We start from the raw sequence: 1153433 nt of genomic DNA, 5'->3' as shown, positions 1-1153433 counted from the left end.
ACTCTAAACACCCTCCCCTCCCATCCCCCCACCCCAATTCCATATGTAGGGGAATGCCATCCAGTTGGGGTCATGTAGGTCTGACAGGTCATGTGAAGTAGAGACTAGGGATTCTCTCCTGTCTCTAGATTAAGGCAGTTATCCCTCCAGAGGGGGATATGTTTGCAAAGTCCTTTTGTGCACCAGGAATACATCCTGCCTCCACTGTCTGAGGTCTCTTAGACTGCTCAGTCCTTCTGGCTGAGACCCATATTCAGGGGGGCCTGAGTCAGTCCCATGCTGGCTTCCCAGCTATCAGTCTAGTGGCCGTTAGGTCCTCTTTGTTCAGGTAAGCTATCTCTATGTGTTTCTGCTGCATGGTCTTGTCCTCTTCATCTGCATCTGGGCTCTAGTTCGACTCAGTGTTTATGTATGGGTGTTTGCTCCTGTTTTCAACAGGCATTAGTTGAGGGCTCCATGGAGAAGTTAGTTGTTCATCTCACTCTCCGGGAAGAGCATTTGTGATAGCCTTTCCATGGAAGCTGAGATTGTTAGTTGGGAGCAGTCTTGTAGTTCTCTAGACCTTTCTTCATGTTCAATTTTATCTTCAAACCAATATTGGCTCCCTCTTTTATGTTCTCTCTCTCTGTCTCTGTCTCTCTCTCTTTCCTATCTTCTATTCTGATAGCTCAGCCGTTGAAGGCTAGGCTCACAACCATAAACATCAGTGATTTTTAGTGAGTTTTGTAATAGTTAATTAAATTAACTTGTAAATCTTATGAACATCAAATATGCTTAGAAAAATACCTGTTGTTACTTTGTTTGTTCTCAAAAACTTTTCTCACTTAGCCATAGACAACATGCTAGTATTTTGTGTTGTTTAAATTTTTTTATATTTATTTAAAAGTTTTCCCATTTTGTATACCAACTAAAGTTTTCCCCTCTACTCTTCCCATCACCATCTTCCCTGCAACCCAACATGTATTTTAATGAGAGGAGAAGGAGGAAGTGGAGGAGATACTCTATTCATCCAGGTGATCTTGGTACCAATGAACTAGATGACCTCTTTTGCAGGATATCAGTTTTCCAAATAAAAATTCCCTGGGAAAGAAGCTCGAGGTCAACTTTTGCTTTAGAGTTTGAGAGAGAAACAAAAAAATAAGAAAGCTTTTATTTCAACAGCTACCATGAAGGGAGATGTGGACAGGAGAAGAAGAAAAGCCAGTCTTTTGGGACTGGAAAGTAGGAAAATAGGATAGCTTACCATTGAAACTCTGTAACCTGAATGGAAGGTGGTGAAACAAAAAATGGGAGAACACATAGTGTCAGAGTGAGCAATTTTAGGGTTTGGGCCACTGTATGAAGAAGGGAGGAAAAGGTTTGATAAGGGGAAATTATACTGTTTTTGACTTACAGCTCAGAAACAATGGACAGTTGTAGCCAAAGGACTTTGTCAGCAATTAAAGTAAGGAAGGGGTTTCTGCGTTCATGTAGAAATGAAAATTTAGTCATACCAAAGCAAATAAGAGATAGTTTACTCTGGAGCCAAATATGAATGACCATGTCATGGAGACACATATCTAAGTTACCTGAATACCATTTTTCCAATATGAAATCATTTTCATTAAAGTACCATAGTGAAAGAACTAAAGGGAATCATAAATCAAGACATACTTATTTATATGTAAAAATATCATATAAGGGAGTCACAGAAAATTAAGGAAATCATTTTTATAGGTCTCAGATTTTATTTGACTCCAGTCGTTGCATTTGATTTGGTTGAAGTTAACAGGCTGTTGTTACATAGCTAAAGGTTACCAAGAATTTAGGTCACATATAAGGTGGACCATGAACAAAATTTAAATGTAATAAGATAGTCCAAGGCAACTTGACTCCCAACCTGTAACATTCTCTTTCTCTAAAATCAGAGGAGTTGTGTTAAATTAATTAGCCATTAATTTATTTAAATTAGTTTTTGCTTAGGAAAGGCATACGTTTTTATTTAATTTTTTTTCAGAATAATTCAGTTCAGGCAGATTAAGTACATGTCTCACTAAGGGGATAATTATTCTTCCCATCTACTTCAGCATTCTTCAGGTAAATCAGCTTTCATGAGGGATTTCTGCTATCCAGGTGATTGAAAGGCATATTTAGGTTTACTTTTTCCTTTGTTTTGAAGCTGGATTTCTGCAGTCTAGGGTATCCTAAAGTTTCCTGTTCTTTCCTTAAATGCCTTAAAATTTCAATGATCCTCCTGCCTCAGCTTCCAGTATTGCAGGATTACAAGCTGGACACACCCCATGATCTATTTCCATTTGGTTGAAGTTAGAGAGTAGGGACAATAGTAGGACTTTGTAATTTATAAACTACTTGGTATATTTAAAATGCCATGCTTCCATTCAGAGCAGGAATACAACTCAGGTCTTATTATTTTGTCACCAAATCAAGTAACAATCAGATTAACGATATTTAAAGAAAAAGGTCTATTTTCCTAGAAAGAAATGCTTTCCCTTGAAAGGGCTTCAGCACTGCCCTGTTATCCCCAACTTTTTCAGATTCACATGATTGAAGTCTTAAAGAAAGATGGTGACTCCTTCAGTCTGTATTTCAAATTTCTAGGAGTTTGGATATTTTTAATTTCTTGAAGTTATTGAGTTACTAGGAAAATAGGATCTAAAATCAATTTTGAGGATTGGATGCAAGATTTGGCACCATCCCTGTTGTTTGTCAATTCTCTTAGTTGTATAAATAGCCACCAGTTTCATAAGATGCTATCACTAGTGACACTGGTGTCACTTAAGTCTGTGTAAGTGTAATGGTGATCCTACATTGAATTTCTGGAAGAAAAGAAAATATTCTATCAGACCACTGTTTTTCCACTTGTAAAATCAATGTATTTATCAGTGATGCAGGTCTTGGAAGCTTGAAGCTGACCACCAAATAAAAGATATAGTACATTTCTACCCTATTCCTCAGTTAGAAAACAAAGGAAGCATGGACAGTTAGGGATAGGCTCTAGGGGAAATCATGGCCATCTAGAAGTAAAATAAGTTTACTACGTGGAATACAACCCCTGAACATAATGATCTTTTTGTTAACCTTCCTGTTCATTTGTAAACATCAATAGACTGACTCAGGAGCTAATCAATCAGCTTGTACCTTGCTCTTTTCTCATTGACATTGTCTTATAAACTCCTGCACAGTGATATTTGAGGTACTTCATCCATTGGTACTCCCCCTGACATTAGGGAGCTTCTATTTAACTCTTAAAACTAGCTGATCACATGTGCTCTCAGAAGTCTCCTGGTTTCACTCAGCCATCCATAGGAAAACAATAGATACAACAGTATACTAGCATCTCTGGGTGTTTCCAGGATGGCAACTGGCCCTAAAACAAGAGTACAAGTGCCAGTCCATCTCTCCACTGTCACATTAGAGAGTGAATAATGCGCATCTTGGATACCCAACTTCCATTAACAGCACATAGTATGGCATCAAATCATAAAACTCAGATATAAACTATCTGTAGCTGGTCTTGGTCAACCCTTTAAATTTCTTTTTGTGAGTGGCCAGGAATTTTGGGTAGCCATCAACTTGGTGCATGCGTAGACTGGTTTTCACATGAAATGGTTAACTACAGAAATAAAATTGGGATATTAATTTCTTAATACAAAATTCTAGACCTTCAAAACCCAGTAGTTCTTGGTGCACAAATGGTGAACATGAGTTATATTCCTTCTTGTTAAGATTTTATACCAGAAAAATTGCAGGAAGAAAATGGCCACCTTCACCTGCAGACCGAATCAGAACATGACATTTTCTTATTCACTGAGTACATTGCCTATGAGGATCACAAATCTGGTCCTGAGTCACTTCACTATACCAGGATGGATCACTTCACTATACCAGGAAATGATATGGACCAAATGGGTGAGACTATTTACCTCTGTCATAAGAAGCTTCTGTTTGTATATCTTTAATTTCATATAAGACTATCTTCATCTTAACTTACTAAGGTCCATCTACTGTGTGAAATATATTTTACACAATATTGTGACTAGAGATATATCTTGTAGCATGCCTATATTCTTGGCTTGAGAAATCACAACAGACAATTTTATTTGGATGAAATAGAAAGTTTGAGTATAAGACTAAAGAGTCCTTTCCCTGCAGAGCTTGCTCGTAACAGATTTCAACAATGCTGGAATGCCTGGGCCCAATCAACTGCCAAGAAAATTATGGATCCTTTCATGATTCACACATAGTGGAGAGTCAGAGGATACCTTGACTCCAGTTAATAGAGCACAAATAAAAGCACATCTTCTTCCCTTTAGTATTTTATTATCAAGTAACTGCATCAAATTCTATCTGTTTTTTTTCTGCTATGATATGCATTCTTAGATACTAGGACCTTTTGAACCCTATATCTAAAAGAAAATATAAATGATATGTTACTGCGGTAAGTGTTGGTAAAAATACAAATTAGGAGATGTGGTAAATAACCTATTCAGAGGGATGATGTATGACTGTGAAATAATAATACATTTCAAAATGTATTATGCAAACCAGAAGCAACTGAACTCTGTTCTAATTGTCAACAGAACCAATACATACTTGACAATTCCGAGGACTGAAGATCCAGAGGCAGAATAATAAAGCTCATTTTGGTTCAGCAAGAATAGAATTTAAGGGTCACAGGGTAATTCTAAAGTAGCATTACACATATATTTACATGAACCCAGGTAATCCTAATAATGAAGGCATGATCCAGTATTATTTTGACAAATAAAGGGTCTTTCTAACTCTTCTGTATTGAATTCTGGTTTTCTTTCCAAAAGTGTATCCCTGAGAATGGTCCAAGTAAGGATAATGGCATACTACCCCAATGTGATATTTTCAAAGAAAAGCATTCCCTATGGGCTCATGTATTTGGAAACTTGGTGATGCTGTTTGGGATAGTTATGGATCTCTTCAGATGTATAGTTTTTTTGCCACTGGAGCAGGCTTTGAATTTTTATGATCTTGCTTCATTTTTTCTTCTTTCCAGAAGAAAGAACTTCCTGCTTTGGTGTCAAATATTATCAGCCATCCTCCTTTTTCTGATGTTATTATTTTCATAAATGATGACAAATATTATTGCTATGATAGACTATCTATTTGATACTTTAACACAAAACATGTCATTTTGTCATTTTTAGAATGTTTTATCACAGGAACAGAAAACTATAATATATAAATTAATTCTAGAGTGGAATAATTGCTGTGGTAAAATTATCTTGATTGTCAGTCTTTGTTTCTTGGAAGAATGTGAATGATTTGGGGATGTTTATACTTCAAAGAGCAATTCTGGTAGAAGCATGGGAGATAGAACTGCAGTGAGAAATGCAAAGTGTGAGGTTCAGTTCATGAGAGAGGAGTCTGATGAAGAGTAAAAGACATTCATGTGATTCTTAGTCAAATAATCTGGTTGCATTCTGCCCATTCTCTGAGAATTTCCCTGAGGCAGAATTAGAAAGCAATTGACTAGTTTCTTTGCTTAAAAGATTTTTAAGGAAGCATATCTTTGAGTCCCTGGTATGACTAACCCACTCATGGAAGTCTCCAATGATAAAGAGCAACAAATAGGGAAGAAACAGATAACAAAAAATGTATAGTTTGGAAAGGAAAATGGCACTTGGATTCCATCAAATTATGTTAGAAAGAGGCTATCATTGCAAGAGTTTCCCTCCATTAAGTCTTTTGCTTTGAACTGGGTCTAAAAGAACCCTGAAGGAAGACACCACTCAGTTAAGGTTGTAACTGAGGTTAAAGGGTTTTTTGTTACTCTAAAACATCTATCTAAGTAGGTTTATGCTTTGTTCTGTTTTGATTTTGCCAGTATGTACATACAGAAGCTGCTGGAACTGTGGTCCAAGATAAACAAATTTCTTATCATGGTAGCAACAGATCTTGGCACTGTTGTTCAGTTGGTAGTGAATTTGGAGATAAGAAAGATGTAAGAACACAAGTCATGGAATTCTCCTCTACAGTTTCAGAGATACACTGAGGACAAACTGTTTCTGAGTCCTTGCAAGAAGACCCTGGGATAGCATTGTTTGGAGCACTGCAGGGTGTGGTTGGAACTTTAAGATATTACTGATAGCATAGATGTTAGACTGTGCCAAACAGCTGCTACAAACACTTTGTGAACTACCAGAAAGAGAGTCTTAAACAAACCAAACAAAACTCCATAAAACAAACAAACAAACAAAAAGAACAAAGTAAGATGCATTCCAGACCTCAAATTGGCATGGTAAAGATTTTACTACCCACAAACTGTTATATATATATTTTTTTTTCTTTCAAAAGTAAACAGATCTGCCAGGCCACTAAATTTTCAGATCTGTGTCTTTGGATCATAATATTTTTGAATCATCAGATGGCATGATAAGGAAAAAAATCAGACTTTTAACCACTACAGTTCCCACTTTGACTAAACAAAAATAATTCATTTTCTTTTACTGATTTCTGATCCCTAATTGTTTTGAATGGCAAGAAAAATAGTGCACACATGAAGCTGTCATTAAGTACACAATAGTGTCTTTCTTAAAACCAACTATCATTTACAGCAGGGCAGAAGGATATTTGTGTCACCCTGTACTTGCTGATCTAGAATAGCAATGCACACTATTTTGTGACTTCCACCATGCACCAGTGTGGACAAGCAGACAGTGCCTGTTACTATGAATATCCTTTATGATTTTTAAACAACAATTTTTCAAAAATGTACCTATTTTCAAATGATGTATGATTGTGAAACTTCACTTAGCAAAGAGAATTATAAAATTGTGAGAAATAAAATAATTTGTGTAATGTTATGCATATAACCAAAGTAATTTGAACCCAATTTTATAAAGCAAGTTTCTGTTTTATTGGGGCAATACTCTCACCTACTTCACATTTTCTGATGTCTGGTAGATAACGATTGTTCTTCTCCTGCTATGCATTTCATTTTGTGCATGAAGAATATAGACTTTAAGTTTAATGCATATAGTAATAAAATTCTCACTTAATGGTTACTACAACTTTCAGGGTAAAGAATATAAATGAAAAACTATTCGAATTAATTTTCAGGAAATCTGTAAACATAGTACTATGTTTTCACTAAGAAATTCACAGAGGTTAAAGCCTTTATTATGATAATGTGATGAGTCATTATTCAAAAGGATGTCTATCATATAGTAAAGCTTTGGATATAATCACCAAGCGATACACCGTCCCAATCTGGGTCCAACATAGTTAATCTATGTCTTCTTTTTTACAAGACAGGTTTTTTCTGTAGTTTTGGAGCCTCTCCTGGAACTTCCTCTGAAGACTGGGCTAACTTTGAACTCACAGATGTCTATCTGCCTCTGCTTCATGAATGTAGGGATTAAAGGAGTGTGTCACCACCATCCACATGTTAAATCTGTGTCTTTAAGTATTGCTTTTGCAAGCATGAGATGACACTTATGCAAAGAAAATTTTCTGGTTATACAACATCCAATTATGACTTCTGTTTTTATGTTTCCAATAGAAATATTGAAGATGTGAGAAGCTGAAAAGGCAAACCATCTTCTTTTTTGTTGTGTTTTCTTCACAATAGTATAGGGTGCTAAAATTATCTCATTTTTGATAACTTTGAAGTAAACTAATCTGAACATCTTTTTAGGCAAGGAAAGTGGTTTTTTAGATGTTTTCCAATTTGATTCATACAGGCAAATGTCAGGCTCATACTTGAGCATACTATCATCTACAAAGAATGGGGCAGAAATCCCTGACCATAAATACTATCCCTAAGAATTCTAATTGTAACTATTCGTATATCACATTTTATACATCCTAATGACTTGCAAAACATCAACATAAAATTGCTCACTTCTTTTGTCAATATACTAAAGGTTTGCTTGTATAGAACTAGAAGGTGATTTTTTTGTCAACACAATAGACTTTTTTAATTCAGTTGATAAATTATTTTGATTAAATTATAAAAGATAGCCCTTGCAACTACTATGACTTTATGAGTAGAGTCTGAAATACTTAATATTTTAACCAGTTAATGGTTAGCACAGATGAACATTTCTAGAGTTATCTTAATATTGTGATGTTCATATTTTAACAGTTGGTAAGTATTTAATTATTTATTGATTTCTGAATAAGTGAACTTTACCATCATCCTGCCTGCAAATACAGAGATATTTCATACTTAAATGCATCATCCAGTGTTCTATTTATATTCTACTTCTTCATTTTATCCTTTTCTTCTTGTAGTTTATGAGATTTATTCAAATAATATCAATAATGTAGGAAGAAACAAACTTGTTCATAAAAAAATTCCTTAGATGTAAGTTAAAGACAAGTGACTATGAAAATTTTCAGATAAAAAACATGGAACATGTATCATTTTCCTCATTGGCAAAACTTACCATGAATGTAAGGCATATCTGATAGTATTGGGCCTATTTTATTCCTTTTGAAATACACATATAATGGTATACATAAGTCCTACATACAGAAACTGTATTGCTGCAGCTTTAGTATGTATTATGTGTCTAATTACCTCAGTATACTCATCTCCTTGAATTTTTCCCATTTCTTTATGTTGAATTTGTTTATCTATTTTAACTACCTAACTGCAGTTAATTAGTTCAAGTTTATAATGAAATGGAAAGTGATCTGTAGGAAATGGACAGCACTGACCACTGGATATATCAGGTGCTTGCCTTTTTCACATCTGCACTCCCAGTGACTGTCCTGTGGCTTCCCTTATGAAGGAAACAAATAAGCTTGAAAAGTTATAATCAGAAGGACAGGATTAATGTAAGTTTGCAGTATGACCTTTCATTTGGACAGATCCATTTAAGAGACTAGTGGTCACTGTGGATGTTTGACATTGAGAAAGGAAGAAAATTTTATACAAAGCTGAAAATAGAGGCAGACTTTTTGGAATAATGGATCACATTATTGTAGTAGTAGGTAGTTTTAATGAGAGGCTAGCAACCACAATGCAGTCCTCTGGATAGGAATGCCTCCTAAATTCAAAATTGTTAGCTATCATTTCTTTAGTAATAACAGCCACACAGATATCAATAGACTGAAAGGTGCTTCATTGACTCAGTGAGAAAATGACAAAACAGCAGTGAGAAATATATGCTGTGTTCTTTACTGTTCATTTCCAAAGAATAGCTATTTCACACTAGAACAATGATATAATTATCTACCAACAGAGGAAAAAATAAATGTTTAAATGTCAGCCTTGAGAGAGTTAAAACCCTAGAAATTTTGGGAAGCAAAAATCTTGAGTAAGCCACCCTCCTGCTTTGAATAATTGCTGATGCCTACAGAGCCCTTTGCTTTTCCCTAGTTGACTTCCTGATATCTGGGCCATGGTGTTACATCCAAAGACTCATTGTACTTTGCTTTCTGACCTCTTCTCTTTATCATACCCTTGCAATTATATAAGCTGTCTCCTGTTTAATGGAAAGCTAGAGCTTCTCTTACACTGTTTCCATCTAAATGTAGCTATAAGCATGCACCTCTTGTGAAATTAGCATAAAATTATCTTGTCTTCAATAACCTGTTAATAGATAAGACACTAATTCTGTGAATTGTTTTTTTTTTTTTTTTTTTAACGCAATCAAATTCAGGGGAAAATTCACATTGCTCATAATTAAAAATATGTATATTTAAAAGAGCTTGCTGTAATTTATTAATCTCCTGTTCACCTGAAAATACTTATTACACATTTTTTTTCAGTAGTTTTCCTTCTGTGCATTACTCGATTCACACCTTGACTAAAGTATAATAAATAAGCAAAACAACACTCCAACTCTTTCATACTTTTCTTCTGGGCATCTTTGAAGCATCAGAAAGTAATACTAATAAATGTTTATTCATGTTCCAGTATATTATGTCCCTCTGGGAATATATGTTATCATAAAACCCCTTTTTGTATTATTTTCCCTTTCCTTCTAATGTCTATTAGCACTCTTATATTTAGATTTCTTTTCATTTAGCCTAAGTTTTTAAATGTCAATGAATCCTCTACGTCTTATTTTCAAGAGATTTTAGATAAATCATTTATTTTAATTGACAGATAATTATGTATATTCACAGAGTAATAACCAAAGAGGTTGCTTTGGTAGAGGTGTACATTGTGCAATGACTAAATCACATGACTAATTTCACTTGTCACTGCATATTTTATTTGTCTCATGGTAAACATTTTAAGTCTATTCTCTTAGCTAGTTTTAAATACAATGAAATACTAGTAGTAACTGTGCTCCACAAACAGTTTTCAGAACTTGCTACATCTAAACACTTGACCCCACTTAACCAGGACTTCATTATGGCCAAGCATCCCTCAGAATATGCTAGTAACCACTATGCTCTCAACTTCAATACGTTCTACTTCACATTCAACCTTTAAATGAGACGTGAATAGTGAATATGTTGCCTTCTTCAATATATCTCCCTATTCCCCTCACAAGTTCAGAAATGGGATTTCTTCATCCTTTGTGGTCTATCAGTTGTCATTCTTTCAACTGTGATGGTATCTGAGAGAGTAGAGATGATAAATGAGGCAGACTAAATTCTCATGCAATACCAAACTTTATTCACAGCCTCAGACAATTTATAGTCTGAGGGTTTAAGAAAGTCACATGAGTAAAGTACTCATGAGTGAAAGCAAAAGGAAAGCACATGACAAAATACATATGTTTGCTTAGAGGCAGGTAAAGGATAGTTTGAATACTTAATTAAATAATAGTAGCAAACAATGATGCACAATATCAAATGAAGTCACTCCTATTTGCTTGCTGAACCTAGGAGGAGCACAAAAACACATTCCAAAAACAATTGTGTGTTTTGAAGAAACTGAGTTCACAAGTTATTGTCTTGTTTTCTTGGAGTGTTTTCATGGCACACAGAATTCTTCTCACAAAGCTTCATTCCTGAGACATGTTCTGATATCAGTCACATACCCAGTGGTTTCTGTGTCTTCGCTGCTACCACCTAATTATATAACTAACTTCAGAGTGCAATTATCACATTAAGATAGTGCATGAACTTTCCTTGGAATTATGTTTAGGCATGGGATTCCTAATTACAGTTAATCTGTTTTAGGATATTCATAGGATTTTTTTCTGAGTAAATTTTAGTGTCTATTGCACACTACTATAGGCTATGGAGATTCAGTGATATGATCACACTTGTTCAATTTAGAGAGTTGAAATTAGACACTATATCCCAAAGAAAAATACTTCAGAATGAAGTGTTTAAAATCTTTCTTATCACAAACTGTTAGATTATAGAGTTGTGAGAATTATGCTTACTGCAAGTAAGTAATATCTTACAATGAGGATTGGTGGTAGGTGCCTGATTCGTGAGTTAGCCATTTGTTTCAATTGTTATAGAATCTAATTTCCAGTGTTGGAAGTGTAGGTCTGCACATCTTCCTCCAGTTTACATGAGTGTCATGCATGCTAAGCAAACATTATGCTAGCTAAGCTATATCCTCAATCTAATATATGTGTTTTGAGAAATCATTAGCCTCAGAAAACCTCATGGTCAAATTTGTAAACATATTGTTAAAAAAAATACAAGGCTACCTAACTATATGGTAGGTACATCAGCTAAATCTTGGAGGGTTTTATGAATCAGTCAAAGGTGAAAATATATCACACATGGCTGAGAAAGTGTATAAGAGAATGTGTGTGTGTGTGTGTGTGTGTGTGGTTTTCTTACTCTTACAGTTCTTATAACCATATTAACAAGCAATAAATGTCATAGACTTAATTTGTACTTCTGGGAGTAACCAAAATACAAATAAAAATTAAAAGGAAAGAGACAAAAAATTGAATATGAATTTTGAATATGAAATATGAATTTGGATTAGTTGGAAATAGCAACAATAAATGTACAGGAAATAACATTAAAGAGATATGTTTTGGAATTATTTATACTAGAAATAATTTAGGACTGCATGCTGGGGGGGGGAAATAGTCCCCACCAACTATCCTTCGCAGAATCAGGCAATGTCCTGTGTCCACCTACAATCACTTTAGGAGGTAACCTTGGGCTTGTCTTTGGCCTTCATTCTGGGAACTGCTCAGAGACTCGTGAGGCCTTGTTCCTGCATGTGCACAGGGGAGGCTGTCCAGGTGGAGCAGCCTCTCCAGAGTCTGCCAGCAATATGGTCCCAACTCCACTCACACAAGAAGCCCACTTTCCAGTACCCTGCTCTGATCTTTCTGAGGACTGGGGACTGTGCACAAGATAACCCATCCCAGCACAACAGCCTATCCAGAGACTGCCAGTGCCCTAGTCCCACCTCCATCCACTGGACCAGGAGTGGCATTGGGGTATTGCAACTACTTGTACCCACTGAAAGAGAAACTTGGTCCAATACACACCAGGAGGAGGACAGATCCCACTGGTAATCACTGGAAGAAGTGATTGTTAGATGAGAGTATAAGAACACAGTCAATGACAGAAAGATCAACATGACAACCCAGAGACAAGGGACTCCACACCAGCAAGACTTGAACATCCCAACACAGATGAAGCAGAAGAGAACAACTCTCAAAACAACTTCAAGGAGATGATAGAGATCTTACAAGAGGAAATGAAAAAATATTTTAAAGAAATGGATAAACAAACAAAAACTACAAGAAATAAATCTCTTAAAGCAAGAAAACCCAAGAAAAAATTATCAAACAGATGAAGGAAACAATGCAAACAGTTAATGACCTTAAAACTGAAATAGAGACAATAAAGAAAACACAAACTGAAGAAATGCTGGAAATAGAAAAGCTGAAAAAAATGACCAGGAACTACAAATGCAAGTGTAACCAACAGAAGACAAAAGATGAAAGAGAGAACCTCAGGCATTAAATACACACTAGGAGAAATAGATTCATTGACCAAAGAACATCTTTTGTCCAATAAGCCCCTAACAAAAAATATCCATGAAATATGGAACACCATGAAAAGGCCAAACCTAAGAATAATAGGTGTAAAGGAAGATGAAGAAACCCAACTCAAAGGTGCAGAAAATATATTCAACAAAATCATAAAAGAAAACTTTCCCAACCTAAAGAAAACCATGCCAATGAAAGTATAAGAAGCTTACAAAACACAAAATAGAGTGGACCACCAAAGAAAGTTCCCTTAACACATAATAATCAAAACACAAAATACAGAATAAAGAAAGAATATTAAGAGCAGCAAAGGAAAGGCCAAGTAATATATAAAGGCAAATCTATCAGAATCACACCTGACTTCTCTATGGAAACTCTGAAGGCCAGGTGAGCATAGATAGAGATATTCTACCAACACTAAGAAACCATGGATGCCACCCAAAACAACTACATCCAGCAAAGCTTTTAATCACTGTAGATGGAGAAACCAAGGTATTCCATGATAAAGCCAGATTTAAACAACACTTATCAACAAATCGAGCCATACAGAAAGTTCTGGAAGGAAAACTCCAGCCCAAGGGAGTCAACTACAGCCACAAAAGTATAGGCAATAGATAATCCCACTTTACCAACAGCCAAAAGAAAAATTGGGGAAAATCCACACCTAAAACCACCACCAACAAGTATAAAGCAAACAAGAATTAAAATCAATGGTCATTAACGTCCTTCAATATTAATGGTTTAACTTGCCTATTAAAAGACACAGGCTAAAAGAAGGTGTACAAAGACAGAATCCATCCTTCTGCCACATACAAGAAACATACCTCAACTTCAAAGACAAACACTACCTCAGAGTTAAGGATTAGGGGAAGATTTTCCAATCTAATGTACCCGAGAAAAAAGCAGATGTAGCAATCCTAATATCTAACAAATTAGACTTTAAACTAAAATCAACCAAAACAGATTAATATGGTCATTTCATATACATCACAGGAGAAATCCATCCATTAAGATGAACTCTCAGTTCTGAACATCTATGCCCCAAATACAATCAAGAAAGAAACATTACTAAAAATCAAATTTCACATCAAACCTCCCACACATTTATTGTGGGAGACTTCAACACCCCACTCTCAAGACTAGACAGGTACACCAGACAGAAATTTTACAAAGAAACAAAGGAACAGAGTTTATAATCCAATTGGATTTAACAGACATTTATAGAACATCCCATCCAAACACAAAAGAATATAACTTCTTCTCAGCTCCACATGGAATCTTCTCTAAAATCGACCACATATCAGGGAATATAGCAAACTTAAGTAGGTACAAAAAAATGGAATAACTTGAGGAATCTTATCAGACCACCATACATTAAAGTTGGAGTTCGATGACAACACAAATTGCAGAAACCCTACAAACTCATGGAAATGGAAACTCATTTGCATGATTCGTGGGTCAAAGAAGAAATAAAAAAATTGACTTCCTATAATTCAATGAGAATAAAGACACAACACACCCAAACCTATGGGACATTTTGAAAGCAGTATTAAGTGGAAAGTTTATAGCAATAAGTGTCTTCATGAAGAGGACACTTGTTACTCATGTTAGAAAATTAGCAGCAGCACTGAAAACCTTTGAACAAAAAAAAAAAAAAAAAAAGCAAACTCACCCCAGAGAGGCAGAGGCCAGCAAATAGAGGCTGAAATCAATAAACTAGGAACTAAGAAAATAGGACAAATAATCTACTTTAAAAAGAGTTGGTTCTTCAAGAAAACAAGATGGACAAATCTTTTTCCAAAGTAACCCAAAGTCAGAGAGAGACCATGCATATTAACAAAATCAGAAATGAAAATTAGGACATAACAATGTACAATGAGAATATACACAGAATCTTCATGTCAAACTTTGAAAACATACTCTGCCAAATTAAAAAATTCAACAGAAATGGAAATTTTCTGGATAGATACAATTTACCAAAATTAAATCAACAACAGATAAGCAATATAAATAGACATATAACCCCTAATGAAATAGAAGCAGTCATCAAAAGTTTCACCCAATGGAAGCAAAACAGTCATTGCCAAACTATTTTTATGAGGCTACAATTACCTAAGTACCTAAAAAAAAAAAAAACAAACAAACAAAAAAAAAAACACACAGTTAATAAAAGGAATTACTGACACATACTCTTCTGAACATTGATGCAAAAAAAAAAATAAGCAATAAAATACTGGAAAATAGAATCCAAGAACACCTCAGAGAAGACTTCAACCATGATGAAGAAAGCTTCATCCCAGAGATACAGTGAAGGTTCAACAAATGCAAATCCAGCGAAGCACTTAATCTATCATATAGACAAACTGAAACAAGAATAACCTCATGATCATCACACAAGATGCAGGAAAATCCTTTGACAAAATTCAACACCCTTTCATGATAAAAGTTTTGGAGAGATCAGGGATAACAGGAACATACCTAAAGATCATAAAAGCAATAAACAGTAAACCAACAGCCAACATCAAACTGAATGGAGAGAAGCTTAAGGCAATTCCTCTAAAATCAGGAACAAGAAAAGGCTGTCCTTTCTCTCCATATCTCTTCAATATTGTTCTTGAAGTTCAAGATAGAGCAATAAGAAAAGAAAAAGAGATCAAGTGGATACAAATCAGAAGGAAAACTCTATTTGCAGATAATATGATAGTTTACATAAGTGAACACAAAAACACTATAAGAGAACCCTTACAGCTGATAAACTCCTTCAGCAAAATGGTAGGATACAAGATTAACTCAAAAAAATCAGTAGCCCAAGAGCATGGAAGATCTTTCCATTTTCTGGTATCTTCTTTAATTTCTTTCTTTAAAGACACAAAGTTAGTATTGTATAGATCTTTCATTTGTTTGGTAATGAGATCAACGACTAACTTATCTACCATCATAGATCCCTCATCTAGTAGCTGATGGAAACAGAAGCAGACACCCACAGCTAAACACTGAACAAACTGGAATCCAGATGCAGAGAGGGAGGAGACCAGGCTACAGAAACACATAGAGACAGCTACCCTGAACAAGGAGGAGCGAATGGGGACCCAGAATGATAGCTGGGAATCCAACATGGGACTGACTCAGATCCCCTGAATATGGGTCTCAGCTAGAAGGCCTAGGCAGTCTAGGAGACCTCAGAAAGTGGAACCAGATTGTATTCCTGGTGCACAAAAGGACTTTGGGAGCATATCCCCCATGGAAGGATACTCCTTTAACCTAGAGACAGGAGAGAAGGCCTAGTCCCTACTCTAAATGACTTGGCAGATTTAGATGACCCCTCCTGGAAGGCATCACCCTACATGTGGAGTGGGGGTGAGGAAGGAAGGGAGGGTGCCATAGGCCGTGAGAGGATGGGGGGAGAAGGAAAGAGGGATAGAGGGAGGGAGAAGGAACTGGGATTATATGTAAAATAAAAATAAAATAATAAAAATAATAATCAGCCCTACTACATACAGATAATAAAAGGGCTGAGAAAGAAATCAATGAAACATCACACTTTACAATAGTCACAAAAACTATAAAATATCTTGGGATAACCCTAACCAAACAAGTGAAAGACCTATATAATAAGAAATAAGAAAGAAATTAAAGAAGATACCAGAAAATTGAAAGATCTCCCAGGCACTTGGATAGGTAGGATAAACATAGTAAAAATGGCAGTCTTGCCAAATGAAATCAATAGATTCAACACATTCCCCATCAATGTCCCAGCACAATTCTTCACAAAACTTGAAAGAGCAATACTCAAATTTATATGGAAAAACAAGTCCCAGGATAGCCAAAACAAACCTGCACTATAAAAGAACTTCCAGAGGCATCACCATTCCTGACTTCAAGCTCTGTTATATAGCTATAGTTCTAAAAACAGGTTGTTATTGGTGCAAATATAGACAGGAAGATCAATGGAATTGAATTAAAAACTCTGATATTAAACTACACAGCTATGAATACTTGACATTTTGACAAAGCTGCTAAAATTATAGAATGGAAAAAAGAAAACATCTTCAACAAATGTTGTTTGCATAACTAGATACTGACTTGTACAAGTCTGAAGATAGATCCATATCTATCACCATGCACAAAACTTAAGTCTAAATGGACCAAAGACCTCAACATAAATCCAGCCATACTGACCCACTTAGAAGAGAAAGTGAAAAGTTCCCTTGAACAAATTGGTATAGGAGACTGCTTCCTGAACATAACACCATTAACAAAGGCACAGAGATCATCAATTAATAAATGGGTCCTCATGAAACAAAACAGCTACTGTAAGGCAATAACACAGTCAACAAAACAAAACAACAAAGCCAGATTAGGAAAATATCTTCCCCAACCCCACATCTGATGAAGGAAGAATTCCAAGATATACAAATCACTCAAGAAGCTAGTCACCAAAACACCAAATAAACCAATTAAAAAATGGGTACAGAATTCTCAATGCTGGAATCTAAAATGGCTGAAATACAATAAAGAGCTCAACATCTTCCGCCATCAGGGAAATGCAAATCAAAACAACTCCTGTCTTACTCCTGTCAGAATGGCTAAAATCAAAAACACTAAAGGTATTTTATTCTGGATAGGTTCATAGAAAGGAGCATACTCCTCCACTGCTGGTGAAAGTGCAAACTACCACAGCCACTTTAGATTTAGTGTGGTGTTTCCTCAGGAAAATAGAAGTCAGTCTACCTTAAGATCCAGTAATTAAATTCTTAGGCATATTCACGAAAGATGCACATTAAAACAACAAGGCTATCTCTTTAAGTATGTTGATAGCAGCATTATTTGTAATAGCCAGAAATTGTAAGTAACCTAAATGCAGCTCAATGAAGAATGGTTGGAGAAAATGTGGTACATTTACACAATGGAGTATTATGTGCAGAAAAAAATGGAATTTTGAAATTTTCAGGCAAGTGAATAGAACTAGGAGAAACCATCCTGAGTGAGGTAACCCTGTCACAAAAAGAAAAACAGAGTATGCACTCTCTCATATATGGTTTTTAGACATAGAGTGAAGGATTAGCAGGCTACAATCCACACCTCCAGAAAAGCTAAGACACAATGAGGACTATAAGAGAGTCATACATGGTCCTCTGGAGAAGATGAAAGCAACAAGATGTCCCAAGCAAATTGGGAGTATGAGGAAGTTAGGAGCAAGAGCAGTGGAGAGGTGGGCATGAGGAGGCAGGAAGATCGAGTCAGGGAAAGAATAGAAGAGAACAAGAGAAAAAATACCATAGTTGAAGGAGCCAAAGTACGTTTTAAGGGAAACAAAGCACTAGGGAATTGTCCAGATCTACAAGGATGACTCCAACTAATAAGCAATGGTGGAGATGCTACATTAAATTCCTTCCCTGATAATGACATTGATAACTACCATACATGTCATCCTAGTAGCTGATGGAAGCAAAAGCATACACTCACAGCTAAACATTGTGCCTACCTCTTGGAATCCAGTTGCTTTGAAGACTTACTGTGGAAGTCCTTAACCTCCCTGGGAGCAGAATGTGGATCAGATGGGGATTGTTGGTTTAAACATGGGATGACATGAGGGATTCGGGACTGGGATTAGCATGTAAAAAAAACTAGTTTCAAACTTAAATTTAAAAAATTAAATTATGTATTTTAGTGAATTTTATTCTTTCTATGGGTTTTAATGTGTCTTGTTTATTCTTTGCTGTTGCAGTTGTCCTGGGCATTCTTAATAATGGCTGGTTAACATTTTACTAAATAATCCACATAAAAAATTGTATTATAGAATTTAAATATAGCTTGAAATCTAAGATTATAGGAGTTATCACCAGTTTCTTTGTTTTTAATATTAATTTAATGTGTATTAAATGCTAGAATATTCTATCTAACTTACAAAGAATATATTTTTATTTCATTGTGAATATGGCATATTTCATTGAGCTTATTAATTATATGATAATTCCCAGTGCTACTATCATTAATTTTAATAACATTATGGTGAACATTCCTTTGAGATTTCTTTATATTTATTTATGTATTTTTAATTTACATAGTATTCCCAGTTCCCTCTCCCTCCATCCCTCCCTCATTCCCTCTCTACCCCCTTCACATGCACTCTGATCACCCTTCCCCTCCCATCCCCCCCCCACTCAACATGTAGGGAGACACCATCCAGGAAGTGTCTAACAAATCTGTCAAGTCATTTGAAGTAGGGACTAGTACTTCTCTCCTGTCTCTAGGTTAAGGGAATATCCCTCCATGGGGGAATATGCCAGTAAGGTCATTTTGTGAACCAGGAATACATCCTGTTCAACTGTCTGAGGCCTCTTAGACTGCTCAGTCCTTCTAGCTGAAACCAATGTTTGGGGGTTCTGAGTCTGTCCCATGCTGGATTCCCAGCTATCAGTATGAGGGCCTGTTAGCTCCTCCTTGTTCAGGTCAGCGGTCTCTATGAGTTTCTGCAGTGTGGTCTTGTTCTCCCTCTCTGATTGTGAATTTTCATTTGACTCAGTGGTTTAGTTGTGGGTGTTTGCTTTTGTTTCCAACAGGTACAAGATGAGGGCTCCATGATGGTGGATAAGTTAGTTGTTCATCTCATTATCAGGGAAGAGCATTTATGGTAGCCTTTCACTATTGCCAAAATTGTTAGTGGGAGTCAGTCTTGTAGGTCTCTAGGCATTTCTTTAGGTTCAGTTTTCTGTTCAAACCAATAATGGCTCCCTCTTTTATGTTCTCCTCTCTCTCTCTCTCTCTCTCTCTCTCTCTCTCATCTGTCCTTTATGTCTCCCCTGATTCAATCTTCCTAGTCCCATGTGTTTTCCTCTCCTCCCATTCTCTTTCTCCTAGTTCCCTCGCCCTTCACTGCCTACCCACTTTCCATATTTTCTGAAGAATTTGTCCCTTCTCTCTTCTGTGAGGAACCTTGTATGAATCTATTAGAATCCACCTTGTATTGTAGTTCCTCTGGCATTGTGAATTATAGGCTGGTGATCCTTTCTTCTAGGTCTAAAATCCATATATGAATGAGTAAATATGATATTCCTATTTTTGTGACTGTGTTACCTCATGCAGGAAGGTTTCTTCAAGTTCCTTGCCTGAGAATTTCAAGATTCCTGTTTTTTTGTTTTTTTTTTTTTTCCTGAAGAGTAGTATTACATTGTGTAGATGTACCACATCTTCTTTATCCATTCTTTAGTTGGGGGCATCTAGGTTGCTTCCAGGTTCTTACTATTACAAATAATGCTGCTATGAACATAGTTGAGCACATGTCTTTATTGCATGGATGTGGATCATTTGGGTATATGCCTAAGAAGGGGATGGCCAGGTCCTGTGGTAAACTAATTCTCATTTTCCCGAGGAACCCCCATACTGATCTCCAAAATGGCTGTAGAAGTTTGCACTCCCACCAGCACTATAGGAATGTTCCTCTTTCTCCACATCTGCTCCAGCAAAAGTTGTCATTGGTGTTTCTAATTTTAGCCATCCTAGCAGGAGTAAAATGGTATCTCAAAGTTGTTTTGATTTGCATTTCCATGATAGCTAAGGATGTTGAGCACTTTCTTAGGTGTCTTTCAGCCTTTTTGATTTCCTCTATTGAGAATTCATTATTCAGTTCTGTACCCCATTTTTTAATAGGGATATTTGGTGTTTTGTTGACTAGTTTCTTGAGTTCTTTGTATTTTTTGGAGATCAGCCCTTTGTCAGGTGTCAGATTGGTGAAATTCTTTTCCCAGTCTATGGGCTACCATTTGGTCTTATAAACTATGTCCTTTTCCTTATAGAAATTTAATAAGTTTGAGGAGGTCCCATTTATTAATTGTCGATCTCAGTCTGTGCTACTGTAGTTATGTTCCGTAAGTGGTCTCCCACAGCAATTTGTTCAAGGGTACCTCTTACTTTCTCTTCTAAGTGGTTCAGTGTGGCTGGATTGATGTTGAGGTCTTTGATCCATTTGGACTTGCGTTTTGTGCATGGTGACAGATATGGGTCTATCTGCAGTCTTCTATACATCATCATCCAATTGTGCCAGCACCATTTGTTGAAGATTCTATCCTCACCCCATTGTATTCTTTTAGCTCTTTTGTAAAACTCAGGTGTCCACAGGTGTGTGGTTTAATATCAGAATTTTCATATGGATTGCATTGGCCTACTTGTCTATTTTTGTGCCTATTTTATGCTGTTTTCAGGACTATAGCTCTGTAGTAGAGCTTAAAGTCAGGGATGGTGATGCCTCCTGAAGTTCTTTTATTGTACAGGGTTGTCCTGGCTATCCTGGGTCTTTTGTTTTTCCTTATAAAGTTGATTATTATCCTTTCATGGTCGGTGAAGAATTGTGGTGGGATTTTAATAGGGATTGCATTGACTCTGCAGATTGCTTTTAGCAAGATTGTCATTTTTACTATGTTTATCCTACCTATCCAAGAGAATGGGAGATCTTTCCAATTTCTGGTATCTTCTTTAATTTCTTTCTTTAAAGACACAAAGTTCTTATTATATAGGACTTTCACTTGTTTGGTAAGTGTTACCCCAAGATACTTTATGTTGTTTGTGGCTATTGTAAAGGGTGATGTTTCTCTGATTACATTCTCAGCCCCTTTGTCATCTCAATAAAGTAGGGATATTGATTTTTTGAGTTTGTCTTGAATCCTGCTAGTTTGCTGAAGGTGTTAATCAGCTGTAGGAATTACCCTGGTAGAGTTTTTTGATTCCCTTATGTAAACTATCATGTCATCTGTAAATTGAGAAAGTTTGAGTTCTTCTTTTCCAATTTGGATCCCATTGATCTACATTAGTTGTCTTATAGCTTTAGCTAGAACTTCAAGTACAATAGTGAAGAGATATGGAGAGAAACGGCAATCTTTTCGTGCTATTGATTTAGAGGATTTGACTTAAACTTCTCTCCATTCAATTTGATGTTAGCTGTTGTTTTACTGTTTATTGTTCTTAATATGTTTAGGTATATTCCTGTTATCCCTGATCTCTCCAAGACCTTTATCATGAAAGAGTGTTGAATTTTGTCAAAAGATTTTTCAGCATCTAGGGAGATAGTCTTGTGTCCATTGTTATGTCCCCCTTTTCATTTCTGATTTTGTTAATTTGCATGGTCTCTTTGTGTTTTTCGATAGTTTGGGTAAAAGTTTGTCTATCATGTTGATTTTCTTGAAAAACTAACTCTTTGTTGCATTGGTATTTTGTATTGTTTTACTGGTTCCCATTTGTATTGATTTCTGACTTCAAATTGATTATTTCCTGGTGTCTATCCCTCCAGGGTGAGTTTGCTTCTTTTTGTTCTAAGGCTTTCATTTGCTGTTAATTCTCTAAAGTGACTATCCTATGTTTTCTTCATATGGGCATTTAGTGCAATGGATTAGGGCAATGAACTTTCCCTGAGACACTGCTTTCAAGGTGTCCCATATGTTCAGGTATATTGTGTCCTCATTCCTGTTGAATTTTACAAAGTCCTTAATTTCTTTCTTTCTTTTTTTTTTTTTTTACCCAGGTATGGTAGAATTTTACATTGTTTAGTTTCCATGAGTTTGTAGGCTTTCTGTGATTTGTGTTGTTGTTGAATTCCAATTTTAAAGCATAGTGGTCTGATAAGATACAGGGGACTGCCTATTCCAATTTATTTTATTTATTTATTTATTTATTTTTTGTTTCTGTTGAGGTTTGATATGCTGCTTACTATGTAGTCAATTTTAGAGAATATTCGATGTGGAACAGAGAAGAAGGTATATTATTTTTATTGGATGGAATGTTCTATAGATGTCTGTTAATCTTAATTGAGATATAACTTCTGTTAGTTCATTTGTTTCTTTGTTAAGTTTCTGACTGGTGGACCTGTCTAGTGGTGAGAGTGTCCTGTTAATGTCTCCACTATAAGTGTGTGAGGTAGGCTATTACCCTGAAGTAATACCTATCTTTGAAGCTTAGATGAGTTTCTTGTATGTAGCAGAAGGACGGATTCTGTTTTCGTATCCATTCTGTTAGCCTATGTCTTTTTATAGGTGAGTTAAGACCATTAATGTTGAGGGAGTGTAAGGACTAATGTTAATGCTTGTTTGTTTTAGATTTGTTGTTGGCAGTGATATTGTGAATATATTTGTCCTGCTTTACCCTTGTGTTCTGGTGAGGTGGGATTATCTGATGCCTATATCTTTTAGGAGCATAGTTAACTTCCTTGGGTTGGAGTTTTCACTCCAGAACTTTCTGTATGGCTGGATTTGGAGACACATATTGTGAAAATCTGGCTTTGTCATTAAATATCTTGTTTTCTCTGTCTATAGTGACTGTGAGTTTTGCTGGCTATAGAATCCTGGACTGGCATCCATGAACTCGTATTCCTTGTAGAACATCTATCCAAGACCTTCTGGCCTTGAGGGTTTCCACGGAGAAGTCAGGTTTAATTTTGATAGATCTGCCTTTATATGTTATCTGTCATTTTTCATTTACTGTCTTAGTATTATTTCTTTATTCTGTATGTTAGGTGTTTTGATTATTATGTGTCGAGGGATGTTTTTTCTTTGGTCCAGACTATTTGATGTTCAGTTTGCTTCTTGTACTTTCATGGGCATGTCTTCCTCAGATTGGGAAAGTTTTCCTTAATTATTTTTTTAAATATGTCTTGTACACCTTTGAGCTGGGCTTCTTTTCCTTCCTCTATGTCTATTATTGTTATGTTTGGCCTTTTCACAGTATCCCACATTTCCTGGATGTTTTGTGTTAAGGGTTTGTTGGATTTACAATTTTATTTGGTTGATGAATCTATTTCCTCTAGTTTATCTTCCGTGCCTGAGATTCTCTCTTCCATCTCTTGTATTCTGTTGGTTATGTGTCGGTAGTTTGCCCAGTTTTTCTATTTCCAGCATTCCTTCTGTTTGTGTTTTCTTTATTTTCTCTATTTCAGTTTTCTAGTCTTGAACCATTTCCTTCCCCTGTTTTACCTGTTTAACCGTTTTTTTCTTGGCTTCCTATACTTTCTTTAAGAAATTTGTTCATTTCTTCCAACTTTTTGTTGTTGTTTTTTTTTTTTTCCTTCCATTTCTTTAAGGGATTTTCTCACATTGTCTTTTAGTGCCTCTATCATTTTTATGATGATAACTTTATGTCATTTTTTTTTTTTTGCTTCATCTGCTTTGGGGTGTTCTGGTCTAGTTGGTATAGAGTCCCTAGATTCTGGTGGTAGTATACTTGCCTTTCTATTGTTAGGTGTTTTCTTGTATTGCTGTCTTCCGATTGCTTCTTCCTGTAGGTGTAGGTGGGTCCTTTCTTTCTCTATGGTACTCACTAGGTGGGCTTAGGTGGGTCAGATGTTCCATGTCTGTAGCTCTGGGTGGTCCAAGCTCTCTGGTCTCTCCTTAGGAAGGGGCCCAGCGATGGGGAACAAAGATCAGGCTCTAGCAAAGACTGGCGATGGGGGCCAAAGATTCCAATGGCTGGGACTCAGGATGTTCTGTGCACCAATATGCAGATCATGCCTGGGCCTGGCACTCTCCAGCTAAGGGCTCTTTAGCAGAGGCCTGGTAATTGGGGTCAAGGATCTAGCCCACAGGACCTCAGAGTGGCCCTGCTGGGATAGAGGGATTGTAAGGATGGAAAAATTTAGCCTAATTTTCCCTAGACTCTGTCCCCTAGCAATGAGTAATCAAAAGGTCATTCTTGACTCTTTACAACAGGGCGGTTTACTGACAGCACCTGTGAGTGAATGAGAACAGGAAATGAGCCTTGTCACACTACCCAGAAGCCCTAGGGAAAGCAGACTCCCTGGGCTAAGCGCAGGCTTGGAGAGTTCAAATCGATTGGTCTGCACTGGATGCTATGAGATGATTGGTTTGTGATCCACGGGCTTTCTTGTAACCCTATAAAAGCTGTCTGAACTCTGTACCCAGGGTTCCCAGTCCTCTACCCCAGGTGGAGTATGGATGTGGTCCCCAGTGCACTGAAATATAAAAGACCTCATGCTTTTGCATCAAGACTGCTTCTCGTGAGTGATTTGGGGGGCACCTTTCCTGAGTCGAGGTGTGAGGGTCCATGCCCTCCATGGGTCTTAGAGGATCTCTGGGAGGTGCCTGGAACTCCAATAGAGGACCAGCGGGCGGGGTGAGGAAATATCAGAGAAAAAACAGGTGGAAATTACATCCTTTGAGATTTCTAACAGATTTATTTGTGTATGGTTAGACCTGATCCTAGTTTATTTAAATTTTACACTTTCTAATGAATTTTCTCATATTGCAGAACATTTTAAACATATCATGTAAATAGAAGAAACCTAGTCGACAATCAAAAAAGTGTATACTTTAATGGTGTTTATGGATTATTATTTAATATGTTTTGTAAGTCAAATGTTTCATTTTTCATAATGAGAGGAGTTTTGGTATCATATTGTTAATAATTTAAAGCTCAATGTCTTTAACCGGATGAATATCACTAGTTTGATATTTAGAATAATCAGAACTCAAGTAAAAAGGACAAAATAAATAAAAACTATTGTTTTCTCAGAATTGGTGAAAAAGACATACAGTACAACAAAGAAGGCACTATGGAGGATATTACAATTCCATTCTGTGTATTTTGAGGACAAAATAAATCATTCATCATCCAGTGTTAGGCATTGTAATTAAACTTTCAACATTTCTGACACAACAGGTTATTATTACTCATATCTTGTCAACTATATATTATACTTTCACTAACGTGCACTTAAACCAAGACTCACTCAACTGTTTCCTCATACATATGTGTGTGTGTGTGTGTATACATTTTTGTTCATTTTATGTTAATATTATGTATAAGAAATGTATTTTTGGTAAATTATTTTGTTTACAACATAAAATCTTTCATTCAAATGTGCTTCTTCAGATGATTTTATTTTCATTTTCTGATTCAATCTTACATTGAAATTTGAGCAGAAAATGTAAAAAAAAAAAATTTCATGGAATCCATGCCATTCAGTAATGACTTTATGATAGTGTTTCATTTATCACAGTCCCCTTTGATATACCAATGGCTTCCACAGACGAGTTCTAAAAGTGCATAGAATGATATTTCCAAAGGGCCAATATCTAACTTATCTGGTGGTTTACAACTATAACATTCCACTTAAAATCCATTATTGTTTTAGTCTAAGATGAGCTGATTTCCCTTATAAGACCCCACAAAAAAATTAAATTGGAAGAACAATGAATGACAATGGAAATGTTGCAAGTCTCTCAGTGCACAGACTTGACTGCAAATCACATCCCTGTGCTCATTCTCCTTAATGTGCATCAGTTCTCACTCTGCTTAACAACAAACAGAACCACAGGAACAAGTGAGCATCCTGACTTCTGGAAATACTAACTTCTGATTAGGGACTCCAGCTCCTGTCAGAAAAATCCATTAGCACCTGGAAATGAACAAAGCTAATCTTCTGTGTTCCAAAATTTGCATATGTCTTTCATGCAAATATTACTTATAGTCTCAAACTTCTGCTCTTTTAACTTCATACAGTTATTCATGACATCTGCTTTTCAGAGAAAAATATCACCATGCCTGAGGAGAGTAAATGAGACATGCTCCAGGCAGTCATAGTTTAGATGTTCAAAAACTACAAATGAAGTACAATGGTAGCTGTTTAAAAATTTTTGATGTGAAAATGTACCTAAAGTATAAATTGTCTTTCTTATTTTGGAATAAATGATACATTAAAAAATCAAGAAAATACAGAAATTAATATTCCTGCTATGCTTCTACCATTTCAGGCACAAACATGTTATAGATGACCCTCTATCGAGTTTTGTTTAGTGTTATTCCTATACAATGTATTTTGTTTTGAACTTATGTAGAGCGGGAACAAATATGTAATAAGGAAAGGATGTGATTTTTATACTATGCAGTTACATGAGGTATAGAAAATATAATGATAATACAATCAGAAGGGTGGGGTGGCAATCTATATCAAAACAAAACATATAAATATTTAAAATTAGAGCATTAGGAAGTCACTGAAGTACAACCCTGTCTGAGAATATGATGTCTATAAAGTACTGACAACCAACTAGGCCAGCATTGGCAATCAAACCATCTAAAGAGATTCAAAAGTGATAACAGGACATCCTACCACAGAGGGTACCCAATACAACACAGGATCCTAAAAGCTGGAGAAGTTACATGAGAAATTCTGGATGAGAGGAAACTTTTAGACTAGTCCATTTTTATAATGTATGTCTCTAACCCATGTATCTCTTCTATATCACTAGTGACACACAATGACACTTCACAGGTTAACTATCCCTCCCCATTCATGCTCCATTTTGCTTTATTTATTTAAAAAAAATATATATATATATCATATTGAGGAGTCAGGGTAGATGACTTAGAGTTTAGTTACATCACCTAACTACTGCCACTAATTTCAGCTTCCAAGGATCTAACATGCAGGTGTCCATGGACCCACTTGTAAAGTCAGGAGCATTGGAATAACACTCTATTTTTCACCAGAAACTGTCAGAAACCAGAACAATATTTGTTTCGATCGATATAATACAAGTCTGAAAGAACACACCTGAAAAAACAGACTAAAATACCCAGTAAAACTGTAATGAAATGAATGAATATTTATAGTAAAAACAGATTAAGGAAACACTTAAATAGCTCTTACAGATGATACTGAACTTTTTCAGACTAGATAAAATAATAAACATAACAAAGGTCTACATAGAAACCAAATAATGTTAGAGTGGTAGCTAAACAAGATTTAGGAAAATGCTGAGCAAAACCAGAGAAATATGAGATACAATCCTCAGATACCAATTGAGGGCACCCAGGATTTTGGCTAGTTGGTATGGAAACTCCTTTGCACAGTACAAAGGATTTTCCTAAATAAGAAAAAGGCTCTTTGGTATGGTTCAGAGCAAGGCATTAAATGGACATTTACAACTAAAGATGACCCGTGATAATTTGCTCTGGATTTCTAACATTCCAACCACTCTACATCATTGCAGTTCTAAACAGAAACTAGAAACTAACCTTTTTTACTCACATTCTCTTTTTACTAAGGTACTTTCATTTTCATTCCAATTCTGTCCCAAGAAATAAGTAATAGAAAGCAGAGAGAAGCACACACATGCATTCATGCACATACAAGCACACAGAGGGAGTGGGGGAGAGAGAGGAAAGAAAGAGAGAGAGAAAACAGAGACAGAGACCAACGTAAGGACACAGGGAGACAGAGAGCAAGACATCGAGCAAACAGAAAGTGAGTGAAGTCAGGCTATAAAGCCTCAAAGCTAACACTCAGGGTCAGTTTTCTCCATCAAATCTCCACCTCCTAAAGATTCCATAAACTTCTCCCAAATTAATCTATGGGCACCATCTCTCCTTCAAACCATTAAACTTTACAAATAATAAAGTACTGAAACCAATTGTTTATTTTTCAATCATTTCAATGCACCCTAAATTATACATTTTATTTTTCTTTTATTTCTGAACATGCCTAAAAAACACTAACATATGTGTGAATGAACATGTAAATTTCAGGTATATGTTAAGACACTATATGAACATATTTGTAAACTGATGTGAACTTACTTTCTCAAGACATTAACATAGTATCTTTGGATGTATTCAAAGTTACATAAAATATTATTCATTAACATAAAATTATTGATTGTTCTCTTAAGATACAAATGTTATTAAGCTATGTGATTTTGCATTAACTATGTGAATTAGGGTAATAATTTCATTCCAAATTAGATTCTAGAAAAAATAATTCTGTTTCATTTTTCAAATAGACACTTATATAGAGAGCTGTAGGAGGTAAAATGGTTTATGATAATCAAACACCTATAAATAATTTACATTAAAATTTCTCCTTTTAGACAACAGATTTTTGAAGCATTTTTTAATATATGAATGCTAAACCCAATGTTTGTGTTAAGTCTGTGATATATTTAAATTGATGGCTATATATGTTTTTCAAAGATCTTTCCATTAAATTTCCTTAAACAGTGGTAAAATGTAAAGTCTATATAAACTTATTTTGTGTATAATTGGTGAGTCTCTGTTACAAAATCTTAAAATAATAACTAGTTCCTAATATATATAAGATAAATTTTAATGTATTACTGTAAGCTACAAATCTACTGCCAATTTTCCTGCAAATCTCTCTTCCAAAGCAGATTTTTCAAGGTTATTTTCTTCCCTAATTTAACTGTTGGAAATAAAATATTATGTTGAGATTAATCTGTTGATATTTGTTTAGCCTTCCTATAAGTATACATTAATCAGGTTATTCTTTCTGAGTTTGAAATCACAATCTTCTACTTTGCTTATATTAAACTCATGTCTTTGAAAATAAAGATTTTAGATTAAAAATTGCTTACTGCTATGAAAAAGTTAGATAAACAGTCCAAATATAAAGCACTGACAGGCTAATGACATGCATAAATCTATACAATCTGAAGCATATAAAATTATTTATATGAATAGCTATAGGACTATTCATATAAATTCATATGTGTGCACATTCTCCATGTGCTTATGTATTTTATTATTTCTGTGGTTCAATTTTGACTTATAATAAATGATCATATGTTTTGATACTTTGAAGCTACCCAACATTTTTTGAGACAATTATTGAACTAACAGTATGAAATAGAAAACAAAAAGTATACATGATTCAATAGCTTTAGGGGAGATGTTATTTCATTTAATGGAATCTTAAATATGATTCTGAATGTTGTTAGAGAAAATGTGTATTCCTTTGAATATTACACTAACCATAATGGTTCCTACTTCAAAGTAAAGTTTTACCCTCTAGTACAATTTCTCTAATTGGTGCATGGCCCTCTAAGTTGTGCTATCCCTGAATCCAAAGACTGTGAGAATGACTTATCTCTATGCTTTAAGATTTTCTTGAGTAATTAATATGCTTAAAGAACAAAGATTTTGTTCTATCCAGACAATTACTTATAATTTCTGATGAATATATTAAGCATCTAATTAAAAAACTAATTCATTTAAAATCCTGTTTCTATGAAGTTTTGTTTGTGTTATTCAAGAGCTAAATTTTAATTCTCATCTTGGTAACTGTGCAACTTCCCTTGTGGGTGTTCAATAATTGTTCTTGCAAGCCAAAGCCAAAGATCACGCCTGGGATAAAATGGTAGCTTATCCCATGTCCCCAAGTCATATATACTGCAGGGGCAATGGTAAAATAGGACCTTTCTTTGATGATTCTGCTGCTCTAATGAAACATTTGTTCTCTTTTTCACATAAGCCTTGGAGACCAAGAGGTTGGAAATAACCAGAGCACATTCTGTAAAAAAAGGGATCAATACAGAAGAATATGTCCACATTGATTACAAATTACACAATTTAACATTAGTAGAGAGGGAGGAATAATGAACAAAGGGGTCAATACCATGTTGGGGAAACCCCCAAAAAAATGCTGACCTGAGCAAGTAGGAGCTCATAGACTCCAGACTGATAGCTGGGGAACCTGCATAAGACCTAATTAGGCCTCTGAACCTGGGTGCCAGTTGGAGGGCATATGCAGTCTATGGGGCCTCTGGCTATGGAACCAGTATTTATTCCCAGTGCATGAACAGAATTTTGGAGCTCATTCCCTATGTAAGAATAGTTTCTCAGCCTAGATACAAGGGGAAGAGTTTGGTTCTGCCCCAAATATTGTGACAAACTTTGATGATTTCCCATGGGAGGGCTCACTGTCTCTGAGGAGTATATGAGGGTAGAAAACAGAGGTGGTGCAGGGAGTGGGAAGGCAGGATGAGAGGGAACTGGGATTGGTATGTAAAATATCATTTTTTTTTACATGTTGATCCCAGTTCCCTCTCTCTCCCTCCCTCTCTCCCTCCCTTCCTGCTCTTAATCTCTCTACCCCCTCACAAGCACCCTGACCATGGTTGTTTTAATCTAAATAAACAATTAAAAAAACATGTCTTTAATATTGAATTAAATTCTGTTGTGGATATATACCACATTTTTTTTTATGCGTTCATCTATTGATGAGCATTCAGGTTGGTCCCATTTCCATGCCATTATAAACAGAAGAAAACAAACACAGGTATTAATTATCCATATGGTCAGAGAGCGTGTCCTTTGAATAGATGCCAGGTGTGATAGATCTGGGTAGTACTGTAGGTCTATTTTATCTTATGAGAAATCTCTACACTTATTTCTACACTGGTTTTCATATCCATAGGCCCTGATTAACAATTAGCTCTGCCTCAGAGCTCTTTATTTTTGCTGCCTTGGGTGAATAGGATTACAAAAGTAACTTTCATTTACAATGTCCTCAAGGCTAATCATCCTTATTTACATTCCTTCATTTTAAGAACCGAAGAAGAAGAACCTACACACTTAGGATAGTATGGTAAAATCAACAATGTGGAAATTTAGGTCAAATACTTTTCACATCTAAGATTTCCTTTTGGTATTTAGAAAAGGGGATTCCTTGTAAGATTTCTACCTTATTGAGTTGAATGGGAATCATATCTCCAAATTTACTGAATTTAAATACATGAAATCAATTAGTATAACCACATCAAACTAAAAAAAAAGCAACAAACAAACAGCAACAACAAAATAAAGCCCTGGGAAGCAGTGTCAAGGATCTGCAGGCATTTGTTTACTGGGTTACTATCTTCCATGCTCCCTCTAATTCAAAATATATATAAATTTAGAGTCCCCTCGCCTTTTAAACATGTTCCTCTTGTTCCACAAAGTTGTAATCCCTTTTTTGAGGTTGCTTTCTATGTTCATACATCATAAAGGTTTTGAGCAATCAAAGATGTTACAAGAAAATATGTTTTTAATATATATTACCTTAAATGTGTTGGAATTGATTCAGATGTAGCTTTGACTTTGTTTATAGAATATTTTTGCTGTACTCCTTCCAATATATTTGAGTTATGAACTTATACATTAATAATATTTTGTGTAAAGTTATTTTCTGTTCATAAATACATCTACTAATAAAATTATCTATCATATTCCATAAAATATAATAAGGTGTTCAGAAAAGTATTCATCTACCTTCCATGTGTTGATACAATAATCATGGTATATTTTAAAAATGAATGGAGTTAGAGAATATTAACTACTGATGAATATTCATTCTAAGTCTGTATTGGTAGAAAAATTGTACCTAAATGAATATATTTAAGCCTGTTCTAACACATAATTCATCAGCCAGAATGTAGTTTAAGAACATTTCTAAATGAGTAAAGATGAAATATTCATACATATGACAAAGAATATGAATATAATATAAAATAAAACCCACATAGTCTCACATAATTTTTAAGAGAACATAGAAAGTAAGGCCACATTTTAAACTGAAAAAAATAAACCAAAAATCTCAGATGACAAAGAACTTACTTTATAGCTGTTAGTTTCAGAAATTAAAGAATGAAAACTGAAAATCTTCTTATCTATCAAAATAATTATGCTCATAATGAAGACAGATTATGGAAGCAAAGATGTTTATAGCATCAAACATGATACAATGGGTGCACAAAAAGCTTTAAATAAACGTTATCATCGTGCTTTACACAAATACTGATTTATCCTAACATCATAGCGCTATAAAAACAGCACTTACCTGAAGGCCACTTTCAATTACAACATGGTGCATTTGAGGAATATGTACAGAATGATCTGTCCTATTTTTATTGCAACATTAAATCCAAAAGGAAAAACAAATCACCAACAAGGTGATTTTAATGATGTGTGAATTTTATAGGCTTCGTATTAAATGTTTACAGGAATAAAAGAACATAAGGCATAACATGTGCAGATAAATGTAAAATATCTTAATGCAGAAGGGCTTGCTGGAATGTATCTTTTTTTTAGACTCAAATTTACATTTATATGTCAGTATTTATATGTCAGTTTTAATTGGTCATGTGTTTGTGGGTTTTATTTTTTAGGAGGGGTAGTTATATAAATTTACTTGATATTTGTCAATTAGTTATCATATACATTGACTGCCATAGGTATTTCAATGTAGTGACAGGGACATAAGTCACCAAAGTCTAGCTCATGGTTGGTGAATTCAAATCCTTACTAAATTTTGTGATAAGTGTACATAGTTTTGGCCTGAAGCATTCCTTATTCTTTTGGCCCAGATGGTTTTGTTAAGCCTGGTATCAATGTATACACAGTGAGTTCTGACCTCTTTCATGGAAAATTTCTGGATTTCCTTGGGTGTCTGAAGAGTATTCTTCTCAAAAACAAATACAGGAAGTGCTCATGTGTGGTAGACAAACCTTGCTTCTTCTAGATGCCATTCTTTATGTGATTCAATTTTGCTTGGCCACTTTGAAAAGGCTGATTATACAGTTTTAATACTTTGTTTCTGAAGGTTAACAAATAATTGTTCAGAATTACCCCACAGAAAAGTGAATTTACTAAATTATCTACAGTGTGACTTTCAATACACTGATGGCTTCTCTGTGATTTGTTTTTCCTTTTAAACACCAAATCATAAAGAAATTATATATAATACATATAAATTGTTTTAAAATACATATTTTATGTCATGTCCTATGCTATTCCAAATACACACAACATTAAAGACAGATTTGGCTGTTTCAATGCTTACAAAAGAGAAATGTATGCAGGGTCCTGTGAGTTCACACTCTTCTGTGTGGTCAGGAGTGGGACCAGGCAAAGGACTGGCAGCCTGTGTCAGGATGGCATTTTAGATACAATGCTTACACTCAAACTGAGAATGAAATTTGGGTTCTATATGATGAATAAAAAAGAATGTTAGTCTAACAAAGAGATTTGTGATGTCAATGCACACCAAACAAACAGGTCTGTGTTGTAATGAAAAAGATCAAAAAAAGTAAAATATGAGACATGGCACCAAATTTGCTAGCATAGCCCTAAATCCCAGCCCTAGAATGGCTGAGGCAAGTGACTCATGAGTTCATTGATAGCTGAAATTTCATAAGAAGAAAGAAAAGAAGAAAAGGAATGAACAGGTATATGTCAAGCAGACCTGCACTAGAAACAGCATAAACATCTGTTGCAAGCAGTTTTTTGCCAGCCTGGTCCCACTGCCATGCCAGCCCCAAATAACACACAGAGACACTGTATTAGATATAAAGCTATTGACCTGCTATTAGTGTTTCTTGTTGGCTAGCTCTATCTTAACTATTAACCCATGTATGTCAATCTAACCGGTTCCATGTGGTCTTACTGGAGAGAGTCCAGACTTATCTTCTCAAGGCCTACATTTTGACTTCTCTGTACTAATCTCCCTAATCTCCTAGTCCCACCTACCTTGCTTTCCTATTGGCCAACATGGCTTTATTTATTAACCAATAAAAGAAACAAATATACAAAATGACATCTCCCATCATTTCCTCTTTTCTGTCTAAAATAAAAAGAAGGATTTTAACTTTAACATAGGAAAATATATAGCAAAACAGTTATCAAATATGAACCATAGTTAAAAATGTTTAGTTCATTAACATTTAGCAAGATTTAAAAAAAAGTATCCCATCATCTAACCTATCTTTGTGAGTCTAATGTCTTATATGTAACTTATCTTTAATCCTAACTAAGAAAAAAACATAACTATCGTCTCCAACTCCATCAATAACCACAGAAGGATAATATGTAAACTTTAGAAATGACAGAGACATCTTGCTAACTTGACAGTCATCCAAAGTTCTGTAAATTGGTAAATCCATCTTTGGCCCATAGGCCACAGTGTATCTGGCAAATTTTTCCAGAAAAATAGGACAATTTAAACTGTCCCCATGTATTGTCAGTTTGTCAGTCACTTTTCTTTGTGTCCTGAGAACGTGTGGCAGACTCTTCCATGAAGCAGAGACCCTGTAGCACTGTCCATCTTGTTTTAGCAGTCTCTTTCCTGTGGGTCCTGCATGTCTACTTTATAAAGCATATAGTGAAACAGTCTAGAACAGAGCACTATCTTGCCCAAATGGCTAGTCTTGCCATATTGGAAGCAAACTCCATAATGAGTTTTTTTCAATGTCCATCTTCCCTTCTGACACAGTTGGTGTTACCAGGAGCAGTTGTGCCTCACTGTCAATAAAAACCCTAAACCATTTTAAATGCCATATTCTGTATGCCTTTGAAAGGTTTGAAGAATTTCTTTATCCACCTCAAACCCAGCTCTGTATATCTAGAAAACCTAACTAATCTAACTATAAGTTTTGAATATTATAGGTAAATATCCATAATTTGTACTTAATTATACATTTTAAATCAGCCATATAAACACAACACTTAAACAAGAGTAGAAATATACATATCACAAAGTTGACCGTAAATTTGTTATCAATAAATGAAAATCCATTCCAATACAAAGTTTTAATTTTTATAACATAATTCCATTTTGCCTTTAAGAGGAGATTGGTTGAGATCTTTAACCATTTATAGCCCACCCCATTTAGATGAAAACAAGCATTTATAGACAATATTTGTGAATATGGGCATTATATTCTCCAAACTGCTTCCTGCTGATTGGGGACTCTCTTTATACCATGGAGATCCTAAGAAGATGCAGAAATCCTAGTTTTAGTGGTCTGCAAGATTGCCTTGTCCCAGCTATTTTGAAAATTGGATCACCTAAGACACTGTTTCAGGGGGTCTGGCTTGATCAAACAATGTTAGTCTAGAAGGAATCCACTGCTTTTCATTTTCTGTGGAAATAAAAATAGAAATTCTTTTCCCCAGTAACATGCTCTTAGACTTAAATTTTGAATTCAAGGCATTTTAAAAATATATAATTGTATTAATTTAGCAACATTGATAATCAAGTGTATTTTAACAGTTGTTCCTTTCTTAGTAATTGAGCAATATAAAGACAACACAATAGCATACAGTACCCAGACTCTGTGTACTTTCCATCTTCACATGATTTTTTATTATTCTATTTCTTTTACTTTTATTTATTTTTTTCAGACAGGGTTTCTTTGTGTACCTTTTGCCTGTCCTGGAATTCACTCTGTATACCAAGTTACCTTAGAAGTCACAGATTTGCTTGCCTCTGCCTGAGTGCTGGGATTAAAGGCATGGGCTACTCTCTTTCTTTCTACTTTTGTAGAACCACTTTATCCTGTTCATTTTTTCTCCCCCAAGCCTTTGTATATTTTAAAAACCACTGTAAACATTTAAAGGTTTTCCTTAATCTGAATCTGTCTTTACTGCAAATCTTTATCTTTTTCTGGCCACAACTCTTTTATCTGCTAAGCAACAACATTGCTTTCTAATATGACAGAGGTATGTTTACCGTCAGCAGACCTCTGCTCAAGGCCTCAGTCTATGCTGCCATCAAGCAGCATGCTGCCAGCTTGGAGATATGATCATTGTCACTGCCAGCTGTTTTACAAACCATTCAGGGCCTCTTAAAAGAGCCTTGTAGTTTTGTTTTGTTTTTTTTTTTTTCTTCAGCTTATGCTGAGTCAGGAAGTCTTCCTTAAAGAAGCAAGGTGAGTCTCTAGCAAAACAGAGCCCACCTGAGAAAATACTGCCACCAGGCAGCCATGCTTGACTTTATTGTTTTATTTCTAAAATCCCTTTTTAAGCTTCTGTCAAGTTTTAAGTGGAATTTCTATATACCCACATTGTAGGCACCATTTTATTATGTTGCACTTTCTGACCAGCCTGATCCCAGAGCCTCATCAGCCCCCAATAACACACAGAGAAGCTGTTTTAGATATAAAGCTGTTGGCCTGTTACTAGTGTTTCTTATTGGCTAGCTATGTCTTAAATATTAACCCATTTCTATCAATCTAAGTGTTTCCATGTGGTCTTACCACAGAGAGAGTCAGACCTCTTATCCTGTCAGGGCCTACAGCTTGACTCCTCTATACTAAATCTCCCAGAATCCTCCTTTCTCCTAGTCCCATCTATCTTGCTTTCCTACTGTCCAACAGGGCTTTATTCATTAACCAATAAGAGAAACATATATACAGACCATCTGTATGCTCTAAGGTAAGAGCATTAAGACTATGATGAAAGATTGCTGTTGGAATATTTATCATGCATTTGTTTTTCAGTCAGTGTTTTGTTGATCTGGATAGAGTGGATGAACATGTGAAAAGTACGAAATATGAATCAAATCTAGATGTAAAAACAATCACAAAATAAATGAATTAATATGTCAGAACCAGCCAAAGAGATAAAGACTGCAGAGTGAAACAGTCAATAAAATGAAAAGTTGGAGGGTGAGGATGCAGAAGAAATATAAGAAGGGAACAAAGTTGCTATGTGTCTAGGCTGGTTAGTGGACAAAGACAGGGCATTCATAAAAATGATAAATATAGGAACAGTGTGTATTTGGAAGGCAGATCTTTTGAAATTGAAATACATTCCATTTCAGTGAAAATGCCAGGTGGCAGACTTTTCCTCAAAAGCACAGAGAAAGATTGGGTTTATATTCATCATTATTGGTTCTTATATCTCTGTTAATTCACTTTCTATGAATAAGACAAATATCTAAGATGATTGAAAATGAAGGAAAACATGTCTTAATTAACCATTTTAGAAATTTCATTTCATACCTGGTAGGTAGGCCTTATTGTTTTTGGCCTGAAGTCAAACAAAACTGCTCACTTTACCCTAAGGAAGCCAAAGAGAAGAAAAAGAAGAGACTGGAGTTCTACTGTCTCCTGGAGTGGCACATGCACTTGTCCTAATGACATCCTGCTTGGCCCTAACTTGTGAATTAGCACCAGCTAGAGACTATGATATAACATTCATTTCAAGACATCAAGGTACTAAATTCAGCAATATCATAGTCAATCACATATATCTCATTAAGTAATTCTTGTGGTACTTCATCCCCAGACCCTGGTGTTATCCTGAGTAGAAATAAAAAGAAAGAATGGCTGTAGGAACAATAACAGAGAAGACACAGATAAAAATAACCATACAGGTTTCCTGTGATAATAAAAATGAGTTTATATAGCTCCACATGCTACAAACATTAATTACTTGTCATAGGTAAAGCTAAGATACGCTTATGTAAAATATAGTAAATGTTTATACTATATAGGAATGAATAGATGATATATATATATATATATATATATATATATATATATATATATATGCATGTATTTAAGTATGCCTAAACTATGTGGCTTCAAGGATATACAATAACTATAAAAGAAGACAGTTCTATAATAGCCATAAACATATTTGTGTGTATATCATATGTAAGAAAATATATTATGAAATTTTAAAATGTGTTTATTTTGAGTGATAACTTTCAAACAACATGATAATATATTTGAATAAATCAAGCTGGCATTTCATTTCTTCAGCTCACTTTAAACATTGTTCTATCCTGTTACTCCAACCTATAGGCTAAATTGTCTCATTCTATTAGTGAAATTCTCCTTTCTCCTGTCCATTTTACCTAATCCAGATGTCTTTGAAAAATACACTGGCATAAAATTTTAATCAACTGACACAAGTTTCAAACATCTTGTGGTTCCTCATAGAAAATAATGATGTATCTTACTTAAAGAGAAGTTAACATATTCTTAATTTGCATTTGGGTTATTTTTTGAAAGGAAATTGTGCCTCTCAGACATTATATAGTCGTTTTTATAATGTATGCAGAAGGAATAGAATGAGAGCAACCTATACCTCTTCATAAGAGCCTTGTATACATCCTGGATGAAGATTTGCTCTTATAAACAACAGAGGATTATTTTTATTATCTAATAGCTGTTGCAATCTGAACATACAACTTCAATAGCTGATGAAATCTGGCTGCTTGAAGTCTTCAATCAAGAAAAAACAGAGTCCTCAGGTCATAAAAAGTGCACTGCAATTAGGGTCTCCACTGTAGAAATAGCTTAATCTCATTCCATTTATAAATAACAAAGGGAACACTGAGAGTAATTTATCATCACTCAATGGTAAGGAAATACATAAAAGGCAGTGAGCAGAAATACTAATGTTTGAAGGCTTGTGAGCTGAGCTACTAAACCACTGTGGTTTAGATCTTCAAATCTGCTTGCACTTAGTTTGCTATAAAAAAGAAAAAATAAATAAAATTCCAGTTTTATGTGTAACTGATGGAATTATGCACATTTCTGCTATAAAATCTTTGACATTTGTGTATATTTTAAAGTTATTATCAATTTCCAGCAGGCTAATGAATGTACTTCACCTGTTTGCCTACAGTGTTCTTGTGTTTCTGCCATAGGTCCTCTAAAAGTGCATAGATCACAAGCTCAATGGAAACCTGCCTAGGACTAGGACTCACTTGCTGGTTTCCTTTCTTTATTTTTTTGTTATTTCTTTTAAAATAAGTTTATTTTAAAATGCATGGTACTGCTTAAAAAAAAAAACTAATAGTGAATACATCAAAGAAGCAAAGATCTTGGAAAAAGTTGATACATTGAAAGCCATTCTTTGCCTTGAGTGAATTTGAAAATTTGGAGAAACAAAAACAAACACAAACAAATGAATAAAAACAAAGAAACAGCCCCCCCCAAATAAACCAAGAAGAATAGGGTTTCAGTTGGATTGCCCATTATGGACAGTGTAAACACTAGACTATTTGATGGTTTGTTTGACTCAAATTGCCCATTCTGGACAATGTAGATACTGGAGCATTTAGTGGTTGGTTTGATTTGACAAAACAAGACAGTGAAGTTTGTGAGATTTAGTCTGCACAAGCAAGAATCTCGGGAAAACACACAGAAGAAGGAAACCAGACTGCAAAACATCATGCACAACTGAAGGCCAGTTCGTTGGAACATCTAACAAAGATCTCACTACACCGCTTAAGAATGGCCAAAGCCCACAAAATTGACATCACCAATTCAACAGGAAATAAAACAAAAGGAACTGCCTCCATATCAAGAGTTGACCTATCAGAGTCACTTTAAAAGGAACAGCATTTATCCTTAGTGTATGAATGGACTTTGTGAGCCCATTCCCAATGGAGGGATGCTCTCTCAGCCTAGATACACAGAGGAGGGTCTAGGCCCTGATAGTCTTTGATGGTCCCTCATAGAAGGGCTCATCTTTCCTGGGGAATGGATGAGGGGGATCTTTAGGGGGCAAGGGTGGATGGAAAGGAGAGGAAACTGGGATTGATATGTAAAATGAAATTCTTTCTAATTTAAATAAAAATTTACAAAAAAAAAAAAAAAAAACGGCCTGCTACTACATCCTGAGAGCACCCATGTTTTATGAATCACAATTTTTGCTGTCTACTCAACAGAATATAAAATGTTTCTGAACACAAAATTCTGTAGATACGTACAGCCACTTCACTCATAACTACTAATATGTTCAAACAACCAGTCTTTTCTTTAGTGGATAAATGACAAAACTGTATCCAGTCAATAGTGTATTATTCAGTACTTGACACAGATAAGGTACATGGCAACAGTGATACCATATGCATAAAATCAGCTACTTTGAAACTGAAGCAGGAAGATTACAACTTCAATGTCAGGCCAGGATTCAGTATTAGTCCTCCCCACTTGCTTTTTTATCCTCTTCTTTCCCCTTTCTCTCTCCCCCTCCCATGCTCCCAATTTGCTCCTGAGATCTTGTCTATTTCCCCTTCTCAGGGAGTTAATGTATCTTTCTCTTAGGGTCCTCCTTGTTTTCTAGCTTGTGTGGGGCTGTGGATTGTGGACTAGTTATCCTTTGTTCTATGTTTAATATCCACTTATGAGTGTGTGAATACCATGTTTTTTTTTCTGTGACTGAGTTACATCATTCAGGATGGTCTCTTCTAGTTCTATCCATTTGCCTTTGAATTTCAAGATGTCATTGCTTTAGGTTTTTGTTACTTTGTTTTGCTTTGCTTTTCCCACCAAGTAGTACTCCACTGTGTAAATGTACCACATTATTTTTATATCCATTCTTCAGGTGAGGGCCATCTAGTTTGCTCCCAAGCTCTGGCTAATTTTGGCCATTACAAACAATGCATCTGTTTGGTCCATTACCATCATGGTGGGGAGCCTGGTGACATGAACACGGACATGGTGCTGGAGAATTAGCTGAAAGGTATACATTCAGATCTGCAGGCAGCAGGAAGAAAGATACTGGGCCTGGTTTGGGCTTTTAAACCTCAAAGCCCACCCCCAGTAACACACTTCCTCCAACAATGTTACACCTCTTTATTCTTTTCAAATATGCCACAAAGTATTTGCATCTGTGATCCTATGGGGTCCACTCTTCTTCAGGCCACCACAGAGAACATATATGTTGAGACTGAGGACCAAACAGTAGGCAAACTCCAATTAAATCCTTTCTTTCATAAGAGTTGCTGTGGTCATGGTGTCTCTTAACAGCAATAGAACAGTGACTCAGGCACTCTCAGCTACTGCTTCAACACTATGCCTGCCTGACTGCTACCATGTTATTCAGCTTGATGGATATGGACTCCACTACTCTCTGTAACTGTGAGCCCCAAATTAAATACTTTATCAAAAAAAAAAAAGAAAAAAAAAAAAAAACTCGCCACCTTGTCAGTCACCTGAAGTTTTCTGTAAGGTTCCATCTTCAGCCCATAGGCTATAGTGTGTCTGGCAGATGCCTCAGTAAAGCAGGAAACTTTACTTTAAACTGTCCATCTGTATTGACAGTTTGTCAATCATTTTTCTCTGTGTCCTGCAGACTGTCTGGCAGAATCTTCTATGAAGCAGGAACCCTGTAGCAATGTCCATCTTGTATCAGCAGTCACTTTCCTGTGGGTCCTGCATGTACAGTTTATGCAGCATAAGGTCAAACAGTCCAGACAACCAGGCAAGAGCATTATCTTTCCCAAATGGTTAGTCTTGCCATATTGAAAGCAAATTCCATAAAGGTCCATCTTCCTTTATGATGCAGGTGGTGTTGCTAGGAACAGTTGTGTCTCACTGTTAAGAAAAACCCTAAATCATTTTAAATGCCATATTATATAGGTGTCTGAAAGGTTTGAAGAATACCTATCCATCTCAAATACTTCTCTGTGTATCTTGAAAACCTAACTAACTTAACTCTAAATTTTGACTATTATAGGTAACTATAATCTGTATTAAATTATAAATTACATTTTTAAATGAGCTATATAAACAAGAGGAGAAATATACACATCACAAAATTGACCTTAAATTGCATCAATAAGTGAAAATCCATTTTAAAACAAAATATTCAATGTTGTCACTGTCATTTCTAGTTTATATATTACCCTTCTGTGGTCTTGAAGAAGCTGAAGACAGTTATGGTTATAGTTTTCTTTAGTTAGGATTAAAAATAAGTTACATATAGGACTTCAGACTCACAAAGATAGGATAGATGATGAAATATTTTCTGTAAATGTCATAGATTTTAATGAACTAAACATTGTTAACTGTGGTTCTTATTTGATAACTGGTTTTTTATATACATTTTGCTATGGTAAAGTTAAAACACTTCTTTTTATTTTAGACAGAATAGAGAAGACGATGGGAGATGTCATTCTGTAAATATGTTTATCTTATTGGTGAATTAATAAAGCACTGTTGGCCAATAGCAAGGCAAGATAGACAGGACTAATAGACTAGGAGGAGAGAGGAAGTAGGGGGGAGGAGATCCAAGATGGAGGATAGAGAGAAGAATGTCAGCCCCTCTCTCCAGTAAGATAAGACCACACAGAAATACTTAGATTAATAGAAATGAGTTAATATTAATTAAGACAGAGCTAGCTGATAAGAAACAAGTAACTGCCCTACAGCTTTATTAAAAAAAAAAAAACAAAAAACAAACAAACAAAACACAATGCAGCTATGAACATAGTTGAACAGATTTCCTTGAGGTATGAATGTGCATCCTGAAGTGTAATATGAGGGATCAAGAAATTTAAGTTGTAGGAAGAATAGAGAAGGAAAGCAAGAAAAGAGATACCTTAACAGAGAACCCCATTATGGACTTAATGGGAAATCTGGTACTAAGGAAATCTTCAGGGCCCCACAAGGATGACCCCAACCAAGAATCTAAACAATAATGGAGAGGGTACCTTAACTGCCCTTCCCCTATAATGAGATTGATGACTACCTTAAATGCCATCAAAGAGCCTTCATCCAGTAATTGATGTAAGCAGAAGCACACATTCTTAGCTAAGCAATGACGTGAACTCCTGGAAATCTATTTGTACAAAGAAAGGAGGGATGATAAAAGGGGTCAAGACAATGTTGGGGAAACCCACAGAAATAGGGGACTTGGACAGTGGTAGCTCATGGTCTCCAGTCTGACAGCTGGTAAATAAGCATTGAATCAAACCAGGGCCCCTGAAGGTGGTTGTCACTTGGAGGTCCTGAGAAGTTTATGGGGCCTCAGGTAGTGGAACCAGTATTTATCCTTAGTGTACAAATGGGCTGTGAGAGCTCATTACCTATGGAGGGATACTCTATTAACCTAGATACATTGGAAAGAAGGTCCTATCTCTTGCCTCAAATATGTGACAGATTTAAATGATCCCCATCATAGGCCTCACTCTTCCTAGGAAATAAATACAGGGTGGGGCAGGGGTTTGGTCAGGGGAATGGAAGGACAGGAGGGAGAGGGTACTGAGATTGGTCTGTAAAGTAAGACTTTTTTAATTTACATAAAAATTAATAAAAAATAAAAATTAAAGATTTGTTTGTTTTATTGATTCTTTGAGAATATCACATCTTGCACCCCAATGTCACTCATATTCCAGTCTCCCCGTATCCACCACTCACTGTTTTAGTGGCCCCATAAGGAAAACTAAAAATAATAATAATAAAACTAATATATATATTAAAAACTAAAAAATAAGCCTGATTGTGGTAGCTTGTGCCTTTTATCCCAGCACCCAAGGAGGCAGAGGCAGGCAGATATCTATGAGTTTGAGACCAGCCTGGTCTACCGAGTGATTTCCAGTAGAGCCAGAGATACACAAAGAAACCCTGTCTTGGAAGAAAATAAAAATAAAAAATAAATTTAAAAATGAAAATAATAAATAATAAAATGCAAATGAGAATATCATTATCAATTAAAAAGTAAAACAAAGCAAAAAATAATACAAGCAAATAAATAAATCAAAATGACACAAAATCAGAAAATAGAACAAAAACAGATAACAGAGAGCTACCTCCTGTTTTTGCTGCCTCTCTACAACCTCTTCAATTTTCTTAGTGGCTTTGGGAGCTGACGTGTTTTGTGCAATATACTCTTTTATACAAACAGCTTTGCTTGCAAATGTTCATTGTGTTAAATGTTGGCCTCTATTTTCTGGTGCCACTAATACAGGACCCTCATTGAAACTCCTTGGATATATAGCTATTGCCCTAGTCATGGACATCATGAACTCCAGCAGGTCACATATGGAGTTGGTGTTAGGGTTTGCCACCTCAAAGCAAAGCACTGGGGTAGAGGGGTTAGCTTGGTTCTCTTCCTACCTACTGAGGACAAACTGAACCTGTGTGAGTCCATATTTGGATCATTGACTTCTGTTGCATGTCTCACAATCGGCAGTCTACCAGTATATAATAAAATCCTCTCTAAAATCTCATTCTCATGGAGTTTACATGATGAATCCAGAAGACAAATGGCCACAGTGATTTAGGTGATTTTTTGTTTTCATGGTCCCTCGTCCCCCAAATTATGGCTTACTAGAGGCATAAGAAACTCTTGTCACTATTAAGTACTCTCTTTCCCCTCTATATCAGCAGATAATATAGACAAGTCTTGTTTTTTATTAATTAATTTTTATTTTACATGTCGATCCCAGTTCACTTTCTCTCCCTCACTCATTCACTCTTACCCATTCTCCCTACTCACATGCACCCTAATCACTCTCCCCTCCCACCGCCCCCCCCCACATGTAGGGCTATGCTATCTAGGTGGGGTCATGTAAATCTGACAAGTCATTTGAATTAGGGACTAGAACTTCTCTCCTGTCTCTAGGTTAAGGATGTTTCCCTCCAAGGGGGGTGTGTCCCCAAGGTCCTTTTGTGTCCCAGGAATACATCCTGGTTCCTCTGTCTGAAGTCCCTTAGACTGCTCAGTCCTTCTAGCTGAGACCCATGTTCAGAGGTTCTGAGTCAGTCCCATGCTGGATTCCCAGTTTCAGTCTGGGGGCCTGTTAGCTCCTCCTTCTTCAGGTCAGCTGTCTCTAAGTTTCTGCAACTTGGTCTTGTCCTGTCTCTCTGCATCTGGAGTTTTGAAAAGATCTCCCATGATCTTGGATAGGTAGGATAAATATAGTAAAAATGACACTCTTGCCTAAAGCAATCTACAGATTCAATGCAATCCCCTTTAAAATCTCAGCACAATTCTTCACTGACCTTGAAAGGATAATAATCAACTTTATATGGAAAAACAAAAGATCCAGGATAGCCAAAACACCCCATACAATAAATGAACTTCAGGAGGCATCACCACCCCTGACTTTAAGCTCTACTACAGAGCAATAGTCCTGAAAACAGCCTGGTTTTGGCACAAAAACAGACAGGTAGTCCAATGGAATATAATTGAAACCCCTGATATTAACCCACACCTATGAACACCTTATTTTTGACAAAACAGTTAAAAATATAAGACAGTGCCCCTTACCAGCAGGAAGTAGTTTGGAAAGAACGACGCCCAAATTACCAAATATTGTGTATAAATGTTTGTTTTCATTTAATTGGACTGTTATATAAAATTAAATAAAATTAAAAAAAATATATACAATGGGTTGAGGAAAGCATCTTCAACAAATGGTGCTGGCACCATTGGATGAGGGATGTGTAGAAGACTGCAGATACACCCATGTTTATCGCCACACACAAAACTCAAGGCAAAATGGATCAAAGACCTCAACATAAATCCAGCCACACTGGAGGTACACTTTAACAAATTGGTATAGGAGACTGCTTCCTGAACATAACTCCAGTAGCACAGACACTGAGATCAACAATTAATAAATGGTACCTCCTCAAACTTAGAAGCTTCTGTAAGGCAAATGACACAGTGGACAAGACCAAATGTTAGCCCACTGACTGGGAAAATATTTTCACCAATCCTACATCTGACAAAGGCCTGATCTCCAACATATATAAAGAACTCAAGAAACTAGTCAACAAAACACCAAATAACCCTATTATATAGACAGTCTTACAAGGCTTATTTTCCAAACTCTGAAGCAAAGGTTGTATAAAGTCACTATGTAGACCAAGCTAGACTTGCACAGATTGTCCTGTCTCAGTGTCCTCTGCGTGGTGTTTAATATATACAGGAGTCATCACTCCAGTAACTAGTTTCTTACTTTAACAATTTTGATATTAAGTGGGGAAATCCTTATAATTACATAAAAAGCTATGACATATAAGTATTATTCTTTAAGCAAGTTATAAATACGGGGTACTTCAAAAGCATAACTTTTTGTTATATTTTAAGAAGGGAAAACATTTAAATTATTGAAATGTTACCCAATTTTGTTTATTTATACAGGTGGGAATTTTGCTTATATACTATTTGGTTTTTTGAAGCCACCTTGCTACTCCTCTACTCCTCAGGCAGTTTTCTCTGTCATTTCTGTTGGGACTGTCAAAGTTTGCTAGGAAAGCACATGAAATGCAAATACTATCTACTGCATTGAAATGAAAGAATCTAGTGCATTGAGATGTTTATATTATGTAACTTCACACAGATATATGAAACTCTTGTAGCAGTGCAAACAGTATGCTATATGAATTCATGAATGCTAGTTTTAGTATGAAGAATTTCCAACCATTCCCTCAAATGATGTATCTGTTTGTCTGTCAGTTAATCAGTCCACACATGCTTTCATACAGTACATTAACAAATCTGAATTATACACTCTTGAACAGCAGACACACCCATTCAATCTCTGTCAATAAAGACATAGTAACTGATTTCTTTCACACAGAGAATTGTTTTTCACCTTATAATCCTGGACACCAATCCCATGCCCACCCCAAAACCATAATATTAGTGCATGGTGCTGTAGCTCAGATTGCATGATGCTTACTCTTTGGGCCTCTTATCCCCATACATGGTGAATCAGCACAATGGAGAACAATTCTTAAAATAAGTATTGTCATCCATATTTGGAGACCTTAAGATGTTTCTATTGTATCAAAAGGAAAACTAAAATATTGAAATTGGGATTTTATAATAACCTGGAAGACTGCATATAAGAAAACATTGCATTTAAAATAGTTTATTGAACTAAACAAAAACTATCAGTGTATTAAAAAATTTCCTAGCACCCATTCTCAGCTTTAGAGGAAACCAGTGAAAACAAGCCTGCTGAAGAATGAGTCTTCACTGCACATAGTAGTGTGTCACAGTCTGTGTATAATTGGGTCAAAAAATTCACTAACTGAAAAGCAAAATTCCTAATGGCACATACAGGGTTAAGAATTTCCATTGTTGTCATTGTATAGTGAGTAGCAGTTTTCAGAGGATAAAACAAATATGCCATATTTTCTAACTGGTCCATTAAAAACCAAATGATTTTCCTACAACTACACAAGTTTTGGAAATTTTATCCTATGAATTAGTAAAACTGCACTTAAGGTGTTTTCTTAGCTGTTTGGTTTAGAAAGTTCTGAAGAGAAATGTGAATGCTATGGAAGATAAATATTTTAAATGAAATGCTCATTAAAGTATACCGAATTGAAAAACATTGTAATATAGCATTTTTCCTAATTCTCCCCAAGACATAAAACCATTTTGTCTGGTTATAGGAATATTGCAAGTTCTATTCAGCCATTGAAGGTAGCGCAGTGTCAGAGTCATTTTCTAGAAGTACAAAGACCCTGGATATAATCCTCTATAGCAACACCCTACCACTCTCCATACTCCTGGAAAGGAGGAAGAATGAAAATATTGCTGTACCAGTAAGATGATCAAGCAGGTAAATATTCTTCCCACTTAACCCTAGGAGCTAAGTTCTTTCCCCAAGCCTGACTTAGTGGAAGAGCCTAGGGACTCCCAAAATTTGCCTTTTGCCTCCCTCCATTCATTTATTTTATAATCAAATAACTTTTCCCTTTATTAACTAGTCCGTTAGTGGAACATTAATTCTGTCCTTAGTATTTCCATTTCTCCTTTTAATGTCAAAGAATTTATACTTTTAAAATTAGCTCAACTACACCACTACTGTAAATTCATAAAAATAAATTCCTTGTGTGTTCATTTTTATACCCATATTCTATCTTCCAAGTGGCATGAAAATGTCTATACCATGATTATTGATTCAACAAAGCAGAACTATATACATTAATAAAAACTGCATGGTTAATTATAACTTATACCCTCTGTGAATCATTTCTGGGCTACCTCTGGTCTACAAAACAGTATCTTTTCTCTCTCCCTTCCAAATTTTCTAGTTAATAGGCCTAGTTTATACATTTGAAAGTTATTTTTCTGTAATAAAAATTATGTAAATTCAATAATAATTTATTTAGTGTTCATACACATTTGTTTTATCTTTGTTTTATGGTTTTTATCTCAATACACTGACCAAGTTTTTCTGACTCAGTATTAAATAACCTTAAAAATAGTTCTCACGCATCATAGTTTCATTATAGAGCATGAATGAGAATACATGTTTCTCTTATAAATTGACATAAATCATAGCACTAGACATGTTTAATGAAACACTTTGATAGAGGCTTCAAGGAGGCTACATGAGGCCCTGACAGCTAAGAACTCAGTGACAATAGACAGAAACCTGAAATGTGAAGGAGACAGCTACGCTGTAAAAAACAAAGACTATCTTTTCTTTAACAAAATTGTAGCTTAGTCTACAGTTAGACATAGGCTTTCTTGGAGAGATGAACCAAGAAGTAGAAATTGACAAAGCTAGAGTTAATGATAAGCTGCTACAGGCACTGCATTTATAGCAAACCAACTATGAGTGGGCTGGTAAGCATGGTTACAGGAATATCATGAGCATCCCTGTATCTGCAGATACTGATGCCTAACAACACTGAATAAGAGCTGACACTGTATTTATGATGCCAGAGTCTCTGCATAAGCTTGTGTATTTTCCACTGGCAATTTCTAACTTACCAGTCATACAATAAGGTCAAACATTCTTTGAGCATTACTATTTCTACAGAAACATTGAACAAATTCATGGTTTTATGTATGAGTAACCTGGTGTTCCTGCAAACCATTTGTTGGAAAAATTGTCTTTTACCTGATGTTTGCTTTTGACACTTAATTAAAATGTGGGAGCAAACTTGTAGGTTTATTTTTGGGGAATATATTCTATTCTATCAATCTACACTATTTTTCCTCTGCCAAGACAATAAAATTCATATAAATGAGGCTGTATAATGGAATTTGAGATAAGATATTATGGTATTTCTAGTGTTTCTCTTTGAGATTAGAATTACTGTGGCTATTCATGGCTTTTTGTGCTTCCATGTGAATTTTAGAGCTTTCTTTTTTTTTTTTTTTTCTTTACAATTCTGATCAGAGTCTAATAGAAGTTTTGAAGCATCTAACTTTATATCCCTTCCAATAATACCATTGTTTTGATAATAATAATTCTTTTCTGATCAATAATCCTAGATTGTCTATTATCTTGGTCAGTTTCTTTAGCATATAATGTTTTTGCAAAAGAGGCCTCTCCTTTCTTTTGTAGATATCTTTCTAGAAAGTTTTGTTGTTATTCTTCTCTCAAAGTTAATGTTAATGCTTTTTTTTCTGGTTTCTTTCTTAGTAATTTTGTTCTTGGCATGCACAAAAAAAAAAAAAAAAAAAAAAAAAAACTATTGTTTTAATGTGGATTCTATGCCCTGTTCATTTATTAGCTAGATTTCCAACAACAGATGAGTAAGTAGAAAATCTAAGTATACACACATAATGGAAATTAATTCATCACTAGGATAAAATTAAATAATGATATTTTTAGGGAAATGGATGGAACTAAAAATTGTTGTGTTAAATACAATAACTTAAATTTAGAAAGACAAACACTTCACACTTTCTCTTGTGAGTGAAAGTTGCTAGAAAGAAACTGTACCTTCCTCCCTCTCTGCATCTGGATTCCAGTTCGGCTCAGTGTTTAGCTATGGCTTTCTACTAGATGAGGGCTCTGTGATGGATAAGTTAGTCATCAATCTCATTATCAGGGAAGGGCTTTTATGGTAGCCTTTCCACTGTTGCTCAAATTGTTAGTTGGGGTCAGTCTTGTAGGTCTGGACATTTCTCTAGAGTCAGTTTTCTATTCAAACCTATAATGGCTCCCTCTTTTATGGTCTCTCTCTCTCTCTCTTTCTCTCTCTCATTTATTCATTTATTCCTCCCATGACTCAATCTTCCTAGTTCCACGTGCTTTTCTCTCCTCCCCTTCTCTTTCTCCTAGCTCCCTCTCCACTCACTGCCCTCCCCCACTCCTAATATGCTCGGGAGATCTTTTTGCTTTCCCCTTCTTGGAGGACAAGACCAGACTACAGAAACCCACAGAGACAGCTGACCTGAACAAGAAATGAGCTAATGGGCCCCCAGACTGATAGCTGGGAAACCAGCATTGGATAGACTCAGACCCCCTGAACATGGGTCTCAGTTAGAAGGCCTGAACAGTTTAAGAGACCTCTGAAAGTGGAACCTGGATGTATCCCTGGTGCACACAAGGACTTTGGGAGAATATTCCCCATGGAGGGATAATCCCTTAATCTAAAGGCAGGGGGTGGGGGTTGGGAGGGGGGATAGGGCATAGTCCCTTCTCCCTACTCCAAAAGACTTGACAGATTTTGTTGACTCATCCTGGAAGGTACCACCCTCACTCTGAAGTGGGGGGGGATGAGAGGGTGGTTGGGGGTTATGGGAGGGTGAGAGGGAGGGAGGGAGGGAGAGGGAACTGGGATAGATATGTAAAATAAGAAAAAGAAAGAATGAAAGAAAGAAACTACAGCTTCAGTTGGACCTTCTACATGGCTTATTGTTGATTAGAACTTAAATGGCTATTGAGAAATTTGAAAGTGGTAGCTCCTGAGACAAATTACAGTTTATCTTAGACTATTTTTGGCCTACAAAGTAACCATGCCTGGCATGTCTCTGTGTGGGACATAACATTTTTGACTGACACATAAAACCATGGATTCCACCACCCTAACGTCTAAGGATGCCACCATGCATTTGAGGCTTTCCTGGCTTTTCTTCAATGTGATTATTAGTATTTCCACAACTGTATTTAAAAATTGGCTTGATTTATATTTTCTTTGCTACTACACAAACTTTAAACTTTTACCAAGCTAGAGCATAGAACATGAGGTAACCAAACTCTGAGATTCCAGAGTCTGGAATACACACAATTGTAACACACAATTTACTCTTGAGTAAATGATCTTTCCACCCATTTGATGTGAAAGCTGTGTTTTCTGTGAGGACAGTCTCTAAAACTGCCTCTAAATAAAGTGGTTTGTGTGTGTGTATGTGTGTGTGTGTGTGTGTATATGTGTACCAAAAAGGGAGACCATTAGGAAAGATGCACCATTGAGGAAAAGAGATCAATAAGAGGATAATGCAATATATAAAATATGTAGCCAGAAAGAAACAGGATCCACTTGGGCATAGGAAAAGGAATGATACATCAAGGGAGGTGAATGCAGAAGGAGATGAACACAGAAAAAAATATATGTATATATGTATGTAGGTATGTGTGTATACATATATGCAAATATATAATGTTGATAAAGGATATCAAAATTAAGCTCAGACCTCAGACAGTGGAGCCAGGCTGTATCCCTGGTGCACAAAAGGACTTTGCGAACATATCCCCCATGGAGGGATAACTGCCTTATTCTAGAGACAGGAGAGAAGCCCTAGTCCCTACTTCACAGGACCTGTTAAATTACATGACCCCAACTGGATGACATTCCCCTACATATGGAATTGGGGTGGGGATATGGGAGGGGAGGGTGTTTAGAGTACATGTGAGAGGGTAGAGAGGGTAAAAGGGAAGGAAGGAGGGAGGGAGGGCTGGGGGAGAGGGAGGGAGGGAGAGGGAACTGGGATCGACATGTAAAATAATAAATTAAATTTAAAAAAATGCTTTGACTCCAAAATTTAAGTTGAAGGACAAGTTACTGGGGAAAAGGATTTCTATTTTTGTTTCCACAGAAAATGAAAAGATGTGGATTCCTTCCAGACTAATGTGGTTTGATCACGCCAGACCGCCTGAAACAGAGAACAAGCTGATCCTACATTCAAAACAGCTGCACAAAACCCTACAGACTACAGCCAGGATATCTGAATCTTCTTCGAATCCCCCATGACAGCGCCCCTTACCAGCAGGAAGTAGTTTGGAAAGAACGACGCCCAAATTCCCAAATATTGTGTATAAATGTTTGTTTTCATTTAATTGGACTTTGTTATATAAAATTAAATAAAATAATAATAATAAAAAAATTAAGCTCATTATTTTACTCACTAATTTAAATATTTTGTTCAGAAAGGAAACAGTAATTACTATTTGGACCAGGGGAAGTGAAGGCATTAATGATCTTTTCAAAGTAAATTATTTTTCCTGAGTAGTATTTCAGTCATAGAATCAGTTGGAAATGTTATGTGGAAAATTTACTACTGAGACAAGTAAATAGAAAGTGATGCTGGAGAGACTACCAGAAATGAACACGTGAAAGGTTGCAGCCATGCAAAGACTGACCTACTTTAAGTTAGTTTCATTCAATCAACCAAGCAAGTTCTGAAAGAAATTGAGAAAAGGACATAATACTATGTTAATGACCATAAAAAGTCATGGAAGTCATCTCACCATAGAACTTTTCTCCTTCTTTATTTCTTGGAGATTGGACACAGGGAAGCTATGGTGTACCTTCAGATTATTTCTTTTGTCTGTACGAATAATGTATCTCTAATCCTGGAACTCTCCATATATTTGTACCATTCATTGTTTAAGATAGCAGAACCTGGTAGCTTCAGTTTCTGCCTTCTAGGTTTGGTTCCATGCTGGTTCAACCACTTTTGAAATGTTGGAAATGAGGCCAATGCAATGTGAACCTCTATCAACTTGTTGGTAGTTAATTACTGTAGTAGATGACTTTGTGTGCAAACTTTACACAAGCTAGTGACATCAGAGAATGAGGAGCTCCAGTTGAGAAAATATCTCCATGAGATCCAGGTGTAAGGCATTTTCTCAATTAGTCATCAATGGAGGAGGGCTCAGCCCATGGTGAGTGGTGCTACCCCTGAGCGTCTCTTCTTGTGTTTTATAAAAAAAAAAAAGCAGACTGATTTTAGACCTAAAGTAAAGGATCACTAGTCTATAATTCACACTGCCAGAGGAACTAAGATACAAGGTGTATTCTAAGAGATTCATGTAAGGTCCCTCACAGAAGGGGGAAGGGACAAGTCCCCAGAGCTCATGGGAAGTGGGGGGGCAGTTAATGGAAAGGGAATTAGAACAAAGAGAAGGGAAGGAGAGGAAAGCACGCACAACTAGGAAGATTGAGTCAGGGTAGCAATAGAAGACAGAGAGAGAGAGAGAGAGAGAGAGAGAGAGAGAGAGAGAGAGAGAGAGAGCCATTATTGGTTTGAAGAGAAAACTGAACCTAAAGAAATGTCTAGAAATCTACAAGACTGTCTCCAACTAACAATTTTAACAACCTTGGAAGGGCTACCATAAATGCCCTTCCTGGACAGTGAGATCAACAACTAACTTATCCACCATCATGGAGCCCTCATCTAGTACCTGTTGGAAACAGAAGCAACCACCCATAACTAAACACTGAGTTGAACTAGAATCCAGATGCAGAGAGAGAGGACAAGAACAGGTTGTAGAAACATAGAGACAGCTGACCAGAACAAGGAGGAGCTAACGGGCTCCCAGACTGATGGCTGGGAATCCAGAATGGGACTGACTCAGAACCCCTGAACATGGGTCTCTCAGCTAGAAGGACTGAGCAGTATAAGGGACTTCAGACAGTTGAACCAGGATGTATTCCTGGTTCACAGAAGGACCTTGCATGCACATCTTCCGTGGAGGGATACTCCCTTAACCTAGAGACAGGACAGAAGTCCTAGTCCCTACTTCAAATGACTTGTCAGATTTACATGACCCCACCTGGATGGCATAGCCCTATATGTGGAGTGGGGGGGGGATGGAAGGGGAGGGTGGTCAGGGTGCATGTGAAGGGACAGAGAAGGCAAGAGGGAAGAAGGGAGGGATGAGGAAGAAAGAGGGAACTGGGATCGACATGTAAATAAAATAAAATAAATAAATAAATAAATTTAAAAAAATCAGACTGAGCAAGCTAAGGGAAGCAAATCAGTAAACAGCATGCCTCCATGGCCTCTAAACCAGCTCCTATTTCCAGTTTCCTGCCCTGCTTGAATTCCTGTCCTGACTTCTTTGGTGATGTACAGCAATATGGAAGAATAAGCTGAATAAATGCTTCATTTCACAGCTTGCTTTTTGGTTATGGTGTTCCATCACAGCAATAGAAACCCCAAGGCAATGACTGATATATTGAATCTACAAAGTCTTAAACAAATATAAAGGAAACCAAAGAATCATAAGTATACATTTATCCAGTAAAAGTAAGATAATGCATAGTTCGTTCCTCCAGTTTTTTTGTACTATATGTGTAAATGTCCCTGTTTCTGTTTGTGTGTCTCTGTGTGTGTTTCCATGTTATCTAATTCAAGAACTCTGGGAAGCTTAGTGGGCAAATTCAGTAAGCTTAGGGAAGAAGAAGCAGAGACCCACAGCTAAGCCTTGAACTGAATTCCTGGAATCCAGTTTAGAGCAGGAGGAGTCATGAGTAAAGTGGTTAAGACGCAGCTGGGGAAACCCACAGAAACAGTTGACATGAACAACTGGGAAATCATGGATCTCAGACTGACAGCTTAGAAACAAGCATAGGAGGAACCAGGCCCCCTGAAGGTGGGCATATTTTAGGAGGCCTGATCAGTCTATCCCTAGTGTACAAATGAAACTTGGGAGTCCATAGAGGGATGCTCTCTCAGCCTAGAAACACAGAAGGGCACCTAGGCATGGCCCCAAATGATGTGACACACTTTGATAATCTGCCCCCCATGGAAGACCTCACACTCTCTATGGATCAGAAATATGGGATGGGAGTCAGTGAGGGACATGGGAGGATGAGAGGGAGAGGGAACTGCAATTGATATATAAAATATTATTGTTGCTAATTTAAATAAAAACAATGCATTTGGGAAAACTGATTACAAAAGGGAGCACCACTTTAACCCAGTAACTTAAGTAAATAAGATACTGTTTTGCTGTCAAAGTGCATTCTGCATGAGATGTTTTCATGAGATCATTTGAGTGGGTAAAGTATTACTGAATGAATTACATGTATGGCATATATATGCCACTGTGCTGTGTTTCCATGGCCTGTGCACAGAGGACCTGGCCTTTGCAATCTATCAAAGGAAATCCATGTTCTGTGAATCTGATTTAAATAAGGATTTGTATGATGAAACCAAGACAAGGGCATAGAGTTATCTGTTTGCTTTACACTAGCTGCTCCAGAATCACAGAATGGCTGTAGTAACAAGAATGATAACAAATTTGTGAAGCTCTGAATAATTTCTGCCAAAGTGGTTTTACTTCTCTTACTTCTCCTTCACCAGTTTTAACCTATGTATTTATTAGGAGTTCCTCAGACTAGAAGACTAACACCACTGTTTCCTTATTTGTTTATCTTATCCTACCACCATTTCTGTCACTTATGAATATCACTTAACTCTTTGCTTATGTCTATATTTATCAAGTTTATAGCATGAAAATATGAATTTTAATGTGGATGTTTTCTTTTTGGTAGGTAATTCACACAGGAGTAACATTGTTTTTTTTATCTGTGAACCCTTTATTTTTATCTTTCCCTTTGTTGAAAATAGATTCCTTCCTCATATAATATCTCTTTATTATAATAGCTCCTCCATGTACTCTTTCCCGATCATACATCCTACTCCCCTACTCTCCCACCCAGATCCACTCATTCTTCTATCATTAGAAAAGAACAAGCTTCTAATACATGGCAAAATAAAACATAACACATTTATTTTGGTAAAGCCAAACCAACAGAATGAAAAGAGGCCAAGAGAGGGCACAAGAAACCCACTTACTCCCAAACTCAAACATTCCATAAAATCTCTAAACTGGAACCTGTAATATTTATACACAGGGGATCTGGTGTTGTGCTATACAGACTCTGTGCTTGCTGTTTAAGTATCTGCAAATTCATATGAGATTTACTTAGCTGATTTAGAGAGACTTCTGGTCTCCCCCAATCCACTCTGACTCTTATCTCTTTCTGCTAGCCCTCCCACAAGGACTCCTGAGTTCAAGAGGGTTATTTGATGGAGATATCTAAGGCACCAATTGAAAATATAGCATAATATAATTAAAAATCATTTTGCCACTACTGTGCTTGTTTATTTGTATTAGTCTAGTGAGATTTGGGTTTACCCTCTGATTCTGAGCTATCTAATCACTGTTTCTTTGTTACCTAAACTGTACTGAGTGTGAGTTTCATCTACTGGAGTGGCACTTAAGTCAAAGTAGACATTAGTTGGTTAATCAAACAAGCTGTGTGTCACTATTGCCCTAGCATATTTTTTTTCAGAGCTAAGGTTTTGTGACTGGGTTAATGTATAAAGTTTCTCTTTTGGTAGCCTGCAGAGTATCTTCAAATACCAAAGACACTAGTACATAGAAATGAAGGTTCTGTCTATACATTACCTCATTTCCCCCATGTTCTATGCGTCTTGGAATATATATTCTATGAATATTTTGTCATGTATTTCTTAGAATGTCTCACTGCTGTTTCCAAAGGGCAGATGATCTGCTCACCTTGAAAACAACCATCAAACCTTCAAATTTAACTCAAACTATACCAGTATCAAAAGAGTAGCCAAAGTATACATTGACCATTACAAATTTCAAAGGTCAGTATGTGCCAGTACAAAGAAAAGTCATGCCCCAACACAGGATTCTTATTCTTTCTTTAAATATTAAAAAAAGGAGAGTTTATGATGAATGACGTGCTGACCCAGCCTTGACATAAGAGCACCTCCATGGATTTTAAACTTAATGTAAAGCAAATATTCTCTCTAATAAAAAGAGTGTGAATGGCAGTTCAAAGGACACTGAAAATAAATACTCATAGTTCTTGCAACTTCTATTCCATAGGGACAAAAGATTTTGTGTAGATAACTATGCCTTCATCTCTTTAATGTTAATAAAACCCTGTACATAAACATGAGTTGCTAAAGACCATATAATGGAAATTAGAGAGCAAATGGGCATCTGTGCATATTAATCCAAGAAAGAGCATGAAGGGAGAGCAGAAGGGTGGATATGAATGAGCTGAAATACAACTTGTGGCATCAGGAAATCTCACTACTCTATTAAGCACTCAAAATAATTACTTCAGAGAATGGAACTTTTACTAGAAAATATATGCCAAGTTTCTTTGGAATGTTCACTTTTAAATATTGTAAATAAATTATTAAAATATAAGATTCAGTGCACATTCACTATCCTCACATAACCATGACTTTCCCTCAAACATACCTATTAAGGTTCACTACAGCAATAAGAAAATGGACAAGATTGAATGCTTTCCTGTACTTTAAAACCCGGGCTCTTGGTTATGAGTTTATTTGCAAATGAATCTTTCATAATAGTCTCTAAGGAACCTTAAATGCTTCTGCTCTTTGTCTTTCACAGGTGAGAAGCCTCAACTGTTTCTCACAATAATTTCACCTGAGCCTTTTATAGCCTTTCAAGCAGGTAAAAGGGATTTGAAGAGCTGTGATATGTATCACTTAGTAAGAGTTTAATGTAAGTAGCATTGAAAAAATCTTGTAAAAATTAACTTGAGGTTGCCGTAAAAAGAAAAACAATAATTCTTTTTATAGTTCGGTAATTTACCTAATACAGGCTATTTTATTGACACAATTACCCCTTCTTTTATTTCAAGTAACTTTAGTTTAATTCATATTCATGCACATTTGAAAATATTTTCCTACACTTACAAACAAACAAGGAAAGTAACACCTCAGGTAAAAACAAAACAAAAACAAAAAAATTAAAAAAAAAATCTGTTTTCTCTATTATGAAGAATGTACTTTCAATGAAAAAAAACCCCACAGATTTCAGTGGCTGATTAACAACAAAATTTCAATTCCATATTTGGAATGTGTAAAGTCATCAAGAGCTGCTGAAAGTGTTACTGTCCACTGAGATTTGTCCATTGCTGTGTGTAAGCTGAGTGCTGCCATGGCAAAGGAGGGAAATCTATTTAAGAATTATATTTCCATTCCAAAGCTCAGCCATCATAATTCAACAAGATCTCATTGCCAGGTCTTGTTGTGTAGTTCCATTAATTTGAGTGTCAAGATCCCAACATGAATTGGAGGTAGATACATTCAAATTGCATAGAGCAGGATAGTGGTGTACATATGACTCAAACACAATTGCTTTATATTTGTTATTATCAGTGATGAATTTATGTCACAACACTTAAGCATAACCATTTTGTTTGTATCTATAAAAAACCTCTATGAAAAAAATCAGATATTATTTTGAGTACATGATTGTTTTTTTTTTTTTTTCATAAAAATTTTGAGACTTAGTTGAGATCTGAATTCTTTTACTAAATGGCTCTCTGTATTTACTGCACAAATTAGTTTCAGGGATTTTCTTAGGGAGTTCAAAAGTTGCTATGGTTTGAATAATCCATTAGATTTATATATCAGTTAAGTCACTCTTACATATACTCCTTGTCAATAATTAATGTTGCCAAATGCATATGCAATACAACCTATTTACAAGGACAAGGAATAATTTGGTAAACTGTGTTTGCAGATAAAATCAATCTTTTATTGACATAACAGCATCCTTGATTTTTTTTCTGAATTTCAAACAAAAACATTTTTTTTTTAAATTCAATTGCAAGGCCTCTTTCCTTTAATTGAATTTACAAAATATATTCCATTAATAAGATTGTTACTTGACAATTTTTGATGAACATTTTGTCATTTTGGGCTCCGGAATTCTTGATTAAAGAACATCAGCAAAGCAACTAGGCTGATTTAATAGGGAAGAAGATGCTATAGAATTGAGGGTAAGTGTTTTATTTTATAATCATATATATTCCTCTACCACCCATTTGCTTATAATCCAAGGTCAAGAAGCTGCAGAGGCCCCATTTATTCCATAAACATTTATTTCACAGGCTTTGTATCTCTACAAGATGCATAAATGTGTTGTCTACTCTATCCAGACCCAAGAGAAAGAATGTTCAAATTCCTTCTCTGTAACCTAGATCCAGTAACTACACTAGATGATACTCACTCGAGCTTAATTGTCCTTTGGAGACAGAGGCTAAAAACCAGTGTTCAGATGTTCTGGCATTTACTTCTAATCCAGATATTACACATTTCACTTTTTTTGTTTCTTATTTTACATAACGATCCCAGTTCCCTCTCCCTTCTTCCCTCCGTTTCTTCCTGCCTCACACACCTCCATGACCACCCTCCCATCCCACCCACCCCCACTTCACAGGGAAATTGATGCTGTACAGGAGGGGTCAACAAAATATGTCAAGTCATTTGGAGCAGGGACTAGGCCTTCCCTCCCGCCCTAGGTTAAGGGACTTTGGAATGTACATCTTAAACCTCCCTTGAAAGATTTAAAGACAAAATTGCTAGAAAATGTTTTCTTACCAAAGGTTTATGATGCAAGGAAGTTACTGTCCAGGGACCAGCTTAACCTGTAGCACATTGTATTCATATTTAAAAATTTGTTGGGAGTATCAGTAATTTAGTGTTTATAAAAATATTCACATTACCATTAGCCTGAAAATTTCTTGAAATTCTGACCTTCTACATATGAAACTGTAATCTATTTGACATGTGGTCAAATTAATTTCTGAGATAATTGTGTAACAAATACCTAACTTCTAGGAAATTTAAGTTTTAGCCAAACATGATGGGAAACCAAATCATCATACTGCATTATAAGTCACATTTTACTGGATGGCTGTAGTCAGGTGCTCCTGTATTCTACTTTTCTGCTCATATTTTTGCTGTGAAAACCCCTGTACCTAAAGTTGAGCAGTTTCTTAATCTATCGTGTGTGTGTGTGTGTGTGTGTGTGTGTGTCTGTGTATAGTCTCTATCCCAACATCACTATTACAAAGTCACAAGATAAGTATTTTCTCTTTTCCTATTTTCTCATTAGCTGTTTAGCATATATGTTTCTTTATTTGGAAGGTTTGAATACTTACCTGCTAAGCAGAGTGTTGGGAAAGGAAAGACTATTCCTCAACCCCCTGCCCTATTGAGAAGAATTCAGGAAGACAGAGAAAGACAGAAAAAAGACATACTGATTAAATTAATGGATACTTGTCAGGGAAAGAGCAATTTCTTCAGAGAAGATCAGCACAGAGAACTAAGGGTTCCTTTTTCTTCTACTCCATTCACTCTTTCCTAGATCACCCTTTACCTGTCCTTATTCCCACATTCAAGTTATGGGTCATCCCCTATGTTTGTGTAGATCCACTTCAAATTAGAATTTTCTTGCTTCTTTCATAGGTCATTTAACATCTTCTGGTTGACCGAATGATTCCATGTGGGTTAGCAAGTCATACTGTTTCAAGTCAATGTACACTTCTGTTTTTAAAGTGATTATCCACTAAAGCTAGCAGTCAGAGGTATTTTTAATAAATTGTCAGGTTAAACAATCACCCCCCCACCCACACACACACAAATTAAACTTAGATTCCTGTAGGACTTCCTACTCCCAGCTCTACTACTCATGTCTGTATTCTACCTAGCAGTACCAGAGCATATGAATTTTACACTGTGTTGCTTCACATGGTGGAGTGGTTACTGTCCACCTCTGAGAAATTCTGCTTCCATGTATCCCCAGCAGTAGCTAAGTAAAACAACTTCTGGTTACTAATTCTTTATGGTTATTTTTTCTTCATGTAGTGACTTTATAATTTTAGTTAACATAACAAGCCAACATTACAGCATGCTAAATCACAAAACACAAATCAAAAGCAGCTACAAGTTACAAAACTTTGACTGTTGTGCTGAGCTTAAGCCCCACTTAGTCCAGGTATGAAAGGGTTATTGTGCTCTAATCCTACCCAGATGGGATGACACAAGACCAAGTAAGGTTGGAACTGGAGGAAGATCCAGAGCAGCAATGAGTACAACAGAAAAACAACAAGAGATAGTGTCGGTGGACAGCTCCTCAGCTCCTTTTTTAGGACAGAGTGTGGACAGATATTGAAACCCTTATAAATGGCTGGTTGCATTCATGTGGTGTTATATCATCAGGCAAAAACATTGAGGATGCTTTATTTGCACACTCAGAGGTAATAGAGCCAGCATAATAAAGCTTATAAGGTTATAAAGGAAATTCAGACTGGGAAGTTTAGGATATCAGATAAGCAGAAACCAGGGCCTGTAGTCCAGGAAATATGTGAGCTAATGAGGTTCTAATTGTTCAGGGTATATAGACATTCAGAAGCCTAACTGCTGAGGTCTGCTGTATCTAAGAAAGGCCAGGCAGCAGCCAAACTACTGCCATTATAAAGATGAGAATATCCTGGCTTTTAGGAAACCTTTAACCCCCCTCTTAGTTTATGGCCAAACTGGTGTTGTTGGTTATATATCACCTTAGTGCTAATATTCATTACAAAGAGGGGGAGGGAAGAATTCATTTAAGTACCAAATCCACTTCTATGAGTTTGTTGAATACATTTTCTTTACCCCAGTCACTAAAAGACAAACGCAGTATGTACTCACTCCCATATGGAGTTTAGACACAGAGAAAAGAATTATCAGCCTACAATCTACACTGCCAGAAAAGCTAAGAAACAGGGAGGACCCTGGAGAAGGGGAAAGGGACAAGATCTCCCAAGCAAATTGGTAGCAGGGGGAAGGGAAGAAGGAGTTAGAGGAAAGAGGAGAAGAGAGGCGGGCATGAGGAAGAAGAAGGAATGAGTCAAGGAAAGAATAGAGGAGAGAAAGAAAATAGATACCATATCAGAGGGAGCCATTATGGTTTAAGAGAAATCTGGCCCTAAGGAAATATCTAGAGTTCTACAAGGATGGCCCCAACTAACAATCTAAGCTATAGTGGAGAGGCTACCTTAAATGCCCTTCCCTGATAATGAGATTGATGACTAACTTACATGCCATCCTAGAGCCCTCAGAGCTGATAGAAATAGAAGAAGACACCCACAACTATAAACTGAGCCAATCTCTTGGAATCCATTTGCAGACTGGGAGGAATGATGAGCAAAGGCATCCAGATCAGGGTGGAGAAACATATAGAAAATGCTGACCTGAACAAGGGGGATATCATGGACTCCAGTCTGATAGCTGGGAAACCAGCATAGGATCTACCCAGAGTCCCTGAATGTGGTGTTAGTTGGGAGGGCTTGGCAGTCTAGGGGGTTTCTGGTAGTAGACTAGTATTTATCCCTGGTATATGAGTGGACTTTGGGAGCCCATTCCACATAGAGGGATACTCCCAGAGTGGGTAATTTTGAATATCTGAAGTACTTTAGGAATCTATCTTAGTTAATAGCAGCATCAATTTCTTGTATGTATTTAAAAGAAGTTAATTAATCACAGAAACATCAGATCCTCACAGTCATTTTAAAACGTCCGGCCTCTCCTTAGATTTAGAATCACTGCATCTTTTGTTTTGATCAAATGCCACATATCCTTCTTCCAGCTTAAAACATCCTATTTAAATTAGTTGTATTCAAATAACAAGTAGCAGGAATATTTTTGATTATATTTTGGTTTTTGGCTACAATTGAAATATCAATTTGGATACTGTGTTGGCTTTGAATACATGATCATTAATTTTGTAACACCAAGGAATTTTTACATAACATAAAAACACTTTAAATAATATGTGCCAAAGCTTGTAAAGTGTAGATTACTACAGCAAAATAAATAAACAAATGAATAAAACCCTTTGGCTTTAGTTAACCCAACCTAACAAAATCTTCAAAGTTTGTACTCTTACAAAAATCATGAGTACTTTACACTCTAGGTTAACTTCTACAAACCAGAACCACAAAATTACAATCATTTCATGCATATCACCAAATTACAACCATTTCATGCATATCATCAGCAGTATGTACAGGAGGCATTTTTCTTTCTTTTCTGAAATTCCAGGTGGTTTATATTCTCGTTATGACAGAAGATGGTTTTTTCTTCTTTATATGTGGTATTTTAGAAATTACATGGCAGAAAGCAGAAATTTTTTTCTGCATTGGATTTCCTGGTATGATTTTCAGATGAGGCCGACTGTCCTGCATCTATCATGCAAAATTAGTAAGATTTATGTTGTAGTTCAGTTATACATTTCATTCATCTAATTATACCTTTTTGGAAATATGACCATATTCTTGAATGTAGTAAAATAATTACATCAAGTGTAATAAAATGTACCAGGGTACTTAGGAAATATTTAAATAGTGTTGACATTTGTTTCAGCTAATTTTCAAACAAGGTCAATGAATATTTATTATTATTTTGTGAAGTGCTAATTTAAGTGTTTTCTCTGAATATGTTTAGTTCATAAGCATCAATAACCATTCTAGTAATAAAGCTTTATTCAATTATGTTAGTTAGAAAGCAATCTCATGAAAATAATTATTTCTTTCCTTTGTGTGTCCTTAGAGTACAATACGCCTGGGCAGAATATGAAATGTAAGACATTAAAGATAATTTTCATATATTCATTAATACAAAGATGTACAAGTGTATTTAGCCTTTTATTTCTAGATAATTAATACTGTTTTTCTCACTCTTGAGTTGAACAATCTACATTCTCGGTATTTTCAACTGTTATAAAGAAAAATGGGGTGACTTTCAGTACAGCTGATAGAATCTAATTGCTAGAAATGATATAATTTTGAACTAGTTTGCCTCTGTGGATATCAGTGACAAGGAGACTACAATATCCAAAGTTATCAGAATTTCATAATGAAAAAAGTGTTTAACTATAAAAATTCTCGGGTGACTTTTAAGTAGTATAATAATAAAATATGCACATGTATTAAAACAATGAAATGAAAATAAGCCACTAAAATATGAATTACTGCTAGATGTTGCATCTAGACATGCATAATAATTACTGATGAATCTGCTATCACCTTGTTCCTTTTTTAAAAATCTCTTCATAATAAGGGAAAGTAAGACAGTAAATGTGGACACATTATTCAATTAAAATTTCTTAATTTAGGGATAACTTAAATCCTGTAAAGATTTACTCTCCCTTTGCTTTGAACATAACTTCATAATGCAGAAGTAAGACAACCCCATAATAAATAAGCTGAGGACGAACAGATTGCTATTGTTTTAGCCACTGAACATGGAAAGCTTTCCCTTTGCAAAAATAGTCATCCTACTTCTATTGTGCATGGGAAATGTTTACATCCCACATGTTTTACCTATTATGACTTTGATTTGATGTTATGATTCCATTACATCATAATAAGCTCATATATTTTATGTGTTTAGTAGAAAAATAGAAAATTGGGATCCTCTTTAAAAGTCACAGTTATAAAGATCAAGATAAATATTAACATTCTAATACAAATAGTATATCTATTCTATATGCACATGTATACATAAAATGAATATTACTCCAAATGTAGAATTACTACTGCATATAAAATATTGAGTGGAAACAAAAATAGAAATGCTTTTCCCCAGTAACTCGTCCTTGGACTTAAGTTTTAGAGTCAAAGCATTTTTTTTTAAAGATGTGGATTCTTTCCAGACTAATGTGGTTTGATCAAGCCAAACCACCTGAAACAGAGTACCAGGTGATCCCACATTCAAAACAGCTGGACAAAGCAGCCTTACAGACTACAGCCAGGATTTCTGAATCTTCTTCGAATACCCCATGACAGTGCCCCTTACCAGCAGGAAGTAGTTTGGAAAGAACAATGCCCAAATTCCCAAATATTGTCTATAAATGTTTGTTTTCATTTAAATGGACTTGATTATATAAAATAAATTTTAAAAAAAAAGAAAGAAAAAATACTGAGTGGATTATTTTTTTAAAAAAAGACAAATGGTCATGCATGTTTGGATGCTGCTGAGAGCAAAAAACACACAGGAACAGTTTTCTCTGTTTCACATGTGGTATTCTAATTTGTGCTGTGCTAACATGAATACTATAAAAATACTATCAACTTCATAGAGCTTCCAGCTATGTCAAAGGTAAATGACTGGCAACATGATAATCTGCCTCATAAAATGAAATGAACTCATAGAGGTGTCAGCAAAACAGCTGGATCTGGATCTTTCTTGTCACCATTAACATGCATTTTTTTTTTTTTTTTTTTTTTTTGGTCCGAAGAACTTTCTCAATACATGTATTAGTACATAATGATTTTACCTCATCTAAAACTGATTAAGTACTCAGATTCCTGGTCCATGTACTGCTTCTGTAACACTAAACATGAATTATAAAGGAAGAGTGCTATTATTGACTATTATGTTCAAGAAGTTAATATTATAAACTATTGTTATAAATTCACATACAGTTTTGTGTTACTTTTCCATTTCAACCAGGTTTGATACAAATCTCATTAGTGCTGTCTACAGTGCAAACTCCTAACTAAATGCCAATTTTATTGATCAATTTACACTTATAAAATTGTATTGAATTTACATAAAGTTCTTATTCTCATAGAATTAAAATTCATGCTACCTTCCTAATTTTACTATAAAGTGAAAATCTTATATAGTGTATCAAAGTAAGAAAATAAAAGTTTTGCTTCCTTTCTACTCTCATTTTCTAACTAAAAAGAGGATAGTAGCCTTCATTTTTGTAGGTATTTGTATTACATATATACTCATTTAATAGTCGCAGCCAATAATTCCATTATGTAATTTATTATTTAGTTTGTATCTAATTTTTGTATTATGTTATTATGCAATGTAGGTAAAACTTAAAGTTAATACACTAACCATTCTGCTGTCAATGAATCTGTCTTGTACATTTTAAAGCTCGACATTACAATGCACATTATAAAGCTCAGTGGTATTCATTGGCATATACCATAATATTTTAATCAGATACTGCTAAATTTATCCCTTAGCTTTGCAACATACATTTAGAGTTGATGTTTGGCTTACCCATTCTTCCTGCTATAGCAATGAGTACTCTTACCAGGAGTCAGTGAATGAGATGTGATTACACTTTCATGTTTACTGAAGCCTACATGGTATTCTCCCTGCGTCCAAATAAAAGCTCCACAATAAGTTACATTTTCAAAAATACCCTGAAGAAGTTATATCCTGTCCTTGAGTCACAAATCCCAGCATGAATACTTTGAAATAGATTTGTCTTCAGACATCTGTCTCTCAGCCGGTCTTCTAGCCGGGACCTCCTTTCATCACTTCCTCAGTCCATTAAATTCAATGGCTAATTGGGATTTTCTTAGCACAGGTCTGAAAATATTAATTTTTTTACTTCTATTTTCATAGAGTCCATAACTATCACTTTAACCTTTTCAAAGTGCCATGATTTTTAAGATATCATATCATCCAGTCTATATCTTGTCTACTAGGGAAAACTTCCAGACTAATGGTGAAAGTACCCAAATGCTTATTATAGGAAGAGATGCTTGCTAGGACATTGCTATAAGAAATCAAAAGGGAAGTGTTTTAAAATGAAATCAAAGTGTATGTAAAACAAACTTTTTGTGTATGTAATGAATTCATAAACATTAATAAAGACAACTAAATCATAATTGTGACAGATAACGTGACATGCTTATCTTTATGCCTTTCTTTTTATGACTAAAATCATAATTTCATGAAATAATAAAAAAAAGCCACATTGATGACTTACAGTAGACAAGAATGAAATTTACATGATACAATTGGCAGAGAAAGATGGTATGAATATATCTGTGCCTGTCACTGTAGCACAGCACAGGGACCTGAAAAGGAGGGTCATGTGAACAGAAACATAGGACTTTCTTTTACTGAAATAAGGGGAAAAGAAAAGCATTCAGTGTAGTGCTGGTATCTGCAGGACATACCAGAAACAAAATCACCAAAGCAAACAAACACAAACCCATCTTCTTTGCCATAGATTAGCATTTAAAAAAAAAAGAAAGAAACAAGGAAGAAAGAAACATGTTATAAGCCAGGCTGAACAGCACTCTCAAGAAACTCAAAACAAGTGCCATATGTGAGACTTGTGAGACACTTTCTGAAATAAGCATTTCAACACCAATGAAAGTGAAGGCAAACAACGATGTTTCCAGTAGACTGAAGCAAGAAGAGTTCCTGAAAGGCTTAAATCCTTTGTCAATATTTTATCTTCGTTTTATACTCTAAAGCTAAAAATGGGTTGTAAAACAAAAAAGATTGTACAAAAGCAAAGGTGGAAACCAGCAGCTTGTTAGAGTTAATGACCCATTGTTTCAGCTAGTCCCCCAGGTCATTCATAGTGTTCCAGATAGTAAGAAAAGTCATGCTTAGCAAATAGGCATTTCAAGCAGTGTTGTAACGATAACTAAACAAATCAGTATGTCATAATTGGTGTTTTCTACCACATTATACTTTGGAACTATATATTGGAACATGGCGAACAGAATAATGCTAGACTATGGGACAATGTGTAATTAGTGCTCCAATGACCATTGAGGTAGAAACCTGTAGAAAGCAAAAAGCACAGAAAATCTGAATACATAGTAAGGATCAAAGAGATACAGAGTCAGCACTTGGTAACAGGCATTTTGCATCTTCTTTCATGGCTTGGTTTGTAGTATACTTATGTTTCAGTTTCCTGAGAGCTGGGAATGTGTTCAAATATATGGTTATATTAATTATATATTCTTTTCATTTCTCATTGTTTTCCTTATAGATTTGCCTTCTATATTGTTTTTCTTTCCTATATTTTCTCTGTAGTCTATTATTAATCATTAATGTACTTCCTCTATTTGTCATTTATTCTTGTATCTACAATAACAAAGATGTGGTATTCACAGTACATTCTTCCCCTTTGCTTCCTAAAGTGATTGACACTTGATGGACAATGTTTCATATCTAGTCATTACTGTACCTTTATAGTGTTTCTACCCTTAGGAAGTGATTATTGTTGGGAACAATTTTCTACTCTCAAAGGAGTACTGGGGATGGAGTCTACGACTCTGAACACAAGGCTAACATATGTGAAAGGTTCATAGTTTTTATATTATACCCACTAACTGCTCAGTATATATATGCCTGCCATTTTACTGCTATTATTATTTACTCAATTAGTTTAGCGATAAAGTACATGATCAGAAAAATGAAGTTGAGATGTTTTTAAACTACTTTAAATTGTCCATGTTACCAGAGTTTTTTTACTTATTTTTTATACTCCTTTTGATTCATGAACTTTCAAGGCAACAAATAGTACAAAGGTGTGACTTTGATGAGAGAAAAAAAGATTCAAAAACTGAAAAATCCAAGAGAGTAACTCTGAACTGTCGAAGATTGCTAAAAAGTAAAATCTATCTAAGTGCTTCTACAGCATCTATTGACATCTTTATACATTTTAGTAGTCTTAATCAAAACAAATATTCTAAGGCAAAGTATGATTTAGCATAATGTTTAATTTCACTTAAAAATCTATGACTCCATTGATTGAGATAGTTTTATGGTATTTTGAGATATCTCAAAAATAATATTTCCTGGTTTCACTTTTTAAATTCATTCACCTGTACAATAAAGGAACCTCTGGAGGTATCACCATCCTTGACTTCAAGCTCTACTATAGTGCTATAGTAATGAAAACAGGTTGGTATTGGCACAAAAACAGGCAGGTAGACAGATGGAATAAAATTGAGGACCCTGATATTAATTCACACAACTATGAACTCCTGATTTTTGACAAAGAAGCTAACATTATACAATGGAGAAAAAGCATCTTCAACAAATGGTGCTGGCATAACTGGATGCTGACATGTATGGCATTACATATAGATCCATATTGACCACCAGCACAAACTTAAGTCCAAATGGATCAAAGATCTCAACATAAATCCAGCCACACTGAATCACTGAGAAGAGAATGTGGGAAGTACCCTTGAATGCATTTGACACAGGAGACCACTTTTTGAACATAATACCAGTAGCTCAGACACTGAACTCTACAAGTAATAAATGGGACCTACTGAAAATGAGAAGCTTCTGTAATGCAAAGAACATAGTCAACAAGACAAAATGGCAGCCAACAGAATGGGAAAAGATATTCATCAACCCCACAGCTGTCAGAGGACTAATCTCTAAAATATAAACACAGCTCAATAAACTAATCACCAAACAACAAATAATCCAATTGAGAAATGGGGTACAGATCTAAATAGAGTATTCTCAACAGAGGAATTTCAAATTACAAAAAGGCACTTAAGAAATTTCTCAAAACTCTTAGACATCAGGGGAATGCAAATCACAACTCTGAGATACCATCTTACATATCTGTCAGTATGGCTAAAATCAAAAACACCAAAGACAGTTTATGCTGGAGAGGATTTGGACAAAGGGGAACACTCCTGCATTGTTGGAGGGACAGTACAAGTCATTTTGAAAATCAGTATTGTAGTTTCTCAGGAAAAAGGGACTCAATCTACTTCAAGACCAAGCAATTCTTCTCTTAGTTATATACCCAAAGGATCCACACTCATACCACAAGGGCATCTGTTCATCTATGTTCTTAACAGCCTTATTTCTAACAGTCAGAACTTGGAAGTAACCTAGATACCCTTCAATGGAAGAATGGATAAAGATAATGTGATATATATACACAATGGAACATTGGTCAGCAGTAAAGAATGACATCTTGAAAGTCTCAGGAAAATGGATGGAGCTAGAAGAAACCATACTGAATGATGTAACCCAAACACAGAAAGACAAACCAACTCAAAAGTGAATATTAGACATAGAGCAAAGGATAACCAGCCTATAATCCAACCCCAAGGAAGCGAGGAAACAAGGAGGAGCCTAAGAGAGACATATGAGGACCCCCAGAGAAGGAGAAAGGGATGAGATCTCCTGAGTAAATTGAGAGCATGGGGGGAGAGGGAGTGAATTAGGAAAAAAATTAGGGGAGAAGAGGAAGGGGGAGGAGAAAATGGTTTATCAGGAAGATCACGAAGATATAATAGTTGGGGAAGTACAGAGGAGAAAAAAAAAAAAAAAAAAAAAAAAGAGCTACCCTAAGAGAGAGGACCATTATAGGCTTAGTGAGAAATCTGGCACTAAAGAACTCTTCTGGAATCCAGAAAGATGATCCTACCTAAAGGATCTAAGCAATAGTGGATATGATACCTTAAATGCCCTTCCTCTATTATGAGATTGATGATTACCTTCATCCAGTAGAGCCTTCATCCAGTAGCTGACGGAAGCATAAGCAGATACCCACAGCTAACACTGAGACGATAGCCACTGGTAGAGTGGGAGGAGTGATAAGCAAAGACGTCAAGACCATGTTGGGAAAACCCACAGAAACAGCCCACTTGAGCAAGTGGGAGCTCAGGAACTCTAGCTGGACATCTAGGGAACTTGTATCATACCTAACCAGACCTGTGAACATGGGTGTCAGTTGGGGGACTTTCGCATTCTATAGGGCCCACTGGAAGTGGAACCAGTATTTGTCCCTAGTGATGAACTAGCTTTTTGGAGCTCATTCCCTATGGAGGGATATTCTCTAACCTAGATACAGGGGAAAGGGCCTCAGTGCTCCCGCAAATGAAATGACAGATTTTGGTGATCCCCCACAGGAGTCCTTACCTTCTGTGAAGCATGGATGATGGGATGGGGAAAGCTTAAGGGGAATAGAAGGAAGAGAAGGAGGGAGAGGCAACTGGGATTGGTATGTAAATAAGATTGTTTTAATTAAAATAAAAATTTAATAAATTCATTCATCTTTGCAATTTAAAATATGTACTGTTTTCAGCATACAAAACATTGATAATGATGATATCCATCCAAAATATTATATAACTTCTGAAAACTTATGATTCCTGTGCAAGCACTCTCAGACATCTGTGAGTCATGTATGCCCAGCTGTTTAGAAGGAAAGGGTTTGCACAGCCTGATCCCACTGGGAGATAACACCACTACAGCTTATACACATGATTCCTCTTCATGCTTGCAGAGAAATGTCTGCCAAAACAAAGTGGAGAGAAAAAAGGCAAGGAAAAAAGGGTAAGAGAGACCCATTTTTTTTCTTAGTGTTCTTTTACCAAAATACAAAGATTCAGAATCTATAGCCAGCAGACAGTAAATCACATTGTATCTACCTTTATCCTCACAGTATATACTATACTGTATATACTCAAGATAAGGGCAAGACTTCTTCCAAATCCTTACTGAAAAATTAATGATCCACATGATGAAGGTATCCATTTTCTCTGCAAGCTAATTCAAGAAGTTATTTATTTATTTATTTATTTTCACAACAGAAGTGCAAAGTGAATTGGGCACTAAATCTTCAAACTTCAGATGGAAGTTTTAAATGCCAATCAGTGTCACCTTTTTGTCACTGAGATTTTGAAAGAAACAAAACAACAGAGTATTTTCTTCCTATGATGCATTGAGGTTGTATCCATTGTTAGTTTACATGGGTGAGTACAATATACATATTGTTAGTACAAAATGAACATAGACATGCAGGTCCTTGTCTTTTGCTCTATCATTAAAAGTGTTTAGAAAGACTTCAAGCAGTAAGATTTAAAGCAAATATAAACTTTTGTTGACAAAACAATATAGGCAATGTAAACAACAATGGCAGGTAAAGTTACATATATAAAGAAATATAAAGTCCTTTAGTAAGAGTTTAATGGCTTGGGATGGGCCCCTGGACACTCAATGCCTACCACCAGTGATAGACTTTCTCCAACCACGCATACTCCAACAAAGCCAAGCTTCCTAATTCTTCTACTTCTTTGAAAAAATACTATTACTCCCAGATAAATAATTATTCAAATGTATGAACCTAAGAGGACTGTTATTATTTAAAAAAGGAGGAGAAATCTAGGAAAAGAGGTAAAGGTAAGGTGTGAAGGTAAAGAGGGAGATAGGGAGATAGAAAGGGACAGAAGAGAGAGGGAGAGAGAAAGAGAGAGAGAGAGAGAGAGAGAATCATAATACATAATAGACAGGATTTAGTGTTTCCATAGTGACTTTTACTGTTATACATTTCTTTTCCGTTTCCATCCATGGCATTAAGATGGGCTGCCTTATTAACTTAAAAATGAAACAGGTCAGTGAGTAATTCTAAGCAACTGATTTTTTATAAGACAGCTTATGGCACAGTGGAAATGTGGAATCCCTTAGACTGAGGCTTTAAACAGGGATATACTACTTAGCATAGCACAGGTTAGGTACATGCTTAAGGGGGTTGTGGTAAGCCTTTAAAACTTTTTTTTTTTTTGCCAGAATTCAAACAGTGAAGGAGAGTTATATGGTTTTCTATTGACAATAGATTTATGGGGCAAGCTTTTTACACTTATGAGGCAAGCTGAGACAGCAAAGATTGGAAGGGGAATTAGAAGAACAAAATGATACTGAGTTTTCAACTTGAAAAAGGAAGCATGCTCAGGCCAATTTATAGAGAAGTAGTGAGGCATAGAAGGAAAAAGCCTTCAGAAGTGGCTGACTATGATTCTCATTTCTTTGGGTCCATGGTAAAAACCTTTGGTTCCAGGCCTGCTGTCAGTGGGCTCAACAGCCAGAAGGAGAGCTGCCACTAAAGAATGTTTTAAGTATCATACACCTCAGTATCTTGGGTGTATCTTTGGGCCTTCATTCTGTTTTCCAAATACCACACCCAATGCTTTTGATGAAGTAATATCCATTAATCTACAGAGCAAGGGATTATAGAAAACAGAGTTCAAACTATCTTACAGCAGTAGGGCACAAAGTGTGACCAATTCTGGACACTAAAAATAGTTGTTACCTAAAATTGCCTGTCAAGTGGAAATCAACCAGAGAGAATGAGTATATTTTAGAGAACGAGGAAATGAAGAATGATGCAGAAGAGAAGCACGGCATTTGAACTCAACTGGAGAACTTAGGGCTCCAAAAAAACTACAGAGCTGGTATAGGGATGGCTTTTTATTGTGACTTTAAATGATTGGCCCATAAAAAAAAAATCAATGTCATGAAAAGAAAAAAAAAAAAAAAAAAGAACAAATAAGAATATTCCCCACTGCACATCTGGAGAAGAGATTTTCACTGAGCATTTATAAAGCTTAAATAAGAAAATAGATGTTAAAAGAGCAAACAACAAAAACAGCAAGAGTACTGAAGCTAAAGGAAAGAAACAGCAACCATAGATTAAGGACATCAGTAAACAGGCAACCACAGGCCTCACTCAATTTTAAATATCATTGATTAGCAGGGAAAACAAGGCAAATTCTAAGGGTAGAGTAGCAAAACAAAAATACTGGAACAGCAGGGATTTTTGCCCAAAGAGAGTTATTTTTTGCAAATATTTGAGTAATTGTTGATAAATAATGAACAAATAAACAACATGTTTGTAAATAGAAAAACACTGTACATATGTAAAATACACACACACACATATACATATATATATATATATATAAATTATAAATTCAACTCTTAACCTTTTAATTCTTGACCATTCCTTATTGTATTGTTATAGACTATTTCAGAATTTGCTCTTATTTACTAAGTACAATCTAAAGTAAATCCATTTGTTGTCAAAATATGAACCCTGATGATGCTATTAGAAACAAAACCAATTTTGATGCACTTATCAGCAATCAGAAGCAGCAGCTACATTGATCTTTGTTTTAGTAATGCATGAACTGGTCACAATGGGTATATAGTTGGAAGCTGTCATATATTTCCAACTCTTCTATTACCTTCTTTTACCATCATCAGTGAAAGGTAAAGTACTGTACTTATAATTAAAAATCTTCACAGATGAGGTTTTAATTCAATTTGAAACTTATAAATAAATATTGCTTTCATGAGGTTCAAACACTTCCTAGCATTCTCAGTGAATGCACACAAGATTTCACTATATGTGGGTATTTGTAGTTAGATATTCACGTATTAATTTTCCTAAAGTTTAGTGGATATGTGCCCAAAAGAGAGGCAGCCTGGTGCAACACACACATAATTACTTAACTGTATTAATATCCTGTCTTTCAACCAGTATCACTACCCCTAAACTTCTTCTTTAAATTCTTCATTGAAATAATTGGCATGGATTCTCATATTGGCTTCTTAAACTAAAGCTCATACACCTTTGCTTCTCAGAATCATTACATGCTCACACATGCACTAAGAAAATGTTTAAGAAACAAACTTATAATGCTTTTACATGATCTTTGTTTGGTTGGAGAGGACCTTACTTGACAGACATTACAAATATCAATCTATGCTAGAAAGAAAAGACCATACCACTTAAATCCAACTTGATGAAAAATGAAATTTATTACAGGTAGGTAATGAGAGAAAAATTGATTGGTTACTTCTAGCATGACTAAAAAAAATCTTCATTACTCAACAGCCCATAAGAATATGGACAAATCAGAACAGCTGGAACCTGGATCTAGCTCTCTTGTAGCACTTGGAGGCAGCTTTGTGGGTCCAACATTCTCCTTTCTGCAACTTGACTGGTGTAACTTCTCTCCCAAGAGTTTGTTTCCAGTGACTGGAGGAGAAGAGTTCTTTTGAGTCTTAAAATTTCAACTTTTCCAAAATTGAAGTATGTTAACTTCTTGAGTCTCAGAAGGCTCATCTCACCTCCTTCTTGGAGGGAGCACTACACAGTAGAGTGATACATTTCGAACTGCTTAGAAACTTGAGAAACTACACATAAGGGATTGTTGTAAGATTTATACAAATTTCCCAGTTCTTATTTGCCTGATTTTACAATTATGATAAGGCTTTTGTATAATTTATGAAACACTGATAAACTGATTATTGGATTAATTCAACAAGCATATTTGTATTTATATAAAGATAACTTCTTGCCCATGATGATGCAGATTTTTGACTTTGCAAATTTGAGCAGGAAAGAAATTGAGAGAATCGAATTTAATTATCTATACTTCCCAACATTATGAATCTTCATTTATGTTTATATTAATGATATATTCATGACATGAAAATATCATATCATTGCTGTAAGTCACCCTTATTTCTATTCAGATTATAGTGTTCACATTTGCCTGCCTTTCCTCAGGTAAAACTAGCAATGTTCATCAACTAAGCAGTTCACCTGCCATGGTCCTCTACAAATTAGTGGACACATTAACAATCTCATGTATAGCAGTTGTCTGTTTCTGAGCTAGCCTTGCTTAAACACCAGCATTCAACACAGATCAAAGCCTTCACTGTAGAAAAACTGACTTTTACCTCTTTCATTCTACTACCTTTGCCCATTACACTACCATATCGACATCTGGAAAGTGAAATTTTAACTAGCTTTGATTTCCTTTGAAGCCTAAATACTGAAATCCAAGCAATAAATTAAAATAAAAAAGATGGAAGCTAATAGCAGTCCTACTGTTCACCTCCCTTTTTTGGAGGCCTGCCTCCTGATTGCGGCCCTGACATCCCACAAGCAATTGTTCTATTTCTTGTATGTTTCCAAGAGTTTGTGGTCATTGGACTGTCACTATCTCAAATCTAACTGAACTTAACAACTATTTCAGCCACTAAATGCCCAAGAAGGCAAACTAGAACCACAGTACCCCTTACAAGCAGAGAAGTTTGCTGTGCCATGCTTTCCTGAGAAGCACATCTTTTTTTGTTTGTTTTTGTTTTTTTATTTATTTTATAACCAAGTCCATTTAAATAAAAACAAGCATTTATAGACAATATTTGGGAATTTGGGCGTTGTTCTTTCCAAACTACTTCCTGCTGGTAAGGGGGCTGTCATGGGAGATTCTAAGAAGATGCAGAAATCCTGGCTATAGTCTGCAAGGCTGCTTTGTCCAGCTGTTTTGAAGCACATCTTTTTTAGTCCAGCTAACTCCTCAGTCCTTGCACTGTTACACACCACCTACTTCAATGCCTCTTCTTCACTGTTCTTATCATGGAACATTCTTTGCCGGAAAATTTCATACAGGCATAACATAAAAAACTATCAATTTCACTACATCATTTCCTCTCTCCAACTCCTCCCAATACTGTGATCTTAAAGCTAGGTTTTCCCTTTGGGAAAATGTACAAGAGTTCAGATATCCTCTTCTATTTATTCCCATCAGTCTCCTAAATGTTACTCTCTGGAAACAAGCAGCCTTCAAGAATTTTTAGAAACATATTTAAACGTGATCTTCTGAGGTGTGTCTTGTTATTTGAACAATAGGAGGTGGGAGCTTATGGGCAGCTAAATAAGTTTGAGCAGTAGTATCAGATGATTTCTCCTTCTAGAAAGAAACACTGATTACACAACCTCCTACACTGCTCCTCATGCACACACTCTTTGAAAGTGTTAATTTCTCAGCTAATCTTCCTGCCTTGCTATTTCAATCAACAAGATTTTCTGGAAGTATTACACAGATCAAAAATGAGACAGAGATGTGTTTGATGATCTTTTGTATGTGATACCTGCTCCTTTCATGAGATTTTCTTCTGAAAGGAAAATACTTTCATGAGGTTTTCAGTGAAATCAATTATAATGAGTATGATTTGTACTTACATTTTGGTTTGATTTTGTAAGGCAGGAATTGGTTCTGTTGGAATAGCAGGAGGTAATTTAAAATTTTAAAAAAGAAAACATATGTTTATGAAAGATATGCAAAATAAATGTGTATAGTTAAATACAAATATTTAATCATCTTACATGTATTTACATAATTCAAAAATAATCAGGTGTAAATCCTATTTTCTTGATTTCATTACTATTCTTTAAAATTTGACTGCCTTCATAATTAAATTTTGGTGAAAATAATGAAAACATTAAAAAGTTGAGTGAGACATTCTCTAAGTACATTATATAATTTTAGGTAGTTACAAACATGTTCATTCTGCTGTTTTATATATAAAAATGTTGAGCATTTGCTTTCAAGCATTACTTGACAGTAAGTTATCACGGTTTAATAAGGATCTGGATAAGCAATTAGGCCGAATAGATGTTTATTCAGGGAGAAATAACTCAAACATATACAGGTGAACACCAGCAGCTTCCTGCTTCCAAGAATGCCTCCAGAAGTCCTCCTGTCCCTGCGAAGCTTGCAAGAGAGCTTTCCCCTGCTCCTCCCCAAACCTAATTCCCCCAGTCACTTCCGCCCCTGGCTCCACCCACCAAAGGGCATGGTCAGTGCCATAGAATGAGATAAAGTGAATATCCCACTACAATTCCCCTTTTAGTCTAAAGAAAAGAGTTAGGCTTTATACAAAACAGTGAATAACAAGTGTGCTCTAAGAAAAGGAAAGTCGAGAACCAAAGGTCCTACATATCTAGTATATCTAGTCCTAGGGTGAAGGCATAACTGAGTTTACAATAGAGTTGTCTTAAGCTGGAAAACTTAAGTCTACTATATAATATATCTAACTAGGAAGAGAGTTGTGATAGTAAACCTTACTGGTACATATGGCACTTCAACGTGGCTAATAAGAAATTCCATTTAAAACTTAACAGAAGCTTTAAAAAGAGTTTTACAAACCAGAAAACAGACAAAAGCAAGGCTTCTTGGTAGCATCATTTTTCTCAGTTGGGTTCTGTTTTGCTAAAGACAAACAGAGATTTGTAAGGCTCTTTTAAGGAAGGTTTCCTGACTCAGCATAAGCAGCTAAAAACTGCAAGGCTTTTAAGAAACTCTGCTAACAATTCATTGGTGTATATGAGAGCTGGCAATGGCAGTGACCACATCTCTGAGCCGGCATCATGCTATTGGGTGGCAGCGCAGACCAAGGCAGTGAGCACAGCTCTCAGTGCTAGCAGTAAAATAGCCTCTGCCATCTTGGATAGATTGTGGCTAACACACTTATGACTTTCATTTTAGCAATGTTGTTGTTTACCAGATAAAAGACAAGTGGCCAGAAAAATACAAAGATTTACAGTAGACAGATTCACATTAAGAAAAAGCACTCAAGGTTTAAAGTGTATTCTAAAATATATGTAGGCTTGGGAGACAAAAGAAATAAAATGGATTTAAAATACAAAGAGGAGCTAGATATGGTGGCACACGCCTTTAATCCCAGCACTTGGGAGAAAGAGGCAAGCAGATCTCTGTGATTGCAAAGTAAACCTGGTATGCAGAGTGAATTCCAGGAAAGAAAAAAGTTACACAGGGAAACCCTTTCTCAAAAAAATGAAAAAATTAGAAGAAACAGAGTAATAAAAATGCCACATAAAGATGGAAAGCACAGAAAAATTATGGATGCTATATGCTATTCTGTTGTCTTTAAATTGTTTGACTGCTGAGGAAATAACAACAAGTGATAAAAGAAGTGCTGCTGGTTTAATTCAATTTATATATTTTAAAATGCTTTGACTTCAAAATTTAAGTCCAAGGACAAGTTACTGGGGAAAAGGATTTCTAATTTTGTATCCACAGAAAATGAAAAGTTGTGGATTCCATCCAGACCAATGTGGTTTGAGCAAGTCAGACCCCCTGAAACAGAGTACCAGGTGATCCTACATTCAAAGCAGCTGGGACAAGGCAGCCTTGCAGACTACAGCCAGGATTTCTGCCTCTTCTTAGGATCCCCCATGACAGTGCTCCCTACCAACAGGAAGCATTTTGGAAAGAACTGCACTCAAAATCTCAAATATTGTTAATAAATGCTTGTTTTTATTTAAATGGGGTTGGTTATAAATGGTTAATGATCACAACTAATATTTTTAAAGGTAAAAAGGGAATTATGAATCTCTTAGAATATACCTTGTATCCTAGTTCCTCTGGTGATGTGAATTATAGGCTGGTGATCCTTTGCTCTAGGTCTAAAATCCATATATGAGTGAGTACATACTGTATTCCTCGTTTTATGACTGGGTTACCTCATTCAGGATGGTTTCTTCAAGTGCCATCCACTTGCCTGCGAATTTCAAGATACCATTATTTTTTTCTGCAGAGTGGTATTCCATTGTGTAGATGTGCCACATCTTCATTAACCATTCTTCAATTGAAGGGCATATAGGTTGCTTCCAGGTTCTTGCTTTTACAAATAGTGCTGCTATGAACATAGTTGAACAGATGTTTTTGTTGCATGGATGTGAATCCTTTGGGTATATGCCTAAGAAGGGGATTGCTGGGTCATGTGGTAAATTAATTCCCATTTTCTTGAGGAACTGCCATACTGATCTCCAAAATGGCTGTATGAGTTTGCACTCCCACCAGCAGTGCAACATATAAAATCCCTCACAGAACTGGGAAGGGACAAGTCCCCCAGAGCTCAGGTGAAGTGGGGGGGCAGCAAATGGAGAGAGAAGTAGGAGAAAATGAGGGGGAGGAAAGGAAAATATTTGCTACCAGGAAGATTGAGTCTGGTTAGGAATAGAAGATAGGAAAGAGAGAGAAAGAGACAGAGACAAAGAGAGAGAACATAAAAGAGGGAGCCAATATTGGCTTGAAGATAAAATTGACCATAAAGAAAGGTCTAGAGAACTACAAGACTGCTCCCAACTAACAATTTGAGCTTCTGTGGAAAGGCTATCATAAATGCCCTTCCTGGAGAGTGAGATCAACCAACTAAATTATCCATGGAGCCCTCAACTAATGCCTGTTGAAAACAGGATCAAACACCCATACATAAACACTGAGTCGAACTAGAACCCAGATTCAGACCATGCGGCAGAAACACATAGAGACAGCTTACCTGAACAAGGAGGAGTTAATGGCCACTAGACTGATAGCTAGGAAGCCAGCATGGGACTGACTCAGGCCCCCCTGAATATGGGTCTCAGCCAGAAGGAGTAAGCAGTCTAAGAGACCTCAGACAGTGGAGCCAGGATGCATCCCTGGTGCACAAAAGGACTTTGCAAACATATCCCCCATGGAGGGATAACTGCCTTAATCTAGAGACAGGAGAGAAGCCCTAGTCCCTACTTCACATGACCTGTTAGATCTACATGACCCCAACTGTATGGCATTCCCCTACATGTGGAATTGGGGTGGGGGGATGGGAGGGGAGGGTGGTTGGAGTGCATGTGAGAGGGCAGAGAGTGTAAAAGGGAGGGAAGAAGGGAGAAAGGGATGGATGGAGGGAGGGAGGGAGGGGGGAGGGAGGGAGGAAGAGGGAACTGGGATTGACATGTAAAATAATAAATTAAATTAAAAACAAAAATGCTTTGACTCCAAAATTTAAGTTGAAGGACAAGTTACTGGTTAAAGGATTTCTATTTTTGTTTCCACAGAAAATGAAAAGATGTGGATTCCTTCCAGACTAGTGTGGTTTTATCACGCCAGACCGCCTGAAACAGAGTACAAGGTGATCCTACATTCAAAACAGCTGGACAAATCAGCCCTACAGACTACAGCCAGGATTTCTGAATCTTCTTCGAATCCCCCATGACAGCGCCCCTTACCAGCAGGAAGTAGTTTGGAAAGAATGACACCCAAATTCCCAAATATTGTGTATAAATGCTTGTTTTCATTTAATTGGACTTCGTTATATAAAATAAAATAAAATATAATAAAAAAAAGAAAAAAGGGAATTATGACATAGATATGAATATTTTCTATTGCAATGGATTTTCATTTATTGATACAAATTTAAGGTCAATTTTAGGATATGTATATATTTCTCCTCATTTAGGTATTTTGTTTATATAGTACATTTAGAAATATAATGTATAATTTAGTACAGATTTTAGATAGTTACCTATGATAGTCAAAACTTATAGTTAAGTTAGTTAGGATTTCTAGATATACAGAGATATATTTAAGATGATAGGCATTATTAAACTTTTCAAAGACCTACAGAATATGGCATTTATAATTATTTAGGGTTTTTCTTGACAATGAGACATAATTGATCCTGGCAACACCATCTGTGTCAGAAAGGAAGATGGACTTTGAAGAAACTGTTATGCAGTTTATTTCTAATATGGCAAGAGTAGCCATTTGGACAAGATACTGCTCTTGTCTGGACTGTTTCAGTTTATGCTGTATAAACTGGATATGCATGACCCACAGAAATGTGACTGCTGATTCAAGGTGGACATTGCTACAGAGTTCCTGCTTCATGGAAGTCTTCCAGACAGTCTTCAGGACTGAGAAAATGCAGAGAAAATGACTGAAAAACTGCCAACACAGGTAGACAGGTTAAACTTTCCTGCTTTGCTTAAGAGTCTGCCAGACACACTATGGCCTATTGGCTGAAGATGGAACATTACAGAAGAACTTCAGGTGACTGACCAGGCAGTGAGTTGTCTCTGTCATTTCTAGAGTTTATATACTATCCTTCTGTGGTATTTGAAGGAGCTGAAGACAAATACTTATGGTTATAGTATACCTTAGTTAGGATTAAAGATAAGTTACTTAGACTTTAGACACACAAAGATAGATGATGGAATATTTTCGTATCTTACTAAATGTTAATGGGCTAAATATTGTTAACTGTGATTCTTATTTGATAACTGTTGTGGTTTGCTATGTTAAGGTTAAAACTCTTCTTTTTATTTAGACAGAAAAGAGATGATAGGAGATGTCATCCTGTAAATATGTTTCTCATACTGGTTAATGAATAAAGCACTATTGGCCAATAGGAAAGCAAGATAGGCAGGAAGGACTAGGAGGCAAGGAGGATTTGAGAAAGTAGGAAATGAGGAGTCAGCATGGAGAGACTGGGGTGACCAGATGCCGGCCCCGTTCCCCAGTAAGATGAAACCACATGGTATTACTTAGATTAACAAAAATGGGTTAATACTTAAGACAGAGCTAGCCGATAAGAAACTAGTACCTGGCCAACATCATAATATCAAATATAGCATCTCTGTGTATTATTTGGGGCAGGATGGCAGCGGGACAAGACCATCCATGGGCAGGTGGAAAAACCTACTCCTTACATTAAGTGTCTCTTCAGGTATGTTCAGAACCTTTACGGTGCATAGAATTATTAAAAATATTTTCATACCATTTTAAACTCAGAAATATCCATAAGACTATTATCAAAGATCTCATATATAAGCCATAGGGTCTAAATACCAAAATATTGAATGTGACCATTACAGAAGTGAAATGAAAACATACTATTACAGACCCTAAAGCAAGAACTTTGTTATATTATCAAATTTATTGGAAAAAATAACTATACCTAAATCTCTCATAATGAATATAAGCTATCAAATATAAGTCCATTAGTTGTTACATATTTTGTGGTCTCCAAAATACTGAAGAAGACTACATATTTAATTATGTAATTATGTGAAGCAAAAAAGAATCTGATAAAGGACACAATATTATATATATTACATATTGAGTTACAGATTGAGTATTATGTTTTACAATAACACTCTAAAATATCACACATTTGAAAATATATGGACAGCAGAAATAAGACTTGATAGGTTGGTATGTGTTGGTATGTGTGTATGTGCGGGTGTGTGTGTGTGTAGTGATTGAGTAGAGAATGGGTGGTAGATCTCAGAGGAATTGGTAGGAATGAGAATGTGATCCAAATCCAATGACAAAAATCCTCAAGAAAGTAAATTTAAAAATCAATAAAGTAATATAGCTCTGGAGAACAAAATTTGAGAAATCCATACTTCACAAATTGACAGATTTCTAATGTTCTTTTGATTTCTTTTATAAGAAGGAACAAAAGAAATAAAGTCTTTATCAAGAATTATGCAGTATCTATGTGGAACTGACCACTTTATATAGAAATCAGATACAATATAGGTGAGCTATTCTCAACAAATGGTAAATCATTGTGCTTTTCTACTATGAAAAATATTGATCTGAAATAAGAGAAAATTATGGAAATTTTTTACTCCATTTCTAGTTCTTAAAAAAATGAAATTACAATGATTGAGAAAATAAACGACATTTTTATTTTGTATATTCTATATTTCACTGAAAGGAAAAAAAAACACCCAAGACTGAGAAGAAATATTTGCTCTGAATTGGATAAAACAAATGAATTCCACCATTTACTTTGATTTGACTATATAGGTTTATGTATGTGTAAAATGGGAATTTCCAAAGCAAAAGTAAATAAAGTAATTCATTAATAAAGATACATTTTTAAATCAAAAATTTATTTTCAACTGATTATGAAAATGTATGCAGTTATAGTAGATTAGCAAAGCCTATCATTCTCTATGTCCAAGTGTTATTTTTCTTATTTACCCCCAAATAAAACATTTACTGGAAGAAAGGGGAAGCCACAGGATTCAGGAAGTGGATAAAATGACAGTGGTCACAGACTCAGTCATAAAACTTGTCCCTGAACATTTTTAGTGATGTATCTATCATGGATCACACATGCTCCTGTAGGTAACTATCATATATATTCCTTTAAGTGATCTTCACATAAGCTCCTGTAAACAATCATGATAAATTTATTAAGATGAGAAGCTAGACATGGGTGAAACTATTCCCTTATGTCATCAGTGTCCTATCTTGGGTGAATATATTTTTAATGTAACAAGAGTTTATATTCTTAATTCTATATATCTCAATATATTCTGTACTATTGAATGAAAACATCTTTAACTCAAGCATAACAGAAAATTCTCACAGAATTTTAATATGCAGAATTATACATATATATATATATATTTACACACACACACACACACACACACACACACACATATATATATATATATATGTTCTAGCAATCATATTTCAAATCTCAGATATGTTAGGCAATCATTCTTTCACACGGATGTATTCCTGTAGCTGTTCTTTCTTTAGACTGTCAACTTCCAAATAATGACAAGAAGACTTTATATTAATTATGAAAGCTGGGACTTAGCTTAGGTTTGTTCCCAAAAGCTCTTAAAACTTAAATTAACTCATTTATTTTAATCTATCTTCTTCCACATGGCATCTTACCTTTCCTCTGTACCTTATGTCGTATGCCCTCTGCGTCTCACTGGCAAATCCCTGGCCTTCCAGATTCTTTCCCTTGGTTCTTTTCTCTTCCCTGGAAGTCCTGCCTATTCTTTCCTTTCTAGCTTTGACATTATTAATTCAATCAGAAGACGCCTTATGATGATGAGGTATAACAGACACATCTTTACAGTTTCACAGACCATTATCCCACAACATGTCTCTCCCAGCCAAGAAAAATACTCTTGAACAGGAGTCTTTAAAATTAAATTAAACATAGTTTAAATTTGAAGTTTAACCTGTCGTTATGACGAAAGTAATATAAATATTGTATCTCTTTAATACATCATAAAATCAAGTAAAGAAAATCTACTATAATTGTGATTATTTAGTAAATAATGTGGACAAAAATGAAAATTTTACTACAGCATAATCAAAGTACAAATATTAATTATGAATAACTCACATTTGTTTGGATAGATGGGACATGTGGAGAAGTGAGACAGAATTCTTATGAAATCTGAACACATATATTCCACTGAACATGTGGGTGAACTTAAACCTACATTTGTCTTTTTTCTACATCCCAAACCTATCTTCCTATAAGTCTAAGCCTCAATTGCATTGGTAATGACTTTCTAAACAAAATGTCATGGATGTTTTGTCTCAAAAAGAAATTCCATATTCTCATTTGTGAGAAGTAGTAGAGATGGTTTTGAAATGCTGAAATGATGTATGTAGGGAAGTGAGAATACTCAGCCTGGAGCACAATAAACATAGTGTTTTAGCTCCTTTTCCAAATCTCCACACACTGGCACTGGAGTGGTTTCCTAAGGGCTTTCTGGTGGAGTGAAGGTATTATCACATCAATTCTTCATAAAAGGCAATGTCAGAGTTGCTCCAACTTATACCCACTAATTCCTAATTTGCCTGACATCATCCTGTTCTTCCCTACTGTTACCTAGATTTGATATTTAGTTTTAAATATCTACATGGATTTACATTTTACAACAGTCATGCTTCAAGGATAACAGAGACTCTTTGCTGAAAAGAGTCAGTAATTCTGGGAGTTTTGGCTGATAAGAAAGAATTCCAGATAATACAAAGAACCTGAGAAAAGTAGAAACCCTTGAAATAAATCTTGTAGACATCTTGGGAATATTATCCAAAACAAGCCTTCTTTTTTTTTTTTTTTTTTTTTTTTTTTTTTTTTTTTTTTGCACATACTAAACCATTGGAATGAGAGTGATAGTATAAATGCTTGAAAATGCTTGACACTGACATATTTTTGTTATTCTCAAAGACTAGTTGCTCTGGTGTACTGCTCCCCATTTTCAGAGTTTATAACCCCCTTACACAAACACACTTCAAAGATAGAAGCTGTATAATGCATCACTATGATTCACTTATAAATGAGATGCATTGGAAACCAAAAGTGACCAAGTATCTAAGGCTCCAGTTTTTGAACATGATGAAATTGGAAATGTGGCATTCAAGGAACGTGGATCTGATGCTTAAAAGGTAACAGTGTTATGTGTCAGAAGTTTAGACTCTTATCACAGGCATTGATTCAAACCAAAATGTGGTATTCATAAACCGCTTAACAATGAGAAAATATTTGAAAATACAGTGTGTTTTTGTCATTTTTGACTATCATATGCTCATGTTTTTAAAGCATGTAATTCACATGGTACCATTGCCCAATGTAGCATGTGCATTGCCTAAGATGTGATTATGTAGGGACTCTGTAAACTTCAGGTTATTCAATTAATTAAGTTATTTTTAACTATTTTTTCATGGTAAATATTGCAATCTTTTAATACCTATATACATGATACTTTATAAATATGAGTTCAAATTAAGAGAATTTTGTGCTATGGATGACAATGAACATTATTTCATGATTATGGAATAGAGAAGGGATATTGAATGTAGCAGAGACACAGGGCTGACTCCATAGAAAGTGAGGAGAGACTTGATTCAACACTCGAGGATCACACAGCCATTTAGCACTACTGAGTTTCACTTGCTGTCAAAATTTTAAAAATAAATTACTTCCTCCAAACCATGAATTTTTAACCACTATATGCCCATAAAATGGATTAATAAAAACCACACAAAATAAAACTGGTATGATTAAAATTCTGAACTCTAAAGCCCTTGAACCATAAATATTAGGGAAATAAATATTTTTAAAAGATGATACCATAGAAGACAAATTACCCAAAACCTTCTCTGACAGAGGGAATGCTAGGCACAGACCCCTCGGCTCCTGTGACTCGGGATGGATTAGTAATGTACTGACAGGAAAACTATTCTAAATTTGGTGCACAGAAGGTGCCCCTTAGAAACAGAATGTTTTTCTCTGGATGTGTTTTTCCTATCTACTAAATATTAGTAGGAAACCCTAAACTAAACAACACTTTAATGTCTAGTCTGCCTATATTCAAAGTTAATTATGAGAACAATGAATTTACTACTAATAAGTGACTGCAGTATGAAGCAACCTGCAAGACTGGTATATAAATTCAAAATCAGAGATTTCTTCCAAATATAGATCTATTATAATTAGCTTATTAGCTTATTTGTTTTGTTTCCTCAGTCTTGCCTACAGTCTTTTGTTTATAGAATTCTTATTTAAATTAGATATAATCTTGTTATACATGTCAATCCCAGTTCCCACTCCCTTCCCTACTCCTCTGTCCCTCACTTGTTATAGAGACATTTATCCACTGAGACTCCTCCTCTTGATGGCTCTCACTTGTGTCAATTTGGCATAAAACTAAACAGATCATTTTCTCTTCTTTAAAATCATAGTTTATTTGTTAATAAATTTATTTATATATTTACTTACTTATTTTACATCCTTGCCACACTCCTCTTCTCCCAGTCTACTCCAAGCCCCTCTCTGTCTCCACCCTTCTCAATCCACTCCCCCTCTGTCTCTGTTTAGGAAAAGGCATGTCTGTCATGAGTATCAACAAAGCATAGCATATCAAGTTGAAGTAAGACTCAGTATAACCCCATGTACTAAGGCTGGACAAGGAAACCCATTATGAGGTGCAGGGTCCCAAAAGCCTGTAAAAGAATCAGAGACACCTCATGTTCCACTGTTAGCAGCCCCATATCCCACAGGAGGACCAAGCTATATATCTGTAACATATATGGGGAGTGCCTAGGTCAGTCCCATATAGGTTCCCCGGGTGTCAGTTCAGTCCCTGTGAGCCCCTATATGTACAGGTGAGTTAATTTACATAGTTTTCATGTAGCATCCTTGATTCCTCTGGCTCCTACAATGCTTTCTCCTCATCTTCTGTAGGATTCCATGAATTTCATATAATTATTAGCAGTGGGGGCTGCATCAGTTTCCATCAGTTGATAGAAGAATCCTCTCTAGGCACCAAACTGGTCATAGGAGATAGTCAGTTCAGTCTACGTATCTGCTTTGCTAGCAGGCTAAGATGGAGTCTTCCTTGTGTATGCCTGGGAAATCCCTTTGTGCCAAGTTTTTACCTAATCCTGAAATCCAATGCCCCTCTTTCCATTAGTATGTTAGATTACTCTCTCTTTCTCTCTCTACGACTCCCTAACCTGATCTTTCATGTTTCCATTTCCAACTATCCTCAGCAGAGAAGGTGGTAAGTAACCTAAAACACAACCTTCTGACCAGCATAATAACAGCCCAGGCACTAAGATCAACAATTAATAATTGGGACCTCACAAAATTAAAAAGTTTCTATAAGGCACAGGGACACTCTCAATAGAACAAAATGGCAGCCAGCTGGATGGGAAAATATCTTCAACAACTCCACATTCTAAAGAAGAGTGAATTCCAAATTATAAAAGAACTCAAGAAACAATAAATCAACAAACCAAATAATACAATTAGAAAATAGGGTACAGAGCTAAACAGAGAAGTCTCAATAGTAGTATCTCAAATGACCAAGAAACATTTAAAGGAGATGTTCAACATCCTTAGCCATCAGGGAAACACAAACCAAAACAATTCTGAAATTGCATGTTACACCTGTCAGAATAGATAAGATCAAGTTAAAAGCAACAGCTCATGCTGGAGTTGAAGTGGACGAAGGGAAATATTACCCCATTGCTGGAAGGAGTGATAACTTGTATACTCACTTTGGAAGTCTGTGGCAGAACCTCAGAAAACTGGAATTCAACCTACCACAAGACCCAGCTATTCTGTTCTTGGTCATATACTAATAAACAGAAATGATTCTGAATCATACCACAAAACATTTGCAACTATGTTCCTAGCAGCTTTATTTGTAATATACAGAAACTGGAAAGAATATAGATGTCTCTCGGTGGAGGCATGGATAGAGAACATTAGGTATATTTACACAATAGAGTATTATTTGGCTATTAAAAACAAGGGCAAAGGGAAATTTGAAGGCAAATGGATGGAACTGGTAAAAGTCATCCCAAGTGAGGTAACCCAGCACAGAAAGATAAGCATGATATATACTCACTCATACATGGATATTAATAGTAAAATAAAGGATAACCTTGTTACAGTCATCATCCCAGGAAATCTTGGTAGCATGGAGGGTTCACGTGGAGACACTCAAATCTCTATGGGAAGAGGAAATACCAGAACATTTTCCTTAGTAATTGCTGCCATGTTCATGAGGTGGTCCTGTCACAGCAGTAGAACAGTGATGGAGAGAGTAACCCTTACTGAAGTCAGTGCCTTCAACAATTATCTCAGATATCTCACTTATTTGCACATAGTTTGGCACACAGTTCTAGTCATTTCAGTCCATGATTAAAATGATAATTGATTTGCATGATAAACATCATGGCATGTGTCTAGAATGGCTTAAAAATTCACCTTCATGTTCCACCTCCTTCTACAAACACCACCATAGGGATCAAGCACTATCCTATTTGTTTACAAAGAGCCAATATTAGCCACATCAAATAATGACTTTTTAAAGTCCTCAGCTTCTAAATTTCACAGGTCATAATGTACTATAGCCTAGCTAAAGGGATGCATTACACTAATTCTTACAGACCACACAAAATGGCATCATGTATGTAATCTACCTCAATTTCACAACCTTAAAAACAGATATTACCTTTGTATAAGTACCACCCGATCTCCTGAATGTTGACATTTCTCTGTATTCATTTGTTTTAATTTTCCCTTCCTTTATATTCCCTGAATATCTCAATGTCAGTTCCTTCCTAGGAGTCTTGATTTACATAATATCCTTTGAAGTATGTAATTAAGACTGTATAACTACATATTTGAAAGAAAATTAAAACTAAAAATTTGTAAAACTAGATTGTTGTGAAAATAACCTGTGTCCACTATTCTAAAGGAAAAAGAAAAATTCATGTTATTATGGGAAAAGTATGATATATTTGCCAACACAACTGCCATCAAAATTCCTGTTATCCCACATTTCCAGTCATATTTCTTCATTGAATAAAATAGTTGTTACTTCCAAGCAGGTCCTCCCCCTCTTCTCAGATGTTGCCATTGCCCTGCTAGAGGCTTTGTTGCTCCCATGTGTCTTCCAGAGAACACCATTTATTTCCTTTAGAAGTGCAGGATATAATTTCTGTTCATTACAAGGTGAGTGAAAGTGATATTCTGTCAAATTCTGTTCATTTTAGATAAGCTATATTTATCTGAATTTTAATTCTTTTAAAATAAACATGGCCATTTTCAGACTGCCAGACATATTTCTAATAGCTCCCCCCCCCAACCAATTGGAAGAGCATGGACCCGAGTAATTTTCCTCTATTTAACAATTAATTTATGTTCATTTAGACTGAGATTTCTAGAACAACTACGAGTAGGATCAGATAAAATATTCAAATGTATAAATTGTATTTTTTTAAAATCTTAGGATGTTGGTGGCTTTTAAATAATACATTACCATGAAGATAAAGGCAGTAACCTTCAGGCAAATATTGAAGCTTCAAATTGAATTAAGTTTTGATTGAATTGAATGTTATCCACATATTATCAAATCATTTTGAAAGTAAATGAAGTTGAAGGAGCTGAGCACAGAAAGAAGTGTGGAATGGAAAAGCCCATGAGGTCTCATGACATGTTTTTTCTTAAATATATTATTGTAAGTATTTCTCATTTTCAATGCTAAAGCTTCATATTTGTAACTGGAGATGGAATGACAGTACATTTCTTGTACATTTAGTACAAAGTCAAGATTTTAATAGAGAAAATGGGATATTTGATATTCATTTCTATCATTGTCTCACCTTGAAGATTTTAAAGAGGAGATTTCTTTTTATTATTGTTTTCATTTTACATGTCGATCTCCCTTACCCTTGCTCCCTCTCTCCTTCCCTCCCATGTTCCCCCCCCCACCCCTCCCATACTCCTCCACTCCACAGGGAGGGTGATGCCTTCCAAGAGGGATCATAAAATCTGTCAATTTGGAGTAGGGACTAGGCCTTCCCTCCTGACTCTAGGTTAAGGGAGCATGCCTCCATAGGGAATATACTCCCAAAGTCCTTTCATGTACCGAGCATACATCCTGATTTCACTGTCAGAGATCCCTTAGACTGCCAAGGCATTCTTTTTCTTTTTTCTTTTTTTTTTAATATTTATTTATTTTATATGACCAAGTCCATTTAAATGAAAACAAACATTTATAGACAATATTTGGAAATTTGGGCGTTGTTCTTTCCAAACTACTTCCTGTTGGTAAGGGGCGCTGTCATGGGGGATTCGAAGAAGATTCAGAAATCCTGGCTATAGTCTGTAAGGCTGATTTGTCCAGCTGTTTTGAATGTAGGAATGTATCAGTCTGGCCACCAGACTGATAACTGGGAAGCCAGCATGGGACTGACTCAGGCCCCCCTGAATATGGGTCTCAGCCAGAAGGACTGAGAAGTCTAAGGGATCTAAGACAGTGGAGCCAGGATGTATCCCTGGTGCACAAAAGGACTTTGCAAACCCATCCCCCATGGAGGGATAACTGCCTTAATCTAGAGACAGGAGAGAATCCCTAGTCTCTACTTCACATGACCTGTCAGACCTACATGACCCCAACTGGATGGCATTCTCCTGCACAAGGCTTTCTAACTGAGACCCATGTTCATAGGGTCTGAGTCGGTCCAATGCTCGTTTCCCAGCTATCAGTCTGGGGGTCCATGGCTTCTCAGTGTTGAGGTCAGCTCTATGGATTTCTGTTGCCTGGTCTTGTCCCCATTTTATTATCCCTCCTCCCTCTCTGCATCTGGATTCCGGAGTTCAGCTCAGTGATTAGCTGTGTGTGTCTGCTTCTGTTCCCATTAGCTACTAGATGAAGGTTCTATGATGTTAGATAAGTTAGTCATTAGTCTCATTATCATGGAAGGGCATTTAAGGTAGCCTTTCCACTGTTGTTCAGATTGTTAGGGTCGTACTTGTAGGTCTCTGGACATTTTCTGTAGTCAGTTTTCTCTTCAAACATATAATGGCTCCTAATGGCTCCCTCTTTTACACGCTCTCTCTCTTTCTCTCTCTATGCTCTCGGAATAAACAAAAGATTTCTATGTGCAAAATCAACTATTTTAAAAATCTATTTCTGAGCATAAAAGTTAAAGATAATCTATTCATGCTTACAGAATACCAATGCATCATACTTTATTTGACAAAAGCTATTTTCTGTGCATTTTCATGACACAGTAACTCAATGTAGACATGGATGAAATTGATATATGCATACATACATATAAAGATCCTTTACAAGTATGTAAATGTTATAATCTACTTATGACTTAAAGTAAACCATAAAACTCTTATAGACAAATTCTTTCTGACTGACAATCAACCAAGTATAATATCTCCTATTGATCTTCTTCAGTTCTCCCTGTATACCTCAACACTTGCCTTCTTACAAATAGAGTTCCTGCTAGCACTACCCATCCATCTATGAAAAAGAAATGTCATTCTTTGTTCTACAAGAATGAACATTTTTATTTGATACAAAATTAAAATTCTCATAGAGATACAAAATTATTTATAATTATATTAAATTTATACTCTATATCTGAAAAGCTATGTTTAGTGCAATTATTTTCTTTTTGTCTTCCCCCTAAATATTAATACAAACAAATTATATTCTATAAATTAATATTCTCAGATGTAGTATTTTTACATCTGTAGTACCTCCTATTTAGGTATACAAACCATAGTAAACACCATAAAATCTCTGAAAGAAGAACATCTATTTAAAATGTGCTATCTTAATCACCTATTTTTAATCTATCATTACACTTCTTAAATTATAAATAGTTGAGGATCTCTGAATCAGTCTTCCAAAAATTTAATCAGCTCTGAAGTACTTATACATTTTATGGAAATAAAAAGTAATTTTGCCTGGAATGCTCCTTGACAATCAGAACAATCTTCTGGCCTCTTTTCTTCCTTAGAATTAAATAAAGATTCATCAACTCAGGAAACTTTGTCTAGTGCTTTATTTAATCCCCACTTCTAATTAGACATCTTATGAGTCTAATACCTATATATTAATCTATTTGATTCATTTCTTTTTATGACCAATATAAAATCATTTCATACTTGCAGTTTTTTCTTATTTTTTATAAAAATTTGCACAGCAATGTATGTGTTAAGAGCATATTGATCATATTAACCCCAAACACCTCACAACTCCTTCTACCAGACCCATCTTTACTCATTTATCCCCTACCAATTTAATGTGGTCTTTATCTATTATTTCTCTGAATGTCCAATTTATGCTACCCATATATTTACTCATAAGTATTGGGAACCCTCATCAAGTTAACTCACCAGGAGCCATGCCCTTAAATGTAACTGATTCTCCCCTCTCTAGAAGTCATCAATCTTCAACAGATCCTTAGTGTTGCAGATCTAACATTTTCATAGTAGAAATTCTACTGACTCCATCTTCTCAGGTCTTGTCTAGGTACCCACAGCTTTTATGAGGTTGTCATCTCTGAGATTTGACTCTCACAATCTGACCTCTCTCTCATTCCACAAAGGTTCATGAACTGTGATAGGAGGAAGATCTGATACCTATATTGAATGGAACTTTATTTGCTTATACAAAAGATGAAATTATGAAATTTGAAGTTAAACTGATTGTGATAGAAAACATCATACTGAATGAGGTAACAGAGATCAAGAAATGCAAACGCCTCACACTCTGAGTTATGTGTACATCTTGACTTCAAATCTTTTATTGATTTGTTGAACTCTGAGTACTTGTAGAATGCAGGAAACTAGAAAGAGTTCAAGAATTGAGAGAATAAAGAAAAAATCCTAAAATAATTGTAGAACATAGGTGATATACATGGGAAATTGGAATAAAGATGATGTCAGTAAGGAGATAGATGGGAAAAGAACTGTGAAAAACCTAATATTAAGCATATTTTTAAAAGACATGTGGAAACCTACTTACTATTTTCTTTTACTTAAATGTAGTTAAATACTGGCAATTATGCTCATTCAAGGGACAAGATATTGATAAGTAAAAGCCTTTTCATGAAACCATCATAGTCATAGTCCAAAAACATAAAAGATTCTACAAAAGAAATTGTATCAGATTGCTCTGCTCAAATGGATGTTAAAAAAATATATATCCAACAATTCAAGAAAATTATACTACATAGCCAAATAGAGATAGTTCATACATCAATGTTTGGTCCAATGTTTGAAAATCTTTTAACTCATTATGTCACAAATTTGCAGAAGAAATAACCACATGTTTATATCCATAAATGTGAAAAACACATTTGAAAACAATCTGTAATCATAATAATGAAGAACAAGAATTGAGCTACCTCAATGCTATGGAGATAAGCTGTAAGAAATATGAAGGTAGCATCATATTTACTGCTAAGAAATGTGAATCTTTGTGACAAAAACTAGGAAAGGACAAAGATGTCCATTTCACTATTTCCAGCTCCTAACAATCTTAATTCATTCATTACAAGAAGGTATTAAAAGTCTATTAAAATGAAAAGGAAAATCTAAAATTTTAGAATAAAAACCATCTTGAATCCAGTAAATGATTCCAGTAAAGATGTAGACTACTAGGTTGACTAATAAGCAAAAGCCACTCTTGAGGGTTGGAGATATGCCAAGTTAGTTACGAATACTCAAGGACCTTACAGATAACTAGAGTTCAGTTCCCAGAAACCATAGTATGCAGTTCAAAAATATATGTAACTATATCTCTATGGGAGTCTCCTGAGCTTTTATTGCCTCTATAATCATTTACAGGCATGTCCTTGTAGATACATAAATATACACAACCACATAATAAATTATAAAGTAAACTTTACTTATAAAATTCATTCTCTTACTAATCAACATAAGCAATTGGACTAAAATTCCAAAACTATTTCTGCAAAAAAATTAAATGCATGTGGTATATATTCACATAGACACATAAATAAAATGTTTAATATACTTAGGCATAAGTCTTATAAATTGATACCTCATTTATAATGGAAATTTATAAAATTCTGATGCATGAAATCAACTATATAAATGTGAAAAAATATTCCACTGCACTCATCAAAGCACAAAAATTTCAAAATCCCACTCACTACCAGTTTAGTTATTTATATCTTTCAATCCTAGTCAAAACACTCACTTAATAATTTTTTTATTTATTGCTTAACTTATATTTAAGTTATAAAGAAAGTTTGAAATGCATCAATGGTTCTCAATCTTTCTAATACTAGAATCTATTACTATATTTCTTGAGGTTTCAGTGACCCCAAACATAAAATTATTTTTTCTTGCTTCATAACTAAATTTTACTATCCTTATGAGTAGTGACATAAATGTTTGATAGGCAGAATATCTGATATGTGAACCCTATAAAAGGGACTGTGCCCCACAGGTTGCGAACTACTGAAATACAGAATGGAATATCTAATAAGATTTAAAGAAGTTTTGTCTTTGGATGGAATGTTCTATAGATGTCTGTTAACCCCAGTTGAGACATAACTTCTTTTAATTCTTTTGTTGCTTTGTTGAGTTTCTGATTTGTGGTCCTGTCTAGTGTTGAGAGTCGTGTATTGAAGTCTCCCACTATAAGTGTGTGAGGTTTTATATGAGCTTTGAGTTTCAGTAGTGTTTCTTTTACGAATGTGGGTGACTTTGTATTAGGGGCATAGATGTTCAGAACTGAGACTTTGTGTTGATGGATTTCTCCTGAGATGAATATGAAATGACTGTCTTCATCTCTTTTGACTAATTTTGGTTTGAAGTCTAACTTGTTAGATATTAGGATAGCTACGCCTGCTTGCTTCTTATTTCCATTTGATTGGAAAATCTTTTCCCAACCCTTTACCCTGAGGTAATGTCTATCTTTGAAGCTTAGATGTTTTTCTTGTATTCAGCAGAAGGATGGATTCTGTCTTCGTATCCATTCTGTTAGACTGTGTCTTTTTATAGGTGAGTTAAGACCATTAATATTGAGGGTGAGTAAGGACCATTGATTGTTGATGCTTGTTTGATTTAGGTTTGTTGTTGGCAGTGGTATTGTGAATATATTAGTTCTGCTTCACCCTTGGTTTCTGGTGTAGTTGGATTATCTGTTGCCTACATTTTTGTGGGCGTAGTTACCTTCTTTGGGTTGGAGTTTTCCTTCCAATACTTTCTGGGTTCAATTCCCAGAAAGCACATGGTGGTTCACAATCATCTGTAATAGGATCTTGTGCCTTCTTTTTTCCTGCATGGATACATACAGACAGAACCTAATAAATAAATTAAAAATTACCACTTCAATACCAGAAACATCAAGTAACCATTTCTTGAGCTAAGCATTCTGCTGTTTAGGTAGGACATGCAGTAACTTACTCCTTAAGCCAAAATTCCTGTTGCATCCACATTTTAGGTCAGACATCTTTGTTGTTTCTCCTTGAAAGAGCAAGGGCAAGCAAAATTTAATGACCTTAAGTCAAAATGCAATGGAGTCAGTTCTGTGGGCTCCCATAGGATGATTTGTAAGTCTTCCCTTGCTAAGTAAAAGAACTGTGAGCAAGTTATTAAACTTGTCCCTATTTTCTTGTTTATAATAGATAAAAGATAATAGCTTTCTGAGAGAAATTTGAATTTATCAGGGACTTTAGTATCAGAAATTTGCTGCTTGTTTTATATATAATCTTGTTCTAATTAATTTATGTAGAATTAACTTCATTGAGTTATTTCCACATTTCTTTCACCCAGAGTTTAATTCCAATCACATGTTGCCTTCAAAGTGATAGTATATAGGATTTTGTTTATAATGCCTCAGTACCATTCTTCACTGAACACTAGTGTATTCCTTAGTGCTTCTTTTCTCCAAGTATAGAGTTAAATAAATGTTACATGCAAGTATTCATTGTTGCTCACCCTTGTAGACCCAACACTAAGGTATATAGCTGTAAGATGATTGCCAGACAAATGAAATGATAACATTCTCAATCATTACTCTTACATATTGCTAAATATAATGATGATTATGCTGTAAGACGGTTTCAGGAGAATATATTATATACAAAGTGTGATTTATCTTTTAAAACACCTAGATTTGGAGGAAGAATAGATAGACTAGATCAAGAAAAGTGATACCATAATAGAGGGAGCCATTATAGGTTTGAAGAGAAAACTGACACTAGAGAAATATCCAGAGACTTATGAGGATGACCCAAACTAACAATCTGAGTTGTGATGGGAGATGTCATTCTGTATATGTTTCTCATACTGGTTAATGAATAAAGCACTGTTGGCCAATAGGAAAGGAAGATAGGAGGGACTAGGAGACAAGGAGACAAGGAGGAAAGAGGAAGTAGGAAGGAGGAGTCAGGATGGAGAGCCTGGAGAGAACAGAAGCGCCATTCCTCTGCTCTCAGTAAGACCACATGGAAATACATAGAAATGGGTTAATAATTAAGACAGAGCTAGCCGATAAGAAACTAGTAACTGGGCCAACAGAATTGTATCAAATACAGAGTATCTGTGTATTATTTGGGGCTGGCGTGGTGGCAGGACAAGACTCAGCAGCGGGTGCAAAAACCATACTCGTTACAGAGTTGAGTAATAGAGGAGGGTCTACCTTAAATGCCCTTCCCTGATAATGAAATTGATAACTAACTATATGCCATCCTAGAGTCCTCTTCTAGTAGCTTATGGAAACAGAAGAGGACACTCACAGCTAAACATTGAGCCAAACTCCTAGAATCCAGTTGCAGAGTAGGAGGAGTTGTAAGCAAAGAGGTTAAGATCAGGCTACAGAAATCCAAAGAGACAGCTGACCTGAACAAGAAAGAGCTCATGCACCTCAGTATGACAGCTGGGAAACCAGCATAAGACCAACCCAGACCCCCTGAACATTGGTGTTAATTAGGAGGACTGGGCATTCTATGAGGCCTCTAGTAGTGGATCAGTATTTATCCCTAGCATATAAATGGACTTTGTGAGCCCATTCAACATGGAAGGATACTCTCTCAGCCTAGACACATGGGGAAGGTCCTAGCCCCTGGTCCAATATGACAGTCTTTGAAGATCCACCATGGAAGGCCTCACCTTCCCTGGGGAGCAGAATGAGGATGGGATGGCTGTTGGGAGAGGTATAGGGGAGAAGGAGAGGGTGAGGTAACATGTAAAACAAGCTTGCTTCAAATTTAAATAAAACATATTATCATAAAAAGAAAAAATTGTGAGCAATGCTTTTTTAAAAAATATTCTTTTTATATTATTTTTTATTTACATTTGAAACAAGCTTGTTTTTCATAACAATCCCAGTTCTAGCACCCTCCTGTCCTTTCCTGTTCTCCCCACCAATCCACTTCCTATCCCCTTCTTCCTCCACAGGGATGGTAAGGCTTTCCATAGGGAGTCTTCAAAGTCTGTCATACCATTTGGAGCAGGGCATGGGCCCTCCTTCATGTGTCTTGGCTGAGAAAGAAACCCTCTATGAGAATGGGCTCCCAAATGCCATTCTCATAGGAGGGATAAATACTGATCCATTACCAGAGGCCTCATAGACTTCCCAGTCCTCCTAACTAATACCCACATTCAGGGGTGTCTGGGTCACTCCTAGGCTGGTTTTTCAGCTATCAGACTGGGGTGCATGAACTACCCCTTGTTCAGGTCAGCTGATTTTTTTGAGTTTCTCCAGCCTTGTCTTGACCCATTTGCTCATCAGCTCTTTCTCATGGATTCCATGAGTTTGGCTAGTGTTTAGCTATATAGCTGTCTGCTTCTGCTTCCATCAGCTACTAATTGAAGGCTCTAGGATGGCATATAAGATAGTCCTCAATCTCATTTTTTTTGGGAAGGGCATTATCTGAGAGCTGCCAAAATGGTTTACACAGATAGTACAGACATTTTTGTGCAATTCATGTTACGTAAACTCAACCCATGGTCTGTCAGTTCCCTACAGGCCTCTCTTTTGATTAAACCTGTGATTACATCTATGTTAATTTTTTTCTTTTGAATAAGCTTCAGTTTTGCTTCATACTGGTTTATCCTCAAATTCTTTTCTGTGATGGAGTCAAAATTCCATCATCGAGGAGATGCTACTATAGAATAGGCGAATCGTTAAGGCTCCTTGCAGCAGACCTGGGTTATGTCTCCTAATGCACAACTACTAGCAAAGTAAGAGGTGGATGTAAAATGGGAATACAAATTTACGCAAACTACATATTCACAGTTTTCCTTTGTTGTATTGTCTTTGTTTACCCCCATTCTCATGGCAGCTATAAATGCACCCTGTGCTCATCAATGCTGCCTTTATATAATCACATGATGTCTGCCATCAGAAGTTATTAGTGAGGATCTCAGAAAACAAGCAATTCAACAAGGTCGGTAAATGTGGGTGGGTGTGTTACATATAACAAAAATTATAATTATAACAAATAATAACAACCACTAGCAATTAAATACATCAATACACATTACACTATCTGTTGGTAAAGCCAGCTTGTGGCTTTTATTTTTCTTTAAATTGAAACAATTTCACAGATGCTAAACAAACATTTATAATCAGTAAGTATTTCAAGATCAATAGTGATGATATGAATGAAATTTCTCATAGGTTCAGTTTCAATAATACAAAACATATTCCAGACTGTGGTGGGGAACCAGTCATCTGGCTTTACAACTCTGCTTCAACCTCTTCAAGAATGTTTAAGAGTAAGCTTCTCAAGGCCATCTACATCCATCACTGGGGAATCAACACAGCTTATAGACTGGAATGGACTAGTAAAGCAATACTTTTACCTCACATAGTTTAAATGCCAGGAGACAAATCAGGTGTTCATAGTTGTATCTGGGTCTTGGATTCAATTCCATTGATTTATCCATCAGTTTTACCATGTTGCTTTTATTACTAGAGCTCTAAAAGAAAAGCTTGAAGCCAGGCATGGTGGTACCTCCAGAAGTTCCCTTATTTTACAAGATTGTTTAAGCTATACATATACATGATTTAAGATTTGACCACTTGGTATTAGAAAATCAGTTAGAGATTCATCTATTTCTTGCCTACAGTTCTCTGTCTAGCTCTGCCTGCTTCCATGAGATTCAGTGCTTCCAAACTGGCATGTCTACAGAGAAGCACCATAGAAGATGGGGACCATCATTGGAAAACACAGCTGGCAAAAGTATAGGGGACAACTGATTATGGGAAATTTGATCCCAATGGATCTATCTTCAACACAACCCATACCTTTATGAAGCAGGGTCCATTGAGAATGTGGGTGTAGAAGATTGTAAGTGACAAAGGAGAAGGAAATCTACTATGATCTTTTGTCTTCTTGAAGAGACATAGAAGCTGAACCCATGTTATGTCAATAAAAGGGCTTTCTAACAAGTAGTAAACAAGTACAATACAGTCATCCATTTATTTTTACGAGAGAGCAAATATTTACCTTTGCTCCTGAGGGCACATGACAACTTGCTGGCCAAAAACAATCTCAGAAAACTGAGAGGTCTAAGAAAATCATTTTATGGGCTTTTGTCTTTTTATTTGTATCACCTTATTTATAAGATATAACCCCAGTACATTTTATTCTCAGTTAAATTGTTGCTCTGTCGAAACAAAAATCTTACTATGGGGCTCTATTATGTTACGTCCTGAGCATATTACTCCTACTAAAACTCAGGAAATGTTTCTAAAAGATAATTGGCCAGCTGGAAAGATTTATATCAAAATTAACATACAAGTAGATACTAGTATAAAGCTTCATTCCTTACACAAAGCTACAGTGCATTCCATTAATACTAGTGAAATAAAGTAACAGAATATTTTCATGACTAATCAGGGATACATATAAAGCCTGGAATCCTGGGATTAAAAACACATAAAAGGTTTTTCCACTCTTAAATGGTTTTCTTAAATAGTTAACACATATTCTAGAAGAATGATCCTGTTATGAATATAAAGGGTTTATTCTGGAAACTTATTGATAATTTATTCACCTGGGTGTTCATGTTTTCCTGGTTTGTTTTCATTTAATTGTGTATGGGGATGTAGGAGTATTTATATATGCTGTGCATTTGCATGTGTGTATGGCAAGTGGAAGACAACTTGTGTACTGCTTTATCAGACTCTACCACAGTCCCTTGAGATAGTCTCTGTCTAAACCTGGAAGTAAAGAGCACACCCCAGTGAAGTTCCTGTCTCGAGGAGCCTTGAAACTAGGCTTCCATGCCCTATGCAGGCTGTCAGGATTTGAACTCAAGTTCTTCATGTTTGCAAATAACCTTAGTTTCTAAGCCATCTTCACTGAGTCTAGAATAAGAATTAATTAACATTAAATTATGTTGAAAGAAACATTAGAATTGAAAGAAACACACTTGCAATGTTTAATTTGGAGGTTGGGCATGAGGAGTTGACAACACAGAACAATTGAGAAGATTCAAACACAATAGAAAGCCAGGAGACATACCAATGATAAGTTTTGACTATGGATAATCTTATTTCTCTCTGCTGTCATTTTATTAGATATGAAAACAGACCTCATAATAAGATTAACCTTGAAGTATGTTGTTTATGTTGAAATGCTTTATAAGACAATATTAATACTCAAACCTCTAGTGAAAGTGTCTCTGTGTGCTGATACATCTATATTTCCACTAATTTTGACTACTGTGAATTTCTTCTTATTTAAGAGAAACTTATTTTATAATAAAACAAGCAATAAAGATTGAACATCACTATATTGATAATCTACATTGTTTATTTTCTTCATACATGTAAATTATCATTTTACTATTCATTTGCACTTACCATTATACTTGTATCCATGAAATTCATTGATATTGATTGCAAATATCGATGCTATTATGGGATAATTGGAAACAAATAAGAAAGCTATTTAGTGTATATCTCTATAGGCATAGGGCTTTGATTTGTGTTACATATAGTCTTGAGACTATTCCTGTCACAGCAAAAGTAGATAGAGAAATAAACAAATAAATAATAGCTATTTTTTTACAACAAGCATTTTTGTTGTTCAGTAATACTCCTTGTATTTGTATGTGCAAAAGGAAAACCTAGCTTTTATAGCATAGAGAAGTAACTATTTTAACTATTTTAAACAGGTTTTTTTTTTTTTAGAAAACAGAGTTGTCTATTACCGCCAGTGCTTAGAAAGTATTACTGAAACAAAAAAAGGCATACAATTCCCTCCATTCAACTGGTAGGAGTTAGGCATGAGCAAGGAAATTCAATCTTTCTCACAGATTTTAGAATAAACAAGAAGCAGCACTCTAAGAAACCATGCAGAGCTCTCCTAAAGGGCCTTTGTCTAGCTCCCAGATAACAGCTCAGAGCAACATTTTTCTTTTCAATCAATCAAATTTGATATCACTCTTCTATAAGAAATCTTAAAAGTGAAGTTACTTTAAAGTAGAGGATACTAGCTTATACTATCAGAACATCCAAAGATTTTCTTAGGTCTTTTCAGTCTTTTGAGGGTTGGAGAGATAACATGAACAAACAACAAGGGAAAAAAATCTAATGAGAAGCAGGTAAAAAATTGATGCCTTGATCTGTGTCTTTCCAGGAAGAAACTATAGGAATAAAATGTATCTGTGATGTAGGAAATATTACAAAAATCTTCATGGAGCAATAAGTGATTTTTTTAAAGATATACTTGAAATGTTTTCTGAAAAAATATTCTAGAAGATATTTTGATATGCAATGTTATTCCTCACCAAAAGTGTTTTTACTCTCCCTCTGTATAGGGTTGCTTCCAGAGCTTTGGATTGTACCTGGTCACAGAATGGTATACTATTAATAGCATTCAAATAGATTTGGAAAAATATTTTTCATTGAGATTTATGAGTTTAGTAGGAAATAAAAGCAAACTTCCACTAAATAAGTAAACATGAATAAAATACAGGCCAATTAAATACCAAATATTCATTATTTTTAATACATATTACATTGAAGTTCAAAACCATTTGAAGAAACATGTATGAATCTCTTAGGTTCCTCCTTGTATCCTAGTTTCTCTGGCAGTGTGAATTTAGGCTGGTTATCATTTTCTCTATGTCTAAAATCCATATATGAGTGAGAACATACAAGTTTCTCTTTTTTTGTGACAGGGTTACTTCACTCAGGATGGTTACTTCAAGTTCCATTCATTTGCCTGAGAATTTCAAGATTCCATAGTTATTTTTATTCTGAGTAGTATACCATTGTGTAAATGTGCCACATCGTTATCCATTCTTCAGATGAGAGGCATCTACGTTGCTTCCAGGTTCTTGCTATTACTAATAATGCTTCTATGAACATAGTTGAGCACATGTCTTTGTTGTATGGATGTAGATCATTTGAATATATGCCTAAGAGTGGAATTGCTGGGTCCTGTGGTAGACTGATTCCCATTTTCCTAAGGAACCACCATACTGTTCTCCAAAATGTATGTACAAGTTTGCACTCCCACCATCTGTGGAGGAGTGTTCCCCTTTTTCCACATCCTCTCCAGCATAAGCTATAATTGGTGTTTTTAATTTATCCATTCTAACAGGAGTAAGATCACATCTCAGAGCTGTTTTGAAGTGCAATTCTCTGATGGCTAAGGATATTGAGCACTTTCTTAAGTATCTTTCATCCATTTTGAATTCTTCTATTGAGTATTCTCTATTCAGTTCTGTACCCCACTTTTTAATAGGTTATTTGGTGTTTTGGTGACTATGAGGGAGTTACGAGAAAGAGAAGGGGAGGAGAGGAGAACCTGTGGTACTAGGAAGAAAGAGTCAGGGCACTAATAGTCCAGAGCAAATAGATAGATAGATAGATAGATAGATAGATAGATAGATAGATAGATACCATAATGGAGCCATTATAGGTTTGAAGAGAAAACTGCCTCTAGAGAAAAGTCCAGAGACCTACAAGGATAACCCCAACTAACATCTAAGAAGCAGTGGACAGGCTATCTTAAATGTCTTTCCCTGATAACGAGATTGATAACTAACTTATATGTCATCATAGAGCCCTCATCTAATAGTTGATGGAAACAGAAGCAGACACCCACAGCAAAACACTGAGCCAAAGTGGAATCCAGGTGCAGAGAGGGAAGATAAGACCAGGCTACAGAAACCCACAGAGACAGCTGACCTGAATAAGGGGGAACTAATGGACCCCTAGACTGATAGCTGGGAAACCAGCATTGGATCAACTCAGACTCCCTGAAAGTGGTTTTCAGTTAGAAGGCCTGGGAAGTCTAAGAGACCTGTGACAGTGAAACTAGGATGTATCCCTGGTGCTCGAAAGAACTTTGGGAGCACATTCCCCATGGAGGGATACTTCCTAATCCTAGAGTCAGAAGGGAGAGCCTAGTCCCTACTCTAAAAGACTTGACAGATTTTGACGATCCCTCCTCGTAGGCATCACCCTCCATGTGGAGGGTAGGGAGGAGGGTTTGAGTGGCATGGGAGGGAGGAAGAGAGGGAGAGGGAACTGAGATTGCTATGAAAATTAAAGATACACACACACACACACACACACACACACACACTTGAAGAGCAAAATTGCATATATAAATTAATCTAAAACTTGGAAACCCACAAAAATTTAAAGTAATGACATTGATTAATATATATTATTGAAATGTCTTTAAACTGCCCTATTGGTGCAATTATTTTATCTCATTTTTCCATGAAAGAAGATGGCTTTGAACAACATATGTTTGAAATGACCAGGGTAAAACTGTGTGTGCCTAACATTCTCTGGGTTTACAGTTTACTATGAGGTAAATGTTTTTCTAAACAACATTTAAGGTGAAAGCAAATTCTACAAAAGAACTTAAATAAAATGAAATATTCATGCAAATCCCAGTAACCAAGGAGATTACAATATAAATAACAGATATAAGCTCGGAACTTGCTTGCAGAAACAGACCTGAACATCTATGACCATTTCCTTCCAGTTTGATAGCACTGTGTTCTGCACCACTCACAGGGAGCTTTCATTTGTGGAACTACGGAGCCTGCACACTTCTCTGAGTTACTCTGCAAAGCATAATATCACGATTCCTCCCTCACTCCACATCCTTTTCTTTCAAATATTGCCCATGCATAGTTTCTACATGCTTCCCATGATGCGTTTGGCTTTCTCATACATATTTGGAGCTGCACACACCTTCCTACCATCACCACCAAATATCACCATTATGCAATTGCCTGTGTACCATGTGTGGATGCTGACAAATGGGATAGCTGTCTATCTTCCTCTTCTTTACTTCTCTTCTTGACAGCTATGCAATCTGCAGCTTCTTTGCCTTGTTGTTTTTCTCTCCTACTCTAATGAAACCATTAGTCTCAGTTAGGGTTCCCATTGCTGTGAAGAGACACTGTGATCAAGGCAACTCTTACAAAGGAAAACATCTAATTGTGGCTAGCTTACAGTTCACAAATTTAGCCAAGTTTATCATCATGACAGGTGGCATGCAGGCAGACATAATGATGAAGGAGGAAATGGGAGTTTTACATTTTGATCCATAGGCAACAGGAAGTTTACCGTGTGCCGCACTGAGCACAGCTTGAGCAAAAGAGATCTCAAAGCCTACCCTCTCAGTAAAATGCTTCCTCTAATAAGGTCATACCTACTTCAACAAAGCCGAAACTCCTAATAGTGCCACTCCCTATGGGGGCCATATGTGTGTGTGTGTGTGTGTGTGTGTGTGTGTGTGTGTGTGTGTGTCTGAGATACAAAGTTTAGAATAGTACTTTACTTATTTGCCACTGAATTAAGAACTATTGGTGGTATTAACTTTCCCCAGGTCCAACCTATGTCAATGTGTCCCTACCTGTATCATTGCTATTTTCATTAAACAAGGAGAGAACTGGGCATGCTAAACATTGTGTACTCAGCAATTTAAAGGGATTAGACATTGGTAATTTGAGAAGTATACTGGCAAAGAAATGTTCATTTTCAAGTTGATTTTCTTTCAGTATTTGCTTTGATTGTCTGTTTTTGTGAAGTTCTGTAACCGTCACCAGTTAGACTTCTACAAAAGTATAGCTTCTAAAAATATCCTAAACACATATTACTCATAGAACACACAAAATTTGTAAGAATGGACTCCAGGTAAGCCTGATTTAAGATCCATCTCATCTATGTATCTTAGCTGCTTACAATTTGTCCATCATGATGTTTACTGGGACTCATCCCTTGACAACTGGAAATCACACCTCTGATTATAGTAACAGGTGAGACCAACTGGGGAAAATTATATCCTTTTATGAAGTGCAATTGAGATCAATCCACCAGCAGGCTAAACAATGTTGACTTCAGGACATTTTGTTTAGAGATATGGGGAGGAGAGTTGTCAGTAAAAGTTAAAATAAGGCCATGCTAACCAGGGCTATGGCTTTCTGTAATCCTAGAACTAGGATATTGAAAAAGCTCAGACAAGGGAGGGATGCCAAAGCAACAGTCTTTGACTGTCTTTTCTGTAGGCCATGTAATAGCTGTGTCCATGTTGTTTCTCATCCTAGGCCAAAAGCTGTATGTGAGGGCTTAACTGAAGCTGAGAGTAGGCACCTGTTCATTCAGTCACCTAGACAGACCAGCTTATGCCCACCCAGTGCTTTGTCCCAGTTCTTGCCACAATTCTTATTCATATTCATTAGATAATATCTTCAGAAGTACCCCATTTCTAATGATCCACGCCTGTTATACTGGATCTCTATCCTCTTTCTTTCTTGTACTCCCAATTATGAATTTGTAAGTAATCTCCTTGTCATTCTTCCCTGCTGAAGTCTTTCAACTTCATTTTTTGTAATACAAGAACCTGAAAGTCACTGATTTCAATCAGTTTGGTGGTTATGATGCCTTTCAGTACTCTAGTCCCTAAGGTAAGCTTACCAAGAACCAAGTAAGTCTTCAAACTGAAGATATTCCCAAATTTTTATCCTCATAGTGAAACTTTCAAAGCCTACAACAAAGGTGGAGTTACTTATTTCACAAATTTCAAAAATAACTATATAGTGAAAGGGGGAAGAAATCTTATATTGCAGAATATTATATAAATTGTATGACACCTATGGGAGCTTTGTGGTATTTGATGAAGAGGACCCAAAGGAACTGCAAGAGTACTGAAGGGCCTGGAACAGCAGAGCAACATCTGGCTTCTTCGTTCCTAAGTATATTCTTAACTGTTCAATATTTCCTATTATTATCCTTTTCATAAGAAAAGTTTAGCTCTTCTTAAAAGTAAGCTTTGCTAATTGTCATCTACCTCAACCCGAAAATTCACAGATGAGGCCTAAAAGAAAAGAAACAACAAACAAAAACTGTGATACGCACAAATGGTTAATATGGGGAGAATAAGAGACCATGGAATACTCAACTACATCATAACCCCTTCTCCCAAGACACAGGGATCTTTGCAGGAGGTGTGTGTGTGTGTGTGTGTGTGTGTGTGTGTGTGTGTGTGTGTAAGAGACTGATAATCAGTAATAGTGAATAGCTGCAGTGAACCAGATTTGCCCAGCTAGAACAGGGCAATCATACACAAAATCTCACAGTAGTTGTGATGGAATGTACAAGACCTGCAGATGGAGTCCGTCTAAATAAATTTCTAGCATGGATAGAGGAGGAGCCCAAAAAGTTCCACATCTAGCTAAGGAATTTTTGGTAATTGTTGGTTATTGGAAGAAGAGTAATTTCTCTGTGGGCATATAGACTGTAAGAAACTATGCATGCTCTAGTTGATATCCCTACGCCTATTGCATATGCATGCAGCACAAAGTGAACACAATGGGTTTTAAAGGGCATCTGGACCTTAGCTGCTGCTGAAGGCCATGTCTGGGTCTGTATTTCTGTGGTTCTGCTGAATCTGGAGCCTGTGGTGATATCTATGGCACAGGGTCATTGGAACCATGCTATGCTGATCAGGCCTTGCCCTTCATTGGCCCTCAGATGGCTGCTCCTGCCCCTATCTGTATGCTAAAGCAAGGAAGCTGGCTCTAATCTTCATCCTACTCTGTGCTTTTTCTGTCCTGTTCTACCCTGATGTTTCCCTTCTTCTATTTCCTTATGACTTCCTTCTAATTTTACTTCACTATTTTCTCTCACAGCTTATATACCCAAGGAAAATCTTTTAAAAAATATACACATTAAAATGTAGTTACACTCTAGTTTTAAGTGAATGATTTACAATGAATACAAATAAAATAACCAGCATATTTTCCATACCCCTTACATGATTAAACATTTTATATATTATAGGTGAAAAACAAATTATCCCCAAGAACCCACATACATTAATGTTCAGGCAACTTGTTACAGATTAACAAACTGTAAACTAGCAAAGTATTGTTTTTCTCAGCCAGCTTTCACTGAGAGTTTGCACTTTGTAGTTACAAGGGATCAATCATATTATGTAATTCAAAAGGAAATCTCAAAAAAATCCTATAAGAATTACAAATCTAAACTTTAATATATCAAAATAGTCATTTCTACTTTAAATCCTTAGGGTGCATACCTACTCATCAACATTTTTTTTATTAAATCCTATCAGGATGCTGAAGTTACAAATAAGTACAAAGAATTCATCATCACCATTGATCAATCCATCCAAGCAAGAAAGGTTCATCAGCCTGCAATAGACAGGCTACCATTGAATTTGTTCCCTAATCTCAAAGAGTCCCTTGCTCAACTATGAAGTATGTCTTTTTCAAATTTAAATTGTTTCCCAAGATTTTTCTATTTCACAAACAAATCTTAATCCAAACTTAAGTCAATATTTAAACCTTTGTTTTACCTATGATACACACCAAAACCAATGAACACATCTCCCAACATTAAGATTCCAGGACTTTACATTAACCTAAGTCAAAATCTTTAATCATTAACCTAGGCCACAATCTGTATGGCTCCTCAAGAGAAACTAATAAGTCCTAGCTTTCAGATAATTCCTTGTTCCTATTTTCTATCCTTGATGGTCCCTGCATTATCAGGGGTGGAAGCACACTTTTATTTATATTAATTTTACCAATAAGCTAACCTCTACCATTATCTCTTACCTTTTTTGTTAAAAATACATAATCATCAAAATTATATTTAAATGAACATTATTTTTGTATATTAATCATCCTCATAATGTCTATGGGTAAAAATGCTCAGAAAGGTATATTTTCTTGACATAATCACACTATTTTAAATGCACTGGGGATCCCCATATCCATTCACATGATGCCAGATACCAGAGAAAAATGGCAGTGGTCAATATGTACATATACAGCAGTAGTAACAGACATTCTGGAAATCAAGACTTTGGGGCCTTGCTTATCTAAAATTTACCCATTCTGTCTTGCATTCTGTTGTGCCAACTCCTGAAATGAAGTGCCACATGCTACTCTTCTGACATGTCCAATGGCATGCACCCCAACATACACCTAATCTGAAGGGCATGAACCTCAGATCTCAAATAGCAGGATTTCCTAGACATAGGATAACCACAAGCAGTCACTATTGGAGCCCATTTTTCAGTGGTATAGCAGACACCAGAGACCTTGAGCCAGAATAATGACTTGTAAATAAATGAACACTTTCAAGTAAAGATGAATGGACTGAAGAGTAAATTGTGTGTCTCAGCAGGCCACATTATAGATTCCAGAACAATATTCTTTTTTCTTTGTTGTTAGTTTCTTTGTTGTTTGTTTGTTCTGTTTCTTTATTTTGTTTGGTTTGGGGTTTTTCTTTTAAATTTGGTTTTTATTTAGAGACTAAGTCGCAAGGGCAGCGGTCAGATATTCAGATATGACAAGATGGAGAGATAAGTGGGATCCAAATGAATGTTGTGAAATCCACAAAAAATCAATAGAAGTTAAAAAAAAAAAAAAAGAAAGAAAGATAGAAAGTGTCTTGTCTTTTTTTTATAGTTTGTTTTCTTCTTATTTTTCTTTTTTGATTAATATTTTAATTAAATTTGAAACAACCTTGTGAGCTGTGGGATAAAGTACAAAAGGAGTGACCTTTGATTACAAAGAAAAGAAAACAAACAAAAAACAAAAAACCAAGGGAACAAATGTAATTAAGCAGAAAAACGAGGTGGCCTATGGTGGTGCATGCCTTTAATCCCAGAACTCTGGAGGCAAAGACAGGCAGATTGTTATGAGTTCAAGACCAGCCTGGTCTAAAGAGTGAGTTCCAGGATAGCCTCTGAAGCTACAGAGAAACCCTGTCTCAAAAAACAAAACAAAACAAATTAAATATAAAAAGAACAATAGTGTACTAGTGCCGGGAAAAGAAAGGAAATGGTTATCCATGTGGATGCTAGTCAAACTGACTACTGAGAATATATTTTCATGAAAAAATCATGTGTGTTGTATTTGTGCCTCTTCCACAAAAGTGCTGGCATTAAAGATGTGTGCAACTATTGTCCCACTAAGTTTTTTCTTTTATAGATTTAGTTTATGTGTATGAGTCTTTCACATGGATGTGAATATTATATTTATATTTCCTGAGTTTAACAGAAAGTATGTTTTAGTCCTTAAATATTTGAGATGAATAGCTCAGTGAAAATTTAGCATTATGATGTTTCCCCTCCCTGCAAATTATTATATATTATATTTTTGGAAAACTCAGTGGCATACAATTTTTGTTTGTTTTTCTATATAAATGACATTTTATGGGTCTTGTACATATCTCTGTGATATGAATGGGTATCAAGTCCTATTTTGGTGTCATTTAAATTACACACAATGCATCTCTGCTCAAGTCTCTTTAACCACTGAGTATTCTTCTATCATCTTAAATTTTCTGCTGGGAGTTAGAAGTACAGTATGAATGTGATCATGCTGTCATATAATACTGGACCTCTAGCAAAGGCAGTGGTCAATGAAGGCCCAAATTACTTTTGAACCTACAAAGGAGTTCATAGCTCTCCATTGGTATCTGAATATTTTCCCAGTGTTTACATCTCTTCCCTATGTGCAGGGTACATTAGAGACTTACAGTGTGCAAAGTCTACAACTTGTCTCACCTAGGCTCTACTTCCCAATCCTTACCTTTCCTGAATGGAGATCCCTCCTTTTCCTGATTATTGGACTCATACTTGTACCAGAATGCTTTTAACTTTTCAACCTTAAGGTAAACTGAGAACCCATAAATAAGTAGCAACCAGCTGTTAGCATGGAAGTCAAGAGATTCATGCCTCTGCTTAATTGTAATTCTTTAATGAGTTCTAGACACAATCCATTCAGAAGATAGATAATAATTACTTTTATCTTATCACTTATTTATTACTCAGTTATTTTGTAGAACTCTAGAGGCAGATTAAAATTTACACCTCATTGTCTTAGAAAATATCATGAAGTGAATTAAACACTCAGGAACCAAAAGAAATAGAAAGATAGTGCAGACATATTTTCTTGGGTTAAACAAAAATCATAGTAAAAAAAAGTTGGTATCTGATATTTCAATATCTTTGTTTCACTCTCAAAAAGCACTCAACAGAACTCTACTGGCTCAAAATTGCAAAAATAAACATATAATTTTCCCTGTCATTCAAAAGATGTCCAAATGCTTGAATAAAACAACAAATTTGCTCAATAGAGCTTCCAAATTGGCAAGGCCTATTGATAGCTCAGAGACTCCAAAAGATTAAACCAGTCACAAAATGGCAGTTGCCAACTGTCCAGAAAGAATCCAAATATATGCAAAGGCACCAACAGGGAGAAACCTACCAAAGATAAGACTTCATTGAAAGTCTGGGACAAAACCAAAATACTGATTCCCTCTCTAGGTAAAAAGTAGTTGATGATGAATGAAGTGTGAAGACAGAAAAGTCCTTGGAATGAACTGATAGTAACAGTTGTAAGAAAATGGTGGGTCCTCTCGACTAGTGTCCAACTGCTGCAAATGGCTGACATCCAAAATGTGTTTCCTTCTGGGCATGGCTTGACAAAACTATTACCATATTCTTTCAGCATGAGATTCTTAGGAAAATTTCAATATCTGGGGAATCATGGTTTAGATAATGTTATATTAAAACAGAATGGATGATGTAGAGTCCTTCTGTATGTTGTCTTAATTCCTGGCTAGCTGGTTACCAGATCATGGGAGTACAAGTAAGATAAGCCAAATTTCAGAATATAATTCTTTCTTTTGTAAGACATTGATGCTGTTGGATTGCTGAATGGTATATCATACTGACTATTAATAAAGTCTCAGGATCCTGTGAGGCTATGGAGCCATCTGGCCTTACTATTGGATGGCATTGGTTAAGTTGCTGATGTTGTGCTTTGAGTTCTCATTTTAAGCAAGGTAGGTGTAAGTGAATTTAACACCCTTACCTGAGAATGACATAAATCAGATATGATGTTTTTAAAAACAGCTGAAATATGTGCTTTTTAATTAAAAAAATGTTTCTATTTTTCACAAAAATAAGATTCCACATAGTTTGACAGGGAATGATGATCCTTATGTCTATAGGGGTTATTAGCTCTCCCTGTATCCAGCATAAATAGAAAAACTCACAGTTTTCTGAGAATGACTCCTGTGGATTTCCAGACCTGACATATAGCTGGTTTATGCTTTAATACTTTTCTAATAGTATGACTTACTATAGATGAAATTAAATAACATTGCTACAAAGGTTTAGATGGGTAAGAAATTTGAAATTTTTAGACAGGTTTCCAAATCTGTGTTAATTTCTTATTGATACTACACAAAGTTCTTGCCAGTTTAGTTTCTGTCTTCATGTCTGTCCAATTGCCATGAAGAAACAGCAGGACCAAGACAACTTATAAGGCTGCAGAAACACATAGAGACAGCTGACTTGAACAAGGAGGAGCTAACGGGAATCCAGCATGGGACTGACTCAGGCCCCCCTGAATACTGGTCTCAGCCAGAAGGACTGAGCAGTCTAAGGGACCTCGGACAGTGGAACCAGGATGTATCCCTGGTGCACAAAAGGACCTTGTGAACACACCCCCCACGGAGGGATAACTGCCTTAATCTAGAGACAGGAGAGAAGTCCTAGTCCCTACTTCAAATGACCTGTCAGATCTATATGACCCCAACTGGATGGCATTGCCCTACATATGGAATTGGAATGGAGGGATGGGAGGGAAGGGAAGGTATGTGAGAGGGAAGGGTAAAAGGGAGGAAGGGAGGGAGGGAAGAAGGGAGAGGGAACTGGGATCGACATGTAAAATAATAAATTCTAAAAACGGAAGCATAAAATTGGGGGACTTGATTACAGTTTCAAAGGGCTACTCTGTCATTATGTGGTAGGGAATATGGTAGCAGACAGGAAGGTTCTGGATCAGTATGTGACAGCTTACATTCTGTAGAGTTAGGAAGTGGTTATTGAAACTTGACACTGTTGACTATTGACTTCTCAGTATCTTTTAGCAGAGATGAAGATATAAGATGTTCTAATTGAAATTTTCATATAGCACCCTCATTTAGATATATTACATGGTAATAATTACATTTAATATGGAGTCAGTAGTTTTACTGACTTTTTAAGTGTTATGAGAACAGTTTGTGGAATATTGTTTATTGACCTGACCATTCTGAACAGTTCTAGAATAAATCCTGCTCACAGGAGTTTGCTAAAGAAAATTAGCAGTGGCAGTCTCTGTAACCTTCCAATATGGGATACAAAGATATATTGCATTGGATTCTCAAAAATGCCACAAAACACCAGTTATTCTGAGCATGTAAAAGCCTGTGGCATGCAAATAGTAGACAATACATGATTTAAAATGAGAATACAATCAGGGGGCTGGAGAGATGGCTCAGAGGTTAAGCACATTGACTATTTTTCCAGAGGTCCTGAGTTCAATTCCCAGCACCCATATGATGGCTCAGAGACATGTGTAATGAAATTCACACCACCAGAGGAACTAGGATACAAGGAATATTCTAAGAGATTCATATAAAGTCCCTCAAAGAAGGGGGGAAGGGACAAGTCCCCCAGCACATGGGAAGTTGGGGGTGCAGTGAATAGAGAAGTAGGAGAAAGAGAAGCGGAGGAGAGGAAAGCACATGTGACTAGGGAGATTGAGCCAGGGTAGGAATACAAGACAGAAAAGAGAGAGAGAGAGAGAATAAACATAAAAGAGGAAGCCATTATTGGTTTGAAGAGAAAACTGAACCTAAAGAAAGGTCTAGAGACCTATAAGACTGCCACCAACTAACAATTTGAACAACCGTGGAAAGGCTACCATAAATGCCCTTCCCAGATAGTGAGATCAACATCTAACTTATCCACCATCATGGAACCCTCATCTAGTACCTGTTGGAAACAGAAGCAAACACCCATACCTAAACACTGAGTTGAATTAGAATCCAAATGCAGAGGGAGAGGACAAGACCAGGTTGCAGAAACACATAAAGACAGCTGACCTGAACAAGGAGGAGCTCACAGGCCCCCCAGACTGATAGCTGGGAATACAGCTTGGAACTGACTCAGATCCCCTAGGGTCTCAGCCAGAAGGACTGAGCAGTCTAAGGGACTTCAGACAGTGGAACCAGTATGTATTCCTGGTACACAAAAGGACCTTGGAGACTGGAGAGAAGTCCTAGTCCCTACTTCAAATGACTTGTCAGATTTACATGACCCCACCTAGATGGCACTGCACTACATGTGGAATTGGGGTGAGGGGTTAGAGAGGGTGGGAGGGAGGGAAGGAGGGAAGGAGGGAAGGAGGGAAGGAGAGGGAACTGGGATCGACATGTAAAAAAAAAAAAAAAAAGAATAAAATCAATGTGGGTAGAAACTAATAAATTCCAGGTCATTTGGGTTTTTGTTCCTAGCTGAAAATTTTTATATTAATATTGTAAATTTCTATGATTACATTCACTCTATTTATTTCACTTTAAATAATAATAAAACAGTAACATTTGGGAAACATGATTTATATACAAAATTCTACTTAAAGTAGTTTGTCTTTAGGTCACACAATAGCATGTCATGCCCTTTCCAAAAAAAGAATTTCAAATGTAGAATTACAAACATTATTATCTCTAAGGTAAGCAATAATTGCATAACTCTTTTATGTTTGTGTATTTGTTGGCCTTCAAATCACATGAGGCTTTGGAATAGAAATTCCATGCCCTGTTCTCAGATAACTCTGACCTGTCTTGTTGCCCTCACATGCTGTCGGCTTTCTAGAGCTGTATTTATGACTTTAATTTTCACTGTCATGTTTTTTTTTTCAAATGGAATGAAAACTAACCTTTAAAGTACAGTAGCAGGAATCATTGATTAAGTTACCTTGATAGGCTTACCCGAACAGAAATAAACAACTTTCAATGACTGCTTATTTTTAACACTTCAATAGAGAAATGGTTATAACACAGTGGTTTTTTGATAGCTATAACAGTGTTTTGATTATAACTCCTATTAAAATTCAAATAATAGTTTAATTTCAAATGTGTCTGAAGGGAATTTGAAATTTAAAATCACTAGCTATAGAACAATCATGTTTATTGAAATATAAAGTCCTTGGAATAAATGAATGCAAAGTACATGTGACTCTGTGTGTGTGTGTGTGTGTGCTTATATAATACTGTGTTTCTAGGGCAAAGATAGCAAAGACCATTATCCACTGAGCCATCTTATTAATTCTGCTTTTTCTTATTTTAAATATGTTTTGAAAAATAATAGTAAAGAGTATATTAAATGGAATATCTTGATCATAAAAATATCTAAATTTTTATATACAGCATTCATAACATCTCTATTCTAGTCTGTTTTTTTGTTTATGTGATAAAGCATTCTGACTAACAGTGTGTTTGTAAGTAACAGGTTTATTTCGTCTGATAGGTCACAGCCCATCATCAAGAAAAGACAAAATAGGCAATCAGGGCCATAGCTTGAAGTAGATACCACAGAGCCAGAGAAGAACTCTGTTTACTGGCTTACTCAGCCACATTCTTATACAACTCAGAACTACCTGTGTAAGGGTGCCACTATCTATAGTAGGCTAAGCCCTCCTCCACAAATTACCAGTCAAGGAAATGCCCCATAGACACAACAGGCCAATCTGATGGAGGCCATTCTTCAATTTGGATTCTTGTTCCCCCAGTACATTGAGCTGACAACCAAGTTTAGCTATCATGATTACCCAGGTTTATAATGAGAATATGGAAGGTTGTAGTTCAGAAATAAATAAAAATCATTTAGTGTCTTTGCTTGGAAAATAAATTTCAAACCCATCCCTCAGAGTAAACCTAGTGATGTGACCACTGACCTTACCATTCGGGGCATAGTAGCAGGTGAAAAAGGAATTTTGAAAGCCATTCTGTCCTACATCTCAAGCAATTCTTTATATGTCATGCTACCTTGAATTCTGGACAAATGAACAAAACTCAAATAAATTGCATAATGTTGTTAATGCCTCATTTTTATTCAAAATAACATATAAACATTTCTTAGTTAAAAATTCACTTTCTCTGGAGTGCTTTCTTCTCTTTCCCTTTTTTTTCCTTGCTGAAACTTGTAATTTGTCCAAGAGAGCACCGCCTGTTACATACTTTTTCCTCAGGCTGAAACACTATGTAAATGGCTAATTTTTTTATTGTTTTGGGTTTTTATTGTATTTTACTTTATTATTATTTTTTATTTTATATATGGATCCCAGTTCCCTCTCCCTAACATGCTCCTATGCCCCCCGACCTGCCCTCGCATCCCATTCCCCATCAACTCCACATGGATGGTGAGGCCTTCCATGAGGGATCATCAAAATTGGTCAAGTCTATAAATGGATCAATTTTATACATAAAATATTTTTAAAACTCAAGCAGTTGCCACAAAACATTTTGGCCTTAAAAAACGTACTTCAAATGACCTGATAGATCTACATGCCCCCACTTGGATGGCATTGCACTACATGTGGAATTGGGGTGGGGGGATGGGAGGGGAGGGTGGTCAGGGTACATGTGAGGGAGCAGAGAGGGTAAAAGGGAGGGGGGATGGAGGGACGGAGAGAGGACTGGGATTGACATGTAAAATAATCAATTAAATTAAAAAAAGTAGAATTACCTCACTGAGGAAATAGAAAATATATTACCCAGAGATGCAATCCAATTTCTTCTCCTTCTTCCTACTTATACAGAGAGATTTCGTGGGTGCCAGTTAGGTACAGTCACTCACTGTGACTGATGCCCAGAATGTAAGTGGATTCTTTGAATGTGACTACTAAATGTCACTCATGAAATGACAACAGAGATTTCTTTATGATTTTACAGTTTGTTTGGATATAACCCAATGCATATGTAAGTGTAGATATTGAAAACTCAGACTTTCAGGATGAAAAACATACCTAGATAAAGAACATAAAGTTACAGGCATCTAAAATATGTGCCCTTAGTGCCATGGTCACATAATAAGTAGTAGCAAAAGTCATTTTGCTAGTTGTATATCTGAAGAAAAGTGTTCTTATTTACCTTACAGCAACATATGCAGTGAAGCTATTATCTAGAAAGAGGGAATCTATGCATCAGATAAACCTACTTTTGGGACAAGAAATAAAACACTAGTGTGTATTAACTACCATTATCTTTTACTAAATTACATAAGAGATTAGATGTGGTAAGAAAGGACTTCTTTGTTTAAAAAAGAAAAACTGAATATTGAAATAAAGAAAGCCAAAGAGTTTGAAAAGGCACCAGCCATTTCTGAGAACCAGTAAAGGGATACTGAACTGGAGAAAACTTGAGGCTTAAGAGCCAACAACACTCGTGAGTCAAGCCAATGCTTTCACATTGAGATAAGCATCAGGTGATCCAACATTGATGTGCCTTTGTGATGTACAATCTGATATGACATTTAAATTCATAGTTGGTATGTTTCATTCTAAAGCATCCTCCAAAATACCTCAAAAAATAAGAAAAATATAACTTACACACAGTGAATATTTTGAAACTACATTACTGCTACAACTCATAAAAAGACATTAACTCATGGAAACTGAACAATGTGCAATTGCACCACTCCTGGGTCAAAGAAGAAATAAAGAAAGAAATTAAAGACTTTCTAATATTCAACGAGAATGAGGATACAACATACCCGAACTTATGGGACACCTTGAAAGCAGTGCTACGAGGGAAGTTCATTGCACTAAGTGCCCATATGAAGAAAACAGAGGATAGTCACATAAATGAATTAACAGCGCAACTGAAAACCTTAGAACAGAGAGAAGCGAATTCACCCCGCAGGAGCAGACGCCAGGAAATAATCAACTTGAGGGCTGAAATCAACAAAATAGAAACCAGGAAAACAATACAAAAAATCAATGCAACAAAGAGTTGGTTTTTTGAGAAAATCAACAAGATTGATAAACCTTTATCCAAATTAACGAAAAAGCAGAGACAGAACATGCAAATTAACAAAATCAGAAATGAAATGGGGAACATAACAACAGACACAGAGGAAATCCAGACAATCTTCAGGTCATACTTCGAAAATCTGTATTCCACAAAAATTGAAAATTCAAAGGAAATGGACAAGTTTCTGGATAACTATCACTTACCAAAATTAAATCAAGAACAGACAAACAACTTAAATAGACCTATAACCCGAAATGAAATAGAAGCAGTCATCGAAAGCCTTCCAACGAAAAAAAAGTCCAGGGCCAGATGGATTCAGTGCAGAATTCTACCAGACATTCAAGGAAGAACTAATACCACTACTCCTCAAACTGTTCCACAAGATAGAAACAGAAGGTTTATTGCCAATCTCTTTTTATGAGGCCACAATAACTTTGGTACCCAAACCTCACAAAGACACAACTAAGAAAGAAAACTACAGACCAATATCCCTGATGAACATCGATGCAAAAATACTCAATAAAATAATGGCAAACCGAATTCAAAAATACATCAGAGAAATCATCCACCATGATCAAGTAGGCTTCATACCTGGATTGCAGGGATGGTTTAACATACGAAAATCTATCAATGTGATCCACCATATAAACAAACTGAAAAAGAAAAACCATATGATTATCTCCCTAGATGCAGAAAAAGCCTTCGATAAAATTCAACACCCTTTCATGATAAAGGTATTAGAGAGGTCAGGGATAACAGGAACATACCTAAACATAATAAGAGCAATATACAGCAAACCAACTGCCAACATCAAACTGAATGGAGAGAAACTTAAGCCAATTCCTCTAAAATCAGGAACAAGACAAGGCTGTCCTCTCTCTCCATATCTCTTCAATATCGTACTAGAAGTTCTAGCTAATGCTATAAGACAACAAAAGGAGATCAAGGGCATCCAAATTGGAAAGGAAGAAGTCAAACTGTCTCTATTTGCAGATGATATGATAGTTTACATAAGCGACCCAATAAACTCTACCAGGGAACTCCTACAGCTGATAAACACCTTCAGCAAACTAGCAGGATACAAGATAAACTCAAAAAAATCAGTAGCCCTATTTTTTTCAGACGACAAAGAGGCAGAGAAAGAAATCAGAGAAACATCACCCTTTACAATAGCCACAAGCAACATAAAGTATCTTGGTGTAACGCTTACCAAACAAGTAAAAGATCTATATAATAAGAACTTTGTGACTCTAAAGAAAGAAATTAAAGAAGATACCAGAAAATGGAAAGACCTCCCATGCTCTTGGATAGGTAGGATAAACATAGTAAAAATGGCAATCTTACCAAAAGCAATCTACAGATTCAATGCAATCCCCATTAAAATCCCACCACAATTCTTCACCGACCTTGAAAGGATAATAATTAACTTTATATGGAAAAACAAAAGACCCAGGATAGCCAAAACAACCCTATACAATAAAAGAACATCAGGAGGCATCACCATTCCTGACTTTAAGCTCTACTACAGAGCTATAGTTCTGAAAACAGCCTGGTATTGGCATAAAAATAGACAGGTAGACCAATGGAATCGAATTGAAAATCCTGATATTAATCCATGCACCTATGAACACCTGATTTTCGACAAAACAGCTAAAATGATACAATGGGGCAAAGACAGCATCTTCAACAAATGGTGCTGGCACAATTGGATGAGGGTGTGTAGAAGACTGCAGATAGACCCATGTCTGTCGCCATGCACAAAACTCAAGTCCAAATGGATCAAAGACCTCAACATCAATCCAGCCACATTGAACCTCTTAGAAGAGAAAGTAGGAGGTACCCTTGAACAAATTGGTATAGGAGACCGCTTCTTGAACATAACTCCAGGGGCACAGACACTGAAAGAAACAATTAATAAATGGGACCTCTTCAAACTTAGAAGCTTCTGTAAGGCAAAGGACACAGTTGACAAGACCAAACGGCAGCCCACTGACTGGGAAAAGATTTTCACTAATCCTATATCCGACAAAGGGCTGATCTCCAAAATATACAAAGAACTCAAGAAACTAGTCAACAAAACACCAAATAACCCTATTAAAAAATGGGGTACAGAACTGAAGAAAGAATTCTCAATGGAGGAAATCAAAAAGGCTGAAAGACACTTAAGAAAATGCTCCACATCCTTAGCTATCAGGGAAATGCAAATCAAAACAACTTTGAGATACCATCTTACCCCTGCCAGAATGGCTAAAATTAGAAACACCAGTGATGACTTATGTTGGAGAGGATGTGGAGAAAGGGGAACACTCCTCCACTGCTGGTGGGAGTGCAAACTCATACAGCCACTTTGGAGATCAGTATGGCGGTTCCTCAGGAAAATGGGAATTAGTTTACCACAGGACCCGGCAATCCCCCTCTTAGGCATATACCCAAAGGATTCACATCAATGCAACAAAGACATCTGTTCAACTATGTTCATAGCAGCACTATTTGTAATAGCAAGAACCTGGAAGCAACCTAGATGCCCTTCAATTGAAGAATGGTTAATGAAGATGTGGCACATCTACACAATGGAATACTACTCTGCAGAAAAAAATAATGGTATCTTGAAATTCGCAGGCAAGTGGATGGCACTTGAAGAAACCATCCTGAATGAGGTAACCCAGTCACAAAAAGAGGAACACAGTATGTACTCACTCATATATGGATTTTAGACCTAGATCAAATGATCACCAGCCTATAATTCACATCACCAGAGGAACTAGGATACAAGTTGTATTCTAAGAGATTCATATAAAGTCCCTCACAGAACTGGGAAGGGACAAGTCCCCCAGACCTCAGGTATAGTGGGGGAGGACAGCTAATGGAGAGAGAAGTAGGAGAAAATGAGAGGGAGGAGAGGAAGGCATGTGTGACTAGGAGGATTGAGCCTGGTTAGGAATGGAAAATAGGAAAGAGAGAGAGAGACAGAGACAGAGAGAGAGAACATAAAAGAGGGAGCCAATATTGGTTTGAAGATAAAGTTGAACACAAAGAAAGGTCGAGGGAACTACAAGACTGCTCCCAACTAACAATCTCAGCTTCCGTGGAAAGGCTATCATAAATGCCCTTCCCGGAGAGTGAGATCAACAACTAACTTCTCCATGGAGTCCTCAACTAATGCCTGTTGAAAACAGGAGCAAACACCCATACATAAACACTGAGTCAAACTAGAACCCAGAAGCAGATGGAGAGGACAAGACCATGCGGTAGAAGTACATAGAGACAGCTTACCTGAACAAGGAGGAGCTAAGGGCCACTAGACTGATAGCTGGGAAGCCAACAGAGGTCTGACTCGGACTCCCCTGAATATGGGTCTCAGCCAGAAGGTCTGAGCAGTCTAAGAGACCTCAGACAGTGGAGCCAGGATGTATCCCTGGTGCACAAAAGGACTTTGCAAACATATCCCCCATGGAGGGATAACTGCCTTATTCTAGAGATAGGAGAGAAGCCCTAGTCCCTACTTCACAGGACCTGTCAGATCTACATGACCCCAACTGGATGGCATTCCCCTACATATTGTATTGTGGTGGGGGGTTGGGAGGGGAGGGTGTTTAGAGTGCATGGGAGAGGGTAGAGAGGGCCAAAGGGAGGGAAGGAGGGAGGGAGGGCTTGGGGGGAGGGAGGGAGGGAGGGAGAGGGAACTGGGATCGACATGTAAAATAATAATAATAAAAAAAAAAAAAAAAAAAACGCTTTGACTCCAAAATTTAAGTTGAAGAACAAGTTACTGGGGAAAAGTATTTCTATTTTTGTTTCCACAGAAAATGAAAAGATGTGGATTCCTTCCAGACTAATGTGGTTTGATCACACCAGACCGCCTGAAACAGAGTACAAGCTGATCCTACATTCCAAACAGCTGGACAAAACAGCCCTACAGACTACAGCTAGGATATCTGAATCTTCTTCGAATCCCCCAAGACAGCGCCCCTTACCAGCAGGAAGTAGTTTGGAAAGAACGACGCCCAAATTCCCAAATATTGTGTATAAATGTTTGTTTTCATTTAATTGGACTTTGTTATATAAAATTAAATAAAAAATACTCTATATGCAAAAAAAAAAAAAAGACATTAATTACACATAAATAGGAAAATGTTTCGGTGAAAGGCAGTGTCTTTAGCTCATTCTGTGATGGTGTAACACAATATCTGAGACTGGTTTCTTCATCAAAAACAAATTTATTGACTTTTCAATTAGAAATGGGAAGTTGAAGATCTAGGGCTTGACTCTGTGCTGAATCTGTTTGCTGTACCATGGCAAAGTACAAGACTGGATTGGGGTTTGTGGGGAGTGGGGAGGCTAAAGCAAATGAGGTTGAGGTCTTTCTCATATTATGTTGCCTTTGTCACAATTATGTTAGTCAATATGTGCTAGGAGGAGCTCTTGAAGGACTTCCAATGATAACAGGGTTATAGTGAACAAAGAACTGAACAGACATAGGGAAATGTTATTGGAAGTATGGATTTATTGGAAGTGAAAAGTATAAGTACATTTTACAAAGGTTGACTTGAACAGCCTCAATAACTCAGTTTTTGAGCTCCCAAGATTTTAGCTTACACAGGGAACTGTGTAGATCTCTACAGGGTGGGCCTTTATTTGGCTGTCATGGGTGATTGATTTTTTTGTTTGTTGGAAGGTTTGTGCAATCCTTGGGGTATTTGTGGACTGACCAAGGAGTATTTTTTTTGGTTTGGTAACTGTGTTCCAGAGTTAATTGTCCAGTGACCTAGTCATGTGTGTCTGACCCTCCCTTCCTGCCTCACTTTTACTTTGCCTTCATAGCATATTTACTCAGTAAGACCCATCTGCTGCTTTTGTTGAGAATTAAGTTTCCAGTGCAGGCTTTTTGATTGACACATCCAAACCTTAGCTTCCATGACTCTCTTGGTCTTTATTTACTTTGCCTGTTCTAAAAATATAGTGTTGAGACCCAAAAGTAAAACTTAGCAAGACTTTTGCATTTTTTATATTCTTTGTTTGATAAGGCAATGATAAGTTTTGCAACTCTATATTGAGGTCTAATAAACTACACCTGAATGCTCACACATTATCAGGGAAGTTTTAGCTCAAGAACTTAATTCTTAAATGAAAGTTTGAACTATTAAACATTTTTAAAAATTTATTTTTAAGGAAATCTTTTCTACAATAGATTTTCTAAGCCACCATCGATTTTTTCTTAGAAATACAGCAATATAAATTTCAATTATTTCCTATTTAAGTACCACATACATTGAAAAGAGTTGTACAAAAAAGAACACAGATGCATGATACTGATATTACTTGTGATATATCCAAATAGGGGATTTTAAAGGAGTTGCTTAATTATTCTTCAGTACAATGAAAAAAAAAAAAAACAATGGAAATTTGACTTTTTGTGTTGATACAAAGCTTGTCTCAGATGTACCCAGGTGTTTATACATGATATTGCTTCCTTAGCCTTTTGTTCATCATCTGTATTATTTATATTTGTCCCCAAGGCAGAGGTAGTACCTGTAAATATTAGGGTATGACCAAAACACTTTGAGAATATAATGTTTTATGAGGTCCTCCTTTACCTGAATCTTAAAGATGATATATACACAGCCTGAAGGTCAGTCTTTGTTGAAGGACAATTGTATGAAATATAAGTGTCTGTATTATGAAAGTGTTCATTACTGAAAGTTGAAGAGCTCCAATAAAGCAGTCAAACCTCTAGCAATCCTAGAGGTGACTAATATCAACACAATTTGGAACAAAAATCATCCTCCATAAAACTCCAGTCTTTAAATCTCACTTCTCAAAGTCTTTATCATGGTTTTACAAATGTTTCTTATAATGTATCAAATGTTCTTGGAATGTGATTTCTGTGGTTACTGTTTCAAAATAGAGTCTCAAAGCTGTATAGATTTACATTTCCTTAGGTTAGGAAGGTTTTTTGAAAAACCCCAATCATGTCATGATTAAGTGATATAATGATGACAGAAAAAATAAAATCACTGTAAAGTGCTCATGCTGAATGAATGATCTGATTTTCGATAAACAGAGAATGAAAAAACAAAGGTACAGAATCTTAATACTTTTTAGGTTTACAATGTGATCATTTATGTTTATTATTGAAGGAAATAGATTTATTTTTTAATCTATAAGAAAAACACAAACAATAAAACAAAGACATCCAGTCTGTACATATGTTATTAATGGAACACCTTTACTATTCTATGTTAATTTTTCTAGGCTATTTTCTCTAGGCAGTGTGTGCCTATAGATATTTTCCATTTAGAGAAACTCGGATAGCCTGCATCCAGAGGCCATGTTACTTCAGATTATCCTATTAACATTGTTCCATGGGTATTTATAGAGACTCTTCAGTAGAGTTACTGCCTGTAAGTCGAGCATGGCATTTCCTAATGGCACAACTTCCTTTGGATGAACCAAACAATCCCAACAAATTCATTAATTCACCTAGGTAGATATGGAGGGAATTATTCCTTGGGTATGTTGGTACTCTTTCTATGTCAGGTAATATAGGCTCTTTTTGCATTTCTCCAGGGCAAATCCTAAAATATTTATGTGTGTTACATGCAATATCTTTATATATAATACAGACATATACTTGGAGACAATTAGAAGTTTAATGGAAAATATTTTAATGTACTCAAGTGTATTTAGTAGTAGAAGATAGCAGAATTGGACTTATTACTAGATTTTTAAATTCTATAATTTTTTTTAATATTTAACTTTCTAGTCAGTAATGTAATTATTTCAGGTATTTCAGGCCTTATATTTCTCTTTTATAAATAGGAAAATATTCCCCTGAAATCTTTTGTTCTCTCAAAGAATAAACTACATGATATATGAAGAGTTCTAACATAACAATTGAATTAAAGAAAATGATTCACTGAAAATTAATCCCAATGTATATTTCCAAAGACCTACTTTACTTCATTATGATGCATACTGCAAAAGGTGCTGCAGAATTTTTTAAAACTGAAAAAGTCAGTGAAAAACTAAACCAATGGAAGTGGATACAATATGCAAGACTCATGGAATAGTAAAGCATGTAATCATTTCATTGATCTGTTTGCCCCATTAGATGGCATACCCTATGAAGAAGATTCTGTTACATGTAACATGGTTTGGTTGGTAGAGAGATGGCACTTACCTGGAGTCTATAAAATTCCATTCCAACACAGATTGTCATCTATGAACATCTATTAAGAACTGACATATCTGCCAAATACAGAGTCCAACAGTGAGCTCACTATACTTTCCTCCTCTTATGAGGGTATGCTATTGTGATCACTACAATATTCCACGTAAGACTCCAGCCCCTTTTTCCACAGAGTTTCTGGCAACATTATGATATCCTTTTCACTGACAAAAGTAGTATTCAACTGTTTTCCTAAAGCCTTCATTGTGTGGCATAGGTAAGTGGGAACAACCTTTTATGTTAACAGATTTCACTGGTTATGACACATTTGTCAACCAGAATCAGCAGTTTTGTTGTTGCCAATCAGGTTTCAAATTTAGTGTCAGTTTATTTAATTATTCTTTATACATTGGACTTAATCTTCATCTATAAACAAATTAGAGGCTGCAACAGGATCACCAGCATACCTAATAGCTTTACCTCTGTGTGTCCTACTGCCCCATATCCTCTCTTACTGTCAAGGTGAAAATCTAATAGATACCTTCCTGTCTTCTAGCTATTTTAGATTACATGAGTCTCTTCCTTTGGAAGATGCTATCCCACTGCATATGCAATTCACCTATCATTTATCTGTTTTCACATGGTCTGGCCCAAGGACCCAAAAACAAAACTTCCTTGGAACCAAGAAATATGCCTCATTTTTGGCCAAAGGCTTCCAATTTCCTGATCTGCATAATAATGAAATAATGCCTTCCAGCATTCATTTCAAGGTCCTACAATCTTCTCCTAGAAAGAGTTGCTGATGTTCCAGATTCAAGCTGAATTCCTCTGCTTCACTGGAGGTGACTGCTTCTTCCTCTGTGTTGTCATTGCATACAGATGTGTCTGTCTCTGTGACACTCTAAGATGGAACTTAGGAACCAAGATTTGAGTACATGCAACTTTTATCATGGATTTTAAGTTGTATTTGTTCTGACCTGGTGTTCTCGATTTTCTTACCTACACATATGATGAATTCTGAGAGAACTTAAAACTCAGTTGCTGTGTTGCAGGTGGGAATAATGAAACCCTGACTGGAGGTTATTGAATTGACAACTTCAGCTTCATGCTAAACCAAAGAAAATTGTTTTCCATTCTCTTCCTGTATGTGTAAGTTTGTACCATTTGCTGTTTTTGAAAACATCCAACCTAAGTACAGTTAGCAATTCTCATGTGGTTAGCTACTCAGCAATAGACTTGCAGTTTGTTTCTCTGGGTCCCTCTGATCTAGAGCTAATAGAAGGAGTGTTCCCTGTGAACTCTTGACTTCTTTTCCCAACAAGGCCTTTATAATTCTGGCTTTTTCAATTTCACAGACATGCTCTATCTGCTATCTCATCATGATGCTTATGAGGTTTGTTCCATGGTACATCTCCTGATTTTGCCAGAATCCTCTGTTAAATCTCAAGAATGCCTATTTAATTTCATGCATCTAGAGCTATAAATCTCAGATCTTTCATAGCATTTTACAAAACCCTTGTCTTCCAGAGACTTCCACACCTTTTCACCTGAAGACTTAAGCTTTGGTTGCTCTCTGGGCTTTTGTTCTTTAGCTCTTGTATGTGAATTAAATGTCTCTTATAAATACCTCTACCTATTCCAAATATATTATTTTACTATTAAAAATATGCTGTCTAATTATATGATATCAAAAATTGAAATGTTTTTTGAATATATGTTGTATTTGACTTTTCTTTGAGTTTGAGCATCCCACTATCTTATTTGGCGCTAGGTAATATTTTCCCTTCATTCACTCAAAATAGTAAAAAAGCAGAATTTTGTGTTTGCTACCAAATGTTACTATCACATCTAGTGAACATTCTATTAAGTTAGAGTTAGCATTTTCCTCCTAGTCAATATTTCAAATGTAGTTGTAAAATGCAGCTGGCTACCAGACTCCCAAGTTTTTGTTTATTTTCTAAGCAGGTAATACATTTTTCTAATGTTTGAATTTTATGTACTGCTTATACTAGTTTTTAACTTGTGCTGTGAATAAAAATCCTCTTATAAACAAATATGCAACTGTGAATGAGGTTCCAGGAAGGAATATTGTAATATTTATTGACTTTAAATATTTTCATTGTAAAATATGACTGTTAGAGTCACTGAATATATCATCTAGCATGTCATTATTCTCCTGGTGTAAGTACACATTAGGAGTCAAAGTTTCTGAAGAAATCATTATCTGTCGTTGTGTGTAACATAACTCATCTCTCAAAATGCTTTTTCTGTTTTATTTTAAAATGAACCATGCTTTGTATGTTTGGATTCCTGCTGTTTAGAATAGCCCATTTAAACAACAACAAAAAAAATAGAAGCTATTATATGTATTATGGACAAAAGGTCTTGGAAAGTCATTCCATCCATTTCCTTAACCCCTGGATATCAATATTCCTGGGCCAGGACCACTGACTCAGAAGCCCTGAGTGTGATTATGGTTCTGCCCATTTAAGATGTTGATCATTCTGAAAGAACATAACCACAACATGGAGAAATCAAGAAATGTTTGCTTGAAGCAATCTTACTCTCTCTGGGAAAGAGTTTTAACAAGCTATTTTGTATAGTGTCTTCGCAGCACCTAAAAATTCCCTAACTTTCAGAAAACATTCATTGTCAATTTGACAAGATGTAGAGTTAGAAAATAGATAAGCCTTTTGGAATATCTGTGCAGGATTATCTAGATTCAATTAACTGAGTCCATAAGTTTTATCCTATAAATGTGCAACACAATCTAGTGGATGCAATTCTCAGATTATACAGAAAGAAGAAAGCTATCTCTACCCCAGAATTAATTTCTGTCTGCTTACTGACTATGAATTCAATGTTACTAGCTGCCTAGATATCCTGCCATCATAATGTGTTCCCATGAAGCAATGCTCGCGCAGACTCTGAACTAAGGTAGATCATCCTTTTCTTGATTGGCTATTGGGTATTTTACCCTTACAAACAGATAACAAATATAATATCTGAAGAGTACTTATTGACTAAGAAAAAAACATTTTTACATATGGACTATAAATAAAATAAGACGGCAAACCAGAAAGAACTGTCTTTTGGTATAAATACAATTTTACTTAACAATAAGTTTGGACCAGAAATAATGGCTAATTTCTGTAACCCCACAACTTGAGTACTATCTCCTATCACCACAAGGCAAAGCAACACAGGGTTGTATCAATAGCAAGACCCTGTCTTTCATGAAAATAATAATTGAAATGGCATTTCCTACATTTTATTCTAGTTTGCAAAATATAATTATACATATATAGTAAATGTTTAAAATACATGTGTCCTACTGTGTTTAATGAATGTATTTGTCTGACATGGGCATATCATATTGTAGTTTACATCTTAGTCACAAAAATTTATTTATTACAATTTTTTGATAGTTGGACAAGATGTTCTGGTTTCATGTTATTTTTCTCTCTTACCTTAGAGGAGAAGAAACTTGGGCTCCAAGGAGTGGGGACAGCATTGTGGCACCAGATGATGTCAGTGATGATGGTGCAAGCAGAGAACATGCTCGTAGAAGCTTGACTCAACCACTGTTGCTGGAGGATGAGCTGCTGCTGAACACATGATAAGAATAGCAAGCAGTAAAGGCTTCTGTTCCTTATAGACTTTTTCTTTTGTTGATCCTGTTGTCTGGGTAGAGCAAGAAGACAGATGCACTGACAAATATCATTTTCAGTGGTTGTAGTTGAGGATCGCCTAATGAAAACTAGGATCATGAAATAAAAATCTAGCAGTGTAGACCTGTGATCATGGAAGTGGGTTAGTGGCTTATGAGCACATTGTGGCTTAGCCATGCTATAGATGTGCTTGAAAAACAAGTGAACTACTGACGTGTATTCTATCTATAGATTTTTTTCTAATGCATTTTTTTGAAGGCCAGTTTCATACTGTTTTCATCATGGTAATTACAACATTTCCCCATTGTTCCACGAGGCATAAGGGGTGGCTTATTCTTGAAGTCCTGTCCTGCAGCTTATTTCACTGCTGTTGTGTTATTTGTTTAGTGTATTCAGTTCCTGTATAGCAGATTTTATGTTTAATTACTTCATTGCAAATACATAACATGATTCCCATTTTTCCTGTCAGGTTTGTCATTTACTGGTTTTAGGATTTTGAATGAGTCTGTATAAATTGCATGCCTGCTTGATCTCTAAACTGGAGACTTTAAATGCCACACATGTAAAGTCATTGTAAAACCAACTATTAAAAATAGACTACTTAGTATACCATTATAATGTGGAAATTGTTGTCAGGTAATTCTATAGCTACTATTTCTACTGTTCAGTGGAGTTACACAAGATGATCTTTTGTTTTTATAACCAGATATGCATTCTACAACATGTATGTAAGAAGCTTATATAAACTAGAAATATCTGCCTATGAAATGGAAGTAACAATGTTTTCTGATGACGTCTCCTTTTGGCTTGGTTTTCTGACTGAATAAGAGCTTATGAATTATCATTTGATATGTCTGGGGAACAGAGCACAAGGAAAAGGACTTTGTGAAAATCTTTGAGCTTTATTTCCCTTTTCCCATATGTCCTTTTAAAATGTGAAGGTGTATGCTAAAGGTATGCATGATTTTAATACCATTTGTGCATTGTACCTGAAGATTAAGTTAAGGTGCTCTTTGTTTCATTTAGACAAATTTTCTCAATCCCTTAGGAATAAATACCCATTTTTTTCCAACATCTTTAGTAGTGTTTCTGTTTGGCTGAAATTCTGATAAGACCAGGATGATGATCCATTTCAGACATGAATTCTTATGTTTTTTAGTGTGAACCTAACATATAGATGGGTGGGGGAAAAAACCTTCAAACATGCAATTTTGACCATCTGGCTGTAATTATTAAAAATAAATTGTTAATCAAAGCATATTTTTAGAAAAATGTGAATATGCTACATTATTTTCCATAGATGAATGTACTTGAAGGAAAACAGGACATATATGGCTGGTAAAACATGAAGAAATGCCCACAGTTGGAGGTACCTGATTCTTACCATAGCCTACAAAAATATAAGAAAGAGCAAAAGGACTAGAATGGATCTACATAAGTATAATTATAATGTTTTAATGTTTGTGGGAGGTATAATTAGGTCTTGACATTTTATCCTGGGTGAAATGTAGTCCTCACTGGAATCAACAGACGACTCCTCTTTCATGAAGAAAATCAACTACTGTGGTCTTAGTGTTTCTTCATGTTTTTCCCTGTCTCTATCCTTCAGTTTTCCTCATTTTCTTCCGTAGTGCTTTTTTTTTCCTTTTCATCAACTTATTAAGTTTTTCTTTATATTTTCATCATTTATCTATTTTGGGAGTGACAGTGTCTCTCTAAATAGTCTCTGCTGCCCTCGAGCTCTGCAGACTGAGCTGTTCTTGATCTCACAGATATATGCCTGGCTCTGCCCCAATATTTCAGGGATTAAAGGTGTATAGTATCACCCAGCTACATTCTCCATATTTTAAACAGATTTTTGTTTCATAAAATTTAATAGTCTTTAAACTACTTGAGAGACCAAAAAAAAAATATGGTCTTTCAAGAAATTCAGTTTTTAAATAAGTATGCACTTACTAAGGACTCCCAAACTCTCCAAAGGGAAAAAAGAATAAACAAAACCCAATGTGAAAAGATTGTTATAGGAAGTTATACATTTGAAGTGATATTTAAGTTCTTGCTTGTTAATAATTTCTAAATTTGCCTCTGTCCATACTCTTTAAGCCCAGTCTCCACCAATATTACCATGAAATCTATTCTTTTGGATACATTAAAACCAAGAAAACATTAAGTGTTAAGTCCTTAAAAGTAATAGAAATTGTCCTGCTTCATTCTACTATGTTTCATGTATTTTTAAAACATAGCTCAATTTGTCTTTTTGAGAGAGGGCAGAACATAAAAGTAAAGGATGCTGTCATAAAAGTTGGAAATATGTCTTCAATAACAGCTTCTGGGTCCAATCTGCATAGCAAGCTCTTGGGTGTTTATCCTACATGAAAGCTAATAAATCTACTTGTGATAACTCCTAAAAGGAGATCATTTTCAGAAAAAAAAAATTCAGGCAAAAGCTATTGTTTCACAAATCCAAATGACAAGTGCCATAATCTGGCAACATTTGCAGTTTGAGGGATATAGCGTATTTTAGATTCATAAAAGTTATGACACATTCTTTGTGGTAAAATACACTATAATGAAGTCCATTCTGCTGCACTGTGATATTCAGGACTATGAACAATGTATTAAGGGAAGGAAAATAACAGATTATAAATATCCATGGATCTATTCATTCTACAAGGTAATCTGTCTTGTACTGTTTAGCTTTTCATGCACGTGTTTGAGTTATACCCACTCTCCACATTCACTTAGGAAATCTGTTGGCAGACAGCTCACTAATGTTACTTAAAGTTTTGTTGTATGGTATGTGTATCAAATGTTGTAATAAAGAATTGCTATTCTGTTGATAATTACAGTACAAGATATTTCTAATTAAACCACATTTTACAGTTGAAAGGCTACCATAAATGCTCTTCCCTGATAATGAGATCGAGGTCTAACTTATCCACCATCATGACCCCTCATCTAGTAGCTGATGGAAACACAAATAACCACTGAGCCGAACTGGAATCCAGATGCAGAGAGGGAGGACAAGACCAAGCTGCAGAAACACATAGAGACAACTGACCTAAACAAGGAGGAGCTAAGGGACCCCCAGACTGATAGCTGGGAATCCAGCATGGGACTGACTCAGAACCCCCTGAATATGGGTCTCAGCCAGAAGGACTGAGCAGTCTAAGGGACCTCAGACAGTGGACCCCAGTTCCCTGTCTCTCCCTCCCTTCCTCCCCTTTCCTTCTCTCCCACCCTCCCATGCCCCCGAACCACCCTCCCCTTCCATCCCCCCCAATCCACATGGGGGTTGATACCTTCTAGGTGAGGTCATCTAAATTTGTCAAGTCATTTGGAGTAGAGACTAGGACTTCTCTGCTGTATCTAGGTTAAGGGAGTATTCCTCCATGGGAATGTGCCCCCAAAGTCCCTTTCTGCACCAGGAATATATCCAGATTCTACTGTCCATGGTACCTTAGACTGCTCAGTCCTTCTCACTGAGATGCATGTTCAGGTAGCCTTTCCACTGTTGCTCAAATTGTTAGTTGGGGTCAGTCTTGTAGGTCTCTGAACATTTCTCTAGGTTCAGTTTTCACTTCAAACCTATAATGGCTCCCTCTTTTAAAGTACTCTCTCTCTCATTCTCTTTCTCATTCTCTCTCTCATTCTCACTCTCTCTCTCTCTCTCTCTCCTCTCTCCTGTATTCCTCCCCTGACTCAATCTTCCTAGTCTCACATGCTTTCTTCTCCTCCCCTTCTATTTCTTCTGGTTCCCTCTCCACTCACTGCCTCCCACTCCCTATATACTCTGGAATCTTGTCCATTTCCACTTCTCTGAGGAACCTTATATGAATCTGGTAGAATCCTCCTTGTATCCTCTTTTCTTTGGCGGTATGAATTATTGACTGGTGATTCTTTGCTCTATGTCTAAAATCGATATATGAGCAAGTACATACCATGCTCACCATTTTTTTTGACTGAGTTACCTCATCCAGGAAGGTTTTTCAAGTTCCATCCATTTGCCTGTGAATTTCAAGAGTTCATTGTTGTTTTTGTTTTGTTTTTGTTGTGTTTTGTTTTTTATTTTGTTCTTTTCTGCAGAGTAGTATTCCATTGTGTAGATGTGCCACGTCTTCTTTATTCATTCTTCAATTGAGGGGCATCTAGGTTGCTTCCAGCTTCTTGCTGTTACAAATAATGCTGTAATGAACATAGTTGAGCACATGTCTTTGTAGCATGGATGTGGATCATTTGGGTATATGCCAAAGAGGGGGATTGCTGGGTACTTAGCTGGACTGATTCCCATTTTCCTGAGGAACCAGAATACTGATCTCCAAAATGGTTGTTCAAGTCTGTACTCCCACCAGCAGTGGAGGAGTGTTCCCCCTTCTCCACATCCTCTCCAGCATAAGTTGCCATTGGTGTTTCTAATTTTAGCCATTCAGGCAGGAGTAAGATGGTATCTCAAAGTTGTTGTGAATTGCATTTCCCTGATATCTAAGGATGTTGAGTATTTTTTTAAGTGTCTTTCAGCCTTTTTGATTTCTTCTATTGAGAGTTTTCTATTCAGTTCTGTACCCAATTTTTAATAGGGTTGTCTGGTGTTTTGTTGACTAATTTCTTGAGTTCTTTGTATATTTTGGAGATCGGCCCTTTGTCAGATGTAGGATTGGTGAAGATGTTTTCCCTGTCTGTGGGCTACTGTTTGGTCTTGTCAATAAGTCCTTTGCCTTACAGAAGCTTCTAATTTTGAGGAGGTCCCATTTATTAATTGTCAATTTCAGAGTCTGTGCTACTGGAATTATGTTCAGGAAGCCTATCTGTTCAAGGGCACCTTCTACTTTCTCTTCTAAGACATTCAGTGTGGGTGGATTTATGTTGAGGTTTTTGATCCATTTGGACTTGAGTTTTGTACATGGTGATAGACATGGGTCTATCTGCAGTCTTTTATATGCTATCATCCAGTTTTGCCAGCTCCATTTGTTGAAGATGCTTTCCTCCTCCCATTGTATACTTTTAGCTGTTTTTGTCAAAAATCTGGTGTTCATAGATGTATAGGATAATGTGAGGATTTTTTATTCAATTTCATTGGTCTACCTCTCTATTTTTGTGCCAATACCAGGCTGTTTTAGGACTGTAGCTCTGTAGTAGAGCTTAAAGTCGGGGATGGTGATGCCTCCTGAAATTCCTTTGTTATACAGGTTTGTTTTTGGCTATCCTGGGCCTTTTTTTCTATATAAATTTGATTATTATCCTTTCAAGGTCAGTGAAGTATTGTGCTGGGATTTTAATGGGGATTTTATTGAATCTGCAGTTTGTTTTTGGCAAGTTTGCCATGTTCACTATGTTTATCCTACCTATCCAAGAGCATGGGAAATCTTTCCATTTTCTGGTATCATCTTTATTTTTTTCTTTAAAGGCACAAAGTTCTTATTATATAGGCCTTTCACTTGTTTGGTAAGCGTTACCCCCAAGATACTTTATGTTGTTTGTGGCTATTTTGAAGGGTGATGTTTCTCTGATTTCTTTCTCAGTCCCTTATTTATCTGAATAAAATAGGGCTACACACACATATATATATATATATATATATGTGTGTGTGTATGTATGTATTAATTTTGTTTTGTTTTGTTTTGTATTTATCAGATGTAGTAGTTCCATGATAGAGTTTTTTAGGGTCTCTTATGTAAACTATCATATCATCTGCAAATAGTGACTTCTCCCTTTCCAATTTGTATCCTCTTGATGTCCTTTGTTGTCTTATTGCTTTAGCTAGAACGTCAAGTACAGTATTGAAGAGATATGGAAAGAGAGGGCAGCTTGTCTTGTTCCTAATTTTAGAGGAATCTCTTTAAGCTTCTCTCCATTCAGTTGATGTTGGCTGATGGTTTACTGTATATTGGTATTTTATGTTTAGATATGTTCCTGTTATGCCTCATATCTCCAAGACTTTTATCATGAAAGGGTGTTGAATTTTGTCAAAGGCTTTTTCAGCATCTAGGGAGAAGACCATGTGGTTTTTCTTTTTCAGTTTGTTTATATGGTGGATCCCGTTGATAGATTTTCATACCAGGGATGAACCCTACTTGGTCATGGTGGATGATTTCTCTGATTTATTCTTGGATTCAGTTTGCCAGTATTTTATTGCATTTTTTTTTCCTCAATGTTCATGAGGTATTTTAGTCTGTATTTTTCTTTCTTAGTTTTGTTTTTGTGTGGCTTGGGTACCAAGGTGATTTTGGCCTTGTAAAAAGAGTTTGGTAATGAACCTACTGTTTCTATTGTGTGGAACAATTTGAGGAGTATTGTTATTAGCTTCTCCTTGAATTGCTAGTATAATTCTGCACTGAAGCCATCTGGCCCTGGGCTTTTTTTGGTTGGAAAGTGGTGGGGGTCAGAGACCAGGCAGGTGTTGCTTAAGGGTGGTCCTGCTTGGATAGGAAGGTGTGGTGTGCTCAAAGCAGCTCCAGGAAGTTCCCCAAAGGTGGCAGGATTGTTAGACATGTCCTCTGTCCCAGTGTTCAACCAGAGTGGTGGGACAGAGGGAGAGGACAGGCTCTTTGTGGGAGGTGGTTTGGTGAGTATCAGATCACCAGGAGTGCTCTAGCTGGGAGCAGGACACTGGGCAGAGGGAGATTCAGAGCCAATCCAAGGAGTTCCGGGGTGGGGAATTTCAACCCGAAGTGGTCCCAGACTCACCTCTAGCAGAGGCCCGTGGTGGGGGTCAGAGATCAAGCAGACAGGGAATCCTGGGCAGACCTGAGTTGATAGGCCTGATTACTTGTTTCTAACAGAACACTGCATAGTATTTTCCAGGACCATGAAAATAAGACATGAATCTTCCAGTTCATCATCAACTTGATCATTTTTCCCTAACAGTGATGAAGTATTAGGTATCTTCAACAACAGGGTCATATCATTTCTTCTGGGTGACTAAGAGCACTGGCAATAAATATCCTCTATTGTTGTGTGGTTCTCTTGTATAGTTCTGGACAACAATACCAAAGAAGTGTCCAACTCCTGGCATTAGATATTTTAATTGCAACCTATTGCTTCTGGGATGAGTTCTTAATGCAGGGTAACTGCAAATTAAACTCTTTAATAAAAAGTAAAGGATGTAAAATACTATACTTTACATTGACTTTTTAAACATTTTCAGTGTTAGTTATGTATATACCCTAACCATGTATTGAGTCTCACCGCCCCCTATCTCTCTTTCCACGTAAACCCCCTCTTCACATTCCTTTTGTCTCCTTATATCATTTGTGTTCTGCTATCTTTCCACTTAGGATCTTTTATCTCTTTCATAAAAAATATATTGTTTCTAGTTTCCTGTGTTCTACTGGTATTACAAATTAAACACACAAATTTTAAGAGTCACATGTGAATGAGAACAGGTGACATTTGCTTTTTTGGGTATAAGTATCATTACTCAGTGTATTTTCCAGCTCTATGCTTACTTGAAATTTTTATAATTTCATTTTTTTCTTTATGAAAAATAAAATGCATTGTATATAGTTACCACATTTTCTTTATGCATTCATCAATTAATGGGCATCTAGTCTCTTTTCCTGACCTACTGTAAATAGAACACATATGAACATTTATGAACATGTGTCTTTGTAGAAGGAAATACAAGTTCTTTGGATATATGTTCAGGAATGGTATAAAATGGTAATGTGGCAGATCTATTTTTATTTGCCTAATGAAACACTACATTGGTTTCTATAGAAGATGTACAAGTTTGCACTCATTTCTACTGAGCCAAACAAACAAAAATTCTTCAATAAACTCCATCATTCCATCATCTGAAGCTCTATAGAAAATAGGAATGGATAGAATGTATATCAACACATTAAAGTCTTATTTGTGTCAAACTCACAGCCATGGTCATGGTAAACTGAGAAAAGCAGAAGTGTCTTGAGATTAGGAACAAGACAATGATGTCTATTCATTCAATAAAGTGCCTAAAGTCCTAGATCTAGTAAGATTCAACATAGAGCTTCAAGTTCTGGCAGAAACGGAAATTTAAAGGGATAGAAGCAGGAAAAAATTATATAAAAAGAAATGTTTCCTGCTGGAAGCATTAATATATGTGAGAAACTCTAAATACTCTACTTAAAAATCCTGATATTGATAAACACATTTAATAAAGTAAAGGTTACAAAAGAGACTGGGAAATTATCCCACTGACATTATTCAGAGAATATAAAGTATTTTGGAATAAACCTAACCAAGGAAATGAAAAAGCTACAGAGTGAGAACTTTAAAACACTGAAGAAACTGAGGAAGATTGATAGCTCTCCTATGTACATGGAAGAGTAAGATTAACATTATGAAAAAAAAGCACATCCTATCCAAATCAATCTATAGAGCCAATGCTATCCCAATAAAATCTCAATGTAATTTTTTTTAGAAATTAAACAAGTAATCTTAAAATTCATATGGAAACACTCAAAATAAGCCAAAAAAAAGTCCTGAAAGTCAAAACAAAACTCTGGTAGACGTATCAACATTTCAGACTTTAAATTAATACAGAAATATAAAAACAGCCCGGTATTGACAAAGAAACAGTTATTTTCATTAATGGACGATAATGGAATAGCCAGACATAGCTCTACCCACACAGACACCTGATTTTTAACAAAGAAGCCAAAAATACCTCTTGAAGAAAAATCATTATCTTTAACAAATGGTGATGAAAAAAGTGAATAGCTACATGTAGGAGAATTATTTTTCCTTTTCTCTCAACTTCCACCAAACTCTATTCCAAATGAATCCCAGGGCTCAATATCAGACCTGAACTTCTAAAGCATTTACAAGATTAGTGTCTCCATATTGCTTCAGGTTATAGGCTCAGATTTGGACTTCCAGAATTAGGCACCCAGGAAATAAGACCAGCAATCAAGTGTGGATTTACAAAATAAATTTAAGAACTCTATATTCCAAAGAAACTGATAATGACTGAAGAAGCAACCTGGAGAATGAAGGGTCTATTTTTCTAATTAGACATCTGTTCAATTCACTTACTTAAAAAATTTGAGTTTGACATGATGACTAATTCCTCTAATTTAACATATGGATGATTGAGACAGTAGTACTGTCATGACTTAAAGGATCAAATATAATTTCCAGTATTTGTTACCCTAACTCTGAAAATGAAATAATATTTTTTTAATTGTATATTTGGCTTTTTGGGAGCTTTTCTTTGAATTAGTTTTCCAAATATCCAAACTTTTATTATTAAGTAATATAAAGAGGAGAGACTGTATTCTTTTTATGAACTCTGATTGACATGATTGATATAAGGCAGAATAAAAACATATCATCTGACAAATTAAGATTAAGATGTTGACACACCTCGCACAGCACTGTCTGTAGCTTCATTCCTCTCTCAAATATATTGGAAGGCACCCCACTGAGAGCGTTGTCTGTAAATCTTCAAATAATAGACTTCCAGGTGGCTTGATTCCTCATTGGGTGCAGGGAGGGAACTGAGTTTACATGACTGGGAATCGTAATGGTACGCCCTGTCATGCTCTGAACCCCATACTCTGCCTCTTGTGTAGGAATCAGAGAGCCTTGTTGCAGGCTTCTCCTATGAGAGGAACCTCCACCCTCAGTGAACTATAAGAAATGATTTCTACATCCTTCTTGTGGGTCCTCATTAGTCTCTTCCCAGCCCCTCCCCCTTGTCAGTCTCATATGCTGGCTGTGATGTAGACTGATTTTTCTTTGCACCACCAGCTGACAAAAAATGACACCAAGATTAATTATGAAAATTTGGCCAATAGCTTAGGCTTGTTTACAGCTAGCTCTTATAACTTAAATCAACCCGTGTTTTCTAATCTACTTTCTTTTACGAGGCTCATTACCTTTATTTTGTAGTGCCCATACTGCTTGCTCTGTGACTCCTGGTCTTCTCCCTTCATCCCAGCATCCTTCGTGCCTGAAAAGCCTGCCTTCTTATTTATTGGCAGTTCAGCTTTTTATTAATCAAATAAAAGTGACACATCTTTACTGTGTACAACAGATTATCCCACAGCAGTCTGAACTTGCTTTGAAGCTCCCCTCCCTTGGAGCTCTTACCTGTCTGTTTGTCCCTAAAGCAAATAATTATTCTAATAAACTCCTTTGCTACAGCTGTCCATCTTAGCACCCTTTGCCCTAGACCTTTCAATAATCATGTTTTCTGTGAACTTATACTATTTGAGGAGATTTTTTAATTAGTTTTGCCTTAAATTTTGCATTATTGCCCCCAGAGAGACTCTTTATTCTTAACTGTGCAAGAATTTAGACAAGTGTCACAGTTTGAGCAGAAGTTTATTTAGCAAGGCAAAGCAAATATTTCTAACAGAGATTGAATGGGCCTTTCCCAAAGTGCAGAAGCAGCCAGATTGATTCTGTTTTGGAGATTTTTAAGGACTTCTTATATTTATGTAAATACTCTGTCTTAGTCCTTGAACCACATTGTTAAAATATTCTGCAAAGTCCAAAAGTCTTGTGCGTTTTCAAAGAAGAATATTGTCCATGTCTTTGCCACTTTAAATGTGAGTACTGCTATTACTGACTGCCAGTCATTTTCTCCAGTGAACCCTGCTTTGATTGGTTCTGATATTATGTCATTAGACCTTTATAACAGCCCATACATGCATGCATACACACATAGGACTTTTACATTAATATTTATGAGTGTCATATTCCCAAATACCTTGGACCAGATCTTCCTTTAGGTTATTTTTCTTTCTTTCTTTTCTTTTCTTTTTTTTTTTTTTTTTTTTTTTTTTTTTTATGATTTTCCCCAAAATCCACAAAGGCAGAGGGATCAGAATGACAATATAAACAAAGTTATAATAAAATAAAGGCCATTTGAGGATGCAGACCCTTGGTGTTTATGTGAGTAAATACAATGGCTTCTTTTGTATGCAGTGGGAAGGATGTTTAGTGACAAAGGAACATTCTGGCCAATGGATAAACATGATATGGCTCTGGTTTTTTTGCTTCCCTCATACCTAACTCCTTTTGGCGACTTCTCTTATTCTCATAATTGATTTATGACTGTCTATGAAAACAACTTGAAGCCCTCAGTTTAGGACATTTTATTGCTTTTGAATTGAAGTTTACATGAAAGGCTGAGGGTAGGAGTTTTGCAGTCATGTTACTGGCTACAAAAATAGGAAATAAGACTTAAGATGCTTTCAGGAACCCAATCTCCCAGATCTACCATTCATGTATGTCTTCTACATAGTAGCATGTCTTAGTAAAATACAATGTAAATGAGTAATTCACTGAAGTTATTATTTCACTAACATCAATAGCATTACCAACAACAGCATTAGTCTTGTAATGCCAAAGGAAATATCACACCTTAAGAAGAAGCTGTGTGAAAAGAAACTCAAACCGTGAACTCTCTGCCTCTCATGCACATTCCTCTGCTTTCTCATCTAACCTGCTGCTTTTATGACTCAGTGTTGTAAGGGGAAAATAGGGAGATTCATTGAAATATGTAAGAATTCGTATGCAAACAAACATATGCAGGTCACTTTTCTTAATAAGATTAGATTGAAGCTAAACAATGGATAATAACATTAATCTATGATCAAATTGCAGAAAATCTGTTTTATGTGAACATGTTAAACGTATTCCTATCTGAAATATATTACTATGACAGTTGTCACATTTCACAAAGATAATGACTCAAAGCCTTAGCTGCCTTTTATCCTGTTTCCCTGTTGCCCTGCTTAGGAACTCTGAAACAAACCCCCAAAGGAACCTTACTCAGTAGTTAGCAGTTTAAACTGTGACCTGAGTGCTTTTTGTCAGTCTCCTCACCTGGGCTCCAGCTGCCTGTGATTCTCCACATTTTTCATTCATTCATTGCCCTCGAGGCTCTTCTTAAGAGGCCTCCATCGATGCTTCCAGGACACACTCCCTTGCTCAATCTGGTTTCTCTCTCATTATCTGACCCTTGTAGTGACACTTCATAGTTATGAAGAGATTCATCTGAGAGGGACTTTTGTTGTCGGTGTGAGCTAAGAATCAAATGTAGCTGCTGAAAGACAAAGGGCATTCAGATGAGCACTGCCACTATTGTCGAAAGCAAAGCTACTTCAAATACTGTAGAAAATAATAGAGCTCTAGACTTTCAAAAGCTTCGGTGTTCAGAAATATGAGATTGTGAAATGTCCTCCTAAATACTTGTGATGACTAAATGTGAAAGTTTGGAGAACTGCAGCTTCTCTGGCCTGACCTTCAAACAGCTGCTGTCAGGTTAAAAAAAAAATAAATAAAAAAATTAAGTGCTAACTTGCCTTGTGTTGGTGTTTGAGACTTTTTTTTCTGCTTTTTGGTGTTTATGAAATCTTGTAAGTCAAGTTTTGTGATGAGATTAATGGACTAGTAAGAAAACAGAGAGCTCATTTTATTGATTATATGAAAACTTGGACAGGAATGGAGGCCCCACATGAACCTACCATGAACCCTGAAATAAACAGAGGTCGCAGGAGAATCCCTCAGATCCGAGACAGGAATGGAGGCCCCACCATGACCTGTCTTGTACCCAGAGAGAAACAGGGGCTTTGATAGAACTACTTGTGATGGTGCCCTAACTTGCCTAAGGCAGTCATCAGAACTGTGAGAAAATATATTATTCTGATTGCCATGCATTCTACCATAAGTCACACAGACTGTTATCTGCTTTGCCCAGGTGAAAAACTCCCTTTTCTCCCTATTATCCAATGCAAACCCATGCTCTAACGCTGGTTATAAATATTTTTTTTCTGCCTGGAGTAATATTTAAGGAAAAGAAAAAAAAAAGAAAGAAAGAAAAAATAGCTGCAATTCTTTTATTTCAGGTCACTGCCACATTACCTCAGTAAAACCCATCCTTCCTGTTCTGCTGGCACATCTGCAACTTAGGCTGGGCCTTTTTGGCTTCCAAATCAGCTCTGCGTTTTTCATAAAATATATCACTTACTAATTATGTTTATTATTGATGACAAAAAGAAATACAAAGGAAAGGACATGACTGCTCCAAGCACTGATCTGTGCCATGTGAGGAGGATGTGTGGTATGGGAGAGGGGAGAGAGGGGAACCAGCTAGGAGGCACCAAAGAGATTAGACCAGGTAAAATTGTTGGATTACATAGGGAAAAGCAGCTGGGGGGGGGAGGGCAGCATAGGCCCTGGACTGAAGAATTCATGGAGGGGGCAATATTTGCCAGAAAGGTTTACCCTATAACAGGTAGGGCCTGAGGGACTATAGGGAGAACCTGGCAGCCAGGTCTGCTTTGATATGTTAAATAGGCATCTCAGCCAATTGTCCCAGATTTGAACCTAACAATTATTAAACGTATTACATGACCACTAAACTATAGGACTCACATGTCAGTAGTTCTTTGCATTGTTTCCTCTTTCCTGATGTATCAGAAACACCTGTAAGAGAATAATTTCTTTTTCTTCGTAATTAAGTAGCTTAACTGGGTTAAGTTTGCTTGAATTGAGAACTTTTTTCTGATGATCACAATTTATTATTGTAAAGATATAATTTTTATTTCAATATCTTTTTCTCTGCTTTCATTCTTTCTTTTCCTTTTTCTTTCTTTTGACTTTTCATATCTTTTATAATCAAAGGCAGAGACATGGTTCATTTCAGCTTCTCTGTTGCCAAACCATGGGGGTGGGAATGCTTCAACTTCTGGGTCCTCTTGCTGTCATGACCAGGGTATAAAGGTACCTGCTTCACTTCACATTATCCATGTATTATCTTTGTTCCTCTTAATCTTGACAGATTTGACATTCTTATGCCTGGCTATGAGAAGGAGGTCCTTGATTTCCTCAGTTTTCTGAGGCACAGTGACGGGTGCTTAGAGCTGGAGACTGCACATGGACAAGAACAGAAGAGAACTGAGAAAGCTTTACTTCATTATCTTGAGCATTTTATTTTTAATTTGCATTAGTGTTAAAATCATGTAAGTAACTCGTTTAATATTTTTAATCTCCTTTTGCAAAGTCATAAAATGTAACTTAAATAGACTATTTCTTTACGAGTATTGCATTTTCTTTGTCCTAAAAAGCCGTGTGTGTGTGTGTGTGTGTGTTAAATCTGAGATTATCATCACAAATCACTTATATTACAAATAACTATATCTGTGATATATCTATGATACCAGAAAAGTCCTTATTTGTAGACCAAGTTTCTGCCCCTCTCCCCTAGTCCCACATGTTCAGTACCAAATAAACACACAAAGGCTTATATTAACTGCTTGGCTGGTTTTTATTGGCGAGTTCTCTCTCTTTATTATGAACCCATTTCTAGCAATCTGTGTGTCTCCACAAAGTCTTGGTTTACCAGTGATGTCTGAGGCCTCTTTCTTCCTTAGTTGCTACATGGTATCTCCTCTGGTGACTCACTCTCTGTATTCCTCTTCCCAGCATTCTCCTAGTCTGATAGCACTGCCTATACTTCCTGCCTGGCTACATCCTATCTGTCTGTTGGCCAAAACAGCTTTATTAATGAACCAATAAGAGAAACATATATTCCCAGCATACAGAAGGACATCCCTATCACTTATTTGTGTTTTTACTTTGTGATACCTATATGTTACCTACTTGGTAGCTCATAAATCTCCAGTTTTCAACCCAGATACAATTTCTTTCCTTTTCATTCTTATCCAAAGAGAAAGTCCATTTTATGCCACAGGGCTATATTAAAATGTCTTTTCAAAGATCATGCTTATATTATGTATACACCACCCATCTGTACTCTATTTTTTTCTTTGTATTAAGGGATTTTTCTAAAACACCTGTGTGTGTTTCATATAGAACGTTCACTTTCTTTTTGTATAGTATAAAATGTTTTCTGTCAAGTAAGTAGGTGCATGTAAAATAACTGAAAGTAAATTCAAAGTGTTCCTACTCATTCTGCTTTAATACTACTAATTCACTCTACCTTGATTCTGTTTCATCTGCTTTTGAGAATTCTAGCACACAAAACTTGCCAACTATTTGTCAGTACATTTCACTCCTTTTATTTCCATTCTTTTGTGAAGGCTCATTTTTTCTGAAACCTTCTTTTCATTCCATTATGAAAATGGGTTTAAGAGGTTTTAGCTGCACGTGTATTCTACTGTGGTCTCAAGTCCCTGCCTGAGTGTGAATTAGATACTTAGAGAAGAGTGCGAGCATGTGAAGGACACAGAATGGGACCCGCATACTTCAGAAGCCTGTTTCCTAAGGACTTGACTTACTTTAAGGAGAAAAAAGGCAGAATAAAGAAAAGTATCCTGAGAGATTATCTGCTTTGCTCTCTGCCTTCAACAGTTGGCTATCAATGTATCTGCAGGACAGATACATTCTTATGATCATTCATATGTATAATGTTCATGATTCTTCTCTGCAAACTCATGCAGCATGTGAGAATGCTTCACAGCTCCTACTCACTAGTCCTCTTGGCCTATAATGTTCTGTTCCTTGTACATACTCACATGTAGATATTAAATATTTTTCAATACTCAACTATTTCTGTGAGTTTGCTGTTCTATTCAAAGTATAAAGGACAGTCAAATTCTGGTAACATATACTATAAACAAACTCTGTGAGGAATGTGAGATTCTGTCTGCTTCTGGCATTGGAGCCTTGATGCTTGAAATATATATATGTGTATATATATACATATATATATATATACACACACATAAACATATACACATATTTTTATTCATTTAAAGTGGCAAGGATTATATATACGTGTATTGTATGTATATGTATACATGCAATATTCATATACTAACTACCTCATTAGTTTGCTATAAAGATTAGATGAATGGAAATATGTGAAAATATTGAGAAAACCACAGATACATTTCAGTTGTGAGGCCTCTCTTTTCTCCCATTTTTATGGTGCATACTGAATTTTGTTTGTGTACCTATTGCTGCATCTGGAGCTTTAAGTCTTTGACTGCTTGCTTTGTCTATTTTTTTTTAACTGTGTAAATTTCCTACAGTGATTTGAAGTTAATATTTATGCTTTGGTTCTATCTGAAAAGCATAACTCAGAGCAAAATGTTAACGTCTAGTTTATCATTTGTGATTATATTTGCTTCAAGTATGAAAGCCCAGCATATTACACTCTAGACTATAGAGTAATGAGATGACCTATACTTCAAATACAGGTCAACCATATCACAAATGCATCAGTTTGGGAAACCGGGACCGTCATGATTCCTAAAGGACAAGAATGTCTATTACTCAAGTTTAAATATTTTGAGCCACTGCCCAGCGCTGTAAACATGATAACCTATTATTCTAAGATGTAGCCAAGTTTTGTCTGAATATTCCTCAGATCACATCAAAAACAATTTATGTAATGCTACAAATTAGAGTTAGATATAATGAAAAGAAACAGATTAACATCTAAGATATTTAGATAAACAAATGTTTACTATTACTTTAAGAAGTATTTATTCAGTATATGTTGTCACTATTAAAATATCATTATGTTCATAATTTTTGTGGTGTGAAGAATTGAACCATTCTATTTTAAAGAGAAAAGGAAGCTTCTAAGGCTTAGGCCACTCAAGAAGTTATGAGATTCACAAGGAAGTATGTTGATCATTCAATAAACAATTGCCAAAGAGACTGGACCATGATGTTCATTGGGTTTGACTGCATGTTACATTGTTAGCTTCAGTGATGCATCTTTTCGGAGTACTTGCTCATCCTGGAGTAGGATTTTCAGTGACATAGCTGCAATTAAGTAGCCCTTACTGAGGTGAGTAACCCCACTAAACCATTAGTTCACTAGGCCAAATGGGTGGAATCACTTCCTTGGACTGTTGTCAGTACTTTATTTTAATAATTTTTCATACTTTTGAAGTTTCATACATTTATATAACATATATTAATCATATCCATCTATTACTAAAATTTTCCAAGTACTCTAGTACCTGTTATCCCTTATCCCCCATGACTTTATGTTCCCTATTATTATTATTATTATTAATTATAACTGGAGGCCAATTATTACTCTCCTTATGTACCCATCTGTGTGATGATAATTTGGCATATGAACAAACTACCACCTTACATAATCTCAAAGAAGAGTACCTTTCCCTTTTTCAGCAGCCGTTTCCTGTCAGTTTCCTTTTGCCTTGGAATCTCCAATAGGGGTAGGATTTCATCTCTGTAACCACTCTGAATTTATTAAGGAATTTTGGTTGGTTTTGCCTTATGCTATGCAGGTCTCGTGCAGGTAACCACAGCTACTATAATTTTATTCATGCCAGACATGTCATGTCTTGAGGCCAGTATTTCACAGATGTCTTCAACAAGCTCTACTTCTCACATTCTTTCTGCACTCTGCTCTGTGACCTCTGTAGGCATTATATAAACACAGCCGGACATTAGGTGTTATATAAATTAGCATTTTGACCAGCTGTAAGTTCCTATAGTAACAACTGTTTACTGTAAAATGAAGCCTCTCTGGCCAAGGCTGACTGCATCACAAAACTATAGTTATATACATAACTAGAATGCAAGTTGGCCACAAGATCAATTAGTGAAATAACAACTGTAGGTTTCTTGCTCATTGGTAACCTATGATATCTAGTCATAAGATATTTGTTGTTGTTGTTTTGTTTTTTCTAGGTTTACAGGACTTGACATGAAATGTATCCTATGGAACTGGCCTCATATTCAGTAAGAAAGCAGTTGGTTTTCCCATCACCAACATACCACTATTGTATCAGAGAGTATGTTTTGCCAGTCAGTCAATATTGTTTGATGCAGGATTTGGTGCTAGGTAAGAACATTAATATTATTGTCCATTAGCAGCCTGAATAGCACCTTCCACCATTATGCAATATAGCCAGAGTAAGTTTAATTTCTCTGTAATTTTCCCAAAGTAAATAGTGTTTTAGGTCATAAGGTGTTACTTCCCAGTTATGGCTGGAAAGCAAAAGTAGTGATGATGGATTTGTTATTGTGAGTGCCTTTGAGGTCTTCCTGACCAATAACTCAAAGGCAGGAATTGTGAATTGTGTGCTGGCCACTGAGGTTTACACTAGTAAAATGTCTTCTGGGAGGACAATCAACCACCTAGGCAGGGTGCTTCTGTTCAAATTATGTGTCCCTCTCTGTCTCTTCTCCACCCCCCTCCCCTGTGTTCATAAACTCGTGTATTTCTAAGAGGTTTCTTCACCTATACAAGGTTTTGATCAAGTCGTCCCTACTTTTTCCTCCATATCCCAATCTTCTCACTTAACCCTTCAGTTCTCCCATTCACAATTTATGCCAACAGCAACCCTCTATCATTCTGAGTTTTTGCATTTGATTAGATTATAGCTTCCCTCACAGATTTTCCTGTACTTTTAATTGTGATGAAATTTTCCAATACCACTGAACTTCTCACCCTCTATTCATCTACATGAGTGAGCCTTTCTGCTTAAGTCTTATCCTCATTTGCCTACATTTTCCTTTCTTCCTACTTTAAACCATCTGTTCTAATGATGTTTTTTCTAGTTCCCTAGCTTCTATGTATTCTCTGGGTCAAGCATAGAAATTAAATATGCAAACTAGACTCTACATATGAGAGAAAACTGAGGTGCTTGTTTTCAGTTTCTGGGGACAAGGCTCATGTGTATAATTTGAACATCATGTGTTTATCAGAAAAAATATTTATTTTTCTTTTAAAGATGAATAATATACCCCCTGATCTATAGTCTAGCAGTTTCAGAGTATCAGCTTTTGTGTGGAGTTATTCAATGAATTTAGAGTTGAATTTTGAGCAAGGTTAGTGGCAAGGGTCTACTTATTTTCTTGCATGTGGAAATCTAGGTTTCCCAACAACATTCATTGAAAATCTGTCTTCTCTCTAATATATATTTTTGGGTGCTGAAGTTATATGGATTAATATCAAGGCCCTCTATTTTTTTCCATTTAGATCAATATTCCTTTTCGGGTCATTGTCATAATGCTTCAACAATATGGGTCTACAGTGTGATTTGAAATAAAGTAACATATTATTTCAGGATGGCAATTTCAAATTTTGTTCTTCCAACTTGGGAATGCAGCATCAGAGATACTCCCATCTCCTAATTCTTCACTGTCTTTCCTTAAAGTTTAATCTTATATAATATACCTGACCCCCGGGGGGGGAGGAGTGTCTGGCTTATTCCTAAGAATTCAATTCATATTATTGAGTCTACTGTGAATGGTAATGTTTTCTTGATTTCTTTTCTAGTGTGTTTGTCATTGGTATAGTGGAAGGTTTCTACTGGGTCAGTTTTTTATCCTCTTAATGGCACCATAAATAAAATACACCTAATGACATCAACAAATCATTCCACACAAACATGGAAAAATACATATTCTTCCCAGAAGTCCACGGTACTTCCTCAAAATTTGTTCACATATTGAGAGACAAAAGCAGTCAACAAATGTAGGCAGATTGCAATAGCTTATTATATTCTAGCTGATCTCCATGGTTATAGAAATAAAGATTCAAATCACTCACAGTAAAATGAAGGACAGGTTAAGGGTGTCTACTCTCTTGACTTCTGCTTACAACAGTGCTCAAAATCTTAGCTAGAGCAATAACACTGGAGGATAAAATTAAAGGGATACAAATAATAAACAGAATTTAAAAATCCCTATTTTCCAAAAATGTAACTCTACAAATGAAACGATGACAATTTTATTGATTACCCCACTTTGTATGAAGAGTCATACAAAAAGATGTAGCATAGATAAATTTTACTAAGCTTGTACAATTACAAAAGAGGGTTTTGTTTTGTTTTATATGAAATAAAGTTTATAAGGACTTGTTGAAACAAAGTTAGATTAAAAATATTTAAAATATGTGAGTTTTGGATCCTAGAGAGGATGCCAAATTTTTGATATCACTATAAGAAGACATAACATTCTCCTTTTCTCCAGGCTTCTTTAAATATGTGTCAGTTTTGCTTCTCCCATCTTAACAAAGGACAAGAAACAAATGTGAATATGTCTTGAATTTCCATGTGATACACTTGTCCAATCTCCTGAAATCTGAGGCCTGGTAAACACAGTTGACTTCAAGAATACTTATACTGAGTATCATAAGACAAAGGCCTGTGTCATACACTGAGGGATAATTAACTCTTGGTTTGATTATTTACATCCTGTTGTGTCACTAGTTATAAAATAAACAAAATCTTTTCCTTTCACCTACATATTTAAGGTTGTAGCAAATTAATGTTTTGAAATTTTATTAGTTATTCAATTATTTCTTACAATGTAGGCTTATCATTTCTCAACTAATTCTATATGGAAACCTAGTACATGCCCCTTCAACTTTGTGTCCTTTCATTTTGTGTTTCTTCTGTTCTTTCATTCTTTGTTTCTTTCATTCTTTCTTCTTGCCTCCTTCCTTCCTCCTTTTTTCTTTTCATTCTTTCTCACCTATTAAGTCTACTTTGTGATGCCTATAAGTTACTGGATGTGTGACCTTCCCTGAAGCATGTTATACATACCAGGGGGAACATTCTTAAGGAAATCCAACTCTTGCTCTCCCAGCAGTCATTAAATTTATTAACAGCCATCTGGCTAGAATTTAGAGAAATTTTTCCTGTCTTGAACTTATTGAGGGCTTGTGCCTGCTATCACAATAATTGTAATTCCATAAGTATCGCTGCCATGTTTCACCTGCAAGGCACTGGTTTCTTTTATTCATCTATTGCCTCTAGCTCCAAAAGTCCTTCTTCCCCCTTGTCTGCAGTGACATGAGCTGTGGGTAGAAATGATGGGATACAAATTTCTAATTTAAGGCTCAACATTCTATCATTTGTTTATCTCTATAAGTGGTCCAGAGGGGCTCTTGTACTAATCATCGCTAACTATAAATAGCTCTTCTGTGAAGGCATGGATTTTAAACAGAGAGTTCTATAAAACAAACAAACAAATAAATAAAATTTGTTGTAAAATGTCAAAAAGTGATCAATATCCTTAGATATCAGGAAATGCAAATTAAAACTACTTTGAGACTTCCTTTTTACCACAGTCAGAATGAATAAGATGAAAAACCTAAATGATGACAACTACTGGAATGAATGTGGATAAACATGTAATATTCCCTCCTGGTAAAAGTACAAATTGATGCAGTTACTGTGTAAATCGGTCTGAACCTGCTTGAAAATAACAAAAATGTATCTACCAGATGATTAAGCTATACTAGCAGGTATATCCTCAAAGGGATACATATCCTGCTATAAAGGTGTCAGTTCATCCATGCTTATTGCTGCACCATTAAGAATATACAAGAAATGATTTAATATTTCATCAGCCAATTAATTACTAATACAAATGGAATAGTATTACACAATGGATATCATTCATGGAATAAGAAAAACAAAGTTATAAAATTCAGTGGTAAGTAGATAAATGTGAATATATTAGTTTGGAGTGAGACAACCAGAATTGGAAAGACATAAAATGTTTACTCTCATTTTCAAATGTTGACCTTGCTTCTTCAGATGCATATGTTTCCTTTGAGATACTCATATTGAGATCATTAAATTTGTAAACTTCTGTTGGCAAAGGGAGCTTTCCACAGAGGTGATAGATAAGAGTGGTGTAAACCTTAAGGGGATTAATGAGCAGGAATGGTTGACCTGGGTTAGTGGATGTGAGGGCAGGACAGAGGTGATATCTGGAGGGATAATTAACATTAAATATCTTTCAGGGAAAGTCACATTAAAAACTACCTATTACCATAGAATCTGTCTAATACATATGCCTTACTTACTGTTCTATTGCTATGAGGAGACACCATGACCAAGATAACTTATAAGTGCAAGCATTTGTTTGGGGGGCCGCTTACACCATCAGAGTGTTATTCATGGCAGGGAGTGTTGTGACAGGCAGGCAGGCAGGCATACCTCTAATGCTTCCTAAACAGTCGACCCACAGTGAACAAAATACTCAAATATATGAGCCAATGAGAATACACACACACACACACACACACACACACAGACACACACACACACACCTGAAAAACATGCAAATATACACAAATGTTTAATGGAATTGCCCTTTAGATGCTTTCAAATGTCCAGCCCTAGGACATTTTACACTTGTAGCAGCCTGTTGAAATATTTGCAAATATTTGTTAATATTTTTAATACAATTTTAAATTGGTTTTATACGGAGGGATGCTTTGGTATTTCAAATGCATTTTAATAAGGAGAGGACATATTATTCACTGGAAATGCCTTGATCTGCCAATGTAAGCAATGAGATAAATTTAAGTAACAATTAAAAAATACACATCCAAAAAACTGATTAAGGTCCAGGGTTCAAAAAAGGAATCCTCTCTTCATTTATATTCAAGAGTAATTACTTTACAAGATCCCAAGCATGATAGGAAAACAAGTTTCCTAGTACTGAAGACAGAATTTGTTCACATTCTGCTACTGATGTAGCAAGGCTGGGCCCACTCTACAGTCTTTGAATATACAATATTATAGTCACATTGCTTAAGGATGTGTGTTGTGAGCCTTGGAAAAGTCTCAGTAGGTAAGAGAACTTTCTGTAAGAGTATTGTATTTAAATCTCTAGCATCAGTGTCACATGCCAGGCATTGACTCCTTTACCTCCAAAAGCAGTACTAGGGGAAGGCCAGAGCCAGAAAGATTGTTGGAGACAAACCATGGCATATCCCAATTTGGTGAGAGATCTATGTCAAGGAAACAAGAGGAAGAGACATTCTATCCTCCTACGGTCTCCACATAAGCACATATATATAGATAAACCTATATATAAAACATTGACATACACAAATAAATAAAATGTATTTAAAATGAATGTGATTTTGAAACACAACTACGTGAGTTCAAATTTGTTTTTAAAGGTGATTTTCAAATAAGTCTTGGGTACTTAAAATTATATAATTTTGGAAGCACATATTGTTGGTGCCCCTGCTTCTTCATTTCTACAAGGATCATAACAATAGGGCAAGCCCTTCTAGAAATTTTTGAGCAGCTTATATAATATATACTCTTTGTATGCAGCCAATTTAACATAAGGACACAGGAAGTGTGTAATAAAGATGTATTAGTTCCTTTCTCTTGTTAGACCTAATCATCTGAAACTTGACAGCTGATGACATGAATGAATTCTGTCACACATGCGGGATTGAGAAATCTGAAATGAGATGAGACTACAGTCTTTCTAGATGCTCTAGGAAAAATCTTCATGTGTCATTCTCAAACATTCTCTGCTTGTAGGCACACCCCTGAATCTCTAGTCTTATTTAATTCACTCCTTGTCTTGGCACCTCTATAAAAATATTTCTGTTATGTGCCTAACCCTTACAGGAATATTTTTCACAGTATTTAGTGTGCATAAATGTTCATCTCAAGTGTCTTCTTTGTTAATCTATAGGCATACACTTTTTAAAATATAAAAACAATTATTTTTATTATTCTAGAAAGTAGGGCTTGACATATTTTGGTAAACATTGTTATTGGGACATCAAATAATGCATCACTACACTTGGTTTTTGAAAGAACTTCCTATTGCTGGCTATGTGTTCTTTATCCCATTATTTCTCAAAAAATGCCATTTCAGTGCTGAGTTCTTTAAACTAGGGATGTTTAGGTTGACTTTGGTAGCAGTCCACACTGCAGTTGGATTCTTTCTTCATAGAGCCAAAGTGGGCTTAATCTCAATCACTGTCAAGTAGCAGTCTAGCAGTCTGTCCTTTAAAAGGATGATAAATGGCAATTGCAAAAGACCCTTCTGTCCAAACACTATGACACTGCTGATTAAAATTGTGGAGTCTATTTTATACACCACAAAGTAAATCTGGCCTGCAATTGCAGCACTAAGGAGGATAAGGGAGAAGGGTTTAAGGTCAAAAGCAGACTGGGTTACTGACTGAGACCATTCCAAGAGCAGCCTGGGTTACACACTGAGACATGCTCTCAAAATTCTTAGAAACAAGAAAGCAGAAGTAGTGTTTATCAACAGAATCAGCCCACCAAGAACAAGAGCAGAGTTATAAAATGCAAATTTATCACAGAAAAATGTGATTCATTACTTCAGGATATATAGCCATTTTATTTGTGCTTTGACATTAGCTCTTCCCAAATTATATACAGTTCATGAATAAAGTTTCATCAAATTCCAAGTAATTTCATTTTTTTTTTTTTTTTTTTGCTATTTTACATCAGGAAAACTTTAGGCATAGTAATTTCCTGGTTTTGTATGTATGTATTATCATATGCCATGAGTCTACTTCAATCATTTCTATACAGACAAGTACATTAAGCTGTCAGCACTACTTATTAGATTAAAGCCATGATTGCCTTTGCATTTGATATTTTTGTCTTGAAGGCACAATTTCCTTACTGTTAAGACAACACCTGGACCTGTATTGAAGTTTTCTTACTTAAGTGCAGGCTCTTCCAGATTTTCTTTTCCTGCTCATGGGGAAAAATCAGGACTGAGATAAATAACAGAATATTCTGTACAGCAAAAATTCTGGAGGTAGACATCCTTGGTTCACACTCTAGCTTCACTTAATATTTGTGTAACTGTGGTTCAGAAATATCTTTCTGATATCTTGCAAACAGCTAATACTGTCTCAAGTTTCATACTTCTCTCAGCATTAGTATAAAAGATACATGGTTTCTAGTCCACTGCCCTCTAAAACAATTGAGGGCAGGGACCCATACATCAGGAAAATTGAACATTAGTCTTAATTTGTGAAACGCTGTGTTACAGTATCATCGTGCCACTTTAAACACATTTTATGCTTGGAGATTTAAGCCCTCATATTTGATCTTTTACAACTTTCCCCTCATACCTGTTCAGGGTGACTGCAACCCAGTCTTATAGTTTAGAAGTGAAGGCATAAGCTCCACACTGTAACAAAAGTGACCTCAGTCTTTGCCAGGGCAGCTAAGAGCAACAAGGGAAATATATCTTCTTTCTGACATTATAATGCAGTGTAGTGACCAGAACACTAAGAAGTGAGAGTATCATCTTTGTGCTCCCCTGGGAATTCCACTTGTCATGGCTGATCTTTATGTATATGTCACAGGAGATAATCATTACAATCAAGCCTTCCCTTCCTTTTCTCCACCTCCACTCCTTCACTGTCCTGGAATTATTCCACTGAGATTTTTTCCCTAAATGGTTTGCAGTTGTCTCCGACTCATTTAACCTGTATATATGGAACCAGTCTAGTGAAAGTAATTTTGAGAAACAGCGGTAGAGGTTTCAAAAAGTTAACAACACCCCTGTTCTGAAGACAGCAACCATGTAAGATCCACCTCAATTAACTAAGATGCTCCCATAGGGCCAGTTGGGCTCTGTCTTACACAAATGTTGTTAAACCAATCATGAGATATAAATGCCATAAATCAAATGTATATTAATATGCTGCTTTCAAGTTTGTAGAACACAATTGAAATTACAAAGGAGGATATATTTCTAATAAAATATTTGTTAAACTTGGGATATCACAGCATAAGCTAAAAAATCAGTGTATACCTGGAATAATCAAATGAAGGGCTTACCCTAAAGACAGGCCACCTTTCCTGGCTACACCTCCACTCTAGTTATGTAACCAAGAGCTGAATACATGCTTTATGCATCATCCTGATACATTGTTTATACAAATGAGAGACTATAAACAAATCCACTCTCAACTGATTAGTATTAAAAATATGACAAGTTTATAGTTCTTTAGTTAGATCTTAGCCACAAAAATGAGGCTTTCTGGGGTAAGATTGTACCTTGACAGTTCCAATGGAGACATGAAAACATCACAATGCTTAGTACTGCTCCATCAAAATCATGGAATGTATGTAGACCCATGTCCAATGGCTATCAGACTCTACCTGAATTATTTTCACTTATCACTCAGGGTTCCTTCTTGAAGAGTCACCTATTATTAAGTTCACAGTGCCTAACATATGAATTTCATAGTTTAAAACATAGTCCACTGAGGACTATTTTGTTCTTCCACTCTTCCATACAGATTTTAGAAGAAAACTGTCACTTGCTGCCACTGCCCATTATCATATGATGTTTATTGCACCTAGCCCACCTGAGGCATGAACAGCATTTGAAATTCTGATCATACTTGCTTTATCTCTTTCTCAACATGTTAAAAATCCAAAAGTTTAAGGCAAATTATTAAAGTTGAAAAATGTCTTTACACAAAAGGCTAGAGTTTTCAGAGCACATGGAAGATCTTCATTGGATATTGGGCCTCTTCACACCCAGATATTGCTAATATCACATGCTGCCAAAGAAAAAGGAAAGATACTGACTGTTGAAGCTTGGAAATGTTCGTCATTGTTACATGCAGCCTCCTGAGGCTAAGGGATTGACTAAACCATGATCTTTGAACCCAAGTCTATCAAATTAGAGAGTCATATACTTCAGTATTTTTGAACTGGGATAAGTGTTTCTTAGATAAACCACACAGCTATATTTAATACCCAATATCATTTTACAATTTGATTGTGTTTATTTCATATTTTTGTGGAAAATATGTTTTATATAATATATTCTGATTATAGTTTTCCCTCTTCAAATTCACCCCAAATCATCTTCACTCAAAACCTTAAGTCCCTTTTGCAATAACTCAGTAGGAAATAGACATACATTCAAGAAGAAGGAGGAGTATCGCAGTTTAACAAAGATCAGGATAAACAAATAGGCGGAATAGATGTTCATTCAGGGAAAAATAACTTACAACCTAGACAGATGAATACCAGCAAGTTCCACGGGATGCTCTCCTCTCGAGTCCTGCCAACCAGAGAGCCTTCCAGAGAGTGTTCCCCTGCTCCTCCTCAGACCTAGTTCCACAGGTCACTTCCACACCTGGCTCCACCCACAATGGTGGTCAGTGCCACAGAAGCAGACAAAATAAATATCTCACTACAGAGGAGGAGGAAGGAGACAGGGAGGGGGGAAGGGAGGGGGAAGGGGAGGAGGAGGGGAGGGGGGGACGAGCAGTGGGAGGAGGGAGGAGGGAGAAGGGGGAGGAAGAATAAAAACAAAAGAAACCTAACTAGGACAAAACAAAAACACTAACAGAAAAAAAAAACAAAAAACAAAAAACAAAACAACAAAAACAAAACAAAACAAGGAGCCAAGGAAAAAAGTACAATGAAATATATAAACATTAAGATATACACATTCACCCAAACAGAAATACCAAAAGATACAAAGTTAGAAATCATAATATATAAGCAAAAGAATAGTAAAGGGAAATCTACCCAGACAAAAGATTATGAGACAAAACAAAGTATCCAAATACCATCGAGTCCAGTTTGTGTGTACCCTCTACTACTGGGCATGTGGCTTGCTGTTAATTGTTGTTTATTTACACAATGAGACTCTATTGGAGAAAATTAGGTTTTCCTTTTGGAGATATTCAGAGTTATGAATGGCGGCTTGTGTCGACTTCTTCTATCAGTGCTGGAACCTCATTCATATTAGAACCATAAAGCTCCTATGTATGCTGCCATAGCCTCTGTGACTGCATTTGCCCATCAGTCCTATTATTTTCTGAAAGACTTGTTCTCCTGGTGTCCTCCATCTCCTCTGGCTCTTAAAAATCTTTCTGCATCATCTTCTTCAGAGTTTCCTGAGCCCAGAGGAGAAAGAATTGATGTAGACATCACATTTTAGACTCGCTATTCTAAGGACTCTCACACTTTGTACTTTATCTAGTTATGGTTCTCAATATTTGTTCCTATAAACTGCAGAAGGAAGTTTCTCTGATGCTGAATGAGCAGGGAACTGATCAGTGAGTAGAGCATATAGTCTTTAGAAGTCATTTTTTATTTATATCTTTTTTTTTTTTGTTCATGGATTATCTAGTCTCAGATACTTGACTACACAGACATACATTCCATCTCATGGAGGAATCTGATAGAAGTTGGTTACATGTACACCTTGAAATGATTGTGTTAAACAGGATTTTATTTCCTGGAGTCTAACTGAGGAAGCTCTCAATGACACCATGAATACAATGGTGAAGGCATGGTATTTCTCAAAAGAGAAATGGATGTTTTCTTCATAGTTACTAATGATTTCTCTATAAACAGCTGGATGTCTATTCAATTTTAGGCCACTGAGTACTTTCCAGGAAAAACAACAAAAATGTGTAGAAGGATATAAACACCATAGTACAGAAAAGCAAAATTGGATTGAGCAGATCAACAACTTTTGAAATCACTAAGAATATTCCTGGTGGTGAGGGTAGGCGCTGTCAAAGTGACAGAGCTAAGGTAGAATGGCAAAAGTTTTCTTCCTGGTTCTTTGTCCTTTCCAGTAAGAAAGTGCCAAAAGCTGAGTTCTTTGGTCCACTTGTGTATGGTGATAGATGATATGGGTCTATTTGCAATCTTCTACATCATGACATTCAGTTATTCCAGTACCATTTGTTGAAGATGCTTTCTTTTTTCCATTGTTCATTGTTGACTACATTGTCAAAAATCAGGTGTTCATAGATCTGTGGATTAAAGTCAGTGTCTTTGATGTGATTCCATTTTTCCACTTGTCTGTATTTTTGCTAATACTAAGTTGTTTTATTACTATAGCTCTATAGTAGAGTTTAAAGTAGATTTTACTTTATAATACAGGACTGTTGTAGCTCTTCTGGGTTTTTGGTTTTTCCATAAGAAGTTGGGTATTGTTCTTTCAAGGTCTGTGAAGAATTCTTTTGGGATTTTCATGGGAATTGCACTGAATCTGTACATTGCTTTTGATAAAATTGTCATTTTTATTATGTTATTCAGACTGTCCAAATGCATGGAATACCTTTCCAAAATAGCACTCCTCCACTACTGGTAGGAGTACAATCTTGTATAGTCACTTTGGATATCAGCATGTTGTTTACTCAGAAAATTGGGAATCAATCTACCTCAAGAACCAGTGATACCACTCTTGGAGATATACCTAAAAGATGCTTAACATAATGTAGTGAGATATTTACTTTGTCTCCTTCTGTGGCACTGACCACGCCCATTGGGGGGTGGAGCTATGGGCGGAAGTGACCTGTGGAAGGAGGTCTGAGGAAGAGCTGGGAAGGACAGGAGAGTATCCTGTGGAACTTGCTGGTATTCATCTGTCTAGGTTGTAAGTTATTTCTCCCTGAATAAACATCTATTCGGCCTATTTGTTTATCCTGATCCTTATTAAACCGCAATAACATACCACAAGGATACTTGCTCAACAATGTTCATAGCAGCATTATTCCTAATAACCAGAACTGGGAAACAATCTGGATATCCCTTAAACTAAAAAATGTGGTACATTACACAATGACAAAAGGTACAGAGAAAGAATGTTTAGAAGATGAAGCAAGCAGAGTAACTATGGAATTAAACTCCTCTTTTGAGTAAAATAACCAATAGCAGTGTTGCTAATTTATTTCTAAAGAAAAAGTCATTTCATCACTTTAAAATTATGTTTTAGTTGATTCCTCACTAGATTAATAATTTGAGGGTACAATAGTATTGTACCTCAGCTGCCTATTTTCCTGGTAGTAAACAATTGCCATCATTTATTAAATTAATTGAATTAAATATCTAGAAACATTTAGCACCATTCCATATTGAACAGGGGTCATCCTTGTCTCTGAAGCAACAACAAAATCATTGTTCTACTACTTTTTTAAAAATCTTCTGTAAGACAGATGACAGTAGGAAAATGTGCCTGTGGTTTTAATACCCTGACAAAGACAGTAGTTTGATCTCTTAAATGTTTGCCTTCATAATCCCATTACTCGAGCTGTCTTGTCAGACAGCTGTTGCCACCCATTGCTTATCAGCCTCTCAAGAGATGGTGTCTGGGTAGAGAAGGCTCCTTGACACTGATGGTTCAATCAGTGGGTCCTGGAAAGTGTCCCTTCTTACAAACAGAGACTTTTGCTCCAGTGCATTGTGCTGTTTGTTTTGCTTTGATAAAATATTATTAATATGAACAAACTGATAAAGAGGGGAATCCACTTAGCAACAGGAGCAAACATACCTTAACAATAATGCCAGGGCTGCAGAGGACATACAACAATTCAGGGCTTTAAAATACTCTCATTATTTCATGTTCATGATAAAATTGTAGTTCCAGAGATGACAGTTAAGTCAGTTTTCCACAGAAGGATCAGAACAATTCTGAGCATTATAAATCATACAGGATACATGTAAACTAAGTCTTTGGGGTTTTCACACTTTTGGCATCTCAGTAACTTTTGGTACATTATATATGTATGCATAAACTCAACGCAGTTAAAACTGGAATTCAAATTAATTTTTATTATCACTTATTACCTTGATATTCAGTATGGCAGTTCCTCAGGAAAATGGTAATCAATCTACCCTAAGACCCAGCAATTACACTCTTAGGCATATACCCAAATAATACACATTCATACAACAAGGACCTTTGTTCAACTGTGTTCATAGCAGCATTATTTGTAACAGCCAGAACCTAGAGCCTTCATCTAGTAGCTGAAGGAAGCAGAAGCAGACACTCATAGCTAGACACTGGCAGAACTCTTGGAATCCAGTTACAAAGAGGGAGAAGTGATGAGCAAAGGAGTCAGGACCAGGCTGGGAAACCAACATAATCAGCTGATGTAAACAGGGAAGGAAACGCCTTCTGGGAGGGATCATCAAAATCTGTTAAATCATTTGGAGTAGGGACTAGGCCCTCCCTCCCTCCTTTTTATGCACCAGGAATATGTCCTGGTTCCACTGTCAGAGGTCCCTTAGGCTGCCCAGGCCTTCTAACTGAGACTCAGGTTCAGGGTTCTGAGTCAGTACAATGCTGGTTCCCAGCTATCAATCTGGGGAGGGGTTTTTTAGCTTCCCCTTGTTCAGGTCAGCTGTCTCTGTGGGTTTCTATAGCCTGATCTTACCCCTATTTTCTTATCATTCTTCCCTCTCGCTCTCCACAACTGGATTCCAGGAGTTCAGCTCAGTGTTTAGCTGTGGGTGTCTGCTTCTGTTTCCATCAGCTGCTAGATGAGAGCTCTATGATGGCATATAAGCTGGTTATCAGTCTCTAAATAAAGCTGGATTTCATCAACAAAGAAACAGCAGAGAGCCTGAAACCTCATGGAAACTGAACAGCTGTCTATTGAGTTATAACTGGGTCAAGGAAGAAATAGAGAAGTTAAAGAATTCAATGAAAGTAAATGCCCAACATACCCAAGGTTATGGTTTATGATGAAATTGGTGCCAAAAGGAAATTTCATAGCAATAAGTGCCCGCATAAAAAATTTGGAGAAATCTCACACTAGCTACTTAATAGCACACCTGAAAGCTCTAGAACAAAAAGAAGTGAACACACCTGAGATGAACAGACTGCAGGAAGTAATCAAACTCAACAAAATAGAAACAAAGGAAACAATACAGAGAATCAATGAAAGTAGTTGTTCCTATGAGTAAATCAAGAAAAATAAATAAACCCTTATTCAAAGTAACTAAAAGGCAGAAAAATAATATCCAAATCAGCAAAATCAGAATTTACAGGGGAACATAACAATAACAACAACAACAACAACACACACTTACACACAGAAAAAATATCTAGAGAGTCATAAGGTCATAGTTCAAAACCCTGTACTCCACAAAATTGGAACAAATTTAGCAACCCAGGTGATCCAACATTCAAAACAGTTGAGACACCCAGCCTTACAGACTACAGCCAAGATTTCTGCATCTTCTTAGGATTCACAATAACAGTGCCCCCTATCCGCAGAAAGCAGTTTGGAAAGAACAACACCACCCAAATTCCAAAATATTGTTTATAAATGTTTGTTTTCAATTAAATGGGGTTGGTAATAAATGGTTAATGACCACAACCAATCTCTTTTAAAGGTAAAAAGGGGATTATGGTATAGATATGATTACTTTGTTTTGGAATGGACTTTCATTTTTTGATATAATTTGAGGTCAATTTTGTGATATGTATATTTCTCCTCTTGTTTAGGTATTGTGTTTATATAACTCATTTAGAAATGTAATTCCACAAAACCAGAAACAAGACTGTATCTATACCTAATTCATTAGAGTGCTTAAAGTTGTAGCTAGAGAAATAAAACAACTACAGCAAATCAGGGGGATACCAATTGGAAAGGAAAAGTCAAACAATTTTGTGTAGATGATATGATAGTATATGTAAGCAACCCCAAAATTTTTACTAGGTAACTCCTATAGGTGTTAAACACCTTTAGTCAAGTGGTTAGATACATGATTAACTCAAAACATTCAGTATCCCTTCTACATATAAATATCCCTTCTACATATAAATGATAAACATGCTGAGAAAAAAATCAGATAATCAATACCTTTATAATAGCTTCAAATAATATTACATATCTTAGGGTAACTATGACCAAGCAAGTGAAAGATCTGTATGACAAGATCTTCAAGTCATTGAAGAAAGAAATTGAAGATATCAGAAGATAGAAAGATCTCCCATGCACATGGGTTGGTAGGGTTAACATATTAAAAATGGCTACCTTACCAAAAGCAATCTACTTAGTCAAGACAATCCCCTTTAAAATCCCAACACAAATCTCTATAGATCTTGAAAAAAAAAAACCACACAAAAACAAAACCCAGGATAATTAAAACAATTCTGAAAAAATAAAACAAACAAACTCAAGAACTTCTAGAGCCCTCACCCTCCCTGATTGCAAGCTCTAGTATGAGTATGAGTATGAGCTAAAGTAATGAAAAATAAGAAACTTGTCATTGACATAAAAACAGATAGGTGGATCAATGAAATCAAATCAAGGACCCATATGTAAATTTACACATTCATGGATATCTGATTTTAAATAAAAAAAAAAACAAAATTATACATTGGAAAAAAGAAAGCTTCTTCAAAAACTGGTGCTTGCCCAACTGCATGTTGGCAGGTAGACGAATCCAAATAGATCCATATTAGTCACCCTGTCCCAAACTCAAGTTAATGTGAATCAATGACCTCAAAAATGTCCAGATGAATTGAATCTAATAGAAGAGAAAGTAGGAGATAATCTGGAATAAATTGGCCCAGGAGACAACTTCTTGCATAGGATACCAATACTACAAGCTCTAAGATCAACAATTAAAAAATCAGAACTTGTAAAACTGAAGTTTCTGTAAGACAAAGGACACCTCAAATTGAATAGAAGGGAAGGATAGAGAATAGGAAAAGATCTTCACCAATTCTACAATAAATACCAATGAATATTATAATCAAATTTTAAAAAAATGGGGCAGAGATTTAAATTGCGCACACTCAACAGAAGAATCTCACATGGCCATGAATCATGGAAGGAGATTTTCAACATCCTTAGCCCTCAGAGAAATAAAAATCAATGCCACTCTGGAATTCCATCTTATGCATATCAGAATGACTAAGATGAAAAACAAACATGACAACTCATGCAAGAGAGAATGAGGAGCAAGTTATTAACTCCTCCATTGCTGGTGGAGGTGAAATCGTGTGCAGCTACTTAGGAAGTCACTGTGTCATTTTCAAAAGACAAAAACAACAAAACAACATAAACAAAAAACCCCAGAAAACCTACCATAAGATCCAGATCCAGTTACACTGCTTTTGGACATATACCCAAGGATAATCAATAATACATACCACAAGGATACTTGCTCAACTCTGTATCAGCTTTATTTGTAATAGCCAGAATGTGGCAACAATGTAGATGGGGAAGGGAACATGAGCAACTAGGCTGAGAGGTTGCTGGGAACAGAGAGGCAAAGTACTGAAAGAGACTACTGGAAAAGGTAGAGCATTTCCGGGTCAAATAAAAACCTGGCACAAGGGAATCTCCCAGAAATCTACAAGGAAGTCACCAGCTTAGACTTCTAGCTACAGGGGATACGTAGTCTGAACTGGCTGTTCAGTGACCAGATTAATGTCTAGCCAAATTGTCATCAGTGAGGCTTCATCCAGCAACTGATAGAAATGATCAGACCCATGCCAAACTTTAGGTGGAGTTCCAGGAATCCTGCAGATGATTAAGAGAAAGCATTCTAGGAACCCGAGGCATCAAGAACACCACAAGAAAACTCACAGAATCAACTAACCTGGGCTCACAGGGGCTCACAGAGACTGAAGTGACAACTAAGGAGTCTGCATGGAACTCACATAGGGTCTCTGCATATATGTTATAGTTTTGTATCTTGGTTCTGTAGGACTACCAACAGTGGAAACAGAGACTGTCTCTGAATCTTTTGCAGACCTATGGAACCCCATTCCTCATATTGGTGTAACGAGAAGAGGTTTTTCCTCCCGCCGCCAGGTCTAGTCCTGCTGCTGCGCCGCCAGCCCGCCATTTGTAATGAGTACGGTTTATCCGCCTGCCGCTGCTGGTCTTGTCCCGCCACCACGCCGCCAGCCCCAAATAATACACAGAGACTCTGTATTTGATACAATACTGTTGGCCCAGTTACTTGTTTCTTATCGGCTAGCCCTGCCTTTAATTATTAACCCATTTCTGCTGATCTATGTTTTTCTCTTACCGGGGAGCCGGCGGCATACTGCTTTCTTCAGACTCTCCATCTTGGCTCCTTCCTACTTCCTATTTCCTCCTTGTCTCCTAGGCCCTCCTATCTTCCTTTCCTATTGGCCAACAGTGCTTTATTATTAACCAGTATGAGGAACATATACAGAATGACATCTCCCATCATATTGGGGTTTCTTGTCCAGCTTTAATGAATGGGGAGGTGCTTAGTCTTACTGTAACTTGATATATTAGGTCTTGATGATGTTTATGGGAGAACTGCCCCTTTTTTTTTTCCTAAATGGAAATGGAGGAGGAGTGTATTGGGGGTGGGAACAGAGAAGGCATGGGGAGAGGGACTGGGAAGAGAGGAGGGAGGTGAAATTGGCAGGGATGTAAAATAAATGAATACATTTGTTTTTTTAAAAAGTAAGAGTTAAATGTTTTGGTGGATTTTTACTCTAATTAGTATGTTGTTTCCGTAGGTCTTCTGAAGTTTGATTTGAATTCTGTTTTATTACATATAAAATGGCTATGCCAGCTTCTTTCTTAAATTCATTGATTGCAATATCTTTTCTCATTGTTTTAACCAGAGATGATGCGTATCCTTGATGTTAAAGTGTATTTCTTAGATTCAGCAAAAGAATGAACTCTGTTTTAATCCCCTTTGTTTATTCTGTGTCTCGTTCTTGGGAAATTGAAATCAATCATATACGTTTGCTTATTCTTATTATTTTGATATATATATATATATATATATATATATATATATCACATATCAATGCCATTCCCTATGGAGGGATACTCTTTCAGCATAATTTTCCATCTTTTGATCGGCTGTTTTGGGATTATTTACTCCTTGTGTTTGGTTGAGTGTGATTAACCTCTGTCAGTTGGAGTTTGCCTTTTAGCTTCTACTTTAGGGCTAAATTTAGACAGATATTGCTTAAATTTCATTTTATTATTGAATGTCTGAAACTACTTATTCCTTGTTTTCATGGTTGTAATAAGCCTCTTTCAGTTTCAGGTTTCCTTCTAGCCCCTTCTGTAGGGCTAGGTTCTCAGGAAGACATGGCTTAAATTTGTAACTTTTTTTGGGCATCTTATTTTCTCCATTTATTGTGTTTGAAAGTATTGCTGGGAATTGTTGTCTGGGGTGGTATCTATGGTCTTTTAGAGTCTGCGGCATATCTATCCAGGCCCTTCCAGCTTTTAGACTCTTTATTGAGAAGTCACGTGTAAATCCAATAGGTCTGCCTTTATGTTACTTTGTCTTTTCCCCTGGTACCTTTTAATAGTCTTTCTTTATTCCATACATTAATGTTTTGATTATGTACCCACCATGTCTGCAAATGGTATGTTTACCTTTGTTGCTCTGGGCATATCTTGATTTTCTTCAGTTTTGAAAGGTGTTTATTTTTTCCTTATATAAAATTATTTGTTTTTAATTACTTTCTTTTAGCAGTTTGAATATGTTTTCCCATAGCCCTGGGCCTCCATTATTTGCAACAACACATTTACTTGTCATTTATTTGGTTGTCCTTTTTATAATAGAAACCTCATGTTTCTCCAGTGGCTGATTTTTCTGTCACTGTCTTTTTTGGAGTGGTATGGGTATATGTGTGATATGCATGTATGCATATGCATGTTTTATTGTGTGTGCAAATGTATGGGGGGCAGAGATTTATATCAGACATCTACATCCTTATTTACTCTCTTACTTTTTATAGAGGACAGACTCTTGTTAAACTGGAAGCTTGTTCACTCAGCAAATCTAGCTAGCCAACTTGTTCTAAGGATCCCTGCATCTGCTTCCCATGGACAGGATTACAAAGGAGCAGGCATGCCTGTCCACTATTGGGTATGTCAGTGCTAGGTATCCAAATATTTGTCTTTATGCCTGCATGGAAAGCACTTTACCCGGCATCATCTTCCCAGCCCCTGTAGTGGACTCTTAGCAGATTTGTTCTGCTGTGTACAAGCATGGACAGCTTAGTATTTATAAAGTCTGATGTTATCAAACTTTTTGAATATGCAAGTAAATGTTTTTCATTAAATTTGTTACATTTTCAGCTGTTATTTTTTGTCAGATTTTTCTCCCTTTTCATTTAAGTTCATTATGTATATTTTGCTATTTGAGATTTCCATTCTTTGATAAAGTTTTGTTTTGCTTTTTTAAAATGGTCAACAGAAAAACACAAGTCTCACTTTAAAAATGGATAATAAATAAGAAATAGTTTATTCTGAAACAAACTATGAGTGTCCTTAACCCAGGAATACAGATTTAAGGTCCCTAAATTCCTTAAGCAATCACTTTATTTTTTACTTAAATCTTTTTTTCTTTCCTTTTTTTAAAAAAGATTTATTTACTTATCATGTATACAGTGTTCTGCCTGAATGTATGTCTGCAGGCCAGAAGAAAGCATCAGATCTCATTATAAATGGTTGTGAGCTACCATGTGGTTACTGGGAATTGAACTCAGAGCCTCAGGAAAAGGAGCCAGTGCTCCTAATCTCTGAGGAGCAATATCTCCACGTACATAAATTCCAAGTTTAAACTTGGAAGTAGTTTCCCAAAGTTTTGAAAGTAACAGAATACATGGGTAGAAGACGGGCATTGGTGGCACACACCTTTAATCCTGGCACTGGGGAGGCAGAGGCAGAGGAATCCCTGTGAGTTAGAGGCCAGAATGATCTGCAAAGCTACATAGAGAAACCCTGTCTCAAGAGCAGGTTAGGCCAAGTGAAGAGATCTCAGATAGAGGCCTCATATCTTGTCATATGACATTCTTAGCCCTCTGACTCACAGAAAGCAAAGGTATTCCTAAATTAATACATCTCAAACAGTTTTTTATTTATTTTTTTTATCTTGTAAACATAGGATGTTAGATCAGTCACAGAGGTGTACAAGGAATGGCTGTGGAGAGGGCCAAAAATATCCCAAGATAAATTGTAATTAGTCTCTGGATCTGCAACATTCCAATCTCTCCAAATTACTAAAGTTTCAGTCGCTTATTAATCCATGGCTGACAGAGCTCAATAGAAATCCCACCCAAGCACTGAAATACCACTGTGTCTCACGTAAACTGGGGCTGTCTTCTCCCAATTGGTATCTCCTGTCATGAATTATTATTATTATTATTATTATTATTGCCATTTTTTTATTTTTTAATACCTCCTCCCACCCCTGCCTTGCCTCCTCCTGCAGGGAGGTGATTTTTTATTTTTTACAGTTGTGCAAGTTTTGAATTCCAGTGTCAGTTCATTTCCCTTTCAGCTCCATCCTTTTTAGTGATATCTCCTTTTGACACAATGTTCTATTATTGACTTATTTAAACTCTCATTGCCTCAGCTTCAGGGACACCTATGCAATGACTGCTTTGTGCTTCCCTGCTTGTTGCACCTGGTCCCCCTCAAAAGTATTGTACTGCTCATTTTAATCTTTTCCAGGTTTTATTTTCCCTGTGTTTTTATATTTTCCTTTGTGTTAAGGGAAATTATTCGATACTATGGAAACTCTAAAATCCAACAGAGCATCCTAATGACTGCTTATTTGTTTATAGAGGTTTAGCTTGACTTTTGAGTGAAATCTAGTACCTGCAAACCTTAAAGCCTTCAACATCAGGACTCAGTGGGAGCAGCCTTGACATTTTCATAGTTACCACAGAATGAGATTAGCTAGCAGGGTTCTTTTTTCATAAAAGTGCTATGTTAAGATGTCTTTGCCTGTAGGTATGATGTCCAGCTGCTAGGCTACACTGATTGCTGGCTACTTTTGGTATTGTAACAGTACCCTGGGTGGTAAATTGTTCTATAGTCTGTCCAAATTGAATTTCAGCCCCTCTGCAAGGGTAGCTTTTGAGGCTTATCTATTCACTTCATTCTGACACTAAGAGTGGTCTTTCCAGCAGTCCCTTTACCTGATTCTCTTCAGTAACAGTAACTGGCATTGAATTTATCTATCAGCTTCCAGTGCCATATGTATAATGATATCCTCATTGCTTTGAATAGTGCCCATGTGGTTTTCATTACACTCAATTTCCAGCTGATTTTCAAGCTGATGATTGACTTCTCTGTTGTACAATTCACTTCTCTTAAACAAAACATGGGCGCTGCTCTGAAAGTGTGGATGAGTAGGATTACTCAGTTTTAAAAGAGATACTCTCTCTCCAAGAGAACAAAAGCAAACTTAAGTTGTCATAGAAACCAGTATTCTGACTGACCTCTCCTCCCAAGAACCCCCACCTTTCTAATATGTTGATGTTTTCCATCTTTTCCAGTCTTTTCAGCTGACATGAGTATATTATCATCGCTGTTAGTTCACTGCCTCATTTCAGGTGCTATTGATATCCGTATATGCAATTTAAATCATGTAGGAACTTTGTCCAACTTGGCCAATAGTTTGTCCTGTATTAGATATAAGAAACAAGAAGTTCATTTTTATTTAATGAGTTGCCCAATCTTGCTTAACATGGTGACATTCAGGAAGTAGAGACAAGAGTATTACTGCAAGTTTAGAGCCAGCATGAGATATTTATAGTGAGAAATTTGTCTGAAAAAAGGGAAAACTTAATTCCTTCTGGCAGAAGATGACAAAGCTATACACAGCAAAGCTAAGAGGAAGCCTAGCAGTTGACATTCAATAGCACTGTGGTGTCATGTCTGGTAAGAATCAAATAGATTTGTTTTTCATATCATTAGTTAATTAATGCCTTACGCTATTATTCACATGACTTATTTCAATTGCCTTTTCACTATTACTGAAAACTAATTAGAAGTGGTCTATACTATGGTCTCCCTTACCTGGGCATGTGAAGTTTGTCTACCTCCAGAGCTCCTTTTACCCCATTACTTTCTGCACTGTATCATTTTCTTCTATATTTAACATCATAAATATGTAGTTTTTACAATTTAACAGATACTTGAAAGTAATACTGGATGAACAAATGAAATGAACAGAGGAGGCCATGTCTATTCCTAAAATGCAGAGAGAAAAAAAAAATGTTTTTTGTGATATGAAGAATCAGCAGAGATAAGGAGTGAGAGGGAGGGAAAGCAAGAAACAGGCTAGGAGAAGGGAAGCAGAAGCCTGGTTCCTAGAAGGAAGAGCTTTAGGGTAAAGATAGGGTGAGAAGTTTTGGGAGGAACCACAGGTACTGAATGTTGTGGGAAGAGCTGGCCAGCATCTGATTTAATATGCTAATAGGTACCACAGTAAGCAATTGCCCTGGATTACTTTGGGAACTAACAAATATGTCTGAAAACAAAATTCTACAACAGTGGTAAAAATAGTAACCATTTTAAAAGCAAAGATTACATGCCTGAATTTTCAGAGAAAATATATCTTTGTATTGCACTATAATTATTAACACATTTATTTATTTTTTATTATAATTTTTGAAGCAGTATTATTTTAGGGTTGGTGACTTTTAGTCAAATATTTTTATAATAATGTGACAAAATACAAACAAATGAAGAAAATGAGCTACATATAGAAGGTGAGAACGGGTGGAAATGGATAACACTATGTGCAGTTTTACGCACTTTAGTAGATGTAAGAAACAATTCTTCATCAAGCAGTGATAATGCCCTTAAATAACATTAAACACATCTTCAGCACTTTAATTAGATGGCTAGTCAAATGTTTTATAATAGTATTACAATAATACAAACAAAAAGGAGAGAAGAGCTAGTTATAAATGAGAGATTGGGTACAGATGGATAACACAGTGCGCATGCAAATTTATGCATAATACATGGCATGGAGAGATTTCAAAGATCATATAGATATTGTGGGTAAAGATCTTTACCAAACAATGAAAATTAACTTAGTTAACATTAGATACATCTTTAACACTTAATACAACAAATTAGCATGAATAAATATAAAAAAGCATCCTATAATATATTAATATTTATTTGAAATATTCTATTCCTTGAGGCATGAGTTCTAATTAGTCTTAATAATAAAAACCCAGAGTCAGATATCGGGGTTAATGCTGAAAGATCATAGAAGCTGAGCAGCAGGGCACTAGTTCTTACCTCTACTCAATCCTCAAACAAGGGGTGATCCTGTCTCTACAAAACCTCACACTGAATGTCATGTGCTCCTGTCTCCCCCACCTTATATCCTTCTAACCAACCAGCCATATCACCCATATCACCTCTGTTTCCACCTCCCTAGTCCTGGGATTAAAGGCATGTGACTCCATAGTGCTGAGATTAAAGGTGTGAGCCACCATCACCTGGCTCTGTTTTTCTTTTAGACTGGATCAATCTCCTGTAGGCCATGGTTGCCTTGAACTCACAGATACACTTGCCTCTGCTTCCGAAGTGCTGGGTTTAAAGGTGTGTGCAACCACTGCCTGGCCTCTATGGCTTAACTAGTGGCTAGACTTCACACTCTGATTTTCAGGCAAGTTTTATTTTTTTAAAACACACACAAGCACAAATACCCCGCCAAAAACACACCCAATCACCACAATCCATTATCAATATTCTTCATGTTAGAAGGCTAATATATCAGACAGACATACTTCTATAGACAACTGAAAGACTGTGAGCTCATCTTAGACTTTTAAAATACTAAGATAATAATCTTTAACAGAAAAGTGTTATTCTATAATCAATTCTACTTAAATGCAGGAAGAAACAGTTTTAAAGTTTCAAAATCTATTCACATAGTATTTTATGTTTAGTAATGCTAGTACATCACAGAATATTAAATAGGAGATATCAATTAGTGTACTTCTACACACACAAACTCACACAAACACATACACATGCACACACACATACAGGCACACACACACACACATAATAGTTAAGAATTCCAGGTATATTTTTTGTCATAATGACTTGCAATTTTTTAATTAACTATTTTTAATTTTAGAAATATTTATTTCATATATTTTGGTCATATTCTTTCCATTTTCCACTTATTCCCAAATTATTTGCAACTACACACACACACACACACACACACACAAAAAAAAAAAAAAAAAACTCCATGGATAATATTTTGTGTTGGTTAACTCTAATTGGGCTTGGGAATTACCCTGGAGTGTGCTTGATATACCTGGTGACACTCTATCATAGAGAACTAGTATTCTTTTTCTTAGAAAGTATTGATCACAAGTTTTTTTCTTTAATTTTTTGTTTCTCTGTATTGTTTTGGAGCCTGTCCTAGAACTTGCTCTATAGATGTAGACCGTACTGGCCTCAAACTCACAGAGATCTGTCTACCTCTACTTCCCTAGTGCTGGGATTAAGGGTGTGAACAACCAACACCTACAAAATCTTTCTTCATTAAGCCTAAAACTTTGTCTCCATTTCCTCTTCTCTGTGCTGGTATTTTGCCTAGTTTGAACCTGTGCAGGTATTGTGCTTGATTTCACAGTCTTTGTAAATTCATATGTGAATCAACCATATTGTATCTGGGAAAAAAAATCTTTCCTGGGAGACATACACCACTTTGGAGTCTTGCAATTTTCCTACTACATATTCTATATAGCAAGAACTTAAGAACTTTATGGTCTTTAAAGACAGATACTAAAGAAGATACCAGAAAATGGAAAGATCCCCATGCTCTAGGGTAGGTAGGATAAACATAATAAAAATGGTTATCTTGAAAAAAGTAATCTACAGATTCAGTGCAATCCCCATCAAAATTCAAGCACAATTCTTCACTGAACTTGAAAGGATAACACTCAAATTTATATGGAGAAATAAAAGGTCCAGAATAGCGAAAATAGCCCTGTATAATAAAGGAACATCAGGAGGCAATCACTATCCCCAACTTCAAGCTCTATTATAGAGCTATAGTCCTAAAAAACAGCTTGGTATTGGCACAAAAATAGACAGGTAGACTAATGGAATAGAATCAAAACCCCTGATATTAAACCACACACCTACAAACAACTGAGTTTTGACAAAACACTAAAAGTATACAATAGAAGGAGGAAATAATCTTCAACAAATGGTGCTGGCATAACTGGATGATGGTATGTAGAAGACTGAAGATAGACCCATGTCTATCACCATGCACAAAACTTAAGTCCAAATGGATAAAAGACCTCAACATAAATGCAGCCACACTGTACCTCCTAGAAGAGAAATTGGGAGGTACTGTTAAACAAACTGGTACAGGAGACTGTTTTCTGAACATAACACTAGTCCACAGACACTGAGATCAACAATTAATAAGTGGGACCTCCTGAAACTAAGAAGGTCCTATAAGGCAAAGGACACAGTCGACAAGACAGAACAGCAGCCCACAGACTGGGAAAAGATCTTCACCAACCCCACATCTGACAGAGGGCTCATCTCCAAAATATATAAAGAACTCAAGAAACTAGTCAGCAAAACAAAAAATAACCCTATTAAAAAGTAGGGTACACCAGACTGATAGCTGGGGATCCAGCATTGGACTGAATAAGATCCTCTGAACATGTGTCTCAGTTATAAGGCCTGGGAGGTCTAAGGGACCACTGACAGCAGAACCAGGATGCATCCCTGGTGCACAAAAGGACTCTGGGAGCACATTCCCCATGGAGGGATACTCCCTTAACCTACAGGCAGGAGAGAAGGCTTAGTCCCTACTCCAAATGACTTGACAGATTTAAATGATCCCTTCTGGAAGGCATCATCCTACATGTGTACTGGGGTGGGGTATGGGAGGGGAGTGTGGTTGGGGGTGTGGGAGGTTGGGGCAGAGGGAAAGAGAAAGAAGGTGGGAGGGAGAGAGGGAACTGGGATCGATATGTAAAATAAAAATAAAAAAATAAAAGTGGTATACAGAACTGAATAGAGAATTCTCAATATAAGAATTCAAAATGGATGAAAGACACTTCAGAAAGTGGTCAACATCCTTAGCCATCAGGGAAATGTAAATCAACACAACTCTGAGATACTACCATTCCTGTCAGAATAGCTAAAATCAAAAACACCAATGACAGCTTATGCTAGAGAGGATGTGGAGAAATGGGAACACTCCTCCACTGCTGGTGGGAGTGCAAACTTGTACAAGCATTTTGGAGATCACTATGGTGGTTCCTCAGGAAAATGGCAATCAGTCAACTACCAGACCTGGAAATTCTACTCTTAGGAGTATAACCAAATGAACCACATCTATGCAACAAAAACATCTGTTCATAGCAGCATTATTTGTAATAGCAAGAACCTGGAAGCAACCTAGATGCTCCTCAAATGAAGAATGGATAAAGAATTTGTGGTGCATTTACACAATGGAAAGCAACTCAACTAAGGGGGGGGGATGGAATATTGAAATTCGCAAAAAAATGGAAGGAACTTGAAGAAACCATCCTGAGTCAGGTAACCCAGTCACAAAAAGAGGAACATGTAACATGGTATGTACTCACTCAAATATGGATTTTAGACATAGAGCAAAGGATCACCAGCCTATAATTCACACAGCCAGAGAAACTAGGATACAAGGAGGAACCTAAGAGATTCATACATGATCCCTCATAGAAGGGGGAAGGAACAAGATCTCCTGAGCATATTGGGAGTGGGGGGGCAGTGAGTGGCAAGAGAGTAAGAAGAGAGAGAAGGGGAGGAAAGGAGAGCATTTGGGACTAGGAAGATTTAGTTGGGGACAAATAGACAAGAGCACATTCATGCAACAAGGAAAATCTGTGCAAATATGTTCATAGCAGTGTTATTTGAAATAGTCAGGACCTGGGAGCAACCTAAATGCCCCTTAACTGAAGAATGGATGTGGTGCATTTACACCGTGGAGTACTACTCAGCAGAAAAACTCAATGCAATCCTGAAATTTGAAGGGAAATAGATGGAAAATAAGAAACCATCCTGAGTGAGCTAACCCAGTCACAAAAAGACAAACACAGTGTGTATGTACTCACTCATATATGAATTTTATACATAGATCAAAGGATTACGAGCCTACAATCCACATCACCATAAACACTAGGAAACAAGTAGGACCCTAAGAGAGACAAAAGTAATCCTGGGATTAAGGGGAAATGGACAAGATCTCCTAGGCAAATTGAGAGCATGGATTGAGGGGAGAGGCAGTGAGAAGAAAGAGGAGGAGAGAAGGAAAGAGATAGGCATGAGGGAGCAGGGAGATTGAGACAGAGAAAGAATAGAGGAGAGAAAGAAAAGAGATACCATAATAGAGGGAGCCATTATAGATTTAAGGAGAAATCTGTCACTTGGGAAATGCCCAAACATCTACAAGGATGAACCCAACTAACAATCTAAGCAATTTTGGAGAGGCTACCTTTAATGCCCTTCCACAATAATGAGATTGACAACTACCTTTAATTCCATTTTAGAGCCTTCATCTAATAGCTGATGGAAACAGAAGCAGACACTCACAGCTAGACACTAACAGAACTCCTGGAATCCAGTTAGAGAAAGGGAGGAGTGATGAACACAGGGTTCTATACCAGACTGGAGACACCCACAAAATTAGCTGACCTGACCAAAGGGGAGGTCATGCACCTCAATCTAATAGCTGGGAAACTAGCATAGCACTGAGTCAGATTGCCTGAATGTGGCACTGAAGACTGGGCACTCTATGGGGTCTCTAGTAATGGATCAGTATTTATCCCTAGTATACAAATGGTCTTTAGTAGTCCATTCCACATAGAGGGGGATCCTTTATCAGCCTAGACACATGGGAGAGACCCTAGGACCTTCCTCAAATGATATGACACTTTGATGACTCCCCATGGAAGCCCTCACCCTCCCTGAGGAGTAGAAAGGGGATTGGCTAAGGTTTGGTGGGGTGATAGGGAGATGGGAGGGTGAGGGAACTTGGATTGACATGTAAAACAACCTTGATTCAAATTTTAATAAAAAATAGGGACATGAAAATAAAATATCCCCCTTCCAAAAAGGAAAATTGGTCTGAGAATTTGTTCAGCAGCAGAGCACTTACTATACTCACACAAGAGTAGGGTTCCTTTACCAGGACCCACATGTAACTTGAGTTCTAAGATTTACAACACCCTTTGATGGCTTCAGCAGCCATTGGGTACATAGGTGTGGTCTATATAGAAAGGTGCACACAAATAAAAATAAATTAATTTTTTTTCAAAAGAGAAGGAAAGAAATGTTACTATACCAGAAAGCCATGGACAACAAGTGAGATGGTAACTGAAGAACTGTTGTGCTACTGTATAATTTAGTTCCTTGCAGACAATTTAAGGTTTCAGGCTCAGAAAGGAAAGTCCTCAAGGACACAGACCATTATTTCTCAATGTCCTTGTCATATAAAGGGGTTTTCACTTTCAGAATAGACCCCATCGTCTCCAGTTCTAAATTTGAGTCTATCTTTTGGCAGCATAGTGAGCGACACCACATGAAGAGAACAGCAGATAAAGCCTGTGTGCTCCAAAAGAAATTGAGGTTTTGGTAGCAGTCAGTTAAGAGGAGAATGGAAGGTTAAGAGGGCAGCAACATAAATCAGAGGTCAAATCAGTATCTAGAGATAAACCTGGAAAACCATAGCAAGGAAATTATGTCAAGTAAAACCCTAAGACTTTAAACTAACCTAATAGAACAGTTTGATGTTATTTGAGGGACCAATTTGCTTTCCAAGATATTTGGAAGCAGCATAACGTTAGTAAGAGCTTGAGGAACCAAAGTTTTCAAGATACAACAAAGCAATTGCACACATGAATTCACAGAGATTTTAATAGCACACTATAGCTTGCTCAGGCAGTGGGACTTGTGCAGGATGGCAGGCCTGTTTCCTGCAACACATCTCAATTAAAAAATGCAAAGTTGTCCTATTTTAGAGTGTATTTAATCTTTCTGTAAGCACTTAGTGGGGGTGGGGGGAATCTCTAAACAAATTCCCCATGTCTGAAGTATGAGCCTTCTGAATGGATAAGCCTGCGCAGTCATGATCTTCATGGACTGTGAAACTCCCACAAGCATTTCCTTCTCTATGCTATCTCAGGGGCTGAGTATTTCCTTGTCTTCATTGAACCTGGTAAACCTGCAAGTCAACCTCTCAGACAGTTTCCTTATAATTTTGTAGACTCAGAGGTTTCTTTTTTTATTTAGTAGAGGGAATCTTTCTTTGCAATTAAATAGAAACATTTTATTTTGCATTCATAGCAATGCGAGACTTACTTTATTTTCTGTGGCTGTTATCTCTACTTCTGTAGCAAGTATAGAGGTCACGAAGTTCTACAGGTCTCAACATGACTACTCTAAAATGCCATTTATGAATATTAGTTTAAAAGTATGTGCTTATCATTTCCTATGGAGGGATACTCCCTTAACCTAGAGGCAGGAGGGAGGGCCTAGTCCCTACTCCAAATGACTTGACAGATTTAGATGACCCCTCCAGAAAGGCATCACTCTACATGTGGAGTGGGGGGGGGATGGGATGGGAGGGTGGTCAGGGAGCATGGGAGGGTGGGAGAGAGGGAAAGAGGGAAGGAAAGAGGGAGGGAAAGAGGGAGACGAACTGGGATAAATATGTAAAATAAAAATAAAAATAAAAAAGAAAAATAAATAAAAAATATGTGCTTATTTGTTTGCACACACACACACACACACACATGTCACTTAAGTGGTTAGAAAGTTTTATTTTTCAGAGTATTAACATTATGTTTTTGTATTATTTTTCTGAGTTGAATTTGTTTTTGTAATATTAATGTTAAATATAAACATCAGGGAATTGAATATATATACATGCATTTATAAATATATATTTATATATTTATTTGTTATAGTTTGGTATTAAATCTTTTGCATATATGTGTGTGTGTATAGGAATATATATATATACATACATATATATATAGAGAGAGAGAGAGACAGAGAGAGAGAGACAGAGACAGAGAGAAAGGGATTTTATTTTAGATTATAAGTTATTTATCTTTATAGGTAGTAGGTGGGAGATTCTGAGTTTTGAAATCAGTCTATAAACCTACACTAAGATCTTATAATTTAATGCACATTGTATAAATTTGTATTGTAGTTCTTGAAATAGTAGGCATTCTAAAGCACCAGTGATGGATATGTAAATATTAGAATTCAATTCTATAAGTTAACATCTATGTTCTCATTTCTGAATATACACAAATTAAAACCCAATAGGTGTTCATTTGATGTAATAAATACACCTCCATAGTATATGGTTGGTTTTCATAAAAATAAACAAAAAATGTGATATTTTTAAATTATAAATAAATTTGATAGGCAATATAAAGTTAACATGGTATTGAAACAGCTTAAGAAATGTCAAGTTAATCTGATCCCCCACTTCCTCTCTTTGGGTGATACATTTGTCTGTAAACAAATGTTTTCTGTCTCCTCTTGATAAAGTGCTTTACAACACCAAAGGGTCCCTCTTCTATGCAGTGTAACTGTCTTGATAGGTAAAAGCAGTTTGAGTCTTCTAGATAGGTTTTGTGTTGTTTTTCAAGATCAAAGGTTACAGAGTAAAGACCTCCTAGTCCCCACCAGGTGTAATATAATTGCAGCTTTTCACTTCAAAAAGCCTAATCTCTTTTGTGTTGGCACCAAGAGTTCTTCAGAGGTATTCAACTACTCTTGGTCATCAGGCCAGAAGACTTCCTTTAAGCAAACGATCTAACTTTCTCATAGGGATGAGTTCATTGGAGGTTCCATAAGGATCTCCCATGCTGCCTGGAACTGAGCCTCCTTCTGGCCCTCTCAGATCAGGGAGAATTTGCAGGGGAGGCAACTGTTGGCAAAAGTTCCAGAGTCCTGGAAGGCCCCAAACTACTGTGTTTTAAGACATCAAAACAGATAAATCTTTCGGGCATTCCTAGGATGTAAGTCTACACTGAATTCAGTTCTGGTTAGAAGGGAAGATCAGGGCTTTTGAGGAGTCATTCAAGGCACTAAAATGATAGGCCTCTACGTGGAGCTTTTTCCTTGGGACAACTCTTACAGGGTAGTCTCTCAGGTTGAAGGATAAGACTCTGAGGATCCTTCTTTGGGAAGGAAGGTCAGAGTTACTGGAAAGACTCCTTAGATTTGAAGAGGATAGCCTGGTTGAAAAGCTTTCTTCTGTATAAAAGAAATGTGTCTCTTAGAGATTCGCCTTAGAATTGAGGGGTTAGATCTTCGGAGGAGTCCTTGTTTAGGTTTTGGAGGAAGGCATGTCCTAGTTAGGGTTTATATTGCTGTGAAAAAAACACTATGAGCTCAGTAAGTTTATAAAGGAAAACATTTAATTGAGCTTTTACAGTTCAGAGATTCAGTCCATTATCATCATGGTGGGACATAGTTGTGGGCAAGTAGACATGGTGTTGGTGAGGTGGCTGGGAGTTATACATCTTGCACAGGCAAGAGGAAGTGTGCTGACAACTGGATGTAGCTGGAGCACACGTGGGACCCCAAAACAGCGCCATGGTGGCACACTGAATCCAACAAGGCCATATGTACGGCAACAAAGTCACATTTCCTAATAGTGCCACTCTCCATGAGCTTATGGGGGCCAATAACATCTAAACTACCATAAGTCATAACAAGGAACCATCCCTCATCCCTCATCCATATAAGTTGGGATTGAAACAACAGACACCCTGGGTCCTTATTCTTTCTCTCATGAGAGATCTGGCTTTAGCTATAGTCTGGAAGAATGGCTGATCAACTGTGTGAGTGACAGAGTGCCCACTGAGCAAGCTAAGTGCAGAGTGTTACTGTGTTAAGTTGTTACTATTTTTTTTCTGTTTTGTGTACTCCCTTTTGTTAGTTATTAGAGTAGGAGAGTTGGACTGTTTCCCTGCTCTCACTTTGACTTAACACAGCTTCTCTAGGTCTGTTTCATTACCTTCTTTCTACTAGTGCCCCAGCTGGTCTGTTCTTAGCACTCTGCACTCTTGTCCTCTGTACTACAGCCTCACTACATCTCTGCTGTTTAGAGCATTCTTTACACTCTCTGATCTCATTGTTGCTGTTATTTGTTATTTGTTCATTGTGTTCTCTATGTTATCTGGATTTCCCAATTCTGCCCTTTCCCTCAGGAAGGGCAGCTTGCAGTCATACTATACCATACATGGAATCACCTCAGATGATTCAGAACTCTCTATGCTCCCCCAACATGGGATCTGTGGCACATTTTACATGGGTTCCATTTTCTTTTCATTGTTGTTGCTTCTGGACGGTCCTATGAATCTTCTACTTGTTGAGCCATGTAAACATTGTTTTATCATGTGGGCCACCCAATTCAAGCCTTAATTCCTCTAACGTGTGTTAAATTACAGTTCCTAAGTGGTTGAAAAGGACTGTTGTGTTTCATTTGCTGAAGACTTTCTGTAAAGCTTATTGGCCCTCCTATGAAGTGGAATGACCATTTACAATTTGCCTAGATTCAGCTATCACTGCAGTGTCCTGACTTAAGATATAGAGAACCCCAGTGTAACCTGAACAGTCCTCTTACATTGATCAATGGTTAGTATTTGTTCAATCCTATAATTTCTAGAAAGGTCCCTGTTCCCTCACCTCCCTGTGCTGTCACATTTTTCCAAGGAAGTCCCTCTGGTTTCTCTCTATAAAATCCAGGCTCAACTGCATATTTTCATCTTCCTTGTCTTCTCCAGACTCACCCTGCCCAATAGGTATTTTCATTGCCATGGCCACACATGCTGGGAGACTACATAACTTTGAGAACACCTTCTTGTCCACATGCCCTGATTGGGAACCCCAGTACTTGAGCTGGTTCTTGTGCCTTTGACAAGTGTCACCAGTGTCTTATGGCTAAGGTTATTAGTACAGCTTTAAAGCCCACTAACTTGTCACTGAGTTTTTAAAAGAGCAGCCTCTGCCTCAGTGGACAGAGCTCTCCTTTGAAAACTAGGTGCCACTGTCACCTTTATTCCCCAGGAGACTAAACTTTCCTTTGTAACTGCCCAGAGCCTACGGTAACTGCAAGTGCACTGAAGAATATCTTTTGACTTGGTCTTTCCTTCCCAAACAATTCTTCTTCTGTTTCTTTCCACCTCTCTATCTCTCAGTACCTCAACCCTTCTCATTCCTACCATTCAGCTTTCATTTATACCCTAGTCCAGAGCCCAAACTTAGTCAACTTCCATACCCCTTCTCTCAAAGGGCACCGCAGGCACATGGGGGTAGATATAAAGTCTGACCTTATAAACTTTCAACGTATGCACCAGCTAGAACAGGATATACCTTGGAACAGGATGATAGGCCAATGCTGAAGGAACCACAGAGCAGAAGCTGCTGTGTGGATAGGAAGAAAGTAAACTCTCTTTACCCAGAACAAAATCCCCCAGGCCTTTTGGCAGCCTTGGCTGCCTGTGAGTTCAATACCCCTCCTCAGCGTGTCCAAAACTCTAAGACTAGTTTTTCTGTGCAGAATAACATTTTAGCTATTGCTCAGTTGACAAAGCCAAGATTGTCTACACAGAAAATGTGTTTTTTAGAAAGCATCTCAAATAAAAATGCTAAAACACATTTCCTATGCTTATGTAGGGCCAGAAAATTTATGACTTTGAATTTTAGAGTCAATGCTCATTGCTAGATTTAAATAGTACACTCTCAACAAAATCACCTTACAATTTCATTTACAAAAGAAAATTCTGTAAGACATATCAGTATACCATCTCATGTATTTTTAACTTTTAATTTTCTTAAAGTTTCTGCTCTGTTTGCTCTTTCAGTCTTGTTGCAAATTTCATCCCTTGAGGAAGGTAACCTAGAAAGTACAGTATCGTTCACAGAGCCATTGTAGTTTTGGTTGTGAGCCAAGGCTCTCATGGCTGCTCCATCTCTTCACTCCACTGTAAAGATTCTATGTGTCACTCTCTAGAGGCCCACACTGATGCCTTAGGAGTTTACCTTGCCCTTTCCTTAGGTGTATCTGTGAAAATAATAAACTCATTCACTTTACTTTACTCCAGATCATCACTATATTTTCTGGCTTCTAGTCAAGGATCTGGAATTATTTGGTTGGTGGTGGCTAAATGCTGAAAGCTTCAAAACTTACTGGCTAGCTGTGGTTCTGGCTCCCACAAAACATGCTACCTCTCATGCATTATGATACATTACAGGATTTAGTCCTCCAGAAAGAAGCGAACAGTCACCATAACTTAAGCATTCCTATAATATTATTTTCAGGAATATATCTCTCCATGAAATTTATCAGGGGACACTGTGGTTAGAAGAAACATTACAAAGATGTTTGAGAAGTGTGGCTTCCCTATTAACCTTTCTGCAATGACTAATAAAATAAATACTGACTGGTAACATCAGCATTGTGTTAGCTTTATGACATTGGGCTTCATATTACCCTCTAATATATTAGTATATTAGTATTGTGAACAGTAAATTCGTTCCTAATTTTTTTTACAAACTTATGTAATATAATAACCTTATCAGATGTAATAAACACATTGTTTCACACTTTAAAAACTTTGTGTAATTTGAGCAACAGTGGAAAGGCAACCATAAATGCCCTTCCCTGATAATGAGATCAATGACTAACTTATCCACCATGGTAAAGCCCTCATCTAGTAGCTGAAGGAAGTAGAGGCAGACACCCACAGCTAAACACTGAGTGGAACTGGAATCCAGATGCAGAGAGGGGGAACAAGACCAGGCTACAGAAACCCACAGAGAGAGCTGACCTAAACGAGGAGGAGCTAATGCCCCCCCCCCCAGACTTATAGCTGGGGAACCAGCATTGTACTGACTCAGATATCCTGAATATGGGTCTCAGTTAGATGGCCTGGGCAGTCTAAGGGACCTCTGACAGTGAAACCAGGATGTATCCCTGGTGTACAAAAGGACTCTGGGAGCACATTCCCCATGCAGGGATACTCCCTTAACCTAGAGGCAAGAGGGAGGGCCTAGTCCCTACTCCAAATGACTTGACAGATTTAGATGATCATTCCTGGAAGGCATCACCCTACCTTTGGAGTAGGGGTGGGGGATGGGATGGGAGGTGGAGGCATGAATGAGAGGGTGGAAGAAAGGGAGGGAGAGGGAATTTGGATAGATATGTAAAATAAGAAAAATAAATAAAAAAAGAAAAAAAACTTAGTGAATATAAAATTCAGTTGAATTAATTTATTTCATGGAAGAAAAGTCTCCCAAGAAGTCTGAAGGTACATCCACCAGGTGATACAATTCTGAGCTGAATGTTATGGTTTTACACTTTGTCTTTCTCACACAGATGTAATTAACCAGACAGGAATGAAAGTTGCAGATAGCAGTGATTTGCTGCACATGCTGTCACTTCACTTGCTGTAACCATTATTCACTTTGATTCATTTTCTCTAATAATCATTCCCTGCCTGCTTCTTTCTTACACTTCTCAGGGTTCTCCTGATGATATCCCATACAATGTCTACCATCAATGTCCCCTTTTATGACCCATGTTTATTAAGCTTCCACAACAGATATGATTCCTCAGCAAGGCTTAATACATTGTATATTTCCACTTTATTTTATATATTAAGGTCCAAAAGCTGGAATTCTTTCAACTAGCTAGCTATCCAATTGATATCTCTCTTCTCCTTTTTTTTTTTTTTCTGTCTTATTAAAACAAAGTTTTAAGTGTTGCTATCACTATGATTTCTTTCTTCTTGTTATAGTTTGTGTTTGCATTTGTATAGATACTACTACACATAGAGTCCAGAGGGCAAACTAAGCTCTCCTCCTGGTACCACCCAGACATAAACATTTGAGAAAGAACTACCTTGATTGTCTTTTTGACAAATTCTTTACAAACTTAGCCATAACCCAGCACTGAATAAATTGCTGAGCATCTGCTGTAGTCCAGTCTTTAAAGATTCTGTGCCTGTCTCAGAATCTTCCTGTAAAACCCACTTTCCCATAGCTAAGTTGCCTTTCCAATAGCTCTCCATTTCCAATAGCTGGCTTTGCGCAGGGGCTTTCCCACACCCTTTTCCCCTCTGTTGACTATTTTACTCTCTTTGTAGATCTAACTTCATTGTTTCTTCTACTGACTTCTGCTCAGTGATGCTGCAGCCTCTTTGTAAGGCAGGTTTCTCCTGATTATCCAGTTTTTTTTTTTTCCCCTTCATCTTCAGATTGTGCACAGTGCTATGGAGATGAGTATATGCAATGCAGATTTAGTTACTCAGTGCAGAGTGACACTGATATCTTGTCAGGTGTCTGCTCTGTCTTTGAAGAAGAAAGTGTCTTCATCAAAATAATGGCAACATAAATATGATGTAAGCTCTTTGCTAGCTTTCCACATCTGTATTTTAGCAATTCTCCTTTTTAAAAAGTGGTGCAGGTAGAAACCATGTCTCAGTAAGACAGCATTTGCTTAACAAAGCTAAGGCCCTGGGTTCCGCAACAATGAAAAAAGTAGAGTTGAATTTGTGCGTCTAACATTTATAGATACAGGGAGAAAAGCATTGCTTTTGAGTTCACTTTTGAGGATCTGTTCTGATATAATTTCTTTAATGCCTGAGGCATTCTGAAGGAACAAAATCACAGGAACAGGTTTTGGAACAAATGATAAATAGTGGAGGTGTGACAGATATGCAGTGGAGAGTTTCCTCCATCTAGAATTCTTGCCTGAGGACCTCTTTGGTTGACAAAAATTTGACTTCCCCAACCCTATTCTGGGATAGGAGGTCAAGACACACCAGGTAATTTATCTTGACTTCTGTCAACTGCCTGCTGTTGCAAATAACCCCATCCAGTTTACTGCTTATCTTATTGTCTGTTAAATTTCTTGTTTACACAAAACCTCCCCCACTGAAGCTGCAGAGCCAGATAACAGGATGTAGATTTGTGCCTTTTGCTCTCAACACTTAGGCTTACACTTGGTTCCATAATGCCTGAGTGTAGTACCAATCAGCTGAAATAAAGACTTTTGTTTGGCTATAAGCGGTTTTTGAGTGGTCTTTTCTGGTGGGCTCATTGAAACAAATTGATATGGTAAAGTTGACGTTTTATGAAAAAATGAACTTAAATTTTCTTTGTTAGACTTCCCTTCACTTTTCTTCCATGCCCTCCCTCACCATCACTTTTATAATAATGTGAGGCATCAAGTTACATCTGAAGCCTAGGGAGGCATAAAATGTCATGTGCACTAAATAATTTCTGAGCATACAAGCAATAAAACATAAGAGGTTTATTCTTGTATCAAGCAATGACAACGGACAGCATCCAAATGGCATAAGCTTCTAAAGGAGGATGTACGTGTACAGGACAGACTTATAACAAATCATTGACACAAAGACACTTCGTGACTCATGTTCACAAGGGAGGAAGGTACTAAAGTGTAAAGCAGACTCAATCAGTAAAAACATAAGCTGATTTTTTGTCGTTTATTAAATTTATCTCCCTTAATGTTCCTTAAGCTAAGAAGAAATCTATTTTCACACAGCCCAGAGTGCTATATACACATAAGAGAGGGCACACTATAAAATTCCAGGTTTCTTTGCAGTTTTACACAATTTAAACTCGAGTAAAATTTGTATTTAAAAAAAGACCTTATTAGATTACCTTCAACAAACTGACTTCATTTCAATATCTCATTAGGAGTTTTAGCAAGAAGACAAATAAGTAGAAAAATTTCTCAAACCATTACTATTCCCTTAAACCTGGATAGTTTTCTCCTATTCCAATAACCCAACTTGGCATTAATCTATTTCTACTGGTCTTCTATTTTCTCCTTTAGTAAAAAAGAGAAAAGGCAGTCAGTTTTACTTCTCTGCAATATCTCAAGAGACTCAGTTGGGTCACAGCTAGAGCACACAGTTTGAGAGAAGGTATTTTAGTACATGAAGGATAGAAGTCATTTTGAAAAATGATAAAGGATGAGCTTCTTTGCTAGATACATCTGAATAGCAAAAGCAATGGAGAAGTTCATCTCCACTCTCCACTGTGTCCTTCTTTATCCTGTTTCTGTTCTTTTTTGAAAAAGCAACCATCTTATTTGAACCAACCAACAGAATGCTGCAGGCAACTTCACTACAGAGAGGGGTTCCAGTTCTGTCTCACGGTCAGTCTCCCTGCCAGCAGTTCTTTTGTGTAGACACAATAATGCTCCTTTCCTAAAATTAAGAAGGTTCCTGGCTTATGCAACACTAAGCTACATAAAAGGATCAATCCTGATAGTAAAGAATGTAACCTCTGTAAGCAATCCAATTACCAGCTAAACTTGCACCCATAATATAATGCACTCCAGTGAATGAAAGTAAAATGTATACACAATACATTGCAGAAAATTTTACCATACATATTCTTCTCCCTACCTGTCCATTTTCTGTAGCAAATTGCACTTTGTACAGTGAGCACTGGATAGTTTCTCATCGGCCTATGGCCCAAGGCCAAATTATGCCTTCACATGACATTTCATTGAAGGTCAAACAAATGCCTGAAGGCAGGATTTGGCGCCTTCTTAATGACAGTAGATTCATAGCTATGAGGTTGCCCAATATGCAGAGTTTATCTTTCCTTTTTCTCCTATGACATTTCCTTCAAGGCACAAAAGATTATTAACAGTGGACAGGACAGAGTATTTTGATTTAAGAATTTTAAGGTTCCATAAGACCTTTTATTTTCAGATATAAGCATAGCAAAAGGACAAAGAAAAAATAAAATGCCTGAAAAAAAAATGACACGATGCTTAGGTCATTTGAAATTCCCTGCAGATTACTTTTTTTTAAAAGAATTTTAAATCTTTTTTTATTGGTTTAAAATATAGTACATGTTTGATATTTTGTGAGTGATATAATTTCTATTTAAATATTGTGTGAAGTATTTCTAATTAGCCAATATTATTGTAAAAAAAAAATCTAGTTTATTTGGACAAAGTGGTTTTTGACTAAGATATAAACTTGGAAAAGTTAACTTGTAATTTAAATAAGGATTAAGTGCAATGTATTGTAAAACTCTTCCTCCATGATTAGCTAACAGGGATCCTTAGGCATCTCCAACCCAAACAACAGTATTTCCTTTCTGGACTTCAGTGATCTCACAGTTTAACTTATTAAGGCGACCATCCAGAATGAAGAGAGAATCCTTGGAGGGTGTCATTAAGTACTGTCCAAAGAGGCCACTGCCTTGGATGTGCCTGTTCTTCTGGCTCCAGGGCCAGTCTTCTGTCTTAAGAGGTTCTTTGAGGCTCTTGATCATCTTGACCTTCCCAGAAGATAGCTCCACAAAAAGCACGTCGGTTTGTTGGCCTGAGCTTCCATAGATGTTATACTGGTGGGCTTCTGTGAAGGATGGCTGGAAGGCCAGGTCAGATATATGCAGGTTGGTATGAATGTCAAAAGCATCCAGGATTTCTCCTCTGATGGTGATATACTGGACTCTCACAAGACCTTTCACATCGTTAACGCTGACAAGATAGTGTCCATCTGGAGAAATGTAAGGGGTGCCTGTAACATCACTGTTGAAGCCAATGACTGAGTCAGTCACACTGTCCACCACGAGTTGTGGTGACAGGGCTCCAGTGACATCAGGTTGGCAGCTAATAAAGTAGTATCCTCCCAGATGAGTGTATGCCAAGGAGAGAGGAATGCACTTTGAATCCTTTAGGTTAATTGTTTTGATGTAGGACATGGTTTCAAGATCAATTTTATGTAATGCTCCTTCTTCTTTATGAAGAATAAATCCAAATCTGAAAAGATAAAGCAAAAGTTAGAAAGGAAACTGTGGATTTGGTACCCAAAGACAAACATCACAGACAGAAACAAGGTTCACCCCAAGGCAGGGCCTTAATTGCTATGGTGAAAATCTGCTGTGTAACACTAATGGTGGAATTAGTTTTTGGTATATTATGTTCCAATGTTTTCCAATATTATTTAATATATCTTTATATCTAAGCAATTGTCAATCCTACTAAATAAAGGAAAGCAATTTAAAGCAATGGGTCTAGTTAACGTAAACAACCAACTTTATTTTTAACAGAGAGGGGAAAATGAATCATAGCTTTTATATCTCTAAAGATTGTATTGTATAAAACTGGTTCAATAATTCTAAGGCTAGCAAGAATAGCAAGTGTGAAAGAGGGAAGGAGATCAGAGAGATAGGAAGAGAGAGAGGGAGAGAGAAAGATGGAGGGAGGAAGAAATGAAAGGAGGGGTAGAGGGAAGGAGGGCTAGAAGGAGGTTGGAGGGAGAAAGGGAGGAAGGAAGAGAGAAAACCCATTAGAAAAAGTTATAATCAAAAGTCAGTATTCACTTTTGGGTATTAATAATACTGATGGTATAAGTTTTTGATATTTCTAAAACCTCATAAATTAAAGGTCAAAGAAATACTGGTCTCTGTTCACATGTGAAGAAAATAGAATACTGTATTGCATTAAGATGAAATAAAACAATATAGGAAATATAAAAAGGAGGATTAAGAAAATGAGGAGATAAGAGAATACAGAAAGAGAACAGAGAAGGAAAAAATTATACTATTAACGTTTATAAAAAGTCATGGGGAATAATTATTTTATACTTACAAAATTTCATACAATACACATTTTTATATAGACATATACATACATATTTTTAAAATGAAGTCATGCCACTTGGAATGAAAATGCTTTTCACAGGAGTCATAGACTATATAATACAACCTGAGTACCAGGCATGATCATCCCCCTTTCAAGTTTTTGGTCAGTAGAATTCAAAACAGCACTAAAACAATATAGTTTATTGCTATAGCCCTTAGTTGTCTCTCAAACATTGAAAGAAAGTACCAATTTATGTAGACAGTAATTGTTTTGGGACACCAGATTGAGAAGATTTGTGCTGGAACAGACCCAAAATACCTCTCACTAATGACTAGGTTTCATAGAAATGCAAATTGATGTGCAAGCTACCAAGGAAGGAAAGCAATGAATAGTCCTATTCAACTACAGGGCCTATGAAACACAGCAGTGACCAACATAGCAATATATCAATATATACCCAGAAGTACAATAGTGACACTTAGATCCTTATGGTAACCAGAAGTGTTCTAATTGGGCATAAAGTCCACTTCACAAAAAGAAAAATAATCACACATTTGCATTATACCCAGCCAAAAATCTGTTGCTTGTAAGATCATAGATGTTAAAAGCATAACCACTTTCCAAAAATAGTGTAATTTCTAAATGCATTATAAAAAACATATACCCACAGATAAATGGATATCTCATCTCTCATCAAATCACCTTCTTTTTGAAGCAGAAGGATATCATTACAGAAATGCATGTCTAGTAAAAGTGTAGAGAACAGCTGACCTTAGGCTGTTCCCTCCCTAGAACACAACTCTCACACTGAAGGTTCAGAGAACATCTCAGAGGAAGGGGACCAGGAAGATTGTTATTATCAGGAAATGTTCTGTGAAACTGTGTCCTCTAGATTTGACAGGGAAGCTACACCTATGAAATCTGAACAATATGGCTGTATCTTCTTAAAAAATTAGCAGCTCTAACACTAGTTAATATCGCAACATAAATGGGGAAATCTCACTAGGTCCTCTCTCTAGAAAAAGATCTACAAGCAATGAGCAAGTGTTGAGAAAGGATGAAGGCATCTTCCCCAGGGTTGAGCAACCTGACTGATTATGCAATACCAAGTGTTCAGCCCTGGAAATTTCTATATGCAGAGAACACTTTTAATACAACAGTTGTATTTATGTTTGTTTGTTTATTTATTTATTTAGTTGTATGTGTGTGGATGACAACAATAAAAATTAATGAGGAGAATGTTAACTTGGGAGGAGTTATTGGTGTAGGATAAATGTAGGGGGATAGGAGAAGTGAGAGAGAAGGAAATGAAGTAGTTTTATAAATTAAAAATAATCATATAGATAACCAGTTATGATACAAAGTAGTTTAATTTTTATATAGGAATAATTATGAGTAATTTAGTTATATAAATGAAATTATGTCCATATATGATAAAAATAATTCTATCTATACATTATTAATATTAATATTAATAAATGTATCGGTTTACTATAATAAAAATTTCAGTGAGCAGTATGCATGATTACGGATAAGAAGGCATAATTTAGTACAAAGATTTACTAAATTTCATTAAATTTAGCCCTTTCATTAAATTATGACTATGTCTACATTCCTTATATTGCATTAAATTTTAAGTTTTATACTAAAGGGTTATATGTATAAAAAATCCTTTCATGAGCTTTGTAAATATTTATTGTAGAATGCATTGCAGACATATTGAATATTAAGTCTTACTGCTTTAAATAAGTCCAGAAATTCTAAGGCACTAAACATTTGAAAAGTTGTTAATGATTAATGCCTAGTCTACTTACTGTTTCTAACTTAGTAACTACCTCTCTGTACTTTGTAATATTGAAAACAGTGTTTCTCGTATATTTTTAAATGATAACCACCGTTTTGGGTTTGCTTCTGGGTTCATTATTTCCCTGTATCTTAAAACCCATATCTTCAAGTCTTGGAATAAACAACTCATGCCATATTCATAGTACATAAAATGGGAGTTCTGAACATATGAAAGAATATTCAAACTAACAGACGTCTCTGTGGGAGTGGATGGGGATGGGATGGCATGGTGGTGGGGGGATTGGGCAGGAGGAAGAGGGAACTGGAATTGAAATGTAAAAAAAATGGCATGTTTTCAATTTAAGTAAAAAAAATTAATTCTTTTCTAAATGATATAAAACAAAAAGTCCTTCAATAGCTAGATGATTCACAAAATTTATTAACTCATAAGAGAAAACATAAAATCTTAGGTTTTGCTATCCACACTCAAATTTGTCTTAATAAACAACTTTGATCCATTTCAAATAAAACATGCTGTTTTTCTACTAATGAATAATAATTATGAATGCATTGGTATAGGATTATCTCATTAATTAGATTTTGAGTTCTAATGACAGATTTTTTTCATATATAAATTGTTCATGAACCAGAGGAAAAGTAATAGTGAGCTCATTTAATTAAAACAATAGTACACCAAGTCTAGGGATTTAGACTTTTTGAGTAATGTGTAGTACTCTAGCCCCTTTGGGCAAAGGGACTTGCTAATGAGAAAGAACGAGTCAAGCACACTGTTCACCTGAACTATTTCAACACTGGTTGTGAAATATGTACCCACATTTTCTGAGCTATACCTTGGCTTTTTTTCATAATTAAAAAATAATGGTCCATTTGAAAATGCAGGAACCCTTCAATAATGATAAAATGGTATTTATTTATCCCCATACTGTGCTCCAGGATGGAATAATAAGCCCATAAGTAGATGCAGGAGGGTCCTGTCAGTTCCCACCACTGTTTTATTGGTTAGAAGCAATGTTCTTAAATAAAAGTCTTCTCTTAAAATAGCTTGGTATTCAGAAGGCTCCACTGTTCATTAAGGTGTGATTAATACTTATGAGACTCAACCTTCATTCATGCTCATTTTCATAAAAGCCTGTATGCTGGATTTGTCTAGCATTTGTAAAAATATTAGGATAGAAGTTTGAAGTAAATGCATTAGAATATGTCTCAAACTCATATTTTGACTGGAAATTATTGTTACTTAACCTATATAGCCCCATGTGAGTTGGTCAGATATAGTGTAGTGCGTTCTGTTTATTTTTTTTCTGCTTGTTTTCTTTGTTTGCTTCCTTATTTGTTTTACAGAGGGTCTGGAGTTTTAAAAAAAGGTGTTTTCACTTTAGTCACATTCGTTACCTTCAGCTATGTCCTGGGTGTTGCTGAATGTAGGGAAATAGTGACTTCTTGCCAGGATGGTTGAGTTTCCTGACAACATTTTCACTATAATAAACACAACCAGAAGCATTGCAAGCTTAAAGAGAGTGTTTTCCTGCAGGAGTTGCATACACTACATTTACTCTGTAACTTTATATTTTGTGTATCTATTTCCTATATACTAACTAGCTAAAGTGTGTTATTGTTTTTGTTGTTGTTTCTCATTGTTATGTGGTCTTTATTTTGCTCTTTTTCTGTGTTTAATTTTAATTTTCATCATATGTGCTTATTGTACATTGCGCTGTTATTCATTGTACAAGAATCCTTAGATGCAAGTACACAACAGGTGAAGTACATTTACCCCATCCTCACACCTTTCAACCTTTGACTTTCTATCCTCTCATCCATTAGTCCCTCTATTCCTCTTGACAATTTCCTTTCTAGTCTAATCACATATACATGCATGATCTATTTGTGACAAAATATCATAAGCAATGATGTACAAAGCCAAAACAAACTTAGGATCCAGCTTTTGTTACAGCTACCATCTTCACTCTGTCACCCAATCTTCCTGATATTATGGAAATCTTGGTGCTCAGTTTGAAGTCTACACCTGGTGGATGACTTAGAGAATAGTTCCTGGATCCTGGGATGGAATTGTGAAGTTCTCACCCTCTTGGATTCCTGTTCTGATACTCAATCTTGAATGCTTTTACTTGATTGCACTGAAATGCTTGGTCCCGTAGGACAAACTGTTGAGACTGCTCAGTGCTGAAATTTCAGCTTCCAAAACAGTGAGTTAAATAAACTTACTTTATTTATAAAATGGGCTGCCTTAAATATTTTGTTATGCCAATGAAGAATGGACTAGTATACAAAGATATATTATTTCATACTTGAGAGACCAGAGTGACAATGGGAAACTTGTGTAGTTTTTTTTGCTCTTTTTGTATCTATAGGATGAATACTCAGTTTATCCCTTACATTTCTTCTAATTTTTTTCCACTTTGAAGGAGTAAATAGTTCACTCTATGTTTTGTTTATATTCTGTACAGTATGTCATTAAGTGGTTGAGTGTTCTCTGACTTCACACACATCATCATTCTGACAGCCTCTGAAGTAACTATGATTATGGTACATGCCTCTTCCTGGACAGACTGTCCCTGAACATCTTCAGAATTTCCTGTTCTGGAATTACTGGCCATGGAGAAGTGGGTTCTGCACAGTCTTGGCATCAGAAGTAGATACGGGTATTACTTAAGAGTTTCTTTTTTTTTTCTTTTATTGCTAATAAAAGAGAATGTTGTGATTGGTATTGGAACCAAGATATCTAAGGAAAGAGAGGAAGTTAGTGTCATGTCATGGTAATCTAAAATTCATACAAGGAAACTACTGTGTATTGGCTATAGTGAGAACAGCAGATGCTCAGAGAGAAGTATGGCTGAGGCATTGTGCAGCTTGCCAGAGTAACAGTTAAAGATTCCACAGGGCCGGGGTCACACATGAAGCACCACACCAATGCCTTTTTCTCCGACAGTCTCCAAATGGGTCAGTCCACTGAAAGTCTCGCAAAATCATTTTCAGTCACTGACATCCTACAGCAGCTGCCAAGTAGTCCAGATTTGTTCAGTCCTAAGATACATACCCAGCTATACTGAAAAAGAAATTCTGTGATAGCTATTATTATTCATAAAAGTTTGCCATGATGGGTGCTGAGACATTGCTCTCACTTGGTAGTAGATGCAACAATAGGAATATGGGAATGAAATCACCACCTGAAAGATTTGAAGTTTAACAATGATTTACTTGATCTTCATTGAGGAACTTCTATTCACACAGCTCTTAGAACTTCCCAACAAAGCTATTGTCCATGTTTCTTACTTTGAATGTTTAACCACATAGGTTTAAAACCTTCATCAGATGCTAGGAATTCACAAAAAGTCCCTATCCATTCTGACCTTAGCCTCCGTGAACTTCTACAGACCTTAGCACTAATATGTCCACACAAACTGATGGTCAGAAATAGAAATCATCAAGTGAAGCAGAGTAGCATTTATACAGTAACACACACTATGTAATCTCCTGAAAATCATGGGCCTTTAATCCACAACCCCAGATAGAGAATTACCTAAAGCTTGTCAAAATCTTTTAAATAAAATTCCATAGAAAAACATTTTTAACAGGAAATGTTTTTATGGAAATGTATGTGATTCATCCTTTATCAAAAAACATATGATTAAATAATAGGCAACTCCTAGATGAGGATATACAGGATTTTTTACATCAAGTTTTCTTAATCAGACTATAAATACTATTTAGACTGGAAGGTAAAAAAAATTACTAAATAGGTAAGGATAGACATGCCAAAGTCCTACTCCATATAATAAGCAGACAAAAATACAACACATTACAACCTAGGGGGGCATCACACATTGCCACTACAAAGTTGTCTTCTAGAATTCACCACCGACATTCATCGTGGACAGGAGCCATGTATGTGGTAGTAACCACCCTTCAGTAGTTGGAAATTACTTTCTCTTAATGCTTTCTATTATTTTAGACTGGCCCATTTAAGAAAAACATGAATTCTGTTCCTGTCTAAACACTGAATTCAGACTGAATCTGAATTTCACCTAAATGAGTCAAACCCATATCTGGTGTGGCCATGTTGATATTTCGGGGAGTGATACCAGAAATTAGATTTGCCACATTTACCGATGTTTAAACTGAAATTAGGACAGATTCAGAACAATATGTTACTTTGTTGAAATGATGACACTAGGAAGTGTTCTGGTTTTGAAACATAGGCTAAAAGAAATTAAACTAAACAATGTACTTCAACCTTAGCTCTCTTTAGTAGATATATTACTGAAATTTCACAGGATAGATTGCATTTATATTATTTCCTTTTTAAACTTTGACCTTTATATTTTCTTCATTAAGAAGAAGTAGAATACCTTTCTGAATACTAAACCCTCTATATTTTATTCTCTCTGGTGCTGTTATATTTATATGTTGACAATCTGGTACATCCAAGGGTCATTCAGAGATAAATGTGTAATTTAACTATACTACATTTAGAGTGTATGTTTCTTGAATTTTAATAAGTAACTTAACTTATGTTCTGAATTACCTCTCTAGGTGGGCTTGCTTCCATTGTAATTGACGGAATCATGCAAGCTTCGAATAGTGGGAGATATATGACTGTCCTACCCAGCAATGTTACTTATGTATCACATCAGTTACCAGTGTTGTGAGATAATCTCATATGTGCAGTGTGGCACACATACCTTGGTGTTATCCAACTATTTTCTATTTGGATTTAAGATTCACTCGTCAATGGTGCTATGCCTGGTATAAGAAAGGTAGCCAAATACTCCATATTAGTGAAATCATTGTTATTGGATGAGACTCCATAAGCACATTACTAAACCAGTATAATCCTTAAATAATTTATAGCCATCTGTCTTTTTATCCACAGATAAGTTTACTTTTTACTTCTCATTTCCAATATGAAGAGACTACTACATAAAACCACAGCCACTCATTATGTAGAGTTGTGGAGCCAATCCCTGTGAATACAACTATGAATCATTCACACAAACAAGTCTCAGGAAACCTTGTGGATGAAAAGGCAGAAACATCTTAAGAGCCAGATGATCAGGGACTTTGCTGTGAGATTGTGTTTTCTAGTAACATCAGAAACAACAATACCCATAAAGTCTCAAGAACATGACTATTAAAGCAAGGGTAATACCAATGAACATGCAAAGTTGCATGAGGAAAAGTCCATGAGTCTCATCCATACACAAATTATTACAGACAATTGAGTAAAGCTGAGAATGGGACAGGAAGCTCTCCTCCTCACATAAGTGCATGCTGGTTGGTTGTTTAATAACAAATGGACAGTCCTGAATATACATATACAAGTAACATTGTATAGACATAACAGGCCATTCATTCTTGGACACACACACACAAACACACATATATGAGCAATGAAATGACAGAGAATTGAAGATCTCTGTTTAATGACATTTTCCCATATAAAATTCCCATAATTTAAAAAAGTAATTAAATATATGTATGCAAAAATGCATGTACTACATATATAGGTATACACATACATTATAATCCACTGATAAAATATGAAGAACATCAAGATATTTTATTTAAATATTAATAGAATTGTTCAGAAGTACATTTAGAACATACATACATATTAAATTAAAAATACATTGTGTTATTCAACATTAAACAAAAAAAAATGTAGGTTCCATGCATACTTTGTTAAACGATCAGTATAAATGATATGAAAATGTTTGGATTCCAAAATTTTATATAAAATGAAGCCTACGGGAATTAAATAAGAATAATAATGATAATAATAAAGAGACAAACGATAGGAAATAAGAGAATTTCTTAAATATAATATTTTATAAATAATATTGATAAGGTTTAATGAGTTAGATATGTTAAAAAATCATGTTCAATAAAACCTGAAAGAAAAGAGAAATTCACCTACATCATAATTAGTGATAATTGGAAAGTAAAGTGAATAAAGTAAATAAGTGAGCATTCCCTTACAGTGAAAGACAATCATGACCTATAATGTCAAGATACAAATTCTAGAGTGGCAGTGGTGGAGTACACCTTTAGTCCCAGGACTTGGGAGGCAGATGCAGGCAGATCTCTGTGAGATTGAGGTCAGCTTGGTCCACAGAGCAGGTCCTAGGCAGACTTCAAAGCTATAAACACAACATCTCACTGCCTGCCAATTCAAATTCTATAAAGAATTAGGTGTCTTTGTGTTGCTTGGATACCAGGGTAATTATAGCCTTGAAAAAAAAAGAGTTTGGCACTGACCCTTCTGCTTCTATTTTATGGAACAATTGGAGGAGTATTGGCATTAGCTGTTCTTTGAATTTCTGGTGCAATGAAACCAACTGGCCCTGTTTTTTTTTTTTTTTTTTTTTTTGGGGGGGGAGACTTTTGATGGCTGTTTCAATTTTATTAGGAGTTATAGGTGTATTTAAATTGCATTTTTGGTCTTGACTTGATTTAATTTTGTTAAGTGATACCTATCAAGAAAATTGTTAAAATTTCTAATTTTGTGGAGTAGAGGTTTTTAAAGTAAAACCTGAAAATTCTCCATATTTCTTCTGTGTACATTGTTCTGTCTCCCTTTCTTTCTGAATTTAATAATATGCACGTTCTCTCTCTGTCTTTTGGTTAGTTTGGATAAAGGTTTGTGTATCTTGTTGATTTTTTCAAAGAACCAACTCTTTGTTACATTGATTCCTTGTATTGTTTACCCAGTTTCTACCTTATTGATTTTAGCCCTCAAACAGATTATTTCCTGGCATCTACTACTCCAGGATGAGTTTGCTTCTTTTGGTTCTAGAGCTTTCAATTGTGCTGTTAATTCTCTAGTGAGAATATTCTCCAGTTTCTTCATGTGGACACTTAGGGCTATGAACTTTCCTCTTAGCACTGCTTCCCGTAAGTTTGGGAATGTTGTGTCTTCATTAAAAACCTATATAATAAGAACTACATAATATGTCTCTAAAGAAAGAAATAAAGAAGATACCAGAAAATGGAAAGATCTCCGAATGCTCTTGGATTGGTAGGATCAGCATACTTAACATGACAATCTAGCCAAAAGCAATCTACAGATTCAACGCAATCCCCATCAAATACCTGACACAATTTTACACAGACCTTGAAAGAACAATCTTCAATTTTATATAGAAAAACAAAAAAACCAGCATAGCCAAAACAACCCTGTACAATAAAGTAACTGCAGGGGGCATCACCATCCCTGACTTCAAATTCTAATATAGTGCTATAGTCCTAAAAAAGAAAACAAAAACAAAAACAAAAAAAACAAAACAAAATAAAACAACAATAACAACAGCAACAACAAAAACCCAGCTTGTTATTGGCACAAAAATAGACAGGTGGACCAATGGAATCAAATAGGAAATCCTGATATTAACCCACATACCTATGAAAACCTGAATTTGGATGAAGAATCTACCTTTATACAATTAAAAAAAGAAAGCATCTTCAACAAATGGTGATGGCATAACTGGATGCTGGTAAGTAGAAGACTGCAGATAGTTCCATGCCTATCACCCTGTACAAAATTTAAGTCAAAATGGATCATAGACCTCAAGATAAACTTAGCCACACTGAACCTCTTAGAAGAGAAAGTAGGAGGTTCCCACTTTCTCTTCTACTGAACATAACACCAGTAGTACAGACACTTGATCATATTTAATGAATGGGTCATCATGAAACTGAGAAGCTTCTGTAAGCCAAAGGGCACTTCAATAAGACAAAACAGCAGCCTACAGAATGGTAAAAGATACTCACCAGCACCATATCTGACACAGGGCTGATTTTCAAAATATACAAAGAACTCAAGAAGGTACTTACCAAAACACACACACACACACACACACACACACACACACACACACACACACACACAGCAATTAAAAAGTAGGGTACAGAATTAAATAGAGAATTCTTAATGGGAGAATCTAAAATGGCTGAAAGACACTTAAGAAAGTGCTCCTTAGCCATCAGGGAAATACAACTATGAGATACCAACTTACTCCTGTCAGAATGCCTAAAGTCAGAAACACCAAAGACAGTTTATTTGGACTGTTATTTGGCACACTTCTCCACAGCTGGTAGAAGTAAAAACTCATAAAACCACTTTGGAATCAGTATGCTGGTTTCTCAGGAAAACTGGAATTAGTCTAACTCAAGATCCAGTGATTCCACTTGTAAGCATATACCCAATATATGCACATTCATACAACAAGGATATCTGACCAACTATGATCATAACAGCATTATTTGTAATAACCAGAATCTGGAAGCAACCTTGATGCCCATCAACTGAAGAACAGATGGAGAAAATGTGGTATATGTACACATTGAATTACTACTCAGCATACAAACACAATGGAAACCTGATATTCACAGGTAAATGGATGGAACTAGAAGAAACTATCCTGAGTGAGCTAACCCAGTCACAACGTCAAACATGGTATGTACTCACTCATATATAAATTTTAGACATAGATCAAAGGATTACCAGCCTACAATTAACATCACCATAAAAGCTAAGAAACAAGGAGGACCCTAAGAGAAACATACATGGTCCCCTCCAAGAAGGGACACGATCCCCTGAGCAAATTGGGTGCATGAATGGAGGAGAGAGGGAGTTAGGAGAAAGAAAAGGGGAGAAGAGGAGAGGAGAGGTTGGCATTAGGGAACAAGATTTAGACAGTGAAAAAATAGAGAACAAGAAAAGTGATACCATACTGGAGGGAGCCATTTACATTTAAGGAGAAATCTGTCACTAGGGAAATGCCCAGAGATCTAGAATGAACCCAAATAACAATCTAAGCAATAGTGGAGAGGCTACTTTTAATGCTCTTCCATGATAATAAGATTGATGATGACCTTATATGCCATCCTAGAGCCTTCATCTAGTACCCAATGGAAGCAGAAGCAGACGCCCACATATAAACACTAGCTGAACTCTTGAAATCTAGTTATGGAGAGGGAGGAGTAATGACCAAAGGGGTCAAGACCAGGCTGGAGAAACTCACAGAATCAGCTGACATGAACAAGGGGGGGGGTTATGCACCTCAGTCTGAAAGCTGGAAAACCAGCATAGGACTGATCCAGACCCCATGAATGTGGATGTTAGTAGAGAGGACTGGGTAGTCTATGGGGCCGCTAGTAATGGATCAATATCTATCCTAGTATAAGACTTTTGGGGCCCATCCCAAAAGGCTAGACACATGGAGGAGGGCCTAGGTCCTGCCCCAAATGATATGATAAGCTTTGAAGACTCCACATTATTGCTCTTAAATAAGGATCATGATAAACAAATAGGCCAAATAGATGTTTATTCAGGGAGAAATAACTTACAACCTAGACTGATGAACACCAGCAAGTTCCACTGGATGATTTCCTCTCAGCGTCCTGCCAGCAAGAGAATGTTTCCTGGCTCCTCCTCAGACCTACTTCCACAGGTCACTTCTGCCCCTGGCTCTACCCACCAATGGGCGTGGTCAGTGCCGCAGAAGGAGACAAAGTGAATATCCCACTACAATTCCCCTTTTAGTCTAAAGAAAAGATTTAGGCTTGATACAAAACTATATACAAAACAGCAAATAACAAGTGTGCTCTAAGAAAAGGAAAATCGAGAACAAAATGACCTATATATCTAGTCCTAGGGTGAAGGCATAATGATGGAGTTTACAATAGAGTTGTCCTAAGCTGGAAAACGTAAGTCTAGTACCTAATATATCTAACTAGGAAGAGAGAATAATAGTTTTGATAGTTTAATATTCAACCTTATCAAGAATTGAGAAGGAAAATAATGATACTAGGGTAGATAGGAAGTGCAGGTGGGCCACTTCCAAAAGGTGCTGCAAGGACAGAAAGAGCAAGCCTCCTGGACAATCACCCTAGGTCTCACAGCAACATTGGTACACCCAGTTTTGGCTAAGGCCAAGAGTACTTGACAGACCACAACACCAGCAAGGAGGTAGAAAGGCTGTCTTACCCTGACTTGGCAAGGTCCAGCAGTCTTCTATATTTGTCTCCTGTAAACACATAGGACTGCATGTCCAAATCAGTAGTCAAGGTGGGGGAAGTTCTTTGCCAACAGGCTATTAGCTGAGGCAAGAATGAACTCCATCGGAGCCACAACAGTGTCCAACATATTTTCAGGAAAGTGCATGGTGCTGTCAGGAGCAACAGTGTCTCATGTCAACAGAGTACTAATATTAAAACATTTAAATGCCATGTTCTGCATGATTGAAGATTAAGCATCTATGTCTTACTAATCTCATAGGTAAAGGAAACATGAGTGAAGATAATCTGTAATACTCAGGAACTTAGCTAAAAAACTGATTGAAACTTCCCTGAGTAAAGCAGGAACAAATACCTAAACAATATAACTATGTACATATACATACATATAAATCCCTAAAATAGAGGTATAGTAGAAATATCAAGACAAGAGGTAGAACTATAAAGGACAGCATGATAAATATCCCAAATTGTATCAATATACAAAATGTCTTGAATTCAAGAAAAAAGAAGAGATGATGGGAGATGTCATTCTGTAAATATGTTTCTCATACTGGTTAATGAATAAAGCACTGTTGGCCAATAGGAAAGCAAGATAGGTGGGAGTAGGAGACAAGGAGGAAAGAGGAAGTAGTAAGGAGGACTCAAGATGGAGAGTCTGGAAAGAGCAGATCCACCAGCCACCTCTTCCCTGTAAGATAAGACCATGTGGAAATACATAGAAATTGGTTAATAATTAAGACAGAGCTAGCCAATTAGAAACTAGTACCTGGCCAATAGCATTATATCAAATACAGTCTCTGTGTGATAATTGGGGCTGGTGCAGCAGCTGGACAAGACCAGCAGCGGCGGGAGGATAAGCCCCATGATAAGCCTCACCTTCCGTTGGGAGCAGAAAGAAGTGGGATGGGGTTTGTTTGGGGTGAGAAGGGGAGGATGAGACAGTGAGGGAACTGGGATTGATTTGTTTCAAATTTAAACAAAATAGGAAAAAAAATAGATGTACAAGAATTTCATGAATTTGTTGGTAATAGCAGTGGAAGATAATAGTTTGAAAGCAACTGTTGATGTGGATAAACTGGTGCTCTCAGATACATTTTTTAGAATTGTAATCAATTTAGGCTTCCTAGTGAATAATTCAGCATATTCTTGTAAAGGTGAAATGGGTATTTGCTTTAAAAAGCAACAGCTATGATGACTCTCATTTCATTTCCTTAGTAAATACTCACATGCACAAGAATAGTCACTACAATAATGGCATCAAAAAGGCTTTTTTAAAAAAAAATCTAAGGATCAAACAATAGAGGAAGAAGTTAAATATATACCAATGAAACTTGATACTGAAGAGAGAAACATAATAATGTGTAGGACTGACAGAGGTGTTTACATTTTACTTTGATATTTATTTATTTTTCTTTTTATGTCTGTGTGCCTGAGTATGTGTACATATACTACATCTGTGCAGAAGCCTGCAGAGATCAAAAGAATGCATAGGCTTCCCTTGATTTGGAGTTACAATTATTCATGGGTACCATGTGGGAGCTAGCAGCTTAACCTGGCTCCGCTCCTCTTTCCTTGCATGACGTGCTCTTAAATACAGAGTTGCCTCTTCAGATCCAGACATGGATTTTTAAACAAATACACCCTACATTGAAGGGAATATTTTATAATTTAAAGTATACAGGCAAAGTTTCTTCAATAATTATCTCAGAGATCATGTGAAAATTACTATTTCTCTGAAGATAAAAATTCAATATGTCCTTCACGGATACAAGGGGAGATTTTTATTTATTACTCTATATATTTCTGAATGGATTTGTTACTGCATATTACGACAATGTTTCATGTTTGTTAATGTGGCTCACTGTTAAAATGCTTACCTAAGACTCATGAGGGTCTAGATTCTATACATACCCAATTGATGGGGTTGAATATCTGTACATGTTTGTGTATATGTTCAAACTTGTGATCTGTCAGCTGAAGAAAAATTCAATAAGTGAGAAACTAATTTGATTTAACAAATAAGGAATGTGTTAAAGTTGTTAACATGTGGAATTTTCTCATACTGTTAATGACACATTTACTTGTATGTAGACAATAACTAGTAATTAGCATGAAGGATCTTTGTCATGTTTATGTACCTTGTGATGATAACTCATTTCCCCATTAACTATCTTGAAGAGATGATGATAAAAGTCTATGAAAATGTAATGAAAATAATTCATCACACCATTATGTACAGTTGAATAATTTTGTAAGCAATTTTAAAGAACAAATGCAAATGAATATATACAAAGTGCTGATATAGTCATGTGATGTGAAAATTGAAGCTAAATTGCTAATAATAAAATGTTCATTTTACTTTATCAATGGTTTACAATTATATAAATACAAATAATATTGTATGAGGGGTATAATTAAACTTTTAGAGATAAAATAAACAAACCCATGCATGAACTGAAGAGAAAATTGTGTTTAACTGTGTCATGTCCAGATACTGTATTGGGCTTGCTTTGTTTTATTTGTTTCAATTTTATAGGTTGTATCATTTGTATAGTTCTATGTCTTTGATAAAAAAACTCTGTATAGAAAGTTACTAATAAATGCTTGATATACATAGAAAGAAAAATATCACTTAGTTCTAAATAAAACTTCTGTAGCTCTTTTAATTGGTCACTATCAATTTGAATGTCAATACGCATTAAAAGTCATATAGATATGTGTAGGGATTGCTAATGATGCATTAATTAAATGAATCATATATGCAAAGCTTCACATTAATACATAAATATGTTGAAATAATGTTAAGTGTTATGATATGCCTAATTATTAAATAAATGGAAAAGATTTGTAAACACAAATATCAGATGTAGAATCAACAAGCAGGGAGTAATGAGTTAATAGTATACTTAAAAAGGGAATAATAGCTAATCCCAGAGGAAGTTCAGTACACAGTGTATCCTTCTGTGAAACCACCAACGAATCATCATAGCAGAATTAAACTAAAGCATCATGGATAGAAAACGCTGGCATTGTGGTTCTACTAGGGACAGGGCACACTAACAAATAACTGTGGTGACAATGAAAACAAATGCTTTCTTCCTAATGAAATATTTCCACAAAGTAAGCCAGGGTTGACATTTCATACATCTAAAGATTCATTTTTATTTCAAAATTACATATATATGTAATTTTAAAAAATTAAAACATAATTGTCCCATTCTTACTTTCCCCTTCCTGTCTCTTATCCATGTCCTTTGATTTGTGGCCTCTTTAATTGTTATTTTCACATATATGTGTACATGATCTCAGGGCATATTATTTTAAATTAACCAATATATTAGGGGACTCATTACCTTGGAAGATTTATTTCTCCCTTTCTCTCCCCTCCTTGGTTTCCTCTGGGGCTTTGTTTATGCATTAGGACTTAAAATTTTCTTTTGTGTGTTGTCATTTCATTGAATTATTATGAATGTACTTTCTCTGTCATTTCCAAGATACTTCATCTTTGAAAACTTTCCTTGAAGTCTATCCTTTTACTAACCCAAGTTCTGTATTCAAAATTGTACCTTTGCTAATTATGTGGATTTTAATTTTCAGAAGCATTTGACGAACTTTCATTTTTTTAAATCTATTATATATAATTGGATGACTGAATTCCAGATGTAAAATTCAGTGTTCTCTTATTGAAAAAGGTGGACCACTGCAGAGACTGAACTGAGCAGACAAACTACAGTAGAAAGAAGTTAAACTTTTAATTGTGCTTGGAATTGGGCCTTTCAGAATTCAGTAGCCTTTCCCTGGTGACCCTTGCTTTTAATTTTCCCATTGATACAATGGAGAAATGTATGAAGTATTGTCAAGATGATTATAGAATGGGAAACCCAAAATGTTCCTGATATTAAAGCTGTAAATCTCCCCAAAGACTGTAATCTTACAGATTTAATTTCTGTTTGTATAATGGTTGATTTTGCCAGCTAAGTCCCAGAATACTCTGATAATAAATTGATTTCAGAAACCTCTATGTTTTAAATAATAGCACTGCTATGATGGATGAGGAATGCATAGTTAGTGTTGATAACAATGAGCTGAAATTGGTGGTAGTTAACTTGGAAGGAAAACTTACTACTGCTATACAAAAATTATATAATTCATGCTAATGAATTTATAATTTAGTAACGACAGCCATTTTCTTAGCATCTTGAATTGCTTTACATTATCTTACTATTATTATTATTATTATTTTTTGGTTGTGAGACTAGCCTTTAATGACTTAGCCATCTCTCCAGCCTCTGTTATTTGATTTTATCTTAGATTTTAATTAAAATATTTGGAAGTGATAAAAAAATATATTTATATATGTCTGAAAATTGTGCATCAATTAAGATCAGATGGAAGACATGAAAGAGTCTTCTTCTAAAGAAATCTAGTTAATAGGATGGAGCTCAGATGGAAATGATCAGGATATTAAATGAAGACAGGTACATTCAAACATAGTCTCCAGAAGACAGTGTTCAAAACAAAGATGATAACAAATCACAGAAAAAATCTTGCATACAACATCTTTCTTAAAGCTCTTCAAATAAAATTGTTTTAAACAAGAAAATGAATTGTAAATAATAGCCTGAATTGTTGATGTTAATTTTATTTTACTTTTTAACTCTTTTCTAGGAGAATCAAGAGAGCTAAACCTTATTAGTTGTTAAGACTTTATTACTGAGTTAAGATGGTCCTTTTTTGGAATAAGGCAGTGTTTTGCTTTCTTTCCAGAATATATTTACAGCATCTATGGGTTGTACAGCATCTTTTGCTTTAGTGAAATTGGTAAGCTTTATTATGTTACAAAAAGATATGTACTCTGGTCCTTTCCTCAGAATACCATGCTTGCCCTTGTTATCTCTTTATATTTGATGGGCACCTGAAGAATTTGGTCTTTGAGCTGGGGAAAATCAGACTCACTTAAGGGCCGATACCACCATCTTTTAAAGGGATCTAAAAACAGACTAAAAATCTTTTTGTGCAATACACTATTCACATTTTCTCGAGCTTCATGTTTTTCTAAAATAGCAACGTAGTATTTGGAACTTTTCAGGAACTAGGAATAATTATTGAATATAAATGAAATTTAAAATATTGACTCATCTTGAAAAGAGCTTTGAACTCTTCAACACTTGTTAAAGCATCACTTTGTAATTTCTAGTTTCCTGTTTTCTAAGTATTTGCAGATCTAGGTTTTCTTGCTGTCTTTATAAAATTAACAAAGATTGTTTATATTAAAATTGTTCCAGTGGGCTTATTCTAGTTTTCCAGTATTAAAATGATTCTGCAGTACTTCTGTTTCCTTTTCTTTCTTACTTCTCTTCTCAGGAGACTCTTCAGAATTCTCCCTGCCTTTGTTCTATTACTGATGTGTATTCAAAATTCATTTCATGTTACTGACTTGCTCCTTCATGTCCAAAACCATTAAGTGTTGATCACAAAGAATTGGATATTGAGAACAACATTAGTCCATCCTTATATATAGTCAATTGTCTTTTAAAGATGAATGCAACCTGTCCATAGGAGACTGTTAAGGTTGTTAGGCATCGAAGCCAGGTAAAGGTGACCAATACAATTAGACAGATATTTGTTTAGAAATAGTAAATGACAACCACATTTTAGTGCATGAATAAAAGTTCACTGTGTCTACTGTATCTTTGTGGTATATATATTTTCAGAGTCTTTTGTGTGATTTTAGTGGTAACTTCAGAGGTCATTTATGCATCCTAGGAATACCCACAGGGGACATTATGTGTCACAATTTATAATAAAAGTAGATATAAGTGAAGTAAAAATTATTGTATAATAATCAGTAATTAAATTCAGTAAGCACTGGTAGTCAAGAAATGTTAGATGATGAATGACTTAAGAATAACATATAATGGCTCCCTCATTTATGTTCTCTCTCTCCCTCTCAGGGTAGAAATAGAAGACAGAAGAGAGAAGAGAGAGAGAGAGAGAGAGAGAGAGAGAGAGAGAGAGAGAGAGAGAGAGAGAGAGAAAGAAACATAAAAGAGGGAGCCATTATTGGTTTGAAGAGAAAACTGAACCTAAAGAAAGGTCTAGAGACCTACAAGACTGACACCAACTAATAATTTGAGCAACCGTGGAAAGGCTACCATAAATGCCCTTCCCGGATAGTGAGATCAACAACTAACTTATCCACCATCATGGAGCCCTCATCTAGTACCTTTTGGAAACAGAAGCAAAAACCCATAACTAAACACGGAGTTGAACTAGAATCCAGATGCAAAGGTAGAGGACAAGACCAGGTTGCAGAAACACATAGAGACAGATGACCTGAACAAGGAGGAGCTAACGCCCCCTCCCCCAGACTGATAGCTGAGAATCCAGCATGGGACTGACTCAGGCCCCCTGAATATGAGTCTCTGCTAGAAGAACTAAGCAGTCTCAGGGACCTCTGAGAGTGGAACCAGGATGTATTATTCCTGGTGCACAAAAGGACCTTGCGGACACATCCCCCATGGAGGGATACTGCCTTAACCTAGAGACAGGAGAGACGTCCTAGTCCCTACTTCAAATGACTTGACAGATTTACACGACCCCACCTGGATGGCTTTGCACTACATGTGGAATTGGGGTGGGGGTATGGGAGATGAGGGTGGTCAGGGTGCATATGAGGGGGCAGAGAGGGTAAGAGGGAAGGAAGTAGGGAAGGAGGGAGGGATGGAAGAAGGGAGGAAGGGAGGAAGGGAGAAGGAACTGGGATCAACATGATAAATAAAAATTAATAATAATAAAAATAAAAGTAATAGTAAACATATGGCTCAGTAAAAGAGTGCTTAAGCCAAAAACAAAAACAAAAAAAAAAAATAGAATAACATATAAGCCAGGCAGTGGTGCCACACACCTTTAATTCCAGCACCAGGAGGCAGAGGCAGGTGGAGCATGAGTTGGAGGTCAGCCTGTTCTACAGAGCTAGTTCCAGGACAGCCAGGCCTGTTAATCCAGAAAAACCCTATCAAGAAGAAAATGATTAACATATAAATGAAAACAACAAAGATGTATCAAGAATTCAAGTGCATTTTAAGTGACAGTTCATTTTGTCCTCCATCTGGATTTATCAGTGACTTGATGTTTTTGTCCATCAGGGATATAGATTTTAAGTTTTTAAAGGACTATATTGGCTAGGTTACCGGTAGCTGTGTTCTCACATACTTAAAAACATGCTTTATTATCTGACTGGCTTTGAATTGTGGTTTCTTACCTTGAAAAGTTTACTTTCTTTGAAATTTGTAGCTTTTTTCCCTATGTCTTTCAAAATAATGGTTTTTTGGTTCTTTTGTAATAGTGCATAATCAGCAAGAATTACCAAATATGTGTACAAAATATGATATATTAATGGCACTTTTAAATTACAGCTATTACTATTAAGAAAAATAATAAAATGTCAAGAAAATGTATTGAAAGTACAGAAACTGCAAATATCAATGAGTAGCTTGCTTATTCTTGCCTGGAATTTTGACCAATTTCCTGAGAAAGACAGATGCACAGGGTGATTTAGGGGTACAACATTCTCCTTGTTCTTACATGTTCACTTTTATAGCTCATTTACTATATTTAAAATAATTTTATATCTTTGGTTGCACAAAGGAGATATATGGTAAACTAATTCAACATACACAGCGCTTCAGAGCAGTAGCTGCTAATTACATTTCACATTGTTATTAATTTCTGTCTACAGTGAGCAAGAGATGATGGATGGTCAGTTTGTTTGTCATTTATTAATTTACAGACATAAGGAAATGTTTCTAATGTACATATTTAAGTATTTGTGGCAGTGGTTACATTAATTATGAGCATATACACATTCAAATTTGTTGTTGGTTTTTCCATACTAGCCAATCAATACCACTATGTAAGGTATTAAATTATTTTCTTGAAGTATCATGATCTACTGCAATAGATATTATCTCACATGACTACTTTTCTAAAAGAAAACATTTAAAGCCTCACATAATTGTGGCTCATCACACACTATTCTGAGTAGTTGGAACGGCTTGGTGTTTTATCTGATTGATGTGTCTGATGTATCAAACATTTTAAAAAACCTACTAGGCCTCCGGCCCTTTATCCAGGGCTTTTAATATCTTTGTATTGCTATCATTGAGTGCATATGTTTCCTAAAATTTTTGCAGTTACTTTTTGTTTCTTCTTAAGTTTTCTGTCCTCTGTTGTCATGTCAGTACCCTGATGACTAGGTAGATTATGTAGGGCAGCACTCAGGAGGCTGAGATATCCAGGATACATAGCACAAGTCTGTGTTGTCTGGAAACAGCTTTTTTCATGAGTCCTCACATAGTGGGAGGCTGCTCACTCCCTCCTTTAGTACTTTTCATAAGGCAGAGGCTCATTGCTCAATATTAAACTTCCCCAAAATGCTGAATTGTAGTTGAAATTGCAGTAAAAATTTTGGATAGCACCAAGACTCAGTCAAGTCATGGCAGTGCCCCAGTGTTTGTCTACTTAATCTCAAATATTATTGAAATGATTACTATTCCTTTCAATATATGTTAGCTTCAGCTGCATAAAGAGTGCTGTTTATGTCTGATTTAATAACATATCTTTCTTGACCTTTAATTTTATTTCTAACTGTAATCTGTTCAAAAACTGGGCTAGAGCCTAGAAATCTATCACTGACTACTTTCAAGGATTTTACAGATAAAGAGGGAAAATATGGGCCCAGAGCTAGGCTTGTCTGTTTTCAGATATCTTCACATACTAAAATTTGGTTTCTCAGGCTCTAAATTTTTCATCTGTAAAATGAGTGCAGCAAGGTGATCTGTCACAGTTTATGAAGACTGTATTAATTAAATCAAACAATAAACATCCTTTTCTTACACTACAAGTTAATTAAATAACTATGTTAAACTATTCATGAATTCCCTTAATCCTGTGCAAATACTATTGTATTAGGTACAAACTTCCACTGGGTGGGGGATTATTCATATTCTTCATCTTTGTAAGTTGGTACAGCTGTGATGAAACACCATGACCAAAGCAACTTAGAAAAGAAAGAGTTTATTTCAGCTTACACTTCTATATTGCAGTTCATTTTCAAAAAATGTAAGGACAGGAACTCAAACAGGGCAAGAACCTGGAGGAAGTATTTGATGTACAGACCTTTAGTAGTGGATGCTTACTGGTTTACTCATCATGGCTTGCTCAGTCTGCATTCTCATTGAACTTAGGACCACAAGCCAAGGGATAGATAGCACTACCCTCAGTGGGCTGTGTCTTCCTGCACCAATAGCCAATTAAGAAAATACTGTAGGGGCTTGCCTGTAGCCCAATCTTATTTAGGCATTTTCTTATTTGAGGGTCCTTCCCTTCTCTCAAATAACTATAGTTTCTTTCAAGTTGACTTAAAACTATCCACATACTCTTGAATAGCATGAACATCTTTCTCAGGAAATGGAGAGTTACAAATCATACATCAGATAGAGAGTGGGGGATAAACACACGAAACATGACAGGTACCATGTCCTAACAGCACATGGAGGTCTTGAATTGCACAAGAAAAAGGTGTAATGTAGATCAGTTTATGTAAGTTTTTTCTAAGATTCTGATAGGTGAGTCTTGGGTAAGTTTATCTGCAGAACTGTTTCTTTCCAGCACTGAGCTCTGTCAAAGAGACAATCACCAGCATGCATGATTTCTCAAACAGCTTCCAAATTGCCTGAGACACTCTGCTCCATTACTTTGCATGGCTTATGCAGGAGTAAAAGAATAACTTTCAATCTTTTGGGAGAGTGGACTTTAGAGCTTCAATTGCTGTGGATTTCCAGTTGTGTTGGAGACACATTACCCTGTGATCATTTTGCATGTGTTTCTTGTCTTATGGCTTTATGCTTTTCATGAGATTCTCTGTTCTCTAGGAACCATATATGATTGCCTGTACATAGACTACACATAGGTTTCCTAACAATGATATGTCCTTTTCATTCTTCATTCTTTGAGTATAGAGGTTTTTGAAATACAGTAGGAAAAAGGAAGAGAATAACAGCAAACAAACAAAATACCTGTGAAGGCAGAAGGTGAAGTTCTAGTCTCCCAAGCACCCTCTTGAAATTGAAGCACTCACTCCAATAATGGCTCTTTGCCAATGAACTTCAGGTTTACTGACAACTCTGCTCTGCACCTGACCCTTTACCAAAAATGAAACACTCCCAGTCCCTCTTTTCTGAAGTACTGTCTAACAGGCCCTAACATGACAAACATGACAACAACAGGTTTTGCCCTTTCCTCTCACACTTCCTAAAAGCCATGGATTATTTCCATACTTGGCCATTTATTCATTCTTGAGAAAAAACACAAGGTCCAACATTCAAAATTTGTTATTTGTCAATACTGGCTAACATGTCAGGACTTACCGACTCGCCCTAACACAGATTCCTTATCCCTTTTTCCTCTTTAAAATTCCACTCTGGGAGAGGGGGAGAAGAAGGAGAAGGAGGAAAAGGAGGAGGAGGAGGAGGAGAAAGAGAAGAAGAAGAAGAAGAAGAAGAAGAAGAAGAAGAAGAAGAAGAAGAAGAAGAAGAAGAAGAAGAAATTGCTGTCTACCTTTGCCTGATCTCGAGGTAGCACCCTCAACCACACAGGGTAATACGTTTCTTTCTGATCAAAATTTGGTGTCTGTGTGTGTCTTATACCACTCTGGAGGAATGCCCAACCCCTATATTTGTTCTGGGCCTTGGATCATGGCTTGAATAAGTTTACAGGATTCCAACACAATTTGTATAATTTCCAGACCAGCCTGTGTCATTCACTTCATCCAGGAGGCTAATCAATTTGTTTTCTATTCCTAAACATTCCCCAAAACATCTGGTGATACTGTTGAGTGTCTGACATCCCTGCTCCTCCTTGTGGCTGCTTTTCTTTAATCCAATATCTGTTCCCAACCATCTGAAAATCCTGTTGACAGGACCACAATTTCTCCTCAGAATGACTGAGTCCATCTCTTGGTGATGGAGATTGGAAGATAATGCCTCCCTCCCATTAGACCTCTCTATTGGCCCCTTGATACCCCTGGGGATGCAAAGCAGATCATGCTCTCCATCCTGACTGAAAACTCCATATCATTTTCAAAATTATTGGTACACTGAAACACAAAATATAGTTCTTATATTTCCTAGGAAAAATGACTATCTTAATAATGTCTGGTACAGGGGCGGAGGGAAGAAGAAGCCCCTCTACCTTTGTTCCGCTCTCTGAGATGTTTTATGCCTTTGGCCATCTCTGTCTGCTTCTCAGCCACTACAATCCCTCACACTTTTCACACTTACCTCCAACCCATAAAACCACAGTGTATACTTTGAAAGAAAGACCAACGAGGTGGCACTGCCCAGTTGCACAGTGGCAGATGGCTGCTTCCTTTTCTGTGACATTCTGTTCTGCAGGCCTTGCAGACAGATTAAAAGATGAGAAAACAACAATGTTTCCATTGAACTGACTAGAAGTTAAACTACCAAGGGGACTTTGGGTACTAAGAGTGGTTAGCTTTAACTATCAACGGAATATAAAGTCTTCTGGGAAGAGAGTTGCAGTGTGGGGTTTTCTACAGTGAGTTGAACTCTGGGTGTGCCTGTGGAAGAGATTTTTGAGTCAGTTGATGTGGGAAAGCCCAGCACTCTGTGGATGGCATACTTCCCTAGTTTTGTTCCTAAATTGTGGGACATTGAGCTAGGCATGTATACATGTATTCTCTCGGATCTTGACTATGGAAATGAATTGAGTAGCTGTTTAAACTTCTTATCCCGATTTCCTGTAAATTGAAAATTTGAGTATTCTCTCCAAAATTATTGATTTGTCAGGGTAATTTGCCACTTCTCTCCCAAATTATTGATTTGTCAGGGTAATTTGCCACAACAGCAATGAAACTAAAAGTGCTAATCATTTCTCACAATGTACAGGCAAAGAAAGGTTTCGAGGCTCTGGCTCACCCAAAGTCCATTGCAAAACTTAACAATTTTTTTTGTATTGTTTTGTTTCTTCTTTTTTTTTCCTCTTATTTTATACAATGATCCCAGTTCCCTCTCATTCCTTCTCTTATTCCCTCCCTCCCTCGCTTCCACAGGGAAGGTGATTCCTTCCACTGACCAGCTTTTATTCAATGGAGAAAGGAAGAAGTCATCAAGCTATTGATAAAATTCACAATTTTGGTAAACAAGTTACCAAAAAAACAAAGACAAAAAAAATCTCAGTGTGTTTTAAATTGTGTTTAAGTGTGTGTTTATGTGTGTGTTTGTGTGTGAGTGAGTGAGAGAGAGAGAGAGAGAGATAGACAGAGACAGAGACAGAGAGAGAGTGTGTGTATCTTGGTCTGACACATGGTAAGCTATTCTTAGATATATGCATCTGCTTATGATTCATAACCTATGACTTGGATTACTCTGCTAGGGTATCTCTTTTGCTTATATTCACCTGTAAGTAAGGTTAAAGAAAAACTACACCATTCAATTAAAGGTAAGACAAGCATAGATCCAGACACTTCACAGGTGAGATTGATTTTGAATAATTATTGAGTGGAAAATCACAGCCTGATAAAATATAAACTGGAGGTAAAGGAAATATATACTAGATTGTGGAGGAAGAAAGCTAGAAAAACCAGCAGTGCCCATATAGCCATATAGTCATAAAGATTGTAATGTTAGTTTCATCTCCACTTTGTTATGAATATGTATACAGTAAACAAGTATCTTTAAATAACTCCACTCTGTTTCTTATTTTCTTATCAGGTAACAAAAACATGTGTCCCCAATCATATAGTACTGTTTTTCTCAAGCCTTCAGAATTGAATTCAAACAATGCCACTAGCTCTCTATCTCATGCCTGCAAACAAGCTTTCCTAGTTCTCCAGGTTGTCGATGGCTTACTTGGGTCTATTGAGCTTTTACAGTCACATGACCAAGAACCTTATAATAAATCATATCCTGTATCAGTATCTACTGTAGGTTCTTTCTTTGGCAATCTTACCTTAATAGCTTTGATATTGTATAGTTTAGATATTTAATTCTTGATTAATGTTTATAAATTCCTCTTGTGCAGGGTTATTGAAAACATGCCAAATGTTCAGTAAACTGTCTCTCAATAGTTGACGCAAAGGGCTAATGAGAGTAAAGGTATCTGTGATCAACTTTGCTTGTCTGATTTAGTTTCTTTGAACCACATAGTAAAGGGAGATAACCAACTCCATGAAGCTACACCAACACACCTTGGCACATGTGCGTATACACACCAAAAAACAAGGATAACAACAACAAGACATATATACATATAGAGACCTAAGTAAATGAATATAAAAACTAATTATAAAGAAGACACTGTTCTGGAGGTTTTTTTATTTGTTTGTTTGTTTTTGTTTTGTTTTGCCTTTGAATACAGAGAATGTCATACACATGTGCAAACAATGCTCACCACTGAGCTACAAACTCAATTCTTGCCTTTTTTATGCCAAGCCTCAAAGCTCTGGTTGATCTTGAATTGGTCTTGTAGCACAAGATGGCTTAGAGCTTACATACATACCTCCATCTGCAAAGTGATGGTAACAGGTGTATGCCAATTTAGATGAACTTAGTTTTAGTACTGATAATAGGCTATGGAAGTCCTTGTGATTCCTGTCCATGAATGTGTGGCTTTTCCTCTTGAGTTAATGGGATGCATACATCCATACCTATTTATTGTTGCTGTTATTATTACTATTATTATTATTATTATTTACACAACCTGTAGAAGTAAGGTAATTTGGGGACATTAAAGAGCAAGAGACAAAGGATTCCTAGGGTCTCATGTATACACTGGAAATACCAACACATTTCTGAATACCTAGTTTTCCACAGAAGGCATTAGAGCTGTCTGTCTAACTTGCCATTGCTTTCTTCAGACAGACTGTGTAATAATAGTAACAACAACAAATATGATGTTTGAGCATCCCTGCAGGACTCTTAAATGCTACTCTTCAAAGTTCCCTAGAGTATTTGTTTTATTTTTCAGAAATATGTAATAATACAGTGTTCCACATTTCTTGCTTAGGAAAAGAGTATAGAAAAAGCCAGCACATTGTCTGGGAATGGGCTGGTGGTCTGAAAAAATTACAGTGCATTACATACCGATCATAGCTCCACTTATCTATTTGGAGAGGCATTTATATTGCTCTTATTACCTAGTACCTGCTAAAGCTGTTTATGGAAACCACAAGGAAGAAATAATTTTTATGCTCCTTTTAGTTTGCTATAAATTCAGAAACAATTTTTTTTTGAACAGCTGATCTGTGAATTAATAATGACTATAACTTTTTTCACTACAGTATGTCAAGCACTTCCTTTGTGTTTAAAAATTGATGAGGCTCAAAACTCCATTTCTTTACATGAAACAGATTTCAAAAGCATATTGGGTAATCACCACTTCTCTCATATGGAAAGTTCTTTCCAAGCTCATGTCTTGGCTAGTAAAAATGAAATAAAAACAGCATTCAGCTCAATATAAAATGTGATAATCCTCCTTTAAGGACTTCCAGAAAATGCTGTCTTGAAAAATCATGCCAAGAATTACTTCTAGTAAAAATGCCTCAGAAACATTTTCTATCTAAACCAACAGTTGAGAAACTTTTCTTTTAATTGAAAATAGATTTTTCTCTCATAAATATATTCTGGCCATGGTTTCTCCTCCCTCTATTCCTCAGAGCCCCCCCTGCTACCACCTACCATCTCTCCCACTTACACTGTGCTTCTGTTTTAGATTAAAAAAAATAAAGATCTCTAAGAAACCACATCCAGACAGGGAAAAGCAAGTTACAATGAGACAAGACAAAATAATATGAATAAATTTCTCATGAGTTTGCAACTTCTCCTGTGCCTTTTTTTTGCATACTTTATTTACATTTAATTTCTTCAAATAAGAAGACATTGTTTTGAGGCCTACTGTAGGTTCCATTCACCATGAAAGTGGCAGTAAGCCTTACATCACAGTTTAACAGGACAGATCCACATCTCTTGTTCTCCTAGGTGATGTCAGCTGTGTAGTCACAGCAGCAGCTAAACCAAGTCTATTTGAAGATTGCCTAAGGCAGTAAAACAGGGCTTGAATCTTTCTGGTATTTCATATTGTGTCTCAGCAGATAGAAAGTGAGTAGAAATAAGTTTTGAATAAACCTGGAAACCTGTTTAGATCACTCATAAAAGAAGATTTTTTTTTAAAGAACTGAGTTAGGTAACACAGTCACAAAAAGACAAACATGGTATGTACTCACTCATATATGGTTTCTAGACATAGAGCAGAGGACTATCAGTATACAACCCACACCCCCAGAAAAGCTAGGTAACAAGTGGGACCCTTAGAGAGATATACATGATCCCCTGGAGATGGGGAAGAGACAAATTCTCCCGAGCAAATTGGGAGCATAGGGGGAGGGCAAAGGGAGCTGCGGGAAGAGGAGGGTAGAGGTGGGCATAAAGGAGCAGGAAAATTGAGTCAGGGAAATAATAGAGGAGAGCAAAAAAAAGGAGATACCATAATTGAGGGAGCCATTATAGGTTTGAAGAGAAAACTGGCACTAGAAAAATATCCTGAGATCTATATGGATAGCCCCAATTAACAATCTAAGAAATAGTGGAGAGGCTACCTTAAATGACCTCCTCCAATAATGAGATTGATGACTACTAATGTGCCATCTTAGAGCCTTAATCTAGTAGGTGATGGAAGCAGAAGCAAACACTCACAGCTAAACACTGAGCCAAACTCAGACAGGGAAGAGTGATGAACAAAGGGGTCATGATTAGGCTGCAGAAACCCATAGAAACTACTGACCTGAACAAGGAAGAGCTAAGGGACTCCATTGTGATAGCTGGGAAACCAGCATAGGACCGACCCAGATCCCCTGATTGTGGTGTTAGTTGGGAGGACTTGGCAGTCTATGGGGTCTCTTTTTGTTGAATAATCTTTATCCCTAGTATACGAATGGACTTTGGGAGCCCATTCCACATAGAGAGATAGTCATTCAGCCTACACACATGGGGGAGGGCCTGGGCCCTGCTCCAAATAATATGACAAATATTGAAAACTCTGCATGAAAGACCTCACCCTCCCTGGGGAACAGAAAGGGGATGGGATGGGGGTTGGTGACGGTAACAGAGGAGGAAGGGAGGATGCAAGAACTGGGATTGTCATGTAAAACAAGCTGGTTTCAAATTTAAATTTAAAAATTTATATAAAAAATCAAATTAGTGAGCAAATCAGAAGTCTTTGAGGTTGGTATTTCATATTTATTTCTTAGCTCCCCAGTCCTCCTGTTTCCCTCTTCTGATGTCTGTGCTCCATACCAGGAGCTCCTTCTCCACATTTATGTCAAATGTAAGTCATTACATTCTATTTATTTTCTTCCCTCTCATTACGTAACAGCTACATATTCTTTCTTACAGTCCCCACTGTAATTCCATCACCTATGCTCACCCCAAAATAAATACATATGCAAAAATTAAATATACGACCAGTATATGAAAGGAAGGATACAATATTTGGCTTTCAATGTCTGGGCCACTGTGCTTAATATAATAATTCTGTTGTATTCATTTCTCATAAAATGTCACAAAATACCATTTTGTATATGTAACACATTTTAGCAATAACAATTATAAAATAGTGTTACTATATAATTTTTATCTCATGAAAAAATGGTTAATACTTTACTTACTTAGGATATAGGTTGCTGTGTTAAACAACATAATGTTTGAGCAGCAACTTGTCTATGGTGCTTGAAGTTTTGAAAGCCTGAGATGGGGAAATTTCCCAAAGCAACTTAAGTGAAGGAACTGAGTATAACTTTATCTAAAGGCAAAGCTTATACCTCCTCTTCTGTTTACTTTATACTGATTTTTCAGATTACTTTATCATTTTCTCAGTTTTACACATTGTTTTTCTGCTTCTTTTCTATTTCCCCCAGAACTCAATTTTAATGTTTTGAAATTTTGCACCTAAGCTGGTAAAATCTAATGTGAGTCTTTACAGAAAGATACTCTGCAAATGTGATTCAATTATAGGAAGTAAAATTAAAAGTAATTTGATTGTAGTGTGAAGTTCTAGAGGCAAACACTAAAGTTAGAAAGAAACTAGAAATGTGGATCATATTTAGATATCAAAAATATACTTATATTAATGTCCATGTATTCATGTATACCCTAGGCAAACATAGTCATGTCAAGGTGTGAAAGACATTGAATGTATAGAATTTTGACTTGTGAATTTCTGATAGAACACCAATTAAAATAAGACTTGGATTTATTTATATTTAAGTGTTTCCTTAGTGACTTGTGGGGTAGATCCAGTAATAATGTACGTTATGTACAAGAATAAGATTCCAGTTCCATTTCCAACACCCAGATTTAAAAAAGCCTGACTTACGGCTTGATGGCCCACAGGGTAGCCAATCAACTAGATCTAGGTCCCATGATAGGTCTTATCTCAAAAAATAAGGAGTGGAAATGTTGAAAAAGAAATACAACTTGACTGTGGCCTTCATATGGGTATACCCATACACACATATACCCCCCACACACAAACACACACCCACACACACACATCACGAGAGAGAGAGAGAGAGAGAGAGAGAGAGAGAGAGAGAGAGAGAGAGAGAGAGAGAGGTATAGTTAGCACCATAGTAAACTCAGGAATTCAGCTACATAGAGACACTATGGGTCTTTGAAAACTATGTATTGTCTTTCTAATAGTACTCATTGTACAGAGATTGCCACTTCACAGCATGCATGCCCATTCTTAGTACATAGCTAATCCTATCAGTTGTATGCTGCCAAACCATGTCCTGAGAAGGAGACTGCTGGCTATTCCTGGATGAGACAAACACAAGAGCTCAGAGTTTGCTCTGCAGCTGGAGGTCTTTTGGAGATGATCTGCTTCAATCCCTTCATTTTACACACAAATATCTTGAGGTTCAGTGAGATTAAAGGATGTACCTGTGGTCACACGGCCTTATTATTGAAGAGCTTGGATTGAATCCTCCAAGATTCAAGATTGAATTCCAATTCAATCCAAGATTGAATCCTCCCCAAATTCTATTCACTTGGGAGTGAGGTAGTCAAGTGAGAATTTCAAACTTACTAAGGGGGGTTTTAAAGGAATCATTTGTTGCCAGTGAAAATGAAGGTTATTTAGCAATCTTAAAGCTTCTACACTGAGAGAGGCTGGTAAATGTAATTGTGCTGATATCTTGTCTATGCAACCAGCCTATCTTGAATGACATATAATTTGTATAAATATAGTCTTCACTACACACAGGGATTAAGTACTAAAATAACAATGCACTACAAATGGTGATTTGCTGGCCATTGCTTGGAGAGCAAGTATACTTTAGCATTGACCCCATACAACCTTAATATTTGAAAACTCAATACAAAAGTATTTGAGAGAAAGTATACTCACTCCCTGTGGAGTGGGAGGGGGGGAGGGGATGGGAGGCAGTTTGGGTGGCATGGGAAGGAGGGAGAGGGAACTGGAACCAATATGTAAAATAAGAAAAATAAATAAAAAGAAATTACAATATAGTAAATTCTGCAATGACATTAGCATATGCTTTGACAAAGCACTTAATAAACTATCTGTAAAGAAACAAATGTGAAAGATACATTGTAAATGACAGATGCAATTTTAAGGGTTTTCAACAAAGGGTAACTTTGGCTTGCAGAAATGAATGATGTTGTTCCATACCAAAATTATTCTGAGCTGTCTTCTGTCACACACCTTTGCTCCTCTTCAGGCTGAGGCCATGATTCACATAACAGGACAGATTTAATTGAAGATAATAAGATTAATGTTTTGGTGTTAACTAAAAATGGAGAAATTTTATTCAAGATTCTGGAAAAACACTCTCTATACCCTCATATGCTTAGCTTTACGTTCTGTCATTCTTCAAAAATCATGATAGGGATAACTGTACAAATCTGTGAATTTTCTTGCATGGACAGTCTCATCTCAATGACATCTGCTACATTTATATGATACATCAGGGTGTGGGTTTATGCTAGGCTCTTTCCTGATTGTGAGTACATGTGAGACAATCTGAATTAAAACATTTGTAATCAAGTTTAAATTCTATATGCAAAACACTCCACTTACAAGGATAAACCTTTAGAGATTTCTTCTGCATGTCAAACACTGAAGCATTTTAGGGAAGGAGAGATGATTTCTCCAGAGGGTTGAGTTCAAGTCCTAGTATTCAATGGGGGCTCACAATGGTCAGTAACTCCAGGTCCAGGAGATCTGAAGAACTCTTAGGCACATAAGTGCTGTACAGGCATAAATGCAGGTAAAATACCTCACTGCATACAATGTATAATAATTTTTTTATTGAAATATTTGGACTAGTCTATAGTAAGATATTCACTCTGTCCCCACCTATGACACTAACCATGCCCATTGGGGGTGGGGACAGGGGTGGATGATACCTGGGGGAACTAGATCTGGGGAGGGGCCCTGAGCTCTCTATTGCTTGCAGCACCAGGTAAAAGAGCATCAGGAGGCATCCTTGTGACCAGGAACCCGCTAGTGTTTCTCTTTCTCTGTTATAAGTTATTTCTCCCCGAATAAACATCTATTAAGCTTATATGTTTTTCCTGATTTTTATTAAACCACATTACTAATCAGAATAATCACAATTATTTGTTCTCTCTCTTTTTTTTTTTTCAACTTTTTCTCTTTGTTGCTGTTTCTTAGTCCTAATCCTAACATTAAAACTCATGGTTGTGTGTGTGTTAAATAAGCATTCTACCACTCATGTTTACCCAGGCTCCAGCCCTGTTGGTTGTTTCTCTCTATGTTATCATCTCAACTTTTCTTCCTCTTCTTCTTTCTCTTCCACCATGCACTTCTCCTTCTCATTTTTCTCCTTTTCCATTTCTCCCCTTTCTTTGTCCTCTTACTTTATCATCTCATGCTTCTTTCTGAGTATGGACACATGGGGTAGGTGCCTACATGCCATTCCAAGACATCTTCAAATCCATAAATCACCAATTCTTGCTTCCTCAAGAAACATTGACGGCTTCAATGAGCTCTCACTATTTTAATTAAGATGGAAAAATGAAAAAAAACCTCAAATAATGCAGAAAAAACAAAATTGTGTACAATTAACTCTTTAGTATATTTAATCATTTCATTATATTCTGAGTTAGTAATATCTGTCAGTCAATGAGTTCCAAGGACAACGGTGCAATAATTATGATTCTGTTACTAAGATTTTAATCTTGTGGTAAATTTTACGCACACACACACACACACACACACACACACACTTGACAGTGAGATGCCTCAATGGGTAAAGTCCTACTCCTATTTGTACAATTATATATATCCCTACAAACAAAAAAAAAAACAATATAACAATATCAATAGCTTTTAAAAGATTTTAATGTTGGCTCATTGGTAAACACACTTAGCACCAAGGGTGAAAAATAGAGTCCAATCTTTCTAGCCCACATGATGCAAGGAGAGAAAAGATACAGCAAATTGATTTCTGACCTCCACATAACTGTAATATATGTATGCACAAAAGCATCCCATAACTAAATAAATGTAAAATTAAACATATATGAATAAATAACATTTATAAAGTAGTAAGTTGCAATATTTTAGGAGCTTATGAAGAATTATCTTTCAAAACCAACATGAGTTTTGGAATATGTTCAACAGGTTGAGCTATTCCAGTACAGACACTCAAGCATAAGAGACTGACATCAGTTAGTCACAATAAGCAAATTTATGAAAGATAAAGTAATAGAAATAGCTCAGTCACATATGGTCTTTAATCCATCAAAAGGATTTCTTCCACACCATTCCCTAAATGTTCCAAATTCCAGTTATCTTTCTCTACCCTACTTCCAACTGATGCCTTCTGCTCCTGTCTTGCCCTACTCCCAATACACCAGCAAAATCTATGCTATTCCCCTTCCCAGGGAGATCCATGTGTCCCCACTAGAGCCTTTCTCTTTACATGACTCCTTTGGGTTTGTAGATTGTAGCTTGATTATCATTTATATAACAACTATGTAACACTTAGTTGACAATCCCTGATACTATTATAAAACCTAATCTAATAATATGATTTGAAATCCAATAGCGTGTGATAAGGACAAAGAGGAAGCTTTGTCATATATGCTGTGGCTGGGGAGATGAGGAACTGATATTTGAGGATATTGTGAAAGTGAAGAAATGAGTTGGCAGGTAGATTGTACAAAGGGAAGAAGAGATCACTAAGACTTGCCATGCCAAGGACATGTGTCTCATGGATTTGCCAATTAGTGTATGGAGGCAGAGTGGCTTTGATAACACTTAGGAAGAAGTGAGGGTGATAAAATTGGTGTTAAGAATCTAGAATGACTAAAGAGGATTCTTCTTGCAGCTTTCTCAATAGCTTGGCAAACAGTTTTCCCCCACATGCTCACAAGCATCCAGGTTGTCTAGAAGCATCCAAGTACTTGTAAAGACAAGCATGAATAAAATTGATCCTGAAAGCCTGAAAATTGTGGAGGAAGATTTAATTCAAAAAGTTGGCATAAAATGCATATTTTAGTCACCTGAAATGATTCTCTGCCTTTTAGCTCTTCTGACCATTTGAGATTATCTCTATCTGGAAGTAGGCCAAAGTGTGACAGTACTGTTTTCTTTCTTGTGCACATAATGTCCTGGGGAGATAATAATAACTGCCACTCAGGAGCAGGTGAGCATTTCATTATTCTAAAGTCATGAATGGTAGAAATGAAAATCCCACTTTATACAAATCTTTTATGTGTTACCTTTTAATTTACACCTTTATCTCTTGCTGACAGTTTCTTTAGAAGGCAATCTAATTAGCTTCTTACAGAGCTATAGAATGGAATGTTTGCCATATGAAAGTACTTACGAAGGTCTAGAAAACATGAGTGCTGACATTTTAGATTACATAATCCTTAAGTATAAGTGAGCATAATATACTTAAATTAGACTAAAGTATACATATTTAATGTATAAAATAGAAATAATAAACTTAAATTTATTTAATTATTAAACTTTAAGTGCTTACTTTTTAGACTAATTGTCATATAAGGAATAATATTGTGAAAGTGACTATGGCCACTGATGGAAATAAATGAATTTTTGAATTTCCAAATTCTTGAAGTTAACTTGTGTCTTCTCTGAATCTTATGCTGGTATTGGGTTTATGTGACTACAGCTATAGATGCCCACAGTTGTTTCCTAATATATTGACAATTATAAAGGATGTTCTTAGATAAGGTTGAAATAATAATTGTTGATGTTCTTGCCTATGGGATGAGATAGACTATAAAAACCCCTATTGTAGTCATTACCCAGCTGTCACATAAAATATATTAAAATATACATAGTAGTTATTATACACTAACAATAGGTATACATCAAAATAAAACAAGTTTCAAGAATGTATCTGATCACATAATAGTTTCAACATGCCTTCATAAAACAAAATAAAATAAAAACCCACAAAATATAAAGTTACCCTCTAAAACAGGAAAATGACAGATACCAAAAGAAGGCATGGATGTGTGCTGGAGAGGTGAGAGAGAGAGAAAGAGAGAGAGTGTGTTCTGGGTGAGCTGGGGCTATCAGTCCAGGTGCAAATAGGATCATTTGGAAGACACTCTTAGAGCTGCAACCATAGTACAGACTTTATTTACAGATCTGTTATTTACTGGACATATGATACTGAGTAAACTATTTTTATTTCTTTGAGTGTTTAGTTCCTGATTTATGAAATAAGAAGAGTGTGATGCTTCTGATGAATAAAGACTAAAAACTCAAAGGGTAAAAATTTGCATTGCAGATTAGCTCACAGCAAAAAATAATTATGGTATCTAACACCTGTGCGCCACAAAGTTGTAATGATGTCTTACATTTATACATGTGAACAAAGACAAAAAGGTGTACACACAGTATTATTTTAAGCCCAATAAAACTTCAAGATTTTTATTTCTCGTAAATCAAAGCATTTATATAACAAACAAGAGCCAAAACTAGCTGTCTCTGTATTAAAGAATGTCCTAGCTCCTAGATAGGGACATTTTCTAGGAATGCAGAGTGAAGATTAATTGTTTCTTTCCTCAGAAACACCAAGACTTTGCAGAAAGCAGGTAGTGCCAACCCCCATACTAGGATCATCATTGCCAAAGAAAAGTGTAAGATGATTTGCTGGTCATAGCAATGCCATGTTCAATGTTTATTATTTCTTTATGTGTGGGAAAGACAACGTTCATAATGTTCCACACCAATGACAATGAAGATATTGTTTTGGACATGGAAGGAGTTTCTAATAAACATACTGCCAAGATGAGTGTTCTCATACACATACACTCAAGGGTCAGAATCATCTTTTTTTTTTTTTCTTTTTAACTTTTTTAAAAATTAAAGTAGAAACAATCTTATTTTATAGATCAAGCTCAGTTGGGTTCAAAGCTTCTTGATCTCACAGGGTGGACTACATTCATTTATCCTGAGTACCATATGAGAATAATATCACACATCTGTACTTGTTAATCCTGATTTTTTCCCCACACCCACAGAATATCTCCAACAACCTTGTTCTCCTGCTGAATGGGGTTCCACCATATTCCCTTGGGGAAGTCTGAGTTTCTGATGAAAATTTACCACACTGAAAGTTGAGTACTCTCATAAAAACACAAGTATGCCTCTGGACCCTCTAGATATCACATTTCAGTGATTATTTTAGAGATTAGTGTTTTTGACACATTTTCCTTTCAGCCTCAAGGAAACAAAGGTCTCCATCAAAACTATATTTCCACTCACTAATGGCTTTTTACCTCAAAGGCTCTGCGGTGAAGTATTGTAGGATTGGTGTATAGTTTTAGACCAGTGGACATACTGTGCAATGCAGAAATAACTGTGAGTGATGGTTTTGTATTTTCAGTGCCTATTTACACTCTAGTCAAACTGAGTAATATGTTTTGAGAATGTTTAAACATCTACATTTTTCATTAATTAAAATATCCCTGCTTGTTATTTGCTAACTTCAATGTTGATATTAAGAAAAATAATCCAGCCTTTGCCAGAATTCTCCTATGTCATTATTGTTACCCAAGATTCCATCTAAATATTTCTGATCAGATATAAGACACTTGGGGAAACTGTAACTTGCCTTCTTTATATAACAATATTAAACTCCTGATTGAAATTATTGAATGAACAAAGTTCCTCAAGCTTTATAGATTTGTTCCTGTTGTTGCTGCTTCTGACAGAACCTAGGGCCTTTCACATTTTAAGGAGCATCCTGCCTCTGCGCTCAAGCCCATTACTTTGTACTGATTACGTGACCAGTGTTTGCAATGTCAGTTACAGAAGGCATTTCCTTCATCATCTGACAATTTGATATATTCCATTTTATGAAAATAAACTGAACATTTTGCAGAACTCCTATCCATAAGCTGCTAGAGTTATTGACTTAACTTATAAACTTAATCTATTATTTCTTATTTTTACAAACTGGGTTGATATCAAATAAAAACTAAGAAGCCAATGAAATATTCACTCCAGTATATATTGCTTTGAACAAGGGGATAAAAAAACTTCACAGAGTAAATATCTCCTAGGGAATTTTTAGAATTGTATGAAAGGCATACATCTCAAACTAGCAATCTAGAATATTTATAATGAAATAAACCTGAGTTTTATAAAAGAAAGATTCTCTAAGGCTTAGAAGACCTATATAATATTCCTGGTGTTCAAAGTTTTGTTCACTCACAAGATTCTGTCATACACTAAATAAAATAAGAGTTTGCCTCTGAGTAAAGTCCACATAGGTCTCATCTTAATGTTGTTGAATGTTTGAAAGTCCCCATAGACAAGGCCAGGTCAATTCTTCCATCCGGGAGACTTTGATTTTGCTCAGTTTTTAAACATAACAGGCACATAATTTAAGCTGCTGGTTATCATAAATAAAAGTTGGTATATTTTTGAAAATGCCATTAGAAAGTGAAACAAATCATAAACTCCCCCAAGTGTTCGCTTCTGTTCTCCCTCATATTCTCCTCATTTTTCCTAATCTTCTCCTTGTTTTCCTCTTCTATTAGCAAGACAGGAATCACCTAAGTTAGAACATACCATTTCCAAATATCTTCGATAGACTATTTGTTCTTAATTTCTATAAGAATAGCAATGAAAAGGTTAAAGCTACAGGCTTATAACTAACTGAAAGTATTTAAATATTATTTCATATGGATATACTATAAATCATTTCTGCATATTAAAATTGTAAAAATGTCTCTGTAACCAATATCATCCTTCCACTGACTACCTATGACTTTATATTAGACTAATTTACAAATTATATAAAAATCTAACACCTTTTCATGATATGTAGAGTTTAGGGATAAAAGGGACATACCTACATGTAATAAAAGCCAACATCATCAGATCAAACAGGAAAAGAAGAAACAAAAAGAAAACACAGGACAAAAAAAAAAAAAACTCAAAGCAATTCCACAAAAATCAGGAACATGATAAGATTGTCAACTCTCGTTTCTTGAGTTCTTTGTATATTTTGGAGATCAGCCCTTTGTCGGATATAGGATTGGTGAAAATCTTTTCCCAGTCTGTGGGCTGCCGTTTGGTCTTCTTAACTGTGTCCTTTGCCTTACAGAAACTTCTAAGTTTGAAGAGGTCTCATTTATTAATTGTTTCTCTCAGTGTATGTGCCCCTGGAGTTATGTTCAGGAAGCAGTCTCCTATACCAATTTGTTCAAGGGTACCTCCTACTTTCTCTTCTAAGAGGTTCAATGTGGCTGGATTGATGTTGAGGTCTTTGATCCATTTAGACTTGAGTTTTGTGCATGGCGACAGACATGGGTCTATCTGTAGTCTTCTACACACCCTCATCCAATTGTGCCAGCACCATTTGTTGAAGATGCTGTCCTTGCCCCATTCTATAATTTTATCTGTTTTGTCGAAAATCAGGTGTTCATAGGTGTGTGGGTTTATATCAGGATTTTCAATATGATTCCATTGGTCTACCTGTCTATTTTTACGCCAATACCAGGCTGTTTTTAGAACTATAGCTCTGTAGTAGAGCTTAAAGTCAGGAATGGTGATGCCTCCTGAAGTTCTTTTATTGTATAGGGTTGTTTTGGCTATCCTGGTTTCTTTGTTTGTCCATATAATATTGATTATTATCCTTTCAAGGTTGGTGAAGAATTGTGGTGGTATTTTAATGGGGATTGCATTCAATCTGTAGATTGCTTTTGGCAAGATTGCCATTTTTACTATGTTTATCCTACCTATCCAAGAGCATGGGAGATCTTCCAATTTTCTGGTATCTTCAATTTCTTTCTTTAGAGCCAGAGAATTCTTATTATATAGGTCTTTTACTTGTGTGGTAAGCTTTACACCAAGATACTTTATGTTGCTTGTGGCTATTGTAAAGGGTGATGTTTCTCTGATTTCTTTCTCTGTCTCTTTGTCGTCTGAAAAAATTAGGGCTACTGATTTTTTTGAGTTTATCTTGTATCCTGCTAGTTTGCTGAAGGTGTTTATCAGCTGTACGAGTTCCCTGGTAGAGTTTATTGGGTCGCTTATGTAAGCTAACATATCATCTGCAAATAGAGAGAGTTTGACTTCTTCCTTTCCGATTTGGATCCCCTTGATCTCCTTTTGTTGTCTTATAACATTAGCTAGAACTTCTAGTACCATTTTCGAGGAACTGGCTTAAGTTTCTCTCCATTCAGTTTGATGTTGGCAGTTGGTTTGCTGTATAATGCTCTTATTATGTTTAAGTATGTTCCTGTTATCCCTGACCTCTCCAAGACCTTTATCATGAAAGGGTGTTGAATTTTGTTGAAGACTTTTTGAGCATCTAGGGAGATAATCATATGTTTTTTATTTTTCAGTTTGTTTACATGGTGGATCACGTTGATAGATTTTCGTATGTTAAACCATCCATGCATTCCAGGTATGAAGCCTACTTGGTCATGGTGGATGATTTCTCTGATGTATTCTTGAATTTGGTTTGCCAGTATTTTATTGAGTATTTTTGCATTGACTTTCATCAGGGATATTGGTATGTAGTTTTCTTTCTTAGTTGTGTCTTTGTGAGGCTTGGGTACCAAAGTTATTGTGGCCTCATAAAAAGAGTTTGGCAATGAACCTTCTGGTTTTACCTTGTGGAGCAGTTTGAGGAGTAGTGGTATTAGTTCTTCCTTGAATTTCTGGTAGAATTCTGTGCAGAATCCATCTGGCCCTGGACATTTTTTTGTTGGAAGGCTTTGGATTACTGCTACAATTTCAGTGTGGATTATAGGTCTATGTAAGTTGTTTGTCTGTTCTTGATTTAATTTTGGTAAGTTGTAGTTATCCAGAAATTTGTCCATTTCCTTTGAATTTTCAATTTTTGTGGAATGCAGATTTTCAAAGTATGACCTGAAAATTGTCTGGATTTCCTTGTGTTGTGTTCCCCTTTTCGTTTCTGATTTTGTTAATTTGCATGTTCTCTCTCTGCTTTTTCATTAGTTTGGATAAAGGTTTGTCTATCTTGTTGATTTTCTCAAAAAACCAACTCTTCATTGCATTGATTTTTTGTATTGTTTTCCTGGTTTCTATTTTGTTGATTTCAGCCCTCAAGTTCATTATTTCCTGGTGTCTACTCCTATGGGGTGAATTTGCTTCTCTCTGTTCTAAGGCTTTCTGTTGCACTGTTAATTCTTTTATGTGACTGTCCTCTATTTTCTTCATATGGGCGCTTAGTACAATGAACTTCCTTCGTAGCACTGCTTTCAAGGTGTCTCATATGTTTGGGTATGTTGTATCCTCATTCTCGTTGAATATTAGACAGTCCTGAATTTCTTTCTTTATTTCTTCTTTGACCCAGGAGTGGTGCAATTGCACATTGTTCAGTTTCCATGAGTTTGCAGGTTTTCTGCTATTTGTGTTGTTGTTGAATTCCAATTTTAAAGCATGGTGCTCCTATAAGACACAGGGGCCTATTCCTATTGTCTTGTATCTGTTGAGGATTGTTATGTCACCTAGTATGTAGTCGATTTTAGAGAAGGTTCCATGTGGAGCAGAGAAGAAGGTATATTCTTTTGTCTTTGAATGGAATGTTTTATATATGTCTGCTAACCCCAGTTGAGACATAACTTCTGTTAATTCTTTTGTTTCTTTGTTGAGTTTCTGATTTGTGGTCCTGTCTAGTGTTGAGAGTGGTGTATTGAAGTCTCCCACTATAAGTGTGTGAGGTTTTATATAGGATTTGAATGTTAGTAGTGTTTCTTTATGAATGTGGGTGACTTTGTATTAGGGGCATAGATGTTCAGAATTGAGAATTTGTGTTGATGGTTTTCTTCTGCGATGAATATGAAATGACCATCTTCATCTCTTTTGAGAGAACTGAAGAAAGAATTCTCAATAGAGGAAATCAAAAAGGCTGAAAGACACTTAAGAAAATGCTCCACATCCTTAGCTATCAGGGAAACGCAAATCAAAACAACTTTGAGATACCATCTTACCCCTGCCAGAATGGCTAAAATTAGAAACACCAATGATGACTCATGTTGGAGATGATGTGGAGAAAGGGGAACACTTCTCCACTGCTGGTTGGAGTGCAAACTCAAACAGCCATTTTGGAGATCAGTATGGCGGTTCCTCAGGAAAATGTGAATTAGTTTACCACAGGACCCAGCAATCCCCCTCTTAGGCATATACATAGAGGATTCACATCCATGCAAGAAAGACATCTGCTCAACTATGTTCATAGCATTATTATTTGTAATAGCAAGAATCTGGAAGCAACCTAGATGCCCCTCATTTGAAGAATGGTTAATGAAGATGTGGCATATCTACTCTGCAGATGGAATACTACTCTGCAGAAAAAAAATAATGGTATCTTGAAATTCGCAGACAAGTGGATGGCACTTGAAGAAACCATCCTGAATGAGGTAACCCAGTCACAAAAAGAGGAACACAGTATATACTCACTCATATATGGATTTTAGACCTAGATCAAAGGATCACCAGCCTATAATTCACACCACCATATTAACTAGGATACAAGGCGTATTCTAAGAGAATTATATAAAGTCCCTCACAGAACTGGGAAGGGACAAGTCCTGCAGAGCTCAGGGAAAGTTGGGGGGGCAGCGAATGGAGAGAGAAGTAGGAGAAAATGAGGGGGAGGAAAGGAAAACATGTGCGACCAGGAAGATTGAGCCTGGTTAGGAATAGAAGACAGGAAAGAGAGAGAGAGTGAGACAGAGAGAGAGAGAGAGAACATAAAAGAGGGGGCCAATATTGGTTTGAAGATAAAATTGAACACAAAGAAAGGTCTAGAGAACTATAAGACTGCACCCAACTAACAATTTGAGCATTCGTGGAAAGACTATCATAAATGCCCTTCCCAGAGAGTGAGATCAACAACTAACTCATCCATGGAGTCCTCAACCAATGCCTGTTGGAAACAGGATCAAACTCCCATACATAAATACTGAATCGAACTACAACCCAGATACAGATGGAGAGGACAAGACCATATGGCAGAAACACATACAGACAGCTTACCTGAACAAGGAGGAGCTAAGGGCCACTAGACTGATAGCTGGGAAGCCAGCATGGGACTGACTCAGGTCTCCTGTATATGGGTCTCAGCCATAAGGACTGAGCAGTCTAAGGGACCTCAGACAGTGGAGCCAGGATGTATCCCTGGTACAGAAAAGGACTTTGTGAACACATCCAGCATGGAGGGATAACTGCCTTAATCTAGATACAGGAGAGAAGCCCTAGTCCCTACTTCACATGACCTGTCAGATCTATATGACCCCAACTGTATGGCATTCCCCTACATATGGAATTGGGGTTGGGGGATGGAAGGGGAGGGTGGTTAGAGTGCATGTGAGAGGGCCGAGAAGATAAAAGGGAGGGAAGGTAAAAGGGGGGAGGGAGGAAGGTAGGGAAGAAGGGAAGCAGGGAGGGAGAGGGAACTGGGATCGACATGTAAAATAATAAGTTAAATTAAAAAAAAAATGCTTTGACTCCAAAATTTAAGTTCAAGGACAAGTTACTGGGGAAAAGTATTTCTATTTTTGTTTCCACAGAAAATGAAAAGATGTGGATTCCTTCCAGTCTAATGTGGTTTGATCAAGCCAGACTGCCTGAAACAGAGTAAGAGGTGATCCTACATTCAAAACAGCTGGATAAAGCAGCCTTACAGACCACAGCCAGGATTTCTGTATCTTCTTCGAATCCCCCATGACAGTGCCCCTTACCAGCTAGAAGTGGCTTGGAAAGAATGATGCCCAAATTCCCAAATATTGTCTATAAATGTTTGTTTTCATTTAAATGGATTTTTATATAAAATAAATTAAAAAAATTAAAGAAAAGGTTGTCAACTCTCTCAATACCTATTCAATATAATACCTGAATTTCTAGCTAGAGCAATAAGGCAACAACTAAAAGAAATCAAGGAGACAGGAATTGAAATGGAAGAAGTCAAAGTATCATTTTCTCATAGGTGATATAATGGTATACATAAGCAACCCCAAAAACTCTATCAGGGAACTCTTATGGCTGATAAACACATTTAGTAAAGTGGCTAAATATAAAATTAATTAGAAAAGATCTTTAGCCTTTCTATATACAAATGATAAGTACAAATTAATCAGAGAATAAACACTCTTTACTATAGCCTTACATAATAAAAAATATCTTTTTGTAACTCTCACCAAACAAGTGAAAGACTGTATAACAAGAACTTCAAGTTTTTGAAGAGAGAAATTGAAGATTTCTGAAGATGGAAATATCTCCCATGCTCATTCATTGATAGAATTTACATTGTAAAAATGGCCATATTATCAAAATCCATCTATAGATTCAGTGTAATCACAACACAATTCTTCATGTACCTCGAAAGAAAAATGCTAAACTTCAAAAGGAAAAACAAACAAACAAAAAAATCATGATAGCTAAAACAAGGTGTCTGTCCATTGAACAAAATGGTAGCCTACCAAATGAGAGAAGAACTTGACAAACTCCATAACTGACATAGGGCTGATTTCCACAATATATAAAGAACTCAAGAAAGGAGATATCAATAAATCAACTAATCAAAGTAATGAATGGATTATGGATATAAACAGAGAATTATAAAAGAAGAATCTAAAGCAACCAAAAATACTCAAGGAAATGTTCAACATCCATTGCAATCATGGAAATGAAAATCAAATTGACGCTTCTATTCTATCTTATAGCTGTCAGAATGACTGAGAGAAAAAACATAAATGACATCTCATGTTGGAGAGGATATGGAGCAAGGGGGATACTTCTCCATTGCTGGTGAAGATGAAAACATGCACAGCAACTTTGGAAGTTAGTGTGGCAGTTTGTCAGAAAACTGGGACTTAATCTACCACAAAATCCATCTATACCACTCTTGAATATATACTCAAAGAATGCTCAATCATACCACAAGAACACTTGATCAAATATGTTCATAGCAGCTTTATTTGTAATATCCAGAACCTGGAAATATCCCGATGTCCCTCAGCTGAGGAATGGTTAAAGCAAATATTTTACATTCATAGAATGGAGTATTATTCAGCAGTGATAAATAAGGACACCAGAAATTTTGAAGAGAAATGGATACAAATAGAAAAATAATATTCTAACATTATAAATAAGATAACCAGGACTGGGAAAGACAAACATGGTATGTATTCACTCAAAATTGCATATAAACCATAAAATAAAGGATAACTATGCTATCAGAAAGACTAGGTTACAAGGAAAGTTCAGTTAAAGACACTCAGATGTCCTTTAGAAGGGAAATAGAAGAAATGAATAATTAGATTTGCAAAGAGAGGTGTCACAGGGGGAAGTGATGAAGGGACTGCTGGGAGGGGTAAAGTTTGAGGTTGGTAGAAGTCTGGTGCAGAGGAATCTCCCAAGAGTCTATGGAGAGATCCCCAGATTAGAGTTCTAGCAAAAGCCCATAAGAAGTTAGAGTTGGCTGTCAACTGTGATAAGATTGGTGCCTGGCTCAATTGTCATCCGAGTGGAGCCTTCCAGCAACTTATGGAGGCAGATGTAGACACAAACATTATGCAGAATTCTAGAATCCTGCAGAAGGAGGAGAAAGGAGTATAGGAGCCAGAGGAGTGAGTCAAGGATCACACAATCAATTAACTTATGCTCACTGAGACTCAAAGAATCTGAAAGCTCAAGCAAGGAATATGCAAGGCCAACCTAGTAATTCTGCATATATGCTACATTTGTATAGCATTGTCCTCTGGTAAGACTATTAACAGAAGGAAAGGAGCCTGTTCTACAGCTCTTTTAAAGGCTTTTGGGACTGTATTACTCCTACTGGGTCAGTTTACCTACCCTTAATATATGGGGAAGTGCTTAGTCTTACTGAACTTGATATGCCTTGGTTTATTGATACTCATGGGAGACCTGCACTCCCTTGGATGCAGAGGGGGGGATTTTAGGGTGGGGATAAGGGGATGGAATAGAAGGACTGGGAGTGGAGAATGGGAGCAGACTGAGGCTGGAATGTAAAATAAAAAGATGAATTTTAAGTAAGTATTCAGAATTACTGATGTATGCAAAGGGGGCATCACAAGTCATAACTGAAGTTTTCAATATTAATTAATAAACTTATATATATATATTTCCATATATATACCCAAGAAACATGAAATTGTGACACATACATTTCCATTCTATGATGAATCTATAAAAATGAACTTTTGATAGGAATGTTCGACTTGCACGTGACTGTCAATGAAATAAACAAGACTAATGTTGGAAAATAAGTAGATAGATAAAACTCAAGTGTCAGGTCTGCAATGTGGAGTGCTTGTAAACTGCATAATAATGCTCTGATCTAATCACTAAATCGCTGCAGAAATAGTCTATTTATGATTTGTTAAATCCTAGCCCTCATATTCCATTAGTGAAACCTGACCAAAAAAAAAAAAATTTCCAGATATGAAAACTATCTTGCTTTTATTTTTTTATGTAATATATTCTGATTGTAGTTTCCTCTCCCCCAACTCTTCTATGTTCTTCCCTACCTCTCTTCCTCTCTTCCTATTCCTGTCCACAAACATTCTGTCCCTCATTAGAAAAAATAAGTATCAAAAGAATAATTAAATAATAAAATAAGATAAATCAAAAATACAAATCAGGATAAGAAAATCAAACAAGAAAAATAGGTAAAGAAAAAGCACAAGAAACACATATAGACTCGGAGATACATGTTAACACACACAGGAATCCAATAAAACCACAAAACAGCCAGTTATGATATATACACAAAGGACCTATTAGGTTTAAAAACATATCCTGACAAAATATGGGATAAATGACATTGAGTTTGTGTTGGGCATTTACTGCTGGTGATAGGGACTGCTTCTAAGTGTGGTTTGTTTCCCCTGTGGAACTTTGGAGAAAACTAAATTTTCATTTGGGAGTGGTTATCAAGTATTCATAGCTTTTTGGTTGGGGTGGGGGCTGTGTTCACTTTCTCCATTCAACAACAACTTTCAAACCTCTAAGAAAAGATCAATTAAATGAGTTGCTGACTGCTTACTTCAAACATTTGGGGAAATAGACATGTTTTGTTGTTGTTGTTGTTACTGTCTTGTTTGGCTTTGTTTTAAACAGGACTGAAGAAGGAAGAGTCTAGGAATTAGAGGAAATTACCAGACTTGAGAATAGCTAGGACTCAAGAAGTAATGTAAACAACAATCTCCCTCTTTCTCTGTCTCTCTCTCTGTGTGCATGCTATTCTCTCTTTTACTCATACAAGCACACACGAATGCCCATGCACAGGCACAGTGTTCAGATACATAGCATCACCGTGTTAGTGAATGTTGAATGTAGTGTTAAAAATAATTTTCAAAGTGGCTATACAAGCTTGCACTCCCACCAGCCATGGAGGAGTGTTCCTCTCTCTCCACATCCTCTCCAGCATAAACTGTCATTGGTGTTTTTGATTTTAGCCATTCTGACAGGAATAAGATGATATCTCAGGGTTGTTTTGAATTTCATTTCCATGATGGCTGAAGATGTTGAGCAATTTCTTAAGTGCTGCTCAGCATTTAGAGATTCCTCTATTGAGAATTCTCTATTTAGTTTTGACCCTACATTTTAATAGGATTGTACGGTGTTTTGGTGACCATCTTCTTGAATTCTTTGTATATTTTGGAAATCAGGCCTCTTTCAAATGTGGAATTGGTAGAGATCTTTTCTCATTATGTAGGCTGCCGTTTCATCTTGTCAACTGTGTCCTTTGCCTAACAGAAGCTTCTATTTCCAGGAGGTCCCATTTATTAATTGTCAATCTCAGTGTCTGTACTACTGGAGTTAGGTTCAGGAAGAGATCTCCTGTACCATTTGTTCAAGGGTACTTCCCATGTTCCCTTCTAAGAGGTTCAGTGTGGATGGATATATGTTGAGATCTTTGATCCATTTGGTCTTAAGTTTTGTGCATGGGTATTGAAATCAGAGACCAAACCCTAACGGAGAAAGTGCTTCTTTCTTCACTATTATTCAAAATGGTATGAAAGCTTCTAGAACAGCATACTAGTTTTGGCTATTATGCCTGTAGGACTCTAAGTCAAATATCTCAGCAATGTCACACATTGTTGGGTATTGCTGTACTAATCATATTAAGTAGAAAGTCTAAATCGCCTAAGAGTTCATCACCCTTTTAATGAATAAAGAAAACCTTAAGCACATAATAAACAATGAAAATTATCAATTATGGAGAAAAACAAAGCAATGAAATTTTGAATGACTCAAATATTTTGTCAAGTGAAGTACACCGGACAAAGGAAGGAATGGCACATTTTTTTCCCCTATGTAGACTCTGGATGTATGTGTCTGCATGTATGTGTATGCCTGTGTGTGCATGTGTGTGTTTGTGTGTGTGTGTGTTTCTGTGCATTTGAGTGTGTCTGTGCATGAGCTTATGTGTGCATGCATGTATATGTGGTGTGTGTGTGTGTGAATGTGTATGTCTGTGGGTGTAAATCATAAAAACAGAAAGTAATGCAGGAATAGAATGAAGTGATTTTAAGTGGTGGTGGAGATGGTGATGCCCTAGGGATACAAGGAGAACTACTGTGTCTGTAGAAGTGTTCAAGTAAGAGACAATGAGAGGAAAGAGAAGGAGCACAAACACATTACAATAAACACTAATGTACACATGTACACAATGCCCATAAGAAACCAAAATTTTATATGTTAAATTAAGACATTAATTTTAAATTAAAAAGGAAGACAATGAAGTGTTTCAGGATTTTTAAATTCCACATGTTGGACACACACACTCTCACACACACACGAATTGGAAGCTTTGCCAAGAATAACTTGCAAATGTAGTTGTGTATCTACACATATATTTATTTTATTTAGTATCCCCCACTTGGGTCTTTGGTTGTGATGATCTCACTAGCAGGCCCTTTCAATTTAAAACTCAGTTCCAGTTGAGCTAAGAAAATGGAATAAAGAAGTATTCTGAACTGTTAATTCCTCAAGCATTTATTTTGAGAGTATACAGAGTTTGGCAGCTTGTTATATTCAGACATATTATCATTTAATTTTTTCTTAACTTATTTGTCTGTATGAGTTTATTAGCTTGTAAACATTAATGAAATAAGAAAATTACTGCACTAAATTGAGGCTTTCTTATGAGATTCATATTTAGAAATGATTTTGCATTTCTTTCTTTAATTTGTTGTTGTTTGTTTGCTTGCTTGCTGGTTTGTTTTTGAAACAGGGTTTTACTACATAGACATGGTTGGCCTGAAACTTGTAAACCAGGATGGCCTAGAAACTCACAGAGATCCACTTGCCTCTGCCTCTAGAATGCTAGAATTTAAGGCCGTACCACCACCCCTTGAATTGTTGCCTGTCATCAGGAGGTAGTACTTTCATTCAGTGTTCTAGAGCAAAATGTCTTCTCCATTGCTTTTGTGAGATTTCAAATGCAGGCTGACACTTTTATTTGGAACACTGTGCCTCCACACACCTGGTCTGTCTCTGACAAGAATGGAGCCCTATTGATCTATGTCTCAGCTTACACACATACATACATGTATATCTCTCTATATATATAATTTTGCTTCAACATATTTCATAAAAAATGAAGGGGAATGAGGTACTTTAACTTTCACAGAATGTTTATTTTCCCTGCAGGAGAAATATTTTCTCCTTGGAGGAGTATTAAGGAAGCATATATCAAACGCAATGTCTGCTTAACCATTCCTCTGTTATAATTTATAACGGGAAATTGCACTGTAGACACTCTCAGACATCAGAGAAGTGTCTCCTGCTTTTCACTTTAGGTTTTTGCTGTGTCAGCTGCTATGAAGTCCTGGAAATGGGTTGGGCTAGGGCTATGACCCATCTGCAACTTCACATGTCCTTAGTGTCTCACTGCTTGATGGTGCCTCACACATTCCTGTGTACACTCTTAGTACTCAAAATCATGAAGGAATGCCTACCAACTAGCCTTATTCTTTCCAAATTGAAGGGTCAACTAGTCTAAGAAATTCAATCCAGAATGTCATCATACTGGAATAGAGGGTGGGAAATGGAGGGAAATTAGAGAAAACCTTTTCTACATGAGATATTATGTGTATTTGCTTGCTGTACTTAGCAGGTCTCATTCAGAGTAGCATAAATATGTGGAAATTGAATTTTCAATATTCCATGGTAATGTATTTTTTAAAGATATCCTTAGTATAATTTGCAGCTATGATCATTGATCAAAGAAAGAAACCCATACATGAGCACATGCACATTAAAGCATTGCGTGAAGACAGAAGAGAATTGTGATGATAGTGATAATTCTGCTTCTCTCCATTCCTACAGGACATGTATTAGAATTAGATACAGAATTCAAGCATTTGCACTTTCTTGTTATTTCTGTGAATACTGGGTGTCACCTGGCATCAGCATAGTCAGCCTAGTAGAATTGATTTTTTTCTAATAAGGAGAACTAAAAAAGAGAAAGGATGACTGTGATAAATACAGGGTGTGTGTCTGTCTGTGTGTGTGTGTGTAAAATACAAAACCCAATGGAATCTACTTATAATTGTTCAAAAACTATTATTACAGTCATCGAACACCATAAATAATTCATGCTGACCACTTCATTTGACCCAAATATTAACTATGCCCTTGAAAGTCAGAGAATATTTGAATAAAGATGTTTAGTCATATGGGTATGGGTGTTTTGCCTACATGAATGTCTTTGCATTTTGTTCTGACCTGTGCCCTTCAGAAACCAGAATGCAGCATCAGATCCCCTGGCACTGGAGTTACAAATGGCAATAAGCCATATTGAGGGTACTGAATATAGAAACTGAGTCTAAGAGTAGTAAATGCTCCTAACAGCCAAGCTAACCCTCCAGTATGAATCCATGACTGTCTTTCCAATATAATTCATCCAAGCCTTCCATTTCTTGAATTTGTTATAGATACCACTGTCTGACCTTATTGGAAGTGTTCACTAAATTTTGACAACTTCTCTAGCTAACTTCCATTCCCTCAATACTAGACACATGATAGAAAGTATTGCTGGAAACATTTATATTTTGAAAAGTATTATGGACACAGCATAATCTCCTCTTCCTTGTCTTTACCCAGTCCCCTGCTTTTTTTCTTCCTGTTTTTCTCATTCCTCTAATTCCATATATTAGCAGAAAATATGACAACATATCATGTTTGTAACTTCTCTAAATACAAATTATATATGAAATAATGAAATAATTTTCTAATACATATGAACCACATTTTATTTAATATTAGTGGAAGTTCATTTCAGCATTTATTTTATTAAATAAACACAACTGATTCCCATAAACATTACATACTTTCATTTTAATAGTCTTTTCTTTTGTTTTATTTCTAGTTTTATGTCAAATGTATACTTGTTTAAAGAGATTTTTTTCTGGTGAACAAAATGACTTTGGGAGCACATTCCCCATGGAGGGATACTCCCTTTACCTAGAGGCAGGAGGGAGGGCCTAGTCCCTACTCCAAATGACTTGACAGATTTTGTTGACCCCTCCTGTAAGGCATCACACTCCATGTGGAGTGGAGGGGAGAATGGGATGGGAGGGTGTTCAGGGAGCATGGGCATGTGGGAGAGAGAGAAGGAGGGTGGAAGGGAGGGAGGGGGAATTGGGATCAATATGTAAAATAAGAAAAATAAATAAAAAGAGAGAATTTATTTGAACTTGTACTTCTTAAATCTTTGCAAAATATGTTACTTTGAGCATAAATAAGCTCTTCAAGTTTAAGCTTTTTTTAAATTATTAAATTGTTGAAAAGTTTAAGGCTTTAAAAGAAATACTTTTTTTCTACATTTTCCTTACTACTTTCTCTTACTTACATTTGAAAATGAATGCCAATTCTATGGTATGGGATAATCACTAACATGAAGATGTATTATTAAATAGTCAATGCGTCTATTTTAAGCACATTTCCCATTAATATTTAAAATAAAAAGCCAAATAATAATACAACCATGTACTGTTTTTATGAATGTATTTTTTGTGTTACATTCTTTTTGTTTTACTTATATTACTTTTACATGTATGAATGTGTACCACATGCATGCCTAGTGTCCACATTGGTCAGAAAACAGCATCAGAATCCCCTGTGACTTGACACATGGATGGTTATGAGCCACCATGTGTGCCTTAGAACTCAGTTCTTCACAGCTAAATAATCTCTCCAGCCCCTAAATATATTTTTAGTGAATACCTGAATACATATCTATGATAGCCATGCCATGTTAAACTGTTTACCAATGTCCTTGGAAGTTGAGACTAAATAAATTGACTTCAAACTTCACTTATTGAAGTTAAAGTTTATCAAAAAGTATCTATGCAGTTTCACTAGATCATCAGGTTATGGCAAACATCAGTATTTGGATCATACTTCATGCTCTTGTACCATACAAAAACTGAATCAAGCACAAGGTCTTTTGGAAAAGGAACGGTGGAGGCAAAGGATTGGTATTCACTCTGGAGCTCAAAAGTTTAAGGAAACTATTATAAATACCAAATATTGTGTGGCATTGCTAATCCCTGTTGGCCAAAACTGAGAGCTCATATAGTGCCCTGATTACTTTTAAGAGGAGTTACAATTTTATTAATATAAAATAACATTTTCTTTAAGAATTACTTATTCAGTGGTATAATAATGAATAGCAGTTTCAGATACAGGCTGTATCAACCTCCTAGGCAGACAGAGTTTTCTGAGGCACTGGGAGAAATAGGGCACATTGCCCTGCTTTTCACAAAATCTCATATCCTCTAATGAAAAGTCAAATTTCTAGATTAAGGCAGATGTTCTCCTTTCCTCCCCCTCGTTTTCTCCTACTTCTCTCTCCATTCGCTGCCCCCCCACTTCCCCTGAGCTCTGGGGGACTTGTCCCTTCCCATTTCTGTGAGGGACTTTATATGAATCTCTTAGAATACACCTTGTATCCTAGTTCCTCTGGTGGTGTGAATTGTAGGCTGGTGATCCTTTGATCTAGGTCTAAAATCCATATATGAGTGAGTATATACTGTGTTCCTCTTTTTGTGACTGGGTTACCTCATTCAGGATGGTTTCTTCAAGTACCATCCACTTGCCTGCATGACTCCAACTGGATGGCATTCTCCTACATATGGAATTTGGGTGGGGGGATGGGAAGGGAGGGTGGTTAGAGTGCATGTGAGAGGGCAGAGAGGGTAAAAGGGAGGGAAAGAGGGAAGGAGGGAGGGAGGGAGAGGGAACTGGGATCAACATGTAAAATAATAAATTAAATTAAAAAAAATGCTTTGACTCCAAAATTTAAGTTCAAGGACAAGTTACTGGTTAAAAGGATTTCTATTTTTGTTTCCACAGAAAATGAAAAGATGTGGATTCCTTCCAGACTAATGTGGTTTGATCAAGCCAGACCTCCTGAAACAGAGTATGAGGTGATCCTACATTCAAAACAGCTGGACAAAGCAGCCTTACAGACTACAGCCAGGATTTCTGAATCTTCTTCGAATCCCCCATGACAGTGCCCCTTACCAGCAGGAAGTAGTTTGGAAAGAATGATGCCCAAATTCCCAAATATTGTCTATAAATGTTTGTTTTCATTTAAATGGACTTTGTTATATAAAATAAATTAAAAAAATTAAAAAAAAAAGAAAGTCAAATTTCTAAAGCAGTTCAGTGACAGCATATGGATCCAAGAATTTTTGACAAGTTCAAATAAACTTTCCATATTTTGTGAAGATTTATATATTTTGTAGACAATGTTGATAAAAATCTAGTACAATATAAGATATTGTTATGTTTTTTATCATATATACATTCCAAATTTGTAACATGATATACTGTTATGTGTCTCAAGGTAACTATTAAAGCATATATACCCACACAATTAGTTATGTTCATATGTATGTCAAATATGTACATATGTATCACAAAGTAGGAAATTTGATGATCTGAATAGTTCATTAAAATTCAAACCTGTGTGCATGTGCTCACTATATAAAACTAAAGGGAATGAAAATACAAAGATGTACAAATACCAAAGCCTTTTTGAAGTAAAACAGTCATATCCTCTTTGATGCTTTAAATTTTTCCTTCTTGACCTACCTTAGAGACAAGAATAAAGAAGCCTGAAGATTATGGTTGCAGAAGCAAAATAAGTGATGAATAAATGGAGCAGGTGATAAATCTACGAAGCCACACAAAGAAATAATAGACTTTTAGCATAATTGCAACTAATTCCAAAATAATCCCGTTTACCTGTGTTAACTGTGAATTGCCCAGACAGATATTACTGGACAAAGGATTACAAATGCAGTATTTCATGTTAAACTTTAGAAGGAATGCTGCTATACTGTGACAATAGTGTTACTGGCTAGATAGGAGTTGCCTCTCAATAAGCAGAAAAGCAAACTTTATGATATACTTATAAACTGGTCACATGAAGTGGACAAGAACGAGCATTATTAGGTAATGTAGGAAAATATCAGCACTTACAAGGTTGATGATTGTCAAGGTCAGCCAGTGTTGCACTAGCCAGTAAGTGAGGCATTATTAGTAGCTAACAAAGCAAGTGAAAGATAAATATGGGGAGAGAGGCTTCAGCCCCCTTTGATTGGCCGACATTGACTGTGTTCAAGGCACACATGGAGAATAAAATCCCATAGCATGAATGTCCTTAGTCTTTATCCAGTTTCAGACATTAATCCTATGGGAAGTCCCCAGTAAAGAAACTCAATATGGCATCTCTTTCTTGAGACTCTTCCCACTGTAATTTTTCTCCATTTCCACATAATACTTGTGTCTTAGATGTTATATGTCCATGGACATACCCAGGTTATCTGAAAGACAGCTCTTTCTGAAGCCAAATCATAGGAAATGTGATACTTTCCTCCTTCCCTTGAGAAACATAAGTTAAGTACTCATCATTTTGACACTAAGAATATAAGGTCCTGACTTGGGCCCACTTGTGTTCTGGAAAATTAAGATATCAATTATAAAAATTGAAGGTGATGTAGTCTGAGAATAAAGCAGAGTAATGGGATGGCAGGTCAGAGGAAGACAGCCAATATTGATCAAACGCTTACTATGTGTCAAGCCCTGTGCCTGAAGATGTGGAAGTGTCTTTGAAATACAAAAGTGAGGAAGTACTGTCAAAGGATGATGATGCAGTTCACAGAAATCCACTTCCAACACATTTACACACATGGGAAGTTCATTGGCTAATTTGCTCCAAAAAATTGGTAGAACAAACCATATTTACTCCCAAGGTGTTTTGAGGGTGAACTAAATTCTATTTGTTTTAAAGAAACAGTATCTCTAAATAGAAGTTTAATTTGGGAAACAGAAGCAAAATTTTCACTGTTTTTCTTGAACATCATTATTGTACTAATTGTGACAATTGCCTTGAGCTGAAATATAGAAAATTTGATTATCATCCCTGTTCCTTAAAATTATACTCAATATGGAGATATGATTGTTATGGTTGATGTTTACTATCCATTAAATAATTATTTATAGAGCACAGTTTAGACAGTCATTATGTCAATACACAGCCCTAAAGGAATATAAATGCCAAGAAATTGAAAGATCATCATGTAAAACTTTTAAATCCTTCCAATAGTACACAGCAATGAAATAAGATCATGTCTCTGTTTGTAGACAATATTGGCTGTTTTTCTAATTGTCATTAGCTCCATAACAAGCTTTGTCAAAATCATCCCAGCATAAAACCACATAACTTTCTGACAATATATCAACCACATGCAATAAACCAGAATGGCACAAAAAGCCAATGGCAATGACATCTGCACATGCAAGTTTTTTAACCACTGAGTTTTAGTTTAGGTACCACCCTGTGTATTAATGTTACCTTCACACCTTGAAAGTAATCAGAGGAAGAGCAAAAATACCCCTTTAGAAAGATCATGCTTCAAACATTCTATACAAACTTATACTTTCTAATAGATTTTCATGTTAAGCTCGCCATGAGCCAAACCTATTGTGGGTATTATTTTCTTTTCTGTTTTCAATATTTTTTTATTTAAATTTGAAACAAGCTTGTATTACATACCAATTCCAGTTCCCAATCCTTCCTGCTCTCCCATGTTCCTCCTCACAATCTCCCTGCCCATCCTATTTCTGCTTCCCAGGGTGGGTGAGGCCTTCCATGGGGAGTCTTCAAAGTCTGTCATATCATTTGGAGCAGGGGCCAGGCCCTTCCCCATGTATCTAAGCTGAGGGAATATACCTCTAAGTGGAATGGGCTCCAAAAGTCAATTTGTATACTAGGGATAAATACTGATCCACTATCAGAGGCCCCATATACTGCCCAACTACCACATTCAGGATATCTGTGTAGGTCCAATGCTGGTTCCACACTATCAGATTGGGGTGTATGAGCTCTCCCTTGTTCAGGTCAGCAGTTGTTGTGGGTTTCTCCTGTCTGGTCTTGACCCTTTTGCTCATCATTCCTCCCTGTCTGCAGCTGGATTCCAGGCATTTGGCTCAGTGTTTAGTAGTGGATATTATTAAATACAGGGAACAGACATCTGAACCTGTGTTTCTTCTTTCTGTCACATTCAAAAACAGTCTCTCTATTTGACAAATAATTCATTCATCAGAATCATTTCATTTATTTTCAAGAAATATGAACATTTTATAAGATCCTAGGGAAAAAAGCACTAATAAAAATTTGGAGAAATGTTAAATTGATACAAGTAACAAAATACACCTTTGTCATTAGAAGTTTGTTCATTAGATATGAAAGTCATGGTGGTAAGTTTACCACTAATACTGATCAGTCACAACAAGCAGATATGAGAAGCTAAAAATTATATGTGACTATTCTTTACATTTGTTTTATAAATAAATTGTTTTTAGATTCTATGTGTCTTTAATTAAGATTATGTAGAAAGCTTCATAAATGGGCTATTAACCTTAGGACTTACCTCATATGGGTGATAATAAGTGTTGTGGTGGGAATGAAAAAATCATCCACTCGGTCAAACTGTTTCCCAACTGGCTGTGTGTGGATGGTGTGGTGAGGCATACTCCCACTGGCCAGAGTTATCACCTAAACACAATACGCCAGCTTTAGACAGAGGTAGTGTAGAGTATGAGGCTTAGTTTTATTCTATATAAATACATTTGTTTTAATTAACTCTATTTTGTTTCTGAGAGTTGGTATCTTAGAGGCAAAATGTGATGCACAATATGTAGCTAATTTTTGAGAGGAAAAGTTTTTTCTGCCAAGAAATCTCGTAGCATATGATCTTTGTAGAAGGTAGATACCTTAGTACTTAACATTCTAAGAACACATCTGATTATTAAAAGATACAGGATTGTAAATACACATATGCAACCTATGCACCGAAGAAGCTATGAAAATAGTAAAACAAACAAAAATAAGGCAATATAAAATTTACTATGACCTAATTTCTTTATAGAGACAAGATAGCAATATGGCCATGAAAACAAAAATAAAACTAAGCGTCATTTTAACTTTTGAAAATCTTGGAATGAATAAAAGCTTATTTTAAAACTTTTATTCATTTTTAAAATATTTATTTGTGTGTGTGTGTGTGTGTGTGTGTGTGTGTGTGTGTGTGGTCATTATCATTTGCTTGTGCAATGCTACAAATATGAAAATCAGAGGACAATTTTCAGGAGACACTTCTACATAAAAATATGGTTGTATTTCAAATCCTTTATTCCTTTATTCCATAATGTATTACGTTCTGGAATTTCACCTTTTATTTCCTTTACCTTTTCAGTGTTGAAAGAAACAATTACTTGATTAAAATTTTGTTCAGTTAATGAGGAAGCAAGGGGTGGGTAGTGGCTGAGCAAATAAATGTACTCACTATTGAGCTTGATGACCTGTCCTGTGTTTGAAAACATATTCCTCACCAACTGTGAAACTGCAGAGCACACTCTCACTATGACTTTCAGAATAGCAATTTTTTCAGTTTATAAGGTATTAATATCATTTAAAAAGTAAAATGCAACTATGATACAATTTAAACTGGAAAATCGCTAATTAATATAATAGCTCATGGGCTTTCATGATAATAAAAATTACTGAATAATAATTTTCCTGAAAATTTGTCAAAACTGTTTAGCTTAAAATCTAGCTTGAAAATACAGAATGAAAATAGATGTAGGAATTTTTATCATTTAGAAACTGCTGTTGCACAATCTGTGTAAACGCATGCCATTGTAAAATGCAATGTGCTCGAACAAAGAGTTCTCTGCTTTTAGAGCCCAGTTTCTGGCTTTCACCCGTTGGCTCTGTGATTGACATGAAATAGTCAAACAAGTGCTACAGTGAGTTTTGATTATAAAGTTAGTTTCTCAGAAGGATCAACTTTCACACATCCAAAATCTTATTTCCTTTGCATAAGTTTCCTGATAATCCTACTAGGTGATAAATTTCCATGGTTATTGGACATCCCTGCAGAGTCATGATTTCTTAGCAAAAGGTACTGGCAAGCCACACAAGGAATGGTGGCCTGATACATGTGTTTGGGAGCTTTTAATGGTGAATTGATCCCAAAACAATAGCCAAGACCTCACGGAATCCAAGATGTGATATTCCAAGATCTATCGGTCTATCTGTTTATCTATTATCTATCTATCTATCTATCTGTATATAAATCTATCTATCAAACTATCTATCCACCCATCTATGTGTCATCTATCTATCCATCTGTCTATTGTTTATCCATCTAGCTAGCCACCATCATCTAATTTACTAATACAAATCTTTTTTCCTTACCTCTTAATCTATCTTTATGTAAAACAAAACAAAACAACAATAAAAAACTCCAAACTTTTCTTCTATGAGCTACTCTGATAGAAACTCTTACTTTCTTTTATTTTATATTTTTAGATATGATCTAATGCCACTTGGGAATTTGTTTTTAAAATCACTGTGTAATATAACTTAAAGATTTCTTAGAGACTCAGAAAAAAATAAGTCATATTGAGATGATTAAGCAGTGTGGATAAATTACTTAAGGAATTTGTGAAGTCTTTGAAAGTGTTATCCTGTATTAAATGTTAAAGGGTTTATGTAAAAAACTTTTGTAAAAATGTCTTCACCAAGATTTAATCCATCTAAGTACCTTGAACCAAAGCAGAAGTGAAGTGATTGATTAAAAGAAGAACACACACAAACAATGGCAACCAAAAATATTATATTGAAAACACATACTGTTACTTTTTAAGAAAGTATTCATGTCATGCTTATAAAAAAAATCCCTTAAACTTTAAAATCAACTAATATAATAACACTAGAATATTTTGTAGAAATATATGTACACACATACATACACACACACACACACACACACACACACACACACGGGTGTTTTGCTAACATGCATGTACAAATACATGTGCCAAGTGCCCAAGAGGTTCAAAAGAGGGAACTGAATTCCCTGAGACTAGAGTTGCAGATGTGTTTGAGTGGCCAATGTTGGTACTGGGGATAGAATATATATCCTCTTGCATAAAAGTCCGAGCTGTAAACCATCCCAGGAATATGTAATTTTATAGACACATATGTAGGACTGTTTTATGTGTCTTGTCAAAATTAGAATAGATATGGATATCCCCAATAATTAGGTCTATTTCCTACCCGGACATATGCCACTTTTGCAATCTTCCGCTGTGAAGGGAGAAGGGGTGTTACTCAATCTCTCTCACTGTGACAAGTAGAGAGGATTTTCTGGGCTTAATGAGATGTGGCAAAAGTGACTGTGTATTCTAGTTCTAGATGTTAAGCCCCCTTGAGTTTCCACTTTTGTCTTCTAAAAGTGCCAGTCTTTGTAGATATTTGGCTTGAGAGCAAGAGGCCACATAAAGGAAATGCAAATACTTCAAGGGCACCACGGTTTAGTGATGGAATGAGCTGGTGGGACAATGGTGACTGAAGCCACACTGGCATACATAGATCTCAGTTGCATACAGCTCATATGGCCACTTCACAGAAGCTACTTCAACTTAAGTCTGGGATATGCATTGTTTAAAACTTGAAGTTTTAGAATGGTTTGAGTTGGAAAATGGGTAACTGACATAATAAACAGTGATTCTGACATTTAAAATGTCACTCATTTCTAAATATAAAATGAACTCTCATTACCACAGTTAATTAAAATTATTCATCTTGAGAACTCTAACATTTGAATAAAAGGGTACAATACTGAAAAATCCTCAGACATATTTAAAACACTGTTAATGACAAGTAACTGGGAAACGAAATACTGCATCTAACCTACCTCATTCAAATATGTAGAATGTTTAATGTCTTAGGATTCTGTATTTGTGGCAAAGTTCAGGTAACAATGTGTCCACAGACAGTGTAAGGACATAGTTCATAATGAATTTCCAGCAATTGTTTCTGAAGATCTGAGGGCTGTGGCACAAGGTCACAGTCACCTAATTATTTTCTTTCCCTGTTTCTGTGAAGTCATCATATAAATAACCTCAAAAAGAAACAATTGTTCCAAGACTCGCATGGCATATCCCCCAATTAAAAGCCTGTGCTCTTATTACCAAACTATACATGCTAAAGACTATAGAACAGCCTTTACCCCTGTGGTCAAATTCCATGGTCTCTACCTCATAGCCTCTCTGAGAGCACTAAGGCAAGGCCACGGTCCCTTGTATTCTTACCTGTCTGTCATTGGATGGATAGTTACTGAGAGTGAGGCTCAGTTATAGCACTAAGCCTTCTCTGACATGCATGCTTTGCTGCAGCATATGAGGCTCTTAACAGAGGCTGCCAGCATATTCTTATAGTTCAGAGGTTCTGTTACAGCAACAGCATACAAGGGAAGATAAATTATACCATTTCTTTTTCTAATGGCATTAATTGTTTACTGTCATCTATCCTTTTAATATATGAGAAAAATAGTTAATAAATATTATCTTCAATCATCCTGTCTGAACAAACTCCTTGAATTTTATATATTAGTTTTCTGTTTTCTATGAATAGATGGTGATTGAATTTATAGGTCCCATAAAGATGAATGTTATAGTTAAATGCACATGGACATCTCTGAGACACCCAAAGGTTTTAAACATCATCCCTTCCTAGGCTTCCCTGGTATCTTACCTGTAGAGTCGGTGATTTCTTCTCCATGCTGCCCCAGCTCAGCACCCAGACTTGGTCATGTGATTTGTCATAATGCAATTTGACTGGTACAGGGTCTGTGCTCACTGCCTATAATCAAGAACAATTGAAAACAAAAGTTTGAAAGCCTTGGCATTTTTGGAAAGCTGGACTACAAATGAATGAAGAATCCTGTAATTCAGGAATGAGATTAAAGTTATATTTGGCCAAATACTTGATTTTCTAAGCTCTGTCAGATTGATCTAAAATATATTACTCAAACACATTCTCTTCAATATCTTGACAATTTTGTATAGTATTGTGCTCAATTGCAAGAATTTTGAGTCAAGGATAGCTGTTTAGAAAATAAAGGTTTATAAAATGTGATATGTATGCTCACTACCATTCAACAATGACACATTCCGGCTGTGTTTCTATTCTCAGTTTTCATGAAGGATCTAAGTGAATTGATTTTAGGGAACAAATGTCACATCTGGAGTAATGGTCCTATGAAGCTAAGGATAGATTAGAACCCCATGATGGCAATGGCTCAGCAACAAAGCTGATGTGGCCTGGGTCATTTTTGTGACCTTACTAGACAACCATTGTTTACATGTGTCTGAACAAACAGCATTCCAACCATCAGTTATAACTATGGAGGGTATTAGGCCATTAACTTCTTCCAGTCCCTAGGGTCATCATACAGCATCAACAACCTGCAACAGCAACTCTTAAAACCAACCCAGGTACTTGAAAATATCCTGATTTTGACTTTCTATTGTTTTCTGACTGTAAACAGTCATGTAATATTTGGAAGACGTGTTTAGGAACAACATGACTCCATGTTCCCTGACATAGACACTCTTGTTTGGCTTCGATTAACAATTTCCTCTTTGCTTTGATCTGATAACTGTATTGCATGGCATGACCACTCATGATTAGCAACAGACTGGACATTCAGCTAAAATATGCTACTTGGTTACATAACTTGATTTCTTTCATTTCACCAACCAATTTCTTTATTGTATAATATTACCAAATGAAAGCAAGTGACATTTCCCAATTCTTGTGACATTATTGGTATAGTAAGAATATTTTATTTATAATATTATGACAATATGCATAATATTGTACATCTACTTTTAATTCAGTAACCAGAAAGCAAATTGTTGCTAGGAAGTCATTTTGCTCTCCCTAATGTCTGCCTGTCTATATTATAAAACTAACAGCTATAAGGTAATTTATTGTGTACTTACTCAGTTTATATTATGAAATATTATGTTTAGCCAAACTTTATCCAATAATGACAGTGATTCTTCCCTAAGATGTTGAATATCATCAAAATTCTGTAAGATGTAACTCGCAGTAATATGAAGTTCTTTGTGAGATAGTAAGAGCTAAATTAGAATTGTGGTTGTCTTATAGAAATTGATATTTCAATTTTCATTAGAAATGTATATTTATGGATATGTTTTTTTATATTTTTATAATTCATAGTATTCAATGATTACTAAAATAATAAGTACACTTTGGGTAAGAGCAGTTAAAATTTTCTGTACTGATATTCCTTTCCCTTCCTTCTTGGATGTTATAGTTGTATTACAGTTTGTGGTCCAGCTAAGCAGAAATGTTATGGTGTGGGTGTTTTGCCACTAAAAACACGTTGAAGCCACTCTTTACTTTGACACATACTAAGGTACGTAGTTTCTGAGGGTTGTTGCTCTAATCTTTGCATTGTAACCACTAAGTTCTTCCACAGTTTTAGAGGATGATACTGTACTTCATAATCCAAGACAGCCGTGTAACACTCTCCTCAACCCATTTTTTATACTCTTCCTGCTTTGAATGCTATCTCAAGAGGATGTTGCTCCAGGTTTTCAAGGCAATTTTGAGTTAATTAAACAGTGTAAGTAGGAATAGCCAATAGTTGAAGAGTTAGCAAGAGCCTGCATTTTCATTAACGAACTTTAGTCGTTACATAAACTACTAGACTTGGCATTATTAAATTAATTAACTAGTTTTATTTCTCATGGAATTGCTATGATTATATTTACATAACTTTTTGCATCAATGCTAGATGTTGCATTATGTTTTTGCATGTATTAATTAGTAATATTTGTCCATGAGCAACAAAAGAGATTCCTTGTATCAGTAAAGGAGTGACAAATGTGGAAGATTTGTCTTTTCACATATTCTTTTTTATATTTTAAACTTGATTTTTATGTGGTTATTACAGCCTTATTTTCATGCTGTCTAAAATAGAATAAGCATCAGGTCACCAGATACTAAAGAAATAGCTCAGTATAAACAAGAACAACAACTAGGAAAATTTTTTGATATTTGGCTCTTAAGAATAGAGTATGAAGAAGGTTCTATGATGACAGTTAGAATAGTCACTAATGTGAATAAAGGAAAGACCTCAATTTTAAGTGCCAGTCTTTGTTGAATCCCAATGGGAGGCCTTATCCTCTCTGAGGAGTGGATGGGGAGTGGGTTTTGTGGGGAGTTGAGGGGAAAGTAGGAGGAAGGAATGAGGCAGAACTGTGGTTGTTATGTATAGTGAATAAAAATTTTAAAAGTAAAAGAATACAGTAGGGATCTACCAGTGGTGGCTGAATCCTTTAGTCTCAGAACTCGGGAGGCAGAGGTAAATAGATCTTTATGAGCTGGAGGCCATCCTTATCTACCAAGCAAGTTCTAGGACAACCAGTGTTGTTACAAAGAGAAACCTTGTCTTGAAAAAACAAACAAACAAACAAAAAGAATACAGATAAAGATTTGTAAATGACTATTCAAGATCTAAAGATTCTAAAGAGAATTTCCACAATGATAGAACTTAGACAACACTTTTGCTCTGAGAGCACATTTTCTATGTAGTACCTACATGGATACACAGCCATCTACAAGGGTTAGAAAACTGTGACTGACTGATCAAGGCCATCAACCCCACTTATCAGGTACTGCACTACTTCCCATTTGGGGAAGCTCTATGAACACAAAAGATTCTCTGCCTAGATCCTCCAATTTATAACTCAGATATATGAAGATGTGGGAGACACTGTTATGCTTTAGAATGTGGACAGAAACTCAAAGAGGTTCCAATATCTGTAGCTGTCTGTCTAGAAGCAGTCCAATCAATGGTGCAAAGCCACGGAGACAGACATAGAATGAATGCATCATGTTCATGAACAGTCATTCTAAAATCATTCATGGAACCTAACAGCAAAACCTTTGGAGGGCATCTATGCTTATTTTTTCTTATAAAGCAGAACTAATGCTAGCTACTTTCAAAAATTCTTGTGACTGTTAGGATAGGTAAAGGATATCTGTCACTGATGAATATTAAGCTCCAATGAACTACAGTTACTACAATTACTGTAAGAACTGGGTTGCAGGAGAGCTCACTCACTTGGTAGAGTGTTTACAGAACATGATTTTAAAATGTAAATGATCAGAAAACTGGAATATATGCTTTTGAAAAGTAGCAATGTAGAACTTAGTAAATGTATTTATTTATTTACCAAGAATAAACTTATGAACCTGAAATAGTTAATGTAACTTAAGACTGTCTAAACATTTTGTAGAAATGACTACCAGCATTCCTATGAGATTAAGCAAGCTGCAAAATTGTATAACATGCTAAATTTAATCTCTGTTATTATTAAATAAACTAATATTGTTTTATTTACTAAAAACTATTATACTCTTCACATGTTGTTTTGAATACTAATAAGTAAGAGTATTTACATTTTAACTCTACTAATAGACTTATGTGGGGGTGGGTTCCGTTCTTAGCTGTTATTATCGCTCCTTATAGGAAATGGTTTTAAAGTGTAATAGGATTCTTCCATCATATGACATAAACAAGTATTCTGTGGTCATCTTCCCATGGATTCTCATCTTTTAAATCAAATAGTACTTCATGCAGTGGATACCACAAAGAGTGTACAAATGTTTGACATTGTGACATAATGGCATTTCCAAATGTGTTCGGCCATGTTCCTACATAGTTGGGACTCTTGAACTCCACAGGGCTGGAGGACAACATTATTTGCCTAGCTTCACACACTTATTTGTGTTTTGTTTCTAAGTTAACCTATCTCTTATTACTTCATGAAAATGATATTTGTTTAAAAAAAAAAGGCAGTCATTTGGGATATACACCTGGAATGTGGTATACTGGCATATGTTTATCTCTCTCCCAAGTCAGGCCTTTGTTGAAATCTACTTTATGCTTTGCATGGTTTATATTAACCTGTAGATATCACTTTTCTAGAAAATGTGTTGTCAGACTCATCCAACAGAGTTTCCAGAAACAAAGACATATTTTATAATTCTGGAGAGAACTCCTCTTTTAAGAAAAATGAGGAATCCAATCATGATTAACTTAGTGAATTATTCTGGCTATGATATTGTAGACCATGCACCACTTCCTCTTTGCTTTGTCTGATCCTATACAGACAATTCTATTGCTACACATTGTCTGAACTTCTGTTGAAAAATAACGTTTCCTGAAATAATTTTCAAATAGCAAGTGTGTTATTGTCCTACATGTACAGGCTCAAAATGTTTTCTCAAAAACTATAGTTTTGTGATGAGGGTGATATAAACTCATTCCCTACTTGCTTTGTAAACATAACTGAAGGCATACTGAATATGCAACAGTAAAACAAAGGATTCCATTTGATGCACTATAGCTTTATAGAAGCATGGGCAGAATCATTCTTCCAGTAATATATAAACAGTGCTAAAAGCCAAATTTCATATGTGTTTTAATGTTTAATTTAATTGTCATATGTATTTATGTCTTTGCTGACAATAGTGATCATATACACAGGTGATATAATGAGTAATCTGTCTTTCTTAGTCAAGTTCAGCAAATACAAAAAACTAAGTGTACAGTGCTCTGCTCATGGACAAGGTGCATCAAACGCTGAAATGGTTCTCTTTTTTGAGGGAGAAACAATGACAATAACAGCAAGACACAGAGGAAGGGCTGAGACTTGACATGAGGGAATTGTGGATCACAGGATGTTTACTGTCTGACAAGGAGAGTACCAGCTGGCTAATTAAGTGAACCTAATTTAAACTCATGACATAGATTCTCAAGATAATGTGCTAATGGCTGGAGGAGACTGCTGATGATCCCAAGAATGCTCCAGAGGTGTCACACTAAGCCACCTTTGCACCCAGGCAGAACAGAATCTTGCTCCATGGAAAACGAAACGAGGTCAGTTGTTTACTAGTTAATCATCTATAAAGCAAAACATCATCTGTATGTCACTCTAGAAAATAATTGAAACAAATCGACATTTAAAACAACACCAAGTTTAGAGAAACTGTTAAATTATTGCCACTCTATACTTTTAGATGCAGATAAAAATGTTGTAGATATATCTACTGAAAATATGCAGTTTTTTCTTGATTGTTATCCACCTCAGACCTGAGCTGGAAATTTTATATCACAAGAAACTAGTCACTTTTCTACAACTACTGTGTATCAAGTATATCTTAAAGTTGGGAAAATCCACTAGGTCAAATAATGCAAAGTTAGTATAAAATCCTGGGGACTGTGGTCATGGTTGTGCAAATTTATAACCCCAGCACTCCTGAGAAGGTATCAGGAGGTTTACCAGTTCCTGCATAGATTGAGCCACATATCTAGATCTTGTCTCAAGACAGCAAGGCCTGGATAGTTATCTGCTGAGCAGAGACATTTAGCTTGGCGAAGGCCTTTGTGTCAAACCTAGCCCCATGTACATTACTGTGACATACCTGAATCAAAGCAGAAACCATGAGGGACACATTTAATTAAGTACTGAGTATGTTGCTGCTAATTCTAGAAACAATGCATTTGCCTCTGGACTGCACTGTTGCATTTACAAACAGTATAATGAATTCTACAGCACTTGGTATAGTGTTTAGGAGACACTCTTTATTGTGGATATTATTTTTGTACATTTTGTACATTTTGTAAACAGAAAGAGATACAAGCAGGATAAACCCTGTGAATTTGGGGAAAAGCTATTTAAACCCACAAAGGATATATTCTGTAATATTTTCTTTGTGCTTTTCTATTTACAGTAACTTTTCTATTCCACATAGAGGGATACTCCCTCAGCCTAGACACAAGGGGGAGGGTCAGGGCCCTCCTCCAAATGATATGACAGTTGAAGACTCTCCATGGAAGTCTTCACCCTCCCTGGAAGCAGAAAGAGGATGGGATGGGAGTTGGTGGGGGGAACAGGGGCAGACAGGAGGGTGCAGGAACTGGGATTGACATGTAAACAAGCTTGTGTCAAATTTAAATAAAAAATTATAATAAAATTTTGGATGCTTTGACATTGGATAAAGTTTTAAATACAAATAATATATTTTGTTTAGATTTTAATGTACAGTAATATTGTCTTTAATTTTAGCTACATAAATTACCACTTCATCAGCATAGTAGTTTATCTAAATCTATGAAATCAGTATTTTTAGATGGTTTTAAATTTGTTAAAAAATATAGGCGTTTACCACCATATATTTATGGGTATCAAGTGTCCAGGATATACAGAGTTTGTTTATAAGCACACATGTTCCAACATTGAAAGGTAATTTAATAAAAAAATAAAGATAGATTATTTCATGCAGCAGGTAATAGAATTAGGAAACTCATTATCTGAAGATATGAATAGCTAAAATTATATGTGGAGTGTGAAAAGAAAGCTTAAATTAATTCAAAATTACCTAACTTTGTTATTTGTTTTTGTAAAGAAATACCTGCATTCTAGCACCATGTCTTAAATTGTGGTGGTGGGCATTTAACTTTCTCAAGCAGTATCTGCCTAGAAAACTCAAGGCCCTGAGTTCTATCTCTCTTACTGAAGGAAAAACAAGGGGAGGGATCATAATGGTAAGGTTATTTAGAGAAAATAGACCTAAATACATATCAGAAAGAGTAAAATATATATGTAAAAGGGGGTGGCTCAGTGGTTTAGCATTTAAATCCCGTATTACACAAACAAGGAGCTTAGAGTTGGTATTCCCCAAACCTGCTTGGTTGTTGGAGGGGTGTCAGTTGCTTAAAATTCCAGCCTCAGTGGCAGAGACAGACCATTATTTTTTAAAGCAGGAATAAAAAATCTATTATATAATATGCCAAATTTTCTTTATGCATCCATTCACTGAAGGGCATCAGTATTGAATCCTTACCTCACTTTCATTGCTGAGTGTGTATATACAGACATGCGATTGTTGTGTCACATAGCGATACCATTTTAAGTTTGACAAGCCTTGGCACTGCATTCCCTGATAGCTCTTTTGTGTACCTCCCTATTAATGTTGTGCAAAACTTCAAGTTTATGTAAATTCTTGTCAACATATTCTGCTTGGTTTAAGTGGACCTCACTGTAGGTTTCATTTTCATTTTCTTATGAAAGGAAAGAACATCCTTCTCTGTTCTTACTAGAAGCTTACATATACTCAATAAGGAAATATGTATTCAAATCCTCTTTTTCTGTTAGAATTTTTCTGTTATGTTCTAGATATCAATCCCTATTAGAAAAATGAATGATACGTTTACTTTATATCATCTTATATGACATTTTTAAATGTTTTCATGCTGCCCATTTTATCTACCATTTTTTAATCACCTATGGTTTTGATTTCCTATTAGATTTGGCATCAGCAAATCTGTGCTGTAGCTTCATCTTAGTTTCTTCTAGAAGTTTATACTCTCTGTCTCTCATTTTAGCTAATTTAGTCTGTGGTGTTGGATAAGGGTGAAACTTCATTTGTTCTTGTATTCATATGCATTTAATTAAAAGCTTAAATTATTTTCCCCTAAATATTCTGATATAATATTTCATAAATAATCCATACATATATTTAGGATTTTTTGTATTCTACTTCATTGATCAATATCTCTCTTTCTGAGTGTTGTATTGATTATTGTTGCTTTTTATAAAGTTTGTAAATAAGAAAATAGAGGTTCTCCAATTTTATTCTTCTTTATTGACATTGATTTGGCTCTCTGGGGTGCTATACAAATTTTAGGATGTTCTTGTCTACATCTGTTAGCACCTTCTCTTCAGATTATCTTTTGAATTTATAGATCACTGTAGTTGGGATTAACAACTAATCAATATGAAGTCTTCCAAACCATGGGAATTAGATATATTTCCTCTTATTTCTTTAATTACTTTTGGTAATATGTTATAGCTGTTTTGTATCCATTTTTAACTCACTTGTTTCTTTTTATTGTTTTATCATTTGGCTCTATGCCAATCAAATTGTTTTAAGTTTAAGATTATTCACTATTGGACAGTTTTAGTAATTTCAGATTTTCAACCTTTTCTTTGTCCATCACAATAAGGTTGGTGGTTTGCTGCTTATCTTTTAGAGGGATGAATTTTGGTTTCCACATTTGACTTTTTCTGGTATTAACTACATCATTTACTTCTACTCTGTCTCTTATCATTACTTATTTTTTTACTTCTTTGTGATTAAAAATAACTGATTAACTGTTTTAATTGTTTTCATTCTCTTAAATGATGTAAAAATATGGAGTATATTTAGAAATGAATGTTAACCTATTGGCTTTAAAGTGAATTGGCTTTTAATTAGTAAGTTAATTTATAATCTTTCAAATCATGTAGGAATCACAAAACCAGCTTTGGAAAGGTATAATCACAATCTCATTTTGTTACCCATGATTTTACCTATATTGAAATGTTTCTTCTTTACTCTGTCAAGTGAGTAAATCTACATTTCAATAGGATTCTTGGTGGAATTTCTGAAGGTCAACACCTAGATAAATGAGCACCATGAACTTTTGCTTATCTAAGAAGTCGTTACATTTTCTTTCATCTTTAGAATACAGTTTTTCAGGGTAAAAGATTATTTTTCATGAATTATCTGTACATTTTCCCATTCTTTATTTCCTCTTTCTAGACTCCATTTTATCGTCTTAAAGTTTTATTTTTTAAAGTTTTAGTGGTAAGCATGTCTTTCTGTATGTGTTTGTGTGAGCACACATATGTGTTGGAGAGTACTCTCATGCTTATATGCAGAGGTGAGAAGAGAACAATGGGTGTATTTTCCTAACAATCTCAGTCTACTCTTTTCAGACATATTCTATAACTAATCATGAGTCTTGCCATTTAGCTAGGCTATCTGACTAGGGAGCTGCTGAAATATGCCTGTTTCTACATCTCTCCCAACTCTGGCCATGTTGGATATTCAAATTCCAGTCTTCATACTTGCACAGCAAATGAGTCCGCTTCTGTTTCCCTTTAATACTGTAATTATTCTATTTCATTTGACGCATTAAATGATATATTTGTCAACTGACTGGTGAGGAGTCAATGTCTGTATTTCTCTAAGAATCAGTCAGGATTGAATCACCGTCATGGTGTCAGCCACTTTGAACCCTAGTTTGGAGATGAATGAACTCCTGGGTATTTGCCATGGTAGTTTTTATTGACTATAAAACTGTTGACACATTATTTTTTTAAATATTCTATCATTTTATTTCTGCCTCTTTTGCTTTTGGAATTTTCACAGTCAATATATCTATCAGAATTGTGGTGCCACTTGAGGCCTTGAGGTTATTTATATATGTGTATTTCATCTATTTTTTTTCTCAGCATCACCCTCAGCCATTTTCATTTTTTTAAAGTTCAGGACAGTATTTACAAAAATGGTATGTTTCCCAATGCCTAGCAATATATTGCAAATTTTAAAACTTTGATTTGATGTGTGTGTTTGTGTGTGGATACATGCGTGCTGTGTCTTACAAGTAGAGGTAGGAGGAGAAATTTATGGAGTATACACTGTTCTTCCATCAGTAGCTTCTGATGATCAAACTTAAGCTTGGCAGGAAGGACCTTATCTAGGCATAGTAAAATTGTATTACTATTCAGACTTAAACAGAAAGAATATCCTGTTGACAGTTAAATTTTCATATGGCATAGGTACACCCTATGCTCATTAGCACATTACATTTAAAGTTTAAGTAAACATAATTTCAGTACTAATTTCAATTTTAGTTCATTTTTTTTGTGGTAAAGTATATATTGCTATAAAGCAGACAAAGAAACCAAACTTGTCTATGGTTTTACAATTTTTCCAGTGGATTTGAATAGTAGCCAAAGATTTGTTTCCTCCTGTTCAGTTTTTCAGGAAATTGGCTTCTCTTGCCTCTCATGTGTACCTCTGCAGAAGCACTTGGGTCCATCACCCTCTTCCATCTAGCGATTCACCAGCTTCTCTAAGCAGGCTCTGTCTTTATGTTGGGTATTGTTCCTGAACTGAACTCTTAGTAATTCAGAACTGCTTTTGTTTCATTTTTTAATTTACTTAAATTTATGATGCCTTATTTAAAATTTTATTTAGCATTGTTTTGGTGTTTATTTCAGTCTGAATAAATTTTAGGTAATAATAATGTTGATTATAATGCAAAAAAAGTTCTAACACATAAAAGTAATTATTTTCAGTTTTGAAATCTCACATTAATGTAAAGTTATAAGAAATAGTCCACCAAAGAAATGTCTTTCTAATTTTACTAGTGTATTAATTATGGTACCAGTTAGAATTTCTTATATCTTTCAAAGAAATTAAACACTAATACAAACACATGATGTTTTAAATTGTTGAACTGTATGTTTCCAAAATTTGACTATTAAAATTAAACCCACGCATACAACCTTAGAAGCAATGTTACTTTTCATATGTAACCTTGAATACTGCATGAAGGTTTATGCATTAATAGTTATGTACAAATAGTTTTATATATAAGATGTTTGTATATATGATCATGTGTATACAATTTTGTACATATGCAAGTATTTAGATATGCCATGTATATCAAAATAAACCACACTAATATATAGCTAGTAGCATTATTTATACTAGTGAAATTTGAAATGCTTTAATTGTTCATTAATTTTAAGTGGTTAGAGCACTGTTTAATATGTACAAATACTAATTTTAATTATTTGTCAAAGTTACTGTCACATTATCACTAACATTACACTACTCAATATTGAAATAAAAGTTACTTGTATAGAGTAAACAGAAGATCAGGTGCTAATGATTCTGGGTATATTATTTTAGCCACTTGATTAAACTTGTGTGTGTGTGTGTGCATTTGAAATTATTTGAAATTTATTGTTCACTTGCTAACACTGAGCACATTTACACTCTGGAAAGAGTTTACATTTCAGAGATCTTTATTGAAGTTTAACATCATTCTATACTTGAAAAAAGTTACCAAGTTATCAATAAGTAACATGCATGTCCAGGACAATATCTCTGCTACAGACCACTAAAAAATATCTTGATTATAGATTTTGAGGTTATACTTTATTTTGGTAAATATACAAATAAGAACTCCTCAGACATAGCTGACCTAAATAAGTGAGAGGTGATGGACCCCAGACTGATAGCTGGGAAACCAGCATTTGTCCAACTCAGAAACCCTGAACATGGGTCTCAGAAGGCCTGGGAGGCCTAAGGAACCTCTGATAGTGGAACCAGGATGTATTCCTGGTGCACAAAAGAACTTTGGGAGCACATTCACCATGGAGGGATACTCACTTAATTTAGAGGTAGGAGAGGGCCTAGTCCCTACTCCAAATGACTTGAGAGTTTTTGATGATATCTCCTGGATGTCATTATCCTCCCTGTTGAGTGTGGGGGGAATGGGGTGGGAGGGTGTTCAAGGGGCATGGGAAGGAGGGAGGGAAGAAGGAAGGGAGAGGGAACTGGGATTGCTATATAAAATAAGAAAAAAAGGATAAAAAAATAAAAGAAAAACCAAACAGAAAATCTCCTTAATTATGAATAAATAATTCTAATAAATATGTTACAGCAAAACAATAACATAAGCAAAATCTACATGAAAACAAAATTCTGATGTAGTAATAAGTACCATACCTAGTAGTCAGCATCAAATAATGCTTGCTATCTATTTCCATGCATATAATATCCGAAATTTGGCAATAAAAATGGTGGCAAAATATATGCAATTATATATTTGGGTAGAATTGTTATGCAGGTGAAATAATGGTTCATTGTTTTAACAAAGTATTCATGAGGAGAATTCTTTGAACTTACACATAATTCTCTAATCTAGGTGTTAAACTTGAGGCTGAAAATCTAGCACATAGTTGAGTCAGAATGTAATTTGTGTTTTAGAGTTACATGAGTTCTTACAAATTCTCTGCATTTTATAGCTATAACTGGAACTTTGAAAATATTATGATGTATTTATCATTACCTAGCATTTGGCCATTTTATTATCCATTACTTCTATTAATTTTTAATTTGACATCATTGTCCAAAGGCAAAACTATATAACTAATAACTCATGTTGGCTTTTTCCACTTCTGAATGTTTAGTAGGAAATACATATTCAGTAATTTAAAGACCATCTTGATTAGTCTCTGATCATGCATCTGATTTTAAAAATTCTGGCAAAGAGTCCTCATCATTTCAGACCAAATGCCTCTAATTTACACTGGCTTATCTCAGAGTAAATCAAAATAACACCATTCTTCTTAAAATCCAACATCCTCCAAACCATATACAAATGAACTGTAATATACAAGGTATTTGTTCCCAGTATAGATAAGTGACCATTAAATTGGATAGCCATGATAAGCATGTGAGACTGGAAATCTCAGAATTTTCTAGTAGAATACTTGTTCATACTTCTATTCAATATTTCACTATTCATTTTCACAGTAGAATATGTACCATCAGACTCAGTGTCGCCCTAGAGCTTTGATTCTTGCAAGACTTATGTTAGAACCAATATCATTCTTTTATTTAAAGTCAGTACAATAGCAATCAATCTATAGTAGAGGGAAGTTTGGATAGATGGATATATTATTAGATGGATTCATGTGAAGATGTTAATAACACAGCATCTTTTTTATCTTTGTACTTCTTAGCAATTTTTATTATTTTAGATAGGAATCAAGATGTGTATATTAATTTCATGGCAATATAGACAATAAAATTACCTATACATATAAATGGTAGTTTGGCTCCCCTGTGATGGGAGATGTCATCCTGTAAGTATGTTTCTCATACTGGTTAACGAATAAAGCACTGTTGGTCAATAGGTAAGCATGATAGGCGGGACTAGGAGACAAGGAAGATTCGAGGAAGTAATAAGGAGGAGTCAATGTGGAGAGAAGAGAGAGCAGACGCCAGCCCTACTCTCCATTAAAATGAGACTACATGAAAATACTTAGATTAATAGAAATGGGTTAATACTTAAGACAGAGCTAGCTGATAAGAAACAAGTAACTGGCTAATAGTGTTATATCAAATACAAAGTCTCGGTGTAGCAGTGGGATCAGAACAGCTGGAAGAACTACTCTTAACATTATGGCACTGCAACGTGGCTAAGAAGAACTTCCATTTGAAATTTAAAAAAAAACCTTAAAAAATGATTTTAGAAACCAAAAAAAAAAAAAAAAAAAAAAAAAAACAGAGAAAAACAAGGCTTCTTGGTAGCAGCATTTTCCTCGGTTGGACTTTGTTTTGTTAGATTCAAACAGAGATTTTCACAGCTCCTTTAAGGGAGGTTCCCTGACTCTGCATGAGCGGCAAAAAAGCACATGGCTTTTAAGAAACTCTGCTAACAAGTTATTGGTATATATCAGAACTGGAAATAGCAGTGACCACATCTCCAATCCGGCAACATGCTGCTGGGTGGTAGCATAGACAAAGATAGTGAGCATAGCTCTCAGTTCTGGCGGAAAAGTTGCCAGCTGCCATCTTGGATATACCATGGCTAACACAGCTATGACTTTCATTTTAGCAATATTGTTGTTTGCCAGATAAAAGACTCATAGATACAAAAAGTTAAAGATTTACAGTAAAGACAGATTCACATTAAGAAAACCTCTAAAGGTTTACAGTGTGTTCTAAAATATATGTGGGCTTTGGAGAGAAAAGGAATAAAATGGTTTTAAAAAGACAGAAAGGACCTAGATATGGTGACCCAGAACTCAGGAGACAAAGGCAAGCAGATCTCTGTGATTTCAAAGTACACTTGGTGTACAGAGTGAATTCCAGGACACATAAAAGTTACACAGAGAAACCGTGTCTCAATAAATGAAAAAAAATAGAAGTAGAAGAAATAGAGTAATAAAAAAGCCATGAAAAGATGGGAAGCACAGAGGGAATCTGGATACTGTACAGTATTGGAATCATATTGTCTTTGTATCATTTGACTGCTGACTAAATAATAACAACTGTTAAAAAATGCTTTTGGATTACTTCAATTTATATATTTTAAAAATGCTTTGACTCAAAAATTTAAGTTCAAGGACAAGTAACTGGGGAAAAGGATTTCAATTTTTGTTTCCACAGAAATTAAAAAGCTGTGGATTCCTTCTAGACTAATTTGGTTTGATCAAGCCAGACCCCCTGAAACAGAGTACCAGGTAGAACAGGGTAGCCTTTCAAACTACAGCCAAGATTTTTGCATCTTCTTAGGATCCCCAATGACAGCACTCCCTACCAGCAGGAAGCAATTTGGAAAGAATGACACTAAAATTCCCAAATATTGTCTACAAATGTTTGTTTTCATTTAAATGGTTAATGACCACAACCAATGTTTTTTTAAAGGTTAAAAGGGGATTATGGTATAGATATGAATAATTTGTTTTGGAATGGATTTTCATTTATTGATACAAATTTAAGGTCAATTTTATGATATGTATACTTCTCCTTTTGTTTAGGTATTTTGTTTATATAGCTCATTTAGAAATGTAATGTATAATGTAGTACATATTATACATAATTACCTATAATAGTCAAAGCTTAGAGTTAAGTTAGTTAGGTTTGCAAGATACACAGAGATGTATTTGAGATAAATAGGCATTCTTCAAATCTTTCAAAGAAAGACCTACAGAATATGGCATTTAAAATGGCTTAGGGTTTTTTCTTGACAGTGAGACATAAATGCTCCTGGTAATACTACCTGTGTCAGAAAAGAAGATGGACTTCGAAGAAATGGATTATGAAGTTTACTTTCAATATGGCAAGATTCGCCATTTGGGCAAGATACTGCTCTTGTCTGAACTGTTTGACTTTATGCCGTATAAACTAGACATGCAGGGCCTACAGAAAAGTGACTGCTGATTCAAGATGGACATTGCTACAGAGTTCCTGCTTCATGGAAAAGTCTGCCAGTCTACAGAAAACAGAAAAAAATGACTGACAAATTACCACTACAGATGGACAGTTTAAAATTTCCTGCTATGCTGCAGAGTATGCCAGATACACTATGGCCTATAGGCTGAAGATGGAACATTAAAGAAGAACTTCTAGTGACTGACTAAACAGTGAGTTGTCTCTGTCATTTCTAGAGTTTATATACTATCCTTCTGTGGACTTTGAAGGAGTTGAAGACAGATAGTTATGGTTACAGTTTTCCTTAGTTAGGATTAAAGATAAGTGGACTTTAGACTCACAAAGATAGAATAGATGATGGAATATTTTCTTAAATTTTACAAAGTGTCAATCGACTAAATATTGTCAACTGTGATTCTATTTGATAACTGTTGTGTCATACATTTTGCTATGTTAAAGTTAAAACCCTTCTTTTTATTTAGAAAGAAAAGAGGAGATGATGGGAGATGTCATTCTGTAAATATGTTTCTCATACTGGTTCATGAATAAAGCACTGTTGGCCAATAGGTAAGCAAGATAGGCGGGACTAGGAGATAAGGAGGATTAGAGGAAGTAGTAAGGAAGGGTCAACATAGAGAGACGGGAGAGTGCAGATGCCAGCTCTACTCTCCTGTAAGATGAGACCACATGGAAATACTAAGACTAATAGAAATGGGTTAATACTGAAGACAGAGCTAGCTGACAAGAAACAAGTAACTAGCCAACAGCGTTATATCAAATACAAAGTCTAGGTTTGTTATTTGGCGTGGCAGTGGGTCCATACTGGTGGGAAAAACTAGTTGTAACACCCCTGAATCTAAGGCATTTTAATAATATATAGGTAATAGATATATGGCTCTTAATATGCCAACGTCTTCTATAATTGCTTTAGCTAAATTAATTTATTAACTTCAATCTAACTTTAAAATGCAAATAGTGTTTATTCCCATTTATGAGTAATGAATATCTCTAATGTTAGCTTAACTTTATTTATTTTTTTTCTGTACTGTTGCCAAAGTTCTTAACTATCCAGGTCTAAATTTTGTACACAGATATCCAAGATACACTACCTTCTGTGTGTTATTTTATGTTTGAATTTAAGCAATTTGCCTCTTGGAAGGAGTAAGAGCTCAATCATGTTGGTTCATGCTGGAAACATGAACTAAACAGATTGTGAACCTATTACCATAACAAAGTCTTTTAAAGGTAAAATTCTGCTTCATTGAAGTATAGACTTGTTTTAGTATTTATATTGATCTAATATATTTTATAAACTTGTGAATTTTACTATTGTCTCAGCTTTTGTTAAGACAATAACTTGGGATATAATAATTGGCTAATAAACATGATTTTCCTGTGTGGGATAAAATAAGGAAATAAAAAACAATTAGTCATATTAGTATTAAATGAGTCCAAAATGTAAATAGTATAAAAGAAAACATGTTTGAAAATTTTTCCCTTGATTCACTAGCTGCAAATGTAAGTGTTCAAAGAAAACTCTTAGATGACATAAAAGTTTTTAGTCATCCAAGTAATTAAAGAAGATATTTGTACCAATCAAATATCAGTAAAGAAGTTACATGGCAGAGACTCTGAGATTAATGTAAATATGTCTTCATTTTCAAAAGTTAGTCATTAATCATACCTGAATAACTTTTTGGGACTGCACATCAACAATCAAGATTCTATCCAAAGTTGGCTGAGCAACATAAATTAACTTGTCTTTGACATTAACAGCAGAAGCCCACACACATCTCTGCACTTCATCTTCTTCAACTTTGGGACAGACTTCATCCTTTATTTTAGGAAACAGAAAAACAAAATTACATCCTATATTATAACATGGAAATGGCAGTATTTTGAGTCACATTAATGTTTAGTGATTTAGTACATTAAATGATAATGTTCAAATAAATAAGTGTGAGGCAACAGAACACAGAGAAAATTCAGGTTCATTGCATATGTATAGAAAACAATGTAAAGAAGATTCCAGCTACCCCAATTAAGCAGAGTAGCAGAAGAGAAACCACAGAGATGATTTTTCATTATTATGAGGAAGGGTTTTAGTTTCAGATGAGAGACAGAAAATATTGGAAGACATACAGAAGTGTCCGAAGCATTGAGAAAAGAAATCAGTTTGGACATAGCCAGGCCGAGGGACTGAGAATTGTAGAGGATAACAAGAAAGAAAACAATGAGAATAGCTAAGGAATGGAGAAAACCTTGCCATTGTACAGAGAAAGAATGATATATGTGATGAGGGAAGCCTGTGAATTAGAATAATCTTTCTGTGTGATTAAGGGCTGGAGGAGCCTAGAGGCTAGTATGTACTTTGATATAGTGAAAGGTGTTGCAGGTATATTCCAATTTGAGCAATGTGGCAAGTAGAATGACTTCCTTTAGCAGTTAGGAACTCATTTAACAATTCCTATGGAATGCTGGTTTTTACCTAATAGCCAAATCAGCCAAATCCTTCTATATTCCAACCTGAGTTGGGCCTCCACTCAATTTTAATGGGCTTGTTTTTTTTTTGTTTTTTTTTTTTTTTTTTGTGAGGGTAACAAGGTACCCTTTGGACCTGATACCCACTTAGTGATTTTACTGGTGAAATGTAAAACCTTTTCATTTTTACCACTTGCTTAGTAACTCAACATTTTATTAAATCTTAGTAACCTAATATTCTTTTCAGACATTCCAGTGTCAAGTGTCTTTGAGAGAACAAACAGAAACTGGAAATGGGTCTTTCTCTCAACAATACATCCCAAAAACAGGTTCCCCTCCATTCACTCCTCCTAGCTCCCCGTCACCTCCCCCTCCCAGCCAAGGATCTACTCCCCCTCCTTGTCTTCTTCAGAATAGAGTCAGCCTGTAGGAGATGACAGTCAAAAAGGACAAAACCAGATACAGTAAGACAAGTCAAGAGCCTTCATATGGAGGTTGGACAAGGCAACACAACAGGAGTAAAAGAATCCCAAGTACAGGCAAGAGTCAGTGAAACAAACACCCACACTATTAAGAGACCCCCCCAAAAAAAGCACCAAGCCAACATGACAAAATGCCAGCAGCTGCCTTCTTATACTACATTTCTGAGTGCACTCATGCACAACTGGTGAATGACCATTGATTGCACAGATTTACATTTTTTTTAACTAATGTTGACTTTCGTTTATCTGCACTTTCTTGCGCACTGTATTTATACACTATCAAATCCCAAACTACTTTAGTGTACCTGCTTTCTTCTCTAAAAAAACACAAAATAGTGCTTCTTGTATATACCATTTATTATCTTTGTTTCAAAGGATTCAGCAAAATAGTGACATCAAACATGTTTGATTATATTTAATATTCAATAATACTGTATACTCAGGTAGCATAGCCATTGCAGGTAATTATCATGTTTGTCTTAAAAAGGTGCAATTCCATGGAATAACAGATCATTTTGTAATGAGGTAGTTGTGGTCTAATGTTTACGTTTTGTAACATTTACCAGCTCAAATAAGTTTGGTTTGTAAGGATTAGGAGCACTCCACTTCCCTGTTCTTCAAGGCATTCCATTGGTCACAAAGCAACCTGTAAATAACCTGTAATCCAAGTCATCAGTTTTGAATGATACAGATAGCTCTGGGTTAGGAAAGGAATGTTGTTGATAAACACCATAGTGGCTGTTCATCAGTGGGCCTATGAAGACTGACATGACAGGTTAGAGAAGTCATCCAAACTTAGAGGCAGAACCTGTTTAAAACAGACTTTAGTTTTGAATTTCATTCTTCAGTTCCCATGAAACACCTCAGTAACTTTTCTTCAGAACTGTACTGAATGTCATTGAAGCCCTATTTCCTATTTTTTTTTAAGACATAAACACTGGATAAGATATTTATGGATGTACAAAGTGCTGAGAGGGAAGTTTGACCTAAGGTTGATGTCTGATGAAACACCCTGAATATAAGGAAATTATTTACAAATGTGTTGTTTTTGTGAAAAATCTTCTCACTAAGTCTGCAGAAGTAACACAATATGAATGATATGACACATAGCTGTCAGCCAAACAACTGCCAGACCAGGAGCAATTTCTACAGTGCTGTTGCTTCAGAATGATTCAACAGTAAATTTAATTGCTTAACTTGGGGTTGATTTTGTATTTTTTTTATACTGTTCCCAAAAGACATCCCTGGCCAGACTGACTTGTAATCCTTTTTTAAAAGCCATTAGAAGTTTCCTCACAGACACCTTGAATTTCCTTTATTCTCCTTATGTCATTATTTCTGATTAAAGCCAGTTAGGTTCCATTTAATGATAGCACTACTCTGTTTCAGATTAGGCATATTAATACTTATATTTGTGGGTGGCAATTATATATAAATGTTATTCATGAATTAAGCATTTAATAGGAAAAGACAAAAATACCGGCAGTAAAAAACATTAAAATAATACATGCTAATAGGAAAAGTGTCAGGAAGAAAAGTATAATTCTATTTAAAAATTAGAGTTTATTCTAGTTGGGTCATTTTCATATTAAATCATGTTTCATGCGTATCTGTCATGTTACCCCAAAACATTAAAAGTCCATGAGATTATGTTGGACATGGTAAAAATTTTAATTTTGTACTTTAATAGCATCCTTGTTACCTAATTCTCAAGACGTTAGGAAGTAAAAATAAATAAAGAAAGAAAGAAAGAAAGAAAGAAAGAAAGAGAGAAAGAAAGACTACAGACACTTGTTTTAACTTGGGAATTCATCATTGTAATTTTTATACTGATTATACATTACAACAATTTGGCCTCAAATGACTTGTTTACTATCTTACCTCTTACTCTTCCTGTTCCTACTTTTATCAAACCTTGCATTACTGCCCTTGAGAAAGGCAATTTTATTATATTTCATTTTCTTTAAGTACTTCCATGTTTCAGTCATCCAAAAATTTCTGTGAATAGTATGTCTTCCTTTCTACTACCATCTTTCCACCCTTCCTTTCAATTGCTTTAGAGACAAGATTTCAAAGCTGACTTTCAACTCTCTATGGCTTTGAACTCCCATTATTCCTGCCTCTACCCCCTGTCAGGATAGCTATGAGTCACTGTTTATGATGTTTCAAACACTTATTTTGTTGGGCAATATCCTTTCATTACTATGAAACAGGGCTGGAAAATAAAAGGTGCAGAAATACATTCATTCTACTGTCTAATTCACTATCATCCAGGAGTTAAAACTTTTTTATATCTTTTAAGAATAAAATAAAGTAGAAAGAAGACAATACAATAATTGCATACTGTGAAAGCAGGAATAAGATTCAAGTTTCTGTAAATAAAGTGTCCTTGATGTACAGCTACAGTGACCCATTTAAGAAAACAAAATGGCTGCCTTTCTGTGATAGTAGCCATGAGTGCATGGGATACAAAGCCAAAAACATTGTCCGTGTAGAAAATTTGCTGATCTATGACTTCATACAATCCCTACCCTAGTTATAAGGCTAGTTCTCAGTTAAATTATTTTCTATCCTGTTGGATTTTCTTTCTGCTAATTGTGGAAAGCCAGAGCTCAAAACTGGATTCCTTGATGCATTGACACATTTCCTGTATACTAAGTGCTCATTCATACTGAGGACCTTGCATGATCAGAAGGTACCATACAAAAATGTTTGGTTATCCCATTCATCAGACTTCCATCCATTTAACTCGTTCCAGAAAAGTTGCAAGGTATATATCAATGAACAAATACACACACACACACACACACACACACACACACACACACACACAAAAGGAATATTTGAAGTAGTGAAAGCTTGAATAAACACTCAAACCAAAAACAAGGCGAAATGTTTGTTTGTATGTCTATAGGTAGGCAGATAGATTGAGAAACAAGATAAAGTTTAGTTTATGCAGGTTGTATCCCTGGTGTACAAAGGACTTTGGGAGTATATTTTCCATGTAGGGATACTTCCTTAGCCTAGAGGCAGGAGGAAGAGCCTAGTTCCTACTCCAAACGACTTGACAGAATATATATATATATATATATATATATATATATATATATATATTGATTTATGTTAAGAAAACTTCAAAAATAAAGGAAAGTTAAGGGAAGGAAGAAAGTAAGGAAGAAAGAAGAAACAAAAAAAGAAAAAAGAAAGAAAGGAGAGAGAGAAGAAAGAAGATTGAGGGTCCATAAAGAAACATTGAGTATTTAAGTCATTTCTAAACATTTTATATATACACACACACACACATAAATACATACATACATACATATATAAGTTGTCATGTAAAATAGCCTGACAATTAGGAACAAAAACCAAAGTGTATACTGCTATAATATGTAAAGACTGACAAATGTAACAGTAAGGCCATCAATTGTGATGAGACTAATTAAAAGCCAGGCCAGATTCGCTCAGTTGTATGTAGATGTTATCCAATGATTTGAATAGTCAGGATAATCACTGTTTTATGCAACTTACACAACCATGAATGAAAAAGTTGGCATTAGCATTATGACCCATAACAGCATATTAGTAGCACATAAGATATCCTAAGATATGCACAAAATATCATGAACAAAGAATTAAGCAGCAGCATGTATTCATCTCAGAGTGTGTTGTAGACAGCCATACGTAGACAGGGACAATTGAAAAGATGTTGGAGCAAAGGGGCCAGGGACTGACATCTTAACAATTAAATAGGTACACATGACCACTTAGATTGAAAGTGTGCAAGATGCTACACAGTGTTCTTGTTTCTTGCTGGTAGTTGGGGAACAGACACAGGTTTGAGCAACTTTGGTTTACCTCACTTCTGTGCTTTTCTATAAGGCATTTACCCTAGCCACAGGAACAACAATGAGAATTAGAATTGGGACAGTTGTGCTCACTGCTGACAATTTATGAGTCACCATGGCCCTTGTTCTTTAATGTTACAAACTCTCCATATCATTTCAGAGATTAAAGACTAAGGCCGCTGTGTTTCATTGTGCACTAAGGGTTCCTTCTTAGTACACACATGTTGTAAACTGATAATTTATTCTCATAATTTTACTAAAATAATTTTATTATAACGAACTTTAATTTAATAAATACCAGACAGCTAGACTGATGTAGTCCCTTAAGCAAGTAGTTGGCCAAATGCAGTCTTTACATTTAAATAAACCTCTTTATACAAAAACACTAATTGTACAGACATTCACAAAACATATAAACAATCTATAGTGTCTTCAATAAATTTTCCTACTCTAAGTAGATTTCATTAAAAAACACAAACAATAATTTTCCTTAGGTCTTGAAAACACACCACCCATTCTCTTAATCAATGTGCTTTCAAAGTAGGATAGGTCTTAATAGTCCCATTTTTTGCATGTGGATAGCAATGCAGCTCTGGGATTTTCTACTCTAGACTTCCTCAAAGTTTATATTTGTGACAAAGTTTGGCAAAACCATATCCTTTTAAACAATTAGCATTTGACACATTACTAATTACGATAATAAGACATGGAATTTGAGACATGAATGTGTGTTTAAATATTACTCAAGTTAGATAATAAATTGATCAAGGATTATCTTTTCACATACCATCTTGTCAGTCACAGTCTGGGAAGTCCAACTCTATAGAAGTACTAACCATAATGTGGCCTATGCATTTTATTTGTTAGACCATCCTCAGTTACTAAGTTAAAAATAAACTACAATTTAAATCAGCTATTTAGATCCTCCTGCTTTCTTGAACAGAACAGGCTTGAGTGAATGATATTGGATTATCTGGAGGATTTCATTTATTCAAAATGACTTACTAACCAAACAACAAACCAAAAAAATTAGATTGTGCTCCCATGGTACAAATTTCTCTCTTACCCAAGCAATGTATGTATGTGTGTTATATTCACATATATGTACAACCAGTGTGATGAAAATTTGATTTCACTGTTGTAAGTAAAATAATAAATTTATACTTGGGTAATTATGTAATATAAAAAAGCTTTTTGGCTAATGATTTATTCAATTTCTGATAAATAAAAAATATAAAATAATCATGATTTTGAAATTTCATCGGGATATTTAGTTCTACATTAAATGAAATCTCTTAGTCACTTGGAAATGTGTTACATAAAATTCTGTGTATGTATGTATGTATATAATCTACCTGAGATATTTATAAATAATCAAGATATAATTTTTTGAATGTTGCTTTGCACAATGATTCCAACTTATATTTAAAATAAGCCATCAAATAATTTACAACCAAAGGGCATTTTATATTTCCTCTTCTGTTGTGGATAAAGCTTAAGGATTTGCTTAAGTTAGGCAAGGGCTCTATCACTGATGAATAATTAAGCCTTTGATGAGAACATGCACATTGTTCTAAAATACAAAAAGAAACTTAGATGAAAGTATTTTCATCCATCTTCTAATTGAGATCACTGTTTATAACTCAAGCAATAAAGTGTCTACCACTGAAAATAAATACAATAAATTTGCCACATTCCATTAGAAAGTTCCTTCGTGTCAATGTTAGCCAGAATATTTTTGGACATACAATTCATTGTATTTTTACCTGAATTGAGGTTGTGCCTAAATACTGTCTTATATGATTTTTATCTTAGGACATCAAGAGCACAAACACTACACTACAGAAAGTCTTACTTTCAACCTAGTAAGAATACATTTACTTTATTATTGGTGTAAAAATTAGGTAAAGGGCAGTATTCAGACAGAAGCCAAATTGGGAAGGAAAAGCTGAACAATCAGCCTGGAGGCTAATGACACCCATGTGTAAAACACAATGATACCCTCATATTAGTTGTGAAACACTTTTCATAAGCCTTGATTACCTCTTTAGTGAAATGCATGTAATAATGTTTTCCATCACATAGAGTCATTGTGAGGATTAAACACAATCAGGTTTGTATTGTTCAAGTAATCACTACAACTCACCTCTTATTTTCAGATAGAAGTTTCTTTTGGGATTTCACTTCATGAAATTATACTAGTCTTTATAGTTAAGAAAAACATTTTCAGTTCACACAATTGTTTGCACAGATTTGACTGTATATATTTAAGAGTTTCTGAGTGATTTTTAAGTATGGTAAATATATATTTCCCTATGTAATTGGCTAATATGACTGAGCTTATTTGACATTTGTCATTTACTCATCTATAATTTGATAATTCAAATTCTAGCATCTATTTTTTAATTCATGGATGAAAATCAAAGGTATTTATTGATTCAATTTAATCTAAATGCAAAATGTTTATCAAACCTTCAATCCTAAATGAATAGTTGATGTGATAAATAATATTCTTAGGTATTAAATATGTATAAAATATAATGAGATAACTGGAGACATTATAAGTGGATGCAAATTAAATAACATTTCAATCCTCCTAGCTGTTGCAAGGGTTTGAAATTCTGCATTGGGTTAGAAGCTTACAGGGTGGAGAATCCAAGAGACAAAAATTTTCAGTCTGCTGTACATGTTAGGGTATGAAACAGTGAGATAGAGCAAACTAACTTTTTAGGACAAAGGTCTCAAGTTATGTCATATAACCAGAAAATAGTAATTGGCAATATGTGTTGAACTTAAAATAAATACCAAAACCCCAGTGATTCACAGAAAATATGGTGATTGCCAATAAATGTGAATTAGGTGGAAACTGCAGCTTCACATTCAATCAACTTGAATAATAACTACATAAACATTTGCAATTAAAAGACTCAGTTTAATTTTGCCTCTCAACATAATGAAGGTATTTTATCATAAACGAGTTTTACAAAGTGAACTTAGTAAAGAGGCTAGCAAAGAAAAAATAATAATGAAAAATCTGTTACTACATAAGATACATACATCCTACTGTCCTTTCTCAAAATAATGGAAAGTTAATTATAATAACAGTGCCCAAGAGAAGCTGTCAGACAACTAAGAAATACTGATATTCCTTACAAATATATTGTGTATATTAGGCATCCTTCAAAGAGATAATACTAACTTCAAATACACTGTGTACTCTATTTTTATTTGTGTTTGCCTAAACACTCCAACTAATTGTCAATATGTTCTTAGGACTAAAGAGATTTAAAAAATTCTCTAATTATATACCATACAGTATTATTTTTTGACTTTGAAATATGGACCCTTTGTTATTTGTCAGTGTAGCTTTTAAACACAGCCAAGTTCTGAACTTCAGTGTTTGTTTCATTTCAAGTCTATCTTGACTATTCATTTACATGATCAATATGCACTGGAGTATTATTCAGAAAAACAAAACAAAAAACAACAACAAAATAAAGCCTGACAGTGACTTTATAAATATGGTATGAAATCTTAATTGTGAAATAGGTTTCAAAAAATCTAGACATATTAAACATTTCAAATGACTCCAAGTTGGATTTAATTTCCCTGAATGAAGCATCTTATTTGTAGTAAATTATTTCTCATTATAAATACATAAAAGAAAAGAGAAACAAAGTTTTAAGAAAATATTTAAATAATTTGAATGCCCTGAAGCGTGAGCTTTGGCCTCTTTCACTTCTCAGCTTTTTTATGGCATTGAGTAACATGCATTTTATAAGTCTTTCTTTTCAGTGATTTTAGATATGAAATAGTGTTCTCCTTTCCATACACATACTATGTGTATCATTCTTCTATGCATTATCAGTGAGAAAGAGGTATGGATTGAGTTCCTTGTCAGTCTGCTGACTCATCTCCATTATTCAGTCCATATAATACCCCTGAAGCATCACACTTTGATCCCCACAGTGTAGGGTGTCAGAAGTGGATGGTGTCTATCATTTGGATAGAATTCTTCCATCCTCACATACTGTCCAGCTGAAAGTGTCTGATGTGAAAGACAGGCAGGCTGCTTACTTTTGTGAGCCTATTACTGGCTGAAAAAAAAAAAATTACTATGACCAAACAGATTTATCTCTTCCAGATTAAATATCTATCTGCAGACATAATTATACACATTTCTATTTTTAAAGCTGACTGCAGTTCACACAGAAATCTGTGACACATAAAAATGATAATGAGGAACAACACTGCTTCTGACTAACCTTTCTTTCAAAAAATTTTTACTTTATAGCCAGTATCGGGGATTAAATCCAGAGCTTCACAAGTGAGAAGCAAGCCCATTACCACTCAGCCATAGAAAAATATTTAAAATAACTCTCTATTTTTTCCTAATACTTGTTGCTTAATTAATGTTTTAGAAGAGTTAAAATTAATGTGTTTTTAAGATGGAATCTTATTATGTAGCCCTGGCTATCCTGAACTCATAATGCAACAGTCACCCTACCTCAGTCCCCTGCATGCAGAAAATATAGTACCAAATTTTATTGTGTACAGATTGATGATGCAAGGGTGACATAAAACATTAAATGTAAGTATATTCATTTTATCATTTAGAGAAAAATATGAGAAAATCTGTAGCATCCTTTTAAAATTATTTTTAAGATACTATATTTGTAAAATATCAGTTAATATGTACATCCAATGTTTTATATTAAAGAATTGACTATAGTGAAAATTGGGCTATATAGATAAAGATTTTTGAGCAGGGCCTTATACTTTTCTTCTGTTCTTATCAAGAAGCCACATTTTTTATATTAAAATTTGGTTTAACCTGAAAGCCTTGAGCTTATGGCCACAGCACTTACAGGTGTCCAATGGCAGATACTGTCCTTGTGGACACCCAGCCATGTTTCCAGTAACCAAGTTGTGTTGCCCATGATGCCACTACCTGTATCTCATTATCTGTGCAGTGGTGGGGTGGGATGAGGCTCAAAATAGAACATCTTCTGCATAGTTCGATGCCAATTTTTCCTGCTACTTAATCATATATCTTCATGATAGTGTACTTTACTGATCTTGGGAAGGTATTTCCTTCAAAGGAAACTCTGCAGTGTTATTCAGTGTGCTTCATTATTCATATTCCTACAAGGCCAGCCATTGAGCAATAAACTCTTCTTGCCTGGACTGCTTGATGGTATACTCTATAACTGGACATTCAGGACCTATAGGAAAGTGACCACTGAAATTGTCAAAACAAGATGGGATGGTCCTTCAGGATTCCTGCTTCATTAAAAAGTCTACCAGACATTCTACAGGACACAGAGAAAAATGACTGACAAACTGTCACTAAAAGTGGGATGGTTTCAAATTTCCTGCTTCACTGAGAAATCTGATAGATACTCTATGCCTATAGCCCTAATGTTACAAAAACAACTTTGGTTGACTGTCCTGGCAGCCAGAGTTTTGGATGTTTTTTTACAATTCACTTCCTATTTTCTTATAGCCTTCTAGGTTCTTTGATGGGGTGGAAAACTAGATGGTTACAATTACAGTTTTCCTTAATTATGATAAAAGATAAATTAGATATAGGACTTTAGACTCATACAGATAGGAAAGATAATATATTTTTTTAGTTTTGTCAAATACAAATAGACTAAATATTGTAACTATAATCTCTGCTTGACATGTATTTTGTTATATGTAATTTTAAAATGTTAAAGTTAGAACCTTCCTTTTTATTTAGACAGAGAATGGGAGATGATGTGGGATGCCCTTTTGTATGCTGTGAATATGTTTTTATACTATAGGTTAATAAAATAACTGGTTTGGCCAATGGACAGGCAGAATATCACCAGGTGGGAAATCCAAACAGAGATATGGAAAGAAAAAGACAAGTCAGGGAGATGTCAAATAGCACCTCAGGACGCAAGATGAAAGGTAATATGGTACGAGGCTTGTAGTAAAACATAAAATAGTGGAAACTGGTTAATTTAAATTGTAATGGCTGGCTAATAATATGCCAGAACCATTGATCAAACAATTATAGTTAAAAATATAAAATAGAGCAATTGGTGTTGGATTTATAGCTCATGTACAGCCTCATCTTTGCCCTTGAAGTCACAATTACCAAAAAACCTGACACAATGTGAGGACTCAATCAAGTTCCATGGATTAAGAATTAAACAAAGTTCACTTAAGATGTGTTTGAGTGATATTATAGAGCTCAGTATTAGAGAAGATTATTTTAGATCACAATGAATGGGTAAGGAAACAGGGGACAGCACATAATAGAACATCATTTGGCTCTAAAAACCTTGACAATCTTTTGTTTGTTAGAAAATGGATGTAACAAACTATAAAAATGACCCCTGAAAGTATACTCTTACCCTAGAGACAGGAGAAAGGGCCTAGGCTCTACTACAAATGACATATTTTGATGCTACCTCCTTCAAGGCCTCACCCTCCCTGTGGAGTGTGTGCCAGGGAATGGGATGTGAGCATTGTTCCAGAGGGCCTGGGATGATGGGATGGAGAGGGAACGAAGATCGATATGTAAAGTAAGAAAAAATAATAATAATTAAAAAAGAATGAAAGAAAATAGATGTAACTGCCAGTGGCCCCACAAACTGACCAAGCCAGAGGCCTGGTTTGGTCTTATGCAGGTTCCCCAGTAGTGTTTATCCGTAGTACATGAACTGGCTTTGCAGAGCCCATTACCTATGGAGGGATACTTTCTCAGCCTAGATTTAGGGAGGAGGGCTTTGTTTCTGCACCAAATGATGTGACAAACTCTGTTGATTCTACATGGGAAGCCTCACCCTGTCTGAGGAATGAGTGGAGTTAGGGTGGGGAGATGGTGGGGGGAGCAGGAGGACAGAAAGGAAAGAGAACTGTGATTGGTACATAAAATAAGATTGTTTTAAAAATAACTAATTTAAAGAAGAAATCACAAAGAAAAATAGATGTAACTTAATGTTATGTTCAGTGAAATAGTTCAAAATGTGTCAGAATGACAAATTTTTACAGATTTCTCTGACATAAAATAAATAAAAATAAAATCTGATATATAGCACTGGAGACAAACTGGGAAGTACTAGAGAATAAGAAGCTAGTGTAGATAGAAGAGAAAAAAGGTATCAGTTAATTACAATTAGATAGCAGGAAGACATTCTGAGGTGCTGTTGAAAAACATGGTGACTATAGGTAATTTTAAAATGTTAAAAGAATTTGCACTGTTTTTTGCCACAAAAAGAAAAGATTATATGAAAACATGTATATATATTCTGACACAAGCAATATGTGATGACAATGACTCCATGTATTGAATCACCACATTGTGATGAAGAACACATACCATTTTAGGTTTTGTGAACCTTTGATAATAAATTTATACAAAAAATAAGTTTTGATTTCATTTGAAAGCTCCTGGAGTCCCATTTGGAAACCCATTTGGAAAACTCGTTATTTTGAATTATTTGATAGGATATACTTTCACAAAAAGACTGAAACAGAAGCTTGAGTATCTATAATTGTTATAAAGCATGTTGTTTGTACATGTGCATTTACATTTGAGAATAATGTCTGTTGACAGTATTTTTCTTTCTAATCTTTAAAAATAAATGAACAGTGTAGATGAAGGAACAACTATGCTATAGCCTAGCAAACTCTAGGAAATATTGACCACATCATCAACATACTGAAAAATCCATAATAACTGCTTAAACATGATTAACAAAAAATTTAAAATAAATTAATCAATGGTCAGAAACCACTTTCTCTTGAATGAATCCATGGGTTCTTCAGGTAAGATCAGTAAATTTTAAATTTTAGTTGTTGTTTTTTGAATTCTTATTAGGCGATTGTACCTAAATTTCAATATAGAAATCCATTGGGAAAACAATTACAATGCATTCAAAAATTTAATTTTCAGTACTGAACAGTTTTGGAGTATCTAAAAGTTAAACATTTAATATAATTAGAACTGTTAATTTGATAATTTATGCTTCTCTCCTACATGAATACTTCAGATGATCTTTGTAACCTGATAGAGTTTTCAGTACAATTTAAAATTAAATAGAGATGGTTTCACTAAAATGTTTAGTTGTCAAAAACACACCACCCAAAAATATTGAATAGTGATATTTCAAAAGATATTATGTGCCAAGGAAAATATTTTTTCATTTAATACACAAAGTGGGGAATGGACATGAGGAGGCATGATGGAACAAACTGTTATTTCTTAAAAATAAACAACAATACACTTTCATTTCTTAACAATAAGTTTCTGTACTTTTATTATACTATAAAAAAAACTATACAAAACCTATAATTTAAATCCTATATGAATTGTACCACATTTTAATTCTCAAGTATTTTTATGCTCAATATCATCTATATCAATGCTTTTTTCAATCACTTTACATCTCTACCCTTAAAGAAAATCTAGTGAAAAATTCAAATAACTTTGAGCATATTAATTATTCTGTTCACAATATTTAAATGAACTTGACTGATTTTTAACAACAGCTTATTGAAGTGTCCTTAATATGGTGTCTTCCAGAACCTTGCCTGGCCTAATGCATAAGGGAAGTACATGCCTTCATCAGGACACTTGATACATGCTTTAAACTCCCTATCCTCTTCCAAAGGCACCCTAGAGGGAGCTTACAAACACATGTCCAACAGAAACACAAACTGAGAATATTACAATGGTGTTGATTTTTAGAAATATCCGAAGATCTCTTTGCATCTTGCACTTCTAAGAACAGTTTCATAAATGAATTACTTTTGAAATGTAAAGAGTAATCTCTGAAGAAATATTTAGAAGGTGTTTTTTATATTACTATCTGTAGGAAGTTCTTTGCATGATGCACTGCACATGTGAAGGAACAAAGCTTACAGTTTTGCAAATTAAGCCCCATTTGAGCAATGCCCCCCACAGAGACAGCACTGTGAGGGGGAGTGTCCTGATTGTGTTTCCAGAATGCACTGCAGGGTGGCATACAGATGTCTGCCTACTGGCTATGCTTGGAAAGTAAAGTGTCTACACAGCATTAGATGGCTTTTGTTTAAATGGGTATTTGGGGTATCTAATATTGAAAAGTTGCAATCGAATTAGAAACAGAACAAAAAGCAAACAGAAACTGGAATTGTCACTAGGATAGGGGATGACTTGGTTTCTCCCTGTGAGAAACATGAGGTGTTCCTGCTTGCTAATTGCATCAGTTTTGACTCATACAGGCTAAGGATCTCCTATTCCTTGGTAGTGTAATAAATTACTCATGTTGATTTCTAAAAGGGAAAATAATTTTCAAATGAGAAAATTGCAGGAATCTTAGAGATTCATGTTCTGTGTGCTATCAAAATAAATAAATAAATAAAAGACTGCAGTTCATTTTTGCTTCTCAGAAAACTTTAAATTGGCATTGAATGCAGATATAGACCATCTGAGTCTTGCAGTAGAATAGGTAAGCATAACAGTACACGGGCTATTGTTTCAAATCCTGGTCAGTATCCAGGAAGAGTAATAACCTGGTTTTGTCACAGGAATCAGCTGGATGCAAAGATAGCTACACTGTAAGCACTGAATAAAAAACTGTAAAGGCCTTGAGGCTGGTAAATGAGATCAACAGTCCATGATATTCAAAGGAATGAAAATTCAGTAATCTGAAAATAATTTAAACATTTTCCCCTAACTTATTTCTATTTGAATGTGAATCCATAAGTCTGAAATAGATATATATTTGCTTGAAGATCATAGCCTCCTTGACAAGATGAAATCATATATATACCTAGTATAAATAAAGCAAGAGTCCAGTCCATCAGAGATAGAAAACAAAGGGCAAAAATGAAACCAGGAGATGAAGGAAAAACACAGCTCTCTGAAGGAACCCTTCCTTGCCAATGCTCTCCCAAAGCCTGAAACCTAATGCAAGCTGATGTAGCACCTAATTGAATTTTTATTTAGAGCAAGTAAACAGAAACTTTTGAAGAATTTGATGGAATATTCTAAGTGTATCACTCCTTATCTACAATCCACTGATCCACTTCCTGTGTGGGGAACTGAACTGTTACTCTCTTAGTGTTGAAAATGACTTTGAAAAATATCATATCAATGTTTATTCTTTATTCATGAGGAAAAATGATTCCAAAAGATTTTTCACCTACTGCTTATATCCAAGAGAGTTGCCCTCTAAAATCAGATAAGACAGACTTAATTTCTCTTCCCCAAAGAAAGGATGGTTTCACATGTACAAACTGTACCTCAGATCCTATCATCATAAATTAATAGGCACTAGAGATTATATTTATCCCCTAAAACCTTAGTGATAAAGTACTCTTGGAAATTTTTTTTGACAAATAAATAAAGGAAAACACTGTTTTAGTAAAATCACAAAGCAAAGATTAATGTTAAATGAAGGATGGATTAAATAGTATCCCTCTTTAAAGTTAGACAAAACTGAGTGAGTCACAATGATTTAAGGCAGTGGACTCTTTGATGAATGGCTTTATTATTACTCCTTGTCCATTTGTCTGAAGAACAACATTTGATCTTGTCAGGAACACATATGTCATCACACTGTAAAGGAAGGACAGGTGAAAGTAGCTACCTCTGTCCGTCTGACCAGGTCTTAGTAACCAAATGCTTGCCCAAACACCAATGTAGATATGGAGAGAATGTTTACATAGGTGACTGACAGCATCTAATATGGTGGCATGTCCCAAAACTTATGTGTCTAAACGTGGCAAAATTCTATCTCAAGTCTAACATTGAAACCTAGGTTGAGTTTTCTGATTACGCTAAAATCCTTACTTAACATTCAGGTTGATTTGAGTTTCTAATCTGATGACCCACAGCAGTGATAAGCAGACAGATCTACTGTTGGTCAGTCCTACTGATACTGGACTAAACACCTTAGCCCACCATTCTCAGTTCAATATTATAAATATATTTATTTTGTAGACAAAGGAGAGTGGGGTAGGAGAGGGTGATAGGGAGAGATAATAAGGAAAGGAAAGAAAGAGGGGATAGGAGAAGTAGTGAAGGAGGGAAATAGAGAGGGAGACAGAGATATAGAGAAAAAGAGATAGAAACAGAGAGACAGATGTCCCTAAAGAAATATTGTCATCTTGTATATACTCCACTATCTTTCCATAAACACACTTAACAGTTGAAAGCTTGAAGCTATTGAGTGCAGTATCACAACATGTGTACAGAGTAGAAAAATCGTATTTTCTATGTTTAAGCATAAGAACAAATACATCATGTAATAATTATTTAATTCAATTTAATTTTATGTGTTCCTCATTTTATTGCCAAATATGTATAATTTTAATCCATGAGCATTGCTTTAGCTATGAATTGCTGTCTTCATATATAAATATAGAGCAGCACTACTTGTTTCTAATGGGTCGGATGAAGATAAACAATCAAGTTCTATATTTGTGATCCTAAATGTCTTCTTTAGTCTATGTCATGGCCTCATCAAAATTAAGTATAGGAATTAGGAAAGAATTTTATGTGTAAGTATGTTCATTATATTTTTTATAATCCCATTTTGAGTGTTAAGTATAAGTCTAAATTTGTGTGGGAGCAGATAGGTAAAATAAGTTTACATTCTAAAAATTATCCTCAGTTTTTTTTTATTTTGTTAAAGAAAGGGTATCCTAAAAAAAACTGGAGATATTCTAAATTAAGTAGCCTAATAAAGTTATTAAATGTTGTATTTATTGTTGAAATTTTGTCTCTATCAAATTCATTATAGCATAAATAAGTATTTAACTGATAAAATTTGATTATTTTCCTTCCTTAACTTTCATGAAATCACAGACAGCATGACAAACTTAGAATGTTCTTCCCTACAAAGTTTCACATTGTTATAAGCTTCAATGTGTTTCCAAATGTATTTTTAATTAAAAAAAATTCTTTCATAAAAACTGCAAAGGAACTTTACATATACTTGCCTGCAATCCAAGGAGCTTTTCACTAGGCTTAATATGCCTCTGAAATTCACATTCTGTGGGTTGTATCACTTTGATTCCATCTTCATAAAAAACATAGAACATGTTTCCAATTCCAAGACCTTAGAAATAAAACACATTTCAAAAGTTCGAAATATAACATTCAGAAACCTTTACAATAAAAACTGAGCACCCATCAATTCCCTAGAAATGCTACATTAGAGATGTTCCATAATGCTAATTAAACAAACTACCGGGACTTCTGTGCATGAGCCTCTGTGAATGAGACACACACACAAACAGGTATTTTCCTGGTCTTCCTGACCTGAAGTGAGGTGGATCTCTTTATATAAATCAATGCATGTTTCATTTCTCTCGAAATAAGTACAAATTGAATCATGAATTCTTACACAGAGATTATAGTGAATTCCAGTCATAATTATTGTGGATATTTGCTAAGGAGTCACTAATGAAGAGCAAGGTCTCTTGAAATAAGTACAAATTGAATCATGAACTCTTACACAGATTATAGTGAATCCCAGCCATAATTATTATGGATATTTGTTAAGGAGTCACTAATGAAGAGCAAGGTCCATTGTAGTATTTACCATAGTTCCCCAAGAAAGATTTGTGAGGACATTGTGTATAAAGAATTTAGAAACTAAATAGATCTAATGTACTAGATTTTGGAGAATATATACTGTCAAAAATCCTATACAAAGGTATTAAATATCAGTGTTTATTTTTGTTGACATTTTTGAAGTCTAAACTAATTACACTTTTACAAAAATCTGTTAATTTTTAAAATAAGTATTTTAAGGTGTCTGTTACATATCTGAAGCATTACATATAAAATTATGCTCTTATAAAAAGTCCACAAGAGGCACATGGAGGTAAAAGGAGACACTTGAAACATGGATGAGGTTTGCTGAAATCTAAGTTTTGAAGCTCTGACTACCTCTTAAGGGATCCATGCACTCAAAGAGTGCTTGCCTACCTGGATCTCCCACAGCCTCATGCATACTTGTTTGAAAGTGTACACATCTGTACAAGTCTATCATGTACAAACAAATGAACTTTGGGCCAAAGAAAGTACATACATGTTGTATGGGCCCCACATATTGATGAACACTTGTTTTGGAAGTGTATACAACTGTCTGGAATTGCTTGGAAGTGTCCATGTCCTCATTCACACATGTCCGTGGGCATTGCACATATGTCCAGGGATATTATGTATTCATGCAAAACTGTTCTAGAAACAAACAACCTGACTGGCAGGTCCCACATCTTCATGTTACATGCCTGGGAGTGTACATACCTGCCAGAGTACCCAAGTGCACAACCTTATTTGTTCTGAAGGAGTACCCTCAAATTCTGTGTTACCACTATACTAAGCTACCCTCGTCCTGGGAGCATACACCCACGATATGGACTACCAATACTCATGTAGTCTTTTCTTTAGATTCAGTCTCTGCTTACATTCACTAGATGCAACTCCAAGTCCATGGGTCTTTTTTAAAAATCTGGATGGAATGTTTCTTTTTTCCAATAATACTGTTTGCTTCTAATTTATTCAGCCAATTACACAGTACAAGTTCTTTGAAAGACAAAGGATCATCTTATATCATGATACGTTGGAAAGTCAAATGTTAATTGAAATGCTGAAGTCTCAAGGTTCCATAAATTCTAGAGAACTTCATTCAAATTTTAACAGCAGGTATTGACTAACAATTTTTATGTTTTACTAATGAGCCCACCCCCCAGTTTGCTAAGTCCACTCTCAAGCTTTGCATCCATTGAGGAACAAAATAAAATTACTCATTTACATAAATGTTTGTGTAAGAACTTAACTCATAATATTATAATTTGGCATCTACTAAATATAAAGTCATAAATTTTAGACATATAGTCATATCTCTCCATTTTCATTATTGGGAGGAAAACATATTCAAAGATTAATTCTGACTTTGCGGTTTTAATACACAGTATTTTTATACTTTCTCTTATAACACATGATTTTATGTCATGCAATAACTTAACATAGAGTGAAATGACTATAGATTATTTCAACAATGATCTGTTAATTACAGTTCCAGAAAATACACATTAAGAAAAGATATTCCTGATCAGTAGCAGAAATGATAAGACTTATATACAAGTGAAATTTGACACACAAAATTTCATAAGTAAATATTCATTGGTTGTCAGATTTAAGCTAAATGCATACCTGTGCATAACAGAATATAAATTACCTATACATATAGCAAGGCTTAAAAAGATGGCTACTTTTTATTTGTGTTAGTAAAACCTACTTGTGTACATTAAATGGATTAATGTAAGTTATTTATTAATAACTATTAATTTAATAATATTGCTTCCTGCATAATGCTGGAGCAATAAACAAACTACACTTTGTTGTCTGTTCAAGTTGTGTAGAAACTTCTGGAGTTTTCCATGTTTCTTACAATGCTCCTCTCAATTTCAAGTGAGAACACATCTACCTTGAATTCTGCCTGATGATTAGCATCATGAATTGGAACACATGTGGAACTGGCAACTAGTTACCATCCAGAATATCTGTTTATTTCATTGAACTATTTCCATCCTTCACCTCTGTATATGTTCAGTATGGTTCTTTTAACCCTGTTTTTTGCACAATGTAATCAGTGGGATCCCATCATGATGAATGAACTGGTTCAATTTCTGAGCTGAAGTGTCCTTTAAATCACCTTATTTATTTATGCAAATCACACATTAGAGCCTGTAACTCTGCTTCTTACCTTTTAAAATATGAATTCACACCAGTAATTTTATAAATCACAAAACATATCCCATGATGCCAGTCACAGTTAAAATATAATTATCTTTTCTAGAGTTCACCCTCTTTTGTTCATTTTAATTTTCTCCAGTATAAAAATAATACCTTGGTGTTTATGAAATCATTCAGAAAACACTCGCTTTTGGGCACAGATTATAATTGTGTGAAAGCTCCCCTTATTGTATTTAGAGATAAGAACAGTATCACAAAGCTACTACCTCTCATGGGCAGGACATGTAATGCAGGTGAGAAGTCAGTTCATTACTATATTCATTCTTTATTAAACATAATTTGGTTCTTCATTCTATGTTAAACTTCTGTCTTTTCTCCAATACTTAATTTTATATCTTCTTTCCCAAGAATTCATGATCTCACTAAAATTTTAATTTGATATCTAGTAGAACATTTCTCATACTTTGTCCTTTCAGACTTTCCCTAGACCTTTCTGTTCATATTCATAGTGGATTAAAATGCCATTCACACTTTCTAGTTTATCACTCAACAAAGACAGTGTCTTGTTCTTGAAGGCTAGAAGATGTGATGTCACCTGCATCTTCAATAATCAATTTTTAAACAGATAACTATGTCAGTTTTTGCTATTAGGCCCACAACAAAATTGTTTGAAAGGTGCAAAACAATTCATGTCTGCTAATTACTTTTGAAAATGCAGTAGTTTAAACAATACTGTGTTCTTTAGATAACATTTTGGCTTCTCTTTAGGGCATTTTTCATGCTGAACAAAGCTCTTCCTGGCTTCACAGGTAACACAAAGCAGTTAACCTCTATGAACTTAGTATTTTTTCAAGTGCAAATATGTACATGCATACTAGAAAAACTTGTAAACAATACATAAGGAAGAGGAATCCTGATTCTCAGAGTAAAGATAATTATTCCTACAGTTTTTAATTACACAGATTTTTAAGGGGATCCAGTGCTACAGGACATGACAAACGCCCTGGAATTCAGTGAAAGCTTCTGCCATGCTAGTCTTAATGGTCCTTTTTTTTTTTTTTTTTTTTTTTTTTTTTTTTTCCATTTCTCATGTGTCAGTCGAGACAAGTATATGTATCATGTCTTTCCCAAATCAATGATACATCTGACTGTTAATTTAGTAATTAGTCCAAAATTATCTTAGTTCCTTTGTATTCTCTTTTCCTTCTATACAGAGTATATAGAAGATACTGAAATAATTACATGTCCATTTATAAGTAGATAGTATTCCTAATATATACTGAACATTTAATACAACATTAATTCATTGAAGGACATATGGTGGCAGTGTGTACTGGTATCTGGGGAAAGGACCCCGATAGCTTGAATTTTGTATCCTGTTATCTCTGCCATTAATTAACATTTCATACATGATTAATTTTGTTCCAAAATTATTTGAATCATTTCTGGATTCTGGGTGCTTATTTAAGCTAATAAAAAAGTATCTTGTGATAATATTTGAAGGTTAAACTGTCAAATGGCCTTAGTATATATAATGTTATTAATAACAACTTAAAATGCTATGATCATTTGTTAATCAAAGGTATGTCACTGGGCCTAAATAGTTATTAAGTATTTCCTTAATTCTATCTTTCCCTTTTCATTGGCTTATAAATATACATACATATATATGTATATTTACACACACACATATACATATATATATTCTCAGTATACATTTATAAGTTAAAAATAAAATATCATTTTTAGCTAAAAATGAATATGGACATTTCTTGCCTTGACTAGAAAATTTTGTGTTTTTGAATGTTACCATTATTTGTATCCTGAAGAGAGCTAAATATGCCTTGAGACACTGAGAACAATCATATTAATACATGAAAATAATGTCTTCGTATTATGCTTACTAAAGTAACACTTGTATAAATATGAATCCTTGAGTTTAATCCTAAGAATTACAGAAGCAATGTCTTTCTTTATTGTTTCATATTTCTGTAAAGACTTTTGGGAGTAATGGTGTCCAGTATTTTTCAGGCAATAGTAGTACAGAAGTGTGCATTATCTCACTACCTATACATGAGCCAGAATGATTTACGTTAGTGTCTCTTTTTAATGGCCATCTGAGATGAGCCTGTTAGTAGATAATTATGATATCGGTATTACATTGTACATTATAAGTTAATAATGCTAACAGTTAAAAAATTTAATATTTATGGACTTTTCATGCATGTTGGGTTGGTTCCCATATCACAGATTTAAAGACTGCATCCTTGAAGTGCAGTGAGCAACTAAGAGTTCATTTCATTTTTTCAGCAGTCAACTGCTAAAACCAGGTCTGTGGTCACTGATCTTCTGCTCAGTAGAAGTTGTCCTCTCCCTCACAATGGTGAATTGAACTAAATATTTTAATGTCCAGATAAATAGTTTTTGCTGATGAAATATGGTATAAAGAAACACTAAAAGCCATGCCAATGCAGGTTTTAGTCTAATTGAGCTTAGCATTCAAGTTGAACAAAAGGGCAGGTTGGGCACACAAGAACTGCTTCATTAATAAGTTAGTAAAGAAGATCATGAAGGAGAGTTGAAGAGCCTAAGTAAGAAAGTTAGAATGCCTTCTCATGGTAACAGAAGTGAGAAGGCCATTTTCCACAGGATTTTGTGTGTGTGTGTGTGTGTGTGTGTGTGTGTGTGTGTGTGTGTGTGTGTGTGTGTGTTTGTTTGCTTGTTTTGACTAGTGAAGAGGATGGCAAAAAATGTGTTCCTGAGTTACATTGCAACATGTTGACTATTGTTCAAAAGCTAAGAGCAGCCCTCCTGAGTATTAGTAACTGGTATAGTTATTTTAGAAATAAATACAAAACTGATACAAAACAGCAGGCCTAAGTTCAGTAATGAAACTATTTGAATTATGCTTCAACTTAGTAACAAATTTTATCTAAAATATAATCATTTCATAGGACAGTTACACAGTTATTCTTATAGAGATTTTACCAAAGTTTGTTGTGGAAAGTATGGTAATTTCAATTGCTTTTACTGTTTTGACCTGCTTTGAAACTTTTAAAACTACTTATAGATATTTGAAGGAAATTTCTATTATTAATGTATCAAAGTGACTTATAGTGAAATAATTGTTAGTCTGTTTTACATTTACTCTCTCTCTCTCTCTCTCTCTCTCTCTGTGTGTGTGTGTTTTGTGTGTGTGTGTGTCACAGTATACAGAAGGAGGCAAGAGTAAAGTCTAATGAATTTGGTTCTTTCCTTTCACCCCATGTGTCCTGGGTTCAAATCCAAGTCTTCAGGTTTGGTTTCAAATGTCTTTACCCACTGAGCTATTTTGCTGTTCTATTCAAGTGATACGCATTTTAATAGTATTCGGTTTATGCTAGAAAATAGTAGTACAATCAAAATCTTGAGTCAAAGTGAAAATAAACGAACTACTGAAACAAATGGTAGTCTGCAAATATAGTAAACATCAAGTTAAGAAGTCACAATATAACATATAATTTAATTTGGTACCTTCTTCTCTCCATAATATGTTAGCTACTGCAGCATGCCAAAAAAGAAAGAGAAGAGAAATCACATCAGGAAAAGTTTGTTGACTAGTAATATGAATAACCACTATCGACCTCAGTCTAGAAAAGGAAGAAGTGATGAGGTGAACTTTAAAGGCTACAACAATTGATTGTGCAGTGAAGTATCAGTGGGTGCACTTTTTAAATAGACTAGTTTTTGGAAAAAAGACTTTGTAACAGTTTAAGAACTTTTTTTTTTTATATATATATCCTTAACTCAGAATAGTTAGACTACTTTTTTGTGATACACCATTAGGACAAATATTGGTAGCTAAAACTATTGAATTATTTGACAATTTAAAGTCACCAATAAAATGTTATAATTTTCCCCTTGTTCTACAATGGTGTAATATTCTCCCACAATGTGAGCTCCCTGTAATGAAGCAGCTTTCTAGAAGATAAGGAATCTAAAAGTAGTTTCTTCTTATTTTTCTGTAGTACATTCATTTGTTGTTTCAAACCAGACATTACAATAATATATGTAAAAAAATATTTTCCTGATTTCAGGATATAGCACATATTTTTGAGGAATAGGTTTATTAAATATTAATAGAGACTAAACCAATAGACACTTAAAATATTAGAAGTAATAAAAATGCCATATACTGTTTTTAAAGTTCAAAGTCAACAGCTAATGTTTTTGTGTAAAAAACAATGTAAATTAAAAGAATAGTTATGTAACAGTAACTGCTTACATATATAATTATTCTTTCATGCTCTGTTTTCTTGAGTGGACCCAAAATGACACATTTTTGTCTTTTTTTTTTTTTTTTTTTTTTTTTTTTTTTTTTTACTGAACAAGTAACTCACAGTGTGGCCCTGATTGGCCTGAAACTGATCAGGTAGTGCAGCCTGGCCACAAATTCTCTGTAGTCTGCCTGCCTTGGATACTAGCATGCTGATATTACAAGTATACGTTATGTTATTTAGCTAGGAAATCCTACATCCTACAAGAAAGGTGAGTATTTGTTATCAGAGTCCAGGGTTCATGTCCCTGTTTAGGCACTATTTTGTTATGAGCTAGTTTTCTCTGCAGGCCTGGTCCCACCACTGCTCCAGTCCCAAAAAACACACACTGTATTTGATATAATGCTGTTGGCCAGTTACTAGTGTTTCTTATCGGCTAGCTCTGTCTTAAATATTAATCAATTTCTAGTAATCTAAGTATTTACACATGGTTATGTAGGAAGATACAAAATAAGTGATGACAATTTCATTTTCCTGTTCTGAAAAGACTTGAAGATACATTATAAGATGTTGTCATGCCTGAACACTATAGCATATTGGTTGTTTCTTGTTGTATAAAAGGTAGACACATCAAATCTGTGTTTATAAAATATATATTTGTTTTCAAGACTGGGACAGTGAGTATGATATAGATAGAAAATATTCAGATGTTACAGAATTTTAAAATGTGAATAGCAGGGATTAGGAGTGTAGAACACTGGCAGAGTGACCACTTATGTACAAATACCCTATAATTGATAACACAATGGGTATAAAAACAAAAACTAAATCACTTTTACTCTAATTATTATAGCAAATAATCTTGTTCTCTCCATTCACATTTTTTCCATTGCTTTTTTGTCATCATTTGCATGAAATATGTATATTTCATGCAATGATGTTTGTGATCCATTCTGGAATATAAAATATGGAAGTAAAAACTTGCAATATGCTTATTCATACATTCATATTACATCAGCATAACTAACCTGTTCTTCAGATAGTACATTTCAGTAAGTAGGTATGGATTTCTACCATTTAAAAAATATTTTAATTTTTTTTCCATTTCTCAATAAATTATTATTAGAGGACAGCACAAAGTGATGGAGCTCCACAAACCTTGGCAATTATAAAAATTTTGTTCATTACACAAGTAAGATTGAGTATGTTTGCTATTGAATCTTCCATTTATTTAGCTAATTTGACTAACACATGGTTCTTCAAGCATTATAGGGATTTCTAAAGCTTCTTTCACTTTATCTTTAGGTTATAATTACCTCATTTTCTTTTTCTTCATCTAAAACCTTCCATGTACATGTTCCTACTCTCTTTCAAATTCATGGTATCTTTTTTATTTATTGTAGTTACATACACACATCTATATCTATATCTTTATCTTTATCTATCTATCTATCTATCTATCTATCTATATATATATATATATATATTCCTTATAACCTTTTCAGTCTATATAACATTACCCGAGTGTATGACAACTCAGAGATTCCCACTAATTTATATGCTCTGCTCTGGAGAGCTTTTTCTACTAAGTAATTTTCTATTTGTGGAATCCCTCATTGAGTTGCCTTGGATTTTGTGGAAATGAGTATGAACAAAACTTCTTAAATAGTTAAATATAAAGTACTAGAGTGAACTTGAAAATTAGTGGCCTGAAAACATGTTTGCAAATAGCATGAGCAAATGTCATATTTATATGCCCATTTCATTAATCAAATAATGATGCCATTATATCATTATATATTTATTTGGAAATGTATTTGATAGTTATGTGTTAGAATGTTATTATTTGGCCATATGTATGTGTGCATAACATATGGATGTATACACATACTCAAACACAGGAAATGTGTCCTTCAAATCTTTGTAAAATTATTTTAAATGGCCAGGCATTGGTGGCACATGCCTTTAATCCCAGCACTCAGGAGGCAGAAGCAGATGGATCTCTGACTTTAAGTCCAGTCTGGTCTACAAAGTGAGTTCCAAGCAAAGGCCCAAACAATATAGAGAAACCCTGTCTTAAAAAAACACCAAAAAACAAACAAATTATTTTAAATAATGTGTGTGTGCTTGTGTGTATGTACCATGTCAATGCAAGTATGCGTGCAGACCATTAGGAGCATCAAAACTTTAAGAATTGGAGTTGGACATGGCTGTGTTCCAGGTGATATTGGAATTTCAAAGAGCAACATATGGTCTTACCATATGAGCCACCAATATATGGCCTCCCACTACATACCATTTTTTATACAAACTTTTACACCCAATGTTGTATCTTTCTGAATCTCCTACCGGTGTTGTTTACCTAGCATATTTTTAGTGAGTGATTTGTTTGTTTAATTTAATATAGTCTTATATTTCTACAGCAACCCTGTCTAGAAATAAGAGTTTAGATTGAATAACATATATCCACATAACATTATGAAAGGCCTAAATTACTCTATAGTATGACTTAAAGGTTATCAGTTCTAATCCATTAACCAATAAGCTTTTTGAAATTATAAACCTCCCAGTTCAATACTTAGTTGATAAAAACTTAACTATAAGATTGTTTCAGAACATAATAAACACATTCTATTGAAAATGCAAATCAATAAGCTAGATACCAGTTATTTGTAACTTAATATTTTATTGTGACTTCTTTTACTGACTTGACTTCCTTTATAGATTAGCAGCTTGTGGTACTCTTTAAAGTGATAGGTCTTGTATTAGTATATTCTATGGGAAAGTGAATTTTCAGAGTTGAATATTAAAATACCAATAGAAATATGACAGTTAATGACATAACATTGTCCTACATTGCAGAACATCTGTTCCTCTTCTCTATGCCTGTGTAAGGTGTCTGGGTTTCTCCACAGTATGTCTGTTCCTTGCCTTTCTCCTTGTCAGAAAGATTACAGTACTGCAAGACATTATTTTTGATAAAGTGCATTTGAGTGAACATAACATTTAAACTAAATGTCTTATTGTCTGCTTTCCTTTTAGATTTAAGAAAATGAATTAGCATTTACATTAGTAAGCAAACAAAAAAGGACAAGCTTAAGATGAAAATTTAATATATCTAAAAATCTGTATGGTAAGCAATAGAGGACACAAAATTTCTTTGAATGTACATATGGGAAATGAAATGAGCTGTTCTTACATGCAGGTTTTAGGCTAGAAATTGTATTAGCTATGTCAAGTTCACTGTCTGCCACATGATCCAAAGACCCATTTAAAGGACACTAATTTTCTTTTTTAGCCCAAATGAAGGTAATTCCCCATCAGAGTCTCAACCTGTGTTTTATAATAGCAAACTAGGCCATGTTATCCAGTGTCTTTATTAGAAGATGAACATAAAGTGGCCAGGAAATGATAGCCCCAGGTTTGAAGTGATGAGATAAGATAATCCATTTATTTTATTTGAGGTGGGGATTGTAATTGGCATTAAGAATATATGCCAGTGAATGGAGAGTAGAAAGAACAAACACCTTAAGACTGTACAGCAGATTGTGTTCTGTGGTATGACCTGTACCCTAGAAAACAAGTATTTATGCAAGCCAATGGAGGTGTCCAGGAAAGGCTGTAAGTCACTGACTGTCTAATGTAGGCTTTCATATACTGAATAAGCATCCATCATTGACCACTTCATGATGTTAGCTTAGGGTTTAAAGAAGTTCTAAGGAAAGACATAATTTAAGCAATAAGAGAAAGTCTAATACTGGCAACTAAGGGCATATGATTAAATACCAAACAAATGAGATCTGTTGTTTCATTACAAAAAAAAAATTGAAAACCATATGAGAAAACACATCACCTCCAAGCAAACATACAGAATACAGACATGATATCATGGTTGTTTCCAAAAATGCCTAACTTACTGGTTTAGAAAAAAAAAATGTACTGTGTGGCATTAATCTGCAGCCTCTTACTCAAATGTGTAGCATTAATGTGGATGAGTGGGATCAAGCCAGCAGCCCATCAAAATATTAGCTGGCATCAGCAGGCATAGAAGTGTCCTAGACAACATCCTGCCTCAAGCAACTCTCACCTGTAAGGCTGAAATGGGCTGTGGAGTTAAATTCTAAACAGGCTCACTGATAATTGTGGTATCTTGATGCTGGTCTGAATTCTTCACTGTAACTCTGCTTAGGGCCATTCAAGTGTTCTCCCATTCTGCTAAGGAGCTGCCTCTAGAATGAACTTTCTGAAGCTCTCAGACATAGGTCATAATGTCCCTAGCCTGGTTTAAAATTAACTATATTTATAATCTACACAACTGAGACCTTCTCTGCCTCTGTGTCTCAAACTCTAAGTTTGGGAACAGCAAAATGGAAGACATTAGGTAATCAAGTGTTCAGCAAATCACCTTGTATCTACCTGTTCTTTACAAGAAAACTAAAATTAAGAATGATTTTAGATAAAAGCCATTAAACCAGACCACCATCACCTAAGCTCCCCAAGACATGAAAATTCTAACTTTCCACTGTTTAGAATTATGAATGAACTTTCACAATTTGTCCCTTAACTAATTGCTTAATGGCATGCAATAAATGATAATAATATTTGTAAATGTCTTGGTGATTGACTATAGGTAAATTGGGAGAAACTGTGTCTTCTAGCTTGATTATGTACAATGTCATCATGTGCCAGAAGCCAAGCAATTTCATCTTTTGTTCCATTTTAGAAAATATACCACAGGGGTAATCAGAGAAGTAAAATAAAATGATTATAAAATACCTCTAGTTCTCGGCATGTAAACAGCTGTTTAGAAGTTACTGTCTATGAAGACATATATCACATAAAATACTCAAGATGTTCAAATTAATAAAAAGTATTTCAAAAGCAGAATTCTGCAGTAAAGTATATTATAGTCCAACGGTATGTCCATGTTAATTTCTTGTCAGCCATCAGAGACACAGAAGACCAGTTTGATGTTAATTAACATATATGCTAATTATTAAAAATAGAAAATATTTGTTTCTCCAAAACTGTTAAAGGTACTATGTGATTTTAAAAAACTATTTTTTTTTCTGGTTTGAGAGAGGGTTTGTGTGCATAGCCCTGGTTGTTCTGGAACTCACTCTATAGATCAGGATGTCCTCAAACTCAGGAACTCAGAGCTCTGTCTCTCCTGTCTGCTAAGTGCTGGGATTACAGACATGTACCACCACTGCCTGACTATAGAAGACCATTCCTTTTAATAGTATTAATTGGTGAACATGTTATTTCAAGTACCATACTTCTTGTTGTTTGTTTGTTTTGTCAAGACAGGGTTTCTCTGTGGCTTTGGAGCATGTCCTGGAACTAGGTCTTGTAGACCAGCCTGGTCTCGAATTCACAGAGATCCACTGCCTCCATTTTGCATGTGCTCAGATTACAGTCATGTGCCACCACCACCTGGACATACTTCTTAATATATCCTTAATCGTGTAAATGATATAGTTATATAATAATATAATTTAACATACAGGCATAGTTATATTAAAAAACAGTGGCAAATCAATTATTTAAAGGAATTTTCAAAATATTTATCAAGAAAAATACATATTGGTAGATATTTTATGTGAGACGATACAAATTTTAATTTCAAAACAAAGGAATGAAATAGTGGTATTTGGCAACTCTGACAAGCAAAGATTATACTTTATAGTAAAATTGGCTAAACATTACAGTTATAAAACAGCACAGATGTAGAGATACAAGGGCAACAAAGCATGAAGAGGAAGTAGGTTAGCAATATGACTTCTGGAATCAACAGACACAAGATAATAACTAAAGTATATTTTTTATCACACTGAGTTGACCTGTGTTCATATGAAAAAAACAAAACCATATCATATAAAAAGGCTGATTCTGAAGTAACCTTAATGAACTTCATTCTACCATATTTGAAGAAAATTATATTGCATACCCTGTGATAGACAAAGGGCTAGCATTGGCTTCATTAGATAATGTGTTGAGAACAGTGCTTAGTATATACCCAACACATGAGTATATGTATATGGACAACTATAAATACAACATATTTGCATATGTATAGATATACACATGCTTTTAAGCAAAAACATTTAACAAAAAACATAATTAAAGACAATTCTTTCTGCTTGTGACTGAAATATCAAGAAACTTGAGGCAAAATATATTTTTTTGCAATAGCCTTAGAAAGACTCTGGAGAAGGAGACTTGCATAAAATGTGAAAATTTAGATTCTATTTCTTTTTAAATAGAAAATCCTAGATTTTCTAGCTGGTGCAAAGCTGTATCCTCAACACTGAGGAAGCTGAACCAGGGGTACTGTAGAGACTTCTAAGTCTAGCCTTATTTATTCAGTGCTACCTTTCTCTAAAATGTGAAGACAGTAGGGAAAGGTTGGTAGTACATCTCAGTGGCTGAAGTAGTAGAAACATGTACAGACTCTGAGTTTTGTCTCTAGTTCAAAACTGGGTAAATCTTTTATTATTGAGCCATAAGTATGCAGACTGTCAAGGTACATGGGCTTCATCAGAGCCAGAATATTCTTGGTTATTTTCCAGCTAACATCAGAGAGAATAACTCCTGCTGAAAAGTTCCAATGTATTGTGTTTGCCAATATAAAACCTGTATGAAAAATATGCAGGGAAAACTGACCTGCGTCAAGGTCAGTCATGGAAATTTTAGCACAAGGTTGCCAAGGTCAAGTCAAGCTTAATCTACATACATTAATAATCAAAGTATACATGAAATTTAGAGATGACATCCTAAGCATATGGAACATTAATATCTAAGACTGAATAAAAGCCACCCTTGTACAAGTCTAACAAATTTAGATAACAACTTAGAGAATGTGGCTTATATTATTATTTATGGTCTTTCCATTTGAAATAGTAATACTAGATGACTATTTCAATTTGTTTCACTAAAAAATCAATGTCGGAAAAGGGCCAAAGGAATGGCTGCCCTGTTCTTCTGCAGTCCATACTGCAACTCTACTCTTTCTTACCATGTGTGCTCAAAAGCACGTATTCTCAAAATCAGAAAGGGGTCAGAAAAGCAAAGGCAGGTGCCCTTACTAAGGCAGACTGGATAGGAACAGTGTCAAATATGCTTAACAGAGGAGATACAATGAAAACTCAGTCAGCCAACAGTATGGAGAGAAGTTTAGGGAAAAAAAAAAAAAGGAACACTGATGTCTACTGTGAAGGTTTAAGTGCAGCTTCCTGAAAGTAACCAGAATTTAAAAATAAATATTATCAAGCATTATGGATAAGATGTAAAAGCACATGGTCTTACATCTGTGTACATACTTTCCTAAAATAGTGTATTTCACACTCACACTATAGGAAGGAAGACTATATTTTAATAAAACTATAAATCTTTGTTCATGAAGTACATTTTAAACTTCAAAAAGAATGTGTTGTATAAATATAAATCATAAAACTTACTTAGAACAGTAATAAAATGTCTGAGTTTTAAGGTAAAATGCAACAATTCTAAAATTGGAGAAAATAATTTATAAAAATGTTATACTTTAAATTTTTAAAATAACTTATTTATAATTAAAACAATCTTATTTTACATACCAATCCAAGTTCCCTTTCTCTCCAGTCCTGCTATTCTGCCCACAAACCCCCCATGCCTTCTCCCACTCAGAGATTCCATGGGGGATCATCAAAGTTTGACATATCATTTATTGCAGGACCTAGGCCCTCACCCTAGTATCTTTGTTGAGAGAGTATTCCTCCATAGGGAATGGGCTTCCAAAGTCTATTCATGTATTAGGGATAAATATTAGTTCCACTGCCAGTAGCTCGATAGACTTTCCAGGACCAGCCAACCAACATCAATGTTCAGGAGGCCTGGTTAAGGGTTATCAGGTACCCTAGCTGTCACTCTGAAGTTCTTAAATATTTTGATGTTAAGTATAATATAACTAAATTGATTTGCATTAAGAATATGATATCTCACAGTTTTATTCACACTGAGCACAGCAATGATGATAGTTGTACCTGTGTGAAACATCTGATTATGCTAGACACTGTCAAGTGTTTCAGATCAGGTATGTGTTTCTATAAATGTCTTCACTGATGCTAACCTGTATGATAGTTAATCTAAAAATGTAAAATAACATAATCAACATCTATCAAAAGGAGTAAATAACTGGAACTAAAAAATGACCTGAAAGTCAGTGGATATGTTTGCCAGCCACTTTTACTGAGTATTCACAAAATATGTTCAAGTGAAGTTCTACAGCCAAAAGTACCACCTTACAATTTTTGTTCAAATAACATAGACACATGGAAAGTTTAAAGTAGATGAGCTTCTAGGCTTTGTCACAACAGGCTCTTTATGGTGGGAGAATAGTTTTAAGTTCGCAATGAACTTTTTGTTTACAAAAACCAAGGTTCAAATAACCTTGGAGACAATAATCTAGTCCCTGATTATTTATATATGTTTATTATTATAAAGTACTCTTGTAATAACACTGATTTTCTTAGAAGCACGAGTAAGTTAATAAAACAAATTGTAGTATTTTCTTGAAAAGTATGTTACATCAAACAATCATTAGAAGATGGACAAAGGATACCCCAACTACATACTATTAATATACGTTATTGTATTCCAAGAGCAAGGTGTAATGAGTTCCTACCCCACAAATTTCACAGGAAATTGAACAGAAAACAAAGAAAATCTCTCTTACTGTGATGGAGATTGAAAATTGGCTAACTCCTAGATGATGAAAGGATACACAAGAGCATGTTATGTATTAAAAATAAATCTCAGTATAGTGATTGAATACTTCCTTATTTTGGTAAATCTTAGAAAAGGTATTGATAATAAATATAGAGAAAAATGGATCCCACTTGCAGAAACAGTTTTCATGCCTTTCTTAATGGAAACTGTCATACAGATCAGCAATCCCAACAATTAGTCTACTTTAATCAAGTCTTCCAAATACAGGTGATTATTTTGTGACAATATTATAATGTTATCTAATGCAGAATTGATTTCATGTGTGTTCTCTAGCATGAATCTTCTTTAGGTCTCTAAACAATGGGGGTATAGTTCATCATACTGCAACTTTTTATGTTTTGATGACTTACATATTTGACTTATGTGTCTATAATGCATCATGCTACACCCTTGTTTATTATAAATGCAACCTGAACTAAATTGAAGCTGTTTGAATGTGGAGAAATGATTTGTTAAATGCTGACTAAATGTCAACAACAAATTTGTTGCTAACAGGTAAAAACTGAATAAACAAATGTGCTATTTTCTATAGATATCTTAGTCCCTTTAAAATGAAAGTTCCTAATTAGATTCTAAATTTTGTGTCTATTTTTCAGTTGCTGATGTACATAGTGACTTCTGAAATTCAATAATTCATTCAAATTGCAAGGTAACCAGTTTCATAGACATTTATAAGGCATTAATTAGCCAGGCCTTTCATAGATAGTATCAGAAGAATCAGAGTATGTTATCAGATTGTGCTACACTGAGCTCAGACCCTACTCCCTCTCCTCCAATATCCTTTACATCAATCTATTCATTGATGTTGTAATGAGTTTATGTAAATTTTACATCAATTTGTTTGTGGAAATTTGAAAAGCAACTACAAAGGGAGATAGAAAATTGCAGCAAAAATTGAGAACATATCATTTTCCTCTTAAATAAGTGCCTAAATGCAAGACAATCCCAAGACTCTAGTGTTTGTGACAATGGATGCAGGAAGCATGCAAAAATCAAATCCAGAAGACTTCACCAATGCTATTTGCAAAAGGTACAAACATAAGAGTGGCAGCAGCAGTTTGCACTTAATCCTGCCTTCTATGCCCACTGAGAACCTGTTTGAATTTCAGCTTTTGTTATTCTTATAGAAATGAGCTGGCACTGTCCTTTTGTTTTTACGCAAATTTCCTTTATAAGTAAGGTATATGACAACACGAAAAAATTTCATTGGAAATTCAGACTTTCTCATCTCTGAAATATCTGCTAGAACTAAAGGTAAGTCCACAATTTCGTGCTATATTCATATGTACTACATATATTTTTATTTGTCACATACTACTTGTGTTATTCTATCATTTGGTAAAATTTTATAACACAGTAGCACACACTTGTTTTCTATGCACTCCACAGACCTATTGAAGGGGATGACATGAATATAGAAAGAGTAGGCTAGTCTGGAAATCAACCCTAACTCAAAGACATATGCACAAATAACAAAAAGGTTAACATATTTTTAAATACAGCCCCATTGTTTTCCTGACATTCCATTATTTATTAATGAAGGTAACACTGAAATTACATTCTGATATTATAAGTAATATAATCATAATATAATTCATAAATAAATGTATTATGGACCTATCATATTTGCCAAAAGTATTCTTTACTTGACTAAAACATTATTAAAATTATAATTTTACACATGGAGAAGGGCCAGTCCACTGGGGATATAACTCATGCATGGCATAGATGTCTCTCCATAAATTTAATATTCAACACCTCATTTGTGATACATATATGAAAACACTAATGTAGTTGGAAAATAAGAATGCAGAAATCCTGCATGGCATATCTCCCACATAACATCTTATCAAAATCTGAGATGATAGTAGATAATCTGTGGTTTGTCTATATTTGAGACGAGATTTCTACTCAGCACAGTCACTGTGTAAAAGACAAAGGCCAAAAGGACAGGCATGCAACGATCTGAACTCTGTACATATTTAAAATAATGTGTGTCACGGTTGAAATTTCAAAACTCTGGGGAAAAGTCTCATCTAAACCTCTTACCCTAATATGGCTATTTCAAAGACACACATGTTTTATTTATTCTTTTTATACTTGCATTATATTTCACCAATTTCTTTTTCAGATAACCTGTGAATAATTGTAAAACTATTGTGACTGTTCTATTTTTAAAAATTAAGAACACAGTTATTTGACAAGTGTTCACAAAGATTAATTCAGATTTTGAAAGTGTAGAATCTCAAAGGGAATACTACCATTATATAACATGATCAACAAAAATGAAATATATTTTAAAAAATCTCTAACTAGGAAAAGTAAATCATTTTCTATGGTTGTCATTAGAAAATTTTTAGTAATTTGAAAATACAAAAATACAAATAAATAATCATAAAGTTGATATACAATACCTTCCTAGAATCGTATTGCGACAATTTTGTTCTCTAATATCTTCTGGATTTTTAAATGTAACTGAAGAAATACAGTAATATACTTGTTCTGTTCATAACACTATATATGTCTTTAAATATAAATGCATATAGACTTACAACATTAAATTTTTAATAAGAATGTGTTCCACTGTGAATATTGACAGGTTTATTTGACTAACTTCTTACTGATGGATGTTTAGGTACAATAAAACACACAAACCAGGACTTACTGTTATTGTTCTTATTTGCTTTTGCTTTTCTGTTTTACGAAGATTACACAGAGATTTTTATATTTAACAATGCCACTAGATAATTTAGTTAGCATACCTAAATTGACATAAATAAATTATGTCATTAAATAATAAATGTGCTTTGTGAAATATGGCATTAGAAAGGATAGTAAACCTCAAATCTATAATACATACATATTAACTATTGTGAATAAAATGAAATACGTAGGTTTGATCTTTATTTGTCAAGTGCAATAATTATTTCTAATTGCCTAGATTACATAAATATAATTGGGAATAGCATTATGTTTTACAAATCTATAGGCTTCAGGTATTGAAAGATTAGGCTATAATTTCAGCATGTGCTCTCAAGAAATGAAAAGATTTATTGTACAGTTTACTTCATGAATGTGATTATGTTGGGCAAATCAAATAGTATTAATATTTTAACCTATGATAAGAACATTCTATAGGACAATGAAAGTTCGTAAGCCATTTATTTCATAGCAAACTTATTAGTGTAGAAATAGTAATGGCAAGTATAATATATGTAGTTTTATAAATTTTCCAACTGAAATGTGCAATTTGAACATCAACCACCAGTTTTGTACGTCTACCTTCAGAGGATGCAACTCAGGTGTCAGACGACTGTGAGCATTTGCACCCATATCATATCTGTGGACCTATCCATGTAGGTCCACATACATACATAGATGTTTTTTAAAGAAACTAAAATCTTCAAAATTTAATGATGTTTTTACACAAAATAACTCATGTTATCACATATTTACAAGTTAAATAATAATCATTGCAATTGTATATAATCATTAATATATTATAACATCATATGGTTAAATGATTTACTCTTGCAATTATTCTTACAGTAGAAATTAACCCATTTAGAACATTCTTATAGTGTGATAAAATATAAGGATAGCAATAACTTTCTATGGTGAGTGCTGCAAGGAACATAATGCAAGAACAATTCCGTAGCAATGGATGTGTAGCTATTGTGCGAAGGGCTGATGACAGAGAGAACACAGATTTAGAACAGGCCAGTAACAGCTTTAGAAATACTGTGAAACAGTTAGTGTTACAAATGCATTCAGAAGAGGGGACCATTTGTCAAATGGTACTAAGATGAGTGGATATCAACTTTTAAAACTAATTTTATTTCTAAAAATAAGTGCTTTCATCAAGAATATTAATTTTGTTTCATAATAATAAACTTTAAACAAAATATTAACTCGTGTTATTATAGAAATATACTTTTGATTTAACTTTTATAATGATTTGAGCAATAATCTAATAGTTCCAAGTGTAACCATGTAACAATAGCAAATGAAAAATACATGACATATATATCATCATGTATATTTATTATATTTAGACCGCAATATGCCATTAAAGTACATTTATATCTGATGTTCCAACATCTTCAACTAGCTGTTTTAACCACATTTCTTACTGAAAATCTGGCCAGATGTGATATAATGCTTGCTTGGTTTTGTGTAGCCAGTAGCTTAAATCACTCCCTATGGCAGACAGATTGCTTTTCATGTGCTTTAACCCTCAGGGTGAGTCTTTGTCAGCTGAGCACTACAGAGAATGGAGATGTAGAGACTGCCAAATCTAAGATTATTTCTTATAAATAGCATGTGTCCTTGTCTAAACCCACACATGAGCCTCACACCATCCTCTCCTAATTCCTAATTCACACAATGAAACTTAAGTTACTACACTCTGACCTTAAAATAGCTTCAGGTTATCAATTGGGGGTCTTTCTTGGCAATTAGGATTTTCAGTGAAAAAAAAAACTTGCAGTAAGATTTAATAATAAAATCAGTCTCTTTAGCTCAAAATATTGAGGTAGAGGGACAGTTTGGACTCATTGCACATCTTATGCTTTTCATGAATTATATTGTCAATAGTACCTGGATGCTAAAAAAGAATTATGAGGAAAGTGATTGATACTACTATGACTGTCCTATTATGTAGGAAATAGCCAGATTATTGCTACAAGACTGTTGCTAAATACAATATTTATTACTTGATTTATTGAACAACTGATCTTTCTCCAATGTTCTACTATAAACATGAGGTTCTATACTACACTACATCTTCCAGAAAGAAATCAAAAGATGAATAAACTGCCATCTTCATCTTCATTATTAGCCATAAAGTGGTTGGATCTGAAACTTTCATTTTGGCTATCTCTGTGATATACTTGATTTGGTAGTGTAGAAAGAATCTGACCTTTATTTAAAATATTTCAATATATAAACTAAAGGGAAATAGAGCAGAGTTTATTCCATTTAAATGTAAAAAGAAATATTTCAAATATATTTTCCTATTAATGAACATAATTTTATGGACTCATATCCATGTGCAACTATGTTTATTTTTAGTTTAAATGTCTATTCTGTGTAGTATCTCTGATTTGTATTAGTAACCAGATTTTCCTGTTTTTTATTTAAAACAAGAACTTGCTACCTAGGATCCAGAATTATTTTGAGAGAGTTCACATGAGTAAGACAGCACAATGTGGTTATTAGTCCGAAAAGAACTTTTGATGTTGTATCTAAACAAAATTTCTTAGTTTGCTCATTTTTATCTCCTATTATGTGGGAAGAACTAAAGCTCAAAGTGGACATGTAACAGGCTCAAATCACAGAACTGTCAGACCACTTTACACTTTTCTACAAAATGTGTATATATACTATATATATATATATATATATATATATATATATGTATATATATATACATATATATATATATATATATATATATATAGTATATGTGTGTGTGTGTCCATGTGTGCGTGTGTATGCATGTTATCATTTTTAAAAGGAAAATTGTTTTGAATAGCTTGCTTATGATAGTTTTGGACATGTTATTATTATTCGTTTAGGTTCTTGCAAATAGGAAGAGAAAAGCTTTGATGGACACATGTGAAAATGATACTTTTGGCTTTTAAAAAAGCAGATGTTCCAATGCAAATGCCCATTCTCTAAGTTTCTAGGGAGAACTAGAATTAAGCCTTAACAGAGGCAACCAAAGTCATTTTCTCCCTAGAATTGTCTACACAACTACAACTTTACTTTATTACATGCTTCGAGGACCACAGATACTACTCACATTATGAGGATTATATTTGGGTTTTTGGGGACCAGAGCATGCTCACAGGTCTTCACTTTGCAGTTTTATATAAGTACAATGGCTAATATAGCTTCAATAACTACTTTATAAAATGGTATTTTATATCAACACATACAGTGCACCAAAGCATAGAGTAATAAAGTTAAACGTTATAAATATAATCATAAATAAAAATGTAAAGCAAGTTTTCAGTTACTTATAATTAAATTTTATGAAATGGTAGTAGTTGGGAAAATAACAACAATGATGATATTATGACTTTAAGTAGGTTAGCAAATAGGTTTTCATTTTTCCTTTTATGTCTTAAAACTTATTTACTTAAATATCCACTTATAATGATCACCTTTCCCAGAACAACTCTAGAAGCAGGTAGCCTACTGCTTGTTCAACCATACCTACCTGTGAGCACTGATGTAAGAGCAGACTGGAAGATTCTTTTGAGATGCTTCTGCCTTCATCAATATTTGGCTCAGAGAAATAAGCCCCATGAGATATCCAAAACATCAGAGACTATCAAAATTTGTATTAGTCAAAAGTGATCAATGAACAAAGGTGACAATCTGTTTAAGTACTTGCAGTCCAAATCATCACATACCCACACTATCATAAGTGTGATCAAGAAAATGCGTATGTCTTTGCCTGGAGTTCACTTAAAAAAAAAAAAAAAAAAAAAAAAAAAAAAACCCTGCCGCTGTAGCACACATGTATTGGCTTTAATCATTCCCTTTCTGTATCCACTGTTATGAGGCAACAGGATGAATAAAATTAATTAACAACATCGCAACTCGCCTCACAGACTAGAGATAAATTCAAATTGTCATCACGAAAATTATAAAAACTTTAAATTGGAAAATACTCTAATTAGCCAGAGTTCACCATTACCCTAGAGTGCTAGAAGTCATTGAAATGTCCAAGTGTATACACATGAAATAAGCTTGAAATGTTTATGTGTAGAGCATTCTTTTCCTAACTCCAAGGGAGGACCATATGGCTCCTGCCATGATGACAAAGGATTTTTATTACTAATGGACACTGGGGCAGGGAGGATTTGCTACTGGGGAGGTCACAACACAGCTGCTGCTTCAATGGCTGCTGTGCTACTGACAAATTCAGAAGGAGGCATGGTAAAAGCCACACGTAAACACAGTGATGACTATTTGAGGACTTTAAACTTTACAAACTATTTGGAAAATAGACTTTATAAGGATTTAACTTATCACATGAGCACACAGGAAGTCAGTGTCTGGAACATCTTATGTACATTGCTGCAATGATGTTGGTGCTGGAGAGGGAAAATTGCATCAGCTTTCAGACATCTTTAAACCCATTTGAGAATTTTAAGATTTTTCTAATTTTTACTTCTCTGTGTGTCTCACAAACTACAAAACACCACCATAAAATGGGCAGTGTGCATGCATGTATTTGTGTGTGCACACATGTGTTTTGGGGGATGCTCAATACATACGTGTCTTCCTAGCAGAATCTTCCACAAAAAGAGAAGAGATGTCTTCATCCACGCCTGCTTCATTCCTAGCAATGCATGTGTATGCTCCAGTATCTTCATAGCGCACATTGCTTATGTGGACCTCACTGCCATTTGCTGGGAACAGAAGGCAAATGCGACTTGTAAACTACAGTTTCAGCTTTGGTACCGTGAATTCCGATAACACAGTCAAACAGCTCACCGAGCTTGTCCTAATTAAACTGTTTTCCTTCATTCTACCATACTTTGGAGATGTGCCAAATTGCTCCAGCAGCTCTCAAGTGTTTGTTCATTGTGTTGTCACTCCATCGATGAGAGCTGAGCACTAGCAAATGCAAACACTTTACATTTTATTGCATTTACTTTTCTTACATTGTATACAAAATATTTCTTATTAGCATCTATCAGCTTAAGATATACATATTTATATATAAAAGGCAATATGTAAAAAAAGATATTTTTTTTGAACAAATAAAAATGATCTTGTTCACCTAAATGAACTCATATGAAAATCTTTTGTAATGGGTTGAATGGATGTTATCAACAAGTCTTTAATCTTGTTAAGGAAATTCACTGTTATAAATTAAGTGAATTATATCCGTAAGTCTATTGTCTCATTAAGGAAGTTACAGTGTACCAATGTCACTTAGGCAAGCTTATTTGATATTTGGCAATATTAGAGAATGAGGAAAGGCAGTTAGTAAATTAATTGTCTGCAATTTCCCCTAAAATTTACTTTAAGTAAACTGTAATTAAGAAATATAATCACAAAAATGGCAATCTTGCCAAAAGCAATCTATACATGCAATGCAATCCCCATTAAAATCCCACCACAATTCTTCACTGACCTTGAAAGGATAATAATCAACTTTATATGAAAAAAACAAAAGACCCGGAATAGCCAAAACAACCCTATACAATAAAAGAACTTCAGGAGGCATCAACATTCCCGACTTTAAGCTCTACTACAGAGCTATAGTTCTGAAAACAGCCTGGTATTGGCACAAAAGTAGACAGGTAGACAAATGGAATCGAATTGAAAAATCCTGATATTAACCAACACACCTATAAACACCTGATTTTCGACAAAACAGCTAAAATTATACAATGGGGTGATGACAGCATCTTCAACAAATGGTGCTGGCACAATTAGATGAGGGTGTGTAGAAGACTGCAGATAGACCCATGTCTGTCGCCATGCACAAAACTCAAGTCCAAATGGATCAAAGACCTCAACAAAAATCCAGCCACAATGAACCTCTTAGAAGAGAAAGTAGGTGGCACCCCTGAACACATTGGTATAGGAGACTGCTTCCTGAACAAACTCCTGGGGCACATACACTGAGAGCAACAATTAATTAATTGGACCTCTTCAATCTTAGAAACTTCTGTAAGGCAAAGGACACAGTGGACAAGACCAAATGGCAGCCAACAGACTGGGAAAAGATTTTCACCAATCCTATATCCGACAAAGGGCTGATCTCCAAAATATACGAAGAACTCAAGAAACTAGTCAACAAAACACCAAATAACCCTATTAAAAAATGGGGTACAGAACTGAAGAAAGAATTCTCAATAGAGGAAATCAAAAAGGCTAAAAGACACTTAAGAAGGTGCCCAACATCCTTAGCTATCAGGGAAATGCAAATCAAAACAACTGTGAGATACCATCTTACTCCTGCCAGAATGGCTAAAATTAGAAACACCAATCACCAATGAGGACTCATGCTGGAGAGGATATGGAGAAATGGGAGCACTCCTCCACTGCTGGTGGGAGTGCAAACTCATACAGCCATTTTGGAGATCAGTAATGCTGTTCCTCAGGAAAATGGGAATTAGTTTACCACAGGACCCGGCAATCCCTCTTCTAGGCATATACCCAAATGATTCACATCCATGCAACAAAGACATATGTTTAACTATGTTCATAGCAGCACTATTTGTAATAGCAAGAACCTGGAAGCAACCTAGATGCCCCTCAATTGAAGAATGGATAATGAAGATGTGGCACATCTATACTTTGGAATACTACTCTGCAGAAAAACATAATGGTATCTTGAAATTCGCAGGCAAGTGGATGGCACTTGAAGAAACCATCCTGAATGAGGTAACCCAGTCACAAAAGAGGAACATAGTATGTACTCACTCATATATGGATTTTAGATCTAGAGCAAAGGATCACCAGCCTATAATTCACACCACCAGAGGAACTAAGATACAAGGTGTATCCTAAGAGATTCATATAAAGTCCCTCACAGAAGCAGGAAGGGACAAGTCCACCAGAGCACAGGGGAAGTGGGGGGGGGGCAGCGAATGGAGAGAGAAGTAGGAGAAAACAAGGGGGAGGAAAGGAAAACAGTGCAACTAGGAAGATTGAGCCCAGTTAGGAATAGAAGACAGGAGAGAGAGAGAAAGAGAGAGAGAGAGAGAGAGAGAGAGAGAGAGAGAGAGAACATAAAAGAGGGAGCCAATATTGGTTTGAAGAGAAAATTGAACCCAAAGAAAGGTCTAGAGAACTACAAGACTGCTGCCAACTAACAATTTGGGCATTCTTGGAAAGGCTACTATAAATGCCCTTCCCGGATAGTGAGATCAAACTAACTTATCTATGAAGCCCTCATCTAATACATGTTGGAAACAGGAGCAAACACTCATACATAAACACTGATTCAAACTAGAACCCAGATGCAGAGGGAGAGGACAAGACCAGGCTGGAGAAACACATAGAGACAGCTGATCTGAACAAGGAGGAGATAATGGGCCCCCAGACAGATAGCTGGGAAGCCAGCATGGGACTTACTTAGGCCCCTCTGAATATGGGTCTCAGCCAGAAGGACTGAGCAGTCCAAGGGACCTCAGACAGTGTGAAGCCAGGATGTATCCCTGGTGCACAAAAGGACCTTGCAAACACATCCCCCATGGAAGGATAAGTGCCTTAACCTAGAGATAAGAGAAAAGCCCTAGTCCCTGCTCCACATGACCTGTCAGATGTAAATGCCCCACCTGGATGGAATTGGGATGGGGTGCTGGGAGGGGAGGGTGGTTACAGTGCATGTGAGTGGGCAAAGAGGGTAAAAGGGGGGGGGGAGGGAGGGAGAGAGAACTGGTATCAACATGTAAAATAATAAATTAAATAAAGATAATATATAAAAAATAAATAAAAAAGAGATAAAATCACTGTAAATACAAATAAAATTTCAAATCTTCGTGAAAGAATATTTTAATCTAACCCTTGAATAATAAGTTGAATTTTCCAATACCAAAGACAGGGTGTAATTAGTCATGTATGACATGTTGGAAAAATGCTAGGACCATCACATATCTTATTAGATAAACTATACAAATGGTACTTAATTATTAGATGAAGGGTATGCTATTCATATAATAAATTCTTGCAAGTACTCAAGTACAAAAACTTGTTTTGTTTGTGTGTTTGTTTGATTATTTTTTTATGAAAACTATGTACTACCAAACCGGTTTTCCATTTCTATGAAAAGTTTCGTTGTGTATTCTCCCCTTTTCATTTTTATGTAGATGTCTCCCTGGTTTCTGGTACCTATGCTCCATGTTGCTCAATCACAAATAAAATGTACTACAACACAAGACTATGTGGCAAGTGAATTACTAGTAAATTGGTGTGGTTGAATTAGAGAAACAAGACTTGGTTGAGACAGAAAGATTGGTGAAACAGGGAGAGGGTGTCTTCACCCAAAAAAGTCTATCAGAAAATATGGTTTGAATGTGAAATGACACCCATAGGCTCATGTGTTTTGACACTTGGTCTCTAGAATGTGGCATTGTTAGGGAAGTATGTGAATCTTTAAGGTGATAGACACTCTCTATAAGCAATGGGTCACTGAGAATTATCCTTGGTGTTAAAGCAAACAGATGCATTACCTGACCACTCTCTAGTGCCTAACTGTGAAAATAACATGGTTAGAAAGCAAGCATCGTGCCATCATGCCTTTGTTGCTATGATGAAATATTTCTCTCTAAGTGAAAGACAAAATAAACTCTTCTTTGCTTAAACTGCTATAGCCAGCTATTTTGTCTCAAAATGGGGCAAGTTAATAATACAGAAGAAAACCCCTGACTCAACTTGTATGTTTGAGTGATTGAGCTTAATAGCACTCCTGCTTTCCTGTAGAGACTCTGCCAAACAAAAATTAAAAATAAAAATAAAAAAATTAAAATAATCTGGAGAGTGATTACCCAAGGAAGAAGTGATACCAACAAATAAGGTTTACTACTACCTCACATTATTTAATAATTCCAATTGTCTTTTGATTGCTTTTTGTTTTGTATTTTTATGTTAAGTTGGTATGTTGCTGATAATTGAACTGAACAAGCTTTTAAGAATGCCCTTCCTTCCTCTGTCCCTATGCTGGACTGTTTTGTCTGGTGTTTCTTATTCATTCACCTTTACTCATTCACCCTTAAACTTTATCCTCAATATCCATCTCCTTTTCATTGATGCTTGGTTATTGTCAGTTTAAAAATCTATTCAATGCCCTGAAAATCTGTGAGATACATTTATTCGTTTTTAAATTTTACTGTATATTGTTTGGCTTTTTCTTTATTTTCCAGGAACTTTAAAGTTCATTATTAGGTTGTTTATTTTTGATCAATAAGATTATATTTTAATTTGTGTGAGTGTGTGTATATATGTCTCTATAAGCACTTAGAACTATGAATTTTCCTCTCAAAACTCCGTGGTTCTTGTTCTGGCAAATTACCTGAATTTTAATTTAACTACTGGATATTTAAATTTGTTGTTCTGTCTACTCAATGACTGAATGATCTTCCAAAGACTATTGGTTACACTCCAACTATACTTATAGTTTCTGTTGTTTCTCTGGTTGACATCAGTATACTTTAATCTGATTATTAAACAATAACTTTTCAATTTTATTTTAAAGGCTAGCCTTGTGACATAGAATGTGTTAAATCTTAGAGAAGCTTCCATGGGTCACTAAGAAGAGTATGTATTTCATGTTTTATGGAGTACTGTGTAGATAACTAAACTTTCAGTTGACGTATTATATAGTTAAGCTCTTAATTTTCTCTGTGGACATTTTTAGGAAATATCTGAATATTAGGGTATTGAAGTCTTCAACTTTTTCTATCATTATACACAAATGGGTTTGCTTTTAAAACTATGAAATAAATGAAAATGATCAGGAAGTAATACTTCATATTCCCAGTATTATCAGTATTAAGGAAATGGCATTTGGAATAGTAACAGAAAATGTGTTATCATGCCCTTTTTTTCTAGCTGATGTATATTATTCTTTTTTGCATAATTATTCACATCCTGTCTATTTATAATATACTCTCCTCAAATCATTCACTTCCTAACAAAAGATACTGCCTTTTCTTAGTCCTCTTGTTTTCAAAATCTGGATTATTTTTGTATGTAATTTTTCACCAGCATTTGTAATATCAATAAAGAGAATGTTATTGATGTGTCTGTAAAAAAAAAAAAAAGCTTCAATTCAAGACACTGAATAGGGATGGACTTCAAGGTTCTAGTCATAGTTTTCTGTGTATCTGGCACGTGTGCCTATTTTTAATTTTTCATAATTATAATTGAAAATAGCTATTTTTCCTGGGATTCTACCTTTTATATTTCAGATGCGAATTAAGAACTCATACATTTTATCTCCCTGATATTCCTGGATACACATATTTATAATATAGGTTACTGCCACAAATGCATGATAGGAAAGGAGTGAGGGATGATTTAACTTTTCCTCATAATATTTCTGTTAATTTGTTTAGCTTTTTGTATCTGGGCTACAAGCACTGGAATGTAAGTAGCAAGCATAAATACATAAATGTGTAACATTTGACATGCATAAATAAACAAAATTTTAAAATGCTTTGCCTAAAAGTATTACTCATTTAAAATATCTACTATAAATAGGGAAATCTATGTTTATAGAAATAATAAAAATAAAAATGTTTTGATATTTATCAATACCAACTGAACAAATTTACAAGGGACAATTAAACGTATAATAAGGATATATACACTCATCCATTGTCATTCTAACACAATAAATTTTGACTTTATAAAGTTGATCAGATTTATATATGTCTTTAAGTCAGAAAATTACACTTAACTACTTTTTCAGTACTTAAATTACTTAAGTTTATTAAAAACTCCTTCCTAAATAAAAAAGAGGGGTTTAACCTTAACATAGCAAAATATATCACACAATAGTTTTCAAATAAGAATGACAGTTAACAATATTTAGTCCATTAACATTTAGTAAGACTTAAAGAATATATTCTATCATCTATCCTATCTTTTTGAGACTAAATTCTTATATGTAACTTATCTTAATCCTAACTAAGGAAAACTATAATCATAACTATCTATATTCAGCTCCTTCAAAGACCACAGAAAGATAATATATAAACTCTAGAAATGACAGAGACATCTTGCTACCTGATTAGACAGAAAAGAGGAGATAATGGGAGGAGATGTCATTCTGTAAATATGTTTCTTATACTGGTTAATGAATAAAGCACTGTTGGCCAATAGGAAAGCAAGATAGGTGGGACTAGGAGACAAGGAGGATTTGAGGAAGTAGTAGGGAGGAGTCAGCACGTAGGAGATTGAAGAGAACAGAAACGACGGCCCCCTTTCTCTGGTAAGATGAGACCACATGGAAGTACTTAGATTAATAGAAATGGGTTAATGCTTAAGATAGAGCTAGCAGATAAGAAACTAGTACCTGGCCAACAGCATTATATCAAAAACAAAACAAAACAAACAAACAAACACAAAAAACAACAACAAAAATATTTCTTCCTATGCCCTTGCTTTGGGCACTGAAAGTAAGGGGTTTCCACCCCCTAAGCAATCAGCCACACGTTCCCATCTTATTTAATGCTGTCACCAAGAGCTAAAGTGTCAAAGACCCTGAGCAGTCAGGCCTAGTTTCAGTTCCTACCTGCTTATGCATACAAGTAAGTCTTCGAATCCGTAAGCACTAGGGCCTAACTTCTAGCACCTTCTAGTTCTTGATACAAGCAGTTAAGGTGTCCCCAGATCCTGCCTGATTATTCAGTCCAAACCTCTGATGACGATCATTAAGTGGCACTGATTTCCTTACACCATCGCACCACTGTGGACAGATGAACAGTCCCCAGACCACAAAACTCTGTTCCAACCTTCTACTATACAAACTCTAGGTGTAAAATTTCCGGTGCAGGACTAAAAACAACATGAACATCTATGATAACATGTGGCCTACAAAATTTACTAACTTGTGATAAGGCAACTCAATGACAATTACCTAGTAGAACTTATAGACAAGAATTCCAAGGAATGCTTTTAACTATGTTGTGACAACATCAAGACAACAAAGCTGCCCTCCAAGCAAGGTTTTCCATTGAAATTTTTGTTTTGGTATATTCATTTCCAATATCAATTTAGCTTTTCTTCAATGATGCTACCTCTTTTATTTCATTATATTTTCATAGTTTGTACTAGAATGCCACAACTATAAAACAAGACTATTATACTAAGGAAACTTCTTATTAACACAAAAATTTAAAAATATCCTTACTATGATAAAAACAGATTAAAGGAATTTTTAACCAGGAAGTAAGTTCCAGCTCCACAGAGAATGTTGAAGTGATACTACTTCAATCGGAAGATAATGATAAACACACTCAAGATGTCACAGGGAATAAATAAACAATTGCAGAACAATTAATCAAAAGAGGTATATAATTAAATAATATACTTATCACCAAAATAATGGCATCCTATATTAATCTCTATGACAAGACTATTATTTACAACAGTAAACATATTAGAGAACTGTGTCAGCTTATGTTTTTCAGATGCAATCATGTTTTAATATTCTCAACATTGCTATAATCACTCATTGTTTCTCACATGTGCTATGTATTGTAATATTCCCTAATATTTATTATAAAATAACTGCATACTCATTTAAGCAATAATATATATATATATGTGTGTGTGTGTATATCTATGTATGTATGTATATGTATATATACATGTGTATATATACATATACACATAAAGAAACAGGCACCTTGAAGTGTGAGCTGTTTGGAGAGCTTTGGTGTAATGTCAATTCCATTCTTCAACCAGCCAAGTTGAGGATCTGGTATGCCTTCTGCATGACACCTAAGGCTTGCAGTTACCCCAGGTTCTCTGGCCTGACTCTCTGGATATACACGGATGACTGGAGGAACTAAATGGGGAAAAAATGGATAAGTAATCAGCATTTACAATTGATCATGGAAATTACAGGTTGATACCTTATGAATTACACATTTTCATTAGGTTGTATAATTAGGTTTCTGGTATAATTCTTTACTAAAATATCCCAGGTTTTCTTGTGGAAAGGTAATTCTGGGCCTTTTTCAGGAAAATTGCAAATCAAACATGGGATATCGTGTTTCAGAAACTTCAAATGCTTGAAAGCATAATACTGCAATAGGCTCCAACTTGCCTAGTACAGGATGACTTATGCATTAAATTAACACTTAAAAAGCATTATAAAGAATTAAATCCTTATGGATTCAGTTATTTAAATAAATATGTAGTTATAAAGGAATACTTTTCCTTACCAAAGAACATATAGAGATTAATAACATTTTATACATAATAGTACATTAAAAACATGCTATTAACAATAAGTTTTTTTAAAAGCATGCAAGACTTTACATTAAGTAGTACAAAACATTGTTTAAAGTATTTAAAGCAAATGAAATGTAAGGTATAGTATAGCCATGAATAGAAAGAAATGGTTGATAAAATGTAAACAATTATTCTTTTAAAATTTAATATTGCCCAATCTATCTGAAGATGTAAGCTGTCCTTAACAAATGTGCAAATGCACTTTTTGTATAGAAATGTAGTATCTGCTTCCCAGATTCAGGAAGCGCTAAAAGGGTCCAAAAGTGACCAAAATAATCTCCAAAAAGTAGGGTGAGTGCTAAAAGAACCACCCTTTGGTTATGTGAATCATCAGCAACATGAAGATAAGCATGAGGACCCACAGAACAAAGTTGGAAGAAAATGAAAGACCACATGCTCTATGGTCAATTGATATATCACACAGTGGCAAGATATTTATTTTCAGGACTGTCTAGTAAAACTGTAATATATGGCAGGAACACAAACTTAAACTCCTACTTCATAGTGTATACATATGATTTGAATCAAGTAAATCACAGTTCTAAATGTCCAAAACAAACATGATAACTCTTATGAAACAACCCTGAAATCATAAGTATGAATAATATTGTATAGATTTAGGAGTATATATATCATAACAGTCAGTAAAAAAAGGAAACCTTAAATTTGAATGAATGATCAGAGGGATTTGAAGGTAGGAAATATAAAGGCAAGATATAATTAAATTATAGTACCAAAAAAGAAGAAAAAAGAGAAAAATAGCAAATATGAGTCATAGCAGCTACAAAAGTCTTTTAATAAGTGCATTTTTATATATAACCATTTTCATTTCTAGAATATATGGCACATTTAAGTGAAAGAAGAAAGAGAAACAAAGAAAACATAATAATAATTGAACACCTCATTCTATTATTAAATTGGATGAAGATTTATTAGTTATGGCCCCATAATCACAAACACCAATATAAAAAAATAAATTGAACCTCAACTGAATTAAATTTTTTGGATGACTACATGACATAATCAAGTAAGATGAAGGGGGCTGGGAAATATGACTTAATGGCTTAGAGTATCAGTTTCCATTTCAGAAGACTTGGGCTCAGTTGGCAGCATCCACATGGTGTTGCTCATTCATACTATTCCAGTTTAAGGGAATATGATACTCTCCTCTGACCTCTGTTTGAGTAAGCACACACATGACATACACACAGAGAATACATACATACATGGGTGGGAAACCCTCCTTCCTGCACATAAAATAAAAATAAAACAATATGAAAGAATGGAAGGAAGTAAGAAAGCCTAGCAGACAGTGTAGTATACAATGTGTTTGACACACAAACAAGAGATTTGAATGGCATCCCCAGAATACCCATTAATACAAAGCCAGGTATAGTGGTGCAAGCTTGAAATCAGAGTAGGTGATATAAATAAACCAATGATTACTGGGGCTCACTGTATAGAAATATCTTATTTAGTGAGTTATGACTAGTGAAAGATCCTGTCTCTAAAAAGAAAGTGGACTGAAAGTAAAGAATAACAAAATGTTTCTCCTTTTGCTAGGATACATACTTACAGATATGTATGCATACATATCCACAGGCACACCCCACACACAAATTAAATACAAGTCACAGAGTAGAGAGAATAATTGTAAGCTGTATTTGTTGAGAGACTGATATGCAGATTATATAAAAGTTATTGTAAATCAGAAGGTAAATAAAAAATAACTCAATTAAAATATAAGACACTGGGAGTTGAAACAAGTTGTAGTGATTAAGAACACACTGCTTTTACAAAGGACTTGATCTGATGGCTCTGGCCTCAAAGTAGAACTAAGGAGAACTATATTCAGATGTGTGTACCCCTGCGTAGATACTCATACATACAAATAATATTGTTGAATCTTTATATATGTCTTATTAAAATAGCAAACAAAATTTAAGATGTCAAGGGTAATATAAATGAGATTTGCAAATCTCTGTCAGTTTCTTTCTCTTTCTGTCTTTGTCTCTCTCTATCTGTATATACATGTTTGTTTGTATATGTGTATATACCAGTTTCTATACACATATTTTCTCACCAAAATGACTACTGAAACAAACAACAAAACAGCATGTAAAGATAGGAAATATCAAGAGCCTGGAAAATTCCCACAAGGACTTCGCCATTTGGATTCTGAGAAAAATAGTTTGTTGGTCTATCAACATGTGACACATAAAATTTGAATCAACAAGAATTACAATTAACAGGCATTAACAATGTATTGCTGATCTAGGTTTTTTAAAGAGACTAAAAACTGGTTTGAAAAATAGTTCAAATTAAATTCCACTTCTCATATTAAACAAAGTTGAAAACACAGATGAACATTGACTAGTCAGTGAAAAATATGTGTGTTTTTTTTCTTTTTTTACAACATATAACAATTTCAGCAGGGAACCTAAAGTTGATAAGGGTGCTACAACACAGATATTAAAGATCTGACATTAAGTGAAATAGGACTGACAGGAAAAGTCATACACAATTATAGTCAACTTGTGAGAAACAGTCGCAGAATGGGTCAATATGTTGAAACAGATTTACTGAGAACTAGGAAGAAGGAACAGAACATTTACTAATTGGATGATTACAAGGTTTATTTGTGAATAGATGTTGTAGGATTAGACTGCATTTAAAGGCATACAATGTCAGTGTGAACTATAAGTCACTGAATTTACATCATATCTGGCTTTGTACCAGAATCTAAAAAGATAACAGAAATTCTAAAAATTCTTGGAACAGTGACTAAATCTACTAAAAAAAAGTCCAAAAAGATGGCCATATTGTAATAATACCTTGCAAAAAGCATTCCAGCTATTAGAAAAAAAAGATGATGTATATCATGGAGTATAGGTCTTTGGGAGCATCAAAATATTTCTCCACATTTTTTGCCACTATTTTCTTTAAAATGTGGAGACTAAGTCTCACATTTCAAGATGGGCTGTACTAAATGCTTCACAGTCACAAGACAAGAGGGCTATAGCATGAAATATTACAACTATTGAAAAATGTTTTGATTTGGTCTTGGTTCTGTGTGCCATGGTTTCAGTGTATCTATACCCATTTGTGGTTGAAAAACATGAAATGGGTTAATTGGAAACATAAATAATTCAAAAATTTTAAATGCCATTTTGTTATAAGAACATTGGAATAGCCATGCTTGCTTGCTTCTTGGTTCCATTTGTTTGGAAGATGTTTCGCCAACCATTTTCCCTGAGGTAATGTCTGTCTTTTAAGCATAGATATGTTTCTTGTAAGCAGTAGAAGGATGGATTCTGTCTTCTTATCCATTCTGTTAGCCTGTGTCTTGTTATACTCAAGTTAAGATGATTGATGTGAGCAAAAGTAAGGAATATTGATTGTTAATACTTGTTGGTTTTAGATTTGTTGTTGTTGGTTTTATTATGAATATATTTGCCCTGCTTTAGCCCTGGGTACTAGTGAAGTGGGTATTATCTATTGCCTATGTTTTTCTGAGATAGTTAACATTCTTGGGTTGGAGTTTTACTTCCAGGACTTTCAGTAGGGCTGGATTTGTAGATACATATTGTGAAAATCTGGCTTTGTCATTAAATGTCTTGTTTTCTCCATTTATAGTGATGGTGAGTTTTACTGGATATATATATATATATATATATATATATATATATATATATATATATTAGCCTGGGCTTGCATTTATGGACTCTTACTACTTGTAGACTATCTATCCAGGACCTTCTGGCCTGGAGAGTTTCCATGGAGAAATCAGGTGTAATTTTGTTAGGTCTGCCTTTATATGTTACCTGGCCTTTTTCCTTTGCTGCTCTTAATATTCTTTCTTTATTCTGTATGTTAGGTGTTTTATTATTATGTGTTGAGGGGTCTTTGTTCTTTGGTCCAGTCTATATGGTGTTCGGTATACTTATTGTGCATTCTTTTCTTTTTTCTTTTTTTTTCCTTTTTTGTTTTTTGAGAACACAGATATTTATTGTTACCATCTTGGAGTTTAGAAATCTGAAATCTTTATATCTTAATACTAATAGCACCTGGCTTCTCCTGAACCTGGTGAAGGAATCTTTCCTTGTGTGTATTTCCAGGTTCTGAGGCCTGCAGACAGCTCTTCCTGTTTTAGCCCAAGGCTAATATCTAAGAACTTAGACTTCAAACCAAAATCAATCAAAAGAGATGAAGAAAATCAATTTGAATTCATCCCAGGTTCTCCTGGATGAATCCATCAGCACAAAGTTTCAATTCTGAACATACAAAAGTACCTACATTCATAAAAGAAACACTACTAAAATTCAAAACTACACACACTCATTGTGGGAGACTTCAACACCTTACTCTCACCCCTAGACAGGATTAACAGACAGAAAATTAACAAAGAAAGAAAAGAAAAAAACAGAAGTTGTGTCTCAATTGGGTTTAACAGACATCTATAGAACATTTCAATCAAATAAAAAAGAATATACATTCGTCTCTGCTCCACAGGAAACCTTCTCTGAAATTGACAACATACTAAGTGACATGACAAACCTCAACAGATACAGAAAAATTGGAATAGTCCCCTGTATCTTATCAGACCATTGTGCTTTAAAGTTGGAATTCAACAACAACACAAATCACAGAAACCCTGCAAAGTCATGCAAAGTGAACAATGCATAAATGTACCATACCTGGATCAAAGAAGAAATAAAGAAATAAAATCTGTACTTCCTAGAGTTCAATGAGAATGGGGATACAACATACCTGAATTTATGGGACACCTTGAAAGCAGTGCTATGAAGGAAGTTCATTGCAGTAAGTGCCTATATGATTAAATTGGAAGACAGTCGCATTAGAGAATTAACAGCACAACTGAAAGGCTTAGAAGAAAAAGAAGCAAACTCATTCCAGAGGAGACTAGATGACAGGAAATAATCAATTTGAGGGCTGAAATCAATAAAGTAGAAAGAAGAAAAATAGTAGAAAAAAATCAATGCAACAAAGATTTGGTTTTTCAAAAGAAATCAACAAGATACACTAACCTTTATCAAATCTAACCAAAAAGCATAGAGAGAACATGCAAACTAACAAAATCAAAAATGAAAAGGGGACATAACAATTAACTTGGAGGATATCCAGACAATTTTCAGGTCATACTTTGAAAACCTGTACTCCACAACATTGAAAACTTTAAAGGAATTGGACAAATTTCTGAATAACTATCACTTAACAAAATTAAATCAAGAACAGAGAAGCAACTTCAGTTCACCTATGAACCCTAATGAAATAGAAGCTGTCATCAGAAACCTCCCAACCAAAAAAAGCCCAGGGCTGGATAGCTTCAGTGTAGACTTCTACCAGAAATTCAAGGAAGAGCTACTACCAATACTCCTCAAATTGTTCCAAAGAATAGAAGCAGAAGGTTCATTACCAAAACCTTAAAGAGGCCACAGTTAGCTTGGTACCAAAGTTACACAAAGTCACAACTAAGAGTGAAAATTATAGAGCAATATCCATCATAAACACTGATGCAAAAATACTCAATGAAATAATGGCAAATGCAATCCAAGAACACATCAGAGAAATAATCCACCATGACCAAGTAGGCTTCATCCTTAGGTTGTGCAGTGATGGTTCAACATAGGAAAATCTATCAATGTGATCAACCATAGACAGAAACTGGAAAAGAAAATAATAATAATAATAATAATAATAATAATAATAAAAAGAACATTGTGAATTATCATACTATTCCACTTTGTTCTATGAATGACATGAGTTTTATCTCTTTCATGCATTCACATGCTACACTTTCAAAACCTATTAGTCACTGAGCAGTTGCCCTGGATATCAAACTAACTATGGGAATATGCTTGTGTTTGTATAAGTATTATTACTCTTCATGTCTTTTGTTTCAAGGTCTCAAAGGTTATACTCTATGGAGAAGTGGTCTATTGTACTAAGTTATCTATCAACTGATAGCTTGGTTTTGGACAATTCAACCACTATCTTATAAAGATAATCAGCTTTATGGAGATGTCTGTGCATAAGCACTGTAAAGAAAAAGCTGTGATGGCAAGTGTCAAGCAATGAGAGACATATGAGGGAATCTTTTGGAAACAATCCCAAAAACCACTCAGGTTTCCAAATGACCAAACATTTGTTTAATATATGTAAAATAATTTCACAAGCCTAGCTGTTTTCAACTTATTGTTTCCACTTCTTACTCTTCTAATCTACTTTCTTTATATTATACCACAAATTAATTATTACACATTTTATTTGTTTATTTATTTTTCTTCTCTCTCCCTCTCTCCCTCCCTCCCACGAACTCCGACTAGCCTCCCATCCCATCCCATCCCCCCCCCCACTCCACAGGGAGGGTGAAGTCTTTCAGGAGGGATGAACAAACTCTGTCAAGTCATTAGGAGTAGGGACTAGGCCCTCCCTCCTGCCTCTAGGTTAAGGGAGTATCCCTTTGTAGGGATGTGCTCCCAAAGTCTTTTTGTGCACCAGCGATACATCCTGGTTCCACTGTCAGTGGTACCTTAGACTTCCCAGGCCTTCTAACTGAGACCCATGTTCAGGGAGTCTGAGTCAGTCCAATGCTGGTTTCTCAGCTATTAGTCTTGAGGTACTTTAGCTTCTCCTTGTTCAGGTCAGCTGTCTCTGTGGGTTTCTTTAGTCTGGTCCTGTCCCCATTTTCTTATCACTCCTTACTCTCTGCAACTGGATTCCAGGAGTTTGGCTCAGTGTTTAGCTGTGGGTATCTACTTCTGTTTCCATCTGCTACTAGACAAGGGCTCCATGATAGTAGATAAGTTAGTCATCAATCTCATTATCTGGGAAGGGCATTTAATGTAGCCTTTCCACTGTTGCTCAGATTGTTAGTTGGGGTCATCCTTGTAGGTCTCTGGACATTTCTTTAGAGTCAATTTTCTATTCAAACCTATACTGGCTCTCTCTCTTTTCTCTCATCGATTCCTCCCTTGACTTAATCTTCCTAGTCCCACATGATTTCCTCTCCTCCCCTTCTCTTTCTCCTAGCTCCCTCTCCACCCACTCCCTGCCCACACACTCCTAATATGCTCAAGTGATCTTTTTCCATTCCCCTTCCATGAGGGACCTTGTGTGATCTCTTAGGTTCCACCTTGTATCTTGGTTTCTCTGGTTGTGTGAACTAAAGGCTGGTGATACATTGCTCTATGTCTAAAATCCAAATATAAGTGAGTGCATACCATATTCCCCTTTTTGTGCCTGGGATGCCTCATTCAAGATGGTTTTCTAAATTTCCATCCATTTGCCTGCAAATTTCAAGATTCCATTTTTTTTCTTTTTCTTTTTTTCTTTTCTGCTGAGTAGTATTCCATTGTATAAATGAGCCATATCTTTGTTCTTTCTTCAGTTGAGGGGCATCTAGGTTGCTTCCAGTTTCTTGCTATTACAAATAATGCTGCTACGAACATAGTTGAACAGATGTTCTTGTTGCATGGATGTGGATTATTTGGGTATAAGCCTGACAGCAGAATGGCAGGGTACTGGTTCGTTCTGAAGCAGGTTCTCCAGCTGTCAGCCTAGGGTCCATGAGCTCCCACTTGTTCAGGTCAGTGGTTGCTGTGGGTTTCCCCAGCATGGTCTCGACCTCTTTGTTCATCATTCCTCTCTCTTCAACTGTGTTCCAGGAGTTTGGCTCAATGCTTGGCTGTGTATCTCTGTTTCTGTTTCCATGAACTACTGGATGAAGATTCTATGATGGAATTTAATTTATTCATCAATTTCACTATAGAGGAAGGGCATTTAAAGTAGCCTTTCCAGTGTTGCTTAGATTCTTAGTTGGGGTCGTCCTTGTGGAATCCTGGGAATCTCCCTAGTGACAAGTTTCTAGCTAAGCCCAAAAGGGTTCCTTCTATCAAGGTATACCTTTCCTTGCTCTCTTTCTCAGTTCTTCCATCATGCTCTCCTCCCCCTTGCCCTATCAGCCTTTCCCCTCCAGTTTCTCCTACCTACCTCCCTGCTCCCTCCATACTCCTAATTTTCTCAGGAAATCTTACAACTAACAAACACTTAAAATGCTTCAGGAGATGACAGTTAATAGGTGACAAAGTCATTATCTATGAATATATCTAAGTAAATAATATTCATTTTCTTTACATAGATAATGTAAAATATGACTAGAAAAGAAATGCTACTGAAGAAGTGAAATAATCTGAAATCAATGTAAGGGTAAGTAAAAGTTTAGTTTGGTTTCCTATTGCAATTGTTAGGTTGATTTTAACCATTGTAAATTATTTATTCATTTTCATTACTGTTTGAGTGGATATAGAAATCTTGATAATATTACCTAAATGTTCTATTTTATTCATTTATTGGACAACCATACATTAATTACACAATATGTGTATTAATCATAAAACTGTAGGTTTATACATATCTGAAAAACCTCATATTCTTAAAATATACAATGTTCTATAGTGAATATAGTAAAATAATAATAGTAATATCCAAGTACATATACCATTGAGCTAGTATGCTGCAATTGACTTGATAAATGTAAGATAGAGAGCCACTGCAGTTTTATTATATAATGCTTTTCAGAAAGGTGTTAGGCTGGATTTCAATTTTGTTTTGTCTTCAGAAGTTCTTTAAGTACACAAAAGTATATGGGTGTGGGGAAGCAGAGCCTCAGTGTTTACTAATATCATTTCAATCAGTATATGCTTTTTAAACTTGTATTATATATAATAAATGCCATATGTAGTATTATCTATCTCTGTTTATTCCCTCTGATTTGAAACATACCATTGTCTCAGACCACAGAAAGTGTAGAAATTGCTCAGTAGTAAACAACTTCCAAGTTCCAGAAAGTTCTTGAAACTTTTCATGATTCACAAAGCCTACTCCTCAAAGTTATATAAAAAGCTAGAACTGTTGGGAAGTCTAGAATTTTTAAGCAGCAAAATTTCTTGCCACAAAGTACTGGAACATTATCCTCATACTACATACTTCAATAAGTTATCATCCATATAGAAATGAGATTCTCAGTGATGCAGCTGCCTTTGACTCACCCACGAGTAATATTTTTATATCTAAGGAATTATCAAATAAATTCACATGCATGCTGTCCGAATCATAGTTTTTATTCTTTCTTAATTTACTTCTCTTGTCTGAGTTGTCTATAATTTTTTTATCTCTGATTCTATGATTTTAAATATGATTCTCTGATTCAGTCTTTCTGTTTCTAAGTTCACCAGGCTTAAATGTATTTTTTTTTGGTAGGAGGCTTGAAGCAATAAAATAAAAGTTATAAAAGTTACATCTCATTGGTCCTAGCACATTTCCTGCGGAAGTGATAAGGAGCCTAGTCATTTACCATGGCACCACAAGATTTCAAAGTTTTTGTTATAAAACTGTGACCACTTGGGGCACAATGCCCATTGAGACAATCTGAAAGACATAGGTCTTGATCAGCCAGACTTGGAGAGCAATGGATTGACATGATTTGTTTTAAGTTTCTTTGTGTTAATAACCTTAGTTATTTAGGCATCTGTAACTCTGACATGTGCTTATCTGTAAACTTTTTATCTTATGATCCCTTTACATAAATCTTCAGTCTACTTTGAACTTTCCCTCAGGTAAAAATGAGCTCATTGTGTGTAGTTTGAGTAAAAGGAAGAAAATAGGGCTTTATATGTCTAACAGTCCTCATGGGAAAATAGATCTAACTATGAAACATATATCCCAGTATATTTTCTATATTTCAAAATTATATGCTAATAAGAGGTCATCTTACTGACCATCCATTCATACATGTATCCATAAGATTAAGATGCAAACATGAAATTACAAATGCCCATCATATGAAATTACAAACTACAGTGCAGATATTGGGAAAAACATAAGTTGCTTTTGTACATGTGTAATTACAGGCAGGAGAAACTGCTTCCTGAGTTGGTAGTCCCTCAGGCCATACCTGGATGGGATTCTCCTCCATCAGAGAACCATGACTCTGGTGGGTTGACATCTAAACACTAGCAACCCCCACGGCCTATGACACATATTCCTCTAAACAACCCCTCAAATATACTCATCTACATATTAGCAGCACTGGTGAACTCATTAGTTTCCCAATGTAGACTTTGGTGGAATCATTTTGGTCAATCAATGTGTTCCGTCTGGACCGAGGAGTTGTTTTGAACATCTGTAAAATTCAAATCTGTAAAAGTCAAACTGTAATTGGAATTGAAACCGCAGCTTAAAGAAAGAAAGAACAGTTAGGATTAGTGGTTGCATAACCTTTGCAAATGATGGTGAAGCATGCAACTGAAACTGATATATCAGAGTGTGGAACATCCATGAGAACTGTTCCTACAAGACTACTTTTTATATGTGGTATCTGGTGATGTGTCTTTTGATTGTACTTGTGGATTTAAGCTCCCTGTGATCAATAATATGCTGTGTAACTGTTTGTGGAAATTTCTGGAGAAAATATTGCAAGAAATGAAAAAAGACAAAAGTAATATTGTTCAGGAGTGTTCTTCAGTTCGGTTAATATACATACATATATAAATATATGTATGTATGAATATATATTCATACATATATAATACTTATAAATACATATCCAAAGTGCCTTTTAACACCTGGTCCACAATCTGTAGTTCTATCAGAAGTTGTTATGAAACCTTTAGAAGGTTTGTAATTCTAGAAGAAAGTAAGGGGGCATGTTTATGGAGCTATATACTTTTCCCCACTTCTAGTTTTCACTTGGATTCAAGTGTGTTATTGAAATGTAATCTTGTAATTTCCTGCTCCTGCTGCTTGGTGCCATTATGGATTCTTCTTAGGATTGTTTCACTGATTCTCTATATGTTGGTTTTGGTCACAATATTTAATCAAAGGACTGAGAAGTAACTAATGCAGAAGTTGATAAAAACATAAAGTGAATTGCTCCTGTGAGGAACATAGCCATGTTGATTTTGGAGGGGTGTAGAAGATGTGGGAGCTTTGCAGCAGAAAAATACTTGAATGCTTTAATATGAGAGCTGAACAGACATTTTATTAGAGATTGGAAGAACAATAGTGCTAAGGATAGTGTATTCTTGGAGGCACAGCTTAAGGGTTTTAGAGAGAGGCAAAAACTTTAATAACTTAGAGGATATACTTGTAATATTTTGAAAAATAATATGGCTGTCAGGTGCTTGTGCCCTAAGAATTAACCCAATTTTAATTTGAAGTAATGGATTACTGGAACAAATTTCAAGTCAGCATAATTTGAGTTTGTGCATTGTCATTATTTGTTCTTCTGAATATCTGAAATGAAAGAGTAAGTAGGGCAGAAATACAAAATGTACAATCTGTAAAGTAAGAAGAACCATATCCAATTGCTTTAAGAGGCTTTAATTATTAAGATTAGAACCATTCATGAGAAGATTCCTACTCTGTACTGAAACAATGAAAAGGTACCTTCAGGGAATAAACCACACATTCAAGATTCAAACTTATTAAAAGAAAAAGACTAGGAGGTTTCTTGCTCCTAGTAATCAATCAATTCAACATTCAAAAGTTGCTGCTAATGTGGTCTACAAGGCTCAACACCAAGCAGGATGCTGAATGTGGCAATTTCTATTATGGTACTATTTCTATTATGGTACTAGCTTTCATTCAGGGATGATTCAGGAATGAGAGCATCATTGATTATTCCTTCAAAGTCTCAGAATGGTTCTAAACTAGGCAGATTTCTGGATCATGTTGCAAGGGAGTTGCTGTGACAAGTCCATGAGAACCCATTGTGTGAAGACATAGATGTGAATCCTGATTCATAGAAGAGACCAAAGATTTTGGAGATGCCAAGGCAGTGAGAACTTTGCCAAAGACTGCTGCATGAATAGAGTGGAACTCACCCATAGTTAGAAATGTGAGGCCACACAAGCTCTTAGATTACTACACATTGGTTATGGGACTATACAGTTTTGTGTTTTCCCTCTTGAGTTTTGGTTTTACTTTCTTCTATCCAGTCTTTCTTCACAACTCTCTAATGCCTCTCTTGAGGTATGGGAATATATATACTGTGTCATTGTTTATTAGGTGTTTGTAATATTCTGTTTGGTTTTCTAGGTGCTAGCCTTGATTATGAAAAGAGTATTTGGACTTTGTACTTTTGAGTAATGCTGAGACTGTTATAGACCATGGGAAATTTTAAAATAAATACAATTTCATTCATGGCATGAGCGTGAAGTCAGTGGGACCTTGATGTGGAATATGGTAGTTGTAGTGGGATATTCACTTTGTCTCCTTCTGTGGCACTGACCACGCCCATTGGGGGGTGGAGCCATGGGCAGAAGTGACCTGAGGAAGGAGGTCGGAGAGGGCCAGAAAAGGCTCTCTCTTTCTGGTGTGACTCGGACAGGAGAGGATCGGGTTGAATTTCCTGGTGTTCATCTGTCTAGGTTGTAAGTTATTTCTCCCTGAATAAACATCTATTCGGCCTATTTGTTTATCCTGATCCTTATTTACTGCAATATCTGGTGTCAGAAGCGGGATTTACCTGGGTTTTGCCCCCAGGCGGCAGAAGCCGCCCCCCTCCCCCTCCTTCCCCAATGGGCAGGGTTTAACCAGGTGGACTCACCACAGCTTTGGGACATTTGACTCTTCCTTACTGCAAAGGAGATCTTTGCCGCTAAAGCAGACCTGAGAAGGCACTTACCACTTAACATTTTTTGTCCATTTCTGCACGGGACTTTGCATTTGCGCAGAGCCAAGTAACTCCAAAAGTCCCCTTTTAACAAAATTCTGCTTGCCATAGTTTGTTAAGAACTTTTTACAGGAACCGGGATCAGATGAGCCTCAGCGGCTAGGCGCTATTTGGTGACACACCTCCAGGCGTAGCTACCACAAGCTGAGATATACAACTAAAAGCATCAAAGTTCCAGGACAGCAGAATTACACCTAAGGTAATTGTAACATCCTTTGCAATTTAAGCTGATATAAAATCTGAGATAAATTGTTCCATAACTATGGCAGATAATTTTACTATGCAGAACTTTAGGAATTATTTTACTTCATATGTAGAAGGGATTTTAGCAGAAGAAACTTATGACTGGACCAATATATACTTTTATTTTGTAATAGCAATGGGTTTCATCATTAACATGATATTCTTAAAGAAATGGTTTAAGATTACAGCAAACAATAAGGAACTTGTACAAACCATAGGAGACTTAGTAACAAAGATTCGAAACATTGAAAATGATAGAATTCAAAGCATAGAGACAAGGATTCAAAACATTGAAAATGATAGAATTCAAAACAATAGAGACAAAGATTCGAAACATTGAAAATGATAGAATTCAAAGCATAGAAAATATAGAAAGAAAGGTTCAGAATATTGAAGATGGTGTTGGCGAGCTGAAAGGTATAATTTGTTTAATGTCAGATACCTCAATAACCAGAACAGAAACAATGCAATGCATTAACAAACTAGCAGAAACAGCCCACTCCTGGTCGGAGGAAGCTACTAATAAGTTTAAAAAACTGGAACATCAGATAGAAAGACTAGATGACAGAATCTCTTCCATGTCTGAGGATAATGGCAAGCTAGCAGATAGAACATTGTTTCTGGAAGGCAGTTTACATGCCATTCAGATAATATCTAAGGATGATAAGATTAAAAACATGGAATCATTTGTAGTTGGAGAAAGTAAGAAACTGACTGATGCAATGAAGTCTCTAGAAAGTTATTTGATTCAAGAAGTTCAGACACTCAAAGAAACAATGGTGAATAGATTTCAGGCTTTAGAAGACCTTCAGTCTGATACATCAGAAGAAGAACTACAGGTGCCCCACCCTGTGCCAATATTTCGTACAAAAACCGTTATAAATAATTCGTAAACAGTTTCCACAATCCATAATCTATCATTACATGGATGATATATTGTTAGCTGACTCTAAAGGAGAAATATTAGAAAAAATGTTTGAGAAAGTAAAGGAAGTTTTACCTCGCTGGGGATTACAAATTGCACCTGAAAAAATACAAAAAGGAGAGTCTATCAACTACTTAGGATATAAAATAGGTCTACAGAAAATTAGACCACAAAAAGTACAGATCAGAAGAGATCGCTACCAGACTCTTAATGATCTTCAAAAATTACTAGGAGAGATTTCTCAACTGCAAACCATAATTGGAGTAGAAGGGCATGATTTGAAAAACTTGAAAATGGCCCTAAAAAGAGATAAGGACTTGAATAATCCACGAATACTATCAGCTGAAGCTGAGAAGGAATTAGAATCGGTAGAAAAGAGGATACTAGAAGCACATGTGGACCGTGTGGATCCAAACCTAGACTGTATTCTGGTTATATTACCATCTAGAGAATATCCTTCAGGGATTTTGATGCAGAGAGAAGATATCATATTAGAATGGATATTCCTACCACATAAACAGAATAAAAAACTAAAAACATATATAGAAAAGATCTCTGACTTGATTATAAAAGGTAAATTAAGACTTCGTCAGCTAATAGGAAGGGACCCAGCAGAAATTATAGTACCTTTAACTAATGAGGAAATTTCTTCCTTATGGAAAGATAACGAATATTGGCAGAGAGCTTGCAGTAACTTTTTGGGAACAATTAGCAACAACTATCCCAAAACTGAGAGAATCAAATTCATAAAGAAAACGATTTGGATTCTTCCACGCATTGTAAGAAAAACACCTATTTCTGGAGTTCATACATTCTACACTGATGCAAATAAATCAGGTAAGGCAGGATATAAATCAGGAAAAATTAGCAAAGTGGTTCAAAGCCCTTACAATTCTGTACAAAAGGCAGAATTGTATGCCATTCTTATGGTACTTACGGATTTTAAAGAACCCCTCAATATAGTTACTGACTCTCAATATGCAGAGATAATCGTTTTACACATTGAGACTGCAGAATTTATTCCTGACAATACAGAATTAACTTCATTGTTTATACAGTTACAAGATACTATCAGAAAGAGGACTCATCCTATATATATAACACACATCAGATCCCATACTGGTCTGCCAGGTCCTCTAGCACAAGGCAATGATGAAATTGATCGTTTAGTGATAGGAAGTGTGCTAGAAGCCTCAGAGTTTCATAAGAAACACCACGTGAACAGCAAAGGTTTAAAAAAGGATTTTTCTATCATTTGGGAACAAGCCAAGGAAATAGTTAGGAAATGTCCTACTTGCTCATTCTATAACCAAACTCCTTTACCACCAGGCAGTAACCCTAAAGGTATAAATAGGAATGAAATATGGCAAATGGATGTGTTTCATTTTGCAGAATTTGGAAAATTAAAATATGTACATCACACTATAGATACATCAGGGTTTCAATGGGCTACTGCTCTGAGCTCTGAAAAGGCTGATTCTGTTATAACGCACCTTTTAGAGGTAATGGGCATACCTGCACAAATAAAAACTGACAATGCTCCAGCATATGTCTTCAGCAAATTGAAAGAGTTTTTTGAGTATTACAAGATAAAGCACATAACTGGTATACCACACAATCCTACAGGACAAGCAGTGGTTGAGAGATCCAATCGTACTTTAAAAGAAATGCTCCATAAACAGGCAGGAGGAACCAAAACACCCAAACACAGATTACATAATGCTTTATTAACATTAAACTTTCTTAATGCTGATGAAAAAGGAAAAACAGCTGCAGAAAGACACTGGACAATAGAAAAAACTTCTGAACTAAATCAGCCAGTGTTTTTCAAGGATTTACTGACCTCAGAATGGAAAGCAGGATATGTGTTACGTTGGGGTAGGGGTTTTGCATTTGTATCTACAGGAGAAGAAAAACTATGGATACCATCTAAGTTAATCAAGATCTGAGTTGAACAAGAGAAACATCTTAATGAAGAGAAATGACAAGTCATCCAACAAATTAGGTCCTATGAGGTGTGCGGAGGCCTCTCAAAGGTAGGGGAAGTGTTCTGTTCTTGTTTTTACAGGAAAACAGAGAAAACCTATCATCAAACAGCCAAAAGACACTGAACATGTAGGTGCCTACAGAAGAGAAGACAGCTCTTCAGAAACAATCACTTAAGGAAGCAGAATCTGATATATGGTAAAAAAAAAATATTTAATTGTAGTAAACTATTTCTATATAGAAATCTATTTCTCTCTACTATCTAGTATTCCTGAAGTCCCAAATTTTGTAAACCAATGCTGGCTTTGGAGTTGGATTTGGCTTTCCTTCTCTAAATTCAAGCATGTTGTTAAGATTAAATTCATGGTTTCTGCCTTAAATCAAGAAGCCAATTGGTGTAAGGCAGAAGAAAACAAAATCTGGGGACTCATATCTTATATGCAATTTTCTCTCTGAAATCCTAATTTTCTCACATACTTTTAATGCTTATTGTTGTCTTTCCCTAATGCATACCTTAAAACTTGAAAATTTTACTTTAATATTGATGTGTAACTTTTCCACAAGGAATAATAACGATTCCTAACAGCAGTCTTTGAACTCTCCAGAAAGAAGATGGGGCCCCACATCATCGTTTCCACTTGACTCAACCTGATGCATCTGAACTACAAACATCACCCTAAAACCGGTTTGAGACTGTTTTGCTCGAGACAACTCATGACTAGCTAGCTGTAATGGTGCACCTTTTTATTACACCCTGGCCAGAGTTTCAAATAGAACTACAGTCAAGAATTTTCTGCCACACAGTAACTACATATGTCACAGCCAGTTCTGTTGAGAAATTTGGTTGCTAAAAATTTTCTTCCTACAGGATCCATTGGAGCAATCATCGTCCCATTTCAGCAGGAAGTAATCTTAATATGACTACGCCCCCTTTCCCTACCCTTGGAATTTTGGGATAATAGTCATCGTCTTTGTGTTGGTTTTAGTTATTTGGGATTGGGTGATGCTTACACTCGGGTTTATCTTTTAGACAGGAATAGGGAATGGTTGATAAAGGTATGGTTTAGATGGGATTTAGGTAGATTAGCCTATTTTCTTGAGAATTTGAGTAAGAATGAGATAGTATTTTACAGCTTACATTGGTGTGTATTCTTATGTGGTAAGCTATGTAAAATTAAGTTTATATTTTGTTATATTGTGTTAAATATTTCCACTTACAATGTTTTATGCACATTATTTTTTTACCATATTCTATGTATGTATACTTTTCTTGTGTTCAAGACATTTTGTATATTGATACAATTTGGGATATTTATCTTGCTGCCCTTTATAGTTCTACCTCTTGTCTTGACACTTATACTCTACCTCTATTTTAGGGATTTACATGTAGGTATATGTAAATAGTTATATTGTTTAAGTATTTGTTCCTGCTTTACTCAGGAAAGTTTTAATCAGTTTTTTTAGCTAAGTTCCCGAGTATTACAGATTATCTTCACTCACATTTCCTGTACCTATGAGATTAGTCAGATATAGATGCTTAATCTTCAATCACTTCATAGACATGCAGAACATGGCATTTAAATGTTTTAATATTAGGACTCCATTGACATGAGACACTGTTGCTCTTGACAGCACCGTGCACTTTCCTGTAAATATGTTGGACAATGTTTTTTCTCCTGCTGGAGTTCATTCTCACCTCAGCTAATGGCCTGTTGGGCATAGAATTGCCCCCACCTTGACCACTGATTTGGACATGCAGTCCTAGGTGCTTGCAGGAGACAAATATAGAAGACTGCTTTACCTTGCCAAGTCAGGGTAAGACAGCCATTCTATTTCCCTGCTGTTGTTGTGGTCTGTCAAGTTCTCTTGGCCTTAGCCAAATCTGGGTGTACCAACGTCGCTGTGAGACCTAGGTTGACTGTTCAGGTGGCTTGCTGTTTCTGTCCTTACTGCACCTTTTGGAAGTTGTCCATCCGCATTTCCTGTCTACTCTAGTATTGTTAATTTCCTTCTCAGGTCTTGATGAGGTTGAAGATTAAACTATCACAACTATTATTCTCTCTTCCTAGTTAGATATATTAGGTACTAGACTTACGTTTTCCAGCTTAGGACAACTCTATTGTAAACTCCATTATGCCCTCACCCTAGGACTAGATATGTAGGTCATTTTGTTCTCGATTTTCCTTTTCTTAGAGCACACTTGTTATTCACTGTTTTGTACATAGTTTTGTATTAAGCCTAAATCTTTTCTTTAGACTAAAAGGGGAATTGTAGTGGGATATTTACTTTGTCTCCTTCTGTGGCACTGACCACGCCCATTGGGGGGTGGAGCCATGGGCGGAAGTGACCTGAGGAAGGAGGTTGGAGGGGGCCAGAAAAGGCTCTCTCTTTCTGGTGTGACTCGGACAGGAGAGGATCGGGTTGAATTTCCTGGTGTTCATCTGTCTAGGTTGTAAGTTATTTCTCCCTGAATAAACATCTATTCGGCCTATTTGTTTATCCTGATCCTTATTTACCGCAATAGGTAGTTAGACTGAAAAATGCCATAATGTCATACAAGTAACATTATGTGGACAGGCAGACAAGTTATTAAGGAATATATATACACATATATTTTACATATACATATATATATACATGCAATAACAATTAATTTAAGAAGAACACATGAATTTGAAGGAGGCCAGTATGGAATATAGGAGAATGTTTAGAGGGAGAAAAAGGAAGGGAGAAATATTGTAATTAAATTATGTTCTCAAAAACAAAGAAAAAAATACAGAACTGTCCCCCAGAGGCTCATGCACTTTGACACCTAGTCCCAGTTGTTGCCACTGATTGGGATGTCATGGAGCCCTTGCCACCTGCAGACATGCAGGTAAAACATATGTCATCAGAGCAAAACTTTGAGTGATACTTTCCTCACCCAAATTTCAGGTCACTCTCCCTGTTTTGTGTTTGATGTTGAAGATGTCAACTTTCAGCTTCCTGCTTCTGGCATTTTTTGCCATATCTTTCCTGCCTTGGAATCTCCCTCTTGTATATTCCAAACAAACAGAAAAACAAAACAATCCCCAAACTCTTTCATCCTTTCGTCATTATCTTAGTAATGATATTTTATCACATCAACAAAAAGCAAATATTACAAGAGATACCCTTTGTGCCCAATTATATTCATTTAAGTGTCAAAAATTCTAAGATACAGCAAATATAGGTTTTCCTTAGCATTTTAACCTTGCCCAAGTTTAATTTTATAATACTTCTGTTTATTTATCTGTTGCTCATTAAAAACTGATTTACAAGGAAAATGCCATCTTTCTAGATCTACTGATATTACAAACCAGACATATAGTTTTGGTGATAAGGTCTACATGGTAGCTGACTGCCAAACCAGAATTCTACTTCTCTTTCAGGTGAGGATCTAGAAATATAAAATGAGGCAATCACCAACTGTAACAAAAATATAACAAAGGAAATATAGGAGACTTTAGAAAGTGCTACAGGCTAGGCTATGTTGATACTGCCTTAAGTCCTCTTAAAACTGCCACCCTCATAGCTAGCCTAAGTCATAAAACCAGGGAGTTGCTACATCCTATCTCCCTCTGCAAATATATATAACATAGGCATGTTGGTGAGTTATGCTTAGTTATATTTATTTACCACCAATTACAACTTAGATAATTTGTTTTGATGTATCAGATACAATGTTAAAGGCCCTGGCGGATAACTTAGGCCCAGGTCTCATGCTCAAATTTAAATTTATCTCATATATCTTGCACTGAGTCGTTTTCATAGCATATTATTTTGTTTAAGTTTAAAAGAAAAAGCTTTTTAAAAAAGATAAGCTGTTAAACCTGGCAAATCCACGCGAACATGTATAAAATACCTTTGAAGTACTCACACCCCCATCTCTAATCTACTAACATCCAAGGAGTCTAAAAATGAGCTTTTAATAAAGACATATAAAGAACCCAAAAGGAAAACCACTCTTAATAAATATTTAAAAAAAGAAAGTGTATCATGCCACAGAATTTATGACTAAAATGAGAACCGAAACAATCTGCAGCAATTCTTTCAAGACAGGAGATTAGAGATAGCATAAACATATTAGAGAATTGATTTTAAAGAGTAACTATCAACTCAATGAGAAAGAAAGATTGTTCATTATTTATATGAGCATATAGATTTAATGTAGGCTGCCTATAGTCACACTAGTTCTCGCTATTGAAATTATATTCTTCCAGGTATTAAGACTGCATCCTTCTTTGTATCTTTCTTTGGCCTCAGACATCATCCTTCTTCCTTAGTCTCCTGCGCACTGTGATCATTGCCATGTATGGATTCAGTGTTTCTTGATGATATTTGATGTCTCACTTAAAAAGAGCACATGAATTATCCCCAACTAGAATATTTAAACTGCCTGACTTACTTCATACAACATTGCCAAATTATGAGGTGGCCAGATGGTTCAGTAGATAAAATCTTTGCTATACAAGTATGAGGATCAGAATCATATACACAGAAACAAAATCTAAAAATAGAGTAGGTATGTGACAACATAGAATCCCACCACTTAGACAGAGATGGAACTCCTCAGGGTAGGCTGGAAAGTTGAATTGAAAGAACTGAAGAGTTAAATGTGCAACAAGAAAACTTGCTTCAGCAATTTGCAGAATTCTTGATTAGCATAGCTGCTATCAACTTAAGAACTTAACACACACATTCACACACATGCACGTGTGTGCACGTATACGCACATGCACTCACACACACACACACATCATGCGTTCATGTACAACTAGGTATACCCATACAATACACATAAACACATACATGAAGAAACAGTCAAATAAAACAATGCAGATTAATACAATACTATGCACATACCCAAACTTAATAGTTGGGTTAATACTATTAAAATAATCCCCAAAATATACAATTTTTCTACAATAAAAGGGGGCACAAATGATATGAATGCATAAATTTTACTCATGTAAAAATTGTAACATCTAAGGCAGTCATTATACTATTCCAGTAGCTGATGGAAGCAGAAGCAGACATCCACAGCTAAATACTGAGCCAAACTACTGGAATCCAGTTTCAGAGAGGTAGGAGTGATAAAGTGGTCAAGACCATGCTGGAAAAAACCTCAGAGACAGCTGACCTGAGCAAGTGGGAGCTCATGGACCCTAGTCTCACAACTTGTGAACCAGCATAGGATCAAACCAGGTCTTCTGAATGTGGGTGTCAGCTAGGAGGACTTGGCAGTCTATGGGACCTCTGGCAGTAAAACCAGGATGTAGCCCTCGTACAAACAGACTTGGGGAGACCAATCCCCATGGAGCGATTCTCCCTTAGCCTATGGACAAGGGAGTGAGTTGGGGGAGGGATGGGGGTCATGGGAGGATGACAGGGAGAGGAAACTTGGATTGATATGTCAAATAAGAAAAAATGGTTAAAGATAGATAAATAATTTTAACAAAACATGGCTTTTGTTTGTTTTAAAAATTTATGCTAAAAATGAACAAACTTTACATTACCTCCCACCTTTTATTTCCTTTTCTTTTTTCTAGATTAACATGTTGAAGTATACTGGGTCCACAATTGCCAAATAAAACGAGAAAAAAATATAATGTTTCTCACCAAAATATTTATCACCTGTTCCTAAACATAAAATATGCCTCTGTCTATGGTTCTATTGAAGATTCAACTAGTGGGTATTAAACTAGACTTTTAGCTAAACTATGTATGACATACTTACAGTATAAAAACATATTAAAGTTTTTAAAGTATTATCACATACATGAATGTATCTATAGATGTTTATAATGAATTGTAGTACACATTTTCAAAGAAAATGGATAATATTCTTTTGTTCAGTTAAAACAAATATTAATATATATGTAAATTGGAGAAAAACGTAGTCTAAGAGTTCACATATAGTAAATGCAACTAATATATTCTTAAGTGTGTAAAGAGCTCCTTTAAGTATATGTAAGACATTTTCATAAGTCATGAAAATTTTAATGTATAGATGTTTATACTCAAATAGTACAACTGAAAATGTAAATAAAATAAAGTACAATATTTATAATTATATTTACTTGTGTCTTTCTGGATATTTTGATTTTAATATGAATGTTTGCAAATATTATCAACTGAAAATTATACTATAGCATAAAATTGTCAAGAATAAAATTGTCAAGCATAAAATGTCCTTATATTTGTATAGGCAGGTGTTTTACTCTAAGTTAAGAAAGATCTAATAGGAAAATTTCTTCCTAATACCTTTACACACCTAACATTATGAAAACATTTAATGAGAAGGCCTTATCTTGGTAGCATCAAAGATGCTTCTTTCTCAGTCTCTATACATTCAGACTGTGATTTTTCTTAGAAGCTACAGCCCTTAGCCTTCTCAGTAGGCAAACAGCAAAGCCTGGATGCTCTGCAGCAGGAATTTAACTAGAGACAGAGATTCAGACTGAAGTGATAACTTCATTCCCACCCAAGGTCCATAGTCAGGTCACTGATTACTTTTCATTTGTTTGATGCCATTATCTTGCACTCTTTTGACAAATTCTATCACAGCTCTCCCACAAATTATTCAAACAGCTGCAACTGTTAGAAAGAGTTCTGAGAAAGCTTGAGGGTAGGAATATAAATGTGTCTGAAGTACTGCTGATTCACAGCGGCATCTGGATTGTTCTGTTTGTATTATGACTTTCTTTGTCATTAAAGCAACTTCCCTATGAAAAATTACAGACTGGGTTTAATAAATATTTTAAATGCTACTGAGCCAGTCCAATGCCTTTTGTCTCTGACATTATTAAAGCCATCAATTTCTCTTTAACATTGTCCCAAAGCAGTCTTTTTATATTCATGAGATTCATACTGCCTCTTGTCAATATTATAGAGCACTCTGATCATATTATTGTGGTCTCCATGAAAGGATAGGCTGTAACAAATTTTGAAGGTAAAGTATAAAATTAAGATCAGTATACAAATGGCTATAATCTTTTGTGAGATTTGTTTATTAGGTCTTTCCTATGCTGTGCTGAGAAATCACTCATTTTTAAGCTACTTTGATAGCAACAGTTTATCTCAGTTTGATTAAACTGGATCTTATGCACTCCTACTTGATATTGCGGAAACTTTTACACTCCAGTTTCTAAGTTTCAAAAGCTATTAGTTTCAAAAATTCTACCTGAAACTCTCTCTCTCTCTCTCTCTCTCTATATATATATATATATATATGTGTGTGTGTGTGTGTGTGTGTGTGTGTGTGTGTGTGTATAATCTCATTCTCTATTCTCCCATTGGCTCTCTATGAAGACATTTTTATAAAACTCATAATATTTTGCATCTCTGAACCTATACATGGAAATAATGTTAAAGATGGAGATACCCTTTTTATTTTATTTTATTTTGATAGCTTTGTGATTTACTGATTTAGATGTATGACTTAAATGATTGATTAATGGGATGCAAATTACTTATTTGATATTGTTCTAGCCTAGTTTAGTAAGATTTGAAATGTTTTCTCCCACTTGCTGTGTGTCCTAAGGAATAAAATGTTCAATTTCTAGGATGGGATTACAATGCTGCATCATCAGGCCAGTCTTTGTCTCTTCTAAACAGAGCAGGGTTGTAACTTGCAGGAAAGAAATCTGTGAGATTAAGAACAACCTGGGCTCTACAGAGAGCTTATGGCTCTGCACTGGTTAGATTTTGTCAACACAACATAAATTGTGGTTGTTTGCAAAGAGAAAACCTCAACTGAGAAACCATTACCATAAAACTGGCCTGTGGGCAAATTTGTAGTGAATTTTCTTGTCTAACATTTGTTGTGGCTGGGTCTCTGTGGTGGTGACAATACTTGACAGTTGGTCCTGAGTTACATAAACATTCAAGATGACAAAACCAGGAGAAGCAAATCAGTAAGCAGTACTTCTCCTAGTTCCCTGCCTCAGATCCTGCCCCTAGGTTCCAGTATTTAGTTCCTGCAGCGACTGTTTCCTGAAGTGTGAGATGAAGTAAACCCTACCTTTCGCAGCTGCTTTTGGTCAAAGAAGTTTCCCTCAGCATGGGAAACTAAAATAAGACAGTTGTAAAATTAGTTAATAAATTGATTATTTAATAAGGTAAGAAATAAAGTAATCTTATTTTTCACTATTACATTAAAAATAACTATATGTATACTTATTTGCTTCTTATATTTAAGAGTGTTGTAGTGTGTTATTGAGGTGAAGGCATATGCTCATTTGTTGTCAGTACTGCAATCTGTCATGGAAGGAAAGGCAAGGCTATAAGATCATATAACATTTACTCACATCTAGCCGCTGGCTAGCTTTCTCTTTTCTTTTCTCATTCAGGCTATGACATGGGGTGTAGATGGAACAAACCACATTTAGAGTGTTTTTTCCCCTGGTTAGTCATACATGGAATGTCTTCACAGACACACAAAGGTATGTAGCATGGATGCCAGAGGTGTTTCTTAATCCAATGAAGTTGACAAATTAACTATCCACTTACTCTGTTCTATCATTTATATAGAAGAAAAAAAACATAATATATATGACTATACAAGCATAAGTTCTGTGTATCACACATACAAAAATTGAGAGGCAGATTTTAGACACAACCTGTTCCTACATAAATATAAGACTTGGGAAGATTTGCTTTTGCTAATTAAATGTTCTGTCCTTAATTTCAAATTTGAACATTTTAAAGAAATAACGTATAATACAACTTTAATATATGAAATCCTACAGAGATATTTAGAAATTAAATCATGGCAATGTGGTTGGTTATAATGGTATTAAGGCATTTTTCAAAAGAGAAAAACGTAAAAAAAATTAATATTAGTTTAGACTTTTGCAGGAAAACTTGCATAAAGAACCAAACTTGCATAAAGAACTAAAATTGACAACTACTAGTTTAGAGTAAATTCATCTACATATATAACCTAATTTATCTAACCAACCTTCCATGTAAATGTATATAGTTTTATGGCAGGTTGAAATCATTAAGAGAATGAAATACTTTGGAAACTATCTAGTTTTGAACAGTTTTAGTGAGCTATAATTTCAGGATAATTTGTAAATATGAAATGTAAATGCTATTTACATTGAAAAATAGCAATGTTGTTACTTTAGTTAAAATCATGTTTATCCCAAATTATACAAGACCCTCTCCAATAAGGCTCTAAAGAACATTATTGTAACTAATAAATGTTTAGCATATTAACAACACATTTATTTTCTTTTACATTTTATCTTTGTTACTATATTTAAAATAGAAACAATCTTATTTTACTTATCAATCTCAGTTTCCTCTCCCTCCCATGCCCTCCACCCACCCCTCAAGCCATCCTATCCCTCATCCACTCCCCAGGGAAGGTGAGGCCTTCCAAGAGGGATCATCAAAATATGTCAAGTCATTTGGAGTAGGGCCTAGCCACCCCCCCCTCCTGTATCTAGGCCAAGGGGGTATCTCTTCATTAGAAATGGGTTACTAAAGTCTGTTCGTGCACTAGGGATATATCCTAGTTCCCCTGCAAGAGAGACCCATAGACTGCTCAGTCCTCCTAGCTTACATCAAAGTCAAGGGACATGTTTTGGTCCTGTGTTGGTTACCATGCTGTCAGACTAGGATCTACAAGATCCCACTTCCTCAGGTCAGCCATTTCTGAGGGCTTTCCCAGCGTTGTCTTGACCAATTTGTTCATCACTACTATCTCTCTGAAACTGAACTCCATGAGTTTGGCTACGTGCTTAGCTGTGGTTGTCACCTGCTTGAATCAGCTACTAGATGAAGACTCTAGGATGGCATTTAATGAAGTCATCATTCTCTTTATAGATGAAGGGCATTTAAAGTAGTTTCTCCACTATTGCTTAGATTCGGTCATATTTGTGGATATCTGTACAAATCCCTAGTGGCAGATTTCTCTTTAAACCTCTAATAGCTCCCTCTATTAATGTGTCTCTTTACTTTCTCTCATTTCTTCATCTTCCAACTCAATCTTCTTGGTCCCTCATGTTGTCCTCCCCCTCCTCTTCTCTCCTCCACTTTTTCCTACCTCCTTCTCCTCCCCCATGCTCCCAGTTTGTTCAGGTACTCTTGTCCCTTTCCCCTTCACCAGGGGACTGTGTATATCTCTCTTAGGTTCTCCCTTGTATCGCTGCTTCTTTGGCAGTGTAGATTGTAGGCTGGTGATCCTTTGCTTTATGTCTGAAATGTGTTTGTCTTTTTGTGACTGGGTTACCTCTCCCATGATGATTTCTTCTAGTTCCATCCATTAGCCTATGAGTTTCAAGATCCTATTGTTTATTCCACTGAGTAGTTCTCCATTATTTAAACGTACCACATTTTCTCCATCCATTTTTTGGTTAGGAGCATCTAGGTTACTTCCAGTTACTGGCTATTACAAACAATGCTGCTATGAACATAGTGAACAGATGTCCTTGTAGTATGAATGTGCATCATTTGGGTATATGCCTAAGAGTGGGATTACTGGATTTTGTGATACACTGGTTCCCATTTTCTTGAGAAAGCACCATCCTGATTTCCAAAGTGGCTGTACAAGTTTGCATTCCCACCATCAATGGAGGAGTGTTCTCATTTCTTCACATCCTCTCCAACACAAACTGTCCTAAATGTTTTTCTTTTTAGCCATTCTGTGTAGAGTAAATTGGTCTCAGAGTTGTTTTGATTTGCAATTCCCTCATGGTTGAGGATCTTGAGTACTTTCTAAAGTGCCTTTCGGCCATTCTAGATTCCTCTATTGAGGTTTCACTATTTAGTTCATTACCCCACTTTTCAATTGAATTATTTGGTGTTTTGGTGACTAACTTCTTGAGTTTTTGTATATTATGGAAATCAGTCCTGAGTCAGATGTGGGGTTCGTGAAGATCTTTTCCATTCTGTGGGCAGAAGTTTTGTTTGTTGACTCTGTATTTTGCCTTACAGATGCATCTCAGTTTCAGGAAGTCCCAGAGAGTAAGAGAAAATAACATTTGTATTGCTTTTAAAATTAAGAAGCTATATTTTGATTTCAATTATTAAAATATATAGCAGAGACTCAAGCTTAGAATGCTGGACAAAAAACACATGGAGCTAGGGGTTACCCTTAGCACCACAAAATAATGTAAGCATTCACACACACACACACACACACACACACACACACACACACACAGTGAGAGAAAGAGAGAAAACAAGAGAGGAGAAAGAGAGCACCACCTACACCAAACACTCATATGAGACAAGTGATATTATTTTATAGTTTTAGAGTATTTCCTTACTAAATGGACAATCCCTATTTCTCTGTCTCCAAAACAACCTATTATTTTTATTTTATAAGACATGCGATAAACTAACATGACATCCTGCTTCTTTTATTCAAAAGGCCATTGGACTTCCTATTAACCACAAGCTAGGGTCCTCATTCAACAAGTGACATTCAACATGGGAATCATGTTCCTAAGAATTTTACCTCCCAGTTTTTTTTTTACATCATAAATTCAGTCTAACAATGACAAGTACCTCATAGCATTTTTAAAATATTGTGATTATAACCAAGCAATTCCAGTGGTGTTTAGAACCAGAGTAATTATATTTTCATTTCTAAATTTTCTATTTTATGAATTTCTTGATGTACTTTATTTCCACTTCCACTTATGTTTTTGTAACAAATAATGTGAACATTTATTATACTTTAAAGATTAATGTATGATTCTCTCTCTCTCTCTCTCTCTCTATATATATATATATATATATATATATGTTCTCATCTAGAATGTGAGCTTTCAAAATTTCACAGCTAAAACAAATAAATAAACAAAATATGTTTAAAAAGTAATTCATTAAGGAAATTGACTAAAACCCGAAGGCCATTTTGCTTAGAAAGACATAGAGATGGTAATTAATTACATGGGAATATCTGGTATTATTCACCATTTTCACCATTAATTAAATGTGGGATACCATGCCACCTAAGATATTGCTAAAATGTTTTAGAATGTCTAAAAGAAAATAGTGACAATGCCAAATAATGTCAATCCTGTAAATAAACCTAACCACTCACACATAGCTAGTGAGAATACAAAATATTAACACTATTCCCTGTTTTTTAATAATACAAAATAAAAACCAAGTTTTATCTGTGGTAAAATTTGACATTGATTTACCCCAGAAAATATACTTCTTGTTCACATAAAATCTGTATATTATTGTCTTGAATCTATGTGTAGTTGTCTTTCCAGGGATAAATAGTTAGACAAACTCCTGTATATATACCAGACAGTCACAGTAATGATCAAGCACATGGATGTTTTGTGAGTAACCATCTGGATTGGATTTCAGGGGCACTACATGGAAGAAAATTCATGCTGCTATAATGGCCCAGAATTCATAATTGGGAAGCTTCCAGTTCCCAGGTCTGACTTATTATAATGCTAAATAGATATATTTTCATTATCAAACAGCTTTGTATTTATGTACCAATAGATTATTTCACCTTTCTGATTTTATCAGAGAAATTTCATAGTGCAGGAGCAGGTGAATAGTGCCTAAACTCACAACTGGTTAAAGTGCACAGAAAAAGTATCAATAGTTACTTAGCCACGAAGGGACATCTCTCTCATGCCACCTCCCCAAAGGTAAGTAACTAGCACAGAAGAGTAGGAAGACAGACCATAAGAGCTAAAGGTCTTGGAAGACCTGAGCAAAACAGTCTTCTGGATATGATACGACCTCAGCATTCATGAATTCACAGCAGCTGTGCTTGTCAGTACCATAATTGCATAGCAAAAAGACAGGCAATGTTTTACCATGGTAATGAAAGGGGTTCATGAGCCCCAATGTTACTGAGGCTATATTAACAGTTGATAACTTCTGAGAAGAATTGTCAGTTTTCTTTAAAGGTGTGGCCTCTGGTAGGTCAACCATGCTAAATACATGGCCTCACATTCTTGATTATAGGGGAAACACAAATTTGAATTAGTTAGATATGAAAAATATAGACATGAAGTTCAGATGCTAGAAAAGTTCAAGTGTAGATCATGAAGAAATTAATTAGTGGAAGTATAGGAAGATGAACATGACCAAAATATATTACATGAAATTAAAAATAATTAATAAAATACTATATTTTTAAACCATCTACTCTCCTAAAATGTTTGCTATTTCTCCAACAATTTCTCTAGCATGCATACACATTGTTCTTGCCAAATATTTTATAGCAAATTTGGAGAAGTTAAATTCATAATTCATAGATTTACAAAATTAATTTAAGTGTATCAAGAGTTTTCAAGTTCATTACAAGTTATTAAGCTAAAAGTTTAAATAAGAAACATACAAAGAACTTATACTAGTGTGATAAAAAGAAAATAAATTACCCTATTTAAAATATTATAGATGTGTTCAAATTAATAGGATAAAAAGAAAAGTATGACTCATCTCTCAGTATACAGATACTTATTGCTTATTTTTTAAAGAAAATAAGTTTATAGAATGAATACATGTATTATTTAAATTAACATTGTTAAATTAATCATGGGTTGGTTAAATTTAAATAGCAATTATTTATTTTATCATAAGCATTCTCAGGCTTACATATACATAATTATTAATTATGCACATTTACATATACATATGCAAATATATACACCTGTCTCACTACATACAAGCAAATTATTCTCAACATATTTCTCACATTTTGGTCTGACTTATTAATAAAAATGATAATCATAACAGAAAATAACTACTGAGCTTGGAAAGCCTCTATCTGTAAATATCAAAGTATGAGTTGTTCTTATTCAAAGAGAAACTGCAGTTTTCTTTTTTATCAATAGATGGCACACCTTTTACAATATGTTTTACTAAAAATAACTATTTACTCAAACATATCAACTGATACATAATATAATTGATGTAATTAAGTGATATTATGAGCTTGATGTGTGTAGTTTATCTTCCCTGTCAATATTGAGTTTATCCTGTGTGACTTACCTGTGCATTATTTTATTCTGTATATTATATTTACTTTCAAAGAAAGCACCTGCAATATAAAGCAGTTTTATAAACATTTTCATCACCCTCAAAATTCACACTACTTTAGAACCACATTTTTTGTTACTATATGTGAGCATTTGCTTGAAAAATATTTATAGGATGGATAACCATTGTGGATTTTAGTAATTATGCTGTCATAGAAACTTGAATTTCTCTTATTTATTTTAATTTTCTATATCTTAATTTATTTTATCTGGTAGAGGTCTATATATTCCAGACTACCCTGGAATTCCCTTTTTAGACCAGGAATCTTTCAAAATCCTGATCTGTCTGACTCATCCTACTGAAGTTAAGACTAAAGACTGTTTTATTGTGAAATAACTACTTCCCTTCAATCAAAAATTGAATTGTTCAACAGCACTTTGGTATCATAATTAATCCACTTAGAGTGATGGAATTATACTGACAGCCACAAATGGCATACATGTTAACCATGGTTTATTCAAAAAAAAAATGAAGGCAAACATTTATAGATTTTAGATTATTTGTATATGCATAATGAAATAGCTTAGGTATCTAACACAACTATAAATATAAGACTTGATTACATTTACTGTAACTCATCATGATGCCTGAAAAATACCTTACTGCAAAAAAATTTGATGTGTCTCACTTTCATCTCTGATTCATCACATGAGTTGAGGTGGAAAGTTTTCCTTGTGTGCAGTATTTCAACACTAATAAATTTGCAGAAGCTGGGGCATATGGGATTTTGGATAGTGTGCTAGCAATGCCAGGCTCTGTTTTATTCTGTTAACTACACAGTGAATGAAAGACAAGTTGTATTTCATTTTGAAACATCTTCTCACATTGCTATCTGAGAAGTTCCACAGAAACTTCCCATTTTTTCTTAAGAAAGCTATTTTAAACTATTATGTAGTGGCTGGTAATGCACCAGAAAAAAATAAACAAAAACTCAAATATCCTTAGTAACAGTAAAAGCCACCAGAGTCTCATATCTATACTGTCTTTTCTTGTCACTTTAGCATTCCATGTCTATCAGTATCATTGCATTCATAATATTAGCTAGACAAGCAGTTACTTGTTGCAGGAAGAATATGAAATTTTTGATTGGCAACAAATTGTTCAAGGTTTGTCTGTATTTTTCAACTAGACAGAAGCTGCTTTGCACTTGATATAATCTCAATAAACACTAAAATCAATTCACATACAGCAAATCAAAATTCTTCAAGGTTGAAATTTCACCCAAGTATCTACAATTATTTCTGAGTGGCAATATTGCTTATTAATAGAAAAGTAAAGGAAGCCAGGAATGTATTCCTGTCATTTTGAGACAGTTTTCTTTACCAAATTGTACACTATTTTGTGATTTTTTTCTCATATCAAGCTTCAAAAACCCTCTTGTGGGGTATATCTTTATTTGTGCCAAGAAAACAAAAATGGTTACGTAGAATGGACAATTTATGTTTTACCAAAAAATCTTGTTAATTACTTGATATGCTGAAAATACTTTAATTAAAAATAATAAGATTTCCAGTTCACTTAAATATACAAAGAAAAACAAAGAACAAATTCATCTTTCAAATCTAATAACAAGTCTATGTGTATATTAAAATCTAAAGAGGTGGTAACATAAATTTCAAATTAAATATTGATTGACTAAAGAACTATGATGGCAGTTATCCAAAGTGAAAGTGATTACTTTGAGTTGCAGTGTCTATTGACATGTGTGAGGACAGAAAGAAAATATCTGATAGATCTCAAGAAGATGGTGTGGTATCAAACAAAGAAAATGAGAATGCCCTTATTCTGAAGAATATGCACTAATTATTTTAAGCATCCATATGGGGTAAAAGCAAAATCCATAAACAAGTTCCTAGAGCTTATGAGATCTCACTAAAGTATGTGATAAAGTACAATAGATGTGGACTAAGCAAAAAAGGATTAAACAATGATAAAAATGTATTAATCTGCAGAACTCATAAAAGCCTGGATATTTTTATGTGTGTGGAGCACATATTTTAAAATGTGCTCCAATGTCCCAGTATATAATTTACAGTATATAATTGACTGAGTAAATAGCAGAGAGTGGGCTATTTCTCATAAGTGTAATTGATCAAAATTATAATTATATATATATGTATATATTTATATATACATATACATATATATGAATAAAGTCAAGTTTACTGATAAACTTCAATAAAGCTTTCTAATCACATGAGAATTGATTACAAGTTAAGCTATTAATTGCCATAACTCCATTTATTATACAAAACTACTGTTTTGAAATTTAAAGATATCATTGTAACTATTTTGACTTGTAACTCAAATAATATACAGAAGAATTAACCACAAATTTTATTCAGTAGAAAAAAATAAATTATCTGAGATATCTCCACCAATAGAAGCAAAACAAACCCAGGACACAAGGTAGATACATTATTAGTTTAAATGAAGTGAAATTTATTTTTAGATCATAGGTTTTAACAAGTGCACATGCAAATTGCAAAGAGTGCTTAAATTCTAATTAAGCTATCTTACTAATGTCCTCATGCTAAATATTTAAGCTCAAATCGGCATCATTACCACATTAACCTCCTTTGACTCTCTTGTTACACAAGCATCATTACATTAATTAGTCTTTATGCTGTTCTTAAAGTGTTGGGTACCTCATGATTATTTTGGAGTTTTCTCATTACTTCTAAACACAGCAGCAACATATCTATGACTCATACCATACTGATTTATGTGTGTGTGTATATGTGTGTGTGTGTGTGTAAGTGTGTTTGTGTTTGTGTGTGTATAATTATAATCAGATTATAGTTATATGAACAAATGTGGTATGGAAATATCTAATCAAGACTCAGTACTTTCACTTGCCCCTGTTAAAATAATTCTGACTTAAAATTATATAAATAAAAATCCTTAAGTGAATCAAAGCTATGAAGATGATAATATTATCTATGTATGAGTTGCTGAGTTGCTTTCCTGAGAGATCTGCTTTTAATAACAAGACTGTATACACTTCTGACTTAATTAGACGACTGGCCTTTCCCATCCTAAGGAAGTCCTCAGATCTGGAGGGAAAAAAATAACAAAATAAAACAACAACAAAACAGGTCTCATTATTCTGCTGTAGAAAGAGTAGCCATGTTCAGTTTATTCTTTTGGATCTGCTTTGGTGTGTTAACAAATGACAGTGGTGCAGCAGTATCTGTACCATGAACATCAGCCTTCATCAGCTCAGGGATGGAGGTGATTCCACCAAGTCCACAAACTCCTCACTGAATTTATTTTCTGAGGGAGTAAACCTTAATTCTCTGAAGCCATTAAATGGGTCAAAACATATTTCTCTATGACCAGCAAAACAAGGGAAACACACACACACACATACACACACACACCACACACACACACACATCTCCAATATGTCTGGACCTCATGTGCTGATGATTCATAGGGCTTCAGTGGTTCAGAGAAACAGAAGAGGAGGGACAGACAAAAACAGACACATGAAGTCTTTTCTAAGAGCCAAAGCTTAGTTCTTCATTTTATCACTCTTTCTCTTGTTCTATTCTGTTCTTTTTTACTCTACTATTCTGCCCTGATATTTCCCTTCTGTCTCTCTTGATGTCTTTCTTCTAGCTAACTTCATGTTTTTTTATACCTTATGTATGCCAGCAAATCATTCGAGCAGTATAAAAGTTACAATGTGGTTATTTTATTTTTTAAATAAATTATTACAATGAGTACAAGTAAAAAATAGTATGTTTTCCACATTCATTTCATGATTAAACATTTTATGCAATACAGGTGAAAAGCAAGTTGTCTCAAGAACATACATTCATACACAACTTGTTATAGATTAAGAAAAGATAGCCAGTAAGATAATTTTCTCAGCCAGTTCTCTTGCTGTTACAAAGGAATGATCAATCATTTTATTATTTGTCTTATAAGAAATTTTTAAAGAATCACAATTGTAAACTTTTATATGTGAAAACCGATCACTCAGCTTTACTTTAAATCTTCATGGTGTACATCCACTGTTTTTTATATCAGGAAGTGAGGGCAAAAATAGATACAAAAAATTGTCACCCTTGATCACCAACCTATTCAAGCAAGAAAGGTACTTCAGATTGCCATTGTCAGGCTGTCACTGTTTCTGTTCCCTGACCTCAATGAGTCTCTTGCTTAACTATTTAAAAATATATTTTTATAAAATTTAAATTGTTCCTCAAGATTTTCTACCTCAAAGCCATTAACAAAAACATGTTAACCTTACTTTAACTCATTATTTAAAGTTTTGTTTTCTATGATGTACACTAAAATCCATGAACACATCTCACAGCATTAAGATTAAAAAAGTTGAGCTATCTCAACTTCTATCTATTCTTCTGGGACTCAATTTTTTTTCTTAATCATTAACCTAAGCCACAGTCCAAAGAGATCCTCAAGAGAAACTCATAGGTCCTAGTTGCATGGCACTTCCTTATTCTTATTTTCTCTTATCTGCAGCTCCTGCTTTACCAGGGGTTGTGGGGACAACACCATATCCTACTTATACCTATATGAATTTTTCTACTAAACTAACCTTAATCTCTTAATTGTGAAATTCTATCTAAGCCAACACGATTCTTGTATAAAATCATTGCTTCAGTGGAACAGTACAGCTTAAGAGGAAATCATCTCCATAATAATCCATTGTTAAATTGCCAATAGAATGAGATTTACCCATCGGTGCTGTGCATTCTGGCGGACCAATCTTTTGAAGTCAATTGCTGCCTGGTTCTCCTCTGACATAGTCACCATCTCAGCTACAATGTGTGATGAGGTCCTTGGTGAGCAGACATGCCTATGAATCTCCAAGCAGTAGCATCCATAATGCAGGTAACATTTGTCCTTGCTATGACTTATGACTATATTTTGCCCTTAGAAGGTTATTAAGTTAAAAATATGGGGAAATTGATTTTTGCTATTTTGTTATCACTGCACACAATGTATTAGATTTGGGGAAAGTTGCAGGCTAAATAATGGTTGGTAAGATGGAATCAGAAGAATCTGAGAATTTTGAAGTAGATTTGGAGATGGTACACTCATGGCAACTGATCTTTTTTGACTATGCCATTGTTAATTACTATATACTGCAGCCTCAGTAGGGCAAATAAGATTTAATACCAGTGGACCACTGATCCTCAGAGAATATCTGTGTTCATGTAGGCAAAGTATTCTAAATGATGCAAATCTTAGGAAGCAGATCACCTTACATCCAGGGTGCTCTCATCACTCAGTTTCAAGTTGCACAGATAAAGTGGGGTCTGTTATTTTCAATAAGGCTGAAGCAGATGAGTTCTTTAAGGTTGCTTTTGGGATTTGGTTTTGGTTTTGTCTTTTCAGTAATTATTTTTGTTTCAATTTTTCCTGTTTTTTAAACTAATTGCACTAATACTTACACTACAAAACACAACAGAGGATGATTATTTGAGTTCCTAGGAGCAGCTTCAGGTAGGCAGTATTAAAGTGACTTTCAATGATCCGTTACATAGGAGTTTTATTTTTCCCATGTACATTGCAGTTTTGCTAGTATGTATGTATTGTATGACTGTGTGAGGATGTCACATCTCCTGGAACTCGAGTTACAAACACTTGTGACTATATGTGAGTGCAGGGAATTGAACCAGGGTTCTTTGTAAGAACACCCAGAGTGGACCAGTGCTCTTAACTGCTGAGCCATGTCTCCAGCCCCATATAGGAGGTTCTTTTTTACTACACTGCTGTATAGAGGAACATGCCCTGCTTCTTAAGCACCATCCCATTGCTGTATAGCAAGACAGCTCTAATTATGTTTTGCATGGCAGTTGTGACCAAATCACCATTCTCTACCTGAAGCAAGTATGCCTTTTTAAATTCACAAAAACAAACAAAAAATACCCACCAAATACCATAGCTACCAAAGAAAATTTCGTTATACTCAAGATATAGTCCCCAAAGACCAGAATTTAATAGATAAAGTTGTGGAAGCCAATACCTATCATGTGTTCCTGGGTGGGAAGGATATACACAACTTTTAAATCATCAAATGTACCATCACTTAAAACATTTGATTAAGAAATGACTTCATGAAACTAAAGTTAAATCAGCAATGGAATTTTGTTGTTCTGTTATCTCTAAGACTATCTAAGAAGTAGATATATTTTATTAAGAATACACAAAAACAAAACAAAGTAAATGCTGGGTGGACACATTTTGAGATTTTGAAGAAAAGAGATCGGGTAAAGGTGCTTGTCCCCAAACAAATGACCTGAACTTACATGAAAGGAGAGAAATAATACGTACAAATTGTTCTCTGGCTTACTCATATGGGCAGTGGCATTAACATGAATACATACACATACTAAATAAATAAGCATATACAAACTTTTACTCTGAAATATTTTCTATTTCAAAGATCTATTATTAAGCAATTATACACATTACAGATAAAATTGTACAAAATATAAAAAAATAGTCTGAAATTCTCCTGAAAGTTGTGAAGGTATTCCAAAGTGACAGTGATTGTGTGAAATTCTCTTCTAGATTTAAGAGGACATGACTGGGAAGTCTATTGAATTGAGATTGTGACGTTAGGAATTGCCAAGATAAAAAAGATGTCTGGGGAAGAAAATAATGGATTCTGTCTGGGCACAGGTTATGCACCACTCTGATGGAACCAAAGCCCCTGGGTGGGATTAGTCAAATCACTGAGGACAAGGTGGAACTGCTTGCTTGAACTGTGAGTACTTTTGGCAGACAGATGTAATATTTTCCTATCTCTCACTTTGAAAGATCCCATAGGAGAAGTGAGAGATGCACACAAGTCCAAGTCTGTCTGAGCTAGAAAGCAAAGCATCAATAACAGGATTAAGACAAATTTCTTACAAACTTCCTGTCCAAAGAGAAAAAGGTAAGACATGGATTAAAAAGATGGCTAACCTGCTGGAAGAGACTGATATCTCCAGAGAGAAAGAATACAAGAACAAAGAGAAAGTGAGCTGTGTAAGCAGAGGACAGACTACACACTATGAAGCACAACAAACACAAAACAAAGCCTAGAACATTTATAACTCAAGACAAGACTACATCACTAGTTTCCAGTGAGGCTTGCAGTCATCCCAGTAGAAATGGTGTTCAGAAACATTAATCATAGGTTTGGTTTTAAAACCAGCCAAACAATGTGTACCAGCTGAATTTGAAAGGGGATTTTCTGTGATTGCTCTGCGCCCAACTTCATAAGCAGATGGAATTCTATTGTAGCATCATTCCTTGAATGCACTTTTATAATATCCAAAGGGAATGATGAGTTGGCTCAGAATATCAAGCATTTGTGGCTAAAGGATGATGACCTGAGTTTAATTCCCATGACACTTTGTAGAATGAGAGAATCAGCATCAGAAATTGTCTTCTGATATCTACATATATGGGTGACATACATGAATGATTCGGCAGAAACACACACACACACACACACACACACACACACTCAAATTTTATTACCTTGAAGTAACACAACTCCTAATATCATGCAGACCCAAAATTAAAATTCACTTTTTAAAAATTATAGCCAATGTAGTCACAGGCAGTGTTTGTTTTAGAGATTACAGAAGTATAGGTCCTTGAAGGTTATAATTTCTTATAGATAAATCTGGGTCCTAACTTCCTATAAGGGCTTGTTTTTATGGTCTTGGGGACCAGTCATCAGGTTGCTTCAACATTTTGTTGTTACTCATATACCCTATGTACTTGTTTTACAATCAATTCCATTTGATAGGAGCCATGTTTTTGAATTTCTATAATTATACGTAGAGCCCATGTGAATTATGAGCTTACTTCCCTTAATTTAAGCACCTCAAATTTGCTTTCTAATGTAATGTTTACCTATATAAGAAAAGTAGTGTGGGCATCATTTGGGAAGAGTGCATCACTCCCAAAAGACTTAAACCTTCTCTCTCTCTCTCTCTCTCTCTCTCTCTCTCTCTCTCTCTCTCTCTCTCTCTCTCCTTGTTAATTTGAGGAATTGTTTTCTTTTTCCAAACAGAAAAATATTCTGAAATTTTTAAGGACTGAAAGACAGCAATGAAAAAAGGCAGGTTATCGTTCATGTAATGGTCAAAATCTGTGGTGATATATTGTTTGTGATATAATAAAGACATTGGAGATCAGAATGCAAAGCCAAGCATACTAGATAGCCATAGAAGCTGGGCAATGGTAGCACACATATTTAATCTCAGGACAGAGGCAGATGGATTTCTTTGAGTTCAAGCCTACCCTGGGCCACATGAGAGTGAATCAGTCTAAAAGATAGAGCTCATGCCTTTAATCCCAGCATTAGGTGAACATATAAGGAAGAAGCAAAGGGACTCATGTGGCAATTAGTTTCCAGCCACTTTTAAGAGAGCATTGAAGTCTAGGATTCTGAGGCTTTGGAGAGAGCAATGCAGTCTAGAGATGCAATCTGAGGTACAGTGGATCACCACTTTCCGTCTGAGGATTGGTAAAGGTGAGAACTCTCAAGTGGTTGGCTGCTTTGCTTTTCTGCTCTTCAGCTTGTGCCCCAGTATCTATCTCTGGGTTCTTACTATTCATACTACAATAATTCATATGTTAAATAATTAATAACTTTCACAGTCTATTGTCCAAAGCTTGCTGTCATGTCTAGGAATGATAACCAGTGTAGATTGACAAAGATTAGCTAATACTGATTGTTACTACTAAGAATGTAGACAAATATTTGAGAGAAAATGAAGAACATTTTAATAAAATGCTTTGACAAAATTCACTTATTTATAAGAAGTTGTTCAATATAAATTGTTTAACGTTGAACAATTGATAAGGAAATGTCCGTATCTTGTTCTATGATTACAACATTTCTGTAACCACTAACAAAAGTTAGTTTCCATTCAGGTCAACTGGAGTCCATGTTTTATGGCTGTGGTCCCTTCCTTGGCTGTGAATAAACCAAAAAGTATTCTATTTGGAGAAACATATGTGTTTTGCTTCCATTTAATATCTATTTTGTAATTAGAGAATGTAGTTATATTGATATAGAATCTAATCACAGAATAGATATTTAAAGTGCCTAAAGTATTGTTATTCAGTATAAGTGGACATAGTGTAGCACAGGAAATGTACAATGGGTAATCTATGATCTCCTACCAATACACTGTTCTTTCATGGTTTGAAACCTGCCAGACATATGTAACTTCTTGAATTTTCCAGGAGGAACAAATAAAAGGTGAAAATATGTGTCTAAGTATACTCAGGAACAGATACAAAGAAAGAACTTAGTCTCCAAGAGTATATTTAGGAAGAAATAAGGCAACACCAAATAAATACAGAAAAAGAATATAGATACTTAAGCACCATTATAGTGGCTCAAAAGAACTTGATTCTAGTGTTCATTTTCTGAAAGGTAATGTAGAATGTAATTCAGAAGGTTCTACCTGCAGGAGTTGAAAATTGTACTTCCTTCCTACAGTGATGAATCCATCCTGGAGACTGACTGATTGTCCAAGTCCTCCCCTGGGGAATGACTGCCTATCTGAGTTCACCCCTTGGGAATGTCAGTCCAAGTCCTCCGCTTAGGAATGACTATTCATGACGTGTTTCTGCTTTGAGAGCAACACATAGTCATTTATGAAGTGGAACAGACACAGAATCTTTCAGCAAGCAGCTGCAGGTGATGGTTATCCTCCATCATTGCAGTGCTTTTGTTTGATAAGGAATCATACACAATGCATTTCTTAGAGACATAGTAGGGAGAAGAATAAAAAAGACCTTACTTCACTGAGAGCAACTAATGTGGGGTAACCATTCTCCTACTTCAACACAAGTTTAGACATTCAAGTCAAATTTGCATTTTACTAGCAGTAAAATATACTCAAACTTTATTGCCAAACATAATGGGAATATTTAAGACATAGATGAAACTTACACTGACCATGGAATTGCTGACCTAGTGAAAGGAGTCCTGAGATTGGTACTTTCTTATGCTGCTTTTTTTGTTTGTGTTTTTCTTTTCAAAAAGGACCAATATATCATCAAGCCAGAAGAGTCTCTCATTGACTATCTTTACTATCTCACTATGTGATAAGGACAACAAAGAGGCAGGTAACCAACCTTTTTCTTTCTGCTTTCTGCATCTCAAAACTTTCAGAAATATTTTATTGTTCTCTGAACTTTGGCCATGTAGAAAGCTTAGCAGGGCAGGGTTTGCTCCTTAAGAAAAATCTCCATGCTGCTAATGGTACAGCAGGAAGGATATATAGTTCCATAGTGCAAAGAGCAAACCCATCATGGTTCTTCCTTCAATCACATTCTCCAAATCCCCTGGTCACTAGTGAAGATCAGATTTCAATACCCTTGTGTTTGGACAGAGGCAGGTATAAATGTTCAATATAAATATTTTATAAAACTAACAATTTTATTCAGGAGTTTTTTTTTTTTTTGGCCACAAGTAGGAAACTAACTCTGTTTAATATTAATGTGTTAGGGCTTAAATTTGAATGGCAGAGCAATAATAGAATACATATGAGTCTGTTGTAAATATAGGCAAGCATTTTCCCCAGAGGGTAGTATAAACACTGATGACTTTTAAAATTTTCAAACATTCTCCATTACAACCTTAAGATCTAAAGAAAGTTTGCTTTATGTAAAAGGAAAAATAAAAGCATGAAGTGAATTCTACTGTAGATTTAAAATCCTTTGATAGAAACATAGTATTTTCAAAAAAATGACACAGAAACATACTTAAATTTCAACAATCTAATTTTACATTTGTCAGCAAAGAAGCATGGCTATTGGGAGACTTTTATTCTGTCAAAACCCTAAGATATTTAAATAACTGTGCATTTCAAAACCCTCATACATTCCAATAACTGTGGTCGTTTTCAGGGACTGTCATAGTAATAGATAAGATATTTGTTTTCCATATTTAATAGATAGATTGATGAATGTACTATTATAAATATCACATGATAACCTGATTTCCTAAAGGGATTTTTTGCTTTTTAAAAAATATGATTGAAAATTTAAAGTTTCAATCTCGGAACACATTGGACCAACAAATGCACTAGTTGCTTTACATTCTCCTAAGTATTCTTAGTGTTTTGCCAGTGTATCTTTTGCCCAACTCTTCTTTTGCTATTGCCTATAGCATTTAAATGTCCACTTTCTTATACTGATTTATGCAAAAAACACATGTATGTGTGTAGTGAGGTAGTTCTTCTGTATGGTAAAAAAAAAAATATTTAATTGTAGTAAACTATTTCTATATATAAATCTATTTCTCTCTACTATCTAGTATTCCTGAAGTCCCAAATTTTGTAAACCAATGCTGGCTTTGGAGTTGGATTTGGCTTTCCTTCTCTAAATTCAAGCATGTTGTGAAGATTAAATTCATAGTTTCTGCCTTAAATCAAAAAGCCAATTGGTGTAAGGCATAAAAAAACAAAATCTGGGGACTCATATCTTATGCAATTTTCTCTCTGAAATCCTAATTTTCTCACATACTTTTAATGTTTATTGTTGTCTTTCCCTAATGCATACCTTAAAACTTGAAAATTTTACTTTAATATTGATGTGTAACTTTTCCACAAGGAATAATAACGATTCCTAACAGCAGTCTTTAAACTTTCCGGAAAGAAGATGGGGCCCCACATCATCGTTTCCACTTGACTCAACCTGATGCATCGGAACTACAAACATCACCCTAAAAACGGTTTGAGACTGCTTTGCTCAAGACAACTCATGACTAGCTAGCTGTAATGGTGCACCTTTTTATTACACCCTGGCCAGTTTCAAATAGAACTACAGTCAAGAATTTTCTGCCACACAGTGATTAACTACATATGTCACAGCCAGTTCTGTTGAGAAATTTGGTTGCTAAAAATTTTCTTCCTACAGGATCCATTGGAACAATCATCGTCCCATTTCAGCAGGAAGTAATCTTAATATGACTACGCCCCCTTTCCCTACCCTTGGAATTTTGGGATAATAGTCATCGTCTTTGGGTTGGTTTTAGTTATTTGGGATTGGGTGATGCTTACACTCGGGTTTATCTTTTAGACAGGAATAGGGAATGGTTGGTAAAGGTATGGTTTAGATGGGATATAGGTAAATTAGCCTATTTTCTTGAGAATTTGAGTAAGAATGAGATAGTATTTTACAGCTTACATTGTTGTGTATTCTTATGTGGTAAGCTATGTAAAATTAAGTTTATATTTTGTTATATTGTGTTAAATGTTTCCACTTATAATATTTTATGCACATTATTTTTTACCATATTCTATGTATGTATACTTTTCCTGTATTCAAGACATTTTGTATATTGATACAATTTGAGATATTTATCTTGCTGCCCTTTATAGTTCTACCTCTTGTCTTGACACTTATACTCTACCTCTATTTTAGGGATTTACATGTAGGTATATGTAAATAGTTATATTGTTTAAGTATTTGTTCCTGCTTTACTCAGAAAAGTTTTATCAGTCTTTTTAGCTTAGTTCCCGAGTATTACAGATTATCTTCACTCACATTTCCTGTACCTATGAGATTAGTCAGATATAGATGCTTAATCTTCAATCACTTCATAGACATGCAGAACATGGCATTTAAATGTTTTAATACTAGTACTCCATTGACATGAGACACTGTTGCTCCTGACAGCACCGTGCACTTTCCCAAAAATATGTTGGACACTGTTGTTGCTCCTGCTGGAATTCAATCTCGCCTCAGCTAATGGCCTGTTGGGCATAGAATTGCCCCCACCTTGACCACTGATTTGGACATGCAGTCCTATGTGCTTACAGGAGACAAATATAGAAGACTGCTTGACCTTGCCAAGTCAGGGTAAGACAGCCATTCTATTTCCCTGCTGTTGTTGTGGTCTGTCAAGTTCTCTTGGCCTTAGCCAAATCTGTGTGTACCAACGTCGCTGTGAGACCTAGGGTGACTGTTCAGGTGGCTTGCTGTTTCTGTCCTTGCTACACCATTTAGAAGTTGTTCTTCCGCATTTCCTGTCTACTCTAGTATTGTTAATTTCCTTCTCAGGTCTTGATGAGGTTGAAGATTAAACTATCACAACTATTATTCTCTCTTCCTAGTTAGATATATTAGGTACTAGACTTACGTTTTCCAGCTTAGGACAACTCTATTGTAAACTCCATTATGCCCTCACCCTAGGACTGGATATGTAGGTAATTTTGTTCTCGATTCTCCTTTTCTTAGAGCACACTTGTTATTCACTGTTTTGTATATAGTTTTGTATTAAGCCTAAATCTTTTCTTTAGACTAAAAGGGGAATTGTAGTGAGGTAGTCCTTCTGTAGCACTGACCACGCCCATTGGGGGGTGGAGCGATGGGCGGAGGTGACCTGAGGAAGGAGGTCGGAGGGGGCCAGGAAGGCGCTCTCTTTCTGGTGTGACTCGGACAGGAGAGGATCAGGTTGAATTCCCTGGTGTTCATCTGTCTAGGTTGTAAGTTATTTCTCCCTGAATAAACATCTATTCGGCCTATTTGTTTATCCTGATCCTTATTTACCGCAATATATGTGTTAAGACATTATATCAAATGCGAACACCACAAAACCAAAAAAAAGTTTTAGAATTCATATGTACTATCTCATTTTATTATACTTATTACTATATGTATATTTATTATTATGAATAGACATTATTTAATTACTTACGTACAAAGTACTAATACATACAGAAGCTTTTGGTGATGATGATGGCTTGATATTTAACCAATATTTTTGTTATTCCTTCTTGGTCATAAAGATCACAGAAATATAATCATATTCAATTTAATGTTAGTTCAATTTAATGAAAATTGCTTTTAGTGCCTTTATTAAAACCCCATTAAGTTTTTTCTTATAAGTGTGTCACCGGTCTCCTTTCTTTCTATCTTTTTTGTTTTCAATTCAAATATAAACAAAATTTCCATGGCCATTTTGAAAAATATGGGCTGCTGTAAGCATAGACAACCTCGAACTTTCACTAGGAAGTACACTGTGTAAGCCACCAAGATGCCCCTCTTGTCATATCTAAGTAAAGTACATCTCTACCTCCTAGAAGTTCTCCCATTTTAGGGTGCTAAAATCCCTACTGCTTCACTTACATCTGTTTTCTTCTTAAAGCTTTGAAATGTGTATGTTGTTGAAGGTGGCCCACAATGGTTGAATTTGATCAATAAAAATTATTTCATACTTGCTTTCTTTTTCTTTTTCTTTGACTAAGGCTCAAGCCATCAAATTTAATTTAAAATATTTGAGCTCCTTAATTTATTAGAAAACCTGTGCTGGCTACTGTTTGTCAATTTGATACAAGCTGGAGTCATCTGGGAAAGGGGAACTTCATTGAGAAAATGCCCCTATAAAATTGATCTTCAGGCAAACCCCTGTGACATTTCTTGAATAAATATTGATGTGGGGGAGCACTTTCCAACAACAAGTGGTATCAGTATTGGGCATTTTGATCCTAAATTATTTTTTTTAAAAATGGCTAAGCAAGTCATAGGAGAATCATGCCAGAGAGCAACATTCCTCCGTGGTCTGGTTCCATACCTTCCTGTATGTTCCTGTCCCGAGTTCTTGTACTGACTTCCCCTAGTGACTGATTATTACCTAAAAGTATAGGAAATAATTCTGTGCTATGGATAATGGTATATTAGCACCCCATATAAGACAAAACCTTAGTGGTCCATAAATCATTTCTTTTCTATTTTAAACAGTTTATTAATAGCAGATTTTTCCTGTTTGGAGAAAATGTTTGAATCCCAAATGGCATATGTTTCTCTAGAGTCCTTCATTCTACTAAGATTTGACTGAAATGCAAACTCGAATAACTGCACTACTCATCATATTTCAAATAGCTGCACATCCATCCCTACATTACACATGGACTGGGCCTTCCTTGTAAGTTTGCTTAATTTACTTTTGTGTGTTTTCTAGACATTTAGCAGACAATAGTAAATCTATGTGTCTTTGCTCTCTGTTTCCCAGTCCATCATCAAGTACAACAGAGGAAGAGAAAATATCAGAACAAGGACAATCTCAATGTCACTTCAAGCTCTGTGACAATTTTTTCCCATCACTCTCCTTGCTCAGCAAAATAATTATTTCCTTCTTTTCAAACCACTTCACCTTACAAATTTCTCTTTAAACTCCTATTATTCTTCATTTCACTGAAGAATTCCAAGCAGTAACAGTAACCTGGAAACCTTGAAGGCTTAAGTATCTATTCCTATCAGGGCTGAAATAGTAGGTGTAAGCATAAGCAACTGTAGAAACACATATGTGACCTCAGTGCATGCAAGTTGTAAAGAGCCTGGTGAATTTGCAGATCTCTCTGGCCTGCTTGTCCTACTCAATAGAGATGTTTCTAACTTAGTGAAGTGACCATGCCTCACAATAAATGACTATATAAATAAATTAACAACAAAGAAAACATATAGAGTCAAGGACTAAAGAGATAGAGCAGTACATAAAGGATTTGCTTTACAAGCAAAATCAAAAGTGAAGGGTTCTACTTATTAAATTAGAGAGACCATAGATGTCAGTGAAGACAATTATACCCACCAAAGCTGTCAAATAGAGTATACAGTGGAAGAAATGTACAAAAACTATACAGAAATTAAGTAGCATGTAGAAAATTTAAGGAATAAATAATCCCAGAGATGTAAATTTTTAAAATGAGGAAAAATCCATAGAATAATGTCAGAATAATAGGAATCAGTAAGACTGTTCATTGACAAATAAGTGTTAAAGTACTCAGTTCCTCCAAATACCAAGACATTTGTTAATATATTGTATTACAAAAGAACTAACTTTCTGCCACATCCAAAAAACACAGCTTTCCATGAAGGACAGACATCACCTCAGGGCAAAGGGGTGGAAAAATATTCCAAGAAAATGGGCACAAGGAGCAAGCTTCTGTAGTCATTTTAATATCTGACAAAATAACTTTCAAACCAAGACTAATCTGAAGAGATAGAGAAGGACACTATGTACCCACCAAAGGGAAAAAATCCACCAAGAGGATATTGCATTCTTAAACATTTATTCACCAAACTTAAGACACCCAATTTTATCAAAGAAAAGAAACAATACACCTCAAACCACATACTGCCCCTTACATGGTGATAGTGGGTTTTTTTAAAATTATTCAACTCTCACTAATTACAGTTCATCAGAACAAAACCAAAATAGAGAAATGCTGGGTTTAAATTGCATCAAAAATCAAATTAGCCTAGCAGATATTTACATTGCACCCAAACATAAAATAATATAGCTTCTTCTCAGCAGTTCATGGAACATATTCCAAATTGACCTTCTACTTGGATACAGAGCACATCTCAATGCATTATAAGACTACTGAAAAAAATCCCTGCATTATATGTGCTCACAATGGAATAAAGCTGTATATCAACAAAAATAGAAACAAACAAAAATGTATACAAAAGTCTTGGGAACTGAACAGCTCACTAATTAATAAAAAATAGATCAGGAAAAAATTAAGAAGGAAATTATAAACTACTTGAATGAAAATGGATTTCTGAATAGGACACTGATAGCACAGGAATTAAGAATAATTATTAATAAATGGAAGCTCGTGAAACTGAAAAGCTTCTGTATTTACCATGCATAAATAATTTTGACAAAATGGCAGAAAAGAAAATGTGAAAAGATCTGTACCAATCATAAATCCACTTCTGATGGGAATGCACACTTGTAGACATACTATGAAAACAAGTGAGGCACTTCCTCAGGATGTTGTGAGTAGACCCAATCAAGATCTATCTACTTCTCAGACTATACACAAAAGACTGCATGTGGCTACATATACACATGCTTATCTTTGTTCATTGTTGCTGTATCCTTAAAGCCAGAAAGAAAGTAACAAACAGCCTATATGTCCATCAATACATAAATGAGTAAATAAATTGTGGTATATTCACACAACTAAGAATTTTTCAATTGTGAAAATAATGAGTGAATCATGAAATTATCAGGATAATGGATGGAGCTAAAAAAAAAAAAAAAAAAAGAAAGAAAGAAAAGAAAATCATTGTGAATGAGGCAACCCAAATACAAAAGTGAAATATTTGCTTTTCTGTAGTCTTCTGCTTTTAAGCCTTTGATAAACATTCTATAATCCATATAATCACAGAGAGTAAAGGACTAGTCAGCAGGGAGGTATCTCTCTAGGAAACAGAGTGCATTGGAATTGAGAATCAAAAAGAAATGGGGAGAGAAGAGGGTTTAAGAGAGGAAATGCAGGGAGGCACAGTTAACACTGAGGGCCATTTGATGGGTCATCTGGAAACCTATTAAAAAATGTATACAAACAGGGAAGCAATCCAAATACAGTCACCAAATAATAGGGGAGAAAGTGCCCCAAACAAACATCTTTGCCATCAAGAGAAACTTCAAGTGCTTGGAATGCACTTTTCCATTTTAGATGCTGGAAAATGTGACCATATGGAAATTACACAGTATATTTCAAGACTATTGGTTGCCCTCCATAATGTATGATAAACCATGTTGCTGAAGACAATACTTACATACTTTATTTAAAACATAGAAATTGACCTACTGCTTAACTAGAGGCTCACCTTATTTACATGGAACTTGAATGTGTTCTGCACTATATTATAGGAGAAAGGTAACTACCAACCCAGCTACAAAACCAGAGGTCAATAAAGGTGACCCGCTTGCATAATAAGAGTTCAATAGGGATATAAACAATGTGGAAGTCATCAGCCACTATCTGACTGAATTTAAGACTCACTCAATGAGATTGAGGACAGGAGAGCCAAGAACCTGAGACCAGATAGGCCATGAACCTAGGGGAAAACAATAGTACAAATACTACCATTATGCTAAAAGAACATAGCAATCAAATGACTTCTAATGAATTTTTGCTATACTCATGTCTTGCTCAGCCATCATTAGAAGTGTGTGTGTGTGTGTGTGTGTGTGTGTGTGTGTGTGTGTGTGTATATATATATATATATATTCTTATTTTACTTATCAATCACACTTCCCTCTCCCTCCCATGGCCTGAACCCCCTTCTATCCCATTTCCCCACTCCACAGGGAGACCTAAAAGGATGACCCAAACTAACAATATGAGAAACAGTGGAGAGGTTATCTTAAATACCCTTCCCTGATAATGAGTTTGAAAACTAATTTATATGCCATCATAGAGCCCTAAGCTGGTAGCTGATGGAAACAGAAGCAGACACCCACAGCTAAACATTGAGCTGAACTCCTGGAATCCACTTGCAGAAAGGGGGAGTGATAAGAAAAGGGGTCAAGACCAGGCTACAGAAAACCACAGAGACAGCTGAACTGAACAAAGGGGAGCTCATGGACCCCCAGACTGATAGCTGGGAAACCAGAATTGGAATGACTCAGAATCCTTGAACATGAGTCCCAATTAGATGGTCTGGGCAGTCTAAGGGACCTCTGACAGTGGAAACAGGATATATCCCTGGTGCATGAAAGGACTCTGGGAGCACATTCCCCATGAAGGCATCAGACGCTTTTCTGAAGGGAACACATACAGAGACCAACAACTGGCTCATGGGCAGAGAGAAAGAAATTTGGAACACTAAATTCTAAAATGTAATAATATCATCAGATCTATTTCCTCAATTCTCAGAGGGCAATGTGGGAGAAAAGGAAGTATTATTATAAAAGCTAGAATTGATAGATGACACCAAGGAAATTTTACCTTCCAGAAAGGGACTCACAGAGACTGTAGCAACAGGGCCTGCACAGCTTCAAACAGAAGTGGTTGCTTCACTCAGAGGATAAATTACAAACAATCAGAGGGGGAATTAAAAACAATCTTCTTGGAGCAGAAAGGGGATGGGATGAAGGGTTGGTGGGGAGCATGGGAGGTTGGGAAGGAGAAGGAACTGTGATTGATATGAAAAACAAGATTTTTTTCTAATTTAAATAAAAAAGAGAAAAATACATGATATTATGTAAGGCAGGGTAAATTATATATATGATACATTATGATATATTTATGTATATATGTTAATATGACATAAAACTGAGAAGAGAAAAATAACTTTACACTTGAAGGAATGGGACAAGTGAGGAGAATAGAACAGGGAGGGTGATGAGAAGTGAATATGAGAAAAGTACAATGATATGTCATAATACAATGTCATAATAAAACTGTCATAATAAAAATCATCATTTCATATGTGAAAAAAGAAACAGTCTTCCATACATAACTGAGAGACTATCACCAACTGACAAACACTTGAAAAGGAAAAATAAGTGTTCCCCAGTGGCATTTCACTGGGTATATATTCATTACTAAAGGCTAGACTTTATGTCCAGCAGTAAATACACAACATGAAACAAACTCAATGGTGTTTTGTAGATTTTCTGTCTCATGTTGCTTTATCTTTGCATCTTTTATCTTACTGTTTTTTCTTTTAGATTATGTCTTCTGATTTTGTGTTTCTGTATGTGTGTGTGTGTGTGTGTGTAAATGAGTGTTTCTGTGTGTCTCTCAATATGTTTGCGTGTTCCTTGTCGTTTTTGGTGTTTTGGTTCTTATTTTTATATTCTAGTTTGTTTGATTCATTTTTTTTTTTTTGCCTATTTGTTTCCTATACAGAGAAAATTAAGGTATGGAATATACTAATGGGGAGACTGGGAGGTTTTGGTTTTTTTTTGTTTGTTTGTTTGTTTGTTTTTTAGTTGTCTTTTTTGTTATTTTATTTATTTATTTTATATAACCAAGTCCATTTAAATGAAAACAAGCATTTATAGACAATATTTGGGAATTTGGGCATCGTTCTTTCCAAACTACTTCCTGCTGGTAAGGGGCGCTGTCATGGGGGATTCGAAGAAGATTCAGAAATCCTGGCTGTAGTCTGTAAGGCTGCTTATTCCAGCTGTTTTGAATGTAGGATCACCTGGTACTCTGTTTCAGGTGGTCTGGCTTGATCAAACCACATTAGTCTGGAAGGAATCCACATCTTTTCATTTTCTTCCTGAATATGGGTCTCAGCCAGAAGGACTGAGAAGTCTAAGGGACCTCAGACAGTGGAGCCAGGATGTATCCCTGGTGCACAAAAGGACTTTGTGAACACATCCCCCATGGAGGGATAACTGCCTTAATCTAGAGAGGAGAGAAGCCCTAGTCCCTACTTCACATGACCTGTCAGACCTACATGACCCCAACTGGATGGCATTCCCCTACATATGGAATTGGTGTGGGGGAATGGGAGGGGAGGGGGGTTAGAGTGCATGTGAGAGGGCAGAGAGGGTAAAAGGGAGGAAAGGAGACTGGGAGGTTTTAATGGGATATGGGAGAGGGTAAGTCATGGACAGAAAATATCTTATGAATTTTCAATATAAGGGAAAAAGTAATAACTATTTTAAAGCCTAATAATAAATAAGTAATTGATCTCATTGAAGACATAAATTGGAGTACTAGAGAAATACTTTAGTTAATAAGTATTTTCTATGCAAATTTTTAAAAGGTGCCATAAAATATGTCCAAAAAGAACTTCTGAGCTTATTTTATGTTTCTTTTCTTTATTTGATTAAATTTAAATTAGACTTAAGCTTGTTTTACATGTCAATCACACTAATCACAGTTCCATCTCCCTCCCATCCTCTCATACCCCACACCAACCACCTATCCCATCCAACCCCTGCTCCCCAGGGAAAGTGAAGCCTTCCATGGCAGATCTTAAAAGATTGCCATATCATTTGGAGCAGAGCCTAGGTTCTCCATGTGTCTCGGCTGAGAGAATATCCCTCTATGTGGAATGGGCTCCCAAAGTCCATTCTTATACTAGGGGTAAATACTGATCCACTACCAGAGGCCCCATAGATTGCCCAGGCCTGCTAACTGATATCCACATACTGGGGATCTAGGTTGGTCTTAGGAAAGTTTGATGAGTGCCTTATATCTTTGTTTATATATGTTTGTGAGTGTGCATGTGTTAGGCAAGGTTGCAAAATCCAAAAGCTTTCTCCTACTTATGCGCTTCATATGACAAGTACAGATACATACATACATATATTATATAAACACTCAGGATGTATACTGATTGACTCACACACATATACACGCATACATACAAACACACATACAAAATTTTAATGGTTGACATCTATACTTTAGTAATAAGATCTAGCACTTAAGTTACATCACCATTCTTCTTTTTCTTTGAGCGTAATAGAGTTTTTATATCCCTATACACTATGATTAAATTAACCCTAATCTATTCAGTAAAACTTTAACGTGGAGAATTCAAAGTGGATTAAATAGGATAGATGAAATGCTGGTTTTATTTCTAATTTGATACTGATTTGAGGATCAATATACTTAGGAAAGGTGAAAGCAATTAGAATTCTATACAGCCGATAACTATGTTGAAATTGTTGTAATGAATTTACATAGTTAAGGTAAATGATGGATGAGGCTCCATGTCTGAGGTTTGTTTATTTTTCTTTCAATCATATTCCATCTTTGAGAAAAACCTGACATCCAACAGTTCATTCACAGGAGAGAATAAAACAGGAAATCTGCACTGTGATTGGGCATGAGTCCTACAATATAGAAACCCACAGTTGGACTGAGGTCTCTGACTTTCACAGCTGGGGCTCAGTGAGTCAGTGACTTGTGGAATAAACATGCTTCAGAAGGGAGCAAGGAGCTGGACCTATGAAGTGATTCTCCTGACTTCTCATAAGACATAAGCTTCCTGCAGCACATTCTCCAGCCTGTCTAGAAATATCAACTGTGAACCCAACTGCAGAAGAAGTGATGAAACTGGTTTTAAAATATAGCTTCAACACAGTTACAATAAGGCTCATTAAAAAAGGAACAAGAGGTTAGGTTGAAAGATTAGGACTGAGTCTGACAGTAAGTGATCTTAAGGAACAAAAATTAATTGCCAGCTTGCCAGCAATACAGTGTAGTAGAACATCTGTGCTTTAATTATAAAAGGAGTAAGAAAGTCCAGGGTGTTGGACTTGTCAGTTAGTTTGAAGTCAAAGACTACTGAAAAGGAAATGAAGATTGTTATTCTTTTGTCAGTTACAATAGGCCTAATATCTTCAGACTGTAAGCAGTCATAGCATAGATTCAACTGGAAGAGAAGCTCAGATATTGCTCCAGTTCAAACCACCTTAAACTCAAATAGTGTGCATCGTAAGTGTTTTCTCCACACTTCCTCTTGGAAACTAACTTCACAATAGGCCCAGGTCTAGTTTTCCCCAAAAACCACTTCTGGAACTGCTATTCCAGCATGTAAAGGATTGACATATTCATCATGCTTTCAATGTTTATTTTATTTTTTACATGTATTTAAAAAAAAGAGTCCTATGGCTTTGACCTCCATCATCAGGCCTCTGCTGGAGGTGAGTCTGGGACCAGTTCAGGTCAAATTCACCCACAGCCTCCCCTAGAACTCCCTGGGTTAGCCCCAAATTCTGCTCCCCCCATATATCCTGTCCCTAGATAGAACAGTCCTAGTACTCTGGTCCACAAACCACCCCACCCAGAACCTGCCCTCCCCACACCCTGCTCAACTGCTCTGGTTGAGCACTGAGCCAGAGTGTGAGTTCAACAACCACTCCAGCTTTGGAGAATTCCCTGGATTTGCTCTGATAACACTAGCTCCGCCTATCTGTGAGGGACCACCCTGAGTTCCCGCCTGCCTGACCTTTGACCCCCATCTCCAGGCCTATACTGGAGGAAAGACCTAGAGATCTTGAACCATCCAGAGTTACAGAATTTGAACTCCTGACCCATCTACACCCACCGGGAGAGAGGAATAGAGAGAGACTCTACCTCCAATCACTGGAAGAAGTAATGGGAAGACAGCAATACAAGAAAACACTCAATGATGGAAAGACAAGCATGACTCCATCAAAATCTAGAGACTCTACCACAACTAGACCTGAACACACCAAAGCAGATAAAGCTGAAGAGAAAGACTTAAAAATAATTTCACAAATATGATAGAGGCCTTCAAAGACTATATGAGAGAATCCCTTAAAGAAATGGAAGACACCAAATAACCCTATAAAAACGTGTGGTACATATCTGAAGACAGAATTCTCAATAGAGGAAATGAAAAAGGCTTAAAGACACTTAAGAAAGTGCTCAACACACTTAGATCTCAGGGAAATGAAAATAAAAACAAGTCTGAGATACCATCTTACTGCTGCCAGAATGGCGTACATCCCAATGTTCCTCATCCATGCAACAAACACATCTGTTCAACTTTGTTCATAGCAGCATTATTTGTAATAATTAGAATCTGGAAGCAACCTAGATGTCTCTGAACTCAAGAATGGATAAAGAAGATATGGCATATTTACACAATGGAATACTCCTCTTCGGAAAAAAAACAATGGAATCTTGAAATTCACAGGCAAATGGATGGAACTTGAAGAAACCATCCTGAGTGAAGTAACCCAGTCACAAAATGAGGAGCATGGTATGTCCTCACTCATATATGGATTTTAGACCTAGAGCAAAGGATCACCAGCCTATAATTGACACCACCAGAGAAACTAGGATACAAGTAGGAACCTAAAAGATTCATACAAGGTCCCTCACAGAAGAGGAAAGGAAAAATAACTCCTGAGCATATTGGAAGTGGGGTAGAGCAATGAGTGGAGAGGGAGCTAGGAGAAAGATAGTAGGAGGAGAGGAAAGCATGTGGGATTAGGAAGATTGAGTCAGGGGAGGAATAGATGAGAGAAAAAATAAGAGAGATTGAGATAACATAAAAGAGGGAGCCATTATAGGTTTGAAGAAATACTGAATCTGGAGAAATGTCCAGAGAACTACAAGACTGACCCCAACTAACAATTTTGAGCAACAGTAGAAAGGCTACCATAAATGTCCTTCCCTAATAATGGGATTGATGACTAACTTATCAACCATCATAGAGCCCTCATCTAGTAGTTGATGGAAACAGAAGCAGACACACACAGATATACACTGAGCTGAACTGGAATCCAGATGCAGAGAGGGAGGACAAGATCAGGCTACAGAAACCCACAGAGACAGCTGAACTGAACAAGGAGGAGCTAATGGAGCTTCAGACTGATAGCTGGCAAACCAGCATAGGACAGACTCAGACCCCCTGAACTTGGGTCTCAGTTAGATGGCCTGGACAATCTAAGGGACTTTTGACAGTGTAGTGAGGATGTATCCCTTGTGCACAAAAGGACTTTGGGTTTACATTGCCCATGGATGGATTCTCCCTTAACCTAGAGGCAGGAGAGAGGGCCTGGTCTCTACTGCAAATGACTTGACAGATTTTTGTTGATCCCTCCTGGAAGGCATCACCCTCCCTGTGGAGTATGGCAGATGGGATGGGAGGATGTCTGGGGAGCATGGGAGTGGGGGAGGGAGGGAGAGGGAACTGGGATCGATATGTAAAATAAGAAAAAAATTACAATAAATAAAAATAAAAGAGTCTTATAATGACTTCTAAACCCATATAGCTGAGGAAGAATTGAACATTAGATGTCCCTGTCTTCGTCTCTTGAGTTCTGCACAGACAGGCACTACCACAATTACTTCATTGTGTCCTAGGGAATGAACTCATAACTTCATTCTTGTTACACAGGTACTGTGCCAACTGAGCTAAAACCCCATCTCATTTTCAAGGATTTCAGAGCATTTTCCTAACTATATTCCTTGACATTGGATTCCTCACACTCTGTTCCTTGGCTTCTTTTTCTTCCTTGGAATGTTACTTTGAGACTCAGGTCTATAACTTCACAGCCAATCTAATCTCAAGGTAATCTAATCAAGGTTGAGATTGATTTGATTAAAACTTTAACTGAAGTACCTAAATATAAACCTATGGCTGTCAGTCTTCTCTTGACTTTTGCAATAGTAATTATGCCTAAAATAAAACATTAAAAAGCAAATCTCACCCAGTCTTTCAGTGTGCTTGTTTCTTCATTGCCCACTTTTTCTACTCCTCCTTCACAGCTCTAAGACCTATACTTCCTTTCTCTCACACTTATATGTGATTGCCAGTGACAGTAGCAAGTCTACTTTTAAGCATTCTCCAAATCTAACCCCTATTGAATTATTGCTTACCTATAGTGTACATCAGAGCACAAGTATTTATTTCCCAGTGATTACAATATTTTAAGTATTCCTTTATTTACAACAAGTTCAAATATGAGAATCCTCTAAAATACACTTTCATGCTTTTTTACAGGATACTTAGAGAAAAAACCCAATGTAGATAGGCTCGTTCTCCAAACACACAGGCTGATTTTTCTGTTATGAATGAAGGCATGCATGCCAGTCATACTGTCTGACCCTCAAAGCAGCCTCTGTTTGGTTTTATAGATCACAGAGTAAATAAACAATGCATATTAGAAAATATGTAATTTAATACTAACAATACACCATACAAAGTAGTCTATGTCAACTCCTGTTAAGTATACGCTAAATAAATGGTTTATATATATTTGCTTGATTAACATCTCAAGCCGTTGAATAAAGTATCACAATGTAAAACATCTTCACATAAATAATACTGTCGCAAAAGAAAAACAAACAAACAAAAACTGAGGCAATGCCCCATTTAACTCAGATTAATCTCAGTTATAGTTAAGGATGGTCTTCTAATCTTCTTTCATCTGCAACATAGATATTTGGATTACAAGTGATACCACTACACAAAGTTAAGTAGGAATTTTCTATTATATTGTTAAGAGTAATCAAACAGCTGGCCTCATTTAAAAATCTAAATTGACAATCTTCAAAAATTGTTAGTTTCTAAAAATCTGTGTATGTATGATTGATGCTTTCAATTAAACCAATACCTTAAATTTCCCATGCTTTAAAATATTACTTTTTAACAGTTTATAATGACTAAATTTTTAATATTTTTTAATGTTAACTCACTTGAGGACTTAAAAAAATAAATGATGGTACACTAACAGTAAATTAAAAACTAAAATTAGAACCTTGCTGAAATTAAAGCACTATCCATTCAATTGTGACATTAATAAGTAAAGCAAAAAATGGTGACAGTAACACTATTCTTCTTACCATTCACTTGAAAGATGTGTGTCTGATGCACGTGTTCATAGCCATCTGCATAGCAGGTATAATTGCCCATGTGTACTGTGGTAACCTTGGTGATATACAAGGACCCATCATCGCCAAAGTCCTACAAAAATAAAATAAATCACAGAGTTGGCTAACTGAGGAGCCATATCTATTCAAGAGAAAAATAAATATATTAAACATTTTAAAGGGTCTAAATTATCAATGTAAAGTTGAAAGATGTTGACTTACCTTAATATGTCTTTTATATATTCTTTCCTTAAAAGTGATGTTTCATTGATAAATATAATTTTCCCATTTTAATTTGAAATGCACGAATTAACTAAGTATGCTAGTATAACTTATTTTTATACTTTGAATTTTAGATGAATAAGAGTCTATCAAGATCTTTTTGTATATCTAAAAATAAATTGCTAATTACATTTTTAGTCTTATAATTATCCATAAATATTTATAACAATTAGAAGTACAAGTATCAAGAAAAAATAGATATCAAATCAGTATGTTCTCAGTGAAAATATTTATAGGCATATCCCAAGACATGATATTTTGTTTTATTTTTGTTTTGTTTGTGGACCAATGGAGATTAAATCATATCCTCACTCATGCTAAGCATGAAGTCTAACCTAAACTTTCAAGGAGGATTTAATTTTACAGATTGTAATCTTCTGCCCATTTGAAAAAATAGCCATACTATTTGGTATTCTGAAGAACAAAATCATAGCCATTCCTGGGGAAACATATTAAAGTGTCATCTCTTTTTATCACAACTGAGTTCAAGCTTTAGCCTTGGTACTACAGGATGCAAACTAGAAAATATGCTCCTTATAAATCAATGTGCGCAATTGGGAAAACTGACTAATTTGTTTTTTGGTTCTTTGGACAAAATGCTCTACAGTCTGGACAAAAAAACTCTTGTAATCTGCAGTCTGTATTAAAGCCAGACTGCCTGATCTCTATAAGATGCCTGTTAGTGGGCATTCTGACCTCTCTTCATACTCACACCTTCTTGCTTCCATGATAACTATGAATCAATATCTTGTACCTGCTCCCTGTGATCTCCACTATCTTCATGGACTAGAGGGGAGGGAAATCCTTCAAGCTCCCCCATAGGGACAGGTCTCTGTGGGACTATTCCACTGGCATGAAAATCTTAGGTTTTTATAACTTTGTTTTATTTCAACAAAACGTAGGGACTGCTCTGTTTAACAGTTCTATACCATAGTACTTTATGAAAAAAAAATCACAGTTCTTTTTAATATGATATTTTCATTGAACATTAATACTTATTTGTGGTCACAGAATGCTGAAGAACAAATTGACAAGCAAACTGGAGAATAGGACAGGCATACACCAAATGACACAAGTTTTGACAAAAAAGTCAGAACCCCCCCCACACACACACACACAAAGTCAGCATCTTCAACAAATGGAGCTGGTCCAACTGATTGGTACATCTTGGGTACATTTGAATCACCCTAAACAAAGAACAAAACACACCTCGAAATGGATCAATGACATTAACACAAGAAAATATATACTGAATCTCAAAGAAAAATAATGAGGAAATAGCCTTGAATTTATTGGCACAGGAGAATGTTTTTTTGTACATAACACTGGTAACAAAGGCTCTAGGAACAAAAATTAATAAATTGGACCTCATTTGACTTTTTGTAGATCTAGCTCTCATTTTCTCTTGAATGGAATGAAGAGAGCGGCCTCCTCCTCAAGCTGCCCAAATCCTCTACATTCTGTCTGTGCTGAGACCTTTTAACAGAGCAAAGTACTTCTATGGGATAGGGACCTAGAGTAGTCAGCATAACCTCTCCTATTTTAGTTGATGCAGATTCTTTATCTCTAATTGTTTTCTGGTATACAACAAGTTTGCAGAAACAGTTAATTGTTTCATCACATGTTTTCAAGACAATTTTTTTCCTGGGCAGATGCAACATACATAAGCATGTATTTATACCAAATGGGTACTCATGCTCAGAACCCATGATTCAGTTAAAGTCCTATGACCCTCACCACACTGCTGTCTGTGGGAAAATACTGAATATCATTGTATTAGTATCCTGTTGTACCTTAAAATACTACCTGACAAGCACCAAGAAATAAATTGACTTTCAGTATGCTTTGTTAAATATTTTACATAATGATAATATTTTAGATAGCCCAGGAATCTTGTCTTAAAATAAAAATCAGTAAAATGTTTTACTAAAGACTTTAAAACAAATAAATAAATTGAACCTCATGAAACTGAAAAAAAAAGGCTTCTTATGGCAAATGACACCATAATTTGGATAAATTGGATGATGCATAAAAACTATTTACCAATTATATATCCAAAATGGATTAATATCTATGCTATACATAACAAAAACATGAACATTAAGAAAACAAATAACTGAGCAGAAAGTACATGAAAATGACACACAGATGTGTGAAAAACATTTAAATACATGTTCAACATCTTTAATCATCAGGAAAATACAAATAAAAATAATTTTCATATTTCATCTTATCCCAGTCAGAATGCCAAAATCAGCTTATTAAAATAACAATTCATGATGGAGAGGATGTGGGGATAAAGGAAGACTCATCCATTTCTGGTGGGACTAAAACCATCTACAGTGGCATTTCCTCGGGAAGCTGTGAATAGTCTCACTTTAACTTGATTTGCCAAGGCTTTTTGATAGACATGGAAGGCCTGTCCTTTCCTAAGAGAAAGAAGGATGAGCGGTTGGCAAGGGGGTAGTGGAGGAGTAAGAGATGAGGGAGGGAAAACTGGGATCAGACTGTAAAAATAAATTAACAACAACAACAACAATAATAATAATAATAAATAGTAATAATGATGATGATTTTGATGATGATGATGATGATGATAATAATAATAATAATAATAAATAAAAGAATTAGGAAACTAACTGTTAGCTTTCTCTTCCTGCCAGGTTAATAGATTGTTTTAACTCACATGGGCTCTCATCACTATGATACCATAATGAAGTCCTCCACAAAATGAAGACAAACCTCATGGTAATGCCTTTGAATTGTTGATACTATGAACCCCATTCTCTAAAATGTGTCTTAAGAGATATTGTATTATAGTGGCAACAAATGTACGGACTGACTAATGCACATTTCAGGAATTGGTTATGAATTTGTCTTTCCTCCTTTTAATTTTAACATTAGTAATGTAATGCTGATCTTCAATTTTCAAATGTGCTGCTGAACTTTTAATTTGTATACAGTATATATAAATTTAACCTGGGAACTTAATGTTATCTGATTTTGTAAAACTTCATTAACCGTGTCAACACCATGTGTCCAAAAATACTTTCCTTTCAAATTTTGATTTTTAAAATAATCATTGTGTTTTTAAGATGTGGTAGAGCCCACTGACATTCCAATACTTTTATAAGAGTCTCTAAAAGTATTTGTAGTACTGCCAACATTATCTATATTTTTATTATATGTGTTTTTGTTAAAAATAGCTTCACTCAATTACAATTTGTTTGAATCAAGAAAACCACTACAATATTGAACTTGGGCCTGACAGTGACCAAAATCATGTCTAAACTGGGAGGTGGGTAACATGAAGGGGATGGGGGAAAGAAGCATGAGCGATCAAGAAGAGAGAGTTGGGGGAAAGATGGATGGGTGGACCAATGAAAGAGATATCTTGCTAGAGGAAGACAATATGGGATTAATGAGAAACTTGGTGCCAGAGAAAGGATGATTCTAGCTAAGATTTCAGGTAGCAATAGTGGAGAGGGTTTCTGAATAGGTCTTCCTCTATAATTAGATTAGTGACTACCAGATTATCATCATAGAACTCATATACAGTAACTGATAAAAGCAAATGCAGTGATCCTGGAGTTCAGTTGGAGAGGGAGAAGAGATTGTATGAACAAAGGGGTTAAAGAACATTATGGTGAAAACCACAGAGATAGCTGACCTAAAATAAATCAGCATATACATGACTACTTCTAACTCTGTGGCTCTGTCCATGATTTCTTTTTTAGTATTCATAAGTGCAACCAAAGACTTCTATCCAAAGGCTTCTCCAATACATAACTATGAAAACATTCATAGAACTGATTTTACTAATAATTCAAATTCTAATAGTTAATCTCTACTTCAAATAAAGTATGGATCCTCCTAATGTAGTTAAAAGACATCGCAAATATCTACTGGGCACTTATTAACTCAAGTGCTATGCCATATTTTATTTTAAATATAGGAATTCATCATTCAAGTAACCCTTTCAAAAAGTCAGTTTCATTTTGCAAATAAAAAGGCTGAAATATAATGTTGAATAACTTTGTGGTGTCTACAAAATGGCTAAGATAAATAAACTTGTTCTGTAAATTTAACATGCTTTCCCTTTTGGTTGATATTTTGTTTGTGTTCTGCTTGCTTAGAGTCAGAGGCCACAACTAACTACTAGTTAACCATAGAAGATAGGAGGACTGATGATAAAGAGACAGGAAGTGATAAGACAGAGTGGAGAGTGTTTTGATGGAGGAAAAAGACAGCTTCTCCCAGTTCTTTGATCTTCCAACTTCTTTTATCTCAGTTTTCACTGATTAAGATAAATTAGATTAATGCTTCAATCTCCTCTGCAGATTCTCCATTAATTCTTAAGAATGCCTTTTGCTATTTTATGTAGACATCAGAACAATTCTTGATCTTCTTCCTAATATCACACACCTAATCTTTCAAACTAGTATACTGTCAGTACTTTTCTAAACTAAGAAGTTCCCCTAAATTATGAAAGTGTATTGTTCAGCCTTGGTTGAGAGCTATGATCAGAGAACAGGCACTCTGAATTCAGGAACAAAATATAGCCTCATTCTGAATTCCATTATGTCTTCACAGTCTGCCAGCCAATAGACACTCTGTAAGAAGATTAAAACTTTACATGCCTCTTCACAATTATAAAGTAGCCTTAAGCACAGATGTCTGAGAAGACCTGATGGGAAAAATTGCAAATCATGTTTTCTGTTGAGATTATCTTCCCTATTCTTTTCAAAGCTCTGCAAACAGGGAAGAACATATGTATTGCATTTCTAAACTTCAAAGAATGTCTATGATGACTCCCTACTGACTACACTTAATAAAGTAGGAGTAATATCAAAATATTTAACAGTGAGTATATGATCAGGACTGATAAGAACCTACAAGGAAACAATATTCCAGTGTAGTTACTTAGAATATAAAAGATGCATTTTTGGCCACCATTTCCTCACAAGCATTGTTTACCTAATTCTAGTAAGAGAGATAAAACCAAACTATTGAAAATAGTTTCGAAATTTAACTTCAGTTTTCTTTTTATATTATGATTCTCCATGAATATCTAAATTTGTACTAATATCACTATATTTTAAATGTTCTGTTCTATAACAAATACCTCACAAACATTTCACTTTATACCAATATTAAAGTCATTCCCTTTTTAATTCTGATTATTATAGTGTATTTTTACTTTGTCTAGTGGTGAAAATTACATTTTTAAGTTTTTTTAGATTAAAAACCTTATTTTTAGAAAATAGCAATAAAACTAATTTATGCAAATTTATAAAATTGACTCAAGTACTACTGTTGTTGAAATCTTTCTTGATGATAGAAATTCTTACACTTATGATAATTTACATCCTGAGATCTAGAGAGATGCATCAGTATTTAAGAGTAGAACTCTTGTTTCCCTTATGGAGGAGCACCTAGTGATCCCCAGTCCTCAGTAAGTCCCTTCCAGTAGTCCTGGTATCCCTTTTTGACCTCTGTGAGTACAGTTAGTCACTTAGCGCAAAGGGCACACATGATGAGAAAATAGTCATACACATAAAATAAAAAGAAAATTCAGAAAACATAGTGAATAAAGCACTCCAGGTTTATAGACAGGAGAAATAGATAGATAGGAGAAATCTCAGTATTTACTAATAAAACACTCCTATTCTTTTGATACAGGTCAAAATACTTAGGAAGTTCCACTTAGAGGACTGAGAGATCCAAGCTACAGATTTTGAGTAAGTAGAAACTGGATGCTTTGTCTTTTAACACTCATCACATATTAGAAAACAAGTGGCATCTAGCAAATGTTACTGAAAGGACAAGAGCAGGGGGATTTAAGTTCTTTAAGATTCAGTCACATAGACAAAACCTAAATTGATAATGGTACCATCATAATCAGGAATTTACTTGGATAACCACTTCCAACATGACATTACAATTATAGAAATCAGACAAACTAAAAATCTTAGCTTTCTAATAAGGATCTACCAGAAAAAGAGCTATATCTTATACCAGCTATCAATACCCTTTACACAGGACTCTATAATCCTACAATTAATCTCTAGGTCACAAAGAGAACTCATACAACAAAACAAAAAGAAAAATATTGTGCTTGAGAGAAACCACAATCCATGGAGCTATTCTCTCATAGTAATCCATTGATAGAAAGGGCAAACAGGGAATAAAAAACTACCAGAATGAATCCATAAATCCATTAATGGCTTCATTGGAAGACTTGAAGATACTCCTGAACAGATGTTTTATTTATTTCTTTGCTTACTTGTTTGTTCCTTATTTGTTTAATTATTATTTATGCGGCTTTATTTATTTATTTGGATAGGAGCTTACTTTATAGTATGGCTAGCTTACCTATTAAAAGATCATGTGCCTCTGCCTCATGGGTAATTTGGTTTTAAATTAAAAACAATTTTATTTTACATACTAATCCCAGTTCCCTCTCCCTTCTGTCATCCCATTCCCCCCACTATCCCCCATCCCATTCTCCCATGGGGGAATCATCAAAGTCTGTCACATGATTTGGGGAAGGGACTAGGTCCTCCCTCCTGGGTACTTTGATTAATGACATACTTCATCATTCACAGATAGCTGGGTGATTTTGATAGAGAAATGTAAACATGTAAAAATCCTAATAGACTTAGGAAATTCAATCCTTTTATGCACACACATTAAAGAACTGGGAACTTTCTAGGAAGGCTCCAGTTCACATGATAATAATATGCAAAGAATTTGAAAATAGGACAATAGCTATTATTTAAACTGAAATGTAAGAATAACCTAATAGAAAACAACAGAAATGGCCTGCTTGGCAATGGGATACTCTGGATATAATTCCCAGTACCCATACCTAATAAATATATGAAGTTTTAATTTCCTTGTTTAGAGAAGATACAAGAGTTAAATTGGATGCCAGGCATTGGCGGTACATGCCTTTAATCCCAGCACTTGTGAGCAGAGGCAAGGTGAATCTCTGTGAGTTTGAGACCAGCCTAGTTCTAGGACAGGCTCCAAAGCCACAAAGAAATCCTGTCTCAAAAAACCAAGAAGAAAAAATTTTAAAAAAAGAAATTGGAATCATGTAAGAGGTGATAATAATAAAGTCTACATCAATGACTACCTTAATATTAGTGCATGATAGTTCTAAGTGTTACAAAATTACATGACTATCAGTTGGGCTACACTGACAAAAAACTGAACAGTTCTCTGCTCTACATCATTATATATATATTTAGGGAAAGACCTGTGTGAACTGATGAGAAGTATTTTATATCTAATAAATTTATCCTATCACAGATTTATCCCTTAATATTAGGAGGGATTTGCTGGATGCAGTTATATGATATAATTTTTCTTGTATCTGTAATCTGTTAAAGTCAAGAGACAGTTTAGAGTTTTGTGCTAATTCCAACAATTACAAGCATATATGCCATATTCGAAAACAAGGATTTAAAAATCATTGTCTCTGTGTTATACATATATATATATATATAAATTGTGTATATGTATATAAATATGTGTATGTACATATATATGTAGTGTTTATATATATAATCAGAATATATATATACATATATTATATATATTCTGTCTTGTATGTCTGTATGTCATATATATATATATATATATATATATATATATTCTCCAGAATAAAGCAAAATTGTAATTAATGTTTATCGTAATTTGAATGTAATTGTTCCCCAGAATCTCATATGGAGTGGCACTATTAGGAGATATGGTTTTGTTGGAGTAGGTATTACTTTGTTGGAGTAAGTATGTCTCTGTAGGGGCATACTTCAGGATTCCTATGTGCTGGATACTGCCCAGTGTCTCAGTAAATTTCCTGTTGCCTGCAAGATATAGGACTCTTAGTTCCAGCACCACATCTGCCATCATGTATCCATGCTCCCTACCATGATGATGATGGACTGAACCTCTGAAATTGTAAGTGACTCACCCAAAATAAATATTTTATTTATAATAGTTGCTGTGGTCATGGTATCTCTTCATATCAATAGGAAACCTAATTAAAACAGTGTTCTAATCTCAAATTATTATCAGCTATCTAGTTCAATGTATAGTTTTATCCATTTCACTTAGCAAAAGATATTGAGTGTCCTTACTTTGCATACTTGAATATTTATATATCTTTTCTGTTTTTTTTTCCTTAGTCTTTATCTAGATACTATATTCCAACTATTTTGCCATGTAATTGGTCTTTCTATAGAAGTCATACTAATTTTGTTAACTTTAGAAAGTTCAAATGCAATTGTTTGCTTGTATAATAGTGATTTGAAAACACTGATGTGGACTGAAATGCAACTTCACTTTCTGAGAAATTTCAAAAAACCTGATAGTGTGTTGTCTTTTCTTTAAGTTAAATTTCCAAACATATATGACATGAGTGTTATGATTTGAAAGAAAATGGACCCCAAAGAGTGTGACATTATTAGGAGGTGTGTCTTGTCTGAGGAAGTTGTCACTGTGGGGGTGGGAATTTAGGTCTCTTTTCTCAAGCTCCATTCAGTGTGACAGTCAATTGACTTCCTATTACTTATGAGGACTCTCACTTCCAGCAAAACATCTGCCTGTATGCTCCCATTTCTCCCCATCCTGATGATAATAAACTGTAAGCAAGCCACCTCAATTTAATATTTTTATTTATAAAAGTTGCCATGGTTATGGTGTTTCTTTAGAACAATAAAAAACCCCAAGACAATGGGGATCAAAATGCTTGCTCAATTGATCATATACATGAGACACATAAGAACAAATAAAAGTGATGATTGGAAAACAATTTATGAATTATAATAAACATGTTTAATTACAAAGAAAAATGTGAAAACCTGTGACATTGAACACATCATCTATCATCCTCACATAGAGGAGGCCTACACAGGAAGATCAATTTCAACATCAGACTTGGCTATAGAATGAATCCCAGTCAATAAAAGATATACAGACAGATAAATAAACAGAAAGATAAGTGATAGGTAGACTCTATGTGTTATACTTCACAAATTTTGTACATAGTTCTGAGACCATAAAAATCTGTCAGAATTATGACTATGAATCAGTTAAAAAGAAAAGATTTCAAGAGTAAGTATATATATATATATATATATATATATATATATATATATATTCTAATCAATCTGAAGGTGAATCAGGGAGTATATAGATATAGAGTATTTGGGTGGAGAAAGGTAAGAAAAAATGTAACTACATTTAACTCTCAAAAATAACAAAAATATGCGATAATGAATAATCAATAACTATTTTCCTACATTATCTAACTATCCCTTGATCTTAATCATGAGCACTGATGCTACTCACTTCACAGTCAGCACACAGTTCAGAGCTTCAAATAGAGGCAGTGTTCAGTGAGCATGCAAATGAATTAATCAATACAGTCATAACAATCACCGTGGTTTAGATCATACTCAATTACTTGGAAAAATATTAGTAATAAATAATATTTTTAAAACATGTAGTTAGCAAGTCAACTTGATTTTCATTTCTGATGAAGTAAGAAACCATTAAGATTTTTTTTAAGTTAGACTTTCCATAAATTCTTATACAACAGTTTTTGAAGATATCTCTGTCATTATATGCATTATCATGTATGTTATACTACATTGTATTATTTTTAAAACCAGATAATATGTAAAAACATTTTTTCATTAAATTGTGTGTCAATATTTTCATTCAGAGATTATAGAAATTACATTCCAGTCATGGCTCATATACCTACTTTGCTAGATTAAATCAGTTCAACCAGTAATATAAAGTATGATTTTCTAAGCTAGTAAAGAATTATGTTAGAAAGCAATAGATTGGAGGATCAGAGATAAAGAAATTGCTTCCTTATTACACAGAAAATAAATAGTGTGAACCTCATGCTGATATCTTTACCCTTTTTTCCTAGGACAATACCAAGTAGTCTAGCTGAATAGACAGGAACTCACACTTTTTCCTTTCTTAGATAATTCACTGTACAGACAGCTTCATAACTTGTGTCCAGAATGAAAACTCCAAGTATCTCTGATGAAGAGTTATGGTAATGCTCTCCCAAAGCATTCTTTTCATATTAGTTGCTATGCAGGAGTTTCCTCTGGGAATGAAACATACCAACTTGCAGAAAATCTCCTTAAAACAGAAGATACCAACTCAGAATAGTCAGGAAGTCCCTGAAACTGAGGACATTTACTAAGCACCTCTCTTCCAAGAGTAAGAAATAAAACTGAGAGTGTCCCTCAGACAAGACTAGACAAATGCAAAGAAGATTCTGAGGCCAGATAGCTGCCTGGAAGAAGACAGCATCCAAGCTGCCTCCAAGAGGTTTAAATAAACTGAGTCACTTGGAAAGAACACTTGTCCACATGTTGATCTCACTGTGTACTGTGCAGTGTGCTCCAGATATCCAACATTTGTAAACTGTCACCCATGTTGTGCTGAGTTTTGCCAATAAAGTTGGCTCTAAGCCATTCCTTCCCTCATAAGTAACCTTTAATCTGTATTCTTAAGATTAAACCCAATAAAACTCAATCATTCACCAATTTGAACTTCAGTAGCACCTGCATTTTGGTCTTCTGATACACTAGCTTAACTGCACAATTTAAATGCTAGAATGAACAGTGTACTTCTATCAGAAAAATATATGTGTATGCAACAGAAGATTTCAATTTCAGTAAGGAATAAATGAGCTTTATCTATACTATGCTGGTGAAATACATACTGGCTTGTTGAAACTTCTTGCAGGTAAAAAACAAATAAGATGAGATTTTATGGAAATGAATTTGATTTGGGGAGATACCTCAGCAATTAAAATGCCAGCCATGCAAGCAAGAGGAACATAATTCTGTCTCCAGAAATCAAACAATATCCTGCTAGGATTCGGTATATCTGTGATTCCAGCCTTGATAGTCAGAAATGGGAGCAAACCTGCTGGTGATACTAACTGTATTGTCCATATCTAGATGGATTAAGAGAGTTTCCTTTGATCATTATTGTGGAAGACCAATCAGGTATGATTTATAAAATCAACTTCAGGTCTCTACACACCTGTATACACCCATGTTCCCTTCCACACACATGTATATCCACAAACATAAGACAAAGAATAAAAGCACATATGTGTGCTTCATGCATCAACATTTGAAAATAAACATAAACATAATGAACACTGTCTTACTTTCTTTCAGACTCATTCATACAATTAATATTAGACAACTGTAAAATATACTTCTGCATAATATTCTGTAATCACGAAACTAGTACAGAAATTTATACTGGGGTAAATAAGATGTCTTCGTTATAGTGGGTAGTACGAAAAATGTCAAAAATACAGTGTATGCATTTGATCCCAGCCTTGCTGAAATTCTACAAGCTTATTTTACCCAATTACAATTCAATGTTATTTAAATCTGGGCACCCACAGGGAGTACTATAACTGAAGTGAATAAACACCACCCAGATTTCCATAACGTGGAAGTCAGAACCACTCCCAAAAAGAAAGTGCGGGGAGCACCTCAATGCAGAGATAGTGTCTTACACTAAGGAAAGAAACCCGTCAAAGAAAGACAAGCAGAAATGGAAACTCAGTTGTTGATGGGAATTTCTTCCAGGAATGGTAAGACAACCTGCTAGTCTACTGACAAATAAGTTTTACACACTTAAATACATTTCTTCTAACATGTGTTTCATTCATATTTTAGTTCTGCAAGGAATATTTCTATATCATGTCTTATCACTGGTAAATTCAAGTAGTTGAGCTGCATTTGAGTTAGGAAGATTGTTCAGAACACCACTTTAAGGACACGCATGACATTATGAAATTTCAGGCTTTGGACTTAAAAAATGATTAAGTTGTGGAAAAAATTATACTGAAACTGGCAATAAAATTGAAGCAAGAATTATGAGATGAAGACACGTAATGTCAATAAGTTTACCTGAAGTTTCAACTATAAACCAGGGGCATTAATTCAAAATACTGAATGATTTAGTGACAAAAAAAAACCTACAAATGGGGCTCTATATCATTCCCAATGTAATATAGATGAATTATTGCATATATGTAGTCACAAATTATCTTTATATTATGCTTTATAATAGAAAAATGGCATTCAAAGAACTTGACCAATACAGTCTGATTTGTTTTTCTCTACATGATTCTCTGGTCTTGTCCTTGTGCTTCTTCTGCCTCAGTCTTGTAAGTGCTGGGATTGCATGCATTAACGTCCATGACTAGCTACTAAATTGTTTTTAATCAAGTCTGACTGGTATTTCTACTGGAACAAGAAATGAAGCTACAAAATGTCTTGGCTAGTACAGCTGACATATTAAAGCTCACTAGGGAGGTACATGCTGTACTTTCTACAACACTTACCATGATGGTCTAATCCTATTATTATAAATATTCAGGAGAGCATGACACTACTGATAAAAAAGGTAGGACACATGATTTTAAGTTAAAGTATAACAATATTTAAGAAAAATATATAAAAGCCTGTATTTACACTGAATGTATTTCTTTGAATACATATAGCTATCTATAGGATAATTAAAATTGACAATGGGATTCAATAAATAACTTTTAAAACTGGATGGTACTTGTATACTTATACTTTACACTGCTATATATACACACTATTATTCTACCTTGATTACACACAATAATAAATACAAGCAAAGCTACAATTTGTGTAATTTTTGTTCAAGAAACCATCATAATATGGATAATTCCTTTATAGATAAAGTGTATGTAAGGTTTAATTATTCTTTCTTTTTAATGTTCTCTTTGATCTGATTTAAATTCACTACAGCTATTGTTTTGTTGCTTTTAGTATACTCTGTTCAATGCCTGTTCCAGAATACCAATGGATACTGTTTTACATGTAGATTACTTCCTCTCACTGGGCTAGTTGTGATGTCTAGAGATGACAAAGCTGTGCACTATTAAAAACTTTCTAAGGTGATTTGACTACATATTGGTATTTGAGAACAATTCTATGAACCTTTCATCTTTGTCAAAGAGAATATGTAAAAACTCTCCAATTTTCAAAATAGAAATATATATTTTTCTTCACCAAAGTGATTCACATTTTCTTCCTCTTAATTTTTTAAAGATGTCCTATTTTTCTCCAGGATCTTTACCAGCTCTATAACTTATCCTCTTCTGTCTACACAAATAGTCAGTTTTCCCACTATGACAAAACTAAGCTGCACCTGAGTCCTGTTATCTAGCTATATTGCCCTGAGTCTCAATGCCAACATTTCATATATCTGTTGTAAATAGCTGACTTGAGATAATACTTTGTCCTGGCACTGTTTTATCATCCATGCTGATGGTTTTCATGTTTGTATATTTAAACCTAAACATGCTATTTTTAAGCTAAAGCTTGTTTGCCTATTTAATCTATGAAGAAGAAAAATAAAAATCAATCAGAACATTCAAAAGTGTTTGAGTCATCTGCACATTGCTGCAAAGAGTACTTAAAACGTTCTTCTATGTTGATGTTTTCACCTAGGAATGATCACTTCTTTATCTTAGGAATCAATCCAATATGGTTACTCGTTGTAAACAACTGAATGTATTAGCTCATTCAGAGTTTATGCCAGTGTTGCATTATCCTGTACAAACATAAACATCATGGAGATGGTTAAAGCAGATAGGGGAAAATATAAATAGACACAATTTAAAAGAACCGAACCCACCCATTTCTGCCCTGGCATTGCTTTAGATTGACACAGCATTTATCTTGGAATATTTAAAACATTGATTCTTAAATCTCATTTCTAGGAATTCTTTAGTATGTTGTTGTCACACCTATCTAAGTATATTCTCCAACTGGAAGCCATGCCTGTCTCATCTTTATGTTTTCCTTTGTGGATTACACTGTATGAATGAGACAACAGAGATTTCCACTCCTGCAGAAAGAACAAACCAGGAGAATTTAGGATTTGAGACTAACTTGAGTTAATCAGATTATCTGCACTTGTAATAAAACTGCTCACTGCTGAAAGGAAGCACATAAACCCTAACAGTGTTCTGCATTACTATTATTCTTATAATCTAGTGTTTATGTAAATATGAACACATTTCTAAGAAAGAACATAAATTGAGACTATTTTAAAAGCTTTTTATAATTATCTAATATCCAAATAAAATCCATTAAATACACAAGGAAGAAAATGTGACCAAACTCAGGAGAAAAGCGCAAAGCCAAAATCAACATCAGGAAAAATAGAACATTATATGGCATACATATTTTAGTAAGTAAAGTTGGATATCAGAAAAAGTACAGACATAAAGGTAACACATAATACAATTAAATTATGCATGAATTATAAGCATCTCAGAGATACTTAGAATAATGCTGTTCATAGCTTAAGGAATTGTTTACTTAAAGGCAAATAGAAATCATAAATCAAATAAATTATTTTTGCAAAGATAAAATTCAAAAGGAAATAAAGAGACACATATATGGTCCCCTGGAGAAAGGGAAAGGGACAAGATCTCCCAAGCAAATTGGGAGCATAGGGAGAGGGATTAGGAGGAAGAGGAGGGGAGAGGTAAGTATGAGGTAGCAGGAAGATTGAGTCAGGGAAAGGACAGAGGAGAGCAAAAAAAGAGATAACATAATAGAATTAACCATTTTAGGTTTAACAAGAAACGGGCCACTAGGAAATGTCTAGAGATCTACAAAGATGACCCAACTAACAATCTAACCAATAGTGGTGAGGCTACCTTAAATGCCCTTCCCTGATAATAAGATTGATGACTGCCTTATATGTCACGCTAGAACATTCATCTAGTAGCTGATAGAAACAGAAGCAGACACCGACAGCTAAACACTGAGCTAAACTCCTGGAATCCAATTACATAGAGGGAGGAGTAAGCAATAAGCAAAGGGGTCAAGACCATGCTGGAGAAACCCACAGAAACTGCCGACTTGAATAAGGGGGGAGCTCATGGACCCCAGACTGATAGCTTGGAAACCAGCAGAGGACTGACCCAGATTCCCTCAATGTGGGTGTTATTTAGGAGGACTGGGCAGTTTATAGGGTTTCTTGTAATTGATCAGTATTTATCCCAAGATTACAAATGTACTTTGATATCCCATGCCACTAAAAGGGATAATTCCTGAGCCTAGACACATGGAGGAAGGGTCTGGGCCATGCTCCAAATGATATGACAGACTTTGAAGACTCCCCTTGGAAAGCATCACACTCCCTGGGGAGCATAAAGTGAATGGGATGGAGGTTGATGGGGGGAGCAGGGAGGACAGGAGGGTTTGGAAACTATGATTGACATGTAAAACAAGTTTGTGTCAAATTTATTTTAAAAAATTATCAAAAAAAAAAAAAGGTTACTCCTTAATTATTTTGGCTAAACCACACATGTAACATCATGCAATGCACTGTTGACTAAGGAGATAACAGTTAAAATAAATTGAATATGATCCTAGAATCACTTCATTTTGCTATTCTTTGTTGTCATTGTCCTCAGGAAAAAAACAGTCTGCTTGTAGTTGGTCTACCACTGATTGGTTGTTCTTAGGAGTGGTCTTTAACATTTGGTAGTGAACCTGGGTCATCATCTCCATTATTGTCAAACATGCTTTTTATAGCTATAGGTTGTTTGGTACTTTCTATATTCATCTCAAATATAGGTCTGCAACATAGTTGAAAGTGTAGTGTTTGGACTCTAGGCTCTAGGCCAAAGATAATGGACATAGGACAGGATCCACACAAGGAGTAAAGAATGACAGAGAACAAGGTATCTCAAGGTATGTTGTAATGGCTACAGATATAGTTCAGTAGCAGTGCTCACCTAACAATAGTGATACCCTATGTTCAATACCCAGACTACAGAAAAACTTATTTATATAGTAAATGAGGAAATGAAGTTATAGTTGTGGATTTATAGAAATAGATGTGTTATTTCATAAAAGCACATTAAGATATTTAAATCTTCATTATAAATATTTTGTATGATATTAAACTAATATTTAAAATGTTCTACTTCAAAACAAAACAAAACAAAAAACACAAAATACGTTGTAGTTGAGAAAATAAAGCATTGTGTGCTCTTTTGCAATAAGAGAGGCCTTAGAAAGAAATGGTCTCTAGTGTGCAGCCCAGGTGAAAGGGAAGCTGGTGGTGCTGGGTATGGCCATCTTTCCTGACTGGGGGTTTAGGGAGAGCTCTCCTGCTGAAGTATCCTATCAGGTCCAGGACTAGCCCTCCCAGTGCCAGTGAGGGACTTGGCCAGCTCAGCATAGCACTTGGATTTCAACTGCATGGTTCTTCTGACCCCTTGGGAGCCAGCCTGAGGGCCTGAGTGCAGCAGAACTATGCAGTGGCATTGGTGAGGGGAAGATGCCCCACCCCTCAAAAACCCCATGATACCCTAGGTGGGCTAGAGAGCTGAACCTGATAGTGGAGAACTATGCCTGTCCCCATCACTGTTCTCAGCACGGGGGAAAGAAAACTCTGTATCCTGTCTGGGCTGAACACTAGAGCCAACCCTGTTGACCCTGATGCAGGCAAGCCTACCCTACCAGCAGGAGTATAAAAAAGCTGACCCGGTGCTCCCTCCAACCCCCACCCTGTCTGCTGTGTGGTAGTTTGGGTAAAGGAAATATGCCCTCCTCTTGCTAACTGTGGCATGTGAGAGTGCTGTTCCCAGATCACCAGAGTGGTAGAACTAGCCCTTCCACTCACCAGCTGCAGCACACAGGAGAGGGACCCTACAACCCATAAGGGCTTATGCTAGTGCTAACCCTGTTGTCAGGGGGCACAGGTGAATCAGCGCTGAGGGTATAAGAACAGGAGAGCTGACCATGACCCCCTCCCTCTTGGAAGCTCACATACAGTAATTGGAGAGAGGGCTCTGAACCTAGCTTAAGCAAAAAGTGGAGATAACCCAGGTGATGTCTGTGTGAGGGATCTGGACCAAAGGACCGGAGAGTACAAAGAAGAACAGGTTTCTTGGATGGATAGGCCTATTCTGTGATAAAGAGCTTGAGGGTTGAGGGTGGGGTGAGGAGGTGTGGGGGTTCTGGGTGGAGGGGTAGGGGTGAATTACAATTGGGGAAACTATCAGGCTAAGTAGTCCACCAAGCCCTGTATTGGGGCTGTGACCAATCTCAACATCTACCCCGTCTATGAACTGTTACAGCATGAGAAAGAGAATACAGATCCAAAACTGCAGGATCTCCAGTAACAGGACAAATGGTGAGAAGTACTAGGGGCAGAGGGGGTAGGGGGCAGGGAGAGGCAGCCTCAGTAGGACTCCATTGTTGATGGTATTACAGAGGATAGAGGGCTTACACCAGACCAATGACTCATGACAAGAAATACTAGCAAATGAAGAAGAAAGCACTAAAGAGTAAAATGTGTGTGTGATCCACAGTTTCTACAAGGGGATGTTGTTTGGGTTGGTTTTTGGCTTTTCTTTTAAATTTTGTTTTGCTTTTTCAGAAGAGTTGCAAGGTTGGAGGACAGATTAGGGGTGGGTTGTGCCAGATTAAGATACATGACATAAAAGTCACAATCAATAAAAGTCACTAGTTTGTGTGTGTGTCTGTGTGCTTAAATGTGTCCTATTGCAAGACTCCAACATGAATGGTGACATTTAATCCATGTGTTCATGTGTTTGCCTTAGTTCATAATTTTATTTTTTAGTCTTTCGGTTTTAAGGTATTTTGAGATAGGCTCTTATTTTGTATCTCAGGCTAGCCTCAAACTGGTAGTTCTCCTGCCTTTACTTCAAGAGTGATAGGATTGTTGGCTTAAACCCCTGCAAACAGCCTTGGTAAATATTTATTTCACCTTTATATATTAATTTTCTGAGCAGTTGAAATAGTTATGTGAACAAATTTGTATTCGCAAAACTTTGTTTGCAAATCTTATGCATCTGTGAAGCAGGTGTAACAGTGAACACTGTGAGCTGTTCTGCAGGGACTACTTGGCCATCATTAGCAGCAGCTGTATTTGGACTTGCCTTAGGAAATACTGGATACAGTTATGACTTCCTTCAGCTGGCCACCAGTATATAACAGTCTCTACTGATGAGAAACCAGAATAGCTCACCTTAGAATAGAAACCCAGAGAAACAATAGTCTTCCAATTTCCCCGCAGGAGAACCTACAACTATTGATTTCTTAATAGATGTGGAAGAAAATGACCTTATAAATACCTGCCCTTATACCTACAGATAGGTCATCTCTCAGACTTCATCAGAGAAGTTTCTTGTGCAGGGACAGTGGTTAATGCTGAGACTCCCAAGTGATCAAAGTGTAGAGATGTGAGTATGAAGTGCTCAGCCCTGAACTGGACATCTGTAACATCCACTCTCGCACCCTGCCTTGGAAACAATTAAGGAAAAGTGTCCACAATAAATGAAAGAGCCCCAGTTTGTGGAGAAGTACAAAACGGTGATTTCTGTGGACAAGACACAAAAATTGCATCATGAACTCATTGTGTCTATGATTACATAAAAAATACATTCCCATCATTGGGCCTATCAGCATTTCCTCATGTAAGGGCAAGAGGTTAATCAAGCTCTGGTCCTTCCTTAGAGACTAGTTAAAGGCAGCTGGGGAAGGGATGTCACCTTCTTCAACAGTGTAACCGCTGATATACTGCCAAAGATCAAGTATATAACTCCCACCCTTGCTTGTTTAGGCAATCCAATTTGAATATATTTGTTTATATTAAAAAAGGCATAGAATTAGGAAAGGAGAAGTGAAAGAGAAAGAAGAGTTTTAATATAATTAGGAGGAATGAGGCAAAGAAATAAGAGACATTGGTACATGCTTGAAACTGTCAAAGAAAAGCTAAAAGTAAATTAAAATGAAATATTAAAATGGAAAGTTATATACTTTGATAAGCATATGTTATGATTATATTTAGTCAGTTTCAAATAAACTTTCTCACTTTAGGCATATTTAAAGTTCAAAAAATATAATGTGTATGCTTTTCTTTTTTATTTATTTTTCTTATTTTAACAATGATCCCAGTTCCCTCTCACTCCCTCTCTCATTCTCTCCCATGCCCCTCAACCATCCTCCCATCCCACCCCCCCACTCCCACAGAGACAGCTGACCTGAATAAGGAGGAACTAATGGGTCCTCAGACTGATAGCTGGGAATCCAGCATTAGACAGACTCAGATCCCCTGAAAATGAGTCTCAGTTAGAAGGCCTGGAGAGTCTAAGGGACCTCTGACAGTGGAACCATGATGTATCCCTGATGCAAGAAAGGTCTTTGAGAACACATTCACCATGGATGGAGAATCCCTTAGCCTAGAGGCAGGAGGGAGGGCCTAGTCATTATTCCAAATTACTTGACCTATTTTGTGAATGCTTTTCTTCTAAATTGAGTTATAATATTAAAAATTCATAAAATGCTAAGGTATGTGTTTTTGGTAGCAAACCTGTCCAAAAAAAAAAAAAAAAAGTAAGCTGCTTCATTTCATTTGTTTTTGTAGTTCTGGGTATGAAACTTGTAGTACCTGGCTTGCAAAGCAATTGTGCAATAACTGACTTATGCCTTCAACATAGTACAATAAAAATATATGTTGCTTTTTTATCATTGTTAATGCTGCTATGGTTGTTTAAAATATATTTTTAGATGTACCTCACATTAAATTAAAACTCCAGTTCTTCTGGTGGCACTTCTTGAGTGATGGAATTAAAAGGCTTGGCTACAAAGCCTATCCCAATTTAAATTATTTTTCTGTTAGTCCTTTTCTTCGACCATTTACAATCAAACCTGCATTCGTAGCCTAAGCCAAATATTCTAATTGCTAGTTAAATGCAAGTAATTTTTATAAACTATCATGTTTTTGCACTCATCACTATTAATGCTGCATTGTGTGCGATGAATTTTTTTTTACTATTAAAATTATGGTATTATGCAATAATACAATTGATAATTATATTGCAAATCAACTAAAATATATTAGAGTTTGTATATATAAATTATATAATTTCACATCTGATATGTAAATATTATGGAGGAATGTGATTTATGGTTTATGTTTGCATTATTGTAAAGATGTAGACAATGGAACAGACTCATTATACTATATGTAAATAGGAATTATTTTTTCAAGATTCAAATCTACTATAAAGAGAAGAATAAAGCTAGAATGGAAAAAATTCTCCACAAACAAAGAACACTTTGGAATCAACAAGCCCATCTTATAAATCTAGATGTAGATTCATCTCCTCTATTTTTGACTTTAGTCAGATAAATCTTTTCACCATCATTTCCTTATCCCTTTTGAAAAAAGAAAAACTGACACTACCAAAGCACTTTTCCTGTCAGCACTATATAGAGAACCTCACTATTTTACAAATCCCCTTCTATAGTTTTATTCTATATGCTCTATGTGTAAATGTGTAATCTCAAATTTTGAATTGAATTGCTTTTCTTTTGATAAGCAATAAAAATCATCAAAGTATTTGACTTAACAGTGCAACCCTAACAAATTTGAATGTGTTTTTATGTGAAAATACTTTACGTCATCCGCAAACTAATGGCAATAATAGAAATCACTCAAGGAAACATACAAATAGAAGATCTATTTTAAAAATTAAGTCTAATGACGAATTATCATATAATGTATTATCATAGCAAATTATTTCTCTTTTTGGTGCTTAACCAAAGATAAATGGCAGTCATAATCTTCTTAATGTGGAAAGAGGTGCCAAAAAGAACATCTAAAATCAACTTTATATCATTAAATGTAACATTAAACTCCAATGAAATTTAACTTTAATTTCACAAAGCATATCAAAATGAAATTTCCATTCCTATTTAGTAATTCTCCCCTTTTAACATTATATCAGGTTGGCCTTGCCCTTGATCACACTTTTCACTTACTCATTTCTAATGTCAAGGGTCAGACTGTTAATGAACAGCTAGACAACGAAATCCCTAATCTCCAGAAATAATGAATCTCTTATTGAATATTGTATTCAGCTCAATAATATTTTCATAAATGTTCTATGTAGAAACACTTTTCATAATTAATATAGAGGGCAAGTTAGTAAAGGGCTTGGTATTCATCAGAAGAGCTAAAACAACATGTTTGTGGTTCTGTTTAAAAGAAAGTAGAAATGTTCATCAATAATTAACAGTTAAATCTCAAATACTTTAGCTCTAGTACATCGACAACATTTATGGTCCATCTGGACAATAAAATCCTGTGAATACCATCAGAATTCCAAAAAGCAAATGTTTCTAATTTTATTATTTTGCTTTCTGTTTTTGGTTTGGTTTTCTTTTAAAATCTCTTATGAAGTATTTTGATCAATATCCTTCATCACACACACATAACATTGAATGTTACTGTATCTTTTGAAGCACATTGGTTCCATTTTATACTGTCTATATATTCTTGGGTGTGTGGTCATCTACATGAGTTTGATGGCCCAAAGAGGGGTCACATTACTAAAGAAGCCCAAGTTTCCAGATCCTAGCTGCTACAAATTGCCAATATTTCCTTAGCTAGGCATGTGACTTTTTGGTCAACAACCCCTATGTGCTGTGATTTTGTCTGATATTATTATGTACAGGTGTTGAGCAGGTTGTTACAACTACTTGAGTTCATTTGTGCAACTGCCCCTTGATATTTGAAGGCATTTTCATTAACGCCACTACTTGTGGTTCTTAGCATACTTCAGATCCCATTTCTCCTGTGCCTTGGGAGGAAAGGGAATGCCATATATATCTCACTTAGTACTAGATAGTTCACTGTCTCTGTGCTACTCACCATCTATTAATAATAGTAGCTTCTTTTAAGAGGGGTGAAAGATGCACCAAGCCATATGTATAACAAGAAGTCATTAGAAGTTGGTATACACTATGTCCATTTAGTAGAAAAATAGTTTTATATTTCTCTCAAGGGTCTATGCCATGTCTAGACATGATTTTGTTACAGTGACTTGTGATTCTATTTCTGGCTATGTTGTATAGTAAAGATCATAAAACTAATTTTCTAGTAAAGAATCACAAAACAATAAGATTCTGTAAAATATGTGACAATGACTTCATAGTAATTCACAAACACACGGTAGTGCCATAAATACAGACATATTGATCAATGAAATTTAGTTGAAGGACCAGACATAAAAAATACACTTATAAATATCTAATTTTTAAAGTTAAGGTGCCAGAAATACACACTGTATATGACAGCATCTTCAGAAATTGTGCTGGTCAAACTAGATGTCTGAATGTAGAATGCAGGTGTATCTATATCTATCACCCAACACAAAACTTGGATCCAAATGGATCAAAACAATCAACGTAAAATGAGAAACATTGAAACAGACAGAATAGATTGTAGAGAATAGTCTGAAACCTCTTGGCCCCACAGGCACAAAGGACAACAATTAATAAATAAGACTTCATGAAACAAACAAAAAAAAAACTCCCATATAGCAAAGAACACCATTATTCAGATAAAGTAGGAGCCACAGAATAGGAAAACAATTTTACTGACTTCAATTGTGATAGGTAAAAGTATCCGAAATTTATAAAGAATTCAAGAAATTAGATACAAAAAAAAAAAAAAAAAAAAAAAAAGAAAGAAAGAAAAGAAAAAGAAAGCTAAACCAAAACTTAGGCTAAAGACCTAGATGACTCTTAAAGAGACTATAAATAATTAAATAAATGTTCAACATTCTTAGCCATCCGGGAGATGAAATTAAAAACTGCTTTGAGATTCTACCTTACACCTGTCAGAATGGCTCAGGCTGGTGTTGATGTGGAAATTTCCTACACTGCTGGAGGAAGTGCAAATTTCCCCAGCACCAGCACCTGTGGAAATAAATATGGCAATACACAGAAAGCTGGGAATCAATCTAAATTAAGATCTAGCTTAGGCATAGGTCCAAAGGATGCATCTTCTTACCCCAAGGACACTTGCTCAACCATATCCCATGCTGCTCAGTCATGTCCCATAGCCATAAACTATTGGGAACATCTTAGCTGGACCACCCCAGAAAAAAATGGATATAGAATTATTGTATGTTTGTACAATAGATATTACTCAGCTGTTAATAACATCATGAAAATTTCAGGCAAATGATGAAACTAGAAAAAAATTATCCTGAGTGATGTAGGCAAGAACATGAAAGATAAATATGTATTCACTTATGTGTGTTTATTAGCCATGAAATAAATGATAACCAATCAACAATTCATGCCTAACACCCGGCGGTTAGGCATGGAGGAAGGGATTTGAGAATGCATAGATCTCTCTGGGATGAGGATATAATATAGAATTTACAGTAGATTAGGTGCAAGTAGGGGTTGAAATGGAAGGATCAGGTGAAGAGGGAGAGGGCAAATGCAGTCGAGAGAGAGAATTGAAGTAGAGACATCTGGAAGTGAGGAGAATTTGAGGGATGATGTTGAAACAAAGACAGTGGAAACTTCGTGGAAGGCCGGCCTAATGAGTTCTCCTAATAATAGGGGATATAGAGTATAGCGTGGTAAATAAGAATCTGGGAAATGATAGGCTGATGCTGTAAGTGAAAATTCACCTACACCAGAAACAGATGACTTAGAATTTCTAACCCTCTGCCTCTACTTCAGTGCTAGGATTGCAGGAATGGCACATTCAGAAAATACCTGATGGTTATTAAAGACAAATGTCATTATGTTTAGTAAATCACTAGTTTTAATGGCTTCTTGTATTATATCTCATAATGAAATACTTTGTGTTGATTTTCAGGAGAGTAAAGAGAAATTGAATCAATTTTAGTTAAATTTTTAAATTTAATTTATTTAAATAATTTTTATATTAGTGATAATAATATGGGCTATGTTACAAATAATCACCCTAAAAGACAAAAAAAATGTATGTATATATATATATATATATATATATATATATACATATATATGTGTGTGCGTGTATATATAAAAATGTTATATAAGTCTAATTATAGAAATATTTTAGTATTATATAAAAATAAAACTGAATATAGTCTATATCCATTTATACGATGAGAGAGAGGAAAATTTCTAAAAATAATTTTTTCTCATCGCTTTAAAAATTAAAATCATGTGTCATAGTTCACATATTCTACAATGGGATCCCTACACACAGGTTGATATGTCTGGGTAATTCTATTCATAAATTAAAAACTACAGTAGATACTCTGAAACACTTTTAGATAGGTATAATTCGCTATTATATATGTAATGGCTTAAACTTCTTGCACAAATGGTGATTTTCATCTTTCTATGTGTGTCCACACTAGACTGAATTAGTTGCTGGCCTCAGAACTGTTTCCTTTTCCACAACCTAAGAATCTGTTGAGTTGCCACAATGGTGATTGAATCTGCTTTTTTCCCCCACACATTAGAACTTCAATTGCATATGATACACCTGAAGAAAGCAAATTTGTGACAATCACCTTGAACACATTTTAAGAATGGAAATATCTTTATAGTTATTATGACTAATCATAAAGATTATTTGTACCTACATCTGGCATTGAATGGCAGGAGGAGCTCATGCATTACCTTCGTTCTGTTATTGGACTTCTTACCCTGCCTCAGATTGCCTCAGAAGTGATACATACAGTGGTGAAACCACACATATTTATTGCTTTTGACCTCACAGGAAGAACTATTCATTTTGTCCACTTAGTTGTTGCTACCAATCAGAATGCCATGTAGAACGTTTATCATCGAGTTTTTCTGTTCCCATTAAATGTTTTTGTCAGGAAAGTATGTTGATTTAGTGTTTGCTTTATTGCAAATTATAAGCAAAATAATAATAGTTATTATAATTCTATTCATAAAAATTAAAGAATAATCTTTACTAACATTAATAACTATCAATAATAATAATGCTTATCTCAAGCAAAGATGAGCACATAGCTAAGTAGATTGTTTTTCTTCAAACAGAACATATAAATTTCATCAGATACGTACAATGATGCTCACCAACCTTAACAGTTAGAAAACTGCAACTAGAACCATAAAGAAGGGCCATTGAGATGAATCCTGCATAAAGCCATTTACTTCCCAAACCAGGAAACCTTAGCCCAATCCCTGCTACACATGAAAAAGAAGGAGGGAAACAACAGATTCCCTAAAGTTGTGCTTTGCCCTCCATATGAGCCCCACATTGAATGCATCTACTGATATATCCTATACATATAATAACAACATATGTTGCAACAATAAAAGCTAAACTATGCATATTACTTTCTGCATTAGGGTTACTATTACCCAACATAAGGATGAATAAAAATAGCAAGATTAATCAAAGATGTATATAATGGAAATCCATGGAACTATGCTTGCAAATTACAACAGAGGTATCAAATATTAATGATCATACAGGTTTTCAAAAATTATAAAATAAATTATTTTGTAGACAATATCATTTGTGGAGTACATAAAATATATGCAATCACTATCTAAAATGTATTTATAAGCTCATTTCCGTTTCAATACAGCCAAGATAAAGAAATTAATAAGTAGACTAAAGAGAGAGGACACACCATCTTTTATTCTTGTATTAGCATCATTGGTAACCTGAAGGTTATTGTGTTTAGAGAAAAAGGCAGTCACAAAGAGTAATCTCCACATGATTCCACTTTGTGAAGAAGTTACAAAAGTCAAGATCATAGAAATATATTGTAGAATAATGGTCTCTGTGGACTGTGGGAGGGAAATGAGTTATTACTAGGGGTCTTCTATGGAAGATAAATAAGTTCTAGGCATGTGCTGTAAAATAGTGTGGCTATTGTTAACATGACTTTATTGTGCACTTAAAAATTTAGGAAGATTGATCTCATACTACATCTTTTCACCACAGTGAAAAAGAGAAAAAGGGAAAAAAAAGAAGTACAATGAAGTTTGCAGCCTTCAATACTTCTTTCCTCTCTAATCCACGTGACTTTAAGAATGCCATCCTACAAATAATAAAGTAGAACAGGGAAAATTCTCAAATTTGGAGGAGCTGGAGTTTGCTTAATTTCAGTTAATTTTTCCTTAAGAAAGGCAACACACAATGATGAAAATAAATATGTAATGACCACTCTGGAAGTGTGTAGCTTTTGCACAGTTGAGATACTCAGTACAGTATATGTCAGTATTCTCATTATCAGGCACCTCCCCTCAGGCAGAAGGGACATCATTTGTTGATCAGTTGCAGTCTAAATTCTAACATGCTACATATTTTTTCACAGACTAACTGGCTGCTGAATATGAACATGACGAAATATTTTACACATAAAGGAGTTAGAAGACAATGTTTCAGACCACAAAGATCTGCCACATCTTATGAAGAGTTACAATAGGATTAGAGAAATCAATAACTCAGGCCAATGAGTGTTAATAAAATACTAGCTACTAAATTCAGAAAAGAAAATAACTGAATCCCGATGTAGTTTATGCTGACAGGTGACAATCAGCAGAGGACCAGAAAACAGATATTGAGTTGCTAGAGGTACACATTTGATCTGATTTAAATTCTGAAAAGCTATCCAGGGAATGATAGGTTGTCAAATCTGCATGTCAGCCCATTTTGCCAGTGTTACATTAGTATATCTGTATTATTACTTTTCTCAAACTAAACACAAAGTAGTTTTATACTTTTCTTTTGAAACAGTATAAATACTGATTAAGGTAGTTTAATTTGATAAATGAAATAAACACAGAACCAAAGTGCAGGGGGGAAGTAATTCAAGGGAAGACCCTACACCCATAAGGCAATAGGGAATGGAAAGATGTGAATATTGAGGAAAACACTGTTCAAAACATTAAAATATCAGCAAATGAGTTCTTTTTCAATTTAACACAGAAAATAATGTTTAGTGTTGCTAAGGTTTAAGGCATATGACTAATCATATTTAACTAGTACAGGAAACAAACAAAAAAGTATAAATTAGAATATTACAAGTCCATTTAGAGGATCTTGTTGGGAGGGATAAAGATTTCTTGTTTTCAGTAATTACATATGTTCCCCATTGATTAAGCATTAAAGAATGGCACTATTTGAAGGTTTCGGAAGTGTGGCTTCATTGGAGGGAAGTCTGTCAGTGGGGGTGGGCCTTGGAATTTCAAAAGCCCATGCCAAGCCCAGTTTTTGGCTCTTCCTACTGCCTGCAGTTCTGAATGTAGAACTCTCAACTGCATCCCCAATATCATGCCTGCTTGCATGCTACAATGATCAACCTCATGATGATAACAGACTAAACTTTTGAAACAATAAGCAAGCCCTAATTAAATGGTTTCTTTTATCAGATTTGCCATGGTCATGGTGCTTCTTCATAACAGTAAAAGTATAACTAAGATAATATTTCTTGTTGCCAATGTATTGCAAAGTTAAACTTCATTTAGTCCCATGTGTCTTTTCACAAGCTATTGGCTGTTATGCAACAATGATAACATTGCAGAGATTAATTACCCATAGTTAGAGATACTTCAATGATTCCTTGACATATATGACTTCCAGAGACGCTTAATCAATACAGGTAGAGCTCACTAGATTTAATTTTATTTCTAGTTTTATTTTTATAATTATTTGTTTGTTTTACTTGCCCTGATCTATCTATTCCTTGAGAAAATACTCAGGCTCTATTCAATATTAACACTGTTCATCCTATGAGGGACATATTCTACATTTTCCCAGTAAACACAGATTACTCTAGCCATTCATTTCATCAGAGACAGCCATGCATTGACAGACACGCAGGCACATATTCTTTCTATATTTTGTTCCCTAAGTATGTGGTCATTATTAACAAGTGTATAATACAATATAATTCAAAGAATTTTCTTCTAAAAATTAATACATGAACAAGTTAGAAGTTACAAAAGGTGTAAAGAGATATCACCTAGGTATATACCTAGTTCTATCCCTTATTCTTAGTACCATGGTATGCTGGGAATCAATTCAGAGATAGACTCCAGATACTTTCTATAAATTATACACATACACACACACACACACACACACACACACACACACATGCACACACACACATATACAGAGATACACAAGCACAAATTCACACATATACATACACCAACATGTGAATTAAGGGGATATGTATTATACAAACATATAAGTCTTATAATTTCACATAACTAAATATTGCTGCTACCCTAAAACTAAAATCTATGAATGCTCATGTGCGCGCGCACACACACACACACACACACACACACACACTTCATATAATCATGCATATCTTTTTATAGGTGGCAATTGTAACTTTTTATTCTTGGACTCTTAACATTCACAACTTCATGCCTGCAATTTTTAGCTTACATGAATGTGTTCCTGGAATATGTATTAGTTGTGAATTCACAAGGGAGACAGTTTGCATTTTAAAACTAAGGAGATATTTATAAAAATGTTGTGCTTATGTATTTTATGACAAATATACAGCTTCATAGTCTTTCTATACCAAAACAAATGATTTGTATAATTGCAACTGCTCCTTGGGCACCTACCAATTGGTAGGATGGATATACAACCTTCTAATAATTCACTTCTACTCTGTATCCAGTATTCATTTAGCTCCCCAGACAAACAGAGCCTCAGGTAACTTTGCAAAATGCACACACTGTATAGCATATTTGTTTCACATACTCACATTGATGTCTTCCAAATCTAAATTATTTAGAATAATATTGTTCCTCTTCCATATGATAGGGGGTCGCAGGGCTCCCACGATGGCACAACTCAGAACAGCACTTTGTCCTACAGTGGCTGCAGTGATGCTTACTTTCTGATCTTCAGGCAGACTCAGCTGGATTACCTCTGCAATGATAAAGTGTCAATATGTTGGCGAGTAGATCATTTTCCAACATTAGTTATAAAGTTTATGAATACATGTAATTTTGTGATTTTGGCTTTGAATTTGAAAAACAGGAAAAAAAGCTCCCAATGAAGGGAAGAAAAGAGTAAATTGTTCCAATTAAAGGTCAGAATGACATTTCAATTTAATTGACTGACAAGCATCCTCATGAGGCCATGAACTATTAAACATGAAATGAGTGTCAGAAGGAAAGTTACAATGAGCTTGGAAGATTGCACCTGAAAGAGAAATAAATTATTCAACACCAATTTGATATGTACTGTGTCATCCTCATTGAAATAAAAATGTTGATGCGTATTGTGTGATGGATTCATCTTGTAGGTGAGATCATTTTTGGCCAGCTTCAGAGAACAGTTGCAGAGCTACATAGGCAAAATGCTTCATTAAGCTGGGAAATACAAATTGACTCTAAGAAAATGAGTTTATTTGGGAAGTTGCAAGAGGAAAGGAAAAGGAAAAATATGTCCAAATTTTACTAACCACATAGCAATGAAGTGGTATTATGTTTTCTATCCCTGCTGGGTACTGGTACAGTACAGTCATTTTTTACATCATTGAATTTTTCACTTAAATATTTATTCTATGTAGCACTTGCATGTCTGTCCATGTTTATGCAGAGTCACGAGCACATTGTTGGGAATGGGAATGTGGTTATTATCTTTTCAGTCAATTCTTACAAACTAAGAATTAACGTCCAGCCCCTTCCTTTCTTTGTGCCCTATAGTTCCTGCAATTGTTTAGACTCTTATTTTGATACACTGTGTATGAATATTACATTTTTACCTGCTAAGTATCACAACTGGCTGCTTGGGTTTACAGACTTCACAGGGATTCAGTGAACCACCAATTGTGTCATCTAATTTGAACCAGTGTAGTAACTCCAATTTCACCACAGACACCTTTCAATCAAGTTCAAGGACTAGTTTTTCTTATACCTTTTTTTTTTTTTCTTCATCTGTCTTGAAGAGAAAGGCAATGTATCTTATATGGTATGGCCATTTAACAAATGGCTATTTGTAATTTGTTATAAAATTCAATCTAAATACAAAGTTTTTGCATTATAAGACTGGGGATGACAAGAGAACTATGCCCTCCTTATGTACATGGCAAGTGCTCAAGTTATATGATTTGTGTGAGCTTCAGCACAGCCTCATATTACTCTAACTAGGGACGTCAGAAATAGATTACACTTGTAACCTATTACACAGTCTCTTGTCTCCAAGAAAAGGAATTCTTATTTAGGCTGTTACCATCCATTATCTTAGAAGTGGGAAGGACAATCTTTAAACTAAAAACCCCTATTACAGAACTATTCAAACCACTATCCTGTTTTGTAAATTGCATCAGAAAAAGTAAAATTATAGACAACAATTACCTTGCTGAGACATTTGTAGAGTCAAGTTTAATTTTTCTCAATAGCAATGACTAATACTTTTATTTTCTCATGCTTCCTGAATATTAGGAATATAGAGAATATCTCTAACTGATTTACTTTAAAATACATCCTGTCATATGTGTACATATGTACATAGATACACACACACACACACACACACACACACACACACACACATTTGTACCCATATTGAAAAATTCACATATATAGGTAAATAGACACAACTAACTATTATTATGTTGATTAGGAACAGAAATAGTTAGAAAATTTCAGAGAATTTTATTTATAGTTTAAAAAAACTATAAGCTGAGAACATCATAAACATAATACATATGGATATAATATAAGCTATTAATAGCAATCTATGTGTATTGTTCAAGCATAACATCTGAATCTGGTTTAAAAAACAAAACTAATAGAATTTCTAATATTAATAACATAATATTAATGTTGACTATTTCTATTCTCAGTATAATTGCATAAGGTTACCATAAAACCATCAACTATGTCACCTGGAATTGGTATGCTATTTAAGTAGTTGTGCTCTTTATAGTGGTATATTACATTTTATTTAGATAACACAATCATTTTGTAGTAAATGTTGACTATGGGGTAGCCTTCCAAAATGTTTTATAAAGGGAACTTATAATTAGAAATAAGGATTACTGTTCAGACAATATCAATATATACAGAAATATTCTCTCTGAAACGATATTTTAATTTATCTTAGAAAATATTTAATTACTAACTATACCTATTTTAAGAAAAACTTTAGAATTTTGTATATCCCCCAGTACATTGTAGAAACTTTTATCCATGAAAGCAATCATTTTTTACTGAACATAATGCAACTCAGATCAGCAGGATCTTCTATAGACCAATTGACAGATATTCCATCTAGGAGGCCACCATGCCTATCTTTAGTCATTTTAGTATAATTTAAGTTCTAATATTAAAAGTTAAGCATCTTTATACTTAACTTGCAGTAGGAATGTTTTAGTTATGAATAATGTGCTTATACAAACATGTAAAATGGTATCCTATCATAGTATATATGGATGAAGCTGTCTTTCAGTTCAAACACTTTAAAATTTATCAGGATAAGGAATGAGTCTTCAGTATGAGTGTGTGTGTGTGTGTGTGTGTGTGTGTGTGTGTGTGTATGTGTATGTGTATTTTAGTGCTTAGGATTGTAAGCTTATTAAAAAAATATTTCAAACAAAACATAATTTTTTACATGCTTTGCTTCATTACATATGGAACATAGCAGTTTTTGTTTTATACCATTCTATCCAGAGTGATCTTTTGCTGGCTATATATAGGATACTGCTCATAGCAGTAAGAATAGTCATTTAATTCACTTCCTTATGCCTTTAGCCTAGTAATAGAACATTTTAAAGAAATGACCCTTAAGAGAAAGCATGTTTAAAAAGTTGCCAAGTTGTGTGCGTCTATTATGGTGAACTTCTGAAAAGTTCATGGTTGGACAGCTGAGGAAAGAGGAACACAAATATACAAATATAATTACTCCTGGAGTTACACAGTGGGCCTTCTTAAGAAAAAAACAAAACAAAACAAACAAATAAACAAACAAAAAACATCTAAGTAGAGAGAAACTTAATGTGATTTCTCTAAAATCAGGAACAAGAAAAGGCTGTCCACTCTCTCCATATCTTTTCAATATTGTACTTGAAGTTCTAACTAAAGCAATAAGTCAACAAACAGAGATCAAGGGGATACAAATTGGAATGGAAAAAGTAAAACTTTCACTATTTGCAGATGATATGAGTGTTTATATAAGTGACCCAAAAAACTCTACAGGGAACTCCTACAACTAATGAACACCCTCAGCAAACTAACTAAACTAAAAAAAACTAACTAAAAACTAACTAAAAAAAGAAAAAAGAGAAAAAGAAAAAAATCAGTAGCTCTACTATGTATAGACAATAAAGAGGCTGAGAAAGAAAACAGAAACCTCACCCTTTACAATAGCCACAAACAATATAGAATATCTTGGGGTAACTCTAAACAAACATTTGGGAGACTTGTATGACAAAAACTTAGTGTCTTTAAAGAAAGAAATGAAAGAAGATACCAGAAAATGGAAAGATCTCCCATGGTCTTGGATAGGTAGAATCAACATAGTAAAAAAAATGAAAATTGCCAAAAGAAATACACAGATTCAAAGCAATCCCCATCAAAATATCAGCATATTATTCACAGGCATTGAAAGAACAATATTCAACTTTTTATAGAATAAACAAAAAACCCAGGATATCCAAAACAACCCTGTATAATAGAGAGGTATCACTATCGCTGACTTCAAGCTCTACTATAGAGCTATAGTAATGAAAACAGCTTGGTATTGGGACACAGACAGATAGACCAATGGAATCTAAATAAAAATCCTGATATTAATCCACACACCTATGAACATCTCTTTTTGATGTATATAATGGGGAAAAAACAGTTTCATCAAATAGTGCTGGCATGTAGAAGATTGAAGATAGATCCTTATCTGTAGACAGGAACAAAACTTAATTAAAAATGAATCAAAGAAGTGAACATAAACCCAACCAGACTGAACCTCTTAGAAGACAAAGTGGGAGATACCCTTGAATGAATAGGTACAGGTGACTACTTCCTGAACATATCAACAGTAGCACAAACACTGAGATTGACAGTTAATAAATGGGATCTCCTGAAACTGAGAACTTTGTGTAGGCAAAGGACACAGTCGACAAGACAAAATGGCAGCCCACAGACTGGTAAAAGATCTTCACTGACCCCACATCTGACAATGGGCTGATCTCTATAATAGACAAAGAACACAAGAAGCTAGTCACAGAAACACCAAGTGATCCATTTACAAAGTTCAGTACAGAACTGAATAGAGAATTCTCAATAGAAGAATCCAAAATGGCTAAAAGACAAAAAAGAAAGTGCTCAACATCCTTAGACATCAGGGAAATGCAAATCAAAACATTTCTGAGATACCATCTTACTCCTCTCAGAATGGCTAAAATTAGAAACACCAATGACAACTTATTCTGGAGAGGATGTGGAGAAAAGGGAACACTGCTCCACTGCTGGTATTAGTGCAAACTGTACAGCCATTTTGGAGATCATTATGGCAGTATTTAAGGAAAATGGGAATCAGTCTATCACAGGACCAGGCAATTCCAACCTTAGGCATAGACCTAAATGATCCAGATCCATGCAACAAAGACATGTTCTCAACTATGTTCGTAGCAGAATTATTTGTAATAGCAAGAACCTGGAAGCAACTTAGATGCCCCTCAACTGAAGAATGGATAAAGAAAATATGGTACATTTACATAATGGAATACTTCTCGAGGGGGGCAATAAAATATTGAAATTTGTAGGCAAGTGGACATAACTTGAAGAAATCTTTCAGAGTGAGGTAACCCAGTCAAAAAAGAGGAACCCATATATGGATTTAGACACAGAGCAAATGATCACCAGCCTACAATTCATGCTGCCAGTGCAACTAGGATACAAGGATGTACCTAAGAGTTTCATACAAGGTTCCTCACAGAAAGGGAAAGGAACAACATCTCTTGAGCATATTGGGAACACGGATGGGGGCAGTGAATGGAGAGGGAATTAGAAGAAAGTGAAGGGGAGGACATGTGGGATTAGGAAGATTGAGTTGGGGAATGAAGAGAGGAAGGAAGAAAAGAGATACCATAATTGAGAGAGCCATTATAGGCTTGAAGAGAAAACTGACTCCAGAGAAATGTCAAGAGACCTATAAGGATGACTCCAACTAACATTCTGAGCAACAGTAGAGAGGCTATCTTAAATGCCCTTCCCTGATAATGAGGTTGATAACTAACTTATATGGCATCCTAGAAATTTCATCTAGTAGCAGTTGGAAACAGAAGCAGACACCAATTTCTTATCAGTGAATTAAACTTCTGGAATCCAATTGCAGAGAGAAAAGAGAGGAGTTATAAGCAAAGGGGACAAGAAAGGCTACAGAAACCCACAGAGACAGCTGACCTGAACATAGAGGAGCTCTTGAATGACCAGACTAATAGCTGGGAAACCAGCATTGGACCAACTCAAAACCCCTGAACATGTGTCTCAAATACAAGGCCTAGGCTATCTATAGGACATCTGCCAGTGGAACCAGGATGTATTCCTGGTGCACAAAAGGACCTGTGGAATACATTCCCCATGAAGGGATACTCCCTTAACCTAGAGACAGGAGGGAGGGCCTAGACCCTACTCTAAATGACGGATTTTGATGATCCCTCCTGGAAGGCCTTCCTGTGGAGTGGGTAACAAATGAGATGGGGGGGGGTCTGGGGCATGGGAAGATAGGAATGTGAGAGAACTGGGATCAATATGTAAAATAAGTAATAATAATAAGTCAAGCTAGACATAGTGACCTGTGCTTCTAACTCCAGAGCAAAGGAAGAAGACTAGAGGGTTTTTACTACAGGCTAATCAACCAGCTTCATAGTTCAATGAGATGAAATAAGATGACTATCTCATGAGATGCTTGTCCTTTGTGCATATTACATGCACACTTGCATCCATAGTCCAAAGAGATGGAAATAAGGTGAATCACTCAAGAGGTCCTTGTCATCTGTGCATATTATGTGTACTCATGCATGCCAGTGGGTGCACGCATGCACGCACGCACACACACACACACACACACACACACACACACACACATTTTCTCATCTTTCCTTTTTTATTAAAAAGAGTGTATTTCTTTTTTTTTCCAACGTTGTCCTCCTATTTTTCTGTCTTTCTCTCTTTCTTTCTTTTTTATTTTGATTCCATCTCCCTCTCCCTCCTTCCCTCCCTCCCTACCTCTTACCCTCTTTGTCCCCTCACAAGCACCCTGGCCACCAAAGTGGGGGGGGCAGTGAATTTAGAGAGAAGTAGGAGAAAGAGAAAGGCAGAAGGGGAAAGCATGAGACACTAGGAAGATTGAGTCAGGGTAGGAATAGAAGATGAGAGAGAGAGAGAGAGACAGACAGAGAGAGAGAGAGAGAGAAAGAGAGGGAAGGAGAGAGAGAGAGAACATAAAAGAGGGAGCCATTATTGGTTTGAAGAGAAAACTGAACCTAAAGAAAGGTCTAGAAACTACAAGACTGCCGCCAACTAACAATATGAGCAACCGTGGAAAGGCTACCATGATACTGAGGCCCTTCCCTGATACTGAGATCAACAACTAACTTATCCACCATCATGGAGCCCTATTCTAGTACCTGTTGGAAACAGAAGCAAGCACCCATACCTAAACACTGAATCGAACTAGAATCCAGATTAAAAGGAAGAGGACAAGACCAGGTTGCAAAAACACATAGAGACATCTGAACTGAATAAGGATGAGCTAACGGGCCCCCAGACTGATAGATGCGAATCCAGCATGGGACTGAAAGGAGTGTGTTTCTTAAACAATACAATGTGATTCCATTTTCCGTTCCCTCTATTTCTTCCAGTTTCTTTCTACCTCCCTACCTCCCCAACTCCCCTCCTGTCTGGATATAATCTCTTTATGTCTCTATTTAGACAAAAACAAATAAAACGTCAGATTGATGTTGTTAAAGACTTTGCAACTAAAGGAAAAGCACACCAAGTAAACTCACAAGAATTAGAGACCCACTTGTACACACATTCACAAGTTACATAAAAATACTAAATTGAAAGATGTATATATCTAGGGCCTATCCCAACCCTAGAAAGCTGGCCATGTACTGGAAAATTTGGGAGAGGACCTTCAATGAACTGGCTCCAGGGTGGGTCACAGTCGGCCTTTGGTTCCCTGGGGCACTGAGGGCAGGAGGCCTGTCAGGGGCAGGCATGGGGCGGGCAACCTCTCTGAGGATATATATATATATATATATATATATATATATATATATATATATATATATATATATATATATGTATGTATGTATCCTGGCAATGTAGAACTTGTTCTTGATGCTTCAGTCTCTGATCAATATATTTTCAAAATATAATATAGAGTACCTAACTTTCTCCAGGATCAAATTTCAAAAGGCAAATCTGGTCTAATGCTATTTATATGTGGAATATCTGTGAACTATTCATTCTAATAGAAACTCCATGATACATAAAACAAAGAATGTATGTAAAATATGTGAGAGTAGAAAGAAAACAAAGGCTTAGGATTCATGGTGTAACCAAAAAAAGAAAAATGATAGTAAGTTTTTCTTATTTACTTATTTGCTATTAAATCATGATAACTGGGCATCTTTACCAAGACTGTGTTACATTAAGTATGTGTCTATTTTCCAGTAGCTAAGTAGAGATAGTAGAGATTTTACTGCACTTTACTGGCACAGTAGTCTCATAATGTTAATGCACTGTATATGCACGTAATTTCTATTACAGTGAAGCATAAAATAAATTAAATCATTGACATACCTAATAAAATATACTTCTCCCTCCTTTATGCTAGCAAAAGATCTAATTAAAATAAATACTAATAACCTAAGTAAGAAAAATACAAAAATGATAATTAAGTGTCCTAGATGGAATTAATAAATTATTCCCATGAGAACTCAATATCCTGATTTTAAATAATGATGAAATTTAAATATTTTTGTCAAAGAATGGAATAATAAAGTAAATGTTAGTCTGGCTTAGATAGGCCAAGATATACACTAATTAACTAAAGTAAAAATCATAATATTATAGATCAAATGCTTCTAAAATGCTGTGTGTATGTGTGCGCGTGTGTGTACATGTGTGTGTGTGTGTGCGTGTGTGTGTGTGTGCTGTCTTATAAAACAAAAAATAATGAAGCAAAAAAGTAAGTAGAAACAAAATTTTCCTTGGCTAAATAGAATGGATCATGTAGCTTCATAAATCCACATCAATGGAATAAACTATGGCAAATGAAAAAGTATGTGTATGTAAGGAGTTTGTGCCTACAGAGGCTAGAGAAGTGTACGTGATTTCCTGGGGCTGAAGTTACAGGCCATTAGGATCCACTTGATGCTCAGAACTGGACTTCAGTCATCTGCAAGAACAAAAGGGTGATTTTAACCTTAGAGCCACTGGCCCTGTACAAAGACAATTTTGTCTTACAGATCTTCCTACCCTGTGTTCCAGGAGGGAGTATTGCCACTCACAAGCAAGATTGCATCTGGAACCATAGACTTAAGACAGAACTTGGGATAGATCAAGTGGAGAATAAAGTGAAGAAATGTGTAAATATATATATTATATATATGAAATAAATACTATTAAATTTAAGAAAGATCCTGTAAAGAATTATAGCCAAGCTTTCTTTCTTCAAGAGTCCCACTTTTCAGTACTTTTATAATCTTAATTAAGGAAGAATTTATTAACTAAACCACAAAATTCTAAATTTTATTCTAATCATTAAATTATTTAAAGACACTTATTAAAAGACCAAATCCACAAGTCTCTAAGCAGCAAAAGCACGGTTCAAAACATGTAACAAAATTGAGTATGTAAAAAGAATAAGCCTCTTTTGCATATGATTGTAAGTTGTTAAGTAATCAATAGGACTACCAAAAGATTTGAACAAATATTCAAGGATCAAACAGTATTCTGAATAAAGGTAGGGCTGAGCAGCCCATGAAATCAGAGGAAGAAACTCTCAGTCCAGGACCTACAGGACTGACTTATTAAGATTAGCCATAACAATGGTTGAGAATATACAGAGATACATAAATTTTAAATAACTTAAACACGAGTGTAATTCATATACATACTTTGTCCACTCAGAGATGAAGTTAAGGCAAGCCTGCCTGTGAAGACATGCTTCCTCAAACAATCTTAGCCCATAATTTATAGATGCCTAGAGTTGTGAAACTGAGTTTTGAGTTTCAGTCCTTAGGATGGAATGAAATGAATGCACAATGCATACATATTTCCATATTAAAAATATGCAATCTAAAAAGTATAAATTCTACTGACAGTAAAGACATGGAGAACAACATGAAACATCAACTAGTCAGCATGGCATTGCTGATACCTCAGTGTTATTGCTGATGAATGGGGGACTTTCAGCAGATTGGTGACTGTTCCTCTAAGTCTCCCATTTTTAAAATAAACAAGGTATCTATACATTTGAGGTTATGTTAAGATTAAATATGATGTGAAATGCTTATTAAGGTAAATTTTAGGCCTAGTATGAAATGAATTATAAATAGCCTGAAGCTATCATTACTAATAAAAACAGTTGATACACACCTGAGATGCACACAAATTCATCATGTTTAGGAATATATATTATTTTATATGAAAATGTCACTTAATTTGACAAACATTAGTAAATCACAAGTATAGCATCCAGTCTCATGACTGTAGGATCCAGATGTTCCATTCCAATGCTAATCTTTAGAACCAGGTAATCTTGGGATTGTTTTGAGGTGTATGACTCTTTGCAAAACATCATTCATTACCATCATGATCCATATTCTACATTAAAAGAGCCTTGAAAAAAATTGAAATAAGCAAGCATCTTTTCCCCATGTGATTTATTTCAAAACTACATATTGAAGAAATTTAATAATATATACTAAGTTGGTGGAATATTAAAAGTGTAATGCTTCACAAAAAGGTGCCTTGAGTCTAACATGGTAGGCTCATGTGAACAAGGGCTGTTGGCACAGTTTGAAGAATTTTGAGGGTCTGTGAGATTGGTGCCTAACTGGTGTAACAGGTCACTAGGTGAGGTCTTCAAAATCACCCCCTCTTGGACAGTCACTTCTTTTCCTAGTGTTACTTTTTCCACACAATGGCATAAACTATCAAAACCTTAAAGCAAAATCAACCCTTCCTTTAGCTTCTGTCAGGTATTTGATCAGGACACTGAGAATAATGACATAGTATGTTTTACAGTTTTTGTTATGATCACTTTTAAATGTAATTTATATGTATCCCAGAGTTCTATGTACCCTGCAATGTAATGGAATTCACTTTAGCAGACCATAATAGACATTGCACTGATCTTTTTGGGAAAATTTTTCTGTCAGGGAAAGCAAGTGGTTTATTCCCACCCATTTCCTACAAGGGTAGTACCCTGAGTTGTGTTAGGAGATGCTACAGGCCTGAGAGAAAATTTGATTCTGTGTGTGTTCATTCATGAAATTTATCTAAGGAAATCCCAGAATTTGTGTTGGAGAAAAATCCAGTGATACATTATGTTTAATACCTTTCTTTGTTTCCCTTTTTCTCTTTCTTTCTCTCTTTTCTTCTTTCTTTTTTCTTTCTTTCTTTATTTCTTTTTCTCCTTCAAATACACACAAGCAGAGAGGTAAATTATGCTCTGTTTCTATCATGTGGTAAGATAGAGTTTTGTCATATCAGTTTACATAATACCTTTTATATTACTGTCAAATTAAAAGAATTCTGTTAGGAGATTTCTAACTTCCTTGTGGCTTACTTAACTTCTTTGAAACTGAAAATGAGATCAGAGCACTGGCTTTCATAAGTCTCACAGAGTGTGTCTCTTTAAAAGTTTAGAGCAAATAGATTAGAGGATCCTGGGAAACAAGAGCAATCTACTCATTTCTGGCCATACTTCACAGGATCCAAGGATGGGCCTCAGCTATGCAAATGCTGAAATAAATTTAACACTTCAACCAGAATTAATTAGGCTATTGAGTGTTGACAGAGCTAATCAAAATGCCAAGTTTATGCTGGAGCATCATGTCCTTTATTGACAGTGGGAAAGTATCCTGATTAGTCACAAGAATCAGAGATGACTCCTGGATTCTCCCTTGCAATACTGAGGTCAAATGCTTCAAAGGATTGATGAATAGAAACATATAGTAAAGGGAGTGGCCTATTCCTGTCAGTCAAGTTGATTTGCTAATGATCTGTTCTATTGATTCTCGAACTTCTTTGTCTCAGATCTCTCTTTTTCACTTTCAGTGGTTGCATTAAAGGGTGTGTGTGACAAATTCTTGGTTCTTTGAAAACTTTTTTTTTCTATGCACATCAATGTGTGTGTACAACTATAGAATTAATTCAGGTACACTACAGATGAATTGGGGTTTTTTGCTTGCTTGTTTGTTGGTTGGTTTGTTGGTTAGATTTACTTGTTTTAGTTATTTATTTACTTTTTTTAGAGGCATCTTCACTTCAGCAAATTTTCTTACTATGCTTGGCTATCCAGGCCTTATCACCAAATCTGACCTGCAAAGCCTTTTTGTAGAGCTAGAACACAGATGCACAATCTGCCCTGGGTTTTCTTGTTGTCTGAAGCTGCTTTGAGCTACACAGGCAACAGATAAACATATGCAAAGCCTAAAACTATGTAGTCTCTGAACATATGCAGCCTGTTCAGTGAACATTTCCTTTTCATCTAGACTTATTAAATAGAAGTCAATCAATTCTCCCCATTCTTTATGACTGAAACACAAACCAGAGCTACCTCAGATAAGAAGATTACTCATATGTATGTTAGGATGAATACACAAACCACCTTTTCCAGCCCAAGGAAGCCCCAGCACAGGATAGACAGCTGTTGCTTTTCCCACCATTCAACAAGTAAGAAAAGAGGCTTTGTCACTCTGTATGCTTGCCCAGTGTTCACCAACTCCATCTTTTCTGTGTCTGACATACTGAACAATGACCTTTTCTTCTCTCGTCTTGATACCCAGTCAAAATACTATTTTTCAGGAGACATTCTCACCCGAACAGAAAACAAAAAATTTACTTATTCCATGTAAATCATTCATAGTACTAATCTGAGAATGGGAACATGGCTGTTTCTGCTTAAGAGTATTCACATGTTAATGGGGCTCATTTTAATTTAAATATACCCTTAACCCTCAAATTTTCAATAGAATATCTCTAAAGGGAGAAGCTTATCCCTTTCAGTTGCTACTTGCTAGAACTCAAGGACCAAGAACTGACTAAGCTCTCCAAAAGAAACTCCAGGCCTACAGACAGATTTAGTCATGATTCTAGGCCTCAGGTACCTAGGACATTTTTACTTCAGAAAACATGCAATTGTCTACCTTTGAAATAGAAGGCTTTCATCCATTGACAGTTTTATTATTTGCTACTAATCAATACAACAAGTTGATGCTATTGTAATTCATTCTAATGATTCATATACACCAAACAAGTACTATAAAACAAAGCAACATCTTTGGCACTGAACAGTTTTAAAATCCTGCATTATCTTTTTCAAAATGTGCTGTGGCACTCTGTGAAATTCAGTTACCCAGGGGAATGATGCCTGTATTTGAGTAAGAGTTGGAGCGCAGGAGTTCCTCTTTAGTGATCATCCATCTCAAATGATTAGCAACCACAAGTGACCCAATATGCTCACCAATCTCACCTCACCCACAGTGACCACCATCACGGTAATCTCACCACCACATCCTGAACTTTAGCTCATCTACTGGGACACTTCCATGGCAGTAAGGAATTAAGTTCTAATGCTCAAAACTTATTTTTTTTCTCTTTGCTTAATTTCTTCACTCATTCTCATGTATGCCTCAGAGTTAATTCAAGAAGAGATAATGAGAAAGCAGAAACATTCATCTATATCCCATTATTCTTGAAAGGCCTGGGATATAGGGAAATGCAATGTTCAGTTCTTTTTACCGTAATAGATTGGAAATTATTGCCCCAAAACAAGGATAGTTTTCATGTCATTGGCTTATGTACATTTCTCCCAAATACATATAGTAGCAGTGGCAACATTCTTCATACACACAGATATAGAGGCCAGTAGTATTTAAGGACACAAATTGCAGAAGTATATATCAAATATATCTATTAAATTGCTCACAACATTTTAGTAAAAGTTTGGAAAAATCTAACCAGTGAATATCTAATTTAACCTTGTAACTATAAACATACTATTAAAAAAAATCAGGCATGGAGCCAGAGATATGGCTTAGTGGGTAAAGACTCTTTGCCACTTAAGACTGGCAACCTGGAGCTCCATTCTAAAAACTAGACTTTTGGCTCCTATACATGTGCTATGAAATACATGACTCCAGCACATTCATCAGTACACATATGCACATACACTAAAAATAAATATCTCTACGAGTTTAGAAAGGTAGATGGAACTAAATTTATGAAGTAATAGTTCCCCTTTAGAAACTTCACTAATCTAAACAAATGTTTTATTTTTGAAATTGTGTTATGAAAATATCATGGCATAGTCACTAAAAACAAAATAACTAGTGATTCAGTAACTATAAATTAACTCATTCTGAAAATAATAATCTAATAAATGGAGGGCACAACATGTCTCTGGTGTTCCATTATTGTCAATTTAGTAAAATCTTACTCATACATTAAACATTCACCTCTGCTAAATAGCTATCAGGAACATAGCAAAATCCTTAGCTAGCCCTTCTGGCCCTCCTAAGTATGAAGCTTTATGAGTAACACAGCTGCATAGAAATAGTTTATATTATTCATTTTCTTTTTTATCAAAGTTTTCACTTTTAGAAACAGGGATTAAGTTTATTAACACTGAAGCCTGAAATTGAATATATTAATTCCCAGAAAAAGAAAAAACATTAACATTCTAATTAGATAATAAGCTGTAACTTTTTTTATACAACCAGATTCTAGTTCTTTACTTAAAATGTAAAGAATCTTTAAAGAAACATATTTATTTCAAAATTCAAACCTGACATCAGCCTCCAACTTACACTAATGAGATGCCAACGGATAGAAAAATCTTGGAAAGTTGTTAATAGATATGCATGTAAATGATAAATGTGAATGTACTTGAAAAGAGTAACTTTTTAAGGGGTGTACTATGTTTAAGCTGCATGGATATATTATTGCTTATAAGGTACATTCTTGTCATGAGGCACAGTATCTGTATTAATAGTGGGGTATGCTATAATTGAAAGGAGTAATTCACCTTAGATAAATGAAAAATGGCTTCTTGCATGATTATTAATTTTTCCCATTTTTCTCTTTTTATTTCATTTTGCATTCCAACCACAGTTCTCCCTACCACCCCTCCTTGCTTCCTTTGCCCCCCTTTGCTTCGTATTCCACTTCCTTAACTTCCCCTTAGAACACTCCCTATCTGTTCCTCCTCAAGGGTAAGGGCTCCCATGAAGAGTCAGCATAGTCTGGTATAAAGCTTGGAGCCGGGTCCAGTCCCTCTCCTACGCATTAAGACTGAGCATGACATCCCACCATTGGAAATAGGCTCCAACTAACTAGCTCATGTACTAGGACTATATTGTGGTTCTAATGCTTCTGAGCATGCATCTTACCCTAAGGAAAGGACTTCAACAAGCTAGTTCATGTGCCAGGTTTGTTTTGTTGTCCTACTGCCAAGGCTTGATTCTGAATTTTAATACTGAGTAGGTAATTATATTTCTAGAATTTGGATCTGTACTAAAAAAATGTCTTGTTGGAATAGATTAATAATGAAAGCCTCAAAAGCAATCCATGTGTGCAAGCTTTTAGTATGATTAAATTAACAAACACCATCATTCCAACTTGATGGCATGACATTTTTTGTTATTTAAGAAAAGAAAACAAAAACAGAAATATCAATTATCAATTGAGAATATATTGCTTTATTTAAACACAGCCTTTTGCTGACACACTGGTTATGTGAGTATTGCCTGTCACACTTTAAATTAAAAATTATTATTGGTTCTATTAATGAACCTACTAGTGCCATGAAGACTAATAGCTTAGAAATACAGGTTCAAAATGTTTTCAGCAAGTGGAGTACTGAACCCTGGTTCCTGATGACTCATGAGATATTTATGTATTCAGTTTGCATAATGAGCAGAAACATTTGCTACTTAAAGTTTGTCAAGAAACAACAGGTTTTAATTAAATACTCTCTCAAGGGATTTTCAAGTGTTCACTAAATTTTTATTTTCAATTAATTTCTCTATTTCCTGAGTTTTTATCTGAAATGTATTCTCTGATGAATATTTCTCCAATATCATCACAAAGATAAATATGTTAATTTTTCTTCTTAGCTTTATTTGTGTTGTGAGGAAATGAGATAATGCTTAGCAAGCTATCTTATCAAGATGGCTGAACTCTCCTATGTCAGTTAACAATTATGAAGATCACCCACAGTTTTGTGCACAGTCTTGGATGATCCTGGCAGTCCTACAACTAAGGCTCCTCTCTCAGGTACCTCTCAGCTGTGCCAAGGTGATAGACAAAACTAACTGGGACACTTACAGTTAGCCATTCCCATATATGGAAATTTCAATACATCAAGCTGACTGACATTAATTTATATTTGTAAGCTTAAAAATTGGTGAACATAAAATTTACAAATTATAAGAAACTATAAGAAATTTACTAAGGTCTTAAGGCAAATATTGATTCAATAAGACTGACATGCAAGACTTTAATACAATATATAACTTTGCTATTATTTAATTTATACATTCCAATCAATCAAATAAATGGTAGAGTTACATTATATACATTTGAATGTACCAGTGAACACACTTTTGTAGCCCACCTAAATAGGAATTAATATCATTAAAGGCTTAAATCTGAGTGTGAGTGTGAAGACTGAAGGGCATAGTTAGAAAACCACACCCTTGATTTTCTCTCATCATAAACAAGAAAAACAATGTTGCAAGTGATCATTTCCCCATTCCTAGGTCACTAGGGATCATACAAAGGAAAAGAAAATATGAGACAACAACAAAATACAGTATGCTAAAATGTAGGAATTTAGAAAATTAAAATTCCTGACTCTAGAAATTAAAAGATTGTACAATTCCTCGAAATTTTCATAATATGAGTATACTATGCCTCGTACTCTGTTGTTATGAGGAGCTTTTAAAATTGAAAAGGCATAGCCCTCTCTGAGTTTATATTCCAGAAAATAAAGAAAGAAATTTTTACCAGGAACAAATATATTTCTATTCCACATCCCATCTTGTTATTGTCCTTGAATGAAATTTAATTTTAAGATACTAAATATAACTTCTTCATGAGGATTCAAAAGAAATTTAGATATAATATCATTTAACTTAAAACTGTCTTAACCTAAGTATTTATTTATGGAAATAATAAGTTAAAATGCAACTCAGATTTCAGACTGGTTACCTAGTGTTTAGAAATTCCAACTCACTACTTGTCCTCAGGTACAATGCTAGCTACAATGTCATTCTTTACTTCTCACATCACATGCTGAGTTCTGAATCTCCTCAGGGAGGTCATGATAGGAAAGGTCTACCCACCCTCAGAGTACGCTATCTCAATACAAGCTTTTGTGTATCCTTTCAAATAACATGTGCTTACTCCTTAGCTATCTACATTCTCTACTCTAGATAGCCTTTGAAAGTTAAGATTAACTCTAAAGGGCCTGGAGTAGCTCAATGATTAAAAGTACTCACTGTTGCAGAGTACCTGAGTTTGGTTCCCAACATCCAGAGTGGCTCACACTCAACTGGATCACCATTTCCAGGGAATCTGTAGCCTTCTGACATCCCTAGACACCAAGTGTGTTTTTGGTACACATACACATATGTAGATCAAGCCATCATATCATAATAATAAAAAAATCTATTTTTTGAAGATTAAGACTAGATACTTAACATGCTTAATAAAAGAGAAATTCTATACCAACACATGTTAAGAGTGGAGTATTTAACATTTCTTTTTATTTTATATATTTACTTATTTTTTATATTTGTATTTATTTTATGTTTTCATTAACAAGGCTGTGTGATAGATCACCTTTTTCTAGGAAATATAAAGTATACTAAACTTTATTAGAAATCATAATTTATTGTGTTGTTAGTGCTTGTTTTCAAGAAAGGGTCTTTTCTCTGTGTACCCTTATGAGACTTGAAACTGGCTCTATAGACCAGGCTGACCTCGAATTTACAGAGATCCACCTGTCTCTGCATCCCAGGTGCTGGGATTAAAAGTGTGAGCCATCATCACCCAGCTCACAACTTATTAAGTATTTTCCTTTTACTATATTCTACAATAAGAAATTAAGGAGGGATTTTAGTGAGCTATGTAATTTCAAATATATTTCTAATTCTTTGTGTGATAATTGTTTTTATTTAATTTTGAAACAAGCTTATTTTACTCCCTAAAGATTTAGTGGGAGAAAATGTTTAAAAAAGACATTTTGTCAAATAAGACATTTACGAATATGTAACTGAAATTTTGGGAAACAAGAATAATGACACTCTGAAGTACCTAAAGTGTAAAGTATTAGGCCAAAAAGGGAAAACAAGCTAAAACAAAACAAAACAAAAAACTGCTTGAAGTTCTCTGTGGGCTGCCATTTTGTCATGTTTACTGTGTCCCTGCTTGACAAAAGCTTCTTGGTTTCAAGGAGTTCCATTTATTAATTGTTGGTCTCAGTATCTGTGCTACTGATGTTATATTCAGGAAACGGTCTCTTGTAACAATTCCTTCAAGGGTACCTCCCACTTTCTCTTCTAAGAAGTTCAGTGTGGCTGGGATTAGGTTGAGGACCTTGATCCATTTGGATTTAAGTTTTGTGCATGGCAATATATATGAATCTATCTGTAGTGTTCTACATAGCAGTATCCACTTATGTCAGCACCGTTTGTTGAAGATGCTTTCTATTTTTTCTATTGTATAAATTTAGCTTTTTTTGTGGAAAAAAAAAACAGGTATTCTTAGGTGTGTGGGTTAAATAAGGATGTTCAACTAGATTTCAATGGTCTGTCTATTTTTGTGCCAATACCAAGCTGTTCGCAGGACTATAACACTATAATAGAGTATGAAGTCAGGGATGGTGATGCCCCTGGAAGTTCCTTTATTAATAGGGTTGTTTTGGCTATCCTGGGTCTGTTGTTTTTCCATATTACTTTGAACATGGTTCTTTCAAGGTCTGTGAATAATAGTGCTGCAGATTGCTTTTGGCAAAATTGCCATTTTTACTATGTTAATCCTACCTATGCAAGAGCAATTTTTTGGTATCATCTTTAAGTTCTTTCTTTAAAGAATCAAAGTTCTTATTATATAGGTCTTTCACTTGTTTGGTAAGTGTTACAACAAGATAATATATTTTGTTTGTGCCTTTTGTAAAGAGTGATGTTTCTGTGATTACTTTCTCATCCCATTTATCAACTTTCTGTATACAGTATGGCAAGTGACTTTTTTTTTTTTTTTGTATTTAATCTTTTATCCTGCCACTTTGCTGAAGGAGTTCATCTGGTAGAGTTTTGTTTTGTTTTGTTTTGTTTTGTTTTCGGTCACTTATGTAAACTATACTATCATTGGCAAATAGGGAAAGTTTTACTTCTTCCTCTCCAATTTGTGTCCTCTTGATTTCATTTTGTTGTCTTATTACTCCAGCTAGTACTTCAAGTACAATATTGAAGAGATTTGGAGAGTGAGTAGCCTTGTCTTGTTCCTGATTGTAGAGGAGAGGCAATGAGTGGATGGTTATTAATTAGTGCTAAATATGTGAAACTCTGTGTTGCAAAACTGGTTGACTAGTAACAGTAACCTTTCTTTAAATATTTTAATATTGTTAGATCTAGATTTTTTTATTTTTTATTTTTATTTTACATATCAATCCCAGATCCCTCTCCCTCCCTCTTTCCCTCTCTCTCACCCAACCATGCCCCCCAACCACCCTCCCCTTCCATCCCCCCACTCCACATGTAGGGCAATGCCTTCCAGGAAGGATCATCTAAATCTGTCAAGGCATGTGGAGTAGCGACTAGGCCTTCTCTCCTGTCTCTAGGTTAAGGGAGTATCTCTCCATGGGCAATGTAAACCAAAGTCCTTTTGTGCACCAGGGATGCATCCTCACTACACTGTCCAATGTCCCTTAGACTTCCCAGGCCTTCTAGCTGAGACCCATGTTCAGGGGGTCTGAGTCAGTTCCATGCTGGATTTCCAGCTATCAGTCTGGGGGGGGGGCATTAGCTCCTCCTTGTTCAGATCAGCTGTCTCTATGTGTTTCTACAACCTGGTTTTGTCCTCCCTCTCTGCATCTGGATTCCAGTTCCACTCAGTGTTTAGTTTGGGTGTCTGCTTCTGTTTCCATCAGCTACTAGATGAGGGCTCCATAATGGTGGATAAGTTAGTTAGTTGTCAATCTCATTATCAGGGAAGGGCATTTATGGGAGCCTTTCCACTGTTGCTAAAATTGTTAGTTAGGGTCAGTCTTGTAGGTCTCTTGAAATTTCTCTAGATTCAGGTTTCTCTTCAAATCCATAATGGCTCCCCCTTTTATTCTCTCTCTCTCTCTCTCTCTCTCTCTCTCTCTCTCTCTCTCTCTCTCTCTCTCTCTCTCCTCTATTCCTGCCCTGACTCAATGTTCTTAGTTCTACTTGCTTTCTTCTCCTTCCCTTCTCTTTCTCCTAGTTCCCTCTCTACTCACTGCCCCTCCCCCAGTGGGGGACTGTATATCAATCTCTTAGAATCCTCCTTGTATCCTAGTCTCTCTGGCGGTATAAAGTATAGGCCTGTGATTCTTTGCTCTATGTCTAGACACCATATGCGAGTGAGTACATACCATGTTCCTCTTTTTGTATCTGGGTTACCTCATTCAGGATAGTTTCAAGTTCCATCCATTTGCCTGCAAATTTCAAGATTCCACTGTTTTTTTTTTTTTTTTTTCATTTGTTTGTTTGTTTTATGCCCCACAGAATAGTATTCTATTGTGTAAATTTGCCACCTCTTCTTTATCCATTCTTCAGTTGAGGGGCATCTAGCTTGCTTCCAGGTTCTTGCTATTACAAATAATGCTGCTATGAACATAGTTGAACAGATGTCCTTGTTGCATGGATGTGGATTATTTGGGTATATGCCTAAGAGGGGGATTGCCAGATCCTGTGGTATACTGATTCCCATTTTCCTGAGGAACCCTCATACTGACCTCCAAAATGGCTTTACAAGTTTGTACTACTACCAGCAGTGGGGAAGTGTTCCCTTTTCTCCACATCCTCTCCAGCATAAGTTGTCATTGGTGTTTCTAATTTTAGCCATTCTGGCAGGAGTAAGATGGTATCTCAGAGTTGTTTTGATTTGCATTCTCCTGATAGCTAAGGATGTTGAGCACTTTCTTAAGTGTCTTTCAGCCTTTTGGGTTTTCTCTGTTGGGAGTTCCCTATTCAATTCTGTACACCATTTTTTAATAGGGTTTTTGATGTTTTGTTTACTTGTTTCTTGAGTTCTTTGTACATTTTGGATATCAGCCCTCTGTCAGATGTAGGATTGATGAAGATATTTTCCCAGTCTTTGGGCTGCCGTTTGGTCTTGATAGACCCATGTCTATAATCATGCATGAAACACAAGTCCAAATGGATCAAGACCTCAATATTAAGCCAGCCACACTTAACCTCTTAGAAGAGAAAGTGGGTGGTGCCCTTGTACAAATTAGTGCAGGAGATGGCTTCCTGAACTCAGCTCCAGTAGCACAGATGCTGAGATAGACAATTAATAAATGGGACCTCCTCAAACTGAGAAACTTCTGTAAGGCAAAGTACAGAGTTGAAAATATTATATCTAAAATTATTTTGGATTTAGAATTACTCGATTTTTTTCCAGGATGAGAAATAGTAGCATAAATTGTTTCTCCTTTCATATTTGCTTTCTGATAAGCTGGAATACTCTGGATAAAGTTACTATAATGTTTGGGTTAATATAGAAACTAAGGAAAAAGCTCAGATGACTGAGCTGTTTTACACATGAACTTACAGTACTATGACTGAAGGCACAAGTAATTAAGATGACTAAGCCAGACAAAACCTTGGCTTGGATAGGAATGTTCATCCTTATGTGAATAGCTATTCAGCAATTGTTAACTTCTTTGGAGAGAGAGAGTTGGTATCCTCCAGGGATATAGTGACTATTTAAAGTTTAGCCATTCTTCAGTAGATAATCCCATATACATATAGGCAACACTATATGATCTTAATGCATTTAAAACCAGTCATTTATAGATTTGAGAGGAAATATGGTAGGAAAATATACATATATGCATTAAGTTTGTTTATGCTTCTATTAAAATGAAATATATTTAACTTTAAATGGCATGTATTTATCTAAACACATAGATATTTCTTCTATAGTGTGATGTGTATAGCATCTACTCCAAAAATATGATCCTGTTTTGCTGCACTTTTGTACTTTTTACACATTTTTTTCTAATTATGATTAAACACATTTACTATGCTCTAACACTTTTTTTCCTTTATTTCTGAATACTTCATATTAAATATGATTTTATATATTAAGTAGATGCACAATAAAATATTTTAACATTTATATTATTTTGAATTAGTCATTTGCATAAAAGAGTTAGTCTAAGACAGTTATATTCTCTCAGATTATGAGAAGTTTAGAATGGACCTGGCAGTATCAACAGGTATACAAGATCTTTCCTCCCGCTTCTCACATGTTACTCTCTCTTGTCTCTTCTGTCCCACTCTTTGTCTATCATTCTGTCACATGTGCATACACCCAAAAACTGATATTTGAAATAACAAAATAATACTTTGATTCTAATATACAATATATAAACAAAGTCCCATATCCCACATGTTTTAATAACTTTATTGCTTTGAGTACATTTGTAATCCTCATTAATTTATTTTCAATTGACAAATTTAGTTCATCTTATTTTTATCTCTATTTTTGTAATTAAATATGAAACTTAGTGGTCAAATGTGAGAAACAATTCACTCTGCTTTAGCTCAGACTTCAATGTCATGTCTCAGGCTATTTTTCCCTCAATCTGCTGGAAAATGCACAAAGTTATGCTGTGAGAGAGCCAGGATGGAGCCAAAATAACCCACTAATAGGGTATGGACCTGATGTTCCTCTGCCACAACTTGAGAGAAGCTCACCATCTCTAAACATTTCAACTTCTTACATATGATAGATATTTGCGGAGGTAATGATTTTGATATTTAGAAACACACTTTCATACTTACCATTACATAGGATATTTACTTAAATTTAAAGAAAATTAATAGAATATAGCTATTAATCACAGTACAAACCTTGTTATCTTTCATAACATTTTCTAGTGTTTATGCTGAGTTCAGAAATGTCTTTTGTCTCTTTTCCAAAAGCAACAGTCTTTACAATAATTTTACACAGAGATCTTAAGGCTATGTAGATTAGCATTTATGCCATTTACATAGATCATTTGGCTATTTAAGTCCTATGCCATACTTACATTACTAGTCCTATTATGGTGAGATGAGTTCAAACAAGGCAAAATGAGTCATGAAGTATTCATTCAAACAAGTACTTTGTTTTGGGGGAGAAGTGTTTGTACCACTACACACAGCTATGAACACTCTTTTCAAACCATGATGTATGTTATAATTTTATAAGTGTACATAGGCAAAATTTGAATTACTGTTAGTAGAAATAAAATTGTTTGCCTGAGAAGAAAATACTTAATTTCTTTCCATGTGTAAAACTTATCTCAAAAAATAGTTTGTCCAAAAAATTGTTCTTTAAAACAAGGTGACTTTTGAAAAGTTGCACAGATTGTGCTCTGAGTATCTATAATTCATATCAGAACAGGTAAAAGTGACATATAAATGTGAAATAAGCCTAGTTTGAGGTGTGATGTCCTATGATTTAAAATATGCATTTGAGTTAATCATGATTACCAAAACTGTATGAAAACAATACAAAAAATCAATGCAACGAAGTGTTGGTTTTTTGAGAAAATCAACAACATAGACAAACCTTTATCCCAGTTAATGAAAATACAGAGAGAGAACATGCAAATTAACAAAATCAGAAATGAAAAGGGGAACATAACAACAGACACAGAGGAAATCCAGACAATTTTCAGGTCATACTTTGAAAATCGGTATTCCACAAAAATTGGAAATTCAAAGGAAATGGACAAATTTCTGGATAACTATCACTTACCAAAATTAAATCAAGAACAGACAAACAACTTAAATAGACCTATAACACACAATGAAATAGAAGCAGTCATCGAAAGCCTTCCTACAAAAAAAAGTTCAGGGCCAGATGAATTCAATGCAGAATTCTACCAGACATTCAAGGAAGAATTAATACCACTACTCCTCAAACTGTTCCACAAGATAGAAACAGAAGGTTCATTGCCAAACTCTTTTTATGAGGCCACAATAACCTTGGTACCCAAGCCTCACAAAGACACAACACAGAAAGAAAACTACAGACCAATTTCCCTGATGAACAACAATGCAAAAAATACTCAATAAAATACTGGCAAACTGAATTCAAGAATACATCAGAGAAATCATCCACCATGACCAAGTAGGCTTCATACCTGGAATGCAGGGATGGTTTAACATACGAAAATCTATCAACGTGATCCACAATATAAAAAAAACAGCAAAAGAAAAACTATATGATTATCTCCCTAGATGCTGAAAAAACCTTTGACACAATTCAACACCCTTTCATGATAAAGGTATTGGAGAGGTCAGGGATAACAGGAACATACCTAAACATAATAAGAGCAATATACAGCAAACCAACTGCCAACATCAAACTGAATGGAGAAAAATTTAAGTCAATTCCTCTAAATTCAGGAACAAGACAAGGCTGTGCTCTCTCTCCATATCTTTTCAATATCGTACTAGAAGTTCTAGCTAATGCTATAAGACAACAAAAGGAGATCAAGGGGATCCAAATTGGAAAGGAGGAAGTGAAACTGTCTCTATTTGCAGATGATATGATAGTTTACGTAAGCAATCCAATAAACTCTACCAGAGAACTCCTACAGCTGATAAACACCTTCAGCCAATTAGCAGGACTCAAGGTAAACTCAAAAAAATCAGTAGCCCTACTTTTTTCAGACAAAGAGACAGAGAATGAAATCAGAGAAATATCACCCTATAGTAAATAGCCACAAGCAACATAAAGTATCTTAGTGTAACGCTTACCAAACAAATAAAAGACCTCTATAATAAGAACTTTGTGGCTCTAAAGAAGAAATTAAAGAAGATATCAGAAAATGGAAAGATCTCCCATGCTCTTGGATAGGTAGGATAAACATAGTAAAAATGGCAATCTTGCCAAAAGCAATCTACAGATTCAATGCAATCCCCATTAAAATCCCACCAAAATTCTTCACCGACCTTGAAAGTATAATAATCAACTTTATATGGAAAAACAAAAGACCCAGAATAGCCAAAACAACCCTATACAATAAAATAACTTCAGGAGGCATCACCATTCATGACTTTAAGCTTTACTACAGAGCTATAGTTCTGAAAACACCCTGGTATTGGCATAAAAATAGACAGGTAGACCAATGGAATCGAATTTAAATCCTGATTTTAACCAATACACCTATGAACACCTGATTTTCGACAAAACAGCTAAAAAATTATACAATGGAGCGAGGACAGCATATTCATCAAATGGTGCTGGCACAATTGGATAAGGGTGTGTAGAAGACTTCAGATAGATCCATGTCTGTGGCCATGTACAAAACTCAAGTCCAAATGGATCAAAGACCTCAACATCAATCCAGCCACAATGAACCTCTTAGAAGAGAAAGTTGGAGGTACCCTTGAACAAATTGGTATAGGAGACTGCATCCTGAACATAACTCTAGGGGCACAGACATTGAGAGAAACAATTAATAAATGGGACCTCTTCAAACTTAGAACCTTCTGTAAGGCAAAGGACACAGTGGACAAGACCAAACAGCAGCCCACAGACTGGGAAAAGATTTTCACCAATCCTATATCTGACAAAGAGCTGATCTCTAAAATATACAAAGAACACAAGAAACTAGTCAACAAAACACCAAATAACGCTATTAAAAAATGGGGTACAGAACTGAAGAAAGAATTCTCAATAGAGGAAATCAAAAAGGCTGAAAGACACTTAAGAAAATCGTTCACAATCTTAGCTATCAGGAAAATGCAAATCAAAACAACCTTGAGATACCATCTTACCCCTGCCAGAATGGCTAAAATTAGAAACACCAATGATGACTCATTTTGGAGAGGATGTGGAGAAAGGGGAACACTCCTCCGATGCAAGTGGGAGTGCAAACTCATACAGCCATTTTGGAGATCAGTATGGCGGTTCCTCAGTGAAATGGGAATTAGTTTACCACAGAACCGGGCAATCCCCCTCTTAAGCATATACCCAAAGGATCCATATCCATGCAACAAAGACATCTGTTCAACTATGTTCATAGCAGCACTATTTGTAATAGCAAGAACCTGGAAGCAACCTAGATGCCCCTCAATTGAAGAATAGTTAATGAAGATGTGGAATATCTACACAATGGAATACTACTCTGCAGAAAAAAAATAATGGTATCTTGAAATTCGTATTCAATTGCATGGCTCTTGAAGAAACCATCCTGAATGAGATAACCCAATCACAAAAAGAGGAACACAGTATGTACTCACTCATATATGGATTTTAGACTTAGATCAAAAGATCACCAGCCTAAAATTCATACCACCAGAAGAACTAGGATACAAGGTATATTCTAAGAGATTCAAATAAAGTCCCTCACAGAACTGGAAGGGACAAGACTCCAGAGCTCAGGGGAAGTGGGGGGGGGGGGGAGCGAATGGAGAGAGAAGTAGGAGAAAATGAGGGAGAGGTAAGGAAAACATGTGTGACCAGCAAGATTGAGCCTGGTTAGGAATAAAAGACAGGAAAGAGATTGAGAGAAAGGGAGAGATAGAACATAAAAGAGGGAGCCAATATTGGTTTGAAGAGAAAATTGAACACAAAGAAAGGTCTAGAGATCTACAAGACTGCTGCCAACTAACAATTTGAGCGTCCGTGGTAAGGCTACCTTAAATGCCCTTCCCGGAGAATGAGATCAACAACTAACTTATCCATGGAGCCCTCAACCAATGCCTGTTGGAAACAGGAGCAAAAACCCATACATAAACACTGAGTCAAAGTAGAAATCAGATGCAGATGGAGAGGAAAAGTCCAGGCGGTAGAAACACATAGAGACAGCTTACCTGAACAAGGAGGAGCTAAGGGCCACCAGACTGATAGCTGTGAAGCCAGCATGGGACTGACTCAGGCCCCCCCCCTGAATATGGGTCTCAGCCAGAAGGACTGAGCAGTCTAAGAGACCTCAGACAGTGGAGCCAGGATGTATCCCTGGTGCACAAAAGGACTTTGTGTACACATCCCCCATGGAGGGATAACTGCCTTAATCTACAGACAGGAGAGAAGCCCTAGTCCCTACTTCACAAGACCTGTCAGAAATACATGACCCCAACTGGATGGAATTCCTCCACATATGGAATTGGCGTGGGGGGATGGGAGGGGAGGGTGGTTAGAGTTCATGTGAGAGGGCAGATTTGACTCCAAAATTTAAGTCCAAGGACAAGTTACTGGGGAAAAGGATTTCTATTTTTGTTTCCACAGAAAATGAAAAGATGTGGATTCCTTGCAGAATAATGTGGTTTGATCAAGTCAGACCACCTGAAGCTTAGTACCCGGTGATCCTACATTCAAAACAGCTGGACAAAGCAGCATTATAGACTACAGCCAGGATTTCTGAATCTTCTTCGAATACCCCATGATAGTGCCCCTTACCAGCAGGAAGTAGTTTGAAAAGAACGACACCCAAATTCCCAAATATTCTTTATAAATGTTTGTTTTCATTTAAATGGACTTGGTTATTTACAATAAATAAAAAAGATTTGTAAAAAATAAATAAATAAATAAACCAAATTATCTTAAAAAATAAAGAACGTCATCAAATTGGTACAAATTTAGCAAATCATTTCTTTGTCTTATTTTCCTGATCACAATGTTTTATAAGATTGACCTACATTATAGCACAAATTGTCAGTTCATACATTGGCAGTTGTAGAATAATTATGCTACATTTACATACTGAAGTTGCACTGTATACTTGAATGTAGGTGAACTTTTTTAGTGGTTTTACATTTTTTTACTACTTTTGATGGAGCTGATATGAACTTTAATAAAAAGTATATTTTGAATATTTGTTCTTAGTTACTGACATATCCATAAAGAGTGGAATTGCTAGCCATATGGTAATGATTGAAATTTTTGAGGAGGCACAGCACATTTCTTCAATGTAAGATTTATTTTACTTCAACATTAGCAACATACTGTACCCTCTAGTCACTGCAGGCTCGCCAAATTATTTTCTATTTTTTTTCTTTTGATTACAGAAATCAAAGCAGGTGCACAGTGCTATAGAATTCGGATTTTGAATTGAACCTATTTACAAAATGAACGATGCTTAGTTAACTAGTTTTCAGGTGCCTGTCACACATTTCTGTTTAGTTGTCTATTCAATCATTGGCTATTTTTCATTGTTTGGCCTTTTTAAACTTCACACACACATATATATGGATGTGTGTGTATATATAAATATATTGTAGTTTGCATACACAATTCTTATCACAAGGCTAAGAACGTAGCTCAGGGGCAGAAACATGTGCATTACTTATCATGGATTAGATGCAGAGATCATATTAAGCACTGTAAAAATTCCCTAATTCTTTACTTACAATTAAAACTAATATTAATCCTCCTGTATTCTATGTTGGTTTACATGCTGGTCTTGAGGCAATGCCATACTTTTTATTATTATAATTTTATAGCTTTGAAATGGAAATGAGTGGGTGTTCAAATTCATTTTGTGTTTTCAATTTTGTTCTCGCTGTTAATAAAATGTTGATAATGTTTATAAGTTTAAAGAATTCAAAGATTGATACTTATTGCACTCAGTTTTCATGTTAGGTAGGTTACAATGGTTTACCCCCTAAAATTAGTGGGAAACTCCCCATTATGTGACATAGTCTTTTCTTGCTAATTACATTGAATGTACTAATCAGTTGCATAACTTTCTGTGCATTACTCAAGATTTATTAAATAGGCAATAATTGGATTAGTTATATTTCTTTCATGCATACCTTCCTCACAGTAGGATTAAGAGCACACTCTTGGTTGTGGTGTGAATATGAAAATCTTTAATCTTTCATCATTTAAATAAAATGTTAACTATGCTATTTTATTGAATACTGATAGCATGTATAGGTGTAATTCCATCTACTGGTAGCTTGCTAAATAATTGTAAACATAAAAGTGGCTAGCCATTGTCAAATACTTTCTCAATATTGATTGAAGTATTACAATGATGTTTGCATTTATTTCCCTTAATTTTATTAGAATGGTATATTGGTTTACTCTTTATATATGTTATTCATTCTTAATTAGATGTTCTCATGTGTTAATATCTTAGTCATTCAGTACATCAGAAAATGGCTACAGTAAGAAACAGGATCTTCAAAGAGATGGTTTAAAATGTTGAAGAATCTGTAAAGTTCAAGTGATACCATTAGGTTGGGCTTCAATGTAATCTAAATGGTATTGTGGGATAGGTACCTGAGACCTAGAGAGGAAAGCCAAGAGGGGTGGTCACAGAAGAATGAGCATATAAAAGAACCCTATATCTATAGCTGCACAGTCCTGTGCAAATGATGAAGAAGGCTTTGAGGACCAACCCAGATGATGACCAATCCCTGCCATCAGGTTCCAGAATGCAGTCATCACCTTTTGATAAGTCAACAAGCCTATGAAATTTTCTTCAGACGACCTATACACCAATATGACCATGTATTTACTCTAAAAAGTATAGATGGCTATGCATATTAATCATTTTAACAACTGCTGGATTTTTATATTTCACAAAGTATTTCATGTGTGTTATTAATTTATTAATATTAATTATAATTATTAATTTATTAATATGAAGGTGTTAATTTATGCTTACTCTTTTATGTGCATATTTAGCCATTGTAAAATAGTAATTGTTTTCCAAAAGAATGTGATGTAACAATACTTAGAAAATTATCAGTCAGAACCTTTATAAAAAACAGCAGATGCATCAACACATAATTCCAGTTCTCTTCCTGTCTACCCTGCATCACCAAGCCATGGCATCACAGTGGATAGCCATCAAAAAGGGAGTGAGAAGGGAAAATGGAAACTACATGAAATGGCAAATTTCTGAAAACTTCCTAACCTTCATTTATCAATGACAACCCCACATATTCACCAAATAGTGTTAGACCATCACTAAAACAAATATTTCTGAAACACATCAGGTCAGTAGCTATTGTGTGAAAGCAGAGAGTTCCAGGAGATGCTTACTACCGCACATCTGTGAAATTCTATCTTGTGGTATTGAGAACAATAAAGAAAAAGAAAAATAAATCAATGATGAAGCCTAGAAATCGATAAGTAGAAATGAAAATCTATAGTAAAGGGGAGAGTGAGACAAAATGAACACAAAGAAGAGGAGAAAGAATTTGATGGGCAGTTTAAAACTACAGAAATTTATTAAAGAAAAGAGAAATATTTACACTTTTTCATAAAATTAATGGCAGCTTATATATTTAAACAAATGACTTTTATTTTTAACTACCAGTTATTCTTAGGTGTGATCTCCTAGGTAGAAATTTTAATGTGTAAAAGAAATTTTATAAAATCTAATGAAAATAGTGAAAAGAGACTTAACATTTTGTGAAGTACACTCTGATTCATGTTGTTTCTTTCTACCTATATACACACATTTTACAATGTATGCAACATTCTACAAATTTTAATATCATTAAGACATAAGTAAATTTTATTGAATGTCTTGAAATTACATAATATCTTAACAAGGGCATAATTTTGAATTCATTGTTGCTTTTTCAACTTCCAAATGCTAGCTTTCACAAAGCAACGATGAAGCAATGAAACTCAAAACTTGTGAATTAGTCTAATGAAAATATATACTTTTATCTGAAATATGATTAAATTGAACTCATATTCAGATTATAAGTTTAAATACAATATAAACTCATAAAAATCCTTTAACCTAAACACTTGCATATTTAGTGAATATGCATCAAGTACACATACATAATTTGATGCATCTTGCTGTTTGTTATTATCTCTAAAAGTAAATAAAATATTTCAATGGAAAAAATTTGTTCCAAAGATTTCAAATTTCAATTTGGGAACTTAGATCCCAAAGGGGTAGGGAAATCCGCACTGTCAAACATCTTTAAGATAGATTGACTGTCAAGAATTATTTACCACTGAGAGTTATAAGTTCCTCACAACAAAAGGGAATTCTGACATTTTCAAAAACATGGATGACTCCGAAGGACTTTAGACCAAGTGAAATAAACAGACATAGAAGGGTAAATTTAACATGATCTCACTTACCAAAAAAGAATCTAAAATAGTTAAAATCACAGAAGCATGAAGGAAAATTTTAATTACCAGGAGCAGAGGGCTACATAAAAGTAAATATTACTTAGGTTGATATCTGAGTCATGCAAGACAAATCAATCACTGTCCAATGCCTGCTATAAAGTACACAGCATGTAGTTATCCATATTACAAGTGTTTTTTTTTTCTTCTTCTGCTATTTTCCTTCAATTCCAATCTGTTAGTTTTTGTTTGATCTTACTGTATTTTAATTTTTTTTATAATTTTGAAGCCTATTTTTCTTCTAATGAGAGATAGACTGGGGATCTGTCTGATGGAAGGGGATATGGGGAGGATCTAGGAAGAATTATGGGAGGAGAAAACCATATTCAGGATGCATTATGTTTAATAAAACAACTACATTTTCAATAAAAGTTTTAAAATGGAAAGACAGAGAGAGAGAGAGAGAGAGAGAGAGAGAGAGAGAGAGAGAGGATGAGAGAAGGCCCAAATTAAAGCAAGACTGGGCCTCTGGACCTTCAATATTGTAACATATAATTTATCATTTTTTTAAACAAAACACAAAACAGCTGGAATGTGGAAGATAGTGGGTGTGGGGAGTGGAAGAAATCTGGAGTGAATGTGTAAATAGCAGATAAATCCCTGAGTGACTTTATACTGCTGACATTGAAATATACAATAAAGTCAGGTACACCTTGTCCCAAATCCACAGTTAGTAGCAGAACCTTCCCCACTTGAAGCTCAGAGTGATGGCACAGCGTTCTTCTGATCAAAGAGAGTACATTGATAGAGTATGTAGAAACTACCACTCACAGCTTCCTCCAATGGAATGATTGCTGCCTGATCTTGATGGCCTATAGAAGCTCCTACCAAAAGCTAAACATACATCCTTATTCATCTGTATCCATAAATCATCCTCCTCCATTCAGAGGAGGCTGAATGTATAAAACAAACACTTTAAGGTTTTGGGTTTTAAAAATCCAAAAGCATAGATCCTCAACTATTTTAATTGTTTAGGATATATATATTGGAGTTCACCATGGTACCCCTAAAACCTAAATCCTTTAGTTTGCTTTTTTTTTTTTTTATTCTTTTGATTTTTCAAGACAGGGTTTCTCTGTGTGGCTCTGGTGGCTGTCCTGCAACTCTCTCTGTAAATAAGGCTGGTCTCAAACTCAAAGATGTATGACTCCCAAGTCCTAGGATTAAAGGTGTGCACCATCCACCACTGCCTGACTTTTATTTTATTTTATTTTCTGTGCATTTGGTGTTTTTCCTGTGTGTAAGTCTGTGTGATCTTGTTAGACTACCTGGAACTGGATTTACAGACAGTTGTGAGCTACCATGTGGGTGCTGGGACTTGAACACAGTGCGTCTGCAAGAGCTACCAGTACTCTTAACTACTAAGCTATCTCTTCAGCCCCTTTGAGTTCACTCGTAAACTCATAATGATAATGTTTACCCTGGCTCATTCTATATAGTGGATGGAATTCTAGGTGATGATCGCATTATCTGGATGATTTTTCATTGATTAGCCAATAAAAATTAATAAATACCAAGACTGGGAGGAAACATTCACTTGTGTTGGAGAATCTCATGAAACCTATCATGTTCTTAATTCTGAGTGTGTGCTCATCTCCAAACTCATTAAGTTGCACATATTAAGCACTTCAGCATCTTCAATGTCAGTCAATAAATACAGTTAATATTTTTTCAAAAATGAAACTGCTCAAGCTGAGACAGGAAGCAATGGTTTCATACTCCAAACAAGATTTCTTCCAGTTTCCCAAATACTCTCTGTGTTACTCCAGTAATGTGTTGGTTCACATTTTGCAAATTTTGGCCTCATAAATTGCAAAACATTCCATAATGTGAGAAAAAATAAATGAGAAAGAAAACTGAAAAGAATCTTCATATCTAGGCATGTTTTTCATGCAGTAAAAATACTTCTCTGTCTCTGTCTCTGCCTCTCTTGCTCTCTATCTCTCTCTCTTTCTCTGTGAGTGTTTGTGTGTCCTTTTATAAATATACTAAAAGACAAAGTAAGTGTTCCAGTACTCGCAAAAGTTTATTAGAAAGATCAGGTATGTTTGGAAGAATGAACTAGGGGTGAAAGTAATCTAGTTTTAAAAAAGACACAAAGGATATCTAACAAAGTATGTTATAATTATGGAGAGAACGTATGTTCCCTTTATGTATAATATAGTTGCAAATATTTAAAAAGACTTTAAAAATGTATTTCTTTTTCATTTCACTTCTCTTTCTAATGACATGACTAGCTTCTATTTCCTTGCCTTAAGGAGTATGTCAATGTCTGGGATTAGTTCCCAGAAATATTAATATTACTTTATTTTCATTCTCTCAAAGCTACTAAAACACAGCTGGGAAATTAAATGCAAATGCAAACATTTTCCTTAGCAAAATTCTTTCTTCTATAGCAAAAACCTCTTACATCTATTTGTTTTAATGATGAATCCTATTCAACATTTGTCATTAACTTTAATGAATTCACAACATGGATTTGATTCAAAGTGAGTAGTTGGGTCATTTAAATCTTTTCAGACTGCTGATTCAAAGCTGCCTTAGTTATAGAAATGTGAGTTACAAGTACCTCCTGTTCTACAGATGAATTGCCTTTGATGTTCTACCCACATTTCCTCTATCTCCTTTCTCTTCTTTATTTTACGTGATGTACCATGACTGTATATCCCTCACACCTAATATTCTAATGTATGTAAATTGCAATGATATATGTCCTTATAATGACACTGAGGTTTCATCTAAATGCAGAACTAAACCCATAGCACTTAAAAAGCTATTTCCTCCATCTAGAGTTCTAGACAGTTTCCATTTTAATAATTCTCACAGCTTTTATTCCTTTAAATAGACTGAATTACATTCTGAAGAAAACTATTTTTGAAATCACATATCTCATGAGGCATGATTGATTACCTCTTAATAAGAGATATGATAAATGCCACTGGATAGACATCAAGAGGGATCTTGATCCCTCTAGGTCACTGCTCTGCCATGATCTATAGCAGCTGGAACTTTACTAGTTACAGTTAGAACATAATATTAAATAAAGCAGGAAATACATGGAGCTTTTTATGATGTTAAATATACAATTTCAAGAATCATTATCATTCATTCTAAGAAAATATGTATTTTTAAGAACAGAAACCAGTAATATCAAATTATAAAGAGACAAAGCCATAAAACATATATTTTCTTAAATTTTTAATTTTTATTTTTTATTTTACATATTGATCCCAGTTCCCTCTCTTTCTCTCCACACCTCCCTCCCTCCTTCTTTTCCTCTCTCCCATCCTGTCATGCCCCCTGACCACTCTTCCCTTCCATGCCCCCTACTCCACATATAGGGTGATGCCTTCCAGGAGGGGTCATCTAAATCTGTCAAGTCATTTGGAATAGAAACTAGGACTTCTCTCCTGTCTCTAGGTAAAGGGAGCATCCCTCCATGGGGTATGTGTCCAAAACGTCCTTATGTGCTCCAGAATATATACTGGATCCATTGTCTGAGGTCCCTTAGATTGCTCAGGCCTTCTAGCTGAGACCCATGTTCAGGGGTTCTGAGTCAGTCTCATGCTGGATTCCCAGCTATCAGTCTGGGGGCCCATTATCTCATCCTTTTTCAAGTAAGCTGTCTCTATGTGTTTCTACAACCTGGTCTTGTCCTCCCTCACTGCATTTGGATTCCAGTTCGGCTCAGTGTTTAATTGTGGGTGTTTGCTTCTGTTCCATCAGCTACTAGATGATGACTCTATGATTGTGGATAAGTTAGTTGCTCATCTCATTATCAGGGAAGAGCATTTATGGTAACCTTTCAACTGTTGCTCAAATTTTTAGTTGGGGTCAGTCTTGTAGGTCTCTGGACATTTCTCTAGGTTCAGTTTTCTCTTTAAACCTAAAATGGCTCCCTCTTTTACGGTCTCTCTCCACTGTTGCTCAAATTGTAAATTGGAGTCAGTCTTGTAGGTCTCTGGAAATTCTTTTAGGTTCTGTTTTCTCTTCAATCCTATAATGTCTCCCTATTTTATTCTCTCTCTCTCTCTCTCTCTCTCTCTCTCTCTCTCTCTCTCTCTCTCTCTCCTCTTGTCTATTCCTCCCCTGACTCAATCTTCCCAGTCCCATGTGCTTTGGTTTCTTCCCCTCTTTTTCTCCTTGTTTCCCCCCCCCCACTCCCCATATGCTCAGGAGATCATGTCTCTTTCCCTTTCTATGAGGGACCTTATATGAATCTCTTATAATCCTCCTTGTATCCTAGTTTCTCTGGTGGAAAAAAACACATTTCTTAAGTGAGAATGCATGTTCATACCTAGTGTGCATACTTTAAATATATTTTTGTTTCTTAAATGTACAAATAAATAAAATATCTGACTGTGTTGATATGAAGCTATATACAAACATCAGTTTGTATACACACACTTTAATGAATGGTTCCTCTTACCAGTAAGTTAATTGTTAATTGTTAAGGTAAAAATAACTAGACAAAAGTTTGGATTGATACATAATGTATCTGGAAAATTCATATATATCCCATTAATAGTAAAGCTCACTGAGCTTAACTGAACTACCATCAGTGAATGACGTCAGATTTTTCTAAAAGAGGAATCAGTTATTCTCCCACATCTGTCCTGTAAGTCATCATGGGCCTACATACAATCTTTAAGACTGTGTACGGTTTTTTGGATGATCTAGCTATTTTGATTTTACTTGCTTACTTGTGATTTCAAATATTGTTTCATAAAATGCACTGAAGGATGACAAAGTCCTCTGCTGGAGATTTAGGAAAGAAGTTTTCAGATCAATAACAGGTGAGTATATTGGGTCAATTGTAATTGAAGCATATGGAAGGCAGAGAGAGGTGGTCCCCCAAGCAAGATATATTAGCCTACATAGGCATCAGCTGTCCGTGTACAAAGAGCTATGTACAAACACAAACACAAACACACACACACACACATACACACACAACACACACAGATGCTACAGATACAATTTAAGATATACACAGCCTAACAGCAAAATCTTAGATGGGAACATAACTCAAGTGCCTAGTGCCAAAACTTAGATTGATTTAGGACAATTGCTCAATTATGTTCATAGAAGCATTATTCATAATAGCCAGAACATGAAAACAACTTAGAAGCCCTTCAATGGAAGAATGGATAAAGAAAATATAGTACATTTACAAACTGGAGTATTAGCTGTAAAATACAATGAACTATAGAAAGAAATCATTCTGAGTAAGGTAATGCAGACCCAGAGGGAAAACATGGATATTATGAGTATAGTGCAGGATAATCAACCTACAATCTCCAGCCACAAAGAGACTATAAAAAAAAAAAAAAAAAAAAAAAAAACAAAACAAAAACAAAGTGGGATGCATGGATTTCCTTGGGCACAGTAAATAAATACAAGATTTTATGGATGAACTGGGGGCAGCTTTGGGAATATATGGCAGATGAGAACTTGAAGGAGCAGGTTTGGGGCAGGGCAGACGTGGAAAGAAATAAAAGGGACATCTTGATGGTGGAGTCACATTTCTGGATAAGGCAGAAACTTAGTGTCAGGGAAACTCCCAGAAGTCAACAGGGATGATCTCAGCTAAGATTCCTAGGAATAGTGGATAGGGTGCCTGCAATACCCATCTACTGTAATCAGGTTGGTGACCATCCTAATTATCATCAGGAAGCCTTTATCCAGTAACTGATGGAAGCAGTGTCAGAGATCCACAGCTAAGCACTAAGATGAGCTCTGGGAGTCTTCCTGAAGAAATGGAGAAGGGAGTACATGGGTCAGGGGGAGTCAAGGTTATGAAGGGAGAACACATGGAGTCAGCTGACTTGAGTCTGGGTGAGTTCATGAACTCTGGAGCAACAGTTAAGGAGCCTGCATAGCACCACCTAGGCTCACTGCATGTGACAATTGTGTAGCTTGGTTCATTTGTAAGGCTCCCAGCAATGGGATCAGAACCTGTCGCTTGCTTTAGAGCTGACTTTTGGGAACTTCTTCCCAGTGCTGTGTTGGGTTCCTTCATCCAGCCTTGATGAAGGGGTGGCAGCTTGGCCCTGTCTGAACTTCATGTGTCATGCCTTGTTGACTCCTATGGGAGGACTGACCCTTTACAAATGAAAACAGAGGAGGAGAGATGGGGAGGGGATAGATTGGAAGTTGGAGAAACAAAAAGAGAGGAGAGAGGGGAAACTGGATTTAGTATGTAAAATTAAAAAATAATTAAAATGTTAATATGCCTTGCAAAAATGTGGAAATGGCAGAAATAATCCTTGTAAGTTTATATGAAGAAGTTGAAACATATAGAGGTTAAAGATCATTGCTAAGTATAATATCAAGCCTATATGAACTTTGTTTTATAACGATCCTCACTGTATATTAGGTATTCTTTTGGACCTCTAGAAGGCAGAAAAAAAAGGCAAAAAGTGATGGTTTATTGGGTCAATATATGTACATATAAATTACTATAATAATCTTAGCATCAATTTTTTATAAGACCACACATGGTAGAAGGTTATAATAAGTAACTTAAAATAATAACTAAAGGTCGTCACATGTGCTTTGGTGGGGAGGGTGTTTACAAAAATTGTAGGAATGGAGTACTTTTTAAGTTAAGTATCTTTAAACTTTGGGGGAGATCAAAGGTCAGAGAATAGAAAAATGGCATAATCATGAAGATAGATGCCTGAGATGTGAGAGTATTTAAGAAAACCAATTCAACATGAGTTTGTTTCATATGAAGTTTTATTTTAGTAGCTAATTTTTCTAATGTTCCAACCCTTACTGCTGCTTCACTAGGAGAGAACGTGAACTAAATAAAAGGGTGAACTACTCCTTAATATTATCTGGAAATAACTGAGTGATATAAAATATCGAGAAGAGTGCTCAGAGGAAATATCTATGTTTTGTTAGTGGAGATAAAGTGAGAAAAGAAACAAAGATTAGTGTGAACTTTAACAGTTCATGCAGATTGTATGCAATGATATCTGAATGTGTCAGCTGATAAGAAAATTGCCTACACTATGCTACTTATTTTTCTTACAGATGGCAAAAATTTCCCCATGCCTTGGAATATGATTTGGTAATAATATGGAAATATTTTGTTTTCATAAGTGACATTTTAATATTCACAATCAATAGTCAGTGAAATTCAAATATGATAAAACATCATTATACGGCCACAAAGCAACTTTATATGAGGAACTATCTAACCTTTGAGAAGAAAAGTAGGGAGATTCTATTTACTTGTAGACTGTAACATGGATGTAATGCAAGGGAAATCATTTGTAGAAATACAACCAGCTTAATGGTTATTGTAATGATTCTGCCCTTAGGTCAATATTAAAGATAATGAAGTGTTGACACATGCAATATTTGAAACATAGGATATGTTAAGTAAGAGAGGCACTTAGAATCCCAGCCTGCTGGCTCACATTTTGCACCCCAAATTCAAATTTTAAAGGTGGGAAGATCAAAACTAAGATATTCTGAACTGTGCATCATGACTCTACCTCAAAACAAACAATAATAACTACACAAACAAGAAAAGAATAACACAAGGCTAGATCAACAACTGTAGAAACTTTAGAAGTCCAGGACAGACAGATGCCCAGAGCCCATGTAAATGGAGAATATGGATATCTGCCCATAGTTCTAGCATGCAGAATTAGGAGATAAGTATCCTAGGTAAAAGCAAAACTGCCTAGCTTGACTATTCTCACTGGTAAAGTTTGTACTCAAGAAAGAGTCCCCTGTGAGCAGTCCAGATATACATGGTCCCATGAAGAAGGAGAAAAGGACAAGATCACCAGAGCAAATTGGGAGCATGGGGAGAGGGGAGTGGGAGTTAGGAGAAAGAAAAGGGGAGATGAGGAGGGGAGAGGAGGACATGGGAGAGCAGGAACATTGAGTCAGGGGAAGAATAAAGGAGCACAAGAAAAGAGATACCATAATAGAGAGAGCCAATACAGGTTTAAAGAGAAATCTGGCACTAGGAAAATATTCAGAGACCTACAAGGATGAACCCAGCTAACAATCTAAGCAATAGTGTAGATAATACCTTAAATGCCCTTCCCTGATACTGAGATTAATGACTTCCTTATATGCAGTCCTAAAGACTTCATCCAGTAGCTGATGGAAACAGACACGGACACCTACAGCTAAACACAGCCAAACTCCTGGAATCCAGGTTGCACACAGGGTGGAGTGATGAGCAAAGGGGTCAAGACTAGGCTGGAAAAACTCACAGAAACATGTGACTTGAACAAGGGGGGCTCATGGACCATAGTCTGAGAGCTGGGAATACAGCATAGGGATGACCTAGTTCCCCCTGAACGTAGGTGGGCAGTCTATGGGGCCTAGATTATGAATGGAATTTGGGAGCCCATTCCACGTAGAGGGATACCCTTTCAGCCTAGATATATGGGGGAGGGCCTAGGCCCTGTTCATAACAACATGACAGACTTTGAAGATGCCTGATGGAAGATCTCACCCTTCCTGGGAAGCAGAAAGGGGATGGGACAAGGGTTGGAGGGGAAGGAGAGGATGGGAGGGAGAAGGAAATTGGATTGACATGTAAAATAAGATTGGTTTAAATGTAAATAAAAAGAGGGAGGAAGAAAAGAGGCCCCAAGTCAATGAATAAAGTAGAGAATAATTGAGGGAGGTGCAGATGTCAACCTTGGCTATCTCCATGAACCTCCACACAGGTGCCTCCATTCTCTGCTAGCACTGTGTGCACATTACATACATGTAAATACAAAAGATAAATGAACGAAGTATATATTTAAAAATAAAATAAACACAAGAAAATATAGTTGGTAATTATCCATCATGGAATGAAGGTTTTGTTGTTATATAAATGTAAACTATCCAAATCAATTTTAAAATGATATTCATATACTTAATGGCATAGTTTTCTAAATAATGATGTAAATTTGGACTTTATTTTAGTTCTTTTGCGGTCTCATGAAGAGTAGCCTTTGCATGGTATTATGGTCTCAGCTATTCACCCTCATTTTCAAAAGAAATAAATTTATAAACCCTCAAATGAAAGAAATTCACTTTTATGGACTGCATGCACTAACAGGCTTGATATAAAAATGTGAATTTAAAATATGTGTCTCTCCATGTTGGAGTTTTGGAAGCTTAGTGGCAAGGTATGTATAATGTTATGCATTTAAAAAGATTATCAATTTAAAAATTTTTAGGTATCACAAATAAAATGTGTATGTATCAATAATGGGGAATCTGTCTGGGAAAAAAAACCTACACAAATGACTTTTATCTGGAGGGATGTGATAGTCAATACAATTTAAAATTATAACCCCACATCTGGAATGTATAACTTCAAACATTTAAAATATTGGTGGTTGTTATATATGTGTCTTTTTTTCACACCTGGTGTATTTTCCTTTATATAATTATAAACATAATCTGAGTAAATTACAGAGTTCTTTGTGAATATGCAGAGCCATAAACTAAGGCCAGATATATGAAGAATTATGCACAAGTACAGACAGATTCCTGGAGTTCAGTTAATCAGTCTTCCTGACACAGTACAAAATTACATAGGTGAAGAGCAGTTTGATAGCAAAGAATGTTAATAATAAAAATTGCGCATCATTAAGTATCATTACACCACTGTAAATGTTATTGTGCTCATTGCAATCATTGTTTCTTGAGTTATTTCACTGTAGGTAGGATACATCATTTTAATAATGTCCCAAAGCTCCACATGGTCAATTGCTCTTATTTTTTTCTCCAGAGAGCTTGAAGTGCAATATTCAGTGTTAGTATCAGGCTTTCTCTGTTGGCTTTGTTTGATCACCAGACTTGGAAAGCTGTTCAGTGAAATTCAATAAAGATTCAGCAAAGCCCTGACAGTTTTCATGTCTGGAGTAAATACTAAGCCCCTTGTCAGGTGCACCCTTCCCATGGCATTCTGTTGTCTTGAATACTTCCAGCCAAATATGTACACCATATGTTCAAAGTTTTCTTTGAAAATCAGAGATGAGTTGTAGTCAGCAAAGCAATGCTATGCTTCCCCGGTAAAATTCAATAAAATTAGTGTGGTAAATGTGAATTTGATAAAAATTCTACAGGTGTGATTTAAGTCTGTATGGAAATGTAAATTTTAATAATACAGGGTGTTATATAATCTTTCAGTATTTAATTTTAGAAAACATGTTCAAGGCAATTCTAGTTGGTAATTCTTTTAATTTATTTTAATTTGTTTAATGTATTATTATTATTTGTATGTGTGTATGTTTTGTAGTTGATGTATATGTGTTGCAGGGAGGATGCTCAGGTGCACAGCACATTGGGAGATCAGAGGTCAACTATATGTAGCTGGTTCTCACTTTCTATATGTATATATATTCCAGGGTACAAACTCATGTTGCTTGCCTTTCATCTTCTCGTGACAGATACCTTTACTCTCTGAGCCATAGAACTGGCCCTATCAATTTGGAGAGATTTCAAGAGGTCCCATTTTACATATGCCTTCTTTAGATCAATACAAACATCCTAAATTGTGTCAGTATTTTAGAATGTTCAGCATCTTAAGTCACAATTAATTAGTATTTATTAGTTCAAAATAATCATAATGTAAAAAATTCAAGAGAATATTATGTTTCTTCTAGTGTCAAAATATTTGTATAGACCATATCCACTATGAAGATATTTACAGTGATGGTTTAATAACTCTTATGATAGATTAAATATTTGTAGTTAATATAATATACTAGCTACTTAAAAGTATATAAGTATGCATTATTATATAAAAATATTATTGTTCTTTACATGAAATACTTTTTAATAGAATATAGATTTTACAATGATAATATAAGTAAAAGAAAATATTTTTCTAAGAAATAAAAATCATTATGTTAAAATATTACTTTATCACTTTGTTACTTTATCAGTACCTTTAAGCAACTATAGAAGAAAAGATGAATATCATATTAATCTTTTCTATGCTAAAGCCCTAATTTAGCAAGACCTTTATTTTAGAAAAGTCGTAGCAATTAGTAAATGGAATGTAAAAATCGCATTAAATAGTAAATGTGATGAGGTCAGGACAAAGTAGCAACTGTAGAAGTACTAGAAAAGGTCATTTCTGGAAAATAAATCATATGTACAACTAGTTTTATATGCATACATACATATAGTCAGAGAGAGGGGAGATTCAAGAGTAATGTCCAATTTTTATCTTGGTAATGATGATGTTCACTGTTGAAGTGGGGATCCTCAAATAAAAATCAAGTTTGGAAAGCAATGGGATTAAACTTGGACATCCAGGCATATTCAAAGTGGAGCATCTAAATTAAAAACAATGTATACCCTAGTGAGGGACCCAAGAGTACAAAAACATGTCTGGAGTACTTAGGTATAAACTACATATTTTATATTCCTCATTGTGTGAGTAAAGGAGAAATGATGATGGAATGGTATTGAGGGGTCCTTCTTTAAGGAACTTCCACAACACATTACACAGAACAAGATTCCTTTCTTATATTAGTATTAAAGCTGAAAAAATGTTGAAAAAGCTCCCAGTGTTTTCAGTGTTTCTCATTTGCAGTATTGCTGGAATGCCCGTGAATATCTGCAGGTTTAATGTGTCCTCAAAGATAGAGAGGGGCTGCAGTGTCTGTTTTATAAAGACATCCATATTAGAATTAATGCCCAATTATAAATACATTACTACTAATGAACACTTTATGGGTATATCTGCAGTTACCATTCCTTCAGAGTTTAGAATTTGCTTTACCTCATTTCTATTGCTGCGACTAATACCTTATCTAAAATAGAGTATGAAATGGTTTACTTCATTTAGAACCCCTGTCTTAGTCCTTTACTATACTTAGTCCTTGACTAAGAAAGGAACTTAAAGCCTCAACGCAACAGTCAAGAGCAGAAGCAGTCTCTGTGCTGCCTTTTACCACCAGCATATACATGTGTGCATGCATACACACACACACACACACACACACACACACACACACACACACACACATGCACACACAGGGCTTCACTCATCTGATTTTTGAAGTGATATTTAAATATCAAAAAAGCAGAAAGGCGTCATCTTCGAAGAAAGGGTGGCCTTTAGAGTCAGCTCATTTAGTGTCACAAACAATTCCTCATTGTCCTCAGGCTTCTAGTTTGCCAAGGCCAGGGGCAGATGTTGGCATGGAAGGCCAGTGTTTGGAAACAGCCTCTAGCAGCAGTTTTTCTACTCCCATACAGTTTAGGAACTTCTGCCTAGGAAATGATGCTACTTAGAGTGGGATATCCTCCAACATCAACTAATTATCAAAAAATCCCCCAAAGAAATGTCCACATGACCACCTGATCTTGACAATTCCTCATTAAAACTCTTTAAACATCATGGTATATCATGTCAAGTGAAGAGGAAAATTCAGGAGTATAAGATTCAGCACAGGAAGGAGAGGCCACAATTCATTATCAGAATGATTTAAAAATGAAAAACACAAAGAAAGGTAGTGATTAAAGAAACATTTTAATAAAAAAAAAATTGACCAACATTTTCCAAGGCTAAATCTGAGCAAAGAGTATCTACATTGTCTCCTAATGTATTAGCTAGCAAAATAGTCACTGATAACTTTGGTCCTAAAACTTTCTACTGAGAATCAGGGATAGAAGCAGAAGTAAAAGTGATTGCAAAAGTGGCTAAAGAAACTTGAAAAACGTAATGTTCATTAGTGAAGCTGCACATATAACCATGCATCGAACATGGTTATACTTAGAAAATTTCCAGACAAGTAAAGCTCATGTGGGGTTTTAAAGTCACTATGATTATTGTCTCTGAGGGAGGGAAAGCAAGGGTAAACCCAATGCACTTTAGAATATTCCTGTTCTCCATCTTACTCTCCATTTCTCACTAGCCTAACATTACTGTACTCCAAAGTTGGATGATGGTGATAATATTTCTTTTTCTTCGAAATGCTCAATACTTTCTATTGTGTCTTCACTTTTTGTTAATTTTGTGATTTATGCATTACAGTATGGTTCCTTGTTGTTTTAAATTCCTATTATATGTAAATAAAAACAGTCTATTAAGATTCCTCAGTTACTATCTGTAATGGACCTAATGAATTATCTGTTAAATATGATTTGTATATGAACAAACAAAACCATGTACAATTTTAAGTTTATTCTAAAATGGGAGTCACTGTACTACATTAAATCCTATAAGCTAAGCCCAGACAGAGCTATGTGAAACCATGTAGCAGCCTCAAGAACAGACACATTGGAGGATTCATTCTTCTAAGACACAGTTGACCTACAAAAATAGAATTGAACATGTTTACTTGTAATCATAATTCAAAGTGTTAGCATTTGTGAATGTTCCCTAACTGGTAATCACCACTCTCACCATTGAGTCTAAGAACTTTCCATGTGATTTGGCTCCTGTCTCTCTAAGTTCTTTAGAATATGCAGGAAACGAATGGTTCACACATGCACTCCAAAGGTTTTCTTGCTTAGAAAAATAATGCAATTTTTAAAAGAGCAACTATTACTACAAAGGACACAAGAGGAACAATATTGATATGAAATATGATTTCTTATTTCAAATTTCAGGTTCTATCGATTTCAAATGGTGTCTTCCACCTTGCCCTCTAGTTTGATATTTTCAGAAGATTTTTAGAAAGTCTGTTTTGATATTCTGCCTCTGCCGATTTCTCTACTCTCCTATTCTAGACATCCTCCACCTGACTAGTCTCTCATTAAGAAATTGTGTCTACCTGTGAAATTTCTTCTTTTTAAATATTTTTTATTTAAAATTGAAACAAGCTTCTTCTACATATCAATTCCAGTTCCTGTTACCCCCCCCCCCACTAACGCCCATCCCATCCCTTTTCTTCTTCCCAGAGAACAGATTTCCATGGGAAGTCTTCTAAGTCTGTCATATCATTTGGAGCAGCTCCCAGGGCCTCCCCGACGTGTCTAGGATGAGAGAGTATCTCTTTATGTGGAATGGGCTCCCAAAGTCCATTCCTATTCTGGGGACAAATACTGAACCGTTACCAGAGGCCGCATACACTGCCCAGTCCTCCTAACTAACACCAACATTCAGGAGGTTCAGGTCAGTCTTATGCTGGTTTCTCGGCTAAAAGACTGCAGTCAATGAGCTCCTCACTGTTCAGATCAGCCATTTCTGTAGGTTTTTTCTCCATCTTTGCAATGGGATTCCAGGAATTTTGGCTCCATGTTTAGCTGTGGGTGTCTGGTTCTGCTTCAATCAGTTACTAGATGAAGGTTCTAGGGTAGGATATAAGGCAGTCATCAAACTCATTATCAGGGAAGGGCATTTAAGTGCCCTCTCCACTATTGCTTTGATTGTTAGTTGGGGTCATCTTTGTAGATCTCTGGACATTTTTCTAGTGCCAGATTTCTTTAAAAATCTATAATGATTCCCTCTATTATTATATCTCTTGTGGCATTAAAAGCAGACATGATCAGATCTATCCGTTACTCTTTTATTTAAATTGAAACATTCATATTTAATTCTTATGATCTTGGTTCTTGATATTGTAAAAATATTGAGAAAGAAAGCCACTTTCTGACTCAGTGAAAGTGAAATAAAAAGGATAATCTGTGAATTGATCAATCACTCCTAATTTATGCACTGCCATATATCTTGTCAGTAATAAAAATTCATCTAACTAAAATTACTTCTCACCAATTGCATTATAATATTCTGGGATGTGCTTCCCTTGAGTATGTGTTCTGGTTTTTATATTATTTATGAAAAATCATTGTTGGTTGGTTTTTCTAGACCCATGGACTTGATAGCAATTTCTCAGAAACTCCTTGGACTGAGGACTGTGCTAAAATTTGTATATGTTGAAAACTTGTATGCGTGGCATTTTCTTCACCAAGACAAGGAACTTCTAAGTTGTATGAGACTATGACACTTAACTATGCTTCAGTATTCTCCACAACTTTTCCTGGTGTTTCTTGAGAGGGTGCCAGCTGGGTATTTTTCCCAAGGTGGACAATTCTGGATATTATCAACGATTATTAAATGGGACATCCTGAAACTGAAAATCTTCTGTAAGTCAAAAGACACAGTGAGCAAGAAAAAATGGCAGCCCACAGAATGGGAAAAGATATTCACCAATCCCACATCTGACCGAGGAATGCTTTCCAAAATAAAAAGAACTCAAGCTAGTTAGCAACAAACAAATAATACAATTAAAGAGTGGGGTATGGAACTAAATAAAGAATTCTCAATAGGGGAATTTAAAATGGCTGAAAGACAAATAAGAAAGTACTCAATATCCTTAGCCATAAGGGAAATGCAAATCAAAACAACTCTGAGAATCCATCTTACTCCTGTCAGATGTCAAAAACATCAGTGACAGTTTATGCTGGAGAAGATGAGGAGAAAGGGAAACACTCCTCCACTGCTGGTGGGAGTGCAAACTCATACAGCCACTTTGGAAATCAGTATGACAGTTCCTCAGGAAAATGGGAATCACAAGATCCAGCATTCTACTCTTAGACATATACACAAAAGATACACATTTATAGACAGGATATCTGTTCTACTATGTTCATAGCAACATTATTTGTAATATTCAGTACTTGGAGGCAACCTAGTTGTCCCTCAACTGAAGAATGGATGTAGAAAATGTGGTACATTTACACAAAGGAATACTACTCAGTGGAAAACAAAAACCAAAAACTAACAAAAACAGAAACAAAACAAGGACTCTTGAAATTTTCAGGAAAATGGATGGAACTAGAAGAAACCATCCTAAGTGAGGTAACCCAGTCACAGAAAGACAAACATGGTATGTGTTCACTCATATATGGATTTTAGACATAGAGCAAAGGATTACCAGCCCACAATTCATACTGCCAGAAAAGCTAGGAAACAAGGAGTACCATAAAGGAGACATACATGGTATTCCAGAGAAGGGGAAAGGAACAAGATCTCCTGAGCAAATTGGGAGCATGGAGGGAGTGGAGAGGGAGTTAGGAGAAAGAAGAGGGGAGAGGTGAGCATGAGGGAACAAGAAGGTTGAGACGGGGAAGTATAAAGGAGAACAAGAAAAGAGATACCATACTAGAGGAAGCCATTATACACTTAAGTAGAAATCTGGCTCTAGACAAGTACCCAGAGATCTACAAGAATGAACCCAACTAAAATCTAAAACTGGAGAGGCAATTATAATGCCCTTTCATGATAATGAGATGGACGACTACCTTATATGCCATCCTAAAGCCTTCATCTTGTAGCTGATAAAAGCAGAAGCAGGTACCCTCAGCTAAATACTAACTGAAATCCTGGAATATAGTTACAGAGAGGGAAGTATGATGAGCAGGGGTCAATACCAGGCTGGAGAATCCCACAGAAACAGCTGACCTGAACAAATGGGAGCTTATGCATCCCAGTCTGATAGCTGGGAAATCAGCAAAGAACTGACCCAGACCTCTTGAACTTTGGTGTTGGTTAGGAGAACTGGACAGTCTATGCTGCCTCTGGTAGGCCCCCATAGAGAGTTCAATATTTATCTCTAGTATAAGAATGGACTTTTGGAGCCCATTCCACATAGAGGTATACTCTTAGCCTAGACACCCTAGGCCCTGCTCCAAATGATATGACCTACTTTGAAGATCTCCAACTAAAGGCCTCACCGTCCCTGGATAGCAGAAAGGGGATGGGATGGGTGTTAGGGAGAGGCAGGGAAGGAGGGGAGGTTGAGTGAACTGGGATTGACATGAAGACAAGCTTGTTTGAAATTTAAATAAAAATATTATCATAAAAAATAAAAAACATGAAAAATAAGCTCAGCTCAGCATCAAAATCTTAGCATTACTTTTAATATGTTAAATTGCATTGCCTTGTAGGATATAGTAAGTTAATAACTTTATACAGTGTATAATCCTCAAATTGTAGTAGTTAATGCTTTACTCTCCACAAATACATAAATATTTTGAGATATTTTATATTTTTATTATTTGTACATATGAGTTAGACATGTTACCTCAGTTATATATTCAGTATTTTTCTTCAATCAAATAAGAGTAACAATTATTTCCCTCTCTTTAGCAACAGTTTGTTTCCACACCCCTTCCATCTTCATTGTTCATAATACATAAACTAGTAGTGCTGAAATGTAATCATGAGTTTGTGCTATAGCACACTACCTCAATCCTTGCAATTTGAAATTTGAAGTATATATATCAGTTGTATATAAACTAGTATGAGCTCTATATTATTGCTTGTATTTTAGGGAATCATAAAAATATGAAAAATATATATGTAATCTCATTCAGAAACCAAAACCTAAGTTAATAACCCTTTCAACAAGTTTTGCTACAACATACACATTTAAATAAACCAGTCATAAGATTTGCTTTGTAAAACATTATATTATAGAGCAGTTCATGTTACTACCCAAAAGTTTTGTAACTATTATGCTAAGAAAAATTCATAAATTTGTCATAATTAAATAATTTCTCACCAGTCTTTTATGAAGGTATGTACACTACTGAGTCAAGAATAAATTAATTACCTTTTTGATGCCTTAAACTATTTTTTCTCTTATTTATGAAAATATGGCTCAAAAAAAACACATCAGATTAAGTTAGGTTGAAACACTGAAGACGTGAACTAGTAATTGTAGTGTATAGTGCATGCATCGATAATATATACTATGCTTGACAAAATTAATTTTATTGTAATTATTTAGATAAAAACCAAATACCCTTCCTATAATTCCATTATTACTAGAATATCTTTGTAGGAAGAATTTTGTTCAGACATTAAGTTTATTTTATGAATGTATTCAGTATGCGTATACAGACACATTTCATGTAAAAGCTATATTTCTCATGAAATGTTTTCCAATGTACTGGTCTTTCATCTGCACCTTTAGACATTTGACATGCTACTGCAAAGTATAACGAAATATTCCTACACTTGCTCCTTATGTTTAAATAATAGGCAGTAGTGTTCGAAACATCATTGCCAACAAATATTCAGTATTGTCACTCTATACTGAAACTGAACAATAATATCTTAATAACATATTTGACAGAAAAATGTTTATGTTAGTGTATCATTCCTTTTTTCTCTACCTACAGAATTTATAAACTGCATATATATATAGAAAGCAGCACCAGCAAAAGGTTTAAATGTGATACCAGATGTCTCCTTAGTCAGTGTTTTCAATCTTTCTGGAAATAATCTCTATCAATATAGTGGTTGTAATTTTTTTTCAGTAACTTAAAAGCGTACAATATGCCTTTCTGTAAGAAATGTCCCTGTATTCCGGCACTTAATAGTATTCTCTATTTCACATTTTCATAAATGAGTTAAAAAGAATCTATTTGCCTTGAAATTCTAAAAGAATTCCACACATCTATAATTCCTTTGATGCTATATTCTAGAGCTAAAGTTCACAACAAAGCAATAGGACTTCTTAGTTTTGAAAAGAATGCCACTTTTATCTACAGGAAAGCTTCTCCAAGGTGATTCAATATATATAATACAATTATACATGCACTTAAAGTGAAACCACATGGTTGACCTAAACAACTGTTGTGTATTTATTTTTTTTAAAAAAAAAGGAATAAAATGGTTTCTTCTTTAATTTCTTTCTTTAGAGTCACAAAGTTCTTATTGTATAGGTCTTTTACTTGTTTGGTAAGCGTTACTCCAAGATACTTTATGTTGCTTGTGGCTATTGTAAAGGGTGATGTTTCTCTGATTTCTTTCTCTGTCTCTTTGTCGTCTGAAAAAAGTAGGGCTACTGATTTTTTTGAGTTTGTCTTGTATCCTGCTAGTTTGCTGAAGGTGTTTATCAGCTGTAGGAGTTCCCTGGTAGAGTTTATTGGGTCTTTTATGTAAACTATCATATCATCTGCAAATAGAAACAATTTGACTTCTTCCTTTCCAATTTGGATCCCCTTGATCTCCTTTTGTTGTCTTATAGCATTAGCTAGAATTTCTAGTACGATATTGAAGAGATATGGAGAGAGAGGACAGCCTTGTCTTGTTCCTGATTTAAGAGGAATTGGCTTAAGTTTCTCTCGATTCAGTTTGATGTTGGCAGTTGGTTTCCAGAAAATGGAAAGATCTCCCATGCTCTTGGATAGGTAGGATAAACATAGTAAAAATGGCAATCTTGCCAAAAGCAATCGACAGATTCAATGCAATCCCCATTAAAATCCCACCACAATTCTTCACCGACCTTGAAAGGATAATAATCAACCCAGGATAGCCAAAACAACCCTATACAATAAAAGAACTTCAGGAGGCTTCACCATTCCTGACTTTAAGCTCTACTACAGAGCTATAGTTCTGAAAACTATGCCTGGTATTGGCATAAAAATAGACAGGTAGACCAATGGAATCAAATTGAAAAATCCTGATATTATCCCACACACCTATGAACACCTGATTTTCAACAAACAGCTAAAATTATAAAATGAGGCGATGGCAGCATCTTCAACAAATGGTGCTGGCACAATTGCATGAGGGTGTGTAGAAGACTGCAGATAGACCCATGTCTGTCACCATGCACAAAACTCAAGTCCAAATGGATCAAAGACCTCAACATCAATCCAGCCACATTGAACCTATTAGCAGAGGAAGTAGGAGGTACCCTTGAACAAATTGGTATAGGAGACCACTTCCTGAACATAACTCCAGGGGCACAGACACTGAGAGAAACAATTAATAAATGGGACCTCTTCAAACTTAGAACCTTCTGTAAGGCAAAGGACACAGTGGACAAGACCAAACTGTAGCCCATAGGCAGGGAAAAGATTTTCACCAATCCGACAAAGAGCTGATCTCCAAAATATACAAAGAACTCAAGAAACTAGTCAACAAAACACCAAATAACCCTATTAAAAAATGGGGTACAGAACTGAAGAAAGAATTCTCAATAGAGGAAATCAAAAAGGCTGAAAGACACTTAAGAAAATGGTCCACATCCTTAGATATCAGGGAAAAGCATATCAAAACAACTTTGAGATACCATCTTACCCCTGCCAGAATGGCTAAAATTAGAAACACCAGTGATGACTTATGTTGGAGAGGATGTGGAGAAAGGGGAACACTCCTCCACTGCTGGTGGGAGTGCAAACTCATACAGCCATTTTGGAGTTCAGTATGGCGGTTCCTCAGGAAAATGGGAATTAGTTTACCACAGGACCAGGCAATCCCCCTCTTAGGCATATACCCAAAGGATTCACATCCATGCAACAAAGACATCTGTTCAACTATGTTCATAGCAGCACTATTTGTAATAGCAAGAACCTGGAAGCAACCTAGATGCCCCTCAATTGAAGAATAGTTAATGAAGATGTGGCACATCTACACAATGGAATACTACTCTGCAGAAAAAAATAATGGTATCTTGAAATTCGCAGGCAAGTGGATGGCACTTGAAGAAACCATCCTGAATGAGGTAACCTAGTCACAAAAAGGGGAAAATGGTATGTACTCGCTCATATATGGATTTTAGACCTAGAGCAAAGCATCACCAGCCTACAATTCACACCACCAGAAGAACTAGGATACAAAGTGTATTCTAAGAGATTCATATAAAGTCCCTCACAGAACTGGGAAGGGGCAATTCCCCCAGAGCTCTGGGGGGGGCAGCGAATGGAGAGAGAAATAGGAGAAAACTAGGGGGAAGAAAGGAAAACATGTGCGACCAGGAAGATTGAACCTGGTTAGGAATAAAAGACAGGAAAGAGGGAGAGAGAGAAAGAGAGAGACAGAGAGAAATCATAAAAGAGGGAGCCAATTTTGGTTGGAAGATAAAATTGAACACAAAGAATGGTTTAGAGAACTACAAGACTGCTCCCAACTAACAATTTGAGCTTCTGTGGAAAGGCTATCATAAATGCCCTTTCTGGAGAGTGAGATCGACAACTAACTTCTCCATGGATCCCTCAACTAATGCCTGTTGGAAACAGGAGCAAAAACCCATACATAAACACTGAGTCGAACTAGAACCCAGATGCAAATGGAGAGGAGAACACCAGGCAGCTGAAACACATAGAGACAGCTTACCTGAAGAAGAAGGAGCTAACGGGCCACTAGACTGATAGCTGGGAAGCCAGCATAGGACTGACTCAGGCCTCCTTGAATATGGGTCTCAGCCAGAAAACTGAGCAGTCTAAGGGACCTCAGACAGTGGAGCCAGGATGTATCCATGGTGCACAAAAGGACATTGCAAACATATCCCCCATGGAGGGATAACTTCCATAATCTAGAGACAGGAGAGAAGCGCTAGTCCCTACTTCACATGACCTGTCAGATCTACATGACCCCAAGTGGATGGCATTCCCCTACCTATGGAATTGTGGTGGGGGGATGGGAGGGGAGGGTGGTTAGAGTGCATGTGAGAGGGCAGAGAGGGTAAATGGGAAGGAAGGAGGAGGGAGGGAAGGAAGAAGGAAGGAGGGAGGGAGGGAAGGGACAAAGGAGGGAGGAGAGGGAACTGGGATCGACATGTAAAATAATAAAATAAATTAAAAAAAAATGCTTTGACTCCAAAATTTAAATTCCAGGGCAAGTTACTGGGGAAAAGGATTTCTATTTTTGTTTCCACAGAAAATGAAAAGATGTGGATTCCTTCCAGACTAATGTGATTTGATCAAGCCAGACTGCCTGAAACAGAGTACCAGGTGATCCTACATTCAAAACAGCTGGACAAAGCTGCCTTACAGACTACAGCCAGAATTTCTGAATCTTCTTTGAATCCCCCATGACAGCGCCCCTTACCAGCAGGAAGTAGTTTGGAAAGAACAATGCCCAAATTCCCAAATATTTTGTATAAATGTTTGTTTTCATTTAACTGGACTTTGTTATATATAATAAATTAAAAAATAAAAACATAAAAAAGGAATAAAATGTACCCAAACATTGTACCAAATGGTAATGTGATATTATAGGCTGAAATCATGTGTAGGGGATTTTTAACACACATAGGATAAGTGCAACTTTATAATAACCCTAGGGAATGATTGGTCTGTGCTGGCTAATATGCTATTGAAGGCTCATTTAACTCCTGAGTCTTTTGTGTGGTGTGCAAGAACATAAGATGTTCTATGCCACATCTTTACCGTCTGGTTGTTCCTGAAATTCCTTGGGGTTCAATTTCAACCATGATCTGCTGCTATTGCCCTCTTCATTATAAATGCTTGTGGGAATAAAAGAAATATTTGAGTATAGATAAGTAAAATTATATTGGTGTTTATTTCAAAGCTGTTAGAAGGTATGGTGTTTAATATATTTTAATAATTTTCATATTTCAAACTTATCCTTGCCTACAATACCTACCTATTCTTTCTTATGAGCTTTTAGATCATTGTAAGTAGTGTTTTTTTTAGGCAGAAATCATTTATCACTGGGCATGATAAATAGAAATTGCTGGGGGTTTTTTATGATTGTTCAGATGGAAAGATCAGGTATAAGGGCAGAGTTATTCATAACCATTTGCTTACAAATCTGGAAACTTCTATCCTCATATGCTCAGCACTTTGAAATAATTCTACCCACTCTGTTCCTGATTTTCATTCCACTGCAGAAAGACTTATTGAAAGGGGTCAGTAAAATGTTCATTTTATGAGCACTATTGGGGGATGGTAAATAAAAGTGGTGATAAAAGAGTAAATTAAGTACTAAGATTTATACCTAAACTGTATAAAAACAATTTGATGTCCTTTCATTTTGATATCCTAGTTTGGCCAGACATGGTAGGAAAAGGCACAGAACAGGACTATTTAAACTGTAACAAATGAAAGGGATTGGGCATCCGTGTGGAGACTCCAGTGTTTGCTTTTGAAAAGAAGTTTCTGAATGAGACAGATGGTTCACGATGTCTTTGTGACTGACTCTTGGGACTTTTGAAGACATTCTCAGATGTGTTACCAGGAAGTTGCATAAAACAATTACACATGAGCTTAATATAGCAATTTTGACTGAAGATAATTATATAACAATTCACATTATTAGGGAAGAGTTCTATAACCGGCTTTAAATACGTGTAAGGATGTGTGAAAGGGATCACAAATTATTGTATACCTGTACCACTCTACTTATAAAACACTTCTCATTTAATTTTTTTTTAATGAGCCTAAAATTAACTTTACTATGTAGTTTTGTGGGGACTCATTTACATGGTATATGTTACTGAATCCTGTATAGATTATTGACATTGTTTCCTTTACCACTTGTAACTGAGCTCACATATACAAATGCATATATCTTATGATTATATAGTTTACTTGTTCCTTTGAATGGTTCTATTGAGATTCCAATAAAAAATCAACAAATGAGCATTATTATTATTCTTTGATGTGAATCTCATTGTCCTTACCTTGTATAGATATTTATTTATAGGCATGAATCAATGGTTCCACTTTACCCAGCTCTTTACTAAGGGATTAGGACTTGTTTATTTTAGTTTAAAGAAGTCTAGTTTACTTATGTTTTCTAAGCCTGAAGATACACTGCTTCTCTCTTGCTGAGAATTTTTAAATGATACTTTGTGCACCAAACTGTCTTCTTAACTCAGGAGTGAACTAATCTTGTGAGTGTCACTGTTACCCTCCTTCCTACCTTAACATTTTCCATTCTCATTGACTTTTACTCAAGACCTATGCTCTTTTAAACTATTGTCCCAAAAGGCAGAGGTATCTTTCCACAAACACATTTTTATATCTTATATCTAGTTTAATTTGCAAAACTAATTCACCTTACAAAATACATTTTCTATTTCATTTTTGTGTATAGCTGATTCTTTACTGTGACTATAAGAGTAAGAGACTCATGATAAAATTCAGTTGGGGTGTAAACCACTAAAATTGTATTCTAACATCAGAAAACAGTCTACTTCCTATTATAACAAACATTTCAGCTGATTCTCTGTGGGGGAAAAAGCATCAGAGGCACAGATTAAAACAGTCCAGAGTTTCAGAAATTTCAAGAAAGTTCTGAAAATGTTCATCAGGATATTCAATCAGGAAAATGAGTGACATGAATAGAAAGATCTTGGAAAGTTGCCTGTCTTCACTTATTTAATAATGCATCTCCCTTCAAGTTTAGCTAAAAGGGACACCTGTGTCTTTGTGCACAGCAGAAATGGAGATGTTTTGCACTTAATCTAATTAAGGAATATATATGTTAACACATATTTCCTATTTGTTCCCTCTGCCTTTCTCCTTCTCTCTCTTCATTTATCTCTCTTTCACTTTATTTCTCATCCTGCTCTCTCTCCCTGTCTGTGTGTGTTTGTATGTGAGATAGATCGAGAGAGAGAGAGAGAGAGAGAGAGAGAGAGAGAGAGAGAGAGAGAGGGAGAGAGTGCATGTGTGTGTGCCTTGCTAGATTCTTGGTTAGATTAGAGTCAGTGTGTTGTTGGTAAAGTTCTTAATGCTTTACACTGTGAATGTCAGTATCCAAATAATTTTTTATTTAGTAGCTGTCTGGCTAGCTGTATATTCTCAAGTATACTAATTTAGTAATGAAAAATAATATGTTCCGGGTTCTAATTTTTAATTTATAGTGATTTATGTAATCATATTCTTATGTCAGTAGATTTAAAACTTCTGTCTTTTTTTCTTTGTGCAGTGTGAATGTAGTAATTTTAAAAAATAGTTAGATTTTAGGTAATTTATTGAGAATCACAAAACTGCCCAACCCAATCTCTCCTGTTCCCATCCCCACCCTACTTGCCCTCAGTTTACCCAGGAGATCTTTTATATTTCTCCTTCCTAGGGAAATTTATGCATCCAAATTTAGGCCACTGTTGTTTTTTAGCTTCTCTGGGGCTATGGATTGTAGCCTGGTTATCTTCTACTTTACAGATAATATACCTCGAAAGGAAAATACTCAAATTCATATGGAAAACCAAAAATATCATGGTAGCTAAAACAATCTTGCTTATTAAAAGAACTTCTGGTATCACCATCACTGACTTCCAGCTCTACTATAAAGCTTTAGTAATAAAAATAACTTGACATTGGCATAAAACAGACACGTGGACAATAGAACAGAATGGAAGACTCTGACATGAATCCATTCACCTATGAATACCTGATTTTTGACAAAGAAGCCAAAATTATGCAATGGAAAAAAAGAAAGCATCTTCAACAAATGGTGCTGGGATACTGCATGTTGGCTCATAGAAAGATGAAAAGAGATTCATATCTGTTGTCCTGCACTAAACTCAAGTCCAAGTAGATCAGAGACATCAACATAAATTCAGTTATACTAAACCTGGTAGAAGAGAAATTAGGAAGTAGCTTTGAACACATTGGCACAGGAGACAATTTCCTAAATATAACAACAGTAGCACAGACACTGGAGTTAAGAATTAATAAGTGAGGCATCCTGACACTGAAAAACTTCCATAAGGCAAATGTCACTGTCAAAAGGACAAAGCTGAATGCTGGGAAAAGATCTTCACCAATCCCACATCTGACAGAGAGGTGATATTCAAAATATATAAAGAATTCAAGAAACTAGATGTCAAAACACCAAATAATCCAATTTTTAAAATTTAGTTATAGATCTAAACAAAGAATTCTTAACACAAGTATCTCAAATGACTCAAAGACATTTAAGGATTGGCGCAAGTCTTTAGTAACCTAGGAAATAGAATTCCAAACAAGTCTGAGATACTATCTTACACCTATCAGAATGACTAATGACAGCTCATGTCAAATAAGATGTGGAGCAAGGGAAACACTCCTCCACTGTTGGTGGAAGTGCAAACGTGTACAGTTACTTTGAAAATCAGTATGGTGGTTTCTTAGAAACTGGTAATCAATCTATCTCAAGACTCCCCCCCCCCGCCATATCAATCTTTGGCATATATCCAAAGACATTTTTCATAGCAGTGTTATTCATAGTAGCTCGAACTAGGAAACAGCCTAGATGGCCCTCAACTAAAGAATGAATACAGAAAATGGGGTACATTTACACAATGGTGTATTTCTCAGCAGAAAAAAAATGAAAAACAAAAAATAATTGCATCATGAAATTTTGAGGCAAATGGATAGGCCTAGAAAAATTATCCTGAGTGTGGCAACCCAGACCCAGAAATATAAAATGGAATGTACTCACTCATAAGTGGGTATTGGCCTATAAGCTTTTTATTTACATTTAACTACAATTTGAATTATTTTGTTATATAAATTGTGTGTGTTTGAGTGTGTGTGTGTGTGTGTGTGGGTGTAGTTATGAGCTATTGTGTGTGGGGTGCTGCAAATCAAAGTTGAGATCTATGGAAGATCAGTTTGAACTTTATTTTTTGATAAATCTCAGCTTATCTATATATATCTATATTTTTCTTCTTTTTTAACTTAAGTTGAAAACAATTTTGTTTTACATATCAATACCGTTCTCTCCCCCTCCCATCCTCCCATGCCTCCCACTGTCCCCCATAGGATCCCTTTACTTTTTCCCAGGAAGGGTGAGGCCTTCCATGAAAACCCTTTTAATGGACCAAACACTTATTAAGTCATCTTGCTTGGTAAATTCCCCTTTGTAATTTAAGAGAATATGTAATTTGTTTAAGTTATAAGAACACTGTTATAACTTATCTTAAAATCTATAGCCTCCAGTTACCTTTTTAAACTTACGAGTATGTGTAGTGTCTGTGTGTGAGTATGCATGTATGCATGTTCCTGCAAAGACCAGAAGAAACCAGTGGATCCAATAGAGTCATCTCACACAGATGGAGGAAACTGAACCCAGATTTTCTGTAAAAGCATCAGGTATTCTTAAATGATGTGTCATTCCTTCTGCCTATAGAAATAATATTTTAATGTAACCTCTCTCAAAGCAGTCAACTTTTAGATAGAAGCAGGTAAATTCAAAACAATTGCTTTACATTATGTGTATAACACATTTCTTTTTCTTTTTTGTAAAGTGTATCTGTCTATCTGCAATCTATATCTGTCTCATGTTTTGTTTTTATTTGTCCTGTTCAATGTCACATGCTTTTTTAGTACTTTGAAAGCACCCACTTGTTTCTTTATTCTTTCATTGTTTTTGTTGTGGCTTCATATTTCCTTGTCCTTAAACTTATTTTTAAATAATAGTCTGAGAGAAAATTTATGTTGACTAATACATACATACACACACACACAGACACACACACACACACACACACACACACACACAAACACACACATATATATTACAAGACAGTTAATCATTCTAGGAAACATTTAAGCAACTCAAACAAATATAACTTTTTCTGTAGTACCTTAGCACAAATGTAATACTTTATTCCAGTGGAAGAAAGAAAAATTCTAAAGTGTAGTAGCTCCTGGAAAGTACAGTAACTCATCTGTTAATTCATTTAGGCTTCCCCAATAAAAGTTCTAAATGTCAATGTATAAGTAATTAAATTGTTTTCGATTTATGGTGACTACAGGACAGTGTTGCTCCTCCTCCAGAGCAACCACAAAGGCAGTTTTGCAAACTGTCTCTCACACCAAAGTCAGCAAGACCCAGGATACCCCAGGGAAGAGAATGTGGCCAAAGGATGATTTGGGAATGGTAAAAGGCCCTAGCTTTGCATATGTTCTGGAGGAAACAAAACCTTAAATTCTCTTCATTACCACACTTCTTCTAAGAAACAGCTTGTACTTTGGGATAAGGCTTACAGAACATATTGCAAAAAGCAACACACACACACACACACAGAAAAGAGCAAAATGAAATAAAATTTGACTGTACTCACGAAATGCTCTATAGAATTCTTCAAGAGCCAGGTGCTTATCAGCATTGAAGTCATCATACTTGAGCAGATCGTACAAAGTACAGTCAGAAAGGTCCTTGTGCAGTTCTTCCTGTTTAATCACCTGCCAATCAATACAGTAAAACTTTGATATTTGTCTTAGTGTTTCTACATAATTTAATTATTTATTGGTAATAATACCATGATAGATATTTGCAAAATTATGATACAGCCTTAGAATTTGTCTAAACTTCACATAGTAAATTAACAAATCTGCACATTTTATATCCTGCTTGTATTATTTACTTTATTTACCCCAACTCAGGGAGACACCTGCACAGGAAAAACATGTTCTATTCCTCATTGACCTGCATCAGAAGAAAACACTGTTCCATCTTGTAATGAAAAGTGCCACATGCTGTGACTACTTCCTTCTTCATGTTATTTGTGAAAAATGAAGTTAGATTTTATTTTCCCTTATGCATAAACTCCACTGTTGCTGGGAGATGAGGCATTTGAGACTGGGTCAGACTCCCTGCTCACAAAAGAACTATTAAGCAAATGACTGTTTCCAGGAGCCAGACAGAATTAATGCACCAATTGATAACAAGACTACTCAAGCATGGAGAGGAAAAAACATCATCACCATTCCTACTCTGTCTACTCTCATGGACTGAGGTTCAACGTTTTTATACTCTGATGATTTTGAACATTTCCTGACAGAAAGCAGAGCTTGTACAATTTAGCAAATATTCCTATCCATGGTGTGTAGTTATAATTCTGTGTCCACTATTCCCCAGTCCTTAATATTCTACCACATACAGAGATGGAAATTTTTAGTGCTTATAGATCAGCCTCAGAATGGTCTGTTGTCCTTGTTCTTTCAAAGGTGATACAGTGCGAGCAGAATATAATCTCTGTGTCACCAGGAGGGTATTTGGGTCTTGCCGAAGCTCAATTAAAAAATAAATACAAATATTATGCCTCCATATTGAAGTAGTCTAGTGAAATCAAGCCATGTAGGATTCACTCAAAAATAACCTTTTAACATTAAAAAGTAATTTCTCTTCATGTAATGTACATCATTAAGCAATCTCCTGCAGGGTTTCAGGTACCAACTTGTGAGTACAGTGACTGTGCATTCATTAGTGTTTATCTTCCGTCTTGTAAAACAGCATTTCACATATATTTTAACCCTTTGGGGGACACCCCATATATTGGAGGTTTGGAGTGCTACATTAAATTGATTGTAGTGTCTTATGGAATGTCTCTGAAAATGGAATCCACATTTACATTGTCACCAAATCAATGATGTGAGGTGACAGTGCATTAGCTGCTAAATAGGACCTCCCTAACATATTTATTTTTATTAAAGTAGTACTGCAAATAAGTAGCAATTAAAACATGCATAAAAATTAACCAGAACCATAGTCCATGCATCTCAAGGGAACTTCTGTAATGTTAGACATGCCTTTCTGAATATGCGAACCTTCACTTGAATTTTACATTTTAACAATACATATATTCTTGTAGATAGTATTAAATTTTTATTGATTAAGCTAATATTTGCAAAATAAAGATGAAGAAGGCATAGGATTCTCTGGCTTAACTGTTCTTATAAATAGATGCTATGATTGTGAGTATTTTACCATATGCTATACACATTCTAGCTACAGGGATTAACAATCCTGCCTAATGGCTGAAGCCATTACTGCTATAAGCCTTTGGGGAAAATAAAGCCTGTCTTTTTCATTTATAAGCAACAGAACCCTTAGTCATTATCCATCTGTTATTGATTAGACCACATGCAATGGTTTTCCTAAGGGCTCTGAGTTGGCAATGAATCTCACTGTGCCTCACTGTGTTTTTTTTTTTTCCTGAAGATGCACATTGTTGGTGTTATGACAATATTTGGGACACAAAACACCAAAGCTTATCAGACATTTCAACGTTAGTATCTTTTAAGTCACACACAAATTTGTAAATGGACAGATGAAACACAGACATTGATTTTGTTGTTGTTGTTATTATTTTATGTCTCTTTTTTTCTAAGCCATTGATAAAATTCAATTCATTTTTATACCTAGAAAATGACTTTCCACATTCTGAGTAACAGCCCAGCTTTGTCCCCTATAGCCAGGCCTTGGCTAGAGGTGAGTCTGGGACCAATTCAGGTAGACTCTCCCCTACACCCTTCCTTGGGAATTCCCTGGGTTGGCCCCTGATTCCCCTGCCCCAGTGTCCTGTCCCCATCTAGAGCACTCTTGGAGCTCTGATACACCCCCACCTACCCCCACCGAGAGCCTGCCCTCCCTTTACCCTGTGCCCTAACCTGCCCACTGTCCCACCTCTCTGGTTGAACACTGGGACAGAGGGTGGAGCCAACAATCCAGACACCTTCTGGGAACTTCTAGAGTGGCTCTGAACACACAAGACCTGTCTATCCACCTGGGACCTCCTGTAATTTCCACCTGCCTGGTCTCTGACCCCCCACTGCTGGTCCTCTACTGGAGTTCCGGGCACCTTGCAGATATCTGCCTATCTCTGAAGGACCACTCTGAGTTCCTGCCTGCAGGATGCTTGACCCCCATCACAGGCACTCTGCTAAAGAGGCATCAGGTAGAGAGTGCCAGGCCCAGGCTAGATATGCCTATAGACACAAGGAACTTGGTGAGTCCCAGCCTTCGGGATCTGTGATCCCCCATCGCCAGTCTTCTAGAGGAGCCTGACCACTGACCCCCATCGGGCCCCTGCCTGTGGAAAGACCTCCTAGAGACCTTGGGACACCCAGAGCTACAGATATCGAACCTCTGACCCACCCAAGCCCATCATGAAGTACCATAGAGAGAGGGAGAGACCCCCACCAACACCTACTGGAAGAAGCTATGGGAAGACATCAATACAAGTAAACACCTAAACACAGAAAGACAAGCATGACACCACCAGAATCTATGGAATCTACACCAAGTAGACCGGAATGCAACAAGCCAATGAAGCAGAAGGAAAGAACTTAAAAATTATCCTCATAAAAATGATAGAGGCATGGATGTGAATCCTTTGGGTATATGCCTAAGAGGGATTGCCGGGTTCTGTGGTAAACTAATTCCCATTTTCCTGAGGAACCGCCATACTGATCTCCAAAATGGCTGTATGAGTTTGTACTCCCACCAGCACTGGAGGAGTGTTTCCCTTTCTCCACATCCTCTCCAACATAAGTCATCACTGGTGTTTCTAATTTTAGCCATTCTGGCAGGGGTAAGATGGTATCTCAAAGTTGTTTCGATTTGTATTTCCCTGATAGCTAAGGATGTGGAGTATTTTCTTAAGTGTCTTCCAGCCTTTATGATTTCCTCCATTGAGAATTCTTTCTTCAGTTCTGTACCCCATTTTTTAATAGGGTTATTTGGTGTTTTATTGACTAGTTTCTTGAGTCCTTTGTATATTTTGGAGATCAGCCCTTTGTCAGTATAGGATAGGTGAAAATCTTTTCCCAGTCTGTGGGCTGACGTTTGGTCTTGTCCACTGTGTCCTTTGCCTTACAGAAGCTTCTAAGTTTGAAGAGGTCCCATTTATTAATTGTTTCTCTCAGTGTCTGTGCCCCTGGAGTTATGTTCAAAAAGTGGTCTCCTAAACTAATTTGTTCAAGGGTACCTCCTACTTTCTCTTCTAATAGGTTCAATGTGGCTGGATTGATGTTGAGGTCTTTGATCCATTTGGACTTGAGTTTTGTGCATGGCGACAGACATGGGTCTATCTGCAGTCTTCTACACACCCTCATCCAATTGTGCCAGTACCATTTGTTGAAGATGCTGTCCTCGCCCCATTGTATAATTTTAGCTGTTTTGTCAAAAATCAGGTGATCATAGGTGCATGGATTAATATCAGGATTTTCAATTCGATTCCATTGGTCTACCTGTCTATTTTTATGCCAATACCAGGCTGTTTTCGGAACTATAGCTCTGTAGTAGAGCTTAAAGTCAGGAATGGTGAAGCCTCCTGAAGTTCTTTTATTGTATAGGGTTGTTTTGGCTATCCTGGGTCTTTTGTTTTGCCATATATAGTTGATTATTATTCTTCCAAGGTCAGTGAAGAATTGTGGTGGGATTTTAATGGGGATTGCATTGAATCTGTAGATTGGTTTTGGTAAGATTGCCATTTTTTTACTATGTTAATCCTACCTAACCAAGAGCATGGGAGATCTTTCCATTTTCTGGTATCTTCTTTAATTCTTTCTTTAGAGTCACAAAGTTCTTATTATATAGGTCTTTTACTTGTTTGGTAAGTGTTACACCAAGATACTTTATGTTGCTTGTGGCTATTGTAAAGGGTGAAGTTTCTCTGATTTCTTTCTCTGCCTCTTTGTTGTGTGAAAAAAGTAGGGCTACTGATTTTTTTGAGTTTACCTAGTATCCTGCTAGTTTTCTGAAGGTGTTTGTCAGCTGTAGGAGTTCCCTGGTAGGATTCACATCCATGCAACAAAGACATCTGTTCAACTATGTTCATAGTAGCACTATTTGTAATAGCAAGAACCTGGAAGCAACCTAGATGCCCCTCAATTGAAGAATGGTTAATGAAGATGTGGCACATCTATACAATGGAATAGTACTCTGCAGAAAAAAAATAATGGTATCTTGAAATTACAGGCAAGTGGATGGCACTTGAAGAAACCATCCTGAATGAGGTAACCCAGTCACAAAAAGGGGAATATGGTATGTACTCACTCATATATGGATTTTAGACCTAGAGCAAAGGATCACCAGCCTACAATTCACACCACCAGAAGAACTAGGATACAAAGTGTATTCTAAGAGATTCATATGCAGTCCCTTACAGAAGGGGGAAGGGACAAGTCTCCCAGAGCACATAGGAAGTGGGAGTGCAGTGAATGGAGAGAGAAGTAGGAGAAAGAGAAGGGGAGGAGAGGAAACCATATGCGATTAGGAAGATAGAGGAGAGAGAGAGAGTGAGAAAGAGAGAGAACATAAAAGATGGAGCCATTATTGTTTTGATGAGAAAACTGAACCCTAAGAAAGGTCTAGAGCCTTACAAGACTGACACCAACTAATAATTTGGGCAACCGGAAAGGCTACCTTAAATGCCCTTCCCAGATAGTGAGATCAACAACTAACTTATCCATGGACCCCTCATCTAATACAAGTTGGAAACAGAAGCAAACACCCTTACCTAAACATAGAGTCAAACTAGAGCCCAGATGCAGACAGAAAGGACAAGACCAGGTTGCAGAAACACTTACAGACAGCTGACCTGAAAAAGGAGGAGCTAACAGGCTCCCAGACTGATAGCTGGGAATTCATCATGGAACTGACTCAGGCACTCCTGAATATAGGTCTCAGCCAGAAGTACTGAGCAGTCTAAAGGACCTCAAACAGTGGAACCAGGATGTATTGCTGGTACACAAAAAGATCTTACGAACAAATCCCCCATAGAGGGATACTGCCTTAATATAGAGACAGGAGAGAAGTCCTTGTCCCTACTTCAAATAACTTGATAGATTTACATGACCCCACCTAGATGGCATTGCCCTACATGTGGAATTGGAGTAGGGGGAAGGGAGAGGAGGGTGGTCAGGGTGCATGTGAGGGGGAAGAGAGGATAAGAGGGAGGAAGGGAGGGAGAGGGAACTGGGATCGACATGTAAAATAAAAAATAAATGAAAAAAAAAAAAAAAAAGGAAAACAAGTTTCCAGATTTTGGGTACATTTACTTTGTACATTTTTTTTCTCAAATGATTATGATTATACAGGTTAAGGTTATACAACATGCTGTTATAATTAGTGTGTTGGACAATTTGTGTCTTTTGTCTCCATCAAAAGACTACAGAATTTTGTAAATAATGCCATAAATCAGGGATAATATAATATTTTTATATTGTATTATTTCTGGTCCAAATTCATTTATTTTTATTTTGCATAGCACTCCCAGTTTCCTCTCTCTCTCCCCTCCTCCCATCCCCCCTGTGTCAGTCTCCACCCACTCCCCAGGGAGGGTGAGGCCTTCCAAGAAGGATAATCAAAATCTTCAAGTAATTTGGGGCAGGGCCTAGGCCCTCTCTCCTGTCTCTAGGCTAAGGGAGTATCTCTCCTTGGGAAATGTGCTCCCAAAATCCTTTCCTGAACCAGGGATATCCTGGTTCCACTGTCAGAGGTCCCATAGATGTCCCAGGCCTTCTAAATGAGATGCTCATTCATGGGATCTGGGTTGGTCCAATGTTGATTTCCAAGCCATCAGACTGGGTTGCATGATCTCCCCCTTTGTTCAGGTCAACTGTCCCTGTAGGTTTCTGCAGTCTTGTCTTGACCCCTTTGCTCATCACTTCTTCCTCTCTGCAATTGGATTCCAAGAGTTTGGCTCAGTGTTTAGCTGTGTGTGTCTGCTTTTGTTTCCATCAGCTACTAGATGAGGGCTCTATGATGGCATATAAGTTAGTCATCAATCTCATTATCAGGGAAGGGCATTTAGGGTAGCCTTTCCACTATTGCTCAGATTGTTAGTTGGGGTCATCCTTGTAGGTTTCTAGCCATTAGGGGGAGAGACAGAGGGAGGGAGAGTAGGGGAACTGGGATGTAAAATAAAAATAAAAAAAATTGATCATTGTGAGTTAAGATAGACATGAATGATTTGAATCTATCTGAAAGACAATTCACTCAGCAAGCTATGCAGCATCCTACAGAGTGGTAAGAATGTCCATGTAAAAGTAAATAAGAATCAACAAAGTCTGCCCTAAAACATATTATAATGAATCACTCCCAAATTAACAAAAGATTCTAACAGTGCAGAGTGAAAGAAAGAAAATAGCCCAAAACGGTGCACTAAATTTCTTGACAGTTGAACAAAATCTTCAAAGAAAAGAGAGAAGAGAATAAGATGACCGTAATCCAAGCCACAATCTAAGAATAGTGTCATACATTATGTAAAAGAAATTTTGAATGTTTATGAGATAATTAAAAAAATAATAACAGACCAAGTTTCTAGTTAATGACCTCAGGTTTTCCAGAATATGGAGCTACACAATATGCTCTTATGTCCCTCTCAGGAGTAGGAGACAAGAGTGAGTTTACTTCAGATTATTTTTTACAATTGCTATTGTTATTTGTGTATATGCTTGTCCAGAAAATGGAAAAACATGTTCTTGCCACATGCAGCTTGCCATTGTGATCCCATACAGCATTAACTCATAAGAACTTTATTCAGGTGACACTTCTTAACTCCCAGGACATAGTGTCTGATGTTCTGAATCAAATTGGCTACTGCATGAGACTTTAGTCTGTATCATTTTTAGGCTCAATTCTCTAAGATCCCACCATGTCCAAGGTGGTTAACAGCAAGCAAAGTCTGTGTTTCTGGTATGAAGGAGAGCTTGGGCAATATAGCTCAGTGGTAGAGTTCCTTTGTATCGTGCATAAGGCTTTAAGGTCAATCCTCAGTAAAGCAAACATATTGATACAGGACACAGGCACACACAAACACACACACACACACACACAGAGAGAGAAAGAGAGAGAGAGAGAGACAGAGAGACAGAGAGAGAGAGACATAAAGATTGAAAATGAGCAAGACAATGAAGCAGAGATATTCCCAAAAAATCAAGATCTGAAAAAAATATCACACAAAGTATTATAGAAAATATTAGCAGGAGTTCTTCAAGTTGAAAGAGATAAGAGTATGTACATGATAATTAAATATATGTTAGAAGAAAAGCTAAAAAATGATAAAAATGTTATCAAAATATGATAATGTTAATTATGATTCCACCCTTTCATTCTATGACTTTAAGATCATTTTAATGATAATCTGGTTATAATCAAAGAATGGCTTTTGTGTTACTTTTGAAAATTAAAAAAGCAAAATCTATTATTACACTCTTCAGTTTGCTTTCCAGTGATAAAACACTGACCAAAATCAACTTAGAAGGGGGGGTTTATTTGTTTTCCACTTCCGTGTGATGGTCCATAATTAAAAGAAATCAATGTTGGGATGCATGGAAACACCCAGAAGGTGCAAGTGAAGCAATGACCTTGCAGAAATGTTGCTTAATGGTTTGCTTTCATGGGCTTGCTTTGCAATTTTTCTTATATAACACAAAATGCACAGTGATCTTGGTCCTTTCACATTATTAGTTAATCAAGAAAATGGTCCACACACTTCCTTATAGAACAATCACATGGAAACAATTCCTCAATTGAGGTTCCCTCTTTTCAAGTGTCTGTGGTTTGTGTCAAGTTGACAAAAACAATTAGCACATTGAGACAATTGACATCAACAAGAGTCAAATAATAACAATTATGAAAAATTAACTATAAAAGAATAAGAGAAAAATAGAGAAAACCATAACACCTCAATAAACAGGGAACAAAATGACAGTGACAAAACATTGCTATATCATAATGAAGTATAAATTGATTAAATTTTCTAAATAAAATCAGTGACTAAATGACTAAAAACAAAAAATAAAGCAAACAAAAACAAAAAACAAACCACTTAGTACTTACAAAAAACTGAGTCATATCTTAGAACACACATAGTTTATAAAACCCAGTAAAAAAATATAATTTTCTTTAAGTGGATATTTTAAAACATACAGTAGTAGTCATACTTTTGCCTACTGAAATAAACGTTACTGAAAATCAGTGAAATGAAAAACAGTATAGTCAATTTACAATGAGAAGGAAGATGGTTCAGATAAACAAACTCTAAATAAATATAAAGGCACTGAGTATATAGAGGAAATACTAATATAGATGAACAGAATCACAGCATGCAATAAAGGAATATCAGTTATTTCAACACCTTATATTCAGTGATGGACAGAGCATCTAAAAAGAAAACCAATGAGGAACCCTAAATTAAATTATATCTAAACCAAAAGTATCTCACAAACATGAATATATGAAGTAACATTCTATCCAGCAGCCACAGAATCAATTTGATTAATATGGCATGGAAAAATTCTTTAGGATATCGTGTGTACCTGTCTACAAAATAGTTCTAACAAGAATTTAAAAAATTTGAATTAGTCAGGAATTTATTCAGAAACAACTTGCCAATATATTCAAATCAAGGAGGAGAGAGAGAGAGAGAGAGAGAGAGAGAGAGAGATCATAAAAGAGTGAGTTTGAAGAGAAAACTGAACGTAGAGAAATGTCCAGAGACCTACAAGAGTAACCCCAACTAACAATTTGAGCAACAGTGGAAAGGCTACCATAAATGCCCTTCCCTGATAATGAGACTGATGACTAATTATGCACCATTAAAGAGCCCTCATCTAGTAGCTGATGAAAACAGAAGCAGACACCCACAGCTAAACACTGAGACAAACTGGAATCCAGATACAGAGAGGGAGGACAAGACCAGGCAACATAAACACACAGAGACAGCTGACTTGAACAAGGAGGAACTAATGGGCCCCAAGACTGATAGCTGGGAATCCAGCATGGGACTGACTCAGACTCCCTGAATATGGGTTTCAGCTAGAAGGCCTGGGCAGTCTAAGGGACCTCAGAAAATGGAACCATGATGTATCCCTGGTGCACAAAAGGACTTTGGAAGTACATCCCCCATGGAGGGATACTCCCTTAACATAGATACAGGAGAGAAGGTCTAGTCCGTACTCCAAATGACTTGACAGATTTACATCACCCCACCTGGATGACATTGCCCTACATGTGGAGTGGAGTGGGGGATGGGTGGATATGAGAGGGTGGGAGAGCAGGAAAGAGGGATGGAGGCAGGAAGGAAGAGGGAACTGGGATTGATATGTAAAATAAAATTAAGAATAAAAGAAAAATAAAGAAAATCCCACACATTTAATAAAAAAAGTTAAATAAATTTAAATATGTATTGAGACAAACAATAATGATAAGATACACAAACCACATGGATCAGAAATATCAGCAGTAAGGTAGAAATTTACACATGAAAAAAGAATAAAGATCTTAAACAATTAGCTTATCATTGTGCTTCAAGAAGCTAGGTAAACAAAAACAAAACAGAAACTCACTAGTGACAAAGTAAGATAGACAATCAGAACAAAAATAAGAAAAACACACAGAAGAACCATACAAAGATCAATGAAATGAAAGTTAGTCTCTGTATATTTTCTTTAAATAAAATATACAATATATTAGCTTAATAAGGTTATCAACTCTCTCCCTATCTATTCAATATTGTACTTGAAGTTCTAGCTAAAGCAAATGAAAACAAAAGGAGATCAAGGGACACAAATTGGAAAGGAATAAGCCAAACTTTCAGTATTTGCAGATGATATGATAGTTTACATAAGTGATTCAAAAAACTCTACCAGGGAACACCTACAGCTGATAAACACCATCAGCAAAGTGGCAGGTACAAGAATAAACAAAAAATATCAGTAGCCCTACTATATACAGAAGATAAAGGGGCTGAGAAAGAAATCTGAAAAACATCTTCTTCTACAATAGCCACAAACAACATAAATTATCTTCAGGTAATGTTAATCAAACAAATGAAAGACCTACATAATAAGAGGTTTGAGTCTTTAAAGAGAGAAATTAAAGAAGCTCTCAGTAAATGGAAAGGAAAGGTCTCCCATGCTCTTGATAGGTAGGATCTACATAGTGCAAATGGCAATCTTACCAAAACCAATCTACAGAATTCAATGCTATCCCCAACAAAATCCAGCAAAAGTCTTCATAAACCTTGAAAGAACAATACTCAACTTTATATGGAAAAACAAAAGAACCAGGTAGTCAAAACAACCCTGTGCAATAAAGGGACTTCTGGAGGCATCACCACTCTATTATAAGCTCTATTATAGTGATATAGTCCTGAAAACAGCTTGGTATTGGCACAAAATAGACATGTAGACCAATGGAATCTAATTGAAAATATTAATGTTAACCCACACACCGATGAACACCTGCTTTTTCGACAAAGAAGCTAAAATTATACAAGGGAAGGAGGAAATCATCTTTAACAAATGGTGCATGCGTAACTAGATGATGGTGTGTAGAATACTGCAGAAAGATCCATATTTATCATTATGCACAAAACTTAAGCGCAAATAGATCAGAGACCTCAACATAAAGCCTCACGGAACCTCTTAGAAGAGAAAGTGGGAGATACTATTGAAGGAATTGAACAGGAGACAGCGTCCTCAAAATAATGCCAGTAGTACAGACACTGAGTTCAACAATTAATAAAAGGGAGCTCCTGAAACTGAGGATGCTTCTGTAAGGTAAAGGACACAGTCAACAAGAAAAATAGCGGCACACAGAATGGGAAAATATCTTCACCATCCCCACATCTGACAGAGGGTTGATTTCTAATATATGCAAAGAACTCAATAAGCTAGTCAGTAAAACACCAAATAATTCAATTAAAAATCTGAGTACAGAACTCAACAGAAAAATCTCAATAGAGAATCTAAAATTGCTGAAAGACACTTAAGAAAACTTTCAATATTCTTAGCCATCAGGGAAACATAAATCAAAAGAGGTCTTGAGATACCATCTTACTCCTGTCAGAATGGCTAAAATTAAAAACACCAAAGACAATTTAAACAGGAAGGATGTGGAGAAAGACTATACTCCTCCCCTGCTGGTGGAAGTGCAAATTCATACAGCCGCTTTGGTAATAAGTATGGTGGTTCCTCAGGAAAATTGGAATTAATCTATGTACTGGTGGGAGATGTCATTCTGTAAATATGTTTCCCATACCCTTTTGGCCAATAGGAAAGAAAGATAGGAGGGACTTGGAGACAAGGAGGAAAAAGAAAGTAGTTAGGAGAGTCAAGATGGAGAGACTGGGGAGATAAGACGCTTGCCCCATTCCCCAGTAAGATAAGACCACGTGGAAATACATAAAATCGGGTTAATAATTAAGACAGAGCTAGCCAATAAAAAAACTAATACATGGCCAACAGCATTATATCTAATACAGAGTCTCAGTGTGTTAATCAGGGCTGGTGCATCGGGACCAGACCAGTTTTGGGAGGAAAAACCTTAACTACTTACAATGTACAAAAACTTTTATTTCCCAATCCCCATTCCTATCAATGGTATTTTGTCATACTAGAAAATGGTTGCTGAAAACACACACACACACACACACACACACACACACACACACTCACACACACAAAATGATTCAGTTATTCGACTCTTAAGCATATACCCAAATGATGCACATACGTGCAACAAGGACATCTGTTCAACTATGTTCATAGCAGCATTATTTGTAATAGCCAGAACCTAGAAGAAACCAAAATGCCCCTCAACTGAAGAATGGATGGAGAAAATGTGTTTTTTAAGATAAATCTGGCACTAAGGACATGTCCAGAGATCTACAAGGATGACCGCAACTAACAAACTAAGCAATACTGGAGAGGCTACCTTAAATGCCCTTCCTTGATAACATGATTGATGACTACCTTATATGCCATCATAGAACCTTCATTTAGCAGCTGATGAAAGCAGAAGCAGAAAAACACAGCTAAACACATAGCTGAAATGGAATCCAGTTGCAGAAATTGAAGAGTGATAAGCAAAGGGATTAAGATCAGGCTGGACAAACACATAGAAACAGATATCTGGAACAAGGGGAGGCTCTCATGGACTCCAGTCTGTTATCTGGGAAACCAGCATGGGACTGAACCAGCCCTCCTGAATGTGGGTGTTATTCAGGAGGACTAGGCATTCTCTGGGGCTTCTAATAGTGGTTCAATATTTATCCCTAGTATACGAGTGGACTTTGGAAGCTCATTCCACACTGAGGGATACTCTCTCTGCCTGGACACATGTAGGAGGGCCTAGTCCCTGGTATAAATGATATGACAGACTTTGAAGACTTCCCGTGAAAAGCATCACCCTCCCTAAGGAGCAGAAAGTGAATGGGATGGGGTTTGGTGGGAAGAAAAGGGGAGGAGGGGACTGTGTGGGAACTGGGATTAAGTTGTAAAATAAGCTTGTTTCAAATTTAAATTAAAAATTATTATAAGAAAAAACAAAAGAAAGAAGACAATAATAAAAAGACACAAATTAAAATGGTAATATTATAATTTTCAGAAACTTGACACTAAGAGTCTATTAAGAACTATGAGCCCCCAAGTTTGACAGTACAGATGACATGAGCAAATTCTTGGACACACACAGTTCATCCATTTGAATAGTATTCATGAATAAATAACAAGTAAGAAGATAACAATGAGAATTTCTTTCATGAAAGAAGAAACCAAGGTCTAATGACAAAACTGCTAAATTTTCTTATATCTTTAGGAATAAAACAAATGCTTTTCAGATCAGTCACAAAACTTGTAGAGGTAGTCAATCTTCTATAGCACATTCTCATAGTTCTCCATTGTGCTGATATCAGAAGCAAGGAATCAGAAGAAAGAAGAGGGAAAGAAACATGAGATTGTGGGACAGGAGAGCATGAGGGATGTAAGTAGTAGGAGAGAGGAAGAGAGAGGCAGAGGACTAGAAGCTAAAAATCAGACGCTTTTCTGAACCGACATACAAAGAGTTCAACAACATTCTAGAGAGCTCATTCCAATAATACATTAAGATGCTGTCAGCATCTACTGAATTATATCTGAAAAATTAAAGGAGCATATATATGGATAGTTTTACCAGGTGAACAAAACAGAAACAGATGTTATGAGAATATATCTTTAGGCAGAAAGTACTTAATAAAATTCAGAAGTTTTTCATAAGAAAAACTTAGAACAAACTTCATATAGCAATAACATGCCCTAACATAATGCAAAACTCCCACTGTGTAATCATAATATTCAATAAATGGAATGTATGTTTTGCCTGTAAATGTAATGGAAAAAGGTGTCATTTCCTTTCTTCACTAACAAAATGATGAAAATTCTATATGAAAAAAATTTGGAAACAGGATCAAACACCCATACATAAACACTGAGTCGAACTAGAACCCAGATGCAGATGGAGAAGAGAACACCAGGTGGCAGAAACACATGCAGACAGCTTACCTGAACAAGGAGGAGCTAACGGCCACTAGACTGATATCTGGGAAGCCAGCATGGAACTGACTCAGGCCCCCCTGAATATGGGTCTCAGCCAGAAGGACTGAGAAGTTCAAGGGATCTCAGACAGTGGAGCCAGGATGTATCCCTGGTGCACAAAAGGACTTTGCGAACAAATCCCCCATGGAGGGATAACTGCCTTAATCTAGAGACAAGAGAGAAGCCCTAGTCCCTACTTCACATGACCTCTCAGATCTAAATGACCCCAACTGGATGGCATTCCCCTGCATATGGAATTGGGGTGGGGGATGGGAGGGGAGGGTGTTTAGAGTGCATGTGAGAGGGCAGAGAGGGTAAAAGGGAGGGCAGGAGGGAGGGAGGGAGAGGAGGAGTGAGGGAGGGAGGGAGAGGGAACTGGGATCGACATGTAAAATAATAAATTAAATTAAAAAAAATTCTTTGACTCTAAAATTTAAGTTCAAGGACAAGTTACTGGGGAAAAGGATTTCTATTTTTGTTTCCACAAAAAATGAAAAGATGTGGATTCCTTCCAGACTAATGTGGTTTGATCAAGCCAGACTGCCTGAAACAGAGTATGAGGTGATCCTACATTCAAAACAGCTGGACAAAGCAGCCTTACAGACTATAGCCAGGATTTCTGAATCTTCTTCGAATCCCCCCATGACAGCACCCCTTACCAGCAGGAAGTAGTTTGGAAAGAACAACACCCAAATTCCCAAATATTATCTATAAACATTTGTTTTCACTTAAAAAAAATAAAATAGATTGTTTCTATTTTAAATTTAAAAAAAGAAAAAAAAAAACAATATATTCAGGCATTAAATACAAAAAGAAAAACATTAGGAGGTCTATGTGGACAAGGATAATCCAAAAAAGGAATTAAATATTCATTATTGAATGAAACATGATTTTAGTCAAAAACTCTAATATTCTAAAATAGAATTATCTTAGAAAACTAACTTCATCATCATTTCAGGAAAAATAATCAACATATAAATTTCATAAAGTAAATGCTTATGCTGAATTGAATATTATACTATAAAAAATATGTGTGTCAGATGGTGCTTGCATAAGTAGGTAGTGATCCTATGTATCAATTAAAATTCTAAAAATACATTTAAATCTTCCCCTAGCTTAGGAAATTTTATTTTCTAATAAAGGTGAAGCAAACCATAACACATTCTTACACACTATCTTAAGCACACATTTATGCATACTGATACTTTGATGTACTCACACAATAACACACTCATGCACATAAACACACAGAAACATGAATAGTTTATGGGGATAAGACTGTGAATCTAGAGAGATATGAAAAGTTATGGGGAATTTTCATGTAGGTGTGCTTTTGTTTACTTGCTGTACAGAGTATAGATACTGTCTTGAGAGTGCATAGATAGGTTTACAATTATGCCTGGGTAATTTGGACTCTCCTCCTCCCACCCAAATTAATTTTCCTGAACAAATCATGATCAAGCTATGGGCACAATAGTGTTTTGGTAGAGTTTTATTTCAATACCTCTATATTCCCCTTTTCCTTTCTTTCACTTCCTATTCCCCCACCACAGTCCCATCCACTACTCAGAAAGGGAAAGGCCTCCCTAGAGGAGTCAACAAAGCCTTGCACATTCAGTAAAGGCAGGACCAAGACCTCATCCCCAATCCCACACATTGAGGATGAGCAAGATATCCCTCTATATATAATGGGCTTCAATAAGGCAGTTTATGCACCAGGGATAGATCACTGTCAAGCTGTTAGGGGTTGATTGAGTCAAAAAGCCAGGTAAATATGCTAATATGTGTACCCTGTAAAAGTGTAGATTGCTTAGAAGACTAAAACTCAGAAAATATAGATATATCTTTTATGAGAATGCACATACTGAGGTACAAGAGTCAAATCATCATTATCTGTACCTTCCAGCCTTCTACCATTCTCCTTTTCCCTCAGTGCTCCCAACTCTTTTCCTCTACTGTCCCTCCCTCCCATGTTTTTTTGCCTCATTTTTCTTTTCTTCTGAATTCTGGCTTCTTATATCAGCATTATCCAGTCCTGTGAGAATGTGCTATAGAAGACAGAGATCCTCTTAAGGTTTTGTGACTGACTGGAAAATCATTTGTGTTATGGGACAATTCAGCAGAACTGTCACCAGACTTTACTTGTTCCTATATTCCATAATCTGGAAACTGTTATTTTTTAATGTTTATTTCTTCCATTGTTTCTATGCTGTTTTGAAACTCATTTTTAGTTATTATGTGTGGAGGAGTATGTCATATACAGAAGTTAAGAGAGTGGTATACACAGGCTCCATCTCGATACAAACTCCACTCTAAAGAAGTTGACTAGGACCGTGAGATACTATAATCAATGAAGATAATTATAGATTATTAATAGGGCTCTAAATAAAAATAAATTTAAAAGACATAACCAGTGGTTAATAGTACAAATTATATGTGTTTAAACATGAAACTCTTATTAGCCTATAGCAAGAAATAAAACTAGATTGAAGTTGTTGAATATTCTGTTATTTTTATGTTTTCTAAATGCTTCATATAATGCTTAAAAATCAATATGGGTGAGTTGGCAAGATGGCTCAGCAGGTAAAGGCACTTGCTGCCAAGTGTAATGACCTTATATCAATCTGCTATAGTAGAAGGGAAGAAACAACTCCTCTTTGGCATCCCCTGACAATGCACACAAGTGCACATCAAATAAGTAAAATTCAATTAAAAAAAATCAACGTAGCAATTCAAATTTGAAAATTCACCTGCAATATATGTTGACTAAAGGCCTGTTGTTTAAAAAAGGCTTTTTATTTATATGACAGTTTATTTGACCTGAAAGGGTTTGCAAATCACGGATATTAACCTTTTAAATGGGTTCCAGATTCTAGTGAAAAACTTCAAATAATGCTTAAAAAATTCTCTATATTATAATATTCCATTTTTCATGGAGCACATTAGAAACTTACATACCACACACAAACATAAAACACACACACACACACACACTCACACACACACACACATACACACACACACACACACACATACACACACACACACCATACACATACACACATCAGTTGAGGGCTTTATCTTTCTGTGTTAAGTGCCTATTATTGATATTCTTGTTACTCTGAAATTCTTAACACTGAATGAATTTCCATTGCTTCTAGGCTCTATCTTCTGCTATTGACAATGTTCATATTGTGCAAACACATGGTTTTGCATTGAAACATTTTGTATAAATGATATAATTATATGATTATACCCTTTCAATTTGAAAATAGTTACCATTTCTCCATCAAAAGCTGATTTGGATGAATTCTTTTGTACTTTTTACTATTGTGTATTAAATGGAATAATCCCCATAAAATTCCCAGGGGATCCTCACTTAACCTCTCTCAGTAGTCATAGAAGAAATTAGTTCTACCTAGTTCCCATGGAAATAGGGTTTTGTACATAAGTCAAAACAATCCTTACTATTCTCACAGTAAATAAGTATGCTGAGTGGCTCAGAATTAAAGAAAAGAGAGAAAAATATAATAGTGTTCATCAATTCAAAATAAGCTTTAATGGCCCCAATATAACATTTTTTAATTATTTCAGACAACACATTTTACATGCAAATATTGAAAAATTATTGCCATGCCCACCTTGTTAGCCGGAAAGTCTTTCTTTTATTTAATTTTACTTTTTATTTAATTTTGTAAATGTATTCTCATGTGGTTGTCATTGAGCAAATGGTACTGCAAATCAAATTTATATAACAAGATATTCTAAATAATTTAAAGAAGTAGTTCTTTCTATAATTTTATTAAAGAGTTGGCATATGTGCCCATTAGGAAAACATTTCATTTTAATGTGTGTTTATAATGTGAATTGGCTTATTAAGATGACAGAATCTAAATGCAGAAAAATTTAAACCAATGTACTCACTATTGCTAAAGTTTTAAATTCAATATCACAGGGTGATTCTATGAGCAAATTCAATACCTTTCTACTTATATTCATATAGATTTATTTTTGTTATTTTTATTTGGCATACATACACACATATATATTACTATACTCATGTGTCTGATTATATATCTGAATACTATGTGCATGCAGGGGCCTGAATAAGTTAGGGAGGACGTCAGACTCTGTGAAACTGCAGTTAACTGGCTGTTTGGAGTCACCAAATATGAATGCTATGGCTCTCTCCTGCAAAAGAAGCAAGAGCTCTGATCATCGGAACCATCTATCTCTACCACCTATTCATGTTTCACAGGAATTACTCTGTCAAGTAGGGGAAGACAACATGTTTCTAAGTACTAATCACCATTTTATTCTAAATGTTATAGATTTGCTGCTAACACAATATATACCATTCAGCCTTTTAATGTTGGTATATAAAAACCTACTCAGAAAAAAAGCATCTTTGGGGTTAAGGGTTTATTTTGAAAGTCTGGGTCACCAGAGCCTGAAGCAACTTGTCATATATTATGTCCATAGTCAAGAAAAGAGAGATGAGGTGTTGTGGGGATGGCCCACAGTATAAATGACTTTGTTGTTCAAGTGTGAGGATCAGAGTTTGGGTGTAGGTACACTCGCACCCACACAAATGCTGAGAAGGGCTGCACTACCCGAGATCCCAGTGTGGGGTAGAATAGATAAGATCCACAACAGGAAACTTCCTAGGAAAAAATGTGTATGTGAGTCTGACTTCAGTAAGAGATTTGTCATAAAAAAGTGGAAAAGAGTCAAGGATTACCTAACATACCTTTTCATTCTCACACATGTACACATGAGTACATATAATACATAGACACAAAGACCGGGGGAGGGCAGAGACAGAGAAGGGGTTGGAGAGAGGGAGATGGAGAGATATCCTTGATCAACTGTCTTCTTCTTATGTATTCTATGACTGAGGCTCAGGAAAGGGTGCAGCCCTCCTTTAGGCTGAATATATATATATATATATATATATATGATCCCTGACAGAGACCAATCTAATTTATACAATCAATCTGCATTAAGTCTTATCTTCTAGGTAGTTGCAGATCCAGATCAAGGGAATGCAATTTGGAAAACAATAAGTCAAACTTTCACTATTTGCAGACAAACTTTCACTATTTGCAGATGATATGATAGTATATATAAGTGACCCCAAAAATTCTTCCAGGGAACTACTGCAACTGATAAATATCTACAGTAATGTGGTGGGGTACAAAATTAATTTAAAAAATCAGTAGCCTTATTATATACAAATGATAAATGGCCTGATAAAGCAATCAGAGAAACAACACCCTTTATAATAGCTCAAAGTATTATAAAGTATCTTGGGGTAACTCTAATCAAACAATAAAAGAACTATATGACAAGATTTTTAAGTCTTTGAAGATATTAGAGAAGAGATAAGCAAATGGAAAGATCTCCCATGCTCACTGATGTGTAGGATTAACATAGTAAAAATATCAATTTTACCAAAAGACAACACTAATTATTGTTGGTATTCTACCAGACTGGGTGTCTGTGTTTCCATTTCACCAAAACAAATATATACGATTACTTACTTACCTAACATTTTGCTTTCCATGATTTTTTTTTATTTAGCTGTGGTCAATGTCATCTCTCTCTCTCTCTCTCTCTCTCTCTCTCTCTCTCTCTCTCTCTCTCTCTCTGTATGTGTTTGTGTGTTAGTAATAGAAAATTTCAGAATGCTACCCATTTTGTTACTTTATATTTCAGTAACTATTCTATTATTTGTACTAATTTTATGCTGTGACAAGCTAATAACTACATACTAGTATAAACTTTAGAATTTTTAAATAATTTATGTATTCTTTTAAATTTTATTTTACATTCCAACCACAGTTCTCCCTCCCACACCTCCTTCCACCCTCCATTGCATACCTCTATCCAATCCCTATGTATTCTCACAGACAAGGAAATGCTACTCTTTAGATTACAGTGTAGGAATTGATTATTCTCAGAAAGACAATTTGAACATCCCCTGATTATTCTTTTAGGACTGCTGAAGTACAATAGAGAGACAGGCAATGTTTTGGGGATGCAGGGAAGAACAGGACCCCTTTGCTTCCTGTGTCAAGGTAAAGCCTCTGAAAATTTGAGAAATAAGAAATCCAGGACAATTAATGATGTTCTCTGTAGAGGTTGCTAATATAACAGTAATATTTCCTTTACAAACAAATATCATGCTAAAATAGTCATTAACTATTCCTGAGATCTAAGCCTATACAACGTGTAAGTGATGTCTCATTTTCTCCTGGATATTTTATAGGAATTTCACAAACAAAATCATTAATTTTGATTATAATGAAGTTATCCTAATTTCCTACATTTACACTTTGATCCTATCAATTGAAATTCTGTCATGTGTACACAGAGGCTACCATATAACACCACTAAGGTTTTCTGGCAGCCTTTGACAAATTAATTTCAAAACCTACCCAATTGGAGTCTATTAGTATTGTAAAGACAGTGAAGTTTCACCCTTTGTGAAACCCATATCATACAACAGTACATCACACTGTGGTACTGTTCCTGATTGGCTTTTCTTATTTGTGTGTCAATTATATGTTACAATCTCTTTAAATAAATTTTAACTCTGCTTTGTACAGTGTTGTGCTGAAATTACTTTGTTAAGTCAAAAAACCCGAATTTGGCTGAATGGAGTTTCCTATATGAGAAACTGAAAACCTATCCTCCAGTCCCTGTTCATATGATACTGTGAAGTTCCACTCTCCCTGTTTCAACCCATGCTATTTCTTCCCTTCTGAGGTGAGCTATCATGTTTCTCTGAGGAAAGAATATTTTCCATTCTATTCTTGCACACAACATTGTATCTCTTGAGTAAGGTATACTGATTCACTTTAATCTGTAGCTTTGGATGCTAAGGAATAGATAGTAAGTTTGGACCACCTCCTGAGATTCTGTCAACATCAACGACAACAACAACAAAAACCAAACAAGGAAGAAATAAATGAATGGAAATAAAGAAGGAGAGAGAAAAAAGAGGAGGAGAAAGAACAACTGGCTATCACCTAAAAGTTCACTTGGGAGCTATTTTTATCCTACATCATTCCAATGTAGTAGAAAGAAGGCAATAGATACCTTGATATTTTAGGTTATTTCTTCCTCCCAAATTAACTTTCTCCAGTAAGATAAATGGGAAGATGAATACAAGATAGATACTTGTTTATCGATAATAGATAATCTCACTCATTTTAGTCTGAGGTAATTCAGATACACAATTATCCCCTTATAATTCAAAAATGTCTTTATCTTCTGATTCCTTTTTTTTTTTTTTCTGTCCACTCCTATGCTTTAACATTCCTGCTCATGTTATTACCAGGCACAATGTTCCATTTCACTGCAAATGATCACTGTTTGTTTCTTCTTCAATGACTTGTCATTTATGCTATGAAGAAGTTTGTACATAAAAGCTCAGTTACTTCATTATGAATCTTGATGTGAAGTATTACATATTCATGTCACTTTTAAGAATAGCATGCATTTTTAAAACCACAAATGAAATTCTATATGACTGAGTGTCTGGCCACAGAAGGAGATACAGGCAACACTTAAGAGAAATAACAGTTTATCTTGGTTACTGTTGTGACCACATTCTTTATAAAACTGTGTATTTGTTATGATATTGCAATGAGAAATGATACACATACACTGAAATGTTAAGCCAATTTGAAGAATATTGCTTCAAAGACAATATTCTTAGTTGCGAATGTTATTGAAGTCATATTTCATGGCAAATTCAAAGAGAGTTTTAAAAGTTTAGTGTTAGAGAAAATATCATGGAGGAAACAGATCTCGTGACAGATACCTGTTTAAGTTTGGTGAAAGAAAAGAAGCAGGTAACCTACAAACTCCATAACACAGATCTAAAGAAAGAGGTCACATGACTGTTTCCATGTAATAAGAGCGATCACTTACAATGAGATGCATACAATGGGGTACTAATGTGATAAGAGACTGAAAGTCACTAGAATTGAGCAAATAAGGCACCATTCTAGCCATTTTCAACAAAGAATGAGTTTTCTAAGTAAAGAATCAAAATAATTTAACTGGATTGAAATATTACCTCTAATTCACAGTATTTGACATATGACCATGAGAGGGGTTTATGGAAGTTTGAATGTAATTGGCCTCCATAAACTCACGGGGAGTGGCTCTATTAGGAGGTGTGGCTTTGTTGGAGTCCTAATGGCCTTACTGGAGGAAGTATGTTACTAGGGCAGCAAATTTTGAAATCTCATGTATAGTCAAGCACGGCTAGTGTCTCAGACCTCTTCCTGTTTTCTGTGGGTCAAAATATTAGAACCCTGAGCTCCTTCTCCAGCACAATATCTGTTTGCATGCTGCTTGCTTCTTACAATGACAATAATAAACTAAACCTCTGAACTGTGAGTGAGCCAGCCCAATTAAACATTTTCCTTTATAAGGGTTGTAGTCGTGGTGTCTCTTCACAGCAAGAGGAAGCCTAAAAGAGACTTCCAGTCTATTCTTTTTAGAATTAAATTTTTTATCTTAACATTATGCTGTGTATTTTGTGAGAATGCTGAAACATTTGAAAAAAAGATGGAGAACAGATACTTAAGAAATAAAGGTATGAATATATCATCCCATTCTAAATGTCTATAAGCAAGGCAGAAGATGTAGGCTGTGGATCTCACCATTATTTTTTGATTTCATTGATTTTATACTTTTCAACTTAGTATGTAAGGAACTTAGATATTATCAACTATGAAATGTTATATATTTTGCTATGTAAATTTATGATGAGATGATAAGCTAGACCTATATTATTCTCTTTGATGATGAAATGTCAAAAGCCAGAAAAAGTACAGTTTTTAGCTTATAATGGTGGAAACTGCATCATGGGTGGTTAAGCTATAAGAGGTATTATGATCTGCATGCACCAGCACTGAAACTGTGATATATTAGTCCATCAATGATATCAGATGTATAACCCTTTTGCCTTCCTGCAGTATCCCCTGAGCATCACACAGACAATGCTCATGTGGTGAGAGGCTATATATCTTGGCAAAGCTGTAATCATGTAAACTAAACTTACCACAAATTAAATAATTTCAAGAATCTTACAACTAACTTCAAGCACCATCTATCCAAGTCAAGACCAACTAAACCAAAACTTGACTTATCCATGCTCTTAGCAATCTCTTCTCTTATGAACAATACATTCTAATTTGCCCTATTTATAAAAGATTATTACTACTCACAAGACATCTTCTTTAGTGTTCTTAAACTGAAAGTGAATTAAACTGCACTACTCCACATTTAATACCTTGTTACTCTCTAATTCATACTGTTGGAGTTTGGTTAATAAGAGCTAGTAGCTGAGTGCCTGTTAGAATTGCAATACTCTGTCTTCCATGTGTGTCAATATACAAAAATTGGTTCATGGGCAAGACAGCAATAGTCTTACATCTCAACATGAGACATTGGGAAAGAATACTTTAACTCAAAAGATGAATTTTACTTGGCAGAACCTGTTGCTGTCACTGAACCACAGCTCAGCTTTCCTGGTCCAGCTGCTTTTACTCTTCTCCAGATGCTGAGACTAAAGCCACTTCCTGAAAATTTTTTCACATGCTAATCTCCATTTTAGAACCTACTTTGTAAAACATGTCTCATTTATGACAAAATCATAAACTTAGCTAGAAACTCTTCTTAAATTTTTAAAAATTTGACAGTTTTATGTATCAGTCAATTTTGTTTTGTATTCAAACCTACAGTGCACTGAAACCAGTTAAGGGAGAGACTATATAGGAAAGGCCTGGCCCTACCCAACAACTGTGGAATCCATAATAAATTTTAAAATTGAATATCTATTTTTGTAGCATTGGAAAAGAAGTACAAAGATAAGATTGCAATAGAATCTTGATTATGATAATGATAATAATACATAGTCAGATATGACATCTTGAAGCAACTAAAATAGTTAATTAAAATATACTAATTCATAAATATGTGTTACATTATTAAAATATTTTCACTCTTTTTAATATACTTTAAATTTATATTTTAAACATTTTAATATACTATTTTAAAATTCTTTTAGAATTCCATAAATATATAAATTATATTTTGATCAAATGTAACTTAATTTGATAGAGAAAAACTATGGACATTAGTGTTTAAAAATATCTAGAACTACATTAGGACAATGTTTATCAGCATCTAGAATTTTAATATTTTTAATTTACCTTATATTTGGTTCAATTTTACTTCCATCTATAGGGATATGAACACTAGGTATTATAGGAAATATAGATTTCAGTGGTTACAAAGGAAAATATTTATGTCTCTGGACCAAACTCTATGATTTAATAACATGGGATAAGTAGATGAGTATGGAAAGCCACAGCCCCAAGATGGCGCCTGGCTGGATGCCAAGTAATCTGAGCTTAGCTGTAAACAAGCCTTATTTGTAAGTGCTTGATGGATCTAGTGCGCTTCCTCCTTCTGTGGCCTATCCGGGATCGCCAGGTGGCATGAGATGATTGGGCAGTGAGAGTACATTTAAGGGCTTGCTGGGACTGGGAGAAGCAGAAGCTGATGTACAAGGTTCCTGAAAAAACTGCTTGAAGAAGAGTTGTGGTCGTGTTTCCTTGCTGGCCAAGGTAGACAGGACAGATGACGGCCTTAAGGCCCTCATCTACTCATTTATGTTTTAATTTATTAGAAAAACAGAATATATTTCTCTATATTTCATAATAAACCTCCACTAAAAATGTTTTGCATGTTAGAGGCTATGCAAAGAGATTACTGGCTTATATAGTTTCAAGTAGTATTTGATTGCTTTCTCCCACAACTCAGAAAAGATGCCAAGATTAAATATGATGGAAATATTTATCATTTATTCATTCCACGAATTAAAGCAAAATTGTCCTCTTTACCTACATTAAATCCCACTGTACCCCATGAATGTCTGATTTGAATGTGTTATATCCAGCATCATGCTACCTGTATACTCATAAACTTTTTACAAATTTTGTATATACTCACATCAAATTCAAGTAGTAATGACTATTAGCCAAAATACTCATAGATAGACATGATTAGCCATAGATGGACAATGTGGGAAATTGAGGATTTAAGTGACATGCCAAATACTACATAGCAAATAAGTAGCACTGTAATCAAATTTCTTGATTGCCACCGATGATCACAAAAACTGATAACTCTAATATATAATATATTGTACAAATTCTTCAGTTCAGGCTCTATTTTCTTTTTTTGGGGGGGGGGTTGGCCAATGGAATACTCTCTCTTGATGGTTAAGGGATATCCAGTGTTAATATTTATAGGAACTTACTGCTTAACATTACATTTTAAATTCTTCTAGAACTTCAAATGTCTATGACAAATCTCTCCTCTCAAGTGGTCTAACACCATTTTTATTAAATATGTTAAATACATGCAATATTAATCCATTATTTATTCCAGACTTTATATTAAATTTGCATTTTATTTTGAGATATTTTACATACCCAAACAAAATATTTGTGTTTATTTTTACCCATGTTAAACTTCTATAAAGAAGGGGGATTTGAATGTTCATCTAAGAATTTTCCTCCTGCTAACAAGTTCTTAACTATGATGTCTTCAGTGGTTAACTATAAATTTTCATCTTATATTACTGCCTTTTATTATGAATATTCTCTCAAAAGACAAGACTGTAGCTGTTTATTCACTTCCAAATATGCATGAAAAGCACTAGAGCATAACTTCACTATGGGCACCAAGGAAAAATAGATGTAGACAGATCCCAGCTGTATTCATAACATCTCAGGGAGAAGCTATAGACTTTAATTATCACTTGTAACTGGTATAACTTAGAATCACTTGCAATTTGTATATCTTATCTTATAATGTCCTTTAATGGTCTGTGAAAATGATTTACAAATTAACAGGAAACCATTTATTTTACTGATTGCTTAAATCCGCAAAACCATAGGTAAAAACTTTCCACAATATCTTTATTACATATTTTCCAAGGATCCCATATAAATGTTTTATTATTGTCCTAAACAGCTACTGATAGATGGAAGACACTAATATGTTATGGGAAGATATAAAGGACATCACAAAGGAGCCTGTGAATATTCTACATGATTGTTAGCTGTTAAGCAATCAACAGACACAGAGAGGTGAGGTGAATAGGAGGGCTGTGGGTGGGGATGGAAAGGAGAAACAGCAAAAATATTGTGAATGGAATGGAGGCAGGTAGTGATGGGAATAGGAAGGATACGGTGCTATGGGTGGAGAATGAGTTGAGAGACCATTGGAATTGGGTAGCATTGTGGGAGTGGTTTGTATCCCTAACGCGATAGAAACTTCCTGTAATATATGAGGGCTACCTTAGGGAGGACTCCTAGTAATGGATGATATGGAGTCTGAACTGGACATCTTCTGTGGTGACACTGGGTTACATGCAGTTGAGCTGCTGATTGAGTGGGTCCTGCAGAAATCCCTAAAGAGCCCAGTCTGATATGAAGCCTGAAGGCCACTCTCTGAAAACAGACAGCAGGTCCTATTGCTGAACAATACTTAGAGTAGGGCTGTTTTGTGTCTACATAGAGCCTTCACCCCTAGCTCCTAGTCTCTTTGGCATGAGAAAATACTCTACATTCCACATGGAAGAGAAATATGGACACCAACTTAGCCACTACCCCACACCCAGCCCCCCACCACACATACACAATTTGTCCTGTTTGCAAGATTTGCTGGGCCAAGGTAGCACAGAATTTGCAGGAGTGGCCAACCAATGTTTGGTTTAACTTGAAGCCCATGTTACAAAAAGGAGAGAGCCCATGTACCACACTGCCTAAATTGATAGAAATAGAGACTGGATAGCAAAGAAACTTTGATTAGAACAGAAAACAACTAACAACAACAATACAAAACCAATAAAATGAAATGACTCAATGAAATTCTGCTGCTACACACATGGATCAGTGTTTTCTACAGTTGTTATCAGTGAGGTTTCCTACAAGAGCAGATGGAAGCAGGTACAGAGACCCGAACTCCAGACATGACACAAAGAGTCTTCAATGGAAGTTCCCATTGAGTCCCTCCTCTTGGAGATCATAGAAATGTACAGAGAGCAAGAAAGATTATAAGAATCAGAGGGGATGGAAGACACGAGGAGAACATGCCTACCAAAAAAACTAAGCAGGACTCATATAGGCTAACCGAGACTAAAATGGCAAGCGCAGGTCATGAATGGTAATGTATGCATGTTATGGCTATTAGCTTGCTCTTTTGTTGTGACTCCTAACAGTGGAAATAGGTATTTCTCTGACTCTTTTTCCTGTTTCTTGAAACTTCTTGAAGTTTCTTGAAACTTCATCCTATTGAGTTGCCTTGTCCAGCCTTGATATGAAGGCTTTTGCCTTGCTTTGTTGTATCCTGTTTTGTTCTCTTTGGCTGTTGTCTCTTGGATCCATGTTCCTTTGGGAAGAGGAAATGGAGGCTAATGGATCTAGGGATGAAAGGAAGATCATGGAGTAGCTGGAGTAGCTGAGAGAAAGGTACAGAAGGGAAACTGATCAAGATGTATTGTATGAGAGAAAAACCTATTTTCAATACAAAATTTACAAAAAAAAATAGCAAATATTAAAAGGGGAAATAAATGAGTATTAGGAATAACTCTATATTTATTCCAAATTTGATAGCCTGGAAAACTGAATAAATGCTTGAATATGATTTCATAAAGTTGACATATCAAAATATAGTTGTAACTATAATGATGTTGTCATACCAATTATACCCCAAACTAAAAATGACTAGGCTGACTTATATTTTATAAATCATCTGAGATATAAGTTATAAAAAATTTCTTTTAGAAGCTATAAATGAGTACTTTGTAATTCACTTTATGATCCTGTGTTGCTCAAGTATCAAAGATAGACAAAGGCAATAAGAGTACAGATAAATTTCATGTCTGATCATATATGCAACATTAAGGCAAATGATGATACACTATAATCAAATCGTTGGTCAATTTGTTCAGAGCTATACTACACAACAGTGTGCATCATTGTCATCCCCAGAATGTGTACACCCTCTGCTTCAAATGACTACCAAGAAACATTTTATACATTGGAAGAAACTGTACAGTAAACACATTCCAGAATATATCAGAAGAAATCCTATAAGTTCCACAACATGGCTTATATTTTTGTTTAAGGTACAAAATGTATATTTCTTTTAAAGTATAAAATACTATAATGATTTTATACATCTTGCTGATAAATTAGTTAATTCTTTTTTCCCCCCCCCTGTGGTTATGGTGATAGAAATCTAGCATACACATACTTAGTGGTATCGTAAGCCCCTGGCTTCCTGAGTCACAATCAAATTATGCATCCAAGGCTGGTTTCAATACTACCATTTCACTGCATATCAGTTAGATAGTCAAATATTATCATAACAATTCATTTCTAGTCTTCTGGTACTACAAATTAAATCTATTATCACATAGAGTAAATTCTAACAAAAATAACACTATCTGCTATACTTAATCAAGATATTTTATTTAATTGTTGGTCATACCTGAGTTAGTTCATTAATATCTATAAGTCCATTACTGTCTGCATCAAAATGCTTGAACATTTGATCCACCAACAGTTTCTTCCTAGGTATGTCATCACCGTTAGAATTCTCATTTTCTTGTGTAATGTACTTTTGATTTTGTAAATCTAAAAGCATACTTTTCATCTTGCTGTACTCAGTGGCCAAGCAGTTGTCTCCTGTAACAAAAAAAAAATTGAGTTATTTTTGATGCAATCTTATTTAGAACAAATTTTTTTATTAATATTTAAAAATGATGTTATATGATCAATGTATGCAGTACAAATTTTTTTATTTCCAATTATGCATACTTAAAACTTGGGAAAAAATAAGTAAACTGTTCTCAAGATAATGGGAAATGTTTTGCCAAGGTAGCAAAATTTACTGTTTTTTTAAAGAGAAAAACATTAATATTTGAAGAAACAGGAAACCATGACACCCAATAGATATAAAGTTTAAATTAATTGTCTCAGTTTTTATCCTCATGCTACAGCTTTACATTGATAAACTCAAATGTACACAAAAGGGGCTGGGGAAATGGCCCTGCTCTTAAGGGCACTTTCCACTCTTGTAGAAGACTAAAGTGTAGTTGCTGTCATCCATGTCAGTGGGTTCACAACAGCCTATTACTCTATCTACAGAAATCTAGACACTATTCTGACCACCATAGATATCCTCCCTAGGATGCATATATGCACACACACAAATATACCCACAAATAAAATAAAACAAACCTGTTTCTCCTTTTAAAATGAGTTTCAAATAAGAAGGCTAAAGGTTTCAGTATGCCTGATTGTGTACTGCACCTCATTTACTTTTTGTGCCATTATAATTGTGCCACATTACACAAGATTAAGTTAAATATATTTAAAATATATTGGCTTGTTTTTAAGAAACTATCCTGCATTTCAGCCTGTCTGTCTATATTTAACATTTTCTATCCCCATCTGAAAATATCCTTAAAAGCAGAAAGCACATATCAGCATCTTCACAGGTGTCTTTTCTTACTGCCACGGTATCCACTTACCTCCTTTTAAAGTACTTAGATTATCATATAATTATGTGTTTTTATTTCATACTGTGAGGTTTAAACTTTGCAAATCTCATCTCCAAGTTAAAATTAATTGTAATAAAATATTTTCAGTATCTTCTAAGTATAAATATTAATAACAGGGATATTACAGTTAATTAAAGGAATTGCCTATCTAATGTTTCTCACAAAAAAGAGGAAAACAACAATTAAAGCTAATACAACTGCTCTGGTATCTTCACACAATTATTTCACTAAATATTTGCCTTCACAAGTCCTTATGATGTGGCCTGTAGAAGAAGAATATTGAGATAATTCAACTTGCTTACAGGAAACATGACATAAAATATAAAATGACAGTGAATAGTGCAATTATGAATAAAACAGTAGGTGCTATTGCTATATTAGTTGGGAACTTTACAACATATTTTTAGTTTAAAATACTAGCTCTATAATAGAGTTGCTTTTGACAATTAGGCTTGACAGCATTGACAATTTTAAAAAAGATTCCTAGGGATGTATAAATGTATGCCTTGGAATCCTAATGTTGAAAAACAGTATTTGATGTTCCATTCTCTTTCAAGACAAGATGGAAAACAGTCTATTCTAGAAGGAAAAGACATGTTCGTATTTTTTTTGAAGGGCAATGAAATGACTACTGTGCAGCGATTTGGCTGTTTAGTTATCCTGTCAAGAAGTTTTATTTTATTTATTTATTTTTTGTTCTAAAGAAAAGTATATGTTTTGCTACACAATAAGTCAATTTTACATTATTTTGTTCTCACTGAAGAATAGTAATATTAATGTTTCTATAATAGCAAAAAACTCACTGCCAAAGGAGGGAAGTGATCAAATCTAGTTCAATAGCTGGCAATTTTGGTGTCTGGAAGAATAGCACAAAAACAAAGCTTCAGGCATGTGTGTGAACTAGCATCTCAAAGCATAGCAAATCATTCCAATAGCTCTGGCTTAGATTTCTGTACAGACTTAAAGATAGGACAATTTATTTGAAGCAAACCTAAATGTTTAAATGGTATTTAAGTTAGTGTAGGTTAGTATGAAATAGTCTTTTGGAACGATAAAAATGAGTTTCAGTACAACATTTGCAATGTCGTCTGCAGGTCAGAGAATGGAAAGTAAGTATTTGGAGGTTGAGTTTATACTACAGAGAAAGGGGAAATCAAAATGTCAACGAGAAGAGGAATAGAAAGAAGAGGTAAGCATGACAATTATTTTAATTGATATTTATATGTGAAATATACATATTTGAAACTTTGTTACTTTAATTATCCAATCAAAATAATGTTAGAACTGGTGAGAAGGCTCCATAGTTAAAATCACTTGTTGCTCTTGTAGAAGATCCACATTCAGTTACTAGCAATCATTTAATTTGGGTCAGAACCACCTATAACAACAGCTGCAGAGGACCAGCTACTCACGCACGCACACACACACACACACACACACACAATTAATAAACTTAACCTTTAAAATACAAATTTTAGTAAATTTGTGTTTATAGAGTCTTCTCCAGTAACAATGATTTCACTGGCACTGACCACTTAGCTAAGTTTCCATTACCAGTCATAACATCCCTATTTTTTGAGCAAGTCTAAAATCCAATTAGAGGAGAGCCATTGGTTATCACCAAGGTATGTGTGTCATTACTGATCCTGTTGGGTTACTGTGCCATGTTGGTCATTGATGTGGTGATGGAGAACACATAAGCATACAACTGATCAATATGCAAGATGTAGATCCTACTTCAGATATTTTGTGAATGAGCACTTCATACCTATTCTCTGTACTTGGACCAGTTGTTTCTATGTTAAATATCTACTGTGTAAATACTTCTTTGATAAGGTAAGAAAGCTGTACTAATCCATGGATAGACAGAGATGAATTCAGAGGTAGTTAGAAATTGTGTCTATTTAACAGAATTACAAAATCTATTTCTTGAAAGAATTTACATAGTCTGACAACGCCAAATTTTTTGAAGAACTTAGAAGAAAAAGATCCTATCCATTTTTAAAAGTAGAAATATTTCATGAAAGCTAGTCTACAATTTGGTTTTCTACCATGTGCAAAGGATGTGTATTTTTTTCTGTATATAGAAGATTGGTATCTATATTTAAAATACTAATACAAGTTCAAGTAAAGTTATAGTTCTTTGATATGGTGTTCACTTATGTTTAGAACAAGCCTGTGAACTGCATTTACAAAAATTACTTTAAGAAAGCTCATTTCAGGGAAAACTGCTATTTCATTACCTGGACTTTGTTCTTGTCATTTTTGTTATAGGGTTATTAAGTTAAATTTACAACATACCTACTTAAATACTTTCCTAAGCTGTACAAAATTTCTAAACTTAATTGTGATATGGAAAATTTAATGTTCACGTCACAAAAAAATATCATAAGAAGAGGGCTTGGTTCTTTCAGTTTTCATGCTTTCCTTCAGATGAAAATGAACTCGATGCCTTTTAAAATCCATCATGTTCACAAATTTAATGCAGAATCCTTCCTGACTACGTTTTAAAGGAATGCCTTCATTTCAGTTTTGTAATGGTAAAAAACAACAAAGAATTTATAGCCATGTATACTTCATGTTTCTTTTTTTTTTTGTTTCTTACTTAAATTGTCTGTTTATCATGGGAGAAAATATTCTCTGAAGATGACATCTCAATATTTGTTAGCTTATTTATATATGTATGTGCATCTACATTTTAATGTTAAGATATAATAAGTCAGGACTACAAAGTTTGCTTGATTTTTTAGGATTTCATGAAATCAACACGAGTACTTCTACAAGTTTTGACTAATAGGTGTTAATTTGATTGATTTGATTGATTTGGGGGCTATAATATCTAATATGGTTTGGGAAATCTTAAAAATACTCCAATATTAGAAATTCTCCTTAAATAATATTCATTGTTTATAACATGACCTTCTACATTTCCTGATTACAGCCCTTGCTTATCTTTGAGGTATTTTATTTCCCTATATATGATATATAACTTAACAACTATCATTAATTCTTGTCTGTAGATGTTCAAATGAATGTTGACTAGCAGATATTCAGTTAACATCTCTCATTACATGGAAAAGCAACATTTAAACACATTTGCAGATTTATTTCCATGATTTTTCTGTGTATGTATGTGTTTGTGTTCATGCATATTCAAGTATGTGTGGGAATACATATTCATCCATATGCATATGGAAAACAGAGGATATTATCTCATGTCTTATTTAATCACTATCTACATACTCTTCTGAGACATGTTTTCACATTAGATCCTGGGGTCACTGACCTGACCACAGTGCATGGCCATCAAGTCTCAGGGATCATCCTATCTTTGCTTCCCCAGCATTGCGATTACATGATGTAGTTGTAAGACAATATTGTGTATTTTCAAAATCATAAAGTATGGGTCCTCATACTTGAGTAGAAAAGTAAATTGTGGAATGAGTTGTCCATTTCTATCATAATCATGGGAGACTAAATAAAATGTTAATATGTTCGTTTTTTATCTATGTGATAGATATGACTTAACATTTAAAATACTAATTTTAACTCTCCAATAGAGGTCTAATATAATTTTAAGCTGCTCTGATGTCTGTAAACATAAGTGGCATACATGTCTCATGACAAGAGTAAATTTCCACAAATGAAATTTCATATACCAATTATTGCCTGGTTTCAGAGAGAATAGCATAGAATGTAAGAAAAATGATGTCCTAAAGAAAATCTTATTTTAAACTTCAGAGTCTTGAAAAATATATAAAATATGCTTTCCAAAACATGCACCAAACTCACTGTCAGCCCTTAACCATTTAAACAGATGCCCTGTGAGAATTGAGAAAGGTACCCCCTCCCTATGATCACAGCTCCATCCTGCAACACTGGCTTTGCAAATGCTGCACAGCTTGCAATTCAGGCCCACCAACTGCACCAGCTACATGCCTTAGAACAGTGTGCAGTGAAGCAAAAATTCTGCCTTCATGCTTTTACTCAGGCCTAAATGCTCTACTGCTCTACTCTAACTTCTAACAGGGATACATATAACTATTTTAACACAATGTGCATTTTCATTATCATAAAATAAAATACCATGTATCTAAAGAGACCATCTTACCTTTTTTTTTTTTCTTTTTCTTTTTTAATACTGATGAAGTGAATTGTAAAAATGTGAGCACTTTCTTCCCTTTGTTTCTTTTGCCCTATTTGGTTATTTTATTTTATTTTATTCCATTTTACCTTTAGCATAATGATTTAGATATATGTTTTATAAGAAGCAACAGAAATGGTGTGGAATTAAATGAATGGAGAGATGGGAGGGTCTCAGAGGAGTTGAGTAAAAGGAAACTAATCAGAATATATTGCATGAAAAGAAAAAAAAACTATTCAAAAAGGAAAAGGAGGTATAACAAGTAAACTAGAACCCAGACTTCACATAAAACAGTGTCCTCTTGTTCGTCACCACAGTCTCTGTTAAAGCTCCTTTTCTGACTTTTCAGTTTGCTCATTCAGAGAGTGTGTTTTATATTAACACTGGAAACAGGAATCACTGATTCTGTGGAGTGATCCTGTTGTTATATGATCAGATTTTCCCAGAGAACAGACAAGATTTTAGCTGTTAGTGAGGACTTGATTCAGAACCTGTCCCTCAGAACAAGCCCATGTCTGGAAGGTTGCCAGATTAGAAACTAAAAGGGGAGCTATATAAGGCTTGTTCTTTATTTCCATCTCATTTCAATGATTTTAAACTTTTAACAGTTTTTTTTCCACTGACTTGGACCCTGCAAAGCAAAGAAAATACCTTAGCACATGATTTGTGTAAAGTTTAAAAGCATATGAAAAGTCCAAGGAAATTACAAAGCAACAATAAATGGATGATGACAACAGCTTTCAGAGTGTTCATACTGCGGGCCAGACTGGTTTCTTCAAGGACCTATTTCCCTCCACTTTCTTATTAAATTATGAGAGTAATTTAAATGACATGATAATTACTAATTTAAAAATATTTTCAGCACATTTTTACATACTTCTTTAAACAAATAAAGGCCTGGGGAAAAATATTTTAAGTCTTACTGATCTAACCTATCAACCTGAAACTGAATACAAATACAGGCAAAACTCTGGAAGTGGAGAAAGCAAAGACACACATATCCACCTGGATACATATTGAAGTTTCTCACTGAACTCGTGATTCCAGTGCAATTAAGATTTTCTCTGATATGTCAATATTCTTTTTTTTTTTTTTTGGTTTTTTGAAACAGAGTTTCTCTGCTTTGGAGGCTGTCCTGGAACTAGCTCTGTACACCAACCTGGCCTCAAACTCATAGAAATCTACCTGCCTCTGCCCCCCAAGTGCTGAGATTAAAGGTGTGCTCCACCAACGCCCAGCCAATATTCCTAATATATTGAGATTTAAAATGCATTAAATTGCCATGAATCATGCATAATGTTTGTGTATTGTTATGAGTAGTTTTTCTCTGCCAGCCTGGGCCCATTACAGCCCCAAATAACACACAGACTCTGTATTTGATATAAATGCTGTTGGCCAGTTACTATCATTTCTTATTGGCTAGCTCTGTCTTAAATATTAACCCATTTATATTATTCTAAGGACTTCCACGTGGTCTTATCTTACCAGAAAGAGGTAAGAGTTCTATTCTCTCCATCTTCCATCTTGGATCTCCTCTCTACCACCTCCATTTTCCTCCTAGTCTCCTAGCGCTGCCTATCTTGTGTTGCTATTGGCCAACAGTGCTTTATTCATTAACCAATAAGAGAAACATATTTACAGAATTTTCTCTGTGTCCTGAAGACTGTCTGGCAGACTCTTCCATGAAGCAGGAATCTTACAGCAATGCCCATCTTGTATCAGCAGACACTTTACTGTGTGTCCTGTAAGTCCAGTTTATACAGCATAAAGTCAAACAGACCAGACAAGAGCAGTATCTTGCCAAATGGCTAGTCTTGCCATATTGAAAGCAAACTCCATAACAAGATTCTTCGATGCTCATCTTCCTTTCTGACACAGGTGATGCTGTTGGCCAGTTGCTTGTTTCTTATCAGCTAGCTCTGTCTTATGTATTAACCCATTTCTATTAATCTAATTACTTCAATGTGGTCTAATGTTATGGGAGAGAGGGGCCGGCATCTACCCTGTAGGACCTCCATCTTGAATCTCCTCCCTACCACTTCCAGAATCCTCCTTGTCTTCTAGCCCGGCCTATCTTCCTTTCCTATTGGCCAACAGTGCTTTATTTATTAACCAATAAGAGAAACATAGTTAAAGAATGACATCTCCCATCAGTGTATGTTCTTATTACTTTCTAAAATATTATCTGGTTATTTGATGAACAGAAATATAAACATTCATTTATACTAAAAATAAAATAAATAAATGTAACAAAAAATAAATAAAAACCCTGCAACCCAGGAGAATTATGCTATTACTTCAACAGGTGGAATAATGCCCAGCATGTATAAGAAACCACCCCATTACCTCATTCACCAAAAAATGAAATGGAAAATTAAATTTCTTAAATTTACTTGAGATGAAATTTGAGAGGTACCAGAATCAAATCAAACAATTACAGCTAAGTTACAGAAATCTTACTGTGACATTTTCTTGTAAGGTCTATACTTAGGCTACACTATCTTTTTTCTGAGGGCTAATCCTCTGTCTGCTCTTTGCTGCTTAAATCTAAGTTAAAATCTCTACTTAATACATTTTCTGTCCAGTCCATACTGTCCTGGAATTCCTCCCTTTATCTAAGACTCTGGATTATCATATAGAGCTGTGTTTATACCTCCCACATCACTGGTAGTGACAACCACTTCAGCTCTTGAGGATCAAGTTAGAGTTGATTTCTAAAGGACAAGAGCTATTTGTTGTCAGACTTATGAATTTCCTGGTACATCTATTACTTGAGACTGTCTTAAGAGAACTCAAGATATTAGAAGACCGAATTTGCTGTTGAATTTGGAGAGGAAGCAAAAATGTTTTAGTATTAGATGTGTAAAGTAAGATCTCAATATTTCCATCAAAATAATACAGAATAGATTCTCTAACCTTCTAACTTTAGTAAAAGCTTCTCCTGCCTGTGTATCTTGAGAATAGAAATTGTGTTTCTTCAAAATGAATATGAATTACTGAAGAATAATGTTGATCTGAAGATTCTCTATATGATATCTTTTCAGTACTTGACTAGAGTTTGAGTCTTAGAGCTAAACTAAACAAGTAGTTTGTTATATATTGAGTATAAGGGAGACAATGAAATAAAAGTCATATAAATTATATTATGTGAGACTTATTAAGAGTGAATCAAGAGTTTGAATATGATCAAAACAAATTATATGAATCCTCAAACAATTAGTTAAAATATTTGATCTTTGTTTCTCAATTTTTATACTCATAATGCTATTTAATATCATCAGCATAATTTTTATTTTGAGCTCACTATAGAGTTTGTTTGTATGTTACCTTAGTGGGTAGTTTGATTTTTACCATCGCTGCTTCTGAGGGAATATCTCATCATTTCCTCTTAGCTAGTGTGAAATGCATGTTTTCTTTGTTCCTTAAATTGTTTGTCCTCTGTTTATATCATATGGGACTATGGCAGATTTACCTTTTACTCTTTTCTATCTCTTTGAGAACTTGCTTTTTAGTTCCATTTGTTAATGGCTGGCATGTTTTATGAAATTGCTGCATTACCTCATTTTCCTAGAGAATTTAGAAGAGAGGAAGTCAATCCTAAGCCTTATTTGACTCTCTTCTACTCTTCTTAATTTTTACTTTAATTGATTGTCTGCCAATATTGAGATTAAGTAAGTTAATTTCAGGACTTTTTAAAAGTCATCTTTACTCTAGCAATATTTTCCCAACCTGCTAAAACTGTTTTTGTTTGTTTGTTTATTTGTTTGTTTTTGTTTTCAGTCTCACCAAGTTTTAATACCATTTCAACATTACCAATACATTAAGATTTATGGTATTTTCAATGCTTTAAACCATTGAAAGTCTCTATTCTTTACTATATATATGTGAACTGTGGTTTTTCATTAGTCTATTGATTATTCCTTTTTTATTGTAGTTGCTCAAATACTTTGAAATTCCTGGAACTTGACTTTACTTACTGACTGGTAAATTGTTTTAAAACATTCCATACTGTCTATTCAGCAGAATCATGGTACAAAAGCATAATGGAAATTGCATAGTAAGCATTGTAGTTCATTCAGTTTGGTTAAACATGCAAATATGTCACAAAAGCATTATGAATTGGGTTCTTCAGTGTCCTGGAAACCAATTAACTGTATTTAGTTTGATATTTAATTTCATAAAATCATTTGTTTTATTAATTTAATTTTACACACTTAAACACTTTTCTTTTTTGAACATGAACTATTAGCTAATCTTTCAGCAAAAATTGACAAGTGCTCTTAAAAATTTAAACCGAACTACATAATGCAGTCAAGTAATTGATGCATTCTAATAATAGTCTATAATTATCAGGTTCACAGAACACCTACAGAATGGATTTTAAACAAAAAGTAGAATCCTTACAGTGTCTCATAAGTACTTTGTCTACTAAAATGGATTTTAAGTGGTTGCAGTACAGTGCAAAAGAAATGGTTTTGTCAGAAAAAGAAAACCTAACTTGAATGACCAGTTAATAAACTATAAAAAAGAAAAGAAAACCCTACTTGACACTGTTGACATGGTATTGGTATTATTGTTTTGGAATTCTTTTTAAACATTATACACATTTCAAGAAAAGTTACTAAGAATATTATAATACAATTTTATGAGTAAGCATATGCTTAGGTTGATTTTAATTCATGTTTTATTATTTGACCTGTCATTCATACAACTTTTGATGGAGTCCATTCCAAATTCATTCCATTTCAAATCTTCTCATATTTTTGTCACTCCTTTTCCCTCCCAATTCCTTGGACTTCTTTTAGTTTTTTTTAAACTAATGTAATATACCTTACTTTCAGTGTGCACATGGTTGTAGAAACATCTACCAGATCATGGAGAGCCTTTCAGTTACCAAATCACTGAAGCAAAGAGATTTCATCTTCCCCAGCCACCATTATCTGTCAATAGCTCTTTCAGATGAGGGGGTACTTCATGAGCCTCTATCTTATAAATGCCAGGCCTTTTGGCTGGCTTTATAGTCCACTCTAACACATTAATAATAGGTGGTTTCAATACCCCATTTTGACCAATATGTGAATCATAAATGAAAAGATGTGTAATAGAGCTAAAAGAAATCATAGATCTAATTACTTCAGGAAAATCTACAAAACAAACATTCAAGCAATATGTAGCACATATTTTTCTCAATAGCCCAAAGGAAACTTTTCTAACATAGACCATATATTGTGACATAAAGAACTTCTCAACAAATAGAGAAAAATTAAAAAAAAAAAACTCTTTTACTTTATTCCTGTGGAATAAATCTAGATATTAACAGCAGTAGGAAAATTAAAATTTAAATGGTTATGGAATTTTAACAAACAGTATTGAGTAATGAATGGATCACTTAAAAAACAGAAAAGAAAGTGAATAAAAATAAAAACATAAGATATCAAAACCTATGTAATGGAATGAAGTCAGAGTCCCATGTGGAAAACATCCAGCTCTAAGTACCCACATAAAAAAGATAAGTTAAAGGAAACACCAGTAAAGAACTTGATGCTTCTTAATACTTTGGAAAAACAAAAACAAGCAGCTCCCAAAAGCAATAGACAAGGATGAGTAATCAAGAACAGAGCATTAATTAATGGCATAGAAATTTGAATAACAATAAAATACAAACACTGAAATAAAGAACTGGGTATTTGAAAAGAACAACATGATTGATAGACCTTTAATAAAATCAGCCAAAAGAAAGAGAGAGAGAGAGAAAACACTACTAATAAATTTGAAGGAAGAACATATGGGAACAGCTACAGAGACATGTCAAATAATAAGTGAAGCTCAAAGCATCCTATGGAAGAAGGGGAGGAAGGGTTATAGGAGCCAGAGTGATCAAAGACACAACAAGAAAACAATAGACCCAAGTAACCTGGGCTCACAGGGGCTCACAGAGACAACTGGGGAATGTGAATGGAACGGAGCTAGACACTCTCTCTGCCTTTATGTTATAGTTCTGTAACGTGTTTTTTTGCTGAGACTACTAACAGTGAGATCTGTGATGCCTGCTTTTGAGAACCATTTCTCCAATTAGATAGTTTTGGATAGTTTCATCCAGTCTTAATAGAAGAGGAGGAGGTGCCAAGCATCACTGAGACTTGATATATCTTGGCTGGCAGATATATATGGGAGAGCAACCCATATCAACGAGAAACTGGAGGGAGAGTAGATGGGTGGTAGAGGAGAAGTAGGAAGCAATTAGTAGGAGAAATTTTGGATGGGATTCAATAACAAAAAAGAAGAAACAAATACATGAGTAAATAAATATGGAAGGGAAAAAGGGGGTACTTTCAAACAACCCAGGGAACTGTAAAGACATACTTCAAGAAATATTTCTTCTTTCCGATTGGGAAGTATAAAGAAAATATATTGCTTAATGAGAACAACAAGCCAACATTAAGCCAAGAAGATAGGAAAACATTAAACAGGTACTTAAAAAGACACAAAGTTGCAACAATAAAAATTCTCCCAATCCAACATACTCAAAAACAACAGCAAAACCAGATGGATTTTCCACAGAATTTTACCAGGAAGATTGAGCCCGGTAAGGAATTAAAGACAGGAGAGAGAGAGAGAGAGAGAGAGAGAGAGAGAGAGAGAGAGAGAGAGAGAGAGAGAGAGAGAGAGAGAGAGAGACAGAGAGACAGAGAGACAGAGAGAGTGTGTGTGTGAGAGAGAGAGACAGAGAGCGAGAGAGCAAGAGAGAGAGAGAGAAAAGAACATAAAAGAGGGAGCCAATATTGGTTTGAAGAGAAAATTGAACACAAAGAAAGTTCTAGAGAACTACAAGACTGCTGCCAACTAACAATTTGAGCTTCCCTGGAAAGGCTACCATAAATGCCCTTCCCGGAGAGTGAGATCAACAACTAACTTCTCCATGGAGCCCTTAACTAATGCCTGTGGGAAACAGGAACAAACACCCATACATAAACACTGAGTCAACTAGAACCCAGATGCAGATGGAGAGGACAAGACCTGGCTTCTGAAACACATAGAGACAGCTTACCTGAACAAGGCCACCAAACTGATAGCTGGGAATCCAGCATGGGACTGACTCAGGCCCCCCTGAATATGGGTCTCAGCCAGAAGGACTGAGCAGTCTAAGAGACCTCAGACAGTGGAGCCAGGATGTATCCCTGGTGCACAAAAGGACTTTGTGAACACATCCCCCATGGAGGGATAACTGTCTTAATCTAGAGACAGGAGAGAAGCCCTAGTCCCTACTTCACATGACCTGTCAGATCTACGTGACCCCAAGTGGATGGCATTCCCCTACATATGGAATTGGGATGGGGGATGGGAGGGGAGGGTGTGCATGTGAGAGGGCAGAGAGGGTAAAAGGGAGGGAAGGTAGGAAGAAGGGAAGGAGGGAAGGAGGGAGGGAGGGAAGGAGAGGGAACTGGGATCCACATGTAAAATAATAAATAAAAAAATGCTTTGACTCCAAAATTTAAGTTCAAGGACAAGTTACTGGGGAAAAGGATTTCTATTTTTGTTTCCACAGAAAATGAAAAGCTGTGGATTCCTTCCAGACTAACGTGGTTTGATCAAGCCAGACTGCCTGAAACTGAATACCAGGTGATCCTACATTCAAAACAGCTGGAAAAAGCACCCTTGCAGACTACAGCCAAGATTTCTGCATCTTCTTAAAATCCCCCATGACAGCGCCCCTTACCAGCAGGAAGTAGTTTGGAAAGAAGGACACCCAAATTCCCAAATATTGTCTATAAATGTTTGTTTTCATTTAAATGGACTTGGTTATATAAAATAAAAAAAATAAATAAACCCTCTTTTCTTAAGTTTTGTTTGTGTATTTTGTAATAGCAATGATAAAAGGAACTTTTATAAAATATATATATATATATATATATATATATATACGTATATATATATATACATACACATATATATATATATATATGACCTTAAATTTAAATGAAATTCAAGATCTATAAGAGAATGCTTCAAACAACTTTGAAATAATTACAATTATGGAGTCAAATTGGTCTGTAACAGTTGTGAAATATTAGTTTAAGATGTGTTACCTTTGTTTATGCTGTGTAACATTTGTTTAATGATACAAAGCTGTGTTGCATTTTTTATGTTGCATTTGTTTAACTCTGTAAATCTGTGTTACTGTGCTTGATTGAAACACGTGATTGGTCTAATAAAGAGCTGAATGGCCAATTGCTAGGCAGAAGAGGAGTAGGTAGGGCTGGCAGGCAGAGAAAAGAGGGAGGAGTGAGAGAAAGAGGAGAGGAGGTCACCAGGGGCACACAGCCAGCCACCAGAGTAAGAAGAGAAGACAGGTATACAAAACGGAGAAAGGTAAAAGCCCAGAGACAAAGGGTAGATTAGATAATTAAGGAAACCTAGCTAGAAACAAGCTAAGCTAAGGCTGAGCATTCATAAGTAAGAATAAGTCTGTTTATTTACAAGGGAGTTGTGTGGTGGACCCCCAAAGAGTAAAAAAAATCACATCTACATGTAGCAATAATGTCAAATAAAATATGGGCACATCAGAAAGAAATTTGTTTATTTTTATAATACTGTTATACAGAATGGCATTGATGGCTAGCTTTAAACCTGATTGACTATTCAAAGAGTGATTGATGTCTTATAAGAAAGCATCAATTAAACATTCTATTTTTCATCACTGAAATAAAATCTTTTCCATTTCTACTTGATTGTCATTTGCACTTTAATTTCCAGATGTTCTCTCTGAAGATCTGAAGACAAGTGAATGTTTTTTTTAAGTATATAGTTGGCAAATAAAATGCTAAGTTACAATTTTTCCCACTACATGATTAATTAAACAGAAGAAATAAATATAACACTAATGTACAAAATCTTTCTAAATTATTGTGAGATACATCTTGGAGTCAATTCTAAGAGGAATGTTTCTTAGGAGTCCCCTTTTTGTTCAGAACACAAGACTAGCCCAGATTTGGCCATTCTAAAAGGCTGATGTAGGAATTGGAAATTTAGAAATTTTGTTTTTTGTTAGTTGTTTTGGCTTTTTTTTTAAAATTTTGTTTTGTTTTGTACTTTAAGGTACAGTGATGTAACAATTCATAAAGTACCATAAAATTAGGTAGACTAAAAATATGGACAATTACTAAATGTACTGGAAGAACTAGGTTGTTCTTCAGATAATAAAACAATCTACTATTATGAGTATGTTAATTTTCAATAGAGCCTACATAATATTGGATAATATAAAAGAATCAGTAATTATTGTGCTCCATATTTGGTCATATATTAAGTTGGCTGTCAAGGTTATATGAGTCTATATGATTTTGCTTTATTTTGGTATGACCCTGGAAATTTCCAGAACCCTTATAAAATCATGATAAATTATTGAAGATCCCATTAACTAACTACAGAATTGTATCAGCTGATGCAAAATGCTACATTTTTTGAGTTATGAAGACAAGATTCCAATTACTATTTCTAGACAAAGACAAAATATACTGTAAAAACACCAATATTTGTTGGTTTTGATATTTTGATTAGTTTGTTTTGCTTTCTGTTGTTAAAGAAGTGTTTCTGAAAGGATAATAATGGTTTGGGTGTGGGGTGATGGCTTATAAGGTGATGTGCTTGCCTTTCAAACATGAGGATCTGAGTTTATTACCTCAAAATTCATGTAAACTAGACATAGACTACAAAGGGAAAGCAGAAACTAGGTGATACCTAGAAGCACATAAGGCAGATATCCTGACACAGATCAGTGACATACAGACTCTGTATCGAACAAGGTAGAAGAAAATGGAAGTCCCAATACTTGAAGGAACTGTCAGACTTTTATATTCAACTACTCACATGTAATTTGTAATACAAAACCTCACAATTTATGTATAATATACTCCATTCTTAGTCTTTTATGTCTAATAAATCAGAAAGGTAGGGGTTCCATGCATCCATTTGATCACTTACTCATCCATTCCTTCATTGAATATTTTTGTGAAGAAACAATAGTCTTGGACTCTATGATTTTTCTGGAACTGTTAATTGTCTTTTCAGGAAAATGTTCCATAAGAAATATAACAAAGTATCGTTCCTGCTGTGTAGAGAGGGCACTCTAGTTTATCCCTCTAATTCTTAAATGTGAAAAAAAGTCCTGTATTCTTTCCCCATTGAAGGTCCCATATTGAAAATCCCTTATTCAGCAGAGTTCAGCTTTAAACTTACTACAATCATAGTTTTCTGGAAGGCTAAAATATTCTTGTGAGATTGTGTTGAAAAATACCAATTTTTACTTTGTTGCATATAAATATTTATGAGTAACTTACTCACCAATATGACAATATTTTTTAAAAAGCTTTTTGAGAAAAATGTCTCCACCTAGCAAGCATACCATCAATTTTCTTTAACACCTGTGAATGAAATGTGTGAATAACAGATTAAAAGGAACTTCTGTTGGGATTCTTCTATAATATGCTTGCTTCCCTTTCCTAAGCAGGTAATTTCATTTTCTCTCATTCTTGGAAAACATTTTTCTCTTAATTTACACAATACTCATATATTATCATTAACTTTATAACCACTTGGCCATAACAGTGAGTAAAATTGTCAAAGAAATGTTAGCTAAATATAGTTAGAAATTTTTAATGATGTGAAAATCTTTCATTATAATATTATTTATTTATTTTCATTTTATATGTGTATTTACTTGGTATGTATGTACACCACTTGTGTGTCTGGTACCTAATGAGCCCAGAAGAAGTTATCATGATCTCTGACCTATAGTTATTTATGGTTGTGAGAGATCAGGTAGGCACCGGTAATTGAATCCAGGTCCTAAATAAGAGCAGGGGTTGCTCTTAACTGCTGTGCTATCTCTCCAGCCTGCACTATGCTATATTTTAAGAGAGCAGAATGTCTGTTGTTATTTATTTTTAGTAATTTTGTTAGGAAGAAATTTATTATTTCATCTGGAAATTAATATCGTTTACCTGTTCTACAAATGAATGTTCTAAAATGTAGTTGTACTCACTATAGTGATTTATAAGCTAGTTAAAATGTAGGTGATATGGCTGTGTGTGTGGGGTGGGGGGGGTTGTCAGACTCTTGACTTCAAATTCTTCAGCCTATGATTACATAACCCAAGGTGATCATTGTCAAGACGGTCTGCTAATGGGAGATATAATTCTGTAAACATGTTTCCCATATTGATTAATGAATAAAGCACTGTTGACCAATAGGAAAGCAAGATAGGTGGGACTAGGAGACAAGGAGGATTCCAGAAGGAGAAGGGAGGAAATCCAAGATGGAAGACTGGGAGAAGAATGCCAGCCCCTCTTTCCAGTAAGATAAGACCACGTGGAAGTACTTAGATTAATAGAAATGGGTTAATATTTAAGACAGAGCTAGCCAATAAGAAACTAGTAACTGGCCAATGAAATTATATCTAATAAAGTGTCTCTGTGTGGTATTTGGGGCTGGTGCAGTAGTGGACCCAGGCATGCAGGGGAAAACCTTACTCATAACAGTCGGCAAAGTTCTCACTCTGTTCTTCTGAGTCTGGCCATCTGGTCCAGAAGAAGAAAGTAAGCTCAATACTACATACACACCCTGCCTGCTCCAAGACTTACTCTGGAGATACTGAACAAGCACTCCAATTGACAGGTTACTAGGTCCTGTGGCTCAAAAAGCCTCTTTAATTCATGGATAGCTGCTGTCAGAGCAGGGAATAAACAGAACATAAACACCATAGGTGAGCAGAAGGCCTCCATAAGCAAGGGATAAGAAGAAAAAAAGTATTCTTTTGAATCAGTATTAATGTTTACTATACAATCAAATAGCCATTTTTTAACTTGCAGACAGAGCTGACTAGAAAATTTCTGTGGCAGTATTTTGGAAATACATTTTGAACCTTTATAATTCACAACATTTTATGGTAATAATATATAAACAGGAGTACAGAATAAAGTAAATATACTTCATTAGAATGAATATTTATTTTCAATTGTCTCTCAGCTCTGCATCCCTGAACATTAGCTGGTTAGTCAAGGGATTCACTCTTGCTAAATAGCTTTGACTTGACTTCATTATGGACATTTCATGATTCGATATGTAGTTCAATGACAGAGTGCTTGCCTGATATACACATTGTTCTATGTGTGTTCTCAAACACTGTGTAACCTAGGCATGATACACCAGGAATAGCAGCCCTTGAAATGTGGACACAGGTCACCTTGAAAGGTGGAGATTGGTCAAATCTGAAACTAAGATTAGTGAATAAATCAAACTGAATAATTAAAGACATATAAGTGGCTATGGAAACCTATCAAATTTATTTGAATTTTAATTTGTACTTCATTGTGATGAGGCAAGGCAATATTACTCAAAGCAGTCCATAACTTTGTTGTTCATTCGTCCTTTACATGTTCAGCTTTACTTTTCAGAAATAAGACATTTCTAGAAACTGACTTCTTTACTGAAGATACTTTATCTAAATTATAACCTTAATAGTTACATCCTCTCAAGAGTGAAAATAAGAGAGCATTTTCTTAATTATATTTATTTTATTATTTTACATGAGTAATTGGAAACTGAAACAGAATTTGTTTCATTTGTTGGTTGATTTGTTACTGAGACTGGTTCTCACGATATTACCCTTGCCAGCCTACAAATCTCTATGTAGAGCAGAATGGACTTGCAATCATTGAGCTTGGCATCGCTTTGCCACCCAAGTACTAGGAATAAAGTTTACACCAACATGCCTCAAAGAATTCATTTTAGGAGCTAGTCTTTAACCCCCATTATCTTTGACCACCATCACCAGGCCTCTGCTAGAGGTGAGTCTGGAGCCACTTCAGGTGGAATCTCCCCCCACACACCCTCACTGGGTACTCTCTGGATCTCAATCCCCCTGTGTCCTGTCCCCATCGAGAGCATTCCTAGTGCTCTGATACAGACACACACACACACACACACACACACACACACACACACACACAAACCAAGAACCTGCCCTTCCTGTTCCCTGTGCCCTACCCTGCCCACTGCCACACCACTCTGGTTGAGCACTGAGACCATACATGCTGCCACCTTCTGGGAAATTCCTGGAGCTGTTCAGAGAACACTAGACCTGCCTATCGACACTGGACCACCTGGAAACCCCACTTGCCTGGTCTCTGAACCCCACTGGTCCTCTACTACAATTCTGGGACCCACCCAGAGATCCGCCTAGCCCAGCAGGGACACTGAGTCCCTGGAGGCTGGATCCTTGACCCCCATTGCTGGGCCTCTTCTAAAGAGGCCTCAGCTATAGAGAGCCAGACTCAGCTAGATCTAACTATCAGTGCACAGAACATCCTGAGTCCCAGCCTTCAGGATCTTTGGCTCCTATCACCAGTCTTCTGCTGGAGCCTGATCTTTGACCTCCATTACTGGATCCCTGCCTGAGGAGAGACCTCCCAGAGAGCTTGGACCACCCAGAGCTACAGACATTGAAATTCTGATCCACCAAAGCCCATCTGAGGAGTACCATAAAGAGAGAGAGAGAGAGAGAGAGAGAGAGAGAGAGAGAGAGAGACCCCACCTACACCTATTTGGAAAAGTGATGAGAAGACAGCAATACAAGAAAACACCAAACAATAGAAAGACAAGCATAACACCACCAGAATCTAGGGAAACTATGCCAACTAGACCTGAACACCCCAAAGCAGATGAAGCAGAAGAGAATTAATTAAAACTTATCATCATATAAATGATAGAGTCCCTCAAAGAGGATGTGAGAAAATCCCTTAGAGAAATGAAGGGAAAAAAAAAAAAAACCAACGAAAAATTGGAAGAAAAGAACAAATTTCATGAAGAAAGTACAGAAAGCCATGAAAAAACAATCAAACAAGTGAAGGAAACAGTTCAAGACTTGAAAAATGAAATAGAGAAAATAAAGAAAACACAAACTGAAGGAAACCTAGAAATAGAAAAACTGTGTAAATGATCAGAACTACAGACACAAAAATAACCTACAGAAACAAAAGATGTAAGTGCAGAAGATAAACTAGAGGAAACAGATTCTTCAACTGAAGAAAATCATAAATCCAACAAATCCTTACACAAAATATACAGGAAATGTGGGACACCATAAAAAGGCTGAACCTAAGAAAAATAGGCATAGAGGAAGGCAAAGAAGCCCAGCTCAAAGGTGCAGAAACATATTCAATAAAATCATTGAGGAAAACTTTCCCATTCAAAAGAAGGACATGCCAATGAAAGTGCAAGAAGCATTCCGAACACCAAGTAGAATGGACCAAAGAAAAAAGACAACTCAACACATAATAATCAAAACACCAAACATAGAGAATAAAAAAAAGGAAATAGGACAGGTAACATATAAAGACAGACCTACCAAATTACACCTGACCTCTCCATGGAAACTCTCAAGGCCAGAAGGTCCTGGATAGATGTTCTATAAGTACTAAGAGTCCATGGATGCCAGCCCAGGCTACTAAACTCAGCAAAACTCTCAATCACTATAGACAGAGAAAACAAGATATTTAATGACAAATCCTGATTTCACAATATATATCTACAAATCCATCCCTAAAGAAAGTTCTGGAAGGAAAACTCCAACCCAAAGAAGTTAATTACACTCACAAAAACATAGGCAATAGATAATCCCACTTCACCAGAACCCAAGGGGAAAGCAGGACAAATATATTCACAATACCACTGCCAACAACAAATCTAAAACAAACATGCATTAACAATCAGTAGTCCTTACTCTCCCTTAATATTAATGATCTTAACTCACCTATAAAAAGACACAGGCTAACAGAATGGATTCGAAGACAGAATCCATCCTTCTGCTGCATACAAGAAATACATTCAAAGATAGACTATACCTCAGTGTAAAGGGCTGGAAAAAGATCCTTCAATAAAATGAACCCAAGAATCAAGCAGGCATGGCTATCCTAATACCTAACAAGTTAGAATTCAAATCAAAATTGATCAAAAGAGATTAAGACAGTCATTTCATATTCATCGCAGGAGAAATCTATCAGCACAAAGTCTCAATTCTGAACAGCTATGCCCCAAATACAAAGGCTTCCACATTTGTAAAAGGAACACTACTAAATTTCAAAGCTCACATAAAACCTCACAGATTTATAATGGAAGATTTCAACACACCACTCTCACCACTAGACAGGAACACAAGTCAGAAACCTAACAAAGAAACAAAACAACTAACAGAAGTTATGTCTCAATTGGATTTAACAGACATCTTCTCTGATCCACATGGAACCTTCTTTAAAATTTACCACATACAGACAACATTAACAAACCTCAAGAGATACAAAAAAAATTTAGAATAATCCTTTGTATCTTATCAGACCACCATGCTTTAGAATTGAAATTCAGCAACACAAATCGCAGAAACCCTATAAACTCATTGAAATGAACAATGCAAAATTGCAACATACCTGGGTCAAAGAAGAAATAAAGAAATTAAGGACTTCCTAAAATTCAACGAGTATGAGGACACAACATACATGAACTTATGGGACACCTTGAAAACAGAGTTCCCAGGGAAGATCATTGTAATAAGTGCCCATATGAAGAAAACTAAGGATAGTCACATTAGAGAATTAACAGCACAACTGAATGCCTTAGAACAAAAAGAAGCAAACTCACTCAGAGGAGTAGATGATAGGAAATAATCTATTTGAGTGCTGAAATCAGTAAAATAGAATCCAGAAAAACAATACAAAATAGCAATGCAACTTTTTTTTTGTATTGTTTTTGAGAAAATCAACAAGATAGACAAATATTTATCCAAACTAATGAAAAAGCAGAGAGGGAACATGCAAATTAACAAAATCAGAAAAAAAAGGTGGAAATAAAAACAGACACAGTGGAAATCCAGACAATTTTCTGTTCAAACTTTGAAATCATTTTATGCACAAAATTTGAAAATTCAAAGGAAATGGACAAATTTCTGGATAAATATTACTTGCCAAAATTAAATAAAGAACAAGCAAACAACATAAATAGACCTACAACCCTTAACAAAATAGAAGCAGTCATCGAATACCTTCCTACTAAAAAAAAAAAGCCCAGGACCAGATGGCTTCAGTGCAGAATTCTACCAGAAGTTCATGGAAGAGCTAATACCAATACTCCTCAAAGTGTTCCACACATTAGAAACAGAAGGGTCATTACCAAACTCTTTGTACGAGGCCACAATCACCTTGCTACCCAAGCCACACAAAGATACAACCAAGAAAGAAAACTACAGACCAATATCCTATATGAACGTCGATGCAACTGGCAAACCAATTTCAAGAATACATCAGAGAAATCATCCACCTTGAACAAGTAGGGTTCAACCCTGGGATTCAAGGATGGTTTAATATACAAATAACACTCAGTGTGATCTAACACATAAACAATCTGAAAAAGAAAAAAATCACATGATCATCTACTAGATGCTGAAAAATCCTTCAACAAAATTCAACATCCTTTCATGATAAAGGCCTTGGAGAGGTCAGGGATAACAGGAACATACCTAAACATAATAAGAGCAATATACACTAAACAAACAGCCAACATCAAACTAAATGGAGAGAAACTTAAGCCAATTCCTCTATAATCAGGAACAAGAAAAAGTTGCTCTCTCTCTCTCTCTCTCTCTCTCTCTCTCTCTCTCTCTCTCTCTCTCTCTCAGTAACTCTTCAATATTGTATAAGAAGTTCTAGCTAAAGCAGTAAGACAACAAAAGGAGATCAAGGGGATCCACATTGGAAGGGAAGAAATCAGACTTTCTCTATTTGCAGATGATATGATAGTTTACATAAGCAACTCAAAACCTCTACCAGGAAACTCCTACAGCTGGTAAACACCTTCAGGAAACAAGCAGGATACAAGATAAACTAAACGTAATAAAAAGGGCTGAGAAAGAAATCAGAGAAACGTCACACTTTACAATAGCCACAAACAACATAAAGTATCTTGGCGTAACCCTTACCAATCAAGTGAAAGACCTATATAATAAGAACTTTGTGTCTTTAAAGAAAGAAATTAAAGAAGATACCAGAAAATGGAAAGATTTCCCATGCTCTTGGATAGGTATGATAAACATAGTAAAAATGGCAATCTTGCCAAAAGCAATCTTCAGATGCAGTGCAATCCCCATGAAAATATCAGAACAATTCTTCACTGAACTGGAAAGGACAATAGTCATTTTTATACAGAAAAACCTAAAGACACAGGATAGCCAAAACCACCCTGTATAATAAAAGAACTTCAGGAGGCATCACAAACCCTGACTTTAAGCTCTACTACAGAGCTATAGTCCTGAAAACAGCCTGGTATTGGCACAAAAATAGACAAGTAGACCAATGGAATTGATTTAAAAATCCTGATATTAACCCACACACCCATGAACACCTGATTTTTGACAAAATAGCTAAATGTATACAATAGGGGGAGGAAAACATCTTCAACAAATGGTGATGGCACAATTAGATGATGGTGCATAGAATACTGAAGATAGACACATGTCTATTGCCACACACAAAACTCTCATCCAAATGGATCAAAGATCTCAACATAAATCCAGCCACGATGAACCTTTTAGAAAAGAAAGTGCTAGATACCCTTGAACAAATTGTTATAAAAGAGTGCTACCTGAACATAACTCAAGTAGCACAGACACTGAGATCAACAATTAATAAATGGGATCTCCTCAAACTTAGAATCTTCTGTAAGGCAAAGGACACTTTTGACATTAACAAACTGCAGCCCACAGACTGGGAAAAGAGTTTCACCAATCCTACATCTGACAAAAGGGCAGATCTCCAAAATATACAAAGAACTCAAGAAACTTGTCCACAAAACACTAAATAACCCTATTAAAAATGGGGTACAGAACTGAAGAGAGACTTCTCAATAGAGGAAATCTAAAAAGCTGAAAACATTTAAGAATGTGTTCAATATCCTTAGATATCAGGGAAATGCAAATCAAAACAATTTTGAGATCCCATCTTACTCCTGGCAGAATGGCTAAAATTAGAAACACCAATGACAACTTATGCTGGAGAGGATGTGGAGAAAAGGGAGCATTTCTCCACTGCTGGTGGGAATGAAAACTTGTACAGCCATTTTGGAGATCAGTATGGCAGTTCCTTGGGAAAATGGGAATCAATTTACCACAGGACCCAGCAATCCCTCTCTTAGGTATATACCTAAATTTTCCACATCCATTCAACAAAGACATGTGTTCAACTATGTTCATAGCAGCATTATTTGTAATAGCAAGAACCTGGAAGCAACCTAGATGCCCCTCAACTGAAGAATGGATAAAGAAGATGTGGCACACCTATACAATGGAATACTAATCTGTGGGAAAAAAAAACAATGGAATCTTGAAATTTGCAGGCAAGTGGATGGAACTTGAAGAAACCATCCTGAATGAGGTAACCCTGCCACAAAATGAGTAACATGGCATGTACTCACTCATATATGGATTTTAGGCCTAGAACAAAGGATCACCAGCCTATAATTCACACCACCAGAGGAACTAGGATACAAGGTGTATTCTAAGAGATTCATATAAAGTCCCTCATAGAATGGGGCAGGGACAAGTTCTCCACAGCACATGGGGAGTGTGGGGGCAGTGAGTGGAGAGGGAAGTAGGAGAAAGAGAAAAGGAGGAGAGGAAAGCAGGTGGGGCAAAGAAGATTGAGTCAGGGGATGAATAGACAACAGAAAAGAGAGGGTGGGGAGATATATATATTTATAGACACATGTCTATTGCCACACACAAAACTCTCATCCAAATGGATCAAAGATCTCAACATATATATATATATATATATATATATATATATATATAGAGAGAGAGAGAGAGAGAGAGAGAGAACATAAAAGCATTATATGATTGCCATTATATGATTGAAGTGAAAACTGAACCTAAAAAAATGTCCAGAGACCTACATGACTGACACAAACTAACTATTTGAGCAACAGTGGAATGGCTACCATAAATGCCCTTCCCTGATAATGAAATCAATTACTAACTTAATCACCATCATGGAGCCCTGCTGAACCAGAAGCAAATAACTGCAACTAAACACAGAACTGGACTAGAATCCAGATCATAGAGGGAGGACAAGACACAGAACTGCAGAAATACATAGAGATAGCTGACCTGAACAAGGAGAAGCTAACAGGCCCCCAGACTGATAGCTAGGTATCTAGCAGGGGACTGACTCTAACCCTCTTAACATGGGTCTCAGCTAGTAGGCCTGAGCAATCTAAGGGACTTCATACAGTAGATTAGGATGCATTCCTGGAGCATAAAATAGCCTTGTGGACTCATTCCCCATGGAGGGATACTCCCTTAACCTAGACACAGGAGAGAAGTCCTTGTCTGTACTTCAAATGACTTGACAGATTTAAATGACCCCTCCTGGATGGCATCACCCTACATGTGGAGTGGGAGGGGGATGGGAGGGGAGGGTGGTCAGGGTGCATGTGAGGGGGGAGAGAGGGAGAGAGGGAGGAAGGGGGAGGGAGGAAATGGGGGAGGGAGAAGGGAACTGGGATCAGTATGTTAAATAAAAATAAATAAATAATTCATTTTTCTTTATTTGATATTGATTACTCTGGAGAGAGAAGAAATGTTCAACTAAAAAAAAATATCACTGCTCTGTCTGTATTTTAACTTTCTAAAGTGATGTGTTATCTAAAATCCCAAATAATGTGGTTCCTGGGAATTGAACTCAAAATCTCTGAGAGAGTAGCCAGTGCTCTTAACTGCTGAGCCATCTGTCTATCCCCAAATATTTATTTATTTATTTATTTATTTATTTATTTAATGTATACCAGTGCACTGTCTGAATGTATGTCATTATGACAGAAGAGGGCATCAGATCCCACTATAGATGGTTGTAAACTATCATACCATCTGCAAATAGTGAATGTTTGACTTCTTACTTTCCAATTTGTATCCACTTGATCTCCTTTTGTTGTTCAGTTGGTCTAGCAAGAACTTCAAGTGCAAGATTCAAGAGATATGGGAAGAGTGGATAATCTTGTATTCTTGTCTTGTTCCTGATTTTAGAGGAATCGTGTTGAGTTTCTCTCCATTTAGTTTGATGTTGACTGTTGGTTGTCTGTACATTGCCTTTACTATGTTTGGTATGTTCCTGTAATCCCTGATTTTCCAAGACCTTTATCATTAAGGGGCTTTGAATTGTGTTGAGGGCTTTTTAAGTATCTAGTGAGAATATCATATGGTTTTACTTTTTCAGTTTGTTTATAGGATAGATTATATTGATAGATTTTATATGTTGTGCTATCCTTGCATCTTTGGGATGAAGGCTACAGGATCAGGTTGGATAATTTTTCTGATATGTTCTTGGATTCAATTTGCCAGTGTTTTATTGAGTATTTTGCATTGATGTTCATTAAGGAGATTGGTCTGTATATCCCTTTCTTAGTTATGTCTTCCTGTGGTTTGTGTACCAAAGTAATTATAGCCTCATGAAAAGGGTTTGACAGTCACCCTTCCGATTCTATTGTGTGGAACATTTTGAGAAGTATTGGTATTAGCTGTTCTTTGAATTTCTTGTAGAATTCTGCACTGAAACCATCTGGCCCTAGGCTTTTTCTGGTTGGGAGATTTTTGATGACTGCTTCTACTTCATTAGGATTGTAGGTCAATTTAAATTGTTTATTTGTTCTTGATTTAATTTTGATAAGTGACATCTATCCAGAAAATTGTCCACTTCCTTAAATTTTTGACAGTTGTGGGGTACAGGTTTTCAAAGTATGACCTGATGATTCTCTGGATTTCTTCAGTGTCTATTGTTATATTCCTCTTTTCATTTCTGATTTTGTGAATATGAATATTCTCTCTCTGCCTCTTGGAAAAACTGGTTTGTCTATCTTGCTCATTTTTCAAAAATCCTACTGTTTCTTTCATTAATTCTTTGTATTGTTTTCTTTGTTTCTACTTTATTGATTTCTGCCTTCAATTTGATTATTTCCTGGTTTGCATTCATCTTAGGTGAGTTAGCTTTTTTTTTTATTCTAGTGCTTTCAGGTGTGCTGTTAATTCTCTAGTTTGTCTATTATACAGTTTCTTCATATGGTCTCTTAGTGCTTTGAAAAGAAATTAGCACTTCTTTAAGAGTGCTCCATAGGATTTGGTTTGTTGTGTCTTCATTTTGAATGGATTCTAGGAAGTCCTTGATTTCTTTATTTATTTCTCCCTTTATCCAGGAGTGATGCAGTTTAACACTGTGCAGTTTTCATGAGTTTGTAGTGTTTCTGCAAAATGTGTTGTTGCTGAATTTTAATTTTAAGTCATAGTGATCTGATAAGATAAAGGGGGTTATTCCATTATTATTATTATTATTTGTATCTGTTGGTGTTTGCTTTATTGCAGAGTATATGGTCGACTTTAGAGAAGATTCCATCTGGTGCTGAAAATTACATTCTTTTTTGCTTGAATGGATTGTTAAACCAATTTGGTCATAACTTCGGTTATTTCCTTTGTTTCTTTGTTAAATTTCTGTCTGGTATTCCTGTCCAGTTGTAAGAGTGCTGTGTTGAAATCTTCCACTATAGGTATGTGGGATTTACTGTGTGATGAGTTTTAGTAATGTTTCTTTAATGAATGTATTTGTATTTGAGGCATAGATGTTCAGAATTGATACTTCATCTTTATCGATTTTTCGTATAAGAAATATGAAATGACTTCATCACTTTTGATCAATTTTAGTTTGCAGTTTGATTTGCTAGGTATTAGGAAACCTACCACAGCCTGCTTCTTAGCACCATTTGATTAGAAAAGCTTTTCCCCACTCTTTATTCTGAGGTAATGTCTATCTTTGAATTTAGGTATATTTCTTGTATTCAACAGAGGATGGATTCTGTCTTTGTATTTGTTCTGTTAGCCTGTGTCTTTTTATAGATGAGTTAAGACCATTGATATTGAGTGGTGTTAATGACCATTGATTGTTGATTATTGTTTGTTTTGGATTTGTTTTTGTTGGTGGTATTGTGTGCGAATTTTCTGCCTTTCTCGCTTTTGGTATAGTGGAGTTATCTATTGTCTATGTTTTTGTGAGTATAGTTAACTTACTTGAGTTGAAGTTTTCCTTCCAGTACTTTCTGTAGGGATGGATTTTTGGATATGCATTCTGTAAATTTGGTTTTGTCATGGAATATCTTGTTTTCTCCATCTATAGTGATTCAAAGTTTTGCTCAGTATAGTAGTCTGAGCTGGTAGCATACATATCCAGGACCTTCTTGCTTATGAGTTTCCATGGAGAAGTCAGGTGTGATTTTGATAGATTTGCTTTTATATGAGACTTGGCCTTTTTCCTTTGCTGCTCTTAATATTTTTTTCTTTACTCTGTATGTAAGGTGTTTTGAGGTGACTTTTTGTTTTTTGTTTTCTGTTTTTTGTTTGTTTGTTTGTTTTTGGACCAGTCTATTTGGTATTAGGTAAGCTTCTTTTAATCTCATAGGCATGTCCTTCTTTGGGTTAGGAAATTTTTCTTCTGTGATTTTGTTGAAACCCACCTTTGAGCTGGGTTTCTTCATTTTTTTTTTCTAGACCTATTACTCTTGCTTTTGGCCTTTTCATGTGGTCCATATTTTCTGGTTATTTTGTGTTAGGCACTTGTTACACTTAAGAATTTCTTTGGTTGGTGAACCTATTTCCTCTAGTTTATCTTCAGTGCTTGAGATTTTCTCTTCCTTCTCTTTTATTCTGTTGGCCATGCTTGCATCTGTAGTTCCTGATTGTTTAACCAGCTTTTCTATTTCCAGAACTCCCTCAGTTTGTGTTTTCTTTATTGTTTCTATTTCAGTTTTCAGGTCTTGAACTCTTTTAATTGTTTCCTTCATTGTTTCCTTGATTTCTTGTGAAGTTTTGTTTGTCTTTTCCTCTATTCCAATTGTTTGCTTGTTTGTTTTCTTCCATTTCTTTAAGTGATTTACTAATTTTCTCTTTGAGTGCCTATATATATATATATATATATATATATATATATATATATATATATTGTTTTTAAAGTCATTCTCTTCTGCTTCATCTGTACCAGGATGTCCATGTCTTATTGGTATAGAATCCCTAGAATCTGGAGTGTCAAATTAGTCTTTCTGTTGTCAAATGTGTTCTTATACTGTCATTTTTCTATCTCTACAGGTGGGATCTCTCCTGACTCCTGGAGGAGGTGGGGCAAGACATGAATGGCAGCAATACTGGATTCTTTGTTCTGCCTCCAGGACCCTCTGGGGGATTTTTAAATGTATTTTTAATTTCATTTTAAATTGCAACCAAAATTCTTCCTCTCACCTCCCCCCCCACCCCCCATACATCTTCCCCAAACCCTACCTCATCCACTCCTCCCAATGAGTAAGAGATACCATAGGGTGTGCACATTAAGTTGTGGCATGGCCAAGCCCCTGTCCCAGCTTTTAAGGCTGAGAATGGCATCCCCTCATAGGGAATAGGCTCCAACAAGCTAGCTCATGGACAAGGGAATAGAACTTTCTTATGGGACTTTTAGAACTCAGTAAATAGTGTCAAAAATTTACAAATACAAAGTATGTTCTACACAGCAAATGAAACTGGAATTTCTGTTTAAGGACAAATGAATAAATGAGAGAAAATCTCTGCAAAGATCATATCTAACAAAGGAAACTATCTCGAATATACAAATAACTAATAAAATCTTAATAACTACAAGTCAAATAGCATAGTCAACAGTAGAGTTACTGAAATGTATACTACTCTCAGTATTAACAGATACATCTAATGTTACCAGCTACTAGAGAAATGCCAATCAAAAATATATTCTGGCCAAATCAGGATAAAAAATCAACATATGGTAATTACAGCTGAGGATAGGTACAAAATAAAGCACTTATACACTGTTAATAGGACCAGCCACCAAATATTTGCTTCTCAATAAATATTAAAACCAGATCTTACATATTGCCCAGCTATGCCATAATTGTGTTCATTCAAAGGACAGCAAGTGAACATGTCACAAATATTTGCACCTCACTATTGTTTGCACTGCTATCAACAATAGTTAATTGATAGAGTCAACATGGATACCAAGTACCTAGCAGAGACAAGACTATTTAACAAAACTAGAATTAGAATAATTCCAAGTCCAAAAGTCTAGACACCAGTATAAAAAGCACAATCAATTACATACAGGAAAACATGTTGTATGAGTACTCACCAAGCCTTCCCAAAATAGGTTATGAGAAAAACAAAATAGGTGAGGCAGAAGACAAGAACATCAAAATAGCTTTTATGAACATATTCAAGGACCTTAAAGATGCTTTGAGGAATCTAGTAATGAAGCCCCTGAAATACACACACACACACACACACACACACACACACACACACACACACAGTGAAATAAGTGGGAGAGAACAGTTCAAGACATACATACACCCACAAAACAAAACCCAAACTGAAGTAAACATGAAAGTAAAAAAAAATATAAGATGTCAAATGAAAATCTCAGAGGTAAGCCAAATCAACCGAATAGAATATAAGGAGAGGAGAAACTCAAGCACTGAAGGAATGATAGGATAGTATAGGTCTGTCAAGGAAAAGGTTAAGTATAAGATAGCTGAGGTACAAAATAAATACACAGGACAGCTAGGAAAGAGTGAAAAATTCAAATTTATGAATAATAGAAATAGAAAAAGGACAAGAAATATGGATCAAATGTACAGAAAATATTTCAAATTAAATCATAGAAAAAATCTATAATATAAAGAAGAATAGAGTTATGAAGTTACTTGCAGTATACATAATTTCAAATAGACTGGGCCATAAAAATTCATAACAGCACACGATAATCAAAATACTAAAGGTTCAGAACAAAGAAAGATTAGTTCATATAGCAAAGAAAAAAGACCAAGCAACATATAAACCAGACAGACTCATTAGAGTAACACCTGGTTTCTCACTGGAGACTCTAAAGTAAGAAAGTCTTGGAATGGATGCTCTAGAGACTCTAAGAGACCACAGATGTCAGCCCATATTATTCTACCCAGAATAATTATCAATAAGAATAGATGAAGGTAAAGTCCATTTTAAAACAAAATTCAAATCAGTTTATATCTTTAAATTGAGCTCTACAGAATGTAGCAGAAGAAAACTTTAATTAAGAGAGGTTAACTGCAAACAAGAAAACAAAACCTCACACATTAACAATAAAATAAGAGGAATTGAAAGTGGCATTTTCTTTTGTTTACCTTCCAGCTCCCAAATAAATACATAGATACTTATTATTAATTTTAAATGCTCAGCCTTTGCATAGGTTTGTCCCACTAGCTATTTTAACCTGTTTCTATTTATCTATATTTTGTCCCAGGTCTTTGTAGCTTTCATTCTGTATATCTTTTTTTGCCCCTTCCTCCTTACCTGGTCCTGGTCCTTCAAATCTCCCTATCATCTCACTTTCCTTCCTCCTGTTCTCAAGCCTAAACTCTTCCTCCTAATTATCCTCTCTTCTTGGAAGTTTTGCCTATGCCTTCTGCCTAACAATTGGTTGTTCTAATTTATATTTGATCTGTCAGGTGCCTTATGTAGTTAGGTTTTATCTATAATAGTCAAAATTTATAATGTTAGGTTTTCTAGAAATACAGAGATGTATTTGAGATGGATAGGCATTCTTCAAACCTTTCAAAGACCTACAGAATATGGCATTTAAAATGGTTTAAGGTTTTTCTTAACAGTGAGTCACAACTGCTCCTGACAACACCAACTGCATCAGATAGGAAGATGGACATCAAAGAAACACATTATGGAGTTGGCTTTCAATATAGCAACACTAGCCATTTGGGCAAGATACTGCTCTTGTCTGGACTGTTTGACTTTATGCTGTATAAACTGGACATGCAGGACCCACAGGAAAGTGACTGCTGATACAAGATGGACAATGCTACAGGGTGCCTGCTTCATGGAAGAGTCTGCCAGACATTCTGCAGGACACAGAGAAAAATTACTGACTAACTGGTAATACAAGTGGACAGTGTAAAGTTTCCTGCTTTGCTTAAGAGTCTACAAGAGACATTATGGCCTATAGGGTGAAGATGGAACCTTACAGAATAACTTCAAGTGACTGACCAGGCAGTGAGTTGTCTCTGTTTCTAGAGTTTACACATTATCCTTCTGGTATTTGAAGGAGTTGAAGACAAATAGTTAAGGATATAGTTTTCCTTAGTTAGGATTAAAGATAAGATACATAGACTTTAGACACACAAATATAGGATAGATGATGAAATATTTTCTTCAAATATTGCTAAATTTTAATGGACTAAATATTATTAATTGTAACTCTTATTTGATAACTGTTTTGTGTTATATTTTGCTATGTTAAAGTTAAAATCATTCTTTTTATTTAGTCAGAAAAGAGGAGATGATGGGAGATGTCATTATGTAAATATGTTTCTCATACTGGTTCATGAATAAAGCACTGTTCGCCAATAGGAAAGCAAGATAGGTGGGACTCGGAGACAAGGAGGATTCAAGGAAGTAATAGGAATGAGTCAACATGTAGAGTTGGAGAGAGCAGCACCATCGGCCCCCTCTTTCCAGTAAGATAAGACCACATGGAAATACTTAGATTAATAGAAATGGGTTAATAATTAAGACAGAGCTAGCCAATAAGAAACAATTAACTGGCCAACAGCATTATATCTATACAGAGACTCTGTGGGTTAATTGGGGCTGGCATGGCAGTGGGGACAGACCGGTGGGGGGGGAACATACTCCTAACAGGTAGGGAAGTTGAAAAGGAGACACCTTTTTATGTAGTTAAAATTCTGCAATATAAACAAAGGCAACAACACATCTTTTCATATTTAAACAAATTCAACATACTTTTACAAGTTAGACAAATATTCTATAATTGATACAGATGTAAGTTGAAAAATACAGATTCCAAAAGATATATATGGTATTCATTTCCTTATATGTGTATGTTAGCCATTCATTTGTGGACTCCAATCAATTTAACCATAGAGGTTAGGTGTAGAGTAAGATGCTAGTATAAAGGGAAGAATCTCCTAAGGAAGGGGAAATAGAGTAAATAATTATAGATGTATAAAGTCATGGAGCACTGGAGTAGGAGGATCGACTTAGGGAAAAAAGGAAGAGACGGATAAGGAAAATAATAGGAGAGGGACAACTAAAACAAAGTGACATCTGAGGGATCATGTAGAAACATAAAACTGTAACTGCTTCACAAAACATATGATAGAAATGTAAATTGGTAGCACCTGAACAAGACATCTCTCACCACCTATAAGCTCATCTTCCTGCACTAGATTGCATCTAGGTTAGTTGTTGGACAATGGTGCCCCATGAAACCCAATCAACCCAGTCTAAAAGCAAAGCTATTGGATGCTATCCACAAATTGATGGTAAGGTCATACTGCTGAAGATGACATCTATATAATTCACTAAACATAGAAGTAGAGATGGTGCCTACCTAAAGCCTTTATCTCTAATGACTCCTGTTCATGGTACTGAAAGATACTTGTATGCTATCAGAGGAGACATATAAATCTTTGTAGCTATGTTTGTTCTAACATTTCTTCTTTTGTAGGGCATTTTTCTTGACTGATAATTGATGCCAAAGGGTATCAATAGTGGTGCCATCCATAGGCAGTTAAGCATTAGTTGTTTAAGAATTGTAGCTGAATGTGAGATGAGGGGGTCGAGCATACCTAATAGAAGATGAACATTTTTCTTTCATACAGTGGTCATGGCATGGCTGGGTGACAAGCATGAACCTGTTATAAAGGATCAAAATGGAAAGATGTTGATTACAGCCATGAACAAAGGAAAAATTTCCTAGTGAATTGGTTTATTTGAGATCTATTGCACTTGAACAGAGATACTAAATTCATGGCAGTAGGAAGCTGTAGTTACAGAATACAGAGAACTTCAGCCTGTATTGTCACCTGAGGGCATATTACTAGCACCGCGGAGAAGTGATTGGATTTTTACATGATAAAGGAATACATGTATATTAAATTTATGTTATCACAATGCTTTTGTAATGCTTAATTTCTATACTGTTTAAAGATTTTAAAGTTGATTTTCAAAGAAATTACTACAGTAGAAAATGCATATAGACTGTGAATGGTTTTGAATACTGATAATTGAAAATGGCTGAGTTAAAGAACAGCTCTTTGATGTTTTATAGATTCAAAATTTTAAAGTGTTTTATTCAGAGGGAAAGTATTTTAAATTTTAAAATGGCACCAACTTTCAGGAAGTTATCTAAAAATATTAGAATCTTGGATTTCTCTCAACTCTGTTTCTGTGGAATTAAGCACTATCATTACTTCCATCGACAAGGATTTAATTAACTTAAACAAATAGCAGATCTTTAATACATTTCAAGAGAATGAATTATGTATTTTACATCAGTTTTACTATAACTGTGATATATGTGAGAAGATAGAAACAAAGAGATAAATTACTTGATTTGGTCTGGCTAAACAAAGGGAACAGTTTCAGTAAACTCAAATTTAGCCAAATGTTACAGAGCAAAATAAAAATTGTTTGGGACCAAGTCACAGGCTAGAACCATGAAAAGTAGGATTCAGCACTTAGTAGCTGTCAATCATGGTTACTTAAACCAATTTATAAATATGCATTTTCTAAGGAAACAAATTAGATGGCTAGCCATCACAGTTACAGCATTGGAAAGTGGGGATCTCCTTGCTGACAGCAATTCCTTGAGGATTTAGGTAATTTCCAGATGGTAATACATTAAGTTAGTATATTGATGGTAAGTTTTCTATGGTGCAACTACATTTTACACATGTGGACAGATGCCTATGAATAGTATTCATGTCCATATTTTTATCTTTAAAAGTATAATCTTAAAAAATAATAATTCTGTGAGGGAGCAAGAAAATTGAGTCAGGGAAAGAATAGAAGAGAGTAAGAAAAGAGATACAATAATAGAGAGAGCCATTATAAATTTTAAGAGAAATCGGGCACTGGGGAAATATCCACCGATCTACAAAGATGACCCCAACAATCTAAGAAATAGTGGAGAGGCTACTATTCTCCGATGAGGAGATTGATAGCTACTCTGTGAGCACATTCTCCATGGAGGCATACTCCCTTGACCTAGAGGTAGGAGGGAAGGCATAGTCCCTACTCCAAATGACTTGACAGATTTAGAAGACCCCTCAAGTAAGGCATCCACTTCCCTATGGAGTGGTGAGGAGTGGGATGGGAGGGTAGTTGGGGGGGGATGAGAGGGTGGGAGAGAGAAGGTGAGAGAAAGGGAAGAAAAAGGGAGGGAGGGAGATGGAACTGAGATCAATATGTACAATTAGAAAAAAAAAATAAAAGCACCCTCATTTTCAATTAAAAAAAAGAAAAAGGAAAGAAAAAAGAAGTAGTGGAGAGACAATTTTAAATGCCCTTCTCTGATAAGGAGATGGATAACTAACTACATTATATGCCATCCTAGAGCCTGCATCATGATGAAAGTAGAAGAAGACACCCATAGCTAAACACTGACTGAGTAGAACTCTTAGAATCTAGTTGCAGAGAGGGAGGGGTTATGAGCAAAGAGGTCAAGACCAGGTTGGAGAAACCCACAGAAACAGCTCACCAGATCAAGGGAGACCTCTTGGACCCCAGAGGGAGAGATGTGAAACCAGCATAAGGCCAACCCAGCCCCCCGAATCTGGGTGTTAGTTAGGAGGATGAGGCAGTCTATGGGGCCTCTAGTAGTGGATCAGTATTTATCGCTAGTATACAAATAGATTTTGGGAGCCCATTCCACATACAGTGATACTCCCTTGGTCTAGATACATGGAGGAGGGCCAAGACCCTGCTCCAAATAATATGACGGACTTTGAAGATCCTGCATGGAAGGCCTCTCCCACCCACCATGGGGACTGACAAGGGATGGAATGGGGGTTAGGAATGGGACATGAGAAGAGAGGAGGAAGTGGGAACTGGGATTGACATGTAAAACAAGTTTGTTGCAAATTTAAATAAAAAATAATATAGGAAATAATTTTGAGGAGCGAATATGTAAAAATATTAAAAGTTTTCATTAAATGATTTGGAACATAAATTAAGCAATTTATTTTAAGGATTATCAGTGAATAACAAATCATGCCATAACAATGGCAAATCAAAGAATCAACAATGGAAAAATTAAATTTTAAGCACAAAAACAGTCAACACAAATAGCAAAATAGCATTAGGAATGTATGACAATTAACTATGAGAGTACACAATTTACATTAATTCTAATTTTTCTCCAAATTTCCTATTTCCAAAGTTTCTCATGAATGAGAACAATTCCTTCTCTGTTTTATACCATCAAATAACAAAGACCATGCAAATGAGGGAAAAACAAGAATCCATTTGGCTACTGTGCAAAGAAAGACCTTAACAGCAGGTGATGACAATAAAGCTACCTTGTTGTTATATGGTTAACATCTGTGCTTTCTAAATGATAAAGTAAATGAACATAATGGATACAGTCTGGGATTCACAATTTGCCACCTGCCTTGTGTAAGTAGATGCAATGTATCTTCAAATCATACAGACCAAATCTCAAAGGCACCTTGCCATTTCACTGTGAATATGGATCATTACCTGGGAATAAGCACAGTTGTGCAATTTTATTCTCAAAAAAAGAACAAATACTTAAATTTATCATAATAAAGGGCTAAATTAACACATCTTTATACATTTGTATAAAGACCACCATGACAATATTATTGCTACGAATTTGAGAAATGATATTTTATAAATTTGCATAAAAACCAGAAGATACCACCAAACTGAAAAAACTAAAAGAAATGTAGAAATTTCTTCATAGATGTGACCTATCAAAGGTAAAGCAAGATCCAATAAACAACCTAAATAGACCAAACACCCATAGTGAAAGAAAGGCCTTCAAAGAAGAAATAACATAGATACTCCTCAAAAGTATGTTGCTAAATAGAAACTAAAGAAATGTTTGCTTAATTACCTTCAAGAAGGTATCCTAGGGCTACTGATTTTTTTGAGTTTATCTTGTATCCTGCTAGTTTGCTGAAGGTGTTATTCAGCTGTAGGAGTTCCCTGGTAGAGTTTATTGGGTCGCTTATGTAAACTATCATATCATCTGCAAATAGAGACAATTTGACTTCTTCCTTTTCAATTTGGATCCCCTTGATATCCTTTCCTTGTCTTATAGCATTAGCTAGAACTTCTAGTACGATATTGAACAGATAGGGAGAGAGAGGACTGCCTTGTCTTTTTCCTGATTTTAGAGGAATTGACTTAAATTTCTCTCCATTCAGTTTGATGTTGGCAGTTGGTTTGCTGTATATTGCTCTTATTATGTTTAGGTAAGTTCCTGTTATCCCTGACCTCTCCAAGATCTTTATCATGATAGGGTGTTGAATTGTGTCGAAGGCTTATTCAGCATCTAGGGAGATAATCATATGGTTTTTCGTTTTCTGTTTGTTTATATGGTGGATCACATTGATAGATTTTCATATGTTAAACTATCCCTGCCTTTCAGGGATCAAGCCTACTTGGTCATGGTGGATGATTTCTCTGATGTATTCTTGAATTCGGTTTGCCAGTATTTTATTGAGTATTTTTGCATTGATGTTCATCAGGGATATTGGTCTGTAGTTTTCTTTCTTAGTTGTCTCTTTGTGAGGCTTGGGTACCAAAGTTATTGTGGCGTCAATAAAAGAGTTTGGCAATGAACCTTCTGTTTCTATCTTGTGGAACAGTTTGAGGATTTTCAATTCCATGCCATTGGTACACCTGTCTATTTTTGTGCCAATACTAGGCTGTTTTCAGAACTATACCAACACCAATCCAGCCACACTGAACCTCTTAGAAGAAAAAGTAGGAGGTGCCCTTGAACAAATTGGTATAGGAGACTGCTTCCTGAACATAATTCCAGGGGCACAGACACTGAAAGCAACAATTAATAAATGGGACCTCTTCAAACTTACAAGCTTCTGTAAGGCAAAGGACACAGTGGAAAAGACCAAACGGCAGCCCACAGACTGGGAAAAGATTTTCACCAATCCTATATCTGACAAAGAACTGATCTCCAAAATATACAAAGAACTCAAGAAACTAGGCAACAAAACACCAAATAACCCTATTAAAAAATGGGGTACAGAACTGAAGAAAGAATTCTCAATGGAGGAAAGAAATCAAAAAGGCTGAAAGACACTTAAGAAAATGCTCCACATCCTTAGCTATCAGGGAAATGCAAATCAAAACAACTTTGAGATACCATCTTACCCCTGCCAAAATGGCTAAAATTAGAAACACCAATAATGACTTATTTTGGAGAGGATGTGGAGAAAGTGGAACACTCCTCCACTGCTGGTGGGAGTGAAAACTCATACAGCCATTTTGGAGATCAGTATGTGGTCTCTCAGGAAAATGGGAATTAGTTTACCACAGGACACGGCAATCCCCCTATTAGGCATATTACCAAAGGATACACATCCATGCAACAAAGACATCTGTTCAACTATGTTCATAAGAGCACTATTTGTAATAGCAAGAACCTGGAAGCAACCCAGATGTCCCTCATTGAAAAATGGTTTAATGAAGATGTGGCACATCTACACAATGGAATACTACTCTGCAGAAAAAAATAATGGTATCTTGAAATTCGCAGGCAAGTGGATGGCACTTGAAGAAACCATCCTGAATGAGGTAACCCAGTTACAAAAGAGGAACACAGTATGTACTCACTCATATATGGATTTTAGACCTAGAGCAAAGGATCACCAGCCTATAATTCACATCACCAGAGGAACTAGGATACAAAGTGTATTCTAAGAGATTCATATAAAGTCCCTCACAGAAACTGGGAAGGGACAAGTCTCCCAGAGCTCAGGGGAAGTGGGGGGGGGGACAGCAAATGGAAAGAGAAGTAGGAGAAAATGAGTGGGAGGAAAGGAAAACATGTGTGACCAGGAAGATTGAGCCTGGTTAGGGATAGAAGATAAAAAAAGAGAGAGAAAGAGAGACAGAGACAGAGAGAGAGAACATAAAAGAGGGAGCCAATATTGGTTTGAAGATAAAATTGAACACAAAGAAAGGTCTAGAGAACTACAAGACTGCTCCCAACTAACAATTTGAGCTTCTGTGGAAAGGCTATCATAAATGCCCTTCCTGGAGAATGAGATCAACAACTAACTTCTCCATGGAGCCCCCAACTAATGCCTGTTGAAAACAGGATCAAACAACCATACATAAACACTGAGTCGAACTAGAACCCAGATGCAGATGGAGAGAACAAGACCATGTGGCAGAAACACGTACAGACAGCTTACCTGAACAAGGAGGAGCTAATGGCCACTAGACTGATAGCTGAGAAGCCAGCATGGGACTGACTCAGGCCCCCCTGAATATGGGTCTCAGCCAGAAGGACTGAGCAGTCTAAGAGACCTCAGACAGTGGAGCCAGGATGTATCCCTGGTGGACAAAAGGACTTTGGGAACATATACCCCATGGAGGGATAACTGCCTTAATCTAGAGACAGGAGAGAAGCCCTAGTCCCTACTTCACATGACCTGTCAGATCTACATGACCGCAACTGGATGGCATTCCCCTACATATGGAATTGGGGTGGGGGATGGGAAGGGAGGGTGGTTAGAGTGCATGTGAGAGGGCAAAGAGGGTGAAAGGGAGAGAAGGAGGGAGGGAGGGACAGAGGGAGGGACCGATGAAGAGGGAACTGAGATCGACATGTAAAATAATAAATTAAATTAAAAAAAATGCTTTGACTCCAAAATTTAAGTTGAAGAACAGGTTACTGGGGGAAAGGAGTTCTATTTTTGTTTCCACAGAAAATGAAAAGATGTGGATTCCTTCCTGACTAATGTGGTTTGATCACGCCAGACCGCCTGAATCAGAGTACAAGGTGATCCTATATCCAAAACATCTGGACAAAGCAGCCCTACAGACTATAGCCACGATTTCTGAATCTTCTTCGAATCCCACATGACAGCTCCCCTTACCAGCAGGAAGTAGTTTGGAAAGAACGACGTCCAAATTCCCAAATATTGTGTAAAAATGTTTGTTTTCATTTAATTGGACTTTGTTATATAAAATAAAATAATAAAATAAAAAAAGAAGGTATCCTAGTACCAAAAACATACAAAGACCCAACCAAAACTAAAAAATTATACATCAATATCCCTTATCATCACAGATTCAAGAATTTTCAATACAATACTTTCAACCCAAATTTAAAAAAAAAAAAAAGGAAATTAAAAATTTATTTAAGAAAAAACTAGAATCTGTGGACTTTGGGATTGATATAATGAAACGAAATGAATAAGGCTTTTCTATTTGATCCATTATGTAACATTTTTACAAATAAAATTATTTTTCTGGTTACTTCTTGTCTTTGGTTTATAGTGAACAGAAAATCTTGTTCATCTATTAATAAATGTTAATACACTGAAAAAATATTTTTCAATGGGGTTGGATTTAGAAATACTGTTGCTCCTCATTTGTAACTTGGAAATTCATAAGGGATGAGCAAAAGTTAAGAGTAAAGGGGAAAGGTGTAGTTAGATTGGGTTCTATTGTTCTTTAATATTTCAAGCTTATGTTGGCCTATATACAGACTTGATTAATAATACCACTGTATTTGTTAACATTTAGTTCAACAGATATTTTTAGTAATTTGTGAGTAAAGTCATATAATCTCTATTTATTTGATGAGGGATAAAGGAAAATACATCAAATTTCTTGCCTTATGGTTCTCTTAGCTTCTAAGTGAATGTTCTGTTTTCATAGAACTATACACACTGCAAATAGAGGCATTTTTGTTTCAAAGTTTCATAATAAATCACACAGAATTTCTTGAGATATTTAGATAGCAATCACTTCACAGACTCTTTATAAAGATTTCACAAAGTCAGCTAGTAAAGTTAAAGTAAATTATAAAATTAAATAAATTATCATTCACTCAAATAATTTGAAAATAGTGATAGATAAAGAATGCATTATCATCTCTGCCCCTAAGGAATTAGTGATTTTATTTTAATGGGAAAGTCATGTTATGTAACTATGAGGTATTAGCATCAACAACAACTTGTAACACAGAAAGGATCTAAATATCCCACAGACTTTCATGTGCCTCCAGAAGATGAAATGAGGTTATCAGGTACCATTCTAGGCTAAAAAATAATTTTACCTTTTCCTGATTTATGCTAACAACCAAACATTAATAACATTTAAGTATTTCTATCTAAAATTAGAATTCCACTCCAGAAATGGAGTCTTTCCATCTTTATAATTTGTGAAGAAAATCATTCAATTATAATATCATTTTGAAAATCCTAAACATTTAATAAACATGCACAAAATATCTGATGAAGGTCATCTAGAATTTTGAATAAGGCTAAATATACATCTCTGTCCTATGAAGTGAATGTATCATTTCTATGGTGTATACAATATTATTTTATTTATTCATGAAGAAAAGTTGACATACTGATATTCTGAATAATTCTTAATTATAAAATAAATTTTTGATATTCAGGGTCTATCATATAACTGTTAACATGTCATTATGGGAGACATGAAACTGTTAATATTTTGAATTGAGATTTTCATGCCTAACAGAGGTGTCTTTATAATATATTTTAATGCCAGTTTGTTACTTTTTTGCTTTAGGAAACAGGACTGGATTTATCAAAGCATAGCCAGAATATACACATATGTAACAATTGCAAATAATTTTTCAAAGGATAAGTCAAAAAAAAAAAAACTTCAGCAATTAACCAAAAATAAAAAGTAATAGAATTGGGAAGTTAGTTATGTTGTTTTGTCTCCTTGTGTGTGAATATAAATATAATGGATCTTTTTATTTGTAAATTTAACCTACAGAAGAAAAGAATAACAATAGATGACATTGATGCACATTATAATCTTTAGAACTGGTTCACATATGTAAAAATGCTCTTGCTTACTCCAGACCCTCTCTGTAGACACTACTTACTTGAGTCATACAACATGCAGGTACCAAGATGGTACCTCTACTAGCTAGTTTCCATAGTGGTGGAAGGTGCTGTGTATGCTACCAGAAGAGAATCATTAGTTTTACCAACAAACTACAACAGCAAAGGACAAAGTCATGAACTCAACTGTTGAGAACAAGTGAAAGTATGTGTTTTCAAATTGCCTGATTGAAGCCAGGCTGTAGTGGTTCATGTCTTTTATCCCAGAATTCAGAAGGTAGAGTTAAGTGGATCTGTGAGTTCAAGGCCAGCCTTGTCTACAAATCTATACAGAGAAACTGTCTCAAAAAAAAAAAAAAAGTGCTTATTGAAATGGGGAGGATAAATGTGTCAAAGAGAAAGAACTCAGGCTGAAGTCACATCCCCTGAGTGGTCCTTATCTTAGAAGCTAATCGGGGTCAAACCTGGCTCTTCTTGGAAAAAAAGAACTCAGACTTCAGAAAAATTGAATCCTTTGTTACGTATCTATAGCCGTGTGTGCATGAATGCATGAGCATGAATACATGCATCTGTTTATTTCCATATAAAGGTGTAGATGTAGATACGTTCCTAAACAACACAGTGTTAACCTCTCATCCTAAATTCCTCAGAAACTAATTTTGGAGTAAAGAAGTAATTGTATAGTTGACTTAGCATATTTAGTGCTTTATTCTGTGTGTGTTCTGTTGGTTTGCTTTTCACTGACCAATCTTGGTGCTGATTAGGGAGCATTAACATTCCACAGGCACAAGAAGCTGCTCTCATCTGGATGTCTGTTAAGACAACGTTATGAGTAGGAACTAAATAGGTCATCTTTAAAATTATCTGGTGTAAAAGCAGTCATGGATCTTCACTGTGTGAAGTGAAGGAGTCCTCTAGTATAGTAAGGATACCTTGCTATGGCAATATAGCTGCAAATCAACAGCTGTTAGCAAGTATTCAAAAACAAGTGGCCAAATTTTATTTCAAAGTATAATTATTTTGCATTTTGAAGGTTCATTCTCCAAGTTTTCTTGTGTGTTATCATAATGATTGTTTTCAATATACACAATAGACTTGTTCCGAACTACATCTACAATTTAACCAAGATATCTTCCAGTTTTGTCTTTATAACTTCAAACATCTGCACAACACAGCTTATTTAAATAGTTACAAAGAAGCAACATTGAGTCTAAAATAGTCCTTTAAGATGAACACCAGAAGATAAGTCATTGTTTCTCGCCTCTGGTTAAAAAATGATCCAAAGTGAACTGTGCAAAATTTGCAGCTCTTTATTTGTGTAAGTTTATAGTAGCACATAATAATAATAACCATGATATTTTTATTTCATATTTATTATCTAATCTCAGCTTCAAGTTTAGTTCTACATGATGGCATTAAATTAAATTGCTGATTTTTCTTTAATGTTTTATGTCTCCATGATTTTAAAGAGTAATCTAGTATTTAAATTAAATGTCCTTTAATAAGTATCTGTTGTTTAGATTTTTTAACACATATCAACCACTAAGTATTAGTGTTTTTTTACGCCAGTTTACACAGAGAAATATTTATTTTAACTATAACTTATCACAAACTGAAATCATGATATTATTTTAGTATATAAGCATATGTCTTAAAACATGAAAATCCTTTTTGACATTTGCCTTTTGACTCACACAAAGTGAATCCCTATATGAGAATCATGTATGCATGAAATAATTCATAAATATGAAAATAAAGTTAATATTTTCAACCAATGTCTGCCAATTTAATTACTTTGGGACCACTGTATTTTTAAATATTTGTTAATTAATTCATGAACATTTCTTTTGTTATTATTAAGCTATTGTAAACAGAGCCCTATTCTTTTGTGTGAAAGATATTTTTGTTTTTCGCTTTTTATTTTACTTAATTCTCTTTCTTGATTATTCTCTTTGCAGTCTCTTTTTGTTCAGAGGCTTGTTCTATACTTCATAAACCTTCAGTTGATTTTCTGGTATGTCCTTTGCCACAGGATGTTAATTTTTTTGTGATAACAGTGCAAATGGAAAACTCACTTGGATCTTAAATAATATAACCAAAAGGAAAAGGAAACAGAGCAACTAACAAACAAGCAAGCAAACAAAAAATAAATAAAATAAAACAAAAAAGCAGCTCACTGCTTTCATGAGTTCAGCTAAGTAAGCTTCATCATTTTCAAAATGATTTTACATACGAAGCTTTTGATCTTCAAATTTTATGCTTAAGAACCCTTATTACTTTTGTGCACCAAGGATATATCCTGGTTCCACTGTCTGAGGTACCTTAGACTGCCAAGGCCTTCTAACTGAGACCCATGTTCAGGGGATCTGAGTCAGTCCAGTGCTGGATTCCCAGCTATCATTCTGGGGGCCCCATTAGCTCCTCCTTGTTCAGGTCAGCTGTCTCTGTGTGTTTCTGTGGCCTGGTCTTGTCCTTCCTGTGTCCCTGGTGCACAAAAGGACTTTGGGAGCACTTTCCCCATGGAGGGATACTCCTTTAACCCAGAGGCAGGAGGAAAGACCTAGTCTCTACTCCAAATGACTTGACAGATTTAGATGACCCCTCCTGGAATGCATCATGCTACATGTGGAGGGGGGTAATGGGAGAGGAAGGTGGTCAGAGGGGTTTATGGGAGGATGAGAGAGAGGGAAAGAGAGAGGGAGGGAGGGAGAGGGAACTAGGAACAATATGTAAAATAAAAAGAAAAAAAAGAAAAAGAAAAAGAACCCTTATTACTATAATTTAACGCTACTAATAATATTATTAATGTATTATTCTCAATTATAGTTAAAATTATTTCCAGATTAAAAAAAAAAAAGGATTGTTTTCAGGTTTGTTTGCACATTAGCTGCCGTCTTTCTCTTTATGATGGGCAACAGCCCCTTGTAAGCACACAGCACTTTCATAAAGAAGCCTTGGGATAATACTCAAACCTCACACCTCACTGCTAAATGGAAAACTGGATCTGTGGCTATGGGTGATATGCATGGCTATTTCTTATCATATTGTCCAAGTAGTAACTGATTTTCTCTTAAAAAGACAGCATCCTGGGTTTATAGGGGCTCACAGAGACTCGAGTGACAACAAGGGAACCTGAATAGGACTGAACCAGGCCCTCTGCATATATGAAACAGCTGTGTAGCTTGGTCTTCCTGTGGGACTCCTAACAGTGGTAGCAGCGTCTGTCTTCGACTTTTTTGCTGGCTTTTGGAACCCTATTCTTCATACTGGGTTGCCATTCCCAGCCTTAGTACTAGGCAAGGTGCTCAGTCTTACGGCAATTTGATATTCCTGTGGATATCTATGGAGGGCAGCCCTTTTCTGAAGAGAAACAACAGATGAGGAGTAGATGGGGTGAAAAAGTGAGAGGGAGGGACTGAGAGGAAAGAAGGACAGGGAAACTCTGGTGGGAATGCAATACATGTACATCATTGTGATGGTTTGAAGGCCCAGGATTTAACAACAGTTGTAGCTCTGCCCTAAGACCCAGATTGAATTCCCAACATCCAAATGGAACTTCACTACCATATATAACTCCAGTCACAGAGAATGTGAGGCCTCTTTTGATCATCACAGACACCAGCTACACACATGTCATTCACTTATACATTTAATATAAAATGAAAAAGAAGTCAGCATCATTATCATTTCTGAAGATTATGGAAGCTTTGGTCTTAGGGCACAAATATAATTGCAAAGGAGATAACACCAGGCTGGCACTCAGAAATAATAATATACTTAGTTTTTCACTTCGTAGTTCATATATATTAAGTGAGGTTCAATTATTTTACAAGTTTGTTAAATTATTCTTTTTAGGTATATGTAAATGTTTTGTCTAATGTCAAGTACAGTGTGTGTGTGTGTGTGTGTGTGTGTGTGTGTATGTATGTATGTGTGTTTGCCTGTGTGTTCTGATTATGAGACTCATTTTCTGGTTCACAGAGTTATTCTGAGAGGAATAATGTTTAAATTGTTTTCTGTAATCATGTGAAAAGTGAAACATTTGTTTTAGGTGCATGATTTCAAACTGTCTACCTGTTAATAATAGTTTTGAAACTTAACCTCAGATTTTAGCATTTATTAACCTATTAAAATATAATAGTATTTTGAAAATGGATTTATGAAACAAACTTTTGTCAGAGATTATATCACAGACACCTGAGAGCTCATGGATATAGTTTATTTGCATTAATAGCGAAAAGGTCTACTTTACGATTTGCATATTTTCTTATTATTAATATGCCACTAATGATTACTGCAACTACTACTTTTGTTCAAACATGGTGTAGTAGACAGGTAGCTACTGCATAGATTTCTGTAAGGGTACTTCAAAATTGCTGACCAAATATGAAGAATATTTACTTCCAGTCTTTATGTGGGATTGAAATAAAACCAGGTCCTCATATAAGAGAGATAAGCACTCTATCACTGAGATATACTACCTAATTTACTATAAAATCCATAATATCTAGTATGTTTTATAGATAAACTACAGGCATTTAAGTGGGGTATTTACTTGATAAATGCCAGTCATAATTGAGTGGAGGCTTAAGATAAAATATTCTCTGACCTGATGATAACCCCACAGTCCAAAATGTATGAGTTAAAAATTACTCACTTTAACGATGGTAAATTTTTGTTTGTGATGAAGACAAATATGAAATTTTTGAATAAATATGTGTTTATTTAAAGGAATCATACCTAATGTAATTAATATTTGAAAATTCTAGTGGTACATTGTACTTCACTATTATTTCAAATACCTCTTAAGAAATGTTTGCCTGAAATATGATGTTAAACTGTGGTAACTAGGCTATAAATTTCCAAATAGTCATGCTTGTGTTATTCAAATAACATATTTTGTATCTAAGGTTTATGTTAGGGAATACCAAAATTTGGGCAATACAATTAAATATTTCTTTCAAAATATCAAAAGTTGTGTTAAAATCAGTAGAGAAATATATAACAGCAGTCCATGGGAGCAGTCCATGGGATTACGGTGTTATGTGTCTGATGTCACCATTTCAGGAGAAAACATTACCAACTTCACTTCATTGATTAGGATAAAAGCAAAGCAATAAAGTCAGTTCCACACAGATATTAAATATGAAGCAGAGAGTGCTGGTGAAGTCTCTTGTGAAAAAGGTTTGCTAAAACTTTACAGCCAATGATCATCTAACATAGGCCACACTTACTATTCCAAAGTGTGTGCTTGTGCCTGTGTTCCTCCAATTACCATTTAGGAGTCTTTATGTTCTGATTTTATTTACATATGGGGTCAATCTGCCTGTCTTTATAACACACATGTAGCCTCAGTCTAGTCCTGAACATTGTGTGCTCCTGTGTCAACCTTCTAAGTGTTATGATTGAAGTTGTATACCATCAAACACAAGTATTAAGTGGAATTCACTCAAAAAAATTAAGTAATGTACATATTTACTACCTACTTGCAGCTATAACTATCACATTTTAATTCCGGCTTAATTTTAATTTCAAAAATGTCCAAAAATTTTAGTTTTCATGATTTATTTTCAAAGAAAGGACAATAGTGTGTAGCATAGAAAATAGTAATCATGGAATATTGAAATTATTTACTTTATGTAATGAAGCTTTTTTGAAGAATTATTCATAAAATTATTTCGGACATAATTAGACTTTTCCTAAATATAATGATACTAAAAATTGATCATGAGTCTAATAACTGTCAAGATGTTGAGTGCTGGATGACTAAAAGTTTAATTTGGAAAATCAAATTTCTACCTTCTAAAGTTATTTTTTGAAATTATATTTGTACTTGATTAATCTTTTATCATTTTTCTAACAAATGATATTTGAACATTATCAATAAGTAAACAGTAGTGCAAAATTATTTTATCACCTTTTCATTTATTAATTTTTTTCCTACCATCAATTTTAGTCATTCAAAGATAAATGATGTTTACTAAAACATGACTTAATATACTAGCCTACAATATACTTTCAATAATTTAATATAATATTTACATAGTATCAATGATATCCCATCTATCTGCCTAAACTTACTCAAGAAAGTATTGGAAGGAAAACGCCAACACAAGGAAGGTAACTACACCCACAAATTGTAGCCAACCAAACCAGAAACCAAGGGTAAAACAGAACCACTATATTCACAAGACCACTGCCAACAACAAATCTAAATCAAACAAGCATCAACAATCAATTATCCTTACTCACCCTCAACATTAATGGTCGTAACTCACCTATAAAAAGACACAGGCTAACAGAATGGATACAAAGACAGAATCCATCCTTCTGCTGCATACAAGAAACACATCTAAGCTTCAAAGATATATATTACCTCAGTGTAAAGGGTTGGGAAAAGATTTTCCAATCAAATGGAACCAAGAAGCAAGCATGCGTGGCTATCCGAATATCTAACAAATTAGAATTCAAACCAAAATTAATCAAAAGAGATGAAGACGGTCATTTCATATTCATCACAGGAGAAATCCATCAACACAAAGTCTCAGTTCTGAACATCTATGCCCCTAATACAAAGGAACCCACATTCGTAAAAGAAATGCTACTAAAACTCAAAGCTCATATAAAACCTAACACACTTATAGTGGGAGACTTCAATACACCACTCTCACCACTACACAGGACCACAAATCAGAAACTCAACAAAGAAACAAAAGAACTAATAGAAATTATGTCTCTGTCTCAACTGGGGTTAACAGACATCTATAGAACATTCCATCCAAACACAAAAGAATATACCTTCTTCTCTGCTCCACATGGAACCTTCTCTAAAATCAACCACATACTAGGTGGCATAACAAACCTCAACAGATACAAGAGAATAGGAATAGTCCCCCGTATCTTATCATACCACCATGCTTTAAAATTGGAAATCAACAACAACACAAATAGCAGAAAACCTGCAAACTCATGGAAACTGAACAATGTGCAATTGCGCCACACCTGGGTCAAAGAAGAAATAAAGAAAGAAAGTAAGGACTTTCTAATATTCAACGAGAATGAGGACACAGCATACCTGAATTTATGGGACACCTTGAAAGCAGTGCTACAAAGGAAGTTCACTGCACTAAGTGCCCATATAAAGAAAACAGAATAGGCACATAAGAGAATTAACAGCACAACTAAAAGCCTTAGAAAAGAGAGAAGGGAACTCAACTGGTAGGAGTAACCACCAGGAAATAATGAACTTGAGGGCTGAAATCAACAAAATAGAAACAAGGAAAACAATACAAAAAATCAATTTAACAAAGCGTTGGTTTTTTGAGAAAACCAACAAGATAGACAAACCTTTATCGAAATTAATGAAAAAGCAAAGAGAAAACATGCAAATTAACAAAATCAGAAAAGAAAGGATGAACATAACAATGAACACAGAGGAAATCCAGACAATATTCAGGTCATACTTTGAAAACCTGTATTCCACAAAAATTGAAAATTCAAAGGAAATGGACAAATTCCTGGATTACTATCACTTACCAAAATTAAATCAAGAACAAACAACTTAAATAGACCTATAACCCTCAATGAAATACAAGCAGTCATCAAAAGCCTTCTAACAAAAAAAAAAGTCCAGTGCAAAATTCCAGACATTCAAGGAAGAACTAATACCACTACTCCTCAAACTGTTCCACAAGATAGAAACAGAAGGTTCATTGCCAAACTTTTTTATGAGGCCACAATAACCTTTGTACCCAAGCCTCACAAAGAAACAACTAAGAAAGAAAACTACAGACCAATATCCCTGATGAACATCGATGCAAAAATACTCAATAAAATACTGGCAAACCGAATTCAAGAATACATCAGAGAAATCATCCACCATGACCAAGTAGGCTTGATCCCTGAAAGGCAGGGATAGTTTAACATATGAAAATCTATCAACATGATCTATACCATATAAACAAACAGAAAACGAAAAACCATATGATTATCTCCCTAGATGCTGAATAAGCCTTAGACAAAATTCAACACCCTTTCATGATAAAGGTCTTGGAGAGGTCAGGGATAACAGGAACTTACCTAAACATAATAAGAGCAATATACAACAAACCAACTGCCGACATCAAACTGAATGGAGAGAAACTTAAGTCAATTCCTCTAAAATGAGGAATAAGACAAGGCTGCCCTCTCTTGCCAAGACCCAGGATAGCCAAAACAACCCTATACAATAAAAGAACTTCAGGAGGCATCACCATTCCTGACTTTAAGCTCTACTACAGAGCTATAGTTCTGAAAACATCCTGGTATTGGCACAAAAATAGACAGGTAGACCAATGGAATCAAATTGAAAATCCTGATATTATCCCACACACCTTTTGAACACATCATTTTCGACAAAATAGCTAAAATTATACAATGGGGCGAAGATAGCATCTTCAACAAATGGTGCTGGCACACTTGGATGAGGGTGTGTAGAAGACTGCAGATAGACACATGTCTGTCAGCATGCACAAAATTCAAGTCCAAATGAATCAAAGACCTCAACATCAATCCAGCCACATTGAACATCTAGTAGCTAATGAAAACAGAAGCAGACACCTACAGCTAACCACTGAGCCGAACTGGAATCCAGATGCAGAAAGCGAGGACTGATGAGAAAATGTGGACAAGACCAGGCTACAAAGAGACAGCTGACCTGAACAAAGGGGAGCTCATGGATGCTCTGACTGATAGCTGGGAAACCAGCATTGGAAGGACTCAGACCCCCTGAACATGGGTCTCAGTTAGAAAGCCTGGGCAGTCTACGTGACCTCTGACAGAGGAACCAGGATGTATTCCTGGTGCAGGAAAAGACTTTGGGAGCACATTTCCCATGGAGGGATACTCCATTAACCTAGAGGCAGGATGGAGGGCCTAGTCCCTACTCCAAATGACTTGACAGATTTTGTTAATCTCTCCTGGAAGGCATCAGGATCCCTGTGGAGTGGTGGGGGGAATGAGATGGAAGGGTGGACGGGGGGGGGGAATGGGAGGGACGAATGGACGAAGAAGGGAGGGAGAGGGATCAATATATAAAATGAGAAAGAATACTAACAATAAAATACTTGTTACTGGAGATATTCCTTTTAAGTTAGCTAAGCTAGCATCGGAAAGACATTGTTATGTTTTCCTCTTTCATAGGTGGCTACCAGATTTTGTGTGTATATGAGACATTAAATTAAGTGCAAGCCTATATAAAGAAATACAAGGGAAGAAGGGAACTAATTTCTAGAAGTAATCCTCTGAACTCCCCATGTACACTGTGACATTTTTTCCTTTTTTTATTTAATTTATTATTTTACATGTTGATCCCAGTTCCCTCTCCCTACCTCCTTTCTTCCCTCCCTTTTACCCTCTCTCCCCCATCACAGGCACCCTGACCACCCTCCCCTCCCTTCCCCCATCCCAATTCCACATGTAGGGCAATTCCATCCTGGTGACGTCATGTAGATCTGTCAGGTCATTTTAAGTATGGACTAAGACTTCTCTCCTGTCTCTATGTTAAGGCAGTTATCCCTCCATGGGGGATGTGTTTGCAAGGTCATCTGTGTAGCAAGAATACATCCTGGTTCCACTGTCTGAAGTCCCTTAGACTGCTCAGTCCTTCTGGCTGAGACTCATATTGAGGGGGCCTGGGTCAGTCCCATGCTGGCTTCCCAGCTATCAGTCTGGGGGCCCGTTAGCTCCTCCTTGTTCAGGTCAGCTGTCTATGTGTTTCTGCAACCTGGTCTTGTCCTCTCCATCTGTATCTGAGTTCTAGTTTGACTCTGTATTTAGGTATGGGTGTTTGCTTCTGTTTCAACAGGAATTAGATGAGGACGCCATGGATAAGTTAGTTGTTGATCTCACTATCCTGGAAGGGCATTTATGGTAGCCTTTCCATGGTTGCTCAAATTGTTAGTTGGCGGCAGTCTTGTAGGCCTCTAGACCTTTCTTTAGGTTCAGTTTTCACTTCAAACCAATATTGGCTGCCTCGTTTATGTTCTATCTCTCTCTCTCTATCTCTCTGTCTTTCTCTCTCTCTCTCTTCTGTCTTCTATTCCAACCCTGACTCAATCTTCCTAGTTACATGTGTTTTCCTCTCCCTCTCTTTCTCCTACAATGTGAATTCTGAATTCCAAGGATCAAACTCAGCAACTCAGTCTGTCATGCTTAATAGCAAATGCCTTTGCTCCTCGTGCTGTTTTCTTGACCCTAAATTCTTAACCTATGAATAAAACCTGAATTAGAGATCTTATAATATTGGTGTATATTGGACTCTGACTGTGGAGCTCTAAGATGCTGTTAAAGTTTACAACAAATCTTGAAGTTTTCCTCTGGTTTTTTATGCTATAATTTCATATCCTCAGAACTCTTGGATGATGAGGTGACAAATGAATCCTTGTACTTAACAAATATTTATTACATATCCATTGTTTGGGGGAAAATGCATTAAGAGGCTATAAATATCCACAAAGCAAATGTCTCTGCCTTCAAAAAGTTCCTAGTTTGGTGATAAGTATGTGAGCAAAGAAGGAAGTTCCAGTACAGAGTGTAATCATTACTCTTTTATTCCAATCTACTTACTGAGCACCTAGTACTTACAAGTTCCCATTGTAAGCACTTGAAACATTCACAAGAACAAAAGAGAAGATCATTAGCTTATAGGGTCAGCTACTTGACTCAGCAGTTAAGAGTGCTTATATCCAAGTCTGATGAGATAAGTTTGATCCTTGGGACCTACACAGCAGAAGGCAAGAACTGACTCTTGAGTGTTGTGCTCTGACAAGTGCACAGTGGTTTACATACGATTCCTTGAACACATATGTAATAAGCAAACAATTAATGTAGTAACATTTAAGCTAATATTATAATAAAAGCATAAAATAAAAAAAAAGAAATAAAAGGGAATAACTGGACTGAGAAGAGTAGAGATATAGGAGAATACGAGGGTTCAAACGGAATATCCTCAATGTAAATATACATTTAAAGGAATATACTCAGTGTAAATATACATTTATACAAAAATATTCATTTAAATTTAAACACAGAATGTACAATTAATTTTTACAATAAAAGTTAAAAATAATGGGTCATGAATGAAAATTATAATCAAGAATGACTGGAAACACGCTCTAAAACTAGAACAAAAAAATTTCCCATACCATAAATGTGTTGATACTGATAAACTTCCTAAGAGCCATTCATGGGCATCCCAGGCACTCACTCTGGAAGTTGTAAAACACCAGCACTATACATTGATATTTCTTATATATTTCTTAAGAAAACATAACTTTAAATCTATCTATCTATCTATCTAACTATCTATCATCTGTCTATCTTTACCTGTTTTCCCAGTCTCTCTCCTGTTTCATTTTCTTCCTCTTTCTGTTATCTATAAATTTCTGTTTTATATTCTACCACTGAAAATGAAAATTGCATAGGAAATGTTTGAGAGAGGATGTCAGTGTGAAAGGTGATATAATGTGTCCTGAATTTAGTGAACACATTTTTGTTTCTCTAAGCCTTTTCACAAATAAGACATTAAATCCACAATAAAACTCATCTGCAGAGGGTTCAGCATCCACTGCATGAATACCTGAAAGAAAAATAGTATTTTTCATTTTCTTAATGTGACTTTATGTCAGTCTTTATAAAAAAAAGGAAAACTGCTTTAGAATATTCTTCCCTCTATCAAAAATACAAAAGTTTAGTAGTTCATTAATATACCATTTAAACACCTGTCTTCACAATGTGTCTCACTATAAATTTGAAAGAAAGAAAAAGAGACTAGCATGCTGTGATGAGATTTCAATAGAAAATTCTATTAATGACTCCATTTTATACCAAGGTGACCTTCATTATCACAAGAATGATTTTTCTGTTAAGCAATCCAACTATAGCTAAATCTGCAATACATTTGACACTCATCAATCTCTTAATGAATAAATAGTTTAATTTAACTTTTTAAATCATAACTGATATAAAGTTGATAATGCTCATCTAAGATTTTATGAACTCTGATTATATAAAGCAGATTAGTATTGCATATGTTACAGATGTTAAATATATATTAACTCATTTTCTTCCCTTCATTTCCAATTATTTTCTGTTTAAGAAATACCTGACACAACTGGATGTCAATCAAGTCAACATTTAGTTGAGTAAAATTTTCCACAGAATGAAGAGCCAAACAGAATGAAAGAAATGAAATGATTTTAAAAATGTTTGTTTATGCAAAATATCTGAATAATACAAAAATGTGTCTAAAACCAGTAATTTCATTTTAAAATTAATTACAATATGCTCGTAATAAACAATGTTTCTTTACTAGCATACACTTCTAATTAGCATTACATTTTGCTTTTTTCTAATTGAGAATAATGTAACAATATTATTTGAATATCTCAGAAATACTGTCATGTAAGTAATACTCAATGAGAACACAGACTGTAAAAATATTATTTTATGACCTTCTAGTGATAAGCACAAGACCAATATATAACACCATTTAAATAATTAGCATTGCCTCTTCAAGATGAATCATGAAGCTCATTTCTTTGTTCATCTCTCATTCTCAATTTTGGATGAGGTGAACACTTGAAATTTTTAAATTGTTCTTAATTTGTCACATAAGTTTCCCAATATTTGTACAATTTTAAATATGTAATTAAACATAATGCATTCTGATAGGTTATTTCAGTCACATTAGCATGTTCCAGAGAACTATTCATAGTGGGGGAACATCATTTCCCTACTTAAGCAAAATGCTAGCGTGTTCTGGGTAACACAAAATTTTAAACTCCTTGATTTATTTTACAGGCTTTTATCCTTTCAATATATGTGTGGTATTAAGCTCTTTTATTGGCTAACCACTGGTGTGACTACTTTGTCTCTTAATGTATTTCTTTTCACTTGGGTTCTCTATGTGAAAAATGACTTGGTTTTTTTGGATTTGTATTTAATAAGATTCTGTTTTAGTAGGATTATCAGATCCTAACACTACAGTACGTTGATAAGTTCCTTGCTATGTCCTAGTGCCCAGGAGATGCTGTTATCAAAACCCCTCTTTGAAATAAATGCACCGCAGTGTTTTATAGGGTGCATATAGCACGAGTTAGAGCTGAAATCCCTGCAGAATGACTATAATTACTATCCATAGGAATATTGTCTTCTTATCCGATCTACTACTATGATTATGACTAACGATTTTCTTGCTTCTATTGAGAAATGAATTCATTTCTATTTCTAAAGCAGAATTCAATCCTGCCAGACACTTCTTTTCACATAAGCCTTTGCATTTATAACTAAAACTGTGAAACCTTACTTCACCATGCTTGGCTAGAGCAAGTATACGGACTGACACTTTGAAATGGTTTTTCCCCACCTTTAATTCCCACTATTACTTTTCACTTGATCTAAGAAGATTGAACTTTAAATTTTTTTCAATAATTAACTTATATTTGTGTGTGTATGTGTGTGTGTGTGTGTGTGTGTGTGTGTGTGTGTGTGTGTTTGAGGTGCTTTCACATTTTCCTTTTGGTAATTGGTTGATGTATATTAGGTTAATGGCGCAACTGGAGATCATTTTTTATTTTAATGCCTGTAATGGAAAGATATGAGAATTATTCTTAAACCTCATAGGTTGACAACTAATGCAATTAAGATTAACTTTGCTCAGTGCACTGTCATGGCTACGGATATTTCTGTGAGGGATTTTCCATAGTCAATCTGAGGCAGAATGTTTTGTCCTATCATGTAGTTTGAATTGAAGTTTGCTTTCTGAGGAAAGGGTTCCAAGTAAGAGGTGGGTACTGGCTAGAGGACACAGATCTTCCCTAATGAAATTCGTTATGAGAAGGGTGGAGAAGATAAGTTTTAGTACATGTAAATTTAAAAAGTTTTAACCTCAAAACATATAAAACCATAGTTTGTAGAATAACTAAATAATAAAACTTGAAAAACTTTAATTTGGGGGGGGTTAGAGAAATGGCTTAGAAGTTAAGAGCAGTGGTTGCTCTTGCAAACAACTAGAATATGATTTTCAGAACCCAGATAGTGCCTATAACAATTAGTTACTCTATTCCAGGTGAACAATGCTCTTTTCTGGCTCCTATGGGCACTTTGTACACATGGTTCAAAGACACAAATGCAGGCAAAACTCTCATATGTAAAACAATAAACGAAAATACATCTTTTAAAATAGCAATCAATTTAATAACTTCTTAAAACAAAAATTATGTACAATAACAGTAACTTGATATAAAAAATTTGCATATATGTTGTTAATTATATTTTAATTTAAATAAATTTACTTTACATAACAACCACAGTCTCCCCTCCCTCCTCCTCCAAGTTTTCCTTGCAACTCTCCTCTGCTCCCCAAACTTCTCCTTCACTTTCATTTCTTTAACAAAGGGGAGGCCTCCCATGGATATTGCCAAAATCTAGCATGTTAATTAGTTTTTTTTCCTAGTATTTCAGAACTTGCTTTATTCTTTCTTTTTTTTTTGGGGGGGGGAAATATATATATATATATATATATATATATATATATATCCTTATTTTACATATCTATCCCACTTCCCTCTACTTCTTTCTCTCCCATTTCCCCCACCCCCCATCAGCCACCTCACCACCACCCCCACTCCTCAGGGAGGGTGATGCCTTCCAGGAGGGATCATCAAGATCTGTCAAGTCAGTTGTCGTACTGACTAGGCCCTACCTGCATGCAGCCTCTAGGCTAAGAGAATATCCTTCCATGGGAAATGTTCTCCCAAAGTCCTTTCATATACCAGAAATACATTCTGGTTCTACTCTCAGAGGTCCCTTAGACTGCCCAGGCCTTTTAACTGAGACCCACATTAGAGGGTGTGAGTTGGCCCAATGCTGATTTCTCAGGTATCCGTCTAGGTGTCCATGAGCTCCCCCTTGTTCAGGTCAGCTGTCTCTACGGGTTTCTGTAACCTGGTCTTCACCCTTTTTCTTAGCATTCCTCCCTTTCTGCAACTGGATTCCAGGAGTTCAGGTCAGTGTTTAGCTGTGGGTGTCTGCTTCTGTTTTCATCAGCTACTAGATGAGTGCTCTATGATGGCAGATAAGTATATTATCAATCTCATTATCAGGGAAGGACATTTAAGTTAGCCTTTCCACTGTTGCTCAGATTGTTAGTTGGGGTCATCCTTTCTTGTAGGTCTCTGGACATTTCTCTAGAGTCAGTTTTCTCTTCAAACTTAAAATAGCTCCCTCTATTATGGAATCTCTTTTTTGCTCTTGTCTATTCGTCCCCCGATTCAATCTTCCAAGTCCCACATGGTCTCCTCTCCTCCCCTTCTCTTTCTTCCAACTCTCTCCACTTACTGTCCCTTCCACTCCCAATATGCTCAGGAGAACTTGCTCCTTTCCCCTGCTGTGAGGGATCTTGTATGAGTCTTTTAGGTTCCTCTGTATATCCTAGTTTCTCTGGCAATGTGAATTATAGGGTGGTGATCCTTTATCTGTATCTAAAATCCATATATGAGTGAGTACATATCATGTTTGTCCTTGTGTGATTGGGTTACATCACTCAGGATGGTTTCTTTAAGTTCCATCTATTTGCCTGTGAATTTCAGGATTCCATTGTTTTTTTTCTGCAAAATAGTATTTTATTGAGTAAATGTGCCACATCTTCTTTATCCATTCTTCGATTGAGGGGCATCTAGGTTGCTTCCAGGTTCTTGCTATTACAAATAATGCTGCTAAGAACACAGTTGAACAGATGTCTTTTTTTGCATAGATATAGGTAATTTGGGTATATGCCTAAGAATGGAATTGCTGGACCTCGAGGTAGACTGATTCCCATTTTCCTGAGGAACCTCAAAACCGTTCTTCAAAATGGCTGTACAAGTTTATACTCCCACCAGCAGTGGAGGAGTGTTCCCCTTTCTCCACATCCTCTCCAGCATAAGCTGTCATTGGTGTTTCTAAGTTTAGCCAATCTGACAGGAGTAAGATGGTATCTCAGAGTTGTTCAAATTTATACCACTTTTTCATATATATATATATATATATATATAGATAGATAGATAGATAGATACACACACACACACACACACCCATCCATCCATCTGAGTCTTCATTTGCTATTTGTGTATATATGGCTTCCCTACTAACCACTTTGCACTGGACAAGCAGTAAGGGATTAATAACCTTATCCCAGCAGTCTCTAGTTACTTGTAGTTCTTTGCATAGGGTAGGACTCCATAAAATGCTTTCCCTTTCACATTACCATCTTTATCGATAGTGCCATTGTGCCAGTCATGTTTACGCAGCCAATTCTGGGACTGTTCTCAGTAGTAATTCTGAGGTTAGAAACTGTGGTTTAGAATTTTCTGAAGACTTTACAGAGCTTAAAATGTCTCGCAAGTGGACACTCGAAAACATTTTTGAATTTTAACTTTAAAAAAAAATGTCTTCTTTGTCCCCACTTTTGACAAACTGTTTCACTCCGATTGTCCTTTTGTACTTTAAAGTCCCTCATCTCTGGCCTGTGTCTCATTTGTCTTTTTCTCTACCTTGTGTTGTACTTGAAGTACTCTCTTCTTGTTTGGCCACTTACTACAGCGATTTCACCGTGTACCTTTTAAAGGGTATTTATGTTCTTTTAATGGGGTTTTGTAAAGTTCTAAACTGCCAAAGCTTTCCCTTGGTGACATCTGGTAGAAATGACTATTCTGCATAGGGAATACCAAACCGATCTCATCAGTATCAAGGCTGCTCTGAGCACTTGCTAACTCTATTTGCTCATAGATTGCTCTACTAGATTTTAATATAACTTTATAATAACTCAAGCTTGTTTTTCATCTGTTAATGTTTTAGAAAGGGGCAGGTTCAAATCGCATGTCTGGAAAGCTTCACAACCTCACAATGTGATATAAACTATCATATTTATTAGAAAAAAAATATGCTGTTTACTGACATAAGACAAATACATCTGTTGAAATAAATATTTTCTATCAGGTTGAAATAGTTGCATCATTTATAATCACAAAAATAAAAATACCTAGGTCCCTTCTAAAGGAAAATGATTTAACACAGTCAATGAGTCGCAGAGACTACGCAGCAGCAGTGGCAGGACCATGCCTGTACTTAGACCTCCGGCCTACAGCTGCTGCAGCAAAGCAGTCTGGGAGGGCAAATGCTCATGCCTGAAGCAGTTTGCCCAGGCCAAGCTGATCAAAATTTAGTAAATGACAGGTAACTTTACTACTTCTGTTTCTTCTTTTAAATAATACCAACCACAGAACTGTGAGGCAATAAATTTCCATATTTAACACATCCAGTCTGTAGTAGCTATTTTATGGCCCTTGAGAAAGCTATTGTAATATTCAGTTTATAAAATTATACATTAAGGGATGACAAATTTATTTTAGGTAAATAATACCCAATAAAATTGAGAGAGAGTTAGAGAGACCAAGTAAAACAACTCCATTAGAAATAACAATAGTCAGCCAGGAGGTGGTGGTACACACCTTTAATCCCAATACCCAGAGGCAGAGACAGACAGATCTCTGAGTTCAAGGCCAGCTTGGTCTAAAGTAAGTTCCAGTACAGGCTCCAAAAAATGAAACAAACAAACAAAAAAAAAAAAAAACACAAAAAAGGAGGAGGAAGAGCAGAAGGGAAGGAAGGAAGGAAGGAAGAACGAAGGAAGGAAGGAAGGAAAGTGAAAGAAAGGAAAAGAAAAGAAGGCTAAACAGTTTAAAATTAATATAAGCCTCAGTGGGTTTATTTAGGTTCAAGTGGATATAGGACTAAACAAAACAGAAACTCTGTCTACATGAGGGCATATCATGATGAACACAGTGAATGTGTCCTTGACTGATGGTCACAAAGCAAGATCCTACTAGCTTGTCAATTTGTAAGAAGACTAAGCACCTTGCCTTGTGTTAAGGCAGAGCAAGGCAGCACAGTATAATGAATACACACGGGCATTTTACCTTTCATACCTTCTGTTTTGGAGAGGAACCAATTTAGATATAATTATTGTTACCAATGTACTTTTGAATATAGGATTTAATAGTGTTGTTGAAACCCACTGACCTGCCAAACAGCACCTTAAATGGGGTGTGAGGATTAAAGGAAAAACAAAGAGGAGACAATTAGTTGCAAACATGAGGACTATTAATGCCCTAAGTTTATTCTCCTCAGTGCTTATATCCAGCTAAGACATAGGTAACATTATTACAGACTTCTTTATCTGCAGGTACCTCAGGTTCAAGGAACAATTAAAACACTTCAAAACATCCTGTTTTCAAGGAGGCAGTATGTGTGTTACTTTTCTTGTCTAAACATCTGGTTTGTCCTTCTTCAACAAAGCTGAGCAAAACAAATATGCACTTTTGACCCATCAGATCAATATGGAGTCTCTAAAGCTCCTACAGAGTGTCTTGGAAATAGCCTATATTTTAATAGCATGTTATAGTAATTACCTGTGTCAATATATAATACACTAAAAATGAATAAGAATCAATTGAGCACATAAACATTTTTATCATTCTTATGTTTTATAAATGGCAGTTTAAACTGATGCTGAATTTTCATGTTCTAATATTTACTATAGTATTATTTCCTGTTGTTTTTTGATTTCTTGTGTCTGTCACCATTGCCATACTATTGTAAATACTCCAGGACAAAGGGAGTACAGGCTGTGACTGTCTACTCACAGGGGGTGCAAATGTTATTGTTTTACTTTTGTTTTTATGAGAGAAAATCATCTTTGCTTTTGTGTGCTTGGTGGCAGTCTGTTTATATAATCTATGCAGAGTAATGATGCACAGCCATTGAAAAATTAGAGTAAAAAGTCTTTCTTTTTGATTTGTTTATCTGGCACAATCCCCTGGTTATAAATATAACTACATATTAACTGGTGGACCCACTTAACCATAAAATGTTAGTAACTATGCTAGCAAGTAATCATGTGTTTAATATCATGACCTCCAAATGATTGATTTAACTTTCTTCTAGGTCACCTCCTTCATCAGATCACTTAAAATATTCATTTGATCAGGCTGATTGAAACAGAGATAGTCACTGCCCTCCAAAATGTTCAGAATATTATTCTGATATTCGATGTGTTTTATGAAATAAACGTCAGTTGTGTTAAGGTCTTTCTTGTCTAGCTCTCTGCTCTTTTAGCCTTTAGCTGAATGTTTTCCAGACTGTGGATTATCTGTAATATTTTTCTTCTTATAAAACCTAAGCCAGTGGGTAATGGGCTATAAGCTGATCACTGTCTTATCTGAAATTGTTTCTCTTTAATTCAGGATTTGTTCAAATCATTGCTGACCTACTCAACAAATCTCCAACTAAATTCCTGATATAGAGGATTGTTCAGAATCTCTGCACACTGACATAGCTTTGGATATCTCTTTTAACAACATAGTTTTCTCTTTTGTGTCTATTTTTATGTACTATATGCATGATTATCCTAAGAGTATTAATTTAGAGTAAAAGAGAAAACATTAAACCCAATAAATACTATTTGTAAATCCAAACTAAGTTCTATGTCCCTAAAACATGAAAATGATAAATGACATAAAAGAATATTACATCAATGGCATTTACCATTTGAATGCACAAAGAATTAAATTAAAAAGCTTCTTGAACATATATGTCTCATCTACATTTTCCTCATCTCTACTGCATTTTCATTTTCATCACACTGATTATTTCACAAAATATTTAATCTTCCAGGAGATTGAAGAGTCATGGCAGGTAGCCTTCATCATTTCTAATGTTTTCTCACTATGTATTGAGAGGGGTGTTTTTAAAACTAAAGTTCATTTAAATAAATAATATTTATTTACATCCAAAAAATTTCCCAAAAGGTCCATACATTTTACTTGAACCAGTAGTGAATGTTGACCTAGGTGAGGTCACTGACAAATAATATATATCTAATTTTGTATAATGTCAACAGAAACTCTTTTCTCCTGTGTTTCAAGAACATAATACTCAAGAAAAAAATATTTCTTACTGGGTCACAGGTCGATAGCTTGAGAAAGCTACAAAACAAGAAACTGGAGAATAGTGTAATAGTATATACCCACAACTGTTTTATCTCTGTCCATAAACTTTAATTCTATGGAGACTGACATTAAAGATTTAAGTAGAATCAAGAACACATAGTTGTACAAGCCTCATCCATTTAATATTAAGCAAGAAAAAGTTATTTAATTGACTTAAATCAATAATTTATTTTCAGGTTGTATGAAATTGTTCCCATTTTCCATAATGCTTCTTAATGGAATACTAAATCCATAACTGTCACTAGCCCTAGCTACCATTGTCACATGTACCTTTTACTAAATAACTTAAGATTTAAATAGAGATCTTACTTGGTACTCACTTCAATGAATAGAGAAAAAAATAAGCCATTTGTGATGGCCAAAGTGCCTCTATATAATAAGGACTCTCACATTCAATAGTCGTAAGTTGCATTATCATTTATACGTTTCAATTTAAATATATTTTACCTAGCATATCACAACATAAAGTTGTACACATTAACAAGCTACTATGTGTTGCTTTGATGCATATATATGCTGTGCAATATTTGAATCAGGAAACAAGAACCTTTCTCAGAAACATAGCATAAAAGTTATTAGAGTTTATGAATTGAAAGCAAGTATTGGTAAGTAATGGTATGAAGCTCTTATGAGTCAGCTAAAGGAGAATCATGCATCTACAAATCTCCTCAACTTTCTCTAGTTACAATAGCAGGTGACTGCATGAAGCTCACTGACTTTGCTCACAGTCCAGGATGTATTATTTTATGTTCTATATAAAAATGCCTTCCTTACTACTGAAAACATTTTCTGAGAAATCGGCTTAAAATTTTTAAAAGGAATTTTTCATATTTCAGAATTCAAGTTCAGTGTTTTTAATCAGAAATCAGAGTTGGAATGCAAATCTTATGAAATAGTTTTAATTTCTACTATTATTCTATTTTAATCACTGTAGTTGAGAATTTTTTTTATGGAACAGAAATGGGTTGAAATATAGGCTGGGGTGTTTTTGAACATGGATACACTTAGTATGCAAGAGACTCAGAATTCAACAACTAACAAAGAAAAAATAATTATTGCAAAAGATAGAAACCCACAGCTCATCCTCACAGGGGAAAATATTATTTAAATATGTGAGTAGATGAAGAATACTTTGCCACCTTATCAACACTATTTCTATGTATGCTAGTTTAAACATTTGCAGGTGCAAAGTGTGTCTAAGTCATAGTCATGTTACTATAATTACATTGTAAGGGCAACTTATAAGTACAGAAATTGTTTTGTCTCATGTTTCTGGAAGTTTCTGTCAAAATTGAGCCACCCCTTTGCTTTCAGCATATCATGGGAAAAGGAGGTGGTGTGATAAACTAATAGCATCTTGAAATGAAAAAGACATGGTCTTCAGGAGAGGTTGTATAATCCAGGTCTGGATTTAGGACTCACTGACCTTACACCTATGCTTCATCTCCTGCAAGTTCACTTAGTGTTTTCCTGAGGATCAGGCCTCCAACATGTGAAGTTTAGAAGAAGCTCATCCAAATATAGACTATGAAATAATTGATGGATTGACATACAAGGAACCTGCATTGAGTCACTATTTCTTTTTATCTCTCCGTCTACTGTTTTTCTAGTTGCCCCATGGAATGTGGTGGATAATATCATGTAGATGACACTCTGTTGATATTCGAAGAGCACAGAAACACTGTAAGCAATATAATCTAAATTTCACTGTGAAAAATATAACATAAATAAAATAAAATTCACTCTGCTTGAAATTGGAACACATTTAGTTGAGCCAGGATTTTATTTAGTTAGGTGTTTCTTATGTAATGTATGGTACTTTAGAAATTTAATAAATTTAAGAGCAAAAGATATTTTCTATGAAAGATTCATTTAAAAGTATTTAGATAATGTTGCACATTTGCAAACCTATTCAATCATCCCAATTATAAACCTCTAGAGCACTCATTACCACACATCCAGGGGTACTTACCACTATACTATTCAGTATTATGCAATTAAGAGCATTTGATAATGAATGCTATTGCAAGAGAATTCTGGAAATGCTAGAATTTTAGAGGACATTCCTCATTTTATACCTTCAGGTTACTCTGTACATTTTTGAAAGAACAATGTCATGAAATACATGCTAAATAATTATATATTCAATAATAATTGAAAGTTTTATTTTACTATAGTTTTTGCTTTTATTCAAAGTCTTATATGGATCTTGAAATGCCTTTTGAGTAAAATTTTCTTTTGCATGTAAATAAACTTTATGAACAAGTAGTGCTGTAATAAATGTTGGTACTCTATAAATGAGAAACATATCATTTAAGTTTATAATTAATAGGTGGATTTATGATTAAGTTCATTGAAATATAAGAAAGTAAGAAAAGCTTTTTCTCATAAAAATGAGAAGATAAACCATACTTTAAATCTGATATGCATCTGACTTAAATGTTGTAAACATGCTCTAAATCCAATTTATACCATTGACTAGATAAAAATCAGTGTTCAACTCTAGATGAATCATTTGGGAGGCATGCTTTCCTGTTCATATGATTTAATAATTTCTCTAAATGGAAGGCAGCCATGAGAGTTAATGGTTTAAATGACCACCAGGTTTTGATGGAGAGCAAATCTCCACAATTTTCAAAGTAAGGTTATAGTATTGAAAAGGTTTTGCAGACAGAGAGGAGTGATAGGCAAAGGGGTCAAGACGAGGCAGGAGAAACCCATAGAAACTGCTGATATGAACAAAGAGGAGCTCATGGACTCCAGTCGTACAGGTGGAAAAACAGCATAGGACCAACCGAGATTCCCTTAATGTGGTGTTATTCTATGGAGCCTCTGGTAGTGGATCAGTATTTATCCCTAGTATGCGAATGGACTTTAGGAACCAACTCCATATATTTATGTATGTATGTACATACATTTGAACTTGAAAAGTTAATATTATTCTAAAAAGAATAAATTTAAATGTATAATTTCTATATAATTTTGTTTATTTAACAAATTGAACCACTGAATCAGAAAGAAAAAATAATAAGTAGTGTGTGATTATATTTTGTTCATATTTATATATATATATATATTTATTACAGAATAAATAAACTAAAAAGAAGATTCAACTATATTTTCCTCCCTTCCTATACCTTAGTAATATATCTGTCATGCAAAACAAACAGTACACTTTTAAATCTGAATAATTAGTCCTCAAAAGTATTATTTCTAGAGTAATTTTTAAAGACCAGAAAAACAACTCTACTGATTTTTCTGTTGTTTGCTTCATGTCCTTTTGTGAAATGTGTATTTGTGAATGTATTTGTGTGTATCTTTTAGGAGGTGGGTTTTCATTTTTCTCTATCAGACCAGTATCCTTACTTTTGAATAGTTAGAAAGTCAGATAACCTAAAAAATATGAAGGGTACTGAAGCAATGGCATAGTTTTCAACAGAATTTTGATTAAACAACAGTCTTCATCATTCTTCACTTTTCTCTTTAAAGGGTACTAATTAAATATTTGCACAGGAATACTTGGACAGAACATTTATGAAATGAAATAAATAGTAGAAACTAGCTAGTGTGATACAAGAGACAAATGACTGGATCCTACTTGTCCCAGAGAAAAGCCTGCTATGGTGTGCACACCTACAGCAGCTGCAGTTTACCTGTAATTTGGAAAATCAGGGAAACGTTTCTAGAAAAACTGATATATCAAATAAGATGCAAAAGAGACCCATAGAAAAGTAGCTAGCTGACAAAGATATCAGGTAAACCTGCAGCATGTGTTGAAGGTAGAATCAAATTATTTTTAGCTTTGTAGTTATGTAACAAAGGGCCTGAACTACTTTGCATATAGAGGGATGACATTTGTGAGTAGGAATCTTGGATGAATCTGTGACCTCAAATGCTGATTAAGTTGAGAGGTTGCAAGTCCAGAGAATAACTATCTTAAGGCATCTTTATAATCTTCATAATCATTTATTACTGTTCTGTGTATGTGAACTAACAGCTATTGTGATGATTACATATACTTTTAAGAATATGTAAACATCTACTCTCCATCAACTCAATGGTTAAGCATGCTGTCAGATAGTATCTAAGGTTTATATCAGGTGTCACCACTTTGCTGTAACCTACCTACCCACCATTGAATGGGAAAATTTTGTTTTATGACTATGTTCTATTTCTATTAAAGTTCATGAAATTGCTGACTCATTGAAACTTGAAATTTTGGGTGAATCAAATCTGTGTTGCTTTGCCATTGGCCACTCATATTTGGTATCAGAATAAATTATGTCTTGTCTTCTTTTGTGTTGTTTACAAGACAGATCAACTTGGCTCATGGTTTTAAAAAAATCTCTTTTAATTGGTCAGGTATGGTTTTGCTCCAGGGGCTCTGTCATTGGCAGGGAATGTGGGACAGAGCAAAAATACCAAAGCAACGGGATGAAAGAGGAAGTTTAAAGGGATCTTCAAGGTCATAAAATTGATTTTCCTAAAGACTTCCCACCAGTTTTTATTACTTTAAATATCCACCCTACCCTTAATAACATAACACTGGATTTCTTGTGGAAATTCACAACTAAAACTATTGTAGTTTACTCTCTAAATCCGTGATTCTCAAACTTCTCAGTCCTGTGACCCTTTAACACAGTCCCTTCTGGTGTGGTAAACTCCAGCGATAAACTTACTTTCATTGTTATTTCATAACTGTAATTTTGCTACTGAGCAGTGTCTTAGTTCCTAAATCATCAGAAATATGTGTTTTTACAAAAGTAGCGAGGCACTAGTTGAGAGCTGCTGCTCTAAATGGTGATATAAACTAAAGTATGTCCCAGTAATCTACTGAGATTTTTAGACAACAAAAGTACAAAAGTCCAAAATCCCTACCTTCATTCATACTCTGAATCAGTAAGAGGCATTAAGGCAAATCTGTTCTATGTTCTCTAGTCATGTTTGTATATCTAGGGAAGCAGTATTTTTTAAGGTATGAATAAACTTCACAGTAGACAACAATAAAGAGTACATTTCTATAACATTACCTTTTACAATCTGAAAAAGACAATGTTAGCCATTAGGAGGCTCAGTGTATTAAAAAAAATGTCTTTTAACTTTGCAAAAGTGTTATATTCTTTTATCATAAGAACAGGGCATGGACTGTGTGCTTTAATAAGACATGTATGTTTACATCAAGCATTCCTAGGTTGGAAATACAAGAATTCTGATACCAGATACCTCCCTAACTTCATGTTACAAGACATGATTAAACACTTCAGTGTTTAAACATATTTTCTTGGTCAACCTAAGCTTTGATAAAGCTAAAATTACAACTATTGCATTTTGTTGATTTTGTACTCAACAGATGGTAGACTGTGCTGTTTCTGATGAAAGTCTGTCACTAAATGTCATAATTGAGAAAGAAGAGCTGTCTCATGATATTAGTCATAGTTTGTACTATATGTTTTAAGGCTATCAAGTAATTGTTTAGGTATATGTAAAATTAATTCGACATTGACTTTTGGCTGAAAAAGAACAGTAAAAGCTACAACAAAAATTCTCGACCTTATCAAGCACTCTCAGGCTCAGCTCATCAATATTCAAGCACTTCTTCTAGGTGCTTCTGATTTATTCCTCTGGTTAACATTTTATTTTATATTACCTATCCAGCTCTATCATCTAATTATCACCTTTTCTTGTACTACTGAGCCTACTTACTTTGCCATTTTTTAATGCTGTGCAGATTTTCCATATTTTCTTACAATGTACTGAACCATAGATAATGTGACTTTCATTTTCTAGATTACTGTTTTCATAGTTTATTTACCTGTAGTTATATTCATGTAAGAGGAAAACTAAAGATTATATATTTTGTCATTAAATATCATATAAATAGATAATATGAATATATTGTTACTCCAATTTAACTAACTTTTTCCTTTAAGATAAATTATTGTAAAATTGAATACTATAGGTATTTTGCCACATAAAAGATGTTCAGTATATATTATACTACATTTTAAAATTTATTTCTTTTATTTTCTTGAATTATAATAAAATTATATCACCTTTCCCTTGTTGTTTATTACTCCTAGCATTCTATGTATCTTTCCTTGCTCTCCTTCACATCATGGCCTCTTTTTACTGATTGATTTTTTACAATAAAATCCTTAAAAATTACAAAGAAGACACTAAGGTCCAGAAAGAATGCCCTCTCACTTTAAATACCCAATATTAAGGCCAGCAAGATGATTCAGTGAGTTAAAAGCTCTTAATTAGTACTCTGGACATTCAAAGTTTGATCATGAAATGGTCATCTGTGAAGGATATGCACATTATGTACATATTCATGCATTCACATCACACATATACAGCAAGATATTAAATAAATAAAATGAATGTACTTATTCTCCTGACAAATCTCTTTCTATTTTTTTTTCCTTTTCAAAAAATTTACCCATTTCTTAAAATCTGATTGAAGCAATGGAAGTATTTCTTTAAGAAATAGCCAAAGGTATATTACTACTCCAGGAGAGACTGACAGTCATTGAAAAATTTGTTTTCTTCCTTTGCACACAATGAGGCTGAATCCTACAGCCACACATGTAGGTAGGCACAGCAAAGTGATTGAATGGAATAGTAATATGTGTCATTTTCTGCTGGGCCTCCTAAGACTTATTTCTCACTGCCCTTCTACTGCTCACAAAATATAATGTATGTCATAAAATGTTACAGAAATGCAAGATTAAAGAAGTTAGTGTCTCTGAATTCAAAAGAGCATGGCTTTCTTAAAGCTAAAATACAGAACTAGAATCTAAAAGATGCAGGAGTGCACCGTTTCTTGTATCACACTGGGTCTACATATCCTATATTATATGAAATAAGAATTGGCTCATATTGTAAATAACCTACCAAGGGGTTTCACTTTTGATTATTTTTGTAATCATTTAATTAAAACTTTCATTGGCTTATCTTACTAAGCACTGCCGGAATCAAACATACATTGAGTACACCAATCCAAATAGTCACAATAATTATAATACAAATAAGCTTGTGGTGTTACACATAACCCCAGAAATGACCAAATAATATATTTATCATTTACTTACATTTACATATGTAAACTATTGCTAATTCTATTATAAATAGCAAATAAAATTCCCATAAAAGTTATCTTAGCTGTTAGCCTAAGAATTTAACAGCTGAAGGACAATTTTCTAAGTGTAAATTCATTTTCTGAGACAGGATTTCTCTGTATTGCTTTGGAGCATGCCCTGCAACTTGCTCTGTACACCACATTGTCTTCGAACTTACAGAGATCTTCCTGTCTCTGCCTGTCAAGTTTTTGAATTAAAGGCTAAGTATAAATTGCTAATAATTTATTGAAAACAGTTGTCATGAACTGCAAACATTATAAAATATTATTTTACGTCCTATCTTCCTTTTCACTAACAGCATTCAAATATAGAAGTGCATTCTTTAAAAGTTTGTCATAATGATTTTTAATGGGTCTATACATCCATTCCAGTGCCTTACAATAAATGAATACACGATAAATGCTGGTTTTAGGAGGATACAATCTGTATTTTAGCATCAAAGGTAAATTTCTGCTTGGTTTTACAGAAAATGTCTGTATTCCCTATACATCCCTTTACCATCTGGTTAAGCACACATATTTAATAATACTTCTGCCTATGTCATCATTTGCAACCCATCTAAGGAAAAGAAGAGGCTGGATCTAGAATGATTAGTGCATAATTGTACTTGTAACCATTAAGGATGAATAAAATTATTATGTACCATTTGCATAGCAAGGACCATAATTACAGGGATGCTCAAATGACTAAATAAAAAAAAAAGAAATGATTCCTTTAGCAGTTGTTTTAAATTGAAGACCAATAATGAAATGCCTATGTTGTCATTAGCTTTTAACATGCTAAGATTGTTTCAAAGTTATGTGTTCCATACTAATGTTAAATTTGAGCTCATTTTACTATAAGTCTTTTATTTGTTTTGATCTCATATTTTCAATGGTGGTAATTCAAAATGAATCTATCCCAATTACTTTCCAAGTACTAAAATGATAGAAAGAAAATGGCCAATGTTTTTCAAATTAAAAAAAGGTGAGCAAACTAATTCTTATTTGGTAACTTAATAGCTCTATTTAATCACTGTCTACTTACTGTGCTCACTGTTAAGAGAGTAATTTCTAAGTACCCAACAAGACCTATAAAGGTAGAGTGAGTGAACACAGCAGAGTCCTCATTGTGCTATCAGCACTAACAATCAACCTTAAGAATTTCCATATTCTAAATCACCAACCATTGTTTTATAAGTGTACATTTTGTGTATTTGTAAAATTCATTAATGTTGGTGCCCAAGTATTTCAATTTTGTTCCAGACTGGCAGGTAAAGCCAAGTGTTTATATCTGAAAAGCTAATGTTACATATGTTTCCCAAGAGAATTCCTGAAGCGGTAAACCTATAACCACCAGAATAACAATAGTTCAAATTTATACCAGTTCCTATGAGCTATTTTATAAAGCAAATGGATGTAGAGGCCACTATACAATCCCATCCTTAGAGATTCAAGTTTAGGGCTTATTAACACCAAGTTAATTCAGTGTTATACACATAGATCAATAAATTTAAATCTAGGATGAATGCTTGGATAGAGTCACACTGACCTAACAAATATGGTTTACTGTCATGCCTCTCCTGGAGTTTCACTTCCTCGCTACCATAATATGATGCTGTCACATATGACCTAAGAAAACAAAGACAGATGTGTGCAGGTTGGATATCATACAATTCCCTTTAGTCCATGCTCATGTCATGACAGGAACATCACAATGCCCAATATCATATAGCATTTGAACAACCAACAAGCACATAGGTAATTTTGGGAATAGCTATAATTATACATGTCAAACAAAAAAATTGAACATCTATCTCTTATAATCTATTTGTGAAGTCATACATGTATATGCTATGGTAATTTGTTTGATGTGTACATGTGTCATGTCCTTTATTGAATATTATTTTAAAATGTACACAATAGTTTTAATAAATCTGTTTTGTTTTGTCACGATTTTTCTAAATCAAATCAACTGTAGGAAAAAACAATTATATTAATAGCTCACATTTGGATTGTGATCATTATATGGTAGTGGTGTGTTTTGTGATATTTTATTTATATATCCAATGAATTCAACAATTAGGTGAAATGGGTGTCCTTATTATTTCTATTTATCAGTTGGAGAATCTAGCATCAAACTGAAAACACAAGAAGAATTTATATTCTATTTCTTTGAGTTGACCTAGCAGGGTTTAGAAGTGACTGTTATGGTTCTATTTATATATCATGGCAGAACAAAGCAAGCAGTAAAAATATAATATTACTATCAATACTTAAAAATTACTTTAAAAAACTTTTAATTCTGGGACATCCACTTAGATAAAGTCACACACTCATACACACACAATGTGTGTACATATTTATAGATATAATTTTTATATTGACATGCACACACACACAGAAGAATAGATGTCTTTGTTGCATGGGTGTGGATCATTTGGGTATATGCCTAAGAGGGGGATTGCCAGGTCCTATGGTAAACTGATTCCCATTTTCCTGAGGAACTGCCATATTGATCTCCAAAATGGCTGTACAAGTTTGGACTCCCACCAGCAGTGGAGGAGTGTTCCCCTTTCTCCACATCCTCTCCAGCATGAGTTGTCATTGGGGTTTCTAATTTTAGCCATTCTGGCAGGACTGGGGAAGTGGGGGGGGGGGCAGCGAATGGAGAGAGAAGTAGGAGAAAGCAAGGGGGAGGAGAGGAAAACGTGCGACTAGGAAAATTGAGTCCGGGTAGGAATGGAAGACATAAAAGAGAGAGAGAGAGAGAGAGAGAGAGAACATAAAAGAGGGAGCCATATTGGTTTGAAGAGAAAATTGAACACAAAGAAAGGTCAAGAGAACTACAAGACTGCTGCCAACTAACAATTTGAGCTTCCGTGGAAAGGCTACCATAAATGCCCTTCCTGGATAGTGAGATCTACAACTAAATTATCCATGGAGTACTTACCTAATACCTGTTGGAAACAGGAGCAAACACCCATGCATAAACACTGAGTCAAACTAGAACCCAGATGCAGATGGAGAGGAAAAGACCAGGTTGCAGAAACACATAGAGACAGCTGACCTGAACAAGGAGGAGCTAATGGGCCCCCAGACTGATAGCTGGGAAGCCAGCATGGGACTGACTCAGACCCCCCCACACGAATATGGGTCTCAGCCAGAAGGACTGAGAAGTCTAAGGGACCTTAGACAATGGAGCCAGGAAGTAGCCCTGGTGCACAAAAGACCTTGGGAACACATCCCCCATGAAGGGATAACTGCCTTTACCTAGAGACAGGAGAGAAGCCCTAGTCCCTACTTCACATGACCTGTCAGATCTACATGATCCCAACTAGATGGCACAGCCCTATATGTAGAATTGGGGTGGGGGGATGGGAGGGGAGGGTGGTTAGTGTGCATGTGAGAGGGCAGAGAGGGTAAAAGGGAGGGAGGGAGGGAGATGGTACTGGGATCGACATGTTAAAAAAAAGAATATAAATAAAAAAAAAAAAAAAAAAAAGGAAGAAAGCTTTATTTTGGCTCACAGTTTTGTAGGTTTCAGTTCATGGTAAGTTGGCTTGCTGATTTTGGACCTGTGTCAAGGCAGTATACCATGGAGGGTGAACATGGCACACCAAGTTTCTCATCTCATTACAGCTGAGAAGAGAGAGGAAGAAGAGGAACTGGGGTCCTATTATCAAGGACATGCCTCCCAGTAACCTAACTTCCTCCCACTAGGTCCAAGTTTTTAAAAGTTCCAAAATTTCCTAACACCACTGCATAGGGGAAACATCTGTATCTCAGGGAACAATAAATATCAGTAGATATCAGTCCTTAATCTTCACAAAACACTACTAAGTTTCTGTTTCACATGACACATGCCTTTTTGTGTACTAATCATTGAGCAGAGGACCAATGACTTTAAAGTCCAGTGAGTTCACACCACTACTGACAAGGTGAGAAAACATTGCTATTATCTTCTTGTATATTTGTTTCTTTAGATTGCTGAATATGAGTCAATTAGGAATTGTTTATTTAATTCATTAACTAACTAAATAACAATATATTACATGATATAATGAAAAAATTTTAAATATTGTTTTGCTGGATAGTTAAGAAAAGTGGTTTACGAGCAACCTAGACCAAGTGTCATGATTGTTAACACAATAATGGATTGACTAAATAAAACTATGTTTCTGTTTCAATAATTTCAGAATATAACTTTTGTTGTTGGACTTATTCCTTCTTTGGTTTTATAGTATCCCCCTCTCATTTGATAACTTGCCACTGTCAATGTTTATAATTTCTCTAACCTGTTTGAAGATTGAGGTCTAAATGATTATTTGTTATTACTAGAGAGACAGATGAAGCTAGACTTTGTCAAGCACCTTTCTAAACTTTGTGATGTTGTTTTCTTAGATCTTTTCTTACCTGACATCAAATCCCAAGATCTATTTTTTGTTCATGTTCTTCATTCAATATTTTTCTTCATTAAATCCTCTGTAAATTACTCTCCTCATTTTATGTGTCACCAATTTAAACAAGATTAAAAGATAATGTGGAAGAGACTGGCCCCAAGCATTCTCCTCAAATATAATTTCCTTTTTCTTCTGGCATAAAAATATAATTTAAAAAATAATTTAAAAAATTCCTATCAAACCATTGTATCTTTTATCTGTAAATGTCAGTAAAATGACAAATGATTGTTAGCCATTTCTCATTTTATTACATGAAGCTGTGGTTTCAAATATTTATTTCTATGTCATTATTGAAGATGTAGTTTCTTACAATGTTCTCATTTTAATTTTAAGCCCATTATAATTTAATAAAATGCATAGTACAAAAATTACAAACTTGCAAATATTTTATTGAAAGCTAGATAGCTCAATTTTGTTTTTGTAATACCTAGGAGCTTCATCTTCCTCTTTTCCTTATCTAACCACTTATTCTATTGATGGAGTCATAGTTTAATGATATTACTGGATGTATTGAAAACGGCAAGGTGAGGATTTGAGGATAGAGGATATTGAGTAACCTCAGTTTGAAAGGTACATAATGTTATCTCTGACTTTCTTTTCTTCTTTTTTCCTTCCTTCCTTTCTTTTTATTTCACTTTCTGGGAATTATGGGCAGGCCCATTCACCAAATGTTTCAGCCACCATATTTTTCTCATTTGCATTAAGTTCAAAGGATGAAGCAAGAAGAGAGTGAGGTTAAACCAGGTGCTGAAATAAATCATTATTTTAAAATTGTGTCAAGTATTTTGTCACATTTTTGAAACATCAACTAACACTGCCAATTTTTTTCAGATATTGCATTCAAACTTCAGAAGACAATCACACATTCCTGTAGATGAAAATATCTACAGGATTATGCAAAGTGTGTGTGTGTGTGTGTGTGTGTGTAGGATGAAAACAAGGGCCTTGATTCTGAGCTACAAAAGCAAGTATAATAAAGTTAAATTTGTGTTTAATATGGTCTGGAGTCAAATAGAGACCAATTGTTTATAGGATATTGCCTTAACTTACAAGTAATAAAATATTGCTGAGTCTTATTTTATATTCTAAATTAAATAAATAGAATTACATTTAAAAGAGTGACATAATCTTCTTATATGTTTATATATGTCCTTTATGCTTATGTTCATATCTGTTTGTTCCAGTAGATGTAGACTTGGCAGACAAATATTTATAGAAGAGTTGGTTTGAGTGTTTACTGTGGAATCAATGAAAAAAAAGCTGTTGCTCTGTTGTAACCACATCTTTTTGAGTTGTGGAGAATGTACTAATATGTCATGTAAATGTTTCCACTTGTCAAAATTTCTAAAGGGCAAAACATGTGTTATATTACTCTGGAATATTTTTATTCAAGAATTGAAGAAATTTTGACATAAATTTAATTAAATCCCCAAATGCTACTCTTAGGCTTTGTAGACCGTCATCACAACTAAATACCAACTTATTATTCTGATTCTAAAATCACACAGCATACACATTTCTTAATATTTCCACACACAGTACTGTAAAAGAAAAGCTGGTGTATTTTTCCAAGAGAAGTAAATCTATAACATTTGTTCTGTTGGTTTCACACTTGGCTTATTTTACATACACAGTTCCGTTTAAAATCTTTGTTCATGGGAATGCATGAATTAAATATTGGTTTTGATAAGTTTTAGAATAACTGAAATTCCAGCTCCCTGCCTCAATTTTTACCATGTTTGAGTAGAACAGCAAGGTGACCTGAAGATCAATAGATCCAGATCTCTTTGCCTCAAATTATTAGCATCTTTTAAAGCCTACCATTTGCCATTCTAGATTGCATATATATATATATATATATATATATATATATATATATATATATATATGCACAGACTTATATTTATTTTTATTTCTTAAATATTAACGATCAATATCCTTCTGGGTGTTTACAATTTTCTTAAAAGTTGCAGATATTCATTATTTTTTAAAGATTTATTTATTTTTAATCTTATGTGTATAGGTGTTTTGCCTGAATGTATGGCCATGCACAACATGCATGCAGTGCCTAAGAGATTAGAAGTGGGTACAGAATCCTCAGGAACTGGAGTTACAAAGTGCTGTGACCTGCTATACAGACACTGGCAGTCAAATCTCAGGACTCTGGAAGAGAAACTGAACTGCTGCACCATTTCCCCAGCCCCAGGAAATGCATATGCATTAAAGAATACCATAGCCTTACTCAAGTAGCACTTCACAATAGTTATAAGTATAGAAAATATGACCCTGCTCAGAGCCTCCTGAGGACTGGGGACTGGCATCCCTGAGGACCAGTCTATCCAGACTCTGCCAGTGTCCTATTGCTGCCTCCACCCAGGGGAGAGGCCAACATTCCAGGGCCCTGTTCAGAGCACCCTGAGGATTGGGGACTGAGCACTGGGTAACCTGTCCCAGCATTCCAGCTCATCCAGTCTACCAATATCTTAGTCCTGCCTCTACCTACTAGAAGAGGAGAGCCATCAGAGTACCAGACCTGCTTGCACCCACTGGAAGAGATCCTTGGTCACATATCCAACAGAAGAAAGAAAGATTCAACCAGTACTTACTGGAAGAAGGGATGGGTTAACAAAAGTAAAAACACAGTCAACAACAGAAAGATCATATAATGCCACCAGAGTCAAGGGAATCCATACCAACAAGACCTGAAAATCCTAACAGAAGGTCCTGCATAGATATTCTACCAAAAATAAGAAATCATGGATGCCAGGCCAGACTATTATACCTAGCAAAGATTTCAATTACTATAGATGGAGAAAACAAGATATTCCATGATAAACCCATATTTGAGCAATAAATATCAATTAACCCAGCCCTACAGAAAGTTCTGGAAGGAAAACTCCAACCCATGAAAGTTAACTACTCCCACAAAAACATAGGCAGTAGATAATCCTACTTTATCAATAGCCAAGAGAAAAAAAAAGGGGGGAAACCACACACAATATCAACAACAACAAATACAAAATAAACAAGAATTAACAATGAATGGTCATTAATATCCCTCAATATTAATGTTCTTAACTCGCCTATAAAAAGACACAGGCTAACAGAATGGATAAGAAGAAGACAAAATCCACAGAGATGGTTGACCTGAACAAGGGGGAGTTAAAGGACCCTCAGACAGCTGGGAAATCAGCATTGGACTGACTCAGACTCCCTGAACATAGATCTCAATTAGAAGGTGTTGGCAGTCTAAGGGACCTCTGACATGGAGCCAGGATGTAATCCTGGTGCACCTAAGGACTTTGGGAGCACATTTCCCATGGAGGAACACTCCCCTAACCCAGAGGCAGGAGGGAGGGCCTAGTCCCTACTCCAAATGACTTGACAGATTTTGTTGCTCCCTCCTGGAAGGCATCACCCTCTCTGTGGACTGAGGGTGGTGAGATGGGAGGGTGGTCAGGGGTGCATGGGAAGGAGAGAGGGAGAGGGAACTGGGATCCATACGTAAAATAAGAAAAAATGTAATTGCCTTAATTATGAATGAAAAAAAAAGAAGAAGACAGAATCCATCCTTCTGCTGTATACAAGAAACATACCTCAACTCCAAAGATAAATGTTACATCAGAATTAAGGGTTGTAAAAAGATTTCTAATCAAATGGACCCAACCCAAACCATCTGGATGTGGGTGTTAGTTAGGAGGACTAGGCAATTATAGGGACTCTGGTAGTGTATCAGTATTTATTCCTAGTATATGTATGTATTTTGGAAGGCCATTACACCTAGAGGGATACTCTCTCAGCATAGACACATGGGGGAGGGGCTAGGCCCTGCTACAAATGATATGACAGACATTGAAGATCCCCCATGGAAGACCTCACCTCCCTCTGGGGAGCAGAAAGGGGATGGAATGGGGTTTGGAAAGGGAAAGGGGAGGAGGGGGTAGAGGGAACTGGAATTGACTTGTAAAACAAGATTGTATCAAATTTAAATTAAAGGGAAACTATTAACATAAATGTTTTCCATGTTTTATAAGCTCTCATTTTCTATATATCCATGAAATGGCTACAAATCTTTGAACAAGGCATGCAGAATTTAAAAGAAATTAACAACTCTTGTTGGTATGTAAAAATGAAAAGAAATTCTTCAATATATAAAGGAAATAAACTAAAAAAGAAAATCCACATGCATGGTAAGATGCACAAATAATTCTCCACCTGTTCCATACTAATATAAAGATATTGATATAGATATAGATATGTATGTATATGTATGTTCTCCCTTTAATTTGAAACATACTCTTTAATTGTAAGCGTCTAATAAAAAAGGAATGTATTTGAATGATGACTGATTCTAATGTAGGACCTGACTACTACAGAAAAATACTTTTATTAACAAAAATATAGGTGTCCTTTGACATCAATTTATTTCAATATTCCTAACTGAAGTTCTTCTAGAAGGGTTTCCTACATGGGAAATGTAACAAGCAATTAGTTGATTCATCAAACCATTCATCAGCACAAGGCAAGTTAAAGTGGGGACTTGATCATGCCCCCATCTTTGAATAAATCTTTAAGGTTTTGAGATAAAAAGGCCTACAATAATCATATGTACTTATTTCACATCTGTAAACATATTAAATGGATTTACATGAAATCATTGTGTTACAAAAGAATAAGATTATTAAGTCTTTGATGATGAACATGATTTTGACAAAATATATTTTAGTAAGTATTGTTGTATGGTGAATTCCTCCAGATGGAAATATTCTAACCTGGACCGAGGCTCATTAAGACTGACATAAACATCTCACAAAACTTCAGCAAGTCCCTGAGTCTTCCAGATTCACAGTGGCTTTCTCTTCCCGATGGAATATATGAAGCAAGGGCTGCTAAGGAGAAGAGGCATCCATTCTGAGCTGCTGACTAGTCATGCCAAGGGCTGAAACCCATGTTGGTGAGGGCTTGTCAGTGATGCAGTTGCCTTTAAGCAGCCAAAGTTTCCCTAAGTACTCCCTCTTCCATTCTTCTACACATCACCCTAAAACCTCATTGGGTACAAGTTTCATTTCAATAGAACTATTTAATTTGTCTGTCATTGGTATCTTATCTGGAGTTAGCAAAGTTTTGTTCTCATATTCCCAGGAAACATCACACAATATACATATAGCATTTGAGTAACTATAAAATGAATTATGCAATATTCATGTCAATGGTTCATCAAAAGCACATGCATTTTTCTCATTTTCAGAAAGACTTTACATCTTTTAATATTTTCTTCCTTTTTAACAAAATGACTTATATACAAGTTGTGCTGAAAATGTATGTTATCTAAATCAATTTCAACATGATTTGAAATAAATGAATTAAGTAAAGCACACACAAAGAGATCATGTTTAACAGTAGAAATTTTATGACATATTTTAGCTACTTGAAAATTCCCAAGCTGATTTGACTAAGTAATACAATTAATTTCTCAGTGAATGCTCAACTATTTTCAGTTATCCATGTTTTGTTATTTTTTTCTTATTTTACATATTGATCCCAGTCTCCTTTTCCTCCCCCTGCCTCCCTTCCCATTCCCCATGCACTCCAAAGGGAGGTGATAACTTCCAGGAGGAATCACCAAACTCTGTGAAGTCATTTGGAGTAGAGTCTATTCATGATTTTAAAGAAGTTTTTCTCAAATATATTTTTCTCAAATTTATCCTAGCTATGTATTTCCTAAAAAAATACAATTGCATTATGTGCAATTCTACATTTATGCTCCCTGGTGGAGAGTTATGTATTCAGAAACATTTTTATCCTACCTGGGGAATTTTTAGATAATTTCACCCTGTACCTTTCTGAGTGTTTGCTAATAGACTAGAAACGGACATTTCATCAAGAAAATACAGCTATGTGCTACTGCAAGCTTTCAGAAGGACAAAAAAAGATATAGCATGCTTTGCACATTACTTTTACTAAGAAGAACTGGTGTCATTCATTTTGACACCATTAGGAAATGACACAATGTGGAACACAATGTAGAGATGTAGAAATTCATTGTTGTCTACAGTGATCTTCCAAGTACCCTATGCCAAAACCTGTATAAAACTATCATCAGTACCATATACCTTGTTTTTCTATAATATGTGTCTCTGAAAATTAACTTATAAATTAAGTACAATATAACATTTGGATAAATTAAAACTTATGAAAATGCTATTGTGAAATTCATATTAGTGTGATATGTCTTTCTCCCTAACAAAGCTTTAGTGTACTAAGCTGATGTTCATTATGATAAAGGTACCATCTTGTTGTCTATGTGGTGACATGAAGTGTGATGAGTGGCATAGACATTATGACTTTGGTATGTTTTTATACTTATTAGGAAAAAAAATCATTGAAAGGAATTGCCTTGTGGCTGTTCTTTCCATCTCTGCAGGGCTAGTATCTATGACTTGTGGGCATTATTAAGTGGAATAATATTTCATAAACACAGCATTACAAATAGTTCAATGAGTGGAGTGACCACACAGGTGATCACTAAATTATTCACAGCTGTATATCAATTTCATGGAAGATGCATGAAAGAGAATGCATGATTCATTTTTCTGGTCATGAGAGAGCAAGATGGTCTATGATGGGAGATTTATTATACTCCTCAATTTGGTAATCAATTTAAACTAATATAGTATTTTTTTCTGGGATTTTCCACTCAAACTGGTGTGGATCATGCATACTCAAGACTGTTGAAGAGAGAAAAAAATGTGGATAACAGAGGCCTCCTGTGTGTGCTAAAGATCACTTCAAAAGCTTTCCAAAGTAGTAACAGACAGAAAGAAGAGAGCATGATCTCCCTATCCAGAGAGATCTGGGGAACATAGCTTTCCATGCCGTCTTTTTCTTGTTAAAATTAGAATCTTTGCTAAACTTCACTTTTTCTCCTTTTAGTACCTTAATATAAGCAACTATTGATACTTAGAGAAGAAATACACAGAACATACTCTCTGTGAGTTTATAAGCTGTGGTATTATAGGATTTTGACAACTGTGGGAAATCCTGCTTAATTCTTTTCCTCTCTAGCAGTCCTTCCCCCATAGTGGGAAATGGTACTTGATTCCACCCACACCAAGTGAAATCTTACTTTAATCCCTTCCTTTTCTCCAATTTCTTGGTTTATTGTCTCCCAGCATTTCCTTCACTACTCAAACTGCAAGAACCATTTCCCCAGATATTTTTAATAAAAAATTAATTTATTAAAATAACCCTGATGCACAAAGACACTTTCAAAAGAAACAGTATATAACTACATGACTGTGAGATCACCTATTCAATTTTTCAGGTGGTCTTCAAGTAAGTAATGTCCTTTTCCCTGTACCTTGGGTCCCAATTTTGCTGGCCAACACAGACTGTCTCTTCTTGAATTATCTCCAGTTTATTTCCCATTACCCTTTCATTGACTACTTTCATGTTCCACACACATGCCTCTCTTGGCGGTCACATTGACACACTCCTGTTTTTATTCAAGTATCATTCTAATACACTTGCAATCTCATTTTCTCAGGGCTAGTTTTCTATCTCTTTACTCTTTCTCAAACTACATATGCCCTAATGATTTCCAAATCAGTGTTCATTTTCCAACTCCTAGCCTAACCAACTCAGAAACATTTAATACAGTTCATGATTTTATCCGTTTACAAATTTCCTGTTTGAATTCTATGTCTCAGCACTGTCTTAGTGTGTATTCTCTTAATGTGCATTCTTTACCAGCAGTAAACACCCAGTTATGTCTTCTGCTGGACTCTGCCCATGCTCTGAAGTATAAAGTGAATCATAGTTTTTCCTGAACTCTGTGATCTTCTGATTTGTAATTTCCAAACAGATTTCTGTGACGCAGCTTAGTTTTGTATCTCTACTCGTGTATCTATATTTTCCAATTATTTGACTACTGCTTTAAGCTTGCCTTCCATGTCCTGTCCTCACTTGCATCCCAATGGAGAAAAAAATAGCAATTCTGCTAGTTTGCCTATAATGTGATGTTAGATAAATATTCATAATAGTTATTTAAATAGGTGAACACTATACTTCTTCACATCTATATACTCATGCTTCAAAACCAAATGTATAGAGATGATAACTTTCATGGAGATTTATCTCATGGCCACTTACATTAGGCCATGAGAAAAATATACTGAAAAAAAAAAAGCAATGACAGAAAAGGTCCATTTTTTAGGGGATAACTTTAGAAACCATTATTCAAAACATTTCTTATGCATATTGTGACTAGAAGCAGTCCTTAGACTGATTATCATGTTGACAGTTCATTAGACTTTGATGGTCTGCTTTAATACATGCTACACTAAGTATTAAATTTCTGATGTAACTTCGTTACTGATAAATCATTATATATTCTATTCTGAATCTTGTTCTAAAAATTGCTCTATATTATTGATAGTCATTAAGCTGAAATCACTATTCACTTATTTAATTTTTACATTATTGTTGTTTGTTTTGTTTACTGAACAGGTATTTCTGTAACTAAGACCAGCCTAAAACTCCTAAAACTGGCTACATGGACTATGATAACCTTGAACTCCTGATTCCACTGCCTCTAACTCTGAGATTTTGGAATTGAAGATGTTTTGCTACAATAAGCAACCTAAATATGTTTTTAAAAATATTTTTATTAAACAGCATCAAAGGAGCAGCACTTCTAATTAATCATAATATACCTTACTGGGAAGTAACAATTTTTCTTTATTGAATGTAATTTTGAGTGAATGTTTTTCTTCCAAATTGCTATCTAGTGTAAAACATGCAAAGCTATTTCCTTTTACATTTTGGTTGAAATTTTATAAACAATAAAATTTCAAATGTTCTCTGAAATAACTGTGTGCACTTGAAAAAGTATTTTTTTAAAAAAAATAATATAACTCAAAATAATGAAGAACAATTCTCAAACTCATTTTTTAAAAATACTTTATCTTAGTTTTATATGTAGAATGTGATAAATTATTATTTTCATTATCTGGTGTTTCAAAAGCACATATTACTCATTTTGGGATCAGGTAGCCTTCACGCAGAAGCCATCCCTTCACATTCAGGTAGAATAACTCTTACAACATGGCTGTGAACTTTAATATTTTGTGATGGGATCCTCCTCTTGGGCTTTGGTCATGTGTTTCTTTCCTTCCTGTCAGGGCAACTACCTATGTTGCGATCCATCATGATTTCCCAAGCTCTAAGGCTTCTGAGGTTTTTCTAAGCTCTTTGGCAATTAAGTGATTTCAAAAAGAAAATGACTCAAACTCCTATGATTCTGTTCTCTAAAACTTTTATAGGAGGGAGAATAAGGCACTCAATCACAAACTAATATTGCCATCAGTTTTCCTGCCAAAGGTTGAATGTTGCAGGATAAAATATATCCATTTCTATATAGTCCCAGGGACACTAGATTCAGTGATGAGGAAGGCACTGATGGCAGTGTAAAAAGATAGAACAAATGTGGGTTTGGTGTCCTTGTTATTAAACAATAAAGTGGTGATGATTGTATACTACTTTTAAAATCTGTGTAAAATGTTAGAGTGTGTTGACAATTACTTAGTTACTAAGCTTCATTTTAGTATGAAGTGCAATGGGGCAGAGCCACATACCTTTCAGAAGGTCACAGACCTTAGATTAGCAACATTTTAGGAGGTATCACCCAATTTTTCTGGGCACCTTTAAGTGATAGGACAATCATCTAATCAAATTTCCACCATTTTTAAGAGTGTAGCTGCAACTTCTTACAGAAGATCAACACAGATGGGCTTGCTAAATGTTGGCATAATCTTATAGAAGGAAGGGTGGAAAGAGAATTGAAATTCTTACTGTGGATCCAGTCACTCCTGCCAACCAGCTGTCTGCATGTATGCCCTCATTGTGCATTGCCCAGAGAGGAAGTATGTAGAAGTACATGGCCTAGGAAGGACTGGAGACAGGGCTTGTATATAGAACCACTTGGAAGCCACCATCCATGTCAGGTGTAGAGCTATCAGAGTTGTTATTTTAGAATCACCCATGCTCTGGCCCCAAACCCTCATCTATGTTCTGTAAAAATATAATCAACACATTGATTTTCCAGAATGAACTTGTATAGAATTGTTTGTTACTAAGACCTTAGGAAAACTGGGTTAGAGTCTTCATGCCTGCCACCCAGGAAAATTTCTGGAGACAGATACCCATAAAATATTTCTGATGCTGAATAACTTCAGTGAAGACCATGAGTAAGATTTGGCATGAAATTTGAAAACAAATATGAACATTTTAAAGCACACACACACACACACACACACACACACACACACACATGCATACACACATTTTCTGATTTATTTTCAGTTTGTATTCCGGAGGAAGGACTTACTAGCCAATCCCAGTTATATGGTCCAACTTTTGTAGGACAAAACATGGAAATCCCTTTCAGACAGAATCTTAGTATTAACCAAAATCTGAAGCAAAGTCATAAACCAACAATGATACAGAAGACAAGGCTTCCTTAGAAGTCTGATGCCTGAAGGAAGCTGGAAAACAGTTCTCTTAGTAATGGGATTGTTGACATAGAATATATTGCATACAGATGGACCATCCTGACTCCAACTTGCAACAAGGTCAAAATAAGTTCATTCCAGTTTTTGTAAAACTTCTATTTGACTAGATTTTGACACATTTTCTGGAATTTTACATGTTCCACACCCTATGCCCTGCCTGACCTCCACCCTGACAATATGTTTTGCCAAATAATTTGAAATATTCTGCCAAGTTTCTACACAAACAAAATCCTTGAAAAACCCCTAGCCTTGTAGGTTTTGGGGCTTAAATAAGCCCCACTTTTTCCTATGCTCAATGCTATTTTCTCAAACTGCTTTAGGGAGATAGACTTGTCTGACAGAAAGTGAAGCTTGCTTCATTTGACCAAAAAAAAAAAAAAAAAAAATCAAAAAACCAAAACAAAAAAAGCACATATTATGCCTGAAAATTAATGATTATATTTTAAAAAGTTTTTTTACTTTTTAATATTTTGAAGTTTATATCATTGCTATATTTGGCAACTGAAAATAAAATAGTAAGAAAGTGAAAGAAATAACATTTATATTGATCAATGATGGCCAACACTGTGCCTAATCAGCCTCAAGTTAGAGATAATATTTAAATTACTAAAATGGTTTTGAGTTGTTGCATTCTTTATTATGCTCACAACTTTTAATGAAAACTTCATACAGTCATAGAAAACACAACATGAAATAGGAAGATGCAATATTTGAACCTGGGAATAAGTTAGAATTTAAAAATATAACATATCAAATAAAAATTGTATAAGTATTTGACTAAACTTTTTAACATTTAATGTTGGTTGAAGGATAAAGAAGATAAATGAGAGAGTAATATAATATTTTAATTATCAAATATATATATTTATGATATAATTTAAACATAATTATTCCATACTTAATCAAAATTATTGATTTCAAATGTAATTGAATAAAAAGTATAATTCCAAACTCATTTAATTTTTTTCTATGAATATTCTTTTCAAAAATCAGAAAATTTAGCCAGAAACAAGGTTTAAACCTAAAATATATGTGTCACTTTACACATAACTGTGAACTTGTATTTAAATCAAATGTGAAGAAATACTGAACTTCTAGTGATAAATCCAGTAATCTTCTACACTGGTTCCAACAGTCAAGAACTGCTAAATGTATGATATATTCTCTACAAATACCTCTAAAGTCAGAGTGTTTTTAAATGACTGTAAACATTCACATAGAAGGCATTACCAGAGGGGAAATGTGAAATGCAAAATATGACAGCTCATTTATGCACTAAAGATAAACACAGAATACATTTGTTCCTAATTGAGGTCAAGTTTCCCTTCCAGGTCAAATCTGTCAGGTCATTTACATTTCCCCAAGCTTGTTGATTTCCTGTCAATATATAGATTCACTATAATGAATTTGAACCATGACTTTGCTGTAAGTTTCTTTAAATGATTGACTATCACTGGTGTACTCCTTGTCTTCCTATGCTGTCTTCTCAAGTTCTCACTATTTGAAAATTTGCTTTCTCATTTTCTTCTTTACTTTCCTTCTTTTCTTCCTTTCCTGTCTGCCTTCCTGCTTTCCTGTCTTCTCTCTTTCTCTCTTGATTTCTTCATTTCCTTCCTTACACACACACACACACATACACACACACGTATCTTAATTATTTCCTTCTTTTCTGTCTTTCTTATCTGGCTGTTGGTTCTTTGTTATTTCACATAGTTAGCAAATGATTTGTTCTTCCACGCATTATAACATATGTAACACATTTGTTGAGTAGTCCTTATAAAATTCCCACTATTTGATTATTTAGTCTTAATATTATTTCAGTCTCAATCTCATTTTACTTTCATGTTAAACATCTCTACATAGTAAATTTAATATCTATTTATAAAGGACAGGCAAATATATAAGCATGTATACTCCAGCAAGTACATTACAGATTTCTTTAAAATTATTAGGGGAAACATTGTGTCAAGCTAATGTAAAAAATGAAGTAAGGCAACTATTTTATATCAGAAATTTTAGAATTTTTTGACATAAATTCATCAAAAGTTAGGAAATTCAATTATTTTTGATGAGTACTGAAAGAATTCAGAGAAATAACCACTTCTGTTTATCCACTTGAGTTAGTTTACCAACTTTATTAGTGCCCATGTTATTAAGTTCGCCATCAACCTGCATTTTTGTTGACTAATACTCACCAAGCAAGCAAACAAATAAACATTTGTGTATTAGTCCTCCAAGTTTACTATTCCTGAAATGGCATAAAAAATTTTTTTAAACATAAAATAAAATAAAAGCTTTTTGATGTTGCACATTGTAAAAAAAAAAAAAAAAAAAAGGCATCCTAAATGTGCAAAGTAGCCCATGATATTCACTGATGTGTTTAATAATATCACCTTCAGGCATTTTCAACTGTAGCTTCTTTAATTCTTTTATTTAAAAGTTGTGTTAAAAACACATAAGTGTGTTTTTATGTGAAATGTGAAATGTGAAAATGTCTGTTCAGATTATGCAAGGAAAATTAAAACAATGGGAGATTTCATTCCAATATTGCACACATAAACATAACAACTAGATCACCAAGATCTTACTGTTTGTGATATACATTTAAGGCACAGTTTTATGTGATGTACATTTATTGCAATTTTATTCCCAGCACAGCAAATGGCAAAAGGGTTTCTGTTCCTTTGACTTTCTCACAAGAGGTTTAATTCCCTATTTGTTTTGGCATAGTTTATTTCTGGGTTTCCATACTCCAGGTAACCTCTTCATACTAAATAAGTAAATTCCACTTTGTGTGACAAGACCCAATACCACAAAATGATACTTGTAGAGTCAGTGTAGTAGGATAAATGACTTCCAAAAAGAGTCTCAGTACAAACAAGTACTAGAAACTGTGTAAAATATATAACATTTTAAGTTATTCTGAACATTACTTCAAAACAGTTGATGCTGATAAACAGATGCTACAGCTTATATCCAACTAGAGCCATTGTTTCATGTTGTAATGAAGGTAGATGGAGCCAATATAGAAAATAAATGTGTTCATGATATAGTGTACCTAAACTGCACAAGTCATATATCACTAAAGAATTTTTTTGGTAAAATTATTTATACATTTCTTTTTTAGTAAACACCATGATATATTCAGAGATATTTTAATATTTAATAGCAAATAAATTTAGAGATAGGTAAAACCGTGTAAAATATTTAATAAGATATAGATATATCTTATTATAGAAAGTTACTATAGAAATAACTTAAAGTCAAACAGGTAATTATTAGTATAACTGCTGCCTTCTTTACATAGTGACCATTTTCTAGTATTTCTCAATTATGAATTAATACTTTGTAATTGTTGATTAACATAAATTAGTATAAGTAATATGCAGGTCCATGTACCCTATATACAGCTTCTTTCAAAAGCAGTGTCGTTCTAATAATGGGAAAACATCATAAAAAAGATTCTGACTCTCAACCAATTCCCACACATGATTCAGATTTATGCATTTATTCCCACTGTGTATGTATTTTACTCTATTCAACTTTATGACACATGGCAGTCCCCTTACTTACCACAATCATCAAAATGATACAGTGAAGATGTAATAAAACTTGAAATGTAGATTTTTAAAGTAAAGACAATATTTTAAAACAATGGTCAAAGAATATCTTAGTCTCTGTGCCATACCAGCCATCATATTTCCTGCATTTAAGCCTCTACTTGTAGAATGATACTTGGAGAAGTGTATGTGGCTATGTACTGTAAATCTTTTGGAAAAATAAAGGCATCTGAGAGGAAGATATGGAGTTTAACTTTCACCCAAACACAATATATCAATGTATGCAATTCTTAAACAAAAATGTTCACTGAACAAATAACCTGATTGGCCAATAATAAACCACTGTTAATTTCTCATTCAAGGTTTAAAAAGTTGTCATTTTTAGTTTTACAACACAAAATGTATTGTATGTTTGATTTGTTTTGACTTGGCTTGACTTTGCATTTGAACCATCTAATTAATTACAAGGTATTTCAGCCGTGAACTTCATATTATTAATTGTTTCTTCCAATGTGACATTGTAAAAAACAAGGTAAATGATTAAAATTCCTGGGGAAAAAATAGTTCATAATCAGAGGATCTACTGCAAAACATCACAATATGGGTAGCTTCTGAGAGTTTAATCTTAATTCACATATCAAAGTGTACACACTAAACCACTAACAGGAGAAATAATTTGTTTTGTTATTTTTTCCCTTTCTCTGCTCAAATATAAGTTTTTTTAGTAACTAACTGTTCCTAAGACATAATACTAAAACAAACAAACATAAAATCATTACCTTCTGGGAGCTGGAAATATGTTAAATATGTTAACTCTAGATAAAATAAATGGGATTTTAATGTTCTATAATGGAAATGAAAGTATATATAAATTTGATTAATATTTGGGATGAGTCTAAAGACAGAAGTTTCTAACACAACCATTGCTTGGTAAATTCTAAAGAGACCCAAGTTATTTTATTCATACATCTCAGGCTTATTTAATTATTTGGTGGCATTGTAAATGACTGCTCAGTTGTCAGGCAGAACAGTAAGTACACTGTTTTATCTTCTAATATATTTAATATTACATATTTCCATTTGTTTAATTGTACATATTAGGTAAATAGAATTTCACTTTAAAATAGAATTGTATAGTTCAGAGTACACGCCACTCTTCTAGAAGTCCTGCTTTACTTTCCAGTACCCACATTGAGTAACTAACTCATAATCACACAGCTCCCAGGGATCTGAAATCTCTGGCTTTCATTGACATTATAGGCATGCACATGTGCATATGTCAATGTGCACACACACACACAAACACACACACACGTGCACATGCACACACAGGTTCTTGTTGAAAAATAGTAAGACTATAACTTAATGTTCTTATTCAGTTATATATCATACACTATTACTTAAGTTTATAATACGAATATGGTGGTATAATTTTTATCCTAACATCTTAGGTTAAAATGACAGAATAATATTCTTCTCTATAAAAGTCTAACATAAACCATTAAATATTGACAACATCAATGGAATTGAAAGGACAAAGAGATGAATTTTAATTCATAACATCTCCCATTTAGTAAAGGAGGTGAATCTACTGTGGCAAACATCTTTGTGAGATGTACATGGGTTGCATTGCATAACTACACTATACTTGCCATTTCATATCAGTAACATGTCGCTTCTAGAAGACACAATGACCACAGCATGCTGCAACTTATTTATCTTAAAAGTGTCCTGTTATCATTTTTATCTCTTAGAAATACAATTTACAGAAAATTAAAATGTTTAAATCATTATTTTTAATAAATTGGCATATAAGTGTAGCAATATAGTTTAGCCAAAATTCAAGAATTAAATGACTTTTAATTTCTATAGTGTGAGCACTGTTGTGTAGTATTCTGATTAACTATGATGCAAAATTTCACCAGACTTCAAGAATTAACTTGATCATTGACTTGTTAGAAGGATGAATGTTTATATGCTTGATTCTAGAACTTAAATAAGTCATAGCATTTAAAAGAAAATATTTCATCTAACTTAAATAACCAAGAAATAAACAGCAGAAAAAATAAATAAATAATGCTAAACCTTCTGATGATTCACCTATAGAACATGGTAAAATAGAATATCTAATTACTAATTCAGAAGTACTATCCACTAAACCATCATTTAAATTGTATGAGAGCAAATAATATTTTAAAATGTTAAGCCATTGTTGCCTCAAATTTGTTAATTGGGTTCCTTATGACTATACTGTTATTGAAGTGGATAATTAGAGGTCCTATATAATTTGAGTTGTGTGTGGCAAACTGAAACTATTCTGTAGATTAAGACAAAATGAAAAACTGCCACAGTGCAGCTTGGCATTCCCCATGCCTTTAACAATATTTTTGGTGATTGGCACTGGGGAGATTTTGCCTAAAGACAAAACTGTCTACCATCTGTCCCTATAATAACTCCATGATTGGGAAGCTATATGGTGTAATGCTGAATGATATATTAAATTGTGAGTTAGAGTTTGCGGCTTTATTCTCATAAATGAGTATCAGAATTCTATTCAAGCAAATTTCCATACACTGCTGCTTCTTGGTTTTGTTAAGCTTAGTCTTTCCTTTTTCATTTTTAGACACTTACAGAGTTAAAATCATGTTGTTTCAATCTTAATGGCACTAAGAGAGAATAGAAAAGATAAAGGACAATAACACTGTGGGCCTCACCCTGCACTTACCTTTAAAAAAGCAGTCTTCATTGTGAACGATGGTGATCTTTTGCTTTTTCAGACAGGCAGCTCTGTGCACTTCACAGTGGTTTTCATAGAATTCCCCATCAGATCCACACACAGGTTTGTAGTGCTGTTTGCATACATCCATGCAGGCACACTCTGCATGCCTTGTCTCTCTGCTGATGACACAGTGCCTCCCCAAGCCACAGTATTTATTTGCACAAGATCCGAAAGTGCTATCCTGAATTAGAAATCCTGGAAACACAAAAAGTAAATAGTTCAGTTCTCTTGTTGAAATAGCTAGTTCATTTCAAATTCTCAGTTGAACAATATGTTCAAAGACTATCATAGAATCATAGAATTCAGTGTACCACTACACAACGAAGGAACTGGCAACAAAATCCAAGGAGGCACCCTTTCATATATTTTCAGATTCTATTCTGGTTCCTATCCTCTAATTCTGTCCTCACTTTTCATGGTTCATTGACATTTGAAGACTCATCATTATTATTAAGTATAATTTTAGACATTTGTGAAGATGTATACAATATATATTGACCACTTTAACCATTCCCACTTTACCTCCTCTTATTGCCCAGCCAACTTACATATATATATATATATATATATCTTTCTCATATTCATGTCTGTTATTTGTATTTTGTGATCCACTGAGGTTATATAGATTTGTCTATATGACTGCAAGTTTGGAGTTATTCTTTAGAATCTGAATAAATTTACTTGATCCCATCATAATAACTACAATAATTAATTTGTGAGCAGAGTTCAAACTTTACCTTGACTAACAGTAATGAATTTTACACTTATGGAACTTTATTTCTTAGCATAGATCCAGTTAAGAAAAGTTTAAATGAGTTTGATATTATAAATGAAGCTCATATAATGTTTTAATTTTCATCTTCATCCATTGATTCCATGTCAAATTTAAATCAGCTAAATTAAAATTACACAAAAGCATACCAATAGCAATGGAATAGTAACAAACAGTAACCTCAACTGGGACATAGAAAGACAAAACCAAAATTTTGGGGTACTGTGCTTTAACACATATTTGAGCTGCAAACAAGTAGAAGAGCGAGAGTTCCATCAATCACAGGCCTCCAAATCATCATACTGTGGCCAAACTGAATAATAGTCATCACACCATGCCCAAATACCATGGTTGGTAATTGGTTGCCAATAAGTTAATCCATCTAGCTTGTTTCCATTGAGGCTTAAAATATTTCTGATTACATTGCAGCAGAATGTTAAACCTTTGCTGGTTTTTATAATGTGATGTTTCTTTCTCTGAGTATAGCATGATAATTCAAGCACCATGTTTGACTATAGACTAACCTACTCAGTATAAACTGAGCAGAATAGTACAGAGAAATTATAGCTTAGCTATTGACAGTAGGATGGAGGGTATGAGGATTCCAGGCATTACTCTACCCTCCTCTTCTACATGCAAGGGATCTCTGGAGATGCTAGGTTTTATACTATATAAAATGTACAGATCAGAGTGTCAAAAGTGGTAAAGGAGCTGATATGAAAATTACCCTGCAGAATGATCCTTTTAGGGTAGTAGGCCTCATAATCAGGTGAGAAAGGTTACCATAATTGGGACTTGAGATGAGAGGGTGTGAGGAGCACATAGTTTTGATAAAACAGCAAACAAGAGTCAGAATGGTAATGGACAGAGAGAGACAGAGAAACAGTCAGAGACAGAGAGAAGAGAGGAGAGAGAAAAAATACAGAGATAGTGACAGGGAGACATAGAGAGAATACTTATCTCAAACATGGAGAGGGGCTGCATTATAAGAGCCACTATTATGACAGAAGTTATGAAAGAACACATTCTTCATTTCCCAGAAACTGAGAAAATTCTTTACTTTTGTAGGCTTCATGGAGTGTCAGATGGTGTATGCTAGGTGATTTAGTCTGGTCTAATCAGACAAAATACACGTCAAGGGGCATGGATGACGAAATTGTCTTGCATGAAGTAGAGGGCTGGGTTTGCTTTGCCCAGTGTGTTCTAACCTTCACAGAAGAGTTCTGTGGGCTATTCGGCAGACTATCAGGGATAGGACAAGGGCTGATTTTAAAGAGAGAAAGAAAATAGAGTGTCTGCAAGCTAATGTGAGTACAAAGTGAAACTTGACTGCACAAAGCAGCTTCAATGAATCATCAGCCTTAGTTGTATGGGATGATGTGGTGAAGCAACTGTTTAACACTCACTTATCATACTACAAGTAAATCCTCAACCATGCATATAAACTCAATGGGTCATAAGTAGGATTTTGGCAAGTTGTTACTGTGGTCAGTCTTTGGTGCTTGATGTTGTGTAAATAGGCATTTTCCCTATTTTCCCAAGAAAAGATAACTAAATAGCACCAATTACTCAGACAAATACTGCTAATCTTGTAACAAATGTAGTTCATTGAAATGAAACAATCTAAATTTATATCACATATATTTATATTGAATGTAGCAATAATAACAGTAATATTTTTATATTACTATTTAAGCAGACTATAAATGTAATAGTAGTTCCTAGATAGCTACCATTACAATGCAGGTATTTTTATGTCATGAATATGTTTCAAATAATTGGATATATTAACTTTTACTGCTAAATATAAAATTTATCAAGAAAGTGCTTATTTATTAAGTGATTGTTTTAAAAGAATGATATTTTTTATAATAATTTTTAGTAAAAATTAGGGTCACCTTGGAATTCAGTATGGTGGTTTCTCAGGAAATTGGGAATCTACTTCATGATCCAGCAATTACACTCTTGGACACATACCCAAAGGATGCACATTCATACAACAAGGACAGCTGCTCAACTATGTTTATAGCAGTATTATTTGTAATCACCAGAAACTGGAAGCAACATAAATGTCTCTCAACTGAAGAATGGATGGAGAAAATGTGGTATATATACACAATGGATTATTACTAAGCAGAAAAAAAAATGAAACCTTAAAATTTGTAGGCAAATGGATTGAACTGGAAGAAACTTTCCTGAGTAAGGTAACCCAGTCACAAAAAGACAAACATGTTAAGCACTCACTCATATATGGATATTAGACATAGAGCAAAGGACTACCAGCCTACAATCCACGCCACCAGAGAAACTAGGAAACAAGGACTCTAAGAGAAAAATGCATGGTCCCCAAAGAACGGGGAATGGACAAGAACTCCTGATCAAAATGGGAACACAGGGGGTGAAGGGAGAGAGGTAAAAAAAAAAGAGAAAGGGGGAAGAGGAGGTGATAAATGAAGAACAAGGGGAATGAGGAAGACTGAGACAGGGAAGGAATAGAGAAGATGAAGAAAAGAGATATCTTAATAGAGGAAGCCAATATAAGTTTAAAGAGTAATCTGGCACTAGGAAATTGTTCAGAGATAACAAGCATGACTCCAACTAAGAATCTAGGCAGTAGTGGAGATACTGCCTTTGATACCCTTCTCCTATATGGAGATTGATGACTACCTTAATTGCTATTATAGAGCCTTCATCCAGTAATTGATTAAATCAGAAGCAGGCCCCTACAGCTAAATACTTAGCCAAAATTCCTGAAATCCAGTTGCAGAAAGGGAGAAGAGATGAGCAAAAGAATATAGACTGTGCTGAAGAAACCTACAGAACCAGCTAACCTAACCTAATAAGAGCTCAGGGAACTCTGTTGTAAAGCTGGGGAACCAGCATTGGAGTGAACCAAACTCTCTGAATATGGGTGCCAGTTAGGAGGCCTGTGCAGTCTATGGGACCTCTAGCAGTAGAACCAGCATTTATCTCTAATGTACAAATGGACTTCAGAAGTGCATTCCATATGGAGGGATACTATTTCAGCCCAGATACATGGAGAAGGGCCTAGACCCTCCTGCAAATGATGTGGTAGATTTTGGTGATTCTCCCATGGGAGGCCTTACCGTCCTTGGGGAACCCATGGGGATTGGATTGGGGGTGGTTGGTAGGGAGCATAGGAGGATGGGAGGGAAAGGGAACAGGGGGAATGATATGTAAAAGAAAGAAAGAAGGAAGGAAGGAAGAAAGAAAGAAAGAAAGAAAGAAAGAAAGAAAGAAAGAAAGAAAAAGAAAAAAAATGAGACAGCTCTTGGAAATATTGTAGTTCCTTGGGCTGAGTTGGATAATAGATGGTGGCACTACCTGGAAAACTAATGTTGGTATGATAGCAGGTGACACTATTCTTGTACACTCATGTTGGTGTGATATAAGGTAGATATATGGTACATCAATGTTTATCTGATAGGTGGCACTATATGGTACATGACGTTGGTATAATAACAGGTGGCTAACTGGTGCACTGTGGTTGATTTCTGTCTACAAGAGTCTCTCTTCCTAAATCCTTCCTTTTAATCCCGTTCTGCTTCTGAGATTTTAATTAAAATGCTGATCACTTTGTATACAATAAAAGAGTATTTTACAAAGCTAGTTAGAATTTGTTTGATGCCAATTGCTGCTATATTCAAAAGAAATGCAATTAATTTATATAATATCCAGAAGAAAGTTTATTTATGTGAATAAACTGCAAGGGCATATCCTTTGTAACTAACTGATATTAATTTAAGTTTCAGCTGATATTTAAAACAATTAAATCTGATCAACATGTCAAATATTTTTCAAAGTAAGATAACACATTTAATTAATTTTAATTAAAGTTTAACTTGTAGCTTGATAAATTGGAATTTGTTTCTCCAGCAGTGGACTATATATTTATATCATTTGATCATTTCTGTGCCTTTCTCTCATTTCTTAATGTTCAGAATACAAACACTGAAATATCAGAAGCTAAATATCACATATATCACAGGTACATATTAAAAGATATTTTACTAGATTCCCAATCATATTTTGTTTCTCTTTAGCAGATTTCTGTATTTATTATTTGTCTATATCTATATATAAATAAAAAGATATTATTAGATGCATATTTAACATTTATGAGTATTTTGAAAATGAGTATTTTATGTTTGTGTTGTGGTATTACTTGTTCTGGGAAGCAAAAATGTAAATTTACAATTTTTGAAAGGCTGTACAAAGGGAATAAGATAATACTTTAGAGGAAAAGATTTAGAGGCCTGGTGAGGGGCACAAAAAAGATTAAGAGATACAACACTAACGTGGATGTCATGATGCACCCTATCACAGCTAAGGTATTTACACAGTGAGCTGATAATGATATGGACATGGAAAAATGGAATTAAGATTTAAAATTATATAGGGGGAGGGGAGGCAGCAGATTATGGAGAGGTGAATTAATTATTATGTGGAATATAAACATATCATTTAATTTGTGCTATTATTTCACATGTTGTTTCCTAACATGTATCATGTTAAAGTGTAATATATGTTTAATAGCAATTCAAATTTATTAACAATTTAAGTTTAGAAGAAGGCTCAAATTTATACAGAAACTGTATTTCTATCTGACCCAATAAGTCTAGTATTATAACAAGAGGTAAATAACAAATGGCTATTATAACATAATCCCTTTATTTGAACTTGTCTACTAATGCACAATTCTAATTAAAGTTAATGTATGTAAATACACTTAGCTGTCTCTAGAATGACTAAGATGTATTGTTCACCTGCACTGATAAATCACACACTGATAATGTTCAACTAAAAAATGTTTACATATTCTAAACTATCCTCAACTACAGCAAATATAAACTAATTTTAAATCATATATTTTAAATTGATCTTTAAATGTAAGGCTTTGAAGTTTGATTATGCTTCACATGTCTCAGCACATCTTTAACTTTCAAATCTAAAATTTTATTACCAATCTGCCCTACGAAATGATTTAGCCAGTTAATTAAGTGATTAAGCCTCATTTTTTCATCAAATAACACATATTTAGAATTCAGTGTATATTACTTAAATTAATAAGAGATAAAAAGCAACAGATTTAATAATATTACCATGCAGTTGCTTAGAAGATTCAGTACACATGGCACTGAAAGTGTCTGGTATGGTGTATGTGATTAAGAAATGCAGTTACTATGATTAAATGATAAGATACTATGTATTTATCAATAGAATATATGAATAAAATGGTTATAATAAATGTCTTTCCCAACAAACTGTTGTAAAAAAGACTGTTAGCATGGTGCTGGTAGTATATGCCAGTATTCTGGGAACTATAGAAATGGAAGTAGATAGACATTAAGTTCTAGGCCAACATGGTCTACATAATAAACACTTTTATAAAATAAAGACATAAACAAGGTACATCAAGGATGTTTTGGAATTAGTGTGCTTCAAAATAATAGGCCTAAAATTGCCAAGAAATTCTAACATGACATTTTTCTCAAATGCCAAAAAATAGTTTAAAATTCTGAAAAATTGAAATGAAAAAAAAAAGAGAAACAAGAAATACACAAAGAGGAGGAAGATACAGAAGTTTCCATTTCAATAATTATATATATTGATTTACAGTAGCAAAAATCCATTTTGTGATAATTTGATATCTACATATTGAAAATTGGGAAACCAAAATAAAATTTTATTGTGTTTATTGTAAAGCAATAAATGAGTTCATTCCTAGTAGACTTTACTGCCAGTGGAAACAGGCAGTAAACAGCAGGGCATTCAGAAGACTTCACAGTGTGACCTTTCCGTGACTTCTGTGATTGGGGTCTGAATCTCTTGGTGTTGCTTGGCTAGGCTGGCTAAAAATTTGCTCCTGTGTCACTACTGAACACAACCTACATGAAGAGAGGGTCATCTCCACCTTGGATATGGAACTGTTTCCCTATCTTATTTTGAAGAACATATTGATCTTCAGCTAATTGTGCAATAGTGTATTTTTAAAAACAAAATAAGCAGGAGTGTGAAGTCTCATACAGCCTGTCACCATCCCAAACATACATGCTTCCCAGAATCAGCATATTGCATTAATATTGTTGCAATCACTGCATTATAAGTGGGTATTGTCAAATATTTTTATTAAGAGTGATTCCATGCAACCTTTGCTCTCTGTCCCTAATCTCCTCAGTCCCTTACGACTTCTGTTTGGCATGTTTAGGGCATCCCAGAATGTCTTATAGTTGACATTAAACACTAAGCCCCTGAAATCCTCAGGAGCACAACTGGAAGTAGGGTGAGTATATGATGTTACATCAAGAATGCAGAAGAAAATTAATAAATGACACATTGGCATAAGTATAATGTTATCAAACTTCCTCTTTAGATTAAAGTTGTGAGCAGAACTGCTACCCAAAGAAAACTCCTCAGTCATGGAGACATTTACAGATATCTTGTGTGCGAAGGTATTGGTTACTGTCATCCTGCCGTGAACACATAAAGGAGTTTCCAGATGAAAGTAGACGTTATAACACCCTTAGGTTTCTCCTTTTTCCTGCCAATAAAATGTGACCTACTGCCTCTCACCTGTCCCGGAAGAATTTCATTTTTTTTAAGATGACTAAAAATGGTAAAGGAGAGGGTGGAGGGATTGGGAATAAAACTTCACTGCAATAAAATGCATAATACAAAAAATGAGGTTCAATATTATAATCAAAGTAGCTGGAAACAATACATGCTAACAAACAATATGAAATGCAACTAAGGCAGGAGATGATAGGAAAGGAAAGAAGCCATATATCTACAGAAAAAGCCCTTCAATACACTCCTACATGGGATGGATCTGCTGTTCTTGCTCAGAGACTTATTTGACTGTGACAGAATAGGTGATGACAGGCCTAGAGATCACACAGGCAAAAATACATGGAGACATTCTGGTCTTCACACAGCAGTGGGAGATGTAGGTCTGCTACCATTACAGTGACCTCAGAGATTTCCCTCCTGAGGGTTTTCCTGGCAGAACAGACTCCTTTCTGAAGTGACATGTAGTTACATGACTGTTGAACAAGTTAGAGTAGCTTCTTGGTAAGGTGGTCGTCTGCAAAGGACTAGGCCCTTGAATTCACTCAGTCATGACTGCATTGTACAGACCTTCCTGTGATTCAAGATGAGTCCACCTCAGACAGACTGAAGCAAAGCTGCACAGAGAAATTTGTTTTTCTATTCTGTTTACTGGTGTCTTTTTTCTATTTGTTTTATTCTATGTGTTTTTCACATCATGTATCTTCATCCCATTCATTTCCCTGTCTTTTTGTACCCATTTTCTACGCCTGTACCCATCCCCAAACAAAACAAAATTTTAGAGAAAAAAGGAAAAAAATTGAAAAGTGTGGGGGTGGGATTTAAAATCTACTCGTGCAAGCTGCAGTGTGACACAGTGAGCCACAGAGGAAAAGCCTTTCTCCAAATTTATTTACTTACAAGAGTTCATTGCAAATGGGTCATTGGTATGGTTCTAGGCCTCTGGTTTCTACTATGTTGATGCTAGGCTCTCATTAACATTGTTCTTTGATATTCCATTGTTGCCCTGTGTTGTAGAGATCCTGTAGCTTTGGGTTTGGGTCAGGTCCCTTCAAATGGTTCAGAGGTTCATACATGGGGTAGATAACAGGGTGGATCCACTCATAACCTGGGATGCAGGCCTGGACAGCTGTATAGTTAGTCAGTTTTTTTTCTCCTGTCCTCACTACCATGGTGAGCTCCCCAGCTTTTCCCTAGCTAATCCACTTCTCGCAGCAATGAACAAATGGTGGGGCCCCTTCTCCTAATTTTAGGACCTCAAGGTGTCTGTCCCACACCTGTACCATTAGGGCTAGTCTACTGTTTTGCCAGGGGCCACTGTGCTGAATAATTCAGCTGGTGAAGAATAGTGCCAGTCCTACAAATCTTATGATTCCAGGTGTTTATCTATTTCTATGTAGTAGTTGATTCTATATATATTAACTTGAATTTCCCTGATCATGTACAGTGGCAAACATAATTGAATTTGTTTTTTTGTTTTGTTTTGTCTTTCTAACATCAACTTTGGCTATGTTCCTACTAAGACAATTGGAAAACATAAATGTTTTATGATGTACAAATGTGATGTTAATCAAGGGCTTACAAAACAAGGGCAAGCAAAATGCTAATGCAATATACAGTAAGAAATGATAAAGACCAGAGAAGAAATGAAAGCTAAAAGAAAATGCAAACAATGAATGAAATAAATGGATCTTTGAAAATGTATGATTAGGGTGATTACGTAGGCACCTGTGCTCATGTACATATCTTATCTCCACACACATATATGCACATATTTGAACAAAACACATCTTTATAAAAATATAACTGCTAATTATTTCGCCAAACTGAGCAAAAGATTTAGAGGACTCAAAACAATAAAATTGAAGCTGAAAAAGAAGATACTTTACTGACACTAATGAGACTCAGTGGGTCATTATTATGGGACCCTGAATTTTAAGAAATTTGCAAATCTAAAAACCAAAAAGTAAATTAATTTATAGACACATACATGCACCAAAATTAAACAAAAGTATATATAAACAAAATTACATAGATATGGAACAAAGAATGAAATTGAAGAAGCAATTTAAAAGCAAAACTCTATTATAACAAAAAACTCTAAGGCCCAGATGGACTCACAATTAAATACTACCAGACTGATAAAGAAGACCAATGATCCTCAAATTATTCCACAGAAATGAATAACAAATATCACTACACACTCTTTATGTAAAACCCAGTACTACCTTGATGTGATTGCTAGAAAATAGACACACACACACACACAAAAGGAAAAATTAAAATGAATGTTCGGAAGGAAATTAGAGCCAAATTTTTTTAATCAAAATATCCAAAACTCCCTGTAATTCAGTGATTAGTATCCGCAGTGATCAACCATTCATGGTTGTAGTGAGATATTCACCTCGGCCACAGCACCAGTTTCACTGACCACACTCATTGGGGTGTGGGGACACGTGTGATTGTGACCTGGAGGTACTAGGTCTGGTGTTCTGAACCACAGCTGGCTCTCTTACTTCCTCATAAGAGATAGAGAACATCCAGAGGCATCCTTGGGATGGAAACCTGTGGCAGTCATCTGTTTTTGGTATAAGTGATTGATTTCTCCATGGAAGTCTATCATTTTCCAGATTCTTATTAAACATGCTATACATGGTGTCTCTGTGACTATCACACAGAGTGTTACTATGACCACCTACTGACCACTACTCTCCATCCACTTGTGAGAAAGCTGGTGAATTTTTTCTTCTTCCTTTTTTTACATGTCAATCCCAGTTCCCCTTCCCTCCCTCCCTCCCTTTTACCTTCTTTCCCCTCACATGCACCCTCCCCTCTCTCCCCCCTTCACATGTAGGGTTATGTTATCCAGGTGCTGTCATGTAACACTGACAAGTCATTTGAAATAGGGACACAGATCTATCACAAAATCTTATTTCTCAAAAAAAAAAAAAAAAAAAAAAAAAAAAAATCCAGGCACGCCACAATGCACTGATTGATGTTAGGCATTTGGACAAGACTTTTTCAAACTCTGTATCAAATCTAGCCTCATTCCTTAATAATTTTGACTTTGGTAATTATAAAAGATTAGAAAATAATGCAGAATTTTAAACTCTACTTTCTCTAAATATGTGTATATATACACTACCATAGATGTATCTTTCTCTTCAGCTAACTTCTTTTTAATATGGAGTATTGAAGACATAAAGACAATTTTGCTCCTTTAAAAAAATCTGAACCCACTATGTAGTAGTGATTTAAAAATATAAATGTAGTGTTTTGGAAAATAGAGACAGCCTGTTATATAGATGATGGGAATTTGTGTACTAATTCTGTGAAAGCTGATTCTAAGCTTTTAAGCGAGTAAACTGGAAATGTTATCTACTAGGAATTATCATTGTATATAAATTTCCAACTACCTAGCAATATAAGACATACAGTTATTACTGAAGAGTTCATATTTGATCAGTCATTCAATTATTAGTTCCCCACCAATGCACAATCATGTTAGGAGTCTAGAAGTGTATACACTCATAACAGTGATGGGAAATGGGAAATGTTTAATTTAGAAGGCAAAGAGCATTTCTATCTCAGTGGCTTGTCCTCCCCAATCACACAATTCTGTTTTGTTTTTGTTTGTGTTTTTTTTTTAACTGCCACAGCATTAGCTACTGTGATAAGACTCACAGGGCTAATCTGAGGGATCTCTTGTACATGGTATTGGGAGTTCAGCAGAAGGTATTCACTTGTGTCATCCACAGTGATGTTTGCTCTTGAAGATATTTACCCAATGCTCTGAAATACTAAGCCATAATTTCTGTTGATCCATCTTTCCTTATCTTCCTCTTCATCATCTTCTTCTTCTTTGATAGGCTCTTTCTATGCAGCTCTGCTAGCCTTGAATGATAGTCATCTATTAGTTCTGCCACCATCATAGCCTCCTGAGGGCTGGATTGGGTGGTGTGAACTGTCTCCACAAAGTGGTCTCTCTTTAATCAATAGATGAAAGATTACATGAACTTGACAGCTTAGAATATCCTCAGTTGAACCATCATGTTAAAATAGATATGAAAACAATGTGAAATGAGATTAAACACCGAGGATAAGCACTGTAGAATGGCAAACAGCCTTGTAACATACTGATTTACACTCACAGAAATGAGATTACAGTTTATCTCTAAAGTAAAACAACAAAAATATTTATACAAAATAGAATGGTCTACTTAAATTTATTTTAAAAGATGTGGTAAATAAATTATCCAATGGAAATACATAACACAAAAGTATAAAAAAAGGTAAAGAAAATAAATAAGTCAACATAAAAGTAAAAACAGAAAAAAGACAATGTCAAGCAATATGACTGTCTGTTCCTGAATTTCTAAAGCCAAATAATAGAAGGTCCAGATGGGGAGGGAAAAAACAGATGGCAAGAAATAATTAATAAATTACTGAAGTATTTCCCTGAACTGAAAAAAAAAATGAATTGCCACATTTAGAGACTTCACTCAACACCCAGCATGAATGAAATATAGTATATACATATCATGACATAATTTGAAATTTAGAACTAACAAAGATATAAACTAGATTTTGTAAAATATTAATTCATTTCAAATGGAATAAACATTTGATTCCATTTGATTTTGTAGCAGAAACAGAATTAGAAAGACAATTTTGAATAAAAAAAAAATGCCCTAGCTCTGAAGTCATTGTCCTCATCATTCCACCCTTCTTACACAGAGTAACTGCAGCATTGATATTCCCCTGACATTTGAAGAAAGGAAATGATAATACAAAGCAAAACTCACAACTTTCTCCCTTCTTATACCCATATATATTCTTAGATTATGACCTACAATATCACCTCTTCTAGCCTATACTACAAAATCCTAGCTTTTAAGATCTAGGTGTCCAACAACAAGTGATTGAGCAAATTAAACACTTGTGTAACAAGTAAACAACACATTAAAAACATCATTTTTTCTAAAATAGAAGGAATCTTCTTGTCGTGAAAAAGTTGGTTCATTGCAATTCCCATCCAAAGCACAGCACAATTCTTCACAGACCTTGAGAGGACAATACTCAACTCTATACGGAAAAAACAAAAAACCCCAATATCCAAAACAAACCTGTGCAATAAAGGAAATTCTAGAGGCTTCACCATCCCTGACTACAAACCTCTATTATAGAGCTATAGTAATCAAAACAACTTGGTATTGGCACAAAAATAGACAGTTACACCAATGGAATCAAATTGAGAACCCTGATACTAATCCATACACCTACAAACTTCTGAGTTTTGACAAAGCAGCTAAAATTATACCATGGAAAAGAGAAAGAATCTTCAACAAATGGTGCTTGCTTAACTGAATATTGACATGTAGAAGATTGTAGATAGATCCATACCTATCATCATGCACAAAACTTAAGTACAAGTCGATCAAATATCTCAACATAAAGTAATCCACACTGAACTTCTTAGAAGAGAAAGTGGAAAGTACCCTTGAATGAATTGGTACAAGAGACCATGTCATGAACATATCACGAGTAGCACTGTGAGATCTATACTGAGATCTACAATTAATAAATGGGACCCCCTGAAACTGAGAAGCTTTAGTGAGTCAAAGGACACAATCAACAAGAAAAACAACAGCCCACAGAATGGGAAAAGTTCTTCAGCAACACCACATCTGACAGAGGGCTGATTTCTAAAATATACCAAGGACTCTAGAAGATAGTCAACAAAACACCAAATAATTCAATTAAAATTGGACCAAATAACTAAACAGAATTCTCAACAGAGGAATCAATATATCGATATAAAAATCATATAAATAGACCTAAGTACAGAAATCTCATGGTGATCTTGATAGATACAAAAAAAAAACTTGGATAAAACCCCTTCTTAATTCTGAAGTAATTAGTATCAAAAGAAACATACCCCAGAGACTTATCCGACTATAAGCAGGAACATGGAGTGACGGACTGAAGCAGAGACCACCAAGGAAAGCTACTTACTGACAGACCCAGACTTGCTCAGATACTTTTCTGTTCTACCTGGCACTGTCCACAGAGGATGTAGCCCTATTAAATCAATTATAAATTAAGAAAATGACTCCACATACATCCACACAGGTTAATATGATGGAAACACTTTCTAGTCTGAGATTTCCTGTCCTATATGTTAAGGTTTGTGTCAAGTTGACAAAAACTAAATAGCACAGAAGGTAGCAATGAATGAAAACCTGAATAGAGACAAGAAGTTGGCTCATGTTTTAGACACAGTAGAAGCTGAATTGAAATTCAGTGTAAAATAACTCATTCCATTACAAAATCAGAAATAAAAAGTTATTGTCTTTATATAAAGCTTCTAAGTATGTCTGAGACATCCAGTTTGCTTTGATTTAGACACATGTCTACTGAGTTAAATGGTAAGCATTCATCTCTGTGCTTAAAACTTTTTTTAGTGGAAGAATACCACTTGACTTTGAACATCACATGATAAAAGTGCATCTAGAAAATTTAATATCAGTGTATTAAATTCATTAATGTAGTTAAGAAATCTGTATGGAATGATACCAAACTTAGTAATAAAATAGTAATCATGATATTTGCATGCCTTTGGGATAGAAAACAGAATCCTATTGGTAATCTTGTGGTTAAATATGGTTACAATATATAATTTAGCTAATGCAGGAGAAATAACCATTAGAAGTTGATGGGAGATGTCATTCTGTAAATATGTTTCTCTTATTAGCTAATGAATAAAGCACTGTTGGCCAATAGGAAAGGAAGATAGGTGGGACTATGAGACAAGGAGGATTCGGGAAATACTAGAGAGGAGATCCAAGATGAATGATGGAGAGAGATTGACAGTAGCCCCTCTCTCCGGTAAGATAAAACCACGTGGCAGTACATAGATTAATAGAAATGGGTTAATACTTAAGACAGAGCTAGCCAATAGGAAACTAGTAACTGACCAACAGCATCATATCTAATACAGAGTCTCTGTGTGTTATTTGGGGCTGGTGCAGTAGAGGGACAAGACCGGCTGGAGGAAAAACCTACTCATAACAAGAAGAAGTATATTACTGGTTATTAGAGAGTGGAGTACTCTTACTAAAAAATAAATAAACAATAGTGATACATAATAAATAATTTAAAATTTTAAATAATAAAAAATTAAAAAAGAACTAGTGTATTAGTGATCTCTGAGATGGCTCATCGGGAAAGGCACATTTTGCCAAGGCTTAGGACCTGAGTTTGATTCCTGAAATTCAAAATATGGACTGTGAGAAGCAACTCTTGAATGTTGTACTGTCATGTGCAGGAAAGCATGGATTGGCTTACATACACAAACACACACACACACACACACACACACACATACAGAGAAAGAAACAGAGAGACAGAGACAGAGAGACAGACAATAAATGAATAAATACATACTAAAAAGCTATATCATTTACCTCTTTGAAATGGAATTAGTAAAAGCATTCCTTTTAAAATTTTTATTGAAAATATTCTTCTCTCTATAGCTTTTTTATTTATTTTCATTAGAAACAATGTTATTTTATATATCAATCCAAGTTTCCTCTCACTCTTATACTCCCATGCCTCCCATCCATCCCCATTCAATCCCCCTTCTGCTCCCCATGGAGGGTCAAGCCTTCAATTGGGAATCATCAAAGTCTGTTACATCATTTGTGACAGGGCCTAGCCTTCCCCAATGTATCTAGGCTGAGAGGGTTTCCTACTATTTGGAATGGGCTCCCAAAGTCCACTTGTACACTAAGGATAAATACTGTTCCACTACCACAGGCCCCAGGGCTACTAACTGACACCCATATTTAGGGGGCCTGGTTCCATCCTATGCTGGTTTCCTACCTGTGCAATACATGTTAGTCATGGTTTCTGCTCCTCTATCCCTCCTATCTCACCCCATATATTTTCTCCCCAGATTCATCTCCACCTCAGAACAGTGCAAGCCTCCAAGAAAGGATAGCCAAAGAGGACAAAACAAAATACAATAAGACAAGACAAAATCCCTACCATCGAAGCTGGACAAGGCAGCCCAATAAGAGGTAAAATGTTTCAAAGGAAGACAAAAGAGTCAGAGAAACACATTCCCACTGTTAGGAGTTGTACAAAAACATCAACCTAACAACTAAAACATATACTCAGAGGTCCTGGTGCAGACCCACTCAAATTCTGTGCTTGTTTCAATCTCATGTGAGCTCATGTGAGCCCTGATTGCTTGATTTGGTGGGCCATATTCTTTGGATGTCCTCTATCCCTTCTGACTCCCACAATCATTCCTTTCTTAAAGGGAAAAATGATCAGTTTGTAATGAATTAAGCATACGTTGGATTACATAACCATTTGCCTTTGGCTAAGGGCAAGGTTCATTATCTCCACTAATACTAGATATAATTCTTATACTTAATGTGCCTGAAAGCCCTGAAGACTGTTGGATCCAAAGATTATTTGAACTGACTTTCTACACTTAACATCATATTTGTCATGGACAGTCAATACACACCCTTATAAAGCATACTTCTGAAACATGGCTGCTCACTTTGAGTATTAAAGAATTGTATGTTAACTTGAAATACAATGAATGGACTTCTTGCAAAGAACCTAGTTCAGTTCCAAGCAATCATATTGTGTAGTTCATCTAGATCCCATCTCTAACTCTAAATCACCTCTTTCCTCTAGCCTCATGTGGACTCAAATGCAGACCCATACCTAATAAAAACATAAAATAAAGCTCTGAAGATAAGTCTAGATCATGAGTCAGGAAGAACTGTTTGAAATCTACTTCTGGGGAACAATTTCTTCCTTCAGCTGCAACCCAGCTCACAAAATGTTCTTCTTCCAGAAGGAGTTTCCTCAGGGGATTTTCATTTCTTGAGGCCATTATTTCTATAATGTGATAGTCTCATTAAAGTAAACACGTGCCTTTTTGGAATTTCTTCCAGCCCAGTTAGACACTTGCAATTTCTTTCCTGTGTTATGCTGCCTACTTTACTGTGATAAAGATTCTTCTGTCTTTCTATCACATTCCTCTCTATCCCAAGAAGATTAAAAGCACAGGAATAAGTAATTGCCCAAAACTTTTGAATCACCTTAGATTCCAGGAACAGAAAGGGATTAAAACTACATCCACACAAAAATACGCCCTCAGGTTTATACCCCGATGAGAGCATACACCTGTGAGGGCTGAGCCACATGCCAAAACAGATGTAATAGGAGCTCCTGTCTGATGGTAGGTGCGATTCTGTAAATATGTTTCTCATACTGGTTAATGAATAAAACACTGTTGGCCAATAGGGAAGGAAGATAGGTGGGTCTAGGACACAAGGAGGAAAGAGGAAATAGGCAGGGGGAGTCAAGATGGAGAGTCTGGAGAAAGCAGACTGCCAGCCGGCTCCCAGGTAAGAGAAGAGCATTTTTCTGGGTTGCATTCTGTTTTGTGTGAGACAAGCAAAAATTTCCACGGCTCCTTTAAAAAGTTTCCTGACTCAGTATAAGCGGCAAAATGCTGCACGGCTTTGAAAAGAAAACTCTGCTAACAATTTATTGGTGTGTATGAGAGATGGCAATGGCAGTGACCACATCTCCAAAGCCGGCAGCATGCTTGCTGGATGGCAGTGCAGACCAAGGCAGTGAACACAGCTCTCAGTGCTGGTGGTAAAAGTACCCGCCGCCATCTTTGATAAACTGAGGCCTAGTTTTTATTATCAAAAATATCATAGATAAGAAGGCAGGAAGAACAAAAGAGCCAGAGGCCCAGGAATCTATTATAAGTTTGCATTTCCTAGAAATGATTGACAGAGAAGCTACATCCCTGATATCTCAAATATGTGACAACAGAAGTAAAACCTGGACAGTAACAATTAACAATAAATATGATAATGACATATAAGGATATCACAGAGCCTCACCTTTAGGTAAAGAACTACAGGCAATCGATTCTCAATAAAAGAGAGAAAGTTAATCTTTTCCAGGGATGAGTCCACTAATTAGATATCTAATACCAAGTGGTTATCCCTGATATCATACACACACATAACAAAAATGGATTCAGTAGATATATTTATGTATTGAAGTACTTAAACATACATTTAATAATGATAATAAAAACTAGGCAATCATATTTTGATTTATATTGTAATTATATTTTAATATTTTTTATTTAACAAAAACTCATATTTTTCATAGTAAAATTAAAATGTAAAGTTTAATCAATCATGGATGCATCCACTCATCTTTCTTGCTTTAAAGGACTATTAAGATTTTTCTCCTTAGGGTTTCTATTGCTGTAACCAAACACCATAACCAAAAAGCAAGTGGGGGAGGAAAGTGTTTATTTCACTTACATGTCTATATTGCTGCTCATATTGAAAAAGTCAGGACATAAGCCAGGAGCCAGGAGCTAATGATAGGGCCACAAAGGGATGCTACTTACCTGCTTGCTGCCCCTGGCTTGATCAACCTGCTTTCTTCTAGAACCCAGGACTACCAGCCCAAGGATGTGAATCCCTTACCATGGACTGGATCCTCCCACATTGATCACTAATTGAGAAAATGTCTTGTAGCTGGATCTCATGGAGACATTTCCTCAACTGACAGGCTTTCTCTCTGATGACCCTAACTTGTGTCATGTTGATACACAAAACATCCAATACAAGCTATGAATTCTCTGACTTATAGTTCTTTAGCAAAATTGAAAATTAGGTGTTTATGTTCCCATTCCCCTCTAAATCAATAACTCCATTAAGTATATGTTTGCTGCATGTACTTTGCCTACCAATGATTAAAACTCTTCTTCTCCATATTAATTCCTTTGTTGTTTAGTTTTAGATATATTCTGCTTTTAAATAGTCAATGTCAGAAACCTCACCTTCTGGTATATTATTGGTTTCACTGTATTTTTTTTTATATTATGAAATGTGTTTTTCTATTTAGAGGTATAATTTGCATTTATTTCTAAGTTCTATATTTCTCATTAACACAATAAATATTTATTCTAGTAGTTTGAATAAATAGAATGAGTTATGATGTCTATAATCTTATCTATTGCTTCTATCATTTCTCTATCATTTATGTCATATAAAGATTTATTTTAAGTATTTGCCACTATTAATTTTTATTCATGTTTCCTGGTTCTTTATATAACAGGTAACTTCACTCTTTTCTACTTCTTTTAGTTTTTTTGTTGTTCATTTTTGTTGTTGTTTGTTGTGTGAGGCAAGGCCTCATATAGCCCAGGCTAGCTTCAAGCTCACTATGTAGTCAATGCTGGTTTCTGCCTGGATCTGCCTCTATAATGCTAGGAATTTTGGTGTTTGCCACTATATACAGCTTGTGATTGCTGAATATTAGCTGAATAGAAGCTATTGTAAAACTGAACTAAGTTGCTTTGTACTTGTTTATTTAAATATTTCTACAAATTTTCTATAGAAAAGGTAAGTTACTTAGAATCAATTTGATCTAGTTTGCATAATAAACTTTAAGCTTTGTGCATGTAGCCTAGAACTATCATTAAATCATTGCTATGCTTAATCTAAAGCACAGCTCATGATTTCTAGCAGTGCTTGCTTCCCAGGTTGTAAAATGTTTTTCTGAATGGCAGAAAATGTATTATTCTGGTTCCTCAGTGCCATCCAAAAACTGTGCCCATCAATCTTTCACTTGATTGCTGCCACCCACACATCCCGCCACAGTGCATTCTCTTATTTCTACTGTGGAATGCAGTGGAACAGGGATTAATGGTAGACCACATATACTAAAGAAAAACATTGAAAACCCTGAGGACTCAGGTGAATACTAGAGTAAGAACTACTGAAGATTCCCTCTTTTTCCCTCTACAGCTCTCTCCAAGTAATGTGTGCTTTGAACTCTCACTGTCTGAGCCTCCAAAGACTCTGTTCAATTTCAGTTCAGAGGAAATGCTGTGCTATCCATTTGTGATAGTCTACACACTGTCTAATCCATTCCCCACAGAGCCATATATCTCACATGGGTGATTGCCTTTTCTGAGGGTCACTGCACCTTTATTCCCTGATGTCTACATCTTGTAAAAGCTTTCATGTATTTGGCCTCTGTTTTTAGCTGCTTCCTTAGGAGCAGAAATCCTTCACATAAGCTAGAAACACAGTATTATAAGAAATTGGAGAATTATTTTCATAAAATAATCATGCTATAAACAGTTGCAGAACATGTTATGATCAGTAAAATATAACTTGATGAAAACTTATGAACCAAGAGGATTCTAAGACACCTAATTTGATTGCAGGATTTTATTGTATAGATAATATGAAAATAAAATCCAACAACTAATTAAAATTACTCTACAATTTGAATTATATATTACCTCTGATAATTATAGTTTCTTTAGGTAATTTTTTCCAAAATGCAATGTATACATCTATATTCTCATGTTAGAAAGATAGACTTCTTATATAATAGAAGTTATAATAATTTTGATGATAATAGTAAATTGAGAACAATGCAGGTATGGTTTCATCTATTATCATTTAGGAAAATCAGGAGTTTCTAACTTGCAAAAGGAAATATGAAAATATCACATATTTATATTAAAACTGCTTCTTAGGTCCCTTAGACTGCTCAGTCCTTCTGGCTGAGACACATATTCCGGGGTCCTGAAGCCATGCAGGCTTCCCAGCCATCACTCTGAGGGCCTGTTAGCTCCCCCTTTTTCAGGTAAGCTGTCTCTATGTGTTTCTGCAGTCTGGTCTTGTACTCTCCATCTGCATCTGGGTTCTAGTTCGACTCAGTATTTATGTATGGGTTTTTGATCCTGTTTCCAACTGGTATTAGATGAGGGCTCCATGGATAAATTAGTTGTTGGTCTCACTATCTGGGAAGGGCATTTATGGTAGCCTTTCCACAGATGCTCAAACTGTTAGTTGGCAGCAGTCTTGTAGTACTCTAGACCTTTCTTTGTGTTCAATTTTCTCTTCAAACCAATATTGGCTCCCTCTTTTATGTTCTCTCTCTCTCTCTCTCTCTCTCTCTCTCTCTCTTTCTCTCTCTCTCTTGTCTTCTTTTCCTCACTGGGCTCAATCTTCCTTGTCGCAAGTGTTTTCCTTTCCTCCCCCTCGCTTTCTCTTACTTCTCTCTCCATTCGCTGCCCCCCTACATCCCCTGTGCTCTGGGGGACTTGTCCCTTCCCAGTTCTGTGAGGAACTTTATATGAATCTCTTAGACTACACCTTGTATCCTAGTTCCTCTGGCGGTGTGAATTATAGGCTGGTGATCCTTTGTTCTAGGTCTAAAATCCATATATGAGAGAATACATACTATGAAGGGACCTCAGACAGTGGAACCAGGATGTATCCCTGGTGCACAAAAGGACCTTGCAAACACATCCCCCATGGAGGGAAAACTGCCTTAACCTAGAGATAGGAGAGAAGCCCTAGTCCCTACTTCACATTACCTGTCAGATCTACATGACCCCAACTGGATGGCATTCCCCTACATATGGAATTGGGGTGGGGGGATGGAAGGGGAGGGTGGTTAGGGTGCATGTGATAGGGCAGAGAGTGTAAAAGGGAGGGAGGAAAGGAGGGAGAGGGAACTGGAATCGACATGTAAAACAATAAATTAAATAAAAAAATAAAATATAAACAGAACAGCAGCAAAAAAAAAAGAAAGAAAGAAAGAAAGAAAGAAAGAAAGAAAGGAAGAAAGAAAGAACTGACAGTGACAGTAATTAAAATTCTGCCATAGGATACAAATAGATATGTGTATGTATACTTGTTTTAGATCTCAAAGAAGATATTGCTTCCTGCACATGATGATTTATACCAAATGGTTTCTAAATGCAATTATACTTTTACTTTAAAGCCTTTTCCATCCTATAAAGAATATAGTTGTTTAGGGAGATGGGGAAGAAATGAGAGGATTTGGAATAGGTGAAAGAAAATACTGAGAATATATGGTTTATAGGGAAAAGAATATGTTCAAAATATATGGCATGAAAATCATCTCAAATAAAAATTAATAAAGGAACAACTAAAATCTCCCCCCAAAATAAACTGCTTCTTTGATGTGTAGTTTGTTTGGGCAAGTGGTCCCAACACATTTTTTTAGCACTTTCATGAGTTGAAATTTATTTGTGCAGGAGTTGTTCAAACCACTCCTGTTTCAAATAGTAATTCATAAACTAGTGTTTTGGTTGCCTCAACTGAAGATCTCAGTTGTGATTTTGCAGTGAAGGGAGTTAAAGGAAGGTGAGCAGCTCTTACCTCTTGTTTCCTTGTAAGAGCTAAATTGGCATTTTAATATAGTACAGGTGCAAGGATGAATAAAGCCATGCTTAAATGTTACTTATGAACTTATGTAGCACATGAGTGACTGTGTGTAATCTACTGATGAGCTGATAACTGAAGGATAGGCTTAGTTGTTTGATTATTTCTAATATTAAGTATGTATATTATAAAAATAAAAAGACCCAAGAATAGAAAATATCATGATTCCATACCATGGAATTCTAAATAAATCTTCAAGCATGCTCAATAATTATCTATGGTGGGTTATGATATAGGAATATTTGTATTGTGTAATTGATTGAAAATAACATGAACTAAATATGTTCTTCATGCATAAATAGCTTCTTTCAGAGTACTTAAGTGTACAGCTGTTCTTACATCTGTTGATTCTTGCTTTTTTTTTTAACACAGGAGTGAATTGATAGTTAAAGTGTATGCTTTTACATCAAACACAAACATGGTTTCATTAAAACTTAAGGCCCAGAAAAAAATGAGTAGAAACAACTTCCATAGTATCAGACAAAAATAAGAACAAACAACTGAAAATTAAAGATGGAGAAGAGTCATGAGGTAAAGCCAGGTAAAGTAGGAAATAAATACATAATCAGAATGAAAACATTCTGGCTCTAATAGCATTTTGTAATTTTTACTTTTCTTATTTATTCAAGAAGGAATGAGCTTTGTTATAGCATTTCCACCAATACAAACTTTATTTTTTGCTGATTTTCTTCCTCCGTTGTTCTCCTGCTGCCTCCCTGCCCTACATTTCTCTTTCCTAACTTGTCACTTCTTCAGTTCAACCTTATATGCATTCCATTAAAAGCACCCACCTCTTAGGGATTCTGATTTCACTCAGGCCATTTCAGTCATCCTACACCCTACCATGAACATAAATATTTACAAATATATAAATTGAAATCTCAGCTTTTCACATAAGAAAAAAGCAGTAAATGTTCCTGAATCAGGGTTACTTCACAGAATAAAATAATACTGATTTCTATTCATTTTCATGCAAATGTAAAGATTTCATTTTTTCATGGATGAATAAACTTCTTTGTCATAGGTATCATGATATTTAATCCATGGATCTATAAATTGATACAAAAATTTCCCCATGTTATAGAAGTTTAATAAAGTAGAAAAAAAAGGATTTATATAGTCCAACTAAGTCCTAAGGAGATTATTGGAAAGTAGCCCAGACCTCAATTTGGCTTGAATTTTTAAAGTCAAAAAATTGCAATTGTTACCTATACAGAAAGCAAGCACTGTTTCCAGAAGCAAAGAAGTAACAGTTAAATGGTCACCCAATTTACCTTTAGGTTAGGATCACATTGTCCAGAGACCAGTTTTATTCAAAGCAGTTTTAATATTTACTGTTTTCTTAGAAATATTTTAATTAGGTTTTATAAAAATAGCTTAATAGCCTATCATATACTATCATAAGAAATATGATAGTTATTTGAGTTAACAAATCAAGTTATTTGGAATTTAAATCTTCTGTGTAGCAAAAAAATACTATCAAGAAAATGGAAAAGACACAAGAATGTATGATAAAATATAGCAAAGGCCAGTTCTACGTTAGAATGGACGTTACATATTGAATTATAACTAATTACAAAAATTACCACAAAATGTCTCCCCAATATCCTAACCAGAAACATACCTTCTAGTCAGTAAATGAACTCCTAAATTGAATACAAAGTTCTCAAAAGAAGAACAATGTCCAGTCCTGCCTTCACACACTGGGAGAAGTAAGTGTGTGCCTGTCTACAGTCCACTTTCTGCTTGTCATGCTTGGAGACTACTACCTGGGGACTGCATGATAGTAATCCAGAAAAACAGGAAACAAAGCTATCCAGAGTTGGCCAATATCACAGTGCACACACTGATAGAGCAAAAAGATTATAGGACCTTCTTTTACCCACCAGAAGAGAACCTTGGACTCATACCCACAAGGAAAGAGAAAGACCCCCACCTGCACCCATTGGATGAAGGAATGGGAAAACAACAGTATAAGAGCACATTCCATAACAGAAAGACCATTGTTACACTAAAAGAATCTAGGGACTCTGCATCAACAAGATATGAACATCCCACCACAGATGAAGCAGAAAGAGAACAACCTTAAAAACAGCTTCATGAAAATGATAGAGATGCTCAAAGAGAAAATGAGAAAATCGCTTAAAGAAAAAAACAAACAAAACAAAAAAAGCACACACATACAAACAAAAATGCAAGAAATGGAGGAAAAGACTAACAATGAAAAAAGAAAAGAAAGAAAAAATAAGCAAATCTCTTTTAAAAAAAGGCAAGGAAATTCAAGAAGAAGAAGGAAAAAAAGAAAAAAAGAAAGAAAGAAAAACAACTAAACAAGGAACAATTTAAACAATTCAAGGTTTGAAAGATGAAATAGAGACAAAAGAAAAAAAATTCCTAAAATATCCAGGAAAAGTGGGACACTGTGAAAAAGCCAAACCAAAGAATAATAGGTAAAGAAAGTGAAGAAACCCACATTAAAGGTACAGAAAACATATTCAACAAAATCATAGAAGTAAACATTCCCAACCTAAAGAAAGACATGCCAATGAATGTCCTAAAGCTTACAGAACACCAAATAAAGTGGACCATAATAAAAGTACACTCGCCACATAATAATCAAAACACCAAACATACAAAGTAAAAGAATATTACGGGCAGCAAAGACAAAGGGCCAAGGAACATATAAAGGCAGACTTATCAGAATTATACCTGACTTCTCCATGGAAACTCTGAAAGACATAAACTCCTGGATAGATATTCTAAAACATTAAGACCATAGATGCCAGCCAGAATACTATATCCATTGAATCTTTCAAATCACAATAGGAGAAAACAAGATAGTCCATGAAAAAACCAGATTAACACAATACATATCCACTAATCCAGCCATACAGAAAATATTGGAAGAAAACTGCCAACCCAAGGAAGTCAACTCTACCCATAAGCAAAATAGCAAAAACAGCAAAATAGCAAAAGGAAAAAAAAAACACTCAAAAAAAAAAAAAAAAAAAAAAAAAAACAAGGGTTTGTTATGAGTATGTTTTCCTGCTGGCCTAGTCCCACTGTTGTGCCAGCCACAAATAACACACAGAGATGCTGTATTAGATATAAAGCTGTTAGCCTGTTACTAGCATTTCTTATTGGCTAGCTCTGTCTTAAATATTAACCCATTTCTATTTAAGTATTTCCACATGGTCTTATCTTACCAGTGAGAGGGCCCGGAATTCTACCCTGTTGGTCCTACATCTTGAAACACCTCCCTACTTCTTCCTCTCTTCTAGTCTTTCCTATCTTGCTTTCCTATTGGCCAACAGTGCTTTATTCATTAACCAATAAGAGAAACATATTTACAGAATGACATCTCCCATCTGGGGTTGGAGGAATCCACACAAAATATAACCACCAACAAAATATCCAAAACACACAAGATTTAACAATCAATGTTCATTAATATCTCACAATATCAATTAGATTAACTTGTCTATAAAAAGACACACCTTAACTGAATGGATAGGAACACAGAATCTATGCAGCTTCATATAAGAAACACACCTCAACTTCAGAGACTAATGTTACCTTAAGTAAAGGGATGGGAATCGACTTTCCAATCAAATGGACCCAAAAAACAAGCAGGTGTAGCAATCCTAATATCTAACACATTATACTTCAAACTAAAATCAATCAAAAGAGATGAAGAAGATAATTTTATATTTATTACAGACAAAATCTATGTAGATGAAGTCTCAATTTTGAGTATCTATGCACCAAATAAAACCGCAGTCACGCTCACAAAAGAAACAATACTAAAGCTCAAATCATGCATAACACATCACACACTTACAGTGGGATACTTCAACATCCCACTCTCACCACTTGACAGGACCACAAGACAGAAACTTCACAAAGAAACAAGGGAACTAACAGAAGTTATAACCCAAATGGGTTTAACGAACATCTATAGAACATTCCACCAAAACACAAAAGAATATAATTTATACTCAGTGCCACATGGAGCCTTCTCTAAAATTGAACAACATAGCAAACCACAACAGATTAAAAAAAAAAAAGTTGGAATAACCCCCTGTGTCTTATCTGACCACAATGCTTTAAAGTTAGAATTCAACAACAACACAACCACTATACATGGAAATTGAACGATGCACAATTGTAGCATTCCTGGGTCAATGAAGAAATAAAAAATGAATTCAATGAGAATAAAGACACAACATACAAAATCTTATGGGACACTTTGAAAGCAGTGCTAAGAGGAAAGTTCATAGCACCAAGTGTCCACATGAAGAAACTGGAGAATAGTCACACTAGAGAATTAACACAAAAACTGAAAGCTCTAGAAGAAAAACAAGCAAACTCATCCGGGAGGAGTAGATACCTGAAAATAATCATTGGGGGATTAAATCAATAAAATAGAAACAAAGAACACAATACAAAGAATCAATGAAACAAAGAATTGGTTCTTTAAGAAAACAAACAGGAAAACAAACCTTCATTCAAACTAAACAAAATGCAGAGACAGAACATGCAAATTAACAATTTCAGAAATGAAGAAGGGGTCATTACGATGGACACTGAGGAAATACAGACAGTCATCAGGTCATACATTGAAAACCTGTACTTCACAAAATTCAAAATTTTAAAGGAAATAGACAATTGTCTTTATATATATCATCTTCTTAAATTAAATAAAGAACAGAAAATCAATTTAAATAAACTTATGACCACTAATGGAGTAGAAGCAATCATTAAAATCTCCAAACCAAAAACACCAAAAAAACAAAAAAAAAAACAAACAAACAAACAAAAAACCAAGGCCAGATGGTTTCATGCAGAATTTTAATTCTACCAGAAATTCAAAGAAGAGCTAATACTAATACTCCTCAAACTGTTCCACACTATAGAAACAGGAGAGTCATTGCCAAACTCTTTTTATGATTCTACAAATACCTTGCTACCCAAATCATCCAAAGACACAACTAAAAAAGAGAACTATAAAGCAACATGAACATCGATGCAAAAATAGCCAATAAAATACTAGGAAATTGATTCCAAGAACACATCTGAAATCATTCACCACGATCAAGAAGGCTTCATCCCAGAGATGCAGGAATGGTTTAACATACTAAAATCCATCAACGTAATCCATCATATAAACAAACTGAAAAGAAAAATAAAACACAAGATCATTTCACCAGTAGCACATACACTGAGATCAACAATAACTAAATCATAAATCGGACCTCCTTAAACTGAAAAGCTTCTGTAAGGCAAAGGACACAGTCAAAAAGAAAAAAAAAAAATAACAGCAGCCCATAAAATAGGAAACGATACTCAGCAAAACCACATCTGACAAATGGCTGATTTCCAAAACTCAAAGAAATCAAGAATCTAGTTGCAAAAACACCAATAATCTAATTTTAAAAATGGGATACAGAACCAAATAGAGAATTCTCAATAGAGGAAATTAAAACTGGAGAGACACTTAAGAAAGTGATCAACATGCTTAGTCATCAGGGAAATGCAAATCAAAAAACTGTGAGGTACCATTTTATTCATATCAGAATGGCTAAAGTCCAAAACACCAAAGATATTTTATGCTGGAGATGATGCGGAGATAGGAGTACATTTCTCCAATGCTGGTGGGAGCTCAAACACATACAGCCACTTTGGAAGTCAGTATTGCAGTTCCTCAGGAAAATAAGGATCTGTCTATCTCATGATCCAGTATTTCCACCCCTAGGCATATACCCAAAAGATGCACATTCATACAACAAGGACATCTGTTCGACTATGTTCATAGCAGCATTATTTGTAATAGCCAGAACTTGGAAGAAACCTAAATGCCCCTCAACTGAAGAATGGATGGAGAAAGTTTTATATTTATATATATATATACATATATATATATGTATATATATGTGTGTGTGTGTGTTGTGTGTGTATGTATATATGTATGTATATATGTATATAGATATATGTATATATTATTCAGTAGAAAAAAAAACAACTGAATCTTGAAATTCACAGGCAAATGGATAGAACTAGAAGAAACCATCCTGAGTGAGTTAACCCAGTCACAAAAAGACAAACAGTATAAACTCAATCATATATGGACAAGATCTCCTGAACAAATTGGAAGCATTACATTTTTGACCCAAGATCAGAAATTACATGGCTGTAGTTGTAATTTATTTCCACATTCTCTGTTCAAAGTCATTGTTCTGTGAATATGTTTTGGTGTCAAAACCATTTGTCAAACTAGTACTGCATCAGATACCGAGGTCAGGGTTTGTGTTGTATCTAGCAATATGCTTTCTGTTTAAGAAGGATTTTCAGTGTTTCACATGAGTTTTAATGTTCTGAGAGAATTTCAGACTTTTAGGGAAATTGCATTGACTCTCACATGCTGATAGGTTTTGGTAATGTAGTGAGTTTCCCATGATTAATTCACACAATCCTTGTGAACATAAGCCTTTACTTCATCTAAAATGATTGTAATTACTTTTTTTAATTATTTGAGGTTGTCACTGTACAGGTTTCATTGCCTTTTTAGGATTTACTTCTAAGTGTTCTAGTACATTTTAAAGCAAATTAAAATGAGATATTTTTATACTTTCTCAAATTATTTGTTATTAGTATACAGGGCATTTACTAGGTTTATGTGCTGATTTACCATCCCACGGTAATTTCTTTATTTTTTTTTCTTATTTTACATATCAATCCCAGTTCCCTCTCTTTCTCATCCTCCCATACCCCTGACCCCCTACACACATACCATTCTCTACCCACTCCACAGGGAGGGTGAGGACTTCCAGGAGGGACCATCAAAATCTGATATGCCATTTGGAGTAGGTACTAGGCCCTCCCTCCAGGCTCAAAGTTAAGGGAGCATGCCTCTATGGGGAATATGCTCCTAAAGTCCATTTGTGCATCAGAGACACATCCTGGTTCCCCTGTCAGAGGTCCAATAGACTTCCCAGTTTCTCCAACTGAGACCCATATTCAGGGGGGTCTGTGGCGGTCCATTGCTGGTTTCCCAGCTATCAGTCTGGGGTTCAACTGTCTCTGTGGGTTTCTGCACTGCTGTCTTAACCCCTTTGCTCACCACTCCTCCCTCTCTGCAACTGCTCCATGTGTTTGGTTCAGTGTTTAGCTATTGGTGTCTGATTCTGTCTCCATCAGCTACTAGATGAAGGCTCAAGGATGGCATATAAGTTAGTTATAAATCTCATTATCAGGGAATAGCATTTCAAGTAGTGTCAACACCATTGCTCAGATTGTTAGCTGGGGCCATCCTTGTAGGTCTCTGGACATTGCTCTACTGTCAGTTCTTTCTTCAAATCTATAATGGCTTCCTCTATTATGGTATCTCTTTTCTTCTTGTTGTCTATTCATTCCCGGACTCAATCTTCCTGGTACCTCATGTTCTCCTCTCCCTGCCTCTTATCCCCTTCTCTTTCTCCTAACTCCTTCTCTACTTACTGCCACCCCTCAAACTCCCAATATGCTGAGGAGATCTTGCCAAAAGGGACCTTTATGACTCTCTGTAGGTACTCCGTGTATCCTAGCTTCTTTGTCATTATGAAATGTAGACTGGTGATCCTTTGTTCTATGTCTAAAATCCTTATATGAGTGAGTACATACTGTGTTCTTCTTTTTATGACTGTGTTCTCTCACTCAGGATGTTTTCTTCAAGTTACATCCATTTACCCTCAAATTTCAAGACTCCATTGTTTTTTCTTCTGAGTAGTATTCCATTGTGTAAATGTACCATATCTTATCCATTCTTCAGTTGAAAGGTATCTAGGTTGCTTCCAGATCCTTGCTATCACAAATAATGCTGCTATGAACATAGTTGAACAGATGTCTTTGTTGCATTGATGTGGATCTTTTGGTATGTGACTAAGAGAGGAATGGCTGGGTCCTGTGGTAGACTGATTCTAATTTTCCTGAGGAACCAACATACTGATCTCCAAAATGGCTGTACAAGTTTGCATTCCCACCAGCAGTGAAGGAGTGTTCCCCTCTCTCCACATCCTCTCCAGCAAAAACTGTTAACCATTTTGACAGCAGTAAGATGGTATGTCAGAGTTGTTTTGATTTGCACTTCCCTGATGGCAAAGATTGTTGAGTAATTTAAGTGCTTCTCAGCCATTTTGGAATACTCTATTGAGAATACTCTATTCAGTTCTGTACCCCACTTTTTAATTGGATTATTTGATGTTTTGGTGACTAGCTTCTTGGGTTCTTTGTATATTTTGGAAATCAGCCCTCTGTCATATGTGGGGATGGTGAATATATTTTCCTAGTCTGTGGGCTGTCATTTTGTCTTCTTCACTGTGTCCTTTGCCTTACAGAAGCTTTCAATTTCAGCTTTATTAATTGTAGATCTCAGTGTCTGTGCTACTGGTGTTATAGTCAAAAAGTAGTCTCCTTACCAATTCATTCAAGGGTACCTCCAAATTTCTCGTCTAATAGATTCAGTGTGGCAGGATTTATGATGAGGTCTTTGATCATTTGGACTTAAGTTTTGTGAATAGAGATAGACATAGGTATATCTGCAGTATTCTACACACTATCATCCAATTATGCTAGCACAGTTTGTTGAAGGTGCCTTTCTCCTTTGATTGTACAATTTATCTCTTTTCTCAAAATCAGGTGTTCATAGCTGTGTGGGATTTTCTACTGGATTCCATTGGTCTACCTTTCTATTTTTGTATCAATACCAAGCTGTTTTCAGGACTAGAGCTCTATAGTAGAGCTTAAAGTCAGTGATGGTAATGCCTCCTGAAATTCCTTTATTGTACAGGGTTGTTTTGGCTATTCTGGATCTCTTGTTTTTCCATATAAAGTTGAGTATTATCCTTTCAAGGTCATTTATAAGTATAAAATTATGACATCATATTTTTCCATTTGTTTACATTTTATTTCTATTTCCAATATCTGTACCAAAATATTCAACTATATATTGAAAGAAAGGTTACCATACCTCATTCCATACTTAGAAGAAGTACTTTTAGTTTCTCCTCACTTGCTATAATGTTGGCTAGAGTATGCTGAATATAATCCTTAATAGCACAACTAATTTACTCAAACAAATAACTATTGTCCTAATGGCACATATTAACTATAATACCATAAGAGAGGATTAGTTTAGACTCCAATATCACAAATATGAATGCAATCTAGGTAAAATATCAAGAAAAGCAATCTAAATGACTATATAGATCAAATGAACTACAGAATATGCTATCCAAGAGTTGGAAACCATATCCTTATTAGTATTGTAGCAAATTATACTATATTCTGATGTAAACATTAACTAATACAAATATTGTCGTATCTTTTTGTAATCAGTCCTATCACAATGACATAAAATATCACTAGAAATAAGCTGGAACATGAACAAAATTAATTATATTAACCTTTTGAAATGTTAAATTTTAAAAGGGGATAAATTTCAAAACATATGCAAGTCCATGTAAATTGTTTAATAAATTATATAGAGTTCAGTGGTCATCGTAGAGATTAGAAGGACAATTCTTTAAACTCCGGGGTTAAATAATATCACAAGGCAATATTACAGAACAACTATCTCTTGCAAGATGCTCTCAGAATTTGACATGCTCACTGTAACGCACACACACTGAAACACATGCAAGTAGAATTAATATTTCTTTTTAAAAAGCAAAGAAGTCAAATTAACACCTTAATGATGCACCTCAAAATCATTGAAAAAAAAATGGAAAGCCAAAAATTGACAGAACTCAATGATGAAAACCATTGCAGAAATTAATTAAATGAAAACAAAAAGAAAAAAATTGGTGAAACAAATAAATGAAATTTTTGTAAAGATATTCTTAGCTAAACTACACACAGAGGGGGGGTATATCTGAGGACCTATAAAATCTGTGTTCTTTAGAAATCCTTGCATAGTCATGTTTATTAAAATATTATTCACAATAGCTAATTTTTTGAATGAGCCTAGATGTCCCCCAACAGGTGAATGAACAACCAAAGTTGTGTGTGTATGTGTGTGTGTGTGTGTGTGTGTGTGTGTGCATTTGTGTGAGTGAGTGTATTTGTAAAAAGATAAAATTAAAGAATATCCTATTAAAGGGTATAAGAACTGCATAACAAAAAAAGTATCAGAATACTTTATTATTATTGTATTGCGGCTTACTCCACAACATAGAACTCATGCTTAAAACGTTATGTGGGTGAAGAAAATATAACCTGGTAGATTATAAACACAAGGAAAAATCCTAACAATTCTACTCTACTAAAAAGACCTTGCATTAATCCCAAGTACCAATTTGTTGGACCCATAGGTTAGTGCTTCGCAAAATGCTCATCAGAGAACTTCTTTTTGCAAAGATTGTAAATAATGTGGACACCCACATCTGGATAACTAGCAAATAATAAGATTAATTAATATTTGTTGTTTAGCCTGTTTGTTTTTATATGGAACTGATAGGTATTCCCTAAATGGGACATTTACTTCCCATCCCATTCTCCCAAAACTCACAAGAGAGGAGGAAGAAAGATTGTCAAATCCAGAGACAATGGAAGACTACAATGAAACAATGTCTTATGACACTGTGGAGTGTTTGTACATATAAACTTACAACAGTTATAATAATATATACAAGACCTACAAAACTCAAGTCAGACAAAAACACAGTGAGATGTGAGAAGATGGACATGAATTCTCACTTCTAGATTGAATATAGTATATTTTATAATGTCTTTTACATTTTTATCTTGTAAATATTAGCATTGTTTGATGTCTCATAGAACACTGTATAATAGTGTTAGAAATTTGTGGAATATGAATACTTTTTTCTATTTATAACAGTTATATTTTGAATTAATTTCTTCCTAACTTTATAACACATGCAGTCACAATTCTATACAATTACTTCTCTTGGTATCTAAACAGTATAATAAAGTTCTTTTTTTTTTTCAACGAATAAAGCCCATTTTAGTTGTTTCATTATACCATTGCTTTGTTGGATTCTAGAGGGTAATAATGCTTCCTTAATTAAAAGGGAAACATTTGCAGTTTGTAAAATGAGAAAGCACAATTTTCCAAAGCATTAAACACCTGAAAATAAACACAAATTGAATATTCTCTCTAAAGTACCTTTATTGACTGGAATATTATTGGTTATTGTTTTCTCTAGCCATCCTGTCTCTCAAATCCCTTTTGAAGGAAAGCTCAATAGAAGTTCAAAGAGCTTCTAAATATTTTGCATGGGGTTTTTACTACAGTTCAGAAAGAGCAACTATTAATTCATATTAATTTCCATTCCTACTACATATTCAGATATATCAAAACACATGGTGGCATATGTGCACAGCAAGACAGGATGAGATTTTTATTACTGTAAGATGTGAAGCTTAGGAAGAACATGATCTCCAAATGGGAAGGCATAATTCTTCTATTATTTTTCTACCATTTAGACAGACAGATAATATAGATATGTTAGATATGTGTGTGCATGTACATATTTGTGTGCACATTCATATGAGTATGCATTTGAGCTGGGCTTCCTCACCTTTGTCTATGCCTATTATTCTTAGGTTTGGCCTTTTCATGGTGTCCCACATTTCCTGGATGTTTTGTGTTAAGGATGGGAGAGGAGGGTGTTTAGAGTGCATGTGAGAGGGCAGAGAGGGTAAAAGGGAGGGAAGGAGAGAGGGAGGGCTGGGGGAGGGAGAAAGGGGGGTAGGGAGGGAGAGGGAACTGGGATCGACATGTAAAATAATAAATTAAAAAAAAAATGCTTTGACTCCAAAATTTAAGTTGAAGAGCAAGTTACTGGGCAAAAGGATTTCTATTTTTGTTTCCACAGAAAATAAAAAGATGTGGATTCCTTCCAGACTAATGTGGTTTGATCACGCCAGACCGCCTGAAACAGAGTACAAGCTGATCCTACATCAAAACAGCTGGACAAAACAGCCCTATACACTACAGCCAGGATATTCGAATCTTCTTCAAATCCCCCAAGACAGAGCCCCTTACCAGCATGAAGTAGTTTGGAAAGAACGACACCCAAATTCCCAAATATTGTGTATAAATGTTTGTTTTCATTTAATTGGACTTTGTTATAAAAAATTAAATAAAAAAAATAAACCAAAAAAAAAAAAAAAACAGTTATTTTGTCAGTAGATACAGGCTTCAGAAAGATACACACACCTGGTCTAAACATAGAAAATTGGTGACATGTGGAGTATAGCTGTTAAAGGGAAGGAGTTTTCTTATATCACTGATTTTATTCATTACCATGATAATCTATAAGCTTGAAACTTTAATGATTTATTATGCTACATATCCATTATCACAATGAAAATTATTTTTTTCTGGAAGTTAAGTGACATAAAAATTAACTTCAGTATCTGAAAAAAATCATAAATACATTGATTGAGAAAGAACTATGTCTTCATTATTAGTTAAGTAAAATTAAATGCATAGCACACTGCCAATATAATCACCTTGAAAACAGTCTTCTATATTCTTCATCTATGCAAGTGATAGAATTCAAAAAGAGAGATAAAATATTATGGAAATAAGAAGCAGCACATATATACCAATGCATTCTTCAAGAATGCATGTAGGCATATATAAATCAATAAAAGATATTAAATTTCTATAAAGAACAGATATTTTCCACTAAAGAGTTTATTTCTGTGGAGCTGGAGAGGGTGCTTGCCTCTCAAGCCTGAAATTCAACCTGAACTTGATTCCCAGAGCCTGTGTAAAACGGAAAGAAAGAACAAACTTCAAAAGGCAGCCCTCTGATCTTCACAGTTATGTTGTGGTATATGGAGAGATTCATACAGGTACATCATGTGTATGTGTAGTAATAATAATAATATAATAACAATAATATAAATTAATTAACTCTTTAAGAAATATTTAAGCTTTGGCAAGAAGAAATATAAATTTTGGGGGACTTATGAGAGTCATCAGAGATATTCCAAGTCAATTATTAATTTAGTCAATATTTTAATGTCAACACCATTCTAACTCAGCCATCATTCAGACATACACGGTGAAAGTGGTACCACATACAACTCATCAAAACTTGTCTCTAGGATCTTCATTATACAAAGTTAGCATTTAGTTTACATAGAGTCAAATGTTTTCAAGTTATTCTCTACTCATTAATTCTGTTAGGCAGGAGAAATTCATTATGGGCTATAGTGACACATCAACACTAGAATGGACCAACAAGGATACAAACAAGTGCTAATACTAAAACAGTAATACTAATGCATTTGCTCCAAGTGCTTACTGGATTTCTATAAATTTTGTTCGACCCTTCATTATGTCATCAAAGCCGACTTGGTGATATTTTCTAATCATCTCAAAGATCCATCAGTTTCTTTTCATCATTAGTCTAGACCCATATCATAGCTACTTGTGTGAAGATGTTAAGATGGTCCTTCATATTTTCTGTGTCTGATATTACCTTACTTACATAATTCTTAAATCAAGGCTCCTAGTCATCTACTTAATTATGGGAAGGAATTGTCAGCTTATTCTAAGAACATTGCATTGCTAATGTAACAGGAATTCTAAATATTTAACATCTAATCTCCCAAAAGAATTTTTTCTCTTAATTAATTTGGCTCACGAAAATTTCCATGCACCAAGCAGTTCCAAGTCAAAAGGGTCTGAGGAAGACTTTTTGTCAAAAGAAATCAAGAGAAAGTGGAACAAACCCCATTTACTTCAGAACTTCACATCAATAGTCAGTAGCAATGAGCCCTTTCCCAGTGAAGTTTTGCATGAGCCACATGGTTGTTCCCTATCAAGGGAGAACTCTGAGGGAAACTTTGATGTGTGTGTGTGTGTGTGTGTGTGTGTGTGTGTGTGTGTGTGTGTGTGCGTTCATATACATACATACATAGAGGTATACACACACACACACAAACACACACACACACACACACACACTAAACATAATGTCTCCCTGAGTAGCCCCGATTGGCTGCTTCCTCTTGATACTTTAGTCTCTGTTCTCTCAACTACTGAGATTACATGCCTGGCCTGATTCTTTTCATTCACAGAATCTGCTGCACACAAATTCACTGGGTTTATTGTAGTTAGTTCATTACTAGGAATAGAGAATGCAGTCTCATCAGCCTTTAGTGGTATGCTATTTTTGATAGCATCTCCTTTGGAGTCCTCTAACACTGTCCCCACCTCACAATCCAAACTTAGTAATAACACTCTACATTCTTCCATTTTTACTGCTACTATGCTTTTACTGGGTGGCTTTTCATTTACCCCAAGGCACTCATAGTTTCCTAAGAAACTTAAAATCTTGCACACATAGCCACCCCCAACTCTGGAACCTCTCTCTCACCATTGTCCCTCAGTCATCTGCTTTCTCCAGTCTTCTTTCCCAGTGACAATGGAGTCTGTTATGATTTTTTTCTCTTGTGTTTCTTAGTGAAAGTATATTTCACAAGAGTAATATTTGCAAAGTTTAAGTACAAAACTGAAAAGATCCAAGTGCAGGAGATAAAGGATTAGCAGTTAGACTACTTCCTCCTCTATCATGAAGACACACAAAACTGGGCACTCTGGTATACACAAACTTACAAAGACAGAGACAGACATACACATTAAATTAAATAAATAATTAAATAAATAAATGAGTAAACCTTTTAAAAAGAACTGGGATTTTTTTCAGGATTTTTAAGTTTGTTTGTTTGTTTTCTCATCACAAATGTCTCTTTTCTCATTGTAATTCTCTCTATTTTATTTTCTTTCTTGTTATTTTACTTCTATTGTAGGTATCTTATTTTTCATCATAAGAAATTAATGGCATTTTTATTTTCTAATGGACGCCAGATCCTGGACTATGGATACAGTTTAAGGGGAAGATTAGCTTATCTATGTGAAAGAGGTTCTGAAATCCTTCTCCAAAATGATAAATATAAAAGTAAAATTAAAAAAAGTTGCCATTTCCTATAAAAAGCATAAAAATTTGATATTAAAAATAGAGTCGGGCATTTTCTTCAAGATGGTTTTGTAATATGTAAGATACACGTGACCTTTGACTTTTCTGCAAATGCAGAAGTTAGTTTTAATTTCAAAGATGCACATTTACTGAAAATCTAGTAGGAGCATATTTAATGAGAATGCTGACTCGACCACAAATGTTCCTCCATAATAAGATGCAGATATGATATCAGAGCTTCCTCACTTGAGGTTCACTGCCAAGTGAAGCATACACTTCATACTGCAATGTAGATCCATTAAAAGATAATGAGCATGCACTGCTGTTATAATGGTGATAATCATTTCACAATAAACATTAAAGTAAAAAACAGAGTATAGACTTCCTGGGATTACCTCAAAAAGCACTTTCCAGAAATTTAAGACAGCTATATCATAATGTCATTCATTGCTCTGTTCATTGTTACTTTTGTAACTCTAGGTGTAGGCCAGTGCTATGAAATCCACATGCTCTCACAGATTTTATATGCATATTAAGCAATTTCTCCTCCTTTTTTCTATCCATTATGACATGTATTCTCCATACAAGCACAAAACAAGCTCTTCTTAAATACACTAAGTAGCAAAGGCAGTTTGGAATCTTTTTTCTTCAATGCTTGAGGCTAATTTTATTTACTGACATGTCTAAAAGAAGTTTTCTTTTTACTCACCCATCCTCATTCTAAATACTACTCTAAATTTTGACATTTAATGAGTTCTTAAAATTAATGTATGCTTAACATGGTTAAACTTCACATTTATATACTAATTGTTAACATGACTGATTAATGTAAAATGGACATCCCTGACATACATGAAGGTAGCAATATACATATTAAATAGATTATATTTATGGATATATATGCATAAATATATACTTATATTTATAATATAAATTATACATTTATAAATGTACAAGCATGTAAATTTATGCATACAATGGAATTTAGTGAATAAAGATGTTACAAATTTGAAGGAGGATGGGAGCAACATAAGGGAGGACTGAGAGGGAGTAAAATGAAAGGAGATGTGTTGTAATTAAATTACAATCTCAGAAATAAAAATTGCAGACACTATATATTTTGCTGTAGTTTTCCTGAGAGAGGCAGTTACCACATGAAGATTAGCCATGTCCTATGGATCTTTAATACTGCATCCTTATTTAACACTGAATTGTCTTCTGAGACCTTCTGTGGGACTGGCTCTTCCTGCAACTAATAATCATCAAAGGGAGGAGGAACAACCTTAAATTGTCTATTTTAATGATAAACTGACTCTTACTTTCAAAATGGATGGGTTAGCAAAATGTGGTTGAATAAAACATTTCCTTTTTTTTTACAGTACATATTAACAAAGGAAATAAAGTTGTGCTTTGAAAATAATACACTTTCTGATCTCATCCGTCTGCTTGATCTGTCAATAGCTTCATACCCCTGAATATCATCCACTTGTTATGAAAATGTCATTTATATGTCTCTAGAATGTCTTTTGAATGAAGCTTTTGAAAAGAATAACATTTGAACAATATTTGATTTAACTTATGCAGCTAAACAGATAATTTATATTGTAGCAACTATGTGCATATATATATTCTACTATGGTTCTTTTTGTATAATAATAAACATAGCCCAAGCTTAATTATGGTCTACCACATATGAAGGGTGAATTTCTGTCCCATAGAGGCTCCACAGCTGTCAGCCAGAGACTAGGGAACAAGCCAGTTAGCATGGCATTTTGAGGACATTTGATTTTAAAGTGTAAGAGTTTCAAAATAATAATAGTAAGTCAATTAAGGAGTCACTTTAAGGAACATCTAGGAGACAGGGAGAAGGGAGAGGGAGAATATGGCTATTATAATTTTGTAGGAAGATAATTTTTTTATGATAACATATAAAATGGTTTTTTGTTCTCTATTTTTTTATTTTTATTTTTGGAGACAGGGTCTCTCTACATAGCACTGGCTGTCCTGGAACTCACTATGTAAGCCATGTCAATCTGAGACTCAAATCATTATTAAATATTTTGACTTAATACTCAAAGTGAGACTAAAGGATACAGATACCAAAACCTGTCCTGGTTGTTCAGATATGCACAACCACAGTATTTATAATGAATATATTACCAATGTTTCTAATCACATTAATAGATATTCAAAAGAAACCTCACTGGTTATTTTTAGTGATACTATAATCCTTTGGGGATTGAGGAACTGCAATTGTTTGAGATTAGTGAAATATTATTATTGAAATCGGTTTCTGAAAGGCTACCAATAGGGCTAAGCAGATAACGACACATGTTACCAGGCCTAGTAATATAAGTTCAAACCTTGAAAAACACATCGTAAAAGAAGATGAATAATTATGAGAAAAATTGTCTTTCAACCTACATATACACAAGGACAGAAGTCTGTACACACACACACACACACACACACACACACACACACACACACACCATGCACACTTTAAAAATCAGATTCTAATGTTAATGGGATTTGCTTTTGAAATCTCTGTTATTCACTCATTAAGTCTATTGCAATAGTTGAGAGGCAATTCTTGATATTTCACATATATTCTATAGACACTAAAAAGATCGTTTAAATATAAATTCAAGAAAGCATGAACTAATTGTCCAAATATCCATGTAGAACCTAATTGAATCCTGGTACAGAAAAGAAATTATAGCACAATCTGAAGCACAGAAAACTATTGTAACATAATCCTACGTAACTACTAATTAGTTGTATCAAATCTGACCCTAGTTTTGAAACAAGATGTTTACAGTTATAACCATAATATTTTTAAGAGATTTAAAGTTTTATTTATTTGTGTTTATGTGTGTATGATATGTGCTGTAACCATTCAAGCTAACAAGCCAGCAATGGGCAAAAGATCCCCTGGAGGTGGACTTTTAGGCAGTTGTGAGTAAGCCAACATGTGCTGGGTATTGAACATGGGTCCTATTGAAGAGAAGCAAGCTCTCTTAACAGCTCAGCTATGTCAACAGCCCTGAGAATAGATTTTTTTTTAATTTACAGAAAAATGTTAAATTTTATTATTATGGTAAGGTATATAAATAAAGCATTTACTTAAAATTCACTATCAATGTAGTAGCATAAATATGTTTATGAAACAAAGAGAACAGTTAAAAGATTTTAGGCTGATATTGTATCTTTAGTCAAAAGAAAAGTTAATGCAGTAAAACATCTTACATGAACTTATTTTAGAACAGATATTTTCTATAGTCAATTTCTTTAATATACTATAAAAAGATGTATGGTTTTTGTTTTGTTTTGTTTATGATTTTTGAGACAGGGTTTCAATATGTAACAGCCGAGGATGTGCTGGAACTCATTCTATAGATTGGAGTAGCCTAGAAGTCACAGAGATCTACCTTCCTCTGCCTCCCAAATGCTAGGTATAAAGGCATATGCAACAAACACATAGCAATGTACAGATTTTGTTTTTGTATTTGTTTATTTTTGTCCTGTTTTGTTTTTGGAGACAGAGTTTCTCTGTGTAGCTTTGGAGCCTATCCTGGCACTCGCTCTGTAGAGCAGTATGGCTTCAAAATTACAGAGATCTGCCTGCCTTTGCCCCCCCCCCCAAAAAAAAGTGCTAGAATTAAAGGCATGAGCCACTAGAGCCCAGCCTCAAAGTACAGGTATTTTAAAAAATAATTCTTTACAGGATAGAAAAATGGCTGATTGTAAAGAAAAGAATGTAATGATCATGATTATAGGAACCAAAACAACATATAACTATGAGATTCTGTTTCATTTTGCTTTAGAAAGTTTGATTTCCTTGCCCTCATGCTATCTGGTTGAATGGTGTGATACAGTAAAACATATGTCAATAAGAAAAGGGTCATTTTGTGGATGTTTGAGTACACTATATTCTATTTTAATCAATGTTAGTCATCTTTAGCTTGTACATTGATCTTCAGAACTCTAAGCATAGACACATATTTCATGTTTTTACCTAAGGTATCTAAAGCCACAGACATGATTCAAATGCTAATTCTTATAAAGTGATAGCTCAGAACCACTGTTATACTAGGGTAACTGGAGATACCATGGCACATTCTTTAAGAGTCCTTGCTCCACTTCTATCCTTACAGTTGAATAACTTAGCAATATTTATCATTTTATATGCTCTATGTTGACAAGACATTAACTAATGAAAGAAAAAAGTCTTCTGCTTAAAGTAATTTAAACAAAGAGAAAGTCCATGTTCAAATTTGTCATTTCTTTCTTGTGTCTCCTATCTGCTTGTAGTGTGGGCTGTGTCCTATTATATTTATTGCTGTTGTGTAATATCTGAAGTGTGACTATCAAAGGGCTTTGGTGTGTATTTATTAAACATCACAGAAAATTTAGTATGACATTATAACTTAATTACAATTTTTTTGCTTCCCTTTCTACTCTACAAATATCACATATGTTTCTCCCAGCTTGACAATACATTGTTTTGACCTTCTCTGGGCAAAATCACCTATCAACGCTTTATAATGTTAGAAGTTACTTTACTGACTCCAAAAGACCCAGGGTTTCACTCCCAACTACAAACAGATGTTGTCAACTTACATCTACTGGTTGCTTCCAATATTTATGTGGTATATGTTTTCTTTAATGAAGGTTGCTTTCATTCTGTTGGCTTCTTTTAGTGAATGATTAACACAACACAGACACACACACACACACACAAACACATAGGGGGGACACTACTCTTGTCAGGGATGGTGGAGGAGAACATTCATACTAAAGCTATGCATTTATCTTAGGCTGTAAAAGCTGATAATGGTGAATTCAAGGAATAGTAAGATTGGTTTCATCCTCCTCCTCTTACTCCTCTTCTTCTTCTCCTCCCTCCTCCTTCTTATTCTCCTTCTCTTTTCCTTCTGCTTCTCCCTATATTCTTCTCTTTTATTTTATGATACTTTTTAATTTAAATTTGAAACAAGCTTGTTATACATATCAATCCCAGTCAGTCCCTTAGACTGCTCAGTCCTTCTAGCTGACACCCATATTCAGGGGGGCCTGAGTCAGTCCCATGCTAGATTTCCAGTTATCAGTCTGGGGGCCCATTAGCTCCTCCTTGTTCAGGTCAGCTGAATTCTAGATCGACTCAGTGTTTAGTTCTGGGTGTATGATTCTGTTTCCAACAGGTACTAGATGAGGGTTCCATGATGGTGGATAAGTTAGTTGTTGATCTCACTATCCGGGAAGGGCATTTATGGTAGCCTTTCCACAGTTGCTCAAATTGTTAGTTGGCGGCAGTCTTGTAGGTCTCTAGCCAATAATGGCTCCCTCTTTTATGTTTGTTCTCTCTCCCCCTCCCTCTCTCTCTCTCTCTCTCTCTCTCTCTCTCTCTCTCTCTCTGTCTTTCTCTCCTGTCTTCTGTCTTCTATTCCTACCCTGACTCAAAATTCCTAGTCGAAAATGCTTTCTTCAGTTAACTTTTTTAAATAAGTTTTGATAGTATAAAATAAACAAATGTAAAAATCAAGTGATTTTTAAAGTATGTTATTTAAAATATGAGTTACTGATTTCATCATTATGCATTACAAGCATTCATAATTTTAAGTTTTTGAAATAAATTTTCAAATAACATATTTTGAATATAAAGTTAATTCAAAGTTTGTTGGAATGGATAAAAGCTTATAGGTGAATATAATTTTGAATACACCCATAGTTTCATATCTTTATGCAAACTATTACATTTGGATGACATAGTATGTATTCTTATGTAAATGACTCATAATATTATATTTGGGTATTATAGTTTACAATCATTTTAGACATTTATTGTTACAAACTTATCTATGTTTCACATACATGATATTTAGTTAATATGCATGTTCATGTACTGTTGTAAGTCATTCTCTGTGATATTATCTATGCAATGACTTTTGCTAGCCACCTCTTATTATTAGTTCTCTTTACTGTTTTATTATTTATATTTTACTTTGTGTGGATGACAGACATTTGCTGTGTGGATGGCTTGTGTTTGTGCAAAACACTACTCTAACCCCCAAAAGAGAATCACTTTATGGAAATTTGCAATAATAGTTAATTTGTCAGAAGTGATAGAAAACTTCAAGCATAAGCAAGCCTAATATTTTGCAAGCAACAATTTACTGTTGGAAAAGAAAAGTCAGAGAGCTTACTTAGGATAGGAAAAGAGCTCATACTCAGCAAAATACTCAAGTCAATGTTTCAAACAAACACTAACCTATAGGCTGCATACACTCAATGAAGGCTATGAACCACACCTCAGCTAAATTCATTAAAGCAAACACTGAGTTAGAGAGTTCCTATCCTTACTTGTCTGAGAGATCACAAAGATGTGATAAGTTTGATCACAATGAATTGAATTTGATTACCAACAACTAAGTGAAAGTAGAAGAAGGAAAAGAACTAACTTCCCATATTTGTCCTCTGAATTCTACAAAGGATTTGTGACATGCATATGGCTACTCACAGTTACTACACACACACACACACACACACACACACACACACACACACACACATATGCTTCTATGCTTACATTAAAATTTAAACTAATGAGTGATAAAAATATAACTTTTATGTAATATCATAGAAGCCATAGACATTTTGTTGGCTTCTCAAAGTTAAGATATGAAATAGGACCAGAATAAGTGGATGTTTTGTTTGTTTCAATTATTAGCAAGATTTATTGGTTTTCATAACCTGTTGAATATAGCCATAAAAGATTAAACAGCATTTCATATAGAGCTCAACTGGAAAGAACCTCTTATTGCATTTAAACTAATAGAAAAATTTGCAGAGGATTAATTTTAAAATATAGGTTGATAAGACAAAACAGTAAAAACATTAGAATGGAATGTTCCAGAAATAGTGAGTAGCATTCAGTTATTCTCAGAGCAGCACTACAATTTCTAAGATAAACCTATTGCATAGAAAGTAAAGCTTAAAAATTGATTATCATTTAAAACTGTGACAGTATGGTTCTCATTTGAAACCAGCTGTGCTCTATTAAAATATTAGAAAACTCCAGGAAAGATGAACTCCTCCAATGCATGCACATTAAAGTTTAAATGAACCAAAAGTATCAGTTGAAAATTTTGAAACTGTATTTACATGCTTAATCCACCATTTATGATCAAATAAGCTATTTCTTAAATATTTAAAATTTCTCCTTTTCTAATGATTTTAAATAAATCTAAAATGATAATTCTGTTTAAGTTAAAGTTGTAGCAAAACTAATTCTAATAATGAAAGAACCCTTTACAGCAGGTCTTTGAATTATTAGAGAATTTTCAGATAATTTCTTGTGAATGCAAACAGGATAATCATAGACGTGCATATATCAAGTAGCCTTTTCTTCAAACACTAGTGGTCATGCATATTCAACAGAATGCAAATATTGACTTTTCTGATAGCAGTAGGAACAGATTGAAAAGGTATCTAATGGGAAATTGTAATCGTTCTGTAGAATATGGCAATGACCTTCATATCCTCTAAGGCATGTGTATTCTACTTGAATAATTCCAGAAACTTCAAAAATGAAGCACATATCTAGAAAAAGGTAGTCTGCACCAGTACAATAAAGGCTGCAGAAAAATAAGCAATCCCAGTGTCTGAAAATGGTCCTCCGGAGCTTTCTGCCAGATAGATCCTCAAGGTATAAGTGAGTAAATGATGAAGCAATACAAGAAAAGCCCCCCTACCCTTTACATGCAAAGAAAAGATACTGAGAAACATTAGCAACTGTATTCCAGGCGCTGGCACATGTACACCCCTGAAAGATACCACTCTATTTTACTTAACTCTTTATTAGTTGCTTTAAGGGACAAAAGTAAAACCTCCAGTGATGAGAAAAAGAGATAAGAACTAGTCAGATCCAGCAGGAAACCTAAAACAGCACACTGAGAATGCAACAAGTTCTCCCTCTGTGTATATTGTTATCTGTTATGGTAGCCTGGAGATGTGCTTGATGAAAGGGGTGAATCTCACAGGAAACACCTGTACACTTTGTGATTGAGCCAACCTGGCTGACCACTCATTATCCTTTCCATACTTCACCCATGTTTCTTCTTTATGCTCTTAGAAGGTTCAAAGTTTGGCATCTTTGGGGTACCTATCAAGAGACTGCCTCCTTTGAATCCACACTGAAGATAATTCAGGAGCTCTAACCCCCTCTCAATTCTTCACCTTTGAATCAATACTGACAACAATGTAAGAGGTCTACACCTACCTCACTTAAGCCTACTGAATCAAAACTGAACCCAATGCTGGAGGTCTACACCCATTTAAGTACCTACCTTGGAAACAACACTGAAAATAATGCTGGAGGTTTACAGCCCACTCAGGATTATCGTTGAATCAATCCTGAAGACTATGCAAGAGGTCTACACATTCATAAGCTTCCACTTATGAATCAGTGCTAATCTCTCCAACTCCAATCAGCTGTGAGTCATGAATTTCATTCTTTGAATTTAGGATAAAGAACCCATAGCCAATTACTGGTTTATAGACTTTTGGTAGTTTGAGTTTTATGACCCTAGTCCCCAAACAAATGTTTTCCAGGAGAAGGGGAAGAGCTTATGTTAAACTTGAAATAGCAAAGTTTACCATATCACTAGAACCACTGATTTTATTTTCATGATTTTCATTTTATAAACACAGGATTATTAAGCTTTTGGCAACAGGCAAAAGCAGAGCTACAGAATCAAATGATGATACCAAGAGGATTGGCTGTAACTTTTATACAGTTTTCTCTGAACATTAAAATAGATGATACTTATTAAAATTAAAAATCAGTAATTAAATAAAAGAAGTCAAGCTTATTAAAAGGTTCCATATGACAATTATTCTTTCATTATATACTCTTCAAAATTAGGGGACAGAAAATAGATTAGTGTTTTTAAAGGATGAAGGGAGGAAGAGAAGTTTTGTCTAAAAAGGATGTACATTTGAAAATATATGTAGGTGATGTGTGTTTTTAGTATCCTAGTAGTCATGATGATTATATTAAGTTTAATAGATATTTAAACTAACAGAGCTATGCTCCAAAATGGAATATTTAATAAATATATGTTAACATGGATACATACACAATATGTAGCTATGTATTTGTCTATCTCCATGGCAGTTGCATGTGTAAATATATTACCAAAACTCTCAGAGCCTCTGAACATAATCACATTTCCAAAACTTGTTCTAAAAGGTAAGTAAATTTAGATAAATGGTAAGTAACTTTGGGGAAACGATTTCCAACAATTTAAATTAAGTTCAAACTGGTATATTTTATGGAAACTGACAATTCTGTTTGCTTGTTGAGTCAACTCTGATTTAGGAAGGTCAGCTTTGTAACTCACTTTAAAGCAGATTCTTATGACAGTCATCACATGAAATTAACACAATGAGATATATCAAGAAAATAAGCCAAAGTATAAGAACAGTGTCTTCTCTATCAAAACATCCTCGAAATAAAAGCTAAACAGGTTTCCATTTGGGTTTTATTTTTCAGTTGCATTTTCTAAAATTAGAAATGTTATAATTTCATGAATAAATAAGCTGTGGGTTTGAAGAAGACTCAGGAGGTAAAGTCACATGTGGCTCAACAATACTAGAAACTTGAACCAATTTCAGAAACCCACATAGATGTAGAAGAAAACCTAGACCACATAGATGTCTTCTTCCTTCTCTATTCATGCCATAGCACACATGGCTGCATAACCACAACAGACACACACACACACACACACACACACACACACACACACACATAACTTTAAATATAAATTATTTAAAATTAAAAATAATAACTTATGTGGCAGGAATGAATCTACTCTATGGAGGTACTTGTGCACCTCTAAGGCTACCATATTATTGAAGCAGTGGACCCAAGAAACTGAAGTAGTTTTGAGAATAGCATGCTGTTAAGAGGAAGCCTGGACAAAGCAAACAGCAAATTTTTGTATTGGAAATAAATTTAAAGTGTGCTAGTACACTTCATATAAGATACAATGATGAGTCAATTTGTGGAGAGACCACAGCTTGACCAGTAGTATTACTTAAGTATGCTCTGAAGGTGGACTTGGGGGATACTTGGGATCTTTTGTCACATCTCTCAATGTGACTACATTGAATAATTTTTTTTCCTGTTTTCAATCTCACTTTGGCTATTGTGACCTACAACAACTTATGAAGGATGTGAGGTTGAACCTGACATGTTGGGGCACAGAGTATGACCATTATTATCATTGAGGCATTATGCTGGCCCACCCCCAGTAACCTATCAGGATGCATTTGCCAGAAAACATGCAAATACCTAACCAGCCTCAGAGTCTTATAGCCATGCATGGACTCATCAATACTCAGGAAAATACTTAATCAACATGGGGTCCTTATGGCCATATGTCACTATGTCACATGATGCTTAGCTGCTTAAGGCTCTGTATGCATGCACAAAGAGCTCTCTTTAAAGTAAGCTCCACCCATCCCATGCTGGCTCTACAAAATTTCTCTTTCCCCATTGGCCATCATGACTCTCTCTTTACCATAACCTATCAATAAACTCCCCCGTGCATTTGTTGTAATATTTTTAATTTTTAGGTTTTTGTTTATGACAAGTATTCTTTATTTTTTCCTTCTTTATTTAATTTAGAAACAATCTTTTTCTTTTTCCTATCAATCCCAGTTCCCTCTCCCTTCTATGTCACTATCCCCCCCACCTATCGCCCCATCCCATCCCCAGGGAGGGTAAGGCCTTTTATGGGATATCATCAAAGTCTGTCATATGTGGGGCAGAGCCTAGGCCCTCCACTGTGCATCTGGTCTGAAAGAGTATTGCTCCATGGGGATTGGGCTCTCAAATCCACTCATGCACTAGAAATAAATACTTGTTTCACTATCAGAGGTCCCATAGATTGTGCAGGCCTTCTGACACCCACTTTCAGGAGCCTTGGTTCATCCTATGCTAGTTCCATAGCTTTCAGACTGGGGTCTTTGAGTTCCCATTTGCTCAGGTCAGCTATTTCTTTGGTTTTTCCCATCATGGTCTTTACCACTTTCTTACTCCCTTCTCCCTGTCTACAACTATAAGCAACCTAGATGCCCCTCAACTGAAGAATGGATGGAGAAATTTTGGTACATTTACACAATGGAGTACTACTTAATGTTTGTTGTACCTTGTAATTCATTCTTTCTACCAGTACTAAACTACAACATCGGTGCCATGAGGCACAAGATCCCTGAATGACAGTCCACTTTCCAACTACTCATTCACTTGACCCCTTTGCACAAACATTGACTACAGTTGGTGAATGTCCCTTCTTCTAGTTGTCGTAAATACTTTCCCTGACCAGTGGGAGTGACTGTTTCTAGAACCGCTGGTGTTGTTAGAAATGGTGGTACCCCAGTCACTACCTTCAATGCTATAGTTGCCCCCTTTGCCAACAATTACCTCAGGCCATCAAACATGAGTGATGCCTCATTTCTCATCTCTTGAACCTAAGAGTTCCTGGACTTAGTTCCTTGGCTTCTGTTCTCACTGACCATCTTGTACCCTTCTCATCTCTTGAACTTAGTGCCCTGAACCTCACTTTGATCAAAAAAAAAAAATTAAAAACATTGGATCTCAATTTTCCTTTTCTTCCTCTGCTTTACTCATTGGAAACAAGCTGACAAAAACATAAATCCATCCATTTCTCTCCAATGTCTTTTGGAAAACCTAAAATGCCTATGCTTAATGCCATATTAGGCTTCTAAACTCATGTGCCTTCGTACTCAAAAACATCCCCCTTAGATAGCAACTCAAATTGGCTGAGTAATGGCAGTTTAGACCTTGATACTTTACAGGTCCTAACTTATGCCAGCAGATGGGTAAATGGAAGGAGGTGACATACATACAAGCATTTTCTATCAGCTCCAAATACTCTCTTCATGCTTCTATCTCTATCTCATGTGCTTCTAGCTATGTAATCTGAACTAGAGGAACCCTCTCTAATTTAGATCCTACTAATGAACCCCCACCATTTTGTCTGCTACATGCAGCTGTCCCTTCAGTTTCTTCAGCCCCTTCCAGCTGCCCAACTAGCACCACTTGCACCCCTTCTGCTACTCATTCTGAAGCCATTTTGGGCCTCCATCTTCTCCATCTTACCCAAACCATTCCAGCTACAGTACTCCTTTGAGGTAACTGAAGTAGGTTAAGGTACACGTCCCCTTCTCACTGTCAGAACTCTCTCTAATAGAAAAAGAAAAAAAAGAAAAACAAAAGTAGGTTCTTATACCTCTAACTCTACAACTTCCATAAAAGAATTCCAATATACTACCCAATTTTATATTCTCACTTTTCTTTGTGTGTGTGTGTGTGTGTGTGAGAGAGAGAGAGAGAGAGAGAGAGAGAGAGAGAAGTAGAGAGAGAGAAAGAAATAGAGAGATATCCTAGCTAGAAACTTGCTCCCTGAGGAATCCAGGAATGTTTGGGAACAGGATGGTGCCATGCAGATAAGATTCATTAAACTAATGCAGTATATTCAGTCAGGGCAGAGGTAGTACCTGACCACAATCCCAAAAAGGATTATAATACCCCAGAGTGCACTCTAGTTAGAGGTCAGTTTGCCACATGCCTCCTGATGGCTCTCTGTAAGGCTGTCCTTAAGACAGCAAACTATGAGAAACTGCAGGAAATCATTCAAGACAGACAGAAAAATCCATCCCACTTCCTAGAATGCTTAAAAAAGGCCTTCCTACAATATACTAACTTAGATCCTGAAAACCTAGAGGACAGACAAGTCCTTATGATCTGTTTCTTTTCTCAGAGCTTCACTAACATTAGAGTCAAGGTGAAATATCTAGAAAGAGAGCCCCTACTGCCCAGCCAGAAGTCTTAGCACTGGTCTTCAACAGTATCAGGAGAGAGAGAGAGAGGAGAAAGTCTATAAAAGAAGAATATCAAATACTGGCCATCTAACAGGCCTCAGTGAATTCCTAGACTTCCTTTTAACCTGGGGCTGGAGGTCCCTGCTTCCAGTGTGGTTACAAAGGTCACTGAGCTAGGCTTGCCCCAATCCCTGTGGTCCACATAGGCTGTGTCCAAAGTACCATCAAGAGGAACACTGATCAGTTGACTGCTCCTGTGCCCCTCATTGCATGGATACATCAAACACAGACAGCTGTTTTTCTAGGCCTGGCATGGATGACTGAAGGAACCAGGATATCTTGACAAGACATCTGTCATCTCTGACAAAGAACACTCGGTAGAGATCATGGTTTCAGGGCCATCAATCTCCTTCCTCTTGAACACCAATGGATATACTCCATCCGGAGGGAATTTTGGAGACCCACCTCTTCTCATCTCCCTATTGTTGGGGTAAGGGTACAACCTTACCTACCTAATTAGACCCCCACCTCTCAATTGCATTTTCAAGGGTATTCGTCTCACTTCATGTTTGGTTATGCCAAACTGTCATGTGCCTATACTGGGATGGGATCTTTTAACCAAAGTGAAAATATGTATATTCTTCCCCCCCCCACCTATTCACCTGACCCCTTTTTCCACTATATCTTTAGGGACCTCTTATTTCTCAATTCTGGATCTCAGGGACACTTTTTTCTCTATAGGTCTCAGCTATCAGTCTCAAAATATCTTTGCTTTCACCAGGAGTGACCCTAACACTCACAGCTCTCCTGGGCTGTCCTACTGCATGGATTCCCAGACAGCCCACACCTATTTGGCCATACCCTAGCTTGTGACCTACTCTTTTTGTCTCTCCCTAAATCCAAACTCATACAGTATGTGGATGATATTCTCCTTTGTTCCTACAAATTTGCCAAAGTAACACCTCCACTCTTTTAGATTTCTTATCTAGCTGGGGCTATAGAGTCTTGCCTTCTAAGATCCAACTGTCCTCTCCTCAGGTACCCTAATTCACAAAACCATCACTTTAGAGAACACTTAATCCAGTCTTTAGCAGTACCCTCGACTAAAGAGGAAATTTTATCATTTCTAGGAATAACTGTCTTCTTATGTTCCTGGATTCCCTCTTTTTCCCTCCTGAATCACCCATTATGAGGCAGCCCTTGCCCCCTCCACACATTAATCTCTTTTTAGTCCCTTATTAAGCCCTTTCAGAAGTTACAACAAGCTCTCCTCCATGCTTGAGCTCTTCATTTCCAAAATCAATCTCCCTTTCCCCCCCCACTGTATAACAGAAGAGGGATATATTCTTGTAATCTCTAGGCTGGGATCTTCCTTTGCACCTAGAACACACCAATCAAAAAAACTAGACCTAACTAGCCAGGGATGGGCATGCTGCATATGTGCTTTATCAGCTGCTGAGCTGCTCATTTGTGAATCAAAATAAACTAGCTCTTGCGTCATCCACTACTATCTTCTCCTCCAACAACCTGTCCCATCTTTTAACTTATAAATGCTTACAAGCTCTACCTCTTTCCCAGATTCTTCTCTCCAGGTGGCACTAGTACAAGATGCCACACCACCTTCTAATTTTGTCTCATGCTGCTATCTGGAAAGAGCATGGGCTTTTTACAACATAAGGAGCATCCATAGCCAACTCAGACCAACTCAGATAGCCTTGATAAAAGACTATCTCTCCAAGTTATAGGAATTATTTACTATTGGTCTCATCAAATGGACAACTCTTATCTCTAGGGGAAACAACTGAGCTGACTAGGCAGCTAGAGCTGCAGCCTCTGAGGCCTAGACTCACCTCACTCACCAGAGGGAAGCCATAAACTACAACCAACATTCTCCAAGTCACCCCCTGACACTAGAAAAATTCTGCCCTATCTATGCCAGCTATTTCATCCTAATAGCCAGGCTCTGTTTTGTTTTGTCAAGGCTCACCTCCAAGGCACTCTTGAGGATTTGCATTTCTTAAGAACTATTACTGTCTCTTGTAAAACTTGTCAGTGCTAATTATTCCTAACTCTGGCTATCATGGCTACTCTTTTCCTACTCACCAGGCCTAGTACTCCCACCCAGGGACTGTCTGGCAACTTGACCTTACCCACATGCTCAAAGTCAGATGAGTCAAATATCTTCTGGTCCTAGTAGATTTGTTTTCAGGCTGGATATAGTATTTCCTCCCTCTAACAAGAAGGCTCATACAGTCTCTGATCTTTTTCTCTGGGAGATTATGTCCCAATTTGGAATTCCAGCTTCACTTCAGTCAAACAACAGTCCTGAATTCATCTCTCAGATTTCTCAAACTGTATCTAAAGTTCTCATACCAACCTGAGTCCACACAAAGGTGAATGACCTAACTTCTCCTAACAAAAAAAAAAAAAAAAAAAAAAAAAAAAAAAATCTTGTTAAATGTCACAGAAACTTGCCTCTGGCTCTTTTTTTTTTTTCTTCCAAGCTTCCCCAGCTCTCCCCAAACCACCCCTATTTTACCAGTTGAACTCGTATGTGGGTGGTTGATTCTAACCCCCAGTATTTCACCTAAACCCTCACCTCTCCCTAATCATCTGCTTACACACTTTAACATTTCCATTCCCTCCTATGGAATTTTACTGACTACTTCCTACTTACTGGGTTGGAACCCCATATGCTTTCCTTCCTGACCCTTTATCCTCCTCCCAGGCTGATCTGCATTTGACTGTTTCTACTAATCACACCCTGCTTCATGAACTTCCTCTCTATGTATCCTCAAAAATGCATTCAAAACTTCTAATGGAACCAGTTAGCTGTCATTACAGGACTACCAACTACTAGCCACAGAACCATAAGTGCAAAGACTATCAAGGGTGTTCAGCTGGTAAGAGACAACAGCACTCCAGAGATATCCACACTCCCAGACTCAGAAAGGAGACTATCAGAAGGAATTTCAATACAATTCTTTACTATTGACTACACTTAGTAATCAACCACCTGTGTCTCCTTAGCATTAATGTGAAGCCATGATGACTGAGAAGGAACAGGTGCTTTAAGTTTATTTATTTAAGAAACGAAAGCTTATTTGGTGATAAGGAGAAAGTGGTTTGAGATGTTTAAATGAATGAAAAGTTTTCCAGATTTAGCTCTCTCATTATGCTACTGTTATATTAATACTTGAGAAGTTCATAATCTTAATATTAATTGACAAAAGCCCAAGAAGCCATTAACCTGGCAGAATACTGCCATTATGTAAGAAAATCACTGTTTCCTTAATGTGTATTTCAGTTCAGATTATAACACAGTGAATGCTAACGTGTCTAAAACTTATCTTTTCATAAACTCAAAGAACTCTTGCAAGTTCCAGGAAGTAAACTTGGATTCACCTTGAACATTTCAGATGAACAGGTCAGATGCACTCTTCAATTAAGTACACCCCTAATTATCAGAACCTAAACAAACAAACAAATGAACAAACAAAAACCCCCTTTTCATAAATTTAACTTTACCTTCTGCTCTGCCTGCATCTCACCAGGTCTGAGAGGCACATGACTCCATAGAGCCTGGACATCAGTGAAACAAATACCCACCCCAGCTTTCTCATGTCACCTCAAAATTCCAGTTCCCCAGGTCCTCAAGAAGCAGTTTTGAGAACTCAGTGCCCTCATCTGTACCCCACCTGCTGTCTTCCTTAACTCCTCACCTTTTTATAATAATAAAGTTGGGAACATTAGCATTCAGACCTTAGGCTGGCCCTCCCTCCCTCTTTCACCTTCAGGATGCTTTCAACAGCACTCAGGCAAATACTTAGCCTGGAAAACCCTAAGGCCATACATAATTCCTTGGGACACATGCTGCCTGACTGTGAAAGGCTACTGTACAAATGCCCAGTGATACCTTTTAAAGTAAGCTCTGCCCATCTCTCCCTCTCTCTGCACTTCTTCCCTTTCCCAGTAGGCCTTCATGACTACCTCATTATGCACTCCCTCATCAATAAACTTCTATGTGGGTTTGTTGTACTTCATGATTCGTTCTCACCATTGCTGCTAAACTACAACAACCATAAGTCCAGTAATACTACTTGTAAAGACACTTCATACTGATAAAGTTATGACAGTAGCAAAAATGAAAATACATTAAAATTTAGTGGTTATTTTGGTAAAAAATGTTAACACAGAGAGAAATTATATTCCTACTATAATGAAGTGTTTTTAGTCTAAGCAGTAAAGAAAGGATAGTGTCATGAACAGTTCAAGACTACCTGGAAGCTGACAGGGATGCCACAATGAATACATTTCAATATTTTATTAAAGGTTCATGTATTTCTCCTTTTGAGTAATACTTCATCCTACATCCTTATGAGGCACTGTTGTAAAAAATGAACCAAATGGATACCTACCTCCTGAATTTTTTCTTGTAAAAGAAATGTATAAGGGTCAGTGCACTTAGGCACATGCTTACCCTGCCTAGGTGGAAGGCATATGTACCCAAGCTTGTATCTTCCCTCATTTAGAGAACAAAGTGCAATAGCATCTGCTCAGTGAGGTTGCATATGTACGCAAATGGAAATATACTTGGCAAAAGTGTCTCCAGACTTGGATCAAACTCCAGCATTAATTTCACATTGTTATTGATCCTTAAATATGGTTACAGTATAAAATTGAAACAGCTATTATGACATTAATCCTGGAAATGCCATATTTCAATTTTAAATTATTTTGCACTTCTTTTTAATGTAAATTAATTCACATAACTCAATGGTTTTTCTATCATCTTGATAATGGTTGTCGTTTTTTAATTTACATCTAATTTGTTGTAGCTGGGATAATCATACTTTGAAAAATCAAAACAAAACTTAAATATTGAAGAAATAATGAAGAAATGCCAGAATCAGGAAATTCCCCTCTACTGTCTCCCTTCTTTCCTGACCATTTTAGTATTTGTGGTGGAAAAATGTAATCCTGGAGAAGTGCATTGTAGGTGACATTTAAAACATGACATAATACAAGCATGAACATTATTAATCAAATGAATTTATCTATCCATGATGCAGTATTGCCAAGAAAGAAGCCTGAGACAGTATATGCGGGTTTAACTGAGGCACATGGAACCTCTGTCTTCAAGAGACAGCAAGTAGTATAATTTTGTTATAAAGAAAGGCTGTGATGAAAGAAAAAGCAGAGGCAGTGAGTAGGATCTTAAGAGAACAGAGAATTTTTCATTATAAGTAGGAGAGTTGGCCTACAGCTTTGAATCTGTAGAATGAATGTGAAAAGTCTTTCACTGTGAGGGTAAGTCAGGTACATAAGGCACAGGAGATGAACTCATCACACAAAAGAGTTACATGTGGTTTGTGTTTAATATAACAAGTTTTGCACATAACTAAGATATAGAATTGTCCTAGCTATCCATCAAAAAATAAAAAGGAAATTGCATATATTTCTGTATGTGTTCACCATACATGAAAATTAAATTCTGTTTTTTTTTTTTTTTTTTTTTTTTTTTTTTTTTTTTTTTTTTTTGTAGCAAAATGGAAGGAATTGGAGGAAATCATGGTATAAAATAAACCAGGCACTGATATCAAAAGCATCATGGACTCTCACAAGTAAAAGCTTCAAGAAATCTGACTTGAAAATGCAATGATTTCTTGTCCAGAAAATGGGGGTAATATTAGAGGAGGGAGAAAATAGAAAAAGAAAGTGCTACATGTCACAGACATTTATGAATAAAATACTCTGAGTCCCACTAACATACACAATTATTTCATGTTAATGTAAGATCTCTCAATACATAATTAGCTTTATATTTTTTAAATTGTTAGAATAGAAATAAAATCCCATTATGGAAAACTCTTTGTGGTCCAGAGAGTAGAATCCCTGACCTGGGTGTAGACTTAACATTCCAATTGAGCCATGTCAATCATCTTTTCTAGGGACTAAATTATAGCAGTTATTCACAATGTGAGATTATCTCATTCCTTAAATTTTGTAAAAATACAGTGAAAATTTGTATAAAAATATATTTTGTTGATTAAGCCAGATAATTAATATAATAATTGTTTTATAATCTGTAACAATATATGTGGATATATTAAATATAAGAATTATTACCAAGTAATGGTAACAAAATGTGTAAGTCAAATGTGTAAGGATCAACTCTGTCTAGAATCTCTAATTTCCACACTGATAGGAGGATCATGAATGATAACATGCATCTGCTCCTTCCAATATTTATATTGTCCATATACCCCTGCTTTCTAATTAAAAGCAAATCATACAAATGAAAAAAATGTGGTCTCTCCATAAGACATATGTTTGTGAGCATTGATGTGTATAATCCAGGCACGCAAGTTTCATGAATGTAGATATTAGTGAGGGTTAGTATCGGTGCTACTCTCTAGCAAGCAAGCCTGTGATAGGGATGAAATTCCACAAGAAACAGAGCTTGGCTACCAGTAATAGGGTTCTATCTAAGGCATTTAACTAGAAAAACTGCCCATTCTGCAATAACAGAATGAAGAGGACACCATCCTGCAGAAACACACCTCAAAACCCTGACCCTTTGACATGTGACTACCCACAGGAATTAGTTGCCTGCCTTTTCTCTTCAAAATTCCTAAAATATATACATATATTAAAGACTTTAACTGGTTTTACTATAAATTGGAAGTTGCACTATCCACACTAGAAGGTATATGCTACCACGTAAAACTCCCACTTCCAGGAATAGGTTAAATCTTTCTAAGACCCTGGCCAAAGGGCTCCAATAGACCCCACCAAAATTACATAATAGTGCCAAGGCTCAGGGAGATATGCAGAAGAGAAGGCACAAAGGCTGTAGGAAGAAGAGATACCAGATGACTTAAATGAAACAGTGTCTACATAAAACAGGAATGATGCATATAAGAATTAACACAGAGTGTAAAAGCTTGCACAATGTCTACACAGGTTCAAATAAGACAAAATAACAGAACAAAGACAAGAAAGTGCTAGCAAAATATAGCCATTGCTTCTAAAAGAGAGAAAGTCAGTTTTCTTCAATGGAGTAGCATTGTTTATGTCAGTCACATTCAGCAGGGCAAGCCTCACTCAGAAGTGTTGATCAACAAAAATGGAACTCTAAGTTTTCTTGGTTTGTGTGTGTGTTTTCTTGGCCTTGTTTTTCCTTCTTTTTCTGTTGCCTCTGCTTATCATCAACATCATCATTATTATTAACAGGAAAAATATGAAGTTAGTTGGTTAGGGAGGTGAGATATATCTTAGAGAAGGAAAATACTATAAGGATATATTTTACAAAATGCTCAAAGAATAAATAAAACCATCTTATTAACCTGGAAAAGGAAAATGGACAGCTCTTGTGAAGAACTGAAAATAGAAATAAATACTACTCTGTGCAGATAAAAGTTCCAGGCAGGCTTAGAAATACAGAAAATAAACATTAAATATATTTTTAAAAACTAAGTTAAACTTCAAAGATGTAATACTAGCATTAGTTTGGTAATACTAATTTAGATTAATGAAAAACAAATTTATTCTGAATTTTTTACTTTAGTATACAGTAAATCTCTTTCTAATTATATCCATATAGTAAATACTTACTGGTCCATTGGCATACCTGTAAGTCCCACTAAACATATTGTCTAAGAATATCTCAAAAGAAGAAAATTACACTCTTCTGAAAAATTATACTGTATTACATATTCACAGGTGATCTAATGAGTAAGACACTTCAATCCAACTAAATTACTACTGTGGAGGACTGTAAATTTCATCAATGCCTTAATCACATCTCAATTTTAAAAATACAAACCTGCAATAGATTACATGTTCATAAAGATAAAAGCACATTGAAAATATGATATGAAATATCTTCCCAGTTATGCTTCCTTCAAAAATCCCCAGAAAAGCAACCATGATTAGTTCTACTATAGTTTAAAATTAGAAAGTATTTTAGAAGTGAACTCTTACTCTCATTTCCCAACTAACTCACAAGTATATTTCAAAATCAAATAACTGTTTGCTGATTCCTTAGACACTATAAGTGAGCTTGTATTAGATGAGTGAAATGTGTCGAGAGGTTTGACACAGAAGTATGAGCCAGTCTACATGTTTATTCTACTTGCTGGAGAAAAAGACACAGAAATTTATAATACTGAGTATACCTGACTTTAAACTGAAAATTAATAAAAATGAATGAACTAATGTTTCACAAGACCTTTTAAAGATCTACTGTATACATAAATGGTGTTTCTTAAAATTTTATGTTAAATGAAATAACAAGTTAAGTTCATATACTTGGGTAATTGTGCATAATATTCATGAGGATGACCTCTGATTTTAGTGAGTACCGAAAACCTCTATTTCCAAAAGAAATGTTATTATCTTCCACAAGAAGGCTGTAACTGTTAAATTTACTAGAGGATGTTGGGACATGGGCAAAAAAGAAGTCAGAGGCCTTAACACAATCCTTAGGAAAAACTGAAGTAATAAATTAAAATGGAAATAAATATTAAGAAGTTTCCAGAAGGTGAAGCATCAATGAAATATTAGCCCTGTAATATTAATTTAGAGTACTGAAAAAAAGAAATTTAACTTTCTCAGTTAGTACATAGTAAGTTTCTTTATAGTTTTTCTTTTTTTTCTTTAAATTTGAAACAAGGTTGTTTTACATGTCAATCCCAGTTACCTAACTCTCCCATCCTTCCCTGGAGGTAATCCTCCAGCAAATCCCAGCCCATCTCCTCCTTCATGCTCCCCATGGAGGGTGATACCTTACATGGGGAGTCTTCAAAGTCTGTCATATCATTTCTGGCAGGGCTTAGGCCCTCCCTCATGTGTCTAAGCAGAGAAAGTATCCCTTTATGTGGAATAAGCTGCCAAAGTCCATTTGTACACTAGGGATAAATACTGATTCATTACTAGAGTCCTCATAGACTGTCCAGTCCTCCTAACTAACACCCACATACAGGGGGTCTTGGCTGTTCCTATGCTGGTTTTCCAGCCATCTCACTGTGATACATGAGCACCCACTTGGTCAGGTTAGCTGTTTCTGTGGGTTTCTCCAGCCTGGGCTTGACTCCTTTGCTCATCACTCCTCCCTCTCTGTAACTGGATTCCAGGAGTTTGTCAAGTGTTTAGCTGTTCTGCTTCTGTTTCCATCAGCTACTAGATCAACACACTAGGATGGCATATAAGGTAGTCATCAATATCATTATCATGGAAGGGCATTAAAGGTAACCTCTACCCTATTGCTTAGATTGTTTGTTGGGTTCAACCTTGTAGATCTCTAGGCTATTTCCTTGGAACATGGTATGTATAAGGCTGCAGATAGATCCATATCTATCACCAATCACAATACTTTAGTCTAAATGGATCAAAGGCCTCAACATTAACCCAGCCAGACTGAAACTCTTAGAAGAGAAATTATTGGGAGGTACCCTTGAATGAATTGGAACAGGAGACCACTTTTGAACATAACACCAGTAGCACAGACACTGAGATCTACAGTTAATAAATGGGACTACTGAAATTGAAAAGCTTCTGTAAAGCAAAGGACACAATCAACAAGACAAAATGACAGCACACAGAATGGGAAAAGATCTTCAACAACCCAACATCCAGACAGAGGTCTGATTTTCAAATTATACAAAGAACTCAAGATGCTAGTTACCAAAACACCAAATAATCCAATTGAAAAGTGGGGTATATAACTAGATAATTCTCAATAGAGGAATCTAAAATTGCTGAAAGACACTTAAATTGTTCAACATACTTAGACACCAGAGAAATTCAAATCAAAACATCTCTGAGATACCATCTTACACCTGTCAGAATGGCTAAAATAAAAAACACCAAAGATAGTTTATGCTGGAGAGGATGTGGAGAAAGTGGCACACTCCTCCATTGCTGGTGGGAGTGTAAACTTGGACAGCCACTTTGGAATCATTATGGTGGTTGCTCGGGAAAATGAAAATTAGTCTATCTAAAGGCTCTTAGACATATAACAAAAAGATGCACATTCATACAAGGACATCTATTCAACATATTCATAGCAGCATTATTTGTATTAGCCAGAACCTGGAAGCAACCTAGATGCCCCTCTACTGAAGAATGGATGGAGAAAATGTGGTACATTTACACAATGAAGTACTACTTAATTATCAGAAAAACACAAAGGAATCCTGAAATTCACAGGAGAATGGGTGAAACTATAAGAAACCATTCTTAGTGAGGCAATCCAGTCACAAAAAGAAAAATCCAATATGTACTCAATCATATATGGATTTTAGACATAGAAAGGATTACCAGCCTACAATTCACACCTCCAGAAGAGTTACGAAACAAAGAGGATCCTAAGAGAAACATACATGTTCTCCCACAGAAGGGGAAAGGGACAAATCTCCTGAGCAGGGAGTTAAAAGAAAGAGAAGGGAAGAAGAGAAGGGGAGAGGACGACATGAGGTACAAGGAAGATTGAGACAGGGAAAGAATGGAGGAGAACAAATAGAAGAAGCCATTATAGAAATTTCTTTATAATTAACCATACAGTAGACATAGATAAAATATTGGGACAAGGAACAGATAGAGAAAGGGGGAGACGTTGTTGTAACAGAGAGAGATTATTGGACAGTTTATTCATCTGTCATATTCCCACACTTGCTGTGTGACAGCTCATACCCAGAAACATTATCAAGAAGGCATGAGCACTACTACAGATGATCACAAAGCAGATTCAATGGAGTGTTTTCCGTTTGTTTCTGTCACTTGCTCTTTCATCCAGTCTATATTAGGGACCCTAAAATGCACAGAACGATAGACAGATGACAGAGCCATGTACGTGAATAAGAATTTGAGGAACTCTGTTCACTAGATGGTTAGTGAGGTCAGGAAAGGATACTACAAATTTCAGAGCTGAAGAAGCCTGAGAACCTACTAGAGGAAGTAGGAAGCTATTAAAAACTTCAGCCCTTTCCTCCTTCGTTAGGGGGGGATTAGTTCTAAATGCCAACTTTGATTCAAACTCCTTTCCATAAACTGTCACTTCTGGGAGAAAAAAAAAAAAACAGAAAGTGCCTAAAATTGGTTTTATACTAAGAAGCTTTCTCTCTCTAAGTGTTTATGGCCTCTCCTGTTTCCATTTACAGATTCTGATTGAATGCACTAGTTATTTTCACATGTTTATTTCAAGCAACATATACCTGCATGCATTTACACCACCTTCAGACACTCATGATTAAATGTTGGAAGCTTCACCCGCACCCAACGTGTTAGCCACCATAACTGCATGAGTGAAGGATATGCAGCACTTAATGTTAGATGTTATAAATCAGGGATACAACAGATGATGAGAAAGACTAAAATCATATTGGTATAGTTTGTGTATAGAGGGGGTAGATTCCTGAACTTTTTAAAACAGATTTATTTAGTTAGTTATTTCGTTATTCATTTATTATGTATAAAATGTCTGTCTACATGTATGCCTGAAGGCCAGAAGAGGCCACCAGATCTTACTACAGGTGGCTGTGAGTCACCATGTTGTTGCTTGGAATTGAACTCAGGAAGAGCAGCCAGTGCTCTTAATCACTGAGATATCTCTCAAAATCCAGATTTTTGAACTTATAAGACATTTTCACTCTCATTATTCATAATATTGATAAGTTTAATAAGAATTAGAATACTTTTCTTGCATTCTAGGTATTGTTAATAATTTAGTTTCCTCATGAATTTTGGAGGAAAAGAAAAATAGATAACAGAAATGTTAAAATACTTTTTTGCTTTTCATTTGTCAAGTTAAACTAATGAAAATGTAAAAATTATGAGAAATAGTACTTTGTGAAATTTTTTGTGTTATTTTTATACAAATAAAATAGATTTGTAATTATTAATCAGCTTTCTATACTAAAATGTATATCCCTAAATTAGAAATACTATTTTTAAAGATTTATTCTTATTCTTTTGTGTGTGTGTGTATGTGTGTGTAAGTGTCTCTATGGGTGTGCCTGTATGTGTCAGCGACGTGTGTAAAGGTGGCTGCAGAGGTCAGAAAAGAATGTATGAGACTTTGGAGTTAGATTGGCAGGTGATTATGTGTTGCCTGATGTGGGTGCTGGGAGTAGAACAGTGGAAATTAGTCACTGAGTCATCTCTCCAACAAAAAATATTATTGCTTTAGTAACAAGAAAGATAGTGCATTATCTAAATCCTAGGACCACCTATTGTTCTGAGTAGCTTAGGGGAAAGACAGGAAAATTATTATTATTATTTATGTGTGTGTGTATTACATTACTTATGATTTGACAATCAATACATTTCCATGCAACCTGTTCAATATCACAAAGGCAATAAACTGTTTTGAATTTATTAAATCTGCAGTCTGTTTTTTTTTTGTTTGTTTGTTTGTTTTTAGACAACATCTATACATAAAACCAATGAAATAATTCTCTTTGTGCTGAGCAGGGTTTGCTCAGTATATAAATTCTCTCATCAGACATGTTTTAGTTCAATGTTTGCTCACAAGTTTGCAGCTCACAGCTCATGTTACTTCTTTGAGTTGTTCTGACTACTTAACAGATTAACTAAGTTTTATCACATAGTGAAGTATTAATTGAGTCAAGTGGGTGGCTTCATTATCCTATGAAAACCATCAATGCTTGATAACTTATAATTTACTATAAAGAAAATGAAAGAAATGAAGTAAGCTACACAGCATACTGAGGATATTATTTGAGCAGGACTAAAAGGAACTACTGCATATTTAATTGCTGTTTATACTAGGGCATTTTACAAAACTCAATATTCTTTAAAATAAAATACAAGGATATATAAAAATTAGCCAATGTTTGATTCCCAGGATTTCCAATGCTGTTGCTGTTGTTATTTTGTTTAAGGCTCAAAACTTTATTCTGAAATACATTGTGGTTACATGTATTTACTTCCCAAATTAACTTTACAATCCCAGTAATATAATCCATCACATCACCCAACTACCCAAGAAGTAGGTTTAATAAAAGTTGTCAAACACGTACAAAATCCTTGGAATGTAACACTCAGTTCATGGTTATTTGTCCTTGATCCATGTCTGTAAAGATATCGGATTCTAATTTTTTCTTTTTTCCTTTTTTTTTTTTTTTTTTTTTTTTTTTTTTTTTTTTTTCGAGACAGGGTTTCTCTGTATTGCTTTGGAGCCTGTGTTTGAACTAGATCTGTGAATCACTCTGGCCTTGAACTCACAGAGATCCACCTGACTCTGCTTCTCCAGTGCTGGGATTAAAGTTGTGCACCACCAACACCAGGCTTAGAATCTAATTTCTAATGTCCAAAAGTGACATACACAAGCAACTAGTTTCAAGAAAAAGAACTTGCATTTTAAAATTCACTACTGTTCAAAACAAAAGGTTCTATTTTCTACTCAAGTACAGAACATTAAAAACAGCTCACAAGGATAATATCAACTACCTTTCTAACAGCGATAAAATTTTTTTCACTCTCTCAGCCATAATATCCTTTCTCTGGGATTTTACTTGCTTCCACCTTGAAGTTTATTTTAATAACTTCACTTTTTGTACCTTTGGTAAATTTTTACTGCCTACGTGGCAGAAGTAGTTTAGACTCAAGAGATGAATCCATGAGAAGTAGTAAATACTTTTCAATAATTCAATGGTAAATTGATGGGAGATGTCATTCTGTAAATATGTTTCTCTTGTTGGTTAACGAACAAAGCCCTGTTCGTCAATAGGAAAGCAAGATAGGTGGGACTAGGAGACAAGGAGGATTCAGGGAGAGGAAGAGGAGAGTCAACATGAACGACCAAGAGAGCAGAGGTCAGGATTCTCTCTCTGGTAATAAAAGACCATGTGGAAATACTTAGATGATAGAAATGGGTTAATATTTAAGACAAAGCTAGCTGAAAGGAAATGCTAGTAACTGGCCAACAGCTTTATATCTAATACAGTGTCTCTCTGTGGTATTTGGGGCTGACGTGGCTCTGGAACTAGGCTGGCATGAAAACTACTCATAACAGTAAATTATTATGATTTACTTATAAAAGAGTGCTATAAAGTAATGAAAATAAGAAAACACAGCTTTAATAAACATACACCGAATTCAGTAAATTATGAGCCAAGAATAGTCTTTGCTAAATAATTCGATTTCTCCTTATTACAACTAAAACTGAAAATTAAGTTACCATCATAATAAATGTGGTCTATATTTGAAATGAGTAATAACCAGACTATGAATGTCACAAGTATATAAAAAATTTTATAAGCTCATTGTTATCCTGGTAATAGATTAGCTATATATCATATTGAGACAGTTTATTAATATTTGTTTATTGAGCTGGTTCATTATGTATTATATTCTTATATTATATTTTTAATAGAAATTATAAAAATGTTATTCTGGTAAAATATTTTGCCAGCTTGACACAAACTTGGTTCAAGGTCCCTCCAAATATCACCAACTAGACTGTTTCCTTGGCAATTCAGTGAGGCATTTTTTTGCTTAATGATGGATGTGGAAGGACACAGCCCACTGTGGGTGATGACAACTCTGGACAGGTGGTCCTGGTTGTATAAGAAAGCAATCAGATAAAACTCTGTATAGCCAGATAGTAAACAGCATTGCTGCATGTTCTTGGCTTCAGTTCTTTCCTCTTCCATACCTTCCTTTCTTGATAGAATTTAAGCTGTAAAATTAAATCAACCATTTCCTTCTCAAGTTCCTACTTCAAGTAATATAAAGGAAACCAAATCATAAATATTATTCAAAAGGTACAATCAAGACTTATTAGATATTCATTGAATGTATATTGCTGAAAATTTAAAGACTAAACTGATTATCTTGATTAATTCCATGCCCATAAGAGAAACAATTCTTAACTATTCCTTATTTTGCTCCCTATAAATATGAAACACAGTTAAAAAATAAAGATACTAAAATACATCATGATATTACAAACAATCCATCCCCAAAATAAATGATAGCATGACAAGACTTAGGTTTATTGAAGTTAGTATCCAATGACTCATTGGTTTAAAAAATGTGTCATTTAATAAAAATGGTTATCTGATTATAAATGTTATGTTATTAAAAATCATGTTTTTAAGATATTCAATCTGGAGACTATGAGTTTCTCATGCAGTTTTCCATAATGTTGCAACAGTCTAACAGCAAGTTTTGCTTCTGTAGAAATAATGGCATAATTGCAGGGAAGTTTGCAGAGATGAATCATGAAAAAATAAAGAAATATTAACTATTATTTTCATCTGGCAAAGAAACAGACTTTACCTAAAGCACAATAAACTAGGTAGAAAATTTATGATCTTTCATGTCCTTTAACATAAATATCTTTGGGCCAGTTTTTGGTCCTATCAGAGATGAGTTGCCAAACTTCAGCTAGAATTGCATAGATCTTTAAAGTTAATAATTTACATTATGAATTTTTTATTTAGTATGTTTCATCTCCCAAAGGCAATTGAAATACAATATGTCCCTCCCTACTTAGCTTTCATAAAGATTTTTGATTTGAGAAATGTGAAATGCCTTATTAGGTAAAGGTGTTGTGTTCAAATCTGAAAACCTGTGGTTTGTCCTTAGAAAATTCTCACTGGAGAGAGAAAATTCCAAATGTGTGAAGAAGCATACTAATACACACACACACACACACACACACACACACACTATATCAAAGTGAAAAGATTTTATTTGGTTGTCAGAGAAAAGAATGCTTTCCTGTTTATTTTTATAAGGAGAAATATGAAAACTTTAGTTTTGATTGACAGAAACGTTGAATTTTTATAAAACACTGTTATAATTACATATAATTAAACAACTAGTTAATGATGTGTGTGTATGTTTAAGGCCTCTCAAGTATGTTACACCTTCCACAATAATCAGAACCGACACACATAACCACCTCTGATGCTGATGTGACATGCATCCTTGTTAGTCTGACCTATTGAAATTAATGAAATATGTATAAACGTCCAGTGTAATTGTTTTCAACAGCATTTTAGTAAGGCTAAATTTAGACTTTACTGGATATATCATCACAAATCTGATATAAATGTTAACTGAAGCTAGGACTTTTAATCATATTCTCAGACTGAGGAGCAGGGCAAAAAAGTGCACTCAGAATTGTGGTCTGACCTTAATTGTTAATGAAATGCAATGATTTTTCAGAAGCCAAAAGCACAACATGAATATGATAATTGTTCTGGTGGAAGTGTACACAATGCAAGAGGTCATGACTATAAAGCATGCCAGGCACACTTAGATTCATATTTCAAGGCTATATAAGAATTGCCTTTTATGTTATAAGTAGGCATTATTTACTAGGAAGTTATATAACTTTATATAATTAATAAACATTAAAAGCATTAACTCATGGTTAGTAGTGAACAAGTGGCTTAAATAAAACTAACCTGCTACATCCAAGAAGATAATTTTTATTCTTACAATGTTTCATCAATGTAAAGTATTTTCATTATACATTTGTATTTTCAGTTTCCTCCTATGATCATTATAAATTAATTCATCAACTCAATAAATCCAATCCAAGGCTCATGGAAAACAAAGAAAAGTGGGTTTCAAAGGATGTAATAGCAAATAATAAGGAAATGTAAAGTCCAAGTTACTTTCTTTTCATATCATATAAATTGTTTACTCTTCATTGTTTTCCTTTTTATTACACAATAACATTGTTTCATTCATGATGGAGTGTAGTGAACCCTGTTCTGTATATAGTTTTGTATTAAGCCTAAATCTTTTCTTTAGACTAAAAGGGGAATTGTAGTGAGGTAGTCCTTCTGTAGCACTGACCACGCCCATTGGGGGGTGGAGCGATGGGCGGAGGTGACCTGAGGAAGGAGGTCGGAGGGGGCCAGGAAGGCGCTCTCTCTCTCTGGCGTGACTCGGACAGGAGAGGATCGGGTTGAATTTCCTGGTGTTCATCTGTCTAGGTTGTAAGTTATTTCTCCCTGAATAAACATCTATTCGGCCTATTTGTTTATCCTGACCCTTATTTACCGCAATAATGGAGCTTTTATATATGTTCCAGTTTCTCTTGTGACAAATGTTCCTATGATTTATATAAAAGATTTTTGCATGAGTATATGTTTTTAATTTCTCTTGGGTCAATATTAAGTGGTTGGAGGGCAATGTTAGGTTTAAGTCTCTGTTCAAGATAATTAGATTTTGATAGAAATAATACAACATAAAAATAAAGATATAATCACATGACTGTTAGATAGACACAAAAGTCATCTGATAAAGTTCAACATGATTTCATGATAAAATTCCTGAAGAATATTTGAATAAAAAGAACATATCTTAGGATAATTAAGTATGAATAGCTTCAATTTGATTAAATGTGGGAAAAAACTGAGAGCATTTCCTTTATTTTTATTTTTTCATACATATTTATGAATGTATTTGGCTTAGGTTTTAGATAATTTGATAGGGTTATATGACAGTTTTACACATTTTAACACCCAATCTGTGGTATAATCTCCTATTCTTTGTATATTCTTTCTATCTAAATCCCTGACTCATCTCCACTTCATTTTCTTTTTTAGCTTATCTTGATAATTTCACTACATAATGATTCTTTAGTAACTCTGGTTACTGAAGCAAGGTGAGGGTAGTATACGCCTTGAATCCCAGCACTCAGGAGGCAGAGGCAGGCAGATCCCTGTGAGTTCGAGACCAGCCTGGTCTAAAAGAGCTAGTTCCAGGACAGCCTCTGAAGCCACAGATAAACAAAAACAAAAACAAACAAAATAGCAACAAAACAAACAAACGAAAAATTGTGTTACTGAAAATAGTAAAACTGCCTCGTTTACTTTTCTCACATTTAATTTTTATTCAGTTGATCTAATACCTATCATGGTATTGCCTGTCATTACCTTCACATTCTAACATAAGTAGCTGATATATGAATAATTCATTGAAAAAAAAATATCAACCCATGGTATGATGTAATTCAGTACTGTTAAAAATAACAAAAGATATTCAAATTAAAATACTAGAAATAAAAGTATATCAAGTATATAAGTAGAATTTTCAGAGTAAAAAGCAGATCAATTGAAGACAAAATAAAAGCATGGAAGATAGATAAATGGGTAACTTAGAATATTCAACAATGGCAATGATAAAAATGTGAAAGTTTGAGCGCAACATATGAAATTGTGTGGGACAAAATGAAAGACCACATTTATAAATCATGATAATGGTGGAGAAGTGAATGACTAAGTCATAAGAAAAATGCCCCCAATGTAATGACATTAGTACATGGATTCAGCAGGCACTGAGAATGCAAAATAGACAAGGTCAAAACATAATCACCAATGGCCTATTTAATTAAAAACCTAAGCATGGAGAAGAAAGAAAAAGACACTGAAAATTGGAGAGAAAAAACACAGGATAACATACAAAGTCAACACATTAAAATGCACCATACATTCAATAGAAATCCTAAAAGCCACGAGGGTAGGGAATGATGTATTCTATGTTATAAAGACAATAACTGTAAATACAGATTTCTCTTCAATGAAAATACCCATTACAATGATGCAGAGAGAAAACCTCCCTTCAAACAAAGTATACAAATTTGTAACTGTTAAGTCACCCCTATAAGCAAATACAACTGGAAATAACTTCTTTGAAGTGCAACAAATTAGACTTTCAATCAAAATAAGTCAGAATGCCATTCTTAATCATCACTTTATTAGTCTTGAAATGGGTCAGCTAGGAACAGTGCTTGCCATGGAAGTCTGAAAACCTGACTTGGACACCTGAATGACACTGTGGAAGGAGAAAACCAAAAATAGAAAACCGTCCTATGACCATCACATATGTGTGCTTTTTTATATATGGATATACAAATAATTAATAATAATAATTTAAAATAAAATTGTAAACATTTAAAATTAAAATTGTAAAAACTGACTAATAGAAGAAAACAGCAAGGATGTATTAAACATATAATTGCATCAAAGCAAACATTACTGAATAAAGAAAAAGGTTTATCCTAACACAAGGAATGTGGGTGACTGGGATACCCCACTTTGATCAATAGAGTAGTCATCCTAAATGTAGATAAATATCTGAATTTATTATCATCATAGAATATGGTGATCTAACAAGTACCTGTAGAATACTTTATAGTAAATCTACAGAAAACACATTATTGTATTCTGTCTATGAAACTTTTTCATAAAATAGGTTACATATAATAGTACAATACAAGTCCTAGGAAAGACAGAAAATTATAAACAAAATATTGTGTCATATATGGTTATATTGGGATAAAATGAAACTGAACAATAAGGTAGACTAAAGAATATTCAGACTCTTGCTGATTGAATAATACAATATTGAATGATATGTGGAACATTAAAGAAATCAGAATGAAATTATTTTGAATGCTTACACTACAAGGAAAATTATAGAGAAGAATAGTAAAGCCTTTGAGATACAATGACAGTATTATTGTAGGTGATGTTTAAGCTACAAGTGCCTTCATTTTTAAAAGGGAAATATCAATAGAAATTAAGTAAATGATATAATGCCCCTTAGTTATTGAAGCAATAATCAAAAACTTCTACATAACTCACAGGGCATAGAGAAGTCAATGTGGTTCCCCAGAGCCTTCACCCTCTGACTAGTGTGTGTTCGTGGTACTGTAAGATTCTCTACACCTACTAAAGGAGAAAGGTACATAGTAACCCATCTACAAACCCTTATTTCTACACCATTGACCTGACTGAAAGATGCACTAGTGTAAGAGTGGCACAAACTTTGATGGAATAACCAGCCACTATCTGATTGAAAATAAGAAACACTCCATGAAATGAAGCCATCTCTCACATAGCTCGGATTTTGAAGAACCAGAGACTAGATATGTCATGGACCTATGAGGAAATACTGCTACTGGAACCTAGTATTAAAATGATTCCTAACAACATTTTAGTGTACTCATAGATCAGTAACTTGCTCAGCTATCATCAGAGAAGCTTCTTCCTGCAGCAGATGGGAAGAAAAACAAAGACACACAAAGGGACAATGAGCAAAAAGTGAGAGACCTTATTACACTCAGTACTAAATGGAGTTTCTCCATCAAATACCTATCCACATGTTTCAAGCAACCCAGCAAAAAAGGAGAAAAGATTTTAAGTCAGTGGGGATAGAAGACAAGAAGGAAATAAGACCTTGTAAACAAAGTAGGACTGACACACACACACACACACACACACACACACATAGACTCTCATGGAACTGTGGCAGCATGCCAGGGCCTGCACACATCTAAGCCAGATAGGCCCCATAATAGAGAGAGGAAATGGACATAAACTCCAATTCCTAAGCCAGAAGCTATCTCAAGTTGATAAACACTTTCATTGGAAAAATTAGTTTTCTCCAATGGCGTCTACCTGACTATACAAACTGCACTTAAGGATAGACTCCTTGTCCAAGCAACTTTTCGTCATTCTAATTTTCTTCCTTACGTGTATTTGCATACACATATGCATGCAAATATATGTTACAGTTTTGTGTTTCTGTAGGATTTCTACATATGAGAATTCTTGTGTCTCTGCTTCTATATGTGTTTCGTCTGCTTTTTCTTTGGCTCTTTTTCTTTTTCTTTTTTTTTTTTTTTCATCCTATTCCCAATGTTTGTTATTATTTTATCTTACTTTATATTTTCTGATGCTTATTTATATTCTAATGAGAAAGAGAAAGAAATGGTATTGATTTGGGTAGGTATGGAGTTGACAAGAATCTGGGAGTAGTTAATGAGATGTAATCAGAATATTTTGTATGAGAAAAATTTAAGACAAAGAAAGAAAAGGTCTCCCAACTAAAAAGCCCCAAGTATTGATGGATTTACTATTAAATCCTAGTAGATTTAAACAACAAACAACATCAATGATCCTCAATATGAAGTTGTATAGCTAACAGTGTAATGTTTTGAGATATGCATAGACAAAAATAAACTCAACACCAAATACAGACTAAATCTAGTACATTTCTAGCAGATTTTTCTCATGTAGAATCTTCACTGTAGCCTTGAGTCTAAACATACATGAGCACTTTGTACTGCCCAGATCATCACACTGTAACATCAGCCAATGCTGCATGGAATTCCTCAGTTCAGATTCAAATCTATGGTACAATATGAACTGCAGTGTTTTTATACTGCATACACAAATATAATGCCTTAATTGTGAAAAGCAACTATTTTTTTAATACTTTGCTACTTTCACTACTGAACATATAACTTCAAAATTTGCATATCTTTGTACTGTGTTATATTAGAATATTTGATTTTAAAAATTGCTGCATTAAACTGGCTGGTGGTAGTGCATCATGTCTTCAATTCCAGCACTCAGGAGACAGAGGAAGGAATGTCTCTGTGAGCTCAAGGCCTTGTCTACACAGCAAGTTCCAGGACAGCAAAAAAATACACAGCGAAAACTGCCTCAAAAAAAAAAAAAAAAACAAAAAAAAAACAGAAAGGAAAATGCTACATGAGATGTTAATAGAGTGTTGTAAAAAAAATGTTAAATGATTTTTAAATAAGGACAGAATTTCTAACAACTTCTTAATTTTCCTTCTTAAAAAATATAGACAAAGGGGAGCTTATGGACCCCAGACTGACAGCTTGGAAACCATCATAGGACAGAACAAGGCCTCCTGCACATGATTGATAGGAGGCCTGTGCAGTCCATGGGGCCCCTGGTAATGGAACAGCATTTATACGTAATATATGCATGGGCAATGGGATCCAGCTTAATTGAGAGCAGGAGCTTAAAATAAGAATAAGTGAGATGGGCACCAAGGAAAAGTTGATGGTACAATCTGGATAAGAAAGAGTGTTCCACCTGGCATTGGTGGTATACACCTTTAATACCAGCACTCAGCAGGCAGAGGCAGGCAGATCTCTGTGAGTTTCAGCCCAGCCTGGTCTACAGAGTTAGTTCCAGGACAGTGTTTAAAGCAATACTGAGAAACCATGTCTTGAAAAACCAAAAGAAAAAAAAAAGAAAGAAAGAAAGAAGAAGAAGGGGAGAGAGAGAGAGAGAGAGAGAGAGAGAAGAAAGAAAGAAAGAAAGAAAGAAAGAAAGAAAGGAAGAAAGAAAGAAAGAAAGAAAAAGAAAGGAAGGAAGAACAGAGGAAATACCTGACTTATGTAGCTTGCAGGAATACATGGAAAATTCAACACCATGTGATGTACATGCCAAGAATATGAATAATTGATGGGAGTATAAATAAATCTGTCATTCAGCTCAAAGGCAGAGGGACTGGATTTGATACTCCCCACTTCCCACTGAGAACTGTGGGAGCCTAACAGGTATAGAGAGACATGGCCTGATTTCTGATATTAGCAACAGCTTTAGGGTCTTTGATCTAACAGACCTCAAATATTCTTCTCCCTTTCTGTACTTTATACTTGTCCACCATGATATTAGCAATTATAAAATCAAAGCATCATTTAACTGGGAAACAATGAATAAACTATCCTATAGTATCAATATTTAGTTAAGATTAATTCCTTATGTAAAAATAAACATATGTCATTCATATATAATTTTACCTTCATCTTTTCTAAGTGGTAAGACTATAGTTACAAAATATTTAAAAATATATCTCATTATGTCTAATGAGAAAATGTTTTATTTTCTTTCCAGATTTACAAATGTACCTAGCTTGGGGTCATTTTTCTTTTATAAAACAAATTATTTTATTTCACCTATTTATTCATTTTTAAGAAAAAAATGTATTCCAGGATAAGTAAACTTTAAGAAACCCTAGTCTTAATTGTGCAGAGTGATTCCAATTTGCCATGTTTTCTTCATGCACTCTAACCATAATTGACCATGCACAGCAGCTTACATGTAAAATTGAGCATGCTAAGAGATATGAAAGACTTCAAAGTGCCTTTTTCTTTTGAATATGGATAAGTATCTCCAATAAAATCCTAATAGCTCCTTGTTAGGAAAGAGCCTTGATTTGGCATTGACTCCCTGGGTTCTCCAACCTGCAAGTGAAGAAGACTGTTTTTATCCCCTGGCCTTGCTTGTTTGGCATTGAACTTACCAAAACCCAAAGCAACTCTACCTAATAACTGAGGCATAAAGATAAAGTAGAAAATTTACTGTGATTTTAGACACTCTGGCATTCTGACAGTAGTAAGATGGTATCTCAGTATTGTTTTGATTTGCATTTCCCTGATGGGATGAGCACTTTAAGTGTCTTTCAGCCATTTTAGATCCCTCCATTGAGGACTCTCTATTTATTTCTGTACTCAACTTTTTAAATGTATTATTTGGTGTTTTGAAAACTAGCTTCTTGATTTCTTTGTATGTTTTGGCAATCAGCCCTGAGTCAGATGTGGGGTTGGTGAAGATCTTTTCCCACTCTATGGGCTGCTGTTTTGTCTTGTCAACTGTGTCCTTTGCCTTACAAAAGCTTCTCAGTTTCAAGAAGTCCCATGTAGTTGTAGATCTCAGTGTCTGTGCTACTGATATTTTGTCAGGAAGTGGTCTCCTTTACTGTCATGAATCATTCTTCTATTATAACACACTGAAAATATGATTAATGCTATTTATGCCCATCTTACGAAAAGGCCCTAGGTTGTAGGAACTATATTAGATTTGTAACATGTTCTATCCAAACCTAGTTTATATTGATTCCTAGAAGAGTAATTTAAATTTAAAAAAAGCAGGAAAAAATTAAAAAAAAGTTTATTGGCAATCTGTGAGTTTTCCATCATTCTTTTTAGTGAATCAGCATAGTACAGCTAGTAGTGAAGGGGCTTGAGAACTACAAAATGGTTGAGACTGAAACAGCAAAATTAAAGCATGGAATGTGTCCTCAAAATGTTACAGCCACCAAGTTTGCCAAAATGTGATTTAATCACATGAAAACCATTGTTTACCCAAATATAACCATTTAACTGAGCTTCTGGGGCTTGTTTCAAATTTCCTCATCCATGAGTCCTACTCATTATATGGCCTCGTCAATTAGATTCCTAGAGTGTAGAGATTCTGCAAGAGACACTTCCTTCAGTGTATTTTGAATTCTACATGTTTTGCTGTGCTGCATACACAAAGAAGCTCTACCCAGAGAAACTGAGGCCTGTAGATTGTTCTTGGCTTAGTCAATCCACAGGAAATTATAACACAGAATTTTCTAATAGTGGCCCTCTGACTTGCAGAGCATCCTTTCTTGGGTGCATACTATTTGTTGTTTATACGTTTCATTTTTCTTATGAGCATAAAGCCATGAAGTTATGTGTAGGACAATATGAAAGCAAGTTGAAATGTACAGACACATGGAAAGGTGAGAGCCATGACTCAAATCAAATCATTTGACAGGGGCTGAGTATGAGATCAAGTAGACAGAGACATGCAGCAGGCTGCCAGTCTGTACTACAGTGATTTGGGGTAGGGGGAGTGAAGAGCTAGAAACCAAGAGTCTGCTTTATTTTCAGAGAAGGGATGGAGAGGTCTGCAGGTCTGCAGTGGCAGTGGTTGGGGAATGAGTCATGTCTTTGTGGCCCTCAGCCTTAGGAACAGCTCCCTGCAATGAAATCCCAGCCTCATGGAACTTCACATTGTGGACTTAAATACCATAGTCAACAAAGTACTACACAGCAGTAGAAACCATCTTGCTGATAATATGGAATATCTGCATATTCTTCATACCAAAACACTACTAGAGTTCTTCAGGGAGGAACTCCTAGAACTGTACCATGTGCAAGCTGACATGGACCAGCCAATTGTTGTATTCCTGCAATATTTCCATGATCTACTGCCTGTGTAGCTTGGTTCAGCAACAACTGTGCTCTTTGAAGGCCTTGCATCTGGTACTTGAAACTCTGCATGTACTGGCAACTAGCTATCTCAGTGTCAGTGAAGAATTTGTACTTATGCATCATAAACTATTTACAAATATTTTCTATAAAACTTGTATGGAAATGGTATTTGCTGGATATTTAGATTGATATAGAAAGTACAGCTTGATTTTATCCACTTGTAAATGGAGTGTTTCTTTTAACCTTAGAAAGTATATACACTATAAAATGTAATAGCTTCTAAACAAAAAACTGTCAATTTTATAATTTTACTAATTTAAATATGTATATAAATTACATACATATTTAATTAAAATTAGATATTTTATTAATTACAATAAGATGTTTTAACAGATTTGTTTATGTATAATTTTATAGAAATATATTAAATTATACATATGTCATATATACTATAAATATGCATAAAGACACACAGAACATATAAAGTCATAAACTGAGATTAGATTCATATATTATTAGAATTGTCTGATATCAATTATATTCCAGCTCATATGTTCACTATCATGTTATACATTGTAATATACTTTGTCTTCTATGACCTACACAATGAAAAACTATTTTAAATTGAACTTGTAATAAATAAATATATTAATGATTTATCCTGATTTTTCATGTGAATTAATATACTGGCAAGTTCTTCCCATAATCAGGACAAGGAAATGAAGATTAAATGAAAAAATTCATTTTATAATTAACACTAATTGGTGAGTGGTGATAGTAGAGTTTGGACAAAAATCTCTGAATTATTACCTGTAAAATTTAAAGAAAACGTTGGATTTTTACTATCCAAGGAGGGAAAATGCATGGAAATGAGAAGATGTGTTCGTGTTAAATATCATACCATAAAAGACGAATCACGTTTATAAATACTGAAGGTTACATTTAAAAATAAACAGCAGATCCAACTTAGAACACTGAAGAAAACCAGGAAATCATAAATTCTATAGTTCAAGCTACCAAAATTTTATATTCAGCTAAGAGGTTTTTAAAATGGAAGTACAACATAAATGAACAGCCACTCTCCAAACATTACGGAAACTACATTAAAGAATTCTTCACAGAAGAGGAAAAAAAATCATTAATGCTAAGGAAAGAACAAAGATTAATAAACAAACAAACAAATAAATAAATAAATAAATAAATTTATTAGAAAAAAATCATCAAGTCCAAGTCATCAAATTCCTTAGGTGACTTAGGGAGAATGAGACACCAGAGATCTTCAAATGAAAAGCTCAGTATCAGGAATGAGTTGCTACTTTTGAAATTGTAGATCACTGAAATCCTGTAAACCCATGAACATTATAGGTTATTACTATTCCTTTAGTTATGCTGCTAGGTAAGACATTAAGACCTTATATAAAGTAAGGCCCTGCTAAAGATACCATATACTTGAATCACATTACAGGGAGAAATCAAGCTAGAACTGATCTGGAAGCTCTGTACCTACTGGAAAGTTGTAGTACTGCAAGGTTCTAGGCACACAACCAAAGGAGAAATGCCATCATCAATTTTATGCATCCATGAACCCTACACACTACAAAAATAGCTGGGCTAGCAATGTATGGCCACTGGTGCATTAGTTAAGGGTTATGAATATTATGCTAGTAACCAATTCATTTATGGTAGGATTTAAGTCCAGATACACAACTTAGCAATCATATTTGGTGCCACTATCAGGGACACAAAACTGACTAGAGAGGTCATAAATGCTAGGAAAGAGCAAATATAATTACTCTGTAAAATGGGCACAGTGTTGAATCAATCCTAATCATTTCTTCCTATACACATAGATTAGTGAGTCGCTCAACCCTCATCAGAGAAGTTTCTTGCTGCAACCTTGGTGGCTAAAACAGAGAACCACACCTAGTCAATGTGTAGAAGAAACTACAGAGACCTCAGCCTTAGATGTGATGACTATATAGCTCCTCTTCTCTTACAGCTCAGGAACCATTGAAGAAGAAGATGTGGAAAGACTACAAGAGTTACAGGTGGTATTTAACTACAATGGAATCCTCTTTTTTATGCATTTTTAGACCCAAAGTGGAATTAACACATACTAACTCACAGTGCAACAAAGGAAGAGGAGAAAGAGGAGAAGGAGGAAGAGGAGAAGGAGGAGGAGAAGAGCTGAAGAGATGGTCATGAGCTTCTACCCCTATTCTTTTTTTGGTGCAAATGGCAATTTATAGCTACTTATAGGTACAACTTAGGTTTAGTGTTTACAGTCAATACTATTTATGTTATTACTATTTAATCAACACTCAAAGCAATTACAGTCTCCATGTATGCCTATCAACATTTCAGAAAATTATAGAAAACACTGAAAAATAATAACCTTAAATTTATATGTATCTAACACTATTACAACATGAATTTAAGGTTCTACAACTATCTAGAGAAAAAGCAAATTGGAAACATTACAGTACCTGAGTTAAAAATAAACAAACTAACTTTAAAAGTATCAAAACAGTATTGTTCTTTCCTAAACTACAGTGATAAAGCAGAGCAAGTAACCATACATATCTATAGCCAACTGGTATTTCAGAAATATGACAAAACACAGGTTGCAAAACACAGCCTTTTAAAATAAAATGATACTGGTAAAATTGGAAATCACAGAGGCAAAAGTAGAAATAGACTTATGTCCATTATCACTTAAAAGAAGTTACCTAAAATGCATTAACTACTTAAATATTAGAGTAAAAACAGAGTAACTACCACAGGAAACCACAGGTGATAACTTTCCTTTCAAGGTTTAGAAATGAACATAAGAAATCTTCCCGACTACTAGCAGCCTTCTGACAAGAATTAATAAACTGGGGAAAATGGTTTTTATATGTGATAAGGTATTAATAAATAGTTTCCATAACATGTTATGGAAAAAAATAGACAGGAAAGCAAATCACAGGCCATCAATCAATGTTGTATCTGTATTTAATTAGAAATGTAACAGCGTTAGAATGCTTGGTTATCATATGAAAGGCTTTGACTTTCATCTTCAGCATCATAAATATGAACATCATGATGGCATTAATAAATATTATTTAGAAAGACATAACATATATTAACCATGTATAACCAAAATGTATTTCATATTATGTGTATGTTATATAAACAATGTATATTACAAAAATTCTCCACGCCAAATCTTTTAAAGAAAAAAATCATGAAGTAGCTATGAAAAATTAAAAGATAATATCCTGAATTACTCATGGGAAAATATTAAATTGTACAGTAATTTCAGAACATGTACTGTATTGAAAAACCAAAATTTAAGGTACCTTTAGGGGCAACTAAGTTAAATCACTATGTGCTCTCACTCTGCAGGCCCTTGCTGATAATCCTGCTGAGATATAGAATAAATAGTAAATGTGGCCTACACATGGCATAGAGTCTTTTGTGGATTTATGAGAATCACGAAAATTAGTATACTTGGCATGATTCTGAGCCACTTGGAAGAGTGATAAAGAGATTGCTCACAGTTATCACAGTGTGTAAGAATCCTGCCTGGTCTTTGGAGGCAGATTAGTGGCAATGTGGAAAAGCTAACTTTCCAGTGTTGTGGACACATTTTCAAGGAACACTAACTTAAGATCCATCAAAGCACACTGTTTTTATCTTTGGCTGATTACTGCATTGTAGTGACCACTGCTATATTTAAACATAACTGATATCCAGCTTTTAAGTAAGAAATAGAAATATGTGTGAACCGCTATTGTGTCTGATTTAATAATGTCTTACATTATGTTACAATGCTGAATTGGTCAGTCTTATTCTACAATGTGTCTGAAAACTGATCCTGCTACTGGTTGTCCATATCTATAGTAATCTTGTAGGTGAGCTTGCTTCCTGAAGACTTTACTAATGACCAAGGAAGTACAGTTTATTTCAATATAGTTTAATTAAAAGAAAATTATATCACATTCCTCATTCCTTTCCTTGTTGCAGCTCTCCCAGATATCCTCTCTGCAACAATTTTTTTGTCTCCCAAATGTACACAAACACACACACACACACACACACACACACACACACACACACACACCAGTCCATTTTTGGTGTTTCTGTGGATATAGTGTCAGGGCTGACCACATTGTATTAGGAAATTTTCATTATTATCATTCCTTTTTTCTTTCTTTTTCCTTACTGATTCACTAGTAACTATAATTCTAAATGGAAATATGATTTGATTAAGGCCCTATGCTATAACTAATAGTGTTTACACTATTCTATTGATGCTGAAGATACTTATCAATGGGTATAGAAAACAGTGACTATGGACACACTAAAATCTGGCTGGAAAACCCACTACAGAACTGTCCTTTCAAAGTCCTGCTGCCTATGCATTACAAGGATTACCCAAACAAGGAAGCTATCCCCTTACAAGCTGGCTTTCAGATCCACTCTGATTTATCACTGCCTGTGAAAATAAAACAACTAAAATATGTTTCTATTCTATGTGGCCACTCAATGAGAAAAATACTGTGTGAGAAGGAGAAACTTGAATTACACCAGAAAGCCCAACTCCAATGGACTCTATGACAAGTAGTTTCTAGTTTCCGAGGCTGAAATGTCTGTGAGAAGAACAGCATGCTAACTGCTCTTAGAAACAGTAATTTACCAATTCCATTTCAAAGACTGTACCAAGTTTTGAAAAAAAGGAATGCATTTGAGAATCTACAAAAAGTATGTGTGCTAGATTTCTTTTTTAACTTTTGAAATCACAATTACATTACTTCTACCTTCCATTTCCTTCCCCACACACTCCCATTGTTCTCTTTCAAAGTCATGGCCTCCGTTTTTATTGTTATTACATATATTGTTACATACGCATATGTATATGTACATATATATATTACATGCATAACTTTCTCAACCTGTATAGTCTCACTTGTTTGTATGTTTTTTAGGGATGGCAATTTAATATTGGACATATAGTTACAGGTATTGTGCTCTTCCCCAAAAACTACAATTTCTCCAAATCTTAGTATTCCTTAATTGTATATAGCTCTATATGCAGGGTTGAGGCCTCCAGAACTTTCCCCTATTCACTTTGGAGCATCTACTGGTGTCATCCTTGGTCACCTCATATTAAAGCAGTTACACAAGATGTAGATTATTGTGAAAACCAAAACCAATCAAAATGATGTGTACCAACAGGTTTCTATTTTTCCAATAAGTTTCCTGACAAAAATCAATGTACAAAGAAAAGGGAAGTGTTTTGGCTTGTACTTTTGTAGATTCCAGTTGTTGAGTGATAGATAGGTCAATAGGTACTGAGCTAAATTGAGAGCACATAACATAACAGGAAAATGGTGGTGAAATATTGACCTAGAGAGGAGAAGAAGACAATTATGAAGTACTAGGGCCCTATAATTCCCTTTGATTTTATGCCTCTCATTCCCTACATACCTCCACCTAAATTAAACACCTTATAGTTCCTACCACCTTTCAGTAGCATCACTCTTATGACCAAAATTTGAAATCAAGAACATCTGGGGAATACTTGATGTTCAAAATGTTGGAATATATAAAAATTATGGGTCCACATATAAAAAATGTCAACAATGATCAATTTTAGATAGATACATAGATAGTCAATAAAAGTTACTTGTCAGTTTATATCATTCTTACATATTCCTACAGATAATTTTTCTTGTCCATTTAAAAGTTTAGCATCCTTGAGTGAGGCATAATGGCAAGACATTGGCTGTCCAACTTTTCATCACAGTTTAGCTACATCTACTGAAACTGTTCATTTTTCTGATAAAAAAAAACTTTATCTCTACTGCCAATGTCTTAGTTTTGCTTTTTGTTGCTATGATAAAATTCCCTGACAAAAGAAACTAAAGAAGAAAGGTGGTCATTTGGCTCAAAGGATAGTAGATTGAAGTACCAATTCCATTATATCCACAGGCAAAGCCAAGAGCAAGATTTTAACCATGCCAGTGCACATCTTCCCTATCCAAAAATGGTGTTACTCACAATGGGCAGGTCATCCCATCTCATTAATGCATTTAACACAATACCTCCATGAAATAACAACAGACCAATTTAATCTATACAGTTCCTCCTTGAGAATCTCAGAAAAGGTGATTCCAAATTGTGTTGAGAAGTCAGTTAAAGCTAACCATCACAGTTAGCATGCATAAAAGTATTAGGCTGATTTGTTAGCCAAGCAGACACCCGAGGCTCTTTACAGACATTGGTAAATTCATGACTAAACTACAAGAATAAATAATGCAAAGTGATTTTCTGTAGACCAGAGCCCAAATTATCTTAGATTTTTTATTTACTTTTGACAGTTTTTCATTTCCCATATCCATGCATGAACTAAGATCCCATGGCTATCAAAATCTAAAAACAGATTCTTAGCAGACTAATAGCTATTCTCAACCCAAAAGCTAAACTTGTCATCATATATTATTTTAAATACAAACCACAGTTGCCTTCATTTTCTGTGGCCCCCTTTTTATAAACACTTTTTGTCTTCATTTTATTCTCTAACTAATATAATCCCATACAGCCACTTCCACTGTGGACTATGATATTTGTGTAAATATAAATCTATATTGCTGAACCACGGTCATTCATATTTAGGACATGAACAAACTATCTCTTATTGCCTTAATATTATAACTTTGCTTTTGCATTGATGTAAGAATAAAGTTAGTCTAAACAGTCATTGCAGGACACCTAAAGTCTACTCATCATTAGTAGATTAGATCTCTACAAACATAGTACACAATAATTAAATTAATGAAAAAACATAAAGGTTACTATGACTTAAAATTTCATTTTTGTCCATTTATAAATTGAGGCTTTTGTCATAAGTATGAAAAATTATAAAGTATTCAAAAACATATACTATGAAAGGATTAGCTTACATAATAGAACTGTGTAGTTCACAACAATCATTTGTGTGCAAAAAAATGTTGAAAATTCAGAAATTTTTAAGTCCAAGTAGATTCCTAAATGCTCCATGGCTGTAAAAATTAACTGATACTGAGTCCATATTATTTGGCTAAAGAAGCTAGTGGGAGAATACAAAGATAAATACACATGCTCTGAAAGATGAGACAAAGGCAGACCTATGAACACACCATTTCCCTTGGACCATATTCTATCTGTGCTGTTTTTTGGAAAAACTATGGGTGAGGCAGGGCCAGCTTTGCACTTCAGTTACTCCTCTCTCTTCAGTTGCATCTCCACAGAGACAACATAGTTGTGTTTCTTAGATGTTTCTAAACCCAGTCAAGTTGACAAGGTCAACCATCAAACATGAATATATTAGAAATGAGTGTAAATGACACATTTAATAACAAATGAATAATAACTCATATATTCTAAGAGCATTTCATTTCACTCAATGAATCAAAAAGAAAACACTTTGCCTCATTTAATCCTTAGGTTTGCACTCTATGGTTAACAGTGAGAAGAGATAATACCGTGAGTTTTATGAAAGGGTAAAATGTTGATTAATGTAGCAGAAATCAGCCCATCTTAAAATATGAATCTGATTACTCTAATGTGAATCATGATTGCTATTTCCCGTAAGGTGGGTGATAAGGGAAGGGATCCTTGATTAAATCAAACATATGGAATATGTAATTGTGCAATTGTATCAATACTGCAGGTGTATGGAGGGACCTTGCAATGGTATGATATATATATGAACTACATCTATATTGTCCTTTTGCATGAAGATTTATGTACCAATAATTTTTGAAAGTTATTGTCTAATTATTAAGAAATTTCCTATTCATACTATGTAAGACTTTAAAATATTCACATGAAATAGCAATGTATCATTATTTTTAAAGGAGAATTGTTACATTTTTGACAAACTGCATCATGAATTACCTAAGTTGCCATATTTGGACAAAAGATATTTAATTAACAGTGGAGATAAAAATAAATAAATATTATATCAGGCTTCAGTATGACATGTAATTCTCTTTAATTCAAAGAAGCTCAGATACCTCAAAAACCTCAAAAAAAAACATTTAAAATGGATGATATTGAAGGTTTAGTTCTTCGATAAAAGAGCAGATACATATTCCAAAATAACAAATAATGTACTCCTTTTAACAAGTAAAATGTCATGTAATGTGCCTGAAGGGTCAAAGCAAAAAAGGAAAGCAAAATAGGTAATGGACCATAAAGTTTTTTCTTTGACCTATAAAACAGGAACTCTTGTACAAAACCAACATGGCCATTTCAGGAAATACTCTGTCATGAAAGCATTCCTTGCAAGAGAAATGATTTCTTCACAATAAATGTATACAATATCAAATATAGTTCAGTTTTCTTATTGAAATATGTGAAGAAATGGACATATAATGTAAAGTGTTTAAAATAAAATCTCTGCTGGAAGTTACTTTTCATGTTTCTTAAAGGATCACCAGCTTATAATACACACTGCCATAGGAACAAGGATACAAGGATGAACCTAAGAAATTCATACAAGGTCCCTCACAGAAGGGGAAAGGAACAAGAGCTCCTGAGAGTGTGAGGGACAGTGAGTGGAGAGGGAGTTATGAGCAAGAGAAGGTAAGGAGAGGAAAATATGTGGGACCAGAAAGATTGTGTCGGGGGGGGGGGGAAGAATAGATGAGAATGAATAAAAAAGAGATACCATAATAGAAGGAGCCATTATAGATTTGAAGAGAAAACTGACTCTAGAGAAATGTCCAGACACATACAAGGGTGACCCCAACTAACAACCTGAGCAACAATGGAAAGTCTAACTTATATATCCTTTACTGATAATGAGAATGATAACTAACTTATATGCCATCATAGAGCCTTCATTAGTAGGTGATGGAAAGAGAAGCAGACACCCACAGGTAGACACTGAGCCAAACTCCTGGAATCCAGTTGCAGAGAGGGAGGAGTAATAACAAAGGGGTCAAGACAATGCTACAGAAACCCACAGAGACAGCTGACCTGAACAAGGAACAGCTAATGGGCTCCCAGATTGATAGCTGGGATACAAGCATTGGACTGACTCAGATCTCCTGAACATGGATCTCAGAAAGCCTGGGCAGTCTAAAGTATCTCTGACAGTGGAACCAGGATGCATCCCTGGTGCACAAAAGGACTTTGAGAACACTTTCCCCATGGAGGGATACTCCCTTAATCTAGAGGCAGGAGGAAGTGCCTAGTCCCTACTCCAAATGACTTGACAGATTTTGGTGACCCCTCCTGGAAGTCATCACCCTCCCTGTGGAGTGGGGGGTGGGTGGGATAGGAGTGTGGTCAGGGTGTATGGGAAGGAGAGGGAACTTGGATCTATATGTAAAATAAGAAAAAAAGAATAAAGAAAAAAGAATAAAATTTCATACTAAAAGCTACTTTAAAGGAAAAGCTAATATTGATATGAGAGTGTATGGTTTAAAATGTATTGAATCATAAGAATTCTGACTTAAGTACCCAAATCTTCCATTTCCTTCATATGAAACACTAAATTACTGAGAATGTATAATTAGTTATTGTGTTATTTCCTAAACATTTTCAATACTATTATGCTCTCTTTTCGTATTTTTCATAAGTATCAGTATTTCTCAGCTTGACATGATGTAGGATCACATAAGCTTTAAGTTTTTGCACATAATGTGAAGGGTAGGACACATTACTGTCCCATGGGCCTGGGTGGAAGCAAGTGTGTATCAACGTTAATTTCTCTCTACTTCTCAACTGGGATTACAATTTATTCACCATGCCTTCCTAACAGTGATCTGTGTACCATCCAACAGTAGCCAAAATAAATCCTTCAGGTGTGTGGTTGAGATTACTTTTTCTTGTAACCAAGGAAGCAAATAACAGAGAACATACTGGGAAACACAATGTTTTGGAGAATGGATATTTATCATAATAAAGTTATCCAAAGCTCTTCCTGAGCAAATTAATAACAAAATGAAGTACTCCTCAGTGAAATAATTGCCTATTTTAATGATTTTTTGTGTTATTTTAGAAATAATCTTCAAAATGAATTTTTCTAACAGTATTTTTAGAAAACAAAATGGATTTCCACGTAATACATGATATTATAATATATATTACAACTCTAGGAAAGAATTTTAGATTGTCTGACTAAAGCACTGATCCTTTAAAATTACAGCACTGACTTGAATTCCTTATTGTAATCTTCCATGCAACTTCAAACAAGAAAGACTATCTTAAACATTTATAAATTTGCAAAAATGGAAATTAACTATAGATTCACCCCTAACTTATTAAAGAGAGTAAATTTATAAATGAAAACTACTTAAATTTAAATGAATGTGTTTTCTCAGTTTAATTATATAAAAACACAATTTTAGAATGTATATAAATATTAGTACCCATAATATTTATAAAGCAGATCATATTCTACAAATGTTAACCTGTAACATAATTATAAGTTTACAAGCATTTCAAATTTATTTCTATGTACACGAACAAGGTAGAAATAAAGTTTCACTGGTGTACATTGTGATTTGTTTATTGAAGATCACTGGAATCTTGTTATGTGAAAAATCAAGTACCTTTGCAGGAAATTAGATTAAATCCCTCATGTGAACTTAATTCTGTATAATAAATTTGTTTGGATAAATGGGATTAGTTTTTAATCAGGAAGTCAAAAAACTACTGGATAAAAATTAGTTATAAAATTTATTAAACTAAGTTACAAAGATTAGCTTGTAAGAAACATAAATTATTTATTTTTCAAAATTGTTTAATAGCAAGTGATAAGCTTTTGTTTCATGCTGTGTTGTTTGTTTTTGCATTATTTAATATTGAGACTATAAAAGGTATTCTTTGAAAGTTGACATTATTCCCATACCCAAGGAAATGGCAGTCCTTTTCAGATGAAATAAGCAAGTTCCAGTGTCAGAATTCATTTCTCATTTACATACAAGTCAGTGAAAAATCCTGTGTGTTAGTTTTGAATAATATTCCAGCTAAGAACAGGGGATGAGCTGGCAAGCATCATCGCAAAATTTTATTATACTGTTAAAACATGTTCTCAGACAATGCATGCAAAACATAATTTCTACTTGAGATGGTGTGATTTATATGTCTTGGATAATAAAACATCAAGAAGAATGTTTCACTAAACTCATTTCTGCTTCAACAACAGAGTTACAAATATGATTTAATATTAACCTGATATAAAGGGGCAGGAAGACGTGCAATCAGAATGCCAGGAACTCATGTCATCTGAATACATATCAGACAGCACATCTCAGAACAGAAATTTTCATTTATTACACAAAGGTGTGCACCTTAAAACTAACATTGCTGTTTTAAAGTTAAGTATGTATAATAATTTCACATATAAAATATTTCATACTTCTGAAAGTTAAAAATTAATTTAATTAATTTGGAAACTCCTCAGTTGACAATCTTATGTAATTCATTTGAACATAATATCACACACACACACACACACACACTGTTTTGACTCCTTATTACTGTGGATTTACACAGAAAATATAAGACAGTACAGGTTTTAAAAATTTCTAAGTAGAAATGTATTTGGACTTGTTATTTTAAACAGCATTGGCCTTGAGAGTTGATTAAGTAGTTAAAAGCAGAGGGTGCTCTTCGGGAGCACTTGATTGGATTCCCAACACCCACTTGGTGGCTTACAACCATGTGTAACTCCAGTTACAAAGGGTATGACACCTTACAAAGGGTATGTCATCCATGTAGTACTACACTAGTACTACATCCATAGTGCATAGTCACACATGCCAGAAAAACAATCATGCACATAAAATAATTTAATAATTAAAAAGGGATTTTTTTGTTTGTTTTTGTTTTTTGTTTGTTTTTAAGAAGCATCACTATGTAAAGAAACTAAGAAGGTTGATTATCCTTCTACCGTGCCAGTGGAACATGCCAGGTTGCATGGCTGTTAATTTAAATTTTTATATCTCTAAAAAAAGTTCTTCCTACACAAAAAGTATGGAATGAAGCAGTATGCTTTTTTTGCCCCTCCATAACTGGATTAGGATACGTTAGAGATTGGGGAGGTAGACAGAAAATCCAAAATATAAAATAAAGATAAACACATTACCAGAGAAGCCATAAAAAGCTTAAAAAGTTTTGAATTTCCCTTCATTTTTTTCAGTAAGAATCCTTTCTTTAAAAATCTACAAACATAAAAAGTAACTTATTGTATCAAATAATAAACTTCAAAACTAAGAATGCATCTATAGAGAGTTCTCCCTTTTCTTATTAGAGATAGTTTATACTATGTTATTACCAATTTAAAAACATAAATATCTTCAATATTTTACATATAAATCAGTCAGACAGAAATGGCCAGATACTGAGTTCTCTATAGGATATATTTTAAAATTGTCACTTGTCAATTTATAGATGAGATAGAATGCTAAATAGGAATAATGGTTTGGGCAGGGATTTTTATCTGTACCATATGGAGAAGTAGAAAATTATATTGAGATCATCAGGTCATCCTAAGAAATAAAAAGAGTTATTTCAACAGAGAAATTTGTTGCCCACACAGAGGCCCCAGATGTTCAAATAATTTTAGAATCACATTGCAGATTGTAAATTATCTTTATTTTAACTGTATTTTCAAAATGGTATCACATCATTTTTCTTTCACCTTTGAAAGATTATTTTAATAGTTATTTCTTACCTTTGATTCTTGAACTTTCTTGATTTTTTTCCTGCTGAAAAGAAAATAGAAATGTGTCAAAATCTTTAATATGTTTTTGATACTTTGACACAAAAAATTATCATCAACATGAGTTAAATGCTTTTTACACATATACTACAAAACATAGTTTTAGAAATTATGTTTCAAATTAATAATAATTCCCTGTGCATATGTTTCTCTAGGAAACCTGTACACATGCTTCAAGTAAATAATTGGCTAATAAATAATAGTTATTCATTCTTATCCAATTATCATTCATTCCATTTAATTTCAATATATACTCAATAATGTTTTTCCAATTTGATTTCAGCTCAGTACTAACTATACAGTGTTGGCAATGATAAAAATTTAAGGATAAACATAGAGAAAACTATATTTAGTTTCCATTTCAATTAGAATTGGTTTGTGCCAATTAGGAGGTGCCAGTTAGGAGGCCTAGGCAGAAGATAAGACTTGTAATAGTGGAACCAGTATTTATCCCAAGGGCACAAATGGACTTTGGGAGTTCATTCCCTATGAAGGGTTACTATTTCAGCCCAGATACCCGGAGGAGGGCCTAGGCCCTCCCCCAAATGATGTGGCAGACTTTGATGATCCCCCATGGAAGGCCTCACTATCTTTGTGGAATGGGTGGGGTTGGGCTGGGGGAGTTGGTAGAGGATGTGGGAGAAAGGGAGGGAGAGGGAACAACAGGGGAATTTATATGTAAAACGATTGTTTCCAAGTAAAAGAAAAGTTTTCAAGATTCCATCTAAAATTTTTAAAACAAATAAAATGTCAAATATTAATTATATACATATATATGCATATATATGTATATATTTATATATATGGAGAGAGAGAGAATTACATGAATGTCAATTAAATTTTGTTCAAGTAAAAAGGAAAAGAATCATATGTTGTTGCAAACAATACCAAATTTAGAACTCAATATAGTTGTCAACAAATTATAAACATACAAATATATGTGTTATATATATTTATTGATAATATATTAATATATTTTTATATGGATATAGTGGTTTAAGTAGGTATGGCTTGCATAGTGTTTGAATGATTGGCCCATAGGGAGTGGCATTATTAGGAGGTGTGACCTTACAGAGTTGATATGGCCGTGTTGAAAGAAGTGTGACAACTATGGAGGTAGACTTTAATTCTTTTCATGATCAAGCTATGCTCAGTATGACACAGTTGCCTCTGCTGCCTGGAAATCAAGATTTTGAACTCTCAGTTCCTTCTCCAGCACCATGCCTGCCTACTCACCACCACCTTGAAGATAATAGACTAAACCTCTGAAAATGTAATACATCCCCATTTAAAAGGTTTTCTTTATAGGTATTTCCATGGTCATGCTGTCTCTTTACAGAAATAGAAACCCTAAGACAATTATTGTAATATTTGTAATAAAAAAATGACAATAAAAATTATAAATGCATTTATAATCATAAAATTGATGACTAAGTTCTGTGAATTTGAAAGACTATTGTAAATTAAACTTTGTCTTTATTTATACATTTATCATTATATAGCTATTTCACATTTCATAAACATATTTTTATAGAAGAGTGTCATGTGCTTCAATCATATTCACCCAACTTCTTCCTCCTCTTCCCTCCTGTTATTTCCATTGTGTATCCTGTACAGTCTTGCATCTAGATTTATTTCCCATAAATAATTTCATGCATCTATGTAAAACATTGAATCCAAAACTGGAAGAAAACAAATAGTATTTGTTTTTCTGTATCTGAATCATTACATGTAATATTATGCTAATTACATCCATGCTCCTGCAAACAGTGTAATTATGTTCTCCTTTATGGCTCTAAAAACACCATTGTATAAGTACATTACACTTGTTTATCAGTTCATTTTTCATGCATTTTATATTTAGGCTGTTATTACATATTTGAGATTTTGAAATGTTTGTAATACACATGGATTTACAAGTATCTCAGTGCTATTCTGAACTAATAACATTGGCACATATACACAGACTATGTTTTGATATGGCAGCATTTTTTTCAATATTTCTGCTGTGTTTATATACATTTCTTTTGTATGTAAATTAATTTTAATTCCCACTAGCACCATATAGAGTTCCTACATTCCTTGTAATAGCACCAGCATTTGTTTTTTTTTCTTAATGGACAACCATGCTGACTGGTATGCATCAAAATTAGAATGTAATATTTTGCATGTTTATTCACTATATATATATATATACATATATATATATATATATATATATTTCATCTTTTAAAAGCAGAATGTTCACTTCATTAACATATGTATTGATTGAACAATTTGAAAATGTTAATTGATGTTGATTTTTATAGTTCCATATTTGTAAATGTTTTATGTATAGATAGATAGTTAGATAGATATGCTAGCTATTAACCTCATATGATATATAGCTGGCAAAGACTTGTTTTCCCATTCCAATCTGTATCTTTCCTCAGTATGATTCCTTTTCATGTGCAGAAATTTTATTTTCAGATGATCCCATTAGTATTTGTGATTGCTTCTACATCAATTGTTCTATGTTTTCCTCTATATTTTTTAAAAATTTCAGTAGTTACAAACATTATTTGATTTTGCATTTTTTTTGGCATGAGAGAGATATTATCAAGTTCCTTATCAGTTACTCTTAGAGATTGTTCCTCAGTTTGCTTTCCTGACACAACTTCAGGTATCAGCTTTCCACAAACGTTAGTGATTTTGCCTGATATTTTGGCTTTGAAAACCATCATTGTTATAAAGCCTCAAAGATCACATAGTTGTAGTGACTTATGAATATATCATATATTAAGGTATTACATATGTATATATAATATATGTAAACAATATATAAATATGTAGAAAATATATGATATATACTATTTTATATGACTTATATATAAAATGGTAATATATGTATCTAAACATAATATATGTTGTATAGTTTCATGAACTTTGTTATATCTTTTATAAAATGGTAACATTGCTGTAATAAATAGTGAAGAGAAAGTACTAGCTTTTCCTTGCTTAGTCAAACTGAAATTAAATCTATTTTCCCTTACTAATTTCTGCCTTATAACTTAAAATACAGGGAAACAAAGTAAGAAGTTTGTGGATTCAAGAAGACAGATCCTAATCTGTAGCTTCTGTATAAATTAACCACAGTCTTTATGCACAGAATACCTTTAAATAAAATATTCTAGAATTATGTATCCAAAATTAGAAAAAAAATAGTTTAATTATCCAGTGAAAGAGAATGGAAAGACAGAAAATTATAGGATTAAAAACCCTGAGAGCACAGAATCATAAACTCCCAAGCAATGCATTATTTATGAAGTGAGTTTTCGATTATATAGATTCTTTTCAGAGGTCAAGTACAATTATCTCTTTAAAGTATCCATTAGAGTTATTGAGCTAGGTGGAATTGTTGCCTTCAGATTAAACACTATTTTGTTTCTTTTGTGGGCTTAGAAGTAATATTGGAATTATTCAAGTAAGGAAAGGATACTATGAAAAGTACACACTGATAAAAATTTCATTATAAAACTAGCTAGGAAAGAATGACTTGAGTTTACAAGTCCGCCTATTTTCATTTTCTATTCTTGTCATTTAATTTTATTATGTAATTATGATTTGTGTATTTATAACATTAAAGATTGAAAAATTCTAATTAATGGGAGTAAAGCCATGTAAAAGAAAGTGACAATGTTACTGACTTTATGTTATATGACACAGAGAAAGACTAGGAAAAAAGGTGACAGAAGGAAGACCAGTTTCTTTAACATGACATGTGGGGTAAAAAAATTAGGTATGCAGGTCAAATTAATTAATTATGAAAGTTCAAAATCATAATGTACTGTACATAATGGTAGGAGAAATAGCTCAACATGGAAAGTTCAATCCTTTGCCAAAATTGAAGGATCTGGTAGTAATTTAAACACACTATTACATGACAGTAAAAGAATCTCATAGCACCCAGTGTGGTATTCATTATTATTATTATTATTATTATTATTATTATTATTATTATTTTACTTATTTAAATTGATCCCAGTTCCTTCTCCCTTCCTGCCTTCCATGCCCCCAGAAACCTCCTCTAATCCCAACCCCCATGCACAGGGAGAGTGATGCCTTCCAGGAAGAATCATCAAAATCCATCAAGTCATTTGGAGTAAGGTCTAGGCCCTCCAACCTGCCTCCAGGCTAAGGGAGCATCGCTCCATTGGGAATGTGCTCCCAAAGTTCTTTAGTGCACCAGGGATACATCCTGGTTCTACTTTCAAAAGCCATTAGACTGCCCAGGATTTCTAACTGAGACCCATGTTCAGGGGGTCGTGGGTTTTTGTAGCCTGGCTTGACCCCTTTTGTTATAATTCCTCAGCTCTGCAGCTGGATTCCAGGAATTCGGCTCAGTGTGTATCTGTGGGTGTCTGCTTCTGTTTCCATCAGCTACTAGATGAGGGCTCTATGATTGCACCTAACTTTATTATCAATCTCATCATCAGGAAAGGGCATTTCCACTGTTGCTGAGGTTGTTAGTTGGGGTCACCCTTGTAGGTCTCTCTGGACATTTCTCTTGAGTCAGTTTTCTCTTCAAACCTATAATGGCTTTCTCTACTATGGTATCTCTCTCTCTCTCTCTCTCTCTCTCTCTCTCTCTCTCTCTCTCTCTCTCTCTCTCTCTCTCTCTCTCTCTCTCTCTGCTTTCATCAGTTCTTCCCCTGACTCAATATTGCTTTTGGCAAGATTGCCATTTTTACTATGTTTATCCTACCTATCCAAGAGCATGGGAGATCTTTCCACTTTCTGGTGTCTTCTTCTTCTTTAATTTCTTTCTTTAAAGAAACAAAAGTTCTTGATATATAGGTCTTTCTCTTGATTGCAATGTGTTACCCTAAGATACTTTATGGTTTTTTTTTTTGTATCTATTGTTAAGGGTAATATTTCTATGATTTCTTTCCCAGCCCCTGTGCCATCTGTATATAGAGGGCTACTGTTTTTTTTTTTTTTAATTTTGTTTTGTTTTGAGTTTATTTTGTAATTTCCTGGATGTGTTTATCAGTTGTAGGAATTCCCTGGTAGAGTTTTTCAGGTCATTTATGTAAATTATCATATCATCTGCAAATAGTGACAGATGACTTCTACCTCTTCAATTTGTATCCCCTTGATCTTCTTTTGTTGTCTTATTGCTTTACCTAGTACAATATTGAAGAGATATGGAGAGAGTGGGCAGCCTTGTCTTGTTCCTGATTTTTAGAGAAATAGCCTTAAGCTTCTCTCCATTCAGTTTAATATTGGCTATTGGTATACTGTATATTGCTTTTGTTATGTGTAGGTATGTTCTTGTTATCCCTGATCTCTCCAAGACCTTTATCATGAAAGGGTATTGGACTATGTCAAAGGTTTTTTCAGCATGTAGTGAGATGATTATGTTTTTTTTTCAGTTTGTTTATATTGATAGATTTTTGTATGCTGAACCATCCTTGCATCCCTGGGATGAGACTACTTAGTCATGGTGGATGATTTCTCTGATGATTTCTTGGATTTGGTTTGCCAGTATTTTATTGAGTATTTTTGTATAAATGTTCATGAGGGATATTGATTTGTAGTTCTCTTTGTTAATTGTGTCTTTGTGTGGTTTGGTTACCAAGGTAATTGTAATCTCATATTGTAATCTCATAAAACGATTTGGAGGTCAATTTTAAGCTTCTATTGTGTGTGGAACAATTTGAGGAGTATTGGTATTAGTTCTTTTTTTTTTTAAATTTCTGGTAGAATTCTACACTGAAGCCATCTGGCCCTTGGCATTTTTCTTTTCGTTCTTTTTTTTTTTTTTTTTTTTTTTTTTGGTTGGGAAGCATTTGATGACTGCTTCTATTGCATTAGGGGGTATTAGGTCTATTTAAGTTTCTTCTCTGCTCCAGTTTGTTATTCTTGAGCCAATGCTAACAGAATTCAGCCAGCATAACTTTGTGATACATATCTTTAGTTTATACAAAGACAAATACGTTAAATAATCATTGACATGGTATTTTACTGTACACAATATATTAAAACCTGTTTATATAAGTAAGTTTGTATACTATTTCAAATATTTTCTGGTATGTTGATTAATATTAAAATAATAAGAATGTTTGTCCACCTATTAAAGTAATAATAGGAACACCATTCACTTTTCACTGTGTCTTACAATATTTCTTAGAGAATATTCAGAGCACTGTAACCTGATTATATATAAGCAGATACCATGAAATCTACCCCAGAGGTTAAGTGGTCAATATTACTTGTGTGAATTCACCTGTGATGATTCTACCTTCCTGGAACTTTAGCTCTTAGCTCTTACTTTTCTTTTATTCTTTCTTCTAGCTCTTCCTTGGAAGATGATACCTTGTCTTAAATCTTTGAGAACATGTTTGTTTCAAGAAAAACACACAAAGCAATTTGGGCAGAAAGATTCAGAAGAAACACACAGATATTGTGGTAGTTTAAATGTTATTGTCCCCTATATGCTTATAGCAATTGGCACTATTAAGAGGCGTGGCTTTGTTGGAGTAGGTGTAGCATTGTTAGAGCAAGTGTGTCTCAGATCACTTCCTGTTCCTTGGGGGTATCCATGTAAAGCTCCCAGCTTCTTCACCAGCACCATGTCTTGTTGGGAAATATCCAACTACACTGTGAGTCCCAAGTTTGCATTTGCATCAATTAAATAACAATTAAACTTGGGTCAGGAGGCTAAATTGCAGCTAGTTGACAGTGAGTAATCATAGTGCACCAGAGAGCATACTATTGAGATAGATAGTCATAGTAAGTAAAAGGGTGGGATTGGGAGTGTCTCAGCATTTTTTTTATTGTTGCTTTTTATGATTTGGTGGAATACAAACACTGGTCTTCAGTGAATGCCAGCAAGGAGAGGGGGTTAGGTAGCTGGTACTCAGCCTCTTTGAGCTATTGGGTTTTTATTTTTTATCTCAGCCTTTGAATCTCAAGTCTTATTCATAATAAAAATGGTAGAGATTTAGTTAAAGATACTTTTAGTAGTAGTGACAGGGCCAGTGGTTGGGGAGCAGAATTCTCAACAGTCTGCAGCTTGTGTGGCCAGGCCACTGTAAATAAAAAGGCCAGTAACTGCAGAGTTGCAATTGCTGGATAAAATAGCAGTAGGTTAAGGCATAGCCACTGTGCTGAATTTGAAAGAGCAATGTCTGCCTGCATTCTACCCACAAAGAAAATAATGGATAAAGCATGTGAAATTGTAAGCCAGTACCAATTAAGTGTTTTCCTTTAGAAGAGCTGCCATGGTCGTGGTGTCTCTTCACAGTAATAGAAATCCTAAATGAGGCAGCAGTTGGTACCAGTGACTAGGGCATTGAATGCACATGTTTAGAGGAACCTAGACTTATGGATTTTGGATTAGGAAAGCAGAGGGATGCTTTAAGCATGGCTTAAAAGATCATACTAGTAGGGACATAGAAGACAGTGATATTGAGGGTGATTTGAACTTGTGGGGGGGGGAGCTGCTCAAGGGGTTTCATAGGAGAAGAATTTTAGTATGTTGCCTACAGATTGTTCATGTGATATTTTGGTGAAGAATGTGACTTCTTTTTGCCAATCTGAAGAATCTGCTTGACGTTAAATGGAATAAAAGAAGTGATAATTTCAGGGCAAGTCTTTACCCAGCTATGCCTTTATCTTCTGAAAAGGAATTAAAGAACAATTTAGGTACAGGCGCCAATGGTGGCACCTGGGCCTTTGAGCCCAGAACTCTGGAGACAGAGGCATGTAGATATATGAATTCAAGGTCACCCTTGTCTGCAGAGCAAGTACCAGGATATGAAAACATAAGCAGTGAAGGAAACCATGGAAAACACAAAGCTGGTGAAGATGTAATTGAACCATGTTCCAACCTCAGCAATCAAAAGTACTTGGCAGCTTCAGCCACATGGCTCAGGGTTTAGAGTCCAAGACAGAAATAAGGTGTTACACAATTTCCTTCTGTGACTAAGGAAAGCTGCTGAGACCAGGCTTGTGTCAGAGGTGTATGTGAAGCCTTGTTTGTCTTAGAGACCCCAAGATGCCAAGAGCCCTAGAATGCCTGTGAAGCACAGCTGCTAACAGGGAATGGGACAAACCCAAGAGAAAGAAGTGTTTTGCATTCAACAAAACCGATAGGTATTGGAGATCTGAAGAGTACTTTGTCATCATACATGGAGATACAAAGTTTGGAGTTTGCCCAGATGGTTTTCTGTCTTACTTTGTTTCAATATTTCCTTTTTTTTTTTTTTTTAAGAGAAATGAAAGGAATTAATAAAATAGGAGGCCATACTCAGGCTGGAAGAGGAACAATTGCACTCCTATGATTTCATATAACTTAAAACACAACATAACATATAAATGTTAATATAAATATTAAAGACATGTACCAAGTAGTTTCAAGTAGTTTGCCAACCCTTAAAACAATTGAACAACATGCTGTATTAAAACTATATGACACATAGAATAGAAGACATTTTTTATGTATTTAAATTTTTTGCTGTTATTATTTTCCCTCTTGGTAAATCATGACAATATATTATGAAGATTGCAATAAGATGTATCTATATGGTTCACATAGATAGCCATAAATGGAAGAATTTTTTTTATTAAATAATAATTTTTGTTAGGTTCCAATTTTGTGAAAGGTGTTTCCAGATGTAAATTATCTAAAGTATTTTCTTTTTTTTTTCAAATGTTATGTGCTATATTTCTCTTTTTTATAGTTTTTTTAATTTATTTTATATAACAAAGACCAATTAAATGAAAACAAATTTCCTTAACTGTGTTTCTTTATATATCCTGTGCCATTATACATTGAAAGCATGTGACCACCCTTTTTATTTTGGTTTTACAAGATATTGCAGTTAAGAGACTGCACGAGACTCAGAAAGGACTTTGAACTTTGGGCTTTAAAATAAAGTTTGAGACTTTTATATATTATGGGGACTTTTAAAGTTAGACTAAATGTGTTTTCCATTATGATGCAGTTCTAGTTGGTGAGGCAGATACTCAGGTTAAAGCTGAAGATCAGAGAAACAAAGCAGCAAGCCACTAGAGAGTTCTCACCTCTACCAATGCTCAAACCTAAGGGGCGATCCACTGAACCTCAGACTGCCCCTGACTGCACTGTTCCTTAAACTCACTCAGACTGCCTCTGTCTCCACCAAACCTCATACTACAAAGAGATCCTGTATCCTCCTATCTTATATTACCCTCTAGTATTGGGATTAAAGGCTTGGGATTCCAAGTGCTAGGATCACCTTTGTGTGAGCTCCTTTTCTCCTTCAGACTGGATCAATTTTGTGTAGCTCGGGGTGGCTTTGAACTAACAGAAATCTGTCAGCCTCAGGGATTAAAGGGTGTGTGCCTCTATTGCCTGGCCTCTATAGCTAACTAGTGTGGCTGCTGGGATTAAAAGTGTGTGCCTTATGCCCAATAATTATTTTTCAAACTAATGCCACAAACAAAAATAGTAAAGTAGGAATTCACAGAACATACATGGCAAAAAGAAATAAACTGTTTTAAAACCAGCTTTTGGAGTTATAATGCTTTAGAGTTTATAAATGAATGGAATGGCCAATAAGAGATATATTGATTATAAATACGTTACTATAACTTGATAACACATTTCTTTTCTGACATTCCAACACAGGAATACCCCAAAATACACAGAATTTTTCACCTACCCTCCCCAAAATTTTCTCAATAGCATTAATTAAGCTGTTGGTAATTTAATTATAAAAATGCTTGACAAATAAAACACATTTGGATGTATGAAATTACAAATGGTCCTTAGTCTTGGTGATATAAAAATAATGTGAGTACACTGTAATGATAAAGTTTATGTAATTAATTTAATCAGAATTTTATTATATTTTATTATAAATCATTTCATTTTTCTTTGCATTTCAATAATTTTCCTTTCCATGGTTCCCTGAGAAAGGCCTTCTTTGGATCTTTAGTCAAAAAAAAATCTCTATTACATGAATATCATAACCAGTTTGCATTCTTTACAAATGGTATTGTTCCCTTTAATGATTTGTTTGTGATCGTGCCTATTTGCCTTATTGGGATGGTGATTTGATGGACAAGAGTGTAGTGAGATATCCACCCCTCACCTGTTGCATTGACCATGAAAAATGTGTGGACATGACATGGGGAAAGCTAGGTATGGGGGCCAGGACCCCAATAATCTCTGTCTTGGTTCCAGTCAGGTCATAGTGAGCAGCCTGGGTATGGATTCTTGAAGTGTGAACTTGCAGGTTAGTGGTTTGTTATGTAAGTGACTTTGCCCCAGGTAAAATATATTACCTATATATTAACCTTGTCCTGTGTATTTTAATCTGTGCATCTTTACAGGAGGACTGTGAAGCCTTCACTTATAAACCCTCAAGATCTATATAAGCATTACTAGAAAGTGGCCTCTATTCCTCATAGCCTCTGGTTCTAGAATTCAATAGTTGGGGCCAAGAAGAGGCATGCACGCTCGTGCGTGCACGCACACACACACACACACACACACACACACACATACACACACACACACACACACACACTGTTAGCATTCAGAAATATGTACTGGTCTGTCTTTGAGGTTCTGACAGGATACACCCTAAGCTGCAGCCACTAAGAGTACCCCTTGTGCATATTCACTATGTTCCCTTTTAAAAGGGCCCTGCCCACCTTCCATCCCTCTCTTTATTTCTCTCCTTCTGTCTGTATCTCTATCTGTCTATCTATCTATCTATCATCTGTCTATTTCTCCCTCTCTCTTCCCACTTTCTTCTCCCCCCTTTCATCTCTCCTGCCAGTCTAGGTCTCCCCCACTTCCCTATCCCTTCTTTTGATCTTCTTCTCTAATGAAAATCCCCTCTGCCTGAACCCTGATGCATGGCATCTTTCTCTCATGCACTGCTTTTCTTAAATTACAACACACATGGTGAGGAAATAGTTAAATATACCAATCAATGAGAAAGTACATGCTATCTAGAGTAAATTCATGGAGAATTGAGCTCTTCTTGAACATTGCATGGCTTAAGGTATACAATGAATAGTGAGAAACTGGAAACCCTAGAAGAGAAGTCCTGGTAAAGGAATGTAGTTTCTTTTCACAGTTAGTCTAGGATATAGCACTATATCATAGGCACAGAAAGATAAATCACATGTTCTCTTTCACAGGGGAATTATAGTTTCAAATATTCAGATTTGTGTGTTCAGTCAGGGGTATCTGAGAAAATAAAGAAATTAGAAATGGACCTTTTGGGTTAGAGGTGTCATAAGAGATAAGGATAGCCCAACATAGATAAAATGAAAACAGTGTGGGATTTTGATGGTGGAAAATTGAAGCAAGAGAGAGGAAGACAGAGAGAGAGAGAGAGGAAGAGAAACTGAAAGAGAGAGAGAAATTATTCTATACATCCAGATAATTGTGCTCCTGAAAGACAAGGTCATAGCCTGTAGATAGCAACTTAATTCCACTTGTTAGCTAAATTATCCTGGTACCAAGCTGCTTTATAAATATCTATGCTTATACCCATACCCAAATACTAATTTATCATTGGCTCTAACTAGCTGAAGGGATGTGAAATGCTGTTTTCTGGGCATAAAACTCCTTATTCAGACATGACAGAACAAGAGCTATGGCTACCTGAGTCAGCCCTGTAGAAGACTGGGTCTTTCAGCAGTCAATAATGGACTCTACCCCTTTCTGATATATTAAGTATTCAAAGAGAGAAAAAAAGAGAGATGCTTGGGCTTAAAATTTACAAATTATAAGTGAATTCATCTACTTAATTTCTTCCAATAATATGTGAAATAATATTTTATTGCACATGTTCCAATTTAAAAGTTTACCTATTGGTTAGATGTTTCATAAAATGAAAGTTTCAAATAAAGCCAATGGTAATTAAAATACATAAATAATGATATTTATGGTTTAAATTTGCTTAAAAACAAAGGTTTGTTTTTTATTTTTAGCAAAATTTTATGCATTATAATGAAGTCTTCAAACCATATCTGAATATGATCAGTATGCTCTGTGTCAAATATAATAGAACATAATTTTCCAAAGGTGCCACAGAGAATATATTTTGCTTAATGGAATCAAAATGCTTAAATGCTGTTGATCTCAAATATTTTATCAGTGTTTAATTAACATCATAAAGGAATAGTTGATTTCCAGATCAAAAAAGGTTTTCATATGGAGGGAATAAATTAAATGGTGATAGATGGAGAGGACAAGACCAGGCTGCAGAAAAACATAGGTATAGCTGACCTAAACATGGCGGAGCTAATGGGCCACCAGACTGATATCTGGGAAGCCAGCAGGGGACTGACTCAGGCCCCCCTGAATATGGGTCTCAGCCAGAAGGACTGAGCAGTCTAAGGGACCTCAGACAAGTGAGCCAGGATGTATCCTTGGTGCATAAAGGAACCTTGCGAACACATTCCCCCATGGAGGGACAACTGCCTTAACCTAGAGACAGGAGAGAAATCCTAGTCCCTACCTCACATGACCTGTCAGATCTACATGACCCCAACTGGATGGCATTCCCCTACTTAATGGAAATTGGGATATGGGGATGTGAGGGCAGGGTGGTTAGGGTATTGTGAGAGGGCAGAGAGGGTAAAAGTGAGGGAGGGAGGGAGAGAGGGAGGAAGGGAAAGAGAGAGGGAGAAAGGGAGGGAGAGGGAACTGGTATCGACATGTAAAATAAAAAAATTAAATGTTAAAGTAAAAATTCATAATTAAATGTCTAAGATGAAATATAAAGTCAAATATTTTAACGTTAAAAAAATTAAATCGTGATATAGGTTCAGAAAAGAGAGGGTCTATTAAACATAAAAAAATCAAAATGATAACTATTTCCATAAAAACTATACAAATATATATATATATATACATATATATATATATATATGCATTCTACAAATCTTTGTCATTTCTTTTATAATTTTAAATTTAAGCATTGAAAGTGCGATGAAAAATAAATATCTGATCTGAGATCAAATTTTAAAATAATAATATTTTTAAATTCCAATAGTAACATTTTTTCACTATTATATTTTGACTTAAAATATGAAGAGAGTGTGAAGATAAATTCATCTGAGGACACAATTTTATTCTATTTTCTGATGAAAATTCATGTTAAATAATAGAGTTGAATCTATTTATACAGATCCCAAAATTAGATAAGTATAACAATCTTTATAATAGCTTTGCAGTGTGCTTTATGAATGAGAAATATAGTGTTGATTTTCTAGTATAAATAAGTAATTAAAGAATTTGAGTAAGTGAAAGTACAAAGTACTAATTAATGAATTTGTCATGGAAATTAGTACTATTGCATGATTTTAAGCTCAGACATTCATATTATAATGTCTTCTATATTTTATATTTGTAAGAATTTGAGTTGGTAATTTACTGTTTATACAGTTTCTAAGTAGTAATTGTTATAGCAATAAAATAATTGCTTTTTTTAATAGTCTATAATTGGGGGTACAGCATAGCATATATAGTAATGTCTTTTTAAAAAGGTAATGAATAAAATATGTTATTAAGAATAGAATTTGCAAAATAAGGAATCTGTACTGTGATGTATAAAATATAAATCTAGATATCTCTGGCCAGACTAAAATAATGCAATGTACCAGGAGAGTTAAAGACCCAAAGACTGTTGTTGGGATTCAAGCCTCAAGCTGAACAACAGAAAAGCAAAGCAGCCAACCTGGTAGATATTACTTATACCTCAAGTCAGACTAAAGGAGTGATCTGCAAACTGTTCCCAACTTCACTTCTCCTCAGATTCATTCAGATTGCTATGCTTTTTCTAGAGACTCACTCTCAGACTGAATGTTTCTAACTTTTATACCTCTCAAATCCTGGGATTAAAGGCATTATCTCTGATTCACTCTTCTGTAGCCCAGGGTGGTTTTTGACTCAGAGATCCATCTATCTCTTAATCCTGAGTCCTGGAATTAAAGGTGTATACCACCACTGTGCCTAGCTTCTACAGCTAACTAGTGTGGCTGCTTTGTGATTTTTTTTACCTCCAATGGCTTTAATAACTCATAAGCAATATATCACCACAATGCAAGATACCCTGTGCATAGTAAATCCAGATATTTTGTGGTTTATAGATTAATGTTTGTTTCTGAAAAAATGAACATACATAAATAAGAAAGAATAGTGGAACAGCACATACTATATTGATTTATGATAATTTTATAAATTATGTATATCTACAATTTATAGGTAGCCACAAATTGAAAACCAAAACTTTCTGTTAATAATACTGCAGGCACCTTCAGTATACCCAATTTTGAATGGAGCAAAAAGTTTTACAACATTTGAAAATTAAAATTTGACAATTAAAAGTGAACATAATATTAGAACCACTGAAATGGTTTCAGGAAGAAAAAAAAAGGAAAAAGTAAAAGAAAATAGAAAAAAAAGAAAAAAGAAAAAAAGAAAAAGAAAAAGAAACAAAAAAAAAACAGTGGGATTGAATCATTTAGCAATGTTTGTAAAATCTACAATAGAGGTATAGTATGCTAGTGAAAAACTCATTAAAAAAACTGTATAAAATCTTCAGGGAAATCAAAGATTTCATTATTTGTATAGTTGTTCAATGGGAAGGTGTTGACATGTGCTTGGGGGATAGAAAGCCTAAAGGGTCCAGTATTATGAACTAAGGAGAAAGGATTATGAATTGACAAATTGGAGAATAGGTAAGGAGAAGGAAAATAACACTGAGGGTATTTTAAAAGGCCATATCAGAAACTACAATTTCATAAGCTTCCTAAAAGCATGAATATTTTTAAAAAATTGAATTGACTTACCCTGTTCAGACTAGTGGATAATGTTTCATCCAGAAGCCATAAATTGTCAAACAAAAGAATCCTAGTGCCAGAGTAGGGTATCTACCAGAGACTCACAATAAATAAATACAAAGTAATTAGGGTGTAGATACACATCCCCAACACTTCTCCAACTCTTTCCAGAACACCTTTTACCCTTTCCTGTCTTCTCATGTATTCATTTGCCTTCAACTTACTGAGTCTAATCAGTAATTCCCATATGTATTCTCCTCCAAGAAAACCCCAAATTAATTGTCCTTGCTCTTATTTACACACCAAAATTTAATGGGAAGACCTTGTTTCTGAAAACATCACCAAACACATTGATCATCAGACACAGAAATAAACAAACAAGTACTGACCTGGAAGCATTTACCCTGCAGGCTAGTTTGCATAATGCTAGATGATACTATGAAGACAGATGAAAGAGGAAAGACATTGATTGCCTTACCAAATCATGAAACTTGAGAACTCCAATAACTATGAACTTATCAAAATATGGTATGATATTAACAAGAATGTCATGGAACTAACCTATAGCATTTTGTTGGACTCAAGTCCTGGTCTATAGGAAGGAACTCGTGGTACAGTAAATCTAGCCAAGTACTTGGGTTGAGAGGTCATAGGTCCTATAAAAAATGAAATTTCTTTAAGTGTCTTTAAGCCATAGAGTGCCTCAATTCTCACCCCTTATCAGAAAAGCTTCATTATGTAGCAGATAGCAGTTGAGGATTCAGTAACTTACAAATGCTTAAAGAGACTTTAGTGTCACACCCTTTCCACCTTCAATTCAGAAAACAGCAAAGAAGGGGAAGAAAGAAACAGAAGTTGGGGGTGATTTTGGAGGTGATAGAGCCATAGGGCCACTGAATCACATTAGCTACAGTTGCCTATATAAGAGCTATTCTGTAATAAGCCAATCAACATTCAAACATAGAGTGTGAAAAGTTCTTCACAAGGCCCCACAACATGCTCAGAAGCAAATGGCAGTTGCTAGGCGCTGGAAGGAGAAGAGCTGGAGGAGGAGGATCAGTTTCCTTCTGTGTTCTCACCCATGATGCTTTGACCATGGCCCAATATATAAATGTAAACAATCAGTGTTATATAGACTTGGTTGGAAAGAAAAAGAAGGCATCAAGCTGGGATTTGGGATAAAGGGAGAATCAAACAGGAACTGAACAGGAGTCAAAAGTGAATGAGGTCTAAATATTTTCTGCATAAAGAACACTGGCTGATCTTCCAGAGGACCCAGGTTCTATCCCCAGCACCTACATGGCAGCTTGTGGCTATCTCTAACTCCAGTTCCAGGGAATCTGGCATCCTTACACCAATGTACATAAAATAAAACAAAATAGAGTGTTTTTTAAATTCCTAAAATATAAATAAAAATTTAAAACATTATTTATTATGCCACCCATATGTACCCAAATCCGAAGTCATATAAGTGACTCTTCATTTGACAATATGACATGTGATAGGACACTCAAAGCAGATAACAGTGTAATTACAGAGCAACCAACTCTTCCCACATTAGCAAACTTGCCCTTGTTATCTTCAAGTCTACCGTAGCTATGAAAGACAGTGATAATTGTAGAATAAATATGATGAGCATGCTCAAGAAATTAAAATTATCAAAGGAAAACAGAAAAGAGAAGTAAAAACATCAAAGAAGAAAAGTCCAAGCCAAATTAATGTGCTTATCATTTGAAATCTGTATGTAATTAAGCCCTATATCTAGAGATTTGCTGATTTTTGGGAACCTGTTCCCCATGCTGGATTACCTTGCCCAGCCTTGACATTGGGGGAGGAGTTCTGCTGCCCTACCTCAACTTGATGAGTCACATTTTGTTCAAGGCCATGGAAGACCTGCCCCTTTCTGAATGGAGACTGAGGAGGAGCAGATATGAGGCAGGGTTGATGAAAATCATGGGAGGAAACAGAAGAGGGGGGAAGAGAAACTGTGGTTGGTATGTAAGTTACATGAAAAAGTTGTTAATAAAATAAAATAAATCTGTATATTAGATGCAGAACATTTAAAAATATATTAGAAATTATGTCATGAAAAATTGATGAATATTGGATTTTAAGTCAGAATCATCCTATGTTTCCCAAAGATCCAGACATAGGGAAATCTAAGTAGAGAAAGAAAGAAATCAAATAAGCAGTAAGTAAACATGGAACTTATAAACTTACAGTTAAGAGTCATTCTCTCTCACACATTCTGTCTCTCACTTTCCTGTATGTGTCTCTGTGGTTTTGAACAGGAGTATGTCCGTGAAATTGTCTGCCAAAGGAGGTCAAAAGACAACCTTGGGTTCTATACTGTGTTTTCAAGGAAGGGTGTCATGTTGTTCACTACTTCATTCACAAAGCTGCCTGCCCTGCTTTTATATTTACTCCCCACTTTGCTTTTTAAGGGACAGGTGGTATCAAGTCCCATTTTGCATAGGTCATCGGTATCTGATCTCAACATTAAGCTATTTATATCTTGTGCCAACTATCTAGCCCAAAACATGTTGCTTTTATTGATTAGGATTAGCAAATTTACAGGAAATGAGTCTTTATGAGTTTTCATTATGTATACCATTTTACATAATGTTTTTCCCTCATCATTCTTGCTTTTCTCTACAGCTCCCTCATAACAGTTCATTTCTCTTCCACAAATATCTGAAATACTGTTTCTATCCCATATGTGTGTGTGGACACACACACACACACACACACACACACACACACACATATATATATATATATGCTTCTTTTTCATTAAGAATGGATCCATTTATAAGAGTGAACACAAAATGTTTATCTGTATTGTGTTTCATCCAGGATTCTCCCCTTTTTTGAAATAGTTTTTAAGATCAATTTTGACATAAAAAATCACTGTAAATAAAATAAGCTTACAAAAGCTTTGTTATAAAAATATGTATTTATACTTTTCCAACAGAAAGTAAATACTCATAGAGAGAAAAGAATCACCAATTGTAAGACGTTCCATAACAGTATACTTATAATTAAGATGGTTGGATATTACTTTGTGAATAGGAAGTAAGTAAAATGATTTTGACTTTCATATTGTCTTCATGAAAGATATATCTTAAGGTATAGAAGCAACACAACCTATTTCATTATTTTAGTTGCCTAAATTTGAGCAAAAGTGAGTTAAGGAGACAAGCATAAATGAGTTACATTGATGGAGAGCACCTCCTGTTACTGAGAACCTTGATTTCATTCCCAGCAACCACCGGGCAGTTTTCAACTGCCATAACTTGAGCTCCAAGGGGTCTGATGCTGTCTGTTCTTCCCCAACAGCATCAGGCATGAGTGTGGGACATAAACATGCTAGTAGGCAAAACATCCATATACATAGCAATTAAATAGTAAGTTTCTAAAATTCAGTGTAGTTTTTTTTTTTTTTTTTACTGTTCTGTGTAGCACATCTTCTCTCTCAAAATGTTTAAAACCAATCTTGAAATACAACTAAAGAAAAACTGAGAAACTTTGACATGAAAATAACTTCCTGGCTTCAAATGTATTGCTTCCTAAAATAAGAACAAAAGTGGGATAAATAGCTCTAAAACATGTTGAAGTTATGTACTCAAAGTACTCAGCAACAGTGTGGCAGGTTTGGGATAGAGGGCAGCAGAAGGAAAAGGTCTGAACTTTAATCACAAAACATTGCCCTTTGGTAGGAATACATAAATATTAATAATGTTCATAAACCAATAAAGAATAAATAAATGAATGTATTTAAGCTAAGACATCTGCTGTGAATTTCATTATTACGGAGAGAAATATGTTAGTACATGGAGATGTTTGATTTTGTGTGTCTTCAAAAGTATTTGATTAAACTACTGCTTCATATTAAAGGTCCTATGTGCAGCAGGTGGCAAATAGGTCATGAGGGGATATAGCATCCAGCTGGAGCATGCTGCCCATCTGCCTGCTAAGTACTATGGTTGAAGGGAGCTGACAGCAGCTTCATTTTTATCTAGCTTTTAAATTCTGCAAACCCCATTTCACTAAGTCACTAGTCTAGTCTGGCTAGAAAAGTTTTCTGTCTTCCTTTTAAACCTAACTTTTTCTCTAGAACTATAACCCACGGAAGGCTACTATTCTGATAAGCTCTCCTTTATCCCAGCCAAAAAAATTTAAAATGTAAATCACTTCAGCTAAAATTAAGTAAAAATGTTTCTAAAGGTTAGTTTACCCAGTATTTACTCTGGCATAATCTATTTTACTAAATTCATAGATTAATATTTTATTTTTTGCATTTGTAAAGTATAAAACAGTATGCAAGATTAATGTAATTTCAATTATTTTATTTTGCTTAAAAAGGAAATAAAATTGTAATCATGGATGTATTAAGTATTCTGACCCATCTTCTTTTAAAATATTTTGGGGTATCACTAACCAAACAAGTTCAAGATTTATATGATAAATACTTCAAGTCTATGAAGAAAGAAATTGAAGACTATATCAGAATATAGAAATATCTCTCGTGGTCATGATTTAATAGGATTAGTATAGTAAAAATGGTCATCTTACCAATAGTAATGTACAGATTCAATGCAAAACCCCAATACCATTCTTTAAAGAACTTGAAAGGACAATCTCACTTTCCACCTTCCTGTGGGGAAAAAATAACAACCAAAGAGGGATAGCTACAACAATCATGGAAACAAAAAATCTTCTGGTGGTAATATCATCAGTAATTTTACACTCTACTACAGAGCTTTGTTAAAAATCCAGCATGGTATTGGTATAAAAACAGACAGGTGGATCAATGAAATCTAACTGAATATCCTGACATAATTCCACATACCTATGGACACCTGATTTTTGACAAACAAGCCAAAATTATACAATGGAAAAAAAAGGAAACAGTTTCAACAAATGGTGCTGACATGTAGAAGAATGCAAATAGGTCTGTATCTATAACCTCCTACAAAACTCAAGTCCTAGTAGATAAAGCCATCAACATTAAACCATACACACTAAATCTGATGGGAGAGAAAGTAGAGAAAAGCCTTCAAAACATTGGCAAACGAGACAGCTTTCTGAATAAAACACGGAAGCATGGGCACTAAGAGCTACAAATAATGAATGGGCCTCATCAAACTGAAAAGTATCTGTAAAGCAACAAACACTATCAATTAGACACAGAGGCAGCCTAAGAAATAAAGATTTTTTTATCAATTCCACATACTATAGAGTTCTAATATTCAAAATATATAAAGAACACAAGAAAATAAATATTTAAAAAACAAATAATCCAATTAAAAATGGGGTACATATCTAAGCAAAGAATTCTGTTTAGAGAAATAGGGAAATTTCAAATTGTGATAAACACTTTAAAGGATGTTAAACACCCTTAGCCATTAGGGAAATACAATTCAAACCAATTTGAGATTCTATTTGCTCAAATATGTTCATTGCAGCTTTATTAATAATAGACAGAAACTGAAAAAAACCTATGTGTCCCTTAGTCAAAGAATACACAAAGAAATCACAGAGTATTATTCAGCAGCAAAATAAATAAATAAATAAATAAATAAAATGGTAAAATTTTTAGGAATATGAATTCAACTAGAATAAGTAACAGTGAGTGAGGTAAATCAGACCCTGAAAGACAAACAAAGTATGTATTCACTTACAAGTAGATACTGGCTATTAAGTAAATTATAATCAAGCTATAATTCACAGACTAAGACAAGTTGAGTAGAGGGGAGAAGTATGTATCTCCCTGAGAAGAAGAATAGATTCTGAGAGTGTACTGGGTCTAGCAGGGATGGGAGCAAAAGGAATCAGATTGAGGCTGGATGACTGAGACAGGGCAGGGAGAAACAACTGGAACTGGAGGGGAGGCATTTGGGGGAAAGTGTGGAAACCTAGTGAAATAGAATCTTCCTGGTAGGTGACCATAGTGTGAACTCCTAGTGACAGGATATGGAGTCTGACCTAGACATCTTTTATAGTTTGACAAGGATTCCAATGGTGGGACTAACTTGCATTCGGTTGACTTGTTGGCCAAGAGGATCCCTAGGAGATCTAAATATCCCAAACCAATGCTAGAACAAAAGGTCAGTCTTTGAAAACTGATTGTGTGTGTGTGTGTGTGTGTGTGTGTGTGCGTGCATGCTCATGCACACAGTAGGGAAGGGATTACTGAGGGCAGTTTCCACACAACTTATTGAATGTAGAAAAGTCAAGCTGGTGCAGGCTTGTAACTTTTACCACTACATTAAATATAGTCTCCTTGGAGTGACAAAGTATTCTGCAGGCTACATAAAGAGAAATCTGAACACCAACCCAGCCACAAAACCCCCTACTGACACCTATTCTGCCTGCAAGATGTGCTGGGGCATTGGTTGCACAGAAGACATGGGAATGGGAAAACCAATGTTTGGTTTAAATTAAGATCCACCACAAAATAGAGAGGCTCACACTGCCTGAATGACTAGTAAGTGGAGACTGGATACTAAAGAAACATAAGGTAGAATAAATGATGACTGGGATTGACATGTAAAACACCCTTGTTTCAATTTTAAATAAAGAGGGAAAAAATGACTGAAAGAATTTTAATGATTCCTAATGATATTTTGCTATACTTAGATTGGTGACATGTCCAGTCATCATCAGAAGGCTTCATCATGCAGCAGATTGGAGTGGGTGCATACAGATATTATGGAGAGAGACACAGAGACAGAGAGATGGAAAGAGATGGAGAGAGAGACAGAGAGACAGAAACAGACAGAGAAAGAGAGAGAGGGGGGGAGGGAGAGAGAGAGAGGGAGAGAGAGAGCAGAATGCAGGTCTCCATCATGTTCCTCCCCTCAGAATTCAGGGAACACAGTGAAAGCTATGGAACATACTTTAGGAGTGGAAGGGGATGGAAGACACCAGGAGATTATGACCTCCTGAATCAGCTAATCAGGGCACACATAGCTCACAGAGACTGAAAATGCAAACACAGGGCCTGCATTGTTTGCATCAGGTTCCTTGCTATCTGTTATGGCTATTAGCTTGGTACCCTTGTGAGACTCCTACCAGTGGGAGCAGGTGTATCTTTGACTCTTTTGCATTCCTCTGTACTCATTTCTCCTATCGGGTTATCTTGTCCAGGTTTGACGTAAGGGTTTTCGCCTTGTCTTATTCCTTATTGTATCTTGTTTTGTCCTCTTAGAAAATTGTTCTTTTATGAAGAGAAAAAGGAAAGTGAGTAGATCTAGGCAAGGTGGGAGGGGGGGCCAAAAGGAGTGGAGGGAGGAGAAATTCTAGTTGGTATGTATGTATGTATGTATGAGAAAAGAATCTTTTCCAATAAAAGGTCACAAATTTGTCTTGACTTTCACTTTCTATCAGTGTACTTTTATATTTTAAAGCTATAATTCTAAGAGTATTGAGCAAAGTCTGCATGCACCTTATGAAAAATAATGAGGGAATATTTTAAGACAGTCACTCTTTTTTATTTTATTTTATTTTATATAACAAAGTCCAATTAAGTGAAAACAAACATTTATACACAATATTTGGGAATTTGGGCGTCATTCTTTCCAAACTTCTTCCTGCTGGTAAGGGGCGCAAGACAGTCACTCTTATGTAGAGTTACTTAATTGATTCCATTTGCACAAGGAAATGCAAAAGACTAAAGGTGAGAATGGTAGAAGACGAACCCTATACATTTCATATGATATGTGACACAACAAGATCAGTTTTCAAAAGAGAGTAACTAGACAGGGAATATTATTTACTTGAGTTATTGTTTTATAGGAAAGCAAAGGTGGCAGATAGCAGGGAAATAAGAACAGACACAGATTTCATTTTTCTGGAAATGGGAATAAATATGATCCACTTAACCAATTTAAGCTACTGTTAATTCTATAAAAATATTACTTTAGGAATATCACTAAATGGAGTCAGATTTCTGAACTAATGCAAAAAAGACAGAGTTCTTGCTCTTAGTGAAACAAGAGAGAGTACAGAAAATGAACTAACTATATTGCCATTGCTCAAATGGCAGGATGGAAAAGGAGTCTAAAACTTGTTAGTGATAAAATTCTTCATTGCATCCAAAATGACTTAATCATTGTATTAACACTAAATATATTTTTAACATATGAGCAGACTTTTTTTTTTTGACTATTGGATACAGGGTTTTTCTGTTTAGCCCTGGCTGCCCTGAAACTCACTTTGTAGACTAGGCTGGCCTTGGAATCGCAGAGATCAGCCTGCCTCTACCACCTCAGTGCTTGGATTAAAGTTGTGCACTACCATGCCAGGTTGATGAGACTTTTCTAAAAACAATTTAAAACCTCACAATATTCAAAGTGGTTATAAACCAGTGAGTAACAAATATTTAAAACAATAGCCCAAAGATTAACCTACTACAAAGAAAAAGAAAAACTGACTCTAAGTTTTGAAACAATGTAATATTATTTTGATAACTCAATGCCAGCAGATGTAAATTGACATATTTTAATATAAAAAAAGTATACAACTCATGCACATAAAGTTGAGGTAACGTGAGAGAAGAGAGGACAGAAAGGCTCTAAGCATCTACTGTGGGCTTATGTCTCCTTGAAATGGAAAGGAATCCACAGCAATGATATATTTATAATATTTATGCCTAACAAAACCTTAGCAGTGAAAACATAGACATGCAAAAGTAGAAGGAGGATATCTCACAGGTCCCATAACTAGACAAAGAGATACAGGCAACTAATGACTGCTGGGATATGAAACCCCTAAAGTTCTTGTATAATAAGAGGTGGACTGTCCTGATGTAATGTACATACAATCAACACTAAATAGACTCAGCATGTTATATTTATATATTTATACCTATATATATATATATGTGTGTGTGTGTGTGTATGTGGGTGCATGTGTGTGTGTGTGTATAACAATAAAAAAATCAAGAAAAAGTGACCAGTAAATAGAGTTCGCAAGTTGTACTTATGCATATATTCATATGTGTATCAATGTGCATGTCTGCATTCATATACATGGAAATGTAATACGTGCACATGTATGTGGGTGTAACAATAATAAAGAAAGAAATAAAAATTAAGCATGAGTAAGGGAGAATCAGGAGGAGAAGATGGGATGAAATGAAAGGGTGAAGTTGTATAATTGTATTTTAATTAAATTTTAAAAGTAATTTGTTAAAAAAAGAAAAACATTGAGGAAGCAGCTACAAATTTATACCAATTGCCAAATATTTCTCAAAATTGAAATATTAGTACATATCCATATTTTTCATTCTTGCTTAGAATTACAGTATTTTTGTTAGAGCTTATGTGTGTTTTAATTAGTTCACATTCAAATAAAAATCAACTTGTTTGTAGATTAATGTAATTATTTTCAGAGCTCCAAAATTTACCACCATATTGGCAATAGAGAAAAAAGAGACAATGCATCATGGGGCAGTGTTTCCAGAGAGTGGGTAGAAGTAAGAGGGTGCCTCACTGGGACAAACTGTGATTAGAAATGAGGTCAGAAACAGGGGCAAGCATAAATATTGATTTACAGACTCCAATGAGTTCCTTCCTCCAGTAAGTCGCAGATGCTGAAGGTTACCCATATTCACAGGACAATACCTACAGGCAGGAACAAACATTTAAGGCAGACCAATGTATTGCCATTGGCCTTTTGAAGTACTGAAAGTGTTTTTCATTTTAGAAAGAAGCAGTATCATATTAATCTACAAGTCTGTGTACAGTAGCAAAGGTCAGGAAAAATCAAGAGTCACAGTGGAATAAAATTCCTAATATTAGACTTTAAATAATAGCAGAAACATGGAGGTGTTTTGAAAATGCAGCATTGAGTGAGGAAGTCCAGGCACAGAAAGTGAAATGTCTTATTTTCTCTTATTTTAAGGATCTTTTAGCTTTATTTCTTTGTGTTGGAACAACTGTAGAGGATTTGAAACTAGAAATGACCACAGTGTAAGAGAAAATAAGACATTAAAGATGGTAGCATTAAAGTGATGAAAATGGAAGAAGGGAAACTGCGGGACAAGGAAATTTAAATAGAGGCAGTCTTGGAATGGAGAGGAGGAAAGCTGTTGAGGGTAGGATAACCTAGACTAGGAAGGTATGATAAAGCCAGAGTAAAATCTTCTATTTAGTAAGCTAGACTATTATGCATATAGGGACATATATGTATATAGATATACACACATGTACTTCATAGCAATGAATGATAACAAGTCCATGAGTTTGAAATATAGCAAGGATAGGTATATATGAGGGGTTGAGGGAAGTAAAGAAAAAGGCAAATGATGTAATTATATTTTAATCTTAAATAATAGCAGAAATACTTTTTAAAGTCACTACATAAATGATAAGTAGATGGATAGATGACAACTAGTGATAGACAACTAGTTCTAAAAACATAATTAAAATAATTTAATTGGTATATTTCATGTCTGGTACTGTAGATTTGGTAAAAGAATCATGATTTTAGAGGTCGTAGATACCAGGAGTGAACCTCCTATGTTGATTTGCCTCCTAAATATTTATACCTACAGACAAATGCTGCCCTTGGCCTTCATCAAAACAGCTACTATTTGTAAGTAACAGCAGTTAATGCAGAGCCATGGCCACTCAGGGTGCTGACAATAGTGACCACTGAATTCTCAGCCTTAAGTAGAAAATCCTCTTACCCCTTCCAAAGCTCAGAGAATACTGCAGAATTGACAGAAGAATTCATAGCTAAAGAGTGGGGATTAGAAGTGTGATGTCTTATTTTATGGATATGTCATTCCTGAACTCACTACAACTACACTTGTCTGCATAAACTTAACCCAGCTAGCATTTGAGAGGGAGTGGATCATTGGAGCCCAATCCTGCCCAGGGGAGCTAATGACAATTAAAGGCTCCTGGAGGAGAAAAATACAGTGTTTTGTGTGATGTATTCACTGATAATTTCTTTTTTAAATTTGTGTTCATTTTAGATACCAAGCCCAGTTTCCCGTCCCTGTCACCCTCTTACTCCCCTCAACTCCCTCCCCTGATTCACTGAAGCATGGCACTTCAAGTTGAGGCAGGACCAAGCTCCTCCCCCTCACATCAAAGTTGAATGAGGTATCCCATCATAGAAAATGCACAATAGAAGAATCTCAAATGGCTAAAAGATATGCAAAGAATTGTTCATCAGGAAAACACAAATCAAAAAATCTCTGAGAAACCCTCTTATACCTGTCAGAATGGCTAAAAATCAAAAACACTGATAACAGCTCATGTTGGAGAGGATGTGGTGTCAGGGGAACACTCCTCCACTGCTGGTGGAAGTGCAACCTTTTATAGCCACTTTGGAAATCAGTATGGCATTTTCTCAGAAAATGAGAATCACTCTACCTCAAGACCCAGAAATACAAACTGTGGGCATATATCCAAAGGATACTCAATTATACCACAAGGACACTTGTTTAACTATGTTCATTGCAGCATTATTCAAAATAGCCAGACCCTGTCAATAACCTAGACACCCCCCCAAGTGAAGAATGGATAAAAAAGCTGTGGTATATTTACACAAAAACATAATTAAACTTGCAGGCAAATGGAAGGAACTAGAAAAAAATTATCTGAAGTGAGTTAACCCAAACCCAGGAAGACACTGATGAGATTTTAATAATAAAGACATGAAAATAGAATGAAGATTTTTGGGTATGTAGGTCATTTCAGTGGTGTCATGCAAGGGATAAAAAAGGGTAGAGGGATGATAATGACAAGAATATATTATATACATAAGAAATTTTCTAATAAAAATAACATTTAATAAGTAAAATGGTAGTTCTGATAATTAATCTTGATAGCCGAATTAAATATCTGCCAATTGCATTTGGAGTTTGCTACTTCAGAGTGTGTGAACTTTTATCAAAGATGTGATGGGTGATAAGCCGTTTTCTGGGCAATTGTGTGTCTGCACATGTGGACAAACATTTTGTGTGTTTCTGATGGTGCTTCTGAGTACAGTAAATTGGCCTCTCTGACACTGCTTTGACATCATAGAAGACCTAGAGTGAGTGAAAAAGTTGCCTGTGACTATGTAAAACTCAGGAAACATCAAGTAAGAAGGGAGTGCAAACAACAGAATACCCAGTTGGTTAGGAGAACTATGAATGCTAATTCTGGGCATGAAAAAGCAGTTGTTTACACCAAATAAAAGCAGCTGAGACTACCTGTGCAAAAGGAGCATGGTATCACAATTGGAGGATGATGAGGAAGGGAGTCTTCCAGCCATGATTTATATCATGGAACCAATGCTGATTAAGTTCTTTGAGGATGTATTAGTTTCCTCAGGTGCTTATGAATAATACTGACTCAGAGGAGTATGACACAGGAAAAATATCTCAGAGGGATATGGGATAGGATGTCTAGAAGGAATTGGAAGGAGGTAGTGGCTGATATAAAAAATTAATATACATTTTTATAAATATATGGAATAATTTACATGACACAAGAGGATATTTTCTGAAGTCTAATAACATATGTAAGAAAACCCATATCCCTGTCAAAGATGGTAAGTCTTTATAAGAAAAATGATACAAAAAGGATCATTTTCTACCTAAAATATTCTACTATTCTGAGGATATCAAATCCTAATAATATTGGACAGATAATTCTTTCTCCACTGTGCCTTCTTTGTATGTTTAAAAAACTATGTTAATGATGTGTTCATGATTTAAGATATTTACATCAACATGTTTTCCTGTGTAATTTTAAAAATGTATATTGTATTCTATATAAGGCTTGTCATTTATTATGGGGCTATGTAGCTCAAGCATTCTACATATTTGCTAACTTTTCTCAAGCCTATCTAAGACTGAGCAGTATAAACATTTATCTAATTGTGGGCTTGTCCTTGTCTAGTCTTCTTTCAGTCCATAAATTTGTACTTCTTCATTTTGAAATTTCTTTAGTAATTAACCTGATCATTTCAAAATATTTTAGTGATTCACTAATTTGATTTTTAACATTTACAAATAGTATTTAAAGCTTTTAGTTGTCAAAAAGATTGAATCTAATCATGATATAGAATGTGATGATTTACGTATAAATAACTACTACAATTAGATTAATTGGTATATTTATGGAAAATTTATAGAACTCTTATTCCTTATGAGTGAACTTATCTTTGACTTATTAATACTTTTCCTCCACCTCCCCACACTCTTACCTACTCTGATTTCTTTAATTATTGTTGCATGTGTATATGTATGTATATATTCCTAAATATAAGATACTCTGTCTATATAATGTTACTCATACACATGTTTTCAAGGCTGACATCTTTGTTTTTGATAATTAATTAGTATGTTCTTCCCTGTGGAAGGCTATTTCTCCCTCTCTCACAATCTCTAGATCCCTATTGTTCTCTGTAGGTTTGAAGCCTCTTGAACATTTTCCCATCCAATTTAGCATGTCTGTTGATGTTCTTGTTTAGCTCGTATAGCAGACAGAAAACAGGCATAATTGTTTGTAGTCAAAGAACTGTACACAAATTTACTGAAAATAAGCTGAACCTTCCACAAAGCCTTCTGCAGTACTGATTAACTAAGTAGAACTATAGGGATTGTGGATGTGGAATATTGCAGTTACAGAGGAACAGTATCTTAGTGCATGTTTAGCCCCATTTATTGCCCTCCTTTTTATGTTACCTTGCATCTTTGCGAACACTAGATACTTCTTTTGGAATTTACAAACAAGTTACTTGTAATTATAATGTTCTGTACTTACTGAATTCATTTTAAAATATGACTACTAATTCTTTTGCTTGATTTATTAACCAAAGCAAGAATGTGCAACAGGGCTTTAAATTAAATAATTCTTAGTGTCTTATACATACTTGTTTAGTACAAAAGATTAAGGAAACGACCTCAAGGAGGTACAAGGAGTAGTGGACTACTTGTGGTATGTTGGTTGTATTGAGCACATGCCCAATTGGAGTAAATAACATTTCCATACTAGAGTAGACAATCATCCAGAAATTGATTTGTGGGAGTTTTTTGTTGTTGTTGTTAATACTATTTTTGGAGCTGTCTCTTTACTTCATATTCACAAAATGCCTCATTTAACACTATAGACAGCACACAATATAACTGATGGGCCAAGTAATTCATTTTTCAGTAAGACGGGTTTTCAGTGTGGCAAAGAAATGAATTTATTTTGCTCGTAATTCCAATAAACTAAAAGAAGCTAGCTCTACAAATAGGATTAAGCACTTATTGAATGCTCAGTGATGGTTCCATCTAAAAGAAACAATCCTTGTAAATGTGTTCTACAAATTGATAGGTGCTATTAATTAATAACTAACATATGCTATTGTTGCATATTTTGTAAAATGAGGGGGAAATGGGGAGAAGTTTTTCTTGCAACATCATGTTATAATCTATTTTCAAGTTTAATTAAAACTTTTTTTTGACATTGAGTTATGCTATTTTGTACACCAGAGGATACATAGAAATATTACCAAGAATTGGATATTTAACTCACTATAGGACAATTTTATGCCTTAATGTAATTGAAACACAGAAGAATACAAGGGACCTGGCTAAAATATAGGATATTCTATTCACTAACTTCCAGATGTATTTCTAAATACTGGTATAAAGTGGGAGAGAGATTATGGAAGAAAATCATTTAGATATTTACTGGTCAAATAAAAATATTTAAGAGAGAATAGAGGGAAACAATGTAATTCTAGTGTGTGATTATTATCTAAGAAACTGTTGGTGAAAGAACATTAAAAATTTTCTGTGATTGTTCAGAATTTCAGTTCCAACATTCCTTATCCTCTATAGCTGCTGTAAATCTTAGTCAAATTTCTCTCATATTCATTTCCCAATTTTCAGCTTTTTTTTCGATCTAAGTATTTCCATAGGTTACCTAGTTAATCTAAGATGCAGTGACTATTATCCAGAGAAGCATCACATTACTATCAACATTCATTGTGTCCTTCTGATCATGTTAGTATGGAGATATGTTTTGAAGATGATTGAGAGAAGCAGAAAGAAGATAGTCTTGTATATATACACTTTAAATGGCTTTTTAAAATAAAAACAGAGAGATGCCAATGTAAATTTATTTAAATGTTTTGAACACATAGATTTTGTTATACATTTTACCCACCATAATATGCATAAGATTTTAAAGCCCATAAAATAAAGAACAAACATTAACAATAAATTTATATTTAGTTGATTTTATATTCCTATATGTAGATAAGCTGTCACATTGAAACTCGTCTTTCATGTATAGAAATATTACATCTTGAAAGTAGAACAGAGCAACATCAAGGCATTTTAATTTCTCAAGTACAAAACATTTATAAAGGAGAAAGTCAGAAGGATTTGAAATAATAGGCCTAAGTAGGTTACAGAAGAAAAAAGTCCATGATATTTATTTATATTTTTATTAATTGATTTTGGAATGATCTAAGTAGAGTTGATTTAGCTTTAATGCTAGACTATGCAAAGAAGAGCAGGAAGTCACTCTTGATCTTAGGAATGTATCACACTGGTAGAGTAAATAAAGTGTGTAATTTCACTCTAAGAAAACAGGGAGGGATTTCACATGGTCAAATTTAGTAATAGTAGAATAGGAGTGTATGCATTTATTACTGAAAGGATTAAAATATTCACGCAAAAAAAATGAAACAGATTGCAGTAAGAACAGTTACAGAGGTCTTCCTAGACTTATATCGTTTTTAAGTGTTTTCTGTTGACACTGACACACCCCGCTTAGTTCCCATGCACTGAGAAAAATTGCTTCCTTAAACCAACATAGTGTTGAGATTTTTTTTTTATTCAATGGATTCTCTGTGCTATTCAAGATTTGTTTCAAACACCCTTAATGATACTTGAACTTGCATCTTGATGCTATTTATCTTTCGGTATAAAACCATGTACAGATTTAGTCTCATTAATACATTTAAAGTGCGTTCCAATCCTACAGGGATAATTAGAATCTCATGCTGCAGAGCATAAGCTCATTGCTAGAGGGTTTTAAGGAAGAATTAGCTCACAGTGTGCCAAATGCTGTCAAGACATAACTGGAACTCTGTAAAAGCCCACTTGAGAGGCTAATTCTTCAAATTTATGTAAAGTCTTATGGCATATATTCTGTAAACACTGTACCTAGCATAATTTAGTTGCCTATGTTTCAATCATCCATTACTTTTTCAATGTTAAAAAGTTTTGTTTCACCTTATTCCTGAAAGGTAGCTTTTATGTTTTATATCAGTAACTTGAAATTAAATCTGGCTAAATTCCTTATGTTTTGAAATTTGCTCATGTGTTCTGCTTCAGATGAAAGTCTTTTAATATCAAATCGACACTTTGTGTAATATATTGAGCACTGGGCTAATTAAATACAATTTCTTTAATAATAAAGTCCTAAAAACATTTACTAAGCAGACCCAAGTACAAATAAGGTGTTAAAATTTAAAAATATTTTGTACACATAACATTATTAAGCTGTGTGATTTGCACAAAATTGTTCTATGAAAATTATGCCCATAGAATTATTTTTTTATTTAACACAAGATAAAATTTCTGAGACTAAAATACACCATTTGTTGACTGAGTTCAAAGGTACATTTATGACAGGTATTTACCTGCCCTCTGAACAAATTTTATTTTAAGATGCATTCCATTTATTTAATCACTTCTTATCTATTGCCAAAGATCATGGACTTGTACCATGGGGCTGACCCAAAATTCTCCTGGGTCAAAGATACTGAAAGACTCTTAACCAGCAACATTTTTCCATAACAGAAAAATCAAAACGGACAGTATATAATGGATCTTAGTGGAACTCAGAGTTCAAGGGGTCATGAGGCTCTCTGCTAATGAGGTGGATCAGAGCAAAGACCAGAGTAATTTAATTCCCCTTTATCTCTGGCCTTGTATTTGGCTAGTTGAGGGCCAAATTGTTGAAAAGTTATTATCTTTGTTAATAAATAGAAGTAAGATAAACAATATGCAAAACAAATAAATCAATGCTAATATTTCATCTTTGCCCTCCCAAAAACAAAATATACATGAATAACAAACAAAATTGATACTTTTTTAAGTAGAATCTGGCAGTAGAAGCAATAAGGTGGTTAAATATTCTTTTTAGAATAATCCTTTGATCCTAAGAAGAGTTTTCTAACAGAAATGTATTTATTTAACATCAAAATGGAGCCACATAGAAACAGGAGCTCATTTATAATATGTTCCCACTTATGCTAAGAGATACAAACACAAAATACAAAATATTTTCAGAAATAAAATTACTTCTCATCTCCTCCCTCATGATAAAACACCACACATGCACACAGACACACATGAAATCTCTCTCTCTCTCTCTCTCTCTTTGTGAATAAAAGTTCATATCTCAAAGATCTACAGACAGTAAAATAATCAGATCTAATATAATACCAAGTAAGTGGTTAAAGTACTATTTTAATTATTTTGATCTAAAATTCTATTATATGTTTTGAAGTGCTGTGTTGAAAAAATATGGAGAGAGCAGACAGCCTTGTCTTGTTCCTGGTTCTAGTAGAATTGCATTTAATTTGATGTTGCTTATTGGCTTGCTGTATATTGCCTTCATTATGTTTAGGCACGTTGCTTGTATCTCTGATGTCTCTAAAACTTTTATCATGAAGAGGTGTTGGAATTTGTCAAAGGCTTTTCCATCAGTTCGTTAATGAGGTTGTCATATATTGTTTTCTTTCAGTTTGTATATATGGTAGATTACATCTTTGATAATAAATCTACTTGATCATGGTGGATGATCTTTTTGATGTGTCCTTGGATTAGATTAGTAAGTATTTAAAGGTTGTTGCATCAATATCCATGAATAAGATAGATCTTTAGTTCTCTTTGGGGAATCTCTGTGTGATCTAGATGTCAGCATAACTGTGACCTCATAAAATTAATTTGAAATGTTTCTTCCTTTTCTATTTTGTAGATTAATTTGAGGAGTATTGGTTTTAGCTCTTCATTGAAAGTCTACTAGAATTCTGTGCTAAGACTATCTAACTGGTCCAGAGATTTTTATGGTTGGGAGAATGTTAATGATTTCATCGCTTTCTTTAAGGTTTATAGGTCTACATGTATGTTTATCAATTTTGATTTGACTGTTAGGTGGTGTCTATTAAGAAATGTATCAATTTCTTTTAGATTTTCCAATTTTGTTAAATACTTGTTTTTTGAATTATTACCTAATGATTCTTTGAATTTCCTCAGTGGCAGTTGTTACAGCCCCTTTTTTGTTTCAGGTTTTGTTAATTTGTTCATTCTCTCCATTCCTTTTAGTTAGTTTAGATAAGAGTTTGTCTATATTGTTAATTTTCTGAAAGAACCAACTCTTTCCTTCACTGATTATTTTATTGATTTAAGCCCTGAGTTTGATTATTTCTTGCAGTCTACTCCTCTTGGGTGTGTCTGCTTTCTTTTTTCCCCCAAGAGTTTTCGGTGTACTGTGAAGTCACCGGTATGAGAATTCTCTAATTTCTTTATGCAGGCACTCAGTGCTATGAACTTTCCTCTTAGAATCACTTCATTGTGTGATAAGTTTTGATATGTTAAGCATTTATTTTCATTTTATTCTAGAAGTCTTCAATTGTTTTCTTTGTTTCTTCTTTGACCAACTGTAATTTAATAGAGAGTTGTTTAGTTTCTGTGAGTTTGTAGGCTTTCTGTTGTTTGTGTTGCTGAAAGCCAGCTTTAATCCACAGTGGTCTGATAAGATACAGGGGGATATTTTCCTCTCTGTTGAGGCTTGTTTTCTGATCAAGTATGAGATCAATTTTGGAGAAAGTTCCATGAGGTGCTGAGAAGAAGATATATTTTTTTTGTGCTTGGATGCAATGCTTCATAAATACCTGTTTGGTCCATTTGGGTAGTAAATTTGTTATTTCTCTGTTTATATTCTGGATGGAGGTGAGAGTACTGAAAGACATGATTAGAAAGGAGGTAGGTTTTGGTGACAGGTGGAAACTTAGTACAAAGATACTCTCAGGAATATATAAAGATAACCTCAGCTAAGATTTCTAACAATAGCAGACACATAGCCTGATCTGTCTATATCCTATGACCAGGCAAGAATTCCAATTTTGACAGCCACCCAGTCAAATAAACTTTGTTATACAATCTCTCCTGCCTATGAGATGTGCTGGGTTAAGGGTGGCACAAAAGTTTTGAGAGTAGGCAGCCAATGACTGGTCCATCCTGAGAGTGAACCTACCCCTGACATTGCCAGGAGTGCCAGAACCCAGAGTCTAGATGATATCCCAGAGTCCTAGGATAGAACCAAGTAAGATTGGAAGGAAACAGTCAACATATGATGCCTAATAGATTGGTGCTACAAGCCATAAGATCACACAGTAATTATACAGTCTTTGCATAAAGAGATAACTTAGATGAATTAATGATTCTCCTATATGAAACCAGTACAAAACTGTACCTGGAGTTATAATCTCATGAATGAGTTGGCTGTGTCTTGATGTAGGTTCTTCCTATACTTTATTCCTTTCTATAACAAATTTGTGATTTACTTCCCTCAGTTCAGCAAGAACTGATCATTTAATGGGAGCCAATGTCTCCCATGCATTTGGAATTTTACTTGATTGCAGTTACTAGCTATGTGTAAATACCTGTTCTACATTAGCAGGCCCTAGTTTACTAATTATATTGGCTGAGCTATGTATGATGCCTGTTTCCTACTATCAAGTCCTTGTTCCCCACTCCATCGTAATTGCAGAGATCTGCCTTCCTGCAATTACCTTTACTGACAGACATTTCATCAGTATTGAGGACCAGGCAAAAGCATCTAAGACAATCCCAAACATCCAACGACATAGAATTACTACATGTCCAAAGTTGTTGATTCATAGCTGCCTAGATGGATAGAAAAAAATAAGAATGCACTTGGCTTTACCTCACTGGCAGGTAAAGAAAGCAATAACCTAAAGTATCCTTGCACTAAAAGATTGTCAAACTTCTTATAGTATTAACTCCAGATTTTAGCTCAGAGATTTACTTCTCCTTCCTGTGTCCCCTGAAAAGATATAGACACAGGTGTTCAGCCCATTTCCTCATCCTTGGGGAAAAGTAAACTTTCCTGAAAGCCCATGCTGCCAGTGAGGCAAGAACACTGGAAAGTGCCAGGTTTTGTTTCTCATGCAAATCAAACTTAAACCCCCTCTTTGACCTACAGCCCTAGGTAATTGATGTAAATAGTTTCTCCTAGCAGTTTTTGTTTGTTGCTCTGTGTATAAATCTTATCTGTCTTGCAAACGTATAAATACATATACACACCCATAACTGTACCTCTGAGAACTGAGGAGATAAAAAGAGACAAAAGAAACAGGAAAGAGCATTAGAGGGAAAAAGAACAAGAGAATTGGAGAGATAAAGAAATGGAGAGATAGAAACAGAGAAACCAAAAAGCAAGAGAGAAAGAGAGGAGAAGAAGAATAAGAAACATACAGAGGAGCAATTGTGTGTGTCAATTCCTTTTCCCGTCAGATTTAATTATCTTCTCTTATTTGTAGTTCCCTTTTCTGAATCCTGAGCAAAATTTTAGAAGCATGACTTATAAAGTTTTCAATAGATTGGTGCCTACCCCAATTGTCATCAGAGAGGTTCATCCAGTAAATGCAGAGACCCACAGCCACACATTAGGCTGAGCTCAGGGTGAATTCTGGTGAAGAGAGGGAGGAGGGGTTGTAGGATCCAGAAGAGTAAAAGACATCAGATGAAAATCCACAGAAGCAACTAACCTGGGCTCATGGGAGCTACAATCTGAATGACAGTCAGGTAGCAGGCATATATACATATCTTAACCATGCTGGTATTGGGCATAAATATATACTCTGATGTCAAGGTCATATTACATGGAACATGTGAACAAGAATACACAAATGCACAAAATAATTTTAATGTTAATATTCTCCCCTATTAAACTCATGTGGCATTCAAAACACAAAATTAGAAACTCAGAAAAATATTTTTTTCAGATTGTGCTAGTATACACTGTGAAGCAAATCAATACAGAATAGATACATTGTAATTCTGAAGCTACCTTATAGTGAAATAGTATAAACTTGCTAAACTGTCTGTGTCAGTCAGAAAGATGAAAATTTTAGTACTTGCACCATAACAGTAGTTTGAGAAACATTCATTTGAAAAGATAATAGTCATCCCAAAAATAACACAGTCTTTTCAACATTTTTAACAAAATGTCTAGACATAGTACTTTACAATATTTATTTATTATAGACATATTAAAACATGGAGAACATGTGACTAGAAATTGACCATTGTCTTGTACTTTAATGGCTAAGTAAGTGTAATAAAAGTCTTTGAAACATTAAATTTATAAAGTCCAATGAACAGTCATCTTAGGATGTGATCTAACTCCTGTTGGATGAATGTTGTGAATATAAGTTCACACAAGGCCTGGTAAAAAATCAAAAATTAAGGTTGATAGAAAAATACTTCCTTTTTCTAGAAAGAGTTTGGCATCAGGTAGACATGTTTTCTCATTCTAATAATTAATGTTAAGAATGTAAAGCTCCTTTAAAGATTATGAAAGAAATGTCACATATTTAGGTAGACATTTATTCCTTGCATTTTATGTTTACAACCTAAAAATACAAGAGAATCGATGAGAAAATACCTGAAGTTGACTCCTTATAAAATAAATTTGAAAACCACAGAATATTTTATTTCCCTATAAGGAGTGATTTCAAATTATCAAAAAAATTAAATAGCAGAACATATAAAGTTCTTAAAATTAAATATATCTTTACAAAGCATCGATACTGGAAGAATACAAAACAGAGAGAGAAAGGTACAGGAAAAGTTATTTTCATTGTAAGACACCATGCAATGCAGATACAGGATATGGAGGACCTGAGCCATATCTGGTCCAAAATCCTCCTCCCTGAAAACAGCTTTCTTTCTGTTGTAAAAACCATGAGCAAAAACAGTGTGAGAGATTAATGAGTTTATTTTGGCTTTAATGTATTTCTTTTATTACTACTACTACTACTACTACTACTACTATTACTATTACTACTACTACTTCATATTTTCATATCGATCCCAGTTCTCTCTCCCTCCCAACCTCTCATACCCCTTGACCACTCCCCTCCCATTCCATTCCCCAACCACTCCTCAGGGAAGGTGAAGGGCTTCCAGAAGAGATCATCAAACTCTTTGAAGTCCTTTGGGGTAGGGACTAGGACCTCCCAACTGCCTCTAGGCTAAGGGAGTATCCCTCCATTGGGATTGTGCTCTCTAAGTGTTTTCATGCACTAGGAATACAACCTGGTTCTACTGTCAAAGGTCCTATAGACTGCCCAGGCCTTCTAACTGAGACCAACGTTCATGGGGTCTGGGTCAGTCACATTCTGGTTTTCCAGCTATCAGTCTGGAGTCTTTGAGCTCCCCCTTATTCAGGTCAGCTGTCTCCATGGGTTTCTGCAGCTTAGTCCCATCCCCCTTGCTCATCACTCCTCCCTCTCTTCAACTGGACTCCAGTAGTTTAGCTCAGATTTCAGCTGTGGGTGCCTGCTTCTGTTTCCATCAGCTACTAGATGAGGATGGTATGTACTCACTCATATATGGATTTTAAACATAGACAAAAGTATCACCAGCCTACAATTCACACAGCCAGAGAAGATAGGATGCAAGGGGAACCATAAGAGAGACATACAAGATCCCCAACAGAAGGAGAAAAGGACAAGATCTCCTGAGCATATTGGGAGCAGAGGAGGGCAGTGAGTGGAGAAGGAGTTAGGGGAAAATAGGGGGGATGAGGAGGGGAAAGGAGAACATGAGGGAGCAGGAAGATTGAGTCGGGGGAGGAATAGAGGAGAGCAAGAAAAGAGATACCATGATAGAGGTAGCCATTATAGGTTTGAAGAAAATACTGGAACAAGGGAAATGTCCAGAGACCTACAAGGATAACCCCAGCAATGGTAGAGATCTTCCCTGGTAATGAGATTGATAAATACCTTATATGCCATCCTAAAGCCCTCACCTAGATTTTTATTTTTTATTGGGATTGTAATATAATAGAACATTTCTACCTCCCCTTTTTCTCCTTCCACACTGTCCCTTAACCCCTCCCTACTCTCCTTCAAATTCAAGGACTCATTTTTTTAAAAAAATTACTATTGCATGCATCTATGTATTTGTATATACATATATGTTCTTAAATATAACCTGCAGAGATCATATATTATAACATATATGTATATTTTCAAATCTGACTGTTTGGCACTAGCAATCAATTGATGTGCTCTTCCCTAGGGAGTACCATGTTTCTGGCTCCCAGATTTACACTATTGAATACAGTATTTTTTGGCTACAGAGTTCATCATTGAGGAAAGTTGGAACAAGAATCTGAAGGCAGGAACTGGAGAACTGCTAGTCAATGTGTTTTTTATCATGAAATTCTCAGTTTGATTTTTTTATCTAATCCTAATGACCTGCCCAGAGATGGCATAGCACACAGTGGGAGGAGGTCATTTTTTTTCCTTTTTTATTTAAATTTGAAAAAAGGTTGCTTTTACATGTCAATCCCACTTCCTTCCCTGTCTCAACCTCCCATTTCACTTCCACCAAATCCCAGTCCATCCCTGTTCTGCTCCACAGGGAAGGTAAATCCTTCCATGGGGAGTCTTCAAAGTCTGTCATATCAATTGGCACAAGGCCTAGGACCTCTGCCATGTGACTAGGCTGAGAGAGTATCTCTCCATATGGGCATCCATGGTCTATTCTTATACTAGGGATAAATACTGATCCATTACTAGAGGCCCCATAGACTATCTAGTCCTCCTAACTAACACCCATATACAGGGAGTCTGGGTCAGTCCTATGTTGGTTTCCCAGCTGTCAGTCTGGGGTTCATGAGCTCCCCTTGTTCAGGTCAGCTGTTTCTGTGGGTTTCCCAAGCAAGGTCTTGAGGCCTTTGCTCATCACTCCCCCACCCTCTACGACTGGATTCCATGAAACTGGCTCAGTGATTAGCTGTAGGTCTCTTCTCTTTACATCAGCTACTGAATGAAGGTCTATGATGGCATATAAGGTAGTCATCAATCTTATTATAGAGAAAGGGCATTTAAGATAGCTTGGTTAGATTGTTAGTTGGAGTCATCCTAGTATATCTATGGATATTTCCCTAGTGCCAGATTTCTCTTTAAACCTATAATAGCACTCTCTGTTAAGGTATGTCTTTTCTGGCTCTCCTCTATTCTTCCCCCAACTCAAACTTTCTGATCCTTCATGTCTTCCTCCCCCCCTTCTCTTCTCTTCTTCTCTTTCTCCTAATTCCCTCTTCCCTACCCCTGTGCTCTCAAAAGAAGATCTTGTCCCTTTACCCTTCTCTGAGCAACCACGTCAGAAGCAACCTAGATGTCCCTCTAATCAAGAATGGATAAAGAAAATGTGATACATTTACACAATGAAGTGTTACTCAGAAGACAAAAAAAAAAAAAAAAAAAAAAAAAACAAAAAACAAAAAACAAAAAACAATGGAATCTAGAAATTCACAGGTAAATGGATTGAACTAGAAGAAATCATCCTGAATGAGGTAACCCAGTCGTAAAAAGACAAACATGGTACATACTCATACATATATGCATATTAGATGAGCAAAGGATTACCCACCTACAAGCCACACCTACAGAGAAGCTAGGAAACAAAGAGAACCCTAAGAGAGCCATACTTTATTCTTTTTTAATATAATATATTTTCTCAATTATACCTAATCAGGTTGTATATTTGAAAGTAATAGCTTGTTAATCATGGAAAGGTGATTACTCATATTCAAAAAATTTTAATTCATCAATGTACATAATTTGGAGTAAATTTACAAGTAAATATATGCCATACTCAAAGACATAAAGAGTTTGCAGAGCTCTGATGTCTGCATTCATTTCAGTAAGTACTGTTACTTTCAGCCTGAATGAAGCAAGCCAAACCTAAATTTGAATGGGAGAATTTTTAAATTGAAAATACATTCAAATCAATGTCTGTCCAAATTAAATAAGTTAATGGCATTAATTGGGCTTTATTTGAGTCTCTATAAAAGACTACAAAATTCCACATCAATTAATGAAATTAAGTTCTACAAAGAAGATTTGGTAATTTGGGTTATAATTTTCTGAAATTGTTTATAAGCATGGAACTCGAATCATAATTACCATAAGTGATAAAAATAGTTTCCCATCATTTATAAGGATGAAGTTGTTTTCCATATGAGTACTAAAACCTAAAGCTCAGTATGTGTGATGGCAAAGAAACACAAGCTGAGCTTCTTCAACAGTGATTAAAACTAACCACTGCTCCAACCTTCTGTCCTACAGCCACTATAATAAAACCTGAGATCCACTGGTATTAGGGGACATCATTATTCTGCTTTGCAGATCACTGTTATAACATATCTTAAGCAAGCTTCTCAGAGAGTTTTTATTCTTTCCATTAATTTGAAGCAAGAATCATGTCACACAAGCATAACTCAGGCTCACAGCTGACATACATTAATCTCATTGCATGAGAGGATGTACACAGATGCAGGTTTATACACACACACACACACACACACACACACACACACACACACACAGGTGAAATTTCTGTATCATTGAGTAATCATAAAAGCTACCAATCAACCATTGTTCTATTACTGTTGATAGTGTTGTTCTTAAATTATGACAATACATACACTCCACTACCCTGTCAATGGTTTAAGACAAATTTTGCAAAATACTGCTTACCTTTAAATGTTCCGAACAGTGGAATAACAATTTGGGCAGGATAGAAGGACATGGAAATTAAGGAGTACAAGATATGGGAAAGAAGTCCCTCACTCTAGAAATCTGGTTTCTGTTTCTGGCCCACATAGTTTTTCAAACACATAAATGGAATAAGTGGTATGAAGGTAGCCTACAAGTACAAAGCTTATTGTTTTTCTGTGAGATTCATCCAAGAAGAATGGTGAAGCAACTAGTAATCTATCCTTGATGCCAGATTGTGTATAACCTTTAAGGTTAACAGTACTGGTAGTCTCTTTCACGAGGAAACCTGAATGATGGATACCATAATACATCTTATCATTTCATTTACAAAGAAAATTAAGACAAGAAATATAAATATGCCATTTCACATGTGTTTTTATTTCATTTCTAAATGGTACTTAATACTATAGAAGATTTTTCAATTATTCATTTTTTTATTATTATTTGGTACAAACTAGAGTTTTGGTATGGTAGCTAATACTTACTTAGGCTCTTTGTTTACTTTTTGAAGTGCTGAGATCAAGCTCAAGGCTGACGAGTGAGCCCACATTTATACTCTTTTAAAGAGAATTTGAAATGGATGATCATTATTTGTGATTTTTATTGGAGTTAGCTTTGATGTTTTGTTTTTCAGTATTTGTCAATGTGATGATCAACAGCCTCCTAATAGACCAGACTCAGGACATGCCTATGAGGCAATTATCCAAGTTGGATTCATTGAAGTGGGAAGACGCACCTACTGTGGGCAACACCATTTCAGTGCTGGGTGATGGACTGACTAGAGACAGAAAGCAGTGAGCATGAGAATTTATATGTCTCTGCTTTCTTGCTGCAGACCAGCTGCTTCATGGTCTTGCTGCCATCCTGTACTCAGAAGCAAATCCTTCCTTCTCAAAGTGGATTGTGTTTGGTCATTTTATTTCAGGAACAAAACAGCACAACACATATGCTAAAAATTGGTAAAGTTAGACCTTACTGTAGAAACTCTTCTCTCTAATAGACTGAGAGAGCCCAGATAACATTTAATTTTAAAGATGTGGTGGCATTTCTTGGGAGAAATTTCATATAATTGTTTTTTGGCTAACCATATTTCCCTGAGGTGAAAAATAATCTGAGAATATAAGAATAATAAAGCAGCTACAAAGCCAAAAATTATACAAAATTAACTTAATCACTGTCATTCTTGGGTGGTTTTGATTTGTCTTAACTGGGGCATAAAGTTTTTAATCTGTTGTCGTTTTCCCACCTGCTTTTCTTACTTATTCTCCTGTTGAGTGGCACTTAATACTTATTTTGTCAGTTATATTTATCATAATAATATTTCCATTTTCATTTAGGACTTAATGAAGGTAACAGTTCATTGGCAATTGCTTAGCTCTTCAGACCTGAACCATCACCATTGAAACACATGACTGTTAATAAACAAATACAAGATCTTTGATAAGAAACACAAGTGATACAATGATGGTGCATAGAAATAATTCATTAAATCTGGAATATACATACAGTAAAGTAATAGAATCTAGGCCTACACACAATATCTTTCAAAAAATGAGGCAGGGGACCAAAAACCTGAAAACAGAATTTAAAAAAGAAATCACTTCAAAAACTTCAATTAAAAAATAGATGATAAAAAAAATAAAAAGTACACTAATGCATTATTAAAATATATAGCGTTCGCAAACTAAAACACACTGCCAAGGAAAAGAAGTCAAATTACCTGAGAAACTTCTGTAAAAGGCACCTAAAATGTTATCCAAATGACTTCTTTACATTACAGAGAAGAAAGCACTAGTGGTTCACTTACAACATAGTAAAATCCTGGTCATATATCATCATCAAATAAGACCCATGGGGAAAATTGACCTAAGAAAATACTTTAAATGCTTGTCACTGTGGAATTGAACATTAAATAAGTTAACATAATAAAACTGTAGAATAAGTAAAATTCCAAACACTGGGAGAGGTGTGGAGCAATAGAGCAATACTACACTGTAGATAGTACTTTAAAATATAGTTTGACAATTTCTTTCAAAGGTAAATGCATACTTGACATTAGTAGCCAGTAATCAGCCTGAAAATTTATACCAACAGCTAAACATAAATATATAGACTGATATTCACAGCAGATTTCTTAAATAACTATGAAGTGAGCAAACAAAGTGCCCCTCAGAAAGAGAAAGTATGTGTGTGTGTGTGTGTGTGTGTGTGTGTGTGTGTGTGTGTGCGCGCGCGCGCGCGCGCGCATGTGTTTGCGCGTGTGCACGCATACAGGCCATGGGACATTATTTAGTTCTAAAGCAGAAATATGCCATTAAGTCATAAATATCTATTCAGTAACCTTGAATGCATGGCACTAAAGGATAGAAGCCAATATGTATAACCCTGTTACTTTGTGATTTCAATTATAGAGAAGGTAAAAAATATGAAAAGAAGAATTATGTTTTAGAAAAGGTGAATAGGAAGGATGCAGAAAATTAACCTATGGAAATATGCTATTTATGTTGGTTCATACTCATGAAAACTTCACATGGTTTCAAATCAAGTCCAAAAATGAATCTTTCTGCAAACTGTGAGCTTTGGATGACAACCAACCATCCCTGGATGACTGTAAGAAATTCACCACTCTGCTCTACAGCCTGAATAACAGACAAAGGCTCTCTATATGGAAATGAGAACACTTGGAAGTCTAGGTATTGTCTTATCATTTTTGCTATTAACCTACAATGACCCTTATAATTAAAATCAATTACTAAAGGAAAACTGTGATAAAAAGAAAGAAACAACATCCTGGCTCCACTGTCTGAGGTCCCTTAGACTGCTCAGTCCTTCTGGCTGAGACCCATATTCAGGGGTGCCTGAGGCAGTCCCGTGCTGGCTTCCCAGCTATCAGTCTGGTGGCCCGTTAGCTCCTCCTTGTTCAGGTAAGCTGTCTCTATGTGTTTCTGGCACCTGGTCTTGTGCTCTCCATCTGCATTTGGGTTCTACTTCGACTCATTGTTTATGTATGGGTGTTTGCTCCTGTTTCCAACAGGCATTAGTTGAGGGCTCCATGGAGAAGTTAGTTGTTGATCTCACTCTCCGGGAAGGGCATTTATGGTAGCCTTTCCAAGGAAGCTCAAATTGTTAGTTGGCAGCAGTCTTGTAGTTCTCTAGACCTTTCTTTGTGTTCAATTTTATCTTCAAACCAATATTGGCTCCCTCTTTTATGTTCTCTCTCTCTCTCTCTCTCTCTCTCTCTCTCTCTCTCTCTCTCTCTCTCTCTCTCTCTCTCTCTCTCTCCTGTCTTCTATTCCTAACCAGGCTCAATCTTCCTGGTTGCACATGTTTTCCTTTCACAAAAGGACTTGGTGAACATATCCCCCATGGAGGGATAACTGCCTTAATCTAGAGACAGGAGAGAAGCCCTAGTCCCTACTTCACATGACCTGTGAGATCTACATGACACCAACTGGATGGCATTCCCCTACATATGGAATTGGGGTGGGGGGATGGGAGGGGAGGGTGGTAAGAGTGCATGTGAGAGGGCAGAGAGAGTAAAAAGTGAGGGAGGGAGGAAGAGAACGAGGGAGGGCGGGAGGGCGGGAGGGAGGGCGGGAGGGAAGGAGAGGGAACTGGGATCGACATGTAAAATAATGAATTAAATTTAAAAAAAAAATGCTTTGACACCAAAATTTAAGTTCAGGGACAAGTTACTGGGGAAAAGGATTTCTATTTTTTTTCCACAGAAAATGAAAAGATGTGGATTCCTTCCAGACTAATGTGGTTTGATCAAGCCAGACTACCTGAAACAGAGTACCAGGTGATCCTACATTCAAAACAGCTGGACAAAGCAGCCTTATAGACTACAGCCAGGATTTCTGAATCTTCTTTGAATCCCCCATGACAGCGCCCCTTACCAGCAGGAAGTAGTTCAGAAAGAACGACGCCCAAATTCGCAAATATTGTCTATATATGTTTGTTTTCATTTAAATGGACTTGGTTATATAAAATAAATAAAAAGAAGAAACAACAAATAATACATCCAATTCTGAGCACACTTTGCACTGAATGCCTATTAAAATAGACACTTATTATTAGACATCTCTATCTTAATGGGTGACAGCTCCATCTGTGTAGAGGTTCCTGTTCTTAATCCACCTAGCTGATAAATGCATTCTCAGCCTGAATTCTTAAGCTCAACACCTTTAATCTAAGCCTGTTTACACATTTAATTGCCTCATTTATTTTCCTGTAGACAGCTTACTATAAAGCAAACTTTGTCCTAGCACTCCCTATGAGACACTTGCCTTATTATATATTTCAATACATATTGAATTATATTTTCATTTAATCATGTTTTGAGCCAATTCATTTGAGATGCTCATTTCACTAACAGTCATATGATGAATTAGGGTGTATTCCAGAGAATTCAATGTGGAATCCTCAATTCAACCCTGTTCATATACGAGGCACTTAATAATTGTGTTGCAATAATAAGAAAATGTGCTTTTTATTGGTAAAAGTATTTTCTTGAGGCTAGAGTACTGAGCACAACAAGAAGGTGAAAAACATGGGTTCTAATTTCTCATTCACAGTAGCTCCCTATGTCAATTTCAACAAAGAGTATGAGTGGTCAGTCCTCACATCCTACCTGCAATGTGTCTGTGTGTGTGTGTGTGTAAATATATATATATATGTATGTATATATATATGTTTATATGTGTATGTAACATGTTTTCTATATATTATTATAGCTCTCTAAACAGGAAAACTCAACACTAAATAATAACAGTAATTAAAATAACCCCAGTCTTTTAATTATGTATATGCTACAAAGTTTTTAATCCCTTAACCCTACTGAATATCAAGCTCTTAAAATGAAATTTCTTCTCATTTGTAATATAACTTTCCTAATTGCATTCACAATGAAAGATTTAAGAAATAAAGATGCAGGGAATAATATATAACTCATTTACATATCAAAGTAATAACTGAAAATGCCAACTTGAAACTATATTAATTTTAAATATCAAATAAGTATAATCATTACTTTTTCTAATTATAGCCATTCTTTCATATATTATGTCCATACACACACACACACACACACACACACACACACACACACACACAAACACACACACACTCTTAATGTATCTACATGGAACTTGTCAAAATAAAAACACACATATTTTTTTCTACGCATGCATTGGTAAAATGTGATTAATTAATATAGATTCAGATGAGTTTTTGTTTACAGAACCAATATGATCTTGCATTAATTTTTCCACGTACAAAATAATTATAAGTAGCTCTGACCATAAGATTAGGGAATTAAACAGACAACATGAAGTAAAAAGAAAAAAATGATATTTTATTTTACAACAACACTGGCAATCTTTGATCAATGACTATTCTCAAAGGAGAGAAAAGGTCAAATACTATATACACACTGACACATGCAAAAACACAGAGACATAATGAATGGCTAGCAAATAGCACTGAGACTCAAGTCTTTAGAAAAATATATATTTGTGTGAAACAAGACTATTATATGTGCCCAAACATACATATAATAGAATATATGGAATCATTGACAACAAATTTAATTTTATTGTGCATGTACTTGATTTTCCTTAGTTACATTTTTAGTTTAATACTAATTGGAAATAAATAGGATGGTAATTCATCATGCATTTTTGCATTGTATTTGTTGAATTTCTCAAAGAAAATCACTCTTTTTCAAGTAATAGCTATTTTTAAAGCTTTGAGAAACATGTTCAGATGTGAGATCACAGACATAGGAGGCGCATCACTCTTCAAACCACCTACTGACTTGAGAGTTCATTCCCAAGGAACAACAATCTTCTGTCATAGAGCCTTAGCTTAAGCATTTCACAATCCAGACATACGCTTGTGTTTGTTTTGGTTAGGCAAATTGACTTTGGCCATCAAATGATGAATAATTTTTTCTGGAGGTACAACTAAACTTTCGTTAGAAATAAATACCATTTCCAAAACTTAATTTAACATTATACTGTTAAAGCTTCTAAGAAGATTTTCACTGGCTATGAGGAGAAATGAAGCTGTGGCTACTCACCAGGCTTTTCAGTCATTTTGCCCACACAGTATGTAAGTTTAAACAGATGTACTTAGTGCTAGTTTGAGCTTGCTGTGTGTTTCAATATATATTGGAAAACAATCCAAACATGGCTTTGAACTTAGAAACTGAGCCAAAGACTGACCATATTTTAATCTAGGCTACCTGATCAGGCATGTTCTTGATCAGAAGAGTAAAGAAGCATAGCTATATTGAAGATACAACAATCAATACTAGCTGACTGGACCTTCATGACTGTGTTGAAGAACTTGAATAGTGCTGTGGGTTTTCTTTAATTCTCTCTTTAATAATCATTGATTTCCCACTCTGGATCTGACATAACATCACTATGGATTACTGTTAAAAGCCATGATATGTTTCTTAGGAGAGTATTAGCTTCACCAACTTCAAACAACATAATCATCTTACAGACCAAATGTTGATACTTTGCCAACTGCCATTGCTATGAACATTGGCATGTTCTTTGTCCCTAACCCACAGGATTATGAGTTATGCCACTGCTTGTGAAGATATATATATATATATATATATATATATATATATATATATATATACACATTAGGTATAAAGTTAATGGATAGAAAAATAATCTCAAACTTTCATGGTGACTAACAGTATGCAAATATAGTCACTGATCAAAGCATACTACAACTTCCTCTGGCCATTCAGTATGGATGGAAAAGAGGACCAAGGAGCTCAGAGGAATTCCACTTTGTCAGCAGTTACACCATTATAATATCAAATTTAATCTTTTAATGTAAGAGTAACAAAATTCAAAATGTGTCTAACCCTACCAGTAATCCAAGCACAACATATTTCTAAAAGGGTTTCTATTTCATATTTTCTTTGTTTCATCTTTATTGACATGGTTGGCAAACCTATTGTGTACCTGAGAGCTACAACTAGATATGACAACATATATAATGAAACATCCATTATAACTGATATAGTAATGATACCATTACTCATGGATTTATTATTTTTCTGTGTTTATGTGCATGGTGAGAATTATTTAGATAAACCCCCTCACCAATAAGTCGAAATGCATTACTGTTGGCTGTAGCCAGCACATCATCTACATCAATTCTCCAGAAGTTATTCATCTTGCACGACTAAAACATTTACAAAATGCTTAGCTCAGCAAGTGTTGCCACAGTCTCTTAAATTAAGGGAAAAATGTTTTCTTGTTTTGAATTTGAAAAGGTTTTCACACTTCAATTTAAGGTGTCCTGAAAAATCAATTTACACCCCAGGCTGGCCTAGAACTCATGGCAATCTTCTTGTTCTGTGTTAAAAAAAATAAAAAATAAAAAGGAATTTTTGTGAAAACCCATGGCGTCTCTTAGACTTACCTTTTCTATCAGTGAAAATTGTGGAATTATTGTTCTACTTTGCTTTATAGCCCAAGACACAGTTTTTGAAGTATAAAAAAAATTAAGTACTAGAGACATTAGGTGAAACTGGGATTGATTTCTCCAGGTGAAAAAGTAATAATAAAATCTGTATTTTGTACATGTAGGGTATTTATCTTAAAAAAATTTAAGATTTAATAACATTCACCCTTCTTGACATGCACTGAATAAATTTATCTATACAGTTTAACTAGTAATCCCTTTAACATTTGGTTAAATAATTCTCCTCAGTAAGTTTTTAAATCCCCTCTCCACAGATTTTTTTTCAATGTTCAGTCCAAACTGTTACCTGACCTCACCAAAAATAATAATAATAATAATAATAATAATAATAATAATAATAATAATCTTAGCGATCTCTGAAATTCCCTGTTAGTAGCAATGTAATTGCTATGAATTGTCCTCAATCTCTCTGTTAGGAAATAACAAAATAATAGTCTTGGTTTTTAGAGATGCATACTTTTCAGCACTGGGATTCTGAGGATCCTTAGTGTTTATCTTTTTCCCTGTACTTCTTTCCTGTTGCTTTCCATTAGGGCCACATATATCAGTGTTAGCACAAAAGCAAAAGAAAAGAAAAAAATCATATCCCACAAATCAGAACTTTGAATTATATGATATCATTGTAAACAGTTACATTCTCAAGAATGATTAAATTTCACACACTTTGCTTCATTCACACAGTGATCCTCACAAAGAAACACTGATTTCAGTGTAAAAAACATAGATCAACTTCAATTTGCCAGGTTGGCTGGACATAACACTCTGTTCAAAGAGAGATACAGATGACACTTAAAAGACTTTTAAGTGGTCCCATTAGCAACACTCAAAAAATACTACCATCTTCATGCAGACTTTCAACAGCCAATACAGGGGGAGTATTGTAAGCACTGTAAGTAGAGGAGCAGGCAAGAGAGGTACTGATTCAAGGATTATTTAGAGTCAAAAAAGCAAAGTGCCAGTTAATATCAGGAAGTGCCAGTACAAAAATACTACAGAATATATAAAGAAGAGGAGGTTAGCTTATTTTAAGATATTATATCTAAGCAATTAGAAAAATGTGTTGTGTGGGGGAGACATAAAGGAAAAGTGAAGTAAGAAAAATTAGAAGGTGAAACAAGGAGCTTAAAAAGAACAGGAAAAAAAGGTCACACAGGAATGATATGTACTAGGCACAAGGAGGAGTTCTAGGTTTGTGTTTATCTATGGAAAGAAACTGGGAGAAACGAAAATTCTGACATTAACCCAACACTTAAGAACACCTGATTTTTAACAAAACAGATAAAAGTATACAATGTAAGGAGGAAAGCATCTTCAACAAATGCTGCTGGAACAACTGGATAATGGTGTGTAGAAGACTGAAGATAGACCCATATCTATCGCCATGCACAAAACTCAAGTCCAAATGGATCAAAGACCTCAACATAAATCCAGCCACCCTGAACCTCTTAGAAGAGAAAATGAGAGGCATCCTTGAACAAATTGGTACAGGAGACTGCTTCCTGAACATAACTCCAGTAGCACTGAGATCGACAATTAATAAATGGGACCTCCTCAAACTGAGAAGCTTCTGTAAGGCAAAGGACACAGTGGACAAGACCAAATGGCAGCCCATAGACTGGGAAAAGATCTTCAACAATCCTACATCTGACTGAGGACTGATCTCCAAAGAACTCAAGAAACTAGTCAACAAAACACCAAATAACCCTATTAAAAAATGGGGTACTGAACTGAAGGGAGAATTCTAAATAGAGGAAATCAAAAGGGCTGAAAGACACTTAAGAAAGTGCTCAACATCCTAGCCATCTGGGAAGTGAGAGGGGGAAGGTTAGGAGGGTAGTTGGGGGGGATGGTATGGGAGGGAGGGAGAGAGGAAGAGGGAAATGGGATGGATATCTAAAATAAGATAAATAAATAAATAAATAAATAAATAAATAAATAAATAAATGAAGCTGGGAGCTCAGTATAATGACAAACAAATCAAAAATTTAGTAATTTAACATAATAAAATGCTTTCCTCCATTCCTTGTTCTATGGTACCCTAACAGGACATATTATTCATCGTGTTCTTTTTTTTCTTCTTCTTCTTTTTGAACAGACTGGAATATTAAATGGTTAAAATTTGTCATGGTATAGGGGAAAGGGAGGTTCTGGCATATTTTTTAGGTATTAGAAAGTTTTCAGACAATTATGTTTCATATACATATGTTCCTAACTCACTGGCCATAATGTTTCTCTGTTTTCTCCAAGACAAGCTTCTCTCTTAAAAAGGCTAAAAGAGGTTATGTGGTCACAGAGAGGATATTAAGCAAGGAAATAAAACTTTATTTATTGGTCGATAAAAGGCCAGAACTGGGAGTTCTTCTCCCCATACTACCAAAAGATTAAAGAGTCATGCAATGAGAAGATCACAAGGTTTTTAAGTGTTGAATATTCCTAACATTTCTAGGAGAGGGTCAATGTGACTCCAATGATTCTGTCTTCCTCTTCCTGCTTGACAGTTTAGAAATTTTCAAGGTTGTCATGGAAATTGTAAACTATCATGGTACTATAAATGAGAAATTTACTAAGGAGATTAATTTAAAGAAGTAGACATGATACTGGAGGACAACCAGAAGAAAGGCTAACAGGCAAATATACTTGAAGTAGTGTTCAGCTGCATCTAAATTCTCACCATTCTCATATAGCCAGACATTGTAATGCAGATGCTGACCATACAAGGAGACTTGGGCAGTGAGAAGAAAGAAAAGAAAGGAAAAAATAAAGTGGTAGAGGAAAGAGTTACCTAGTAAGGGAAGGAAACACAGTTAAATACCTGACCATAAAGAGATCAGCTATTCTGGGAGGTGTAGAGACATTTCAGCAGATAAAATGACTTGTTGCTTTCATGGGAAACTCAGATTCTATTCCCAGTGCCTACAAAGTGGCTTATAATAATCTGTATTTCCAATTCTGGGGGTTTCAATGCCCTCTTCTGACCACTGTTAACACATAGGCAAGTGATAAACATACATTTCATGTAGCCAAAACAGTTACACATTATAAATAAAAGGAATAAACATTAATCCAAATTATGTAAAAACTGTAAGGATAATAAATTGTAAACACATGGCAAAGAGTTCAAATACCTATGAAAACACTAAGTTTCTAAAAATCTATATCAAATTACTTAGACTCTATTTTAAATCCTAATCTGTAATTTTGGGTGGCATTACAATAAACAGATTCTAAACATCCATGACATCCTATTCCCTTATCTACAAAATCACAATAAGTCCATTTCTTCCATGAGAGGGTCCATTAATTTAAAGGATCAAACATAGAGAATGAAGTTAATAATATCTAATAAAGAACAGAAGCAATAAGAAAATTAAAAGACTTAACAGAGAATCAAGTAGAGTGGTAGCTATATAATAAATATCTTGTGACACACATATCTCTATGGTACTCAATTGCACTAATTCTCAAGAGGAACTAAAGTATCAAAATTTAGAAATTCTTCACAATGAACATGGTAGTTTATCATTATTGAACTCTGACTATAATGCAGATTTTTTTTTTATAACAAAGCCATAAACCAAGTTATTTCTATTGTTCTTAGTGAGGCTACCTGCTAGAAGGCTACCATAGAACCTGGCTATAACCACTAACATTACACACTTATTTCAGAAAACAATATGAAAATACAGTTATTTGTTTGTGGGGGAATGGTGCCATCAGTCTAAAAAGCAGATATTTCTCTCAGGTCTGTGTCATACTGCTTTATGATCATTGTCTTTAATTTTAGGGTCCATTTCCCCATCCTCTATCCCATCTTCTGACTTTTCCTGTCTTTTTGATAATGGCTGCTACATTCTCTTTCTTTCAGAAAAGCTCCTTTAATCCTCCTCTCTGAGTTATAGTATTGTCACTGATACAAGCAGAAAGTGCAGTCCTGTGTCCCAGACTATATCACAATTAATTAAAAAGGTATAAGAAAGTGGCTTGTGAAAGAATACACAATATCAAAGGTTTAAAAACATTAAAAAATAAATAAATAAAAGCAGAACTTTGTGGGATTTGGATTTAGTGATTGCATTTACAGTTCCTGAGTGCTAATGAATTGCCTCAGATGATGTTGCATAATGTAGTAGGATAAACACATTAGTAAAACACACAATCAGCTCTCTCTCAGACATATATTTGTAGAGTATAATTAAGATTTCTATAATTAGTATGGCAAGTTTATTGTTACTCATTTTAATGCAAGACATAGATAAATGAATTTTAATCACATTTTTGATACATAAAGCTGGATATGATGAAATATGTGTATATTTGTTCCTATCTGTAACATTTCAATATGATCTGAGAAATTAGTTCATTTTTGTTTGTTTCAAAAGTACTGAATATGTAGGTTGTCTCAGTTTGCTTTCTTGAATATGATTAGCAGCAAGACCAAAATTAATTGCACCTTGCTCATTGTGAGGACTCAGGATAAGAAACCAGGACTGGAACCTAGAATCAGGCACTGAAGTAGACACTATGAAACTAACTACTGTCTTCCTTTGCAGGTTACTAGTTTGTAGTTTATTTTCACTCTTTTAAATAATCACTTTCACACACATACCACCTGAGCACAAACAGGCTTACACACATACAAACCCTCACTAGGAATATTTTATATATAGCTTAATCTTAGAGTCAAACAAAGATATTTAAAAGTGTAGGGTTTTCATGACAATCTATGCCCTGTTTTTTAATATCAATAATCACATATCATTTTCACTGATTTAGAAATAAGCATAAAATAAAAATATTAAAACATAATTATATTGGAACATGAATGTTCTTCTCAAGCTTATTCCTATTAATTATATCTTTTCTTTAAAACATGTTAAGCTGTATAGATAAGTAAATCAATATTTTAACATGTAAATTTAACTGGAAAATATTCTAATAAATGTTCTTACTGATGCATAAATATTTTGTCTTGTATTTTGCAGATAACCGATGGGATATAATTGATCACTTTACCCATAAATTCTCTACCAAAGTTTTACCTCAACAGTGTTTTATGTGCACACAGAACAGGTATGGTTACTTTCTGACCTCAAAACATACATTTTAAAGCAAGGAAGCAAACCAAAGTTAATATTTGCTGGCTATGTGCATTGTAAGATAAACTTATTTATTTTGCTCTTGAAAAACTTGAACATGAAAAAGTATTTGTCCCAAAACACTTTTTTATATCAAGGAACCTGATATTTAAAGATTATATGAAACTATCCAATAATTTCTATTCAAGCTGAATTTTGCCAACATATATATATATATATATATATATATATATATATATATATGAATGTGTATGTGTGTGTGTGTATAATTGTAGAGATTTATAGAAAACAATACATTGTTTTCACCTTACATCACTACTCTAAGATATGTGTGAAAATATTAGAAATTAACTGTCTCAGTCTTAACTCTTGGTATATAAATCATTACTAATACTTGGGAGAAATTTTAACATTAATTTTAAATGAGTAATTGTATTTTTTAGTGACATGCACATGTGTATGACCTTGTTGTTTTTTGTGCATGTACGTGCAACTGCCATAGAATCCAGAAGAGGAGCAAGATCCCCTGAAGATGGAGTGAAAAGTGGCTGTGAGATGACAGATGAACTGTGAACCAACTCAGTTTCTTTGTAGCAACCATATGTGTTCTTAACTATTCATCTCTCTCTCCCCAGATCCTACCTATTGCAGTATGTTTTTATAACCATACTACATCTATTCATTATCAAGATAATATTTCATTCACCAAACTATAATTTCTCAGTTGCTGATATTTCCCATTTTTGTTGTTGTTTATTTTTCGAGACAGGGTTTCTCTGTGTTGTTTTGGAGCCTATCCTGGAACCAGCTCTGTAGACCAGGCTGGCCTGGAACTCACAGAGATCCACCTGCCTCTTTCTCCTGAGTGCTGAGATTAAAAGCATGCACCACCAAATAAACATTATTTAAATTATGTTTGGAAATAAATGTCCTTAAATGAATAGTAAACTGACATCTAATCTCTTAGTTCACAAATAGACTAGATGCCACTTGAGTAGATTGACAACTAGGCCATACCTTGTGTCGTAATCTTGTAAGAGGTTGGTAGGATTTAACGCCATATCCTGATTCTTTTGTTGGCCTTCCTTCAGACTCCAGGAAGATGAATCCAAGAATCAAAACAGTGGACAAGGACTTAAACATCTTTATTGATTTCACCTGTGTAAGTTAAAATTTTGAAAATAAGAGAAAACACTTTATACGATAAGGAAATATATTTTTAAAAATCTTCAATATTATTAAGAAATTCTTACACATTGAATCAGAGCTCTCTGGTATGTAGATATTAATAGTTAGACCTCCCGATCAACATTAGCCTCTGTTAATAACAAAACACTGGTATTTTTTAAAATCACTCTCAAGATAAAAATGTAAGGCTTGCATTAAAAATAAATCTCTTTGGGAACATGCAATAAAAGGTATACTAATAAAGGTAAGGTAAATTAACCATGACTACTACTCTAAATATTTGTACATAATACAATAGTTAATATACTTATAAGGTTTAACTCTTCTTTAAGGATAAATCATTACAACCCTATACAATTTCAGCTCACTGTTAAAACCTTGTTAGAAGTTCATAAGATACTAGTATATGGCACTAGCTCAATACAGTTCAGCAAACCTTAAGTGGATGAGGCCTATTGAGTCAGTATTATTTAAAATGCCATTCCCTCAAACATTGATGTACAGAGGATTTCCATTAATGTCATTTGATATTTATAGTACTCTATATTTTGGATGGATCAGAGAAGATACAATGTACCATTGTCACAAAAACATTATCTCCTTTTAATCATGTTATATCTATCACCCTGCTCAAAAGTCAAGTTGAGATGGATGGATCAAAGACTGAAACCGAGATACAGTAAATTTGGAATCAATCTACCTCAAGACTGAATAATATCACTCTAGGGAATATTTTTTTTGTAATAACAAAGATGTCCTTCAGTTGAAGAAAAGATAAAGAAAATTGGACATTTAAATAATGGAATATTATTCAGCTGTTAAAAAAAATGGCATCATCAAATTTGAGGGCAAATGGATAGAACTAGAAAAAGTTAACCTAAGTGAATTAACTCAGACTCAGAAAGAAAAACATGATTGGAGACTATCCTAATTGTCATGAGATAGCCTACTATATCCAATCACTGATTAAAATAGATGCAGAGACACATAGCCAAACATTAGGCCAAGCTCTGGGGATCCTCCTGAAGAGTGGGAAGAAGAAATACACAAGTCAGAGTCATCAGGAACATCAAAAAAAAAAAAAAAAAAAAAAAAACAAAAAACCCACAGGACAACTGGCCTGGGCTTATGGAAGCTCATGGAGTCTACATATACAAAGGGGCTTGCATGTGACCAACCTGGGTCCTCTAATATATCTAAGAGATGTGTAACTTTGTCTATTTGTGAGACTCCTAGAAGTGGGTGCAGGGACTGTCTCTAATATTTTGGATGGATTTTGTGTCCCTATTCCTCACACTGGGTGGCCTTGTCCATCCTTGGTACAGAAAGAGGTCTTACAGCAACTTGATGTGTCATGCTTTGTTGATAAGCATGGAAGGCCTGCCCCTTTTAACCAGAGAGTTGATGGAGGAGTCAGAGAGGAAGTGCAGGAATGAAATGGGAGGTGAGAAGGGAGCAGAAGCCACAGTCAGGATGTAAAATAAATAAATAAATAAATAAATAAATAAATAAGGTAACTTTTAACTACCTCATGCATAACCAGTACCATCCATGTTACAAAAGGACATTAAATAAGCATAACATGTTTTTCTTTAGAGACATAGCTTTGGTGTACATCCTGGAACTTGTTTTGTAGACTAGACTAGCCTCAAACTTACAGAGATCCTCCAGTCTTTCCCTAATGAGTGCTGGAATTAGAGGTGTGCCAAGCTGCATAACACATTTTTTTTTTTTTACAAAGCATCTGCACCCATGCTCCTGTGAAGAAGCTCCTTAACTATATGCCCAAAGGAACCCCAATAAATTTATCAGTTAATCATGCTAGGCTTGAGCAGAATGTTTTTGGTTTATTATTAGTACTTTATTTGGGATGAATAGGTATTTGTTTAGGTCTCTGCAGGACAAGTCACACAACACCCCACAATACGGCTGTCAAATTATTACTCATTCTTAAATGTCAGTTTCCCTTTGTTTGAAAGCATTTGCTTTATGATCATTAAAATATTTCCAATATATCATGTGTCTGTCTTCTCCTACTTTCACACACATACACACACACACACAAATTCATCAGTTATAATTTTTTATTTTTTTCATGTTTTCAGTATATCACCTGGACCTAGAAAGGACCTGGCATCTAGTAAGTACTCAACAAACTTATAAAAAATTGACTTTTCTTGCATTGTGAGGATGAGCAAGACTGTGTATCTTTGCTGTCAGACAATTTGAACTGCAACTCCTCTTTGCAATGCGTTACAAGTCATGTCAGAACCTGAGAAAACTATATCTTTTTGTTCACCTTTATTCCTTTTCTCTCATATTTGATGCATACCCTAATGAATAATCTTCCAGAATGCAATTTTAAATACACATTTTATGAACAATTTAAAATTTTTCATTTGATATACAGTTTATTCATTGTTTCATGGTAAATATCTGTTTATGAAACACTGGGAAGAATATTCTAAATGTGAGAACAGATGATAAAAAACAGATCAGCTGAGGTAAAAAGATAGTTTCCACAACTCTTACGCTGTCTGTGTATGTAACCAATAGGGGGAAAGAGAAGAGTGCAAAATCCTTGTCCCATAATGACTAGGCATTTTGAAGACAGACATTGCCTATAGATGCCTAATTAAGGTCATTCTCTGCCCTCTCCCAATGTCCCCAATGGCATTTTTTTCTCTGTTGTTTTTATGTATGTCTACACATTCAGGCACATACACACACACACACACACACACACAGACATGACTACAATTTAATTCATCTTAATATAATGCCCAAATATCATTTATAACTGTAATGTGAAATTCTACACACTTATGATTAAATAATATTATCCTCTAATCTTTGTGTCAAAGGCAAGAAACAAAAATTATTTCTTTAAATATTCCTGAAAACTGATTATCATTAAGTCAGCTTGTACATCTTGAGTCAATCACACTCATGTGCTAAAACATTTCAGTCAATCACAGGCAACATTTGTGATAGTTGTCACATAAGATAATAATAAACCTAGAAGACCACTATATCCAATACTGTCAGAACATTTTTCCTCTTCTTGAAATTATGTGTGTGTGTGTGTATGTTTAAATATATAAAAACACATCACTGTGTTATAATTGCCTACAGTATTCAGTACTGTAACCTACTATACAAATTTGCAACTAGTGAAAAAGAGGCAACAGTTTATAATATAGCTGCATATTCTTTATAGCAATGCATTCCAGGTCAAAGAATGATATAAGATGTTATCGCAAATAAAGGATGATTTAATAATGTATAACCCTCATCACTAATTAGCATATTACTTTGCAACCTCATTTTCCTATCTAGCCTATATATTTCATAAAATTTATGATGATTATCTTCATTGATAGTCCTATGGTTTTCAAGTAAAAAAAATTCTTAATACAGATCTAGGAAAAATTAAAAATGCAAATGTTTCATCTCAACAAAAGTTACATTGCTGGAACTTCAGCATCTTGGAAAGATTTAATATTAAAAGTCAAATTACTTCTTCCTGGGTGTAACTAGAATTTGGATTAACCTAAACATTTAATCTTACCAACATATACTGAACCATTAGAAGATAAAATGAAGCCTATTCCTATGCTTATCTTTTTGTGTAGGAATGGCAAATATTTGCCATGGGTATATCACTAAGAAAAATTGAATAAATAATAGCTATAAACAGCCAAGTAAATAGATTGTCCCTCTGTGCTAGTCAACCTGCATTATCAAGTTGGTTGTACTAATCTCTGGGCAGTTCACCCGAACCTGGGCAGCATTGCACCAAGGGATAGGGTTCCAGACTAAATGAAAAGGAGAAAATGAACTGGAAACCATCCTCACCTCTCACTGCTTCCTGACTTCATGTGAACAGGACCTCATGAACCTGCCACCTTAGTAGGAGCTGCACTAGCCATCAGGATGCATTGACCAGATGGAAAGAAAGAAAGGAAGGAAGGAAGGTAGGAATGAAGGAAGGAAGGAAGAAGGGAGGAAAGAAGGGAGGGGGAAAAAAGAAAATGAAACAGGAAATAAAGTCATTACTGTGAGAAGCCTGAGCATGGTTTTCATGGGCCATTGGTTCTACTTTGTGGAAGGAATGTAGAAGAGTTTACAGCCATAGGCCAGAAAGCTCCTAGACAACTGTAAACAGATCTTAACAGAACTGAAGACAATAAAAAAATTTTTTCTCATGTTTCAAAAAGGAACAAGGGCATTCTTAGAAACATAGATTGAGCCCATTTGTGTTATATTCTGGAAAAAAATCTGGTTACATTCAGCTTATTCATTGAAAATTTCAGTGGCTTTGAACACAAGACACTGTGATCAGATGCACCATGTTCCTCATGCTCTATCAATACCTGTTGCTACTGCCATGACTTTCACACCATGATTGGTTGTACTTTAAACTGTGGCTCATAATACTCTTCTCTTTCCTTAAGTTGCTTTTGTTAGGAATATTGTCACAACAACCAGAAGAAATAATTAGTGCAACTTCTTAAATGGGAACTGAAAAAGCAATTAGAATTGCTCTTTTGGGTGCTATCATATCTTCCAAAGTTAATTCATCCCCACAAGGGGTACTAGAGATTGTAAATGAGCATAAATCAGTCCTTCGATTGAGCTTCTTTACTTTAACAACTTTTGACAACCTGTTAAATTTAATAGTTAGTTGGCACTTGTTTGACAGCACATTGGGACCACTGAAAAGCATGTGAGTAAAATATGAGCCTGAACATATGATACAATGATAGCCCTGTGGCTTTCTGTAACCCCTTCATTTATGGAGAAGCATAAAAATACCTCATTATTAATTGATAAAAACCACATATGTATCTACATGTGATCAGCCTAATTAGAAATAATAAAATTATATTTTCTAATATTAAAGAAGCCTGATGTCCCAATCATTCAGAAGGCAGAGGCTAGAGAATTGCCATAATTAGAAGTAACTGCAGTAAACATAGGGACTTCTAGGCCAGCAGGAGCTACACAAGTAAGTTCCTGCCATAATCAAAAGTGGACCCATGTAGCCTCCTGAAGGTAGGGTTTAAATGAGTCCACCAGACCCAAGATAAATGATAAATAGTTATTTATAAGGGAAGCACTTACATAGATAAGAATAAGTAACCTCCTTGGTCTTCCTGCTCCAGAAGATATAGTTTCTGACCTTCCCAAGATCTCTATAACCAAATTGAGCACAACCCAGCTCCTTCTCTACCTTATAATGGGTCACATCTGCACCTGAAACTATACCCAAAGGGTGTGACCACCACTACAAGATCACTTCAAGGCAAGAGGCCACTACAGCCTCCTGTGATAACACCCCTTGAGCATACCTGCCTCTGCCTCTGATACCTGCTCTAGAAAAAAATCTTAAAACATCTCCAAAAATTAATTCCCAGTTTTCTTAGAAACCACCATACTGATTTCCAAAATGGCTGCACAAGTTTACACTCCACCATTATTGGAAGAATGTTCCCCTGACCACATCTTCTTCAACAAAGCTGTCCTCAGTAATTTTGGTCTTAGCCATTCTGACAGGTGTAAGATGCTATCTCAGAGTTCCCCTGATAATTAAGGATTTTGAGCACTTCTTTTGGCCATTTGAGATTCTTCTGGTGAGAATTCTCTGTTTAATTCAGGATCCCATTTTTCAATTGGGTTATTTTACATATTGATGTCTAGTTTCTTGGGCATTTATCCAAAAGATTCTCAATCATATCACAGAGATGTTAGCTCAACAATGTTCATAGCAGCATTATTCATAATAGTCAGAACCTAGAAACAATTAAATGTCCCTCAACCAAGGAATTGTTAAAGAAAATGTGGAACATTTACATATTGGAGTACTACTTAATAGTAAATAATGATGGCCTTCTGAAATTTTGAGGCAAATGGACAGAACTAGATAAAAACATCACAAACACCATATGTATTCACTCATAAGTGGATATTAGATGTAAAGCAAAGAATGACCTGGCAAAACTCCACAGCTCCAGAGAAGCTAGATAACAAGGAGGAACCTATGAGGCACATATGGATCATCCTAGGAAGGAAAAGTAGATAATGTATGGGTCTAAGTGGGAGAAAGGGGGTAGTAAGAGGGAGGGGAGGATGAGAGCAAGAGGGAATGAGATGGTTTAGATGAAAAGGAAACAGTGAAAGAGCAATGACAGAGACATTTTTATAGAGAGAGCCACTATGGCTTTAGGGAGAAACCTGGTGCTAGGGTAACTCCCAGGAATACACAAGGGCGACTCCAGCTAAGACTCTTAGCAATAGTAGAGAGGATGCCTGATCTGTGATTACCCTGCAATCAGATTGATGAATACCTCAACTATCATCATATGGCCTTTATCCAGTAATTGATGGAACCAGACACAGAGATCCACAACCAAAAACCAAGCCAAGCTCTGGGATTCCAGTTAAAGAGTGGGAGGGGGAAATATATGAGCAGGAGAAGTTAAGATCATGATGGAAAAACATATAGAGACAGCTGAACCAGGCTCATGGAAACTCAGGAATTCCATTACTACAACTGTGGGGACTCCAGAGGACTGAACTAGGCCATGTATATGTAGGAGATAGTTGTAAATCTTGAACTACCAGAGGAGCCCCTGGCAACAGGACCACGATACAAACCTGGTACATGAGGTTGTTTGGTGGAGCCCATTTGTTATGGTGGGATGCTATGTTCAGTGGCAGTAGGACCATGATATAACCCCAGTATATGAACTAGCTTGTTGGAGCCAGTTCCCTATGGTGGGATGCCATACTAAGTCTTAATGCATGGGAAAGGGGCTGGTCTTGTCTTAAACTATTGGGCCAGACAATGTTGATTCCTCATAGGAGCCCTTACCCATGGGGAGGAGTAGACTGCAGATAAGCTAGGGGTAGGTGAGCAGGAGTGCGAAGATACAAGGGGTGGTTAGAGAAAATGTGAGAGGGAGATCTTTGGAATGTAAAACAAAGTCAAAATTTAAAAAAAAAGGAAAAAAAGAAAGGAAGGAAGGAAGAAAGAAGGAAATTCAGTTGATAGTAGAGCTCTGAGCACTACTCAACTGCCAACTGTATGGCATTGCCAGTTGTTAGTAAGAGTTCTTGGTCCCACTTTACCAACTGTCCCTAGGATCTTGCTTAAGCAGTCACACAGGTAGCCAATAATACCTCGGGGACATCTTCCTACCAAAGTCTCCACAGAATTGGAATTGCCTCAGTCTCCACAGAAATCAGCATACAGTGATCAAAACAATGAGTTTCAGCACATGTTCCCTGAACAAAAACCAGTTAAAATATGGTAACAGCAAAAAATAACAACAGTCACATTTAACAAAGATGGACAATAAATTAGTATCACAAAACACAGCCAACAACAAAACTCAAAGTTGTCGGTCCCATCAAAAAATATAAATAAATGAGGTAAATATATTTCCTATTCATTATTAATCAGTCAGTCTTAGAATAAAGTTCTGAAAGGAAATCTACTTATATGAATCTCAAAATGCACAACTTAAATTATAGAGACATTTGAAAAGTCCACAGAGTTCAAAGAAGACACTAATAAATATCTGAATGAACTTAGAATAAACTCCTAATTGAAGCTCATACACAAAAACAAATGCCTAAGTGAAATAATGAAGAATATTTAGGATATGAAAATAAATCCAATAAAGAAAAACACTGAAAAATCCAAATGAAATGAATTTGTGTATAAAGATTATAATGTATCAAATAAAAGAACTGAGTTGAATTCTGATCAACAAAAGAGAATATGTAAAGAACAGAATTAGTTGTTTCATAGAAAATGGTAGATTTTTCAAAAAGAAAACTCATGAATGTAATATTCAGGAACTATTTTGGAAACAATAAAAATTCCAGATCCATGGGCACGAAAAGAGAATAATTTTAGGTCAACAATGTAGAATACTTTCCTGGAATAAAGGTGTCACCTTAATCAGAAAATTTTCTTATGAAAGCTCATAGTAGCTAATTAAAAACCCATAACTTGCCAAAATTCTGAGTGGTTGCACACTCTGTTCCAAATTGGAAGCTATGATATCTCTGATCTAGTTCTTGAAGAATATTGTGGAAGAGGGGGTTAGAAAGAATGCAAGACCTAGAAGATAGGAAGAAGAGTTATGGAATAGCACCTTCTTGGAATGATACAGACATTTCAAACATGAACTCAGTGCAACTGTGCTCAAGGAACATAGATAGCAAAGACAAGAAGGGGAGATTATGAAAATGAAGGAAAGATGAAAATATATACAAAGCAAAGATGTCTTTGAAAAGTAACATTGCATTGCACTCTTAAACTCACTGTAGCCATTATTATCTAGGTAAGACAAACAAGGTTTGTCTCATCAACATTTCATCATGGAAGAGGCTATTATACACATTACTTACTTCAGTAGTATAGCCACAGAAAATCTTTCTTCCACTGAATAACTCCCCACCAATGCTCAGGAAAGTAACTCCAATTAAACTCACTGGGTTATACATAAAAAGATGATGACATGAAGATAGGAGATACATTTGTTGAAAAGAATGGTTGTGGTAATGTCTTGTTTATACAAATAAAGCTTGTCTGAAGATTAGAAGATGGAGCTCACCACTAGCTAAACATAGAGGTCTGATGATCTGTACAGATAGACAGGAAGTAAGATGGCTGGGTGGAAACAGAAAGTGAGATGTCTGGGAAGGGGCAGGAATGAGATGGTTGGGTGGAGAGAGGATATAAGCAGGAAGAAACAGGAACTCACTCCTCACTCTCTTTTCTGCTGGGAAGCTAATGAAGTAAAAGTGGATATGAATTGCTCTACTCTCTAATCTCCCAACATTTTCCTCCATATCTGACTCTAGGGCTTTTCTATTTAGATTAACTAAGAACTCCATTTATAAATGGTGTCAGAGGTAGGGGTAGAGTGAAGAGGTATTGTCTTAGTTAGGGTTTCTGTTGCTGTCATGATAAACCATAACCAATGCAACATGAAGAGAAAAGGGTAGATTTGATTTCCATATTATAGTCTATTGAGGGAAGTGAAAATAGGAATTCAAACAGGGCAGGGACCTGGAGGCAGGAGCTGATAAACAGACCATAGAAGAGTGCTGCTTATTGGCCTGCTCCCCATGGCTTGCTTGGCTTGCTTTATTATAGAATCAAGGAGGAGCAACCTAGAGATGGCACCACCCACGACAGAATCCGCTTTCTCTCATCCATCACTAATTAAGAAAATGCCTTACAGATGATTCTTAATGTAGGCATTGTCTCATTTGGATTCCTACCTTTCAGATGACTGTCAAGTTGACATAAAACTAGCCAGCAGAGATATGGAGGATGAAAATTACTAAAACTCATTATCAAATATAGCAACTGTCAAATAATTTAAAATGCTAAAATACAAAAAAAAAAAAAAAAATACAGGAGAAGATGATTCCTTTCCAGTAAAATGACTCATGGTTTTAGTGGTGGTAACATGTAGGTCAGTTTTTGCTTCAGAATTCAAATTTGTGTGATTTGGATTTATTTATACGTCTCAAGAATTTCCACCTTATGATTTTGTAAAACAACAACAAAAAAATATGTCTTCTAAAGGACAGGAAAAAAATATATAGAATTTGAGATTTTGAAGGAATTGTTGTCTATGACTGAAAAGAAAGCTCACAGATGGTGGTCAATCTCATCAAATGTGGCCAAGAGGGAAAGTGGTTTGCAGCCTTCAACCCTGGGTACTTCAGCTGCTTCTCACTCCATCATAGCACCTCTTAACAAGGTTGTGGGAAAATGCCTTCAGTGCCTTTATTCGGCCCCTTACAATATCACACCAGCTTTTCTGACATTTTCCATATCTCCTTTAAGTGACATTTCTTTGTGGTTCTTTGTTCCAAACAGGTCCCCATTCCCATTCAGGTAAAAATTAAAATTGCTCTGGGCAGTCTATGGGGCTTCTGGTAGTAGATCAGTATTTATCCTTAGTGTACAACTGGACTTTGGGAGCCCATTCCAAATAGAGGGATACTCCCTCTGCATAGACACTTGGGGGAGGCAGTAGGCCATGCTCCAAATTATGTGACAGGCATTGAGGATCCCTCATGGAAGGCCTCACCCTCCCTGAGGAGCAGAAAGGGGTTTGGATGGGGGTTAGGGGAAACAGAGGGGGAGGTGAAAGGGAGGAAACTGGGACTGACATGTAAAACAAGCTTGTTTCACATGTAAATAAAGAATATTAACATAAAAATGAAAATTGATTGTCAGTCCTGCTATTGTACTGAAGTTGTTCATGTTAGGCCAAATCTTTACTCTGTTCTTTAACAGGAGGGAAGTCTGCTTGATCAGTGAGACCCTTTACCTTACTGTTTTCTAGAATTCTATGAAACTGAGGAATTGACCCCTTTGGCTCTTGGTGAGTAACATAGTAGAGACATTAGGCTAATCACCCATGATGACTCATAACTTCTGAGTAGACTCAAAGCCACAGACATGTGGAAGTACATATCAAAAAAAAAAAAAAAAAAAAAAAAAAAACATGTTATAACAGCTTTTAATAATCTCAATCCTAATGTGGCTTGTAATATCTAACCCAATGTACAAAAGGGGGTATTAAGTATGTTTCAGGACACATGAAACTGGAGTGAATGAAGCACATACTGGAAAGTGATAATAATAAATGCTCTTGGTATTTATAGTCCATCTAATCCAGATATAAGATGGGAAAGAATGTCTGAAGAAAAAAGAAAATTCAGATGAGTTTTAGGATAGGTTTTAACCAAATAGAAGGTTAATGATTCTAAAAACAAAACCAAACAAACAAAAAAAAAAATAAAAAACAAGAGAGTGAAATGAATAATTTGGAAAAATGTTGAGAATTTTACTGCAATAGCATTTCTGGAAGTCACAACCCCTGTCACTTTTTGATACTCTATGTACTAATTGGTTTGCTTTTCATCTGTATTTAAATGAAAAATGAGCTCCGAGTCAGGGGTTTTAATTTATTTCTGTGAACTAGAGCAGAAGTTAACACAGGATATATGTTTAATGAATATATTTGGATAAATAAATGAATGGTGATAGTAATTAATTTGAAATCCATTAAGAGTATTACTATTCTTCACTTCATTGAAAATTCTTGTTTACATTAACTGTGAATCCAGCTAAGAACTGAGTTGAAGTACTCATATGTATATGCCTTATACAAATCATGACTTTTTCTAGGAGGTTCATTTGAAGGTCTTCCTACCCAGGGCAAAAAGATTTTCTTCTTTTGCACATATGAAATGTATTTCTGTGTATAGACCAGAAATACATTAGAAAGAACCAGAGAAAGTTCCCTTGCATATGTTAGGCAAGCTATTACTGTAATATTCTCATCTTTCTGCCCAGTATAATTTCACATTAATATGCTGAACTCTATGCAGTACTGTAATTTAGTACCTGTCTAAAACGTGTTTGAACAGTCTTCAAAGAATCAAGTCTTATGAAGTGAATTTGATTCACCTTTTAGGCAGTGGAGTCCCATCAAAAAGTTATATGTTCTTCAGAATCTCACCTGCTTCAGATGTTCTGACTACCCCAAAACACCAAAAGCAAAAGCAACTTAGAAAATTATGAATCTGTTCCTTCCTTGTGATAAACAACAAGAAACAAAGGTATATTAGACCATATTTCTACTACTAGATATATGTCAGTGGTACTGCACAGTATTTACTACTAAAAATAAATTTTGAGTATTTTGATATTATTTCCTATATATGTGACATATAAAGAAGAAGCTAACAAGTGAAAAAATGCCCAAGTTAAGAAAGTTAGTATTTTTTCAAGTGTGTATAAGCCAAGCTAAAGCCAACCAAGGTTCATTCAGGCTTCTGTTCTATGGTTTTACTTTTTATTCATGTGATAATGCTTCTGAAAAAAAAAAAAAGCTCCTATGCCAAAGAAAAATGTAATTCTCATTAAAGAACATTTTGGAAGGATGTTCTTTATGCTAGATGTTGATCTAGGTAATGACAACAGGGAAGACAGCCTGCTATATGTCACAAGAAAATAGCTTAGGGACAGTGTTCCAATAGGGTGGGTTTGCTTTTGAGTCCATGCTAACAAAGCCTTTCTTAGTTCCGAATTTCATCTTACTTTATATGATATGCTGGTCCAGATACTATTATCTGTGGTTTTATGAGCAGAAATATTATAAACTGTTCAGTATACCTTCTCTCAGCATGTGAGAATAGAAAAGCATTTTAAATTTTGAGGAAAAATACAACCATTATTTTAATTCCATTTTTCAAAACAGAAATTTTTACTTCAGTGATGTTTTAGTCATTAAATAGAACAAAACTGTCCAAATTCTAGTTAATATACCTTTCAATAAACAGCTTCATTAGAAACTGAAAAGAAGCAGCTAAATTCAAAATATTCATTGCTGTTCTAAAGACAGACTGCACCTTAAATGCATAGTCATTTAAGTTTTTCAGGAAGAAAAAGCATTTTTCTAAATTATGTTAATGTGTTTACAAAGGTATGTGTACTCTGACTTAAACAAATACAATTTATGAAAATGACTTGTTATTAAAAGCATGGTATGTGGTAAATGTTTGTTTTATCAAAACAGTTAACAAATTTTAAATGGTCAGAGAAATGGCACAGAGGGAAGAAACAATTAATTAACAAAACTCACAAACTAAGTTTGATTCCTGGAACACAAAAGAACAGGAGGAGAGAACTAACTCCACAGAGTTGTTCTCTAACCTCCTCATGTGTACCACGGCAGATGCACCCACACACATCATTAAAACACATAAATAATGTATTCTAGATAGATGGCAAGTAAATAAATGATGATAGATAGATAGATAGATAGATAGATAGGTAAATAGATATAGATATGTAAACTAGATTACTTCATAACATTAAAATCCAGTGAAATAGTTTGTTAGGAAAAAAAAACCAAAAACTTATTAATCAACAGCAGCTAGCATAGTTTAACACAGAATATAACAATGAGATACCAGAAATGGCAACCAACTCTCACTTCCACATATTAGAGAAATGACAATTGGGAAGGTTGAGTTTATGTATCCATCATACATGGTGGGTCTAGTGGACCCAGCTGTTCTGATTTTTGTATAGCATCATTCAAATGCACCAATATTACTAACTAGAAACCAGTAACTTTATAAAACCCCAAAGGAAATCTCAAAATGCCAATTTGGCCTATTGCTTCAAATCTACACAGCTTTGCAGTCATCTATGCCATCCAAAGTCATAAGCCTATATCAACTTTGCATTATGAGTTAAATTCCTGAGAATGCTGCATGTTTCTCCACTGAAGGTTTTAAAACATTGAAATAATAAAGCACAAACTTCACTGATGAATTTTAAATTTTAAAATTGTTTTTGTTTCATTGATAGATGGACAATGAATATATGTAGATGATAGACAAATAGATGGTAGATAGAGAGATAGATAGTATATATAAGATGGGTGCAAGTTATAGTGAGCTTATATAAATGTTTAAACCTATAAATATGTGTAATACACAAATGTGTTATCACATTGAAACTAAGTTACACATGATTCAAAATAAAATTTTAAGATCTCATTGACAACTGTAAAACCAAATGAAATTTTGAATTTACCTAAATTAACAAAGAAATTCTTATCTGTATAATTTGGAATATATTGGAGCTTCATATTATATATATAATGCATCAACTTAAGTAGTTTTGTACAAAACACCTGACAATGGCTCATTAACTATTTCTCAGAAGATGTCCTCGAACTTTTCTTTGATAACAACCATAATTACATCATTCAAATATATATTTAACCTCAAATAAAATTAATTCTAGTAACAGAGCAGTATACTTTGAATTTTGAACACCCAAGGACTTAATTTGTTCAACAGTACTGAAATTAACTGTGTATGTCTACTTTTTAAATGATTTTCAGTTGACAATCTTAAAATAAGCTTAATTCCAGTTGTTATATACTTTATTAAATAAATTACAATTTGTTTTGTCTACTCAATAATCAAACTTAGTTATATTTCAAAGGTGCTTTAAATTTGAAGACTTGGATTAAGGTCTGTTATATGATTTTAAATGACCAAATAAAACACATTTCAAAATATGTCCAAGAAAAGTTGGTACATATCAATGTGCTGCCAGTTGAACTTGTCCTTGGATATTCCCTGATTTACATGTGAGAGTGAAAAGAAGTTATCCAGATTTTGTAAGAAATTTATTTTATCTATTTAAATTTCTGGATTCTAAGTTACTTTTATAAAAGTTTGACATTAAGACATTTCCTCTTACTGTAGATAAACTGACAAATATGTTCCCATTCTGGACTAATGTTGATCCTGCTTAACAGCAAACTGTTGATGGTACAAAGAACAGTAGGGCAACAGTCAAGAGATGTGATCCTAAGCAGCTCATCTAGCCCTTGCCTTGCTGGCCTCACTGAGCTGCTATTTCACCAGCAGATGCACTAACACACAGGCTTATAGATCTCTCATCATCTGAACTATTCTATTGTTAACTTCAGTTACATTGTATTCTCATGGTTCCCATGTCCACAACAAGGCTCTGCTTGTACTCCTCTTTGTGACTTTCCTCTATTCGTCTCTAATTTTTAAAATAAAGAATGAAGTCTCATGTGAAACAGATTAAAACATAGCATAGTCAGAACATTTGTCAATATTTTCCTCTCATGTTTTCTTATTAATAGAAAATTATGAGAAATGAAGTGAAAGTAGTGAGAAAGTCCTTGTTTCTTTGCAGAATAAATCTGAAGCAGACATTCTCATGCAAATTAGAACTACCCATTCAAATGATTTCTGCTATATATTTTCTCCGGCACACTGTGGTTATACCTCATTGAACATCTCACATGTACTCTGTGTGAAAGAGTTATTACCCTACTTTGTATCTGAGCTGCATGCAGATGTGCTCCATATCATATGAAAAATGATGTTTTAAGAGTTTTAAAATAATGTTATATGACCTTGAAAATCTTGCCCTGATTAAAGAAATGAAAGAAATCATTACACCCTTTCTTTTCTGGATCCATTACTCTTGACCATGATTAGCACTTAAAATGTAAATTAAGGAGGAATACAGCTCTTAGAACTGACTTTTGATTGAAATCCCAAAGGCACTATGTTACACATTTTATTTGCTATTAAAGAATCGCTGCAGTTCTGTCAATGTCAGACTTCAAAAAAGCCTCCTACAACCTGTGTTCCTTAAGTCTAGGATGGTGTTTAGTATTAAAGAAAAAAAAGTCAAGAGTTATACAATGAGGTGCTACACAGGGAACTACTTAATTTTCTCTCTACGTAAACTAAATGTCATGGGGAAATGGCCTAATCATGGGCATTAGCTGAATTTCAGAGACATTTGGGTTTATTCTCAAGAAACTGTGGAGACTATAAGAAGGGAGTTGACAGTGAAGGTCATTACCACCCAAATTATTTCCCAGAAGAATTCCTGAAGACACTATTTTGCCAAGTGTCCAAGGCAAAGTAAGAAGGTGATTATTATGCCCCACAGTAAGGTGCCTTACAGGGGATTATGGAAAATGGAGAAGAACTCAGCCTCCCCTGAGGTGAACCAGACCAGTTAGTGGACACTTTAAGTAAACTTAAATCTCTGAACAAAGCAGGCAAGAGTAACTGAAAATTTCAAATCTAAAGGCCAATGGTTGCCACCAAACTCTAAAACTACTGTCATTGTGCCAAGTATTTCTGTGGCCAGCATCAGCCAGTGTGTTGAAGAATACATCATGAGTAACCACCACAGCAATAGGTGAGGGGTCTTCAACAACAAATCTAATTTATTTCATACCACGTTTTCATTTGACACAAAGAAAACTGTGTCAAATTTGAAAGGAAAACACCAAAATGGGGGTTGGAGAGATGGCTCAGAGCTTGAGACCACTGGCTCCTATTTCACAGGACCCACGTTCAATTCTCAGCACCCACATAACAGGTCACAGCTGTCTGTAACTTCAATTCCAGAGGATTCAACACCCTCACTCGGGCTTACATATAAATAAAAACACCCATGAACATAAAATAAAATAAAATAGAATAGAATGGAGAAATGACTCTGCCATTAAGAGTACTTGCTACTCCCTCAGAAGGCACAAGTTTGATTCCTGTACCCACACTGGGCACACACAACTGCCTGTAAGTGCAACACAAGAATATTTGCCTTTTTATGTCCTCCATGGGTATCCACATAAATACCACATATACACACAGACAGTCAGACATACAGAAAATAATTCATGTGTGTTCATTCAATATCCAATAGCTTGTTTCTAAGTGGTGTATAATTAAGCCATATTAGAGGTATAAGCAAACATTCCTGGCAATAAGTCAGACCTTATGCCAAAACCCCTGCAAGGCTGAAAAAAAATGAGTAGAACTTTCATAATTGTGGATAAGTTAGAATATTCCAGGTCCAAAACCTAGTAAGAATCCATCTTGGGCTATCTTTAGTTCCCCAAATAGCCACCCCTTGCCAAGTTCTGTATTTAACTTAAATTGATATGATTAGCAAATAACATTGCCCTAACTCAAACTAAACAAAATGCTAAAAATGTCATCAGACAGCATTTGATACCAAAGTTGAGATTTCCCCCCACTTGTTATGTATTGCGGTTAAATAAGGATCAGGATAAACAAATAGGCCGAATAAATGTTTATTCAGGAAGAAATAACTTACAACCTAGACAGATGAACACCAGCAAGTTCCACCGGATGCTCTCCTGTCCGAGTCCCGCCAACAAGAGATCATTCCCGGCTCTTCCTCACACCTCCTTCCACAGGTCACTTCCACCCATGGCTCCACCCCCAGTGGGCGTGGTCAGTGCCACAGAAGGAGACAAAGTAAATATCTCACTACTGTTATGACCCACCTAATTAGTGTGTCCACCAATATATTTTAAACATGCTTTGATTTATTATTTTATTTGCTATATAAAGAAAACCTTTATCAAAATGTGATGACATGGAATTCCATGTAACATAAATCTGTATATTTAGGTCATGGTTGTGTTTGGCTTCAGAATAAACTCTCTTATCCCCATTGAGATGAGAGCTGTGATTTTTTGCAATACAGAATTAGGTTGTTGGACATAGTATCAGAATGTGTTCTTTACCTTTAACACGTAAGACCTATTAAAGGTGTTTAGGCTATGGAAGTTTTCGTCAAAATAGGAGCAAAGAGGCCTAGGCTCTTTGGCTCTCCTAGTATTCACACTATCACTATTACCCTGCTCCACCAACTGGGAAGGAAATAGGTTTTTATTTCTGTTAAGTTAGTGGCCACAGGCATTTCACTATAGTAATGTAAAGCTGACTAATAATGTTCCCAGCAATGTGTTTGAGAAATGCTATGATTTATGACTTTCTTTGTTCTCTTACTAGAAAAAAAAATTGTCAAACTATTACTATGTTAGAACATGGAATTTGGGGTAACCCAAATCTGTGTTTTCAGGACATGGTCATTCGTACTTGGCTTCAGAATAAGAGCTATGAATTCACTATATATCAAAAATTGACCTTGATTTTCTGATCTCCCAGCCTCTGTCTCCCTATGTAAAGATTATAGGCACATGTACAAGAGTTGGCTTCAAGAATTTTACTTTTAATGGATATCTCAAGCAGTTTTTTCTTGTTTCATTATTTTTCTTTGTTGAATACAATGTAATGTATAATTCATCTATCTTTTAAATTTTCTTAAATGTCTATAGACTTCAATTTTTCTTTCAAAGGTACCAATTACTTTGCTTTATTTATTCTGACATTCTTGGGTAATTTTTTTTTAATTTTTAATTCTTACTCCTTTATTTTAAAAAAAAATTGGGATATATCTATTTTTTTGTCCTGATTTTTTCTTGAATTCTGTTTCTTTGGTATGAATTTGTTTTACTTATTTATTCACTTCTTTTTTTTCTGGAACACTGTGTTATGTCCATGTGCATGTGCGCCTGACAGACAGGTGATGTTCTGTTTGCCTCCCTCCCCACCTGGGTAATTCTGACACATGGCCACACTAAATACCTTGCTCCAAGTGTGGGGTCATTGTTCAGCCTGCCTATAGAACATTCTTTGTTTCCTTTATCAATCTTGTTGCACAAAAATGCCATCTATGTGAGCAGATACCTTTCCCCTTAGCTAAAATGAACACAATCACAGGGTTTGGGTTTGAGCAGTTTCATTATAGCATCTTCCAAGAAAAGGCATAAAAAGTGTTCATTCTCATTATCTCAGTGGCTGTCACTTTGCACTCTGATACACCTTCCTCCCAGCAGACTCTCGGCTTTTTTCAGCTGCTCTTGCTTCCACAGAAATTGTGCTCCTGTCATTCCTTTCTATGATTTATCTACTATTATTTTGTCTGTTATATTTTGTGATAGCTTCAAAGGATAAGCAAAATTATTAGATCACTTTCTTTGAAATTGCAGTTTTACCTTACCAGGTATATAATCATACTGGTAATGTGATTAAAAAAATATAAAATCTTTTATTAATGCAAAGCCTAATTGAATAGTTGTGAAAATTTCAAAGAAAATGTGGTCTCATAGAAATTTGCAAAATGCATACTTGTATATCTTGGAATGATTTTTTTCTCTGAATGTACTTAAATAAATCAAGAGCATTTTTGATAACTTTTTTCATGGTGAAAATTAACTAGACAACTTCATGTATGCATTTATGAACATAAACACTAATTTAATAAATACTCTCATTTATATATGTGTTTATATACATAGTGAGGGTCTGGTTCTAAGCTTCATATATAAAATGAAAATCTAAAAAAGGAAGAATATGCCAACTTAAACCCTGACATGTTATGATTCTATTTCCATAATAAACAAACATCTTTGGGTAAAGAAAATTGGTAACATTTGTACATCAATTCATTTTATCTACAATCTTGTTTTTAAAATCTACCTATGGATTGAGAAATTTATTATGAAAGAAATTTCAAAAATTTCCTAGAGTTTTACCATTCTAAAAATTTATCATAAGTAATTAGCATAATAACTTTAACTTCATATCAAATTATTCCAATTTGTTAAATATGTAACACTAAAATTTTACCTTTGAAGTACTGAGTAATTTTATTGGGACATAAATTTAGTGATTTGCCTAGAACATTTGTGAATTCATTTAGAAGAATGTGTATATAAGGTTACTAATACTCTGCTTTTTAAAAATTTTAGTTGAAGATTTTTCTTTGTGACAAAAGTTTAACTATTCACAAATGTCTATTATGAAATGAGAAGTGTAGACGGCACCATTAGGAACAGGCTTCCAGGGGAGGTAGTGAGGTTATAAAAGGTAGTCTTCAGAATGAGATTGATGACCTTAAGACTAAGACACAAGAAAGCCTACTTTTTTATCTTCACCAAGATATAATAGAATGCTATCTAATTTAGTTTTACTACACTCCTTCATTCTTCAAGATTATATAATTTTATGCTTGATTAACCTGCATGTTTGTTAAGGGGAACATCTTATTTGAAGTTTGGCCTCATGTACATAATGGTGGTAATTTACTGGATATGATTTCTGCTTCAAGATTTAGCAATCTTTCATGTTTGCAATAAGTCTGTGTAAGTTACTATGCTATTTACAAAATAACATGGGGAGAGGAATCTAAAATGGCTGAAAGACACTTAAGAAAGGGCTCAATATCCTTAGCCATCAGGGAAATGCAAATCAAAACAAATCTGAGAAACCATCTTACTCCTGTCAGAATGGCTAAAATAAAAAACACCAAAGACAGTTTATGCTGGAGAGGATGTGAAGAAAGGGGTACACTCGAGGGAGTGCAAACTCATACAGCCACTTTGGAAATACTGAGGCAGTTCCTCAGGAAAATGGGAATCAGTCTACTACAAGATACAACAATTCCACTCTTAGGCATATACCCAAAAGATGCACATTCATACGACAAGGACATTTGTTCAACTATGTTCATAACAGCATTATTTGTAATAGCCAGAATCTGGAAGCAACCTAAATGCTCCTCAACTGAAGAATGAATAAAAGAAAATTTGGTACATTTACACAATGGAGTACTACTCAGCATATAAAAACAGGGGAATATTTAAATTCCCAGGCAAATGTTTGGAACTAGAAGAAATCAACCTTTGTGAAGTAATTCAGTCACAGAAAGACTAACATGGTATGTACTCACTCATAATGGATTTTAGACATGGATCAAAGGATTATCAGTCTACAATCCACATTGCCAGTAAATCTAGGAAACAAGGAGGACCCTAAGAGAGACAAACATGTTCCTCTGAAGAAGGGGAAAGGGAAAAGATCTCCCAAGCAAATTGAGAGCATGAGGGTAGGGGAGAGCGACTTAGAAGGAAGAGGAGGGGAGAGGTGGGTATGAGGGAGCAGGAAGATTTGGTCAGGGAACGAATTAAGCAGAGAGAAAAGAGATACCATCTTAGCCATTATACATTTAAGGAGAAATCTGGCACTAGGGAAATGCCCAGAAATCTACAAGGATGAACCCAACTAACACTCTAAAAAATAGTGGAGTGGCTACCTTAAATTACCTTCCCTGATAATGTGATTGATGACTACCATATATACCCTCTTAGAGCCTTCATCTAGTAACTGATGGAAGCAGAAACAGACACTCACAGCTAAACACTGAGCCAAATTCATGAAATCCATTTGCAGAGATGGAGGGCCTAGGCCCTGCTCCAAATGGTATGAGAGACTTTGAGACTCTCCATGGTAGTCTGCTCCCGGGGGAGCAGAAAGGGGATGGGATATAGATTATTGGGGATAAACAGGGGTGTTTGGGAGGGTGAGGTAACTGGGATTGACATGTAAAACAAGCTTGTTTCAAATTTAAATTTTCTGTTAAAAATCACAAGGAAAACAACACAGGAAATAAAAACCTTTGATTTTATACTTTCACAGGAATTTCTTAAGGTATAAAAGATTATCAACCACCTACTAACCAAAATTATCAAATGAATATTACTTACAGTCTGCCCTAGAAAAAAAGAAGTAACTATTGCAGTGTATTAGAGCCTTTTCTGCTGCTAAGAATACAATAGCAAATACTGGGTTAGTTACAGGGGAAAGAAATTCAGTTTGCTGCATTATTCTGGGACACATCACAGGGTTACATCTCACAATGGCCTCTTTGCTGGCCAAGTTCTACAGTAGCTCAACATCACATAGCATGGGGAAAGGACATGTTTGCATTCTAGGCCTCTGTCTTCTTTTAATCATGTCAGTATGCAATTGGGCTCCACTCTCTTGACTTTAGCAAACTTAATCATGCCTTAAATCCCGTTCCATCTCTCTAAAAAGCATAAATGAATTATGTTTCTAACCTTTAACAACTCAAAATGGGATCAAAGCTCCAACATGACTTTCAGGGGGCACATACCATTTTCAAATCATAGAACTTTGAAGGCTTTCAAAATCATCATGAATATGCTTTAATAAGAAAACAACCCAACTGATTTGTTTTGTTAAGAGAATAAAATATACTCATATCTGTCTTGACAATTAATATGAACCAAATTATCAATTTATAAGTATGTAATGCAAATTCTAACTCAAACTATGTAGTAAAAGATAAATTCCAGATCTACAACACTGTATATAAACCTCACAAATATACACTATGAACCTATGTGCCTATTTTTAAAAATTAGCATTTTAGAACTATAAGAAAGGAAATATAAGGAAGACAAAAAAGTGAGGGCAATATGGGATGCAGGGATTCAAAGGAAACCTTAGTCCACCCAGTACTGAGCCCCTGTCACTTCTGAAATGACACCATTTTAAGTAAGAAGCTGAAAGTCCCATATGATGGCTCTGTTCTTTGTGAAACACTCAGCAAAGACTACATGAGGAAACAAATCATTATTTGATAGTTGAACATTTCATGTACTTTTCATTAGTTTTTACTGTCTGTATAGTTTAATTATAAGAACGGACTATTCCTAAATTCACAAGTTGTATCATTGATAGATCCATGGGTCTAAGAGTATTAATCTTCTAAAAGCTCAGTCAAGCCCAGAGAGTTGAGCACTTTACAACTGACAAGAATTGTGTCTGTGGCCTTTGCAGACAGAAGCTTACCTGACAACACCTTTTCTTTTTTCCAAAATAACTACATGTTAATATTAAATAAGAGAAAAGCTCTAGTGAATAGGGATTTTAATATCCTTGCTATTTTCCTTTTTATGTAATTCTTTTTTTATTTTTCTTATTTTACATATTGGTCCCAGTTCTCTCTCCCTCATTCCTTCCCTTCCTTCCTCCAATGCCCACAGATCACCCTCACATCCCATCCCCACCCCACTCCCCAGGGAGGGTGATGCCTTCCAGGAGGGATCAGCAAAATCTGTCAAGTCATTTGGAGTGTGGACTAGGCCCTCCCTCCTGCTTCTAGGTTAGGGGAGTATTCCTCCATGGAAAATGTGCTCCGAAAGTCCTTTCATGAACCAGGGATACATCCTAGTTCCACTGTCAGAGGTCCCTTAGACTGCCCAGGCCTTTTAACTAAGACCCATATTCAGGGGGTCTAAGTCAGTTCTATGCTGGTTTCCCAGCTATCAGTCTGGGGGTCCATTAGCTCCCCCTTGTTCAGGTCAGCTGTCTCTGTGGGTTTCTGTAGCCTGGTCTTGTCCCCACCATATTCTTGCTTTTTATGTTTATATGTGCTATATATATCAACAATAATTATTAAAAAGTACTTCTTGGATATAGCAAGATTTACAGAGTTAAAGTAATAATAATGTTTTAAGAAATGAATGATTATGTTAGACTACATACATAAGTGACCCATATACATAAATAAATTTAATTCTTGGCAAGGAAGACACATAAGATTGAGAAATAAGCAGTTGATTAGCCAAGTTAAATGTGCTGACAAAAATGTAAAGACAGTACTTGTAATAACTAAAATTAGAGGCTTTTCTAACGATAAATTCACTATAAATTTCTAAATATTTGCATTCTCAGAATTTCTGTAATATAAACTCAACATAAAATATTTAAAATAGCCAATGATTATGCACTGGTCATATGTTCTACTAATTTGCATGGCTTATTACATTCATTTCATTTCATTTTATATTAAGAGCAATGTTCAAGTTGAAGATCAGAGAAGCAAAGAGGTCAGGCACTGGCTCTTACCTCTAACTCAGACTTAGGGTGGTGGGGAATGTGATCCTGGCTCCAAGCACCTCCAGCATTACTGGAGAATTAGTTCCTTCCTGTCTTCAATGTGACTGGATATTAATTTGCCTAAGACTGAATAATGAATGTCCTCCTATCTTATATACCTCTCTAGTGCTGGGATTAAAGGCATGAGCTCTGTTTCTCTTTTTGACTGATTCATTCTCATGTAGCCCTGGTTGGCCAGTACATTCATTTTAATCGCAGAAATATCATCCTTGAAACACACTAATCATTAATTACATAAATACAATTAAAATAATTTACTTCTAAATATGCTATTTTATACCCATAATTTCTAACTCAAAGACCTATATCCACATAAGTGTAACATTTGAATCAGAATACAATTTGCATTATGTTCATTTCAAATGTGGCTGTATGGTGGGGTTATATGTAATTGTCTACTATTCAAATCAAAGCATAATCCCAGTGAATGCAATAAAATTAATTTAAACAAGATACGTATATATCAATACAGTTGTTCCTTGAGCAGAAGAAGGATCTCAGATGTCGTTGAAGTCATTTGCACTATTACAACACAGGATTCCTCACTGGAGAAAGATGTCCTGTTACTTGTGGCAAAATAATATATCTTTGTGCATATCTAATAAATTGTTTATTTCTAGTCATAATTCCTGAAAAATCAGATAGTAACTATTACAATGTCGGTACCTGAGAGACTGCCTTATGGGTAGAGGTGCTTACCACCATGTTTGACAACCTGAATTAAATATCCAGAACCCATGTGGCAGAAGAACAGAACCGAGTCCTACAAGATCTCTGATCTTGTGCCCCTCCCCACAAATACACATACATATGCAACAAATACATAAATTAAATAATAGCACCTTAGCACCTGTAAAATATTTTTAAGTGAATTAAGAGCACAGGAATAACTTGGATATTTTAGAATAAATTCCAGTGGTATTCTAAATGGACTGTTTAGTAGCATCATTTCAAAGCGCATTCACATTCCAAAAGATGCACTTAGTTCTTTGAAAAACATGGGTAAGCAACTGAAATCCATTTATAGGATTTCAATAGTTAAATGTCAAAACTGTGAATAATGTAAATAATTATTGCACTAACACTCCCCTAAAGGATCCAGGGGCTTCTTACTGTGGAAAAAAAAAAAAAAAAAAAAAAAAAAAAAAAAAAAAAAAAACAGAAACAAAAAAACCTAGGCCAGAAGTTCAAACTCATCTAAAGAAAGCAAAAGGTACCCAGTGTAAACCAAGGGACTGCTGGTGTTGGTGCCATACTGGAATGCTCTTTGCCTGATTTCCATTCCCAGTTGCTCCAAACTGATCTACTCTTTCTCTGGACTAAGACATGGATACTATATCAAAATTAAGACTTCGGTGAACAAAATAGTTAAGAATAAACAATGCTTTTTAAAATTCCCTATACTCAAAAAATAAAGTTGATTCCAAGGATCATAAATGAAATAACAAATGTGTATTTTTAAAAGCGGTTAGAAAATGTTATTAACACCTTTGATACAAATCCCACTTAAGCCCATACCCTGCAGTATCTTTTGTAACATTGAAGAAATTGATGTACTTCAAATTACGTCATTTAAAACACGGACATGAAAGTCTGGAGGATAGTTGTGGATGGTCACACTGTTAGTTGAGTGATGGGAGATGTCATTCTGTGTATGTTTCTCATACTGGTTAATAAATAAAGCACTGTTGGCCAATAGGAAAGGAAGATAGGAGGGACTAGGAGACAAGGAGGAAATAGGAAGTAGGGAGGAGGAGTCAGGATGGAGAGCCTGGAGAGCAAAGAACCGCCATTCCTCCGCTCTCAGGAAGACCACATGGAAATACACAGAAATGGGTTAATAATTAAGACAGCTAGCCGATAAGAAACTAGTAACAGGCCAACAGGATTATATCAAATACAGAGTCTCTGTGTGTTAATTGGGGCTGGCATGGCAGCGGGACAAGACCAGCGGCGGCAGGCGGAAAAACCATAGTCCTTACAGTTGAGTATATTCTAAGAAGTAAAGAGTAGTATTTTAGAGCCTGTAAACTGGCTTTGTTGGATACCTATGCAGTCATAATTACTAATTATAATGAGAGTTCATATTGATAAAGTTAAGGGTCAGAAACAAAGGATGATATATATATATATATATATATATATAGTATGCATATATATATGTATGTATATATATATATGTATGCATATATATATGTATATGTGTATGTATCCCTAATCTCCATCACTGAAAAAAATGTCACACCCTTTACATCTTTAAAATTCAGTCTATGTAATTTCACATGAAACTCTAGATGGCATTGAAAATAAATGTTCTATATGTTCTTAAGGCAATAGGACAGTTTTGCTAAAGATAAGATTGGGAATTGCCAGAGCATACATGGGAAGATGTACCCAGAAAAAAAAATCAGCATGTAAATTTCTCTTCACATTTCCCTTTGACTCTTAAAGGGGCCTTTTCTGTCTTATAGTCATGGAGATTTGTTCTCAAGATTGTAAACTTATAAACTCTTGCTAATCACTAAGTGGCTACAAATATTTTCATTATAATCTGAATGTTATTTTTAGAGGAACTTGGCACATTCCTTTAATACCAGCACTCAGAAGCTAGAAGCAGGTGGATCTTTGTGAATTTGAGGCCAGCCTGATTTACAGAGTGAATTCCAGGGCATCCAGAACTACACTGAGCAACCCTCTCTTAATATAAATAAACAAATAAAACTAATTCTAAGCTATATTTCATTATGCCTATAACGCATACATTTAAGAGATTATAATTGGAGAATGGCTGCAAGTTTGAGCCCAGTCTGGTCTACATAATGAGTTTCTAGATATCATGAGGTACATGTTTATAAACTACATGAGGATAAGCCATATCTCAAAAACAAACAAAAGAACACATTTCAAAACTTATTCAAACAAGCAAAAGAAAAAAATTAAACAAGTGGAGCAGAGAATTGGTGGTCATGCAATTCTAAAAACTGTATGGAAGTGTATCATACTGGACCTAGTATTTTCAAATGTAGTAGAGTTTTCTACTGCATCTGTGATTTTACAATTGTTTTTTTTGTTGTTGTTGTTGTTTCTTAAGGATGCAGTATCTGCTCTTTAGAAGACAATTGTACAAGTTTAGCTGAGGGGGCCAGATCTTCTCAAGGTCATGCAGTAAATTTCAAGGTTACCTTATAAATTTAGTTCTTAAGTCCCATTGGTTGAGTTCTACAACATATCTCTTAGAAAAAATGCAGAGAGACTATCCATTGATCCCTGGGGGCCTTTTCTCTGTTCCTTATGCTTCTTTCACTTTTCTTCTCACCCTAATATTTATTTTTTAGAGGAGATAGACACTATATGTATCATTTAAAATATAAAATAAAATACATTTATAAATACTGATATTACTATCTCCTTTAAAATAACCTTATTTCAGACCAGTTCAATGTTAACAATCACATGGTAAAATATTCATAGGAGACTTATACTTTGCCTTGTTAGGTTCTCTTGAAATAATACAACTTCCAATATTGAGTAACTGATGCTATAAAATCCTTCATCATTTCTTCTGCTTCTATGTAAAATATTTTGAAATGATTAAGGACATGCCATGTATAGATGGAAAGTCTCACCCCTTTGCTCTTTCAGTGAATGGCAGAGCAAACCAGATGTTCCTGAGTGTCTCTGAATTTTATCCCATCTTCAGTAGAAAGTGAATTTGGTGTTGGTACTAGAGAAAGAAAAAAAAAGACTAATCCTGAAAGCCAAGAATCTGATAATAAGCTTTATTGAGTAGATTGATAAAAATGTCTTTGGTGTATTAATGCACCAAATGCCAAGAATGGAATGTTGTCATGTTTCTTAAGGCCTAGACATTTTATCTCTAATATATACTTCCTAGTATTCTTCATCGTTGTAGTGATATATTATTTATGATTTATTAAAGCTTGCCTGAGGATTTAGAAAGCCATAGAAGCCCAGAACACACCTTTAATCCCAGTAGACAGAAGCTAGGAAATGTTGTTGCACCTTTAATCCTAAAATTTAGGATTAAGAGGTAGATGGATCTCTGAGTCTAAGGCCTTCAGATCGGCACAAGGTTGAATCAGTCTAAATGAGAATTGTAATTCAAATCTTTAATCTTAGGACTCATGAGAGGTCTATAAGACAGAAGCAAAGACTCTGTGACAGGCATTCATTCTCCAGCCACATTGAGAATAGGAACACTCCAGGCCTTTTGAGGTAAGAGCTCTCTGGTAGCTTGTCTGCTTTGATTCTCTGATCTTTAGGTTGAACTCCAATTATCTGCCTCTGGGTCTATTATTTATCATGTTACATATCTTTGTTAAAGAGTTTGTTTTATTTTCTCCCATGTATCCAGATTGATTGTATTGGAAAATTCTTATAAATGAGAATAATGTAATATCCTTCAGAATGTAAAGTTTCAAGGGCATGCAGTTTTAGAAAGTGAGACAGACATACAGAGATGTAATCAGTACCACAGAGTGACAAACTTTTGCAGTAGGTAAGTTCACTGTTTCTGGAGTTTCACATTTGAAGTTCATTGGTGGTGTCTTGCAATTGTGCACTATTTTTTTATTAAAAGACATGAAGTATGTTTTGAAGTATTAATTTATTTGTGAAAGGCACCTTGAAAAGTATCTTAATAGTTTATGTTTGCCTGAAGTGCTTTTAATAATGTGAAGACATTGGGAGAAATGAATTTAACCTTTTCTCATTTAGGTCTTGCAAATTGAGATCCCATGGTCGTACTCACGGGGTCCTAAAATTGGAGAATAAAAGGTGTTATCTATGGAGTCCCCTGAGGAATCGTTTTAGTAGAACAGAATTGTTGCTAATAAAGTCATTTTCCCATAATTGTTTACAACTCACTTTCATGAAATGGCCATGTGTACCATCACCGTCGCTTCTAATGTTTAGACATTAGCGTTAACACAGGAAACTTGTAGAGTGAGCCAGGCATTGCTTTCTTCTGCTGTTAACTAGGTTTGTTATTACAGTTTCCTCAATTTCCTAGAGGATTCATATGCATAATCATGCCACTGCTAAACTGCTGGGAATTGAAGCTATTCTACATTTGGAAGCATTAGCAGCTGCCAATGTAAGAACTACACAAATTAGGGCCTGACTTCCTACTCTTTGAAAACTTCTATGAGCTCTTAGCTTCATGGATGTATATTGTCAGATAGAGAGGATTTTGGCAATTACCTTCTTAACTAGAACATTACAGCAATAATTGAAGTAACAAGGGCCTCAAAGTAGGTTTTTTCAGTTTCTGTTAAGTTTAGTTGTTTGAAAAATTTTGTTTGACTTCTTATACTTATCCCACTACTAATCTATATACAGCATCCCTCCACCTCATACAATAAAACTCATTTGAACAATGCATATTTTAATTTATGTTTTTCTTTTTTGAAGTCTATGCCATTAATATAGACAATAATTCAAATATATATGAATAAAATGCATTGATGAGGAAACATATAATTGTAGATAACTTGTAGTCAAACTACCTGGGAGGTAATGATGTTGAATATTTTAACTAATCCTCCTTTCTACTCCACAGAATTCTATTTATATGGGCCCTTTATGTATTTATTGTTGTTAAATTCAATAAGTAACTAATGCGTTCATATGTGTCTTGACTTTTTAAAATATGTAACCACTATTGAACATTTCTAGCATCATGAGGCAAAAAATTAAACTTATTTACTTAACATTGTAGCTGACATAGTACCTAGTATCTGATACATGGTGTGTACATACACATTAAATAATTTGTATGCTCAATTTCAATGTGAATTTCTAATTAAAGCAGTAAGTTAGACTGCCCCAACTAACAGAGAGGGGTTCATTTTCTATGGCCAGGAACATTTTGTTGTAGGTTTCTCTTATTCATTGTATACCTAGGCACTAATATACCTTTATATCCTCCATTTCTATATCCCTGGTTACCTTTCTTAAATCAAAACACTCTGTGTTCACATAAATTAGAAAAGTACATAATTTGGTGTAGTGGACTTGCCACACCATGCCAGACCATCTGAAGTCTGCCCTCATCTCAGTCTTGACCCTCCTACACCATCTGCTTGAGGTTAGTCTGGGGCAAGCTCAAGTCCAACTCCCCACATCCTTTCCTTGGAACTTTCTGGGTTGGCTCTGCATCTTGACACCCTATGTCTTGTACTTGTGAGCACAAGCCCTGTTACACCAGACCATCTGATTGGAGTCTACCCTCTTCTCAGCTTTGGCCTTCCTATACCCTGTGCCTAAGGTGAGTGTTTGGCCAGCTCAGGTCCAACACCCCTCACCCTCCATGTGGAAACGCCTGGGTTGGCTCTGCACATAGCAGGCACACCATGACACATGGATTATCCTGATCTTGCCCTCATCTAAGTCTGGTTCTGTGTCTTAACCCACCTACCCACACTGCTTGAGTGGACTGGCACACTGGACCATCTGGAGCCTGCTTGCATCTCAGTTGTGGTCCACCAACACCATCTGCTTGAGTCTTGGCTTGCCTGTGCCTTCTTTGTGAGAACTCCAAGAGAGCTGGGATCATCCATAGTTAATGATATCAAAGTCCTGACCCAACTATAACCACCAGGAGAGGAGAATATATAGAGACACAACCTGGATCTACTGGAAGAAGGTATGAAACCTGGCTTTAAATTTTTCTCATTTTATTCAGCTTGTTATCTTTTTTAATTAAATTTCATACTAACTTGAATTAAAAAAAAAACAGAAAACAAAAACTTCATGAAAATGATAGAAGTCCTCAAAGAGAATATGAGAAAATCCATTAAAGAAATGCAAGAAAAAAATCAGAGGAAAAGATAAACCAAAAGATGCAAGAAATCAACAAATATCTTAAAGAAAGAAAGGAAAGCCAAGAGAAAAAAAAAAACAATCAATCAGGAACTACAGATGCAAGTATAACCAACAGAATACAAGAGATTGACGAGAGAATCTCAGGCACTGAAGATAAACTAGAGCAAATAGATTCATTGACCAAAGAAAATCTTAAATCCAACAAACCCTTAACACAAAATATTCAGGAAATTCAGGGACACAGTGAAAACACCAAACCTAAGAATAATAGGTATAGAAGAAGGCAAAGAAGTCCCACTCAAATCATAGAAAAAAACTTTCCCAACCTGAAGAAGGACATGACAGTAAAAGTATAAGAAGAAGCTTACAGAACACCAACTAGGGTGGACCACAAAAAAATTCCCCTTGCCATATAATAATGAAAACCACAAACATACAGAATAAAGAAAGAATGTTAAGAGCATCAAAAAGGCCAAAGGCCAAGTAACAAGAAAAGGTAGACCTATCAGAATTACATCTGACTTCTCCATGGAAACTTGGAAGGCCAGAAAGTCCTGAATAGGTGTTCTACAAACACTAAGAGACCATAGAGACCAGCCTAAACTACTATACCTAGCAAAACTCTCAATCACTATAGATGAAGAAAACAAGATATTCCATGAAAAAGCCAGATTTACGTAATACAGGTCCATAAATCCAGCACTATAGAAAGTTCTGAAAGGAAAACACCAACTCAAGACAGTTAACTACACTCACAAAAACAAAGCAATAGATAATCTCACTTAACCAGAAGCCAAAAGAAAAAGTGGGGTAAATGTACTCACAATACCAACAACAACAACAAATCCAAAACAAATAAGAATTAACAATCAATAGTACTTAATTTACCTCAACATTAACAGTCTTAACTCACCTATAAAAAGACACAGGCTAACAGAATGGATATGAAGACAGAATCCGTCCTTCTACTACATACAAGAAACACATCTAAGCTTCAAAGACAGACATTACCTCAGGCTAAAGGGCTGGGAAAAGATCTTCCAATCAAATAGACCCAAGAAACAAGTGGGTGTAGAAATCCTAATATCTAACAAATTAGACTTTAAACTAAAATCAAATAACTTGACAGATTTTGATGAGCCCTCATGGAAGACCTCAACCTCCCTGGGGAGTGGGTGGGGGATGGGTTGAGCGGGATCTCTTGGAAGAGGGGGAAGGATGGGAGGGAGAGGGAACTGGGACCAGTATGTAAAATAAAAAAATCCTAACTAAAAATTAAAATTAAAAAAAAAGGTACAATAAGAAAGCTTAACTTGTATACACACACACACAAACACGTAAAAGAAAATGTGTATATTTCTTTTCCCCTATTATGTTTTTTATAAAAAAAATTAAAATACTGAAAAAAATTTAAACTCATATGAGAGGGAAAGAAACTAACATTAACAAATAAAAATAAGAAAATCATCAATGATTTTCTCCAGTAAAGTACTATCCAAACAAACCAAAAGGGAGTTATTGTATTCAGAGTATCTTAGGTATATTTACCCATGTACAAAAAATAAGCAAAAACAAAATAAACAAGGCTTATGAATGTCTTATGTGTTTGTATTAGTTACTTTTTGTGGCATATAGCCATATATCATAGCATCATAGCCACGCATCATAGCAAAAATTGACTTGGATAACAGAATTTATTTTGGCTTGCATTGCAGCACCATGCACTACCCACAAAGGACCAAGTCTTTAAATTAAATAACATTCTATCATAGGAAAGGAAGGGTTCCATGAGCTCTACCCCCAATTGAAGTGTGGAGAATTGATGACACTTGGAAGAGAGATTAATAAGCCTTCTTTAGGCTCCAGCCTTGTTATGGTAAATGGCCCTAATCCAGAAGTGCAGGGATAGCTTTGGAGTGGATTGGTTACTATAACAAAAAAAAAGAAAAAAGGAAGAAAAAGTTGGTGATGAGAGAGGTGAGAATGAGGAATGAGTTAGTGAGGGACTGTAAGAAAATATTATCAAAATACATTTCATAATATTTCTGGGAAATTAACAAAATCAATCAAAAGATAATTGAACACAAAATATGAAATAGAAATGTAAATAGCCCTCATATACTGAGAACTAACTAAAGCTAAGAAATACACTGTTCTAGACAAGAAAAGAGACATGCTTCAAATGTACCGAACATTTTCACAGAAATCATCAAAAAATTACTTGTTGTAAATTCCAAAAAAATTTCTAGATGCATATTAGTGGGTACTAAATAACAAAAATCAAAAATGATTTACATTACAAGAAGGCAAATCATAATACTCAAAGCTATAGTGCATAAAAATGAACATGTAATAGATTTTTTTGTTGATATTATGCTGTTGGCCAGGTGCTAGTTTCTTATCAGCTAGTTCTGTCTTAATTATTAACCCATTTCTATGTATTTCCACATGGTTTCACCTACCGGGGAGTGGGGCAGGCATCTGGTCTCCCCAGTCACTCCATGCTGACTCCTCCTTACTACTTCCTCTTTCCTCCTTGTCTCCTAGTCCCTCCTATCTTCCTTTCCTATTGTCCAACAGTGCTTTATTCATTAACCAGTACGAGAAACATATACAGAATGACATCTCCCATCATCTCCTCTTTTCTTTCTAAATAAAAACAAGGGTTTTAACCTTATCATAGCAAAATATATAACACAACAGTTATCCAATAAGAATCACAGTTAACAATATTTAGTCCATTAACATTTAGTAAGATTCAAGGAAATATTCCATCATCTATTCTATCTTTGTGAGTCTAAAGCCCTATATGTAACTTATCTTTAATCCTAACTAAGGAAAACTATAACCATAACTCTCTGTCTTCAACTCCTTCAAAGACCACAGAAGGATAGTATATAAACTCTAGAAATGACAGAGACATATCGTCTTGTCAGTCACCTGAAGTTCTTCTGTAATCTTCCATCTTCAGCCCATAGGCTATAGTGTGTCTGGCAGACTCTTCAGCAAAGCAGAAAACTTTAAACTGTCTTCTTGTATTGGCAGTTTGTCAGTCACTTTCCTCTGTGTCCTGCAGACTGTCTAGCAGACTCTTTCATGAAGCAGGAACTCTGTAACAATGTCCATTTTGAATCAGCAGTCACTTTTCTGTGGATCCTGCATGTCCAATTTATACAGCATAAAGTCAAACAGTCCAGACAAGAGCAGTATCTTGTCCAAATGGCAAGTCTTGCCATATTGGAGGCAAACTCTGTAACATGTTTCTTCAATATCCATCTTCCTTTCTGATGCAGGTAGTGTTGCCAGCATATATGTCTCACTGTCACGAGAACCCTGAACCATTTAAATGCCATATTCTATAGGTCTTTGAAAGGTTTGAAGAATGACTATGCATGTCAAATACATCTTGAAAACCTAAGTAACTTAACTCTAAATTTTGACTATCATAGGTAACTATCTATAATCTGTACTAAATTATACATTATGTTTAAATGAGCTATATAAACACAATGCCTAAACAAGAGGAGAAATACACATATTTTAATAAATAAATTATAGTAAACATGTGAGTTATATAATTGAGTGGTATTCATGATACAAAATGTCCTTTAAGCCTTGGTCATTTGGGGAATGCAATAAGCTCAGCAAAATAGTTACCACATGATCTAATGAATTCAAATTCTGAAACAACCAATCTCAGAAAAGTTTGAGAAATATGGTGGTTAGCATAGGCTGTCAGGGAAGGGGTAACACTGATCAGGGAACACTAAATCACAAGAAAGTTGCAGAATGAAACTCTAGTGTAGTTCTGTATAATAGGGTTACTTGATAATAAGAAGATACTTTATTTTCCAAAGTTATGGGATCCCAAAGAGTATTGCTAAAAAGAATATATAAATATTGGTATGGTAGAATTGAAATAAGTATTTCACTTGGCATCAGTATAATGAGGCATCACTGGTACTATGTACTATTTTTGTGTTTTCACGTAGAAGGCAAGAATTTTACTGATGCTTTTGAAAGCCAAGGAGCAACATTGGGAAAGTAGAAGTGAAAAGAAAGTTGAATAGATCACTCATCCACATATACTGATAATGCACATAAATATGAATGTGAGCTTTCCCATTTTTCTTTTTTTTTCCTTTTCTTTCTTCCTTCCTTTCTTTATTTTTTATATTTTGCATATCAATAACAGTTCCCACTCCCTTCCCCTCCCTCCCATGTCCCCTGACCACCATTCCATCCCCTCATCCCCCCCCACTCCACAGGGAGGGTGATGCCTTCCAGAAGCAATCATCAAAATCAAGTTATTTAGAGTAGGGACTAGGCCCATCCTCCTGTCTCTAGGTTAAGGGAGTCTCCCTCAATTGAGAATGTGCTCCCATTTTTCAATGTAAGGATAGATGAAGAAAATAAGAACTACCTCTAATCTAAATTAGAAGCAGTTTTCTGAGAGGTTGGGAAAATAAAGGAGGTATTCAGAGCTACAGAACTTTAATTATGCAGTTAGCTGGATTCATTACCTCAACGAGCATTTATTGTACTATATAGCCCATTGGCAATTATAGGACAGTGACTCAGATGTCATGTGGGCACAGTTATCAAAGTAGTAAAACAAGGTGTACATGACCAAAGAAAGTACATCTAATTTTTAAAATCATGAAAAAAAGAAAAATGATCATTCTTATTGAAATATCTTTTATGTAAAATAAACATTTTGAAAGATATCTGCTCATCTCCTTTGTATAAGAACGATTTGTAAGTGTCATGAACTATGAATTTCAAAGGCACAGACTAAATCCCTTGTTTTCAATAAACTGGTTGTTTTTATATATACAAATGTCCAAATTTATTATTTTTATTAATAAAAATAAATATTAAGAAAAATATTGTACATTTTAGGGTAAACACTTAAATTTTGACAGCATATCAATAAAATCATATTGATATGTTTATGGTAATGTAAAAATGAAAATAAAAGGAGATACTGAGCATGTTTTCTGGAGAGGACACTAACATAATTTATTATAGAATCAATATCACTTGGATTAAAATCCCAAAGAGGGATTTTTTTAATTGTTGCTTGTTAATTTGTTTTTCAGTAGTGAAACAATGTCCTTGCTTATGTTATGTTATTGCTCTAAAATTAAAATCTATCTCCAGCTACTTTTTCTTTAAAACAAAAAATATCTTAGATTGGGCTTTTTATTGTACTGTGTAGCTCAAGTGGGCCTTCAAGATGCCATTCTCTTCCTAAACCTCCAGCTCCAAATACAGGTTTCTGCCAAAAGGCTTTCTCTCAATGAGATATTACATGAAATTAATGAAATGACCTTGAATTACATAGAAAGAAAGAAATCACTGAAGAAAATACCACTGCTTTAACAAATGGTAATGGAAAAGTAGAAAGTTTCAGGATATTAAATGAGCCTAGACACTTATCTTTCACATTGCATAAAATCAATTCCAAGTGAATCAAACATCTTAACAAGCCTTGAAACTCTGAAACTGATAGAAGAAAAATAACAGAATAATTTCCAAGATATAGGTGAAGGTAAGGACTCCAGTTATAAAGAAAAAAGTACAATAATTGAAAAGTAAGAAGGGAAGGGGTCTCATGTAATAAAAATAATAACAATAAAATAATAATTAAGTAATACAAAACAAATAACCCAGTTTAAAAAAAAATGGGCCAATCTTCTGCATGGAAGATTCTCACAGGAAGAACAAACACAAAAGGAGAACAATTTCTAAAAGACTTCAAGACCATTATCCATTATAAAACTGCAAATTAAAACTGCTTTGCAATTGCATTTCACATGAATTATATCAACTATCATTTCACATGAATTATATCAACTATCATCACAAAAAATAAGTGACAACGAATATCAGGAAGATGTGGTGAGAAGGGGACCCTTACTTGCTTTGGGTGTGAGTACAAACTAGAAGAGTCACTATGATAGTAAATGCAGAGACTTCTCAAAAGAAGTAAGAGAGAACTACCACAGACCCAGCTATAGCTATTCTGGGCATATTTCCAAAGACCTTTATATAGTACCCCCTACCTCCTTCTCATCTTTATTACACATCTACAATAGCAGTGGTATAGAATCATTCTAGATGTTCATCAATTGATAAATTGATAATGAATGTGTCACATAGATCCAATGAAATTTTGTTCAGTCATAAAGTAAAATGATATGGGCAAAATAATGAAGAGAAGCCCATGAAAAGAGGAAAAGAAGGTTTAAGCAGAAGGGTGTGGAATACATGTTATAAGAAAATTGAAGTTAGAGTACTAAGTATGAAAATGTTCAAGAAGGCAAGAGGTGGGAAAAGGAAGAAGTCAGACAAGCCAATGATGCATTAGAAGGCCATAGTCAAAGTTATCCTTTATAAAACTAAATTAAACCCAAAGCTGCTTCTAGAAACCACACTTGACTGGTTAACTGTTCAACAATTTTGTAGATTTACAGAATGAAGTTCAGTTGTATTTTTGTTTTTAGTCAACCATCCTGCATTATCATCATTCCTTTTTCCCTGAAATACTCTTCCTAATAAATCCATTCCTATCCCCACACCTTCTCTTTTTGTGTGACTCACTGAGTTTAATTAGATTTTCTTGCGAGAGCATGGATGGGACATGATTTACTGGAGCAAGAGAAAGTTATTGATGGCTACCTTGATGAATAATGAATATGTAAATACTGGGAAATGATCACTGTACAATATGCAGCTGATATATTTAAGGTCCCATAATTACATAAAATAACCACTCAGAAAACAAAACACCATAAACCTGCCATTTGATGTAATCTCCTTAGAAGGCTCAGATGTCCAGAACAGTGGAATACTTATTTCTTAGCAAGTATGGAGAAATTTTTCATCTATGTGAATGCAAAAATGAGTATTCAAATATTTACAGTAGCCATGAGCTTTTCTGGAAACAAATTAAGAAGCCACTAGAGGATATGGCACAGGAGTAGCCTACACAAGGGCATTTTATGATATCTTCAAGAGTGTCTTGTTGATATCTAAAGGAAGAGCTAAAAGCAAGGTGGTTAATATTCAGAGAGGCAAAAATCCAAGGTAAGTAAGAGAAACTTCTTGAAGGATTAAAATCATGGAGGGTGACAAAGCAATGTCAAATAATACATATATGGTGATATTAAAATAATAAAATTATGAAATAGACATTAAGAGAAGCTTAGAGGAAAATATGGCCATAGAAGGTAGAATGTCCACAAAGACATCGAAGTACTTTTACAAAGCAGAGATGCGTGCAGGGCAAGTAGAATGATGATCTTTATAGTAAGAATATGTGAAATATCACTATCTGTGTGTGGCACGATAAGTTCAGGAGCCTTTTTATATATAGGAGAAAGAAACAATTCCACCTAGACTTATGAGATGGTATGATGTTCTCCTAAGAGATGAGATCTTCTAGTGCTTGTAATGGTAAAACTTGAAAGTATTAACATTGCCTCTTTAGTATATGTGCATGCATGCATGAATGCCAAATACTAGCTATTGGATTGTAGTCCTGTTATGTAATCTTTCTCTGCTTCAGCTTTTATCTGTTATGATCAGTAGTAGTTCCTTTGCAACTCTTTTAGGACTAAATATAATTTTACACATATATTAACTAACATGTTGCTTTGGCATACATCAAATTGTGATGGCTAGAGTATTAGAAGAGTTTAAATACAAAACTGTGCCCATCAATCCCTTATCTCAGACCCCATTCAAATCAGACATTCCCTGGGAGCATACCTATATTGTAGGCTATGGAAGCATGTAGGTTAACTGCAGCTATTCACCTCCCTCCCCTCCTCCAAATCCATGCCCCTAGTCCATCCCCATTTCTGTAGTGAAGCACTTCAGCAACTTCCCCTTCCTGATGCCCCAATGCCAGTGGATAACACAGATATTTCTCTTCAACTTTCCTCTATACTCATCCCTTTGTCCAGCCTACAATTCTCATTGGTATTCTCTAGAAACCTCCAGTCAGATTTGCCAGAGCTACAAGTAGGCCAGAAAAGCAGACAGGCTAGCTTCAAATCGTCATTCTCCCTCCCCTCTCCAAATCCAGTCAGTACAACAACTGCTGTGAGCTCTACTCACTCTTTGCCCCTATTGCTGTGGGACTAAAGAGATTGTGGTAGAGAACACTGTTCTCATCCATCATGTGAATCACTTCAAACACCCCACACCTTTTAACCCATACCCATCCTACGTATTGACAATCAATACCTAGAAAGTTGTTGTACATAGAAAAAGCAGGGACAATGACTAGTACTATCCCAGAAACATTCTATACCAGGTAAACACAGCTACCACACTATCCTGAAAACCAGAGAGGACAAGAGAAACCAAGGAACAAAACACACAAACAACAAATAAAAAACTAGATATCAGCTCATAGACTTAAAATCATCCTAAACTGATGCCTAGATAACAGTGCCTTGAAAAACGCAACATACTGACACATAAAATCACTTTAGAATATCTTTTAGAATCATGATACCTTTAGACCTCACAGAGGAAATTATAAATCTATTATAGAAAACTATGAAAACACAAACACTTGAAGTAAATTAATAAAATAGACAGTCCAACACCTAAAAGTGAAAACAAAGTAAACAAAGGAAGCCTAAACTGAAGGAAATATATAAATGAAAATTTTATGAATTTGAACAAGAGGTGCTGGAACAATTGGATGATGATGTGTAGAAGACTGCAGATAGATCCATGTCTATAGCCATGCACATAATTCAAGTCCAAATGGATCAAAGATCTCAACATACATCCAGCCACACTGATCCTCTCAGAAGAGAAAGCAGGAGGTACCCTTGAACAAATTGGTACAGGAGACCACTTCCTGAACATAAATCCAGGAGCACAGACACTGAGATCAACAATTAATAAATGGGACCTACTCAAAGTTAGAAGCTTCTCTAAGGCAAGGACACAGTTGACAAGACCAAATGGTAGCCCCGAGACTGAGAAAAGATTTTTACCAATGCTGTATCTGACAGAGGGCTGATCTCCAAAATATACAAAGTACTCAAGAAACTAGTCATCAAAACACCAAATAACCTTATTTAAAAATGGGGTACAGAACTGGAGAATTCTCAGTAGTGGAAATCAAAAAGGCTGAAAGACACTTAAGGAAGTGCTCAACATCCTTAGCCATCAGGGAAATGAAAATCAAAACAACTTTGAGATACCATCTTACTCCTGTCAGAATGGCTTAAATTTGAAACACCAATGACAACTTATGCTGGAGAGGATGTGGAGAGAGGGGAACACTCCTAAACTGCTGGTGGGAGTGCAAACTTGTACAGTCATTTTGGAGATCAGGAAAATGGGAATCACTCTACCACAGGACCCGGCAATCCCCCTCTTAGGCATATACCCAAATGATCCACATCAATGCAACAAAGACTTGTGCTCAACTATGTTCATAGCAGCATTATTTCTAATAGCAAGAACCTGGAAGCAACCTATATGCCCCTCAACTGAAGAGTAAAGAAGATTTGGCACATCTACACAATGAAATACTACTCTGCTGAAAACAAAAACAAAAACAAAAAAAAATGGAATCTTGAAATTTGCACTCAAGTGAATGGAACTTGAAGAAACCATCCTGAATGGGGTAACCCAGTCACAAAAAGAGGAACACGGTATGTACTTGCTCATATATAGATTTTGGACATAGAGCAAAGGATCACCAGCCTATAATTCACACTACCAGTGGACTAGGATACAAGGTGGATTCTAAGACAATCATATAAAGTCCTTCACAGAAGGGGGACAGAACAAGTTCTCCAGAGCATATGGGGAGTGGGGGGGGGGAGGCAGTGAGTGGAGAGGGAACTAGAAGAAAGAGAATGGGAGGAGAGGAATTCACATGCCACTAGGAAGATTGAGTCAGGGTAGGAATAGAAGAGAGAAGGGAGGGGGAGAGGGAGAGAGATAGAGACCATAAAGAGGAAGCCATTATAGGATTGAAGAGAAAACTTAACCTAGAGAAATGTCCAGAGACCTACAAGACTGACCCAACAAATAATTTGAGCAACAGTGGAAAGGCTACCATAAATGCCCATCCCTGATAATGACATCAACGACTAACTTATCCACCATCATGGAGCCCTCATCTAGTAACGGTTGCAAACAGAAACAAACACCCACAGCTAAACCCTGAGCCAAACTTGAATCCAGATATAGAAAGGGAGGACAAGACCAGGCTGCAGAAATACAGAGACAGCTGATCTGAACAAGAAGGAGCAAATGGGCCCCCAAACTGATAGCTAAGTATTTAGCATGGGACTGACTCAGACACCCTGAACATGTTTCTCAGCTAAGAGGACTTGGCAGTCTAAGGGGCCTCATACAGTGGAACCAGGATGTATTCCTGGTGTACAAAAGGACTCTGCAGGCACATTCCCCATGGAGGGATACCGCCTTAACCTAGAGACAGGAGGGAGGGCCTAGTCCCTGCTCCAAATGACTTGACAGATTTAAATGACCCCTCCTGAAGGGCATCACCCTATGTGTGGAGTGGGGGGGGGCATAAGAGGGAGGGGTTTCAGGGTGCATGTGAGGGTGGAAGAGAGGGAAAGAGGGAAGGAGGGAGGGGGAACTGGGATCAATATATAAAATATAGTTTAAAAATTATTGAAAATAAACAAAAATGCTAAATATATAAAACTTAGGGACAATTAAACAAACATTAATTAACAAATATAATATAACCAAATAAACAAATAACTATAAAAACAATATCAACATCTTGGTAGATGCTGAAAAATACCTTTGACAAATAGAAACCCTTCCATGACTAAAGTCATGAACATTAGGGATGAAAGGGACTTAGCTCAACATGAAAAACACAACTGATATCCGTACTGTAGCCTACATCACCCTTAGTGAAGAGAAACCCAAAGTAATTTCAGTAAAATCAGAAACAAGACAAGGCTATCTGCTTTCTCTATACACATTTAATATAGTGCTTGAAATCTTGGCTAAGACAACTGAAGAGGATCGAGTGGATAAAAAATAAGAAGAAAAATCAAAGTATCTTTATTTGCATATGACAAAATAGTATACATAAGTGACCCTAAAAATTACACCAAGAAACTCCTACAGATAATAATCATTTTTAGCATAGTCTCAGAACACAAAATTAACTAAAAAAAAAAAAAAAAAAAAAGTCAGTAGCCTTTCTACACACAAATGGCAGATGGGATGAGAAATAAATAAATAAAACAACACCCTTTACAAAAGCCTCAATTTTTTTTTTTTTTTTTTTTTTTTTTTTGTGAGCACAAGCCTTTAATACTAGCACTCAGGAGGCAGAGGCAGGCAAATCTCTGTGAGTTTGAAGCCAGGCTGGTATACAGAGTGAGTACCAGGCTTTACAGCTACACAGAGAAACTGTTTCAAAACAACAAAACAAAACAAAAACATTGTGAATAACTCTAACCAAGCAGGTGAAAGACTTGTATGATTAAAATCTTGAAGTCATTGGAGAGAGAAATTAAAGAAGGTACCAAAGATATAAAGACTTGGCATGCTCGTGGATAACAAGATTAATATAATTAAAACAGCCACTTTACCCAAAGTACTAAAAGCAATCTACAAATTCAATTAAAACCCATCAAAATTTCAAAACAATTCTTTACAAAATAACAGGGAAATTTTCACCTTAATATGGGGACACAAACACACACACACACACACACACACACACACACACACACCACCACCACCACCACCATCAATAAAAACAACAACACTAAACTCATCCCAGATAGTTATAAAAATCCTGAAAGATAAAACAGCATGGTATTGGCATAAAAACAGACACCTTGATCAGTGATGTTTAATCGAAGGTCCAAATCAAATTAACATACTTATGGACACCTATCTTTTGATAAAGAAGTCAAAAATACACACAGGAACCAAAAGAAAGGAAAAAAAAAGCCAGCCTCATCAACTAATGGTGATCAAACTGGATGGAAGCATGTAAAAGAATTCACATGAATTTATTCTTATCATTCAGCATAAATCACAACTCCCAAGAAGTGAAAGACCTCAACGTAAGGCAGGTATCCTAAATCTTACAGAATAAAAATGGAGATTAATCTTGAAATTATTGTCACAAAAATATTTCTGAAAAGAACAATACTTGCATGGGCAATAGGAACAACAATTAGCAAATGGAACCTCATAAATATAATAACTTCAATATAAACAACTCTATATCTTACCACAGAGCCAGTTGCTCAACTATGTTTGTTGATGCTCTATTCATAATAGACAGATATTGGAAACAGACTAGATGTCTATCATTGGATAAGTAGATAAGAAAATTGTGGTAAATTTGCAGAATAGACTATCATTCAGCTGTTAAAAAAGAAAGGAAGGAAGGAAGAAAGGAAGGAAGGAAAAAGATAAATCGTAAAATCTGCAGATAAATGGATGGAGCTTAAAAATTATCCTGAGTGAGTGCAAAAAGGAAAAAAACCCCTCCCCAACACTGCTGGGTGGGGCACAAACCTGAGATTAGATAGGCCAGTGACCTAGGAGAAAACAAAATACTATTGTTCTACTAAAGTATCATAGCAATAAAATGACTCCTAAAAATATTCTGTGATATTTGTAGATCAGTGTCTTCCTCAACTACTATCACAGAAGCTTCATCCTGCAGTAACTGGGAAAAAAATGGGAACAGTACAAAGATTCACAAGTGATGAAAGTATAGAGATTAAGAGACATTGGAATTTAGGACCTTAAGATCCTAAATGGGATGTCTTCATCAATTCACTCTCCTCAGTGATCAGGATACCTTCAGAAGAGGAAGGAGAGTATTACAAGCCAAATGGCATGAAAGAAACTAAGAAAAAAAATAGCCATCTGAACACAGCAAGACTAATTAATATACAAATAAATTCATAGAGACTGTTGCAGCAAGACAAGGCCTGCACAGGTTCAGCCTACATAGGGTCCCATTGTTTAAAAGGCACATAGAAATAAGCCTTCATCCACAACCCAGAATTTATCTCCAATTAATAGTTACTTGCAAACAAAAATTATATTTTTCCAGCAAAATCCTAGAACTCAGCAGTTAGAGGCAGGCTGATCTCTTTGAGTTTGAAGCTAGCCTGGTCTACAGAGTGATAACCAGGATAAGCTCCAAAGCTACACAAAGAAACCCTGTCTCAAAAAAAAAATGTTTTCAATAAAAAATAAGTAATTAGATTAAAAAATAAACTAAAAATATTAACATGAAATACTACATTTAATGTATATTAAATATAGGTATATATGTGTAAAGAAATATATATGGATATGTTTTATACTTATAAAGAAATATATATGAATGAATATAGTATTCAATATAAAGAAATATATATGTATGAATATTGTCAACACAATTGATGATAGTCCATGCTTAGAGAATCTATAATTGATACTATCATTTTAATGTTCAAAATAGTCAGGCATTGGTGGTGCACTCCTTTAATCCCAGCACTAGGGAGGCAGAAGCAAGCAGATCTCTGAGTTCGAGGCCAGCCTGGTCTATAGTGCTAGTTCCAGGAGAGAATCCAAGCAATACAGAGAAACCCTGTCTCAAAAAATCAAATATATATGTAAACATTTTTCTGTTCTTTTTAATTTCAATGTTTACCTAGCCCCTGTCCAAAATAGGTATAAGACAGGGACATGTTTAAGGTGCCCAGAATTTTTGAAATCATTTTAAAATAGTTTAAAATGCTTAAGTTAATGTGTGGCTTGGGTACCAAGGTAACTGTGGCCTCATAAAGAGTTTGGTAATGAACCTTCTGCTTCTATTGTGTGGAGCAATTTGAGGAATATGGGTATTAGCTCTTCTTTGAATTTCTGGTAGAATTCTTCACTGAGGCCATCTGGCCCTAGGCTTTTTTGGTTGGGAGGCTTTTGAGAATCTTACATTTTAACAATTCAAATGATAACCTGTAATAACAAATGCAACCAACCACCAGCACACAGCCACCCACCCACCCACACACACACACACACACACACACAGTTTTTCACATACACAATCACACAGTCCCTCACAAACACACACCCACACACAAATACACTATTCAATTTAAGCCTTTCCATCTACAGTGTTTCTAAACTGAAGAAATTTGTCTAAGGTTTTTTGTATTTGTCAAAACTGAATAGCACTACTTTTCCCATTGTATTTTACTTTTTATCATCCAAATTACTTCTTAGGATAAATGAAAATATTGATGTTCCTAGGGTACTGTCACAATTTCTAAAATTCTATAATTATATCCAAAATAAAAGCAGCAGATTTTAAATTTTCAGTTGTAGTTAGGTAATTGCAAGCAAAGGCCCTTTGGGGTCAGTAAGAAGGAATGGCTTAACCACTGGTCTGTGGGAGATAAACAAAGTGTATTCTAAAGTGGATCAAAGTTAATGAACTTTAAGGCATGCAGAAAAGGATCAAAACTCAAATGCACACATCAGTGATTTATATAGTTATAACTTAATTATTTGGGAAGAATTTCCATTTGTGTTATATGTTCTATTATCGATGTAACTCAATTGGATTGCCTTTTATATTTGCATTTTAATGCACTAAGAGGATTTAATTTGAACTTTCCTCCTATAAAGCTATTCCAAATGGAAATTTATTTCTAAGCTACTATTTGAGCTATATTATATTTATCACAATCAAACATGTCAGAGTAGCTATGTCACATGATATTTTCTGTTCAGAGCATGTGATTAGGATGAATTAAATTCTACTTAAAATGTTAGACATCCTTGTTGACTCTGGAGAATGACACAAAGAGACATTTTCCATTATGGGATTGTAAACTGTGGTTCTTTTGAAAGAAAATTAAGTTAGTACAAAGCTTCAGTTAAGAGAAGTAAGTTTGATATTTTTATGTAAGTTGTATAGCATGCTGAGTATCACCAATAAATTTTCAGTTTACTTATAAGAGAAATATCCAAAATTGGAGGGAATGAATATGTTAATTTAGTTTAATTTTTGAACACCATATGTTCAAAACCAGAGCAACAATTTTTATTCCAAAAATATATACAAACTTAGTTTGTGGAGACATAATAAAAATTCAAAGAATAAATGTGAAAGTCCATATGAAGAAGAATGAATCAGTCTCTCATGTCATTCCTTTGTTTCACCTACCAACAACAAAGTCAGGCAGTCCCTGGAAACCCACTGGCAATTCAGGACAGGAAATTGTGTAGGCAATCTTTATTGTCTTTCCTGTCTTTCTATTCCAATCCCATGGTCTCTGCTCTAGTCCTATATCAAAACATTTACAGGGAACTTGTTTTTCCTCCCTTTCTCCATTCCTTGGGGCTCCAAAAATCTCTGTTGGAAACATCTTTTCCTCCCCTATGTGAACTCTCTCTGTCCCCCTCATTGTAGCTAACCTATGGTCGTACATTTAACTGCTGATACCTAGAAACAAGTTACACCTCGGACCCCTGATAGTTAAAGTGAATAATTTTACCAGATGTTCACAGAATTTCAAAATTAATGGCTATATTCTTCAAATTATTCCACAAAAGAGAAATAGAAGGAATATTGTTGCAATACATTATATGAGACCACACTAACTCTGATATGTAACACACATAAAGATCCAACAAAGAAAGAAAATTACATAATAATTTCCTATATGGACATGGATGGGAAAAAGATCATCCACAATGATCAAGTGTGCTTTATCCCAGAAGTTCAGGGATGACTAAACAAATATAAATTAATAAATATAATCCACAATATAAGTAATGAATTAAATCCATAGAATGATCCCACTAATTCAAGAAAAGACTTTGACAAAACCCAATGTGCCTTCATTATAAAAGTCCTGAAGAGACTAGAGATTCAAGAGACTACCCTCAATAAAATAAAGGCAATTCACAGCAAGCCTATAGCCAACATCGGCTTAAATGGAGAGAAATGACAAGTATTTCTACAAAAATAAGGAATCAGACAAAAGTGTCCACTCTCTCCATACCTACTAAATGTAGTAGTTGAAATATTAATTAGAGTAATAAGATAACTGAAGGAGATCAGGGGAAAACAAATTGAAAGTGAAAAAAATAAAGTATCTTTAATTGTAGATGATATAATAGTATACATAATTGACCCTAAAATTTCCACCAGGAAACTCCTACAGTTGATCAGCACTTTCAACAAATTAACAGGATGTAAAATTAATTCACAAAAATAAGTAGTATTTCTATGTACAAATGACAGGCAGAGAAAGAAATCTGGGAAACAAACTTTCACAATAAAATCAAAATAAAATAACCAAAAACCTAATATCCTGAGAATACTCTACCCAAACAAAAGAAAAGAACTTTATAATAAAATTTTAAGGCATTAAAGAAAGACACTGAGATAATATCACAACATGGAAAGACCTCCCATGTATAAGGAATATTAGGATCAATACAGATTTTTTTAAAAAGCCATACTACTAAAAGCAATCTACAGATTCAATGCAATCCCCATTGAAATTCAACCACAGTTCTTCACAGAACTTGAAAGGACAATTTTCATCTTCCTATGGGTCCTATCATATGGACACACACACACACACACACACACGATGATTAAAACAATACTGAAAAATAAATAAAATGCCGGCACTGTAATACAGAGCCATATTAATAAAAAGCAGCATGGTCTTGGCATGAAAACAGACACAGTGATCAATGGTATTTAACTAAAAACAAAGACATAAATCCACACATATACCGACACCTAATTTTTTCATAAAGAAGCTAGAAATATACACTGGAAAAAAGAGACTTACTTATCAACTAATAGTGCTGGTCAAACTGGATGGCTGTACATAAAAGAATATATATGCATAGATCCATCCTCCTTCCTCCAACAAAACTAATTCCAAATAGATCAAAGACTTCAACATATGGCCAGATTCACCTAATCTGATAGAAAAGAAAATGAGTAATAGACTTGAAATTGTTGGCACAGGAAAAGAGCTCCTGAACAGAACAGCGATAGTTCAAGCATTAAGATGAACAATTAATAAATGGGACCTCATTAAATGGAAAAGTTTGTGTATGGAAAAGGACACCATAATTCAGACAACATGAAAGGATACAGAAGGGGGGAAGAATTTTACCAAATACACATCTGATTTAGAAACTAATAACTAAACTACATAAACCAAAATTTCAACATCAAAAGCAAAATAACCCAATTAAAAAATTAAGTCAAACCTAAACAGAATGTTCTCAAAGTAAGGAAGACAAATGACTGAGAAGCATGAAAGAAACATTGGACAGCCTTAATTATCAAAGAAATGCAAATCAAAACTACTTTGAGATTTCATCTTACACCTGCCATAATGGTCAATATCAATTAAACAAATATAACTCACTCTGGCATGCATGTGTGGGAAGGTAAAATCTCATCCACTACTGATGGAAATGTAAACTTCTACAGCCACTATAGAAACCAGTAGGTCATTCCCTCAGAAGCTGGGAATAAAAAGAACTACCTCAAGATGCATCTCTATAACTCTTGGGCATACAAAGAAAGAAAGAATTTGGAATCAGTTGCTCAACCATGTTCAATACTCCTCTATTTATAATAGCCAGAAATTAGAACCAAATGTCCATTAACAGATGAGTGAACAAAGAAATGTCTACATTTATAGCATGAAAATTTACTCAGCTGTTAAAAAATAAATGTGACAGTCACAGATAAATGAATGGAGAGAGAAAACTTCATCTTGAATGAAGTATCCAAACCAAAATAATGCAAATGTATGTTTTCACATTATATATGGATGTCAGCTGTTAAATATTTGATAAGCAAACTATAACCCATATAACCACAGAAGGTATTTACTGTAAGAAAGGACAACAGTGAGGGTTTGGACTAACTTAGGAAAATAGAATAGATAGTTATATGTAGTAGTGAAGACAGGAATGTGAAAATCAAAAGGAAGTGAATGGATGAAGGTTTAGGGAGGAAACACAGAGAAACAGCTAAAATGAAGGGCCATTTGAGAGGTTGTGTGGAAATCAAATAGCATAGACTCTTCCAAAATATATACATATATGAAGGTGATTTCAATGGAATTGCTAAGTAATAGGTGCTATGGAGAATTAACTGGACATCTCGTTGCCAAATAAAGCCTGTGTTCCAAGAATCAGTTGCATCTAACTAAGTTATTGGACAAAAGGCCCTGTTGGAAATTCCCCCAAACAACCTATTTCCCTACAAAGGCTATTGGATGTGCTCCAAAATATAATGGTGAGGCCCCTTTGCTTAAGATATCACCCATCACCCAACCAACACACTAAATATAGAGAAGTTGAACAGGTATTTTCCTAGAGCTTTCATCCTTACTGACTAGTGTTCAATGGTCCTGGAAAGTACTATGTAAACTACTATAGTGGAAAGGAAAATACAAACCCAGCTACTAACCCTTTGATCTACTATAGTGACCTGTTTACAAGATGCACTAGTGCAAGTGTGACACAAAACTTATATGACTAACCAATCCATATCTGACAGGGTTAGGGTTTAAGGATATAAGACTCACTCCAGGAGATAGAATCCATTCCAACACTATTCAAGAGGCCAAGAACCTCTGAATAGACAGCCCAGGGACCTGGGGGAAAATCAAATGCTGCTGTTTTGCTTGAGAACTATAGAAATAAAATGACTCAATAATATTGTGCTACACTTAGAGAATGCTACACATTTTCCTCCTGCAGCTCATAGATATAATTGCTGAAACCCACAGCAGGACAATGTACAGAGATGGAGAGACCTTGAACTATTTGTTTCCAAACAGTATCTCTCTATCAACTCTCTCCCTTCAGGGCTCAGATAATACTGAAGAAGAAGGGGAAGGAGAGACTGTAAGAGCCAGATGTGACGGAGGACATCAAAGACATGAAACTTTGCCTTCTAAGCACAGGAGGAAAACTCACATATGAACTCACAGAGACTGCAGCAGCATGCACAGGGCCTATACGTGTCAGTGCTTTATCGAGCCTAGACCTGAGATACTAAGAGTAGAAGTGGGCATAAGCCCACATCCCTAGCCCAGAAGCTGTCCCTAATTGATAACTATGCCCAAATGAAAAAGAAAACTTAGTTGTCTTTTTTTTTTCCCTTTTTTTCCAGGGAGTCTCACTGTAGCTAGAAACCACTCCTCAAGGCCATGCCCCATGATCAGCAGTAGAATTGGAGTTTTGTTTTGTTTGTTTGTTTGGTTGGTTTTTAATCTTATAATTCACTTTCTTCCATTTTTGTCTTTATTTCTTATCCTACAATTATTTATTTCTTATACTTTCAGATTATGTGTTTTTCAAGGATTCCTGTTCATGTCACTGTGTGTGTTTTGTATGTATTTCCTGTGCTTTTTCTTTGGCTTAATTTGTTTCAGCTCATTGTTTGTTTGTTTTGTCTTATTCATGTTTGTTTGTTTTTAATTTATTTTATTATTTTTAGGTGCATGATTTCTAATGAAAGGTAGCAAGAATAAATGCTCCTTTAGGTGGCTGGGGATGTGGAGAGTATACAAGAGGAGCAGGGAAAGGGAAACTAATTACAATATTTTGTATGAAAAATTCTATTTTCAATGTAAAGAAAAAGAAGAGCTAGTGTCTGTGAGAGTGAGGAATCAACATAAAGAAGCAAAAAGAATTGAGAGATTATGCAAGTATTATTGTGATATATTTCATTGAATAATTTCTTAAATCTGTTTTTATTTTCATATTTTTCATACAATGATTGAATTTTCTTAGCGTGTCCAATAATAAAGGTTGTAATATTTCTTGGGAGTGGAGAATTATACATTTGTACCAATCATAAGAAATAAGAGACACAGTGATAAGTCCAAGTTAGAGTTATTTCTTTGGTCTGTCTTAGAATAGCATTTCTGTAAAGCTTAATAAAATATTTCAACTCTATTTCTGTCTTCCTCCAACTATTTCTCATTGATCTACATGTGTAAAATTAATGTGTGAAGTATATAGACTACTTAAGCTAATGAATAGCATGTTTCTGGTTAGTTTACCTAGTCTATTAGCCTAATTTTGTTATCTGAGATGAACTCTGATGACTTACTTTGAATCTAGCAAACTTCTAAGGAATTTTTAAAAGATCACATAGTATCTCACTAAAATTCGAAAAAATAAACAAATAAGATTTACATTAGATATTTTAGCATGATAATTTTTAGTGCACTGCAGTTCTTGTATGTTCTGCTTTCAGGTTCACTCAACATAGCCAAAACACACTCAATTCCAGGATTCCAGTATATTATCAAAGCCTTATATGTTAATACACTGCTATACAAAAACATATTTATCTTCATAATAAGTATGAAAATATAACTGATTTGATAGTTTAAGAGGCTATCTGTATGTTATAACACATTAGAAAGCTAGAATAGTACAAATTTCAGGCTAAGCATAGCTATTGACAAAAAACAATGATCATTTATATGTTTAGCAATTCCACAAACTATATCATTTTAACATGTAAACGTGTTTTACAGTCCCACTCACAACAACATATGAAACTTCTCCAAGTCTAAGTGATTTATGACTATACCTGAGTCAGGCATTATTAACTTGATTTCACAAAGAAATGTTCTGTCAAACCATTTTAGAAAGGAATGAAGCTTATTTCATCTGAAATGAATTTAAAGTGCTGTAATGACTGCATAGTGTAAACTGGGGAAAAATAACACATTCATAGGCCACCTAAAAATTATGTGCATAGAAGAAGCCTGTAAGAAAACAAAACAATCTTTAAAGTAAATTTGCCTGACCTTGTTTGGGGAAAAATAATATCAAGTCAGAAGTAGAACCTCTCATTTGCACCATGCACCATTCATCACCCATCCTTGTATAAAGCTCCCATACAAAAGTAATTCTGAGCAAGCATGAGGCCAGCCTGATCTATAGAGCAAGTTCCAGGACAGCCAGAGTGGTTACACAGAGAAACATTGTCTTGAGGCAAACAAGCAAACAAATGTAACTATGAAAACATCCCTTCCAAAATGACATGGTTGAATGCATCTGATTAGTATTTTACATAAATTTGAAAGTGTGAAAAAAATTAAAGTAAGATCCATTCATTGTTAACACTAATCCCATATGAGGTGAAATGAATACTTCCTTAACACGTTATATAATAATTAGAAATTATGAGGGTTGAATTCTTTGTGAGTTTAGTCAGTTTTCCTCCACATTTGTATCATCTATGTTGTATAGTACACATATACATATGTGTGTCTATATATATAAAAACAAGATGAACTTTTACATTTGTAGAAATACATGGTCTCTCAGAGAAGGGAAAAGGGACAAGATCTCCAGAGCAAATTGGGATCAAGGGGGGGGAGGAGGAAGGGAATTAGGAGAAACAGAAGGGGAGGAAGTGGGAGGAGGGCATGAGGAAGATTGAGCCATGGAAAGAATAGAGGAGAACAAGAAAAAAGATACTATAATAGAGGCAGCCATTATAGGTTTAAAGAGAAAATCTGGCACTAGGGAAATGTCCAGAGATCTACAAAGATGACCCCAACTAACATTCTAAGAAATAGTGGAGAGGCTACCTTAAATGTCCTTCCTTGATAATGAGATTCATGACTACCTTATATACCATCCTAGCTGATCAAAACAGAAGCATATACCCATAGCTAAACACTGAGCCAAACTCCAGGAATCCCATTGCAGAGAGAGAGGAGTGATGAGCAAAGGGGTCAAAGCCAGGCTGAAGAAACCCACAGAAGTAGCTGGCATTAACAAGGTGGAGCTCATGGACTCCAGTCTGATATCTGGGAAAACAGCATAGTACCGGTCCAGACCCCCGGTATGTGGGTGTTAGTTAGGAAGCCTGGGCAGTCTATGGGGCCTATGGTAGTGGATAAGTATTTATCCCTGGTATACAAAAGGACTTTGGAAGCCCATTCCCCATAGAGGGATACTCCCTCAGCCTGGATACTTGAGGGAGTGCCAAGGACCTACTCCAAATGATATAACAGACTTTGAAGATTCCCCATAGAAGGCCTCACCCTCCCTGGGGAGCAGAAATGGATGGTATGGGGTTTGGTGAGGGACAAGGGAGGAGGGAGGGCTAGGTAACTGGGGTTGATATGTAAAAGAAACTTGTTTCAAATTTAAATTAAAAAATTATCAAAAAAATTAAAAATTAAATGGAAAAAGAAAGAAATGCTACCTTCTAGTATTAACAAATAAAGAAATTTAAGTAGCATGTTATCTTTAACAACTGTCATCAAGATAAAATATTTGCAATATACCAAAAATAGAAGTTCCAATATTTTATTCACTTAGCAATAAGACTTGCACAATACAGTACCATAGGCTGAGTGGGGTTCAAAATAATTTAGTATGTTTCCTTCAAAGAAGGAATTAAAAGCTTCCCAATTCAAGAATAAAGCATGTTTAAGCAATAGAGAGATGGCTCAGTGGTGAAGAGTACTTTCTGCTGTTGCAGAGGACCCAGGTCACAAACACTGTCTACTGATTGCCACAGGCAACAGGAACACATGTTTCCACATAAACTAAATAGATAAATCTAAAAAATGGTTTACTTAAAAACAGTGTGGCTTTACTGACTTTTCTAGGAGACAAAAATCTCACCACAAATTTCCCAGACCTCTGGCTCTCACAACCTTTCCACCCCATCTCTCCTCAAGAATCCCAGAGACTTAGATAACAATAGTTGTATTATAAATGTCAGTTGAGGATGACCTCCACAATTCCATATGGGGGGTGTATTGGCCATTCTGTTGCAAAGAAAAGTTTCCTTGAGGAGAAATGGAGATAAGGCTTGCCTAAACATGGCCCAAATGAGGATGACACTAATAGGCATGCTAATATAGAAGTGGAAAGCCCAACAGACCTCATGACCAGACAACTACAGGCAACTAAGGAATTTAGAGATAGGAAGAGCCAGTATTAACCAGGGAAGAATACAGCAATTCATTATCCAATACTGAATGAGCAGCCCTGACACTGTATACAAACAAACACTCTAGAGACCTAGCTGGTTGTATTTATATATTTAGGAACACACATACATGTTACAGCGATTTAACAAAAAAAAAAAAAAAGGAGGCTATGAATTTGAAAGAAAGTGGGGATTAATTATAAAGAAGGAATTAGAGGGAAAAGACAGGGGGAGAAATTGATGTATTTGCATTATAATCTCAAAAAATAAAAAATGCACTAAAGCATTAATCCATGCAGTGTATATAAACCATATTTTCACATGCATCAAAGACACACATGCAATCATAAGAAAAACATGGAAGAGATAATTTTTCAAAAGAGACACAAATAACACAAATACTTTGGTATTTTAATCAGACAATATTTGATAGAATGACATCAGAATAATATATTTTATTTAGACTCATATATTATATATGTTACTTTGAATAAACATCTCTACCTTTGAGAAACCCAAGTGCTTTAACAACTATAAACACAGACTAAGCAAGATGATTTTTAAGAAAATTATTATATACTAAAAAAAAGAAGATTCATCTTAAATGTTAAATTTAAAGCTGAAATGCAAGAGTCCTGGATATACAAATACAAAAAGCAACGAAGAGCTTAGAGCCATCAGTGACTCTGTATGCTTCCTGTCTGGCAGGTATGAGCCCTAATTTTCCACGTATCCTGGTCTCCACATGTGTTTCCTAAGCTTTTACACATATTGGTGAGCTAGCCTATGTGTCTCATACATTCCTCAGAATGATTATCTGACACACACTGTAATCATTTCACAGATTCTACACAAACCAGTTCTATTTCTCTTGAACTGACCAAGAAGTAGTCAAGAAACAAACTGAAATGTTTCAAATTCTGAGAAAACTAACAAAACACCATTTTCACTAATAATTAGATGTAGTTAAAAATCCAGAAGTTAATTTTCCCTATCAATAAAATTGCAACAAGAAACTGTGGTAATACTGTAACTCTAAGCCTACATCTGTGAGGTTGTTGCAGAAATAGTGCAACACAGCATTTCTTAGTATTCAAATGTGACCATCCAATATTTACCCAGTAAAGCACATGGTGAAGTAATATAAAAAAAATCAATTAATTTAAAAAGTAATGTACCAAAGTGAAATCTAACAAAACGCTAAGTAAGGAGTTCACAATGATACTGTGTGAATAAATTATTAGAAATAAGCAGAGGTATTATGATATACTGTTGTAACCTAGCAAAGAAGAGGATGAGTAAGGAGGATTATAAGGTGCAGGACAACCTGACTGCACTGGAAGCATGAGGTCAGCCTGTACTATATAGTTACCTTTTCTCCAACAAACAAATGAAGCAATTATTACATATGTATCTGCTTTGTTTGTTCTTCATTGAAGCATGCTATATACTAAGCAATTAGTCAGCATTGTAGGTTTTCAACTGAACTCTGAGAATATATTTAATACTGTTTGATAGAAATAAGTTTTAAAATGAAAAGTTTTTAAATTGAAAATATTTTATATTTTGAGAAATATAAAATGAAGCACATGCAGCAAAGTCTCAATAAAGCATAACCTGAGATATTTTCTACCTTAAAGTTCATTGGTATAAATTCCCCAAACACATTTTAAAGTTTCAGAAAATTCATATGGCTTTGTGTTACATTTTTAAAGTTACAAAGTTATGTGATAAACATTGATTAGTATGATAACTGAGCCTGCAATATTCTTCTGGTAAGCACAGAATGTAATTTCATCTGTTGATGTTTATTCATGTTCTCTTAAACATTTGTAAAACAATGACATGGTGGGGAGAGCTCTGTATTGCAACAAGAAATGGCTGCTATTCCAAAGCTGGGTTTGCCACAGCTTAAGTACATGGAATCTGTGTACAGGTGACAATAAACAGGGTACAGGCATTCCAAGAGAAATGCTACAGCTGCCTCAGATGTTTAAGTGTGGGTTGATTTCCTAAGTCCAGAAGGCTTATTCTGAATTTCAACACAACTTTGTGTTTTTCTATACCTGAAGACTATTTTTGAAGAAAAACACAGTGGTACCATAAAGCTCGTAACAAAATACTCTTATTGCCTTCCTCAGCTCTGTCCACTGATTTAGAGGAGTACTTAAACGAGATGTTCCACAAAACATATATAATTAACAGAATTGCCAGGAGAGTGCTAGCCTCTAGAGTTTTTACAGCTGGCATAAAGTTGTCTTCAGATTTCATCAGCAATGTTGTGCTATTCTTGTACAGACAATGAGCCTTTCACCTTCCAGCCTCAGGAAACAAAGAAACAGGGCAATTGTCAAAAGAAAAGTAATGGTTTCAGAAAGGGTTTATTTCCAACTGTTTTTGTGAAATGTAAAGGCATATACTTAAGCCAAGAAAAAAGTTTCCAGAATTTGGTTTCTGTTTTTTTTTATTAAAGGTTTTAAGCTCAAGGAATTATAGCATTATGAGAACTCTCACCAAAGGAAATAACTCAGGCAAAACTTTGGCACAATTTTTGAGAGTTCTTTCTAGCTTTAGTTTGTTGCAGAAGCATTAACTTTTGGTATCTTGCCAAGGAAGAGAAAACAAATGTGCATTTAATCATGACATTTATTTTCGTAAAGTTACAGTTTTTTAATTTAACATTATTTCCTTGTGGTTTTTCTCTTTACAAGGTTGCATGATGTAATATTCTCCAGGAATAGGATTGCATAGTAACTTCAACATAAACACTTGTTCAAAAGCATGTGCACAAACCCCAAACACTGGCATCTCTGTTTCCTTAGGAACAATGGATCTGAAGGAACAAAGGTATTCGAATATGTACCTTTTCTTTTAAAATGTCAAATTCTGAACAAGCTCACCACATAATTCAGAATTTTTTCTTCAGATGTTCATTTAAAGCTGCAGAATTGCACTGTGACAAGGACACAACAACTGGGAAATGTCCAGTATAGGAAGGAGAACTTATTTGGGCTCAGTGTTTCTAGTGCAGTCCAAAGAACTTTGTGCTGCTTATTCCTGGATCATGGTTAGTTAGAACATGATCAGAACATGATCACAATATCATGGCTGTGGGCAGCAGACAGCTGAGGCTGCTCACTTCACTGTGCCAGAGAGAAGTATATACAACTGAGAGAGAGAGTCAGAAAATGATACTGCTCCGTGGATAGCCCCAGTGACCCACAGGCTCTAGCTAAGCTCTGCTGGGAACATTTGCAACCCTTCAAATAACACCATCAAAGAGGAAACAAACTGTACCTAATCCTGTGGATAGCGTTTTATTTAAATTTAAATGGAATTTAAATTTTAAAATTTTGTCCTTGTCCCCACCACTCTGAAAAAAAAAATACTATTAATGGCCATTTCATGTTGCAAAATGAATACAATAGTCCCCATACATCTCTAGAGTATTAAGAACATCAATATTGGTCCAGCGTTGAAGTTCAAAGGCTCTTCTGAGTAAAAGGAAAGCTCTGTGCATAGTAATGTCACAATGGTATAGAGTAAACACCCCTTGTACAAAAGGGAGACTTAAGATGACCAGGAATAACTGGACAAAACAAAACATCCAGCTGGGAAAACACTAAACTATTTATCTCCATGTGATGGGAGATGTCATTCTGTATGGGGCTGGCGCAGCGGCGGGACAAGACTTGGCAGCGGGCAGAAAAAAAACTTACTCCTTACAGCCATGTCCAACATCCAGGACACATGGTATCATAATATAATCTCCAAAATGTCTGGGCAGCTCCATATCTGTGGCTTTACCACGTTAATCTTATATGGACTGTTTCCACCTTCAGTCTGCGGTTTTCCTTTCTGAGTGCCTGGGTACCTGAGAACTGCAAATGGATCCTGGAGAAACAATCTCCCAAGCATATGTATATGAAGGAACCTAGGAATTAACCTTCAAGAATGTTCAAATTGCAGGAGGGTGGGCCTAATCCCTACTCCAAATGACTTGAAAGATTTTGTTGACCCCTCCTGGAAGGCACCACCCTCCCTGTGGAATTGGGGGGGGGTAGGAGGGAGATAGGGAGGAGGAAGGGAGGGAGAGGGAAATGGGATCAATATGTAAAATAATAAATAAATAAGAATATTTCAAATTATTTCTTTCTTCCACATCTTTGATCTCATCCTTAGGAATCTAGCCAACTGCTAAGATATGTTCAAGGCATCTTACCTATTGTCCCAGTGCAAAATACCTGGTTGCTTTCCTTTTCTTCAGTAACAGTGCCTTCTTTCCTCTGCCCCAACTTATTCATATAGACTTTTCCAAACAAATCCCAAATGCATGAAATTTCACTGTGGAGCTAACTAAAAGCAGCCAGAAAAACAGACTCTAAAGCCTGAATACCATGACATTTCCTCTGCTATATTAACTACTCTGCTAACCTAAATTCAGCCTGACACAAAGTCTAGGGACATGAATAACATGGAGGTATATTCTTTCTCAGAATATAATATGGGAATATGTATAGTCTTTACTCTCAGTAAGGGTTTGTTCCCACTGCTCCCCTTGTTGTCCTTTTTTCTTTTGTCATGTTAGTCTTTTGCACTCCCTCTCAGAAAGTTCATTAAGCACAGTAGCTTAATTAGCATTCTCAGGCTTCTGTAGCCTGAACACCTTCAAACTCTTAAAATATTCTCCAACAAATAACTCCCAAAGGCTTAAGATGCACAGTGCCATGTTTTGTCATAGCAATAACACCACTTCTATGGTAGCAGTGTTTTTAGTTAGTGAGAGTTTGCAGTCATGTTAAAATACTATACAAAGAAGGAAATTTTAATGTTGGCTAAGCCTTTCTGAGGTTTTAGTTCACAGTGAAAGAAATGGGTTCAAGAATACAACAGTTTACCCCATAGCCATCAGCAGATGACAGACAGGGCCCTCACTGTATTGGCATCCTTATTTTCCCTTTTCCTTCATTTGAACCACTAGCCAATGGGACAGTGCCCCTACCACATTAGTTAATATTTTATAAAAGTAAAACCTTTGACAGGACTGAATGCGTGTTTTACTATAGATGATATAGATAGATGATAGATATAAATATAGATAGATAGATAGATAGATAGATAGATAGATAGATAGTCAACATTATCTATCTCGCAAATTCCCCATTATTGACCTTGGCCATTTTTCATCTTGCTACAGTGTATATAAGATATTGTCTTTCTTTCTTTCCTTCCTTCCTTCTTTCCTTCCTCCCTTTCTTTCCTTCTTTCTTGTTTTTATGTTTTTTTCAAGATGGTGGTTTCTCTTTGTAACAACTCTGGCTGTCCTGGAACTAGCTCTACAGACCAGGCTGGCCTTGAACTAACAGAAATCCAACTGCCTCTGCCTCCCAAGTGCTGAGATTAAAGAAGTATGCCACCGCCACCCAGCGGAGCTATGCTTCTTAAAAAACTTCCTTGGCGAGACATAACAAACCTCAACAGATACAAGAGAATAGAAATAGTCCCCTGTATCTTATCGGACCACCATGCTTTAAAATTGGAATTCAACAACAATACAAATAGCAGAAAACCTGCAAACTCATGGAAACTTAACAATGTGCAATTGCACCACTCCTGAGTCAAAGAAGAAATAAAGAAAGAAATTAAAGACTTTCTAATATTAAACGAGAATGAGGATACAACATACACGAACTTATGGGACACCTTGAAAGCAGTGCTACGAGGGAAGTTCATTGCACTAAGTGCCCATATGAAGAAAACAGAGGATAGTCACATAAATGAATTGACAGCGCAACTGAAAACCTTAGAACAGAGAGAAGCGAATTCACCCCGCAGGAGCAGACGCCAGGAAATAATCAACTTGAGGGCTGAAATCAACAAAATAGAAACCAGGAAAACAATACAAAAAACCAATGCAACAAAGAGTTGGTTTTTTGAGAAAATCAACAAGATTGATAAACCTTTATCCAAATTAACGAAAAAGCAGAGACAGAACATGCAAATTAACAAAATCAGAAACGAAATGGGGAACATAACAACAGACACAGAGGAAATCCAGACAATTTTCAGGTCATACTTCGAAAATCTGTATTCCACAAAAATTGAAAATTCAAAGGAAATGGACAAGTTTCTGGATAACTATCACTTACCAAAATTAAATCAAGAACAGACAAACAACTTAAATAGACCTATAACCCAAAATGAAATAGAAGCAGTCATCGAAAGCCTTCCAATGAAAAAAAGTCCAGGGCCAGATGGATTCAGTGCAGAATTCTACCAGACATTCAAGGAAGAACTAATACCACTACTCCTCAAACTGTTCCACAAGATAGAAACAGAAGGTTTATTGCCAATCTCTTTTTATGAGGCCACAATAACTTTGGTACCCAAACCTCACAAAGACACAACTAAGAAAGAAAACTACAGACCAATATCCCTGATGAACATCGATGCAAAAATACTCAATAAAATAATGGCAAACCGAATTCAAAAATACATCAGAGAAATCATCCACCATGATCAAGTAGGCTTCATACGTGGATTGCAGGGATGGATTAACATACGAAAATCTATCAACGTGATCCACCATATAAACAAACTGAAAAAGAAAAACCATATGATTATCTCCCTAGATGCAGAAAAAGCCTTCTACAAAATTCAACACCCTTTCATGATAAAGGTATTAGAGAGGTCAGGGATAACAGGAACATACCTAAACATAATAAGAGCAATATACAGCAAACCAACTGCCAACATCAAACTGAATGGAGAGAAACTTAAGCCAATTCCTCTAAAATCAGGAACAAGACAAGGCTGTCCTCTCTCTCCATATCTCTTCAATATCGTACTAGAAGTTCTAGCTAATGCTATAAGACAACAAAAGGAGATCAAGGGCATCCAAATTGGAAAGGAAGAAGTCAAACTGTCTCTATTTGCAGATGATATGATAGTTTACATAAGCGACCCAATAAACTCTACCAGGGAACTCCTACAGCTGATAAACACCTTCAGCAAACTAGCAGGATACAAGATAAACTCAAAAAAATCAGTAGCCCTATTTTTTTCAGACGACAAAGAGGCAGAGAAAGAATTCAGAGAAACATCAACCTTTACAATAGCCACAAGCAACATAAAGTATCTTGGTGTAACGCTTACCAAACAAGTAAAAGATCTATATAATAAGAACTTTGTGACTCTAAAGAAAGAAATTAAAGAAGATACCAGAAAATGGAAAGACCTCCCATTCTCTTGGATAGGTAGGATAAACATAGTAAAAATGGCAATCTTACCAAAAGCAATCTACAGATTCAATGCAATCCCCATTAAAATCCCACCACAATTCTTCACCGACCTTGAAAGGATAATAATCAACTTTATATGGAAAAACAAAAGACCCAGGATATCCAAAACAACCCTATACAATAAAAGAACATCAGGAGGCATCACCATTCCTGACTTTAAGCTCTACTACAGAGCTATAGTTCTGAAAACAGCCTGGTATTGGCATAAAAATAGACAGGTAGACCAATGGAATCGAATTGAAAATCCTGATATTAATCCACGCACCTATGAACACCTGATTTTCGACAAAACAGCTAAAATTATACAATGGGGCAAAGACAGCATCTTCAACAAATGGTGCTGGCACAATTGGATGAGAGTGTGTAGAAGACTGCAGATAGACCCATGTCTGTCGCCATGCACAAAACTCAAGTCCAAATGGATCAAAGACCTCAACATCAATCCAGCCACATTGAACCTCTGAGAAGAGAAAGTAGGAGGTACCCTTGAACAAATTGGTATAGGAGACCGCTTCTTGAACATAACTCCAGGGGCACAGACACTGAAAGAAACAATTAATAAATGGGACCTCTTCAAACTTAGAAGCTTCTGTAAGGCAAAGGACACAGTTGACAAGACCAAACGGCAGCCCACTGACTGGGAAAAGATTTTCACTAATCCTATATCCGACAAAGGGCTGATCTCCAAAATATACAAAGAACTCAAGAAACTAGTCAACAAAACACCAAATAACCCTATTAAAACATGGGGTACAGAACTGAAGAAAGAATTCTCAATGGAGGAAATGAAAAAGGCTGAAAGACACTTAAGAAAATGCTCCACATCCTTAGCTATCAGGGAAATGCAAATCAAAACAATTTTGAGATACCATCTTACCCCTGCCAGAATGGCTAAAATTAGAAACACCAGTGATGACTTATGTTGGAGAGGATGTGGAGAAAGTGGAACACTCCTCCACTGCTGGTGGGAGTGCAAACTCATACAGCCACTTTGGAGATCAGTATGGCGGTTCCTCAGGAAAATGGGAATTAGTTTACCACAGGACCCGGCAATCCCCCTCTTAGGCATATACCCAAAGGATTCACATCAATGCAACAAAGACATCTGTTCAACTATGTTCATAGCAGCACTATTTGTAATAGCAAGAACCTGGAAGCAACCTAGATGCCCTTCAATTGAAGAATGGTTAATGAAGATGTGGCACATCTACACAATGGAATACTACTCTGCAGAAAAAAATAATGGTATCTTGAAATTCGCAGGCAAGTGGATGGCACTTGAAGAAACCATCCTGAATGAGGTAACCCAGTCACAAAAAGAGGAACACAGTATGTACTCACTCATATATGGATTTTAGACCTAGATCAAATGATCACCAGCCTATAATTCACATCACCAGAGGAACTAGGATACAAGTTGTATTCTAAGAGATTCATATAAAGTCCCTCACAGAACTGGGAAGGGACAAGTCCCCCAGACCTCAGGTATAGTGGGGGAGGACAGCTAATGGAGAGAGAAGTAGGAGAAAATGAGAGGGAGGAGAGGAAGGCATGTGCGACCAGGAGGATTCAGCCTGGTTAGGAATGGAAAATAGGAAAGAGAGAGAGAGACAGAGACAGAGAGAGAGAACATAAAAGAGGGAGCCAATATTGGTTTGAAGATAAAGTTGAACACAAAGAAAGGTCGAGGGAACTACAAGACTGCTCCCAACTAACAATCTCAGCTTCCGTGGAAAGGCTATCATAAATGCCCTTCCCGGAGAGTGAGTTCAACAACTAACTTCTCCATGGAGTCCTCAACTAATGCCTGTTGAAAACAGGAGCAAACACCCATACATAAACACTGAGTCAAACTAGAACCCAGAAGCAGATGGAGAGGACAAGACCATGCGGTAGAAGTACATAGAGACAACTTACCTGAACAAGGAGGAGCTAAGGGCCACTAGACTGATAGCTGGGAAGCCAACAGGGGTCTGACTCGGACCCCCCTGAATATGGGTCTCAGCCAGAAGGTCTGAGCAGTCTAAGAGACCTCAGACAGTGGAGCCAGGATGTATCCCTGGTGCACAAAAGGACTTTGCAAACATATCCCCCATGGAGGGATAACTGCCTTATTCTAGAGATAGGAGAGAAGCCCTAGTCCCTACTTCACAGGACCTGTCAGATCTACATGACCCCAACTGGATGGCATTCCCCTACATATTGTATTGTGGTGGGGGGTTGGGAGGGGAGGGTGTTTAGAGTGCATGGGAGAGGGTAGAGAGGGCAAAAGGGAGGGAAGGAGGGAGGGAAGGCTTGGGGGGGGAGGGAGGGAGGGAGGGAGAGGGAACTGGGATCGACATGTAAAATAAAAAAAAAAAAACAAAAAAACGCTTTGACTCCAAAATTTAAGTTGAAGAACAAGTTACTGGGGAAAAGTCTTTCTATTTTTGTTTCCACAGAAAATGAAAAGATGTGGATTCCTTCCAGACTAATGTGGTTTGATCACACCAGACCGCCTGAAACAGAGTACAAGCTGATCCTACATTCCAAAAAGCTGGACAAAACAGCCCTACAGACTACAGCTAGGATATCTGAATCTTCTTCGAATCCCCCAAGACAGTGCCCCTTACCAGCAGGAAGTAGTTTGGAAAGAACGATGCCCAAATTCCCAAATATTGTGTATAAATGTTTGTTTTCATTTAATTGGACTTTGTTATAAAAAATTAAATAAAAAATACTCTATATGCATAAAAAAAAAAACTTCCTTGGCAAGAGAAAAGTTGTATGCAAGACCTCCTAATTCCAGCTTATCTTCTCTATCTCATGCTCTGGTCTCCCCATCAGGACCCTGTCATTGAAGAATAACCTGATGTCTCATATATTCAAATGAAAGCAATAATTTGCCATGTGACTTCAAATTTTTCCAATAACACTGAACAGTGTACACTACTTTGAAAATTGATGCTCATTCTAGAAGTGTATGGTACCAAAACAAGTCATCACAATTGTGTGTTCTTTTCTACAAGGTGGTGTTGAGTATACAACATATTTCCAGCTTAAACTTAATATGCTATATGCTATTAATTTAAAATATAACTTTGATTTTCTAATAATTAACACCTCAATTCCCTTAAGTTTATTAATGCCATTTCCACCAGATTCAACTTTAATAAAATGAATGAATACATTTTAGGGAAATACATATTGAGGAATGTAAGTGTGAGGGAGGTAAATCAGTGAGAGGTATATGATATGCACAAATCATAAACCAACTAGTCAATCAATCAATCAATCAATCAGTAATAGTATTATTGACTTTGGACAGGAGTTATTTAACAAATACCTTGAAATGTTCCTAACTGTGCTTAATATAACTTCTCCCCTAGTTGCACAGTTTTCCTAAAGTAACCCTGTCCTTGTTTCAGTTTTATCATAGAAATTACACACTTGGGAGAAGTATTCTTCGCATTTATTTGTGTATAGCCTGTCATTTGAAGAGACAGCAGAATAGATACTCCCTCTCTGTCATTCATGCTCAACAATAGAGCCTAAGAGAGTACCTGGCAAGTAGTTGGTGTGTAATATGTTCACTGAATTTAGCTACACTATAATGAATATGATCTAAACTTTCTTTAGAAAATTTACATTCACTTAAAAATTTAGAAGTTTAATATGTACTAGCTAAACTTTGTTAGCTTCTATAAAGGTAAAAATTACTTGCATTGTAAATAAACTATAAGATAAATAGTTACAGCTTCATTTTTGGCATAACTAATTTCTGTAAAAACAATAGTGAAGTCATTTGCCAATCTGCAACTTAATAATAAAGAAAACATCCTCATATATATGATATTTTAAATGACATTTTTGAAAATTTTCTTTTACAGTAAATACAAAATGAATTTATTTTACTTTTCCTAACAACATGAGGTATTATTTAAACTTCTCGCCCATATTTATATTATCTGTTAACTTAATATTAAAAATACATAACTGTTTTTCATGGCAAAGAATAACATATTAATGAAACATCCTGTATGATATTTTCAATTAGCAACTAAAGACAAGAATAAACAAATTATAGATGGTAAAAGCTTAAAAACCTAAATAACTATCCATTAACACAATTTTTCATAGTCTTATACATTTTATACATTTTACAAATTTATTACAGCTTTTATGAGCAAAACTTAACAGTAAAGACAAATATAAAAGGCATAAAATCCACTGAGCAAAAAATATAAATATGTAATTATTTTGTTTGTATGATATATGTATTTATATATCCCTATGTGTGCAATAAATATATGTGTATGCATGCATATATATGAAGCCACAAGTTCATATCAGGTACTTTCTTCAATTTCTCTCCATATTATTTTTTTATCCAGTGTTGTTCAATGAGCATGATGAGCTCACCAACTCAGCTAGAATGGTAGACCAAGAAGTCCCATGGATCTAGTTTCTCCTCATTGCTGCTGTTGTAGAAATGCAATGCCACACTCAACTTTATTAGGTACTGGGGATATGAACTTGGGTCTCCATGCTTGCATACCAAGCAATGTACTGATAAAGGAATCTCTCAGGCCCATAAATATACAACAATTTTAGTTTGCAGGGGTTTTACACATTAAAAAAATCCTAGGGTCTTTCTCATGGAAAAAATATTTGAAATGATAGTGTAAAGCATATGTAAAACACAAAATCAATTTAAGACTCTCCTCTGCACAACTTGGTCACAAAGTTTAGACTGAAAAAGAGAAACTTGAATATCACAACAGTGAAGGACAGTCTACATTTCAGGAAGAAGTCTAGTCAGACACATTAGACTGCATTCTATTTCAAATCTATAGACCCACACTCTTATATGCAGAGAAATTAGTATTTAAATACTTAGGATTCATGACTTACTTTTAAATAACACAATAAATTCAAGATGAACTGACATCATCTTGGTGGTTAAATGACAAAAAGAAGGGGATAATAAAGTTGCAAAATCTCAAGTTAGTTGATTTTGTTTATCAGGAAGATTACTATATTAGCTGGACCTGACCTAATAAAGTAACTCTGAACTAATGACATGAGTCCTTTCAATAACAGCCTTCCAAAACAGGAGTCTGTAAGTTTTGAGCTACAGATAAATAAATCATGAGAACAGTCAGGTAATATTGAGACTTGGACTCAAATGAGAACTCAGCCATGGCTGGATAATTGCAAAATTTTAAACTGAGAACTCAACTAACCTTTACCATAACTTGGTATTCATAAACCCAAGATAAGCAAAAATTAGATTAAGTACCATTACAATTTTATACTTTTTATCAAACAGGAATACACAAAAACATATGCTTACTCAAAAGCATACATTTTGTAATGGCATGATACATTCATTGTATTAGAACCACAAAAATTTGGAAAAGCACATATGAGCACAATGTTTTTAGAGATACAAAAGAGATGACCTAATACAAAGGAGTTGCTGGAAAAGCTGGAATTCTTAAAACTCCAACAGTGCAGACAGCATTGCTTATTTGGAAGACAGGACTCATTCTATACTTTGCTTTCCTTTATTTACATAGCTTCAGTGAATCCACGATACAATTGAATGTCAGATTGACCACTTGCAAGATTTAGAACCAATTAGCAAGAACAGAAATGAAAAACAGGCAGAGAATTTCAGTTTGACATCAAAAAAATTAGAAATATATGGATGACTCCAGAGCAACCCATCACCAGGGAAATCCAACTCTAAACAAAGAAAACCTTGAAGGAGTCTAGAGAATATGTTAGCAGAGGTTGATCACTATCATCCAGTTACACAGCTGCTTCCAGTGAGAAAAAACATAGCACCAGTCTCAACTCCAAAGACAATGAAATTCTTTAAGGTTTGATCTCTATCTACCCCTGAGGGTTTTAAATACATAGAAAAAAAAACATATTTATAGATCACTGACAATGTGAATGGTATAACATGTATCATCAAATATTTTAGCTGTTACTGATACTATTATTATAGCGGGAAATGAGATAACCATAGAATATCAATGTATTACTGCATGAGTGGGCAGTCTGGGTCAGAACAAAAGTGACAAAAAGACAAAAGTAAGGAATACAGAATGGCAACTAATTAAAACTACATTAAAATTAGGATGGAACTATTATTAGTTAACTAATAGGCTATGGAATTAGGAATTTGGTGATATCTTGAACTTGTGGCATTTGTACTATGGAAGTAAAATGTCCAGAAAAAAAGAATCTCTGGAAACATATTAATGGAATTAAAATCTTGGTAAGAGCTATAGATTTGCAAACTATCCTTAAAAAGACAACAATTTTACTGTGAATTGAAAGGGATTCTTATATGACTACACAGGGCAGGCATGAGGTTGATTCAAATGAAAGTTAGATGTTAGATACAACAGGGTAAAATTTTCAAGATTACTGATATTTTCTAGAAGGTTTCTTTTAAGAGAAAACACTGTATGTTAGACAAAAAAATTCTACCATCTTTCTACTTTGAGCTTTCTTCACATCTCCACACAAAACAACAATACAAACTTTGCTTATAATCTATCTCCTTTGGGATCCATTTGATAAGACAAGCATAAACTTGTATAATGAGGATGCACTTGGGAACATGATGCAAGTCTGTGGCTCGTATGGGAACTGGGTTAGAGTTACACCAACAGGGTACCATGTCCACCTGAGCCTTCTGACCTTTGGAAAATAAAGAGCCCCAGCTACTGGTCAGTATGCACCTTTACCTCCTGTAGAACTCAAAGCAGAACAGTCCCTTTTTGTAATTGTTCTTCAAGGCTGGGAAGTTTCTGTTGATTATTTTATTTCATCTTGCAGACTATTAAAATTTTGGTAACTAACTGACATGAAGGTTTGAATATGGGTAGTAAGCAGCCTGCAAACACAGATTGCTTAAGTGTTTTGAATGTCCTCTTAAATTTGTGCTTGAATTGTGTTAACTACATAGGAAAACATAATAGTTTCTTAAAAAATGAATTGCTACGTTCTGCAGTTTGTTCTGCTAGACATAAAAGGGAAAACATTAGCCATTTCTAATACTTAAACAGTCTATGAGATCAGACAATGCAGCATTCTTTTGGTTGTTGTTTTGTGTTGTTTTTGACACAAAGTTTACATGGGTAGCTTTGCAGCCTGTTCTAGAACTCACTCTGTATACCAGTATGGCCTCCAATTCACAAAAAGCCAGCTGTCTCTGCCTCCCAAGTGCTGGGACTAAAGGTGTGTGTCACCATAGCCCAGCATATTCTTAATAACATTAAATTGGAGGAAATTTTCTGCTAGACCTTTGGGGCCATGTTCAGTGTGCATACTCAACAATAATGTTTATAATAAATTCAATATAATTTCACATTTAAAAAGATATCTTAAGGAAGTAATGGGAGTCATTCACTGTATTATAAAGCAACAACATTCCAGCTGAACAAGTGGTTACAACTGTACAGTGGTCTGGAGAGCCTGGCTTGTTTTAAAACTCATAGCTCAGGGGAAAGTTCTCATCTTCTCAAAATTTAACATACGTGTACATAAGAATAATCATACAGAGGAGCAAATATGTTGCATGTATGTAGAAATTCATACATATTACCAGATAATGTGGAAGAAACCTGTCTCTTGTATAGGTATTTATTTTACAGGTATATTTCTCTAACATTTTATCAAAAAGATATTGGAAATGTTTGATATGAATTTGTATGTTTTTTATGTAACGCAACAGTAGTCCCAACCTTTATAAGATAACATAAATGTTGAATGATGAGTACAAATGATCTAAGATTAAAAAATAAATCAGTACATATCTATTAAAAATGGTTTCTTGTGTGTGTGCATAGTTTCTTTTCTCATATGAATATGTAAATCATGCCTCCAAATCAGTTTTAAATATCAACAGATAGGCAAATTATAGCAGCCAATGAAACTACCATTAGCATCTCTGTGACTTTGCCTTAGAAACATGCAGGGCTGACCCTATTCCCCAGTGAGATAGCTCAGGCCTTAACTGATACTGGCTTATGGTGTAAGACTACAGATATCAGAAATTAGAGTACAAGATTAGAGGGAGTTTGAGGCATGGGCCTTTTGTGTTCATAAAGAAATGATAGGATTTGCATGCTTGAAAATGTCTTTGTGGCTTTTAAAACAATATTGAATGTGCTGGAAATGATTCAGCTCTGAAAACAAGGGTAAAATGTTTTCACTTTAGCATCTATGAAGCATGTGGTTTGTGCATATGTTTTAATTGCTACCTCGGCACTACTTAGTGAGGAGCATACATCTGTGAAGTATGTTTGCCTTGACTGTCAATTATAATGAGTACATTGAAATAAAACTCAGTGACAAAGTGTTTCTAAGTCTTTTGCATTATGTTTTAAAATTGTTGCCAGTTCTGTGAACCAGTTATGAGTTAGAATAATCTTCTCAGTATTAACATGCAAATGAACTTAATAAGCAACATCTTTATTTACATATTTATATAATTTGAAACTAAATGATACTTTTAAGTAATATTGATTAATTGGTTTTAAAGAAAGTGAAGAGTTAAAATAGATTTTTCCCCAGAATAATACGTAAGAAAAAATCATATACAAGAAGTAAAAATAGTTCATATTTTACAATTTCCAGGCTATTTTCCTTTAGAATTATATGACTTACTACAAGAAATCCATTTATTCTATAACTATTTATCTCACATACAGTAATTTTCAAATTCTTTATCAGAAGTGTATTTTCTCAGACATCTGTATAACTTCTTCACTGTGCATACAGCCTCTCTATTTTCTTATTTCTACTATATTTAATTTTCAATTGTAATTTTCTCTAAGAGCCTCTGAAGAACATTTCTATCCAAGTAAAAATAAGTGAATAATCCCCCTAAAGCCTATGTGTTCTCAACTAAGCCAATCTAAATAAAAACTGATATAAATTAGAAGAAAATTTGCCAGGCAAAGGCATGCACATGTATTAAGGCCCATTATTTTCATTACTTCTGTATTAAGTAGCATTTCTTGAACTCACATCTTTCAGACTATCTTCTTGACATGTTTACTATAGTCCAGCAATGTTGTAAACACACACACACACACACACACACACACACACACACGGCGACTCTCATTATACCAACCCCAATGACATTGTTTAATTCTTTCTCTTTCAGAAGAGTCATAGGAACTCTGAGATTACCAAACCATTATTTCAACCCTTATAATAACATTAATTGATGAATACAAGATGATTTGAAGCACAAAGGGATCAATTACTTGGTTGTTTATTTCTGTCCTGTATCGGCAAGGGATCATCTACCTCTCCTTAAGGAAACTATTCCTAAAGGACATTGGTGACCCTGAGTAGGAGGGTGATTAAGATTGTTTGGAAGGGATAATTGGCTACATGGCTGTTAAACTATAGAAAGTGCTTTTCCTGACCAATTACTTCACAACACACTTTTGAATTTTATATTACTATAAGTGCTTGCATTACTCCAGTAATTTGACCAAATATGAAGTACAAAAGAGAACATAATTCTTGTGTTCATTCTCAAAAGACATATGTAGAAGTTTTTTGTATCTGTATGAAATATTTAAAATAAATCCATATAACAATTTCCTTTTTATTTAATTTTTGCCTCAGTGTGTGCTTTAAACTACTGAAAACAACTTAGACAAGTGATATGATGTATGATTAAGTTATTGCAATAATTTACACAGTTGCCGAAGGCCTTCACTTTTAAGAAAGCAGTGATACATTTACATAGTTTCCATAATTAAATAATTATTTTAATAATGTATCTCATGTTTTGGTTTTAAATATTGCTCTTTTATTTTCATGAATAAATTAAAATTCATTATAAGATTGTTTTTCTCTGAAAAAGCAGTTAATGAATTACCACTTTTAACTGTCTTCTCAGTGTCTTTAAATCCGGTGATTTCATTAGTTTACAGTGTGTATATCTTATTCTCCATTTAAATGAGATTTTCTAAATGCAAACTTTGGAGTCACTCTAAGAACACAATTATCTTACCCCATAACTAAGATATAAAGTAAAATGTGTATAAAAGCAGGGGATGCATTAATTTGTTCCACTAAATTAATTATCAGTGACCTAGAATGCTTCAATTACCATTAACATACTTAACTTGCTTCCAAATATCTCATTTTGTGACAATAACTTCATTTGTAAGAACACTAGATACTGGTGACTATTCACATCTGAATAAGGACAGAAAACATTCTTCAGAAAGAAACCAATGGTATCTCAAAAATTTTGAAATGAATGGAAGGTTCACGTATGACTGCCTTCCAAGCAAGTTGTAGATTTAAGGTATACATGAAGGTCTCAAGATTAATAAATTTCAAAATAACCAACATTCTACTTGAAATTTCAAAATAACCAACATTCTACTTGAAATTTCAAAGTGTGGGTATCTATTTTACTTTAATTAATTTTTAAAAGAAAACCTTATGATGAATAGTAATGAACAACAACTATACAAAAAAAAGTCATGTTTACCAAAACTTCCTATTTCATGTGCCTTATTATCTATTGTTTATGTGCATTCAATTTTCCTTAATGAATATTTAGACACAGGATCACATGATTAACATGAATTCTACAAAGAACATTTATTAAGGGAGAAACTTTTTGTTTAGGAGACTCTGCAACAATACACATTTATGATAGCAATCCCTCCCTTAGAAGCTTTGATGTAAATAAAATGAAAAATCTCTACTCAAATGAAAGAGTTGTAATCATATGCACCAAAACTTCATCCCAATAACTCTAATGTAACTACAGTGCAAATGTCTCAGACATTGCAAAATCCAAATATATGAACATAACTTATTACACCCTGATGTTCTGCACAGCATACCCTTAGTGAGTTCAGACAGTTAAGCATAAAGGAGCATTACAGTTCACCTATTGCAATTAATACAAGATACCCACTTGTAACCTGAATTCTGTCTCTGAAATGTAAAAAAGCAAGCTTTGTCTTTTTCCAGGCATTATTTCTTCTTTGTCTAGTGTCACTGAATGACATACATAAAAGCTCACAATAACCTGTCTAAGACAACCTTCACACCTATATATAATGCATGCATGAACAATAGCAAGAGCTATGGGAACACCAAGTAACTTCCACCATTTAGTGGTTGCTCACTATGAATAGTCTTGTATGCTTATCCACACTGAGTTAGTTCTCCTTTCAAAACACACTGAGATCACACTGCCAAATGACAAAAGGAACACAGCTTCAAATGAAACTCTAAGTAGAGAAATGCTCTCTGTTAAGCATGCAAGAGGTTAAAATTTGATGAAACAGCAAGAGGACTTCTCAACCCCAAGCTTGTCTGCTCCATTCAATCACCAAAGCAGTCAAGACTTTATAATGTAAGCTAATACTATATTATTAAGTCAGTAAATCTCATTTATATTCACCTCTTGAACTGAGGGGGTGGGGAAGGATGACATCCACTATCAGAAGCCAAATAAACAGTCCCCAACTTGAAAATTCACACGACCTTGGGTATAAAATTCTTACAGACCCGAGTTTTACTAGTTTTATTTGCATCCACAACACAACAACATATGTAAATGAAGCCAGCATGGCAGAAATATTGCTACCCCTCCTGTATCCCCTCCAAAACATGTTAACATGCTCAGGACTTTGCAGTACATTTTTTGGACATGACAAATATTATATATTAACCAGATAGTAGGTCATTACATTGTATTTTTAAACACTTTCATTTTAAAGAACTCTGAGAATTTTATGTCATCTTTACACATATCTGGGAGATGGATATTGAACATTTACTAACCCAAGCCACACTAGAAGTATTCATCTAAAATACTCATATCGATAATGAGAGATGTATCATAACATTAACTTCACAAAAACAAACAGCTCTCAACTTCCCTAATACTTTAATAATCACTGTCCTCAGTATTATTAGAACATCTCTTATTGTACCAAATATTCATTTTTTTATAATTACTGTCAAAGTACTGTCTCAAATTATAGGAATCAACACAACTTATTTTAAATTTCTTTTCATGGCTGTCTGCATTTCTCACCCACTTGCAATCATTTATAACAATATTCTATTCTTACCTTATTTTAAGTAGAAAAAAAACAAGTCCCCCCCAAAAAAAAAAGATTCCTAAACGGCGTGGAAATATGAGTCACAATTTAAAAATAAAAAAAAAGAAGAAGAAGAAAATAATGATGAAAAGATCGTCTTAGGTTGGAAAAAAATCAAAATACTTCGAGCAAAAACTACGAAATCTCCAAAGTCACGCCTGAGTGGGCACCCAGGTTGCAAACATAGGAGTCTCTCCCACGTCCGAGTCGCACTCCTTTGTCAAGTTAAATTGGGTCCTGCTGGTAAAGCGGGTCCCACCAGGCACAGAGGGTTCCAGTGGGCGTTGCCTCCAGGTGCCCCAGTGGGCGGTCTGCTCACACCCCGGATTCAGCACCAACACTCTGTGGACAGCACCAGCTCCGCTCACGTCCAGTTTGTCTCAGTCACTGAACCAGGCTGATTCTCGCGCCTCCTCCCTCGGCAAGAGCCAGGCTGCCTGTCAACCGTGGTGCGCCCCGCCCCCACATCTGACGTAACTGTTTTGCATATTAACTCCCCAGGAGTGAGGGGCCGCCCCTTAACTGGGCTTCTGATGGGTTCAGCCACCGCTGTCCAGAGGAACAGATCCAGGCTTAAAATCAGCAATGGAATTGGCATTGTTGGACTTTACGCTCGGTTCGGCGAGCCCAATTGAAACTAGAGGTTGTGTCAGGGTCTGCGCTTCAGCCTTCGCTGGGACCGCGGCTCCCGGGACTCTGGGACTGCACAGCAGGCAGGAGAGACCAGGCAGCACAATCAGGGACGGTGAGGCAAAGAACTGAGCACCAGGAAGCCATCTAGCCTTGCCCCAAACATCAGACCCTTTTGATCTTCCAGACCAAACTTTGCTTTTTCTCACTTGGTTGAGGAAAGCCACTTGATTTAGAGTTCTGCTCCTCTGTAATCAGGGATGTTTCAGGAAGTCCTTGCAACAGAAACTTGTCTGGGAAAGAAAAAAAAAAAAAAAAAAAAAAAAACTAAAAATATCTGAGGGCAGGAAAAAATATTTGAAAGCTTGTAATGCTCATCAAAACTTGGAAACAGATTTTTTAAGTCATGTGACTGTTCCCTATTTAGTTTATGATAAGCTTTGTGGAGTTGGAGATCCCGGTATTTTAAAAAATCATTTTAATTATGTTTTGTTTTAAAGCTCTCTGCTTCAGTTCCCATCGCCAAACCCAGAAACTTGTGCAATATCTATTGACCCGTACATCACTTACTAATGAAAGATGGGATGTCATGGTTTCTAGCAGTTCCCCATGTGGATGATCTTCCTCTTCCAGCAATGCTCCAAAGAGGACTTTGACAAAGGAACGAGGCCTGTCATGCCAGGTTGACAGCAATCTCCAACTTGTAAACAAAATCTCCTGAATCATTCACATACACATAATGTTAATTGCACAAAAAGAACAGAGTGTGTAAAGCTAAGCCAGAGACTTTTTAATTGCTTAAAGCTTTTTCATAAAGCTGTGTATCATTTTAAAAATTAATACTATGTAATGTGCTGTTTTCCATCAGATTGCACAAGTGTGTCATCGTTTTCCAGGAATCTAAGCTATCTTAACACTGGGCCCACTTCTGTGTTCTCAGCAACATTAATTAGAAGATAAAACTGAGCTTCCTGGGAAAACATCTTTAACACACAAAGACAATAATTCTTCCATTCAGAGCAATCTGCCATGCTTTATTCTCCTCTGGCAGCTACCAACTTTATGTTAATATATGAATGACAAATGTTACTTTGAACTGCTCATTATGTGTACACACACACACACATACACACACACACACACACACACACACACACACACTTGTTGTCTCTGTTCCCACTGTACTTTTAATAACAATTTCAGACACCATGGCAGAAAATGAAAGGTAATACATAGGAGCAGGTGGGTATTGTCAATTGCAGTTACAATAGAGCCGGCTGAATAGCCTGCCCTTAGGCTACTTGTGGAAAGGGAAATAACCCAGACTTTACTTTGATGCTATCCTGTCAGTGAAGATTTGATAGTTTACTGCAAAAATACATATGATAGCTTATATTTTCCTGTAAAAGTACAAGAAAACTTTAGTCAATTATGTAACTGGAATCAGTTCTCAATTTACTCCAGGCTATGAATCCAAAGGCAGCAGTCATAAAATTATTCAAACACTAAAGAGAGTGAAACTGGGAAACTTCCAAATATAAAGGGGAAAGCTAATTGTTTTTTTCATTGTCTCTAAAGAGAATGGAAAAGAGCAAAGCAAAGAGAAAGAAAACAGCAATGGGAAGTGGAACAATGTTGGAAAGCATGGGCAGAGATGCACACACAGAACAAAGCATTACAATTGCAATGCAACCTCCACTAGAATACCCCAGGTTTGTTTTATGTCTTAATGAAATGTGGTGACTTTCAAATTATTCTGAAACTTCCATGACTTTTTGTGTTTGTGTGAGTTGAGTTTCATTACAGATCTACTATTTTGTTCATCTATAGACTAAAAAACAACTTGAGAAATTTCTACATCCACAATTCTTTAAAATATATAACTTTATGAGCTTCTGCTGAGTAGGATAATCTTGCATCTGTCTATTGTGTTTATAAAAGCAGACCTCAGCATAAATAGGCTGGGAGATGAGGAAAGGGGAGTGGAAAATTGAATAAAGCAGGATATGAAAAGGGGAGGATGTTTCATCTAACCATGGAAAAGTAAGAAAATATAGAATGGGGACTCCTGACTAGTCATTTATTGTGCAGCATGTTAGTATTATGTAGTCTCACATGTGGTCATAATAAAACTCTATGTATAATGGTTTATGGGTTCAGCTAACTTTAGACTCCTGGAGTGTCCTATGATTACAAAATTGTTTTAAAAGTAAAATCCTTTAATGTACATAATATACAAAAATTATAAATACTCATAGGAAAACAAAGTTTTATCAATTGTTTATGTTTTATTTTTGAGTCTTATGCTACCTAGTTTTTTGTTTTGTTTAGCTTGTTTGTTTGTTGGTCTAAGTTGACATAATCTAGGGTCATCATGTAACATGGAACTACAATTGAGAAAATGTCTCCATCTCCATCTCTGTTAAGCAAGGCTGTGATGCATTTCTTTAGGAATGATTGGTGTGAGAGGGTCTAGTCAACTGAGGGGTATGCCACCCCTGGGCAGGTAGTCATGAGTATATAGAAAAGCATGAGGAGCAAGCCAGGTCCCTGTAATACCTCTGCTTTGGCTGCAGTATCCAGGTTCCAGCCTTGGATGGACTCCATGATGAACTACAACTATAAGCTGAAATAAACCCTTTCCACTGAAGGTGCTTTTGGTCATGGTGTTGATCACAGCAAGAGAAGGCAGATGAAGCCAAGCCTTTCATGTCATCTGTTGTAAATGAAGAGAATGCTTGCTGTGACAAGTAGAGGACTAGCTCTCCTTACTCTGTGATCTCTCTTAGTCCCGGGAATGAGACTAGAAAAAAGCAAAGAGAATGTGAGAATAGCCATAAATAATCAAAACATCTTTAATTAAGAGAATTGTGAGATTTCGCCATAGAATGCATGTTTCAGAGTCCCCAGAGGCTTATAATGTGCCTTCTACTTAATGGCGCTGTCTCTTAATAGCATAGAAGTGCATGATTTTTTTAAAAAATAGATGTTATAATTACCCGTTAATTTTGTTAAGAAACAATTTTAAAATTATTTTTCGTGTTGTGACCTTTTTTTTTACAACAATATCGTTTGTTAAATCAATATACAAATGATTTCATAGTTAGCATTTGAAGATTTATACTTTCTTCTGTTTTGTTCAAACGTTACTTCCTTTTCTCCTTGCTTTTACTTATTCTATCAAGAAATTTTAGGGTTTTTTTTATTTAAGTGTTATTATATTCTGATTCATTATTCAAATAATTCACTAGTTATATGTGTGTGCTGCCAATAGGATTCTTAAACACATAATCATGTGACTGAAGAGAAGATGGATTTAGATCATTTGGTGTGTGTGTGGTAAACATCTTTAGCTAATCCAATATTGAAACCATAAAGATATTTTGTATATTTACGTGTAAAATGGATTGTTATAAACAGACTTTCATGAGTTTTGTTAATATAGCATACAGATTTAGATATAAGAATAGGACATTTTAAACTGAGGAGATGGCAAATAGGCAAAGGCCTATGCTGCCAAGCCTGAGGACCTGAGATCCATCCCATACTGGACAGAGAGAACCAGCTTTCATAAAGTGCCTTCTTTTTCATCTACACCAGTGCCAAGCATTGGACCTGCAAATAAAGAACTAGATGAAGTAATAACAGTAAGTTTTACACTGATTAAACTTCAGTGCTAAAGTTGTGCATTGGAAGCTAGTAGTTCACCATGCACATATATCTATTAGTTTTAAGCATAGTTTGTAACTACTACATCCATCTTTCTTTATCATGAGGTCACAACAACTTCCAAAATATGTTACAAATAGAAGTCACATTTTTAACAAAATTGTCTGTCCTATCTAACACACAGATACATACATTAAGCTCTTTTGTTTGTTTATTTGTTTGTTTGTAATCATAAATTTATCACCATTACAATACCTTTCATCAAGGACTAAAGGACATTTTTAGAAATACTATGTTAAAAATTATGTAGATTATTGGGGGGGTAGCACATGCCTTAACTCCTGGCACATAGGAGGCAGAGGCAGGTGGATCTCTCTGAGTTAGAGACCAGCCTGGTCTACAACAGCTAGTGCCAGGAAAGGCTCCAAAGCTACACAGAGAAACCTTGTCTTGAAAGAAAAAGTAATAATAAGTTCTGTATATGAATGCAAGTATCAACTTTAGTTCCTGATATGTAAAGAGACCTTTTCAAATTTCATAAAATGTAAACTGTAAATAAAATTATGAGTGAAGAAACTCAACTGTCTTCAATCTGCACTCAAATATTAGTAAACAGGTAAGGAAAGATAATATGACAAGGAGTGTTGCATAACTGAAAACCTTTAATGAAATATTTAGGTTGAGCTTTAAGTAATACATTTTTTTTTCATGCTCATCAATAATTTGGGGAGGAAGCAAATTCAGAATGAAACCCATGCAAGCCATTCAAAAGACCAGGAAGGACTGCAGTCAAAGGCTTGCACTGTGGATCAACAGGAGGAAATACACATATGCATGTTTTCCTGATGATAAGCAGTAATTGGATGCATTGATCTTATGATACTCCACCTAGCTTCCAAATGGAGTAACTCTGAGTTTTCCCAGGGCTCCATGGATCTTGCTTGAGCATGGTGAACAGTTCTTGCTTTTTTCCAAACCTGGTGATAATAATGGAAGCAAGTGTGTAATGACAGTTGATATCTATCATTATGATCATATACAGAAATCTCAATCACTACCAGACAGTTTAAAAATTGCTCTGTTAAGTGGAATATGTTAATTAATATAATTATATTATTATTATATTAATTATAATAAATTAATTATAATAAAAATAATTAAAATTATCTTTCTGTATAGATTTTAATTTTGAGGTTGTCTTATTAACAGAATGCTGCATATGTACATAAGTATAGACACATATACATCATTTAGTCATTTCTTTTAATATCAGCTGTTTTTTAACTAAAGAAACTAAAGGTGAAGAAAGAAAAGCATACTCTATTTTGTTAGATGTACATGTATGCAAATATTCATAATTAATACTTATTTAAAATACTAAATATTATCTATAAATTAGAAGCTGTAATTAAGATATCATCACTTATGTTTCTTTGTAAATTCTAATAATTACATTATTAATAACTGAGATAATAGTAAATTCAGAAAAACAAAAACGCAGCAGCTAATTCAATAATTATTGTACAATTCAGCCTCATCTGTTTCCATAAACTTACTCCTACAATCATGTTTATGCAACACAATAACAACACGATTGGGCGTATTTATGAAATTAGAAGTAATCAGATGGATTGCTGCCTTTATTTGTTTTGAAAATCAATTTTGCAAAAGTTTCCTTTTCTTTCTTATGACTTTAACAAGCAGAATATCTAGAAGTAATTCATAATTTGTTTAAATCATAAAAGTCTTTAGAATGTAAAAATATGGTACACTGTGAGCCACTGTAATTGAAACTATGAAAACAGCGAATAAGAACTTGATATTCAGACACAAGCACTGTGTAGATTTCCGATGTTTGGAGCTCTTCTCCCATCTAGCGGCTTGGTTTAGTATTGCAAGAGTGGATTTACATTAACATAACTGCATTTCGTATTTCTAAACAATTGCCAAAAAAGTGTGCTGATGCTGCACAAATTGAAGCCAGATGGAGACCCAGCACTGAGAAAGCGAAGTGAACAGTGTTTTTCCACTCCTGCCCCCCCCCCCAGATCTATCTGCACTTTATACCTGCTGGAAAAGGAAAATTAGTGTTCTCCAATGGACTTTGCTGATTGTATTAACCATACTTCAGGGGTGATTGGCCAACATAAAGAGAAAACAAAGGTACTTTTGTAGAAGTCTTGTCTCACTTGCTTTGTTTAGACTTTTGTTTGTTTTGTTTTGTTTTTTGCTTTTCAAGGCAGGGTTTCTCTTTGTAGCTTTGGAGCCTGTCCTAGAACTATCTGTGTAGTCCAGACTGTCCTCGAACTCACAAAGATCCACCTACCTCTGCCTCCTGAGTGCTAGGACTAAAGGCATGCACCATCAGCGCTCAGGTAGGCTTTCTTTCCTATCAGTCTTTTTTGTTTTGTTTTGATTTTATTTCCATTTCTGTGTTTTTCTGGGTTTTGTGTATGTTTCTTGTGTTTGTTGTGGTAGTGGTTGTTTTGTTGTCATTTGTGTGTGTTAATCTGTTTGTTTTAAGGAGATGAAAAGAGATAAACAAGAACACAGATCTCAGTGAGGTAAAGACTAGCCCGGTCTACAAAGTGAGTTCCAAGACAGCCATAATTTTTATACACAGTAACCCTATCTCAACAAACAAACAAAAAATAACATAACATTGGATGAGTAGGGGGATGAAGAAAATTTTTTGAATAAAATTTTTTAAAAATATATGTTGATGAAGAGATTTACAATGAAAATCTCTAATATTTATTATTCAATGTAAAGAATTAAGTAAATGCACAAGACAAGTATATATGGGAATTGATTTTATAAAACACTAGTAATATGACATTGGCCATTTTAATTCTTTTTAAATATATTTGTTTAGAAAACATTTAAGATAAAAATAATAATAAACTAATATATCAATATTCTAACTAGTTGCCACCAACATTTACATTTTTTATATTTTATAGGTATATCAAAGTAATTTTTCTCTCAAATATATTTGACATTGCTGTCTGTGAAAGTAGAATATACAAGAACATAGACATTATAATTGTATGTTGTGCATTCATGTACATTATAATTGTAAATAAATATAATGTTTAAAGCAGAAATAATATAAATATTTGAGCCCTTAAGTTATCTTGCCTATCACAGTGACTATTGCTTAAAAAGAGAGAGAAGCAAATAAAGGATAAAAAAAGACCCAGAGTCTGTCTTGCAAGTTATATAGCATAATGTAAAAAACTACCTATTAAGTACTACATTAATAAATTTATAAGTGACAACCTACTATACAATCACTTAAGTGTAAATGGGAAGTATTAAAAGTATAAAGAAAATATTACAGGTAAAAATTAGTTAGATCTTATGTCACAAGCTAGGAATCATAACAGAAAGAAAAATAATCAGTTGGACAAAAATTAGCAAATACTGTGATTTTTCTTGTTCTTTTCAATTTTCAATATACAGAATATTTTTCGAGAGCATATGGCCAATCCTTTAGGCCAAAATGGCTCAAGGACTGTCTAGGAGTGGCAGAGCCATTTCTGATAGGAACAGGAAAAGCCATAAGGCCAGCACAGCTGCTTGGCAAAGGTCCAGCAAAGCTGAACCACATGATGGCTGCTGTGCCACTTTTGGTTTTTATCTTCACATGTTGCTTATTTCTGGAACTTTTACTATTTGTAAAATTTGGGGATACAGGAGTGACAGAAATTTTCTTATGAGTCATTTAAGCTTTCTCCCATGAGTATTGCTCCTTGACGTCCCCATGAAGATTCTGAACATACTAACCCTCCTGCTTTGAGGAAGATATCTTTAACTACTTGAAGGTCTTCCTTATGCATTGTAGCTTGTGACACATATAAAGAAGCCAGAGGTCCTTTGACGGGGCTCTGAGATATTCTTAAATCATTTCCCCTGTACCTTACTCTGGAGCAAGATTACTTAAACAGCATTTGATGGGCTAGAGTAGATGACCGCAGATGAGATTATAAGCCTCAGACAATTATGTGGCATATACAGCAACAATGTTAGATTAGCTGAAGTTACCTCTGTCCTACACAGACACTTAAATTTGTGGGCAAAGAATGATGTAGAAAGATGATAAAAGAATGAAGTGTTTGTTTAAAAAGTGGGGTACAGAACTAAATAGAGAATTCTCAACAGAGGAATCTAAAATGGCTGAAAGTCACTTAAGAAAGCACTCAACATCCTTAGCCATCAGGGAAATGCAAATCAGAACAACTCTGAGTGAGATTCCATCCTACACCTGTCAGAATGGCCAAAATCCAAAACAGTTCGTCCTGGAGAGGATGTGGAGAAAGGGGTACACATCTTCACTGCTGGTGGGAGTGCAAATTTGTATAGCCACTTTGAAAATCAGTATGCTGGTTCCTCAGGAAAATGGTAATCATTCTATCTCAAGATCCAGTAATGTCATTCTTAGGCATACACCCAAAAGATACACATTCATACAGCAAGGAAATCTGTTCAACTATGTTCACAGCAGCATTATTTGTAATAGCCAGAACCTGGAAGCAACCTAGATGACTCTTAAGTGAAGAATAGATGTAGAAAATGAAAATGTGGTACATTTATACAATAGAGTATCAAAAAAAAAAAATAGGACCCTTTAAATTCCCAGGCAAATGGATGGAACTAGAAGAAATCATCCTGAGAGAGGTAACCCAGTCACAAAAAGACAACCAAGGTATGTTCTCACTCATAAATGGCTTTTAGACATAGAGCAAAATATTACCAGCCTATATTGCAAACTTCCAGAAAAGCTAGGAAAAAAGGAGGCCCCTAAGAGAGACATGCATGGTCCCCTGGAGAAGGGGAAAGGGACAAGATCTCCAGAGCAAATTGAGAACATAGAGGGGAGAGGCAGTTAGAAGGAAGAGGAGGGGAGAGGTGGGCTAGAGGGAGCGGGAAGATTGAGTCAGGGAAAGAATAGAGGACAGAAAGAAAAGAGATATAATTATGATAGAGGGAGCCATTATAGGTCTAAAGAGAAATCTGGAACAGGGGAAATGTCCAGGGATCTAAAAGGACGACCTCCAACTAAGAATCTAAGCCATAGTAGAGAGGTTACTTAAATGCCCTTCCTTGATGAGATTGATCACTACATTATATGCCATCCTAGAGCCTTCATCCAGTAGCTGATGGAAGCAGAAGCAGACACCCACATCTAATCTCTGAGCCGACCTCCTGGAATCCAGTTGCAGACAGGGAGGAGTGATGAGCAATGGGGTCAAGACCAGGCTGGAGAAATCCACAGAAACAGCTGACCTGAACAAGGTGGAGCTCATGGACTCCAGTTTGATGGCTGGGAAACTGACCATGGGTGTTAGTTAGGAGGACTGGACAGTCTATGAGGCCTCTGATAATGGTTCAGTATTTATCTCAAGTATATGAATGGACTTTGGAAGCCCATTCTCATAGAGGGATACTATCTCAGCCTAGACAGATGGTAGAGGGTCTAGGCCCTGCTCCAAGAGATATGACAGACTTTGAAGACTCTCCATGGAAGTCTGCTCCCTGGGGAGCAGAAAGGGGATGGGATGGGGGTTGGTGGGGATAAAAAGGGAAGGATGGGAGGGTGAGGGAACTGGGATTGACATATAAAACGAGCTTGTTTCAAATATAAATCTAAAAAAATTATCAAAAAATGAGGTGTTAGTGTTAGTATCTTCCTTTCTTAGAAAAGTTAGCTCATCTAGAGACACTGTGATGTCATATGACCAAAGAACAAAAGAATTCCAGGATTAGACAAACAAATTCTATAAATATATAAAATGTAAACATTGTATTGTGCCACAATTTGACTAACACCTGCAGCAGCTCTGTCCCGAGGATTTTTCTTGGCCACTCTGACCATTCAGAGCTAACAATACACTGCTCAGGACATGGCCACTTTCCTCAGACTGACTTGAAGATTTTGCTTTGGTCTACTGTCCTTATAACCTGAGAACAGGCTGTCATATGCCTCTAGATTCTTAAAAAATGTGTTGTCGGGTTGATGAATAAAATGGTTATAAAAGGTAACTATTTATTAATGGTGATTAAACTTGAGGGAAACTGATAGCAAAAGAGAACTGTGTTCTGTCACAGTTTATAAGTGATGCCTAACATATATGCAAGAGGAAGTGAAGCACATGTCCAAAAACAAAAATTTATATGATATATGTTTTGGAACAACATGAAACTATTCATGCTTACTGAATTCTGTAAAAATGAACACTATGACTGCTGGTCAGTAAGGCCACAAGATTCTCCCAACTGCGTTGCCTGACTCATTTCTTCCCTTGCTGACACCTTACATTCTCTCTGGACCTGTCCACTCTTGGAGCTAGCCCCCAGCATAGGAAATATGTGCTGAATTCCCCTTACAATCTAACTTTCTCATTTACTGACATTTATTTGAACAACACAACAACAAAAGGCAAACAGTGCCACCACAAGCCTTCTCAATTGCAAAGTAACAGACGGGGCTTTCCTGCAGAACATGTTTTTTTTTTTTTTTTTTTTTTTTTTTTGAATTTGCTATTATTACTCACCTCATAAGCCTAGCTTTCATCCTGACAACAAATTCAAACACATTATTGGCTCTAAGAGTGAAGTGTCATCTGTAACAAAATTTGGAAAGCCTAGTCTGGGGAGCTGTTAAGGTTGCTTCTACTGGAGACTTGAGTTCTATTGTAAAACGTATCCTAAAGCATTGATTGCTAATTTCATGGACCTGGCTCCCACACATCAAATAACTGACCACTAAACTTGAAAGTCATAGGGCCTGTTCTGTGCGTCAATACTATGCAAGTGATTTAGAACAACTACTTGGACATATGGTACTTCCTACCATTCATCTAAGAATGACCCCACAATATCTGTTCCTCTGAGTAATGTCATTTGCTCATTTACATAAATTTGAGCAATCCTTCTCCATTAGTTCTGTACATGTGTCTACATAAATGTCCACACATACATGCATGTGCATGCCTGAAGATGCTGAGGTTGAGATTGTGTGCTGTCATTTCTATCTCAAGTTTTGAGCTGGGGTCTCTCACTGAACTTGGAGCTTACTGGTCCTGTGAATATTATGACTGAACACCACTGTACGTGAGTTTCCTCTCAGGAATGGGGTGCTGAATACAGGTCTTCGTGCTTGTACAAGAAACACTATTAATTAAGCAATCCTCCCAGCCTTCTGTTATACTTCTTAAAACACTGAGTTGGTTCACATTTGCTTCATATTCTTCTACTCTACTCCAAACTCATTCAAGCACAAATTGTAATGAATGACTAAGTATCTGTTTCAGTGACTTTTCTCATTCCATGACAAAATACTTGAAAAATGCATCTTGAAGTAGTATGTTTATTTTTTACTCAGTTTGAGGTGATACCGTCATGATAGAGAATCCATGGTAACAGAAGTGTGAGGCAGCTGCTCACATTTCATTCTTAGTAGGGAGGAAGAAAGGTCACTGAAATGGCTCATCAGTAGAAGGACCTGTGTCAAGGGGTCTCAGTTCATTTCTTGGAACTCACAGTGGAGGAGATAATTGAGTCCACCAAATTGTCCTCTGATATTCACACATATGCTGTAGCATGCATGTGCCCACACTCAGTCACACACAATAACAAGTTTTTTTTTTTTTAAATTGGAAAAGAAGAGAAAATAAATATCGGTGCTCTTTCCCCTCCCCCAACACACACACACACACACACACACACACACACACACACACAAACAATCACACACTTCATTCAGTACAGGGCAGTATCCTGTAGAGTGGTGCCTGTGAAATTCCGGATGACTCCTCACTTCCCATAAACCTCTTCTAAAACTCCTTTGTAGACATCATATAAACACCCACAGGTGTGTTTCCATGATGAATCTAATCCAGGGAAATGGATAATAAAGGTTAACCATGACAATACCTAAGAAATTTCATTCAGAATCCTATAACAAAGTATAGAGATGGGAAAAAAGCTTTAAATTGGACAATGTTTCATGCTAAGCACAGCTAGGTCCCTTATAACTATTTCTTCTGTAGCCAGTTATTTAGGCTATTGATTTGCAGCAGAGAGAAAAAAAACAAAAATTTTCCAAAATTGAAGGTCAATCAGGTTCAATATATCAGAATTAACACAAAACTGACTAGAATATCATACCATTTGCCACAATACTAAATCTTCACAACCAGCATATTTCAAAGTGTTTTTGTTCAGGCAGGCAAAAAGGAGTATTATTCAAGAAGTTCCTGAGACAGTAAGCTTAAAAGAAGAATTATAATTTTGGAGGTTCAGTCCATGTTCCACATATTTAACTACTTTGGGCTTTGGCAAGGTAAAGGCATCATAGCAGAGCACATGGTAAAGAAAGTGATTAGAGAATGAAGTGGGGTTGTGAGTGAAGGGTTTTGGGATTGAATGTGCGAGTAAAGGGCACCCTTTCAGTGCCAGGTCTCATCTTTAAGATATTCCAATATTTCCCAAGAACACTACAAACAAGCCTAAGACTTCAACATGCAGGCCTGTAGGGACACTTACGCAAGCCACAGGAAGAAGTGTGAATACAATCAATTCTCTTCAAAGAAAGCAACAATTACTTCACAGAGAAGAAAAAGACATTTCTTATGGAAGAAAAATAAAAAATTAGGGATTAAGATATTATTGTTCAGTGATTTATGAATCAATAAAATCTAGAAAAGAACTGCTTCATAAGATTTACAGAAGATAGTAAAACGAGACAGAAAAAAATTCTTTTAAGAACCCATTTCCAATGACAATCTTTACTTTCATGTCTTCCATGCTTTTCTCCATGTACTCTTTGATTTACTCTCAAATACTCTTCAGGATAATGGTCTCCTGATTATCTCAAGGTGTCTTTATGTATCAGAATCTCTTATTGCTACTGTACATTCACAACTGGAAACACATCATTCATTTGGTCTAGAGTAGCTATGATCTACTGTTATAATCAAATATCAGACAACTTTCATGGAACGTACTTCCAGATTCCCTGCCCAACCAGTCACAAGGTCAACCTGACTCTGAGAAACAGCAGGGTATCTGAGGCCAGGCTCAGCATCATTCCAGTATTTATGGTACTTCAGAAACAAGAAACCTTTAACCAGGCCTTGCATATAAAGATATTTGTGTGTGTGTGTGTGTGTGTGTGTGTGTGTGTGTGTGTGTGTGTGTGTGCGCGCGCGCGCGCGTGCGTGTACTATATGTAAGACTGCAGTTTTCAATCCCACCAGAATGAATGAATATTCAATGAAAGGGTGAGAAAGACAAAGGAAAGAAGTTGTGAGTGGAAGGTGGAAAGCAGCAGAACTAGAGGCACTATAGCAGGGTCAGGTGTTGTGGTGGATGGAGGCAGGTGAGGTACAAGTTCTTATTGAGTAGAGCTAACAGGGTGGTGTGCACCAGCCTAGAACTTGTGCAGACTCAACCCCAAATTTCCAAGCATACTTCCCAGATGCATGATTGCCTGGTTCTGAATAATGACTGGGTATCTGAGATGAGTAAGCGTCAATTTTCTGGATTGGACCTCCTTGAAAGATCTCTATAGTTCATACTACTCCTGGAGGTCAGGTTGATGTCTGTAGTTCACTGAATCAGACCTTGATGAAGCCTGAGGTTTGCGTGGCTATCGATGTCCCTATTCCAGCCCCAGGACTGGGTTGATGTTCATGACCCATGTTGCTACCAAATGCCATACAGGTATCTGTGGCTTGTGCTGCTGCCTGAGGCCACGTTAATACACATGTGCTGTGCTGAAGTCAGAGCCACATAGGCATGACTGATCCACACTAACACCTTAGGTCATGTTAATATACAAGGTTCATGCTTCATTCCATGGACATGTCTGGGTATGTAGTCCTACTGTATGTAGCCCAGGGCCATGCTGCCATGAATGACCTGTGCAGCCACTTGGAGACATATTGATGTCCATGGTCCATGCTGCCACCAGGGTCATGTCTAGGTCCATTGTACTACTGCAGATGGGAACTTTGTTGATGTCTGCATCCTTTGTTGCCAACAGAGGCCATGCAGATGTTCGTGGTCTTTACTCCCATTGAAGGTAAAGGGCAAGGAAGCTACTTTTTCCATGGTATTGATGACTGTAGACTCACATCTGAGAAAGAGGGACAGAGAAGACTTCTGTAACAACCCCTCCCCCCTTTCTACTCCACCCCACCAAAAAGTAACAGCCTAGACAGAAAGTTATCAAAGAGAACTCTCAAAAATTGTGATAAGGATGCTGAAGTATAGCTTTCTATAGCTGATGCCTTCTGACAGGTGTTTTCTTTTAAGGGACTGGCCACTGGGAGTTTGACCATGCTCCAGTGAATATATAAGCAACATAAACTAAACATGGGTTTGTTTCTTTTTATTTAGGTTGGGGTGAAGGTCACAAAAGTAAGGTGGTGGGAATAACCTAGGAGAACTTGGAAGTGAATGTGACCATGCTTCGTTATGTGAAATTCCCAAATAATCAATAAAAATTTCATGTAAAAAATTAGTCAACATAGGACAATAAAAACATTGCAACAAGTATATCTAAATCATAGGTTGCTCAGGAAATATTAACATCCATCCAAAATAACTGATCATATAACTTAGAATCAAATTTCAGTGAGCTATCAATTAGATTTATCAGGAAAATGTCTTTGAAATATCACATACCATTCCATTGAATACCATGCATGGCAGGTTTTCCTTTTTCCTATTTTTTTTTTTTTTTTTTTTTTTTTGAGAATTTCACACAGTATGCATTTACATGATTTTTACTACACCCACTCCTCCCTTCATCTCTTTCCATGTCCTCCCCACTTCCTCTTCAGTTCATGAACTCTTTCACTTTGACTGATATATACACACTCACACACACACATACACACACACCACTCAAACACATTCGCACACACACCCACATACATATACACACAACACTCAAACACATTCACACACACACACACACACACACACACCATACTCACACACACCACACTCGCATACACACCACACAAACACCAAACTCACACACACACATACATACCACACCCATTCACACACACACACACACACACACACACAAACACACACACACACCACACCATGCTGAGCCCACTTAATGCTGATCTTGTATACATGTGTTTTGGGATATAACCTATCAGGGAGGTCATTACTAATTCTTCCTTCCTAAGTGTTACTGCTTGGCTGTAGCTAGCTCTTCATCTATGGGTGCTTGGCTGTAGCTAGCTCTTCATCTATGGGTGAAACCTTGTGAAATATTTACATTCATATTGACATGTTGACATTTTTGAATCAAAATACCCATGATATTCTTCACAGAAATAGAAAAAGAGTCTCCAGTATATTTAGTATCATGTATTTGTTGTTACTACTGTTACATTTTGAATTAAAATCATATCACCATTAATAACAATCTTATTAGCATTTAAGAGAACAATGCAATTCAGGTTAGGTGAAAATTCTGGAAGCTAGTAGAAACAGCAATGAAGAAAATGGCATGTTTTTTTAAGTTACACATGGAAATAAATAGACAGCTTATTATGGAATGAAAAGGTGTTCCCAAGAATGGAATTGGGCTCGTGAGCTGAGGGAAAAAGAACAAAACAAACAAACATACAAAAAAAAAAAAAACAAACCAAAAATCTTGTTGTTTATTCATAATGAAATTGCTGTATAAAGTAGGAGGAGGAGAGAAAGAAAAAGAAGTGTTAGGGAAGCCTAGAACCTCTTGTCGGCTCCAAAAGTGTGTGTGTGACTTCCCATTAGTGCAAAGAAAGGAACACTAATGCTGTCTATGGTAGAGCTAAGAAGATGATTCAAAGTGAGAGGCTTTCATATGCAAAGATTCCCTAAAATCTGATTAAATTAATGACATTTGATGTTGTTGTACAAAGTAAAAACACCTGCACAGTCAGAGTTAGGTAGTTCAACCATACTTTGTTTTGACTTTTTAATAAAATAAAATAAAAAAAAAAGGATGTGAAACCCATCCTTAACATTTAAAAAAGTTCAAATTATAGAAAAGAAAATTATCTTTCAAGTTTCATGCTTTAAAATAGGAGGCATATTTTAAACTACAATTCTAAAAATCATTTAGAATTACGTTAAAGGTGGAAATGATAGAATTTATAAAATACAAAGTTTTAAGTTGTCGTTAAGATAAAAATTATATATAAAATACAATAGTAATTTGAGATTAGTAGTCATAGGTGTAAATAAGGAGCAATGTGTAATTAAGAGGAGACTGTAGAGTGGGGGGGCGGGGGGGAGGGATGAGATTGGAGGGTGGGAATGGTAGGCAGGGAGAGAGAAAGAGAAGGAGAGGGAACTGGGATTGATATGTAAAATAAGAAAAAAAAAAAAAAAAAGAGGAGCCATGCACTACTGCCTGAGATGACAGAGACATGGTTAATAATAAGGTTTTGTACCAAAGGACTTTAAACTTCAAAGTTCTACAACTCAAACATTGTCTTTATATTGAACAAGGAAGGTAGATAGAAATATAATATCAATGACAACTCCAAAAATAGTTATAGTCTTTATTTTAATTAAACTTACTTTAGTGACTACATAAAACCTACATATTAGTGAAAATAATGTTATGTTCTGATATTTGTGTATAGCATGTGATGTCTAAATAAGAGTTCAAATGTGTATATTCTCAAATACTATTACTTTCTGCTGAAATTTTCAAATGCCTTTTTCAAACTGTTCAAAACACACAGGGCTTTCCTGTTATCTATCACCAATCTATGTCAACTGGCACAAAAGGGTTCCTTGCTTCTTTCTAATTGTAACTTTCTACCCTTTGATCAACTTCCCCTCCATCTCTTTTTACCACTCAAAATCATTGAATGGCCTGGATTAAGAGAAACAGAAAGGGAATGGGAGGGGGGATGGAAGAATGACATGGACATGCAGGAGTTAATGAAAGAAAAAAAAAATAGTGAAATAATGAGATAAAGGAGGAGAAGGAAAAACTGAGGGAGAAAGAGGAAGAGAAATAAAAACAAGAAGAAGCTTCAAGAGAAGAAAGGAGAAGTAGAGAGATAAAATTTAGAAGATTAAATAATTTCTCTTTAAGAAGGCACAAATCCCAGAAAATGACGTTTAAGAAATTTATGAGCTGTCTACAGGGAGAACGTGTTGCAAAAGGATAAATATTTCTTCACTAGAGAATTTAAATATTATGCACATTCTAGTTATTTTACATAAAACAAAAATTAACATAGGCAACCATTTGCAGAAAGAAAAATGTAGAACAAATGCAATATAGGTGTCATACATAAACATAATCATACTTAAATTATCCTCAATGGTGCATAGCAATTACGGATAGAAACACTGCATTATGAAATTATTTCATAAAATGTTAGCCCAAAGGATTTTATAGCATCACAGATTTTATCGAATGCTGCTTAAATTATTGAAAATAGTTCTGTGAGGACATTTTATACTCAATAAATAAGAGCGATCTCTTAACCAACAAAATAAAAGAAATTAAAACTGATAAACAAATAGAAATACATTTTTTTAAAATTGGGTCCTAAAGATTAATATGTCCTACTTGCTAGATCTATTGTTTGAAGATAAAATATCCAAAAGGCTCTACTGAAGGTTTGTGGAGAAACATTTTCGGATACCCTAGACACTAGCTGCTGGCTATTCAGTACACTACCATGCAATGTGTTGCCTGGTTATTCGCACGTATTTTATTTAAAAGGTCTCTCAAAATTACAGTGTACAGCCCAAAATAATTATAGATAATGCCACAAAATTATTTGTTTCAGTGCACAGACTTCTTGTATTTTTAACCTACCTTGGTGTCAGCTAATGGCCCCAGATCCCTTGCTTCATTTGCATACAAATATTTACTATCCTAAATAAACTTGAAATTAGGTTTCTTGAGGATTTAAGTTCATCTATTATAGAAATTCAAAGAATTTAATCCCACAGATATCCATTGCATTTGCCACAAATTCCCATTGTCTTAAATTACTTGGATGAAGAGTTTTCTTGATAGGTCAATTTTAATCATTTTTAAGCTGATTTTCTAAATTTGAAAACGAATAGCTTATGAGTGAATAGAATTTGATTCCAAAATGTTTTACATATCTATTGCCTTACATATAAACTCATTTAGTTATTACCACCATATATTTAAACTAAACAGTTACAGAATTTGAGGAAGATACTGAAGTAAACTATGAGAAAAGAATCTTATCATTTAATTTGTTTATAACTCATTACAGAAATGCTTCATGATTTTTTGTTTTGTTTTTGTTTTGTTGTGGTTGTTGTTTGGCTAGATACTGTAATAGACACTAGGGAAAGAATAAATCAATTTTTACAAAAGTTGGAAGTATTGGCTGGTATATAATGTTTAGAACACAAAATATTACATTAGTTATAATAAACACACTATAAGGATTCCTAAAAATATAAAACAGAATTGTCATGTGACCTAGTAATTCTATTTCTGCATATATTCTCAAAAGTATTGGTGAATTTTCTTAGGTCTCTTTAGATTTGCTTTTTATCCAAGTATGTAATTCCTTTTGAAGAAAATTCCATGAGCTGATGAGAAGCTATGTGTAGGTCATTTTGTTATCGATTTTCCTTTTCTTAGAGCACACTTGTTATTCACTGTTTTGTATATAGTTTTGTATTAAGCCTAAATCTTTTCTTTAGACTAAAAGGGGAATTGTAGTGGGATATTCACTTTGCCTCCTTCTGTGGCACTGACCATGCCCATTGGGGGTGGAGCCATGGGCAGAAGTGACCTGTGGAAGGAGGTCAGAGAGAGAGCCGGAAAAGCTCTCTTGCTGGCCTGACTCGGACAGGAGAGCATTGGGTGGAATTTCCTGGTGTTCATCTGTCTAGGTTATAAGTTATTTCTCCCTGAGTAAACATCTATTCGGCCTATATGTTTATCCTGATCCTTATTTAACCGCAATATCTATGTTCTTTTGTGTTTGGGTAAATTGTTCTTAAAATGTCTGCTAGGTCCATTTGTTCTCATATACTACAAGAGGCAGCTTTTCTGTTGATGGCTGAGCAAGATACTGCTCTTTGAGTATAGAAGAATGTCATTAGGATTCCATTTTATTGCTATGTTTCTTAAACATGGTTTTACTCTAGGTATCTGGCCTATCTAATCTTATTTCTTAGTCTTCCAGACAGTGTCTAGGATGGGTCTTGTCTCAGAGTGGACCTTAATTCCAATCAGACATTGGTTGGTTATTCCCACAACTTTTGTGCCACTGTTGCACTAGCATATCTTATAGGCAGGTCACCCTTGTAGATCAAAGTGTTTGTAGCTGAGTTTGTGTTCACCTATCTCCTTTAGTAGCATGCAGAGTACCTTCCAGTACCATGAGTACTAGTCTATACAGTTAAGGCTGTAGGTGGTCAGGAGCTTAACTTCTCATTTTTAAATGAGTTGTATAGATATTGTCTTCAGAAATAGCCCCTTACCATCAGTTTTTGGTGAGCAACCAATAGTCGTAGCAATAGGTTAGGTTATTTGGGATTTTTTTCCTTGTCCTTTTGGCCAACATCTCCATAACACATAAGCCATTCCTGGAACTTGAAGCTTCATTTATTTATGAGGGATATACATTTGGGGCTCCATTTCTCTTATTTATTGGGGATTTCACTTAGATCACATAGACACACACACACACACGTGAGTGTGTGTGTGTGTTTGTGTGTGTGTGTGATTTAGGTCACCTTCTACTTTATTAAGTTTCCATAGGGCCCTTCACATATATCTTATTTGTCTTTTGGGGTCTGCCCTTCCCTCTCTGCCCCCATACCCCAGGGATCTGCATACTTGACCTAGTCTTCCTCCCTCACCCCATCCTTTTGTGTGTCAGTTGTCTATACCTGAAGGCACTCTCCACCTGGGAACCTGCTGACTCACTGGCCAATGAATCAAGTAGGCAATTTTCACTTCCCTTCCTGTCAGCTATTGCAAATTCCTCAGTCTCATTCCCAGCTCTGTAGCAGAACTATGTGTTATTCTAATGGGTTTGAATTTATATGTTACTTGGTCTTTTTCCACCATCACTTTTATATTCTTTATTCTGAGCATTTAGTGTTTTGACTATTATATGTTATGGGAAATTTCTTTTCTGGTCTAGTCTATTTGGTGTTCTATTTGCTTCTTATACTTTGATAGGCACCTACTTTTATAGGTTAGGGAAATTTTCTTCTGTGATTTTGTTGAAAATGTTTTCTGTACCCTGGATGGGTTTCATTCTCTTCCTCCATATCTATTATTTGTAGACTTAGTCTTTTCATATTGTCCCAGATTCCCTGAATGTATTGTGCCTGCTTCTTTCTTTAGATATAACATTTTTCTTTGACTGTGATATCCATATTTTCTACCTTATCTTCAATGCCTTCTATTCTCTCTTGCACATCTTGTCCTCTGTTGGTGTGGTGAGGCTTAATCCTGAGAATTGTGTTTGACAAGTGATGAGAGTGGGGGAATTTGTAATAGAGGATAAGAAGGAGAGAAAAGATTGCCTTCCTGATTCCCGGGCATAATTTTTTGTCATCTTGACACAACCTAGCCATACCTGGGGAGAGAGAACTTCAGTTGAGGAACTACCTCCATAAGATGGGCCTGTGAGCATGTTCATGACAGCAGTTTCTTAATTTGTTTATTGGTACAGGAAGGCTCAGCCCACTGTACCCAGAGCATGTGGCCTATGCTGTATAAGAAAAGATGCTGAGCTGGGTGTTGGTAGCACATGCCTTTAATCCCAGCAGAGGCAGGTGGATCTCTGAGTTAGAGGCCAGCCTAATCTACAAAGCTAGTTCCAGGACAGGTTCCAAAGTAATACAGAGAAATCCTGTCTCAAAAAGCCAAAAGAAAAAAGAAAAGTAGCTGAGTGTTTTGTTGTCCTGCTTGAACATCTCTTTGGGGAAGGGGAGAGAAGAAACAGTGCCAATGACTGAGGCACTGGGAGTCAGTGAGTAGCTGAGTGTGCTGCAAACTCATTTATTAAGGAAGTTAGACCTACCTTTATACTCCCTCCCAAGGTCTTATTGGCTCAAATGGCTGACTATACTGTGTTGTCTCTGGGTCTCTGGATCAGGTGTCCCTTTGTAAGCAGTCTCTAGGCATAGAGGCAGGCTTGGCTCAGGGAGGAAGTGCCTGCTGTGCATATTCATGCAGGCTGTCCTGGGCACATGTAGCTTAGGTAAGCTGGCCAGCAGTTTCTCCTACATTTCCACTTTTTTTTTTTTTTTTTAAATGAAGGTTAGCAGTAATATTAGATTTCTAGCTTCAGCCTTGTTGTATCTGCTCAGAGAGCATCCAGCATGATGGACCATGCCTGTCTTAGGTTGGCCTGCTTAGCAGGTTCTTACCCATCCTGGACTACTACTGGCTCTTGAAGGATGACACTCTGAGAAGCATGCCCTGGTGGGAGGAGTTACTGTTAAACTCCTCAGGAATTTGTGAGTCAGACCCAAGAGACTTCTCCCAAGGAAAGCCACATTGTGGATGTTGTAGTGCCACGGGACCCTGGAGTGTGGAAATACACTGCAGGAAACACTTAAAGAGAATGCTTAGTAATAAGGCAATAACTCAATCAAAGCATAGGAAAAAGAGGGTCATTCCTCTGCCAAACTTTTGGGTAAGAAAGAGTATACATATCCAGAAGTCAGGCTCTCACATATTTTCAGGACAAATCCAGGGATCCAAAACCATGGCCTCATCCCAAAATTCCTCCAGATCATCAGCCTTAACCTTAACACACCTGGTAACCAATATTGATTGTAATGCCCTCACCTGAGGCTCACAACAGTGGGAGTTTAAGTGCAGTAGATGTTCCCACCTAATGCATCAAGGGTACCATACCAACACAAAGAAAAAGAGAGAAAAGAAGGAGGGTCCCCATACTCACCTTTGCGAGGATGAAGAACATGACACACGAGGGGGCCCACTCATGGAAAAAGTCACCTAAGAGGGGTGCTGAAACATGTTGCCAACATGAAGAGGAGTCTGAAAGGTGGTGATAGTGGAAGCCAAAGAGCACCAACACAGGATCCATCTGCCGATGTACCACCAGAAGCAAAAGACAAAGATCAGGGCCTAAAAATCAGCCACAGTGATGGAAAAAAGAATACACCCTGATTCAAGCAGGGTTGAGGCCCATGCCAGCGTGGGACCAATGAGCTTCATATCTAGGCACCAGATGTTGCCAGTTACCCTGCTTGGACACCCCTTGGGGGAGGCAGTGAGAAAGCAAAGCATCAATGATTCATGCACCAGAAGTCACTGAGTAGCAGAGCATCCTGCAGACTCATTTATTAAGAAGTTAGACCTGACTTTATACGGCCTCCCAAGGTCCTATTGGATAGGATGGCTTACTCTGCTGTGTTGCCCTTTCCTCATTGGTGTCTATGGGTCAGGTGTCTCTTTGTCAGCAGTCTCTGGTCATAGAGGCAGACTTGACATGCTGTGCATATTGATGCAGGGTGTCCTGGGAAGATGCAGCTTGTGTAAGCTGGCCAGAAGTTTCTCCTACAGCTGAGTAAACCATGAAAATAAGCCCATAAGTATTAGTACAGTTTGTCTCTGCATAGGTTTCTGCCTCAGAATTGCTTCACTTGTTTTGCTTAATGATGGACTATAACTTCTAAGACAAATAAGCTTGTTCCTTCCACAAGTTACCCTTGGCTATGAGTCTTCTCATATCAAGGAAGAAGTAAACTAGGGCATTATAATTCCTGCTTAGTTTTCTTACAAAAGTGATACCCTGACTTGAATAATGTGGTCCCCTCGTGTATAGGTTCCTGTATAGTAAGAGATAGTTCTTGAGGGATATATATATATATATATATATATATATATATATATATATATATATGTGTGTGTGTGTGTGTGTGTGTGTGTGTGTGTGTGTGTGTGTGTGTGCGCACGCTTATTAATAATATTTCAGGTCATACACTAAAGGAAAACATACTGACCCTCAGTCCACAATACCTCATAGGTAAGTGCTCCTTATGAGGAGTCAACATAGTCTGACACAATATGTTTTTGCAAGCCAGGCCTCTCTCCCATGCACTAAGGTTGAGTATGGCACCCCACCTAAGGATGTGGCTCAAACAATCTAGCTCCAACAAGTACCAGGTTTGTATCATGGTCCTACTGCCAGGGGCCCCTTTGATAGTCCAAGCTTCACAACTGTTTCTTGCACACAGAGGACATAGTTCAGTTCCATGGAGTCTCCACAGTTGCAGGTCTAAAGTTCATGATTTACACAAGCTTGGCATAGCTGTCTCTGTAGCTTTCCCCATGATGATCTTGACCTCCCTTGCTCATATATTCCCTCCTCCTTCCCTTCAACTGGATTCCTGGAGCTCAGACTGGTTCTTGGATGTGTATTTTTGTGTCTGGTTCCATCAATTGCTAAATAAAGGCTCTATGATAACAGTTGGGAAATTCATCAATCTGATTACAGGGGTATGCTAGTTCATGAGGTATCTGCTTCCCCATTGCTAAAGGTCTTAGCTGGGATCCTCCTTAGGGATTCTTGGGAGTTACCCTAGCACCAGGTTTCTCCCTAAGCCTATACTGGTTCTCTCTATTAAGACATCTCTTTCATTGCTCATCAACTGCATCCCTCCCCTACCCTTGACCATTATATCCCTTCATGTTCTCATTCCCCTTCCCCTTCCCCTACCCCTTACCTCCAACACCACAGGTTTACAGCACAGATCCCATTTAATATACCTTCTGTTACCTAGCTTCTCTGGATCTGTGGAATGTAGTCTGGTTATCCTTTGCTTTATATCTAATAACCCCTTTTGAGTAACTACATGCCATGTTTGTCTTTCTGACTCTGGGTTACTTAACTTCCTTTTTTGCTTTTTGTTTTGTTTTCTAGTTCCATTCCTTTGCCTACAAATTCCATGAGGTCATTATTGTTTACATATGACTAATACTCCTTTGTGTAAATGTGCCACATTTTCCTTATCCATTCTTTGGTACAGGTGCATCTAGGTTGTTTCGAGGTTTTGTCTATTACATATAATTCTTCTATGAACATTGTTGATCAAGGATCCTTGAGGTATGATTGAGTGTCCTTTGGGTAAATTGGTAAATGCCCAAGAGTGGTATTTCTGGGTATTGAGATAGATTGATTTCCAGTTTTCTTAAAAAACCACCATTCATATTTCCAAAATGGCTATACAAGTTTGCACTCCCACCAGAAATGAGGGAGTGTTCCTCTGACTCCACACCCTCTCCCACATAAGCTGTCCTCAGTATTTTTTATCTTAGCCATTCTGACAGGTATAAGATGGGATCTCAGAGTCATTTTGATTTTCATTCCCCTAATGATTAAGGATGTTGAACACTTCCTTAAATGTCTTTTGGGCACTTGAGATTCTTCTGGTAAGAACTTTCTGTGTAGCTCTGCACCCCGATTTTTAATTGAATTATTTTGTGTTTTGCTGTCTAGTTTCTTGTGTTCTTTATATATTTTGGAAGTCATGCCTCTGTCAGATGTGGGGTTGGTGAAGATCTTCTAGTCTGTAGGCTGTCATTTTGTCTCACTGACAGTGTCCTTTTCCTTATAGTAGCTTTTCAGTTTCCTGAGGTCCCATCTATATATTTTTGCTTTCTGTGCAACTGGTGTTATATTTAAGAAGTTGTCTCCTCTGCCAATGTGTTCAAGACAACTTATCATTTTATCTTCTATCATGTTGAGTGTAACTGGATTTAAGTTGAGGTCTTTGATCCACTTGAATTTGAGTTTTGAGTTTTGTGCATGGTGATATGGATCTATTTACAGTTTTCTACATGTTGACATATAGTTGTGCCAGCACCATTTATTAAAAACGTTTTCCTTCCTCCATTGTACCATTTTGACTCTTTAGCAGAAATCTGGTGCTGCTTACTGTGTAGAGTAAACTAGCTGTAGCAGTGCTGGAAAACACATCCTGGTAGTGAAGACAAAGGTAGAACTAGCGAGCTGACCAATATAGCAACTACCCAGACACAAAGCCAGAGATATGACTTGCCCCATCCCAGTCCACCACATGTAGGATATGCTGGAGCACATGCAGGGGCTGGTCCAAAAATCCAACTTTCAGGATCTCCATGACACAGGATAACCACATATCTAATCTAACAAAACCAAATCCGCTGTGAGGGCCCAGTATTGATGATGTAGCAAATGCCAGAGGACTCAAACCAGACCAATGATTCATTGCAATGAACACTTGCAAGTAATGATATATGGACTAAAGTGTATACTGTATAACTCACTGTGCCACAGGACAGTTTCCATGATGAGATTTTTTCTTTTAAGTTTTATTTTGTTTTATCTTATGAGGGAGATTCCAAGGATAAAGAGAAGATGGGAAGAGATAGGAAGTTGAGTAGAATGAAGACTGAAAATGTGAAATCCACAAAGAATCAATTTAAAAACTCAATTGGATAAACAACACTTTAGTAGCAATAAAATAGAGTTACAATTTAGAATTACTCCCAAGATATTTAATATTGTTTGGAGTTATTGTGAAAGGTGTTGTTTCCTTGATTTCTTTCTCAATCCTTTTGTCATTTGCATAAATGTTGGAAATTAAATTATGAAGGAAGCCATCTTAGACTAATGACCTTCTATATATTTAACCTACACACACACACACACACACACACACACACACACACACACACACACACATTTCTGATAAATAACTGAGAAGCATTCAGATTATCCTCTCAGCAAGTGATGTGATCAAAATCCTAAGAAATCACTCTGAGATGTCTATTTTAACTTTAAAAATGCAACACTTCATGCCTAATTGCCACAGTTTTCTTTCAAAAACATACTGAATCCAATTTTAATGTACTGGTAGTTGTTAGAGGACATAAGAAAAATCAGAGTCTGATGTGGGAAATCAGCTCAACAGCAGAGGCAGGTGTGCTTGGGAAACTTGAAAAGAGCTCACACTATGCAAATAATGAGAGGACTTCTCCTACTGACTTGGGACCTTTCATTTGATAAGAAGGAAGGAGACAGACTTTTTGGGTAAGCAGGTGGCCACTTTTATCAGTCGTTTTAGAATGGAGTTAGCTTTTATGCTTTGGATGTTTTTCAAGTTTCCTGGATGCTTCAAGAACATTCTTCACTGTTCTTGCAACCATGTTGTCAGATAAAAATAAAGACTGACTCTAAGATGGCTGCACAGGTGTTCTTTTAGTAGCAACTTACCAAACAAGACAACAGTTTTAGGTAAGAAATCATGCCTTGTTCTATTCTTTTTGTCTTATAGTGAGTATTTTATATAATTTAACTTCTATAGTTATATAACACTCTAAAATATAAGATATTATTAAGGATTGTTTTCTTCAAAATATTCATTCATAAAAACTATATAATACATACAAGTTCAGAGAAATGAGACATAAACTTATTTATTAAGTTATTTGAATATGCATTACTTTACTTCTTTTAAATCCATGAATATTATTCTTAGTAAAATTATCGGTGAATGCTCTAAGATAATAGAAACCAGCAAGTCAATGTATCATAATTAGTTTGCACTTGTTTGTTCATGAGTGTGATTTGAAATAATTTTCTTTTCATTTTTCATTTTATTTTGGAACCACAATAAAACTTTAATCCAGGGTCACATTAGCAGATGTCTATTATATTAAATTTACTTAGTGCTCTAGATTTTTGTTTTGTACTTTTATTGTTTGTATTTTAATGAGCTAAATTATACACCAACTTTGAAAGTGTTACTTTTGGTTCCAAAACAGATAAAGCATGAAATAATACTTCTTATTTAATTTTCTTCCCCCTTATTTCTAGATAAAACTCATCACTTATGAACTTGCAAAAGCCGAATACAAAATGCCAAGTGAATATGCATATCCCCCCCATACACACATCCACATTATAAGTGCTATAAATTATTTAACTAAAAATAAAGCAGAAAATAGGAGTGGTGGGGATTTATTATTTATGGAGATTTACACAGAACTCTAAAAATCAGCACATTTAGGCACAGACACATAATTTGTGAGAAAGCCTTCACTTATCTAGTCAAGGATTCTAGGATAAGATTAAACAACAAATTTTGAGGTCTAAAGCAAGTCTTCACAGTCAGTTCATGAAGTAGAAAAGGTCAGACTGACTGGTGTAGGGTAAATATGAAAATAGAGGAAACATTAGGACATAAAGCTGAAAGATCTTATGGAGGCTAAGGATGGTTCAGAGAAGAGAAATAATTTTAGCAAGTTACAGATTCAGTTGAGCTGTTACTGGTGCTCACAGCAATAAGATAATAAAAAATTAGTGGATGGCTATTGTTTTTGCCTGGCTTCCTCTTTTCACTGTAATGCTGAGATCACACCATGATCAAAGTTTATGATTAATTATTTTTTGGTAAGTTGCATTCTGTTGTGGCTCTCACCATTTTGGTTTCTACCATTTTGCTTACCACTGTTCTTTACTGTTTTCTTTCTGCTTCACTCACATGAAGAAGATGAATGTATGTTAATCCATAGTATTTTACTTTGTTTAGGGGTACATTTGTTTACTAGTGCCATGGGCATAGGACAACCTAGCTGCCCTAAAAATGTAGGATTCTAGGTTCTCATGGCTCTAGTGGGACAAGTCTGGAAACAGAGTTCTGCCTGCATGGCTCTGCTCTCTACATTGGTTTCCTTCTAACTTACTCCTGTGGATTTCAGGAATCCTTGATTTGCAAGGGCATGGCTCATAAGGTATATCCTCTGTGTCATTATCTGCACATCTTTTCAGTGCCAGCAGTTATGTCTGTTTACCAGCACATCATTCTCCAATGCACCCAGGAATTTATTTTACTAATTACCTGTAGAGTAGTAGTGTGTTCTAAATGGGTGAGAAAATACTGGACCAAAAGAAGACCAAATCCAGGTGGACAAACTTCAAACTCTGCATGTCCATGTCTGATGTCAAAACACTCCTCAGATCTCCAACAACTCCTTTCAGTTTCATAGATCTCAACACACTTCCTTTTCTTTGGCTGGTCCCACTCCCTATTAGCAGCTCTCCTTAGCAGATATTCCACAGCCCTGGCATCTCTAACATTTTAGGGTCTCACAGGCAATCTAGGCTTCAACTTCGCAATTTTATGCAATCTCTATAGGCCTCCATGCACAGACACCCTGACATATGCCTGGCCCCAGCAGCTTTTCTTAATAGTAGAAGGATATCCCATAATTCCTCTGTTTGACCTTTAACTCTGAAGCTACAACCACATGGCCAAAAGTGAGACAATCTGCTGCTTTCTGGGACTGGAACATGACCTCCTTGTTCAATAACATCTTTCTTAGCCTTCTATTTCTGATGGTTTCCTTCGCTGTCTAAGTTTGGCTATCTTAGAACCTAATCTATAGAAGATCAGAGATCTTCCAGCCTCTTCCTTCCAACTTCTGGGATTAAAGTTGTGAAACACCATGCAAGGCTATAAGGTGTGTGTATGTGTGTGTGTGTGTGTGTGTATGTGTGTGTGTGTGTGTGTTAATTCCTTTTTATAAATTGGAAAGTTACCTGGGTAGTAGTATCTTGCCATGAAGTTGCCACTTCCTTTATTCCATTTAACACCAAGATTTTCTCCTTGACTTAGCTACATGGCAATTACTGGTGCCCCCCCCCCATTTTTACCTTGAATTATATATTTTGTATTTTTTCTTGATCAGGTTGCACCTTTTCATTGTATACTTTTTTTATTTGTTTATTTTTACTTATTGATCCTAGTTCCCTCTCCCTCCCTCTTTTCCTCCTTCCTTCCCTCTCTCCCCCACACCTCACATGTATCCCAACCACCCTCCCCCCACCCTTAACCCATCCCCCACTCCACAAGTAGGGTGATGCCATCCGGAGAGGTCATCTAAATCTTTCAAGTCATTTGAAGTAGGGACTAGTACTTCTCTCCTGTCTCTAGGTTAAGGGAGTATCTCTCCATGCATGTTTTCACAATTTCTGAGTTTGTGGAAGCAGTTTCTATATTGTGTCTGAAGGATGATGTTTACTTGTGGCCATCCTCTGCTTCTAGCTCTTATAGTTTTTCTGACCCCCCCTTGTGGAAAGATCACTTAGCCTCATGAGAAAGGAAAAAAATATAGATGTCCCTTTTAGGGCTGTGTATTCTACAGTCTTATTTTCTGTTCCTATAATAGTTCTAGGTTTCTGTGTTAAACATAATCTGACACAATTCTCAAATGGGGGCTAAGGGATGTATTAATCTATAGCTATAAAGGTAGGTCATTTTAAAGATATCTTAATTTAGCAGAATAGTAGTAACATCTCCATTAGGACCTATGATCTGTCTATCTTCAGGTTTCCTAGGCTGACAATTTTGCCCAGTTTAAGTTTCACCTAGTAGAGCATCTTCAAATACAATGAGAAAGTATTTCACTTTTCCCACAACATTTTTGCTAGTATTTCACAAGTGAGCATGTCTTGTCAGTCCAGACATAACCATGATAATAAAGCTCACATCTGCATAAGTTTGATGATTGTTTTTTTCTTCATGTTGCATGTATATCATCTTTTAAAACTATGACTGCTTTCCAGTAGGGATAAAGCTTCCCAGTCAGTACCAATCTTAGAGCCCTATTTTCCAACTGCTGTAAACACAGAATTTATTTTCTGGAGCAGACAATACTCCATAGTTTTGAATGCAAATTAAAAACTTAGAGAGACTGAAATCCATCATGTGCATATTGTATGTTAAGGAAGTGCTTTAGAAAAAAGAAAAACTATAATCATATGTATTAACTTGGATATGAAGTGGATTTGGAAAATGGAGGATGTTTTTATTATCAATAAAATTTTCAAATATTGGCAAGAGAAAAGCTGAGACTCATTTACTCATTTTGAATAGTAGGAAATTTGAATCATGATTACTTCTTCAGGAAGTGACTGAGCTTCCCTTGCTTTGCTCTTTGAGGCCCTTCACAGAGTTTTATTTAAAGCTGTTCACCCAAGGACTTTCATGCTGCTAATGAGTGGTTTGCTCATATGGTGTTTTATTTGATGTGTTAAAGACCTTATTTTTCAGCTCTGTATGTTCCCAGGGTTATTGTAATGCAAATTTGAAGCTAAGACATCATTTATGAACTTATTGTTTTCCCATAATCTGGCTGATATAATAAGAATAGGGATTTTAGTGAATACTATACATACATTGTTATTCAACAAAATTTAGCATTAAAAATTAAAGATTAAAAATGAAGTAATTCTATTATAAAAGCATAAACATTTATGTAGGAATTGTGGAGGAATAAAATCAATAGTACACACATACACACACACATATATCTCACTCTACTCAATAATTAAAAATTTTTGAAGATATTTAAGTTTTTAATATATTTTAATGGGCTATTCAATACTTGGGTGGAGATTTTGCTTCATTGCACAGCAGAAAGCAATGTAATACATCTGGTGCTAACCTATGCAATGAAATACCCATGAATAGAAATATCTCATGGGACAATTTAAAAACAACCCCATTCCTTGATAATTTTCAATATTATTTATCCATTTCACATAATCAGTAGGAACATTAACCTTTAGCAAACAGATAATGACCAGTGCACACACATGTATGTGCACACACATGTATGTGCACACACATAAAACTTTTAAAACTAAAAAATTCAAAGTAGAATCTTTTCATTCGAGTCAGTATGAAAGTTAGTTTGTTTATTGCTTTGTATTGCTTTGTTTGTTGTCAAATAGACATTAGCCAGGTGATGAGAGATGTCATTATGTATATATGTTTCTCATAGTGGTTTAATGAATAAAGCACTGGTGGCAAGATAGGTGGGACTAGGAGACAAGGAGGAAAGAGGAAGTAGTAAGGAGAGGTCAAGATGGTTAGTCTGGAGAGAACAGAACTGCCATTCCTCCGCTCTCAGTAAGACCACGTGGAAATACATAGAAATGGGCTAATAATTAAGACAGAGCTAGCGGATAAGAAACAAGTACCAGGGCCAGCAGAATTGTATCTAATACAGAGTCTCGGTGTGTTAATTGGGGCTGGCGCTGCAGCGGGACAAGACTGGGCAGTGAGTGGAAAAACCGTACTCCTTTACAAATGGCGCCCACATGGCTAGTAAGAACTTCCAATTAAAATTTAAAAAAGGGTTTTAGAAACAAAAGAACAGAGACAAGCAAGGTTTCTTGGTAGCAGCATTTTTCTTGGTTGGACTCTGATTTGCTAGAGACAAGCAGATATTTGTGCGGCTCCTTTAAGGGAAATTTCCCAATTCAGCATAAGCAGCAAAAAACCGCACTGCTTTAAAAAAAGCACTGCTAACAATTTATTGTGTAGGAGAGCTGGCAATGGCATTGATCACATCTCCAAGCCGGCAGCATGCTTGCTAGATGGCAGCGCAGAACAAGGCAGTGGGCAAAGCTTTCCGTGCTGAAGGTAAAAGTACCCGCCACCATCCTTGGTAAGCTGCAGCAGAAACAACTATGACTTTCACTTCAGCAATGTTGTTGTTTACCAGATAAAAGACTCGTGGCCAAATAAAGATTTACAGTAAAGACAGATTCATATTAAGAAAAACCTCTAAAGGTTTACAGTGTGTTTTAAAAAAATACGTAGGCTTGGGAGAGAATAAAAAAATGGTTTTAAAAAGACAGAGAACAGCTGGGTGTGTCAGCACACGCCTTTAATTCCAGCACTTGAGAGACAGAGGCAAGCAGATCTTGTGATTTCAAAGTAAACCTGGTATGCAGAGTAAATTCCAGGACAGATAAGAGATACACAGAGAAACCCTGTCTCAAAAAATAGAAAAGAAGAAGATGCCAGCAGGTACTCAAGTGGTCCTCTGGCCAATAGCTCTGGCCAATAGCTGGCGGAAGAGGGCAAGGGCTGAGCTAGAACTTGAGAAGGTTTTGCAGGATAGTCGGATCTCACTGGAAACTGAAGCTCTCCAGCTGAGACCTCTTTCTTTGGCAGAGGCCCAGATTTGGGGGTCAAGCATCTTGTCCTCAGGAACTCAGAGTGAACCCGCAGAGATAGGTGGATCTCTGGGAGGGGCCCGGGACTCCAGCAGAGGACTGGAGGCAGGGTCAGAGACCAAGCAGGTGGAAATTACGGGTGGTCATGCGTGAATAGTCAGGTCTCCTTTGTTCAGAGTTGCTCCGAGAAGTCTCCAAAGTAGGGTGGACTGTTGGTTCCACCCTCTGTCCCAGTGCTCAACCAGAGCGGCAGGACCATGGGTGGGGTAGGACACAGGATAGGGGGGTAGGCTGGCAGTGGGGATGGGTGGGGGTGTATCAGAGCTCCAAGGGTGCTCTGGATGGGGACGGGGACAGGAGCAGCAGGATCAGGGGCCAACCCAGGGAGTTAAATTAGTTAGGTTTTTCAAGATACACAGAGATGTATTTGAGATAGATAGGCGTTCTTCAAAACTTTCAAAGACCTCTAGAATATGGCATTTAAAATGGTTTAGGGTTTTTCTTGACAATGAGACATAAATGCTCCTGGCAACACCACCTGCATCAGAAAGGAAGATGAAAAATGGACACTGAAGAAACGCGTTATGGAGTTTGCCTCCAATATGGCAAGACTAGCCATTTGGACAAGATACTGCTCTTGTCTGGACTATTTGAATTTATGCTGTATAAACTGGACATGCAGGACCCACAGAAAAGTGACTGGTGATTCAAGATGGACTGGTGATTGCTACAGAGTTCCTGCTTCATGGAAGAGTCTGCCAGACAGTCTGCAGGACACAGAGAAAAATGACTGACAAGCTGCCAATAAAAGAAGACAGTTTAAAGTTTCCTTCTTTGCTGAATAGTCTGCCAGACACTCTATGGACTATGGGCTGAAGATGGCAGATTACAAAAGAACTTCGGGTGACCAGGCAGTGAGTTGTCTCTGTCATTTCTAGAGTTTATATGCTATCCTTCTGTGGTCTTTGAGGGACTTGAAGACAGAGAGTTATGGTTACAGATTTCCTTAGTATTAAAGATAAGTTACTTAGACATTAGACACACAAAGATAGGATAGATGATGGAATATTTTCTTCAAATCTTGCTAAATGTTAATGGACTAAATAGTGTTAACTGTGTTTCTTGATAACTGTTGTGTAATATATTTTGCTATGTTAAGGTTAAAACCCTTCTTTTTATTTAGACAGAAAAAAAGGAGATGATGGGAGATGCCATTTTGTATATGTTTCTCATACTGGTTAATGAATAAAGCACTGTTGGCCAATAGGAAAGGAAGGTAGGAGGAACTAGGAGACAAGGAGGAAATAGGAAGTAGTAAGGAGAGTCAAGATGGAGAGTCTGGAGAAAGCAGTATGCTGACCGGCTCCCCGGTAAGAGAAATACATAGATCAACAGGAATGGGTTAATAATTAAGACAGAGCTAGCCGATAAGAAACTAGCACCTGGCCAATAGCATTGTATCAAATACAGAGTCTCTGCATTATTTGGGGCTGGCGCAGTGGTGGGGCAAGATCAGCAGCGGCAGGCGGGAAAACCGTACTCTTTACAGCCAGGGTCATTTGAGAAGAGGGAACTTCAACTGAGAAAATGACCCGTAGGAAGGAATGTGGCTCATTTTCTTGATTGATCTTTGATTTGAGAGGGCCCAGATGATTGTGGCTGGTGCCACCCCTGGGCAGCTGGTCATGAATTGTATAAGGAAGCAAAGTGAGGAAGACATTTAGAGAAAGCAGTAAGAGATGTCCTTTCACAAGTTCTACTTTGCATCTTGCATCCAGTTTCCTGGCCTACTTGAGTTTCTGTCTTAGTATTCCTTAATGATGGACTATGATTTGTGATTTGAGGGTGTATCATAAATAAACTGTTTTCTTCTAAGTTGCTTTTGGTCAAGGTCTTTTTTTAACTGAAAATTTATTGGTTTGTTCTTTTTGAAATTAATTTTTATTTAAATTAAAAGCAATCTTATTTTACATATCAATCCCAGTTCCCTCTCCCTCCTGTCTTCCCACTCCCCACAACACCTCTTCATCCCACCCCCCTTTCACTTCTCAGAGAGGGTGAGGCCTCTCATGGGGAATAATCAATGTCTGTCAGACCATTTGGGGCAGGAACTAGGCCCTCTCCCATGTATCTAGGCTGAGAAGTTTCCCTATAGGGATGGTCCCTCAAAACCCATTCATGCACTAGAGATAAATACTGGTTCCACTGCCAGAAGCCCCATAGACTGTCCAAGACCCCCAACTGACATGCACATTCAGGTGGCATGGTTTGATTTTATGCAAGTTTCCCAGTTGTCATTCTGGAGTCCCTGAGCTTCCACTTCCTCGGGTCAGCTTTTTCTGTGAGATTTCCCAGCATGGTCTTGCTCCTTTACTCATCATTTTTCCCTCTCTACAACTGGATTCCAGGAGTTGAGCTCAGTGTTTAGCTATGAATCTCTGTTTCTGCTTCCATCCGCTAGTGGATGAAGGCTCTATGATGGCATGTAAGGTAATCATCAATCTCATTATAGGGGAAGGGCATTTAAGGCAGCCTCTCCACTATTGCTTAGATTCTTTGATGGGGTCATATTTGTGGATTCCAGGGAGTTTCCCTAGTTCCAGGTTTCTCGTTAAGCCCATAAGGGCTACCTCTATTAAGGTATCTCTGTCCTTCCTCCAACTCAACCCTCCTGATTTCTTATTTTCTCTTCCCCCTCCCCTCCTCTCCTTTCTCCTCCCTCTCTCCCCCTTCACCCCCCCCCCAGGCTTCCAATTTACTCAGGAGATCTTTTTCCTTGCTCATGGTCTTTATCACATGAACAGAAACAAAAATAGAATAGAAATAGGTACCAGGAGCTGGGGTATTGCTGTGATGGGCTTTTATATATTTTGGCTTTTGTACCTTGGAACATTTTGTAAGAGAAAGGTGAAGGATTTTTGAGATTTGAGGTTGGAAAAGTCACTGAGTGACTCAAAGATTAATGAGCTATTTTAGGAATTTAACAATAATGCTGAGAGCAATTTGACAATGAAGCCCTGGATTGTGACATTTTAAAGAAAACTTTGAGAGCCACTCAAAAACTCCATGGGGACTGTCTATGTGATATATATGAATTAATAATCTATATTTTCTAGTCACTAAGGTCTGAAGATTTGCCCATGATTTTCAACAAAATAGAACTAGGGAAGCCAAAGCTTTTTGTTACCTGGACAACAGACGCTGTCTTCTGGGACTGAAAAGTCAGCCATGGTGAACAAGAAACCAGAATTGCTTAGGCAAAATCTTAATGGTAAGCATTTCTTTGGGGTCCATAGGGAGTCAAGGCTGCATCACAAGCTGGTAGCTAAACCCCATAATGAGTAAGAGATTATTACCATATGGTATTAGTTTTGAAGGCATGAAAGGGTCATGAAGAACAGCACTATATTCAATAAAAATGTGGAAAGTACATTGGTATATTTGTCATATATAAAATTTATTGTGTTTTATTTGTTTCCTCAATTCCTAGTACACAATGAATGCATCTTGTATTTTGTGTGGTAAAATGTCTTAATTCATTAGATACCTTGAGATGACAATGTGATTTTTAACATTGAATCCGTTTATGAGATTTCTGAGATACATTGCTATTCTTGGTTGATATATATTGAACCCCCTTGTATACTAGAAATAAATTTACTTGACCATAATTAATGATCTTTTTCATGTGTAGTTTACAAATTTTTACCATAACAGTTTTTTTAATTTAATTTAATTTTTTTATTTTACATATCTATCCCAGTTCTCTCTCCCTCTCTCCCTTCCTTCCTCCCTCCCCTTTTCCCTCTCTCCCTCACATGCACCCCAACCACCCTCCCTTCCCATCACCCCTCCACTCCACATGTAGGGTTTTGCCATCCAGGAGGGGTCATCAAAATCTGTCAAATCATTTGAAGTAGGGACTAGGACTTCTCTCCTATCTCTAGGTTATAGGAATGTCCCTCCATGGGGGATGTGCCCACAAGGTCCTTTTTGCACCAGGAATACATCCTGGTTCCACTGTCTGAGGTACCTTAGACTTCTCAGGCCTTCTAGCTGAGACCCATGTTCAGGAGGTCTGAGTCAGTCCCATGCTGGATTCCCAGCTATCAGTCTGGGGGTTGTTAGCTCCTCCTTGTTCAGGTCCTCTGTCTCTATGTGTTTCTTCAGCCTGGTCTTATCCTGTTTTCATCTATGTTCATCAACGAGATTAACCTACAACTTTTTTGTGTGTGTGTGGCTTCATGTTTTTCTATGGGGGTAATTCTGGCTGAATAAGACTTACATATATGCCCTCCCAGAGATCCACCTATCTCTGCGGGTCCACGCTGAGTTCCTGCCCACAAGATCCTTGACCCCCAAATCTGGGCCTCTGCTAAAGAAAGAAGCCTCAGCTGGTGAGTTCCAGTTTCCAGTGAGATCCAACTATCCTGCAAAGCCTTCCCAAGTTTCAGCTCAGCCTTTGTCCTCTTCCACCAGCTATTGGCCAGAGGTGAGTCTGGGCACAATCGGGGCTGCCTCTCCCCTACAAACTCCCCCCCCTCCAGAACTCCCTGGGTTGGCCCCTGATCCTGCTGCTCCTGTCTCTGGTCCCCATCAAGAGCCCCCTTGCAGCTCTGATACATCCCCACCCATCCCCACCACGAGCCTGCCCCCCCTACCCTGCCCACTGTCCTGCCTCTCTGGTTGAGCATTGGGACAGTGCTGCCAAATAACAATTGGAGCTTCTGTGGACAGTCTACCATAAATGCCCTTCCCAGAGTGTGAGATCAACAACTAACTTATCTATGGAGCCCTCAACTAATATCTGTTGGAAACAGGAGCAAACACCCATACATAAACACTGAGTTGAAGTAGAACTCAGATGCAGATGGAGAGGACAAGACCAGGTGGCAGAAACACATAGAGACAGCTTACCTGAACAAGGAGGAGCTAACAGGCCACCAGACTGATAGCTGGGATGTCAGCATGGGACTGACTCAGGCCCCCCTGAATATGGGTCTCAGCCAGAAGGACTGGCAGTCTAAGGGACCTCAGACAGTGGAGCCAGGATGTATCCCTGGTGCACAAAAGGACTTTGTGAACACATCCCTCATGGAGGAATAACTGCCTTAATCTAGAGATAGGAGAGAAGCCCTAGTCCCTACTTCACATGACCTGTCAGACCTACATGACCCAACTGGATGGCATTCCCCTACATATGAAATTGGGGTGGGGGGGATGGGAAGGGAGGGTGGTTAGAGTGCATGTGAGAGGGCAGAGAGGGTAAAAGGGAGGGAAAGAGGAAGGGAGGGAGGTAGGGAGAGAGAACTGGGATCTACATGTAAAATAATAAATTAAATTTAAAAAAAAATAATGCTTTGACTCCAAAATTTAAGTTCAAGGACAAGTTAATGGGGAAAAGGATTTCTCTTTTTGTTTCCACAGAAAATGAAAAGATGTGGATTCCTTCCAGACTAATATGGTTTGATCAAGCCAGACCACCTGAAACAGAGTACCAGATGATCCTACATTCAGAACAGCTGGACAAAGCAGCCTTTCAGCCAGGATTTCTGAATCTTCTTCGAATCCCCCATGACAGCATCCCTTACCAGCAGGAAGTAGTTTGGGAAGAACAACGCCCAAATTCCCAAATATTGTCTATAAATGTTTGTTTTCATTTAAATGGACTTGGTTATATATAAAAAATACAAAAATAAACTCAAGATCAAAAAACAAAACAAATTGACTTATGAAAAATAAAAAAAAAAATAAAAAAAAAGAGCCTGAGTAATGTGCCCTCCTCACCATGGTCTCCCTAGAGTCCTTGGCCACACAAACTTGGAGAGAAGATAGTGAATGAAGGTGAAGCAGAGAAGGAATGACGTGGAAAATATCAAGTTTATTAGAAAATACTACTGGCTTGAGAAAGATAGATTTTGGGTACAAACTGATTAACGAAAAAAAGGTAGAATAAAGTCAATTTTCATACTTAAAAAAAGAATTATATACATAATATATTAAATAATAAGATAAGTAGTAAATAAATAATAATATATAGTAAAGTATTTTAAGATTCTGTGATATAGTCTGATAAGCATTGGCACTGATTCTTCTGCATCTATCTAGAATTAAATGCTAATTAATTGGAGGAGACATATATGTATATCATTACATTTATTTTAACATCTATACTTATGGCTATGAACTTTCCTTTAAAAGGTGCCTTTATTGTATCCAACAGATTTTGACATATTGTAGTATAGTTTTTATTATATCTTAGGAATTTGTATTCCCTTATTTTATGTTATTTTTATTGAAAGATGATTTTTTTTCATTCTGATTACCCCCTATTATCTTCTGCCAGATCCAACCCCACTTTGCCATCCACTTAAATTCATAGCCTTTCTTTTGCTCTTATTAAAGTAAAAACAGTCATCCAAAACATTAATAATAGTAAGATAAAATAAAAAGCACCTAACAAACTATAATGGAGTAAAGAAAGCAGTAGAAAAATATCCAAAGAAAAGTATAAGCAACACACACAGATGGGAGACGCACACAGTCTCACATATTAAAACCTCATAAAATCACAAAACAGGAAATCATAAGACCTCTAATGTAAAAAAGAAACCAATAAATAAAGGACTGACAAAAATTGTGAGACAAAGAAACTCCTAAAATGTCATTGAGTTCATTTTGAGTTGGATATCTATTTCTACACATATGGGTTGCCCATAAGAGGGGCTTTGAATACTGTGTGAGATTTTGTTGAAGAAAAGTAATTTATTTGAAAGCATTTATCAGCTATAGACAACTTTGGGGTTGGTATAGGGGCTTGTGCCCATTTCCCTTCCCCCATGTGGCCCAGAGCTCTGCATGCCTACATGTGCTGCCACAGTCTCTGTGTAATTCTCAGTGTTGATAGCTGGTCTTGTCTTCGTTGGATGAATTTTCTGTTTCTTGATTTCTGTTGTCCTCTTTGGATCTTAGATCAGTGTAGTAGCTATAGGATGAAAATTTCTGAGTCATTGCCATGTATGGTTGCTGGTGGTCCCAAGGGGATTGTGTTCCTACGTATTGGGAGCTGAAAGGAAGGAATTGGGATATGCTAGAAGTGCAGAGGAGTAGAGAGGGTCCATGGGAGGAAAGATAACTGGGTCTTCCAGAAGTATCTTTAGAGTCTCCATGTAGTGAAGAAACAAAAGACAGGTTGTCTACAGATGGTCTGCTACAGGGCTGGAGATGACAGTAAGGAGTTGAAATTGGTGGATGGAATGGAGAGTGAAGATTGTCTACCTGATTCACTAGCCTGAGTGTCCAGAAGTTTTCCAGGGGAGTATAATATTAAAAATCCTTTGTAATTTCTTCTGTGAGCCATATGTAGTTCAATTGTGTATCCTTTAAATTCTATGACTTTATATCATTTATCTTGTTGTTGCTATCTCTCTTTATGCTCTGCAGTCAGTGAGAATATAAGACATTACTCCATATTTTGTTCTGAAATGCTTTGTGTCCTGGTATGTGAGATATTTTTGGAGAAAATTCCATAATAGGCTGAGAATGCATGTTCTTCAGTATTTGGATGTAATATTCTATAAATGTCGCATGAGTTTATTTGATTTATGAGTTATTTAGCTCCAATTTTTTTCTGTTTATTTTCAATCTAGATTGCCTGTGTGTTCATGAGAGTAGAGTGTTGAAGTAATTCAATAATATGTTGGATTTAGTCCATGACTTTTATTTATTCATATATATTTTTTATGGTACTGGGCACACCTGTGTTTGATATATATATATATATATATATATATATATATATATATATATTTACAATGTAATCTTGATATATTGTTGCTTTACAGAGTGTAAAATGACCTGCTTTATTTCTTATGACTAGACTTTGTGGAAAGTTTATTTTATCAAGTGTTACAATAGCTATGCCTATTTAAGTTTAAGAGCTTTCAGTCTTCCTGTGCAAACTGACTTCTTTTATTTAGTAATCTTGATAAAGCCTTTTCAGTCCCTGTACTCTTATCATAGGCAGATTAAGACATGGAAGAAATTAAAAACTCCTGTTTTATGGAACATTTATATACTGTGTGTAGATGTCATTGGTGTAATAACTAGCTTAAAAACCAATAGCTAGGCAGGATATTATAGGCAGGACTTCCAGTGAAAGAACTCAGGGATAACAAATATCAGTTAATTTGAGTTACAAAAACTAGTTAGCAACAGGCCTAAGCTAACTTTGAATTTTATAATTAATGGCAGAGGAAAAGTATGTCCTACGACATATGGTATCCATATGGAGACTCAGTTATCCAAACATAGAGCCTGAGAAAGCTAACAAAAGTTTTGAACGAGGAGCTGGATGGTTCTCAGCATATGGAGGTGCAGCTACCAGGCACTGCCTATAGGATTGAGCCTATCACTAGTGCAGAACATGTGGTAGATGGACTGGACCTTTAAAGATTGGCTCGTATGGACAGAGAATGCTACAGATGAAAAGAAGCCAGGTCCAGACACACACACAAAGAACTTCTAAAAATGTATATGCCTTAGAAGGTACTAAAATGGTAAACAAAGAAAAAACGGGAATAGACAGTCATAGAAAAAAATAAATCATTTCAAAATAATAAAGTCTTTAAATAGAGCATAAAGTAATAGGAAAAAAACACATAATAATGGGAAATATTATAACACAGGAAGTTTGGACCTTATATGGTCCCTTAATTTTAAATTTTTTGGATGGTAATGAACATAGAATGACATCTGCTGCAAGATATCGGATTGTGCAAGGGACTTCTGAACTAATCCAGTTTATATACTTTAAGGATGTCTTGGGTTCAAAATGGAAGTCAAAAATACACTTCATTATGGGAGAGGTGTGTTCTTGTTTCCATAGGAAACAAAAATGTATGGATTGCTTCAAAATTAATAAAGAAATAGTTGGTCGATGAAGACCCCCTGTGTATCTTGGTTGCAGACATGAGAAAGGAAGCCAAGAAAGACCACAGGACAAATGACATGTATGCTGATACCTCTGCATGGGAACAGCTCTGAGACTGAATGAGACATGATAAATCTTGTTAGCAACAGAGTCCTTATGACTTAATATTACATGGCATCCTTTCATATGGATGAATAGAGATTTATATTGCAGTTTGCTTACAGTCCAAATGGACTTATAACATTGAGAGATGCCTTTTACCTATTGAAACATAAAACAAAAAGTCATCTTCAGCTGCCTTGTGCATACTGCACATTCCATATTTGTATCAATGCAGACATATATTACCTTTAAAAGTTTATGTGTTTTCAGGAAAAATAAAATCAGACAGCAATAAAGACAAGTAGCCTAGGTGATCCAGTCTCTCTGAATGCCTCTGTTGCAGTTTACTCAAAATTCTGTGTTCAAAACAGTTTCAAAACTGCAAGCTTAGATGGTCCAGCCTCATAGACCAATTTAGCCAGGACTTCAAATAAGCTCTACATTTCTCATCACATAAAGACTAAATAGAAAAAAAAAGAATAATAATCATACAGCTAGCTCTCCTGGGACTTGAGAATTATCCCCTTTTCTCAGGGTCCCCTAACCATATTATCACCCCCAGACAACAGGAAACATTCTAGAGAACATGACTCCCAGATTCCCAAGAGGAGGAGTGGGAGGTTTTTCATCATTTAGTAGGTTATGTATGTTTATGTTTGTTAGAGGGGTTTGCAAGTTCTTACTTGTCATGGTCAGGAAAAATACTAAGCAAAGGATATTAGATTCAGAAAAAAAGGGAGGTAAAGGAATGGGGATAAATGACTAAATTGTTTATTCTTCTTTTAAATTAAAAAAGAAACTATTAGTCTCAAATATTATACATTGGATTTTTGCATATTTATACAAATTAATGTTATTTTTTATACTGTATATATGTTTCTATTGTCATTTAGGATATTTTTGTATATTGATACATATTTAGGGTTATTTCTGTTCTACTGTTTATATGTTTCTACTCTTGTTTAATATATTTTTCTAAGCCAGAAAATGGTGGTACACATCTTTAATCTCAGCAATTGGGAGGCAGAGGCAGGGGGATCTTTTTTTTGTTTAAGGCCAGCCTGGTCTACAGAGCTACTTCCAGGACAACTAGGACTGTTACACAGAGAAACCCTGTCTTAAAAAAATAAAAAGACAAAAAAGATACTTTTGTATATTGATACAAATTTGAGGTTATTTTTGTTATGCTGTATATTTGTTTCATTCTTGTTTAAAGTATTGTATCTATGCAGCTCATTTAAAAATGTAATGTAGATGTCTCCTTCTGGTGGGGGGCATGGGAGGATGAGAGGGAGAGGAAACTAGAATTATATGTGAAATAAGATTATTCTAATTTAAAATAAAAATATGTAAAGTTTTAGTTTTTTCAATGTATTCAGGATAACAAAGAAAGACAGGTTAGTTGTTATTTATCTATACCAGTGAAACTTGTAGTTATCTTAGGTATTTTTTCAAGGTCAAACAGAGTTGAATACAAAATAGTCACAGTTACAGTTTTCCTTGTTAATAAATTCAGAAAAGAAACTAAAAAAAAAAAAAAGATGTATAAAGGTTTTAAGGGGACTCAAGCATGGGAATACCACTGAAGTTCACTAGGTGAAGTTCATGAGTCTTTATTAGCTGGAGAGTGGATGGGGAATGAGCTGACCAGCCCAGTTTTCATTCCAGGAGCCTTGCTAGCTTAGTCTCAGTATGGTTTTAGCATAAAAGAGATAAATAACAACCACATTAATATAGAAACTTTCACTTTCAAGGATTTTTATATTTAAATTATGTAGACAATTTCTTCTATCTTCCCTTTTTATCATTAGTCCCAACCTCCAACCCCCAGCCCCTGATACCCAGCTCTACTTCCCCTAGCACAGTTCAGCTTTCTCTTGAGCCAGCTCCACTCTATTCTTGAAGTTTTTGTCACTGACATCCATGGTCCCAGCATCTAAGAAACCTGTGGTTTACTTTGTGGTTTAGGATTTAGTTTTACAGCTTCACAATGAAGTTTTCAATTTGTTGACATAGTTTCCTTTTCCATAACCAATGATAAGGGTAGGCTTACAAGAAAAAAAATTAACTCCCAAATGAGAAATGCTATACCAAACATTTTTCTTAGTGGCCAAGGACATTAGAAAAAATAAATATTTAAGAAATTGCCATAGTTTAACAGAAACCATGAAATATAACTATTAAATAGAATCTGGTATGTAAGGTGTACGGTTTTTTCCTCCCGCCGCCCTGTCTTGTCCTGCTGCCGCGCCAGCCCCAATAAACACACTGAGACTCTGTATTTGATATTGATATTATTCTGTTGGACAGGTACTTGTTTGTTATCAGTAGCTCTGTCTTAATTATTAACCCATTTCTATGTATTTCCACGTGGTCTTACCGAGAGCAGAGGAATGGTGGCTCTGTTCTCTCCAGTCTCTCCATCTTGACTCCTCCTTCCTACTTCCTCTTTCCTCCTTGTCTCCTAGTCCCTCCTATCTTCCTTTCCTATTGGCCAACAGTGCTTTATTCATTAACCAGTATGAGAAACATATACAAAATGGCATCTCCCATCATCTCGTTTTTTTTCTGTCTAAATAAAAAGAAGGGTTTTAACCTTAACATAGCAAAATATATTACACAACAGTTATCAAGAATCACAGTTAACACTATTTAGTCCATTAACATTTAGCAAGATTTGAAGAAAATATTCCATCATCTATCCTATCTTTGTGTGTCTAATGTCTAAGTAACTTATCTTTAATACTAAGGAAATCTGTAACCATAACTCTCTGTCTTCAAGTCCCTCAAAGACCACAGAAGGATAGCATATAAACTCTAGAAATGACAGAGACAACTCACTGCCTGGTCACCCGAAGTTCTTTATTCATTAACCAGTATGATAAACATATATACATAACAACATCTCCCATCACTGGTATCCTAAAACACATTCTGGCACAGGAGAAAAGGAAATGTTGAAATGGTATGAACTTATTTAGTAACGTGGGTTAAGAAATTCATAAAACTCATTAATGTAAGCTTTTATCGTCACCCATACTGAAAAGAAAGAAAACAAAATCAGAGATTATGCTAGCTCCAACCATCCCAGGTATTCCAATACATTTTAAAAGAACAAGCCTTACAGGATTTTTATCAGTGCTATAACACTGGCCTGGCATGCATTAGGCTCTGGATTCAGTCTTTAAACAACGTTAAAAATATACAATGGATGTGACAAAGCTGGATGGCTCAGAGACATGGGGTAGAACCAAAAACCTCTGCCCCCAACCCACAAGTCAATGAAATGAAACAATTTCTAATATTCTGCTATACTCATAGATCAGTGACTAGCCCGGTTGTCATCAGAGCAGATGCAGAAACCCACAGCTAAGCATTAGGTGGAGCTGCAGAAGAGGGTGAAAAACGATTGTAGAAGCCACATAGATTCAGGACACCAGGAGAACAAGGCTGGGAATTGGGGTGCCTCTGTCTCTTTTGCCTGTTATTGGGACACTATTATTCCTATTAGGTTATTTCCTTTTGTCTTGGTATGAGAATTATGTTCCATCTTTTTGCATCTTGTTACACTGTGTTCAGTTGATGTTCCTGCAAGGCCTCACTTTTCTGAAGGGAAACTGAGGGGCAGTGGATCTGGGGGAGAGGAGGGGTGTTGGGATGTAAGGAGTAAGGTTTTTTTTCGCCAGCTGCTGAGTCTTGTCCAGCCCCAATTAACACTTATAATATTTGATATAATCCTGTTAGCCAGTTACTACTTTCTTATCGGCTAGCTCTTTCTTAATTATTAACCCCTTTCTATGTATTTCCACATGGTCTTACCGAGAGCGGAGGAATGGCGGTTCTGTTCTCTCCAGGCTCTCCACCCTGACCCCTTCTTACCACTTCCTATTTCCTCCTTGTCTCCTAATCCTGCCTATCTTGCTTTTCTATTGGCCAACAGTGCTTTATTCATTAAACCAGTATGAGAAACATATACAGAATGACATCTCCCAACATTGGGATGAGTGGAGGAAGAGGAGGCTATGGCTGGGACATAATATATGAGAGAAGAATAAAAATACAATGTTTACTAAATATGTTATATTCTAAAACAGCAATTCTCTCTGAGAGTTATAAAAAGTAAGTATTTTTCATCTGAGCAGAAATAATACTGGTGGTAAGGCTGATAGAAAACATTTATTGAGACATTTTTTTTTCCAGTTGGGCTTTAAGTGATTTAAGTAACTGAATATAGTTTAAATAGGCTAAGCTATAAAGCAATTTCCTTATTTATGAATCACAGTTATAGTAATGCCTGTATTAGTTATTTTCCCCTCTGCTTTGACAAAAAAAAAAAATCCCTTGACAAATGCAACCTCAGGAAGGAAGGGTTTGCTTTGGCTCACCCTTGACAGTCTGCCATAGCAGGGTGAGAGGACACAGTGCATCCATGGAGAGAGAAAGCAGAGCAATGAATTCTGAGGTTCAGCTAGCTACCTCTTTTATATGCAGTAACAGACCTCAGACTGTGAAATGATGCTATCCATGTTATGAAAGTCTGATAATTCTAAGATTCATGAGAGAAAAAACAGTTCCACAATTTTGAGCTAAATTTGAAGAGAGCTTTTCTAAATACTGACCAAGATGGATTTTGATCGGGTCCACTCTCAATTGGCGATGAGTCACATATTTTAGTGGCTTTTTAAGGACAAAACCATTTGGCTGCCATATTTCCCATGTGACTCTGTTATTTCCTAAGAACTATTTCTCCCAGCTTTCCAGGAAGTTACCTTGTCCTTGGGTAGGTGGGGCTTACAATTTGAATTTGACTTTTACAAATCTTCCCATATCAAGTAATCAAATCTAAAATATCCCTCACACACATACCCTGATTGGATTTATAGATATATTTGTGGAAAATTAAAACTAGTTCCTTCTTCCTTCCTTCCCTTCTTTCTTTCTTTCTTTTCTTTCTCTCTTTCACTCTGTCTTTTTTTAACTGTTATAAACCTAAGCTCATTTTCTGGCACATAACTATTAAATGTATAAACTTTTACATTGTTTCCTTCCTCCCTCTTTCTATATAATCTGCATCTTTAAAGTCCTTGATGGTGGCACATATTTTCCTCAATTCCTCCAGGGATGCAATTTTGATTCACTGTTTGTCTGTGTGTGTGTGTGTGTGTGTGTGTGTGTGTGTGTGTGTGTGTGTGTGTGGCAGAGGCAACTCTAAATCATTTCAGCCATAATAACTCTAACTCTGCAGGTCATAGAACCAATGTGAGAATTCTGCCAACTTCTAGCTATCTCAATTGCACATTCTGGACCCAAGGAAATAACCACAGTTTGGGGACCTACTAGACCTACTGTGAATCAGACATCAGCCAAAACACTATTAATCTCCTGGCCTCCACAATCCCCTACTTTAACTGGAGAGCCACAAAGTTTCTTAGGATCTTCTGGAATCAGAATCAGTTGAGAACCAGTATCCAACAGACCCCAAGAAAATCTGCTGATTTCCTTTTCTCGAGTGTACAATTACCCTTATATAGTGCCATAGGGCCCTTTGGTAAAGAACAGGAGAAAGATTTGAACTCAGGGGAAACTGGCCATCCCTTTATTCAAGACAGTCTAGGCCTTCAAACTGGCTCAAGTCTGAAAAATTGATTCACTGGCCCAGATTGTCTTTTTGCCACAATCCAATGCAGCCTTCCTTCCATTTGAGAATTTTTCTGCTTATATGGATCAAACAGAAATGCCATAGTCTTCTTATCTATTTCATACCTAGAAATACCAAGATTGAGTAGCCAGTACCAAATGTCTGTAAGAGTCATGACACTGTAAAATTCACCTTCCCTGTAAAAATATAGTTTTGTGTACACTGCCCATTACAGCATCTGTGATCATCTTGTCTCTGGCAATTCAATGCTGTGACCTTCCCAATGTTACAATGGGGCTCAAATAACCCCACTGCATTTAACTCATCCAATTAAACAGCAGAATCTTCAACCCTAAGATCTGGCACAAGAAAAAGAGAGACAACAAAACCCTTCAAACATGCTGGTGCTCCTCTCACCCTTTTGCATCTTAGAGGATTCATGAAGGACATGTTTTCATGGCCTTCCGATTGTGAAGGATTATGTTTTACACATTACCTATCCATTCTACCACTGCAATTTCCCTGAATTCTAAAATATCGTCATTAACATTAAGCCAAGGCAAACAGGCATCTCCAACTCCTTTTCAGTAGGACATCTTTTGCAAAATGCTTCAGCCAAACTTTCAAAAACACTTTTGACACCGATTTTAAGTGTAGGCACTTTCATATTAAACTTAGAATCTCCATTCAGTGTGCCCATATCAATGTACATTCAGGCTGATCTAGTTTTAAGTTCCTCCCACCATTATCCCTCACCCTTAAAATCCATTCCTATATATATTCCTCAGACTTCTGCCTGAACAAATTAGCAAACTCATTAAGTGTCTTAGTAGTACAGCATACTTCCTCATGTAATACACTTTCTACCTTCCCTGTGGGAACCTTCATTGCCATGAATCTGGTTATAGGTTTAGGGACAACTATGAGTGGGTCTTGAAGGACATCAATATTGTTTTTCCTAATTTTCCTTCAGAAAAAGTCACTGCTTGTTTAACAGATATTGAATGATTAATTTCTTCAATGAAGGGTGAAAACAGCAGTATTTCAAGAGGTTGGGCTGAGAGTACTACTTACTCAGATGAGATAAATCCTTGCAAATCTGAGGGTTAAAGTAATCATCTTCAAGAGGGTCCTCCTCCATGTCACCATCCTAAATTACAGGATTTCACTCTTTACCCATTAATGCCCTTTCTTTAACTGTTGACACCTCTGAGGCAGAGACTTGAATCTTTGCTGTTATTCAGCCAAATTTATCATAAGGGCTTACATTCTATTTCTGCAACTTGGGATTTGTAACTGCTATAGAGAAGATTCTCTTCCAGGGCACATTTATGAATCTTTAGAGTGTATTTGCATCTGGAGCATGTCAGTTTTATCAATAAGTTCATTGTTGTCCTTCACCATATTCTGAAGTCGGTCAGTTTTATCATAGAGCTCATTACTATCCTTTATCAAATTATCCAGCATTATTAAAATCAACCAACCAGCAGAATCATTTTTCTTATTTTCTCCTAAACTGTCAAAAGTTTCACTGAATCCATTACTACTTACTATTGATGAATAAAGATAATCAAATGCATTTATCTCTTCAAGTCTGAAATATAGTTTATGGTCTGGACTTTCAGTACTTTCTATGCTCCCAGGAGAGAGAGAGAGTAACTGAAGAAGATTCAGTAGTTGAAGGTACTGGTGAATTTGAAGGAGCTAGGAAATTAAAAAGCCTATTCCAGGTACTTAAAATATTTATTTTTATACTTCCTTTTCTCTAGAACAACTTCTGGTACCAAATCTATTTTAGTCAGGGTTTTTCAGAGACACAGAATTTATAGAATATATACGTGTGTGTATGTGTGTGTGTGTGTGTGTGTGTGTGTTTGTGTATTTGTGTGCAGTGTCTGTCTCTCTCTCACACCCTCTCTCTCTCCTCTCTGTGTGTGTGTTTGTGTGTGTGTGAATTTATTGGAATGATATGTAGGCTGCAGTCCAACAATAGCTAGCTTTCAATGGAAAGTCCAAGAACCTAGTAGTCACTTAGTTCCATCTGGCTGAATGTCTCAGCTGGTCTTCTCTTTATGCTGTAATCCTAAAGAAGTTGGCTCCAATGCCAGTGAAGGAATTAATGTGCTGCCAAAGTGAGGTCAAGCAGGCCAAGATCAAACAATCCCTTCTTTCTTCCATTGGCCTTATACAGGCTTCTAACAGAAGGTGTGGCCTGATTAAAGGTGTGACTACCTGCCTCAAGATTGGGATCAAATGTATGTTGTCTTCTTGCCTCAAGATCCAGATTGTAGGTGTGTCCTTCATTTCTGGACTGCAGTTTATTACAGATATACTCAAGTTCACAACCCAGAATAGCCATCATAAATGAACCATTTTTGGATTCCTAAGTTTTTACTATCTCAAAGGCATGATTCTACTGCCTTGACGTATTTCACTACTGATTACAAACAGTGGTGATGCTAATATATCTAAAATTTTATCTCTTTTTACAAACTTTTAAAAAATGTAAACTTCAAGGAGTCTACTTGGATTTATCATGCACAGGTCAAATGGACTCCAGAAAAGTACTCCTGTCAACCAATTGCCTAAGTTTTCCTGCCTATTGCCTCTTCCTAAGGGTAGTATCATTTCCCCCCTTTTCCTGTCCTTGGGACTTTCCTCCTCCAACTACCAGGACCATGGGCCTAGAAGTTTCAGATATACACACAAGATAAAAATTTTCTACCAAACTCCATAATTTTGACTTCTTTCTCTATAATCTATACTTCAGCAGATTTCCACTCAACAAAAAGAGTGCAAACTACTTCAAACTCAAGCCCTAGGTTGCTTCTGATGGCATTTCCCACCAACTTGAGCCTCTGTATCCTGGGCAACTCCAAAGTGGCTACCCCACTCACAGTCTGCTGTAATGTGGCCTGCACTTCTCTAGCCCTAAATGATCCCACAAAGCCTGGGGAGCAAGTGAAATAACTTCTCTAACTACTGTTGGCCAGAATGACTGTTTTATTTGTTCCCCAACAGCCCTGCCCTCATGTAATTATAGAAAATATTATGCCATCTTATTTATTAAGGTGACAATCCTATCAACAAAAAAGATGGTATGTTAGGCCTCAAACCTAGGACAAATGGCTAACTAAAGTGCCTATTTAACATATCAAAGTGAACCCAGCCTCCACATTCTCCCAGCTTCTTTCAGTTCCAACCTGTTACCAGGTACTTCTGCCTTTTCCCATTTCCCTAAACTTCTTAAACCCAGGGGCTGGGCTACCCTTCCCCCAGCTTTTCCTCCATATATAAGCCAGCTGGTTTGGTCACCTGGCCCTTTTTTATCTACCCTTTACTCTCCAGGCTTTTCACTTTCCTTTTTCCTCACATGGCCTGACTCCAGATCATGTTCACCTGGACTCTATCAGATGTCCCTGCCTCTGACTATGCTCTCCCTTTTATCTACAATTAACCTTTTCTTCCAACATAAAACAAGTGAAAAATGAATGAAAATAACATTCATCAATTTCCCTTTATTTGGCATAAAGCTAAATTACCAGGGGGCAAAGACAGTACAGAAAAGGAAGGTGTAGGGAGGGTTGGTTAACAAGTAATATAAGGGGGGAGAAATAGGTCAATGGGTAAAATACCTACTAAGTATAAGAGTGAGGAATAGAGGTCAGACCCCCAGCACCAACATTAATGACAGGCAGAAGTGTTTAATTCTAGCTCTTAGTATATATACTAAGTATATATTAGTAAATATACAACCAGAGCAAGCTCACTAGGTTGATGAGCCCTATCAGTGAACTCTGCTTTTACTTGAGAAACCTTGCCTCAAAGAATGAGGTAGAGAGTGATAGAGGAAGACTTCTGAAGTCAGAGTCTTTATGAGCACCTGCCAATCATGTGCTCCCATACATGCAAACTTGCATGTACATATATACCATATCTATTCTTTTACAGAAGCTTTAAGAAACTAATTCAGACTTCTTTGCAAGATGGGCCACCTATGTTTTGCCATTTTGTCAGGTTGATGATCTTTCTTTACTAGTTTTAAAAGTTAGCATATGGAGTAAAGGGTTTTGTAACATTTCTATAGGTAGATGTCCTTACTCCCACCTCTTCACACTACCATTTCCTGACCTCTGCCCCACTTTTTACTGGTCTCCTGCCTCCTTCCACAAGCTCCTTCTCCTTCCAAATAATATATTAATTACCCGGTCCTTTGTTGCTAAAAAAAAGAGAGAGAGAGAGAGAGAGAGAGACTTTCATGCTAAACAACTAAAGTAGCACATAACTGTAAACAGATAAACAGATAAGAATAGGCACAAAGTTAATTATAATTCATTACCAACATAGCTATCTTTGGTTCTCTAATTAAAAGAGGAAGGAAATGACTCCCTGTGGAACATAACAAATATTAATAGTGAAATGATGAAATAACATTTTGCACACAAGCATAAAGCACACATGTCAAGCACATAATGATTATGATCATTACAACTATTAGGCTGGACCTATATTTAGGAAAGTGCATCTGAAAAAGAAGGTACTTCTCACTATTGGTATCAAGAAGGAGAAAGAAAAAGAAGAATAAGGAAAAGGCAAATTTTAACACACATCTTACTTCTAATCTAAATACAAAATAAGAAGATCATGAAATAAACAAAGAAGGGACACAACCTACCAAATAGTTTATAAAGAAGAATAGATACAAGGACATCTTAAGGTAATCACTAAAATGTCAAAGATGGTGGGGACATTGCCAGTCTCATTGCTCCAGTGCATACTTCATTGCTCAGGACTATACAGGAGGGACACAACTAGAATTTTCCATAGCTCAGACATGGATGAGTTGATCCCTCTCTCACAAGAAGAAATAAAGTAAGTTTAAGAATATCATTATGGCTCTGTCATAGAACGAGGTCTCAGCTGGAGAGCTTCAGTTTCCAGTGAGATCCCACTATCCTGCAAAACCTTCTCAAGTTCCAACTCAGCCCTTGCCCTCTTCCACCAGCTATTGGCCAGAGCTATTGGCCAGAGCTATTGGCCAGAATACCACTGTGAGTACCTGCTGGCATCTTCTTCTGGATCCTCATCCTTGACCCCATCCCTGGATCCCTGTCTGCGGAGAAACCACCTAGAGAGCTTGGACCAGACAGAGTTACAGATATTGAATCTCAGACCCACATAAGCCCATCGGAGAAGTACCATAGAGAAAGGGGGGAGACACCACCAACACCTACTGGAAGAAGCTATGGGAAGAAGGCAATACAAGAGAACACCTAACAACAGAAAGACAAACATGACACCACCAGAATCTAGGGAATCTACACCAACTAGAATGGAACACAACAACAAAACAGAGGAAGCAGAAGGGTACAACTTAAAAATTACCATAATAAAAATGATAGAGGCCCTCAAAGAAGATGTGAGAAAATCCCTTAAAGAAATGGAGGAAAAAACAAACAAAAAAGAGGAAGAAATGAACAAATTCCTTAAGGAAAGTACAAAAAGCCAAGAAAAAACAATAAACCAGGTAAAAGAAATGGTTAAAGACTTGACAACTGAAATAGAGAAAATAAAGGCAACACAAACAGAAGGAATGATGGAAATTGAAAAGCTGGGCAAAAAGTCGGCAACTACAGACACAAGCATTACCAATAGAATTCAAGAGATGGAAGAGAGAATCTCAGGCGCAGAAGATAAACTAGAAGAAATAGATTCATTGACCAAAGATAATCATAAATCCAACAAATCCTTAACACAAAACATCCAGGAAATGTGGGACACCATGAAAAGGCCAAACCTAAGAATAATAGGCATACACGAAGGTGAGGAAGCCCAGCTCAAAGGTGCAGAAAACATATTCAACAAAATCATCGAGGAAAACTTTCCAAATCTGAAGATGGACATGCCCATGAAAGTACAAGAAGCATATCAAACCCCAAATAGGCTGGACCAAAGAAAAAAGACCCCTCGACATATAATAATCAAAACACATAACATACAGAATAAAGAAAGAATATTAAGAGCAGCAAAGGAAAAGGGACAAGTAACATATAAAGGCAGACCTATCAAAATTACACCTGACTTCTCCATGGAAACCCTCAAGGCCAGAAGGTCCTGGATAGATGTTCTAAAAGTATTAAGAGAACACGGATACCAGCCTAGGCTACTTTATCCAGCAAAACTCTCAATCAATATAGATGGAGAGAACAAGATATTTAATGACAAAACCAGATTTTCCCAATATGTATCTACAAATCCAGCCCTACAGAAAGAATTGGAAGGAAAACTCCAACCCAAGGAAGGTAACTATGCCCACAAAAATGTAGGCAACAGATAATCCAACTACACCAGAAACCAAGGGTGAAGCAGAACAAATATATTCACAATACCACTGCCAACAACAAACATAAATCAAACAAGCATCAACAATCAATGGTCCTTACTCACCCTCAATATTAATGGTCTTAACTCACCTATAAAAAGACACAGGCTAACAGAATGGATACGAAGACAGAATCCATCCTTCTGCTGAATACAAGAAACACATCTAAGCTTCAAAGATAGACATTACCTCAGGGTAAAGGGTTGGGAAAAGATCTTCCAATCAAATGGAAATAAGAAGCAAGCAGGCGTTGCTATCCTAATATCTAACAAGTTAAACTTCAAACCAAAATTAGTCACAAGAGATGAAGACAGTCATTTCATATTCATCTCAGGAGAAATCCATCCACACAAAGTCTCAGTTCTGAACATCTATGCCCCTAATACAAAGTCACCCACATTCGTAAAAGAAACACTACTAAAACTCAAAGCTCATATAAAACCTCACACACTTATAGTGGGAGACTTCAATACACCACTCTCAACACTAGACAGGACCACAAATCAGAAACTCAACAAAGAAACAAAAGAATTAACAGAACTTATATCTCAACTGGGGTTAACAGACATCTATAGAACATTCCATCCAAAGACAAAAGAATATACCTTCTTCTCTGCTCCACATGGAACCTTCTCTAAAATCGACCACATACTAGGTGACATAACAAACCTCAACAGATACAAGAGAATAGGAATAGTCCCCTGTATCTTATCGGACCACCATGCTTTAAAATTGGAATTCAACAACAACACAAATAGCAGAAAACCTGCAAACTCATGGAAACTTAACAATGTGCAATTGCACCACTCCTGGGTCAAAGAAGAAATAAAGAAAGAAATTAAAGACTTTCTAATATTCAACGAGAATGAGGATACAACATACCCGAACTTATGGGACACCTTGAAAGCAGTGCTACGAGGGAAGTTCATTGCACTAAGTGCCCATATGAAGAAAACAGAGGATAGTCACATAAGAGAATTAACAGCCCAACTGAAAACCTTAGAACAGAGAGAAGCGAATTTACCCCTTAGGAGTAGACGCCAGGAAATAATCAAGTTGAGGGCTGAAATCACCAAAATAGAAACCAGGAAAACAGTACAAAAAATCAATGCAACAAAGAGTTGGTTTTTTGAGAAAATCAACAAGATAGACAAACCTTTATCCAAATTAACGAAAAAGCAGAGACAGAACATGCAAATTAACAAAATCAGAAACGAAATGGGGAACATAACAACAGACACAGAGGAAATCCAGACAATTTTCAGGTCATACTTTGAAAATCTGTATCCCACAAAAATTGAAAATTCAAAGGAAATGGACAAATTTCTGGATAACTATCACTTACCAAAATTAAATCAAGAACAGACAAACAACTTAAATAGACCTATAACCCGCAATGAAATAGAAGCAGTCATCGAAAGCCTTCCAACCAAAAAAAGCCCAGGGCCAGATGGATTCAGTGCAGAATCTACCAGACATTCAAGGAAGAACTAATACCACTACTCCTCAAACTGTTCCACAAGATAGAAACAGAAGGTTCATTGCCAAACTCTTTTTATGAGGCCACAATAACTTTGGTACCCAAACCTCACAAAGACACAACTAAGAAAGAAAACTACAGACCAATATCCCTGATGAACATCGATGCAAAAAATACTCAATAAAATACTGGCAAACCGATTTCAAGAATACATCAGAGAAATCATCCACCATGACCAAGGAGGCTTCATACCTGGAATGCAGGGATGGTTTAACATATGAAAATCTATCAACGTGATCCACCATATAAACAAACAGAAAAAGAAAAACCATATGATTATCTCCCTAGATGCGGAAAAAGCCTTCTACAAAATTCAACACCCTTTCATGATAAAGGTATTGGAGAGGTCAGGGATAACAGGAACATACCTAAACATAATAAGAGCAATATACAGCAAACCAACTGCCAATATCAAACTGAATGGAGAGTAACTTAAGTCAATTCCTCTAAAATCAGGAACAAGACAAGGCTGACCTCTCTCTCCATATCTCTTCAATATCATACTAGAAGTTCTAGCTAATGCTATAAGACAACAAATGGAAATCAAGGGCATCCAAATTGGAAAGGAAGAAGTCAAACTGTCTCTATTTGCAGATGATATGATAGTTTACATAAGTGACCCAATAAACTCTACCAGGGAACTCCTACAGCTGACAAACACCTTCAGCAAACTAGCAGGATACAAGATAAACTCAAAAAAATCAGTAGCCCTACTTTTTTCTGATGACAAAGAGGCAGAGAAAGAAATCAGAGAAACATCACCCTTTACAACAGCCACAAGCTACATAAAGTATCTTGGTGTAACACTTACTAAACAAGTAAAAGAACTATATAATAAGAACTTTGTGACTCTAAAGAAAGAAATTAAAGAAGATACCAGAAAATGGAAAGATCTCCCATGCTCTTGGTTAGGTAGTATTAACATAGTAAAAATGGCAATCTTACCAAAAGCAATCTACAGATTCTATGCAATCCCCATTAAAATCCCACCACAATTCTTCACCGACCTTGAAAGGATAATAATCAACTTTATATGGAAAAACAAAAGACACAGGATAGCCAAAAAAACCCTATACAATAAAAGAACTTCAGGAGTTATCACAATTCCTGACTTTAACCTCTACTACAGAGCTATAGTTCTGAAAACAGCCTGGTATTGGCATAAAAATAGACAGGTAGACCAATGGAATCGAATTGAAAATCCTGATATTAATCCATGCACCTATGAACACCTGATTTTCGACAAAACAGCTAAAATTATACAATGGGGCAAGTACAGAATCTTCAACAAATGGTGCTGGCACAATTGGATGAGGGTGTGTAGAAGACTGCAGATAGACCTATGTCTGTCACCATGCACAAAACTCAAGTCCAAATGGATCAAAGACCTCAACATCAATCCAGCCACACTGAACCTCTGAGAAGAGAAAGTAGGAAGTACCCTTGAACAAATTGGTATAGGGAGACTGCTTCTTGAACATAACTCCAGGGGCACAGACACTGAAATAAACAATTAATAAATGGGACCTCTTCAAACTTAGAAGCTTCTGTAAGGCAAAGGACACAGTCGACAAGACCAAACAGCAGCCCACAGACTGGGAAAAGATTTTCACCAACCCTATATCCGACAAAGGGCTGATCTCCAAAATACACAAAGAACTCGGGAAACTAGTCAACAAAACACCAAATAACCCTATTAAAAAATGGAGTACAGAACTGAAAAAAGAATTCTCAATGGAGGAAATCAAAAAGGCTGAAAGACACTTAAGAAAATGCTCCACATCCTTAGCTATCAGGGAAATGCAAATCAAAACAACTTTGAGATACCATCTTACCCCTGCCAGAATGGCTAAAATTAGAAACACCAGTGATGACTTATGTTGGAGAGGATGTGGAGAAAGTAGAACACTCCTCCACTGCTGGTGGGAGTGCAAACTCATACAGCCATTTTGGAGACCAGCATGGCAGTTCCTCAGGAAAATGGGATTTAGTTTACCACAGGACCTGGCAATCCCCCTCTTAGGCATATACCCAAAGGATTCACATCCATGCAACAAAGACATGTGCTCAACTATGTTCATAGCAGCACTATTTGTAATAGCAAGAACCTGGAAGCAACCTAGATGCCCCTCAATTGAAGAATGGTTAATGAAGATGTGGCACATCTACACAATGGAATACTACTCTGCAGAAAAAAATAATGGTATCTTGAAATTCACAGACAAGTGGATGGCACTTGAAGAAACCATCCTGAATGAGGTAACCCAGTCACAAAAAGAGGAACACAGTATGTACTCACTCATATATGGATTTTAGACCTAGATCAAATGATCACCAGCCTATAATTCACATCACGAGATGAACTAGGATACAAGGTGTATTGCAAGAGATTCATATAAAGTCCCTCACAGAACTGGGCAGGGACAAGTCCCCCAGAGCTCAGGTGAAGTGGGGGAGGACAGCGAATGGAGAGAGAAGTAGGAGAAAATGAGGGGGAGGAAAGGAAAACCTGTGCGTGCGACCAGGAAGATTGAGCCTGGTTAGGAATAGAAGATAGGAAAGAGAGAGAGAGAGAGAGAGAGAGACAGAGAGAGAGAGAGAGCATAAAAGAGGGAGCCAATATTGGTTTGAAGATAAATTTGAACACAAAGAAAGGTCGAGAGAACTACAAGACTGCTCCGAACTAACAATCTCAGCTTCCATGGAAAGGCTATCATAAATGCCCTTCCCGGAGAGTGAGATCACAACTAACTTGTCCATGGAGCCCTCAACTAATGCCTGTTGAAAATAGGAGCAAACACCCATACATAAACACTGAGTCGAACTAGAACCCAGAAGCAGATGGAGAGGACAAGACCAAGCACATAGAGACAGCTTACCTGAATAAGGAGGAACTAACGGCCACTAGACTGATAGCTGGGATGTCAGCATGGGACTGACTCAGGCCCCCCTGAATATGGGTCTCAGCTAGAAGGACTGAGCAATCTAAGAGACCTCAGACAGTGGAGCCAGGATGTATCCCTGGTGCACAAAAGGACTTTGCGAACATATCCCCCATGGAGGGATAACTGCCTTAATCTAGAGACAGGAGAGAAGCCCTAGTCCCTACATCACAGGACCTGTCAGATCTACATGACCCCAACTGAATGGCACTTCCCCTACATATGGAATTGGGGTGGGGGGATGGGTGGGTGGGTGTTTAGAGTGCATGTGAGAGGGCACAGAGGGTAAAAGGGAGTGAAGGAGAGAGGGAAGACTGGGGAGGAGGGAGGGAGGGAGAGGGAACTGGGATTGACATGTAAAATAATAAATTAAATTAAAAAAATACTTTGACTCCAAAATTTAAGTTGAAGGACAAGTTACTGGGGAAAAGGATTTCTATTTTTGTTTCCACAGAAAATGAAAAGATGTGGATTCCTTCCAGACTAATGTGGTTTGATCACGCCAGACTACCTGAAACAGAGTACAAGCTAATCCTATATTCAAAACAGCTGGACAAAACAGCCCTACAAACTACAGCCAGGATATCTGAATCTTCTTCAAATCCCCCCATGACAGCACCCCTTACCAGCAGGAAGTAGTTTGGAAAAAACGACGCCCAAATTCCCAAATATTGTGTATAAATGTTTGTTTTCATTTAATTGGACTTTGTTATATAAAATTAAATAAAAAAAAAGAATATCATTATGTTCCTTGTCTCATTCTGTGTCCAGTAAAGGATATTTTGCAGGCAGGGAATTTTATGAAAGCAGTGGAGATCAGTAAGAAAACAACTTAAATGCCAAAAGAGCCTTCATAAATACTGCCTGATTTGGATATGTATTACTCAATTCTAGGAAAATAAACAGTAATTGAAAAAATGAAGGATGAAGAATACTAATGTGAGTTTTATGCTTACATTTCTTGTTGTTTTGTGTCATGTGCCTAGTCCAAAAGTTGGATGAATATGGAAGAGACACATAAAAAATAATTGGCACTTTGGATGAGTGCTATGCTTTTCAATTGAGGAAATTATAAGAAAAAAAATTAAGGGACATATTTCATGCAGTGATTGTGTTGGCTCATTAAACAACAATGCTGAGCCAAAACTTATAACAGAATGTGATCTGGATGCTTGGGCTTCTACGATCTCACACAGCACCCGGCCTTTGTGACTTTAACACTGGTATCCAGTTACCTTTAACAAAGTATTGTTTCTCTGAACATTAGTATTAGCAAACTGGACCAAAGTCCTTTCTACCAAACCTGAAAATAGTTTTGACAAATTTGAACATAACCTCTTTGTATATGATAAAAGATAGAAGAGGATATATTATGATTTGACTAATATTCAAACACTATCTCCCTTTTTAACTGGTTGTGGGCCTCATAATTTCTCCTTACTTTGTGAAAGTCAGTGCCTTCATTTATAACATAAGTGTGATAAAATCTTACCATGCACCTGCCTTCACATGAGTGAAATCGTGTTTTAAAGGACAGCATCATGCCTTGCTTATTAATATTTCTAAACGTTTGCCCATCTATCTATTGTCTGACTGACATCAATTTCTCAATCTATCACCTAAAATGTCAAGATTATAAGCTATGCCCAGCCAAAAATGAACAGTTGACCTTTCCAGTGTTTAAAAACTATTTAAAATTTAACAATTATTCATTACATTTTGTTATATTCAATGATCAATAGAAAATATAGTGCACTTGTATGTTTGTACATGTTTGTGCACATTATATATGATATATACATTTATATATATATATGTAGTATAATACCACATATATAGTGCAGAGCATAAATTCTGTATATCCATATCATATCTATGTGATAGGGAAAGAATGAGAGTAGTTTTAAAGTCATGAAGTCAAGCAGAAGAACGTTTCATTAGTACAGTGTAGCTTGAACACTATAAAACTGCGGTATTTTGATCACCATAAATAGTAGTTCATTTTACAGATTTCCTAGTTTCCTTCAAACTTTTATAATTGATTCAGATTAAAACTGTGCTTCAATACTCACCAAGTATAAGACATTGTCATTTAGTAGAGTTTATTTAAGATTGAGAAATTAAGTGTGTAAATGCTGAAATTAAATGTAAATAATGCTAAAAATATCAAACTTACTGTTGCAGTATGTATCACTCATGTATTTATTACATTTATTACAGTGAACACTAACCAATCTTGAGAATTACATTTCCCTATACTCTGTTTTGTTAAGTATTTTTGTACTTCTTGTGCCCATCTCTAGAATAAGCTGGGAAAATCTTCATTTATTTTGGTTAAATGTTTTATGAATAAGAATTTAAAATTATTAATTATCATTATTCTTACTTTAAATGCTCTTATTAGTGACTTTATCATCATTACAATAACATCTACCTTGAAACAATTTTTCTATTCCATTCACAGTATTGTAATTTCTCACTATAATCAGTTAGTACATCATTTAAAAATCATTTATAATAGAGTTTGCTTATGAATTTCCATAAATTCATAAAACCCACATATTGCTGTATCATTGAATGATTCCTTTATTCCTTAAATTTCATACTTTTCATTTTTAATGTGTTATGTAAAAGATTGCTCTTATATGTTTTCAACAGTACCTATTTAAAATAAAAGGATAATTTGATAAAAATATGAACATACTAGATAATAGCATATAAAGTAAAAATGCCTTATGTTACTTTAAAAAAAAAAGAGGAAGCATGAAATAAATAAACAATCCTTAAAATATCATAGAAACTAAAAGTAAAAATTCATTTTCATTTCATTTTATACAGCTTTCATTTTCAAAGAGCTACTTGTAGGATTTCTATATTCCACCCCAGGCATCACACTTTGATTCTTCATTTTGTATCTTAACCCAGTCTGGTTTTGTGTAGTTTAATTTTTAACATTATTAAAAAAAAATACAGTATGCCAGAAAGGCTAAGTAACAAGGAGAGTGCAAGGGGGAATACTTAGGTCTCTCTCCCTGGAAAAGGAAAATGGAATGAGTTTCACTGAAGACTGGTGGCTGCTGGGGGTAGAAATAAGAGAGATCAAGTGAGGGAGGGGTGGAGTGAGAGGGTACTGGGATAGATGACTTGAATTGGGGGCATTTCACAGAATTAGAAATATACTGGGATGAAAACTCCCTAGAATCTACAAGGGTGACACTACCAAAGTCTCTTAGTAATGAGGGTTATAGAGCCTGAACCATCCATCTTCTGTAACCAGGCAAGATTCTAGTATAATTGGGACACCAACCAAGCCACAAAAGATTCAACCTACAATTTGTCATGCATGCAAGATGTTCAGGGGATGGATAGGTGGGGGTGGGTAAAGATGGCACAGAACTTGTGCGAGTGGACAACTCTGACTCCTCCAAAGAGGGAGTCCATGACTGATACTGCCTAGATATCCAGGAATCAGAGGCCTATTAGCCCAGAAACATGGAATAAAAACTAGCACAAATAAATGAGGGTCAATGAAGTGATCCCTAATGATACTCTGCTATGCATGTAGACATTTATGAAGCCTAGCATATTTTTGTCAGAGCAGCTTCCATACCTCCCCTGATAGGAGCAGACACAGAGGCCTACAGCCAAATGTTAGGCAGAGCAGGGGAATCCTGCAAAAGAATGGAAGAAGGATTGCAGGAGCCAGAGGAGGTACTGGGTATCAGAAGAACATGGCTTACAGAATCAGCTAAGAAAGCAACATAGGAGCTCACTGAGAATGAAGGGAAAATCAGAGAGCCAGTATGGGTCTGACCTAGGTCCTCTGCATACATGTTATGGCTGCGCAGCTTGGTGTTCTTATGGACTATTACCAGTGGAAGTGACACTGTCTCTGACTCTTTTGCATGCTTTGGGGACCCTTTTCCTCTTACTAGGCATCACTGTCTAGCCTTAGTATAAGGAGGTGTACCTAGTCTTAATGCAAGTTGATATGCAATGCTTTATTGATATCCTTGGGGGGCCTGCTTTTTTCTGAAGGGGAACAGATAAATGGGTCTGAAAGAAAGTGGAAGAGGGACTTAGAGGAGAGGAGAAAAGGGGAAGCTGCAGTCAGGATGTAATATATGAGAGAAGAAAAGAATTAAACAAATAATTTTTTAAAAATACAGTCTGACTTTTCATCAATAGGACATATTTATTGAAAGTTTTAGGTGAGCCACTGCCACATGTTCCTGGTGATCTAAAAATTATTTTCCAAGAAAATCTAAATGTGATGAATAGGAGTAAATGGGATTTGATGCTTCTGGTTTCCTTTATCTCTGTAAGCTTATGATATACATTACATTCACCATGATTGTTTGGTTACCTGCTGGCTGGCATAGGAGATATGGAAACTGATAGGCCTGGTTGCTGGATTCTCTCTGGCTGCAGTCTCTCAATTGTCTCTCCAGATTCTGGAACCATGTCTCACCTCTGGGAATTCCTGTCTCAAGGTCCATCCTGGTCTCCCATTTGGGTGATTGTATCACTGGTATAGTCACACTACCCGGTCATTGCTGCCACACTCACTGTTAACAATGCCAAGTGATGAAAGATCTGGTAGGGTCAGCATTTGAAGGCCTACTTCTTTCCCATCTCCAACTTCCATTTGTGTAGAGCAATGTGACACCTCAAAAAACTATTCTTCTTAAGACTCATCTCAAACTGTGTGTCTTTTAAAAGCATATTAAGACAACACCTAGACTTCTCACAGATAACACTTGTTCTTGGAAGGTGGGTATTAGTTAGGACAACTGGCAGTCTATGGGGCCTCTGGTAGTGGATCAATATTTATCCCTAGGATACAAATGGACTTTGGGAGCCCATTCCACATACTCTCTCAGCCTAGACGTATGGGGTAGGGCCTAGGCTCTTCTCCAAATGACAGGTTTGGATGATCCCCATGGAAGGCCTCACCCTCCCTGGGGAGCAAAAAGGGGATGGGGGGTGGAATGGGAGTAGGGATGTGGACAGGGGAGGAGGGGTGGGTAAGAGAACTGGGATTAACATGTAAAACAAAATCTGTCAATGGAAGGCATCACCCTCCCTATGGAGTCGGGAGGATGGGTGGGAGGGGTGTCAAGGGGCATGAGAGGGAGGGAGAGGGAACTGGGATCAGATCGATAGTAAAATAAGAAATATATATATATATACACACACACATATATATATATATAATCTAATCAAAAAAGCTTGTTTCAAATTTAAATAAAAATATTGTCATTTAAAAATAAAAACCTCTGTAAGACATTACCCTGAGTATTGATATCGGGAGATTGGCATAATGTCTTAGTATACATCCCTTTCTGTTATGCACATTGTAATGTGAATGCATACAAATACAGCAGGAATGTGCTTACTTGAGGGAATGATGATAATAGTAAGTTCAAAATTGGCTTTTCAGTTGATAATGCTCTTTCTGCAATTTAATACCTTGAGAATCTTATTTGGACTGTGGCCACTTGTCAAAAATCAGAAATACTTTATTTACCTGCTGAAAAAATCAGATTGTCTATGCCTGGACTCATCTCTAAACATCATTTATTTGGTGACCTTGACCAATGTGAAAGTTGTTGAGTACATCACAAATTGGTATTACAGTTAGAAACCAAAAAGATGGATTGTAGACAGCAGGTCATTGAGGCTGATAGGAATAATTTATCTTAACAGTGTGGTAGAATAATTACATCCTGATAGAGTGTATGAAATGTTCAAAGATAAATTTGAAGACAAAGTCCAGGAAAATTAACAGTTTCCAAACTCAGAGATGCTTCCATATTTATATGTATTTTTTCCAGTCAACTAACACTGTTCTTTGGAAAGCATAACAACACCTGGTTCCCAGTATAATAATATGGAAAATAAAAAACTGACTAAAATTGGAAACTGTTTCCAGAAGTTTCTTCTGAGTCAAGTAATGTGAAGTACATGATTTTCTATTTTGTCATTAAAAAAAATGTACAAAATTCCATTAGTGTCCTTTCTTCCTATTGTTTTACCCATTCTTTTATTCCCTTTCTTACATTTGTGCTATTTTTCTAGGAGGAATTATAATTACCATTGCAACATGGTTACCAAAGTAAGGAGAAGCACATTAGTAAAATTTTGCATGATATAATTTACCATGGCATTTTTAATACAGACTTATTTCATTATATTCTCACAAGTTATTTTTACCTGTTAATATAACAAATGTCAGAGCAAAGGGCAATCTTGTTAAGAGTACCAAGTTTTGTTTTTTGAAACTGATGGGTACAAAGAAGGTCATAATTATTCATGCCTGTAATCAGGATGCAGATATAGCAGTTAGCCACAAGTTTGATATTGACATGGCTTTCACAGTAAGTACTAGACCAGCCAGGAAGTATAGAAAGATCCTGTCTTAAACTAAGCAAATAAAAAGACAAAGAATGCAAACTAAAATCTCCAAATTGAAAGGCAGGCAAGAACATACATGATTATTTTATATTAGTTTGTATCCATTGTACATAGAGATGGGCTTTATAAAAAGACCTTTGACTGAAGAATATCATGTGCTATAGTCATTATCACCCTCTGAGCCCTGTGCCCTCTTTCCCCTCCTGTATCCTCATAGTTTCCTTCCTCCCTTATATCTCACTTCCACTTTGATGTGTATGTATGGCATTTTATGAATCTATGACATCTAAGTTCCACAAATGAGAGAGCATATATTTGTCTCTCTGTATATAGCTTGTTTTCCTTAACATGATCATTCCCAGTTGCATGTGTTCCACTGAAAATAGAATGATTTCTTCTTTGTGCCTAAATAAAATATCCCATATTTTCTTTATTGGTTCATCCATTGAGAGACACATAGGCTGATTCAATAACCTGCTGGCATAGAGCTCCATGCCATGATTATTTAGAATCCTTTTGGTACATGTACAAGAGTAATAGTCTTAGATCATAGAGTAAAGTTATTTTAATCTTTTTTGAGGAATATTCCTTGTGATTTTGATAGTGCCTGCACTAATTTATCTCTCTCTTACATGGCTTAATTTTTTTTTTTTTACATCCATTAGCCTGTCCCTCAAACTCCAACTTCATCGGGATTTGTTACCTTTATTTAATGATAGTAATGATGACTGACCTGAGATGGAATTCTAAGGCAGTGTCAATTTCTATTTCTCTGATGACTTGTGATGTTGAAAAAAAGCTGTTGTTAGCTCGTGAGTCTGCCCCTTTAAAATGTTGATGACAGAATTTGACCAGATATCACTGCCTGAAGAAATTATGCCATGACCAGCTGCTGCTCCTCCTCCTACTACTACTACTCTAATGCAACAGCTCCACCTCTACCCCCCTCCTCTCTCATGTCTATGTGTCTATGTGTCTTTGTGCATGCGTGTTTGTAACAGTTAAGAAGTTATACTGAATTATGGCCTAACAGTTCCTAAGTTATGGTTGTTTCCAAGCCCTTTGTCATGAAGGCTATATTGAACTGAATCACATAATGTGTAACATCTCACTATTCCTGACAAGATAAAATGTTAGATATTTAAAGTGTTTGCCAACCTTGACTAACAAAGAAATACAAATTAAAACTAATTTGATATTTAATCTTACCCCACTCAGATGACGTAAAGACCAAGAAAACAATTCTCAACAAATATTGGCAAGGATATGAGGAAAAAAGACCTCCAATTTTTAATGAACTCATACACAGTGAAAGTTGACTCATGACAAAAAATGAAATAATAAAGTTTTCAGATATATGTATGCACCTAGAAAATAGTACAGTAAGCAGAGTAACTTATTACAGAAAAGTAAACATAGACTTTTCTCCCTTATTTATAGAACCTAGGACCAAATCCGTAATTCTGAACACATAACATGTAATAACCTCAGAATCCAAGAAGGTACATGGGACAATGGATATACAGAAAGAAAGAATAGAAACAAGAGAGAACTTATCTTGAGAGGAGAGTGAGGACAGTTCAGAAGTATAGGAAGAAAGAAGTAGGTCATACTAAGGATTTTTGAAAAAGACATAGCAGAATATTATTGGACATTCTCATTTGAAAAGTATGTTTTCAGGTATATTTGGCATAGAGAAATGGCTTGTTGGTTAAGAGTGCTTGCTGGTCTTGTAGGAGACCAAAGTTCAGTTCCAAGCACTCCCAGCTGAGTAAGAAACTGATCAATAGCCCTATCCAGCTATTAAACATGGGAACCACAATAACGTTGATAGATCTGCGGAATTCTTGATTCTAAGATCCAGAGGTTTTCACAACACTCAGTTCTCCTTTTGGCCCCTTATTTTGCCTGTCTCTCTATTCTTCTTCACTGAACATATTGAACCTACAAGCCAATGTTTGTCTAAGTATTGAAAATATGTAATAATTACTTGTAAAATTATTTGATTTTATCAGTTATTTTACATTATTTATCTAATTCATTTATCTAGATAAATGAATTAAATAAATAATCAAAATAATTAAATAAATAATCAAAAAGAAAGTAAAGGGCACAGGGTCTTTACACTCAGAGATAAGCGTTAGGGAAACCAAGAATATTAATCATGTATGGCCATCTCCTCAGTGGAGGAGATGCATGCTTACACTCCACCCAGAAAGCTGTGAGTGGATGCTGTTAACAACCTGGTGACCTTTGTTATCTGTACAATCAGATCTCACCCAAATCACTCAGAAGACTTATCCCAGACTCTCTCTCTATCCGTAGACCTTTGTCTTTAGTTCCCAGTTAAAAGAACCCATCTTTAGGGGAGTTATAACAGGCACTTTATGTTCTACTAACCTCTATGCTATGTCAGTCAAAGATCACACCAGATCCTAGTCCTGTTCCTATAGAACCATTTTCATGGTCACATGTACTCTGCAAATGAGTTCCAATACAGTCATGCCTGAATTTTTATTGTGCTCCTGGAATAGGAGTGATTGTTGCCTTTAGTCTTTTTTTTTTTTCCAGATTGAAGTGTGTTTAAATATGTTCACAGTAAACCACATTGCATCATACTCTCTAGAAGTTTGCTTCAGCCAAAGTAGGGCTAAACTAAGATTTCATTCTCACCTCTTCCTGGGTCATTTCACTACCAACCATGATACCTGCAGGAACCCCACAGAAAAGGAAATATTGACAGATCTTAGACCATCCAACATTTCTGTTTGTTATGCCTTCCTTCTTGCAGATGGATGGCTTTATGACAATTTTCAAGCCAGCTGAAAATGTATTGTGTCTATTTCTCTCTTCTGCTCAGCACCAAATATTAATTCTATTTCAGGGACAAGAGTTTTTGTTTAATTTATTTCACACTTGTGAGATTTTCATTACTTTGATGAATTATTTTTATAGTTCGTCTGGAGCCCTTCAACGCCAAGTATTCAACTCCTTCTCCAATAATGTCAATGTTGGGGCCACTTTGGTTCTCTACATCTCTTTTCCTTAAATGACTCTATTTATATGACTTTTCATATGTTAAATTACTTGGGTTTGTTGCTAGAATTTATGAATGTTCAATTGTGGGATTTGAATTCTTTTGTATTTTGTTTTCTGAAAGGAGATGGTACTTTTTTGTAGTAAAAGTTAAGTTAAACATGAAATCTCTGAACTTCGGTCAGTAGGAACTCAATTTTGTAAAACTGAATAATTTTTAATGGGTTGTATTCACATCAGACATTGATAACATGTTCAGAGGTTGGCTTTCATTCCCTGGTTCTCTCTCTTTTCGGGGAACTTCTGGTCACTTACAACTGATACAGACTCCTTGAGCACTTTTCTTAGGTCTTACAACCAGAAATACAGCTGAACTTTTGATTATGTTAGTCACACCTATACTAAAATCTAAAACATCAATGACATTTCTTTCTATAAGGTTCAATCTCTAAAATTTGCCTATATGTATTTATTCTTTAGAGCCAGTCATCTAAAATTATTATAGCATGCATCAAAGTAATTTGTGTTCATTTTAGACACTTGTACAATTACCCGTGAAAATTAGTAATAAGTGATTTCTGGGGTCAAAATAACTAATAAAAAACTATATACTTAAAAATAATGTTTTTTGATATTAGTGACCTAAGGAATGTTGACAATGATAAACTTTAAATGTCTCTATTTAGGAATATATATATATATATATATATATATATTCTGTCTTAGGGTTTATGTTGCTGTGAAGAAACACCACGACCATGACCACTCTAATAAAGAAAATATTTAATTAGGGATGGCTTACAGTTAAGAGGTTTAGTACATTATAATCATGGCAGGAAGCATGGTGGCATGCAAGCAGATGTGTCCTTGAAAAGTAGCTGAGAGTTCTAAGTCCAAGAGGCAGGCATCTGGTTTCAGTTTCTGAAACCTCAAATGCCCATAGTGACACACTTCCTCCAATAAGGCCAGAACTACTCCTAAAGGCCACAACTCCTATTAGCACCACTCCCTATTAGCCTAGAGAGGACATTTTCATCTAAACCACCACATACATTCAAGGCCTGAAATGCTTTATGCACTGAGACTTAAAGTGTTCAACAAAAACTTTCAGACAATCATATTAGCATGCATTTTTATGGCCAAAATTTTAGTTTTTGAGGAAAAATGTCTTATTTGTTAAAGATGTTGCTCTTCATTATATTGTCTTTATTTGATTTTGTAAATATTTTACAAAGAATTTCACATGTAAATTAAATATTTGTCTATCTTAGAGATGTCTAACTTCATACCTACATAAAGGTTTAATACAATGCATAATATATACCATATGTGTGTGTGTGTGTGTGTGTGTGTGTGTATCATTATATGCATTTTTACTTCCAGACTTAATTCTGAAAACACAATATGAAACTACTTCATTTAGTATTTATTGTAGTTTAAAACAGCCTTTAATATGCTTCAAAATATTTCACTGAATCTCATAATTTTGGTTTTTTTAGAAACTCTAAAAGGTATAATCTTTCTCAAATATCAAATTCAGTTAAATATCTTTCAGCAATAATCCCAAATGATTTTCATTTTCCTTAGCAATACTAATATCCATATCATCTTACTACTTGTACCAGTTGGTAATTTGAAGCTTTCTGGTGTCAGGTGGTTGGGACTGTTAACTGAAAGAGCTTTTCATCTGGCTGTGGATAGTGTTTGGCCATTATAAGTCACAGAGGGTTTGTTGTTGTTATGGGCATGATAATGACATTCATTAGCTTTCTGTCTGAGAACCAGGTTGAATACTGTAACAAATCTGCAACACAATATTCTACCCTACAGAGATTTAATGATATTTCTTATGACTTTTGCATGCATCCCATGTATAATAATGGCTTGGCACTGGATCATTTAAGATATTTTACAAGAATGCTAATCAAATAATGTGCAAGAAATTGATCTATTTGATACAACTCGTTTTTTATAATAAGTTCTTTTTTTTTATAGGCCTGGAAAGAAAGCTCAGAGGCTAAGAACACATACTCTATACTTAGGACCTGAATTTGTTTCCCACACTGTAATCTTGTAGGATATAATGCCTCTGACATCCAAAGGCACTCACACTCCCTTGTACACACTCTCGCCAGGGCATCCATGCTCTCACACAGACAAATTTAAAATAAAATAAATCTTAAATCCATTTTTAAAACTAAGTAGATGAAATGGTTTAGTTCTTAGAATGTCACCCTGTACAAGGACAGACACCAGCTATATGTTGACATAAAGAATGATAAACTGGTTATTAGGAAGAGGTAGTCTGATAAAATCATTGATTACACTCAACATTGGTAGAATCAGCAGAGAGTAAACAGGGAATGATCTTTTTCTTTCTTTCCTTTCTTTTTTACAAACTGAGCTTAAGAAGCAAGGTCATTTAATTTCATTTGTATCATGATACAGAGGTAGTTGTGAAAAATATTAAACTAAGAAAGCCTCATTCTTCATTTTTTATCCTTGAAAAATGCTTATGAATAAAAGTACTTGTTGATATCTGGGTAATTAATTGGGTCAAAAATTCAATAGCAAAAATATAGGGATGATTTCATGCCACATGAAACAATGTTATATGTAGTAGTCAGAGTAATTGGATATTGAGTTATAAATTGTAAGTGATGGAAAGGTATAGAGAATTATGTAGTCCCATGACAAGAGCATCTTCTTTACTATTAGCTTTAACCTGTGAACTGAAAGACAAACAGGAATCATCCTGGAACAAGGGCAAAATTTTCACCCTCTAAGTAAAAGGATACAGAGGCTATGTAAGGGTAAGTATGGCATTCTTGAGAAGCTGTCATGAGTTATCTTTGTAACAAGAGAGAAAACACATCAGCAATCCAACCTAAATAATGAAAAACAACACAAAATATTTAAAACCATGTTCATATCTTTTCTTCATTTATTAAGTTTATTAAGTTATGAAAATCTTTGAGTTTTCAAATAAAGCAGGACATGGTACTATTCTCACACTGCTTACTGCCATCTCCCTCTGATCTTCCATTGGCACCAAAGTCTCCATAGAAGGAATTCAGATGACAAAGCATAGTCTTCATGTTCTCCATAGAAAGAATTCAGACAAAACATGCAGAATACAAGGTGGTAGACAAGTGAACTTTATTACAAGGTAAAGTGGTGTTCACTCAAGAATTAAGTCGGGCAGAAGTCAAATGGATCATTGTCAAAATTTCCTTAGCAATCTGTTTCTTAGCATCCCTGAAATAGAATGGCTATCTCATTTTCCTACTCAAAAAAGTGACAAGCCCATTCATTTGTTTTTTAACCAGGAAAAATGTAACACCATAGCATATCATAAGGAGTTAAAAACAAAAGAAAAAAAAGAATTTGTAAAAGTAAACATCTGGAAAACACTCCCACCCCTTGCCATGAGGCTGGGGAGGGCAGAACTCAGACAAGTAAGGGCCAGGCATCCTAATTCTGGCTGGCCACCATCCTCCAGAAAAATCCCCACCTTATACTTATGGGAGATATCATTCTGTGAATATGTTTCTCTTATTGGTTAATGAATAAAGCACTGTTGGCCAATAGGAAAGGAAGATAGGCAGGACTAGGAGACAAGGTGAAAGAGGAAGTAGTAAGGAGGAGTCAGCATGTAGAGAATGCCAGCCCTACTCTCCTCTCTGGTAAGATGAGACCACGTGGAAACACTTAGATGAATAGAAATTGGTTAATAATTAAGACAGAGCTAGCTGACAAGAAATTAGTAACTGGCCAACAGCATAATGTCAAATACAGAGTCTCTGTGTGTTAATTGGGGCTGGCATGGTGGTGGGACCAGACCAGCAGGAAAACCTTAGTCATGTGGCCAGATGGGCAGAACTGTCTAATGCACCAACCTATGATGCCAGGATATTGTGTAGTATAATGATCTCTTTGTGATGAGGGAGCATGGCCCAGCCCAGCATCATGGCAACCTGAGTGGGACAAAGAGATACACATGCAGGCCTAGGGCTGTCGGTCCAGGGCTCCAAGGAGAAAACACTAGCCCACCTGGTACCTTAAATCAACAGGCAGATGGGCACTGTTAAAGTGAGCAAAGGTTGGTCTGTTATTGTCTGTGAGAGAGAGAGAGAGAGAGAGAATGGTTAGGTACTGTGGATTGAGGCACATCTGAAGAGACAAATAGGAAGGGAATAAGTTGAGATGGTGAGGGATTACCCCTTGACCAACTACAGCACATGGGAAAGTGAGCCCTGCACTTTGTCTGGGAAGCACAGCAGTGATGACCCTGTTGACGAGAGCACAGGAGAGCCAACCATGAGAATGTGAACATGCAGACCTAGCCCCATCCCTCATTTGGCTGTAGCAGGGGCTGGGGAGTGTTGTCTTTACCCTACCCCAACCTATCAATGTCTAAGGCAGGTTGCAGAGTTGATCCTGGGGAAATAAGAGTGGGAGAGTTGTCCCTGCCTCCCACCAGCTGCAACACTAGGGAGAGAAGGCCTTGCACCTTGCCAGGGAAGCACAACAGAACCAACCCTGTTAGCATGGGTGTGGGTGAACCAGTCCTGAATTTGTGAGCATGGAAAACCTGTCCCTATTTCTATTTGTCTTGTGGCATTGTGGGAGAGAGAAAGAGCCCCAACCACCCATCAGTCCCTGAGCTGTATGGGAGAGCTGTCTCTGCTAGCCACCAGCTGCAACACTCCAGGCCCTACACCTTCTCTGGGTAACCCAATCCTCTGACACCATAGGGAGGGAGAAGTTGCCCACCTGCCCTTCTATATCTATCAGTGACTGAGGCAAGTATGAGGAATGGCCCTGAGGTCACAAGAGCAGGAGAGCTGTCCCTGTCTCCCATAGCTACAACACCTGGAAGAACAGGCAATGTACGGCACCTGGGTAACACAATCTATGTGACATTGTTGTTGTCAGAGGTATGGCTGCCCCAGCCCTGATGTTGTAACCATTGGGAGAGCTGTCTTCATTATTTGTCTGTAATATGCTAGTGTGGGAGGTTGAGAGATGGCCTCCTCTTGCTCCTCACCCTGTACCACCTCCAACTGGTAGAGAGCTGGTCCTCTCCCTTACAAGCTATAGCACCCAGAAAATGAGCCCTGGGCCTTACCTAGCAAGCAGCACAGCAGAGCTGCATGGTGGTCAGAGGTGAGGTGACAGAGCCCTGATGTTATGAGCAAAGGGGAGCTGTCCCCATTGCTCATCAGACGTGGTAGCATGGGCAAAGGAGTACCCCCAACTCCTGCCCATAAATGCATGGGGCAGGCGGAGGTTCTAGCCCTCTGGTCATAAATGCAGAAGGGCTGTCCCTGTCCCTACCCCCTCATCAGCTACAGCACATGGAAAAAAAAAAGGAGCCTGTACCTCACCTGGGGAACACAATAGATGTGGCCCAATAATACAGGTGTGAGAGAGCCAACCGTGCAGGTGTGGAAACAGGAGAACCTGCCCCACCCCTCACTCATTGCTGCAAGAGGTCAATTAGCCAGGGCAATGCTGGAGAGATCACCCTGGTGGTAAGGTCAGGGGAGAATTGGCTGAAAGACCAACCTACAGCTGCCCAGGCTCAGAAACAGGCTTATAACTTGGCACCAACTATGATCTGCTGGAGCATGTGAAGGGACCTGACCCACAGACCCAAAGCTGCAGGATCAGCAAAACACAGAGTAGCAACAGGTTATCCAAGAAGAGTCCCAGTAAGGGCCCAGCATCAATAGTGTAATAGAAACCAGAGACCTCAAACCAGAACTCTTTGCAATAAACACTTGCAAGTAAAGGTGCATGGAAAAAGTTGTTTATTCAGTGACTCACTACAGCTTCCGTGATGAGATTTTTAATTTTCCTTTTTTTCTATTAAGTTTTGTTTTTTTTGTGGGAGGTGCAGGGCATAGGTAAGATTCAAAGGGATGGAGAAATGAGTGGGATTGATATACATGATATAAAAGACCCATAGAATAAATGAAAAAGAAAAAAGGGGGGAATAGACATCTCTTGATGGGCCTCAAAAAATGTGATAGTTGCTAAGTCATCATCTCCCCCCCCCCATCTAATTAGTCTTTACACATAGTGCTTCAAATTTTAAGACAGTGAAATTGTGGTATTTTTTAAAAAATTATTGTGTGTGTGCATTTGTGTGCATGCACATGTATACCTGTTGTGTGTTCATGTGTGGATGTAGATGTATTTATCCATGAAAGTGTGTGTGAGGACCCCAGAGACTGATGTCAGGATGTTTTCTTTCATTTTCCACCTTATTTTTCTGTGATGGGGTCTCTCATCAAGTCTGCTGTTAGCCATTTATCTGGACCTACCTGGCCAGAAAATCCAAGGGGCCTGCATGTCCATCTAGAAGCAATGAAATTTAATATATACACAGCTATGCCTATTTACGTGAGCTTCAAGGATCCAAATTCAGGTCCTTGTACTTGTCAGTTTACCCACTGAGCTACTTCCCCATCCTCAAATACATATTTTCCCTCCCTTTGCCCATCAAGGTTTTTGCTAGCAAAATTAGTGTGTGAACAGAGTTACAGACAAGGTCCAAAGCTTATTTTCAGTGGAAAAATAGAACATATATCTGCTCTATAAAATGTTCTAGTCATCTTTGACTGGAAAATTTAGTGTCTAGAGACAAAGCACTGCCTTTAATGGAAATCTTATATTCATAACTGCAAAACCCCCTTGAGATGTTTCCCTTTGGAAAATGAGAGGCACTGTTTTGTTTTGGTTTTTTAGAACAACAGTATCTACCCCATTTTCCATGCTCTGATTGAAGTGAATCTCTCTTCTAAATCCATGTGCCAGATTCTTTCAACTATGGAGGCTACTAGGACCTCCGGGGCCCAATACCAATCAGAGTCTTGTATTTGATGATGAGGAGAAAGGCATACATCCTCAATGAGTTTTGAGTCTGTTACTACATATCTAGCCACCTTCCAGTGTAACCTCATTTGATGCACATAATAACCACAGTGAATAAAACAGATGTAGAAATAATGGAAACTTATTAAGAGGCTATTCCCGTCGAAAGAGCTGCCTTAAAGAAACATTACATCAGTAGAGAGATACTACAAATGAAAAGAAGTGTAATACGAAGAATAAAAACCCAGAGATTGATATTCGGATTCAAACTTCAAGCTGAAGATCAGAGAAGTAAATTATTCAAGCCACTAGCTCTTTCTCTACCTCAGGCTTAACAGTTGATCCTGTCTCTACTAGGTCTCCCCCAAGGCTCAGTCTGCTGCCTCTCCTCAATGTGGCTAGACACTAATCTCAGAATGCTACCTAAGAGACTGGGCTCCTGATTTTTATATACCTCTGTAAGACTGGGTGTAAAAGGAAATTTCTAACCCATCTGGTCCAGTAGCCATTTAGTCTCAAATAAATACACAGAGGCTTAGATTGATTATAAACTGTTTGGCCAATGGCTCAGGCCTCTTATTGGGTATCTCTCTCTCAATCACTAAACCATTTCTATTAATCTGTATATCCCCACATGGCCTTGGTTTACTGGTAATACCTGGGCATCTTGCTCCCTAGGCGGTTACATGGTGCCTCCTCAACTCTGCCAACTATCTTACTCTATCCCTGTTTGGATTTCATGCCTGGCTAAATCCCGCCAGTTCATTGGCCAAAACACCAATTAGAAAAATATATTCACAGCATAAGCAATGACATCCTCCTCATCTCCTCTTTTCTGTCTATATAAAATTGTTTTTACTTTAAAACAGTAAAATTACACATAACAAAACAGTTATCAAGCAGGAACTATAGCTAACAATATATAATACATTTATATTTGGCAAAATTTAAAGAAAATTATCTTTGTGAGTCTAAAGTTTTATATGTAACCTACCCTTTATCATAACTAAGGAAAACCATAACCATACTGTCTATCTTCAATGCCATCAAAAAAGTCCATAAGGCTAATAAAAAGTCTAGAATTAACAGAGACATCTCTCTGCCTGGACAGTCACCCGAAGTTCCTCTGTAACACTGGGGCATCCCTCTACATCCTATATGTCCAGAATGAATGTCTGCCATACATTTTGAGAAGCAGGAACCTTGAAGGACCATCCTGTCCCTTGGCAAGTTTATCAGTCACTTTCCTTTTTAACTTGCTTGTCCAGGAAAGAGCAATTTCTTGTCCAAATGGCTATCTCTGCCATGTTGAAGGCAAACTTCCTAACACATTTCTTTGACACCCATCTTCCTCTCTGATGAAATTGATGTTTCCCAGAGGAGTTGTTTCTCCTTGTCATGAAAAACACTAATAAACCATTTTAAACTCCATATTTCTTTATGGTCCTGAAGAATAACTATCCATTTGAAATGTATGGCTATTATAGATGACCATCCATTCATTTGAAGTTTTTAATTATGTGTTACAGTTTAATGAGCTTTATAAGCACATGTACAGTACGCCACATGAATAGCAATATACATATAAAAAATTAACCCTAAACGTGTATCAATAAACCAAAATCCATACCAATGTATTTATTTCTATATCATATTCTTTTTTAAAGAGATTGACTGTGATCATTCGCCATTTATAACCAATCCCATTTAAGTGAAAATACACATTTATAAACAATATTTGGGAATTTGGTTATAGTTCTTTCCAAACTGCTCCCTGTTATATGGGATGCTGTCAGTCCCAAGGGGATCCTGAGAAAACGCAGAACCCTGGCCAAATTCTGGCTGTAGTGGTCTCTGAGGCTTCACAGTCTCGGCTGTTTTGGATGTTGTGTCATCTGGGCAGCTGCTTCAGGGAGTCTTGCTTTATCAAACCATAATAGTCTGGAAGGACTCCACAGCTTTTCATCTTCTATGGAAACAAAAGCAAAATCTCTCTTCCAAAGTAAAATGCCCTTAGTCTTAAATTTTAGAGTTAAGGCATTTTCAAAATATATAGGTTAGATTAATCCAGCAGCATTTATAATCAAATGTCTCTTAGCAGCTGTTGCTCCTTTCTAAGTAGTCAAACAATTCAAAGACAACACAATAAGATACAGTATCCAGACTTTCTGTGTATTTTCCATCTTTATGTGGCTTCTTAAAATTACTACATATCTTATTTTTATTTTTGAGACAGAGTTTATTTGTGTATTTTTGGATGCCTTAGTGTACGCTGTGCAGACCAGGCTCACCTTGAAATCATAGAGATCTGCCTGCTTCTGCCTCCAGAGTGCTGGGATTAAATGGGTGTGCCACCATGCCCAGCTACTCTATTTCATTTTAAGAACTTTCTCTATCCTTTATCTTTTCTGTCCCAAGCCTACGTAGGAAATGAGATGAGGCATGGTGACACACCTACTACTGTATGATAATCCTCAGGAAGTAAAATGAGGATTTATCAAACCCATTAACTATAGTTTAAGAAAAATATGAAGAAAGTCTAAGAGTCTTCCAGATTTTACACTTTAGATGAGTTGAAACTATGTGCAAGTGCACTAATCTATGCTATCAGAATCCAGATTGCTAAAGCATACTTGATGTATATCTTATAAGAAAAGCCTCTTTAGACATTAGAAATCTATATATCTTAAAAGTAAACTCCACAAGGAACCCCAGATTTGCTTCTCTATTCTGTTCAATGGTATTTTCACAGTCTTTAATAACTGGAAAGAGATCTTGTGATGTAAGAAACGCTGGAGGAAGAAACAAACAAGCTGCACCTGCTACTAATAGTAGTTTGAGGACAATCTCAGGAAATCCTAGAGCTCCATCTAGTGGCCAATCAGAGCAGTTTGTGGGAATTAAACAAGTCTTACACAAAACAACACCTGCAATCATCTAGGTGGCAGGCAAAAAACTTCAACAAAGAGTACCCAAGACCACCAGACCACAGGCATCCCTTAAGGCAGTGTTTAACTTGTGGAGTGGAGGCATACTAAGGCAAGAATGTCCTACCCTTCTTTATGACATGAGATCAGCCTCATCCAGTGACCCCAAGTGCAGGTAAAATCTGAAAAGTGACAAATTCCCTTAACTTTATTTCTTTAAAATAAGGACCCCAACAAGGAAGTTGTCCCCATCCCCTTATAGACTGTTGTGGCCATAATTCTGTATAAACTCCCAAATTCTCTACCACTATGGATGAGCTCAGATAATTCTAAATGTGACAGTGTGGTGAAGTTAACTGTATTGTGGACACTGAACTAATTTTGACCCCTGATCACCAAGTTGACCAAGTGGTCTCTGATTCTCCCCTCTGATATTTACGGAAGTATCAAAGCAAACTGGTTAGTACTCCTTTTAAACTCTGTAGTAGCCAAATATCCCCTCCCTCATTCTTTTCTGCTCCTAAATTTTTACAATGTCTTCTTAGATGCTGATGTAATTCTAAAGTTTAGATCTGTTTAAGACTCTTTGAGATTCCACAAGATACTTGTGCCATTCCTAACACCATTTCTCCTGTCTCATAATGGACCAGAGTTGCCTGTATGTCCTGCAATAAATATCTTCATCACCAACAAGTTTACCCTCAAGTATAGGATAGCTCCTTACCATTCACTAACACCCACACTTACCACAATTTCTCCAAAGGACTCTGGCATCTTTTTCGCAAAGACCCCTATACCCTTAAAACATGAAAACAAAGATTTTGCAACCTCTCATTGCTGCAGTTCTTACTACTACAAACCAAAACCCTCTTGCAACACCACTCTCCTTTGAAATGAGTTAGTTGGGTCCTACAGAATAAATCTGAAACCTAAGGATCACAGATTAGGAAAGTCATTCCAATCTATGCCATAGCTCACAATACTTATACATCTAGTACCACCTGGTTCACAGCATTAGATTCTAAGGTCACTTTTTCTTTGCCATACCTGTATACCCAGATTCACAGTTCCTATTTGCCTTTTTGAATGAGAGTAACCTCTAATCAGTTCACTTGACAACTTACCTGGAATGACTTGCTATGGAATTTTGAAACCACTCTGGAACTTCTGGACAGGTTATAGGCTGTTAAAGATCTATGATATCTTAAATTTCCCCTGGAGAGCATCCTTCTATAGTATGTATATGAGTTATGAAGACACCCTAGACAAACCTCCTTCAGATGAACCCCTGGTCTAATTCTTCCAAAGTTGGTTTCATGTGTGTGTAAAGTTACTCTTTAAAATAGCCAAATATCCTAATAAGAGATCCAATTTTTTGGAGTAATATTAACTGCAGACAAAAGAAGCCTTTCCAATCATCATGAGAATCTTACTTTCTGCTATTGGAAATCCCATAAAAACAGTTGGGAGCATCATGATATAAAAGGCTATTGCAGAATTCAAATGTTGAAGCTGAAGTTTTGGCTAACCTTTGTGAGACCTAGAGGTCATAGAAAAAAACAGTTCAATTGGACTCTTGTAAATATTAGATTTAGATCTCTTGAATCAGGCACACCTACCTCTTACCCAGTGTTAGCTCTCCCTAATCTTACTAAACCCCTTTCTCCCTATATATATGAGCAAAAATGAATAGCACTGTTGAGTATTAACCTGAACTTTGGAGTCTCTCTGTAAATTATTAGAGCTGGTAGCACAGAATTCTCTCCTTGCCTGGAGTGGGGGGACAAGCAGCTGTGTCATTGTGATTGATCAACTATAGGAATGTTATTCCTTGTACAGGGTAGTATGGATCTCATGATTCACTAGTTCACTGAAAGTTTATTACAGGTCTTTTCATGGCTTAGATTGCAGAATCAGCAAGTACCAGACTCCTCTTTCAAACTTCAGAGCTATCAATAAAAAACTTCCCAAGCTAAAAACTGGCAGATTCTAAGCTCATGACCTCTCTACAACAGTTCTATGAAGAGACAATTGATCTCACCTGAAGTTCTATCCCAGGTTTACAGATTTGCTCATTTTTCCCAAACTGTGGCTGCCTAGTTCTGAGATGGAAGTGATTTAGTGGTGGCAGCACAGAGGTTTTCAGAGAATCTGACAGTTGGAATGACAGAAGTCACAGACTATAAGGTAATTCCACATCAGTCCCAAAGCATAAGTAATTATTCTTCCTAGGGCTCTCTAGCTAAGGGGCTGGAATGAGTCTCAGTACATTTTTACAGATTCTACCTATGCTTTCTGTGTGATTTATAGCCAATCAGTCATCTAGCGAGAAAGAGGTCTTCTCTTCATTGTCCATAGTATTCCAGATAAACCTTTCTGAGAATTTGACCCTACTAGGAGCCTTTTGGGTTTCAAATTGTGTCACCAAAAGGATCACTCGGACATTTCTCTAGATAATGACCAAGCTGATCAATAGGCCAAATATGCAGCTTGGCTTCCACTGTAGGCTGCCTTAGTTCTCGGCTTCAGTCTCCATTGTTCCCAATGTACACCCCAGGAAACTGAAAGGCTTTAGCACAGTGCTATGCAGCCTTCTTACAGGAGCTGGGCCATGCAGAAAGCAAGTTGTTACTCCTTAGATACAGTGTTGTGAAAAATATCACCTGAAATCATCAATTTGACAAGAAGGGTTTATTTTATTTTACTTTATTTTATTTGGTTCTTCAAGTCAGGTTTTCTCTGTGGTTTTGGAACCTGTTGTGGAACTAGTTCTTGTAGACCAGGCTGGCCTCGAACTCACAGAAATCTGCCTGCCTCTGCCACCACCACCTAGCTGACAAGAAGGTTTATTATGACTCACACTTTTAGGTCCATTGTTTTAGTATCAGGCTACACCATGGCTGGAGTACGTGGTGGAGGAATCCACTAATATTTGTCTGGGAACACAATAAAGTGAGGATCAGGTAAGCATCCCATAATCTTATTCTAGGAAGCACACACTCAATGATCAAAGTCCTCACTATGGCCCACCTAATGAAGGTTCTATAGCTTCCAATAGCATCATAATCATGAGACAAATGTCTTTAATATATAGACTTTTAGGAAGCATTCAAGTCCAAAACTGTATCATTTCATTTCATTAGCTGTTATTCCATGGGGCTAACCAAGTAATCAGACATGTAGAAAGACCTATATATGTCTCTTGTTAATTTTCACATGAGTAAGCCGGAAAGAAATCTTCCACTCCTACACACTTGGTCAACAACTCAGCTGAGACCAAATGCAGAGTCAAAATTAATCACATAAGCTTCCTCTGAGATGTGATCTTCAAAAAACTCAGATAGCAAGCATATTGTGCGTGCGAGGATTTCGTGAGATCCTGAACCATACTTCTCTTTTGTGTTCCTTCACTATGAGGTGAACTGTTCTGTTTTGTCACATCTATTTGCCCCTCCATGAACCTGAATGTATAAAGGTACACATTTGGTCATTTCCTAGGAACTCTAAAATTATGAACAAAATTAACCTTTCAGTTTTATAAGTTGATTATCTCAGAAATTTGTTATATGCTTGGGGAAATATAATGAACAAATTAACTAATACTTGGTTTGGTTCTGCAAGTAGGCATTAAAACTTAATAAAAACGAACTGTTGAAGTAGATTTAGAAGCTGGAAAGTATTAAAGAAAACATTTGGGAAAGAACCATAACATTTGAAGGATTAACCAATTTTGTTTTTTAAAGATATGCCAAGACTTCAGATCAAGATTTAAAGGAAGTGACTTAAATTATCACTGGAAACTGGAAGCAGGAAGATCTTTGCTAGGACACAGAGGCATTTGTAAACAATGTCAGTAGTGATCATGGAGATAAAACAAAAATACCTCCTCAAATGAGTGGGTCTACCCATTGAGACTGTTGGGTTGAATGAGATAACATTTCCTGTAATCACTTAGTCACCAGTTGGTGGCACTGTTTTAGGAGTTTTGGGTAGTGCTGCCTTGCTGGCAGAAGGATTTCACTGGAGGGGAGGGTTTTAGGTGCTTACAGCCCTACCCTATTTGCAGTTTGTCCTCTTTGCTTTGTGATAATGCTTCAAGATGTGAGTTCGCAACTTCCTGTCTGTCACTTGGGATACTTCCCAGGCTGGATGGACTCATACCCTTCTGGAATACTATACTCAAATAGACCCTTTCATCTAAAAGTAGCTTTTGGTCATGGTGCTTTATCATGGCAATAGAAGGCAATAGAAAGGTAACTAGTAAATGTGCTTATGACAAAGCATTAAAATGCCACCTATTATAATAAAATATGATAAAAGAGCTAGTAAAAAGAATGGGAAATGTGCACTCCAGGCACTGAATCATTCACATGCAGCAACATGCAAATATTTACACTAAAATAGTATTAAACTACATACCTATATGAAAAAAGGACTTAAACATCTTTGTAAATTTTGGTTGGGCATATAGTCTTTGAATTCAATTCATGTTAATTGCAAAATGAAATTTGATGAGTTTAACTTTTATCAAAAATATATAGTTGAAATCACATTAAATTGTCCTAATAGAATTAAATTCACATTGAGAACTTTTAAAATATTATTTATTTCTAGTTTTTGTCAAAATCTATGGAATGTCCAGGTTTTAAAAATTAATATGTGTGTGTGTCATCTATCTCTGTTCCCACATATGTTCTTCATGTGAAGAAAGAATGTTATATTTTTCAATAAAATTTTATTATTTCTTGGAGAATTTTATACAATGTGTTTTGATCATTTTTTTATTTTGGAGTAAAATGTTTGAAATTTTTTCATATACTCAACCTTTTGAATGTTTGGTAAGTCTGCTGCTTGCATGTTTAAATAATTCCTTTGGCTATTTTAATACAGTCTGGAAGAAAGTATTAATTTTACCTAGTATTTTTCTCCCATTTATCTTTATATAACTCAACAAACATTGTACAACAAAAATTATTCTTTTGCTTGTTCCTCTGTTACTTGGTAATTTTTTATACTTGCTAGATTGTCAGTGTTAAATTTATCATTTAGTATTATAAGAATGAAGCCATTTCTTTTTTCAATTTTTGCTGTTACTTACAATTTTATGTGTGTTTAGTAAAATTTTACCTCCCATTACCTACTCTCACTCCCTTCTCTCTACCACCATCCCCTTCTTCTAAATCAATTCTTCTCATACTTGGATATATATATATATATATATATATATATAAATGTATATAAATATATATTTTTTTGTGAGTCACCAAGTTTAATTATGGTTGTTTTCATGAGCATGAGTGCCTGTCTGGGGGAGTGCTATTTCCCAGAGAACAGGTGACTTGTCAGTGGCTACACTAGTAAAGAAAATAATATACTTTTCCTTAGCAAAGTTTAACTTTCTGAACCTTCAGCAAAGGTGGAACCTCATGATACCCTTCCCCATGCTTCATGGCACACCGGCAGTCTCAGCCATAGCTGTAGTGAATTAATGAATACACTAGTGTCATGTCCAGATGAATTAACTATGTAATACTAATAAATATAAGTTTAATATGATTCTTGGATGAATTTGAAAGGGGATCTTGTTTTATATGCTTAAAATACAGTGCATCATTGTTGTGCAATGTTGTTTTAATTGGGCAAAGATGTGTTACATTTATTTATGATGCATTTGTTTAATAATGTAAGGATGTGTTGCATTATTTTCATGTTGCCTACATAAGGCACCTGGTTGGTCTAATAAAAAGTTGAAGAGGAATAACATTAATCTAAGATGTAAATGAATCTTCTGAGTTTGTTTAGTGTTTTTCATATGTATATGTTTAAGTTCTCACCAGGCAGTGTTGGATAACCAATCAGGTGGCTCATTGATGAGGAGGACTAATTCTCCCTCTCTGAGAAGTCTTCTATTGCCTGTAGCTTTTCATTTAAGGCTGGGATCCATAATATTTCCCTAGTTTAAGTTGACATGTCAGCTGATGTTTTCACTGTTCAGGTCTTGTTTAAACAACCATATTATTTAGATGTCATGGATTTAGTTTCCCTGTCATGTTCTAGATGACACAATCTCATGGCAGACTTTGCTACTCTCTGGATCTTAGAATCTTTCTGCCCTCTCTTCCATAATACACACAAGGGTACAGGATTTTTTGTGGCTACGTCAACTGGAGACAAGGATTCTACAGTCAGTTGTTCTCTTCATTTTTACTGATTGGGGCTTTCTGTCATTGATCTATGTTTTCTGTTAATAGAAGCAAAGAAAATGAAGTCAGAAGCAAAGAAACAAAGTCAGAACTAAGCTTTTCTGTGAGTCTAGAAAAAAGTACTTAGAATGCAGTTGAAAGTATACTGGTTTAAGAAACTGGCATTAGTAATTATCATCTGAGATTTGTGACCTTATAACACAAGTAACTAACTAGGTTTACCATACCAGACATGATTTCCCACATGATGAATAGGTCTTGGATACAACTGTGGGATACTGCCAAGATTTGAGTGCCACAGATAATTTGCCATTCTGGCCAATGTCGTGGTTTGTAAGCATCAGAGTGGTTAGCACTGTACATTGTATTCTTTCCTTAGTAGCTTGCACCACATTGTCCAGTGTTATGAAAGGTGGTCCTCAAGAAGGGAGCTTGGGCTTAGATCCAGCTGGATTCTTCTTTCCTTCTCAGTGCATAATGTCTTCAGCAATAGGGATTGATTTTCCACCTCTGGGAGGCAACCAAGGGCAATAGCAGCAGCTTCTATTATTTTTTAATAAGAAGGCTTAAAATCTTGTTGCACATGAACACATTACTGTCAAAGTCCTATTGTATCCATTAAAGAAGCAAATAGAAAGAACTTGAAACATAATTTCTTCTTTTATACACTAAAAGAAATAAAAAAATTTAGAAGACTTTTAAGGTTCATGCATGTGAATTTTTCCATTCTTTTTTAAACACAAAATTTTTTGAAGTTATAATATGATTCCAACAGTTCTCCTTCCCCCTTTCTTCCTCTAAACCTTCCAGTATATCCCTATCCACTCTCTTCAAATTTATTTTCTCTTTTTCTTCACTAACTGTTATTGCAAACACTTTTTTTGCTGGACATGTATGTATATGTAACTCGTTCATTAACAGCCTGCAGAGGGCAGAATAGGGCAACAGATCATGAGGAAATGCAAGTACAGGTTCTGATCATCTTGGAAACCAAACTTCATTCTCAGCTGTAGCAGAAACTGCTAACATGTGTGCCCTCTTTCCAGCCTCCAGAAACAGGTTTAGTAAACTTCTGGGATGTGCGCTTTATACTGTGTCTTTGTTAGAATTCTTCATGCATTGAAGTGTTACCACTTCAAAAAGACAATCTTGGAAGCCTGAGATGGATTTCGTAACTTTCACTTCAAAAGACAAGTTAAATATACAAAACTATAACATCAACACAAATTCCGCATGAAAAATAGGACTTCATCTTTTTCATGTGAAAAGGATATTGTCAAAGGGAAAACACACTGATTGTGGTCTATGGACAACCAAAGATTTAGAAAGCAAGTAAAGGTGTTTCTTCCTTTGGTGCCTTGAGATAAGCAGGTTTATTTAATCAGGTACTTGAACACAGCTTACTGAGTGAGTTGTATAAACCATTTCACTATGGATTGTTAACTATCAGTAGAGGTGTGTAATACTGCTTCAAAAGGCAACACTCTCAGAAACATGAGAGTGAGTGTGTTAGCTTTATTCCAGAAGAGAAGAGAACTGCCTAAGCTGAGGTTTCTATTGCTATGCTAACACACAATTACCAAAAGCAAGTCAGGGAGTAAAGTGTTTATTTTAGCTTGCAGTTTATGTTCCCTTATCCAGGGAAGTCAGGGCAGGAACTCAAGGTTAACACCTGGAGGCAGAACACATTCTTTCATGCTGAGGCCATAAAGGAATGCTGCTTACTGTTTTGCTCAGCCTCTTTTTTAATATCATCTAGGATCACCAAACAGAAGTGACACCATCCACAATGGGCTAGGTCTTCCCACATCAATCACTAACTCAAAATCACTACAGACATGGCTGCAGCCCAGTCTAATGAAGGTATTTATTCAGTTGTGAGTCATTCTTTTGAAATTACCCTACCTAGTTGACATAAAACTAGCTAGCACAGTAAAACAAGCTCCAACTCTTAACACAAATATTTTCAGAATAATAAGCCATGATTTTGTGTGGCATGTGAACACAGTTTTTTCAACAGCAAAGAAGTTTGGACATTTAAAAAAAAAATCTGGGTTAAGAATTAATGAATGAGGTTTCCTTATTGATATTTTGGCACTATAAGTTTTGGATGTTTCTTAGTGGATGACTATTCTATATAAGTATTATTTCCTTCCAATTCACCACATATGCTCACTAAAGTATAGTAGCCTTGTTTCCTACTTTGAAATGCAATACTCGCAGAGCATAAGACTAATTTTATTTGGATTCATTACTAGAGAGAAATTGACAAAATTCTAAAAGTGAACACAAGCGCTCCCTAAGGAACAACCCATCATTTCTTCGCTGTATGTGAACATGTTATCATCAAATACTAAGGAACCCATAGGTGGTGGTTACTCTTGGTTATCAACTTGACTATATCCGGAATGAACTACAATCCAGAAACGGAGACATACCTGTGATCTGGATCTTCAGGGAGAAAGATATCATGTGTTTGTTCCACATCTTGAGGCTGGAAGACATGGTCTTTTGATCTGGATCTTGAGGCAGAAGGCATACCTTTAATCTGGGCCACACCTTCTGCTGGAATCCTATATAAGGTCAATGGAAAAAGAAGGGATTGTTCATTCTCTGCCTACTCACCCTCTCCTTCATTGGTATTGAAGCCTACTTCTTCAGAATTCCAGCATATGTAGAAGACCAGCTGGCAAACTCAGCCTTGTGTGACTGAGCAACTACTGAATTCCTGATCTTTCCATTCACAGCTAGTCATTGTTGGATTAGTTGGACCTCAGTCCATACATCATTCCAATAAATTCCCTTTATTTATCTATATGTATATCTGTATCATATGTGCAAATGATATTCTATGAGTTCTGTGAGTCTATGAACCCTGACTGATACATAGTGGAACTAGACGTGAGCCATCAGTGTATACTGAGAACTGAACTTGGACTCTTGATAAGAGCAGCACGTTTTCCTATCTGCTGACCCATTTTTCCCACTCAAAGAAAAATAACTTCAATAAGTTTCTTTAATGTCTCTCAAAAATTGATTATTTCATAGTCTTTCCTTCTGACTTACGATACATTCTTTACTATACTACCTCCTCAAAAAGAAACAGTCTTCATATTCTAAGACTGAGTTTGTTATTTGAAGTCTCAATGGGAATGTTGAAAATAAAGTTGTATCAGCCAGTACAGACACCTTCTGAGTAATAAGCTTCCATTTCTTATTACACCTGAACATGCTATAATCGCAGAGAAAAGAAGGTTTACGTGGCCTTTAAAAAAGAAAACAGACAGGAAACAAGTGAATGTGTGTCCTTCTTTGACTCTGATAGAAGTCAATATTTTAAAAGATTTTCTTGCTTTTATTCATCTTTCAAAATTTGCCTACACACACACACACACACACACACACACACACACACACACACACACACGGCATGCATGCATGTATGTTATACAAGCATATTGCTCCTTCATGGCTTTCAGAGATGGAAGAAAGCAACAGATCTTGTGGATAAGAAGAAGCATGGGATAGCTGGAAGCTAAATAAGAATCCTTGTCAACTACACTTACATATAATTTTAAGGGTTAGATTTAGAGTATAGTAAGGAATTAATGTTTCTCTAACAAAATGATGGTAGTAGTTGGTTTTTCTAAGGTCCATGACCTTATAAGCAGAAGACAAACTAGGTTTCTAGTAACAGATATGATTTCTTTTTTCAATGAGTCTTAACTCCAACTAGACAGCTGTTGGTTACTTCCAACACATGTCATGTACTGGTTCTTTGAATATATCTTGTCATGCTGGTCCATAGGTTTTGCATGTTGTCATGTTTGCCATCCATCATCTGTAGGCATTGCAGCTAGGTCAGACTGTGTAACAGGTTCCCTCCCGTGGAAGCATTCATAATATTTTTCTGGAACCATGTAAGGTGGACCTCAGGAAAAGAGGCTCTCGGGTCAGATCTAGTTCTAGTAATCTGAGTTGTGTGTGCTAAAGGTGTGATGTCCATTAACAGGGGCAACTAAGGGCTACATCAACAAGAGCTATATTGTATTTTTCTAAATTGTATCCAAATACCTAGAGAAATGTAGCTACAACACCTTGTAAAGAATGCTTCTCTTTACAGAAAAGAAAGAAACCTGTCTGTCACAGAAAAGCACAACTGGACACAACACAGAGATCAAGAGGTTGTGAAGTCCTAGTCCTAATGGATACATTACATCTCCTGCAAGAGCCAGAATACCAGAAAGTCTCTGTGAAACAGTCCCTCTTCTAAGTAGCCATGGAAGCAATATCTCTTAGAAATGGCTTCACAAACCAGACTGGAACAGTAGCAACATCAATGGGCATGTGAACTCAGAAGGGAGAAATTTTCTTTCTCAAGGTCCTACTTCTTGACAAAGAACTACAGGTAACTGCAGGGAGAAAAATTAACTTCTTCCATGGAGGAGCCCCATTATTGGTTTTTCAATGTAGACTAATCAGGCTTCAAACATATACATACAAACAATAAAAAAATGGTCTCATCAAGTTTTATACAGATTTATATATGTGTTTGTGTATACACATATATGTAACAAATATAAAGTAGCATACCAACTTCAGAATGTAGGAAGCATGGGAAGGATTGCGGGAACACAACTATGAAGGGCTGGAGGGAAGAAAGGGAGAGGAGACATGATATAATCAATTCCATTTAAAGCATTAAAACAAAAACAGTCCTGTATGAGATCAATGAACAGTCTTAGCCACTGAGCAATTTCTCCAGCCTATAATTGAAGTCATGTTAATTAGTTCATTCGATGCATGTTTTATAATCAGTTTTTCTTCTAGTTTATAGTTTGAAAAAGAAATCTTCTTTCAGGCAGCACAAATATTTTCTGAGTAATAGCCTCCATTTCTTGTGCCATGTGAATAGGTTACACAAAGGGAAATGAAGTCTAGCTATGATTAGGAGACAACTGAACATTATTCTTTCCGTGACTCTTGGAAAGGAGTAAAGCTGATAAGATTCTTGGATGCTGAAAGGTTGAGTGTGTTATTAGCAGTCTCTCCTTCCAATTCTTCTTGCATTGTTCACCACTGGTAAAGATGCTGATGTTACCACTTCAATAAACAATTCCCTGAAACAATAAATTTACTTTGCTAGATGCACTTCAAAGAGAAGCTAAGTGGAGACAGCTATAACACTCTACACAAATAATTTCTGAGCAATAAGTAATAATTTCTTTAGATATGAACACATTATTATCACTGGGTAAAACAGTCTATTAGTGTAGTCTCTCCAAAAGCAAAAAGATAGGAAGCACATTATCATGTTCTCTTCCTTGACTCACTTCTCGATCGAAATGTGTTTAATGGATTTCTTGAATGTATATCTAAGGGTGGCTGTGTTATCAGCAATCTAACTTTCCAACCCACCATACATTTTTACTGTATGTAATTAAGTTTATATTCATAACTAATGAAACAACACTTGTGTAAGCTTAAGGATGATATTGTTGGTTGCACCCCAAAAGAGTTAAATGGACAAAGCTCTAACACGTAGCACAAGTACTATATAAATACTGGGACTTTGATTCTTTCTACAAATGAGTACATTATTGACTAAGGTAAAAGAAGTCTATTGTAGTCTTTGTAAAACAAGCAGTTGGGAACTAAGTGGACATGCTACGTTGTTTGAGTCCTTATGAGATATAGAATTAATAAGTTTACAGGATGTGTACCAAAGGGTGCTTCTGTTATACGCAGTGTTTCCTTCTGGTTCACCACAGATTATTTTCAATAGGTAAAGACAGCCTTACCATTACAAAATGCAATATTCCTTAGACTGATTTCTCCAGTTGCACTCCAATGTAGAAGTTTCATTTTTTGGCATGTCAAGATAAGTAAAGGCACAAGTATTTTTTTTTTTTGTGAGAAATAACCATTCATTACTTGCTGTATATGAACATGTACTGTCAAAGGGAAAGAAAAATTTAAGTAGCCTTTGAAAAAGCAAGGAGGAAGCAATCAAATGTGCTTCCCATTTGTCTTGTTGACAAAAGCAATCTTAATCTGTGTCGAGGATGCATTCTATGGATGAGTCTATTACAAGTTCTCTTTTCTTTCTATTCACCATGCTGAATAGACTACAGGAAAATAGCCCTATATTTCCACTAAAAAGAGCAACACTTACAGAAAATGCACACTAATTTTATTAATTTCACTACAAAAAGAAATAAGTACTTAAAGCGGCCATTGCAAAAATTTTCTCAGGAAGAAGCCTTCATATCTTACTTCATATTGTCATAGAGAAAAGTGGCCTATTATAGCCTTTGTAAAGGAAAGCTGCTGGAGAGCCAAGGGAAAAAAGAGTTCACACTTTGACTCCATGACAGATGTAAGTTTTCTAAGAAAATTCAATGCATCTTGAGGGGTGGCAGTGTTGGAATCAGTTTTCCTTCCTGTACATTATTTATTGTTCACTATAGGGTTACAAGAAAAGAGAGCCTATATTACTACAAGAAAAAGTAGAAGTTCCAGAAGCCTAAGATTGATTTTGTTAGTTACATTTCAAAAATAAGTTATATACAGACAACTCAAATAGACTGCACAAATATTTTATGAGTAATAAGCATTCATTTCTTGTTGCACATTAATATATTCTTGCCAATGAAAAGCTACACAATGTAGCTTTTTAAAAGTAAATCATTTGCCTGATTGCCTATTGAGCCACTTCTGAGCCTCATGGAATTGAATATGTAGAGAGCTGCCCCATAGATGATCCACCCATCTATCAGTGACCTCATCTACTATGCCACTCTGGAACCTCATGGGATCCAGAAACCTAGAAGACCAGTTAGGGATCTCTAGAATCAATCCACTTTCCTGACAATCAGTCACTGCACCCACTATGTCACTCCAGTTCTGCATGGCTTCCTGTGACCCAGACTTTATCCACAAACTGAACATCTACCCAGCCTCATAGATCAGCTCAGGAAACTACATGGAATCTTTCTGCCTCTTACCCCAGATAAGGAGCCACAGAATGGCTCTCACTCTAACCCTAATTCCACCTGAAGACAACGTAGCATTCTATGTCTCACATGCCCACAAACCACAATCCACACTCCAGTGGAAGAACATGCATCCAAAAATACTCTTGCAAAACAAATTTGTCTTGAAGAAATTTTTAAATGAAAAGTTGGATGGATAAGAGGGTGTAGATTTGGAAAGGCTAGGAGACCAGGGGAGAATTAATGAACACCCAAAGAATGGATATAATATCTTGAAATAAATATAACTAAGGAAGTGAAAGACTTGTATAATGAAAACTTTCAGACACTGACCAAAGACACTAAAGAAGCACCAGCGGTAGAAAGACTCTTGCAATATTACTTGCCTGTTTTTAAAAAAAATAAAAATGACACCATAAAATGTGCAAGCAAATAGATGAAACTAGAAAACATGAACTTGAGTGAGGCAACCCAGTCACAGAAAGACAAAAATGGTATGTACTCATATATAAGTGGGTATTAGCTATTAAGTATAGGATAATCACAGTCAATCCACAGACGCAGAGAGGCTAAGGAGGAGGGCTCCAGGTGGGAAGCATTGATCTCCCTGTAACAAGGAAACAGAATAGATTTCAAGAATGGAGTGGAGCAGAGGGGAATGGAAACAGGAGGGATCAGGAAAGGAGGAATGGAGGAATGGAGGGAGAGACTTTGTGGAGAAACAAGTAGAACTGGGGGCACTTACAGGGTGATGTGGAAACCTAATGCAGTGGGAGCTTCCTGGAACCTATGAGGGTGACCCCAGCAAGGACTTTTAGTAATGGGGGAGACTGAGCCTGAATGATTAATGTTATTCTGTTGTACTCATAAATCAGTACCTAGATCAATTATCATCAAAAAGGCTTCCTTTAAAAGCCAATGGGAGAATATACAGAGACCTGCAACCAAACATTAGACAGAGCTCAGAGAACCTTATGGAAGAAGAGGAGAAAGGATTATAGGAGCCAGAGGGGTCAATGACCTCAGGAGAACATGACCCACAGAATCAACTAAACAGGTCTCATAGGTGCTCAGACACTACAGAGGCAATCATTGAGTCCACATGGTTCTGCACAAGGTCCTCTGCAAATATGCTGTAGTTGTGTAGCTTCAGGTTTCTGTGGGACTCCTAACAGTGAAAGTAGAGTAATCGATGACACTTTTGCCTGCTCTGGAGACCCTTTTATAACTGGGTTGCCTTTTCCAGCCCTAATATGAGAGTTTTTGTCTAGCTTTATTGCATTTTCTTATGCTGTGTTCAGTTGATATAATTGGGAGGCCTGCTATTTTCTTAAGTAAAATGAGAAACAGAGGATCTGGGGGAAAGGGGAGGTGAGAGGGAAGGAATAAAGGGAAGGAAGGTTGTTGTGGTTGGGAGAAAAACACAGTTTGTCTTTTTGTTTGTTTGTTTTTAAGGAGGAAAGCAATTAAACAGAAAAAAGAAATGAATACAAAACAAAAACAACAAAACAAACAAACAAACAGAAAAGACCTCCAGACCTCCCATGCTCAAGAATTGATAAGATTAGTATTCTAAAAATGGCCTTTTTACCAAAACCAATTTGTAGATTCAATGTATTCTCCATCCAAATTCCAATGCAAGTATTTACAGGAATTGAAAAAGATAAGATTAAATTTCATACTGAAGCACAGAAACACCATGATGTCCTAAACAATACTAAAGAATAAAAGAACAGATACATGTATCACTGTCACCAATTTTAAGTTACACTGTAGAGCTATAGTAGGAATACAAATATTTAAGTACTGGTATAAAACTATACCTGTTGGTCAATGGCACAGAACTGAAGAACAACATATAAGTTTTTACATTTTGGCTACCTCAAAACATTAGAGGCCCTGATCCTGCTGCTCCTGTGTCCTGTCCCCATCGAGAGCACCATTGGAGCTCTGATACACCCCCACCCATCCCCACCGCGAGCTTTTCCCCCTACCCTGTGCCCTACCCTGCCCACTGTCCTGCCACTCTGGTTGAGCACTGGGACAGAGGGTGGAGCCAACAATCCACCCTACTTTGGAGACTCCTCAGAGCAACTCTGAACAAAGGAGACATGCCTATCCACTCAGGACCACCTGTAATTTCCACCTGCTTGGTCTCTGACCCCACCTCCAGTCCTCTGCTGGAGTCCTGGGACCCTCCCAGAGATCCACCTATCTCTACAGGTCCACTCTGAGTTCCTGCTGGCAAGGTCCTTGACCCCCAAATCAGGGCCTCTGCTAAAGAAAGAGGCCTCAGATGGAGAGTCCCAGTTTCCAGTGAGATCCAACTATCCCGCAAAACCTTCCCAAATTTCAGCTCAGTCTTTGTCCTCTTCTGCCAGCCATTGGCTAGAGCCATTGGCTAGTGGCATCTTCTACTGGATCCTAAGCCCTGACCCCATCCCTGGGTCCCTGTTTGTTTTCATTTAAATGGACTTGGTTATATAAAATAAATATATAAAAAAAATTACAGGCTAATGGCATCATTTTTTACCTTCAAGAACTTAACTGTAAGACCCTTTTCCACAAGCCGTCACATTCTTGACTCATAAAACATAGAAAGATCAGGTGGATACTAATCAGAATGCTTCATCTCTACTGTTAGCCTTCATAGTAGTGCATGGTATTATGCATGTTACTGGAGGAGGAGGAGGGAGAGGAAAATAGTCATTGATTTCACCCATCTGTGAATATTGGGAGCTACAATAGTAACTGGCCTGGCAAAATATGCCCCGGTGCACTAATGGCAGAAATGTTGTAAGAGAAACACTACTTTCTTTTTTTACTTTTATTAATCAATTGATTGATTGATTTGTTTTTTGAGACAGGGTTTCCCTGTGTATCTTTGGAGCCTCTTTTGGCACTCACTCTGTAGACCAGGCTGGCCTTGAACTCACAGAGATCCTCTTGTCTTTTTTCGTGCTGGGATTAAAGGCATCTACCACCACTGCCTTGCCTGGCAAAACACTCTGCATTCTGATTGGATCTAAGGTGCACTCCACAGCATGGAACCCATACCTCGAACAGTTAACAGGGCCAAGAACCTATAGCTAGATATACCATAGTATCTTAGGGGGAATCTAATACATCTTACATTTTCTTGAGCCATGTTCAATTGCTATCCTTGGGAGCCCTGCTCTTTTCTGAAGGGAAATGGAGGAGCAGAGGATCTGTAAGAAAGCGAGAAGGGTAGGATTTAGAGGAGTGGAAGGAGGGGAGGCCATGGTTGGTATGTATTGTATGAGAGAAATGTAGTTTCTAAAAAAGAGAGAGAAATTAAATTTGAAAAAGGGAAAGAAAGGAAAAAGAAAAGGTTTAGCAATAGTTTTGAAAAATGGACACAGTATTAAAATTACTCCTAATGACTTCTTGTTATATACCCATTTATCAGGGTGTCCTTCAACTCTGTCAGAGTTTTGGGTTTTTTCTTATTTTACATACCAGTTCCAGTTCCCTCTCCCTCCCATCCTCCCATTCTCCCCATGATCCCTCCATCCCATCTCTCATCCACTCCCCAGGAAGGTGAGACCTTCCATTAGGGATTTCCAAATTCTGTCAAGTTATTTGGGGTAGGGCCTAGGCCCTCCCCTATGTCTCTAGGCTAAAGGAGTATCCCTCCATTGGAATGTCTCCCGAAGTCCATTCATGAACTAAGAATACATCCTGGTTCCACTGCCAGAGGTTACTTAGACTGCCCAGGCCTCCTAACTGAGACCCACGTTCAGTGGGCTGGCTTGGTCTTATGTTGGTTCCCCAGATGTCAGAATGTCAGAATGGGGTTCATGAGCTCCCACTTGCTCAGGTCAGCATAGAAGCTTTTTTCTGCAGTAGGTAGTAATAACAGTGAGAACTACAACTGGTCAAAGTGAAGAGAATAGCAATCTTTGGAATTCTCAGCCCTAAATGGGATGGCTTGATTATAACTGTGCTGATCAGTTTTATGTGAACTTGATACAAGCTAATATCATTTAGGAAGAGGGACTCTCACATGAGAAAAATACCTCTATGAGGCAAAGTAGCCGATTTTTTGTTATTAATGATTGGTGTGGGAGGGCCGGGTACACTGTGAGCATTTCCACCATTGGACTGGTGGTCCTGGATGCTATAAGAAAGCAGACTGAGAAAGTCATGAGAAGGAAGTCAACAAAACAGTTTTCCTCCTTGGCATCTGCCTCAGTTCCTGCCTCTAAGTTCCAGCCTTGAGTTCCAGCCCTGACTTCCCTGAAAGATGGAAACTATAAGCTAAAAATAAAACAAAACAAAACAAAATTCCTACTCTAGTTGCTTTTGGTCATGTTTTACAACCAGAATAGAAACTCTAATACAGCATCCCTCCTTATAAACATAGGGATCTTCAGAGAAGAGAGCTTGGGAAGATTATAATAGCCAGATATGGTAGATAACTGCATGGTAACAATATTTTTCAGACACGTAAAAGTTGCACATATGATCTTACAGTGATTGTGACAACATTCATAAGACCTGCAAGCATTCAAACTGGGCAAATCTCAGCACAAAGAGGGGATATGGCATGTAGTCCATGCCTATCTTCAGAGATATTGTCATTTGGTAATTGCTGGAAGAAGGAGAGATAGTTTTATTTATTAATGTGACCCCTGGTAGTTCTACTACACTAGAACACAAGAGTGCTTGGACAATTCAAATTGCAGTAGATGGGTTAACAAGGAAGGAAAAAGAGAATAAGAACATGAAATTGAGAAATGGTAATGGATGGAGGTGGGAGTTGAAGGAGATAGGTATATATGACCAAAATATATTAAATGAACTTATCAAAGAATTAATAAAAATATGATTTTTAAAAAGGGAAATTGGAAGCAAGTAGATACATTCCCTTTAGTGACTTACACATGATCTTTGGATATATGTCAAAGATAAGCTATATTTTTGGTAGTCTTTCCTTGTAGTTAACTATCATATTACCACTCCAAAATCGAATGTCCCAGAAGCCCAAGACTGATTTTATTAGTTGTATTTCAAAAGAGGTTTTAAGTGTACTAATTTCTAATCTATAAAATAAATTTTAAATTATAACCCCTCATTTTCACTGCATATATAAAAAAGTCAATTGTAGCCGCAGAGAAAACAAACAGGAATAAAAGTGAATACTTCTCCCTCTTTGAATCCCTAAAAGAAGTAAGTTATGTTTCTAGTATGTACCTCAGTTGGTAGATATGATATTAGCAGTCTTTCCTTCCAATGCACTTTGCACTTACATTGTAGGTAACGGAGCATTACCATTACAAACAGCATTCTAAGAAATCTAAGACTGGTTATACTTGTTTGCATTCAGAAGATAAGTGGACAAAGCTCTAACAGTTACCAAAATCAGCTTCTGAGTAATAGGCCTTTATTTCTTGTTGCATAGAGCCCATTATTTTCAAAGAAAAAACAAACCAATTTTGAAAAAAATCAGTTAGAAATCAATTAAGTATGTTCTGTTCCTTGACTAATTGAAAGAAGTATGCTTAGTATCTTCAATGTATATCAAACAGTATTATAAGTTACCTAGACTTCTTGTCCACCATGCATTTTCACAGTAAAGAGGCCTGTGTAAGCATTTCGGAAAGCAACTCTACTGGAAGCCCAAGAATGAGTATTGTTGCCCTCCAAAGAATAAATTAAATGAATAAAACCTTAACTGCAAATAGTAATACTTTTTGAGTATTAAGCCTTCATTTAACATTATTGTTAAATGTTACAGAAGCCTACTGAGCCTTTGAATATTTAACAGGAAGCACATTAATATGTTACCTTCTTGAGTTTTGGAAAACAGTGAGTTTAAATAGCTTTGAAGCATCTCAAAGGGTGGCTGTGTTGCAAGCTGTCTTTATTTCAATTGACCATCCATTGATCACTACAGGTGAAGAGCCTACATCACTTCTTCATAAAGCAAAATTTCCAGAAGTCTAAAACAAGTTTTGTTACATGCACTCCAAAAGACAATTAAGTGTATGGAGTATGGTTTTTCCGCCCACCGCCTGGTTTGTCCTACCACACCAGCCCCAAATAATGCACAGAGATTCTGTGTTTGATATTATGCTGTTGGCCAGGTGCTAGTTTCTTATTGGCTAGCTCTGTCTTAATTATTAACCCATTTCTATGTATTTCCACGTGGTCTTACCGAGAGCAGTGGAATGGTGGTTCTGTTCTCTCCAGGCTCTCCATGCTGATTCCTCCTTACTACTTCCTCTTTCCTCCTTGTCTCTTAGTCCCTCCTATCTTTTTTCTATTGACCAACAGTGCTTTATTCATTAATCAGTATGAGAAACATATACAGAATAACATCTCCCATCATTTCCTCTTTTCTGTCTAAATAAAAAGAAGGGTTTTAACCTTAACATAGCAAAATATATCACATAACAGTTATCAAATAAGAATCACAGTTGACAATATTTAGTCCATTAACATTTAGCAAGATTAAAAAACTATTCTATCATCTATCCCATATTTGTGAGTCTAAAGTCTTATATGTAACTTATCTTTAAGCTAACTAAGGAAAACTATAACCATAACTATCTGTCTTCAACTCCTTCAAAGACCACAGAAGGATAGTATATAAACTCTAGAAATGACTGAGACATCTTGCCTTTTCAGTCACCTGAAGTTCTCCTGTAATCTTCCATCTTCAGCCCATAGGCCATAGTGCGTCTGGCAGACTCTTCAGCAAAGCAGAAAACTTTAAACTGTCTTCTTTTATTGGCAGCTTGTCAGTCATTTTTCTCTGTGCCCTGCAGACTGTCTGGCAGACTCTTCCATGAAGCAGGAACTCTGTAGCAATCACCAGTCCATCTTGAATCAGCAGTCACTTTTCTGTGGGTCCTCCATGTCCAGTTTATACAGCATAAAGTCAAACAGTCCAGACAAGAGCAGTATCTTGTCCAAATGGCTAGTCTTGCCATATTGGAGGCAAACTCCATAATGCGTTTCTTCAAGTTCCATCTTCTTTTCTGGTGCAAATGGTATTGCCAAGAGCAATTATGTCTCACTGTCACGAAAACCCTAAACCATTTTAAATGTCATGTTCTGTAGGTCTTTGAAAGGTTTGAAGAATGCCTATTTATCTCAAATACATGTCTGTATATCCAGAAATCTTAACTAACTTAACTATAAGATTTGACTATCATAGGTACTATCTATAATCTGTATTGAAGTATGCATTACATTTTAAATGAGCTATATAAACACAATACATAAACAAGAAGAGAAATATACATATCACAACATTGACCTTAAATTGTATCAATAAACGAAAATCCATTCCAAAACAAAGTATTCATATCTATACCATAATGCCCTTTTTATCTTTAAAAAGAATATTGGTTGTGATCATTAACCATTTATAACCAAGCCCATTTAGATGAAAACAAACATTTATAAACAATATTTGGGAATTTGGGCATCGTTCTTTCCAAACAACTTCCTGCTGGTAAAGGGCGCTGTCGTGGGTGAATCCTAGGAAGACACAGAAATCCTGGTTGTAGTCTGCAAGGCTGCTTTGTCCAAGCTGTTTTGAATGTTGGATCGCCTGGCACTCTGTTTCAGGTGGTCTGGCTTGATCAAACCACATTAGTCTGGAAGGAATCCACAGCTTTTTATTTTCTGTGGAAACAAAAATAGAAATCCTTTTCCCCAGTAACTTGTCCTTGAACTTAAATTTTTGAGTCAAAGCATTTTTAAAATATATAAATTGAATTAATCCAGCAACATTTCCTTTAACAGTTGTTTCCTCAGCAGTCAAACAATACAAAGACAATATAATACCATACAGCATCCAGATTCTCTCCATCTGTGGCTTTTTTATTACTGTTTCTTTTACTTTTTATTTTTTATTTTTTGAGACAGGGTTTCTCTGTGTAACTCTTATCTGTCCTGGAATTTACTCTGCATACCAGGTTTACTTTGAAATCACAAGATCTGCTTGCCTCTATCTCTTGAGAGCTGGGATTAAAGGCGTGTGCCGCCACACCCAGCTGTTCTCTGTCTTTTTTAAACCATTTTTTTTCCCTTTCTCTCCCAAGCCTACATATATTTTAGAACATATTGTAAACCTTTAGAGGTTTTCTTAATGTGAATCTGTCTTTACTGTAAATCTTTATCTTTGTCTGGCCATGAGTCTTTCATCTGGTAAACAACAACATTGTTAAAATGAAAGTCATAGCTGTGTTAGCTGAAGTTTACCAAAGATGTTGGCAGGTATTTTTACCACCAGCAATGAAAGCTGTGGTCACTGCCTTGGTCTACAGGCAGCTAGCAGTAGGTTGCCAGCTTGGAGATGTGGTCACTGCCATTGCCATCTCTCATAGAAACCAATAAATTGTTAGCAGTGCTTTTTAAAAGCCTTGCGGTTTTTTGCCGCTTATGCTGAGTCAGGAACCTTCTTAAAGGTTCTTAAAGGAGCTGCGCGAATATCTGCTTGTCTGTTGCAAAGCAGAGTTCAACTGAGAAAAATACTGCTACCAAGAAACCTTGCTTGTCTCTGTTCTTTTGTTTCTAAGACCTTTTTTTAAGCTTTTGTTAAATTTTAAGTGGAAGTTCTTATTACCCACGTGGGCGCCATTTGTAAGGAGTATGGTTTTTCTGCCCACCACCTGGTCTTGTCCTGCCGCCACGCCGCCAGCCCCAAATAATGCACAGAGACTCTGTATTTGATACAATGCTATTGGCCAGGTGCTAGTTTCTTATCGGCTAGCTCTATCTTAATTATTAACCCATTTCTATGTATTTCTACATAGTGTTACCGATAGTGGAGAAACGGTGGTTCTGCTTTCTCCCGACTCTTCATCTTTGTCCTCTTTCCTCCTTCCTATTTCCTCCTTGTCTCCTAGTCCCTCCTATCTTCCTTTCCTATTGGTCTTTATTCATTAACCAGTATAAGAAACATATACAGAATGACATCTCCCATCAATATATATATATATATATGTGTGTGTGTGTGTGTGTGTGTGTGTGTGTGTGTCTTATTTTACATATCTATCCCAGTTCTTTCTCCCTCCTTCCCATGCCACTGACTCCCCTCCCACCCCACCCACTCAACAGGGAAGGTGATGCCTTCCAGGAAGGATCATCAAAATCTTTCAAGTCATTTGGAGTAGGGACTAGGCCCTCCCTCCTGCTCTAGGCTAAGGGAGTATACCTCCTTGGGGAATGGGCTCCCAAAGTTCTTTTGTGAACTGCTTTCACTGTCAGAGGTCCCTTATACTACCTAGGGCCTTCTAACTGATACCAATGTTCAGGGAGTCTGAGTTGGTCCAATGCTGCTTTCCAAGCACTCTGTCTGGGGGTCCATGAGCTCCCTCTTGTTCAGGTCAGCTGTCGCGGTGGGTCTCTGTAGCCTGGTCTTGACCCCATTTTCTTATCACTCCTCCCTCTCTGAAACTGGATTCCAGGAGTTCAGCTCAGTGTTTAGCTGTGGGTGTCTGCCTCTGTCTCCATCAGCTACTAGATGAGCGCTCTATGGTAGCATATAAGTTAGTTATCAATCTTATTATCAGGGAAAGACATTTAAGGTAGTGTTTTGTCTCCACTCTTGCTCAGATTATTAGTTCAGGTCATCCTTGTAACTCTCTGGACATTTCTCTAGAGTCTTCAAACCTATCTATAATGGCTCCCTCTATTATGGTATCTGTCTTTTGTTGTTGTTGTTTGTTTGTTTTGTTTTGTATATTTGTCTCAATCTTCCTAGCTCCACATGTTACCCTTCTCTTTCTCCCAATTCTCTCTCCACTCACTGCCCCCCCCACACTCCCAATATGCTTAGAAGATCTTGTTCCTTTCCCCTTCTGTGAAGAACTTTGTATAAATCTCTTAGGTTCCTCCTTGTATCCTAGTTTCTCTTATGGTTTGAATTATAGGCTGTTTATAAGCTGATGATCCTTTGCTCTATGTCTAAAATCCATGGAACTTCCTGGGTCTGCTTTGATCACACCAGACATGCCTATCCTTGAGGGACCACCTTGAGTCCCCATGCGCCTCATCTTTGGATGTCATTGCCTCCAGCACTCTGCCAAAGGACCACCTTGAAGCTGCAGCCCCCTAATCTTTGGACTCCATCACCTGACCTCTGCCAGAGGAAAGACCTCCAATAGAGCTTGCATCATCCAGAGTTGCAAACCCACCCACTGGGAGAACAGGGTGGAGATAAAAAGACTCCACCTGCACCCACTGGAAGAAGAGATGGGAAAATAGCAATACAAGAAAACACCCAACAATAGAAAGACCAGTATGACACCACTAGAATCAAGGGACTCTAGATCAACTAGACTTAAACACACCAAAGCAGATGAAGCATAAGAGAACGATTTAAATAATAACTTCATAAAAATGAAAGAGGCCCTCAAAGAAGATATGAGAAAATCCCTTAGAGAAATGAAATAAAAAACAAACAAACAAAACCAGAAGAAATAGTGGAAAATACAAAGCAAAATAAAATATAATAAATGAACAAATCTATCATAGAAAAAAAAAGCCAAGAAAAAAACAATCAAACAGATGAAGGAAACAATTCAAACAGTTTAAGACCTGGAAACCAAAATAGAGACAAAAAAACAAAAAACAAAACAAAACAAAAAAAACAAAAAAAAAAAAAAAAAAAAAAAAAAAAAACACGATCTGAGGGAATGCTGGATGCAAGCATAACCAACACAATACAAGAGATCGAAGAAAGAATCTCAGGCACTGAAGATAAACTAGAGGAATTAGATTCACCAACCAAAGAAACTCTTGAATCCAACAAATTCTCAACAAAAATCATCCAGAAAATGTGGAACACCATGCAAAGGACAAATCTAAGAATAAAAGGCATAGAAGGCGAAGAAGTCCAGATAAGTGGTGTCAGGAAGGTCAGAGACACATATTTACATAGTATACAAAAAGATCATCCCAATACCACTATTCATTCAAGTACCTAAGATAGAAAAAATGTTAACCTTCATTTCTTTTCTTTTTGTTATGGGCAAACCATCCTGTGCATGCCTGATCTTGTTATTTATTTTATACTGTATGTGATAATTGATTTTTTGTGCCAGTTTGACTAGGCCACTAGAGCCCTTTTGTTTGGCTACTTTTCTGGGTGTGCTAAAGAGGAATATACCATCTTGATATCAGATTCAAATTTGAATTAGTAGGCTGAGTAGGCTCATCTACTGTAAGAGCAGTCTGAATTGAATAAAAGAATAAGAAACATTTTCTTCTGTGCCCCATTGTTTTCAAAGACCTCTATCTTCAGACCTGTACTCAGATGGGAATTTGCCCTGATGATCAAGCCTTTGGCTGGAACAATATCACTATTGCTCTTAGTTTTTCACCTTTGAGACTTGAGCACTGGACTTTTCAGCCTTCATAACCATTGAAATGCATACTCTCTCACGTTTTTTTTTTTTTTTTCTTCCTGGAGAAATGTGTTGTCTTTGAGGTTGTAGGCAATGGTTCTTGCTTTGTTCAAAATGTGTTCATCCAACATTCCCATGTTTAAAGTTAATGGTTAATGTGAAAAATTAATATTGTAGTGGGTAATTAAGTCATGAGGATTCTGATGATAAATATTACTGGCATTATTCTAAAAGAAAATTAAGAGAACATTTTGTCTCTTCCACAATGTGAGGATATAACAGGAAAATGTCTCCTTCAAAGCACAGAAAAAGGCCTCCACAGGATTCAATTTCTTGGTGCCTTGATTTTGTATTTTCTAAATTCCAAAAATATGAGAAATATTTCTACTCTTTACACATTGTACACTATGAAATATTTTCAATACAGCAGCCTGAATTGATTAGAACAACACTTAATACCATTAAACTTGAAGATACTAATTGTTCTAATTCTATTAGTGAAGAGGTGATGGCATTCTATCAAATGATCGTGAAACAGGTGTGTGCAAAATATCATAAATAAATATCACCAGTCATCAAGCTAAGGAAGTTGTTACCATGATAGCTGAGATCATTGTTCCTATCTACTAAGATGTTATTAAATTCTATTACAAAACAATAAAGGCAAGGAAGAATGAGCTTGAAAATCTCTTAAGATAAAGATAAGAAGATTAAAAATATGATTTAGTAAAGTCTAGAAAAGATAGTTTGTCTGACAAGAAATGCTTATATCACCCAACTAGGTAAAGTAACATCTACAGCTCCTATGTGTGCTGAAGACAAAGAAAATACAGATTAGATAATTGAATAAAAAAGTTATACACACAGCATACAGCCATATAAACAGATACTGGAATGTTAACCTAGATTATCATCAGTATTACTTTTTATTTATTACAAATATCTATCTACCTATGTACCTTCCATCTATTATGTATATGTCATATGTATATATATACACATATATATATCTAGAATTACCTATCTACATTTATCTGGCATGTATCTATAATTATCTACATCTATTCTCATCTATGTGTCTATCATAGTCATCTATCAACTATCATCTACCTATCTATGATTTATCTAGCAACTGACCTATATCATCTATTCATCTGTGTGTGTGTATGTATATATATATATATACATATATATATGTATATATATATGGGGGGTATTAATATATCTCCATCTCCAACAACAGAAGCTAGTTGTATTGTTTTCTTTTTATTAGTGCAATAAAATACTTGAGGTTGGGAAACATGCAAGGAAAGGGGGTTTATTGCATTTATAGTTATTGAGACTGAAATTTCAAATATCATCATGCCAGAACTTGTGATAACCTTGTATCACATCACAGAAAATGGCAGTTTGGACACAAACATGTCTGAGGGGAATAAAGCACATCAAGACAGAATGTAGTAACCGTAAGGTGAAGGCTCAGACCTGCTGTATTTTTAATCATTCATAAGAACTAACTGAAGTTCCCATGAGAACAACCTCTATTTCTTCTGATAACAACTCCATGACCTCATATTAGGTTCAACTGTTTGAAGACAAATCTTCCAACATATAAAATTTGAAGAGCAAACCATGTCCTAAGATAAGCAATGATAATCTTGCCATGTAAATTGCTTATTTGAAATTATGTTTGTGAGTATATTGCATTTCATGAGTAGATTACTGGAAGAGAAATTCATAAATCAAAAGAGATGAATATTTTATGGTATTTGAGCTACACTTCCAACTTTCTCTACAGAAAATGTGTCCTTATTTAGAATTCCATTTGAATTATCTTTTTCAAATATTTTGCAACATTAAGCCACATTTAATATAAACATTAAAATATGATTTGTAATAAAAGAATTAATAGTATGCTTTCATTTCTTTGAATTCTGAAGAAATTGAAAAAAATGATTATTGTCCTGTTGTTTCTCTTATCAATTATAATTTTATGAAATTTGTAACTCTTATTAACACAGTATTTTTCCAATATATGTGGTATTATGTGAGGTTGTTAAAAAATAAGTGTATTTATCTTCACAAATGTTTTCCCTTTAAAGATTTGTGTGTGTGAGTGTGTGTGTGTGTGTGTGTGTGTGTGTGTGTGTGTGTGACATTTGTGTGCCTAGTGCCACAGAGAACAGAGGAGGGATGTTTAATCCTCTGAAACTGGAGTTATATAGGCAGTTGTAATTCACTTTACAGCTCTTTATTTGGAAGAATGAGTGCTCTAAGCCACAAGGTTTTATTATGTTTTATTTTTATTTCAACTGTATAAACACTGAAATTGCAATAACTTGGGTGGAGAGATGGTTTGGTGATTCAGAGGACTTGATGCTCTTGCAGTTTCTTTCAACCAAATCTGTGGCTCACAACTCGCTGTAACTCCATCTTAAAGGGGTTGAACACTTTCTTCTGGCTTCTGTAGGCTCCTATACATATGTGCAGATATAGAAACACACATGTCTATATAGACACAAACACATGTCAATGTACACATAAACACAATAAAACAAAACAATTAAAGAATTTTAAATGAATAATTTAGTTGTCAATATTCTAAACCATAATTCACCTCCTTTGTTATTCCTTCAAATGTATCTCTACTTACAAAGCTGCACTAAATGCAAAAACCAGATTTCTTCCCATTTCTCTGCCAAATTTTAGTATTTATTCTTTGTTTTCTTCTCATTTTAACATTTATTTTTAATAGCTCTGTTTTTGTTTTAATGTTCAGCATGGGTAGAAAACAGACTCTTCCTCATTGGCAAAGTCTATTTACTGAGCAAACAATTTATTCTTTGTTTGTTACACATTAGTCACAAGTCTAGATATGACTACTCAAGGCAGATGTTGGAATAAATATTAAATTACATTTCAAATTATCTGAAAAGTGAACTTGACTGAATATTAGGATGGATATTATGGCTAGAATTTGAAATGCTCCCCTGAGGTTTGTATCCTAAATACCTTGTTCCCAATTGGTGTTTGTGGAGGCTATGTAATCGAAAGCAGATCCCTAGGGCTGGGTCTTTGAAGACGACAACCAGGCAGCAGCTTTCAGCTATGTTTTGCTTCCTGATCCACATCTGTTTGAACATGTACTGTATAAATCATACACTTTAAAGGCTTGGACTATTATTCTTAAAATAGTTGTAGCTACTTTAAATACTATATGTTTTATGTGAATTAGCTTCCCAGTTTTTATTAATGTATCCTCTAGGATTTTCATTTGGATTTCATGGACTCCATTCATAAACCTAAGCAGAATTAAAAATTTAAGGGCAAAATTATCCCAGTCCCTAAGCCCCCTGAGAGTTCAAACATGAACTTTTTTTGAGGTGGGTATAAACAGTAAGACAGCATAGAATGAATAAAGGCAAAAAGTTATCATTTATCCATGATAATTTAACCATAGAGAGAGTGTTTTCAGGAAAGATGGTATCAGACTAAAAAGTGATAAAATTTCTGAGATCTTAAATAATTTCAGCGAGCATGGAAATAATAATCTTTGATGGCTGACAAGGTTCTCTAACTGAAGAAGTAGTGGAAATAACATCGTGTAATATTAGGGCAAGTATTATTACTAAGGATTCCATGCTCTAGAATCTCATCAAAATTCCAGACTCACAATGTTCTAATCATGCCACACACTAAATTAGAATTAATGTTGTTTATCTTAAAAAATTATTCAATGTTACATAGCCCTGGCCATGATATTCCATCTGTCTGTAATAATCGTCAATGCTCTCTTTGTCTTGCTTGATTGTGTTCTCACGCTGGGCCTTTGGATAGGAGGCTTTGCCTCCAGGGATCTTTGTTTCTATGGCTAGCTGAGATCCTCTTGTCTATAATCTCATACTTTCATGCGCCAAGTCACAAAACCAGATTCTTTGATATTATAACTATATCTAGACACATTTCCTTTTCTCCTCTAATAGATTTAATAGTAACAAAAGACAAAAAATAATGTTCCCTAAATTTGTTTTGATATGTAATAAATGTTTGTTATCATTAAACAGTTAAATAAATTTCTAAATTGTCAAAAAATAAAACTTAATAAATAAAAAATAAATTTTGCTAAATGTTAAAATTTGCTAAGTGAACTAAATATTCTAACTATAATTCTAGCTTGATACCTTTTGTTATATATAATTTTACTGTGTTAAAGTTAAAACCTCCCCTTTTATTAATAGACAGAAAAGAGGAGATGACGGGGAATTTCTTTCTGTATATTCGTTTCTCTTATTGGCTGATGAATAAAACACTGATTGTCTGGTAGCCAGACAGTACCAGATGAGGAGAATTTTTGGGAGAGGAGACAGAGTAGCTACCTGGAATATAGGATGTGCCAGTGTTCTCTGTAGAAATATATAGATATTTCTATATGTAGAAATATATAGATTAGTAGTTATGGGTTAATAATTAAGAGAGAGCTAGCCAGTAAGAAGCCTGAGCCATCTACCAAACAGTTTATAATTAATATAAGTTTCAGTTTGTTTATTTGGGGGCTGAAGGGTAGCCAGGCCAGGTAGGACAGAAACTCTTACCTACACAGAAAATGCCTAAACAAAACAATATGAGATTAAATGATTCTAAAATACTATTGAGTTTGTTTTGTGTTGACCATCCACAGCTGAGAATGGAGTCTTCCCATAAATGTGGGTTTTATATGTAATGTGACTCCTTTAGAGATACCAATTTTGCTCTTGAAAGCAGTTGTCAGTTGAAGACAGTTTTTTATTTAGGGATGAGTGCTTGTGTCCACTTTCCCATCTCAGCACAGGGAACACATGTGGTTTGAACTCTACAGGCCCTGTATCTCTGTGAATTCATAAGTGTTTTAGTCTTCTTGTTTCCTTGGTGACATCCATCCCCTGTGACTATTACAACATTTCTGCTTCCTTTAGGAATAGTTCCTGAGACCTGAGGGGAGGGGTTTGATGATGGAATCCAACTTAGAAGAGTATGGTCCACGGTCCCTCACTCTCTGTGCATTGTGGCTCTCTGTATTTGTTCTCATCTGTTGTAGGAGAAAGCTTCTGTGATGATGGCTGAGCAAGATATTGATCTATGACTATAGCACAATGCCATTGCAAGTAATGTAATTGCTACATTCCTATAGCAGAACAAAAGAGTATTTGTTTTTACCTTTGGTTCATGGCTTATCGAGTCTCAGGTTCTTGGCTGTCCATTCAATGTCAGGAAATGGGTTTCATCACATAGAATGGGCCTTAAATCCAGTAACATAGTGACTGGTTATGCCCACAATGCAAGTGCCATTATTTTACATTATATCACTCAAGGGTGTCACCATTATAAATGTAAAAGTTTATAGCTGGGTTGGTGGTTAACTTTCTCCTCTACTAGTGTGAAGAAGAACTTTTATTGTTATGAAAACTTGTCATAATAGAAGGCCATAGATATGTCCAAGATATGTCCAACTGGATATCTACTTGTTCAATGAGATATGTAAGTAATAACAGTAGTAATAGGGCCTTCCAATTGGTTTGTAGAGAGCAACCAATAGCCTTGGTATTCAGCATGGGTTGTTTAGAAGTTTTCATGGGGACCCTTTGGTAAACAATCTACTAGATTTAATACATTTCTTCTACTGGAGGTTTTCCTTGGTGGATGGATATGTCTACATGGCCCTTTGTCTCCCCCTGTACACACTATTTGGTGACTTTATTTAGATTTATTTCATACATGTACACATTAAGAAACTTCTATGTAGTATGTTTCTATGTAATTCTTCAAATGAATTTTTATGTTATCCTTTCCTTCACATATTGCCTTCCTTATTTCCCTCTTCCATCCCCTTTGCATTTAATACTCCCATAGCAACCTCCCTCTGTCTCTTACTAAAACTTATTCAATTTCCTTTCCCTTAGAGATCATCCCCTTGATCACTGCTATTTACTCTGCCTGACCTCTGTGGTTTACTGATAATAGCATGTTTAGTGAAGGCTAGCATCTGCATATAGGGGGATGCATACAGTATTTGTTTTTTGAGGTTCAGATTACTTCACTTAGGATGATTTTTTTCTAACTCCATTTTTCTGAGAATGCCATGATTTCATTTTTTTTTTTTTAATGGCTGAATAACATTCCATTGTGTAAATGTACCACATTTTCATTATCTACACATCTATTGATGGACAATTAAGCTCTTTCCCACTTCTGGCTATTATGAATAGGGAGTAGCAATGAACATGGATGAGCAATTGTCTCTGTAGTAACATGTAGATTCCTTTGGGAATATGCTCAAAAGTGATGCAACTGAACAACGAGTCTAGTTTATTCCCAGCTTCCTTAATGAACACAACACTGATAAGTCTTCCTCTTACCCCACATCCTTGAAAACCTGGCTATACTTATTGTTGCTGTTGCTGTTGTTGTTGTTGTTGATATTGAACATTCTGACTGTTGCACGATGAAATATCAAAGTAGTTCTTATTTGCACTTCTCTATTGACTAAGGACGATGAGAATTTATTTAAGTATTTCTCACTTACCTGTGCTCCATATTTTAGAACTCTTTGTTCTCTATACTACTCCATTTGTAAATTATGTTAACTGTTTTCTTGGTGCCCAGTATTTTTAGTTCTTTATATAATTTAGATATTAACCCTCTACTGGATGTGTGCTTAGTACATTTTTACCATTCTGTAGCTTCAACTTTGTCCAGATGCTTTTTTTTTCCTTCCATGCAAGAACTTTTCAGTTCATAAGATCCCATTTATCATTTGTTGGTCTTAGTGTTTGTGTTTCAGTGTCATGTTTGGAAAGCCTTTTCCTGTGTCACTGAATTCAAGATTATTCACCCCTTTTCCTCTATCAGATTCAGGGTATCTGGCCTTATGATGATGTCCTTGATCTATTTGTGGCTGAGTGTTATACAAGGCCAGAATAAGTAACTATTTGCAATCTTCTATATGTAATGATGCAGTTTGACTAATGATTAAAGATGTTATCTTTCTTCCAGTGTGTATTTTTGACTTCTTTATCAAATTTCAGTTTTCCATAGCTTTGTCGATTTATGTCTGGCCCTTCAGTTTTGTTCCATTGATCAATATGTCTGCTTTTATGACAATACTATGCTAATTTTGTTACTAGAGTTTTGTAGTACAACTTGGGGTTGGAGATGGTATATTTTTAAATGTTCTTTTATTATTCAAGGTTCTTGTATCTATCCTGTTTTTGTTGCTTGTTTTTTTTGGGGGGGGTTGTGTGTTTGTGTGTGTGTGTGTGTGTGTGTGTGTCTGATGTATTTTTATATGAAGCTGAGAACTGTCTTTTCAAGATTTCTAAAGAATTGTGCTAGAGTTTTGAAGGAGATTTCATTGAATCTGTAGATTGTTTTGGTAGGAGCACTGTTTCCAGTATGTTAATCCTTCCAATCCAAGAGCATGGGAGAGTCTTTGCAACTTATGATATTTTCTTCACTTTCTTCATTCAATGTCTTAAAGTTTTTATCATGTAAGATTTTAGCTTGTTTGGTTGAAGTTACCCAAATTATTTTAAATTTTTTGATACTATTGTGAAAGGGTCCATTTCCACAATTTCTTTCTAAGTCTATTTGAGATTTGTATATAGGGAGCCTACTGATTATTTTAGTTAATCCTGTCTCCTGTTACATTGCTGAAACTGTTTATCAGCTCTTGGAGTTCCCTTGTGGAGTTTTTACAGTCTTTTATGTAAAAACTGATATAGTAAGTATCTACAAAAGGATATTTTGACTTCTTCCTTTCCTTGCTCTCCTTCAGTTGTCTTATTTCTCCAGCTAAGACTTCAAGTACCATATGAAATATGTATATACAGATTGGACATCCTTGTCTTCTTCCTGATTTCAGTAAAAACTACTTTGTGTTCCATTCACAATGATGTTGGCTGTGGGCTTGCTGTAAATTTCCTATATTAACATTGAGGTATGTTCCTTATATTCCTAGTCTCTGTAGAACATTTATCATGAATAGATGTTGTATTTTGTCTAAGATCTTTTCTTTATCTAATGAAATGATCATGTGATTTTTTTGTCTTTTAGCATTTAAGTAGTGAATTGCATTTATACATTTACATAAGTTGAACCATTTGTGTATCATGGTGTGTTATTGGGTTCAGTTTACCAGTATTTTATTAAGAATTTTTAAATCTGTTTTCATTAGAGAAATTGCTGTGTACTTCTTTTTGCTTTGTTGGGTCTTTGTGCTGTTTCAGTGTGAGGTTAAATGTGGCCTCATAAAACAATTGTGACAGGCTCCTTCTGTTTCTATTTTTGGAGAATAATTTAAGGGTATTCTTTGAAGGCCTGGTAGAATTTTGTGCTAAATCAAATCCGGCCCTGGACATATTTTGTTTGAGTAACTTTTAATTACTGCTCCTATTTAACTAGGAGTTATAAGCCTGTTTAAATTGCCTATCTTGTCTTGATTTAATTTTGTTACACTGTATATATATCAAGAAATGTATTCATTTGTTTTAGATTTTCCAATTTGATACAGTATATATTTTTTAAGTGTGTCCCTTGAATTTCCTTGATGTCTGATGTTGTGTGTTTCTCTTTGTCTCTAATTTTTATAGATTTGGATCTTATTTCTCTATCTTTTATTTAATTTGGCTAAAAGTTTATCTAATTGATTTTCCTCAACAAATAATTCTTCATTTTATTGATGTATGTGTTAATTTTTTTTGCCTTTAACATATTTCATTTCTAAGTCTGATATTTTTTGCTGTATACTTCTTTAGGTTGTTAGTTCTTTTTCTCTAGAGCCTTCAGGTGTTCACTGCAGTTGTTAATATGAGATTGCTCCAACTTTTTATATAGGCACTTATTGGTGTGACTGGCCTCTTGGAACTTTCTTCATTGTGTTTTACTTCCAATCAATGATAATGGAGAGATTGTAAAAGAGGACAAAGATAGTGTGATTAACCTACCTGAGTGCCTGACAGTGGTGAACATTGAGCATCTTGAATAGGAAGTGTTTCTAGGTATGGGGCGGCTAATAGAAAGGAATGGAGGTGACCTAGAAAGGGTTGGTGTGAATCTAAGAGAGTGCATTGAGATTAGGATAGCTGGTTGCATAACAAGGTTTGGTGGAGTCACTAGGGAATGGAAGGAATATAGGAATATAGGAGAGGACATTACAAGCAGTCTGCTATAGGGCTAGGAAATCACTGGACAGATTATAGTGGAGGACAGGAAGGAGAATATTAATCATCTACATGAGTCCAGGTTCACAGTCATCCATAGCAGATGTGAAGAGGAAGGTGTTTCTAGGAATAGGCAGCTGACACAAAAGAACAGGGACAACTTAGAATGTTTTCTTTCTTGCCAGCAGTACACCCAGCCCTTTCCCCTGAAGAGTTCTCTTCAAAGTCTCATTGTATTTCTACCTACTTCTTTCTTCTGTCCTTCCTTTTTCATTTTATATATTGCGTGCATTTACATGCATGTGCCATAGTGAATATGTGGTTACAGAGCACAGTTATTGGGAGTCAATTCCTTCTTTCCACCATGGAAGTCCTGGGGATCAAACTCACCTTGTTGATATCCCTTTTTCTTCATGTCTGATGTATCCCTTTACCCCATTAGCTTGTAATGTAAATGAATAATTGCAGGACATAACTCCAACAAAGCAAATCACTGGTTTAAAGGAAGTTCTTCCCTACTGGGTAAACAGGTATGAATCATGTGCAGAAGACCACTGTCACCCAAACCAAAATCTTCAGTGCCTGTACTTTCCTGCTGAGCTGGGTGAAGACTACTGATGCTCGGATGACTGATTATGTAATTTCACTCTCTGTTTTCCTTGTGTGATATAATTCCCTGTTATATAAAGTAAGAAATTTGGGAGTGAAAAAAATTAGTTGTTTCTATAGAAATTCAGATGAATATGTTGAAAGATCTACAGAACTGGTAACATGGAGAAAAATCGCAGTTAAATTGAGTGAAAAAAAAAATACCACAAAAATGTAATGCTTGAAATCTAGCTTCTTTTTACACTGAAATCACCTTACCAGGCAGGGACTACTCAAGGAAGCTACAGCTAGGATTTGTTAGTGAAACACTATGGCTGAAAAGGCTAAGCTGAGTCTGAGCTAATGATGGATTCAGGTCTGCAAGCAAAGACTTGGCCTCACATTAAAGGAAAACTTAATGAAAGTACATCTATATGTTTTAAGGTGTCTGAACGTCACTTTAATGAGCCTTGGCTTTCACTGACTCTAATTAACCAACTGTTTGTGCTAATTGTCATGCCTATGCCTTCCTCATGAGTCCAGACTGCACCATGAGTCTACCTCTGTTCCTGTTGTTTTTCTTTGAATGATTAAAATTCCAAGATCTTCAAAACAGCATTGAAGTCAAAAGCTCCATACCTGAAGGTTCCTTGCAATAAGAGTCCCACTTCATGCTGTCTCTACATCCACCACTTCCCTCCTGTCCTTCTTCCTTATGTCATACACAGTAGTTACTTTTTAAAAGTTGAGATGTGGTGTCCTCTGAAAATATCAGTCCATGTATTGCAACCAAAGAATTAGAAATCTAGCTTTACTGACCATAAGTTACATGTAAATCCCTGTGTTGTGAAATCACACTTTCAAAAGTAAAAACATGCCCAGAGGGAGTAGCATTATCATTTATGTTGCCAAGTTGAATTTAATTTTCAAAATACCAAATACGGATTTTCAGGAAAATCTAGTATGGATAGATGCCACTATAGCTTTTAGTTAGATCTCAAGTCTGAAGATTCACTTCCATCATCATCCCTGAAAATTTCTGCAAGCACACAGGAATATTCTTTTTATTTTGTAAACTAATTGTCTTAATAGTTTCTGACAAATAATGTGTGACTAAATGAGGCTTGGACCCAGCACTATGCATATCAAGTCACCTTTGAAATGCTCCCAAGCATCTTTACAATTGGAAAGGAACATTTTTAAGGACTCAATAAGCAACAGTCAAGTCCTGTGATACAAAATTGTCACTTGTCTATTCTCTATCAATTATTAGTCATAGTAGGAAAGTTTAGATTTTTACCACATTCTCCACAATGTTCTTTTTTTGTGTGTGGTGAGGTGGAGTGGGATGTAAGCATTTGGGCTCCGTAGTTTACATGAAGAGGTCAGAGGACAATATTAAGTATAGGTTCTCTCCTTTCACCATTTTTGCAACAAGCTCTCAATTTCGTACCTGCCTAAGCCACTTTAAGCCTTTAAGCTGTACCCACTATGAAAATTTACTGTGACTACATCCCAACTCAATGTAGGCGGGCAAAAATTATAGATGTATGTTACTGGTCCTAGTAGCTTTATGTAGGCTCTGCACATCAGAACTCAGGACCTAATGTATACATGTAAAGTGCTTCACATACATGGTAAGTGGTTTACCCACTGAGAATATTACCAGTCCAGTTTGCTATTGAAAAGGATTTGACTTATAAGAACTTGACCCTCTTTTAAGTCTGCACATAGTTGAAAATTATAGAGATAGACATTTAGTAAACAGACCCATGGCTATCATCTTGCTTCATTAATCTACTGACGGTTACTTCTGGGTCATTAACAAAACCTCATGAAAAAGGAGTTTCGACATATTTCTCAAGGAATCCTCAGAATGACAAAATGCCCTTATTCCTAGAACAGATCTTAAAGGTGACAAGAGGTGAGACGAGTGTCAACAAATGGGTGCAGTGGAAAACAAAAAAAGCAACAAGACATAGAGTGGACATTCTTGTAAAGAATAGAGCCGAGTTATTTCAGTGTTATATGACACAGTTCAAACTGTGAGTTTTTGACATAAAACTCCATTTTACATTTTGTTAGTTGAGCTACCAGTTATTTATTTACTGTTCTAGTATCCTATATCTTATTGGGATGAACCCTCCTAGCCAAAAGAAAGAAGAAGGGGCTTATACTTCCGGTCACAGACTGTCACTGAGGGGATTCAGGGTAAGAACTTAAAAGTAAAAAACCGTGAAAGGGCACTATTTGCTATCTTGTCCATTGGCTCATGCTTACCTAGCCATCTCACACAACACAATCTGTAGGGATGTTACAGTCCACATCAATTAACAATAAAGATAATCCTCCACAAACCTGCCCACAGACCAATCTGAACTGGGTTTTTTCCTCAGATGTCAAGTTTACACTTAAACCTGAAATTTTAAATGCTAGAAGTTGAGCCCCTAGGTTGGTGCTAGAGGAGCATCCTAACACCAGCACATATACTGAGCTCACCATTTTAATGTTGAACACTCAGCATTCATTTTGGGTGTTGTTTGCTTCTCCAGTGACTTAATGTTACTATCATTAATTAGATTGTTCCAAATTATGCATCACCTGCTTTTCTCAAATTTACTTTTCTTAACCTCCCCTCTTTGGAACAAAAACATAGTTGAAAATCATTCATTTAAGCTGGAGAACATGTTAATGTTCTTAAATGCTGTCTTAACTTTTCTTGGATGTGAGGTTCCAGTTGTACTTTGCTGGACTTAGAAACAAAATACTAAATGATGGGAACTTCTAGGTGTTTGTAATTTCCAAATTATTTGCATGCAGTGTAAAAAATATATGGATATTTAATTATGAAGGGTTGTTTTTTAAATACAAAACAAAATAAAATACAACTAACAATAGACCTTCCAAGATTAGTGTAAATAGCTCATAAATTATTAACTCTACCCAAAGGCAGTGCTATGTAAATTTAATTTTAGGCCCTGGATGCCTCCTATGTTAGCTGCTCAAAAGCACTGTACTCTGTATTCAAGAATACAGAGGTATTACTCACCTTGAAAATGTAATATTATAAAGGCACTGCCATTAGTGATTTTATGTTCTTCTGCAGACTACAGACCCTTCTTGAATTGGAAACAATGAATATGTTCAGTTAATAACTTTCTTCTCTTTCAAATTTTATGACTAAAATATTGAGTGCTGTTTTATAGCCTTCATTAATTATATTCTGTAGACTCAGTTGTCCACTTTAGGCAAAGAAGACTTTAAGAAGCTGAAATGAAACTGATGCTAAGAAATCAGGGGTTTTAAATGAGTGATCATGAATTCAGGAAACAAGATTTTCCAAAGGTTGGAAAGACAACTGAATATCATGTGCTGTGTAATTTGTGAGAAGTCTTTCCATGTCTCTCTACTGTACAATTTGTGTGTGTGTGTGTGTGTGTATGTTACTCAATAATCTCATATTCAAGTATAGGATAAGATTATTGCTGAAAAGTTCATTTCCTTTAGATAACTGTGCACAGAGATTTCGCACAGCTTACGAGCAAATTTAGTTCTGAGGAATTCTAAAGGAATCCTACTAAGAGGAAACCTTAAACAGCGGTGGATTCCATAAATCTTGTGACTATGAGAGTTACACCATTTACACCATCACCATGGAACAAAACTAAACTTCTTTACTCCTCTATTGATGTGGTATTTTTTCCTTTTTTTTTTTTTTTTTTTTTTTTTAACCTTGGACTGAAGATTGAACTCAGTTTCTACTACATGCTAGGTAAGTGTCCAAACAGTAAGCTACTATCCCTCTACCTTTTTTCCACTTTTGATTAGAAATTAGAAATAGTCTCTCTAAATTGCTCTGAATGCCCTTGGAATCCTGTTGCCTTTATCTCCCCAGAGCAGGCAGTCCTGACATAGGTTCACATTTTGACAGAATTCAGTTCTTGTCTATATGTTTAAATGGAATAACAATTTGGTTTCTATAGAAAAACAAACAAACAAAGGAATGGATGAGATTCTGACCCTATTATTCTGACTCCTATTATGAGCAACTAACTTTTTACAAGACCTAGACAGTCCTAGAACTATGTATGGCCATCTTAGTCAAATTTAGTTTCCTTGTCTCCAACATGTAAATCGAATGTCCCGACTAAGTATCAGTATAAGAGCACTTTGAACAATGCAATTTGATTTTTATTAGCTAAGTGCACATACCAATCCTGCTTATTTTCACTGTGAGATAAATGTCCCAGTCTGCTGGTGTGACTCTTGGTAACCTATGATTTCATAGCTGACCTAAAAACATTCAGGACAGGAACTGTCTTTAAAAAGAATCAGGATTAAGCAGATTTTCCTGCATCTTAAGCAGTCATTCTCCATAATTGATGGTGATGTCTAAAACCAACCCAGTCAGAATACCACAGAAATTATGTAAAATGTAGTAAGTGAAACTGCACTACTGCTATTTTTCAAAAATAATGCATTTCCCTTAGAATTCAGGTCAAGAAGAGAAACGAAATTATCATTTATGCATAGCCTCAATTCTACAACCCCCTCTCATTACATGGAAGAAACAAACGCCCCCAAGGATTCTTTTGAAGTGGTTTGGAGTTATTATGCTTGTCTAACTTTTTTTTAGCTAGGGTTGTTTGTTGGGCTTGAAATGTAATTTTAAAATGTAACTAATGTGTTTCTGCCACCATTACAAGAAATACACATCGCAAAAATGAATGCATACTCATTTTAGCCTGTAATATTTGTTTTAAAATTATCACATTTGAAGCCAGAGCAAACATATGAGATCATTTCTTTCCCTCTGCCAACAACATGATTTCCCCACCCATGTGGACAATCAAGTGAGCTTCAGGGTTCCAGCTTGCTTCCCACAGTCTGTGAACACAGGCTAGTGTCCCTGATGGGAGAAGACTAGTTAGGCAGCCCTTGAGAGATTGTGCCTACTGTGCAAAGAACACAGTGTCTGTGAGCTCACTCTGTAGGATAAGAAGTAAGCAAGACTTAGCAGAGTTACACGCGCCTCTGCTTTACGATCCTCCGCATATTAAGGGCTATACTCTTTCTCCACGTGCGTTCCAAGTGCCGGGACATACATGCACACACATGTGCACACGTGTGCAACGATCATCCCGAAGACTCCGGCCAGGACAAGTCCCTAGCACTCCCAGCCCGGCTCCTCCGCCCATCCCCACCCACCCGGGCTCCACGTGGGCGCACCCAGGCGCCAGGGAGCCGCAAGGCCCTCGGAGCCCAGGGCCTGCCCCGAGCTGAGAGGGAAGGCGCGGCCCGGGGCGGGACAGACAAAGCTGGCGTCCAATTGAGCCCAGCATTGGCTCCCCGAAAGGAGGGAGCAGAGGCTCACGCGGGCCCAATGAGCTGGGAGCCCGAGTGGGACTTCCTCCCGGAATCCCGTTGGCCATGATAGCGGGGCCGTGGGTGACACGTAAGTTGGGTGGGAGGTGGCGGACCGCTGGAACTGCCAGATCAGTGACATCGGCCCCCCGACCCCCCCAACCCGGTCAGAGCAACCTGTCCCCATCTCTCTACCATCCACGGTGGACCGTGCGCGGGGACGCCGCTGGGAGCCAGGTCCCTTTGTTGGCCGCGCGTCCCCTATCAGTGGTAGCCACAAAGTCCAGCAGCCGGAGCCGGCGCAAGGGGCGGGGACAGCCGGTGGGGACAGCGAGGCCAAAAAGTGAGGAGGAAGGAAAGCCGGGCAGAGGGCGCCTGGAGACCGGCAGCAAGGGCAGCGGGCTCTGAAGTATGAAAAGGGACCCCACGCGGGCCCAGACACTCGCTGAGATCCGACGTCGCAGAAGTTTAGTGGCGTCTACCCGGGTGGTGTCGATGGCCTGGCGCCCCGCCGTGCGCGGGGGCTGAACGGCCGCCTCTTCCCCTCTGGCCCCGCTTTTGTGTCTTTCGTCTTCAGCTCATGCAGCGTCCATCTACTTCTCTCGGTGGCCTCTGCTGAGCCGCCCGACTCAGCCAAGGACCTAGGACACCACGGCGCCCGCCGCCGCAGCGCGGGGCGCAGGAGGGACTATGGGAAACGGGATGTGCTCCCGAAAGCAGAAGCGGATCTTCCAGACGCTGCTACTACTCACCGTGGTCTTTGGCTTTCTCTATGGCGCGATGCTCTACTTGGAACTGCAGACCCAATTGCGCAAAGCCGAGGCGGTGGCGCTCAAGTACCAGCAGCATCAGGACTCACTTTCTGCCCAGTTGCAAGGTACAGTTAAGGGGACACGCGCGGCCAACTTCGCTCAGCGCTGGTGCTGGGGCTGGGAAAGTAGCTTGGTGTGCAGGTACCACCCATTGACCTTCTGGACAGCCGCCCGGGCTGCTGGCCTCAGTGTGTTTAGAGAGGTAACATCCCGGTTTTCCTTTTTCCTCGCAGACGTTATCTTTGAAAATCACAGCACCAGCTTATCGTCCTGCCTGGCTATGCAGGGGAAGCGGGGCTGGGGATGAGGGTGGTGCATACAACACAGGGCATTTTACATGCAGCACTTGTCAAAGGCCCAGCTGTAATCTAGGCAAACAGCCCTCCTGCCACATCTGCCAACACTTTCCCAAGAGGCATGCCCTGGTTTGTAGATATGGAGAGTTAAGCAGACATTTCCTAACTGGTTCTCCTTTTCAAGGAAAAAAAAAAAAAAAAAAAAAAAAAAAAAGGCTATACACTAGAGGCCTGTGAATGGAACCAGTTAGCTTTTATTGTTATTATTTTGCTGGTTTAATAGGAAACATGAGAAATGTTGGGTATGATGGAAAAGTCCACACTACTTGACTGCTTATTATCCTACAGATGATTGTTTTTTGAAAGGCTTGTCTTCATGTGGAGGCCTTTAACTGATCACAGAGCTCTGTGTGTGCATATTCATGAACGCACACACATGTTTTACAGTTAGTTTTGGGAAGTCAAAAACAAGAAACATAAAATTTTACCTTGCCAACGACAGAAGACAGAACTTGTTCAAGACGTTCAAAACTTGTGTCCTTCTATTTAAAATAAGAAAGTCACACTGACAGTGACTTTCTAAGGCCCAAATGATTCATGAGTGAGTGCATGTAAACACTTTGTGGTTCTGTTAAAGACTATACATACATACATATATATGTACACACACACACACACACACACAATATATATATTGCTTTTACCTGTCCGGTTGGGTTGTTTTCAACACTCATGCAACTCTCCAACACAAAAGAAGTGAGAAATAACTCCTCACTTTTTGGCCTCGCTGTCCCCACGATGACCGTACTTCTTGATGATGGCTTATTGAATCTTCCTGGATGGATTTAAGCTGACGGGGTATTCCTGACAGTGGATGTGTGTACAAATATAAAACAGATGCTGTTGTACTTGATCCAGCTATATGGAGCATTTTCTAGTAAGACTTTTAAGGTAGGCGAAAATGATATGCAGCTATTTGCTTAGTTTTTGTTTTTCCAAACTTAGAAGAAAAGGAAGTATTTTTAGCTTCTTCAGGCTGCCCTGCCCCAGGCAATGAAAATATGTGCCTGGGCTTCTTTCAAAAGGAAAGCCTGTTTTGATTCTCTAGTATATTAAATGCAAATTGGAGGTATGGGAATTTACCCATGAGTTATGAGTTGTTGGTATGAGAAGAGTGTATATTCGGCTTATTTACTTAACAAAGTATCATGGATTCCCCATGAGCTTCAGTGTGGGTATACATGTGTAGACTTGCCATTTGCACAAATATGAGGGCCAGAGGTTGGTATCAGGAAGTCTTCCTTAATCCAGTATCTCTACTTTATTTTTCTGATACATGGTCCCTAACTGAAACCTGAATACCTGTTTTGGCTAGGTTGACTAGCCAGCTAATACCTGGTGTGTGTGTGTGTGTGTGTGTGTGTGTGTGTGTGTGTGTGTGTGTGTGTGTGTGTATGTGTGTAGCCATGCACACGCTCGCGCACACACCACCATATATGTATGTTCGTGTGGAGGCCAGAGACTGGTGTGCAGTGTGTTTTTGTTTTGTTTTGTTTTTTCCATTCTCCACCTTATTTCTTGAGACAGCCAGACTGTCTCAAGATCCTTTGTTTTTAATCCACACCCCAACACCCAGATTGCAGGCATACACCACCATAGCTGGGCTTTTAAATGGGTCATAGGGCCTATACTGGGGTCCTCAGCTTGCATAGGAAGCAACTAAGTGACTGGCTGAGCTGTGCCCCCAGCCTCTGACATCTTTCTTAATTGATACTTTTTGCCATTTCCTTTTGGCTGGCAGTGCAACAGTCCTAATGATTGTGTATGAAGAAATTAGTTCACAAGCTGGTTAAAGTTTCTCCTTTTTTCAAAAGAGGATTCAGACTTGTCTTTAGCAACATCCATTTTCACATCTGCAGGTTATTTAGTAATGAGCACTTTTTGATCACTTGTAGCATTTGTTTTCCCTTTCCCAGGACAAGTGACATTTTATCTGGTGGTGTTACATACTACCTCCATACACAAATCTTTAGAGCATCTAACTCTGTTTGTTTTTGCTTTCTTTATTTTTTGATATATGTATGTATGTATGTATGTATGTATATGTATGTATATGTACATGTAAATGTGCATGAGTCTGGAGGCCATAGAGTAATGCAAGATGTCTTTTCTCATTTGGTCTCCACCTTTACTTTTTGAGATGGGTCTTTCACTGGCTTCAGAGTCATTGGGTTACAGAGCAAAATGTAGGTCTCCAAGCTGAAACCAGATTTACTGACTGAGCCATCTCTAGACACCTCCCTCCCTCTCTTCCTTCCTGCCTCCCTCCTTTACTCACTCACTCACTCACTCACTCACTCACTCACTCACTCACTCACTCACTCTTACCTTCTCTCCCTCCCCCTTTGTTTCCTATGACTTTATTATTTAAGTGATATCTCTTTATTTAGCTCAGATAAAGGTCAGGGTTAATTTTGAGTGGTCTTCTTTTAAAATATGACTCTTGAAAAAGTTGAATTAAGTGTTTCTTTATCAAATGGTACACATTTGTTTTAAGTGAGCATCCTTGTTTTATCTTCATTTGAAGAACAGGGTATACTTCAGGGTTCTTCGAACAGAAATTACTCTTTTGTATAATAGTCCTATAACTGGAACTGGAGAATAACATGGAAAGGCTCAGAGACCAATTAGATGATGGTCTCCACAGAAAGCCATGTTAATATCTTCTGCATTCATGTATCTGTTTACTATCCGTCTGTCTGCCTGCCTGCCTGCCTGCTTGCCTGTCTATCTTCATCTATCTCCTATCTCATCTATCATTTATCTATAATCTATGTATCTATCAGCCATCTATGTATCTAGCTCCTGTATTAGTGCCTTCATTGTACCAAAGAACAGGGCAGAGGTCACTTACTGTGGCAGAAGTAGTAGCAACCTTTGTTCAGTACACTGTTTACATAACATTTGAAAGTTTCCTCCTGCTGCTTTCAAGTGAACCACATGCCAACCTCTTCTGCTCACAGTCTGCCTCCTGTTAGACTGCCCATTTAGAGCACCTTGCATCTCCCACATCAATTAAATCACATCTGTGGGGGTGGAACCCAGGCTTCAACCAACAGTCTTTAAGGCTCCCTAGCTGATTCCAGAGGCAGCCATGGTTAAGAGCCCTGTCTCTCTAATCTGTAAACTAAGCCACTTCAAACATCCTCTCTACTTGCTTGCCCCCAAGAGTGTTTTCATCGCTTATCCTGGGCATGTGATTAAAAGCAGACTGGTTTCTGGATTGTGTTCCAATTCTAGCTCTGCAACTTTTTTTTTTTTTTTTTTTTTGTGAAGTTGGGCCTAATTTTTCTTACTTATTAAATGGAGATTAGAATGACTCATTTTATCAGGGTTATTGTGAGGATTAACCAGAATAATTTCCATGGAACCCTTAGCAAAAACCTGGAATACAGGAGAAATTGTGTGATCATCAGGCTCCCCCTTTGAGGTAGATAATCTGTTTCTTTTTGTCTTCCCATCTTGGTCCTGGGCTCAATTTGGAGATTGGCTAAGTTCTCAGTACAGTTATCTGCCCTCCTTTGTTTCTAAGTATGCATCAGAAAAGTAGATAAACTGGTATAAGCCAGTGCACTTTATCCTGGAGAAGGATGACTCTTCCTTGGCAACTTAAACACAGAATTAGGGTTTGGTTACTGATTAACACCTCTGTATCACATCAGATTAGGAGAGGTGTGCAGCTTTGGAGGTAATGACTGTGTGTAATAAGGTCTGGAATAGGATGTAACTAACACACATTTAAGGATATTAACTGTATTTCCATGAAACACTGGGCTGAAATATGTCATTGATAATGAAATACCACTGAAGAAGATATCTACAATGTTTCACATACTCTAAATTCAAACAGATATGTTGTAATTGTTTAGAAGCAAAGGGTTTGAGAGTTTGGTGCTTCTAAGCAACTCATTTGTTACTTAAGTTTGCTGCCACCTGGACAATACCCTAGCCTGACAGGAAGGTATTACATTGTGTTATGGCCTTTTTGTTTTCCAATGCTCCTGCATTTGTTTTAAAACAAAAGCCCTTCAGTTCAAGCTCAGGCTTTTTACAGTCCTTCCTCTTTCCTCCCTGTGCCAAGCATATAATTTATACTCAGTAAACAGAAGGTGCATATCAATAGATGTTCTTAATAATGGTGGGTGGGATAATATTATTAGGTATTGGCTAGTGAGGCAGAGAACATCAACTTCTTATGCTTTCTCCTACCTATGTGACCTTGGACTTACTTGTCTAAGGACAAAGTTTCTTATAGGTTTCCATGTGGCCCAATATCTAGTATGATATGCTGGATGAGTGGAGCTCGCAATTAGAACTACCATTGAAGGCTTCTGGGCAACAGAGTCCTTCATGGACCTTAGTAATTTAGTCCTTAAGTGTGCAAGTATGGTCAGTGTTTGGAAGGTATAATCATCTCCACATGCAGAGTTATGCCTTGTAACATCAATTAAACCTTGCTTTTAAATAGCCATCTGCATTAAAGTATATGTACCACTTAAAAATAGTATGCTTTCCTTAAATTACTGATGTGGTTGAAATGTGAAATGTGCATGTTGGGCTTAGGTGTCTGAATAGTTGATTGTCTGGTGGCAGGGCTGTTAGCAGGTTGGGAAATTTTAGGAAGTGGAACTAATTAGAAGTGGGTCATTGTGTGGAGAGGTGAGGGTTATAGCCTCTCGAATTTCAGGGGAGGTCTTTCTGTGGTTTGTGGGATATGAGGGGTTCCAGTCTCACTACTCCATCACCATGTTTTCCTGAATATGTTGGACCTGCTCTTGCAATGTGTGAGGCAAACAAATCCTTCCTCTTTTAAGTTGCTTCTGTTAAGACTTTTAAGTTGCTTCTGTTGAGACTTTTGTCACAGTAATAAAGACAACAATTAATAGATATTGATATTTTTACATACAAAATTCATTCCCTACTTACAAGATAAAATTTTTAAATACTTCATGCAACTCCATCTCATGTAAATGATGGATATAAGAATCTACAGCCACACATCATGCTTTCGTCATCCATCCCTGTGAAGGGAGTGGGTCTACTCTATGATGAGGGGAAACACAGGTTGAGTATGAAATAATTGGGCATGACAGAGAGACTTCCATTGTGAGTTCCAGAGAGATTGAAAAACCTCACCTTGACTTTGCTTAGTTTCCCTGTCTTTGCAAAGAACATTGTACCATAGACACTGTCTGAAAGACCACAAGGGCTGGAGTTAGGGACATGAGCAATGAAGATGATGTGAACCCAAAATCAGAACATTTGAGAAGAACCAGAATAGGAGAGAGAGTGGGAAAGGGGATAGTGGCAACTGGTAACTGTTCAAGGCACTACAATTCTTCCTTAGAACTTGATGCTCTTTACAAAATTAGAGGAAGAAAGGAAGAAAGAAAGGAAGAAAGAAAGAAAGGAAGAAAGAAAGAAAGAAAGGATAGAAATCCTTAGGGAATGGATCAGGGCAAGTGGGCTTTAAGGTCAGAGGATGCTTGAAGGCCACTTCAGTAGAACATTTGATTGGCAGCATTTATTAGGCAACTGGCCTGGACAGCAGCTGCTGGATGTGTTGGACTTTTTTTCCCTAGTCTACCTTTTACTACATGTACTTGGTGTGACTAGTCCAAGTTTAAATGGAACTATTTAGGAACTTGGTGCTCATTTTTGCTATAACTTTATGACCCTCTTGTTATCTTTCTCTTTTTTTATTTTTTGACCCTATTTTGAGGAAGAAAAATATGCGAAAGCATTTTACACAAGAATGACTAAAAATTATTGCTTTTCATTTTGACCAGAATCTGCTGGTGTTCTTTCTATCATAGAAGACAAAATGTATTTGTGACTTTTGTTTCTAGCTAGTGTGTAGGATTTATAGCCTCATTTAGAAGGGAAAGTTCCATGTGTCTATCATAAGGTCAAAGAAGAATGGAAAACCACTTTTTTTCTGAGCATAAATTTGTTCTGGTAGAGTTTTAGAGTCTATTTCCACATCAGATATATTTAATAACCTTTATTGAGTGTCCACCATGCCAAGGTACTCTGCTGTGTACCACTTCATTCTGCAGAATTCTGAGGTTTTGAGAGGGAAGTACCTTGTTATGTCAAGATGTGCTCTAATGAAATCAAATGTGAACCCCAATGTAACTTCCTGTCTGGGTTGCTTCATTCATAATCATAGTGCTTCTTGTGATGAAATAAATGTGTTCTGAGAAAGTTGTTCCTGTGAAGATGCAAATAAAATTTAGACTAAGAAGTAAGAGGTTTCACCATCTTTGGCAGCATATTAGGGTTTAGGGTATGGATGCGCTGCCACATGACTCTAGTTGTTGCCAGAGTTGATTTTAGATGAAGCAGATGCTACCTGAAGTGACACTGGATCACATGGTACAAAACTAACTTACTATTCCTACTCAACATTTTCTTGACAAGTCAAGGAGAAACTCTGTGTTTGATGTTGGACACTCTCTCCAAGATTCAGAATCTCCTGTTTCATAAAAGGAAGCCTATTTCAGGCAAATAACAACCTGGAGATCTGAATTTGTTTTATGATTTATAATCTTTTAGTTAAACAATCTATTAATTGCCCATCATTAATGCCATGTACATCACACTTTTCATTTACAAGACAGTGGGTCAAGTTTGCTTTTCAGAAGTCTGTTGTAGGGGAAGACAAACACTTGGCAAGTTTCTTCACTTGCATGCTTGAGGTTTAAGAATGCAACTAACTGATCAGCTCTGATAGGAACACAGAATTTTGCAATTCCCTTAATTCTGAGGTAGATAAAATTCAATCACCTTATGGTTCAAGATGAGCCTAGAACCAAATACCATGACTTCTAGTTGAAGGTAGCTTTCTCCATTGCCCGTGTTCTCTGAGGACCACCAACATCCCTTTCTCAGTTTCAGTTCTCATGGCAATGCTATTTTTATACAATGCTGCAAGTTTCTGAATGGAATGTTTATGCTCTTTGTTTTCATTGGCCCATGAATGCTTATGTTGAAAACATGTCTGTCAGTCATTGTCGTTCACTAATAAGCTTTTACTAAATGGCCTCACAGCCTAGAGGGACAAGGCAATTAGATAAATTGTTCTGTGACTGACATTTAGAAAATATTTCTGTAACTATTTTTCACACATGAAATGTCACAATGTGATAGTGAGAAGAACTCTAAAAGATATGGTGTCATTGTGAAGGAAGGTCACTCTGAAACATTTGAATGATATAATTTGCTTTCCTTTGAGGATAAGTGAATCAACAAATTAAAATCACTTTAGGGGAGTCAAATACTCCATCTTCTAGGTTTCACTTCATTTAACATGCACTTTTTAATTGAGGTTTTTCTTACAAACCACAGAATCTTTTATAAATAATGATCTTCAAGGGAGCTTTCATGTTGCTTATGAGCTCTCTTAAATATAGGTACAATGCTAAAAATAAATAGAAGCAAATTACAGTGGGGAGACGATAATTATTTGGTTACTTAACTTTGAATACAACAATTTATCATGTTTATATTTGGGTAACTTTATGTTATAAATCTAGTATCTGTGACACTGATTCAACTACTCAGCCATTTTTTGCGTATGTCTCTCTGTGTGTTGGGAGGGGAAATGCATGTGCCTGTCTGTAGAGGTCAGATGTCACCACTGTATTAAAAAAAATACAGTATATTTAAAAAAAAAGTGTGTGTGTGTGTGTGTGTGTGTGTGTGTGTCTGTGTATGTGTGTACACATATGTGTGATACATGGGAATGATGTGTGTCTATGTGCATATTTATGTAGGAGTACAAGTACAAACGTGCCACATCATGTAAGTAAAGGTCATAGAACAACCATGGGTATTGGTCTATAATTTCTCTCTTGTTGAGATAGTTTCTTTGGCTTTACCTCTGTATTGTACTATGTTTGCTGCCCTTCAGGCTTCTAGGGATCCTTCTCTTTCTGTCTCCTATCTCAGCATAGCACTACTGAAATTACAGATGCTATCTACTGCATCTGGCTGCATGTGGGTTCTGTGGAGTTCAACTCAGGTACTTATGCTTGTGTGCCCAGCATTTTCACTCACTTATCCTTACTTACGTGGGTTGGAGGGGGGACAAACTCATGTCTTCATGAACATTGCCAACTGCGTCATATATCTAGCTCTAGTTTCTCAAGCTTTTTGTCAACACTGAGAGAGATTTTTAAATATATTAGAAGTTCCATTTAGTGATCCTTGATGTCAAGAATCACTTTTATCCAGGCAAGTGTGCCACCTATGCAACTTCCAAAAAGCAATTCTTATTGTATGAATGAGTAATGGATCAAATTCAAAAATCATTCAAGTTCAGTCTCTGTGGATGAGGGTCCTTGGGTGTCCTTTGATAGAGTACTTTAATATAACTCTTCAAGTTTAGTTCCCCTCTCCTTTGGAGCATCAAAACTGATGGAAAATGGTCAATTCTTAACACCATCAACATTCAGAAGACAGGCAGAAACACTGAGATATTTACATTCTGAGGTGTCAGTAGAAGTGAGGGACAAGGAAGTCATAGCAACTCCGAAACCCAAACTGACACACTCAGGTCCCCAGGCTTGCCAGTCACTCTCCTGGTATTTTGCACCCTGAGGCTCTTGGTTGCTCTCTGGAAGTCAAACATCCTGTTCATGCTTGCAGCTCTGGCTTTGCCATAGCATTCCCTACCAGGGAAATGTGGGTGGGTCTATAGTCTCTGCTCATTTAATCCCTCTCTTTCCCCTTCCTTCCAAGCTCGATGTATTTCTCCTGATAAAATCTTCCCAAAGACTTTGTGAGTTTCCTGTGACACTTTGTAAAGTTTTGTCCTTTTGAGCCTGTCCCATCCATGCAGCCTCTAGACAGGAGTCCTCGGATTTGTGCTCATGCTGGGATAAGTGAGAGGCAGCTCTCTTAAAGGTCTGCCTTTTGTGCTCAGCCATAGTCCATAAAACTTGTTTGAATCCACATGTCTGTGAAAAATGTGATTTGTGACACTCTTGCAAGGTTATGTGACATGCCATTTTTTTTTTAACCTTTTCTTGACCTTAACAGAAAGGTTTTGTAGCTACAAGCTGGGCTTGTATCTAATGTCATGGTTTTCTTGTACTGCAGTGGAATGACCTTTTTTTCTTGTCTGTCCTTCAAACATATGCATCTCTCTCTCTCTCTCTCTCTCTCTCTCTCTCTCTCTCTCTCTCTCTCTCTGTGTGTGTGTGTGTGTGTGTGTGTGTGTGTGCGCGTGTGTCTGTCTGTCTCTTTGTGTGTGTGTGTGTGTGTTCCAGAGTATGTGTATATGTACCACATGTGCGCAGAATCTATAGAGGGCCTATCAGAGTATGCCAGATCCTGTGGTACTAGTATTAGATCTAAAAATGGTTGTGAGATGCCAAATGGATATGAGGATCCAAACCTGGGTCTTCTGCAAGAGCAAAAAGTGTTAACTACTGGGCCATCTCTCCAACTTTGGTGTTGTCTTTTTTAGTTTTACAACTATTTGGCTGTCTGCAGAGTCTGATAATCTTCAATTCATCAAGTAATGGAATTTTCTTATTAACAATCCTTCCATAGATTTGCTTTTTTCCTTCAGTTTATCATAACACAATATAAAGAAACCTAGTGACATTTGAACATTTTTTTTCTAGAAATTTTCCTTAATTGGATCATCCAATTCATTTGAGTTTTTACTGTCAATATACTTGCAAATGACTGGGTTACATAATTACATGGAAGTGTGAGCAATGCTGAAAATTCTGTGCTATATCATCTTATATCCAGTGAAGTTTTTCTTACATCAAAAAATGGTCATCCATCTGTCATTTTACATTTCAAACTTCTCTGAACCATGTGATACAAACAAGCACTTTGATTAGCATATATAATTCTAAGATATATATATATATATATGTACATATATGTATATGTATATTTATATATTTGTGGCAGGGTCTTACTACGTAGCCCAGCCCTGGCTAACCTGGAACTCATAGATATCTGCCTGCCTGTGCTTGCCAAGTGCTGCGATCAAAGGCATGCACCATCATGCCTGGTCTCCTACCTTTAGATTTTTATGGTGGCACCCTGCTCTAAATCCTGTATTAATTATCATTTTGCAAAGCACATTATCCCCAAGCTAAATTGATTCCAAAATATAACGATTGCCCCCAGGGTTTCTGGAAAAAGGGAGTGAGTCCCTCGAGGCCATCCATATTGTTGAGCAGGACTTGAGTCAGCTCAGAATTTCACGTGCTTCATTCCATTTGTTGGAAGGCCTTGGTAGATTTGCTTCCTATCTTGAGTTCATCTGGGCCCTTTCATAGTGCTATCTCAGAACACACTAACCATAAAGAAATCCTAGAAAATCAAAACTAGTGAGGTACAGTAAAAAGACAGGCAAAATTAAGACTACATGAAAGAAAACAAAAATCTTTACTTTGGTTTGTACTTCCTGCTGGCAGAGGGTTAGAAACTTCAACACAGCAAACAGAGTCAAGCTTGCTTAGAGACCAACATTCTCTTTTTCAAGAGATATCTCCAACCAAGGTCTCCAACCAATGTGTTTGAAACAACAGATGAACTATGCTTGTTAAGAACTAGAATGCTTGTGACCTATAGGTGTAACTACCCACACACTTCCCTTATCCCTCATCCTAAATGATGTGCCTCACCTCTTGAAGCCACAATTATACTAAGTAAACACATTAGGAGAAATAAGCAAACTCGCCAATACCTTTGTACCTAATTTCTGAACTTCACTTAATTTTTAAGCCACAGTTGGAATTACATCCCTTGAGTAATGCAACTTAAGCCCCAAAAATCACATATGTAGCTATTATAAAGATGTCTATATGTGACTCTTGTAAGAGCCTGTCATTACACTGGAATGAGTACTGTCCTTTCTTGCATGCATCAGGTGGTTGGTGCTGGCTCTTAAGTCTAATTCATGCACTATCCCTTGTTTCTGCTTGAAAAATAGAGTAGCATCACTCATGTGTCTTTCTGATTTGTCCTGAAGTTCTTTCCTGTGACATATTCATACAGAGTCCCTGTAGACAGAGCACCCCAGGCTGCCTGCAGCAGTGCTGGATGTTTATCCTCCAGGTACCCAAGATGAAAGGCCAGTATCTTAATAATGGGATCTTGGAAATCATTTCTCATCATTTTGCCATATTCTGTTAGTTTGAAATAGACTGTTAAGTTATTCTTACAATCAAGGGAACATGACTGAAGGGTAAGGATAATCAAAAGTGAAGGCCAATGGGAATGAACATAATGTGAGTAATTCAATTATTGATTATTGATATTGGACTATATTATTAAAGCCTAAGCCATCATGAGATGGTGTTTATGAAGCCCTGCCTGAGTACCAGGCCCTGTTCTAAATTATTTTTCTGGATTATGTGACAATATTTTTGGAAGGCAGCTTTGCTCACCACTATACCAACAACACATATTTTTGTAAAAAAACATTTTATTAGACACTATAATGTGACTTTTAATTAAATTTGAAGCATATTAGCAATAAATAATGAATGCTGAAATTTCTCTTTAGAGGGTAAGTGTTTGAAGTCTAAACCATTTAGCTCAAGAAAGTTAAAATTTGGTGTGATTTCTTGAAATGTAAACACAGATTATGGGCTTTGGCAGTAAATATTAAAAGGGAAGGCATCACATACCTGGAAAGTTCCAAAGTCTCTTGGTAACATGTCTGTAAATATTTGCCACAACTGTGATGGGATTACTTTGGCAGTTGAGAGGAAGACAGTGTCTTGTGTGCTCACTGAATATGATTTTCATCTGTTTCTGCCTTGTGGATTACAGTCTTTGGTAAAGATTTGACTAGTAGAAGTTCTTTACTTTATAGAGTTTTATTTAAATAGCATTAGTTGCATGACTGATAATTTTGAATTGTTCATTTACCCCTACTTTGACAGTCAAGTTTAAGATTTTGTTATAAGCAGCCTATCTAATATTAATAAAATCAAAAGTTCAGCATAAAAGCATATGAAGGGAAAAGTTATTTGATGTTTTCTGAGTAGGTATAATTATAGGTTCACAGTTTTCACATCCTCCTAAACACATTTTGATAATTAAGAGTCTGTGAGAAAAGTGTTTCTTCTTTCCATTTGACTTTTATTGACGTTTCTAATATATTTTGTTCTTTCTCTGCTGTTGACTGTGCTGAAATGGATTATCTGATGTGTCCCCTATATAAAAGTATCCTTTTACTAATTTTTAAGTCATCATGCATTGTAATGTATTTTGGTATAGCATTTTAATAAGGTCTATTTCAGGTCTGGGGAGACAGCTGAATGGATAAAATGCCTGCTGTGTGTAAGCCTAATGTCCTAGAGTTCAAATCCCCAGTACTCACTTAAAAAAGTCAGCTGAAGTAAAACATGATTGTAATCCCATAACTATATATCTATTTCTGGCTACACACACACACACATACACACACACACACACACACACACACACACACACACACACACACACACTTACCTATGAGGTTTGAGAGGTGTGAATAGATGGCATTTTGTCAAGAGTTGCATGGCGCCACATATTCCATTCAGTACACAAGAAAAGTTTACTCTAGTTACTGAAGGAGCTGGTGTTGATTTTCGTATAATCTACCATTCTATTTCCACCAGATAGCACTGTATGTATCAGATTGTTGCTACAATCCCAGCTGACACTGGTCTTTGACTTGCTGTGGATAACATAGGTTCCTCTGGGTATGTAATCTTTCTTCTGTTCTGTGTTCTAGAAGTCAAAATTGGGAAAAATTCTCTGCATGTTCTGAAATATTTATTAGGTTATGTGCTGTGGCTTTTAGAGAGACTGACATATTATATTTTTCTTCTTACTCTATATTTGGCTAGGATCCACCTGGCTTAAGCTCCAGGATATTTGGTTTTGTTGAAACTGTCAAGGAAGAAGTAGCAATTAGCTAGCTGAGATGGTAGTGTTTATGAATGCATGTGAGACCTTGTATGTAAATGCCAAAAAGTCAAATCATCTGAGGACTCCAGGAGAATGGTGTGTGATTGGGGCTTTTGGGCTGGGGCTGAGTCTTTATAAAGAAAGTCTGTCTTGTTCTTACTCTTGACCTCCAGATGTTCCCAAAACACCTCCTGTTTCAAAACAGCTGTTGCCTAAGACCACTATGAACATCTGACCTGTAACCTTCTCTCCCTTAAAGGTGACATTCTCAATGTGGGATCTGTGAGTGTCCTTGGACCATCTAAAAATATGTGTCAGTTCTCTATAGGTACCCTTTTCTAAGACAGAAACTGATGTTTAAGTCAAGTCCTAAAAGCATAAGTGACCTGCAGAAAGTGAAAACCTATTGCTTTAGGGAAAATTCCTCCTTTTCAGGTGTTTCAAGTGTATCTTACAATTTTACCTCCTCTGTGTCTGGCCCATGAACACTTTAGAGATGTTTTCTGAGAGCCTGAGTTTGTGATGGATGGTTAGTGTTTTCTGTTGGTATTCATTAACCCAGAGCCCCCATCCCTGTCCCCAATTAAATAAGAAACCTGATGAAAAATTTACATGGCATTTAATGAGCTGACTGCTTAAAATTGATGAATAGCTGATAAGTAATTTAATTACATTAAGAAATAATAATGAATGAATTCAAATTTCATGAAAAAAAAATGTATTGTTTCAAGTGGTGTTATTTGACTCGAAAACAAGTCCCTATGTTATTACTATTTTAAATTTAGGGAAACTGCAAACACACAGCAAGACACTGTCAAAGTTAAAACTGATGTGCAGTCTGCCTATTTTATAATGCAGGTTTCTTACTAATAAATTCAATCCTCAGTTTCCAATACTTCCTCATCCTGGAACTAAAATGAGAGGCTTCCTAGCTTTGACCTCACTAAGAGCATAGTAAACTCCTCAGAATCTGCTAGCATTAAGGGTATGCACAGAGTGAGGCATAGCAGAGCACACCTAACCACAACCCCAGCATTTAAAAAGCTAAGGACAGAGGGTTATGAGTTACAAGTTACATGCAATAGCATGGAATGCATGGAGAGGCAACTCCTCTGGAGTTATGTTAAGAGCTGGTCTCCTTGGAGACCCCTTTCCATTTCTATTAGCTGTGTTCTTGGACAGTGCTGATGGAGACTCCAGATACCAAGAAGAACACACTGTCATGGCTTTTCACTTCTCATTTCATCTCTGCATGGCTTTTCTGGGGATCCCACATGTCCTCTAAGATGCAAGCATGCTTCTTAGGGACCAGGTCCTGGGACAGGAAGCCTCAGAGTCCCTGTGGTGAACTCAGTGTCACCATCCTTTCCGTCTACCTTCAACAGCATGGCCTTCCTATGCACTTTAACTTCCAGAGGGAGGTAAGTTCTATCACTTAAATCAATCAGATTGGAAGAACAAGAATATTTCTTAGAGCCCAGATTGCAAATTCCAATTCAGGTGGATAGGTTTGGGTTTGGCATCTAGAGTGCTCTGAAAATTTCACATATCATCTTGATGGAATAAAAGATTTTAAAAAACCAACATCTGGCTTTCCAAGTTCACTGGAAAATCCTTGATGACCTTGTAGCATTGGATCTGCTTTCCTGTGTAGTAAGCGACTGTCTTTCTTCTTCCTTTGGCCAAAGTTCCAACTGCCATGACTTGGGGTATTTGCATGCCTGGCTTAGCCTTTCAAGGCATCTGCATTTGAACCACTGTGTCTTGAATAACTTCCTTATCACTGGAGAAAGTGAGCCTGAGAGAGATGGAATGTCTTAACCGTTTTTATATTTTAAATAAATGTTACTAAATGACATGTGCTTCATGCCTGTCTCATCTATCTTATATTGAGATTCACCCCAAATCAGAGGTAACTGCAGATGGTTGGTATCTTTTGGGATGCCACTGTGTATGTCTGTCATATTTCATCTGTTTTATCCATTGATGATGTTTGGGTAATATCAACTAATGCTAATATGAATGTTGTTCTTTTAAAGACTAGTAGCTTCTTCATATGCAACAATTTTGTAGAAGATAATGCACCTTAAATGCCTTTACAAATTCTCTTAGTGTTCCTCTGCTAATAATGCAACCCTATGCATTATGTATACAGGCACAGGTCTGTTTATTACTACAAGCTTTAAAATATGATAAAAAGTAAAACCAATCAAAAGGGAAATCTCAAAACAAGCATTTATCGTACTTTTAAGCCAACTGATAAGATACCCTTGTGATTGCCTGGATATGAGTGGACTTTGTTCACAATTTACCCCTATTTACCGCATTTTGTATGAGGATTTTCAACTTGAGTATAGTTAAGGGATTGTTTGAAAATTATTTATAGGATTTATAAAAGTATTTATATTTATAGGCTTAAAGATCTGGGAAAATGCTTAGTTGCTAAAGAGTACCTGAGTTGCATCATATAACAGAAAGCTGAAAGTGTTGTAGCAGGCATGTCATCCCAAAGCTAAGGAGGACAAGATTAATAGATCCTTTAGGTTTGCTGGCAAGTTCTAGTCCAGTGAGTACCCCGTGTGTGTCAGTGTCTCTGTATGTATGTATGTCTATCTTTCTCTCACTCTTATCAAAAAAAGCTAAAAAAGGAAACCTTTTTAAGAAACAACATCAGGCTGTGCTCTAGCCTCTATATGCACAAAGATGCTTGTGCACAATCATTGGAACACACGTGCACTCAACATGCAATAGGGCTACAATAGATTCAACTATTATCTTTCACTCATTTCCTGAAGCAAATCCTCAGTGGAAATATTGGCTGTGGCAGGAAGAGTTTTGGATGGATGTAACTGAGCATTTGAAGTTCTGAAGTTCCTCACAAATAGATGTAACATGGTGTCTAAGCTAAAATTTTATGAGTAAAAGAAAGTTTCCCATTTAAGTTTATCTACATAGTCACTAAGATGAGAATTCTTACAGCAACTCATGATTGGCAGGTAAGTGTTGTATGTGAAGGTGTTATGGCCTTCTTTAGCTCCATGATACACAATAGGTACAAAGGACGATGGTGTTCATAGACCTGTGACCCATAAAGAACTCACTCTTTATTCTTGTGACCTGTGATTATTGAATTGTGTTGGGCTAAAGTTTAAATTATGATAGGAAAAAATATGTAACTATATTCATGGAAGCAAAATGTCCCATTTAACCTCTTAAAAGAATAAACTTTTACTAAGGACTATCATCTGGAAACAGTGACTCACGATGATAAAATACCAAACCTAAATTTTGTCACAGTCTTTAGTTTGGCTGCTACCTGGATCCCCAAGTTTGAGGTATCTAACTGAAGCTGCTAGGATTGTGACCTGCAGATGGTCTTTCTGGGAAGGCGACATTAAGACTGTAGAGCAAGTGCTAACACCTTGAATGTGTCACATTGTCACCTCTGTCACATTGCATTGGGCCAACACATCACATAGACAAGCCTAGAAGCTATGGGATGGAGGAGAGTGCTGAGCAGGAAGGGACTGCACTAATGGAACTACGAGAGAGGAAGCCACATCCCATTTACCACAGTCACCTTCAAAGCAGCTGGGATTTGAAATCACAGGAAAGGGTGTCTATATTTGAAGAATCATGTCACAGTTACTTAATAGAAATTCTATAAAGAGTAATGCCAAGTAGTATAACTTAATAATTTTTGTATATATTTAGGTAGAAGTTGCAAATTTAAAATGAACAAGCCCCTGGCAGAAATTCTAAACAAAAGAAAATAAGGCAAGTGTTGTCTAACACACCATAGGTCACTTGGGCATATAACCTTGCTTATTCAAATACTACCCCCAAGAATAGAGTAGGGTCCAGAAAGTCTCCTCAGTCTTGCAGTGGACCTAAGTTTGAGTCCTAGCATCAATATCAGATAAGATAACTCACGACTACATGTATAACTTCATATCCAGGGGATCTAATACTGGCTTCTGGCTTCAGAGGGTGCATACATTTACATACACACACACACACACACACACACACACACACACACACACACACACACACACACTCAGTCACTCATACACAAACCCATGCACAGACAAATAAAAATAATAGACTAATTTTTAGGAGACAAGAAATAGAGTATAAATGAGCCATTGGGGTGCATGACTGTAATCCTAGGTACTAGAAAATTGAAACGGGTCTGTGAGTTAATTTAAGGATATCTTGAGCTACAGAATGAGTTCAGGGAAGGAAGGAAGACCTAGTCAACTTAGTGAGACTACTCTATGTCTAAATAAAAAAGTATAAAAATTACTGGAGTTATCACTCTGTGGCACAGTGATCAACCTAGTGCAACTAAGGCGCTGGACTCAATCCTAGCATGAAGAAAAAAAGTAGCTAGTTCAATTATTTCCCATTGGGTTTTATGACAATTCTTTTATTGATACAGAGTAAGTAGAACATCTTTTGCTGATTATTCTGTCAATCAGTAATCTGATTTTATAAGCATGAGATGTGATACAGCATTGGCTTTATCTTATATGCCAATATACACAAGATAAAACAAAGTAGAGAAAGTTAAAGCATGTATCTATGGACAGATTGAACATTTGAAAGTTATTCAAGTTTCCATTAGACAAATGTTCTGCTTTCCTTTTATCTTTATTTATTTATTTATTTATTTATTTATTTATTTATTTTTAATTGAGACAGGGTTTCTCTGTGTAGCTTTGTAGACCAGGCAGGCCTTGAACTCATAGAGATCCGCCTGCCTCTGCCTCTCAAGTGCTGGGATTAAAGGCATGTGCCATCACCACCTGGCCTACTTTCCCTTAAAAATATTCACTTAAATTATTTTGTGAATTAAATGAAGAAATGATGTCATTTCTGTTTATTTACAGTTTCTGTACCTACCCTGACAGCCATGTCTGCTTATATGCAGATACTTGGGAAAGGATTGTGGTAAATTGTCAGAGGGAGAAGCCTTGCCTTTGTCTTTGAAAGAACTCATCGGATTTTGAGCATTTCTACTTTTCAAGGTGGACATTTATTAGTCCTATTTTCTGTGAGGTTTCTTTGTGTGTATGTAAAATATGTGTACAGCTGTCATTTTTGTATGTTTATTGTGGTTACTCAGCATCACACTAGCTAGATACCCCTAATAGCAGTTTGTTTGCCTTTTCCTTGTGAACTTCAGTTGTCTATGCCCCGGCCTAAGAATGTCAGAGTTTTGTTTCTGCTCTCAGTAGACAAATACAGACTTGATTTGTAATGGATAGTTCCTGTTAGTCATTGTCACCTGATTGTGGTATATGCAATAAGAAACCGTCTTTTGAATGTACTTGTGTGAATACTGTCTTCTAAGAATGCTTTCAGAATGGGAACATGCCTGTTCTTGTTAATCCCTACTGAATGGAACTCTAAGTCCTTTATCAAACCAGCAGTGACTCCCCCAGGACTCACAATACTGAACTCTACCTGTAAGGTTCCTGTCTTTAATTCAGTTCCTTAGAAATAAGATGATGTGAAAAAGAGAAATGTAGCTTCACCTTTTGTATCCTTCATCTCTATTTTATATATATATATATATATATATATATATATATATATATATATATATATTTATATAACCAAGTCCACTTAAATGAAAACAAACATTTATAGACAATATTTGGGAATTTGAGAGTCGTTCTTTCCAAACTACTTCCTGCTGGTAAGGGGCACTGTCATGGGGGATTCTAAGAAGACACAGAAATCCTGGCTGTAGTCTGCAAGGCTGCTTTGTCCAGCTGTTTTGAATGTCGGATCACTTGGTACTCTGTTTCAGGTGGTCTGGCTTGATCAAACCACATTAGTCTGGAAGGAATCGACAGCTTTTCATTTTCTGTGGAAACATAAATAGAAATCCTTTTCCCCAGTAACTTGTCCTTGAACTTAAATTTTGGAGTCAAAGCATTTTTTTATTATTTAATTTATTATTTTACATGTCGATCCCAATTTCCTCTCCCTCCCTCTCTCCCTCCTTCCCTCCTTCCCTCCCTGCCCTCTCACCTGCACTCTAACCACCCTCCCATCCCCCACCCCAATTCCATATGTAGGGGAATGCCATCCAGTTGGGGTCATGTAGATCTGACAGGTCATGTGAAGTAGGGACTAGGGCTTCTCTCCTGTCTCTAGATTAAGGCAGTTACCCCTCCATGGGGGATGTGTTCACAAGGACGTTTTGTGCACCAGGGATACATCCTGGCTCCACTGTCTGAGGTCCCTTAGACTGCTCAGTCCTTCTGGCTGAGACCCATATTCAGGGGGGCCTGAGTCAGTCCCCTGCTGGCTTCCCAGCTATCAGTCTGGTAATTTATGTTCATTTTTTCCTCTCTTTGCTAGTTTTTCCTTAAAAGTTTGTTCATCACTCTGGTTGTCACCAATTTAGAACAGACTCCAAAGAGCCATTTCTCTTTAACACTTTTATAAACAGAGGTCTTTTTTACTATGCCATGCAGCAGTTTTAATTACAAGAGATAATTTCCCTCTATTATGTCTACAACATTGTTTGCTTGTTTGTGTGTCGAACTGAGTGACATCTAATCCTAACCTTATCTAGGTTTATCTTGTTGACTGAGCCACTCCAAAACCAGAAGCTGTTTACTAGATAGAAGCTACTGAATAAAGTCTTCTTATAATTAATTATATTTGTGCTTCTTTTACACTACAGATGTATTATAGGGATGCTTAGAAAAGTCCTAATAAATCTATTATTTTACATAATTAATATAAGCTAATAAAAATAGAGGGTTATGATGCATATTACCAACCTGTAATATTTTTATTGATAAGATTTTCTGTGTTGGTCTGGAAAAGGCTGGCATGTAGAGACCAAATGACAAAATTTCGGGAGTCCTTTCTTGCCCATCCACCTTGTGTTATGAGATGGTTTATTTCTCTATCCTGGAACTTGCTGAATAGGCCAAGCAAACTGGTCCCTGAACCTCAGTGATGTGCATGTCTCTGCTTCCGCACTGCTGAAATAGAAAGGAAGCATGGCCATACCTGGCTCCCCTCTCAACAATATGTATGTGAAATTGAAATATAATTACAGTATTTCTCACTTCCTCTTTCTCTCTACAACTTACCCAATATGTCCCACTTTCTTTCTCTCAGATCTGTGGCCTTTTAGCCTTTAATTGTGTGTGTGTGTGTGTGTGTGTGTGTGTGTGTGTGTGTGTGTGTGTGTGTGTATTCCTAAGTATATAAATACAAACTTTCTTGCTTGTATGTATATGATTTCAAGGCTGACCACTGGGTATTGGATATCCACTTTATGTGATTCTTCCCTAAGGAGGACTATTTCTCCTGCTCTCATTATTTGGTTGCCTGTAGTTCTTTGTCTAGGGTTGGAGGCCCATGAGATCCCTTCTCCCAAGATTATCTATTAGTCTAGAAATGTCAGGGAAGTTACCTTCATGAAGTCTCACTAAGGTGGTTTCCCCAGTAAGACCTGAAAAATGATACCTAGATATTTTTACCTAGGTTTTCAGGACTTAATTCAGGTCTTCAAGCTTGGAAGGTAAGCCACTTTATGTCTGCTCCCCAGCCTATTTTTAAGGTTTTATTCTGAGTTAATGAGAGAGACAGGTATGATAATCTCTCGACTAGACTAAGCAAATAGGTATCCACATGGGTGTGTTTGTTTGTTTCCATTACTTCCCACATAGTAGCCCAAACATTATAACAATGGGTTATAAAAATAAAATTGGTATGGAACTTTCCATTTCTCTATGATTAGTTTATTCTGCTGTTACTTTATTGTTTTATTTAACCATCAAGATTCCCTCAACATAAATCTGTCATCTATTTCAGGGACTTTTGAAGCCCATGCTCTTCTCAATATCTGAAGACCTACTATTTGGTCTGTCTGGAGTTGTTAATCACTGGTTATATAGCCCTCTGCTCAGATTTCTATCACATGTGCCTTCCCTTGAAAAGAAATCTTCCATTACTGCATAACAATTACTCCAAAAACATAGTTCTTTCAAACTACAAAAAAGGACCATATTTGTTACTTTATGCACTGTTTTGTTGTTGTTGTTGTTGTTGTTGTTTTCCCCCATAAATCTAAAAGTAGCTTTTCTGAGTGGTCCTCACTCAGGGATTGTCATAAGGTCATCTTATTTGTTGCCCATCTTATTTACTTTCATGGAGCTGTAAAGCTGTCAATATGTATTTCATCTCAATATTCCAGGGATCAAATTTAGAATCATGTCAAAAATATAGCAGGCAGTTAGTACTTTCGATACATATTTACATTTTATTGCAATTTTATTTTTTTTCAATTCTACGTTTTTCTTTTTTTATTTTATTGAGAACAGATTTTTCATACAGTACATTCCAAATATTTTCCCTGACCCTGCCTCTTCACAATTCCTTCCTACCTCCCCTCCCATCATGATCCACCCCTTTTCTGCCTCTCAGTAATAATAAAAACAGAATAATAGTAAAATAAAATATAATAAGACAAAAAAAAAACGATTGGAATAGAGCAAAACAAATAGAAAGAAAAAGGGCAAAGAAAAAGCATTAGACAGACATATAGGCAATGCGACACTCATGTTCTCAGCTAGAGGAATCCTATTAAAAACAAAAAAATTGGAAGCCATAATATAGACAAAGAGGACCTTTGAGGTTTAAAGTCATGCCAGTACAACATTATGAGAAAAAAACCCCTCCAAAGATGTCACTGAGTTTGTTTTCTGTTGAGCAGACCATGCTGGGCATGGGGTCTACCATTAAGAGTAGTTTGTTTCCACAGTGAAACTCCCTTGTAGAATTTCCTTTCATTTGCAAGTGGAGATAGCTTCTCAGAGACAGTTAAAGATAGTGGCATGTGATCTTTTTCCATTTAGCTCTAGGTACAGACACTTGCTGACTTTAGTTCTGCTACCTTTAGGCCTTGATTTCTTGGTGTTTTCAATCCCTGCTGGCTCTTAGATTCTTTCCACCACCTTTTCAGTAGGATATCCTGAATCCAGAGGGGAGAGATTTGATAGAGATATTCCATTTAGGGCTGAGTGTTACAAGATATATATCTCTCTTGCTGCATATTGTCTGACTGTAAATGTTTGTGTTTCTTCCCATCTGTTACAGGAAGAATCTTCTCTGATGATGGCTAGGCAAGGCACTGATTTATGAGTATAACAGAATGTCATAAAGAGTCTTTTTATTTCTACGTTCTTTTAGTAGAGTAGTAGTTTTTTATTAGGTCTCTGGACTGTCTAATCTCAGGTTTGGGATGACCCACACAAAAACAGTTATGGGTACAATCTTATGGGTTGGCCTTAAATCAAATCATATATTGATTGGTTAATCCCACAAGCGTAGTAGCACCATTGCACTAATGTATCTTGTAGGTGAGACATCATTGTACAGTGAAAGGGTTGTGGATAGGTTTGTATTTATGTTTCTCCTTTGGTAGCTTGCAGAGTACCATCTGTTACCAAGAAAACTAGCTTAAGTGGGAAAGTCTCTTGGTAGGCATCAGAAAGACTTATCCGTGCTGAATGAGTTGTGAAGGTGTTGTCTTCAGCCATAAGGCTATGCTTTCTCTTTGTGGAGAGTAACCTATAGTGTTGGCAAAAGCCTGGGTTTTCATGGCTTCCCATGGAACATCTTTGGGCACAAACTCAAAAACAGGTTCTCAGTACTGGAAGATTCATTTGGTGGTAAGAAAAGTCCAGTTGGGGATCTGTCTCCCTTATTATTTGGTGACTTCATTTAGATTGCTTTCATATATGCATATATTTTAGGAAGCTTAACTGTATTAGGTTTGCAAGTGACCTGCCCCCACATGACCCTTAATTTTATTTGTTTCTTCTTGTATTTCCTCATTCATACCCCCTTCCCTCATCATACCCATTTGACCTTTGCATTCCAGTCCATCTTACCTCCTCCCTAGGTAGTAGGTGTGTAGACTTATGTCTGGGTCTTTGGTTCTATTCCATTGATCAACATGTCTTTTTATCCTAGTACCGTGCTGTTTTTATTACTATAGCTTTGTGGTACAATTGAAATCAGAGATGGTGATGCCTTCTGAAGTTCTTTCATTATTCATGGTTGATATATATAAGTGTGTCTCATTATAATAGGTGTTCATCATGCAGAAAGCACTTTGCTCATATTTAGACATCTCTGGATCAATGTGCCTTTAGAATTGGATCTCTGAGTGATGATTTTACCACTATACTGTGTATGCCTCAACTTATCATTGTAGTGATCTCTCCTTATCATGATTCAACTATGATAGCTATGAACTGGAAAGTCAAATAACCAGTCCTGATGCAATTTTATGTAAGAACATGCATAAATATCCCCCCAAGTTTCTTTCAAGTTAAGGGGAAAGCAGGTTTTAGTTTCTCTAATTGTGAAATATTTTACATTGCCGTGGTAACTCATATTTCTTTTAATACAGTGTTTTTTTTTTTATCACTTAAGAATGACCTAGTGGGAACTCACTGACTCTGTACTGACAACAGGGAACCTGCAAAGGACCAAGCTAAGCCCTCTGAATGTGCATGACAGTTGTGTTGCTTAGGCAGTCCGGTGTGCAACTAACAGTGGGATCAAGATATATCCCTAATCCTTGAACTTGCTTTTTGGAGCTCATTCTCTTTGGAGGGATACCATGTTCAGCCTAGATATAGGAGGAAAGGGCCTTGGTCCTACCTTAAAGAGATGTGCCATACTTTGTTGTCTCTGAGGAGTGATTAGGTGTGGAATGGTGGGATGAAGGTACAGAGAGCAGGAGGAGGGGAGGGAGTGGGAACTGGAATTGGTATATAAACGGAGAAAAGATTGTTTTAAAATAATAATAAAAACAAATTTTATACATTCATAAAACAGTTGAATCATATCTCCTCTACCCCTCCCATTTCCAACAGCTCATAGATCCACCACCATTATACACCCCTCCCATTTTTCTGTCTTCTTTCTTAAAAAAAACAGCCCAGTCCCTCTCTCTCTCTCTCTCTCTCTCTCTCTCTCTCTCTCTCTGTATATATACATATATATGTATATATATGGGTCTACTTTTCTTCTATTTTTAACATCATTTAACAGACAAGCACTGGGGAAACCAGGAATATTAAACATATAAGGGTTGTCTCTTCAAAGAGAGAGATGATATATAACCTGTTTTCTGCCCAGAAGGCTGGGAATGGAGGTAATTTATAGTGTAATAACATTTGCATTATCTATGTGGCTGAATTCACACCAGGTTCTCCCACAGACCTTCATCATAAGTTTGTTTTTCTGAGTCAATCTATAGAACCTATCTTTATGGAAGCTGCCACATGTACTTGAAGAGTTGCACATCTTAAGCTTACTGTACTCCAATGATTGAGTTAATTATCACCAGGATTTTTTTTTTCCAAACTCTGTTGCACTTAAATATACCTAAAATAAACTACGTGATGTCAGCCTCTCAGAGTTTGAATTAACACAATGCCAACTCTGAGGTGTGCTGAACTGAATTTCCCTTTTGCCTTCCCTGAGTTGACTTCCAGTAATTGTGTCTGCAGAGACCCCACAGACTGAAAGTCTTCTGTGTTACCTTTTGTCTCTCATCAATAGCACAGCTTTTGAACAAGACAACCTTGTAATTCTCCCATGTTCAGTTGTCTGTCCTAAGCAACCGTTGAATCTTTCTGACCTTCATGTAAAAATACCCGGGGTTTCTCACTGAGTAAGTATAAATAGTAGATGAGTAAGTTAAGGACAGCATTCTTCTTGGCAATTCATTTCCTCCTCAGAAGTTCCCTACCAGTGTGAAACGGATTTTGTTCTTGAACCTGGATGACTAGTGAAATGCCTTAGGAATCTGCCTCCAAAATGCTTGCCTTCTTGACCGTCAGGGATGCTCTGCTTTGTTTCTTGCAATGTAGGGCTGGACCAGAATACTATTCTTTAAGGCAGCTTTCTTTCCACTTTCCCTTCCAGATTGTGAAGGGCTGTGGTAGGTAATGTTGATCATCAACTTGACAGGATCTGGACTCATTTGGTCCTGTCTGTGAGAGGTTATCTAGCTTGGGTTAGGTGAAGTGTGACCATCCTATGGGCTGGTACCTTTAGCTGAATACAAAGGAGAAAGCAAGTACGGCCGAGCATTTGTCCTTCCCCTCCCTCTTGCTGACTGCTCTTACAGTGTGAGCAGCTGCATTGCACTCCTGTTGTCTCCACTTCTGTGCCAGACACTGAGCCACATTATACCCTTCCTTCTTTAAGCTGAACTCAGGTATTTTCCTAGAACAAGGATAACGTAACCATACAGGAGCCACTGCAGCTGAATTTCAGTGCTTTAGTATTAGGGGTTTTACCCTGAATAGAATTGCAAGTGCACAGCTGACCATGACATTGGGCTTATTCTTTCCCTGCCCTTTGTAGAGTAGAGGCTTCTTTAACAGCTGCACTGCACTTCAGCCTCTCCCTGGCGATTGTACAAGCATCCCAGGCTCTGAGAATAAAGCCATGAGTCTTTCTGTAGGAGGATCTACTGGTCACAGCAGATTCACAAAGTCAACAAAACATTCAGAGGAAGGAATTTTTTAATTAAATTTTGACACCGTCCATTAATTACCTACATTTTCCCACTCCTTCACATATTTCCTCAGGCTTCCCAACCCCTTCACTCTTTGGAGTAAAATCAAATGAAGTCAGCATTTTCTTTAGGTTGTCAAGCTGAACCAGGTCATCTGCCTGGCTTACTAGATTAGCCTGTCTGCCAGAGAGACTCATCTCTGGATAGCCCTCTTCTTACTGCCATGTTGCCTTGGTTTCCCTTTGGTCCAGTTTCATCACTTGTCAGAATGTGTCACAGTGCCTACCCCCTGAGAATGTAGCATTTCTTATTCTTTTGTCTCCCGTGTCCGAGGAACAGTGTTGAGACTCTCCTCTTGTCTTGCTGTAAATTCAGCTGGAATTCATTGTCTGTTGTGACTTGCACAATGAATTAGAATGAATTTGAGCTTTACATCTATCATGAGTTTTTTCTTTTTTCTTTTTTTTTTAAAAAGCAGAAACTCAGAAAGTCTGTATCCGAAATTACAAGTTTTAAGTGCAAAATTACAAAAGGCACTTTGCCAAGGAGGTGCATAGCTGGATTCTTGGCACAGGAATCTTCTTGTGTCAGGATATTGTGAGTTTGAGGCCAGTTTGGGCTGCATAAGAATATCCATCCTCAAAAACTCAAAGCTGTAACAAAACCAACGGTAGCATGAGACTTCTAGGGAAACAGATCACATGCACGTCCCAGTCACTGCAGATGGGAAACTCACAACAGACCAAAGTAATAATTCCATGTCTACCTTATGTGCCAACGAGCTTACTGGAGATACTTACAGGACCTGTACATGAGGAGTTACTTACTGGAGCAGCAACAACACAGGCAACTACATCAGTAAAAGCCTGCCCCAAGGCTAGCAATGATTCACAAAAGCTCCTGCCTTGAAGTTCTCTACCCAGTTTTCAGGCACGCATCTAAACAGGTCAGTGAGTGTCCTCCAGTCAGCTAGACTATCTTCCAGCAGCTGAGGTGGCCAGAGACTCACTCCTCTGTCTGTTGCTTACTAAGTAAATCACCATAAGAAGGGACCCTTGTGAATCTTACATTTCCACCAGCTTAAGGTAGTTTCCATGGGTGGAGAAGTTGACAAGTTGGTTAACCGAGTTACTGGAAGAGAATGGTAATGATAATATTTTATTCTGCATTTCTTCATTTATGCTTTTAGTTCATCTTTGAATTTGTATTTGGAAAGACATATTACTTCAGAGATATTACTGAAGCCATGGTGTGAATGCCCAGCTAAGGAAGGGAAATAAACTACAGGTTTTCCAAATGTTTGAAATTCATTTAAACCTGTGTTCCAATTTGTACTCTATCATATATGTATGTGTGCATATATATTTATATAATAAAACCTTTGGCAAGCTTCAAATCCACACCTACTAAGATAAAGATTGTACTTGATTGTCTAGAGTTATAAATATTATTAAAACACCAACATTGTACATATCACATGATAGACAAAAATGTCATTCAGCCCTCCCACCCACCACTTATGGTTGATAAAGTACAACTAAACCAATAGGCATCTACCTTAGAAATTCCCAGGACACTGATAACCTAATTTTTATATTGTGAGCTTTAAAGCTGCCTTTGAATGGCTGAACACTAACCATTAGATGGAATGAGTTTAAGTGAGAGTGGTTTAGGAAGTAAACTAGGGATGCCTTAGAGCTCTAATGAAGTCTTAAGATCTCCCTTCAGGAAAGTCAGTTTAGCAATTCTAATACAGGGTCTCCCGCTGCATATTTTGCAGCAATCTTTGAGTGCCTGCTATTCCTGTCATTAATTCACTTTACTCGACAATTCTGAACATCAAAGCAACCAAACTCAATTAAGTAGAGTACTGAGGAAATGGAATATTCTGATGAATTTAGGCTTCTGTGTTAAATAATAAGCATAAGTTCTGTTCCTGGATGGTTTCTGGTCTCAGTGTTTAAATAAACCTATGGCATTTGAGTTTATATTGAAAGTTGTATAACATCCTTTTTTTTTTTTTTTTTTAAAGTCTTAGTGAAAATCCTTAGAAGCTGTATTAATCACTTTGTGTCATTGGAAATAAGATAGGCTGTTATCAGAAAACTGGTTCTCATGTTGTGTTAATGTAAGTCGGGTGGAAAGGTTCAACCCAGTGTGGATTTTCCCCTGGGTATAACACTCAAGTGGCCTTGTTAATAGATAGACATTGGTCTTTCTCTTTCTTCTAAAAATTGGATGCAAAAAATAAATTAACGCCAATCAGCTTTAGGAAAGTTAGAATTACAATAATTAACATCATAGTATGAAGTCAAAGCACTAGTTCATCATTCCTTATAAACTTCAAAGTTCAGGGAATTCTAAGAAGTGAAGGGTTGTCCGTGTGTCTTCAAAGAGCTGGAACTTCTGTTTGTAGGGTTTCTTCTACTTTTTATTTACAGAACAAAGTGAATAAATAGACCTTCTTCCCATCCCAAGTTGCTGTTTTGATATATGTGTCTTATTTCTAGTTTAAACTGAAGCAAAATTATGACCAGAGTTAGAGAACAACAGACATAAAACATCTTTATGGTATAATGTCTACATTTACTCAGCATTGTGGTGCATTGTTCTGTAGAGGGAGAAGAACAAATAGCAAATCAGTTTTGAACACTTTTATCCTACACTAATTGGTATATTAAAAATGATGTTTGTTTCCAGAATTCTAAAAATAGTCATTCTGGAAGTGGAGCCATTAAAAAGCCTCAAGCCACATTTCAATAACTTTTGTGTCTTGCAATTTTTGTTGTTGTTGGTTTTTTGAAACAGGGTTTCCCTGTGTAACTTTGAAGCCTGTCCTGGAAATAGCTCTTGTAGATCAGCCTGGTCTTGAACTCACAGAGACCTGCCTGCCTCTGCCTCCCTATACTGGGATTAAATGCGTGTACCATCACCATCTGGCTAAGTGTGCCATTTTAATTAGTACTCTGTAGTGGTTCTCTCACACACTCATCATGACAAATGACATAAATCTTGCAGGGAAATTATTTGTACATTATTAATATTTGGAGAAAGCTGTTTTAATTTTTTGGTGCAGTATTAAATATAGGCATTTCTACTTGATAGTGATATTTTGTAAACATATTTAAATTAAGAATGAAAACAAATTGATTGCATCCTCTATTTTTTAACTCTGAAGCTAAAAGAACTAAAAATATTTTGTGTATTCTTAGCGAAACATCAGGATAGAACATAAATATATTTTGTTAGATCTCATCTCTACTCTCTTTTGAGTCATGAACCTCTGGACATTTGATAGGAATATTGCCCTCTGCACTGTTCATAAATGCCATATACATTCTGCATATTGATCATGTAGAACTGTCTTTTCTGCCTTAGAGGAATTCTTTATGAGCATTGGCCTCATTTTTGTTTTATTTCTCAAAAATGTCGGTCATATCCTCTGATAGGTTTAGTATCAGTATGATTTACTGAGTTCTGTCAGTATTGACAACTGCTTTAAATCAAAAGGTGTCTTCATCTTTGTGTGTGTCTGTGTGTGTGCTGCAATAATGGCATACCCGAGGATGGATAATTTATAAGGTACACAAAATTATTGCTTACACTTTTGGAAGCTGAGAAGTCTTGAGGGGTCTGTATTTGGTGTGGAACTTCATTCTATAGCCTGCCACAGTTGAAGGCAGAGGAGGAGAGAGGAAGGAGGGAGAAGGGGAGATGGAGGGAGGAAACTGGGTCAGGAGAAGGGGATTAAGGGGGAGGAGACAGAGCAAATATAAACAAACAAACAAAAGCAAGAGACTGAATCTGGAGCTTCCATCCTTCTGTATTCACCAAAACTGTATGTTTGAGGTGGAACATTTATGACATATCTCTTTAAAATGTTCTACCTCTTACTATTAGAGAATTCATGACTAATTGTCTGGTGCATGCTTTGGGAGAACATTAAAATAATACAATTCTGCCTTGTGAATTCCAATCTCTTGTCCTCTCACAGACAAAACACATTCATCTCATTGTGACAATCTCCAATGCCTTTCTATCTTTCTTGCATCAATTCAAAATCTCATAGCTCATGCTCTTATCTAAATTAGGAACAGATAAGATTCTCTGTGCACAATTTATCTTGGGAAATGTTTCTGTCCAGCTGCAAGCTTCAGACATTAAACTAGTTACCTGCTTACACAATACAATGGTAGATAGACATTCCTACACATGAAGGGAAAATCAGGCAAGAACAGTGAGTCCAACATAAATTCAAAGCCCAACAACGGAAACAACATGAAATTAAAGTTGAAGCTTAATCTCATTTGATGTCATAACCAGCATGCTGCACAAACTGGCAAGGGGTTTGGACCCACAAGGCATCCTGTGACCTCGTCCTTATGACTTTACAGGTTGTACCCACAATTCATGGAAGAGCTCATGTGATTGGAATCTTGTGGCACAGATTTCATAGGCTAGATTAGTGTGCTGTAGCTCTATAGTTCTGGAGACTCTTGGGATGTATCATTTCATCTTCAAATGAGAAATAAAGGAGTCACAAACTTATCTGTACTAAAATTAGCAGTCAAAAATGGGTCGTTTACAATGTCAAACAGAAATTTACTGAGTGCATTCCCAACATTCTAATGTGAGGATGCAAGAGGCAAACATGAATATTAACTGCATATTGTCCCGTCTTTCTTACTTACATTAATGCAGCTTTATCATCTGGGTGACATGATGCATAAATGATTTAAGGGTAAATTGGAGGCAATTTCTTCCTCTCATTCTCGATGACCCAAATTTGCCATAAGAAGTATTTTTAGCATAAATGGAGACCAATAAAAAAGAGGCCTAAACAATATTGATTCTCTGCCCCCAAATGTAATGATTTTTAAATAATTGCATTTTAAGTACTGTAAATATAAGAAGAGCTAATAGCTCAAGATTGGCCCAAGATTCTCTAAAGAGCAGATAGTTGTAATTTCTAATTATCAACTTCCTTGCCCCTTTCTTAATTAGAGGGAATTGGACATAAAATTCTGTGTATACACACTGAAATGGACCATGAAAGCATAATTCATTATGATTACCACTGAAGTGTGTTTTAAAAGATATTTTTCTCCTGAATACATGGACACTCACATGCAAATACATTTACCCTCTTAGGGACAGTTTGTCTACAAGGTGATGAAGAAATAGAGAAATCTTGTAGATGATGGTTCTCTCTCCCTGAGATAGTCTACTGTACCTTTTGTCCATGGAAAAAATAATGTAAAATAAAGCTGAAATATCGAGTGTGCTAATGAGCCTTTGCTTAAAAGCTTTGGCTATAATTAGTTGACTGTGGGTTGCTTGAAAATGAAAATGTAACATGAAAATGAATGTCAGCTACTCCACAGGGATGTTGAACTGGCAGAATCTGGAACTGCTGAGCTAATTGTGTGCAGAAGCTTTACTGTTTGCACAATTGTTGTGGCTGTTGGAACAATACTTTGTAGAATACAGGGGCTACAAGTCATGTAACTCTCATCATGGGCCTTAAACTGTTGCTTCTCTCAGGCTTGACTTTTGTTTTCCTTGCTGGGTCCTTGATTCTTTTCAGGACATCATTCTCTGTGAGCTTCACTATTAGGGTGAAAATCAAACCACTTACCCAAGTCCTTTAATAATTCTGATGTCTGTCTAAGCCATCTCAAAGAATAAGAGAATGGTAGAGCAGGAGGAAGCCTTAGAAGTCACTTCACATGGCCTTCTGTTTTGTCATTGACATAATCCGAGGCATTAAATACTTTAATACCTGAATTACGTGCAAATTAAATATTAAAGCAAATCTCTGGTCTTCTTGAGTTCAGTACATTTTGCTATGCCGCAAGGCCCACAAAAGCATGACACTTGACGTGAGGATCTCTGCTTGCCCTCTGTTCTACTTCTCTTTTTGGGCTATGTGGCAAATATACTTGGCTATTTCTAAACATGTGATGGCTACCTTTAATTTTAAACTTGTCACTACTGAGAGTGACTTGGGAAGATGCTCTCAATGAAAGATTGTCTGCATTGTGTTGGCTTTCGGACATGTCACTGTGGGGGCAGGGTTGTTTTAATTACTGATATGAGAATACATAGCCAAGTGCAGGAAAGATCAATCTTTTGGCAAGGAGTTGTGAACTGTGTGGGAGTGTAGGATTGAGCTGAGCACAAACAAGCAAACCAGAATGTATGGATTTGGTCTTTGTTTTTATTTTGCTTTTTGTTGTTTGTTGCTGCTGACAGTAAGTGTGATATAACTGTTTGAAGCTCCTGTCTTGACCTACTCACAATAGTGGAATTATAAGATGAAATAAACCTGCTTTTTCCTGAGGATGCTTTTTTGTCAGGGTGTTTTATTACAGCAACAAAAATGACACAACATGTAAAAGTTTTCATGAGAAGAGTAAATGCAAACATAAGTAAAAAAAAGGAAACTCATTCAATCCACTTTCAATTGGGGCAGTTATAATTGCATGCATCTATCATTTTATTATTCTTGTTATAAAAAGAATAATATGTTTATATACATACATGTGCATATATAAAACACATATATAAAGTATTAAATATAAATATATAGAGAGAGCACATATATTGTATTGTAGACATTCAACATTAAGAAAGATAGTCTTAGATTACATTAACAAATTAATATTTAATAGCTTTCAAGTTATTGTAAATCATAGGTGACAAATTAAATAGAATGTCTTACTTTGTCAGAGCCTTCAGTGTTCTGCTAATCTGGGTGTTCTGTTCAAATGTAAGCCATCAGGAATGTTCAAAGCCATACCAATTATTTCATTGGTATGGTGGTTATTACTGTAAAAACACCTCAGCAGACAATGGGATCACTTGATAAATTCATCACAAGTTGAAAATATCACAAGTCAATAATGCATTCAACACATCTACCTCAGATTATAACTGAGCAAAACAGGAAATTGCCTAGTATCCATCATTCACCCTTGAGGCCCTGTGACTTACTGAGAGTGAATGAGAATAGCACCCATAGGCCCATATATTTGTATAATTGGTTGCTAATTGATGAAAATGTTTGGAAAGGATTAGGAGGTGTGTCCTTTTTGAAGGATGTGTGTCACTAGGGATGAACTTTGGGGTTTCAAAAGCCCATACTATTCATCAACTCTTGCTCTCTCTCTCTCTCTCTCTCTCTCTCTCTCTCTCTCTCTCTCTCTCTCTCTCTGCCTCATGATTGTTGTCTCAACTTGTAAGCTCTCATCTGCTGCTGCAAAGCATGCTGGCATGTCTACCTGTCACCATCATCCCTACCATGATAATCATGACAAATCCTCTGAAACTATATGCAAGTCTCCATTATTAAGTTGCCTTGGTCACAGTGTCTCTTCACAGCAACTAAGAACAGTAACTAAGACAGGGTACTTCATCTCTAGGTTCCAGGAAAGCATCACTAGGGTATTACTGGCCTGGGAAATTATCAAACTTTGGAGGATTCTTCCCAGTCAATGAGTATCTCTTCCACACTATCTTAAGTTGAAAATTCCATGCTTTGTAAGTTGAGCTCCACCATCCACCTACATACTCTACATATTTTTTCATCACTACAATTATGTGTCTTCAAGTTTTATTACTAGAATGATGTTGCTGATTGAACTCTCTACATGCTTAATTTTATTTCAGAGAAAACGGACTCTAAAAGGTGAAATTTCTAAACTTTGTACTCAGAACTGATCATGGATCTGGCCAATGTTATTCTCCTTAGACTATTTTAAAAATCCTCATTTGATGACCTCTTGACACTCTCTCCTTCTATCTGTGTTTTCTATTTCTTTCTCTTTCTGTTTTTCATTCCTAGCTTAGTTCATTTTATTCTCTTTTGACATATTTTCAGTAAATTTTGCCTAATTTACTATCCATGGGATAAAGTTGAAAACTAGGAAGTCTCACTAGAATGCTGATGTACACAAAGAAATAATTTGCTTTCCTTTTTTTATTGTCCTGTTATATATTTTCAATAGACCCCATTTATTGATTTCATTGCACTTCTTTCAAAAATCCCAAATGTACTTTGTTAAATAATGGAGAGATTTTTCTCTGCCTTTCATATAGAAACATTAGAAATTGCAGAATATAATAGTGCCTCTGTTGGTAGAAAGAAGCTGTCTCAAATTTAAAGTTAAGTTACATTGGACTCAATTTTATTAATGGATTTAAATAGAACTCTGTCTTGATAGGTAGCCATCCATGTCCCTCATATGTAAATTTTAGAGCTAAAAATTGACAACATGACTGCAGTGCTCATGTTTTTCTTTAAATTTAGGCATTCTTTAGTTTGTATTAGTCTGGTAACTTAACCAACCTATTTATTTTGTGTGTGCTTGTGGGTGTATTTATGCATATACCATGGCATGTGTGGAAGTCAGAAGCCAGCAGATATCAAATAGATTCCAGAAACACAATTCTGTGTGGTGTTGTCTTGGTTTACAAATAAAGCTTGTTTGAAGAGCAGAGGATGGAGCTTGCCACTACCTAACCATAGAGGTTCAGAGGTCTGTATAGACAGACAGGAAGTGAGAAACTTGCTTTCTTCTGCTGGGAAGCTAATGGGGTAAAGGGGTTATGCCTTGCTCCTTCTTCTCTCTGACCTATCAGCTTTTTCCTCTATGTATGACTTGGGTTTTTATTGTTTAGACCAATTAAGAACTCCATTTACAACTCTGTTTATCAGGCTTGTTGACCCTGAAAATATACTGCAGAAAATTACATTGTTCTCCACTCCAGGCTACCCAGTAGTACAGATTGATAGAGACTGGTATTTTCTTAAGTAATCCCACAATGCAGTGGAAATGACCATTACATGCATGATGTGATGAAAAAAGGTCTTGGACAGAGATATTCTCAGACCTAAGAGGATTGAGGAAGGGAATCCCATTGCCTCTCAAAGCCTGGGTGAACGCTACTAAAGCTTATAACAAGCTTTCTTGTCAGACTATCTGTGAACCACCAGCCCCCGAATAATAACAGGGAGGCTTATTGTTAATTATGAAAGCTTAGGGCCTAGATTCTTCCTCCTCCTCTCTCCCTAGAAATCTTGCCTATCCACTCCTACATAGCTATTAGCCATTCAGCTCTTTATTAAACCAATCAAAAGGTGCCTTAGGCAGAAACACATCTTTACAGTTTACACAAAGATTCCACCACCAGAGCTGACACAGATCTTACATCTGCAGCCACTGGCAGTTTACTCTGTGTATGTCATCACTAAGGAAGTACTCAAGCCTTCTCAGAGAAAGCTTTCCAGAAATCCTCCAAATCCTCAGATCATCATGAAGAATCTCCTATAATCCTCTCTAAAACCCACACCTCCTATAAAGACTATGTCCTTTCTTAAAGAAAGAAAATGAAAACTCTTGTATTTGACCTTGAGAGGTGTCACCAAGTGATCTCAGCCATCTTACACTATAGGGCTTTTACCAGCAGTGTAGGGATTAGTGATTGACATGTGCCCCTTCCCTTAACCAAGGTCTGCCTGGAATTTCAGTGTAGAAGTCAATCCTATTCATAACCCATGTGTCATTAGAGAACCATGGAGAAAATACCCATTTTCTGTAGTAATTCAAGAAAAAGAAAGAATGGCACAGAGATTTATAGGAGGGCTCTGTGCCTTCCTTTAAACTTTGTTATGACCCTAAACATTTTCTTTCAAAGTTTTAGAAAACTTTTGCTTGATCATCCTGTCATCCCACAGGAGAGTTTGCATCCAAAAAACGAGGCAAGAGTGAATGCTATTACCAGGAATTCTAGTCAAGCTGTTAAAATGAACTTTGGCTATCTACTGCTAATTTGGGCCTCCCTGTGTTTACTCTTTCTTCTGATTAGCAGGGTTTTAAGACTTCACTAGTAAACATTAGTAGCCAAAAAGAGTAAGCAGTAGCTTACTCCTTACAACAGAGCTTGAATTTTGAGACTAATATGTGAGGCCTTAGACTAATATGTGACAAGGAAATGGAACAGCTTCTCTGTGCTGACACTCCCAGCAAACATGAAATGTGACTAAAGCCGAGTGTATGATGTGCCCCCCCTCCACATCCTTATTTCTGGTTATAAAAGTTCATCTAGCGGCTAAACAATAAATGGTACTTCCATCCTTTGTTCTTTCCTAAAATATTATTTCTTGAAGTTTTGTACATTTCTGTATTGTACATTGAGAAATTATCCCTCCCTCACATACTTCCAGAGACTTGTACTTAACCTTCACGTCATTTGGATAAATAGGTAGATAGGTAGTAGATGATAGATAGAATTTATATAGAGGTTTGTCCTTAAATGTATGAGACAAGGTCTCAGGGATCCAAGACCTTGAACTCACTGTGTGTTATGGCCAAGGACGACCTTGAACTCCTGATTCTAATGCCTCCACTATTTCTACTCCCAGAGAGCACTACCTCCCAATTCTTCCTGCATGCTAAGCAAACACTTTGCCAAATGCACTGCATTCCAAACCCCCATTGGACTTATTTTTGGTTGTGAGCCTAGCCTTTAACGGCTGAGCCATCTCTCCAGCCCCTATTGGACTTATTTTTATAGTGGGCTTCTAATCATTCACTCGGGTAATTTGATTTGTTTAGCTAAAGATATTTTACTTCTGTGTATTCCTCTGTTTATCAGTGGTTGCCATCTATGCTCACATTACTATATCAGTGTCTTTTCTTGCAAAGTTAGTCCTCTGAAAATAATTCGTTTTGCACTAGAATTAGGACAGAGCCTCTGCAGTCCCTAGGTGCTGTCTCCATTGCCTCATCCTAAGCAGCAGATCTGTACAGGGAAGACATCTGAGCTCAAGATGACCTCATTTAATGCACTTAGATATTTATGGAAGGTACATGACTGTATCTTTTTTTTTTCCTACGTCTGCAGGAACATTTAAAAACAGTGGGTATTTATTCTTAGGAAGGTGTCCTCACAATTGCAAATGCAAAATACCTTTGAAAACAAAGCTTTGCACAAAAATAAAACAAAATCAATCCATCTAGGAATTGGCCAAACAGAAAGCATGACTGTACTCTTACAGGACAAAAGGGGATGACAGTCATCCTAAGTTTTGTCAGGACATCCTGAGACTTGGGGTAAAGTTTCCATCAAGGCACCTAACATAAATACTCCTATGTTAATATCAATATTTGTGTCCTCCAGAAACTTAACACTCAGCTTATGTTGATATTGATGTCACTCGTGTATATGACAACTTTAAATCTAATTATGTTTAGAGGTATAGGAAAAATTACCTTTTAAATATATTTTTAATATTAATTTTACTTAAATAATTGCAATAGCATGTGCCATGATTTTACAGCTATTTCATATCAAGGTTATTTTGGTTTTATTTTTTTGTAAAAAAAATTATTCTATTTAGGTTCATGAGTATTTTTTGTTTGTCTGTCCTTGATAATTCCTTTGTTTTTCTGTCATTAAAATGAAGTCTTGATGCTGCAGTTTGAGTATTTAGGGAAGGTAAGATCCAAATGACAGAGCTAAATTATATTATCTGTGTTTGAAAAAGCACTTCCATGAATTGATACAATGATGACCTTCATGCAAACAAATGCTTTATTTCTTTGAATAGTCATTTGCTTGGTTGGTTTTTAGTTTAAAAATTTGTTGTATATATTCATTATATACAGTACTGCATTACATACAAGTATATATTGTATATTTATCGTATCTTCCCATAACTCACCTATCCCCTGGCTCCCACTTATATTTGTCCCTCTAGATAGATTCACTCCCACCTTCATATATATGTTCTCATTGTAGGCACATATATATATATATATATATATATATATGTGTGTGTGTGTGTGTGTGTGTGTGTGAATATATATATATATATGATTTTATGTATCTACAATTAGAATACCACATTAAATCAATTAAGCCAGTCTCAAAAAGGTAAAATTCTATATTTTCTCCTATATGTGTTTTCTAGATATTTATATAGATATGATCTATTTTTTTTGATTGTATCCATCCTTAGTTCTCCACATAACTCCTCTCCGATCCATCCTAAACTTATTGTGTGTATGTGTGTGTGTTCATTTTTTAAGCTACCAACCAATTCAAGTTATGCTACCCATATATTGTCCTCTTGAGTGTAACAAGAGGTGATCTACCAAGAGCTGCAGGCTTAAAGAAAACTGACTGTCCATCCCATAGAAGCCACTAACTCTTCACAGCTCTGAATGCTCATGAACCGTTTCCCACTCTGTCATAGAATATTGACTGTCTTGGTTTAGCTCTGTGGTCCAGTGAGAAAGTTGGAGCTACTTACATGAACATGGATGAAAGTTAACACTGATGAGTATGGGCAACCAATGGGCAGTTATATCAGGCACCAAACAGCCTATGCTCAAATACATTAGCTCACAAAAGCTATGCTCCTGGACCACCCTGCATTACTGGCAAGCAGTTCAATGAAGAGGGTCTCCTCTCTGCAACTGTTGTTACTGACCTCCCTGGTGGGGGGAAGTATGGATTTTGCAACTGACTGAGCTCCTGAGCCTTGATATTTCTTCCAGGAAGCAATGCTTCAATTTTGAAATAAAATAGGTACATTGGATCTTGTACCCCATGTAGTCCCATTAATATAAAGTTCCCATCGTGTTTCTGTTCAGAACAGCCCAATAGTTCCCTATGTCCCTGTGAATAAAATCCCAAGTTACAGGCCTATGGAAAGTGTCTCCTTTGTTTTCCCTATGTGTTTGCCCTCCAGGCTGGCCATGATCAGGTACCCTTTCCCCTGATCTTCTGTGGTTTATTATATTCATGCTTGTGAGTCTCGATCCCTGTCTGTAACACACACACACACACACACACACACACACACACACACACACACACACTCTCCATCTCTGTAAACTTGTCAAACCTGGCTTTTAATGGGTCCTTGAAGAGGCCTTATTATGTCACCTTGTACTTAGAAGAGAAACTTGCCACCCCATCTCTCCCCCACTTTCAATATCTTTGAGTTTCTTTTTTTTTATATTGCTCTTTCAATTACCTTTTAATATACTATTTATGTTGTTAATCATTTATCATTTGTATGTATCTATCAGGACAGAATATTAGTTTCTACAAGGCATATTTTTAAAGAAACAAACAACAAAAGACTGTTTTGTTCATGACATAGTCCCAAATGTCAGAACAATGCCTGGCATGTAGTGTGTACTCAACAAATGTTTGTAATATAGAAACCACAAAGAGCTGGTATTTGAATATGGATGGAATATTAGACTTTTCATCTTTGGTAGAATCAAGTGATCAACCAATTGGCAAATTCTCATTGAAAAATAAGTAAAAGTTAGATGGCTTGTGAAAATTGACTTTTATGCTTTCTTTAAGCACATTAGTAGTAAAGAATATAGATCCATTATTTTGCTATGAAATCCACGTGCTCTTAACACTGCATTAGACATTTTTCTTATGGATGTAACCAAATACCTGAAAAAAAAAAACTTGAAAAATTAAGAACTTAGTTTGGCTGATAGTTCAAGGGGCTACCACCCACTGTGCTAGAGAAGGCTTGTGGACAGTAACTTGAGGCAGTTAGGCACATGGTACATGTGATGAGGAAGCATGGAGCAGTCAGCAAGTGGGGCTGGTATATGATGTTTTCTCTGCTTCTACAGTCTTCCCAATATGTCACCATCAGCTGGAAATCAAGGGTTCAAACACAGGAGCCATTTGGGACATTTTACATTCAAACCACAACTTATGTTTAGTCCATCTTAAGAGAGTTTGTAAGCATCTCTTCATTGATTTGAAGGACTAGAAACAACCAATCTCTCCCCACCTTCATTTGCCTCCTATTTCCTTCTCCATTTTCTCTCTATCAGTATTTTCCTGAAATGCTTTGAAGTAATCTGGCTGAAATCATAATGTTAGATAAGAAAATTCATTATATATTGGAGTAGCACTGAGTCTATGACCATACCTCATCAACGTCTAACACCTGTGCCTGTGCAGCCATGCATGTTCTTGAAACTGTAGCTTTGCCCTGTACACTGCAAGACTCCCATGGGGCAGGTGGCAAAATATTTTCCTTTCACCTCTGAAAACTTTCCAAAAACAGCCCGACAGTTCAGCCTCTGTTTCTTGAAGGGGATTTACAGCTAGGTCCTCTTGCTTGTCTAGTACACCACCCCTGCCTACTGAGCCATCCCTCAAGCCCTGAGGGGTAAGGAAATTTAGGCACTATCTATGCAGATACCTGAAGAAAAAGCAGTTAGTCTTCAAGAAAAGAAAAGAATAGGAGGCTGCTGAGTTAAATGTGTACCTTGTGTGTTCAGGAAGGAGTGAGAAAGTCATGGGGCTGGAAGATGAACAATAAGGTGAAGCCTGGTGAGGGCCTCAGTTTCCTTCAGCATGTGACCAGAAGACACAAGAAGGCACTACCTCAAAGTCTGGGTCTTGAATATGCAGGGGAGTTAGGTAATAACTAAGTTAAAGTATAAATTATAAAGCAAGCAGGAGAGGTGGTAATGGAAGATATGCATGCTAGTTTCCTGCCACTATAAGGAACACCTGAGACAATTAACTTATCTAGAGTAAAGGTTTATTTTGGCTGGAAGTCTTGAAGGTTTCGGTCTGTAATGCTTGGCCCCGTTTTTTGTTGTTGTTGGGATTTTATTTGCTTTCTTTCCTTTTCTTTTTTTCTTTTTCTTTTTCTTTTTTTTTTTTTTTTTTTTTTGCATGTGATTAAAAAAAATCTATTTTCTGATAGCCAAGAACATAGAACATAGAAATCATTTTCGCAGGATACGCCAGTGACCAAGGGACCCCCCCCACACACACACTAGGCCTTACCTGCTAACAGTTCCCCTTCTTCCATGTGGTGTCATTCTAGGACTGAGCCTTTAGCATGTGGACCTTGGAAGACACTCAAAATCCAAACTAAAGCAGAATGAACCCGGATGCACTGAAAGAAAAATACTTGACATAACAGTGTAAGGGCTGTCTAAAAGAGAAACCAGAAGGACAGACCTTACCATGTGCTTCCGTGTTTCCTTCTCCTGGGAGCTGGAAAAAAGGTCCAGTGTGAGGACCAGATGTTAGCATTTATATCCTCTGTTCCTTTAATGTCTGCTGTGGATTTTTTTTTAAAGATCTTCTATACTCATCCTCAGATTTTGTATAAATTAAATTACTAAAGCAAGAAGAAAATATAACAGAAAAATACATCTATGATGCTATTTTCACATTGAATCACCATCTTCTGCTCCATGGAGAAAGGAGAGCTCAGTGGCTGGCCTCTACCCCATTTACAGTGAATTAGTACCTACACGTCCATCATCATTGGGCAGGAGAGAACTCAGTTGGTGAGGTGCCTGCTTCACAAACATGATGTGACTTGTGTTCAACCCCCAGCACTCACAGAAAGAGCCAGGGGCAGTGGAGCACATCTGTAGCTCTGACACTGGGGGTGGATCTCCTGGGGTTCATTAGCCAGCCAGACTAGGTCCTACCTCAAGAAACAAGACAGGCAGCTATCAAGGAAGATGCCTGATGTCTATCTTGTCTCTACATGTTCACGTGCACTCTAACACATCCATAGAAATGTGTTTAAAATGCACTCACTCACACAGAGATTATCACAAATGTCTGATTTTAGTCCGAAAATTACCCAGAAGCCTTTAAAACATCCTGTTCTGAGAACTGTGTGCACTGCTTTGAATTTATTCCCCCACTTCTTTTTTGTTTCTCGGCTGTCTTTCTACAACCACAATTTTTGAACTTTCAAAATTTGATAACTGACAAACCTTTAATTATTCCACCAGTTGAAATCTGTGACTCTTAACTGAGTTTTGGTAAAGTAGGTTAAACTATAGTAAGAGCTGAAGGGGTTGGAGGAAGGTAGAAAAAAAAAAAAACACTCATGGGCTATTGTTGGTTCTGGTAAAGAAGCATTTTCCACCCCTTTGTTTAAGAAGTCAAGACATCTAGTAGTGCTTTCTGAATGGTTTTTAACTGTTGCGGACTTTGAAATTTTTTGAGTATTTATTTTCTGTGTCTGAATGTTTTGTATGCATGAATGTCTGTGGAGCACCTGAAGGTCCAAGAGGCATCTCCTAATGCCTTGAACTGGAGTAACTGATGGCTGTGAATCATCATGTGGTTGCTGGTGACCAAACCTGGGTCCTCTGCAAGAGCAACAGGAGCTCTTCACCCTTGAGCCATCTCTCCGGCCCTGGCAGGAGATGCTTCTCAGTTCTGAGTGGGAACATTTTACCCTGAACTGAGAATAGCCTTTCACCCAGAGCCAATGCACACAGCATTTCTTTTGTGACTTGTAGATGAAAGGCTGTATTTAAATGCCAAATGGCTACAGATGCTGGCATGTTGTTTTAAACTCCTAAAAAGTTTTCCTTTTCTTTTTTTTTTTTTAAGTGGAAATGAGCCCTCTTTCCATTCCTTGCTGCATGGAAAATATTACATCCTCCTTCAACAAGCCTGGAAGGAGATGAGTATTGCAGAGTTTTATTTATTTATTTATTTTTCATGATTTCTTACCTTTCAAATCTTATTCCTGTGTAGATGTGCATCAGATTAAAGAGCCTGAATGCCAGGTTTGAACCATTGTTTTAAACTTCCCCCACTGGATTTGGCTTGATGCTGTGAGAATATCCATTGTATGCCATTGTGCAGCTTTAGTTCATCTTGACTGATGCCCTTGACTTCAAAGTATAAGTAGAAAAACAGAGACAGGTGACAAGGATTGATTAGCAATCTTTCTTCTAACAGAAACAATAAAGCCACTAGATAAATCACTGACTCAAAAGCCTGAAAAATACATGGTGAAAGAATAGTGTGTGTGTGTGTGTGTGTGTGTGTGTGTGTGTGTGTGTGTGTGTGCGCACACGCGCGTGCGTGCCTGTGTACGTGTGTGTGTGTGTTTATGAGTATGTATTGTAAAATAGTGATTGCATTTTCTACAAGGACTTAAAGATCCTATCTGGCCTATCGTTACTACCTATGAATTTTTATGGAAAAACAGGCTTCCAGATTCTAATGAACTGAAAATGCTTTCTTGCCATCTCTTCCAGGGGATTTTTCAGGCAAAAAGAAATAAGCCAATGTCATTGCCAATAGATAAACAATATACATATCATAATTACTACTATGGTGTTTACCTTTTCCTGCCTTTCTGGTTCCAGAAAACACTCAGGGTGGGCTTTTTACTGCAAATCGAAGCCACAAAGGAAGGAGAGCAGCAGCCACAGTCACTGGGAACAGGAAGCTGTGACTGAGAGTGGGCCAAGGGACAAACAGTCCCATCAGCAGCAAGGGGTCATGGCAGGAGAAAGAGGAGGGCTGTTGCTGGGATCCTGACAACTTTGGCAGCAGCCATTTGTGTGAAGACAGTTCTTGTGTTATTTGTAGACATCTGTTGACCAAAATGATGGAATTGTATATAGCCAGGGGATGCTGGGTCCGATCAAAGAATGGAGTGACAGAATTAACTTAGCTTGCCAGAGAATGTGATAGTTGACATAACCCTGGACAAACAGGAGTTGGAGAGTACATTTGAAAATGAATTTATCCTCTTCTCAGCCCTCCCTGCCTGTTCAAACCACTCTCCAGCTGAGGGCTTCTGTTCCTAGATAAATTCTGAGATACATATGGTGCTTTCTCGGTCTCCTCTGTGAATTCAAAGAAAATCAAATGTTCCTGCAATTTTCAATAGCTTATACCTGTACATGTGGAATTAGTTTGTTAGTTGTTATGTCTGATCTAGTCTATCCTAATATGTCATATTTCATTCATTTCAAGATGAAGTGTCTGTCACTTGTAGTTTCTGCTTGCTACAGATAAGTATCCACCAGTGTAGCAAGAGCTATTGTGAGCATAGATCCCTCCATAAGTTTATCTTCCTCTTTACTCTCCAAGTACCTCTGACTTCTTTATAGTGTATGAATAAGCAGAGAGCAGAGAAGGCAGGAAGACGTTCCAGAATGGACATAGATTTGCTCTCACGGATAGTGAAACTGACTTTTTTTCTTTGTGGGCACTTTCATGGGGTCTTTTGGGGAGACACTCCATCCTCTTTCATTGTGTTTCTTTTCTATGTTGGCTCCTGCATTAAGGAAGTGGAAACATTCTCCTTTTTTAGGGAATCATAGTGCTGTGCTGATTTCCATGACAGTTGCTTTTGGATGAAATGAAGGGCACACTGACTTTGCAGAGAGTGATACCCAGAGGGAAATGCTCTTCATTTGCAGATAAAGGATACCCAGACGGAAGGGGATGTGTATGAAGGGGCACCTGTTGTGTGGACTGTGACTGAAGTCTTGCAAGTGGACACAATTGCCTGGGAAGAGATATGGTGGGCCTTCTAGAGACATAATGACATAGTTAAGAGGCAGTAGAGGGGAAAAAATCTGGCTAACTGACATGTCAACATTTGCTAGGGAGTCCTCCCAGAACTGTGCCCAATAGCATGTGTATTTCTTGTGTTGAATGCATCTATCTGTTTATTCTTTACCCCAGAGGTGAAGCTTTATGTTTTTTCCCTAACTGAATGTGGGCCCTATAGTGGTTCATGTTTTTAAAATTGCCTTTCAGTTATCTGACAAAGTTAACTCTTTCTTTTCCAGTTGTATATGAACACCGATCAAGATTAGAGAAATCTTTGCAAAAAGAAAGGCTTGAACACAAGAAAGCAAAGGAAGGTGAGACAATCTTAGTTTGTGCCCTCTTGTTTCCTCCTCTCCTTATTTGATATAAGGTACATGACCTATGATGCTTTTTTGTTTTGTTCCTTTTTTTTTTTCTAAGTTATTTCTCAAATCACCCTGAAGCCAGTGCCATAGGTGGGCAGTGAAAGAGCTGTCAATAAATGTGTTAGGCATGATGCAGATATTTTACATAGCTTCAGTGATGGGGAAGTAGCCCTTTCTTCTCCTTTGGGAGTTCAAGCCAGATAGTAAGTGGAAGATGTGTGAGCTTTATCATCTCATCTCACAGGGATTCACATCATTCAATCCCATAAAGAACCCTCTGCATTAGAGGTTCAAGAGGGGATTTAGGAGTTTTTGTTCTGTTTCTGTAGCCTTCATGAAGGTCATACATTGGCACACAACATCCTTCCTATATGACATTGATGTATTTCTAATGAATACAAACCTCTGCCCACAATTGAATTTTGAGAAACCATGCATTGTTTATAACAGGACATTTTCCATACACTCCATCTTACATCATAGTGAGTTGACCCACTACCCAGAATCTTTTGAATGAAGCAGTTGTTATTATTATTTCATGAAAAATTTTACTACACAGTTGTTCAATCAGAAATTAGGTACCACTGGCAATGCTGTTGATTTTAGCAGAGCTTTTTAAAGAAAGCATACACTCCAGTATCTAGCTCCAGGAAGTTAACTACGTTCTTATTTTTTACTTATTCACAGTTTGTGATAAATCTGGGAATTTAAGCACTTGAGTCCCTTGGTGGAATAGGAGGCCAGGTGCAGTGATGGGTGCTGGATAGCATGCAACACTCTCCGACTCTTGGGTTGAGCAGACTTCAGAATTCTGAGAAATGCTTTGAGACTTATCTTTGTTTGCCCTGTCTTCCACTGCAGAGTGATTTTATAGAGCCATCTAGTGGATAATAAAGTTTACAGAGCATTGAGATAACTTAGATGGCTTGATTGTCTTTTCAGCTCCTGACAGAATTTAGTGTGCCCTCTAGTGGGTATCGATAAATCACCCTTGTCTCCAAATGCAGCCCCTACCTCTGGGTTTCAAAGGCTGCTTTTCACAGAGATCTTGTAAGTGTCCTCTTCAGTTCTTGATTAAAACACCGGACTCTGATGATACAAGGTTCAGAGATAGAAGGGAAAGTGGAAGATGGCATGCTTTGTCATCTGTTTTCCCACGCTTTGAGAGGTAAAGTGAAATACATAAATCGCCAAATAGATTGCAGAAAGCATTTGTGCAAGTCTGAGTAAAGTATGACTGTCCCTGAGATATTTAAAGATTTTGAAATGGATTCACTTACTATGCTTTCTGCATTTTTATCTTTCCTAGATTTCCTTGTTTATAAGTTAGAAGCACAAGAGACCCTAAACAAAGGAAGGGTAAGACTTTTCTCTATTTTGGCTTTTCATTTGTTTTCATGAAACTTGAGACAAAAAATATTACTGTGAAAAATTTTAATCTATTGATCACTAGCATTGTAAGGTGGACATGTATTTTTGTTACAAAAAAAGAAAACTCCCAAGAGGAAATCTTTAAGCATTATTCATTTAAAACTTACCTCTTCTTGACACACTGATAATGATTAGTGAGAAACTGAGACAGCCTCACTATGTCTGTCATAAGGAGTGAAGGCTTTGTTTGGGTGCTTGGTTTGCTTCTGGAGTTTGGAGATAGGCTGTCTTATTCACAAGAGGCCTCAAAATCCTTATGTAGCAGAGGATGGCTTTGAACTCCTGATCGATCCTCCTGTCTGTACTTCATTAGTGCTGGGATTATAGACTATGTATGGCCACCAGGAAGGGTTATTTTTATTCACTTCTATATTTGCTCATGGTGTCTCTTTTCTATGGCATGCAAAGACTTCCATTTGCCTTTCCTAAATAATATAAAATAAGAGACCTACCTTAGAATTGACATTTGCAAGTATCTGAAGAATGAATTATGGGCAAAATGAATGATATTGGCATTTAAAAATATTTTAGTATTAAAATTCACTGGAGAAAAGCCAATCTTTCTCTTACACTAGAAAAATGTACGAATGTTAGTTGAATAAAACATTAATGTTCAGGGATTTCAACAGGGAGAAAAGTCAGTTCTTTGAATTGCCTGGGAGCAACTTTCAGCTTTCAACCCTTACTTGCTTTCAGAAGCCCCAAACAAACCTGCATGCAAACGATTGTATATTTTGTAATGCAATTTCTTTATAAACAATAAAAAGGAAAAAGGAAAAGAAAAGGTGAGTGGATGAGATGGCAAAGCAATAATGTAGTTTATTTTAAGAGCTGTGAAAAGAAAACAGAGGTGCACACCTTTGTGGTAGCGCACAGCAGGGGTGTGCTGTACAAAAGTAAATAACCTAGGGAATGCAGGCCACAGGACACTCCAGGTATCTTCAGTGTATTGATTGGGAGTGATGGCCTAAGATGTTGGAACTGGGAGGCCTGTGTGGACAGCTGCTCTCTTAGACTACAGGGATGGTCTTGAAAGTGTGAGCTCAAGCTCCATTCCTCCCTATGTAGCTGTGCAGAGTACTTGCTCTGCTTCTGGTTATTTGCCCTATGGTAAAATGAAGATTATGTGAAAGCACACGAAAGTTGGGGGAAGAACTGTCCTCCTCTTTCTCCCTTAAGTCATGCTGAGTTGTGAAGCCTGCTCTTAACTGGTGGATGCCCCACCTATCCTACCCATGCTGGGTGCTAAACTCTGTATTAGTCATACACAGTGACTTTCAGAAGTTCATTGTGTGCCTGGGTCTATAAACTTGTTTAGATTATGAGAAACAGTACCAAATTATTTCTAAGAGCCCCGTCAGTTTACCGTGTTATAATTCCCTCCCCATTCTTTACATTACTATAATCTAACAAACCCAGGAGAAAAAATGAACCCATGTTTCTGCTGTCAAATAAAGAAATAGGAGTTCTTAGGGTTTGATCCAGTGGTACAGTGATTGCCTGATGTGTGCAAGGCCCTGAGTTCAATATCCAATACTGCTAAATAAAGAAAAGAGATGGCCCTACAGATATACTGTCTCTGTCACGGAATTTATGTTAGCTTACAAAGCAAAACTGAAAATCTTTTATTAAGCAAGTGAACATGTCCTTGGCAAAAAGACCCAGATCTTTTTTTTTTTTTAATTTGATTTTCTTTTATTTACAGCAAGATTCCAATAGCCGATACAGTGCATTGAATGTCCAGCATCAGATGCTGAAAGTAAGTATCCTAAAATGTCTTCAATGAACAAAGGAAGGAGAAGGCAATATTTGAACTTATTAACCATCTTGAATGTAACAAAAGAGAAGGTTTGTAGAAAGTTGATTTAGTATATATAGTCATAGTTGGTTAAAAATTGTCTCTAGTTTTAGTGCTTCATAGTGGTTATTAGCTTTAAACACAAAAAAAGTGATTAATGTATTGCCCATTTTCTTATGTAATAATTGGACTCTCTGGTTGCCTACATTTTAAATGTTTTTCTCTTTAGTATCTTTAAAGTTCTTTGTTTGCTTGGACTCTTATGGTGGTTTTTCTCTTATCTTGTACAGTGTGTAGAACTCCAGATCTTCCTCTGTGTCGCTAATGTTTAAGAGATGTACTTTTGTCTACACCAAGAACATAATTTATTTATTAAGTATTTTCCTTCCTTGGACCTTGGGTAAAAGTCACTATAAAGCACCAGGAAGCTCAAAACCACAAACAGTAAAGTGAGAGAGTCCTTGATTCTGCCTCTCAGGAAGAGAGGAGCAGCAGAGCATCCAGAACCATGTGCATATCCTGCCATGGCTCTGCCCCAGTGTTTTCTACGCCTTCGCATCAGCGGAGCACAGAGTTTCTACTGAAATCAGAACCTCTCCCATAGTAAAGAGTGCAGTGCATGACTAAAAACAGGGCACCCTTCCACTTCACTATTTGGAGAATATAGAATTTAAATAACTTGTGATGGCACTGTAGAATCATAATATAAAATCAAATAAATAAAAAATAATTCTAGAAACAATTCATTACTTTTCTGAAAGGGAAAAGAATCAATCCCCTCGCTCTCACCTCCTCTTCTACACCCACCACTCTCTCTCAAACTGAAAATCAAAGAGATATTGACTAAAGTGGCCCTTTGGGGTCAAAAGTCCTGCCTTTGTGTATTTCTAAGATACCTAGAAGAGAATTGAGTGCATAGTGAACATATTCAGCCCTTTTCTTGCCATTATTTCTTTGTGAACTAGGTAGCACAAGCAATCACAAAATGATTGAAAGCATGGTGGTGGACATGTACAAATACTGTACCATAAAGAGTGGAGGATTTTCAGATTTGGGTAACTGAGCTTAGAGTTGCCCTCAATCCTCTCATGAATACTGTAGAGCCTTGATCTTCCTTGTTAAGTAGAAAAAATATGCTAAGTAGCTAAGGGTAAGTTTACTACTACTTTTACCTTGTTTCTACCATAATTTAAATCCAGAGAGAATACCTCAGATCCCCTCCTGCCCACCCCTACCCCCACCACACACCCTTTCCTATCTCTTATGCTAGTCTTTTGCTCTCATTGACGTTTAAAACTAAGGGTATATTTGTGTTTTCCCATGGTCGCAGTTGAACAAAGCGAAAAGGAACTACACAAACAGAGCACAGTGTTAACTGCGCTCACTCCATCATTCATGCTCACCTTCTGATAAGAGATAGGCCAGCCATGCAGGCAAGAAACAGACTCTTGCTGCTGTGATTTAGAGAACATCTCCTTGCTCAAGTATTCCTCTTGCAGAGTCAGCACGAGGAGCTGAAGAAACAGCACAGTGTCTTGGAAGAGGAGCATCGCAAGCAAGGAGAAGACTTCAGTAGAACATTCAATGACCACAAACAGAGATACCTGCAGCTCCAGCAAGAAAAGGAACAAGAACTTTCTAAGCTGAAAGGTATTTGATAGGGTTAGCGATATCTTTGTCCACTGTTTCAACAAGAGCCCACACAGGTGCTGGGCTACTTTAAGATCTTCCCATTATGTAGTGCAGTTAACTTCAGTAGTCACACTGAAAATCAGCCTCTCTTATTCATAGTCCATTGGTTTTGCCTTATTGTTTTAGTTTTTGTTTTACTTATATGGTGTTTTGCCTGCACGTAGTCTGTACACCATGAGCATGCCTCTTGTATCTGGAGGCCCTAAAGGGGCATTACATCTCCCAGAAGTGGAGTTACAGATGGTTGTGAGCTGTCCTGTGCATGTTGGGAATTGAACCAGGATCCTCTGGAAGAGCAGTAAGTGTCCTCAAACTCTGAACCATCTCTCCCTGCCCTCTTTCTCATTATTTCCAAAGAAAGGTTCATATATAGTAAAATTTTAGTAGTCCATATAGAGGAAATCAGAGCTACAGAATATAGGAAAATACATATATGTGATTCTGACTACTAAGGTATTTCAGCCTCTGAACTTTGCACCCAGTACAAAAGTGGAAAGGCAGGAAGCCTTAGAGAGTTTAGCATCACTAAGAAAAGACATTACACACACACAGGCAGGCACATATGTGCTCACCACTTAGGAGAGCTAGAAAGCTAAAAATCGCACTTACAGAATCAACTTTTCAAAGAAGTTTCTCAAAGGGATCTTAAACAACCCAAGTATAGAAAGACCCTTTGACACTTGGCTGGATATTTTATACATTTGTACTTACATCTGATTGTGATAATCGTGTTACTGTAATGGTTGCTGTTAATTGTCCACTTAAAACAATCTGAAAGCACCTAGGAAGGTCTCAGTGAAGTATGATCCAGATTAGTTTGGCCTGTGAGTATGCCAGTGATGATTTTTCTTACTTGGGTTAGGTGATAGGGCATGGCACAGCCTGATTGTAGATGGCATCATTTCACGGATTCAGTCCTGGACTGAAGGACTGAGTATAAGTCACCCTTCCCCTCTACTTCTCGACTATGGATACAATGTGACCATCTGTCCCAGATCCCTGCAGCTGTGACTTCCCTCAGGGGTGAACTATAACTTATAACTGGGCTCTGTGAAGTAAACATTTTCTCCCCCAAGTTGCTTTAGTCAGGGTATTTTATTACAGCAACAGAAGTGGAAATAAGATATGGCTCTGGGTTAAAGGCTTAAGTAATAAAGGTAAAGCATTTTGTGATCAATGAAGGGCAGCCGTGGCTAGGGGCCATAAATGCAGGCAATTTTGGGTAGCTTAATGTGATACAAGGAGAGTATTTAGACCTCCTCCTTTCCCTCCACAGGAAGGCTGACAGCATGGAAACTTAGATAACTGCTCTTGATTTTTGTGAATATAATAGCTGATAACACACTTCTGTAATGTATTAGGACCATGTGAAATCCTTCCAGTGGATGGTTATACTGAAATCTCATCACAAACCTGGAGGCAGTCAGCCCAGTGCCTTGTTTTAACTTAACATATGCAGAACTAGAGGCTGCTGAGCAAAACTTACTACCAGAAGCCCAGTGAAGGCTTGGAAGCCACTGCCACTAATAGTGCAAACTAAAATGCAGATCTAGCTTGTCAAGTGTAGGTATTTCAAGTGTTACAAACTCCATGCAGCCTGCAGTACACTAAAGGTCCATGGAGATGGCTAGTGGTTTCCTGTTTTGACTTCTGGGAAACCTGTGACATGAAGGCCCCATCCTGTCTTGTTCTTAATTGTTTTTCCCCAAAGGTAGTCATAAAGTCTGTGACCAGGAATCAAGAAGGGGCAGTAAGAAAGTAAAACTGTGCCAGCTGTGGTGAGATAAAGGAACTTAAATTGTCCTTTCAACCTTAGCATACCCTGCAGAGATGGAGCTTTGTCTGCTGCAGAGGTACCCCTGTATGGGGACAATTTGGCTGGGGCAGTCCAATTTTATTTAATGCATGCTGTCCAGGATCAAGATTTAATCATGACCCCTTTTTTCTCACAGGCATTGCCTCTTCCAAAATAAATTCTATAATCACCCTGCCAGCATTCAACTTCCCTTGTGTTATTTGTGTACTATCATGCAATCATTGGCCTAACATTATCAGATACTGTCAGATCCATTTTAAACACTGATAAATACTCAAATATGGAAAAGACCATATAGGCAAAATTTTCAAAAGGATGACTGAGTTTGTATGTTTGACTTTCACTTAACTTGTGAAACACATGTCATGATAGAATGTATAAAACTAAAGAGGTAGATTTCGAGTTTGCAAGAGGAAGCAGATAACTGAAAAGGATCTTGGGGGAAGGTTTTGGGAACTCTGACTCCACACACTCACACTTTAACTCCAAAAAGACCCACTCAGACTCGAAGTTAAATTAACAAGAACTCAACAGGGGTAAGAAAAATTAGAGGTTATCATCAGTTAGGTAGAGTTTCTGTTGTCTCAAGTTGAAGTATCTTGTGAGGGGATGTGAAAAAGTATTCACACTATGAGAAATAAAGTCTGTTCTGTTCTTTCCTAGTTTTTATTTGTGAGGATCCTCAAGTCAAAGCACCTGCCCACTTCAGGGCTCGTTCATTAGCAGAAGTGTTTCTTTTCGAACACCTGTGTGATTAAAATTCTTGACTTAATATGTAATGAATAGCCTGTTTCCAGAGGCTTAAGCCAATGAACCAGGTCAGTTTACAATGAGCCTTTGAACCCATGCTGTGTGCTGATATGATATAATCTTTTGTTGGTTTGGGATATTTTACCAGTAAAGATCATGACACAACCTTAAATACGTTTTCAGGTTTCAAATAATGGCACATAAAACTAGACAGTCCCCAGTATTTATGTATGATTGTTCTTCTTATCAAACAGAAACTGTATATAATTTGAGAGAAGAGAATAAACAACTAAGAAAAGCACACCAAGACATTCACACACAGCTTCAAGATGTCAAGGTAAGGTGAAACCAGGCATTTGTCTCTGGGGGATTTGTCTCTTATTTTGCAGAATGTCTTCAAAAGTCATTCCTGGAAGATGGAAAGATGGCTCAGAGACTATGAGTGCTTGGTGCTCTTGCACAGGAACCAAGTTTGGCTCCCAGTACCATAGCTCACAAACACCTCTATCTCCAGCTCCAAGGAATCCAGTGTCCTTCTCTGTCCTCTGTGAACACTACACTCACATGCATACCCCATGACCCCTACACACACACACAGAATTAAAAAATAAAAATAAAGTTTTTTCTTGTTTTAAATTCATCCCCTAATGGATCTGCTTTGCAAACCTAGATTACTGTCATGGGTTTTGCATACCTGGAGTATACCTGATACTTTTGCCACTTGGGCATCACAAACTAAAGTTGGCCTAAGACCTCTGACTATTTGCATCAATACTGAACTCATTCTTTTGGATAATGATTACCCTTTAAGATGGTTTTTATTTACCAAAGCTGACTACGAATGAAAGGATTATCTGGGTAGCACTTTTGATAGATTTTAGAATAGCTCATAAATCGTACTTCTCTCCAGGAATTTTTAAACTTAACAAATGCTCCTACAAGAACAAGCAAGTATCATTTGGGTAGCCACACCAAAGCATTCTGTTTTGTGACATTAATTTAGCTCAACATGTAAACTTCTTTTTTGTGTAGCAACAGCATAAGAATTTACTCTCCGAGCACGAACGGCTTGTAGTGACTTTGGAAGACCACAAGAGTGCACTGGCTGCTGCACAGGTTAGGAGGGAAGCAGCCTCTGTTGGGTCCTTTTAAGGTCTGCTTACTATTTCTAAATTCCTTTATGCATGGAGTTTTTCACAACACAGTCTTCAGAGTTACTTCTGACAGCACTCCTAATCTCGGGGAATGCATGCTTTTCAAAGTCACTGAAGAGACTACTAAAAAACCTTTTCATTGCTTTTGATACATGACTGTTTGTTCCTCTACCACATCCTACATGAAAGGTCCTGATACCTAATTCACAGCATGGCCTGTGAATGTGTTCATTTGCACCGCTCTGGCCTGTATCACATCTTAGTAAAAATCCCAGGATCTAGGATTGTGTGATATGACGACATAATAGATCATTTCCAGGCCTTGTCTTTGTTCCTTGCTTTATTCCCAGTATCCCAGCCTATATGTGTGTACACTTGGAACAAGAGTTAGATAGGGTTGTTCATATTACAGAAGGACAGAAGGGTCAATGGTAAAGGAAAAGTAAGAGTCATGATCTCCATTTGTTCAGAGACTAGATTGCCCCTATCATAAGCCATGTCCTTGGTATATGTATATTAAATGAATAAACAATCAAATATGAGCTATGGGCAGCTTCTTAGGTGATTTCCAAATGAGGACTTTAAAGCTTGAGAGCCAAAGAAGTAGGAGTGCCTGGCCTAGTCACTTGATTTTGCCTTCATAAAACTATTGAAAGCTCTAGTTAATACATTGGGCTTAGACCTATTTCAGAGACTCACTTTTTGCATTTAGGCAACTAAGGTGTTTTTGTTTTTGTTTTCTTAACATAAAAATAATTCATTTTGCTTTATAATTTTCTCAGTATGCGTGCTAATTTCATATATGAAATTACCCCCCCCTCAAATTCCCTTGAGCCCCCAACCTATTACTCTCCCCATTTCACATCATCTCCTTTTGCTTTTTATCTCACTGTGCCCACTTCTGCTGCCTATATATCACGGATGTGGGGCCAATTGATGGAACACTGGAAACCTAACTGTGACCACACTCATAGAGAAAAATGATTATCTCTCTCCCGGCTGCCATCAGCTGCACATTGCTTCCTTAGCTAGGGATAGGGCCTTGTGGGCCGCCCCTCCTTCGGGACCTTTGTACTACTCTGTTTCTCATGACGATTTTTATCTGTATATGTGCCGGTTGACTCTAGACACTGTTGCATTCCAAGTCTTCTTCATAAAACTTGGCAAGTGCTATTTTATGTGAGGTTCACAGAGCAAAGGGGTGGCAAGCTAATCTGAACACTGTGCTGCAAAAGCCATAAATATTACAATAAAAAAATAATCTGAAAATGTACACAAATAGAGTTAAAATGGTTGGTTTAATGACCTAAACCAAGTTCTTATCTAAGTGCATTAGCAGTACTACTGAGCCAACTTCAGAACTCTGTTATCATGATATGGATGTTTGTGTACACACGTGTCAGTGGAAGTCAGAGGGCACACTTCAAGTGTCACTCATCTGGACATCCTCTACTTTCAGACAGTGTCTCGCTGTTCTAGAACTCACTGGTTCCAGTCACTCCCAGGAATCCACCTAGATTCCTACCCCAGCCCTGAGAGAAATTTACAATAAAAGAAAAAGTAATTTTATACACACAAAAATAAATACATATTGTTTTTTATTTAATATGTTTAACTACTTTTGTAACTTCAAGCATTTTGATTGGGGGCTGACCAAAGTTCTGACTTTTCAGGGTTGATTTTTTTTTTTCTCCTTGTTTGCTTTTTTAGTCTTAATACTTATACTGTAACTGTCTGTGCATCCCTAATTTTCTTAATTAGAGCCATATTTCTCTATTAATTTGAACTGATGTAACAAAGTACCATTGACTAGCGGCTTAAACATAACAATGCAGGCTGGGAGTCCTGCATTAACATATTCAGACTCTTAGGAGGACCCTCCTTTGGGTTGTGGCTCCTGGGTTCTTGTATTGCCATGTGGTGGAAACAGACTGGGAATGTTCCCTGGATTCCTGATAAGATGGCAATAGCTTCATTTATGAGGGTTCCACCCTCAGGACCTGAGCACCTTCTATTATTCCAACCACCTGTTGCCATCACTAAAGAGACTAAACTTCAGATATATACATTTTAAAGGGTACATACATTCAGTAAATAACATCATATCACAACTTATCCAAATCTTCAAGGGAGGGACAGTGGCTGTTTCTGGCTTCTACATCTCTTGTGCAAAATCCTCTTGTGAGATTCCTTCTTAACAGGGTGATTCTTAAGTATGGTTGAAAATTTTATTTAATCTTCATGATCTAGGGCTTAAGGATGGTTCAGTGTATAATATCCTTGCCACACAAGCCTTTTAACCAAATTTTGATCCTCAGAATCCACTAGATGTGGAAGGAAAGTCCACTGACATCCACAGGCAGACATGCTGTGACATGCAGTCACACAGAGAGAGAGAGAGAGAGAGCAGAGGTTGAGACGGAGAGACACATACACACATATGTCACACACAATAATAAAATTAATATAAAAAATCTTCATAATCCAATAAATACCCTATGTTCCTTTATAACTAAGTAAACTAGTAAACTGAGGTCTAAAGAAAGTTAAGCAGTTAGTGTGAGAAAAGTGACATCCCCCCCAAAAAAATTGTCACTCCAGTCACATTTCTGGGTGTGTTTAGGAGAATTTTTAGGCAGCACAGGTGTGTAGGCCTTCCCCAGACCTTGCAAACTGTAATTGCTTGGTCCTAGGGAGATGGCTCAGCAGCCAAGAGCAGATATTGCTCTTGCAAAGAACCTAAGTTCGTTTCTCAGCACTCACATCCAGAGACTTACACTACTTTAGCTCCAGGGGATCCCATACCCTCTTCTGACTACTAGGCACTTGCATTCAATGTACACATATTTGCACAGACACACATAAACACACACACACACACACTCATTATTTAAAAATAAAACAAAAATTTTTTAACATAATTTCTGGAGTGGAGGTCGCAGTCTCTACGTATTTAAATATGATCCTTAATATACACTGATATCAAAAGCACAACTTGATTGCCATGATGGATTGTATACCTTTAAGCAGTATTTCTCAGCCTTCCTAATGCTTCCCTTAATACTGTCCCTCATGTTGTGGTGACTCCCCAACCATAGAAGTATTTTCATTGCTACTTCATAAATGTATTTTTGCTACTGTGATGAATCATAATGTAAATATTTGATATGAAAATTATTTCAGGTGACCCCAGTGAAAGGGTTGTTCAACTCCCAAGGGGACCACAACCCTCAGGTAGAGAACCATTACCTTAGAGGGAGAAAAGAGGAATGCATTGAATTGAATTTTATATATCCACATATTACTATGTGAATGCCATTTGTTTTGCTTTGTTTGATCTCCAAAGTTGATTCCTAAATGTTCTGATTGATTTTGAGGTAAAGGCCACTGCCAATTACATGTTACACTTTTGTACAAATTATATAGGAGAGTACTCCCCGGATACATATTTAGCCAGCTAGCATCTTCATGTGTTGATAACTGAGAGATGGCCCCATAACTGTAGTGCTTGCCATGCAATTGTGAGGACATGAGTTTGGATCCCCCAGTCCCCACAGAGAAAAGCCAGATATGGAAGCACAAACTTATAATTCCAACTATGAATTGGCTGGAGACAGTTAGATCCTTGAAGGTATTGGCCAGTCATCCTAACTGAATCAGTGAGCTTCAGGGTTATGAGAGACCTTGTCTTAAAAAACTAAAGATGAATAGCAAGAGAGGAAAATCACTTGGAGTTGACCTTGGGCCTCAACACGTGTGCATGCACACTCGTATGCATATTGTGTGTCCTCAACATACAGACACACACACACACACACTTTAAAAAAGAAAGTGGTAAAACAGTGCTTCTCTGTAGGCATGGAAGAACAAGAGTTGTATGTGTTTATTTACAGAGTAGTTCTGGTTTTAGGATAAGAGTGATAGTGTACATGAAATGTGTATATGCAGTATCTACTAATTTTGTTAAAGTTATTGATTTATTTTCCATCTTTTCTAGCTCCTTGTTAAAAAAAAAAGAAAAATCACATACCTCTGTACCTCCCACGTCAAACAAACAGAATGCACCAGAGCATTCCAGGCCTGCACTGGTCCTCTACTCACACACTGCCTTTGTCATTTCAAGCCAAAGGATGTTCAGAATTGATGACTAGCTTCATTTCCACCCCTACCCCCCCCCCATTTTCCTGTTCTCTGCTACTGCAGAGTATGGTATAAAAAGCAGCCTTGAAAGTAGCAAGTAAAGGACCTGATTTGAGTATAAATAAACTAAAAAGAGGGTTAACAGATAGGTAGGTAGATGGATTGATGGATGGATGAAAGATACACAGATACATACATAGATAATTAGATACATATATAAATGACAAATAGATAACATAAATACATAGATATTCTATTGAAAGTTATAACTCAGGAATACTGTTAATGGGTCTCAATTTAAATAAACATGTAAGTCGATTTCAGATATAATAAAACATTGATTGCATAGCTGTCCTTTATCAGTGATGTTTATAATAAGAATGATTTGCAAAGTTCTTATTTTGTCTCACCTAGCCTGGGAAACTAACATGTCTTGGATATTTTTTTCAGTCTCTTAATTCTGATTCTAATTTGCATGTGCTCAGAAATGGTCAAGCATGACCAAAGAGGAAGGCCTAGTGCATGAAGGCACCCTGCAACTTTGCTAACAAACTTAGGTTTGATGTTCCCTAGTACTCCAGTGAACCGAAAAGCCCATCTAATTGGATTAACCTATGTCTCGTTTTTCTCATCAAATTGTGCAATTTTCTTTCAACTGTGCTGTTTACATACAGACTCAAGTTGCAGAATATAAACAACTAAAAGATACTCTGAACAAGATTCCGAGCTTTCGAAATCCTGACACAGAAGAGCACCGAAATGTCACCTTTCCTCAAGGGACTCCACAAGGTTCCAACATAAGAGCGAAACCAACAGGAGAGGTAAGAGAGGTAAGACATGTGACCTGGGAGTCCCTAGTTGGTGATGTTCCCTGTGGAGCTGCCCTGAGGAGAAATGCTCCCTGAACAGCCAGCTTTTCTTATCATACATATTCCTAGATTTCTTATACATTAGCATCCCCAGTGGGGTATGTTAAACAGGCTTCTCAGCAACAGCTCCTCCACTTTCCAATTTGGCTTATTTGAGGTTTGGCCTGGGGATTTGTATTTCTAACCAAATTAGCTAGTCTGGGGGAAAAATACTTAAAAGATGTAGCATTTACATTTACTGGGAAAGAATTTTCTGGCTTTGTCTTTATCTATGTAAACTTACATGTATTAAAGGAGCTCTGGTATATGAATATTTGAAGATGAGATGGTTTTTCTTTCCTTTGAATATGTGAAAAGGTTTTGAATAGCATAAGATTATTATGTGGTAGCCCATTTTATTATTAACATTAATATAATGAAACTTCCTACATTGTGGGGTCTAATAGAGCTTGCCAAACCATATTAAAATACCCATGTAACCTGATCATGATCCATTTTATTCTTATTCCTCATGAAAATGAAGATTTTCTTGAGTATGTGTAGTGGGATATTTGTCTGCTTCTGTGGCACTGACCACGCCCATTGGGGGGTGGAGCCAGGGGCAGATGGGAGCTATGGAACTAGATCTGAGGGCGAGCTGGGGAATTCTCTCTTGCTGGCAGGTCTCAGAAAGGAGAGCATCCAGTGGAACTTGCTGGTGTTCATCTGTCTAGGTTGTAAGTTATTTCTCCCTGAATAAACATCTATTCGGCCTATTTGTTTATCGGGATCCTTATTAAACCACAATAAGTATGTTTCAGAAGTGGAACATTACTAGTGTGGTCTTAGCACTAATTCTTCCAAGTTATTTTGGGATGGCCAAATAGTTCAGCAGATGAAGACACTTGCTGTAAGGATTAATGACCTGAACTTAATTCACAGGTCCCAAGTGGAGGAAGGTAGAGGGGTGTTCCCTGTCTTCCACATGCAGGCTGGGATGTGCTTGCTCTAAGTGTTTGAGAAGTCTTGTCTCCAAGTAGCCATTTTATGTAGATAATGAAGTCAACACCATTGGAGTTCTCCTATGAATGTTTTTAGCATCATTAGAGCATTCCTTCACAGATAGTCCTTGCAATCTAATTCTTTCTTGGGGATTTGTAATCCTGAAGTTGATGACAGCATGATAGGACCACATGCCTGTCATTTGACTGTGATCTCCCAGTTTTCCATCTGATGATTCAGAGTTTGGTTTTCTCCAACTGTGAGTTAGAGATTGTAGTTATCTGTCCTCACATTCTTCATGGGGACAGAGTGGAGATAAATGGCAGGTGTTTGAAAGTTGTTAGAGACCTTGAGAAAACATTTTCTGCAAGGCAGTTTTATGGCAAACTTGCCAGAAGACTTTGTCAAAATGTACACCTGTATAAATTCCCAGGTATTCAAGGAAAATCTTTTCTCCATGCTTCGTGATTTATACTCTTGACTTTCTCAAGAGTGATAATTACATCCCTGCTAGCTTCAGACTAGGGCTTCCCATTTCCAATTGCTCATAGTGTGGGCCACTGGGCATCTAATTGTAAAAAATCAATCTGACCAAGGAAGTAACTTAGAGGGAAAAGGCACTACAGATTTTCCTATTAGTGTTTTTATCTTCCTAACTAATGTAAGTCAAAGAAAGGTTGGAAACTTATAGAAAATGTGGATATTACTCAACAGAAAAGACATTTTCTCCTCCTCCTCCCCTCCCCCCTCCACCTCCTTCTTCTTTGTTCTTTCACCCTATTTGTTCTTTTATTCCAGTTTGAGACTTTTATCCTTATTATTTTCCTTAAATGTGTAATTAACTTTTGTTTCCTTTTTTACTTAAATTTGAAACAAGGTTGTTTTACATGTCAATTCCAGTTACCTCACCCTCCTATCCTCCCCTATTACCCCCACCAAACCCCAGCTCACTCCCTTTCTGTTCCCCAGGGAGGGTGAGGCCTTCCATGCAGAGTCTTCAAAGTCTTTCATGTTACTGGAGCAAGGCCTAGGCCCTCCCCCATGTGTCTAGGCTGAGAAAGTATCCCTTTATGTGGAATGGGCTCCCAAAGTCCATTCATATACTAGGGATAAATACCATTCCATTACTAGAGGTCCCATAAACTGCCTGGTCCTCCTGACTGACACCCACATTCAGGAGTTCTGGGTCAGTGCTATGCTGGTTTCCCAGCTATCAGACTGGGGTGCATGAGCATCCCCTTGTTCAGGTCAGCTGATTTTTGTGGGTTTCTCCAGCCTGGTCTTGATCCCTTTGCTCCTCACTCCTCCCTCTCCGTAACTGGATTCCAGGAGTTCAGCTTATGTTTAGCTGTGGGTGTCTGCTTCTGCTTCCATTAGCTACTAGATGAAGGCTCTAGGATGGCATAGAAGGTAGTTGTCAATTTCATTATCGTAGAAGGGCATTAAAGGTAGCCTTTCCACTATTGCTTAGATTGTTAGTTGGGTTCGTTCTTATAGATCTCGGGGCATTTCCCTAGTGCCAGATTTCTTCTTAAACCTATAATGGCTCCCTGTATTATGGCATCTCCTTTGTTCTTCTCCTCTGTTCTTTCCCTTTCTCCATCTTCCTGCTCCCTCATGCCCACCTCTCCCCTCCTCTTCTCCCCTTCTCTTTCTTCTATCTCCCTCTCCCCTCCCTTCATGCTCCCAATTTGCTTGGGAGATCTCGTCCCTTTCCCCTTCTCCAGGGGACTATGTATGTCTCTCTTAAGGTCCTCCTTGTTTCCTAGCTTTTCTGGTGGTGTGAATTGTAAGCTAGTAATCCTTTGTTCTATGTCTAAAATCCATATATGAGTGAGTACATACTGTGTTTGTCTTTTTGTGACTGGGTTACCTCACTCAGGATTGTTTCTTCTAGTTCCATCCATTTCCATGAGAATTTAAGGATGCCATTGTGTTTTTTCCACTAAGTAGTACTCCTTTGTGTAAATGTATCACATTTTCTCCATCCATTCTTCAGTTTGGGGGGGGGGCATCTAGGTTGCATCTAGGTTCTGACATGCCAATGAAGTACAAGAAGCTTACAGAACACCAAATAGAGAAGACATTTTTTAAAGAAGAGTTTTAAAGTTTTGTTTCTTGGTTTAGTTTCCTGTATTGAAAGTGTAAAATAAATACACAGACTGCCTTTGGTTTACAGAAGGTTTAAAAAGCTTCATTAATATTTTATTGGGATTAGGAAAAATAACTCAGCAAAATTCTTGCCACATGCTCGAGTTCAACCCCTGGCCCCCATTTAAAAAGCCAAACATTGGAGTCTTTGCTTAGAATAGTAGAGCAGAGACAAGAGGGTCCTTGGGGCTCACGGACCAGTCAATCTAGTCTAGTTTGTCAGCCTGAGAATACTAAGGACCCTGTCTGTACTTACAAGATAGTCAGCTCCTCAACCTGAGGTTGGCCCCAAGCTTCCACATGCTCTGCCAGCATAAACAGCTGTGCATCTGTACACTTGCAAACCCTGGCACAAATTAAACTGTTGTAGCAAAGAATATTTTGCATCCTGTTTAGCTGAAACTATTTTAAGCTAACATGGATATCTACTAGTAATGCAAGTCCCTCTAATTACTAGTTAATGAAGTTAATGAGAAACAAGATTACTCCTTCAACTGAACCTTTAATCTGCCATCCAGGTGGGGTCATGTAAATCTGACAAGTCATTTGAAGTAGGGATTAGGACTTCTCTCCTGTCTCTAGGTTAAGGAAGTATCCCTTCATTGGGGATGTATCTGCAAGGTCCTTTTGTGCACCAGGAATACATCCTCGGTCCACTGTCTGAGGACCCTTAGACTGCTTTTGAGGGAAGTGCTTTTTGTTTTGTTTTGATACATAGTAGGATTCACTTTCCTGGTCACTTACCAGTCTCTGAGATAGAATTTTCCTAAATGATTTCTGTCTTAGGGTGAAATGACACAGCAAGAATTAAATAGCTCCATCATACCAGTTTTCTCTTTAAAGTCATGGTTGTGTATATTTCTGAATTCAATGATTTTTCATATGCTGCAGCCCTTTAAATGTGGTAATGAAAGAATAACGCCACTACATTTGAAATAGCAAAATGTCATTCTTTTTGCCATGCCTATCTTAGGTGTCTCTCCACAATGAGGTGTGGCAGAACCAGGAAGCAGTGCCAGGAAGACTAGAAGAGAAGCCTTTCTCTTCCATGCAGAAGGAAGCAAGATTCCAGGCCCCAGCAGAGCAGAACCAAGTGGAAGCCAGGGAGCCGGAAGAGCATCAGGTGGAAGACGAGCACAGGAAGGCACTGGAAGAGGAGGAAATGGAGCAGGTGGGGCGGGCAGAACGTCTGGAGGAAGAACACGACCCATCACCAGAGGAGCAGGATCGGGAGTGGCACAATCAGCAGGGACAGGATGCAGCCCACCTTCTGGATGGCCACCCTCAAGCTGAGGTGCTTGGGTACTCGTTGCAAGTTCTCTCTGATGGGGAAGTTGGCTTTGCCTTTAGATACAAGTGAAAACATAATGGGGCTGTGGAGATGCTCACTCAGGGACGTGCAAGCGTGAGGACCTTAGTTTGATCGCCAAAGTCTGTGTAAAGAGCTGGATTTGGTAGTGTGGTCTTGTAATTCTGCACTAGAGAAGCAGACAGCTGGGTCACTTGGACTCACTAGCCATCCAGACTAGCCTGACTAGAAAGTTCAGGTTACAGAGAGATACTGTGTTTTTAAAAGGAAGGTAAAGAGCACTTAAAGGACATTTGGGGTACACACAAACACACAGAAAGATAGATAGATAGATAGATAGATAGATAGAGAGAGAGAGAGAGAGAGAGAGAGAGAGAGAATGTGTATAAAGAAAAAGAAGCCCTCTTATGAATCACAGTTTCCACAAAGATCTTTGAAAGAGTTCACTGAACGGTCTTTGCTTATATTTAAATTTTCTGTTGTAAGACTAATGGCATGGCATAGTTCAGAAAGGCAGCTGGAGATCAGAGCAATGGCTGCTCATAGACCTCTATTATTCCATTGTTAATGTTACATAATACATAAGAGCCTTGTCCTCATATCCCCATCAGTTCACCCCATCAGGTGAACTCCCAACTGGGCTCCCAAGAATATGCTCACATCCCAGCTGGAATATCCTGATGTGAGAATATGTCTAATTTTCTGTGACACAGTCCTCCTTCTCACAGAATCCTCCTTCTGACAGAGTCCTCCTTCTGACAGACAGAGTCCTACTTCTGGTCGTTCAGTTACAGTGCTGTTCTTGTGCCATTGCTGGCAAAGATGAATCAAAAGCTCTTACACCTTACCCCTTACACATTTACACACTTACCACTTACACATTCACACACTTACCACTTACCCATTTACACCTTACCCTTTACACATTTACACCTTACCCCTTACGCATTTACACCTTACCCCTTACACGTTTACACATTTACCCCTTACACATTTCACACTTTCCACTTATACACATGTGAGCACCTGTAGCCAGTCTCCCCTCAGATACTGCCTGCTCAGCTCATAACTGACCTGTGAGACCCATCCCTACCTTCAAGACAAACAGAAGCAGCCAGTGTCTTATTGGCTTATTGTCAACCAACACTGAGTGCAGCCAAAGACCTTTCTTCACTGCCTCCAAACTCATACCCAATAATAATGCACATGGATGCTGCTGATTTCTTTGTAACTCTGTGTCTTTACTTACCTTCCTATTTTCAGAGAATTGAAACTTCATGAAGCTTCACCCTTAGTAGGTGTGAGGACCTCTCCTGTTGCCCCTCACATCCTCACAAACTTTGTATCTAAATGACACTGCCATCCTCCCCTTAGGCTTGCGGTCCTCAATTCTGCCCTCTTCCTTTAGCTGATGTTTGAGCATGTGTGTGGAAGGAAGATATGTAACTCATTGGGGAGCAGAATTTTAAGAACTGCTATGCTTGGTTTTTCTCTAATTAGAGTGTATTGTCTCTGAATCAATGTATAGCTTATTTAAATAAAATCTCTAGTGCTGGCTTGATAGCTTAATCAGTAATGTGCCCACTTTGCAAGCATGAGGTCCCAGGTTCAATGTCCAAGAATCCAGATACAAAACAAATTGTAATTCAGTCCCAGTTCTGAGTTGGCAGAGATAAGCAGATCTCTGGAGCTCACAGGCTTTGCCTTAACTCAGCAAGTCCCAGGCCAATGAGAGACGCTGTCTTAAACACAAACAAAACAAACATCCACAAGGTGGCATCTATGGAATGACAACTTAGTTTCTCCTCTGGCCTCCACCCACAATCTCACCTGAAGAGCACACACAGACACATTCTCATTCCTTCTATGTCTCCCATTGTCTCTCTGTCTCTGTCTCTCTCCCTCTCCCCCCCCACCCTGTACTTTCCCACTATAAGCTGAGATTTGACATTTTGTTTAGCCTGACACTGGCATATCCATTGTTGGAGTTAATTAGCATCCTTGGGCCTTTAACTATTCCTAGACAAAGTATTAGCCTCACAAGTTGTACAGTTAGGGTGGGGTTACCATGTGCCAGATGCAGAAGCTATGAGCCTAAATTTAATTAAGAGCGTAACTGATTTTTTTCTGTTGTGTTCTGTTCCATTTGAGCTGGAACACACTGAAAAATGGCCTTCCATCTGGCAGCTCTGTGATAAGAATGCCAAGGCCATTCAGAGAAAGATGGAGAGTATGCGATACTGAACTTTATGTGCAATTGGAGTTCACCTGCTGTGAAATGTTAAGAAGCCCACCCTGCCTCCTGAGCTTGTCCTGACAAGGAAATCAAGGGAGTTCCTGGAGGGTCTAACCTCTCTGGTTCATCAACTCCTTTTTGTTCCAGGTGGACCATTCCACCAAGGCAATCACAAATTTCCGATCCCCATATGAGGAGCAGCTCAATCAGCAGAGGCTGGCAGCAAGGAGGGATGAGGAAGCCCAGAGGCTCAGAGAACACCAGGAAGCCTTGCACCAACAGAGGCTACATGGACATTTGCTACAGCAACAGCAGCAGCAGCAGTTCCTGGCCAGAGAGATGGCTCAGCAGAAGCAAGCAGGGCATGAGGAAGTCCAGCAGCCGCAGCACCCGGAGCAGCTAAGGTAGCCTGCCCCTTCCCTTGGTTGGTGTAGACAGTTCTTCCACTGTAAAATCAGCTTTGTGTATGTGTAGCCCTTTAACCCATAACAAGAGGGCATACTCATAGATCTGGTGTAGACAAAATAGAAAACAATTGGGGGATTAAATGCTAGAAACTTAATTCAGCATATTTTTTTTCTTTCTACATGTAATAGTTATGGACTGAGAAGGTAGCTTGGTGATAAAGGGCTTACCACACAAACATTAGCACCTAAATTTTAATCCCCAAAGCCTATCTGTGGCACACAGCCTATAATCCCAGGTCTAGTACAACAGGTTGGGAGATGGAGACAGGAGGTTCTCTCAAGGCTTGCAGCCAAATAGCCTGGAGTATATGGAGGAAAACAATAAAAAGCAGGCCTTGTTTCAAACAAGGTTGATGTCAAGGACAGTATGCAAGGTTTGCTTCTGACTACCTGGCATGTGCTGTAGCATGCTGGTGTCCTCTCATGAAGCTTACATGCATTCACACACACACACACACACACACACACACCATGAAATAATAAACAAGCACAATAGATCTCAAAATAGATTAGCAGACTTAGTCCTAACTTTATTTTGTCATGGACTGGCCTTTTCCTTCTTAAAGGTATGCTTTGAAAACATATCTGCTGCCACTATTATGTTTTTTTTGTGTTTCTAAATCTCAGAAACAAGTATGGGTTATTTTTTAAAGTTGAAATTCCTTATTTATTCCTGTCTTGAAAGATAAGTAACTTTTTTCAAGCCTTGACTGTTAATTTTTCTTTCTGAATTTATGTCCCCAGCAGGCAGCAAGTTAATTACAATGCTGTAGAGAATGACATTGTGCATGGAGCTGAGGACCAGGGAATCCGTGAAGAAGAGGGAGGAGGTAAGGCTACTTACACAGTGACCCCTCAGTCAGATAACTTGGTCATGTCATGCCATATGGACAAAAACATTCTGGAGCCTCAACAGGCAGAGTGCATACCTGAGTAAATGCTGTGGATGGCCAGAACTCACACTTATGCTGTGGTTACATTTGGGCAGAGTCCTGGCAAAAATATTTAGTGGTCCTGCAAATTGGTGGAAAGAGTGTTTATTTGTTTTTTTGTTTGTTTGTTTGTTTTTGTTTTTGTTTTTTGTTTTGTTTTGTTTTCTGAAACATTTTCCCCTCGGTTGAATCTTATTGAGTGCTTAATAGTTGTTTCTGACAATCATCATAGGATTGAGATTCTCTGGGAATTTTCTGTATTTTCTATTTAGGTTGGAAATCTTGTACCCTTGCTTATACTTATTGAAAACATTTAGTACAAAATTCGACAAATGCTGCTTCCTGTGGAGACAGAACTGAAGTTAACTAGGCTTGGCACCACTGACTTTTACAAATGTTTGATTTTCTAGAAAGTGTCTAAGGAAAAGCACAGGCATGCACTTAATCAGCAGCCTATTGTGCTACTTTATAACCCTAAGAGTCAAGAAATTGTCGCCTTTATGTCCCCTGTGGGTCACCTTAACTTCTTCTATTTGCTATTCATAGGACTAAGGGCTATTTGCTCCCCTCCTGTTTAATAAGAGCCCTTGGGCACTCACAGCTTGCCAGCCACTCCCTAGTTCTTCAGTATGTCCAGACTAAATAATTCTGTATCCTTATCCTTCCCTTTTATGGCTTACTTTTAAAATGATTTACAATTTGCATGTGTTTCTAATTGTGTTAATCTGAGTAAACTTATGTCAGTATAAGCATGGGTTGGTTTTCCTGGCAGCCATCTGTCTGCTTCTGAGTTCACGGTTGTTGTTGTCCACTTTTAAATGTCTTAATTTTGAAAAACTCTTCTTCTGACAGTAACCCAAATCATTTAACCATGTAGGTTTTCTTTTATTATGAAAGTTGTGGTTATTGTTTTCATATCTGGTGGGGAAATAACAGCCTCTGCTACGTATCTCTTAAGAATGGTAGAATGATACATTCACTCATCCATTTTACACGCAGTCTGTAAAAAAAAAAAAAAAAAGGACAGAAATGCTCATCTGTATAAAAAGGACAGAACTGCTCAAAAAACAAAAGAGAGACATGCCACTACTCAAGGAGGAGGTGAGATAGAGTGCTGTGACCTCTAGGGAAGCCCCTTGTAGGCTGCTGTTTGAGAGGAAAATTCTATGTGATCCACTTTGGGCTGATTATGGTTTCTTTGCTTGGCTAGCCTATGAAAGAGATAACCAACGCCAAGATGAAGCTGAAGGAGACACAGGCAACAGACAGGAACATCATGAACCAGAGCCCCAAGAAGCTGACCCAGAAGCCGAGGCAGATGTAAGTTTCCTCTGCTGATCTCAATTAGTATGTCACAAGACAAGTAAAATGTGAACATGTGTCTGACTCAGACTTATAGCTCCAGATGTGTTTCTCATCAGGCAGAGAAGGATCTCTTGCATAACCATGTAGTGTCAAACGGAAGTGTTAAACTGCCAATCATGTGGTAGAGTGCTGCAGGGTTCCCTGCAGGATCACAGCCATCAGGGACATAAACAGCAAAGAGGAGAGAATAAAAATTCAGTATAGCCTGACTTGATCAGTCAGACTGTTTCAAAATATCCAGAGATCCTGATCCCATGGTTTAATTTTCTTATATATTTAAATACTATAGAACTTTGGGGCGAAAGTCTTCATGTTAAATTCGTATAACAAAGCTTCAGGGATAACAACATAGAAATTTCCTTGCTATATGTACCTGAGACCTTTATCATAAGAATAACTTCTACTGACTGGCAAACGGTGCTGGATGCTAGGATCTAGAGAGGAAAAGCTATAATAAGTATGAATTCTATTCATGGAGGACGGAGAGTACTTGGGGCTTCCTGAGGGTGAGTTCTACTCACTGAGAGACTAAACCCAGGATTAGGTCCTAAACAATTCTCGAGATTTGGGGGAATTCAGGTGAAGGCTGTCTCCTAAAGGAATAGCAAAGTATCACCACGTTTCTTGACCACCTTCCACCCCAGTATTCCAAATGAACAGCTATCAGTTTTCCTACCACTTCAAACCAGGCTTGAATGCTTAACAATTCAGGTTTCTCCAGTCTGTGCTTCCTACAGAGGAGATATGAGGAGATGGGCTGGAGGTTGCTCTGGAGATTTAAAAAAAAAAATCACTTTGATATCTTAGAGGTTGATTAAACTTAAACCTAGAAAAGCAAAAGAGAAAGGCATTGAAAAATCCGGTGGCTTTTGAGGCTGAGAAAAGGGTGCAAGCTAGTGTAGACATCTGAAAGAGGACCAGAGAAAGGACTTCATGTTTGCTGAGCATGTTGTGTGTTCTGTTGGGATGTCTCCAGTGACTTAGTTCCTACCCAGTCTCCAGTGACGACCTTCATAACAATGAATAAAGATTCAGAAAATAATTATGTAGATGCCTGGTTAGCTTTTGTGTTGACTGAAAACAAGACCCTCCTCACCTTTCAAGTTGCACAGGTCCTTCGCCCTACTCAGGATCAATGCAAGCCACTGGGAATGATTCCAACCTTTGTTTTGTGTAGATAATATTTGCAGTTTACAATAGCTATCTTATTTTATATACATATGCACACACACACACACACACACACACACACACACACACTGCCAAAGTCTTTCTGGTCATTGCTTAGAGCCCTTTGATGCAGATGGCTTTTGTTCTTTTCTTACCCTAAAACAGGGAAGAATACCTTCTCTTTCTCTCTTCTGCAATAGCATTCAGGAAAATATGCAGCCTGGAACCTAACTCTGAACTGTTTCCAGGAATTGAAGCAGGAACCCATGAGAGAATGAGAAAATATCCCTTGAGAGTAAGGAATCCAGAGCACAAAAGCCTGCCAGCATATAAGAGGAGAAGGCTGCCAGTGTGGAATGGGTGGCTATGACAGGCACTTACAGGGTTAGGATCTGCTGCCGGATCCCTGGCTGATGGGATCTGATCCTTTACTCTCCTGATGTCTTTTGTTTGTTCTAGCAAATGCACTGGAAGAGACAGGCCTTTTAACTTGTCCTCTTTTAACTAGACATTGTGAGTCACCTCTTGTCCCATCGCGCATTTATTATTTTATGTGCTGTAACATATTTCCCTGTGACCCCCTCAACTACTGTTGTTTGGTTGGAGTTGGGACTAAAATTTGCATTTTTATGAATTTTTTGTTTAAAAAAAAAAGTACTTAGTGTTATTCTTCTATGGGGAATATGTTACAGTTTCTTCTTTATCCCCCACGCAAATGACCAATAATTCATACAAGAAAGCCTATAAGGCAAGAGATTGCAAAGTAATTGGAGTTGGGTGTGAAGGTGATGACTTCTCATTTCTATTGAGAGCAGTGTCATTTGCACTTGACACTCCCAGCCAGGGCCGTGCAGTAATAAACCATCTGCCCCTGCAGGGAGCTCTTCACCATGCTCAAGTAGCCCAGTGAATGGAAGAAAGAGGCCCTTGTCTGCACAAGGCTGACAGGCTGAGTCCCACTCTGTAGCTTCAGGGTCTTATGGAGAGCAATTCCCACTTCAGTGAGTGTTCCATGGCTTACCAAAGGAACGGGGATGCCCATCTCAGGATCATTGTGAGGATGGGTATGACTTAACAGATGTGCTAGGGGCTTAAATGGATAACTGAAATAATTAAGATGGCAATTCATTGGAAAGGCATTTGTGGGACACAATTACTCAGAACTGCCGTGGAAATACCTTCCATGGTGCATTGTCTGATTTCTCCTATTCTTTTCTAAAGCAATTTTATTCTGATTCATGGTAGCCCTAGTTGATAAAGGAACTTGCCATGCTACAAATAGACCATTTACTGTGGAATTCTTTCTCTGTCCTATCTCTTTGTTATATCTTCCTCTTGGGTCCTTCCAGTGTGGGCTTTCTTTCCCATGAGCTACTTTTTACCTATTTCCACATTAAAATTTTCTTGCAGGGGGCTACAGAGATACCTCAGTAATTAAAATGCTTCATCTCCAGCACCCACATAGAAAGTCAGGTGTGATGGTGCACCTTATAATACCAGTGCTGTAGAGCTGGAAACTGAATATCCATGGCTCCATACCAAGCCAGTCTAGTTTAGTGGATGGGCCCCATATCTTACTGTAAGTCATCCTATCCAAAAATGGAATGCAAATTGTTCCTGAGGAGTGGCATTTGAAGTTAACCCCTGGTCTCCACACTCATGTGCACTCCTGGGCTGGTGCAGATAGGTACACATGCACACAATTGTACACATGCAACCAACACACACACACACACACACACACACACACTCACACACTTCACACCCACAAATTTCTCTCAGAGGGAAGTTTGTGTGAAAGTCAGTGTAGTGGTAAAAGAAGTTATTGCCCCCCAACTCTCCCATCCTGATTATTACTGATCTATTTTTATTCCAATTTGCCCTGTGACTTGTATGAGGACTGTTAGCTGTGTTGTGGAGCTTATATTACTAGCAGAGTGTTGGGGAACCACTTGCACAAATGAAGTCCTATTTGCACCTCTCAATTGATCTGATTCCTCCTACTGAAAAAGCAAGATGAGCTCCATCTTGGACACTGAGATGTTTAATACTCTGCATGTCTCAGGGAAAATTTGATTTGAACAGTCCAGTGCCGGACAATTTCATTTTCTGCCAGTGTGTGACCTTTCCAATGAAATTAAACTTGAGCCTGAGTTTTGAAGCAATGGTTGCTTTTTATGAACATTTTCCAGAGGGCAGCTGTGGAGGACATAAACCCAGCAGATGACCCCAACAATCAAGGGGAAGATGAATTTGAGGAAGCTGAGCAAGTGAGAGAAGAAAATTTGCCCGAGGAAAGTGAAGAGCAAAAACAAAGTGAAGCCAAGCAAGAGAATGCAGAAATGGATGAGCACTTGGTGGTAAGATGATGCCTGTGATGAACAGGGGTTTGGCCTGAGTATTTTAGTAAATGCATAGTTTATGGGAAAGGCAAGTGCTGTGTGGGTTGAGAGACCATTTGCCACATCAGCACATCATCAGGTATTGGACTCTGGTATAAGATGATATTGGGTTTTGACCCTTGAGTAAGATGATATGCCTATACTCCAAGAGTAAGGTAAGGGCTCATACACACACTTCTTTGGAGAAATGAACATTCAGCATTTTCTGGCTCCTGGTATGCTCATTCTCTGACCCAGCATCCTGTGAGATGCTTCTCCATGGTAGAGTAACATGAGCCTCTCCTTTTTTTTCAACAGATGGCAGGGAATCCAGACCAGCAGGAGGATAATGTTGATGAACAGTACCAGGAAGAAGCAGAGGAGGAGGTATAAGATCGGGTGCATGGGACTGGGCACATGGGGCATACTACCCTCAAACAAACCTCAGCTCTGTTGACTTTGACATTCAGACTTAAATGGGAAAGGGGTGGGAACTTGAAAAAGAAATGGATTATAGCCGCTGAAACACTTAGAAGATAACAAACCAGGCTGATTTTAAATGACCAGAAATCTGGAATCCAGGAATCCTCTGGCAGATGTAGATTCATGGGATCTTTTTGAGAGTATCATGCATGCATTTTCTCGCATCAGAGAGAGAACGAGGCTCTGCATATCCTGACCCCTGTACCTCTGTCTCTGCAGACTCTTCCCCATGCTGTCTCAGGGAGACACCCACAGAGTAAGCTGGGGCCCATCTAACCCTCTCTAAGTATTTCTAGAGGTTTACCAATCTATACTTGTGACCTTTTCCCTTAATAATGAGGACTGGCTCACTTGGCAAGAGAGAGAGGCTTTGAGTTCAGTCTCCAACACACATCCTCCACCAAAAGAAAAAGGGGAAAGAAATGAGGAGATAAAATATGGAAATGACTGGACTTCATTTGAATTAAAATGCATTTAGATGGAATTTCTTAGTGTTAAATTTTAATTTGCTTTCCATTGTAGATTTCTGGCATATTACGTCTAATGAATCTTATATAAAACCTATCCCAGTATCTTACCCCCTATTAATCAACTGGTGAGTGCAGTGTCTATCTCTTTATTAAATTGTATGTGGAAGTGTCTTAGGGTTTTATTGCAGTGAAGAGAAGCCATGACTACAGCAACTCTTATAAAGGAAAACGTTTAATATAGACTGGCTTACATTTTAGATGTTTACTCCATTGTTGTCACAGTGGGAAGCAAGACAGCATACAGGCAGATAATGCTAAAGAGGTAACTGAGAGCCCAGATGGGATGGGCACACAGCAGGAAGAGAGAGAGCCATTGGGCCTCCCTTGAGCTTCTGAGCCCACCCCCAGTAACACACTTCCTCAAATAAGGCCACACCTACTCCAACAAGGCCACTTGTTCAATCCTTTGAAATAATGCTACTACCTATGAGCCAGTAGAGGCCATTTTCATTCAAACTACCACAGAACATATGGTTTGCATCAGGTCCAGACCCCACATTTACTCTCTCTTTATAGGCAAGTCAGTGTTTTCCAAGAGCAACTTTATAACCATTGTCTTATGAAGGGAAGGCTTTGTCTCTGGGTGAACGTGGGGCAGTGGAGGTGGACAAGTAAGATGGTAGACAGCAAGCTCAGAGTGTTTGTTTTTCTGCACTTGTATCCTCGACTGCCTTCATGAATCACTGTCTCATTCTTATTTGCCACCATCAGCTTTTTAGAGCACATGCTAAATTATTTGTGCTTACCCCAAGAAAAGAGAAAATCACACTGCCCTTTATGACCCTGTTCTCTGTAACAGTCTTCATCTTTGCCTTTTCTTGTATTTCTCCTCCTGCTGTTCATCTTCCTGAAGATGCAGAGATTGTCTTTTCAGAAACAGCATTGGAGAAAAGAAGCAGCCTTGGATATGAAGACATTTGCAGGAGAAAGCTATTCATCAGGACTGCTCTTGTAACAGGATGTCTAGACCAACACTCCTTTGTTTCCTTAAATCAGATAAGGGGAAGCTTTGAGGGATTAAGAGAGAAAGGGTTCACCTTGGCTTCCTTTTAAAAATTCAGAAGGGTAAACATAAAAGTTTAATCAGTGTTTGCTGATCCCTTCTCTGCTCTGTAGGGTGATCAGTTACACTGTGAAGGAGAGAAAGCCTGAGATGTGAGAGGACAGAGAGAAAAGACAGACAGGCAACTGCAGGCAACAAGGCAAAGGCGTGTGCTGTCCCACTGCAGCCTGCATGGAGAGGAGGTTCCAGTGTTCCTCTCCTTGGCTCTGCTCCTGCTAGCACTGTCTGGAGGCCTTATAACAATGTCAGTGTCTGTACTTCCTAACTCCCTGCTGCATTGGACTCTCTCTCTCTCTCTTCTCTTACACACACACACACACACACACACACACACACACACACCTTGCATTTGGGACTACTGCCTAAAACTCTCACAGACCTTTTCTTTCCAGCATTAACTGTCCCCCTGTTCGCTCAGCATCCCATGTAGAGGCTATGTTGAATTTTACCGGCTCTTTTCATTATTCCAAGGCCGCTGTAGAGGTGGGGAGAAGAGCAGATGCCAAATATCTTTCAGACACTAATAACAGAGATGAAGAATGTGCAGCAACAATCATGGTGGACTAGAAGCATGGATGCATGGCATCTATGTGTGGGGACAACATTCATGGACACACTATCGAAACAATGAAATACCAAGTGGCTTAATCCTGCTCATCTCTTCTTTGCCTGAGTGTTCCAGCTGTTCCATTAACAACTGGGTTGTAGACTTGTAATAGCACCCAGTTTCCTTCCCTTCCAGGCAAAACTCAGATGTGTTGCTATTAGTGTATTACTGTAGTAGTATTTGTTGACATTAATCCTGTCAGAGCTGCAGTCAGGGAAGAGGAGAAAGAAGGGGAAGAGGGGGAAAGAGAAAGAGTATTATGTGTATGTATACATAAGTATGTTCCAGTGTGTGGGTACACATACGTGATGAGAGTATACATCCATGTGCATGCACATGTGTGTAATGGCCAGAGAGCAACCTTGGATTCCGTCCCTCAGGTGACATCCACCTTTGTTTTTGTTTATTTTTTTTTTTTAAATAAGATCTGTCATTTGGCCTGGAATTCACTAAGGAGTCAGGCTAGCTAGCCAGACAACCCCCCCACCCCAGATCTGTATGTCTCTGCCTCACCAGAGCTGGGATTATGTTCATGCCACATAGGCTCTGAGGATTGAGTTGACAAAACACATCAGTGACTATTCTGTGGCCCCAGCTTTCCACTGCCTTCATTTATCCGAGCCAAGTTATCTTTGTAAGACATAAACATGATTTCCTGACCAGCACTCCTTCTTTATTTCTTTATGATTTCTAGAGTGAAAATACTTTTTAAAAGATTTCTCTCATATTGCTAACATTCCAGATAGTTTATCTTCTTTTGAGTGAAGAGACATATTATGACATATCTTTTAAAAAATAAGTTTATATATTTTAAAGTACTTAAATGTTAAAAACAGATTAAATGACTGCTTGAAAAATGTAGATATGTCAATGTGTCCAGTACAACCAAAAACCAGATTAATAAGAACCTTCAGGAGAGAGAAGCGAAAGGGTACCTGTCCACCTTTTGTAGACAGAGGGACACATACCTGATACCAGATAGGACCTGAGAGTCAACATGTTCAGAAACTTTCCCAGTGCCGGGTATGGCTCTGCTGATAGAGTTCTTGTGCAGCATGCAGGAAACACATGAACTGGCTGTGTGGTGCACACCTAAAATCCCAGCACTTTGGGAGTGGAGGCAGGGATGTCAGAAGTTCAGGGTTGTTCTCAGCTATACAGCAAGTTTGGAGCCATCCAGGGACATAAGGTCCTGCTAGGAAGGGAGGAGGGAAGTCCTTTTGAATGGGTGCAGATTCTTTTAAACATTCCAGATTAGCCATTGTAGCTCATGTTTGAAGGCCTTTGACTGTCTCTCATGCCACCACCTCTGCATCCACCCATGCTCAGCTTCTGAAGGGGACGCTTCTTGGTTCCCAACTATATACACACTTTCTCTCATATGTAGAAGAAAAGTGTTCCTATATACACTAGCACAGGTTGGCTAGCTATCACCGACTTCAGCTGCTAGTATCTGCTTTGTTTTCTTTAACCCCTCAGCAAAGTTTGTCCCATGTGGTAAGATTCTTTTCTGCAATTTCTAAAGTGCAGTTTTCATGGCTGCAAATGAGAAGTAGCAGGGTTGAGATGTGTTTGATAAAGCATGCTGCCAGCTGTAGCAGGATATTAAGACAGACTGCTATGAAACATGGAAATGATCAAAGTTGAACTTTTGACCTAGGACTACCCACTTAAGCATATTGTAAAGCTCAGAAATACAATATCATCTGCTCTTCTTTAGTAGAGCTGTTAAGATGAGCTTGGGTTACTTTTGTCTCAAACATGATGAATGCATTAGTATTAGACATATAACAACCAATTGTCTCTATGGCTTGAATATTACAGAATACCCTTTTTTGATTAATCAAAGAGCCATTTAAGTCATCAGTTCACAACTATAATTATAATGACAACCAAGACATGAGCTAAATTTTCTACAGTAGAGAAAGGGTGAAACATTCATAGAAAGGTTGTTATTTCCCTAGCCAGCCATTCTTAACCAGTACCCATTGTACTCAAACATGTGTCCTATATCAGCTATGACCAAGACTCACTTTGTGAAGTTCATAAAAAATACAAATACCTAGATAGATTCTACCCTGTAGTATTTGGATCTTATCTTTCAAGGGCCCTAGAAATCAGAAACAACAGATACTGATATTTTGGAAACCTCTGTTTAGATAAATAGTACTAGGGAAAGCAGCTATAGATAGACTTTGCAAAGTGTAACCTTTTGAACTTATGAGAGTGGTTATACCCATTTGCTAAACATTTTCTTACTAAATGCTTAACAGGGTTGATGGCTCTCAGATTGCTCCTCCCCCAACACATACAATAACCACTAAGGGTCATGGACTTTGATTCAACACTTTTATTTCATGTATTAGGAATTGAGCTATAGAAAGGTCAGTTAAGTTTTTCAGAACTCCATAATTTGTTATTTACTGTTGAAGTCTAACTACAGCTTACCCAGGGCCAATACAAGGGTGATAGCATTAAACATACCAAGAACTAAAAGATAATGTGAAGGCGGTCTTGGTGGAAATTAATATAGAAAGAATGATAGAACCAGAATATTGCCATGTTGTAACCTCTAAATCAATCAACTAAAGACATGTTCATCAGTGAATGATATCACTATATGAACAGAAGTCAGAGAACTTTCCATGGGACATAGGGTGACTGGGCTATCAACATCTGATGTCACTATCCAAGACAACCTTTCTGTAATTAGGACAAACAGGAACAGATTGCATCCTGACGGCATGAACATAGCCAGTTTTCAGCATTGCTTCTGAAATGCCCTTGCCTCTTATATTGAATCTGAATTGGATCACATTTTATATTAACTTTACTCACAGGAAATATAAGGAACTAAAGGGGTGGTTGCAACAGGGGTTGAAGGCATACCAGACAGAACTGAACCTAGAATTTTTTAAGAAAACAAAAAACAAACAAACAAACAAAAAAAAAGGATGAAAAGCCCATTTATCCATTATCTTTGTTTAGATTGTGATTAGGAGAAAGTTACTGTGCATATATTTTCCATGACAGCAGCCAAGTGTGGTGAGCCACAGTTGGACAGAAGGACCGCTGGTTGATACCAGGTTAGGTCACTTAGTGAGTTTCATGTCAGCATGCATGGCAGTCTAAGGCTTTACCTCAAAACAAAACAAAACAAAACAAAGAAATTGTTAAAAAGATAGTAAAGGGAGTGTAAGTGTGGTCTAGCCAGCAGATTATAGCACAGGATTACTGAAGTTGTCAGATGTGACCATGGCACTTTCTTTGTACAGACAGACTGTCAATGCCAGAGATGTATTCTATAGAATATAAATTGCATTACATGGAAATTGCATGATGGGTAGAAAATTTAAGACTAACTTAGCAAAGGGCTGGGAAGATGGCTCAGTTGCTAAAATATTTACTATATAATCTTGAATGTTTGAGTTATGTCTATAGTATTCACAAAAAACAAACAAACAAAACCTAACAAACATGATAACATACACTTGTAATTCTACCACTGGGTGGGTCCCTGGGGCTCACCAGCCAAAGTGGGCAAATTGGTGGACTTCAGGATCAGTGAGAGACTGAGTTAAAAAAAAAAATTTAAAAAGGAGTGAAAGTCTGAGGAAAACACCTGGCATTGACTTCTGACATCTCTTTATTGGCATGCATTTGAAGGTCTTCATAATGAAAACTGTTTCCCCAGTAGTCCAGGAGGTGATGCAAGAAGATGTGAGTTTGAGGCAAGACCCTGCCTGAAACCAAAAACAGCACATTTGACCTTGTTGTTTATATGGAAGAAACAAGGTACAAGCCTTTGGTTCAGATTTGTCTATCCACATAGTTAAGAGGTGGAAAACTCCAATAAGCACAGTCTGTTTTGTCAAAAAGTTTTGTTGGCCTTTTTGTTTGAATATTGTGTATCGCTGTTTTGTTCTACATTGGTAGAGTTGTGTTGTGTGAGAGAGACAGAATGGTTGAGGAAGCCTGAGTATTTACTAGTCCCCATATGACACAAAAGATTTCTACCCTCTGACTTAGGGATTTTTCTCACTGCACTGCAGTTCCTAAGCTTTCCTTCCATTCTCAACCAACTCACATTTAGACATGTGATGCTTTCTTCATTAAAGTTATTAAAAAAAAGTTGTCTTTGTTTATCAAAACTGACACAACACTTGAGCAATTTAATAAATAATACTTCAGTTTGTCAGCCCTGAATATAGTCGGGAACATATGTTCCACTTCCCTCGTTCCAATATCCTATGGAATGACACTGTGAGATCCTATGATGAATGGCAGAAGAGATGTCATAGACTATTGGTAAAGACATAAAGTGAGACAGTGTTCTATGTTCTATGTTAATTATTTAGATCAAATACAGTTTAGGGGCTCTAGGTCCAGCCCATATAGCAGAATGACTAGACTCGTGAAGACATACTTCTGGCCTGAATATCTTGGAAGAGGCGTCCTTGTAGGCTACAAACAAGCCTGTATCTATCCACAGCTCATCAGGAGGCTGAACTATTCTCACTTCCCTCATCTTGTTTGGATGCTTTGAGACAGTGCTTGATCTCCTTCTACTTGATTATAATACCTCACCCACTTTTCACAGTGGCAACATGCACTCCTCTAACTTTTCTTTCCTCAATTCTCTTACTGCCTTGTGTCATTCAAGAGGACTCAATCATACACTATGAATCTAGAAGAGACTGGCTTTGTACCAGCATAGTCCTTTACATCAAACTGATGTTCTGAGAATCTTTGTAATAAATACAAATGACTTCTGTCTTCTGGCATATATATGGTTTCAGAAGTTAACAATTCAGAAACTGTATTATCATCTAGTTCTACAAGATGTGATCATTACAGGTTATTTAGTAAATATATTTGGATGCTCTCTTTGATTCACATTTTGAGATAAATGTTTGTGACCAATGAATTGGTGAAAATAGTGTATGCAAAACAAAACAATTTCAAACAGAAATGTGTTAGCACATTACAACAGGAATTTGGGGACTGTTCCTAATAGAACATTTCATGAAGAATTTAAAATTATTTTGTCCCATTTTCTATACATTTTAGCTAGATAAATTTATTCTTAGATACATAATTTTTCTACCTAATTTTACATAGACAATGTTATCTTTTGTATTGATGGAGAAGAGATATTTTTGCACTTATTTATTCATTTACCTCATTGATTAGCTATTATGTATATAAAAATTCTGGCTTGCCTGAAACCTACTGGTTATTAATGACAGCAAATAAGACCGGCTGTTTTGCCTTCCTAGAACTTATGTCCCATCAGCCTTGTAGAATTCTCAAGTTCTCCCCATTTGGAAGTGGAAATACTACAGTTTTAAAGAGAGCTGAATCTCTTTACTGTTAACTTTGTAGAGGTCACCTGTATCCAGACAAATTAGAAATCCAATTTAGGAGTCCTTTAAGAATCACATTGATTTTTTTTAATTTTTGTTCTTTACAATTGCATATATTTATTTAGTGAATTTTAACAATTTTCCTCTCTATACCCTTTCTGATCCTCTTCCCTTGTCCCACTACCTTTCCCTCTGAGATGCTTCTTTTCAATAAATCTTCCTACAGTCACATATTCCTTTTGGGGATGGCCCACTAAGTCTAATTAGACTTTCTTGCAAAGCGTGAGTAGGAGTTAATTTACTGGAGGAAATGCAACTTCTTAATGCTACACCACTGAAGAAAATGGCACCTGTTCCTCAAAAGAACATTAATTGCCAACAGTTTCTCCAGAGGTATATCACATCCTTCTGTACACCTATTAGTCAAGATGAACTTTTGAACTTATCATTTTTCAGCTTTAATTTTAGTTCCTCTTTTGTAAAGATATGAAATTTTGAATGACTTTCTTAGAAATCAGGACATTTTGTCACACAGGATTACTTCAGAAAGCATCACTCAGTGTTTGTGATTGTGTTTTAGGTTCAGGAAGATTTGACTGAAGAGAAGAAAAGGGAATTGGAGCATAATGCTGAAGAGACCTATGGTGAAAATGTATGTTTCTTTGAATAGATGCATTAGTGTGTGTGCCTACATGTGTGTGTGAGAGAGAGATGTGCATGTATGTATGTCAGTATGTATGTATGCAGGAATGTGTGTGTTTGCCTACCCTGCTCTGGAATATCACATTTACACTTATAAACCACACACAAGCACACAGACAGAGACCAACAGTATATTCGCTGCACCTCTAAGGCAATGATAAACTTAGCCAGCCCACCCAGAATTAAGAAAAGTTATGATAACTGCAAAAACAAGAGGATTTAATAGTATTGTTTTTAAGAACATTTTCTTCACATCTTCTCTTCCTCTAAAATGAATTATTTTGCATCCTTTGTTACAGAGAATTATTAATTACCAACTCTCCATCCTCTCTTAGTATTTTTTTCTTTTATCTTTTAGGCTGATGATAAAAATAATGATGGTGAAGAACAAGGAGCCCAAGATGGTGCCCATCCCAGAGGAAGAGAGGAGCATTATGAGCAGGAGGAAGATGAGGAAGAAGACGGGGCAGCTGGTGCCCAGAAATCACATCGTAGAGCCGAAATGTAGCTGGATTTGATTTCTAAACTGTGCTCAGCCAATTTTTTATTCAAGCTGCTCTAAAACAAATCCTGCCTACTGAATTCTAGAATATTTAATTTACATACAAAAGTAAGGGTTTAGACTTTTTTAACTTTTATATTAGAAATACTATACATTTATATGAATATATTTTGATAACTTAGCTTAGAACTTCTTTTATAGTCAAGTTAAACACTGACAGGAAGAAAAACAATTAAGACATGCTTTCAGGTCTGAATCTCATTCCTCAGAGATGGTGTGATGTAAAATACTTGGCTTTGGTGCATGGCTCAGCTCATTATTTTTTTATCATCTGACTTCTAGGTAGTCTACCATTTATATTGGACAAAAGGCAGGTTGGATTTAGAAACAAGGTATACTGAGAAACACTGTGTGCAAATGTCCAGGGAATGACTGGTAGCCTAGTGGCTATTTTTCAGGTTCTTATGTACAGCTCTGATAGGATGTCACTACTACAGGCTGTCTAGAAATGAGATCTATCTGCACAGTTGATGTACAAATGCAAAGCCTTTATTTGTGGCAGAGCAAAGACTTCTTTGGTTCAAAGTTTAAGTCAGTTAGAAGAATATTATCAATGTTTAAAATCACAGCAGTCATGCTTGAGAGAAATCAAGTATGAAAGTTAAATAATATTAATACTCCTATGAAAATATCTTGGACTTCGTCTTTTGTTACAGAGGCCAAAGAGGGCCTGACACACTTAGAAACGTATATGGTATGTGTGATGATGCTTCCTGGGTGAACTCCAGGCTCCATCATTTCTTAAGTCTTTTGTAATATGTTCATCAGTATCCAGTTTCTACGACATGTGTTTCTCCCTTAAGCTCTGTGCCTTGGTATTTAGATCACAGTTGTTGATATGAAAGCATGTAGTTTAATAAGATTATTTTTCACAACTGTAGTTTCAGAACTATGTAGTGAAATATCTGTAGCACTATAATTGGAACTCCATCCTCAGTGGCTTTACTATTTACCCAGAATTGGCCTGCCTTTGCCTATATATAAAGCATTTTAATGGCTTTTGAATAATAACACATCCTTTAGGGGAAAATTCATAGAGGAAATTTTTCCCTGAAATGAGCACATATTTTAGTTTGGATCATCAATATTGTTGAGCATGTAAAAAGGGGCCACAATTCTTCTGTGTGTGGTTTTTAAATACTACTTTCAAAATAATAAAAATTAATTTCATTTTCTGCTATTACCGTATGAATATAATTTTAGTTTGTAATAGCCACACTCATGTATGGTTTTGATTTTCCCAGCTGAATATTTGTGTGTGTTTGCATAGAAATGTTCTGTTCAAACGTATTGTGGATTGCCAGTTACCATAAATCAAATCTTATCTTTATGTATAAAAGCCCCTTATGTAATGTAAAATGTATAATATTGTACATAATACTCAAAATACAATTATTTTGGTAAATTAGTTTGTATTTTAATGTCCCAGTTGCAGTATTTAATTATTTGAAACATATCAAAACTTGGGTAATAATCAATAAAGCTATAAAGAGTGAAGGGTAAGTCTTTTGAAGCATATAATTTCTTAGTGGCTTGTGATCTACGGTTTTTCTTTGTTAGAAGAATATAAATTAATGGATTATTAAATGCCTTCCCCAAACTGCTTCATTTTCTTTCTTTTTCTGTATAGATTGGCGCTTGACTTCTTAGCCCCCATCCTCTCACTTAAAGAAGGCACTGACTTTCATTGTCATTAAGCTAACTTTGGGTGGTGGAAATAAGAGAATGATAAATGAAGATACCAAATGTGGATTGCTGGATTCCACATCAACAGAAGTCAAAGTATTTCATGCCTGTGAATTTATTAGAGGGAAAAGAGAACACTCAATTAGACATGTGTGCAATATAGCAAAAAAAGAGCATAGACATAATGACGGGTTGTTTACAAGAGGGATCAGAGAAGATAGAGCAATATATAGTATAACCTTAGTCACAGGCACCACTGACTCCCTCTTATTAAGAGAAAGGACTGGCATGTATTGAATGCCTTCACTGGGTGAGAAGTAGATGACCTGGACTTTCTTTAATTCCCAGTGCTGCACTCACACTGAGGGCATTTCCCTTTAAGTTGACGAGATGGCCATTGGAATATTTGATATTGTTTGCCTTCTCCAAGTTTATTCTTTTGTCAGTTTGGCTCTTTGGACACTTTGAGCTATTCATAACAAGGCGGGTTGCACAGGAGTGGGTTATGTCACTTCCATTGAGATATCTTCCTGCAGCTGTTGTGTCTTTTCCTTGTCTCCTTCATGGGGACTTCCTGGCTGCTTCTTACACCTCCCCTTTAATGCTGATGCCTTTCAAGTTTATTGCCAGAGATCTTGTGTCTGTTTGACCGTCCTCCCTGGTCTCATTCATTTTCTCAGCCCAATTTTCTACATCCCATTCTACCCCCAAAGTTATTTGCTTATACCTTATAAAACCAACTTCCTTTTCTAAATTGTGTTTCCTTTTACTAAGTTGCACCAAATAGAAGCATGAAGTTCATCCCAAATTCTGTCTTCCCACCCCACATGTTATTACAAACAGATGTTCCATCTTCCCACTGTCCTGGCCTAGGTCCCACTTACCAGTTTTACCTGGAGAGTTTCCTTGCTTCATTCTTCACGTCCTTCTTTCTAATCTCTAAAGCCTGAGACAATAGGACTTTAAAGATAACCTTATGACTGCAGTATTGGGAAATTGTTTAAGAAATTCCTATTACGTGTAAGAAAACACCTCAAACCTGTTTACATGATCTAGCACCACCTTAACTCTTCAGCTTAGTAAGTTACTTTTTAATATGAACCACAATAAGTAGCCCTGATCGCTGGATGGGAAGTTGACTAGCAGAGCTGATGCTACTATCTCGTCTATTTGTAAAATAAAGCATATGATCCATGCAGAACAGATAACTGACTCAACACATAGCAGTTTCATTTCCTCTCTGGGATGTTATTTTTGACAGGCAATTTCAATATGGTATCCCCAAGCATAGAACAGTTTTTATCATGCACTGTCTTTTCAAGGGTTTTAGCAGAAGAAACAGCCTTCAAAGCTGAGGATTTATAGCCCTGAGCCATAGGGTTGGTTTGTTTTCTGGTTTGCCTCAGGCCAAGATTTGGACAAGTTTGCTAGAGAAACCTTTATAAAATGAGAGTTCCCTAAGATAGTGAATCATACGTTGTGTCAGGAGCTTACAAGGGTGAACCGTTCAGTCACCCCATGACACTTGGAAGGGAGGGGTCCACGGTGAACTGGTAAAGGTGAAGCCAGTGCCGCCTCTGTTCTCTACTTTTCTGGGATGATTTCTTTTTTTGTTTGTTTGTTTTTGCTTCTTGTATGTTTGGTTTGTTTTGTTTTTTACTTCACAAATTACATAATGCTTTAGTTACATTAAACTTTCTTTTTTGTCTTTTTTTTTTTTTTATTTTACCTATCAATCCCAGTTCCCTCTCCCTACAATCCACCCTCCCTCTTTCCCTCTATCCTGCCCTCTCATTTCCCCCAACCACCCCCTCCTATCCCCCACACTCCACATGTGGGATTCCAGTTCAGCTCAGTGTTTAGTTGGGGGTTTCTCCTTCCGTTTCCATCAGCTACTAGATTAGGGCTCTATGATGGTGGATAATTATCATCAATCTCATTATCAGGGAAGGGAACTTATGGTATCCTTTCCACTGTTGCTGAAATTGTTAGTTGGGGTCAGTCTTGTAGGTCTCCAGACATCTCTATAGGTTCAGTTTTCTCTTTAAAACCCATGATGGCTCCCTCTTTTATGTGCTCTCTCAATCATCTCTTCAATGATTTTGTTGAATATGTTTTCTGCACCTTTGAGCTGGGCTTCTTAGCCTTCTTCTATGCATAATATACTTAGGTTTGACCTTTTCATGGTGTCTCACATTTCCTGGATGTTTTCTGTTAAGGATTTGTTGGATTTAAGATTTTCTTTGGTCGATGAACCTATTTCCTCTAGTTTATCTTCAGCGCCTGAGATTCTCTCATCTATGTCATGTATTCTGTTGGTTAAGCTTGTGTCTGTAGTTCCGGATCATTTGCCCAGTTTTTCTATTTCCAGCATTCCTTCAGTTTGTGTTTTCACTATTGTCTCTGTTTCAGTTTTCAAGTCTTGAACTGTTTCTTTCACTTGTTTAATTGTTTTTTCTTGGCTTTCCTTTCTTTCTTTACGAGATTTGTTCATTTCTTCCAATTTTTTGTTTGTTTTTTTTCTTCCATTTCTTTAAGGGATTTTTCTTACATCATCTTTGAAGGCCTCTATCATTTTTATGAAGAATTTTTTAAGTCGTTCTCTTCTGCTTTATCTGCTTTGTGGTGTTCAGGTCTAGTTGGTATAAAGTCCCTAGATTTTGGTGGTGTCATACTTGTCTTTCTATTGTTAGGTGTTTTCTTGTATTGCTGCCTTCCCATTGGTTCTTCCAGTAGGTGCAAGTGGGGCTTCTCCCTCTCTCTATGGTATGCCCCCGGTGGGCTTAGGTGGGTCAGAAGTTCGATGTCTGTAACTCTGGGTGGTCCAAGCTCTCTAGGAGTTCTCTTTTCAGTCAGGGGCCCAGGGATGGGATTCAAAGATCAGGCTCCAGCATAGGCCCAGCGATGGAGGTCAAAGATCCAGCAGGCAGGGACTCAGGATGGTCCTGCAGATATAGGCGGATCTCTGGCCGATACCTGGAACTCCAGCAGAGGACCGATGATGGGGGTCAGAGATCAGCCAGACTGGGATTTAGGGTGGTCCCGCATGGATAGGTGGGTCTAGTGTGCTCAGAGCAGCTCCAGGATGTTCCCCGGAGGTGGTGGGATTTAATATTAAACTTTGTTAATGAACATAGGCAAATGAACACCAGCAGTTTCCTGGCCCCAAGGATGCCTCCAGATCCTCTCCTGTCTGTGTCCCACCAGCAAGAGAGTGCTCCCTAGCTCCTCCTCAGACCTAGTTCTCCAGTTCACTCCTAGATGATTTCTTTGAGCCTCACCTTACCTACAACTTCATTCAAGAAATGACTTTTAGGTTGGAATATACTTAATGAACATTTGTGATTCACAGAGACCTGCATTGAGGAATCACTGCCACAGTGAAAGCTGCTAGACACAATACAAAGAAGTGTCAGCATGGCTGTAGTCTTGTAAAACTATGTAAACAATGCAGTGTGTCTCTACAGCTACAGAGTGCTCATCTCCATGGCCCAAATACTTAATGGTGAAAACTGTATTTCAGTAGGAACCAAGATTTTGAGGTCTTCAAGTGTTATGGATTTCTATTCCTTGTTGTGATCCCTTCTATTTTTTAGTTGGCAAGGACTCAACATTATCTGAGATGCTACATCTGTACACCATTGTAAGTAATTGGAAATGAAATATTGTTGTCCTTTACGATCTTGGCTGACCTTGTTCTTCCCATTCCCTGTATGTTACTAATGGGGCTTGAAATTAAATGTCATTTCTGTTTATCTGTTAGCACATTTCTGTTTTTATATTAACACATACACAGCATTGCCCTGAAAGTACATGTCTTCTAAGTACTGGTTCATTGGACAACATGGGCTTGAGCAAGATGAGATGATGGCTTTTGAGCTGGGTTGTCCTATCCTCCTAAAAATATGTGTACCAATTATGTAGGGTGGCACATTCACTCACTATATACAGCTTTGAGGGTTTTTAGGTTCTGTGGGTATTAGACTTTTGCTCAGTTCATGTCCTGTACTAAAATCAATCATTAATAATTATCTATTTATTTATTTTAATTTTGACATATGGTCTTACTACATTGCCCAAACTGGACTTAAGTTTCAAATCTCCTAGCTTTAGTCCTCTAGCAGTTAGAAATAATAGTTTGTAAACCCTGGGTTTGGCTTAGAATTATGGGTGTGACAGCATGCACATGTTCGTGTGTAGGTTCATGTCAATATGGGGGTACATTAGCACATGTATACACGCTGTGGAGATCAGAGGGCAACCTCAGGTGTCATTGCTCATGAGTTCTCTACCTCTGTTTTTTAAAGAGGGTCTTTGTTTTCATTTGCCTGGAACTGGTCAAGTAGGCTAAATGGGCTGGACATTGAGTTCCAGATACTTGCCTGCATTTATCTCCTTAACACTAGGATTACTGGTGAGTACCACTATTCCTGGCATTTTTAGAATATGAGGCCTAATTGTCAAACTCTGGTGGTCATACCTGCGTGGCATGCATGTAACAAACTGAGCTATACCTCCAGCCTTGCCTTAAACATTTCAATAAATGTGATCAAAATATCTTTTATAACCTTTTATAAATTACTTTCTGGGATGGTTTCAAAATTTGTTGAGGAATTCTTCTGGAGTCTATAGTGCTTTTATTCTCTTGAGTGTATAAAAGATTTATTTATTGATGTAAGAAAAATAAAATTTAAGAGCAGTAACCATGTTAAGACTCAGAGGTCAGATTATAAAAGATAATGTATCCTTGCTCTGGATCTTGGATCAGTCATTATGAAAGTGCCAGGCACCACATCCTGGGGGCTATTCAGACAGAAGCCCCACATCCACACAGAATGGAACGAATGTTTCCTGATGATGGCAACACAAGAGAACTTGGATGGAGGGTACCCTCAAAATCCTGTCAAGCCTTCGGATGATGCAATTTTATTGACTGTCATGAGAAAATCTGGCAAAACAACCCAGAAAAGTCATTCTAGACTCAAAGTGCTTTTGAGGAATTTGGTACACAGCAGTAGCTAAGGCATCCATCTTCTGAGCACTTTATAAGTCAAAAGGGAGAGAGGCAGTGCTGATTGTGGTGTACAACCACACTGCCAATGTCCCTGGCCATTTAGCTAGGTGCCCCAATGTGTTAGTATGGAAGGTGGAGTTCAATTCAATGAACAAAATAAAAATTTAAACCAATATAATTGTTGAAAGTTATTAGACTATTTAATAGATACTGATTAGTCTCTCGAGCTTGTGTATACATGGTAAATTTTGTTTGTTTTGGTTTTGTGTTCCTGTGTTGTTTTGTTCAAGAAATTCCAAGCCTATTCTCAAAATAATGAGATCAAGATCTCTGAGAGAAAAGCCTAGACACCAGTATTTTTTTTAAAATCATTTCAACATATTGTCATTGCAGGGACACTATGATTCTAGGTGGATAAAGTATGCAAGGTAGTTTCATGAGAGTCTAAATTCTAACTGTAGATGTTGTTATACAAATCTATACATGTATTAAAATTCATAGAATTGCTACAACAAAGAAAATAAAAGGTTGCTTTTACTTAATGGTAATTCAAACTGAAATAGTGTAGCCTGTAAATAGTTTTTGAAAACCCCCAGATGATTAATGTACAGCCAGGGTGATGTGCTTGGATCTTGTACTTTTAAGGCTGATCAACCATCTTTGGTGTAATCATTTATAACTAGGGCAGCACCTGTGTTCACATCCATGTTAACTAACTGCCCAATCTAAACACACACCCAAAATGTCCTGGATGGATGCATCAAATTGTCTTTGCTGAAGTATTTTACAGTAAATTCCAAAAGCTGTAAACTTGAGCTGTAGTTGTCTCATGTACATTCACACTGGGAAATTTCAGAACACTGCCTGGGCAAATTGTTTGAGCCAAAAGTCCTGTTAGTATCTGCTATTAGAGAAAAAGCACAAAATGGAAAACCTCATCATATAATTGCTTTTCCTCCAAACACTGCTCTGCAAACCTGTAAGCCATGGCTTTTAAAGAACAGCAAAATATTCCCAAAAAAGAATATGTTAGATGTTTATTTAATTTTATTTATCACTAGAACCATAGAAAGAAAGACATTTATCATAAAGCTATAAAACTATGTAAATATGTCAGATGTATGAGATACAAATTTCATAAACAATATTCTGGCCTTCGGTATTTCATTCAAGGTCACCATCTTGTAATGCGACTGTGGAGAGGAAATCATGACTAGTATTCTCTGGGCCATCTTGCTTCTTCCTGTGTGGAGGTGGGGTAGCAGCACTTTTGTCACAGGTGGTTGCTTATGAACATTACACAAACTCCTTGGACCCCTTAGGCTTGCCTTGTCAAGTATAATATTGGCATAATTGCATCATTCTTCAGATAGGGGTTAAGGGCTACAAAATCATCTGAGCCACTCACTCAGTTCCTTCATTTCCTTCCTTTCACACTCTCACTGAGCAAGAAGCTGGAAATCAAAAGTGAATTCTTCTTTTAAGGGCCCACAACCTAAATCTGGCTGTATTGTCTTTCTCTTTTGGATGAGGAAATATGGTAGTTGAAGCCTCATTAGAATTTTCAATGTATACAATACTGAAAGATTTGAAACAAAGCAGCAGTTCTATCTTCTCTCACCATCTGAGGCATTCTGTCTGGAAACATAAGAAAGGACTAGGTAGTTTGTTTGACAATAGAAAGCTGAAGAATAATCCATGCAAGTCTGCCCCATTTATACCCTGAAAGTTAAAATGAGTGGGCAAGTTTTGTTTTCATGATTTGGACTTGTGACAAACTAACAACATATACTGGGGAGAATGAAATGTCCCTCTGGATGAAACTAAAATCATAGAGTTTTGTGGGAGTATAACATGCCCCTACAGCAGTGGCTGCTTTCCTGATCCTTCGTTCCCTCTCAGGCTTCTGGGGCAAATCTACAGTTAGAAAAATCAGTTTATTTGGATTATTTACTAAGGAACTTCAAAATCTTTAAAGGAATGCAAAAATACTCTCTGTAGACATGAAAATAAATCACTGAAAATATAGGTAAATACCAAAAAGTAAAATTGCAGCTGATTTTTTTCCCTCTTGGTTCTGTTATTTCTGGCAAGAGTAATGAAGGCATTTTTTCCCAGCAGCCATTGTTGTTGCTTGTTCACACATTAACAGCAGGTCAAATTCCCAAGCATATGCTCTCAGTCCAACATCTGTCTGATAAGCTCAAACAAGAAACTATTTTTTGATATGGAAGAAAACATTCTGATTTTAATGCAAAGGATGTAGATCTGGGAGGAGCTGGGGGAGGGAAAACCATATTCAGAATATATTGTTTGAAAAAAGGGGAAAAAAAGAGGTGTGGTTAAGTTTCTGTTTTAGTAAGTGAAACACCCCCATGGTAGTTTTTAGTTTGTAAAAATACATGCAGAAGTTGAAATATTAAAGCATCCAAAAGCACAATGTCTGTCTAATGAAAATTAGAGTTAAAAATCCTGGGAAAATGGTTAAGTTATACATTTATGAAAGAAGTGAGGCCAGTATTTAAGTTTAATCAGTTTGGGGCAAGGGATAGAACTGCAGGATAACATCTTGACTTCTGTCTTATAATGTACATTTTACTTAATATGCACACATTTATTAAAGTTTTGACCTTTACATAATAGAACTTAGTTACATCACAAGATGGTCAGGTTCAGGTTCATCTATGTCCAAATGCCCTGGGAACATTATCCTGGCCTTATAAGTAATACCACAGAAGATTATTGCAAATGTCAGTGAACCACAATAACCTATAATCCCATTTTTCACTTTTCCCCTTTTGCTAATGAGCTTGCTGAGATTTAGAATTTTCTTGACTGGTAATTAAGATTAGCAGACTTAAAGCTAACAACTGTGGTCAAGCTGGTTGCCCTAGGTTGTCTAGATGAGGTAGGTTTCCCATCTCCATAGCCTCTACAGCAACTAAGCTAAGATTGCTTTACTGAATCCTGGTGATGCTGGGCTAGGATTTTATTGAGTGAAGATCCACAGATGAGGAATGAAGTAGAATAGCACCCAGTCTAAAATCTAGCCAACCTGTTTGTCCTGAGAAATGAAGAATTACAAAACTATCTTGAGCTGAAGTTCAAAGGCTATAGGCCTTTGCAAATACTGGTTACTTCTATGCAGCTCATCTGGTTATATGATCTCAAGTTGGATGTTTAACTGCTTCAGGATATTATTCTGCATTCCTACTTCTCAGTAGGTATTCACAGTCCTGTAAACTTCTGACCTCCCTCTTTGTAGCCTTTCAGTTTCCATTTCTTCATTGCTGTCAAAAGTCACATGGCATGACTCAGACCAGACAAAAGGAAGGGAAACTAGGATACCAATTATTGTCCCCAATTCAGCTCCATGTCTATAAATGTCCTTGGTTTTGTTTCTTATAATAGACCCTCTGAGTAAACAAATACCTGTATTTCTGTACATGGAGCAGGTTACACATGTGGAGATTATTCTTCTGACACCCCCCCCCCCTTGACATATTCTTAGCACTTGAGCTGACATGTGATCTGTACTTTCTAGTAATACTGGCTACTGTCCAGTGCTACCTATTCTTTCTCTCATTCTGCTAGACCAGTTTACTAAGTGTGTCCCCCATCCACTCCTGCTATGCATCACAAAAGTAACAAAAAATAAACTGTACAGTAAGCCATAATTTACCTTTTTCTATTTTTTACAAAACTTAGGAAACCAAATGTTCTATAGCTTGATATCAATAATTTTTATATAATATCATTATAGTGAAATTACTTGTTTATATATAGTTTTTGGCAGTCAATAAGGATCATCACAGACATTGTTAATTTGGTTCCATGAGAACTTCATCATGAAATATCACTGTGACATGTAGTTGAAAACAAGCAAGAAGCATTGATGGTTTTTAAAAAAGAGGAAATTCAACGACCCCCATCTGTATATGGGATGGATGAAGATGAATTTGTTTATTATACTTCTCAGCCTAAAATTTAAAGAGGAATATATTTTATCATTCACTGTTATACCAAGAGCTTTTCACTGCTGAGAAATTATAGTCATACCATTATCTTACATCTGAAAAATTAATGAAATATAATATATTTAAAATTTTTATTGTAATGATCTCACAAATAAAAATTTTATATCTCATAGCTAAAAAAGGAACCATTCAGAGTCATTATCTCACATTCTTCCATTCTTTCTGTTATTTTACATCAAGGACACAGTTCCAGAATATCTTTAGTTCTATGCATGATACTATTAGCAGGCGAATTTTTTCAGGAATTTTAGCATATGTCATCCCAAATGTATTTGCAAAACAAATGCTCAAATAGTAAATATTACTCTTGTACTAATTGGAAAGTGACTTATTTCTCCCTGTTACTTGGGAATTGGTTTCTCAACTAATATTTTTCAAAAACAAAACAAAACAAAACAAAAATCCAGGAAAAAACTGAGTAACTGAAAGGGCTAGTTAAATTTGTCATTGTGTTTAGTGTCTTTAGATTACTTTACATTTTTGTAATTGAATGTGGTTGTCAAGTTATAATAAAAGAAAAATAAAGCTATGAATATAATTTTAGCCTTTTATTTCAAAGTAAAAAATTTTAGAGCAAAAAGGAGGGACATATGTCAGAAAATTAAATGTTTTTCTGTGTAGAAACTAATAGCCTCATGTGTCATTAGCGCTGTACTGATGAAAACTTCTTGAAGCTATTAAGAAGGTGAAAGATGGAATTTGGAGTGATCTGACTTTGTCCTGGGAATAGTCACACATTGTGGCTCCTGAATGATCCATCACTTATTCCAATTGGAGCGCAATAGACTTTGTGTGGATGGGTTTATTCATTGAATATCCAATTTATTATATTTATTATATATCCTCTTAGAATCTTTAAGATGATAATAAATTCTTCCTTACTAAAGAAACAGTGGACAATGTTTCCTCATAATAAGTTTGCAACATGTCAAGGGTCAAGATTGAACTGGGTGAACACTGCTTTAAAATGCAGACCTATAATCCAAGGCTCTGTATTCATATTCTTTGCTCAAATGTGAATGGAAACTTCATAAAAACCGAAAGGGGAATTATCATTTCTGTATAAATTTTAATGCCAATAAATGGTGTTAAATTCTTTAATGAGGAGCATAATTATGTAATATAAATCTTTGGGAATTAAGGCTTCTATGATATCTGATATCATTAACATTTTAATAACTCTGAGGAACATCACGACTACTTGCCTACATTTTCTTATTAGCGACTTTTGATTGTAAGAATCTTCAATGGTTGTTTTTGGAAAATGCTTTGATGAGCATCCTCTCCAGGGGTGGACATAAGACCATCTGAATGCAGACTCCCTGGCTGCTGAAACTGCCCCCTTCCAATTCTTGTAAGTGTTTGCAGTTCTTCAAAATGAGAATGTGAGCTTAATAGCTCTCCTCACTCTCAAGGAAAAATTCTCTCTAGTACATTAGAGATGCCGAGATGGCTTTCCTCAGAAGATAAAGAACAAAATTGACCCCAGTTCTCAAGCTGTTGTTATCCAGTGGATAATAGGGCATTATTTCTTAGCCTGCTTCAAACTGTTTCCAGAGAGCCTGAATTCACTAAAATTTCTCGGGGGAAGAGGGCAGAGTCGTGATCCAAATGAAATAGTGAATAAAAGAGAACACTAGTTCACAAGAAAATGGATAAACTTTCAAGTGATGCAGCTTTGTGGACAGACTGCTGTCTACTCTATTTAGAATGCTGGGTTATGCCAATGAGTACACAAGGTTCAGAGTGGTAGTTGGCAGAAGGAAATAAATCGGTCCTGAGGATTGGGCTGAAAGAAACAGGCAAACTTCAGCCCACCTTACAATAGCAGCTGAACTCTGACACATTTTTACAAATGACTCACAATCTATGGAGAATTGGCTAAAACAGTGACAGGCTTACATCAATTAGTCCTTCCTTGTTGTTCTGCTAGTACTTAACACATTGAGCAGGAAGTGTAATCTAAATATGAAGAAAGGATAGTTTATTTTTCTTTAAATCATAAAACTGTGAAGAAAAAGTATACACAGCCATCTCTTTGCCCTTAAGCCAACCATCAAGATTCAGATTCTTTCCAATTTTAGACAATTGTATTTTGTTTACCTTCCTCAGCTGACTGAGGACCAAATGACAGTTCACTTGGATGTATTGTGCAAATATGCTGGATTATTATTCCTTTAAGGAATATCAATGATTCCCTTTGCAAACCTGATTCTCATTGAGCAAGTAATGAAACATCTATTTATGAAAGAGACACTGCCTTTCTGAGATGCAATGAATTGCATATGTGTAGGCTTTTAAGAGAACTTTTCAGTGAATTTCAGAATAGCCTGGATAGCATTTGTGTTTGTCTATGACTTCTTTCAAGAGATTGATTTAGCTAGTCATGACAGTCTCAAGGCTTTGATATGTTAAAAAAAAAAAAAAAAACCTGTTCCTAGCGATTGTAAAATTCCTTCTAGATGATTCAATTATTAAGAATCATTATAGGCCAAAGATCAAGTGGGAAGAACATGAAAAGAAGACCTTTATTAATCTGTCAGGTATCTGTTAAATATCTAAAAACTAATGCTCTAGCTCTAGCCACTGGAATGGGTCACATTGATAAATAACACACACAAATGCTTTGTCTTTCTTGCCTTACATTCTCCTTTGAAAGATGGCAAAAAAATAAACTTTTGTGAGTTTTTTTATGTTTGTTAAGATATGACTGGAAAATAAAATATGTATGCATATTGTTCACAATTTGATACTCTGATATATGTTGACACTCCAAATGATTAAACTGACTAATACATGTTTATCACACATCATCTTTTGTGTGTGACAAGCACATCTGTGATCTACACCCAGGAATCCTTAACTGTATAACACATTAATATTAATTATAGTTGTCATACTATAAAATACTCCTATTCTGATTAAAATGTTATGTCCTTGCTGAACACCTTCTCATTATCCCTAATTGTATGCAACCTCCATTGCAGTCTCTGCTCATGTAATCCTGACATTGTTTAGGCCACCCATGTAAGAAAAATTATCTTTCCTTGCTTGGCTTACAGCACTTAGCTTAATGCCACCTAGATTCATCTATGTTTATGCAAGTGACAGAATTTCAGTTTCCTGATCGACGCCAATGTTTCAGATTTCTTTATGTGATTTTTCACTCAAGAGTTCATTAATTAACATAAGAAATAGCCAAGAAAGTCATTTCACATTGATAGAATGAGGAACATTTCAATGTTGATTGGGGATGAATAGTCCCAAAACACTTGAAAACTTACCTAGATTTATATGTGATTCTGGAAAGCCCAGTAGGCTAACAGAACAATATCACAGCTTCAGAGTTTACCATCTGTTTCTGCTACAAGAAACCTCATCTTTCAGAATAAATTACAAATGTTTGATCTGAGTGAAAATAACCAAGGAAATTCCTATGACGTTACTTTGAGTTGTATCATTCAGGCTGCTGAGGAATGGAGTATTACAAAGAGCTATGGAAATCAGTCTGAAACCTACCATCACCTGCTATAGATATCCTGAGAAGGCCAGGCACCTGGGAGGAGTGTTAAGGCCAGAGCTACCAATATCCCCTTTACAGAATTCAAGATGACCAGCTAAAGCTACAGTAGCAAACTACAGCATTTTTCCTATTTTGTAGATGAGGAATCTAAGTGTTAGAGAAAACAGTAGTTTATCTAGATATCAAAAGAAAAAAAAAGATGAGAGAAGAGCTGGAGCAAACTTCTGAGTGTCCTAGTAGCCTTGCATCTGAAAAAGGAAGTGAAAATGTAGTACTGCAGCCTTAGGAGACAAACAGCACCAAAAGAATTTCTGTGTATTTAGAAAAATCTAACATATTGAACTTTGATTCCTTTTAGAAAACATTTTTGGCTAAGACAATCTGCTTTTCCAGTGTTCCTCAACATAGACAACACAAAGATAACAATACTCTCAGGGCAAATCATTCTTGTATTCTAACTTTAACATGGTTTTATGTTATGAACACAGACATTTTGGAATGCAGGGAATTCCAGCCAACACATTACTATTCTGTATTGTGTGTTTTTAATTTTTTATTGTTCACTCTTTTAAAAACAAGATATTGGTTTTATTGACTAAAATAAAGTGTTACCATTATTTCAGTTCTGTATCAGAAGTAATTTTGAAAAAGAACAGAAATAAATCAAATTGTTGTGTTCTACTTTAAATTTCCTTGGAATATTTTCTGTGAACGCAATAATAAAATGCATTACAAATCTTGTTAAGCACACCCTGGGTGGAAGAGGAGGTTGTATTTATGTTTTCTTGTTGCTATTAATAATGAAAATTTTCCAGTATGTTTCACTTATATGCTGTCTGGGTTGTTTAAACTGATGAATTTGAACATGATAAGTATGCATATGACTGACATTATGAAAAATAACTCTGGTGTAGTGGCGCTCATTTTCTGAAATTGTCTTCAGTAGAGCAGTTCTTCACTCAGCTTTGTTTGAGTTACTGTTTAGTATGAAATACTTTAAATTTTGTTGGCTTTTGGTTATGTTAGGAGGGGGAAAAACAATGTATATGAGTGGGGGAATGAACATTTACACATATGAAAATTAATTGCATTCACATGTGAGTGAGCTATACTTGTGCTGAACAGCATTATATCACAATGCATACTGGGAACTCTTTCTTGCAAGTGTATATCACAATCAGGCCTGTGGACTACCGATAGTTCCTCATAAAAAGGGGATGAGAAGGGTCATCAGAACCTCATTTGAGTTAGCCTCTCCTCCAGAAGATGTTTGCATTCTGTAAACTAAGTTGTTGTAGCTATTTTAAGAACTGCTAGAAAACAAAACAAACAAACAAAAGCACTTACTCTTGGCTCAGCATGACAGTTTTACTTGGCTTACACTTGAACCTTTTCTGGTTGTTTTGTTTTGTTTTGTGTTTCAGGTAACATCCACAAAAAGCTAATTTTATGTTTGTTCTTAACGCAGGTGGGATTACTTGGACAGATGTTGGACAATCCAGAAAAATGTAATTTAGCAATGACTCAGAACTACAAAGGACTGTTTCAAACCCTAAAAGCCCAGGTACACAATCAGCTAAATGTAATGTTATACATCTTTATAAGTGCTTTTAACTACAAAACTTTATTAATTTATGAAAATTGTTTTATAGAGAGGCAAACGTTCTTGTGTCTTAATTGCATGTATATGTTGGATTCTATCATTGTGTATGTCTTGATTTGTCTTTCTGACTAGATGGTCAGCTGGGATACCATCTGCTCTGCTTTACAGTGACATGGTGCTAGACAATTTTCCATCACTCTAGAAGCAATTGTTTATAATTATTGGTCATGAGAGCAGCAAAAAACAAAATTTCTGTTGTGGTTATTTCCTTATAGGTATAGCCTTTCTTCTACTGAAATGAATGTTTACAATTATGAAATAAACAGTTGAAAAAACCAAGCCACATTTGTCGATACTCCTTGAGCTATAACAGACATTCATATATATGTATATTCTCACTTGTAAAGCCATGGATGCCAAGACTTAGCATTTTTTTTTAGAATACTATATTCCCTGGAATTGGCATACTCAAAAGATGGTATTAGATTGTGTGTAAAATTTGATTTTTTTTTTGTACATGTTTCTGGAACTTACTATGCAGCATGAGTAACAAGATTTTTTTCAGATAGGTATATATGCACTGTTTGCTCTAACTTATCTTTCTCTTTAGACATTAGTCTATAGCTAGCACTATCTACTGGGTATGTGTTAAGACACTATGCAATGTGGAGAAGTGTTTAATCAGAGATTGGTATTGCTACATTTAAAATTAAGATTTAGAATTCTCTCTTTTTTATCTGTTTGGGAGGTCATGCCATTATTATTCATGTAAAACTGTTAATGTTACTAAAGATTTTTCTTTGGTTAGGTTTGCATTCCTTACCACTTCACTGACTCCATGGATAATTGTTGCATTTTAAAAAAAAAAATAGGAACCAAAATTTTAAAGGATAACAGGTATTTAAGAGCACTTGTTAAGGAATTATTCTGTTTAAATGTATACAAGGCATTTACTTACATGTGTAACTCTTTACAGGTCCTTGCACCTGGCAGATTGAGTCGACCTCCCTTTACAGCACAGGGAAACCAGAACCATCAGCCACATCAGCCAGCCAGATGCTAATGCCCTCCAGTTAGCCAAAACTAAGTTCCATACAGATGGAACGTGGCTAATGAAAATGTTTGTGATGATGTATGATTCCTCACAGTAGTACTTTCCCTACGCCCTTGACAGAAGAGTCCAGACACATAAGTGTGCTTTGCCACAATCTCCATGGCTTGTGCATCCTGACATTCTCCTGTGAGCACCTGCTCAGCAGTCAGTAGCCATGGGAGTAGAAAGAATCTCCCCCACAAACACACACAGGCACACCACACACACACACACATGCAGATACACAAACACTACACACACACACACACTCACAATAAACATGCACCACACACAGCATACACACACAGATACACACACACAGAAAACACAGAGATACATTCCATGAGCATGTGCACACATATGCATGCGTGCAAGCACATACACACACACACATACACATACACACACACCACATACACAGACACATACATCACACACACACACAGACACACACACAAACACACAACATGCAGACATACATGCCACACATAAACAGACACACAACACATACACAGGCCACACAGGCACACCACACACAAACACATATACCATGTACACACAGACACAAACACACACCACCACACACCACACATATAGACACATACCACACACACACACACACACACACACACATACACACACGTCACACCAACACTCAGACACAGAGACCCATACACACAACTTCATCAAATATACTCTCCTTTTTTGATAATTAACTCTTGACATGTATTTTGATGAAATAATTTCTAGCAGCACAGAGCAGCAAAAGCTCCTGATCTTGGCTGAACAAAGACAGCTTTGGTCACCAGGCCTGCATTTCTATAACACCAAACACATTTATACCAGTTTCTAAACAATGTTGTTTCACATGTATCTTAAATGCCAGTTTACATTTAGTGGCAACAATGAATAGGTAAGTCAGTTTCCATCAGTAAATACCTGATTTAGTTTGTTCTCTGAATCTATTTGGTAGCATAAATTAACAAGATATTTGCTGACAAAATTACAAATTACAAATACTATGCCTGAGAAATGTCTGTAATAAGAAATAGATCATGACGTCACAATATAATTTGCAAGAGCCTGGTGTGTGAGAACTTTACTGACATGTGCTTGGTACTTCTTGGCCTTTCTGATGCAAGCAACTCTTAATATCAAAGGTCTAATCATGCACCAAAGCCTGCTTCTTTATTCCCCAGTCCACTCTCTTATTGTTCAACATGTCAGTTTGTCCCATCAGTTACTGAATCTCCTCTTCAACAGGAGAAGCCCTGGCAAATGTAGAAAAGTGAGATGTGTTTCAAAGGAGTGACACAAGAGCAGAAGGGACTCCTGCATTGCTCTGTGAGGCTTCATCATTTCCTTACATGGCTCCTTATTTAAAGGGGAAGCAGCCACAAAGCTGCAGGCTGCTCTCTGACATTTGTATACAATTCTGCCCTAATTGTACTTGTACCTAAGGGGTTGGAAGGGGGGTGTACTGAGGAGCACTAGGGAAGCCATCATACATGGCTTTCATGCAAAGCTGAAGACTTTCCAGAACAACTGCTTTGGGGATCACCCATTCATCTATAAATGACCCTTTACCCATTCTGTGTATTTAGGCTCATAAACTTACTGTTTCCTCGGGGCAAAGTTTGGTGGGATCCTACCTTGGATTGTCATTAAGACCTTAGGAAGAGGGGATAGACAGTGTTCACGCCTCCTCCAGGGAAAGAAATTGGGCAACAATTGGGGGTGTTTTAAATTTATTCTGCCCTTCTTTCCTCTTTGCTTTGTTTTAAGCACAATATTTAAGCGCAATGCTATCTATCATGCCAGTTGCTAGAATTGCTTTTTGCTACCTAGATAATGCCATCTGGACTGTTTTTATTTCTTTGTTATAGACACAAATTAGAAAAAGTTGGTGGTGTGTGGCTGGAGAGGTAGTGTTATTTCTGAAATTCACTAAAGAAAAACCAATTCCATCATTTAAGCCAAATTTGAAACAAGCTTTATTAAATATTAAATCAGGTGGATGGATTCTGGCTACTCACTGGAATTCACAGTTGAATGGCCCAGACAAGTACTGTAGGACTTCTTACAGACAAACCCACAGAGCCATTCTGTTTTCTCATGTGGCTTGGCTGTTATTTTCCAAGAACTGAAACTCCCAGCATTCCAGGAAGTTACCTTGTCCTTGGGCAGGTAGGGTCTTACAAATTAACTTCAGGTCTTATATTCCTCCCTGAAATTGTATCCTGGGTCAAATCCTTAACTCTTGATTGGTTCTTGCTCACATTTGGATCTAATAACCATGAGTTTAACAGTACCCAGATAGGATTATCATCTAGTTATCATATCAGTGATGTAAGAGCTAACAGTAATTAGCAGAAGTAGATGGGCCAAAGGCCCTGGCATAGCTGACATTAGAGTTACTATTTAGAAGGAACCTAGAAATGGACAGGGCTTCGGTTGCTTATTTTATCTCAGCTCTATTTTGTATAATATTTCTTTGGGTATGGTCAGATTATAATCCCATAATGGTTTTCTAGAAACATTTTTTAAAGCCATATAATACATCTTTGTTCTGCATAAAGCAGTTCAAAAGCCCTATCATGTTGCAGAACTAATTTAGTTAATGAATCTATTTAGTTGATACATTTTATAAATCTGGGCCCACTTTCCTGTCATTTCATTGCATTATAGGTAGACATTTTGTTCCCTATGTCAAGGAGGTTCATTGACTTAACATTTCAGCCTGTTGGGGGGACAAAGGATAATGTATTGTCTTCTGTAACTACTTCTAGCTGAAACTAGGGCATTGTTGTCAGGGCCTAAGAAGGCTGAAGAGCTAGTCAAAGGCTTGGCATTGGGGCATTCATCAGAAGCACCTGATGAGCTGACCCAGCTAAAGAGAGTGAGAGCAATCACATTGACAGGACTAGCTCACATCAGCTTTCACCACATCCAGAGCTCAGCAGTTTACAATCTGCAGGTGATGCCTGGATGGTGTCTGTCAGCTAAGAGAAAATATGCCAAGAGAAATACAGATTAAGGACAAAAGTTAAAATTTAGGGACTTAAAGGAAAACCTTACATTTAAATTTCAGACCCATAGTCCTAATAGTTGGGAAAGGAAGGAATTCCAAGACCAACAGCGAGTGACCCCATTCTCAGGAATGGACATGTTGTGAAACTTAGGCTTTACTTATCTAGGGTCCATTTGAACTGTGACAGGTGAATCCAAGTCTCATGTCTTCTTCAATTCAATTAAGTTTACATAATTGTTTTTAGTTTACAGAAAGAGATAACAGTTTTAGATATATTAGCATTACCATTGCACTGATATTCACATTGTAGAAAGGGCAGCTAATGGGTGTCTGTAAAATAGCTGGAACAGATTTAGCGTCACAGCAAAATCTATAGCTTTGTGTTTGGAAAAAAAAAAGTGTGAATATTTTCTCCTCTGTCCCTAGAGCCAAATATATGATTTTATCCTGATGAGAAGCATCTTTACATCTATACTTAGAAGACAACCAAAGCTGATTTAAAATTGTGAGCTTGTGACTGTGTAATAAGGTGTCTGCTCTACTGGTTTATTGGAACTCCACTGATCAGGGAGACAATAGCATAGAACAGGAAGGAGAAATGTAAAATATCTTCCATTATTCATATACCTTAAAATATTTTATATTCCTTTATAACTTGTATTAATATATCTTAAGTCATTCTCTGGGACCCTCAGAACTTATTTAAATGTTTACATCCTCTAGTATGGACTTTGGAACTTATTTATTTATTTATTTATTTTATATAACCAAGTCCATTTAAATGAAAACAAACATTTATAGGCAATATTTGGGAAGAATTTGAGCGTTATTCTTTCCAAACTACTTCCTGCTGGTAAGGGGCACTGTCATGCGGGATTCTAAGAAGATGCAGAAATAATGACTGTAGTCTGTAAGACTGCTTTGTCCAGCTGTTTTGAATGTAGGATCACTTGGTACTCTGTTTCAGGCGGTCTGCCTTGATCAAACCACATTAGTCTGGAAGGAATCCACAGCTTTTCATTTTCTGTGGAAACAAAAATAGAAATCCTTTTGCCCAGTAACTTGTCCTTGAACTTAAATTTTGGAGTCAAAGCATTTTTTTTTAATTTAATTTATTATTTTACATGTAGATCCCAGTTCCCTCTCCCTCCCTCCCTCCTTACCTCCTTCCCTCCCTTTTACCCTCTCACATGCACTCTAACCACGGTCCTGTCCCATCCCCCCACCCAAATTCCATATGTAGGGGAATGCCATCCAGGTGGGGTCATATAGATCTGACAGGTCCTGTGAAGTAGGGACTAGGGCTTCTCTCCTGTCTCTAGATTAAGTCAGTTATCCCTCCATGGGGGATGTGTTCACAAGGACCTTTTGTGCACCAGGGATATATCCTGGCTCCATTGTCTGAGGTCTCTTAGACTGCTAAGTCCTTCTGGCTGAGACCCATATTCAGGGTGGGGGGCTGAGTCAGTCCCATGCTGGCTTCCCAGCTATCAGTCTGGTGGCCCATTAGCTCCTCCTTGTTCAGGTAAGCTGTCTCTATGCGTTTCTGCCACCTGGTCATGTCCTCTACATCTGCATCTGGGTTATACTTCGACTCAGTGTTTATGTATGGGTTTGCTCCTGTTTCCAACAGACATTAGTTGAGAGAAGTTAGTTGTTAATCTCACTCTCCAGGAAGGGCATTTATGGTAGCCTTTCCACGGAATCTCAAATTGTTAGTTGGCTGCAGTCTTGTAATTCTCTAGACCTTTCTTTGTGTTCAATTTTATTTTCGAACCCATATTGGCTCCCTCTCTTATGTTCTCTCTCTCTCTCTCTCTCTCTCTCTCTCTCTCATTCTTTCTCTCTCTTTCCTGTCTTCTATTCCTAACCGGGCTCAATCTTCCTGGTCGCATGTATTTTCCTTTCCTCCCCCACGTTTTCTCCTACATCTCTCTCCATTTGCTGCCCCCCCACATCCCCTGTGCTCTGGGAGACTTGTCCCTTCCCGCTTCTGTGAGGGACTTTATATGAATCTCTTAGAATACACCTTGTATCCTAGTTCCTCTGGTGGTGTGATTTCTAGGCTAGTGATCCTTTGATCTAGGTATAAAATCCATATATGAGTGAGTGTATACTATATTCCTCATTTTGTGACTGGGTTACCTCATTCAGGATGGTTTCTTCAAGTGCCATCCACTTGCCTGCAAATTTCACATCATTTTTTTCTGCAGAGTAGTATTCCATTGTGTAGATGTGCCACATCTTCATTAACCATTCTTCAATTGAGGGGCATTTGGTTGCTTCCAGGTTCTTGCTATTACAAAGAGTGCTGCTATGAACATAGTTGAACAGATGTGTTTGTTGCATGGATGTGGATCATTTGGGTATATGCATAAGATGGGGATTGCCGGGTCCTGTGGTAAACTGATTCCCATTTTCCTGAGGAACAGCCATACTAATCTCCAAAATGGCTGTATGAGGTTGTACTCCCACCAGCAGTGGAGGAGTGTTCCCCTTTCTCCACATCCTCTTCAGCATGAGTTGTCATTGGTGTTTCTAATTTTAGCCATTCTGGCAGGAGTAAGATGATATCTCAAAGATGTTTTGATTTGCATTTCCCTGATAGCTAAGGATGTGGAGAACTTTCTTAAGTGCCTTTCAGCCTTTTTGATTTCCTCTATTGAGAATTCTTTCTTCAGTTCTGTACTCCATTTTTTAATAGGGTTATTTGGTGTTTTGTTGACTAATTTCCTGAGCTCTTTGTATATATAGGATTTGTATATATAGGATTGGTCAGATATAGGATTGGTGAAAATCTTTTCCCAGTCTGTGGGCTGCCTTTGGTCTTGTCCACTGTGTCCTTTGCCTTACAGAAGCTTCTAAGTTTGAAGAGGTCCCATTTATTAATTGTTTCTCTCAGTGACTGTGCCACTGGAGTTATGTTCAGGAAGTGGTCTCCTATACCAATTGGTTCAAGGGTATCTTCTACTTTCTCTTCTAAGAGGTTAATTGTGGCTGGATTCATGTTGAGGTCTTTGATCCATTTGGACTTGAGTTTTGTGCATGGCGACAGACATGGGTCTATCTGCAGTCTTCTACACACCCTCATCCAATTGTGCCAGCACCATTTGATGAAGATGCTGTCTTCACCCCATTGTATAATTTTAGCTGTTTTGTCGAAAGTCAGGTGTTCATAGGTGTGTGGGTTAATATCAGAATTTTCAATTCGATAACATTATTCTACCTGTCTATTTTAATGCCAATACCAGGCTGTTTTCAGAACTATATTTCTGTAGTAGAGCTTAAAGTCAGGAATGGTGATGCCTCCTGAAGTTCTTTTATTGTATAGGGTTGTTTTGGCTATCCTGGGTCTTTTGTTTTTCCATATAAAGTTGATTATTATCCTTTCAAGGTCAGTAAAGAATTGTGGTGGGATTTTAATGGGGATTGCATTGAATATGTAGATTGCTTTTGGCAAGATTGCCATTTTACTATGTTTATCCTACCTATCCAAGAGCATAAAAGATATTTCCATTTTCTGATATCTTCTTTAATTTCTTTCTTTAGAGCCACAAAGTTCTTGTTATATAGGTCTTTTACTTGTTTGGTAAGCATTACACCAAGATACTTTATGTTGCCTGTGGCTATTGTAAAGGGTGATGTTTCTGTGATTTCTGTCTCTGCCTCTTTGTCATCTGAAAAAAGTAGGGCTACTGATTCTTTTGAGTTTATCTTGTATGCTGCTAGTTTCCTGAAGGTGTTTATCAGCTATAGGAATTCCCTGGTAGAGTTCATTAGGTCGCTTATGTAAACTATCATATCATCTGCAAATAGAGACAGTTTGACTTCTTCCTTTCCAATTTGGATCCCCTTGATCTCCTTTTGTTGTCTTATAGCATTAGCTAGAACTTCTAGTACGATATTGAAGAGACATGGAGAGAGAGGGCAGCCTTGTCTTGTTCATGATTTTAGAGAAATTGGCTTAAGTTTCTGTCCATTCAGTATGATGTTGGCAGTTGGCTTGCTGTATATTGCTCTTATTATGTTTAGGTATGTTCCTGTTATCCGTGACCTCTCCAAGACCTTTATCATGAAAGGGCGTTGAATTTTGTCTAAGGATTTTTCTGCATCTGGGGAGATAATCATATTGTTTTTCTTTTTCAGTTTGTTTATATGATGAATCACATTGATAGATTTTTATGTTAAACCATCCCTGCATTCCAGGTTTGAAGCCTACTTGGTCATGGTGGATGATTTCTCTGATGTATTCTATAGTTTGGTTTGCCAGTATTTTATTGAGTATTTTTGCATCGATATTCATCAGGATATTGGTCTGTAGTTTTCTTTCTTAGTTGTGTCTTTGTGAGGCTTGGGTACCAAAGTTATTGTGGCCTCATAAAAAGAGTTTGGCAATGAACCTTCTGTTTCTATCTTGTGGAACAGTTTGAGGAGTATTGGTATTAGTTCTTCCTTGAATGTCTGGTAGAATTCTGCACTGAATCCATCTGGCCCTGGACTTTTTTTGGTTGGAAGGCTTTCGATGACTTCTTCTGTTTCATTGTGGGTTATATGTCTATTTAAGTTGCTTATCTGTTCTTGATTTAATTTTGGTAAGTGATAATTATCCAGAAATTTGTCCATTTCCTTTGAATTTTCAATTTTTGTGGGATACAGATTTTCAAAGTATGAACTGAAAAATGTCTGGATTTCCTCTGTGTCCATTATTATGTTCCACTTTTCATTTCTGATTTTTTTAATTTGCATGTTCTCTCTCTGCTTTTTTGTTAATTTGGATAAAAGTTTGTCTATCTTGTTGATTTTCTCAAAAAACCAACTCTTCATTGCATTGATTTTTTTGTATTGTTTTCCTGGTTTCTATTTTGTTGATTTCGGCCCTCAAGTTGGTTATTTCCTGGCGTCTACTCCTATGGGGTGAGTTTGCATCTCTGTGTTCTAAGGCTTTCAGTTGTGCTGTTAATTCTCTTATGTGACTATCCTCTGTTTTCTTCATATGGGCACTTAGTGCAATGAACTTCCCTTGTAGCTCTGCTTTCAAGGTGTCCCATGAGTTTGGGTATGTTGTGTACTTATTCTCGTTGAATATTAGAAAGTCCTTAATTTCTTTCTTTATTTCTTCTTTGACCCAGGAGTGGTGCAATTGCACATTGTTCACTTTCCATGAGTTTTCAGGGTTTCTGCTATTGTGTTGTTGTTGAATTCCAATTTTAAAGCATGGTGGTCTGAAGAGATACATGGGACTATTCCCATTCTCTTGTATCTGTTGAGGTTTGTTATGCCACCTAGAATGTGGTCGATTTTAGAGAAGGTTCCATGTGGAGCAGAGAAGAAGTTATATTCTTTTGTCTTTGGATGGAATATTCTATAGATGTCTGTTAACCCCAGTTGAGACATAACTTCTGTTAGTTCTTTTGTTTCTTTGTTGAGTCTCTGATTGGTGGTCCTGTCTAGTGTTGAGAGTGGTGTATTGAAGTCTCTCACTATAAGTGTGTGAGGTTTTATATGAGATTTGAGTTTTAATAGTGTTTCTTTTATGAATGTGGGTGCCTTTGTATTAGGGGCATAGGTGTTCAGAACTGAGACTTTGTGTTGATGGATTTCTCCTGCGATGAATATGGAATGACCGTCTTCATCTCTTTTGACTAATTTTGGTTTGAAGTCTAACTTGTTAGATATTTGGATAGCCACGCCTGCTTGTTTCTTGGTTCCATTTGATTGGAACCATTACCCTGAGGTAATGTCTATCTTTGAAGCTTAGATGTGTTTCTTATATGCAGCAGAAGGATGGATTCTGTCTTTGTATCCATCTGTTAGCCTGTGTCTTTTTATAGGTGATTTAAGACCATTAATGTTGAGGGTGAGTAAGGACCATTGATTGTTGATGCTTGTTTGATTTAGGTTTGGTGTTGGCAGGTGTATTGTGAATATATTAGTTCTGCTTTACCCTTGGTTTCTGGTGTAGTTGGATTATCTGTTGCGTACATTTTTGTGGGCATAGTTACCTTCCTTAGGTTGGAGTTTTCCTTCCAATACTTTCTGTAGGGCTGGATTTGTAGATACGTATTGGGAAAATCCGTTTTGTCATTAAATAACTTGTTTTCTCCATTCATCGTGATTGAGTGTTTTGCTGGATATAGTAGCCTAGGCTGGCATCCGTGTTCTCTTAATTCTTGTAGAACATCTATCCAGGACCTTCTGGCCTTGAGGGTTTCCATGGAGAAGTCAGGTGTAATTTTGATAGTTCTGCCTTTATATGTTACCTGTCCTTTTTCCTTCGCTGCTCTTAATATTCTTTCTTTATTCTGTATGCTAGGTGTTTTGATTATTATATGTTGAGGGGTCTTTTTCCCCCTCAAAATTACAGCCTATTTGGGGTTTGATATGCTTCTTGTACTTTCATGGGCATGTCCTTCTTCAGATTTGGAACGTTTTCCTCGATGATTTTGTTGAATATGTTTTCTGTACCTTTGAACTGGGCTTCCTCACCTTCCTCTATGCCTATTATTCTTAGGTTTGGCCTTTTCATGGTGTCCCACATTTCCTGGATGTTTTGTGTTAAGGATTTGTTGGATTTATGATTTTCTTTGGTCGATGAATCTATTTCTTCTAGTTTATCTTCAGCACCTGAGATTCTCTCTTCCATCTCTTGAATTCTGTTGGTTATTCTTGCATCTGTAGTTCCTGATTTTTTTGCCCAGTTTTTCTATTTCCATCATTCCTTCGGTTTGTGTTGCCTTTATTTTCTCTATTTCAGTTTTCAAGTCTTGAACCGTTTCCTTCACCTGCTTAATGTTTTTTTTTTTTTTTTTTTTTTTTTTTTTTTTTTTCTTGGCTTTCTGTACTTTCTTTGCTTTCTTTAAGGAAATTTTTCATTTCTTCTACTTTTTTGTTTGTTTTTCCCCCATTTCTTTAAGGGATTTTCTCACATCTTCTTTGAGGTCCTCTATCATTTTTATGATGGTTCTTTTTAAGTCTTTCCCTTCTGCTTCCTCTGCTTTGTTGTTGTGTTGTGTTCTAGTTGGTGTAGATTCCCTAGATTCTGGTGGTGTCATGCTTGTCTTTTTGTTGTTAGGTGTTTTCTTGTATTGCTGTCTTCCCATAGCTTCTTCCAGTAGGTGTTGGTGGGGTCTCCCCCCCTCTCTATGGTACTTCCCTGGTGGGCTTATGTGGGTCAGAGATTCAATATCTGTAGCTCTGGAAGGTCCAAGCTCTATAGGAGGTCTCTCCGCAGACAAGGACCCAGGGATTGGGTCAGGGTTTAGGATCCAGTAGAAGATGCCACTAGCCAATGGCTCTAGCCAATGGCTGGTGGAAGAGGACAAAGGCTGAACTGAAACTTGGGAAGTTTCTGCAGGATAGTCTGATCTCACTGGAAACTGGCACTCTACTGCTGGGGCCTCTTTCTTTAGCAGAGGCCCTACTTTGGGGGTCAAGGATCTTGCTGTTGGGAGCTCAAAGTGGACCTGCAGAGATAGGTGGATCTCTGGGAGGGGCCCTTGACTCTAGCAGAAGACTGGAGGTGGGGTCAGAGACCAAGCAGGAGGAAATTATGGTTGGTCCTGCGTGGATAGGCAGGTCTCCTTTGTTCAAAGTTGCTCTGAGAAGTCTCCTAAGTAGGGTGGACTGTTGGCTCGACCCTCTGTCCCAGTGCTCAGCCAGAGCTGCAGGACAGTGGGCGGGTAGGGCACAGGGTGGGGGGGGGCAGGCTCGAGGTGGGGATGGGTGGGGGTGTATCAGAGCTTCAGGAATGCTCTGTATGAGGTCAGGACACAGGAGCAGTGGGATTATGGGCCAAACCAGGGAGTTTTGGGGGGAAGAGGTTGTAGGGGAGAGGCCACCCTGATTGGGCCCAGACTCACCTCTAGCCAATGGCTGGTGGAAGAGGACAAAAGCTGAGCTGAAACTTGAGAAGGTTTTGCAGGATAGTGGAATCTCACTGGAAACTGGGACTCTCTAGCTGAGGCCTCTTTCTTTAGCAGAGGCCCTGCTTTGGGGGTCAAGGATCTTGCTGGTGTGAACTCAGAGTGGACCCGCAGAGATAGGTGGATCTCTGGGAGGGGACTGGGACTCCAGCAGAGGACTCGACGTTGGAACTTTTTGTCCCCATCTAATTATTTACCAGAGACATGAGTAGTTATTACTGAGAACAATACTTACAATGTATAATGTATGTTCCTTTAGTGGAAAGTTACACCTGAAATCTGTTTATCTTTTAATATGAAGTCTGTATCATGGCATACCTGCCTCCTTTTTTTTTAAATATGATTTCTGTACCTTTGAGCTGGACTTATTCCCTTCTCCTATGCCTATTATTCTTAGGTTTAGTTTTTTTTCAGGTTGTCCCAGATTTCCTGTATGTTTTGTTTTAAGAATTTGTTGGATTTAAGATTTTCTTTGATGGATGACTCGGTTTCCTCTATTGTATATTCAAAACCTAAGATTCTTTCTTTCATCTGTTGTATTCTATTGGTTATGATTGCATCTGTAGTTCCTGACTGTTTACGCAGCTTTTCTATTTCAAGCATTCTCTCAGTTTGTATTTCCCTTTATTGCCTCTATTTTAGTTTTCAAGTCTTAAATTCGTTGAATTATTTCCTTCAGCTATAGACTGTTCTTAGGTTTCTTTCATTAAATGAGTTATTGATTGCTTCGATTTTTGTTTTTGTTTTTTCCTCCATTTCTATTAAGAGTTTTTCATTTCCTTTTTAAGGGCCTCTATCATCTTCATAAAGTTTTTTTGAGGTTGTTTTCTTCTTTTTCATCTGTGTGGATATGTTCAGTTTTTGCTGGCATACAACCCCTAGTTTCTGGTGGTGTCATACTGTGCTTTATGTTGTTGAATGTATTCTTACACTGGAATGAGTAAAGAGGTCAAGACCATGATGGGGAAACCCACCAAAATAGCTGACCTGAGCAAGAGAGAGCTCACAGACTCCAATCTGACAGCTGGAGAACCATCATAAGACTGAACCAGGTCACCTGAATGTGGGTGTCAGTTGGGGGCTTCAGCAGTCTTTGGGGCCTCTGGTGGTAGAACCAGTATTTATACCACATTGTGAGTTTTAAGTTAACTTTTTGTTACGGATATTACAGACTTTTAGGCATAGAAAGTTTATGTAATAGTTTTAGGCAATTGAATGAAACCTATAATCCCTTTAGTTGTATTGCTTTGCTCTTTCTCCCTGTCTCAGCTCTTGACTCCAGACATAGAGACTTTAAAAGCATGCCTATGTCTGAAAAAATGCAAGTCATAATCCAATTCAGAACCAGCATTTCAATAAAGTAGACCAACATTAAAAAAAGAAACTCTAATATTATCCATACCCAAATGATTTTTGAATGACTATTAAATTAGGTCCAGTGGCCAGAATGCCCAAGGGTAAGCTCTGAGCCCAGGAGGCTGGCTGCAACAGTAACAGCTGAGCTATAACCAAAACACACACACAGTAAACTCACACGATCAAGAGATATCAGTCAAAAACAAATATGCAGTAATTTCCCAGGCAGGAGTGGTGTAGGGGGCACATCTGTGAGCCACTTCAGGAAAGGCTACAGAGCCTGTTGTGCACAGACCTGCAATATTCCATGCCCCCAAAGGTACCCTGGGATGTGAAGTTCAATACTAATGCTTCATCCTCATCTAGACCCAAAAGGAGGAGGTGAGGTGCAGGAGGCACCTGGCTTAAAGGAGCCTTGGTTTCAGGTCTCCATATGGCCCGCTTGGCCCCTCCAAAAGCAGGGCTAAGTTGTCAATCTGGTTGTTCATTTTCTTAGTTGCCCCAAGTCATAACACACTAAAACAGACAAGACACAAAATAAGACACAAAGCCAAAGCAAAAAGAAAAAACCAAAAACAAAACAAACAAAAAAAAAAAAAAAAAACAAAACAAAACAGAAATCATAGAACAAATGATGACAGCGACAACTGTAACAACTGGGGTTACACAGAGATTTCACAGGTCTGAACCAGTGATCATTTTTATAGTCTTCTTGTGCAACCTAGACTCTAAGAGCTACCAAAAACTAGGCCTCTCCAAGTTTTTTCCAGGCTCTTAAATCCACACTGGCCATATACAAATCCATAGCCCTTTTGCTCCTTAGCTCTTCTGTGCTGCATAGATATCGGAATCTTGCTGACCAGGGAAGTACCAGTCCTCTCAATGTAGGAAACAACATATTTCAGCATCCAGTCTGCCCAGGGGGGGTCTTTAAGGTTTACAGGTTAGGAGGATGTGAATCTGCTGGTTCTGGCTGAACTCCCCAATTCACCAGAAATAACAAGGGGTCATAGGACATCTCCCTTTCCCACAAACAGGAACGCACAGACCTTAGCAGGTCCTCCCCATTCTAAGATAGGGTACCCTATAACCAGAATTCAGAAACAAGAGAGCAAAGTGTTACTATGACTTACCAAAAGGAGGCCTTCATAAGATTGCTTGCAATATCCTTATTTATTTATTTATTTTTATTTTAAATGTCAATCCCAGTTCCCTCTCCCTCCCTCCCTCAATCGCTCCCTCTTAACCTCTCTGTCACCTCACAAGCACCCTGATCACCCTCCCCTCCCATCCCCCCACCCACATGTAGGGCAATGACATCCAGGTGGGGTCATGTAAATCTGTCAAGTCATTTGAAGTAGGAACTAGTACTACTCTTCTGCCTCTAGGTTAAGGCAGTATCATTCCATGGGGGATGTGTCTGCAAGGTCCTTTTGTGGACCAGGAATATATCCTGGTTTCATTGTCTGAGGTCCCTTAAACTGCTCAGGCCTTCTAGCTGAGACCCATATTCAGGGGGGGTGTGAGTCAGTCCCATGCTGGATTCCCAGCTATCAGTCTGGGGGGGGGCATTAGCTCCTCCTTGTTCAGATCAGCTGTCTCAATGTGTTTCTGCAACCTGGTCATGCCCTATCCCTCAGTATCTGGATTTTAGTTCGACTCAGTGTGTTAGGTATGGGTGTTTGCTTCTGTTTCTAACAGGTACTGGATGAGGGCTCCATGATAGTGGATAAGTTAGTTGTTGATCTCAATATCTAGGAAGGGGATTTATGGTAGCCTTTCCACCCTTGTTCAAATTGTTAGTTGGCAGCAATCTTGCAGGTCTCTAGATCTTCCTTTAGGTTCAGTTTTCTCTTCAAACCAATAATGGCTTCCTTTTTTATGTTCTCTCTCTCTCTCTCTCTCTCTCTCTCTGTGTGTGTGTGTGTGTGTGTGTGTGTTGCTTGTTGTGAGTGTGTGTGTGTGTGTGTGTGTGTGTGTGTGTGTGTGTGTGTAACTCACTCTCTCTCTCTTCTGTCTTCATTCCTACCCTGGCTCAATCTTCCTAGTCACAGGAGCTTTCCTCTCCTCACCTTCTCTTTCTCCTACTTCTCTCTCCATTCACTACCAGCCCACTTCCCATGTGCTCTGGGGGACTTGTCCCTTCCCTCTTCTGTGAGGGACTTTATATGAACCTCTTATAATACACCTATAATACACCTTGTATCCCAGTTCCTCTGGTGGTGTGAATTATAGGCTGGTGATCCTTTGCTATAGGTCTAAAACCCATATATGAGTGAGTAAATGCCATGTTCCTCTTTTTTTTTTTGACTGGGTTACCTCATTTAGGATGGTTTCTTCAAGTGCCATCCACTTGCCTGTGAATTTCAAGATTCCATTATTTTTTTTTTCTGCAGAGTAGTATTCCATTGTGTAGATGTGCCATGCCACATATTCTTCATCCGTTCTTGAGTTGTGGGGCATCTAGGTTGCTTCCATGTTCTTACTATTACAAATAATGCTGCTTTGAACATAGTTAAGCACATGTCTTTGTTGCATGGATGTGGATCATTTGGGTATATGCCTAAGAGGGGGATTGCCGGGTCCTGTGGTAAACTGATTCCCATTTTCCTGAGGAACTGCCATACTGATCTCCAAAATGGCTGTATGAGTTTGCACTCCCACCAGCAGTTGAGGAGTGTTCCCCTTTTCCACATCCTCTCCAGCATGAGTTGTCATTGGTGTTTCTAATTTTAGCCATTCTGGTAGGAGTAAGATGGTATCTCAAAGTTGTTTTGATTTGCATTTCCCTGATAGCTAAGGATGTTGAGCACTTTCTCAAGTGTATTTCAGCCTTTTTCCTCTATTGAGAATTCTTTCTTCAGTTCTGTATCCCATTTTTAATAGGATTATTTGGTGTTTTGTTGACTAATTTCATCAGTTCTTTGAATGAAATTAAAGAAGACACCAGAAAATGGAAAGATCTCCCATGTTCTTGGATAGGTAGGATAAATATAGGGAAAATGGCAATCATACCAAAAGCAATCTACAGATTCAATGCAATCCCCATTAAAATCCCACCACAATTCTTCACTGACCTTGAAAGGATAATAAACTTTATACGGAAAAACAAAAGACCCAGGATAGCCAAAACATCCCTATACAATAAAAGAACTTCAGGAGGCATCACCATCCCTGACTTTAAGCTCTACTACAGAGCTATAGTTCTGAAAATAGCCTGGTATTGGCACAAATGGACCAATGGAATCGAATTGAAAATCCTGATATTAACCCACACACCTATGAACACCTGATTTTTGACAAAACAGCTAAAAGAATACAATGGGGTGAGGAAAGCATCTTCATCAAATGGTGCTGGCACAATTGTATGATGGTGTGTAGAAGACTACAGATAAACCCATGTTTGTCGCCATGCACAAAACTCAAGTCCAAATGGATCAAAGACCTCAACATGAATCCAGCCACAATTAACCTCTTAGAAGAGAAAGTAGGTGGACCCTTGAACCAATTGGTATAGGAGACCACTTCCTGAACATAACTCCAGGAGCATAGACACTGAGATCAATAATTAATAAATGGGATGGCTTCAAACTTAGAAGCTTCTGTAAGGCAAACAGACTGGGAAAATATTTTCACCAATGCTATATCCTTTTTGAGCATGTCCAGGGAGCTACAGTGAAAGGCCTAGCTCTAGAATTTGGGGTGGAATGGTCTTTCTTATTTCATTGTAGGGCTCCAAATACTAATCCTGAGATTCACAAAACAAAAGCCAATTTCACCATTTTAAGCCAAATTTTAAGCAAACCTCCTTAAATATAAATTATGGCCAGGTAGATGGAGGTTTGCCAGTTCTACTCTAGAATTTTTAGACAAGTGTCCACCAGACATGCATTTTAAAGCCAAACCTATAGGGCCACTGTATTTTCCCATTTTACTTGGCTGTTATTTTCCAAGAGCTACAATTTCCTAGCATTCCAGGAAATTACCTGGTCCTTGGGCAAGTGAGGCTTACAGGTTAACTTTGTGTCTTATAGTAGCCCAGCAGATAAGAAATTTGGGAACATGCTAGTATTTCAGGGACATGTTGTCACTGGGGATGTGCCTGAGTGGCCTACACTGCCTCCTGGGGCAATGGTGCCATTCAGATCCAGCTGTTGCCTAGGACCAGGGATATTGTCCTGCTACAGCTCAGCCTGGGTCTGTGTTGAAGTCCCAGGCCCATGTTTTCACCAAAGGTTACACAGATGCCCAGATCTGGGCCACAACCCATGGCCATATGGGTGTTAGGGAGTCATGCTGTCCCTGGAATCATCCCAATCTGAGTGACTTGTCCTTCTAGCCAGAGCCAGGATATCATCCACATACAAGCTGTTGCTGAGGGCCATATCTGGGCTGTAGCTGGGGTCTGCGCTGATTTCTGTGGCCTATATCTCTTCAGGGGGCTATAGAGAACCATGTATGAAGAAAATAGACTGCCATGCTTGGCAGGCCCATCCTTCACTGGGCCTGGGATTGCTGGCTCTACCCATTATTGATCACTAAGGCAAGAGAACTGGCCCCATCCTCATGGGAGAGCAAGCTCCCTGAACTAGGGAGAGATGGCCCTACCCACCCCTTATCAAAGTTGAGTGAGAACTAACCCTGATGGCCTAGACTTAGGGGAGTTGGCTCTGCCCCTCACCTGAAGGAAGCAGCCCTAGTGGCCTAGAATAACCAGATCAACTGCCACCCAGACCCACAGTAGGGCCTAAGGTTGCCCCACCCTAATATATACCATCTAGGACCTGCTGGAGCTCATGAAGGGATTAGTCCTATGGAATGATACCTGCAGGAACTCTGTGTCTCAGGGAGGCTGCAGGATATCTGAGAGGATTTCTTCTTAGGATCCAGTGTTGATGGTGTACCAGAAACCAGAGGCCTTGAACCAGATCAATGACACATTGCAATGGACATATCCAAGTAACATTCTTTGGACAAAATGTGACATACTGCAGCTCCTAATGCCCATCAGGAAGAATGTAGAGGTGATAGACAGAAAAGATGGAGGAGCAATATTGCATTTTGTTTGTTTTGTTTTGTTGTTTTTTTTATTTTATTTTGGGTGGGTACTGGAGAGGTGAGTGAAGGATATGGAGGGACTGGGAGATGAGTGGAATTAGGGTGCATAATGTGAAATTTCCAAAATTCAATAAAGAAATTATGTTTTAAAAAGTGTATAGCTCAAAATAAACCAATGTCTTGAAAAGAAGAAGACTCACAGGTCCTACAGAGGACCAGGTTTAGTTCCCAGTATCTACCCATCAGTTCACAACTATAACTCCTGTGCCAGAGGATATGAAGCCTTAACTTCAATGGCATAGGCATTCACATGGTGTACATACATGCAAATAAGCAAAACACCCACACACATACATAAAATAAATATGTCTTTAAAACATTGATGATGGGATTAACTATTCTAGTAAGAGTAATGTGAGTACTTACAATAATGGTGGTGACTATAAAATACAAAGCCATTTACTTAAGACTGACAGCATTTGTGGGGTGGCTACCAAAGAAAGAGGGTATGGCTACAGTAGCAGAAAACAAACCAGGAGAGTAGATCTGATAAAATATGATTCTAATTCATTACTATAATTCAAAACCCAGTTTGTTCAAGCCATTTGATGTAGAACATAAGAATGGAAAGAAGGAGAAAGGCAAATCTGGGCATATTTCATCAAAAAATGTGTACTGGGGTTCCAAGAATGCTAAGTACCCTCCCATTATCTAACTGAGGAGGCCCATTTGAGAGTTTTCCCAAAGACACTGTGACTTATGAAGTAAATACTGACATGGAGCATTTGAAGTCCATTTGGTGCTGCTTAATGTGTGCCCAGAAATATAAAATGTAAAAGGCAATTATGTTTTATAATGAGAATTTTGCTAATTATTTATTAAATAACAGTACAATGTCAGTTGTTCTCATAAACACATATAAATCTGATTAGTTTTCATGACAGCAGTAACAGTGTCCCATTTCTCAGATAATAACACTTGGAAGAACTTTCAAATTGTAATTAATTTTCATATTGAGTTTCTAATTAAAATTAACAATATTTTAAAAATGCATGATACCTTTGTGAGTTTCATATCAGGTATCATTTTGCATGTGCATCATACAGGTTTTATTAAATGAAGATTAATTTCTCATTCCCCAGGCACTTCTTAAATTCATACTTTGCTACAATTAGTTGTTGCATATTTCTGCCTGAATAGTTTATGAATTCCTTGAGGGGGCAAAAATAACTCTCATAAAACCCATGATAGACTATTGTACATAGCTGTACTTCAAAATAACTTGTCCAATTGAAGTGATTTTATTTATAAATGATGAAGAGTGAATAAAATATGTACACATAGTTCTCAGAGGCAGAAATTAACCAAATTAACAATGAGGGTGCTATGTGCCTTTACGGCAAGATCAAGTGTCTGCATGTTTGGGAAGACACATGTCATCTCAGCATTCAAGAAGTGGAAGTGAGGATCAGGACATTGGGATTGTTCTTGCCTGAATAGTGAGTTTGAAATTAGCCTCTGGGAGACAGACTAAAAATTTTTCTGCAAAGCAAAGGTCCTAGATTAGTGTGTGTGTGTGTGTGTGTGTGTGTGTGTGTGTGTGTTTTAAAAAAAGAAATATATAAGTTTCAAAGTCTAAATAATAAACAAAACAGTAATGTATTTTCATAGTAGGAGAAAACATTAACTTGAGATAATAAAGAAATTCTTAGAATGATGACATTAGCATCCATCATTCTAGGGGAAAGAATTAATTGGATAGTAGATCATTCATGTTAACTATAAGAAGTGGGAGAAAACGGGGGGGGGGAGGAAAGGAAAACATGTGCAACCAGTAAGATTGAGTCTGGTTAGGAATAGAAGACAGGAAAGAGAGAGAGAGACAGAGAGAACATAAAAGAGGGAGCCAATATTGGTTTGAAGATAAAATTGAACACAAAGAAAGGTCTAGAGAACTACAAGACTGCAGCCAACTAACAATTTGAGATTCCTTGGAAAGGCTATCATAAATGCCCTCCGAGGAGAGTGAGATCAACAACTAACTTATCCATGGAGCCCTCAACTAATGTCTGTTGGAAACAGGAGCAAACATCCATACATAAACACTGAGTCGAAGTATAACCCAGATGCAGATGTAGAGGACAAGACCAGGTGGCAGAAACGCATAGAGACAGCTTACCTGAACAAGGAGGAGCTAACGGGCCACCAGACTGATAGCTGGGAAGCCAGCATGGGACTGACTCAGCCCCCCACCCCGAATATGGGTCTCAGCCAGAAGGACTTAGCAGTCTAAGGGACCTCAGACAGTGGAGCCAGGATGTATCCCTGGTGCACAAAAGGACTTTGTGAACATATCCCCCATGGAGGGATAACTGCCTTAATCTAAAGACAGGAGAGAAGCCCTAGTCCCTACTTCACAGGACCTGTCAGATCTACATGACCCCAACTGGATGGCATTCCCCTACACATGGAATTGGGGTGGGGAGATGGGAGGGGAGGGTGTTTAGAGTACATGTGAGAGGGCAGAGAGGGTAAAAGGGAGGGAAGGAGGGAGGGAAGGTTGGGGGGAGGGAGGGAGGGAGGGAGAGGGAACTGGGATCGACATGTAAAACAATAAATTAAATAAAAAAAAAATGCTTTGACTCCAAAATTTAAGTTGAAGTACAAGTTACTGGGGAAAAGGATTTCTATTTTTGTTTCCACAGAAAATGAAAAGATGTGGATTCCTTCCAGACTAATGAGGTTTGATCACGCCAGACCGCCTGAAACAGAGTACAAGCTAATCCTACATTCAAAACAGCTGGACAAAACAGCCCAACAGACTATAGCCAGGATATCTGAATCTTCTTAGAATCCCCCATGACAGCGCCCCTTACCAGCAGGAAGTAGTTTGGAAAGAACAACGCCCAAATTCCCAAATATTGTCTATAAATATTTGTTTTCATTTAAATGGACTTTGTTATATAAAATAAATTTCAAAAATTAAAAAGAAAAAATAAAGCAACTAAAGGGTAACTTCAAGTATCTGTGCCTGGGATGCAAAATGAGGAGGAAGAAAAGGCATAGGAACTCTGGTAGAGGCAAGGGTACAGTGTACAGTACAGAGGTTCAAGGCTGCCTCTGAACCCATGTCTGACAGACAGATGTTACCTTTCTTCTGATCTTAACCATTATCTGTGATGGATTTTCACTAAGACTTGTAGAATTGGAATGTGAACGACAAACAAGAAGTTTCTCTGTGAAGAATTTTATATGGAGAAAAAGGACCCAGTGGGAATTTGATGGAGAACTTTCCCAGTTTTAACTGTCTTTAGGGACAGCTACTTTCCTTCCTTTTTGACCACTGTGTCAACTAAAGTTCAGGGAGATTAACACCATCATCAGGACAAATCACCTGACAGTGGCAGAGGTAAGTGCAGACACTTATCTTCTCTTCTATGACCCAGTAACCTTTCCTGAGGGAAACAAAAAACTGTGTCATGAGAGGATCCCAGAGCATCAGGGACAGATGAACCCTCTTCATCACTCTTAGTAGGAAAACTGGAGGATTAATCTGAGCTAGAGCCAGTTCTGTGCATAGATGAATTTGTTTGTTTCCTTAGTTTGTTGTGACAGTTGTTAGGAGCACTTTCCGGCCAGCCTGGTCGTACAGCCACATCAGTCCCAAAATAACACACAAAGATGCTGCATTGATTATGAAACTGTTGACCAGTTACTAATGTTTCTTATTACCTATGTCTCTCTTAAATATTAACTCATTTCTCCAAATCTAAGTTTCCACATGGTCTTAATTTACCTGAGAGAGGATCTGGACCTCTTTTCTCATGTCCTACATCTTGACTCCTCTCTACTACATCTCCCAGAATCCTCTTTGTCTCATAGTCCTGTCTATCTTGCCTTCCTATTTGCCAACAGTGTTTTATTCATTAACCAATAAGAGAAACATATTTACAGAATGTCATCTCCCATCAGACAATGAAATATTGGAGGTGACTAAGAACATGACAAACTTGTTTTGGGTGGTGTGTGTGTGTGTGTGTGTGTGTGTGTGTGTGTGTGTGTGTGCGCGCACAAAATCCAAGGCCTTGCCCATTACAGATACATACTCTACCACTGAGTTTCTCCTATAGCATTTATGATGCTTTCTTTTTCAGAAAATAAAAACATTTTGTTTACCTTATATATCATTCCATACTTCTAATGCAATCAAAAATTGCTTTCTTTCATTATAGAATATCAGAAATTTACCTTCTCCAACAGCTAAACCCTTATCTTTTTTAAGTCCTCCAAGGATGGTTGTGGAATAGGGCATCTGGGTTAAACAATATATCTTCATATATCCCCAGGAATATTTGACTTTAAAACTTAGCTTGTAAATTTAGAATGATCTAGGTAGCACAACAATTGCATTTCATTCAAATACAATAACCAGTGGAATGTGCCTTTGCCTGACATTTCTTTTAAAAATTACAAAACTCTAGAGTCCCTGTGTTCCAACTATCATTGTGCCAGGGACAAGGGTACAGAAAGAAGATTCACTGGGTTGAGCCAAGGCCACATAAAACTTGAAAATGCTGAGAGCTACAACAGAAAAGGACTGTGTGTGGGCCCCAGTAGTCAAGAGGGGGAGCCAGATCTGCTGTCAATAATGGTAACCCACACCTCAAAAAAATGATGAAACCTGAGAGGGTGCTGTGCAGAATATATGCTAAGCAAGGAAGTCAGAAAGTATAGCAGAATGAGACCATCATTAAGAGATTAGCTGACAGGTACTCCCCATCTCCTCCCTAATACCAGGAAAGCAGATCAGCTTGTATCACCTTGTGTAGTAGGACAAAGAGGTTGTAGTCTCCTTCAGGCTTCCTCTCTTGATATTTTTTTTTCCGATTTGCCTAATATTCTTACTTGGAATCTCATAGTTTTGCAATTTCCTATCTTCAGACCACAGCATCTACCCCTACTAGTCAACACAGAAATTCTTGAATCACTACAGGGAAACTCATAGTCTCTGTGAGGTTGTTGGCACTCAGCCGAGATGTCACCCAGCAGTCGGCAGACAGCTCAGTGGAGACATGTACATCTGATAACCACTGAGATCATGGCACTAGGGAAGGGAGGGGGAGTATGCACAGCTTCACTACTGCTGTCTCAACAATTGCTTGCTTTCCCAGTCTGGCAGCTGTCTCTTGTTGCTCATGTTCATGGCCACAGCTTTCCAGAACCCAGTCTCTGTAAAGCCCAAGCCCAGAAAGATTCCTGGAACACTGCTTTGCTAGATTCCTGGCCTGCAGGACAAGAAGATGAATGTTTATGTATTGGAAGGGGAATTTCATGAGCGGGGGATTGATTGCCTGAGTAGAGAATGGTATCTACCTCATCCATGTTTCAGCCATGACCTTCATGTTGAAGAACTCCACTATTTGAGTACCTGAGGCAGAGATCTGCATTTTCAGCTTCCTGTTCAGACAGAAAATAATTTACTCCCAGCATGGAAGACACACCTGCTTATAGTGAAAAAATAACACTGCAATGATTTTTTTAAATTATTTGTCTTAAACCTGGCTATGTCCACTATATTTAGAATCCCCAGCAGAGGCCTCTGAACATCTTTTCACCATGCTGCATTCTGACTTTTGGATGTCATCATATCTCTGAGGCTGTGGTCCTTCACCCTCTCATTGGAAATGGGTGAGAAAGCATACACTGTTGCTTGAAGACAAGCCATGTTGATTCTACACCAATACCATAGATCATTAACTACAGTTTCCCCACTTACCACAACTTTCTTTATTCATCTTCTCTGCCTCCCACTGTCCAACTTGAAGTCCACAGCCATTAAGTCCCCATTAAATCTCCCTCTCATCTTCATGTCCCACTTTCAAATTAATTCATCTGTTCATTTTATCCCAGTGAGAATTAACTGGTGCTGTTCTGTAAATGCCTGGGTGTAGGGTCATCTGTAGATGTGAGGAGCATACACAACCTATCAATAGCAGCTTAGCTCCTAGAAAATACAACATTATCCCTCTACAAGAAGCCATCAACTGCCAATATCTCCTCAGCTAGGGGTGGAGCCACTCATCCACCAGTGCTGGAATGTTAATTGACATGATGATATGGAGGTCTGGAGCAAGCAACCACAGCTGCTGTAAGTTCATGAGTCTAGCAGCCATGCCACAACAAAAAGACATCCATGCCTGTAAGTCTGTTAAAGGACTTGTGCTGGGTATTCCCAGAACTGCTTTTCTGTCTCCTGGTCCTAAGTCTGAAATGTAGGATGCATACTGGACAGTGCTTGGGTGTGGGAAAAGTTAAATTTCTGTTCTTGGAATTTCATGTTCATTTTCTTTAAAGAAAACAATGCCCACCTTTTTCCCCCTACATCTTGCCTTTAGCTTTGGAAAAGCCCTGTCTATCTGATAACCCCATTGAAATTTTGCCTGCTCAACTCCTCGCTTAAATTGCTACATTATAAAATGTAGACTCAATGAACTTGGACTTTAAAACGTTGTCTATAGTGTGTCTTTTTTTTTTCCTACTAGTAAACTCCATAAGAAATTGTTTAAGACTGTGTAGCCTTAAGGGTGGCACTCATCATTTCAATTTTATGAAACAAATCTTCTCAAAGAAAGGACCCTGAGTGGTTTCTTCTCTTGTTTTCTATTTTCTAAAGTTTCTGTAGAAATGGCCCTTTTCCTTCAGGCTTGAAGGCCATTGTTTAAAACTACAAGGATGAATAATTTTATTTTCATTGTGGGATTGTTTCTGCAAAGCCAAATATTGATTTTTTTTTTTTTTTGAAATAGTAACGGCATTTGAAAAATTCTGTTTGCTCTTTTTTTCTTAAGAATCAATAAGGGGAGAGATGAGTATGCGGGCCCCTGTCTCAGGCCTAACTTCCACTTTCCCTCTTTGGGATCTCCTGGCCTGGGGACTGTGGGCAGGTTGATTCACCCTAGGTAGACCAAACCATCCAGAGTTTGCTGACATCTCAGTACTAGTCCTGCCTCCACCCCCACCACCCCCCCCCCCCGGAGAGGGAGTTTCTCAGACCCACCTGCACCAATTGTAAGACACATCAGAGTATTGGACCTGCTTATATCCACCAAAAGAGAACCTTGGGCCTGTACCCACCAGGAGAGGAGGGAGACCCCACCTATACCCACTGGAAGAAGGGAGAGGAAGACAAAAATATAAGAACACATTCAACAACTGAAAAACCAATATGACACCACCAGAGTCTAGGGAATCTACGTCAGCAAGACCTGAACATCCCAACACAGATGAATCAGAAGAGAACAACATTAAAAACAACTTTAGGAAGATGATAGAGAACCTAAAAGAGGAAATGAGAAAATCCTTTGAAGAAATAGAAGAAAAGACAAACCAAAAATTGCAAGAAAGAATTCAAACAGTGCAAAGTTTGAAAACTGAAATAAAGGAAAAGAAAATGAAGTCTGAGAAAATGGTGGAATTAGAAAATTTGGGTAAACAATCAGGAAATGCAGATGCAAGCATAACCAACAGAATACAAGAGATGGAAGAGAGAATCTCAGGAGTTGAAGATACACTAGGAAAAATAGATTCATGGACCAAAGAAAATCTTAAATCCAACAAATCCATAACACAAAATATCCAGGAATTACAGGACACCATGAAAAGGCCAAAATTAAGAATAATAGGTATAGAAGGAGGTAAAGAAACCCAACTCAAAGGTGCAGAAATCATATTTAAAAATGTCATAGAAAAAAACTTTCCCAACCTAAAGAAAGACATGGCAATGAAAGTACAAGAAGCTTACAGAATGCCAAATAGACTGGGCCACAAAGGAAAGGCCCCTTGCCTCATAATAATCAAAACCCCAAACATACAGAATAAAGAAAGAATATTAAGAGCAGCAAAGGGAAATGGCCAAGTAACATATAAAAACAAACCCATCAGAATTACACCTGATTTCTGCGTGGAAACTTTGAAAGCCAGAAGGTCCTGGATAGATAGTCTACAAATACTGAGAGTCCACAGATTCCAGCCCAGATTACTATACCCAATAAAGCTTTCAATTACTATAGAAGGAGAAAACAAGAATTCCATGAAAAAAAATCAGATTTAAATAATACATATCTATTAATCCAGCCAACATAAAGTACTGGAAGGGAAACTCCAATCTAAGGACATTAACTACACTCACAAAAACATAGGCAATAGACAATCCCACTTTACCAAAAAAAAAAAAAAAAAAAAAAAAAAAAAAAAATGGTGTTAATCCACACACAATACCCAATAATACCACCACCAAACCCAAAACAAACAAAAATTAGGATTCAATGTCTTTAATTTCTACAATATTAATGGTCTTAAATCACATATATCACCTATTAAAAGGCATAGATTAACAGAATGATTACAAAGAAGATTACATCCTTATGCTGCATACAAGAAACATACCTCAACTTCAAAGACAGACATTACCTCAGAGAAAAGGGTTGGGAAAAGATTTTCCAATCAAATGTACCCAAGAAATAAGCTGGTATAGCTAACCTAATATCTAACAAACTAAACTTCAAACTAAAATCAATCAAAAGAGATGAAGAAGGTCATTTCATATTCATCACAGAAAAAAAAATTCATTAAGATGAAATCTCAATTCTGACCATCGATGCCCCAAATACAAAGGCATCCAAATTCATAAAAGAAACATTAATAAACCTCAAATACACATAAAATCTCACACACTTATAGTGGAAGACTTCAATATTCCACTCTCACCACTAGAAAGAAACACAAGACAGAAACTTAACAAAGAAACAAAAGAACTAACAGAGGAACAATCCATCCAAACACAAAAGAATATACCTTCTTCTCAGTGACACATGGAACCTTCTCTAAAATCAACCACATACTCAGCAACATAGCAAACCTCAACAGATATAAAAAAATAAATAAATAATTTTTTAAAATGTGTACCTTATCAGACCACCATGGTTTAAAGTTAGCATTCAATAACAACACAAATTGCAGAAACCCTACATTGTCATGGAAATTGAACAATGCACATTTGCACCATTTCTAGATCAAAGAAGAAATAATGAAAGAAACTTCTTAGAATTCAATGACATATGGGAAAGTACTAAGAGGAAAATTCATAGCACTAGGTGCCCATATGAAGAAACTGGAGAATAGTTACACTAGAGAAGCTCTAGATCAAAAAGAAGCGAGCTGACCCAGGAGGAGTAGATGTCAAGGAATAATCAGTTTGAAGGCTGAGATCAAAAAAGTATAGACAAAGAAAACAATGCAAAGAATCAATGAAACAAAGAGTTGGTTCTTCAAGAAAATCAACAAGATAGACAAATTTTATCCAAACTAACCAAAAGGCAGAGAGAGTGTAAGACCCTCAGAATGAGGAGTCTTCCAGGTTTGGTCGATACCCCAAGAACTCAATGTCCAGTCCAGTTGCTGCAAAACGCAAGAGGCTTTAATGAACCAGGAAACGTTTGCGCAAACAGGCTCCTCCAGCACGCAGGCTAGGGAGAAGCCCCCTCCCCCGGGCACAGGTGTTTTTAAAGGCAAACCCACAAGCTTAGGGAGGGGGTGGGACCCTCTGTCCATTGAGTACTTGACCCTTGGAGGCCAGATGGTCTGCTATTAGGGTCAGCAGACCTTAGGGCCTCAGGTGTGCTAATTAATCTTGTCTGGGCAAACCAGAGTTACAGCTATCTCTTGACCCTATTTACCACCTGTTGACTCACAGGAAAGGAGGGGGCAGTGTGAATTCTTCTTATCTCAGGGCCTTGTGAGAGGAAGCTAGCAAATTCCAAGGAACAGATATTGGTTTCCAGGTTAGTCCATCATTAACATTACTTTTTAGGTCTTTCAAGAGAACATGCAAATTAACAAAATCAGAAGCGAAAGGGGGAATATAACAACAGACACTGAGGAAATCCAGAGAATATTCAGGACATACTTTAAAAACCTGTACTCTACAAAATTTGAAACTTTAAAAAAAATAGACAATTTTCTGGATAGACATCACTTACCAAATTTAAATCAAGAACAGATAAGCAATTTAAACAGATGTATAGATGAAATAGATACAGTCATCAAAAGTCTCTCAACCATAAAAAGCCCAGGGACAGATGGTTTCAGTGCAGAATTCTTCCAGAAATTCAAAGAACAGCTAATACCAATACTCCTCAATTGTTCCACACAATAGAAGCAGAAGGATCATTACCAAACTCTTTTTACAAGGTTGCAATTACCTTGGATCCTAAGCCACACGAAGGCACAAAGAAAGAGAACTACAGACCAATATCCCTCATGAACATTGGTGAAAAATACTAAATAAAATAGTGGTAAATCAAATCCAAGAACACATCAGAAAAATCATCTAACATGATCAAATAGGCTTCATCCCAGGGGCGCAAGGATGGTTCAACTTACAAAAATCTATCAATGAAATCTGCCATATAAACAAACTAAAAAGAAAAACCATAAAACTACATGATCATCTCACTAGATGCTGAAAAAGCCTTTGACAAAGCTAAATACCTTTTCATGATAAAGGACTTGGAGATATCAGGGATAACAGGAACATACCTAAACATAATGAAAGCAAAATACAGTAAACTGACAGTCAACATCCAACTAAATGGAGAGAAACTCAACATGATTCCTCTAAAATGAGGAACAAGACAAGGCTGTCCCCTCTTTCCATATCTCTCCAATATTATACTTAAAGTTCTAGCTAGAACAATAAGACAACAAAAGAAGATCAAGGGAATACAAATTGTAAAGAAAGAATTCAAACTTTCAGTATTTGCAGATTATATGATAGTTTACATAAGTGACCTGAAAAACTCTGCCAGGGAACTCCTACAGATGATAAACACCTTCAGCAAAGAGGCAGGATAAAATGGAAAGATGCTCTTGGATACATAGGATCAACATAGTAAAAATGGCAATCTTGCCAAAAGAAATCTACAGATTCAATATAATCAGCATCAAAATACCGGCACAATTCTTTACAGCCCTGAAAGGACAAAACTTAACTTTATATGGAAAAACAAAAGACCCAGGATAGCCAAACAACCGTGTGCAGTAAAGGAATTTCTGGAGGCATCACCATCCCTGACTTCAAGCTCTATTTTAGAGCTATATTCCTGAAAACAGCTTGGTATTGGGTGTCTAACTGAAAACCCTAATATTAACCCACACAACTACAAAAACCTGATTTTTGACAAAACAGCTAAAATTATACAATGGCAAAAAAGAAAGCATCTTCAACAAATGGGGTTGGCATAACTGGATGAAAGTGTGTAGAAGACTGCAGATAGACCCATGTCTATCGCCATGCACAAAACTCAAGTCCAAATGGATCAAAGACCTGAACATAAATCCAGCCACACCGAACCTCTTAGAAGAGAAAGTGGGAGATACCCTTGAATGAATTGGTACAGGAGACTGCTTCCTGAACATTAACACCAGTAGCACATACACTGAGATCGACAATTAATAAATGGGACCTCCTGAAACTGAGACTCTTCTGTAAGGCAAAGGACACAATCAACAAGACAAAACGGCAGATCATAGAATGGGAAGAGGTATTTACAAACCCCACATGTGACAGAGAGCTGATTTCTGAAATCTACAATGAACTCAACAAACTAGTTACCTACAATGAACTCAACAAATTAGTTACCAAAACACCAGATAATCCAGTTAAAAAGTGGAGTACAGAACTAAATAGAGAATTCTCAATAGAGAAATCTAAAATGGCTGAAAGACACTGAAGTGCTCACATCCTTAGCCATCAGAGAAATACAAATCAAAACAACTCTGAGATACCATCTTACTCCTGTCAGAATGGCTAAAATGAAAAACATCAATGACAAATTATGCTGCAGAGGATGTGGAGAAAGGGATACACTCCTCCACTTCTGGTAGGAGTGCCAACTATTACACCCACTTTGGAAATCAGTATAGCTGTTCCACATTTAGGCATATACCCAAAAGATGCAAATTCATACAACAAGGGCATCTGTTTATCTATGTTTGTAGCAGTATTATTTGTAATAGCCAGAACCTGGAAGGCACCTAGATGCCCCTCAAATGAAGAATGGATGGAGATAATGTGGTACATTTACACAGTGGAGTACTACTCAGTGGGAAAAAACAGTGGAATTTTGGAATTTACAAGCAAATGGATGGAACTAAAAGAAACCATCCTGAGCGAGGTAACCCAGTCACAGAAAGACAAACACAGTATGAATTCACTCATACATGGATTTTAGACATAGAGCAAAAGATTACCAGCCTACAATCCACACTGCCAGAAAAGATAGGAAGCAAGGAAGACCCTAACAGAAACATACATGTTCCCTGGAGAAGAAGAAAGGGACAAGATCTCCTGAACAAATTGGGAGTATGCGGGGAGTGGAGAGGAAGGTATGAGAAGGAGAAGAGGAGAAGAGGAGGACATGAAGGAACAGGAAGAATGAGTAGGGGGATAAAGAGAAGAGAGCAACAAAAGAGATACCATAATAGAGGGAGCCATTATAGCTTTAAAGAGAAATTTGGCACAAGAAAACTATCCAGAGATATACAAGGATGACTGTAACTAACAACCTAAGCAACAATGGAGAGGCTATCTTAAATGCCCTTCCCTAATAAATAGATTGATGGCTACCTTATATGCCATCTTAGAGCCTTCATCCAGTAGCTGATGGAAGCAGAAGCAGACATCCACAGCTAAATACTGAGCTGAACTCCAAGAATCCAGTTGCAGAGAGGGAGGAGTGATGAGCAAAGGGGTCAAGACCACGCTGGAGAAACCCACACAAACAACTCACCTGAACAAGGGGGAGATCGTGGATAACAGACTGAGAGTTGGGAAACCATTTTAAAATTGACCCAGACCACCTGAAAGTAGGTGTCAGTTAGGAGGTCTGGGAAATCTATGGTGTCTCTGGTAGTGGATCAGTATGTATCCCTAGTGTAGGAATGGACTTTGAGAGCCCATTCCACATATAAGGTTACTCTCTCAGCCTAGACACACAGGGCTTAGGCCCTGCTCCAAAGGATTCGACAGACTGATTTGACAGACATTGATGATCCCCCATGGAAGGCTTCACCCTCCATAGGAGCAGAAAGGGGATGGGATGGGGGTGGGTAGGAGGCTGGGGGGTGGAGAGGAAGGAGACAGAACTGGAATTAACATGTAAAACAAGCTTCATTCTAATTTAAATTTAAAACAACAACAAAAAAGCATAGGTAAGTATTTTAGATGAATGTGCCTGCTCTTTTTGGTCAGTCATTACTTATTTTAAGTTCCCCACATAATTTCATTCAGAAGTTTTTTCTGTTCATGGAAATAAATCAAAAAACAATTTTAAAAAGTGAGTATTACAGATATATGAATATATATATGTATATACATGTATATACATATATATATTCTCCTCTGTATCAAATCTCATGATGCTTGTGGTGCCTGAGAGTTTTGACAGAAGTCATTTTGCAAAAAATGTACATGGGAATAAAATTGCAAAAATGATTCAGATTTGATGCAATCTTTTTATATATTGAAACACTTGCTTTTTGTCCTTTTTTTAGTGTTCTTTGAACAAAAACAGGCACTATTTCTCTCTGACACATAACTTCATATTGATTATATGACAAAATAGTTATGAATTTTATCATAAATGTTTACTTCACACATCACTGAATATTTATGGAGAAAATATTTATGATCAATGTTGGGTTAAATATGAAGTGCAGTAATCCTCATAATGAGCAACTGAATAAGTATTAATATCTCAAACCTGAATAAGGAAATGTTGCATTATGAAATGATATATAAAAGAAACAAAACATTAGAACGACACACCTAAAATGATACTCTGTCATAGGAGAAATAGATGAACATTTATATATTGATTACAAATGCCATAGGTTTGTCTGTAAAGATGCTACAATAATTCCAAATAACACTACTTGTGAGCAAGAATCAAAGTAATTTAAGAAAAAAGCTGCAAATAGGATCAGACCTCCCCCTGAATCCTGGTAAGAGCCTTTGCTTTGAAATAAGTGATAATTTTGGTGATTTAAATTCTTCCAGTGTCTATTTTAAGGATGTCCCTTTAATGGCATGTGTGAAGAGCTGTGTACAGTGGCTCTTGTAAGACAGTGGAAACTGCTCTTGACCCAGCACTATCACTGTTGACTACTTTATAGCTTTTGAATTATGAACTGTGAGAATTTAAAAATTACTCAAGCATATGTAAAACAAAAGAGTGTTCATGATGAACTATTTTTTAAGCACAGAGGCTTTGTTAGAGTAGTGAGATTATGAGTTCAAAGGGGGAATATATATGTCCTACTTTGTGTGTGGTGTGTGGGGGGGTGTACATACATGCACATGTATATTTGCATGTATACAGAGAACCAGGGTTAATGTTGTGGTCTTCCTTAATTTTGAGCAAGGGTCTCCCAAACAATTCCAAAGCACTCCTAAGTGGATATTCTCACTAACCAGATATTTTGGGGATTCCTGTTCCCCACTTTTTCAGGCTTTCACACTTACCCAAGATTTACATGTAATCTGGGGATCTGACTCTAGCCCTTCTGGATATATTGAAACTATTTTACCCACTGAGAAATATCTTCCACTTCTCAAGAACATTCCATATTTCTCCATTCTTTACTTTTCCCCAGCACTGGTGAACTCACAGTATAATCCTTCACTGGCTGTGTTTGAAAAGCCAAAAACAAACAAACAAAATGATAGAGCTTTTATTAAAGGAAATAAACAGAAACTTGAGATCAAAACATGTCAGGGTCAAACACACAAATACAACTCTACAAGCCTAAATTAGAGCCATAAGATGAGACTATGCGAGAATTGCAAAAATAACTGTAGATATTTCATGAAGAATAAACCTCAACAGGTAGAAATGAAAGTCTGGACCAGGAAAGTGACTATGGAAATAGAATACAAATACAAAAGACAATTTCTGTTTCTGTTTTTGTTTTGTTTTCATTTAAATTTTTTCATGATGTAATTTTGATATTATTTCCCTCCCTCAACTCTTCCAAGATCTTTCCCACTTCCCTACACACACCCAATTTCATGTTCTGTCTTTTTTCTCTCTTAAAAACAACAAAAAATGAAAATAAAAACAAACAAAAAAACCCAATAATACAAAAAATATCTAAATGAAGTTCCCACCCCTAAAAAGGGTTCTGTTTTGTGTGTCTAGCTCTTTCTGGGTGTGAGACCTGATCTGGAGTGGCACTCTATTAGAGAAAACTGATTTTTCCTTTCCTAGTAGGTATCATTGGCAAATAGCTTCTTAATGAGAGATGGAACTTTGTCCACTTACCCTTCTCAGTTCAGGGTTTTTATTTTGGTTCGAACCTGTGCACACCTTGTACATGCCCTGATGCCCTGATGGTCTATGTGAGTTCATACCTGTACCACTCCTGTTGTGTCCAGATGCTGTTTCCTTGGAGTCATCAAACACCTATAGCACTGACAATCTTTCTGCAATCTTATATTCCTCTCCTACATAGATCTCCAAGCATTGAAGGAAGGGTTTGATAAAAAAAAAATTTCCAACTTTGGGATGAGGGGGTCCTATCTACTGCAAGAAGTTTCTCTTGTGTGTGTTGATCAAGACACTGATCTACAGGGATAACCATATATTATTAGGAATTGTTTTATTGCTATATTCTTTTAATAGACTAATAGTAGTAGGTTTCACCCAGGGCTTATGACTTATCTGGTCCAAGGCTCTTGGATACTTTAGCAGAGGCAGGTATGAGTTTCATCTCATAGAGTGAGCTTTAAATCCAACCCAATAGTGGTTGGTTACTCCCACAATGCTTGTGTCACTATTGTACAGGGTATCTTGCAGGCAGATTGTTGTTGTAGTTCACACGTTTTGTAGCTGGGTGACACTGACGATTACTTTTCTTCTCCTGTAACATGCCTTTAGCACTGAATCTTAGTCAACAGGGAAAAAACTATTAGTTCCACACCAGTTCTGTTTCTCCATATCTACATCTTACATGATGTAAATCTACTACTAGGGCCTGAGAGTAACCTATAGCCTTGGCATTAACTTGTGATGTTTATTAGGCAACCCATTCATCTTTGGGAATATAGAAGAAAAGAAGGTGAGATTTTCAGACTGAGATGATCATAAAAGTAGATAGGAAGAGATACAGTGTGAGCAGAAAGGTGGTGAGGAAATTTGGAATACATGATAATTGGTGGGTTTAAAGAATACTGAAGTAACCAAACACAACAAAACAAAAATGGGGGAAGAGAGAAGGGTAGAGCGAGGAAAAGCTGTAATCAGGATGTATTGTATGAGAGAAGAATCTAAGAATTTAAAACATTTTTACATATAGATGCAGTGTTGTGGAGAGAATGAAATGGAAGAAATACATCTGGAGACTGTTGCCCTCAGTGTTATTCTATGGAATCAATGAGGTGGGGTGAGTCATCCTGTAAAATAATAAAGATACAAGAGGGAAAGACCTTCCAACAGCTGCTTGCAGATACTTTACAGCAATTCTAAATGGAAATTTGCTGTGCCTTTCTTCTACTATGAGTAACTGATGTCTGGATATTTGTTTTACAGCTTTCCAACTTGAGCAGAGAGAATAAGTGACTGAGTTACATACAGTGCATGCCACTTGACTATAAATAAAATATTATATTTATGAGATATGGATCTTTTGTTTTGAGAAATGTAGAAAACAGATTAAATAGAATAAATATTGCTATAAATAAGTAGATAGAATAGCCAACCCAAAAGTATCCTGATTTTGAAAATCAAGCCATCAGCCATCTAAAAATTCTGGCAACTTGTGGAGAGGCTGCAGCCAAGTGAAAATTGTGGAGAACAGATGGCTATCTTTAGGTGACAAATACTTAACATGAGACATGGAGAGAATTTCTTAATAATATCTTAATGATCTAAAATTCATTTTGTCTTTGCTTCGGAAAAAAGGAATCATCTACATCCTAGGCTCTCCAGGCCATAAATTGGCATTCTGTTAAGGGAGAAGGCTTCAAGGCAGAGCTTACTAAACTATCTCCATTCATGGGTCTCTCAGTGTTTTAGTCATGTGCATTTTTGACTCTGTAGTATCCTTAGGCCAAAAGAAATATCTAACCATTAATTATATAAGTTTTTCTGATTAGGAGATTCTAACTGCCCTGAGGCTCACTGGAGAGAGCTTCAGGAATCCTTCCTCAGAACTAGGATTGTAACTTTGAAGTACCATGCCCAGCATTTCCACATGAAATCTGGAAATTTATGGAATGTCCTTGATGCTTAACTAACCGGTCATCCCTTATCCTGTAATCCTTGCTTTTTACCACAGCAACTGTTGAACACCTATCTTCTAAGAGCTTTCATTCAAGGGAATTTTATACATTTGTGAATAACCTTGATCTTGCCACTAATTCTCCTTTCAACTAATCAATCTTAAGTATCACTGTGAATGGCTTAAAATATAAGATAATCCATCATGTTCCCTATAAATGTGCTATATCACCTTAAAATGTCTTAGCAAACATCTGGATAAATAATAATTTAGTGAATTTGGGTAAGGAGTCAAATTGGGTCAGGGAACAAACAAACCTTCAGGAGAGTATACTTTGCTTGATTATTCAGTTTCCTCAGTGTAAGAAAATAAGATATGTTTTGTGCATGGCAATAGACATGGGGCTATCTGTTGTCTTCTACACACCATCAATCATTTGTGACAGCACCATTTGTTGAAGATGCTTTCTTCCTCCCATTGTATACTTTTAGCTGTTTTGTCAAAAAATCAGGTGTTCATAGGTGTGTGGGTTAATGTCAAGATTTTTGATTCGATTCCATTGGTCTACCTGTATATTTTTATGCCAATACCAGGCTGTTTTCAGGACTATGGTTCTGTAGTAGTGCTTAAAGTAGGGGATGGTGATGACTCCTGAAGTTCTTTTATTGTACAGGGATGTACAATAAAGTTGATTATTATCTTTTCAAGGACAGTGAAGAATTGTGGTGGTATTTTAATGGGGATTGCATTGAATCTGTAGATTGCTTTTGGCAAGATTGCCATTTTTACTGTGTTTATTCTACCTATCCAAGAGCATGGAAGATCTTTCCATTTTCTGGTATCTTCTTTAATTTCTTTCTTTAAAGCCACAACGTTTTTATTGTATAAGTCTTTCACTTCTTTGGTAAGCGTTACCCCAAGATACTTTATGTAGAGTGTGGCTATTGTAAAGGGTGATATTTCTCTGACTTCTTTCTCAGTCTCTTTGTCGTCTGAATAAAGTAGGGCTACTAAATTTTTTCAGTTTATCTTGTATCCTGCTAGATTGCTGAATGTGTTTATCAGCTGTAGGAGTTCCCTGGTAGAGTTTATTGGGTCGCTTATGTAAACTATCATATCATCTCCAAATAGAGACAGTTTGACTTCTTCTTTCCAATTTTTATCCCATTGATCTCCTTTTGTTGTCTTACAGCTTTAGCTAGAACTTCAAGTATAATATTGAAGAGATATGGAGAGAGAGGGGAGCCTTGTCTTGTTCCTGATTTTAGAGGAATCGGTTTAAGTTTCTCTCCATTCAGCTTGATGTTGGCTGTTGGTTTGCTGTATATTGCTCTTATTATGTTTAGGTATGTTCCTGTTATCTCTGGTCTCTCCAAGACCTTTATCGTGAAAGGGTGATGAATTTTGTCCAAGACTTTTTCAGCATCTAGGGAGATGAACATATGTTTTTTCTTTTTCAGTTTGTTTATATGGTAGCCCATTTAGATAGATTTTTGCATCTATCCCTGCAATCCAGGGATGAAGCCTACTTGGTCATGGTGGATGATTTCTCTGATGTATTTTTGGATTCGGTTTGCCAGTATGTTATTGAGTATTTTTTGCATTGATGTTCATCAGGATATTGGTCTGTAGTTTTCTTTCTTAGTTGTGTCTTTGTGTGGCTTTGGTACTAAGGTGATTGTGGTCTCTTAAATAGAGTTTGGTAATGAACCTTCTGTTTCTATTGTGTGGAACAATTTGAGGAGTATTGGTATCCTGAACATAAATCCAGCCACACAGAAACTCTTAGAAGAGAAAGTGGGAGGTACCCTTGAACAAATTGGTATAGGAGACCACTTCCTGAACATAACTCCAGTAGCACAGACACTAAGATTGACAATTAATAAATGGGACCCCCTCAAACTTAGAAGCATCAGTAAGGCAAACAACACAAAACAAAACAAAACAAAAAAGTTGACAAGACCAAATGGCAGCCCACAGACTGGGAAAAGATTTTCACCAATCCTACATGTGACAAAGGGCTGATCTCCAAAATATACAAAGAACTCAAGAAACTAGTCAAAAAAAAAAAAAAAAAAAAAAAAAAAACAAATAACCCTATTGAAAAATGGGGTACAGACTGAAGAGAGAATTCTCAATAGAGGAGATCAAAAAGGCTGAAAGACACTTAAAATGCTCAACATCCTTAGCTATCAGGGAAATGCAAATCAAAACAACTTTGAGATACCATCTTATTCATGCCAGAATGGCTAAAATTAGAAACACCAGTGACAACCCATGCTGGAGAGGATGTGGAGAAAGGGGAACACTTCTCCACTGCTGGTGGGAGTGCAAGTACAGCCATTTTGGAGATCAAGATGGCAGTTACTCAGGAAAATGGGAATTAGTTTACCACAGGATCCGGCAATCCCCGACTTAGGCATATACCCAAATGATCTTCATCCATGCACCAAAGACATGTGCTCAATTATGTTCATAGCAGCATTATGTAATTGCTAGAACCTGGAAGCAACCTAGATGCTCCTCAACTGAAGAATGGATAAAGAAAATGTGGCACATCTACACAATGGAATACTACTCTGCAGAAAAAAAAAAAAAAAAAACAATGGAATATTGAAATTTGCATGCAGGTTGATGGAATCTGAAGAAACTATCCTGAATGAGGAAACCCAGTCACACAAAGAGGATCATGGTATGTACTTGCTCATATATAGATTTTAGAGCTAGAACAATGAATCTCCAGACTATAATTCACAGTGCCAGAGGAACTACAAGGTAGATTCTAAGAGATTCATATAAGGTATGTCACAGTAGGGGGAAGGGAAAATGTCTCCAGAGCATATGGGGAGTGGGGGGCAGTAAGGGGAGAGGAAACTAGGAGCAAGAGAAGGGGAGGAGAAGAAAGCATGTGGGACTAGGAAGATTGAGTCAGGGGAGGAATAGAAGACAGAAAAGAGACAGAGAGACAAACACACACACGCACACACACACACACACACACACACACACACACACACACACACACAGAGAGAGAGAGAGAGAGAGAGAGAGAGAGAGAGAACATAAAAGAGGTAGCCATTATTGGTTTGAAGAGAAAACTGAACCTAAAGAAATGTCTAGAGACCTACAAGAGTAACTCCAACTAACAATTTGAGCAACAGTGGAAAGGCTACCATAAATGCCCTTCCCTGATAATGAGATCAACAACTAATTTATCCACCATCATGGAACCCTCATCTAGTACCTGTTGGAAACAGAAGCAAACACCCACAACTAAACACGGAGTCAAATTAGAATCCAGATGCAGAGAGAGAGCATACAAGACCAGGTTTCAGAAACACATAGAGAGAGCTGACCTGAACAAGCAGGAGCTAATGGCCTCCAGACTGATAGCTGGGAATCCAGCATGGAACTGATTCAGACCCCCTGAACATGGGTCTCTGCTAGAAGGCCTGAGCAGTTTAAGGGACCTCAAACAGTGGAACCAGGATGTACTCCTGGTGCACAGAAGGACCTTGCGGGCGCATCCCCCATGGAGGGATACTCCCTTAACCTAGAGACAGGAGATAAGTCCTAATCCCTACTCCAAATGACTTGACTGATTTAAATGACCCCTCCAGGAGGGCATCACCCTACATGTAGAGGGAGGATGGGAAGGTATGGTGGTGGGGGTGCATGTGAGGGGGGAGAGAGGGGAATAGGGAGGGAGGGTGGGAGGAGAAAGGATGGGAGGGAGGGAGAAGGAACTGGGATCATTATGTAAAATAAAAAAAAATAAGATGTGTTGAATCCATAAGAAATCTTATAACCCGTTCCCATTTATACGTTGATATGAGTTTGGATAACTTCCTTTCTAAAGGTTATAATCACTTTCTAGATAAAGCAAAAGCATTTTAGCCTAATATCCCAGCAGAATTCTCAAGTAATATGGAAAGGTCAGGCGATGTCATTACTTCTGTGGCAGAATCCAGGAGTCATGTTCTTCTGACAGCTGTGATTTGTTTTGCTCTTGGAATGTACTGAGCTGATTCTTTGGCACTTTGTTAAAGGACACAGTGTCAGAACTGTTATCTATTAGAAGGGACAGGAAATGATCCCATGTCTAATCACTAGGAAGCCTAGAGATGTTTTATTGATGAGTGAAATACTATGCTCCTATATCACCTTAATTGGCTTCTAAACTGGGTCTTAGAATTGGATCCCTGTTTCCTGTCTCCCATTGCTTAACTTGCTTTATTTTGTTGTGTCATAATATATTCATTTTACTCATAATTTATCATCAGTCTAATGTAATCCTTAGGTAGACAACAACCTCTAACCACCAAGGCAGCTATAGAGAACAAATATTCTCCTCTCCCATTTTACATGGGTAAACTTGATTCTAGAATATATCACCAATGAAAAAAGAAGAAATGAGAACAATTACTTTGTACACCTACTCTGTACTTGTTCACTTTGCTTAAATTAACAAATATAGAACTCAAAAGAATACTCTCAGGATAAAACAGCCCATATTTACTGATAAAACATTCCTAACAATTAGTGTTAATATGCAAATTCAAGCAGTAACATTTATGTCCTCTTAGCTATTTACTTGGACACAAGCAAAAAATGTGAAAATCCCACACTTGATCTGTGGTCCTCATTCTAGCATCAGAAAATGAGGATTAAGCAAAGTTATAGTTATAATAGGGTCACATGTTGAGACATTTCCAACAGCCAATACATGGAGAAAATTCATGGTGTTGTGCCTTAGATTCCCAACTTAACATCAAGAGAGCACCTAGAACTTTACCCAAAAAAACAAACAAAAAGACAATGAAAGAAGATTCCATTTGTGCCTGGAAAAAAACATTAGGAAAAAAAATATCTCAATGAGATGACAATTAGAGGCAGCTGAGTTAAGAAAGCTTCACTGTGCCAGAGACTTTGACTATCATAACATTGTTACTTATGCTTTACTTATTTTTTGTATGTATATGTATGCCTTCTTGAATATATGTGCACCATGTGTGTACAAGTGAATACAGAGGCCTTGGATCCCATTGAACTGGACACAGAAGCGTCTGTGAGTTACTCAATATGATCCTCTGTAAGAACATTAACTGTTTTTATCCACTAAGCCATCTTTCTTGTCCCAGATTTTAGATTGTCAAAATGAACTGACTGGTGCTATGCATGTATCATGGTATACTTGTAAGCACGTGTCCCAAAGACATCATGTAGACATCAGAGTACATCTCTTTGGCGTCCATTTCCTCTGTCTTTCAGGAGTTCTGGTCACTGAACTCAAGCATTCAGGTGTGACTCTTAGGTGCTAAGCAATCCTGCTAGCCATGACTTTTTTGTTTTTAAATAACAACAATGTTTGTTCATTCTAGAAGCTTCTCATTAAGACTTCATTCCTGTGCACATATACATACCTTATAATGTGATGTTATTATGTGTCACAATTAGCAATTATAGTTAATAATTTATAAATTCCTTTCCTTGTAAATGATTATAGCCATACCACAAGATTTGATATAATAGTATGATGCAGCATACAAAATTTTGTTATGAGTGTTTATATTTCCTAAGTTGTTGGTTCTGGGTTGTATAAGAAAGCACACTGAGCAAGCCATGAAAAGGAAAACAGGAAGCAATGATCCTCTGAGGATTGCTTCAGTTCTTGCTTCCAGTTTCCTGATCTGCCTTCCCTCAAAGATGAACTGTGACTGGGAAATATAAACAAGGTAAATCCTTTCCACCCCAATTTGCTTTTAGGCAGAGTCACAGCACCATAAATCAAACTAAAAAATTAATTATTTTTTTTTCTTTCTCAAGCAACATGGTACCATTGTTCCTCACTTGGTATCAAGAAACCTGTGTTATATATAAAATCTTCATTATTGTAAATATGTAAATATTTTATTTTCTGAATGGTTCTTTTCATATACGCATGAGTGACAGAATTTTAAATTCTGAGATTTCTGTATTTAAAATCTATAAACAAAAATACCATAATTCAGAACATTGCATAATACACTAGCATCATGTGCATTTTCAGACTCTAAAACAGCTATAATCTTTACCAAAGACAGACCACAATTAATAATGCTGTGCTTAGATATTTAAGATATGTGATTCCATTTTGAAGGGCTGATGCTTCTCAAAAATTTGAGTGCTATAGTGCTATTGTGTGGATTCATCCATGAACATTTGGGTTATTGGACAACATCATTTTCCTGGTGTTCTGCTGACCAATTTAGAAAGGAAACCAAGGAACCAGGTTTCATGAAGTTACCATTCCATTTTCATGCTTTTTATAAAGTGGATCTGATCCTGTCTTCCTTACATACCCTATGACTTCATCTGCTTCCAGTTACTCATAGATGAGCATCCTGGCAAATTTAATGTTTGCTTCTTATTCTACAGTACTGTCACATAAGCATGGTAATAATTCTGAACCAAAGGAAACACAGCACCAAGATTTGTACTTAGTATGTTTAATAACCAACAAAAGTCACAAAAAAAGAAATGAAGTTATTAGAAGTAAGCTCTTCTCACAGAATAGTTGATTCTTCCCAAAGATTTTAAGTTTTTAAAAATCTAGGCTTTATCTTTCTGCCTTCTAGTTTTATTTTCAAGCTTTTTGTGTTATAATCCCTGCCCCATTATACTACCACTTGAATAGTTCATGCTAAGCTGCATGTAATTTGGCAAGACACAGGATATATTCCCAAAAGTTGCACATTGAGAATGTTAACATTTTCTTTTCTTCTGTTAAAATCAACAGTGATGATGATACTTATCTACCAGTAGTTCAGTGTCTTGATCAACCATTATCAGAGATGCTTCTTCTGGCAATACATGGTATCAAATAAAGACTCACAACTAGACAAGTGAAAGACCTTGAAACATTCAACACTCCTTTGGGTTCAGAGCACTCTTGAATAGAAAACAGAAAGATTGTTTGGTCCAATGGAGATGGAAGATACCAAGGGAAAAAAGTCCTTCTAGACACAGCAGGAATGGTACAAATATGACCTCAGAGAGAATGTGAGTAGCATTTTCAGAACCTGCACAACTCTAAACTAGATGTGGTCCCAGTGAGAAGAAAAATGGACACTAGCTCTCACCCCTAACCTAGAAGCCTAGAAGCTACCTTCAACTGATAACTGCAAAGAAACTTTAGTTTTCTCTCAGAGTCTCACAATCGATACTTAAATGCAGGACCCATGCTCAATAGCAGATAGCCAACACAAAAGAAATTTAGTGGCATTTTTAGAGCTTTTTTTTTTTGTCTCATAATGCTTTGTGTGGACATTTCTCCCACTTTCATCTTCTAGGTCATTTGCTTGTATAATATAGTTTATTATTCTCTGTCTTTATATGATTGCAAATGCATGTATCTGTGCATCTATATTTGTTTCTTGTGCTTTTTCTTTGACTCTGTTTGTTTTTGTCTTATTCAAGTTTGTGTTTATTTGTTATTTACTCCTGTTTTTTTTTCTTTTTTAGCTTGCTTTGTGTCTTTTTATTTATTCTTTCTGTCTTTCATATCATGCACCTCTATGTCATTCATTTCCCTGCCCTTTCATATTTACACTCTACCCTTGGAACTCCCCCAAATAAATAAAATTTAAGAGAAAAAAAAATAAAGAAAAAAGTTTTGTCATGAATATCATCATGGAATCTATAGTGTGCACAGTGAGTCATGCGGTAAAATCTTTTATCCATATGCCTTTATTTGTAAGTGTTCATTATATAGTCATTGGTATGGTTTGAGGCCTCTGATTTCTGCTACACCATACATGCAGAGCCCTTCCTGGAAATCCTCTTGGGTATCCTGTTGTTGCCCTGTATCACAGAGATCCTGCAGCTTTGGATCTGCAGGACATGTCCCTTCCCATGCTTCATCTGATAATGGATGGGGTGGGTCAATTTAAAACCCTGGTTCTTGGCCTGGGTAGTGGCCAGGTTGGTCAGCCCGACAGCTTTCCCCATCTTCACCACCAGGGTGAGCTCTCCAGCCCTGCCCTGAATAGTTCACCCTTTGCAACAGTGAGCAAGGGGTGGTACCACTTCTCCTGCTTTCAGGATTGGCTCACCCCATACCTGAACCATCAGGGCCAGCTCTACTGTGCTTCCCAGGTCATTCTACTAAGTGCTGCAGCTAGTGAGAACAAAGACAGCTCTTCCTCTCTTATGAACTCAGGCCCAACTCTCACACCCACCACAACAGCAAGGGGTTGGGATGGGGGTGGGGAAGAGCATCTTTCCCCTGTCCATGCCACCATATGGCTGATGAGGATCAGGGTCAGGTCTCCTACTTAAGTTTTCAGGGCCAGTTCACCTGCACCCCAGTCAATACCCTCAGCTCTCTTATCATGATGCCCAGGTGAGATGCAGGGCCTGCTTTCTCCAGTGCTGCAGCTGGGAAGATGGAGAGTCAGCTCCCTAACCAGTCCTGTTTGTTTTCTAATGAAAGAAAGCAAAAAGTTTGTAGGTTTAGGTGGGTAGACAGGATCGGGGAGGAGTTGGGGAAGGGAAGCTATAGTCAAAAATATACTGCATGAAAAATGTAGGCTCGATGAAAATAAACATTGATAAAAATGAATGGGTATTTCTCTTACAGTGAGTGTAAATTCTCTAGGAAACACTAATTAAAAGTATATATACTTCTCTCTAAGGAGTTAAGTTGCTAACATTTTATTTTTGGGGTCATAAATTTTCTATCTCTGTGTTTACGTGTACAGTACTGTACACATGGGAGGCCATAACTAACAGTGACTGCAATGTGTGGATTGATGACAGATCTACTAAATTCTTAAGTAGGAAAGCTGCTGAGTTTTATTGCTGTGGACACACGTGATTATGTAAATTTTATACAATTATAAAGTAGAAAGTTTCTCTAAAGATTGTACACTCTGGCCCTTGTTGTCTCAGCTTCTTACTCAGACACCCCATGGTGTGTGTTGTCACTGTTCCTTCTTCAGGATTGTGAGCTCTAGGGAAATTGAGACAATGATATTTGCATTTACCCCACCAGTTACTATCTTTGCACATAGAGCTCTTCAATTTCTCTACAACTGAGTCAACAAGTATTAGCAGACTCTACACCACATTCAGCAATGCAAAGACACATTTCTAACAAAGAAAACGTGTATTAGTATAAATAATGGGACAGATGTATACAGAGAGAACAGACAAATATAATATTTTTAAAGAAGTTAATTCAAAATTTCACAGCAATATGACTATAGAGATGTTAGGTTCATGGCTTCTGAGGTTCCAGACACTGAGGATCAGGCTTGCACACCAGGCATGTGTCCCTCTGAGCCTTCTCTGCAGTCCAGCTCCTGTTGTCATCAGTCGTTGTATATAGCCAGTTTACAGGAATGAGGTGGTATTTCCTTATAGTTCTGCTTTGCAGTTACATGGGGACTAAGGGTACTTAACATTCTTCATGTCTACTGGGCATTGATTAGGTCAACTTCCCTTTCCTTAAATATTACCCCATTAGGATCATGGACAAATTTTTCCTATTGTGCTTTGAGTTCTTAGCATAATCTCAGTACCAACCCTTGCGAAATGAATCACAAACTCTTCTCTCCTCTGTATTCTGTTGACTTTTCCTCTGCTGTACTGAAACTTTATTGTTTGCTGTAATCTCATTTTTTTATTTTTGTATTATATCCTACAACTTTTGAATCAACCCTCAAAATATCTCTGTGACAATGTCCAAAACTTCCTCCTATGCTTCTTCTAGATTTGTTTTCCATTCAACCCTGTAATCCATTTCTTTTTCAATTTTTGGAATTGATGAGATTGAGAAGTCTGTAATATTGATTGGTATGTCTATTTTTATGCCACAACTATGTAGTTTATTGACTATAGCTTTGGATAATAGTCTGATACCGGATGGTATGATGTCTCAGTTTTGTTCTCTTTGTTATGCTGCTGGGGTGTTTTCTGTTTGTTTCAACATATGGTTTCTATGTGAAGCCTTGACTCTCCTAGAGCTCCCGCTTTAGACCAGACTGGCCTCGAACTCACAGAGATCTACCTGCTCTGCCTCCTGAGTGCTGGGATTAAAGGTGTGTGCCACCATTACTCAGCAAGATTTTTGTTTTTGTATATAGATTTTATGGTTACATTTCATATTTTTCCAAACCTTGAAAAATCTATTTACCTATCTATTTATATATCTCTTGATTTCATTCAATCTTTTCTAAAAAACTTATAGTGATTTTAGTTATGTATCTCTAGGAGGCTCAATGTAATGCTTGTTATATTATATAACCTGTAATTACTATATGGGAGTAATTTATTAACTCTTTCAATATGTTTTAGTATTTCTAGTCCACACATAGAAGTGTATGTGCATATACAACATACTGTGATCTCTCTGTATTATGTGTGTACAATATGAATCTATCAAATCAGGGTAAGTATTTTTTTTTTGTTCTTATGTCTTCATTCACATTTTACTTAATCACAAAATATATAATTATTCCAAGCCATTGTTCTCCTAATATCCTATAAAACAATGTAACTTAAAAAAACAAAAGCAAAAAGATTTCCTCCTAACCCTTACTCACTATCCAGCATTCTTTTACCTTCCCTGGAAGCAACCTAGATGCCTGCCCCTCAACCAAAGAATGAATACAGAAAATATGGTACATTTACACAGTGGAATACTACTCAGCCAGGAAAAAAAACAATGGAACCTTGAAATTCAAAGGTAATGGATGGAACTAGGAGAAACCATTCTAAGTAAGGTAACCCAGTTACAGAAAGACAAATATATATGGATATTAGACATAGAGCAAAGGTTTATCAGACTAAATCCACAACAAGGAAACAAGGAGGACTGTAAGAGAGACATAAATGGTCTCCCAGAGAAGGACAAAGGACAAGAGAACCTGAACAAATGAGGAGCATGAGGGGAGGAAGAGGAAGGGAAGCAAAATAGGAGGGGAGAAAAGGAGGGGGATGAGAACATGAATGGATCAGGAAGACTGAATGGGGAGATGAATAAAGGAGAGAGCAAGAAAAGAGACACATCAATAGAGGGAACTGTTACAGGTTTAAAGAGTAATCCGGTACTAGGGAATTGTACAGAGATCCACAAGGATAACCCCAACTAGGAATCTAAGCAATAATGGAGAGGCTACCTTTAATGTCTTTCCCTTATAATGACAATAATGACTACCTTAAATACCATCCTAGAGCCTTCATCCATGCTGATGGAAGCAAAAGCAGAGATTCACAGCTAAGAACCTAGCCGAACTCCTGGAATTCAATTTCAGAGATGGGGGAGTGACAAACAAAGGGGTCAAGACCATACTGGGGAAACCCACAGAAATAGCTGAACTGAGCAAGTGAGAACTCCTGGACCCCAGTCTGACAGCTGGAGAACCAACATAGGACCAAACGTGGGTGTCAACTAGGAGGACTGGCAGTCTATGGGACCTCTGACAGTGGAACCAGGATGTATTCCAAGTGCAGGAATGGACTTCTGGAGCCCATTTCCTATAGAGTGATACTCCCTTAGCCTAGAGAGCCTAGGCTCTCTAGGGGAGAGCCTAGACCCTACCCCAAATGACTTGACAGATTTTGATTATCCTTCATAGAAGGCCTCACCCTCCCTGGGGAGTGGATGGGGGATGGAATGGGGGGGGGGAGAGAGGGACCTGTGATTGATAGGCAAAATAAGATAGCTTCAAATTTAAATAAAATGTATTAATAATAAAAAGAATATATTGTTTCTTGTTTGCTCTTTTAATTTTTAATTATTTTGAGATTAATATAATTATCATTCCCTCCTTTCATTTTATCTTTAAAAAACCTTGTTCTTTTCTAAATTCATAGACGATACCCTGTTTTCTTAATTAGTGTTATTGTGTATATATTAGGAACATGATACTCTCTTACTTTTATTTTTATTCATTAAAAAAAACACCACAATGTTTCCAGATTAAATAACTGTCATGCAATAACTCACTATCTGTCAGCTACATATTCAGGCTTTGTTCTCAGGATCAGCAATGCTGAAGTCAAGGTGTCATCAAGGCCGCACTCTCATGTACCCTACTTTCTAGAACATGCAGTTATTGGCAGGGTCTTGTTTGAAATCCTTTACTAGTTCTCATTTCAAAAATACTCTAAGCTCATAGAAGCTGCTACATTGTCTTTCCATCTCTGAAAAAGACAGTGGCCCCTCCTCAAATCTCTGATTCTTTGCTTCAGATTGTTAGATTCAGATTTAAAGGCTTTTTAGTTTTGGGTCAAGTCTTCTATTTTTAAAGGCAACTATGTCATGTCCACAAAGTGCAGAGCATTATATTAGGGCTAGTTAGTCCTTTGAAAGTGACCTTAAAACATTTTCCTGTACTCCCAAATACCATAAACTGCTTCCACAGTAACAGCTGAAAACTGACTTCCAAAGCACCAAAACACTTTGATTAAAGCTTTGACCAAAACACATGTTCCTCTTGTTAAATTTAAAGCTGCACAATAAGTACTTTTTCAGGCCATAATGCTGCCATTCATTCTTCAGGGAACACTGGAGTCTGAATAAAGTATTCCAGATTATACACATACACACATACATACATACATACATACATACATACATACATACATACATAGTGTGCTTGTGGTCTGTGTATATGTTTACATGCATGCATAGATGCATGTGCATGTGTGTGTGATGATGATATTGGGTATAGGGTTGTTTTAGTTAGGATTTTACTGTTGTGAAAAATAACATTATTAGTACAGCTCTTATAAAAGAAACCACTTAATTGGGGCTTGATTACATTTGGAGGTTTAGTTAATTCTCACCATGGCAGCAGCAAGCAGGGTGGCATGCAAGCAGACGTGGTGCTGGAGAGGTAGCTGAGAGTTCTACATCTTGACCCGAAGGGAGAAGGAAGGGAGAATGAACCACTGGGCCTACTTCAGCTTCTTGAACCTCTAGCCTACTCCTGGTGAAACACTTCTTCTAATAAGGCCATTTGAACAAGGCCACATGTCCTAATACTTTTAAATAGTGTCACTCCCTATGTGCCTATGGGGGCTATTTTCATTCAAACCACCTAAAGGGTCTCTCCCTGTGCCGGGAGCTCTGCAAATTTGGCTAGGCTGAGCTTCAATATGCCTCTCTACCTTATAGATGGCAAGCAAACCACCATGATCAGCTTTTTCAGTATTTACTAGCAATCCACACTAAGGTTCTTATGCCTGTATAGTAAGCACTATCCCAACAGACCCATATCTTCAGCCCATTCACATTATCATGGTGCAGTTAAGAACCCACCAAGAAGCAAGCTTACTTTTGATGCTGTCTCTAAATGTAAAAATGAGAGCAATCTGACTAAAAATCCATGCATTTGGGGCAATCATTATCCCACAGAAAGAGGATGTCCAAAATGGAGCAGTTAGAAGTGATTGTTAAAAGCAAACAACAAAAATCAAATGCATAATGTTTATATACTAGCAAACTGAAATAAAAGAAAAAAAACAATTAGCCCTGGCAGTGGTGTCACACCCTTTAGTCCCAGCACTTGGGAGGCAGAGGCAGGCAGATCTCTATGATTTTGAGATCAGCCTGTTCTAAAAGAGCTAGTTCCAGGACAGAGGACAGGCTCTGTCTCAAAATTATGTTACATAGCAAGTCCAGCATCTATAGTGTATATATCTATTCCGATCAAGAAAAGAGGATAGATTGCAAGGTCAAAAGTATTTGGGACAGGAATCATGGGATTTAAATTTGGTCATAACCAATTACATAGGGAAGAATGGTGGGAAGAGATGGCACATTCCTATGCATACACCTGCATTACTACTGCATGAACATTCTTTTTAATTTTTTTCTGAGACAGGATTTCTCTGTGGCTTTGGAAGCTGTCCTGATCTGCCTGTCTCTGCCTCCCCAGTGCTGGAATTAAAGGTGTGTGTCACCACTGCCCAGATATGTAAACATTCTTAGAGAAGGAAGACACCTTAAAAGTGTGCTGCTACCCAACTCACAAAAGTTAGGTGGCAATCATACCATCATAGTCATGGGTCATATCTACCTGAAACAATGCTAGTACCACTGAAACCTATCCTGTTTCAAAATACTTCTGTTATGGAATATTACTTTAACTATGTAAAGGTGTGCTTTATTTGTTTATGTTGCATTTGTTAACTAGGAAAGGATGTGTTACATTTGTTTATGCTGTATTTGGTTGACTAAGTAAAGATGTGTTGCTTTGCCCACATCTTTGATTGGTCCAATAAAAATCTGAATGTCCAATAGCTAGGTGATAGAGGGATAGGTAAGACCGGTGGGCAAAAAGAATAAGTAGTAGGAGGAATCTAGGCTTTGGAGTAGGGAGGAGAGAATGAGACAAAAAGAAAGAGAGACATGCAGGCCAGCCAAAAAGGCATCCCCCAACCAGCCAAACTTGGTGGAAGCAGTGACAGTAGAACATGCAGAAAGAAAGGTTAAAAACTGCCTAGCAAAATATAGAAGGATAGAAATAGGTTAGATTAAGTTATAAGAACTATTGGGACAAGCATGGGTAAGGTCAAGTATACATGATTGATAATAAGTCTCCATATTGGGGGGGGGCCAGTCCCTATTCGAAATGACTTGACAGATTTTGATGATCCCTCCTGGAAGGCATCACCTTCCCTGTGGAATAGGGGTGGGTGTGATGGGAGGGGGTTGGGGGCATGGGAGGGTAGGAGAGAGGATAGAAGGAAGGGAGGGAAGGAGAGGAAACTGGGATCGATATGTAAAATAAAAAAAATAATAAATATATATAAAAAAAGAAAAAGAAAGTCTCCATGTCTTGATTTGGGAGCTGGTTGGTAACACAAAAGAAACCATGCTTGCTACATACTTTACAATTAAAGAACATTATTTAGATACATATGTTACAGGAAATAATTGCTAGTGCTGGGTAAAGGAGTACACCAAGTAAACGTGCAAATTCACACAAGGACCTGCATGGAAGTTAGTTTTCAAATATTTTTTACAGAGAACTAACCAAACCACATAATCTCCTACACTACTTTTACTATAGGTGTTAGAGTATCACATGTGATTGCCTTAATTGTTACTAACACAGGGACATCATGACATATTTATCATAAATCCTTTTAAAAATTTCAGTTTATATGTTCTGATTGTGTGACCTTGAACAAGTGAGAGAAGTTAATTTTTAACCTACTTTCAGCTCAATTTTGATACATAAAGAATAGTATGTGCATTTAAGGTTGTTATGGATATTAGAGAAAATATCTTTCACTTGTGCCTGAATCTCAGCAAGTACTAATTGTTCATAATGTAAATATAAGACAAAACACAAATGAGGTCTAATATAAAAGTCCAGAGCGGCTATGATAGGTCAATTCACTTGCAAGTCAAAGTCATGAGCGTGAAAATATATTACTTACCCAGAAGAGCTGAACTGCCTTTTCACTAAAAGAACATCTATAATCAAAGATAAAAGCTGTTCTGTTCACAATAGTTAGGAAATGGAGTCACCAATATATATGAATAGTGAAAATGCCATTTATAAACAATGGAGTTTTACTGCCATAAAAGTTAAGTAGTGCTATCCGCAGGAAAACTGATGGTACGGGAGATCATTGTGTTAAGTAAAGAGACCTGTATGCTTGAAAAAGCGACAAGGAATTCCATTGCTCTGCATGATGTCACTACTGGTAAGGTGCTCAAGGTTTGGAAATAGCAACCCTGATTAAGGCTTATTGGGTTGCACACAAACAAAAGGATGTGAAAATAGAAGGAGAATTTGGTGGGAAGAGGAAATTCAGGCATAGGAGGAGCACAAGAGGATAATGGAAGTCAGTATGATCAACACACATTATATAATGTGCAAAATTTTATTTAAAATTCATTATTATGTACAATTACTATATTTTCATGAAAATTTTATGAAAAAAAGGAAAGAAAATGGAAAACAAAAGAGATTATGATAGTTTGTTCACTCAAGCCAGTGAGGTATACCACATTTCTTTTGCTGCATTTGTTTTAGATTATTTTACACTGTGACCTGAGTCAGGTTTTACCTCCTGTAAAAGAAAAGAAGATAACAAGTTTATGTGCTTTTAACTATCTGGAGTTTTAATCTTACTAGGGTATGTCACATGAGAAGATGACTCAGCAAAGTCCAGAAACATAATTTATAATTTTTAGTCACCTACTAGGAATTTGTTTCAGAGATTTTTTTCAGGTCAAGTTTTTCACATCAAGGACTTGTTAAAATTTTGGTCATCTTACAAGACTGACCTCAACTAACAATTTGAGCAACAGAAGAAAGGCTGCCATAAATGCCCTTCCCTGATAATGAGATTGATGATTAAATTATCCACCATCATAGAGCGCTCATCTAGTAGCTAATGGAAACAGAAGCAAACACCCACAGCTAAACACTGAGCCAGATGCAGAGAGGGAGGACAAGACCAGGCTACAGAAACCCACAGAGACAGCTGACCTGAAAAAGGAGGAGTTAATGGGCCCCAGACTGATAGCTGGGAATCCAGCATGGGATTGACTCAGACCCCCTGAACATGTCTCAGTTAGAAGGCCTGGGCAGTCTAAAGGACCTCTGACAATGGAACCAGGCTGTATCCCTGATACACAAAAGGACTTTGGGAGCACATTTCCCATGGAGGGATACTCCCTTAACCTAAAGGCAGGAGGGAGGGCCTAGTCCCTGCTCCAAATGACTTGACATATTTTGATGACCCCTCCTGGAAGGCATCAACCTACCTGTGGAGTGGGGGTGGGTGGGATGGGAGGGTGGTCGGGGTCATGGGAGAGTGGGAGAGAAGGAAGGAGGGAGGGAGAGAAAGAGAGAAGCAATTGAAATCAATATGTAAAATAAGAAAAATAAATAAATGAAAAATATTGGTCATCTGAAAGCAGTAATTTATCATGAGTCACAACATTGAATTCTCTACTGATTAGATACCTAACACACTTCAACCTTAAGGGAATGAAAAAAAAATTCCATTATTGATCTGTTCCAAGTGGTGGTAGTTCAGATTCAAAGTCAATTGCTGTGTATGTATCTGTGGTGCTTCTTCAGCCAAGTACACTGTTGGTGCCAGCACATGACCAGGCATACCTGCAGGATAAGTGTAGCTTTCTCACCTCCAGACTATTTACACAAGGATGAAGTATTGTGGTTAAATAAGGATCAGCATAAACAAATAGGCCGAATAGATGTTTATTCAGGGAGAAATAACTTACAATCTAGAGAGATGAACACCAACAAGTTCCACTGGATGCTCTCCTCTCAGCAACCCACCAGCAAGAGAGCCTTCTCTGGCTCCTCCTCAGACCTCCTTCCACAAGTCACTTCTGCCCCTGGCTCCACCCACAAAGGGCGTGGTCAGTGCCACAGAAGGAGACAAAGTGAATATCCCACTACAATTCCCCTTTTAGTCTAAAGAAAAGATTTAGGCTTAATACAAAACTATATACAAAACAGTGAATAACACGTGTGCTTTAAGAAAAGGAAAATCGAGAACAAAATGACCTACATATCTAGTCCTAGGGTGAAGGCATAACGGAGTTTACAATAGCGTTGTCCTAAGCCAGAAAACTTAAGTGTAGTACTTAATATATCTAACTAGAAAGAGAGAATAATAGTTGTGATAGTTTAATCTTTTTTTTATTTATTTTTTTATTTAATTTTATATAACAAAGTCCAATTAAATGAAAACAAACATTTATACACAATATTTGGGAATTTGGGCGTCGTTCTTTCCAAACTACTTCCTGCTGGTAAGGGGCACTGTCTTGGGGGATTCTAAGAAGATTCAGATATCCTAGCTGTAGTCTGTAGGGCTGTTTTGTCCAGCTGTTTGGAATGTAGGATCAGCTTGTACTCTGTTTCAGGCGGTCTGGTATGATCAAACCACATTAGTCTGGAAGGAATCCACATCGTTTCATTTTCTGTGGGAACAAAAATAGAAATACTTTTCCCCAGTAACTTGTTCTTCAACTTAAATTTTGGAGTCAAAGCGTTTTTTTTTTTTTTTAATTTATTATTTTACATGTCGATCCCAGTTCCCTCTCCCTCCCTTCCTCCCTCCCCTCCAGCCCTCCCTCCCTCCTTCCCTCCCTTTTGCCCTCTCTACCCTCTCCCATGCACTCTAAACACCCTCCCCTCCAACCCCCCACCACAATACCATATGTAGGGGAATGCCATCTAGTTGGGGTCATGTAGATCTGACAGGTCCTGTGAAGTAGGGACTAGGGCTTCTCTCCTATCTCTAGAATAAGGCAGTTATCCCTCCATGGGGGATATGTTTGCAAAGTCCTTTTGTGCACCAGGGATACATCCTGGCTCCACTGTCTGAGGTCTCTTAGACTGCTCAGACCTTCTGGCTGAGACCCATATTCAGGGGGGTCCGAGTCAATCCCCTGTTGGCTTCCCAGCTATCAGTCTAGTGGCCCTTAGCTCCTCCTTGTTCAGGTAAGCTGTCTCTATGTATTTCTACCACATGGTCTTGTCCTCTCCATCTGCTTCTGGGTTCTAGTTCGACTCAGTGTTTATGTATGGGTGTTTGCTCCTGTTTTCAACAGGCATTAGTTGAGGACTCCATGGAGAAGTTAGTTGTTGATCTCACTCTCCAGGAAGGGCATTTATGATAGCCTTTCCACGGAAGCTGAGATTGTTAGTTGGGAGCAGTCTTGTAGTTCCCTCGACATTTCTTTGTGTTCAACTTTATCTTCAAACCAATATTGGCTCCCTCTTTTATGTTCTCTCTCTCTGTCTCTGTCTCTCTCTCTCTCTTTCCTATTTTCCATTCCTAACCAGGCTCAATCCTCCTGGTCGCACATGCCTTCCTCTCCTCCCTCTCATTTGATAGTTTAATCTTAAACCTTATCAAGACCTGAGAAGGAAAATAATGATACTAGAGTAGACAGGAAGTGTGGTGGGCAAGTTCCAAAAGGTGCAACAAGGACAGAAACAGCAGGCTACCTGGACAGTCACCCAAGGTCTCACAGCAACGTTGGTACATCCAGTTTTGGCTAAGACCAAGAGAACTTGACAGACCACAACAACAGCAGGGAGGTAAAGGCTGTCTTATCCTGACTTGGCAAGGTCCAACAGTCTTCTATATTTGTCTCCTGCAAACACATAATAAGACTGCATGTCCAAATCAGTGGTCAAGATCGGGCAGTTCTTTGCCCAATAGGCCATTAGCTGAGGCAGGAATGAACTCCAGTAGGAGCAACAACAGTGTCCAACATATTTTTGGGAAAGTGCACAGGGCTGTCAGGAGCAACAGTGTCTCATGTCAATGGACTACTTACATTAAAACATTTAAATGCCATGTTCTGCATGTCTATGAAGTGATTGAAGATTAAGCATCTATGTCTGACCTATCTCATAGGTAAAGGAAACATGAGTGAAGATAATCTGTAATACTCAGGAACTTAGCTAAAAAACTGATTTAAACTTTTCCCTGAGTAAAACAGAGACAAATACCTAGACAATATAACTATGTACATATACATACATATAAATCCCTAAAATAGAGGTAGAGTAGAAATGTCTAGACAAGAGGTTGAACTATAAAGGGCAGCATGATAAATATCCCAAATTGTATCAATATACAAAATGTCTTGAACATAAGGAAAAGTATACATACATAGAATATGGTAAAAATAATGTGCATAAAACATCATAAATGGAAAAATTTCACACAATATAACAAAATATAAACTTAATTGTACATAGCTTACCACAAATAAGAATATATAATAATGTAAGCTGTAAAAAACTATTATCTCACTCTTACTCAAATTCACAAGAAAATAGGTTAATCCCATCTAAACCATATCTTTCCCAACCATACCCTATTCCTGTCTATAAGATAAACCCAAGTCTAAGCATAACCTTCCATACCCAACCCTAAGTAACTAAAACCAACCCAAAGAAGATGAATATTATCCCCAAATTCCAAGGGTAGAGAAAGGGGAAGTCATTATCTTAAGATTACTTCCTGCTGAAATGGGACGATAATTGCACCATGGGATCATGTAGGAAGAAAATTTTTAGCAACCAAATTTCTCAACAGAACTGGCTGTGACATATGTAGCTAGTCACTATGTCACTATGTGGCAGAAAATGATTAACTGTAGTTCTATTTCAAACTCTGGCCAGGGTGTAATAAGAAGGTGCACTATTACAGCTAGCTAGTCATAAGTTGTCTGGAGCAAAACAGTCTCAAACCAGTTTTATGGTGATGTTGGTACTCCAGATGTATCAAGTTGAGTCAAGATGAAATGGTGACATGGGGCCCCATCTTCTTTCCAGAGAGTTCAAAGTTTGCTGATAGGAATTGTTATTATTCCTTGTGGAAAACTTAAACATCAATATTAAAGTAAAATTTTCAAGTTTTAAAGTATGCATTAGGGAAAGGCAACAATAAGCATTAAAATGTATATGAGAAAATTAGGATTTCAGAGAGAAAATTGTGTATAAGAAATGAGTCCCCAGATTTTGTTTTCTTCTGCCTTACACCAATTGGCTTCTTGATTTAAGGCAGAAACCGTGAATTTAATCTTAACAACTTGCTTAAATTTAGAGAAGGAAAGCCAAATCCAACTCCAAAGCCAGCATTGGTTTACATGAATTGGGACTACAGGAATACTAGATAGTAAAGAGAAATAGATTTCTGTATAGAAATGGTTTACTAGAATTAAATATTTTTACCATAAATCAGATTTCTCTTCATTAAGTGATTGTTTTGGGGGAGTAGCCGCCGCCATCTTTGATAAACTGCAGTGGAAACAACTATGACTTTCATTTTAGCAATGTTTGTTGTTTACCAGATAAAAGACTCGTGGTCAGAAAAAGATAAAGATTTACAGTAAAGGCAGATTCACATTAAGAAAACATGCTAAAAGTTTACAATGTGTTCTAAAAATATATGTAGGCCTGGGAGAGAAAAGGAATAAAATGGTTTTAAAAATACAGCAAGGAACTGGATGTGGTGGCACATGCTTTTAATCCCAGCACTTGGGAGACAGAGGCAGGTGGATCTCTGAGATTTCAAAGTACACATGATATGAAAAATGAATTCGAGGACAGATAAGAGTTACACAGTGAAACTCTGTCTCAAAAAAATGAAAAAAAAATAGAAGAAGAAAGAAAGTAATAGTCAAGCCATGTAAAAATGAAAATCTCTAAGAGAATCTGTATACTATATGGCATTATATTGTCTTTCTAATTTTTGACTGCTGAGAAAATAACAACTATTAAAAACAAATGCTGCTGAATCAATCCAATTTATATATTTTAAAAATGTTTTGACTTCAAAATTTAAGTCTAAGGACAAGTTACTGGGGAAAAGGATTTCTATTTTTTGTTTCCACAGAAAAGGAAAAGCTGTGGATTCCTTCCAGACTAATGTGCAAGCCAGACCCCCTAAAACAGTGTTCCTGGTGATCCAATATTCAAAACACCTTAAACAAAGCAGCCTTGCAGATTTCTGCGTCTTATTAAGATCCCCATGACAGCTTCTTCTATCAGCAGGAAGCAGTTTGGAAGAACGAAACCCAAATTCCTAAATATTGTTTGTAAATGATTGTTTTCATTTAAATGGGGTTGGTTATAAATGGTTAATGACCACAACCAATATCTTTTTAAAGGTAAAATGGGAATTATGGTATAGATATGAATACTTTGTTTTGGAATGGATTTTCATTTATTGATACAAACTTAAGGTCAATTTTGTGATAAGTATATTTATCCTCTTGTTTAGGTATTGTGTTTATATAGCTCATTTAGAAATGTAATGTGTAAATTAGTACAGACTATAGATAGTTACCTATGATAGTCAAAACTTAGAGTTACTTTAGGTTTTTCAGATGTACTTGAGATGAATAGGCATTCTTCAAACCTTTCAAAGACCTACAGAATATGGCATTTAAAATGGTTTAGGGTTTTTCTCGACAGTGAGACATAATTGCTCCTGGCAACACCACCTGTGTCAGAAAGGAAAATGGACATTGAAGAAAGTCGTTATGGAGTTTACTTCCAATATGGCAAGACTAGCCACTTGGACAAGAATCTGCTCTTGTCTGGACTGTTTGACTTTATGCTGTATAAACTGGACATGCAGGGCCCACAGAAAAGTGACTGCTGATTCAAGATGGGCATTGCTACAGAGTTCCTACTTCATGGAAGAGTCTGCCAAACAGTCTGCAGGACACAGAAAAATGACTGACAAACTGCCAATACAAGAAGACAATTTAAAGTTTTCCTGCTTTGCTGAAGAGTCTGCCAGACACACTATGGCCTATGGGCTGAAGATGGAAGATTATAGAAGAACTTCAGGTGAGTTGTCTCTGTCATTTCTAGAGTTTATCCTTCTGTGGTCTTTGAAGGAGTTGAAGACAGTTATGGTTATAGTTTTCCTTAGGATTAAAGATAAATTACATATAGGACTTTAGACTCACAAAGATAGGATAGATGTTGAAATACTTTCTTCAAATCTTACTAAATGTTAATAGACTAAATATTGTTAACTGTGATTCTTACTTGATAACTGTTGTGTTATATACTTTGCTATGTTAAGGTTAAAACCCTTCTTTTTATTTTAGATGAAAAAAGAGGAGATGATGGGAGATATCATTCTGTATATATGTTTCTCATACTGGTTAATGAATAAAGCACTGTTGGCCAATAGTAAAGCAAGAGAGGAGGGACTAGGAGACAAGGAGGAAAGAGGAAGTAGTAAGGAGGAGTCAAGATGGAGAGACTGGGGAGACCAGACACAGGCCCCATTTCCTGGTGAGATGAAAGCACGTGGAAATATGTAGATTAACAGAAATGGGTTAATACTTAAGACAGAGCTAGCTGATGAGAAACAAGTAACTGGCCAACATCATTATATCAAATACAGAGTCCCGGTGTGTTAATTGGGGCTGGCACGGTGGTGGTACAAGACCAGTGGTGGGTGGTACTCCTTACAGATGAAGTATCTCCTAGGAGATAAATTGTGAGGGGCCACTTGGATCAGTACACCTGTAGGTTTACTAAGCAAACTGTCTGATAATTTTGGGTGGAGCATGGTGATGTTCTCAACTTCCTTTCAATGTTCTAGCATTTAAATAGATTTAAGAAGCTGAATTTTTGAAATATAATCTTGGTTAAGAGGTACAAAGATGTTTACTTAACAATAACATTTTCCTTAACTAAAAGAATTTGTGATTCATCTTTTACTAAATAATTGTCTACCAGTGGATGAAACTTCTACTAGTTAATTTTGGAGGTAGACAGTGTGAGAATGCTTGCCTGAGGATCAAAGATCCAATGATCTCTCACAGAAGCATTTGCTGTGTTTCCTCCTTACCTTGGCTTATCATCCCTCATTACTTGTCCCCACTATTTAACTTCCTACAAAAATTAAGAAGTTAAAAAGCATATGTACTTAACATTAACATTGTTTTCTTAACTAAAAGAATTTGTGATTCATCTTTTGCTAAATAATTGTCTTCCATTTTACTAGATAACGACTAATGGTGAAGATGATTGCTAATATAAGCACTTTTGGCCTCTAATAATTAACAGAATCTAAAGTGTGTGTCTCTTTTGTCCTCTTCCTGGAAAAGCACACTTTACAAAACACAAATGCACCTTTGACTTCCATTGAAAGTGATGCATTAAATCTTTTGAGATTCTTGGCGTAATGCCACAAAAGCTTTTAAAATGGCATTTTAGGGGGAAAGGTGTTCTGGCCATTACAACCCACTGTTATAACCAAATTATGCCTTCAAATTCCATGCTTTTTCTTACACTCCATTCAAGACCCCCCGTGAGAAACAGTCTGATCGTTTCAGTGATTTGTCAAATCCAGGAAAGGTTTTATACATGATTATGTTACCAGCAAATATACTTCTCTCTGGTACCTACTCTCTGGAGTCAAAAAGCAGCAGCAACTGATTCTGACTGGTACTAGCATTGAGTGCCATATTTTATGTTAGTAATCTGGGCTAGATGCAACAGAAATAGTGATGGTAATAGAATTTGAAAGTAGGAGTAATTGCTAGACTGTGTTTTCAGCTTAACTATTTTATTTTTAGACTTGTTATATTCTTTTGTTGTCTCCTTTTACTGAAAATATAGTTTCCTGTTCAGTCCCTCTGTTCCTCCCAGTTCAGTCCACCTTCCCTCCTCTGAGTCCACTCCAATCTGTTCCTCATTAGAAAAAAAAGACAGTTTTCTAAGAGATAATAATAAATAATAAGAAGAAAATAAAAGCTAACACATGAGAATAGGACAAAAAAGACAGAAAAGAGAGAGTCAAGAAAAGGCACAAGAAACAAATATACAGAGACTGATTCATACCCAGGAATACCATAAAATTACTAAACTGGGAGCCATAACATATATCAAAAGGACATGTATGGTTTAAAGATGGTGGAGCAAAATCCTTCACATGACATTATAAGACAAGGAACATCCAAAGATGATTTTGAGTTTTTTTTTTTTTTCTCTTGGCCATCTACTGCTGGGCATGCAGCCAGCCCTTAAGAGTACTTTGTTTCCCCAGTGAAAATCTCTTAAATTAAATCACTTTGCATTTGATCAAACCCAATTTTATTTTTATTTTTTCCAAGAGACCATTTATATACCTTTGTGACATGAACTGATATTATTTCAGTTTAGTAGCAGCCAATCCTAACACCTGTCCGAGCCCTGTAGACACTGATCTCTGAAAATACATTTCTGAAAGCAAAAGAAATGCATTAAAAACCTTCCCTTCTTATTGATAAACAATCATGTAATCCCCTTGTATCTTTATGAATGACTGCTAAATATGATAATTTCTTTGCAAACCTAGCCAGTTACAGAGAGCTAGGGATAACATAACACCGTCACATTGGCAGTGTGATTGGTTTTCTGTTACCTGGGCACTTCTCAGATTCTCATGGCCAGGTTAGTATTATCTGGACCACCCTTCTGTACATGTGTATTTGAACCTTAACAGGAACCAGATGGGTTTGTGGTAACAGCTTCCCTGTGAATCCCCACCAAGCTGTCACAGCCCCCAAAACTGCCACTCTCTTTTGTAGGAAACTCATCCTGCTCCCTTGTTGGTCTAGTTTTCCCTCGTTGCCCTAGGATTTTAAACTCAATTACAAAGTCTGGGGAGGAATTGTTCATCTTGCAAATTAGGCCTGGCACTCATCTATCAGAAACCACAATCCAGCCTTCTTGGTTCTTAGCAAGTTCTCTGGGACTGCTTGGGAGCAGAAGCTCATCTGGTGACCTGGTTTCTATTTGTGCTAATACTGCATACAGGAGTTATCCACTGTTTTGAAAGGTCTGGAGATTTCTGGCTCTGCCATAGCAGCAACCTGCTGTTAATTCACAACACAGGTTTTTGTTTGAAGGAGCCTTATTAGAAAATATGCCTTTTATTAACTTTCTCAAGAATTTATATTCTTTGCTTGATTTCTTTAAGGTTAGTAGCTTAGTTGAAAGTACCAGCATATGGCATTCAGATAGAACAGGCTGTGTTCAAGACAACTTTTGGCATTTACTTTAATTCTTATATAATTAATTGTTAGGAGTATGTTTTCTGTCAACCTGGACTCACTGTGGTGCCAATTAACATACAGAGACTCTGTATTAGATATAATGCTTTTGCCCAGTTATTTGTTTCTTATCAGCTAGCTCTGTCTTAAGTATTAACCTATTTCTATTAATCTAAGCATTTCCACGTGGTCTCATCTTACACGAGTGGGGCTGGCATCTGCTCTCTCCAGTCTCTATATGCTGACCCTTACTACTTCCTCAAATCCTCCTTGTCTCCTAGTCCTGCCTATCTTGCTTTCCTATTGGCCAACAGTGCTTTATTCATTAACCAGTATGAGAAACATATTTACAGAATGACATCTCCCATCAATTTATTTCTATTTTGTCCATACTATAGTCCTGTGCATACATAGTTGAACATGCTATGGAATATTTTTTCTCTTTGTGGATATGTGGCCTAAAAAAATCTGAATGTCGGAGCAAGTAATAGCTCTCTGTGTCTGATCAGTGTCTGTGATTTGTGTGCTTTTGTGTTTATCTGCTTAGTGCACTGTTACTTTGAAGCAAGTAGAAGTTTTACCTTCGCCTTCTGGAGGCTCTTCTCATGTGTCTAGTCTGGCATGTCAGAGAACACTTAGCCTGTGACTGTGTCGTTTTACAGAGTTTAATTCATCTGCAGTAGATTCAGCTACCTCAAGAACTCTTGGGGGGGGTAGACTTCGAATCAAGCACTGGATTCTTTGATAAAGTTAGATTGTTTTTGACCCAGGTCCACAGGAACACAAGGATTGGCAGAATATCTGAAATTCAATACAAAAAAGAAATGAAATGAAAAGTGAACATACTGTTTATGCCACCCCTTTCTGTTTGCTGTCAATTGTTGTTTTACTGTGCATATCCTTGTTTTCAATGCAATGCTTGTTACATAAATATTGTGAACTATATTGTAAATGAAATGTATTATGTTGAAAGCCATCAGCAGCTGTCAAAAATAAGCTTTTGTTGTGAAAGAAAAAAAAATATGTTAGATAAAAGCAAAACAAGACAGTCAAAACAAACACAACAAAAGCAAAACCCTGTTTTCATATAAAGCACTTATTTGAATATACTCTTTCTTTAAGATTTCTTTTAGCATCACCATTTCAGTGATGTGGAGGGATTTCCCTGTCACATTTTGTCATGGTAATGGCTTGTGAAGAAATAAGTGATGAGAGTACAAAGACAGGGATGGTGAGGGGCTTGGGCATACTTCCTCAAAGCTCTGCAGAATGTGAGCCTCCTGTTTCTCTATACCCATTGCCTGATCTGAGTTGTCCTATTACAGCAAGCTGCACCTTGGGTCACTCTTGGAATGTTTTGACAAAGGTGTGTCACAGGCAGAAAAAAGAGTTGACAGAAAATGGACTCTTCAAAACTGACATGTTCATATCAGTAAATTTTGTTTACAACATCCAATATTTGTATTTGTTTTTTTGTAAATAAAAGGAAGTAATTATTTTTTAAAAAAAATCTGGTGATCTATATAGATGTGTAGATTTGTGTCAGAGTTTTCACTTTGTGTCCATTGATCAACAGGTTAATTTTTATGTCATTATCAAGCTGTTTTTATTACTATAACTGTATAATCACTGGAGTTCTTGCATGGTGATATCTCCAGCAGTTATTTTGTTATTTAAGATTGGATTAGAGTTTCGTTATGTTCCCATAATGAAACAGAAAATGTCCTAACAAGATCTGTAACGAATTGTGTTAGAATTTTAAAGGGGATTACATTGAATTTGCAGATTGCTTTTGATTAGATAGCAATTTTTACTAAAGTAATCCTACTGATCCATGAGTATGAGAAATCTTCATATCTTCTGATATCTTCAATTTTTTTCTTCAATCTTTCACAGTTTGGATCATACATGGTTTTCACTCCTATATTTTTGAGGCTATTGTAAAAGGTGTTCTTTCTGTTATTTCTTTTTGCAGTCTGTCTTTTGTATATCAACATCTTTAGCTGTCAGGGAAATGCAAATCAAAACAACTTTGACATACCATCTTACTCCTGCCAGAATGGCTAAAATTAGAAACACCAATGACAACTTATGCTGGAGAGGATGTGGAGAAAGAGAAACACTCCTCCACTGCTGGTGGGAGTACAAACTCATACAGCCATTTTGGAGATCAGTATGGCAGTTCCTCAGGAAAATGGGAATCATTCTATCACAGTACCTGGCAATACCCAAATGATCCACATCCATGCAACAAAGACATGTGCTCAACTATGTTCATAGCAGCATTATTTGTAATAGCAAGAACCTGGAAGCAACCTAGATGCCCCTCAACTGAAGAATGGATAGAAGATGTGGCACATTTACACAATGGAATACTACTCTGTGGGGGGAAAATGGAATCTTGAAATTCGCAGGCAAGTGAATAAAACTTGAAGAAACTATCCTGAATGAGGTAACGCTGTCACAAAAAGAAGAACATGGCATGTACTTGCTCATATATGAATTTTAGACCTTTAGCAAAGGATCACCAGCCTATAATTCACACCACCAGAAAAACTAGGATACAAGGAAGATTCTAAGAGATTCATACAAGGTCCCTCACAGAAGGGGAAAGGGACATGATCTCCAGAAGATATGGGGAGTGGCAGGGGGGGGGCAGTGAGGGGAGAGGGAACTAGTAGAAAGGGAAGGGGAGGAGAGCAACACACGTGGGACTAGGAAGATTGAGTCAGGGAAGGAATAGACAAGAGAAGAGACAGAGACAGAGACAGAGAGAGACCATTAAAGAGGGAGCCATTATAGGTTTGAAGAGAAAACTGAACCTAGAGAAATATCCAGAGACCTATAGGACTGACCCCAACTAGTAATTTGAACAACAGTAGAAAGACTACCATAAATGCCCTTCCCTGATAATGAGATCAATGATGACTAACTTATCCACCATCATGGAACCCTTATCTAGTAGCTGATGGAAACAGAAGCAGACACCCACAACTAAACACTGAGCAGAACTAGAATCCAGATGCAGAGAAGAACAAGACGAGGCTACAGAAACACATAGAGACAGCTGACCTGAACAATGAGAAGCTAATGGGCCCCCAGACTGATAGCTGGGACTCCAGCATGGGATTGACTCAGACCCCCTGAATATGGGTCTCAGTTAGAAGCCCTGAGCAGTCTAAGGGACCTCAGACAGTGGAACCAGGGTGTATTCCTGGTGCACAAAAGGACTTTGGAAGCACATCCCCCATGGAGAAATACTCCTTTAACCTAGAGGCAGGAGGGAGGGCCTAGTCTCTGCTCCAAATGACTTGACAGATTTTGATGACTCCTCCTGGAAGGCATCACCCTACCTATGGAGTTGGGGTGGGTGGAATTGGAGGGTGATCAGGGGGATGGAAGGATGGGAGGATGGGAGAGAGGGAGGGAGGAAGGAAGAAAAGGAAGGAAGGAAGGAGGTAAAGTGAACTGGGATCAATATGTAAAATAAAAATTAAAAAAATTAAAAAAAAGAAGAGTACTGATTTTTGCATTCTTATAATAAATCTACACCAGCACAGCACAGGGTAGGTTCCTTATTTGTTTACTAGACTGACTTTCTCTTGCCTCATGTGTATAGTCTGTATAGTCTAATCAGCTACTCTTTAAGTCTCTCCTTTAGTTATCACAGCAATTAATTTCCAGAATATTAGTGGTGGAAAGTCCATTGAAGATGTTGAAACTTACATCTCTGTTCTTTGTTTAAGCAAGATGAAACTAGAGGTGAAGTCTTGATCTCACAGCTAATTCAGGTGACAGTGGACATGAGAGACCATTGCTTTCATATCAAGAATCCCACAAGGCCTCTGCTATTTGAGGATCGCCTGAGTTGCTTAGCAAAATAATATTACCTGAACTTTCAATCAATCAAATCAGACTGCCTTTATGGTTGGATTAAACTTTTGTTAGGTTTTCAGATCCTGATGATGCTGTCCCAAACCAGGACTGATAATACTGTTTTATGATAATATTGGTTTATGGTACTATCTTTCAGAATGGCAATTTTTACAATTATTATCTGAATTTTAAAACTTTCTCTCATGATTTCTTTTGCCTCCGGCTCTCTAAGTATAAGATACACAGACATCCATTGATTTTTAAAGTAAGACAGATATAAACCAAAGCAAGAAAGCCATTACCTGGCTTTGACTTTGGCTTTCTAAGCATAGATACACAAAAATCCATTTATTTTAAAGAAAGGAAGATAAAAAACAAAACAAAAAGTCATCGTCCAGCTTTACTTTCAAAATAACGTTTAAAAGTACATAGCAAAAAGATTTGAAAGGCTAAGCTTTCAATGAAAAGGATGGGAAGAATGAGGGCATTTTTTCTGAATTAGATCTTTTAAGTTTCAGAAGTCAGAAGTGAATGGAGTGTGACATGAAGGATAAGTGAATCACAGAAGAAGGAAGATGAAGGATATGTTGGAAGAGTCAGAGGCATGGAATAAAAACAGTAAGTAATGATGAACTTTTTTTTTTTTTTTTTTTTTTTTTTTTTTTTTTTTTTGTGGATAGAGCTTTTAGAGAACAGAAGCCAAAGCAAAAAGAGAGAGAAAAAAAGGTATATACACCTTGGGCTGATTACCTTGTGTCTTGTGTATTAGTCAAGGTTATCCTAAAAGTAAGAACCAAAATGACAGAAAGGCCAAGGGAGGAAGGGAAAGGAGAGGGAAGAGGAGAGGAGGGAAAGGAAGGCAGGGGTGGGGGGTGGGGTGGGATGGGGTGGGGTGGGGAAAGCCTCAATGATGAGAAGAATATACAGAGAAATTCCAGATAGGAGTCTGTCTGTGGGCAAAATTCCTTCCTAAGTGGCCATGCAGAAAGTTAATCATTTTAAATTAAATTTTATTTAAATTAAAGCAATCTCATATTCTATACTAATCCCAGTTCTCTCTCACTCCTGTCCTCCCATTTCCCTGAAAAATACCCCATCCCATCCCCATCCACTCCTCCCATGAAGCCTCCCATGATGGATCATCAAAGTCTGTCACATCATTTGGAACTGTAACTAGCACCCCCCCACCCTCCCATCCCTAGGCTGAGAGAGTATTTCTCCACAGGGAATGGACTCCCAAAGTCCATTCATGCACTAGGGATAAATACTGGTTCCACTGCCAGAGGCCCTATAGACTGTCCAACTGGCACCCATGTTTAGGGGGCCTGGTTCAGTCCTATGCTGGTTCTCCAGTTGTCAGTCTGAAGTCCATGGGCTCCCACTTGCTCAGGTCAGCTGTTTCGGTGGTTTTCCCCAGCATGGTCTTGACACTTGCTCATCACTCCTCCCTTGCAGAGAGTTAATCTTATTCTGTTAAAGTCTTCACCTTACTGAATGAAACTTATTTTATGAAGGATTATTTAAATCAAAATCTACCCATTTGAATGTTAATCTCATACAAAATCTTTACAAAGAAACATCTCAAATGGATTGTCCCAGCCAAGTTGAAATATAAAATTAGCCATCATACCCAGTCAGTTGAACTCATATCAAATTTATCTTTCCCCTATTTACTCTGCTTCTGTGAGACGAGAACATTTTATTCTGGTTGGATCTGAAGATAGAGGATAATATGAAGGCTCTCACATCCCAAAGCATTGTTTGGTTCTAGAACAACAAAAAACAGAGAAATTTTGTGTATGATAGCCACAAATCTACAAAGGATCTCATAATACAATCCACTGATCCAGAGAGGCTAAATAACAAGGAAGCCCCAAGGGGGATATGATGAATTTCCATGGGAAGGGGAAATAGAAGAGATGTCCTATGTGGACTGGAAGCAGATGGGGATGGGAACTTGAGGGATCAGGTTGTGGGAGTGGGTCAAGAGTAAAAGAACACTGGAAATGGGGGTGGTGGGCATTTAGGGTCAGGTAGACACCTGATGCAAGGGAATATACAAGGATGACCCCAGTTAAACTCCTAGCAGGTTATGTAGCCTGAACTGGCTATATCCTGTGGTCAGATTAGTGACTACCTTAACTGTCATTAGAGAGCCTTCCTCCAGTAACTGATGTAAACAGATGCAGAGAACCACAACCAAACATTAGGGCAAGCTCAGGGAATTCCAATAAAGAGAGGAAGAAAGTTTTGTATGAGCCAGAGGAGTCAGGAACATCACAAGAAAACCCACTGAAACAATTAATCTTGCTTCATAGGAGCTCACAGAGACAGAACCAACAACCAGGGAGACTTCATGGAACCAACCTAGGCCCTTTAGATATATGTGATAGTTGTGTGGCTTGGTCTACTCAGAGGACTCCTAAAAATGGGAGCAGAGGCTTTCTCTAATGCTTTGTTTGACTCTTGGGACCCTATTCTGCATACTGGATTGCCTTGCTCAGTCTTAATATAAGGGAAGTTGCTTAATCTTACTGCAATGTTATGTGCCTGCCTCTTTCTGAACAATAATAAATGAGGAGTGAATGAATGACAAGTAGAGGAATAGTGAGGAGAGGGAATGGGAGGAAAGGAGAGGGAGGAACTATAGTCAGGATGTAAAATAAATAAATAAACACACACACACACACACACACACACACACAGAAAGGTCTGTGTTCCATTTGTCAAGCTTTCACCCAAGACCACCTGCCACAGACACCACCCCATGTGTTTGTGCTCTATGTATGCATCAGAGAGAAGGACTGGAAGAGAGAGGGCCTGGTCTTAAAAGGGACAAGGGGGAGGAGAAGGACTGACCAGGAAACATACAAAGCAAGCAGTTCTCTGGACTTTTTTCAATGAGTGAAAAGGAGGGAGTTAGGAAAATACTGGAATTCAAAGTTCCAACTATAAATACCTCAACTATGTTGTTAATTAGAATCCATACAAGAGCAGAATTGCTTATCTGATTTGGTCATGGGAAAAAGTGAGCAGAATTGCTTATCTGATTTGGTCATGGGAAAAAGTGAAAAGCAGCTCAGAGTAAGCCCAAGATTAGTATCATCTGCCACATACAAAAGTTAATGATTCTGAGGTTTCTGACTTTCAAAAACCTAGCTTTTAAACTCTATACCTTTTATTTCTTTAGACATTTAAAATGTGATTGATGTTCTTTCAGCAGTAGAAATCTAATCTTTTTGAAGACAGAATTGAATTTTACTTCTCTCTATCACACTCATTGAGATTTCCACTGTGAAAATGAATAAGGCTTTGAAGATGGCTCAGTGGGTAGAGAACTTATGACACAAACATGAAAACCACAGTTCAGTTCCCCAAAAACAATGCATAGTCCGACAAGGTAGTGTAGTACGTTAAACCCCATGCTCCTCTGACAAGATGGGTTGCCAAATATTCAGTAATAGACAAGTCACCTTGTCTCAGATGGAAGATAGACTCAACATTCAAGGTTTTCATCTGTCTCCAAATATGCACTCATATATCAAAGTATACATGTGCACACACACATACATATAAATCATATGAGCACATCTAATAAATACACAGTCATATGTGTTATACACATATTAAATTCAAATCATAGACACACATATAATATACACACCATATACAATATTATACATGTACTATTCACACAAATCATATGCATATCATATACATACATACATCATACATATATAATACATACAAACATAAAAAGTCTGCTTTTTCAAGAACATGTATTTTGTGATATATTGTAAAAAGTAATTAGATATAAAATATAAAGGAAAATATGACATGGAAGATGTTTAAGGACACTGACACACAACAGAAGTAAAGAATTTATTAGCCACAGGTTTCACAAGGTTTTTTTATAAGGTAATGTGAATGGTTTGATTTGATCTTTCAGAAATTCTAAAGAAAAACCAAGGACAATTTCTCCTTTTAAGATACAATAAACAAGAGTGAAACAAACATACACTTTCAGTGATTCAACTATTGGTTCTTTTGTTCCAGACCACTAAAACCAATCAGAAACTTGTTTCGTGGCTGTGATTTTAAAAGCTGACAAGTCATCAGTGTTGTTTAGTAGTATAGTAATAATAAGTTATATTTTTTCTACTGTAGAAATAAATAGTAACTGAAATCAAGTGACATTAAAGAGAACCAAAAAATAAGTTTACTATCAGTTTTCAGCTTCAGTTTTCAAAATTCCATACAAGTGATTTATTTGGGAATATTCCTCTTTTTACTTTCTATGCCTAGATTATTTCAAGAAATTCAGTGTTTGTATTCTATTGTTGTGAGAGAGAACATCTTGAACAAGTCAACTTATAGAAGAAAAAGTATATTTGGCCCTGTGTTTCCAACGGGGTAAGAGTTCATCATGACAGGGCATCACTCTAGCGAACTGCAGCTATGGTGGCAGTAATAGCTGAGAACTTGCACCTTGACCTGCAAGCAAGAAACAGAGAGCACACTGGGAATGGCACAAGGCCTTGAAATGTCAAAACTCCCCCTAGTGAAACATTTCCCCCAGAAAGGCTATGCTTCCTAATCCTATCCAAAACAACTTCATTATCTAGGGACCAAATATCCAAATACTGGAAACTATGGGGATGTCTCTTTCAAACCATCATAGTCTATTTCTTGCCTTGGTTCTTTTCAGTTCATTCATGATGCTATTCCCCCAACCTCATGGAATCCCAGTGTTCATATTTCTGTTTTCATTACACTAAAGATAAAATGTCAGGATGATTTCAAGAACCTGGAAGCTGAGTAAAAGTCTAAGATGCCATTGAGTATAACAATTAGTAGATATAAGAAAGAAGTTGGAGGTTACAGGAGGCTTGTATCATCTTCAAACACAAAAGAACTTTCAAAGACTAAGAATGGTTATGAAAATGCCATTGGTTCAGATATACACTGGAAAATTCTTTATTGAAAGGTAGACTGACATAAATGTCCATGGCAATAAGTTGACAAACAAGAAGGATTTTGTACATAGTGAGTGAGTTCTGTTAGTGTAGCTGCTTGCATCACACTCCTCTTTTAGAGCACTATAGCATGTGTGTTATTTAACCCCGACAGCATGTTAAGCCAAACTGTTAGGATAAGCATGAGTCTGCCCACATGTACCCTTTGGGGGAAGAGTGATTTTGGAACACAAAATTCTATGTAAGAAAAGATGCGACATTAGTGTATCCTAATGGTTAGAGAAACACAATGACATAACCAAACCTTTCATAGAAGAACTGTTTTTCTGTAGCATTAGATTAAAGCCAGAAGTTGGCTGTTTTCATTTGGTGTGAATAAATTTACATAATTATAGGTTCATTGTTAGTTGAAAAGCCCATGGATATTTCGTATCATAGTATGACTAAAGGTAATCTAAGACCTAAGAATGAGTCAGGTCTCTGTGCATTCTAGAAGGTACAGAGAAAGCCATGTGAGTAGATATAATTGAAATTCCATTATTGATGCATAAGCTATGGAAATTGCTAGAGTTGGTGAGCAGAGAGACCAAATCTTAGACTCATTGTAGTCAGTTCATGTACTTTATTCTCTCAATTCCAGTACAGGCAGCAGCTACTTAAACCAAGCTGCTTTGGCCACCCTACCCATAGAATATCGATGTGTTAAGATTAGAAACTACAATTGCAAGTCAAATATGCTATGTCTTTGGGAATTTTGTCATGTACTTATTGAGCTCCCTAACCGTAAGTCTACCCATTGTTTCTAAAACCTAAATAAAGCAACCCTGTACCTCTTATTTTCCATGTAAAAACCCATGGCTTTCTTGTCATTTATGATGTTTTCCCTATAAACATTTTCTGCATTTTCTCAAAAACCCAAATAAAATTCATGCAACCAATGAAATATTATTCCAACGTAATGCTTAATTTCTAGTGTCCTCATTAAAGTATTAAAATTTCCAACAGTTATTACCACAAAGGAAAAATTTTAATTAATTTCACCAAAACTCCTAAAATTATGTTCTACCTGGTAATTCTGCCAAGCACAAATGATTTCCTGCAGTGGTCACATGCATTCACTCAACTTATTGTGCTGTTTAGGGGTGGAAGGAAACACATCATTGGTAAGGTATCATTCAGCCCCTAAGTTTATAGAGATGTTAGGTGATAAAGGTGAGTCTATAGTAAAACATCATGAAATTCTTCTTTGAATATATACATCTTCCCTAGGAATGACGATGACCATGTCCCTCACCATAGTCACGTCAGACCCCAATGAAGCAACTTTTAACTGGCTGTTTGTTTACTGGTATGATACAATTTTTAAAAATGTAACAAAATACAAGCTTGTTCCTCAAGTTTCTGTCTGTAAGTGATTTATAATACCCTTTTATCTCACTGGTGGAAGAAAGTTCATCAGCAGGAGAGGAAATAATGCCCCTTCCAGAGAAATCAGGCAAATATGACGACTAGTAATACAATCAACACTGTGACATCAAAACTTGGAGCAGAAATTAATAATAAAATGCATGATACCATGATTTTTAAAGGCAAGTTTTTCAGGGACATTGCCATACTCACACTTTTCTATATTGTCCATGGCTGATTTTTCTCTACAGGGCAAAGGTAAGCATGTGCAACAAAAATGTAGTTAACAGTACATAAAATGATCCTTCATTTCTGCAGTGCTGAGAAATTGAACCTAGGGCTTCATGCTAGCATATATTCCTGTCCGAGAAATGATCTCTTAAGGGAATATTCTCCTACCATGGCTAGAGATAGAATATGCACATGTATATTACACATGTATATACTGTATAACTATACATTCAGACAGTGGTTAATCATACATTACCTTTATTTTTAGCTGCTTATCGACAACCTGTTTTCTTTCTATGCACAATGTGTTATGATAAAATACATAATTTTGAAAAAACATTATTTTCTGGAGGTGAACAATCTTCTGGTAACTTCAAGATCCCATCCAAAATCTTTAAATTTGGCAAGTAGAAGAACACTCTAAAACAAAAGAAAATGGAAGTTAAGTAAGCATATCGAATAAAGCATTTTATTTCACTTACTTTTTTTGAATAAATTCATTTAACCTATTCAAATAAGAATGGTGCATGGAAATCATTTTGTTCTCTTCTCCTTATCTTTGCAGAGAGGTTAAAACAAGCCATTGTTCATATCCTGGGCATAGTTTTATCTCTCTTGGTTATAAACAGATATTTCAGAAGAGGTAAATATTGATCAGAAAGTGAGACAGCATACAATCTGTTTTTATAAGAGAACTCCATTCAAGTTTTCATAAAATCCTCTAAAGAAAAAAAATCAGTGAGCATAGTCAGCCAATATACCACAAGGGAAAGAACGAGAGTGGTAGTAAATGGGTCTGTCCTAAGGTTGAAAGTTGAGTGAGGGATTTAAGGAAGTCAGTGTCATTTAGTGAGAACTGAGGAGTACAAAAGTAGGATGAAAAATATATTCTGTAAGCTCTTTTGTTTTAACATAAAATGCTCATGAGGGTCAAATTTCAAAAGTATGAAGTCAATGATAAGGCCAGAAGATTTCTGATCAGTACATTTAAACAGTGGTCATATGCAAAGAACTGTTAGAAGGCAGGATCTTCTTTCAACTGATCAAATGTCCTATAGTTGGGATCTCTTAGACTTCAAGCAAATGGAGTCTATGGTCCTCAGAATGAAAATGAAAGATCCTTCACCTGTCATCAGATGTGCTGGGTCATCAATGATGGTGCTGACCTACTTAAGACTCCCTGTTGTCCCTGCTTTTCTCAGAGTAAAAATTTGTTCTGAGAATTACTTCATTCAGTTCTCACAGTAGCTCCAAGAAGCTGAGTCTGATTCATGCTGAGTCTGAGTCCCTACTTTAAGTAATTTATTCAGGATCTCAGTCTTAGCCAGAGAAAATAAATATAAAATCTAAATCCTCTGGGGCCAATGTTCAGACTTAGGTCATGGGAATCCCTCACTACTGAAGCTTTCAAAACACAAATCCGTGATGAAAATAATATCACATTGATTTCTGAAAAATGGTAGGTAATTTAGCTTGTGTTAAGTTAGTATGTCCTAGAAGTGGGATTTCCTGCCATCCTGGACATATACTATTAGCTGTCTCATTGTGTCTCTTCTTTTTAGAATAATCCTGTCTTCTGACTCTGTGATCTAAACACAGGAAGAAAAAGGGTGAAAATTCTTAATTCCAGGTGACAATAACCACAAAAGTGACATCTAAAATTATTTTAAGCATGGTACTAAGGATTTTTAGAGTCTGACCCAAATCTTGGGTAAGAACACCTACTAACCAACTAAATGTGGCTATGATCTGCAAAATGTGATTATTGGTATAGTAACTGAACTCAAATTTAGATGAACTCTGAAGTTCATCTTAGATTCTCAGAATGAATGGAAGCTTAAATCCTCTCTTCATATCTTAAAACTAGCCCATCTTTCTTTTCAAAGCAACCCTGAAGTGTCTCAAATCAACATAACCTGCTTTTTTGTAGCTTAAAAGGCAATATGGCAGTATATTTCTATTTTGGACCCAATCCAATGAAGTTAATGGAAAAACAGGACAGACTTATTCTCATAATTGTATACCACATAAGTTTAATAGAGGGATATTCCCTCAGCCTAGACACATGGGAGAGGGCCTAGGCCCTGCTCCAAATGATATGACAGACTCTGAAGACTCCCCACGGAAGGTCTCACCCCTCCCTGGGGAGCAGAAAGGGGATAGAATCAGGGTTGATGGAGGGATCAGGGAAGGACTAGAGGATGTGGGAACTGTGATTGACATGTAAAACAAACTTGTTTCAAATTTAAATAAATAAAAAACAGGTCTCAGAAAAAAAGTTCTGAAAGCAGAATTATAGTGAATTGTCAGGACATATCATGTTTCAGACCACTCTAATGTTCCTACTGTGAGATGATTTTTGGAGGAAGGCAAGTGACTGAGTTGACACCAAAATACTGTATAAAATGCTACATGTTAACAAAACTGAAAAATCATACTGTGTTAAATTATCCTTATGACTAGAAATGTGCCTTCTTATGAATGATATTAAAATGTCCAGCTAAACCTCCTATGAATACAGAAATATAATTTTAAGCTTCAAAACTTTATTATGATTAAATATTAGCACAATATTATAAAGTCACTATAATGCCAGTTTCTGCTACTTTGTAAAAGCAATTTGAGAATTTATGATCACCAACATGAAATTTTGCTTTCCAAGTACAGTCATAGGGGAGACAACTGCCATAATGAGATTTATGTAGTAACAACAAAGATTAGAATTCATATTTTGACAATTTTTCACTGTACACCAGGAGTTGAGCAGTTTAATATTACATAAAGCTTTTTTGTTATTATAGGAAAACTTATAACATGAGAAGCAAAAAGCAAGAACTATATCTGTTATTGAAGCTGGATGTATGTTAAGGGCTTTCATCATAGAATGGGGTTAGACAGTCCCCAGAGATGGTTTGATCCTTAGTTAAAAAAAATTAGCTGAGAGATAAAATGATCTGTGGTCAAATGGGATCAAGTATGAGATTAGAATTCAGTTACTTGCTCTTATTTTTCAATTCCCTTAAGAATACCAACGCTATAGGAAGAATTCATTAGAGATGTCCATCCATTTTCATATCTATCTATCCATCTATCATCTATATATCTATGTGAGCATTTTTCCTAGTGCAAAATCCAAGTTAAATTCCATTAGCATCATTAGGAAGGTCCCCAACAGTGACAAAATCATAACATCATTTCTTCTTGGCAGATTGAATGATATTTCAAACATTGCAATAGACTAATCAATTACTTGTTGGAATATAGTGCTCATTGACCATCATGAAAATGAAATGAGAGAACAGAGGATATACAAGACAATCACAAAAATTTTTTAGGAACTTGTATTTACAACAACAGTTAAAGACACAGTGTCTCCTAAACATGAGAGAAAATACATCAGATTTTGAAGTAAACTGAAATCTTTTTGTATATCTAGAAAGTCACATTACAGAGATTGAATGAAGATGGTGAGTGTAGACAAACAACAGTCCCATCTGACTCTATAAAACTCAAAGAAGAACTCTTATCTGTATCTCCAAAAGGAAGAAGAGGCCCTTAGAAAGACAAGCTTGTCTCACATTCAATAATAGACTGTGGTAGTAGATTCAATAAAATATAGAAATATGGAATATTCATTTTATAAAATAATCAAGAAGTTCTAACCCAGAGCTTTGAACAAAGCAGAAGACAGGAGAAAAGCACTTTAAGGGTGTCTTTACTCTGGCTAGTGAAAAAGGAAAGTCTTCATAAACAAATACATTAAATGCAGACAGTTTTGCTGATAGAGCCATAAGCCATGTGATGCAGATACTGGGAAATTACCCAGTGCCAGCTATTGTTGTCAATTTTCTTCCCTGTAGCAAATCTTAAGAGAGATGGTAATCAAAGTAATTTTTTTAGGAAGTGTAGAAGACTAGCACAAGCACATGTACATGCCTCAAAGGTTCTCTTTGGTGCATTGAGGTCATGGGACCTAGAGAATCACACACCAACATTTGATCTGACTCAAACTAAAACTCAGAGGAGCAAAGATACTCAAATTAGATGGTGAACCCTAAAAGCACAAAAGGCCTGGCAAGATGAGATCGTCAAGACACAATGACTTCTCCTGTACTTAGTATTCTACTCTTATGTGGCATTAGAGGTGGTGCCCAGTTCTTTGAACACATGGGCTTAGGATTTTCTTCTGAGCCCCACCTCTATTAAAACAGAGGAATAACAACAGAACTCAAGGATAACCTAGTCCAATTCTTCAATTGAGTGAAAATAGCTGATTAAAATAATGTAACCAATGATATCAAGGCAAAATCATAAATCCCAATACAAAGATGTAAGAAATATTTAAACCAATCAAGGCAACAGATTTCTTGGAAGTTACCAATACAATAATAATGAATTTCAGTGAGAGTCAGAAGAATCCCAAAGAATTCCAGAGAATGGTTGAAAGACTGTTCAACAGAATGACAAATGAGAAATCTGGAGAGATTGTGCAGTGGTTAAGATTACCTGGTGCTATTATGAAGGATCAGATTTCAGATACCAGCAACCACTTTAAGCGTCCACAATTGCCTATAAATCCAGTGCCAAGAGATTTCATACTCTCTTTTGGCCTCTGCTGGAATAAAGCATGCATATAGTACATATACATATATGTACTACATATGTACATATATGTACATATATATACATACATACATGTAAAACATTAACATACATCTTTTTTTTCTAAGAAAAGGGACATAATTACACTCCTGAATTAGTTCTAAGGGAACACAGACAAAGAAGTGAAAGAATGTGGTCTATTGAGAATTCTTTCTTCAGTTCTGTACCCCATTTTTTAATAGGGTTATTTGGTGTTTTGTTGACTAGTTTCTTGAGTTCTTTGTATATTTTGGAGATCAGCCCTTTGTCGGATGTAGGATTGGTGAAAATCTTTTCCCAGTCTGTGGGCTGCCGTTTGGTCTTGCTGACTGTGTCCTTTGCCTTACAGAAGCTTCTAAGTTTGAAGAGGTCCCATTTATTAATTGTTTCTCTCAGTGTCTGTGCCCCTGGAGTTATGTTCAGGAAGCGGTCTCTTATACCAATTTGTTCAAGGGTACCTCCTACTTTCTCTTCTAAGAGGTTCAATGTGGCTGGATTGATGTTGAGGTCTTTGATCCATTTGGACTTGAGTTTTGTGCATGGCGACAAACATGGGTTTATCTGTAGTCTTCTACACACCCTCATCCAATTGTGCCAGCACCATTTGTTGAAGATGCTGTCCTTGCCCCATTGTATAATTTTTGCTGTTTTTTCAAAAATCAGGTGTTCATAGGTGTGTGTGTTAATATGAGGATTTTCAATTCGATTCCATTGGTCTACCTGTCTATTTTTATGCCAATACCAGGCTGTTTTCAAAACTATAGCTCTGTAGTAGAGCTTAAAGTCAGGAATGGTGATGCCTCCTGAAGTTCTTTTATTGTATAGGGTTGTTTTGGCTATCCTGGGTCTTTTGTTTTTCCATATAAAGTTGATTATTATCCTTTCAAGGTCAATTTAGAATGTGGAAAAATGCAATAAAAAGATTTAAAAATACTTAAAAAGAGTCAAGTAAATTTTGGTAATGAAAATTACAATGACTAACAAAAACCTTGGTGGGAAGCTTTGCCAAAAGTAGAAATCAAAACAGTAGATAAAATATCAGGAATTCTAGAAAAGGTAGGCAAATTTGGGCATTCAGACAGCAGTAATGATAAAACAATAAGAAAGTACAAACATTGAAGAGGTAAGCAATATCATTAGAAGACAAAATTGGGTACAGAAAGAGGAGGAAAAGTGTAAGATAACAACACAAAAATATATATTCAAGGAAACAATTATAGGCTAGTCCCCAAATCTAGAGGAGTCACCATAAAGACACAAGAAACATTAGGAATAATAAACAAGACCATAAAAGAGTCAACTTAGAGATAAAATGATGAGTATACTGAGCACAGAATATCAAACACTGCAAGAGCGAATCATTATGTCACATATAAAAGTAAAGCCATCAGATCAGCAGCTTTCTCAAGACTCTAATGTCTCCAAAAAGCAGAATAATATATTTTTATTTCTGTGAAAAACAATAACTACCAACCTATATTTATATTTTATGTAACAATACATTTCATAATTAAAAGAAAAATTACACCATGATTAGCACAAACTAAAGAAATACATTATGACTAAGCAAGCCCTACAGACAATAATTTAAGGAAGCCAACACACTGAAGGCAAAACTAGACATATATGTGAAGTCACATAAAGAATCGGGTACACTAGAGAACAGGGGAAAAAACAAAAACAAGGAATATTAAATATTAAAGTACCTAATGCTATAAAAAACAGAGAAATGGAAAGTTTCAATATATATACTTTAAAATATTACAAATGTTCATGACCCCAATTCTCCAATCCAAAGAAAAAGTTCAGGATATTTATTTAAAAGACAGAAGGCATCTATTAGCTACCTAAAGAAAAACAACTCATTGACTAAAACAAGTAAGACTTTGGGGTGGAGACAGAAAGCAAGCAAGCATGTCCACACTAGTACCTGACAATGTAGACTTCATTCCAAAATTATTCATAAAACATAAATGTCACTTCATATTAAGTGCACTATCCATCAGAATGATATAATAATTCTAATCATGTATACAGTATTGGACATAAAGGCACTGACTGAACTTAATACAAAAACAGTGGTTGGATTTACTATAATTATCATAGCACTCTCCACAAAAGCCATTATGAAATCAGTCTTAGTATGCATCAACACAGAAATGAATTTAAAATGTGGTTTCATTTTGCCACAAAGAAGAAAGTGATTATTTTATTTGCTAGAAGTAGATGCAACTAAAAATCATAATCTAACCAAAATAATAATAATTTTCACAAAGACAAATATTGGTTTTATTTCATTATTAGATCCCTTATTTTTATATAGATATATAAAATAAAAAAAATTGTGTGTGTGTGTGTGTGTGTGTTGTGTGACATAGTGACATAAAAATACGAACAAGCTTGTGTGGGGAAGGAAGGGCACTGTGGAGTAGGAAAATGAAATGGGAGTGTTAAGGGGAATAGGTATGAGGTAAACATGGTCAAAAGACATGATATGATTATGTGGAAAATCTGTATGAAATACATCATTATCTAAGTGAATATATGCCAATAATGTTAAGTTTGTGTTATGCTAAGACCCTGTCATCAGTGCTACCACCATAAGATTAACTAAGAACTAAGAAAGTCTTTTTTTTGGGGGGAGGGGTTGTATGTATTGCTTTAGAACTACCTCTGTAGTCCAGGCTGTCCTCCAACTCACAGAGATCTGCCTGCCTCTGCCTCCCCGAGTGCTAGGATTAAAGAAGTGTGCCACCAACACCCAGCTAAGAAAGTCATTTTAAGACAACACATGCGTATTGGTTCATTCCTTCTGATATTTTAGAATAGTGAAATGATGAATACAGAGCTAATACTATGAGTATTTTTGGAGATAGAGAGATGCCTAAGTCCCTAGCACTCACATTGTGGCTTTCATAGTCTGTAACTCTGGTTCCAGGGTATCTGACATCCTATCAGGTCTCCACAGGCACCTAAATGCAGGTGGTGTATATACATGAACTCAGTCACACACATATATACACAAAAGGAAAAATCAAACCTTTGCTACGTGAATGTAAACAATAGAGAAACAACATGCAATATGGCAAACAGTACATTGCTCAAAAAAAGGTAACCCAGGCATTTGAGCCTTACTGTTTCCTGTAGTTTTGGTGAAATTCACAGGGGTTCCTCTTCAGGGTGAGGGATTCCAGTGGTGTGTACCGTAAATTGGAGAGGCCAGCCAATTTCTCAATGTGGTTTTCAGCCAACGATAAATGTTGTATTTGGGGTATCTTTGGTAGTTGTTTGAAAGATGTGAAATGGTTTTTGTTCATATTTAGTACTCTGCATCTGGAGACAATGTGAAAGTCTTGTCATTTGCTTTCTAAAGTGGATAGTGAACTACTAAATCTCAAACCACCTGCCAGTCCTGATAAGATCATGGCCACACCAGAGAGTGATAGTGAGAAGAACCACAAAGGAAGTAAAATTATCAAGAGCAATATTAACCACAGGAGTGAACTGGCCTAGAAGATCATAAGCCTGCTAGGCACAGACACCTCCTCCCATGTGTTCAATGGGTGTTGAGTGCCCCATTTACCTTGAAAGGATGACTAATTTCATCCTATTTCCTCAGCATAAAAGTATAGACAAAGTAACCCAATTTGTGAAGAATGTTGTCTCTAAGAAAGAATTTGTTCCTCCTGACTTTGTGTATGTAATAAATTATATAATGAGAAAATGGTATTGTAAATCAGAAGTAACTTTTGTTTTATATAAAAAAGAAATCTACATAGTACCCTTAACAGAATAAAAGCATATTTGGCACTTAAGTTTAATACATTTTCCGATATATAATGTTCCTCAACACTTTTGACATAAAATAATAATTGTATGAGACCATGATAAGGGAAAAAATAATTCAAAATCCAACTCTAGTGCACTGTCTTAATGTATGAATAAAAATGTATTCGACACTCCAAGTCAACATTTTCTAGTTCAGTGTTCTAAATATGCTCTGAACCTATGTGACCACCAAATAGCCTTTGTTGCATGTTTATTTCTGTGAAATATAACTGATGCATCCCTCCTGACTTAAGCAGGCAAGTTTAATAAATAAGTTGGTGCCAAATGATACAGGATTTGTGTGTGTGTGTGTGTGTGTGTGTGTGTGTGTGTGTGTGTGTGTGTTTTAGTATAATAAAGTTTCTTTGAATTTTTCACGTTCTTTTAAACTCATTTTTAAAAATGAACAGAAGTATATTTACTCCATTTAAAAGTCCATTAAGCAGATTGAGGTTTCACAGAGACTTTGAAAATGACTGAAGATGGTTGGTGATGGCTATATGGACACTTTGTATATGGTGATGTTTTTTTTCATCTCCCTAGCTGTTTCTTCTCTCCTATATAGTGGTGCTGGTATGCTTCTCTGGTGTTGTCAGCCCAGCATCAGAAACACATCTTCATTGCTCTTTCCTTGTATGTAGAATCTCTGCTTACTTTTCTGTTCTTGATTCCTGCTAATGTGATTGACACCATAACAAAAGCTATTTTAGGAAGAAAGGGTTTCTTTAGCTTACAGCTTATAGTCCATTACCAGAGAAAACCACGTTAAGAACTTGGAGCAGAACACATGGAGGAATGATGTTTTATGGATTGCTCCCAGGTATTTGTATTCAGCTAGCTTTTGTATGTAGCCCAGCCTATCCTGCCTAGAGATGGTATTGCTCACAGTAGGCTGGACCCTTACACATCAATCAGTAATCAAGAAAATGCCCCAGACAGTCATGCCAACAAACCAATGTGATAGAGACAATTATTTCATAAATTCTGCTTTCCCCAGTTTTGTCAAGGTGATGACAAAAATAACCATGACAATCTTCTAATCAACTCATGAAGACTTCATGTGTGCCTCTTAGGCCTTTTAATACTCATCCCACCTACCCATTCTGCCTGATGGAGCTGAATACAGCTCTTGGGACAGAGTGTTCTTACACAACCCTGACTGAAGACACAAAGTGGCTTCTACAATAGCAATTAGGAATCTTTTGAGTGATAAAGGGTTCCATGAGAAAGTTTTCTTATAAAGTATTTTAATTAGTCTCATATTTGCTTTGGTATTTAGGATACCCACCTTAACATCTATATTATGCAAGGGTGAACATAATTCTCTTGTTAACTTACAGTTTCTTCACATAAGTTTTCAATAAGTGCAGATCAGTAAAAAACTACTTACAACCATAATGTAAATGTAGTGGAATTGTGTTTCCCAGTTCACAACACAAGGAAAGTGACAATATTTTCTGCTCACCAAATCCATGATTCCAATTACAATGCTAAAAATGGGTAAAAAACAAAAGTATATTTGGATGATATTTTAACATAAAACTTCTGGTTGTTTGTTGTTGTTGTTGCCTGGCCACATATGTGCCTTAGCATAAATGATCACTTATAAGATGTGACCTCATAAATTGAGGTGTTCTATGTATACATATTGTCACATATGTCCAAGAATCAAATATTAAATTCTGAACAATCAGTCGTACCTTGGCAATCTTATGGCATTTAGATCTACTAGTGAATTATCCACCAACCATAGGATTTCAACTCGAATCAGTCTTCTAAGAATTCTTTTAAAATTTTCAACTTGATAAGGGTCCCCCAAATCCTGAAATGAAATGTTCAGTTTCTGAAGGAAAAACAAAAGTAGTAAGTTGTCACTTTTAATGTTGTTATTGCTCAGCATATGACAATGTACCTTTTATTAAAGTTTTACTACTTCATCTCTCCCTTCATCTCTAATAATGCTTATCCTCCTGAACAAGCACAACTATCTTGCCTGGGTTTTTGAGGACTCTAAGAGATAATGAGAATTTTTGAGTGATATAAGGTTAGAGGGAAATGAGAGAGGCATAGGACCCTCAAGAATATTCTGAAATTTTATGGGAGCACTGAATATCGTCAATAAAATTTTAATGAAGAATAGCTGGGCTGAATGATTAGTCCATCAGCCTTACTTGCAAATAATCAGAAATCAAACTCATACAAAAAAAATCCAGAGAAAGACACATCATTCAAAAGGTTTCAGCTTTTGTTTGTGTTTAAATCAACTACAAACACATATTCATAAATGACTTTATTTCAAACACAGTAATTTAATGTTTCCTTTTACTTATCAGCCTGCTCTGGGATATAGGAAGCCAGTACTACCCCTGGGCCCTATAACCTCCATTCATAAAAGACAATGCAGCTATTAAATTAGGTCTCATCACTAACTACTGCCAATGAAAGCTGTGGAGTAGAATAGAAACCCTCTAAAAGTGTTGAAGCAAAATAATTTGCTATACTTAAGGAACTACAGGCATCTAAAGAATCTACTTTAGATAAAATTAATGTATGAGGCTGAGATGTCTCAGTGGATAAAATGCCTACCACTCAATAGTGAGGATATAAAGTTGAACATCGAGAACCCATTTAAAAGGTGGGTGTAATAGCAATTATCTGTAATCCAAGTTCGATCATGAGTTCAGAGATAAAGAAAAAAGGGAACCCCTATACTCCCAGGCCAGATAGCCTGGAATATGTAGTATGGTCAATAAATATATCACTATCTCAATGAAGAAGAAAGACAATGACTGACAACTAAGGTCATCCTCTGATCACCATGCATTCTACGTGGTATATGCACATCCACAAAAATGTGTGGGTGCATACACGCACACACACACACACACACACACACACACACACACACACTCACAAACATATGTGGGCAGATTAAGGAAGTCCATGAATACTTGAATAAAAGAATAACAGATATTTTTATGTGGAACAGTCACACAATGAAGGTAAATAGTCCCCATGGTCTTCTGCCCCTGGAGGCACAGGATGCTTCTATGCAGGATGCTCAGACACCACCCAAGAGTGAGAGCAAGACCCCTACTCTTCCTTATAAGAGAGCATGTCTACACACTGAAGCCACACCCTAAGACCCTGAAACTATCTGCAGAAACATTTTTCCCACTACATACATATATATCATATACACACGAAAAGAAGGTTAAATGAAATAAAACTGGTCTTGACATTCTAGACATTAAACATTATAAAGATTCACACTTAGAGCTCTGTTTTACATAAGAACAACAGACTTTTGCCTGAAAATAAAACATAAGGAATGAGAAAAGATCATACCCATGTTCTACACATCAACATCACTGATTAGTTTTATTATTTACTGTTATTTTGTGATTGTCTTCCTTGATAATTTAGAGTTTATTAAGTCATGTTTTTATAACCAAAATGTTGATTATATTTTTTACTTTCCTTTTTTATTTATTCTTTGTGTCTTTCACATCATGCATCTGGATAGCATCTATCCTCTGTCCCCTCTCATCTGCCCTCTGGCAATGCAATCTCTACCTCCTGCCCAAATAAAGCAAAATAAAATGCAAGAAAAAGAAGGGGAAAAAGGAAAAAGGGAAAATCTCCTCATGGAAGTTATAGTGTGACAGAGTGAATCAAGCAGTAAACCCCTTTACCCATATATCTTTACATGTCGGTGTTCATCGCAAAGAATCATTTATTTGATTTGAGGACCCGAGGACCCTCATCTCTGCTATACATAGGCCCTCACTGGGAGCCTTCCTGGAAATCCTGCTGCTGCCCTATCTAGGGGAGATCCTATAGTACTAGGTCGGCAGGACCCCCCAACCTCAACCTGTGCTCCAGCAGATCACACATGGGGTGGATGTTGGGGTAGGCCAACACAACTTTGGTTCTGTGCCTAGGGAGTGACAGGGTTGGTCAGCCCACCAGCTCCCCGTTCTCTCTACCACTAGTATGAGCTCTCCAGCATTGTCCTGGCTAATTCACCCCTTGCAGAGGTCAGCAAGGGGCGGTTCTCACACTTTCACATCCTCAATCTTAAGAGCCAGCTCTATTGTGTTGCCCAGTTGAGGTATAGGGGCCAGTCTCCATCAGTGCTGCAGCTGATGAGAGGCAGAGACAGATCTCCCACTTTTATGACCTCAGGAACAGCTCCCCCACCTAAGGCAGATGGGGAGGGGATTTCCCTCCTGCCCATGGGGCCACATGACAGATGAGTACTGGGGACATCTCTCTATATCCCTCAGGGTTGATGGGCAGGTGGGGGTGAATATATTTTTATGATCATTTATTAACAAGTTCCATGACCTTGAGGTTAGCTTTAAATTACAGCTGTAAAGAACAACTAGACCAAAATAATAGCCTTGAAAGAGAAGGCTAAGTGAAACTGGAAGTCAGAGTCTTGAGTGCTCTGTTTATCTCTTTTAAAATAAATGAGTGGGCACACTGTTCAATTTGAAAGGGTATTATGTATCTATTTATTTTATAGGAATAATTTAAAATTAATTTTAAAGAAAGCATCATATTGTAACTCCAGTATTCTGCTTTACATCTTCCACGAGTAATCTCTACAACCTTGGTTTTTTTTTTTTTTTTTTTTTTTTTTTTTTTACTGGACTTCTTCTGAAAGGAGGAATTGAAAACAGACCTTCTGTGAAATTTCTTCCCATGCACTACTAAGTCTCTGACATACAAATTCAGCTTGTTAAGTAAAGGAAGAATCAGGGAACCTCAACATGAAGCATCCAAACTCACATTTACTGCTAGTAGATGTTCTAAACAACCATCAAGTGTTATTTAATCATTTCCACAGAGTTGCAAACAGGATGACTTTCTCTTTTATTGCTAGCAATGCTACAGACCATATTGCTAAATAAATATAAATAAATATGCAATTTTTGCCTACACGTGATTTTTAAGGAGACTAAATTTGAAGTCACGTGATCAAAGCCACTGTCACTTACGGAGTAAACAGGATGACTAATCAAAGGGCTGTTTCAGTACCACCAATTGAGTCATTGGAGCCCCATCATGTGAACCCACAGCCCCTATCTTCCTTGGTGAACAAGGTCATTTACACAGGTTCCATGAAGACAAGTTTGGCCACCTTAGCTGTCCAAAGCTTTTACCCTGACCAATTACCTGAGAAAGTCCAGACAGAATTATAAACTTATTGGTATAAATTACACTAAATTGTTTTATTTTTCTTTTATGTATGTGGATGTTTTGCATGTGGGTAGTACACAATGACCACAGAGGACAAAGAAGCCATTGGAGACTTAGAGTTATAGACAAGGTGAGGTACAGTGTGGGGCCTGGGAATTGAACTTGAGACTTTTGGAATAGCAGCCAATGCTCTTTAGAGTCATCTCTCCTGCCATAACTTTAACATTTTTTTAAACAAAGGGAAATTTTTCATTTTCAAGTATTTTCAACATCCCTAATATTTATCACTACAAACATACAGGTAGAAAATACGCATAGTCAGGATGAAGACAAAGTGGGGAGGAAGATGAGGGAAAGATAGGTTTTTAGATGAAGATCTGGAGATGGTCACAATTGACCCTTAAGAAAGATTCACTCCTATTAAGTTCTCATAATGCTTGAATGAGTACTGCTGTAACTGATCCGCAGGGAGTGTGGGCTTTACCAGAGCTCACCTTGCAGTCTTCCCAGTTTTCCTGCCACCACATTTCCCATTTGTTTTTCTCAAGGGCTCTTTTCTTTGGAGCCAAGGTGCACCCCACTTGTCTGGATAGTAACCAGTCTTCAGAGGGCCCTAAACCAAAATCATAATGTGAAACCTCAGAAGACACTAGGAGACCAGGATTGTTATTTTTGCCTGCTTGTTTTTTGTTTTTTGCTTGTTTGTTTGTCAAGTGTTTGAAACTTCACTCTCTATCTGGATGGGAAAGAACTTGATTTTATTTAATAGATAAGATCATAGTATGATTCCCATCTGATGTGGGCTCTACCCCCATTACCATGCCCAATCCAAGTAGAAGGGAGCTGGATCACTTGAACACATCACATAATTTCTGTACATTTTCCTCGACTATCACTAGAAATGTTTTTCTTAAAATTTGCCCAGTGGGCTTCCTTTCTGTCTTGGCAAGTGCAGTCCAGCCTCTGCATCTACAGGTCCTCTGACATTGATGAAAATTATGGATATGGTAGAAGGTCAAATGTGAGGATAACCTCCAGATTTGGAAACAGGGAATCAGATTCATAGATATGACTAGAACGCATATGTGAGCCCCTGACACTGATTTCCTTGTTTCTCCATCTGCTGAGGAAGCCCTGTCTATCTAAGTACTCCTATCACAGAATGAATTACACATGAGGAAAAGTAGCAAAAGATTTCACTTATTTTTCATATATAAATCTTAACTTTCATTAGAATTTATAGAAAAGAGTGTATTGTTACTAAGAGAAAAAGATTATATAACTGCATAGATATGGACTACTGGTAATACATGTATATATTATTATATATGTATAATACATATATATAACCAATGTTTCGTCTTTCTAATTCTAATTAAGAGTAAATTTTTTACCTGTATGAGTTGAGTTTGAATCAATGAACGCAGAATAATTAATTACCTGACATATGGAAGACCCTGGGTTTGACTGGCAGTAACCACACACACACACACACACACACACACACACACACATACACACGTAGATTCCTTTTAAATTTTAAAATAGCATTTTACTAAAGAAAAATAATATTTAAACCATGTATCATGTGTCATTTTGTTAGACCACACTAAATTCTGGGCATAGGTTTTAAAGCTCAAATATAACCTGTTTTCCTATAAATGATAAAAAGTAAAAATAATTACTTTAATTAATGGAGGAGAAATAAGATGTAGAATTAACCTTTAGCCCTATATAAATTACAACTAGCACAATAAAACGAGGACCACTAGAAAATCCAATCTTGATATAATCTGTGTAGGAGAGTGTGACATCATTACTAATTTTTTTCTCTTTGGTCTCTTAATTCAGTGAGGTTTTTTTATTTGATCGCTTTTCACCATAAAACTCCATCCCTTCATTTTCAATAGCTGGATACTAATATATGCCCATTAAACTGCAGCTGCTTTCTCAGGAACTTCCTTCTAAATTGTACCCAAGCTTTCAAGCAGCATCTACCAAAGATCATGCATGTTCAAAACATGACAGACATGTCTTCCTACCTGGCCACAAACCCAGTCTTGTCAAGAGAGATGCCCATTTCTTAATCTAATTTCCATTTCCATAACAATTTTCTACTATTCTCCAATACTCTCCCCCAAATAAGATTTGTTCACAGTTCTCAAGGTCAGTTAAGATTGTTCTGCTTCTGATCTTGAGGTGAGTAGAAAGAGGCCCACAGGACTCCAGGTAATGGATTTTCAGGTGCTGACTTTCATTCAGTGGTTTCTATATCTAAAAATACCAGAGAGGTCAGAAGCAAGGCAGGGAAAACATACTTGTTTGGCATTTATAATTATTCATCAAATATTTATTTCTAAAAAATAATTGGCCAATATATGTTTTCTTATTTCCACAATCAGCTGCACTGTTTATTGAGCTACCCCAAGCAAACCTCAGTCTTCTATCATGCAGATCCCCTGAAACAAATTGGTGGTGAGTTTCCAAGGCACTTAGCTTTAATATATTGTATTGTATGAGTTGTATCTGCACCCTTAGAACTTATTTATGTTTATTTTTCTGGAATTCATGGATCTTCTCTTTTCAAAGACAAAGATAATAGAAAAAAGGAACACTGGCGATACCACAAGCCAACGTTGCTCTTGTGGCATGTTTGTCTAGATGATTATAAGACATAATGATTCCTTTTGTGAAGAATTTAAGGAAGCAATAAGAAAGAATCCAATGTTTCATTATTCTGACACAAGTCTTTCTGACTAGGCAAAGGTATATGTCAAAGGTGTTCATCTGGCCTATTTATGTCATAATGAGCTGTACATTGATAATCCAGGAAAATCCTTTGACCCTGAGTATGTTAGGGTCAACAAATTTGAAAATAAGATGGCCTCACCTGGAAGTTGTTCTTCATCAATGAAAATGATTGAACATAAAATCTGTAGCGTACAAAGCTTTTAAAAAATCCATCTAATTGACCTTAGATACCTTCAAACAGTGTTGTCTTGAACCCTGTCCGAATTTGGTAATGCTGAATGCCCTCTGTGTGCTGACTAACCCAACGTGCTGAAGATCTGCCCTGTACTGTTGGTTTGAGTGTTATTGATTTTTCTGGTCTTTTAATTATTTCTCTTTAGAGCAGCTTCCAAAGATTTATTTGATACTGGAGGCCAAAGGTCATTTCCTCTGTGAGAATTTATATTAAAGTGGTGTTTTTCACTCCTACTGGGTTAGTAATTGAAGATGTATCTTAGCAGCTAAGACTATAGACTGGAGTATCTGACAGCCCAGGGGTGTTGTTTTCACTTGCTATCTCTTACCTCATTCTTTGTCTCCTTGCTGCATATATATCTAAAAATGGCAGTCAAAGAATCACTTTGCTGGGAGATTTTCAAATGCAATAAATTTATCCTTTAGAAGGATTCTTTCAACAATGGTTGCTTTTGCTTTATTTAATTGGAACAGGCTTAGTCACTCTTGATCCAGCAATCAAAGTAATTGCTGTTTATCTCACACCAAATAACCTTACTTTCCTTACTGATTCTATGGGAATAGACAATTGGGACAGTTGAGACCATCTAAAATAGTTTTGACAAATGGTTGAGGATCTAATCTCAATGGAGGATAATTCTTATCAGCATGCTTTGAGAAGCCTTTGTTTTCCATCTCACAAAACAAATCTAAACCAAATTAAGGGCATTGTGGAAGGGAAATCTATTTTCTCTATAGTTTAAGGTGATGAAATTTTTGTCCAGTGTTTTCCTTGCTCTGGGCTGTGCTCTGTTTCTTTTATGACTACTCACTTATGAGAGACTGGGTGCTATTAATGATCTAAGGAAGGGAAATGTGCCTTTATCTAAGAAGAGCAATGGTTTCTTCTGCATGAGTGGTTACTATTGTCATGGAGTGGGATTGGTTTTGCTGATTGATGATCTCAACACTTGACTTGTCCCTTTAAATCGGGGAGGAAAGGGTGGGAGCTATGAACTGAACATGCTCATGGTCTGTTTCCTCTCAGATGTACTACTCTTTTCATGTCCTCATGTTTCTTTTTTTCAGTTCTGCAGTTCTCACCAACATGTCAGCCCTACACTTGTGCTCAGATTATAGCTTCTTTTTGCATCACCATGGCTGACAAAAATCAGAAACCACCCAAGCACCTGTGTACACATTGTACAATGTGTACACATTGTAATTATCTCTCTTTCTCTCTCTCTCTCTCTCTCTGTCACACACACACATACACACACACACACACACACACACACACACACACACACACACCAATGTTCTTCCTTTATTTGCTGCCTCACTGTCTATCAAATGTCTCTTCTCAAAAAACTCAGCACATCTCATAGCAAGGCCTTCATATGATCTCCAGCAGAATTTGCTGCCATCATTTAACAAGTGCAGGCAGCCTCCAGAACCTCATCCCACAGGAACATGTGGTGTAAAAGTCCCAGAAATGTGAATTCTTTGCACATGAAAGACCTAAGTTGATTCAAGTTCATCTCATCCAATGGCATGGCTCCCTCTCCTACGCACCAGCAAACTCCGCACTCCAATTCACTATCAGCTTTCCTGATTGTTCAAACTTGTTGGCACATTTTTAACTTCACAGCTTCCTTAACCATGTAAGCCAAATATTATAATCAATATCCTATAATGTTATCTCTAGAAAAAGAAAACATTTATCTGGAAAATCCTAGTACTGTAGTGAGATAGTTGGGTGTACCAACGTTGCTGTGAGACCTAGGGTGACTGTCCAGGTGGCATGCTGTTTCTGTCCTTTGTGCACCTTTTGGAAGTTGCCCACCACACTTCCTGTCTACTCTAGTATCATTATTTTCCTTCTCAGGTCTTGATAAGGTTTAAGATTAAACTATCACAACTATTATTCTCTCTTCCTAGTTAGATATATTAGGTACTAGACTTACGTTTTCCAGCTTAGGACAACTCTATTATAAACTCTGTTATGCCTTCACCCTAAGACTAGATATGTAGGTCATTTTGTTCTCGATTTTCCTTTTCCTAGAGCACACTTGTTATTCACTGTTTTGTATATAGCTTTGTATTAAGCCTAAATCTTTTCTTTAGACTAAAAGGGGAATTGTAGTGAGATAGTCCTTCTGTGGCACTGACCACGCCCATTGGGGGGTGGAGCCATGGGCGGAAGTGACCTTTGGAAGGAGGTCAGAGGAAGAGCCTGGAAAAGCTCTCTTGCTGGCGGGACTCGGACAGGAGAGCATCAGGTGGTACTTGCTGGTGTTCATCTGTCTAGGTTGTAAGTTATTTCTCCCTGAATAAACATCTATTCGGCCTATTTGTTTATCCTGATCTTTATTTAACAGCAATATCGTACATTCAATATTTTCTTCTGTTGCTGTTAATATAGATTTACAATAAATTAAAGCAGCATTAGCTAATCAATTGAGCCATTATTCATGCACATAAAAATAATAAATTAATTTCTAAAAAACATCATTGATTAAATACACTTAAAATGTACACATAAAAAAATGTGTGCAAGTTTAAAATGCATGTTTTAAGTGATATGTTAAAGAAAGCTGCAAAATACAAAATTTTATATATAAATATATATGTGTGTGTGTGTGTGTGTGTGTGTGTGTGTGTTTTATATACATATCTATGAAAATCTGGTTATTTTATATATTTGGTCACAGGACCCTCTTTATCTTTCTATTCAACATTTACTACTAAGTACTATTATTTTCATAATTATTTAAAGATGAAACCACTATATAAACAACCCTTTGCCATTACAAAGAAAAAAACTCAATCCACAATGTCCTTACCCATCCCCAAGGAATACAGGAATATATTTTAACATACACTGTGGGTGTTAGAACGAGAATGGACACCATAGGTTCATATATTTGAAGGTTTGGTCCTCAGTGGAACTGATTAGGAAGGATCAGAGCTGTGGCCTTGTTGGAGGATATGTGTCTCTAAGGATGGGCTTTAAAGGTTTATAAGCATACCCAGGTCCAATCTCATACTCTCTCTCTCTCTCTCTCTCTCTCTTTCTCTTTCTCTCTCTTTCTCTCTTTCTCTCTCTGCTGTTTGTGGCTAAGTAAGTCCTCAATTAAATACTTTCTTTTATAAGAGTTGCCTCAGTCATGATATCTCATCATAACAATAGGACAATCTCAGAAAGTACAAAAAGAATACTTCTTTTTTATTTTATATTATTTTATTTTTTACCTTTTCTTATTCTTGGGCAGTGTAGCTGACTTCCTTGAATGTTATGTTGTTCTATGTTGTACCATGTAAGGTGTTTACAAGAATCTGATGGAAGCTTTAAATAAGAGAGAAAAGAAGCATCATCTACTGTATGTATACATCACATAATATATTTAGTTTACTTGTGTGCATCAAATATTGTCAAATCGAACTCAAGATATCCTGTTATGAAAGTCACCCTAGTGCATTCAACATTATGTATCTTCATGTCCTGTGTTCCAGCATTTGCAACCTTTTTATATTTGATGATCAACATAAAATCATATCTACATCTATATATGCATTTATATGCATAAAAGCATTCAGTCTACTATAAGCAATGTTAACACCCTTTAATGACTGTTTACTGTTTCATGAGGATTGATTATAGAATAGTACTAGCTCATAAGATTGCTTCATGTAATGGACCCTCTTCATTATATAACTCCTCTAAACTGTTCCATGTGTGCCAGGTCTGCCCTTATAAAGCTACATAAAAAAAATCAGTCTGCCTGTGATTACTATATTAGATGTCTGATGCTATTGATCATCTTCTTAAGTAATTCAATTCACATATACAGATCTTGGTTTATATACTATTAAGCATCCTGGTGGCTTCTCTTGTGAAGCAGTCCTGTTTATTAACACTAACATTAAAATGTGTAGTTGTTAATGAATGAAATATTTCAGATAGGTCATCTTCTTTTTTGTGGTCAGATTAGTATTAACGAGAACATGTGCTGGAACCATATCTGGGGCAATCTTGCAAAGTGCTTTCTGCAATTCTAGAAGAACTGGGTCCAGTTTTTAGAACATAAGGTAAATGTTTCACAACTGCCTATAACTCTGGCTCCAGGATATTATAGTGCCTCTGCCTTCCACCAGCAATCTGTTGCAAAGATTGTCACCAATCAGAATTGCCAGTATTTTGTAATTTTTATGACATTTCTGAGGTCAACATAAACAAATGAATACAATTTATATTATTGGAAAAATGTTATGCTAAATATACATACACACCATAAATTCATTCTTCTGCTATCCTTGGTACATATATATATATATATATATATATATATATATATATATAGAACAGATCAACTCAGGGTAAGGGCATAACAAAATGTCTTCAATACATTAAGAACAACTTCGTTAATCTCACTAAGCCACTCGCATAGCTTATGGTTTACTTAGGTATAAATTTGTGTAACTAATATAAAAAATATTTCAACTGCTAGATAAATTTACCATTCAGGAGGTGAATATAAACAAAAGTTAAATTGCCAGTGGAAAAATATTTACCGATGATGATATTCCAGAATGTGAACATGTAGGACATATTCTGTTCCTTGAAAAAGCTGAGCTGGTGTTGGACTCCCTGAGATCAGAGCAGCATGATGTATTAGATGAACAGGTCTCTCTGCTACTTGTACTTTGATCAAAGGAGCTAAAGGAAAGAACATATTGAAAGTGTTCTTTTATGTTTTTTACTAACTTAAAAATAAATACTGCATTTAAAATAACAGCAAATTATAAGCATAACCTTCTATTTAGAGAATATGTAAGTGATGAATTAATGAAAAAGACACTTTTATATCTTGTTATCTTAAACACACACATATACATATACATATACATATACATGTACATATACATATACATATTAGTACCCACTTAAAACAAATACCACCTACCCCCCAAGTGAGGACACCTACATGAACTGCCTGTTTTTAAAAAAAAAAAAAGAAAAGAAAAGAAAAGAAATAGCATATACCCAAGTTTAGATTTTAAGGTGTTCAGGCTACGCACTGGAATATCATTCCCCATGAAGCTATGGAGCCACCAAGCTGACATGGCACCTTCCAATCTCTCTCTCTCTCTCTCTCTCTCTCTCTCTCTCTCTCTCTCTCTCTCTCTCTCTCTCTCTCCACCTAACAAATTGGGGCCATAAATGTTCCCTAAGATTAAAATTGATGGCAAACAAACTATAAAGGAAATTTCTCTAGACATCACTCACTTTGAAATGCTGCCCAGCCATTCCACTTTATTGTCTAGTTTCTTCAACTGTCTTCCCTATTTTTAGACTGAAATATGAAGTACTTTTATTTTTGTTATTGTTATTCTTCTGTACCAGTTCATTGCTTTATTATTCATTCCTATTCTTTTCTTAGAAATTGTTATCAGTTTGTCTTCCTGTAATTGGTACTATACATTATTTAATATCAATAATTTTAACACAAAATAACTTATTCATATCAAGAATAAGTTGTTTGCTTGCTTACTTGCTTATTTGTTTGATTGTTTGAGACATTGTTACCTGTATAATAGCCTTTGTCCTGAAACTCACTTTTAGAATGGTCCTGCCTCAAACTCACAGAGATCTGCTGTCTCTGACTTCCAGCTGCTGTGCTGGGAATAAAGGCATTAAAAGCATGTGCCACCATGCTTGACCTTGGGAAGTAAGTTTCAATAAAGGATTGCCAATACTAAAAATAAAATAAAATAAAAATAAATTAAAAGAAGAAACTGCCCCTCTATTTTGATGTTCATTTCTCTCCCTGTAGATTATGTTTAAAACTCTAAGACTTGTTGTTATTGTTTTCTCCATATACATGCTTTCTTAAGAGGTAAAAAGTCAGGATGCATAGACTTATTTCTCACCCACTTTAACAGTTTCCATCCTGTTCTAGAAGTTCCCAGAGGGCACTGTGTTTTGGAAGCAAATTTAGAGGCATTTAAAGAACAACACTATAGTCTATGAACTTCATAATTACTAATATAACCAAATCTTGATGTCTACAAACACACTTTGAGCTAATAATCAAGAATGGAAAGCTAAAGGAAAATAAAATAATACACTTATGGACAAACAGTAGCTACACTCTTGACTTTTTAATTTAATTTAAAAAAATTTACTAATGAAAATAAAACCAGAATGCTAAAATGGGTAGATTGTAGCTAATGTTTCTCACCTCTAGTAATGTTCACAAAATGTGAAAAAAATTCTCTGCATCACTCTCTTGGTTCTTAAACATGTTCTTTTTTATCTTGTATAATTTCCCTAAAATACAGCAGATAGGGAAATGATCACAGAAAGAGAAGATCTGACTGAAAGAGCTATTATTGGTGGTTTCACTATATATGCGCATGCTTGAGTGTGGTGTGTGTGTGTGTGTGTGTGTGTGTGTGTGTGTGTGTGGTGTGTGTGTGTGTTGGGGACAGAGGATGCAAAGTGGAAGAACTCTAAAAGCAGGTGAAAGTCATCTCATCGCCCTGCTTGTCTTAACACTTTCTGGTTTATTTATTTATTTGTTGTTCTGGGATCAAAGGCCTTGCTCTTGTGAAGCTTACACTTTGTCTCTGAGCCACATCTTTTTTTCCCCCTTATTTTATATATGGATCCCAGTTCCCTCTCCCTCTCTCCCTCCTTTCCATGCGCCCCCCCCCCACCACCTTCCCATCTACCCCCCTCCACACTCCACATTTAGGGTAATGGCTTCCTAGAGGACTCATCTAAATCTGTAAAGATTTTGCAGTAGGGACTAGGCCCTCCCTCCTGCCTCTAGGTTAAGGGAGTATCCTTCCATGGGGAATGTGCTCCTAAAGTCCTTTCGTGCACCAGGAATACATCCTGGTTCCACTGTCAGAGGTCCCAGGGCAGAAGGCCCTGCCCAGGCCTTCTAATGAGATCCATGTTCAGGGGGTCTGAGTCTGTCCAATGCTGAATTCCTAGCTATCAGTCTGGGGGCCCATTAGCTCCTCCTTGTTCAGGTCAGCTGTCTCTGTGTGTTTCTATAGCCTGGACGTGTCCTCCCTTTCTGTATCTGAATTCCAGTTCATCTGAGCCACATCTTTAGCACTACATTTTTCTGATTGAAAGTGGAACTCTTTGTGACATTATCCTAAAAGCAACGAGCCATTTATTAATATAAGCGGGTAATGAAAACGTTAGTAATAAGAGTGGGTAAGTACCTACTATCTCCCTCCTCTCACCCAACCCTCTCCACCTTCCTACTCCCCCATCTTCCGACTTCTTCTTAATATGGAAAAGAAGCTAAGATTAGTAGTCTCAAGATGGACTACTCTGACCATCTTGAGAGTGATATTTTGGCTTTCTGCCCTCACTTTCTTTTGTCACTCCTGAGCAGCATGGCAGTAAGCAGTGACCAGAAGTGGCTTCCTAGGACTATATTGTGATAGAGTTCCTTCATGGAACTCTAAAGCTCATCAGGGATTTCACTCCATCCCAAATGTAATGTGAAATATGATTTTTTTCATTCTTCTTTTTGTTTGCTTTTTTTATTGAGAAATCTCAAAAAAAAAACAAAAAACTACAGTGTCTTCTAGAACATATAAATCTTCCCTCCACAATTGTCCTATCATGCACAATGCTGAAGTGAACGTTGCAAGACATGTAAGTCCTAACCATCTATGCTGTGGTGACTTCTGTGACCCAGCCAAGATACTCAGCACCTATTATCATAACGTCTTTATCTTTTGCATCATTCAGAAATTAACACTTTGGGAGCACATTTCCCATGGAGGAATACTCCTTTAACCTGGAGGCAGGAGGGATGGCCTAGTCCCTACTCCAAATGACTTGATAGATTTAGATGATCACTCCTGGAAGGTAGCAGCCTCCCTGTGGAGTGGAGGAGGACATAGGAGGGTGGGAGGGAAGGAGGGAGGGAGGGGGAAAGGGAAGGAGAAAGGGAGGGAGAGGGAACTGGGATCAATATCTAAAAGAAGAAAATAAAATAAAAATTCTTTCCCCACTCCCCTCACTTCCAAATAAACCAGACATATGCAGTTTACATGGTATATTGATTTGTTCAATTTTAATCTTTCTGCCAGCAGTGAACAAACACCCATCATAAATTACAAACCTCAACCTTTATAACAGAGGAATTAGTGTTATTAATGCTATGGCATAAAGCTGTCCTAGAGAAAATGCCATGACTGAAATTGCACAGCAGCCATCAGGCTTGATTTATAATGTCTTTAAGCATAGGTGGCACTGTCTGAACTGGTCATCTTTTCTTGTTTTTTAAACATGTAGAATGACCAACAAGAAGTAAGCAGGTGAGCTGAGAAGACAGGATAACAAACAGCAAGAAGAACTTATCAGTTCCCACGCACCCGCCATCAGAGGACTGTGGTGTCCCTCAGCCATGAATTTATAAGCCTCATAAAGTGTCTGCAGGAGCTGAAGCTATCAGTTTAATTAAAACATCTAGTTGGCAGTTACATGACTTGTAAAGGTGACTAAAGGAAGAAGAGCAGGTGGACTACCTGTTCTTCCTCCTTGGCTGGAAGCAATAACACTGGGCACACATGAATTCCGGGGGTGAGTTTTCTATTTCACACAGGGTGAAAAAAACATCATTCAGTACAACTCAATTTCTGAAACTGCCATTCATTTCTATTAGTAGATTTCCCACTATTTAGCGACGAGGAATACAAATTCAATTTATTTTTCACTTAGCAACTAGCACTCTTTCCAAATCTTCAAACTCCTTCACTCAGTAAAGGAAAAAAAAAGATTGAAAAACTATGTGACTATTTGTTTACTTGCTGTGCTTCAGTCTGAGTTAGATTTTATCATATTTACTTCTGTTGTATATACTAGCTCCTGAGCTGCATTTTAATGTGATGTGAACAACATTTTATTTCTCTTAATTTGTTGGCTTTCATTGCCGCACCTCCATGCCTTGCCTTATAAACATCAATGAGTCCCAAATCTATGAACAATAAAAGCAAGAAAGCAAAGAAGATTCTTCTACACAGAAGGAGCTTTTAAGGTGCACAGAGCATTAGTGAATCCACTGATATTTATAAGAGCAAAGTGTGTGCTCAAATACTTGAACAGAGGAAGATAGAAATACTTATATCCTGTCTCTAAAAGTCATATTTAGAAATTGGAGGCCTTTGTTGTCCTGGCACACATAGTTCTGCTTAAGTTTTGACTCTGTCCTTTCTATGTATTGTTACAATTTTGAAATTGTAACAAGACTCCCTGCTACTGGAGAGAATAGACACTGGTGGACATGTGATAAAAAATTTAAAGCTACCTAACCCCAAATGAAGTAGACTCCTTTAGAAAAGCCCTATGAATACAGTGTGCAGACAATGTGATGAGCAAAATACCAAAACTGTGCAAACAAAAAATGGTTCCTCTTCCCTGCCCTCTCTCCTTCTGCTCTCCTTCTCTGTCCTCCTTTCTTTTCATTTCCCCTTTCCTTCCTTTTCTCCCCCTTCCCTAAAATTATCTTTTCATCATTTTAATTTTCAAATTTTGAGTAATGAAAGATAGTTTGTAGCCCACTGTCACTTGTTTTAACAATGTCTTTAAAATTGTTTCATAAAATGCAGGTTGGAAATGACATCGCTGATGGTAAATACCAGCTTACATAGAGCTCACAAATTTCCTTCTTGTGCAGGTAAAAAATGAGGTCCATAACACTGTACAGAATCTCTACTCCATTTAAAAGGAATATTTTGCCTGTCAATTCTTCAAATTATGAAGCTTTTATATTTTAATGGTAAAATATACTTTACTTGAGATGCACACAGTTGTCTTCCCAACACAGAACATTTTGGCATCTCGCCACTTCCACACCTAAGATTCTAATTCTTCACAGACCCTTAAAGAACAATCCTCAAATTTATATGAAAAAAGCAAAAGATCCAGGATAGCCAAAAACCCTGCACAATAAAGGAACTTCCAAGAGCATCACCATCCCTAACTTCAAACTCTATTATAGCGCTATAGTCCTGAAAACAACTTGGTAATGCCACAAAACCAGATGACCAATGGAATCGATTAAAAACCCTGATATTAACCCACACACCTACAAATATCCGATTTTTGACAAAGAAGCTAAATTTATACAATGAAAAAAAGAAAGCATCATCAACAAATGGTGCTGGCATCACTGGATACTGGTGTGTAGAAGCCTGCTGATAGACCCATGTCTGTTGCCATGCACAAAATTTAAGTGCAAATGAATCAAAGACCTCAACAAACACCCAGCCACACTGAACCTCTTAGAAGAAAAAGTAGGAGGTACCCTTGAACAAATTGGTACAGGAGACCGCTTCCTGAACATAACTCCAGGACCACAGACACTGAGATCAACAATTAATAAATGGGACCTCTTGAAACAGAGATGCTTCTGTAAGGCAATGGACACAGTCAACAAGAAACAATGACACTCCATAGAATGGGAAAAGATCTTCAGTAACCCCACATCTGACAAGGGGCTGATTTCCAAAATATACAAAGAACTCAAGAAGCTAGTTAGCAAAACACCAAATAATCCAATTAAAATGTGGGGTAGAGAACTAAACAGAATTCTCAATGGAGGAATCTAAAATGGCTGAAAGCCACTTAAAAAAAAAGTGTTCAACATTCTTAGCCATCAGGGAACTGCAAATCAAAACAACACTGAGATACCATCTTATTCCTTTCAGAATGGCAAAATTCAAAAACACAAAAGACAGTTTATGCTGGAGAGGATGTGGAGAAAGGGGAACACTCCTCCACTGATGGTGGGAGTGCAAACTCGTACAGCCACTTTGGAAATCAGTGTGGTGGTTCCTCAAGAAAATGGGTATTAGTCTACCTCAGTATCCAGTAATTCCACTTTTAGGCATATACCCAAAAGATGCACATTCATACAACAAGAACATCTGTTCATCTATATTCATAGCAGCAGTATTTGTAATATCCAGAACCTGGAAGCAACCTAGATGTCCCTCAACTGAAGAATGGGTAGAGAAAATGTGGTGTAATGGTATACTACTCAGTGGATAAACACAATGGAATCCTGAAATTTGCAAGGAAATGGATGGAATTAGAAAAAAACATCCTGAGTGAGTAACCCAATCACAAAAAGACAAACACAGCATGAGCTACTAGCACAGGTCCTACACAGACACCCTCTGCCTGCTCAAGGATGCACTGATGTCTATACCTTAACCTACTTCATAGACTACAGAGAATTGACAGCAAAGAAGATTTAATCTTGGGTTTGTACTCTCTAAACTCATGTTGAACTGTATAGACAGTCATCTAGTGAATGGATTTTGATAGGCTAAAAGATTACATCACTTATCCTCAGACAAACCTGTGGTTTTGCCTAGCAAGTGAAACACTGCTTTGTGTTTCAGCCTCTCATTTTATGTAAGTTCAGAGATAAGAATATTTGGGGTATATATATACCCTTCAAAGTTGGTTTGAAGTTATATCTTCAGGGTTGTTTCACTGAAGATGGATCTAGCCTCTGTTTTCATTGTGTCCAGCATTTTGTGTGGCTTTTTAAGGAGGTGATAGCCTCAAGAATCCTGGACCTGTGGGACACAGATGCATTTGTCAATATGGAGCTTCCCTTGTCCTGTGGACATGTATGCCAATGCCATCATCACTTCTGAAAGGACTTTCCTGACATCCTTGATAAAAATGACTTTGCTTTCTGAATAATTTTTATTTATTTTTATTTTTTCTTTTCATATATTTTAATTGTTAACATTTTCTTCTGGTTAAATTTTCCATATTTCAATAAATTTATTTCCACTATTAAGGATTAATAAAATGCCTGAGGAAAAAAATTAAAAAAGTTTTCTCTTTACTACAGATAATAAGTGGAAGACACAACTAATTTCTGTATTTTATGAAGTCATGGTGTACTTAATATTGAAGGCAAAAAGTATGAATCTCATGCTTTAAAAGATGAGAACCAGGTTATACAGCAATATAATTTTTTAAAAAAAAAAATGTAACACAGAACAAAACAAAACAAAACCTTGAAGGAAACTACAATCCTCCAAAATGCACATTGTTCAATTATCTACAAGTTCTGTGACACTCAGGAGACAGTGATCAGACACAGAACTAGAAAAGAAGGAGTAGCCTTTTCCTGAAACTGGTGTATAGTCTCCTATTGGCAGTAAACCAATTTATTTAAATCTATCTAGTTAGTATTAATAGACATTCCCATTTAGTTGTCCCAATTATTCTTCTGAAATTCACACCTACTTCTTAAAGAGTATCTGCAGTCCACCTGCCTTGATAAGGCCTTGATAAGCTACATTTGAGTTTACAGCTAGCTGCAAATGTTGGGCAGACGATGGTAGCTGAGTTCGTTTCATTCTGGAAAGAACCTTCATCAGCCACCAGGTTAGCACTTTACATCTTCAACTGCAATATAAACTGGTAACAATATCTATGCTTGCTGGACTTTTATGTTCTCTCTCAAGTAATAAATAAAGGTTACTTTTATTTAGTTCTATTTTCCTACCTTTTGAACATGTCTGGAAGGTGAAAAAAAGTCCCCCCTTCTTCATAAAAGCTTTTTTTCTGAAGATAGTTTTTCACACCTTTCCAAGGATATAAGAAATGTCCTTCAAGAATTGGCTGCCACTTTGGGGACAGAAGTCTTCAATGGACTCACTGTGACCAAGGAAACAAGCTGTTGCCTAGCAACGTGGCCATCTAGGAGGTCTTGTTACCACTGTCTGGGAGCTTGTAAAAGGAGCTCCTGTGCTCCTAGCACAGGTTAACAGTGAACATTGCTCACAAAGAGTTGTCAAAACTGTCCTGTAACTTGAATCTTCCCTATGTAATTTAAAGAGACAGCGGGGGGGGGGGGCTGAATATCTGCAGCCATACACTAATGTTTACCATCTTCATTATTGTTACTTTAATTGAAAATACATTTTTCATACAATATATTTTTTTATTTTTCTTTTTTTTTATTTTTTTTATTTATTTTATTTTATATAACAAAGTCCAATTAAATGAAAACAAACATTTATACACAATACTTAAGAATGTGGGTGTTGTTCGTTCCAAACTACTTCCTGCTGGTAAGGGGCGCTGTCTTGGGGGATTCGAAGAAGATTCAGAAATCCTGGCTGTAGTCTGTAAGGCTGCTTTGTCCACCTGTTTTGAATGTAGGATCACCTTGTACTCTGTTTCAGGCGGTCTGGCGTGATCAAACCACATTAATCTGGAAGGAATCCACATCTTTTCATTTTCTGTGGAAACAAAAATAGAAATCCTTTTCCCCAGTAACTTGTCCTTCAACTTAAATTTTGGAGTCAAAGCATTTTTTTTAATTTAATTTATTATTTTACATGTCGATCCCAGTTCCCTCTCCCTCCTTCCTTTCCTCCCTTCCTCCCTCCATCCCTCCCTCCCTCCTTCCCTCCCTTTTACCCTCTCTGCCCTCTCAAATGCACTCTAAACACCCTCCCCTCCCATCCCCCAACCCCAATTCCATATGTAGGGGAATGCCATCCAGTTGGGGTCATGTAGATCTGACAGGTCATGTGAAGTAGGGACTAGGGCTTCTTTCCTGTCTCTAGATTAAGGCAGTTATCCCTCCATGGGGATATGTTCGCAAAGTCCTTTTGTGCACCAGGGATACATCCTGGCTCCACTGTCTGAGGTCTCTTAGACTGCTCAGTCCTTCTGGCTGAGACCCATATTCAGGGGGGCCTGAGTCAGTCCCATGCTGGCTTCCCAGCTATCAGTCTAGTGGCCCTTAGCTCCTCCTTGTTCAGGTAAGCTGTCTGTATGTGTTTCTGCAGCCTGGTCTTGTCCTCTCCATCTGCATCTGGGTTCTAGTTCGACTCAGTGTTTATGTATGGGGGTTTGATCCACCTCCTGCCTCCAGGTTAAGGGAGTATCCCTCCATGGGGAATGTGCTTCCAAAGTCTTTTGTGCACCAGGGATACATCCTGGTTCCACTGTCAGAGGACCCTTAGACTGCCCAGGCCTTCCTTCTAACGTAGACCCATGTCCAGGGGGTCTGAGTTGGTCCAATGTTGGTTTCCTAGCTATCAGTATGGGGATCCATTAGCTCCCCCTTGTTCAGGTCAGCTGTCTCTGTGGGTTTCTGTAGCCTGGTCTTGTCCTCCCTCTCTGCATCTGGATTCCAGTTCAGCTCAGTGAGTTACAAGTAGGTTTCTACCTGCTGACCTGGACCCACAGCCTCACCAGCCCCCACATAATACACAGAGACTGTATTAAATATAAAGCTATTGGCCAGTTACTAGTTTCTAGTCAGCTAGCTGTGTCTTAAATATTAACCCATTTCTATTAATCTAAGTATTTCCACATGGTTTTATCTTACTGGAGAGAGGGGCCAGCGTTCTGCTGTCTCCAGTCTCTTCATACTTACTCCTCCTTACTAATTCCTCAAAATTTCCTTGTCTCCTAGTCCTACCTATCTTGTTTTCCTATTGGCCAACAGTGCTTTATTCATTAACCAGTATGAGAAACATATTTACAGAATGACATCTCCCATCATCTCTTTTCTGTCTAAATAAAAAGAAGGGTTGTAACCTTAACAAAGCAAAATATATAACATATTTATCAAATAAGATTCCCAGTTAACAATATTTAGCTCATTAATTTTTAGCAAGATTTGAAGAAAATATTCCATCATCTATCCTATATTTGTGAGTCTAAAGTCCTATATGAACTTATCTTTAATTCTAACTAAGGAAAACTATAACCATAACTATCTGTCTTCAACTCCATCAAAGACCACAGAAGGATAGTATATAAACTCTAGAAATGACAGAGACATTTTGCTACCTGGTCAGGCACCTGAAGTTCTTCTGTAATGTTTCATCTTCAGCCCATAGGCCATAGTGTATCTGGCAGACTCCTCAGCAAAGCAGGAAACTTTAAACTGTCCATCTGTAGTGGCAGTTTGTCAGTCATTTTTCTCTGTGTCCTGCATACTGTCTGGCAAACACTTTCATGAAGCAGGAACTCTGTAGCAATGTCCATCTTGTATCAGCAGTCACTTTCCTGTGTGTCCTACATGTCAAGTTTATATAGCATAAAGTCAAACAGTCCAGACAAGAGCAGTATCTTTTCCAAATGGCTAGTCTTCGCATATTGGAAGCAAACTCCATACATGTTTCTTTGATATCCATCTTCCTTTCTGACACAGGTGTGTTGCCAGGAGCAGTTGTGACTCACTGTTAAGAAAAACCCTAAACCATTTTAAATGCCATATTCTGTAGATCTTTGAAAGGTTTGAAGAATGCCTATCCATCTCATATACATCTCGAAAACCTAACTTAACTGTAAGTTTTGACTATTATAGGTAATTATCTATAATCTGTACTATATTATACATAATTTTTAAATGAGCTATATAAGCACAATATCTAAACAGCAGGAGAAATATACATATCACAAAATTGACCTTATTTGTATCAATAAATGAAAATCCATTCCAAAACAAAGTATTCATATCTATACCATAATTTCCCTTTTACCTTTAAAAAGATTGGTTGTGGTCATTAACCATTTATAACCAATCCCATTTAAATGAAAACAAACATTTATAAATAATATTTGGAAATTTGGGCGTCATTCTTTCCAACTGCTTCCTGCTGGTAGGGGGCACTGTCATGGGGGAGCCTAAAAAGATGAATAATTCCTGGCTGTTGTCTTCAAGGCTGGCTTGTCCCAAATGTTTCGAATGCTGGATCACCTGGGAGGCTGTTTCAGGGGGTCTGGCTTGATCAAACCACATTAGACTGGAAGGAATCCATGGCTTTTCATTTTCTGTGTAAACAAAAATAGAAATCCTTTTCCCCAGTAACCTGTCCTGAGACTTAAATTTTGAAGTCAAAACATTTTAAATATATATAAATTGAATTAATCCAGCAGTATTTCCTTTAACAGTTTTTTCCTCAGCAGCCAAAGGATAAAAAGACAATATAATACTGTACAATATCTAGAATCTCTCCATCTTTATGTGACTTTTTTATTACTCTGTTTCTTTTACTTTTTATTTTTTTTCATTTTTTGAGACAGGGTTTCTCTATGTAATTTTTATCTGTCCTGGAATTCACTCTACATACCAGGTTTACTTTGCAATCACAGAGATCTGCTTGCCTCTGTCTCTTGAGTGCAGGGAATAAAGGCGTGTGCCACCACACCCAGCTCCTCTCTGTCTTTTTAAAACCATTTTATTCTTTTTCTCTCCCAAGCCTATGTATATTTTAAAACACACTGGAAAACTTTAGAGGTTTTCTTAATGTGAATCTGTCTTTACTGTAAATCTTTATCTTTTTGTATCCACAAGTCTTTTATCTGCTAAACATCTGCTAAAATGAAAGTCATAGCAGTATTAGCCATGGTCTAACTAAGATGGTGGCGGGTACTTTTTACCCCCAGTATTGAGAGCTGTGCTCACCACCTTGGTCTATGCTGCACCCAGCAGCATGTTGCCAGCTTGGAGATGTGGTGACTGCCATTGCCAGCTCTCGTACACGCCAATAAATTGTTAGTAGTGCTTCTTCAAAGCCTTGTGGATTTTTTTCCGCTTATGCTGAGTCAGGAAACCTCCTTTAAAGGAGCCACACAAATCTTTCCTTGTCTCATGCAAAACAGAGTCCAACCCAGAAAAATGCTGTTAGCAAGGAGCCTTGCTTGTTCTTTTGTTTCTAAAACCCTTTCTTAAGCTTTTGTTAAATATTAAGTGGAAGTTCTTATTAACCACATTGGGCGCCATATGGTTATGAGTAGGTTTTTCTCAACCAGTCTGGTCCCACCACCATGCCAGCCCCAATTAACACACAGAGACTCTGTATTTGATATAACACTGTTGGCCAGTTACTTGTTTCTTATCGGCTAGCTCTGTCTTAAGTATTAACCCATTTCTATTAATCTAGGTATTTCCACGTGGTCTCATCTTACCAGAGAGAGGGGCCGGCATCTGCTCTCTCCAGTTTCTACATGCTGACTCCTCCCTACTACTTCCTCAAATCCTCCTTTTCTCCTAGTCCTGCCTATCTTGCTTTCCAATAACCAACAGTGCTTTATTCATTAACCAACAGAAGAAATATATTTACGGAATGACATCTCCCATCATCAGTGTTTAGCTGTGGGTGTCTGCTCAGGAAACTTCTATTATGACGACTGGGAAAGGCCTGGGTCTGTGAGTGTAGCAGAATGTGATTAGCACAACAGTAGTACTTTGTTTTCCATTATCTATGACCTCTCTAGTCTCTGGTTCTTGGCCCCTCAAGCAGTGTTGGGTGTGGCTTCCATCTCATATCTTGGTAGGTTCATCCCACAAGCTTTACGCAACCATTGTACCAGCATATTCTGCAGGTGCATTACCAGTGTAGCTGAGTTGGTGTTTACATGTCTCCTTTGGTAGTATGTTAATCCATAAGTGTGAAAGCTCTAGGGAAGAACCAGCTCAACTTCTTGGTGTTCAAATATCTTTATAAGTGCTGTCTTCAGCAATAGGGCCTTACTGTCAATATCTTGAGATTAACCAATAGCTGTGGCAATAGCCTGGGTTTTGAGGGGTTTCCATGGGGTACCTTTGGCCAATAACTCAATATGATGTAACCTGTTCCCTGTAATTGAAGCTTCATTTGATCACAAGAGATGTCCATTTCAGGCTCTGTCTCCCCCCAGACAGAGGGAAGATTTGGTGACTTGTGCCTTGGTGATTTCCTTTAGATAAACTTCATATGTGTATATATTTTATGAAGCATCTACTGTTATGTTTCCTTAGACCCCTTCAAATGACTCTTAGTTCTAGCTGTTCCTCTGCTTTATTGCCCCTTCCCATTTGATTCTCCTATTTCAGTGTCCCCCTCATCCATCACTAAGTTTTTTATCTATTTCCACTTTATAGAGAGATCCATCCCTCCCAAGTAGTCCCTTACTCTATACTATTCTCTGTGGTTATAAGGATGATGTCCTGCTTATCAATGACTTAACAGCAAACATCCACATATAAGCACATCCACATATATACCATAGTTTTCTTTCTCGGTTATATCACTCAGCATGATATTTTTCTCACTCCGTTCATTTGATCACAAGCTCATCTTTAACATCAAAGTAATATTCCATTGTATAAATACACTACATTTTCTTTACTCATTAATCTGTTATGGGCGTTTAGATTATTTCCAATTTCTGTATATATTTAATAGAGCAGCAATGAACACAGATGTGCAAATGTCTCTGTGGTGGTATCTAGAGTCCTTGGGTAGTACCGCTGAATCTTGTGGTAGATCAATTACCAACTATCTGAGGAACAGCCATCCTGTTTCCTGTACAAGTTTGCATTGAATCAGCAATGGATGAGTGTTCCTATTATGTCATGTCTTCACCACATGAGCTGTATTTGTTTTATTTATTTTGGCCAGTCTGACTCATAAAGATAAAATCTCAAAGTAGTTTTGATTAGCACTTCCCTGATGACTATAGATACTGAACATTTCTTTAAGTGCTTCTCGGCCACTTGAATTTCCTTTTTTTTTTTTTTTTTTTTTTTTTTTTTTTTGAGAATTCTGTTTAAATCTGTACCCCATTTTTAATTGAGTTATTTGCTTTCTTGATGTCTGGTTTTGTGACTTCTTTATATATTTTGGATATTAGCCCTCTATTAATTATGTAGTTGGTAAAACATTTTCCTGTTCTGTATCCTGCCACTTTGTCAGAATGATGGTGTTCTTTGCCATACAAAATCTTTTGGACTTCTTGAGATCCCACTTGTTAATTGTTGTTGTTAGTGCCTATGGTATTGGCATTCTGTTCAAAAACTCCTTTCCTGTGACATTTAATTCAAGACTATCCCCACTTTCTCTTCTATCAGATTCTACCTATATGGCCTTATGTTGAAGTCCATGTTGATTTGGAGTTAAATTTTGAGCAGGGTGAATAAGAGATTGAATATTGAGTATAAAGAGGACTTGCATTCTTCTACATATAGACATGATCAAAATACCTACTTTTGTATGAATATGATGTTGCTCTTATTAACATACCTGTAGAACAACTTGAGATTAGGGGTGGTGATAACCTCCAACAGTTCTTTTATTATTCAGGATTATTTTAGTTATAAAGATTTTTGCATTTTCATATAAAGCTGAAAATTCTCCTTTCAAGTTCTGTGAAGAATTGTTTTGGAGTTTTGATAGGGATTCCATTAAATCTATAACTTCTTTTGGTATGATGGCCATTTTCATTATCTTAATCCTGCTGACCCTTGAACATGAGAGATCTTTCCAACTTCTGATATTTTCTTTAATTTCTTAAAGTTTGTATCCTATAATGCTCTCACTTGCTTGGAGTTCCCCCAAGATGTTTTACATTATTTGAGGCTATTAGGAAAGGTGCTGTTTCTCAAATGTCTTTTTTATTCCCTCTGTCATTTGTATATAGGAAATCTACTGAGTTTCACATATTAATTCCTTTATTCTACATCTATTTTGATTAAAAGTTTTGCTAGGTATAATAGTCTGGGGTAGTATCTCTGATCTCTTAACGATTTTACAACATCTGTGTAGGAATTTCTGGCTTTGTATATTGTCAACCTAATAGGTCTCCCTTTAAATGTTAATTGGTGTTTTTCCATGAAAGCTTGAAATGTTTAATATTCATTTTGTTCTGCACATTTAGTGATTTGATTATTAGGTGCTTGCACTTATTTATTTATTTATTTTTGTGTTGTTCTTTTGATGTTCTGTATGCTTCTACTTTGATAGACATCTCCTTTGGATTAGGAAATTTTCTATAATTTTGTTGAAAATATTTTCTGTTTCCTTGACTGGGTCTTTTTCTCTTCTTCTATTCCTATTGTTCTTAGATAGTGTCTAAGATCTCCTGGATGTTTTATGGCCGACTTTTCTTTTTTAGATTTAATATTTTCTTTGATTGAAGTATCCAATTTTCTATATTGTCTTCAGTGCCTGAGATTTTCTTTTCATCTCTTGTATTCTGATCATGAGGCTTACCTCTGAAGTTCCTGTTCCAGGTCCTAAAGTTTCCTTTCCTGTTTTACCTCAATTTTCTTTATTGATTCTGTTTGTACTTTCATGTCTTGAAATGTTTTCTTCATTTCATTCATTGTTTGCATTTTCATAGATTTCATTTATGAATACACCCATATCCTCTCTGAGGGCCTCTAACATATTCATAAAGGTTATTCTGAAGTCCTTGTCTTGTGCTTCAGCTATACTGCATTTCTCTGGGCCTAGTGTAGTAGTGTTGTTCAGCTCTAGTGAGGAAATATCTTGGCTGTTATTGATTCTGTGTCCATGCTGGTGTCTATGCATCTGGAACTGGGATGATTTTGTGATGGTTGGTGCTGATATTTGGTCTTGTCTTTGTTGGCTAGGTGTCCTGTTAGTTGGCTTCTGTTCCTCACTCTAGTTTTTATGAGTGTGATGGCTGTGGGTTGCCTGGTAGGAAGAGCTGCTGCCCTGACAGGAGTGGACCCTGGGAGTCCTTGATAGAACCTGTTGCTGGGTATTTGGTGTTTACATTTGGGAATGGGGATGGGAAGAAAGCAGAGTTTGCCTCCACAGTCTGCTTAGTCTCCTAGGAATCAGGACCAAGTGGGCAGAGAGGCCACAGCAGGTGATCTGCTGCCAAAATGGGGCTGGTGATGGGGAATTGGATTTGGAAGAGAGGAGGGAAAGTGAGGATTGCTTACTTGATTCCCAGGCTGGCATGGCTGGCAGATTCTCAGGTGTGACCATTGATAGCTGAAATAAAGGGACTGAGTGATAAGGAACTATTGTCATTATTGAAATTCTTGAGTGTGTGGATTTGTTGAAGTGTGAACCTTCTACAAAACGTCTCTTGGTATTTAGTTTCTTGTTTCTCTGCTATGAGTTTAGAATTGAATGGAATAAGATGAATGATAGATAATTCCTGCTTGAATTTTGTACAAATAAAACTCCTCTGAAGACAAGGGTTCTTTCTTGCTCATAACAAGAAAGAAACATACTTTATTTCAAAGCAAACATTTTACCTTTTTGCACAGAGAATGGAGTAACCAACACATTTATTTGTATGATTGTTTATTGATACAACAGGTTGGCTCAGGATATCTACTATATACATAGATTACATCTCATTCTATTCAAGTATCAACTTTTGCTATTTTTAAAGTCTTTGACAGTTTCATGCATGTATATAATAAATTTTAGTCATTTCCACTCCCATATTCTCCCCCCTCAATTTTTTTCCCTCTCCTGCTGAAACCCATCTTCACAAGTCTGCCTCTGATTTTCATGCTTTGTGTGTATGTGGCCCACAGAGCTCAATTTGAGTTTCTTTAATGAGTGTGGGTAAGAGTTTATTTACTAAAGCATGGGCAACTTATTAGTGGCTACCCCAGTGAAGAAAATGATGCTCCCTCTGCTAACAAACATTAACTGCTTGAAGACCCCCAGGGAGGGATGAGACTCATTTGCTCCTCCGCATCATTGCTTCTAGGGCTTAGAAATTGCTGTTTGCCAAAAGCATAGGAAACTCTACTGTAGGCTTTTCTGCTTCTGAGAACTAGACATTAGGGAAATCATTTGACTAAAGTCTAATTTCAAAAACATGGTATTTGTTGTATATTTAAAACTGTTATTCTCGCTAGTCACCTTGGTACACATCTATTGTCCCAGCTACTTAGGAAGCTGAAGCAGGAGGATCACTGAATCTGGGACTTCTAAACTGTAGTGCACTATGCCAGATAGGTTGTTCACACTAAGATAAGCCTCAGCACGGTGACTTCCCAGGAGTAGGGGACCATCAGGTTGCCTAATGAGGAGTGAACATCCCAGTTCTGTAAAATACAATGATTTCCAGTCTTTCTTTTCTACACTGTAGTTTCTCAGATCAAGTTTGATTCTATGAGTCTTTAAATGATTTAACTCACTTCCTCTCACACCTCCCCCATCTCCTTTTTATTCTTACTCTCACCTGACCAGTCAGACAATTATCTCCATAGAGATTCATCATCCATTTGTGCTCTTCATCACTTCTCCCGTCCTTTCCCACTTCTTGTCTGTAATAAGCATGCTTTTTCAATGCTTCGCTCTATTGAGAAACTCAATTCCACACTCTCATCTCTAATTGATGGTCTAGAAATTTACTACCCTCTATATCACCCATGTCATTTTTATTCTCTGGATCATCCCCACATATATAAGCATGTGTACTTTTTTCTCACTTAAAACAAAAGTCTTAGAAAAAGAACTCTCTGACTTCTTTATTCAGCTTCTATCTCAACAGGTTACTTAACATCTGCTGCAGAATAAAACAAGACGAAAAGTGGTTGCAACACCTGCTGCCTCCAATTTTCTTCCCAGACTCCCTTGAACTAACCCAAATGTTTCACGTCACTGTTCTCCCAACCTACTTTTGGCAAAGTCATGGATGATTGTCAAACTGCTTGAATCAATAGTTGATTTTAAAGCATCAGAGGAATCCAGGCATTTTCTTCTTCCAGCAGACTGTTTTTGACATATGCAATACTTTTTTTTTTCTGATTTTCTAATCTCTTCTACTATTTAATACTCATCTCCCAACTCTAACATTAGTGTGCTGAAACCTCAGTATTTTGACTCCCTTTCTCTCCTTTCTCTCTCTCTTTCTCTCTGTGTATGTGTGTGTGTTTGTGTATGTGTTTCAACTCCATTAATGACTAAAGATATATAAGCAAATGTTCTATTTGCTAATGATTCTAAAATGTGTAACTGTGACTGTGTAACCCTAGAAATATATCCCTCTTCTTTCCCCCTTCTTCTTCCTATTTGCCATCTTTCCCCAGACTCATATGGATGTCTCACATGCATCTCAATATTACATCCCTGAAGTAGACTTTTAAAAAAAACCCATTCATGTGCCACAAATTCTTGAAGTGAACTACAAGGCACAAATATATATCATTTTTTAAAAAGATGATATATTAAAATTATGCTTCTTTTGAAGTAATAAAGCAATCAAGGCTTAGACGTTGTAAAATTCTGGGTCAAACTAATATTATTTTGTTTCTCTTAAAATCAATGTCAGTTAAAAACAGAGAATCTCAAATCTGGAATATGACCTATAAAAATATAGGCTTTGTTTATGAGTATTTCTCAAGGAAATAGATAATTTTCTTAATACTATAGAATCAAAACATAGAACTTATAAGCAGCTTACGATAATTGTAGTAGCCTACACATATTTTCTTCAGAACGGATATGAACAAATTCTCACTACACTTGAGAACAGAGACCAGGGGCTGAAGATGTAGTTCAGTGGTAGTGCTGAATACCTAACGTACACACATACACAAGACCCTAATGAGAGAGAGAGAGAGAGAGAGAGAGAGAGAGAGAGAGAGAGAGAGAGAGCAGACACAAGCAAAACTTTTGTAAAACAACTGAATCAACAAGTTCAATAAGTTTCTCTTCAAAAGCTCTAGTGTCATCACACAGAAAGACTAGAGATCAATCTAGATAAAATCACAGCAGGGTGAGAAAACAAAAAGAAACTAAAGTTGATTTAGAACAACCTTAACCACTAAAAAAAAATATTAAATGCACTCTGGATCAAAAATAGTATAATATACTAAAATATGCTCAGGCAGTAAGAACAGGTAACTACAGGGAAATGTCTTCAAAGTATGCAAGACATAAAATCACAAGTGGCATGTGGAGAATCCTTTTTCTGAAGCTTGTATCTTCTGAAAAAAGATAAAACAGACAAAAAAAAGGGGGGGATGAAAAAGTGCCCTCTGTTAGCTGGCCTATGAAAAGAAAAAGAAATGTCCATCTTAAATCCTTACAAGATGAAGTATAGCAGACAAAATGATGAAAATGTGTGTGTGGTAATTTGAATAAAAATAGCCCCATAGGCTCTTAGGGACTGTACTATGAGGATGTCTGTCCTTGTTAGAGTAGGTGCAGCATTGTTGAGAGCAGTGTGTCAGTGGGGTCAGACTCTGAGGGAGTTCAAGGGAGGTCTAGTCTGTCTCAGTCTCTTCCTGCTGCCTGAGGACCCAGATGTATGAATTTCATCTCCTATGTTTGTCTACATGGCACCACATTTCTCACCTTGATTATAATGGACTAAACTGATGAACTGTAAGCCAGCCTCACTGAAATGTTTTCCTTTAAAAGAGTTCCTGAGGTCACAGTGTCTGTTCTTAGTGATAGAACCCCTAAGACAATAAATAAGCTCACAAATGTTTCCAGTGTAATGCTCAGAGCATGTCAATATACCATCTTACATAACAAAAAGCATTTAGGTTGAAAATGGAGCCAGGATCTCTGCTTTTTGTTTTTTAAATACCCCCCAATATTTCATGTGTTCAAATCTATGAGATCAATGACCATGGACTGAAATCTCCATAATAGGAGCTAACTATTGATGAAAACAAAATCCAGTCTACATTGACAGGAGAGCCTGTGGGTAATTGTTTGGTTGGGTGAGAAGTGCTAGGCACGACAAGGGGTAGGATTACAAGGACACACAAGAAAATCTTTATTCTGAGGTATGTTTATTATCTGATTACAACACGAGTTTGGCATGTTTGAATGGATGTCAAAACACAAAGCTATTTAAAATATATAGTTTGTTAGATGCCAGCCGTTCATAAACACTTGGAAAGAGGAAGGACAGGGAAGAAGAAAAAGACTGAAAGGTTATGAAAGAGCAAGAGAATGGCAATGCTGAAAGGGGGAAAAAGAAAACAAAAGCAGAAGAAAAGGAAAAAAGGAAAACAAATGCAGAAATGCAATGAAACGAAAAAAAGGAAACTGTAGTCTTCGTGTTCACATTCTTGTTTTGACACCAATTTTATCTATCAGCAATGAATGTGAATCTTAAACTGAGGTTAAACAAATGGATCACTGTTCTGATATGATTTATATATGGAATTCTGTATGTTTCTTTTTTTTAGGAGATGTGCTTACATGTTTTGAAAGTCACTGGGAACCCTGTTAAAATGACTCAATGAATTTGTGATGGGTCTTGATAATGCATTTTAAGCTGTGAATCTTTTATCATACATAGTCATTTTCTCCCTCTCACCCTCCCTTCTTTCTCTGGATTTTCTGTTACCCATGATGACCTAAAACTCCTGGGTTTGCCTCTTGACTACCTCAGTGAGTTGTGATATTCATTCTTGACATCTTCGGAGGTCATAGGGGTGCCTTTATATTTACACACTTGTAAATTGGTTTCTGGGTAATAGTTAGATTATCAATAGTTTATTAGTCATAGAAATTTTCCATGGGAAGGAAAGTCAGAAGCTGGTAAGCCTGGAAAGCTTAGAACAAGGCACTAAGCAAAGGCAAACAACCTCACAGAACTACACTGGAGGAAGACCAGGGTACTAGAAAGTAAAACATGATGGGAACAGATGGTACCCAAAATTGCATGCCTACTCAACAAGGTCTGAAGCCTCTGAAACCTCTACCCAAATCTTTAAAAGTATGGTTAAAATTTTCTATATTTCCAATCTTTTTCAGCAACTACCTATTGCTTTCATAATACATTTATATTAAGGTGGTTTCCTAGGATACTGACAAATCTAACTTAGTGGTTCCTGAATAAATCAGACAATAGTTAAAGATTACTAGGGATAGGGCATACCAAAATAAGAAAAGTTAGGTTCCATGTTTTCTCCTAATCACAATTGTTAACATACTTCACAACTCTGGTAGTAATAAAACAATGTGTAGTTACCATGGCTATGTGCAGAATACATGATGATATTATAGAAAACCATGATCATTCTGCCTCTAGTAAGATTGTAACCTTAACACAATGTGTGCATATAGAATATGCCTTGTGTTGTGTTCTGACAGCATCCAGGGAACAGTTCTAAAACAACCATTACACTTTGGAACTTTGTGAGATCACTGTCAGATGTCCTGTATATCAGATTCACATTTGTATAGTAAATATAGTAGGATATATATGCAGTGGATGATGATAGCAGATTCCTAATCCAAGCAAGGAACCTAATCTAATCTAGAAGTTGAAGGAAGGAATTTTATTTCTTTGTTTGTTTGTTTTTGTTTTTGTTTTTGTTTTTGGGACAGGGTTTCTCTGTAGATTTGGAGCCTGTTCTGGAACTCACTCTGTAGATGATGCTGGCCTCAAACTCAGAGATCCACCTTCCTCTGCCTCCTGAGTACTGGGATTAAAGGTGTGTGCCACCACAACCTGGCTAGGAAGGGCTTTTATATGCAGATGAATTGCTAAGCAGTCTTGCTTTCTGTCCCTATGGAATGTCACCCACCACTCTGTAACTGACTTTGCAGAAAGTTCCTGCCCCAATACCAGCTAATATGAAAGCAGCTGAGAGATGAACATTAAGCTAGAAACTTCTTCCCAGTGCGGCTCCTGGGAAATGTGATCATAAGATGTTGCTCGCAGAAAACACTTCGAGGGGCTGTGTTCAGTACAAAGTCATTTGAGCTCCCCCAAAAGCTGACATGGAAACTTCAGGAAAAAAGTTATCTATTTTTAATCTGACAATATACAAGTAGGTCAGAAAACAAGACACGTTGGAGAACTTCCATCGCATATTTCTAGAAGAGTTATATGTCTCATATTCCATTCTTTAGGGAGAAAAGAGTCACATTGACAATGTGACTTCATTCTCCCCGACCCCCCCCCCCCCAGGGATAAATAATGTTTAGTCTAACAGTTTGACGCCTGGCCCAGGGCAGATCTTAGGCCAGAAACCTGCCTTATGTAGAAATGGATTGATATTCCTAATTATGGAAGAATAGAACTCTTTGTTTAAATAGCAAACAGAGGTTGTAGTGGCACCCATTAAAAAGCAGCCAATGATATCCAGAAATGTAACTAAAAGAGATTGTTACAGCTTTAAAAGTTGAGGAAAAGCCAAAGGCAGGCCAGGTTCTATTATTTTTAATACCTATATCATGTGAAATTTTCTATCATAATTGTATACATTTGTACATATGTATGTATATTCAAAGTATAGAGGCAGAGTTTAACATTTTTACTAAAGATAATTCTAAGTTGTGGAATATACATGGATTAAACTTTGAGTATAACTTTGAGTATTTCATGAAAACAAATGTTTTGGTTAGTTGATTATTGATAAAATTTTGTTTTTGTTCTCCAAAATAAATAAAATACAAATAATGGAAAAATTAAATTGTTTTATCATTTTTAAAAGGATAAGGCATATCAAGAGGACAGGAAGGATGGCTTAGTTAGTGCAGTATTTGCTAAATTCAGATTCTCAGGGCCCACATAAAAAGCCCACAGTGGTTGTGTGTACACACTTCTAATCCCAGTGATGGACAGACAGATACAGCATCTTGCTGGCAAACTAGTCTTGCTAACTCAGTGAGCTCTAGGCTGAGTAAGAGACTCTGTTTAGAAAAATAAAATGAAAGCAACAAAGGAAGACACAAATATTGACCTCTGGCTTACATAAATACACACAAACACACACACAGTGTGTGTGCAGCTAAACACACACAGGTGAACATACATACAACAAAGGTAATCCATGAGTATCTAGAAATTTATTTTTAATTTTTATTGAAATGTAAGCTTTTACAATGTATCTTAAATATATCTTAATTGTTTTCTGAATCTTAAAGGTATGTGGCCTTCTCCCTTCTTTGGTTAGTTTAGTGAGAGTTTAACAATTTTATTTCTTTGTAGAATATGCCCTGTTTTGTTGACTGTTCATTTCCGTTTTCATTGTGTTCTGCTCTGATTTTCTCCTGATCTACTGCTCTTGTGTTTGTCTTGTCATTGTTTTTTTATGGCTCTACATTTATCATCAAGGTTTACTGAAATCTCTGTAAATTTTTAAATATAAACATTTATGAAGATAAACTTCCTTCTAGTCCTGCTTAATCATGTCTCATGGGTTCTGATGTTTTTGTAATTAATTAAGTCTAAGAATTTTTAATTGCCTTCCTGATTGCTTCAATGGCTCGTTCACCATTCCTTCACTTTAAGCTCCTCATAAGCTTGTATGCATCCTTTTCCTTTTGATTTCTAGTTTTCGTCCATTTTGATCAAATAGAACATATTGTTTGTATTTTTTAATATTCATTAGGATTCCCTTTCTGTTCCCCAAGGTATTAGAGGATGATACGGTTGTAAACTTTTCTATAATCCCTTCCTTTCTACAAGTTGGAAACTTAGCTTTTTTCTTTCCAATAGTCTCACCAGTTATACAAACCACACTTATGGGAAGGCACCGGGTCTTTTACAAGAATATTATTTTCAAACTTTTGTGTTTTTATGGGATTTTTATGTGTGCCAATGTGTGTTGAATAAGTGTATGTGTTTTATTTTATCCCCTTTGACTATTATTTTCTTTTCTTTCTTTCTTTTTCTTTTTCTTTCTTTCTTTTTTTTTTTTTTTTTTTTTTTTGTCTATTTGGCAATTTTCCATCCTATTATGATTTGTTTGTATTTATTTTATTTTATTATTGTTTTTTGAGATGTTTGGGGCAATGGGAGGTGGACAAGACCTGGGAGGAGTTGGGGTAGATGAACCACATTCAGACTATATTTCGGGAAAAAATATTTTTAATATAAAAATATATCTGTCATATGTACTAAGAACCTCATTATGTTTTGATAAAAGCTTTGATAATTACTAATGCTTATCTATGTGTTTTGCTTCTTTAGGTAAAGGGAGGTTTATACGTCTAACCTCTTAGTACACTATAATTCTTTTTTTATGCACACCGACACACACAAACTTACAATATACAGACATACATATATCATATACATAACTTGTGTCTATGATTGCATACTTATATGACTGGCATTATTCATATTATTTCACATATTTTTTAATTTTTAAATTTTTATTATAATTGTTTTCATTTTACATACCAACCACATTTTTTCCTCCCTCCCTTCCTGCTACTCTCTATCACCTACCCTCACCCCCTATCCACTCCTCAGAAAGGGTAAGACTTCCCTTGGGGAGTCAACCAAGCCTGGTATATTAAGTTGAAGCAAGACCAAGTCCCTCCCCTCTGGATCAAAGTTGATCAAGGTATCCTACCATAAAAAATGGGCTCAAGAAGCCAGTTCATGCACAAGGGATAAAACCTGGTCCAATGGCCAGGGGTCCCACAAACAGACCAAGCCACAAAGTTATTAGTCCAGTTGTTAGTCAAGAGTCCATAAATTCCCACTACCTTGGTTTAGCTGTCTCTGTGGGGTTTCCCACCACAATCTTAACCCCGCCCCCTTTATCATATCATCCCTTCCCCTCTCTTCAACTGGATTCCATGTGCTCAGCCCTTGGATATGCATTTTTGTGTCTACTTCCATCAGTTACAGGATCAAGGTTCTATGATGACAATTAAAGAAATCACCAATCTGATTACAAGAGAAGGCCACTTCATGCACCCTATCGACTATTGCTAGGAGTTTTAGCTGGGATCATCCTTGTGAATTGCTGTGAATTTCCCTGGCACTAGATTTCTCCCTAACCCTATAATGGTTCCTTCTATCAAGATGTCTCTTTCATTGCTCTCCCTCTCCATTTCTCACTGGACCCAACCATCCTGTTCCCTCATCCCCCAAGCCCCTCCTTTTCCCTCCCACCCCAGTTTACCATGGAGATCTTATCTATTTCCTTTTCTTAGGGTGGCCTATGCATGTCTAATTATGGTCTTCTTTGTTACCGATCTTCTCTGGTGCTGTGAATTGTAGCCTGGTTATCCTTTGTTTTACATTTACTATACACTTATTAGTGAGTATAGACCATGTTTGTCTTTCTGAGTCTGTGTTACCTCACTCAGGATGATTTTTTTTTCCTAGTTCCATCCATTTGCCATCAAATTTCATGATGTCAATGGGTTTTTTTTTTTTTCAGCTTAATAATACTCCACTGTATAAAAGTACCATATTTTCTTTGTCTATTCTTCTGTTGAAGGGCATCTAGGTTGTTTCCACATTCTGGCTATTACAAATAATACTGCTATGAACATAGATGAGCAAGTGTCCTTGTGACGTGTTTGAGCTCCTTTGGGTATATGCCCAAGTGTGGTATTGCTGAGTCTTGAGACAGACTATTTGCACTTCCACCACCAGTGGAGGAGTATTCCCCTTATGCCACATCATCTCCAACAAAAGCTGTCATCAGTGGTTTTGATCTGAGCCATTTTCACAGGTATATGTTTGGAGTTGTTTTGATTTGCATTTCCCTTATGACTAAGGTTGTTGAACAATTCTTTAAATGTCTTTCAGCCATTTGAGATTCTTCCAGTGAGAGTTCTGTTTAATCTGTAACCCATTTTTTATTGGATTCTTTGTTATTTTGATGTCTAGTTTCTTGAGTTCTTTATATATTCTGAAGGTCAGTCCTCTGTCAGATGTGGGATTGGTGATGATTTTTCCCATTCTGTAGGCTGCTGTTTTGTGTTAATTTACCATGTCCTTTGCCTTATAGAAGCTTCTCAGTTTTATCAGGTCCCATTTATTGATTGTTGTTCTCAAAGTCTATGCTACTGGTGTTATATTTAAGAAGTGGTCTCCTGTGCCAATGCATTGAAGGTGACTTCCCACTTTCTCTTAGGAGGTCTTTGGTCCACTTGGACTTGAGTTTTGTTCATGGCACTAGATATGGATCTATTCGCATTCTTCTTCATGTCACCATCCAGTTATTCCAGCACCATTTGTTGAATATTCTTTTCATTGTACAATTTTGGATTCTTTGTCAAAAATAAGGTGTTCATGAGTATGAGGATTAATGTCAGGGTGTTCAATTTGATTCCATTGGTCCACCCACCTGCATTTATGACAAAGCAGGATTTTTTAATTATTATAACTCTGTAGTAGAACTTGAAGTCAGGGATGATGATACCTATAGAAGTTTCTTTATTGTACAGGATTGTTGTGGGTATCCTGGGTTTTTTTCTTTTTCCATATGAAGTTGAGTATTGTTTGAGTTCTGTGAAGAATTGTGTTGGGCTTTTGATGGGGATTTCATTGAATCTGTACATTGCTTTTAGTAAAATTTCCATTTTTAACCTACCTTTCCAATAGCATGGGGGATATTTCCATTTACTGATATCTCCTTCAAAGACTTAAAGTTTTATTTTCATACAGGTCACTTATTTGGTTAAAGTTACCCCAAGATATTTTAGGTTATTTGTGGCTACTGTAAAGGGTGATTTTTTTTATTTTGTTTCTCAGCCCATTTATCATTTATATATACGAGGGCTACTGAATTTTTTTATTAATCATGTATCCAGCCACATTACTGAAGGAGTTTATTAGCTGTGGGAGTTGCCTGGTTGAATTTTTGGGGTCACTTATGTATACTATCTTATCAGCTGCAAACAGCAAAAGTTTGACTTCTTTCCAATATGTATTCCCTTGATCTCCTTTTGTTGCCTTATTGCTCTAGCTAGAATTTTGAGTACTATATTGAATGGATATAGAGAGTAGACATTGGCTTGCTGGATATTGCCTTTATCATGTTTAGGTATGTTTCTTGTATCCATGATCTCTCCAAAACCACTATAATTCTATTATTGAATTCTTGTTGAACAATTATGAGTGTGCGTGTGTGTGTGTGTTATGCCTGTAGCATATCAACAGTCCAGAAAATAAAAGTTTATTCATAATATTTATAATAGTTTTTCTGCTTTCCATTTGAGTTACTCCAACTTCTTATTACCAATAAATCACTGTTAAGTATCTTAATTAAAAATCTCTAGCAATGAAATCCCAATTCTGATTTTATTATATGCTGATTATTGCTTAGTCTAGTAACCTGCTTTATTCTAAATGAGTAGATGCCAAGTAATCTTAGTATATCTAAAGTCATTTTATTAACAGAAGCCAGTTGGTAGTTATTAGAGCAGTTATATAAAAGTTTCATTAAAATAAGAATTAAAGGTAAATACAAAATTATGTTAAATTTTTATCATTGTTTTCTTATATAGGATGTATTATTAGGTTTGGGGAAGACAAAGAAAGATCAGCATATGCAGAAGACTGGAGCTGAGAAGCTTTGAGAATTGGGTTGGTTGGGGTCTAAATGAAAGTGAATAATAATTCATAATGAGTCTTTAGCTACAAACTAAAATCTTATCAGAAAGAGCAAGGAAAGGGTTTTAATATATAAGTTATCATCTGAAGGGTGACTCTTTTCAAACATATTTGATTTCAAAAGCACCACCAGATAGGACCTTGGGTCTATAAGTGTCAGCCCAACTGTGTAAAGCAAATAGAATTATGCTCTCACTTCACCTTATGAAAGAGTTTAACTTAATTTTATGAGAGAATCACTAAGGCATTTTAATAAGAAGGATGGCAAGATAAAATCAGGGCTTTAATAATATCATCTGACTACATTGCAGAGGTAGACTTAATAGAGCAAAAGTGGAGGCCAAAGACAGCATAAGAGAGCCTTGGAGAGATCCAATATAAGTTTGATGGATCTGAGCAACCCCTTAAAGTTCTCATTGACAGGGTTGGTTGAAAGAAAGAATAAGGAGAAGGAAAGAAATGACATCTAAGATTTCTGACATTGCCAACTAAGAGAATGGCAGTACTACATGCTAAAGAGGTAATTCAGTTACTCAAAGATAATCAAATAGAAGCACTAGGTAAAAGCATATTAATACAGATTTAGAAACCAGGAGTGGTTTTATAATGTAAATCACAGCACTACATCAGACTTTTGGAGGAAATATGAAGAATAACTAAAGAATAAAAGCCAGGAGCCTCTGTGAAGGGTGGAAACCTTTAAAGGATCCTGCAGACCTATGCTGCTCCCACCCAGAAGACAAGAAGGAACTGGTGATAGAACAGTTAATGCTGTATGAGCTCCAAGAAGAATAGAAAGGAAAGAACACAGAAATCAGTGACAGAATGCTGATATATTCAACCCCCAATGAAGCAACTGGTTTGTTTGTTTGTTTGTTTTTGTTTTTTTTGTTTGTTTGTTTGTTTTTCAAGGAAGTAAAAAGTTAGTTGGGGAGAGTGTGAATCAGAAAATATTTGCCTGGCAAAGGAAGGAATCTTTATTAATGGTCAGTTTATGATTCTCTTGTGTTGGGAACCAGCAGTCTGCTGACCCTGCACCCCTGATGATGGGTGGGATGCTCATGGCCTTGTCGTATCTACCTCATGACTTTTCTGGCTGCTCAAGCTTTACTTGGCTGCTAGGGAACTCAGTTACGCATGTGCAAGTTTCCCTTTTAAAGTAAATGTGCCAAGTGCACCTGTCTCTTTGGCTCCTTCTCTCTCTTCCTCCTTTCTCTCTCTTCTCTCTCTCTCTCTCCTGCTTTTGGTTGGCCACCAGATACCCCCTTTCTCTCCTCTCTATCAATAAACTCCACATAGGCACTGAGCTCATGTTTGTGTTTCATAGGCAATAATTATAGCAAAAGAACAATATCTTATAGACTTAAAATGAGTATATAGCGAGAAATTCATGTGATTTCAAATTATTGTGAAACAATTATTGTAATTTGTTGAAGAACATTAAAATTTATAAATATTAGAAATCAAGTATATTCCCTAGACAGGTTCTAATAGACTGGGTGAGTGTACATGTGTTTCTTGAAATACATTAATTTGAAAATAAGATGAATACTCAATTTCATCAAAGTCTTCTTTCTAATCACTTATATTCCTAAAGAGAGGTTACAATGCTCCTGTCTGAAAATACCAGTAGATTATCCTACACCCATGTACACACAGGCAGCATTCAGTGGACACATTTCTTTGATCAAAGAGCATTCGAGAGTCCACACAACATCAGGGAACTTCTTGGAGTGGCTTTGAACACAGGAGACCTGCCTATCCACGCGGGACCACCCAACCACTCTGAATTCCTGCCAGCAGGATCCTTGACCCCCAAAGCAGGACCTCTGCTAAAGAGGCCTCAGCTAGAGAGTGCCAGGTCCCAGTGAGATCTGCCTATTGGTGCAGAAACAACCTGAGTATCAGTCCAGCCTTTGTCCTTTTCTGCTAGCCCTTGGCTAGAGGTGGGTCTGGGCCCAATTCAGGTGGCCTCTCCCCTACACCCTCCCACGGGGAACTCCCTGGGTTGGCCCCGATCCCCCTGCTCCTGTGTCCTGTCCCCATCGAGAGCACTCTTGGAGCTATGATACACCCCCACCCACCCCCATGGCAAGCCTGCCCTCCCCCTACCCAGTGCCCTACCCTGCCCACTGTCCCTTCTCTCTGGTTGAGCACTGGGACAGAGGGTGTAGCCAACAGTCCACACAGGCTAACAGAATGGATATGAAGACAGAATCCATCCTTCTGCTGCATAAAAGAAAGACATCTAAGATCCAAAGATAGACATTACCTAGGGTAAAGGGCTGGGAAAACATCTTCCAATCAAATGGAACCAAGAAGCAAGCAGGTATGGCTATCCTAATATCTAACAAGTTAGACTTCAAACCAAAATTAATCAAAAGAGATGAAGACAGTCATTTCGTATTCATCGCAGGAGAAATTCATCAACACAAAGTCTCAGGTCTGAACATCTATGCCCCTAATACAAAGGCAACCACATTCATAAAAGAAACACTATTAAAACTCAAAGCTCACATAAAACCTCACACTCTTATAGTGGGAGACTTCACACCACTCTCAACACTAGACAGGACCACCAATCAGAAACTCAACAAAGAAACAAAAGAACTAACAGAGTTTATACCTCAACTGGGTTTAAGACACATTTATAGAACATTCCATCCAAACACAAAAGAATATACCATCCTCTCTGCTCCACATGGAACCTTGTCTAAAATCGACCACATACCAGGAGGGATGACAAACCTCAACAGATACAAGAGAATTGGAAAATCCCCTGTATCTTATCAGACCACCATGCTTTAAAATTGGAACTCAACAACAACACAAATAGCAGAAAACCTGCAAACTCATGGAAACTGAACAATTTGCAATTGCACCACACCTGGGTCAAAGAAGAAATAAAGAAAGAAATTAAGGACTTTCTAATATTCAACGAGAATGAGGACACAACATACCTGAACTTATGGGACACCTTGAAAGCAGTGCTACGAAGGAAATTCATTGCACTAAGTGCCCACATGAAGAAAACAGAGAATAGTCACATAAGAGAATTAACAGCACAACTGAAGTCCTTAGAACAAAAAGAAGCAAAGTCACCCTATAGGAGTAGACACCAGGAAATAATCAACTTGAGGGCTGAAATCAACAAAATAAGAACCAGAAAAACAATACAAAAAAATCAATGCAATGAAGAGTTGTTTTTTTGAGAAAATCAACAAGATAGACAAACCTTTATTGAAACTAATGAAAAAGCAGAGAGAGAACATGAAAATTAACAAAATAAGAAACAAAAAGGGGAACATAACAACACACACAGAGGACATTCAGACAATTTTCAGGTTATACTTGGAAAACATATATTCCACAAAAATTAGAAATTCAAAGGAAATGAACTAATTTCTGGATAACTATCACTTACCAAATTAAATCAAAAACAGACAAACAACTTAAATAGACCTATAACCCGCAATGAAATAGAAGCAGTCATGGAAATCCTTCCAACTAAAAAAAGCCCAGGGCCAGGTGGCTTCAGTGCAGAATTCTACCAGACATTCAAGGAAGAACTAATACCAATATTCCTCAATTTGTTCCACAAAATAGAAACAGAAGGTTCATTGCCACACTCTTTTTATGAGGCCACAATAACTTTGGTACGCAAACCTCACAAAGACACAACAAACTACATACCAATATCCCTGATGAACATCGATTCAAAAATACTGGCAAACCGAATTCAAGAATACATCAGAGAAATCATCCACCATGACCAAGTAGGCTTCATCCCTGGATTGCAGGGATGGTTTAACATATGAAAATCTATCAATGTGATCAACCAATTAAACAAACTGAAAAAGAAAAACCATATGATCATCTCCATAGATGGTGAAAAAGCCTTCAACAAACTTCAACACCCTTTCTTGATAAAGGTCTTGGAAAGGTCAGGGATAACAGGAACATACCTAAACATAATAAGAGCAATATACAGCAAACTGACTGCCAACATCAAACTGAATGGAGAGAAACTTAAGCCAATTCCTCTAACATCAGGAACAAGACAAGGCTGCCCTCTCTCTCCATATCTCTTCAATATCATACTAGAAGTTCTAGCTAAAGCTATAAGACAACAAAAGGAGATCAAGGGGAGCCAAATTGGAAAGGAAGAAGTCAAACTGTCTCTATTTGCAGATGATATGATAGTTTACATAAGCGACCCAATAAACTCTACCGGGGAACTCCTACAGCAGATAAACCTTCAGCAAACTAGCAGGATACAAGATAAACTCAAAAAAAAAAAAAAAAAATCAGTAGCCCTACATTTTTCAGACAACAAAGACGATGAGAAAGAAATCAGAGAAACATCACCCTTTACAACAGCCACAAGCAACATAAAGTATCTTGGGGTAATGCTTACCAAACAAGTAAAAGACCTATATAATAAGAACTTTGTGGCTCTAAAGAAAGAGACTAAAGAAGATACCAGAAAATGGAAAGATCTCCTATGCTCTTGGATAGGTAGGATAAACATAGTAAAAATGGCAATCTTGCCAAAAGCAATCTACAGATTCAATGCAATCCCCATTGAAATCCCACCACAATTCTTCATTGACCTTGAAAGGATAATAATCAACTTTATATGGAAAAACAAAAGACCCAGGATAGCCAAAACACCCCTACACAATAAAAGAACTTCAGGAGGCATTACCATTCCTGACATTACGCTCTACTACAGAGCTATAGTTCTGAAAACAGCCGGGTATTGGCATAAAAATAGACAGGTAGACCAATGGAATCAAATTGAAAATCCTGATATTAACCCACACACCTATGAATACCTGATTTTTGACAAAACAGTTAAAAGAATACAATGGGGCAAGTACAGCATCTTCAACAAATCGTGCTGGCACTGTTGGATGAGGGTGTGAAGAAGACTGCATATAGACCCATGTCTGTTGCCAGGCACAAAACTCAAGTCCAAAGTATCAAAGACCTCAACATCAATCCAGCCACACTGAAACTCTTAGAAGAGAAAGTAGAAGGTACCCTTGAACAAATTGGTATAGGCGACCACTTCCTGAACATAACTCCAGAGACACAGACTGAGAACAAGAATTAATAAATGGGATGGCTTCAAACTTAGAAGCTTCTGTAAGGCAAAGGACACAGTGGACAAGACCAAATGGCAGCCCACAGACTGGGAAAAGATTTTCAACAATCCTATGTCCAACAATGGGCTGATCTCCAAAATATACAAAGAACTCAAAAAACTAGTCAACAAAACACCAAACAACCCTATTAAAAATGGGGTACAGAACTGAAGAAAGAATTCTCAATAGAGGAAATCAAAAAGGCTGAAAGACACTTAAGAAAGTGCTCAAATTCTTGAGTGATCATGAAAATGCAAATCAAAACAACTTTGAGATACCATCTTACTCCTGCCAGAATGGCTAAAATTAGAAACACCAAAGACAACTCATGCTGAAGAGGATTTGGAGAAAGGGGAACACTCCTCCACTGATGTTGGGAGTGCAAACTCGTATATCCATTTTGGAGATCAGTATGGCAGTTCCTCAGGAAAATGGGAATTAGTTAATCACAGAACCTGGCAATCCCCCTCTTAGGCATATAACCAAATGATCCACATCCATGCCACAAAGACATATGTTCAACTATGTTCATAGCAGCATTATTTGTAATAGCAAGAATCTAGAAGCAACCTAGAAGCCCCTCAATTGATGAATGGATAAAGAAGATGTGGCACATCTACACAATGGAATACTACTCTGCAGAAACAAATAATAGAATCTTGAAATTCGAAGGCAAATGGATGTCACTTGAAGAAACCATCCTGAATGAGGTAACCCAGTCACGAAAAGAGGAACATAGTATGTACTCACTCATATATGGATTTTAGACCTAGAGCAAAGGATCACCAGCCTATAATTCACACCACCAGAAGAACTAGGATACAAGGTGTATTCTAAGAGATTCATATAAAGTCCCTCACAGAAGCGGGTAGGGACAAGTACCCCAGAGCACAGGGGAAGTGGGGTGGACAGTGAATTGAGAAAGAAGTAGGAGAAAGAGAGGGGTAGGAGAGGAAAACACTTGCGACTAGGAAGATTGAGTCTGGGTAGGAATAGAAGACAGGAGAGAGAAAAAGACAGAGAGAGAGAGAGAGAGAGAGAGAGAGAGAGAGAGAGAGAGAACATAAAAGAGGGAGCTATTATTGCTTTGAAGTGAAAACTGAACCCAAAGAAAGGTCTAGAGACCTACAAGACTGCTGCCAAATAACAATTTGAGCATCCGTAGAAAGGCTACCATAAATGCCCTTCCCAGGCAGTGAGATCAACAAACTTATCCATGGAACTCTCACCTAATACCTGTTAGGAACAGAAGCAAACACCCATACATAAACACTGTGTCAAACTAGAACCCAGATGCAGATGGAGAGGACGAGACCAGGTTTCAAAAACACATAGAGACAGCTGACCTGAACAAGGAGGAGCTAACAGGACCCCCAGACTGATAGCTGGGAATCCAGCATGGGACTGACTCAGGCCCCCCTGCCAGAAGGACTGAGCAGTCTAAGGGACCTCAGACAGAGGAACCTGGATATAACCCTGGTGCACAAAAGGACTTTGCAAACACATCCCCCATGGAGGGATACTGCCTTAACCTAGAGACAGGAGAGAAGTCCTAGTCCCCATTTCAAATGACCTGTCAGATCTACATGACCCCACTGCATGGCATTGCCCTATATGTGGAATCGGGGTGGGAGATGGGAGGGAAGGGTGGTCAAGGTGCATGTGAGGGGGCAGAGAGGGTAAAAGGGAGTGAGGAAAGGTGGGAGGGAGGGAGATGGAACTGGTATCGACATGTAAAATAATAAATTAAATAATAAATTAAATAAAATAAAAAGGAAAAAAAGAGCATACGAAGTTGATACTGAGAGTAAAAGAAATTTCATGGGAGGGAATGAGGGGTGGACATGACAGAAACACATTGTATGTATATATAAAATTCCCAAACATTAAGATTTTTATTTGTTTTTCCCTTAGAAATATTAAGCTTATAAAAAATAATCTACAAATCTGTTGACCAAAACTTTTTGAGAATTATAGCTTTAGTACATTAACACAGATGTTCATATTATGTTTTGTGTTTTATTTGTTTTTGGGTTCTTTTTGTTTTTTTTAAGAGTTTATACTAACTTTGTTGAAGGTGTTTATCAGCTGTAGGTGTTCCCTGGTAGAGTTTTTGGAAGGAGGGAAGAGGGAGTAAAGAGAAAAAGAAGAAGAGAAGAGAAGGAGAGAGATGGGCATGAGAGAACAGGAAGATTGAGACAGGGAAGAGGAGAACAAGAAAGGAGATGCCATAATAGAGGGAGTCATTATAGGTTTAAGGAGAAATCTGGCACTAGGGAAATGCCCAAAGGTCTACAAGGATAAACCAAGCTAACAATCTAAGCAATAGTGGAAAAGCTACTTTTAATGCCCTTCCATGATAATGAGATTGACAATTACCTTATATGCCATACTAGAACGTTCATCTAGTAGCTGATGGAAGCAAGAGCAGACACCCACAGCTAAACATAAGCTGAACTCCTGGAATCCAGTTACAGAGAGGGAGGAGTTATGAGCAAAGGGGTCAAGACCAGGCTGGAGAAACCCACAGAATCAGCTGATCTGTACAAGGGGAAGCTCATGCTCTGGTAGCTGATAGCTGGGAAAACAGCATAGGATTGACCCCGACCACCAGAATGTGGGTGTTAGTTAGGAGTACTGGGCAGTCTATGGGGCCTCTAGTAATGGATCTAGTAATTTATCCCTAATATAGGAATGGACTTTGGGATCCCATCCCACATAGAGGGTTACTTTCTCAGCTAGCCACATAGGGGAAGGCCTAGGCCCTGCCCCAAATGATAGGACAGACTTTGAAGATTCCCCCTTGGAAAGCCTCACACCCCCTGGGGAGCAGAAAGGGGATAGGCTGAGGTTTGTTGGGGGAGATAGGAGGGATAGAAGGGTGAGGGAACTGGGATTGACATGTAAAACAATCTTATTTCAAAATTAAATAAAAAGGAAAAAATTAAAAAGAGTTTATACTAAAGTACATTTAAAGATGCTACCTTTAATTTTACTTTTGAAAGTCTTGCTAATTTTATTCAATCTTTTCTCTGTTACAATTTCCATGTTTTCTTTATATTTCTACTTCTTCAATTATTTATTTCAAAGAGCCATAAGCATACAATTAAAGTATATAATGTCTTAGTAATCATTTGATCACTTAATGTATTTTTTATTTAAATTCAAAGTATATTTTTATTGTAACAATAATTAATTCCCTAAAGTTAATCAGGAATAAATTTTACTACATCTCAAACAAGAGTCTTTCCTTAATAATCTTCAAGTGAACAAAGGCTCCTACCTGTGAGAAGAGTGTATATGAGTTAGTCCTTATCCCCACCCCAGGACAAACAAGAAACAGATTTCACATTTCATAATACTGAAATAAATTATTCCTGGAATCTCTGAATGGTTCTTTCTCTCTCACTCTTGTGTGGGTAAAGCAATGCTATGAGAAGATGGGCTGCCAAAAGTTCAGTATCAGTTTTCATAAGCACACCTGTATGACTATGTTAAGAGCCATTATACATTAGATCCTAAGCATAAACTACAAGGCTGAAACCTTTTAAACCATGATATTCTGAAATAGTCTCAATTCTTTGCAAAAAGATTTGCAAGGAAATGCCTTTTATAATCTTCCTCTGCACTTGTACTTTGCTCCTTCATTTTCTATTAATTATGTAGCTAATTAATTAATTGCACTCTACATTAATACATGTCATCATCCTCAGGTTATACTCTACTATTCTTTTTCTACTCCATGTCTCAGAACAATCTTTCATTTACAACTTCCAGCCAGTGATTCCTAGTCTGGAATGCCAACTGAGTTCTTGCTAGAGATGTAGATATCACCTGTGTATACATATAGGTCACATATTAAAGTGACATCCCCCTTTTGATGACACAGCTTCTCCCTGTAGCAGCATGCCTACTATTTGGGTGCCATGGAGTATAATGTGGTAGTTTATAAATACATCCTACTCAGTCTATAGGCTGTTTCTTACATGTATGTTTTCAGAACATGTGTCACATCCCTGTTTTCCCCACATTTCCCACATCTAACCCTTGACCTAATTCAGTCCTATTTGTCTGAGATACTTTATCCATATTATCCCTTTATATTGTATATATCTTTACTGTGCTATAGTTTTTGAAAGAATACTTATTGTTAGGACTCCCTCTATGTTCTGAACCTCTAAAGGCAGGAGAGATATCAAAAGAAAGAACCATTCTTAAGGCACTTAGATTGCTGTACTAAAAACAAAACAAACATGCTGATCTGTATTTAGTTCTTATAAGTACTTCTCATTCTTTAAATTTATCTATTGTGAAAGCTATTTCACTCCACATATTTGTTCTGAATTGCAAGTGACATATTCTTGCAAATTCATTAAGTATGTTTATACTGTGCATCTTGTATAGCAGAGCTCATCTTATTGAGATACAATTATTGTTTTGTTGCACTTAGACATTATAGATTATCAGATTTCACCAATTTTCATGTGTGATAGACAAAAGACAATGCCATATTTATCAACAAAAGCAAAGAAATGCATTTAGATTTTTATAAAGCAATTAGTGATCCATCAACAAAGCATAATTAGAATCTCAGTTTGATTTTTTTTCTTCTGAGGTTATTACCAGAGAAAATTAAATATTTACTTGTGAATATACCTTTCTAGCCAAACAGATTAAAGCTAAGTGTTAAAGAAATTGAAGATGGTGGTAACCTCGCCACTGGCAAGCCAAAGTACAAGGGTAATGATCTTGTGGCCAGCTTGAGGTACATACTGAGATCCTGACTTTAAAATTTTGATTTAAATTTAAAAAAAATTTAAGGCATAATAAGATTGTTGTGTAATTTAAGTTCTGTTCATCCACCATTAAAAGTAATTTTCAGTTATATAAGAAAATCATATATGTTTAAAAGTCATGCATAGTCTACATATACTTGCAGATTTCATCTGCCCTTAACATAACCTTTTAGATGCTGGTTATTAAACATAAGTTGAGAGTCTTACACCCACCACAGCTATACCATTCTTTTCATAAAACACAGTAGGAAGCCTTGAGCTTGAGCAGGAGCAGATCAAAGTTGGATGCTATCTGTCCAGACAGCAGATTGGTTAACGCAAAAACTAAAATGAAGCTGTGGGCAATGTTTCTTGTAAATAAGAAAGCATTGTGACCTGGAATTAGGAACAGTAGCTAGCGTGTGGTCTGGGATTCCAGGAGGATGTAAGCAAGATCTTGTACTCTGAAAGATTTGCACACGTTGATGACAAGTCTAAACTCTAGTCAGTATGCGCAAAGAAGACTTTAAAGAGAGTTACACAGATATCTGTGGAATTTTCTAATCTTTCATTGGTGTTATGGCTAGAATAAGAATGTTTCCCATAGGCTCATGTGTTTGAGCACTTGGTCCACAGATGGTGGTGCTGTTTGGAAAGGCTACAGAAGCCCTAGGATGTGGAACCTTGCTGGAGAAAGACTGATGTCACCTGGAGTAGGATTGGAGTTTTATAGCCTGATTCCACTTCTATTATCACTCTACTTATAGACTATGATGCAATGTGCCAAGCTGCCTTTGTGCCTCTGCTGCCATATCATCCTGCCACGATGGATTATTTCTCTTTGGATCTACAAGCCAGAATAAGCCCTCTCTTTCCTAGTTGCTCTTTCTCAGGTTATTTTATCCCAGTAACAAAAGAAGAAATAAATACAAGCATTCTTGCTGCTGTGTGGGAGAAACACAGAGTCTGAAAGTCACTCCTGTGGCCTCCATGGAAGCTTATGCCGCAAGATTATCATACTGACTTAACTTGCCATTATGTGTTGAGTAAATTGGTGGAAGTCCGGGTGTAAAGAAAGGGAAAGCTGACAAGGGTTATTTGTTGATTAGATCTAGCAAGACTGGCAGGGAATAAACAAAGGCTATGCTCAAGTGATGAAGGGAACATTGTATTAAGTTGACTAGGAGAGAGAAAGTGAAAAAGAGGCATAAGACACCCAGTAGACATCCATGTAGTAAAGATGTGCAGGCAGCCTCCTGAAAGGAACAAAGGTTCAAAGATGATATTGGGCCCAATATCACAAATTTATCTGTAATTAGTCCACAAGTGGTGCTTACAGTTAGAAAACACCACCTAACAAAAGATTTACTCTTTTCCCTGCGTTTTTCTTTCCCCCTGTAGCCAAAGGTGCCTGCTCAAAAAGAAGTTAATTATTATTAGATCAAATTTGGCAATATCCATAAACAATGGTTAGATTTAAAAAAAGGTGTTTCTGTTATTGAGTAGCAGCAAAAACCTAAGAAAGCAAATGAAGTACAATGAGCAAACTCTATCCTCCTCATGTTGTTTATTAGACATGATAAAACATATCTAGTTTATAGATAGGAGTGGTGATGCACTCCTTGAATCACAGCACTAAGGAGGCATAGGCAAGCAGATCCCTGAGCCCCAACTACAAAGACAACCTAGTCTACAGACTAAGTTCTGGGACAACCAGGGATACATAGAGAAAACTTGTCTTTGAATAATGGGGAAAAAAAGAAAGGAAGGAAGGATGGAAGGAAGAAAGTTGTTTATAATATAGTAACCAAGTCAGACCACTAGATGGCAGAAGTTACCATATTCAAAAAATCTGTTTTGAAATGAAACTTGTTATAAGATAGATCATTTACAATGAATGACAAGTTGCAGAAACAGAATTTTATTGATCCATCTTCTCCATCCTTCTTTATCTTGAGGGATTTGTTATTTCTGTGACAGGTTTTTCTGTTCTGTTTCCTTGGTTTTGTCACAAAGATGGAAGGATTAAAGCAATTCTCTATACAAGATAGATGGTTCTCAAAACAGTCTAGAATCTTATCATTTCCACAGAATGCAAAGTGGAATCACAATGCTAGGTGACAAATAGCATTTAGGGGAATGTGAAGATGAATGGCTCTGTTGCACTGGAAATTGTTCAATGAAGGCCAAATGGCCAAACCCACTGCTCTTGATACTATCTTATACAGAAGGGAATACACATCGTTCAAATAAACAAAGATATTTACTGCATATTGAACTAGCTTTTATTTAAATTAGAAACAATCTTATTTTACATATCAATCCCAGTTCCCTCTCCCTTCCATCCTCCCATGTTTCCCACTGACTCCAATCCCACCCCTATCCACTCCCCAGAGAGAGTGAGGCCTTCCATGGGGGATCATCAGTCTGTCACATCATTTGGAGCAGGGTCTGGGCTCTCTCCCATGTATCTATGCTGAGAAAGTATCCCTCCATGGGGGAATGGGCTCGCAAAGTCCATTTATGTACTAGGGATAAATACTGGTTCCACTTCCAGAGACCCCCATAGACTGCCCAGACTTCCTAACTGTCACCCACATTCAAGTGGCCTGGGTCAGTTCTATCCTGGTTTCTCAGCTATCAGACTGGGATTTATGAATTCTGCCTTGTTCTGGTCAGCTGTTTCTGTGGGTTTCCCCAGCCTGTTCTTGCCCTTTTGCTCATCACTCTTCCCTCTCTACAACTGGATTCCAGGAATTCAGCTCAGTATTCAGCTGTGGATCTCTGCTTCTGCTCCCCTCAGCTGCTGGATGAAAGCTCTAGGATGGCATTTAACATAGTCATCAATCTCATTATAGGGGAAGGTTATTTAAGGTAGCCTCTCCATTATTGCTTAGATTCTTTGGTGGGATTATCCTTGTGGATCTCTGGACATTTTGCTAGTGTCAGATTTCTCTTTAAACCTATAATGGCTCCCTCTATTAAGGTATATCTTTTCTTGCTCTCCTCTGTTCTTCCCCAACTCAATCTTTCTGGTCCTTCAAGATCTCCCCCCTCTTCTTCCTTCCCTTTTCTTCTACCTCCCACTCTCCTCCCTTCTCCCCTGTGCTCCAATTTGTTCAGGAGCTCTTGTCCCTTTCCCCTTCTCCGGGGGACCATGTATGGCGCTCTCCTTGTTTTCTAGCTTCTCTGGAGGTATAGATTGTAGGCTGATAGTCCTTTGCTCTATCTAATATCAACAATTGAGTGAGTATATACCATGTTTGTCTTTCTATGACTGGTTTACCACCTCACTCAGGATGGTTTCTTCTAGTTCCATCCATTTGCCTGTGAATTTCAAGATTTCATAATTTTTTGTTTTTTGTTTTTTTTCAGTACTCCATTACGTACATGTACCATATTTTCTTTAACCATTCTTCAGTTCAGGGGCATCTATGTTGCTTCCAGGTTCTGGCTATTACAAAGAAACTAGTCACCAAAACACCAAATAATCCAATTTTAAAGTAGGGTAGAGAATTAAATAGATAATGCTCAATAGAGGAATCTAAAATGGCTAAAAGACACTAAGACAACATCCTTAGCCATCAGGGGAATGCAAATCAAAATAACTCTGAGATACCATCTTATTTCTGTCAGAATAGCTAAAATCAAAAACACCAGTAGCAGTTTATACTGGAGAGGATGTGGAGGAGAAATGAGAATACTCCTCCATTGGCTAGTGAGAGTGCAAACTTATACAGCCATTTTGGAAATCAGTATGGCAGTTTCTCCAGAAAATGGGAATCAGTCTACCTCAAGATCCAGCAATTCCACTCTTAGGCATATACCCAAATGATGCACATTCATAGAACATGGACATCTGTTCAATACAATTTTAATTATTTTTTTTGTTTACTCACTTTGTGTGGGGATGGGTAGAGATGGGTTCATTTGCCATGGAATTCCTATAGAGGTTAAAGGACACACTATAAGTCATTTTTCTCCTTCAACCATGTGGTCCAAAGTGAACTCGAGTCATCTGGTTTGACAGGGGACACCTTTACCTGCTAAGCCATCTTGCTCATCCCTAATATTACATTTAAAAAATATCTTTGACCTATTGTCCATTCATTTGATCAGTATGCTGGTTACTTAACCCATAAGTCTCGATTCAAATTTAGAGAATAAAAAAATGAAAAAAAAAAGAACCCTAAACTATCAAACTTATAGTTCAATGCTAAAAGTTCAATTTCAGAATATGCTAGAGATTGTTATTCTAATTAGCCAAACTTCTTTTGAACTGCTAATTGTTTGCATTTGACCAGTTACTTTAAATATATGGTAGTAACATAGGTTCATAAAATATGAAACCTTTGTTTATAAATTTCCTAGGCCAACATATATTTCCTTATGCTATCAAAGGAATTCTTTTGGCTTGATAAATGTTAGCTCCTTGGCTTGCTTCAATGGTTCATGTACTAAATATAAAATGATATGGAAAAGATTCATCTGCCACCTCTGCCAGGGTGGTCTACGTTGGATGAGTTAGTCAAAGAAAGGGATCACTCTAGGATGAAATTTTAAGTCTTGTGTGAAAGCAGGAAGGTCCAGTTTCTAATGAACTGAACTGAACTTTGGACATCAGTACAAAGGCATCTTTATTGATTTTTTTACACAAAGTTGTTTTTCAGGTAAAGTATTTCCTCATACCAAGGTCCCTAATCTAATCTATATGTTTCTAAAGGAAAACTTCACATGCCCTTGCTACTTAAGTCTGTATTGTGTGCTGTTGGCAGTACACAATAATCCAAGAGCTTCAGGTGTGCCAGAACATCTTGTGACCAAGGTAATGCAAAGGCTGTAATGCTACCTCAAAAGAAGAATACTATAAATCTCTGCTTTTCACAACGATTCTTCAAGGTCAAAGTCCTTCTAGATAACAACTACTCACTCTAATGTTTACCCTAGATACAATGACTCTGCTAGAGTCCTACAGCATCCCTCTCTCCCCAGAGATGGCATGCTAACTTATGAAGTAGTCCACATTTTAAGGGCAAAAGAAGTGTGAAGACACTATCCTAATGACTATGTATGCTCACATAAAATGCTAATAAAACATTTTATTTACTTGGTGTAGCTAGATTTAGGCAGCCTATGATACTGTTATTTTGCTTCAGTTACTTCTCATGATTGTTCTCTACAGATAATGCACAAAGACAATTTATTACATCCCAATGATGAACCCTGGTCTAGCTGCTCTCTTAATCTTAGTGGTCTGGCTGGCATAATGGCATAACTCTGTGCAGGTTTTAGTGGTAGAATACCTAGTTTTGCAAACTGGTGCCACCACTTCAAACTTAGGAAATCTTGGCTTATACTTATTTTGATATGTTATTTATCTCCAATATATTTGAGATTTTATCCTGTACTTTAAGAATGGCAATAGTAATACTGTCTTGTTATGTGTAAATTTGGATGAAGTCACCCTTATGATACAGTTGCCATGGTATCTGGCAAAAGAAAAAAACAAAACAGTGTCTTGAGGTCTTTTTTTTTTTTTTTTTTTTTTTTTTTTTAAGAAAAGAGATGCATTCATACTAAGTATCTCTACTAAGATGTCTTACAGGAAACCTCAAGGTAATATAGCCAAGTATTTAATATGAGTTTTCTTTCTTGAATTGTCTATCCAAGCTAATGGCAGCAATCCTACCTAATTAGGAGTCTCCAATCTTTCACAATTATTCAATCTCCATAATCTGTTGACTCAATTTGGTAAAATCACCTGGGATTATTCTACAAAGTTTATCTCTATCTAGTATTATACTCATTCATTCACTATTCATTTATTCATATCTTATTTATCTCTCCACTGAGTATATTGTCCATTGCAATATGATCTGGAGATACAGCCACAAAGCATCTGCCTGTGGACTCACAGTTATCAAAGAAAGCTAACATAATGGGAAAATTTTATAAGCATTTCTACTTTAGTTTCTCACTCCATCAAGCTTTTACCTTGTTACAATTACCTTCCAGTTCCTCTTATATTACATTCGGTTAATAACATTAACCAATGCAATTTTTAGACATAAGACAGTATTCCTTATTCTAGCACAATGAGATAAATTATATCAAGAAAAATGCCATTGTACAAGTAGAAAAATCCAAAGGAACTATAGAAAAAATAAGAAAAAAAATACATGAATATGTTAAAATGATGTGTTTAAATGAGGTTGTAAAAATTATTATGCATGCTTATATTTTGTGCCTAAGCAACAAACTATGTAATTGAAAATACACACACGCACACACACACACACACACACACACACACAACATTGAGAGAGACTATACAATAGAAGAATACCTGACATCTGTCATTCAAAAAGAAAGCAGGAGGGAAAAAGAAAAAAACACTTTTGATGGGAGATGTCATTCTTTAAATATGTTTCTCTTATTGGTTAATGAATAAAGCACTGTTGGCCAATAGGAAAGCAAGACAGGCAGGACTAGGAGACTGACTAGGAGGAGAAAGGAAGAATTAGGGAGGAGTCAACATGTAGAGACTTGAGAGAACAGAAGTCCAGGCCCTCTCTCCAGTAAGATGAGACCATGTGGAAATACTTAGGTTAATAGAAATGGGCTAATATTTAAGACAAAGCTAGCCAATAAGAAATGGTAGTAATAGGCCAATAGCATTATATCTAACATAGCGTCTTCGTGTGTTATTTGGGGCTGGCGCAGTGGTGGGACCAGACCAGCAGGGAAAATATACTCACAACACACTTTGACATAAATTTACCAAAAACTGTCCATTAGCTATATAAACCAATCAAAAAAAGTTTAAAATTAAGAAGATATAAATTAATGGAAAGACAGACCATAATCAGGAGCAGAAAAAAATAACAGTACAACTTGTTTAATTAATTTATATATTTAGCTTGACCCTGATTAAGTGCCTGTAAAGATTTTGTCTACAAATAAACAACTTTCCTAGGAAAAATCATCGAATATTTTGAAAAGTAACAAGAATAAATTAAATAAACCCTGAATAAGAACAACAACAAAGAAAATGGAAGAAGGGCCAGGTTAAAAAAAAATATTTGAAACAGCATAAAATATAATTGAAACACTTCACTATTAGCACATGGATACCAATGGTAACAGCAGACAATCCAGAAACAGAGGCAATTGTAAGTGGAAATTCAGTGTGCAAGATGACAGATGTTTTAAATCACTGCGAAGAAAGTGGACTTTTAAATAAATGATATAAATGGATATCCATATGGAGAAAGATAAAAATGGCTCCATCTCCCACATCAAAAGCCACTCATATTCCCAATGGATCAGATATTTAAATCAAGGATTAAAAACGGAACCAAATATGTATTAGAAAGGAACACATGCAACTTCTTCTGTAATCTGAATCTAGGGATTCTAAAACCTAAAAGTACAAAGGGAAAGAAAAAAAAAAGGAAGGAGGAAGGAAATAAGGAAGAAAGGAAAGAGAAAATGAAATGAAGGAAGAAACGAAGGTAGAAAGAAAAGAAAGAAAGGAAGAAAATAGGTTTCATCTTAAGCAAGGCTTTTTTTGCATGGGACTTGAGTAACTCATGAAAAAAAACAAGTTACAAATGGAATCCCACAGCTAAAGGAACAGTTAATCATATAAGACAGCCTAATAATGAGAGAAGAAATCTATGCCAGGTATGTATCTGACTGAAAATTTGAAACCAGAACATGCAAAGAAGTCAAAAATCTAAACAAGAAATCAAACAACCCAATCAATACATGGTGCAAAGAACAGACTGTTCTCAAAAGACAGCATACAAATAGTTAATAAACATATGGAAACTTATTCAACCTCACTGTCCTTCAAAGAATTGATAAGTCAAAACCACATTGAGATCATATCTTGCCTAAGTCAGAATGTCAGTTATTAACAATGAATGCTGCTGAATGTATGGATAGACAAACCACAAACACATCTAGTAAAAATATAAACTAGAGAGCCACTATATGAAGGTTTCTCAAAGAGCTAAAAATAGATCTATACATGACTGAGCAGTATCATAGTAAATGTATACCATTAGCAAGGTTTAAAATCTATACATGACATAGTAGGAGCAAATGTTTGTAAGATGTATTATCAGTGGTATATTAATATAAGTCATACAGTAATTTCATACACATATGCACATAATATAACACACAGGAATCTTCCAAACTAAAGAGGAAAAATGGATGACTTGCATAGTGTAATAAACCGATCCACATAAAATGTATAGGGAGGTAAGTAGAAATTGACCTTGATGATCTTCACAGTTTATCTGTCTCACATATGAATGATAAAACTTGCTCTGGGTGTTCATTACATACATGTGTTCATAAACCTGACTGCCACTCACTTGGCTGAGAGCTGCAGATGACTTCTCATTGCATATAGGATCCATTTCTGACTGATTAGCACAATAGTTAAGACTTTTGAAAGTCAGGGTTCTGCTGACCCCAACTGTACACATGCATATTGTGATCACAGTCAAAAATTTGTGTCACAAATTTTAAGGAAACATTCTTCTCCTGCACATGCTTGCTTTTACAAATGTTTGTGTCCACTATGCCTTCCCCCTTTGCTCTCCAAAGTCCTGTAATTCTCCAAGATTCAAATCTTGAGCTTTCCTTGGGACATCACACCTTTAAATTCCAGATTTAAAACCTTCATTGAAAACAATTCTCACCCAAATTTAGCCTAGTCCCAAAGAAGCATACTAACTTTATTGAATACTGTAATTATTATGAATTTGTCAAAACACTTTCAGCCTTTCCACTTTTATTAAAAACACATGTCAAGGGGAATAGAAGTTGGAAAATGGATTATTATAGAGTGTTTACTTAATACCCACAGTTTAGGCCATTACTGAGGATTCTTCAGGTTAAATGAGAAAAATCTAACTTGAGTCAGCTCTGCAAACTGGCAATCTACTGGCTACAAGAAGTGAACCTTGGAAAGGAGTTGATTTCTGTTTCTGTTTCTCTCTCTGCTCTCTGTTTCTGCCTCTGTCTTTATCTCTCTCTCCCCGTGTGTGTGTGTGTGTGTGTGTGTGTGTGTGTGTGTGTGTGTGTGTGTGTGTGTGTGTGTGTGTGTCATTCCGTTTGTCTGCCTCCCATCTGTATATTGTTGCAGGCTGCCTTCCTCATCTTGAACTCATTATGAATCTCCATGAGGTAACTAACACCAGGCATCTATCTAATGATAGCTTAGATTTACACATATGTATATTCTTTCAAGTAGCAAGAAATAGAATTATTTACTTGTAATTCTAACTTTAAAAAAAACATCCCAAGACAATTCTCTGCTTGGCCTGAATCATGACACCTATCTAGGCTAATTACCATGACTAGGACTGTAGAGTATGTGGCCCACCGTTGTCTAGCACTGTAGAAGGCAAGAGGTCCTGGTGCTCACAGATAAGCACTAGGAGGACCAGGAATGTTAAATAGAGTTACCATTGTATTAACAGCCTGATGACCCATGATAGCTGTAGGGGCAGGCAATATCTCAATTCCCCAGACTATTATATTTATCCCAGACTCTTCCCTAGACATTGATCTTAAATATTTGTTCCTCAGTCAATAGAAGCTATCTTTATGGGTGGTGTCACAATATGCACCTTCAAATAGCCTGGATGAGTACTGTGTTATCTATAAGGCCACTCCATACCAGGCACCCACAGACTTTTATGTTTTTTCATTTTTTGTTTGTTTGTTTGTTTGTTTTGTTTTTGTTTTTGTTTTTTATTCTCCCTAGACATTTATCTTGAGTGTGTTTTTCAGTAAATAGAACCCATCTTTATGGAAGAGGTCTTATGTGTTGTAATTTAAGAAAAGCAGTGCACCATTGACAGGGTTCAAGCAGAAGTTTGTTTTGTTTTAATTAGGGAAAGGGATCATAAAAGGGGGAAAGGAGAGACCAGCCTCTGGGATAGGGGCAGCAGGAGAGAGAAATAAGTAAAGAGGGAGAGAGGGGGGAGGAGAGAGAGGGAGAAAGGAGGAGATGAAGAGAGGGAGAGGTGAAGAGAGAAGAAGGGAGAGATAGAGAGAGAGGAGGAGGATGGGAGGTGAATGGGTCCTTTTCAAAAGGAACAAGGAACATAGCAGATAAGCACAACTGGTGCTCTTAGTGGTTGCAGCTGAGGGTATATCCTGTCAGAATATCAAGGACAGGCAAGTACAAATGCCTGAATACTAAGAATATGTACTTTCTAAATAGTTTCATGTAAATGTGTCTTAAGATTTGTTATACACTCATAATTGAGTTAATTATGACCAAGAAACCTTTTTTCCCAAAATCATGTTGTACTTGAATATGCCTAGAAGAAATAGCCTGGTGTCAGACTCTAAAAGTTGGAATCAACACCAACTACTAAGTCATGTTGAACCAGATTTCCTTCTAGCCTCAAATGGATTGTTTCTAAGCTGGACCTGGTGTATGCAGAGATCCCACATAGCATTAGATCCATCCAAAGGATAAGATGATCAGTGAGAAGTTCCCATCACAACAATATTTTCGAATATAAAATGAGTACCCTTCTAAGAAATCAAGGACATCTAGGTATTTGGCAAGAGCACTTTTACCATGGATAGAAAGATTTAAAAAAAATGAATCAAATTATCTAGGATGTGAAACAATAATAATGATCAAAACCTTTTTCTTTCTGACACACAAGTGTTAGAGTTTAAACATATAAGAGTGTGTTGGCCATGCTTTTCTTGGCTTGAAAGCAACTCAATGTATACACGAATTAACATTGTGTGATATCTGATGAATTGTACTGCTTTAAAGTATTTTGGTGATTCTGGGGGTTAAACCCAAGGTCTTTTTGCATGCTAGGTAAGTATTTCACCACTAAGCTATATACTCCTAGCCCAATTAAAAGAAACAGCTGACTAAGGATTTTATTTGGATGTTAATGTATTTTCCTTCTCCTTTCTAACTATTCTATAGATAGGCATCTATTTGTGGAATACAATTCCCTAATCTAAACCTCTTTGGTTTGATAAATTTGTGCATTTTCCCCACATATATTGTATTCATCCATTCTTTCATAATACCTACTTTGCCCAAAGCCAAATACAACATTTGAGAAGAAAAAGCTGAAGAAAGGAAAAAGAACCCTTTCTTTTCTGTGAGTTGTTGCTCCAGGATTTTTCTGTAAGTGAGAAAGACAGGAGAAAGTGCTTCTAAAATGTTCTATCTCAACTGAATTTTCCAATCACACATTTGAAGTTGTTATAACACCGTACCCCAAAATTGGACTGGCTGGCAAATTTCACCGTCCAATTCTGGGCATGCTGTCTTTAGGAAGCTTGTCTGGGAGGTGCCATTACCAGACTGATGTGGTAGCCCCAACAAGCTGCTTTCTCACAGATTCATTTGGCTCACACACATTTGAGTGCCCAGTATGTGCAAGGAGTATAAAGAAAAGAGTTTGAAAAATAAAAGTTCTTCAAGAAGCTAACCCTGCATTGAAAAAGAAATAAGAAAAAGTGTTCATAAGAATTTTTTAAGTTAAAAACCATTTTTAAACAAATTGAATGCATTATTGTAAAGATACACTTTTTAAATTCATAACTACTTTCTGATTTTTATTTTATAATAAAAATAAATGAAAAGTTATTTTAATGTATAAAAGGACACACCTCATCTCACAATTGTATGGATTAAAACATTATGTTTTCCATGGGAAAAATAATCTCTGTTTAGGCTCTTCGACTGTAAAATGGAGCTAATAATTCTACCTACCCAGTGAGAGTGCATGTTGCAAAATAAGATAACATGTGATAAAAATGTTTATGCTATACCTTGAATGTGAAAGATATAACAAACACATTATAGTCATTGTTTTTATTACTAGTTTTAAAACGTTTCATATGAAGCCCCTTGGCAAACACAGAGTCTATGAGAAAGTATTTCTATACTTAGTTTAAATTCTTTCCCATCTTTGTTCTAGTATGATCTGTTATGAGTAAGTTTTTCCCCAGCAGCCTGGTCCCTCCGCTTTGCCTGCCCCAAATAACACACAGAGATACATAAGATATAAAGCTGGTGGCCTGTTTCTAATGTTTTTCATTGGCTGGCTCTGTCTTAAATATTAGCCCATTTCTATTAATCTAAGTACTTCCACATGGTCTTATCTTACCTGAGAGAGGGGATGGTGTTCTGCTCTCTGTCTTCCATCTTGACTCTCCTGAAGTGTCATCCTGTAAATATGTTTCTTGTATTGGTTAATGAATAAAGCACTGTTGACCAATAGGAAAGCAAGATAGGCGGGACTAAGAGACTAGGTGGAGAGAGGAAGGAATAGGGAGGAGATCCAAGATGGAGGACGGAGAAAGAAGAAGCCAGCCACTCTCTCCAGTAAAATGAGATCATGTGGAAATACTTAGATTGATAGAAATGGATTAATATTGAAGACAGAGCTAGCTGATAAGAAACTAGTAACAGGCCTACAGCATTTATATCTAATACAGGGTCTCTGTGTGTTATTTGAGGCTAGTGTGGTTCTGGGACCACGGCTGGCAGAAAAACCTGCTCATAACAATGATCCTTTATACATCCAACTTTATATTGAATCATTTCAAAAGACACCCAGAAGGGTATCCTTGTGGGATCTTGGCTTGCTATTAATCTCATGATTGATTTCTAGTAACAAGAAAATGATTGTTAGTAGTTGATTTCTAGTAACAAGAAAAACAGTGACACCATATCCTATTCCAGGCCTGGGATTATTGGCATCTGCAGTTTTCTTTTAGTTGAATTGAAGGTGAGGAAACGAAGGTAACTTTCCTCTTTACCCTTGTTCTTTTTGTTTGTTTGTTTGTTTTGTTTTGTTTTTCAAAACAGGGTTTCTTTGCAATGCTTTGGAGCATGTCCTGGAACTGTAGACCAGGCTAGCCTCAAACTCACAGAGATCCAACTCCCTCTGCCTCTCAAGTGTCGGGATTAAAGGTGTGTGCCACCAACGCCCAGCTTCTTTACCCTTGTTCTTACAACTTTCTTTTCAGTTAGAGGATCCATGAAGGACATGGTAAATCATGACAGCTTCTTACTTGTGTCTTCTGTTGTCCCCATAAAGCTGCAGTTCTAATGCATTCCCAGTGTGTCATCCACAGTATTTTTAGGGAGTTCACAGCTGACTCTCCAGTTAAGCTCTCCCCAAGGTTTTCTGGCTGCTATAAAGGGCTTTCTATTAAAAGGAATCTCTATTCAGTGAACCAACTCCACTCACAAAAGTATGGGCTTTTTTCTAAATCTATTTGCATTAAATAAGCATGGGGAACTGATCAAGGAATAGAAGGTATTTAGTCTTTAAAGGCAATCTATATTTCCTCTTTCTCAAGTTTATGGGCTTACCACTGAAGCATTTAAGAACCAAAACTGGAATTCAGTATCTATATACTTTACCTTTTTTCTCAACAAAGTTTTCAGGCTATCTAGCCTCTCGGAGATTGTTTTGGATGAAGGGAGATTATCTGCTACATTGAGTGCTGTCTGACTTCAGTGTGTTTTGAATGCCATTTTATTTTTATTTATTTATTTATTTAGCTATTCATTTATTTTTATGGGGAGTAAAGCATTTATTTCATCTTATACTTCCAGGCGAGTCAGGGCAGGAACTCAAGGTGGAAAGAGGGAAAATACAGCCTAACTCTCCAATGACCCCTCAAAACTAAAAGATTAGAAATACTATCTAAAAGGTCCTAAAAACCTCAAATTCCAGACCCTGTCTTCTGCCAGTAAATAGGCGAAAGGTCACACTCTTTGCAGCTTATCTGACTTCATAAACTGCTTGTGAAACCCCTGCCCCAGTGACCTATCCTAACTGCCATTTGTCACCCCACCTAGAAGCCCACACAAATGCAGACCTCTGGGGCTATAGAAAACTGATAGGGGGCTTGTATGATTTAAAATGATTGGTCTAAAAACTGTAAAATGGTTTAAATTGATTGGCCCATACTGCCCGGGCTCTTGATGCTGAGATGATTGGTTTGTGATGCACAAGCTTTGTTGTAAACCCTATAAAAGCTGTTTCAATTCTGCACTTGGGGTCTTCAGTCCTCTAGCCCTGTGTGGCACATGACTGTGGACCCCAGTGCTCTTGGAATAAAAAAGTCCTCTTTCAGTTTGCATCAAGACCACTTCTTGTTAGTGATTTGGGATATGCCATTCCCGAGTCAGAGCGTGAAGGTTCATGCTCTGAGGGTCTTTCAAAGACAGGACCTTAAATAAGAAAGCTGCTGCTCATTGGCTCAAGCTCAATGCTTGCTCAGTCAGCTTTCTTATTTTTTTAATTTATCTTTATTTAAATTAAAAACAATCTTATTTTACATTCCAATCCCAGTTCCCCTTACCACCCAGCCTTCCATACCCTTCGCCCAACTGACCCACCATCCCATCCCCCATTCACTCCTCAGGGAGAGTAAAGCCTCCCATGGGGATCATCAAAGTCTGTCACACCATTTGGGGCAGGACCTAGGCTCTCCCCCATGTAGTGTAGATCATATTAAAATGTAACTATTTTGGGGGTAAATTAAATAATCTAGCCAGGTACTTACCAAACTTACTGTCCATACATTAAAATTTTGCCGGTGATTTTGGCGACAGTGTTGCTTTTGTTGTCTAATTTGATGGGGGAGGGTGGAAGGAAGGAAGGAAGGAAGCAAGCAAGCAAGCATATAATGTGGGGGTCCCTGCAAGCATCCTGGCAGACAGGAAAGGAAACTGCAAAGAAGAATGAAAACTTGGTCTCCAAGAGGTTTAGGTTCAAGATGTACAAATTCTGAAAATGTTCTCAGATATTCTCAAATTACAACATTCTGTTCTTTTGTTGTGGCTGATGATGATGATCATTGCAGAGTCTCCTAAATTCGAGATTATAGATAACAACTGACTGGAATAAGAAGGTAAACAGTATGGATTAGCTGCAGAAGATTATGCAGCTCAGAAGTAGAATTACAAACACAAGGCTATCTAGCTGCATGAAAATTTAAAATTCTCTTTAAAATGCATGAGCATCTAGCTTATAGGAAGCACAATTCTTTGTGACTGTGAGACTTCCCAGGCATAACACTTTATAAAATCACTGCCATTGGAAAGCAAATTTCACTGAGCTTGCAAAGAAAGCTAACACATTACAAAGTATGTGATGAAATCATCATTAATATATTATGGACCACTACTTTTTTGTATATTAGAAGAGGACTGAATTATATTAAAAAGGATTTAGCTTTATTTTTATGTACTACATGTCCATAATGAAATACATATTCTACTATTTTGTAACAAATACATGCATATATCATTATATTTGTTTTTAATCATTAGTGGTATAACTTAGAAAGCAAACTTATAGGAAGGAACAGAGACCAAATGACCTTTAAGAAGAATTTTGTTAGGGAAGTCATAATCTCATGGCCATAGCCACATGGGGCCACAAAAGGATACAAACCTTGAGATCCATAAGACAATAGAGGTTTGTTCCCTTGTAGGTTTCCAGAGTGAGACCATGGGATGGTACCATGTGACTTCCTTTGAGTCATGAAGAGATCTACATAAAAGAGCAAAATTACAACCCAAGGTGATTTCATGGCTAAGTTCTAGATGGCAGAGTTGAGTTGGGTTTGCTCATATGGGGAGGGGGTTACTGAAGCCTATATAGGAGCTTAGAGAAAGAAAGGAGAAAGAGAGAGAGAGATTACAGGGATGTGGCCTGATGTGGGGAGAGAGAACAGCAGTTGGAGGGGTTTGTGTGGGGGGCAATGACTGACAGTAACTAACAGCTGAATCTGGGCTCTCTCATAGGTTTAAGAAAATTATTTAATCGCTCTACTCTCCATGTCCACATATAAAATGACAATAATTTTTTATTCAAAGACCCTAAATCATATCATTGTTTTCAGAATTTGTTTTTTGTAAGAAACTCCTCAAAACAGTATCTGAAACAATTTGTATAAATATTTGTGAAATGCCACTTCTTATCCAGCCTCTGTTTTTACTCTAGGGGTGTAGAAATAAAAAAATATAAACACAGCTGTACCCCCACCCCACCTCACCTCACCCACCCACTTTGGTTTTTTGACTAGCAACTAATTTGTGGTGACCTTGCCTCTCTCTACCTCCCAAGTGTTGAGAGTACATGTGAGAGCCTTTATGTCCAGTTTCTTCTTATCTTAAATGAATTACTTTACAGTACATTAGAGAGATAAGCATCCAGTTCAAATACCATAACCCACATCATGATTAATTTGTAAGAAGACAATGGAAGGATCCTTTGGGAATACCTGAATTTACAGTGGAGATTGAGAATGATACTTAGTTCAATACCGATGACAGATAAACACATATACCTGCAGGTACAGAATTTGCAGTTGGCTTCTGGACCACCTCAAGTCAAAAGACCTTGCTAGACACACCCAGTTAAAAATTGCTTTCTTTCCATACAGCCTACTCTCCTTTTCTTCCCAGTGGTCTCTAAACTCTCCTGTACCCTGTGGGCTCCTGGGGCTGTAGCTTTCTTGTCCCCTTGAGGAAGCTTTGAATTTCCCTCACTACCGTGCTGGCATAGCATCAGAGCATTACTAAGAAAACTCTGATACACTCCCATGATGCTCTGTGAAACATGCCTGGAGTGTTGAGCCTTGCTAGCAAACTCTTTCTCAGGGTAGCATGATGCCCTCTTAGTAATATTGCCTTGCTCTTACTGTCTTCCTCTGGGATTTAGTCCACTGTCTTCCTTGTTGTCATGATGGGTCATTTAGTTACCTTGTCTGGAAGAGTAACTTCCTTATCAGAGCTTGAATTGAAAGTAGATTTCCTTCATTGAACAGAAATAAGAATGCCTGACAGTTAATATGTAATGCCAGTAAGTTCTCCTTGGTTGGAACAGCTCACAATTTCATTGTTTAATTCTTGCCTGCCCTGTATTATGTAGAGAACAAACAAAATATGGTGTAGCTGTGAGCACTAAGGGTTTTTCCTTAATGTAATCAAAAGTAATCTAAAGTCAGTTTTGATCATCCTCTTAGCACCAGAATAAAAATTCATTGTTATATCAAATGTTCCCACAATAGGGTGGGAGTCTCCAGTGTTCAAATGATATAATGCACTTACAAGAGATATATATTAAAATTATTTCTGATTATTTGTCTTGAACCAAGGTTTAATTTTAAAGACTTGGTCAATAAGAAAGGAAATAGCTTTTTTGGCTTTTTGTCTGTTTGCTTTTGTTTATTTATTTGTTTAGATTTTTCATTTATTTTAATTACAAAATAATTGAGGCATATGATATGAAATGCCCTTCTATATGCTGCAAATATGTATTGCTTTTATTGGTTGATGAATAAAGCTGTCTTGACCAATGACCAGGCAGAATATAGCTAGACAGGAAATCCAAAAATATTTATGGAGACACAGAGATTCTGTGTAGCTGCCAAAGAAGTTAACATGCCAGAGCATCACACTTAAGCCACAGCCTTGTGGCAATACATAGATTAATATAAATGGGTTAATTTATAAGAGAGAGCTAGCTAGTAATATATCTGAGCCATTGGCCAAACTATTGCAATTGATATTAAGCCTCAGAGTGTTATTTCATAAGCTGATTCCACCACCCAGCAGACAGGAGAGAAACTGGTCCAGCGGGACCAAGTGAGACAGAGAAAAACTTCCTGCCCATCTGACACTCAATGTGGAGCACCAAATGTAGCAGGCTTTTTCTTTTTGGAGCCACCAACCAAACCCCAAATAAAAACACAGAGACTTAGATTACTAGTTATTAATGCTTAGCCTTAACTTGTGCTCTTTTCTGGCTTGCTTTTTTTTTTTTTTTTAAACTTTCATTAAACTTAATCTGTTTCTCTTCATCTGCCTTTTGCCTCAGGTCTTTTTACCTTTCTGTATGTCCTACTCTGTGTCTGCTGGCTGGTGGCTGCCTCACTAGGCCCAGACATCTCTCTCTCTCTCTCTCTCTCTCTCTCTCTCTCTCTCTCTCTCTCTCTTGGTCTCTCCTCTCTAAAGCAAAGATAGCATTATAAAATTTAATTTTTCTGATCAGTTCCAAATAAAATATCCATCAATGGTTGCTAAAAAAGTAATAGAAGTCCTAGCTTTAAATTAGAGTTTACAAGTCCTCTGGGACTCCATGATGCAGCTTCCAGTGACACAGATGATTTTCAGAAACCTATGCACCCTTGAGTTCCAGGAGATAAAAAATTAAACAAATCAGAGTGAAGAGCAAGTGACTTCATCATTTGGGGAAAAAAAAAGACTACATCGAAAACTGTTTAAGCAGAGTGAAAAGGGACTCTCTCTGCTACTTCCAATCACTACCTGCACTATAAAACTTAAAACATTAGACTCATATATTGTACATATAATCTTAAACTTGATAATACATTCACATGGACTTCTGAAGAACTGAATGATAATTTCAACTTTATCAATGACTTCATAACCCTTATTACTGACAAAGACACCAATGATATTTCTACTAACTCTCATTCTTATAGCATAATTCTTAATTCTTTTGTATTGAGATAACATTAAAATTATCTGAGGTATTTGTGATATTACATGGTGTATGTTCTTAAATATCAGAAATAATACTGATCTTAATTCTAGGGAAATTACAAATGAGAATGACGATATTATATCATTGCATCAATCAAGATTTACCTGCCATGGTCTTGCCTAGTGTCATGATGGCCTAAGCAGGGCACAAAGAGACCCACATGCATGTTCCACTCTGGGTGCCGAGGACTCAGGCCCACACAGTGCCTTGCATAGCTGGGCAGTTGGGCACTATTACGGTGAGCAAATCTATGGTCTGGTATGGGAGAAAGAGAGAGACAATGATTCATGTCCTGTGAACAGGCATATCTAAAGAGGTGAAAGTGAGGAGGAACAGACTGAGGTGGGTGGCTTGATTGTCATCCAGAGCCATGGATTGATTTCAGGGCCTGGCCTGATGCCAGGGCCCATGGCTTGGTTCATGGCCTTGCTTTAACCGTAGTTTGTGTTGATGTCCTTGGCTTCTGATACTATCAAAGACCAAATGGATAGGGCTGTTGAAGTTGGCCCTACCCTCACTGGCTGCAACATTAGGGAGAATTTGTCCTGCCTCTTAAGCTGAAACACTTAGGACAGTGGGTCCTACAACTGGCCTGAGCAGCACAATAGAGCTGACCCTGTAGACAGGGGCATAGGCAAGCCATCCCAAAGGCATGAGAAAGGGCCAGATGGTACTGCCCCCTCACCTGACCTGTGGCAGTGATGATTAAGGAAAGAGCCCCCCCTTGTCCCTGCCACTTGTAGCTGGTTAGGGAACTGAGCCTCCCCTTTACCAGCTGCAACATGAAGAGAAGTGGGCCCAGCACCTCCTCTGGACAGCACATTGGAGATGACCTTGTTGACTGGAGTGTGGGTGAGCTGAGAACATGAGCATTGGGTATGTGGCCCCATCCCTCATCTGCCATAGGATAGCAAGGGCAAGGGAGAGAGGCCTTTACCCCAACCCTGCCCTCTGCCGCCAATGGTAGATGGAAGGCTGGACCTGAGGTCATAAGGGAAGACTATCCCTGCCCTCACCAGCTGCAACACTTGAGAGGATAGTACTTTAATCTGGCCTAGGAAATATAACACAGCTGGTCCTGATGATATACGTACGTATGGGTAGGCCCATCCTTAGGACATTAAAAATAGAACTGTCCTACCCCTTGATTATCATTGAATAAGGTGGGTAGCTAGGACAATGCTGTAGATCTCACCCTGGTGGTGAGGATGAGAGAGAGCTGGAAGTCTAAGCAACCCTGCATCTACCCAGGTCGAGAACCAGGACCATGAGTTGGCCCACCCCATCTGTGATCTGCTGGAGCACAGGAATGGACATGCCCTGCAAATACAAAGCTGCAGGGATCTCTACAACACAAGGAAGCAACAGGATACCCAAGACAAGTCCCGATGAGGGCCCAGCTTCAGTAGCATAAGAGAAACCAGAGGTCCTAAACCATAACAATGACTCTTTGCAATGAACACTTGCAAGTTAGGATATATGGATAAAAGGGTTTATTGAGTAACTCACTGTGTCACAACCACAGATTTCATGATGAGATTTATGATGAATTCTTTCTTTTTTTTTCTTAAATTTTATTTCTTAGGGGTTATAAGGGCAGAGGGTGGATACAAAGGGATGGGGAGATGAATGAGATCAAGATGCTTGATATAAAAGATAGAAAGCATAAATAAAAAAAATTGTTTACCAGACCTACCAGACCAACCAATTCCATGTTTTAAAAGAGTCGAATGTTTCACTGTGTTAACCAAAGGATTCTGTCACTATTTGGGATAATATAGATTCATAAAATTCAGCTTCCAGATTGAAGAGATCTATTTTAAATTTTGCATAAAGAACATTCTTTCTCAAGATACCTCTAATTTATGTCCACATTTCTGGAGCCAGAAACAATGGAAATTCTCCTTAATTGGAAAAAAGAAAAGAATATTAACTGTGTCCAGTCAAGCGGATCACTATAGAACTACTGATATTAAAAAAACATTAACATAGAAT

The 1153433-nt window shown here is 36.2% G+C and overlaps 2 protein-coding genes across 5 annotated transcripts; one reads left to right on the top strand and one right to left on the bottom strand.

Moving 5' to 3' along the window:
• Positions 1–184883: 184883 nt before the first annotated feature.
• Fstl5 (follistatin like 5) lies at positions 184884–715503 on the bottom strand. Its single transcript, XM_051199180.1, has 15 exons — positions 715367–715503; positions 661017–661050; positions 573806–574054; positions 484019–484215; positions 455407–455527; positions 396802–396968; positions 367824–367944; positions 311151–311312; positions 303055–303189; positions 286251–286277; positions 279971–280089; positions 262877–263026; positions 246058–246165; positions 241886–242010; positions 184884–185651 (listed from the first exon to the last, which is right to left on the bottom strand). Exons 1-15 carry the CDS (start codon positions 715490–715492, stop codon positions 184949–184951), a joined length of 2544 nt encoding a protein of 847 aa, XP_051055137.1. The 5' UTR covers positions 715493–715503; the 3' UTR covers positions 184884–184948.
• A 190172-nt stretch (positions 715504–905675) lies between these two features.
• Positions 905676–987919, top strand: Golim4 (golgi integral membrane protein 4). Of its 4 annotated transcripts, none has more exons than XM_051198674.1 (16): positions 905676–905881; positions 950330–950404; positions 951765–951814; positions 953592–953645; positions 955184–955334; positions 958197–958279; positions 958975–959058; positions 963911–964057; positions 968211–968531; positions 970930–971186; positions 971997–972079; positions 973392–973501; positions 976909–977076; positions 977416–977484; positions 985727–985798; positions 986207–987919. In XM_051198674.1, the coding sequence occupies exons 1-16, from the start codon at positions 905695–905697 to the stop codon at positions 986354–986356; spliced, it is 2061 nt and encodes a 686-aa protein (XP_051054631.1). In that variant the 5' UTR covers positions 905676–905694; the 3' UTR covers positions 986357–987919. The 4 variants fall into 4 exon arrangements, with proteins under 4 accessions (XP_051054631.1, XP_051054630.1, XP_051054633.1 ...); XM_051198673.1 differs by having other exon boundaries at positions 971994–972079; XM_051198676.1 differs by lacking the exon at positions 958975–959058.
• The last annotated feature ends 165514 nt before the right edge of the window (positions 987920–1153433 follow it).

This window comes from Phodopus roborovskii, unplaced genomic scaffold (genome assembly GCF_943737965.1).
Source record: "Phodopus roborovskii unplaced genomic scaffold, PHOROB, whole genome shotgun sequence".
NCBI lineage: Eukaryota > Metazoa > Chordata > Mammalia > Rodentia > Cricetidae > Phodopus > Phodopus roborovskii.
Note: the sequence above shows the minus strand (reverse complement) of the source record. Positions and strands in the feature narration are given on the sequence as shown.

Excerpts from the sequence above, each read along its gene's own strand:
- Fstl5 (XM_051199180.1), bottom strand. The coding sequence starts at position 715,492 with ATGTTTAAGTCCTTGTCCACTGTTTTGATTCTTGGATTCATCTTCCTG. Across the intron at positions 280,090-286,250 it reads CATATTATGGAGAGAAGAAG|GTCTTGGAATTGGAAACATG; the intron begins GTACCAAATTAA and ends TTTATTTCTAAG. Across the intron at positions 246,166-262,876 it reads AGTCCCAAAAAGTTATTCAG|GCAGTGAGCACAGACCCTGT; the intron begins GTATGATTAATG and ends TCTTGATTATAG.
- Golim4 (XM_051198673.1), top strand. The coding sequence starts at position 905,695 with ATGGGAAACGGGATGTGCTCCCGAAAGCAGAAGCGGATCTTCCAGACG. Across the intron at positions 959,059-963,910 it reads GTGCACTGGCTGCTGCACAG|ACTCAAGTTGCAGAATATAA; the intron begins GTTAGGAGGGAA and ends GTTTACATACAG. Across the intron at positions 973,502-976,908 it reads ACCCAGAAGCCGAGGCAGAT|AGGGCAGCTGTGGAGGACAT; the intron begins GTAAGTTTCCTC and ends AACATTTTCCAG.